Source organism: Heterodontus francisci, chromosome 32 (assembly GCF_036365525.1).
Source record: "Heterodontus francisci isolate sHetFra1 chromosome 32, sHetFra1.hap1, whole genome shotgun sequence".
Taxonomy (NCBI): Eukaryota; Metazoa; Chordata; class Chondrichthyes; order Heterodontiformes; family Heterodontidae; genus Heterodontus; species Heterodontus francisci.
In genome coordinates this window covers 32828356-33981788 of record NC_090402.1, presented here as the reverse complement: position 1 = coordinate 33981788, position 1153433 = coordinate 32828356, and the positions used below count along the sequence as shown (strand labels likewise).

The window sequence follows — 1153433 nt, the reverse complement described above, 5'->3', positions numbered from 1 at the left end:
GGTACAGTCTTGTGATAAGACACAACTGAAAAGCAGCAAGTAATATGGACTATGAGGTAACCCCACTAAACTTGAACCAACCAGGAATAAAAAGGGTCTATAGGTATACCTTAAAACATCAATCATTGAGAATCATGAAGCAAGTGTGGACACCAAGAATACAAGAGCTAATACAATATCTAGCTTTTTCACTGCAAGACAGGTCTCGTTACGTTTCATACTTAATCCGTGTGTTAGCGGCTAAATAAAAGAGCTCTGCAAGAGATCATGTATTGGTGTGTTTCTATTAAGGTGGATTCACATTCACGATCCTTACTCTTAGCACCACACATTGAAAAGTGTGAAAGTCATAAATAATTCCTAGAGTAAGCAGAAAATGGAACCAACCAGAAGGTACTGCTCGAATAATTCTGCTCCCTGCTTCTTTTCAAACAACTACCTGACTGAACTCTGGAACAGAGTAATGAATAGGAAATTATTGTGACCAATAAGTCATGTTATATGAAACACCCTGCTTTTAATTAGGTTATATTTTACACCATAAATTAATTTGATAAAGGAAAATAGAGATGCATAAATAGTATCAAAAGAGAGTCTCTAGTAAATGGTTGGGATTTTTATGATGACCGTGGTAGAAAACTCCAATTGTACATAAAAAGTAAATTGGTTGATACTTAATTTAGGACCTATAATTTTCTTCTGGATCATTGTAATGAACATTTCAATGCTTTGAATAAATATCAAGCAATGCTTTCTGCAAACATAGTGTTGCCTATTTATTCTTAACAAATGTAGACAGATAACTACTTGGAAATAAGGGCATGGCGTTTGCAGCCATGTACAGATCATTTATTAAAATGAATCAAATTAAAGGAAGAATGGAATTTTTTTTTCTTGTTAAATTCATTCCAAGCTTGTTAACAGGAATAAAAAATATTCATGTAACATTTAGAATTGTATGGGTGTATGGGGAAGTTTGAGGCGATAGAGAAAAAAGCAGCCCTGCAATTGGCACAAATTCTCCAAAGAGAACACAATTTTACTGTGTCAGTAATGAGATACTGCAGTCTTCTGGAGCTTACTTGATTGCCTTAGGGAATCAGAGAGGAATTTCCCAAAGTTTTTCCTGAATTGGCCATAGCTTTGTCTTTTACCCGTCCCAGGAGATTCCATGGCTGGACAGTAAGCCGATGATGTGCAATGTTGCACTACCTCCGGAGGGAACAGGCTTGGTAGACTATCCCTACCCTACTTTTGATAGATTTATAATTAATTACTGGAAAGTATTATGGAAATGACTCACAGAGAAAGCCAGCCAGTCTTCATTTGAATTTCTCCACAGATAAATTGTTGGTAGGCCGGGAGGACCAGGAAGTCCGGGGGCACCCGTTTGGCCAGTCCGTCCCATAACGCCTGGATAACCCTGAAATCAACAGCGACATCCAAAAATTGTATCGTCACTATGACAGCAACACAGTTAACAGCATCTAGATTGAGGGATTTGAATTTTCAGAACAGTAGTTATTAAAATATTTTAAAACCATTATAATTCATATGGAAAGCATCGACATTTTGATCAATAGTTTTAAATGTTCAACAGGATATTTTCAGAATTAAATCAGTAGAAAAGCAATGAAAAATCAGCTGCAAATGACAAAGACATTAAACAATATTCTAGATAATAAATACATTTGAAATTAAATTGAAATTCTGTTATTTCCATTTAAAAGTCCATCCTTCACTCTTCTACATACGATTACATAGGACGTACAGCACAGAAACAGGACAATCGGCCCAACCAGTCCATGCCAGAATTTATGCTCCACTCAAGCCTTTCCTCATCTAAATTTATCAGAACCCTCTATTCCCTTCTACCTCATTTGTTTATCGAGTTTCCCTTTAAATGTATCTATCTTATTCGCTTCAACCACTCCCTGTGGTAGCAAGTTCCACATTCTCACCACTCTTTGGATAAAGAAGCTTCTTCTGAATTCCTTATTGGATTTCTTGGTCACAATCTTATATTGATGGCCTCTACTTATGCTCTTCTCCACAGGTTGAAACATCCTCTCTGTATCCACTCTCTCAAAACCTTTCATAATTTTAAAAGACCTCTATAAGAGAAAAAATACCCAGTCTGTTCATCCTTTCCTGATATGTGTACCCACATATTTCTGGTATCATCCTTGTAAATCTTCTCTGCACCCTCTCCACTGCCTCTATATCTGTTTTATAATATGGTGACCAGAACTGCACACAATAATCTAAGTATGGTCGAACCAAGGTTCGATATAGGTTTTGCATAACTTCCCTGCTTTTCAATTCTATCCCTCCAGAAATAAAGCTTTGTGCTTGGTTAGCTTTATTAATGGCCTGTCACATAGCATTTAGTGATTGGTGTATTTGTACTCCAAGATCCCTTTGTTCCTCTACCTCACCTAGACTTGCACCTTCAAAATAATAAGTGACCTGCCTATTCTTCCTACCAAAATGTACTGACTCACATTTATCTCTGTTGAACTTCATTTGCCAATTATTTGTCCATTCTGCAAGTTTATCAAAGTCCTCATGTAATTTGTTGCAGTCCGCCTCAATATTGACTATTCCCCCCACAATTTGGTGTCATCCACAAATTTAGAAATTGTGTTTTTGATTCCAAAGTCCAAATCATTAATGTAAATTGTGAACCGCAATGGTCCCATGCACTGATCCTTTTGGAACACCACTTCCCACATTCTGCCACTCTGAATAGCTACCCATTACTCCCAGTCTCTGCCTTCTGTCTTGAAGCAATCCATTCTGCCACTTGTCCCCTGATTCTGCATTCTTCTGCCTTCTTCGTTAGTCTATTAAGGGGCAGCTTATCAAAGGCCTTTTTGAAAATCCAGATAAATTACATCTACTGCATTACCATTGTCTACTCTCTCTGTTACCTGCTCAAAAATTCAATAAGGTTGATCAAGTAAGATTTTCCCTTTTGAAATCCATACTGACTATACATTGTTATATTTTTCTTTTCTAGATGTTCTTCTATTCTCTACTTTAGGAGGGTTTCCATTATTTTTCCCTAGCACCGATATTACGCTGACTGGTCTATAATTTCCTGGGATAAAAACAAAGTGCTGGAAATTCTCAACAGGTCTGGCAGCATCTGTCGTGATAGAAAAAGTGTTAACGTTTCAAGTCGATGACCTTTCATCAGAACAGTTCTGATGTCATCAGGCCAGCGACCTGAAACATTAACTCTCTTTTTCTCTCCACAGATGCTGTCAGACCTGCTGAGTATTTCCAGCACTTTCTATTTTTATTTCAGATTTCCAGCATCCGCAGTATTTTGCGTTTATTTTAGTGTACACTTCCCTGGGCATGTTCAAAACCCCTTCTTAAATATAGGAATTATGTTAGCTATCTGCCAATTCTCTGGCAGATAGTTTTTTTCTATATTTTTTTCTAATGAATTATTAAATATGTGTATATGCCTCTGCTACCTCCTCCTCAGATTTTTTGAAAATGTATGGATGCAATCCATACAGACCAGGAGCTTTATCCTCTGAGTTTGATTAGTTTATTGAATACACCTTTTTTATTTTAAATACATTTATCTCATTACTCATCTCAATATTCAATGTCATGTCTACCTGTTCTATCTCCCTGGTAAATACCAAAACAAAATAATTATTTAATATTTCTGCCATCTCTCTATCGTTACCTGTGGTATTATCCTGTCTATCCTTTAATGGTCCTACTCCCTTCCCAGCCATCCTTTTTCATTGATGTGCTTGTAAAGTATTTTACTATTTTGTTTTCTGTGCCTTGATAATTTAATTTCATAGTACTTTTTGCCTTCCTAATTTTTTTGACTGCTCTCCTAATCTCTTTGTATTCTCTCTTATTATGCACTCCTTTGCTGTCTATGTACTTAATATATGCTTCTTTCCTAACCCTCAATTGTTCCCTCCTGTCTTTATTTACCCATGGTCTCACTAGTGTTTAGATTATTCTTTCATTTTAGCAGAATATATTTTTCCTGCACTCTGTTGAAGACCATTTTAAATGTTTCCCATTGTTGTTCTATATTGTTTGCCAATATTGTTGCCCATTTTATTTTCCCACGTTCTATTCTCAACCCCTCAAAATCAGTTTTTCACCAATCTATCAACCTGATTTTCATCATACTTATGTCCTTGTCTATAGTCATCTTAAAGCCTATTGTATTAAGATCACTATTGCCTAGATGTTCCCCTACTTTTACTTCTCTTATCTGCTCTTTTTCATTGCCCATTACTAGATCCAATAGCAAATCTTCCCTTGTTGGACTTTTTACATATTGGGTTGGAAAGGAGTCCTGTACACATTGTAGAAACTCCATTCCCTTATCCCCTTTATCTATCTCTTCTGTCCAATTAATATTAGGGTGGTTGAAATCCCCCATGATTATTATTCTATGTTTTTTACTCAATTCCTGAAGTAGTCTGCATATTTCTTCCTCCACCTCCATTCCACTATTAGGTGGTTTGTAGACTACACCCATTAATGTGATTCTTCCCTTATTATCTTTTATCCCTATCCATATGGATTCTATTTTGTCTTTAATATTGATTAAATATCAGCAATGGGCAACCCCAAAAGCTACATATTGATTAAATATCAGCAATGGGCTACCCCAAAAGCTACAATAGTAAAACCTTAAACTAGCATGCTTGAGTTTGAATTTCAATCTGGAATGACATTCACAATTGAAGTTTATTAAGCTGGGCGAGTTAGTTAGTCTCAACTCCAGATGTGTGGCAATGGAAGGAGGAAGGGAAGGTAGTCTTTGTCACATCATAGGTCTGTGACTCCTGTCAAGTCATTCAAGTCAGGAGAGACCTTTTGGTATCTGTGAGCAGGATCATAGTACCCATCTGACTGTGGGTGATAGTTCGGGGGGTGGGGGGGGGGGGGGTGTTGGGAGGGAAAGGGATCAAGTACTTGTACATTTAATGTAGATGTCATTTAAGAAGGCTGCTGTTATTTTTTCTCTCAGTTTCCCTAATACCTGTTGTTTGGCTTGAAATATATTTCAATCAGGGGCTGTGAAATTATAAATGTGGGCATAAAGGGAACACTTATGATTTTGAACTAAGGGTCCGAGGTAACTAAGGCGGGAGAGAATTGTGTGCAATCTAGTAAGCAAAGGTTACGATTACTTGGGCTTTGGCCATCTCAGCATGTCCAGTATTACCTTACATAAATGTTACTAGAGTAATATGATAGCCTGCTCCATATTGTTATATGTTTACTTACTCACCTGGTACTCCATTAATGAAGAGCATTTCTCTATTGCTTTGAGATTTGTCGTATAAACCCAGATTTTCATTAATGAATTGAATTTATTAATTAACTGAATTTAAATTACACAAGCTGCCATGGTGAGATTTGAACAGTGTCCTCTGTATTAGCCTGGGTCTCTAGATTACTAGTCCAGTAATATTACCACTATGCCATCATCTCCCGTATTGCTGTGCGCCAATCTAGACTAAACAGCTACTTTAATATTAACATTTATTTGACAAATCTCAAAGCAGATCCTTAATTCAATTCAACATTATTCTGCTAAACAGGTTCACAGCTTGGCTAGTGGAAACCCTAGCTTGGATTTCACATTCCCTTCATTGTTCTCCATAGTTCACTTTAGATAAGAGAAAGTGTGCAGTCCTTGTTCTTGTACTCTTTCATCTTTCTATGTTGTACTGAAGCAAAAAGCACTGTAAAGGAACAGCAATAAACTTTAAATGAAACCATGTGATGTCAGCTATTTGAATAAATACATCAAGCTAACTCAACACTCTTCTCTTTGCTGTTTCACACATTCATAGTCAATTATACGGCATATTTTTTAGATCTGCCAATATTTTCTGCAGTCCTAGTGATGAATAATGAGACGGGCTCCAGATGAGTGAAGACCACACTGAAAGTCAAAGCTGAGATGGTGGTCTGTGAATGGGAAGACCTGAAAGGAAGGGTGACATAACAAGAGTGGAAGCTGGCAGAGAGGAGAATGCCATGGAAAAATCCTGTGGCATTAATGGTTATGATGACTGACTAAGCTGACTCTTGTGGCTGTACTATTATTTTTAAAAGTCTCTTTGCAGCCCCCGTAAAGATCATAGAATCTTTCCAGCACCAAGTTAAGAACTGTCCTTCTGAATTAGCAGACATGGCTTAAGAAGTTGTCCATTGTTTGATTCTCTGAGTGAATTTACCATATGCATTGCAATTACCAGTTGTCTGCCTACCCATTTAGAACTCAGCATGGAGCTGCCTTGAGAAGCTGGTCTGTTTTAAGCAAGTTTTTTCTTTAAAAAAAAAAATCACACATTTTAACATAGAAAGGAATTGAACACAAGCTATAAAAGAATACCCAAATAATCCTGAATTGTGACAACCTGAGACACAAGTAGTTACAGCTTAAACCAATACAATGTTAGAAGCTTATTTCTCTTCTCCATAAATGTTACACTCCCTCATCCTGAACACTGTGTACTATTTCCCTAGAATAACTACAAGGGACAATGAGAGCTTTCACTCCTCATTCCTTCCCCCCATGCTAGTTTCCTGTGCCTGTTCTCACCAGCATTAGAGAACATTTTTGCACATGTGGGTTGCATTCTGTATGGTGGTAAGAAAAGTGACTTCACATGGTCCACTTTCTCCTTGAAGAAGCAAATAGCCCACAGTGAAAAAGAACAAAGTGCCACCTCAATAGTGCCTCAAGGTGTCTGCTGGAAAACATCAACTGGCCATTTCAGAATTTCCTGCCACTGAGGTGCCCTCAAGGAGAATTAGAGGAAGTTAGAATTAAAAAGACACACAATGGTAGGGAAAGCAAGGTGAGAAAAAAACAATTGGAAGACATACAGATTTAACTTAAATATTTTTGCCCTAGTGGGATATGGGTCGGCAAGGTGGAAACATTCGTGTGAGAGAGAGTAGCAGGATGTTTTCTAATGTGAGCCATGGCAGTTGCAGATAAGAGTTACATTACAAAGTTACAAAGTATTTACAGCACAGAAAGAAGCCATTTGATGCAACAGGTCCATGTCGTCCATGTCAGTGTTGATGCTCCACATGAGCCTCCTCCCACTCCTCATTTAACCCCATCAACACATCATTCTATTCCTTTCTCCCTCAGGTGCTTATCTAGCTTTCCTTTAAATGCATCTGTGCTTTTCACCTCAACTACTCCTTGTGGTAGCGAATTCCACATTCTAACCACTCTTGTTATGGAACTTCCAAGCCTGATTGTGAAGAAGACACGAAGACCAGGAAGCTTAGGTGGAGACTGTTTACAGAACTTACTTCTTCACTCCTAACAACCCACAGACAGTGCTGGCTGGCTCTTCTTTGTTTATACACATTTGAATACAATTAACTAATTAACACCCAACATCTGTTCACCCTATTATCTTGAACTACCAGGTATTTATCATCCATTAACAGAACTTCAGACCTGAACAACTCTCTTGGGAAAAGACATTTCTCCTGAATTCCCTATGGATTTATTCGTGACTATCTTATTCTGGCCCCTAGTTCTGGTCTCACCTGCAAATGGCAACATCTTCTCTATGCCTATCCTATCAAACCCTTACATACTCTTAAATACCTTTAGCATGTCATCTCTCAGTCTTCTCTTTCCTAGAGAAAAGAGGTCCAGCCTATTTAATCTTTCCTGATCGGCCTAAATAGCCTTGTCAGCAAATAACTGCCAAAAGGAGACTAAGGTAGCAGTACTGATTTTGCAGTGGACGCAGCTCTCATTCCGGTCATGTCTCTTATGGATTGTATCTGTACGTTCGCAGCTGGCAATGAATCATAGAATGGTTACAGCACAGAAGGGGGCCATTCAGTCTGTCATATCTGTACCAGCTCTCTGCAAGAGCAACTCAGCCAGTCCATGTCCTCACCCTTTCCCCGTAGCCCTGCAATTTTTTTTCTCTTCAGGTGCTTATCCAATTTCCTTTTGAAAGCCATGATTGAATTTTCCCCCACCAGACACAGGCAGCGCATTCCAGATCCTAACCAAACGCTGTATAAAAGAATATTTCCTCATGTCACCATAGATTCTTTTTCCATTCACCTTTTGTGTCCTCTGGTTCTTGACCCTTCCACCAAAAGGAACAGTTTCTCTCTATATATTCTGTCTAGATCCCTCATAATTTTGAACACCTCTATCAAACCTGTCAACTTTCTCTTCTCTAAGGAGAGCTACCCCAGCTTCTCCAATCTATCCACGTAACTGAAAACTCTCATCCCTGGAACCATTCTCGTAAATCTTTTCTGCACCCTCTCTAAAGCCTTCACATCCTACCTAAAGTATGGTTCCTAGAATTGCCACAATCTCCCATTGGAGGAGCTGGGGTAGCTCTCCTTAGAGAAGAGAAAATTGACAGAAGGTTTGACAGAGGTGTTCAAAATCATGAGGGATCTAGACAGAATATATAGAGGGAAACTGTTCCTTTTGGTGGAAGGCTCAAGAACCAGAGAACACCAATTTAAGGTGGATGGCAAAAGAGTCAATGGTGACATGAAGAAATATTCTTTTATACAACGTTTGGTTAGGATCTGGAATGTGCTGCCTGAGTGTGGTGGAGGGAGAATTGCCACAATTCTCCAGTTGAGACTGAACCAGTTATTTAAAAAAGGTTCATCAAAACCTCCTTGCTTTTGTACTATATGCCTCTATTTATAAAGCCTAGGTTGTCTTAGATGACCTCTTTCTGAAGCCTGGCCTTGACTGGCACCATCACAATGCTGCCCTTTCTTCACCTTCCTCTTCCTTCTCTGATACATCAACCGGGAGTCTTTTCCAAAGTTTAAAACTATGCAGCATGTGACAAACAGATTATGAGTGAGAGAAATTCTTTCCTTTTTAAAAATGTGAGACTATTGGTAAATGGGGCAGGAACCATGGAAGCAGTCAAATGCAACTTGCTCCAGTTGGTGTTGAAGAGCTTTCAATATCAAGGTTCCCTCTGTCTCAGTGAGAGAGGGGTGGGTGGTACAGTTGAAAGAAAATCAAATCAAATTTCACCTAGAAAGATTGGAGACTTTTAGTATTATTTTAATACCTTCACATCACTTCAGAGGACTCGCCATTTCATGCATCAAGCTCACCGCCATTGCTTAGCTACAACAGCAGAAGTGGGAGGCTCCATGGACAAATGTATCCTTTTTAGCTTTGGATCCCATTCACAAAATGTACAGCAATTTTAGTTCTAGCTAATTACAATGCATAACCTAGATAAAACTTTACTTTTGCTTCACAAGACGGGAAGGAGAATTAATGTGAAATGGACAAGATTCATTTACCAAAAAAAAGCAATTAACCACTCCAGCTGAACATATCCATTGTAGCATTTCAATTGCTTATTTTAGATCCAACACGAACTGGCATGCAATATCTAGATAAACACACAAACTATTTTCTCTGAACATAACCAAATGTTAGGAACTCCTTTAGATTGCTCCCTATTAGGGCTGAAACTCACTTTTTCTCCTTTAGGTCCTGGTGGTCCAGGGTCACCCTAATGATGAAAGAGAAAAGAAAAATGGAGTGAAACCTTCTGACAGCAACTCCTTAACACCTAATCTAACCACAGACTTCAGGCTACACCAAAACATAAAATCGAAGATCAAGTATTTGTCATCTCAAACCCAAATTACATTATTGCCTTGATCACAAACAAAATATATATTATTATTTAAATGTATTGTGTTATATAGAGGTTCTCTCTCATTTCAGGTTACACTTCTGAAAACTGCAGCCATTAATGTGGACCCCAATTGCCAGAACACTCTACTTTGTTGGTATTTGATGACATTTATGGTGATAACAATCCTGATGCTGTTACTTCAAATTTCCCTAAAAATGATTGGGCAACTCTGGATCTCAGATGCTTTGACAATTTGCATCACTTTTAGGTTTAGAGTTTCTCTAAATCTGTTTAAATTGATTTATTGATATTTATTCAATTTTATATTTATCCATTTCTGAATATTTACAAAGGCATGGAAAACTCACATAAAGGAAAAAAATCCAACAGGTTTATTTTCCCATAATCTGAATTTTATTTGTATTTGTTCATGGAAAGTAGGAGTTGCTAGCAAAGCCAGCATTTATTGCCCAATCCTCAATTGCACTCGAGAAGGGGATGGTGAGCCATTTTCTTGAATCCCTGCAGTCCATGTGGTGTAGGTATTCCTGTAGTGCTGTTAGGGAGGGACTTCCCAGATTTTTACCCAGCAATGGTAAGGGAACGGCCATATATTTTCAGATCAGGATGATGTGCAACTTGGAGGGGAAGTTGAAGGTTTTGGTGTTCCCATGCGCCTGCTGCCCTTGTTCCACTAGGTTGTAGAGGTCAGAGTTTTGGGAGGTACTGTCGAAGGAGCGTTGGTGAGTTGCTGCACACCTCTTGTAGATGGTACACAAAATAACCTAAAGTGGATAATGCTGAGTAAGTGCTGCTTCATAGCACTGTCGATGAGACCTTCAATTAATTTGCTGATGATTGAGAGTAAAATGATGGGGTGGTAATTGGCTGGATTGAATTTGTCCTGCTTTTTGTGGACAGGACATTCTTGAACAATTATCCACTTTGTTGGATAGATGCCAGTGTTATATCTGTATTGAAGCAGCTTGGCTAGGGGTGCAGCTAGTTCTGGAGCACAAGTCTTCAGAGAGTGTTAGATAGCACTAGAGAAGGAAGTAGTACCATATTAGATAGGACAAAACTAAGAAAGACTACGAGGAATACAAAGACATGTTTAGAATGCATGTATCTAAACCCACAAAAGGTTGTGAATAAAGTTGGTGAGTGTCATGCAGACCCCCACCTGCCAAGAATGAGGCATTTTACTTTTGTCATATAAACATTGATTTTAAACTGTTGCTGGAGTGAAGAAATGACTTGTTTGAAGATCACCAGACACTGGGCTGGAAGGATATTTGCATACTAAGAGACAGTGCTTGAAGAGACAAAGGAATGGATCACTGATTCAATTAATAGAGATTGGTCTGACAATGGTTCCACATCTTGCCAGTAAGAGATAGCACTACACCACCACCGCCGCACCGCCCCCGCACCACCACAACTCCACCCCCACCCCCCCCCACACCGCCACAAAGAGCTTTAAAATCCACAAACCTTGCAGGAGAGACTGTTCCCAAATAAGGAACTAGTCACATGACTAACCTGCTGGGCAACCTGGGGTTTTCTGAATTGTGCCACAGAGGAAGACCCAGAACGCTGTGTGCAACTGAAGCTGAAACAAGCAAGACTCTTGCCTGGCTGTCTCTCTCTCTCGCTTTCTCCCAAGCAATCAGACCCACGGAAAACATGTAAACCTCAAGAGAGAAAAGACTCCTACATCAGAACAAGTTGAAGCATGAACTGGGCCCCAACGAATTGCAAAACTTACCGGCAACCAAAGACTCCACATTGAACTTAAAGGACTGTAACTACCAGATATTACCTCAAACTTTTCCCCTTTATTCCTTATTTATTTTATTTAGAGATACAGCACTGAAACAGGCCCTTCGGCCCACCGAGTCTGTGCTGACCATCAACCACCCATTTATACTAATCCTACATTCATCCCATATTCCTACCACATCCCCACCTTCCCTCAATTCCCCTACCACATACCTATACTTGAGGCAATTTATAACAGCCAATTTACCTATCAACTTGCAAGTCTTTGGCTGTGGGAGGAAACCGGAGCAGCCGGCGAAAACCCACACAGTCACAGGGAGAACTTGCAAACTCCGCACAGGCAGTACCTAGAATTGAACCTGGGTCGCTGGAGCTGTGAGGCTGTGGTGCTAACCACTGCGCTACTGTGCTGCCCTTTACTTTTTCTGTCTCTATCTGTGGGTGTGTTTATCGCGTCGCATATTCGATGTCGTTAATCAGATAAGAGTTTAAGATTAAGAAACTTCTACCTTTCTTGTTTAAATCTAAGGAAAGCTGTTTGATTTCTTTGCCTTACAATTGGAGCAGTGAACAAGGATTCACTAAGGGGGAGCTAAAAATACAGTATTTTAAAATTAAACCCTGTTACAGTTAAACTAGACAAAGACTGAGAGGGAACCCCTAGACCCCTCTCACCTGGTCATAACAGTGAGCTACAAGTGCAAATAACCATGCGGAAATATGATGTAGTGGCAATAACAGAAACGTGGCTTAAAATTGATAACAACCGGACACTTAATATTCACGGAAACAAAGCAAGAGAAGTACAAAAGGGAGGGAGGGTGGCAGTACTGATGGGAGAAAACATTGTAGTGAATTCTTCAAATGAGAACCAAGCTAAATACAGTAGGTTGAGAGGGGAAGTGAAGAGGAAAATAAGACTGGCAAGAGACAATATGAGAATAGAATGGCAGTTAACATAAAAGGTAACTCAAAAATCTTCGACTGGCATGCAAATAGTAAGTGGGTAGTAAGAGGTGGAGTGGGGCCTATTAGGGACAAAGAGGGTAATATATGCTTAGAAGCATAGGGCAAGGCTAGAATACTTAGTAAGCACTGATACAAAGTACTCATTAAGGAAAAGTATCCTGACAAAATATCAGTAGAAGTGGAGGGACAGAAGTAATGGATTGGGTGAAAACTGATAGGCAGGATATACTGGAAAGGCTGGCTATGCTTAGGGTAGATAAGTCATCTGGACTGGATGACTGGCACCAGAGGTTGTTAAGGAAAGTGGAGGGGGATATGGTGGAAGGGCTTGCCATTGTGTTCCAATCTTCCCTAGATATGGGGGAGGTGCCAGTGGATTGGAAAGTGGTAAATGTGACACTCTTGTTCAAGCAAAGGTGTATGCACAGTCTTAGTGGTACAAGCCAGTCAGTCTATCAGTGTTGGTAAGGTTTTAGAAACAATAATCAAGGAAAAAAATTAACATGCACTTAGGGAGATTGGAGTTAACAAAGAAGAGACAGCACAGATTTGTAACAGGCAGATTGACTAATCTAATTGAATTTTTTGATGAATTAACAGAGAAGGTTGAATAAAGGGTACGCAATGAATGTTGTCTATATAGATTTAAGAAAGTACCAAATAAAAGGCTGGCTAACAAAACTGAGGCTCATGAAATAAAAGGATTAGTGCCGGCTCAGATAAAAGATTGGCTTAAGGACAGAAAACAGCAAGTCATAGTATATGGTAATTTTTCAGGCTGGAGGATGGTACACAGTGATATTCCCCAAGGGCCACTCTTTCATTGATATTTATAAATGACTTGGATCTTGGAATACGGAGTAAAATTTCAAAATATGCCCATGATACCAAACTTGGAGGTGTGACAAACAGCGTAGATATACTTCTGAAGAAGGGTCACTGACCCGAAACGTTAACTCTGCTTCTCTTTCCACAGATGCTGCCAGACCTGCTGAGTGATTCCAGCATTTCTTGTTTTTATTAGCGTAGATATACTGATTGACTGCAACAGGACATAGATTAGCAGAATGGGCACACAAGTGGCAGATGGAATTTAATACAGAGAAGCGTGAGGTGATGCATTTTGGCAGAAGGGAGACGAAAAGCTGACATAGACTAAATGGCACAGTTCTAAATAGTGACCAGGGACAGAGGGAACCTGGAGGTTCACATGCATAGATCTTTGAAGGTGACAGGACATATTGAGAGAGTAGTTAACAAAGCACATTGGATTTGGGCTTCATAAATAGAGGTATTGAGTACAAAAGCAGGGAAGTTATGCTGAACCTTTATAAAGCTCTGGTTAGGCCACAACTAAAGTATTGCATCCAGTTCTGGTCATCACACTTTAGGAAGGATGTGAAGTTCCTTGAAAGGGTGCAGAGGTGATTTACCAGAATGGTTCCAGGGTTGAGGGATTTTACCTACTAGGTTAAGTTGGACAAGCAGGGTTGTTCATCTTGAAGCAAAGGAAGCTGAGGAGTGATCTATCAGAGGTGTACAAAGTTATATGTGGTTTAGATAAGGTAGACAAAGAAAAGCTGTTCCCATTAGCTGATGGTACAAGGACTAGTGGACATGGATTTAAAATTTTGGGCAAGAGATGTAGGGGGAAATGTCAGGAAGAACTTTTTTTTTAATGCAGAGAGTGGTAATAACCTGGAACTAGCTGCCTACAAGAGTGGTGTAAATAGAGATGGTCAATAATTTCAAAAGGAAATTGGATAGGCACTTGAGGGAAATAAAGTTGCAGGGCTACGGAGATAGAGCAGGGGAATTGGACTGACTGGACCGCTCTAGAGACCTCGATGGGCCAAATGGCCTCCTTCTGTGTCAATATGACTCTACTACAGCCAGAACCTTTTCCGGGCCCACAGCTATTACTGTACCCCTGCTGCACTCAGCTGTTTCTTGATATCAGGTGGAGTGAATCAAATTGGCTCAAGAATGGTTTCTGTGATGGTGGAGATCTAAGGAGCAAGCTTAGATGGATAATCCATTTGGCAATTTGGGCTGAAGATGGTTGCAAATGCTTCAGCTTTGTCTTTTGCACACGTGGATGGGAACGTTCATGGAGACTCCTCCTCCAGTTAGTTGTTTAATTGTTCAGCACCATTCACGACTGAATGTGGCAGGACTGCAGAGCTTTGATCTGATTTGTTGATTTTGGTATAGCTTAGGTCTGTCTTTAACATGCTGCTTTTGCTGTTTAGTATGTTTGTAGTCCTGTGTTGTAGCTTCACCAGGTTGGTACCTCATTTTTAGGTATTCCTGGTGCTGCTCCTGGCATATTCACCTACATTCCTCATTGAACTAGAGTTCATCCCCTGACTTGATGGGAATGATAGAGTAAGGGATATGCCGGGCCATGAGGTTACAAATTGCGGCTGAAAACAATTCTGCTGCTGCTGATGGCCCACAGTCCCTCATGAATGCCCAGATTTGAGCTGCTAGCTCTGTTCTGAATCTATCCCATGTAGCATAGTGGTAATGTTACAGAACATGATGGAGAGTGTCCTCAGTGCGAAGATGGGACTTTGTCTCCACAAGGACTGTGTGGTGGTCGCTTCATCAATACTGCCATAGACATGCATCTGTGACAGGTAGATTGATAACGTCAAAATCAGGTAGGTTTTTTCCCTCCTATTGGTTCTCTCAACCACCTGCTGCAGGTCCAATATAGTAGATATGTCCTTCAGAACTTGGCCCCACCTCGGTCAATTAGTGGTGCTACCAAGCCACTCAGTGATGGACATTTAAGTCCCCACCCAGAGGGCATCCTGTGCCCTTGTTACCCTCAGTACTTCTTCCAGGTGGTGTTCAATATGGAGGAGCACTGATTCATCAGTTGATAGAAGTCAGTAGGATGGTAATCAGCAGGAGGTTTCCTTGCCCATTTTTGGCCTGATGCCATGAGACTTCATAGGGTCCAGAGTCAGTGTTGAGGACTCCAAGGGCCACTCCCCCTGTACTGCCACTTGTGCTGGATCTATCCTGCCAGTGGGACAGGATACACGCAGGGATGGTGATGGAGGAGCCTGGGACATTGGCGGAAAGGTTTAATTCTGTGAGTGTGACTATGTCAGGCTATTGCTGGACAAGTCTGTGGGACAGCTCTTCCAATTTTGGCACTATTATGTTCAGTGTTATACATAGCAAGGGTTCTACTTTAATTTCGAAAACACTTGTTACTGTTGTGTTCTCTCTACACAATCAAGAACCTGTAATTCAATATTAAGTGTTCACAATCCCCATGTAGAAGCTACAGCAAAAGGAAGGCATCTTCCAGCTTCAACATAACAAAGAATATCAGGATTGATTAAGTTGTTTTCTTGTAATTTTCTTCTTCATTGTCTCTCTCCTCATCCTTCTCGTGGAAACCACCCACTATCATGTTGACTCCTTCAGCTTGATGGGTGAGGCAATTTGGGTAATGAACTATTTACCACTGATAATTACTATGCTTATGATAAAGCAAACTAAGTGTTCTTTACTCTGACAGTCCAACATCAATAATAGGGAATATTTTGAGGCCATAATATAAGATAAAGTTAATATCCACTTAAAAAGACATGGACTAATTAAAGATAATTAGCATATGCTCGAAAAGGCAAGTAACTAACCAGCAATTGAATGTTTTTTTTGAAGTACTAACAACATGTTTTGATAAATAAATTCCTATGGATGTGTTTATGGATTTTAAAAAGGCTTTTGATAAGCTACTGCATAGGAAGCTTGTTAATAAAATTAATGAGCATGATATGAAAGGGAATGTGGTGGTATGTGTCGGAAATTGAGTAAAAAGTAGAAACAGAAAGTAGAGGTTAATAGATTATCGTTCTGGACCACTAGGATTTAAATGTATATAATATGAGTATGAGTCATCTGCAAATTTTCATATTGCACCCCATACTTACAAATATGATATATGCATAGGCATACAATATAAAAAAAATTCAGTAAAATAAAATATGGAGAATGCTTAATTGTGAAGAGGATCCTAAGTGATACCAGGCAGGCAAGTAGGTTGGGTAGATAAATGCAGAAAAATGTGAGGACATGCAGCTTGGGAGGATGGAATAAGGAGGACATATGCTGTAAATAGTAAAAGTTGAAAAGGAGCAAAAGAACTGAAAGCCATTAGGTGTTCAGCTGCACAAATCTCTAAATGTGGGAGAACAGCCTCTCCAGTGCAATCACGTCCTTCCTATAGTGTGGCGACCAGAACTGTACACAGTACTCCAGCTGTGGCCTAACCAGCACTTTATACAGCTCCATCATAACCTCCCTCTGATATTCTATGCCTCAGCTAATAAAGGCAAGTATCCATAATTACAAGATGTTGAAATGATTTTGTAATGTTTCATCAAATGACATGTGACTGAATGTTGACCGCGAACATAGAATTTGTCTTTTATTAAAGTAATGTACTTCACTTGAAATTATGTTGTCTGATACTAATTGCAAACCCATTAGCTTAGTCCATGTGAAATTTCTCTATATACAACTTTGATGAAGATGCTAGCTTGTTTAAATAAGTTGCTGCTTTAGTTAAAATGCAGATAAAGAGTTTCATATGAAAATGTTAATTGAGTCTCATTACATCACACTGCATGACTTCAACCTTGAAAAGTTCTTTGAGATTGTTAAATGACAAATCAACTGACTATTGCTGTGCATGCTAGAATTCAACCAGAGTCTGGAATAGCTTAAATTTAAAAAAATTTAACCACAATTTTAACTAAGTACGGCAAAAACCTTTGAATGGAAACCCCCCGGTTAAGAGCAAAATATTCTCTTCATTCAGTTATTCTTATTAAGCAAATACCATTAGAAGCATGCAGCTTGACCTCAACTGAAAGTAGTGATTAAGAAGTAATGTTAGTAACTCACCGCTAACAGCAGGTTTGGATCAGGACTGGCTATTGACTGCTTTGACTGGGGCTACTGGATGGCAGTATAGCATGTGGTTCTGCAAAATCTCTATCACGGTGGCTGTACTCCACCTGTTTATTACTCAATCTGCACTTACAGGCACTCTGCTGTATTTAAACCAACCTCATGGGGTGTCAACTTTGGCTCAATAGTGGCACTCTCACCTGAGTCATGCTCCCCTCCAGAGGCTTGAGCACATTAACTAGGCTGGCACTTCAAAGCAGTATTGATGGAGTAATCAACTGTTTAAGGGTGCCATCTTTGTATGCCCCCTCAGGTGAATATAAAAAGGTGTTATATAAATGCAAACTTTGTCTTAGATTTCCTAATCCAGCTAGAAATGAAAACCCATATTTGTTACATTCCAAAGGGGAATTAGTTGTTAAAATTATTTTAAGAGCAATTAAAAAAAAAATCATAGCAGCTGTCTAATAACTGTTAAAGGCAGTGTTCAGTTTAACTTAATCGGCATTATTGCACAGTAAACTATGACTGAAATTCTCCATTTTGCACAAGTATTGCTCATGTAATGGGAAAAATATAGCTATGATGCTGTTGAAACTAAGACAACATCTAATCCAAGATATGTGGGGGAGCTGGGGACAGTGCACTGAGTGTGTATTAAAAGTGGTGTTACTTAAACCAATCTTTAAATGAAAGTGATGCAAAGCATATATATTCTAATTACTTGGGTGTAGCAAACTTATCAGATTTCAGTAGTAAACAGCAACGCTAGGAAGCACCATTGCATTTTCACAAGGGAATTATATGAAATGGTTTGTTTTATTTATTGCATTTTTAATATTGCGTATATTGATCTGTTTGCCATTAAGGTAATGAGAACCTTTCCTGTCACATCATTTCTCTGTGATGGGAAAGGTTTATTCTCCGCATTTATACTGTATTACGGAATGGTTCATTCTGTTCATATGATCTTGAGTAGTGCACAGAAGTTGTCATGATGAATTATTTTCCCTCTTTATGAGTGAATACTAAGCACTGGAGCATATTGTCTTTGCAATGACCTTGACCCAAGAACTGCCATAAAGCATCGAAAACATAAACCAGGGATAGAAACAATCTTAATTTATGACTTTTCAATGAGGTTATTTGGGAAAAAGAATTTTTGATATGAGAGTGATCACAATCCTGAAATGTTTGTCACCAAATAATTATCTTAGACATTATAAAACATGGATTGTACATAATAATTATTGTAAGCACTTCAGAGAATCGTTACAGAGCAGAAGGAGGCCATTCGGCCCATCATGTCTGCACTGGCTCTCTGAAAGAGCAATTCCGTCAGTCCATTCCCCTGCTTCTTCCCATAACCCTACACATTCTTCCTTTTCATATAGCTGTCTAGTTCCCTTTTGAATACTTGAATTGAACCTGCCTCCATCACTTTCTCAGCAGCGCATTCCAGACCTTAACCACTTGCTGCATGACTTCATGCAAAATATTTTTCCTTCATAACTATTTACATCTCATTGGAATAAATTATTTTGATTAATTTAGTTCTAATCCCACTTTTGATTCTTAACTGAAATAATACTGTTCAAAAGAGAAATGGTTCAAAGAAGCACAACCTGAGAGATTTGCGGTCACAGTTGTGGTTCGATAACACTGTACTGAGATAACCACTTGACTACCAAAACCCCCATTACAAGTTAGGTTAGAAAGTTTTACATGTGCAGGATAAATCATTTTACTTATTGTATTTTTGTTATCGTTACTTGACATTGTTTTTTGTCGACTGGGGTTTGAACCTGGGACTTTTGTAGTCTGTATGAATCAATGCCTTGACCATGAGGGAAACCCTTTGTCTCATTTTTTCTTCAACAGGAAGATACTGTCAGATGTAATGACTGATGTATGGATCAGAATGAATTCTAAAATGTAGATTAAATCTGGCAAATTGGTATTGCACAATGGAATAACTGTTCATTGTGTCAGAGTGGTGGGATTTCGGTTCTATTTCTTTAATTCATTGACTTATGGATCTCAGCCACATTTGTACATGTAAATATGCAAATGCAAAACCAATAGGGAACTTCATACTTTGTAAATCACCCATGACCATTAAATTATATGCAATGCAACCCCTTACCAAAGTATCCACTATTTTACACAAATTATAAATGCTTTTAAGGACATATCAAGGCCTTGTAGTTCCTCTTTTCATGATTTGGGAGCAGTTTACTTACTAATGGGCCAGGTGGCCCTGGTGGACCTGGTGGCCCAGGATGTCCTGCCATTTTCATTATTCGCCCTTTGTGATTTGTATAGATCGGGGTTGGTGTTGCAGTGCTCTTTGAAGTCTCATGAAATTTGTCACTTTCCCAATGGGTGGTCACTTCTATATGATCCATCTCCTTGGTCTCTTCATTGGAAGTAATTCCTCCATTGGTATTCTCACGTTCACCATTTAGGTCAATATCTACTTCATACCACCTCATCTTCTTGGAGTCTACAGTTTTTTCATCTGTAGCATTATCATATTCTGCCAATATGTTTTCTTCCTGCTGTGGATCTGTATCATTTTTAGACAACATAGTGTCTCCAGGTGTATGAATACTTGATGAAATTGTCTGCAAATCTGGGTAAGTTATTGGAGTGGGTAATGCCATTGTAGGTTTACCAGAAACCACTAACCCTCCATCCTGTTTTTGTTCATTGACTGTGATATCTTCCTGATCTTCAGTGATTGATAAGTAGAACTCTTCACCAATAAGTTCATCTAGTTTATTGGAAGTCCTTAAATTAGTCCACTCATCATTCTCTTCCTGTATTTTATTGAGTTCAAAATCAGGAACTTGAAGAATGGCATTTGAAATACCTGTAATATTGAGTGTGAATGCTGGGTTGCTGATGTTTGTACCAGGTCCTGAATCTGTTATTTCATTGTAAGTAAGGTTTAGCAGTTCTGTGCTCCTTTGTTGATCATCTTCAAGTGGCCTTCCAGGTCCAGAGTCTGTAACAGTAATGTTCACAGTAGGAATCTGCCTTGCAGCTCCCTTAGTGAGAATCCCAGACAAGGGAGATCTTGTATACATCCTAGGGGCTGTATCTCCAGAACCCTGAGGAGAAACAAAAACAGTCAGCAAAGGGAACATTTCTACAAAGTATAATTCCAAAAAGTGTATTTTTGGAATTATTGACAACTAACTACTATTTAAACCTAGAAGCACAAATAGTAAACCTACAGAGTGAAGATCAGTGCTTGTGGAATACTGTCATGAAAACCTCACCTGCCAAGAATGAGGCATATTAATTTCGTCATATGCAACATTAATTTTAAACTGTTGCTGAATTGAAAAGATGACTTGTTTGAAAAGATCACAGCAGTGGCTGGAAACATTTGCATTCTAAGAAACAGTTTCCTGGAGAAGATAATGGAACTGCTCCCTGATCCAATTAACTCAAATGGATTTTGATCACCAGACACTGAATGTGTAAAAAGCCAGCATTCCATTCCCCCCCACTGTGGGTGTCTGCTGAGCTGGAGAACCCACAAAAATGCAGGAGAGTTTGTTAAAACATAACTAACTGGCTGGCCCAGGTTTGGTTTCGAATTTTGTTCACAGAACAATTTGAGTCAGCCTGCAATTTGAAGACAACAGAGAAGGAAGGTCTCTCTCTCTCTCGCTCTCTCTCTCTCATGCAAAGACAGGGACCCATGGAAGGAAACTAAGTCTCAAGACAGAAAACCATTGAAACAAGTTTGAAAGTGCAGTGGGCACCAACGAGATGGCAAAATTGAACTGCAATCAAAGACTTAACATCAAACTCAAACGACAGTAAATGAACTCCAGCTGTTGCTTCAAAGGTTTCCCCTTGATTCTTTCTCCTTTTCTGTCTCTATCTGCATGTGTGTTTATCGCGTATGCATGCTAGCGTGGTCACGTCACGTATTTTTAGTAGATTTAACCAAATTAGAGTTTTAAGGTTAATAAACTTATAATTTTCTTGTTTAAATCTAAGAAAACCTGTCTGGTTGATTTCTTTGCCATTACAATTGGAGAGCAGTGGACAAGGATTCACTGAGGGGAAGTTTAAAACACGGTGTTTTAAAAATTAAACCCTGTTACGATCAAAGCAGGAAAAGGCTGAGAGAGAACCCCTAGACCCCTTTCTCACCTGGTCATAACAAATATATTAAACTGAAGTTACACTGGTTTCTTCAAGAAATATCAAATTATAGCCCAGTCTGCTACTTCTTCAAAAAGCAAGTTCATGTCAGCACTTGTATCTATTAAGCATTTACTATTTTAAAAAATATTTGGTGAATTTTTGACCCAAAGCTTTGAGATAAAGCATCTTTTATGAATATAACTGTGCCATCATTTTTCACTGTTAAAATGTTTAGCTCATGTAAATTCCACATTATAGGACATTTACCAGTTCCAGAAATGGCCTGGATTTTGTGGTTGTAACAATGGAGTAAAGATCAGTGTTCACTGTCACTACTCCTCTGAAATTGATGACAACTTTGGGGTTCACATAGGCACAGGTAAATGCAAAAAGCTAGACATTGCTGCCAGTGATTCTACGCTTCTCCAGAGGAGAAGGTCCCCCCAGACTGCAATCAATTAGAAATCATTGAATTGACAAGAACTTCCACTCTTCGGCTCATTTTTCACTCTAACCTTTCTTCATAACCTTGAAGAAATTATACCTTGCTTAACGAGGTATAACTGGGTTTTTAATGGCATACTAAGCTCTAAATTACTGCTAAACTGGCCCTAAAAGAGTAATTTTATGTTTGTTAAATGCAAGAGTTGTTCTAATAAATTCCACATATCTTTAATTTTTTTCAAAAAGTTTATGATATTTTAGTTTTGACCTTAATCCCTGTGTATATCCAAATCATTTATTTTGCTATATGTAAAATTTAAAATTTAAATTGAAGGGATTCAGTGGTTTTACATCTTGGTTTGCTATCTGTGAGAATACGTCATAGTGATTCGTTGGTTACCCTGCTTGATGACATCACTGCTACTGGACACCTGGAGATCCCCTTAACTTGGTGCCAAATTCAAATTGACATTGGAAAAGGGGAGGTCCGCATAGCAGAGGTTAATAGATCTTTCTGGGCAGCTTTCTTCAAGGGTTAGCAGTGAGCACTGTTGCTTTGCCACTGACCACAAAATGTAGCCCATTAGCCCTGAATAGTCTGCTTAATAGTCCAGGATATGATTGTACATTTCATATACTCAGCAAACAGTAATAATAGGTACAAATATACTTTTCTTACTCATTTTGAATTATTGAGCTTTGTGTTTCACAAAGTCATTTTAAATTTAAGTTTCAATGCAATAATACTTGCAAATCTGCAAGTCAGGGTTGCAAGCTACCTTTTAGGTTGCACAGCCAGTACACTGCTGAAGGAATGAACTAGACATGACTTGAGCGAAGACAATGGCTCACCTATAACTATTATCAACTAAGCATCCAGGCTATTTACCAATTCAGGAAGCAGAACTGCTTTGAATCATATTCAATATTGCCTCTCTGACAGATGTCCATTACAGCTGTTACCAAAACTTAAATTATAAATTCTACAGAACTGCGGCTACCCATTACCGTATTTCATTGATCTGCGGTTAAGAGGAGGTAACAATGTGTGGAGCCCGGGACGGCATTCTAAGATACTGCAAGCAAGGCCACGATACAAGCTAAAACACATCAAACAAAAAGGAAAATGGTTCCTTTTTTTAAGCACATAGCTCTGAAGAATATACAACATTTCTATGACTTAACACTTATTAGAAAATCTGGTGCAGGATAAGTGGACATTTAGCAATTGAATAGAATGAATAACTGAACTGAACAACTAGAGATTTTCAAAGTTCTATTCTTGCATATTTGCTAATGGACTAACACTAATGAAAGCCTATCTAAAAGCAACCTAGCATTGAGGTTACAAATGTCCATTAAAAAAGTTCTGTGGCTATTCAAATGTTGCTATTTAGTACAAATGCAAGGATTTGAAACATTCAGCAAACATGATTTAACATGGGTGCTTAAACATGTCAAGGAATCAAATCTTTGGTCAAAACTACAGGACAATGTGCAAAACTGTATTATGCTTCAAGAGGCAGAACTCATTTTACTTGTATATTAACTTTTATATACCCAATATAAACAGCAAAACACTAGCTTCAGATTTTCCTACCTTACTGTTGTCCCCATTAACAAAAGCAGTCTTCTGTGCCAAAGATACAAATAAGCAGATCACTGTACACATCTTCACCATGGTGCTGAGAGGCTGTATCAGCTGCTCGAAGCAGATCCAAACATATGGAACTAAGTAGCTGAATGGCATTTTAAGTGAAGACCACATTCAAGCCCTGCCCATTCCATTGCTGCTGAAGAAATGCTTCAACAACTGAAACCTCTTAATGAAGCTTCACCAGCAGGTGTTACCTGATAGGTTAATAACCATCTGGAAAGTTAAAAAAAACTTTTTTTTTGTCCTTGTGAAAAATAGTTGCTAAACGACTGATCAATGCAAAGGAAATTTGGATTTATGACATTTTCTTCTGTTCTGTCAGAGAGATTAACTGGGATTGTACTCATTCTGCCATCTCCAATGTTAACACACTGTAAGACAATTGGAAGTGAGGTTTCTGGCCAGGTTTTCAAGTGACAGCACCTGGGTAAAACTCTTTGGAGAGCTTCATTCATGCAAGTGTCTGGGGATTTGATAGACAGGGCAAACAACAGTAAACCTGGCTTTAACAAGATACTGGTAGCAGTTAGACACAGATGTATTCTCAACAGTAAAAATCCTAACTATCTGCTGTAGCTCAACCTTTAACACAGTAACACTGACCATAGAAGATAGTACTGATGCGATTGTCTGATAAAAGCAGACGTGGGAAAAGCCAGGTTTTCAAGTCATAGCAAAGGAATATTTTTCAACAGTTTTACTTGATTACTTTATACAAAGGGAAATCTAATATGTACAGCACAAAGAGATAGCCGAGATGATTGCATTAATGTGTAATTCCATGTGCCGTTTTAACTTATTCATTATCTGACCCACTTAAAATGAGGTGACAAATGCATTAAATAGCAAAAAATTATACACATTATTGTATTCATCATAAATATGTTGATTGCAGATATCATATCTCAGCCTCATTAGATTCTAACTTTTGATTTAAAAGGTTCAGAAGTCTAAAGATTGAGGTCATTTCATAGTTTCAGCCAGTTAGAGTTCTTTGAACACAAGAACTAGGAGCATAAGTAGGCCAAATGGCCCATAGAGCCTGCGGTCATGGTTGATCTTGGGCTTCAATTCCACTTTCTGCCCGCTCCCCATATCCCTCGTGCCCCTGCAAGACCAAAAATCGATCTATCCCAGCCTTAAATGTATTCAACGATGGAGCTCCCACTACCCTCTGGGGTCGAGAATTGCAAAGATTCACAACCCTTTGAGTGTAGTAATTTCTCATCTCAGCCCCTTATCCTGAGACTGTGCCCCCCGTGTTCTAAATTCCCCGACCAGCGGAAACAATCTCTCAGCTTCTACCCTATTAAGCCCTTTCAGAATCTTGTAAGTCTCAATGAGATTGCCTCTCATTCTTCTAAACTCCAGAGAATATAGCCCCAATTTACTCAGCCCCTCATCCCAGGGACCAATTTAGTAAATCTTTGCTGCACCGCCTCCAGTGCAAGTATATTGTTTCTTAAATGTGGAGACCAAAACTGCACACAGTACTCCAGGTGAGGTCTCACCAAAGCCCTGTACAATTTTAGTAAGACTTCTTTATTCCTGAACAGAGGGGGGTTTTGACGACTGGGCAACTCTCAACCTCCATAAATTTGCCCAGGCATGCGCCATGGAGAGGTCACTCCACTGACCACCTCCAGGCGCGTATCCATTGTCTCTCGAGATAAGGAGGCCCAAAAGAAATCCCCTTGCAATAAAAGCCAACATGACATTTGTCTTCCTAATAGCCTGCTGCACCTGCATGTTATCTTTGTGTGTTCCTTGAACGAGTACCCCCAAGTCTCTCTGAACATCAACACTTACCAGTTTCACACCTTTTAAAAAATATTCTGCTTTTCTATTTTTAACGACCAAAGTGAACAACTTCACACTTCCCTACATTATACTCCATTTGCCATCTTGTTACCCACTCATTTAACCTGTCTACATCTCTTTGCAGCCTTTCGACATCCTCCCCGCAGCTTACCTTTCCACCGAGCTTTGTATCATCGGCAAACTCAGATACATTACTCTCTATCTTTTCATCCAAGTCATTAATATAGAGTGTAAATAGCTGAGGCCCCAGCACTGATTCTTGTGGCATCCCACTATTCACTGCCTACCAACTTGAAAATGCCCCATTTATGCCCACTCTCTGCTTCCTGTCTGTTAACCAATCCTCTATTCATGCTAATATATTACCCCCAACACCAGGAGCCCTTATCTTGCAAGTTAACCTTTTAATGTGGCACCTTATCAAATGCCTTTTGGAAATCCAGGTATACTACATCTACTGGTTCCCCTTTATCTACCCTACTAATTACATCCCCAAAAAACTCAAATAATTTTGTCAAACAGGATCTCCCTTTAGTAATACCATGCTGACTTGTTCTAATCATACTATGCTTTTCCAAGTGCAATGTTAAGGCTTCTTTAATAATAGATTCCAGCATCTTCCCAATGACTGATGTTAGGCTAAGCAGCCTGTAGGTTCCAACTTCCAATCCAACAGGACCATTCCTGAATCTAAGGAATTCTGGAAAATCATTGCCAATGCATCTACTATATCTGCAACTATCTCTTTTAGAACCCTAGGTTGTAGGTTATCTGGTCCCAGGGACTTGTCGGATTAATTTTCTGATGTTCTGATGTAGGGTCACTGACTCTGCTTCTCTCTCCACAGATGCTGCCAAACCTGCAAAGTATTTCCAGCATTTCTTGTTTTTATTTCAGATTTCCAGCATCTGCAGTATTTTGCTTTTATCCTTAATTTCCTTCCTCTTTTTAGCCCCTAGGATACTGTTTATTTCTGGTATGAAACTGGTGTCTTCTACTGTGAAGACAGACACAAAATATTTGTTCAATGCCTCTGCCATTTCTTCTGTCTCTGCCTCTAAGGGAGCAACGTCTACTTTAGCTACTCTCTTCCTTTTTAAGTACTCATAAAATCTCCTACAATCTGTTTTTATATTGCTGGCTAGTTTACTCTCATTTTCTATTTTTTTCCCTTATCAACAACTTTTTGATGGCCCTTTGCTGGTTTCTAAAACACTCCCAATCCTCAGACTCGCTACTATTTTTTTTACAACATTGTAAGCCTCTTCTTTTAGTCTAATACTCTCCTTAACTTCCAGAGTGAGCCACAGATGGGCCTTTCTTGACCAGTTTTTGTTTCTGAACGGAATGTACTTTTATTGAACCTTTTGAATTGTTTCTTTAAATGTTTCCCACTGTTCATTTGATTGTCCTAGTCTATATGCAGATTAAAGTCCCCCACAATTAATACATTACCTTTTTTTACACGCTTCAATAATTTCCCATTTAATGTTCTGTCCAATAATATAACTATTGTTAAGTGGCCTGTAAACTGCTCCCACCAGTGTTTTCTGACTCCTGCTATTCCTAATTTCCACTCAAACTGATTCTACTTCATGATCTTCTGAGGCCAGATCCCTTCTTATTAATGTCCTAATGTCATCCTTTACTATCAGGGCTACCCCTCCTCCTTTGCCATTCTGTCTGTCTCTTCGAAATATTGTGCACCCTGAAATATTCATTTCCCAACCTTGATTTTTTTTTTTATTTGTTCGTGGGACGTGGGCGTTGCCCATCCTTAATTGACCTTGAACTGAGTGGCTTGCCAGGCCATTTCAGAGGGCATTTAAGAGTTGACCACATTGCTGCGGGTCTGGAGTCACATATAGGCCAGACCAGGCAAGGGTGGCAGATTTCCTTCCCTGAAGGACATTGGTGAACCAGATGTTTTTTTTTACAAAAACCGACAATGGTTTCATGATCAACATTAGACTAGTTTTTAATCCTAGATTTATTAATTAAATTCAAATTTCACCACCTGCGGGATTCGAACCCATGTCCCCAGAGCACTAGGCTGGGCCTCTGGATTACCAGTCCAGTTACCATGATTTGATAGAATCTTTCAGTGCCAATAAAACTGTACCGCTAGCAAACAATTGTACCCTGGTGACATAACTCGTCTGCATCACATTAGGGTATTAATGTGGAATGGATTCGAAACCAAGATCCAGAGATGAAGAGCAAATGTTTTTACTCACTGCACCACTCAGGGACTTCAATGTAGGTGTCTTCTGTTGGATCTAAGGTTGAATGCACAATGTCTGGAACATCCCACCCAGGCTGTTTCCAAAAACAACTGCATACAAATCATATCACGCCCATCATGAGCACATCATAATGCACATCTGGAACGTAACAATGATTCCAACAACCAGGCATGAAATTTTCATGCCAAAGAGTTGCCTCTCATTTACTTCCTTACTCAGATACAACAGCTTCAAATGACATTCAATAACAGATGGTTACTTTTGCTCCAAAGGCTGCATTGTTCACTTCATGTGGTAACATCTATTGGAAGCTAACAGAACCTGCAAAATATTTACAGTCAACCTCCCAATAATCCAAGGAAAAATTTCTATTAAGACAAGTATTTTCCGAGCAGTCATACTGTCAAATGAACAAGAACTAAAGTAATTATCAGCCCCTGAAGTACCAAAAATAACAACAGGTCACACCACCCCTTCGAATATATATCATCTCACCTTCACCTAATTAAATGTTATTGTTAATTCCTGATCTCTGCTAGACGTAGAATTACTATTTGTACTTCTGCTGTATATATACAAAGAATATTACAACATAGATATGTTATTAAAATAAATGTAAGATTGCGACACTGGAAATGGAAGATGCATGAACATGGTTTTTGTAACACTGAAGATACTCCTGGTGTTTACAAAACCAACTCTAGTGCAATATTGGAACCAAAGGGTGCATAATTATACATAATTAAAACATGAAATATGAGTTTGCATTGTAGACAGAAGCATTCTATTTAATTGGGAAACTAATTATTGCTAGAAGCATATACTTACTAGTTGATAAGAAAAGGTTGTATTTTACCAGGCTTTTTTAAACCACTGAAGTGTTGGCCATGAATTTAAACTGTTTAGCACACTAAAACAATTTCAATTCATGGCAAACTTTGAAACAAAATTACTTCCACTTAAAAACTGCAAGATATAATTTCTGCAGTGCAAATTTGAACATTCCAATATACTTCTACATAAAAACCTTCAATTTAAGGCACTCAAAATACAACCCAACAAGAAAACCAACTGCTCCTTTTAAATCTGTTTTTGTCAATGTAAGTGCATTCCCCAATAAATTGTCAGAAGTGATCAATGCAGCTCCACTTAATTGATTCTGGATCTTTAGATAACTTATAAAAAGAATAATAGCAATAACTCTTATTAAAAGGGGATGAAGCTCGATTGCTTTGCATGTTCATTAAATATTTGAACAATGAGATACATTTCTGCCTTATTTGATCCCTACTCAAGGAAATCTATGAACCTAATGTCAGGACGAGGTCAGTGAATCACAACAAACTGGAAGAAAGTGTAACTGGCATCCAATAGTCTTTTCCCAAAACTTAAGAAAGCATTTGCATTTATACAGCACCTTTCACGAACTCAGGAGATATCACAGAGCGCTTTAAAGCCAATAAGTGCTTTTGAAATAAGGAAATGCATAAGCAAATTTGTGCACAGAGTGGTTCCCAAACATAGCAATGAGGTAAATGAGCAGATCATCTGTTTCAGGTGTTGGTTGATGAATAAATGTTGGCCAGGATACTTCAAATCGTGCTGAGGGATTTTTTTAAAGTCCACCTAAGAGGGCAGACGTGGGCCTCATTTTAATGACTTATCTGAAAGATGGCACCTCTGGCAGTGCATCATTCCCCGAGTACTGCACTGAAGTGTAGACTTTGTGCTCAGGTCTCTGGAGTTGGACTGAACCCATGATCACTGACTCAGCCAAGTGCTACCACTGAACTACTATTGACACTTCAGCTTCATTTCTTAGCAAGAAAATTAACTGTAATATAAAGAGATGCCTCTTGTTTGAGATTCAGGAAACTAGTAAAGGAGACAATATTGTCAAGTCTGATGGAGCAGACTGTCTGCAGAATTCCTATTTACTTGAACATTTCTAACTCTGGTAAAGAAACAAGACTTGATGTTACAGAACTGCATTGTCTAACTTAGCAATATTGATTGTTCCATTGACTTATAGGGCAGAAGTTTCCTGGCCCCAGGGTGGTGGGCTTGGAGGTGGGGGTGTGTGCCAGGAAAATAGTGGAGTGCCACGTCAGGACATCAGACCCACAGTAATGTGTTTGACTCTTACATGCCCTCTGAAATGGCCTAGCAAGCCACTCAGTTGTATCTAACCGCTACGAAGTCAATAAAAAGGAATGAAACCGGACGGACCACCCGGCATCGACCGAGGCACTGGAAACGACAATGGCAAACCCATTGTTCCGAAGAAGGGTCACTGACCCGAAACGTTAACTCTGCTTCTCTTTCCACAGATGCTGCCAGACCTGCTGAGTGATTCCAGTATTTATTGTTTTTGTTTCAGATTTCCAGCATCCGCAGTATTTTGCTTTTATTATAATGGCAAACCCAGCCCTGTCGACCCTGCAAAGTCCTCCTTACTAACATCTGGGGGCTTGTGCCAAAGTTGGGAGAGCTGTCCCACAGACTAGTTAATCAACAGCCGGACATAGTCATAATCACGGAATCATACCCTACAGTCAATGTCCCAGACACTGCAATCACTATCCCCAGGTATGTCCTGTCCCACCGGCAGGACAGACCCACCAGAGGTGGTGGCACAGTGGAAGACAGTAGGGAAGGAGTTGCCCTGGGAGTCCTCAATATCGACTCTGGACACCATGAAGTCTCATGGCATCAGATCAAACATGGACAAGGAAACCTCCTGCTGATTTCCACCTACGCCCTCCCTCAGCTGATGAATCAGTACTCCTCCATGTTGAACAGCACTTGGAGGAAGCACTGAGGGTGGTGAGGGCACAAAATGTAGTCTGGGTGGGGGACTTCAATGTCCATCACCAAGAGTGGCTCGGTAGCACCACTACTGACCGAGCTGGCCGAGTCCTAAAGGACATAGCTGCTAGACTGGGTATGCGGCAGGTGGTGAGGGAACCAACAAGAGGAGAAAACATACTTCACCTCGTCCTCACCAATCTGCCTGCCGCAGATGCATCTGTCCATGACAGTATTGGTAGGAGTGACCACCGCACAGTCCTTGTGGAGTCGAAGTCCCGCCTTCACATTGAAAATACCCTCCATCGTGTTGTGTGGCACTACCATCGTGCTGAATGGGATAGATTTCAAACAGATCTAGCTATGCAAAACTGGGCATCCATGAGGCGCTGTGGGCCATCAGCAGCAGCAGAATTGTACTCAGCCACAATATGTAACCTCATGACCTGGCATATCCCCCACTCTACCATTACCAGCAAGCCAGGAGACCAACCCTGGTTCAATGAAGAGTGCTGGAGGGCATGCCAGGAGCAGCACCAGGCATACCTCAAAATGAGGTGTCAACCTGGTGAAGCTACAATACAGGACTGTCTGCATGCCAAACTGCGTAAGCAGCATGTGATAGACAGAGCAAAGCAATCCCATAACCAAAGGATCAGATCTAAGCTCTACAGTCCTGCCACATCCAGCCGTGAATGGTGGTGGACAATGAAACAACTAACTGGAGGAGGTGGCTCCACAAATATCCCCATCCTCAATGATGGGGGAGCCCAGCACATCAGTGCGAAAGATAAGGCTGAAGCATTTGCAACAATCTTCAGCCAGAAGTGCCGTGTTGATGATCCATCTCGGCCTCCTCCTGAAGTCCCCAGCATCACAGATGACAGACTTCAGCCAATTCGATTCACTCCACGTGATATCAAGAAACAGCGGAAAGCACTAGATACTGCAAAGGCTATGGGCCCTGACAATATTCCGGCAATAGTACTGAAGACCTGTGCTCCAGAACTTGCCACGCCCCTAGCCAAGCTGTTCTAGTACAGCTACAACACTGGCATCTACCCTGCAATGTGGAAAGTTACCCAGGTATGTCCTGTACACACAAAGCAGGACGAGTCCAACCCGGCCAATTACCACCCCCATCAGCCTACTCTCATTCATCAGTAACTATGATGGAAGGTGTCATCAACAGTGTCATCAAGCAGCACTTGCTTAGCAATAACCTGCTCACTGACGCTCAGTTTGGGTTCCGGCAGGGTCACTCAGCTCCTGACCTCATTACAGCCTTGGTTCATTAATGACCTTCCTTCAATCATAAGGTCAGAAGTGGGGACGTTCGCTGATGATTGCACAATGTTCAGCACCATTCGTGACTCCTCAGATTCTGAAGCAGTCCGTGTAGAAATGCAGCAAGACCTGGATAATATCCAGGCTTGGGCTGATAAGTGGCAAGTAACATTCGCGCCACACAAGTGCCTGGCAATGACCATCTCCAACAAGACAGAATCTAACCATCTCTCCTGGACATTCAATGGCATTACCATCGCTGAATCCCCCACTATCAACATCCTACGGGCTACCATTGACCAGAAACTGAACTGGAGTAGCCATATAAATACTGTGGCCACAAGAGCAGGTCAGAGGCTAGGAATCCTGAGGCGAGTAACTCACCTCTTGACTCCCCAAAGTCTGTCCACCATCTACAAGGCACAAGTCAGGAGTGTGATGGAATATGCTCCACTTGCCTGGATGGGTGTAGCTCCAACAACACTCAAGAAGCTCGACACAATCCAGGACAAAGCAGCCCGCTTGATTGGCACCCCATCTACAAACATTCACTCCCTCCACCACCGATGCACAATGGCAGCAGTGTGTACCATCTACAAGATGCATTACAGCAATGCACCAAAGCTCCTTAGACAGCACCTTCCAAACCCACGACCTCTACCAACGAGAAGGACAAGGGCAGCAAATACATGGGCACACCACCACCTGCAAGTTCCCCTCCAAGTCACACACCATCCTGACTTGGAACTATATTGCCGTTCCATCACTGTCACGGGGTCAAAATCCTGGAACTCCCTTCCTAACAGCACTGTGGGTGTACCTACCCCACATGGACTGCAGCGGTTCAAGAAGGCAGCTCACCACCACCTTCTCAAGAGCAATTAGGGATGGGCAATAAATGCTGGCCTGGCCAACGATGCCCACATCCCATGAATGAATAAAAAAAGTCTCATTCACCCAGTATGCCTGTGCTCGCTGACCTACATTGGCTTCCAGTCCCCAAATGTCTCTGTTTTAAAATGAACAACAAGAAGCTCTGAAACAGCTTATAATCCGTGCAAGCATTTACCAATGTAAAGGAGAACATGCAGCAGTGGCAGGACAGTTAGCAGTTTTTAAAATTGTTCTTGTATGTTCTGATCAGCACAATTAAAAACAAATTTATGCAAGCATTAAATAAATGCGCTACATATTATTTGTAGTTTATACTTACTTGTAATGTCAATTTTATTTAATTTAATTTATTTGGAGATACAGCACTGAAACAGGCCCTTCGGCCCACTGAGTCTGTGCCGACCAACAACCACCCACTTATACTAACCCTACAGTAATCCCATATTCCCTACCACCTACCTACACTAGGGGCAATTTACAACGGCCAATTTACCTATCACCTGCAAGTCTTTGGAGGAAACTGGAACACCCGGCGAAAACCCACACGGTCACAGGGAGAACTTGCAAACTCCGCACAGGTAGTACCCAGAATCGAACCTGGGTCCCTGGAGCTGTGAGGCTGTGGTGCTAACCACTGCGCCACTGTGCCGCCCCTTAGTCTATAGAACACATGGTAGACAGTACAAAAAAAAATTTCTTTCTTTTCTTCAGCAAGACTAAAATTAACCAAATATTCGCTGAATTGAATGCTATTAGAGATTATTTCCATCATGAACTTTAAAACCTGGTCAGCTTGAATCAGCTTCAAATGTTTCAGCATATTATTAAGACTATAATGGGGGCAAATAACCAGTGATGACGTAGTGTCTACTGTAATAATTACAATGTGGGGGTTTGGCACAGAATGGAGCCTGGTAGCCCTTTTGCAAAGTACATGATTGCATTTTGGGGAAAAAGTAAATTTTATTTCCTTCAGAACATTCTTTCAGACTGTGACATGTAATTACTTCCAGAGCAAAGATGGTCCTTAAAATCATAGGAATCTTCTGATGTACCTCAGTTTACTGGTCAAATATGTTCCTGCTTAAGAATGAATGTTTCCACGTTTGTTAATCCTAAACTAAGATGCTCACATCATCACTGTCAATTTCCCTTTGTTAGTGCTGTAATACTTTGGGTGCCATAAACTGTATACTTCTACATCTACAGAGGGTCAGAGGGACCTTGGTGTACTTGTCCATAGATCACTGAAGGCAGCAGCACAGGTAGATAAGGTGGTTAGGAAGGCATATGGCTTTATTAGCCAAGGCATAGAATATAAGAGCAAGAAAGTTATGATGGAGCTGTATAAAATGCTATTTAGGCCACAGCTGGAGTACTGTGTATAGTTCTGGTCATCACATTATAGGAAGGATGTGATTGCACTGGAGACAGTGCAGAGGAGATTCACCAGGGTGTTGCCTGGGCTGGAGCATTTCAGCTATGAAGGCTGAGGGGGTGACCTGATTGAGGTATACAAAATTATAAGGAGCATAGATAGGAAGAAACTTTTTCCCTTAGCAGAGGTGTCAATAACCAGTGGGCACAGATTTAAGCTAAGGGGCAGGAGGTTTAAGGGGGATTTGAGGAAACATTTTTCACCCAGAGGGTGGTTGGAATCTGGAACACACTGTCTGAAGGGGTGGTAGAGGCAGGAACCCTCAACATTCAAGAAGTATTTAGATGAACACTTGAAACACCATAGCATACAAGGCTACGGGCCAAGTGCTGGAAAATGGGATTAGAATAGATAGGTGCTTGATGGCCGGCACGGACACGATGGGCCGAAGGGCCTGCTTCTGTGCTGTCTGACTCTATAACATCTGTGGAAAATCCCAATTAAACCTACAGACAGAAAATGATATGGTCATTCTCCACAGGTTACATGTATTAAATATACTCTACTCATCAACTCATTGGATACAATTTGACAACATCTGTATTCTTATTTCAATGATTTGCTATAATTTAAGTAACCAAGATTTTTCTGCAGGTTTAAAAAGAAATATTTAGTTGAATTGCCATTAAGGTGTTGGAAATTAATACTGTTGCCTTTTAGATAATGTTCCAGTGCAGAATTTGTAATACCAAAATGTGGCAAATTAATTTCACACGGTTATCCTGTTAACACATTTTTAGTACCATGCCAGGACCATTGTGCATTTACATGATGGATGCAAGCACATGATTCAAACTATGTGGAGATGGCAGATTCAAGATATACAGTCAGCTGTGTGCCACTCTCTGGCCAGGCAAAGAGCAGCTTTCTGCATACTTGTAATGAAGCATTCAAATTGTACCATATTAGGGGATGGTCAGCTCTCCAATCACTTTAAAAAAATTAAAAAGTGAATGGTTCATGGCGATCAGAGTAATTCTTAGTAGTTTTGCTTGGCTGCAATTTATTTTTGTTCTCGGGGATGTGAGCAACAATGGCTAGGCCAGCATTTTTTGCCCATCCCTAATTGCCCTCGAGAAGGCAGTGGTGTGCTGCCTTCTTGAACCGCTGCAGTCCATATGGTGTAGGTACATCCACAGTGCTGTGAGTGTGAGAGTTCTAGCATTTTGACCCAATGACAGTGAAGGAACAGCAATGTAGTTCCACATCAGGATTTTAAGTGACTTGGAAATCAACGTGCAAGTGGTGGTGTTCCCATACATCTGCTGCCCTTGTTCTTTTCAGTGGTAGAGCTCGTAGGTTTTGAAGGTGCTGTGGAAGGAGCCTTAGCGAGTTGTTGAAGTGCACTTGTATATGATACACACTGCTGCCACTGTACACAGGTGGTGAAGGGTGTGAATGCTGAAGGCGATGGAAGAGGTGTCAATCAAGCTGGCTGCAGCAATGCATAGCTGAAGCAGTGTAAAACAACTTCAAGGTGGCTGTGTTTCACTTCCTACGTTGCAATTGGGCGATTTCATACCTTACAGCTTGCGTAAATGTAAAGCAAAACTCACATCACCACAATTACTTGTACAATTGACCTACAGTGATAACTTTCAGAACTGTAATGAGGACACAGATTAAGGCGATTGTCAAAACAACCAGAGTTAACATGAGGAAAACAATATGTTGCTGTTATCTGGAATGCACCTCCTGAAAGGGTGGTGGAAGCAAATTCAATAGAAATATTGAAAAGAGAATTGTATTAATACTTGAAGGGACACCCCTGCAGGGCAATGGGGAAAGAGCCAGGGAGTGGGATTAATTGGACACTCTTAAACAGCTGGCACAGGCACAGTGGCCAAATGGCTTCCTTCTGTGTTTTATCACGGAATACAAAATGAGCTTCTGACCACATATTCATGCCTTCACCAAGACCGCCTCTTTCTACCTCCATAACATTATCCAGCTCTGTTTCTGCCTCAACTTTGCGGCTGAAACCCTCAGCCATGCTTTTTTTACTTAACTATTCCAACTCGCTCCTGGCCGACTTCCCACGCTTCACCCTCCCGTAAGCATGGGTATATCCAAAACTCTGCTGTTTCCGAACTTGCACCACGTCCTATTCACCCATCATTCTTATGCAACGTGACCTGTACTGGCTCCCGGTTAAGCAATGCCTTAATTTTAATAATCTCATCCTGATTTTGAAATCTCTCCATGGCCTTGCCCCTAAGCATCTCTGTAATCTTCTCTAGCCCTACAACCATCGGAGCTATCTATGCTCTTCTGATTCTATCCTCTTGAGCATCCTGTCTTGTAGGTGCTGGAGAGGATTTATGGAGTCAGAAGGTGAGCCAATCGCTGCAAGAATATCCAGCCTCATGAAAGACCCCAAATCTTTCTCAAGGAAAAGTAATCAATCTTGGAGGAGTACAATAACTTTAAAAAATGTGCCACTGGTTCCATTGGAAGCCAGAGATACCAAGAACAGAGTTGGCTCTTGGGGCCTACCCAGGCCTGCTATTCCATCCTTGAGTGGCCAACATTGTTCCAATTTTCCAGGGCAATACCAGGACAGATGCTTCTGATGTGCCCTTGCAGGTGCCTGCAGCCTTCCTTATCCACAGAGATGACTTTTCCCCGAGGCTCTGTCTGCTCAAGGAGGAGAGAATTTATGAATCCTGTCCGCTACTCTTCCACTGGGAGAGTGGCTCAGTGGAAATTTCAGGGCCTTCGTATTGATTTTGGATTACCTTCAAGTATCATCATTGTGGCACAGTTTATTTGGCATTTGTTGCATTGTCTTTCCATGAAATTATGGAAATGGTTTGATAGGTCAATGTCGCAGTACTAAACAGTACTGGTCATAAGGCTTGATACTGAATTTGTGACATTAACTGCTTTCAACAGGAATAGTAACTGCAGCACTACACTGCAGTGTGTGTGTGTTTCTCTTGTATGCATGCTAGCATCATGTATTTTAGTAATTTTAACCGAATTAGAGTGATAGGCCAATAAACTTACATTTTTCTTGTTTAAACCTAAGAAAACCTGGTCTGATTGGTTTATTTGCAATTACAACTACAGTGCAATGAGAAATGGCTCGCTGAGGCGGTAAGCTAACATAATGGTGTTTTAAAAGATAAACCCTGTTACAGCCAAACCAGGAAAGGGGCATGAGGGGAGCCTGAGACCCCTTCCTCAACCGGTCGTAGCATTGAACATAATGCATGGAAATTGTATAAGCCATTTAATAGGGAACTACAGTACTATGAAAATCCTGTTTATGGTTTTACTCAAATGTGCAGAAAGTTATTTGAAGATTCAGATGGATTTTCTAGTCAGGGGAGGGATAATCTGAAAAAGCACATGCTAGTGAAACTGGCGATCCAAAGAAGAGGAAATCAGATGTAATTATATCTTGGACAAATATGAAAAATGTTCAGTGATAAGAAAACAACAAAACTGAATGTTTTTATTTCCTGTGATAATTAAATGAATCCCGCTACATATGGACATGACTGGTATAATATTTGATCTTGCTAAATTAATAAAATAAATAAAAGCAAAATACTGCGGATGCTGGAAATCTGAAATAAAAACAAGAAATGCTGGAAGTACTCAGCAGGTCTGGCAGCATCTGTGGAGAGAGAAGCAGAGTTAACGTTTCAGGTCAGTGACCCTTCTTCAGAACTGGCAAAGATTAGAAATGTGAAAGGTTATAAGCAAGTAAAGCAGGGGGTGGGGCAAGAGATAACAAAGGAGAAGGTGTAGATAGGATAAGGTCACAGAATAGCTGACCAGAAGGTCGTGGAACAAAGGCAAACAATATGCTAATCGTGTGTTGAAAGACAAAGCATTAGTACAGATAGGGTGTTAACGGACTGAAAATTGAACAGCTGCAAGTACAAACAGGAAAAAAAAACAGTGGGTAAGTAAACTGGACAATCTAAGATGAAATAAAATAAAATAAAACAAATACAAAAAAAAAGAAAAAAGAAAAATAACTAAAAATAAAAGTAAAATGGGGGGGGCCCGTCATGCTCTGAAATTATTGAACTCAATGTTCAGTCCGGCAGGCTGTAGTCTGCCTAATCGGTAAATGAGATGCTGTTCCTCGAGCTTGCGTCGATGTTCACTGGAACACTGCAGCAATCCCAGGACAGAGATGTGAGCATGGGAGCAGGGGGGAGTGTTGAAACAGCAAGCAATCGGTAGCTCGGGGTCATGCTTTAGGACTAAGCGGAGGTGTTCCGCAAAGCAGTCACACAGTCTGCGTTTGGTCTCCCCAGTGTAGAGGAGACCACATTTTGAGCAGCGAATACAGTATAGTACATTGAAAGAAGTACAAGTAAATCACTGCTTCACCTGAAAGGAGTGTTTGGGGCCTGGGATAGTGAGGAGAGAGGAGGTAAATGGGCAGGTATTACACCTCCTGCAATTGCAGGGGAAGGTGCCGTGGGAAGGGGATGAGGTGGTGGGGGTAATGGAGGAGTGGACCAGGGTGTCGCGGAGGGAACAATCCCTTCAGAATGCTGACAGTGGAAGAGAGGGGAAGATGCATTTGGTCGTGGCATCACGCTCTTGGTGACGGAAAGGGCGGAGGATGATCCTTTGGATATGGAGGCTGATGGGGTGGAAAGTGAAGACAAGGGGAAACCTGTCGCAGTTCTGGGAAGGAGGGGAAGGGGTGAGGGTAGAGGTGCGGGAAATGGGCTGGACAAAGTTGAGGGCCCTGTCAACCACAGTGGGGGGGAATCCTCGGTTGAGGAAAAAGGAAGACAGATCAGAAGCGCTGTCATAGAAGTTAGCATTATCAGAGCAGATGTGTCAGTAGCTAGGGAATGGAGTGTGTGTCAGTGACTAGAAACAATGGCTTAAATCTTCCAAATATTTAGTTGGAGGAAATTTCTGCTCATCTTATATGGCATGTCGAACAAGCAGTCTGACAAGTTAGAGTTAGTGGAGGGGTTGAGAAAGGTGGTGGTGAGAGCTGGGTGTTGTCAACGTGTATGTGAACACTGATGCTTTTTTGGATGATGTTGCCAAGGGACAGGATGTAGATGAGAAATAAAACTGGGCCAAGGATAGATGCTTGGAGGGGCACCAAAGGTAACGGTGCAGGAGTGGGAAGAGGAGCCACTGTAGGTGAATTGTGTTTGACCAAGTTGAGTTTTTGACCACATATGCATACCAAGACTGCCTACTTCCACCTCCGTAGCATCCCTCAACTTCAATCTTCCCTCAGCTCATGTGGTGCTGAAAACTTCACCCATGCCTTTGCTACCTTTATTGACTATTCCAATTGTCTCAAGGCTCACCTCCACCCTACATAAAATACGTGCTCATCCAAAACTGCTGCCCGGAACTTAATTCACTCCAGATCTCATTCGCTCATTACCCCCTTGCCTTGCGGACCTGCACTGGGTCCCTGTTCAAGAAAGTTTCAATTTTAAAATCCTCATCCTTGTTTTCAAATCACTCTATGGCCTCCTCCCTCCCTATCTCTGCAACCTCCTCCAGCCCTACAAGCTTTTGAGATCGCTGCACTCCTCCAATTCTGGCCTCCTACACATCCCCAATTTGAATTGCTCCACCATCAGCAGCCATGTTTTCAGCTGCCTAGGCCCTAATCTCTGGTACTCCCTCCCTAAACCTTTCCGCCTCTCTATCTCTCCTCTTACGCTGCTCTTAAAAACCTACCTCTTTGATCATAAGATCATAAGAACTAGGAGCAGGAGTAGGCCATCCAGCCCCTCGAGCCTGCTCCGCCATTCAATAAGATCATGGCTGATCTTTTCGTGGACTCAGATCCACTTACCCGCGCTCCCACCGTATCCCTCAATTCCTTTATTGTTCAAAAAGATATCTACCTTAGCTTTAAAGACGTTTACTGAAGAAGCGTCAACTACTTCACTGGGCAAGGAATTCCATAGATTAACAACCCTCTGGGTGAAGAAGTTCCTTCTTAATTCAGTCCTAAATCTGCTCCCTCTAATCTTGAGGCTATGCCCTCTTGTCCTAGCTTCACCTGCCAGTGGAAACATCCTCTCTACTTGTATCTTATCTATTCCCTTCATGATTTTATATGTTTCTATAAGTTCCCCCCTCATTCTTCTGAACTCCAATGAATATAATCCCAAACTACTCAGTCTCTCCTCATAAGCCAACCCCCTCAACTCCGGAATCAACCTAGTGAACCTCCTCTGCACCCTCTCCAGTGCCAGTATATCCTTTCTCAAGTAAGGAGACCAAAACTGCACACCGTACTCCAGGTGCGGCCTCACCAGTACCTTATACAGCTGCAACATAACCTCTCTGCTTTTAAACTCAATCCCTTTAGCAATGAAGGACAAAATTCCATTTGCCTTCCAAATTACTTGCTGTACCTGCAGACCAACCTTCTGCGATTCATGCACAAGGACACCTAGGTCCCTCTGCATAGCAGCATGCTGCAACTTTTTACCATTCAAGTAATAATCCTTTTTACTGTTACTCCTACCGAAATGAATGACTTCACATTTATTAACATTGCATTCCATCTGCCAGACCTTTGCCCACTCACTCAATGTATCTATGTTCCTCTGCAAAGTTTCACAGTCATCTGCACACTTTGCTCTGCCACTCATCTTAGTGTCATCTGCAAACTTTGACACCCTACACGTGGTCCCGAACTCCAAATCATCTATATAAATTGTAAATAATTGCGGTCCCAACACCGATCCCTGAGGCACACCACTAGTGACTGATTGCCACCCAGAATAGCACTCATTTATCCCCACTCTCTGCTTCCTGTTAGTCAACCAATCCTCTATCCATGCTAATACTTTACCCCTAACGCCATGCATCCTTATCTTATGCAGCAGCCTCTTGTGCGGCACCTTGTCGAAGGCCTTTTGGAAATCTAGGTACACCACATCCACTGGGTCCCCATTGTCCATTGATCAAGCTTTTCGTCATCTTTCCTGATTGCTCCTTCTATGGCTTGGTGTCAAAAAATTCAACAGTTTTTATTGATATCACTCTTGTTAAGCTCCTTGGAATATTTTGCTATATTAAGCATGCTGTATAAATGTAAATAGCTGTTGTAATTCTCCAGCTACAACTGGATGGATAGGGTGAGTGCAGTCCCACCCAGCTGGACGACAGTGGAGAAGTGTTGGAAGAGGATGTTGTGTTAAGCTGTGTCAAAGGCAGCAGACAAGGATGAAGAGATATAGTTTAATTTTTTTCTCAGTCACATAGAATGCCATTATTGACTTTGATAAGAACTGTTTCTGTACTGGGGCAAGGACAAAAACCCGACTGGAGGGATTAAGTTCTGGGAAAGATACTTATCTCATAGCTTTTGGTACATATTGAAGGTACAGTCTTACTGCCATTATTGATATGAATGTGATAATCCTTCAATCTGCAACTCTAACTAAACAACTTAAATTTTATAGATCAGAAGAAAAACCTCAGTTGGAAATGTGCATCGGGTCAGGCAACATCTGAGAGAGTAAAGGTTAATGGTCCAACAGAAATGCGGCCCACCAGTCTACCAAAAATCATTTCTTAACGAACGTACCGCTAAGGTGAGCAGTGAGTGAGTGCTTCAAAGATGAAGGCTGTGATCAGACCTATTTGACTTATTGGAAATAGCACAATGATAAATCATTTCTAACATTTGCACCCTCCCTGACACATTCAGAGTCTTGCTCTCAGTTTTAACTTATAACCATTTACGAAAGCACACAAACTTCCATAATGGTGAGTGTTCTTATGAATAAATCAACCTGAAACATTTTATAAGTTAACACTGTCCTACCTCTGTCATTTTTCTATCAGTGAGATCAAAGCTACAGTCTGTGTTTTCTCTTTTCCAAAATTATCATCCACAGATTCCAAGGAAGGAATTCCAAAAGAACTCAGATTGATGTAAAATCCAACATCCTATTACACTATACAGAAGCTGCTGATTCTAATGGATAAATATTCCATAAAAATCAAATTAATTATATGCCAACTTATCAGTGCATGCCAGTTACATTTATTGGCTGCTACTGGAGAACCAAAAAGGATATGAAAGGTAAGTCTAATAAACCTAATTACAGCCTTGATCTTTGAAGAACTGCCCATCTCTCAGGTATATTCATTGTCAAATAATTAGTGGTAGATTACCTTCCTGTATGAATGGCTTATTACTCTGTGTATTGCAATGAAGTTCACAGTCCAGAGAACATGTTTTTATTGTGTGTGCAGTATATGGTGTACAATAAAGTGAATGCACTTTAAGTACGTGGCAAGGATATTTTTATTTTACACTGAATCTGACTCTTCACTGTATGCATTATGATAAGCTCCACATTATTAGGAATATTTTTGATTGTGTATTTGATTAGTAAATAAACATCCTCATCACCCAGCAGGTATCACAGCTCCCACTGGCTGGCTGATTTGGAAATATACACAGCTGTCCACAGAGTTAATCTTTCGTGATAATGCAGATTTCACCATTTTCCTGATTTAAAAAATGTGGAAAATGATCATATAGTGAAGTGAATTGTCTATACCTTTCCAAGAAAGTTCTCATTTTCAATAAAGCTGACTGTAATGTTATTTATATTTAACCAATATATTGGACAGTGTGAAAAATGTAAGTTGGTCAAAATATCATACTTGGTAGCTGATAGATACTGGGATTAATGTCCAGTACCTCTCGTTGACCACAATGTGGCTGCAAAAGTATTTTTCATTAATAATCAGTGGAAATGTAATACTCATTTATTTAATAAAATATAAGATAAAAATAAGGGATCCCAAGGCCAAACAGTCTCATAATCAAGGCAGTGTTTCACAGAAAACCTCATAATGATGGGACATGTTTGGATTTATAGATTGTCAGCAAATTTGATTTTTAAACTCAAAAGATTTGCCACAGCAGCAAACAATCTAGAAATCGGCTTATCTAGGCAACTGTGAATGAGGAGATGTACACTGTGGCAGGTTTTAACACATATAAGTTGATCTTAGTAAAAGAGTGATTAAGATATTCTTTAGATTAAGCTAATATTTTCACCTTTGATTTTTCTCCAATGTAATCCTGTTAATTCATTACAGAGCTTTGAAACATAACAGATGACAATGCTGTTCACTCAAACTGTGCATTTTGTCATGAATTTTATGAGATCTCAGGAAAGATGGTGAAAGCATGACTGAATTTCAATAATAGACTTTCACATTATCTTTATTAGCAGCTGAGGTAACCCAGATAACTGAAAAACAGTTAACTACAAGACTTTAATGTGCGTTATTTCTGTGTATTTCTTGAAGCTGTCAGTCTATCTTCAGGTCCCAAGTATAGGGTATATATTTTGACAGGCTACTGAATGTGCTTCACAGATTGAAAATTACAATTACAGCCATGTCATAGGTAAATTGGCCATTATAAATTGTCACTAGTATAGGTAGGTGGTAGGGAAATATAGGGACAGGTGGGGATGTTTGGTAGGAATATGGAATTAGTGTAGGATTAGTATAAATGGGTGGTTGATGTTCGGCACAGACTTGGTGGGCTGAAGGGCCTGTTTCAGTGCTGTATCTCTAATCTAATCTAATCTAATTATGGTATTTTAACTTGGGAAACTGATCTTCAGTGCAGGTCAGTTTACTGAAGTTATTTTTGACATTATGTCAAGTATGGATTAAAGTTAATTCAGATGTCAAATGCGGTTCAGTGATAGTACTCTTGCCACTGATTCAGAAAGTAAATGGTTCAGAGACATGATTGCATAATCTAGGCTGACACTTCAATACAGTACTGAGGGAGTGCTGCACTGCCAGGGGCGCCATCTTTCGGATGAGATGTTAAAGAGAGTCCCCCTCTGCCCTCTTAGATGGATGTAAAATGATCCCATGGCACTTTTTGAAGAGAAGCATGGAGTTCTGTGTCCTAACCAACATTTATCCCTCAACCAACATCACATCACTGAAACAGATCATCTAATCAATCTCATTGCTCTGCACTCATTGACTGCAACATTTCCTCCAATACAACAGTGACTACACTTCAAATGTACTTTATTGGGTGTGAAGCACTTTGGGAGATCCTGAGGTCCTGAAAGGTGCTATCTAAATGCAATTCTTTTTCTCCTTTCTATGCACATCACATATGAAAGCTGTGCAGCATTTCTACAGGATATCTGCATCCTTTACACGTGGGGCAAATGAAGACCATTTTACAAATGTCCAATCCATTTTATCTTGCCCTCAAATACCAGCTCCTTTGCTGCTGTTCCAACTTCTTTTCCTCCTATTCTGGAGGTGTTGCTATGGGCTGAGATAGCATTTAAAGAGAACTGACTGTCTTCCAGACCTTTGTACATGCAATAACCCAGATGGCAAGCATGCAGAGGTTAATGGAGTATGTCATCAGGAGCAGGGTCTCTGACAGACTTGTTCCCTCTCCTAACCTGGGATGTTGAAACTAATAAGACTATCCTTACAACCACCCAACTGAGATCAACTTTTCTTTTTAAATATAAATTAATTGTTCACAGGATGTAGGGCATCCGGCTAGGCTGCCGATTCCTATTTGCCCCAAGAACTGTTCCAGTCCTCTTGGTGATGATGCACTCAGATAGGAATTCTTGGATTTAACCTCATGGTGCAAATATGACTGAACACCATCTCCTCCAGGTTCCCCTCCATAATATTGCTGCCCTTGTCCTTCTTATTGGTAGAGGTCAGAGACGGTGAGATGCTACTCAAAACATCGCAGATAAGTGATCAAACCAGGGAGTTCCCTAGCCTGTATGACTTAGTGCCACCCTAGACACTGTAGCTACCAATTTCGTCATTGGGACAACAAACCTATTAGCCAACATTGTCAGCTGATAATATGTCATATGTGTCCATAATCAGTTATGAGCCAGCAGACAGCACTTAAGCAGTGGACAGCAAAACAGATGTTTTCAGCTTATTGAATGTTTTTTTAAATAGTAAGGCTAACAAATCAAATCTTTTCATGTTCATAATAAACTACTGACATTCTTCTAATGCAGCAAATAAATTTGTTATTTTAACTATTTTATATTGTTTAGCTGAGTTCTTACTATGAAATGTTCATTGTTTTTCCAGAAATTTCCCAGAAAACAGAAAACATAATCTCAGTAATTCAATGCAGAAGCCATAAACTCATGGGATTCATATTGTTGAGATGTCCCGGCATTTTGGCTTTGAAGTTCTTGCTAGTTATTTGATTCAATAGTATTTGACTTTTCGTGAGTTTTACTAGTTTAGAGTAAAACAATCCAGATCTGCTGTTAGAATTCAAAAAAAAGATCTGAAGCTGGAAAGCCATAAAATAAAAAAAAAAAGATCAACGAGGGAAAAAGGAGAAAATAGATATTGTCTTTGTCGTTGAATTCCAATAAATAAGCACTGATCATATTGTTGAGCAATGTACTCTCTGTACAGGGAACTCTCCAAAGTACAGCCAGCTTCAAACATACAATTCCGATATATCAAAAGGTTTCCTCATGAACTCATTATTGCAGAACTCCTCAGCTGAGCATAGCACTTAACTCTCAGTACATTATGATATTCTACTTCTCCAGGGGCTGTTGAACTAGCTGAGCCTTGCACATTAATTCATTGATGGCAAGCACTTGCATATTTAGCAATAACTTGGATTTCAGAACATCAATATGTCATTGATGCTGTGATAGCCCCATATTGTGACTGCGTTCAAGGTCTGAATTTAAAGTTTTCATTGGCTGCACAAGCAATATTTAAAGCTTGCTCTCATCCAATGAAAAGCTTTTTTACAAATTCCATATTGGGAGTGGGAGCAGGCATGGAAACATTCAAAATGTAATATAAGCAAAAATAAAAAGGTTGAAAATAAATAGTTAGAATAGGTAGGGAAAGAATGAAATCCAAATTACAGTTTGAAATAAAAACAGAAAATGCTGCAAATACTCCACAGGTCAGGCAGTATCCGTGGAGAGAGAAACAGAGTTAATGCTTCAGATCAATGATCTTTCATCGGAATTGGGAAAAATTAGAAATGTAATAGGTTTTAAGCAACTGAAATGGAAGTGGGGAGGGAGGCGCGAAAGGGTGGGAAACTGAACTAAAGGGAAGGTCTGTGATAGGGCAAAGACAGGAGAGTTTAAATGAGGGTTGGGGGAGGCGGTGGCATAGTGGTAATGTCACTAAACTAGTAATTCAGAGCCCAGACTAATGCTCTGGGGACATGGGTTCGAATCCCACCACAGCAGATGGTGGAATTTGAATTAAATTAATAAATCTGGAATTACAAGCTCGTGGATTCCAGTTCCTTGCAGATCTCTAAAAGGTTTAAAAGCTAAACTAGTACATACAATACAGAGCAAACTAAATGCAGAACCTGTGTCTTGGGTGTTAAAGTTGCAGAGTGGCTGTGGCTTCTAGTCACATGACTATCTCCTGGTGCTTAGCTCATTAGCATACTAAGTTCTTGAACGGACATCATTCTTAAGGTGATCATGCAACAGATAGGGTAAAAACTGAGACGGAGGTGGTACTGGAAAGGCTGGCGATGCGTAGGTCCAGATGGCTTGCATCCTAGGTTGCTAAAGGAAGTGGGGGTGGAGATAGCAGAAAAGCTTGCCATAATCTTCCAACCTTCCCTAGATATGGGGAAGGTCAGAGGATTTGAGAGTGGCAAATGTGACACCCTTATTCAAGAAAAGGTGTAAGAACAGTCCTCGCAAATACAGGCCACTTAGTTTAACATCAGTGGTGCGTAAGGTTTTAGAAATAATAATCAGGGGAAAAATTAACAGGCACTTGGAGAGGTTTAAGTTAATTAAGGATAGCCAGCATGGATTTGTTAAAGGCAGATCATACCAGAGTAAACGTTGAAATTTTTGAATGCTGATGAAGGGAATGAGGCTCATGGAATATGAAGGTCAGTGTCCAATTGGATAAAAAATTTGGCTTAAGGACAGAAAACAATAATTTGTGGAAATTGTTGTTTTTCAGACTGGAAGATGATAGACAGTGGTGTTCCCCAAGGGTCAGTGCCAGGACCACAGCATTATTTTTTGCTATATATAAACAACTTGGATCATGGAGTGCAGAGTAGAATTTCAAAATTTGCCGATGATGCCAAACTTGAAGGAGTGGCAGTGAGGATGATATGAACCACATGTAACAGGACATCGATAGGCTAGTAGAATGGGCAGACAAATGGCAGATGCAATTTAATACGGACAAGTGAAAGGTGATGTATTTTGGCAGAAGGGATAGGATGAGGCAATATAAACTTAATGCACAGTTCTAAAGAGTGTGCAGGGACAGCGGGATCTGGGGGTGCATGTTTGAGAGAATGGTTAGTAAAGCATAGGGGATCTTGGGCTTCATAAATAGAAGCATAGAGTGCAAAAGCAGGGAAGTTATGCTGCACCTTTATGAAGCTCTGGTTAGGCCTCAACTAGAGTACTGCATCCAGTTTTGGTCACCACACTTTAGGAATGATGCAAGGGTCCTTAAGAGGGTGCAGAAGAGATTTACCAGACTGGTTTCAGGGATGGTGGATTTTATTTACAAGGTTAGGTTGGAAAAGCTTGGTTGTTCCCCCTGGAGCAAAGGAGATTAAAGGCGATTGTACAAGATTATGACAGGCTTAGATAAGTTAGACAAGGAAAAGCTGCTCCCATTAATTGATGGTACAAGGACTAAGGGACACAGATTGGGCAAGAGATGAAGGGGGAATGTGATAAAGGACTTTTAACGCAGAAGATGGTAATGACCTGGAACTCACTGCCCACAAGGGTGGAAGTGGAGACAATCAATGATTCCAAAAAGAAATTGGATGGACACTTGAAGGATCAAGCAGGGGAATGGGATTGACTGGATTGCTCTGCGGAAAGCCGGCATGGATTCGATGGGCCAAATGGACTCCTTCTATGCCATAAATGACTTTATGACAAGATATACAGGTGTTAAGTGAGAGTCTATCATAAGGTAGAATATACCACATGGAATAATTAATGGAAATTATTTTACGTGCATACATGATCACTGGTCAGAGGAGAATGGGGGTGAGAAGGGGTGAAAAGATGTACAGAAGTGAGGTGCTGCTCAGTGTGAGGGGGCAGGGAGATAAGTAACCATAAGCACAAGACACGAGAATCAGGAACAGTAGGTCATTCGACCCCTCGAGCCTTTCACCGCCATTCAATAAGATCATGGCTCATCTGACTGTGCCTTAACTCCACTTTCCTGCCTGCTTCCCATAAGCCTCAACTCCCTTGTCAATGAAAAATCTGTCCAACTCAGCCTTGAATATATTCAATGACCCAGCCTCCACTGCTCTCTGGGGAAGTGAATTCCACAGACTAACAATTTTCTGAGGTAAGAAATTTCTCCTCAGCTCCATCTTAAATGGGAGATCTCTAACGTTTAAACTGTGTCCCCTAGTTCTAGATTCCCCAAGGGGAAACATCCTCTCAGCATCCACCCTTTCAAGTTCCCTCCAGATCTTATATGTTTTAAGAAGATCACCTCTCATTCTTCTGATTCCAATGAGTATAGCCCCAACCTGCTCAACTTCTCCTCATAAGATAACCCCTTCATCCCAGGAATCAGTCGAGCGAACCTTCTCTGAACTGCTTCTAATGCAATTATATCCTTTCTTATGTAAGGAGACCAAAACTGTGCACAATACTCAGGATGCTTAGCTTTACGAAGGCGCTGTACAACTGTAGCAACACTTTCCTACTTTTATACTCGATACCCCTTGCAATAAAAACCAACATTCCATCTGCCTTCCGAATCACTTGCTGTACTAATGCTTTGTGATTCATGTACCATGACACCCAGATACCTCAGTACTGTAGAGCTCTGCAGACTCTCTGCACTCACATAATATACTGCTTTTCTATTCTTCCTGCCAAAGTGGACACGTTCACATTTTCTCACATTATATTCCATCTGCCGAATTTTTGCCCACTCACGTATCCTATCCAAATCCCTTTGTAGACTTTAAGTCCTCTTGACAGCTTACTTTCCTACCTATCTTTGTGGCATCAGCAAACTAGCATTCTGTCTCTTCGTCCAAGTCATTGATGTAGATTGTAAAGAATTGAGGCCCCAGCACTGATCCCTGCAGCACTCTACTAATAATGGCTTTGTTACGACCAAAGTGGGAGCAATGCATTGTCAATTCAGACCCATCACTCCACAGGTCACAGCATATTAAAGTTTTCCCACCTAACCGGAAAACAGCCAAATTAAACACTTTTTAAGCCCCCCCAGAATAAAATACACCAAACCAGGTATCTTTAAACAACAACAAATTAACTATTAATAAAATAAATCTTAAACATTATTAAAATAAATTTATGTCTAAAGACCATATAACTTCTTATTTAACCTAACTCCCATGCACGCACACATACATTCAAAACTATCGGTTAACTGGTTTTAAAAATGGTGTTTCTTAGGAATAAAATAAGTAGCTGGGTTGTAAGTCCTGGTGGGTTATGTTCCCGGTTGATGAGGTGTTCCAGAGTAGAATAATCAGATGCCACTCGAAGTTTCCAGGAGAATTCAAAGAAACAGTCTTTGATACCTAGGCATTCAAAGTATTTCAGCTGCAGGAGGTGTCACACAGTTCTTTCAATGAAGAAGAGGGCCCTTAAGTGGCCAGGCAGGCAGGCTGTTTCCACCCCCACCCCACCCCACCCAACCGCCATAAAGTTGACCGGAGGCGGGAGCAGGGTGGGTAGGCCTCCCGCTCAATTTTACGCCGCCCTCACGTCAACATCCGACCTGCTGGAGCGGCGTAAAATTCAGCCCCATGTCTCTGAAATGGCTATAAAGGTCATACATATTTGTTTCTATTTTTGCTAGCAATTCATCAGTTTTTCAAATGTTGCGTGCATTCAGATACAAAGCCTTAAATTCTGTCTTTTTACCATTTTTGCAACTCTGGCCTTATCTGCTGGTACAGTCTTCAGTTTACATGCTCTGTCCCTTCTTGCCACACTCTGATTATCATTACCCATATTGCTACCCTGCTCTGTTGTCTTGTCCTTTCTCTTTAATTTAACAAATCTCCCCTCACGCAATTCCTCGCCCCCACTATTTAGTTTAAACCCCTCTCTACTGCCTATATGACTCACCAGAACACTGGTCCCAGCACGGTTTGGGTGAAGACGGTCCCATCGGTACAGCTCCCACTTTCCCCGGTACTGGTGCCAGTGCCCCATGAATTGAAACCCAGTTCTCCTACACCATTTAATTTAATTCTCTAATCTTATTTACCCTACACCAATTTGTCATGGCTCAGGTAGTAATCCAGAGATTACCTCCTTTGTGATTCTGCTTTTTAATTGAGCCCCTAGCTGCTCATAATCCCTTAGCAAAACCTCTTTCCTAGTCCTATCTATGTTGTTGGCACCCACATGGACCACAATAACTGGATCCTCCCCCTCCCACTGCAAGTTCCTCTCCAGCCCTGAGCCAATGTCTCGAACTCTGGCACCAGGCAGGCAACACAGCCTTCTGGACTCACACTTTCAGGTGCAGAGAACTGTGTCTATCCCCTGATTATACTGTCCCCTTCTACCACTACATTTCTATTTACTCCCCCCATTTGAATGGCTCCCTGCACCATGGTCAGTTTGCTCATCCACCCTCTGACCCTGCTCTCAACCGTACAAGCTGAAAGAACCTCAAACCTATTGGACAATTGCAAGGGCTAAGGCTCCTCTACTTCTACTTTCTCAATCCTCATACCTGCCTCACTCACATTCATCCCCTCCTGTCCCTGGCCACAGACCAAATCAGAAGACCCTCGCCTAAGGGGTGTGACTGCCTTCTGGAACAAGTGTCCAAATAACTTTCCCACTTCCTGATGCATCGCAGTGTCCAAAGCCTGGCTTCCAGCTGGTGACGCTTACTGCAGATGGGATTGCTGTGGATCACACTGGCAGTCACCAGCTTTCACATATTATAGCTGCAACACATCACCTGCCCTATCATCCTTATTGTGTTTTAATTAACTAAATAATTATTATCTTAATTAAATTTTCATCAATGCCTCTAGTCTGGCTTCTGCTTATATTCTTATTATTTCAATTAATGTTATACTTACCCCGATTAAAATTCCCTGGTTTAGATCAGAGAAAAAGAGAAAATACTCACTAATCAATCACTTACTTTTTTTCCAGTTATGTCATACTTCGATTTTCTTTAGAGTGCTCTAAACCCACAGACGCACCCCCCTAGGTCGTCAAACTCTCACCACTGTCTCTAAGTTACCCTGTATTTCTGGTATGCTCTCACCTGTCTGCCCACCTAATCATGCTTCTGGGCCTCAGCTCTGTCAGAGCAGCACCTCCTCCCTCACGTAACCAGATTCCCAAACTCTCACTCTGAGCTGCATGAGTCACGAGCTGCTACCTTTGTGTCGGCTTAATTTGTGCGCTTAGCAAAACCATCGGTATTTATACTAGCTGAAATTCTACAGATTTGAGTCATGCACTGCTAGCTTGAGAAACCAGTTCTAATTAGCTACCTAATTAACTAACTGTAGCTGCCTCACCAGCAGGATAAACAAGCTCCCTTTCAGATACTCCTTAAAACCTATCTCTTTGACCAAGCTTTTGGTCACATGTCCCAGTATCGCCTTCTGTGTTTCATTGTCAAATTTTGTTGTGAAACTGCGGTATTACCGAGGTGTTAAAATAGCCTTTTTTTTAACTAGGAAAAAGCTTTGTGAAAACGTGGGAAGAAAAGAAAAAAATTAAAACTTTTAGCCCCCAGAAATCTATGAATGCTCAGTAGAAGCCAACATTTAGCAGGCCAAGAGTTAAATAACATGTACCCAAAAGAGGAATCCTCAAAATATTTACGCTAGAGAGCCAGCATAACAGTACAGTACACCCTTACAATTATTAGACGATTATGTATAAAGCCACTTCAAAGTAGTTGTCCTCTGTAGTTGATTTCTGTTGCAGATTATACAAATCAAATAGACTCAATATTTCATAAAGCATCATCTGCTTGGCTATATATATCTATAGAATGGTTAGTCACATCAGATATCTAGTATTAGCTTTAGGCTTTGAATTCAATCCTTAAAATCATTTACAAAGGAAACAGTAAATTCGATGGCTGCCTTGTCACAATTTATTAACATTTTCCTCAAAATTCACTTACAATGAAGACGTGAAGGCTTAAAGAAATCTGTTCAAAATTACATCCTCTTTTTAAATTGAGTAACCCCTTGAACTTTACTTGACCAAATGCCCAGGTTTAAGGCTATTGAAATGCAATTTATAAACATCTCCAAGAGTGTTTGAGGCTCCCCTCCAAATCCTGAAAGACTGATTGAATCTAACAGCAGATAAAAGAAAATTGAATTTTCTTTTCTGCTTGAAAAAGTGAAGAAAATCCTAAATGTTTCTGCTTTTAAAACTGCAAACTTAAGGAAATAGAGTGGGGGTTGGGCCTACATTTCACCATTAGGTGCTGGTGTGTCAACATGCTGTCTCACACCACATTTATGAATGGACCCAGTGATCTGAGAAAAAGAACAAACTATTGTGAAAATGGATTAAATTGCTTGAGATACACAGATAGCAAGTCTTTGTTATAAACTTTCTCTCCTCCTTTAAAAGGAAATTGGGTAAGAATTATGATGAATCACGGAATTGTTACAGCATAGAGAAAGCCATTTCAGCCATTGTGTCTGCATCAGCTCTCCGAATGAGCAATCACTTACTGCCATTCCCCCACCTTCACCCCATAACCCTACACATTCTTCCTTTTCAGAGAACTATCCAATTCCCTTTTGAATGCGTCAATTGAACCTGCCTCCACAACACACTGTGCATTCCAGATCCTAAGCACTTACTGCATGAAAAATAATTTCCTCATGAAGGGACAAGATAATGGAGTTAGAGTATACAGCTCACTTTGAAGAGCAGGCACAGGCATGCAGGCCAACCAACATTCTCAATTTCCTAGATTCACATTATTATTTGTGCTATTTAGATCCAGTTTAGGAACAGGGTCCTATGGGTCTGAATCTTCACTCTAGCTCATGGTGATCAATTGCCCATTATACATCTTCCCTGATAATCATAACCAATCCATTACTGCCTTGTTTTACACAATCGCAGAAGTTGAAATTACTTCTGTGCTTTCAAGTAATTGAGAGACTTCATGCCACTTTGCTGATTCTAAAAAAAAAATTCCCCATGCCCCCAAGGAGAGACTTAATTTGCTCCAATAAAAGGACCCAGCTCGTTACTTTGGTGACACCTACCTCCCCACCAATCCATTTATTTTTAGTGCAACCTTGCTGTTAAATTAGAGTTGGTGGGCCTAATGGCCCGGATTTTGCACAGAGAACAGTGAGGCTAACAACACTATTATTATGGTTTAAATCTGACAGCAACTTCCAGAGTATGCACAGTTAAATGCAGACATCCGGAAGGTGTGGTCTCAGTTACTCTGCTGCTGCACAGGCTGTGCTATAAGGGTACCTTGCCGATAGACTCAGCATTGAAATCAATAGAAAGGCATGAAGTTGTGGTACTTGTGCACTAGTTACTCACTAAGCATGCCAGAAAGTTAAGGTTGGTGCATTCAGGAATAAGGTGAATTTTTAAGCAGCATAAGGTGACAATTATTGCCAAACAACCTCATTGGCACTGAAAATTTTATTTTAGACGTGTGGAGTTGCATTTCCACAGAAGGAAATGAACTTTGGATTTAAAAGAAAACATTTTCTATATCCATCTCTACCTCTCCCTTGATCCCATCTTTCTTTCCCAATCTTTATTTCATTTCCAGCTCAAGATTTAAATGCCACAGATTCACTGTAGAGGATGCAGCAATGAAACAAATGTTGGAATAGTGGAAATCTCCACAGACAAAGCTGTGAACAATCTCTGAGCAACAGTACAAGAGGTGAACATTGAAAGCATTTCCTTTGCTGCGATGAGCAAAATCCAGGCCATTCAGACTTCAGTCACCTCCATTAAGCAATGAAACCATAAAGTGTTGACTCAGGTATGAATTATGGAGCTTGGAAAATTGCCATTCTGCCATCTTTTTTAGTTGGCGGTTCTGAAGCTGCTATTTACGTTGTCGTACTGTGGCCAATCTAACTATCTGAAATGACAATATTGCAATCAGCAGTTCTGCTTTTCTGTTGTCGAGGTTCTGACCAAATTGGGATAGAGACTCCGTATATCATAATTTATACCTGCATGCATTCTGGGATGTTAATGTTTCTTCAGGCATGTTTGCAATCATCATTAAATTTAAGAACAGTAGATTCAACAGTGGTCTGAATAATTCATTTATTGATTTGTCATCTCAATTCTGATGCCACTGGAAATTTCTCAGTCTTACAAAATTAGAGAGACAACAAAATGAACCTATATTCTTAAATGGCAGAATCAACATTCCTGATTGCTGGGCAAAGGTCTACAAGTTCTGTGCAATACATAAAATCAATAATCTGTCATGCAGACAAAAATAGACACAGACATTTGTGTCTGAATGCATCAATGATGATTCTAAAAGGAAATTTGCCAGTTTACATACTGAACTATTATATAACCATCTAATCACCTTATTTGTTATCAAATTGACAAAGATGTTAAAGTTTTGTACAAGTTCTAGATATGTTTAGCAATGAGGTGATTGTTAAATGTTTATAAAAGTTACATGACAAAACACACATTAAAACAAATATACTTTGCTTTCAAATGTCGTTTTGAGCAGAAGGATGATCTTAATTAACTCTGTACTGCCAGTAAAACAAAGGTATTTTATTCATTATTCCCATGTGTCTGTAACAATAATTAATGAATGCTCCCAAATCCAGAAACCATAATCCCTCCCAGAGATTTATGCTTACAGTTTCAGTAGCAGGGAAAAAAAATGTTTATTGGGATTTTCTAAGAAGAAACCACAAAGGGTGCCCGTGTGTGTGAGGCGCACAACCTACTAGAAATCTCCAATACAACTTGCACATATTCCAACAGCTGCTCAAGTACGAGACTTATTGCAAACAAACCCATTGCCCATTTTTCCCAGATAAGATTAATGTCAGATTAACGTGAGCAGAAATATAATCAAGAATTTAATTACTTACTCAGTTAACAAATGAACATCTGACAACAGAGCAACAAGCAATAAATATGAAGCATATCTTGAGACATCAACTCTTGCCTTGAACTCAGTTAATTAATATAAATGTTTAGTATACCTCAGACTGCACTGGTAGAAAATAGTTGTCTTGATGAGAGCCCGAGCCACTGAGGACAGGCTCAGTGTTAGAAGTCTCTGTGCAAGCTTGGCTGTATCTCGTGCAGTGTGCTTTGGCTGCAGTTGGTTCTCCCATAACAAACAACAATTGCCGAATTAGTCCCTAAAGAGAAATAACATGTACTTTAGAGATATGAAAATATTTATACACCACAACATGGCTCCAAATCATAAATACAATGACTTAATATTGACAAGTGTTGACCGATGCCCATTGACGTGAAGGCAAATCAGTAGATAAGCTAAGTCCCAACTGCACCAATCCAACATTGTTAAACAAGATCCATTTTAGAGAGAGTTTTTCTTCATGTGTGGAACATTTTCAGTAAATGCCCCTTAAATGCCTTGCCAAGGATAATTATATAGATTGTGTTTGCAAAACAAGTATGATGATGGAGTGGAAGAATCATTACATTAGCCAGATTCATATTTTTTGACAGCCAGTCACAGCACTAGATTTGCATGATTATGTAAGGTCGACAATTGTTATAATTAACGCAAGTTGCAGAAAGGGAGTTCGTCTGGTGAAACAGGGTCAGAGGGTGGGGGATAATTGGTCCAGGATGTACAGAGGTAATTTAGGCCTCATTGTACATCCTTATTATTTGTGGTTAAGTACTGAAACATAAGGCGAGTTTGGAACCAACCAGAGAAATAGTGTTGCTTGCAACGTAGGAATTTCCCTGCAGGAGGAGAGGTTGAGGAGTTGGGATAACGCAAAACTGAGCAGCTTACAGTGCTTTCATTGGTGGGAGATGTATTTACAGCATGCGAAGCTCACAGAGATAGTCCACATTGTAAATGAGAACATAGGAATTTGGCATGAAAGTTGACACAAAAGCATGACAAAAACAGTGAAACATAAAGCACAGTTTCTACATGGGTTGAATGCACCAAACAAGAATTTGAAAGAAATATAAACACATTGGAAAAGTGAAATTGGTTTTTATTGGCTGTAAAAACCAAATCAGTCTTTCTTGCAGTTTCTGTGTGAAAATATTAGAGACAGCTGGTTCCACAGTCTATCAACACTTGGCTCATTAAACATGCCCACTGTGGTGAAAGGGTTAATTCAAAATAAAGCATTTAAAATATAGGTGGCGTTGGATTTTGCATAAATCATGATGACTGTATACACACAGTATCAAAAGTTTACATCTAGAGATACATTGAAGAAACAGCCTTCGTAATCATAAATTTTCCTGTTGGGTAAAGTTTCAACCTTCATATACTACAACTTGACAAGTTCACCTTGAACTGCTAACCACTTATTCCTTTGTGCAAATTGTGCTGCTTTTATTTTCACTAGTAGCAGATGCTGGGCAAAAGCCAAACTACAAATCAAACCTGCTTCCTGAAACCGGTCTCTGAAAGTTACACATTGCAGCTCAGTGTCAGACTGATTTGCTCAAAGCAACCCAAACTGCCAATGGAATCAGTGTACAATAACAACCTTTTCATCCAATGGCTTAACAAAACCTGTTTCTAACATTGCAAAAGACTACGAATTGAACATTGCAATGACAATATGGAACATTTCGACCCAATGTATAAAATATCAGCTGCAGATTTACCCCCCACCCTCCTCCTTTCCTCTAGTCAGTTTCATATCCTTAAATCTATTCCATGAGTGATAGTTGCCTTCTGGTACCTCAGCCAAGAGTGACCACTCTACCTGTAAGCCAATGTATAATTTTACCTTTTAACCATGTAACTTTTATTTTATTTATTTTGTATTAATAAATGTAGACTGGTTTTGGAGGAGTCCTGAGTGTGTGGGGTCTGTCTCGTGGTGGCAACATAGAGAAATGACGTACCCATGAGTATGACTATGTCTGCTGTTGCTTGACTGGTCTGTGGGACTGCTCTCCCAACTTTGGTACAAGCCCCCAGATGTTTGCAGGGTGTTTCTTCAATGTATCTCTAGATGTAAACTTTTGATACTGTGTGTATACATTCATCACGATTTATGCAAAATCCAATATTTTAAATGCTTTATTTTAAATTAACCCTTCCACCACAAAGGACTTTGCAGGGTCAACAGGTCTGGGTTTGCCATTTTCGTTTCTAGTGCCTAGGTCATTGCCAGGTGGCCCGTCCAGTTTCATTCTTTCTTGACTTTGTAGCGGATAGATAGCTTGCTAGGCCATTTCAGAGTCAACCACATTGCTGTGGGTCTGGAGTCACATGTAGGCCAGACCAGGTAAGGACAGCAGCTTTCCTTCCCTAAAGGACATTAGTGAACCAGATGGGTTTTTACAATAATCAACAATGATTTCATGGCTATGTAGCTTTTAATTCCAGATTTATTAATTGAATTCAAATTCCACCTTCTGCCATAGTGGGATTCATTCCCATGTCCCCAGAGCAATACTCTGGGTCTCTGGGTTACTAGTCCAGTGACAACACCATTACGCCACCGCCTCCCCGTCGACACAGAGACATACACAAGTCACTTAGCACCAGAGGTGAACCAACTATGACATTAAGTTATTGAAATCACTGTCAAAGTATTGAAATGTAAGCAAGTGTCAGCATCTTGATTCCTTTGATCAAGGTGAATATTCTATTAAGTAATCCATGTCTGCAAGTTAAACAATTTGAATACGTGTGAAAAATTTTAAACACTGGTTGCTTTCTCGTGGCAATGCTCATGGGTAGTCAGAGGTCTGTAACATGGGAGTAAAGTTTAGTGGTTTAACCTGGTCTTCCCTTTCTACAGACACTGCTCAAGAATGCTAAGTGAAGAAGTGACCAAAATAGGCAAATCCAGGTAAGTGTAGTTGCTTCTAAACTCCAGAGGTCAATTAGGCAGCAATTGTATCCCCATGTAAATTTATTGCTCCAGAAGATGTCATGATGAAATGTTTACTTTTTGTTCACAAAAAGAATTATTTTACAACAGTAACAAGGCCCAGAATTCCCTGGAAAGTTTTGGTGAAGTTATGGCGCGAGAAAGGTGTTGTCATTTCTCACAGGAAATTCACCATAACTGTTTTACGCCAGTTTTACACATACATTGATAATCGCAAATTTCCAATTCTTTACACCACTTCCTGGAGAAGTCTGCTGAAACTCTCTTACATAACTCCTCCCCCACCCAAAAGACCAGTTTGAGTGAGTGTCCTAGGCTAACAAGAAGATCTACATCCCAAAGAAGGCAGCTCACCACCACCTTCTCAAGGGCAATTAGGGGTGACAATAAATGCTGGTCTAGCCAGCAATGCCCACATCCCACGAACAAATAATAAAAATAATTTAAGTGCCATATGGACAAAAGTCACCTAATATCAGATTCCTGGACAGCAACTAATTTTCTCCGGCTTTTAAAAAAAAACACACCAAGACCTACATTATTTTTAGTCGACGTGCTGTCAGTCTCACTGCACTCAAGTAGCACCATGTGATCCTTTACAACCACCTGAGCAAGTAGATTGGTCCACATTTTAATATGTTATCCAAAAGCTGGCACTTCCTACAACACAGCAATCTCTCAGTACTGCATTTAAGTGTCAGCCTGGAATGTGTACCCAAGTCCCATATCTTATTTGTTCATGGCTGTTTTCTTAGTTTTCTACCCTATGCTGTCGATGAAACATAACTTCATTTTGCTTCGACAATCTCTGCCACACAAGTAAGCAAAACCTGTTTATATATTTTATATATGCTTTTTCAACTAGCAAACTTATAGGAAAATGAGAGCAGGGAAACCCATGTTAAATTTTATTTGATTAAAATTTTATCAATTGCTGTCTTTAAAATGAAAGCTTAGTATCTGGAATTCATGCAAACTGCTGCAACAACTATTTTTAAATTTTCTTGGTGTTATTTGTGATAAGATCTATGCTATGATGGAGATAACCAGATATGTTCAATGGTGAAGTATTCAACAATGTTCAACAGGGCTCATTACTGGGACGTCTGCTCACCTATTGTGATGGAAAACCCCCATGCCAAATGGAAAATATTAATTTTGTCGTATGGAACTCTGCCTGAGACTTTTTTTTTTACTGGACATTACAAATAACTTTTAAAAAGCAGAACAGAACAGCTAAAGATGGCCACACACAATTTGCATATGAGAAGCCAAAGGCTGGCTGGGAGACAGAAGTGATTACCCAGTCCAGCCAGAAAAATAGGGGTGTGCTCTGATTCAATTCCATAGAATGGTTTCTGTCTATATTGGTTGTCAAAAACCATCGACACCCATTGACTTTGAAAGAGCCAGCCCCCGCACCCCTCCCTCCACCCCCCAGGTATGTCTGAAGAACTTTGAATTTCAAAAAACCTTCCAGAAACTTCTGTTTCAAACAAACAGGTGGTCACATGACATGCCTGCCTGTATAACTCTGAGTTTGTGAATTGTGCCTCAGAAAGAAAAACAGTAACTGAACTCCAAGAAGGAACATTGCTCCTCTCTCCCTTTCCAGCAAAGTCCCAGGACAGACTCGACTGCAGCTAAACCTCAAATGCACAGATCCTCACAGTCATCAACAAAGAGGATAGATAAAGATTCTCTTCGGCTTCCAGAACCATAGAAGCAAGCCCAAATTGTGCACTTGCCCCAGCAAGGACTTCAAGACTTCAATTTCACCTAAGGATACTGGGACTACACTTTTGTATTTAAATTCCATTTTTATTAAGGACTCTACTCCAACCTCCCAACTATATTTTTTCCCCTCTATATCTATTTGTGTGTATGTGTGTGTATGCCTCTCATATGAATGTGAGTGCGGATGCTCGTGTATTTTAAGTAATTGTAACCGGTTTAGAGTGATAAGGTTAATAAACTTACATGTTTCTTGTTTAAACTCAAGAAAACCTGACTGATTGGTTCATTTACAACTATAATTAGTGGAGCAGGAGCAAGTGCTCACTGAGGTGATAAGTTAAATCACTGTGTTTAAAAGATGAACCCTGTTGTGACCAAACAAGAGAAGGGGCGAAAGGGGGGCCTGAGGCCCCTTCCTCACCTGGTCATAAGACTATACACTCCTGATTTAATCTCAACACATTTATGGTTGCTGAACTTCAGTTTAAATCTTCACAGAATTTTCATTATGGAAATATAATTGTAAAATAAATCCATAGCTTGCCAACTTATAACTGGAAAACAAAATATCTGGGGGGAAGGATGTAAGGTATCTTGTGGTTACAAGACCAAACAGTCTACATACATGAATGGGAGCAGTATTTTCACTGGAAAATGTTTCAGAATCTATAGAGGGGAAGGGCAGGTGGCAGTGCTTTGATAGAAATTTAGTTTGATTCAAATTTCACAACTTCAAAGATGGATGGACCCCAGCTATAAAAGTTCTGTTCCGATCAACAGCACTGCCTGACATTTAATATTTCCACTTCTGATATTCCGCCATTATTTTCTTTATGACAGATTCCAATTGATGGTGTGCTGCCATCTGCTGAAACCAGTCAATAAAGCATCACACAGATATTGTAATTTCTAAATCTCTATTTAGTAGTCCCGCCATTGGTGTCTGTTTCTTCAGCCTGCTCTGTAAGTCGCTCGCTAAACTCCTCCAGTTCCTCCTCCTCCCCCAAGGCCCTTGTAAAAACCTCTTTAATCAAGATTTTGGTCACCGATCCCACTATTATTCTTTGGCTTGGCGGCCATTTGGCTTGGAGTCTATTTTTGTCCAATTACACCTCTGAAGCATAGTGCAATGTTTTCTATGTTAAAGATGCTATATAAATGCAAGATATCTTAAAAATAACACGTCTCTAACAGATTTGTTTCCTTCCAATGTTGATTATATCTCTCTGCCATCACAACAATCCTGTGAACATAAATCTACACCGATATGCATATAGCACAATTTGGTAAACCACCTAAAATAAATGTACTAAACATTTAATGAAGATTTGCAAGAGGAAGAGCCATCTTAAGTACTGATTGCATGCTAAAGGATTTTATATATATTTTTCTGTAAATGTTGAGTCCTGTCTCCCTCAGTCATGTTCCTGAATGGCAGGTGTGTTATGATGGTGCTTCTATATTTTTTGTTCTTTTTTTTTTGAGGACTCATGTATTTTAGAATTATGGACATTGTTTTATTTGAGAAAACTGAAAAGGATTCCATGTTTTTTTCACTGGGGTCACTGAAAGAACACAGAGGTCTTGTTTGAAAACATTTACTGGAAGTCACCTGTCTTCAGAAAATACCCAGCAGGGGCTTTTTGACTTGGGGGAGATGTTTACAGAGAAAAGACAGGTCAAGATTTATAGGGCTCAAGAGGCTTGACTCTCGAGATATTGTTTTGATTTCACTTTGGACAGTCAGTTGGGGTGTGGAGTATTTTGAAAGGAGTTTTAAATCAACCTGTCAAGGACAAAACCCCAGCTCAACCTTTTCCATCTCTTTGAGACGCTTTTTGAAATGAGTGTAAGAAATAGAGAAATTGATGCTGCATTCCTCCTGAAAAGCTTGCCAGAAACTCCTGATACCACATTTCTCCTGGAAAGCCTGCCAAACTGATCTTTAACGTTGCCTGAAAAGAATTGTTCTAGAAAGATCCCAGTGACAGCCATCTACACTATTTAGGATGCCAAACTAAAAAAGGGAAAATTGACTTCTTTCCATATCTTCTCTTTTTTCTTCAAGAATTAGCCAGTATTTGGCCAAAGTATTCTTTTTTGTCTTTTTTTTGGTAACAGAGCTCTAAAGAGATAATCTCTATTTTTTCAGTTAACCCAAGCGTGTGTGTGCGCGCATTTGTGTATGAGGTGCTAAGGTAAAGGGAACATTCATATTTCACTGTGTTTTAACGCTTTGCTTCTTTACTGGTTATGTCTTGTTTTACAATAAACTGATAATTTTATTGTTTATTAAAGAAACCTGGTTTGTGCATTTAATTCTGGGATAAAGAGTAGAATCTATGATTGACCGTATCGGTAACTGAGTAAACATTTAAATATATGTGGAGACGTGGAACTAGAAAAGACAGTGCACTCCTCCCATGTCGGTCCTAACAGTTGTCACAAGTAACATTGAGTAACTGGATCAGGGTGAATGTGAGCAGAAACACACTGCTACCACTTCTTCAGCCTGCCCACTTACTAAACAGTGGGCCCAATAAGGTAACAAGAATTTTGCTTCACTAATAATTAATATAAAGTTAGAATCTTACAGGACAGGAAGCAGCCATTTGGCCCATTGTGCCTGTGTTGGCTCTTTGAAAGAGCATTCCAATTAATCCCATAACCCTGCAAATTTTACCATTTCAAGTTTCACATACGCATGCCACTTCTGAAAGTTACTATTGAATCTGCTTTCACCACCCTTTCAGGCAGTGCACTCCAGATTATAACAGCTCACCATGTAAAAAGAGGTTTCTACCCAAGACCCCCAGTTCTTTTTCCAATTGTCTTAAATCAGTGTCCTCTGCTTACTGATCCTTGTGGCAGTAGAAACAGTTTCTCTTGATTATTCATTATAACAATTTCAAAACTATAAGTAAACAAAAACTTCTTAAAGCAAGATTAACTTGATTTGCTTTTTATATAATTAATCTACAGATAAAATCAAAGAAAAATGGTGAAAAATGGCCTATTAAAAACTATTTAGAACACATGAAGTCTGTCCTGATAAGGGGGAGATAAAAGAGAAAACAATTTATATAGTGGCTTTAACGTAATAAAAAGGTCCCACGGAGCTTCACAGGAACGTTAAACAAATTTGGCATTGAGCCAGATAAGGAGATACTGGAGCAAATGACTAAAAGCTTGGTCAAAGACATTATTTTTTAAAGGGGCATCTTAAAGGAGGAAAGAGAACTACAGAGTTATAGGGTGGGAATTCCAGACCTTTGGGCCCGGGCCACTAAAGGCATGGCTGCCAATGGAGGAGCAATTAAAAGTGGGAAGCACAAGAGGCTAGAATTGAAGGAGCGCAGATATCCGAGGGTTGCGAGGTTGGGGGTGATTACAGAGATAAGGAGGGGGCAAGGCCATGGAGATATTTGGAAATAAGGATCATTTTAAAATTGGAGGTGTTGCTTAACTAGGAGCAAGTGTACTCCTGGCTGGCCAGCACAGGGGGGATGGCAAACGAGACTTGGTGCGAGTTAGGACACGGGCAGCAGAGATTTGGATGACTTCAAGTTTACAGATGGTAGAATGTAGGGGGACCAGCCAGGAGTGCATTGGAATAGTGAAGTCTACAGGTAACAAAGGCATGGATGAGGGTTTCAGCAGCAGATAAGCTGAGGCAGGGGAATCTTAAATGTTGAAAATCTAAAGTAAAAAGAGATTATGCTTGAAATGTGGTTGTCATTCTAGGTTCTCCTTCAGGATACATTTCCGACATTCTGTTTTTATACCCATGAATAAGGCCCCTTGCAACATTCTAGTTGCTTTTCCAGAAAAGCCCTTTATATAGCTGGCAGTAACAATACCCAAAAATCTGCATTAAGGAGAAACTGCCACTTATACACCAGACATTACCACACCTAATTGAGAAAGATGGCAAGTTTCTACTGAAGCCTCAAAGTGCACTCTGTATTTATGCAGTTCACTTTTTTTAAACTCCAGCTTTATTTCTGTATTCCGATGACTCATGCATTTCAGCAGCTCTTAGAATTATACATCAATTACAGTACTAATTTACTTAAATTGCTGGAAAGCAATGTTCTGAATAAATATTTGAATCCATTACTTAATTACTGTTATATCTGAAAACAATAATGATTGAAGTCAACAGGGGAATATTAACCCACATATAGCTTTTAGTAAAGGATGATTATGCAGTTACATTTCTGATTCCCCAAAAGGATTTCCTTTGTATAAATATACATAGGCCTTCAAGCTGTACGCGAGTGTGGATTTGAAATGTATTCTTTAATTATTGTTGTCATTTGCACTACAAAGGAAATTGCAACGGGTGGAAAATTGCCAGTGTTGAGACTTGTCGACTGGGAGAATTTCTGATCCTGGGTAGGCCACAGGGCTTTGTGAACAAACAGCCCTTTGAACTCGGTTGTCAAACCTTCCAGTTATTGACCAAATGCTCCAAATGCAGCGTTTTTGTCACAATCTCCTCTGTGTTCAATTGTATGCTTTTTTGGGGGAAATTTTCAATATTTTCCATCTAAGCTGGTGGCATGGCAATCCCTACACCAATGCCCTTTTGAAGGTCTTAGGGATAATTTCAATTTCACTCATCTTGCTGGCATGACATTGACAGGTCAAGTTGTAGAGTTTACTATTTAATGACATGACCCAATGTTGCCAGGCCAGCGGTCAGTGTGGCAAGTGAAACTGCACTAGAAATGTTGTTATGGTCCAATGTTTATTCTGTGTTATGTTCCGAGTGGTTAAAGCGTCTGCATTAATTTTTACTGCATGGACTGGAGAAAGAACACAAAAAAAAAAGATTAATTTAAATAAAGGAATCTGGTTTCAAATGGGAGTTCCGAAGAAAAGAAACATTTTTTTTTAAGCAGAACCTATTTTTGTTAACACTAAGTAGTGTTGCAGAAAAATTTAGTTTAACATTTTCTTAAAATGTTGCTCTCAGGACAATAACTCATCCCAATATAAATGAACAATCTCTTATTCACGATTTAGTTAAGAACTACTGTATTCAATCAGTCTCCATTAGATTTTGGAAGGAATTATAATTTGATTGTTTTCACTCCAAAACATAACATTTTCTACCTTGAACCATGAAAAAAATTGAAAGAAACTGTATCACAGAATATCAATGTTTAGAATCGAGAAGAATCTTGGTTAAATAAAGACCCATAATCTGGTTATGTAATGCAGGTCAGGTGATGCAAATTTTTATATCATAATATCTGTGACTGATGCACACTGGCTTCTAGTCAGTCACTTAGCAGTAGGATTATGTGCTGCAACAGCTACCTGGAAAACAACTGAAGACAAAGTATCTTCCAGGGCTTTCCATGCACTCCTCACCTTATAGTCCCAATATCTTTCAATGTGATGTACAGTATTCCTTAATAAAAACAGAAAGCACTAGAAATACTCAGCAGGTCTGGCAGCATCTATGGAGGGAGAAACAGAGTTAATATTTCCGGTCGATGACCTTTCATCAGAACCGGCAAAGGTTTGAAATGCAATAGGTTTTGAGCTAGTGAAAGTGGGGGCGGGAGGGGGAGAAGGTCAGAAGGGAAGGTCTGCAATAGGGTGGAGAGCAGATGAGATTAAATGACAAAATTGTCATGGAATAAAAGGCAAAGGGAATGGTAATAGTTCGAGGAAAAGACAAAGCTTTTGTCCAGAGAGAGTGTTAATGGCAGAATAACAAGCAGCTCTGTCCAAAAACAAAAACATGAAAAATAAGTTTAAGACCGGGGCATGACCTGAAATTGTTGAACTCAACGTCAAGTCCAGAAGGCTGTAAAGTGCCGAATTGGAAGAGAAGGTGCTGTTTCTCGAGCTTGCGTTGAAGTTCACTGGAACATTCCAGCAGGCTGACGACAGAAATGTGGGCGTGAGAGCAAGGTGGTGAATTAAAATGGCAAGCAGCCGGAAGCTCGGGGTCATGCTTGCAGACTGAGCGGAGGTGTTCCGCAAAACCAATCTGCGTTTGGTCTCCCCAGTGTAGAGGAGACGGCATTGTGAGCGGCAAATACGGTATACTAAATTGAAAGAAGTACAAGTAAATCACTGTTTCATCTGGAAGGTGTGTTTGAGGCCTTGGATGGTGAGGAGAGAGGAGGTAAAAGGGAAGGTGTTCCATTTCCTGCCATTGCATGGGAAGGTGACGGGGTGTCAGGGCTGATGGAGGAGAGGACCAGGGCATCATGGAGGGAACAGTCCCTTTGGAATGCTGACAGGGGATGAGAGGGGAAGATGTGTTTGGTGGTGCATCATGCTGGAGGTGGCGGAAATGGTGGAGGATAATAATTCTTTGGATTGGAGGCTGGTGTGGTGGAAAGTGAGGACAAAGAGAACCCTGTCATGGTTGGGGGAGGGAAGGAAAGGGGTGAGAGCAGAGGTGCGGGAAATGGGTCAGACACAGTTGAGGGTCCTGTCAACCGCAGTGTGGGGGAATCCTTGGTTGAGGAAAAAGGCAGACATTTCAGAAGCACAGTTGTGGAAGGTTGCATCATCAGAACAGATGCAACAGAGAGGGAGTAACTGGGTGAATGGGATGGAGTCCTTACAGGAGGCAGAGTGTGAGGAAGTGTAGTTGGGGTAGCTGTGGGAGTCGATGTGCTTATAATGAATAATGGTAGACAGCTTATCCCAAAAATGGTGACAGAGAAGTCAGTGAAGGGAAGGGAAGTGTTAGAGATGGACCATGTGTAAGTGAAAGAACGTTGGAAATTGGAAGCAAAGTTGAAAAGATTTTCCAGTTCGGGGCGAGAGCAGCAAATGGCATTGATACAGTCATCAATGTACCAGAAAAAGTTGGGGGAGGGGGCCTGAGTGGGACTAGAAAAAAGAATGTTGAACATACCCCCAAAAACACAGGCATAACTGGGACCCATGTGGGTACCCATAGCAACACCTTTTATTTGGAGGAAGTGAGTGGAGTTGAAGGAGAAGTTGTTCAATGTAAGAACAGGTTCAGCCAGACAGAGGAGCGTGGATGGGGTCTGGTTGGGCCTCTGTTCAAAGAAGAAGCAGAAAACCCTCAGACCATCCTGGTGGGAGATGGAGGTATATAGAGATAGGACGTCTATAGTGAAGAGGAGGCGATTAGGGTCAGGAAACTGAAAATTGTTGAAATGACATAGGGCATCAGAAGAAGTGTCATGGATATAGGTGGGAAGAGCCTGGACAAGGGGAGAAAAAAATAGAGTGAAGACAGGAAGAAATAAATTCAGGGGACAGGTAGAGACTGAAATGGTGGGTCGACCGGGACAGTCCTGTTTGTGGAGTTTGGGAAGGAGGTGGGAAGATCTCCAGAGGAGATGGGGTCAGTGACAGCCTTGGAGTGAGTGGCTTGATGTTTGGTAGTGGGGTCATGGTCCGGGGGAGGTAGGAACAAGTATCTGAAAGTTGGCGCTCAGCCTGTGGGCTCTCTGTTTCTTCCTTGAACAGAGGCCAAACCAGTCCCCATCTACTACCACCCACCTCCACCTGGCTGAACTTGTACTCACAGTGAACAACTTCTCCTTCAACTCCACTCACTTCCTCCAAAAGGTGTTGCTATGGGTACCTACATGGGTCCTAGTTATGCCTTTTTTTCGTGGGTATGTCAAACATTCCTTATTCCAGTCCTACTTAAGCCCCCTCCCCCCAACTATTTTTTCAGTTTATTGATGTCTCTATCAGTGCCATTTCCTGCTCTTGCCCCGAACTGGAAAAATTTTTCAACTTTGCTTCCAATTTCCACCCTTCTCTCACTGTTACATGGTCCATCCCCGACACTTCCCTTCCCTTCCTTGACTTCTCTGTCTCCATCTCTGGGGATAGGCTGTCTACTAATATTTATTATAAGCCCACCTACTCCCACAGTTCCGAAGAAGTGTCACTGACCCGTAACGTTAACTCTGCTTCTCTTTCCACAGATGCTGCCAGACCTGCTGAGTGGTTCCAGCATTTCTTGTTCTTACTCCCACAGCTACCTCGACTACACTTCCTCACACCCTGTCTCCTGTAAGGACTCCATTCCATTCTCCCAGTTTCTCCATCTCTGCCACATCTGTACTGATGATGCAACCTTCCACAATAGTGCTTCTGATAGGTCTTCCTTTTTTCTCAACCGAGGATTCCCCAACACTGTGGTTGACAGGGCCCTCAACTGTGTCCGGCCCATTTCCCACACTTCTACCCTCACTCCTTCCCCTCCATCCCGGAACCACGACAGGGATCCCCTTGTCTTCACTTTCCACTGCACCAGCCTCCACATCCAAAGGATCATCATTTGTCATTTCTGCCACCTCCAGTATGATGCCACCACCAAACACATCTTCCCCTCCCCTGTCAGCATTTCGTAAGGACTGTTCCCTCTGCGACACCCTGGTTCTCTCCTCCATCACCCCGATACGTCGTCCCCTACCATGCAGTGGCAATAGGTGCAACACCTGCCCTTTTACCTCCTCCCTCCTCACCATCCAAGGCCCCAAACACACCTTCCAGGTGAAGCAGCAATTTACTTGTACTTCTTTCAATTTAGTATACTGTATTTGTTGCTCACAATGCAGTCTCCATTGTAATGGGGAGATCAAATGCAGATTTTGTGATCGCTTTGCGCAACACCTCCATTCAGTCCACATGCATGACCCCAAGCTTCCGGTTGCTTGCCATTTTAATTCACCACCTTGCTGTCACGCCCACATTTCTGTCCTCTGCCTGCTGGAGTGTTCCAGTGAAGCTCAACGCAAGCTCGAGGAACAGCACCTTCTCTTCCAATTAGGCACTTTACAGCCTTCTGGACTTGACATTGAGTTCAACAATTTCAGACCATGACCCCGGTCTTAAACTTATTTTTCATGCTTTTGTTTTTGGACAGAGCTGCTCGTTATTCTGCCATTAACACTCTCTCCGGACAAAAGCTTTGTCATTTACTACAACTATTACCACTCCCTTTGCCTTTTATTCCATGACATCTTTGCCACTTAATCTCTCCTGCCCTCTGCCCTATCGCAGACTTTCCCTTTTGTTGTTCTTTCCCCCTCCCCCCTTTCACTTGCTCAAAGCCCATTTCTAACCTTTGCCAGTTCTGATGAAAGGTGATCGACCTGAAACAGCAACTCTGTTTCTCTCTCTACAGATGCTATTAGACCTGCTGAGTATTTCCAGTACTTTCTGTTTTGATTTTAGATGTCCAGCATCCGCAGTATTTTGCTTTTATTACTGTATTCTTTTGTTGTTCATTCCATTCCTCTAGGAGGCAGCAGAAAGCCATCTGTACTTGTGGGTAAACGTCTGAAAATTGGTTCAGTACATTCAAACAATCTTCATAGCTTAAAGAACTTGGCAACAATTATAAGCCAAAGACTTTGTACACTAAATATTAAACAATAACATTTCATAATATATAGATGTCTTTGAAGGTGAAGAAAAAGCTGGTTTCCATCTGGTGTTTAAGAGCAGAGGCAAAATTCAATGTTTTTAGCAGAATTTCAGAAGTGCAAAACTGGGTCAATATTTCAAGTATTTGTCTCAAATGTTACTTGAATAAAATTAATTGGTTTCACAAATAAACTTAAGAGCACTGCAAAGCAGTGTACAATAAACAAAAAGTGATGGTCAACAAGAGCAGAGTCAAGTTGAACATTTATATAGGAAACAGGTGAATATTCTGTTTCCAACCAAAAGAGGTTTGTTCATATTATGTGCATCCTGTGAATGTTTAATGCTTGACTGCAAAATTGATAGTTTTGTTTCCCAATGCATAGTTTAGAAAGCAGGAAATAAATTAAGAAAAAAACTACTGCTGCAATATAGCTTGTTCACTAGAACTTCAAATTCCATTCATTTCAATGCAAATTCATCCTACTGCTTTAAAAATGCCTGGTTCTTAGAATTGTAAGGCTTTTACCTCAAAAGGTGTCTCAAAGGCCTCGATCAGTCCTCCTACAATGACCAGGCCCTCTGTAGTTACTTCCATTCCAAAGTAATTCTTCCACCTGACACTTTCGAAAAGCTTACAATCAACATACAGCTCCATTTTATTCAAGGTAACACTAATTGCAACTTTATGCCACTGGCCATCGGAAAGAAAGGAAATAGGAAACCTGTGGGAAGAAGAATGCAGCATAAGTTAACCAGAGAGAAACACCATAGAAAACTGAGGAATTTATACATTTTCCACAATGGAATTTTACAGGATCTTTTATGCCTTTGAGTGAGAAAGAGTTAAGACCCACATAGTAAGTTATTTTGATACACAAATCCAAAGTCAGGACTATTTGATAACCAATACCATCTGTCAAAAGCAGAGCTTGTTGAATTATCAGTGTTGAAAGGATAGGTCATATCAAGTAAAAATGATGCAAATATATTACACTATTAAGATTCCAGAATTAACAAAAGCTCAGTTAGTAGCACATTACTGTACAGACTAGTATTGCACTTGTGTAATGGACTTGATGGGCTGAATGGCCTCCTACTGTGCCATAAATGACTCTACTCGAGTTCCCTAAGAGGTACTTTCAAAATCTCTCTCTGTCGGGCTCAATTCTGAAATTATTTGTGGAATGAACTGGAATCCCCAACTAAAGTTCACCAAGTAAAGGCTGAAACCTAAGGAAACCCAAAGCCACACATACAGTTTTCAAGCAAAATTAAAGTTGCTGACAGGGAACTGCAGCGAAGGCAGAGGCTTTATGTTTGGTCACAAATAAAGATCTTTGGTAGTGGGTAATGTAACAATTCACAAATGATTCACAACATAAAAGGTCTTTATACTGAAATAAAGCGTAACAGTTTTGCCAACTAAAAATTCAAACTATATTCTGAACTGCAAATTTATTTTCACATATGTCCTTCTGGGAGAAATTTGCCCATGAAAAGAACGTGTACATTTTTTGTTACTCAAGTCTAAAAATTGTGTCAAAATGGCAAATTCAAAATTCAAAAAAAGTTCAAAAGAGGTTCTGATGAAAGGTCACAGACCTGAAACGTTAACTCTGCTTCTCTCGCCACAGATGCTGCCTGACCTGAGTATATCCAGCAGTTTATGTTTTATTTCAAAAAAAGTTTTCTTAATATATAATTACCATTTGTACATTTTACAGCTAAAACAGTGCTGCAGACAAGATCACATTACGAAGAAACATTATGTTTCATTTTCTTACAAACCACATGTCAATGGTGCCGAAAATGACCACTTTCCAGGAAGAGACACAACAAGAAGGATGTAATTTGTTTGAACAATTGTAATGGTTTCCTCCAGAGCACAACAATGAATTACTTTCACAACCAAAGCTGTGTTTTAAACACAGTACTTTAGTAATACAAGCATATGTTTATACTTTCTCAAGTAGTAGGGTAACCAACCAATAAAACGTAGAAATGTTGCACCAAAATCATTTCAAATTTGGATAAGTATAACACTCCAGAAATTTGTCCATGTGTGAGTACATGTAGTTATAAATGCACACACTAAACAGATCTCAAGTGGGTCATTGTTTTATAATAATGAGTATTTCACCATGTAATAAAGAATTATATAATAATGAAATGGACCTCAATAGTCCTTTACTAATAGGTCCAACATGTCTGGCTATAAGAAAATTATCTGCTGATAAAGGTGTAACTATTTAATCTGACTTCTCCCTTAAAGGCCACAAAATCAAAATGATCATACCTTGAAAGCTGAGGGCCCAAAACCCATGATCCTGCTCTGCTGCCACAACAATGGGGGCAGAGCTTCCCTTGTACCAATGACACATCTCTGACCCCAATGGAAATCCAGAGTCAGACAATTCATAGGTCACGAGTGGCTGCTGAGCCAGTGTTGGTACAGCTGGAGTGTCCACTAAGTGGGGAAGGAGGGGTAGAAATTTGCAGGGCAGGGCAGGGCAGCACATACCTACTGGGCATGCATGCCTGAAAGCAATACAAATTGGTCCTTTTTCAGAAGGGCTGCTTCATGACTGGAAGGACAAGGAAAGCTGCCTTTGACACTTTGGGAGCCCCATTTCCATCACTGTGAAGTACTGCATGCCTGCTAGACGCTGGGGTGCAGCATATCAGGAGCACCAGAATCTGGTGGGAGTTCCAGTTGATATCTTCCCACTTTCATAGATGCCAAGAATGGAAGCAGGTAGATGGAAGAACCACTCGCCACCTCAGAGAGAACTCCAGCACTCCTAGAACAGGACAAAGATGCCACATAAATGGATCTCACCCCAAAAACCAACCCACACTCATCCTGGCAGTACCCTGGATCTGCTGCAAGCTTTATGGGTTTTCTGACCTCTGATCTTCTTCCTACTCAACTACACATTGTTGGGAAGTGCACAAAACAGGGACAACCAGTGATCAATTACAGCCTAGTTGCTGTTCATCAGGGAAGTCGTCAGTTAAAGAAATACATGAAAATGCTAATCAATATGTTTCCTATCTATTCAGTTGCGATTTCTTGCAATCTTATGAATATGATTTTAGCCAAGACAGGTGCAAGCCATAATTTTCAAATGTGCTACCTGGACAGTAGCCTGGCAGAGCCGATCACTCGCTCATCATAGAACCCTCCTGATTCTCATCCCATTGGCTTCAATAGAGAAAATCTTTTTGGAAGTGCAGTGGTTACACAACACAGGGTGGGCAACGTGCTCTGCCAGGTTACAGAACAGGCAGTGAAGTTGAAACTGACCCCTGCATTCTGTATTTTTGAGCTTATGTAGTAAGTTTTGTAGATGACTTACATTCACAGCATCAATGCAAAGGGAGTGAGAGAAGAAAAAGTAGGCTGTCAAAAGAAAAATCTGACATCACTACTTAGTACATTTTAAAGAGGCTATTAATCCCCTCTCCTGGATAACAAATCATGGATAATGGATGAAGGCTGAGTGGGAACAGTGGGATTTTTCTGATGTTTAACTTTTTCCTCTCGTTGATGCTCATGTCATCTCGACTTCAATAATTTCTGCAATACAGGCTTATTACACTGATTCGGAAGATAACCTCTTTGGAATAAGAAATCTGTAGCATTGCCTCAACCCACACCTTCATATGATCCTTCAACTGCTTAAGTATTCCATCTCAAGCCTGTGAAAAGTCATAAATGACGCATCCTGTAACTGCAGCCTCTGAACATTTCAACAATACAGTACGCAGGGATACATGGTGCTGATAGGAATAACCTCTTCCTGAAAATCTGTAACAGCTGGACTGGCACAACATATTTATCAGCATGCCTTTCTCCTCCTGTCCCTGTCAGCAGGAGTCATTTTATTCAATCCCCATGTAAAGAGATTGTTGGGACCCACTAAAATCCTCTATTGACATTATACTGTATAGAGGCACAGCATGACTCTCGGAAACTTCATGTGTCTTTCTTTTGAAGTCTGTCATTTTTTTTTGAGGATCCATCTTACGCCAAGACCTTTGAACTTATAGTGTGACTTTCTTTTCCCATTTAAATCAATTACCAACATGAACCACTTGTCCATTTTATGAGCAAAGTACAGTGGCCCTGAATTTGGGAACTCTGAGGAATTGGTCACTTTCCAATTGAAATTTGTACTGCAAAGGAAGGAAAGAGATTGATTTTGGTCTTGAGGAGTGAAGGAATTAGCAGGGCAGCAGATTGCTCACCAATCGATGAAATGTCCTTAACATTAAGATGCACCAGGCTGAGCAGCACTTAACCTCTCTGATAGTTTGGGCTGAATTTTCCCCACCTCAGGGTGGCGGGATTGGAGGTGGGGAGGCGGGGGGGGTGGGGGGCAAATAGGAAAATAGGGTTGGGGGGGAGGGAGGTGGGGGGGTGGGGGTGGGGACAGCTGCGTCATGAATGCTTCCTGACACATTCCCGCCACCGGGGAAGTTTCCCAGTGGCGGAAGGAAAATGGATCGGCTGCACAATGAACAGAGGCAGGTAGCCAATCTGCATATTTAAGGAGCCAATTAGGGGCCATTTAGTATGCTCAGCATTCTTCTGGCAGAGGAGCGGCCCCTGCTGTGAGCGGAATGTAGGTGGCCTCCCTGCGGCAGCTGGAGGCTCCATCCCCACCCCACACCCACAGTAAAGACTGCCCCTGTGGCCCCAATGAGCCTGTCGGAAGGACGTCCTCTACTGTCTGCTTGGCCCCTCTGAAATTTTATTTCAGACTTGATCTCCTATCTGCCTCAGCACCGCCCACTTCTCCTGATGGGTCTGCTGAGACTTCAGAGCTGCCAGCCATGTGTTTGGGCCGGCTGTATCGGGGACCTGCCTGCCATCTTTAATTGGATGGCGAGCTCAGAGATGGCTTTCTCCAGGAATATCACTGTGCCAGCTTTGTTGCCGGCCAGTCCAGGCTCGAGACCCCCATTTGGTCCCCATGTCAGTGTCCCGAAGCCAGAGGGAAAGTCTTGCCCTTTATCTTTCTGGGTGACAGAGTATGGTATAATCCTCAGTGTGAAATATATTGATCAAAGGAATAACTTTAGACTAACCCCAGTTGACTCAGCAGTTAGAGCTCTATGACTAGGAAAGTTTCTTTTAAATTAACACCCCTATTAAAATAGGCAGAAGGAATTTGATAAAATGTCAATGGTTAAAAATGTCTGGGAACATTTATACTTGCTCTTTGGCCTCCAATGTCGGCCAGGGGTTTACTCAGACATAAATCTGAAAAAATGCAGATGCCCAGGGCTTGCAAGTAAGGACAGTGGGACTGTCTAGATTTAGGAATGTATGGAAGACCCGAAGAGATGTGAGGAAGATGGCTGTTCTGAAGAAAGCTGCTTTAAGGCTGATGTACTGTTTGCAATGTCAAAAATCTGTCCCAAGAAAGCATGGCACAAAGTGTGTGTTCAAAACTTGTAAAGCAGAAGTTTATCCTGCAGTGCTGATCTGAAAGAAATAAGCATTGAATGCTTAAGGTGCATGGCTATCCAGCAGCATGAGATCAATACGGATCAGCAACAGTACGAGTTAAACCGTGTGCATCCAAAAATCTTCAAGGGGTTTCACATGAGAAATTCCTGTAAGTCAACTTAGCAGCATGGTGCATGTTCACTGTGTTAGACAATGTGGCCTAGATGATGGGCAGCTCTATGTATCTGCTGTCTTAACTTGCAATATTTCAATTCTAATCTGCTTGCAGAACAAGGGTCCACATAATAGGAGGAAGTAAAGCAGAACTGAATGAGGTCTCAGGCTCTACAAACATTTGACATTATTTGAGAAGCCCTGCTGCATATCACCAGGCGTGCAAGCATGGATTGAATGGAAAAGTCTGAAGCTGGAGCATCCCTCTTATCCCAACAAGCTCAGGGCTAATGCCATACATGTGTTTAGGACAGTGGTTCTCAAACTTTTTCTTGAAGAACCCCTTTTCAAATGGATTAGTAATCATGGATCCCTCCCCCATCTAAATTGTTATATCATGTAAGGCTCAAAATATGAAAGTGCCGCCTGCAAAGATTTTATCAATAATGCTTTTAAGGTGACAGATATTTACTTACGGATATCAAAGAGATGGGAGTTCCTGCTTCTCACTGCAGAATCTGTCTACCCTTGGCAGGAGCCCGGACAGAACTAAGAGAAGCAAGTCACGGGGAAAACACGAGAGGAGCAGACGGAGAACAGGAAAATGGAGTAGAATCATGGTGGGGGACAGGACAGGACAGTATTCCCAGTCACTTGAGAACCACTGGTTTAGAACTTGCATTAGTCACTGATGTATAGAACTTAAAAATCAGATGCAGTATGCTATAGTGTATATGCTTTTTGAGGTAGCATTTTGGCATGTGATTTTTTTCCTGCTTTTGTAAGCCTGAAAGAACAGATTGATGTCACAGTCAGTGCCCACAAGGAAGTCACCACAGGACTCAACATTTTTGCCTAACACCAGCACAGCTGTACACCCCAAAAGATGTAACCAGTGAGCTCGAGGAGGCAGCAGCACCAGATGAGTTTTAGTGCAATGTGTGAGCACCTGTGATGTTTTCGGGACTTGAGTGAGGTTTAGCCGAGTTTATTATAAGCTATGTGTGTGACAGAGACTGCAGGTTGTTAAACCAAATGGAGTTGTCTTTATTGTTTTACTTTCACTTTCCCTTTGCTAACCTGTGTGTTCTACAGTAGCTCCAAATGTACACGATGCAACTGCAATTTCAAAACACTACAACACTACAGCATCTTCTTACCTCTGCTGTTGTACATCGGGATTTTAGCTTCACATGAGCTGCTTTTAAAAGGATATTGCTGTCCAAGCAGAACTGTCTACATGAGTTATTTGTGTCCATGCAAAATACATTGCAAAATTGGGTGAGAAATATGGAGGACTCTGCTAGTTGGATCTGTGCAGTCATGGAAGGATGATTATCTTCACTGAAGTTTACTGTAGAGTAGCTGCAATGGAGCTCTGTGGAACAAGTCCCAAGCACAACGGGAATAGCTCTCATGAATGCACAGACTGCTACTTTAAAGACATGGGTTCCCATCTAAAAGAGGCTTCCTTGGCTGGTTTCAATATGTTGAGTGATGCTTTGAGCCTCTTGACTGCTTTGTAGGTATGCTCTATTGTAGATCAATAAATGAGTGCCCAACAACAACGATGCGCCTTCAATAGGCATAGCTAACTACCACCTCTCAGGAAGTGCCTTGTCTGACCCATTCAGCATACTTGTACAAGTGACAGCAGATGTGACAATTTAGTCCCTTAAAAAAGGGCAGCTCAGGGACTTTGTGCAACTTGTATTAGCATCTGAAGAGAGGCTGTTTGGATGGGGGGTGGGGGCGGGGCACCAGACTCTCTGCGTGCACTGCTATTTCTGGAGATATACCCTCAATGCATTATTAACTTGTGTAAATGAGGCTGCAGAACCTCATTGGATTATATTGCACATATAACAACTGGTAACCCAGACCAAGCAGAACAAAGGGAAGTTTAACCTTTCAATTGCTGAATCCACCTGAAACAGGACAGGCTAAAACGGAATTAAAGCAAATGTATTAATAGTACATTGCAGAAACTTCCACCATAAAGCTTTGAGCCGCAGGACAAGCTTGTATATCGGAGGTCAAATCAACATATCCTAATGTTAGCAGCCAGGCAATATTGGATAAACTCAGTCATCTGGCTTGCATCATCATTTAACAAGTACCAGGTCTTAGCATCATTGACTGGGGAGGCATTCCAGGATTTGGAGATGAGGAAGTGTGGTGATATGCTTGTAATCAGTTTTGCAGAGGGCAAGCTCAGATGCAAAAGATTAAGGAAAATTAAAAGAAAAGAAATTGAACTTTGGCCAGAGGAATGTCAGTCTGAATGCCAAGATTCACAAGCTTAAAGCTGTCACACATGCAACCCCAGAAGCCAGGATGTTAGTCTTGGTGCTGGGATTGTGCTAACAATTAGCAACTGAGCTAATGTGCTGTTTTAAATTACTTACAAGTGGAGAGAATCTCAGTTTACTATAGAAATTGCACCCAATATTGCAGAAGCCACTGAAATTGAGTTTTTTAAATGTAATTTTTAAGTTCCTTAAAACTGCTGGCCCAGATAGAGTAAAACCCAAGGACGAAGCCATGCCTTCAGGAGAGGAGGAGAATACATGTTCAGAAAAAGCTTCAAGAAGTTTCACAGGAGTCATTTAAGGACAGCCCTGATTTCAGCCTGAATTTCTGCAGCTGTGCATAGTGGCGCTGGCAGCTGTCATCAGTGCCACAAAATGTAATGCAGCAAATGCCTTAAAGTTGGGCAATCTCAATGCCCTGTCCCACCACCATTTAAAAAAGGTTACTATTTTAATTTCTGAACAATTAAGTTTAATATACATAAATAATGGTCAGCTTGTAAATGCCAGCACTGCAATCATGTATAATTTCTGTCAGTCTAATTGAAAGAATGCAAGTTGAGACAGGGCACTGGAACACTTGATGCATGAAAAAGATTTGAAAAATGTCAAGGAGAGGCAGATAATGATCAAGGCGATGAGGTACTTGTTTATCAAAAAGGCAGTATGACAGGCTCAATTGTTTAAATGCTTGAGGAAAATGAATTGCTTCAAATAGTATTCTTTACAGGGGCACAAATAGATTCAATTTCAAAACTTGAGCAAAAGCAACCCCCATGGATTCAAGTGCTCAAGGTATTGAAATTGGAACAATCAGCTGACTTAAGACAGAAACTCAATCGGACTTGGCCACGTCACTTAGGGGAAGAAAACCTGCTTTGAGAACTCAACTCTGCCTTCAACAAAAGCAACTGAAGTTCTGCCTCAGGTCAAGCTGTTTGTGCAGCAGAGCGAGATAGAGGTTGTCTCAGACCCAGAGGTTGGAAGGAATGATGTCCTGTAAGATTTCCCTATGCCATGACCATAAAGATGACCAGATAAATACAGATGAGAGAGATCACTCTTCCCATGCCACCGAACGCTCATTATCAAAATTAAAACCCATGGATTAAAAGGACTGTGGAAGCATGGGTACAAAATTGGTAAAGAGACAGAAAGTAGAGAGTTGTGATGAACAGTTGTTTTTCCTGACTGGAAGAAAGTATACAGTCATGTTCCCCAGGGGTTGGTATTAGGACCACTGCTCTTTTTGATATATCGTAATGACCTGGACATGCATAATTTGAAAGTTTGTGGATGATACAAAACTCAAATATAGTAAACAATGAGGATAGCAGCAGACTTCAGAAGGACTGGTGAAATAGACAGATGAAATTTAGAGTGGAGAATTGTGAAGTGAATCATTTTGGTTGAAAGCACGAGAGGCAATGTGAACCAGATAGTTTCAATTGTAAAACGGGTGTAGGAACAGGGAGACAGAGAGAGTCATATGTACACAAATCTTTGAAGGTGGCAGGACAAGTTGAGAAACATGTTATAAAAGCTTATAGGATCCTTGGCTTTATTAATAGAGGCATAGAGTACAAAAGCAAGGAAGTTACGCTAAAACTGTATAAAATACTAGTTAGGCCTCAGCTGGAGTAATGTGTCCAATTCTGGGCATCAAACGTTAAGAAGGACGTCAATACCTTAGAGACAGTGCAGGACAGATTTACTGGAATGGTACCAGAGATGTGAGACCTCAGTTAAGTGGAGAGATTGGAGAAGCTGGGGTTGCTGTCCTTAGAACAGAGGAGGTTATGAGGAGATGGATAGAGGTGTTGAAAACCATGACGGATTTTGATAAGGTAAATAAGGAGAAACTATTTCTACTGGATGATGATCAGTAACCAGAGGACACAAGCTTTAAGGATTTTTCTTTAACACAGCGAGTTGTTGTGTTCTGGAATGCACTGCCTGAAAGGGTGGTGGAAGCAAATTCCATAACAACATTCAAAAGGGAATTGGATAAATGCTTGAAAGGAAACAATTTACAGGGCTATGGAGAAAGAGAAGGGCAATGGGTGCAATTAGATAGCACAGGAACGATGGGCTGAATGGCCTTCTTCTTTGCTGCATGATTTTGTAAGGAGTATCTTCACGAATCAAAGGTTTTTATTTCTTTACCAGGGGACCACATGAAGAAGCCTTTCCTGGTATCAGTCTTAAATTGACCGTCCACAATTTAGAATATATACCAGTATCTTGGTTTACCATAAATATCTGTTGAAAGTCCAGAGGCTTTTAAAGCCCAAACTCAGCATCTCCTAACCATTAGGACTTGATGTAACCTGGTCTTCTACTGAATTATTTTTAAGCTAATGGGTGTATTCTACGTTATTGGCCAGGACCCCTCACCTGGATTCCTCAATAAAATAAACATGCAAGAAATGGGCCAAGTCTTGTTATTGCAGGTGCACAGCCTGGGGTGTACATACTCAGTTAATAACCTAATTTAAAAACTTAACTTGACAAGATTCCAAGATTCCTTCCTTTATACTGTAACTAATTCTTAAGGACAAATCAATACGGAACAAAAACGATATTACCATGCTGCTATAACAACGTTTTGTTCTGAAAATCCAAGACACATTTGACATTTTCTTTCATATTCGCTTCATTTAGCGATTAGTGACATTTCCCCCCAACTTACTCATAGTGGCGCCGTCTGGTGGTCACAAAAACAAATGCATAGGGATTGAGTCTGACTTGAAGCAGGATGTGGCTTCGATAGCTCAGGATAGTGAAAAGGACAGTGTCTTCTCTCATAGTGTAACGGAGTTTGATCAGTAGACTGAATTCATCTGCAAAACTAAGAAAACCAGAAAATGAACAACTTTATGAACTTCTACAGGTTACATCTGGAACCGAGTTAAGAAATTATTTGTGCATTCATTAAAAATTCCACTGGTTTTTAGATCAATTTGGGAATTTGTGCGACATTATTTGTACAAAATGAACCTCTCATTTCAGTCACACAAACATTGTAATTTTTTGGCTCAGAGACAAAAATCTATCAGCGTATGAAAACAATGTGTACCTGAATGTTTTAATAAGGACTCCAGTGTTGATCTCCTGAAACATGGAACTACAAGTTAGGCTGCATTTATTAACCTCTTTTGCTGCTGCATTCTCCCCACACACCAACTCCAATTCTCCTTCATAAAAAAAAACAGCTGAACAAACCCAAGATACTAAATCATCAGCACATCACTGACATTCCCACAACTAGGATAACTTTGGTTTAGAAAACCATTTTGTACCAGTTTAAAAGACACTGGCAAATCCCCTAAATAACTGAAAAAAATGGCAGCCATCAATCCTTTCAATGTAGAATGTAGGTAAAGAAGTTTGTGAGCTTAATATGAAACAATAACATCTTAACAACACTCGCAGTGGATGTCAGTTTGTATGCTCACATCACTGACTGTTGCTCTTCATTCTACAATTGGATCTACAATTGGCAGGTAGTCCGGTGATCAAGGTTGAAGAATGGGAACGCGCAAACTCAAATTGACATCCACTGTGAAAACTTATAATATGCATTTCCATAGCTAACACAAGAAAAATAAATTTCTTATATCCCACCCACACGACAGTAGGAAAGTAAGTTTGCAATGCCTATGATGTACTGCAGTTTGACAATCTGTAATGGAACAGGTGAATACTTTCATATATGCGTGACATCTTGAAATGTGACATTTAATGGCCAACTCAGTTTGAGTTCATTACAGTTAGCATCAAAGAGTTGTATTTTTCATTTATTCCTGCTAAGTCATGTGAAATGACAGGTTAATCCCTGCATATTTTGAAACTTGACTGGACCACCTACCTCTTAAATGGAGCATAACTCAAATATTTTTAACTGAAAGGATCAGTCGGGTTCCTACTTTTAGCATTAGCAGGTAGTTAGGGGGTGATTTTTAACTGGCCGAAAATGACTGTGAAGTTGGCAGAGTGGCTGTGCCACCTGCCCAATGCCACCGTTGAGGAGGCCTGAACCAGCTTCAGGTTTGGGTCCCATTAGCATAAGTTGAGTAAGCTGCCAAGTAGTCAATGAGCACTATCAGGCAGCTCACCACATCGAGGGGTGGGTGGGGTTGGTCGGGTGGAGGCTGAAATTCCTGCAGCCTCAAGATTGAGTGAACCAGAAATGAGCACTGGAAGATTGTGTGGGGAGATGCACAGTGGCGAGAGGAAAGGTAAGCCAGCAGCAGACCACAGCATTGTAGTGGGACTAGAAAGTGCATTCCTGCCTCCTCCTGGCCTGACAATAATTACTGCAGAAAATGATCTGGGCTGCTTTTTGTAGCAGCTTCCAGTGCTTCCTTAAAGGATGGCATGTAAAAATGTGCAGCACATGCTCCACCCATTTATACCATAAAATTCGAAATGGGGCCGTACAATAGGATCCCAATCTGTATATGTAAGCAGGATCCCACCAATCTCAGGCTGAAAATTGGATCAGGCGGGCAATAGCTCTCCACAACACCCTACTTCCTCCGATGCCTACTGCCAATCACCCATTTCTCAGGCAAGTCATGGGCAGACAGTTGAAAATCACCCCCTTGAGATCTATTTACCCCCTCTTCCCAAATTTTAAAATCATAATTTCAAAGAATACTGCTGTATTTTACCAAAAGCACCATAGACTGCTTACAAGTTCTGATTTTAATGTGGCAGCCTGGATGTTGTTGGGAAGAGTTCAAATGTATTTACAGAGACTGTTGTGTGAAGATCTGGATGGTGAAGTCTTCAAATTATACTGTGCAATTATTAGCAAATTAATACTTGATGCACATGTATCAGCAGTTTTAATAGAAGCAGTACCTCTTTTAAAATCAGCCAGTTAATGACTCTGTATCAAGTGTTATGCACTAACATTCTCACACTGCAATTTCAAGGCTTAAATAATATTGAGCAACAGTAAAAATTATCAGCAACTAGTGTGGCGTTGCTGATTGTTTTAAATGACATCTACAAACCAAATAGAAATCTCCTTACTTGCTCAATGTTTTAAATTTGCTGACGAAAAAACTTGTACATGCAATGATAGCATTGCACCATGCATTAAAGGAGAACACCAATCAAGAGTCCCGGTGAGTGCAACTGGAACAAGTCCTTCACAACTGTGAGAGTGCTGGAGTTTCCATTTGCTCTTTCTGTTCCTAGTGGATTGTTTCAACAGCTCCTCACTGCTAATGTACTTCATTCATTATTTAAAAATGGGCAAGATATCCTTTGTGCTTAGGTACAGCAAAATTTTAAAACTGTATTTGTAAAGATCAGGAGCTGGATTTTCATAACAGAAGCGGGAAACAGGAGCCGGGTCTGCTTTTGGGTCAGAAATCCACCTCTGGTGGGAAACTGATTCAGGTTCAGATTTACAAATGAGTAAACCTTTAATTGGCGTGGCGACAGGCTCCCTGTCCACTTAGAGCCAGTGGGGCTGGGAATGGAGCTGGATCAGATGAAGTGTGGGATTTATATAGACTCCCATGGCAGCCATCACAGAGACTGCTGGTTGTCCTAAGGGAGAGGTGCATTCCACAGCACCATAGGGGAGCTGAAGGCCCGACACCAGGGGCAAGGCAGACCCTTGCTTCATCGATGGATCTAATGCTGGAGGCCATGATGGAGAAGAGGGAGGTCCTCTTCCCAGAGGGTGGCAGGCACAGGCCACCTTGTCATGTAGCAGGGGCATCTCTCTGTTCAGTGTTATCCCTTCTGCCTCCTCTTCTTTCCTGCTCCTGCCCCAATGAGCTGTCTCCTTCCAGGGTTTCACTATCCTCAAGGTCCACAACTCTCTGGAGTGCCAAGTAATGGAGAATGCAGCAGACCACCACAATGACAGAGACCGTTGCAGGGGGCTATCGGAGGGCACCACCTGGCCGGTTCAGGCACTGGAATCGCACCTTCAGAAGCCTGATGGCCTGATCAATGGTTGACCTGCTGAACAGGTGGCATTGGTTGCATCGCCTCTGTGCATCTGTCTGCGGCTCCCGTAGAGGGGTCAGTCGCCATCTCTTGAAGGGATTTGCCTTTTCCCCTAGGATCTATCCATGGATTTTGGGAAATGGAGTAAAGATCCAAGGCAGCTTGGACTGGCAGAGGATGAAGGAGTCATGGCAGCTGCCAGGAAAGCAAGTACACACATGGAGGAAGCTCTTGTTGTGGTCGCAGACCAGTTGGACATTGAGGGAGTGGAAGCTCTTCCTGTTGATGGATCTCACTGGCTGGTCACTGGATGCCTTGATAGCCACATGGAAGCAAGCAATGATGCCCTACACCTGGGGAAATCCAGCAATGGAGGCAAAACTCAACGCCCTCTGTGCTGTGCTGGCCCATCTGTGTCAAAGTGGATGTAGCCTCTGCCCTCCTGAAAATTGCATCCGGGACCTGCCTGATGGCAGGATAAGTTGCCGATTGTGAGATGCCACCTAAGTCCACAGCTGATCCTTGGAACGTACCAGTTGCATAGAAATTCAGGGCAATGGTGAACTTGACAGCTGCAGCTAAAGGACTGCTATGGGACGCGAGGCCTCAGGTCATTGTGGATCAGTGCACAAAGGTCTGAGACCATCTGCCTGGAGAGTCACAGACTCCTATGGCACTGGTGCTCTGTTATTTGCAGGTAGCTAACTCTTGGGCTGACTTTTGGATAGCCTTCTTGCTCTTGCAGCCCCCTGCTGTGCTCCTCTGGCTTCCAGCTGTCCAGGAGTTTGCATCTGCGACAGCTCATCCTAGCTGCTCTGTTCAAAGTCAGAATAGCCTGTTCCCATATGAACTCCCTCAGCTGGGCTTTGTGCATTCATCAGGTCTCCTGCCAACCCCAGGTGCCCCAGTGATTCACATCCCTCCCCAGATTCCTACCACGTAGCACTGAGAAAAGCAAGTATTTCAGCTCCAGCAATGGCTATTCTCTGGCACTTTTGGAGCAGCTGAGCTACATTTTGTGCCTCTGCATTATTTTAATCAGCCTTCACATATTGTAAATTGTTGCTGACAATCCTGTTAATGAGCTCTTCAATGAGCTCAACAATCAATTAATTGGAGGCATGAGGGGTCGCTGTTCCTTCCTAGCATTCATTTAAAAATGGAGTCACCTTCCTGAGGCGGTGGGACCCAATCTTCGAGAACTCGATCTTTAAATTGCGCCCACACCCACCCCTGCACCCAAGGCTTTAAAAATTTGGCCCAAGGTTTATGGTTTTGCTATATTTAGTGCACAAAGCCAATCTTCCTCCAGTGTGTATAAAACTGGATTACAGCTAACCAACAAAGCAGCCTATGATACACTAACAAGTCTGGAAATGTGTCTTAAAATACAAGTGCTCTTACCTGCTTCCAAATACATCTCTACTTGGTATGCTGAGGGTGGAATATTGTCCAACTTCATAGACTGTGCAGTTCTCTTCATCAGATGAAAGTGAAATGTTGGTAAGATCAGATGACGGGGAAGCAAGCTTGTCCAGCAAGTCTACTTCACCTATAAAATGAAGAAAATAAGACACGCTTCATATTATTCAGGCAATGTGATTCAATTGCATTCTCATTAAGTGCTTTGCTTTTATCTTGAGGCTCAACATATATCTTGAAAATATCAGAAGGTGGGCAAAATCCTTTTATCTTAAAGACCTAAATTCCAGCCCACATTGAGCAAATTCAATCCATCTCTCCACAGGCTATAAAAGGTCCAATGTGAAAGAGTAAATATCAGAAATGACTACATAAAATTCTAGTTATTGAACCATGCTGCTTCAAATTTTCCACCTAAAAATTGTTTAGTGGTTCTAATTCAAGGGTTAAAATCAATGCATCATTTTGTTTAAACTCCCCTTTGCAGTTTTCAAGGATTCCTTCTTTGTGACAAGATAATGGCCTGAAATTCTGTATCATTAACCAGCACAATGATAACAAATTTCCCCATCCTAGCTATGAATAAAATGTAGATGCTTTGATCAAATGAGGCACTGAATCAGCTACCTCCCACCTGTCATACTGCTTTGTTCCATGTGCGCCCTGAGCTGCAAAATTAAGGTAACACTCCTGAATAAGGCTCTTAAATAATCCTTTTCTACTCCCTATATATTCTAAGCAGAAGGACAGCCCCAGTAAAGTGAAGTTTAAAAATAAAACTTTAAACTGGAAAGTCACAATTTAAATTTTAATAAACAAAAACAAAGTTTGTTCAAGAGATGTGGTGTGGATCCACACAACCTTGTGTACTTTAAATTCTGAATTATCAGTGAGAACAAATCTCAATGGTACCACTGCACTTCAAACCACTCAATGTCAACTTTGCATTTTTCATTTTATAATTTTTAAATACAGTTTCACATTAGAGTCATTTGGCACAGAAGGAGCAATATGACCCAAGTCCATGTTGACTCCCTGTAGAGCAATCCAATCCAATTAATCAATCAATCCCATTCCATCCACCCCACCCACCCTCCAAAATCCCCATCGCCCTGGAAATTTATTTCCCTCAAGTGTCCATCCAATTTCCTTTTAAAATCAATCATCTCTGCTTCCACTACCCTTGTAGGCAGCGAATTTCAGGTCATTACCACTCACTGCATAAAAAAAGTCCTTCCTCACATCCCCCTACATCATTTACCCAAAACGTTAAATCTGTGTCCCACTAGTCCTTGTACCATCAATGTTTTGTCATTATGTTGTTTCTGGTTCCCAGATGTTGAAAAGAATCACACTTTGCAGATAGTATGGTATATGCATATATATATTTCTTTAAAACATAATGTCCCTATATCAATATAACTGTCAATATAAATAAAGATCATCATCCGACTTGTGGAAATAACCTGAACCCCTTTTTAGAGTCTCTTATAGCATGTATTTTTTTTTTACATTACGGTATTGCTTGGGTGTTGAGATGTTGTGCCTCCATCTTGTAGATTTGGCATTTGTTGCCCTTAGGGGTGAGTTGGCACGCTGTATTGGTGACATTGTGTCACTTGCTGGTGATATTGTTAGTGTTGTCTCACTGGATAGTGATGTTTCCAGTGTTGTTGATGGTCTTTTCTGTTGTCCCAGCTCTGGTGTACGTCGAATGTGTATTCTGTTCCTTCTCATTTGGTTACCGGTTTCGGTCTCAATGATATAGGACCTTGGAGTCTCAGCTTCACTAACAACTTTTGCTGGGCTCCAGGTTTTCATGATTGGAGCCTGTACGTGTAGTTTGTCCTTTCAACAGCTCGGGTAGGGATTTAGCATATTTGTTGAAGTGTTGCTCTCCTCTTACCTGTGTTTCAGTGAGTTGTTGTCTCGCTTTCTCCTGGTCATTCGAAGGATGTATTTTGCTTGGCAGAGTTGTCTTATATTTTCTTCCATTTAACAGCTCTGCAGGTGATTTCATGTCAGCCTTGAGAGGTGTGGATCAGAGTGACAATAAGGCCAGGTTTGGGTCTTCCTTCGTCTCTTGGCATTTCACAAGTGTTCTTTTGACCATCTGGACGTGTCTTTCTATAAATCCGTGTCCCCATGGGTAGTGTGGTGATGAGGTGATAGTGTTGAACCCATACTGGTCAACGAATTCCTTAAATTCGCTGTATATAAATTGGATGCCATTGTCATATATTAACCTTTCAGGAATCCCTTGTGCAGCGAACAGAACTCATACTGTTGAGATTATTGTTGTGGGTCTCAAGTCTTTCATCTTCCGGATAAAAGGGAATTTTGAGTAGTAGTCTGTGACTATGACATACCATTCTTGATTATGTGTGAATAAATCGACTCCTCCAGTATGCCATGGTCTGGGTGGTACTTCAGTAGCTATCATCTCCTCTTTCTGTTGTGAAATTCTGTACTTCTGGCATACATTGCATGTAGACACCATATTTTCAATATCTTTGTGTATCCAGTACACAGCTGATTTGGCTCGGAGCTTACACTTCTCCATTCCCATATGGCCTTCGTGTATCTTTTAGAGAAGTTCTTTCTCATTGTTTTGGGTATGATTATTCTGGATCCGACCAGCTGAACACCATTTTCTAGTGAGATGTCATCTCTGATAGAGCAGTACCGCCCTATTGCTGGCTTTGTGCGCTATATCCTATCCGGCCATCCCTGGATCACTTGCTGAGATAGCATCTGTAACCCCTTGTCTTTGCTGGTCTCATCTCTAATTTGACTCAGTTTCGGTGGTGTTACGTTCACGAGGTGATGAATCCTTATGCCTAGATCTTCTATATCATGTTTCCCCTGTGGTGACAACTGAGATAGGGTGTCTGCCAGCACCATTTATCTTTCTGGCTTATATTTCAGTGAAATCACAACTCTGAAGCCTCGAGTATAACCTCTGCAGTCTTGTTGGTGCTGTACATAGATTTTTCTTGCAGATCTGCTCCAGGGACAATGATCACTCTCCACTGCGAATTTCATCCCATAAAGAGATATGTGTGGAACTTCTCACATCCATACACGACTGCCAAAAGCTCTCTCTCTATGTTGGCATATCTTGTCTCAGCTGAAGTCAGAGCTTTGGACGCAAATGCTATTGGCTTTCCCTCTCGTACAAGGGCTGCTCCCAGTCCTTTTGTGGAGTCATCTACTTGCAGAGTGGCAGGTTTCTTTCTGTTGAAGTACGACAGACTTGTCCCCGTGCATACGACCTTTTTGAGTTTATTGAAACTCCTGTCATGTGACTCTGACCACTGGTACTCTACATCATCTTTCATCATCTCCTGCAGGTTTGCTGTGTGTTCTGACATGTGCAGAATAAAGGAGTTCATGTATTGTATCAAACCAAGGAAACTTCTCAACTCTCTCTTATCCCTTGGGGCTTCCATCCCCGAGATGGCTGAGATTCTTTCAGGGCTCGGCTTAACTCCGTCAGGTGTGTATACCATTCCGAAGAACTGGCATTCTGTCACTTTCACAACGCATTTGTCTGTGTTTAGCTTAATCCCAGTTTTCCTGGTTCTTTCCATGGCTTCATGTAGATGGTTGTCATGATCTTTTCCATCTACAGCATATATCTGGATATCATCAGCTATGCCGACTGCTCCTTTGCATACCCTGTTAGTCTCGTCTACTTTCTGTTGGAACACATCCTGGCTCACTTTGAGGTCAAAGGGTAGACGCAGGAATTTGTACCGTCCAAAGGGTGTGTTAAATATTGTCAGCAATGAAGATTTTGTGTCTAGCTTCACATTCCAGTAGCCATTTCTGGCATCAAGTTTGCTGAAAACGTTTGCCCCTGCCAATGCTGGTGTGATTTCTTCCAATGTTGGAATATGGTCGTGAATACTCTTTATTGCTTGGTTAAGATCTTTGGGATCCGGGCAAATTCTTAGCTGTCCATTTGGCTTCTCTCTCACCATGATGGAATTTACCCAATCTGTAGGCTCTGTGACTCTGGCAATCACCTTCTTTTCTTCCATTTCTTGGAGCTTTCTTTCAAGCTTTCCTTTTAGTTCTACTGGTACTTTACGTGGGGGATGAATCACTGGTTTCATCGCTGTATCAATAGTGATGTGATAGTCAAAAACTTCGAAGCATCCAACCATCTCATCAAAACACTCTGGGTATATTTGTACCAGATCTTCTTTGCTTCTGATCGGAGGGCGCTTTTCAACAGGTGTACTATCTTCACCCCTCAGTGCCGCCTCCTTCACCTCATGGTTTACTGAGATAATCTGCAGCTCTTCACAACTGCTCAACCCCAGGATATCTGTACCATCTGTTTCTGTGACATAGAACATACAGTTAACATCTTTTCCTTTGTGGGTCCCTCTGATTTGGGTTGTTCCTAGCTGTCGAATCTCAGTTCCCCCGTATGCTGTTAGCATGATGTTGTTTGGTTTCAGAGCACCTTCCCTTGGATAACCATTTTTCTCCAAATTTTCAGGAAAGATCTGCTCGTATAGTCTGAGCGGGATGATGTTACTCTGCGCTCCAGTATCGATCTTCACCTTCAAATTTATCGTTGTGGGTTTATTTCTCAGCCTCTTCCTGATCTGAATGGTTGTGTGAATTTCTTTTCTCTGGGAACTGTCACATCCAGACATTTCATGCAATTCTATGGTTCCTATGTCTATCTTGCTCTCAAACCCATCGCCATCTTCCAGGGTATGGATGTTTTGGTTTCTTTCACTATTCCTTCACCCTGTTACTCTGGCTCTGATGACTCGTCTACCACCTTCTCGCCTTGTTCTGCACATCTTTTCCCAGTGATTGGTCTTTCTGCAAGCTCTGTGGATTGATCCATATGTGGGACATTTCCTTCTATCTGTCAGTTCATGTGGTTGTCCACAGCTCCTGCACGTCTTTCTCTCTGTTTGATGTACATTCTTTAGTTGTTGTTTCACTGCATCAACCCTGCTGCTTGTCTCTTGGCTTGACTGAAGGCTAGCCATTTGGGAGGTCAGAGTCTTCATCTATCTGCTCGTGGCTTCATGTGCTCTGGCAGTGTCTAAAGCCTGCGATCTTGTGAGCTTGTCCTGTCTGATTGTCCTTTCTGTACTTCAGGATGTGCAGAACCCCAAATGAGCTGATCTATCAGCTGTTCATCTTTTCTAGCTGCATTTTTCAATCTTGCTACAAAATTGTCAATAGGCTCACCTAGTTCCTGTCTGGGGCCTTGAAATTCATATCGGTATATCCGATGATTTGATTTTGGCTGGAGATCGGTGCTGAATCTTTCAAAAATTTTGTCTGGGTTTCTGCTGTCCACTTCACTTAGGTCCCAGCTGTTAAATAAACGTAATCTTTTATCTCCAGCCCACTGAAGGATATAGCTGACCCTCTCCTCTGCACTAGTGCCTTTTAGGAAACTACCAAATGCCAAATTGCACTTTTGTTTAAACTTCTCAAATGCCTCTACAACATCATCAGCTTCCCAATTCATGATGGGCTGTAGCAGTGCATTCATTCCTGTCCTGGCTGACATTTCAGTTTTTTTTTTATAGAGTTTTCGCATGAGTTACTCAGTTTTTCTCAATCTGATGCTTTTAAAAATGTTCTAAGGTTTACTCACAGACACTCGCTGCCACTATGTTTCGTCTTTATGTAGTTTCTGGTTCCCAGATGTTGGAAAGAATCACACTTTACAGATATTATAACAATATAGACATATATAACAATCAGTTAATGGGAACAGCTTTTTTTTATCTACCTTATCTAAACCTGTCATAAACTTGTACACCTCTATCAGATACCTCCTCAACCTCCTTTGCCCCAAGGAGAACAAACCAGATTCTCCAACCTAACACTGCAGTGAAAATCCCTCATCCCTGGAACCATTCTGGGTACATCATCTCAGCACCCTCTCAAGGACCCTCACATCCTTCCTAAAGTGTGGTGACCACATCTGAACATGTATGCAAAGGCTCAGGCCACTGAACCATTTGTTATCCTCGCCATTTAAAGTAGTCTTCAGTTTGCATGCAGATCAGATTTCATTAATACTTTTACCATGATATTATTTTACTAACAAGTGCTATTAACAAAATCAAAAATGAGAGTTCTCCCAGTGTCCAGGCCAACTTTTATTAGCCCTCAACCAAAAAAAAGAGGACAGCTGGTCATATATTTCATTGTTGTTGGCAGTACCTTAATGCTTGCAAAATGGCTACCATGTCTCTCTACAGAACAATAGTGACTGTACTTCAAAAAGTAATCCATGGTCTGTGAAGCTCTTTGAGACATTCTGAAAATGTGAGAGGCACTATATGAATGCAAGTACTTTCTGTACTGAAAATTCAAAGTATAGATTCCATTTCAATTACCAGGTTATGTAGTTCACAAAAGTGAAAGATTTGATATTAACCTGACCATAATTTTAAAAATGACCAACAAATCCGTTCTACACCATGTGCAAACTTCTGTAACAGAGTTCTCATCCAGTAAGTGAAGGGAGGAATAAGTAGACTTTACCAACCTTATTACATATTTCAAGGCATATTGACATTAGATTTATGTCTAATAATATCAGATGAAACTGTACTAATCAGAAAAACATATTTTAGATCATATTTTGATTATGAAAGGTGTATTTCATTAACTGAATTTAAAAAAAAACGGGCAGCACAGTGGCGCAGTGGTTAGCACCGCAGCCTCACAGCTCCAGCGACCTGGGTTCAATTCTGGGTACTGCCTGTGTGGAGTTTGCAAGTTCTCCCTGTGTCTGCGTGGGTTTTCTCCGGGTGATCCGGTTTCCTCCCACAGCCAAAAGACTTGCATGTTGGTAGGTAAATTGGCCATTATAAATTGCCCCTAGTATGGTAGGTGGTAGGGAAATATAGGGACAGGTGGGGATGTGGTAGGAATATGGGATTAGTGTAGGATGAGTATAAATGGGTGGTTGATGGTCGGCACAGACTCAGTGGGCCGAAGGGCCTGTTTCAGTGCTGTATCTGTAAACTAAACTAAACTAAACAACTAATGTAGGAAAAGTTGCAATGAAATGGGAGAGGTCTACATGTCAGCACTTATAGATGCTGTTCAATAGCTGTCAAATTCATTAAACTGTGACTCGTCCTAAGGGAAGAACAGCAACAGCTGCTGGCACCTGTCTTAAATTATGAATGAATTATAGAAATACGAAAAGTCATCCTAGCAGCTAAACAAATAATGCTCAGCTATCCTTCAATTTCTAAAGGGAAGCTTGGAAAAATATTTTCAGATCCTTACATCACTGAACTCTCAGTAGGTGGATGAATCGTTTCCTCAGGGTAGGCAAATATTAGGTTTTTCTTAAAAAACACTAAATATTCATTATGAATTATGTGGAAATACAAGTCAAGAAAATATCTATATTAATTATCTGTAAATGAAGCCCTCTCCTCACCTGCTCCTTTGCCTCCAAACACTCGATGGTGAGCTTTTTAAACCAGTTTATTGATTGGTCGTAGGATCTGAAGGGTCAATTTTGTGATTCCCACTGCAACATTATGTCCCCGTCTACACATACACCCACACACCCAGTCATCTAAATTTAAAGCTTTTTACATCATAACCATGTAGTGGCTGTTGGTATAGATTTGATCCAGTTAATTTATAATAAAAACCCTGGCTCTAGATTTATACTCCCAGTTTAGTGTTGGTGCAAAGTGGTAATGGTTAAACTTGAAGTATTAACGCACCCTAACACTAACTGTAGCAACTCTATCAACAATTCAGCTACAATCAGCTAACTCAACACAGAATTGAGACACACTGGGATCCTTCCTGTCACTTAAAGCAGAGCTACTTACTGAATAAACTTGCATCATAGAGGAACCACAATCCCATTCATAATCCAATATTCATCTATCTCTTTTTTTGAAGGCTAGCAGTGAATCTCTCAATGATGAGTTGTTTTGTCACAAGTGGCAGGCCAGTTAAACTATTGGAAATATTTTGGATGCAATTTCCAGATGAGATGAGCATTCCATGTCTCCTGCTGCTCAAGGTAAAGCGCTTTGGATTATTTATTCCAATATGGGATTAAATACTTTTATTATTCACAAAGGGTATAAACGTTTCCTGCAACTAGTGCTACGAAAGTGTTCTGTATTTTTTGTTAAGTATTTTTGATGACTCATATTTAAATTGTGGAGATGGATGGATTCATTAGAAGGCTGAAGATTTTAAAAATGCTGGACTTTGTTCTGTTGTTGACTGTTCACTGAAAGGACACCGAGATGTTTGAAAACAAGCTTGGTTGGAAATCATGTGCTTTGAGCTCTATAAACAACAGAAAACTTGGTGACCTGGGGAAGAGGTTTACAGAGAAGTGATATGTCCAGATTTATGAGTGCTCAGGAAGTCCTGAACTGCTGATGGGGTTTGAATTGTTCACAGTTCAGTTGGGGTGTGAATTGTCTTCAAGACTGTTAGAGAGCAACTTGCCAAGGAACTCCCCCCACCCCCATCTCACCTCTTTTTCTACCTCTTTGAAGAAACCCTGCAAAGATCCAATATAGGAGAGCTAAAATCCCTGGTGCTGCATCTCTCCTGAGAAGCTGGAAAAACCTACCAGATTAATTCTCAATGCCGCTTAAAAAGAGCTGCTTTAGAACAGATCCCAGTGACCCGTCACTATATAGCCGTACGCCAGAACAAAAGGGATAACTGACATCCTTCCATATCTTCTCTTTTTCTCTTTTTTTCTTCAAGAATTAGCAAGTATTTGGCCAAAATATTCTGTTTTCTCTTTTTTTGTACAGAACTCTGTATAGAGAATTTCTGTATTTTTTCAGTGTATGTGCTTTGGGAGGGGGGGTGGTGGGAAAGAGAATTTGAAATATAAAAGTTCCCTTTTTATATTTCAATCAGTGTTAACACTTTGCTTCATTACTGGATAAGTCTTGTTTGATAATAAACTGATAATTTTGTTGTCTATTCAAGAAACCTGGCTGATATATTTTATTCTGGGATAAAGAGTCGAGTATATGATTGAATTGACCAAATCGGTAACTGGGTAAACATTATTTTTTTCATATATCGTGTGACTTGTGGAGAATTTTTTTGTCTTGCTCTGTCGCAGATAGGGGCCTCCAACCTTGTATATCTTTTAATGGCCCACTGGCTTAAAATGATTACTGTGTGTCCATTCATCCATATCTAGCTCAGAAGCCAATAGTTTGAGCTGTCAGCTGACCAACAGAGGAGATCAGCGGTGGTGGAGTCATAATCTGGAGTGTGCATCAGATTCCCCATCACTGACCATTATTAGCTTATAACTGCTAGTTATATTTCAAGGGGCACAGATGGTGTTCACATGCAGGGCACGCATTGAAGTAAGTTGCCTCTGTTGAATGTTTGGACATGGCCAAAGAAAGTAAAGTCAGGTGTATCACTGAATGGGCTGAATGGTCTGTTTCTGTGCTGTATTTTCAATGCAACAACAGCTGTTCCTACAGCAGAGCAGAAGACACAGGCTGCAGATGAGCACTGTTGCAAATGTGACTGCAATCACTGACCCACCTCCACCCCATCACCCAAAATCTCTACAATATCCTGCAGCCCTACAACCCTCCAAGATCCCTGTGCTCCTCCAATTCTAGCATCTTGTGCATCCCCGATTTTCACTACGCCACCACCGATAGCCATCCCTTCAGCTGCCTAGGCCCTAAACTCTGTTATTCTTCTCCAAAGTCTCTCTACCTCTCTCTCCTCCATTAAGCCAGTGCTTAAAACTGGATTCTTTCACCACCTTTCCTAAATGTCCCTTATTGGCTCTGTATCAATTTTTTTGATGACACTCCTGTGAAGCATCTTGGGACATTTTACTAAGTTTAAGGTGTTATGCAAATGCAAGTAGTAGTTGTTGCGAGGAGAAGCACAGTTTCAAAACCAATCCTAAGGATTTATCCTAGGGAAGCAACTTTTTGGTTTTCACAGCAGGGAATGCAGTTCACAGTTTACCCAGTTACTGATTTGGTCAATCATATACTCTACTCTTTATCCCAGAATAAAATGTACCAACCAGGTTTCTTTAATAAACAACAAAATTATCAGTTTATTATAAAACAAGAATTAACTAGTAACGAAGCAAAGAGTTAACACACAGATTGAAATATAATAGTTCCCTTTTTAAATTCTCTCCCCCCCCCCCACCCCACATACACTGAAAAAATACAAAAATTCTCTCTACAGAGCTCTGTACAAAAAAAAAGAAAAAAGTACTTTGGCCAAATACTTTCTAATTCTTGAAGCAAAAAAAAGATATGGAAGGATGTCAGTTATCCCTTTTGGTCTGGCGTATAGCTATATAGTGACAGGTCACTGGGATTTGTTTGAAGGCAGCTCTTTTTAAGCGGCATTGAGAATTAATCTGGTAGGTTTTTCCAGCTTCTCAGGGATTTTAGCTCTCCTATATTGGATCTTTGCAGGGTTTCTTCAAAGAGGTAGAGAAAGAGGTGAGCTGGGGGATGGGGTGGGGGGAGTTCCTTGGCAATTAATCTCTAACGGTCTTCAAAACAGTTCACACCTAGATGTAGCTTGGTAGGTAGCTCCCTAGAAGGAAGTTTGACAACCTCCAACATGAGGAGAAGCAATTGCAGAAGGGCCCATCCCCTAAAACTATTGGTGAGCCTTTTTTTTTTAGAATATTACAGCGCAGTACAGGCCCTTCGGCCCTCGATGTTGCGCCGATCATCTGACCTACACTATTCCATTTACATCCATATGTCTATCCAATGACCACTTAAATGCCCTTAAAGTTGGCGAGTCTACTACTGTTGCAGGCAGGGCGTTCCACGCCCCTACTACTCTCTGCGTAAAGAAACTACCTCTGACATCTGTCCTATATCTTTCACCCCTCAACTTAAAGCTATGTCCCCTCGTGTTTGCCATCCTCATCCGAGGAAAAAGACTCTCACTATCCACCCTATCTAACCCTCTGATTATCTTGTATGTCTCTATTAAGTCACCTCTCCTCCTCCTTCTCTCTAACGAAAACAACCCCAAGTCCCTCAGCCTTTCCTCGTAAGACCTTCCTTCCATACCAGGCAACATCCTAGTAAATCTCCTCTGCACCCTTTCCAAAGCTTCCACATCCTTCCTATAATGCGGTGACCAGAACTGCACGCAATACTCCAGGTGCGGCCTCACCAGAGTTTTGTACAGCTGCATCATGACCCCGTGGCTCTGAAACTCGATCCCCCTACTAATAAAGGCTAACACACCATATGCCTTCTTAACAGCCCTATTAACCTGGGTAGCAACTTTCAGGGATTTATGTACCTGGATACCAAGATCTCTCTGCTCATCTACACTACCAAGAATCTTCCCATTAGCCCAGTACTCTGCATTGCTGTTACTCCTTCCAAAGTGAATCACCTCACACTTCTCCGCATTAAACTCCATTTGCCATCTCTCAGCCCAGCTCTGCAGCCTATCTATGTCCCTCTGTACCCTACAACACCCTTCGACACTATCCACAACTCCACCGACCTTCGTGTCATCCGCAAATTTACTAACCCACCCTTCTACACCCTCATCCAGGTCGTTTATAAAAATGACAAACAGCAGTGGCCCCAAAACAGAACCTTGCGGTACACCACTAGTAACTAAACTCCAGGATGAACATTTGCCATCAACCACCACCCTCTGTCTTCTTTCAGCTAGCCAATTTCTGATCCAAAGCTCTAAATCACCTTCAACCCCATACTTGCGTATTTTCTGCAATAGCCTACCGTGGGGAACCTTATCAAACGCCTTACTGAAATCCATATACACCACATCCACGGCTTTACCCTCATCCACCTGTTTGGTCACCTTCTCGAAAAACTCAATAAGGTTTGTGAGGCACGACCTACCTTTCACAAAACCGTGCTGACTATCGCAAATGAACTTATTCTTTTCAAGATGATTATAAATCCTGTCTCTTATAACCTTTTCCAACATTTTACCCACAACCGAAGTAAGGCTCACAGGTCTATAATTACCAGGGCTGTCTCTACTCCCCTTCTTGAACAAGGGGACAACATTTGCTATCCTCCAGTCCTCCGGCACTACTCCTGTCGACAATGACGACTTAAAGATCAACAACAACGGCTCTGCAATCTCCTCCCTGGCTTCCAGGAGAATCCTAGGATAAATCCCATCTGGCCCAGGGGACTTATCTATTTTCACTCTTTCCAAAATTGCTAACACCTCCTCCTTGTGAATCTCAATCCCATCTAGCCTAGTAGGCTGTATCTCAGTAATCTCCTCGGCAACATTTTCTTTCTCTACTGTCCTTGCCCTCCTTCTCATTATTGGTCTAATTTACAGCTTGACCCCACTGCAGATGGAGAAGTCAACCCAATTATTCTCTGATCTTGCACCCAATCCAAACTTAGGCTGTATAATGATCCTACAGTGCCCAGGCAGAAGCCACTCCTTGTAAACACTGACAGCATTTTAAGGTGGTAAATCCTACTTTAGTTTGGAGCGGGGTGGGGGCGGGGGAGCAGCATGGATATAGAATGCAAAAAACGCACACACACTTCCTGTAGTTAATGAAGAGTTTAAAACTAGAAACTATGCTTACTAACCCAGAAAATTTAGGAGAGATGCACGGGAAAACTTACTTAGACATGTATGCAGGTGTGTTCTGTTGTGGTGGAACAGCACATGGTGTGACTGGCTGGAAGGAAAAGGAACTGAAGAAAGAGAGCATACTTTTAGGAGGACATTATTCAAGAACATGCAGTAGTTTTTGCATGAAAAGATTCAGCGAAGAGGAGAAAGTCAGCAAATTTCCTGCCCAAGAATGCAACACTTTACAATTAATGTGTGTGTGTTGCAGTTATACATATTTGCTTATTGGTGCATACTGCAAGTATATATTATTTAGTGCCAGATTCAGATCTGATGAACTGAATACTATTCAATCGTGAGGAGAGAAATCCAGTTGAAAATTATATTACAATTCATTTTTGAATCATGTATTAATCGCTTCGGAAATTTAATTTTACTACAATTTTTACAAGCAATGATTTTTTTAAAAGTTAATTTGGCCCAGATGGATACTTTTGAAATATTTGTCAGTGGTTTTTGTTTTTAAAGCCAAATGGTAAAATTACTCAGTAAGTGGTTTATTTTTACAATTTGATATTCATTTCTTCATATCCGTTTTGCTTCACATCTCTATATAGATCACTTTGTTTCCTCTTTCTCTTTGACCTATGAGCCAAGGCAAACAACATGTTTCTTGAAATGATGCCATGGAACACTAAAGTATGAACATGTAATGTATTCATAAGAAACACCTTGCTTCACTATTTTAACAGCGACCTTAACCTGTTTACACAAGATAATGTCCCTGTTACAAGTAGTGGAGGAAGGAATTTCATACAAGTACTTAAATATCCCATGGGGTCATTTTAAGGACAAGGTACTCTTGCTCCTAACACCACTCATTTTGTCACGGAGTGAGCATGCTTTTCGTATTCTGAATCGTCACTTTGAAAAACATTTGACTATTTTGTTCTTGTTAGTAAATATATGTGTGACTTGTAAGAAATAGTAGAATATACTTATTTCATTACAGAACCAATGAAAAAAGCAAATCGACGTCAGCAAGCTCCTCAGATATGGCTGCAAAATCTGCCTGTCATAAGAACAGTTATTAAGGCTCTGATAGATACATTTTATCACAGTATTATGAAAAAAATAGCAAGGCAAGGATCTTACAGGAGCTTCCTGTACCTTGCTTGTGCCCAATTTATTCTGCAAACACCAATGCTGAACTGGACCAAAAATTAGCCACCATGAATACAATGGCCCGAGATTTTGCATTGACAATAAAGGTGAAGCTAACAGCATTTATCATTATGGAGCGAATCATACAGCAACGTCTGGAATGTGCAGATGCCCAGTTGAATGCCCAGTCCAAGTTAGCCTGCTCCTCCACAAGGTGTGCTATATCAGTATCTCACCCAAAGATATGGCATTGAAATGATGTATTTATCCATTCATTACCCACTAAATATGCCAGTAAAAGTTAGGGCTGGTGCATTCAGATGTAAATGATTTAATGCCGTGTTAAGTTACAATTACTGCCAAATAAACTTTCCAGCACTGAAAACTTAATTTTACAACTGTGGAGTTCCTTCAAAAGAAAATTAGTGTTGGAGATTTTACAAAAAAAAATAGTTTTTTTTCCTATGATCACTCTCTCTTAAGACCATCTTTATTTCCCTCTCGATTTCGATTTCTGTACATTAAGTAAATTTAATTTATACTTCTTGGTTTAGACTCTGTGTCTCATTGAGGATTCTTCAATCTGATTGAAGATCCACATTGTTGCATGAACCTAATCACAGATGTAAATGATTTAATGCCACAAATGCCCCATGACAGCAAGTTGCCACTCAAAAGACTGCAAAAAGTCTGGGGGCAGCCATCAGCATAGTGAGCAGCAAGTACCACTCCTTCACCATTTACTGCAGAAAGCAGGCCAACATGAATTAAATGCAAGAGTGCCATTGGTTTCAAGCAAACTCACTTCTGGGTTAGTTGCAAGCAAAAAACTAATTCTGAAAACATCCACGATAAACATAGTTGATTGATGACTAGAATATTGCTCTCCCTTCCCACCCCCACATATAGCCTACCCACTGTCATGAGTTTCTTTGTGTTATCTTAAGCAACACAGTGAGATAAGTGGAGTCCAGTTCCTTGAAGATCTCCAGAGGGTTTATTAATAGTTAAACTAGCATATGCAATACAGAGCTAACTATATACAGAACCTTTACTTTAGTTGTTCCAGTGCAGTGACTATGGCTTCTAGTCATACGACTACATCCTGGTACTTAGCTTATTACCATACTGAATTCTTAAAGAACATCACTCTTAAAGCAATCATACAACACCCACCACCTCCACTCTCTTCCCTAAACATACAACCACAAGAAGCAAAGATGTTACAAGAGGAATTAGTGACTCGCACTTACACACAGCAAGTATTGAATGAGTTTCCAGACATAATTTTTAAATGGATAAGTCAGAAACCTCATGCAAAAAAAAAATACAATGGCACTTTATCCTTTTGTTGGGGTTGTGGTTTAATTTATTTAATTCATATTTAGCTGCTTTTCTACCAACTCATTCAAATTTCAGCTTTAGACCTATTAACAAAATTCAATGACGCATTCTTTCAGTGCCCTTTTTGTGCTTAAATTTCAGCCCCATTTATGCTTTCCTCCCCTAACCAGTGACCATTTGTAGAATCAATGAAATTTACAGCATGAAAGGAGCATTTGGCCCATCGTGTCTGTGCTGGCAGACAAATAGCCATCCAGCCTAATCCCACTTTCCAGCTCCTGGTCCATTGAGTGCATTTCCACATACTTTTTAAATGTTGTGTTATGAGGGTTTTTGCCTCGACCAAACATTCAAGCAGTAAGTTCCAGATCCCCACCACCCTCTTGGTGGAAAAAATTTCCCCTTGAATCCCCTCTAAACCTACCACCTCTTACCCTAAATCAATACCTGGTTATGGGCCCATCAACCAAGGGTAATAGGGCCTTCCTATTCACACTATCGAGACCTCTCAATTTTATATACTTTAATTAGGTCTCCCTTCAGCCTCCTCTGTTCCAAACAAAGCAATCCTGGCCTAGCCAATCTATCCTCATAACTAAAATTCTCCAGTCCAGGCAACATCATAAATCTCCTCTCTAGTGCAATCACATCTTTGCTATAGTGTGATGCAATCATCCAGCTATCGCTTAACTAGTATTTTATACTGTTACAACCAAGGCAAGAGGAACGCGCTGTTAATTCAGTCCCACTTCTCCACAGGTCACAACATATCAATAAATTGTCCCACTTACCGAAACAGTCAATTAGATATTCTATTTATCCCCAGAGTAAAGCACACTGACCAGATTTCTTTAAGAAGCAACAAACTTATTTGTTTATTATAAACCAAGTCTTAACCAATAATGAAGTAAATATAAATGCAAATTGAAATAGTAAAGCCCCTTATTTTTATCCTAGCCCTCATATAAACATTCACATACACAACCGGTTAACCGGGAAAAAAAGGGATTTTTGTTTACAGCTGTTACAAAGAAATATTTCATCCCTACACTTGTAAAACTCCTCTAGGTTTTCTGCAGTAATGAGCCCTTGGTATCCACCATTAAGCTGCCCTTTTCCTTGTTATCCTCTCTTTTAAGCCTCTTGATATCCGGAGGGCTCTGGATTTGTTAAACGCAAGCTTTCTTTTTAAATAGAACATACCTGCTCTGAACCCTCTTGTCCTTTTCTGTAACTACCCTAAATCTAACTGAATTACAAAAGTACTTCCCAACTGATACCCCTTCCACCTGCCCAGTTTCATTCCCTAAAACTAAGTCCAAAACCGCCCCCTCTTTTGTTGGGCTTGCTACATATTGGCTAAAAATGTTCTCCTGAATGCATTTCAACAATTCTGATCCCTTTGTGCCTTTCACACTAATTCTATCCCAGTTATCATTAGGGTTATGCTCTATTGTTTCTGCACTTCAGAAATTTGCCCACGTATTTGCTCTTCTATCTCTCTCTCACTGTTTGCGGATCTATAGTACACTCCCAGTATGTGATTTCCACTTTTATGTTTTCAGTTCAACCCATATGGCCTTCTTTGATGATTCCTCTACCATATCATTCCTCCTCACAGCTATAAATGTTTCTTCAATCAATATTCCGAACCCTGGCTCCTTTTTATACCCCTCTCCATCTCGTCTGAAAACCCTGTAACCAGGAATGTTGAACTGCCATTCCTGCCCTTCTTTCTGCCATGTTTCAGTAATAGGTATATCATACTCCATGTCAATCTGTGCTCTCAGCTCATCTGCCTTATTCCCTAAACTTCTTGCATTAAAGTATATACCATTAGCACTGCCAAGCACCCTTGTTGTCTATTTTCTAGCCTTTGTTTCCTCTGCCTCCCAAAACATGCTTACTATTTGTCTGCCTTCCATTTCCAACTTTTCTGCTCTCCCTTCTGAATCTACTCTCAGGTTCCCATCTCCTGCCAAGCTAGTTTAAACCCTTCCAACAGCATTTGCAAAACACCTTGCGAGGATATTGGTTTCTCATGCTGAAAGGTTAGAAAAGCAATCAAAATATTGACCTCTGCCAATGCTGTTGTACAACAGATTAATATGAAGCAAAAGAGAGAAGCTTAGATTTGTTACTCCAACCCCTCACTTGAGATATGTCATCAATCCCTCCACTATATCGGCCTGGGTGTGATCAGGACATTTGGGAAACATCTGGTGAAAACCTAGCACATGACACTATACACCAGTACCTTAACATGCTGCACCACTCATTGGCCCACTTCTTGATACCTTATACCTTTCGTTAATCACTATGTTATTTCATTCATTTCTTGTGCTATAATTAGCTTTCCACAGAAAATCTAACAGAAGTGGCTGGAATTCTAGATTCTTATTTACTTAATTCTGAAAAAGATTAAGACTTCAACCACAACTGCAGCACAATATTCTGCAGGGATTTGCAACCTCTTTCCAAAACAAATATTACTTAACCCTTGATCTCAAACTTCTGAAAATAACAGGTATACCATTGAAATGGAGATACCACACTTCTGAAACATAACATTTATTTATGAAGTCCTTGTTAATGTCTAAATTGGGGTTTAATTAAGGCAAAACACAAAACCTGCAATGTATTCTAAAAATACATTTCTAACTATTAAATGTAAGTCTCTGCTGTTTTGGGGGTAGCTGGGGGTGTTATTTGACTTATAGTTATGCACCACATGCAACTAGAAACTCTCCAGAAGTCCTACTTTCCCAAAAAAGCTTTAATTGTACTCATTAATAATGCGCCCGGGAAGGAGAGAGCGAAAACAATTGTGGCGATGTGCTTGAATTGGTTACTATTTGTGTGCAAGATCCAAGAGACAGATTTAACTGGCACAGAACAAATGTCAAGGAATGTCATGTGATTTGCATCCTTTCCAGATGTGTAGGATTTCACTTAATAATTCATAATGAAGAAGCATGCCAATATAAATGATCACCATAATGGGATGGTCACTTCAAGGCAATAAATTTGAAAAGCTATGGGAGTCGAGTGAGGGAGTGGGACTGACTGGATTGATCCGTGGAGAGCTGGCATGGACTCGATGGGCCAAAAAGGCCTCCTTCTTTGCCTCAAATTACTCTATAAATGTCCATGATGACCTTCATTCACTCAATTGTCACGTAGCTTCGCCAGGCCAATTAACCTCCAGCTCAAACACCTCCAATCCTTTTCCAGTAAATGGAAGAGATTCCAGGTGGGGGCCATTTTAGCTTTAATCTGTTAGTGGGAAATTAAAATTGCTCAGGTCACTTATCTGCCCTGGAGCCGCTGGAAGCTAACCTGCTGTGATTTTCATCTGCTCTCCCGATCAAGCAACTAGGAAACCCACTCAAAGTTGGCAGGGTCCTTTTTAAACATATGTTGGGTCCTGGTGACATCATCAGGACCAGACTGCAATTTTTACTACATGGCCTGAGTGAAAACAGCAGTGACCTTTCCACCAGATCAACCCAGTGAGGAAGATCATCAGGGTGGCCCAAAAAGTTTTAAATCATTTACCTAAAACTTTCCTTGTAGGATCAGGATGAGAAGGAGCATAGGTTTCCTCTGCTGAGATTTTGCTCCCTAACCTCCCAATTGTAGGGGACCTCATGAGAAAGCACAGGAGCCAATCCTGACTCTCTCCTAGTCTGAGCCACACCAATTACTGCAGTGTCCCACCAACTTCCTACCCAGGATTTAAATGGGGTGAAAATACCTGAGGCCTATTTGTTTTGTTGCAGTAGATGAGATTTAAACTTACACCAAAATTTACTTAACAAAAACAAAACTATATTATAAGACGAGACATATTCAGTAATGAAGCAAAGAATCACAGATTGAAATATGAAAAATCCCTTTTTAAATACCGCCCCCCTCCCCTCCCCAACACACACACACACTGGTTAACTGAATATTGAGATTTTCTCTGCAGAGCTCTTTTACAAAAAAAAAGAATACTTTGGCCAAATACTTGTCACTTCATGAAGAAAAAAAAAATATGGAAGGATGTCAACTGTTCCTTTTGGTCTGGCGTCTGGGGCTACGGAGACGGCACTGGGATCTTTACTGAAGCAGTTCATTCTGGAGATGTCAAGAAGTAGACTGTTAGGCTTTCCATGAGAAATGTGGCATCAGGGGTTTCAGTTATCCCACTCTGAATTCGCAGGTTTGTCAGAGAGGCAGAGAGAAAGAAGCTGACACACTGGATTTCTCCAGAAAGTCAAAACAATATCTCAGAAGCGAAACCAACTCCTCCCTCATAAATCTTGACATATCACTTCTCTGTAAACATTATCCCCAAGTCACCAAGGTTCTGTTGCTTATTGAGCTTAAGGCATGTGACAGCCAGTAAGGGTTTGTTTTCAAACAAGACCTCTCAGTGACCCTTGTAAAAAAAAAACAAATCCATGGCGTCTTTTCAGGTTTCCCAAATAAACCAATGTCCATGATTCTAAAATACGAATCCTCAAAAAAAAAATGTTTAAAGCACTTTCATAATCTAAAAGGAGTTTCAAACAGAGGAACATATTAATATTGGTTCTCTATTTTTCCCATTGAATATGGGATCACTTCATATTCAGTGAAAAGCCAAATGACATGGACAATTATAACATAAAAAGAAATTTTAAATGTAAGTGCAACTGTCAATCAAATGTCACAATCCCCAAAATAGAGAAGGGCAAGGCACACTGTGAATGAAGTGTCTAACAAAAAACAATCACAATACTTTGTCCTTTTCTGGGAGTCATTGGAATTGCGTAGAGTACATAAAAAGGGCAATTAAGGATGGGCAATAAATGCTGGCCTTGCCAGCGATGCTCACATCCCAGGAATGAATTTTTTAAAAATCACAAGTTGCCCAGAGAAAGTTATCTTCTTCTTAGGCGGTCCCTTGGGATCGAAGATGACTTACTTTGGCTCCAGTACAGTGGGTTCTGGAGATAGGAAAGTTATGGCAATGCAATGGTTTGCCAGGCCACTTCAGAGAGCAGTTATGAGCCAAACTAATTAATGATATCATGTTTCTTTTCCTAAAAAAAAAGTAAATGATTTGGATTTTTACAACAATCCAACACTGTTGCCAAATTAGCTTTTTATTTCCAGATTATTTTTAAAACTGAAATCAAATTCTCAACTTGGCATGGTGAGATTTGAACTCTCATTCTGTAGATTATTAGCCTAAGGCTCTGGAATATTGGTTCTGTACCTTAACCACTACACTAACATAACCGAGATATTTAAATAAGCCAAATACAGGTTTGGTGTGGGTGGTTTAAGAATTAAACCAGTCCTGTCCCACAGAATTAGGAGCTAAATGAAAAGGTACTGGTAATGAATTGGTGAAGGCAGTAATACTGAGCACAGGAGCATCACTAAAATGGCACATTTTTACAACATAACTTGCCACCCCTACTGCTGTTAAAACTTTTATCCATGCAGTAATCATTTCCAGTTACTCCAATGTTCTCTTGGTTGGACTCTTATCAAAGTCACAAATGACATCCTACGTGACTGTAACAAAGGCAAACTATCCCTCCTCATCCTTCTTGACATGCTGCAGCCATTGACACTGTTGATCACACCATCTTCCTCCAACAACTCTCCACTGTCATCCAGCTGGATGGGACTGCACTCACATGGTTCTATTTTTATCTAATTGTAGTCAGAAAAACGCCAATGGCATCTCTTCCCATTACCAGACAGTTACCTCTGCTGTCCCCCAAGGATCTATCCTTGTTTGTCCTCCCACTGCCTTCTATTTCACCTCCCAGTGCTGTCCCTCGGCAATATTATCCGAAAACATAGTTATGTATGCTGACGACACCCAACTTTACCTCACCTCCACCGATAGAGACCCATCCACTGTCTCTAAATTGTCAGATTGCTTGTCCCATTTCCAGCACTGGATGAGCAGAAATTCCCTCCAATTAAGTAGCGGGAAGACTGAAGTGATTGTCTTTGGTCTTGGCCACAAACTCCGCTGCCTTGGTACCAATTCCATCTCTCTCCCTGACAACTGCCTGAGGCTGAACCAAACTGTACGCAACCTTGGTGTCATATCTGACCTAGAGATGAACTTCCAACCACATATTTGCGCCATCACTAAGACTGCCTCTTTCCACCTCCATAACATCACCCAACTCTGCCCTGGCTCAGCTCTCCTGCTGCTATAACCCTCATCCATTACCTTGTTACATCCAAACTTGACTATTCCAATGCACTCCTGGCCAGTCTTCCATGCTCCACCCTCTGTAAACTTGAGGTCATTCAAAACTCAGCAGCCAGTGTCCAAACTCTCACCAAACCACATTCACCCATCACCCCTGTGATTGCTGACCTACACTGGCTCCTGAATTTCAAATTCTCATTCTTGTTTTCAAATCCTTCCATGGCCTGGTCCCTTTCCATCTCTGTAACCTCTTTCAGCCCTCCAACCCTCCAAGTAATCTGCGCACCTCTAATTCCAGCCTCTTGAGCATCCAAAATTTTAATAGCTCCAGAGGCAGAGCTAGAGCTCCCTGGATGACGAGAGATGACCAAAAAGGGGATTTACACATGGAGGCTGAAGACATGGCTCAGGTACTAAATGATTACTTTGCACATAGCAGATGAAATTTAATTCAGAGAAGAGTGAAATGATACATTTTTCTAGGTAGAATTAGGAAAGACAATATTAAAAAATGGATAGAATTCTAAAGGGGGTGAAGAAGCAAAGAGACTTGGCGGTATATGTACACAAATCATTGCAAGTGGTACGGCAGGTTAAGAAAGTGGTTAATAAGGCATATGGGATTCTGGGCTTTATAAATAGAGGAATTGAGTACGAAAACAAGAAAGCTATGGTGAACCCATATGAAATACTGGTTTGGCCTCAACTGGACTTATTGGGCTGGATTTTACATCAGACGGATGGGAATTTGCCACCGACGTAAAAATCGGTGACGAACCCGCTTCCACCTAGCCCGGGGATCAGTCCCACATTTTACAGGTCCCCGGGCTTTAATTGTCCCAATGAGGGACTTCCACCCGCTTGAGGGAGGAAGTCCCACCTTATTGAGCACCAGGAGCAGTGGCCACTGCTGGGACTGCAGCCCAGGCGACCAGATGGAGCCAGGAGATGAGGTAAGTTGGGCATGTCTCACCAGGGAGATCGGTCCTTCCATGGTGAGGATGGAGTGGTTGTTTTGGGGGAGGGGGGAGTCTTGGGTCCCAGGGGTAGGTTGGGAGATGGGGGCAGCCCTCAATCGGGCACCCTGTGCCCGACTGCCATAGCACTCCCCCGGCGTGTGGAAAGGCCGGCAGCTATCGCTGGGTGGCCTTTCACGTCCCCAGCACGCCTGCTTGCCACAGGTAATGGGTAAAATACCCATGGAGGCAGGTGAGGGCCCTTAAGTGGCCACTTAAGGGCCTTGATTGGCCTCGGGTGGGTAGGCCATTTACCCCCCACCCCAACCGACCGCCATAAAGTTGGCCGGAGGCAGGAGTGGGGCAGATAAGCCTCCCGGAGCCTCCCGCTCAATTTTACGCCGCCCCCACACCACCATTTGACCCGCTGGGGTGGAGTAAAATTCAGCCCATTGTGTCCAATTCTCAGCACCACACTTTAGGAAGGATGTGAAGGCATTGGAGAGGGTGCAGAAAAGATTTACGAGAATGGTTCCGGGGATAAGACACTTAAGTTATGTGGATGGATTGGAGAAGCTGTGGCTGTTCTCCTTGGAGAAAAGAAGGTTGAGAGGAGATTTGATAGAGCTGTTCAAAATCATGAGGTGTCTAGACAGAGTAGATAGGAAGAAACTGTTCCCATTGGTGGAAGGGTCAAGAAGCAGAGGTCACCAATTTAAGCTGAATGGCAAAAGAACCAGAAGCAAAATAAGGATTTTTTTTTAAAATACGATGAATGATTGGGATCTGAAATGCACTGCCTGAGTGTGTAATGGAGGAAAATTCAATCATGGCTTTCAAAAGGGAATTGGATAATTATCTGAAGAGAAAAAAATTGCAGGGCTACAGGGAAAAGGCAGAGCAGTGAGACTAGCTGAGTACATTGTATGGAGTACCAGCATGGCCATGATGGACTAAATGGCCTCCTTCTGTGCTGTCACCATTCTATGATTCTGCTGTTGGTGGCCATGCCTTCAGCTGCCTAAATCTTAAGCTCTGGAATTTATTTCCTAAACCTTTCTGCCTCTGTTTTCTCCTTTAAGACTCTCGTCAAACCCTACCTCTAATCTGCCATAATATCTCATGTGGTTCTGTCAGATTTTGTTTTATAATATCTCTGAAGCACCTCGGGATGTTTTATATTAAAGGCGCTATATAGATACAAGCTGCTGTTGCTGTCCTCCACCTTCAAAAATTTCTCCTAAACTGTGCTGCCACATTTTAACCTGTTTGAGCAACATTTATGATCACCCCCAGCTTTAATTGGTCCCCCATCCCCAACCCAATTTAAAATTCCTTGTCCTCATCTACAAATCCCTCCATGATTTTGCTCTTCCCTACCTCTATCATTGTCTTCTGACCCACAATCAAACAAGAATCATCTGCTCTTGACTTTGGCCAATTTTGTACTTGCCCCCACTCCACAACAACTTCAGTGGCAAAACTTTAAACCGTCTCAATCCCACATGCACTCTCCAGAAACCCCCTTTGCTTCGCCATCTCTGTTCCCTTCCGTCAAACGCCTCTAGTTTTGGGTTTTGCTTACCATCCTTAACTTTTCTGGTACCAGTCATCTGTGTCCATTTTTTCTTCTGAAACACTTTGGGAATGTTACTGTACTTGAATACAATAGTGTTATACAAAGGTTTCTTTCAAATAAAAATGCAAGAAACCATAGAAGCTGAAAGAGCCATTCAGCAAATTCACACAATTTCTTCTGCAGTCTAACTCACAATGGATTCTATCCTGCAAGAAACTAGATAATAGAATTTGTACCCAGCTGACCCAGAGTTGTATATTTAGAGAACTGACACCCATTAAATGTAATTATGGGTGAAATTATCTCAGAAGTTGATCAAGAAATACACGTTTGGAAAAGGGATTAGGGTTTCCAGTAATTGACACAGCCTGGTCAAATATTCGATCCTTTTGGGATGGGGACATTGGGCAGCAGGCTCATGTTTAATAGCCGAGAACAGAGAACTGTTGAATATTCTACAGTTTTTATGATCACCATTGGGTATCGGGGCCCATTTATGTAGAGCATTCCCTGAGAACATTCAATAGTTTTGGTGGAATTCAGGACTATTGTGGTTTGTTTGGTGTCTGTGGGAGAAGTCGGGCTGATGAGCTGCTCCAGGCTTATATTGTTTAGTCTACCAAGGAAACATGCTGCAAAATTTCTCAACACTCCCAAAGGTAATCAAGCAAAACTCCAGACTAATGATTTAACTTTACAGCGTGGATTGTCTAACTCTCCCTGGTTTCTTTCCATAGGTAAAATGTCTTGGGGCTAAGCAGAACAGGAGCCATTCTGTTTGATGCACTATTTGATCATTTCTACTCTAATGCAATAAAATTTACTTATCCATATTTGCTATGGCATTAGCTACTTTTTTCTGGAATCTTTGTTGCTTTGCTTAAGCTTTAGCAGTTCTTATTAATGACCTCCAGTCCTGCGCATACATTCTGAGTTCAATTGCCTGTTTGCATCTATTTTAAGAAAAGTTCGAAACAATGAAAACTTGTATCATCATGTCTTTCCTCAACTTGCTATTCTCCAATATAAACAAGTTCTGTAATTTACATTTCAAAGCTGCTATACTGGAATCATGCAACATTGTCTCAACTACAGATTGCCCATAACTGCACTCTTTGCTCCCCTAATGAAGGTTAAATATGTACATGTATATGATCAGCCTTATTGACTTCAGCCCAAAAATTGCTGTTAAAATAATAATATTTAAGTGCAAATGCCACAGCAATTTCAGGAGAGGGCAATTACCAGGGTAATTTGAGGTAGACTGGGCACTTTTCAGAGCTAAAAATGATGGCTTTAGGCCCGTTCACAAGTTTGCGCGATATACAGCGAGAAATTATCTGATTAGGGTAGCCATTGTCATGCAATGTATCCCAAAAATTTGAGCAACAGGTAAAGCTCTTTCATGCTGCTACTATGCAGGAGCAACACTCGTTGTGTTCACCACAAACAGGATGCTGCCATCAAGTCAAAAAGCCATCCTGCCTATCACACAAATGAGTAATGTATGAATTTCAATGCCAGTGTGATGCTAGGTATACAGGCCGTACATCCCAAAGACTAGCAGATTGTATCAAACAACATGTCACGTCCGCTGTTTGCAACAGGCAAGGTACAGGCCGTACCCAACCAGCCCGTGCTTGCAAAACTCAAAACACAGTGTCCAACATTAGATGTGATTCCGCAATTGGACAACATTTGCTAAATAATCCGCAGTGTGCTAAGAATTACGCTGACAACCAATTTAAGATTGTCGGGCTTGCAGTGTGGTGCATTCGCGTGTACTGGAAACCACATATATTAATACACAACACCCTGTTCTTTGTAGACAGAAAGAACATGCACAAACATTGCGCCTGTTCCAGCTAAACAAAATAAGTGACAGCCATTCACTGGTTCATTCCTCAGGGCAATGCCTTGACCAGAGTCAAGCTGCCTGCTTTAAATTTCAAACAACGCTTGGCATTAGCTGTCAGTCACCATAAACTGGTGCATTCTCCATGGCAACGCCTCAACCAGAGTTCACTTGCCAACCAATCAGCACTCTCTTCTCATACAGTATAAAGTTGTTTTTTTCCCCCTTACATTGGTAATCTTGCGGATTGTCCTAATGAGTGCAAGACGAAAAGCTTCGACAATATGTCTCTATTTTCAGCAATACTCAAATAGATCATAATTAGGGAATCACTGCGATTTTGCAGGCTTTTCTTTCATTTTTGGAAATTCCCTGAACAAGGAAGACTTCCCAATGAAGCTAAGTGGGTCCAAATAAGGTACTAGTCTCTATGTAATAGCAATTCACCTTTTTAAGAATATAAAATTATATTGCTGCTATTCCTAGTTTTTTTTTAAATAGCGGCTTAAGTTAGATTAGCAGATCCCTGAGTGAAAAGGATGGAATTTAGGTCCTCTAATGCCATTCTGGTCCAAACCCAGTTATATGGCCACACCTTGGCTACAGCAGGGACATCTTGCACCTTAGCTCACTTGTGGCAGATTTGAGGGCAGATCTTAAATGGGACATGAAACCAACTGATGTTTGCTCCCCCAAAATTCTGTCTACCCTAGCCCCAGGGCTGGAGCCTTAAAAATCATTTAAAACCTTTACATTACAATATTTATTAGCTTTAAATAAAATGGTGGAACGCATGGAATCTACCAGCATTTTTGGATCAGTTGTACAAACACAGATATATTTCAGCCCACATAGCAGGGAATAAGCAACAGGATATTAGCACAGCTGCTTAAACATCACAATGTTAAATAAACTAAAATGAACTAGAAAAGTCTTCTGCATACCCATATAAAGATAAAGAAATATTCACTAAAGATTAAATGATGGCCTTTAATTATTAACCGGAGTACAAATAAATTGAGAACTTCTATCCTTTAAAGTGATGTTAACAACGTTGCAGGGATGTCTGTAAATTCAGTACCAAATGTGAGTTGAAATCGCCGCGTAATATTAGTGAGAGGTGCTAATGTGTTTAAATGAAGTTCCTCTGTTATTTTAACCAAGGTGTCAACCTGCTTAAAATAAACACTTAACGTCTTAATTAAAATATGAGACAAGGGAATTCCAGACATGTTCATTCCTAATACTGTGCAGAGTCAGGCTGCAGGAGCAATAGCCATACATAATTTAAAAGTTCAAAGGGCCTCAAATAGTTGAGTTCAAAACTTGAGTTGCCATCTAGTACATTTGGTATAGCAACAGACTGCAACTGGAGGCAACTCTGAAGACAATCAACTCATGAACTTGACCCTGCTGGCTGCTGAAAGCTCTTTGTCTTGCAACTTGCAGTAATTTTTCCAGTAACTTCACAGACTCCTTGCAATTTGTCAAAGATGTATATGTTTTACTGATCATCAGCTGGTGATATTGATGTTGAAAATTTCTGGCCCTGTTCTTCACTCAACTGAATATTGTGTGTGCACAAAAAATGTCTTACCTGAAGCCTAATTGCTTAGATACGCACAGATTCACGAATATCTATTGTGAATTTAGTTAACTTAATGTATATAAATTGCTACATTCAATTTGACGTGTTGCATGAAGGATTCTTTCATAAGTCTTGATTGGCAGTAAAACATTGAGCACAAAGAGTTCGCTGACCTCGCGAGTATTGTGCACAAGGCATCTTACCTATTCTGCTCCTCATCCCATTTTACAAAAGAATTAATTTGTATGGTATTGTCAAAGTGCTGGCAGATCTTGTTCAAACAAAAATCTGAACTTAATGCTGTTCACATTGCTGCTGTCATCAACTGTTTTAAAGAGCAGCTTAATTTACCAAAGCATTGCAATTAACCACATAGAGAAGCTGACAAGTTAATTGGTTAGGCAGTTAATTTCTTTCAACAAGTCAACTCTGGCATTAAAATATGGAACAAAGATGGAGATTATGCTTTACGGCCATGTACTGAAATTAAATGGCCTTTCTTCGTTTGGTAATTTTGGACGAAATGGAAAGACAAAATGATGAGGAGTCTAATACTTATCCTAGTGCCTACTGAAATCAAAATTTCCTGCCTATAAAACCCAATTAATATGAAGCTGCAGCTAGTCAGACTAGTATTAATTGCAAAGTTGTATGTTAAAAAAGACATTGAAATAACAGTTTACTTTATAACTGAACAAAATTGAACAGAGTTCCACTTCTGGTAGATTCTATTGCTCTCTGTGATGTTCCAAGTTGAACAGAGGGCATGGGGCAAGCATGGGTCCGGCAGAGTTAATGCAAGACCCTGATCATTTTAACTCAGCAGCTTCATTAAGTAAGTCATACTCACAGAATCATACCTTACAGGCAATGTCCCAAACACTGCCATCACCATCCCCGGGTATGTCCTGTCCCACCGGCAGGACAGACCCAGAAGAGATGGCAGCACAGTGGTATACAGTAGGGAGGAAGTTGCCCTGGGAGTCCTCAACATCGACTCCGGACCCCATGAAGTCTCATGGCATCAGTTCAAACATGGACAAGCAAACCTCCTGCTGATTACCACCTACTGCCCTCCATCAGCTGATGAGTCAGTACTCCTCCATGTTGAACAGCACTTGGAAGAAGCACTGAGGGTGGCAAGGGCACAGAATGTACTCTGGGTGGGGGGCTTCAATGTCCATCACCAAGAGTAACTCAGTAGCACCTCTACTGACCGATCCCTAAAGGACATAGCTGCTAGACTGGGTCTGCAGCAGGTGGTGAGGGAACCAACACGAGGGAAAAACATACTTGACCTCGACCTCACCAATCTGCCTGCTGCAGATGCATCTGTCCATGACAGTATTGGTAGAAGTGACCACTGCACAGTCCTTATGGAGACAAAGTCCCGCCTTCACATTGAGGATACCGTCCATCGTGTTGTGTGTTAATATCACCGTGCTAAATGGGCTAGATTTTGAACAGATCTAGCAATGCAAAACTGGGCATCCATGAGGCGCTGTGGGCCATCAGCAGCTGCAGAATTGTACTCAACCACAATCTGTGACCTCATGGCCCGCATGTCCTCCATTCTACCATTACCATCAAGCCAGGAGACCAACCCTGGTTCAAAGAAGAGTGCAGGGGGGCATGCCAGGAGCAGCACCAGGCATACCTCAAAGTGAGGTGTCAACCTGGCGAAGCTACAACAGAGGACTACTTGCATGCCAAACTGTGTCAGCATGCGATAGAGAGAGCTAAGCGATACCATAACCAACAGATCAGATCTAAGCTCTGCAGTCCTGCCACATCCAGCCGTGTATGGTGGTGGACAATTAAACAACGAACTGGAGGAGGAGGCTCCACAAATATCCCCATCCTCAATGATGGGGGAGCCCAGCACAACAGTGCAAAATATGAGGCTGAAGCATTTGCAACAATCGTCAGCCAGAAGTGCCGAGTTGATGATCCATCTCGGCCTCCTCCTGAAGTCCCCAGCATCACAGATGACAGACTTCAGCCAATTCGATTCACTCCGCATGATATCAAGAAACGACTGAAGGCACTAGATACTGCAATGGCTATGGGCCCTGCCAATATTCCAGCAATAGTACTGAAGACTTGTGCTGCAGAACCTGCCGTGCCCCTAGCCAAGCTGTTCCAGTACAGCTACAACACTGGCATCTACCCTGCAATGTGGAAAATTGCCCAGGTATGTCCTGTACACAAAAAGCAGGACAAGTCCAACCCAGCCAATTACCGCCCCATCAGTCTACTCTCAATCATCAGTAAAGTGATGGAAGTTGTCGTCAACAGTGCCATCAAACGGCACGTGCTTAGCAATAACCTGCTCACTGATGCTCAGTTTAGGTTCCGCTAGGGCCACTCAGCTTCTGACCTCATTACAACCTTGGTTCAAACATGGATAAAAGAGCTGAACTCAAGAGACGAGGTGAGATTGACTGCCCTTGACATCAAGGCAGCAATTGACCGAAAATGGCATCAAGGAGCCCTAGCAAAACGGGAGTCAATGGGAATCGGGGGAAAATTCTCCGCTGGTTGGAGTCATACCTAACGTAAAGGAAGATGGTTGTGGTTATTGGAGGTCAATCATCTCAGCTCCAGGACATCACTGCAGGTGTTCCTCAGGGTAGTGTCCTAAGCTCAACCATCTTCAGCTGCTTCATCAATGACCTTCCTTCAATCAAAAGGTCAGAAGTGGGGATGTTCGCTGATGATTGCATAATGTTCAGCACCATTCACAACTCCTCAGATACTGAAGCAGTCTGTGTAGAAATGCAGCAAGACCTGGGCAATATCCAGGCTTGTGCTGATAAGTGGCAAGTAACATTCATGCCACACAAGTGCCAGGCAATGACCATCTCTAACAAGAGAGAATCTAACCATCTCGCCTTGACATTCAATGGCATTACCATCGCTGAATCCCCCACTATCAACATCCTAGGGGCTACCATTGACCAGAAACTGAACTGGAGTAGCCATATAAATACTGTGGCTACAAGAGCAGGTCAGAGGCTAGGAATCCTGTGGCGAATAACTTATTTCCTGACTTTCCAAAGCCTGTCCACAAGGCACAAGTCAGGAGTGCGATGGAATACTCTGCACTTGCCTGGATGGGTGCAGCTCCAACAACACTCAAGAAGTATAACACCATCCAGGACAAAGCAGCCCGCTTGATTGGCACCCCATCCACAAACATTCACTCCCTCCACCACCGACGCACAGTGGCAGCAGTGTGTACCATCTACAAGATGCACTGCAGCAACACACCAAGGCTCCTTAGACAGCACCTTCCAAACCCACGACCTCTACCAACTAGAAGGCCAAGGGCAGCAAATGCATCGGAACACCATCACCTGCAAGTTCCCCTCCAAGTCATACACCATCCTGACTTGAAACTATACCGTCATTCCTTCACTATCGCTGGATAAAAGTCCTGGAACTCCCTTCCTAACAGCACTGTGGGTGTACCTACCTCACATGGACTGCAGCAGATCAAGAAGGCAGCTCACCACCACCTTCTCAAGGGCAATTAGGGATGGGCAATAAATGCTGGCCTGGCCAGCGATGCCCATATCCCATGAACGAATAAAAAAAACGAGCACTGTAAGAGGCCAGGGCTCAGTGAAAAAGGTTCCCAGTGAAGCTAAGCAAGATGACTTCAACAGCTGCTGAATGAAATTTTGGAGGGTCCTCAATCAAGGCTAAGGAATCATTCCAAGTGAGGAAATAAAGGAAGAGATTTCAGCAAAGGGGACAACAAATGATTGTCTACCATGTCCACATCACCAATGAGAATTTCAGACCAGTGGTAGGTAGAGTGGCAGAAGAGATGTTTAAAGGAGAAAAAGGTGTAGAGATATGTGTGTCAGCCAACCTGAATGCAAGTGTAACATGATCTCCGCACAGTTCGGGTGGTTTATATGTTGGAATGGGCTCAGTGAAAAGCAAGAAGTTGCTGTCAATGTAGCAGAGTAGTCTGGAACAGCACTACCTCCAGTTATAATGGGTTTCTGTGCACATTGGGGTCAATTTTTATCTAGTTACTGTCCTGTTTACAACTGTAAATGTGGCAGTCATGAGACAAAAATTGGAAAATAAAGACCCCCTGTATTCTTGTGAATCTCGGACTGATCGATTTAGATGACCAGAAACTGGCAATTATTGTACACATATAGGAGTCAAATGGCACAGTTAATACTCAATTCCACTTTCATCACTACTTCTAGTTCTTCAACCTGCCAACAATCCATAGGCAGTACAGGTCAGGGAGTAAATATCTCCAGCACTATTTAAAGAGACCCTAAGCTATTGTCATTACAGTCTGTCACGAATAGATGGGAACCCCCTTGTAAATTGCATTTTGTGCATTTGAGTATTAATGTCAACCGCCATTTTATCAGTCATGTTTAAGATTTTACTTATATGTTCCGATTGTCAAAATGGAGGGGAGAGGTTAGGGGGGACAGCAACTTTAAAAGGGTTTAGCCTTCGGACCTAGGAAACCCCTATCCAACCTGCCTGGACTTGAAACTGTAACAGTTTGAGGATACAACCTGTCTTCTTTTACATAGCTGCCGTGTGCTGCTTGGACACACTTCTCCGAGACCTCCCTGCAAGAAGCCACAGCCTGCCTGAAGCTGGATTGGCTTCTCTCTAAGCCCTTTTCAACAAGAAAAATTTAAAAGGAGCTACACTTTGAAAAATCCAGCAAGAAAAACCAACAAGACAAGCTGCAAAAACAGCAGGGAAGTCTGATTTCTACTAGTTTCCTCTCCATCCAAAAGAAGGTGACTTCAGCAATTTAGCTGCCTCTCTTTATATCCGAGAGTGCCAGAAGAAGAAATAATTGTCAGAATAACTCTTCTTTCAATGACTCCTTCCCTTACCCAGCATTTCCAGTCGGTGATTTTCATCTTTGGACTTTATCTCAATATTTTAAAAAAGGACTCTAGTTTTAACTGAAATCCATATTAGTTAGTAGTTAAGATAAGTTTCTATTTAGTAAATGTCCTTGCCTTTTTATGCCTTTAACCTTTCCCTGAATGTTTGCAAGTGTGCGTGGTGAAGTTAAACCCTTCCCGAGTTTAAGAGTGCTTTAATAAACCCTACTGCTTTGTTTTGACTTTAAAACCGTGTTGTTGATGCGGTGATTTATTAACAGGTTTTAAGGGAGGGAAGGAAATTCAAATTACGAATCTATTTACAGACAGGTGGCTGGAAAAACAGGGAAATTTGTTCAGAGAAATAAAAAAGGATTAAACGACCTGTTAGCAACAAGTCATTTTGGCACTGATTATTCTGCAGTCTCGTGTTCTTTAAGCCGTGAAAGGTTTGCATTACTTCATCACCTTACTTCTGTTTGGGGGGGTGGGGGGGGGGCTGTTGGTGGTGCTCTACGCAAACCTCCTGCTGCTGAATATTGCTGCTTTGTTTCACTCTTGATGCTTCCCTTTAGGGTGTTGTTGCCTGCCCTCCCAAACAGCAAGTTGTCTTTAAGCAGCACAAATAGCACTGACAGCTCATCTGTTAATGCAAATAAGGCCCAAACACAAAATTTGCCTTCCTGCAACGTCACTGGTGAGTGTGAAGTGGACACCCACTTTACTTCTTTTATTCATATTCAAGTGCCAAATTATATCTTTCCTTCAACCAAAAATTTGATTATGATTTCCTAAAGTCAATCTATTCTGAAAAGTGATGGCAAATGCCTTCAACTTCAACAACAACAGCTTACACTTATACAGCAGCTTTAACATAGAAAAACATTTCAAAGAGGTATACTCAGACAAAAATAGATATGGAGACAAGAAGGGAAGAAAACTGAAGGGAATAGAGCTGGAGACAACACTAAGGTTACAAGATTGTGTGCCAGTTTGCTATACAATTTCACAACGTATAATATAGTCGGGGAAAGAACAGTTCAGGCGCCTCTGGCTTCCGAAAAATATATGGTTCTTGTTGTTAATTATTATACATAGAACAGACTATGAAATTTGTACTGTTCTATAAACTGGAATAACGTTAACTTGTTGCCAGTTGGCAGCAATCAGCATAAGCAGACCAGAATTTTACTGGCTGAAACTTATTCAGGAGTGGTTATAATTTACATTTTATTGAATTGGAGTTCATATCAGTCCTAGCCCACTTCAACTGGCAACATATTTCAGTAATTATTCATTCATAGCCTCACCATAGTGAAAGTAAATTCTAGCACAACATTGTATTGCAAACATCAGTCAAACTATTCGATAAGTGACAAAAGGGTGACACAAACTGCTTTTAATGAAATTTCATTTGTGGCAGAACTATTTCCCACTTGAAGTCCCCAATGCAGTAACTCAGTCCCATGGCAAAGGTAACTAGGAAAAACATTGTCAAAAAAATAAATAAAATACTCGTCTTTCATCACAGCATTCCAATGGCATTATAACCAGTAGGTACAATTGCTAACAGTATAGAAAAGTTGCATTGAAAACAGTGAGGTTGGTAACAGGATGATGGAAAATACCTTTTCTCCAGTTGAATAAATTAGGAAAGGAAATTTGGCAAATGATGGTCCTCTTTATTTCCTCTGGTGGAGGGAATCAAGAATAATTTCCCCGTATCTACACTCAAATCCTTTCTTGGCACAACCTTTCTCAAAATACCTCAAAAAGAACTGCTCCATCCTTTATTACATGAATTCTGGCCAACAATTCCAGATTACGCACAGCAGAAACCCTGCAATCTCAGAATTATAAAAATTAAAACAAAAAGCAATGAAAACATTGAAAGCTGTATTTAATCATACCAGTCATGCAGTCATTTCCAACAATCTTTCAAACACACTGGGCAGTATCTTCTCCATTTAGTCCCCGACAAAACAGCGGTACCACATGCGGGTCGGGAACCCAACTTACTGCTTTGCGTGCCCTTCAGTGACAGGCAACTGTCCACCTGCTCCACTGGGACGGAGATCTTATTCCAGAAGCTTGCAGATGTCAGCAGTAACCTGCTGTGAGAGCCTAAGCCTCCTGAGGTACTGGTGCTCAAGTATGTCAGGAGAGCTGATCCTCTTCCTGTAGATTCTTTGTTGGGGGATCTCACCTCCTTCAAACTGGATCTCTGTACCCAGCCCCTCTGCCCGATGGAGGGGCATGAGGATGAGAAGACAACTTGTGCTGCTGCTGCTGGTGTGGCCTCTGTTCCGACCCCTCAGCAGAGGTGTAATGTCGAGCTGTATAAGCTGCTCCCATGCCGTGGTGATGGTAGGCAACAGAGAAGTGCAGCTGAAGGTGAGTTAAGTACTAGTCAGGTAAAGTACCTTACAAGAAATTGCCAATCATCTGCCAAGCAGCGAAAGCACTCTCAGAGAAGAAGTGCTTTGAACAGCAGTCTCTCAATGGTCATGACTGCAGCTCTTCAGTTTCACTGATCAAAGCCTTCCCAACTTGTCAGTTTCACTGAAGCAGCTCTTCCCACTAAACGCTCACCTCGGTGACGTTGGCGAGTTGCTGACAGGTCATGAAAGACATCCCTGGCTGGGAAATCCAGAATTCAGGGTTACACACGTTTTAATTGCCTTAACTCCCTCAACCACTTATTACTTACCTGACATTTTAAAAAATTTATTTATTCGTTTCACAGGATGTGAAGGTCGCTGGCAAGGCCAGCATTTGTTGTCCATTCCTAATTGCCCTTGAGAAGGTGTTGGTGAGCTGCCTTCTTGAACTGCTGCAGTCCATCTGGTGCGGGTACACCCACAGTGCTGTTAGGGAGGGAGTTCCAGGATTTTGATCCAGCGACAGTGAAGGAACAGCAATATATTTTCAAGCCAGGTCGGTGTGTGGCTTGGCGGCGAACTTGCTGATGGTGGTGTTCCCACATGTTGGTTGCTTTTGTCCTTCGAGGTGGAAGAGGTTGTGGGTTTGGAAGGTGCTGTCGAAGGAGGCGTGGTGAGTTGCTGCAAAGCATCTTGTATATGGTACACATTGCTGCCGGGTGTGAATGTTTAAGGTGGTGGATGGAGTGCCGATCAAGCGGGCTCCTTTGCCCTGGATGATGTCGAGCTTCCTGAGTATTGCAAAAGCCGCACTCATCCAGCCAAGCGGAGAGTATTCCTTCAAGCTCCTGACTTGTGCCTTGTAGATAGTGGATAGGCTTTGGGGAGCCAGGAGGTGGATTACTTGCCACAAAATTCCCAGTCTGTGACCTACTCTTATAGCCACAGTATTTAGGTGGCTTCTCCAGTTCAGTTTCTGGTCAATGGTAACCCCTCCCCTCCAAGGATGTTGATAGTGAGGGATCCAAGGGGGTTCCCACTTGCCTTCAATCCCGCCCCGGGGAAAGCTGGAAGAGGGCAGAATGTTGTCAGGATCATGACCCGACACCAATTTCCAGGACGTTCCCACCCTACACCCACTGGAGCTTGGGGGTCTTCACCAGGCAAGAAATATTCTGCCCACTATTTCTGACCATTTCCACATCATTCTAGCCTGCGGTTCTGACAATGAAAACCAACCACAGTCACAGAATGACTCCTCTTTTGACATATTTTATTCACACTGAAGGAAGCTGTCAAGAAATAGAGCACAAAAATAAGCTTGGAATGAGGAAAGTCCAATTTGGCAGATTAGGTTCGCTCTAGAGTCCATGCATTTCTTCCTCATTCACAAACTCCCCTTTCCAAGATATTTGTTTCATTCCCCTCACGTGAATTAAAAAGAATATCTCTCAAATCAATCTCTAAGATTTGGCTATCACATTCCCTACAACAGTGACGACACTTTGAAACTACTGTTTTGGCCGTAAAGAACTTTGTGATGTCCTGAGATTGTGAAAGGTGCTAATTATAAATGCAAGTCATTCTTAAATGGTATGAAAATTATTTTCTTTAAATAAATATATATCATCTCTCTGGGCTCAAGACAGATTTGAGTCTGAGGGCTGGTGTCAATTCAGTTGTGTATTAGCATACTGATCTGACTCAAACCTCAAATCAATATTTGAAATTATTGAGCACAAAAATCAAGTATAATGCATCTCTTTATCTAATATGGAATCATTACTTCAAGAAACATTCCCATAGGTGGTTTGTGTACAGATTGACGTTTTTGTGATGGAGAGCATTTGACATTTAATGCGAATCTGCTGGCATGGATACACATTAATACTTCAGTCATTTCACTGAAATCCAGTGCAAGTGGTTGGCTGAAATTCTTTTATTAAAATTTCATTCAAAAAGGCTGCAATGTATTGATCAGGAATACTGAATGTATTGGCTTAATATCCCCCAAAGTGATGTGCTTGGCAAACACACCAATGATTCAAATAAAAATGTACACAAAAAAAACATTATTATTATAACAACATAGTGTTATGAATGCTGGACTTTGCTTTATGGTTATGTTTTAAAAACTGTGATTTTTAAAGCACTGTAAAATGGACATTCAGAGACAAGCCAGGGGTCTTGGTTACCTTGAGAACAAGGATGCCAAATCAATGATCCTTTTGAAAGCAGAGTACAAGGTTGTAACTCCTAAAGGCTAATGGGTTTCAGGGCTCCCAGACTCTCATAGTAAATAGAGAGCCAGAGGCTCCAAAAATGCAGATTTGAGTTGCAGTTTTTAACACCTGGAACAAAGGGAAGCCCAAATGGTTTTGCTATGGTCAGATTTATGGGCTGGTATTTTATGCGTGCGCCCATGGTGAGTTTGGAGGCGGGGAAGGCATTTAATCAGGCAGGATGGTGGCGGATGAAGACCCCGCCATCGTCCTGCCTCCACCTCGATTAAGTCCGTGGCAGGAAGGCCCATGGGTGCCCTTCCCACCCAGTCACCAACTGAAGCCCTTAAGTGGCAATTAATGCCTAAAGTGGGAGAGAGAGAGAGACAGAGAGGCTAGTGGGCTGTTTCTGGGGATATAGCTGCTCTCAGATTGCCGATACAGCAAAAGGCTGTTAAGATTTGAACCTAGTTTGAAGGTTCGAGGTTTGCAGAGGAGAAAAGACAAACAGGGTCACCACAGATTGCCTTATTAATAAAAGTACAGTTAAATGTGCTCGGAAGAAGTGAACGAAGAGGACATTTGGTTTTGAGAAGGACACAGAGATCAACCCATTGCAGCTGGGAGGAGTTTGAGACTTTTAACTGCAAAAGGTACCTTTTTTATAACACTGTGTAATCCATAACTGCGGTGTGAGGATTTTCAAGTGTTAAGTTATTGGGAAATACCTTTCTCTATAATTTAGTGTATTAGTTATCTATTAAGTACTGTTTAGTTGATGTTAATTTTTAGTTTAGTTGTTATGATAACAGTCTTAAAATGTGAAATCTTATGTTTTTTTTTAATTTGGCATTGGGAAGTTCATAGCTCTTGTTTGAAAGTTAGCAGTCTCTTCTGAGGTCATAACACATACCATTTCCTTAATATAAACTGTGAAAGGGTTATGTTAACAAAATGTCTAACACTAGCCTTAGTGTCCTTCTACGAAATGTGGAATTAATATCTTCAAAGTTAAAATTAATACTTTGCAAAATAGGCAAAGATTCACTGGGCCAATTTTTAAATAGAATTGCATATTAGACTATTTGACTAATGGCCAAGAGAAAAAAAACACACAAAAGACCTGAAGCTCAATGGTTATAAAACATGAAGGGGTCTTTCTGAACATGTTTTGTGATAAATCTACAATTCATGGTAACAAGATTGGGCAACACAAATTATTTCACCTGAGAGTGGAGCCATTTACACAATTGCTAGATATACCAGCCAGCAGAAACCCAACCAGTTGTATTTAAATCAAACCCTGCACAATTCTTATTTCTCAATAGATGGAGAGGGCTTTGTAGCAGCCCCTCTCCCTCCATATTCCTCCCCCCCCCTCAAATATTACTTGCTCAAGGCCCCTATCTCAGCTTGGGTTACCATGGGATAGTTGGCTGGATGTTTGGGGTGTTCCTACCACATTCATGACACTCCCATGTCTTTTGGTGCTAAAGCTGCAGATTTGCCACAGCATTGCTAGAAGTTTGCTCCCTTGCAATGGTGGACGCTTCTTGGAGGGGGATAGGCGCTACACCGGATTCCTAGTGACCTCCCCCCACCGCGCCCAATCCAGAGAAAACTGACTTGGGATTCTGGTGTTGTCAGAAAGACTGGCAAAAGTTCTGGTCAGCTGAAACACTGCTGTTGGGAAGAGAATTTGAACAGTGTGTGCAATCTCGCATAATCAATAAACTACTTTAAATGTGAATTATTATTCCTCAATCCTAACTTAGCCCAAGGCTTCCCTCATTGATAACCATGAACTTATAACTCTTATCTATATCTAACCCACTTCATATCATCTTTACTGTCCTTCAGGTCCATCTCAATGGCTTTTTCATGCAGAAAGTATGTAAAACAGATCATTTGTTCTCATCTGTACTTTGTCGTGTATGCTTAATCACCTATTTAGACCCCAATTTTTGATTTGCCCAGAAAACTGCCATCAAATAATGTGACCACACTTGGTCAACTAATACACCTCTCTCATGCTGCACTCTCACAACATACCCTTTGTTATGTAATGGCGTTTTCTATTTCCTGGTACCAATTCGCTTTACCTTATGTGGCTGGTGCCTTTGAATAATGTCGAATCCCCTCAAGAAAACTCTACACCTCTATATATTTTTGCATCAAAAAATGAGACAGTTGTGAAAATATTGTGGGCAGCAGGGATTACCCGAGGGATTGCGCTGAGCAGAGTTTTCAATTAGGACAATTGCATGGGTTGTTTTCCATTTCATACCAACTAATAATCTTAATTACAATGTAATCTTTGGTTCTGCAAGTTTTTACTTTCTCTGTGAATCTTCTGAGGGACTTAAAGACCTGATACCTCATGTTAACAATATTCCTATTCACTAATTCAGTTACGTTTTCAAAAGAATTTCTATTTAAGTCACCACCTGCTTTTCATAATCTCATTTTAACTTCAATTTATTCCTTTTGCTGTCACTCGATATTCCTGAATTAATACCTTTGTAACACATGCCAGTACATTTCCCCACTCTAGAAGGATCATATTACATTGGTTGGTATGGTGAAAGACCATTGCCAACTTTGAACAAACAGTTTCTTCTATTCAACTCCTATCTTTGTTCATCTTTCATTGGGAGGGAGAGGGTCCTAATGAGATTATAATCAAGTTAAATTGCGGCAATAAACAACAGAGATCATATTGTATTTTAGGACAAAATAGTCATAACTTTCCAAGTTCTAATGCGAGAACATGCACTGGCATAATTGACCAAATACGTTACCAGAGTGAATTTGTAATTTTTAATCTCGTTTTAGACTATACAAAGAAAACTTTGCTGTATATTTAGTCTTTACATTTGAAACAACATTCCATTCATACAGTGCAACTGAATCCGAATTCCAGGACAAGGGAGAGATTGGGGAAAGCCAGTTAGGTCATCCAGTTCTCTCAATCGTCCCTTTTGAATTTAAGGATCTGATCTGACCAGCTTTCACTTTTTCTTTTATCTACCCCATCACATATCTCCCTACATTGTACAGAATTAGAAATGGGTCCAGTTCTCTCTTCCCTGTACCACTGAAGTCAGCTCTAACTGCACTAGGTGGCAGCCTACTCCATACTTTGATAATAGAAGCAGAATTCCTTCATGTTTAAAGTTAAATGTTAGCTTGTTTTATTTCATAAGCTTGTTTTATTTTATAATCATGTGTTCCAATGTTCTTATCCTAGGTTTTGCACAAAATACCTCTATGCTCATTGCATATGCATCATCTATTTATTTAAAAGTTTGCATGATGCATTGGGGATATGCAGCTGTTGATTCAAAACATGGAAATAAAGGGCTGGATTTTAACCATCCTTCTGGAGACGGGCTGGGAGGCTGGAGGCCTTGTAAAATGGTGGCAGAGCAGGATGTCTTACCACCGCCACAGGGTATTCCCAGGAGCTGGAATAGCAGCAGTGCAACCACCTGCCCACCAGAGACAGGCAACCAATTAAAGCAATTAATTGTCTAAAAAATAGCCACTTCCCACCCCCGCCAGTATTTTACCGGCATCAGGATGGGACCCTGCCACGTGGGGAGACCGCCAGATAAAGCGTGGCGGCCTTCCAGTGAGTTTCTGGGAAGGGCCTCCCTTGGTGGCTGACCTATGGCCCACAGAGGGCTCTGATGCCGCCGCTAGAGTTCACACCTCTGATTACCAAGGCTTGCTTGCCTAACCCCAGTACATTAAAAAAAAACCTACCTGGCCTTAGAGGGCGCCTGAACATGGAGGCACCCACTTCTTCTTCCTGCAGCCTCAGCAGCAGGCACTTTTATTGGTGGCGCTGCCAAGCTGCTAGACCTCTGATTGGTCCAGCAGCTCAGAGACAGAGCGCCATCCCCGATTGGACGATGGTCCAGGAGGTGGCTTCTTAATTGGCTGCCTCCGGTAATATCCCGCCCGGGGTCCCGCCGACTGTCCGTCTGGGCTAAGGTCCCACTTTCGATCCTGGCAGCGGGACAAATTTAGATTTGAGAAAGTTCCAGCCAAACGTTTCCTTCACTGCACACCATTCTGATCAAAAGACATTCAGCAATTGCTACATTTATTCTGCGCTTTTGAAGTTTGGAGAATCAGAACATTTTCCTAATTGAGACCAGTTTACTGGGCTTTATAGCATTGTCAACTAATGTATCATGACATATGTGCAAATCCACAGATGTTACGAACATTTTAACACCACTGCCAGCTGTTGCTGAGAGGCAAACCTCCAGTTACAGAAGTGAAGTTTGAATTGAGGTTTACATGTGTTTTTCCTTTACAAACTTTAAACTTCAACATGTGTTTGTCAGGTGCAGAAAGCCCCACAGGATCACCCTACCCCACTCATACTTTACACACGAGAAATCTGATGGAAACAATCTCTATCATAAAACCAGACATCTGTAACATGTTACGTACATGCAATGATTTGTTTTGAAGACAAATTTCTGCAATATGTTTGATCTATTGTGAATTGTTTTGGTTAGCTTTTAACCATTACAGCACCACAGACTGAAGTTAACATCTTCAGCTCTCACTGCAAAACTGTACCCTCACCACTAACCCCATCCTAGCCATCATCTCAGATTGAACCCAGAACAAGTACGAGGGTGGTGAAAAATGCCTGTTAAGCTCATCCAGCTCCACGAGTTCATTTTTCTAATTCAATAGAGTGCGGGGAGATAGGTGGTCCGGTAGGAAAAAAGTGAAAACTAGTCAAATCAGATACTTAAGCATGAGCTGAATAGTTCTCAGATTATTCACAGCCTCAGCGTCCTGTCTGACCCAGAGCTGAACTTCTGACCCCATCAAAGACTGCCTGCTGCCACTTCCTCAGTCCATTACCAGCAAAGTTGTTTAGTCAAATACTCTGCGGGCTGGCCTCACATCCTTCACCCTCTAAGCTAGAGCTCAGCCAAAGCTCAGCTGTCTATATCCTATCCTGCATCAATTCCTACTTGCCCATCAATCTAGTCCTTGCGGGGCTACATCTGTTCCAAGTTCTCATACAATGTAAATTTTACATCTGTATCCTTGCATTTAAATCTTTCCATGGCCTCAATCCTCCCCATTTTGTAACCTTCCACCTGTGCTACAACTCCCTCAAACTTTCCATTACTCAAAATCAGGTGCACACGGAGTGAAGCACTTCAAATGGGCAAGGCCATACAAAAAAATCTAATGAAACACTGAGTTTTCTGGCAATTAGAATATAGATGTAATGGTGAAAATAAATCGAAAACCTCAAGTCCACAATTGGTGTAGTATGTGCAGTTTTGAGCTCCCCACCGTGCAGATTTATTAAGATGCTAATAAAAACAAAGTGCTGGAAATACTCAGCAGGTCTGGCAGCATCTGTGGAGAGAGAAACAGAGTTAATGTTGCAGGTCATCTGTTTCTCTCTCCACAGATGCTGCCAGATCTTCTGACTGTTTCTAGCACTTGCTGTTTTTATTTCAGATTTCCAGCATCCAGTATTTTGCTTTTATTTTACTAAGATGCTGCCTGGTATACAGTAGATAAATGATAAAGACTTGAAAATAGATCAGTTTTTCTTAGAATAGAGACGATTAAGGGATGACTTGATAGGGGTATCTAAAATAGTGATGAAACATGGGTGGGGAATTTAAGCTTGTGGAATGCACTAAGGAGGATAGAAGTAGAGACCATTGTAACTTAAGAGTAGGTTAGAAATGATGATGAAGGAAAAGGATGATAAAGGGACAATGGAAATGGCTAGGCACATGGGATTTAAAGGTCAAAGTCATTTCTCATGTGGAGGACAAACACCAACACAGACTGGTTGGACCAAATAGTTTGTTTCTGAATTGCAACTTCGAGATAACTGTAGTGTAGTACTGAAGGAGTGCTGCACTACTGGAAGTTCTGTTCAGATTATACAGAGAACCAAGGCAAGTCTGGCTATTCAGCTGGATGTTAAAAGACCCCATGGCACTATTTTGAAGATGAGACGTTTTCCCTTATCCTCAAATAATCTTCTCCCAGCCAATAGCACCAAATCTCATGTTCATTGGCTACTAATCTAATTACTGCTGGCAGAATCTTACTGTGTATAAAGTGGAAGCTGTTGCTGCCTACATAATAATAGTGACTGCACAAAGTTGGGGGAAATTTAATAGCCTCTGGGAGACAGTGGGGGCCCATAGAATAGCAATGGAAGGTGGGGGACCGGTCGCCTTCCCATCACACCGCAATTGTCAGGCATGGGAAAGGCCGAAGACAGCCTTCATGCCCAGAAGCCAATTAGGACCCTTAAGTGGCCAATCACTAGCCACTTAAAAGCCTCTACTTGCCACCAGTGGAATTAAACCAGTAAAACAAGGTGGTCTCCATGCAGGCTTGGGGGACTGGCCTCCTCCATGGGTAATCTGCGGCCCATAGAGAAACCCCCAATGGCAAAGGCCACCCCTCCGCCTTCAATGCCCACCCTTCCCCCCCACCGGGCCTACCAGTCTAGCCCAGCAACCTCGCCACATTTACCTGGGGTCCGGGGCTCCAGAGCTGGGCCTGTTCCCAGGCTTGGTGTAGTATCGGCTGTGGCCACCGCTCCCAGTGACGCTGCCAATACTACTGAGCTAACAGCTCACTGTTTGGCAGCTCTTGGAGGTGGGATCCCCATCCTTAAAGGGATGGGGAACTCAGCACTGGTCAGTTAAGTTCCTGAGCACCGTTGGGGAGGAGGGGGGTGGTGGTGGGGGTTGGTCTCCGAAGGACCGAGGCAGGGTTTCCCTTGCCTCCTCGGCCCATCATCAGGACAGCCACCAGCTCCACTAAATTCAGCCCAATTTATATGGAGTGCTGCGGGATGTTTCAGAACATGATGAGGTACGAAGTAAATTAAATTCTCTCATATAAAAATAAGGCAAATGTAATGCTACAATAATAAAAACAGTAAATGAAATAAAGATGCAAAATTATGTTTTAGGTTTTCTTTTATTCTTTGATTCTAGATATTTAAGTTAGCTCTTATCCCTTTTGTTCTAATTAAAATTGCCCCAATATTTCAAGTCTTTCTCACATTTGTATTTCTTCAAAACAGGCAGCACTATTATAAATTTGAATTGTACCCTCTCTGTCTTCCTCGTGTCGGTGCACTTTAGATTGTCAACCCTCAAGGTTGTTTTCACTTAGCCTGTTGACTAGGTAAAATACCCAGGATAATGAACAAAGAATCCTTTTCCATATCATCTCAACAATTGATTCTATCCTGTGCTTTTAGGTGACCCACCTGGCCTTTGGAAAGTGACAAAATATTACAATGCTGCAGCTCATTTCAAGCTTTAACTGCCAATGCAAAAATAATTTATGAAACAAATTGTAGCTGTAGCACAACATTTATATCAAGCCATGAAAATTCAGAAAATAAGTAGTTTGCAACTCTTTCCTAAACCTTGCCATGATTAATCCTTACTTCACAATTTGTCATGGCTCAGAATTACATAGTCACTTTTTTCAATGAATTAGACCATTGAACTTCAACGGGCGTGTAAATTGGAGGCATCATAATCAGTCGTCAGTTATACATCCCACCCGAATTTCTTGACAATTTTGAGCAGAAACTTCCAGAAGTATTTTCCAGTTTCATCTGGAATCGTCAATTCAATTGCAGTTGAGAAATGTTATAAATGTGGGGTGGGCTATTGTTCCAAAGAGTTCCCAAACAATAGCTGATTTGTTTGCAATGTCTGGACTTTGGAGAGAGGCTTTTTATTAATCAACATAGATCAGAAGCCAGTAAGTCTGTAAACGGAATCAAGGCAGCAGCAGGTCTGGGGGCAGAAGAAACCTTTGCAATGGTTGTTGGGACAAATGTCGGGGGTGGGGGGAGAAAGAGAGAGAGAGAGATACTGACTATCCTTTTAACATTAGGAAAAGAATCTCCCACGTGAGCTGTTGGAATGTATGTTCCAATTTTTCTTCTAACTGTCCATGAACAGAACCTGTATGGATTGTACCAAGTGCTCTGTAGGCTTTGTCTGCTGTGGAATGAAGTAATTTACAAACTGAACCAAGTGTCGCCTCACCTGGTGATAACTTAGTCCAAGTATTGGAAAGATTAAAGGTGTGCACGTGCTTAAAACATGGAGATTTCATCAAGATTTCATTGTAAAGCCTTTGGGTCCTGCTACTGCACTGGCAGATAAAGAGCAGTGGGAGTCAACCTGTGCTTTAAAAAAAAGCAGGCAACTAAACTGCTTTAATGACTGACAGACATCACTAAACGCAACCGATTACCTGTTCCAGTCTGATATTAGCAACCCATTTTTTATCCTTTCCTCAAGAACCAAGGCAGTTTTCCTCTTAGCTAATTCCCTTCATTAGGTGCCAAGCAGACATTCTGTCAAGGTTCCAGACAGACTCTGATAAGGCAGGCTGATAAATACCCTTGAAACATTGACTGGGCCTCCTTTTTAAAACTGATTAGCAATTCTTGTTGAACTTGAAAACACATTTGAACAAATCCCATAAAAACGTTTACATTTGAATTGAGTGGATTGTTGTCTCCACCTGACATTTATTTTGCCAGCCAAAGGTGAGGGATTTTTGCAACAGAATGTAACGAAGATTAACAACGTGCCTGTGTGAGTGAAACAGTTTTTGCCCCATCATGTTACCATGACAGAACTAAAAGAAGTCAATATCAAATTAAACATTAAACACAAATGCTTCACTTCGTCACACAGAATAGGGCAACCAGTAATTAATTGGCTGGAAAGTGCTTTGGGATGCCCTGAGGACATGAAAGATACTATATAAATGCAAGTCTGCCTTTCTTAATGCACACAAAAGGCAAAGTATTGTTATATACAATTACATGAGAATGCAATAAGTGAAATATGTACGGTCACATCATGGTATATTGCAGCATTTGTAATACCTATTATTAGGTAATTTGAAAGAGCTATGAATTGAGAGAAAATAGCTATTGATAAGTGGTAGGCAACAATTCAGAGACCACATCCACTGACAATACAAAGCATACTTAAGAGATGGTAGAAAAATCATTGGAAAGGTTTCCCATTGATAAAAATGAACTGCCTTCAGGAATGGAGGGAAAAGAAATCTTAGTTCCACAAATAATGCGACCATCGCTATCTTGAAGTGTTTATTCATCACGAGTTTGGAAAGACATATGGGAGGTGCTGCAGAAACACACACACGCAGAGGTCACTGGATTGTGATAAGGAGCATAATTTTTTTTCATTCTTTCATGGGTTGTTTCCTATTCCTAATTGCCCTTAAATGGCGGCTGATTTTTCCCCTCTCCAGTGCAGGGCCAGATTCTTTTTATTCATTCATGGGATGTGGGTGTCGCGGGCTAGGACAGCATTTATTACCCATCCCTAATTGCCGTTGAGAAGGTGGTGGTGAGCTGCCTTCTTGAACTGCTGCAGTCCACATGTGGTAGGTACACCTACAGTGCTGTTAGGAAGGGAGTTCTAACATTTTGACCCAGCGTCAGTGAAGGAATGGCGATATAGTTCCAAGTCAGGATGGGGTATGGCTTGGAGGGGAACTTGCAGGTGGTGGTGTTCCCATGCGACTGCTGCCCTTGTCCTTCTGGATGGTAGCGATTGCGGGTTTGGAAGGTGCTGTCTAAGGAACCTTGGTGCGTTGCTGCAGTGCATCTTGTAGATGGTACACACTGCAGCCACTGTGTCTCAGTGGTGGAGGGAGTGAATGTTGTAAATGGGATGAATGTTTGTGAATGGGGTGCCAATCAAGCGGGTTGCTTTGTCCTGAATGGTGCTTAGCATCTTGAGTGTTGTTGGAGCTGCACCCATCCGGGCAAGTGGAGTGTATTCCATCACACTCCTGACTTGTGCCTTGTAGATGGTGGACAGGCTTTGGGAAGTCAGGAGGTGAGTTACTCGCCACAGGATTTCTAGCCTCTGACCTGCTCTTGTAGCCACGGTATTTATATGGCTACTCCAGTTCAGTTTCTGATCAATGATAACCCCCAGGACGTTGATAACGGGGGATTCAGTGATCATAATGCCATTGAATGTCAAGGGGAGATGGTTAGATTCTCTCTTGTTGGAGATGGTCATTGCCTGTTACTTGTGTGGCGCAAATGTTACTTGCCACTTATCGACCCAAGCCTGGATATTGCCCAGGTTTTGCTGCATTTCTACACGGGCTACTTCAGTATCTGAGGAGTCACGAATGATGCTGAACATTGTGCAATCATCAGCGAACATCCCCCCTTCTGACCTTATGACTGAAGGAAGGTCATTGATGAAGTAGCTGAAGATGGTTGGGCCTAGGACACTACCCTGAGGAACTCCTGCAGTGATGTCCTGGACCTTAGATGATTGACCTCCAACAACCACAACCAACTTCCTTTGTGCTAGGTATGACTCCAACGAGGGGAGTGTTTTCCCCGCATCCCATTGACTCCAGTTTTGTTAGGGCTCCTTGATGCCATACTCGGTCAAATGCTGCCTTGATGTCAAGGGCAGTCACTCTCACCTCACCTCTTGAGTTCAGCTCTTTTATCCATGTTTGAACCAATGCTGTAGTGAGGTCAAGAGCTGAGTGGCCCTGGCGGAACCCAAACTGAGCGTCACTGAGCAGGTTATTTCTAATCAAGTGCCCCTTGATAGCACTGTTGATGACACCTTCCATCACTTTATTGATGATCGAGAGTGGACTGATGGGCCGGTAATTGACAGGATTGGATTTGTCCTGCTTTTTGTGGACAGTACATACCTGGAAATGGTCCACATTCTGGGTAGATGCCAGTGTTGTAGCTGTACTGGAACAGCTTGGCTAGGGGCATAGCAGATTCTGGAGCACAGGTCTTCAATACTATTGCCAGAATGTTGTCAGAGCCTTTGCAGTATCCAATGCCTTCAGTCATTGCTTGATATCACGTGGAGTTGACTGAACACTGGCATCTGTTATGCTGGGGACATCAGGAGGAGGCTAAAAGCAATCGTCCACTCGGCACTTCTGGCTGAAGATTGTTACAAATGCTTCAGCCTTAGCTTTTGCACTGATGTGCTGGGCTCCCCAATCATTGAGGATGGGGTTATTTGTGGAGCCACCTCCTCCAGTTAGTTGTTTAATTGTCCACCACCATGAGATGAGGCCAAATGTAACACCCCACTGCAACAATGATCTAACCAGTGATCTTACTACAATGTATGGTTTAGTTCCTCTATGGTTGATATGCTTATCAAATCTGGAAGGTTTTTAAAGTCAACCTGGGCTGAAATTATACTGTGGTTCCCAGTCTCAGACTGCTATCTGTGGGGTGCAAAACACATTTGGCAGACCCAAGTTTTATTGCTGACTATGGATCACAGAGGTCAGCCACAAAGGAACTCTGTTCATATGTGCCTCTCTGCAGACAGAGTATCTGCTTTCTCCAAACATTGGATGACACCTGAAACAGTTTTGCAATGATGTGAAAATGGCAGTCTAACTGTACTATAAAATCTGAGAAAATAATCAGATGCAGCTTTGCTCAATAGGCAACACTCTCGCCTCAATCAGAACATTTTGGTTCTTGCCCCATTCTAATGGTGAGATTTTAGCTCATTCAAACCCATCCACTCACAAAATAAAAAAAAACACAGGTCTTCCACTCATAATCTAGTCTGGCATTCCACTGCAGTGCTAAGGGAATTCTGCATTGTTGGAGGTGCAGTTTTTTCAGATGCAATATTAACCAATGGTTCATGTGGGCACTATTGAAAAGAGTGAAGAGTTCACCTGGTCAACATTCTTCCTCCAACAACACCATTAAAGACAGATTAACCAGTTATTCATCTTATTTGCTCTTCATGGAACTTTGTGGTGTCTAAGTAACAACAGTGACTGCATCTAAAATGTAATTCACTGGCTGCACAATGTTCTGAAGATAAATGTGAAAGATCTTTCTGTCTCACTACAATTGTTTTACTAAACGATTAAACTGTCGAATCTCAGGATTTAGGTAATTCTAACATCTCAGCAACTTTGGTCTATAGTTTGATCAATTAAAATGGATGCTCATGGCCTAGAAATATTAAAAACATTAAGAAATAGGAATACAAACACCTGACTAGGCAGCAATACATGCTTTCCAACAGACTGGTTTGGATCTCAGTGTGCTAATGCAAAATTATCTTCATTCTCCATTTCCTTGCTTCCATGAGAAACAAAACAGAATTTCTAATCAATACGAAGACTTTGGAGATTACAAGGACAGACATTCCCTAATTTAAACTTCAAAAGCAGTTACTATCAAGACTGGTGAAGAGTTAGCCTGTTATAAAACAGACTCAGCAGTTCTCCGATATAGTTTCCTAAAAAGAGTAACAGCATTCTTTAAACACCTAATTGAGACAGATAATGGAGAACAAGAAGTTTTAATAATACTTCAGAAAATTCTTCATATATTGGGGATGGAGCATCTTTCGAAAACAAATTAGAATCAAATATTAGTCAATGCCAACTACACCTCAATACACAGTCTGCAGAGCTACTTCTCTCTTCATCAGTCCTACATTCTCTTCACAAATGAACAAACAGGTTATGAAAGTACAACACTGGCAAAGGCCAGATGTCACCTGATATCTGGAGATAAAAACCTCTGGGATCTCTTATGTAATACATTTTTGGTGGCAGAAAGCAGGATTTGAAAATCTGTCCAGTGCAAGTAAAAGAAAGAATTCTTGAAGTGTGCACCAGTTTTAATTCGGAGAGGGTTTGTTTCTATAAGCTATGGACAGCCTTCACAACAAGACCATATTAGATTATTACCACTATATGTATCTTCCTGGAGAACACATGTCTGACAGGTTCCTTCAGTGATGGATGTCCACACAGTGTGCAGTGGACTGAATGCTTAATCAGATCAAGACAGTTTGCCACATGGTATGCTCTATTGTATCTTATGCATTGGGCTATAAAAAAGGAAAGGATGTCAGATTTGGTTGAAAAATACCTTTATGTCAGCAGAGATTGCTTGAGAACATTAAGATAAGGTTTATGTACACCAGAGACAGTTAAGATGTAAACTGAATATTACTTTGGAACTCACAGCTGAAATATTCCAGTAAGGAATTAGGTACAATTTATTGGACAGATTGCAGTAGAGCAGAGAACCATAATTTAGCTCGAGCAATTTTTTGTGCACTTTAGCAGCTATGGATGATGAAAGGAGGTCCTATACAACCTAAATGGATACTCAATGCAGGCACATTTTCTTGTAAATTTCTCAACTTTGACTTAATCAACAATGACCCCGGTAGATCGTCAGTAGCTATTAAATAGTTGTATTCTCGGATGACTGTCAATGTTGTCACTTAGCCAATTCAAGGTATATCATCAATACTGTGTCAGATCTGTACCATATACTTTCATGATCTTCAGTGTCACAATTTTTCAACACTCTACAGTTGAGCATATTCTAGACATGATGGAGATTCACAAAACAGGGAAAGCATTCAAATTTCATTTTGCTTTTGACTGTTAAGCAAAACTGGAATGCATAAAAAGGAAAGATGAGAAGGTATCTAAAGTTACATTCATGCCCATGTGCAGCAAATTAAAATTACATTGTAAAACCATCAAGTTGTTCAACGTCATATTTTGCTGTAATGAAAATGTGAGCTTGAATACCGAATGTGACGAAGCAGAAATGGCTTTCAGTGCGGTCTGCCAATTTTCTTCTGAGCGTTACAGTATCAGTGAAGTTTGAGCAAAGAATATGAATACACTGTACTGAATACCAACTTTACATTAAATTACAGTAGCTTATGCTTGTAATATGATTATGCTGTGCATTTTGTGTGAGGTGTTTCAGCATTGCTGTGATGTTGAATGTACAACTGCAGCCAAACTGTCATCTTTTTGGATTCTGGCATTGGCTTTGAAACCTCAAGGAAGTAGTTTCTCCTTGCTTCAGTTTCACATTGGTAGATATATAACAACAACAAGCAGAAAGTCACCTTTTGACACAAGACCCTTTACCAATTTTCATCAACATGGCCTACTTTTGCCAGCAAGTGTAAAAGTCTATTGTGCAACAGTTGTGCAAAGAAAGATGCTGCAAAACTGAAAACATACATGGCAAATAGAAATAAACTGTTGGTGTACAATTTGTAGTACCACAGAGTGATGGAGTTTAGGTTTACACCTGTAATCCCACTCATGTTGAATTCCTGATCAAACATGCCATCAGAAGGAGGGGCAGTGTAGAGACCAGGTATGTAACACTCCTGGAATTATCTCATGACTGGTTGTATAATGACATGGGGAGAAGATGGGGCAGTTTCTTGCCCACCTTCTTGGTCAGCACAAGATGGCGGGAAGTGATACCTCAAAATGAGAGAGAAAGCTTTTTCCATTATTCAACTATTTCAACAAATGTACATGGTTAATGTTTAAAGAAAGGACTATTTAGTGCATTATCACATTTCTCGATGTATCAAAACACTTCATATGCATCAGTCCAAAAATGAATGAAATAGATTAAAAAGGAATATCTTCATCTAGCCAAACTGATACTTATTATATTCTTTTTCTGAAAAACAATTCAAAGGGATGAAAAGCATTTGTCTTGAAGACATGCTTCCGTCAAGAGGGAGTCTTGCCCTCAAAACCACCTTTACAAACCCACAATCTGATTAATAAACCTCTGGTTTATCTCATCCATTCAATATTGCCTTATCTTTCAAGAAAAATGTAGTGTTACTGTGAACTTGTCAATTGCACTAGCACCAGTCAACCAGTTTGTGCCATTTTTGTTTAAATAGCAATTGCTTTGGATAACAAAAAGGAAATTTGTTGGATATATTACTAAACCACATAGCGCAGTAAAACCGACTTCACCACCTACAGTGATCCTGAATCATACATGGGTTCAAGTTTATCTCTTGAGTTTTAAAAACTGAGCGCTGATATCATGAGGGCAATGACTTGAAGGAGTTACTGAGCCCAATGCTGGTGGGACTCAGATCAGTCATGATATCATACCCATCTGTTAATCACCATCAGTGTTGGTGGTAGTTAAGTTCTCTTAGGGTGCCTTTTTCAGTGCAGTTACCTTCCGAGACAAAAACTTGCAATTCAGGTTCCAGCTAAGTAAAACACTGCTTACATTGTTTGGCTTCAGCCTGGCTGAAATCTTGTAACTGTCCTGTTTAGGAGCAAGTTCTGCACAAGCCCAGATACAGGCATAGGTAGAACTCTCTTCCAACAAATGCAAATGCTTATGGAGTAGGACAGGGAGAATCCCTAATCTCCAAACATTTTAAATTATCAGGTAGGGTAACAAATCCTGGAAACTCTCTCAGAGGTTCCTTTGCAGTCAAGAGAAACTCCAAGAAAACTCATCCCCAAAGCATACAAACAATAATGAATCCTTTCAACATTTTGCAAGCCAGGTTAGGTATTGCTGGGCTACCAGGGTGAGAGGTCATGTGATGAAACCACCAGGAACACATCCAATTAGAGTTGGCATCCTGACGTACTGTGCTGGATTTACAACCCACACACCGTTAAACTGCCAGGTTGTGAGGCAACCCCTCCAGCGAGTCTCACTCTTCCTCACTACAGAATCAAAATCAGCTCCTGATTCTCCTTGATTTTGTTTAAATTGCATTCTCATATGGCTGGCCCCGCCCGAGCAACTCATCCACCCTTACCTTTCTTCAGTTAATAAGCAATGCTCTGTTCCTATTAAACAACATGTAAATTCTTCGAAAACCGCACACTGCAATGTGGTCTACTGAACCAGAGTAAAAATCTAAGGACCTCAGACATGAAAGATGTCTGACCACTTGTGGTGTATTCATGCGAGATAATGGCTCAGATTTTGCGATCAGTGGTGAAGAAATGGTGCTCGCCACTGACCTCAAAGAAAGCTTCCCACGAGGTCCTTGTGACCTCTGTGTCATGGATTTCACCTTTCCCAATGTCACTTTGAATCTGGCACTAACTCAAAGGGATCTCCTGGATGTCCAGCAATGGTGATGTCATTAAGCAGAGTAAGCAGCTAATCACATTGAAGTATTCTCACAGACAACAAACCAGGAAGTGAAATACACTGATTATCCTTCAGTTTTTATCAATTTTACAGACAGCAAAATAAATGATTGGGGCATACAAATGGGATCAAGGTAGAATCTGAAATATCAAAATTTTTTAAAGAATAAAAATGTATGGAGTTATCATAATGAAAAATATTACATTGCAGAAATATAAAATTAGTTTACCAGGGCTAGGAATGTTGTTCAGCAGTAGTTATGACTTAGCACACTGCTAAAAGTCCAGTTACACGTCATGAAAAAAAAACCTAAAGGGTTGTGCTTGTTAAACAGAGATATTACAGCATAAAATGAGGTGTTCTCACCAGTTCAAGTGATTTCTAAAAACTGCTGTTTGTGGGGTCTTCAACAGGGCACCCTGTGGGGAACAGGGAATCACCAACAGCAACCTCTAGATTTCCGCTTCTAACTGCACATGTACAGAGGCCAGAAGTTGCTATCACTTTCACAGGGGGATGATGGTGAATGCTGACAGTCACCATCATTGCTACCCCAAAACCCAGGACAATATTAGAGCTTCACTGATCTCTTGTGGGGTACGCCACATATAATAATTACACACAACTTACCCCATGAAAATAAATGGAGCAAAGTTCAGAGAGTTTGTGCTACTTGATTAACAAATCAAAGTAGGTATCAAAAGTCCATTATTTCACATCAAAAATGGAGCATTTAAAAGATTATACATTAGTACGAAAAATGAGGGAAATGTTAAGCATCCACAGATCAAATCTCAGGAACAGTGCAAGGAAAAAGAAACATTTTTAAAAAGCGTGTTCTTGAAAACTGGGTAATACAGGTCACTCTTACTATCCAATTTAGTTACACTGAGAAGGTAGTGCTGGGGTATAGTGAATCTGACTGGTTTGTGAGGCAACTTCAGAGGACATCAATCACAATGTGGAACTGGAGTTGTAAAGAATCAGGAGGCAGATGAGGAGATTTATTTATTTATATGCAGTGAGTTATTATGATCCTGAATACACTGCCTGAAAAGGGTGGTGGAAGCACATTCAAAGGTAACTTTCAATAGTGAATTGAATATATCCTTGAAAAAAAGTGTGGAAAAAGAGTAAGAGAAGTGGAACTAATTAGATAGGTCTTTCAGTTACTCAGTTCTTTCAGTTAGCTGGCACAGGCATGATGGCCTCCCGCTATGCTGTATGATTTTTTTTATTTAGAGATACAGCACTGAAACAGGCCCTTCGGCCCACCGAGTCTGTGCCGACCATCAACCACCCATTTATACTAATCCTACACTAATCCCATATTCCTACCACATCCCCACCTTCCCCTACCACCTACCTATACTAGGGGCAATTTATAATGGCCAATTTACCTGTCAACCTGCAAGTCTTTTGGCTGTGGGAGGAAACCGGAGAACCCGGCGAAAACCCGCGTGGTCACAGGGAGAACTTGCAAACTCCGCAAAGGCAGTACCCAGAATTGAACCCGGGACGCTGGAGCTGTGAGGCTGTGGTGCTAACCACTGCGCCACTGTGCCGCCCGAGTCATTTGGCAGGACGTCTTCTGTCAACTTGCTATGATGCAATTTGATTTCATGACCTCTGGTGTACACAGCCTATACCATTATCAGTACACTACTGTACCCTTACACAAGGCAGCAGACGAGAGCAATAGCAATGCCAATGGCAAAATTAGCTATCCCTATCTTAATTCAAAAACTATAGATTGTACTGAAAAGAAATCAATTTGATATTATCTGGGCTGTCGTCAATCGCTAATTTAGTACTGGATTATGTTTATGCTGAAACTTACAGTGCGTCTTCATTACCATTCATCGACCACCTTAAGCATTCATTCTCTCCACCACCAGTGCACAGTGGCAACAGTATGTACCATATAAAAGATGCAATGCAGCAACTCGCCAAGCCTCCTTCAATAGCACATTCCAAACACATGACCTCTACCACCTAGAGGAACAAGGGCAGCAGATACGTGGGAACACCACCATCTGAAAGTTCCCCTCCAAGCCACACAACATCCTAACTTGAAACTGTATCGCCTTTCCTTCACAGTCGCTGGGTCAAAAACGTGGAACTCCCTTCCTAACTGCACTATGGGTGTACCTACACTACATGGACTGCAGCAGTTCAAGAAGGTGGCTCACCACGACCTTCTCAAGGGCAATGAATTTTGGGCAAGAAATGCTGGCTTTACCAGCACCGCTCTCATCCTATGAATGAATATTAAAAAATCATATTTGGGAAGGAAAGGCTGCCCTAAGCTAGGTGCACCCAATGTTCAAAATAATATGGGTGTTGGGGACGGCACAGTGGTTAGCACCGCAGCCTCACAGCTCCAGCGACCCGGGTTCAATTCTGGGTACTGCCTGTGTGGAGTTTGCAAGTTCTCCCTGTGTTTGCGTGGGTTTCCTCCGGGTGCTCCGGTTTCCTCCCACAGCCAAAAAGACTTGCAGGTTGATAGGTAAATTGGCCATTATAAATTGCCCCTAGTATAGGTAGGTGGTAGGGGAATATAGGGACAGGTGAGGATGTGGTAGGAATATGGGATTAGTGTAGGATTAGTATAAATGGGTGGTTAATGGTCGGCACAGACTCGGTGGGCCGAAGGGCCTGTTTCAGTGCTGTATCTCTAAAATAAAATAAAAAAATACAAAAAACACAAAAGCTGCCACTCGACAGCAGGATTTGATGCACTACTAAAATTGGAAAATTATATGGGTACCACAAGAACTGCAATAGACAGACATTCATCTTCAGCACAAGCCTGTTAGGATGCAGGATCAGACATTAAAGTCTTCTTTTCTGAAAGCAATATTCCAGGTGTGGCCTCACCAAGGCCCTGTATAATTGCAGCAAGACATCCCTGCTCCTGTGCTCAAATCCTCTCACTATGAAGACCAACATACCATTTGCCTGTTTTACCGCCTGTTGCATCTGCATGCTTACCTTCAGTGACTGGTGTACGAGAACAGCCAGGTCTCGCTGCATAGTCCCCTCTCTCAGTTTATAGCCGTTCAGATAATAATCTGCCTTCCTGTTTTTCCTACCAAAGTGGATAACCTCACATTTATCCACATTATACTGCATCTGCCATGCATTAGCCCATTCACTCAACTTGTCAAAATCACCCCGAAGCCTCTCTGCATCCTCCTCACAACTCACCCTCCCACCCAGTTTTGTGTCATCAGCAAATTTGGAAATATTACATTTAGTTCCCTCATCTAAATCATTAATATATATAGTGAATAGCTGGGGTCCTCGCACTGATTCCTGCGGTACCCCACTCGTCACTGCCTGCCATTCAAAAAAAGATCTATTTATCCCTATCCTTTGTTTATTGTCTGCCAACCAATTTTCTATCCATCGCAATACACTACCCCCAATCCCATGCGCTTTCAGTTTACATGCTAATCTCTTATGTGGGACTTTTTCGAAAGCCTTTTGAAAGTCCAAATAAACCACATCTACTGGCTCCCCCTCATCAACTCTACTAATTACATCCTCAAAGAATTCTAGTAGATATGTCAAGCATGATTTCCCTTTCGGAAATCCATGCTGACTCTGTCCGATTCTACCACTGTTATCCAAGTGCTCTGCTATAAAATCTTTGATAATGGACTCTCGAATTTTCCCCGCTACCGACGTCAGGCTGACTGGTCTATAATTCCCTGCTTTCTCTCTACCTCCCTTTTTAAATAATGGGGTTACATTAGCTACCCTCCAATTTGTAGAAACTGTTCCAGTGTCTATAGAATCTTGGAAGATGACCATCAATGCATCCACTATTTCTAGGGCCACTTCCTTAAGTACTCTGGGATGCATACCATCAGGCCCTCGGGATTTCAATCCCATCAATTTCCCCAACACCATTTCTCTACTAATACTGATTTCCTTCAGTTCCTCTCTCTCACTAAGCCATGTGTTCTCCAACATTACTGGTATGATATTTGTGTCCTCCTTTGTGAAGACAGAACCAAAGTATGCATTTATTTGGTCAGCCATTTCTTTGTTCCCCATAATAAATTCCCGTTTCTGACTGTAAGGGACCTACAATTTGTCTTCACCAATCTTTTTCTCTTCATATACCTATGGAAATTTTTACAGTCAGTTTTTATGTTCTCAGCAAGCTTGCTCTCATACTCTATTTCCCTCCTCTTAATCAATCCCTTGGTCCTCCTTTTCTGAATTCTAAACTGCTCCCAATCCTCAGGTCTGTTTTTTTCTGGCAAATTTATATGCCTCTTCCTTGGACTTTGCTATCTCTAATTTCCCTTGTAAGCCATGGTTTGGCTACCTTTCCTGTTTTACTTTTGCGCCAGACAGGGATAAACAATTGTTTCAGTTCATCCATGCGCTCTTTAAATGTTTGCTATATTGCTGGAAACCAGATTGCTAGGAAATTTAAGGATTTTAAAACCAGGCAAAAAACACATAATTTAAGGCAAGAAAGATGAAAAAAAATTGAAAGGAGTTTTTTCATAAGTTATTTCATTGACGAGGATATCACTGCCGGGCAGAGTTTAAAAAAAAAATAGGAGTACCTTTTTTTAGCTAATTTTACTGACATTTTTCTCCACAAGGCAAGGGTGCAGTTAACAATTCACCAGGCAGTTGAATATGCAGGAAGAGATCATGAAGCAGTTCCAATTCGAAGAGCCAGGTCTCATTGCATTGATGTCAAAGAATTCTGTTTCTTGGGGCTTGGAATGGAATTTTGCAGTCGCAGGGTTTTAAGCTCAGTGGCCAGATTGATTTCAATAATTGCCGGGCCATGGGAAGCTGTGCACCTTATTCCACTTTAACAGATCTCCAGACCCTAGCTCAGACATTAGTGTGAATAAAACCCACCCTAACTTCAGTTATTTCTCTCTTTCAAGTACTGTCAGCCAGGTAATTATACTGGAATAATAAACATGATATACTGTATTACCAGAAAGAAATTCACAATCCTATAAATGAAGGGACTTTTCCTTTTGATAACAGCAAGTATTACATTGGGTGGAGGATAGTTTTACAAGGTCAGGATGCGATGCATGGCTGAAAGCAATAAAATGGATAAATTGAACCAGATGACAAATGATGCACCTGGGAAGGAAATGGCAGCACTGAAGGAATTGCCAAGTTCAGGGATTAATTTCTATCATGTATAGTGATTTCATACAAGGTCTTATTATATAAGAGTAAATGTCTAAGGAAACCCTTTCAAATTATATAATTCCATTTAACATCTTATAGTCGGTGCCCTAGCTTGCTACTTAAATTTGATTTGAAGTAGAACTCATGTTTTAACAAAACCAGAAACAAAGATTTGATTAAAAGCCTTTGTAATAGGCCCATTTTATTTTTGGAGGCTGCAATTCAAGATGTTATCATGAGTACCTGTTTTATTCACCAGAAGAAATCTCCATTGCTCAATGTATTATACAGAAAGTTTGGGAGGGTAGAACCTCGAGCCTCAGGCCCTGAAAGTATTCACATGTCTTCTAATGAATCGAATAGACAAATAAAAGTACAACCTGCCAATGGTTGTTGACTACAAACAGGACTACAAACAGATCTTACAAACATTAGTATTCATTCCACTGCATACTTTCACTAAGTTGTGTCGCCATAACATGAGCACTGCTTTTGATCTTTAAAATAAGAAACCAGAACCCATATGCTTGCCAGCAGACCATTCAGTCTCAATTTTTCATGGTCATGGACACAAAAAACCCCTTGCAGCCATAAAGGATCAGTACAGAATGGGAGAGTGTATTAACATGTAAATAAGGTATAGTGGAGTGTATGGGCTGAATTTTACTAGCCCTCTGATGTTGGGGGTTGTGGCGGGGGGCCCGGAAAGTTCTTCCGGGAGAGGCCCACCATGATCCCCGATGCCGAGAAGGCCCTGATGCATTTTACCAGCGGCCGCGAGGCCTCGGTGTGGCCCCGAGGCCTCGGTGTGGCCCCACCCCCACCCCAAACCCTCTCGGCAGCGGGGCCTTCATTTTAATATTAAAATGAATTGAAATTAATGCAAATCAACATACCTTGTCCCGCGGCCGTCCCATGCCGATATTCCGGCTGCCGGCTGGAACTCCTGCACCTTCGGAATTCTGGAATTCCGAGGTGTGCCAATGGTGGGGGTGGGGGTGGGGTGGAAGAATGAAATTATTAGGGTGGGGGGAGGGGCGGAAGCGGGAAAAACTCTTTTGGTTGGTGGGAGATGGTGGGAAGGGGGTTAAGGTTTAAACTTGTTAAAGGTCGGGAGCGGGGGGGAGGTCACGATCTGCATAAAGGTTTTTTGGGGCGAGGGGGAAATGTCCAATTAATCAATCGATTCTTCCTTGGAGGAGGTGTGGATGAGGGGAGTGAAAATGTAATTCCATGTGTAACTGCTCTTTTCCACATTCTAGGACTTTAAAAATGCAAATACACCTAAACAGCTTGAAGCCCTTTATAAATGGCGCTGGCGCCATTGCTTGAGAGGAGCGGCCGCCCCCTCTACATCATTGGGGGCAGCCGCTCCCTCCCTCCGTTTAAATGAGCCCCCGCGCGAAATATCGCAGGGACTCAGTGGCACACAAGTCGCACAGGCGATGCGCCTTCTACAAAGCACATTGCCGTTCTCAGCAGCGAGATCATAAAATTTAGCCCTATCTGTCAGCAGATGCTGAAATCCATGAGTGATGCAAGAACACTCTGTAAGTAGTTTTGTACTGTTTACAATCAAAGGGTTCCTCAGATCAGGCTTCCTCAAGGAACAAAATATACATTGGTGACCCCTCCCTTTCTCCCAAAATGTATCATAACAATCCAGCAGTGAAAATGAAGAAATGTGGACTAGTCTGTTTATGTGCAATAATGTCCAAACAGCTGGAGACAACTTTTCTCTCTCAATTTTTCCTCCAAGGCCACAACTTTCACAAATCTAATATGAATGGTTAATACCGCCATTAAAATAGCAAAGTAATGTCATGCAAATGCATTCTTTGTTCATTTATGAACAGTAATTGTGTTTATTGTATTTTGCTAAAATCACATTACAGAAATACAACACATTGATGTAGACAACCCAACTGTATATAAAGAGAACAAGAATAGGTGCTCTTTGTTGTTAGACAGAGGAACTGGAAAACAAAAGAGTGGAAAATAGACACAGAAAAGAAGGTCCTTCATCGAACTATTGAGATCACATACATGTGGTTACTCAGCCCACTGTCTGTGCTGACTTTTAGCTGGAACAATTCAGATCTATTCCCACTCTCTTCCCATAGTCTTGTAGCTTCCTCTTCAAATATTTGTCTTTTGTAAAGAGAAAATGGAGAATGATCTTTACCAAGGTATTCCATGTTCCAACAAACCCCATGAGTAATGATAGTTCTCCTTACCTTGGTTAGTGAGTTTTAAATGGCGATCCTTTCAGTCTCTGAATCTCCAACTAAAATAAAACAACTCTTCTATTGTTTGGACTATCAAAGGCCTTTATATTGTTAAAAAAAAAATCTATTAAACCTCTTCAGCATTTTCTGTTTTAATGGAAATAGTCCTATTACCCAAATCTTCCTATCCTTGCCATCATTCTGGTCAATCTATGTTTTATGCATCCAAAACACAATTAAAGCCTTGTACAAATGTATGGGTCAGATTGTTCTGTAACCCACAAACAAGACTTGCCCTTGCGAGTTTAGATTCCATGAGATTTTGCACAGCAAGATGCTGCAAGCAGGAAATCGAAATTGCTCAGCGGGGCCCTGTATCTATCAAGCAACTTGTATACCTCCATAACCAGATTGAGGAATTGTTAATGAACAGCAGAGTCTGAGTCAGGAAATGTAAGTTAGAGTAAGGGATTCAATGTCAAATTGGGTACAGTAAGCAAATTAAAGAGGGAAAGATAGATTGGATAGAAAGAGAGGCAGACAAAGAAATGTAAAAATTAATTTACTTTTTAAAAAATGAACAACAATTAAAAGCAGAAGGAATGAGACGCCACACATGAAGTTAATTTTCAGTGCCAGAGGTTGTTTGGCAGTCATTAAAACTTACCACGCTATCATAAAGGGTGCTTAGACTGAACTGGACAAGTCCGAACTTTTGGTGCCGAGTAGGATACAAGTATAGGAACTTCACGCTGTTCAGGAGTGACACATCTTGGACGTCAACTGTGTTACAACCTCAGTGAGACTGTTAACATTACAATATGGAGATATGAACCCCTAGACCAACTTAAAGATTTGCACAAGGTTTCACATTGTAAGACTTTTATTGTGACAATTAAACTAAAAAGAAATCCTCATTAACTAAATAGTACTTTATAAGTAGTTGACACCCCAAATTACAAATAAAGGTATTTTCTTTGCTTATTACACCAATTGAAAACCTCATAACACACTTGTACGTTATACAGTCCTCTTTGGTGACAAAAGCCTTGTGGTTAAAAGTCCCAAACTCCTCTTTTTTTTTCTTTCATGGCATGTGGGCATTGCTGGCAGGCCAGCATTTGTTGCCCATCCCTAATTGTCCTTCAACTGAGTGGCTTGCTAGGCCATTTCAGAAGGTAGTTAAGAGTCAACCACATTGTCACATGTAGGCCAGACCAGGTAAAGACAGCAGATTTCCTTCCCTAAAAAAAGGACATTACTGAACCAGATGGGTTTTTAACGACAATCGGATAATTTTCATAGCATCATTATTAACAGTAGCTTTATTTCCAGATTTTTAATTAATTGAATTTAAATTCTACCAGCTACTGTGATGGGATTTGAACTAATGCCTGGCTCGGGTATAAAATTAAAACTTCACCCGGGCTCGACCCGACCACAGCCAACCCAAACCAGACCTGAATCCTTTAATTTTTTTTTCGCGCCCAACACGAATCTCCTTCATCTGTTCTGGAAGCAGGCGATTGCTGCAGCTGGAGTTGTGGGGAATCATGGGTAAGCCTGATCCCGTGACTTGCCGGAAGCAGTGTCCAGCCCGACCCGACCCGAGCCCAAATGCTGGACTCTGAATTTCGACCTGAACCCGACACATGTAGTCGGGTTCGGGTCAGGGAGCCAGGCTTTAGTTTGAACCCCTGTTCCCAGGGTATTGGCAATGGGTTGGATCTCCCAGACCTTTCTCAAAGTAAATGTCCTCTTCGCTCACATCTCTGAGTACTTTGGACCTGGACGCCGCGAATAATGCAATTCCTGGTGATCCTGTTGGTTTTTTACTTCTCCACAAACCTGAACATTCAAAACAGGTTCAAGACTTTACAGCCTTTGTGCTGTATCAGTTTTTTCCTGACAGCAGGCGTTCCCCCTCTCTCCCTTGAGGTTGCCACCACTGGTTGTCTTCCTTTCTTCCAGCCTGCTGCAGCTGCTGGTTTCCTTTCTTACAGCCTGTCTGTCTTCAGAAAATGGCTTCAGCAGTCACCTATTGTTTCCTGATGTTAGCAGCTGCAATGCACATTTGCATCCTCAGAATCACTGACTCCTTATTATAGTATAATGTAATATAGGGTTGTTACTGGACAGAATATGTGAATCTAAGAGCATCATCACAGGATGTGATGTAGTAGAACTTGTAAGGAACCTCGTGTAGAGTGCAAGTGGAAGCCATAATTGCAAGACGTGTGTAAATAAACTCCGGTTTCTGTAACCTTCAGTTTCAGATATTCTGTACGAAGAATTAATAATTATCAGATTATATGGTGGTAACAGTAAACTGAAGAAAAGATGGTAAAAGCATTGCCCTTACCAGTGAACTTTGAAAAAGTAGCCAGACTGAACCAAGCCAAGGCGTGGCCGAAATGGGTCTGGAGGTTTGCAAGGTATCGTATTGCACTGGGTCTCGTGCAGAAGCCAGGCAAGGAGGAGGTCAGTACGTTATTGTATGCAGTGGGGAGTGTGTAAATGACATCCTCATTACTCAAGGCATAGACAAAGAGAAAGCTACTTACGAAGAAGTCATTAAGGCACTTGAGATCTACTTGAACGTAGGGAGAAATGTAATAGTCAAATTCAATAAGCGTACTGAGCAGAAAGTGGAGAACATTGATAAACGAATCAATCATCTATCTCGAGTCGATTAAGATTGAGAACTGATTGAGAATTGAGAACAGGAAGAACTGACTCGAGACAGGATTGTGATCAGAGTAGCTGATGATGCCCTCTCGGATCATCTACAGTCGAGGGATAATCTTTGGTTAACTAAAGCGATTCAGTTGAGATGACAAGCAGAGGTTAGAAAATTAAACCAAATTGTCATGTGAGGGGACAGGGAGAGTCCGATCTCAAAAGTATCAGACTCCATTGAATACGTAAAGAATAGCTGACCAGAAGGTCATGGAGCAAAGGCAAACAATATGTTAATGGTGTGCTGAAAGACAAAGCATTAGTATAGATAGGGTGTTAATGGACTGAAAATTGAACAGCCGCAAGTACAAACATGAAAAAAAAGTGGGTAAGCAAACTGAACAAACTAAGATGAAATAAAATAAACACAAAAAAATATGTTAAAAAGGAAAAATAAAAAAATAACTGAAAATAAAAGTAAAATGGGGGGCCTGTCATGCTCTGAAATTATTGTACTCAATGTTCAGTCCGGCAGGCTGTAGTGTGCCTAATCGGTAAATGAGATGCTGTTCCTCGAGTTTGTGTTGATGTTCACTGGAACACTGCAGCAGTCCCAGGATAGAGATGTGAGCATGAGAGCAGGGGGGAGTGTTGAAATGGCAAGCAACCGAAAGCTCGGGGTCCTGCTTGCGGACTGAGTGGAGGTGTTCCGCAAAGCGGTCACCCAGTCTGCGTTTGGTCCGAGTGCAAACATTTTAAATAAAGAATATAGTTATGCTTCACAGACCAAGCAGTTGTAGAACCAGAGAAGCAAACCGTGAAAGTACTGATAGCAGTTGGAAATGAGAGGTTATACAGAATCAATACCTCTGGCATATCTGGATATGGAAAGTGCTAGCTCAGCTTAGGGTAAGAGTGAATTTTAGAATTCATCAATAAAAAAAAGTGCTGGAAATACTCAGCAGGTCTTGCAGCATCTGTGGAGAGAGAAGCAGAGCTAATGTTTCAGGTCTGTGACCTTTCATCAGAACATGATGTTAACTCTGAAACGTTAACTCTGCTTCTCTCTCCACAGATGCTGCCAGACCTAAGTATTTCTAGTACTTCTGTTTTTATTTCAGATTTCCAGCATCTGCAGTGTTTTGCTTTTATTTTAGAATTCATCACCTAGAATTGATATTCTACAGGCAACAGCCACAAGAATCAATAGATCAATTTCTCAGTAGATGCCGTAGTGAGAGCAACAAATGTGATTTTCTAGAAACTAAGCTGTTTGAGCGAATAATGGAACTGGTGATTTTTGAAATGCTTCAATAGGTATTGAAACAAAGACCTCTTTGGGAAAAAAGAAAGGTTACAGCATTGATGAGCTTCTAGAAGATGGCGGGAAATATGAAGTTATTGTAGCTGCACAACAGCATCTGCAAGCATTAGGTGTAACCGACAGTTTCAGCACGATAAACAGGTCACTAAAATCAAGCAAGCTGTGTGGTATGTGTGGTCTGTCCCACTCATCATGAAGTTGTCCTGCATTTCAAGACCTGTGCAAGACATGTGGTGCAAAAGGACACTGGGCCCACAAATGCAAGAAATCTGGCTCCAACGATGCAGCCAGAAGTCACAATAGGACACAAACAAACACAAGACAGGTGCAGCAACAGGGCAACAACAGCAAGGAGAGCACTAGAGACCTGCGTAAACGCAAGCCGAGACAAGGCTTAAAGTGGAGCGATTCTTAGCCAGAAGATGATCAGGCATTTCACATTATGAACCTGACACATTGTGTTGATGAAGTCAAACAACTGGAAGCTTTTGCTACTATTAACATCGTGTGCTCAAAAAAAGCTGGCAAACACACACTCAGGGCTAAGATTGACATGGGAGCTAGCAGAAACATCTTACCAGTCTAAATCCTGAAGGATATGTACCGGGATCGTTGGAAATTAATGATAAAATCAACAACTGCAAAGTTAACTGCATGCAATGGATCACCCATCCCTTGCAGTGGCATACAAACAATACAGTGCAGCTATGACAAGTTGGCATGGAAACCACAAATATTTTACCTGGTAGACAGGAGCGGACCAGCAGTGACAGGACTACCAGCGTGTAAGGATCTCAACATTGTAACTATCCATGAGGTCACCAAGGTACCCACTACAGCAGAAGAGACCAAGGGTACCCACATTGAGTCAGTCCATGACCTACAATAAATGTACTCAGACAGGTTCGCGCCATAGGAGATTTCAAAGGCGATGCAATTCCATCGATTGACCCTCCCAGAAAATGCAGCGAGCACATACAAGAAAAGCTTAAGCACGAGTTGGATGACATGGAACACAATGGCATCATCCGTCGTGTGCATCTTCACACAGACTGCTACAGCTCAATTATATGCATACTAAAGAAGGATGGGGCAATCAGGGTATGTCTAGATCAGAGGTGTTTAAACCTCTCCCTGAAGAGATCCCCTACAAGATTCCATCTCTAGAGAAACTGAATCCCAAGTTCACAGGAGACAAATTCTTCTCCAAGTTGGATGCTAAACATGGATATTGGTCAGTACACCTAGCGAAGGAATCTCAGGAAGTCACCACCTTCAGAACACCATTTGGAAGACATTGTTCCCAGAGACTACCCTTTGGCTTATCTGTCAGTTAAGATTGGTTTCAGGAGCATATGGACAGAATTATAGAAAACGTGCTTGGATGTATATGCATTGCCGATGATATTGCTGTAATGGGCAAAACCAAAGAAGAGCATGATCAAAATCTTCATTCACTGATGGCAGTAGCTCGACGCGAAGGGCTCGTTTTAAACAGCAAGAAGTGCCAGGTGAATGCAAGTAGATCAATTTCTTTGGCTCCATCTACTCAGGTGGTGGATTCCGTCCTGATCCAGACAAAGTTGAAGATGTAAGGCATATGCCTAGTCCACAAGACAAGGAAGACCTACAGAGATGTCTTGGATTTTTCAACTTCTTGGCACCACAAAATCCAAATTTTTCTGAGAGCTCTTAAAGAAAGACATACCATATGTACAGCAGGACCACCATCAGCATCTGTTTGAGTCTCTCAAACAAGCATTGTCAGCAGAAACCTGTATCCTGCAGTACTACGATCCAAGGAAGACGACGATCCTGGAAGCCATGCCTCAGAAAGGGATAGAAGTGTGTTCCCTGCAGGATGGCAAACTAATTCCATTCAGATGCAAGTGTTTATCCTCAGCACAAACCAATTACTCAAACATCGAGCATGATACACCTGCTCTGTGTTTGGGATCACAAGGTTCCACACCTGCCTGTTCACAGTGGAAACTGACCACAAACCACTGGAGATGATCTGGCATAAACCATTGACAAGCACACCACCTCATCTACAGTGACTCTTAGTGCAGGTACAGGGGTATGACTTCGACTTCTACTGCAAACCAGGTACCAAAATGGTCACCTTGGATACGAGCAGATTTCCAAATCTGAAGAATGAATAAGTTCCACTGGATCTACAAGTAGACAGCATGGACATCAAGATGGAAGATGTGCTCAAAATCGATTTATTGTATTTTGGTCAGCACAAATGTGACCAACCACAATCAGAAACAGCCAATGACCCACAACTGAAGGCACTGTGAAGAGTCATCATCGAAGATTGGCCTGATACAGTAAAAGAGGTGGCAGAAACCCTCAGATGCTTTTGGCCTGATAGAGATGAACCCGATATCTCGAGAGGCCTCACCTTCAAAGAAAAACAAATGACTCTGCCCAAAGTTCTCCAACAGGACATCTCGGCACAACCTCACCAAGGCCATATGGGCATAGAGCAAATGAGACGAGTGGCACGAGACACTGTTTATTACCCCCTTTGTATGTTTCCTATATTCATAATTTTCTTTTTGTTTCACTAGCCAGATTTTTAATCATTGCTGTTGTGCGATTACCTTAAGAGGGAACCACCTTAAGAGGCTGTAAGTGAAATACACTGGAAGAAGTGATGTCACATCACACATGGCCAGGGAGTTGTGGGTGTAGCCTGACAAAGGTGAGATGTGTGTGGATGTTGTTCCTGTGGTAGCTGCATCTATGTTCCAGTTAGGTTATAATAAAACTCACCTATTCTATGGATATTACTTGTAGTCCTGTGAATCTTACAAGAGTTCACATACCAAAGGAACAAATAATGTTACAATTGCCTCCCTTTTAAATTTGTTTAATTTCAATCTGTCATGACCCTTTTTGCAAGTCAAAATGGAACAAGGTCCTATCTATCAGCAATTTGTAAAGTGCCATCTAAGTACGTTTATTTAGTTTGATCATCTTTAGATCTGTCCAATTAATGAAAAGGTGCCTTTAAATGAAGTGACAAGAATATGTATAATGTAACGAGATTGGTTTGTTTTTATAGGATCAGATCCTAGACTTTTCAAGTAGTGTTTAATATTTATTTAACTGATGTACATGACTTGGCGCAGAAGCCAGCACTGTTCTAGACAAAGCATATATGTTTCGCAATCTGAATACAAAATGCCACTGCAAAAATGAAAAATCTTCAGATAACACTGAAGTGCTTTAGAAAGCATGGTTTACAATCATCAGAACACAGGTCAAATATCAGAAAACATCATTTAGCAATTGAAGCTAACCCATCCAGTACTCTTCCAACATTACATCCAGCTGCATTTTGAACATCCCTAATGTCTTTGCTTTGTACTATTCAATCTAGGAGATTATTCCTAACATTTAACAAATTGGCATTTAAATTTAATCATGTTAGATTGCTGTCTATTCATTATATGGCTGGAAAATCTAGTCGTTCAATGCATACTTTTTAAATGTACCTTAATAACGCCCCTACCCGTTATATTCGTACTGGACTGTAGAGTTTGAATTTTTCTAATCTTTCACTACACCTAATCCCCTTTTACAGTGCTCCAAGTCTGATCTGACAAGTACATTATGAACACTCGCATAAGCTTTACAGATTTGTATTCTACTGTTTGCTAAATATTCCAACATGTTGTCCAGGGTTTGAAATGATGGATATACCATTATACCCAAGGATCTTTTCTAAGTCTCTCACTTCTAATTCATTCTCATTTATATATTAGATATAAACATACTTTAATTTTATTTGCAATATGCCTGTCCAATTGCATATATGATCTCAATGCTACTGTAATTTTTTCTGCACCTCTGTCATTAGTGTTTTTAATACTTCACTGTCATTAGCAAATTGATAAGCTTTCATTTGGTTTCAATACCAAGGTCTTCCATTTAATTTTTGGAAACATTTTTCAGCCATGAGGTTTCTTAGTACACTGGCAGCATTTAGCAACAGAAAACTCAGGTGGAGCCCTTCATCTCACAATGTAGAATTTAGATTCATATAAAATATAACCAACTCATCGGATGCTGATGCATTATACTTGGCATGCTCTACACTCGAGCTAAACCAGAAAATTCAAGTTCCAAACTTACTTAGACGTACCTCATCTTCCATCCAAATGCTAAAATAGTTAATATAAACTTGATCAGAAATTCTCCACTTCTTTCCAAACCAATTCTACAGAAGTTTTGCAACCTATTCTACTATATGTAAATGAGAAAGCAACTGATACAATGCAATGGTACAAACTGTCCAGTTTATACAGTAAAAGGACTTGTGGCTCAGTTAGAAACTAAATCAACACTGTGCATCAAGTATGTTTTTTCAAAAACCCAACATTCAACTATGAGCTTTTCCACGGTATCTCCTAGAATCCATACGGAGGGGTATGGGATACCAGAACCAAACTCGAAACTGTCCACACGTGCACTTTCTAGTTAGAGTCACGTACAGAAATCAGCAGTGTCAAACCCAGCTAATTTACTCCTCCCAGACCTGGGAGCATTATCAGACAAATGTAGCCTTCACCTGGTTGAGATTAACTAAATCAGTGCAGACTGGGATTGACTTTGTCAGTATTCATGATTTCTGACAAAAATTTTAAGCACTGTCTAAAATTATGCTCAAATTCACTCATCCTTCCCATTGCACCATTCCAAGGAAGAAACAAATTTGGGGGTCAGAAGGTGGAATTTCTAAAGGAACTGACAACATGATAAACATCTGCTCTTACTATTACTCTACAACATCTGTGACCAATCACAACATAATAATGCCAAATGAATATAACCTTAACACTCCTGCTCATCTTTTTACAGTCGGAATCTGGCAGATGATTGTCCAGACACTGTAATAAGCAATGAAAGAATTTGTTAATCCACAGCACAATAATTCCAAGAAAGTAAGTCATTCCAATTAATTTTCATCCCTAGGTACCCACCATCTGAGGTTCGATGGCTGTGAAGCAATTTGGGACTTCCAGAGGCTGTGAAAGGTGCTATTTAAATGCACGTTTGTTCTTTCTTCACACAAATTGAAGATAATCTCTTAAAAAATGTGAACCTTTATCAAGAAGCTGTAACAGATAATCATATTCAGTTCCAGTATTTGCAGCATTTTTGCCGCAACCTGTTGGCTAGAAAAGAATTCCTTATCACACTTCTCTTTCAAATCATCTCCTTCCTCTCCTGAAAGCGGTGACTCAATCCAAGTTCAAATTCAAATTCATTGTTGAAGCTATCTAATTCTTCCATTGTTATGCATGGAGTGCACAAGACTTGACAAGCCAACGACACATGGCAGCACAAATTCAACACTACTAAGCCCACTTCACGGAAGCAAAACATATGAAATGATGATGAATTTAGCTGTGCAAAAGCTTATGCTTTATTTACATGTGTTCAGGCCAGCATTAAACTCGTTGGGATATGCTTTTGTCATGCAGGCCCCCACCTGACAAGACTGAGGCACACATTATTTCGCCACATGAACATTAAAACTTAAAATTGAGGCTGGGAAGAAAAGAGGGCCTATCACAAGGAATTGCCAAGCCCCTGATGGAAAGAGATTTGCATGCTGGCAGACAGTGTTGGAACAAAGGACACAGTCCCTGCTTCTCCAATACACAGAAGATCTGATCAGGCCAGTTTAGTCACATGACAAACTGGCTCTTTGAATTTGAACTTGCTGAAAGAAACTCAGAAAGCTGTTTGCTCCTGGACTGAGAACACCTCTCTCCTGTCTGCTCCCATCTCTTTCTCACAGAACAGAAGACCCATTGAAGACACGTGAACTCAAAGAGAGAAAAGTCTCCTCCGTGAACAAGGTTTAAGAAGAATACTGGACCCCAACAAAAAGTAAGAGCTGTCTACAATCAAAGACTCTACAGCGGGCTGGAAACAAAGAAACAGTAACAAGAAACCCCGTTCAGAGATTGCCTCAAACCTCACTACTTTATTTTTCTTCTGCTCTTTTCTGTCCCTATTTGCATGTGTATATCGTGTGTGCATGCTAGTGTGGGCGTGTCGTATATCCGTAGGCGTTAATTGAATTAGAGTTTAAGTAAGTTTAATAAATTTCACTTTTCTTTTTTAAACCTAAGAAAACCTGATGTGCTCATTTCTTTGCCTTATAATTGGAAAGTGGTGAACAAGGATTCACCAAGGGGGAGATCAAAACAAAGTGTGTTTAACGATTAAACCCTGTTACAATAAGACCAGGTAAAAACAGTAAAAGACCCCTAGACTCCTTTCTCACCTGGTCATAACACTTTATTATAATTAAGGTAGCCCTTACATCCATATGAAATGAGCAGAGACCTGAAATGAGGGTCCTGCTCCCAATTCCTGGAAATTCAATAGGAGCTTGTCCTGTGCAAGCCTCAGCTAGTTTTTTAGGCTCTACAGTGACCTAACCAGTGGTCCTTAAAGGCTACCGAAGAACGTGATCATTTCACAACTATTGTCAGACGCCAATGATTTTAGGCTGCATGGTCAGTTCACCATTGCAAATCTCAAATTCAGATTGAACTAAGATCAATTCAAATCAAGATTTTAATGAATGGCAAAGACATTAGAGACAAAAGTGTCAGGTGATATCAAGATAACACAAATTTAACATTTCTCAGAGCCAAGGACCATAGTGAAAAGCAAGCAGCATCATTGGTTTGGGAGATAAATCCTCAACCTAAAAAGGAGTCTGTTTTTGTTTGTAAGTTCTACACAAAGAAAAATTAGTTCTTTGAACTAACAAATTAATTAGGATAATACTAAAGAAAGCATATGACTGAAGATAAGATACGGAGAAAAATCATACTAATTTTGAACATTATCCTTTTGAGAATTATTTCTATAAATTGAATAACCGTATTATCAAATTACTGGAGTTTTTCTGAACCAGTCTATACTGCAAAAGTTTTAGAAACAGTTCTTAAACTTGCCTGTAAATGTCAATTGTGTTCGATGTCCAATTGTAATACCCAACTATATTTCCAATATAAACTTTATTCACTAAGCACTACTTCCTGTCCTTCATACAAAGGGAGCTAAAAAGATAAACTATGAGCATATATTTTGAACTGAAAATTAAGAAGCAATTACTGAAAATGCACAGCCCTCAAATGTAACTTTGGAAGCCAATTAAAATTGATAGCTCTTGTTCACATTACTCATTTCTTATTCAATGAGTATTAGCTTTGAATTTATACCCATATCAGATAAACTGCACAAAAATTATACTACAGAAGAATGAAATTGTACACATCACAGAAAGACCCATCACAGCAGTACACTAAACAAAAATCCAGAATTAGTGCAATGTCCGAGAATCTAATGTGCATCATGCTATGGACATGTGACACTGCACATTGAAACTATTCTATCCCCGTGAGCATGATTTTGATTCTTTAGATCAGTAAACTGTTGAATAATAATGTGTCTGAGGCCTTGCTTTCCTTACCATGCATGCTGGGTGCTCAGGCTTCCCCTGTAATTTGGAGTACTGCTGCACATGCTTTACCATCATGTACACTGGTATTTAGAAGAAACCAGAATACTGTTTGTGAGCCAAATGTAGCTAGTGCAACTGAGCTATTGTTATTTCATACAACTGTAACAATCAAATATTATACCATTTTGTCAGTTAAATTAGCTTGAATAGTGGATCATCCACAGACCATATGTAAGCTAATTCATTTAATTGGGAAATTCACAAGGGATGTAAACTCTCTTTTTAAAAAAAAAAATGACACCCTTTATGTGCTCTTCAGACAACAGCCAACTAGTGTAGTCTACCTTGTTCCTTGTGGTTATAGGCACTTGCTAAATGAGAAATATTTCCATAACCTCTGCCCCAGATGAAAAGAAGTCTCACAGACGGCATCAGAGATGTTTCTGTTTTTCCACACGAATCAGTTAGAATGCAAGGTCCAATTTATTCTTGAGGCACATTCTCAAACACTACTGAAATTAAATGAAAGGTGTCCTATGATCCACTCAACTGTTTTATGTTTGGAGCACCAAAATTTGCATAACCTGGTTAGAACATTATTACCTGCTGCAGATAAAATCAAAAGGATAGTCTACATCAGTTACATGTCAGGAAATGTTAATTCTGCGTAAAAATGTAAAATGATAAAACCCAACAGGTTGTCAAATATTCTTATGCTGTTTTGTAACTTGGGGCTCTGGAAGGTTTTGTCACATTCTGCCCTCAACATGTCTATCCTAAATCGCAGAACGTAGAAACCTGTATTGTCCTAAATCCTGATTCATCCTCACTCCCAAAAAACAGTGCAATATGTTCTATGGTTTTATTTACATATTTCACTGGACATTCTTTGCACTCCATTATTGAAACTTCAGAATGGGAGACTAAACACTCATCTGTTCTCATTTATCACCTGATCCAGCTGCAACATCCTGCACCATCACTTACATTTTGAGCAATTTTTGTAATTCTCCAATACAGCTTAAAATAAGAGACTTAAGCTGCAGTTATACCAGAGCTTCTGCATTTATATTGTAGTTACAGTCCAAGATTGACAGCTGCAAATGGGTTCCCACCCTGGCTGCACCTTGTTTATACTGCCTGGCTAGAATTGTAGTCCTGCCCAGGTGAGAGCTCTCCAAATGCCTGGTAATGAGAGTGTGTAGAGTTCCTCTCTCTTCCTGCACTTAACATTATAACATAGAGCACAGGTGGCAATGTCCACCCTGTCTAAACATGTAGATCAACTCCAGGCAGGTTGTGTTAGTGTCTAGTTGGTCCAAATGACCTCATAAGCCCCGGAGTTGCACTTCATGCAGTGTCAAACTCAATCTGTACAAGACTATTTGCTCCAGAGGATTTAAATAAATTTGGCAGGATTTTGAGCCCCCGATGGTGCAAGGAACAGTGGAGGATGGGAGCTAAAGATAGCCCCACTGGCCTGCATCCCTGGCTCCATCACTCCTCTGGGCCATTTTCCTGGCGGCGGGATGGTGGAGGAGTGGGGAGGCAGTGCCACACGTCTACAAGCAGCGTGTAGCCAAACTAATTAAGGGTCAATTAAAGGAGGCCGACTGGGATATTCCAGTTAACTTCCAGGTTCTTGCAGGTGGTCGGGGCCTGTTTAGGTACCTGGAGGCAGCCTCCCGGTGGCAAATCGGGCAGGGGGTGGGGGGCAACACTCCAGGCAGGCCCTCCCTGCCTGCCTGGGGTTCAGGAGCAGCCACAGGCCACCCTTTAGAGGGTTTCTCCCCATAATTTTGTCAGGCCCCAATACCAGGTTTCTCCTGCAACTTCAGTATTACAGTGGTGCCAAATGCATAGTGTAAATGAATCCTTAATGTAGCAAAAGGAAAAGCATAAATTTTGATATAGATACAGATTTCCCTGCTTTTATAAAGGCTCATCATCAGGAAATATTTTTGTGCCAGAAGTTCCACTCTTACCAGTACTAATTTCATCAGACAAATGCCTAACCAAAACTACCACTACTAAATCCCAGGCCAGCTCTGCTTACTCATTAGATAATTCAATAAAGCTCATCCTCCATTTAAAAAATAATAAAATTGAATATGCAGTGGAATACAAAGCCCTCTGACTCCATTCACTGGTTTTCTTGCTGGGGTGTTCTAAAGAAGCCCAAGAAAGTAAATGACATTTCTCTCTATCTCTTGTAAATTGACGTGAAACAAACTTAATTGACAGTATCTATGTCAATAACTGTTAGTTAGAAATCAACCACCAGCTGGTAAAGAAGCTTAAAAATATGCCTTCTAGTAAAATGCACCCCTCTACCATTGCAGTAAGCCCTTTTACCCTCTAGGGTATTTCAAGGACTGAAATAAATCTCCCCAAATTGGGCACCACATCTAATACACAAGAACACAAGAAATAGGAGCAGGAGTAGACCCTATGGCCCATCGATTATTGCTGATCTTAGGCTTCAACTCCACTTTCACAATACTTTGAGTGAAGTAATTTCTCATCTCAGTCCTAAATGATTGGCCCCTTATCCAGAGACTGTGCGTTCATGTTTTAGATACCCCAACCAGTGGAGCAATCTCTCAGTGTCTACCCTACCCAGCCCCTTCAGAATCTTGTATGTTTCAATGAGATTGCCTCTCATTCTTCTTAGCTCGAGAGTATAGGCCCAATTTACTCAGCCTATCATAGGACACCACCATCATCCCAGGGACCAATTTAGTGAACCTTCGCTGTACTGCCTCCAATGCAATTATATTTTTCCTTAAATGTGGAGACCAAAACTGCACACAGTACTCCAGATGTGGTCTCACCAAAACCCTGCACGATTACAGCAAGATTTCTTTATTCCTGTACTCTAATCCCCTGCAATAAAGGCCAGCGTGCCATTTGCCTTCCTAATTGCTTGCTGTACCCGCATGCTATCTTTCTGCATTCCTTGTACAAGCACAGCCAAGTCTCTTTGAACATCAACATTTACAAGTTTCACGCCTTTCAAGAAATATTCTGCTTTTCTATTCTTACAACCCAAGTGAATAACTTCACATTTCCCTACATTATACTCCATCTGCCTATCTTGTTGTCCACTCACTTAACCTGTCTATATCCCTGCGTCCTCCCCACAGCTTACTAATGCCTCCCATGACTAAATGACAGAGAGTAGATCCATACCACATGGGCACACAGGATTATTAAAATATTTAACAGCCAGCCCCAAGAGCTTAGTTTCACTATGAATTATTACATGTTGTCATTCTTTAAAATTAGAGATGAATTGTAACTGGCAACATTTTACAGGGATAAGCCACCTGGCGGGAGGGAGATTCACTCTGTGCACAGTGTGTAGCAAAATCATAAACCTATTCTTTATGAACTAGTTTTTCATTGACAAAGCCAGCATGAATAACTTGTCCTTTCGAAGTTGTTTTCTTGCACTTCAGTCACTGAGCATTAAAAAAAACTTCTGTAACTTAAAATATTTAGATTGCTATAATATTTTAAAAGTACATAATTCATATCAAAAGAGCTGACAACCAAAAATCACAACCAGTTTTTGAAGATCCAATTCCTATCAATAAATAAATTTGCTAAATTTGGCTTTGCATTTTAACCTGCTGCAGAAATGTATTGTTCTTGTTTAATATTAATTTTAGTTAACAGTAAACTTCAAGCAAGCTTATAGCAGCAAAACTTAATGATTTACTAATTACTTTCTGGTAAATAAAATGAGCCACAGCAAGTCAAAGATGATTCCACACTGAACTGTCTTGATTAATTTCCCGATGATTAAATTTCCTGAAGTATAGATCACATCACAGGCCTAAACATTTTCCTGCCCTGAAGGTTCAATAGGTAAAGAAATAACAGCCCAGTGCTGCCAGTGTTTAACCGACTTTGATTTACTGAGAAACAGGAGGTTCTGAATGAGCAAGACAGAGAGGAAGCCTCTCTTCAGGAATACTTGGATAATGATGTATCCCGCCCCCCACCACCCCCCAACCTAGCACCAGCTTTCTAGATCTGTCTGCTTCAGTTTTCTTGACATTACTTCAGTGTTTGTATTTGTATTTCCCTTTCCTCTTTGCCTTACCTACACTTGCTAATTTATTACACAGATTGTGGTTACTGTTACCATGGGACAACTGTTTGCATAGATTAGTACAATAATCACCACTGTTACTCTTAATTATTCAGTTTATTATTCAGAGCTCTAATATGTTAGAGACAAACTTGACCTACCAGAGCTGCAAGAGTGAGGGAATTATGCATTCAGCTATCTACATGTAGAAACCCAAGGTGTAATATGTAAATTTAACTTGCTAGGGAATTAAAATTAAAAATGGAATTTTCTGAAATGTATATTAATTAATTAATAAAAACATAATGGCCTAAAGAAAATTTTAAAAAACCTAAATCTTTCTTAAGAACATTTTCTAAGCTTACTAAACATGAGATACTGTATATTCACTACCATTTTCCTTCTTCGCCAAGCTTGGTTGACTATGACAACTTATGAAAAGGTGTCTACATTTCAAAGTTTAAGATAGCATAATGATACTTAACTTCAAATAAATTAATATGTAAAATTAACCATCAGAGATTTCTTTGAAATAGTTGTGTTCTCATTTAAGCAAACTTAATTACAATATTTTACCTTGAAATTGAGAGAGAGATTGCCAAATGAGTGAAGCTATCTAATGGTTTTGATTTTTAATTTCTCTCCACTTAAAAAATTAAGTTTGCTGCTAATAGTAATTTCACCCTGGCTCAAGGTACAGTACGCATCAAAATCAATATGTTACTTGACGAGAAAAAAGAGCAGGAATTCAATTTCAGTTATGCCCTTTTGGAATTGGAATAAACCTACTTGAGAAATTCCATCTTTGGGAGGCAAACGGTGCTACAGGGATTGTTTGATATGAATTACAGATAAATAAGGTATATTATCTTCGAGTTTTACAAATTTGAGCATTTTAGTAAAGATGTTGTTGACTCGTTTTCATGTCACATCTGTTGTCGACCAGTTGATAGAGATTGATTGCTTTAGTTAGTCAACAGCTCCATTATCGCTGTATCACACAACTACCAGGATGGTAGATGTTGAACTAGACTTTGGTCTTTTTCCCCCACACAGTTAAGTGAATGCCTGGTTGCAGGTAGTTCTCTATAGGGGCAAATTGAATCTCAAAATTAATTCACATAGGATTCCCACAGCTGTGGGGTATTAGTTGAGTGGTAATAGCTATTGAAGGCCTCATATACCTTAATATATGGAAACAACTGCTGTTTGCATAAGCATTTTGGACCTTCAACTTTTAAAATTCCTCTCTGCTGTGTACTGCAATGCTGAACACCAACGAAGAAGTGGCCCTTGTGCCAGTGTTGTTATGGTGCAAATATCCGAAAATACCTCTGATGATAGATCTCCATTATTTGCATCCTATTATAATATTTACACACTTAACAGACATATTGTAAGTACCAAGTCATTACCAATGGGAAATCCCAGAAGTGGCGAGAGCAAGCAGAGACTGAACAGAGTGTTTCCCTAAAGAGTTTCCCAAGGGAGCAGGTGCAACTCAAACTTAAGATTTAGACCATATGCCCACATACCTCCTCAGAAATAGCAATGCTCCTGACCTCAACTTGTCTCTTTACCTGGTGAGGGATGGTATGTGCATCTGAATGCTCCAATTAAACAATTTTCCAGCAAGATTTTGAAAAAAATGTGATAAAACTTTATGTTGCAAGGTAAAATACTACAGGCACTAAAGTTGCACATTCAGCCCCAGAGTGCTAGTAAAACACAGCACAGTCATTTCAAAAGCTACTGTTTATTAAGTCAGGGATTCAAAACACAGCTGCAATAACTAAAAATGCAGACAGGTCACACAATCTGAAAGATTAATGATGGCAAATCAGCTGGGTGAGCTGTTTTCTATCACCTTGCCCTTGTTACAGAAGTAGGCAGGTGAGGTGGGCGAGGGGGGGTGGGTGGGTGGTGTAGTGCCATGTTGACATAAAAATCAATTCTAATGTGATTTAAGAGCAGAAACCATTTAGCAGATGTCCAACAAGTTTTTTCCCCCAAAGTCCACGTTCACATGACTGATACCATGCTGATAGCAACTTAATGATTAAGGGTTGCATTGCAACTGATAAAACAACAGAACCTTGGGGTTACAGAATTGTAAATGCTCAATATTAGCCCCAAACTTCATTCAGCCTAAAGCTATTAATTAATAGTAGTACAATCCATGTTTAAATTAATCTTCATGTTATAGTACAGAGTCCACTGAACTAGGAGGAGCAGGACTGACTGCAAGTTAACAGAAATTCCACATGAACAATCTTTTATGCTACAGATATATCTATTAATCTTAACCTATTAGTCCACCCTTTCATCCCACAAAATTAAAAGGAAAGCAGCAGACAATTAATGGATGAAATCATAGCTTCAATGTTTTCTGGACATTTCTAATGTTCAATTGTACAGCGGAGATGGGAAATTACTTATGTGAGGATTAAGGATGCAAATAGGCCTGAGAGCTTTTCTAGTCATTGTGAGTTACATGATGCAGTGATGCACGACCATTCTACCTCCAAGTCAACCAATTATTGTGTCATGACTATCACGCCCATCATTTACATAGTCAGCTATTTTCTTTCTCAGTGGTTAAGCATTTGCATATTTTTTGCCCATTTCTAATTGGTACAATAACCAAGCAGAATATGCCAGATCCTGTACCCCAATTCTAATCCATAAACCAAAATAATTATTCCGCATACATTTCATTGTACCAAATAAAGCCCTTCAATGACTCCATTCCTCTCCTTGGCCACTGTTTCAGTCCAAACCAGTCTGTTTGCCAACTTGCCGTTGTATTCGACTCCGAGCTGAGTTTCTGACCCAATTTCCCCTTCATCACAAAGGCTGCCTACTTTTACATTGCTTGCCTTCACCCCTATTTCAGCCCATCTGCTGCTAAAACCCTCATTCATGCTTTTGTCACCTCCAGGTGAGATGAAACCTATATATAAAAGCAAAATACTGCGGATGCTGGAAATCTGCAATAAAAATAAGAAATGCTGGAACCACTCAGCAGGTCTGGCAGCATCTGTGAAAAGAGAAGCAGAGTTAACGTTTCGGGTCAGTGACCCTTCTTCGGAACTATGCCATTAAACCTATGCCATCCTGGCTCCCTTTGTACCTCCACCCACATTAACTGTGGCTTATTCAAAACTCTGTTATCCATATCCTATCCCACATTGAGTCCTGGTTGCCTATCTGACTTTTATTGATTCCCAGTTCCCCTACTAGTTAAATTTAAAATTCTCAACCTTCTGGTCAAATTACTCCATTACCTCTCCCCTCCCTATCTCTAGCCTTTTCCAACCCCAAATTTTTTCCCATCCTAAAACCTCTATTTCATCTTACTATTGTTCCACGTGCAATCCCATCCCTTCATCACATCACTGATGGCTTTACGTTCATCCACCTATGCCCCATTGTCTCAAATTCCCTCCTTAAATCCCTAATTGTCTCCACTTCTCATGCCTCCTGCAAAACCCTTCTTAAAACCCACCTTTGATCAAACATTTTGTCACCACTCCCAATAAGTCCTCAACATCCATTTTCCTCTGTTTTCTGTTAAGTTGTTGTTGCCCCCAATAATTACAGTAAAAAGAATTCTCAAAGATGAAATCACCATGATAATTCCCCAGCTGCACCACAGCAAACCCTTTAAAATAAAATATTTATAAACAATTTTTAACAATTCAACAATTTGGAAAAACTCAACTTAGCTGTGTCACCTTCAAATGATACAACTTCCCCTGCCCCCTTCTACTGGCCTCAGCATATCCCACTGGGCCTCAAGCATTCCTTTCCCAATACATTTAATCTGATTCATGTGTTGGAAGGATAGCTACAAAAAAGGTTATGGTTCCCAGTACTGTTCTCTAATATTCCCACACACTATCCTGGAGCAACTTCTGGGAAATCAGTTTGAATACCGTAGTAATCATAGAATCACCTACATCACAGAAGGAAGCCATTCATTCTACTGTGCCTGTGGTGGCTTTTTGACAGAGAGCTATCCAATTAAACCAACCGCAGTTGCTGCTCCATCACTAGCTAGGTGATACAGCATGAAGTCAACTTTTCTCCCACCAAAATAGTTCAAGAGAACCTTTTCTCTGCCGAGCATGGGACTGTCGCTCCCAATCTCCATGCAGATGGATCTTGACTTTAACCTGCTGGATGCAACACAAACTCAGAATAGGCCTCCCGTCATGTTCATCTGGCTTTACTGGAGAACACCAGACGTATCAATGATAAGCACTTGGGCAGATGAAATAGTATTGCATTTGAAGCATGTCACATGTGATTATCTGTCAATCTTGCTTTTAAACACTGTCGTGAACTTCAAAGCAGCACTGTAAAAGACTTCCAAATGGCACTACAAAGAGTTATTAACTCACCTGCTCTTCATAGATGGAAATCCAGGTTTGTTTTGTGAAAACCTTTCAAACTTTCAACTGTTCACCTTGCAGGCTTTTGAACAGCTAGATTTGTGGGCCAGAATGTTACACCACCAATACCACCACCCGACACCCCACAGAAGCGGGCTGGAGGCAGGAACGGTGGGGCGGTTGTCGTTCCCGTCGCCTTCCCGTCCCATCTGCAATTTTACGAGCGGCAGCAGCGGTGACAAACGGCCTATCCACCCCAGGCCAAGTAAGGCCCTTAAGTGGCCAATTAATTGCCACTTAAGGGCCTCCTCCAGCCGCCACTGGTATATTACCAGTGGAAGGTAAGTGGGCGGACAGCTCAGGACATCAGGAGACTGCCCAGTGAAACCTGGTGGCCTCCTTGTGGGCTGGGGTGGGCGGGCGCATCCTGATCAGGCACCCTGTGCCCCACAGGGGCCCTCAACACATGGTACAAGCCACCCTCACTGCAGCACATTCCCCCCGACAACTGAACCCCTGTTGCCTCGCTGGAGTCCAGCCAATTATCCCCGCCCTGGCCCCAAACACTTACCTTAATTCCAGGCCTCGTCCATTGCTGTTAATCTCACCGTGTGCAGTCCCAGCAGTGGCCACTGCTCCCGGTGGCATTGCTGGAACTGAAGAGCTGCTGGCCCACTGATTGGCCGGCAGCTCTTGGAGGTGGGACTTCCTGCCTCAGAGGGGTGGAAGTCCCATCCGAGGTCAATTAAGGGCCTGAACCATGTATCACTGCGTGGCTTCCAGGCCAGGCAGAGGCAGGCTCGCCACCTATTTTTTGAGCGGTAGATGGGGCCTCCAGCCCCACGTAAAATTCCGGCCATAAAATCTGAACATGTTTTAGAAATGAACAAATGAATATCGTAGAGATTGAAGGGGCTAAAAGGATCATGGGATATCTAATTTCTACACCAACATTCAGCCAGTTATGGTGTTAGCTTGTGCTGTTCGCCATATCCAGCTCAACTCGGTACAGTGGGAGCCCTCTCAAACTGCTCCACAACCCAGCCCATTTCATGATTTTTTTTTCCATATGTGGGTATCGCTGGCAAGGCCAGCATTTGTTGCCCATCCCTAATTGCCCTTTACAGCTGAGCAGCTTTCTTGGCCATTTCAGAGGGCAGTTAAGAGTCAACCATATTGCTGTGGGTCTGGAGTCACATATAGGCCAGACCAGATAAGGACAGCAAATTTTCTTCCCTAAAGGACATTAGAGAACCAGATGGGTTTTTAATGACAATCGATGATAGGAATGGTGCCATGAAACTGATACTAGCTTTCAATTCCAGACTAATTAATTGAATTTATTAATTAATTGAATTTAAATTCCACCAAATACCATGGTGGGATTTGAACCCGTGTGCCCAGGGCATTAGCTTAGTTCAATGACATTACCACTACACCACCATGTGAAGTTGAAGCAGATGCCACAGAATCAGACAAACACATTGCAACTCCCAGAAGCTAGCCTGGAATGCCAGATTTCCATGGTCCCATCCCACAGCAGCCTTGTTCTCACGCTCTAATATTCCCTCCTGACCTCAACTCTGACTTGACTGCCTTCTGCTCTTGGGCTCGCTGCCCAATTACACTCATTACTAAATCAACACTCGAACTCCATAGGAGCTCCACTGCCACCACACTCCAAACCTCTAATCCAGGCACCGTAGTAAGGCAGGAACACAATGGAGTCCTGCTGCAGGCCAGGATGACAAATTTTATACAATTCATTTTTAAAGAAGTGATAATGGCAAAAAATGGTAAAAAGCATAGATTGCTAATTACAAATGACCTCAGATTTCACCATCACTTAGAACTCTGTCTGTTTATTTCTCCAGATTCTCCCAAGCATTAAAAAAAAAGAGGTGCTTCCCCTCACCTACTCCAAGCATCACTCTGCCCTTGGTCTTCCCTCAGACCCACACCTCCCAAGTTTCATTCGCACTCATTTACGTTGCAATTGTTACTATATGAGTCAATATTCTTCAGGACTGTAGCCTCAAATACAATGTGAAATCACCAGAAAGACCACCCAGTACAGGGTACATTCCTTACCCTTCAGTGCTCTTAGGCTTAGGCTTCCTGCTCCCTTCCAGTCCCATTCCTACACCAGCTCTCTTCCCATGCATGACCCTTGTAACCACCTCCGTACCCAGTTCTCATTTCTGATCCAGAGCAGAATAGCGGCCATCTCATGCGTGCCCTGGCCTTCAAAAAGTAAAAATATAAAAATTCTCTGCAAATCAATAAGAGGAAGTGAGAGGCACACAGACAGCAGACACAAAGAGAAAGGAGAATGACACACAAAGATGATAGAATGAGAAAAAAGTGAAAACATAAAGCCAGTCAAAAAAAGCACCATTTCATTTTGTAAATTTTTGTTACCAGGAGCGCACATCAAAAACACAGGATTGTTGCAACACAGAAGGAGGCCATTTGGCCCATCGTGTCTGCTCTAGCTCGCCGAACAAGCAATTCTTAGTGCCACTCCCCCGCTTTCTCCCCGTAACCCTGCACATTCTTCCTGTTCATATAACTGTCTAATTCCCTTTTGAATGCTTCTATTCAACCTGCCTCCACCACACTCTCAGGCAGCACATTCCAGACCTTAAACACTTGCTGCGTGAAAAAGTTTTTCCTCATGTCACTTTTGCTTCTCTTACCAAATACTTTTAATCTGTGCCCTCTCGTTCTCGATCCTTTCATGAGTGGGAACAGTATCTCCCTATCTACTCTGTCCAGACCCTTCATGATTTTGAATACTTCTATAAAATCACCTCTCAGCCTTCTCTTCTCCAAGGAAAAGAGCCCTAACTTCTCTGATCTATCTTCATAACTGAAGTTGTTTATCCCTGGAACCATTCTCACGAATCTTTTCTGTACTCTCTCCAATGCCCTCACATCTTTCCGAAAGTGCGGCGCCCAGAATTGGATGCAATGCTCCAGCTGAGGCCGAACTAATGTCTTATACAAGTTCAACTTCCTTGCTCTTGTATCCTATGCCCCTATTAATAAATCCCAGGATACTATATGCTTTATTAACTGCTCTCTCAACTGGTCCTGCCACCTTCAATGACTTTTGCACATATACACCCAGGTGCCTCTACTCCTGCACTCACTTTAGAATTGTACCCTTCATTTTATATTGTCTCTCCATGCTCTTCCTACCAAAATGAATCACTTTACATTTCTCTGCATTGAACTTTATCTGCCACCTATTCACCCATTCCACCAACTTGTCTATGTCCTTTTGCAGTTCTACACCATCTTCCTCATAGTTCACAATGCTTCCAAGTTTTGTATCATCCGCAAACTTTGAAATTGTGCCCTGTACACCAAGGTCTAGTCATTAATATATATCAGGTAAAGCAAGGGTCCCAACACTAACCCCCGGGGAACTCCACTACAAACCTTCCTCCAGCCTGAAAAACATCCATTAACTACTAGTCTTTGTTTCCTGTCACTCAGCCAATATCCATGTTGCTACCATCCCTTTTATTCCACGAGCTCTAACTTTGCTCACAACTCTGTTGTGTGGCACTGTATCAAATGCTTTCTGAAAGTCCATGTACAGCACATCAACAGCATTTCCCTCATCAACCCTCTCCGTTACCTCCTCAAAACACTCCAGCAAGTTAGTCAAACATGACTTTCCCTTAAGAAATCCATGCTGGCTTTCTTCAATTAACCTGCATTTGTCCATGCGACTATTGATGTTGTCCCAAATTATTCTTTCTAGAAGTTTCCCCACCACTGAAGTTAAACTGACTGGCCTGTAGTTGCTGAGCTTATCTTTCCACATTTTTTTGAACAAGTATGTAATGTAAAGCGAAGTCCAAAGTACGGAAAGTCCTCATCAGGGAACTGTTCTTTGCTGACGATGTTGCTTTAACATCTCACACTGAAGAGTGCCTGCAGAGTCTCATCGACAGGTTTGCGGCTGCCTGCAATGAATTTGGCCTAACCATCAGCCTCAAGAAAACAAACATCATGGGGCAGGACGTCAGAAATGCTCCATCCATCAATATTGGCGTCCACGCTCTGGAAGTGGTTCAAGAGTTCACCTACCTAGGCTCAACTATCACCAGTAACCTGTCTCTCGATGCAGAAATCAACAAGCGCATGGGAAAGCTTCCACTGCTATGTCCACACTGGCCAAGAGAGTGTGGGAAAATGGCACACTGACAAAAGTCCGAGTGTATCAAGCCTGTGTCCTCAGTACCTTGCTCTATGGCAGCGAGGCCTGGACAACGTATGTCAGCTAAGAGCGACGTCTCAATTCATTCCATCTTCGCTGCCTCCGGAGAATCCTTGGCATCAGGTGGCAGGACCGTATCTCCAACACAGAAGTCCTCGAGGCGGCCAACATCCCCAGCTTATACACACTGCTGAGTCAGCGGCGCTTGAGATGGCTTGGCCATGTGAGCCGCATGGAAGATGGCAGGATCCCCAAGGGCACATTGTACAGCGAGCTCGCCATGGGTATCAGACCCACCGGCCGTCCATGTCTCCGCTTTAAAGATGTCTGCAAACGCGACATGAAGTCTTGTGACATTGATCACAAGTCGTGGGAGTCAGTTGCCAGCGTTCACCAGAGCTGGCGGGCAGCCATAAAGGCGGGGCTAACGTGTGGCGAGTCAAAGAGACTTTGCAGTTGGCAGGAAAAAAGACAAAAGCGCAAAGGGAGAGCCAACTGTGTGACAGCCCCGACAAACAAATCTTTCTGCAGCACCTATGGAAGAGCCTGTCACTCTAGAATTGGCCTTTATAGCCACTCCAGACACTGCTCCACACACCACTGACCACCTCCAGGCGCTTACCCATTGTCTCTCGAGATAAGGAGGCCAAAGAAAGAATGTAATGTTAGCAATTCTCCAGTCCGCGGGAGCCACCTCCGAGTCTAAGGAAGACTAAAGAATTATGGCCAGTGCCTCCATAATTTCCACCCTCATTTCCCTCAGTATCCTTGGATGTATCCCATCCGGTCCTGGTGCCTTATCCACTTCAAGTACAGACAGCCTATCTAATAAGTCCGCCTGATCAATGTTAAACTCTTCTAGTGCCTGAATTACCTCCTTTTTCACCATTGCCTGGGTTGCATCTTCCTCCTTGGTAAAGACGGATGCAAAGTGTTTATTTAATACCTCAGCTATGCCCTCTGCCTCCATGCATAAATCCCTTTTATGGTCCCTCATCGGCCCAACTCCTCCTTTTACCACCCTTTTACTAGCATGTTCTTGAAATCATTCTTTTACACTCCTTTCAGATCACTTTAGGAATCATGTCACTTCTAGCTTGACAGTTTGGGAGCTGTTCTGTTCTGTTGCTATCAAGTATGCCATTCCAAGAGTTCAACAGAAATCTTCAGTGCACTATTGAGGTGGTACAGCATTGTCAGAGGGTCAGCTTTCTGCTTGAGATGTTGTTATAGCCCCGTTTGTTCAGGTGGATGTAATCGTTGAAGAATGGGAGCGTTCTCTTGCTATCTTGATCTCTATTTATCCCTAAAACACTGCCACTGAAAAAAGATTCATTGTTTTTATGGGATCTCTGAGCACTTTTCCACAATTGCCTTCGCCTACAAAACACTTAAAACTAATTAACTGGTCACAAAGCAGTTCAGAATAACTTGACAAACTTGCAAAGGAGTTAGATGAATCCAATTTCTTTCTTCACATAAAAGCAGTTTGAACCGCCTGAAATATTTTTCTTTTGAAAACTCCTTCAGGATTGTGTCCAAATTACTCCAAGTCTTGTAGTGTCAGGCTTGTTTTCATTTATGTTTTAGGAATGAAAATATTTCAAAGCAGAAATTTAGAAAGATAGAATGTAAATGTACTGAAAATTGAAGTCTGTGGGAATTCTTCCGTCCAACTCCTCCAGTCACACAAGGCATTTCCTGTAATGCTTTTCAAGCTATCAGCTGGAACACAAATCATATTCTATACCAAGTAAATCAGACTTCACTGGGTGGGAGATTTCCTCTGCTGGCAATTTGTAGACCAAGTCTAAAGAATGGATTCACTACATCACTACAAAAAAAGAGAGAACCAAGGAAGAAGTATCTAACCCCTCAATTGTTTATAAATGAAAAGCCAACAATGAAAAATGGAACTTATTTTCATTTAATGGGGGAAGAGAAACACAAATCTAAAATGTTGGCAGTGGACAGTAATATTAAGCAAAATAAAACTACAAATAATGCAAAATGTTCAGGTAGCAAGCCTTTACCCATGTTTGGATGTACAGGCCTGCTACCCAACCCGAAACCGACGGGACCCGACGACATGTGTCGGGTTCGGGTCGGGTCGCGTTTCTGGGTTCGGCATTCAGGCTCGGTTGGGTTTCCTTTGCAGACCTTTACCCTGCGGAACCCTGCTGGAAACAACCTTCCAATCACAAAAACACCCATCAACCATTACACTTTGCTTCCTGCCTCTGAGCCAATTTTGGATCAACTTGCCACTTTGCCTTGGATCCCATGGGCTTTAATTTTCGGAACCAGTCTGCCATATGGGACCTTATCAAATGTCTTGCTGAAATCCATATCGACTACATCAAATGCACTATCCTCATAGACTCTTGTAACCTCCTCAAAAAATTCAATCACGTTAGTCAGACACGACTTTCCCTTAACAAATCCCTGCTGACCGCCTTTGATTAATCAGTGTCTTTCTAAATGAGGATTTATCCTGTCCCTCAGAATTTTTTCCCAATAATTTTCCCACCCCTGAGGTTAGGCTGACTGGCTTGTAATTACGCAGTCTAGCCCTTTCTCCTTTTTTAAACAATGCTACAATGTTAGCTGTCCTTCAGTCCTCTGGCACACACCTGTAGCTGGAGAGGATTGGAAAATGATGGTCAGAGCCTCCTCTATTTCTTCACTTGCTTCCCTCAACAGTTTAGGAAACATTTCATCTGGGCCTGGAAATTTAGAGATGTTAAGCCCCTTAATACGTCCTCTCTCACTATGTTAATTTTATCTAATAATTCACACTGCTCCTCCTTGATTGCAATGTCTGCATCGTCCCTCTCAACTGTGAAAATAGATGCAAAGTATTCATTGTTACGACCATTCAGCCTCACCTGGTCTTCCTGTAACAGGGTTTAATTTTTAAACACAGTGGGCTGAATTTTACCAGTCCCTCGACACCGCGAATCGTGATGCGGGGCCAGTAAAATGCTAAAGGTAGAGGCCTACCTCGACCCGTGACGTCAAGACGGGCCCGCCACATTTTACTAGCAGCGGTGGGACCTCGGTGCGGCACAATTAGCATATGGTAAGGAGTACTTACCTATGCTGATTACGCAGCCCGCCGCCTCTCCCCCGACACTACCAGATTTTTCGTTGAACGGGCGGCCGTCACGGTCTTTACTCTGCATTATGGAAGGGGGATGGGATACACAGTGGTCTACCTCTGCATTCCTAAAGGGAGGAGGGAGGGGGGATATGCAGGGGTCTAACTCTGCATTCTTAAAGGGAGGGGTCTGGGATTACTGGAGCAAAAGCCGTGCTGGCATGAAGGGATGTACTGTGTACCATCCCTCCATTAACAATGTACACTCTGTGTTTGTGAGGGGGCAATGGCACACTGGGCACCCTGTGTGTGGGGAGGGTGCCAGAAAGGGCAGGAGCAGTAAGGTTTTATGGATGGTGGGGGCAATCGATTCAGCTGGTAGGATCCTGATATGGTCATGCTGTGCACTCTGAGTGTTGACCAAGATGGGCAATGCCATGGTACGCCACATAGTTGATCCAGGAAAGCAGCTGATGTACCCATCAACACCAATCCATGCCATGTTAGGAACCTTCAAATACATGCAAGGTTCAACTTTATCACATGGAAATAAGCATGGCTCAGTCTACATTGTGTGAACCTCTGCACATGAAGATCCGTATACGCCAGAGGCAATACCAACAGGCAGGTGCGATCCACATAGAGGCCCCCGGTCATGAGCAGAAGCCCACAAGGGGAGCCCGCCATTATAGTTACCGTGCATCTACAGGCCCCACTTGACATGCCATATAGAAAGGGTACTGACACGTCTCTGTGCCCTGCTCAAGGATGACCTGCAGCCCATGGGCTCCGGTGGACATTCCATGCTTTTGTTCCTCATAGTGGCAGCGGTTCTCAAGCATGATGCCTCTGCAGCCTTTTAGGGACCCACCAGAGACCTTTCTGGGATCACACAGTCAGCAGCGCTGTATCAGGGAGGTCATCAATGCCCTGCACCAGAGGGCCAGTGAGGATGTCCGCTTCAGGACTGACTCTCACAACCAGGCCCAGAGGGCCATTGGTTCTGGCACCATTGCCGGAGAACCATAGGTTGTAATGTTCATCGACTGCACTCATGTGGTCATCAGGCCTCCCACCAGGCTATCACCATTAAAGGAGCCCTTTCAATCCAGGTGAAGCTGGTATGTGATCACTGCAGATGCTTGCAGTGAATGTGTGACCACTTCTCAGGCAGCTGCCATGACACCTGGTTCTTGCGCCAGTCCCAGCTGCCACCGGTGTTCAATGAACTGGCTCAGATGGAGGGGTGGCTTCTTGGAGATAAGGGCTATTCTTTGCAGACATGGCTCCTGACACCAGTGAGAGACCCCACCACTGCTGCAGAGGAGAGACACAACGCCAGCCACTGAGCTATATGAGCCACCATTGAGCAAGAGATCGGCCAGCTGAAAGAGCGCCTCCAATGTCTGGATGGATAGGGTGATGCCCTGTACTACGGGCCGAAAAGGCCAGCTCCTTTCTTTGCTGCTCTGCACAACTATGCACCCAATAGGCCTGGCATGATGAGGAGAGACATCAACAGGATTCCTCCTCGGACTATGAGGATGCTGAGGACCCACAATGTGAAAGACGCGTGGGAGAGCAGATGGCACCCAGGCTCTGCATGCAGGGCTAGCAGTGAGCTAGGGCTGTATGAAAGTAGCTTATCAGACAAAGGCTGTCTGCTCCATCGGAACCGACATGAGCTCTGCAAGCCACACATCACCCTCGCTCAACTGCTGTGCACCAGTCCACATCTGCAGCATCCCTGTGTAAACCATTAGAGACAGCAGCTGGCTGAGCCAATGTCCATGTCACTGCATCCGTGGAGATGCTCATGAGTAATGGTGACATGGCAATGATGATATTGCATACGTTGGCTCTTCTGAAGGCCCAATGGTGCAAAGGGATGTGACATTGGCGCTACATGCTGATATACATCATTCACACAGAGAAAAGGACACACATGCTGGTGAGGAATATTTAGTGAAAGTCGTATTTACATTGCTATGACACCTGTGCATTCCTGTTTGTGTCAGTGTGTTCTCTATAAACCTCTAAAAACTTTTATGGTGTATTTAAATCTCACGTGCAAATTTAAGATTATTCACCCAGGTGCAGCACGCAGACAAGGAGGAATGTTACACTTGAGTGGGAGAAGAGGATCCCAACTTCACAGGACACTGGGATACAGCAGGGTAAGTATGTGGCAGCAAAGCGGAAATTCCTGAGTAACTCAGCAGGTCAGGCAGCATTTGTGGAGAGAGAGGCAGAGGTAACTTTCAGGTCTGTGAACTTGGACAAGGTAACTCTGCTTCTCTCTCCACAGGTGCTGCCTGGCCTGCTGGATTTCTGCAGCACTTTCTGCTTTGCTACCAGATTGACAGCAGCCCCACTTTTCAGCAGTCAGGTAAGTATTCTTTGACAGCTGTCAGTAAGCAGGTGCTGGGGCACTTAAAATCGGTGGGGGATACACACATGCAAGAGACAGAAAAGAGCAGGAAAAAAATAAAGCGGAGAGGTTTGAGGCAATCTCTGAAGAGTTTGTTACGGTTCTTTGAGCTCACTGTAGAATCCTTGATTGTAGGTCGTTCTTGCTTTTGGTTGGGGCCCAGTATTCTTCTTAAACCTTGTTCACTATAGGAGACATTTCTCTCTTGGGATTCATGTGTCTTCAGTTGGTTTTTGGAATTCCGTGAGAAAGAGATGGGAGCAGACAGGAGAGGCTGTGACGAGCCAGCCAGGAGAGGTCTTTTCAATCCAGGAGTGAACATCTTTCTGCCTTCTCTATGGCTAGTTCAAATTCTGCAACAGCCAGTTAGTCATGTGACTAACTGGTCTGACCATGTCCGTTTGTGGATTGTATTGGAGCAGGGAATAGCTCCTTTGTCTACAAGCAGTGTATGTTAATGTACAAAAATGTCTTTGCAGCCAGGGGCCTGGCAATCCCTTGTAACAGGCCTTCTCTTCTTCCGAGCAACTATTTGAAATTTATTGTCCATGTGGCGAAATTAATGAGCCTCATTCTTGGCAGCTGTGGGCCTGCATAACATCGTTAAGAACCCGAACCATGCCCTGCACCTCCACACACAGGTTATCCTTATGGTCCCTAATAGGGCCTACTCTTTCTTTAGATATCCTCTTCCTCTTTATATTAAAAAAACACTTTCAATTTTCCTTGCCAATATTTTTTCATGCCCTCTCTTTGCTTTCCTAATTTCCTTTTTAATTTCACCCCTACACTTTTTATACTTGTCTAGATTTTCTGCAGTATTGAGCCATTATTATTTGTCATAAGCTTCCCTTTTTGTTCCTTTATTCTCCCCCTTGACATCCAAGGGGCTCTGGATTAGTTAGTTCCACCCTTTTTCTTAAAGGGAACACACTTTCTCTGAACTCTCACTATCTTTTCCTTGAATGCCTACCACTGATCAATCACCGATTTACTTTCAGTTTGCAGTTTCAGTCCACTTTAGCTTAATCACCTCTCAGCTTAGTAAAATTAGCTTTCCCCAGTTGAGAACTTTTATTCCTGATCTATCTTTGTTCTTTTCCATAACTACCTAAATCTAACTGAATTATGATCACTTCCCCCAAAGTGCTCCCCACTGATATCCCTTCCACCTGCCCAGCTTCATTCCCTAAAACCAAGTCCAAAACCACCCCCTTTTGTTAGGCTTGCTATGTATTCACTTTGTGCCTTTCATACTAATTCTATCCCAGCTAATATCAAGGTCGTTGAAATTCCCTTCTCTTACTGCCTTGTTGCTTTTGCACTTCAGAAATTTGCATACATATTAGCTTTTCTGTCTCCCTCTCACTATTTAGGGGTCTATAGTACACTCTCAGTAGCGAGATTACCCCTTTTTTGTTTTCAGTTCAGCCCATATGGCCTCATTTGAGGATCCTTCTCCCATTACATCCGTCCTCCCAGCTATAATTGCTTCATCAATCAATATTGTGACACCCTCCTTTTTAAAAAAATCCCCCATCTATCTCAACTGATAATCCTTTAACCTACATCATATTTCCACATCAATCTGTGATCTCACCTCACCTGCCTTATTTCCCGGCCTTCTTGCAGTGAAGTATTTACAATTCAGCATTGCCAAACTCCCTTCTTGTCTACCTCTAGCCTTTGTTTCCTGGGCCTTCCAAAACATGCTGACGAAATTTCTACTTTCCGTTTCCAACTTTTTTTCCCCTCTGCCTGCTGAATCTACTCTCAGGTTCCCGGTTCCCACCACCGCACCCCCATCCCACCGCCAAACCAGCTTAAACCCTCCCCAACAGCACCAGCAAAACCCAGTGAGGATATTGTTATATTGTTCACAGCCCTGTTGAGGTACAATCCGTCCAGCTTCTACCGATCCCATCCCCCCCAGAAGTGGTCCCAATGCCTCAGGAATTTAAATCCCTCCTGCCTGCACCATCTTTTCAGCCACATATTGATCAGCCTTATCTTCCCATTTCTGTAATCAAGAGCACATGGCACCAGGAATAATCCAGAGATTACTTCCTCTGAGGTCCTGCATTTCAATTTTTATCCTAGCTCCCTAAACTCTGCCTTTAGGACCTCAGCCATCTTTCTGTCTTTGTGATTGCTTCTGGTATGGGCCACAATCTCTGGCTGTTCACCCTCCCCCACCCCCAGCCCCCAGAGTGCTCTGCAGTTACTCACCGACATGCTTGGCCCTGGCACTAAGGAGGCAACATACCATCCTGGAGTCACGTCTGTAGCCACAGAAGCACCTGTCTGCTCCCCTCGCTATCGAATCCCCTATCGTTATTGCTCTTCCACTCTTATTTTTATCCCCATGTGAAGCCAAGCCATCCATGGTGCTGAGGACTTAGCTCTGCCTGCATTCTCCAGAGGAACGATCACTCTCACCAGTATTCAGAACTGAATGCCAGATGGAGAGCGAGATGCACTCATGGGACCCCTGTCCTGCCTTGTCCTTCAGGCAGTCACCCGTTCCCTCTCTGCTTGCACCTTTTTAAGCTGCGGGGTGACCACCTCCAAAAACGTGTTCTCCACAATGCTCTCAGCCTCACGGACGCACTATAGTGACTCCAGCTGCCGCTTAAGCTCTGAAACCCGGAGCACAAGCTGCTCTAGCTGGTGATAGTTGTACACATGGTCATCCAGGCCACAAGCAGCATTCAGGATTTCCTACATGGTGCAGGATGTGCATTCCACTCGGATGAGGTTTTCTGCCATGCCTTTACTTTCTAGACTATTATCTGGAAACACTTACCAGTTACTCACCAGTCAGCTCCTTCCCTGATTGGGACGTCAGGAGAGCTGTTCGACAGATGTTGCTTTTGTTGTCGGAGATTTCAATGGCAGCTCTCCCTCCCCTACTTCAGCTGCTCGGTTGCTGCACTCAGTCTTTTTTTTTATTCATTCATGGGATGTGGTCGTCGCTGGCTAGGTCAGCATTTATTGCCCATGCCTAATTGCCCTTGAGAAGGTGGTGGTGAGCTACCTTCTTGAACCACTGCAGTCCATGTGGGGTAGGTACACCCACAGTGCTGTTAGGAAGGGAGTTCCAGGATTTTGACCCAGCAACAGTGAAGGAACGGCGATACAGTTCCAAGTCAGGATGGTGTGTGACTTGGAGGGGAACTTGCAGGTGGTGGTGTTCCCCTGCATTTGCTGCCCTTGTCCTTCTAGTAGGTAGAGGTCGCAGGTTTGGAAGGTGCTGTCTAAGGAGCCTTGGTGCATTGCTGCAGTGCATCTTGTAGATGGTACACACTGCTGCCACTGTGCGTCGGTGGTGGAGTGAGTGAATATTTGTAGATGGGGTGCCAATCAAGCAGGCTGCTTTGTCCTCGATGGTGTCGAGCTTCTTGAGTGTTGTTGGAGCTGCACCCATCCAGGCAAGGGGAGAGTATTCCATCACACTCCTGACTTGTGCCTTGTAGATGGTGGACAGGCTTTGGGAAGTCAGGAAATTAGTTATTCGCCGCGGGATTCCTAGCCTCTGACCTGTTCTTGTAGCCATAGTATTCATATGGCTACTCCAGTTCAGTTTCTGGTCAATGGCAGCCCGTAGGATGTTGATAGTGGGGGATTCAGCAATGGTAATGCCATTGAATGTCAAGGGGAGATGGTTAGATTCTCTCCTGTTGGAGATGGTCATTGTCTGGCACTTGTGTGGCACAAATGTTACTTGCCACTTATCAGCCCAAGCCTGGATATTGTCCAGGTCTTGCTGCATTTCTGCACAGACTGCTTCAGTATCTGAGGAGTCGTGAATGGCGCTGAACATTGTGCAATCATCAGCGAACATCCCACTTCTGACCTTTTGATTGAAGGAAGGTCATTGATGAAGCAGCTGAAGACGGTTGGGCCTAGGACACTACCCTGAGGAACTCCTGCAGTGATGTCCCGGAACTCAGATGATTGACCTCCAACAACCACAATCATCTTCCTTTACGCTAGGTATGACTCCAACCAGCAGAGAGTTTTCCCTGATTCCCATGAATCCAGTTTTGCTAGGGCTCCTTGATGCCATACTCAGTCAAATGCTACATTGATGTCAAGGGCAGTCACTCTCACCTGACCTCTTGAGTTCAGCTCTTTTGTCCATGTTTGAGCTAAGGCTGTAATGAGGTCAGGAGCTGATTGGCCCTGGCGAAACCCAAACTGAGCGTCACTGAGCAGGTTCTTGCTAAGCAAGTGCTGCTTGATTGCACTGTTGATGACACCTTCCATCACTTTACTGATAATTGAGAGTAGACCGCTGGGGTGGTAATTGGCCGGGTTCAACTCGTCCTGCTTTATGTGTACAGGACATACATGGGCAATTTTTCACATTGCAGGGTAGATGCCAGTGTTGTAGCTGTACTGGAACAGCTTGGCTAGGGACGCGGCAAGTTCTGCAATACAGGTCTTCAGTACTATTGCCGGAATATTGTCAGGGCCCATAGCCTTTGCAGTATCCAGTGCCTTCAGTCGTTTCTTGATATCATGCGGGGTGAATCGAATTGGCTGAAGTCTGTCATCTGTGATGCTGGGGACTTCAGGAGGAGGCCGAGATGGATCATCAACTCGGCACTTCTGGCTGAAGATTGTTGCAAATGCTTCAGCCTTATCTTTTGCACTGATGTGCTGGGCTCCCCCATCATTGAGGATGGGGATATTTGTGGAGCCCCCTCCTCCAGTTAGTTGTTTAATTGTCCACCACCATTCATGGCTGGATGTGGCAGAACTGCAGAGCTTAGATCTGATCTGTTAGTTATGGGATCGCTTAGCTCTGTCTATTGCATGCTGCTTATGCAGTTGGGCATGCAAGTAGTCCTCTGTTGTAGCTTCACCAGGTTGCACCTCCTTTTGAGGTATGCCAGGTGGTGCTCCTGGCATGCCCTCCTACACTCTTCATTGAACCAGGGTTGGTGTCCTGGCTTGATGGTAATGGTAGAATGGGGAATATGCCGGGCCATGAGGTTATAGCTTGTGGTTGAGTACAATTCTGCTGCTGCTGATAGCCCACAGCGCCTCATGGATGCCCAGTTTTGCATTGCTAGATCTGTTCAAAATCTAGCCCATTTAGCATGGTGATGGTAACACACAACACGATGGACGGTATCCTCAATGTGAAGGTGGGACTTTATGTCCACAAGGACTGTGTGGTGGTCATTCCTTCCAATACTATCCTGGACAGATGCATCTGCGGCAGGCAGATTGGTGAGGACGAGGTCAAGCGTGTTTTTCCCTCTTGTTGGTTCCCTCACCACCTGCCGCAGACCCAGTCTAGCAGTTATGTCCTTTAGGACTCGGCCAGCTCGGTCAGTAGTGGTGCTACCGAGCCACTCTTGATGATGGACATTGAAGTCCCCCAACCAGCGTACATTCTGCGCCCTTGCCACCCTCAGTGCTTCTTCCAAGTGCTGTTCAACATGGTGGAGTACTGACTCATCAGCTGAGGGAGGGCGGTAGGTGGTAATCAGCAGAACATTTCCTTGTCCATGTTTGACTTGATGCCATGAGACTTCATGGGGTCCGGAGTCCATGTTGAGGCCTCCCAGGGCAACTCCCTCCCGACTGTATACCACTGTGTTACCACCTCTGCTGAGTCTGTCCTGCCAGTGGGACAGGACATACCCAGGGATGGTGATGGTGGTGTCTGGGACATTGTCTGTAAGGTATGATTCTGTGAGTATGACTATGTCAGGCTGTTGCTTGACTTGGATGTGGGGCAGCTCTCCCAACTTTGGCACAAGCCCCCAGATGTTAGTAAGGAGGGCTTTGCAGGGTCGATAGGGCTGGGTTTGCTGTCGTCGTTTCCAGTGTCTAGGTCGTTGCCGGGTGGCCCGTCCGGTTTCATTCCTTTTTATTGAACTCATAGCGGTTAGATACAAATGAGTGGCTTGCTAGGTCATTTCAGAGGGCACTTAAGAGTCAACCACATTGCTGTGGGTCTGGACTCACATGTAGGCCAGACTAGGTAAGGACAGCAGATTTCCTTCCCTAAAGGACATTAGTGAACCAGATGGATTTTTACAACAATTAATAATGGTTCATGGCCATCATTAGACTAGCTTTTATTTCCAGATTTACTAATTAGTCTCCACACAGGTCCACTGCTGTCACTGCTGGTAGTCTGTCTGTAATATAAACATCTCCCTGCTCATCTAATTAATACCTCTATAGTTCAGCTCTCAAGTCTCGCTGTCTCCCGTTCCCTCACTCGGACCGCTCTTTGGGCTGGATTTCCTGCAGGAGGTGGGGCTCCCAGCTCCGGGCCAAAAGGTTAGAGAGAACCCTGACTCTGCATTTTTTTCAGACCCCTGGAGCAATCCTCCGGTCCTTTGTTGTCAACGTTTAAAGGAGGTGGGATTCCATCCCTTTAAAGACTTAACCGGGAGCGGTGGCCACTGCCGGTACTGCAGAGGCCTCGGACACAGGCCCAGCATTGGAACCCCAGAACAGAGGTAGGAGAGGTGGGCTCGCAGGGTCCAGTCCTGAAGGCCCTGGTGGAGGGGAGGGTAGTGAGAGGCGGGTAGGGGGTCCATTTGTTCCTGGTGGGGATCCTCTGTGGGCCACAAATTGCCCACGATGGAAGGACTCTCTTCCCTGCTCACCACCCCACCCCCCGCCAAACCCCACAGGGAGAGTGCCTCATTTTCCAAGACATCCTCCCTGAGCGGTGAATGTTCTCCCGCCCCCTCCCCCCCCGCCCCCAGGTGCTGGTAAGATGCCAGCTGCAGTGGGAAGAGACCCTTATTTGGCCTCTGGGCAGGAAGGTCTGGGGAGAATCGGAACCAGGAGTCCTGGCATTGAGTTCTGTGGCGAGCGATTCTGCCCCGATCCTCCAGGCCCCCGGCCACGATTTCCACTGTCAGGATGAGAACAAAATCCAGCCCTTTGTTTTATACAAGCCTAGAACAAAACCTCTTCCTTCACTCACTAAATTCCCTGAGTTAAGTACTCAGTCAAAGCAGGACTCAGCGCTACTTACTTTGACTATATTCAAGACATTTCAATGGATTTTTGGAGATGGGGATAGTGCAGCAAGATGGAGTTGAGATAGAAGATTAACCATGATATTATTGAATGGTGAAGCAGGTCCAAAGGGCCAAATGGCCTACTCCTACTTCTTATGTTCTTAACTTGTGTAACTTTTCCTCTAACTAGATGGTGAAACTTGACATATGTATCTATTTGACATATGTATTTACTTTATAGATAATGGTCAATCTCAAAAATCTATTATGTTCATCCACAGTTCCTCCTTGCAAACACCCTTTTCATTACCACAAGAGCCCTCCATGATGGAAATTTTAGCAGAATAGTTTATGTCGTAGGTGGTTAGAGATATGGTTACAAAAATCTTGAAGGGGCCAGTGTCCCTTGTGATTTTCCTCACCTGATTTGCTGATCTAAATTATGAAGCACTGGAATAAGTGAATGAAGATTTGGGACTGGATTTTAACTATAACCATCTGGTTGAAACCTGGCAGATAAGCAGTTAAAATCCACTGGTTGACTTAACGGATGTCTAAGTCGGATCATTTACGACTTTTACCAGCCTTTCTGGATAGGCAACTAAAGCTGATGGGTGGGGGTCTTTAAATATGCAGATCAGAGTCCAATAACAGTCAGTCATTGAGCCCTGGCTGAATCTTAACTCCAGCCTCAACAGGGAAGCTGGTGCGACTATTCCACCAGGTGAAGGCCAGTCATAAGAGGATTGGAAGCACAAGAGTCCATACAAAGTTTAAAAGTTTGTAATTTTCCTTTCCTGGATCAGAGGAGCAAGAGTGCTCCTTCGAGCCCACAAAGAGCTTTCTACTGTGACGAGCCCTTGGAACCACAACTCTCACACTTACCTGAGTGACCAAAGGAGACCAGATTTTCAGCAGACTGGCAGCCACTTCCTGTTCCAGACAGGAAGTTAACCACCAGCATAAAGGCCCAGCAGATAGAATAGAATCATAGAAAGTTTATGGCACAGAAAGAGGCCACTGGCCCATCGTGTCTGTGCCAGCTGAAAAACGATCCACCCAGTCTAATCCCACCTTCCAGCATTTAGCCCGTAGCCCTACAGCTAACGACACTTGACGTGCATATCCAGACTCCTTTTGAATGAGTTGATGGTTTCTGCCTCAACTACCACTTCAGACAGTGAGTTCCAGACGACCACCATCTCATGTCCCCTCTAATCTTTCGACCAATCACTTTAAATCTATGCCCCAGTCACTGATCTCTCTAAGGTAAATAGGCCCTTCGCCTCCACTCTATCCAGGCCCCTCAAAATTTTGTACATTTCAATCAGATCTCCCCTCAGCCTCAGTGAAGATGGGAGATGAAGTAAGAACGGGAAATGAGATGAGGAGGGGTGTGGGAATGGGAATGAGGTAGAACGGGGTGGGTATGAAGGTGGATGATGGGGTGAAGTGAAGATAGAGGTGAGGTGAAGGTATGGGCTGAAGTGAGAGTGGGAATGTGGTGAGGTGGAGGGATAGGGGAATGGAGTGAGGTTGGTGGCAGGGGATGGTTAAACTCAACGTGGCTTCATTCTGCTGCGGGCAGGCAGGAAATTGACTCGCTAGTGCAGTTACCCCCAAGAGCCCCACTGCAAGCTAAAATGTGCCCCGTACTGATAAAAGGAGATCAGCTATAGGCACAACTACAAAATTAGGTCAATTTTTAATTATATTGTAACCTTGATGAAAATTCCTCTTCTTTATTTTAGCATATACTTTAACATATCCAAACATAATTATAACCATTTAAGCCAACCTTTAATTATAGCATATGCTGGAATGAATGATGTAAACTTTTTTTTTTAAATGAAGTTCTCAGATTTTACCCAATGGACATAAATGTGGAAGCAATCAAATTAAACGATAACTGACTAGTTAAATCTGTCATTTTTACAAATCATAAAATATCAATAATTTGCTTGGGCATTATTCATTTACAGTTTGTCCTGTCCAATTAAATATAAATTTATATACACACACAAAATTAGGAACATGAAATAAAAGACCACTTTAGCAAAATCCCTGTCATCAGGGCACTGATATCTGGCGGGGTATTATCAAAATGGAGCATCATTCAAACCATTAACCAGACAATGTTAATTGACTTGTAATGTTATTGGAAACTGAGGTAACACTGGTGTCACTTTTTACTGCATCTGTTAAATATCCAAAGTATTTTGCCTGCTTTTAAATGATAAATTGTGCTATTTGATAGGCTGAATGTTTCCCAGGGACAATGAGCCAATAGAATTCACCACCCATTTTTACTAGAATCCCTTCATCTTGCCAAGCGACAGATTTTAACTGACCTACATGTTATTCCGGCACAAACCAAGTATTATTTTTGGCAATAACAACATCTACAATGAATGAAGCTTAAAAAAAGCAGTCTCAGTTTTCACAGCATGAACCAAACATTTGTTAGCCTTGGCCAAAGCATGACTTCATCCTTACAGATATCTGTCAAGGGAAATGTTTAACCTTGACAGGTGCAGAGCTATACAAAAAAAAAGAGACACACCACAGAATCTGTAAGATTTTACATTTAAGTGGCCTTTAATCACTTGCCCCTTCCGAGAATTTCATCATAGATGTACAAGATCCAAAGATGATCCAGTTAGTCACAAATCCGGGCAACAAGTATAAAAAGAAACGTTTACACTTGTAAAGCATGTTTCATGACCTCAGGATACCCCAAAGTGCTTTGCAGTCAATGAAGTACTATTTGAATTGTAGTCACTGATGTAATGGAGGAAAAATGCAGCAGTCAATTTGTACACAGCAAGCTCCCACAAACAGTAATGCGACAGCACCAGATCATCTATTTTAGTGACATTGATCGAGCGATAAATATTGGCCAGGACACTGTGGATGACTCCCCTGCTCTTCTTCGAAATTATGCCATAGGATCTTTTGCATCCACTTTAGAAAGCAGACAGGGCCTCAGTTTAACACCTCATCCAAAAGGCAGCACCTCTGATAGTGCAGCACTCCCGCAGTATGCACTGATTGTTGGCCTAGATTTTGTGCTCAAGTTGTTGGAGTGGGACTTGAATCCACAGCTGATGCACATCCCACCACTGAGAAATGAATTCACGCTTTGCCTATTCTTATCCCACACAAACAGATTCAGGATTACTAAACTCTCAATTTTATCATCTTCAAGCTTTTACTATTGAGAAGGCGGTCAAATGCAATTTACGAGGCTCAAAGTAGAAAAAAAATGAAAAACAAAAGCCAGAATAAAAGTAGAAAGTGCTGGAAACACACAGCATGTGCACTAGTCCTGGAAATTATTTGCCAATGTTGCAGGACTGTGTTCTGATGAAAAGTCTACACTTAAAATTTCAACTCACCTCGCCCTCCTCGCATGCCAATAGAGCAATATTCTCAACAGTTGCTGCTGTAAAGAAAATGGTTGTGGCCTGGTGTTACTGAAGTTCACATTCAATTTAGGGGACTGCAGAGTGCTCAGAAGAAAGGAAGAGATACTGGTCCCAAACGGGATATTGAACCATGTAGAAGGCCAAACACTGGGTCAGGTTTGGGAAGGAGAGTTAAAGTGGAGAACCATGAGGAGATCAGGATCACACTTGCAAATGGAGAAGTGGCATACAGAGACAGACACAAAGCGTGCTTGCTCAAGAAAGGCAGATCCACTCTGACCTGTCTGTTTTGCCCTCCTACAGTGTTTCAGCCAAGCTGAACACTAGCTTCAGGAACAGTATTTCATGTTCCTTCTGGGCACACTGCCACAGCTGGTTTGAAACTTGTTCATCTTCAGCTACATCTTCCACTCGCTTTAGACAATTGGAATGTAGGCCCTTTGCCACATCACCACTTTGATGGAGCAGGGAGTCTATGCCTAAGGTATTGGCCTACTTTGTCCCTCATCAGGCCTGCTGAACAACTGCGTGTTTCCAGTACTTTTCTATTTTCATTTCATACCACTTGCAGCTACAGTTTGTTTTGCACATATATCGTCCTTGTCTCATCTTACCGTCAACTCACTGAAATTATCTTTTCATTTATCTAACCGTTCCCTGCATTTCTATTAAATATTTTGCACATCATTGAGCCCATTAACACTGATTGGCGAATGCATTATATTTTTCTTGCCTCGATTTTTCACCAACTCAACTAAAATGTTTGCTTATCTTTCGGTTTGCAGTTCTGACAGAAGATTACACGTGTAATGCTAGCCTGCCTTTTCTCTTTAGATATTGAGTCACATTCTGCGTATCTCCAGCATTTCCTGTTTTTTGTTTCATGCCAGAGTAGATTTCTGTGCCTATAACAGTGGACAAAATGGAAGGAATGGACGAGAGGTCATCAGTTTAAAATTAAATCACTTACAAAAATGTCTTTACATCGGAGATTGTTGGAGTATGGAGTGGTTCATCAGAGGGGATTCTGTCCTCTTGCACATCTCCAATTTTAATTACATCACCATTGGAAGCCACGCCTCCAGCTGCTTAGGCTCTGGAATTTCCTCTCTGATCCTCTCCCTTCCACTCTTTTAAGATACTTCTTAAAACCTTGATCTTTGACCAAGCTTTCGATCACCTGCCCTAAATAGATCCTTTATGTGGTTCAGTGTCAAATTTTGTTTGGTAACACCCCTGCAAGTGCCCGAGAATGTTTTACTATGTTAAAGGCACCGTACAAATGCAAACCATTATTGGGGCAAACAGCATTGAACCTTTTAAAGAAAAAAGTAGATTGACATCATATCCTCTTCTATATTTCAAATTGGTTGCTATTAATAATGTTGGCATTGCAAGTCAGAAATTTCTGATGTTGCAGCCATTGCAAGGTTCGGACAATAATTAAAAATCAATAGAACTGCCTGCCATGAAATTTTAAAAGCTCTACCAGATATAACCAGTGCCAATACATGGATAAAAGCCAGTACAGCACTTAAATTTATAAATGGACAATTAAGAATTAAATAATTACATAGTCACAATGATTAGCTTCAATAAAAACAATCTTAACACTGTCATTCTTGTGTAACAGTTGGAGAAAGTTTTGTACCACAGAAAGAGGTACATTTAATTTGAACCTTCAATTAGGTTTCAAAATGGAATAAATCTTTTGAAATCATCTAATGAAAAGCATAAGTGCCTGCACTGTAGTTAGCTGTTCTAGTCGAAGTGTTTGTGAACTGCAAACTGCAAACTGCAGTCCTTGGAAAGATTCTCAGGTGTATTTTCTGACAATGTTCTTGCACTGTATGGATATGATTAGTGAACTTGGACTGCACTTTTGATCGGGAAAACAGACCAATTTTTCATGAACACATTCTGAAAACTTTCAGTTACTTTAGTATAGGAATAGCTGCCCCCAGTGTTTGGCAGAATGGCCAATGCTAATCTATCCTGGATTACACTCCTCTCCAGTTTTACACCTCATCCGATTTTACTTCCACTAAAGTCAATGGAAAGTAAAAATGGGCAGAGTGTGAAATGGGTGGTCGAGCCAGTTTCTCTTTAGCCAGATTAGATTAAAATCATCCTCAAAAGAATTCATTTACCTTATATACTCGTGTAAAAGTCGACCCATGACTTTAGGCTAAAAAATCTTGAATTTTTCCTATATCTTGTATAAAGGTCGACCTTAACTTTTTAAGTGCAGACAGAACATTTTAGTTACACACTAGTATAAATACCCAAACATTCAATATGGCAGCAAGAAAGAATAAATACACAGCACAGTTTAAACTAAAAGTCATTTCATGTGCAGAGGTGGTGAATAATTGTGCAGCAGTAAAGAGAATTCAAGTATCAGAGAAGAAAGTCGGAGATTGGAGAAAGCTTTCCACACAGCATCATGAAGATGCCAAAAAATAAAAGTGGCAACAGGGGAAAGTCTAGCATATAGCTACAATTAGATGGTAAAGTTGAAGAATGGGTCAGTGAACGTCACCAGAATGGATATATAGTTTCCCGTGCATCCATCCGACTCTATGCCCTTTCTCCATGGTGGCTATTATTTTGTTAATAGCAGTTTGAAAATATGACTTGTGTAAAAGTCAACCCCCCCCCCCAACAAAATTTTGGCTTGAAAAATTCAACTTTAACACGAGTAAATACAGTATATGAAAAGAAAAAGGTTAGAAACAAAGTCAACACAGAGTCCAGAATGGAAGATCGTGCTTGACAAACCTAAAAAAGAAAGGTTTTGAGGAGGCGATAGATATGGTAGTTGAAGAGCACATGGAGTTTCAGTATTTCTTTCACAAGATACCACATTGCAGACTATTGGAGAAGATTAAAAAGCATGGAATTAGGGGGAGGGCAGCAAATTAGATTAAAAATAGGAGAAAACAAAAGAAGTTGAGGGCAATTTCTCAGTAGTTAGAATAAAAACAGAAAATGCTGGAAAGACTCAGCAGGTCAGGCAGCATCTGTGGAGAGAGAAACAGAGTTAATGTTCAGGTCTGTGACTTTTCATAGACAGAAAACATGTCGTCTCAATTTAGTTTCATTGTCGAAGCATTGCAGGGTGAATGACTATCAAAGCAATGCACGATGGATAGGAACCCTGTCAATTTAACACATCTATTTTTATTATATACAGTTATTCACTTTCATTTTGCTTACTGTAGACTTAGATTATTTGGGAGGGAATCCACATTCCTCATACATGCCTGGGAATGCAAATTAGGGTTGGCCTGCCTTCATTAGGCTAGACAGGTCAAATCACTTACTTAGGATATCATCTGAATGTTTCAGGCACACGTAATCATTGCTAATAGCCGGACTATTAACATCAGTTATGTCATACACAAAGGCTAATCAGCTGGCATTGCCTATTTACCAGTTCTGAAAGGCAACCTTGATCTCAAGTAATCTGGATCTGTGGAGTATGCGGGGAAAGACAGAAGCTCCATAGGGATTTTCTGGTTTGGGGCTGGGGGGGTGGTGGTGTGGTGGTGTGAGTGGGGTCACAGTAGGGGGTGATTGATGGCATCTTGCTCCAGGTGGAGAGACACATACTTGGCTGTTTCCTGGTTCACTCAGGCAGAAATGAATGCCCAGTAAATTCATGGTGGTTAGACAAAAGCTTTACACACAAGTGGTACAGGGAAAGCTAGTGATTTCTCGCAGCTTTTGCTATTTTTGTATGTCTGAAGAGGTGCATTAATGCCAACTTTGAACTGATGATCATGACATCCAAATCAATCCCAGGGTACTGCTACATTACCAGCTATTGTACGTGAAAAGTCACACTCCAGTTCATTGGGTGTGAGCAGAGAACTTACAGAAGTTGTGTTTGCTGCTGTGAGGTATCTGGAGTAAAGCCTAAAACTATGATAGTAGTCACATCAAATAAGCTATTGGTAATGTCACAAAGGTCAGCAGGTAATAGCAATAAATGAGATGCTGCTATCGTTAATAGGAAAGTTAGGAGGAGCGTCCAACACGCTATCAATTAATCAATGTACTTGTGTGGAAGTGAACACAAGGTTTCCCTCTCAATAACCATCTTACATAACCTTCTATATTCCATGGAGTACAAGCCTAATTTAAGGGTTGACTTGATTGTGATTTTAGGATTTTGAATAGAATTTAGGTTTGCTCGGGGTGTTGGGAGGACCCAAACAGACAGAGACAGAGACCTGAATTTTTGTCTTGAGACAGCAAACATGAGCCGGAATGATTTCCAGGTCGCTAATCTGCCCCTGAAGGGAAATGGAAATGATGTACGATATTCACGGAGTGACCCCTCATTGCTATGGAGACATGTTCACCATCCAATTAACAGCCACAGGTGTGGGAATGGAGGTGGAACTTTTAAAGTGCATGTCCAATTTAAACAGACCACAGCAGCGATTATTGTGGCTACTGTTTTATTCAAGCTGTCGTTTTCATGATGCCCCAGGAGAGCCAGAGGCCTGGAACCAGGGCAGGGCTGGCCCTTGTTTCTCCGATGCAGACCTTGGGGCTAAGTTGAAGGCTGTGAGGGAGAGAAAGGAGGTCTTCTTCCCGGAGGATGGCTGGAGGAGGCCATCCACACAAATATCCTGTCAGTACTGCTTCATCGCTGTGATTATTAGCAACAGAAGTGTGACCTGGAGATCCTGGATCCAGTGCTGGAAATGGTTCAATGACTTCAAATGCTCTGGCAAGGTGAGTAGCACCCTGAACCCTCAATACAGGTCCCGGGGTATTCACCCTCCAGCAGACACACCAGTTAAGGGGCCTCAGGACACATGCTGCTCCTGAACATGGGAGGCATGAGTGCCCAGGGCACTTACTGGCCCCTCAGAATGGCAGAGAGCTGAGGACTTAACACCCCTGAGACATGCAGCTACTAATGAATGGGAACAGATAACAGTACAACCATGTTCTTACTCTTGTCCTTTCAGGAGAGACAGGCACACAATGCGAGAAGGGCCCAAACGGGAGGAGATATACCCTACTTTCGGGTGATAATACCCATGGAGGATTGAGCAATGGAAATAGGCAGGATCGCTGACCAGGAGGAAGTCGGCCCTGGCAAAATGGGCAGTCATAGTGGAGGTGGTGATTACAGAGGGCACTGTGTCACTGAGGGGGTACATTGCACTCCATCATGTCTGACAGCATGCCGAACACCGAGTTGCATTGGGAAGCCTCAGAATTGCACAGAATTCTGGTCTCCTAGGCCAGCTCTCATGACCTTTCTTGCTTCTCCCATAGGGGCAGATGTCTCCATCCATGGAGACCCTCTCCCTGCCAAGCAGCAGCCCAAGAAACAGAAACAGCACCCTCACAACATACAAGCATACCATCCACAAATAGATACTTACACTCAGTTACAGAGTTTATCACTGGGTGAAGACCATGCAACTTGTGTGCCGGAGGAGGTACCAGAGGCAGAGGGAGCTGTGGACAGTTCCTCTTGGAGGAGGGAGGACAGACACAACCCTACTCAGCTGGTTACAGATGAGGAGTCACATGAAAGAAGGCCCTACCTAGAACAGCAGCAGATGTGCTTCCCATGTTTCAGAATTCAGTGAGGAAGTGTGGGGTCGTGGGCAGAGGATGGAGTTGGCCATCCGGCTCATGTGCGTCGCCATGACTCAGGGCTATGAGCTCATTCAGAGCCACATGAACCATCACTCGGTGGATGCAGGAGCAGCACAGACATGCACAGGATACATGCTGCACTGTGTAACGTGGAGCACTCAGTGGCGCAGTGGTGTTTGGAGTGGATGCCAGTTGTGCTCCAGCTGGTGTCCCCTACAGGCAACCAGTGCACCCAAGGGCTCAGGATGTCAAGCAGCAGGATGAGGGTGCCATCCCTCACGAGCGTCTTCATCATCCTCAGCCTTCTTGGCTTCTGTCAGTGGGAACCTCTGTGCAGCAGAGAAAAGTGACAGAGGCTGCCCATGCAATGATGCCAGTGCAGAATCATCTGGAGATGCCCCCATGGGCACATTCACAACGAGGACAAATGCCACATGTGTCGCAGCCGCTAGCAGAGACAAATGAGCAGGCTGTCTCTACCTCCTCTGAGACACAGTGCAAGCTAGTGCACGAGATACTCTGTAGAGGACTTCAATGTCGATCAAGTCTGGCTCGGTGGCATCACTGAGCTGGATAAGTCCTGAAGGACATAGCTGTCAGAATGGGCCTTGGCAGGTGGTAAGATAAGCAACAGGAGGGAAAATTCTACTTGACCTTGTCCTCCTCACCAACCTACCTGTTGCAGATACATCAATTCCTAACAGCATTGGTAGGACTGATGACCTCAAAGTCCTCCTGGAGGCAAAGTTCTGTCTTCACACTGGAGGACACCCTCCATCATATTGTGTGGCACTAGCACCTTGCTAAATGAGGTACATTCAGAACAGTTCTAGCTGCTCAAAACTGGGCATCCATGACATCTGCAGAAGCAGAATTGTATTTCACCACAATCTGTAACCTCATACTCTAGACAGCTAAGCGATCCCACAACCAGTCCCACCACATCCAGTTGTAAATAGTGGTGAACTATTAAACAACTGACAGGAGGAGGAGGCTCTATGAATACTCCCATCCTTATTGATGGCAGAGCCCAACACATCAGTGCAAAAGACAAGACTGAAGCATTTTCAGCATCTTAAGCCAGAACCTCCTGAGGTTCCCCAGCATTACACATGCCAGGTCAGCACCCAATTCAATTCACTTCACGTGATATCAAGAAATGGCTGAAGGCACTGGGTACAACAACGGCTAAAGCCCCAGACAACATCCCAGCTCAATTGCCAAAGACGTGCTCCAGAACTAGCCATGCCCTTAGTCAAGTTGTTCCAGTACAGCTACACCACTGGCATCTACCCCACAAAGTGGAAAATTGCCCAGGCATGTCCTGGCTGCAAAAAGCCAGAAACATCTAATCCGGCCGATTACTGCCCCATCAGTCTACTCTCAATCATCAGCAAAGTGATGGAAGGTGTCATTGACAGTGCTATCAAGCGGCACTTACTCAGAGTTTGGGTTCTGCTAGAGCCACTTAGTTCAAACCTCATTACATCCTTGGCCCAAACATGGACAAAAAGATGAATTCCAGAGTTGAGGTGAGAGTGACTCCCCTAGACATCAAGGCAACATGTGACCGAGTGTGGCATCAAGGATTTGAGGTAAAATTGGTGTTAATGGGAATCGGAGGAAACGTCTCCACTGGCTGGAGTCACACCAAGCACAAATATGGTTCTGGTTATTGAAGGACAATCATCTCAGCTGCAGGACATCCTCAGGGCAGTTTCCTAGGCCCAAACAAACATCAATGGCCTTCCGTTCATCATAAGGTCAGAAATGGGGATGTTCACGGATGATGATTGACGTATACAGTTCCATTTGCAACTCCTCAGATGCTGAAGTAGTCCGTGCCCACACGCAGCAAGACCTGGACAACATTCAGGCTTGGGCTGATGAGTAACAATCACACAACACAACTGCCAGGCAATGACAAAAAAAGAATCTAACCACCTTTTCTTGACATTCAATGGCATCGCATTACGTAATCCCCCACCATCAATATCCTGGGGGTCACCATTTACCATCTGGAACAAAATAATCCAGAAACTTAACATAGTTCTCACAAATTCAGCACAAATTTACTGAATAACACTGCAACCTTATTAACCTGGGATGTTGCAACTAGTATTCTGATGCATAACACAAAAGCCCAAGAATTCTAAACCCTTTCAAAGCACAAACATTCCCTGTACTGAAACTGAGGGATGCAGCGACCTTTGGTACTGCTGAATTGATTAACAATGAAGTAAGCTGCAACAAAGCAGTAGAAAATACGGTATTTAATTTAAATAAGCACAGTCATCGCATTCACTTCATTGGTTTTGAATGCAAGAATAATTAAGCAATGACTGGGCAACAATAAGCAACCTCGTCAGCATGCCATACCATCATATTCTGATATCCAGACTAATAAAACAGGACATTGGATTTAAAGAAGCTGAAAATACTGGAAATCTGAAATAAAAACAGAAAATACTGCAAATACACAGGTCTGTGAGCAACTGAGGAGGAGAAAAAGGGATTTTAAGTTGATCCTTCATCAGAATTCAGTCAGTTCTGCCATAAAGAAGAAAATCACCAGCTCAATTATTCTGATCTTTGAACAGCATAGTTAGCTATCACTGAGCTAAAATCATGGACTCTCAGTTCTAGGCATCTTATAGTAAAAATTAACAAAGTCCCATTATAGATCAAGATTTTGCATTTCATTTCATGAAAGTGTTTGCTTTATGTATGAGCCCTAAAGTATGTGAACAATAGGAACAGGAGCAGGCCATTTAACCCCTTGAGCCTGTTCCTCCATTCTATTAGATCATGGTTGATCTGTATCTCAATTCTATTTAATGTTGTTCCACATCCCTCCGATTCAACAAAAAAAACCTAATCTCAGTTCTGAAGGTTTCAATTGACCTTTGATCCACAACGTTTTGAGGGAGGAAGTTGCAGATTTCTACTATGAAGAAGTGCTTCCTGATTTCATTTTTGAATAGATTAGATTTTTAGATTAGAGATACAGCACTGAAACAGGCCCTTCGGCCCACCGAGTCTGTGCCGAACATCAACCACCCATTTTCTTCTAATCCTACACTAATCCCATATTCCCAACAAACATCCCCACCTATCCCTATATTTCCCTACCACCTACCTATACTAGTGACAATTTATAATGGCCAATTTACCTATCAACCTGCAAGTCTTTTGGCTTGTGGGAGGAAACCGGAGCACCCGGAGAAAACCCACGCAGACACAGGGAGAACTTGCAAACTCCACACAGGCAGTACCCGGAATCGAACCCGGGTCCCTGGAGCTGTGAGGCTGCGGTGCTAACCACTGCGCCACTGTGCCGCCAGCTTAGCTCTAACATTAAAGATTATAGTCTTTTGTTCTTGATACCCCCACCACAGTTTCGCTGTATCGATACTATTGAAGCCTTTCATCATTTTAAACATCTCAAAAGGAAGCAGAAAGACCATTTTAACTGTCATCGTGAAAATTATTCTCCTATATGGTTACAATAATTCCTCAGTAGTGCAGCACCCAGAAATGTACAAACATTCTGGAATATTTAATAACAGGAATCCTAGAATTTAGCAAAAAATTTAAAATTAAAATATACATAGCTAATATGGGTGGCACAGTGGCGCAGTGGTTAGCACCGCAGCCTCACAGCTCCAGCAACCTGGGTTCAATTCTGGGTACTGCCTGTGTGGAGTTTGCAAGTTCTCCCTGTGTCTGTGTGGGTTTCCTCCCACAGCCAAAAGACTTGCAGGTTGATAGGTAAATTGGCCATTATAAATTGCCCCTAGTATAGGTAGGTGGTAGGGGAATATAGGGACAGGTGAGGATGTGGTAGGAATACGGGATTAGTGTAGGATTAGCATAGATGGGTGGTTAATGGTCGGCACAGATTCGGTGGGCCGAAGGGCCTGTTTCAGTGCTGTATCTCTAAAATTAAGTCAAGTAATTCACAGACAGTGATTGAAACCAGAGGTTTATTATACAGAGGTTCTAACCGTTATTAAACTGAGTGAGTTTTGCTCGTGATCACACATCTGGAGTGCTCGAGAAACTTACAGCCATGTAACTCACTCACACCTAAACATTATTCTCTTGATTTGTACCATGTTAATTGAGGTCATTTAAAGCAGTCATGTACTGCTGGTTCACTTCAGGAAACTGAACCCTGAGATAGGGAAGGAGGAAAGAAAAGATGTGAAATGTTTGTGGTTTAATACCAATGAACCATGAAGGATTTGATGTAATGGTCCAGTACCCGTAGCCGTTACACTAACAGTTAGGTCAGAAGTTCAAATCTCAGCATAGCTGGCTGTAAATTTAATAAATCTGACAATTTGTGGGCTGGCACCAGAGAAATGCCCCCCAAGAGTGCTATAAAAATCTTCAGGGAAAGGATCTTACTGCTCTTACTTAACCAGTCACTTGACGCTAACGCACATGCGTGACTGACTCAATACCCAATGAATCGCTACAAAGAAAGCGTATCATCATGAAGCAATTAGGGATGGGTAAGCAATTCAGTGTTCCCCACATCCAGAGATTTTTGTTTTTTCTGAAGACAACTCTTTAGTCTCAGAGCTATTTCTTATGTTCTTAAGACATGTCAAAATGGAGAGTCATTAATTTATTAAGATTGCACAATAAACATTATATACATTACCTTGAATCTAGGTGCCGACCCACACAATTACTTATCACTTAAGTTGGCCATTCCATCTAGAAATGCTTCCAGCTAAACAAGGTGTAAAAATGGTCCAAATTGTGCTAGCATGCAAAGAAAATACTGCTCAGATTTCATTAACGTGATTTTAAATGACCAGAGATCTTAAACTCACTTTTCAATCAGAAACTTTTACATGTAAACATCCATCTACTTGAGATTTAATTGGTAACACAGTTCAGTCAAAAAGCCTGCATCTTTTGAATAGAATCTCTGGTTTAGAGTTTGACCGCTTTAAAAAAAAATAAAGCCACTGGCTTGGAACTCGCACAGAAAAATGGCTAGGATTATGGAGTCTGAGCTCAAACACTGGAATTCCAGACAATAAAATGCATGTATTTTGACAGTCTCCATAAACGAGTGACACTGCTGAAAAATAACAAACACACAGATTAATAATCAATGTATATGTCAAGAAACACCAGTAAAGCACAATGGCACCTACTTCTTAGTATCAATATTGCTTGCATCTTAGCATTGGATCCTCTATCTGCATCAACACGACATCCAAGACAAACAGCAGAAATATTTTAATTTAATTTCCAAAAAGGCAAAAATTGGAAAAACACAAATTGTTGAAACCCCAAAGAGATGAAAATAAAGACAAATCCAGGAAAAAATAAATAAGCAAAAAATGGCAAAGCCAGAATGTTGGGGACACCAAGGTTTGATATCGTGAATATATGTATATTAAAGGGGAATGGTAGCGTAGTGGTTATCTTATGGGACTAGTAATCCAGAGAACACAAGTTCAAATCCCACAATAGTTTGAAAATTGGAGTTCAGTTTAAAAGATCTAGAAGAAGCACAACAGGCCAAATGGCCTCCTGTAAGATTCTATGATTTTATAACAACATACAGGAGAAGAGAAAAACATTTCAGCACAAATTAAGAGAACATGCCTGAACAGTATAGCTAGTAATGTTGTTTGCAGCAGATTTATTAGGACAGTTAAAAGTTTCTGGTAGCATTTTCTCCTGTGCTGCTAAATTTGTACGTGTGGGGGTGGGGGGTGGAATTGAACGTCTATGTAGACTAGTTTTAGGTAAGCAGCAAAAAATGGTGTCAATTGCTACCATATGCTTGTAGTCATCTCTACTCAGTGCGATAAGTAGCCAGGTCTTGAATGTCATGGTACGTTTATGAAGTGTGAACCCTACTTCTTTTGCCTAGTAAAATGCTGTAGAATAGGAACGTTCGTTCACAGCAGAGAATAAACTTTAATAAACAATCATTTTGGGATACACAAAGAAAATTAATTCCTGAACTACAGTTCTGTGCTGACCGATTGCTGAGGGACTATGAAATACCTGGATATGTAGAACACCTGTTAAAATCACAGTTTCCACGGAGACTAATAATTTGTCTGCTAAAGCAATCCAAGTGTTGCAACTGTACTTTATAGTCACAAGAAAACTGTAAACCATTTTACAACCTGTGGGAAAGTGCTTGATGATATGGATCAAGTACCAGAAATCCAAATAGGTCAGTGGGTAAGTGTACCACCAATTATAGTACTGAGCCACACAGATCACTAATGTCACAAGTTTATGTCCCAGACTGTGCTCAGTCAGCAGATCTCAACCAGAACAGTGGTGGGACACTATATTTAGCCTCAGTATCCCCAGGCTCAGGAGAAGGGAAGAAGCAATGTCAGCCAGAGTTCCCACTTCTTTTGAAAAGAATGCATGTGCTGAATGAAAACAGGATTTGCCTTTGGCTGTGATGACACTCCTGATCTGAACAAGGTACAGTTGTCACTGCCAAGGTCTCATTGATAAATGACCACTTGGGCAGGGACCTGGAGGGTTTATGGAACCAGACCAACATGAATCACTGCCTTCACAAGAGTCAAAAGGGATACCTTCAGGGATCAAGTCAAAGAATGTGATTGGGGACATTATGGACTATACATGTGTAATTGGAAATGTATTAAAAGAAAGCAAGTCACGGCTAATACAATCTTATAGTAGCCAATATTTAACTGTCCAGTTTGATTAGTTGGTATCAATTTTGCCTGTGTTACAAGGTTGCTGGTTTCAGACTCCACTCGAGAATTGAATGTATAATCTGGGCTGACATTGCAGTGTAGAGCTTTTAGTTTAGTTTAGAGATACAGCACTGAAACAGGCCCTTCGGCCCACCGAGTCTGTGCCGACCATCAACCACCCATTTATACTAATCCTACACTAATCGCATATTCCTACCAAACATCCCCACCTGTCCCTATATTTCCCTACCACCTACCTATACTAGTGGCAATTTATAATGGCCAATTTACCTATCAACCTGCAAGTCTTTTGGCTTGTGGGAGGAAACCGGAGCACCCGGAGAAAACCCACGCAGACACAGGGAGAACTTGCAAACTCCACACAGACAGTACCCAGAATTGAACCTGGATCGCTGGAGCTGTGAGGCTGCAGTGCTAACCACTGCACCACTGTGCCGCCCACATGGTGCATGGTGGGAGGTGCCAATCTTCTAATGTGATGTTAAATCTGAGGCCCAACTGGTTTCATTAGTTCAGTTGATGTTAAAAATGCTTGGCATTCCAACAAGGAGCAGGAATTCTCCAAGTGTCCTGGCCAAAATTCCTCTCTGAACCAATACTATATGTTGCTGATAATTCAAGGAAAATGTTTCCATTAAAAATATTAGTATGGCAATAATTTGAATTAAGTAATGCAAATATCAGCATCAGCGGAAAAGAGATTTTCAAATATCATCAGATCATTCAATTGAATTGACCTTCGGCCTCAACTGGAGTATTGCGTCCAGTTCTGGGCGCCGCACTTTTGGAAAGATGTGAAGGTATTGGAGCGAGTACAGAAAAGATTCACGAGAATGGTTCCAGGGATGAAGAACTTCAGGTAAGAAGAGAGATTGGAGAAGTTGGGACTGTTTTCCTTGAAGTGAAGGCTGAGAGGAGATTTGATAGAGCTATTCAAAATCTTGAGGGGTCTGGACAGAGTAGATAGGGAAAAAACTTCCCACTTGTGAAAGGATCGAGAACGAGAGAGCACAGATTTAAAGTATTTGGTAAGAGAAGCAAAAGCGACATGAGGAAAAACTTCACACAGAGAGTGGTTAGGATCTGGAATGCATTGCCGGAGAGTGTAGTGGAGGCAGGTTCAATCAAAGCATTCAAAAGGGAATTAGATAGTTATCTGAAAAGGAAGAATGTGCAGGGTTATGGGGAGAAGGCGGGGGAATGGCATTAGGTGAATTGCTCATTCGGACAGCCGGTGCAGACACGATGAACTGAACGTCCTCCTCCTGCACTGTAACAATTCTGTGATTTAAAGGTGGACTGTGCAACCAAAATAAAAGTCATTCATTTGAGTGTTTGTGGACTCTTGTTGTATGCAATACGGCTTCCATGTTTGCCTATGTGGCAACAATCACTACCCTTCACTAATCTGCACCAGTTTGAGAGATGTGAAATTAGGTGGCCCAAAAAACCCTGGAGTATGTGGTGCTGTAATACTTAAATTTAAAACACTGCATTTATCACTTAAGTGGAAAGACAAGGGAAGATATATCCAAAGCTGTGAGTAAACCATTTCTCCTCCCTCGCGCCAATTTTCTCTCCCAATGGCAGTAGCTCAATTTGGGTACAGTTCTGGAGCACCTCAGCCCAATAGCATTCTTCATACATAGGCTAATCTTAAACAGGGTATCACAAAGCTATTCGAAAATAGCCAGCAGACCAAAAGACAGAAAAGAAAAGGTACTGGTTTGGACTGAAAGGAATTGGTTACATTTGATTTAATTCTTTGTTTGAAAGGCAAAGAAAATGGAGGGAAAGGAAAGAATGATTTTCAGAATTTAAAATCATCCCAAATGTATTTTCCATTTTTTATGTGACAATTATAAAGAGAAGGAAATTGCTTTGAAAATGCCATCGCAGAAAAGCTTAAATCATACCATGACTCAAACTTTACATACAAAAAGAGTTTCCAGCCGGGTCGTAGAGTAATTTATGGCACAGAAGGGGGCCACTTAGCCCATCAAGTCCATGCCAGTCTCCACAGAACTATTCTGTTAGTCCCACTCCCCTGCTCGATCTCCCTAGCTCTGCAAGTCTATTTCTTTCAGTGGTCATCCAATTTTCTTTTGAAGTCATTGATTGTCTCCGCTTCCACCACCCTTGTGGGCTGCGAGTTCCATGGGTGAGCAGAGTGGGATCAGTAGGGATTGTTCACCCTCTGTAATTTAGGATTGCCAAAGCTGATCGATAAGCATGTTGTTGACAGCTATTTCAGGACAGACTAGAGGTTGAATCTGGGACTTTCAGCAAGATCCCAATGACTCATCTCCTACTATTGAAAGAGGCCACAACACATCTGTATAATTGTTTCAGCAGTATTTTGAAGCTCTCCAGACAAAAAAAAGCAAAAGAAGTGAAACCAAGGTTAGTTCTGCTCTCCTTACTGTTTAAAATCTGCCCTTCAATGCAACTGTCAAAACTGACCTCTAGAATTCACTGACACCTGCTGTCCACATCTTGGTGACTCTTCATCCAATCATACCTTCTCCAAGGGAGGGCATTTTTCTTCCGATTAAAATCATTATGTGTTCCTACTGTGAATATCTTTACGACAAGATTAGAATTTGACACAATTCAAAATGTACACAAAGATTAAAATGATAAAGCTGAAAACACTCCTGTTCAGGTGTGCTCATCTCCTGTGAAGCAGCACTCAAGTGCCACCTTCCACTTCATCTATGTTGCAACTTTATTTTACAACTAATTCCAATAGGATGTGTCATTTTGACCCTCGAATGTTGAACACAAAATTATAAACCCGGAAATCAGATACTTTGAATCCACAGGACAACACAACGCCGATATTTCTGGCACTGCTGACTCCACAAATTGTTTTAAGAACCTCAATTTTTATTGTTGGTTGTGTTTGAAGGAAATGTAATGATTAGACAGGTAATAATATTCAGTAATTTGCCAAATACTCAATTATGGAAATACAAATGCTTTTTTCACTTTAAGAGCTATGCAAACATTATTTGCATACTAGTTCACTAGATTCATAATGAATAGATCGGACTTTTTATTTATTCATTCATGGGATATGGGCGTCGCTGGCCAGGCCAGCATTTATTGCCCATCCCTAATTGCCCTTGAGAAGGTGGTGGTGAGCTGCCTTCTTGAACCGCTGCAGTCCATGTGGGGTAGGTACACCCATAGTGCTGTTAGGGAGTTCCAGGTTTTTGAACCAGCGACAGTGAAGGAACGGCGATATAGTTCCAAGTCAGGATGGTGTATGACTTGGAGGGGAACTTGCAGGCGGTGGTGTTCCCATGCATTTGCTGCCCTTGTCCTTCTAGTTGGTAGAGGACGCAGGTTTGGAAGGTGCTGTCTAAGGAGCCTTGGTGCATTGCTGCAGTGCATCTTGTAGATGGTACACACTGCTGCCACTGTGCATCAGTGGTGGATGGAGTGAATGTTTGTAGATGGGGTGCCAATCAAGCGGGCTGCTTTGTCCTGGATGGTGTCGAGCTTCTTGAGTGTTGTTGGAGCTGCAGCCATCCAGGCAAGTGGAGAGTATTCCATCACACTCCTGACTTGTGCCTTGTAGATGGTGGACAGGCTTTGGGGAGTCAGGAGGTGAGTTACTCGCTGCAGGATTCACAGCCTCTGACCTGCTCTTGTAGCCACGGTATTTATATGGTTACTCCAGTTCAGTTTCTGGTCAATGGTAGCCCCTAGGATGTTGATAGTGGGGGATTCAGCAATGGTAATGCCATTGAATGTCAAGGGGAGATGGGTAGATTCTCTCTTGTTGGAGATGGTCATTGCCTGGCACTTGTGTGGCGCGAAAGTTACTTGCCACTTATCAGTCCAAGCCTGGATATTGGTCAGGTGTTGCTGCATTTCTACACGGACTGCTTCAGTATCTGAGAAGTCACGAATGGTGCAGAATATTGTGCAATCATCAGCGAACATCCCCACTTCTGACCTTATGATTGAAGGAAGGTCATTGATGAAGCAGCTGAAGATGGTTGGGCCTTGGACATTTCCTTTGTGCTGTGCTACTGTGAGCCAAATGCTAGAATTGTTGCCTGTAATTATACATAAAACAAAAGCAACTCTACTCGTGTTTAAAGTTAAAACAAATGATAATTTTCCTAAGCAGTTTAGCAGTGATGTGCTCAATTCACAACTCTATGACAACTTACTCCCAGGTGAAGTGAGGCCTGTCACTACTTGAAGAGGTATCTAGTATAATCTATCCAGGTCCTTTTGACCCTCAGTGGCATAAAGGCCAGGTCACATACCCTCCGATGCTGTAGACAAGAGGCAGCTGCACAAATCCAGGGGAATGTGAAGGAAATGAAAATTTCATCCCTCCACAAAGTGGCTTACAGTACACTTCAGGTAATAGTGGGTTTAATTAAATCCAACAACCTATAATGTGTGAGTAATTGACCTCTAGTTCCTCAGTTTGACCCAACACCTCGTAACTCTTCAGAGGAAACAGTCATTAATCCCTCCAGATTACTTCTCTCTTCTGGCAATATAGTAAGTGATCTCTCCCATAGCCCTTGTATCGAGATGCTGGTGAGAGGAAAAGTTCTTAAAAGTCCAAGTTTGAATCAGGCAACACACACCACTATTATACTCTATTCCCCTAATTATAGAAGCTAACATTTATTTTTAAAAGTCACCATCAACCTACACTCACATTTTCAAGGATTTATGTATTTGAACCCTGGTCTCAGTTCGTCCACAGCCTTCAGCTTATTTGCACTGTGGATACAGCTACTATGCTTTGCCTCCTAAAATGCATTACCTTGTACTTCTCCACATATAACTGGACCACCACCTGACTGGCCATTCTGCTAACTTGTCTATCTGCTCTCAAAGTATTTTTCAGTCTGCCTTGCTGTTTGCTTAACCCTTTATTTTTGTGGTATCAACGACAGTATTTACTCCCTATGCCAAAAGTCCAAAATCCAAATTACTTAAAAACACCCAAGAATAAAAAAAATGGACATCACATTCATTTTCTGTTGGTGTCTAACATTTCCAACCATTCTCCATTAATCCTATTGTTTGGTTTCCTGTCCGTCAACCAGCTTCCTTTATATTCCACTACATTGATACATTCCAACGAGAAAGAAAAATTCCAAGGGGAGGACCCACTATTCGTGGTTAACTAAAAAAGTTAAAGATAGTATCAAACTTGAAGAAAAAGCATATAATTGCGTAAAGATGGGTGACAGGTCAGAAGATTGGACAGAATATAAAAAACAGCATAGAGTGACTAAAGGATCGATAAAGGAGGGAAAAATTAGAAAGAAAGCTAGCTAGAAATATAAAAACAGATAGTATGAGTTTCTATAGGTATTTAAAAAGAGAGTTAACAAAGTGAGTGTTGGTCCTATAGAAAGTGAGTCTGGGGAATTAATAAGAGAAAATAAGGAGATGACAGATGAATTGAACAGGTATTTTGCATCAGTCTTCATTATAGAGGATACAAGTAACATCCCAGAAATAGCTGTAAATCAGGAAATGGAAGGAGGGAAGAATTCAAGAAAATTACAATCACCAGAGAAGTGGTACTAAGCAAATTGTTGGAGCTGCGGACTGACATGACCCTGGGTCCTGAAGGACTTCATCCTAAGTTCTTCAAAGAAGTGGCTAGTGAGATATTTGATGCATTGGTTATAATTTTCCAAAATTCCCTAGATTCAGGGAAGGTTCCAATAGATTGGAAAATAGCCAATGTAACTCCTTTATTCAAAAAGGGAGGGAGACAGAAAGCAGGAAACTAAAGGCCAATTAGCTTAACATCTGTTGTGGGGAAAATGTTAGAAGCCATTCTTAAAGGCGTTATAGCAGGACATTTAGAAAAATTCAAGGTAATCAGGCAGAGTCAGACCTCTTTCCTATCCTGAGTGGTGTGAAACAGGGCTGTGTTCTCGCACCCACACTTTTTGGGATTTTCTTCTCCCTGCTGCTTTCACATGCGCTCAAGTCCTCTGAAGAAGGAATTTTCCTCCACACAAGATCAGGGGGCAGGTTGTTCAACCTTGCCTGTCGAAGAGCGAAGTCCAAAGTACGGAAAGTCCTCATCAGGAAACTCCTCTTTGCTGACGTTGCTGCTTTAACATCTCACACTGAAGAGTGCCTGCAGAGTCTCATCGACAGGTTTGCGGCTGCCTGCAATAAATTTGGCCTAACCATCAGCCTCAAGAAAACGAACATCATGGGGCAGGACGTCAGAAATGCTCCATCCATCAATATTGGCGACCACGCTCTGGAAGTGGTTCAAGAGTTCACCTACCTAGGCTCAACTATCACCAGTAACCTGTTTCTGGATGCAGAAATCAACAATCGCATGGGAAAGGCTTCCACTGCTATGTCCAGACTGGCCAAGAGAGTGTGGGAAAATGGCGCACTGACACAGAACACAAAAGTCCGAGTGTATCAAGCCTGTGTCCTCAGTACCTTGCTCTATGGCAGCGAGGCCTGGACAACGTATGTCAGCCAAGAGCGACATCTCAATTCATTCCATCTTCGCTGCCTCCGGAGAATACTTGGCATCAGGTGGCAGGACCGTATCTCCAACACAGAAGTCCTCGAGGCGGCCAACATCCCCAGCTTATACACACTACTGAGTCAGCGGCGCTTGAGATGGCTTGGCCATGTGAGCCGCATGGAAGATGGCAGGATCCCCAAAGACACATTGTACAGCGAGCTCGCCATGGGTATCAGACCCACCGGCCGTCCATGTCTCCGCTTTAAAGACGTCTGCAAATGCGACATTAAGTCCTGTGACATTGATCACAAGTCGTGGAGTCAGTTGCCAGCGTTCGCCAGAGCTGGCGGGCAGCCATAAAGGCGGGGCTAATGTGTGGCGAGTCGAAGAGACTTAGCAGTTGGCAGGAAAAAAGACAGAGGCGCAAGGGGAGAGCCAACTGTGTAACAGCCCCGACAAACAAATTTTTCTGCAGCACCTGTAGAAGAGCCTGTCACTCTAGAATTGGCCTTTATAGCCACTCCAGGCGCTGCTCCACACACCACTGACCACCTCCAGGCGCTTACCCATTGTCTCTCGAGATAAGGAGGCCAAAGAAGAGCAGGACATTTAGAAAAATTCAAGGTAATCAGGCAGAGTCAACATGGTTTTGGGAAAGGGAAATCATGTTTAAGCAACTTATTGGAATTCTTTGAAGAACTAACATGTGCTGTGGATAAAGGTGAACCGGTGGGTGTACTGAGATTTGCAAAAGGTGCCACATCGATGGTTATTGCAGAAAATAAAAGCTCATGGTGTAGAGGGTAACATATTGGCATGGATAGAAGATTGGATAGCTAACAGGAAACAGTGAGTAGGCATAAATGGGTAATTTTCTCGTTGGCAAGATGTAACGAGTGGTGTGCCACAGGGATCAGTGCTGGAGCCTCAACTTTTTACAATTTATATAAATTACTTGATGAAGGGACCGAAAGCATGGATGCTAAATTTGCTGATGACACAAAGATTGGTAGGAAAATAGGTTGTGAAGAGGACATAAGGAGGCGACAAAGGGATTATAGATGGGTTAAGTGAGTGGGCAAAGATCTGGCAAATGGAGTATAATGTGGGAAAATGTGAAATTGTCCATTTTGCCAGGAAGAATAAAAAGCGTATTATCTAAATGGAGATTGCCGAGCTCTGAGATGCAGAGGGATCTGGGTGTCCTAGTGCATGAATCACAAAAGGTTAGTATGCAGGTCCAGCACGCAATTAGGAAAGCTAATGGAATGCAAGGAGCAATGAATACAAAAAGTAGGGAGGTTATGCTTCAGTTATACAGGGCATTGGTGAGACATCTGGAGTACTATGTACAGTACTGGTCTCCTTATTTAAGGAAGGATGTAAATTTGATGGAAGCAGTTCAGAGAAGGTTTACTAGACTAATAACTGGAATGGGCAGGTTGTCTTATGAGGAAAGGTTGGACAGGCTAGGCTTGTATCCACTGGAGTTTAAAAGAGTAAGAAGCCAGTTGATTGAAACATACTAGATCCAAGGGGTCTCGACAGGATGGATGTGGAAAGGATGTTTCCCCTTGTAGGAGAATTTAGAACTGGGGGGTCACTATTTAAAAATAAAGGGATTTCTCAATTAAGACAGAGATAAGGAGAATTTTATTCTCTGAGGGTCGTGAGTCTTTGGAACTCTCTTCCTCAAAAGACAGTGGAAGCAGAGTCTTTAAATATTTCTTAAGGCAGAGGTAGATAGATTCTTGATAAGCAAGGTTATCAAGGGTAGGCGGGAATGTAACTGTGACTCCGCAATCAGATCAGCTATTATCTTATTGAATGGCAGAGCAGGCTCGAGGGGCCGAGTGGCCTACTGTTCCTAATTCGTATGTATGTTTGTATTTTCTCTTGTACCATAGAACAGAGACAGGCTTTCTACAAGACATTGTATCCATACACCAGAATTTTTGTAACAAGCTTTCTGCAAGATATCTCATTGAACACCTGCTGAAATTCCATATACACCTATAATATTCCCTTTTATACAGAAAGGTCAGGCAGAAAAATATCTGCTGATCAATCAAATCTTCTCCACATTCATGTTGCCTGTGGTGGTGAAATTAATAAGCAGAAAATAAAGTTTGGAAAATTTCTCTTGGAACCCCCCCCCCCCCCCGCCCCCCGCCCTCTCACAACATCACAAACAGTACAGGAGATCAAAACCACATCAATCATTTGTTCAGAAAATTCTCTGGAAGCTACTCCCAGTGAACAGGTTTAACTTTACTGGAAGGGCTGCAGCTAACTTGTTTCCACATGCAAAACATGATTTCCTCAATACTTCCAACGAAATCCTAGACAACTGGGAGCAGCTCCAAGGAATTTGTCAAACACAACTTGCATTTGGCAAGTCCAAGATGGGTGTCCTTAATGACCCCAATGCATCTCTAAATGTTCACTAATTTGATCTAAAATTGACAAGTTTACCAATAACCAACACAAAATATTCTGGCTATGCTCTCTTTCCCTCTTGAATGTATAGCATATTTGCAGTATTATGTAGTCATATAGTTTTTCTTGTCAAAGTTGCCTGATATAGTTCAAAAGTTGATACTTTAATCAGATGTTATTTTTATACAAACTTGTACTGTTTAAAAAGGTATTCACTGGTTCTAATAGTATTCCTGGATTTTGGTGCCATCTCACAGCCAGTTTCACAGACAACTTTATTAAAAACTTTGTTGGGTGCAATCATTAGCTCCTAAATGTGATGTTGTGTAATGAATTCACATGGGTGGCAATCCTCGCTTCATTTTGGGAGCTGTGGGCCACAATGTGATACTGATGCATTTTGGGAATTATAGCCTACTAACCTGACTGCACCTTTTCTTTCAGGGAGTTCCTACTTAGTGATGGCTATGAGAAGGAACGAATTCCTCAGAAAAGGGGCACAGCCTGTAGCAGAAATGTTGTTGGAGATTTTAGAAATGGAAATATGACCTGTATGGCTCAGTTCAAATGATTTTGTTCTGAATGATGTAATTTGTCCCGTGGCTCGGTTAGCATCCTTTTGTATTACGTCCTTGGGTTACTGATTAAAAAAAGATTGTTGATAGCATTTTCAAATAATATTTCATGTGATATACAAGCCTCAGCAGGAGGATTTCCCCAAGTATCAGAAAATGCCTGTAAATTTGACCTTCAAAGTTACAAATTCAGCCAAAAGTGATGTAAAGAAAATAGACTTGCACATCATATCCTGTCCTAGCTTCCAAGCAACTTTTCCCCCCCACTGTGAACATGCTAGATTTATACTTTTCCAACACAGATAATGGAAGCATGCCAGGCAGTACAGCTCCAAATGCTGTACTTAATTCATCTTTCTTTGTTGAAAATAATTGCAGGGCATTGCTTTAGGTAGGACACACATGGTACTGCTGCTACAGCACCTCCACTGTGTAAGTGCTTGCTAATTTGAACAATGCTGTAGACTCGAGCGTCAGTCATGAAAGACTCGGAGTATCCTCCTGTCCCCTAACTCTCCTCGCACAATTCCAGAAGGCTGCATTGGTCAATAATCTGCAGGGACTCTAATTAGAACACTATGCTCAGAATGTTTGAACAGCTGTGGGAGATTTATAGCTAACCCCACCCCACAACCAAAATAAGACTTGTGGATGAATGATTCTGATCAGCGTGAAGGATAAGCCTTGCTTAACATTTTCACTCCTGGGAAATAAAACCTCTTATTGCCAAGCACACCAGATCAGTTTGTATGCAGATTAAAGCTCACTACATACTGTTGGTACCAACTGCACCAGCACAGACAGAAACAATTCTCAATTTCTATGAGCACCAAATTTGTTTACAGAGCTGTCAGTTCCCTACTTTTCTAAATGGTTTAGACTACAATGGAGTAAAGATTTATCTGGGTGCAAAAAATAACCCACCAGATCTCCCTTACACAGCTAAGGCCAAGTCAGATGCTACATCAGTTTTATTTTTTAAAAAGGCAGCAACATCATACAATCCAAGGCTTAATTACATAATGAAAGGGGATGTTGTAATAGGATAGCCCTTTCCCAATGCATAGAAAGAACTGGTCTTGAAGAAAGCAGCCTGCTTCTGAACTGTATTTACTGTGGCCTGTCCCTTTAAAGATCGAGTTGTTTTCTGGATCAGCATCTAAATATTATTTTCTATCCAGAAATTGTTGGGCAGAGCAGGGGGAGGGGAGAATATGAGTACAGGTCTAAATTAACACATCGTAAGGTTAACTGCTGCTACTGAAGGATGTTTGTCTCCTTAAAAAAAAGTAAAGCAGCAACACTGCAACTCCTTCCTCCTTGAAGTCAGCAAATCCCTGCAACCTTGCACAATTCAACAGGAAATGACTGGCTTTCTTTACCTTGTTCTTTTAGGTTTGAAAAAAAATGTATTAAAAAGATGTTTTGTTGTGACTTATTGCAGTTTTCCAAATATATACAAGCCTATCAGAATCACGTAACATTTTCCTGATGTGACTCTGAAATGTGAAGGGTATGCTAAAGCAAGCTAACTCGAGTTTTTTTGATGAGGTAACAGAGAGGGTTAATGAGGATGATGCTGTTGAGTTGGTGCACATGGACTTCCAAAGGCATTTGATAAAGTGCTGCACAACAGACTTGTGAGCAAAGTTATAGCTCATGGAATAAAAGGGACAGTAGCAGCATGGATACAAAATTGGATGAGTGATAGGAAACAGAGAGTAGTGGTTAATGGATGTATTTCGAACTGGAGGAAGGTTTATAGTGGAGTTCCCCAGGGGTCGGTGTTAGGTCCCCTGCTCTTCCTGATATATACTAATGACATAGACCTTGGTGTACAGGGCACAATACAACACTTAGAAGTATTGTGAACTGTGAGGAGGATAGCGTAAAACTTCAACAGGACAGACAGCTTGGTGAAACTGGCAGACAAGTGGCTGATGAAATTTAATGCAGACAAGTGTGAAGTGATAGATTTTGGTAGAAAGAATGTGGAGAAACAATATAAATAAAGGGTAAAATTCTAAAGGGGGTGCAGGAGCAGAGGGACCTGGGTGTATATATGCATAACTCAGTGAAGATGGCAGGATAGGTTGACAGAGTGGCTAGTAAAGCAGACAGCATCCTAGGCTTTATCAATAGGGGCACAGAGTACAAAAGCAAGGAAGTCATGTTAAATTTGTATAAAGCACTGGTTCAGCCTCAACTGGAGAACTGCGTGTGGTCCTGGGCAGCACACTTTAGGAAAGATGTGAAGGCGTTAGAGACGATGCAGAAAAGATTCATAAGAATGGTTCCATAGATTGGAGAAGTTGGGACTGTTTTCCTTGGAGAAGAGAAGGTTGAGGGGAGATTTGATAGAGGTATCCAAAATCAGGAGGGGTCTGGACAGAGTAGATAGGTAAAAACTGGTTCTCAAACCTTCCACCAGTGGGAACAGAGGGCACAGATTTAAGGTAATTGGCAAAAGAAGTAATGGCAACATGATAAAATTTTTCACACAGCGAGCGGTTAGGATCTGGAATACACTGCCAGTGTGTGTGGTGGAGGCAGATTCAATCATGGCATTCAAGGGGAAATTGGATTATCATCTGAAAAGTAAGGATGTGCAAGGTTACGGGGAAAAGGCGGGGGAGTGGCACTGGGTGAATTGCTCCTTCAGAGAACGAGCACAGACACAACAGCCAAATGGCCTCCCTTCGGTGCTGTAATCATTCTATGATTCTATATAGCACCTTTCACAACCTCAGGACATTCCAGTTGCTTTACAGCCAATGAAGTACTATTGAAGTGAAATCACTATTGGAACGAGACTTTTATTAGATAAATAAATAAGCACAAGGCAGTGGAAGAACAGAGTGGAAAAAATATCTTTCATATAGTCTCTGAATTCCCATCTTGTCTTCAGTCTAGATGTGATATTACTTCATAAATCCTTGGAGCTGGGCACAGAGTGCCATTTGGAACTATTGGAAGAATGAACGGAACAACTAAGAACAGGAGAAATAACTTAACAAAGGGAAGCAAAAGCGAAATAGAAAAAAAAATAACTATAATCAGAAAAGTGACACATCATGTTGATTATATTGTTTTTTTTAGGCTAAATGTAAACTGTGATTTTCTGTACCATTATAAGATTATGATTCAAATACAGATAAACCTCAGTGAAAGAACTAATTGTATGCCAGAGAAAGAACATTTGAACAAATGATATACAATACCACTGATACAGAGCAATGCCCCATTAAGCAATAGTTGGGCAAGTGTCTTGACATGATATGTTACAACAAATCCCACAGATGTCTACACTCACCCTAAATAGCACGATTCATTGCCCATGTTCAGCCATTTTAGAACGAAAATCCTGGAGGCAGGTTAATAGAAATGACCATCTCCCTAGAATGGCTAAGTGCTCGTCTTCACTGTGATGCTGAAACAAACAGTAACTGTATTCCTGTTTCGGGGATAACTGATACAGTAATACCCTTTAATACCATTTTGATACAATTTTAATCACCTACTATCTTCCATTTGCTTTTCAGTAAGTTCTAGAAAGCTTTGGTTTTCATTCACTCGAAAAGGAATTTTCAGTCAGTTGGATAAGCCCAAGACTTAAATATTTAATGTGCCAATTCTTCAGCAAAGATGAACAACAGCAAACCAATTGCTCTAATGATTGGGAATCAGAATAACAGCACAGAAGGAGGCCATTCAGCCCAATCTGCCTGCTCTTTGAAAGAGCTATCCAATTAATCTCACTCCTTGTTCTTTCCTCATAGCCCTGCAATTTATTTTAAAGTATATATCCAATTCCCTTTTGAAATTTACTATTGAAAAGACTTCCACCACCTGTTCAGGCAGTGCATTCCAAAGCATCATAAGAGAACAAAATAAAATTCTCTTCATCTCCCTCTGGTTCTTTTTGTAAGAAGAAAGTGAGTTAATGGTAATTATGTTCAAATATTTAAAATTTAAGTCTTGGGCTTTTAAATTGACTGAGAAATTCCTTTTAGAACGAATGAAAACCAAAACTTCCGAGAACTTACTGGAAACCAGGAGGAAGAAAGAAGGTGGTCTCAATGGTTTCAAAGTTAGAAATGGGTATTACGGTATCAAAGGTACTTACAAAACAGGAATACAATTACTGTTTGTTTCAACATCACAGAGAAGGCAAGCAACTGGCCAAACCAGGGAGATGGTCATTTCTATAGACCTGCCAATTGTCCATGGGTGAATGAAAGCTTTTTTAGAATTTTAAAATACACCCCTTCTGAATTACATGGAAGATTTATCTCAAGATGTCTGCATGGAAACAGATGTGGAGAGCTGTTACACAAGACCATAACCACAAAAGTCAATGGGAAACTGCTATGCATTCAAAGTGTGAGGCAAACTCTGCTGTATGAAGAAGTCAAGTGACAAGTCGAGACTTCACATCCAGTCAGTGAAAACCACGGAGGTAGAATTCTTCTGTTAGTAAATAAAAATACACAAGAGACTTGTGTTTTCCCCCAAATTCATGTCCCACTAACCAAATCAGGTTTTCTAAGCTGACATGTTTCTGTGAATAGGTTAGTTATGGAAAAAGATGACTACTTTGTAATGAGTAATGTGACTCCTCCACCCCGCCTCTCCAGGCCTTATTCAGTGCTTTGATTGTTCTACAAAACAGGCCACAACTAGAGTACTGTGTCCAATTCGGGTCACCACACTTTAGGAAGGATGTGTGGGTGGACCAAAAGAGATTGAGGGGAGATTTGATAGAGGTGTACAAGATTCTGATAGGTTTGGATAGGGTAGACAAAGAAAGGCTAGTCCCATTAACTGAAAGTCCAAGGACTAGGGGACACAGATTTAATGTTTTGGGAAAGAGATGCAGGAGGGATGTGAGGAAGAACTTTTTTTTTTACGCAGTGAGTGGTAACGACCTGGAAGCTGCCTACGGAGGGTGGAGGAAGTAGAGATGATCAATGATTTCAAAAGGAAATTGGATGGACACTTGAGGGAAATTAAATTTAGAGGGCTACAGTGATTGGGGCAGGGAATGGGATTGACTACAGAGAGACGGCATGGACTCAATGGGCTAAATGGCATCCTTCCGTGTAGTTATGACTCTATAATGAAGATGGAAGAAATAGGAACCAAGAGCAATATTTAAAGATTTAATATTTGTTCCAACAAGCATTCCTATGACCGTGGCACAAGCGTCAATGACAGAAAATGAGTACACTATGATAGCCAGTTAGGGGAGCATTTTACCAATATACAGAAAATGCTCTTGTTTAGCCCCCTTCAAATAAATAAAATGATGAAGCTTTCTAGATTGCTCGACAAGCATATCTGGTGTGATTGAGTCTTACGATTCAAGACAGTCCCAGTTTTGATTGTGTGTGGCATGTCCATGTAGAAAATCAAGTTGCAACAGCTCTCACTCCTGATCAGTATCCAGAGACTCCTGCTCAAACAGCAGATTTATATCAAGCTCAGTTATGATGCTCCACAGTACTCGCAATCAAGAGTCACCATTGTTACCAACCTTCCAGGACTGCCCTAAGTCTTCAAGAATTAAAGATTAATCTCCTGGATATTGCTGCAAGAGGCTCAGGATACATATAGGGACATTTAAAAAGGTGTTATTTCCCCCCATTTTCTTTGAACGCCTTCATAAGAAATAGGAGTTATTAGTTATAAAAATGTTGGAGATGGGACAAACTGGTCTGTTCAACTCAGTACAAAAAACCTCCAGGAATTTGCTCAGAGTTGGCAACCCGAAAGGGCACACATGAAGAGGCTATGAGCTAGACGGGGATGAATCAATCAACACCAGTTCTACTATAATCACAGGAAGGAGTGAACATTCTCCCGCTCCCCCTAAAAAAAATGACATTAAAAAAAATTATAGCCCACCTCCCATTTCCTTCAAAATAAAAAAAAACACAAAACTCTAGACATTTCAACACTTTACAGAACTGTTGGATTTATGATTATAGTCAGCTTCTTAACTGGATTAACCATTCAATTGTCTAAGGTTATTGAAATAGACCAGTAAATAATAATGTCCCACAATTAAGGTTTTCAACAGAATGGGCTGATCATGCTGGATTCTTCATTTAGATAAATGCACCTCAAATCAGTTATAACAACAGCTGACTCCGGTCAGAGCTTAATACTACAGATTGATTCATGAATATGCCTAATGTCTTTTCACTCCAGTTGCACGGTTTCAAAACGCAATTCTGTGTAGAAATGGGTCAGTAAATCATCTTGTTCCTGATCTTTAGGGGAAAAAAAGTATGGCATCAACAATAGGGGGAAAACATACACGACCTGAAATTCACAATCGAATGGAACACAACTGTGTTCAATGATTATTCAATGTAGATTAATAGGGGGAATGAAACGGATTTTGACACATCCTGAAACCACCTGTCAGCACCGAGAGTGGAGAGACAGCGCCGCTTGGCGGACTGGTCCACATACGATGCCCTCCTAACTCGATAGTGTTCCTGAGCAAAGCAGTTCATGGTTTAATTTATCCGACACTAAATAAATGGTATCAACTATTTGACATTGTTTCAATATGGCATTGAAATCAGTAACTCCACGTAAATGAATACACACCAAAAGCAAATGCTATTTTTTTAATATTAGTTTAACCAAGATTGTTTTCCCTTGTGCTATAAGGTTGTAAAATGCTCTGCTTCTATTTGGTGTGCAACATTAATGCTATCTTTAACGTGAAATTAACTCCGGCGCCAGGACGTTCAGCAATCATCTCTTAGCAACCACTCCCAAATGGTTTTCTAGGAAACTAAAAGAACAAGGTGTCAGCTCCTTACCGGTGAACGAGGCCCCGGACCCCAGCTCTGTGTCATCCCCATAACTCGGTGCACAGCGGGACAGACAGAGACAGGCTGACAAAATAAAAGCCAACTCAAAGATCATCCAGTCCATACTTTCTGCCTGCCAGGAGCGGTAGCACGCGGTCAGTCAATTAAATAGAACGATCAATTTTGTTTTGAGAAAAATAAAATCACCGCAAGCTGCTCAAAAATCTACCAGTTGACACTTCCATACTGCGAGGAGTCAGGAGGTGTGTAAAGAGGGAAAGATGCTCCCAGCGTCTGCCAGGCAACAGCGGTCCTCAGACTCAATGCAAGTTCTGCTCTCCCCACAGCCTCTACTACATTAGCCACTGAGTGTAATCTGCAGCCAACCAACACTCGATAATCAAATCATCCGCCCACTGGCTTTATCCCCTGGGAGTCAGGACACCACCTCCCAGGTTGTGCTTCTCTGTAGCTTAGTCTATAAGTCAGGTACAACTGATTGGGTATACTCTAGTTTCAGTGCAGGAGGTGATACTCTCAGTGTGCTCCTCCCATGACGCTAACCTCCCACACCAACTGAATGTAAAATTGAAATAGCGCCAGTCAAGGACAGCTAGAGATCTCAAAAAATCATCTGTGGAGACCTGTCATAGGTCAAATGAACGAGAATGAACGTTTAATTTATATTCTAACCAAAGTAATCCAGTAACTGGCTGAGACGTTACCAGTTCCTATACTGCACCAAGGGTAGTAGGTTCTCCAGCTTGCTCCTGTCTTTGGTTCCACACTGGAATAAATAGGCTGCATTGTTTTATTTTGTGGTAAATCTTTTACTATCATTAGAGAGGGAACAGGTCGCCTGTTCCATTGACAGGCCAACTGGCAAATCACAGATTGTGGAAGGACTCAGAGGAACAGCCCTCCCACTGGCTGAGCGTACAGAAGAAAGGGGCGAAAAGAGAGCTGGGTAGGAGGCATTAAGCCTGGTCTAGCATGGGAAAACTCCCTCATCTCAAACTAAAAGCTGGTCAGGCTCAGAAGACTGACAACCAAAAAAAAATTAAATGTGCCCTTAATAGGATTAAGAATAGGGTTGCCAACTAAGGTTGGCGATATGCCTGGGGCTTTGGTCATGTAACATTCTGATCATGTGACATAACCACATGACATCTACAAATGTTTCTGCATTTACTATATAAAGGTTGGGCCCCAAGTAGTTGAACATTTTTGCTTGTGGTTTTGCCCCAGTAGCTGTCGTGTGAGAATTTCCAACACCCAGAAGGCTAGCCAAGGGCCGGAGGAGGGGAGATGAAAAAACGAGGACAGGCGGGGTGTGATAGGAAACAGAGGACGGGGTAGGGGGTGAAGGATAGAATTCAGGAAGAATTTTATTCTGGCAGACGGGGTCACGACATCCGGAAAAATCCGATGCCAAGATCCCCACGTCATCTCTTCTCTAGAAGGCCCGCCAAATCTAGTGTCAATCAGACACTTAAGTGGACAGCAGTGGGCCTTCCACAGGATCGAGAACCCCATCACCGGAAGTCCTGCCATTGGAGAGCTGCCAGCCAATCAGAGGCCGGCAGCTGCAGCGCCACCGTGGAGGCGGTGGCTACTGCTGGAGGAGCACCTACCGGAGGCCGAGGAGCATCGCTGGATCCAGGCCACAGGTAGATCAGGGCAGGAGGGGTCTCGTGGGGTGGGGGTCACAGGGGAGGGGGCATAGGGGCGTCAGCAGCAAGGGAAGGGGGACTGGCTCTCAGCGGGATTCTCCTTCCTGAAGCTGGGTTCCTCATTCAGGCACTAAGTGCCTTTTAACTAAGCCTCCCCCACCCCCCTGCCCTTCCTGGAGCCGGGAAGCAGCCAGTATGGTTTTCAGTGCTGTGTTTCCCATACGGCGACAATGCCACCTGCCACAAGGCTAATTGCGGCTGTGATGTGAAGAGGCCATTAATTGGGGGTTAATTGCCCAGTTAAGAGTCTCAATTGGTGGCAGGGAAGGCAGGCCATTCACAGGCCTTCCCGCCATGGACTAAATTTTGGCGGAGGTGGGGTAGTGGCAGGAACTTCCCCGCTTCCATCTCATCCGATTTTATGCTCTCCCCACCTCCAATCCTGTCGTAGGGGAGACCATAAAATTCCACCCCACAAGGAGGAACCAGAAGTGAAGGGAACTTTGATTACACCAATTACTATTGTTAACTCACTGAAATTGCACTGATAACTATTTATGATACTGGTAACACTCAGATTTGTGGGGACGGTAATATAATGGTGTTGGAATCCGTTGTTGCAAAGCTTGTTTTTTTTTAGACCCGAACTGAGAGGGAAACTGGAATTGAAACAGAAACTAGAACTGAAACAGAAACGGAAGCCAAATCTAAAACAATTGCTGAAAAAACAGCTTCAGGTTTGCAGGGAAACTGACACTGGTTAGAACCAGATTAAAAGGAGATAGAGTCCTCCCCAGACCAGGCAGCTCTGGTTGGGCCCCAACTGGAGCATTGCATCCAGTTCTGATCACCATATTTCAGGAAGAATGTGAGGGTCCTTGAGAAGTTGCAGAGGAGATTTACCAGAATGTTTCCAGGGATGGGAGATTTTAGTTACATGGTTAAGTTGGAAAAGCTGGGATTGTTCTCCTTAGAACAAAAGAGATTGAAGGGAGATTTAATAGAGGTGTAGAAGATTATGATAGGCTTAGATAAGTTGGACAAGGAAAAACTGTTCCCATTAACTAATGGTACAAGAACTAGGGGACACAGTTTTGAAGGCTTTGGGCAAGAGATGCAGGGGAAATATGAAGAAGAATTTCTTTCTGCGGTGGGTGGTAATGACCTGGAACTTGTTGCCCACAAGGGTGGTGGAAGCAGAGACAATCGATGACTTCAAAAAGAAATTGGATGGTCACTTGAAGAAAATAAACTTGCAGGGCTACAGAGATCGAGCAGGTGGGGGGGACTGACTGGATTGCTCCGTGGAGAGCACGCATGAACATGATGGGCCAAATGGCCTCCTTCTGTGCCATATATAAGACTCTATGACGCTAGGATCAGGCAGATGAGACAGCAGTGGAATGCCAGCAAGTGACGAAAATGAAGACTGAATCCAGGAACTGTTTCTGTTACTTAAATTAGTCGACTAACTAGACCTGGCCCAACACTACACAGGTTGTCATAGAAGGACTTGGATAAAGGGAAGACTGGTAAATCCTCACCATCAAGACTGTCATGAGCACAGCAGAGGAGGTTCTGGAGAAGTGCACCTTGTGGGGAAGACTGTACCCGTGGTGAGGACTGTCCCCGTGGAATTCGAATTGAGAGGGAACTACTGCTGGAAGAACAGTAGCTAAATCCTTGAACAAAGGAGTGAAAATCTACCTGAGGAACCTCAGTGCAGTGAACTGTGATACTGTAATTTGGTGCCATATATGCTGGGTGGACTGCCCTGTGAAACCATGAGACTGATCTATGTTGTATCCAATAGTTAAGGTGTAATTTGTAATATTGACCGTGATCCATCTGTTGCTTCATGTTTAATGTTGGTTTTGGTTTGAGTGTTAAAGTAGAATTTATTAAACTGAAATCTTGTCCACTTGACTCCGATTTAGAAAACCAAAACAATTGGTGAATTCAATTCTTTTAGTTTGTTGGTGGTCTCCACAGGGATCATAATCGTGGTCATGTCACTGGACTAGTAATCCAGAGGCTCAGACTAATGATCTGGAAACGAGTTCAAATCCCACCATGGCAGCTGGGAGAATTTTAATTCAATTGATCAAATAAATCTGGAATTAAAAAGCTAGTCTCTGTTATTTATCATGAAACGACCAGATTGTCGTAAAAACCCATCTGGTTTACTCATGTCCTTTGGGGAGGAAATCTGATGTCCTTTCCCAGTTTGGCCTACATGTGCATCCAGACTCACTGCAATGTGGTTGACTCTTAATTGCCTTCCAAAATAGCCTAACAAGCCTCTCAGTTGTATCAAACCACTACAGAAAAGTTTTGACCACCCAGCATCAAAATTGGCACTGGAAACAAAAATGGCATATACTGCCCAGTTAACCCTGCAAAGTCCTTCTCATTTAAAATCTTGGGACTTGCGCCAAAGTTGGGAGAGCTGCCACAGACTAGTCAAGCAACAGCCTGAGATAGTTAGACTCACTGAATCATACCTTACAGCCAATGTGCAAAGCTCCTCCATCACCATCCCTGGCTATGTCCTGTCCCACCAGCAGGACAGATCCACCAGAGATGGCGGCACAGTTGTATACAGTCGGGAGAGAGTGGCCTTCAGGGTCTTCAACATTGACTGCAGACCCCATGAAGTTTCATGGCATCAGGTCAAACATGGGTGAGAAAAGCTCCTGCTGATTACCACCTACCTCCCTCCCTCAGCTGATGAATCTATCCTCCTCCATGTTGAACACCACCGGGAAGAAGCACTAAGGGTAGCAAGGGCACAGAATGTACTCTTGGTGGGGGATTTCAATGTTCATCATCAAGTGTAGCTCGGTAGCACAATTACTGACCAAGCTGGCCAGGTCCAGAAGGACATACCTGCCAGACAGGGCCTGTGGCAGGTGGTGAGAAAACTGAGAGGGAAAAACTTATTGACCTTGGCCTCACCAATCTACCTGTTGCAGATGCAACTTTCCATGAGTTTATAGGTAGGAATGGCCACCGCACAGTCCTTGTGGAGACAAAGTCTCGTCTTCACACTGAGGATACTCTTCATCGTGTTGTCTGGCACAATCACTGTGCTAAATAGGATAGATTAAGAATAGATCGAGCAGCTCAAAACAGGACATCCATGAAGTGCTGTGAGCCACCAGCAGCAGAATTGTATTGAACCACAATCTGTAACCTCAAGTCCAGGCATATCCCTCACTCAACCATTACCATCAAACCAGGGGACCAACCATGATTCAATGAGGACTGTAGGAGAGCAGGCCAGGAGCAGCACCAGGTGTACCTAACCTGGTGAAGCTACAACATGCATGCTAAACAGTGGAAGCAGCTTTAGACAGGGCTATAGACAGAGGTAAGTGATCCCACAATCAGCAGATCAAATCAAAGCTCTGCAGTCCTGCCACATGCAACAATGAATGGTGGTGGACAGTTAGACAACTAACTGGAGGGGAAGGAGGCTTCAAAAAACATTCCCACCCTCAATTATGGAGGTCTCCAGCACTTCAGTGCAAAAGACAAGGCTGCAACCATCTTCAGTCAGAAGTGCCAAGCAGATGATCTATCTCAGCCTCCTCCCGATGTCCCCACCATGATAGATGCCAGTCTTCAGCCAATTCAATTCACTTCACGTGATATCAAGAAATGGTTGAAGGCACAGGATACAGCAAAGGCTACGGGCCCTGACAACATCCCAACTGTAGTACTGAAGACTTGTGCTCCAGAATTAGCTGTGGCCTTAGCCAAGCTATTCCAGTACGACTACAACACTGGCATCTACCCGACAATGTGGAAAATTGCCCACAAAAAGCCAGAAACATCAAATCCAGCCAATTAGCACTCTCAATCAGCAAAGTAATGGAAGTTGTTATCGACAGTGCTAGAGGCAGCATTTAGAAACATTGAATGGTTACAACACAGAAAGAGGCTATTTGGCTGTTGGAGTCCATGCCAGCTCTCTGTAAATGCTGTTCAGCTAGTTCCACTCCCCCGCTTTTCTTGTGGTCCTGAAAATTTTTTCTCTTCAGATAATTATCCAATTCTCTTTTGAAAGCCACGATTGTCTGCCTCCTTGACACTCTCAGCCAGTGCATTCCAGATCCTAACCACTCAATGTGTAAAAAATGTTCTTCCTCATGTCGCCAATCACCTTAAATTGGTATCCTCTGATTCTCGACCCTTCCGCCAATTGGAACAGTTTCTCCCCATCTTCTCTGCCCAGACCCCACCTGATTTTAAATGCCTCTATCAAATCTCCTCTCCACCTTCTCTAAAAAGAGAACTGCCCTAATCTATCCTCAAACCTGAAGTTTCTCATCCCTGGAACCGTGCTTGTAAATCTTTTCTGCACCCTCTCCAATGCCTTCACATCCTTCCTTGCTTACTCAGCAACAATCTGTTTGGATGCTCAGTTTGGGTTCTGGCAGGGCCACTCAGCTCCAGATCTCATTGCAGCCTTGGTCTAAACATGGACAAAAGAACTGAATTCCAGAGGTGAGGCGAGAGTGACTGCCCTTGACATCAAGGTAGCATTTGACCGAGTGTGGCATCTAGGACCCCTAGCAAAATTAGAATCAGTGGAAAACTCTACACTAGTTGGAGTCACACCTAGCACAAAGGTTGTGGTTGTTGGCGGCCAATCATCTCAGCCCCAGGACATTGCTGCAGGAGTATCTCACGGTAGTTTCCTAGGCCCAAACATCTTCAGCTTCTTCATCACTGATCTTCCCTCCAACATAAGGTCAGAAGTGAGGATGTTCACTGACTATTCCACAGTGTTCAGCACCATTTGCAACTTCTCAGAAATTGAAGCAGTCCGCACCCACAAGCAGCAAAACCTGGATAACATTCAGCCTTGGGCTGTTAAGTGGCAAGTAACATTCACACCAAACAAGTGCCAGGCAATGACCATCTCCAACAATAAAGAATCTAACTATCTCTCCTTGGCATTCAACAGCATTACCATTGCTGAATCCCCCTCTGACATTCTGGGGGTCACCAATGACCAGCAGTAACTGGACCAGCCATAAAAAATACTGTGACTACACAAGCAGGTCAGAGGCTCAGAATTCTGCAGTGATTAACTCACCTCCTGAATCTTCAAAGCCTATCCACAAGGTGCAAGTCAGGAGTGTGATGGAATATTCTCCACTTGCCTGGATGAGTGCAGCTCCAACAACACTCAGGAAGCCCAACACCATCCAGGACAAAGCAGTCCGTTGATCAACATCCCATCCACCACCTTAACCATTCACTCCCTCCACCGCTGACGCACAGTGGCAGTAGTTTGTACGATCTACAAGATGCACTGTGGCAATTTGCCAAGCCTCTTTTAACAGCACCTTCCAAACCTGTGACCTCTACCACCTAGAAGAACAAGGGCAGCAGATGCATGGAAACACCACCACCTGCAAATTCCCCTCCAAGTCCCACATCATCCTGACTTGGATCTATGTCATCATTCCTTCACTGTTGCTGGTTCAAAATCCTGGAACACCCTTCCTAACAGCACTGTGGGTGTACCTACCCCACATGAACTGCAGCGGTTCAAGAAAGTGAGTCACCATCACCTGCTTAAGGGAAATTAGAGATAGGCAATAAGTGCTAGCCTTGCAGTGACACTTACATCCCAAGAGGAAATAAAAAAGTTTCCCTCTGGTTTGGACTCAGTTTGTGTGGTAAGCTGACAGCTCTGATATGGGTACCTCAGTCCTAGCCCATTGGTACTTAGCCTTCACATCAAAGATCACACAGAGTGCACCAGATTTGTTGTTTGAGAAAAATTTTACAGGGCACATCGATCTCAACTCAGCACCATCATTTCTAAAGCAAACCCTGGACTCCATCCTCTAGTTTCTCTCTCTCCCTACCTTGACCTCCATTCCCATCTCCCTTTCCCCTACTCCTGATATGCAACTCCTCTGCAATTTCTGAGTGCCTTCTCATTTCTGACTCCTGAACCCCTCCTGAATGATGACTCCCCTGAGTGCCAACAGCAACCCCCCACCTCCCAGCAATATAGGTTTGACAATCTCATCAAAAAAAGACTGTGCCCTTTAAATAAGTGTTAGCCAGTATACTGGAACAGAAACATGAACATTTAATGCTGACAAGAGATGACTGAATGGAATTTCCAGTAATGACCTCCTGCCAGCATTTCAACCTTAAGATGTTCAGTAGGAAGTGCAAAGCTGATTACAGATCACAGCTTGCACATTCATAATCAGAACTTTTATTCAACAATTTCTTAAGCCCCACAAGACATTTTGTACCTCACTTTGTTACTGTGGTTTCCTGCTTTGAAGAGATAGTATCAGAGTCTCACAACTGGCCAGGAGTGAGTGTTCTATTACTTCTGATAATGTGTTAAAGAGGCTGACTAGGAACAAGCAAGTCACATGAAGCCTTTTAATCCCTAGTTAAGTTGCAAATATGCTGTTCAACCAATCGAAACACATCATTTTCAACACATTTTAATGCAAATAAATTGCTGAACGACATGCTGTGTTACAAAAATTAGAAATACTTTCTGACAATCTTATAATTTGATTACATATTTCTGTGAAATAGGTTAGCTAACACACATCAGTTCCTGAACAGTGATGCTCATTAAGATCTGTTTGCTAAAGGATCATTTATATAAATATACTGAGAGTCTGAGTAGATAAAAACTATTCCCCAAAGATATTTGAGGCATGCATAATCAAGCTAACACTAGTCCATTTAATCTGTAAACATACATTTCATTTGGTTGTTAATGAATTGAAGTTAAATAGAAACTTCAATAAAAGCAGAAAATAATGGAAATAGTCAGCAGCTGTGGAGAGAGAAATAGAGTCAGCGGGCTGGATATTGTGCTGGAGCTGGGGCTCCTGGTACATGGCCGAAAATGCGGGGGAAAGCCTCCCTCAAAGCGGTTATCCAATCTGCGATTGGTCACCCCAACGTAGAGGAGACTGTGTTGTGAGCAGCGAATACAGTGTACTAAATCAAAAAAAGTACCAGGAAATCCATGCTTTACCCGAAAGGAGTGTTTGGGGCCGTTGGTGGTGAGAAGGGTGGAGACAAAAGGATAAATGTTACATCTCCTGAGCTTGCATGGGAAGGTGTCATGGGAAGGGGAGGAGCATGTTGGGGGCGATGGGCGAGTGGATCAGGGTGTCGTGGAGGGAACAGTCCCTTCAGACGGCTGACAGGGAGGGGAAGGGAAGATTTATTTGGTAGTGGCATCAGGCTGGAGATGACAGAGATGGTAGAGGATGATTCATTGTATTTGGAGGCTGTTACAGTGGAAGGTTAGAACAAGAGGAACCCTATCATGATTCTGGGAGGGATGGGGGGGGGGGGGGGGGGCGGGGGTGCGCAGGGGAAGGGGGTGAGAGGAGATGTGCATGAAATGGAACAGACATGGTCAAGGGCCCTGTCAACAATGGTGGGGGGCATCCTCAGTTGATGAAAAAGATTAATGACTTACATGAAGAGACAGAGAGTAATAGATCTAAGTTTGCTTATGATAGAAAGGTAGGTGGAAAGGTAAGCTATGGGGAGGACACAGAGAGGCTGTAAAAACATATCGGAAATGCTGATATAAAAGGTGGCATTGTCAGAAGAGATACAACTAAGACGGAGAAACTGAAAGAATAGAGTCCTTAGAGGGAGCAGGATGTGAGTAGATGTACTCAAGGTAACTCTGGGATTCAGAGGGCTTATTGTGAATATTGGTTGATAGCTTATGCTCAGAAATGGAGACATGAAGTTGAGGAAGGTAAGGGAAGAGGCAGAGATGGACCATGTGAAGGCAAAGGGAGGGTTGAAATTGGAAGCAAAGTTGATGAAATTTTCTAGCTCAAGGCAAGAGCAGGAAACAACACTGATACCGTGATCAATGTGCTGGAAAAAGGGATGAGGGCGGGGACCTGAGTAGAACAGGAACAAAGGATTTTCCACATATCCCACAAAAAGTCAGACATAGCTAGGACTCAAACAAAAACAAGAAATGCTGGAGTCACTCAGCAGGTCTGGCAGCATCTGTGGCTTTTCCACAGATGCTGCCAGACCTGCTGAGTGACTCCAGCATTTCTTGTTTTTGTTTCAGATTTCCAGCATCCGCAGTATTTTGCTTTTATTATAGCTAGGACCCATATGGGTTCACCTTTCTGCTGGGGAATGGAGGTGTAGAGTAATGTCACCATGGATGACCAATCACGCATGTTCCTGCACCCCTTGTTCAAAAACTGAAGGCAAATCCTATATAGTCAGGCAATGACATTGTCTGAGGCTGTATTCCAAACAAATGCAAAGTAGTACGAAAAAACTTTCCTGCTGATAGTCTGTATTCAGTTTACAAGGAGTTCCCTACACAACTGTTCATTTACAAAATGAATGCATTTTGAGTGTCTCCACTGTGTTATTAGGTGTAAATGTGGGAAACCTCTCGTCTTTGCAAAATGGTACCCAGACCTCAGCGTAAAACTTCAAATTCATGAGCGACAAAGACTCATATCAATTTTATTTTGCCCTGTAATGAGATAGAAATGCCAAATAAATGCATTAGTTTTGCATCCCCTAATCATGGAGCTCTTCACCTAGTTTAAAAAATGCTGGTTTTAAACATATGTTTTAGTGTCTTTTGGGATATTATAAATCTTCCAAAAACATGTTTAAAATAATTAAAGAAAAACAAGATCATTGGGTGTCTGCTTTTCAATCTTCAACATTTGCATAGTGGTAGCATAGTGGTAATATCACTGGACTAGTAATCCAGAGCTCAGGCTAAAGCCCTCAGGATAGGGGTTCGAATCCCACCATGGAAGATGGTGAAATTTGAATTCAATTAGTTAAATAATCTGGAATTAAAAAGCTGGTCTCATGGTGACCATGAAACCATTGTCGATTGTTGTAAAAAAAAAATCTGTCTCACTAATGTCCTTTAGGGAAGGAAATCTGCCATCCTTACCTGGTCTATGTGTGACTCCAGACCCACAACAATGTGGCTGACCCTTAAATGCCTCTGAAATGGCCTAGCAAACCATTCAGTTGTATTCAAGAAGGTGACTCATGATCACCTTCTCAAGGGCAATTAGGGATGGGTAATAAATGCTGGCATTGCCAGCGATGCCCACATTCCATAATTTAAAAAAAAACAACTCAAAAGGAGAAGGCACTGCAGTGGAGGCTTATTGTATGGCTGGGGGGTGGGGATGTCTGTGTGGTGGTTGTCTATGGAAGCTCTTCCACTTTGTGCCACCACGTGGTGGGAGATAGATTGATGCCCAAGGTTTTCTACATGGTTAGTTATTATTCTCAGTTGTGTAATTATGGGGTGGCACTTAATAGTGAATGGGTGCTAGGCCGCAGAGAGAGATGGGAAATGTGGAAGGGAGTCAGGGATGTGTAATGCTGCAATTGTCTTGAATGGCTTCTAGCAGACACTCAGAGTAGTGTTGGCAGAGGACTTGGAGCAAGTCGTTGCTAATCTTCTTGACTGGAAATTGCATTAGGAGATCATTACAAAATGGGAAAAGAGCCTAATAATTAATATACTTAAACATGAAAGGTCATACAAATTATAGATCAGGAGATTTAAGATTTCATTGGTTTTAAACCTCCACTGCACATACAATGGACGTATTTATGGAGAAAGAGAACCCCAAGGATTTTTTTGTGATTCAGCAATCTACTGCTCAGCAAGAAGTTTGAAGTCCTGTAGTTAACACGGTAATTCTACAGTCTGGCTTCATGACAAGTAAATCCTTTGATATCCTTTTTAATTTAGTGACTGTGCTGTGAACAGGAGGTCAGAAAAGCTGCTTTGCTGTGTCAACAATTTTTAAAGAACATGCCAGAAACATAACACTCTGCCAAATCAGGTTCTATTTGTGATTCTGTGAACATTTTACCTGGCTTCAAAAATGCTTAAATCACATGTGCAGCCGACATCGACGTCAATCTTGAATTGAAAATAAAAATATCGGTTGACAGCAATGATACTTTTTATTGGAAACACTTGACATTCTTCATAGATTGGACATTTCATCTAAGGCTGGTGTTGCACAATTTCCACGGATGTCACTTTGTTACTAGATGCCATTATGTCTTGATTTGAAACCAATGTTTTCACTCCCTCAATGGTAGGGTTTGTAAATGCAGTGTTCAGGACTAGCGAATCCATCCAGACCAGGTGCACCCCAGGATCCACCCCTCGGTTTGCACTAAGTTAGTTGCTCTCAGCCAGTTTGGGGTGGGAATGGGGTCATATAATTGGCCTCAGTGCCTTGGCCGAGGGAGTAAAATAAACAGCCAGAGTTGCTGATCACCATACAGCAATTCCAGCTTGGAAGTGTGAATGTCAGGCAAGTCAGGCTTGGTCGTGATGCACTTGCAGTAAACCTGTACTGCTGGCGGTCACCAGCCAAGGCTCAGGTTAGAAAAGTAGGCATTTCCTGGCAGACACACGTGGCTCATTCCAAGTCACTGTTACCACGTCTGCATCTTCAGGAAAGAGTGGGAGAAAACTGTAGTGAAAAAAGGGTATCCTTTTCCAAAGTGTTCACTAACAGGAGAAACCATACTCACTGGAAACATCCAAATGCCTACTCCAAGTCAACCATCAGTGCATGCAGTGCTTCGATTCTGAATGCAAATGTTTAGAAATTGGTTGCATTGCCTGAGATCGATATATGGTAGCTTTCTCATCTAACGTGTAATAGAAGAATAACGGGAATTGAGTAATGTCAGAAGTCTACACTAACCTGTGACACAATAATCACTCACTGCACTGACAGTATTACCTGCAGTATGTGTGGGAAAGTATGATCCAGGATTGTAATTACAATGTTTTGGAATAATATGAAGTGACAGATGGCACTACGGTCAACATGGGACGCTTTAATATTTTTACCTTTGTAACTTTATATACACAACAGACATCTTAGTAACATTGAAATGGCCAACATTTTATCACGGTGAGTTGACGACATAAATGTCAAGGTCATTTGGAATGGCGAACAATGAACACATTGTGCTGAGTGCAAACATGGATGGAAAGTGTGACATTTGAGGTGTGAACAGGAAAATAACACGCACGTTCTGATGTCAGAATGTGCAAAGTACAAGGTTTATTTTTCAGAAAACACAGGGGGATATAGTATTCTCTATATATTATAATACTGTATTTTCACCCACATTACCAGAGTGACCTCCAGTGTGTTGGAGTGCCCTCGGTCCTTGACTTCAGGCATTACAACATGCTAATGGTCACTCTCACTGGGAACCACAGTTTACATGCAGCAGACTCCTTTCCAGATTGATCCCTGACAAGCTTTCCTTTTACATTTTTTTTTTAAATATGCTGACATCTACCATTGAAATACCTTTGATAAGATCATGCTTGTCTTCAGAGCAGCTGTTCTTGAACAACACTGATTTGATCTTAACAGGGTTCAACTGAACAAACAGAACGCTTATACATTTAATTGTTTTACAATATTAATTACTTCTTAAAAGGCCTACGTCATCAGGATTGTTTGTGGCTTACAAGCCAGAAACTTCTGTGAAAATTGTTTTGAAATCATTGTATCCATTCATTGATGCTGCTCAGGTCACAGCCAATATCGGCAGATCAAAGTCTGCCATTTCCTTTCACCATAGACATTTTGTTGACTGTTTCAAAAGATTTAAGAGCAATATTTTTCTCTGTTAGCTACTTTTAGTGAGAAGACAGACAGGAGTATAAAGCACTCAGCATCACCTTATACTCACATCCAGTATTTTGGTAAAATTGGCAAAATGAGGAACCTAGACTTCCATACAAAGATCACATTTTGGAAACAGTCAAAATATTATTCCATATTTTCCAAAAAATTGACTTTCCCAAACCATCTGTGATACCAAATGGTTCGTGTTTGCCACGAGTACACTGCCAGAGATAAATATGTTGCTACGGTAACCACCAGTTAAGCCCTTCCCTCAAGATGACACAGCCCCTTTAAAATGACAACTCAACCCTAACTATTCTTAGGAATGCTCAAAAGACCACTTGCCATTAGAATTGTTCTTTTTACCCGAAGAAGCAAAAAATTTTTAGGTGGGTTTGTGATTACACCAAATTCAAGTAGCCTTTGAGAAACGATGGTGCAGTTATGTCCAGGAAATTCATTGTTTGCTGTGGTAGGCAGCATATTACTTTGCAACGAATTTACAACAGTTTTTTTTTCAACAAGCTTTATTTAGTCAATCATGCATGGACAAAAAAAAAGACTTATTCAAACATTCCAAAAAATTCCATGTTTTCTTTTTGGTTAGCCACTTCCCATGCAGGAAGTTTTTCTTGTAGACAGGAAGTGATATAAAAAGACTAGCAGAGCAAAAGGTTAATGCAATATTCAAGCTCAGGGCATGACATGCATTTTCTGTCAGTCGCATAAAACAAAAAGTAACTGGTGCGTAACAATATTGTGTCCCAATTATAATTAGGGTTGTGTTCTTTTTGATACAAGTGCAAACCATCATTAAAAGACATAAGAACAGCTCAGCAAATGCATCTTTATATAGTTTCAAAACATTCATACATTCTTAACATATTAGTTAATGCAACAAAGCCAGTTAACATTTTTTTTAAGGATTTGCAGAAGTCTTGTTTAAAAATTGTGCAAATTAGAAAAACATGAAGCATGTGAAATTTTCCTTCTAAGTTTTATTTTAATTCAAGGACTCTGCCTCATACAAAATGTAACTGTAGAAACTGCAGAAGTTCAAAGTTTGGCTAATAAATATCAATCAGGCAGCAAACTAGTCAATCACAGGACCTTATTAGCTCCGGTCATGTTGCATGGTTGGAACTCATTAACTTTCCCAACACTGTTTTATATATAAAGTTATCGCAACAAACTCCCAAATTTATAAATGTTTTATCTTTCCCTTGTTAAAAATGAACAGCTGATGAATACATCGTTATCAAAAGAGTGGTACCAAGATAAACAATATTCCATGCACACACTTTTATCACATGCTAACATTACTTCATCAAAGTACAACCACGAATAAACTGAACTCTGGATGTGAAAATAGTTTGGGTATATCTTGAGTTTGGCAACCTACTGTAAATTGATGAAGGGAAGGAGTGCAGTTTGGTTAAAAGGTGCTTAAGCTGCACACAAAAAAGGTGGAGAGGCCACAGGTAACAGTTTGACAGTGAACTGGCAAGAGTTTCCATTTTTAATTTATTAGTTTTTGTTTGCTTGTTTACCCACAGCAGCCCACAATACTGAACTGGGACAAAGTGATTTTAAATAAGAGTGTTGACACTTTTGTGTACTGTTGTTATACATAAAAAGGGAGATATTTTCCTTACACTCCCTCACAATCAACCTCTGACGTCACACCACAAACTGTCATTTCCAAAAGTATGGGAGAGTTTACCTTTTAAAAAACAATCCAATCCTTCTGCACAGATGTAAGTTCTATAATTAATGAGTACAATTGGTGCATGCATTATTCACAATGTAAGTTTGACTTTAAAATGTCCTGCTAAACGTTCCAGGAACAATTTTATCATTAATATATATTTCCCCCACCCACCCAATAATTGTTTTTCTTTAAAATTTCAAATAATCGTTGTGCCTTTGTCATAAGGAAATCTATAAAACATTTGGTCACAATCGTGCTGAAGCCTGAAACAGGAGAATCCAGCAGATACAGCTACAGAAAGGATGATTTTCTTTTTTGCCTGACAAATATCAACTTGTTGCATAGCCCTCTTGACAAACACTCGGATCATCCTCTGTAACCCATTTCATTGTTTGATTCTTCAAAGTGCACATTTTGTAGGCGATTTCCAACGTTAATTTTTTTTTGAAAAGACTTACATTACAACGGCAACAGCAATGTTTTCCCATGTATCCTTACAACATAGAAACTGTACACCATAAAACATGTGCTCATAACCTCCACAACCAAGTTTATAAGACTGGACATGCACTGTGAATTTTAAAGACAGCAGACATAATGCTGTACTGGTTCACACATTGTTTCAGCACTGATCTTTCTGTTTTAACTTCTGAAAAGGTTAAAGCCAAGATTTGCTCATCAACACCAAATAAAGTTTTTTGGCTTTATGTTTCAAATGTTATTTTTGCAACATGTCATTACTAATTTCAAGTCCGGTTAACAAGAAACCATTTATAGATATTTTGATTTAAACCACTAACTTCTCTCACCTATGCTTTTCAGCCATACCTCCCAGGGTCCCCACTTACCAGTTAAGATGCACTGAAGCAAGAGGCTACATCTTCACTTATGAGATATTTAAAAGGTTAGGCACTTGGAATTCAACAGCTGGAGCAATAAATACAAAGAGTGGAATGACGTCAGGCTAACTCTTTACATACAAATCCCTACTTTTTGTACACTTTACAAAAAACAAATGAATGCTATGAAGTCTTTATGACTATGTAAGGCTATTTATCGGCAATTTAATAGAATCAGGATCACGGATCATGTTATCGCTATGGTGAATGAAAATAAAGCAAAAATGGAAATAAACAGATCAACAAAATTATTAAACAATGTGTGATAAGCAGCACACTGAAAGGCCTCGGGACCTGAAGAAATGGTGCCAGCAACTCCACAACTTAAAAGTGAACATGTTGTGAAACTTCTTGGTGTAGATGAGAACAATGCAGAGACATGTGGAGACATAGTGCAGTATTAGAGCAGAATTTGTTTACTGGCTCCATTCAAGACATTATTTTTCTCTGATATTAACATCAAGTCCTACATTTAAAAGGTTTTGCTGTCTGTGTTAGTCTCTCGATATGCATTAAAATATCTTATCCCGCCCCTTTTGTTTATTCCCCCTCTGGTATTCAAAGTCTGTGATGAAAGCAGAGTTACCTTCTCACAACCTGTATCATAAAGAGGCAATTTCATTCACCTCTTGTTCCATGGTTCACAAGAGCAGGCTACTGTATTTCATCAGTTTTTTTTCACTTTTATGTCTATATTTATATAATAAATTTGGCATCTGTTGTTTTCTGAAATAGCCAATGTAGGGATAGATAGAAAAACAGATGTTTTCTAGAATGAAACAGTCTTTTGTTTTCTTCACTTCAAGTGAACAATTTTTCACTTGCAAATTCAGTGCAAAAACAAGCTGAAGCAACTCTTAAAAAAAATCAGACTACTGGAACAATTTCCAGTTTCTAAATCCCCATGAATGCTGCATATTAATATACACTCTGAGCTCTGACAGAACACCCTGCAGATGATAAAACTCATCATATTAATGCATAATCTGTAAGAGTCTCGCTAGACTGCCACGCTAGCACCAATCGTCTTCATCTGTTTCGCGGTAATATTTCCGCTCTCCTGCGCCCGTCCCAGGGCCTGTGCTCATGCCCAGGTTGCAGTGGTAACCGTTCGGGACTCTGCGGCTTTGGTGAGATTGAGATATGAAAGATGAGACGCAAGAAGTCCTTGGGGACCTGCCCGTAGTCGTGGCAACAGCCACCTCAAAGGTCAGAGTCTCTTCTGGCAGTGTCTGGCCATCGCTGCTGCAACTTTCGTGGTGTCCCAAGTAAGGATCCGAGCCAATGCGCATCACCATCGATTGTCTGCTCTCGCTGCTAGAGTAAGGGTGGTTCTGGGACTCGCTGCGCAGCAAAGTGTTGTGTTCTGACCATCCGCGGCTGAGTCTCCCTGGGGGAGTTGGGGGTAAGATGCTGTGCAGGTTACTGAACTGAGCCGGAGATGAGTTTGCAGTTTTGTAGGTGATGCTGGGGCGCGGTGTTAGAGGTGTCTGCGGAAGCTGCCGTCGACCACGACACGGGGTGCTAGTGCCAGAGACTGACTGCAGCGGGCTGCCATTAACCGAACCACTGCCCTAGATGAAAATTGGAACAAAGCAATTCAAAAAACAAAAGAACAGACACACGGAAAACAAAAACGGCAACAGAAAAGGACATAAAGTCACAAGAAAGAAGAAATAATGCAAAAAGTTCAGATGAGCACCAAAAAGGGAAAGTAAAATATGAGGCAAAATACACAGAGATGTAGAGAGAATTGGGGGAAAAATGATTATCATGAGTGGCAAAATCAACTATTGAAAAAGTAGGTAAATAGTTAGCAGTATTAGGTATTAAGCATATATGATAAAACCCTAGACAAGATTGATAAATAGTGTGCAGAAGTAGTTAGTTGAGGGATCACAATTTCATTGGTGCACTATTTAAAGAATATTCATTGAGGACATTTTGAAGGAACAGTTGATACAATTAAATCATAGTTTAAAGGTGTTACTTTCATTGGATGAAAGTTGTTAAAATACAGTACATTATTTTCTGTGCAACACTGAGATATAAATTCCTATGGAGACATATGCCTTAGAATTTCACACTACCTATGAGTATTAGTGAAAACATTGCTGTTAATGTAAGCAACGTATACGTGCTAAACATTAGTGAACATAGAGGTATACATACTATAGAATGATGTGAGAAACATAAAAAATAGGAGCAGGAGTAGGCCATACGGTCCCTCAAGGCTGCTCTGCCATTTAATAAAATCATACAATCAAAGAAAGTTTAAGGCTCAGAAAGAGGCCACTTGGCCCATTGTGTCTGTTTTGGCCAAAAATCGATCCACCTATTCTACTCCCACCTTCCAGCAGTTGGTCTGTAACCCTGCAGATAATGGCATTTGAGGTGCATATCCACACTCCTTTTGAATGAGTTGAGGGTCTCTGCCTCAACTACCCTTTCAGGTAGTGAGTTCCGGCCCCCCACCACCCTCTAGGTGAAAACGTTTTTCCTCATCTCCCCTCTAATTTTTCGACCAATCACTTTAAATCTATGCCCCCTAGTCACTGACCTCTCTGCTAAGGTGAATAGACCCTTCACCTCCCCTCTATCTATTCATGGCTGATCCTCGACCTCAACTCCACTTTCTCACCCATTCCCCATAATCCCTTGATTCCACAGAGTCCAAAAATCTATCGATCTCGGCCTTGAATATACTCAATGACTGAGCATTCTCTGGGGAGGGAATTTATCTGTAAACTCAAACCAGGAGTTAAGAGATAGTAAGACATGGAGTAATGTTCTCCTAATATGGTGGGATACAGAAGATTTGATATCTTTTCCCATTAGGGTAAGATTTTGGTGTGAAAATGCAATCTCTGACAGAGGAAGCTAATGGTGTCTTCATTCGATTTTGAAAGAGTAATGTCCAGTTTTGTTTTAGGATATTTGGAAATTGCTTTTCTGATCCAAACCATTCATACTAAACCCATTATGCTTACTTTGTATTCATTTATTAAAAGTCAGTTCTTGTGGATCACAATTGCTCTTACTTTTGATCTGCAAGTTACACTTCTATGCCATTACCCAAGATAACGACTCCCTAAAATATGTTACAATAAATAAAAACAGAAAATGCTGGAAATACGCAGCAGGTCAGGCAGCCTCTGTGGAGGTAGAAACAGTGTTACTGTTTCAGGTTACAGATGCTGTATGACCTGCTGAGCATTTCCAGCATTTTCTGTATTTATTTTTGATTTCCAGCATCCACAGTGTTTTGCTTCTGCCCCAAAATATGTTCGTGTCTGAAGAGCGATTGAATTTTCAAATGATCTTGATGTAGCATTTATGGCAAGTCAAACATTTCTAACCTTTCAGCCATTTGCTGAAAATATTCACAACAGCATCAGAATCTACTGAGAAATGTATATCTTTGGGTTATGAACTTATGCAACAAATTCTGAGGTAGTTTTGTGTAATTGAACTCAATAGCTTGGACTGCGAATCATAATGCAAGTAACTAGTTCAAGAAAATGGTAAGTGCTGGTACTGAGTTACAATGAACAAAGGATCATAAATCAATATTAATATTTTAAGAATTTAGGATTCAATAAAGTATCACCTTTATGCTCTAAGTAAAATACTTCCCACCAAAATCTTTAATGCACAGCAGCCAGGAATATGCACCTAGCAGAAATTTCAGTATGAAGATGCCAACATTTCAGCAATTTGCCATATGTTTTCAACTGCATCAGAATCAAATGACAAATGCTGAATGTTACCATTGACTTCCAGGTAGTCCTTTAAGGGAACAAAATAATCTGGTTTACTGAAAATTTTGTGCAAATATTAAACAACAAATACTATCCTTGACCGCAAATTACCTCTAAATCCTTTCACATTAACACTTTGTTTTTTCCTTAATAGTACCTGTTCTCTAGTGTTTTTCATGACCATGACAAGTGACCTTGTTGTCATGCAAGAATTACGGGCATCACCAGTCTGATGATGCCATACAATTCCATGGCATCATACAAAAGTTCCCCACTACTTATGTACCCAGTCTCAACCAGGCAATTTGAAGGGTGGTGCCAAGCAAAGCTAAGATGCTTCCATTCATGGAGGGAAAGAAAATCAGGATAGCAAGACTCAACCTAGGCCACACGTCTGTTATTAACCAGCTCAAGAGCAGCACTGACCAAGGTCTAGGGCCAGGATCCTGGAGAAGAAGAATTTCAAGTTGTTATAGCAAACCAGCAGATCTATATAACCAGAACAGCACTGATACAGATGTTAGAGAGAAGAGCAAAATATTTTGCACACATTAAAGAAACCGAACATTTCTAATGATACTTTGTTGTGACCTGCCTCACATTCCCCCTCTGCTTTACTCTATCCACTTGATACCATTTCAAATACTTATGTAAAAGCAAAAATGAGTTTCTAATTTCAAATCTCTCTTCATATTCAATATTTCAGAATAGAAATAAGAAATAACTAGAATTTAAATTTGAAGAGTTCGCCAGAATATCAATATATGTAATACTACATGTCGACAACAAAAGGAATTTTCGCCTCTTTAGCCCCTAATTTAACAGTTGATTTAAAAAAAAAACTTTCTCTTTCTCATCAATTAATTACGATTTAAATAGATCTTTCAGATGCCAGTGAGACACCCTGGCATTGCTAATTTCTTCTCACCTGTCTGTGGAGGCTATGGTCTGGGCCTGTACTAGGAGATGCTGACCGGCTGTGATCACTTGACTTGGGCTGTTGGGGCTCCCGACTGCCATATCGGTCGCAGGAGTAGTAACGTTGCTTCTCATTGGAGGATGGAGGTTTCCGCTCTTGTGACCTACCTCGCACACGCTCCTTTGATGATTGGTCCTTTTGGCGAGCTACAGAACTGAGGTTGTCCATTTGGTCTACAAGCAACATCATTATATAGAGTATTACACGTATGTAAATGGAACCTTTGAGAAGTATGTTCCTTACAAGCAGCATTAATACACTTTAGTGCTGGCTGAAAATACCACAGGCAGAATATGCAATAGTAAATATAAACACTATCCATTGAATAATGTAGCCATGCAATACTTTCAATTAGCAATGAATGAAACATATCAGCATCTGTCTTTTGATCAACATATGAAACTGAGGCCCTATCTGCCCTGTAAAATGGCACTATTTTGAAGAAAAGCCGAAGAGTTCTCTTCAGTGTCCTGACCCATATTTATCCCTCTACCAACAACGCTAATACACATTAGCTGGTAATTATCACATTGATGTTTCTGGGACCGTGCTGTGCGCACGTTTCCTAAACTGTACCAGTGACTATACTTCTAAAGTATTTCATTGGTTGTAAAGCCTTTTGGGATGTCCGAGGTTGAGAAAGGTACTACATAAATGCAATCTTTATTTTTATTTCTGCAAAGGTATGGAATCAGACTATATAACTGACATGCATCAGATATGGGGTGGGGGGGTGGGGGGTAGGGTACAGGATAAGGGACGTTTTTTTTCCAATCTGTAACCTTTTTTGAGTTATGAACCCAACATCACACAATTCTCATAAAGGATCATCAACAAGGTTCCGATCCAGCTCTCTTAAAAGTGCTCAAAGTGCTCAACAAATGCTGGAGTCACATCTGCTGAGCCCACAGGACTTGTTCCAGTTCTTTGATCAGTTATCTTTCAATTTGCTGAAGCAAACTCTTCTAATTTGTGGAGCTATGAGAAACCATAAAACTGGAACATGTTTTTCATTATATTGGCATTAGCTTGGTGGTTCTGTGGGGTTACAGGTCATCCCACATTGCAATTGAACAGGGGGCCATGTCTGAATTTTCCATGCAACCAGCTTCCAGTTGTCACTATCCCTTCAACAGCAGCAGACGCCAGACATCGCCCTCTTTTTTTTTTGGATCCTTTGGCTCCTGCTTGCATAAATCCTCCTATTATTATGGAGAACCATTGATGATCCAGTCAGCTTTCCATACTCAATTATTTTACTGAAAACAGCAATATTATTCTTGCAGACGAGAGGGATTTTCCAGCTGGCAGAAATTCAGTTTGCATTTTGATTATTTATTTCCCTTCCTTAGGCCCAATGCTCCAATCTTTGCCAAGGCCTTTTCCAACAATTCTATGTAATGACCCCCAAGGGAGAGGGAGAATCGTGCTGCTTTAACTGCTTTATCATTTCCTCAACTCTAACACGTGGAAATGGAAGCATTCAACCTCCATTCACTGCCTCCCTGTAATGACGTAATGAGAAACTGAGCACTGTCAAGCACCAAATGGCAGTGAGTGGTGGGTGATTTTGTATCCAACTTGTCCACATTGCAATGCATAGGAAGGATTTTTTTTAATGAAACCGAGAATAATGAATAGCTTAAACACAAACAAGAAATGCTGGAAATACTCAGCAGGTCTGCCAGCATCTGTGGGGAGAAAAGCAGAGTTAACGTTTCAGGTCAGTGACCTATCATTAGAACAGGGTCACTGACCTGAAACGTTAACTCTGCTTCTCTCTCCACAGATGCTGGCAGACCTGCTGAGTATTTCCAGCATTTCTTGTTTGTGTTTCAGATTTCCAGCATCTGCAGTATTTTGCTTTAATAAAGAATAGCTTATTCATATTTGTAATTGAATGCATGAAAATTATAAGCCTTCACACCCTGTCACTCTCTGGCTTATAGAAGTTAATGTGTTTTAAGTAATAGTATTATCTCCAGCATAGCATGGCATTCTTGGACAGCTAACAGCCATATTTTACATGGGTTACTTTACTTTTATACTTTGCTTATTTAGCTTGCTATCAGTTATTGTGCAGGACCCTCTCCGGTGGAATATATTGGGCTGGATTTACCTTTCTCAATAGCGGTGAACACGGTGACGTTCGCTGCTATTGAGGGACGCAACGGCATTGCAACTTCGAATGATCTGACTTACATTGAAATCCTAAAGTTGCAGTGTGCCTCAATGGACTCTGGAGGAGCCCACATTGATCGTCCTGCCATTCCGTTTCTTAAAGTGGTAAAGACCAGTAGTTCAAGAATTTAGTCTATTTGCCCATAACCCTGAAAGAAGTTTTCGAAACTGTTATAAAAATTTTAAAGTTTATAACAGTTTTAAAAAGTGTCATTACTGTTTTTAAATATTTAAAATCATAATTTAAAAAACTCATCTGTCACTGAGCTGAAGACTGACCTCAAGGGGCGTGTCTTTAGCTGATAATGTCACTGGGGATGTGGTTTCACCAGTAAGAGTCACACTGGAAGAAATCACTATTTCTCTTGACACTAGCAGTTGGCAGGAAAAAAGACAGAAGCGCAAGGGGAGAGCCAACTGTGTAACAGCCCTGACAAACAATTTCTTCTGCAGCACCTGTGGAAGAGTCTGTCATTTTAATATTGGCCTTTACAGCCACTCCAGGCGCTGCTCCACAAACCACTGACCACTGCCAAGAGCTTACCCATTGTCTCGCGAGACAAGGAGGCCAAAGAAGAAGAAGAGGCTCTGCTGCAGCAAGAAGAGCAAGTTTTGGCTGCAATCACACCGATTTTTTTATGCAGTCAGCGGTGAACGCTGCCGCTTCACCACTAACAGGAAAATCCAGGTCATTACATATTTCTAGTCATATGTAGTGAGACATTAGCAATAGGCTTGTCTAATTTCAGCATGGACACCCAAAGCAGCAGAACTATCATTGAAAACTAAACAAGGTTAAGATGGTCTGAAGAGGTGCATGAACAAAACATGGCACACAATCCAGATCAGCACGGGGATTCATAGGAGGATCACCTGCTGCGGAGGGCAAAGACCCCTATAAGATGGTCGCTGATGATTTATTTTATATACATTAAGTTTCAGCTGTACTTTCATGTTATTCAACAATTTTCCAAAAGCTCTTCTCATATTAAGCAGCTGATATGAGAACCATTGTCATTTAGCAAATTGATAAAAGTCTCATTTGATTTGCTGTTGTTGTAAATTGACCTAAGAAACCAGGTGTCTGGCTGTCTTCAACTGGCAAGAACATCTATCATCTGAGGGAAGAATATCTTCAAATCATGTACATTTAAATATATGGGGTGAGGGGTGGGGGACAGAGATAGAGTGGGGTAATCGGTTTTCAAATCGTGCAACTGGGTGCAGAGAGATGGTCTCTGGCTGCTGCTGGTAATGGTCCTATCTGAAATGATTTTGGACAGTTTTAATCTCACTTTTAGTGCACTTTGCTTCAAATGTAGCATGGAAACCCAGCATAAAAATGCTTCTCATAAAGTACATGATGGTATTGGGAAAACACAACTGTGGTTCCAGTAGGACTTGTTTTTCTGATGTTGGGACTGTGACACATTGTCAGGGCAAAGTGGACAGAGTTTTACTCTCCATCAAACAGTACCATACCCAGCTTGGGAATGCTTGATGCAAACATTTGGTGCTGGTAATGTAAAGTGTTCCATTTGACAGCATTAATATTCCTCACATTTGATGAACGCAAGACTCATGAAATGAATTAAAAGTGACTAAACAAAAAAATCCTTGAATTTTCAAATTTCAGGCATCTCTCTCACAATTCTCAATTCTCTGAATCCTAAGGTGATCTCAATTAGTTACCTGTTTCTCCATCAGCATGTCTGCTGGGAGACCTCTCAAGTGAACGCTGTTTCTTCTCTTTTCTCCGATGGCAACGATGCTGATGGTGGTGATGATGATGAGGCGTTCGTTCTGGGATAACGCGCTCCAGAGAGTAATCAGGCAGATGCATTCCGTGAGATCGCTGTGGTGTCAGCGTAGAGACAGAACGCTTCATGGGGCTTGTGTCTGGAATTGGCTGTACACAAAGGGCATAACACCCAAGAATGTTAGAATGTCCAATTCTAGTAGAGACTCACTGCTGTTACAATGATAAAATCTTATTCTGGTGTTCTGTTGATAATAAATATACAGTGCCTTACTTAATGTCACATTAGTATTAAGAACTATGCTTAATAAAGAATTTATTAAGAAATAAAAAGCTGTTGCTTATGTCGATTCTAAATGCCATTCAATAAGCTTGATCAAGCTCTTTTTATGATTCTGAGCACCTGCAAATCTCCAACTGGATTTCCTTCAGTTGCATTGTGTAGTGGGATCATGAAGATATCCATGTGAACCTGTTAGCAGAAATACTGACCAGAGGAAATCTTCCTAGGATAATAGGATAATTAAGGACAGGAGGCCACGCAGGCTTGCTCCACCATTCAATTATATCATGGTTGACCTATACCTCAATTTTACTTTCCCATAGATCACTTGGTTCCATATCCTTTAGTACCCCATTGAACAAAAATCTGTCTATCTCATTCATTTAAACTCCAATTGTCCTAAGTATCCACAGCCTGTTAAAGGAGAGAGTTCAAAATTTCTACTACCCTGTGTGTGAAGAAGTGCTTCCTGATTGACCTAGATCTAATCTTAAGATTATGTTCCCTTGTTCCTGATGCCCCCACCAGAGGAAATAATTCATCCTTATCCACACTATCAAATTTTAACATTTTAAACATCTCAAACACCTGCATTTGTTTTTGATGTATCTTCATAGGTTGGAATGATGTGGCATAATGTAACAGACTCTACTGGGTATCCGGTTCTAAATATTGCTTCTAAATATTGGACACACGTGATCCCTGGGGATCCAAAACATCTTAAACCAAGTGAACTGAGTTAACAACGAAATTTCGCATTTCATGTTTCTGATAGACCTATTCAGTGCCTGTCCGATGCAATCCAGATCTTTACTTTGGTTGCATTTAAAAAAAAATAATTTTTAACTACACTTGAAAGGTTTTTGTATTATCAAACATCATTGCTGCAGCGAGTATTTCATGTACTGGTACTGTCCCAAGAATGCACCTCACAAACATACTAATGGTCTTTTTATGTGGTCCACTTACATTGTATTGTTAGAATAAATCAACTCATGGGCTGGATTTTACCGCAGGCAGATGGGACTTCACCACCGACGTAAAGGTTGGTGGCAAACCCACTTACACCTAGCCCAGGAATCTGTTCCGTATTTTACGTGTCCCCGGGTTTTAATTGTCCCGAGGCAGGATTTCACCCGCTTGAGGGAGGAAGTCCCGCCTCAGTCAGCTGCCAGCCAATCAGCGGGCCAGCAGCTCTTGCTCCCAGCAGCGCCACTGGGTACAGTGGCCACTGCTGGGACTGCAGCCCAGCCGATGCCAGGGAACCAGGAGTGAAGGTAAGTTGGGCTTGCCTCGCCTGGTGGCGGGGGGGGGCGCAGTGATCAGTTCTGGTGGCGAGGCAAGGGTAGTTGTCTGGGGGGAGGGAGGGCGTCTTAGGTTCCAGAAGTGGGTTCGGGGGCGGTCCTCAATCGGGCACCCTGTGCCTGACTGCTATGGCCACTTAAGGGCCTTGACTGGCCTCAGGCGGGCGGGCTGCTTTCACGCCCCCCCCTCACCCCCCGCCTGACCGGTGTAAAGTTGGCTGGAAGCAGGAGCAGGGCGGGAAGGCCTCCCGGAGCCTCCCGCTCAATTTTACTCCGCCACCAGCCAACCCACTGGGGCGGAGTAAAATTCGGCTCATTGGCCAGAGTTTTACGCCACCCCCCCCACAAAGAGCAGGAAGGTGGTGGGGGAGGGGACGTAAAATGGAGCAGTAGGCTAGGGGGCCCCTCCCGACCCACTCCCGCCTCCACTTTACACAGGGCAGTGGTGGTGAAAAACGGCCCGCTCTCCCCCGGCCACTCAAGGCCCTTAAAGTGGTGACTTAACGGCCTCCGCCCACCGCCATGGGGAGTTTACCTGTGGCCGGTCGGGTGGCCTAGGCTGGAGAAAAGCTGTCTGACAAACGCAGGCGACCCTCTGACAGCTTGGGGGGGGACCCTCATGATTGGGAACCCTGTGCCCGACGGAGGGCCGACCCCGCTGCCCCAACCAACCCCAAGACGCCCCCCCATTCCCCCCAATTGACCACCCTTGCCTGGCCGGGGCCCAACCGATCACCCCCAGCGAGGCACCAAAACGTACCTTCGTTCTCTAGGCTGCTCAACATCTTCTTTGTGAAGCTGGGCTGCAGTCCCAGCAGTGACCACCGCTCCCAGTGGCGCTGCTGGGACTAAGAGCTGTTGGGCCACTGATTGACCGGCAGCTCTATTAGGTGCGAGTTCCTTTCTCAAGTAGGTGGACGTCCCGCCTCAGAACAATTAAAGGCCAGGGAACCGCAAAATCCCTAGGCCAGGTAGAAGCAGATTCTCCACCGACTTTTCAGTGGGTGGACGGCCATAGTTTAGCTAACATAAATAGTTATCAATAAGAACGATTGAGGCTCTGACTAAACTGACCCATTGTAAACGAGGCCATGATTTTTATACATAATGTTCATTTTGCAACTCGTGTAAACTAGCCAATTTTTATAATCAACACATTTCTTGATAGCACATTTTTCATTGCCCTGTTCCACCACATTTTCATATTTGGTTACTGATATGGTTATAATGCATTCATGAACATATCGCTCATGAACGCATCCTGGAAAGCCCAAATAACCTATAAGTTGCTAAGTTAAGATGGACCGAGAAAGCATATAAATATTACATCGAAGAATACGCAGAAATGATACAAAATTAAAATATTCTTATACAAATGTTAAAGATCAAGCACTCTCATAATTCACTCCCTACCCAAATGTATTCAAGCTGAACTTTTGCACAAGTAACGAGGGTGAGATTTTTCCATTATGGGTACAATTCATTGTGGGTAGAATCTAGAGTGTGTTCTCAAGTACTGTGAACACTGAATGTAATAGGTGTTACAAATTAGTGATCATTTTTGATTTCATGCACATAAATTAGGATTTGTAGCCATAACCTACAATCTTGTTAATAAATACAATCAATGGAGGACAAGCGTGGTAGCAGTTCTCTTTAAGATGTAGCAAGTTCCAGTGGCACAATCACAGGCTTCCTAAAATCAACCCATATTTCAGAAGGAGGAGCTTCCACCAGTACTTGAAGCTACAAATGCAGCTACAGGACTGGACCATACTCCAAACTGAAATGTCGTCCAGCATTCTCAATGTCACAGATGCAAGTGGGGCTTCATTCAAGCGAACATATAGGAAAATGCATAAAGATCAAATGACTGAAGTAACAAAATAATGTGGACATAATATGAGTTACATACTGCAAGGACACTCCCAGGTGATCGAGATGTTTTCTTCAGCAAAGGGTCGAGTAAGATGACACAGTGAAGCAGCCCACAGCACAACATTTTGCAGACAATAGGGTGGGATGAGGTTAGGGACAGTTGGAAGGTGTTGGGAGGAAACAGTAAAAGCAAAGCAAACCAAAACACCAGATATATTTATAGAGGCAAAACAGATAAAGCCAGAATGTCAGACATCACAAAGAGTAGATACAGGGAAAGTTACAGTGGTAATGGAGAAAGGTCGATAGGTGGAAAAAAAGAGAATAGACAAGTGAATTAAATAAATAGTGGGGTTGAGAAATGATGGGAAGGATTGATGAGTCAAATGGGGTGGGAAAAACAAAGAACAAAAAATTGTGAAATGTTACTGCAATTGAGCTCAAAATAACAAGTAATTGCAAGTCTGTTTTTGGTTACATCAAATAATCTTTACCAAACTAGATGAGGGAAGAAACAACAGATACTGTGATTTACCAAAAAAAACCACTTGAATCAGCATGAATGTTATCCAAGGTATTATTAAACAATGGTATTACTTTGAGACTGGAATGAATACGAGTTAAAAACTTAATTGCAATGGATAGTTATTGAAAAAAGGAACAAAGCCTGAAAATACACCAGTTATTTAAGAAAGCATAAACATTGATCTCTGATGAATACAATGGACCAGAGTATGGGTTCATGACAAACAGAAGAATGATGTGATTTTTTTTATCTTTTGGAGGAGGCTTATACTTTGTGCTTTGCAGAGATTAAATGAAGATTTGTGAATGATTTTGGTTTTCTTTGGCTTCATTTCTACTGTCTGATTACCTCTAATTTCAGATTTCAGTTCAACTTCACACTTGTCAAGTTAACTTGCATAAACACTCAATGCTATGTTTTAAGGTGGTTTTCAGCAAATTAAATATAGCCACCTAAATGAGAGTTCTTTATTAAACTGATAGTAAATCATTTCCTAAATTGTAAATATTTCCAGTGGATTAGCTCTGTTATTATATTATAAAAAGAACTGTATTATTCAAATTTACCTCAAAATTATATAACGATAATATGGAAGTAGAAGTAACAATAAAGGCTAAACTAATTTTTTTGTAAAGGTGTCCAACAACTAATTGTAAAAACTAGAAGTCTGAATAATAAATGACACTGAGCACTGTGAATAAGTTTTTTTTATTTGTTTCATGGGATGTGGGCATTGCTGGCAAGGTCAGCATTTGTTGCCCATCCCTAATTGTCCTTAAGAAGGTGGTGGTGAGTCACCTTCTTGAACCACTGCAGTCCATCTAGCACTGGTACACCCACAGTGCTGTAAGGGAGGGAGTTCCAGGATTTCAACCCAGCGACAGTGAAGGAATGGTGATATATTTCCAAGTCAGGATGGTGTGCAGCTTGGAGGGGAACTTGGAGGTGGTGCCATTCCCACATGTCTGCTGCCCTTGACCTTGAGGTGGAAGAAGTCACGGGTTTGGAAGGAGTTGTTGCAGTGCATCTTGAAGATTGTACACACTGCTGCCACTGTGCATCGGTGATTGAGAGAGTGAATGTTGAAGGTGGTGGATGGGGTATTGTACATAAATCGAACGTGGACTATTTAGTAGTCCTTGCCCTCAGGCAATATAATCTTAGTGGGACTTCACAGCATTCATAGCTTTTGCTTTGGATAGTCCCAGTCTTTCTCTTGTATATTTAATGTTTCCTCTTTTCATGGTTCTCCCCCATAGGCTTGCCTCAATCACATGGCATTTTGTGACTACCCTGTCTCTGCTCAACATCCCTCCAAGTAGGGATTTGTGTAGGCTCCAAGCACATTGACACGATTTGAAACCTTAATATTCACTTCCATTTTTTGCAAATTACTTACCTGGGTTTCTGCAGTCAGTCGAGGCATAGATGCTGCACGTCCGTGGCTCTCCAGGCCTGGCTGATCAGCCTGATTCAAATCATACCCTATCTCTCTCATCTCCACAGCCTGTGCAAGAGCAATAGGATATCAGCTCTTTCCCATTTCATTCAATTCAATTCATTACAACGTCACTGTCCCACCCTCGGAAAGATCGCTTTTCGACGGGGAGGCGACGGGCCCCGCCGTTGCCCCCTCCCCTCCTTGTCGCGATAATCCGTGCCCCCCCCCCCAACCTCCGATCCCACCTCATGAGGTCACACAAAGTCCAGCCCTGTATGTTTATTTGTTTATACCATGCAGGCTGGAAAATTGAGGCGGCTGTGTCTTGTGGAAGCTCCCGGTTGTATAAAGTAATGTTTTAATATTAATTTTCTGTCGTAGGGGTTCCCCAGCATTCAATCTGGTGCCATTTTAAGGATTTTAAGTGCCCATTCAGCATGGGAATTGTGGAATTCAGACATGCAGACATGTCTATGTGAAAGGACCCAGAATCTAAGTTTTGGAGCCACATGTTTGAAAGGAAGTCTTTTTGGGGGGCTGTGGGGCAGGGTTGGGGGGAGTGTAAAATCATGGTCAATGGATGTTTTCCAAAGACAAAACTTGTGGCCCTCATTTCCATGGTGCAGCATCTTGATACAGCAAAAACCAGAGACCATCTTCAATCCCCAGTACTTAACAATGCAAGGCACTTCCACATTAGCTTAACAAAACATCTCATATTATTCTTCCAGTTGCCTGTGTCACATTAACAAGATGCACTTTGTGGAATAAAATATAACAGCAAGCAAATGTGAGCTTTGGTTATGATTCCAACCACAATTATCTGGTACGTTAAATATTAAATTCATACCTGAGGGCTGCTTTGGGTAACTGGAGTATCTTCTGCCTGACTACGTTCAGGTATTCGCACTTTAGCCTCATTAAATGCCTCCTGGGCCCGCAACCAGGGTGAGGATTCTTTTAGTCCACTGCCTTGGTACAAACTAAATGAAAGTAAAAGTAATCGCGATAGTACAGCCCACTCTGTTAAACAGCACGCTCTCTGTTATACCTTGACTGGGAACTAATCTCCAGGCATTTTTGTGATACAAATGCATTATAGGGACACACACTATCATGTACAATTCTCAGACATTCAAAATATTCAGCTCTGATGGAGTGTAATGTAATGAGGATAAAGTATGTCTATCAAAAAAATGTAATTGTCACAATCAGATGGAGGAACTATGTTAATAACCACCCATTTAAAATCAGAATGGAAAAACCAGCAGTAGTTCTGGCTGTGAAAGGGTGTTCGATATTTGAATGCCACATTCAAATTCAAATGCACAGTGATACTGCAACAAAAATATATAGCAGTTAACTAAATAATGTCCTCAACATTGTTTAAAGAGACCTGTCATCATTTTTACTGCAATATCATGGTGCACGTGGAATGCAGTGAATCATTTCCACATGATTAATGACATTGAGTCATGTTTGGTAAAAGGACTAATATTTTGACTTGAAGACACAGATCTCTTTAATATCACTGAGGCCATTCAACTAATGTCCTCCGACAAATGTCAAATTTAAAAAATTGAGCATCAAATTAGATTAATGTGAAAGTACTTGGCATCCAATGTGAAAGGAGCTAAAAGTCAAAAAATGTTACTCCTAAAAGAATGATTAATACTGCTGGGCAATGTCAACTGGACACATCGGCCTGGATTTTAGCCTGGAGGTGAGTTCCGTGCAGGGGTGACATTGTGAGGTCAGGAGACTCGGAAGAATGGATTTCCCGAATATCCTGCAGTTTTTAACTGCAGGGCTCTTATAATTTTTGTTTCTGTTGGGTTCCTGTCTACAGCAGTCTGATTAACATGCTGGAGATCTTTTGGGCTGGAAGCCTGCTTCACAAGGCCTAAGCCTACAAGAGCAGATAAGCATATTGGGAGAGTGAAGGATATCGTGAGGGCCAGGGAGGCAGGGAAAGCTCTGATGCTAGTCACAAGGAAGCAGACAGATCGGTTGGGAGGGAGGAGTTGGAGGTTTATTCGGTAGCCTGTTGGGTATGGAGGAAATTCTTTTGCTCCTCCTGGCCCACAAGCAGTGCTGTAAAGGCACTTATAGATTCAGCCATTTCAGCTGCTGGTTTTCCCAAGGCCTGGAAAACACAGCAGAAATAGGTTAAAATAGAAGACTGTTAAAATGAAGGAAGGCAGCCTAAATACAACATTTAAATGACAAACCCCCTTCAAGTGAGCGGATCAGAAGCCTGCCCCTCATCCCACCTCCATTGAAACTGGAAAGCACATCAGATTCCTGTTTCAAATATTTTGCATTTTAACTTCTGGCACGACCACAACCCACCAGTTTTTGGGAGTTAAGGTTTAGCTCATTTATTCTGGCTGTGTTGGTGGGAGAGCACCCCCAGTCCTAATGAAATGATTATTACAATTAAACACAGGTTGCTATTATTTTCACGGCCCTCTGCCAATGTTTTCAACACCAGTTAAAGTAAAACGATAATAGAGATGTGAGGAAAACAACACTTGGACATGTTGTATACCATTTGCTCCAAATGTTGGCTGCTGCCAACTCACAGAACAAAAGTACCTATTCCTCTCCTTCAATTGCATGTCAAAAATAAAGCAACTGCAATAGAGAAGAGGCTCTCAATCCTGATTGTCACAGAAAACCCAAAGGGCATTATTCAAAATGTTGCAATTTAAAACTTGTATCTGATCATTGTTTCGGTACAATATTAAAGGTTGTATAGGTAAATATATGTGTTGCTTGTGTTAAAAAGCTCAATTTACACATGATACAAAATTCATGAATTATGTGTTTGATATTGGCACTTACAAGTACAACAATACATCTCTATTGTTTCAATATGCTCCAGTACTTCCACTGAATTAGAATATGGTGCCACAGTCAGTCATTACTTAATAACTCACTTCACAGAGGAGATCTAAAGAGACACCTACATAATATCTATCAACAGGGCATCACACAATACATTGATGTACCAACACAATGTACCACTGAAGTGGCAGACAAGGATTTGGGTTGATGCTTCACAACTTGAGTTGGTCTCAGATATGCAGGATGAGAGGGCAGAGAATTGAAGAGTACCTCAATTCAGTTTGCTTATGCACATTTTGTAGAAACCAATTACAGAATACCATTGATAGGATCATCTTTCTCCCTTCATTGCAAGGGGAATTTGTGTGGTGTGGTAATTCAGAGGAAGAGAGAAAACAAAATATAAGTAAAAACAGTTCACTTTCACCTTAGAATGCATTTTTACCTTGCATGATACATTAACATACAACCATGACATTTAAATTTTTTGATAATGTAGGATGAAAACTGACTAAAGTAATGATTGATTTCTGTTAAGTTTCATGTATGTAAATTGCAACTTGACAAACAACTGTTCTGTGAAGGAAAATCTACACATAAGTAGCTGCGAGCTACAGCGATGCAATAATAGCCCTGCAGCCAGCGCAACAACAGCTCCTATATAATCGGTCTCTCACTGATCATAGGAATATCAATAATTTCCAGAACAAGTAAAAAGCCATTTGACCCAACATGGGCAACTCTTATTGGTTAATCTCTCTACCTCCATCTCACCATACCCCTCAATTCCCCCAAAATATCCAACATTCTCTTGAATCCATGTATGCCTGGCCTTCCCTTGTAATTTATTCCATATGCCTAATAGCCTTGTGTTGAGCAAGTCTGAGATGCATCAAGACATTGAACAGAAATCTCAAATACTTACGCATTGCCACCATTGTTGAGTGCATTCTTGCTCATCGGGTGAGAGACAGACTTTGTGTTGTTATGTGAGGGGGGCTCTTCTTGCGTGGGTGTCAAAGCTCCCACCATGCGCTGAAAGAACGATGTTCGAGTCTGTGTGAAATATAATACAGTGCAGGTCTGGAATGAAAGGGACTTAGGGATGCAAACCAAAAAAGAAATGTACAAGCAAAATCAAAGGCAAAAATTTGTGCAGACTGATTGGTTGGTAGACCCCACTGCTGGATAATGGCAATTGCATGGAAACATACATGGCCATACAATGATGTATTGTAAATGCCATGCAGTATTAACCCTCCTTTAAGCCCTTCAATCTCACATACAGAAAGAAGGATGGCAATTGGTAATTTACAGAAAAATTGCACCACAGACTGATATCAGATTACATAGCAGACAATGGCTGTCATGAGATGGACTATTTTTTAAAGGAATCAGTGCTTGACAATCCCCTGTGCTCAATTTTGTGGCTTTCATATAAAAAGTTTGAAGGAAAAAAAATAATTTAAGAGCAAGCTTTTGCTCATTTCAGGCAAACATTTGTCTTTGTTATGCAGCATGGAGTAACACAGGCTTGATGATAGGTATAGCAGCCATGCGACACAGTACTCAATATCAGGCCTCAGTTTAATAGTGGAGACTATTGGTAGTCAGGAGAGAGATGTCTGGGAGAAAGCAGTTCAAAAGATGAGGAAAAGTGCGGAGGGCAGCAGAGGCCTGGGACAGGCTGGAGAGAGAAATGGGGGGATGGTAAATTGAAGGTGGAGGGACAAAGACTGCAGACAGCACAAAATGGCATACAAAGAAAATGGAGAGAATGTGATACCAGCGTGAAAGAGAAGAACATAAAATGGCTGAGGGGGTAATGTACTCATGCTTACATTGAAGCAATGGGCTATTGTTGGCAGGGCAATGACAATAGCTCTAATGGAGAAATAGACAATTACAAATTGACACCACATTGCAGTTAAACCACTTATGCTACTACCATTGCGAGTACAAACAGCATTCACATGGGTACTTTGGGCCTCATCATATTCGCTCACTAAACAGACATCAGCCAGCCCTTCCAGTGGGGAGATGACCCACCCAGCAGCCAACTCTGTACAACCGAAGCAATGGTCAGCACTGGGCAAATCTGCAACTGTACAAATGAGGGGCCAGCCATTGTACTGATTGGATGGCAAATAGTAAAATGGATTTACAGATTTTTCTAAACCTAACTAATTGCAGTTTTATTTTATATCTCTTATATTGATAAATGAGGAAATATGAAATGACCATATATTTTAACATAGGGAGAGAAATAAATAAGCGTACTCTACAGTTCTTGTGATAAGGGCCAAAATCTCTAGCAATTTCATGGAAGGGAGATTTGTTTCCCCCAGCGGTCTAATGGTTGCAATGGGCCTTTTGCTTTCTGTTAGTCTGACAAGGGAAATGTGGTTCTTCACCTTTGGTAACAGCACATTTTCAGGCCCCCACAGTTCAGCAGACCACTTTCCCCAACAGAAAAAGTGCACAAGCATGCCTAATTTCAGAAAATAATATCTGATTATTGTCTTTTCTCCACCTCTACCCCTGGCAGAGTCCTTGGAGTTGGTTTTCCATTTGCTCTATAGGCAATAGAATGGTAACTGGCAGGGGGAGCCAAAAATGAGTGGAAACAAATACAACATGGAAAACTGAAGAAAAAATATTTCATGGTAAATACTGGATGGACATTATATCTAAAAACAGGAGCAGCCTCCTGACTCCCCACTGTCGTTAAGTATTCTTCTAAAACACACATTTTTGAGTTGTTCAAAGTTTATCTCAAAATAAGGGAAGGCAATTTTCTTTTACTTTAGGAGCCACATAAGAAAAGAACATTTGGAGTGAGAAAAGCTATTTGGTTCAACAAATGCACTCCATCCAAAATACATGTATCTTGTACTTCCCCCACCCCTGCCACTTGCTGATCCCCTCGCTTCAGAAACAAGGTGGCTGAGTCATTTGAACTTCATCACCTGAGAGGCAACCTGGCAGTATGGAATGACTGCTTGTTGTACAACCTGCCTGATTTTCAATGCACTGATTTCACTGGGATGAAAGTCAGGCGGGTTTTACAATGAGTGGGCAATCCACTCCACCAAGTTACTGCTCGAACCATGAAGATGTGAATTACCCCCAATAGGTTCCCTTCTCTCATGAATAAAAAAACAAAAGCTGTCCTTATATCAGAGTATCACAGATGCACACACATAAACATATATACAGTCACACACATAGTCGACCTGTATGTTTGTTACAGATTTCTTCTTGAAAAGGATTTGAAGCAGGCCTGTTGTACTGCTGCAGTAATCAATGCAGAGTGGTCAAAAATGGTACAGTTTGAGTAGTTAAGACATTATAAAAAAAAACTACAATAAGTGCAGAAGCTGAACATTAATGAGAATAGCATGGTGCCCAACCAAATTTACATATAACTGGTGGAGTTCATTGCTGAAGTAGTTGGGATGGAATAAATAACACCAGATCCATCTGCATGGGGCTAAAGTAGTGATCTCATTGAACAGCTGCTGGAGTGAGCAATTAACAAATATTGAAAAGCCCATACAGTGAGAGAGAGAAGTTACATAGCCAGTATGTAACCAAATATAGCCAATATTTTTGAAATATGTCAAGTTGTATTTTATATTTAAAGACTGTAAAAAGATATTTAGGGAAATAACTCTATTATGTAAATGTAGAAACAGCAGGGCAATAATCATATGCTGGTTCATGGCTCATTCTTTCTAGTTACCTGTGACAAGCTGCCAGGCTGCTGTTGCTGCATTCTTTTACTTTTGTTCTGCTTGTAGTAATCAAAAATCATCAGAGCTGCATAGACTTTCCCCACCGTCAACTCTGTAGCTGCAGAAAGAAACAAAAGTGTGAGAGCGATCCCCACTCTTGCAGCATTGCCCTTTCAATTCAACGAATCACAGTAGAGTGTCCTTCTTAATTGGGACTAATTAAGGAGAGAACTTCATGGGGCATTTTCTTTTATATTGAGCCACCCAATCCAAACATTGAGGACAAGGTGTATAGATTTAAAAAATGAAAATGAAGCACAGTGAACAGTTGCGTTAACTGTAAAATACCCTATTAAAGAGTGAGGAAGACTCCAAGTGGTCTGACATAATAGTTAGTGGATGGATTTCTGTGAAGAGTTTCTTGTCAGTATGCTTGCTCTGACATTTCTAATAACTCTTCCAGATGCTCAAAAATCAAGCCAATGTTGCTGACTCCAGATCTAAAAATGGATGCATCAGATACACATTGAAGTTTTTCTAAAATTCATAAAATGATTTTATTAGCTTATTTAATTTTGTTTGTAGAACACAAGTTCAAAATAAAGAAGATAAGCTTAAAGCTAATGTCATGAGTTTTTTTTTGTTACACAAAAAGTAATCAGTACATGGAACTGGTTTCTGGGTAGGACAGCGGAGACGAAAACTTGTTAGAAACCAACTGGATACTGTGAATAAGGGACAACAGCTTATTTCTGAATGAATGAGTTAAGGTGGGCCAATTGACCTCTTTTATCTGTATTATCTTGTGAACTAGCATATTTAAAACATAGTACTTCCATTTATATAGCGACACATCAGATTGAAACGTCTGTGAGTGCATTACGCAATGAATTACTTCCTTGAAGGGCACTGAGTTACGTAATAAAATGAAGAAGCCATTCTATCCTAGTACTTAATAAACAGCATAGGATAAACAACCAAGTCACCTATTTTTTTGGTGCAGTTGGTGAGGAAATCTTAACAGAATTCCAGGAGAGCTTTCAGCTCTTCAACTAACATTACCTGAACTACTGGAATAGTAGATGGGAGCTCAGTTAATTATTGCAGATGGAACCTCCAATAATGTAGCACGCCCTCAGTATGGAAAACACTGTAGATTATGCACTTAACATCTAATTAACATATGTTGAGGTAGTTTTTTTAATCAAGGCTGCACTTCAACACAAGGAGACTGGTTGCATGGTAACCAGGAAAGGTATCAAATTGGACTGATGCCATCCATAATTATTTTTGTCCTGCAATTTAGTATAACACAGATCAATGATTCAAGCAAAGCTTTCCTTACACCTGAGACCGAGGTTTTTCAGATGGGTGAGCTGCTGGAAGCCAGGCTGCAAAACATCACCAGCTGAGCCAGAATTGTGGACTCAAAAATGTTTGTGTAGCTAATTCAATTTGGATCTAAATGGTCCATAATAGCTTAATGTCAGAGATAGAATGCTGTGCTTTTTACTAGCTCTTTCCAGTACAAATTAACATGTCAACACTAGTGATTCCAGGAAAGATTGGGCACAGATCTTCTTCTATACACATACATACAAAGTAGTCCAGCAAGACCTTAAACCAATTTTCTTATTTTCTCTCTGGAAGACGTTGACTTTTGTTGTGGTAAAATTCCACAGGCACTGGGCAAGCTCCAGAAGCCTTCACCCGTGAGTCTTGCAAGCAATGGTCAACAATAATAGGAACTTCTCAGCTGAAACTGATCCTGTGCTTACTCAACATCCACAGGAATAAGGTATCCAGTAAGGCCAGTGAATGGCAATAAGGAACAGTAACCCTGGCCCAACAGCAATGAAGCCTATTACAGGTCCTCAACTCCTGCCCAGGCTGAGATCAGCTTACATAGTCCAGACCAAGGATTGGTCCTTCTTGGTCCAAGTGGTGTAGTTAAGTACTGGGCAGTGTCTTTAGCAACCAACTCATCAGGGCACGGATCAGTCGCTAGTTTAAGAGACTCTTTTTAAATGATGGGAAATACTCCAGTTTTATCAAGTCCCATTGCAAATCATAAAAACAATCAGCAACACCATTTACAGTATTGCACCATTCCATTTAACTTCTTAATTACCAATTTCCTTGTTTGCATTCTCTTTTTAGGTGTATCAGATGCTTGTAAGTTGTTTTAGCGACCTGTTTTTAAAGTTCAAAATGTGTACTGCCACAATATAAATAAATCTTATATATACAAACACTTGCTTTATATAAAAGTTACAACATGAGCCCAAGTTCCCAGTAATAAAATATCAGATCAGCTTCCGAATTAAGTGGAAGCTAGGTACTTCATCTCATTTATTTGGGTTTAGCTGATAATATTAATATACTTTTGCATTTTTTGAGGTGGAACACAGTAATATACAAACTGAAATCATAAAAATATTGACCAATAAGCACAACTGATGCCATTTTATATCCTCTGAACTTGGGAAGAGTACTCACGTCTATGTGGAGGCACCAGTATATCCAGAATCTTCTGCGATAGGTTTGGCCAAACAGCAGTTATTTCCTTCCGAAGCTCCGCATCACATTGCTGCTGGTGTGCACCTCCTATGAGAGGAGACAAGCACAGTCAGAGTCTGCTCCTGCACTAGCGTACATAGAAATTATTGTTCTGTACCCATTCTGATCTACATCCAGGCAAATGGCAGCTGTATTTGTGTTCACCATCCATATGTGCATGGCTAACTGGAAAGGCCTGAGCCCTTGGCGTTAACACAGTGAAGCAACATGTTGTGCCAACATTTTTGTCCCTTCATTACATATTTAGCCCGACAGTGCATTAAGAAAACAATTGTTCAAACACGTAGATCAATAGGCGATAAGTTGTGGCTCTTATATGGGATAGAAGCAAAATTAGGTGAGATAAATAGATAGCCACTGGAATCAAAAAGGACTTCTTTGCAATTTAAGAAGGTCCACGATAAGAGTAAACACAAAGGAGGGAAAATACAGGCAAATGATGAAAGAGAGCTGGAAGATAGTGAAAGAGCATGCGTGCCTCATTAGGGTTGAAGTATAACTATAGTCTACTCCCTGCAAATCGTTAGCAGGGACAGTCTTCTCCCTCTAAAAACTCAACGTGAAAATAACTCATGACAGGACCAAGTCGAAACATATAGAAACAAAAATTGCTGGAAAATACTCAGCAGGGCTGGCAGCATCTGTGGAGAGAGAAGCAAAGTTAACATTTCAGGTCACTGACCTAAAAACGTTAACTTTGCTTCTCTCTCCACAGATGCTGCCAGACCTACTGAGTATTTTCCAGCACTTTTTGTTTTTATTTCAGATTTCCAGCATCTGCAGTATTTTGCCTTTATCTAAATATATTACCACATTCCAGCTATCATATCTGTTATTATTACAAGATAGTTAAAGTCTAGGAGCATTTACAAAATATCGAAAGCGCCATTTGATTATTGATTTGTCTTACAGAAGTTCTTTTGCATTTATTAATTCAACTTCTGGATTAAAAAAGATCTTGTGGTGCTGAAAAGAACACAAATGAGGAAGGCATAGTTCTAACACCAAAGGTTTGGCAAGTGGACTGCAGCTACTTAAACAGACCTTTTACACTGTACTTCCCTCTGAAGCTGTCAGAAAACAGCCAAGCCTCTAGATATGAACTGAAAGGAACAAAATCAATTTACTAGATTATTGCAAACTTGATTTAATTCCATTTTAATGTTATCATTTTGCCCATTTAATTCCCCAGACAACTCACCATTCAATCATGAACACTACCTTCAACAATCATGAACTAGAATGCACTCCCTGAAAGGGTGGTGGAGGCAGACTCAGTAGTAACTTTCAAAAGGGAATTGGATATATACTTGAAAGGGATAATTTTGCAGGACTATAAAGAAACATCCGAGGGGTGGGACCAATTAAAGAGCTGGCACAGACATGATAGGCAGAATGGCCTCCTTCTGTTCTGTATGACTCCATCATACTCAATTTCTTTAATCTCATGTCAGTGCAGATAAAATTTGTAAGATGAAACTTAGCAAAACGTAACAAAAACTCTTAACAGATTAAACGAACAGCCTTATAATGTTGCAAAGAATAGAGTAAGCCTGAGGAATGGGAGTGTTTTAAAAACCAACAAAGGGTGACCAAAAAGTTGATAAAAAGGGAAAACAATGGAATGAGAGTAAACGAGCCAGGAATATAAAAACAGATTGTAAAAACTTTTACAAGTAAATAAGAAGGAGAATAGCTAAAATGAACGTTGGTGCCTTAGAGACAGAGACAGGAGAAATTATCATGGCAAACTAGGAAATCAGAGAGATGTTGAACAAATATTTTGTCTGAATCACAGTAGAAGACACAAATTACATACCAAAAGAGAGTAACCAGGGCTAATTAGAATGAGGAACTTAAGGTAATTAATATCAGCAGAAAAGAAGTATTGGAGGAACTTAAGGGACTAAAAGGTGACAAATCCCCAGCTCCTGATGGCCTACATCCTAGGTTTCTAAAAGAGATAACTGCAGAGATAGTGGATGCGCTGGTTATGATTTTCCAAATTTTGCTCGATTCTAGAACGGTTCCATAAGATTGAAATTAGTAAATGTAACACTGCTACTCAAGAAAGAAAGGAGAAAGAAAATGGGGAATTACAGGCCAGTTGCCTGACATCAGTCATAGGGAAATACTGGAATCTATTGTTAAGGAGGTCTTAACAATGCACTTAGAAAATCATAGTATGTTCAAAGACAAGATGGTTTTTACGAAAGGGAAATTGTGTTTGACAAGGAGATATTTGAGAATATAACTAGTAAGGTTGATAAAGGAGAACCAGTTGATGTAGTAGACGTGCATTTCCAAAAGGCATTCAGTAAGATGCCACACAATAGGTAAATACACAAGATAAATGCGCATGGAGTTGGGGGTAATATATTAGCATGGATACAGGATAGGTTAGCAGACAGGAAGCAGAGAGTAGGGATAAATGGGACATTCTCAAGTTGGCAGGCTGTAACTAGTGGAGTGCCACAAGGGTCAGTGCTAGGGCCTCAGCTAGTTACAATCTACATTAATGACTTTGACGAAGAATACGTGGCTGAAGAGGTGGTGTGAGGGGGAGGGTTTTAGATTCCTGGGGCATTGGGACTGGTTCTGGGGGAGGTGGGACTAATACAAACTGGATGGGTTACACCTGGGCAGGACCGGGACTGATGTCCGAGGGGGAGTATTTGCTAGAGTGGTTGGGGAGGGTTTAAACTAAAATGGCAGGGGGAGGGGAACCTTTACAAGGAGTCAGAGGAGGGGGGGGATCAAAGACAAGAACAAAAGACAGTAAAGGGAATAAGAAAAGTGATAGGCAGAGAAATCAAGGGTCAGAATCAAATAGGGCCACAGTGAAAAATAATGGGAAGGGGACAAGTAATGTCAAAAAGACAAGCCTTAAGGCTTTGTGCCTTAACACGCAGAGCATTCGCAATAAAGTGGATGAATTAATCGCGCAAATAGATGTAAACGGGTATGATATAGTCGCGATTACGGAGACATGGTTGCAAGGTGACCAGGGATGGGAAATGAACATCCAGGGATATTCAGTATTTAGGAAGGACAGACAAAAAGCAAAAGGCGGTGGAGTTGCATTGCTGGTTAAAGAGGAAATTAACGCAATAGTGAGGAAAGATATTAGTTCTGATGATGTGGAATCTGTATGGGTAGAGCTGAGAAACACTAACGGGCAAAAAATATTAGTGGGGGTTGTATATAGACCCTCAAGCTGTAGTGGTGATGTTGGGAATAGCATAAAACAGGAAATTAGAGATGCATGCGATAAAGGAACATCTGTAATTATGTGTGACTTTATTCTGCATATAGATTGGGCAAATCAAATTAGTCACAATGCCGTAGAGCAGGAATTTTTGGAGTGTATACGGGATGGTTTTCTGGACCAATACATTGAGGAACCAACTAGAGAACAGGCCATCCTAGACTGGGAATTGTGTAATGAGAGAGGAATAATTGACAATCTAGTGGTGCGAGACCCCTTGGGGACGAGCGACCACAATATGATAGAATTCTTCATCAAGATGGAGAGTGATGTAGTTGATTCTGAGACAAGGGTCCTGAAACTTAGTAAAGGAAACTACGAAGGTATGAGGCGCGAGTTGGCCATGACGGATTGGGAAACGTTACTTAAAGAGATGACGGTGGATAGGCAATGGCAAACATTTAAAGAGCGCATGGATGAATTGCAACAATTGTTTATCCCTGTCTGGCGCAAAAGTAAAACAGGAAAGGTAGCCAAACCATGGCTTACAAGGGAAATTAGAGATAGCATTAGATCCAGTGAAGAGGCATATAAATTTGCCAGGAAAAACAACAGACCTGAGGATTGGGAGCAGTTTAGAATTCAGCAAAGGAGGATCAAGGGATTGATTAAGAAGGGGAAAATAGTGCACGAGAGCAAGCTTGCGGGGAACATACAAACTGACTGTAAAAAAAAAAGGTATGTAAAGAGAAAAAGATTTGTGAAAACAAATGTAGGTCCCTTACAGTCAGAAACAGGGGAATTTATTATGGAGAATAAAGAAATGGCTGAAATGGAATGTTGGCATTTACTGTAAGGGAGATGGGGTATAAAAGTAGGGAAGTCTTGCAACAAATGTACTGAGCATTGGTGAAACTGCACATAAAGTACTGCATACGGTTTTGGTCTCCTTACTTAAGGAGAGATATACTTACATTGGAAGCAGTTCAGAGAGGTTCACTAGGCTGATTCCTGGGATGAAGGGGTTGTCTTATGAGGAAAGATTGAGCAGGTTGGGCCTATACTCATTGGAGTTTAGAAGAATGAGAGGTGATCTTATTGAAACATATCAGAATCTGAGGGGGCTTGACAGGGTAGATGCTGAGAGGATGTTTCCCCTCATGGGGAAATCTAGAACTAAGGAGCAGAGTTTCAAAATAAGGGGTCTCCCATTTAGAACAGAGATGAGGAGGAATTTCTTCTCTCAAAGGGTCATTAATCTTTGGAATTCCCTTCCCCAGAGAGCAGTGGAGACTGGGTCATTGAATATATTCAAGGCTGAGTTGGCCAGATTTTTGCTCTACAAGGGAGTCAAAGGGTTATGGGGGTGGGGGGGAGGGGAGGGGGTTGTGGGCGGGGGCAGGTAGGAAAGTGGAGTTAAAGCCACAATCAGATCATCCATGATCTTATTAAATGGCAGAGCAGGATCAAGGGGCCAAATGGCTTACTCCTGCTCCTATTTCTCATGTCCTTATGAATTACAGTGTTTCTCAGTGAAGAAGAGTAAGAGAATGTTGTGGACATGAGTGATCCAGACTTTTACAGCAGCACTGAAGCGCAGCTACTAAAATATGTTGATTTTTCCTTGTAAATTTTAATAACAGCTTCTTGAAATATCATTTACAATGGGCTTATGATAACCTATTTACATCTCTAACAAACACTATACAGCATGAGGTGGTACAATGAAGTCACTGATTTCGGCTATGTGATGTCACCATTTTGACTCAATAGTTAATCAACTCACATGCAGGGTACTCAAGAATGACTGTCAGAAATATATACATATATATTTTTAAAAAGGCAGTTCTATAAAGGTCAATCTATAGTGTAATAGGTTCCAGGCTTTATCTGTAGAAATCCAATGTGGATTACATCACCTATCAGAAGAAGCATAATGTCACTACAGTTCTGTTCCAGTCTGAAAAACGTTGACTAACTGGTTGACAAGTTGCACAGCCAAGGAAAACAGATGTCTATTAGCATCTCATGTCACTGAGTATTTACAGGAAGTGGGAAAGATGCCCAGACTGAGCAGTGACTGTACTGGTTAACAAAAGGGGGCCTTGAATCAATTGGGATCAAACACAGAAGATGTGTTCTAGAAAAGATAATGCAAATTGTAATGGTGATGGAATCAAAAATAAACCATTCTTCTTGTATGGTATGAGAGTCTTACTGCTGTCGGCTATAATCCATTAAAAGAGGAAATGGATCCTTCATCTCCAGGGTAGCATGCCATATTCATGTACCGAAGACCTTGATTTCACTGATATTATTATGGACAGCCATGTCTACAAAAACACTGACAAAGTCACTCATTCCTATTTGTGAGGACAGGCATTCAGATTGAATTGACTTGGATTTGGATCGTGTTAAATTCATGTAAATCAAATGTGAGTTGCACAAATGCAATATGGACAACTAATGGCTGGAAATTCTTTAAATGTCACTGAAGGAAGATGATGCATTCATCTGCAAATCACAAGCAAAGCACAGCTGCAATACCAAATGGACTGGTCAGGTAAATGAAAGACTCAGAATCATAAACATTAACAAAACCAAAAGAGGCACCTAAGAAAAAGATTCTGATCCATGTCCGAGCATGAGGGTATGCTATTGTAATGAAAGTTTGGTGTACAGGTACCATATCTGATGAATCAGTTTAACACTAGTGTTATGACCAGGTGAGAAAAGGTGTCTAAGGGTCTCTTTCAGCCTTCACCTGATCTTACTGTAACAGGATTTAATTTTTAAACATATTGTGTTTTGGGCTCCACCTTGGTGAATTCTTATTCACCGCTTTCCAATTATAAGGCAAAGAAATGCGCACAAACGGGTTTTCTTAGGTTTAAAGAAGAAAAGTGAAATTTATTAAAACTTAAACTCGAATTCGGTTAATGCCTACGGATACATGCCGCATCTCATGCTAGCATGCATATGCGATACGCACATGCAAATACAAACAGAAAAGAGCAGAAGAAAAAAATAAAGTGAAAAAGTTTGAGGCAATCTCTGAAGGGGGTTTGTTACTGAGCTTTGAGCTCGCTGTAAAGTCCTTGATTGTAGGGAGTCTTGCTTTTCATTGGGGCCCAGTATTCTTCTTAAACCTTGTTCACTGTAGGAGACTTTTCTCTCTTGGGGTTCATGTGTCTTCAATGGGTCTTCAGTTCCTTGAGAAAGAGACGGGAGCAGACAGGAGAGGGGTCTTTTCCAGTCCAGGAGCAAATAGCTTTCTGTCTTCAAACACTGTTTCTCCCATTTAAACTCCCCTAGTTGGCCAGCAGGTGATCACATGACTGACTGGTTTGGCCAGGTCTCATCTGTGAATTGGGAACATCTTAGCAGTCAACCTGGAATGCAAACTCCTCCACCCTCAACGTCTGGTAATCAAAAGTCCATTGTGGAGTGAATGGGTCAGGGCATGGTCTTTTGTCCCTTTTAAGCACTGTCTGTAAATATGCAAATGTTTTTCCAGTCAAGGGTCTGGTGCTTTTTTTAAAAAAAGTTTCTTTCTTTACTCCAGTAACAGTTTAAAAATCAATGTTCATGTGGCAAAATTAATGTGCCTCATTCTTGGCAGGTGGGGCATCTGCATGACACTAGAGACAGAATTAGTAAAGATAGAAGGAAGCTTCTTTGCATTTGAATAACTAAATTTCTTTAAGAAGTATTACTGACCAGAAGATAATCAGATTATATCAATTTTCATTGTACATGGTGATTGCATTTATTGTTGTGAAATAGCTTGTAAAAAGTACTCAATAGTTGAAGTGCCAATGCGGAGACTTGAGCACATAATTTAGGCTGACACCTGCCTGCCATCTAAGGTGGATGTAAAAGTTCCCATGGCACTTGTCAAAGAGCAGCAGGGGCGTTCTGTCAGTTGCTTAGCCAATATTTATCCCTCAACCAACATTGCTAAAAGAGATTATCTGGTCATTTATCTGATCGCTCCTTGGATAACCTTGCTGTGTGCAGATTGGCTGCTGTGTTTCCCTACTTTGCAACAGTGACAATGTCATACAAATGCATCATACATTGTACCATTTATAACACCAACATTAATGTCTCAGCTGCAGTAATAATTTCTACCCAAACACTACTAGCTTTACTGAAACTTGAAGGTTCCTCAACAATGTTTTGCTGACACAATGACATCTAAACAGTGGAGTGAAGGAGTATTCTAGAGTGCCTGGATAGGCATCAATACTGTTGAGTGACAAAATGCATTGACAACAGATGACTAGGCAGTATACGGTTAAATAGGAGGATGGATTGGAAGCACAGGACTAGAGACTAATATGGCAGCTTCAGGTGTAAAAGCCTCACTAAATCAGATAAATAGCATGAATTAGAAAAACCCCCAATTAATATGACCATTAATAAGTTCTGAGTTTTAAAACAATCAATTTAAAATGAAATTTGAGGACAAGTCCTTTACAAAGAATTATTACAGGTATTGCGGAAATGCAGAAAGGCAAAACTCAAATGTAGTTAACTCTTTACGGGGAAATATACACAAATTCTTTTCTATAACATTTCTGTAACTGAATATTCTAAAACTGACTTTTGTTAATTCTGAGGACCATAAAATAGTCCTTGATTTAGTATTTTCATGGAATAAATGTAGTTACCTGGATCTTCAATCACTTCTGAACTCGTAACGTTTGAAAAGTGAGAAATGACATTTGCCTGTTTGAGGAAATGCCATACTCGTCAATTCTCTTCAACAAGATTCAGTTTAATACTTTTGGAAAGAAATTTATCTTGGATAGTGGCACAAGATGTGCACTACTGATCAGCTGCATGTTATACGCAACGCCTGGTATTTAATTCCATTCAGTACAATGGAACTGAACATCACGCGCTGCATGGAACAAGTAGCTGATCTGATATTGCCCATTTAGTGCCACTGCCCAAAATGGATTTTGACTCCTGTTCTGTTGTTGGAGAGTTTTAACACACCCTTCACACTGACCTCATGCACGTGTGATGTTAAGTAGATTACATTGATATTCTAACCCTTAACAAAAATATTGTCGACATATCTCAGAAAGTTGTGCATGTGTACAGTCAGAATTCTTCCCTGTTGCACACTCAATTCTATTCACTAGTTACCATTATTTACATTAGTATATCAATGGCAAGCAGCCATGTAATTTCTCAATGACAGATTTTTAAAAAATGTTTAGTTAATGCTTTTTAAAATGTGTCAACATATTGCTCAATATTTATGTCAAAATGGGAATTAAACCTCCGCTTGACATGGCATGTTATATTAATTCCATCATCATTTGTTGACACTATACTATGACTTCATGTTAGTTAGGTCATAAACTCCAGTAATGCCCCTTCAGGTGCAATTTAAGTACATGATTAAAAATGTCATGCTTGCCCCATATTAAAAGAAATTCCATGATCATTTATGCTGAGAGAGTGAATGCAGTATAAAGTAAGATACTTTGCAAATTAAGTGATTTAAGAATATTTCAAATTGCCTCCTGTAACTTTAAAATTATATACATAAAACTTATGTTTGTCTGTTCTTATATTCTATTTGTTTTACTCGTGACATTTTGTTCTCTTTGGGGCTCACCAGACAACAGAAGTTGGTGTTGAATGGTCCATAGATTTTTCTGGTTTGTGTCTAATCAGCTTCCACTTAAACAGAAAGCTTTTAAGAGTACTTTAGAGGGCTGATTTTATCATTCTTTGGGATATAATGTGGCCGGGCCATGTTGAGTCTGTGTGCAGCCATCAGTTTTTCAATCTTCACTCGACTGCAGCAGATGCCAATGTTTGCTCCATCTATAGATGATAAACAAGGCTTGCTCCCCTCCTGCATCAACACCAGATAAGTAATGGCCATTTCCACCCCACCCATTTGATCTGTATCATCAAATTTGAAATATTTTGCTTGGCTCTTTTATTTGACTGTCAGTGTGCAACCAAGTGTACTTTCATCGATTTCACAGACAGACGTCTTTCTCTGGTTTCTCGCTGGTCAGCAATTCTCAGAATGTCAACTTGAAAATGAAGGAAATTCAAGTCTTATGTTTTAACCTCTGACAACAGCAATCCCCTCCCCCAAGCCCCCAACATCAAAAAAATTTTAATAAAAGGAAAGTACTGCAGATGCTGGAAATCTGAACTACAAACAGAAAGTGCTGGAAATACTCAGCAGGTCAGGCAGTGGAGAGAGAAATGGAGTTAACGTTTCGGTCAGTGACCCATCTTCAGAATAGTTCTGATGAACAGTCACAGACCTGAAACATTAACTCTGCTTCTCAAAAAAGGTTTGATGGATATTATCAGGGCTAGTGGAAGAAAAGGAAAGAAATTTCCTATTAAAAAGCTTCCCTTGCAATTTGATGATTTGATGTAAAATACAATTTGGATTTCCAAAGAAGAAAACAGAGCCCTTTATTCTCTGGTAAGATCTAGCACGCTGTCAGAAACTTACAAATCTGGAAAAAAGTGCTAATAAATTTGTATTGTTTTCAGACATTTAATGATCTGATATTTCAATAATTTCTATTGATCAAATACCATCAACACTTGCTAATTGTTATATCATTTTATTGGCTTATTACTGACTGAGACAGCAGCAAACATTTTTTTAAAATTTTGAAACCTCTGTTTTCACAAGTAATAAGACATATGAAGGAGCACAATACTAGATGAGAGTTCTCTTGTACAAGTGTTTGCAATCTTTTCTGTTCTGTGCACTCATACTCAAAGTGCATGCCTTGCTCAAATTCGTACTCAACAGCCAGTGAAATGATGGGTCAATTAATTATTTTTCATTTTTAAAAGGAGTAAAGTGGACAATCTGCATCTAAAGAACCTCATGTATAATAAAAATATAGTTTCTTTTGAAATTGATTTGAAATATGACAAATCTCCCTATGCCAGAACTGTACTCACTCTGTATAGTGTACTGCATATTTGTAAAACAGGGAGATAAAATATGTTTATTTTCTTCCCTCCCATTGACCATTTCCTGGCCGAGATGGTGGCTGGACAACCTATCTGACATCAGCTGCTGGGACTGTACAACTGCTCAATTCAGACACGGTCTCAACACTTTCTCATGTGGCTGAATTGAGGAACTTTTAGAAAATTTCCCGATGTGAATCTTATAACTCTTCCATTCTGTATCATTCTTTTTTTAATTGTAAGCAATGCCTCCTGAGTTAGAAAAAACATGTCACAATTGATCATTTCAGAGTCCTGAGCTTTTTTTCCCCATATTCACTAATTTTAGTGAAAATACATATAGTCTACCTATGTTAATACAAAGTCATTTGTTTGCTCAAAATAAATCATATTATCTAATAATTAGAATTAATAAAAATAAGTAAAACAATACAAGAACTAGTTTGAATTAACCTTATTGACCTTAAAGCAGGAAACAATGTTTTTAACTTTTTTTTGGGGCTAACATTTGCGTTTGGAGAAAAATACACCTCAGGTGAGCGGGGAAACAAGTCAAGGTTGGATGTGTTGTGACCTGCAGATTACAGCAATAGATCCTAACAAAGTTAACATGCAGCTGGTGTCTTACCTTTTGTCAGTTGAAGGGAGTAATTTATAAATATCAGGAAGTTCATGTACTGAGCACTGCTGGGCCATTGTAGATTGAACAAAGGCAGCAAGATCATAGAAGAGCACAGTAACAGGACTTAAATCAATAATTGCAGGCAGTAGCTGGTATTGTAGATGCTTAATTTTATTGCTATATTCAAATGATTCCTTAACTTGGTTTCCACATTGTTTTCCTAACTATATTTTATATTTTTCCCAGCACAATACGCCAGCATGCCAACTGATATAGTTCTCATGATCAAACAAATTTATCTATCACCGACGCAAAAGTCAATGCATTGTAACTTAATTATTCACATATATATATATATAAGCACAAGTTATTTGCAGTCATTAAAAGCTATCCAGTCCTTAATCTGCTTCATGAATTCCACTAGATTCTTAGAGTTATGAGATCCTTTGTCCAAGCTCTCGGAAATGTGGTAGGTACGCGATGGTGCTGATTTCTGTCGGACAACCTATGTAATAGCATTCAGTAATTGCTTTGTCTGTCATTGCACATATCAAAATGCAAATTAGACATGCAGTTCAACAAATCTAATGTTTTATTAAGTCAGATGTACACTGGAGCAAGAATAAAATATCTGACCTCCTTGAAAAAATAAGAATGTAATTTACATGGTGTATATATAGATCACAAAAAAGCATGATAGGAATAAATATACTGATCAATAAAATGTCTATCAGTACTTAACTCCTTGAATCAGTCAAATCCATGCCATAAACTATCTTCTCTCATTTCCTTCAATTACTCGAGGCTGCTACTGTCCTGTCTAACTGCTTGGTCAATATCAAGACCAGGATGAATTGGAATTTATTTCAATAATGGAAAACCAACTGGCAAATAGGCAACTATTTGGCAAACCAATGCTATCTGCTTCAGCCCCAAGCAGCACCTAAGTGCCTTTGGCCTTCAGGCCATCAACGTCTGAGTCTAGTTGCGAAGCATTGCAAGTACTGTCTGATCCCATAGGGAACTGCCTTCCTTAAATCCATTCCATCCCTAGGTCCATCTCTCGTGCCTTCTACTCTAACACAGACCTTCCATTTTGTTCTTCACCACACCAACGCCTCCCGCCATCAACTTCCCTGTTTCCGTACTTGCTTAAAACCTGTTACATCTCTAACTTATTGCAGTTCTGACAAAGATTATCGATCTGAAATGTTAATTTTTTTCCCCCACAGATGCTGCGAGACCTGCTGAGCATTTCCAACATTTTATGCTTTTATTGCACCACCAAGTCTTTCTTCTTCCACCACTGCAACATCACCTGCCTCCACCCCATCTCTTCCCCTTTGCTGCGGAAACCCTAATCTACACATTTATCACCTCCAGGTTTGATTTTAAAAACACTCACTGGCCTGACCTCCCCACCTGCAACCTTCAACAAATTATAATTCATTCCTCCCCACACAATGTCCGGCATTCTCATCGACCTTATCTTTGCCAAGCTCCACCAGTTTCCTGTATCCAGCAAACTGACTTCAAGATTCTTGTCCTTTGTCAATTTTTTTGACAACCTTGCCTTCATCCTACCTCGTCAATCTGCTCTATCCATATATTTCTGCACTCTCTGTTTCCCTAAAACCAGGTTGATTCCTTTGCTTCCTCTGCTCCCCACTATTGGACACTCTTTCAGTCATTGTGTTCCAGCCATCCAGAGCTCTCTCCCTCTGCCCCTTAACCTTACCACCTCCTGCCTCACTTTCAAATGTCACCCATAAGCTCTTCTTTGGTCCATATCCTCCATTTATAACCTTCCATTTACCCTTTATTCCCCTCCTGCTCAGCATCCACTTTTTGTCCTCATTGTAAAGGATAAATATCCGGTGGTCATTAAAAGCGCTATATAAATGCAAGTCTTTTTTAATGAAACATTCTCTGCAAGAAGTAGTAAGGAAAACTACGTTTGTTGACATCTCTGAAAGGGAGTTCTATTGTTGTGAGAATTCCTGGTAATAATTATGAACTGCTTGATCTCTGCACTTACAAACTGTAGAAATAGGCATTCCCTGTTTACTTGTACATTTACAAAATCTTTGGGATGGTAGAGTGTTGCAATAGACAGAGTGATTAGGAAGGCAAATGGTCTTTATTGCAAGAGGGTTGGAGTATGAGTATGGAAGCCTTCTTGCAATTATCTAAGGATCTGGTGAGACTACACCCAAGTACTATGTGTTTTAGCCTTATCACCCTCAGTCTTATGTGGCTATGAGAATCTTGATTCCTTGTTGAGGATCTAATGAAGATGTCATAATTCTAACATCAGGGTTTCCACACAGCAGTGCACTCTTATATGCCACTTTGCTTTTCTCACAATGTGGAAGCATAACTTTTTTTTTGGAGTGATCAAACTTTCTTCAGATTTCTGTATTGCATGACGTATGTGCACTTCCTATGACTAATTTACTGTTGAGAATCACACCCAAAAAAATTGAAGTTGAGGTAATTACAAGCTTAGCTTATGATCTTTAATGCGGAGGACTGCCTGTCACACTATAGTGTTTTTAATTATTCATTTACAGAATTTGAGTATTATAGGCAAAGCTGGCATTTATTGCCAAACCCTTGAGCTTCTAGGCAACCTCAGAGGGCAGCTAAGAATGAATGAGCCATGTGGTTTTTGGGACTGGAGCCTTATATAAATCCAAACCAGGTAAAGATTCCTTCCCTAAAGGACGTTAGTGAAATTGCTGGATTTATATGACAGCTTTAGTCATGTTAAGGATGCCAGCTTTTCATTTCCAGTTTTCTTAAAAAAAATGAAATTCAAATTCTCAAACTGCTACAGTGGGATTTGAACTCACATCCTCTGGATTGTTTAGACCAGTAAAGTAACCACAAAAGTACCAACCTATAGTTTGAAAGTTGCTGTCAAACTAAGTCCCTGTTCTTTACTAACATTGTCTCCATAAATAAACACAGGGCTGAATTTTACATTATCCCAAAGAGCAGGATGGTGGTGGGCAGGTGGCGTAAAATGGAGCGGGAGGCACCGGGAGGCCTTCTTGACCCGTTTCCACCTCTGCCACCACTTTACGCAGGGTGGCGGCAGCGATAAACGGCCCGCCTGCCCAAGGCCAATCAAGGCTCTTAAGTGGCCACTTAATAGCCCCTTCAGGACATTCGCCCGCCTCTGCACGGATTTTACGCATGGCGAGTGGGCGTCCTAGACCTGAGAGAAGCCACCTGACATAAGCAGGTGGCTCTTGAATGTTCCGGGGGCGGTTCTCATGATCGGGCACCCTGTGCCCAATGGAATGCCGCCCCTGCTACCCCAACCACCCCATCATGCCCCCTTCCCCCCAATCGACCACCCTTGCCTCGCCAGGGCTCGACTGATTACCCCCGGCGAGGCAACCAAAACCTACCTTTGCTCCAGGCTCCCCGACATCTTTTCTTGACGCTGGACTGTAGTCCCAGCAGTGGCCACCACTCCCAGTGGAAGTGCTGGGACTAAGAGTTGCCGGCCTGCTAATTGGCCAGCCGCTCTATTAGGCGGGACTTCCTACTTCAAGTGGGTGGAAGTCCCACCTCACACCAATTGAAGCCCAGTGACCCGCAAAATACGGGTCAGAACCCTAGGCAAGGCAGAAGTGGGTTCGCCACCGACTTTTCAGTCAGTGGCTGGCTCCTGTCCACCTATGCTTAAATCCCAGCCACAGGATGTTTCACTAGTGGCAGTGTCTTCTGTTTTTGATTTAATTAGCCTAAAAGTACTGTTAACACACAAGTGTGAGTTAAGATGGTTTACATTACAATCTTCAAAGGTGAGTGCATCCACTCCTGACTCATCTATCCACCATCTACACAGCACAAGTCAAAAGTGTGATGGAATACTCTCCATTTGCTTCAATGAGTGAGGCTCCAACAATAATCAAGAAGCTCGAAACCATCCAGGACAGAGCAGCCCACTTGTTTGGCACCCCATCCACCACCTTAAACATTCACTCCCTCCATCACTGGTGCTCAGTGGCAGTAGCATGTACCATCTACAAGATGCACTACAGCAACTTGCCAAGCCTCCTTCCATAGCACCTTCCAAACCTGCAACCTCTACTGCCTAGATGGACAAGGGAAGCAGACACACGGGAACACTATCACCTGCAAGTTCAGCTCCAAGCTACACACCATCCTGACTTGGAAATATATTGCTGTTCCTTCACTGTCGCTGGGTCAAAATCCTGGAACTCCCTTCTTAACAGCACTGTGGGTGTGCCTACGTCACATGGACTGCAGCAGTTCAAGAAGGCAGCTCTTCGGCACCTTCTCAAGGACAATTAGAGATGGGCAACAAATGCTGGCCTAGCCAGTGACGCCCACATCCCATGAAAGAATAAAAAAAGTAAAAAACCTTCATAAACCGCTGCGCTGACAGAAACCTGTACATAGACTGAAAACAAAAGACACTGAGCTGAATTTTACGCTGCCTAGCGGGTTGGATTGTGTGGGGGCAGCATACAATTGAGCGGGAGGCTCCGGGAGGCCTACCCTTCCCGTTCCTGCCTCCGGTCAGCTTTACGGTGGTCGGGCGGGTAACAGCCCGCCCGCCCAAGGCCAATCAAGGCCCTTAAGTGGCCACTTAACAGCCACTTAAGGGCCCTCGCCTGCCTCCACAGGTATTTTACCCGTGGCAAGTGAGCTTGCTGAGGACCTGAAAGGCCGCCCAGCCCCCTCCCCCCAAAAAACCACTCCAGCCTCACCAGGGAAGGACCGATCTCCCTGATGAGGCATGCCCAACTTACCTCGTCTCCTGGCTCCATCTGGTTGGCTGGGCTGCAGTCCCAGAATGGCCACCGCTCCCGGTGGCGCTTGCGGGACTAAGAGCTGCCAGCCCACTGATTGGCCGGCAGCTCACTGAGGCGGGACTTCCTCCCTCAAGTGGGTGGAAGTCCCACCTCGTGACAATTTAAGCTCGGGGATTCGTAAAATGCGGGACGGATCCCCGGGCTAGGCGGAAGCGGGTTCGCCACCGACTTTTATGTTGGTGGCAAATTCCTGTCCGCTTAAGGTAAAATCCAGCCCACTGAGTCAGTATGTGATATAGATAATTATCACTGACACATGCCAGCACCAATTATCTGCCTTAACAAAAATACCCATAAGGCAGGTGACTTGGTTAACAACAGTTTAAGAAAAATTCCAAAAAAACAATCCTCAGAGATTTCTTTTCCAAAAACACCTGACATTATGGGTTAGATTTTTGGGATACATCACAGTGGAAAATGACTGGAAATTTGCCTTAATCTCTTCTAGTCTTTAAACCGGGCCCGGAATGAATTTCAGTCCTAACCTTTGCCCTCCTCCACTAAAAATACATATTGCACCCTTTGGCATCTGCTTTAAACTATCCTGAGTGGCATTTCTATGAAAGAATAAAGTTTAGTGAGAATGATGGAATGATTTATAATATACATTCTAATATTGTAAAAACGACCATTGTAATGAAGTAACAAAGTCCTCTATTCAGACTGGCTATTTGAATGCTTCAAAAGGTATCCTGTAAATAAAATATTTTGAGATAATTCTTCTGCTGGAGATTCAAAGCCCTCAATTCTACACACAGCAATTGCAGTATTTCTTGCAAGAAGGATGCTATGACCTGCCATGGGACCACCTTAAGAGGCTGTAAGTGAAGGTCACTAGAGGAAGTGATGTCACATCAAACATGACCAGGGAGTTGTAGGTGTAGCCCGACAAAGTGAGATGTGTATATATATATCTCTATGTTCCAGTTAGGTTATGATAAAAACCCACAAATTGTTTGGATATTACTTGGAGTCCCGTGAATCTTACAATAGTTCACATATAAAAGGAATGAATAATATTACATGACCTATCCACTCACCTCCAGCAATTTTGATATTGAGGGCTGTTCTAATCAATGCCATCAGGGTAGATGTGAAATGCACAGAGCCATCTTCAGCAATTGGCATGTTCATTCTTACAAGCCGCTGTGAGCAAACAGCAACAGGGACAGTTAGTGGGGATTTCTGCATTGAGCACAGTTGACAGACAATGCATGTGGTAAGCTGCACTTTTAACAATGTTACCTCTTTATCTGCTGATGCAACAGGTGTTAAATTTGAAACCCACTTTTCTGTTAAAGATGTGCAGGCATCACAGAGCTAGGAAAATGGTACAAAACCAGTTTCCTACTTCGTACAAAAGAAGTTTTAAAAACATATAAAACTGATTTTTTTAATATTGCTTTTGTTTAATCTGGGACTTTGTGTCTTCAGACAAAGTGGCAACTAGCAAGTTTTATATTATGGAAGCATTTTTTATTAATCTGCATTTCGAAGCATTTTTTATGAATCTGCATTTCAATCACAGATATGACAGATTTTGTGGCCCAAAATAACCTCAGTTTAATTGCTGGTAATCATTGCACTTGTTGAAATTCCTGCATCTACTCTTTAAAGTGGCTGAATAGGACAAATGGGAATACTATTGAGAAACACTTCAAGCAGCAATATCATGCAGGAATCATTTTCTGAGAGTAAAATAAGGCTCCTGAAATTTAGGACCCTGCAAGGCTGGTTCACAAATTATGCGAATGCGGCAACATTTGCCAATGCTATGACACTGGATCTCAGTCAGCAGACCAGGAGTTAACACAAGTGAGCATTCTTTAGTCTGAATGCAACATGATGCAATGAACAACTTACTGAAATAGAGTCAGTCTGAATCCATTCGAGAGAAATCAGTGACAGAGAGAAATGCATAGCAACGAGCAGACAGATGGAGAGTTCCCCAATAGAGCAGAAACTGGCACAGACTTGCATGCAATTCAAAAGACAAGCAATTTAGTACATGGTGGAATGCAATGGCACATGAACTGTACAGGGATTTTGTCCTGCTGTCTGAAGATAGACCTTGGAAGACCTGACAGACCAATATACAATTACAGAAGAAAGAGAGAACAATTTTCAGAGTTACAATTGATTTTTCTAAAACAGAAAAGCAGGTTTTAATTTTTTGCCAGATGATAAGATTTAAAGCAAGATCTTCTTTCAAACAGTAAGAGGACAGAGAAGTAAAATAAAGAAAAAGATTTTTGCAACAATATAGTGTTCAATACAAATTGTTAATTAAATCTGAAAAGAATTGTTGCTTGATATAGTACAAAGTAGACACAATTACGATGTTCCACTGCACATCTACAATTTCTAAATTAAAAAGGTGCTGTTATATTTAGTAACTGCAGTAAATAGCTAAATTTATTCACAATCATATTCTGATGGATTTCTAAAGAAATTTATTGCATAATTATCAATAAAAATCTTAATGGTTGATTTATCTGAAACTTTTTGAAAAATAAAGTCAACATTTCTATGCGTCTCTTCCTGTACCTGTCTCTCCAATTATATCCCACTCTCTTTAATTCTATCGTCTTCTCATTGAAGACTGCTTGCTGCTGTACTTTATTTGCTCTTTCTCTCTGTGAAGCTCTTGTGCATTCTTTTATTCTCTATCTCAAACTCTCTTTTTCACTTTTTCAGTGGACTATTTTTTGGAAAACTTAATGTTTCAGAAATCAGTGTGTTTAAGTGGTTTTTGATTTGTCTATTTAAAAAAAAACAACCAATCAAGTAATGATATTCATTTTGGTGAATTTTGAGAAGTCCCACAGCCAATGAAAATGCACAGCATGGCAGTTGAGACATGAGAACTTTGGATATCAGAACTAGAATTAACACACATACAATGTTCTGCACCCTTACGCCTGTTTAGTTCAGTTTAACCAATGTTATGAAAACATGAAAATTTAAGCGGGCAGCATCTTATTAATTTGCATTAATTTAGTATTTATTTTAAGAAGCTCAGGAATGCAGCCCTGCACTCTACTATTGGAACCTATGCAAAAATTTAACTGTTAGAGAGGATGTTGCCCATTGTTGTAAGTCTTGCAATGCTAAAATGTTTCCGTTATTTGAACTATTTTCTACTGTTGCATGATACTGAGCATTCTCGTTTTAAAGAAGTTGCAGTGTAATTGGATTGCCTCCATTAAAGCGCCACCAACTCAAAGGGGTAAAGAGGCTGAGAGACTTACTTGGCATAAAAAAGCACTTCTATTTTAACTATGCATTTTATAATGTTTATAGATTAGGACCTGAAATTCAATGGAATTTTTTTTTAAAAGCCCATGGAGCTATCTGTAGAAAGTAATTGAACCCTTTGTCTCAATATCACTCTCATTTAACTTTAAACAAACTTTTCAATTTGATAAAAAAAACAGATGGGCCGAAAATATTATTGATAGTGACTTTTGAATACAAAATGGAAAAGTGGAAACAATGGTTACATAAATATAACAGCACTCACAGGAAACACAGATTTGGGTTTGACACGCAAGGTTGGTTTGTGTACATTTGGTTTATATGCTACCTTGTAGGCGACTCTTGCAGGACATTTCTTTCCCAGGCCTAAGGGTGGACACATGTGTCTCAGCATCTCATACATGTCATTGTAAGTGATGCGCCCACTTTGGAAAAGAAGTGAGGCAAAAGCAAAAAAAAGGGAACAAAAACAGAAGGGAAAAGAAACACAGAAATCCAGGTTAATTAGATTCCAAAATAGAGGTGCAAGATTTTCCAGTGCAAATACAGGCTTTGCATGGGAATGTGTCTTCTTGCAATGAAATCTAGACTCCCTAATCCCTGTTTCAATAAGGAATGATTGACAGTTTAGTAAATGGTAAAAGGATGTATAAATAATGGTTTCCTTTAATATGAGATACTTCAAGTCAGCATGCCAAGAAATCTCTAGCAAACTCATAAAAGTTAAACATTGGAGTGAATGGAAGATGATGGTCAGGTCAATCATTCCTAGTTATATGAAGGCAGTCAGGGCTTTTTGGATACTCTGCTTATTAGTTTAATTCCAAACCTTATAGGCCAATCTATGTGGGCAGTTCTTTCCTAAGCCAAGAGGTGGTGAGATAGTGTGCAACAATTTGTACATGTCCTTATAATGAATCCGGTAACTGGAAAAAGAATTTCACAAGTTAGAAAACGAGTGCTACCAATGAACTTATGAAACAAAGCTTCATATCAGTGAATTGATTGATTCACACAAACCAAAAAGACAACACATTACATGCAGAAATAATTGATTTCTGAGCAAAAAAAAAACTTCTAAGTGGGACACATACAGAATAAATTCAAATGCTCATTAAACAAAATCCGTTTCCTCATCAGGTCGCACTTGCACAAGTGAGCATTTTTTTAAAAAAATATAATTTATTGAAGCAATAACCTGAGCACTTTAAATATTCTCAATCATGTTTTTGGGTTGAATTCTTTTTTTAAAATGTTTGCACAAATATGCAGTAGAAATTCCAGTTTTCAATTTTAAAAAACAAAATGTTTGTACGACTAGATGTGTTGCTGCATCAGATCTGTAGTATTTGTAAGTGTTTCTGAGGTGGGCTGCAAATGGCACAATCCCCGTAAGTGTCTCCCATTTTCAGGACTTTGACTTGGGCATCAAAGGAATTGGAACTGAAGTATTTATCTGGACATTTCACCCCATGGTAATAGTTTTCAAGTACAAAAAAAAATACTTTGTGAACTAATCATTGGTTGAAAACCCCAGATAGTTCATGAGGAAAACTATACTTACATTTGATCCTCATTGAAATAATGAGAGGAGTGACTATCACTAATACCACATTCACAATGACAATGTAAATATATTAAATGAGCAATCCATATAGCTTTGAACTGAAATGTTAAACATATTCAAAACTAAACCAAAATGAGTACATTATGAATATAATTGAGCCTCATAGCACAGTAAAATACTGGCCTGGGGGTTACATGGCGTGATCAATAATTAGGTAATAATGAATGACAAAAAAGGATAAAACTGCCACAAATTTTCAGTTTGAATCCATTAATCCTGTTTGATTTCAGTGAGCCTTTGAAGGAACACTCCAGGCTATATTTTTAAATTTCAACTAACAGGGCTTGTTATTATTGAGCAAGTCCTCCACATATATTACTATCTGCATTTTAGAAATTACACACCAAACATAGATTTAATCTGCAGCAGTTCCACCATTTTGTTTGCCTTGTCCAAGTTACCTGCAGGAGAAAGACAGTTAGGAAGTGACAGATAATCTTCTTTGCCTCCAGTATGCAGTTACTCCGTTATGGGTACAGGACCTCACACAAGTTTGATTTTTGTTTTACAAGTACTCTCTAAAACACAAAGCTCCAGAAAAAAAAACTGTTTTTGTTCTGCCCATAACATTTTATTTATTAAGTAACTGGGAGCTAGTTTAATGCCTGTGTAGTCAAAACTTTAAAAAAAAAATCAAAATCAAAATTTACTAAGAGCAGAGATGGGCTAAGTATCTTATTGTGACTCTTCAGTGCTGTTTGTTAGTTATAGTTTCACCAGTGGGTGCACAGGAACTCTTTATATCTGAGACAAATGCTATCAGAGGACAAGAGCAAGAGTCATCCTCTTCTTGTACTATTTGCTTGAAATATGTATTGGGACAATGATGGTGCAGCATGACTGCCACATTCAGAATCACGACCGGAAGATGTTATGAACACAACTCACCGTCCATAATCCTTTGACAATCAAGCTCAGTCTTGAAAATGTAATTCTTGTCTTTGTGCATCGTTCTTATTTTCAGATGCAATAATACAAAGCACATTGTGTCTCACAATTTAATCAGTCAATGGCTTATTGTAAAGAGGTATTGTTAGTGCTGCACTAAGGTATACAGTCTAAGGATCTAGTCCTAGTATGCACTAAGCTAACTGGTTTCAGTCTGGGCCATGGGAAGGAGGAGAATGGGTGGAAAGTCAGCCAGGGACCATAAACCATTAGCATAAACCAGTGAGCATTGCTAAAAAAGTACATGTGTAGACATCAGGGGGGAATAATGCCTTCAGTGGGTGAATGGCTTGCCAATGCTCACAGTTAAGGCTCACATATGAAGAATGAGTGAGGTTCCAGAAGACCATAGATGCTCTTGAAAGCAGAGTCCAGTAAGAAGAAAAGGGATAACATTGGTAAGCACCAATAATGGTTATTGAAAAAAATCAGAGGGAATGGTCCCGTATTCTCAACACTACTGCCATCTATTTTTCCAGTACTAAACCTTGAACTGACAAGTTTCTGCACAACTCCAATGTGAACAAAGTGCACTCAATAAAGAGACGTTCAAATATTCAAAACACAAAAGACAGAACAAGTCATTTATTCTGCATTTGGACACAGTTTGCATTCATGTTTATTTTTAGTATGAGATAAGAGTTCAGTGAGGGCCAGTGTCCCAAAATTACATCTTAATTCTAATGTAACATTATTGCACTGACCTAGGACAGGCATGATGAATCTAATAATCAACAGAACAAACATCCCACTAATTTGATATCTCATATCTTCAAATATAAGCTGGAATTTTGTTCCATATTCTGCACCTATTTGATTTTGTCTTGATTTTTATATCTGGTTATTCCCATGCTCTTCCCTTTGGGTCCTGAAATAAACAATAGTGGGATCACTGAGCTTTAAACTGTGGTGTCCCAGATGTGAAGATGAAACACATTAGGCATTGTGAATTTCAGCCCATTCCTCACCCATCCAGTTTCTAATAATGATTACTGAACAGACAGGATCTAGATTTATTCCAACCAGGGACTTACAGTCTTATTATACCTTTGGGCTTCAGTTAACTACATTCATATGTCGAAGATGAAAGTCGTAACATACAATCAGGTGGCAACAGTCTAAGCTGTTGTCACCAAAAAGCAATGGTAATCCTTTTGGCCATTAAGACCGTTACCCTGTAAAATGTAGCATACTTCAGGCAATCACATTTTAATCCCTTATCCTCGACAATTTCATCCCATTCCCCTCCAAACAGGAGTGTCGGATAAATATTGATCGAATGCAGCAATGTTTTGTCAATTAAGTCACAGAATTCTCAACCATTCCACAACCACTGGGAGCCAATATTTTACCATTTCTAGCCAGAAACAGCAGCCAATATTTGCATTATAGGAGCTACTGTCTGCCATCACTTACCAGTTCTTCAGCTATGCAGAAGTTTGCTTAGTAACATGAGGGCTATAATCTTTCTTGTGACATCAGAGACCAACAGTCATTCACTAACACCAAAGGGTAATACAGTCTTACTCATACAACAGAAGTCACATGTCATCAGGAAATATGCTCACTAATACTGCGCTCAGGTGTCACTTCCTGAAACTACAGCAGTCAATCAGATAGAATAATGAAAATTACTTCACGTCACATGACCGCTTTTAGTCAATTACATTTGAGCTTCTAGGCCAAGGAGTAAGTGAGAATATTGTTCCATTATAACTCTTTCCATAATATTAGCAAGTTTCAGCACATGTCAGCTTTAAACCAAAGACAATTTTTTAAAAAACACATTAACTATTTAACACCTGATAAATTGACATCCCAGACACAATGTGCTGGATTTTACGTTGGGCAGACGGGAGCTGGCCACTGACGTAAAAGTCAGTGGCATACCCGCTTCCGCCTAGACCGGGGATCTGTCCCGCATTTTACTGGTCCCCAGGCTTTAATTGTTCCGAGGCAGAACTTCCACCCGCTTGAGGGAGGAAGTTCCACCTCACTGAGCTGCGCCGGCAGCTCTTAGTCCCAGCAGCGCCAGCAGAAGTCGTGGCCACTGCTGGGACTGCAGCCCAGCCAATGGCAGATGAAGACATGGAGCAGGGATTTCAGGTGAGTATTTTTTGCTTCACTGGGGGTAATTGGTCGGGCCCTGGCAAGGCAAGAGTGGTCATTTGGGGGGAGGGGGCGTGTTGGGTCCTGGGGGTGGTTGGGGAAGCAGGGGTGGCCCTCAATCGGGCACAGAGAGGCTGCGAGCTTTTATTTGGCTCCAGGACGTCTACTTGCCACGCATAAAATCCTCGTGGTGGCGGGCGAAGGCCCTTAACTGGCCATTAATTGGCAATTTAAGGGCCTTGATTGGCCTGGGACAGGTGGCCCATTTTTCGCCCTCCACCCCCCCTCCCGCCCTACGTAAAGTGGGATGGAGGCAGCAGCGGGTTGGGAAGGCCTCCCAGAGCCTACCGCTCCATTTTACGCCACCCCCCCCCCCCCCCCCCCCCCCCCACCACCATCCGGCTCGTTGGGGTGGCATAAAATTCCGTCCAATGATTCCTCTGGAACAACCCAGAAGGAGAAATTTCCAAAAAATAAAAATATTTGCTTTACATTCTCATTTTTAGTTTCCTTATTTATTTACTTTCTTACTTCCTCTCATATATTTCCTGTTTCTAATGTTGCCCTCTTTCCTGTATTTGTTTCTTTGATGTATGTGTCTATGTTTCTAATTATCTTCCCTTCTATTCACTATTCTTGGTTTCATCAAGGTTTGTTTTCTTATGTATTACCACTCTGGAATGGAAATACTGCCATTTTGAACAAGGTAATATGATTCCCTAACCTCTTGACAATAAGGTTTGTCATTCGTACTGGATACGAATGCAAGGGTTAAAGCTGTTGCATCTTTGCCAGGGTTCCAATGCTGTAGAAGGTGAAAGTGTTTTCCTCTTCAAGTCTCAAATGCTTGAGTGGAAAAGTAGGTTTTAAATTTTTTTTGTTTTAGTGATGCTGTTGAAATAACTGGGATATCATAATTAAGAATGGAACTGATCCTTATTACTAATCCTGTCCTTGGATATCATTAATATATTTAGGTATTGCCCAAATTGTTCCTTCCTTGTGCAGCACACAAGTTAAGTTTAATAAAAATAGTCTCATTTTATTGTTCCCTGACTGCTCTGTTAGCAGATGCCTCCCGGTACTGATGACATTCTTCTGGACAGTGAAACAAAGTTCACAATCAATCAAGGCAAATGAGGGCAAACATCAGTTTCCTGAAAGGCAAGCTTTTCTTGCAAACAGAATAAAACAAAGGCATGCCAAATTATCATCAGATATCTGCAAAATTTAAGAACCTGTGGCAAACACAAATTCATTCTCTGAATCGGTCACAACAAATATTGATCAAATAGTTGTTGGCCTTTGATTGCTGATAAATGACAAGTGTTTGTTTTAAAACATAGATTGTTTCAATGTTTTAAACCTTTTATTTGACTTTCACTTGATCAGTTGGCTTCAGGCAAGTCTTCCTTTACGAAGCTCTTTGGAATCCTTTCCTTCATTTACCTTAAGGCTTCTGTCAGATGTATTTAAATGGTTTACAGTGTGAGTTCACAGATCAACTGATTGATCACTGCAGCCCTTAAGGGTTACTATACTAATCTAGGATCATAAATGTAGTGATTCCTAAATTGTATCTGCTGTGACAGTTCATGAACAGGCTATTGAGTGGTAAGGACTATGAGAATAGAACATCCTGCTTTGCCTTCAACTGATGAACATGTGGCCCCTTGAAGTCAGACCGTGAAATAACACCGGAAATGAAGCAATACTTTCGTCTTATTAAACTGCTCAGCAAAAATGAGCAGTCATAAGTATGCTTAAAATGGAAGCATCAAAAAACAAAATGGAGGCAGACAGGCAATTGAAAATATTCCAGCTGACTGGCATAGCTCAAACAGACTGCTGGTTGGTGCAGCTAGAGGTTATAGCATTGAGCGCAGGGAGCCATAGTCCCTCACATAATGAAGTTCCTGGTCTCAGCTGGTTTATCATTGGGAGGTATCAACTGGATGACAGAAACCTTCCCAGTGAGAAAACTGCAGACCAAGTTACTGCAGGATGCCCTTGTGCATGCTACAGAAGCCAGTTGCAGGAGGTCATTAGCAAAGATCTGGTTATTTGGGAACCTTCTTGGCTGGGCAATGTTGCATTGCACGCTGAGGTCCTTCGTGTGAAGAAAAAAGGAATAAAAAGTTATGAGAATTTTACCAGACCTTTCAACTCTTTGAAAATGCAGCAGACATGATCTTATTAAAATATTGCTGCAAGCTGCTTAATCTCTGCTGCCTTCTGGCTATATTTTCAGGCATTTCTTCACATTGGTGCTCACTTTTATTACATCTTTTGATTATAAAGCCACTGATAAGTAAATCCAGATGTGGCAGAATTCTATGAACGAAGCGCTTGGCATACTCATGCTATCAAACAAACTAATACAGGTTTTTCTATTTTATAAACTAACAGTTTGACATTACACATGCTTCACAACATACTACCTTCATCACCTTTTAAAGATTACACAATCATATTAAGTACTGTATATATTATGTGGTAATAAAATCAATTTTACATACCAGGCTCCAGGATCATAGTCCGCCCAGACACGAATGAACTCATCTAAGTGATGTGGTCCCAGGATAGAGGAGTCTCGGGTTAAATACTCAAAATTGTCCATAATAACAGCTACAAAAAGGTTTAACATCTGGAAAAAGGACCAAAACAATCACGTGGAAAGCTCATTAAATGAATTACCTGAAATATATATAAAACTGTTATTTTTCAAAAGAAATTCCTGAATGCTATAGACCAGCCAGTTGTAGGTAGCCTATATAGATGCAGTTAATGTTATTAAAGATGAAATTATGAAGATTGGAGCAAGGAACTGAACGAGAGATTATTTGATAAATGGAACAATGTATTGATCAAGGAAAGATATCCTGTAGATAAGTCTATTAGACTGTTGCCTAGTGATCAGCTGCAGTAGAAAGGCAAATAAAGTACTGAGTTGCATTAACAGAGGGATACAGTACAAATCAAAAGGGGTTATACTGCTGCTGTGAAAGGCTTTGGTAAGTGCTTCTGGTCACCTAATCATAGCAATGATATTACTGCTCATCAAAGGGTACAGAGACGGCCATTAAAGGTGATTCGGGCTATCAAGAACTTAAACTATGAGGAAGTGTTGGAGATGTTTAGCTTGTTTTCTTTGGGACAAAGAGCCGTCAAGATGAATCTATTGAAGTTTTCAAGATTATGAAAAGAATGAACAATGGCAACCTCTGTAAATGCTTCACTAAAGTGAAGTTACTAACTGCTGGATAAGATGCATCTCTTTCACTTCTGTAGCAATATTTCAAAATAATCCTATTCAGTACATCCAGGTCTGACCTGGAGTAAAATATTTACTTTTTAATTTGATTGCAATTGAGGAAATAATCAACAAAATCATTGTTTGGTTCTTGATTTTTTTTTTTGCCAAGCTACCTGAAGCTATTTTTGGATGGGTAGAAACCCCTAGAGAGTACCAATCATGAAGAACTAATCCACGACTACTTTGTACCAAAATTGACCCCTTTCTGTGAATGTCTTTTTTCCAAGCATATGTTTTAAACCATATGTTCCTGCAATTGCTTTGGCAGGATATATACTGCAGAGGGAAAGCAGACATTGTTCCCAGTATTTTAGAACTGAAGAAAATATAACCCCAAATTGCCTCTTTGAATCCATCATTACTGCCTGCTTCATACTGGTAACTGATTCGACAAGTTTGTTGGGTGAAAATACCGTTCCAGATATGTTTCAGAAATGGCTGTGAAGGCTGCTAGATGGGGTTGAGCTATTAAAATAGGGTGGACTTTTCCTGTTCCTAAAATCAATGTATCTTCATTGTGTGGTAGAAACGTTTGCAAAGATTTATTTTAATTTACCATGATGTCAGTTCTGAGGAATGGGCCCCCAAATTAATACAGCTACATCTGTTCCTACTGAATACACATCTGTAGCACATCGAAGTGCCTACAAGCATGAGATGTGAATGTGCCTGAACTCAAGAATTTTAGCTGGTCCCAGGTTCATGGAACTAGCAAAGCTTGATGCTGTAGCAAATTGGATAATTTTAAACGTCTTCATTATTCCTGCGAATTGGTTCAATTTCTGTGTAATAGATGACAGGTAATGATGCTGTCTTTCGAAACTATGGTTAAAAGTCTTACAAACTATATAGACTGCCTCCTTGTGCAGGTGGATCTAGGGCAATTCCGGGATCGCTAGCATTCTGCCTGAAGTAGACGGTGCCATCTCTAATGGTGAGTGATTTGCTACGATCCACTTGGCTTCATGAAGCACCAGCTGTTACATTTGTCAATTAGCCACTCGGCCTGTTCCAATAATGAGAGGTACTCTAGTTTTCACTACAAAGAGTGTGCGAGTCAACCCCACAGTTCTTCATTCATTGCATTGCTCTTAAACGGCATTAACAACCTTGCTGACATTACTCTAACTTTCAAATTCAAATCTACACAGATGATCATTGTTGTAATAATATTTTTCAAAAACAGCAACGCTAGATAACAGATAACATGAACATGCATCTATATAGTGGCTTTAAGATAGTAAAAACGTCCCAAGATGCTTTACAGGAGCATGATCAGACAAAATTCAACCCCGAGCCACCTAAAAAGATATTAGAACAGATGATCAAACGCTTGATCAATGAGGTAGGTTTTAAGGAGTGTCTTAAATTAGTGCATAACATCAAAGAGGGAAAGATACAATACTTTGGTCACATTATTAGAGCAGAAGGTAGACAGAAACAATTATTGGAAGGAAAGATCAACAGAAAACATAAGAGAGGGAAGCAGAGAAAATAATGGATGACAGATATAATGGACTGGATGCAGGTGACCAATGCAGTATGTGTAAGGACAGCACAGGACAGATGGCGGTAGAGATCCATGGCAGTCAACCTCCCGAGCAGAAGATGACACCAATGAACGAACAAAATGAGGAAAGAGACAGTGGTTTATGCAGGGAAATACAGAGCTTAAGGCCTAAGCAGTTGAAGGCATGGCCAACAATGGCGGGCAATTAAAATCAGGGATGCAAAGGAGGCCAGAATTGGTGGAGTGCGGAGATCTTCGGGAGTCGTAGGCCTGGAGGAGATTACAGAAAAAGATTGGAATGTGTTTTAAGAACTAACAAAGGGAAGGTTTCAGATGACTTTAGATTCCACATGTAAAGCTCGCATAGTTTCTAATGTGGCCCTTAAATCTCTGTTATTCTTTCTAATATATATTTCAAACCTTAAGTGCTACAACAGCTTGGCGAAAATGGAACTAAGTGCTAAGCACCTGTATATCTGTTTCAGATGGCTGAGAAGGTATATCATATGACCCAAATTGCAGTGCAGCAAGATGAATTTCTGTAAATTATTCACCTGTTGCTAAACATCAAGTGTGCAAATGCAAGGTTTTTCTCTGCGGTGAGAAATTGCTAGATTATAGTTAATTTGATGTACAGCTAAGTGGAATCAATATTAGACCAGCCCTGTTCTTGGATTGATAATCAGACTTTCATCTCCCAAGGTAGTTAAAGAGAAAACATCATGGAAGTGACTTTTTTGAGATAGGTGAACAATATAGTTAGAAAATTCAAATTCTTTCCCCCAAATACCCATGAAGCCAGAAACTGCTAATTTGTGACAGCAGGAGCTGAACACTTATGCATTGCTATAGCATCCTTTTATCCACTATTTCTGTGGAGGTAGTAATCAATTTAAAATAAAGAGTCACACCTCCCTTAAAATAGTGGATAAAGGAATGCTATATAAACACATTCACTGTTCATACGCTAATATGACAATCATCAATTTCTAGGCTATAGTTTTTGCTTAATTTCCCTTGGATTGTCAATTTGGGAATGGGCATCAAAAAGTGACATAAATACAGTCAAAGAAGTCTATTAAAGGGTTGTTAGCAATTTTTTTTTAAATGGTCTCTCTTTTCATCTATTCATCCTTTAAAAGTTATGCAATCTCAGCAATCAGTCGCAGCCAATCAGGACTATGGATGATATTTGTTTTTATAAAAGAATTAGTAACCTCTACCAAGATACCTGCCATGCATGTTTCTTAAACCAAGCAGGAAAACTAGCATGCAATGGTCGAATTTAAATTTTACATTTAAGGCTGTTTTGAATTATTTGATTTCAGTTTCACTAACCAACGCAATAAATATGATGTCCATGGCAATACCAAGAGATATTGAGCATTATCCTTCGCACTGTGTCATCAATGCAGCAGGCCAAACAGTCACTTGTAGAAATTGGACACAGCTGGCTGAAAATTTCATTAAATAATATTCTACATGAAATATTTTTATGTCAACTTTTTTTTGTGTTCTGTTTTGAACGCTCTCATTTATACCATGAAAATCTACCATTAGGCCAAGTGATGCATGTTCTCTATTATAATTATTGCATTTGAGACTTGTACTGTAAGTGAATGGTAAAGACACACAATTCTTGAGAATCCAACTCTGGACATGAAAAATTCTGCTTTGATCCTGAAACAGGTTGTGGCAGTTTGGTCTTTCTTCTTCCCTCCAGTCTGAAAGAAATTGGAATCTGTTCCAATTAGATAAACTGCCAGTTAGCCCATTTCTGCCCTTTCTTGTTGCCAACATATTGGGGATCATTTTGACTTTGAATGATCGGGCAAAACATGAGATTGATTCAGCTACCCATTATACATCCCACCTGATTTTCATTTCCATTGAAGTCAATACAAATCAGCAGAGATACACAATAGGTTGCTGAATCGATATTGCCCACTTTACACTATTGCCCAATGTCAATCCTACTCCCAATTAGCTTCTGATGCCAGCAGGCCAGCTAGGAAAAAGAAAGACTTGCATTTATATATCATCTGTAATATCCTCAGAATGTCCCAAACCACTTTACAGCCAATGAAGTGTAGTGACTGTTGTAATTTAGGAAACGAGGTAGCCAATTTGCACACAGCAAGCTCCCACAAAGAGCAATGTGATAATGACTAGATAATCTGTTCTAATTATGTTGATTGAGGGTTAAATGTTGGCCAGGACACTGGGGATAAATCCCCCGTTCTTCAAAATAGTGCCCCTGCTCCTCTTCAAAATAATGCCATGGGATCTTTTACATCCAGCAGCATTCCCTCAGTATTGCAGTGGAGTGTCAGCCTGGATTATGTGCTCAAGTCCCTGGAGTGGGACTTAGACCCACAATCTTCTGGATACACTTACATGTTCAGGGAATGAGGGAGAAATTGAGTGCAAGTTTTTTTCCAGCTTGGAAAAATGAGATGACTGAAAATGAAGCGAGTTTAAACTATGTAAGTACTGTTATCCCTCCAAATCTACTCTACCATTTGTTTCTCTAATGCCATATTGCAGATAGTACTTTATTACATGGTGCATTTCTTAAGCAACAATTTGGAGAGAACAAATTAGTATTTTAGGTAACTGAATAAAGCCCTGCTTTTTAGCAGCAATCAAGTTTAAATTTATTTTCATTTTTTAAAAACCTTTATTTGCTCCCTTATATTTAGCATCATCCATAACAAGCACAGGCCCATAGGGCAAGAAAGTGGGCAGCAGTCTTGATGCCAGGTATCTAGCAGTGTTTACTCTGTAACTTGAAGCTGAGAAGCAACGTGTTCTCAAAATCCCCTCCTTTACAGTGCTGAGCAGCCACTTCCTTCATCTGTTGGCTCGGCCGAGACTGGGACCTGAACAAATGGGGGAAACTGCAATCCCATACCATGCCATTCAATTACATAGCCTGACACACTGTGCTGCTGGGGCACCTAACCCACTAATTTGTGGAACAACCTCCTGCAACTTTCTTGTCACTAATCTGATCCCAAAATTTCACTGGAAAATGAAAGTAGGAAACACAGGCTGGAATTTTATGCCCCCCAGAAGCAAGCAGGGAGGGGCATAAAATTGAGCAGAGGTAGGGGGCGCTGTTCCCGTCGCCTTCCCACCCCGCTGCTATTTTACCAGCAGCAGGGGAGGTGGAAAATGGCCCGCTCGCCCCAGCCCAATTGAGGCAGTTAAGTGGCCAATTGATTGCTGTTTAAGGGTCTCCTCTCACCACCACTGGCATCTTACCAGTGGCGAACAGACACTTCAGCACCTGAGGTGGCTGCCGAGTATTAACTGGTGGCCTCCTTGTGGGCTGGGGGGGCGCGGCCCTCCTAATCAGGCCCCACAGAGGGTCCCTGGACAGAACCGGTCACCCCCGCTAAAACTATCGCCCCGCCCTACACCCACCACCTCGCTGGAGACAGCCGATTGTCCCCGGCAAGGCCTGATCCCCACTAACCTACTCCCACGCAGGCATCCATAGTGGCTGCTCTGGCTGGGTGCAGTTCCAGCAGTGGCCACCGTTCCCAGCTGCTCTGCTGGGCCTGAGGAGCTGCTGGCCCTCTGATTGGCCAACAGATCTTGGAGGCAGGACGGAAACCCCAACCAAAGCCAATTAAGTGCCTGGGTCAAGCAAAATTATAGCATGGCTTCCAGTTCCGGTGGAGGCAGGCTCTCCCACAACTTGTTAGCCAGTGGGCGGGGCCATCGCCTGAACATAAAATTCTAGCCATAGTGTCTACAAACAATAATACAAATTTAAGGTTTATAGGAATATCTTAGCATAGTTTGGTTTGAAATGAGTAAAATTATGCACAATATAAGCAGTAGGTGTGTTTATGCACAGTGTGCATTCTACCATTTTTGTCTCTACATAGAAAGGATGCTTGAATAAAGTATTAATCGGTTTATACTCTTGAGGGTGGAATCTCCAGATTGCATGCACTCACTGGTAGGTTCTCATCTTATCTGCTTCTCCCCTTTTGCTGCCCTTATGAAGGTTACTGAAATACTTACAACAGATTAATTTTTTAATTAGAAATGTACATGCACATGTGAAATAAAGATAAAACCTAGTAATTATTCTACTGTTTGAGAGCTCCAGTGTGTCTTCCACTGGTAATAAAGCAATTCAAACCACTCACTAATTCTGTATAAGCCACCATTATTGGTTTTTAAGAGGCTATATCAATCTTGTCGGACAACAAGAGAAATCTGTCATCTCTTTACAGTTTGTGCATCGTTTTAAAGTCTAAAGCACTAGAACCTAGAATCTAGAACTACGGGTCACTGTTTAAAAATAAGGGGTCACCCATTTAAGACAGAGATCAGGAAAAAAAATTTCTTTCAGAGGGCCGTGAGTCTTTGGAACTCTTCCTTAAAAGGTGGTGGAAGCAGAGTCTTTGAATATTTTTAAGGCAGAGGTAGATAGATTCTTAATAAGCAAAGGGGTGAAAGGTTATTGGGGATAGGCGGGAATGTGGAGTTGAGATTACAATCAGATCAGCCATGATCTTATTGAATGGCGGAGCAGGCTTCAGCGGCCGAGTGGCCTACTCCTGCTCCTAGTTCGTATGTTCGTAAGCACTCCGACTAAACTTGGTTAAAGCAAATACAAAGTACAACTCATTCAGCAGTGATCTGAGTGAAGAATCATCATGTCTGGGACAGGTAAAGGAGAGAAAGGACTGGGCAAAGGCAGAGACAAGTGGCACCGCAAAGTGTTCTGTGGTAACATACAAGGCATCACCAAACCAGCTTTTCACTATCTGGCTCACTGTGCTGATGTCGAGCATGTTTCAGGTTTGATCTATGAGGAGTCCCATGGGGTGCTGAAGGTTTTCCTGGAGAATGTGATCAGGGATGCAGTCACTTACATTGAGCTTCAAGATGGTTGGCTGAACAACTCAAACTTTTGTATCCAGTACAAATACAATTGGTGAATGATGGGACTTTCTAAAATGTGCTAATGAGGTTAGATGTACATATCATTTTGAGCTGTAAGTACCTAGCCAAGTACTGTGTCTAAAAAAGGTGAAAGAACCACATCAGTGCTTGAATTTTTGAAGGTACTCTAAATTCTGCCTTAATTTGCAATGAGCAATCCCCTGTGTAAATTCCTCATTTGCATTTAAATAATCCCACATATGTTGTGCAATGGTTGATGTAGACTGCATGCATTATGTAGGAAATTGAAGAGAACAATTGCAGTGACCAGCTCAAGGACTAAATATTGCATTGCATAGGAACAAAGCTAGAAATCAAGTCAGGTACTATTTGTGCTTAACAGTTTAACATGGTGTTAAGAAAATTCAAACCTACCAGAAATGAACAAAGGAAAATGAAAGACACAAAGTAGAAATAGGCAAAATCACTTCCACATTCATTTCTGTCTATGCCTGATTGAGGATCACATGGGCTTTTGCTCAGACATGCCAGCATGATTTCATGCCAGGCTTCTCCAGTGGCACTCCTGTAAACAAAAGATATGTTTGAAGTATCATGAATATAATTTTATTATTTTTCTCTCCTTACGAACTCTGACTTTCATCAGGAAGAGACAAAGTTAAGTACATCATTTTTCTGTCAAATGAGCAATGCGATAGCAAATAATTCTCATCCACTTTTATGAAATAAAATTAATTACAGCTGTGGACATTCATGTCACACTTTAGGCTGGATGTCAAGGCCTTGGAGAGGGTACAGAGGGGGTCCAGGATGAAACCAGGAATGAGGGACTTCAGTTATGTGAAGAGATTGGAGAAGCTGGGATTATTCTTCTTAGAGCAGAGAAGGTTAAGGGCTATTCAAATTTATGAGGGGCTTTGAGAGGGCAAGTAGGGAGAAACTGTTTCCTCTGGCAATCAGTCATAGATTTAAAATAATTGGAAAAAGAACTAGAGGGGAAATGAGGAGAATTTTTTCCACACAGAAGATTGCTAAGATCTGGAATGCATTACCTGAAAGGGTGGTAGAATCAGATTCCATAGGATCTTTCAAAAGTCAATTGGACACGGACTTGAAGATTAATTTGCAGGGTGATGGGGAAAAAGTGAGATGTGGGACTAAATTGGACAGCTCTTTCAAAGAGCCAGCACAGACACAACAGGCCGAATGGCCTCCTTCTGCATTGTAAGATTCTATGATCCAATGTTAGGAACTTATCAGATAAAAACAGTTATTCAGTGGCATAAAGAGAGTTCACAGTTGTTTGGCTATGTTTTCTCATTGAAATTTGAAGTCGTAATTCTCTTTTTGCTGAGTCAGCTGATCTTAGCCGGACCAGCAGTTAAGGTGCTACAACTAGTTTCTGTTCCCTTGGGATAGAAGCAGGAAGTGTTAGCCGAGGTTCCCTACACCTGATTGTCTTCTTGCTGGAAAGTGGATGCTTTGTGAAGACTGACATGAGCTCAGCTATAATAGGGTCCACAGCCAAACAGATGACCAAAAACTTTCTACCTCAGTTCACACATTTCAAATGAGCACTTTGGTGGGTTGCCTGTGGCCAAGGAACTGTACCTCAACATGAGTTGGTACCTTTAGAAAAGGAAGGAGAAAACTCGCAAGAAAATTACTGTAAGATGCTATGTAAAGCCATTATAACAAACCGAATGGGACTGGGACATTTGTGCGCTTCAGACACACCAAATAGTGGCAGGCAGCACCTGTCTGTAACTCCACCGATAAAATATCCAACTGCAAGTTTAAGATTGTAGGTGACGTACAATAACTGGAATTTGGAACCTGGTGCAATTTATTATTTTTATTTTAGAAAGCCCACAGGGAATGTTAATAGAGCCCATGATTAACAATTAGAAAGACTACTACATCTATTTTTTTCATATTGGAACATCTCAGAGGGTGATGGTTAAGTAATGAAATGTATTCCAGAGCAGTGAGATTGCAGAGTTTTCAGCAAATGTGCAATACTTAAAGCTGCGGCAGATCAGTCTCCTTTATAGAATAAAGAGAATCTAAATAATATGTTTCGGACAACCATAAATTCAAATGAAAGATTTCATTCTTCCCTCTTCGCTTTCTGTCAGATCTGGCACCATGTTTCAGTTCAATTATGCCTGTCTTTCTGCAGTCTTATAAGTATTCTACCAACTCTATTTGGTGCTTTGATTAGTCCGAAGAATCCTGAGCCAACAATATTTTTCACTGTAACTTCTCTGAATCCACTATTTGAAGTGCTAAATTCAACTTTGTTGAAAGAAAGCATCAACTGTTGTCTTCCTGTTCATCCAGCATCCAATCCATATGGTCCCCTGCCAAAGCTCTCTCTCAACTCTTGTGAATCTCCACCTCACACTTCAATTTTGATAGGACAGTTGCTGGCTCTCAAGGACAGAAAAAAAAGACATTTTAGTTCACTTTCTTCTCTAATTGGAATCTCAATGATCTTTGCAGAGGACTTCCTTACACTCCTTCATTCTATTTGACTAGTATCACGTCATATCCCCAATAGATTTTTCATAGCCTCTATTATCTGGAGTATAAGTGTGCTGAATTTGATGGTATTCTTGCCCTTATCCTACATGATCTCTTCACTCTTTTTTTCTCCTCACTTACCTTTGCTTTCCTGACAAAGGCCAGAATTTTACGCCCCCCCCAAAGAGCGGGATGGTGGCGTAGGTGGGGCGGGTGAGGGGGAGTAAAATGGAGTGGGAGGCTCGGGGGCCCTTCCTCACCCACTCACGCCTCTGCTGCCATTTTATGCAGGACAACGGCGGCGAAAACCGGCCCATCCTCCCCTAGCTAATCAAGGCCCTTAAGTGGTCAGTAAACAACTGCCACTGGGATTTTATCGTTGGCCGGTCGGGTGGCCAAGGCCTGAGAAAAGCCGCCTGACAAAAGCAGGCGACTTTCTGACGGCCTGAGCGGGGCCCTCCTGATTGGGCAGCCTGTGCCCGACGGAGGGCCACCCTCGATGCCTCAACCACCCCCACACCCAGCAAGCCCCTAGTCCTCCCAATCGATCCCCCCTTGCCTTGAGGGGGCCCGACCGATCATCCGCGGCGAGTCCCCAAAAACTCACCACCTATTCGGGGCCTTCCTTCCTTTTCTTGTGGAAGCTGGGTTGCAGTCCCAGCAGTGGCCACTCCTCCCGGTAGCAGTGCTGGGACTAAGAGCTGCCGGCCCGCTGATTGGCCGGCAGCTCCATTAGGCGGAACTTCCTGCCTCAATGAGGTGTAAGTCCCGCCTAAACCCAATTAAGGGTCTGGGGACTGTCCACTGAGGGAAAAATGCGAGCCAAAAGGTCACTGACCTGAAACATTGGGCCAGATTTTCATTTTTCAGTCTGGACCCTACATTGGGATAATTTACAGGTCCTAACCCCAAACAGCATTGGCATGACATGTACGTGCAATTTTTGAATAAAAGACAAACTAATGGCCAGAGGGTGCACTCGCCCTCCAGTTAAGGACAGTGGGTGGGCTCTGGAAACTGGAGGGCCAATAGCTGGCTCTCCAGCACTGATGAAGCGCAGTCCTCCGATGCAGGTAAGGCAGAGAGAGGGCACCTCAAGATGGAGGCACCTCAAATTGGTCCTGGAGCTTTGAATCCACAGTCTTCTCTGGGAGGCCACCTCCAGGGACCTTCTGGTCTCCGGACGCTGCTGTGGGGGGGGGGATGGCCAGCAGGTCAAGTGGAAAATTCCAGTCGAGCTCTGATTATTGACCTTAATAGTCCTTTTAATGATGTTAACCAGCTACCCAGTGCTTGCAGACAGGTAGCCATTGCCCCGCCTCCTTAAAAACGACCTGGAAACAGGAAGATGCCAGCAAACCAGCACACTAGCCGCCACTGGGAAATTCTGGGCCTGCACATCTCCGTTCCCACCTTCGTCAGGCTTCCAAAATTCAGGCCATCAACTCTGTTTCTCTCTCCACAGATGCTGCCAGAGCTGCCTAGTATTTCCAAAATTTCCTTTTTTTATTTCAGATTTCCAGCATTGGCAGTATTTTGCTTTTGTGTTACCTTTTGTTTTTCCCTTGCTCGGATTCACACGACCTCTAAAGTGAGCCTCGTTAACATAACTATCAACTTTTGTCTTTACATCGGCATGTTCTGAAATTACTGAAGCTATTGCTAACTCTCAAGAAAGTCTTTGACAGGGTGTGGCACTGGGCACTTCTAAACAAATTAGCATCAAATCATGTTTAGCTAGCTTGTTTGTTTTTTGATAAGGTAATAGAGAGAGTTGATGAGGTGTACATGAACTTTCAAAAGGCATTTGATAAAGTGCTACATAACAGGGTTGTCAGCAAAGTCAAAGCCCATGAAATAAAAGGGACAGTGGCAGCATGGATACAAAGTTGGCTGAATGACAGGAAACTAAGTGAATGGTTGGTTTTCCAGACTGGAGGAACATATATAGTGGGGTTCCTCAGGGGGTATTCGGGCACCTGCTTTTCTTGATCTGTAATAATGACCTTGACTTGGGTGTGCAGGGTATAATTTCAAAATGTGCATATGACACAAAATTTGTAAGTATTGTGAACTGGAGAAGGATGGTGATAGACTTGAAGAGGACAGAGGCTGGTGGACTGGGCGAACACGTGGCAGATGAAATTTAATGCTGAGAAATGTGAAGTGATACATTATGGTGGGAAGAACAAGGAGAGGCAATATAAAATAAAGGATACAATCCTAAAGGGGATGCAGAAGCAGAGGGACCTGAGGGTATATGTGTACAAACCGTTGAAGGGCTGGTTGAGAAAATGGTTAATAAGACATGCAGGATCCTGGGCTTTATAAACAGAGACGTTGAACACAAAAGCAAAGAAGCAAGAGTGAACTTTTATAAAACACTGGTTCGGCCTCAACTGGAGTATTGTGTCCAATTCTGGGCACCACACTTTCGGAAGGATATGAAGGCTTCAGAGAAGTTCCAGAAAAGATTTATGAGAATGCTTCCCTGGATGAGGGACTTCAGTTATGTGGATAGATTGGAGAAGCTGGGCTGTTCTACGTAGAGAAGAGAAGGCTGAGAGAAGATGGTGGTGTCGTGATGATGGCACTGAACTAGTAATCCAGAGGCCCAGGCTAATGTGCAGGGTTCAAATTCCATCATGGTAGTTGGTGGAATTTAAATTCAATTAATCCAACTAATTAATAAAAATCTGGAATTGAAAGCTAGTCAGTAATGGTGCCAAGAAACTGTCATCAATTGTCATTAAAAACCCCATCTGGTTCACCAGTGTTCTTTAGGGAAGGAAACTTGCCATCCTTACCTGGTCTGGCCGACATGTGATTCCAGACCCACAGCAAAGTGGCTGACTCCTAACTGCCCTCTGAAATGGCCCAGCAGGCTGGCCTTGCCAGTGACACCCACATCCCATGAAAGAATTTTTAAAAAATTGATAGAGGTGTTCAAGGTCATGAGGTGCCTGGACAGAGTAACTCAGCAGAAGCTGAGTTCAGAACCAGTGGACCCCAATTCAAGGGGGCTGGTAAAAGAACCAAAGGTGGCATGAGGAAAAACCTTTTAAGCAGTGAGTGGTTTCGGATCTGGAATGCATTGTCTGAGAGTGTGGCAGAGGCAGATTCATTCGTGGCTTTCAAAAGGGAACTGGATAATTATCTGACTAGAAACAAACTGCAGGACTATGAGGAAAATGCAGGGGAGTGGGACTAGCTGAGTTGCTCTTGCAGAGAGCTGGCATGGACAAGACAGGCTGAACATCCTTCTTCTGTACTGTAACCATTCTATGATTCTAAATGTTCTCCCACTAATGTTATGTATATAATTTCCTCCCAAATAATTCTTCTGTGCAACAAGTCATGGCTTATCCTCTGACAGTTATTCCATTAATTTAGGGATTCCAGGTCTTTGTTCTCTCTCTCATTGTTACCTTTTTGAACCACTGACTCTAACACACCATCCACACCATCCAACTCTTAATTCAGTGCTCTTCCAATGCAACGCCTGAAACATTGGGGTGGATTTTATGCTCTCCCCCGCGGTTAGTTTGAAGGCAGGGAGAGCATTTAATTGGGCGGAATGGGACCCCGCCACCTTCCCACCTCCACCCCAATTAAGTCCGTGGCAGGAGGGCCCAAGGACGGCCTTCCTGCCCCGCTTCCAATTGAGGCCCTTAAGTGAACAATGTCCTCCCGTTGCCGCCGGTATTAGCCCAGCAATGGGTTAATCTGTTGGCACACGGGGAGCACGACAAGCAAACATGTGCAGGTTGCTCGCGACTCCCTTGGTGGGGGAGGTCCCTCATTCAAAGGCACAGTGCCTGATCGAGAGGCCTGGCATCAGGAAGGGGGCGGGGGCTGCTGAGAGCCACCCCCCTGACCTTGCTGTCAACCCCCCTATAACCCCTTCCCCTACAACCCCCACCCCATGATGCCCCTCCTACCATCACTCACCTGTGGCCTGGGTCCATCGACAATTGTGGGCTTCAGGTGGTTGCATTACCAGCAGCAGCCACCACCGCCATGGTGGCGCTGCTCAGTAAAAGAGCTGGGCCCTGAATAAGTGGAAAGCCTGCTGCTGTCCAGTTAAATGTAATGAGGAGCTGCCACCATATAATGAGGAACTGCCTCCATGTAATGAGCTCTTTTTATGTTGTCTGATGTGTGGAGTCCAGTTATGTTGAGGATTTATTACAGCTGAACTATTATAAAGTACAGAGGTAACTATTTACAGAACCTTATTCTGATTGTTACATTAGCAGAGTGACTCTGGCTTGTAGTCACATGACTGCATCCTGGTACTTGACTCATTAGCATACTAAGATCTTAAACAGACATCACTCTTAAAGGCAATCTTACAACATTAAGTGCCTGATTGGCATGTGATGCAGCTGGCCTTCCTGAAGCGAGGCGACGCAGGGCTCTTGCTGGCTGTTCAGCTTGCAGGTGAGACCTCCGTCACCTCCATTAAATACCATCCATTATATATCTCCTCCATCGCCTTCAATTGATATCATATTTCTTTCAGCTCTTCAAAGATATAATTTCTTGCAAGTCCAATTTTGTCACAAATTGCCAGATGACATCACTGACTTTACTATCTCCTTTAACTAAAAATAAGCCTTCTCAGGCTCTCTCTCACTCCTCATTACATCCCAACGTGTTGAAATCAGGACTCACTGTGGTCTCTGCTCTAACACATTCTTTATCACAAGCTCAAAACTGTGGAACTCTTTGCCTCCCTCAATGTTTCTTTCCTCTTAGATTTTTCAGTTTTTAAAAACTGAAACATCACATCCTGACTTCTCTTGTATCTTTTAACCTGGTCAACCTTCATGATGTTTAACACGCTGGGCCTTGATTTCTCAATTTAACAAAACTGAAGCAAGCAAGCCATGTTCTATATCATAGTTCTATATCATAATAATGTTCATTGCGTCTGATGTTGAAATCTATGGCCTGGAATGATCTGACAGCAGCTTTGTGGAAATTCCAGGCCTATGTAATTGGAACAATTTATTCGAATCAGTGCAAGACTTAATTATGTCACAAGCTATGGGCTGGATTTAGTGATGGAGGCAGGACTCCCAGCACCAGGCCGACTAGGCAAGGGGGACCCCACCTCTGCCTTTTCATGCCCCCCTGGAGCGATCATCTAGTCTTTTTAAATCATAGTTTCAGGAGGCAGGATCCCGACCCTTTAAAGTCTTTAGGGATAGCGATCCTGCCTCCAAGAGCTGCTGGTCAATTAGAGGGCTGGCAGGTCAGCAGTATTGGCAGCACCACCAGGAGTGGTGGCCACTGCCGGTACTGCAGAGGTGTCAGACCAGGCCCAACACTGGAACCCCAGAACAGAGATAGGTGTGGCACGGTCGCCAGGGCTAGTCCAGAAGGCCCTGGTGATGGGGGTGCTGGGGTGGGGGGTGGTCGTGCAGTCCAGAGGGAAGAGGTTCCCGGGGGGTAAGATAGTTCCCGGTGGGGGTCCTCTGTGGGCCACAAATTGCCCACAATGGAGGGCCCCCATCCCCCCAAGCCTGCAGGGAGGGTGCCTCGTTTTACAAGGCATCCTCCCCACATGGCACAGGCCCCCCACCCCGCCCCTGGTAAGATCCCAGCGGTGACGGGAAGAGGCCCTTAATATGCCACTTAGAGGCTTCAATTGGCCTTTGGGCAGGAAGACCGTCATCGGCCTATCCCACCCTCGGGCAGATCGCTGTGTAATGGGCCCCCCGTCACACTGACCCCCCCCCCCCACTGCCCCCGCCACCCTTCGCAATACTCTATGCCCCCATGGCCTCCGGCCCACTTCAGGGGCCTCACAAAATCCCGGCCTATGGCTAATGCAGCAAATTATACGTTATCTGTGGATCACTTTGCATTGCAAACCCATTTTCTTTAACCTCTTGTTTTCATGTTACCTGAATAAGAGCATTAGGGCCTGTAAAAAGGTCCTAAAATTGTTGTGGCGATTAATTGCACCATCATCGTCTAATGCAATGTTGCCAAATACCTTAAAAAGAAAAAAAAAATTAAGTGTGTTCCGTTTAGTTTTTAGTAACATAAACCACTATTTGGACAACAATTGATATACCAATAGATTGTCAAATTCTATGGACAGGGCTATTTATAACATGAAAGGATTTTATTTACAATTTGCAAATGATTTTGAATAATGAAATCAAATCTAATGATTATTTGAATAATTTTATAACTAAGTGTCATATAAAACTTAACCCATAAAAATGCAACATCTAATTAAGTCAATAAATACATTTATCAGTACTTAATGACAAAATATATTTTCATATTTCATGGAGACATATATGATTTAGGGAGTCATACATATGAATCAGCGATGGTAATATCTGGGATCTGATCAATACAATTATAAACCATTTCAAGTCAAATAGGAAATGTGTACTGAACTAACAAAATTACAGCTACATGGGTTCAGAAAGGGATATCTTCTTTCAGGATGAAAGATGTGATGGAGACATTGGGCTGAATTTTACCAGCCCTCCAATGTCAGGGGTCATGGCGTGGGCCTGGAAAATTCTTCTGGGAGAGGCCCGCCTCGACCCCCGAAGCCGAGAAGGCCCCGTCACATTTTAACAGCGGCAGCAAGGCCTCATGTGCCCCCCCCCACAGCCTCCTCCCCCCCGCCGCATGGCAGCTGAGCCTTCATTTGATAATTTAATTAATGCAAATAAATGTCAATTAACTTACCTGTCCCACGCCGTTATTCCAGCCAGTGGTCGGAATCCCCGTGCCTTCGGATCCCCGTTTATGATCCGAGGCGAGACACTGGTGGGGAGGGGAGAGGAATGCAATTTTCAAGTCGGGGGTCGGGGAGTGGAGAAAACTGATTCCATTGGCCAAGGGGATGGTGGGAAGGGGCTGAAGGGTGAAGATCATAAAGTTTGGGGTTGAAAGGTTGGGTCCGGCAAAAATGGTTTCTTGGGGGGATAGGGAAATAAATTTATTGTTTGATGATGGGGGGGGGGTACTGTTTTTATTTAAATTAATGGTAATGTTCCCTTTAAACATTCAAATGATCTGTCAAGGTTTGAAGCCCTTTAAAAATGGCGCCGGCGTCTATGCGGTGGCGCTAGACACCGTTGCCGGGGTTGGAGCAGCCGCCCTCGATGACGCAGAGGGGGCAGCCGTCCCAGCCTTTCCATTTAAATGAGCCCCCATGCATAACACAGTGGGGGGCTCAGTGATGGCTGATCCACGAAGGCGGAGCGCCAACTTCAAAGCATGCCGCCGTGATTTGCAGCGCGCTCGTAAAATTCAGGCCAATTTGTTAAACTGAGCTCCATCTACCTCTTTTGGTGGACTGAAAAGAAAAGTCCAGGAGTTCTGTTAGTGTTCAGGTGAACATTTACCTTTCAACCAAGACCATCAAAACAGATTAACTGGTCATTTCTCCCAGTGCTGTTTGTGGGGCCTTCCGTTTTAGGTTGGTTAATCTGAGGGCTGAATGCTGAGTTAAACTACAGAAAAAACTCCCTCCTGTTCTTTAAGCAATGCCATTGGATCTTCAAGACCAATCTGATCCATCAAAACAGGCTGATGTATCATGCAAAGTCCAGCAGGAACAACACTGCAGCACTTCCTCAGCACTGTATTGAGGTATCAGTCTAGGTTTTGCACCCAAGCCCGTGAATGGGATTCATATCCAAAACCTTTTGACCCAGAGAGAGAGGAGTGGCAACCAACTTATACTGATAACTACACAATGCTGGATATACAGAATGAAAACTTAAATCTCATTAAAAATATAAATGAGTTCCAGAATTTTTATATATTTTAAACATTTATGCACATTATACATTTATGAACTGAAATATTATTTACAATTAATATTTTTGATTATGTATATTTGCCTTTTTTAAAGTCTGAGAAATATTTAAGAGAAGCTTTTCATTTAATCATTTGTTGCTCAATGTAAATTGGACATACATTCCTAAATTTTAAAATATATTTGCATTTTATTTTTGAACATAATAACAAATTTTTAATTAATATTTTCCTTGATTTAGGGAAAGTTGCTATGCCAACTGATTAGCAGGCAATGTGGACAACAGGTACAATTAACATTACTTTAGCTTTTCCTATGTGTTACAATGAGCAATAACCTTCTCTTCAGTATAAACTACATTAGGATTTTTTGCAACATTAACTGCACCGACCTGCATTCCAATAATGGCATAGATGAAAAACAACATAGCAATCAGGAGGCAGACATACGGTAATGCCTGCAAAAGAGACATAAGGTAAGCAACTCTGAAGAACATACACAAGAATCAATATCGTAACAAATATTTGTGTTTTCATTGTAATATTAAATACCATGCACTAGATTCTACATCTTAATGTTAATGTCTTGATTTCTGTGCTCACTGAACAATTTGTTTTGAGCACTATAGCGTGTTTTAATTAATCTTGAGTCTAGAGGGATTCCAGAGATGAGGGATTTGTCTTATGAAGAGAGATTGAGCAGTTTAGGCCTTTACTCTCTAGAGGTTAGAAGAATGAGAGGAGATCTAATTGAGGTATATAAGATGATTAAGGGGATTGACAAAGTAGACGTAGAGAGGATGTTTCCTCTGGTGGGGCAATCTCGAATGAGTGTTCATAGTTTTAGGATGAGGGGTAGCAGATTTAAAACAGAGATGAGGAGAAATTACTTCTCTGAAAGGGTCGTGAGTCTGTGGAATTCACTACCCCAGAGTGCGGCGGATGCTGGGACATGGAGTAAATTTAAGGAGGAGATAGACAGATTTTTAATTGGTAATGGGTTGAAGGGTTATGGAGAACGGGCAGGAAAGTGGAGTTGAGGCCGAGATGAGATCAGCCATGGTCGTATTGAATGACGGAGCAGGCTCGAGGGGCTGAATTGCCTACTCCTGCTCCTAGTTCTTATGTTCTATGGAACATTCATAACTTCTCAGTTAACACTGAGCTTCAATATAACACCAGCTGTCTGGCAGATATTTTTCTAGGATTCCCTGGTATGTTATATGGTCATTAGTAAAATTCATCTGGCAGTCCACTTACAGGTACATAGTAACAGACAATTTAATGCTCATTTTTATTTTGCACGAATAGCCATGTGTTGTGATTTTTTTTGAACAGCATTGAAGAAAAGTGAACAGCAATTCAAGCAAGTGTACCTCAACATCTGAAGAATTCACAAAACATGAAATAAGCACTTATGCACTCAATCGAAGAGTGATCTGAACATTTTATTTGAACCACTATTTGTACTTTTACTCTCTCTTAACATTTATGCTCAGGCTCTCAAGCTATATGAGGGTCAAGTCAAAACAGCTGGGACTTAATTTAAAGCCATGAATCAACATTCTATTTGGTTTTGGTATAACATGTGGGCTCTTTTAGTGGAAGTTCATTACAATAGTCTGTCCCTGTCAGTGTAATGTTCCTTTATCTTCCATTGCTTTATAGAATACTCATCTGCTCAATGCACAAATGAGATTATGTTCTGTTTCACTTTTCAGTGACTGAAAGCAAACATGCAAAATTATCAGGGCTATTAAATAAAGGCATGTCTCTTTAGTATTGCAATTAATGTCAACATGCAGAAGGAACCTGACATTGTACCTTTTATCTCAGTTGAAAAATACGTTTCTACCTGAATTAAATCCAAGTCCACTGTGTCCAATGGGTGGTGGGCTACACCCATTGTTTGATTATTTGTGCTTTTAGTCGACTTTATTTACAATGATTAATTTTAATTACAGAGAATTTTAATACCACCAGCTATTTGACTTCATGTTTGGCTTTGGGTTGCTGTGATAATGTGTTAGAAAATACCAGAGTTAGATTCTAGCCTGACTAGGACCAGTCACACTCTCTTCTAGTTCTATTTATGCCGCCTTGAGTCCCAATTTGTTCTGGAGCACGATACACAGTGATGATGGCTCATTGAGGTTTCCAATGCACTAATGAAGGTATCACAATGTCACCTGAATCACTGGGCAGGATTTTCCCAGTCCCAGGAGGGACTGGGAGGCAGGGATACCAGGAAAATAATGGGGAGCTGTGTTGGGACAGCTCCCCGCCATATTTCTACCGCCGGGGAATTTTCGATTTCCCATTTCCCCATCGGCTGCCTGTTCAATAGATGCAGGCAGCCTATTTAAATCAGTAAAGTCCCTATTAGGGGCGATTTTGCCAGTGGCCGAGTGGCCCCCGCTGTGTAGGGAGGCTGCCAGTTTTATGGAGGTGGCCTTCAAGGGAGGCTCCATGCCCCAAAGAAGGGGCCGTGGGCAGAGAAGGCCACCCACACGGCCCCAGTGGGCCATATAGAGGATCCTGCCTGCTTGGCCCCTGCGATTATGAATAGTTTATTTATCTCTGTGAGGGCAGCTCCATGTTTAGGCGCCCTCTCAATCCCTGAGCTGCATCAGCAGGGCACTCCTCTCCCTGTGGGGCTCTGACCCTCTAGAGCTGCTGGCCCTCTGACTGGGCCGGAAGCATCAGGAGACCGCCTGCCTTCCTGCTAAAATCCTGCCCACTGACTTTTTATAATAGTCTAAATGAACTCCCATTCCATTTAAACCAGACTGTGAACTTTGCAGGACATGCTGCTATTTCAGTGATTAACTGAACAAGTTTCAAGTGCTAGCTCCAAGGTCAACCTCTGTCCAATAACAGCAAACGGCTGAAAGTTTTGGCAAATTTTCAGCTCACTTAAAAAACCTATCTTTGGTGATCATTTATTCTTGATGCGTGGGATAAAACTGCAATTTACAGCCAATAGGTGGCACAATTATACTAGGAGACTCACATCAACTAAGCTTAACAACGATGTCTTCTGCTGGCTTAAAAAAAAGTGATTAACCTGGGTAAATAAATGACTGAGAAATGGAACAATTCTTCCATTGACCCCCAACTTATTGCTGCTGTTACATGGGCTTTAACACTTCCTGTTTTAAATGCTCGCTCTCTGTGGGCATATGCTGCTTTGTCAGTTTGTTTCAGTTTACCATGATATTCTGAGACGCACCTTAAAAGACTGCACAAATGTCCAGAGCAAAATACGGATGGTATATCCCTGGCGGAGGAGCTTGATAAGGCGTGCTGCTCTGAACAACCGCAGGAAGCTGAGATTGATAAAGTTATCCTGGTGAAAGCAAAGAATTCAGGGTACAGTAAAAGTCAGCAATCAGACCATATCAGTATAACAGTGGAGCTCACACATTAATCTTTTAAAGGAACACTCATTTTATTTGTGACTCTTGTTCATCCACTGAAATAAGTGAACTTAATAAATAATTGATTTTTTCCCCAGAGGTTAAATGTAAACAAATACACAACTTGATTAAAAATTTGTATCCTGTATCCAATTTCTCCTTGATTGGTTACAATTTGAAATAAACTTTCCTTTACAATTAAGACCATCCAAGATTAGAAAATCTACACTGAATATGTTAGTATTACTGCAGAAAAACAAATACACATGGACAACAGGCATGGAGCATATTCCTATCCTAAGGGAAATTCATTTCTCCCAATTTACATATGCAAATTAAGCTCCAACACCATAACTGATATCATCTTAGATAGTATTGATAATTTTACTCCAGTTTTGAAAGACAGGATTTCTTTTTCTTCATTTATTAATATTCATACCAACATTAAGCTTCATTTCAAGTCTCACTTTTGCCCTGGGACAGAGAAAAAGTCAAAGTTTGATTTCTGAAGGATGAATGTTTGAAAATAGTTGTACAGCCATTGTACCTCTGAAAAATTAAGAAATTTTAGTAATCTGAAATACAGATCAATTCAAAACATCTAAATAGCTGCAGCTAATGAATGGTGCGAGGGTAAAACATGTCTCAACTTATGTCTTTAAACACTCTAACACTGTTCTGATGCTGGGGATGATGCAGGATATTGTTGTGGCAAATTTAGATGTGGGAACATAAAGCCACTGGTTTAAAAAGTTCAAAAATAACTGCTCGAAAACAGATAGTGAGTTCCAGAGATGTCACACGGGCCATCTAATAGGAACACGTATTTGGCTTGCAAGAATATCCTGGATCCATGAAATCCTGATGAAATGCTGCCCTAAATTATCTAGAAAGACTTAATTTTAGGAGAAAGAAGAATTACTGACTTGTTTTGGTGTGTCACTCGCATAACAATTTTGCAAATTTAAGTAGCTGTTCCAACCACGGACACATTCCAATGGAGGTGTAGGCCTGAAGGAGAAGGATTGACTTGCTTTGCAAAAAAACTGTTAGGAGCCTGATTCATATAGAAAATCATTTTTAAATCACAGAAAAATTAAAAAGTCCAGCCACTGAAGGCATCAGCTCTCCAGAGCCTACAGTTCCCCATCTTTCTGATGGTTAGTTGTCATGGGATCGGCACTGTTTTTAATCATCTTCATGAAATATTTCAACACATGTTCCTCTTAATCATTTGCTTTTTGGCAGGCACTTGAAAACGTATTTAGAATTTGCAATCCTAGAACTTTGAGCACAGAAGCAGACAATTTGGCCCATTACAGATATGCTGGCTCTTTAAAAGATTTAAGTAAATTAAATTTAAATTTACTTATATTTGCAAGCTATTTTCCTTATTAGTTTTAAGTCAATGAATTTGTGGAAAATTTCATTGATCACTAACACCATTACAGTGCACATGACCTGTTTTACCTACTAACGGACTTGGGTAGTTGCACATTTTAATTGTTTTAACATCAGCTTACATACAATTGAGCATTTTCCAAGACAATACCTGAGACTACCTGAGACTAACCTTCCTGCCAACAAATGGGATTGATCTTTAAAGGCAAGTGATAAAAAGTGGTAACTATTAAATGTTTTACTGTTGAACCAACCATTCAACTACAAAGGTAATGTCAAATTCCAAAGTGTTTTCTGCAGTGTTCCTTTTAAAGTAGTTTTATTACATCCTGTGAATGTCAAAAGCTATCCAATGGAGTACCTATCTCATTCAACCGATTGAAGTCCATTATTTAAAAGTGAATGATAACAATCAATGGGTAAAATTGGCTAAAATAAATGGATAAATGGATAAAATAAATACATTCTCAGATATGATGTCTTATACAGAAGTCCATGCTAACATGTACTGTACTTATTCACATGGCCATCAGATATCATGGCCATCAAGACCACAGGCAGAGAATTTAAATCCGAACTGATGCAGTTCAAATGCACTTTATATATTTAAAAAAAATTTCCATGCATTAAGCATCTGTAACATTGAAACAGTTGGATTTAAGCATGCACACATTATTAACCCTCTCCTGCCCAGTCAGATCAATTGCAAACTTAGATTGTGACCAACAATTGGCATTATATTATTCCTGAGATCAAGGCATTGTTAATTCTTTGGAGTAAATATTGTAGTTGTACTGTCAGTTAGGCTCCACTGGGCTCCTTCAAATAAACTGATGCCTCAAGTTTTTTTTTATACATTCTTGAGCATGGAGTCCGACACATCTTGTACTTCAATATCAGCATTCAAAGACATACCCAACTATCCAAAAACGGATTTTGTTTCTGAGCTACATAACACAAAGAGGTCAACAGAAAGGAATTATTTGGCTGATACACGGGGGACACTTTGGATTGAGGAATTAAATAGTCAAGTACATTAGGAAAATGATGGTTGTCAGTCTGAACTACTACTACAAGAACCTGGGAGAGACTGGACTGGAAATGGTTAAATAAATTGCAAAACAAAATAATGAAGACAAATTGCAAACCACAATCATGCCTGTTTTCTAAAATGAAGGAAAAGACTTTACGTTGCCAAGAAAATTATTTAAAAGATTGCTTTCTTTCTTCACAACTTGAATTAGACGCTACCAAAAGATTATTTTTTCACCATAAACTAAATCTTGATCATATATAAGACAAAGGATTTTGCAACTAAAAACCTTCCTGTTATTCCTGGGAGTCCAAACATATGTTTCCTTTGTTCTGCTGAAACTATTTTGATCCCCAAAAACTCTTAATATGATTTAAAATTTGAATGACGAATTTAAAATAGGCTGCCATTGGTTTAGAATTCTACTGTAAGACAAAGGTCAATTGAACAGAAATAAATACAATCCAAACCAATGGCCTAGTCATAATTAAATTAAATTATGTTTACAGTGCAGAGGTGGTAACTTTAATGTTTAGTTTTGTTTTACATTTTTCTCTTCTGCACCACCGCCTGTAAGTTGAGGCACATCAGGACTACATTCTAATAGAAGGTCCATACAATCAGTTTAAATCTTACCAGTGGTGCCTTTAAAGACAGCTTGCTTCTTGGGAAACAGGTTTGCATTTGACATGCTCTTTACTGTTCTATTCTCTGCACCTACAGTTGACCTTTTGCTCAGTTATCAATGTTTGAGATTGCTAATTGAAGGCTGAGAAAGAAGCCTGACTGAAGAATGCATCTAGTGTTTGTTTTCCTCGCTCTGTCCTTTCTACAGATTAATTTTCTCTGGAGGGAGAGATCATCATTTGGTAAAATTGGTTGGATCCGACCCTGCGGTGGACACACATCCACCATAGAGGAACTGGAGAAAGCTACACTGAAGTGTTGGGTGTGAGATTTTGTTACCTCATCGTCGTCAGAATGGGGGACTGTAACTGTTGAGTGCATTCTTGAGTAACAGTAGGAAGTGGAGAGTCATGTATTCCTGAGATGCGGATCTTTCACAGGAAATACAAATTCATTTTGCAACTCTACACTTCAGTGGGAAATAGATTTCTCTGCATTTGCATTGGGGAATGTGAAATATAATTATGCATTCAGAGAAATGTGTGACTGGAATAAAAATGGTATCTAATGGTTACAGCTGATTTAATGCTAATTTCACGAAATGTCAAATGTGTTAATCACCCCATTAGAGACAAAAAAAAATACTGTCACTCCTGGAATAAAATAGTGTTATCAAATACTGGTCCAGAAGATAAATCTGATTGACATAGAACATGTTAGATTGTGCAGAGGTTGGGGGGTGGGGCTGGGAGGCACAGTGTTGTGGTGGAATGGTTTAGTATACTCCTCAAAAACCAAGGGAAGACACTTGTCAGTCTCTCCATTTTAAATTAACAAGGATCCAAGGAGTAGTTTCATAATGATCTCTGGTACCCTGCAGGCGAATGAATCCAGGTAATTACTGTGTATGGGCCCTAGAGCAAAGCTCCAAGCTTTTTTGGGGAACTGGGTTCTTTGTTCGTGGTTTGAGACAATGCAGGATTCCTGCCAAGTGCAGGTCATTCATTATTCCATGAAATGCCTAAAGAACTTCTGAAAAGTCAGTTTATATTTATTGCCTCAAGAAAACTGCCATCTTCAAGTAAAGGGAGCTCAAGGGTAGAATTGTCTCATTCGGAAGAGCACATTGTTATCCAGCACAGAAAAAAACACTCCAGAACTTGTTAATCTTACTATGAACCTGAGATCCAACTACCTAGTAATGCTGATGACCTACTGTGCTTCAGGAAACAGCATTAATGTAGTCTTGCAGCTATTGCCTATCAGTTCCTATGTATTTGAGCTGCTGGCTGGGTTGTTATTGTAATTACTGGAGAACAAATCACATACTGTTCTGACTTGTGATTTGATCTTTCATCAAAGAACTGGACTCCACTCTGTGCTTTCTTCTAAAGATGTGGGTGAACAACCCACCTTGCCACCAAGACTACAGGCAATTTCTTTTTGACAGAAACCTGATTTAGTTTAATGGTACTACAGAGCTTAGGATGGCCAGCCAGCTCTGCCCCAGTATGCCCTTACCCGTTAATATCAGGGACTTGTACTCTTGAGTTACAAAAGAGGGGCTTAACGTGCTCATTCTGTCTTTTAGCAATCTTACTTTGCTTTCATTTTATCTCTGTTTAACCTACTTTTCTTCCTCTTAGCAAGGCTGGAGACTGAATAGATACGATAAATATGGTGTCATAGGTATTTCTCAGAGATTTCCTCTCTCATTAAAACATGGTTGATCAAAATTTCTGACACGCTTGGTGCAGGAGATAATATACTTGCTCTGAATTAAGCAATTCTGCTGATAGAAAATGCTAACAATGACCATAGTAAGGCCAAATGTGTAGCACCTAGCTCATTTGATTTTTTTCCCCTTCTGTTTCTCTAATGTTTTGGAGCAATTTTCTTTCAGTACCAGCACGGATAAATACCATCAGGGGAACTATCTGGGAAGAATGATTGTGTCAGAGAGCTGAATTAAAGTGAACAAGCAATACAATTACTCAAATTCCCTGTGTTAATGAGTGGGTCTCAGGTGGACAGGCTCAGTAACTCCTCCAATTCAATCCCATCAATACAATCATTGCAACTATTTCTTCACAAAACAATTTAAATTAACATACAAAAGCAAAAAATTAATCCTAATTCTGAGAAACTAAGTACATCAATGGAGAACGATTTGTTATTATTAGTGAGAAAGCCTGTCTAATTAAAAAGCAGGAGGTAAACACATTTACTCTATTTTCTGTCTTGTTCCTTTCTCTGTCTTTTCTCTCTCCCTTCCTTTTTGTTTGCTTTCTCCTTGTTTTCCACTATTAACTCTGAAACTATTCCTAAAATTTGACAATGAAATTTTAGATAGCACTTCAAAGTCTCCACTGGTGGAATACTGAGGTTGCTTACTCCCAAGTCTGTCACTAGCTGGGGAAAAGGAAAACAGATTTGGCCAAGTTAAGCGCTAAAGTGGATACCATACACTCCTGCCTATCAGAACACAGCAGTCAGACTAAACGGACAAGCTTCACTTCTGTCTTTTTGCATGTACCGAATAACTAGAAAAGCAAATTAAAAAGCAAACCAATTCCAAAATATTTCTTAAATTGATGAAACCAACCAGTTGCTACATGTTGATGTTGTTCATGGATGATTGATGTTGGCAGTATGCAAAGGAAGATTTTTTGGGAGGGAGCAGCAGGTGCACAACATGCAGACGGATAGATGGGTTTTCATATTGTGTGTTGATTGGATGGCGTGATTCAGCAGACCATTGGAGAAAATAAGGAACAAAAACAAGAGGAAATGAGAAATCAGATGAGCAAAATCAAACGCAGTTTTTGAAAAAAAATCACTTGAATCATATTACAATCCAGCAAATCAGTGTCAGAACTCATGACCTTTACAGTGATGCTAAAAATGACAAACTTGCCATAAAACAGAATGTGGGCTCACTGCAGATTTACCAGGAAGAAAATCAATACAAAAATAAGGAGCAACAATTTTTATTCATCTCGTGGTGACCTCAGAAATTGAATAGCAATTTTATAGTCGAATAATCATGTGACAAATAACTCAAAATTTCTCAAAATCCTATGTTGTCATCAGGTTTTAACAATTTACAGCAGTTACAAGCAAATCAATACAATGATTGTTATTAAAGTGCTAGGTTCCTCATTACTTATTTCTTATCCAAGTAATTATAACATTCTATTTTACTACACTGGTGGTTACTTTAAATCAATAATCTTCAGTACAACCTGGTCATCTTTTGAAGAATATATTTTACTTTAAAATTATTGAAGGGTAAATTTTGTGATACGCTGTTACTGATGCAAAGTCTCATTCAATGGCAGCGCAGATCAGGGATCGGGCAAAGTGGTGCCATGCCCAATTTGTCAGTGTTTAACGTTAATCACTGGTAAACTAGAAAGCATAGCAAATTGGGCACTCTGAGCTCGGAGTCCCTTTCTTCAATCTGCCTTCCTGTCAAGTGAGGTTCTTCTCTTGAAGCAAGCTCCATAAATTTTACCCTGCGATGAGCTCAATCATTACAATTCTATTTTCATGAAATGTGAAATAAAGAGGGGAGGTGGAAACCCACCTGAAGAACAAGTTCCATGGGGCAGTGTTATCTGGAAATGCATGTGTATGACCATCAGGTGACAACAGGATCAGCCTTGACAGTGATACTACCACAGTCAAATAGCATGCCAATAATCACTGCCCAGGGTCAAACATGAACAATGGCAAGCTGGATATGGTCTTGCAGGCCTACCAATGCCAAGGAACTGTACCCCAGCTCTGGGCAGTAGCTTCAAAAGAGGACGGGAATTTTTTAGTTCAAAGATAATGTTGCAAAGTATCCCTTAGCTGCAGTGGTTGTAAATTTCAAGGAGAGTAAAAGAAGATAACCTCATTTTAACCAGTTCCCACTAACTGCCAGTAATGTATGTTTATTCGAAATAATCTAGAACTGTCGCTCCTCAATAAATGTATTGGAACAAATAAAAATTACAATTGCATGAATACAAATACATTGTTTATGAATTTGAATGAAACAATGAACAATTCAAGTTACATGTAGATAGGATGTATTATAAATGATCAGAAATGATTCTAGCCTTAAGTGTCATTTTAATGCATCTGATAAGAAACTATTTAATAGTTTAGTGTCACACATCAATCAGATGTGTTACCTGGTGCACATCTGAATATCTTTCACATTCTACAGAAATTCCAAGGAACTTATTTTTCAGGAAAGCTCAATTGAATTCCACAAAAAGGTTTGTGAACGACTACATGCGTTTATAAATAAAATCCAAATGCTTGAAGATGAATATTAAAAATTTGACTTGCTAAAGCTGAGAAAGCTCACTATTAGTGGAAATCAGCACCATAAAGAGAAAATACTTGAAATAAACCGCAGGTAAAGTCAATATCTGAAAGTGAAGGGTCCTGTACAAAACTTAAATCACCTATCTCTTTCAGGTGTTGACTAACCATGCGTATTTCCAGCAATCATGGTTTCTTTTTAAAGTTCTTAGATGAATTTTTTTCTCTTCAGCTTTTCTCAGTCCTCTCGTGCCATGCACAACTCCCCAGTGGACAGGTCAGGCAGACATCCAAGCCAGTATCTAACTAGCTGGCATCCAGGGCCAAAAGAAATGAATCTGATGAATATTGACCTGTTTGTAGAAGCATACTGACAAAACTTGTGGCTGATGCCAGCTGAACAGCTCTCTGGTGAGTCCAAGCCCAGGAACGGCTCATTATAAAACTGCATTAACATGAAAACTAAGGTATCTCCAATAAGATCGAAAATTTACATGTGGCAAGTACATTATATTGGAAGTATTGCATTTTTATTTTCTCTTTCAAAACAGTTATAATTTAAGTCGTAGTTGTGGAAAGCTTTTTTTTTTAAATCCTAATTCAATTTTTATTTAACAAAGGCAATGATATACTGTGTTTGTTGTACACACTAAGAAAATAAAATTCACCCCAGGCAAACTGCAAAAATGACCTCTCCCTTGAAACAAGGGCTGATATTGAAACCATAAAAATGTGAAGATAGAAATTAGTGTTGAAAATATTCATGGATAAATATCAAATGTGATGCAATCGAATTCTTCTTTACATTATTTTAACAAAGATATCAGCCCATTTATGATCAGCAAGTAAATGCCTCAGTTAAAAGAGCAGAGAAGAATGTCATAGAAAGATGATAAGCTCCTGATTTTTAATGCCACCAACAATAATTTCTGGCATATCATTTTTCATCTCTCTTGGTGCCAATTTTTTCACTGAGTGAAGGATAGCAATTCTTTTATTCTTTCATGAGATGTGGGCGTCGCTGGCAAGGTTTGTTGCCCATCCCTAATTGGCCTTGACAACTGAGTGGCTTGCTAGGCCATTTCAGAGGGCAATTAAGAGTCAACCACATTGCTGTGGATCTGGAGTCACATGTAAGCCAGACCAGGTAAGCGCAGCAGAATTCCTTCCCTGAAGGACATTAGTGAACCAAATGGCTTCTTACGACAATGGCACTACTACTGAGACTTTCAATTCCAGATTTTAAAAAATTAATTAATTGAAGTTATTAATTAACTGAATTTAAATTCCACCAGCTGCCATGGTGGGATTTGAATGTGTGTCCCCAGGACATTGGCCTGGGTCTCTGGATTACTAGTTCAGTGACATTACCACTATGCCACCATCTCCCCATGATGGGGATCAGGACATCAACAGCATCAAGTCCGCTTAAGGTTGTTCCAGCATACTACTTTCTATTGATCTGACACAGCACTAAGTCCACTTCCATTGTTCCAAAGAACAGGCCAAAATCCAGCCTCTGTGGAGAACCCCTTTATACCACTTCTATTCTCTGTCGCAAATTCCAAGGAATACTACAGCATGGGGGCCACCTAAAGCCAAATGGTGGGTAATTTTGTGCTGTGGGCTCACATTGAATTAAATCCCAGGTTGAAACTGCCCAATCTGGTACCATAACCCTAAGTCAGAATAAATGAGACTTCCATCTGCCACCATCTGTCTAGCTGGATTCGATCCCAGTTCCCAGAAGTGAAAGGATATTTCACTATTTTAATTGCAATTTTTCCCCAATCTGTTTTCTTCAGAGACTAGAGTAGTCAGGAGTACTGACTTCAACACAATGAATTTGTACAGTTCCGCTTCATGCTCACTGAATAGGCAAAACATGGAGCGCGGTTGTGGGGAAGAGGAAGAGGTTGGAAAGACAGTGAACCAGAAGGAAGTGACTTCACATCCTTTCCATCAGATTTTCCACCAGGGCAGCCCAGTGATTAGCCGTATTGTTTTTTGATGGTTAGTGGATTCAAGGCCAAGCAAGCCCTGGAAAGTAAGTCTGCAACCATAACTGTTAGATGCAAGTTTCATAATCTTCCCAGCCCCCCTGTATAAAGAATATCCGCTATAGCACAAGTAATGCATTTCAACAAATCCTCTTCATGTAAATTTAAGTGAACCAAAATGGTGAATCTGGTGCTTTATCACTTATTCCAAAAGAAAAATCAAATGCAGACAGTGCAAGAATCCAGTTCATTGATACACTTCGCCTCAATCATTGGAGTGACAGCAGGTTTTCAAACAATGGCTAGATTTAGGGCAGATACACTTACCGCCAGCTCAGTGACTAAAATATCAGTTATACTTCCCAGTACTGTTACAAAGTCAAACACATTCCATGCATCGCGGAAGTAGTTCTAAATAAAGAGAAAAATCAGTATCAGATTGCCATCAGCTAAACCTCAATCTTTTTACATGTTCACTTACAGATGCAGGACAGTGTGCGTGTACGCCACCCAATTTATGTTGCTGTGAAGTAGTTTCAGCTTCACTTCCAACACAAATTGTGCAGTATAAATGTTAAATAACCCAAAGTGTGCTTTGTCACGAGGTGCAACATCACCAGCAGGAGGCAGTCTCACGCCACAGTTGCTGCAGTACAACAGTTCACACAGTGTTCAATGGACCAAGCTGAAACTTTTTGTTGTAATAAAGTTTTGGGACAGGCAGCTGTTTGTCAACATTCAATTTTAGCCAGATGCCAGTGACTGGACCTCTCTGCATAGATTCTTGAACATAGATCTCCAGGTTCTCTGGGAAGACTGACATAGAAGTTGCCAGTATAATTTGTGTCTTCCAATCTCTTGTTGCTTTCTGCTAGCACCAATCTCAGACAAGTATGTATACTACTGACAGCCTTAGAACGTGACGTACTGATAAATCAGTATCTATGACAAGATATAAAATACTGCTTTATTACATGTTTTAAACTAAATGAAGCTTTCCTTCATTTTTTGATATTCCATAGTTACATCAATTTATGAAAGCATTTATGAGCCATTAAATTAAACAAACATAACTACCAGAAATAGTGATACAGTGCTCAACACCAGTGGCTAAATTGATATTTATTAAAAATAATGCATCAAGAATCTCACAGATTGAAGGCTGAAATCTTTCAGAAACATTTCAAAGGGCTTTTAATAAATCAAATGATTCTGAAGTGCAATAGCTGTTGTTATGTGGGAAAGTGAGACAGTCAACATGTACGCAGTAGATCCTACAAGCAGCAATTGTTTTGGTGGAGTTTGTTGAGGGAGCAATATAACCAGAAGTATTTTCTGTTCTTACATAAATAGGAGTATGAGATCTTTTGGTCCATCCAAACAGGCAGTTTATCCAAAGGACAAAGGTTCAGGGTAGATCATGTGCTCAAATCCTGAAGTGGGACTGAAAGTCACATCCTCTTAACTCAGAGGTAAGAGTGATGCCAACTAAGCCAAACACGGATTACTGATGAACTTAGCTATGTGCAGGTCTTTGTAAAGTTGCAGCTTTTGACTGGCTATATAAAAATACATATTTTGTGCACTCAAATAGGGACAATTAATTTGCATCAATGTATGCACAAAATCTTTTTCATTCTGAGATGCCCTATGATTTTTTTTTATATATATACCAAAATACATCTTGTTTGTAGGCTGAATTGAAATATAACATACCAGAATACCAAATGCAATAAGCTTCAGCACACACTCCATGGAGAACAGAAATGTGAATAATATGTTCAAGTATTGTAGCATTCTGTCATATGGATCAGGAGCATTATAGAACTACATGAAATGTAAAAGAACACAAGAATCAGTACCAGTCGTCTGCAGAATTTCAATAACAAAACCAACAAAGTTTTAATTTTACACATAAAGAATGAAATAATTTCCTGCCCAGAAAAGATTTGTTTCGCTTAAACACAGCTGTGCTAAGGATTTTAGAAAACTGATTCAAGTTAATTGTTCAAATCCAAAAGTGCATTCATTATTCATCAATGTCCATATGGAACAGTCATCAGCACTTCCTTCATTCTCAATTATATATGAGATGTCATTGACTACTCTTCTCTAGTTTCAAGCATCAACTAGTGAAGCACTCGCAACAGCTTCCCATTCTGCCACTGTTGGAATCCAGTTTATCACAGGTTTGACATGCTTGTCTTAATAGGTTTTCTCAACAGGCAACGTTAATTTTTCAATCACAAGCGGAAGTTAGATGAGTGGCAGCTGCCTTTTACTGCTTCTTGGTAGCATCACAATACAAACCTAATGCTGCCACTTCATGAGTGGCTGCAGTATTTGTGCTTTAAATATCCCACTCTGTACAAAAATATGTGAAACAGACCAATTAAGTAGCCTGCAATTTCTGATTAATTGCAAAAGCACAGCACTATACAACTACTTCATATTCCTGTGATGTGGCTCAATATGGATGTGCATTAGTATCCAGTACAAAATTATGCAACATAATTGTCCCTCTGTTGTACGGGGTGAAGCTATTACTAATCATTGTATGTAAAGCCGTCAACTGACCGGAAATATATATAGGCAGACACTCCCCAGATGGACTCAGACTCAATCCAATCCTGGTGTGATGTGACATACTAAAGATATAGTTGCCATATTTTGACATCTCTTAGATAATAAAATGCCAATTTAAAAAAGATTATTGGGTAATAATATCCTAATCTATTTTTTGCATGTTTAATCATTGTTTAATGATTGACTTGGCTGTCAATGATTTGTTTATCAGTTATCTTGCAATGCAGTTTTATTTTACTGATTATTCCACTGAGAGCATCATGAAAATTAGTGTTGCTGATTTTTTAAATGTTTTAAATTTCCTCAAGGGCAGTCTTATAAACACTATTTGGAGCTTTAATTACACTGACTATACAATTCTTTGGTTATAAACCACACATTTCCTCTCAATAAATATACAGATGAATATTATCAAATCACTAATTCATTGATGTGAATGCTAACATACATGAGCAGTATGAAGTGATCTATCAACAGGAGCTGTACAGTTCACAAAACAGCTTAAAATTAAATAAAACTACCAACCAATTTAACTGGGTATGCCATGAAACATAACAGATTATTTCAATCTGGTTTCAGGGTTCAAATGATAGTTATAAACAGCTTCTTTCAGACTTTATGACATAATGGGGACTCCTGAATTAGATTACTGGCTTGCAATCAGTCCCAAATCTTATTACAGTCATATGGTTATAAATTTCAACAATACAAATATGTGATAGCCACAGGGCTAATAGACTGGTGCACAAGCAAAGTGACTTCTCAATGCTAAACTTTCAGCATCAAAAAGTGATCATTTCCATTTGTCTAGGGGATCCTCAGTGATGCTTTTGCACTTTGGGTAATGGCATAAAATAGGCAATATCAATTCAGCCACTTATTACACATCTCTCCTGATTTTTATTTCTATTGAACAGGTGACTCATGCAATACAGCCCAAAGTCAAAATTACTGTCAAAATTACCACTGTTGCTCAGGATCATGTGGATGCCTGATTGTGCAGTAAACAACCATTTCAACTTATGCTGATAAGAAGACTGGATCTACTGCTCATGAAAATAAACAATCAGGTTTCGTAACAACAACTGCAATGCCACATAATAGACAATCAGGAATTCTTTGAAACTGAATTTGACTTTGTCACAGAAAATTGCAAAAGTAAAATTACTTGTGTTTAAAGTGCACCAATTAAAGACATGAGAATTACCCTAATTTTGTAGAGTGCTGTCTGATGCTCCTTACCTTCATCATCAGCACTACGGTATTGATTGCGATCATGGCCATTATAAAATATTCAAAAGGAGGGGAGACCACAAATCTCCACATCTTGTACTGAAAAGTTTGCTTGTTCTGTGGCATGTAGCGAGTAAGCGGTTTGGCACTTATAGCAAAATCAATACAGGCCCTCTGGAAGAAAAAAAGCCAAAGTGTCTGAATTAGATAAGGTTACCATCATAGGCCCATTTTTGGCTTGCAACATTTGTAGGGCAAACTAAAGATTACATTATATTCAAGTAAGTAACTCAATTAAATCCTCAGGCAGTAATTTTCAACAAAACAGCAATATTAATTGACAGGGAAATAAGAAAACGATGAATATTTGTGCAGCAATTGTACTATTTTCAATGTTTTTCACATATGCTACTTCAAATCTCATGCCTTGTGTTGAGCGACTTAACAGGAAATTAATCACAAATGTGAGGAGAAATAAGAAGACTTACAGGCTGCCATCATTTGTGAATGATTTGGCTCCTTCCACTCACTAGATCACTTATTTTCATTCTCAGTCCTCCATTCATCTGTATCCTGCATTTACTCTCTTATCACAGCGCACTCCATTTTCTTCTCATTCTCTAATCGCAGTGCACATTCTGTAGTATATTTATGCCCTTTACCTCTCTGTAATCTAGGTTCCTCCTAGTCTCTTCCCTAGTTTACAGTTCTCGCTCCATTCCATAGTCAGTTATCTTATATTCAATCCCTCCATCCTGTATTCACTGCCTAAACACAGTGTACTCTCTGGCCTATATTTATGCTTCCTATGCTGATACACTCTGCATCATCTATTTACTATCTCTATTCATCATTTACAGATCTCTCTCTATTCCTTATTGAGCCTTTGGGCTGAATTTTACTAGCCCCCTGATGTCGGGGGTCAAGGTGGGGGGGCCCGGAAAATATCTTCGGGAGAGGCCCACCACGGGCCTCGATGCTGGGAAGGCCCGGCCCCATGTTACTGGGGGCAACGGCGAGGCCTCAGGGCGGCCCCCCGTCACTCAGCGAAAAAAACTTTATTCATTCATTAAACTTTACTAACATATTTAAATTATGACTTATGTTGCAGTGACGGCGGTCCCATGCCGGTATTCCAGCCGGTGGCCGGAAGTCCTGCGCATTCAGATGTCCATTCGGACATCTGAGGCGGGACACTGGTGGGGAGGGGTGAAGTTTTCAAGGCGGGGGTGGAATGGGGAAAGCTGTTACAGTTGGCTAAGGGAATGGTGGGAAGGGGTTGAAGGACAAAGATATCTACATTTGGGGTTGGAAGTTCGGGACTGACCAAAAAAGTTATTTCGGAGGGGGGTAGAGGGAAATAAATAACTTGTTAGGTCATGGGGGGAGGGTGGAAGAGGGGGCTTTGTTCTTTCATCGAATGTGTAAATTTAAATTATACTTGCAGTTCTCCTTAAAAATGTAAATGTCTTGCAAGGGCTTGAAGCCCTGAAAAAATGGTGCCGGTGCCTGCGTGGTAGTGCCAGACGCTGTTGCCGGGGATGGAGCACCCACCCCCTCTACGTCATCGGGGGCAGGCGTTCCGCCCCCTCCATGTTAATGAGCCACCGCGCGAAATATCGCAGCATCTCCATGGCGCACAGCTTGTGCGTGCGCCGCGCCGATCTGGAAGCTCGCCGCCGTTCAGCCTTTGAGCCTTATCCTTATATGGTATGCACCTCTTTATCACTGTAGACAATTCATCCAGTATCCGTTCTCTAAATAGGTCAGCCGTCTGATGATTTTCATTTAGTGAGCATTCAGAATGATTAATTTTAATATTATAACTTGTCAAAGTAATTGATTGGAGCAGTTCTCATAATAAAGGTAACAAGTAATATACAAAAGAGATTTTCAACTATCTATATAGCTGATATGGGTACTTATGAGTGGACACATTTCACGAAAAGTAGGAAATCAAGCCATGGTAATCTTGCCCTAATATTCTGAAAGCCAGTTTGGGGCATCACATGTCAACATTATGATTACTGTGAGCCTGTGATTGATGGGGACTGGATTAAATAATCGCAATCTTATTTCACTTTGAGCATACCAGTCAGAGACCAAGTAATCAATATCCATCTATTTGGGTTAGGTTTGATCTTTAGTCTCAGAGGTGAAAAGCAGCCGTCAAGGAAATTTAGAAATTGAGTCATGAATAAGTAAATCTGCAATGGATAAATTTTTGATGCATACCTCATTTTTCTCGAGACTGCACTCAGACAGCACCTTATCACCCTGCTCCTGGAATGTAATGATAATTAGCGCAACAAAAATATTCACAAAGAAAAATGGAAACACAACAAAGTATACAACATAAAATATGGACATTTCCATGCGGTAGCGAGGGCTGGGTCCCTGATCCTCTTCTGTAGCATCCACGGAGTGTTTTAAGACTCTGAGGAAGAGAGAACAGAAACTTTATGAGGTTGATTTACAGTCTGGTGTGCACGACTAAACTTCACTTGATAAGTAAAAAAGGTGTAGCTCAAAACTTGCAAGATCTGAGTTATTCAGAATGTCCACAAAGGACAGAAGCCCCATATTCCGAATCACAGATGTTTCCAAATTCAACTGTTGCAATATTTATTATTATATTTTGAATTGTTTGATGGCTTTTAAATTCTCATTATGACAGATAAGCATGACAATGTCACAATAAATTTCAGTTTTTAAAGTGAACCTGTTCCCTTTAACACTGTACATCCCATATGTTATATGCAAATTTTATTACATGTATTGGTTAAGAAATCCTGCTTTTCTATAGCTATAAGTAATTAGAATTTCCATTGAGGTTTCTCGCACTCCCACCGTAACTTCAGAGAAACAGCATAAACAGCCCTATCTCCAGGATTTCCAGTACAGCAGGAGAATGGGAATAAAGTTCTACCCCAAGATATTGGGAACATTAACATTATAGGTAAATTGGCCATTATAAATTGCCCCGAGTATAGGTACGTGGTAGGGAAATATAGGGACAGGTGAGGACGTGGTAGAAATATGGAATTAGTGTAGCATTAGTATAAATGGGTGGTTGATGGTCGGCACAGACTCGGTGGGCCGAAGGGCCAGTTTCAGTGCTGTATCTCTAAAACTAAAAAAACTATATCATGAGAGCTATAAATATAACCATGAGTTCTGCCCCACTCTTCAAATCCTGAAATTGCCCCACATTCCTCCACATTTGCAAAGTCACTATCTTGAAATTAAGATTTGTTGAACATCATTATTTCCCAGAAGAACTCTTCACCTCCATTAGTATTCTTGTCTTCCTATCATGTACGAATGTTTAACACCCAAGCTTGGTAGCATGTCATCATTACTTCATCTCACCACTGTAGAGGGTTCCAGCACTATGAGCCTTAACCTTTCACCAGAGTCAGATCAAGAATTCTTGGGGCCCTTTGCCTTTGTAGAAACTCATTGGTCAAAACTTATTTAAAAAAAATAAAATGCTGACAAATATCAGCATTGGCATAATATTAAAAAATATATAGCTTGCTCATAATCTGTTGCTTTTGGGTTTTTTATTCAGACCACTTATTTGAAACCAATGCTGTTAGTTGCCTCACTGCACACGTACTGCATTGATTATTTCACATAATTGCATTTATCATGACCAGCTGAAACTTTTCCAGGCAGCAGTCTGAGCATTAGCAAGAAATTCAGCCAAGGAAAGAGACAATATCAATTATTTTGATCTGCCTCAGAAATGATAAAGCTTCTATCTATGAGATAACGTCAGCACCTTATGGATAAGACATAATGCATTTGGCTGTATGTTGCATTTAGCAATGAGGCAGTTGAAAAAAGATATGCATTTATATAATACCTTGTCATGTCTCTCAGAAATATTGCAAAGCTGTTCACTTACAATGAATTACTTTGAAGTGGCGGACCAATATATAAGCAGATGTGACAAACCTGAGCGCAGCTGTTGAAAAGTACTCATTCTATCAAAATTTAAAGATGGCATGATTTTAAAAAGTGATTGGTGAACAAAAGAATAGACCAGACTGCCTTAATCTAATTCTTCTACCAAATTATTGTGCAGCTTTTTTTGTCACTGGATTTTCTGCAGCCCGTCATTAAAATGCATTTGAATTTTCACAACTGAAGTTACAGTTTTGTGACACTTAATTCCTAAACATGTAATATTCAAACAACTTTTAAGTAATATTTTTAATTACTCCCCGCAACCACATTACATAAATGTCAGTGAACACAACAGTTAATACTTACGTTGGCCAGCCTTCACCAGTTGACACAGTGAATAGTGTCAGTAAGGCCCAGAGCACATTATCGTAGTGGAAATCATACTTCTTCCATTCCCTGGGTTCTGCCTCAATTTCATCGTTGTCATAAACTAGATACTGACCCCTGCAAAATAAGCAGCAACTGAATCAGCAGAAATAATATTTTTGTCTTGGAAAGTTCTTCATCTTCAAAGTATTAATGCTTTTATTGTCCAATTTTCTGTGACTCAAAAGATGATTTAACAAATTAAGGTGTTGCATTTTTTGGAATGTTACAAATGATTACACTGGCTCTCACTAACATGTAGCTTTCAACTTGATCCTTGAATTTATTTTCACATGAGCTAAATTGGTTCCATTGATCTAGAACTCTGACCTGGGATATCAAATACATTTACACTGGAGATACACTGGCAAAATCAAACTGAAGTTCACACTTTGCCAAAATGAAATCTGGGTCCAGGTATCAGTGAAATATTACCCTGGAGGAGCCAATATACCTAAAAGTACAAACAAGGCTATCCCAATGTCAAGAATTTTAAAATGGCCTGGGTGAGATGTAGATCAATTATAATCAATGTACACCTTACAGAGGTTTATCTAACAGTGTAGCTGAGGCCCAAAATCAATCGGTGCTGGTGATGGGCCTTTGGATAGGATGTCTATTGGCCTAGTTGAGAGCTGCAGGTCAATGAGAAACAGCGGGGGTAACTTGAACGTTCATTGCCTGGGAAGTAATCTATAGGAGCAGATTGCTGGTCCAGCATAAATCCCGCCTGATTTTCATCACACCTGGGGCACTTTCAACTCTACCCAACTGGTGAAAAGTGTTAAAATCGATCAGTTTACTTACTCTCTGTGGAGCTGCATGGAGCTGACTGATTCCAATTTTAACCTGATCCACCGAGCAGGCAGCAAGACCACCTGCCCAAATCTGGCAGGGCCCTTTTTAATATACACACTGAAATCACGGCACTGCAATTTTAATTTGGAAGCCTGAGCTGGGTTCCACAGTGTGTTTACTGTCGGGCCAAACTAGTGGGGAAGTGAATCAGAGCTAGAGGAGGTTGAAATTGGGTAAATCCTAAAACTTTTTCTTTTGGATTTTCCTTATGGGGTTAGAAGGAGCAGGACTGTTGCTCCAGGAGGCCCTACAAAAAAAAAACCTTCCCTTCCACAGATTTGCAAAACCCCTCTCATTTGCGAAATCCCCATAGTACAGTCCTGGCAGCCAAATCCACCACTTACATGGTCTCAGTAGGCTCTGAGCAATTTTCTGCAGCTTCCCACCTAAAGTGGGTGAGAAATCAGCAGGAAGGATTTATAAGAGGCCTGGGAATTAAGATGCACCGTGTCTCATTTCTGGAGTAGCCGGTAAGTTTCAAATATTGCAACCGAAACTGGCCTAGAGTTATAATCAGAGCTATTAAAAACAAAAAGTGCTGGAAAATACTCAGCAGGTCTGGCAGAATCTGTGGAGAGAGAAGCAAAGTTAATGTTTCAGGTCGGTGACCTTTCATCAGAACTGGCAAAGGTTAGAAATGTAATAGTTTTTAAGCAAATAAAGTGGGGGTGGAACAAAAGGGAGGGTGTTGATAGGGCATAGGGTCACATAGAATAACTGACAAGGAGGTCATGGGGCAAAGGCAAAGGGCGTGTTAATAGTATTGTGAAAGACAAAACATTTTTTTTTTAGAGATACAGCACTGAAACAGGCCCTTCGGCCCACCGAGTCTGTGCCGACTATCGACCACCCATTTATACTAATCCTACACTAATTCCATATTCCTACCACATCCCCACCTGTCCCTATATTTCTCTACCACCTACCTATACTAGGGGCAATTTATAATGTCCAATTTACCTATCAACCTGCAAGTCTTTGGCATGTGGGAGGAAACCGGAGCACCCGGAGGAAACCCACGCAGACACAGGGAGAACTTGCAAACTCCACACAGGCAGTACCCGGAATTGAACCCGGGTCGCTGGAGCTGTGAGGCTGCGGTGCTAACCACTGTGCCGCCACGTTAGCGCAGAGAGGGTGTTAAATGACAGAATAATGAAAGCCCTACCCAAAAGCACAAACATGAAAAAAAAGTGGGCAGGCACAAAAAAAAAATGAATGATGAAACAAAATAAAATGAAATTAAATAAAAATAAACAATAAAAAGTAAAACTAACAATAAAAAGGGGGCCTGTCATGCTCTGAAATGATTGAACTCAATGTTCAGTCCGGTAGGCTGTAGTGTGCCTAATGGGTAAATGAGGTGCTGATCCTCGAGCTTGCGTTGATGTTCACTGGAACACTGCAGCAAGCCCAGGACCGAGATGTGAGCATGAGAGCAGGCGGGGGGGGGGGGGGGGGGGGGGTTGAAATGGCAAGCGACAGGAAGCTCGGGGTCATGTTTTTGGACCGAGCAGTGGTGTTCCACAAAGCGGTCACCCAATCTGCATTTGGTCTCCTCAACATAGAGGAGACCGCATTGTGAGCAGCGAACACAGTATACTACATTGAAAGAAGTACAAGTAAATCGCTGCTTCACCTGAAAGGAATGTTTAGGGCCTTGGATAGTGAGGAGAGAGGAGGTAAAAGTGCAGGTATTACACCTCCTGCGATTTCATGGGAAGGTGTCATGGGAAGGGGACTAGGTGTCGGGGGTAATGGAGGGGTGGACCAGGGTGTCACGGAGGGAACGATCCCTTCAGAATGCTGACAGGGGAGGGGAGGGGAAGTAGCATTTGGTAGTGGCATCACGCTTGAGGTGACGTAAATGGCGGAGGATGATCCTTTGGATGTGGAGGCCGGTGAGGTGGAAAGTGAGGTGGGATTTACACTGGACAAGCAATCTGCTCCTCTACATTACTTCCCAGGCAGTGAACGTTAAAGATGCATCGGAGACGGAGAAACTGGGAGAATGGAATGGAGCATGATGCCACTACCCAAAACATCTTCCCCTCTCCTGTCAGGATCATGCTCCATTCCATTTATTGAAACTTATTATTTCTTCAACTTGATATTGATCCTCCAGTTGGTGTGGCCCTTGACTCTCTTTGTAGGGGTTTACCTGCAGTCCTTTTCCAAATCCTTTGACTCATCGGTGCAGTAGAAGAATTTACCCTTGAAAAGCTGCACAGCAATGACAGCAAAGATGAACATGAAGAGCATGTAAACGATGAGTATATTCAGAACATTCTTCAGGGAGTTCACCACACAGTCAAAGACAGCCTAAAGGAAACAAGTTTTCAGTCAGATACGAACAAGACTAGACTCGCAGAATCATTGCCGAGTGCCAATCTGCATTTAAAGACTATTTAGTCAAAACGCCTTCTCATATCATTGGATATGTTGCAACTATAGTTGATTTAAAACTGACACCAGTTTCAAGCATTAGTTAGATAAAAGTCCCAAGGTTAACAGACAGCTCTGCATCTCTCTAACCAGAGAAGACAAGGTAAAATGTTAATTACATTTTTGCATTAAGGAGCAGCTTTTTAACGTTTGCAAATAGTTGATAATCCTGTTAAATCTCAAAAAGATGCCAGCTGATCTGGCTATAGGGAGCTTTGTAAAACTTGATTTTGAATCAAAAAAGTGCAACCAATGCTAAGCTAAAGTGGTTTGAAAGGACCTTCACAAGCTGGTCTCACATTGCCTGTCCAAAATTCAATTCCGCTGACTTGTTACCCAAGTTCCAACGCACAATTTCTTATAATGCAAAATATGCCGTGTAACTGCAAGTAAAACTATATGGGTACTGCACTATGCAATCGAAGCAATGTCAGAGCGTAAGTGGATGAAGCAGGTGGCCAGACTGCTAAATTAATTTTTTTTCAACTACACAATTTATATACATAATGCAGTGGTCACAAAAAACTGATAACTTCTTAAACTATGGGCTGCATTGTAAGATAAAATGCAATTAGCTTCATGATTTTTACTAATAAGTTTACTGGAAAGATTTAATTGCGTAAGCACAATAATGCAAAACTAATACCTTTAGTTTTGGCAAACGTTTGATGGTTTTCAGTGGCCGTAAAACCCGGAGAACTCGCAGTGATTTGATGGTGTTCAAGTCCTTTCCTTTGTTTCCGCTACACATATAAAGGCCAGGAATTATACATGATTAAATGAAATTTAACTTTATTCAGTCTGTGCCGCAGTAACTCGACACAGAGTAGAGAACATGTTTCAATACACTGGCATGCCTGGGAGCCATACTTATAATTGGAGATGAAATTGCAAAGATTATAAATGGATGAAAAGTCACACTTCTGTGATCAATGACAAAACAAACAAGAATGACCAAAACAACATGCTACTGAAGTGGAGAAATATCTACTTATATCTAACCAATTCCTTACATGGAGGAAACAATGTACTTTCAGTTTAGGGCATAGTTAATTTTATGAGACATCAACATTAAAGTTTTGGGTCCAATATTGTTTCACATTCACTGAATTAAAGTAATATTAATACATTTTAAATTACTATATTTTAGAAAGCAAATCAATCTGTTAAATATAGCTAATGTAATCAACATTTACTTTTTGTTCACTGAAGAATCTGTAATGAGACTTGTTCAACAACTATTCAAACATTTATTTTATTTCAACAAAGCACATATTGTTTCAAATCCAGTGAATTCCAAAAGTTAAAATGTATTCGGAAAAATCCTAATAAATTCTACATGAAACTTTCATTATGTGCTCTCTAAACCCAAACAAATTTTCACGGGATGAGTTCTTTAATTTATATTGAAATTCTTTTCATTCCTGTGATCATCACTGTGCCATACACATAAAAACAAAATCTGGGAACTCTTCATTATCTGTCAAACTTTATCATCCTGTGAGGGATGGAGAGGAAGGAAGAATCCACTCTGTTACGACAGAAATTGGAGGCTCCATTTACAGACATTATGATCATGGCCTTAAAATCCTAATAAAGAAGGAAAGCAATACCACTATGACCTGGAAATATTTTACCCAATATTATCTGCTGACAGGTGGCAGGACTGAGAAAGAATTAAATCTAAACTGAAAGTGGACCATTTAGGATTCATTCTCCAAACACATACACTTGTCAAATATTCCTTTGAAAAAAAAAGGTGTGGTGGAAGAGACTATGGATGAAGGGATATCAAAATATGCATTTCAGTGCATTTCCATGCCATCAAACCAAGTGACCAGTTGTGAACTGTGGCAGTAGCAACAAAGACATGATTTTTTAAAAAACTAACTTTGCCAGGCAATGGTAGATGATATACAGAATTATTTTTCTTCATTGCTAATTTAAATCTGGTACCTTGCATTATAGTAGGACGGGATTAGCTGGTCTCTTTGTTGTGATGTATTTGTTCAGTTCAGGAGACAAAAGTCAAAATGATGGTGATAATTACCCATCTTCAATAGTGAGTGTGAAACTGTTCCATAACCATAATTAGCTTCACTTACTTGCTTACCACAGTTTCAGTATTCAGATTATGGGGTCATCTGAATGTCAGACCTTCTAAAACTGAACCCAAACTCAATCTCATTTGTCAAGCTGGCACAATAATTTAAGTCAGACAATAGATTCTGATCTGAACAGTTCAATTGCTTTCTTGTAGAGACCAGAAAGAGAGATTTGCATTTATATAGCTCCTTTTGTGACCTTAGAATATCCCAAAGTGCTTTACAGGCAATGAAATATATTATTGAAAGTGTAGTCACTGTTGTAATGTAGGAAACACAGCAGCCAATTTGCATACACAAACAGGACTATGATAATGACCAACTAATCTGATTTGGTGATGTTGGTTGGCCAGGAGACTGGGGATAACTTCGAAATAGTGCCATGGGATCTTCTACATCCACCTTAAAGAGTAGAATGAGCCTCAGTTTAACGTCGCATCTGGAAAACAACACCTCCAATGGGGCAGCGCGCCCTCTGTGTTGCACTGGAGGGTCAGCCTTGATTTCTGTGCTCAAGTCTCCGGAGTGGGACTTGAACCCACAATCTTGTGACTCAGAGGTGAGAGTGCCACCCACTATCTGCTACACCATTCTAAGATTGTTGCAGCAGCATGATAACCTGATAAATGTTTTGTAAAAAAACAAGAAAAACCCTGCACATTTATTGTTGTGTAGATAATAAGAAGAATATTGTTATGCACAATTTTGAAGAGATTGTAGCTGTTTTAGGCAGGAATTTTTGTGCAAATGTTCTGCAGTTAGCAGAATTGGCCTGTCAGTGGCTTGCTATTTTTTGCCTTCAATCCTCACTGGTCTCTACCTCAACCTTCTTCAATTCTTGAGCCAGAAGCCAAGCACTGAATTTCACAATGACTGCATAAAAGGAGGGAAATCTATTTCCAATTCAGTGGCAAATAACTCCTGGACACATATAAATGCCACTCCCGACAAAGTGACGATTATACACCAAGCCTTACATCCACCAATGTAATGGACTGTGTTTTAATAAAACCCTACTGTTTATTATTTGTGACATCCCGAGGTTGTTTCTGCATTAAATGAACCAATGTGTGTGTTAAGTCTTGAGCTGTTTACATGAACAATTTGTATGATACACGATTTTAAACTGAGTAACTTAGCCAGCCGATTGCACTCTATGTATTATTTTATGATTATGCCAGAGGGCATATATATCAGCTGGTAAAATTAGTTCAATAGCTTGGCACAGCAATCCCTCAATAAATAAATGGAGCTTGAACCAAAATTTAGCTATCATCTCCTCCCACAAATGCTAGAATACAGTGAAATACAAGAATTATATCTCTTTCAGTGACCAAAACTTAAATACACATTAAATATACACTGGATGCAGAATATTACAGATGTTGGAAATCTGAAATAAAACCAGAAAATGATGGAAACACTCAACAGGTCAGGCAGCATCTGTGTAGAAAGAAACAGTGTAAACATTTCAGTTCTGATGAAAAGTCATCAATTTGAAACTTCACCTCTGTTTCTCTTTCCTTAAATGTACGTTGTTTGGAATCTGGACTTGGTAGAAGTGTTAAAGGGAATCTGCAGCTCTGATAATCCGTTGAATCATGACCACTTAGTAAAACACAACTCCAAGTTCAATCGATGCATTAAAACAGGAGATTGATCAGCCTGGCACTAAATTCAAAAGACAAGAACACAGAGCTTCCACACACTCACTGCAACGCTTCCTACAGAGTCTAACCACAACACTAACCAACAGTAATGCCATTACATTGTTCAGGTATTAAGATCATTGCAAAGTTTAAAGTGCCCACAATGGGAACCTCGCATGTGATCTTGAACAAACTATCCTTGCGATATTAATCCGAAAGCAGTCAGATTTCATTTAAATAACGGCTTTTGTGGCCCAAATGACGAGTATGCTTGTTATAATTTTCAAAACTTCCAAGGCCAAGTGCCACCTAATCAGCCCACACATATCCTTTGCTCCCCGACACCAGGTCATTCCATGTCCTCCTCTCCTCCAACCAGCCATTTGTTCAGCAACTCTACTCCTTTGCTCTGAACTTCCTCCCTACCAAACTCTGCCATGCCACCTCCTGCCTGGTTTTCAAAAAGCTCCTCAAAACCCTCTCTTCTATCATGCCTTCAACTCCCAATTTAACACACTCAGAGTTTCCTTTTCCCACTTGCTCACCATCCATAAAGCACTTTTTGGGACATCTTCCTGTATGAGAAGATCACTATAGAAATGCAATTTTTTTTTATTCGTTTCATGTGATGTCGACTTCACTGGCCAAGCCAGCATTTATTGCCCTTTCCTAATTGCCCATGAGAAGGTGGTGGTGAGCTGCCTTCTTGAACCGCTGCAGTCCATGTGGGGTAGGTACACCCACAGTGCTATTAGGAAGAGAGTTCCAGGATTTTGACCCAGCGACACTGAAGGAACAGTGATATAGTTCCAAGTCAGGATGGTATGTGGCTTGGAGGGGAACTTGCAGATGGTGATGTTCCCACGCATCTGCTGCCCATGTCCTTCTAGGTGGTAGAGGTCGCGGGTTTGGAAGGTGCTGCCTGAGTAGCCTTGGTGCGTTGTTGCAGTGCACCTTGTAGATGGTACACACTGCTCCCACTGTGCGTTGGTGGTGGAGGGAGTGAATGTTTGTGGACAGGGTGCCAATCAAGTGGGTTGCTTTGTCCTGGATGGTGTTGAGCTTCTTGAGTGTTGTTGGAGCTGTACCCATCCAGGTAAGTGGAGAGTATTCCATCACACTCCTGACTTGTGCCTTGTAGATACTCGCCGCAGGATTCCTAGCCTCTGACCTGCTCTTGTAGCGACGGCATTTATATGGCTACTCCAATTCTGTTTCTGTACAATGGTAACCCCCAGGATATTGACAGTGATCATAATATCGTTGAGTGTCAAGGGGAGATGGAGATGGTCACTGCCTGGCACTTGTATGGCGTGAATGTTACTTGTCACTTATCAGCCCAAGCCTGGATATTGTCCAGGTCTTGCTGCATTTCTACATGAACTGCTTCAGTATCTGAGGAGTCGTGAATGGTGCTGAACATTGTGCAATCATCAGCGAGCATCTCCACTTCTGACCTTATGATTGAAGGACAGTCATTGATGAAGCAGCTGAAGATGGTTGGGCCTAGGACACTACCCTGAGGAACTCCTGCAGTGATGTCCTGGAGCTCAGATGATTGACCTCCAACAACCACAACCATCTTCCTTTGCGCTAGGTACGATTCCAACCAGCAGAGAGTTTTCCCCCTGATTCCCATTGACTCCAGTTTTGCTTGGGCTCCTCGATGCCATACTCAGTCAAATGCTGCCTTGATGTCAGGGGCAGTCATTCTCACCTCACACGTTTGTACATAAATTTAAACCCCATCACAAAAAGGTAAATCAAGGATTAAAAAACACATCTCTTCAATGCCATGCCCTCATATTATCTGTGCTATTTGTAAAGTCTGATTTAACATATAAAAGTTATCTTTTTGCTTAATGTTCAATATCATGCATATCTGTGACAGTGACCTAATAATTCCATACAGTGCTAGAACAAAATAACAAATGTACACAACAGTAAAGGTTAAAGTACTGTTGCTGAATAAAATACATTTTAAACTGCACTGTGTTAAATGATCATCATTAAGCTTCTGTTTCACCGTCTCTTGATGGCTCAGGGTATAAATGGGCGGTGTGCTACTGAACTGTATAGGTCAGCAAGATCCCAAATCTAGTTCATTATCTGTGTCAACTTATTTGAACTCAGCCAGGATAGCAGTGAGGAGTTCCACAATTGACCTCAGCATCCTTGAATTTAGGAGGCAGGGGGGAAACTGATCACTGTTTCCTCTCCTTCTCCAGTGATCCCTGCTGGAAGTGTGCATGTACAGATGTAGGCCAGAGTTAGAGGAGGGGTGTAAGACTAGAGGAGGTTACAGAGAAAAGGAGAAGCCGAAGATGGAGAGATGGATGGAATCATTGGAGAGGGTACAGAGTTCACAATAGGACCAAAGACAATGGCTTTTGTCTTCCCAATAATTAACAGGATGAAATTGTAGTTCATCCAAGATGGGATGTCGGACAAGGTTGACAACACAGAGGTGGCAGAGAGGTAGAGTTGGATTTCTTCAGCATACATGAGAAAGCTAAGCCCCATGTCCACGGTTAATGTTGTCATGGGCAACATGTAGATGAGCACAGATTTCAGAAGCAAGAACATATATATTTAAGGACTTTGGAAATAGGACAGTACTTTCCAAGAACAAGGAGTTGAGAGTGGGTTTTCCGAGCAGATGGTGATGACTGCAGTGTTGAAAGGGAGGGGAACAATTTACAATGTCAGCCAGAATAGAGGCTAGGATAGGAATGTGGGTTCAGCAGTTTAGTGGCAATGCAGTCAAGGGAGCAGTAGATGGGTCTCATGGATGAGATGAGCTTAGAGAGGGCATGTAAGGAGATGTGATAGAAATTCCCATGTAAATGGCAGACATGGTTTCAGGGTCTTGGCAAAGGGAACCTAGTGGGAGGTTTGGTCTGTGGGTGTGTGGAACCTAGGGAGAGGTTTGATTTTGTGGGTGTGAGGAACTTCGAGGGATGTTTGATTTCGTAGACAAGGGAAAGCTGGACCAGCAGAAGCAGTTAGTCAGTTAGATAGTCTCAATCTTACTGACTAAAGAAGTCCATGAGCTCCTTGCACTTGCTATTGGAAGTAATGATGAAAAGGTCTGGGAGAGAAAGGTTTAAGGAGACTCTTGGTAGAAGAACTCCATAGAAAAGTAAGGAAGCTGTTTTGATTTATGGAAATAAGATTGGAATAATATTGGAAGTACAGTGGCACAGTAGTTAGCACGGCAGCCTCACAGCTCCAGCGACCCGGGTTCAATTCTGGGTACTTGTGTGGAGTTTGCAAGTTCTCCCTGTGTCTGCGTGGGTTTTCACCAGGTGCTCCGGTTTCCTCCCACAGCCAAAGACTTGCAGGTTGGTAGGTAAATTGGCCATTATAAATTGCCCCTAGTATAGGTAGGTGGTAGGGAAATATAGGGACAGGTGGGGATGTGGCAGGAATATGGGATTAGTATAAATGGGTGGTTAATGGTCGGCACAGACTCAGTGGGCCGAAGGGCCTGTTTCAGTGCTGTATCTCTAAATAAATAAATAAATAAAATGTCCAAATACAGAAATTTGGCCATCCAGCACCGCAAATTAATTTCATGTTATACTCCAGCCTATCAGATTATGTTTCATTTGCTTTGCCTTTCTCTAAAACTGTGGAAGAACACCACTGTTCAGTTCACCAGTTTGAATACAAACTTGTCACTACCTGTAAAGCAACGAAGCGTTAATGTAAAACCGAAAGCACAATTGGCTGGATTTTGTGGGGTGGATGGGTAGTTGACAGCGTACTGTCAGCTTCCGCCGTCACTCTCCCTCGGAAACTGACAGCAACTTCAGGATGTCGGGCACGCATAGATTAGTGCAGAAATCTTGAAGTTGTGGTCTGTCGCTCGGGGCTCCAAAAAGGCAGCGCTGTGGAACCCCCTCCCAAAGCTGGCAATCTCTGAAATCAGTGAGAATTTCAACTTTCTTACTCCCACATTGCAGTCAGAAACCCCATAAAAAGTTACATCTTGTTCAATCAGGTGTAACTGGGTTTTTAACTGAGATGTGATCAATAGATTTTGATGAACAAAAAAACTGGCCCTGAAAAAAGAATTTTATGTTTGTGGGGTGCCGTTAAATGATTAATTAGTAGATTTTTTAAAGTATGTTTTTTTAAGTAAGTTTTTTCCAGAATCTTTTAGCTTCTATCACCACCCCAATCTCCCAATCTTTGCTCTATGAGAACATTTTCAAAAGCGATTTTATTTTCCTGCTTTTTCTTTCCTGTTTGGGCGTCTGTGAAAATCCATTAATGTGACATCACTGCAGCGTCTTGCTGGGAATGCCCAGTAAAGAATGCTGCAATCAGTTGTAGTATCACTGCATGGCGAGAGAGGTGAAATTCTTACCAGAGATTGCTACAGCACCCTTGATTTGCCGCTGACTGCAAATTCCGAGCCGTTATTGTTCTCAGCTTTATGTTTATAGCCACAAGCAATAACATGCAAAATCGTTCAGAGTGTTTCACCATGTAAGGGAATGGATGTACAAAGTTAAAATGAGAAAACTGTTAAAATCAGAAAACTAAGGAAAAGATTCATACTCGCGATGAAAACGTTTTTAAAGATAACGTGCAAAACAATCATTTATTTCCTCTGTTTGTCTGATACTTGCTTAAATTAAAGACACTGTTTCATATTAATGATCCACTATATAGTTTGCATGAGTGATGAGGAACAAATAGTATTCAAATAAACATTGGTGTGCTTTTAATGAATGATTAATTGTATGATGCTTGGCAAAGCACCTCAAGAGATCACAATTTCTTGAGCAGCACTGCCATCATTTTCATTCATTGTTATGAAAGTGCTTCCTTTTTTTTATAATATTTTATTTTTCTGAGGACTTGTGTTAAAATTGAAACGATTCCACGCATGTGTTTTTGTTACCAAGTTCACTGAAAGGACACTTGAGATATTGATTGAAAAACACCTATGCTGAAACAACAGAACCCTTAGTGACCTGGGGAAAAATGGGTACAGAGAAGCCACATGTCAAGTTTTATGAAGGTCAGGAGGTCGACTCTCTGTTTGGGGTTTGAATATTGTTTTCAGGGCAGTTGGGGTGTGAACTGCTTGGAGACAGTTGGTGTTTTCCTGCCAAAGGAGAAAAAGAAACCATCCAGCTCACCTCCTTATCTACCTCTTTGAAGAAATCCTGCAAAAATCCAGTGTGGGAGAGCTAAAATCCCTGGTGCTGCAATAGCTCCTGAGAAGTTGAAAAAAATCCTGTGATTCAAGTGTGTGCCGGCAGAAAACCCTGATGCCACATTTCTCCTGGGAAGCCTACTAGAAAAATTCTCGACATCTCCAGAACGGACTGCTTCTGAAACTATCGTAGTGATCCGTTTCTGTATACCCGGACTCCAGACCATAAAAAGGGATAACTGACCTCCTTCCATATCTTCTCTTTTTTTCCATCAAGAATTAGCAAGTATTTGGCCAAAGTTTTTTTTGCCATTTTTTTTGTAACAGACCTCCGCAGAGAGAATTTATGTATTTTTTTTTCTAGTGTGTGTGAGTGTAATTGGGGAATTTTAAAAAGGAAACTTTCATATTTCAATCTGTGTGTTAATGATTTGCTTTGTTACTGGTTAAGTCTTGTTTTATAATAAACTGATTATTTTGTTGTTTATTAAAGAAACCTGCGTAGTGTATTTTATTCTGGGTTAAAAAATAGAGTATATGATTGGCTGTACCGGTAACCAGGTAAACATTTAAATATATGTTGTGACCTGTGGAGAAGTGGAACTAGAAAAGACAGTGCACTCCTCCCGCCACGGTCATAACAACATGCACCTACATGATGCGATTGCATGGATGACCCTTATTTGTACGGCAAATAATTACGTGGAAATGTTACCATAATTCAATCTATTTTAGAATTTAAACTAATTTCATTGTATTATTGTTCATAAAACCAATATTCTCCTGCACATTTAGTTTATGCAGGCTGGTCCTGTAAATGATAATGAGTATATCTGTATGCAAGCTTTCATTGGACATGTGGTTTTATGATCCATATTGTCCTTTTGATATTTGCAGGCAACTTTGGAAGAAATATAAACAGCACTAAACTGGGCATTCTCTCAATATCTGCCATTGGAATCATGTTCAAGGGATGTGCAAATGTGCAACCAAATTCATTTTTCCTCCCAAATCTACTGAATGCCTTGTTGTGTTCTGTTCCACAGTTATTAGTGGCTCTCCAAGACCTTGCTCATCTGACCATTCTTCATGGGTGAGCCTAGACAGTAAGCAGTAGTAAGTTATTCTACCATGCAGGGTCTCACAGCTGAGTCCAATACACACTTCATTCAATGTCTGACGTACCAACTTTCTACCAGTTGCCACTACATAGTGATCAGGAAATGAAATCCTAGCTGATTATTCCCTTCAGCAGCCCAGGAGGTCAGCTTGGCTCAGTTGTTAGCACACTTGCCTGTAAAGCAGGAGATAGTGAGTGTAAGCCGTAGTCCAGGGCCTGAGCACCTAATCTGAGTTTACAGTTCAATGTTATACTGAGGCAGTGCTGCAATGTCAAAGGTACTGTTCTTCAAATGTGACATTAATCTGATACTGCTTGCCTGTTTCTGTGGTATAGGTGGATGTTAAAGATCCTAGCTTTTCTTCAAATCGCATCATGGAATGTAGTCATTCAGCTAATATCTGGTTGGGTTGCATTCAAAATATCTGTCATATTTACCTATGTAACATATAAGAGTAAGGAAAGAAACATTTCTCTTTACACAATGTCTTTCACAATCTTAGTGAAATGTACTCACTGTTGTAATGTACGAAACAGAACAGCCAACAGCAATGAAATAAATAGCCAGATTATCTGTTTTCAGTATTGGTTAAGGGATAAATATTGGCGCTTTTTTGGTCATTTTTTTATAACAGATCTCTGTAGAGAGAACTTATGTATTTTTTTTCTAGTGTGTGTGAGTGTAATTGGGGAATTTTAAAAAGGGAACTTTCATATTTCAATCTGTGTGTTAAGGCTTTGCTTCATTACTGGTTAAATCATGTTTTATAATAAACTGATAATTTTGTTGTTCATTAAAGAAACCTGGGTGAAGAACTCCCTTGCCCTTCTTCAAATAGTGCCATGGGGCCTTGTTTGTCCACTTGAAAGAGCAGATGGTGCCTAGGTTAATGTCACATTCGAAAGATGACACCTCCAACAATGCAGTGTTCCCTCAGTACTGCACTGCATTGTAAACTTAGATTAGACTCAAATCTCTAGTGTTGTGAACAACCCTCTGTCTGGATTCAAGTCTGCTCCTTTTTTTTTTGTACTGTCCTTAATGCTGCCCTGGCCAGGATCAATTTCTTCAGCAAACTGTGGAGATAATACATGTTGCTCGTTTGCTTTAGCAAGAACAGGTACAAAGTAAAAGCAGTGATTGTGGCCCAGGGCCCTTCACAAATGATGGGTGCAATAAAAACAGACATTAAGCCAGGAAGGAAGAAGTTAAGAGAGATGATCGAAGGTCAAATCAAGTAGAAATATTTTGAAGAAATGTTTAAAGGGAGTGTAAGAGAGGCAGGGATGGACAGGATTATAGAGGATTAGCACAAAATCAGAATAAGCATTTCAACCTGCATTATGTTAGGCTAGAAAAGTGCTGGAAGATGACAGGTACTCCAATGAGTTCTCAGTCTTGTATTCCAGAACAAAACACACTGAAGCATTTATTCACACTATTATCAGATAAGTAATGGTTTAAGTACTGAAGAATTGAGCTCATGGGAGCTTGTACTAAGCATTCAGTCATATCAAACTTTTTCGGCCAACAAGACAGCCAGCATTTTATAATGCATATTAATACTTACTGGGAATAAACTATTCCTTTTTTTATTTTTTATTTTTATTTATTTAGAGATACAGCACTGAAACAGGCCCTTCGGCCCATCGACTCTGTGCCGATCAACAACCACCCATTTATACTAATCCTACATTAACCCCATATTCCCTACCACATCCCCACCATTCTCCTACCACCTACCTACACGAGGGACAATTTACAATAGCCAATTTACCTATCAACCTGCAAGTCTTTGGCTGTGGGACGAAACCGGAGCACCCGGCGGAAACCCACACGGTCACAGGGAGAACTTGCAAATTCCGCACAGGCAGTACCCAGAACAGAACTCAATTTATGGTTTCAAAGTGAAAACTGCTGAACTACACATACTTCTGACATTTTAAGCAGCAGTGCCAAAGTACTTCTAAGTCCAATAATTAAAACTGAAATAAAAATGTTTGTGTGTTAAACTCATCAACTTATTTTTCTAGCTCATGAACATTAGCAGTAGGTATCAAAATGAATCGCAAATTGCCTACACAATGTGTGATGGTATTACTGGAGCGGGAGAATAACTTTTTTCGAAGGCGAAGCGTCGACCTCTGTTTCATAATTTGCTCTAATTCTAATTACTCCAAACAGCTCAGCAGTTGGCCAAATGTGTGGCAAATGTCAGTAACATGCATAGTAACAATAATATTTTGGGCAAGAGAAGACAATGAGTCCATCTAGCCTACCTTCCCAACTCCAAATCTAGAACTAGCAGTGCTGTATCCCCTTTGAAACAAATTTTCTTGTCCAGTCCTCTTTTGTTAAAACCAGCTTTGAATTTCTATTTTACCACCCCTACTCCACCAGGAACCTGGTCCACTACCTCACTACCCACTACCTGGTCCTTAGTTCTGCAGCCTTCTTCCTAAAAAATATTGCCTAGATTGCCCTTCCTTGTTTTCATACCCTTAATGTTAAACCAAATCCTCAAATCTGTGCTCAGAAAAGAACTTTCTTGGATCCAATTTCTCCATACCTATAAAAATCTCAAAAGATTTTTTTTATCAAGACCTCCGCTTCTTCAAACAATAATGTCCCAGTCTTGTCTCATAGCTCAGACTTCGAAGTTCAGAAATCAGTCTCTTCTGGACTCTTCAACAATTCTACATTGAACACAATACTCAATACAGCCTCACCAAGGCCTGCCACAACTTCAAAATCACCTCCTTTGACCTCATGGCACTCCTATAAACATACAGTGCAGCATTTAATTTTGCTTTATTCACCACCTGCAAACAGTGAACCAACAGATTTAAAGACTACCAAAACCCCCAGATCCCTTTCTGCTCTGTTATCACAAGCATGTGACCACTTAATATGCAATTCACATTTGCAATTCTTTAACAGCATCTCATGGCTTCATTTGTCACCTCTCTGCCTATCCACCTTATCTCCCCAGATCCTATGACTTATCACACAATGGTGAGCAGCATTGACCACAGCACCCGAAGTGATGCCAATTGCAAGTGTAGGCTCTTTGAAGCTAGGTTCCATTCTCTAAGTTATTCATAAAAATTATAACCAACATCAATAGCTGTGAGACTCCAATGGCAACTTTGACACCTCCCCATGCAAGAACATGCTTTGTTCTCCACCCTTCAACCATGCATCAATCCAGCCTAATAGTTTGCCAGCTATCCTATGGGCACATATATTGCAATTAAGTCTGTTATGTGGTACAGTGTCAAATTAAAATCTGGGCAGCTAACATCCACTACATCACCCTCACCAGCTGTGTAACCTCCTTAAAGAATTCCAGTAAACTGATCAAACAAGACTTGCCCCTACTAAATTGATGCTGCTCCTCTCTAATAGAGCCTACGTTTACAGATAATTCTTTATCCTACCTATCAAAGTCTGAAACTTATTCCCTACAATTAAGGTAAGGCCAACAGGTCTGTAAATCATGCGTGCAACTCTTGTTCCTTTCTAAGATGAGGGGCTGAATTTTACGTCCCCCCCCAAAGTGCGGGATGGTAGCGAGGGGGTGGTGTAAAATGGAGCGGGAGGCTCAGGGGGCCCTTCCCGACCCACTTCTGCCGCCACTTTACGCAGGGCGGCAGTGGCGAAAAACGGCCTGCCCGCCCCAGGTCAATCAAGGCCCTTAAGTGGCCAGTTAACTAAGGGCCTTTACACGCATCCATGGAGATTTTACGTGTGGCAAGCGGGTGTCACAGGCCCAAGAAAAGTCACCTAACAAAAGCAGGTGGCTTTCTGATGGCCGGGGGCCAAGGTGGGTGGGGTGGGGGAGGGGCATCCTGATCAGGCACACTGTGCACGATGGAGGGCCACCCCCGCTGCCCCAACCACCCCCAACACCCAACATGCTCCCTGTCTCAACAATCGACCACCCTTGCCTCGCCGGGGCCCGACCGATCAACCCCAGTGAGGCAACGAAAACTTACCTTCAGTCTGGGGCTCCCCAACATCTTCTTCTGAAGAAGGGTCACTGACCCAAAATGTTAACTCTGCTTCTCTTTTCACAGATGCTGCCAGACCTGCTGAGCGGTTCCAGCATTTCTTGTTTTTATTTCAGATTTCCAGCATCCGCAGTATTTTGCTTTTATCTTCTTCTGTCGGCTGGGTTGCAGTCCCAGCAGTGGCCACTGCTCCTGGTGGCGCTGCTGGGACACAGAGCTGCCGGCACGCTGACTGGCCGGCAGCTCTATTAGGCAGGACTTCCTGCCTCAAGCAGGTGGAAGTCCTGCCTCAGAACAATTAAAGGCCGGGACCTGCAAAATACGGGTCAGATCCCCAGGCCAGGCAGAAGTGGGTTCGTCACCGACTTTTCAGTTGGTGTCCGGCTCCTGTCTGCCTCGGGTTAAATCCCGGCCAAAGTCTCATTTGCTACTTCCCAATCCATTGGAACGTTGTTCAATTACACTGAGGAAGATATTGGTGAGGGGAACTGCAATCTCTTCAATTAACTCTATCCGTACTCATGGGTGGAGATTGTTCAAGATTGGGGCCTAGTTCAAGTTCAGCTTCCTAATTTCTACCTCACTTTCCCTTGTGACTCTAAGGGTTTGCAGTTTGCTCTCTCCATTATATTTTCTTTTATCTCAGCCACATCTTCCTCCCTTCAATGGTACAAACAGCAATAATATAATGTTAGTAATCTATGATAATAATATTCAGTTCTTGTCTGTCTGGACTGTTGTGATTAGTCAGTTTAAGGGGCATGTCTGTTGGTGGGTTTATTTGGTGGACAGTACCTGGGACATGTAGCCATACTATCCACTGCAACCTCTAATCCATTAATTATCCATGTAAATGAATCTGATTAACATGCCATTAATTTGTGGAACGCAGAATAAAGAAGTTATGTTCCATTCTTACAAATAGAAAATCAGTTTATTCGCTTAGAGTTTCATCTATTTCTATAAAATGTCAATTACATGAGCAATTTTCCTCTCATTTAGAAGCTGCAAAGTTATAGTTTGCATACTTACTGCTGAATGGCCACTGCAGATCAGCTATTTGTCATAATGAGACTCTAATACAACCTACGTAGAGATATGTAGATCGAATGCAGATGGTCGGCTATGATTCTAAAAGGTGCACAGAATCTCTCTTTGCTTTAAACCTCAGAATAAAATGGAGGAAGTCCAATTCAGAACTGCTTATGTCGACCAGCCATTACTCCACACATGCACAGCAGTAGTTTCCCAAATAGATTATTTTGCCCTTACCACTATCTTCATTTTTCATCTGCACTGCCATCATGCACAATTTCAATAGAGGTTCACATCTCTTACTCAGCAAATCTAATGCACTTTCAATGTGGATACACTGTGATCACAATAAACTACAAAATGCAGCACTAGAAACAGAAAATGCTGGGAACGTACAGTAGCTCAGTCAGCTTCTCAAAAGATGAGCTCATATTCTGGGTGGGCTCCTTTATAATAGATCTATTGAAAGATCTCAACTGAACTGTTACCTTTCTTCATGTTTTAATGCTGCCTGATCTATGATGCATTAGCAGCACTTGCTATTTTTATTTCAGATTTCCAACTTTGTGTCCTCGTGACAAAGAGGCCATTACAAATATAATCACATCAGTAGAATATGATAAATCCTGGTAGTCACTACCAATACCAAATCATGGTAAACAAATTATGCCTTAATCATTTGTGTTTTGGTTTCTATCACAATCAGCATTGCCACTAATACTGCGCTTTGATAGAACTTAGATCTGCTCATACAAAAAGAAACAAGAAGTAATCTTTTTAAAGTTACTGGGAGTGAGAATAACTCAGATTCTGTGAAAATATATGAGGAAACAAATTCCTTATAGGAACATAGGAAAATAGGAACAGGAGTAGGCCATTCAGCCCCTCGAGCCTGTCCCGCCATTCAACGAGATCATGGCTGATCCGCGGCCTAACTCCATATACCTGCCTTTGGCCCATATCCCTTAATATCTTTCTTCACAAAAATCTATCAATCTCAGATCTAAAATTAACAACTGTTCTAGCTTCAAATGCTGTTTGTGGGAGAAAGTTCCAAACCTCTACCACCCTTTGCGTGAAGAAATGCTTCCTAACATCTCTCCTGAAAGGTCTAGTCCTCATGTTTAGACTATGCCCCCTCGTTTTAGAATCTCCAACCAGTGGAAATTGTTTATCTTTATCTAGCCTGTCTTTTCCTGTTAATATCTTGAAGACTTCGATCAGATCACCCCTTAACCTTCTAAATTCTAGCGAAAACAGGCCTAATCTGTGTAATCTCTCCTCATAACTTAATCCCTGTAGTCCAGGTATCATTCTTGTAAACCTACATTGCACTCCCTCCAAGGCCAATATATCCTTCCTAAGGTGTGGTGCTCAGAACTGCTCACAGTACTCCAAGTGGGGTCTAACCAGGGTTTTGTACAGCTGCAGCATAACCTCTGTGTCTTTATACTCCAATCCTCTAGATATAAAGGCTAGCATTTCATTATGCAGGATAATATATTCCATTTTCAAAATGGGACTTGTAACCTGAACTGAAACGGTTCTATAATGAATTAATCCAGACAAGATTTGTAATTCATACTTATTGAAATGCCAGCTATGGTTACTATGAAGCAAGGAAGGTTTTTAATATTAATAGAGGTTAATAAGTTTAATACACAATGACTGCTTTATTTGAAACAGAAGTCCGAAAAAAAACCATGCAAATCTATAGTTCCTCAAATTGCTTTTCTCATCAATCATAAAGCCCAGCTTCAGAAAAGTTAGTATGAAAAATTGCCATAATTATTTCTAAAGTTTCGACAGTCAAGTGACTTTTAAAGTCAATTGACATTACTTCATGTAAATAAGTGAAGAAAGCGAACGAACGGATTTAGATAACCAATAACCAATTTAACTTTACAGGGAATTGTACAAGAACTGTTATACTGCAAAATCAGTGAGTTTACCACATCATCTCAAATTTGTTCAGGAACTTGTTAGCATATGTAGACTTTCTCATTTAGTATTGTAAGAACAAGATACATGATATTTTTTGAGCATTAAACATACATGCAACCATTCATAAATCACAAATATACTAATGTAAATAACACACGCAATATACATCCACACAGACATAATCACAGAAGCAAGATTACAAATTTTGTTTTACGATTGCAATGAAATCCTTACCCGAGGAAACTCCTGTTCAGATCCCCGCACCCAGGGAAGAAAGAAAACAGGTCAGTTACAAGACAACAGCAACAACAAAAACAAAACTCAATCATATTTTCTTTAATTGTTAATTAGTTAGTTAAGAAATTAATTCTTGGGGATTGGGTGATGCATAGGTTGGGAACATTGGCCTTTTAATTATGGGGCTTGAATTTGAATTGAACTTTGAATTTCAAATACAGAGAAACTGTTTCCACTGTAGAGCTTTGGTAACTAGAGAACACAGATTTAAGTTCATTGGCCACGAATCAGAGGGGAGATGAGGAAATTTTTATGCAGAGTTGTTATGATCTGAATGCACTGCCTTAAAGGGTGGTGGAACTAGACTCAACAATAATGTTTCAGAAGGAAACTGGATGAATACATGAAAGGAAAAATATTGCAGGGCTATGGGGAAAAAGCAGGAGAGTAGGACAAATTGGCCAGCACCCAGGGGATGCCTCTGATGTCCATTTTGGGTGGGCAGCTCACTCCAGCTATGTTCATGAGCCCTGGCTTCTTGTGACACCTCCTGGACTGCAGCCTCATGTGTTCTGCTAGCCAACCACCCTGAGTTACAATTCCCACTGTTATCGCTGAAGATTTTCGTAAAGATCCTGCAACTTGACTTCTTTGATTCATTGAACAAAACAGGGTAGAAATGAACATTTTAAAAGCCATTGAAAGAACATAATGTAAAACATTTTCCAAGTCCAACATGCCCTTGAATCATTCAGCTGAGCAGTATTGAACCTGTGATGTGCAAGGGATATTTTCAATTAACTTGTCGTTTACAAGGGCTAAAACACAGACAACAAGCAAATCTGGAACAGCAAAATCTTCAGACTTTACTCACGTAAAAGCAAAAGCCACAAGAGCACCACTGACGACAATGAAATCCAGAATGTTCCAAAGGTCTCGGAAATAAGAGCCAGGATGAAGTAACAGACCTAAATTAATCATCTTATGAAAGGAAATTAGGTAAAGTTAAATCAATATGTAAATATGAAAAGCACAACTCTTTGCTTTGTTACAATTACTTCTGATTAGCAGCCCCTCTGTACAAAGCCTTTTTGGCTCTTTAAGGCTATGGCTCAGGAATTTGTTTCCACTCGAAAATGGGCAAGCAGGGGACGGAGCGTCGTCACACATGTCTGGTCATGTGGTCTCAGGGACCACATTAACTTGATGTTGGGGCACCAATTCACAGACTGCAGGTCAGTATGTGGTGGGCAGGAAATCGTGCATCTTTGATGCCACTTAAAGGCAACCAACTCCTCTTAAAGGGGAGGTGCATGCCGACTGCAGATAACAGAAACTTCCAAGATTGGAAACAAATAGCTAAAAGAGGGCTTCCAGATTCTCCAGTGTCATCTTGGAGCTCCTGATCCATTTGATCACTCAGGCATCCATTTTACACCAGCAAAACAGGCGCAGTGCCATTTCTAGGCCTCTGGATTCATTCTGCACTACTGTAAAATCATGACAGAAAGGTTGTGAAGATGTACCACAAGAATATGAAGGTGGTTGTTACACCCATTCAACAAGAATGTCAGATTCTCCCAGTTTCACGGCAATTTTAAAATTCACAGAAGTCGTAAAATTGAAATACACAACAGGATTGAAATGCTGTTCAAAAATCAAAGGAAGTAAACAAATATTGTGTTGATTAATTCACAGCACCTAATTATAAATCAATTTCTAGAATTAATACTTCTGAGCCAAAATATTCATATTTTAATTTACTTGTGCCTGATGGACAAATTTATCACAGTGCACAACCAAACCTTTAAGTTCAGTCCAGCAAACCACTTAATTATAAAAACATTGATTTCAAATTGTTTATTCCAGCCAGTGACTACAAATATAATTAAATGCAGTTTTTTTTTTCAAATATACGTCATGCATTTAAATTATAAAGAATCCAGTAGGAATGTTTACCTTTATCACCATTTCAAATGTAAAGACCCCAGTGAACACGTAATCCAGATACTTCAAAACCTGAAGCAAAAAATAATTTTTATTTCAATTTGACAGCGTGTAAATCAGCTGTCTTCAAAGTCCACTTTTCATTCTCACTTGATGCTTCAAATAATCAATTTCAGTATTACGTTAGTCATTGATATAAGAAGTTCATGCAAGTCAGCAGAAGTGCGCTGCCAATTACAGAATTATTGAATAGCGAAGAATGAAAAAAGGCAAAATATAACCAGGTGACAAAGACAAAAGATGGACAAAAGATTTAAAAATCACTCTCAATACTTCGTCATTGGTTCAGGTCGTGTCTTCAGAAAAAAGAATTAAAGGCCGGAATTATAAACCCCCCCCTCCCCCACAAGAGCGGGATGGTGGCGGGCGGCGGTGGAGGGCATAAAATGAAATGGGAAGCTCGGGGGCCCTTCTCAACCCACTCCTGCCTCCGCTGCCATTTTACTCAGCACAGCGGCGGCGAAAAACGGCCCGCCCACCCCATGCCAATCAAGGCCCTTAAGTGGCCAATTAACGGCCACTTAAGGGCCTCCGCCCACCACCACAGGGATTTTACCATTGGCAAGTGGTGGTCCAGACCTGAGAAAAGCCGCCTGTCGAAAGTAGTTGGTTTCTGACGGCCTTGTGGGGGCCCTCCTGATCGGGCAACATGTGCCCGATGGAGGGTTGCCCCGATGCCCCAACCACCCACCAACGCCGAACACGCGCACCCCCCGCCACCACCCCCCCCGCAGCCTCCACGGGGCTTGACCAATCACACCTCTTTTCCGGAGACATCCTTCCTCTTCATCTTGAAGCTGGGTTGCATTCCCAGCAGTGGCCACCGCTCCCAATGTCCATTATGTGGGACATTCCTGCCTCAATGAGGTGAAAGGGGAGGCAGTGGTGCAGTGGTATTATCACTGGACTAGTAACCCAGAGACCCAGGGTATCTCTCTGCGGACATGGGTTCGAATCCCACCACAGCAGAAGGTGGAATTTGAATTTAATTAATATATCTGGAATTAAAAGCGAGTCTAATGATGGCCATGAAACCATTGTCGATTGTTGTAAAAACCCATCTGGTTCACTAATGTCCTTTAGGGAAGGAAATCTGCTCTCCTTACCTAGTTTGGCCTACATGTGACCTCCAGACACACAGTAATGTGGTTAACTCTTACATGCCCTCTGAAATGGCCGAGCAAGCCACTCAGTTGGACCCAACCGCTACGAAGTCAATAAAAAGGAATGAAACCGGACAGACCACCCGGCATCGACCTAGGCACTGGAAACGACAACGGCAAACCCAGCCCTGTTGACCCTGCAAAGTCCTCCTTACTAACATCTGGGGGCTTGTGCCAAAGTTGGGAGTGCTGCCCCACAGACTAGTCAAGTAACAGCCTGACATAGTCATACTCACGGAATCATACCTTACAGACAATGTCCCAGACACTACATTCACTATCCCAGGCTATGTCCTGTCCCACCGGCAGGACAGACCCAGCAGAGATGGCGGGACAGTAGTCTACAGTAGGAAGGAAGTTGCCGTGGGAGTCCTCAACATCGACTCCGGACCCCATGAAGTCTCATGGGCAAGGTAACCTCCTGCTGATTACCACCTGCCGCCCTCCCTCAGCTGATGAGTCAGTACTCCTCCGTGTTGAACACCACTTGGAGGAAGCACTGAGGGTGGCAAGGGCACAAAATGTACTCTGGGTGGGGGACTTCAATGTCCATCACCAAGAGTGGCAAGGTACTGCCTGTGTGGAGTTTGCAAGTTCTCCCTGTGTCTGCGTGGGTTTCCTCCGGGTGCTCCGGTTTCCTCCCACATACCAAAGACTTGCAGGTTGATAGGTAAATTGGCCATTATAAATTGCCCGTAGTATAGGTAGGTGGTAGGGAAATATAGGGACAGGTGGGGATGTGATAGGAATATGGAATTAGTGTAGGATTAGTATAAATGGGTGGTTGATGGTCGGCACTGACTCGGTGGGCCGAAGGGCCTGTTTCTGTGCTGTATCTCTAAATCTAAAAAAATCTAAATCATAGCACCACTACTGATCGAGCTGGCCGAGTACTAAAGAACATAGGTCTAGACTGGGTCTGCGGCAGGTGGTTGGGAAACCAACACGAGGGAACAATGTACTTGACCTTGTCCTCACCAATCTGCCTGCCGCAGATGCTTCTGTCCATGACTGTATTGGTAGGAGTGACCACCGCACAGTCCTTGTGGAGACTCACAAGTCCCACCTTCACATTGAGGATACCGTCCATCACGTTGTGTGGCACTATTGCCGTGCTAAATGGGATAGATTTTGAACAGATCTAGCAATACAAAACTGGGCATCCATGAGGCACTGTGGGCCATCAGCAGCAGCAGAATTGAACTCAACCACAATCTGTAACCTCATGGGCCGGCATATCCCCCACTCTACCATTACCATCAAGCCAGGAGACCAACCCTGGCTCAATGAAGAGTGCAGGAGGGCGTGCCAGGAGCAGAACCAGGCACACCTCAAAATGAGGTGTCAACCTGGTGAAGCTGCAACCCAGGACAACTTGCATGCCAAACTGCATAAGCAGCATGCAATAGACAGAGCTAAGCGATCCCATAACCAACGGATCAGATCTAAGCTCTGCAGTCCTGCCACATCCAGCCGTGAATGGTGGAGGACAATTAAACAACTAACTGGAGGAGGTGGCTAAACAAATCTCCCCATTCTCAATGAGGATCCGTGCGAAAGATAAGGCAGAAGCATTTGCAACAATCTTCAGCCAGAAGTGCCAGGTTGATGATCCATCTCGGCCCCCTCCTGAGGTCCCCAGCATCACAGATGCCAGTCTTCAGCCAGTTCGATTCACTCCGCGTGATATCAAGAAACGACTGAAGGCACTGGATACTGCAAAAGCTATGGGTCCTGACAATATTCCAGCAATAGTACTGAAGACCTGTGCTCCAGAACTTGCCACACCCCTAGCCAAGCTGCTCCAGTATAGCTACAACACTGGCATCTACCTGGCAATGTGGAAAATTGCCCAGGTATGTCCTGTACACAAAAAGCAGGACAAGTATAACCCGGCCAATTACCGCCCCATCAGTCTACTCTCAATCATCAGCAAAGTGATGGAAGGCATCATCAACAGTGCCATCAAGCATCAGTTGTACCTAGTTTGGGTTCCGACAGGGCCACTCAGCACCTGACCTCATTACAGCCTTGGTTCAAACATGGACAAAAGAACTGAACTCAAGAGGTGAGGTGAGAGTGACGGCACTTGACATTAAGGCAGCATTTGACCAGGTATGGTATCAAGGAGCCCTAGCAAAACTGGAGTCAATGGGAATCAGGGGGAAAACTCTCTGCTGGTTGGAGTCATACCTAGCGCAAAGGAAGATGGCTGTGGTTATTGGAGGTCAATCATCTGAGCTCCAGGACATCACTGCAGGAGTTGCTCAGGGTAGTGTTCTAGGCCCAACCATCTTCAGCTGATTCATCAATGAGCTTCCTTCAATCATAAGGTCAGAAGTTTGGATGATCGCTGATGATTGCACATTGTTCAGCACCATTCGTGACTCCTCAGATACTGAAGCAGTCCGTGTAGAAATGCAGCAAGACTTGGACAATATCCAGGCTTGGGCTGATAAGTGGCAAGTAACATTTGCGCCACACAAGTGCCAGGCAATGACCATCTCCAACAAGAGAGAATCTAACCATCTCCCCTTGACATTCAATGGCATTACCATCGCTGAATCCCCCACTATCAACATCCTAGGGGCTACCATTGACCAGAAACTGAACTGTAGTAGCCATATAAATACCGTGGCTACAAGAGCAGGTCAGAGGCTAGGAATCCTGCGGCGAGTAACTCACCTCCTGACTCCCCAAAGCCTGTCCACCATCTACAAGGCACGTCAGGAATGTGATGGAATACTCTCCACTTGCCTGGATGGGTGCAGCTCCAACAACACTCAAGAAGCTCAACACCATCCAGGACAAAGCAGCCTGCTTGATTGGCACCCCATCTACAAACATTCACTCCCTTTACCACCGACACACAGTGGCAGCAGTGTGTACCATTACAAGATGCACTGCAGCAACACACCAAGGCTCCTTAGACAGCACCTTCCAAACCCACGACCTCTGCCACCTCGAAGGACAAGAGCAGCAGGTGCATGGGAACATCACCACCTGCAAGTTCCCCTCCAAGTCACACACCATCCTGACTTGGAACGATATCCCCGTTCCTTCACTGTCGCTGGGTCAAAATCCTGGAACTCCCTTCCTAACAGCACTGTGTGTGTACCTACCTCACATGGACTGCATCGGTTCAAGAAGGAAGCTCACCACCACCTTCTCAAGGGCAATTAGGGATGGGCAATAAATGCTGGCATAGCAAGTGATGCCCACATCCCATCGAAGATCGTCAAACTATAAGTTCCCTCTGAACCCCAGTTGTAATCAAGGAAAATACTCAGCAATTACGGCATCAGAATAACCAAAATTATTCAACCTTTTCTAGTTGCAGTCCACAGTGACATTTCCATGGTTCTAAAAGGATTGCAGCTGCATGGTTTCAAAGAGCATTTGTGCCTCAAACGTCTATATTTACGCTTGGAACATTGTCCCTTTCTTGGTGAGCTATCCCTTCAGCTCCTTTTTGAATGAGTTGATTAACACAACAGTACCCTTCATAAAAAGGCACTTTCCACATATCTATAACCCTGAGGAAAAATAAATCTGCAGTCTTGCTTTAGATTGGCCACCAACTAACAATGTCTTTATTTTCAGAAACCCCTTATATTTTCCTATTTTGATTATCGACAGAGTTATGCAAGCAGTTATCCATAGGACATGGTATTGCAAAAATGTAAATTGTAAATTGAGAGTATTTTTTGTTGGTTATATCAATAAAAGCTGCTTCATTAATTATTTCAAGAATAAACAATTTAAAAGTAGTGTAGGAAACATTGATTGGAATGGGAATACATTACAGAAGCTTGTAAAATACAATCAAGAACAATGAGAACCATGTTCAATTATATCAGTTTCTGCTTTGGTTGCAATTGGTAAAATGGGTGCAAATTGCACTTGAAATTGTGTTGGTTTTCGAAAGTGAACTTATTGTTCAAGTTTCCATTCAAACTCATTTGTATAATAAGAAACAAATCAAACAAACTGGCAAATCTTGCATGAATCAGCACAACTGGGCAGCGCAACAGAAAGTAATTCATTATTTTTTTCCCCCGTGCATTCAAAAATATTCTTTGGTATATTTAAGAGTGGTAACCTACTGCAGTTTTCTTAATACAACTGAAAATGGGTTCATCACAAGAATAAGCACTTTTAATAAGTGTCTAGTCCACCACCCATTATTTTAAATCACTGAAAACAATTTTAAAAACTCTACAGAACCAGTTACTAGTTTCATTGGTGGCCACTATTCAGTTTTCTGGTTAAAAACTTTTAAAACATGCCTACTAGTGCCTTCGTACCTAAAAAAAAATACAAGCTTAATTTGAAGAGCCTTCTCAAATGGTGGCAAATGGCAGAAACTCAGCATACTCCTTATCATTGACCTGGGGGCATGGACAGTTTTGTGGGTGGGGCTGCCTTTCTGCACAATGATTTTAAATCAATGCTAAAAATCGTGGAAGCTCGAGTTACACTTTAACAAACTTAAAATTCCTTGATTTCTTTTTCTGCTGGTTTGGCTGATTTCAGATATTCTAGGCCATCATGTGACCATCTTATCAAAGCAAGCAAAGTAAAGATATTGTTCAGCAAGTGGAGTAGCTGTTCTAATGTGTTTAACTGTAATAAGAATACATTTTTCACCATCCCCACTACAAATAGATTACAGATGCATGCCATTAGTTTCACTGAGTTACAGAGTTACTGTTTCCATTAATTCAAATCCACATATTATCCTAGCATTTTGCATAGTCAAATCAAAGGCTATTTATAAATAAGCAGGAAAATTGATGAAATAAAAACAGAAAATGCTGGAAATATTCATCAGGTCAGGCAGCATCTGCGGAGAGAGAAACAGAGTTAACATTTCAGGTCTGTGTGACCGTTCATCAGAACTGGGAGACGTTGGAAATGTAATAGGTTTTGAGCAAGTGAAAGGAGGAAGGGTGGGAAGAAGAACAAAAGGGAAGTCTGTGATAGGATGGAGGGCAGGAGAGATTAAATGACAAAAGGGTTCATGGTGCAAGACCAAAGGGAGTAGTAATGGGTCAAGTAAAGAAGCAAAAGATGCGTCTGGGGGAGGTGAGAATGGCAGAATAGCTGCCAGCCAAATGCAAAGTAAAGGAAAATTGTTGTACCAACACCAAATTTGTGTCCCTTGAGGATTTAAGGGCAAATTACTGAGCCCTATACTAATTAGACTTTATCCTGTGGATGTAATGTTATAGCTCCTTTTTGTTAGGCATGTTTTAAGAGTATTCACAGCTGAACTGGTTCCTTGAGATATTACTGTGATACTTTATAACAGTTGTTTATCAGTTGCCGCATCTACTTACATTATTTCTTGGTGAATCTGCGTGCACAGGATCCTCTGCTGCCAATGCAATGCTGCTCATTGCTATCACCAGCAGGATACACATCTCAAAATATCGTAGATTGACTATGTAATGGCATGCCCTGCGAATACTAAAAAAAAGGAGTCATAAATGACACAAGCATTCACTGCAGCAAGAAATGGGAGTATCAATCAATAGATTCATAAACAGTTATTGTAATACTTTTTGGAAATGCATACTGTTAGCAAACATCTTTTTCACAAAATATATTTCCTTCTCTCTTTTGTTCCAATATCTCATACAATGAAGTGAATTCATAGAAATGACATCATGTTATATTTTAGCAAGTCAACTCTTTTTCCTTTGAAGTTCAGAGAGCCCATTTAAAAACAAATTCTGTTCTCACACGGAACACCAATGTGGTGATTATAAGCCACCCACCCTCCAGCTAAACTGCAACCAAGCAGAAGGAATTACAATGAACCATTAAAGCCACTCTTTGTACATCTTAATCTAATTAACCTGAATTAATAAGTAATTAAATAAATAAAATACAGGCTGAATTTTCACACTGGGGGGTAAATAACGCAAGCCGGGATGATTTCTGGGTCGTGAACCTGACCCTGGGGTAGGATGGGGGTGGGGAATGGAAATGATGCACAATATTCATGGGGTGACCCCTTAATTGATATGGACATGGTTTTGCCATCCAATTAGCGGCCACAGGGGGCGACAATGCAGGTGGGACTTTAAAGTGCTGGCCCGATTTAAATAGACCAATGGCTGCCGTTTAAATCAACCTGCTGTGCTTTTCAAGATGTCTCAGGAGAGCTGGAGGCATGGAACCCAGGGCAGGGCTGTCCCTCGGTTCTCCGATGCAGACCTCGAGGCTATGTTGGAGGCCATGAGGGAGAAGAGGGTTTCCCTCTTCCCGAGTGTGGCAGGAGGAGGCCACCCGCACAAACGAAGCAAGCCTGGCAGGTCACTGCAGCGATTGTGAGCAGCAGAAATGTGACCTGAAGATCCTGGATACAGTGCAGGAAACAATTCATTGGCCTCATATGCTCTGGCTAGGTTAGTGGCAGCCCAAACCCTTAGGACAAGCCTCTGGGTATTCAGCAGCCAGCAGCCACACCAGCTGAGGAGCCTCAGGGCGCATGCTGCTCCTGAACATAGGAGCAGTGAGTGCCCAGGGCACTTAATAACCCCTCAGAATGGCTCAGAGCCATAGTGCTGTTGAGGACCTGCTTGCACTGAAACATGCATCTTCTAATGAATAGGAGCAGATGACATTGGCCATACAGGACAGCAGTGTCTTATCTCGCTCTCTTTTACCCTTTCAGGAGAAATGGGCACACAATGTGAGGGAAATGGCCCAAACAGGAGGAGGTGTCCCCTGATTTCATCTGATAACGCCCATGGAGGACCAAGTGATGAAAATAGGCAGAATCGCTGACCAGGAAGAAGTCGACCCTGGTGAAATAGGCGGTCATGGTGGAGATGGTGATTACAGAGGTCAATGCGTCATTGAGGGGGTGCATTGCACTCCACCACATCTGACAGCAAGGCAAACAGTGATTTGCATTGTCAAGGTGTCTGCTCTCCAAGGATGGTTCGCATGATCTTTTCTTGTTTCTCCCATAGGTGCAGATGCCAATCCACGCAGACCCTCTCTCTCCCAGGTAGCATCAAAAAACGAGAGAAGCACTGTCACACCTTACAAGTGCACCGCCCACCAGCACAGATACTCCTACCTCGGTGGCTCCTTGCATGTGATTAGAGAGTGACTGAGTGAGAAGCATGGCACTAATGGGAAGGAGATGCCAGAGGCAGAGGGAGCTGTGGGCAGTCCCCCTCAGAGGAGGGAGGAAAAACACATCCCTGCTCAGCTGGGCACAGCTGTAGGGCTCAGGAGTCTCAAGAAAGGAAGCTTTCCCTAAAACAGCTGCAGGAGATGTGCTCCCACATATTGGAGTTCCCTGACGCAGTGCGGCGTCATGGGCAGAGGATTGAGGAGTCCTTCCAGCTCATGCATACCACCATGGCTCAAAGCTATGAGCACATGAGCTCCTCCATTGACAGAGTGGGAAAACTCATGGAGAGCCATATGTGGCATCACTGCAGGAGCAAAGCCTTGGCATGCACAGGATGCATGTCACAATTTGTAGCCTGGAACGGTCAGTGGCTTCAGACATCTGGTGCACCCACCAAGGGCTGAGGATGTCACGGAGGAGGATGCGGGTGCCACCCTTCACAGGCGCCTTCATCATCCTCAGCCTCCTTGGCTCTTCTGATTGTAGAAGCCTCTGTGTAGCAGGGCCAAGTGACAGAGGGTAGCTGAGATTTGTGCTCTTGTTGAAGAAGAACTCAGATATCAAATACTGCTTGCCATGCCCTGCCAGTAGTTGTTAAAATCACTATGGCCTTGAACTTTATTGCCTCTGGCTTGTTCCAAGGATTGGCAGCGGGCCTTGGTGGCATCCCTGAAGTGGTAGCACACCATTGCATCTTGCAGGTCATTGATAACCTCTTTGCAAAAGCAGAGCAATTGCAAACAGATGGGGCCTCGCAGGCACAAAGGGCAGCGGGGTTTGCCTCCATTGCTGGAATCCTGCAGGTGCAGGGCACCATTTATTGCACCCATGTGACCATCAAGGTGCCGAGTGAGAAGCCAGTCACTCAACGTTCAGCTGGTAACTGGGTACCATTTCTGCTGAAATAGAGAGAGGTATTTTGCTTGAATTAGTTTAGTGGTGCCCAAGCTGTTACCTTAGAGCCATTTCCAGCACTTGAATCCTTGTGATCCTGCCATGAAGTCCATGCAACTCAGATCTATTTGTGTTTATATTTCTCATTCACTGGTTTGTCCTGTTTCAATTGTGGGCTTGAAGGTTTGCAAAGGACAGTTCTTAGTATTTTTATCTCATTGGAGGATAGTTCTATGGCAGGAAACCTAAACTGGTTAACATCCACAGCTTGATATATGTACAAATTAATGGGAACATGGATTTGGGCTTCATACATGACCTATAAGAATCCATAATACACACTTAAGCAGCAGCAAAGCCATAAAGCTTGCACACTACTGTCATAAGTATTCCACAGCACAATTCCAAGGTTACTTCCTAGCAAGAAAACTTGCTCTCTCTCAATAAGAAAAACCTCTATCCTTAGTATGAGGTTGCGAGTGTAAGGCAATAATTATCCCACAATGAATATGGATAACCTATTTGATCGTAATGCCTGAAATCCTACTGTGAGTTTTGCAGTATCATCAAAACAGAATATAAAAAGCTTCAGAAAAACTCCTTTGCTGGAATCAGCACTCAAAATCTGTTTTGATCTATTTTGTGTTCCAAACAGTGAATATGTATCTTTAATGACATTTAGATTTCCATGTAAATGCTTTGAACTTTTAGCTGCTTCAAGCAGATATCTTTACAAGGGTATTTTTGGTAAGTCACTCACTCTGAACCCTGCACCTGAGTGCCAGAAATGCAGCTGATTTTCTTTCTGTCATCTACAGGGAGACTTAGCCACAGCCAGGGTACAAGTAGAACAAATATGGTGGCCTGACAGGTAGAAGTGTTCTATCAAAATTCAGGATTCAGGGCATATTTGCCTCCTCCAGTTCTTCATCTCATGTTTTATATGCTTAGGTTTGCGATTAATATATCCAACAGGATTCTACATGTATCATGCATAAATGCCCTAGAGCAACATGAATAATTCTGTGGTAATAATTTTAAACCAGGTTTTTCATAACCCTGACAGATGATTTAATTTATCGGTTACTCTGCAAATTAGATTGAGTTTACACAGTCATTTAAACATTGGAAAACAGTCCTGTGTCCACCTACTGAATTTAACCAGTTTGGCAATCTGCAAGTACATTCAGAATCTTCTGTGATTGAAAAAAAATACTGAATATCATTTGAGAGGTAACACTGGACTAATGATCCAGAGAATGCGAGTTTAAAACCCAGCATGGCAGTTTGAGAATTTGAATTTAGTTAAAAATATAATCCAGAAATAAAAAGCTAGAGTCAATAATATTAACCATTAAGCTGTCTAATTGCCATAAAAAAAACATGTCCTTTAGGGAAGGAACCCAAACATCCTTTTCCAGTCTGGCCTCGATGTGACGCCAGATACACAAAGCAATGTGCTTGACTCTTACCTGCCCTCTGAAGTGGCCTAGCAAGCAATTTAGATGCATCAAAACCGCTACCAATGGTTCAAGTAGTCCGACCACCACCTTCTCAAAACAACTAGGGACGGGCAATAAATGCCAGGCTTGCCAGCGATTCCCACATCCCAGGAATGAATTAAAAATAAAACTAAGAGGAACTTGAAATTTGAAAGCATCTAACAGTTATTATCTGTGGATGTGTAATGGGTGAGGAACTCTCAGTGATACATGGAAAGCGGAAAATAAAGGACTTTGTGGTTGTAGCTACCCCTCCCCCTTACATCATCAGTGCACAGTGATTAGATTATCGTGGAAACTTGATATTGATATTTTGATACGTCCACAGTCTGATAAAGGCCATCTGAGGGCTGTATAAAACACATCAGGTCCCCAATTCACGTTCACCTCATGCTCAAGTTAATGCTAAATTCAGCTATCTACAATGATGCATAATATTCTGTGTCTTCTGAAAGATTACTAAGAACAACATTTGTTGAGCACTGACTAGAATAATCTACTTAAGATAAAGTAGAACTCTGTCTGCATTTCCCTGACAGCACAAATTTGAAGCACAAAACAGCAGCCTGTACCCTATCCTGCAACTTTGTAATTTCCCAAATAGGATTCTGGTTACCTTATATTACTGAGTTGGCATCATTCTGCTGGATGCTGTGCATTAAAATGGATTAAAGCTGCTGAAACAAATTCCCATTGAAGGTTATGCTAATGAAGTCAAGAATTTAAATAAATTCTGCCAGGTTGAGTGGCATGTCAAATTATAATGGAAAAGAACCTTTCAATGTTATTATTTATGCATTTATGAGTGATAGTGATACTGACAACTTGCATTAATATAGCAACCTTAATGTAAAAAAGCATTCCAAGAAGGTGAATGGAGAGAAATTGGTAACAAAAAGATGGAGAAATTGGAGGTGGAAATGGGTGGTTGTGACAAAAGGCTTGGCTGATCAAGTGGTCCCTGCAAAAGTTTTAAACAAGAGAGAGAAATGGAGAGGTGAAAAGATTTATTACTCCAAACATGTAGATTTTCTCCAATCTTTGCAAAACAAGGGGGTTGCTTTTCAAGTGAGCCTGTTCAGCTAGTGGGCAATGGACAGAGTGAGCCCACCACCCATACGATGAACTGTGCTAGAGGTCTGAAGCATTTTTATGGTCAGGCCTCATTAAAATATGGTTGCAAGCTGCCCATGTGCTTGGCACCCAACAGGCACTGGCAGGGGGGAGAATAATCTGGCCTCTCCTCTCTGGAGCTGAGAGTTCCACTGCTTTTTGAAGAGGTGATCTCAGTAGGGGAGGGGAATGAACAGTCTGGCTGTGAACAATTATTTGGGGTGCAGGAATGCTGATCATGGGGTGGGGGTATGGTGGGTAGGAGCTTAGGAAAGGCCTAATTCTGAAGGATGAATACATTCTGACTTCTCAGCGTATACTTCAATCCTTCTCTTTCCAGAAATGCATCTCATAGTCTCATGAAACCCTTTATGCTGTCTGCTTCAATGATGCTCCCACAACTCCATTAAACTATGGCTAAAAAATGTCCATCTGACTACCTTTCTTACACATAATTTCTTTACCTTTAACTTCTGTCCCTTGGTAGTCTTAGAGTTTCAAAAATGAAATGTTCTTATTATAATGCTTTCTATTCAAATTTTGGTGTATAGAGTGGGCTCTTACGAAGAGATGATCATTCAATTGGTATCAGTTAATGAATGGCAAGTTTCAAGCCCAAGTTAGTTGCTCCCATCAATCAGCAGAATGTAATTGTTTTCAGGATACAATCAGCACTTTTTTCATCTAAATTACTGCTGATGTATAATCTGTTTACACTATGTATGCAAAAGCATTTATTGATACAGTACATCTGCTGGCATGGCAGTGCATACAGATTGTGTTGGCAATGGGTGCATGAGGTGAATATTAGCCAAACAAAAATTTCAACAGGGATTTAGTTATGTTTTCTCAAAGTGTCATTCCGGGAAATGTTCTCTTCATTGTTGATGCACACCAACTAAAATTCAAAATATTATTTTGAGGCAAATTATTCCTGCAGACCTGAAGTAACATAAAACAAGTGTATATTCTTCAAGATGGTTAGGAAATTAAGTGTTCAGAGAACAAAGAAACAAAGAAGTGGTTTAGAAGAATAATGTTGACATGATGGGGTGCTACTGCCTGTTGACCACCCTGGTTTTTGGCTAGAGTTACAGGAATGGTACTTACAGGTTTGTTGGGCTGAAAATGAACATGGAACTGTATGGTGGTATCTGCCTCGGCCCACTTTTGATCAAATCATCAGCGTCCATGTCTTTCTTTTCCTCCATTTTTGTCATACTTTCCAGATCTACACCTACACTATTGACTGAAAAACAGACAGAATAAAAATTACAAGGACCATTACTATCCCCAAATATCAGGGTACACTTTTCTGAAGTTTAACTTCTAAACCTACATAAAGGATATAGAAGTACGTTCTATAAGGTATAGTTCGGTCAATTAACAGAAATGTTGCAGTAGAACAATTGCTATTAAAACACTAAGTTGCATAAATATTAACATGAAAAATAAAGTTATTCTTAAATGTATTTGGAAGCCCTTCCCAGATAATTTATTTTTAAGCATTCTGTACATGTTTCACAACAAATATGTGTATATGCACATGTGGGAATTTGCTTACCAGAGCAAGCAAAGAAAGCACCAGGAGGTATGGGGCCCTTCCTTAGGCCCACCAGTCACCCAAATATGCCTCTGTAGCCAAAGACATTGCAGTGTCAACTGCTAAGTAGATAATGTCCAGTCAACTCGTGCTCCATCAACTCCTAAGACCACAGTACCCCAACCCACTGCCAAGAGGCCCTTCTCCCCATTCCGAGCAGTTTCCAAACTCTTGACAAGGATTCCATCAGTCAGTAACTCTACCCACATGTTTGAAATTGTATAACTGTGTAAGGCCCCAAACTGCATATATTTTTAAGCATTTGTAATCTAAATTGGTTGCTATTTACCTGGTAACTCACATCTGAAAAGGTATGAAAATGTTGTTTTACAACTATAGATTCTGTATAGAAACAGAAAAGATCCAAACACAAAGTACCAATTTAATGTGACCCTTCATGGTAATTTGGAGGGTGTAACCCACCTTCAATCTGAGATCTATTTTAGTAGAATTACAGCACAGGACGGGACCTGTGTAAAGCAAGTCCGTCAACTGGAGGTAATTACTATAATCCCATTTTGCTGCCTTATATTTTTGCTTTTCAAATACTTACCCAATTCTCTTTTTAATTGTGTTATTTTCTACATTAACAGACACTTGTGGTAAAGCACTCCATGTTCTGGTATCCCTCTATGTGAAAAAGCATATTTTACATCGTTCTTCTGATAATAATCCTCAGTCCATTCTTCACTTGTTCACCAACTAGTGGGAATGATCCTTCACTCTTTGCCCTCCCAAGCATGTCATGAATTTGAAAACCCCAATTAGTTTCTCCTTAATCTTCTCTGTGTCAGTGAAAAAGCCCTAAGTTTCTTTTCTTCCTGGCATTACTCTGGCGAATCTTCATTGTACCTGTTCCTTCCTATTACTAAATGTCCAGAACTTTACATAAAGGTCCCACTTCAGCCTAATCATGGTCTTGAACAAGTTCAACAATAAACCTCAATATCATTCTTTGTGTAATTTATGTCTAAATTATTTCTTATAAATGGAATACCAAAGAGACCCAGCACACACCCGAGCAATGTGAGAACATTTAATCATCCATATTTGTTTGTTTTCCTTCCTGAGCCATATCTCCATCCATTTGGTTACATTCCCTTTAATATCAAGTGCCTTAATTCTTATAACAGGTCTCTTTTGTAACACCTCATCGAAAGCCTTCAGAAAATCCAAAAATGCAACACTCAGTTTGGTAGATTTGCAGACCCATCACATGATTGCCTCAGACATACTGACAAAAACTCCTCCCAGCTTGCACTTCAAATTCCTGATTTGAGAAGCAAATGTGTTAACTTTTGGATGATTTTTGTATACCTGATTAAGATAAGGTTTTCAAGACATGACACTGGGCAGCTCCACCTGCCTGCACTGGCTGGAGGCTCAAGGGTGGGGCCTGACAATGTTGAAAATGCTGGTCCCTTTAATTAACCAGGACTTACTTCAGAGCTCATAGAGAGCAAGTGATGCTCATTGCAGCTTGTATTTAAGGGTTGGGTTTTTCCCCAGTCAGGGGAGTTACTTCTGGACAGGGAGTTAGTCCAGAAGGGAAAAATGGAAACTGGTATTGGTACTGAACAGTGGATTGAGAATAAAACAGTTGTGGATCTCAAACTGTCTCCTACTTCCTGATTTTGCTGAATGGATATCTGCCAATTGATCAGGGCTAACTGACTCTCTTTTCATGTCTATACAAAGACATAAGCTTCAAGAAAGCTGAAGGCCACAGGGGCCATGTTTGGCAGGCAGCGGACTGAGGCGCAGTTAGAGGAAGTACCACGAGGAAATCAATGAGTGGGGTGGCAGCTGTCAGTTTAAGATAAGAATATTAAGGCTATAACACTGAGATAAACAACAGCGGCTTGCAATTAGCATTGGCTTGCACCAATAGGAAAAAGCGGAGGGACACTGTTGCCAGTGACATTCAGTTTTTTTTTATTCATTCATGGGATTTGTAGGCGTCGCTGGCCAGGCCAGCATTTATTGCCCATCCCTAATTGCCCTTGAGAAGGTGGTGGTCAGCTACCTTCTTGAACCGCTGCAGTCCATGTGGGGTAGGTACACCCACAGTGCTGTTAGGAAGGGAGTTCCAGGATTTTGACCCAGCGACAATGAAGGAACGGCGATATAGTTCCAAGTCAGGATGGTGTGTGACTTGGAGGGGAAGTTGCAGATGGTGGTGTTCCCATGTATTTGCTGCCCTTGTCCTTCTAGTTGGTAGAGGTCGCGGGTTTGGAAGGTGCTGTCTATGAAGCCTTGGTGCATTGCTGCAGTGCATCTTGTAGATGGTACACACTGCTGCCACTCTGCATCGGTGGTGGAGGGAGTGTATGTTTGTAGATGGGGTGCCAATCAAGCGGGCTACTTTGTCCTGGATGGTGTCAAGCTTCTTGAGTGTTGTTGGAGCTGCACCCATCCAGGCAAGTGGAGAGTATTCCATCACACTCCTGACTTGTGCCTTGTAGATGGTGGACAGGCTTTGGGGAGTCAGGAGGTGAGTTACTCGCCGCAGGATTCCTGGCCTCTGACCTGCTCTTGTAGCCACGGTATTTATATGGCTACTCCAGTTCAGTTTCTGGTCAATGGTAGCCTCTAGGATGTTGATAGTGGGGGATTCAGCGATGGTAATGCCGTTGAATGTCAAGGGGAGATGGTTAGATTCTCTCTTGTTGGAGATGGTCATTGCCTGGCACTTGTGTGGCGCGAATGTTACTTGCTACTTATCAGCCCAAGCCTGGATATTGTCCATGTCTTGCTGCATTTCTACACGGACTGCTTCAGTATTTGAGGAGTCACGAATGGTGCTGAATATTGTGCAATCATCAGCGAACATCCCCACTTCTGACCTTATGATTGAAGGAAGGTCATTGATGAAGCAGCTGAAGATGGTTGGGCCTAGGATACTACCCTGAGGAACTCCTGCAGTGATGTCCTGGAGCTCAGATGATTGGCCTCCAACAATCACAACCATCTTCCTTTGTGCTAGGTATGACTCCAGCCAGCGGAGGGTTTTCCCCCTGATTCCCATTGACCTCGGTTTTGCGAGGGCTCCTTGATGCCATACTCGGTCAAATGCTGCGTTGATGTCAAGGGCAGTCACTCTCACCTCACCTCTTGAGTTCAGCTCATTATTCCATGTTTGAACCAAGGCTGTAATGAGGTCAGGTGCTGAGTGGCCATGGCGGAACCCAAACTGAGCGTCACTGAGCAGGTTATTGCTAAGCAAGTGCCGCTTGATGGCACTGTTGATGACACCTTCCATCACTTTACTGATGATTGAGAGTAGGCTGATGGGGCGGTAATTGGACGGGTTGGACTTGTCCTGCTTTTTGTGTACAGGACATACCTGTGCAATTTTCCACATTGCAGGGTAGATGCCAATGTGGTAGCTGTACTGGAACAGCTTGGCTACGGGCGCGGCACGTTCTGGAGCATAGGTCTTCAGTGCTATTGCTGGAATATTGTCAGGGCCCATAGTTTTTGCAGTATCCAGTGCCTTCAGTCGTTTCTTGATATCATGCGGAGTGAATCGAATTGGCTGAAGTCTGGCATCTGTGATGCTGGGGACTTCAGGAGGAGGCCGAGATGGATCATCAACTCGGCACCTCTGGCTGAAGATTGTTGCAAATGCTTCAGCCTTATCTTTCGCACTGATGTGCTGGGCTCCCCCATCATTGAGGATGGGGATATTTGTGGAGCCAACTCCTCCAGTTAGTTGTTTAATTGTCCACCACCATTCACGGCTGGATGTGGTAGGACTGAAGAGCTTAGATCTGATCCGTTGGTTATGGGATCGCTTAGCTCTGTCTATCGCATGCTTGTAATGCAGTTTGGCATGCAAGTAGTCCTGGGCTGTAGCTTCACCAGGTTGACACCTCATTTTGATGAACCAGGGTTGGTCTCCTGGCTTGATGGTAATGGTAGAGTGGGGGATAAGCCGAGCCATGAGGTTACAGATTGTGGTTGAGTACATGGATGCCCAGTTTTGTATTGCTAGATCTGTTCGAAATCTATCCCATTTAGCACGATGATAGTACCACGCAACATGATGGACGGTATCCTCAATCTGAAGGCGGGACTTCGTCTCCACAAGGACTGTGCGGTGGTCACTCCTACCAATACTGTCATGGACAGAAGCATCTGCGACAGGCAGATTGGTGAGGATGAGGTCAAGTATGTTTTTCCCTCGTGTTGGTTCCCCCACCACCTGCCGCAGACCCAGTCTAGCAGCTATGTCCTTTAGGACTCGGCCAGCTCGGTCAGTAGTGGTGCTACCGAGCCACTCTTGGTGATGGACATGGACGTCCCCCAACCAGAGTACAGTTTGTGCCCTTGCCACCCTCAGTGCTTCCTCCAAGTGGTATTCAACATGGAGGAATACTGAGTCATCAGCGGAGGAAGGGCGGTAAGTGGTAATCAGTAGGAGGTTACCTTGCCCATGTTTGACCTGATGCCATGAGACTTCATGGGGTCCGGAGTCGATGTTGAGGACTCCCAGGGCAATTCCCTCCCTTCTGTATATCACTGTCCTGCCGGTGGGACAGGACATACCTGGGGATGGTGATGGCAGTGTCTGGGACATTGTCTGTAAGGTATGATTCCGTGAGTATGATGATGTCAGGCTGTTGCTTGACTAGTCTGTGGGACAGCTCTCCCAACTTTGGCACAAGCCCCCAGATGTTAGTAAGGAGGACTTTGCAGGGTCGACAGGGCTGGGTTTGCCGTTGTCATTTCCGGTGCCAAGCTCGATGCCGGGTGGTCCATCCGGTTTCATTCCTTTTTATTGACTTTGTAGCGGTTAGGTACAACTGAGTGGCTTGCTAGGCCATTTCAGAGGGCATGTAAGAGTTAACCACATTGCTGTGGTCTGGAGTCACACGTAGGCCAGACCAGGTAAGGACAGCAGATTTCCTTCCCTAAAGGACATTAGTGAACCAGATGGGTTTTTACAACAATCGACAATGGTTTCATGGCCATCATTAGACTAGCTTTTAATTCCAGATTTATTAATTAAATTCAAGTTCCACCTTCTGCTGTGGTGGGATTCGAACCCATGTCCGCAGAGAAATACCCTGGGTCTCTGGGTTACTAGTCCAGTGATAATACCACTACGCCACCGCCTAGTTCTGACAGCACGTGCAGACTGTCTCTGGCCTGACCCCCTAAAGTTGCACGCAAGTCACCCAACATTCCTGGTTCAAATTTTCAACAGACTGGACCAAATGGCCAACCTTTCAACCATTCCATACTGGTACCTCAGGGGGTCTAATTGCGAGATTTAAGATCTCATGATCATTGATGCTCGGACAAGCAGTAGGATTGATTTTTCTGCACTAAAATTACAATCGTGAGCTATTATTCTAAAATGAACCACTCCCTATTACCCTTAGGTGCCTCATGGATCTGACTGCAGTATGTGAAATATGAAAAACCAGTTCCAGGTCCCTTAAAAAAAAAGGACCACTTTTTTCCCTTCTGCTATGCAGTTTATTGTGTCACTCACTTGGGAGTAATGTGGTCTCTCCAGGAGGAGCAGTGACGGTGACTGGGATGTTGACAGTGATGGTGTGCTCTGCATCTCCTCCCGGTAGCGTCACAAGCTTAATATTCTTCTGATTGTCGGCATCCTCTGGTTGCTGGGGAAAGTGCTTCAAACCACCAGTAGGTGGCAGTGATGTGGTCCCCAACATGGCAGTGTCCACAGGCATCTGGCTCTCCCTGTTAAAATTTGATAATATTTATCAAAACAAAGTCTCCATATTCTTAAAAAAGCATTAAAAGGTCACCGGTCATGACAACGACAGATTATAAGAACATTCTCTGATCAGTATAAATTGTGTTGTGATACGTTTTGACATGGCAACATCAGCTTAACAGGCAAGACTCTGCAATTTACCCATGACCTTTCCTTCAAAATCATAATGAATGGATTTGAGCTGAAAATCAGACCATTCCACATTCAATGCACTTTTAAAAGACAATCCTTCTTGTAATGTTATTCAATTTAGTTAATTCCTTACATGTGAGGCCTTCATTATCAGTAAGAAAAATCACCATGTGTCTCATCTAATGGCTGAGTGGGTTTATCCAATGAGTAGCTGGGCCCTATACTAGAAAGGACCTAGTTTAAAAAGGGTACTGGTCAGATGGTCTACAATTGGCCTTAGCGCCATTGGTTTAAGGAAAGAAAAAATTCAACCCACTCACTGACTTTCTTTAGCCAGGATATTTGTGGGTAAACGTTAAATAATAACGAACTAATGATCAAAAATGCTCTCAATGATTATCATTTATAATGCTTTGTAATGCCATTATGAAAAAAATCCTTCAACTGGAATGGATTTTAATGACCCATTAATTCTAATACTATTCTTTTAGAGAATTCTCTTTCAGATCTCAGCACATTTGATCTGCTATATTTAAACAATTACCCATTTATATATTGTGTTTAATTTTCATTAGCCATTACTGACCAAATTTTCAAAACCCTGCAGTTGATTTAAAGCCTAGACATTTTCTGTCCTTCTGACATTCAGATCCATCAGCTGCAACCACATGAATCGCGGTAATTGTGCAGCCAGCCTAACATATGGGCTATCTGAGAAAGGCAGAGTCTCACATCAGAGACAAGAGTAAACCCATCTATTGCTGGCCAGTGGAGGAGAGCAGTTTCCACATATTATCATAGAGATGTTCACAATGATTGGACTTCATGTGCTCAAGAATAATACATGAAAATATACAAGTGAGGGGTTCATTCAACTGATGCATAAAATACCCCTTGTAGAATTTCCTTCGGTTTAACACTTTGCAGGTGAAAGCATCAGGCATGCTCAAGTCGGGTATTGCACAGCCAGATGAAGGATAAAGCTCCCTCCACTCTGCCCCAAAATATGTCTCAGTTCCAGCTTCCACTGCACCAATACATTTTCCATTTCCCAGACCAACCACCCATACATCTGCCTTAATTGTTAAGAAAAATTATGCTTTGCATTTATACAACAAAGGAGAAGAAAATTCCATTCGCTACTAAGTAAGAAAAATGCAATAGCCTTCCATTTTCAATCCTTAAGATTTTTTTTCCTCCAGTTTATACTGGAAGTGATCATTTAAAAAGATCCGATCTACCCTGTCCTTCACCTTCTCTTTCCTTTACCTCAAGCTAGCTCCTTGTCCATAACAAGAGTATATATTACAGCTTTTCAAAGTTCACTTCCTCTGGCTAAAATTCAATCATCAGTTTTTGGGAATAAGTTTATTTTTGTTCTTGTTGAGGCAAGAGATATTAATGCTGAGAAATGGAATAACCTTTCTATTTATATATCCACAGTTGGCATAAACTGTCCCAATCTTAACTTCAAGGCAGGTAGGGAGCGGTAAGTTGGCAATTTTGCAGTTAGGATTCCTGGAAGGATGAATTTTCCTCCATTTCTTGGCTGCAGCTAGCCAGATTGAGATGCTGTTGGGTGGGTAGGCCTTCAGCACCAGGCCACAGCTGGGGAGGGGGGCGTGGGGGGAAATCAGATTGGCCGGGGTTGGGGCAAGGGTGCGGGGAGAGAAAGATTGGAGGCCAGAGGGGAAAACTGGAGGCCAGGGTTGGGGAAAGATTGGGGTTGGTAGCACATGGGAGATTGGAAGGGTTGATAGGAGGGAGGGAAGGAGATCGGAAGGATAATGGAGAGGTTAGAAGGGTCAGGAGAGATTGGAAGGGTCGGGGGAAACTTGAAGGGTCAGGGTGAGGTGAAAAATCAGAAAGGTCGGGGATGGCGGGTGGAGGGAGATTGGAATGGTCAGGGGTTGGGGGAAATCAGAAGGGTCAGGGGTTGGGGGGTGACCGGAATGATCAGGGTAAGGGTAAGTCAGGTCGGGGTGAGTGGGAAATTATGTTGGGGGGGTGTCCAATTGCAGGGGGTGCGTGAAGCAAGTAAACTGGATCCAACAGGTAAGTGGAAAGGCACGTACCTCTTGGATCCAGCAGTTATCCCCTCCTATTAGATTCCAGGTTTCCCGAGACTCAGAAAACCTGGCCGACCTGGGTTAAATTTTAAATTCTGGTTAATTCTCATTATAATATTTAAATTACGAGTGGGTTGGTTGGCTGTCCTCCCCACCCCTGCCCCGATTCCATTAAAACCAGAAGTGGGTGGGTTGGATTCCCCCTGCCAAGCATGCTCAAGTCAGTTAGCAACAGACAGTTGCTCCCTCCATTCTCCCCAACAATGAATCTTAATCACATCTGTTGACTTTACTACATCAGTGTGTTCTTTGTCCAATTCCCACTCAAACCATTCCTTATAATCTCTGTGAATGAGATTGGTGCTGAATTAACGATATCTTTGTTCAGCACCCACTGGGAACTGGACTGAATTAAAAACAGCTTTACAAAGTGAGCAAACTCTTTAACCATAGGACTCAATGCAGCCAGAGAAATTAAGGTTCTCAGCCCATTAGGTTGGGCGCAAGTCTAAGGGCCAGAAGTTAAAGGACAATTTGATAAATCTCTGTGCAAGAAATTAATTTAAAGGATTTCAATGTATCAGTCTGGAGGAACTTAAATCCATTTTTCCTCTACTGTTATGGCTCATCTGTTTTATTCTTAAATTCTTAATAATTGATGAATCTGCTGTCATTCTATGAAACTTCAGAAGGTCACTTTACACGGAAGCAGATGTGCACGTGAATATAAAATGAATTTGACTGTATTTGGGAAAACATTCATAGGCTAGAGTCAATCCGTCTAGCCAACACTCTAGCTTTTATGTTCTAGTTACAGCTCACACTAAATAAAAGCAGACAGTTCACTTTCATTTAGAACAGTACTGCTCATGAATGTGTGCTAACTCTTACATACATAAGCTATAAAATGTATATATTGGAAATACATCATAGCAGGAATTGATATGCAGGAACTGGTGAATGAACAACATTTGTCCATCTGAGATGGACTTAACAGCTACATAAATTCTGTAAAGTTTGCATATACAAATGGCGAAACATTCCCAGATGGGTAACATACAACTACTTTGTGATATATATTGAAAATCTGCAAAGTGATGTCTGCTTTTACAAGGAGTATACTCTATGTTACTGTATCCAGAACCCAGAGACTACACATAAACACTTTAGCAATAACTTCATGAAAACTTACTTCACTTTATGATTCCGTCGTTCTCGTAATACAGTCTCTCCTTCCTTTTCATCATTCTCTCTCTTCTCCTCTGACTCATAGGTTGAGAGTGCCTTCTGTCTGTGCCTGCGTCGTCTTTCTGCTCCCTCTGCGTTTTGACTTCTACTGGATACATCTCCCTCTCGATTTCCTGAGCGTGACCCATCTTTAGCACGTGTCCGCCTTTCATTCTTTGTGCCGTTGACTGTGCCATTTCCTTCCTTGGACTGTTGGTCTGTCAAATGCCGGTGAGGCCGATGGCGCCTGTGTTCTTTTTCAGTAGGCTCGTCCACAGAGCTCTGCTGGTGGTGATGATGCCTCCTTCCTCCTTCTCGGCTTCTGCTTCGCTCACCCTTTCCCTCCTTAACCCTTTCTTCCTGGTCTCTCTCAGTCTCTTTGCTTCTGCTCCTGTGGGAGCGACGTTGTTCATCCTTGCTGTTAGCCCCAGATTCTCCATTGTCAATTGTGCCATCTCCCTTCTCGTGCTCGTTCGATTTGTCTCGATGGCGATGGTGCCGTTTTGGTACCTCACAGCTCTCAGGCTGGACTAGCCTTTCATGTTCGCTATCTTGGCAGTCATTTGGACGGATTTTGTCATTGTTGTTCCTTATGTCTTTCCTGGGTTCCACTACCAAAGGTCGATCCAAGTGGGTTTTCATATCTGGCCGGATTTGATGGGAGGAGACATACATTCTACGCTGCTCATCATCAAGTTCATTAAACAGGGCCTCTTGACTAGTTAACAGGTGCTGGCGCCTTAGCTGAGAAGTTCTTTGCTCCCAAACAGACATTGACTTGAATGCCTTCTGTTGATCCTTGCTATAAATAACAAGTAACAAAAATGTAATATAAAGCTGCATTTTTCATGAAATTCATATAGAAATATTATTCACCTTAAATCTCCTCCGACTTGAAATGTAACCACACGCAGTATTTAAACAACAGGGGAAAGCAACAGAATGTCATTTGAGTCAAAAGTAATCCTCAGATCAAATGGAAAATCTACCTTTTTAAATGAGACTAAATTAAATTCACCTAGGTGTTATTTTTGCACTGAAGCATGCATTCTTCATAATCCTAACGCAATCATCCTTGCCAAAAGTAAAGATCAGCACCACAAGCAAATGCCATCCGTTTCCAGATGTAACAAAATGTCATTTGTTGGGTGCTATCATCAAGCAGCAGCACAGCTCCTTAGTAAATGTGAACATGTGAAGGCAAGTTCTGATTCTGTGCTTGCATTAAAGAAGAACTTTGCTTTGGAATAAGGGATAAACTATAAAAGTTCAAAATAAGAATATAATTGAGAAAGGCAACTGTGAAACAAAAAGAATTCAAACATTTCTCGTATACTAATACCCAAGGTGTGCAGTTCCGCAGTAACAGTCAGGCTTGTCACTAAGATTAGCAGTTTTAAATCCTACAACTGAACATCAGAAGCACAGAATCACACTTGCTACAAACAGTGAACGGAAACATACACGCACACACATATACAAATGCTCCGAATGGTACAAAGAAACACATTTAAGACAAAAGCTGAATAAGAGCATTCAAATGAGACAATGAAACAACCTCTGGGACACAGAACAACTCCACTGTACAATGCACACAGATAGTTTCAGCTGAAAAGTAACACTTTCACTAGCTGAAACGTAATGGTCATGAATGCCTACCATTCTATCACTCTAAGTAAGTGAACCATCGAACCAATAATTTGGTATTATTATTGAAAAAGGAATAAAAAGTTTGATTTCTGCTTATTTAGGCAGCCTTTTGCACTATTTTACTGTCAGCTGTAACTGAGTAATTATTGAAATGAGCTATCAGAATCTACTTTTTTGAAAAGCTGTGAATAAAAAGAAAGCATGTTTCCTGTTCAGTTTAGTCACAACTGATTGCTATCGAAATATTTCAATGCCTATATTTTAGTGCCTGTAATCTGTTTGCTAAGGTAATTATAATTTCCAAAATATTAAAATGTAGTGCAAGATTTTTTTTAAAATCCAGTACACTGCTAGAATTTCTATTTTTTAGTTCAGAAAAGTAAACTGATGAGGCATCAAATTCTACACTTCAGCACACAAAATTCTGATCACTAGTATCGATGCCCGATAAAATTAAACGTGAATTTTTCTAAGCTTGTACTACTAAAATATTGGGAATTTGAAAGCATGCCATGTAATATGACATGACAAAGATTTGTATTTTGCAGTGGTAATAACAGTGAAACTGTCAGCCTTTGTCGCCATTACTTCACTGAAACTGACAGCAACTTTGGGAGTCCAGACATGCACAGAAAAACATGGAAATCCCAAAGTTGCTGGTAGTAAGTCTCTGCTACTCAAGAGAGTGCACTGCAGAGGTTCCCACAAACGACAATCACCCTTGCAATTATAAATTGATGAGAACTTCCACTTCGAAACTGTTAGTCTCACTGTAAAAAGCCTTGAAAAAGTTACACCTTGTTAGATGAGGGTAACTGTGTTCTTAATGGCACACTAACTTCATAGTTACTGCCAAACACCCTTACTGGCCCTGAAAAGCTCATTTTATATTGTGGAATGCCAAATTTCTCCACAAAGATTAAAAATTCCACATATTTATAAAAACATAAAACAGTTCTTTTTTTTTAAAAAAAGGGTCTGTTTCTCTTTATTTTAGCTTTTATCTTAATACAGTCATACATTTATTTTGCTATCTGAAAATGTAAATTTAATGTGAAGGCTTTTAAGTGTTTTTAATTTCCTGCTTTGCGATGTGAGAATACTTCAATGTGATTGGTTGTTTACTTGCTTACTGACATCACTGCTGCTGCACACAGATATCTCCTTGACTTTATGCGAGATTTAAACTGCTGTCAGGAAAGGGGAAATTACCGCCACAGAGGTTGCTAGATCATTGTGGGCAGTTTTCTTAGAGGTCAGTGACAAGCACCATTGCTTTGCACTGACGGCAAAATCTGGGCATATATGTACAATTACAGCATGTGTTTTGAATTTCTTTGTCTACCATATTAACAAAACCCATTTAAAATCAAAAGCCAACCAAATATTCGGACAGCAACTTTGTACAATATAAATTTCAGGCCTCTATCTTCCTACTGTACAGCAAAAACTGGCAGTTATAAAATTAAACATTGATGAAGGCCCTAAACAAGCAAGAAATTATTCTAAGATTCATTTGTTTTATATGATTCACTTCTTCCAATACTCCGAGCGGGATTTCAATTGCCGGGTCAGAACCCTGTCGTCACTATGACTTCTGGGTCTCAACCCCGCAGCAACGTGTAAACGCGCACGTGTGCCAATTTTAAGTTGCAAATAGCTTAATTAGCCCAGAGTCGTGATCGCTGCCCAATTACCGGCAGCGAACGCAGGGAGGAGGGGGGACTAAGACAGCAGTGGGCCCGATTTAAACTGCTGAGACTGCCGTCCATCTGGAAAATGGAAGGACGATCTATGGAGAGGGCAATGGGCAGAGAGGGACCTGTGCCAGGGCAGTCCACCCATTTTGCTGATGTCTCATTCAAGGTGATGCTGGAGGTGGTGACTACACACATGGATATTCTCTTCCCTGTTAGCGGCACCAGGTGGCCCTCAAGACTCACTAAGAGGACATGACTGGAGGTGACACACAAGGTCAGCAGCAGAGGAGTGGTGAGGAGGAACTGAGTGCAGTGCAGGAAATGTTTCAATGACCTCATTATGTCTGGCAAGGTGAGTGGCATGAGAGACAGAGATGGCATGCTTCTGCGTCAGCAGTCACCAGATCAAAAGGGAGGGGCATCCTGAGGGCATATAGAGTTTTCCTAATCATGGGAGAGCAGTGTGCTCAGGTCCCTTGCTGACCCTTAAGCATAGATCCAGTACCTAGTGTTGCTGGTCAAGAGGCTGGAGCACAGGCTGCAATATCGTCTGTGAATGTGAAGCAGAAAGTGGAGAGGGTATGAGGCATTATCCTAACGGCATCATTTTTCATCTTGCAGGCCAAAAGTGAGTTGAACACTTGGGAGAATGAGAAGGCACGTCTGGATGGTGGGCTGCCACAGCTTGCAGTACTGACACGTTTCGAGGAGCAGGCCCTTGATGTGGCCAGAGTGTCCAGCCACAGGAACACTGGGGACGATGAAGCAGAAGTGCACTGCAAACAGGTGAAAACATCTCAACATTGCCATGTTCTGGGGATGCATGGCAATGCTGGCTATGTAACCAGCTGTCAATGCCTAAGCTGTCATCTTAATATTTTAAGCATCAGAAGCATCTGCTGACTGTCCCGACCTCTCATCACCATCTTTTCTTATGTCACCATCTCCCACATGACCAGCTGCAGAGGGGCAGGAGCCCATGCTCCAAAGACAAGTTCCCGAGGAGTCAGCGGAGGAAGAGACCTCTGAGCCTGCACTGTCAAATCTTACCAGCCCAACCTCCAGCAGCACAGACGCTCACACCTCAGTGGATCCTCACGCATTATGAGAGAGGGTGACGCACATGTCAAATCAAAGCTAGAGGATTCAGGGGAGGCAGAGTTGACTGTGGGCAGTCCCCCTTGGAAGATGGAGGACAAGCGCAACCTGCTCAGCAAGGCAGAGATGTAGAGCCTCGGGTGTCATGAAACAGGTGGCTCTACCCAGAGAACCAATGTGAGATGTGAGCCCACATGTCAGAGTTACCTGAGGCACTGCGGGGTCATGGGATGAAAATGGACGAGTCCATTCATCTGAAGTGCTCTACAATGACTCAGTGCTTTGAGCATGTGAGCTCTTCCATTAAGAGAGTGGCCAGCCTCATGAAAAGCAATAAGTGGCATCATTCGGAGTGGATGCATGCCAGACGCAGCAGCATTGGCCAGTCAGTGGTGCAACTGGTGCAAAGAAGCATGGGGTGGATGCGCCCCAGCCAGTGGTAACCTCTAGCGATTTGGGTCCAAATCTAGCTCATATCATAAGTGAGCAGCCCAGATTTAAGCACTATTAAGGATAATTCAAGTTTTAGAAAGAAATGGTTTCCATTGTCAATTTTGACCAAAATATTCAGTAAAACATCAATTAAAAGAAACAGTTTACAAGATAATATTTGTTTAGAATTTCACTCCTTTAGTTTCAAGGACATCCTGCTAATCAGGATTTGGTTAATGGAGGAGAACTTCTGGCCCAGCAATGTCAACATGAAATGGAAACACACAAGTCAGCCTTAGTGCAACAACTTTCCCAGTGCTTTATTGCTTAACATTTCACTATTATTTACATCATAAACATCCGTGACCTGCAAAGTGACATTACTGATGCAGTGGCCACCTCTGATCCATGAAAGGACTGAGGAGGCAACAGATGGTAATGAGGGGGCCAGCCCTCACGGGACTCCATCATCATCTTCCTCCCCCTTGGCCCCTCCAAAGGAGGAAAGCCCTGTGGACTCACGCTCTGTCACAGAGGCTGCCTCTGCAGCGATGCCGGTGCATCAGCCTTTCGACGTGCCCCACTTGCATCTCCACGACAAGGATGATCGCCACGGAGATCTCAGTCCCAGACACTAGCGAGCAGCCAGCCTCCACCTCATCCTCAGCCACTGGGGGAGCTCCTCGTAGCAGTGGCCGTCAGAGGTGGCCACTGCATCAGTAATTTCACTTTGTAGGTCACGGATATTTATGATGTAAATAATAGTGAAATGTTAAGCAATAAAGCACTGGGAAAGTTGCTGCACTAAGGCTGACTTGTGTGTTTCCATTTCACGTTGACAATGGGAAATGAGGGTTGGCAGAGCAATGGAGTGTGCTGGTGAAGATTGTGTTAAGTGCAGATGCTGGAGCCTTCCTACCTCTCCTTCCTCGCCCTTGTTGCCCAGTGGTCAGCCTCTGCTCCGGCAGATGCTGCTCTGCCTTGCTGGTCAGACCAAACTCAGAGAAGCTTGATCGCATTTCCTCTTATGCCTCTCCTTCATTGGCATCGGTCTGCCTGACCCCCTCTGCTCACCCATTCCCGGCCCCCACCCCCTGCTCGTCAAAAAGCCCTTGTCAAGAGTGTGAAGAAATGCAGGATATTTCTTATCACTGAGTACAACTGCTTGCCTATGAATGAGCGCCATCTCTCAGCTTTCTCCTTCAATGTTGCTGCTTGCCTCTATCCTGCTGTTCCAGATCACTTCCCATGATGTCACCACCTCTTCCTCCCTATTGTGGTTCTGATGACGTGTCGAACCTGCCCCTTAGAACCAAAATCCCAGTCTGGCCCTTAAACAAGCTTGCTAATGGCCTTATGTGGCCATTTAAGCAGTTCCGGCCAGTTGCTTCTTCCGGCTCCCATCAGTGCCTTCCCAAAATCTGAGCATGATGGGAAACTGGCACTATTACCTGTTTAACCGACCGGCCACCCTCTTTCCCATCCTTACTGATGATTAGAAATCCCACCCTGTGTGTTTTACGTATCTTGGAGAACTGAATGTCTCCATCATAAAATATCTGTGGCTTTCAACAACACATTAAAAGTAAGAACTGCAGCTGATTAAAGAGCCGTACAATATTCAGAATCTTATTGCAGAAATTGTATATATGTCACCGCCATAGTTTCACAGAACTTATAAAACAAAAATCGATGTCACCAAACACACTAAAATGGACTGAAGAATTTAACTGCCAGTTGTAAAGGGGTATCATTTGAGCAAGTTATGGGCTATATATCATCAGCTAAGATAGGAATAAGATAATTCTGTAGTAGTATAAACTTATTTCAGAGTGTATAAATCAGGCAAGTAGGCATCAGATGAAATTAGAAAATAGCGATGCTTTATTGTACCATTAACAACTTTATTCTGAATGAAAGAATTTGGGGCCACTTATTTCGAACTGATTTTTGACAGACAGCTATTTTATTTTTATACAAGTAATTTCACTGTGAACTTAATTAGACAATTTGATGTGATGTGGATTGCTATTACCTATGTTTAGATGATATTAAATTTAGACTTTATTGTTCAAGTTGATGATCTACCTGATTCACTGTAGAAAGGTCAAAGGAACATAATAAAGTGCTAACATATTGAAATGCACAGAAGCCACCAATGACAGTGAATGGAGTAGACAAAAAGAGTTGTCTGAACAGTAGGAAGAGCACAGCCACTGCATGTTTACAACATCCGCTCTTCACACTTAGTGTTACAATGGTGAATGACACTTTCTGAAGGAGTTACTGTATAATATTGTAACAGAGAGCAACTCACGGTGAATTTACGCTGGAGACTGACGAGCTGCGAGATAGAGCACCTCGATTTTGCTTTACAAAACTGCACATGCAAAAAAGATGAGACAAAAAATACATTGGGAAAAGATCAACAGGCTCCATCATTTTCACATGCAGGTTGCATTTGTCTGTCACTCCGCCTCCACAGACTTGATCAGAGCAGTTATTCTGGTGAAAACTGCTACCGAATCACACTCAATGCAGCTAAACAATAGTCTCAATGTTTCAACCTTCAGACTCCACCCTGATTTCATTTAAAGTACTACCACAATACAGAATCTTCAATAAGGAAATACATTGAACAAGTGTTACTTTTGTAAAAAAGCATTCCTGAAATCACAATCTGAAATAGAATAAATGGATTAATGACAAATCAAATCAAAAATATAACAAGACCCAGTGGGGTGAGGCGATATCACACATTTCAGAAGGAAAAAGGGAACGCGTCAATTTATTTACATGCTGACTACTTACCACATTTCAGACACAGGACAGAAGAAAAGGAAGGAGTTGAATCAAGTTGCTTTATTATTAGATACACAGCAAAGGCAAAAAGTGGAAACACTCAATAACACTCAGCAAAAGAATGTGTGAAGAAAAGAATTGCACTTTTTTTGGGGGGGGCATGATTAACATTTGAAAAGTTCCCCCCTGCAAAGTTCGATATTCAGGTAGTTATAGTCCACAGAAACAACTTGGGAGGTTTGTTAATGATTGTTTTCTAAATTCTGCAATTTTATTGAGAAAATAAAATGAAGTGGCCTGGGCAACAGGTCATTAACTAAGCCAGCATTTAATGCCTGAAGGCCTCCGTTTTCCCTTGTTTCCCAATTAAACTGGCATTGGCAGATGTTTTTCCAGAAATACATTAACCATTTTTAATAATCTGCAGTAATTGAATCGGCCACATAAAGCAGGGTCGGACACAGATTGACCCTAATGCTGTTGCCAATGTGTTTGTCATAGTGAAGAAAATCTCTCAGCACCCGTAGAACTGAAGCTAATGCTAGCCAGTGTTCTGGAGGGAATAATGAGGCCATTATTCCTCAGAATTGTGAACTAGATAAAAACAAAACTAGGTAGACCAGATCAATGCTTTATCATATATTGCTAAACCTCCCGACCTTGTCAGATAGTAGTTAAAAAGCACTGCAAATATCAGGTTGCATCATTTGCTAAAAGTGGCTTCTCTGCCCTGCAAATTGCACAGTTTATCTCCACTTCTTGCTTTCACTGCTGTTTAGCTTCTGATCAAAACAAACCAACTTAGGAACACAGGGTACTGGACCAAAATACAGCTGGTTGAGGAAAGAGAGGGGATGGGTTCTAGAACTGATTATATCAACTCACCTTCATAAAACTCAAATTAAAGCAACGAAAAGCTGAACAGAAAGAAAACAACAGCCAAAATGAAATGGTTTTTCATTCAAATTAATGCAGAGAAAGAAGCGAAACAAACAGAAAATATCTGTTAATCCATGTAAATGAATCCTATACATATGAAGCATTAATTAATGCCTTTAATTCCAATTGTATTGTCGGTATTATGGACTGAATAGCACTGCCTCTGTTAGTAACCAAACCATTTTTAATATCATCGCAACTTAAAAAAGACTTGAAATGAACAGAAAAATCAGACATTAACTGTCAGAATATGACTTTTTCTTTGTTCCCCACCTTCATCCCCTCACCACCACCAGTTTCGCCTCTCCCAAAGGTAGTGGACTTAGCTGGAGTATAGGCAAGCATGTGACTAAAATGAGGAAAGACCATTTGGTCCATCATATCTGCCCCATCCAGATATGGTGTCACCATGCACACCCTCAACCTGCCTTCCTCTTAGTCATAAAATCCCCTGGGAGGGTTAAAACAAAAGTTTAGGCCAATTTAGGAAAATATCTGGAAATGTCCTCTTCAACCCCTTCAGGCAATCCAACAGGTTCCAGGAGATGACAGCAACTCACGAATTGCTGTCATCCAAGCCACCCCATGATCTACCCTCTAAGATACGAAATGTCCTTCTTGTTCATGAACTCCCTTCTTTTGGAGGATTGGAGGAAATCGATTCTCACTCCAATATGCTTCCACAGTCACCAACAGACTTCTTGTAGCTCTCCCAAGTGAAGCATGAGCAGTAAGAAGGTGAAGATGGCCTGGCTGTCTATATTTTCTCTTTTTAGTCCAGGGACGCTGATACCTATTTTAGTGCCCCCATTGTCAGGTGATGAGACCATCTCTGTGGAAGTTAATCACGACATGATAGGGCACAGTAGCGCAGTGGTTAGCTCGGCAGTCCCACAGCTCCAGATGCCTGGGTTCAATTCTGGGTTCTGCCTGTGCGGAGTTTGCAAGTTCTCCCTGTGACCGCGTGGGCTTTCGCCGGGTGCTCCGGTTTCCTCCCACAGCCAAAGACTTGCAGGTTGATAGGTAAATTGGCCATTGTAAATTGCCCCTAGTGTAGGTAGGAAATATGGGATTACTTTCGGGTTAGTATAAATGGGTGGTTGTTGGTCGGCACAGACTCGGTGGGATGAAGGGCCTGTTTCAGTGCTGTATCTCTAAATAAAATAAATACATGCCAATTCCTTGGCCCAACAGTCTTGATGCCAATGACAAAATTAAAATGTCTGAACTTAAATAATGACAAATAAAAGAACATTTATAAAGCAAAAATAGATTGAAATACCAATAGTTTTGATGCCATGCAAAGAGCAACTGAAGTGCAATGATGTACAGAAATAAATTTGCATGCAGAATACTACTGTATAAACTATGAACTTACGCTGCTATGGACAGGTTAGTTGCCGATATTGGACTGACATCTGCAACCTCCATTGCCTTCTGGATGGTATTTTTTTGAATGTTAGCTTCTTCCATCTCTTCTTCGTCCTAAAGAGCGAAATTGCAGAAGATGGTTCTGAGATAAAGCCTACACATTTTATTTCCACTGACATTGAATTGGATATGTACTCCTTTCAGGAATGAAATATATGCCCAGATTTCAGAGCATCAACATTGAAATCTTTTTTTCCCCATGACATTTCTAAGGCTGAATGTTATTATGCTAAAAAAAAACTTTTCTAAGCAAAGTATGAGAGGTTTGGCTAGAGTAGATAGGGGGAAACTGTTTCCACTGGCAGGATGGTCAGCACCCAGAGGAATAGATTTAAGATATTTGTTAAAAAAAATAAGACCAGCAGGTTTTTATTGCACAGTGAGTTGTCTGCCTGAGAAGGTGATGGAGGCAGATTCAATAGAAACTTTCAAAACAGAAAGTGAATATATATTTAAAAAGGAAACGGTTGCAGGCTAGGGGAAAGCAGCAGGAGTGTCTAATTAATTGGATAGCTCTTTCAAAGAGCTGGCACAAGCACAATGGGCCAAATGGCCTCCTTCTAAGCTGTATCATTCTATGATTCTATGAAAATACTGTCCCTGAGATGCCAACATATGTCATGTCTGGGGATGTACCTGATTCTCCACTGGCTCTAGTAAAACGGCCAAAGGTTCTTGTTTTCTACATTGTCAAGTGGAAGGCAAGAGCTTACCCATAGGAGAGTCATCACCAGAAGCACTCCCCGTTTAATAGCTCAGGGCAGTATGGACAAGTGACATCCCAGGTAATTTATTCAATATTCAAGCTTGTTACTTTTTAAATAAAAATGCTACAGTGGCTTCCAAGGAATAGCTCCTATAATATAATAATGTAAGCAAGATATGAGAGATATGACATCCAACTGTTAGATTGGACCTATGAATGTGAAGAATAAAAATATTTATGGAATTATATAAAGTAAGTAACCTAAACAATGTTGAACCTCCCCAAAACTTACATTAATACAATCACTGTTATTAATGGTTGGCAATCAACGTGATGAAACACCTTTTTACCATAATGCTGGAAGAAACGCTGGGCCAAGCTACCATGCAATGCATTACCTGATCACTGTAATCTACCAATTGGCGTGTTCAGTACTGATTTTCTAAGGAAATGATATTTGTTTTGGAAAGGGGTTTTTCTCACTGTTACTACATTTCATATAAAAAAAAGGCTGACACATTGCAGGCAATCTTCCAAATATTTATGGGGAGACACTGAAAGTTGATGCAAGTCTTGGGTTTTGGATCAAATTCATTGCAACTGCACACAAACACCTCAGAAATGCCACACTGCTGGTAAATGTTACTGTTGATGCAAGTTTTAAAATTTCTATATCTTTCCCTGAACTTTAGTTCATTTGAATTAACTTTAGAAATGATAATTGCTATTGGTTTCTAATTTCTCAAGCTTGTGAAAAATACTCTACCCTTCCCACTTCCTGAACTTTACATTTTCTTTCTTTTTCCCATGGGTCTCCCGAGATAAAGCATCTTACTGCAATTTTTGAACAAATAACCAGATCGGTATACAAATAGTCGTTTGGTAGTACAGAACTTGAGAATTGCTGAAGATTGTTGAAGCTTTTTGTCTTGCACTCATCAGGACAATATGCAAGAATAACCAATGTCAGGGAAAACAACAACTTATACTGCATGGGAAGAGAGTGCTGACTGCTTGGCAAGTGAACTCTGATTTGTAGAGGCATTGCCATGGAGAATGCACCAGTTTACGGTGACTCACAGTTAACTGCCAAGCTTTGTTTGAAATTTAAACCAGGCAGCTCGACTCTGATTGGTCAAGGCATTGCCCTGAGGAATGAACCAGCGAATGGCTGTCACTTATTTTGTTCAGCTGAAACAGGCGCCATGTGTACATGTTCTTTCTGTCTGCAAAGAACAGGGCCCTGTGTATTAATATATGTAGCTTCCAGTACATGCAAAGGCACCACACTGCGAGCCCTGCTGACAATCTTAAATTGGTTGTCAGCGTAATTCTTAGCACAATGTGGATTATTTAGTAAATGTTGTCTAATCGCGGAATCGCATCTAATGTTGGACACTGTGTTTTGTGTTTTGCAAGCACGGGCTGGTTGGGTAAGGCCTGTACCTTGCCCGTTGCAAACAGTGGAAAGGACATGTTTGATACGATCCGCCAGTCTTTGGGACATACGGCCTATATACCTAGCATCACACTGGCATTGAAATTCATATATCACATTACTCATTTGTGTGATAGGCAGGATGTCATTTTGGCTTGACAGCAGCATCTTGTTAGTGGCGAACACCATACTTGTTGCTAGTGCATAGTAGCAGCGTGAAACAGCTAACTTTACCTGTTGCTCAAAATTTTGGGATACATTACCCTTCCAGGGTAATTTGAGGTAGACTGCGCACTTTTCAGGGCCACCGGCCTTAGGCTCATTCATAAGTTTGTGCAATATACAGCGAGAAATGATGTAATCAGGGTAGCCATTGTCACGCAGGATTCTTTGATTCGCCCTATTTCAGCATCAAGCTTGCATGGTGAGCAAATGGCTCGGGCCCAATTTATGAAGTTGCCGATAAGGCCAATGTTATAGTGTGTAGAACTTAAGAATCCCAACGCATGTATTGACCAGTGAAAGTAGATTTGTGGTCGACCGTGATAGAGAACGCCTTAACAGATTTCTCAATTAGTACATCAAGGAAAGGGAGCTCATTTGACTGCTCCATTTTAAAGGTGAATTTGAACGCAGGATGGAGACGTGCAAGGAAAATATTGCATACAGCTGCGGATTCAAATATCGCAAACATATCATCTGCATATTGGAAATATGCAAGAGGTAGGAGGTTAGGTATCATTCCATCAAAGACACATTTCTCGTGGAACCCAACAAAGATGTTTGTGAGAGCTGGACCTAGAGGGGATCCCATGGCAACACCATCTATTTGGGCATACATGGTGTTGTTAAAACTGAACTCAACTGCATGAGTTGACGAGTTCATAAGTTCAATGAATACTGATTCAGGCAATGGTGGTGGATCTAGATCGCCATGATATAGTGCTGCAGTGCAATTAACTATGGCTTTCTTAAGTGGTACATTGGTGAATAGGCTAGCAATGTCAAATGAGCACATGGACACGGCATTGCTCTCAATATGCAAGTCCTGTATGGTCTTCTCAAATAAGAAGGGATCCTTCACCGTGTACCTGGAGGACATTCTAATTGAGAAATCAGTTAAAGGGTTCTCTATCACGGTTGACTGCAAACCTACCTTTACTGGGCAATACACGCGTTGGGATGCTTACAGTTCTACACGCTACAAGATTGGGCTTATTGGCAACTTAGTAAATTGGGCCCGAGCCATTTGCTCACCATGCAAGCTTGATGCTGAAATAGGGTGAATCAAAGAATCCTGCATGACAATGGCTACCCTGATCAGATCATTTCTCGCTGTATATTGAGCAGACTTATAAACGGGCCTAAGGCCATCATTTTCAGCCCTGGAAAGTGCCTAGTTTACCTCAAATTACTCTGGAAGTGTAATGTATCCCAAAACTTTGAGCAACAGGTAAAGTTAGCTGTTTCACGCTGCTACTATGCAGTAGCAACATGTGTGGTGTTCGCCACTAACAAGATGCTGCCGTCAAGCCAAAAAGACGTCCTGCCTGTCACACAAATGAGTAATGTGATATATGAATTTCAATGCCAATACGATGTTAGGCATATAGGCCATACATCCCAAAGATTGGCAGATCGTATCAACCAACATGTCCCTTCCGCTGTTTGCAGCGGGCAAGATACAGGCCATACCCAACCAGCCCACGCTTGCAAAACACAGTGTCCAACATTAGATGTGATTCCGCGATTGGATAATATTTACTAAATAATCCACATTGGACTAAGAATTACGCTGACAACCAATTTGAGATTGTCAGTAGGGCTCGCAGTGTGCCGCATTTGTGCGTACTGGAAGCTATATATATTAATACACAGGGCCCTGTTCTTTGCAGACAGAAAGAACACGTACACGCATTGTGCCTGTTTCAGCTGAACAAAATAAGTGACAGCCATTCGCTGGTTCATTCCTCAGGCCAATGCTTTGACGAATCAGAGTAAAGCTGCCTGGTTTAAATTTCAAACAAAGCTTGGCAGTTAACTGTCAGTCACCGTAAGCTGGCGCATTCTCCATGGCAACACCTCTACCAATCAGAGTTCACTTGCCAACCAATCAGCACTCTCTTCTCATACAGTATAAGCTGTTTTTCCTTAAATTGGTTATTATAGAGAGTCATAGAGTCGTACAGCATAGAAACAGGCCCTTCGTCCCACCGCGTCCATGCCGACCGTAATGTTTATCTATACTAATCCCACCTGCCTGCATTAATTCCATATCCCTCTATGCCTTGCTCATTCAAGTATCTGTCCAGATGCCTCTTAAATGTTGCTACTGTTCCTGCATCCACCACCTCCTCAGGCAGCTCATTCCAGATACCCACTATTCTTTACGTGAAAAATTTACCCCTTTGATCCCCTTTAACCCTCCTCCCTTTCACCTTAAATCTATGCCCTCTAGTTTTAGTCACCCCTACCATGGGAAACAGACTCTGGCTATCTACCCTATCTATGCCTCTCATAATTTTATATACCTCTATCATGTCCTCTCTCAGCCTTCTTCGCTCCAGGGAAAACAGACCCAGCCTATCCAATCTCTCTTTATAACTCAAGCCCTCCAAACCAGGCAACATCCTTGTCAATCTTTTCTGCACCCTCTCTTGCTTAATCACATCTTTCCTGTCGTGCGGTGACCAGAACTGCACACAGTACTCCAAATGCGGCCTAACCAACGTTATGTACAACTGTAACATGACATCCCAACTCTTGTACTCAATGCCTCGGCCGATGAAGGCAAGCAAGCCATATGCCTTCTTCACCACCCTGTCTACTTGTGTTGCCACTTTCAGAGAACTATGTACTTGCACCCCAAGGTCTCACGGCTCAACAACACTCCCCAGGGCCCTGCCATTCACTGTATATGTCCTGCCCTGGTTTAACTTCCCAAAATGCATCACTTCACACTTGTCTGCGTTAAATTTCATTTGCCAATCCCTTGCCCACTTTCCCAGTTGATCTATATCCTGTTGTAACCTTAGACAACCTTCTTCACTGTCCACTATACCACCAATTTTGGTGTCATCTGCAAACTTACTAATCATGTTCCCTACATTCACATCCAAGTCATTAATATATATGACAAACACAGAGGGCCCAGCGCCGATCCCTGCGGCACACCACTGATCACCGGCCTCCAATCTGAAAAACAACCCTCCACTACCACCCTCAGCCTCCTATCACCAAGCCAATTGTGTATCCAATTTGCTAGCTCACCCTGGATCCCATGTATTCTTGCGTATTGTCCTGATGAGTGCAAGACGAAAAGCTTTGACAACATGTCTCTATTTTCAGCAATTCTCAAACCAGATAGGTGTTGTAAACATTTTTTAAGAGGTAGGAAAAAGTGTGCTTGATACATGAACAATGTGATCTTCTCATCTCAGGACAAGTGGTGCATTTAAGCCGGCTGCTAGATTGTCTGCAAGATACTTTCCAATTTCTCTCTTTGTCTACCTGGTAGTTCCTGGCATCTATCTACTGACAACAAATTCCCTCTGACAACTGTTGTGCAAAACAATTAACATGGAGGTGAAATGTGTTGATTGCCTCTGCACCATCTCTTTATCTCTACAGCGATTGGATACATTGGTTTGACCCACTTCGGTTGGAAGTGGAAACATGTACTTAATGACTATAATTGTACAATTCAATTGTGTCAGACAAGCTTCTGAGCTGAATATATTAGGAATAGACTCATTATGTGTGTTTCTATAATGTTTGGTTTGTCAAGTTAGTGTCTTGAGGATAACAAGCATTTTTCACGTTTACAATGTTCTGATCCTTCATAAAAGTAGTATGTTTCTTAACATATCAAGATGCTGTTTTGTGTTCCAATAGAAAAGGAAACACAGGATAAGAACCAAGAGTAATCATTTATGTTTCAGCTCAAAACATTTATTGTTCATTTTACAAGGAGGAGATGGCTTGAAATACAAACCTTTGTCAGTTCTTGTGCATTTGCCAGGTTGTCAACTGCAATAGCCAAGAAGACATTGAGAAGTGTATCTGTTCACCGTAAAGCTAAGGAAACACATTTGTTTTAAGGTCAAAGTATTAAAAGCCTCTACAACACATTTTGCTCTCCCATCTTGTGCATTTGTTAACTCATTTACACACATGCTCCAGTAATTTGCAGGGAGAAGGGATTTGGGTAGGGGGACTTGTGCATCCAGGATTTGTGGTGCTGAAGTTGCTTCACAGCTCAGTCGACAGAAGGAACTTTTTTTTTTAAACTGCAAGGCACTAATAGAATATCAGTTTTTCTCTAGATTTACACCATTCAACTGAATTGAGAATTAGCAACACTTCACAGTAACTGGTAGCTAACAAGTACCTAAAGATTAAGTTGTGCCCCATCAAATTTCAACAAGAGGTGCTGACCAAATTTCAAAGGATACAATTGCCAAACAGTGTCAAGATAATAAAATAAACAGATGAAAACATTCCTTTTTTTACTCCTCCTTGTGATTCAATTCCAAAATACATAACTGCATTCCAGTCTTCGCCTGTCAAGATCTGTGCAATTAATAATGGAAGAAAGAATCAATTGCTTCATTAGCACTTACCATCTACATTACTGATTGATAAGCTTGAATGATTGTGAAGATTTTCAACTATCTACAAACATAAAATGTTTAAATCAAGATTAAGTGTCGAAAGTAATAAAAACAAGAAATGCTGGAAATACTCAGCAGGTCAGAACCGGTTCTGAAGAAAGTCACTGGCCTGAAACGTTAACTCTGCTTCTCTCTCCACAGATGCTGCCAGACCTGCTGAGTATTTCCAGCATTTCTTGTTTTTATTTCAGATTTCCAGCAACCGCAGTATTTTGCTTTTATTTAAGTGTAGAAAGGATCTTTTAACTTTTAACGTTTCCATGACAAACTTTTAACTTGTATTTGTACCTCTAGAAACAGTATGTAAGGATTCAAACCCAAGATCGCACAATGTATCTCTCAGCCATCAACTGAGGGATCAGACAGGCATAAGCTGGGCATGAACTGTCTGAATAGCCAGAACTTTTATATTCAAGCACAGACATCAGAGACATCATCAAAGACTGGCTATCTATTCAGTATTGAGGTATCACTGTTGATCTAATTTAACGATAAGACATGTAGATATCTTTTGTTTCATTATAACTTCAAAGGTGCTCCCCTGATAGCTTAATACAGAGGAAAAAGTTTGAATCCAACCTAGGATACTGGGTTTCAAAAACAGTTGTGTCTTTTGAGAAGTGAAAAGCGCCAATTTTAATGTTGCAAAACTGGCAGTCAGCAAATGGAGTGCACTCCTTGCCCACCTAATCCTGTTGCCAGGAGGCCCAAGGCATTTGGAAGCCTGGGTGTTATTTACATAGATCCAGTGAGCTGTATGTCAAACTAATGCTCCCAGGCAGCTTGCCAGTTGGGGAGAGCATGAAATCGTCCAGTTCCTACACCAAGCCAGCTGACAGTGCAGGCCTGGTGAGGAGATGATCCAGGGAAGGCAGAGAGTGGTGGGGGAGGAAAAGAAAATCTGTCAGGGTGTAAAACAGGCTGCTGATTTGCTGCTTTGTACAACTCCAAATGACCAATTTCACCACTATGTGTTGACAGAAAGCAAGTGCCTTTGGTAACGTTTACTTTTTATGAATCCATTTTATGTAAATGTCATGTTTGTTGGTTCAGAGGCTGGGTCCCAGTCTGCTTTTCGAAGGGAAGAGAATGATGTAGCAGCATGTGGTATGTTCCAGTTGCCTGTGTATAAAGGTTCTCTTTCGTGGTCCTTAGGTCTTGTGATTATTTTCCTAGATATCGGGGAGAAAATGATGTACTTCGATTGCCAAATCCATTTACAGGAGTGGCCGGTGACATTGAACTCAAGAAAATATCTAGTGCAAAAAAACCAAAAATGTGCCGATCTCATTAAAAGAGACAGATCTGAAATCATTGCTAAAATTGCCAATATTTTAATATTGCATTGCCTCACTAATATACTCCATATGATATAATCACTGACCATGCCTTGGCAATTTGTATTTAATCACTGCATACAGGTGTCCAAATAACACAACAAAATTACTTTCCAACTCTCTCATCACTTATCAGACCTTGGTTACAATCCTCTTCCTCTCACAATGTACTTTTCCTATTATTTTCCTCCCACCTCTCCTTCAGGAACTGACTTATGGTAGGCAATAGTTCAGCAAGCTCTGTGACCTCTCTGGTTTCCCACACAAATAGACATTCTTCATAGTGTGAGCATTGGCAGGTTTTTCAACTGCAGGGGCATCACATTTGGTCCTGATCTTTTCTTCATTTCACAGTGTTGCTTTCTGGCAGAAATCACTGGATAGCGATCAGGAGCAGTAAGCATGGCTGATGTTTAGCGTTCGTAACCCAGGAGCACTGTGGCCATTCAGAGTGTCCCCCTTCACCCTCAGTATAAAGCCATTAGGTGAGCTCAATTATAAAGTCTAATTAGTATCTCCACGCTCGATGTTATAAATGTTGTATATCTAGGCAATTGGACATGTTTACTTTCATTATCAGATTGGTGAGTGTGCAAGACCCAGAAAATAAGTCGTCATAAGTGTTCTATGGTCATTATAAGCAGTTTTGTCGACTGTTAATATTCATTGCAAGTTTATTGTATGCAACAGCCAATGCAAGAAATAAGGCATGATTAAAAAGCAGAAATTACTTTAAAATGACTTATTTCATTCAATAAAACAATTTTGTTTTACCTGGAACACAGTGAGAATTGCAGCAGGAAATGTATCAAAATTTGTCGGAGGGGTTCCATCTTCAAAGTTAAACCTAGAGATGAACAACACCATACATGAAAAAGCTTCTTCTTCCATTGTTTAACACCTGTAGAGGTTTACTTTACGACTGCCAATAGTGATACAATTCCCAATAGCAGTATAGCCATACAAAATGTAATGGTGCTGAAAAACACTGATTTATAGCATGGTTCTCAAACAAAACTTTTAAAGGTGCATTTGAATGTTCTTGATGATGGAAGTGACTGTGATGAGCAGACCATGCAGCTAAACTGGGAGTTCTCTAATGGACTGATATTCATTCCGTGCTGTTGAACCATTTGCTGTGAATTCTCAGAACATGCATGCAACCGCACAAGAGATGTAAGGTCATCAGCCTGAGTGTTATTTGAACTTGGTAAAAGAAAGCCACCATCTTAAGTTACTATTCCATTCAGCCTTCTCTAGGTATTGAAATTGTATTATAATTATATTAATTCTACGATCATATATGTCCAAGATGTGGTCATGTGGCAGGATTTTTAATCCTTTCAACCCCAGCATATCTCTAGTCTTTCTCTACTCTGAGACTTCCATTGTAGCTTCTCTTAAGCTTTATTTCCTCTTCCGCCTAAACTTAAAATATACCAACTGATTTACTCTTCCTCCTCCTCCATATAAATTACTGCTCTGAAATTGAGACCTATTGCACAGTATCCTAAACTGATGCTTTGGAAACTGAGTGGGAAGTAGTTAAAATGAAACAACTGCTATTTTAACCTCAGGTCCGAGTGGAGGAGCAGTAGTAACATCCCCGACCAGACCAAACCTACTAGCATCACAATCCAGGGTCAAAAGGGAAGTTTAAAATAAAATAAAATTGTATGGTTACTTGTGAAACTGGAGGAGCAGTAGTGCTCCAGTGGGACCAACAAGGAAATCTTATGCCTCCACTACCTACTGCTTCCACCCTTCTGGACCATCATTCCCCTCCCTGAATCCTCGTAGCCACTTACCCAATGCCGGGAAATGTTGCCATGGGTTCCTGGCAATGACTTCTATGCCACGCAATGTTAACTGACATGTTCACTAGACTTCACTTCTACTGGGAGATAAAATAGGCCCTAACCTTTCTTAGGACCTCAAAACTATGGAACACCAAGAGCATCCATCATGCTTTCTAATCTCTGACAACATAGAGACTGTGAAAACCCTATCATGGTCTCCTATCCCCATTATTTCTTGATTGATTTCATCTTCTCTCCTTCCCTTTTCAATCTTGCTGATGTCTTGCAGTCCAGGCTTTAGTCTTTCATTTAGGTTTTTCAATAATAAAAAAAACAGGTTTTAAATTCATATTGTACTACAGTGCGACTTACTGTCCCCCAAAGAGCTGCATTCCAAGTAAAGCGAAGACGACAATGAACAGGAAAAGCAGGAAAAGCAGACTGATGATAGATTTCATGGAGTTCAGCAGAGATACCACCAGATTGCGCAATGAGTTCCAGTACCTTTAACAACACAGATAAATCATTTTACCAAAACACCCACAACTGGCACTCTGTGAATAAGCAATTCTTGAATAAAGCTAGTTAATTTTTTTCTATGACTCAATCTTAAAAATACATGCTTTGTTAGACTTTACCCTTTGAAGAAAATTTAAATGATTTTCATAAAGTTTGATCATATTAGTATGTTCAACATTTAATGGCATGTATGATAAACTTTGAACTGGTCGAGAGAATGTTTATGTGTGAGTATTTCGTGAAATAGGATGATTATAATTAATAAGTGTATGAAAATTGTATATTGAGAAACTTCTATTAATGGAGGTCTCGCACTAGCAAGGTTGACTTTTCTTCACATAAAAGTTCAACGAACTTTAAAGAGACATTTCAAACACAGAATGGATTGACCTTAAATAAAATGGCTTCACAATTGGAAAGAACTGGGAACTGAAGTTAATGGTGCAAGACACTGAAGCAATTGAGGCTCAAGTTCTACTTGTAAGTAAGTAACAGAACAGCTGATATCTCATACAGCCATAGAAGTACAATGGGTTACATGACCTCCTTCAATGATTTTCTGCCTCAAAGAGGTGGAAGTCCCACCCAAGACCAATTTAAGGCCTGAGGAGTGGAAAATCCTGGTCTGACTCCGCAGGCCCAGCAGAGGTGGGCTTGTCACCAACTTTTCGGCTGGTGGACTGGGCCTCCTGCCCAATGAGAAATTCCGGTCCAAAGCTCCAGAATTGAACTCCACCTCAGATGGCCTTATACGGTGCCTCAGAGCTCTCCGAATTTTCTCAGAGACCTCAACCTTGATGAAAGCCCGTCTCCCAGCATGTAAAGCATTCAAATTTGCAGAAAAAGTGGAACTAATTGTAGTACCTTCTAGAGCAGGAGGACTGTTGCACAGTACAGAAGGCAATTTGGGATCCTGCCCATAGACCAATTGACAGGGACGATATCCCCCAACCATCTGAAGCGAGTTCTTCGAATGAACCGCCCATGCCAGGGCAGTTGTCAATTTGCAGATTGGCTGGTCAGCTAAGATTTTATGCAGTATTTCAGCTACCACTGCATGATTCCTTTCACAGGAGCTCATTGCTTAAAGGACTTTCAGCTGCAGTATTCATAACCATAATATTCATGTTTTCACACGTCTCTGAACTCATCATTGACAAATTTCCCTCCATTATCAGTCACAAACGTGGCTGGTGCCCCAAGTCCAGTCCCTATCCATTCCTCCATGTCTACAGTCAACCTTTGGTCCTTGCTATTTATTATTGTAGGAAAACGAAATCTAGTTGATAGGTCTACAAAATGTAGAATGAGAATATTCTTGTCTTTGTCTCATACCTTTAAATCCATGGCAACTACCTCGTTAAAGTCACGTGCCAATGGAAGATAGACAATAGGATGTGATGGTGTCCTCTGATACTTTTTACAGATTTCACACTTTTCACTAATCTTATCTATTATCCTTGTATACTTTTCATCAATCATACCTGCATCCTTTCACTTTTAATCTGTAACAAGAAAGGTGAGCAAATTGTCTGTGTAACTTTAGGACAATTTGCTTTATACCTCTCTGATTCTTAACACCTGATGCCATTACTACTTCTCGAACACTCTGACTAGAAACATCAGGTTTTGTTAAGGGAATACAATAATGCCCTGACTGGATAAACTGCAAATTCACTGACTTTCCCAAAACAATTGCCATATCATGTTCCATATCAAATTTTATTTGTGCCTTTTTCATGGAAGGCTTACTCAACAGTAAAGGTATCTCACTAGTTACTACATCAGTACTGATAAGTGTCTTACTCCCAGCTATTTTACTACTCTCCAGTGACTTCAATGTGTTGTCATCACCAAACCTAAAGCTGGCAATACTTTTATGTTCCTTAACCTTGCATCGATCCTCACTACTAAGTGAATCCAAATAACATTGTAACCAATCAGTTCCGCATTCTGTCGACATGCAAGCACTATCCAATACAGCACAGTTGAACGAATCCACAACTAACATAGTCAAGACAGGACTAAAACTCCTTGTGACTAGTACAATTCATTCAGATTCATCAGTATCTTCCTCTTCTGCCTCAGAATTCTCTGAGTCATGTGTTATTTTGAGGACTCTGCCCATCTGCTTAGGGCAGTTCATTGCATAATGATACTTTGAGTCACATCTGAAGCACCTATGAACTGTTCCTTGGGCATTCCTGGGATTCATTCACCTACGATTGCTGTTCCAATTCTGTCTTCCAGCGTAATTGTCAAACCTGCTAAAGGTGCTTTCATCCTCATTCCACCTGTCTTTAACTCTTCCATTGTACTTATGCCTGCTTCCAGTATCTGGACCATTTCGAAATTTAGTAAACATTGAGTCCTTCATTCTTTGTGTTACCTCAGAATGTCCTGTTTGTTCAACCAGGGCTGCCGGAAATGGCTGTTTCCCCAGGTATTTTTTTAAGGCAGCAGACATTTGATCCAACAGGGAGTATTTATCCAAGAATCGAACCCCAGTTAGAACCAGAAGCCTATCCATATGCGACACCCGAGCATAACCTAGCAATTTAAATGCTAGCACTGAACCAGGGATCTCCAAATTGAATTTCCTCAATCTTCTATACAGTTTGTTAAGGTCCATGATATATTCCTCCATTAACTATTTGTTTTCTGAAATGTATCAAAGTCAGACTATGCCTCATAATACATTCAATAGGTCATCTTTCTTGTAAATTTCATCCAAGAATTCAAACAGATAATCCAACCCTTTATCAGTTCATTCATAGTTGTCCATTGGAACAAATGCCAACAGATTCAATCACTGCAAAATCAATGGAATCGTTTAAGGGGAAAACTAAACAGTTCTAAATTCTTAAGGTAAAATGGCAGGATAAAGAACTGGAACTGGGGCAGGATGGAACAAATTTGCATTGGGTGTGCCTTATAGTCAGTTAGGGTTTACAGAGCTGCAGCTCGAACTATAAAACCGACCTTTTATTTCCAAGATAAAATTATATAAGAAATTGAAAAGGGAAGTTCATGACAATTAATATTCTCCTTACTTGGTTACTTTGAAGATCCTGAGTAAGCGAAGTGCTCTGAGAACACTTATACCAAATGAGGTACCCGGTTTGACAGCAGCCCAAATTACCTCAAAAATACTGCCAACGATCACCTGCAAACATAGTATATAACAAGCATTTAATTAGTGAGCTCAAGACATTAATATTTTCATTGTCTGCATGTAATCACACAACCTTAATCTTACCCCAAAATCAAAACAATTGAATGAGGAATGGAAGTAAGTTCTTGGTCCCAAACCATACATTTTCAAGGACATCTCAGTCAGAAAAAGCCCAAGGAAAACAAACTCAGCAAAATCTGAAACAAAAATCATTTGTTAACATTGTACCACAGTACAAAGTAGACACGTTACATAATTTATACGTTAACAGCTCATCAGAGAAATAGTTTGTAACTGTTTGCTTCTGTACGAGGACTACCAAGTTTATGCGCATAGGATTCCAACTCCACAGAATCAAAAATCTTTATGGTACAGATAGTGGCCATTCAGACCAAGCTAATCCTATTTCCCTATGCTCTCCTTGTTGCCTGTAGGTGTTTTCTTTACTGTTTGAGCCAGTATTTCTCTGAAACTTTCTTTTAGCTGTCGGCAGTTTTTAAAGCTGTTTCCCTGTGGTCTTTAATCTTGGATTTAGTCTTCTCACCACTGCTGCCACCATGTAATGAGAAGCTTTTTCTGTTGTCTGATGCAACATAAATGAGATGCATGGAGTCCAGATTGTTGAAGATCTCAAACAGGTTTATTAACAGTTAACAAGTATATACAGCGCAGAGCTATCTATTTGCAGGTCTTGCCTCTTGGTGTTACAGTTATAGCGTGAGACTGGCACATAGTCACACGACCACATCCTGGTACTTAGCTCATTAACATACTAAGATCTTCAAGGGACATTACTTTTAAAGTCAATCAAACAACATCCTCCTTTACTTAAATAAAAACAAGAAATGTTGGAAATACTCAGCAGGTCTGGCAGCATCTGTGGAGAGAGAAGCAGAGTTAACGTTTCAGATCAGTGACCCTTCTTAGTTCTCAGTTTATGAGTTTTCACCAAGACTGATGAAAAGAACTGTACAAATATTTTTGAACCAAATAGAAGCAACTTGAAAATATACCTGACAACCGGCTTTAATTGACTGCCCTGCATACTTACACAGAGCCTCGGTGAGCCACAGTGGCTGGTCATAGTGGACAATTGCAACGCAGAGCGTGTTAAGTGCCACTACACAGAGAACAATCCAATAGAAACTCTGCGATTTCACCATGCGTCTAATGAAGAAGCGAAATCTCTTCTCTTTCCTCCGAAAATAGGAGGAGCTCTCATTTTTAACACTTTTCAGGCTGGGCCGAGTAAATCCTAGGGAAAGAGATACAAATTGAAACAAGTGTACAATTCAGTATAATTGTAAATGCTTCAAATCAAAGGAGATGATACTCTATATAGGGATTTATTCCCTATCACTTCAAGCCCATAGGTTTAACTTTATTTTTAAGTTAAATGCGTTATTCAGATTTACTGGAATAGTATGCAGCAAGTGTGTTGTAGCCAAGGATTCCTTTCGCATAACACCATTTAAGCTCATTTGTGATTGCTTATTTAGTTGCAGCTCCGAAGATGGTGCTATTTAAATAAGCATAATTATTCATTCACTGTCTAATAAACTACTGTCAGTTAATTATTCATGACAGCACCAATTTGCACAAATGTCTCTTTAATTATCTGGTTGGCAGCGGAATTGAAGGTCATAGGAATAAGTATGGATAAACAATCAGATACTCTGCAAGAACCAATGATCCTTGTACTATTGGTTTGGGGAGGGATGTTGACTGTGGACAGCAGCTGGTCAGGGCTAAATAATTGTGATGCTGCAATACAAGAATATTGTAGTATTCTGCTTGATTTGAAGACCCAAGGTTGAATCCAGCCCAAGGATTGTTAGAATGGAAGTCTCCTGATAACTCTCAGCGTGTCAATTGAAATGAGCTTTGGGGAATCGCTGGCCAGTTCCGAGTGAGCACAAATAAACAACACCATACAGCTCATAACTTAGGATCAATTGGTACTAAGCACCCAGTCTCACCAAAATTCCTTAAGCATAACTGGTTTGGGGAAAGGGCCTCACATTGATGTAGTACATGGTACATTTCTGAGGTTCTCAGGCATAGGAACAGGAGTAGGCCATTCAGTCCCTCCAGTTTGTTCCACCATTCAATTACATCATGGTTGATCTGCAATTTAACTCCATCTACCGTCTTTGATTCTGTAACCCTTAATATCCTTGCCTAACGAAAAGAGATCAATTTCAGTTTTGGAATTTGCAATTGACATAGCCTCAACAGATTTTCTAGCACATTGTTGAATGAGCGGAACACACTTTAAGGGCTGAATGGCCTACTCTTGTTCCTATTTTTATACTGCACCTAACCCTAATTACAACTGAGCCTCGTGTGCTTGATGGCAATAAAGAAAATAAGCAGTATTCCAATACAATTATCCATCACTCTGAGCAGCACAAAGTTCATAAGAAAAGATGGCATTTCTTTCTCTTCCTGTTTTATGGTTATTCTCTAACTTCCTATATATTTCCCTGGTATTGTGCATCACTCTGGTCAAGTACCAAGGCCTCTGCTGTTTGTGTCAGAAGCAGTGTGGGTAATAGAGTGGCAGGAAACCTTCAATGTCAGTAAAATGTATCTTTCTAATACGTGCAATCGTCTTTCCCTCCCTCAGGGAGACTGTGTCCACTCGACACCAGCCAGAAAACCACGCTGAGAGTGAGAGCTTATTGTGGGGGTGAACCCAGGTCCTCACTCTCGCCGAGTACATTATTTTACCAGCTGTCTGTTACTCCCACACACCTCCATAGTATTTAACTCTACTGTACATTTCTTTATAAAAAGGTGTCAATCTTAACACACAGGACCTGAAACAGTCAAAACAGTAGCCATGCCTAAACTGATCACAAGTGACCAGCACACAACATTCACATCACATTATTTCATTCCCCATGTTAAGATTTAAATTTCATTATTCTCACAGCAAGTTTTAATTGGTTGCTCTGGCATCATTGCAATACTTTGAATATTTAAGCTTGTTCAAAATTGAACTAAGTAATTTTGTTACTTAGGAAGTTGTTTATTTTTCAGGCAGTCATTTCCGTAAGAACCCCAGAAACAAATAAGAGGAGCTCACATATCAAGCTTGGTTTAAAAAACAGAAAATGTTGATGACTAAATGAGATGATGAGCTGGTATTCACACATAATTGCCTCAGTGCTGATTATCAAAGAGAAACTATTCTGACAAAAGACCCACACTGTTATAGAGTTCACAAAATATTCTCAGTTACCCGAATGCTACAGTGTTCCTTTTGTGGTGCATTGTTTGATGTACAGAGAACATGTCTGGAAAGCTTCATAGAAAAAAACGGATTGAAGTAACAAATTTACTCTCCAGTTGTACCCAATTCTTGCCATTAATAAATTATGTGTCAAATTTCAAACAACATTTTCAAGCAAATGCAATTTTATATGAACTGGCTGAACAATTTTCTACTGCAGTCTTTCAGCAGCCTGAGAGACTGCTGCAGATGGCAGCCAAAAAATTGAACATTAAAAGAAATGAGTGAAGATGAGCACTGGAAGGAAGCAGCAAAGTAAAAACATAAACAATAACATGGGATGAAATCTCTGACATTCTCCTCCAATTAAAATTTGATGCCCCTTTGATTTCCTCAAATCCTGCTGGAAAAGGTTGCCAGCTTACTGCAGGTTAAGTGGCCTGGGCTGCATTACTGTTTAATAATGCATGGTCAGATGAATGGGACAGTTCTCCATACTTGCATTTTAAATACAGTCTCTTTCCATTAATTCATGGTTTCCATTCAAATTTATGGAGAAATTCGAATTTGAATTGTGCTCATGAAAAAAACCTCTGGTGCCATTTTGTTCCAATCGCTTCATTTGAATTACCAGCTAATTTAAATGATTAAACACAAAATATAACTGAAGTAACAGGAGTAGGCTGTACTGCGGACAGTCCAGATGATTAATTCCAATTTATTGATAATTGTTTTAATAATTATTTTTATATTTAAACTGTAATACAAGGGGAAAAGAAGAAACCAACTGGAAGACTTAAATGCACACTGGTGTCGCAACTGTGCTTTGCATAACCAAACAATGTCCCATGATGCTGTACACAAGAGTAGAGGACCAAGTGTGGTTTTCAGATGAAGTAGGATTAAGTGGGCAGGGGACAATGGGAGCAGGATGAACAGACAGACATTCTGTCTTAAGTTTCATGCTTCCATTATAAATTCCTATGTCTACATTGATAATGGAAGCAGCCTCTGCAAACTTGCCATACTCCAGTGCCTCCACAGGCAGGAGGCTATAATTACAAGGTAACAAATCTACAGAGATCATTTCCATTTTAAATGTGGACATTATAATTTATAATGAAAAAGTTAACAGGAGATGTGCACAGATGGACAATTTTAAATTTATTATGTATGTAGCCTATTATAATTTCAAGAGTTAATTGTGTGCGCCTACTTTCACACAAGCTGCCTCCAACAAATTATTACTGGCCATTCTTTGCCATTTTAGACAGAATAAAGAAACTCAAAACAAATGACATTAACCTGATTATATACTTAAAGATATGGGACATGTGCCTTGTGAACCCCTTCCCCATACCTTTAATAGCTTGCTAGAGTCAGGGACTGTTCCCTCAAGAGGCTAATGTAGTTCTAATTCTAAAAAGGCTGGTAAGCAGAACCAGTAAACGATGGGGCATGAGTTTGACTTCAGCAATAGCCAAGATGCTAGGAGTTTAATGGTGCTCACTCTGATCTGTGCTCATGCGCATTAGTGAAACCATTCCATTGAGGAATAGGACCATTATATTAGAACAGTTAGCCACTGTATTGCAGGTGAGGAGACAAAGTAGAAAGTAAGTGAATGGTATGCACAGACCTCCAATTCAGGCTTAATGTTAATGACTGGTTTCTAAACAGAAGCTGTTATTGAAAGACTGGGGCACTTTGAAAGTAAGAGAATAAAATTCTTGAAAAGGAATAAAAGGGAACATAAAAAAGTAAATTCGCTGAGTCCACACCCACAATATAGAACCGTGGTCGAAGAGACCATAGGTTGACAAAGTGACCTTACAGTGTTGTATTCAAGTGATCTGAGTGTTGGGAATAAGTTTTGTCCATGGGATAATCTTGGACTCTGTGCTTTTTACCACTAGCATCAGAAATTCACACAGGTGGACCAAAAAAAGCCAAAAATGAGATGTTGGTGATATGAGATGCAGAAATAATTAAAATAACACTAACTGCTGCTGACGTCATCTACAGAAACTGCTGCAGGCTTCGGATCCGTTCCAGCTCCTTTAAAAAAGAGGAAAAAGTGCAGCTCTTTTTTTTAAAAGAAAAAAACATTTTTTTACGAAATGCGCTATCTTCTTTCTATTAAAATGTAAACCCAGTTATCATGCCGCATGCAATTCCTCTCACAATCACTCAGCCTGTTGTTGGCCCTAGATTCTCAACATTTCCCTCTTCACACTAATGGTTAAAAAGGACATCTAGGGGCTGCATCTATTCTTCCAATCAAGGGCAATGTTTGTTGAAAATATTGTGCCCATTTGATGGCTTTGAATGCCATTTTTAGTTTCAAGATAGCAATGCTATTATGTGGTTGTAGTCTCTGCTGGTCTGGCTGCTTTTATTTCCAACTTTACTCTGCTTTGGCTTCTGTGCCTCTCAGAGCTAATGGGAAATTACAGCCTTTATTTTCTCTTCACTTTTCTTCCCTTGGCTCATGAAAGTGCTGGCTCTTTCCCGATACAGTTCCACCAGCTTGGGCAGCCCTGCTATACCAAGAGGCTACAATTCTTGTATGAGACTGGGTAGCCAATGTTGTCTGCTGATTTGAGCATTGTGGACATCAAAGCTGAGCCTGCTTCAGTCCTCGATGATGGATCTGATTCCCTCCATGCACTACTTTTAGTAGCAGTTAAAATGCTCACTTAAATTTGTGACCGTTTTCCCCCCACTACCCCTCCCAAACCAGGGATTGGAGCCCAGCTGTGGCACCCCAACTATTACTGAGGCTGAGATGTGCTAACTCGACACAGACTGAAGATTGGACTGTGATCTTCCTGTTTGCATAGCTCAATATTATATCAGGTGTCACTGCTGTTCTTCAAAAATAGCATGCATTCATGTCAAGTTTAATGTGAAAAATTTCTTGCATTACAAGCAAACAAGTGAAAGATATGCATATTTTCTTTTAGTAGGCTTTGGTGCAAGTGGCGTTCCAATAAAGAGCTAAAGGCAAATTCAGAACTGACAGAAATTAGTTCTCAGATAGAGCTTAATTACCTTTTTAATATCACCAATTTTCTGTTCTTTAATAAAAATGGAACAATATTTTATCATGTTACTTAAGGCAACCCATTGCCTTCAGGAGCTGATAGGCTCGATCTAAACTAATTGAGGGAAAGTGTCATGACATTACAGAAAGTGCATCATCGGGAAAATAAGTTACCAGGTTAAACTAGCACCAGTCCATTTTTCGGAATGTTTTTCAATATTTGATAATACTGGGGCCAAAAAATTTGGTTTTGTAATGCCATTGGTGCTGGCACTAGAGAAGCACGATCTCAGTCAGAATGCTTCAGGCCATTTCTGGCAAAGCCCGCACAGCATGCCCTGAATGTAAGGGCGCCAATGTGGGCGTGCCATGCTTGCACCAAAAGCATTCAGAGTGGACGAGCTGTCATGTCAAACTGCCTCTAATGCTGACTTAGGACCATAGGAACAGGAGTAGGTCATTTGGCCCCTCAAACCTGTTCCAGTGAGATCATGGCTGTCTGCAACCTAACTCCTTACACTTAGTCCCGTATCCCTCAATGCCTTTGGCTAACAAAAATCTATGAATCTCAGTTTTAAAACTTACAATTGACCTTGCATCAATTGCCTTTTGTGAAAGAGTTCCAAACTTCTACTACCCTTTGTGTGAAGAAGCATTTCCTAATTTCACTCCTGAGAAGTCTGGCTCTAATTTTTAGACTCTCCAACTAGTTTCTCCCAATCTACCCTATCTGTTCATCTTAATACCTTGAAAAATTCCCTTGACCTCTAAATTCCAGGGAATGCAACCTTAGTTAGTTTAATCTGTCCTTATTCCTTGGAGACCAGGTATCATTCTTGTAAATCTATACGGCACTTCCTCCAAGGCCAATATATCCTTTCTAAGGTGTGGTGCCCAGAACTGTTCTCTAGCTGTGATCTAACCAGAGCTTTGTACAGCTGAAGCATAACTTCTACCCCCTTGTATCCTAGTCCTCTAGTTAAAAAGGCCAACATTCTATTAACCTTTTTGATTACTTTTGGTACTTATTCATGACATTTTAATGATCTGTGTACTTGGATCCCCAAGTCTCTCTGGACCGCCACTGATTCTAGCTTTCTCCCATTTATAAAGAACCATATTCTATCCTTTTTAGGTCCAAACTGGATAACCTCACATTTGATTACTTTAAAAGCCCCTTTTTGCCCATTCACTTAATCTATCAATATCTCTTTGTAATCTTATGCTTCCATCTACACTGCTTCTAATGCTTCCAATGCAGCATATCTTTGTGACATTGGCAAACTTGGACATATGGCTTTCGATCCCATCATCTAATTCGTTAATGAATACAGTGAATAGTTGAGGCCCCAACACGGGGCCCCAACTTGTGGGACACCACTAATCACATCCTGCAAATTAAAGTACACTCTGTCTCCCATCATTCAACCAATTTCATAACCAGGTCACTAACTTGCCTTCAGTTCCACAAGTTTCAACTTTAGGTAACAATCTCTTATGAGGGACTTTACAAAATGCCTTCTAGCAGTCCACATAAATAATATCCATAGACATTCCCCTATCCACTACTTTAATCACCTCTTCAAAAACCTCAATCAGATTTGTCAGGAACGACCTACCCTTTACAAATCCATGCTGGCTCTGTTTGATCAGCTGAAAATTTTCAAGGTGTTCAGTCATGCAATCCTTAATTATAGACTCTGGCAATTTCTCGACAACAGATGTTACTGTTACTGGTCTATAATTCCCTGGTTTGCCCCTCTCATCTTTCTTAAATAGAGAAGTGACGTGCAATTTTCCAATCTAAAGGAACTATTCTTGAATTGAGAGAACTTCAAAAGATTACAGTTAGGGCATCTAAAATGTTCTCACTAACTCTTTTTAAAATCCTGGGATAGAAACCATCTGGTCCTGGGGATTTGTCACTCTTTAGAGCCATTCATTTTTCCATTTCTGTTATCTTGCTTACATGAATTTTGATGAGTCCCTGATTCAATAATAGTTTCCTTGGGATGGCCAGCATGCTGACCTCTTCCTCTACTATAAATACTGATGCAAATGATTATTCAGCATGTCTGCCATTTCCTTATTTGTATTTCGCCTAAGTCAGTTTTCAAGGGGCCCACATTGCTCCTGAACACCCTCTTTTTCCTAATGTAATTGTAAATGTTTTTGTGTTGATATTGATAACCCTTGCAAGTTTCTTTTCATATTCCCTTTTTGTAGCTTTTACTATCTGTTTTGTCATCCTTTGCTGCCTTTTTTCTCTTTCCCATTTTCCAGGATCTGTGGTATTATTTGCATTATTGTATGCTTTATCTTTTAGTTTTAAGTTGTCTCTTATTTCTTTAGTTGTCCATGGCTGTCTTTTTTGGAAAGTAGAGCTCTTGTCCCTTAGGGCTACAAACTGGTTCTGCATCACATTAAATTCTTTTTTGAACACCTCCCATTGATCTGCTGTCATTTTACCCATTAACAGATTTGCCCATTTTACTGTGGACAGTCTCTGAGCTGAATTTTATCAGCACGCTGCACTCTGTGGCGGCACGCTGTAAAAGCAGCGACCTTCCAACACGGAAGTGCTGCTGCACAGCCCCCGTGATCACACATGCGGAGTCTGATTAAAATGGAGGGGGCGGAGCAGCTGCCCCCGATGACGTAGAGGGGGCGGCCGTCGAGTCCCCAGCAACGGCATCCAGCGCCACTGGCGCCATTTTTAAAGCGCTACAAGCCTTTAGCAAAAATTTACATTTTTAAAGCGAAAGAGAGATATACAGCACTGAAACAGGCCCTTTGGCCCACCGAGTCTGTGCCGACCATCCATTTATACTAATGCTACATTCCCTCCCACCTGCCTACACTAGGGGCAATTTACAATGGCCAATTTATCTATCAACCAGCAAGTCTTTGGCTGTGGCAGGAAATCAGAGCACCCAGCAGAAACCCACGCAATCACAAGGAGAACTTGCAAACTCTGCACAGGCAGTACCCAGATCTGAACCCGGGTCGCTAGAGCTGTGAGGCTGTGGTGCTAACCACTGCGCCACCCTAATATTAGATTTCATTTGTTTTTAATAAATAATTAGAAAATGGAGGCCCTTTCCCAACCACTTCAATGGTCTTTTCATTGCCCCATATTCAGAAAACTTATTTTATTCCCGACCCAAACTTCCCCCCGCCCAACCTTCTCACATTTGCCCTTCAACCCCTTCCCACCATTCCCACAGCCAATAAAAAGTATTTTCCCCGCTCCCCCACCCCTCCCGCCCTGATAATTTTACTCCTCCCCTCTCCCCACCAGTGTTTCGCCTCGGAACGCCAACAGCGTTCTGAAGGTGTGCGAATCGCGGCTGGTTGGCCGTGAAATCAGCATGGGACGGCTGCCGTCGGCAGGTAAGTCAATTTACATTTTATTAATACTCATTTAAATATATAGATGCAGGCCTCGCAACCAAGCAGCGGGGTGGCCGCACCGAGGCCTCATCGCCACCACCAATATCCTGCGGGGCCTTTTCCGCATTGTGGCTTGTGGCGGGCCGCTCCCACTAGCAATTTACGGCCCTCTCCACCACGACCCATGGCGTCAAGGGGCTGGTAAAATTCAGCCCTCTGTCTCATCGCATTGACATGAACCTTACCTAAATTTAGAATTTTAGCTGTTTCACGTTTTGTCCTTGCAACCACCATGTTGAACTCCATCATATTATAATCACTATTAGATAAATGTACATGCACCATTAGGTTGCTAGCTAAATCTGGCGCATTACTTATTAATTAATCTAATTTGGCACCCAATCTACCATCTTGGACCTCGCAGATCCTGTTAGCATCCTCTCTTAATCACTCCTGAACATGCATTCAGCTGCGCAAGAACCCTCGACTAGCACAGTTTAAAAGGATCACCACTCAATTTTCAGTAGAGGTGCTTTTAATTTCCTTTTGCTAACACAGAGTTAATGGAAGTACTATGTTGAGCATTTTTGGAGGAGTTGACAGAAGTTTTTGGAGTCCACAATGGAGTGACACTGGATCCTGAAAAGAGGGTCAGTGGAGTTGAAAGGCCTGTGAGGAGAAAGCCTGGTTTCAGTAATGGGGGCTACAGTTACAGGTTCTTCTTAGACTGAACTATGACTTGGAAATGCAGCACAGGCAACAAAGAGGGGAGGCTGTGCACAGAGAGAGGAGGAGGAGGGCTCTCAACAGAAGCCGCTACCCACCAAGGGTCTTCAAAGAGCACATGTCCTAATCCATCTCAATCAGGAGCAGTGACTGAGGCATCTACAGTTCACCAAGGAGGTCCTGACCGAACTGTGCCACCACTTGCAACTGGACCTGCAGCCACACAGTAAGATAAGGACAGAGCTGACAGTGGCCTTGAAGATAACTGTAGCCATCAATTTCCTTGCTGGCAGGTCCTTCTAGTCAGGTGCAGACAACATTTCCAACATTTCATAGTTCGCCATGCATCAGGGAAGGGACAGAGGCTCTGTAAAGGAGAGGGGACTTCATTGTCTTCTCTCTGACTACTGAGAAACAGGCACGTGGCTTTGCCAGGTTAGCAGAGTTCCCAATGGTGCAGGGTGCCAGCAACTGCACATATGTAGCTCTGTGGGCCCCACATATCATTAGGGAGATGTAGCACAACTGCAAGAGCTATCACTTCATGAATATGCATTTGACACGTGACCAAGGACAGAAGATCATGTTAGTAAATGTCCACTATCTTGGCAGCAGTCACGATGTATTCATCCTGTGCCAGTCAACAGTACCCGCAATCTTTGAGCCACCACGAAAGAGCCAGAGGCTGTCTGCTGGATGACAAAGGATACCCTCTCTGTACCTGGCTTGCGACTCCCCTCTGCCACCTGACCAGGCATGGACAGTGTATCTGCAATGAGAGCTTTGCTACCACCGGGAATGTCATTTAGCAAACCATCGGCATTTTCAAACAATGGTGCTGCTACCTGGACCACGTTGGGGAACTCCAGTACTCACTGGAGTGTGTCTCCAAGATTGTGGTGGTCTGCTGCATCCTCTCTCTCCTGCCACCAGGCATTTGGAGGTCACCTCAGGAGCAGGAGGAGGAGGAGGAAAGCAGTAGGCGTCCGGGACCCCTTCACTCCGGACGGGCTGTCAGTAAGCAGATACTCAGACTCCGCTTTCCCCGAGATCTCATCCCCACACCATCGCTGTTCCACAATTCCCCACCTTTCGATCCACCTGCTACGTTCCACCACAGCATCCTCTTGGCCAAAACCTTGAAATAAAAGCTACCACCAAAAAAAAATTACATATTAACTTTATTCAATAACTATTTCATTAAACATACAAAACTAAACTGTTCACCCTTGTGCATTTCCTTAGTGCCTGATGTACAGGTGCCTAAGCCTGGCCTAGTGCTCCTGCACAGTGCTACCCCAGTGGTTGCAGCATGGTTGGTGGAAGGCTGCTGACTTTCATTGGGGGAGACTGCCTTGGAGGACTCACCTCAAGTAGCTCTGGGCTTTGAGAGCCTGCCTTCATGCCAGACAGCAGGATGAGGGTGTGGTAGGATTTGTGAAAGAGTATAAAGCAGGAATATATGATCATCCTGAATGTTCTTGGAGATACTGGATGCACTGTCCTCTGCCCTATAATGCAAAGCACCATCTCCTCCAAAGGGCTCAAGTGATGCTGGAGTACCTGTCCCCTACTGGTTCTCTGCTGCTGCCTCCTGTTATATGTGACCTTGTCCTGCAAGAGAGAGGAAAAAATGACGAGTGTGTTGCAATGTGTTTGGGTGATATGCCTGCCATAGCTGGAGGTGTGTGGAAGCTGAGAGAGGTGGCTGTGAGGCTGGCCGCATTGGTAAGTGCGTGAGGGTAAGGTGGAGCATCTGAATGTCAGGCGTGAGTCCTGATTGCTGATGGGGAGTGATAAGGATTGAGCAGCGTGAGAGGTTGGTGGTGCAGTGGGTATGAAGTCCGATGAAGATGCATTCACTGACCTTGACCACCTGCATGAAATAATGACTTTTTGTGACAATGCTGCCAGGCCCTCAGGGCTAGACTACAGGAATTGATCTCCCTGGCCACCTGCTCCCATTTCCTTTGCAGGGTGTGCCTTGAGAACTTCCTGGCAGAAACATGGTGCCTCTTCTCCTTTTGACCTCTGTCACAGAGGCCTCCAGTGCCACATCTGAGACCCTAGGAGCCCTCACTCTGCTCTGCTGCTCCATTACCAGTCCTCTTCCTTCCTGACACTGTTCCAGCAGCTTGAGTGAACCTCCCCTTTAAGAGGGGCAGGCTGTCTTTAAGAAGTGTGGGCTCGCTGTATATCGTGCTAGCCGTGCATGCCGCTCAGCGTGCAACCAGTCAGCAGTGTGCTTCGTGCTGGGCTGTATGCTACAATCATATTGGTGAGCAGGCAGCAGGAAGTTTGCCCATTGCCTGCCTTTACGGGACTGGGCTTTGTGATCCCCACACCTGATATAGGGCTAAATTGATATTTCCCCCAGTAGTCTTCCCTCTTTGTAAATCTCCCTTTTCTAACCATACGCGGCTTTGATTCAATCATTCTCTTCACTTTAAATTGGCACAATTTTGATGTTTTGCAAACTTTTACTCTCTAATTTACATAGAGCAAAAATCATCCAGACAGCCCGATGCAGATTAATGTAGTAGCTGCTACAATCAATAAAGGCAGGATTTACTGTTCAGGCTCATCTGATTCCACGGCCTGAAGAAGTCAGACAGGAATTTTAACAGAGAAAAAAAACACCTTGGGACCAGCCCCAGAAGCCACTGGCCATGATCCACTACTGCAGGCACCTGAGGTCTGCCTCAGTCATCCTTCATGCCAGACGGGCTTCCCAATAGAGATAGGAATCACACTGTGAGGGTGTTGAAAATATATACCACAGTAGCAGAGCAGTGGAGCAGGCTCAAAGTTCACTCTGGCGACTCTGTGCAGGAAACATCAGCCCACATCTTTACAACTACTGCAGCTCTTTCAGAGCAACATTGCACAGAACAGCATTTTAATGTTGACCTTAAATATTAGAAAGGAGTTACGAGCTTCTTTCCACAAAGGGTCAGCAACATTCAGATGTCTCATTCACGTGGCTATTTATCACATGTAAGACATGAGGGGCATTACTGCAGCACTCAGTCCTGTGCTTATCCAATGTCCAAATATGGATCCTCCCAGCAGGGCATTGCGAAGGCTATACATTTACATTCTGACATCTCCAACCAACTCAAACACACTGACCGTTCAAAAATTAAAATTACAAATTCTTAATGAGAGGGGTTATCAGATTTAGGTGAAAATTACATTTGTACTGTAGCTTTCGGAAAATACTAAGGCTGAATTTTCGGTTGGGCAGGAGGCCTTGTCCACTGGCTGAAAAGTTGGGGGCGAGCTCGCCTCCGCAGGGCCAGCGAGCCACGCCGGGATTTTTCACTCCCCAGGCGCTTAATTAGTCTTGGACGGGACTTCCACCTCCTTGAGGCAGGGAGTCCCACCTAATGGAGCTGCTGGCCAATCAGCAGGCCAGCATCTTTTAGTCCCAGCAGCGCCACCAGGAACGGTGGCCACTGCTGGGACTACACCCAGCCATCAGAGGCAAGAGGAAGGACAGTCCCAGAACGCAGGTAAGTGTGTTGTGCGTTGGGGGCTGCTTGGGCTTCGGGTTGGACCTCCGTGGGGCACAGGAGGGTTCCTACCCCCAGCCCGCAAGACAGCCGCCTGGTTTTACCAGGTGGAGCTCTTGGGGCCTTAGCTGTCAGGCCACTGTGGGTAAAATTCCCGCAGTGGAGGGAGGAGGCCCTTAAGTGGCAGTTAATTGGCCACTTAAGGGCTTTGATTGGCCTGGGGCAGGTGGGCCGTTTCACGCCACCTCTGCCCCACATATAATTGCAGCAGAGATGGGAAGGCATCGGGAACAGCCCACCACCCCCCACCAGCCCACTCATTGGGTGGCTGTAAAATTCCGGCCTAGGTTCAGAAAAACACTTAAGCTTTCAGAGAAGCAAAAGAGGAACTGTTTACTGATGACTGAAAGCTTTTAAATATAAAAAGCTGGTTTATGGCTGAGAGTGAGCTTCTTTCCCAGTAGACAAACCAAATAAGATCGCTGTGTGGCACAAGCTTTCATAACAAAATGCTTGCCTACATTACTGACTTATGACTTATACATAAATATAAATGAAAAGAAAACATTCTTACATTTAAACTGAAAAGCAAGATACTAATCTCTAAAAATGTCAGCCTTGGTTCAGTAGTCGTCCTTTGAGTCAGAAAGTGGTGGCTTCAAGTCCCACTCCAGAGACTTGAACAATAATCTCGGCTGACAGTTCAGTGCTGCACTGAGAGTGCTCCACTGTTAGAAGTGACATCTTTCACCCTATAAGGTGAACAAAAAAAATCTCATCTCACTCTTTAAAGAGGAACTGAGACGTTCTCATGGTATGCTGACCAACATTTGTCCTTTATCCAACATCACTGAAGTAAGGCCTCGTGGCAACGGCCCCGCCGCTCGGCGACAGGTCCCCCATTTCAATATGTAAACTAATTTACATACCTGTTTTAATGAGGGTCCTGTCACCTCCTCAATCGCTGCACCAATCTTCATTAGGATGGCCGACAATGCCGCGCCTTTGAATCCCCGTTCGGGGAAACCCGGCGTGACACCTGTGGGGAGGGCGGGGGAGGAGTATTTTTTTCTCTGTGGAGGGGGGAGCGGGGTAACAACGATGCAGATTGGTCGGGGTGGGGTGATGGGAAAGGGTAAATGGCAAAGTTACCGAACTTTGTGGGGGGGGGGTCAAATTGTCAATATTTGAATTCCAAGCAGGAAAAGGGCACGAATGTCTAGAAATGCCATTGGGGGACAGGGTAAATGCATTTAAAGGTCATTGAAATGTGTTTTATAGAAATTCTACTGACCTGTCCCTTTAATTTTTAAATGTCCATTGAGGGCTGTAAGTCCTTTAAAAATTGGCGCCGGATGCCGATGCCTGCGACGGCTCACCCGCCCCCTCCACGTCATCGCAGAAAGCGGGAGGTGTGGCTATGCAAATGAGCCACCGCATTTGAAATCGTGGAGGCTCCATGCTGCGGTGCCCGTGCGGTCGGTCTGCATTTTTTACGTCCGCTGCCTACTTCGGCGGCGGACTCTTAAAATATAGCCCATGGACTTCCATCAAAATAACATTTGTAGATCAATAGTTCTTGCCTTACAGTATAAAGAAAGCTTACATAGTAATTTATTGGATACTGTGGATGGCACCATGGGTTACCAATGGGATCATTGCCAAAGTCATTCTGGAAAATGTATTTTGGACATACCCACTCAGTATCTGGCAGTATTTAAACATCCAGGTTCTCAGGTCTTAAACTGAAGCATTGCAATCAATGGTGGTTCTCCGCCAATTCCTCTGTCAGCACACTGGTTCACACATGTACTTGGAATTGCTTTGTGCACCATTCTCCCAGACATTACCCATTTAAATAGATTGGTTAACAACTCTGTTAAATAACACACAAAGCAATTTGCTATGAACATGTTACCTAATGTGCTGGAGGAGTAAATGAAATCCTTCCGAGTTTGCTTATAAACAACCATTCCTTCTATTGCTCCCATATGTTAATTGAACAAGTGATTCTTCCACAGCCTAGCTAACAGTAAGTTGAAGGATGCACGGTTTAAAAATGCCAGAAGTATGTATTGTGTAATGTATTATTCTGCTGCTGCGATGAAGCCCTGTCACTTAAAGACCACAAAATCTAATTGCTGTAAATGAGATCTCAAGGTGAATTATATGCCATTCTCTGAGGCCCATAAAAAATAGCAGGAGATCATTGGCTTGCTTTCACTGTTGTTTTCTAGGGATAGATTGCATCAATCAAAATGTTTGATGTGTGAAGTGTGACCTATATAGATATATGTGCACATAGAAATTCCACTTTCCTTGCATAGCCATTGTCCCTGACAATAATAATCCTCCATAATAAGCATTTAAATCGTGCAAATGACTGACTAAATAATAGCACAAGTAAAGTTTGGGCAATGTGGATTAATTTTGGACACTAACAAAAATAAAAGGCTTGTATTTCATTTTGCACAACAAGTAGTAGAGAGGGTCGTGATAGATAAGGGAAATGGTGCTGGATCACATGACTTTTTAAATAATACAATGAAACCGATCTAATTTGCAGCAATTTTTACATTTAACAATACTTGAATAACTCTTTGTGTTAAAATATGCAGAGTGCGTTTATGTTAATGCTATGTAATTTTGGAGAAAGTCCAATGAAAACTGTTATCTTTCTTTTTCTTAGAGCAATTGAAGGCTAAAGTATTTCTCCTGCATGGCCACATCATAAGCTACTCGGTCCTGCCCAACCTGAATCTTGTCTCCCCTCTGTGAGCAACCTAATTAGACTCTTTGTTAAGCCTGACTCAATGTGGCATGATCCACATTTCCCATCTTCTGAGTTCAGCCAGGGAGCCAGGTCTTGTAAACTAAACACAAAGACTGAACTTAAATAGACGATTAAGAAAGGCTGCTTAGAGGAAAATGCAGAGCGTGAATCAAAAGGAGGAAAAAATTAGAAAGAAGGAAGCAGCAAAGCAAATTCAGAAGGCAGAGGAAAAACACAAAACTGAGGGGTTCGGAACAAAGTGTGTGACAGGCAAAGGGAAAGCCAGAAATACAGAAAATAGAATGTAGACAGTGCATGTCCAAACTGTCTAACACACAGAGAATGAGAAATATACAGAAGAAAGAGGAGACAGAGGGATGACAAAGTTATAGAATGAGGACAACAAGCAGACAGAGGTACCTCAGAACTACATAAACAGGAAAGGAAAGATTAGTCTAACACAGGCTGTTCTCAGTAATATAGACAATAAAACTACACACATGTCAGTAATCAATCATTTTCTGAAGTCTTTCCAGATGCCTCAACAGCAGTGAGAGCAAGGCCTCAATCAGCTTCTCTTCTACCCTGCCCTTCCCTCACCAATGGATTTCTTGACTAATAGGAATTAAAATGTTGCCAATGTGGACAGGTTTGCTCAGTCGTAAACAGAACATGCCAAAGCTACAAAAATACTTTTAAAACTGTACATCTTCCTGCAACTCTCTGGCAGCTAAATGCCTTTAAATCTAAGCCCACCCCCGAAGATATTATGACCTTCCAACTAAATTTAAACAAGAAGGGCTACAAGGGAGATTACTCACCCACTGAGGAAATGTCTGTGAAATGATCTTCTCCCTCCTCAGCATTAATCAGGTCATTCTTACTCTTTTTCGTTGTTGCTCTCTTTAAAACTGTGTAAACAACCAAGCGTTACTGCAACATCAATCTGCCTAGCACCTTCTTAATCTTACTTGGTGTGCATTTATTACATGAAAAAATGGGTGGTTAGTTAACTCAGAGTAAGCTCAAGACTTTTCTTAAGTCAGAGATTTGTGCATCCTTGAACTTTCCAATTTAGAATTAGTTGGCAGTGTAGCAGTTAATCAAGGCAAAACCCACTCTATCACATCAAATGTTGCTAACAGTCACCCTGTATACCAATGCATTGCTAACTGGAAGAACAGCATTCCTGCTTATCTGTCAAGACATAGCTAGGATCATCCATTCATTTTTAGGGATCAAAACTGGTAGTCAATCGCATACAAAGTTGTCTGTAGAAATTTTCCAACAATCCACCATTATCCGCACTTAGAGTTTGTTCCTAGCCATTTAGCATTTAGATCAATCTAATACTTTCAGTCCATATACACTAAGCTGCAATAGCTGACCTGAGACAGCATTTATTTATATCACTTTGATATGCACTTGGGATCAAGAAAAGCTGCTTACTCTTAACAAAACATGTGATATTTTTGTGCAATAAAGGCTGTAAAGCAGCGATGATTCATACAAATTTGTCAGAATTTGTCTTTTGAGTTCATAAGTTGCAGGAATGGCACAATTCCATCCTTTACCTTTGTTTTCTACATTCAAAACTTGAAGGGTGATTATGAAGAAGAAATGCTCAAGTCAATACAAACGTCTCAGCTCTCAAAAGGCAAGAGAGCTTGGGGGCTACAATGTTAGTCATGCAGTTATGCCACAAATGGTGAGAGCCTTGCAGTGAGAGGTTTTTCAACCTGAAAACCTACTATCCAAACACAGGTCTGACATTCACAGCTCCAGTCAATCTGCTGTGAACCAAATCCTGGGTTGATGGTCTTCTCTAACTGGAGCCCAACTTTCTGAATAATACTGTTGGATAATATCAACATCCTTTGTGTTGTTTGTCCCTTTTATTAATTGATGAATTTTCCCTAATTTTTTATGAATTATAATAAGGCAAATGTTATCACCTCCCCTTCACACCTAATTCATTCGAGCTGTTGCTCTCCAGCCATCCTTGTGAAACATGTGCCAGTTCAACATAATACGTGAACCCTTCATTTTGTAGTATGAGCTTCAAATCTGGAAGTCAGGATCCATTTCCTCTGGTTACAGGACATAAACAAGTTCAAATTTGCTTGGCCAGAACTGTATCATTATTAGGAATAGCAATATTCTTGAATAAAGTTCATAATCGTCTTTTCTGCCTTCCCCAAATCACTGGATTAACACAGACAGGTCAGCTGAAATAAAATCATGACCGAAAGATCATGTCAGAAGAGTTACAGTTATTTTCTTTTACCAGATCTATTCTTCATACTGGAAGTATGGTTCCTTGCCCAGTGCTGATTCTGGATATCCATACATCAATGCAGCTGAACTCAAGCAAAACTGCAACCACTGTATAAGTTTAAGGGATGTAATGAGTACTTTGCCTTTCAAAGTACTCTTCATTGATACCAACAGTCATTTGTCAAAATTAAGTGTTAGGGCTTCTCGGTGGATCTGTTAATAATGTTACCCAGAATGGACCACACTGGTCTGAAATTTTCAGGCTTGATCCCTAGTCTTGTTAAGTTAGCTGATGTTAGCCAAAGTGACAGGAAGGGATTCAGAATTCGTGTCAGCACCATTGCCTAGGGAAGGTGAAAATGAATCGGACAATATTGCCGATCCTGATTGCTATCCAGTCATTGTGCTGGAAAGCATATGTTTAGACATTAAGAGGATCAGGCTCAGCTGTGATGACCCCCCCCCCCCCCCCCCCCACAGACAATACTGACAATCAACATCAAGAATCACACTGAAAGATTGGTCATTTGGCAACATGGCTATTGGAGACATGCCATGGTCAGACTAAATGCATTAGGGGCAAATAAAGTTCCAAGTATCTGGCAGTAATGTGCCTCACGTTACTGGGAAAGGCTGGTTTTGAAAGACAACTGTCTCCAGGAGGTTGTATCTATAGAACAATTATATTTAATGGATGCCTGCATAAGGTTGAAACAATGAACAATGGTTTAAAATCCAATAGCTAGAGTCTTTTGATTAGCTTTGAACCAGACACTCTTTACCCATCACCACTGCAATTAACAGAATGTGCACATACCATCCAAAGCACACTTGTCTTCTGCATTCTTGTCCTCTTCTGCCAACATGACCTCCTCTAAAACAAGATGCAAGAAAAGAAAGCTGACACATGCAGCAATTCTAGTATCCATGTGACCAACACAGAACGACCCAAACGATGAAATAAATCTACAAGTGGTAGTACGGATATTCGACCTTCACTGTGATTGTGATTCGCATGACTGAGGATAAATGCAAATCAATTGAATAATTGATGTACTTAAAAGTAGAACTTTATGTTCAACACATGAAAAAGATACTTCCCATCTGCACCCACTAGCTTCTGCAGTTTATATAGACTTCATTACTATTTGAGCTCTACTCCGTCTGTTGTGAGTCAGCATATCTCTCAATATGTGCAGACTAGGTTGGCAGAGCTCAAAACCTTCCTCAAGCAAATGCTAACTTTATATATTCAAACACAGTTCCCAGAGAATGTATTAAATTCCATCACATGCATATCATGGACTCAACTTCAACAGTACAAATCTAGAATTCAGCTAGTTCCCATTCCATGTAGGTACACAGGGATTAGGATGAGAATATAGACATTTAAACTGGGGAAGTGAGACTGTCATGCATAGGCTGTGGATTAATGGAATGGGCTGAATGGCCTTTTGATCCCAGGCTTTCTACGCTGCTCTGCAATTAAATATCTAGGGATGAATTTTACGGTCAGCGGTGAAGCAACAGTGCTCACCATTAACCTCGAAGAAAGCTGCCTACAAAGATCTTGTGACCTCTAAGGTGTGGATTTACCCTTTCACAATGGCTGTTTAAATCTGGCATCAAGTCAAGGGAATTACTTGATGTGCAGTAACAGGGATGTCAGCAAGCAAGGTAAGCAGCCAATCACATATTCTCACAGACAGCAAACCAGGAAGTTAAAAGCACAGATTATCATCACTTTTAGTTTACATTTTCAGATAGTGAAATAAATGATTATGATAAGATTAAGATAGAAGCTAAAGTATTGGAAACAAACCTTAAAAAAATGTTAAAATATGTGAAAACGGCAGGACCATTAGCAGGTCTGTAACCCATTTGATTAGGTAGTTGGCTTTGCTGTGGTTCTTTAACTGAGCCACGGTGTTAACATCCTGCCTCTGGGTTCCCTGGCCAATTAGAGAAGTTCGGCGGTCTGACACACTGGATCTGTCAAAGGAAGGATTTCTAATTAAAGGGACCCCGGCAAGGGTTACAATGGCTCAAATGGAGATGGATTTTTAGGCTGCAGCAACCACGAAAATGGAGAGGAGACCTGGGAAAGCTGCTCTCTGGCCTCTCACTCCTACCTGGAGATCCTGCTATGGGATCTGAGGGGCTGCAGTGAGGTCATCTTTCCTCAGGATGGGAGGAAGAGGACAGTTTCTCTAACAGGTAGGTGTGGATGGAAGTGGCTGAGGAAGTGAGCAGCAGTAATGTGGTCCTCCAACCTGGAGGTGGTGCACCAAGAGGATCCACTACCTCAGGAGGGCAGAAAATTGAGTGGCATAACACTTTCAGGTGCAAAACTACACTATGCTTTTCCCAGCATTTTCCTGCACAGCACTCCTCAGAACAACACACCCTGCAGCTTATTCCTCTCTCTCAAGGGATCTCCTCACATCCCCATCTGACTAGCCAACATTCATCCTCACCCTATTGCCCTCACCCATGCATCACAGTCACCCCCCCCACCCCACAAATGTTGTTCTTCCCTGCTACCCAAACAAGTCACTGATAACACTCAGAAATTTCTGCTTTCTCTCTTTGCAGGAAAAGAGAGCGCACAACCTAGGAAACAGGCACTTTGACAGTCACAGGCAATGTTTGCCCATCTGGCCCACTGGGAAGGAGGTGTTGTTCCAGGAGGCTGCAATGTCAGCAATGACCTGCATGAAAAGCTGAGCCTCCTGAGGCCCTGGTGCTCAGACATGTTTAGAGAGGTGATCCTCTACCTGTAGACACTGTGCTGGGAGAGTCTCACCTCCTTGGAGCTGGATTTCTGTGTCCATCCCTCTGCCCTGTAGAGAGGCATGAGCCTGAGGAGATGGCAACTGGTGCTTTTTAAAAAATTATTTGTTTCATGGGATGTGGGCGTCACTGGCAAAGCCAGCATTTATTGCCCATCCCTAATTGCCAACAAATGTTGGCCTTGCCAGTGACGCCCACATCCCATGAAACAGATAGAAAAAACAGCACCAGCTCCCATCTCCTCAGCCACATTGCTCTCCACAGGGCAGAGGGGATGGACACAGAGATCCAGCTCCAAGGTGTTGCTGCTCCTCTGGCTCTTCGCCAGAGGTGGGAGGTGGAGCTGCATAAGCTGCTCCCATAACATGGTGAAGGCTGGCAGCAGGGAAGTGCAGCTGAAGGTGAATGAAGAGCAAGACGGGTGAAGTGATTTTCAAGAGGTTGGCAATCACCCATCAAGCAATGAAAGCACTCTCTAAGGAGCAGTGCTATGAGTAGCAGCCTCTCACCTGGTCAAGGCTGCAGCCCTCCAGTTTCATTAATCACAGGCTTCCCAGCTTGTCACTGAAGAAGCTCTCATCGCTGTGCACATGCCTCGGTAATCCTGGCAAGTTCCACACAGCTCGGGAAATAGGTCCACTGGCTGTTAAAGCCAGAATCCTTGGTTAAAGCACAATTTAATGAGCTATTTGAATATTGCTTACCCAACACTAGGTGTTCCCCACTTGCCTTCAAACCCGCCCAGGTGAAACTAGGAATAGGGCGGATTGAGGTCGTGAACGTGACCCGACGTCACTTTTAGGGGATTTAACTCCCTGCACGCACCCAAACCCATCTCTTATTGCCTGGGAAATTTCCCCCCTCCCCCAGTGTTTCAGAGGACATTATATATAAGGAAGAGTTTAAATCTGGGTAATCATTATACAGAACCCATAAAAAATATTATCAGCAACCCAATGAGATTGATCTGAAGTAGAAAGATCCTATCAACACAAGTACTTTCTCAAAGATCCAAAGCAATCACAATAAAGCAACATGGAAACAGAAAGTCATAAACGTTGTCGAAATTCCTTTGATGTTGAACAGGTTTGCTGTCAATATATGAAGTTAAGCTAAAACTGAGAAAGAAAACCCTACAAAGTGTCTGTACTGTTGCATATAGATATGAATGATGGCCTTTGCCATTTGCCCAGAGAAAGGATTTGAACAAAAATGAGCTACTTTTGTTGAGTTCCAGATAAAAAAAAGGCTGTTAACAAGTACCTAAGATGCTAAAGAGCCAGCTGGAATGATGTTTCACCATAGACTGTATTTAAATAATACTCTTGTTGCCAGTGATATGCTCTGTGGGGTGTTTCAACTCACTACCTTGAGGTTTCCTTTCTGCTAGTTTTCCACTGTACCACTATATTCACTGGGCTATTGCAATGATTCCTCTGCTATCTGAAGTGCTAATCACTAACAAATAAATAAGTGCTCCTAACCCATAATTAGGTTTTTCTTGTATGCTATTGTGCATTATTCTGGATGCTTCCTTCTGCATCTAAGTGAGAGCAAACTGAGAAAAGAATGGAATCAGGTAAATTTTCCATGGTTATTTATAACTCACGCCTTCTCTTGCTTTATCTCCCCCACCCAGCGACATTACAGAAAATGAGCATCCCTCAGATTGCATGCTGTAAACTTAAGACCCCCATATCTGTGGAGCAATGGATAAAAAGAAACCAAAAACTGGCCAGTAAGATTCCTACAGACAATATATTATGCTACAATAATGATTTTTTTTTAACCTTCGGACTACAGATTTTCTCAGAGAAACAAACATCCCAACTTTGAACTTGATAAGCTTACCTGCTATATGGATCCAGCGCAGGTATCTGTTGAATTCTTGCTCTATCTGTTGTTGTCTTCTTAATTTCAGAAATGCGCGTCTGTTCTCCACTCTTTCCCGTTCTTTAGCAAACTCACTGCAAGATAAAAATAGATCTTTTCTTGCTTTATGGATCAAAAATGAGCAATTGAGTAATACTGTACATTTTAAAACGAAGTATGAGATATAATTGTCAGGTTTCAGAATTTTTTGACCATTTGTCCACAGAAGGGCGGCACAGTGGCGCAGTGGTTAGCACCGCAGCCTCACAGCTCCAAGGACCCGGGTTCGATTCCAGGTACTGCCTGTGTGGAGTTTGCAGGTTCTCCCTGTGTCTGCGTGGGTTTTCTCCGGGTGCTACGGTTTCCTCCCACAAGCCAAAAGACTTGCAGGTTGATAGGTAAATTGGCCATTATAAATTGTCACTAGTGTAGGTAGGTGGTAGGGAAATATAGGGACAGGTGGGGATGTTTGGTAGGAATATGGGAATAATGTAGGATTAGTATAAATGGGTGGTTGATGTTCGGCACAGACTCGGTGGGCCGAAGGGCCTGTTTCAGTGCTGTATCTCTAATCTCATCTAAAGGATTTGAAAAAAGTGTAACATTTAATGTTCAGTTCCAGTTTTAGAAAAAAAGGCTGAGTCAATACGTGGTTAAGATGCTCAAGAGCTAGCTTTGATGATGTTTCCCCATAGACTGTAATTAAGTAACTTGTTAGCCTGTCTTGGCCATCGATAACGTACCTAGGGTAGTGTCCGAGGCCCAACCATCTTCAGCTGCTTCATCAATGATCTTCCTTCAATCATAAGGTCAGAAGTGGGGATGTTCGCTGATGCTTGCACAATGTTCAGCACCATTCACGACTCCTCACATACTGAAGCAGTCCGTGTAGAAATGCAGCAAGACCTGGACAATATCCAGGCCTGGGCTGATAAGTGGCAAGTAACATTCGCGCCACACAAGTGCCAGGCAATGACCTCTCCAACAAGACAGAATCTAACCATCTCCCCTTGACATTCAATGGCATTACCATCGCTAAATCCCCCACTATCAACATCCTAGGGTTACTATTGAGCAGAAACTGAACTGGAGTAGCCATATAAATACCGTGGCTACAAGAGCACATCAGAGGCTGTGAATCCTGCAACGTGTAACTCACCTCCTGACTCCCCAAAGTCTGTCCACCATCTACAAGGCACAAGTCAGGAGTGTGATGGAATACTCTCTACTTGCCTGGATGGGCAGCTCCAACAACATTCAAGAAGCTCAACACGATCTAGGACAAAGCAGCCTGCTCAATTGGCACCACATCCACAAACATTCACTCCCTCACCACCGATGCAGAGTGGCAGCAGTGTGTACCATCTACAAGATGCACTGTGGCAACGCACCAATGCTCTTTAGACAGCACCTTCCAAACCCGCGGCCTCTACCAGCTAGAAGGACAAAGACTGCAAATGCATGGGAACACCACCACCAGCAAGTTCCCTCCAAGTCACACACCGTCCTGACTTGGAACTAAATCACCATTCCTTCACTGTCACTAAGTCAAAATCCTGGAAGTCCCTTCCTAACAGCACAGTGGGCGTACCTACCTCACATGGACTGCAGCGGTTCAAGAAGGTAGCTGACCACCACCTTCTCAAGGGTAATTAGGATGGGCAATAAATGTTGGCCTAGCCAGTGCTGCCCACATCCCACGAATGAATAAAAAAAAACTCACACCCCTTTCATTGGAAAGCATTAAATCATTTTTATCTGTGAACAGAGTGAAATGAGATTTCGACTGTGACATAGACTAGCAGAGAGGCTATTTGAAACAGGATGCTGTGCAGGCAGACAGGCTTTTGCAGAAACAGAGGTCATGGTTGTCATGCAGACCTATTAGAAACTATATTTTTTAAGCCAAGTAAAACAATCCCTGATATGGGGAAGCATGCATCTTCTCTACCTTCTATAATTACACAAGGTTGTCCTGCTTGAATGAAATGAGTTCAATCATAACTGCCATTCTATATGCTCACTTGAATATGAAATAAATAGCATATTGGTATCAGGCCGCAACTTCCAAAGTGTTTGCCTGCTGAACCTTCAGAAAGATTGAAGGAGCACTCTTGGAAAAGAAATGGATGCTATTATTACATCCCAAATTGTGAACAATAACGCTCAATAATACTTTCTCCAAATGATGTAATGTTACCTTAATTTTAATGAAAATATCAGACATCAGTCATGAAAATATAAGAGGAAAAGATATAGAGAAGGTACAAAGCATAACATTTTCTGGGGAGCTGGATAGCTCACGAAATTGATTAGCTGACTATCTGAGATTCAGACCTAGCACTGCCTGTCACCCCAGCTGGTCTAATTTTTCTTTGTTAAGTATTTATCTATCATCAGTTATGCCATTAGACAGGGAGGTATGTGGAAAAGAGTGCCCCATAATACAGTAAATCTGACAATCAAAAATTAGTGTTGGTCACACAAGACTGGAGATCACTGCAGAGAATCATCTAACACTTCTCAGTGAAGAAGGATAAGTGATGGTAATTGGTGCCAGGACAGTAAACAAGGAACTAAATAGTGTCTGGTTGTTAAAAAAAACAATGCACCAAAAAATAAAATCCTAAATTCTTTTGTATCCTGCCTTTTTGAGAATTTTAATAATTTTTAGTGTCTATTAGTGTAAAACATAGATCATTTGAATCTTTCAATTTTCGGTTGAGCTAAGAATTTTTATTCATTGATTGATGGCAAAAAGTATAATAGAATCAGATGCTGAGAAACAACAGCAACAACTGTATTTATATAGCACCTTTAATGTAGTAAAACCTCCAAAAGTATATCATAAGAGCGTTATAAAGCAAACTTTGACACCGAGGTACATAAGGAGATATTAGGGCAGATGGCAGCTTGGTCTAGCAGATAGGTTTTAAGGAGCATCTTAAAAAGAAGGAATGAGGGGTAGAGAGGCAGAGAGGTTTAGGGAGGGAATTCCAGAGTTTATGCTTTGGCAGCTGAAGGCATGGCGACCAATGGTGAAGTGATTAAAATTGGGGTTGCTCAAAAGGCCAGAATTAGAGGAGTACAGCTATCTGAGAGAATTGCAGGACTGGAAGAGATTACAGAGTTAGAAAGGGTCAAGGCCATGGAGGGATTTGAAAACAAAGACAAAACTTCTAAAATCAAGGCCTTGCTTAATTGGTAGCCAATGTAGGTCATTGAGCACAGGGTTGATGGGTGAATGAAGCTTGAACAAGTTAGGGCATTGGCAGTAGAGTCTTGATAACCTTCAGTTTACAGAGGGTAGAATGTGGGAGGCCAGCTTAGTGCTCATTGGAATAATCAAGTCTAAAGGTAACAAATGCATGGATGAGGGTTTCAGCAGCAGATGAACTAATGCAGAGAAAATGTGGTGGAATGTCCTCCTGATGGACCATAACAATGTTGATACATCCTAATCTCAGAAGAATATCGGGGTGAATACCAATACTAGAATGATATCAGGGATGCGGGACATCAGTTATGTGGAGAGACTAGAGAAGCTGGAGTTGTTCTCCTTCGAGCAGAGATGGTTAAGAGGAGATTTGATAGAAGTGTTCAAAATCATGAATGGCTTTGATACAGTAAATAAGGAGAATAGCTCCAGTGACAGAAGGTTCAGTAACTAGAGGACACAGATTTAAGGTGATTGGTAAAAGAACCAGAGACAACACGAGAAAACTTTTTTTTTTACACTGCAAATTGTTGTGAACTGGGATGCATTGTCTGAAAGGATGCTGGAAGCAAATTTAATAGCAACATTCAAAAAAAGGATAAATATTTTAAGGGAAAAAATATAGGACTATGGGAAAACACAGCAGAGTGAGATTAAAAGCTGGCACAGGCAAGATGCACCATTCTATGATTCTAGGGATGTTTAATCTCTCATATCATCTAGTGTGCTTATCTTCTCTGAAGTTACTAAACTACTATTTAAACCTTTTTGAAGTGAGATGGGATGAGGTGGGGGGAAGTGGGTAAACTATGGATCAAGTATTTACTTGGGAGTTAAATGATGATTGACCAAGTTATGTTTCTGAAGCTCTTGTTTGACAATCAGGGAGAAGATACTTTTATCCTAGATTTGTTCAAGCTAGATTCAAGTTAAGGTCCTTGAGATGAAGCCTCTGTTTTCTGTCTGAGATGCCCTGCTCTGCCAAAAGCTGGGTGATAATGGTAGCTTGCCAAGAGACTCACCATTCAAACACATTGAACAGCATCAAGTTGCTGTACATTATAGATACCCTATAAATGCAAACTAAACTCACCAGAAAAAGCTAATGTTTATCCTTAACAGTGCAAGTACCCTTTTTAACAATGTTATAAGTTTAAATACTGTGAAACAACCTCTCTGCCACTGAAAATTTACTTTTACAAGTGTGGAGCCTCATTACTTTAGCTTTTAATTAGTGTTAGAGATTTTTTTTTAAATTAATTAACTTTCAATTAACTTTTTGTCTCTTTTTTCTCTCTCAATCCAATCTTTTTTTCCCTCTCTATTTCACTTTTTGTACATGATTTGGCATTGAAATAAATATTCGGACAATTCCTGGTTCAGACGCTATGTTGCCCATTAAGAATTCTTCAATCTGATTAGTTAAGGAGTTGCAGAGTTGCTTGCCCTGTTCATACAAGTTCCAGATGCCCTGTAGAGGTCTTTGCGCTGTTTGGATGCTTGGCTGACAGGAACTTCCAGTCCATAAGTCACCTATGGGCAAGTGCAAATATGATGAATAGCTAGTGCTATTTCATTGTAGCCCACCACAAATCAGGCCCAATGTAACTATTATGTTGAATACTTGTGTTCAGAGAACCTTTTATTTAACTGCATGTCAAGAGGCGCACCACTATATCAGGAGGTATGTGCAATATGAAGCATTGTGTCCACACATGTTCAGTTATAACCCAAAATTGGTGTAACTGGATTTTCTACTGATGAGGGAACAGATATTTTTCTTTGTTATTCATTTACAATATGTGGCTATTGCTGGCAAGGATGGCATTTATTGCCCATCCCTAAATGCCCTTGAGAAAATTATGATGGGTTCTTGTTTTGAACACAACTTCATGGCTTGCTAGGCCATTTCAGTGGGCAATTCAGAGTCAACCATGTTGCTGTGAGTGTGGAGTCATATATGGGAAAAACTGGGTAAGGGCAGCAGATTTCCTTCCCTAAAGGTTATTAGTGAATCACATGGGTTTTTTTGACATTCTGGTTCTCTAGATTACTAGGCCAGTAACATAGCCACTATGCTACCTACTCCTCTAATGTGTTACCTGATACTACAGCAGTGTCATCCCGAATCTGCTGTGTATTGCTGTGTTTAAAAGAATCATGAACAGTCCAGAACTTGGACGAGTGTAGGCAGTGAGCATCTGGGCCCAGAGTTTCCTCCCCTGGGTGCAAGCGGAATTTTCACCCGAAACAGTGCTTATTTTATCAATCTCAAGTTACGCCCAAGTATCCTACAAATTCCACCTGAATACTTAAAATGGACATAAATGGACAAAAACAATTGGGGCCAAAGGAACCACCAAACACACACCAATATATTTTTCCTCCTTGTGCCTTAAAATATAAAGTTTCAACTCATTTAACCATCATTCATGCATATCCGGCACAGCAACCAGAGTTTCAGCTAGTAATGGGCGCAATTCACCAGAAATCAGGCAAACCAGTGTCAAAGATCGAGGAATTTTAAGTGCAAGTTATGTTGAGGGCAAATTTAGTTTCCACTATCTTTAATGTTGGTTTAAAAAAAAATTGCAGAAAGCTGGCCCCGCCCCCAAAACTGGCCAGCCCCCAATCAAAATAACGAGCATGGCACATGCCAATTGTGCCTGTTTGCGACCATTCAAGGAGGTTCTTCAAATTGAGCTTGTCGACATGTTTTAAAAGTTTTAAAAGATTAACTATTTAATTTACTTATAAACTGACTAATGGACACCAATGAAACGAGTAAATGGTTCAATAGGATTTTTAAAGTCATTTTCAATTATTCAAGATCAGGTTACTCGCAAGTGGTAGACTGGACATGATTGTTTAAAATGCTTTGGTTGTGCGAAACTCAGCTGTATTCATAAAACTGCATAAGATCAGCACTCAAATATATCAAGACTATTTTTAATGCAAGTAAATAAAGACAATTACGTTCTATTACACTGCCCAATTGTACTTTCTTTGGGCCTCCTTATCTCGAGAGACAATGGATACGCGCCTGGAGGTGGTCAGTGGTTTGTACTGGTTCATGGAAAAGTTTATGTTTATTATGCAAATATGTTTGAGCAGAAACTTGAACCATAACTACTTTGGAAAACCAGCGTGATTTCGAGTGCAGCTGGTGCCCAGATTGCCATTGAGCCCAAAGCCGAAACTCTACCCCAGAAAGTTTAAGACCCTGTAATTGAGGCAGATTATCAACTTTAAATGTAACTTATACTTTGCCATAAATATGCCTTTAAAGAAACAGATAATACAGTGCAAGTCTCAGTGAATGTAAAATGAAACGCTCAAAACTTGGAATTAACAGACCAGAAAAATGAATTGGTTTCCTGCTGCATCTGTCAATCTGGTTGAAACACCCTCCCAGCCAAAAGCAATTGGAGGATACATGCATTTGAGAGTTGGGGTGAGGTCAGTATTGGAGGCAGAGATTAGTTCAGACAGATGGTTTGATAGACAGTTGTAGACGAGTGAGGATACTTACAGGTATTCTAGTTATGTGGTTATCTGGGCACAAACGCGAAAGAAATTCCAAGCTCTGCAGTTAGTCACAAATAAGGGGCAAAGCAGTTGGAAAACTAATGCATATGGTCAAACAGTAACTATTTTAAGTTGAATGCTTAATAGAGAGATTTCTGTGCCCCTGAATGGACAGAAACAACTGAGAAAAGGGTGTTAGAGGTCACACAGCACATCCAAAAGCCTAGATAGTCAATGCCCTAGGAAGAAGGGGTCCTGCTGTGTGTTGTCATGAAGACTCTCCACCTGCCAAGAATGAGGCATATTAATTTCATCAAATGGCCATTAATTTTGAGCTGTTGCTGGAATGAAGAGATGACTTGTTTAAAGAGATCAGCAGTGGCTGGAAAAACATTTGCATACTAAGAGATAGTCCTTGGAGAAGCAATGGGAGCTGCTCACAGATTCAATTAACAGAGATTGGTCTAGGCAATGGTGATCCACAACTTGTCGGTGTAAGAGACAGCACTACACCCCTCACTGAGAGTTTTGGAATCCACAAACGCAGGTTGTTAAAAAAAGTGAGTCACAGGACTAACCTGCTGCCCCAAGTCTGGTTTTTGAACTGCTCACAGGACAGCTTGGGTCAGACTGCAGATTGCAACTGAACTTGGAAGAAGAGAGCCCCTCTCTCTTTTTCACTAATCTCTGGATCCAATGAAGTCACTTAACCTCATCCTACATCAAAACAAGTTTTAAATCGTACACAGGTACCCAACGAAACAGCAAGACTTATCGGTAAACAAAGACTCTACATCAAACTCAAAGGACCGTAAATAGAAACCCAGCTATTGCCTCAAACTTTTCCCCTTTATTCTTTCTACTTTTTCTGTCTCTATCTGCGTGGGTGCTTATCGCTAGCGTGGTCATGTCGTGTATTCGTAGTCATTAACTGAATTAGAGTTTAAGATTAATAAACTTCTACCTTTCTTGCTTAAATCTAAGAAAATCTGTCTGATTGATTTATTTGCCTTACAATTGGAAAGCAGTGAACAAGGATTCACTGAAGCGATTCTGTCCAACAGTGTTTTTAAAAATTAAACCCTGTTACGGTTAAACCAGGCAAAGGCTGAAAGGTGAACCCTTCGACCCCTTTCTCGCCTGGTCATATCAATGTTCTCTAATTTCAGTATGCAGGACTAGGCCAAAGTACTTCAAAAGAGTTGATCCCTTCACACATATGACAAAGTATTCCATTGAGACAACCAAAATACCAAGCAATCCAAAAAAAGTGGAAAATAAGTGGAGATGAATTGACAAACAGCAAATTATGTCTCCTGGTTGTTTTCTGATTCTCATACGTTGGAAATATTCATACTTTAGACTTGGAAAGGCTGGAGTCTTTCTTTTAATCATTCAACTTCATGCTCCCTGGTATAGGACTGCTTTAGGCTGGTTTCCTGTTATAGATCATGTGACTCTATAGTGCAACCGTGAACGTGCTCCCCACCCCACCCCCCAGAACATGAACACATAATTTGTTCCTAGCTAATTAGTTCCTAGCACTTTACATATAGTATAACAATATATAACAAGTGAGATAGGAAATGAATGAATTATGATCTACAGAATGTTCTAAGATGATATAAAAAGCCAATCTATCACAGCATTCTGGGATGTTCTGGGTGTTCTGATGAAGGGTCACTGACCTGAAACGTTAACTCTGCTTCTCTCTCCACAGATGCTGCCAGACCTACTGAGTATTTCCAGCATTTCTGTTTTTTTTTTTCAGATTTCCAGCAACTGCAGAATTTTCCTTTTTATTTTATCCCAGCATTTCTTTCTTTCAGTATCTTAGTGGTACAGTAACTGGGCGAGAAAATGAAATCTTAATCTTGTCTCTATATATAAACAGACAGTTTGGAAATACAAGGACAGAGAATGAAAACATCCAGGTCTTGAGAATGGGATAAGCACTTACTATATCATAAACCAAACTTGTAGCACAAAGGCAAAGGCTGAAAAGATTATAACTGGGTAAATGCCTAAAAATGTAGCTTCAGGTAAACATGCAAGTTATGTATTTGTGCCGACATATTACACCCAAGGTTGTATGATAGTATAAGAATAGAAACAAGTCTCCTTTAATTTCAGAACACTCTCAAGTGTCAGGCATGGCACAGTCACATAGAGGGCTTGGATGACAGGAGCTGGTTACTCCCAGACTTGTGATGCTCGCTGACATCAGAGAGCATTCTCATAGGTGGTCGGAACTGCATTATTTGCATACCATTTAATAGAAATGGAAGACCAAACCAGTCACTGTAATAAAGCTTGTTATTATTAAAAAAAACACTTGTGCATGAATCATAAGTGGAGTTATTGTTGCTGGACTAAAAACCCTTTGTTGCAAAGGTAACCACTAAGAAATCTGTTAACAATGTTCTTCAAACCACTTCAGTGCTGAAGTTGTTTTTGTCAAACGTTTATTAGTTCTTCATTCCTGAAAGACATTGGCTCAAAAATTACAGGCCAACGAATGGCACCCGCTGTTGGTTTGACTTGCCCTTGCCAGTTTAATCTCCACGATATTTTGCACTGCAAGTTGTAGGGAGTCCAAGGGGAAACAATGCGGCCCCCTCTACTCGGATCTGAGTGAACAGCGAAAGCCACTATGTATCTCCTTAACCAACCACATTACCTTTCTGTGGCAAGTTTACTTTGTATCTATAGTACAGCAGCAACTTCACACCACTCAATGCTCTATGGTGAGGCCGTCAGTGAGATGCCATTTTTGTGAAACTAATGATGGAGTGATGCATCTTCCAAAGGAAATTTTGGATTTCCACTTATCTGCCCTAGCCTGATGTTGCTGTGGCACTTGCACATAAATAATGCCAAGTGCTATTAGCCATGCTGTTCGTTTGACAGCAAATTTTGGGCCATTGCTATAAATATATCAATCAGTGCAACAGGTTCTTTTACAAGTTCCATTTTATTTGAGAATAAAATGATAATATGAATAATTATTTTTAATTTGGAATCCGCTTCCAAATGGTTATCCGCTACAGCACTAAAGAGGGAAGCTGCATCAGAACAAAATGCTGCTTCTTGGAAGGGAAAGATACTGACAGTAGCAATGCTGTCTCGTTAGAACAAATCCAATTGTGACCTGCATGGAAAATATTTTGATGGAGGTAACTTGATGCTAAAAGGAGGGAGTAGGAAATGGGAAAAGTGTGAGGGGGAGATATAATGTAGATATGTATCAGTTGAGTAGCTACCTCATCTCTGAGTCAGAAAATTGTCGAGTCAAGTCCCATTTCAGGACTTGGAACACACAATTTACCCTGATAATTCAATGCCATACTTGGAGTGCTGTGCTATCAAAGGTACTCACTTTCCAATGAGGCATTAAACCAAGGCCTTAACTATATCTTCAGATGAGTATAAATAATTCTACAGCACTACTGAAAGAAGAGAAGGTGAGTCCTGGACAACATTAATGTCTCAAAATCTACCAAAAAAAGACGAAGTAACAGGTGATTTATCTCCATTCTTTTTGTGGGACATGCCTGTTTGCAAATTGGCTGCAGTGACTACATTTGTAAATCAATTCATTGGCTATGAAGTGATTGTGATATCCAGTGAGTGTGAAGGGCTCTTTACAATTGCAAGTTTTTTTTCTTGCTTTTCTTATCTTGAGCCATCACTGCTGAGACTCCCTATTGTACTGCTCCCTTATTGCTGAAAAGTACAACAATCTGGTTTGGCAAACCAGCTACTCAAATGGATCCATCAATAACATGCCATGCACAATCAATAGGGGTGCTTTTCTCTGGGGTGGTACTCATGAAATAAACGTTAGCAGAGTTAAACATCAGTCATGGCTGGAATTCGGATTTCTAAACTTTGGGTTGAGATTACAATTTTTGCTCTTGGACCTGGTGGGTTAACAAAGGCAGTAAAATATAATTATGTCAATATAAAAGTGATTACTGTCAGATTATATTAGTATGTTTCCTGGTTAACCTAATATCCTCTCTAGCTCTATCAAATTTAAAAGGCACTAAAAACTATTATAATTGTATTAAAGATATTGTCTGTGTACCAGCTAATTCTGTTTGTCACTTTGAGGAGGAGTAAGTGATTAATTGATAAAGGCACCATTTGTAAACTTGTGATAGTGTGCCTGACTGGAGCAATTACTGGACATCGATAAGGGTTTACATAGTTCATTCCCACAGCACAAAGTTTAAATACAAACTAAAAACTACAAACGTACTTGTGAGAATCAACTGATTGCAAAGATTAATCTATATTATAATTTCCACGAGAGGGCAGTTTCATGAACAGTGATGAGAAAATTTCACGAGGCATTGATGCCTGCTACAGTGTCTTGGAAGGCATACATTCAAGAATCATAGAATCATTCAGAAGGCAGTCATTCAGCCCTTTGTGCTTGTGCTGGCTCTTTGAAAGAACAGTCCAATTAATCCCACTTTCCTGCTCTTTTGCCATAGTCCTGCAGATTTTTCTATTTCAAGTACTTACCCAATTCCCTTTTGAAAATTACTATTGAATCTGCTTCCACCATCCTTTCAGGCAGTGCATTCCAGATTATAACAACTCACTGCATAAAACATTTTTACCTCCCCTCTGGTTATTCTGCAAGCTAACTTACATCTTTGCCCTTTGGTTAGTATCCTTCCTGCCTGTGAAAATAGTTTTTCCCTATCTACTCTTATCAAAACCCATCAAAAATATGAAAACCTCCATTAAATTTCCCCTTAACCTTCTCTGTTCTAAAGAGAACAATTCCAGTTTCTCTAATCATTCCACACAACTGAAGTCCTTATTCAAGTAAATCTCCTTTGCACCCTCTCCAAGGCCCCGGCACCCTTCTTAAAATGTGGTGCCAGAATTGGACAAACTACTACAACTGAGGCCTAACCAGTGATTTATAAAGGTTTAGCATAGCTTCTTTGCTTTTGTACATTAACCCTCCATTTATAAAGCCAAGGAACCTATATACCTTCTTTTTTTAAAAAAAGTCTTATCAACTTGTCCTGCCACCTTCAATGCTTTGTGTAAGTAAAACCCAGGTCTCTCTGCTCTTGCACTTGCTTTAAAATTGTACCACTTAGTTTATATCACCCCATTCTTCCTTCCAAAATCACCCCTCCCATTCCTTCACACTTTTCAGCATTAAATTGCATCTGCCACATGTCTGCCTATTTCCTCAGTCTGTCTGCGTCCTTCTGAAGTCTGTGACTTTCCTCCTCCCTGTTTACCACATTTAAAAATTTGGGCCATTTGCAAACCTTGAATTATGCCATGAATACCCATGATCATGTCATTAATATACATCAAAAAGAGCAGTGGTCCTAATACTGAACCCCTGGGAGAACCATTGCACACTTGCCTCCAGTCTGAAAAAAATTGTTCACCAGCATTCTCTGTTTTCTGTCCCTGAACATATTTACCATTTTTCTTGAGTGATTGTGTCGCAGTATACCAATAAATGATAAATCATGCTTGGCACAAGAAAATTATAGTCTATATATGATGTTTGACGAAAAGCCAACATCACAACAGTTCACATTGTGGCAAGACTTCAATTAAGAGCAAGAATACAATTAATAAATCTGAAGCTAATCTAATAGTGACCATGAAACCATTGTTGATTGTTGTAAAATCCCATCTGGTTCACTAATGTCCTTACTTGGTCTGGCCTACATGTGACTCCAGACCCACAGCAATGTGGTTGACTCTTAAATGCTCTCTGAAATGGCCTAGCAGGCCACTCAGTTGTATCAAGCCACTACAAAGTCGAAGAAAAGGAATGAAACCTGACAGACTATGCAGCATCAACCTAGGCACTGGAAAGGACAATGACACACCCAGTCCTGTCCACCTTGCAAAGTCCTCCTCACTAACATGAGGGGGTTTGTGCCAAAGTTGGGAGAGCTGTCCCACAGACTAGTCAAGCAACAGCCTGACATAGTCATACTCACGGAATCATACCTTACTGAAGATGTCCCAGACATCACAGTCACCATTCGTGGGTATGTCCTGTCCCACCAGCAGGACAGACCCACCAGAGGTGGCAGCACAGTGGTACACAGTTGGGAGAGAGTTTCCCTGGGAGTCTTCAACATTGACTTCGAACCCCATGAAGTCTCATGGCATCAGGTCAAAGATGGGCAAGGAAACCTCCTGCTGATTACCACTTACTACCACCGCTCCCCCCCCCCCCCGCCCCACCCCCCCCCCCCCACCTCAGCTGATGAATCAGTGCTTCTCCATGTTGAACATCACTTGGAAGAAGCACTGAGGGTAGCAACAGCACAGAATGTACTCTAGGTGGGGAACTTCAATGTCCACCACCAACAGTGGCTCGGTAGCACCACTACTGACCGGGCTGGCTGAGTCCTAAAGGATTTGGCTGCTGGTCTGGGTCTGCAGCAGGTGTTGAGGGAACCAACAAGAGGGGAAAACATTCTTGACCTCATACTCACCAATCTAACTGTCGCAGATACATCTGTCGATGACAGTATTGGTAGGAGTGACCACCGCACACTCCTTGTGGAGATGAAGGCCCATCTTCACATTGAAGATATCCACTTCGTGCTGTGTGGCACACCACCATGCTAAATGGGACAGATTTCAAACAAATCTAGCAACTCAAAACTAGGCATCCATGAGGCATTGTGGGCCATCAGCAGCAGAATTGTAGTCAACCACAATCTGTAACCTCATGGCCCGGCATATCCCTCACTCTACCATCACCATCAAGCCAGGAGACCAACCATGGTTCAATGAAGAGTGAAGGAGGGCATACCTCAAAATGAGGTGTCAGCCTGGTGAAGTTACAACCCAGGACTACTTGCATGCCATACTGCTGAAGCAGCATGCGATAGACAAGGCTAAGCGATCCCATAACCACTGGATCAGATCTAGGCTCTGCAGTCCTGCCACATCCAGTCATGAATGGTGGTGACAATTAAACAACTAACAGGAGAAGGAGGCTCCTCAAATATCCCCATCCTCAATGATGGGGGAACCCAGAACATCCGTGCAAAAGATAACACTGAAGCATTTGCATCCATCTTCAGCAGGAAGTGCCGAGTGGATGATCCATCTTGGCCTCCTCCTGAGGTCCCCAGCATCATAGATGCCAGTCTTCAGCCAATCTGATTCACTCCATGTGAGATCAAGAAATGGCTGAAGGCACTGGATACTGCAAAGCTATGGGCCCTGACAACAATCCAGCAATTGTACTGAAGGCCTGTGCTCTAGAACTAGCCACGCTCCTAGCCAAGTTGTTCCAGTACAGCTACAACACTGGCATCTAGCTGGCAATGTGGAAAATGCCCAGCTATTTCCTGTATACAAAAAGCAGGACAAATCCAACCTGGCCAATTACCGCCACATCAGTCTACTCTCAAACATCAGCATAGTGATGAAAGTGGTCACCAACAGTGCTATCAAGTAGCACTTGCCCAGCTATAATCTGCTCATTGGCACTCAGATTGGGTTCCGCCAGGGTCACTCAGCTCCTGACCTCATTACAGTCTTGGTTCAAACCTGGACAAAAGAGCAGCATTTGGCGAGTATGGCATCAGGAGTCCTAGCAAAACTGGAGTCAATGGGAATCGGGAGAAAACTCTCCGTTGGTTGGAATTATGCCTGGCACAAAGGAAAATGTTGTGGTCGTTGGAGGTCAATCATCTCAGCCCCAGAACATCACTGCAGGAGTTCCTCAGTGTAGTGTCCTCGGCCCAGCCATCTTCAGTTGTTTCATCAATGACCTTCCCTCCATCATAAGGCCAGAAGTGGAGATCTTTGCTAATGATTGCACAATGTTCAGCACCATTCATGACTCCTCAGATACTGAAGCAGCCCTTGTCCAGATGCAGCAAAACCTGAACAACATCCAAGCTTGTGCTTATAAGTGGCAAGTAACATTCGTGCCACTTAAGTGCCAGGCAATGACCATCTCAAACAAGCGAGAATCTAACCACCTCCTCTTGATGTTCAATGGCATTACCATCGCTGAATCCCCCATATCAACATCCTGGGGGTTACCATTGACCAGAAACTGAACTGGACGAGCCACATAAATACTGTGGCTACAAGAGCAGGTGAGAGGGGCTGGGAATTCTGTGGTGAGTAACTCACCTCCTGTCTCTCCAATGCCTGTCCCCCAGGGAGGTGGGGGCATAGTGGTATTGTCACTAGCCTCGTAACCCAGCGACCCAGGGTATTCCTCTGGGGACATGGGTTTGAATCCCACCAAAGCAGAAGGAGGAATTTGAATTCAATTAATAATTCAATTATCATTGATCAGAAACTGAACTGGAATAGCCATATAAATACTGTGGCTACAAGAGCAGGTCAGAGGTTAGGAATCCTACGGCGAGTAACTCACCTCCTGACTCCCCAAAGCCTGTCCACCATCTACAAGGCACAAGTCAGGAGTGAGATGGAACACTCTCCACTTCCCTGGATGAGTGCAGCTCCAACAACACTCAAGAAGCTCGACATCATTCAGGACAAAGCAGCCCGTTTGATTGGCACCCCATCCACAAACATTCACTCCCTCCACCACCGATGCACATTGGCAACAGTGTGTACTATCTACAAGATGCACTGCACCGAGGCTCCTTAGACAGCACCTTCCAAAACTGCGACCTCTACCATCTAGAAAGACAAGGGCAGCAAATGTACGGGGAACACCACCACCTGCAAATTACACTCCAGGCCACACACCATCCTGACTTGGAACTATATCATTGTTCATTCACTGTCGCTGGGTCAAAATCCTGGAACTGCCTTCCTAACAGCACTGCCTATAGAGGATTTAAAGAAGAACAGATTTAACAAACTGACCGTTGGTCCTATAGAAAGTGAGACTGGGGAATTAATAATGGAAAAAAGGAGATGGCAGATGAATTGAACAGGTATTTTGCATTGGTCTTCACTATAGAAGATATAAGTAACAACCCAGAAATAGCTGTAAATCAGGAAATGCAGGGAGGGAAGAACTCAAGAAAATTACAATCACCAGGGAAGTGGTACTGAGCAATTGTTGGAGCTGTGGGCTGACATGTCCCCGGGTCCTGATAGACTTCATTCTAGGGTCTTAAAAGAAGTGGCTAGTGAGATAGTTGATGCGTTGGTTTTAATTTTCCAAAATTCACCAGATTCGGGGAAGGTTCCCTTGGATTGGAAAACAGAGAATGTAACTCCTTTATTCAAAAAGGGAGGGAGACAGGAAGCAGGAAACTAAAGGCCAGTTCGCTTAACATCTGTCATAGGGACAATGTTGGAAGCTATTATTAAAGACCTTATAGCAGGGCATTTAGAAAAATTCAAGGTAATCAGGCAGAGTCAGCATGGTTTCGTGAAAGGGAAATCATGTTTAACCAAATTATTGGAGTTCTTTGAAGAAGTAGCACGCGCTGTGGATAAAGGGTGGATGTACTTTACGTAGTTTTCCAGAAGGCATTTGATGAGGTGTCAAATCAAAGATTATTGCGGAAAGCAAAAGCTTGTGGTGTCAGGGGTAACATATTGGCATGGATAGAAGATTGACCAGCTAACAGGAAACAGAGAGTCGGCATAAATGGGTCATTTTCTGGATGGCAAGATGTAACGAGTGATGTGCCACAGGGATCAGTGCTGGGGCCTCAACTTTTTACAATTTATATAAATGACTTGGATGAATGTAAGAAATAGGAGCAGGAGTAGGCCATTCAGCCCCTCAAGCCTGCCCCACCATTCAATAAGATCATGGCTGATCTGCCCCAGACCTCAACTCCTCTTTCATGCCAGCTCCTCATAGCCCTCAACTCCCCGATATTTCAAAAATATATCTACCGCCTCTTTAAATACTTTCAGTGATCTAGCCTCCACAACTCTCTGGGGTACAGAATTCCAGACATTCACTACCCTCAGAGAGAAGAAATTCCTTCACATCTCAGTTTTAAATGAATGTCCCCTTATTCTGTAACTATGTCCCCTAGTTCAAGATTCCCTCGCTAGTGGAAAGATCTTCTCAACATCTATCCTGTCAAGTGCCCCCAGAATCTTGTATGTTTCAATAAGATCACCCCTCATTCTTCTAAACTCTAATGAATAAAGGCTTAACCTGTTTAGCCGTTCTTGATAAGTCAACCCCTTCATTCCAGGAATCAGCCTAGTGAATCTCTTTTGAACTGCCTCCAATGCCAGTATGTCCTTTCTTAAATACAGGGACCAAAACTGTACACAGTATTCCATGTGCGGCCTCACCAACACCCTGTACAGTTGTAACAAGACTTCCCTAATTTTAAACTCCAACCCCTAGCAATAAAGGCCAAAATTCCATTTGTCTTCTTAATTACTTGCTGCACCTGCATGCTAACTTTTTGTGTTTCATGCACAAGAACACCCAGATCCCTCTGTGCTGCACTTTTTTGAAGTCTCTCTCCATTTAAATAATAGTCTGCCTTTTGATTCTTCCTACCAAAGTGCATGACCTCACACTTTCCTACATTAAATTCCATCTGTTAAGTTTTTGCCCACTCACTCAACCTATCTATATCCCCTTGCAGATTCCTTATGTCCTCATCACAACATGCCCTCCCACCTATTTTTGTATCGTCAGTAAATTTGGATACATTACACTCTGCCCCCTCCTCCAAGTCATTAATATAGATAGTAAATAATTGAGGTCCTACGATTGATCCTTGTGACACTCCACTAGTTACGTCTTTCCAACCTGAAAAAGACCCATTAATCCAGACTCTCTGTCTTCTGTGAGTTAACCAATCCTCAATCCATGCTAATACATTACCCCCAATACTGTGAGCTCCTATCTTGTGCAATAATCTTTTATATGGCACCTTATCAAATGCCTTCTGGAAATCCAAATACACTGCATCTACCGGTTCCCCTTTATCAACTCAATTCAAATATCCTCAAAGAACTCTAACAAATTTGTCAAACATGATTTTCCTTTCACAAAACCATGTTGACTCTTTTTGATTGTGTTAAGCTTTTCTAAATGTCATGCTATTTCTTCCTTAATAATGGACTCTAGCATTTTCCCAACGACCGATGTTAGGCTGAAAGTATGGTTGCTAAATTTGCTGATGGCACAAAGATAGGTAGGAAAGTAAATTGTGAAGAGGACAGAAGGAGGCTAAAAAGGGATATAGATAGGTTAAGTGAGTGGGCAAAGATCTAGAAAATGGAGTATAATGTGGGAAAATATGAAATTATTCATTTTGGCAGGAAGAATAAAAAAGAATAATATCTAAATGGTGAGAGATTGCAGAGCTCTGGGATGCAGAGGGATCTGGGTGTGCCAGTGCATGAATCACAAAAAGTTAGTATGCAGGTACAGCAAGCTAATAGAATGTCATTTAATGTGAGGAGAATTGAATACAAAAGTAGGGATATATGCTTCAGTTATACAGGGCATTGGCGAGACTACATCTGGAGTACTGTGGACAGTATTGGTCTCCTTATTTAAGGAAGGATGTAAATGCATTGGAAACAGTTCAGAAAAGGTTTACGACACTTGTACCTGGAATGGGCGGGTTGTCTTATGAGGAAAGGTTGGACAGGCTAGGCTTGTACCTGATGGAGTTTAGAAGAGTAACAGGCGATTTGATTGCAACATATAAGATTCTGAGGGGTCTTGACAGGGTGAATGTGGAAAGGATGTTCCTCTTGTGGGAGAATCTAGAACTAGGGGGTCACTGTTTAAAAAATAAGGGGTCACCATTTAAAACAGAAATGAGGAGAAAGTTTTTCTCTGAGGGTCGTGAGGTTTTGGAACTATCTTCCTCAAAAGATGGTGGAAGCAGAATCTTTGAATATTTTTAAGGCCGAGGTAGATAGATTCTTGATAAGCAAGGGGGTGAAAGGTTATCGGGGGTAGGCAGGAATGTGCAGTTGAGGTTACAATCAGATCAGCCATGATTTAGTTGAATGACGGAGCAGGCTGGAGGTGCTGAATGGCCTACTCCTGCTCCTAATTCGTATGTTGGTATGTTGGTGTACCTATCCCCCCAAGGACTGCAGCGGTTCAAGAAGGCAGCTCAACACCACTTTTTCAAGTCCAATTAGGGATGGGCAATAAATGCTGGCCTAGCCAGTGACGTTCACATCTCATGAACAAATAAAAAAAAGACGAATATGGCAGGTATTTCAACTGCAGTTCACTAGAAGATTATTCCTGGCAAGCCTTTCTAACTCCCAGATACAGCAATGCTCCTTTAAAAAATTCAGAATGCTTCAACGTTCAGTTCTAAAACTTTTATTTCCTTGTAGAGCTAGAGAGCAATTAATCTCACTCATGTTATTCAAGACTGTGGTGCAATAAAACTGAAACTTGTCTGTTTATCCATAAATCTTGTTGCTAAGGAAAGGCTATCTGGTCAAAAGCCATACTAAATCAAGTTAAAGTGAGATCTGAATTCAAACTATAACTAATGCTGGAGGTGGAAAGGTTATCTTCTCATACATTGCTGATGGCTTTATTTCTAGAAAACTTTGTTTAATTAAAAGAAGTAGCTTCGATAACAGTGGGACATGATTTCTACATATCATTCAGTGCCACTGTAGTTGCATGAAGCAGAGTTCAAAGTTCATATAACAGCGGTGGCATTCTAAAGCAAAAGAACTGAACAGATAGAAGGATTAAGTTCTCTGGAAAACCTCAATTGAACTGCAATGACCACTTTCGGATGAGCCGTTCAGCCAAGGCCCTTTCTGCTCTGTCAAGTGGACATTAAACATCCCATGAGACTATTTCGTCGAAAAGCAGGGGAGTTCTCTCTGGTGTCCTGTCCAGTATTTATCCCTCAATCAACATCATAATAAACAGATTAGCTGGTTATTATCACATTGCTCTTTCTGGGACCTTGCTGTGTGCAAATTGGCTGCAACATTTCTTACATTACAATAGTGATTACACTTCAAAAGCACTTCATTGGCTGACAAGTACGTTGGGATGTCCTGAAGTTGTGAAAGGTGCTATATAAATGCAAGTCTGTCTGTCTTTACTACAGTGGTCCGTAGAATCAAACTAGGCCTTACATATTTCCTCAGTTGAATTGATATATACCGGAAACACCTCTAAATGGACTGGCAGAAAGTTGGATGTTGATACTAAGCTATGAAATATTCAATAATTCTGAGAGCAGAGTTGTGATATGTATATTAAAAAGTAAAAAAATGGCACAAGAGATCCAAAAATCCTTATTCTTTGCATTAAACTCTCTACTTAATTTGATCCACAACATTGTCAACTCCAACTGATTTGTTTTTGAGTTGTACATATTGTGTCAATCCCACAATCCCTCAGCTGCCTCCCTTCCCAGGGGAAATCATTCATCTGTTCAAAAATTATGCAACAAATCTCATTCACAGTCCTGAAAATGTCTTCTAGGGTCAACTCTCCCAATCACTACATGGTAAAGAACTTCCTTTCAAGAATGAGGACAATACAGTTCTGTTGACTTGTTTTTCTTCTGTCAGCAACATGGAAGATCTTTTTGACAGATGTTACAGAAGAGGTTAGGATGCTTCCAACTTCATGTTTTTTTCACCCAACAAATCTAGATAATAATACTTCGTAAAGATACTGTTGCCTTCCAGCAAGTCTTAGATAAGCATACCTAAAGTTAGCCTAACTCGCAACTTCAAACTGTTTTTACCTTTTCAAAAGGTTCTCTCCAAACCACAGCATTGAATACATCACCATCAAGTGCTTTTACACTTCTTATAATGTGCTTGATTTAACATTTTGTCAACAATGTAAGCAAACATCAGAAAGTTGTTCAAAGTAGCTTCTGCATTAACTCTGGTGGAACTAGCCCTTCTTCCTCATCCAATATAATCTTAAGGTTTGGCAGAATTAGTGGCATTGCATTGCTGGTGAAGTTGTAGGGCGGGATTTTACCTTAGGCAGACGGGAATTCGCCATCGACGTGAAAGTCTGTGGCGAGCTCGCTTCCGCCTAGCCCGGGGATCCGTCACGCATTTTATGGGTCCCCGGGCTTTAATTGTCCCGAGGCGGGACTTCCACCCGCTTGAGGGAGTAAGTCCCGCCTCAGTGAGCTGCCGGCCAATCAGCAGGCCAGCAGCTCTCAGTCCCAGCTGTGCCACCGGGAGCGGTGGCCACTGCTGGGACTGCAGCCCAGCCGCGCCAGGGACCCTGGAGGGAAGGTATGTTGGGGTTGCCTCACCAGGGGGATTGGTCCTTCCCTGGTGAAGCTGGAGTGGTCGTTTGGGGGGAGTGGGGGCGTCTTGGGTCACGGGGGGGTGGGTTGGGGGGCGGGGGCGGCCCTCAATTGGGCACCCAGTGCCTGACTGCCATGCACCCCCTGGGGCGCGGAAAGGCCGGCAGCTATCGCTGGGCGGCCTTTCACGTCCCCAGCAAGCCCACTTGGCACGAGTAAAATACCCGTGGAGGCGTGCAAGGGCCCTTAAGTGGCCGTTAAGTGGCCACTTAAGGGCCGTGATTGACCTCAGGCGGGCAGGCCTTTTCCCACCCCCGCCCCCGCCATAAACTTGGCCGGAGGAGACAGCGGGGTGGGTAGGCCTCCCGCTCAATTTTACGCCACCCCCACGCCACCATCCGACCCACTGGAGCGGCGTAAAATTCAGCCCATGGAGTGTGAATGCACTTAAGAATTCCTAAATAACGAAATTGTTTCATCCAGTTTCTGATAAAAAGCTAAGGGCTTTAACAGATCCCTTTGTGGATAGAAAGTAAGATGCCAAAAATGTCCATGGTAAAGTGCCACTTTTCAACAGGGGCTTTCCAAGAACTATGTTTATTGAGCCCTAGCTACCTTTTTACTGGCATTTTAGAGAATCACCGGATTCAGCAATATGGCAATCTACCTTTTCAAAGAATAAATAGATGACTACAATTCAGGCTATTATATTGAAATTGAAAGTTCATTTGTTTTGTGTTCTACTTTGTGCTGAAAAGGTCTCTCATCAAGTATACTCACTTCTCAAAGACTAAATCTGTTACCTCTTTGTGAGGGCCCCACTGATGTTAGTGCATTACACTTCAGCATAGTTCTTTCCTATTCGCTGTTTTCCAAATCAGTCAAAATAGGCATCATCAGAAAGTAGAGGGTATTGTGAACAATTTGAAACTCATTAGGAAGTTGTTCTTGCTTCACTATCACTGAGAATTGTAAGATAGATACCATGTCTGCCCACCAGCTTTAGGACTGTGAGTAATGCTTGAAGAACAGGTGGGGATGTTTGGTAGGAATATGGGATTAGTGTAGGATTAGTATAAATGGGTGGTTGATGTTCGGCGCAGACTCGGTGGGCCGAAGGGCCTGTTTCGGTGCTGTATCTCTAATCTAATCTAATCTAACACTGCAACTACAATTTGAGCTAGAACTGTAGAGTAGAGATGGATTTACATTATTTGGATTTTGAGGTATACATTTCCTTGATTATTTGATTAGACTGTCAAAGGATCACAACAGGATATTTATAACAAATGTTACTATTCTCATTCTAACCCTCATTAGGTAATTCATTTTTCCAATATATGTAGATTTAATTACCTCAAAAGGATTATGATGACAGGTGAGCATTCAGGCTTGGTCAAAACAAATATGGAAGATATTTTTAATCAGATTTAAATATGACTTTTTAAAAAGTTTGTATGAAACAGATTTTGAAGACTCCAAATCTGAATTCAGAGTATTACATATAATCTCTCCGGTATAAATTTTTAAAGACATCTCTGCTTTGCTGTGGCAATTAAAGTTGGGCAGGGTGATGGTTTAATGCCATGTTCATATTTAATACTCCCTGTTAAAAGGTTCAGATTCACGAGGGAGAGATACTAGAAAGCATCTACAGCATCTGGAATCCCAAATAAATGCAATGGCCTGGGGCACAATCTACCCCGTTTGTACCTGAATTTCACATTTCGGGTTCTATAACCTGCAATGGTCCTTGATTTAAGGAGTTTAAGGCACCCGTTTCAGACAGGCTCCCCAGATGACTGAACTTCACCTGAGCTAATGTGGCATCCGGTGCATTCCCGATCAAGAGACATACAGCACGATCAAAAATTCAAAGGCCTAACACCCATTTAACTTGTGCAAAATGGGCAGCTGTAGTTGAATACCTCCCCCATTATTTCTTATACATTTTCAAATTAATTTTTTACCTTTATTGTTCTGTTCAAGATGTGTTTTTCTACTTTTCCCCTCTCTCAACCATTAAACTTCTTTAAAAATATTATTGTGTTCACTTTAAATGCAAAACAAGTAGAAATGTTGTTTTAAAGCAGCTGCTCTATGGGCCTGGTTACCAATGAAGCCATGTTGATCCCTGGTTTAAATCAAGTTAGCTGATCTTAGCCAAGACTGCAGTAAAGGCATTGCATAACAATAAGCAAAACAACAGTGACTACACTTCAAAGCAGTTCATTGTATTATATGAAACACTTTTAGATTTAGCTTATATTTACAATTTAAGTGCAGTGTCAATACAAAGTAAATACCACTTCACTGCAATGCTACATTTGCAGCTTAAGTGCACTATTAGGTATTTCAGAGACATTGTGCGTTCCTTATTTGAGCATTACCAGTCAGTCATACCTTCAACTGCACTCTTGCACCACCAGACGGAGCTTCATAAGATCCAGATCCCACACCCAGACCTGCAGCATCATGAATGCATTCGAAGGCAAATTTACTTTGTCTTAACTTTCTGACTGCAAAGCCGTGGGAGATTCACTAATGACTCTCTATAAAAGCAGGTCTTCCTTCTACAACAAGCCTTGATGTCACCCAGGGTAATGGGTAATGGTAGTCTCTATTCCTGAACATTGCAGCAATTCCTGCTAGAATGTGCACTTGTTAGCATCAATTGAACATAAAATTAGACTCTGTACACAGCCTCCTGATAATGACTGTCTGAACGTACACTTAAAGAATGGGTGCAATACTTGTACCCTAACAGGAATCAATGCCACAGGACTGGAGAAAGGGAGAGACAATTGGCCAAACAGTTGCCTTGAAAGTCTCCATCTATGAAGAGTCAACATGAAATAAGGTTGGGGGGGGGGGGGGTGTGGTGGTGAGAGGGTACTGATTCAAATCCCACTACATAAATAAAAAGCCATCTTTAATAGATGGTAACCGGGCAATTATTCAAAGGGAGATAGAAATGGTGGCTTGTAAATGTCACACTGGTGCAGTAGAGGTCACCTTTCTGATGTTGAAGCTGTGGTATAATGTTGAGACAGAGCAGAGGGAACCCTACACCTAACAATATCTAATCTGGGTGGCGCTTATGCCAAAACTGATTGCCTTAAATGAGTGAGCATTCCAGCAAGATCACCTCTCACCTTGATCATAGAATGATATCGCACAGAAAGAGGTTATTCGGCCTATCGTGCTTATGCCAACTCTTCAAAAGAGCGATCCAATTAGCCCCACTCCCCTGTCCATTCCCCAGAGCACTGCAAATTTTCCCCTTCAAATGTTTATCCAATTCTCTTTGAATGTTACAACTTAATCAGCTTCCACCACCCTTTCAGGCAGCACATTGCAGATAATAACAACTTGCTGCATCAAAAAATTGTCCTTTCTCTCTGGTTCTTCTACTAATTACCGTCAACCTGTGTCCTCTGGTTACCCACCCTTCTGCCACTGGAAACAGTTCCTCCTTATTTACTCTACCAAAGTCCTTCCTGATTTTGTATGCCTCAAACAAATCGCCTCTTAACCTTCCCTGCTTTAAAGGTAATGACCCAAGAAGTGCTGATCTGCCAAGGGCAGGTCCTCTGCTCATTTCTCCACGCCTCACATTGCTGCACTTTCCTCTTCTGTTGCTCGTAAGAGCCTCCTATTTTTTAACTTCCATGAGAAATGGGTAATATAACTAGAGAAAAAGTGCATGAGTTGGTTTCCCATTGCCTTTCTCATGAGTGCTTTCAAGGAAACACAAGTCCTTTTCCTGAAGCAGCTGTTGTCCCTCGAGGGTCTAGCTCTTCCATCATCACCAATGAAAGTTTGTTAGTTCCGCCATTGGCCATGGTTCATAACCTTGAGCGTGGGACCCTTACCCTAGATTTGATGAGGGCAAATTTCACAACAAAAAAGGCTGCTTTTATTGTGTGTAAAAGTATGCTAACTTTCAGGAAACATATCTGTATTAAGTTCCAACTGTAAAAATGACTTAAAAATGGAAAGTCCTGGAGTGTACTTGAGGTGTAAGACTGACATCTCTCTCTTTATTCTGTTACGACCAAGGCGAGAGCAAGCACTGTCAATTCAGTCTTATCATTCCACAGGCCGCAGCATATTATTAAAGTTTTCCCACCCAACCGGAAAACAGCCAAATTAAACACTCTAGTAACCCCCAGAATAAAAACAGACCAAACCAGGTATCTTTAGACAACAACAAATTAACTATTTATTAAAACTAAACCTTAAACACTATTAAGATAAACCTATGTCTCAAGACCTTATAACTTCTTATTTTAACCTAACTCTCCCATTCACACACATACACTCAAAAATCATGGTTAATCTTTTTTTGGGTTACATTCCTAATGGGTGAGGTATTCTAATGTGAAAATAATCAAACAGTACTCGAAGTCTCCACATGGATTTGATGAAATAGTCTCTTCAGTAGATAGGCATTCAAAACACTTTGGCTGCAGCAGGCATCAAGACCACTGATGAATTCTAGAAAATACAATCAGTCAAGAGAGATTCAATCTTGAAGCAAATACTTCCTGTCTTGGAAATAAATAAAAGGAGCTTTGCTACCTTCAGCAATACCAAATGGTCTCTTAAAATAAAAAGGCTTTTTTTCTCTTTAGGCAATTAACTTGGCCTGTAGCTCCTTGTAGAATTTCTTCTGAGAAAGAATAGACAGCGCTTTCCTTCAGCACGGTTTCTGGTAAGTCTCTCAAAACAAACTGGTTCATGTGGTTTTTTCCAGTTTTACACACAGTCAAACTGAAACATTATACCATGTGACCTCACTCCTGATGTGGCCTAGGTTAAAAGTGCAGCTAGCACACAGTGCCTCAGAAATCCAAAAGCTTCTCTCTGTCTTAAAGGTGCACTGTTTTTAATCCAAGGAGAAAATAAATACAAGTCTATAACAATTCAATGGTTCATTATCACTTGTGATACATGGTTTCAACTTCCTGCTCCAATTTAGCATTCATCATCATGGGTTGATGTTCTGTCAGTGCAACTTGTAAAATGGTACACAAAATGAACCTTTCTTCATTTGGGTTAAAGGAGGGGATGTATGCCAATTAAGGCTAACCATGATCTAATTGAATGGAGGAACAGGCTTGAGATGCTGAATAACCTACATCTGGTCCTATGTTTCTGGTCAAAGGCATAAGGAAGAAAAAAAAAATCTAAGTAAAATATCTCTTTTACCAGGATAAAACCATCAATAATTTATGATACTAGAGGTACTTCTTGTTCATCATCACAGCAAAAAATTGATCAAGTTTTAACAGTGGGCTTCATTCTGTGTTCGCTATTTCTCCCTCATGCAGTTTTGCCAGATCTTGGAAGAACATCAATATCATCCCTGTTATGGTGTCTCGTTTATCTGATGGTACTTAAGTTTGTAGGTCGGACTGCTAACATATGCCTGATGTAAGCTTACCACTTCATCGTGTCAAGAAAACATGCTACGCCAAGTGAGGATTTCCTAATTCATCAGTTGAAAACCGACATTAAACTTTTAAAAAGTTGGCAGCCAAGATGGCCACCACAATTTGCATCTGAAGCACCTCACATTCCAGGACACTGAATTGAAGACCCATGTCTAACAAGAATCCCATCGAGGACAATGCTTTGGCTAACTGAGTAGATTATCCATATCATTCTCGTTAACGGGACATTCAAAGCCATCTTGAGGCATTCATGAGTGGAGACATCCTTTCAGGGGCTAAACACTGACAATACCATCTGAGAGAGGTTTGGGTTTTAGACTTTGGACCTCATTAATAACAAAGGGGATTGACAGAACCATGACAGTCTCCCCAGGTTGTGTAAAACTAGGAGTTTTGTTACACACAGCAGATGAGCTCCTGAGACTTTGAAGCAGGCAAGTTTCGAGTTCTAACCAGGCAGAACCCCAGTGCGGATGTGTGTGTGTGTGTGTGTGTGTCTCTCTCTCTCCAGATAACACCACAAGTTTGAAAAACCTCTGCGATTGTGGACCTTCCAAGCCTACAGACTGCTACCGACAGCGACCCAAGAAAACCCGAACCAGTTGGGCAAGCGACAAAGTGCACATCTACCAGTCAAAGACATCAAGATCACAACATCAACCAGAAGACAATGGAACTACCCAACCCACTAGATTCACATTAATCTCATGACTGGGGTCAACTAGCTGCTTACTTCCACTCCTCGCTCTTGCTATCCTAGCCAACCAAATTCATTAGTAAACAAAGCATAACACAAAAATTAAGCACTCTTCATGTTAAGAAAGGTGCTAAAATGTCTCCTCCCCAAATACCGCTATTGTCACCAGGAAATTCTCCAGCTAGTCTATTGTATAAACAATAAGACTGTGTATTAATTTTTACTTGTTCTGGACTCTAATCCAAAATAAACTATTTCTTATCATTCTGTACTCTATTTATGTGTATGATTCGAGTGTGTGAGTGAAAGTGTAGCATAATTTTATTATTTTATCAAGATCAGATTTAGTTTATTTAAGTGCAATAAACACACCTCTTTTTAAACTCAAGAGAACCTGTCAGATTGGTTCTTTGCGATCACAACAAAGGTAAAAGGTAAAACACTCACTGAATTGGTAAGCACATCCACTGTTTAAAAAGGATTAAAACCTGTTGTGGTCAAACAAGTGGAAGGGCAAGAGGCCTTGTGACCCCTCCTCACCTGGTCGTAACAATAGCTACAATCATGATATAATCTACATTTCTTGGGTAATACCAGATGAAAAGTATCAAGCTGAATCATCTCTATGCAAGACTGGAGAGCACATTGTGAATTTATATAATCACCTTTACTGAAAAAGCCTCCAAATTATTGTCTTTACCCTTTTCTTCAGGATGTACATGAATAAATCAATCTTCTCGGTGTAACAAGGGCTGTTAATTTGCAAAATGATAGTTATGACAAAGGCCATATTTTCTTATACCTAACCCTCAGAGCATCATTCATACTGAAATGTCAACCATTACACCAGGCTCAGTCAACCTACACAAAGCACCTGGTTCCTTTAGGGTAGAAAACAAACCAGCTGTTCTGGTGCATCTGACAGGTAAATCATCAAAGACAGCATATCACAGATGTAAGAAATGTCATTGTTATTACCTCCGGTTTGCTTGAATCACAACATTTCTATATGTATGTGTATTTTAAATTCTGTCTGCTCTTTGATTTGTTCAGTTTCAATTTGTAGTGCCAATTTTATTTCCAGCATTAGAGCTATCTTTAATATTTAACTTCCACAACATATTTCCAAGTCCATACTTACAATGTCATTATAGAATATATTGTCAGAACTCAGTCTGTTTTGTAGTTTTTTCAGAATCACTGGGTGATAACACAGTTTACAGGCAAGTTACTTAATAAATTACGTAAACTGGAATCCACCTCGAAAAGTGTTTAACTTGTAATACTTCCCTGAGCATTTTTAGACACAGCCTGTAAACTGTCGTTAGCATACATTCATCAACTAAATTCACATTAATCTCATGACTAGGGTCAGCTAGCTGCTCACTTCCACTCCTCGCTCTCGCTATTCTAGCTAACCAAATTCTTTCGTAAACAAAGCAAAAGACAAAAGTTAAGCGCTCTTCAGGTTAAGAAAGGTGCTAAAATGTCTCCTCCCCAAATATCCCTATTGTCACCAGGAAACTGTCCAACTGATCTATTATAAACAAGTTCACGTATGAAACTTAAGTCGGCTAGATAGAGGGACTACAGTTATGTGGAGAAGCTAGAGAAGCTGGGTTGTTCTCCTTACAGCAGAGAAGGTTAAGGGGAGATTTAATAGAGGTGTTCAAAATTATGAATGGTTTTGATAGAGTAAATAAGGAGAACCTGTTTCCACTGTCAGAGGGATCAGTAACAAGAGGACACAGGTTTAAGGAATTGGCAAGAACCAGAGGGGAGATCAGGAGTATTTTTTCAAATACAGCAGATTTTGATCATGAATACTCTGCCTGAAATGGTGATATAAGTAACAGTAAGTAACAGATCAACAGTAACATTCAAAAGGGAATTGGATAAATACCTGAAAATACCCCACACAGAGGAACAACTTTAGCTCCATGAACTTTCTTCATGGCTCACTTGGAATATTCATTCCCCAGAGTGATACTAAATTGGACAGACCAGAAAGATTCCAATTTTTTTACTGTACCTGGGTCCAAGTTATGTTCACTGATGTCAGTTGAGGTGTGCAATACAGGTGCTATAATTGATCTCTACTCCTACAACAGGTAAAAGAAACATAAAGTCTTGAGTTCCTGCTGCTGGTGGCTATCCAGTGACCATTTGTGCTAAATGCTTATGTGTGGATGTGGTAGAACCAATCTTCACAAGGACAACCTCCTATAGTCAAACAGAGTGCTGGCACTCACTTTTTAGCCTCATACCTGAAAAATGTTCACTTGGGCAAGTTAGTTGAGACTGTTAGGAAGGATATTTTAGAGGGGTTGCAGTGCAGATTCACCAGAATGATGCAGGGCTAAAAGAGTTAAATTCTGAAGACAGAAGTGTGACCTGTAAAGGCAAATGCAGTGAGGCACCTCATAAGCTATATTGCAAGAAACTGATCTGCATTGTACTTTGTTATGTAATGTATTTTTTTACAAATGTTATGAATAAAGTAATTTTTTTGGCAAAAAGATGCTCTAAATGAGGTGTTTAGAGTCATAGAGAAATACAGCACTGAAACAGGCCCTTCGGTCCACCGGATGATTAAAGGAGTTGAACTATTTCCCCAGGTTGGGGGGTCTAGAACAAGGGGGTATAACTTTTAAATTACATCTAAAATTGGAGGTGCAGAGATTTTGGGTGTTGTCAGAAAGCACTTCATCATACAAAGGGCCATGCAAATCTGGAACTCTCCCCCCCAAAAAAGCTGCTGAAGTTGGGTTAATTGAAAATTTCAAAACAGAGATCGTTAAGCAAGAGTATTAACCAAGGTGGGTAAATGAAGTTAAGATACAGATCAGCTACGACCTAATTGAATGGTCGAACAAGCTTGAGAGGCTGAATAGCTTACTCCTGTTCCTAAGTCGCTGTACTCCAGTGCAACCTTGAGGAGAATGGTGAAAATCGAAGGAGAAGAATAAAGCAAAAAGCTTCCAAATGACAAGCCAAAATAGCAGACCAGAGTTGAAAATTAACTGAAAATGAACCACTTCAGCACAATTACCAAGTGGGTTTTACAATGTTCCTAGTCACTAAGGTTTAATTATTTTCAATAACACGTGACAAAGCAATATTCTTACAAATCTATGCTCATACTGAATAAGCCCGGGAAATGACAAACTGGCATATTTCTAAACATTTGCATCTTTATAAATGTTCTCCTTCTAAATCTAGAAATTTCATGATGAAAACTGAAGAATGCTGGAATGATGCCAGCTCTCCAACAGCCCAACAGTAAATCCTAGTGGTGCAAATCAATTTGTTGTCTGGCAAAGGCAATCTGTCAATCAAGAGGCTGATTAACAGCACTGCAGACGGCTGTTTTGCCTCTAAATTAATGTTCCATCATGCTTTGCTCAGCAATGAAGTGACTGAATAAACAGGTGACCAGCCAGTGTTCCCTTTCAGATACAGATTCACAGCTCGACTGAAACAGATTTGATGAATGTCATTCCGTGTTTCAGTAACCAGTTTAATATATGTTGCTCTGTATCTTTTTTCCAGCTTTGCTATCTCCTTTGGAAACAAAATATATTTGTTTCCCATTTGTCTTGCGACTCACCTCAAAGAATATTTCCTCTGTACCTAATTTGTAAAAAAGCAACATAAAGATGTTTATGATAATGCATTTATTATTTTGGCAAAAATAATTAGTGAGATAATCTTGTAATATGGCAGCCATTCTAGGGGGTTTGGAAATACTTTCATTTGAATTGGATGCCTAATTTAAGGCTCATTTTCTAAAGATCAGTGACCATTTTTGAAAAGTAGAATCACCATTTGATAAAGATAAAGCTGTAATGGAAACTGTCTGGACAAACAGAAACGTTTAAATATTTGAAGGTCTATCAGTGTCAAATGTAATTCTGTATCAACCAAAGTATTAGAAAGAAAAAGACTTGCGTTTATATACTGCCTTATCATATCTGCCTCAGACTCTTCTCAATCTCGCCGTCCTATCTGACCCTGAGACAACCTTCCAACCACCCATCGTCTCTATCACAAAGATTGTCTCTATACCATTCTAGTTCTGCCTCACCCTCATCCATGCATTTACTATCTTCAGTCTTGAATATTCCAATGCTCTCCTGGCCAGTATCCTACACTTCCACTCTCCACAGATTTGAGCTCATCCAAAATGTTGCTACTTTTATCCTGTCCGTTAACGAATCAGTTTTTAAATTCTCACCCTGGATTTCAAATCCCTCTGTAGCCTCGCCCTTCCCTAGCTATGCAACGTCCTCCAGCCCTACAACCCTCTGAGAACTCTGTGTTCCTCCAACTCTGGCCTCTTGTGCATCTGCCACTTCCTTTGCCACTTCCTTTGCCCCTCCACTGGGCAGCCATGTCTGCAGCTCTTCAGGTGCCAAGCTCTGGAATTACCTCCACAAACCTCGTTGCCTCTCTTTCCTCCTTTAAGACAGTCTTTTAAAACCCACTTCTTTGACCATGCTTTTAGTAACCTGCCCAAATATCTTCTTAGGCTCGGTGTCAATTTTTGTCTGATTACACTCCTTTGGATATTTCATTATGTCAAAGACGCTATCTAAAATGCAGTGTTAACATTTCAACAGTGATCATGATCTATACGGATGCATTAAAACAATAGTTCTAGGTTGTCTATGATAAATATTTTATGCATTTTAGGTCTTTTCTGTGTGGCTCATGAGATTTTGTATAGAACCTATGTAAATATTTTCAGCCTGAATTTACCTCTCGATGTTTGGTGCTCCATCACAACCTCTCCAAATTTCAATCTACATTATTCTGAGAGCTTCTGCTTCTTTAGCTGTGAACCTGCACATTTACAGTACTCTAGCACTGCAGGATTTTCCTTTCTGAGCATGGCAGACTTCTTCTCCAAGTGCAGAGACTGCTGAGACATTGCCTTGCAGATGTAATTAACCCTGACACAAGATAAAGGGTCTGGCTGAAGAATGGAAGTTCTGGCCTGACCTACTTCCACTGGGAGAGGAAAAAGCAGACCACGTTAGTTAGCAGCTGAGTGAATATATTTTAATTGAAATTGAAATGATTTTGTTTTTATTGAATTTGGAAATCTGTGCAAGCTATAGAATCCAGGGACGGAAGATTTGTCTAGAGAAGTAATCTAACTAGCTAGCAGGAGTTTGAGTGCAACAAATGCACAGGATTTGAATTTCATTGTAATGGAGGGTGACAAATCAGGCCTGGTACCGAGTCCAGTAGAGTTTGAAAACTAGTGTTTATTGTAGCTGGACCTTGTGGTCAAAGTGAAATAGCTTTCAGGGAAGTGGTTTCTTGCATTATACTGTCTTTGTAAAGACTGTTGCTTACCAAATATCGGGTGGTACTGTTCAAACATTTATGATGGGAAAGTGAGCCTGTGGTATTTTATGGCCCATTTGCTACACAGTGATGATGCCAATAGCTGGTGTTCGTAGCAGCTGTAAAATAAATGAGGTGGCAGTACTTCCTCTGGAGGTCCCAAAACCACATTTCAAGAGCTGGCTTTTGCCAGCACCTTTTGGAGTCAGCCAGCCCAAGGTGGAGACATAAATATTACTGTCAGAGAGAAACATCATCCATCTTTACTGGCTGAGAAAAACAAAATGTGGACATCAAATTATGTAAAAGGAGGAAAAGATTTGGTGAGTGCAGGTGGAAGGATGGTCAAAAAGAAATGCCATTAAAGAGTTTTTTGACAACAAGGAACATGGTGGCACATTGGAGGGAGATTGCAAGACAGATCTAGAGGGCATGGGCACAGCAACTGAAAGGACAACTATCAAATGCCCAAGAAGTAAGTTTCCTCAGGCAGCTAGCAACCAAAGCCAGTAATCCTGGAGACTACCACCCAAAAGATAAATTTCAACTTTTACTTATTAGGCTGAGAGGAGTAAGAGCACTCTTCCTGCACCCCCAACCACCCCCTCTCCCCCAGTATTAAAATCACTAATGACCACCCCAACTGACTCCCCCAGCACCCCCACCTGGATTTTCATATAACTATCCTTGCTGAACCACCCACCATACACCCACCCACCCCAGGTCTGTCAAGTTACCACTGGGACTGCTATTGGCTCCTCCAACTTACCAGCGCTAAACAAATAAAGCTGGAGTACCAATTTGCCTTGATCCTACTTCCAGCACCATTGGGCACACATACCATATCAGGATCACATCTCAATTCGGATAAATTTCAGTTTCAAGGGGAAATATCTACTACTTCACTAGAAATTGCAGTGTGGAAATCAAAAGGGAAGACAACATTAGCGGCACAGTGGCGCAGTGGTTAGCACTGCAGCCTCACAGCTCCAGGGACCCGGGTTCGATTCTGGGTACTGCCTGTGTGGAGTTTGCGAGTTCTCCCTGTGTCTGTGTGGGTTTTCTCCGGGTGCTCCGGTTTCCTCCCACAAGCCAAAAGACTTGCAGGTTGGTAGGTAAATTGGCCATTATAAATTGTCACTGGTATAGGTAGGTGGTAGGGAAATACAGGGACAGGTGTGGATGTTTGGTAGGAATATGGGATTAGTGTAGGATTAGTATAAATGGGTGGTTGATGGTCAGCACAGACTCAGTGGGCCGAAGGGCCTGTTTCAGTGCTGTCTCTCTAATCTAATCTAATCTCTGCACAGCAGCCTTGTGTTCTAAGGAACCTAGAAATTAGTTTGATGCATTTAGAAACACAGTGCTTTTGTGTTGTCTGATTGATTGTCCAATTCTAGTTTTGGTTGAGACACAACTTCCTCCAGTTAAATAAAAGCAAAATACTGTGGATGCTGGAAATCTGAAATAAAAACAAGAAATGCTGGAATCACTCAGCAGGTCTGGCAGCATCTGTGGAAAGAGAAGCAGAGTTAACGTTTCGGGTCAGTGACCCTTCATCGGAACCTGATGAACCATCGAATCCGATGAAGGGTCACTGACCCGAAACGTTAACTCTGCTTCTCTTTCCACAGATGCTGCCAGACCTGCTGAGTGGTTCCAGCATTCCTTGTTTTTATTCCTCCAGTTAAACATTGGCAAGACCAAAGGCACCAACTTCAGCCCCCAACACAAACTCAGTCCCTTTCCCACCAATTCCCTCTCCCTTCTCTTCCCAGTGATTGCCTCAGGCTGAATTAGACTGTTTTTGCAGGCTGTTCATCCTATTCCATCTGAATTGAGCTTCTGACCACATCTACTCTCCACCACAAAGGCCGTCTACTATGTTTAAATACCTTCACGGCTTTGGCGCTCACAATCTCTTCCAGGTCTAAAATCGCCTGCCACCTCCCCCAACTCTATTACTCCGACTCTGACCTTAGTGCATTCTCTATACTTCACTCTGCAATTGGCAGTTGTGCTTTCAGCTGCCTAGGTCCTAAACTCTAGAATTCCTTCCCTAAACTTTTCCATCTCCCTGTGAAATTGACCTCATTGACCCTCTTAATACCTCCAGCTTTGCCTCAAGATCCATCTTTTGCCTGATTACATCTCTGTAAAGTATCTTGGGAACTTTTGCTACATTAAAATCAGCACAAAAATGCAAGTTGATGCCTCAGATCCTTCTTAGTATAAACATTGGTCAATAAAGTAAAACATTTTCAGCAACAGCATTGCGTCCATAATGGGAGTTTAGATGTGACTGTTTTGTGGTTAGCTTTGGTATCTTATTACCCCAGTATCTAAATGTGACCTGCTTTGGTTATTGTCATGCCTGCCTGTATTTACAGGGCTGGCAATCTGGAAATGAGCTGAGTTTTTACTAAAGAAGATACCCAAACCACTTATGGGAAATATATTCAGTGCATACAGTCAAGAGGGATCAGTGGGAATTCAGTCTTACACTACAGTGGATTTTAGAGGATCTGACACAATTAAATGATTTAACTATTCATCAAGTAGCTAAATATTTTGCTTGTCAAATATGACTTAAATTTAGCTTGTCAAATATTACTTGTATCTCGCTTGTCAAATATTGCTCGACTTTCACTCTGGAGCCTTTCAGTCTGTGATTTTCTTGACAGCTGTAATTATTTTAACCATCTGTCTCTGTCTGCACATCCCTCCGTTTAATCTCCCTTTTCCTGAAGAAGCTGACTCATGCTGGGACAATTCCAGGGCACCAGCTTTTCCCAAGTGATCGCTCATCATGTCCGCATCCGAGCAATGAGTACTGGCAGATTGTTGAACCCTGCAGAGCATCACAGTTAAACCTATTGCTGTTCTTACACAAACATCTACAGATAATCACTTTTCACAGGGGCAGGGTGGGTGGCAGTGTGTGAGGCAGGGGTGGTGTCTCTGGATAGCAGGAACATTAGCTAACATTTTTTTTCTACCCCTTCCTCAGGGGTCGTCCCAACTGGTGCCTTGGTTAAAATAAGCTACCTCGGTACAGGCAAGGTTCAAACCCAGGGCCTTTCGCGTTTATCGGGCTCAATTATCCACTGGATGACACAAGCAATGAGGCCACCAGAGCACTCAGGGCAACCAGTTATAATAAGTTAATTTAATTAGCAAAAAAAATCACACATTGCTTCAACACTGCAGGTAATCCACCGTCTAATTCTTAGCCCAGCAACACATTCATCTGTACTCTACCGAGACCGAATCACTAATCACAGCTCTTCTGTAATGATTTTTTTTACAAATCAATTCTATACATGCTCTCCTGTGTAAAAAGGCAAACATTTCTCTAATCTCACTTGAACTTGGTTTGTTTTCTGCCCTCTCATTCCAAGTACTGACTCCCATTTAATTTGTGGTGGGGGTGAAATTGTTTTATTATTGTGCTAACTGTAATTGTTTGACAGGTACTGCACTTCTCTCTCCAGCGTGCTAGTCCTTCCACAGTCAGGAAGCAGGCCAGAACCCAAGGTTGTATCAGGTAGCATTTGAATCTTGGGAGTGTACTACCAGGTTGAGAAATAACTCACAATAAGTAAAATATTGATCGCGCACACAGGGGTAGTTCACAGAGTACATGACATAATATCACATTGCAGTCATAAGCAAGGGAATGCCGGTCAGCTGTCAAAAAATATACAAGCTTCCTTTCAGTTAAAGAGAAATAAAGTGATTTGAAGCAAGTGGGCCCCCCATTGAGGCTGAAACATGGTTAATGGATGCAGGCAGCGGACCGGGGGTGGGAAAGGGGGTGGGGGCCAGCGCACAATCCACCTAGGAAACTCCCCCGTCATGCCAGCCATAGCTCTCAGGCCACAGCAGCAGTTGCTGTCCATCCAGTGGAGGGACTGCCCCTCCACGATGATGGCCTGGCAGCTGTGGCCTTTTTTAATGTGAAAAATGTTTAAACTCATTTCAGAGGATGTCTCCATCTTGAGGGGCCCTCTCTCTCTTCTACCTACATTGGCAGCACCCACCTCTGACGGTAGGGCAGTTGATTTTTCAGTGCTGAAAGGCCTCCTATTGGTCCTCCAGCCTCGGGAGCCCACTCTCTCATCCTTAATTGGACAGCAATGCGCATCCTAGCCATTAATTGACCTGCTCGTCAAAAATCACATTGGGCATCAGGCATCAACGTGATGTAGGGTCACTGCTAGGAAATTCACCCGATCCCAGAACAAAAATTAAGCCAAAGAGTTTGTGTACATGCAAATGCATGTACAATGTCCAACACCAGGCAAGTGTCAATATTAATCCATCCAACACCAGGCAGGAGTCAACTGTCATGCTAGCCCCCCACTTGCCAAGAATGAGGCACATTAATTTTGCCATGAACATTGATTTTAAACTGTTACTAGAGTGAAGAAAGGACTTGTGAAACAGACCAGCCGTGGCTGGGAAGTACATTTGCATATTAACAGACAGTGTTTAGAAGGACAAAGCAGCCATTCCCTGACAAATTCAACCCACAATGGACTTTTGATTACCAGACATTGAAGGTAAGAGAGCTCGTATTCCAGGTTGACTACTGCTAAGATGGCAGAATATACAAACGGACATGGTCAAACCAGCTAGTCACATGACTAACCTGCTGGGCAACCTGAGCTTTTTGAATCTGTACAAACAGTTTGGGCAAAAAGCAGAATGCTCCTGGACTGAGAAGATCTCTCCTGGCTGGCTCGCCACAGCCTCTCCTATCTGCCTGCTCCCATCTCTTTCTCACAAGCCTCTGAATCCACTGAAGACACATGAAACACAAGGGAGAAACGTCTCCTACAGCAAACAAGGTTTAAGAAGAATACTGGGCCCCAACGAAAAGCAAGGTCTACCTACAATCCTCAGTGAGCTCGAAGACCCATAACAAAAATTCTTCAGATACTGCCTCAAACTTTTCCACTTTATTTTTCTTCTTTTTTCCGTCTCTATTTGCATGTGTGTATCGCGTATGCATGCTAGCATGGGCACATCGTGTATCCGTAAGCATGAACCAAATGAGGATTTAAGTTTAAGTTTACTAAATTTCAACTTTTCTTCTTTAAACCAAAGAAAGCCTGTTTGTGCTGGTTTCTATGCCTCATACTTGGAAAGCGGTGAACAAGGATTCACCAAGGGGGAGCTAAAAAACACGGTGTGTTTTTAAAATTGAAACCTGTTTCAGTAAGACCAGCTGAAGGCTGAGAGGGACCCCTAGAGACCTTCATCACCTGGTCGTAACATTACATGAACCCATCCAACAACAGGACAGAGTCAATATTAACCCATCCAACAGCAGGAGGGTCACCATTAACCCATCCAAAAGCAGACGCAAGTCAACATTAACCCAACCAACAGCAGAACGGCAACATTAAACCATCCAACACCACAGAGTCAACATTAACCCAAACAACAGCAGAAGGATCAACATTAATCCATCCAACACCAGGACACAGTGAACATTAACCCATCGAACACCAGGACAGAGTCAACATTAACCCATCCAAAAGCAGACGCAAGTCAACATTAACCCATCCAACACCAGAACAGAATCAATATTAACCCATCCAACAGCAGAAGGGTCAACATTAACCCATCCAACACCAGGTGAGAGTCAACATTAGTCTATCCAACACCAGGACAGAATCAACATTAACCCATCCAACAGCAGAAGGGTCAACATTAACCCATCCAATACCAGGCCAGAGTCAACATCAACACATCCAACAGCAAATGTGAGTCATTATTAACCCATCCATCAGCAGGTGAGAGTCAACATTAATCTATCCAACACCAGGTAAGAGTCAACATTAATCTATCCAACACCAGGTGAGAGTCAACATTAATCCATCCAACAGCAGGATAGAGTCAACATTAACCCATCCAACACCAGGTCAGAGTCAACATTAATCTATCCAACACCAGGTGAGAGTTAACATTAATCCATTCAACACCAGGACAGAGTCAATATTAATCCATCCAACACCAGGAGAGTTAACATTAACCCATCCAACACCAGGACAGAGTCAATATTAATCCATCCAACACCAAGAGAGTTAACATTAACCCATCCAACACCAGGACAGGGTCATCATTAACCCATCCAAAAGCAGGAGAGTCAACATTAATCCATCCAACACCAGGAGGGACAACATTAACCCACCCAACACCAGGATAGAGTCATCATTAACTGGACTAGTAACTGAGAGACCCAGGGTATTGCTCTGGGGACATGGGTTCAAATCCACCACAACAGAAGGTGGAATTTGAATTCAATTAATAAATCTGGAATTAAAAAATTAGTCTAATGGTGGCCATGAAACCATTGTCGATTGTTGTAAAACCCCATCTGGTTCACTAATGTCGTTTAGGGAAGGAAATCTGCTGTCCTTACCTGGTCTGGCCTACATGTGACTCCAGACCCACAGCAATGTGGTTGATGCTTACATGCCCTCTGAAATGGCCTAGCAAGCCACTCATTTGTATCTAACCACTACGAAATCAATAAAAATGAAACCGGAGGGACTACCCGGCATCGACCTAGGCAACGGAAATGACAACAGCAAACCCAGCCCTGTCGACCCTGCAAAGTCCTCCTTACTAACATCTGGGGGCCTGTGCCAAAGTTGGGAGAGCTGTCCCACATACTAGTCAAGCAACAGCCTGACATAGTCATACTCACGGAATCATACCTGACAGATAATGTCCCAGATACTGCTATCACCATCCCCGGGTATGTCCTATCCCACCAGCAGGACAGACCCAGCAGAGGTGGCAACACAGTGGTATACAGTTGGGAGGGAGTTGCCCTGGAAGTCCTGAACATCGACTCCAGACCCCATGAAGTCTCATGGCATCAGGACAAACATGGACAAGGAAACTTCCTGCTGATTACCACCTTCCGCCCCCCCCCCCCCTCAGCTGATGAGTCTGTACTCCTCCATATTGAACAGCACTTGGAGGAAGCACTGAGGGTGGCAAGGGCACAGAATGTAGTCTGGGTGGGGAACTTCAATGTCCATCACCAAGAGTGGCTCGGTAGCACCACTACTGACCGAGCCCTGAAGGACACAGCTGCTAGACTGGGAATGCGGCATGTGATGAGGGAACCAACAAGAGGGTAAAACATACTTGACCACGTCCTCACCAATCTGCCTGCCGCAGATGCTTCTGTCCACAACAGTATTGTTAGGAGTGACCAGTACCGTTTGCAACTCCTCAGATACTGAAGCAGTCCGTGTAGAAATGCAGCAAGACCTGGACAATATCCAGGCTTGGGCTGATAAGTGGCAAGTAACATTCGTGCCACACAAGTGCCAGGCAATGACCATCTTCAACAAGAGAGAATCTAACCATCTCCCCTTGGCATTCAATGGCATTACCATCGCTGTATCCCCCACTATCAACATCCTAGGGACTACTATTGACCAGAAACTGAACTGAAGTAGCCATATAAATACCATAGATACAAGAGGAGGTCAGAGGCTAGGAATCCTGCAACGAGTAACTCACCTCCTGACTCCCCAAAGCCTGTCCACCATCTACAAGGCACAAGTCAGAAGTATGATGGAATACTCTCCACTTGCCTGGATGGGTGCAGCTCCAGCAACACTCAAGAAGCTTGACACCATCCAGGACAAAGCAGCCCGCTTGATTGGCACCACATCTACAAACATTCACTCCCTCTACCACCAACGCTCAGTGGCAGCAATGTGTACCATCTACAAGATGCAATGCAGCAACCCTCCAATGCTCCTTAAACAGCACTTTCCAAACCCGCGACCTGTACCAACAAGGACAAGGGCAGCAAATGCATGGGAACACCACCACCTGCAAGTTCCCCTCCAAGCCACACACCATCCTGACTTGGAACTGTATTGCCGTTCCTTTACTGCTGCTGGGTCAAAATCCTGGAACTCCCTTCCTAATAGCACAGTGGTGTCCCTACTCACATGGACTGCAGCGGTTCAAGAAGGCAGCTGACCATCACTTTCTCAAGGGCAATTAGGGGTAGGCAATAAATGCTGGCCTAGCCAGCGACGCCCACATCCCATGAATGAATATTTTAAAAAATCCAACACCAGGACGGAGTCAACATTAATCCATCGAACACCAGGATAGAGTCATCATTAACCATCCAACACCAGGAGAGTCCACATTAACCCATCCAACACCAGGAGAGTCAACATTAGCCCATCCAACACCAGGCCAGAGTCAACATCAACACACCCAACAGCAAATGCGAGTCAACATTAACCCATCCAACACCAGGATAGAGTCAACATTAGCCCATTGAAAAGCAGGAGAGTCAACATTACCCCATCCAACACCAGGCCAGAGTCAACATCAACCAATCCAACAGCAAATGTGAGTCAACATTAACCCATCCTACTTCTCAATATGACTTGCACCCACTGGAAAAATTAAAAAGGGGAGGGCGATGCACAAAGTCATCCTTCTTCACAAACATGAAGTATAAAAGCACCTCATTTGAGAGCTCTTCCTTAGGGCTAATCTCTCCTATATGGCCACAAGAGCTGACAATATAACAATGATTTCCAGCTCTCACCATTCTATGAGTACTGCTGGCATGGTAACAACAGCAGAAGTGAGAAGCAGATGGTGTAGTAATGGTGTTAAACAGGTGTGAAAAGATTCAGGGATTAACTCAACAGCGAGCTCTGTTCATAATCTGCTGGCACGTTTATGAATCAATTATGTTCTTGTAAACAATCAGGCTTTCTATAAAAAAATCTTTAGGTCAGGTGTGATTCCATGTTAAATTCCAATTAATTGTTCTCTTCATTATCATGGTTATATTGAGACCCAGTGTTTAATATAAGCTCAATATGCAGAATGCATGTAGATGGATTTAAAGCTGTTGCCATTTCATGCTGGCAGGCTGCTCAGTTATTCATGCTTCTATAAAAAAGAATAAAAAGACATTTTGCCTGGATGGGTGCAGCTGCAACAACACTCAGAAAGATCAATGCCATCCAGGACAAAGTAGTCTGTCCACCATTTTAAACATCTACTCTGGCACACCACGGCTACAGTGTGTACTATCTACACGAGGTACTGTTGCAACTGGTAAAGGTATCTTCAGCCGCACCTTCAAAACTCAAGACCTCCACCACCTAAGCGGGACAAGGGCAGCAGGTGCATGGAAACACCATCACTTTCAAGTCACACACCATCCTGACTTGGGACATTTATCTCCGTTCCTTCATCCTCACTCAAAGTTCAGAAACAATCTACCTATCTAACAGCAACGTGAGAGTATGTTCATCATATGGACTGCAGAAGTTCAAGACGGCAGCTCACCACCACCTTCCCAACAGCAACTAGGGATGGACAATAAATTCTGGTTTTGCTAGCAACATCCCTATCCCGAGATAGAACTGAAAAAATGTATGAATAAATAAACAACATGCACTGGCATCTGTGATTTGGGTTGCAGGTCAGGTGTGAAATGAGACCAGGAGATGTGTCTAGTTCACCTCTTGCTGACTTGGAACTTGGAGCTTAGAAATTCAATTGTGCCGTGCCTGCTTAAAGGCATAAAATGAGCAAGTAAGGGTCCAATATGGCAGGCAGATCTGATCCTCTGCCATTTGAAATGTACTGTAAGGTCCTCTAATGCTGCATTGCCATATGTAAAGGTTTCTCAGCTGAGAAATGTTCACTAACATGATCAAAGAGAAATGTGTATTTGCAAATGAAAAATATATTGTTTTTGCAATGTTGAATTGAGAATAAGACACAGAAAACTGCCTGCAGCTGATACACAAACATATTCTCCAGTGTACAGCTTCACCATTTTCTCCCCTCTTTTCCTGAAGGTGCTGATTTATTCTCAGGCTGGTTCCATGGGAACTGGTAACTCTCCAGAATCTTACTCAACAGACACGCTCCATGTGGAAGATGACACAACGAGTACTGTCAGTCTATTTAACCACAGGGAACATTACAGCTGAGCTCCATATCTATGCTTCCTCACTGGAGTTTTCAGCAGAGATCATTTCACGACAGTCAACAACAGAATTTCTGGGCAGCAATTTTCTCCTTGAACAGCTCAGTTAGAGGCCTGTTATAGCATCCCCAACTAGCAACCTAGCTAAGACAATCTAACTCAGCACAGACTGCACAATGAACTTGGAACTTTCTCGGTCTGTGTGGTTCAGTTCCATACAGAGCAGCTCATTTATCAATTGCTCCTGGGATGATAAAGATTTGTTATCGGCCATTCCTACTATTCACAGTCTAAAGATTCCACAGGCAGTAAAGAATTTGTATATAAAGCACAGAAATGAAATGTTAATAGATATTCTGGTACAAAACATTCAAACCCTTTAGGCAAATGCCAAATATAGTCAAATAAAACAGGAGTGCAGTACTGGAACAGAGAAGAACATTCTACATTCTGAGGGCTCACATTAAAGAAGCATTTGCACACAGTATGACTTTATTACAAGTCTTGAGCACTGAAATAAGGGGATGAATTTTGTGGTGCGGGTAGAGAGATTCCTGCCTCGGCTATTTGGAGCTCCCCCCACCACCCCCCCCCCAACCCCCAACCCCCCCAGTGCAATTCTGCAGCGTCAGGCCACTTAAAAGCCCAGTTTCGGGATCCCCCTCCCTTTAAAGACGGGGATCCCGCCTCCAGGAGCTGCTGGCCAATCACAGGGCTGGCAGCTCTGTAGTGTTGGCAGCTCCATAGCATCAGCAGCGCCACCCAAAGTGGTAGCCACTGCCAGTACTGCAGGAGCCCTTGAACCCAGGCCCAGCGCTGGAGACTGGGACAACAGATAAGTGAGGCGGGGTCACTGGGGCCAGTCTGGAAGGCCCCAGCAATGGGGGTGGGGAGGGTGGCCATCGAGTACAGAGCGAGAGGAGGTCCAGGGAGGTGGGCTGTTTGCTGGCAGGGGCCCGTGCGCCACAGATTGCTCATGGAGGAGTGCCCTCCCAAAGCCAGAAGTGGGGTCACTTTGTTTTACTAGGCGGCCCGCAAGGCAGCAGTGGTGGGGGGAAAGGGGCCCTTAAGTGGGTGCTAATAGGCCTCTTAAGGGCCTCAGTTGGTCTCTGGGTGGGAAGGCTGTCTTCGGCCTATGCTGCCCCTGACTAACTTGCAGTGCGACAGGAAGGTAACAGGCCCTCCGCCCCCACCTCCTATCTCATCTCTGGGGGGGTCCATAAAACTCTGTTCAAGGTGTGCATCATAATAATAACTGTGTAGGCCAAGCTCAAGTTCTTTTTGGAAGGATCCTCTTTCACCCTCTTATTGTGAAATACAATGTGACTCAGTGCATCTGGGGAGACATTTGAATAATTGTTTTATGTTGCACTTTAGGAATGTTATATTGAAGCCTTGTAAATTTTTAATCAAGTGTTGGCAGTTTTGTAAGATGAGCATTGATTAGCTCTCCTTACAAGGCTTATTGGATCTCCCTGTACAGACATGCTTGCAAAACACATGAAAACATGCAACAAACAAGGTAAAAATCAATGTTCATAGCTAACTCTAACTGACCTTTTGCTGGTTTGGACATATTTTGCACTTCTTTTTCATGATTTTCAGTCAGCACCTTTCTAAACAACCTCTCTAATTTAGGGTTGGATCTGAAAATGAAGATGGCTCTCTAAGCTTGATATTATTTTAGAAATTTCACAGCAAATTTTCCTCTCAGTGCTTCTGCAGGGCAACAAACAGGCAGAAGATGCTTAAGGGGATCTGCAACTGCGAGGTGAAAAGAGCCCATGATTTGCCTGGACTATGCGCATTTACATGGCCCAGATCAGGTCAGCTTCTCAGCAGGGTTTGTGCTGGGATTTTGGTGGGGATGGGGTTGGGGGTGGGGGGGGGGGGTTCGGGGTGGGGAGGTGCGATGCAGCCTGTGTAAACAAATGTCTACCTGAAGACCTGTTTGCTCTTGAGCTACATTTCCAGCTACCATGATTTTAGCCTTCTGGCTGTTGGACAGCAACAACCAAAAGGTCCTGTTATGGTCAAATAGGAGTGGTCGAAGGGCTTCCCTCTTTTCCCTCCCCTTGTTTGACCACAACAGGTTTAATTCTTTCTTAAAATGAATGTGCTGACCAATTCAGTAGGCGTTTGATTACTTACTTGCTATGATCATAACAAGAACCAATCGGGTAGGTTTTCTTGAGTTAACAAAGACAGCAGTTAATTTTATTGTACCTATACCGAACTAATAAAAATAATAAACAACGCACCGACCCTTGTTTAAAGGGGCGGCGCAGTGGTTAGCACCACAGCCTCACAGCTCTAGTGACCCGGGTTCGATTCTGGGTACTGCCTGTGCGGAGTTTGCAAGTTCACCCTGTGACTGTGTGGGTTTTCATTGGGTGCTCCGGTTTCCTCCCACAGCCAAAGACTTGCAGGTTGATAGGTAAATTGGCCATTATAAATTGCCCCTAGTATAGGTAGGTGGTAGGGGAATTGAGGGAAAGTAGGGATGTGGTAGGAATATGGGATAAATGTAGGATTAGTATAAATGGGTGGTTGATGGTCGGCACAGACTCGGTGGGCCGAAGGGCCTATTTCAGTACTGTATCTCTAAAATAAATAAAATAAAATTTAAAAAAAACTTTCACTCACACTCTGGAGGTTTACACACACTCATATAGGTTACACAATGGGAAAAGATAGATTGGTTGAGTTAGAGTCCATAGAAAAAAAGGGGTATACAGTCTGTGGCGTTTGGTGATGCGGCTGTCTTCTAGCCAAAATTCATGGTCCTGTGACTGTTAGTTTGAAGAGTTAGATGATAGGTTCGGTTGGGCCCTTGGAGACAGCAATGCGGTTGATTTCCTCCAATGGGGTTTCTGATTATAGCTGGAGTATGCAAAGGTAGTCAGTCAACAGGCGGGATTTGAAAGCTTTCAAGCTAAAATGGAGAGAGACAGACCCCCACTTGGGTCTGTATGTGTCAGAGACCAGTTGCTTCTCCTCTGCTGCAGAGAAAACACCAGCCTTAAACCCCAGAAGGGGAGGGGCTTGTCACATGACAGTCATTCAGTGATTCAAAACATAGCAGTTAGCAGTATTTCTCTCTTGCAAAAAAAAAAGTTCCTTTAAACTTCCTGGGTGTTGGTTCTTGCTGAGAAATTAGCAGACATTTTGTCTCCCTCCTCACAAGCATTGCAGTGTAGGATACAGTGTTGCATATTAGGTAGCCAACTTAAGCTGCCAGCAAAATCATCCTTTTAACTGGTCTTTTAAAAATGTCTTTTTTAAGAAAAATATAAATTCAGATTTCCAGTCAGTGTACCAAAGAAAATTATCATTCAACAAAACACATTGCCATAACAGTCCCAAGGCCCAAAAATCATCAGAATGGGGTGGGGATGGAAAGTAAGGCAAAGCAACAAGAACATTACATTTCACCTCTCCAAAACTTCAGACATAGGCCCAGTTGCGTCAGATCGGAGAACTTGAAGGAATTCTCAGAATATTAACAGGGCTGACATTGTACATCTGCATCCCCATTTCCTCTTTGCTGAGCCTGAGAACTAAGCATCCCCAGGGGGAGTGACGAGGAACATTCCTGCTCTTGTTTTATGACTGAGTGAATAGAATTTTAGAAGTCCTACAAGGCATCAATCAATCACACAGTGAGAAAAGGTAGGCTGAGATAGTGAGGATTCAACAGCATTAATCTAGACCTAGAAGTTCCTATCTTCACAAGGCTTTAGGCTTTTTTCAAGAGTTACATCAGTGATGTAAGCAGTGAAGTGACTTAATGTTTAATAGCCAATTAAGATCTGTAGTTTGCGACTGACAAGATCTCCAAAGTCTGAAACAAGTGTGGAGTGAACAAAAATGGCACCTGCCACCTGCTATGGCCGGCATATGGACTGCCAAGAAAGTCGTTTCAAGCCGTGCCTCCAATGGCAGCAGAAACACCACCATCTTGCAGACAGAAATGATCAAAAAACAGGGCAGCGGGTGGGCTGAAGAGCTGTCAACTTCCTTTGCACAAGTCAGCAAAGCAATTTTTGGTATCAGTCATCCTGCGCAGACCTTCCCCAGCTATTGGAGAAAGTGCTCTCCTGTTTTAAAGTTGATCTGGATTTGTTAAGACCCACCCTGTATTCTAAATGAAGCAATTTCTACAGCAGCGAGACTGCGAGCAGCCAATGCAGAACCACTTTAGGAAGTGATTGATACAGCATAATCCTTCACTGTCTCTTCTGTCACATAAGGAAACAACACACTACTTAATAGTCTTATTGCTTAAAAAAAACTACTTGTAATGAACAAAAACATTACAAGTAGTTTTTTCTAAGCAATAAGACTATTAAGTAGTTCTAATCCCAATTGGCAAAGGAGTGACTGAATAAGGACAAAAGTTTTTTGCTTAAGGTGATCTTCAAGATCCCAGGTATTGGTCGCGTCATCACTGCATTACTGGTAATCTTGTAGACTATACTGAGTATGTAAAAAGTAGAAAGCACTTAGTGAACAGGTCATAGCATGAGCAGAATCTAATGCTCACCTAGATGTAAATTAAAGCAAGAGACAGAGGAGCTAAAGCACTGGGGAAATGATCACACTACAATAATCTTCGAATAGAGAATGTGGCAGGATAGATGCACTCTGCACCATGGACTCAGCATCAATCACTGCAAATATCAAAATTAGGAGAACATTAGGTTAGGAAATCCGTTCACTTTCAAGCAAACAATGAAAAGAGATTTTTCATGAAAGTTCAAATCAATTAAAATACCATCACATTTTAATCAACACTTCTCCAGCTACAAAACAATTTCTTTTCAATGGAGAGATTAACCGCATAAACCCAGAATACTATGTTCAATTTTAAACAACAACATTTTCAAGTAATTTGTGATTCATTTCTGGCCTCCTTATTTTACGGTAACCTGCCAATGGCTACATTAGGGAATGGCTACATTTTCCATTTCACATTTCCTCTCTATGTGTAGGAAGCATCTGCGACCTAGATAATTGTGCACGGGTTATTTTCTTGCAAATTTAGCAGCAGCATGGAGGGATTAGGAACAATACTCATTCAATGCCATTTTACCCAGTGTATAACAGCAGGCTCATCAGTATCTACAAGGTTAGTGTCTGTGCTTGAGTCACTGTGGGTGGCAGTTCAGGCAGGCATCTGTTGGGGAGGGTGGGGCAGAATTGACCTGCTGGTGTTCATGCTTCAAATTTCTAGCAAACCCCTAGGGCTAGACTTTGTGCTGTAGGGGGCTCCCGGTGCCAGGCTGAAGAAGTGGGGGAACCTCGCCTTTGCCTTTTTGTGCCCGCACCCCCCTCTCCCCCACCCCAGAGAGTGATCCTCCTGTGTTTTTGTTTCAAAGTTTTGGGAGACGGGATCCCCATCCCTTTAAAGACTTTAAAGGGAAGGGAAACCCGCCTCCAAGAGCTGCTGGCCAATCAGAGGGTCAGCAGCTCAGCAGTACCCACCCCCTCCCCCCCAGGAGCGGTAGCCACTGCCGGTACTGCGGAGGCCTCGGACCCCAGCCCACCAGTGGAACCCCGGAACAGAGGTGAGGCGAGGCGGGGCTACTGGGGCCAGTCCAGAAGGCTCTGCGAGATGGGGTGGTCCAGTCCAGGGGGAAGGGGATCCTGGGGAGTGAATTGGTTCAGAGTAGGGGCAAGCCTGCAGGCAGGACACCTTACAAGGCAGCCCCAGCAGCAGTGGGAAGAGGCCCTTAATTGGTCACTTAAGGGCCTCGATTGACCTCTGGGTGGGAAGGCATCATTGGCCGGTCCCGCCTCGGGGGGACTGTAAAATCCTGGCCCTAGATTCTGGTGGTGATCAAGCTGGTGAGGTGCATGTTCATTACTGGAAGGTGGTGGTTGTGTGGAAATATTTAGCACCAGCCACATCTAGCTGCACAAAGTCTTTACTGCACCAGCATTTTTTTTTGTAGTTAATATTAGCATTGTTTTAAATCAAAACCATTCTATGAGTTTCTCTATGTAAAGATGGGAGGAAGATTATAGAAGTTGAAGTTTTACAGTCTAGAAAGAAGGTGGCTAAGGGCAGGGAAGGGCCTCACTGAGATAAAGATTATGCTAATTGGTTTGAGTGAGGCACTTCATGAGCATCACTTCAAATTAAGCCAGGGAGGTAGGGCCAGAGGATGTATACGGAAATTAGTAGCAAGTTAAAACAGTCGTTAGGAAAAAAATGTTTAGGGAAATCTAATATGCAAGATAATATAGGCAATAACGCTGGCTGTATTCAAACTATAATCACAGGCAATGACGGAAGACTTGAAGTTCAGCTTTCTGAATGCATGGTGCCACTGGGGAATCACAATCTGTTAATCACACACATTCAATGACTGTCCCTTTAATGAACTAGAGGTTTGAACGTCAACAAGCCAAATAGTCTTTTCTTGTCCCTGACTTTTCTTATCACACTTTAAGTGAAGCTGATCTAGTTCATCTCCAAGATACAGGCCATCCATTCAGTTGCCTCTGTTGCTTCCCCCACTTCCATTTGCCCACTAAACCACTCCGCAGTCCAATTTCCAGCTGAACACTTGTCTCTCACTCTATTTCTCATTTCTCCTTGCACCCTCCTTCTCCAAGTTCATCTCCATGTAATCTGCCTCCAGATCCCTTGATTCCACTCTCACTAAACTCACAATCATCCAACTTTCTTTCCTGTCCCCCATTTTTAGCTGATATTGTAAATGATTTCCCCTCTTCATGCACTGTCCCCCACCTTTCAAAACTGTTGTCATCACTCCTCCTCAAAATTAATCACCCTCGACCCTTCTGTACTCACTAACTAACCCCCATCTCCAGCCTCTCTTTCCATTCCACGATCATTGAACGTTGTCATTTCTCAGATTCCACCTTTCCCACAATTCTGTTTCAATCCCTCCCACCAGTTTTCCACCCTTCCCAGCATTGAAACGGCCCTACCCAAAAACATAAATGCCATACTCTATGACTGCGGCTATGATCATGATGATCACTCTTCTTCATTGTCCTTGATCTCGATGTAGCCTGCACAAACTTTCCACAGCCATTTGAAGAAAGCACTCGCAATTGGCCACAACATTCTCCTCCAGCACATCTCATCCACTGTCTTACACAAAGGGACTGTCCTTGCATTGTTTCAATCTTAGCTTTGAGATTGCAGCAAGAACATCTCCAGCAGTGGCTCCTCTTACCACCTGTGCATCATCACCTCAAGAGCCTTCCAAGGATCCATACTTCAGCTTCTCCACTTCCTTAACTACATGCTGCCCACTTATGTCATCATTCAAAGCCATGGGGCCAGCTACCACTTGCATGCTAATGACACCAACATTTACTTCACTACCTCTCTGAACCCTTCCACTGCCTCTGCGTTGTCAGGCTACTTATATAATATCCTGTTGTGGATGAGCCATAATTTTCTCCAACTAAACATGGGAAATTCAAAATCATCATCTTTGGTTCCTGCACCAAACTAAGCTGTTAAGAACCATGAGCTGAGCTTTCAACCTCATATCTTCTACAACACAAAGTGTACCTATTTCCATCTCCATGACATTGGCCACCACTGTCCCTACATCCGTCCATCTGTTGCTGAAAGTCTCATTCATGCTTTGGTCACCTTCAGACTTATTTAGTCTGATGCTCCCGTGCTAGAATTCTCACCCTCCACCCAGTATAAACTTTAGCTCACCCAAAACCCTATTGCCTATATCCTATTCTACAACAAGTAGCACCCACCCATCATTCCTGTCCTTGTTAGCCTACATTGGCTCCCAGTCTTCAGCATCTTCACTTTAAAATGTATCAATTTTGTACGTAAATCCATCCAAGGTCTTGCCTCTCTAAGTGGAATGGGACTAAAAGCTCTTTCAAAGTCCTGTCATAAACATGATGGGCTGAATTGCCTCTTTCTGTGCTGTATAATTCTAACCCTGTAACCTTCTCCAGCCATAATATTCACCCCCACATCCTGTTCCTCTGGTGTAAATCCCCTTTCTTTGCCCTACCATGGTTGGAATCAATCAAAATTCAGCTGCTAAAGATTAAACATCAGCCATGCCCTCAGCCACCTATGTCCCACTCTGTGGAAATCCATGCTACCTCTCCTCCTTCTTTAAGATCTCCTTAAAGCCCACCTCTTTGACCAGCCTTTTCATCACTGCTACTAATACAATTCCCACTACTAATAGAGGATGTGTTGCTGTTAACACGATTTGTCTGCTATAAGCAATTGTCAGTTAAGCCATAATAGGTTAAATTTATTCATTTTGATCTCAGTGTTAAGCTTCATTTTGTTGCTCTAACAGACTGAAGCTAGCTAAGATGTTCTCCACAGGTGGAATCAATCAAAATTCAGCTGCTAAAGATTAAACATCAGCCTATGAGCTCATGGCTAGTTTTCATTGTGCATTTCTCTTTTCCTCTCTCCCCCTTCACCACTCTATTTGAATGCCTTTGATGAACTCAATTACTAAGACAAAGGACCAATTTCATAAATACAGGCAATTAACAAGGTGTAAATATAGTGAACAACCTATAGAACTGCTCAAAATGCTGGCTATGTTATACACAACAGTTTTACAATTGACTCTTATGGTACTGGCAAATGGTTCGCACCATTTACACAAAATAGGCAGCTGTCCATGATAAGCATCAGTGGTAGGGATTATATCTCCTTTTTGAGCTTGGCATCCATTTTTTTCCCTTTATATCTGTGAAGCACTTAGGGACATTTTTCTGTTAAAGGCACTCTATGAATGCAACTTGTGGTTGTTGTTTAACAGGCCTCTACATTGTCTAACAAAGGTTCTCACTCTTATTACTGAAGACTGGCCGATATGTCTTATTCGGGAGATTTTAACAGACAGAAAATACTTCATTACCAGTTATTTAAAAAATTATACATTTGGAATGATGTACAAACTAACGATCTAAGTTCAAAACCTGCTCCTAGAAGTGACCTTCGCACTTTGTTCCACCTCACACAATTCCAGAACTTCAAATGTTCCATGCAAAGTTTAGTGAGAGATGGCATCTACTATTTTGTACATCAAAGTGAAGGCTGACAGTGCAGGAGAACATAGCATCAGTACACTTCACATCCTAGTGACAGAAATTTCTATTTTTGTCCAACTTTGTACAGAACTATTCATCTGGACAGTCACAGCACAAGAACAGTGAGAGGAAGGAGGGGCCATTTCTTTAAGCTTTTTAGCAATATGAGATGCTGTGTTCTGGTTTTTGAAGGCTTGATGAAAGGCTAGCACCCTCTCTTTCCAGGGCAGCTCTTCAGCAAAGAACTTCTCCTCATCACATGGTAAATTAAAATAATCCTAATATAATTTCATGTGGTGTACCATGTATAATAGTCTGTAACTGGTGTTCCAATGAAAAGGACTCCCGGTGTTTGACTAGAAATAATGAAAGGGTATTTGGCAGTATCATTATGGAAATCTCATAATAATATACATCTAATGGCATCAGAAAGAGCTTTCACAGAAGGTAACCATTTTGTGGAGCTTCTATAATCCCGACACCCCAGGAGAATCCTTCTTTGGTATTGCTGGAAATAACAAGCCATGCAAAATGAATATAATTTCCACATTAGCTTTACTTACAATGCCTTGACAAAGTCAAATATCAGATAAAAGTGCTGATCCAATGAATGAACTATTACACTTTCATACGATTTGATGTTGAACCTTTGTTACTGTTCAGCAATGATCTGATTTTATGAAGGGTTTATTTTCTTACACACAGGCTTCATAACTACTTATGTGTGTTATATTTTGTTCCTTGTAAGGATACACTCTTTAATCTGTAATTCTTCTGCAGATGTGAGTTTTGTCTGATGGCTGAAATGTAAGCACTAGAATTAGTCACTTCGAGATTACAGGATTTTTACAAAGTCTTTTGCCCATTGCAGAACTTTGCCTGCCCAGAATGCAAAATTGTAAAATTGATCTCGTATGTGAGAGGTTTGCAGTTTCCTTTATTACGTAAAATGTAAACAGAAGTTATTTGATCTAATGTAGATTCCTTCTGAATTGTTAACCTGTTTTTCTCATACAGATACCGATGTTATGATTTCAGATTTCCAAAAGTGAGAATTGGTCTTTTTCATCTCTATTCAGATAAGTAATCCCTTACTCAGGTGTTTTAAAATACATTCTCTGGTCTCAGAGTGTGGTTGTCACTAGCAAGGTCAGCATTTATTGCCCATCCCCGCCTACTCTTGAGAAAGTGGTGGTGAGGCTTCTTCTTGAACTCCTGCAGTCAATGTGATATGGTGAAGGCACTCCCAAAGTGTTATTCGGTAGGAAGTTCCAGGATTTTGACCCAACGATGATGAAGGAATGGTGATATACATCCAACTTGGGATGGTGTGTGACTTGGATGGGAACCTGGATGTCACGGAGTTCACATGTGCCTTCTGCCTTTGCCCTTCTAGATGGTAGAAAGTGCAGGTTTGGGAGATGCTGTTGAAGAAGCATCATCTCAAATATCCATTACCTTCAGCTTTTCCTTCTGCTCATAGGCTTCAGGCTTTTAAAATACAAGCTTAACACAAGTTAATGATTACTTCCTAATTTATTGTCTACTCTTTTTGACTTTGGTCGTGTCTGTGAACGAGCTATGGCTCATCGCCCAAGTTTCTCTCTTTTTTTTAAAAAAGAAAAAAAATCAATGTGTGAGGAAAATAAATTTAAATGGAGAGGAGGCTAAAATATTTCTACATTGTTTGGACCTGTAAGTCTCTTGGTGTACAGAAAGCTGAGAGTTTAATTTCACAGTTGCAAATTGCACTGAAAATAACAGAAAGCAACGCCCTGCAAGATGTTTTGTGCTTTTTAATGCAAATTAACAGCATTTCCGACAGTGTCACGCCTGAACAAGCAAGCTTCCATCCAAATGCCAACTCATCAGTATAGTGTCCCTGATGAGATTGATCACAGTACATTTTCAGCTGCTGCTTCACCTTTCTCAGTGAAGTGAAGGTATTGCTGACAGTCAGAGGCTCAACACAAAATTAATTTTTATTTAGCAATGATTATTCCACCATCAAGAGGCTGCTGTCACATCCTGGTATTTGCTATGCTCCAAGATATATTAATTGGTGATTTAGAAATTTCCATTCACTTACCCTGACAAAACACCCAAAACAAGGTTGAGCATGAAGAAAGATCCGATGATGATCAAAGGGATGAAATATAACCAATTCCAGGTGTTCCCCGAGGCATCATTTGCCTGTCAAATGAATAGCAAAGACAGAACTCCAGTGAAATGGGAGAACAGGCAAATTACATCTGTATAGTCAGCTCATTTTGGCTGCAAAATTGAATGAAACAGAATTGAATAAGACAACTGCATACTTAAAAACAACTGAATTTGTACAAAAATGTTGTTAGTTTGTTAGCATTAACTATATATACCTCATCATTAAATACTGCTATTATTGCACAATTTAAATGCAACATGTCATTTATTGTTTGCAATATCTGAAAATATTAGCAGTCATTCCAATATTATGACAAAAGACCATTTGGCCCATCTACCTCAAAGCTCCTAAAAGCAATTCTTATTGGATGTTTGTTTAGAGCAGATTCCAGCAGGCTGGCATTCGTGGCCCAGTTCATGTTCCTCAGCCATGCCTTTGATTCACTAAAAAAGGCCAAGCAGAGGTGGCAGATGTACTGTTACCCACACTGCTAAACTTGACTCCTTTATCCCAGCTGGAGAATTTGTCGATCCAGCTTTTTGTTAATCCTCAATTTTACCACCTAAATAAAGGAACTGGATTTAGTAGCGTAAATACTGGGAACCAGCTCACAGGTGCCAATGCCCAGTAATCAAACTTAAACAATTGCTGGTATAAAATCAGTCAACTCTCCCAATTTAGCATCCAACTACATTTTCAACACCCTTGTGGTTCTTGCCTCTGTTAGGTTGCCTGCTATGATATGACTCATACAATAACAATTACATAAAGCTGTGAATTAAACTGAAGGTAAGTTGAAGACTCTGCTCATCACATCAATGGTGAAACAAGTTACAGCAGCAACCAAATCTGACGATACTAGGGAGCTGAACAAGTGTTCCAATTATAACAGGGTAATCTGAAGTCTTTGAAAATGAGGCAAGAAGTTGGTGGCAGGTACAGGACCCACTTTCACCACTATGGTATTAGGAATATTAACATAACATGCCCGTAACAGCTCTTCGCATTTGTGTTTCACGTTACAAAAGTCAGCTTTACACAAATCCCAATACAATGTATAATGCATAATCCAAATAATCTCACGAAGGACACCAACTGCTGATGTCTAATCTATACAGCGCATTTGGTGTTGGTGTGGTGCAAAATTGATCATAATATAATTGTTGGATCAAACGCACTTGGAGTTTTACAACCACTGAAGACCTTTGAAGGAGTTTTATGCTCTTCCCCATGGCGTGTTTGGAGGTGGGAAGAGCATAAAATCGGGTGGGATGGTGGCGGGGGGACCCCGCTACCTTCCTGCCTCCACCAAAAGTTGTCCATGGCGGGAAGGCCCAATTAAGGGCCTCATCCCATCACCACAATTAGCTGTGTGGCAGGTGGCCTTGTTGCTGGACGGGAAGCACGGCACGAAAAAGTTTGCTTCCCGGCTCTGGGGGTGGAGGGAGTGGGGCGGGGGGGGTCCCTTGTTAAAAGGCACAGTGCCTGAACAAGGGACCCAGCATCAGGAAAGGGGGGGGCCACTGAAAGCCACAGCACTGCTGTTGCTAATAACCCCCACACACCCTTTCCCCATGACCCCCATCCCATGAGACCCCTCCTGCCCTGACCTACCTGTGTCCTGGGTCCAGTGACGCACCTGGGCCTCGGGTAGGTGCCACCACATCCGCAGTGATTGGCCAGCAGGTCTCCAAGGGTGGGACGTCTGTTGCCAGAGTCCATGATCCCATTGGAGGCCTGCCACTGTCCAGATAAGTGCCTAACTGGCACTAGATTCGGCAGGCCTTCCACAGAAGAGACGACGCGGGGCTCTCACTGGTGCTTTTGCCAGGTGTTGAGATCCCCGTCGCCAGCATAAAATTCAGGCCCTTGAGATATAAATCCTCTTTTCAGTGATATCATTTCAGATTCTCTTGCACCTTCATGTTTAACAAATCAGTTCATCCAATGTTGTCATCAAGACATTAAAAAAAAGAAACATCAAAGAAGGATTTTACAATCACAACTCTTAGTAGCTGTACTTTTTATAGAAATTTACAGCATGGAAGGAGGCCATTCAGCCCATAGTGAAAACCTTTCTATAAATCAGGTGTTAGCAAACACCTGCAGCTGATACAAGTCTATTTTGAAGTAATCTTCTCACTTACAGGAATTTTGCCAGGTTGTATTTATTCTGGATCATTTATATGATCCCAGACATTTGCCACCTTAGACTTAAGGCAATTAGCTTCTCAAATGACGAGGGAAATATCTTCCTACCATAGGAAAGCTTAGTGTGGTTCATTATCATTTATAAAGAAGTGAATCAACATCAAGGCAATACTTACTATGCTGAACCTTGATTGCACCATTTCCACTGTCCCATTTAACATGCCCCATGGGCCCACAGAAACCTCTTATGTTGAGGCCCATTGTGTTAAAGTATTTTTCAACAAAGTAATTCATGACAACGCTACGTCATCGCCGACATCATCAGGATGCGCCGCGATGTGCACATGCGCAGACGGTCTCATGCCCTTGCCAGGACCGCTTTGCGCATGCGCAGATGACGCGGTACGCACATGCGCAGATGACGCGGTACGCACATGCGCACACGGTCTCCTGATCTCTGCGCTGCGGTCCGGCTTGCCAGGGCTGTTTTGCGCATGCGCAGATGACGTCATCGCGTTACGTCGTCTTCCTCGGGCAACGCGCCAGGTTGGCCTCTGCGCATGCGTCACAGCTTCGGCGCGACTTTTTGAAAGTGGAAGGAGGAGAGGTTTCGTCAGGCATTTTCTCGCATTTTATCTGAATTATTTATTCGTTTTGGAGACTTGCTTCATTTTTATTTGACACAGGAGATTGTTCCAAGGTAAGTTGCTCTGCCTTGGTAAGCTGCTCTGAAAACATTTCTATTGTCTGGGCCACCGCATGTTCTCCAGTCCCTGTCGTGAGTTGCTGTGTGCAGGCAGTACATGTGCTGCAACCTACCGTCTTAACGGTCACTTTCGTTTTTGTAACGTTTTAATGGAGTGCATTCTGTATTTCTTATCTCATCTCATGTTTCTCGTGAGGAGACTGGACTGGCTGCGGCAACAGACTCTCCTCTGGCAGCAAGGACTGGCTGATGAGATGGAGCCATTTATTATGCCCAACAATTGCCCGGAAGCACCTTCGGATGGAGGTGGCCATGCGCTGGACATCAGTCACGTGTCACAAACCCTAGATCCTGAGTGTCTCACCCCCTGGCCTAATGATCTGATGGACCATACATATGCCTGCCTGTTCAAAGCTCTACTTCCCCTACCTGCAGTACCCTCTCCTTGCTGCTCAGTTACACAGTCACCTGTTCCTGCACCCATCAGGGCAGTGCACATGGACACACAGTTACCTGCTCCTACACCCATCAGAGCAGTGGACATGGGCACACAGCCACCTGTTCCTACACCCATCAGAGCAGTGCACATGGGCACACAGTTACCTGCTCCTACACCCATCAGAGCAGTGCACATGGGCACACAGCCACCTGTTTCCCCATCTGCCTTTGAAACAACCATACAGAGCCTTGTGAGACTCTGCAATTGCCAGCTGCTGCCTGTCAAGCAGAGAGGGCGTCCAAAGGGGTCAAGCACTTGGGGAACATTCAGCAAGAAGAGACTGAGCACTAAAAGAAACAAGCATGCCATGTCCAGTGGTAGCAGAAATGTGAATGCTCTTGCTGTGAACACAACTGGTGATAGTAGTAGGCAGGATTAAATGGGAATGGATGGAAAGACGCACGAGTAACATAACCACTAGCAGGGAACTGCTGGGCTAAATGGCCAGCTTTATGTTCATAGCCCAAAAGAAATGTGCTTCTTTTCCAGCATCCTCACATCATTCATGTTTTCCCTGAGAGCAGCATTGAACCATCACGAGATAGGGGCAGTAACATCATCCTGCCTCCTACAGCTGAGGTGGGTACTAAGTGATTCATTGGCGGTGTTATCAGTACATGCCTTTACCGCAGAACACAAAGCATGCTCAACAGTAATTTCATTGGAGGGAGGGAAGCTCTGACACTGATGTTCTTTCCTTATTTCCTTTCATGTAAAACGTGCCCTTGAGAAAACAATCCTTGACACTTAAGGACGGCATTCAAGCAAAGGAGGCAGTGCGGGAGAGGACGAAAGGATGTGCTGATTCCTGCATCTGAGGTGGGTAATAAGTGCTTCATTGGCGACATTATCAATTGGTGCCTTCAATGCAGAACTTAAAAAGGTGTGCACAACAGTAATTTCAGTGGATGGACGGAGGCAAGCTCTGACTCTGATTTGCTTTATTTCTTTTCATGTAAATCATGCCGTCGAGAAAACAAGACCGCATTTGTTGACAACGCGATCCTTGAGAGTTAAGGTCAGCATTCAAGCAACTAAGGCAACTGGATCATGCTGCGGAGCTGGTCACGATGTGGAAAGGAACATTGCATTTATGGATGAATTGGGAGTGCACATTGGGATGCGTTTGGGGAACATTCAACAAGAATAGACTGAGCTCAGACTCTTGTGACTTTGCCTTCTTCACATGGACAATACAGTAGTGGAATAGAGAGCCAAGCGTTCATTCACCACAAGGCTCTCCAGGAACAATCTCTTTAGCTGTGCATAGCAGAGACTCGGCCTGTCTGTCTAACGGGAATGCTGGAGACACAACACTCATGTACCCATGCACAGCAGTGCCTCGGATGCTTAATGAACTTAATAAAACTTCTCAATAATTAACCCCAGAATTGTTGAGGCTTTGTTTTGCATGCTATTTCCCCGACTTTGCAACTGCACTTCAGATATTCAACTGTGGTGGAGGGGTGGAGGTAGGGGGGTAGAGGGAGGGGTGTTGGTAGGGGGGTAGAGGGAGAGGTGGAGGTAGGGGGTAGATGGAGAGGGGGGAGGGGCGGGGAGAGCAGGGAGGGGTGGGGAGAGGGAGCATGCAAAATGCAGGGACCAGACAGTTGCAATGCCCCCCCACTCTCCCCCAGTCCCCCACTCCCGCTATTCCTCCCCACCCCTCCCTCTCTTCCCCCCCCACCCCCACCCCTCCCTCTCTTCCCCCCCCACCCCTCCCTCTCTTCCCCCCCACCCCTCCCTCCTCTCTTTTCCACCCCCCTCCCTCCCTCCTCTCTTCTCCCCCCTCCCTCCTCTCTTTTTCCCCCCACTCCCTCCTCTCTTTCCCCCCCTCCCTCCCTCCTCTCTTTTTCCCCCCCTCCCTCCCTCCTCTCTTTCCCCCCCCCTCCCTCCCTCCTCTCTTCCCCCCCTCCCTCCTCTCTTCCCCCCCCTCCCTCCTATCTTTCCCCCCCCCTCCTCTCTTTCCCCCCCCCCACCCCTGACACCCTCAACGCTGCTCTCCCCGGCCCCCGCGCTGCTCTCCCTGGCCCCTGCGCTGCTCTCTCCGGCCCCCGCGCTGCTCTCTCACTCCGGCCATTGTATACTGCCACGTGTTCGTTAGGTTGCCTCTGTGATTCTTTGAGCAGCGCCATCTTTAGTCCTGGCAGCTGCAACAGTCGCAATCTGTGACGTTTTCATGGCACATGCTGTATTTGCGCATGTGCCAAAACAGCGCCACCTACCGTTCGCGTTGTCAACAAATGCGGTCATTTTTCAAGTATCTCAATGTAGACATTGCAGCACTTCAGGAGACACGCCTCCCCGCGAGTGGATCTCTAGCAGAGCAAGACTACACCTTCTTCTGGCAGGGCAGGGATCCTGAAGAACCAAGACAGCATGGAGTGGGCTTTGCCATCAGAAACTCCTTGCTAAGCATGATAGAGCATCCCTCAAATGGCTCGGAACGCATTCTGTCCATCCAACTGCTCACCACCTCTGGCCCAGTACACCTATTCAGCATCTATGCTCCAACACTCTGCTCCCCACCTGAAGCTAAAGATCAGTTCTACGAGGAACTCCATAACATCATTAGCAGCATCCCCAACACCGAACATCTATTCCTGCTGGGGGACTTTAATGCCAGGGTTGGGGCCGACCATGACTCATGGCCCTCCTGCCTTGGGCGCTATGGCGTTGGAAGGATGAATGAGATCGGGCAGAGACTGCTTGAGTTGTGTACCTATCATAACCTCTGCATCACCAACTCGTTCTTTCACACTAAACCCGGTCACCAGGTTTCATGGAGGCACCCAAGATCGCGTCGTTGGCTCCAGCTAGACCGCATTGTCACAAGGCGAGCCGTCTTAAACAGTGTTCAAATCACATGCAGCTTCCACAGTGCGAACTGCGACACAGACCACTCCCTGGTGTGCAGCAAGGTTAGACTCAGACCAAAGATGTTGCATCATTCCAAGCAGAAGGGCCACCCGCGCATCAACACGAGCAGAATTTCTCACCCACAGCTGTTAAAAAAATGTCTAAATTCACCTGTGTCAGCCCTTCAAAACACTCCCACAGGGGATGCTGAGACCAAGTGGGCCCACATCAGAGACGCCATCTATGAGTCAGCTTTGACCACCTACGGCAAAAGTGCGAGGAGAAATGCAGACTGGTTTCAACCTCATAATGAAGAGCTGGAACCTGTCATAGCCGCTAAGCGCATTGCACTGTTGAACTACAAGAAAGCCCCCAGCGAGTTAACATCCGTAGCACTTAAATCAGCCAGAAGCACTGCACAAAGAACAGCCAGGCGCTGCGCAAACGACTACTGGCAACACCTATGCAGTCATATTCAGCTGGCCTCAGACACCGGAAACATCAGAGGAATGTATGATGGCATTAAGAGAGCTCTTGGGCCAACCATCAAGAACATCGCCCCCCCCTCAAATCTAAATCAGGGGACATAATCACTGACCAACGCAAACAAATGGACCACTGGGTTGAGCACTACCTAGAACTGTACTCCAGGGAGAATGTTGTCACTGAGACTGCCCTCAATGCAGCCCAACCTCTACCAATCATGGATGAGCTGGACATACAGCCAACCAAATCGGAACTCAGTGATGCCATTGATTCTCTGGCTAGCGGAAAAGCCCCTGGGAAGGACAGTATTACCCCTGAAATAATCAAGAGTGCCAAGCCTGCTATACTCTCAGCACTACATGAACTGCTATGCCTGTGCTGGGACAAGGGAGCAGTACCCCAGGACATGCGCGATGCCAATATCATCACCCTCTATAAAAACAAAGGTGACCTAGGTGACTGCAACAACTTCCGTGGAATCTCCCTGCTCAGCATAGTGGGGAACGTCTTTGCTCGAGTCGCTCTAAACAGGCCCCAGAAGCTGGCCGAGTGCGTCTACCCTGAGGCACAGTGTGGCTTTCGTGCAGAGAGATCGACCGTTGACATGCTGTTCTCCCTTCGTCACATACAGGAGAAATGCCGCAAACAACAGATGCCCCTCTACATTGCTTTCATTGATCTCACCAAAGCCTTTGACCTCGTCAGCAGACGTGGTCTCTTCAGACTACTAGAAAAGATTGGATGCCCACCAAAGCTACTGAGTATCATCACCTCATTCCATGACAATATGAAAGGCATAATTCAACATGGTGGCTCCTCATCAGACCCCTTTCCTACCCTGAGTGGCGTGAAACAGGGCTGTGTTCTCGCACCCACACTTTTTGGGATTTTCTTCTCCCTGCTGCTTTCACATGCGTTCAAGTCCTCGGAAGAAGGAATTTTCCTCCACACAAGATCAGGGGGCAGGTTGTTCAACCTTGCCCGTCTAAGAGCGAAGTCCAAAGTACGGAAAGTCCTCATCAGGGAACTCCTCTTTGCTGACGATGCTGCTTTAACATCTCACATTGAAGAGTGCCTGCAGAGTCTCATTGACAGGTTTGCGGCTGCCTGCAATGAATTTGGCCTAACCATCAGCCTCAAGAAAACGAACATCATGGGGCAGGACGTCAGAAATGCTCCATCCATCAATATTGGCGACCACGCTCTGGAAGTGGTTCAAGAGTTCACCTACCTAGGCTCAACTATCACCAGTAACCTGTCTCTAGATGCAGAAATCAACAAGCGCATGGGAAAGGCTTCCACTGCTATGTCCAGACTGGCCAAGAGAGTGTGGGAAAATGGCGCATTGACACGGAACACAAAAGTCCGAGTGTATCAAGCCTGTGTCCTCAGTACCTTGCTCTATGGCAGCGAGGCCTGGACAACGTATGTCAGCCAAGAGCGACGTCTCAATTCATTCCATCTTCGCTGCCTCTGGAGAATACTTGGCATCAGGTGGCAGGACCATATCTCCAACACAGAAGTCCTCGAGGCGGCCAACATCCCCAGCTTATACACACTACTGAGTCAGCGGCGCTTGAGATGGCTTGCCCATGTGAGCCGCATGGAAGATGGCAGGATCCCCAAAGACACATTGTACAACGAGCTCGCCACTGGTATCAGACCCATCGGCCGTCCATGTCTCCGCTTTAAAGACGTCTGCAAACGCGACATGAAATCCTGTGACATTGATCACAAGTCGTGGGAGTCAGTTGCCAGCGTTCGCCAGAGCTTGCGGGCAGCCATAAAGGCGGGGCTAAAGTGTGGCGAGTCGAAGAGACTTAGCAGTTGGCAGGAAAAAAGACAGAGGCGCAAGGGGAGAGCCAACTGTGTGACAGCCCCGACAATCAAATTTTTCTGCAGCACCTGTGGAAGAGCCTGTCACTCTAGAATTGGCCTTTATTGCCACTCCAGGCGCTGCTCCACACACCATTGACCACCTCCAGGCGCTTACCTATTGTCTCTCGAGATAAGGAGGCCAAAGAAGATTGTGTTAAAATATTTTTTTTATCAAGTTCTGCCTTCATGAATACAATTAGGTTGCCAACAATTTTCTTGGGACTTCAATACTATATATGTCTATCTACAATATTTTGTGCTCCAGCCTTGTGTACGCTTAATACAAAGGAACTTAAGATTCAAACTCAAGGCAAATGGATAACAGCTTTTAAAACAAAGGATCCACAGCTGATAAACCAATCAGTGTGGAACTAAGTCATACAGATGCAAATTTCATCTACAGTCTGTACTGAGGTAGCTATTCTTAGCCAGAGCATCAGCGTGCTAGAAATAGCCTCAACAATCCTTGGCTAAAGAAGCAAAAGAAAACAGCCAAGTTTTCCACTTCCCATCTCTATCTAGTGATCCCTGCTGGAGAGAGTGAGAATGTGGAGTGAGTGAGTGAGTCAGTCAGTCAGTGGGTGAGTGAGCGCGCAGACGTGTGCATGTCAAGAACAGGACTGAGGCTGGCATGATGGTCCCCTCGGTCAAAAAAAAATCATCAAATCACAGCATAGGCTTACACATGACCAATCCATATTTTGATCAGGGAACATAAAGCACCCATGGATCAATACCTCTTCATAATTCAACACCTTCAGGTATAAGAGATCCTGGTCCGATCCCTAAGTACCAACATCCTAATAAGTAGAACTGTATAGTCATTTACAAACCTCTTTGCATTTATTTGCAAGTATTGTGAAATATATACTACTCTGTACAAACCATGTCCTGACAGAAGGCACAACCTTTATATAAAGAAATGCAATACTTGAATCCTCCTTCAATAATAGTCATAATTTGTCCTTGCTAATACAAGGTTTTATCAGAAAACCCACAACCAGTGTAGCAGCTTAACTATTTAATGTCTTTGGCAAGGGACCATCTTATAATATTGAGACATATTTCATATCAACTCAGAGCTCATCAGTTGAAGGATAAAACTGATTTTCAACTGAGGACAGATGAACTTGACAGATGGATCCCTCAATCAGATCATGATAATGCTGAGATTAAAAACTGGATTGAACCATTCAGTAACTGGAGTTTGTTGAGACAGACTAGTGTCTGATGAGCAAGTAAAATATTTGAAATTCAGAAAAAGTTTAAATGGGGCAGGGAATGGTTTCATTATGAAACTTCACATCCAAATGTTACAAAGGTATTTTAATACCGCAATGATTTGTTCTGACACCTCTGCACCGTGCTTAGTAAATCTTCATTTGTTCATCACTTTGCAGGAAAATACTGTCTCATCAAAATTCAAATGAAAATAATATATGTGTACAAAATCTTCAACTTCAGCCTCCAAAGCATTATGGGTGGACCCACACAACATGGACTATAGTGATTCAAGGTGGCACTCACCACCACCATCTCAAGGGCAATTAGGGATGGGCAATAAATGCTGGCCTAGCCAGTGGCGCCCACATCCCAAGAATAAATAAAAAAACATTTCAACCTTCAATCATCCCATATATCCTCAATTTAGCCAAGCAGTAAATACTGCAATTCTTGCATGAGCATATCTATATCCCATCAATATCTTAATGTACAGTTAGTCCTGGAGCTCCTGTGCATACACATCCAGTTCTTTTTAAGTATCCTGCTAGCTTTTGTTGGTGTATATATACATTATGTGTATGTGTGTATATAGGAATAAAAATAACTTGAGTGCCGCATTAGTAGCAACCATTATAAACAAGAAGAAAATCCATTTTTAAAAGAAGTTCAACCAGAGATACCTGGCCTCCTGTTCGTGACAGCCATCTTTGCCAGATGTCCTTGACAAGTAGCTAAAGCATGAGGAACTGTTACTTAAACACAGCTCCCAATGCCCCCAACTACTCCATCAAAAGCAGTAGACAGCAGATAGGAGGAGCTGGGACCTGAAGCAAATCAATGCTGCATAATCTGGGAAATGCAGCAAAGCCTTGACTGGAAGACAACCACACTACCAGATGTTCCTGAATAAAACATTAATTCTAAATTGAAAAGAAGTACACATTGGGGTTGTTATTAGGCAAATCTTCAAGGCTGAGGTTATTGCCTAGTCTTACCTGCAGCAGTCCTTTAAAGATCCTTTAAGCTTCATATTTTGTAGCTGTTTAATTCGATTAAATTCTTTTCCAATAAATTAAATAACATTTATGTAAAGAATTCATGTCAATAGTTCTTAAAATATCACTTTAGTAACTAGCCCATCATAACTTTCAGCAATGCACCAAAGGCTTGCTTTAACACCAAGCAATTAAATTATTTGATGTGTCACATTTTAAAGTGTCAAAGAGACGCTTTTTTTCTCCATTTTTGTGTGTCAGACAGGACAAGTTTGGCAGGAGCATTTCCAGAGCACTGTGATCCTCATGAAGTGGGTGAATATTGAAAGGAATAAAAAGAGGCATTTGGGATGTATCAGAACTTGCATCAGAGTTCTGAGAGTTAAAGTTTAAATACAATCAGTGGATCAGACATCAAAATATCAATTATTTCAAGAGGACTTTTCAGGTGCCCAAAATGTGTTTATTTAACATGCGTTGAATTGGAAAATGAACTCGAGCATATATCCAAACAACACAGAGTTGCACAATATGTGGATTGTTTTCAATTTAGGTACTGACTGAAAATCAGGCCTAGAATAAGTTCAAGTTCTTTCAAAGCAACCTTAACACATTATTATTCTTATGTTGAGAACAGGCACGACTCAAAATCCTTCTTTCTTCATATTCACACCACATTAATCTAAAACAATGCTGTTACATCAATAAATCTTTCATGATTATGTGTAAGGTTTTCAGAAAACTATACTCAGTGCCACAGTCCAATCTACCTTTCTCTGGTCTTACTAGCCCACCATTTTTGATGCTCTTTACCCAGCTCAATTAATGGACTAACAGAGTGATAGAGCATGGAAACCATCACTAAATTCTGTGCCCTCAAGCCTCATGACCATCAAGCTGGCAACCTGCAGGTAGGACAGGCAATGCATCAGCGACGTCAAACAGAAAATCAGGCTGTCCTCAGGGAAGTAAAAAATGGGGTCAGGAAGGGGAGGTGAAGAGGTCAGGAATCAATGGCGGCCCATTACTGGGTAATTGGTGGGTGGTAGCAGCAGTAATTGGTGAATGGCAGTGGCTTCTGTTCTTTGAATGTGCGTTGGGAGGGCAATCCTACTTCTCCTGGCTCGACATTGAGATATATATGTTTTAAAACCTTACCTTGTTGGTTGTGGGTCTCTTTAAGGACCCCTTGTTAGACTGCATGTAGACCTGGTTTTCCTGAATACAACCAGTGCTAGCTACCTTAGGACAAACCAATCTTGCAGTGCCATTGGGCCTTTGATTTGCATATGTTGCAAGCGTGGATGCTGCATGCTAATTTTTTTGGCCTTTACCTGCATGGCAGGTGGTGCATTTCCAGCTCATAATGGGCATGTGCTTCCTACCAGCCATATTGGAGGCCAGTAAGGCCATTTAGTGCCCAAAACACAGGCACCACATGGCCAAATTACCAAGCCTGAATGTTAAATATACTATTAAGTCAAAGCTACTTTATAACATCTTTAAACTGTCAGCAAATCTGTTTGGATGTGGTGTTTAATCTAAGCAATGGTATGGCATATTCCAGAATTATTGATTTTTAAGGGAATATAGGATTCCCACAGGCAAATGATAAAAAGGCTCCACCTCCAGCATGTAATTTCATAAGTTCAATTGAGACTTCCAATTGTGCAGTCTTAGTTTTATGCTTTGCAGTAACTGAATAGTATTGTATTACTACAAAGTACCATGCCAACAATCTAGAATGGGTTGCAGAGCTTGAAATATGATGTTAATGAGAAATCAATTCTCAATTCTGGCAAAGACAATTCTTTGGCCTTCAGCTTTTGATTGATGCTGCAGGTTATTCAGAACATGGAACTCTCTAGGGTGAAAGCCAAAGATTGTTAATCACTACCAACATCATTTGCAAAACTATGCAACCATGCATATCATGTCATCAACCTACTCACTCAGCACCCTGCATTACATGAAAGCAGCTCTCATGCCTACATTTTCCATTGGTCTGCAGAACCAAGTCTCAATTGAAACATGAATCTAATTGTGTTGCTCACTGTGCATTGCACAGAATATTGTTTGAGATATAGCATTACTTGAAAGTCATGAGTTCACATCTTCTTTGGCCTCCTTATCTTGAGAGACAATGGGTAAGCGCCTGGAGGTGGTCAGTGGTGTGTGGAGCAGCGCCTGGAGTGGCGATAAAGGCCAATTCTAGAGTGACAGGCTCTTCCACAGGTGCTGCAGAAAAATTTGATTGTCGGGGCTGTCACACAGTTGGCTCTCCCCTTGCGCCTCTGTCTTTTTTCCTGCCAACTGCTAAATCTCTTCGACTCGCCACACTTTAGCCCCGCCTTTATGGCTGCCCGCCAGCTCTGGCGAACGCTGGCAACTGACTCCCACAACTTGTGATCAATGTCACAGGACTTCATGTCGCATTTGCAGACGTCTTTAAAGCGGAGACATGGACGGCCAGTGGGTGTGATACCAGTGGCGAGCTCGCTGTACAATGTGTCTTTGGGGATCCTGCCATCTTCCATGCGGCTCACATGGCCAAGCCATCTCAAGCGCTGTTGACTCAGTAGTGTGTATAAGCTGGGGATGTTGGCCGCCTCGAGGACTTCTGTGTTGGAGATACGGTCCTGCCACCTGATGCCAAGTATTCTCCGGAGGCAGCGAAGATGGAATGAATTGAGACGTCACTCTTGGCTGACATACGTTGTCCAGGCCTCGCTGCCATAGAGCAAGGTACTGAGGACACAGGCTTGATACACTCGGACTTTTGTGTTCCGTGTCAGTGCCCAATTTTCCCACACTCTCTTGGTCAGTCTGGACATAGCAGTGGAAGCCTTTCCCATGCACTTGTTGATTTCTGCATCTAGAGACAGGTTACTGGTGATAGTTGAGCCTAGGTAGGTGAACTCTTGAACCACTTCCAGAGCGTGGTCGCCAATATTGATGGATAGAGCATTTCTGACGTCCTGCCCCATGATGTTCGTTTTCTTGAGGCTGATGGTTAGGCCAAATTCATTGCAGGCAGCCACAAACCTGTCGATGAGACTCTGCAGGAACTCTTCAGGGTGAGATGTTAAAGCAGCATAGTCAGCAAAGAGGAGTTCCCTGATGAGGACTTTCCGTACTTTGGACTTCGCTCTTAGACGGGCAAGGTTGAACAACCTGCCCCCTGATCTTGTGTGGAGGAAAATTCCTTCTTCCGAGGACTTGAACGCATGTGAAAGCAGCAGGGAGAAGAAAATCCCAAAAAGTGTGGGTGCGAGAAAACAGCCCTGTTTCACGCCACTCAGGATAGGAAAGGGGTCTGATGAGGAGCCACCATGTTGAATTATGCCTTTCATATTGTCATGGAATGAGGTGATGATACTTAGTAGCTTTGGTGGACATCCAATCTTTTCTAGTAGTCTGAAGAGACCACGTCTGCTGACGAGGTCAAAGGCTTTGGTGAGATCAATGAAAGCAATGTAGAGGGGCATCTGTTGTTTGCGGCATTTCTCCTGTATCTGACGAAGGGAGAACAGCATGTCAATGGTTGATCTCTCTGCACGAAAGCCACACTGTGCCTCAGGGTAGATGCGCTCGGCCAGCTTCTGGAGCCTGTTTAAAGCGACTCGAGCAAAGACTTTCCCCACTATGCTGAGCAGGGAGATTCCACGGTAGTTGTTGCAGTCACTGCGGTCACCTTTGTTTTTATAGAGGGTGATGATATTGGCATCGCGCATGTCCTGAGTTGACATAAGCATGCAATTTCTGCTAACGACTCGACTGTAGTGGTATAGGAGGTTGCTTAAAATATCACCACATCCTAGGATCGCAAATACATTCAGCTTTTGGTTTTGTGTGTAAACAATTTGCTGTGTGAAATGCTTAAACTCAAGTAAATAAAGATAAAAAATACTTGTTACACAACCCTTATCATCTGCAGGTTCTGCCAAATAGAAAAGGAATAAAATAGTTGTGATGTATTTCAGCCCCAAGCCACTACAGTTGTTTTTATCTATGACTGCATTATTTGGTATAAATTCCTGCACATATGCTTCTGTCCCAAAGTAGTTTTCTTTCTGGCTTTAAGAAATATAAAGCATATATCCTCCCTTAGCCTTTGCACCAATTGACTCCTCAGCCTTGGTGATTTCAAACCTTCATTTAAGTTTCCTTTGTCCACTCTCCTCTGATGTCTCTGCTATTTTTGTTTTCAGTCATTTCTGGTTTTTATGATTGAAAAAGAAACAATGGCTCAACAGATAAAATAATAATCTAAATAAACACCATGTCTCGTAAAAGCACACACAAGCCCATCAGAAGCTTTTACTATTCCAGGTTTGTATCCTCCTCTCAACTACAGAGAAAATCCTGGTTCGGAAGAGAGCGAGGACCAGATAGGTGAAACCTAATTTAGTGCTTACACCTGAAGCTGCCCCAACCTTCTTCAGGATTTCTTCACTCTTGTGTGGAGGGTGTCTTTAAATTGTAAAGACTTTGGGCTGGATCGTAAGAGCCCGTTGCTGCTCTTGGCGGCAGGCGAAAAAAAATGGCGGCCCACACACGCTGCAGAGTCGCCGTGATCTCCCGCGCAGCAGTTCATTTAAATAGTTGGGGTGGCCCGCCCAATCATGTGGAGGGAGCGGGCTGTCCGATGCCGACAATGGCATCAGCTGCCTGTGCGCAGGTGCTGGCGCCATTTTTAAAGGGCAGAGGACTCAGCCAGCATATTTAAATTTTTCAAGAGGTATCCCCCCAAAATTTAATAAATAAAATTGTAACACCTCTTTCCCACCCCCCCAATAAAAATTAAGTAAGTGTTTTCCCTACTCCCTCCCCCCCCACAAATTTGAATTCTGGCCTTCTGCCAACCAGACTATGCAAAGTTGAAAGCTCACCTCTTCACAGCATTCCCCACACTGATGATGCTTATTTGACCCCGTTTCTCCCCCACCCCCGCCACAATAAAAATCTTAACTCCTCTCCCCCACTAGCATCACACCGCCTTTCCCCAAACGGGGAAGTGAAGGCCCGGGAGTGCATGCCACCCACACTGAAGATGGCAGTGGGCCCAGAAGATTGGAGGTGACTGTATTTAAATTTATTCATCTTATTCATTTACAAATTGAAATTCATGTCCCGTCGCCCAGCGGTGGATGGTGGGGGAGTGGGGGAGGGGCGGCGCCACGGAGCCTTGCCACCCCTGGGAGGATACAGCCGGGCCCTCCCTGCATCGAGCTCTGAGGCGGACCTGCGCTAGCACCATCCTCCAGCCCACCCCCGCCACGGAGCCCAAAATCGGGAGCCCGGTAAAATCCAGCCCTTAGGGAGTAATTTTGACCTTGGGTGATCGTGTAAAAAGGGCCAAAGCAGATCAACAATCCTTTATGTATCTTTCCTGATTTGCATTTCTATTAACTTCAACGGAAATCAAAATTGGGAGAGAAGTTTAATGGGCAGTTGATCCATTATCATCCATTTTACACTATCGGCAAAAGTCAAAATTACCCCCTCATTGTTTGACTTTCTTATCGTTTCTTTTTTTTTTAAAAGATGTAAGTTTTCATCCTTGAATAGTTGTCATATTGGAGTCAAGGTAAGTTTGCCTCCAAAGCTTTTTTGAGGATTTTTACAAGTATTTTTCTGATATTGGTGAAGTTTTAAGAAATTTATGTGATTGTTACCTCCTGGACCTTTGCGTGGCAATGTGTGCCTTTTGATCACTGTATTCTCTATCTACCATGGGCTGCATGGGGGAGGGGTTGCTGCATTGTAATAGCCACCTTCTGTGGTAGGAGAGTTTTTGCCCTTATTCCCTAAAAAAAGAATCTTTAAATGCTTTCCTGCACCTTTAAGAGGTCTGGTTATTCCACAGGCATTGTACTTCAGGAGACTCTTCCCATATTAATATTCAGGATTAGTTTTTTTTAATTGGATATTGCAGCAGTTTTATAATAGACTTGCTGGACTCCCAGGTTGTGAATTGAAACGGTTTACAGGCACTCTCTCTATTCAAAGAGCTTGTATCTTCAAATTGTAGCATGTCTCCGATCCATCATCTCACCCTTCAACTAGAATTAGGATTCTCGAGTTGTTATGCCAATCAGTTGTCAAGTGTATCCTGCTCATCTCACACAAACTGATTCTTTTTCATTAAATAAGTTATGAAGTGCTCCAACATGGGGGAAAGAGCCTGGTGCCGTCTACATCAATCAAGCTGCTATTTTTTATTTTGAGTTTATGAACAGGGATTTTATTTCCCTTCATAGCTTCCTTCATAGAATCATACAGCACAGAAAGAGGCTATTCAACCCATCGTATCTGTGCCAGCATTTTGAAATTACCATCCAATTAGTCCCATTCCTATGTTCTTTACTCAGAAAATTTCTTCTCATTTCCCTCCTGGATATTTTGCCAAATCTGTGTCCTCTGGTTACCAACCCATCTACTCTTTTTTAAAAAAATTTTCATGGCTTGTGGGTGTCACTGGCCAGGCCAACAATTATTGCCCATCCCTCATTGCTCTTGAGAAGGTGGTGGTGAGCTGCCTTCTTGTACTGCTGCAGTCCTTGGGGTGTAGGTAGACCCATAGTGCTGTTAGGAAGGGAGTTCCAGGATTTTGACCCAGCGACAGTGAAGTAACGGCGATATAGTTCTAAGTCAGTAAGGTATTTGGCTTGGAGGGGAACTTGCAGGTGGTAGTGTTTCCATGCATCTGCTGCCCTTGTCCTTCCAGCTGGTAGAGGTCGCACGTTTGGAAGGTGCTGTTGAAGGAGCCTTAGTGTGTTGCTGCAGTGCATCTTGTAGATGGTACACACTGCTGCCATTGTGCATTGGTGGTGGAGGGAGTGAATGTTTGTGGATGGGGTGCCAATCAAGCGGGTTGCTTTGTCCTGGATGGTGTCGAGCCTCTTGAGTGTTGCTGGAGCTGCACCCATCCAGGCGAGTGGACAGTATTCCATCACACTCCCAACTTGAGCCCTGTAGACAGTGACAAGCACTGGAGAGTCAGGAGGTGAGTTACTCGCTGCAGAATTCCTAGCCTCTGATCTACTCTTGTAGTCACAACATTTATGTAGCTGGTCCAGTTCAGTTTCTGGTCAATGAAGACTGCCAGGATGTTGATAGTGGGGGATTCAGCGATGGTAATGCCATTGAATGTCAAGGAGAGATGGTCAGATTGTCTCTTGTTTGAGATGGTCACTGCCTGGCACTTGTGTGGCATGTATGTTACTTGCCACTTATCCAAGCCTGGATGTTGTCCAGGTCTTGTTGCGTATAGACATGGATTGCTTCAGTATCTGAGGACTCGTGAATGGTGCTGAACATTGTGCAATCATCAGCGAACATCCCCACTTCTGACCTTATGAAGGAAGGAGGTCATTGATGAAGCAGCTGAAGATGGTTGGGCCTAGGACACTACCCTGAGGAACTCTACTAAAACCCCTTATAATTTTGAACCTCTATCTAATCTCCCCTCAACTTTCTCTGTTCTAAGGCAGAGAGAAGAGTTTGAAAGTCATTTTGCATTATGAGGCCAATACTTGATCAGAACCAACTGAAACATATCAGGAATGATATACTGTTTTTCCATTATTGTCTAAGGTAGCTTAACATCCTTGGTGTACAGCACACAAACCAACAGTGCTGGGTTTGTGCGAGCTTGGTTTGTTTTCAATTCTAACTGCTGAGCTCTTAAGAGCTACTAGGCTATTTTGACATGCTGCAGCTTCTATTTGCTAAGCAAAAAAAAAATTCTGTCTATAGATCTGCATTTTGTACAAACGAAAGGGGATTAAGCAGAACACAGCTGGAACCAACCAGAGACACTGCAACCCTTTAAGCCCAGCATCACTAACCTTATTCACAACATGAATGACACAGTTCTAGATGTCAACTGCTCAGCAGGATACAGTCCCTTTTCTCAATAGATTGTTTTAACAATTATTTCAATATTCTTGTTTTGAGCACATAACAATACTTATTTTGAAATGAAAATAATGTTATGAATTGCACTTACAGCTGTGGCTCATTGGTAGCACTTTCGCCTCTGAGTTACAAGGTTGTGGGTTCAATTGCCACTCCAGGACCTGAGCACAAAAACCTAGGCTGGCACTCCAGTGTAGCTCTGAGGGAATGCTGCACATGGGACGTGCTGTCTTTCGGATGAGATTTTAAACCGAGGCCCTGTCTGGATGTAAAAGATTCACTGCACTATTTCAAAGGAGAACAGGGGAGTTATCCTCCATTATCCTGGCCAATATTTATCACTCAATCAGCATCACAAAAATAGATAATCACATTATCACATTGCTGTTTGTGGGAGTTTGCTGTGTGCAAATTGGTTGCCATTACATTACAATAGTGACTACACTTCAAAAGTACTTCATTGGCTGTAAAGTGCTTTGGGACATCCTGTGGTCATCAAATCTACTATATAAATGCCAGTGTTTCTCTTGTACTGCCATTCACTAATTCAGAAAAACAATTTGACAGGTCTTCCTAATTGTTAGGATAGAGCAGTGGTTAGCACCGCAGCCTCACAGCTCCAGCGACCCAGGTTCAATTCTGGGTACTGCCTGTGTGGAGTTTGCAAGTTCTCCCTGTGTCTGCGTGGGTTTCCTCCGGGTGCTCCGGTTTCCTCCCACATGCCAAAGACTTGCAGGTTGATAGGTTAATTGGCCATTATAAATTGCCCCTAGTATAGGTAGCTGGTAGGGAAATATAGGGACAGGTGGGGATGTGGTAGGAATATGGGATTAGTGTAGGATTAGTATAAGTGGGTGGTTGATGGTCGGCACAGACTCGGTGGGCCGAAGGGCCTGTTTCAGTGCTGTATCTCTAAAACTAAAAACTAAAACTAAAACTAAAGCAGTTCTCTGGTTTATATTCACATCTTAGTTCATTAAAATTAGTGAACGGCAGAAAATATACCCATTGCAGCTGACCAGTTGTGCTTTATGGTTTTTATGATCTTTTAAACAGAAATAAAGTATATTTACTGGAAATAATATGACAGCTGCATAAAGAAACAATGTAGATATTGTTGCTGTGATATTAGTGGACAATCTCTTAACAATTCTTCAATTTCATGTAACAGAGAACGAAGTGCTAGCCTTTTTAAATCGACTGATTAGTAAGAAAGAAATCTCAGCTCAAAAGCAACAGTTAGTGAGTATTAAATTTATCAATTTACTGACACATCCTGTAACGGTTCATATTGCTCAGTTTTATCTTAAAACTTCTCTGCCACAAAAATTAAACTCAAGCAAGATTTTCCTCATGAGTGACAATAAAATAATACATTACTTTAGCTTAAGTTCAGGAAAGGAACTGTATACTGTTAATAAAATATATCTAATAGGAACTGATTTGCTTACCATATGGAATAAATGAGGAGTCTGAGAAAGTTTATTACCACAAAAATATTCATGACCCGATAAGCCTAATTACGAGCAGTGTACTTAGCTGTAGAAAGACCTTAGAATGAATCACAGCTTGAAATATTGCCCATTAAGAGGTAATACGTTTGCTTAAAAATGCAAACATTAAAATGGACTGTCATTATAATTATTTTTTCCTTTATATTTGCTATAATATCACCAAACATAGAAGAAAGTATCCCACCTTTCTTTTCTCTAATATATATGCCTAAAACATATATGAGGGAGGAGGGAACAAAGTTTTATGGGGGCAGGGTGGGAAGGGGTAATTAGAGTGGTTGGAGACTCGTGTGCAATATAAACACCAGCATAAACCAGTTGGGCTGAACAAAATGTTTCTGTTCTGTAGATTCTATGTAATAAGATAATAATTTAAAAACCTGACAAGAACAATATAAAGGCAAGAAGGTAATAAATCTAGGCATTACTCAGACCTCATATCCTATTTCAAGTAATATCACCAATTTCCTGGAAGCCCACGAGTCTCCACGCAGGCCCACGTTACGCTTTCATTTACTCGCGAATCTACATGTCTCCTTTACAAAGTACATGCATATCAACTCCATCTAAATTAAAGCATTGTCCCTTAAAGTGTGTTCAGGCTGATGTCATGAGGCTGGCTGTTTAGAACTGCAGCCCAATGTAATTAAACCTTCTCTATTAATGTTGTGTACTGTTGTATCTAAGATCATGAGACAAATATGGCCCGACAGGGTGAATGAGGATCAAGATCTTAGGGTAATGCAAACAATATGAACTTAAATCCCCCCCTTACCAATCACCTCTTCAATACCTGGTACAGGGGAATTAGCCCATCTTTGCCAGTAGCATACTCCTGTTAGGATATTATGCTATATTAGCCTCGCCCTAGCAGTACAAGGTGCCATGTCTATATTGATCCAATATAGCTTGCCAGTTAATATTTAAGAAATGCATCTGCAAAATCTCAACATTATTGCTGTTGCATTGGCATCACGCAACCATTATCCATTTGTTCAAGCTCTGACACACACTTGAAAGTAAATCAGATTGATGAGCCTCCTGATGATTAAAGGCCTTCAAGTTATATTCTGTCTGTGGCAACAAGCTCCTCGGAAACTGTTAAGATCAAGTCCTGCAAATTCAAATGTTGAGATTTGGGTACATTAAAGGCCAGCTGTATATTTTGAAACAAACCAATCTTTAATAAAATAGATCTGCCAGTAAGTGTCCTGCTCACGTCCAACCACTCATTCAGACTGAAAGGTCGATTTGAATATTGGGATTACTCCATATAAGTACTAGCTCATATTTCAAAACAACAAACCTACTCATCCAACCCATTCCCAGTGAAACTTCAAACCTTCATCAGGATCATCGAAAGTGCCTGGTGATTGGAATCTCACCCTTCTCTGTGGCAAGATCAGTCACTAGTGGGCAATCCACTGGGGCCATTAACTTAACTTAAAGGCAAGGGCTATCTCCATCCTGATAAAACAATCTTCCACTTTCTCATTTCAACCACAGGAACAACATATCAACACAACATCGCTGATATTAACTGACAGATCTAGTGTTGATTTAAAGGTAATACCAGCATTGTTTCCACCGTACTAAAGATTTTGTAGGTAACTGGCTCTGCTCGGTCCATTTTGAAAACGTGTTCTGAATAATTAATTTCTTTCCTTCATTCACTTTGGCTATTATGAAGTCTTCCTTCTCAGGAGAGATGTAAATGTACTCCTCAGTTTTAAAAGCTCGTCATTCGAGTATACAACTTTAAGGTATTCAGCCACACACAGAGGGCTGAATATTACCAGCCCCTCGACGCTGTGGGTCGCGGTATGAGGGCCAGTAAAATTCTGTGGGGAGAGGCCCACCTCAACCCACGACGTCGGGAAGGGCCCGCCGCATATTACCAGTTGCGGGAGGACCTTGGTGTGGCCCACCTGCTGCCTGGCGGCGGGCCCTTCATCTTAATATTTAAATTAACAATAAAGATATGTTAATTAACTTACCTGCAGGCGGCAACCGTCCCACACCGATTTTACGGCTGCCGTTTGTACTTCATGTGCCTTCGGAATTCCGTACGGTGGCACAGCCCCCTCTAAGTCATCGGGGGCGGCCATTCCACCCCCTCTATTTAAATCAGCCCCGTGCATAATATCGTGGGGGCAGCGCGGCGACCCTTCCATGTTGGAAGGCCGCCGAGTTCAGAGCGCGGCGCACAAATAAAATCCAGCCCAGAATTGCTCAAACTGTCTTTCCACCTAGCAATTAATTAAGCACCATAACTATTTGCATATTGTTGCTATAGGTGAACCAGTGCTACAATCATGCTTTTTAACATCAATGCTGGCAAACTTTCAAAGTATATGAGTGACATAAATATGCATATTTTGCTAACATCACTTCTCATGTTACTAACATCTATTTTTAAAATGTAGCCTCAGCCTATTATGTGATGGTTGTGGAAGGGCTACTTCAGGATTATTATTATGTTGTAGATATAATCTCAGGAGACAAGTAAAATTTATCATTTTCACTGCACAATGCTTAAAACCTTCTTAAAGTCAAATGCCATATTATGGATAGGTGGTAAAGGTGGCTTCCACTTTTCACCTCCCAACTGACCGCAGCTAGTATTTGTTAAAAAAATGGCGTGTTAGTCCCTGAGTGTTTTAGCATCAAATAAACAGACAAATGACAGGTTTTCTCATAGGTTGAAAGAAAGATTTATTTATTTTCAAACAATTCCCAAAATGGTCACAACCTCACCCACACATACATTCACACACATGCATACACAAGAATACGCAGATAGGGAGAAAAGGATAGGACGCAATTAAAGTCCAAATTACTGTACAAGAGTTTGTTGCTTAGAGAACCTTCAGAGTTTCTTACAGGGGAAAATGTTATAATGGTGTTGCAGGCCTGAATGTTCCTCGTCTTGGGGGTGCTGAAGTGTTGTAGTCTTCTGTGGTTAAAATTCAACCAAAGTTGGTGGTGTGAATCTGGTTACTTTCAAAGATGCAGCACCTCAAAGCCACCTTGCAATTTCTCTGCTGCAGTGTTTGTTCAAGTTGTTATTCAGCAGGGATCTTCTGCTTAGCTGAACCATATCTCACAGCCTCTGGCTGGAACTGGATTTCAGTGGTCTTTGGTTGATTTCCCCTCTCCCTCCAGAGAGCTACTTGTTAAGGTAAAAATCCTTGTGTGACCACACAATGGTCCAGGATATGGAAACCATTGTTAACTGTTAGCATCTGGATGGGGACCATTCTGTTACAATAGTGCTACTTCACACCTATTCATCTTGGTTTGGGTTGTGGAGTCAGACTGTCTATAGAACTTTTGTTAGTTCATTCTTGTAGATACGAGTCATCAATATGTAATGAGCTCCTTTCAATTTCAATGGGTTTTCCAGGGAGCCAATTCCCCGGGAACAGCGGCAAGCTTATAAAATTCAGTCCTTGGTGTTAGGACCCCTTTCGGAACTTGGGCCGCCCTGAGTGGAGTAAGCCTTGGTTTTCTCGCTGTGGATCTGGCCTTGCCAGCAGCTACCACCAAAAAGGTATGTTTAATTATTTGTTTTTAACTGATTTGGAGCCCAGTGATGTGTCCCTCCTGGCTCCTCAGCACTGCAGACAGCCTCTGTCCTACTTGATCAGCCCACTCCCACATCCCTGGGACATACAGAATTTAAATTCTTCAGTCTGGCAATCTAACTGCGGAGGCCCAGAAAGTGCTGACAGTTTGCTGCAATTATTTAGATGAGGCCTGAGGATCAATTTCTTGCAATTCTCAGGCCTCCACCTTCAGGAACAGGGATTGTTCTTCCCTGCACCCATTTGACACTTCAAAACTGGCCTCAACAAATTTGTAGACCAAAGGTTTTTTCTGCAAGACATAGTTAACACAGCTGGAAAAGGTTATTAATCCTAGACTGTGAACATAGAATTAGAGGAAATAAATAAAATAATTAACAAGCCTCATGCAAAACTACAAGGCTTTTTTCCTAGACTATAGTGGAACTGTGCATTCCTAAATTTGATCTGTATTGTGTAAATGCACGTAAAGCTTTTTGACTAATGTTAACGCATGTGGCTACAATAGTGTCATCGTAGCCATGCCTGTGGGCAGGTTACAATTTCTATTGAACACTGATGTAGATGATCACATAATTCACACCTCGTGTCCTTGCACAAGACATTCACAGCTATATGACTGCTGCAGAAAAATGGGTTAACAGATCAGATATTCATCTGCTCAGCACTGAATAATAGTTTTCATGAATAAAATAAGAGGAGTTCATAAGGAAACATTTCAGGTATATTACTTGCTTTGATCATTGCTGTCATGCTAGACCCCCAGCTGCCAAGAATGAAGCATATTAATTTCATCATATGGACATTACATTTCAAACTGTTGCTGAAGTGAAGAAAGGACTTGTTTAAAAAAATCACCAGGCCTTGGCTGGACAAACATTTTTTACATACTAACTGCCAGTGCTTGGAAGGACAAAGGGACTATTCCCTGCTCCAATTTAACCCACAATGGTCTTGTGTACCAGGTATTGTGTGCAAGAAGAGACATTCCAGGGTCGACTAAGACCAGAGAATCCACAAACAGACGTGGTTAGACCAGCTAGTCACATGACAAACCTGCTTGGCAACCTGGGTTTTTTTCTGAATGGTACAAACAGTTTGAACTCAGAGTGTCTGTTTGCTCCTGGACTGAAAAGACCTCTCCTGGCTGCTCCCATCTCTTTCTCACGGAACTCCAAATCCACTAAAGACAAATCAACCCCAAGACAGAAAAATATCCTACAGCGAATAAGGTTTAACAAGAATACTGGGCCCCAACAAAAAGCAAGGTTTACCTACAATCAAAGACTCTACAGTGAACTCGGAGATCCGTAACAAAAACCCTCTTCAGAGATTGTCTCAAACATTTCCATTTTATTTTTTCTCCTCTTCCTTCTCTATCTTCATGTGTGTATTGCGTATGCATGCTAGAGTGGGCACGCCATGTATCCATAGGCATTAACTGAATTAGAGCTTAAGTTTAATAAATTTCAACCTTTCTTCTTTAAACCTAAGAAAACCTGTTTGTGCTGGTTTCTTTGCCTTATAATTGGAAAGCAGTGAACAAGGATTCATCAAGGAGGAGCTAAAAACATGGTGTGTTTAAAATAAAACCTTGTTACGGTAAGACCAGGTGAAGACTGAGAGGGAACCTTATACTTCTTTCTCACCTGGTCACAACAATTGCAATTCAAACTAGTGGTTTCTTAAATCAAAAGGTTAGTGTTATGCAGTAGAAAATGAGCTTGCATTAATGGGAACAGCAAAAATGACTGTGCACCATAAACAGTCTTTGTGAAATCTTCAGCAGTGAATGTGTCAAGGTTAATTCATATATAGGATTCAATATGATGAACAGAAGGTACAAATTGATCACAGCAGCTAGAAGCTGAATGATAGAAATAAGTCAGCACCTTTTCAAGGAATGAAAGTGAAAAAAAGTTCACTCAGGTACAGCAGCTAGGTCCATTGAGATCTCAGTTGCTAGCCATGTACACACTTATTATACTAATTCGTATATATTAATGATTTGGACTTAAATGTGAGAGGCATGATTGGAAAACTTGCTGATGACACAAAAATTGGCCGGGTAGTTGATAGTGAAGAGGATAGCCATATACTCCAGGAAGATATCAATGCTTTGGTTAAGTGGGTGGAAAAGTGGCAAATGGAATTCAATCCAGATAAGTGTGAGGTAATGCACTTGGGGAGGGCAAATAAAGCAAGGGAATACACAATAAGCGGGAGAATATTGAGAGGGGTAGAAGAAGTGAGAGACCTCAGAGTGCATGTCCATAGGTACCTGAAGGTGGCAGGACTGGGAGTTAGAGTGGTGAAGCAGGCATATTGATTGATTTCCTTTATTGGCCGAGGTACAGAATTCAAAAGCTGGGATGTGCTACTGGAACTGTATAAAACACTAGTTAGGCCACAGTTGGAGTATTGTGTACAGTTCTGGTCACCACATTACAGGAAGGACATAATTGCTCTGGAGAGAGTACAGAGGAGATTTACAAGAATGTTGCCAGGACTCGCAAGTTGCAGCTATGAGGAACGATTGGATAGACGAGGGTTGTTTTGCTTAGAACAGAGGAGGCTGAGGGGTGACTTAATAGAGGTGTACAACATTATGAGGGGCCCAGATAGAGTAGACAGGAAGGACCTGTTCCCCCCAGTCAATTACCAGGGGGCACAAAGTTAAGGTGATGGGTAGAAGGATCAGAGGGGACATGAGGAAAAATATTTTCACCGAGATGGTGGTGGGTGTCTGGAATTCACTGCCAGGAATAGTGGTGGAGGCAGAAACCCCCAATTCTTTTAAAAGGCACCTGGACATGCACCTAAAGTTCTGTAACCGGCAAGGCTATGGACCAGGTGCTGGAAGGTGGGATTAGATTGGGTGGCTAGTTTTTCAGCCAGCACGGACATGACAGGCTGAATAGCCTCCTGCTGTGCCGTAATGTTTCTGTGGTTCTATTCAGTGTAGATAATGCTCTTTTGAGTAACATGGAACAATTCCAGATATTTCAAACTTATTTTCCTAAATAATCCGTCTCAATTAGAATTTGCTAAATAGTCTGAACTAAGCATTAAGGTTTTAAAGGCTCTCCGATGCCAGGAACAGTGATGGGGAGTGGGGGAGTGGGGGAGGGGGAGCAGGGGGAATGAAGATAGCAACGAATGAGGCCCACCACCGACCCCGACGCTGACAGGCCCCGTCCCGATCTCGACAGCGAGGCCTCGTGGCGGCCGCCCTGCCGCTCGGCGACAGGACCTGCATTATAATATACAAATGGGTACTCACCTTTAACTAATATGTAGGGTGCAACGATTTTGCCAGCAGGTTGGGATCCTCATTCTGACGGCCGGCAATGCCGCACCTTGAAATCCCCATTCAGGGAAATGAGGCGTGACACCTGTGGGGAGGGGGGAGGAGGTGAGTTTCTCTGTGCGGGAGAGGTGGAGCGGGGTTAAAATGCTTCGGATTGGTTGAGGGGAGGATGGGAAGGGGTTGAGGCTTACGGTTTATGAACTTTGGGGGCGGGGGGGAAGGTCACATCATCAAGGTTAGTATTTTGGGGAGGGTAAGCAGGCAATGAATTTAATGTCAGGCTATTAGGGGAGTGTGAGGGGGATGGGAAAAAATGTCACTTACTTTTATTAACTTAAAATGAAATGGTCCTTTAAAATTTTAAATGCTCATTTATGGCTCTTCGCCCTTTAAAACTGGAGCTGGCGCCAGCGCATTGGCGCCGGACGTCATTGCTGGAGATTGTTCGCCCGCCCCCTCCACGTTATCGAAGGAAGTGGGAGCCCTGGCTATGTTAATGAGCCACCACATTTGGAATCGCGGTGGCTCCGCAACATGGGCCCCATGTGCGCGGGCTGCAAATCTTCCCGCCCGCCGCCTATTTTGGCGTTTGGCTTTTAAAATGCAACCCCTAATGTGGGTCCCTAGATATTAGAGGCTTATTAAATGACTGTTGTCTTGCTGCCTTTACTGAGGATGAAAATATGGGCCCAAGAAGATAAGGGTCAACATGAGAGTAACAGAGGAATTGCAAGAAAATAGCACACACATTTTGTATGGTGTAGAGTATATGAATTATTGAATAGCCAGTGGTTGGTTTGTGCGTTATGCAATAAGCCTTATAATAAATTGAGTGGGTACATCAGCCAGTTGGACCCTAAATTCAGAAACTGGTGTCTTCTCTGCAATCCTGTGCAAAATGGGTTCGAGTAGAAAATGAAAGAAAATTCTGGTCTTCAGCCTTACTACTGCCTCATCACCGGGACTGCTGCTGAACACACCTTCCTCTCTCTCTGCATGCAAATGGTATTGGGAGTGGGGATTGGGCACAGGCCCTCAGTAGATTTTCCAAGTTCTGCCCTCGCTGCTACCAGTTCCCATGATTGCCATGTGGAAAGTGGAATTTGGCCCCAGGAAGTGACAGTAATGTCACTGAACTCTCATGTGAGTGAGAGAGAGAGAGAGAGGGAGGGTCTTGTAGCATCCTCTCCCTCCAATCTGGCCATCACTTACTTTTCTATGTAGCCCTCAGGTTGATGATTCCCCAATCAGTGGGGTTCTTCAGTCTCTTTAAATGCCCAGCTACCTCTTCTGGAGGTGTAGTGGTTTAAGGACAACATATTTTTACACAATTCAGCTATTTGCTTTTAACAGTTTATCAATTTGCAAAATATGCTTGTTATAGATCTAAACTGGGACTTGGTGATTTTGTATGCAGAGTTTGACAAAGGGTGATAGGCACATAGAGTGCAGAGGACATCGGGACAAAAGGAGAGGAATTCTGGCTGAAGACATCATCGCTGGAGCTCATACTGGACCTTTTAAAAATAAAGACAGTTTTAACTGAACAGGGACACACACACATACACACACACACAGACATGTCAGGACATATTATTATGGTAGTGGCCCAGACTATTACAATACCAGACACTTTGTTTACAACAAGAAATGCTGGAATCACTCAGCAGGTCTGGCAGCATCTGTGGAAAGAGAAGCAGAGTTAACGATTCGGGTCAGTGACCCTTCTTCCAGCCATGGTGGGATTGATAAGGCAGTGAAACCCAATCGGATGACCCGATTTGATATATTACCTTATATATTAAGGGACCAGGGTCAGAAAGGGATATAAAGCTACAGCCCGGTCAGATAGAGTGACCTGGTCAGTCATTAAAGATGTGAAGAGAATTCATTCGGCGGACCAACCACCTGGAGACAAACTCTTGCACGTGGGGTTACCAACCAGCAGTATAGTGAGTATATTTGTAGTTTGGGTATGAGGTAAATAAACTAGTTTGTGAGAACAAATACTTCTTATGTGCCATTCATATCAAGAGTAAGGCAAAATTCCACAGTATTTGGGGAAACGTACCTGGGGTAAAGGGGTGACCAATCTACAGTGGTAGTTCTACTGCAACACTGGCAGAATGTTGTAACTGGGCACTGATGGACTCCTTCTTGGCAGCAAGAATCCCACTAGGAGTCAGGAATACCATCAGCTCCAGGGAAAACTATTGGGATTAGGGCGGAGAGGGACCAGTGGAAGAAACATCCTTTCGGACTCTGCTCATAAAGGAGAATCCAGTCCATAGATTTACAACATATTCCTGGAGCACTAGGAGTACCTCTGAATTACATTAGTTTTCCTTCACCCATTTGTATTAAAGCAATCTTCCTCACTGATTTCCAAACCAGCTGTGCCAATTATAGCTGTTCTAGTTAGTTACTATTTTGTTGTATCTGCCTTAAACTATTGCACTCCTTAATTTCCAGCCTAATGATTTCATCCAGTTAGATTCTCCCCACTGTAACACAGTGTCCTTGCGTAAGGCAGCACCCAGTAGCATCACCTACTGTTGACAATGCAGGCATTCCAGGACACTCAACAAAGTCACATAGCAGGGAGGGAGATCCTTTGCGGAGTATCACTTGCAGTGGAAATCTGAGATTTTTAAAAAATGTACAGTTCATTTAGTCAGAGCATCATTTTCGTTTGCAAAGAGCTGGTGTATTTGAGAAAAAAAACACTACTTTTACATCTTTCTTCCTGCTAGGTTTATTTCTTTAACTGGTAGCCCTATTTTTTGACAGACTGGAGAAACTACGGCAAGTGAAAACTGGAGTATATCAGGCTGGTGGCCAGTTAAGTGCTGAGATCTGGATTCTAACCTGAGCATGGAGGCAGGGTGGGATTGCTGTCGGTACATGCTGTGCAGGGAGAATGTTGCAAGAAGACACTGATCAAAGCTGAAGTAATGAGGGTAGGCCTGAGTGCAGTAGTGTGCTTGCTACAGCAAGACGACTGATACGCAGAATTTAGCTGAATGTCAGTAACCTTGGATGATGATGGAATGAACACTGACTGAGAAAAGGCTAGGTGACAGGTCAATTGTCTGTATAGAGGCAAATCTGAATGGAGGATCGACAATCTAACAAATGGAATTAGTGCACCAGTTAGGTTCAATTTTCCTTCAATCTGATTTCAACATTGGAAAACTGGTGCTTCGATGGATGGCTGTGATCTTGAAATCCTTTGTGCACATTACAGCTGGGCAGACATTAAAACACAGCAAGAGGGATGGGTTCTTTCATACTGAGTGTAGGAAAATTGACAATGAATTTAAACAGAATGCGTTTACGATTTCTTTACATGTAGCACATGGAGGTAGTCATCCCTCCATGATTGTACGTAAAAATAGATCATTAAAAATTAAAGAGGCTTTAAATAATAAAAACACTAAATTCCATATTTGAACCCAAATGAAATGCTATCCCGAATATTATCAAGTAAAAAGTCCTGTGGAATACTTGAAATATATAAGGCAAATTTAAATCCATAGGTCTTTTGATCTCTCTGGGTTAGAAACTGGCAATACTACTGCAGATCACAATATTTTTTCCAACCGTCATCTAAATATTTAATGCATTATTAATAAAATACTGCAACAACATTGCCTGGTGTAAATGTGTGAATATGTGTGAATATGTGTGGAACAGTCTTTAATATGGCTAAACCTTCAAAGGCACAATGGTATTTGTCCACCTTCAAATCTGTTAAGGTGATGGAGAATGAAAGAAACCATTACGTATGACAACTTCGGAGGATAGAATAAATAATTCAGTAAATTATTTGTGAATAAAATCCACAATTTTTATGGCTTGAAACCTGCAGAATTAATAATAGACCACTGAAGGTTATGCTGTTACATTGAACAAGTTTTTTCTCTGTGGCATAGGGTTGAGGTGATCTTAATGTATTAATGTCAGACACCTTGATAAAATATAAAGAGCCAAAGGCTCTCAACATCCATTCTCTGGAATCCATAGAGTGAAAAGAAACGGGAGCTAAGCTTCTGCTGTAAGAGCAACAATGCAGTGATAACACCCGCATTTATAAGGCAAAATAGTTTATAACTGGGACATTCACTAGTCTGCTCCATAATGCTTTATCTCAGTATTTGTTTTAGGGACAAAGCAGCTAAAGTATGTTTATGTCAATCAATGCAATGTACGCATATAAATGATATTTGGTTCTGAGGTAAAGAAAGAACAAAATCACATTTAAATAGTGTTTTTCTCATTCTTAGGATATTCTGATGAGCTTCACGGCCAATGAAGTACTTTTGAAATATAGTTACTCTTCTGAAGTAGACAAGGTGGCAGCCAATTTAAGCACTGCAAGGTCCCATAAAAAGCAATAAAATAAATGGCCAAGTAATCTGATTTATTGGCGTTAATTGAGGGAGAATTTTCCTGTTCTTCAAATAGTGCCATGGGATCTTTTATGCTAATCCAACATAGCAGACACAGCCTTGGTTTAATTCTTATCTAAAAAGATGGCACCTCCAACACTCGCTGAGCTGCTAACCAAGATTGGGCCGAAATGGCATCTTTATGACATACACACTTAGTTAGACTTTCCCGTGCAGCTTTCAGCTCAAAAGTATTTTGCAGTAGCTCTGGGACCTTAATGTACGATGGGATAACTGTGTATCTCCTTAACAAATGAGATTTAAGGATTGAGAAAGAAACAGAAGAAGGAGTTAGGGGGAGCGGAATTAGAGTCAAATCAGGTGCAGAAAAAGAAACAAAGAGAGAGAGAGAAAGATTGGGTTAAGGGAGAAAGCAGACATAAAGGAAAAGTAAGAAAAAAATTAAACATTTAAAATTTGACACTTAAAGATCTCCAGCAATAATTCACTACCTGAAGGAATGAGATTCCAGTTTAAGTTGTTCACTTCCTTTTTTTATTTATTCATTCATGAGATGTGGACATCGCTGACTAGACCAGCATTTATTGCCCATTCCTAATTGCTCTTGAGAAGGTGGTGGTGAGCTGCCTTCATGAACTGCTGCAGTTCTTGGGGTGTAGGTACACCCACAGTGCTGTTAGGAAGGGAGTTCCAAGATTTTGACCCAGCGACAGTGAAGGAACAGTGATATAGTTCCAAGTCAGGATGGTGTGTGGCCTGGAGGGGAATTTGCAGGTGGTGGTGTTCCCATGCATCTGCTGCCCTTGTCCTTCTAGATCAAGGTTGTCTAACATACGGCCCACGGGCCAGGATCATGCCCATCAAACGTCTCCATCCGGCCCACGGATGTAAACTGTTCCAGGGGCAGTTACTCCTCCTCACCGTGACTGGAGATTAGAAATTTCCCTTTGTCTTCTTCTTACAGAGCGGACTTTTCAAAAACATTGCACTGTCAGTTTCAAGCCAACAGCTGCTGACCTCGGCAACAGCCGTTTCCCAAAAGACTCTGGGTTTTCTGGCGGGTTCTCACTTTTTGTCATCAAGACCACCAGAAAACCCCAAGTCTGTTGGAAAACGATTGTTCCCGACATCAGCAGCTGTTGGCTTGATACAGCGCAATGTTTTTAAAAAGAACTGACCAAGCATCTGCTGAGCGTCTGCTCGCTGCAACTATGTAAGAGAGAAAGGGGGGCAGAGAGAGGGGGGGAGAGAGGGAAAGAGAGGGGGAGAGACAGAGGAAGAGGGGGGACAGAGAGAGAGAGAGAGAGGAGGGGCAGAGAGAGTGGAGGGGCAGAGACACAGTGAGGGAGAGACAGAGGGAGAGAAAGGAGGAGAGACAGATGGAGGGGGGAAGAGAGAGGGAGGAACAGAGAGAGGGAGGGAACAGAGCGGGAGGGAGGGAAGGGGGAACAGAGAGAGGGAGGAGGGGCAGGGAGAGAGATGGGGGACAGAGAGCGAGGGGGGGGCAGAGAAAGAGAGCAGGGGCAGAGAGACAGGGGACAGAGAGAGCGGGGAACACTGAGCGCGGACTGGGGAACTGGAGACAAGGGTGTGGAGGGAGAGAGGTGAGAAAGATACAGCAAGAGGGTGGGTAGAGAGGGACAGAGAGAGACATAGACAGAGAGGGGGAGAGAGAGAGAGACAGAGAGAGAGGAGGGGGAGGGAGAGAGAGAGTCAAAGATTCATTTACTTTTGACACAGAAGGAAGACATTCTGTCCATCGAGCCCATGCCAGCTCTCCACAGAGCTATGCAGTCAGTCCCACTCTCTGCTTTGATCCCCGTAGTCCTGCAAGTCTATTTCTCTCAGGTGGCCATCCAACTTCCTCTTTATGTCATTGATCATCTCCACTTCCATCACCCTTGTCGGCAGCAGCAAGTTCCAGGTTATTACCGCCCGCTGCGTATAAAAGTGCTCCCTCATATTCCCCCTGCATCTTTTGCACAAAACTTTCAATCTGTGTCCCCTAGTCCTAGAGGGGAGGGGGTGGGGCGAAGAGAACAAGACACACACACAAAGAGCATGGGGAGAGGGGGGAGAGAGATCAAGGTCTCTCCTGAAAGATGGACATCTATCCAGAATACTCTGCATTGCTACATCAGTGTGTGGGCAGAAATTGACTACCTATGCAAGCAAAAATAATGCCAGATATGTCACTGAATCAGTTTTCAATATAGTGACGAGAAAGTAAGTCAATAAATTAGTCTTCTCATTTAAAGCCTCTTCACAAAAATGCACAATTTTTGTTGTTTTTATTAGTAAAATAAATTTTTAATGCCTTTATCTTTCAAAATTTGGTCAACAGCACTCTAGGCCTAGCAAAAATTGTAATGTGGCCCTCCGCCTGAAAAGGTTGGACAACCCTGATGTAGATGGTAGAGGGCACAGGTTTGGAAAGTGCTGTCAAAGGAGCCTTGGTGAGTTGCTGGAGCAGAGTGGTTGATTGGCAGTCATTAACAATGATCACATTGTTAAAATGGCACTTATGTTATTCATTACTCGACATAACTTTCTATGTGAGTTTAATGGACAATTAACGCACTAATCCAGCAAGTTCTTAAAAATAACAGGAAGGCAAAGGGTGAGATGCTGTTTGTGTGAAGAAAATGCAGAGCGGCGTAACTGGACCAGCAAGTTCTGGAGAATCACAAATCACGGCTTATTTTCCTGAATTTGCTAGCCAATTTGCACATTAATAACGTCATGCATTGTAAACAAAGCATCAATTTTTCAGCAAGATCTGGCCCATTATGTGCTCATATCTTTGGAGCTAAGATTGAAACTTCTGACTCGGGGGTGAGAGTGCTACCACTAAGCCAAGGTATTGGATGTCTGTTTGAATAGAATCTTGAATAAAAAAGGCATGCATATGAACTTTTTCTAATTATTTTCCTCCTTGCATCCTTCCCCAAGCCTAGAAGGCTAAAAGACCAGAAAAAGGTAGGGGGCGGGGAGGGGAGGGGGGATGGTTGAGTGGCAGAGGCGGTGGTGTAGACTAGGCATCTGCTCAGAGACCTTGGCCACTGCTCCTCAACTACAAGAAGGTGTACAACAGAGACCCAAAGATGACTAGATAAGGTATCATGGGAGGGAGCCCACAAGCAGCCTTATGTCTTATGTTGTTCTTCATTTTGTCCCACTGAATTGAAACCAAATCCTCAGTTAATAATACCATTATTTAAAATTGTACATTACTGTACATTATTGGCTGAATGCACACATGGGGCTGGATTTTGTCCTCCTCCTGATGTCAGGCTCCGTGGCTGGGGGGGTGGGTGGTGGGGGGGCATGGGGGCCGGAAGATTGGAGCAGCAGCGGCCCGCCACAGAACCCGACACTGGGATTGCCGGGCCCGATCTTCCCGGTGACGGGGAAGCTCCGTGGCAGGCCTCTGCGATGGGTCCATGGAAAGCAGGCACGACCAAGGTGCGGAAGGGGGGATCTCCGCATTTGTAGTGTAGTGGGGGGGGGGGGGGGCAGGCGGGAGGGATCAATTGTGGACTTTTGGTATAGTTGTGGGGGTATGGGGAAAATATGCATTTTTGGTGTAGTAGGGGTGGGGGCAACTCTGCAGTTTCTTCGCAGCCCTTGAGAAATGGTACCAGCGCCTGCACAGAAACTGTTGACGCCACGGTACTGGGGTTGGGGGGGGGGAGGCCGTTACCCATATTATAATGAGCCTCCGGGCTCAAGATCACGGTGGCGTGCGGCCCTTACTTGCCAGCCACCATTTTTTATGCCCGCCACCACTCCTGGAGATGGGACCACAAGATTCAGCCCATAGTATGACACGGTGCCACACAAACAAAGAAGGTCTCACATTAACCCTGGCCTGAGGTACATTAGCTGACCTCAGGCATAGTCATGTGAGGAACACTAGAATTAGCATCTGAACCTTGAAGAGGAACGACCGCAGTCTGTGGAAGCGTACATGTGAATTGTTGCTGTGGTGATGATTTGGCTGAGCTCACTGTAAAAATCTTACATATGAAGAATGGTTACTTGGGAAAGAACTGGAGGACTGTCAGTGGCAAGGGAAGATTCTCTCGCATTAGTTATAGGCTTCAATAGAGGAGGGCAGAAAACAAATCATTTGTTCATTTCCAGTCGTCAAGACCAAGAACAGGAACTTAATGAATGGTACCAGCCAACAGCACCAGCAAGTTATCAACAATATTTTTGTCAGCATTGTTCAAATTGCAGAGTAAACATTTTAAAACATGTAATCAATAGTAAAATGCTGGACAACGTAACCATTGCCCATCTGAAGCAGATTTGATAAGCTATATCTATTAACACTGAATGCAAGTTCATGAAAGTTTAAGTACCAAAGCAATGGGAATATCGCCATCAACCACTAATCATTGCTAATCGATTTTAACTGCGCAAATCTCTGAATAAAACAGTGAAGAAACAGCTCACTAAAATAAATACATAATTTAGAACTACTTCTATTTAAAATAGTTAACAATAAATAAGAGACTAATGCAACAACTCAGCTAAGACCGTTCAGATACTGTCCAAACTAAAAGGTTGCAAAGCGACAGATGGCCCTGTTCAATCCATTAGGCATAATCTGTTCCACCCTTAATGCTCGGTGGTAATACAGGCAATTAATTTTTTGATATAATCTGTCTCCTGGTTAATGCTAAAATTAAATGTAGATGAAGAGTGTTATTTTTCACCAATAATATTATTAGCCTTCCTGTTTCCAAACATGCAACGTTTGCTATTCATATATACAAAGAAATAGTTCTAAAGCTATTGTAGGTTCGACCAAACCAAGGGAGTTTTGTTAGACAGCTTGTGAGCTGCACAAAGCCTGGTAAGACAAATTACTTCTGCAATGTGTCAAAAATTGCTCAAGTGAAATAATAAGGGTAGCAAATAGCTAAACTTCAATTTGTTAAACCTATAAATGTTGGGACTATAAAAATATAGCGAGGGCCAAAAGATTTTGAAGCAATATTAGTCACAAACATTGCAAATGGTTATGGATTTTCTTAAATAACCTCTACAAATCACATTTTTAAAGTCAATAAACATTCATTTTTTAAATATCACTTATCTCCATCTGAGTGTAACTGTTTAAATTCATAAATATTTGTTGGTGTATTTTCCAAAGCACCAAGCACTCAGTTCTGGCTAGTTGCTTCTTTCTGTTCATATCAATTCTAAATTAATTAAAACTCCTCTTATATATGCATTTCTTTAAAAGATTGCCACGCAAACGAGACATATTATTAGTCAAAGCTAAATATAGCTCAGCGCACATTTTGTTGAAACCTAAATATACATGTAGAATAATCAGCAGGTAGGAATAAATACAAGGCTATAATCGAACTGAGAACATTCAATTTCACAATTTTCAAGAACAGAGTTTGTGAGATTGATAACTGAATATTAAGATTGGGGCATAACAACTGAAATCACTCCTGGGTGCTGATTATTTTAACAGAATATACACTGTTACAATTGTTACAGTTAGATCTTGTGCTAGCCCCTGCATCAGTGGGGCCCATATTCTTGACATGGCCCAAATTTTGCAGTAGAAATAACAGTGAGGCTAACAGCACTTACTGTCATTAAAGAATAAATCTGACAGCAACTTCTGGTCACCGCACATGTATAATTGAAAGTGGAAATCAGGGAGTTGCCATGTGAGTTCCCCTGATCTTCCAGAGGTGTTGCTATACTAGTATCTAACTGAGAGACTGAGCAGTGGAACACAAGGAAGGCCATGAAGTTGCTGTACCTACGTGATAGATATACACTAAACTCACCAGAAAAAGTTAGGACTTGTCCATTCCAGTGTCGGAAAATTTTAATGGTGTGTTAAGTCTTAATTATTGCCAAACAATCTCTCTGGCACTCAAAATTAACTTTTACAAATGTGGAGCCTTATTCCTTCAGATATAAATTATTGTTGGAGATTTTTTTATTAAAACATTTTCTTTCTATCTCTTTTCTCTCTCTTAATCCTATCTTTCTTTCCTCTTATTTCCCTTTCTGTCCATGATTTGGCACTGAATTAACGATTCGAACTTACATTACCTGGTTCAGATTCATTGCGAATTCTTCACTCTGAATGGTTAAGGAGACACAGAGTTGCTTGGCCTGTTCATACTGGTTCCAGATTCAATGCAAAGGGCACCAGACTGTTTTTGATTTCTAATCACCATAAATTCCAATGCAAAAGTCTATGGGCCACTGTCAGTGGAATGAGTAGCTAGTGCTGTTTGTTTGCCACTGACCAAAAAATCTTGGCCAGTGACATTGACACAGGGGTATTAACTGTTCCTGATGTTATTATTCCAGATTTATCAATAAAAATCTGAAATGAATGACTTTCTTTGTCCACCACATATGATGACAGATTTGCGATGAGTGAGCCCTTTCCCTTCAACCTCATTATATACAGTCTCAAGTTAGAGAGAAAGGTCTTTAACTATCAGCGGCCTTGTCCTTGTTCCTTAACAGGAAACAGTGGAACCTCCAGCAAAATGGCTATTTTGTCATTTTTCCCGTGGGGGTTTGGAATTTCAGCAGGAGACCAAGAGAACCCCTGCAAGAATTCAAAGGTTGCTATAATCTCTTTAGTTTTATAAAACAAAATTTAAAGTTAGAGTTGTGGTTCAATGAAGAGACAAGAAATCCAAAGGCTCGGAGCAATACTCAGAAACAAATGATTTGAACACAAGTTCAAATCCCACAAGGCAGTTGAATTCAGTTTTTTTTAAATTGGAAATTAAAAAGCTGGTATCAGTAAAAGTGACCAAGAAGCTGTCAGGCTGTCATAAAAGCCTAAAAATGGTTGATTCTTAAAAGCCCTCTGAGATGGCCTAGCAAGCCATTGCATTAAGGTTGACTCAGGAGAGGCAATAAATGCCGGCCCTACCAGTGACCCCCAGATTCTGAGAATGAATAAGGAAATCTTCTAACTTTTTATTCCTCATCTTATTGTAACACATTCTTAAAGTGGATAACTCACGAGGGTAGATTTTCCTCTTCACCTGACTAATTTGTTTTCAACTGACTTTCAAAGGAACTTTTATTTTAGGCTAGCATATAACTCAAAGACAATGGGCTGGATTTTAAGGAGCCCTTGACCTCAGGATCCTGAAGATGGCCCCAGGTGAGGCCAGCCACGGACCGCGACGCTGGCAAGGCCTGGCACAATCCTCCCGGGTGCTGCGAAGCACCATGGTGGCCTCCCCGCCACTGGGCAATGGGACCACAATTTGGATATTTAAATCAATTAAAATAAGTAATTTCAATAAACTTACGTCGCCTCCTGATGTCCCACTGCCAACTGCGACCTGGCGACCGGCATTCCCGCACCGTCGGATCCCCATCCAGGGAAATGAGGCACAACACTGGTGAGGAGGGGAGAGGAGGTGTGTTTCTCAGTGTGGAAGGGGGATGGGGTCAAATTAACGGCGTGGATGTAAGGGATGGTGGGAAGGGTTGTAGTTTAAAGTATGTGCAGTTTCGGGGGTTAAAGTTCAGAAGGTAAAAGTTTTGGGGGGGGCGAAGTGCAAATAATTAATTTAATTGTTATTGGGGGTGTGGGAGAGGGGCAAAAGAGATGTGTTTATTTAATTTCATTAAATCTTTCTTTAAATATTTAAATATGCCGGTAGTGCTAACAGCCCTTTAAAAATGGTGTCAGCGCCTGCGCACAGGCAGCTGACGCCATTGCCGGGGACAGACAGCCCACTCCCTTTAAGTGATCGCATGGAATCGCAGTGGCACTTTGGTGTGCGACCCGCCCTTTCTTTGCCCTCTGCCGAAATCGGTGGCGGGCTTATAAATTCAGCCAAATAATTTGTTAAAATGGAGTTAAAAGAGAATTCTCTGAAAATTTAAGCTAAATATCTTCCATTCAGTAGTTGTTGGTAATATGGCCACAGTATGATTTTTCTTTTACTGTTTTACTCCTGTCATCAATGCTGTGTTGAATTTGTTCAAGGGGCTTGAAATTCACTGGACTGAATTCTTGCTTTGGAACAGGAAAAATAAGCTGGGACTGTTGCCAGATCCCAAACCTGCCCTAGGGAGGAAACAGCCACTCATTGGGATTTTGACTGGGGCTTCCCCTTGATTGGCATGGAGAGAGGTTCCCTGTCCAATTAAGGGCAGCAGGCAGACTCTCAGAGTTGGATGGCAGTCAGTTGGCAGAGGGTAAGTAACTGAGAGGGTGCTTCAAAATGAACTTCATCAACTTTTTAAAAATATCAAATAAAAAATAGCCACTGTGGGGGGCGGGGTGGGGGGGGGGGGTGGGGGGAAGACTCCTTTACAGGGCCTTTTTGGCTGCAACCGCACCCAAGCAGGCAGGGAGGGCCTGTAGGCCTGCCTGGAATGCTGGTACCCTGGCCTGCAACTTGGTGCCCACCTCCAGACATTTGAACTGCCCCCATTGTGTCGGGAAACTATTGTTAACAAGACTCTTAAAGAGCCTAATTAGTTGCCCGCCTCTACCAAAATAGCCAGCGCTGGGAACGGTGTTGGGAAACCTTCACAACATCCAGCATTTTCAGGTCCCGTCTGTCTCCATTTGTGACCTTGGCCGGGCCTAAAAATCCTGTCCACTGTTTGGAATTTTCCTTCACTTCTAATTAGGATTCAATGAAGCTGTTGGGTTTGGAAGACCATAGAAAGAAAAAGTACCGCTGAATATCAAGGTACTGGAGCTCGAACAAGAACTCCATTTCAAATATATATCAACAGGATAAAGACACCAGAGAATAGCAATGAAATTGAGTATAAACCCATTACCAACACCTCACATAGCAAAGGTACTGCTATCATGGACAAATCAGATTACCACAATAGGGTACAAGAACACACAACTCCAGTCTTTACTTGAACCTAAGTTGAAAGCCTCTTTGTCTTGCAAATGATGAAATTTGTTGTGGAAAACAGAGTCTATTAAATGGAAACTGAAAGAACTTGCAAATAGGGAGATTGCATAGAAGGCGCGTGCATTCATGAAGATAATTGTCACATTAGAAGCAATTTCATTTCTCACACACACACATCCAGAAGAGAATGCCTATAAGAATTAGTTGTAAAAGCAAAAGAGCTAATAGTGAGCAAGCAGTTACTTACAGACTGCATCTATCAACCTAGTTACATCTCAGCCACTAGCTTGGACTTGCTTTGGGGATCAAATTACCCCAAAACCATATGAAATTAGGGAAGGTGACATGTCAAATTGTCGATGAAAATAAATCCATGATTTCTTTACACAACTAAACAATCTGCACCCAAACATACGAAATGGAAGGCAGAAAAATACCACAAGGTATGATAATGGTTCTGCCAAAGCTCAATTCACATAGTCATGAAATATATATTTTTTAATCTACTAATAACAATACAGTATCTAACATGTATAATTTCAAATGGATTGATGATTTTTTAAGACCTAATTCTTAGAACACGAACAAGTAGCATATTACAAGAAATAGGTTGCAGCCTTAAGTCCCCTAGCAAAAATGGATGATCAAACTGGTAATGAAGCAGCGCTGGCAATTTGTTTTGGCAGTCCTCAGCTGGCCCATCAGAAGAACAAACAGATGCTCTGACTGTCCCCATGGAGGTATGTTGCTTGTTGACCAATACAACGAGCATGTTAGACAACACAAAATACGGAGTTTGCAACCTGTTTGTCCATCTTCTGGCCAAGAAAAAATAAACTGAGTTAAGCAGCTGGGAATAGCTTTTTTTTTAATTAAGTGGTGCATAAAAATGTTTGGTTGATCAAAAGAGACAAGGTTTCAGTTCTTTTCATTTGTGCAAATTGATCTGCAATCTCTGTCACATGTAGGAAGCTTGTTGGTTCTAATGTAACATTTGTGTTGTATGATTTGTATTGTCAAGAAAACATGCTATGCCAAATGAGAATTTTTAATTCCTCGGTTGGAAACTTACATTAAAAAGAAGGCAAGCTGGAATATTACAGACAACTTTTACAAAGACTTTGCCACGGCTAAAAATGGCCGCCACCGTTTGCATTTGAAAACCTTGCACATTCCAAGGCATCAAAAGTGGAGATACATCTCTAATTAGCCTGTACCCAAAACAATGGCTCGCCCTATTGATCGAACTACCTGAGATTGCTTTCATTAGCAAAACATTCAAAGCCTTCCTGGGACATTAATACTGAAAGGGTGAACCCCTCCAGAGGAAAAGATTGGCACCATGAGGCTTGAGAAATGGAAATTCCTAAACTTGAATCTCATTAGAAGGTAACAGAGAATACACTGAGACACTGACTGTCTGTCCATCTCTTTGAAAGCTGCGAGTTTCCCTTGGATAAGTAGACAAACCAGAAACACATTCTGTGTAGAAGCCAGAAGGGCTGTCTCTCTCTCTCTCTCCCTCCCCCCACCCCACCCGACCCTCCAGAAGGCCTGGTGGGGCACGTAAAGCTTAGCTGCTGGCCGCTAGATCCAAGAAAAAGACATCGAGAAAGAAGCCCTCTGCTCAACTGCCTCCAAGAACGACTACCAACGCAGAACTTCAGGACCACAAATTCATCCAGATCACTAAAGTCACCAGGAAACACAGACTGTGTATTATTTTTATTTGTTCTGGACTCTACTCCAACACAAATTTATTCCTCATCACTCTGTAATCTATTTGTGTGTGCGTGATTCTTGTCTGTGTGGGTGAGAGTGAAGTTGTAGCATAATTTCATTATTTTATTTAAATCAGGTTTAGACATTTAAATATAATAAACTCACCTCTTTCTTGTTTAAACTCAAGAAAACTGTCTGGTTCTTTTACAAGCACAGCAAAGTGGTAAACACATCCACTGTTTAACAAAGGAATAAACCCCGTTTGCAGTCAAATAAGGGGAAGGACAAGAGGGGAGCCTTGAGACCCTGCCTCACCTGATCATAACAATATGAACTTATGCTGTTTGTTGATAAACCTGTAGTGTATTACAGATGAAGCATTTCCTCACTTGTGTTTTTTGCACTGCCAAATAAAATTTGAACATGAAGCTTGACATGTTCACAAAATCAAAATACTGCAGATGCTGGAAATCTGAAATAAAAACAAAAATGCTGGAAATGCTCAGCAAGTCTGGCAGCATCTGTGGAGGGAGAATTTCTTAATGCCAAAGGGATCACGGGATATGGGGAGAAAGCGGGAACAGGGTACTGAATTAGGCGATCAGCCATGATCTTTTTTGAATGGCAGAGCAGGCCCGAAGGGCCGAATGGCCTACTCCTGCTCCTATTTTCTATGTTTCTAAACAGAGTTAATGTTTCAGGACGATGGCCTTTCATCAGAACGGGAAGCTGTGAGAGGTGCAACAGGTTTTCAGCAAATACAGAGGGGAAAGGAAGAAAAGAACAAAAGGGCAGGTCTGTGATAGGCCGGAAGGCAAGAATGGTACGAGTCAAAAGCGGGTGGTAATGGTATTAGTAGAAATAAAATGGGTCCACAGGAGATGTAAATGGCAACAGCAGAATCAGAACCCTAACCCTAACCTGCTTGACATGTTGCTTTCCATGTGAGTTAATGAGGATACCGAAGGAGTCACTCAAACTGCAAACTGCAGCCAAAAGATAAAACTCGCGACATAAATTTATTTCAATTGGGAATTAGCAAAAGTGAACATGGCTTTCGAGTATCATCTTAGTGTGTGACATTCTCCATTAACAACTAATTAAAACAATGTAAGTGAGGCTAGAAAACTGCACCTGTTCACATACTTGTCAGTCACTGTGTTCAGAATTTCTCTCAACCCCTTCAGTATTAACCATCACCACTTAGAAGTGGTTAACTATACAAGGTAATTGCACCTTAACGAGGTGTGAAATACTCACCTAACACCAATTTCCACCCAAAATTGACGGCCTGTTTTCCACACTGTGATGACAGTGGTTTGCATAATTTGACTAACTTAAATGATTCTCTGATTTAAACATGGGCAGTTTAAGACCTGAGGACCATTTCATGCTTTAAGAAGAACTGGCGGACAGCAAAAGCAAAATACTGGGGATGCTGGAAGTTTGAAATAATTAACAGGAAATGCTGGAAACACTTTGTAGGTCAGGCAGCGTCCGTGGAGAGAGAACCAGAGTTAATGTTTCTGGTCAATGGCCTTTCATCAGAACTGCAAGTAGTGAACCAGATCTTAAAGAGTTGCCGCATCCCACAAAGAGGCCTGCTGTGGTGAATTCTTCAACCCTTCTCTGAAAATTTTGAACAAGTTTCATTTAAAAAAATGCATGGGGCATGATGCAAATATGCCATTCTGCTCCTCAGTGCTCAGGGCCTGGTCCCTCCTCCCTAATATTTACCTACTTGATAAGTATTTTTTATAATATCAGCTCCGTTTATACATTTTGCACCAAAAAGAAATCTGCCAAGAATCTCATCAGTAATCTCCAATATGCCGAGGTACCTTCTTGTTGTATTTCTATTCCCCGAGATTTATTTGTAAGAAGCTTCTGTTTGGTTTTAAGTCTGTTTCATTGAATGTTATTAATACACTGGAGATAGGAGATTTTTTTCCTCATCCTCTTTAAAATGAAAGTTCATTGGCGATCAGGGTGGATGTGGCCTCTGAAATGTGGATGGTATCTGGTTTTATTGTATCCATATTATTTTAGGTGAAGCGCTCAATGTTGTACTGAAAAGCTCTTTAGAAATTTGTAGATGCACATTCTCAAATGCTCCTGTTTATACTCTCCATACCTTCTAGTGTAAGCCTTGAATTAGCAGCACTGTTTCCGCTGAGCTGCGTGAACGTGTGGCTATGCAAGAAAATGTAAGGCACCACGCACTGAAATGAATAGGCCGCACACAACAAAAAAATTTAGAGGGGACACTGATTCGCAGTTTAGAAAAAAGGGGCTACCAGGTGGGGTCAGAGGTCACACCGCTAACGTGAGGACCCTTTCTGGAAAAGTTCCACTTGGACCATTGATTGGGAGTGCTAAAGATCAGCCTCAAAGGGCAGGGTTAAAGAAAGAACTATTAGAAACGGTCAAATCCCTGATCACTATCCAGTGATCCCTGTGACATTAGGCCAAATATTAAATCTGTACAATTCCATTATTTATTACAAATGCTAGGTAGATCACAGCATTCCATTTCTACATGCATTGAAAAATCCCTTTGTTTTGCAACCCTTATGATATTTTTCTATTTGATTTACGTGCAATACCTGTGACGCCTATAGATGGCACTGTGATTGAGGTTTTCAATATTATTTGCTGAATATATTAAGGGGTAGAGTTTCCGCCAGAGTATACTGGTTTTACCAGCACAATTCATCTGAAATAAGCCAAACCAGTGTAAAGCTAACACAAAATCACCCACAAAATCAGTTCAAATTAGTCAGCATGGTGAGTTTCCACATATTGTGTCCATTTGCAGCCATTTAAGGAGGTTTTTCAAACCAAGCTATTTTCTTCTTTGGACACAAAAGCTAAGAACCTGACTAGTGTACACCAAATTAAACTAGTAAATGGTTCTGTACAGTTTGAAAAGTCATTTTCAGTTATTTAAAATCAGGTACATGTGGTGGCCTAGCTATTATTAAAAATGCTTATTTTTTATGATAAACCCATTTTCAGCTGTATTAATAAAACTCTTATCAGGTCACCACTCTTGAATATATTAAGGTATATGGTTTAATGCAAAGGACAAAAAAACTAATGTGCTAAACCTTTGTCAGTTTGTGCTGGATCAAGGAAGACTTTACATTTGTCATTATGCAAACGAGTTTCAGCGGAAACTTGAACCATAACATCACTTCGCAAAACGAATGCAATTTCAAGCACAATTTGTGCCCTGATTATGCCCAAAGCAGAAACTCCACTGCAAAGGATTTTAGGAAGCTGCTAAAACATACCATCAATTCATCTATCTGAGCTACGTCCAGCAACATTTCAAAATGCCCTCAGATCCGGGTCACATCTTCTAGCTCATACATCATCCAATTTTGTCTCCTGACAACCCCCCCACCCACCACCCCTCTCTACAATCAAACTCCAATCAGTCTCCCAGCAAAGTGATGATACCCCATGGTTTTGCAACTCACAGCTGTTGTATATTTTAGTGCCTCTGTTACTGGGTATTAGTGGGTTTAGAGTGCCTCTGTTACTGGGGGTTAGTGGGTTTAGAGTGCCTCTGTTACTGGGGGTTAGTGGGTTTAGAGTGCCTCTGTTACTGGGGGTTAGTGGGTTTTGAGTGCCTCTGTTACTGGGGTTTAGTGGGTTTAGAGTGCCTCTGTTACTGGGGGTTAGTGGGTTTAGAGTGCCTCCGTTACTGAGTGTTAGTGGGTTTTGAGTGCCTCTGTGACTGGGTGTTAGTGGGTTTAGAGTGCCTCTGTTACTGGGGTTTAGTGGGTTTTGAGTGCCTCTGTTACTGAGTGTTAGTGGTTTTAGAGTGCCTCTGTTACTGGGGGTTAGTGGGTTTTGAGTGCCTCCGTTACTGGGGTTTAGTGGGTTTTGAGTGCCTCTGTTACTGTGGTTTATTGGGTTTTGAGTGCCTCTCTTACTGTGGGGCAGGAATTAAGTGTGTCTGTTATTGGGGGTTATTGGAAATAGTGGGTCTCTGTTACGAGGGGTTTAGTTGGGATACAGTGTCTTTGTGAACTGGAAGGGCTATAGAGTTGAAGTACTGTTGAAATTTGGGATAGGTGTTTGGAGGGGTCTGTACCTCTGAGCTGGGAAGGTTTACACAGGAATAGTTCCACTATGAAGGGGAAAAAGTTCCTTTGGAAAGAGGGATCAGACCTTGATCATAGGGAAGGGAGTGCCTTTCAAGCAAGGGAGAATGAGTGCTCAGGCAGTTTTAGGAGAAATGATGTTAGGCTTTGTAATATGGATAAGCCCTGAAGTGATTTAATTATCCAAATTTTGCACGAAAACCTATTAATTGTGAAATTAAAAAATCCTTTCAAATGAACCAGAATGCACCAGCTTTAATCTAACAATTCAAGATTTGTGGTACCCCTGATGCTGGGTCCATCGAGAAATGGATGGGATGGATATGAAATGAGCTGGGACATGGAAGGCTCGAAATTTGCTGCCTGTTCGGAGAATGAAACTGCCCTTATTCTGAAATTAAACTTGTTCTACAGTATTGGTCACCCAGAGAAATCAGAGGATGGTTGTATGAGAAGTGAAAGATCACACTAGTGCAGTATGAGAAGTGAAAGATCACACTAGTGCAATGTGAGGTGCCCTTCTGAAACAAGAAACACAATCTCTCATATAGCCAATGTCAAATAGCACCACTGCAGACATCAATTGCAAAATATTTTTCAATTCAAGTCTACTAACATTACACTTAATTGTCACTAAGTGAACAGCTGTTGATGAATTTAAAATTAAATTAGACAAACCAGAACCATCTTGTCATACCCCACTCCCCTTCTTCCAACTGATTAATCATCACCATTCAGCGTTTTCGTCAATTCACCAGTGGGGAGTGGACAGATTTGTACCATTCACAATACAGGTTTGCAATTACATGATGCTTAATTACAAATATTGTTGGGTTATGCTTTTAATCAATAAGAAATAAATAATTTTAGCAAGCAACAGAGAATTGACTCTAACAACAGTTACCAATCTTTTAAAAACTATATAAATATATTCAATGTAGCCTCCCTGGCCTAGAAATATTCCAGTAAACTGTATCACCCCAAAATGTTGTGGCAGCTGAGATTGGATAATTCATCGCAGACCACAGATCAAACCTATGACCTTCCTTGTCCATACAGCTCAGCACCACCCTCAGCAAAGGATTTTTCTTGTCTTTTTGAACATTTTGATAATTTAGTCTTTCTCTTCAATAATTGTTTAACTCTTTATGAAGCTCTGTACAAGACTTGAATGAACTTCCGAGTTTTTTTTTTCATTCATGGGTGCAGCCATCTCTGGAAAGGCCAGTATTTGTTGCCCATCCCTAATTGCACAGGCTATTTCAGAGGGCAGTTTATTGGCTTCGTAGCAGTTAGATACAACTGAGAAGTTTACTAGCCTGTTTCAGAGGACATTTAAGAATCAACCACATTGCTGTGGGTCTGGAGTCACACGTAGGCCAGACCAGGTAAGGACAGCAGATTTCTTTCCCTAAAGGACATTAATGAACCAGATGGGGTTTTACAAATATCCAGTAGTCTCATGGTCACTATTAGTGATACTAACATTTAATTCTAGCTTTATTTAATTAATTAACTAAATTCAAATTCCCCAATTGCCATGAGTCCAATAACATTGCCACTATGTTACCATACCCCTTGTTCTAGAGAGGCTCTTCATGCTCTTCTCTCACACTTTCGAAAAATGATGTCCGATTGATAATTCCTCTGGCACCTTTAACCTTCAACCTCTATCTCTATTGTAATCTGTCTTGCGTCTCCATTTTGTCAATATTATGGCCATTGTTTTTCTAAACTTCCCTCTCTTGTATTTGTTGCTTGGGCAGGTGAAACATCATTCTTGAGTTACTAAAACTACTTCCACTGTAACACAAAAGGCAAAGAAAAGATTTATTTGAATTTTTTTTTTTAATTATGGAGGGTTTTGATAGCTTGAACAGAAAACAACGATTTTTTCCGATTGTGATGTGAGTGACGAGGGATCATCAACTTAAAAGTGCTACGAAGAGTGAGAAGAGAGGTTCGGTAAAAATTCTTTACATTAGGTTTGATGGAGCACAGTTTGCTTCACCATGTGAAGTGATCGGTGCTGAGATCAATGTATATTTTTAAGGGAAAATTTGATAAATATTTGAAGCTGAGTAAGATGTAGAGCTCCAGGGAGAGAATGTGATGAATCTTACAGTGCCCTATGTCATGCCCAGTAAAGACATATCATATTCCTACTTTCAAGATACAAACTTTATTCAATGTGGACTCTTTGAAGTTGACTTCTTTTAAAAAGAGGACAATAGGTTGAAAGATGGTCGCCGGTCAGGTGACATGTCCTCTGTATTCAAACTGTCTCAAGAGGACAAAAGGGTACATTCCAAACTAAGAGGTGTCAACTACACCCATCCTGGAACCATCAAGAGACATTCCCGAATTGAATGGCTTTCTTCTGAGACAAAGAAGGTGTGAAGCAGACACATCATACCAGAATAGTACCCATTAAACATTAATAAATAGCCGTGGAATCCACATCCTTGTTCATTACATGGTCACACCAGGAGAGAAAGCCATGTGTCAACTAACAGAAACTCTACTTTGATGGATTTTGACCTTCAAAAGGTAACTCCCTGGAGAGAGAGAGAGATCACAGCAACATCACAGAGAGCAGTCCAGTCAGGGTCTGTGGAAAGATCCAGCCAAAACAAGAGAAAGCCCTGCTGCTGATTCTACACTTCAACTTAGTGTAGCAGAGAACTAAAAGTGACCACCACCTCTAGTCTGAAATGTTAACTACCAGAAATCTGCAACACCTCAACAAGTTCAAGACTACAAACACCAGGCCTGCACCTTTAAAAGAGACTGTCCTACTTCATAGATTCAACAGGTTTACTGTAAACCACAAACACCTACCACATCTGAACTCTTACCCTTTACCTTCTATCATCGCTTGAGAGTGCATGCGAGAGTGAATGCATGCGTGAATGGTATTGCAAACATTTCGGGGAATAAATATTGTTTAATAAATAGTTAATCGTCTGTTTTAACCCTACTAGGAAACCTGTCACCATCTATTCATTTGGCAAGTAAAACACTGAGGGGCGAACTTATCATTTTAAACAAAACATGATTGCGGGTCAGTTGGGAGGTGAACAGTGGGAACCACCCACACCCCTTACCACCTGTCTGTTACACATAGCAAAGAGTTGGTATCAATAAGATGGGCCAAATGGCCTTCTATGCTATAAACTGCTGTGGTTCTATTCGTGCCCCAGTCTCTGACACAAACTTATCCTTTCTCAGATCCTCAAAACTGTGGAAATGTTTTCCTTCCTCGATCTTTCCTATGTTCTACAATCTACAATCCTTTCCAATCCACTCTTGGAAACAGCTTATTACTGCGTTCTGATTTAACATATCTTAACTCTGTTCAAATTTGGTGGTATTCTGTACTACGGATCTCAGTTCATTACCTGGTTTCTGAAAATAAAATAAACATGCTAAGGTAAAAATACCTTGCCTGGGAATTGGCACAAAAATGAGCATGGGACAGGTTAAGGAGAAAATGAAGGAATTTCATATCCTCAGCAAAAACGATGTCGCCATTAATCCACCATGCCACTCCATTGTTATATCTATGGTAGACCAGGGATTGTGCCTCACTGGTGACATGGAAGCCTGACTCTACTGGAGTTTCTCAGGTCATACTAGTTACATAAAGTCAGTAAAAACCCACAACAGCATTAGCATTTTATCAGTGGTCATCATTGAGGAGGGGCTGGGATGGTGGGGAGAGGCAGTGAGGGCAGCAGAACTGGCACTTTTCAGCTGCTTAAGAGCAAAGCCAATAGGATTGATTTCAAATACCGAAGCAAATTATAAAAGGGCCAATTTCTTAGAGGGCAGAATCTGGTCTGAAATACACATGTGGGCCCCACTTTTGCCTCTTCAATCTACTGAGTATCAGTATTGTAACGGCATCCAGTGTGTTCAGGGCAGGTGCCATCATTCTGCCTGTCCTATCTTCCATTGGAAAGTCAAGTTTCCTATGGGCAGTTGAAAATTCCAGCGTCACTATTTTCAAGGCAGAGTTAATGCTGGGGTAATTGTCTTTATGTTGCCAGGTCCTGCCATGCACTTGTCTTCATACACCTGCAGTACACTCCTAAGGATGTTCCTAGGGCCAAGGCAATTCAGGAGCAAGTGGGGGAATTTTCCCAGGCAAGGGAAGGCTGGTTTGCCTTCATGCAGGGAGTTAAATCCCCTGAAATTGACATAAGGCAAGTGGGCCCCTTTGGATCTGCCAACTAAGTTATTAAGGTAATTTAAAAGCCAATTAAGAACTGTTATAACCCTTATTTCTGGCTTTCTCAGCCAGGAGACCTGTTTCCTGACCTGTCAGCACCTCGCCAGAGTGAGTGCACAGCCGAAGAGCTTCTCCAGTGAAATGGACAAGCTGGGAAGGCTTTGATCAGTTACACTGAAGAGCTCTAGCCATGGCTACTGTGACAGTGCTGTTCAAAACACTTCTTCTCTCAAAGAGTGCTTTCACTGCTTGACAGGTGATTGACATCTTCTTGGAAGGCCCTTCACCTGTTTAGCACTTCACTCACCTTCAGCTGCACTTTCCTGCCACCAGCCTTCACCATGGCATGGGAGCAGCTTATGCAACTCCACCGTCCACCTTTGAAGAGGAGCAAGAGCAGAAGCAACACCACTGCCAACACCATCAGCTGCATGCCCCTCCACAGGGCATGAAAGTACCCTGAGACCCAGCTGGAAGGAGGCGAGACTGCCAGCACAGAATCTACAGGCAGAGGATCAGCCCTGCTGACATGTCTGAGCACCAGTGCCTCATGAGGCGAAGGCTCTTACTGCAGGTTACTGCTGACATTTACAGCCTCCCAGAACAAGACCTCCTTCTCAGTGGAGTGGGTGGGCATACACTGCCGGTGACCAACAAGGTGCTTGTCACTGGAGGGCCACTCCTCTATGCCCCTCCAGTCTCCGCCTTTCACCAAGTTGTGCGCTCCCTTCTTCTGCAAGGAGAGAAAGCAGAGAGATGTGAGTATTTGTAATGTCTTGTGTGGAGAGGAGGGAAGAACAACATTTGTGGAGGGTGACTGTGAGGCATGGGTACCCCTGTTGCTGGGTCCATCTAGAAATGGATGGGATGGATATGAGATGAGCTGGGACATGGAAGGCTCAAAATTTGCTGCCTGTTCGGAGAATGAAATTGCTCTTAATCTGAAATTAAACTTGTTCTGGAGTACTGGTCACCCAGAGAAATCAGAGGATGGTTGTATGGGAATGAAAGATCACACTGGTGCAATGCCCTACTGGGCTCCAACGAAAAGATAGATTACTTACAAAAGGACTACAGTGAACTCGAAGCACAGTAAACAAGAAACTCTTCTGATATTGCCTCAAACCTCTTCATTTTATTTTTCTTGTGCTCTTTTCTGTCCCTATTTGCATATCACGTATGCATGCTGGCGTGGGGCGGGGCGTGTATCCTTTGACAGAATGGATGCATCATCACACCCGCCTCCCTAATTGGTTAAGCAACCCGGACGCGGGATGATAATGCTGCGGCTGAGTTAAAGAGTCACGGCTAAACCTGCCCATTAGTAAATCAGGTTCCCGACCTGAAAAATGACCTCACCGTTCCAGCAGGGACTAAGTCCAGAAGATTCCATCCATTGTCTTTTGGGATTTTTTTGACAGGTATCTTCTGTGGACATGGTGTTATACATTAAAAATGAAACACAATGCATTTATTTAAATAAACTCCTGCAGTTAAACTCCTATGACGATTTTGGTTAAAATAATAGCTAAGATTCGTCTATTAACAGGAATGTAAGCTGCTGGTAAAAACAACATGCATCAAAACAGAATAACAGATGGCTACAACTGTGTTGCACACCAGAGGGGTTTGGACAATGGGATGAAGCACTGAAGTGAAGCTGAGGCACTTCATAAATGTCATACAGACCTACAGTGTGCAAAAGCCTTGGATAAAATACAGCCCAATACATAGTTATTTCCCATTTGAGTCTGTATCTTCATTTAACATTCCCTTACCGCTGCAAAAAAATCTCTTTAATGCATATTCCTATTCTCCAGGCATCTTTGCAGTGACATGGCAATTAAACATTTTAAAGAACATTATATGAGGCTTGGAGTAAAATCAACGTACAGGAAGAAAGTATCTTATGAACAAATGATACACTCTGCTTCCTCTGGGCTGTTGTAACACAGTAAAAGGGTTTTCAAGACCACTACAATCAAAGTCTTACATTGATTCGTCACATTGTCACCTACTTGTTAATGTATACAGTACATAAAACGTATAGTATTACCATTTACGTCACGGCTTGTCGTGATGATGTGATGCAAAACTCACATTTATATTAAATCCACACAGTTTCTATTAGTTGTATTGATCAGTGTTATTTTGCTGGATTCCCAATTGAAATTGTGCTCCTGAAGATATCAAACCCAATGTAAAAGTCAGCAAATCTATGACTTACTATATGACAACTCTCACTCCAAAACCAGCTCTCTGAGCAGACCGCTGCTCTACTTTTAAACCAGCCAGTAAACGTGGTTGTTGGAAGTGGACAAACATTCACCAGCGACCTTTAAAAATCCTGGCCATTTCCTCCTCTGTAACATACTTCCAGCATTTTAGAACTGGAGTACAAGTTAGGAAGAGATGTTCAAGGATTTAACAGTTTACTGATCAGCTGTTTAAATTGCTGGTGAGCGCTACTCTGCTCTTCAACAATGTTGTTCGCCTATCCGTTTCAGGCAGAGAGCTGCCCTGTCATATACTGTCTGTTTGCCACCTTCTAGTTACTAATGCAGGTATTGTGTTCTTTTGGCGATCTATCAGGTGTTAGATTTAGATGTAGGTGAGCACTTTGGTGATAGTGATCACAATTCGGTTAGTATTACCTTAGCAATGGGTAGGGATAGGTATATACCGCAGGGCAAGAATTATAGCTGGGGGAAAGGAAATTATGATGCGATTAGGCAAGATTTAGGATGCGTAGGATGGGGAAGGAAACTGCAGGGGATGGGCACAATCGAAATGTGTAGCTTATTCAAGGAGCAGCTACTGCGTGTCCTTGATAAGTATGTACCTGTCAGGCAGGGAGGAAGTTGTCGAGCGAGGGAGCCGTGGTTTACTAAAGAAGTTGAAACGCTTGTCAAGAGGAAGAAGAAGGCTTATGTTAGGATGAGACGTGAAAGCTCAGTTAGGGCGCTTGAGAGTTACAAGCTAGCCAGGAAGGATCTAAAGGGAGAGCTAAGAAGAGCGAGGAGAGGACACGAGAAGTCATTGGCAGATAGGATCAAGGAAAACCCTAAGGCTTTCTATAGGTATATCAGGAATAAAAGAATGACTAGAGTTAGATTAGGGCCAATCAAGGATAGTAGTGGGAAGTTGTGTGTGGAATCAGAGGAGATAGGGGAAGCGTTAAATGAATATTTTTCGTCAGTATTTACAGTAGAGAAAGAAAATGTTGTCGAGGAGAATACTGAGATTCAGACTACTAGGCTAGATGGGATTGAGGTTCACAAGGAGGAGGTGTTAGCAATTTTGGAAAGTGTGAAAATAGATAAGTCCCCTGGGCCAGATGGGATTCATCCTAGGATTCTCTGGGAAGCCAGGGAGGAGATTGCAGAGCCTTTGTCCTTGATCTTTATGTCGTCATTGTCGACAGGAATAGTGCCGGAAGACTGGAGGATAGCAAATGTTGCCCCCTTGTTCAAGAAAGGGAGTAGAGACAGCCCTGGTAATTATAGACCTGTGAGCCTTACTTCGGTTGTGGGTAAAATGTTGGAAAAGGTTATAAGAGGTAGGATTTATAATCATCTTGAAAAGAATAAGTTCATTAGCGATAGTCAGCACGGTTTTGTGAAGGGTAGGTCGTGCCTCACAAACCTTATTGAGTTTTTCGAGAAGGTGACCAAACAGGTGGATGAGGGTAAAGCAGTGGATGTGGTGTATATGGATTTCAGTAAGGCGTTTGATAAGGTTCCCCACGGTAGGCTATTGCAGAAAATACGGAAGTATGGGGTTGAAGGTGATTTAGAGCTTTGGATCAGAAATTGGCTAGCTGAAAGAAGACAGAGGGTGGTGGTTGATGGCAAATGTTCATCCTGGAGTTTAGTTACTAGTGGTGTACCGCAAGGATCTGTTTTGGGGCCACTGCTGTTTGTCATTTTTATAAATGACCTGGAAGAGGGTGTAGAAGGGTGGGTTAGTAAATTTGCAGATAACACGAAGGTCGGTGGAGTTGTGGATAGTGCCGAAGGATGTTGTAGGGTACAGAGACACATAGATAGGCTGCAGAGCTGGGCTGAGAGATGGCAAATGGAGTTTAATGCGGAAAAGTGTGAGGTGATTCACTTTGGAAGGAGTAACAGGAATGCAGAGTACTGGGCTAATGGGAAGATTCTTGGTAGTGTAGATGAGCAGAGAGATCTTGGTGTCCAGGTGCATAAATCTCTGAAAGTTGCCACCCAGGTTAATAGGGCTGTTAAGAAGGCATATGGTATGTTAGCTTTTATTAGTAGGGGGATCGAGTTTCGGAGCCACGAGGTCATGATGCAGCTGTACAAAACTCTGGTGAGGCCGCACCTGGAGTATTGCGTGCAGTTCTGGTCACCGCATTATAGGAAAGATGTGGAAGCTTTGGAAAGGGTGCAGAGGAGATTTACTAGGATGTTGCCTGGTATGGAGGGAAGGTCTTACGAGGAAAGGCTGAGGGACTTGAGGTTGTTTTCGTTGGAGAGAAGGAGGAGGAGAGGTGACTTAATAGAGACATATAAGATAAGCAGAGGATTAGATAGGGTGGATAGTGAGAGTCTTTTTCCTCGGATGGTGATGGCAAACACAAGGGGACATAGCTTTAAGTTGAGGGGTGATAGATATAGGACAGATGTTAGAGGTAGTTTCTTTACACAGAGAGTAGTAGGGGCGTGGAACGCCCTGCCTGCAACAGTAGTAGACTCGCCAACTTTAAGGGCATTTAAGTGGTCATTGGATAGACATATGGATGAAAATGGAATAGTGTAGGTCAGATGGTTTCACAGGTCGGCGCAACATCGAGGGCCGAAGGGCCTGTACTGCGCTGTAATGTTCTAATTACTACATCTGGATTTCATTGCACACCCGACCACTATCAGACTTTACACAACATAGTTTTCCCCTTGAATATATGGAAGATAATTGTCTTTTTGGATAACACTTGGTCCATGTAATCTCCTGGAATGGTTTTGATCACCTGAGAGGGTTGGAGAGAAGTTTTCCAGAGTATTTTTTCCCTTATTGGCCCTGGATTTTTTTCTTTTTTCTTTACCTGTCTCAGGAGATTACACGGTTGTGGGGAAGAGGAAGGGCTGAGGGCTGGGGCAGGGGGGCAGTGAAGAAGTGTTTAGTCATGACGCTCTGACCGTCGTGGTGTGGGGCAGGCTTGATGGGCCAGCTGGTCTTTTCCTGTCCATCAATTTTGAATGTTCATATTTCCATATTCCTTAATGCTATCTCTGTATATTTTTGTAACATAGGCAACAAAGTAGTAAGAATGCACAATGAGAAGTACATAAGAAAGTTTGAAACAAAAAGAAGCCATTTTGCTGATCAAAACCATTCCTGCCACAGACAAAGCACAAACCATAGTTTCAGAGGCTCTGCCCACCGAATGTAATTGCCTGAGGAGGTGAAAAACCCACATCTAGAAGATAATTCTGCATGAAATGTCTCCCCAACTACAGAGCTAACCCAGCAATGACAGAGATGTCATACCAGAATCCCCATTACTCATCTCCTGAGCAGCTGGATTCCAGAGATGACATTTCTGTGGTCACAACAGGACTGGAGCCACAGTGTTCCACTGAGATCAGAGTGTCTATACTTATCCTCAGAAATTTCAATCTTGTTTATCAGACATTTCTACAGTCCTTTTTTAAAAAAAATAACAGATAAAACAACATAATTTGCAAACAAACTGTTAATCTTTTATGATCCCTTCATTCCTACTGCCAAGATTCATACTTTATCATGTCGTTGAGACTATCTGTGCTGAGAATTCCTTCATGGTTGGTACAAATACTGCAGGTAACTCTGCTCAGCGATGAGCAGGCCCTTCCTGTTAAAACTACCTTCGCCATTTCTTAGGCTTGTTGTCGCCTCTTATTCAGTTTCCCATTTTTTTCTCTTCCTCACTCAATGGCTTTCCCAGTTCATTTTATTCTCTGCTGTGTCTGCTTTTGTTCATTCTGCATGTAAGTTTGTTTTTCTCTGTCTTTTTTGTCACTCTGCCAACAGCATGTCTGCATCTCTGATTTGAAAATGGCGACTAAGAATCTCTGAGGGAATACATGATCCTGCGGTCATTCTGACTGTAGGTATGTGCCATCTGAGATCATCGCTGTGGCTGTCTTAGAATGTATCAGGGATTCTTTGAAGCAGTTTGTTCAAAAAAAACCAGAAAGTTTTCAGGCTGTTTCCCTAACCTGTAGATAACTAATGAAACAGCATGAAAGGGAAAAGGAGGAGAAGGATGGATCCAATTGCCCCCAGCAGCAACTACGCCTTCACTTGTACCCGCTGTGCGAGAATCTGCCGGTCACGGATAGGCCTGACTAGCTTCCAGCTGGCCTGCAACCGATGAGTACAACCTTCCCAAAATCTTCGTCTGTGAAGAAATGCCAAGAGAGGAGAGGTAACTAATGTTCCCATTGGATTTGAACGTACATTATCAATTAAAACTTGCTGTACTTATGACTTCAATGAGTCTCTGCAGACACTCTTCCGTGTGGGATGTAAATGCAGCATCATCAGCAAAGCGGAGTTCCCTGATGAGGACTTTCCATACTTTGATCTTCGCTCTAAGACGGGTAAGGTTGAACAACCTGCCATCTGATCTTGTGTGGAGGAAAATTCCTTCTTCTGAAGACTTGAACGCATGTGACAGCAGCAGTGAGAAGATGATCCCACACAGCGTAGGTGCGAGAACACAGCCCTGTTTCACACCACTCAGGATAGGAAAGGGGTTTGATGAGGCACCGCTATGCTGAATTATGCCTTTCATATTGTCATGGAATGAGGTGATGATACTTAGTAGCTTTGGTGGATATCCGAGTCTGCAGAGACTCATCGATAGGATTGCGGCTGCCTGCAACAAATTTGGCTTAACCATCAGCCTCAAGAAAACGAACATCATGGGACAGGACGTCAGAAATGCTCCATCCATCAATATCGGCGACCACGCTCTGGAAGTGGTTCAAGAGTTCACCTACCTAGGCTCAACTATCACCAGTAACCTGTCTCTCGATGCAGAAATCAACAAGCGCATGGGAAAGGTGTCCACTGCTATGTCCAGACTGGCCAAGAGAGTGTGGGAAAATGGCGCACTGACACGGAACACAAAAGTCTGAGTGTTTCAAGCCTGTGTCCTCAGTAAACTGCTCTACGGCAGCGAGGCCTGGACAACATATGTCAGCCAAGAGTGACATCTCAATTCATTCCATCTTCAATGCCTCTAGAGAATCCTTGGCATCAGGTGGCAGGACCGTATCTCCAACACACAAGTCCTCGAGGCGGCCAACACCCCCAGCATATACACCTTACTGAGCCAGCAGCGCTTGAGATGGTTTGGCCATGTGAGCCGCATGGAAGATAGCAGGATCCCCAATAACACATTGTACAGCGAGCTCGTCACTGGTAGCAGACCCACCGGTCGTCCATGTCTCCGCTTTAAAGACATCTGCAAACGCGACATGAAGTCCTGTGACATTGATCACAAGTCGTGGGAGTCAGTTGCCAGTGATTGCCAGGGCTGGCAGACAGCCATAAAGGCGGGGCTAAAGAGACTTAGCTGTTGGCAGGAAAAAAGGCAGATGTGCAAGGAGAGAGACAACTGTGTAACAGCCCCGACAACCAATATTATCTGCAGCGCCTGTGGAAGAGTCTGTCACTCTAGAATTGGCCTTTATAGCCACTCCAGGAGCTGCTCCACAAACCACTGACCACCTCTGGGCGCTTGCCCATTGTCTCTTGAGACAAAGAGACCAAAGAAGACTTATGACTTAATTTTGATCTGAGAATCTTTTCCCTTTTAAGCTGAATGGAGCATTGAATGCTTAGACTATATGAAAAATATTTTTTCAGAAACTTCATAAATCATAATTGACAAAGGCATGGGGAAATTAGGTAGTGTCATGGGTTAGACAGTGCCTTTTTCACCTCTGGGATCAAGGTTCAAATCCATCTAAACTCTGCCATGGAATAAAACTGCCCTCTGTCATCTGATCGTAAGGGTCCTCTACAAAATGAGTTTATGCAGTCTCAATCTGATTGCTAATGGGTACTGGCCTCCATAATTTGGTGCTGATTGACAAATTCACTCAGACAACAGTCAAAATAAATCAAAGTCCCGCACTGGAGCAGTAGAGGGTGCTTTTCTATCACACAGGTTAAACTATGCTCTTGGGATTGAGCTGAGCAGCATTACTCTGCACCTGCCTGCACTATATGAGACCTATAAATGCTTGATGCTTGCACTATGCATTCCCCAGCACCAACATGCCTCACCGTGGTGAACATTTATCTGCAAAGTGGGACTACAAAATATCCTTTAACATCAGTGTCAATCTTGGTTCAGAGGTAACATTCTCGCCTCAGAGTCAGAAGCCATGGGTTTATGTCCCACTCCAAAGACTTGAGCACATAATCTAGGCTGATACTTCAATACAGTACTGAGGTAGTATCAGGGATTCTTTGTCAAAGCGCTGTCAAAGGTGCCGCCATCTCAGGTGGATATAAAAAATCCCATGGCACAATTCAAGAGCAGAGCTGTTCTCACATTCCCCTGGCCAATATTTGTCCCTCAACCAACATCAATAAAACCAATGATCTGCTCATTAATCTCATTGGCATTACCTAACAACAGTGACTGCAGTTCATCATGGCATTCATTGACCGTGAAGCCCTTTGAAATGGCCTGAGGTCATGAAAGGGTCTATAAATCCAAGTTGTTTCTATATTGATGTATATATTTTGGTGACTAAATAGCTTAGTTGGTTCCAAGCAAAAGAGCAGTAAAATAGAACTGAAGAGTTAGGAAAAGCATGAATCAAAAGTGAGCAAAGTTGCCAGTAAACTACCTATAAGAAAGACAGTGGTAATGACCTATGAAAACAGCCAATAAAACGAACGATAAGATGAACCATCACAAACATTTAATGGAAAAGTTTTTGTCCTTTATTTCAATTATTTCTAATGTCCAAAATAAGGTTTGTCGCATAAAAAAGACATTTCATAATTATATATTTTACAATAGTGTGATGAGACTTGGTTCTGAAGTGATCTTTTGTGGCTTTTATATTCATCAAAAAAAATACTTGAAAAGCTCTCCTAAAAACTTGGGCTTAGACTTAATGGCCTAGAAATTTGATGGCACTATGCCCATTTTTCAGGCACAAAATGGGCACCCTTTGCATGCGAAATTGGGTTGCCCTGAATACAGCAGACACCCGCTTGGTTGTTTTTCAGAATAATTTGAAGAAAATCGAGGGGATAAATTTCAATGTATTTATCCAGATAAAGCTTGTATTGGGTGTGGGCTGTGGGCTATTCTGGTGATCTGTATTGTCCCAGATTGGGTTTAGGTTAGTGAATTCATGAGACTTGTATCCTGTTGTTGTGTAGGTCTGCATCCTTTTCTAGAGGAGCAGTTTGGATGCTTATAAATGATATAAATGGGAGCTGTAGGCCTCCATGAAGAGGTCCTACATTACCTGTACTTTCCCAGCTGCAGTCTAAGATCATTTTACACATACTTTGACTGACACATGACCTATAGTTGTTTCACTTTTACGATAGTTGTCCACATGGGGAATGATAAAGTACCTTTCAATCAATGAAACTGAACTTGCGTATGCAATGCAGGATGACGGGGTCTGCTCTCCAGTGACTGGACTTGTCTGCAGTAATTGAGGTTCATCATCAAGGTCTTTGTGGCTTCCTAGACTGATGTCCAGCATGGCTGGACGGCGAGGCATGACAACAACATGTGCAGCTGTATGATATTCGTGCAACAGCTTCAAAAAAATCTACTGTAAATTTGAATTAATTTTGCATGGATTATTCGGGGAAGGACCGGACATCACATACATTAAAATTTTAATAATGTGGAGTCCATCCAGGACTGGTATTCAATGAATTGTGCTGTTTGCTTTATGGTCAGTTTATCACTAGTCTAATCGCATTTTCAGCAGACAATTATAAATGTTTTCTTAATGATTCGCTGAGAAATTATTGCCACTAAATTAAAATTAACGCCACTAAAATAATCAGCCACTACACAAATCAAAGCACAAAGACAAGAGAACTGCAAATTTAATTACGCACAGATTATTGTTACACTAGGACACTAACTATACACTTGATCCAACAGAATGTATTCCTGACCTCTATTTCGACATCAGCTTAATCATGCATTGTAAAGCATAGATATAAAATAAATCCTAATTCAGTAGATTTTATACTCCTGGCTTATTGTTCCGGTTCAGTCAAGTTTCAGGCTGTTTCTGTGATACCTCAACCACAAAAGGAGACAATATGTATTCATAACTAGAAACAATCACTGAACCAAAAATAAAATACGTACTGCCATCAAATTTAGGGATTTACTCTGAGATAAAGCAGAACCCTTCCAGCTCACTGAATACTTGTATTTTCCTAAGTCAGGAGAAAACATAAGTATGCACACCTGGGAATTTACCCATGGTTAACTCTCACATTTCAGGAAGCATTATCCACTTTTCCCACGAAAAGGATTTGAAAAAATGGATTACTTTTAATTTTAGATTATTTTTAAGCAAACGTGTATTCGCACAAGTTTGTGGGAAAGGTTCCGAGATGAGAGATTGAGAAATATGCTAAATTAAAGTTGTTTTTCCGAGATAGTAAACAATAAGCAATTTAGCAAAAAAAAAACAGTTATTTTATTGGAAAACCCTGCAATCTCTGATTATGAAGAGAGAGAAAAACAGAGAGAGGGGAAAGCTTTTGAACAAGAAGGATGCATTGGCAGTTGAGTCTTGAAATAAAGTGATGTTGCTGAGGCAAAAAGGCCCTAAAAAGTAGGTACTGTGGATGCAGGGGCGATATTCTGGTTAAGTTAAGTAAAATAATAATGCTGGGAAGTGTAGCATTGTCATTACTTTTATATTATTTTTCAGACAAGGGTGATAATTTTAATTTTATCAGCAGGCAAAAGCAAAGCAGTCACCTGTTTTACACCTTGCCCATTTTCCATTTCAATTGACTTCAGTTGGCCTTGATATTCTTTTTTTTTAAGTGCAAGAAACATATGCTGAATTCTCAGTGTGTGACTTAACTATCTCCAGAGTGGGAACTGAACCCACAACCTTCTGACAAGAGTGCTACCAGCTGAGCCATAGCTGACACTTACACTTTCCAACATTGAACAGCATCCTTCTACTATCATTTATTTTACAACTCTCTACTTCATTTATTCTGGACTTGGAGTTTTTAGATGTCGCCAAGTATTCCAGTGATCCATCCATTTCATTACATTATTGTGTCCTGGACCTTTGATGGATCACTCATCACTTCAGTCAGCTGCTTGAAAACACTATAAATCTCTTCTGTTGTGAAAACTATGGTGAAGAAATAAAAATCACACCAGATACTAACATAATTTCAAGGAGGAGACAATATGCACTTGACCTATAAACAAAAGGTTTTCCAAAGAAACCAGGAAATGATAAATATTTCAAATCTGTGATGATGCTGGGAGACATTAGTGAGCAGTATTTCAAAGGTCTTATCAGTAGAAATGGTAAGGAATATTATTTCAGAGTTGAAATGAGTACTAATTATTAAATACAGGATTTCATGTATACAATTTTCACATATGGCATTAAATTGACTGGAACCAGAATTATTATTACAACTTGCATTACACTGATATGATATTAAGCTCCTTATAATTAATATAGTTAGCAAATAGAGAACAGGACTCCAAAATTACAAGGGAAGCTACCATATAAATGCTTAATGCATTTGTCAGAAATTTCTCTCTTTGGGTATTTTAGGGAACTGCTAACATATTGGGAATAAATAATAGTATCCTGTAGTGTAATTACAGGGTCAATGTAAACTGATCATTTCGAGAGTCCTTGCTGGTACTAAATACAGACTATTCTTTAAAATCAGCCTTGTGATTTCACAACAGCACAAACATGAAATCACACCCCTATGTTGGCATCAGGAAATTCCAAGTTTGTGATGCTCAAATCAGCATTCAGTTTAATGTAAAAATTACCTAGCAGCATTGGAGTATATTTAAAATGCTATGAATCACTCATTGGTATAGTTAGTCAGAGGATAAACCATTTTTAAGAAGGTCTCTGTCGCATTGACACACGCTTCCAATAAATAGTCACACCAACGCAATTAATGTTCCAGCAGAAAAACTAAAATAATAAAAGATGTGATTAATGATATTAACATTTGCAGTTAGAATTAAATAATACATCCTATCTTATGCCATTTATCAGCACAAATGAAAGCTCACCATACTTTCATAAGTCATCAGTGAAAAATGATCCTCTCATGTTATTTCATATAATTGGTCTATAATGTCTTCGATAGAAAAACAATTACCATGTACATTTAAAAAGCCTATTGAGAACATAGGTCAGGTAATGTGCATGCATTAGCTCCTTGTTCCCCATAATTTGTGACAACGCATGCTGAAAAGGCCATCAACTCTCAGGTTTCCTAATCATCTGGTATGCACAGTAGAAATTGAGTTAGTCTCTTAATAAGGAATAATTAAGGATTAGCATTTTGGTTTAATCACACTTGCTCAGATAAAATATTATAATCTGTAATATCAAGTAGTGTAGCATGGACTAGAGGGGGAATGTGTGTCTTCAGCAAGCTTTCTCCTGTGGAAAAGCAGTTTAAATGGGGTTTTGGGAAGAATGGAAGGAATGTAAGTAGATTTGGATTTGGTAGTAGCAGAAGAATTCATGCTTGTCAACCTTCTTAAACAAATGGAAGATTCTAACCCCTTGCTGTCTTCCTTAAAAGCCACATGGACCATGCACTGCCAAATCCAAGCTCAAAGAACCAAGCATGAATCTTCCAAGGCCGTTGGTATGGATGGATAATCACACTATCAATGATTAATGCCACCCAAGTGTACAGAACCATACATGGCCTTCAATTTTTGTAACTGCAAGTACCATGTGTTGTGTAATGCATCATGCTGTGAGAAAGGTGGCAAATATTGTACACTCAAGAATAGCTATGCACATACGAGATTACCACAGATCAGAATTAAACACTGTGGTTATTCTCCTACTGCTAACAACCTCAATGAAAGTGAATGATTGTTTAGGCCTGTGTTTACAATTAATTATGCAGGTCAGCAGAATGTTTGAGAAGACACAGCAATAGTTATTTAGACATCAATGGAATTTAATATTGAGAAACATTAGGTAATATATTTTAGAATGCTTAAATCCAAATACTATTGCAAAATGAAGGGTTCATCAGTAAATAAAATGTAAGAGATGATTAGTGTATATCAGTTTACCAAAAAATGCCACATTCAATGATAATTTCTAATGCAAATAAAAATTTAGGATCTACCAGATCCCTGATATGAGTACACATTGGCACTCTACAAGCATTGATGGGCATGACAGTCCAGGGTGCATTTCTGGTTCTTGTCTGACTGGATACTTGTAGGAATGGTTCTTGGTGCTCTCGGGAAATTTCTAAACTTTGTCTATTTTCATTGCCCATCGGATGCTAAGGGATTAGCAAAAGACTTTTGCATGTCTGCTTCAATCTTGGTTCTTCAGATTTATATAGCACCTCCCTCACCCTCAAGATCTCCTAGATGCTTCACAACCAATGCAGTACTTCTGGAATGAAGTCACTGTTTTAATATTGGAAAACACAGCAAGGTCCTACAAACATCAATGAGATAAATGGCAGATTTTTTTTGTGGTGTGGGTTAAGGGAACTCCACTGCTCTTCTTCAAATAGTGCTATGGAATCTTTCATGTCCACCTGAAATGCCAGACAGAGTTTAACATCTCATCTAGAAAAGACTTCTGACAGTACAGCACTCCCTCAGTACTGGACTAAAGTGCCAGCCTTATATGCCCAAGTTTCTGGAGTGGAGCTTGAACCCATGACTTTCTGACTCAGACGACAGTACAACCAATTGAGCCAAGGTTGACACCTAAGGCCAACTTACGGTCATATTTTCCAAGTTTATCTTGTTTTTAAACCTCTGAGCAACCTTTCGCTGGTTCTCCCTAAACCTGTCCTTGTGCCACTACAAACCTTCTCATTACCCTTGCTTCCACTGCCACCAACCTTTTTGCTCCTCCATTCACATTGTATCACTGCTTCTGTCAGCCTTGTTTTCCCACTTCCCTACTTTTTCTTGTCTTGCTGCCATTGAAACTGTCGGTCTATCCATCAGTGTTGGGAAATTCACCCCAATTCAGATCTGCCCTGGAATAAAATCTTCCTAGATTACGGTTGGGAGGATTTTGCTTTGGAGTTAGACTCAGGACTGAATTTTAACAGCTCGTCGCGCGCTGTGAGGTCAGCAGCCTTCTGACACTGAAGTGCCGCTGCACAGCCCCCGCAATATTACACATGGGGGCTCATTTAAATGGAGGAGGTGGTGCGGCCGCCCCCAATGACGTAGAGGGAGCAGCCACCGCATGTCCAGCAATGCTGTCCAGCTCCACCTTGCAGACGCCGGTGCCATTTTTAAAGGGCTACAAGCAATTCAGGATATATTTAAATATTTAAAGATGACAGCGTGATTTAAAAACTTAACATTTAATTTAACATTGAATCCCCTCTCCCATCCCCGCCCCCCCCCCACTGAGTCCTCAACACACCTATGCCCCCAAAAATACACTTTTTGAAATTCCAAACATCTCCCTCCCCCCACCGCCCTGATCTTCAGTATCTTTGACCCTCAACCCCTTCCCACCATCCGCACAACCCCGCTCCACGCCCCGATAATTTTATTCCTCCCCCTTCCCCACCAGTGTCTCGCCTCAGAACTCCAATAGAGTTTCGAAGGCGCATGAGCTGCGGCCGGTTGACCCGTAAAATCCTTGTGGGACGGCCGCTGCGGCAGGTAAGTTCAACTGCATTTTAATTTTCCTCATTTTAATATCTTAATGAAGGCCCCAACGTTTGGCGGCAGGGGGGCCGCGACGAGACCAATAATAAATACACTGTCATTTTTTTCATTTTTATATTTAGTGGGGTAAAATGAATTACTGTTAAGTTTTATTAACTGTTCCTGATACATGGCATTGGAGTGATAACTATGAACAGTGTCATGCCCAATTAAGAAACATCATATTCCTACTTTTAAGATACAAACTTTATTCAAGGTGGACTCTTTAAAATTGACTTTACCTTTTAAAAAGGTGGAAAATGCTGCAAAAGATGATCACCAAAGGTCAGATGACCTGGCCTGTGTATTTGAACACTGCCCCACTCTCCGCTAAGGACAAAACAATACATTTCAGGCTAAGCGGTGTCAATTTCACCCTGAAACCTTCAAGCGACATTCCTGAATTGAATGGTTTCTTCTGAAACAAAGAAGGAGTGAAGTAGCCATATAATAACAGCATTATACTCATCCAGCCATGAATGGATGGCCATGGATTCCACATCCTGGTCTATTGTATGGTTACACAAGAGGGAAAAAAACCATGTGTCAGGTACCAGAAATGCTAATGACAAATTGTGACATTAAAAGGTAACCCTCTGGAGAGAGAGGGATCACAAGAACATCACAAAAACCCAGTCCAGCCAGTGGCTGTGGAAAGAAGTCCAGCCAGGCAAGGAAGGAGCTCTGCTGCTAATTCTACACTTCAACTTGTTGCAGCAGTGAATTGAAAATGACTGACCATCCAATCTGAAATCTTAACCATCAGAAATCTACAACACCTCAGCAAGTCAAGCCTGCATCTTTAAAAGAGACTATTCTACTTAGAATATTCAACAGGTTTACCATAAACAACAAACACCTACCACACCGTGAACCCTTACCCTTTGCCTTCTATCTATCTTCTCTCGAGCGTGCATGTGAGAGTGAATGCTTGTGTGCGTGGTGTTGCGGACATTTTGTGGAATGAATATTGTTCCATAAATAGTTAATCTTCTATTTTAAACCTGCAAGGAAACGTGTCACTGTCTGTCTAATTGGCAAGTAAAATACTCAGGGGCTAACTCAATTTTAAACAAAACATGACTGCGGTCAGTTGAGAAGTGCAGAGCGGAAACCACCTACACTCTTTACCACCTAGCCGTAACAATAGTTTGAAACAAATCCTAATATCTTACGAAATAAAAAAAAACCTTCAAAGTAAGTGTCACTAGTTAAACAAACTGTAGTTGAAACTCCAATTACAAAGGTATAGGAGAGTCTGTCATTATGGAAGACTTCACAAATTCACTTGTTATAATCATTTTAAAAAATCAGTTTGACAAATACAACATGAAAGAAGCAGCAAGTTCTCTTATATACCATGTCAATCGAGTATTTCAAAATTAGGAAGGAAACTTGAAAGATTTTGTGCTTTTTGATATGAAAATTTTGGTGCCTGGTCTTGAGGACTAAGCAAAGCTTATGAAGTTGGAACTGTCAGAGCGACACTCAGTCAGGAACTGTGAGATAGATAAAGAAATGGACTTGCAACCCTGGATTAGCAGGGTGAATATTTGGATAAAAAAGCATTAAAAATAGCAAATGAAGAATAGCCCATGTGCAGCCAATGCAATCAAAACTAAATTACATGTTGACTAATTTGGGATCGATAGCTTACTGAGGAATGGATTGTTGGTAATGAAACACCAGATCAGCAAATGTCCCTGGGTTATCATTGTTAGCTTGACCAAGATCATAAAGCATCATGGACTAGTTCACGGTTCAAGCTGCCTTGAGAAAGGATGTATGGTAGACTGACTGGAACCAGTGTACTGTTCAAGGACACTTACTCATCCTGCTGACAGTGAAAGATAAGGAACAAAAAATAAAAGAGCAACACTTTGCTGAACTATGAGAAATGAAAAACGAACTAGCCTATTCTGCTCGGCAACAGACTCAGGAAAGAAAAGTGCAAACTATGCAAGGCTACAATGATTTTCAAGAGACCAAAAGCAGCATGCGAGGAAATCATCAAATTTTCCCAGAACAAGGCCGCTTGACCCTTCATTTGGTTCTGTGCTCCACAGATTAAGGTTGTATAGTTTTGCTACCTGGAAAAACTGTCTTGTCTTAACGTCCATAAAATTAGGAAATCATTCTGGAATCTAGTTGATACTGGACCTTTTGAACCCAATAAAGAGAAAACACTACAAACAGACAATGTTGATCCAATAAAGTCAAGTGCTAGAGTGAGGACTGAAGGTAGAGGATGTAAGATAAAAATTAACAGAAAACAATGTTGGAATCTTTGGCAGATCATTCAGTATCTGCAAAGAGAAAGAAATTGGTCATGACATTTTGCATATATACCTGAAACTAATAACCCTGTATTTTTTCTGGATAGATATTGACTGGTTTGCTGTGTTCCAACACGTTCTGTCCTTATGTCAAATTTCCAGTGGTTGCATTTTTAAAAAACTAGATTAGGAATAGACTGATGATAGACTGGAGGAATTCTTTGTTCATATGTAGTATATATAATTCAAGCTAAGATGAGCAGAAGTATCCCCCTTGTGATTCTCAATTACTGTGAAGGAGGGGAAAGAGGACCCAGAGCCTAGTGAGGAAAAAGGCTACAGACTCGCACGCTACAAATTGCAACACCTAACTCCTACATGCCTGCTCATTCCACTATCCGAGTAAACAACTGTTGATCAATCACTTTAATACACGCTGTTTTCCTTTATGAATATCTGAAAGTAACAATTTTATTTGAATTTAGGTTGATTTGTTTTTGTTGCAAGCATCAAAGAAACGGTTGGCTCCTCAAACCAATTTGAACAAGCCCTGTATAACATGCTTAAAGTGAAATAAAATCTCTGTAAACAGGAATGATTCATTGATACAATTTATATTCTGGAAATACAATATGGCACCTTAAATTTTGTGATAAATGAAAATTAACTTTGTAAATGAATTCTTGAATCACTAACAGTCTGCTGTTAGTTCAAGAAGAAAATACATCAATATACTAGACGATGTTGTGCTTTGTCCGATGAAAGAAATCTAAACATTTTCAGCCTATACCAGTGTTGAATTAAATTAACATCAGTCATATCTTAAAGAAAAAATCTCCAACTCAACTTCACAATGAGGTTTACATATTGCATGCTGCAAAAAAGTGATATGCAAAAAATCCACGCGTGGAGCTGGACTTTTAGGAGCTCTCGACATTGGGATCCATGGCGGGGTGGGCTGACAATGGCTCCTGATGAGACCAGCCACGGACCTCGATGCCAGCAGCGCCTGGCCTGATACTACCGGCGGTGGTAAGGCCTTGTGAGAGCCTCCACCTCTGCAGCTCGGCAATGAGACCTCAATTTAAATATTTAAATAAATATAAATAACTGAATTAATTACTCTCCTGACATCTCCTTATGTCCTGCTGCAATGTTCACCACAGTGGCCAGCACTGCCACGCCTTCGGATCCCTGTCTGGGGAAATGAGGCACCGCACTGGTGGGTAGGGGTGGGGAGGTAAGTTTATCAATGTGGGTGAGGGGTACTGGGGTCAAATTAATGTCATGGATGTAAGGGATGGTAGGAAGGCTTATGAGATTAAAGTTTGTGCAGTTGGGGAGGGAAGGTAAAGGTTACTGTTTTGTGGGGGAAGGGCAAATAATTAATTTAATTGTATTGGGGAGGTGGGAGAGGGGCAAAAGAGATTTTTAAAAATTCTATTCCCCTTTAAATATTTAAATTTCGCGGTAGGGCTGACAGCCCTTTAAAAATGGCGTCAGCGCCTGCGTATAAGCAGCTGCGCCATTGCCGGGGACGGACAGCCCACTCCCTCCACGTTATCGGGGTGTAGGGGGGGGGGCGCTTCACCCCGACTATTTAAATGAGCCACCACGCTTGGAATCGCGGCAGCTCTTTATGCAGCAGGCTTATAGCATTCAGCCCCTGTAAAGAGTTTTTGGAGTGGAGCTCATAAATATTAAAGGGAATTATCTATCTTTCTTACCTAAAGGGCACACACAATTTGGGCAGAGAATGTAAGACAGTTGTATAACTGCTGAATCCAAGGTATGACAGCTTGTTATGCTTTTAAATATTGGCTGCTCTATTACACTGGGTATAAATAAGGATAAGACAGATGAATGTGTGGCTGGAAAGATGGTGCAGGAGGAAGGGCTTCAGATTCCTGGGACATTGGGACCGGCTCTGGGGGAGTTGGGACCTGAACAGAGCCAGGACTGAGTTCCTTGTGGGACGTTTTGCCAGTGCTGTTGGGGAGGGTTTAAACTAGTTTGGCAGGGGGATGGGGACCTGAGGGTAGACTCAGTTGGGACAAAATCAGAAATTAAAATGGAAGGCAGAAAATCAATGGGCGAGTCTGGAAGACAGAGGAAACAAAGGTTAGAAAATAAAAAATAGTTTGGCAGTGCTCAAGGGTATCTATTTCAATGCATGGAGTATAGTAAACAAAGCAGATGAGCTGAGGACACAGATAGACACGTGGCAGTATGATATCATAGCTATTACAGAAACATGGCTTAAGGAGGAACAGGAATGGCAGCTCAACATTCCTGGTTACAGGGTTTTCAGACGTGATAGGGAGGGGGATAGGAAAGGAGGGGGAGTGGCAATTTTGGTCAAAGGAACTATTACAGCTGTGAGGAGGGATGATATGTTGGGAGGTTCATCAAATGAGGCCATATGGATTGAGCTAAGGAACAAAAAAAGGGTAATCACAGTGCTGGGAGTGTACTATAGACCCCCAAACACAGAGGGAGATAGAAGAGCAGATATGTAGGCAAATGTGTGAGAATAATAGGGCAGTAATAGTAGGGGATTTTAACTACCCCAATAATAACTGGGATAGTTTTCGTGTGAAAGGAATTGAGGGAGCAGAATTCTTGAGGTGCATTCAGGACAACCTTTTTGCCCAGTATGTAAAGTCCAACAAGAGAGGGCGCAGTTTTAGACTTAGTTTTAGGAAATGAAGATGGTGGAAGGAGTGCAGTGGGAGAGCATTTTGGTGGTAGTGATCATAATTCAGTCAGTTTTAACATAATTATGGAAAAGGACAGAGATAGAACAGGAGTTAGAGTTCTCAATTGGGGCAAGGCCAATTTTACTAAACTGAGGAGTGATTTAGCGAAAGTGGACTGGAAACAGCTACTTGAAGATAAATCAGTGTCAGAGTAGTGGCAGGCATTCAAAGGGGAGATTCAAGGGGTTCAGAGTAAACAGGTTCCCACAAAGTAAAAGGGTGAGACGGCCAAATCTAGAGCCCCATGGATGTCAAGGAGCTTACAGGGTAAGATAAGACAGAAAAGGAAAGCTTATGACCGACACCGAGAACTCAATACTATAGAAAGCAGAGAGTATGGAAGATGGAGGGGTGAAATCAAAAAGGAAATTAGGAAAGCAAAGAGAAGGCATAAAAGAATATTGGCAAGCAAAACCAAGGTAAACTCAAAGATGTTTTATCAATACACTCAGAGTAAGAGGATAACTAAGGCGAGAGTAGGGCTCATAAAAGACTAAAAAAGTAATCTATGTGCAGGGGCGGATATGGTAGTTAAGGAGGAGCAGTGTGAAAGAGTGTGAAGTATTGGATGTGATGAAGATAGGGAGAGAGGAAGTATTAATGGGATTATCATCCTTGAAAGTTGATAAATCAGTAGGGCCAGATGAGATGTACCCTAGGCTGTTAAAAGAAGCAAGAGAGGAAATAGCAGAAGGTCTAATCATCATTTTCCAGTCCTCACTGGATACAGTATGGGGCTGAAGGATTGGAGAACTGCTATCGTTGTACTTCTGTTTAGAAAGGGAGTGCGGGATAGACCGAATAATTACAGGCCAGTCAGTCTAACCTCAGTAGTGGGCAAATTATTGGAATCTATTCTGAGAAACAGGATAAACTGTCATTTAGAAAAGCATAGGTTAATCAAGGATAGTCAGCATGGATTTGTTAAGGGTAGATCTTGTTTGACCTACTTGATCGAATTTTTTGAAGAAGTAACAAGGAAGATAGATGAGGGAAGTACAGTTGATGTGGTCTATGTGGATTTTAGCAAGGCTTTTGACAAGGTCCCACATGGCAGACTGTTTAAAAAAATATAATCCCATGGGATCCAGGGAAATGCAGCAAGGTGGATACAAAATTGGCTCAGTGGCAGGAAACAAAAGGTAATTGTTGACGGGTGTTTTTGCGACTGAAGGGCTGTTTCCAGTGGTGTTCCACAGGGCTCCGTACTGGGTTCCCTGCTTTTTGTGGTATATATTAACGATTTGGACGTAAAAGTAGGGGGCATGATCAAATTGTTTGCAGACGACACAAAGATTGGCCGTGTGGTAGATAGTGAGGAGGATAGCTGTAGGCTGCAGGAAGATATTGATGGTCTGGACAGATGGGCAGAAAAGTGGCAAATGGAATTCAACCTGGAGAAGTGTGAGGTGATGTATTTTATGGAGGTCAAACAAGGCAAAGGAATACATGATGAATGGGAAAATACTGAAAAGTGTAGAAGCAGTGAGGGACCTTGGAGTGAATGTCCATAGATTCCTGAAGGTAGCAGGACAGGTCAATAAGGTGGTTAAGAAGGCATATGGAATTCTTTCCTTTATTAGTCGAGGTATAGAATATAAGAGCAAGGAGGTTATGCTGGAACTGTATAACTCATTGGTTAGGCCACATCTTGTGTGCAGTTCTGGTCACCTCATTACAGAAAGGTTGTAATTGCACTGGAGAGGGTACAGAGGAGATTTACAAGGATGTTGCCAGGACAGGAAAAATGCAGCTACGCAGAAAGATTAGATAGGCTGGGGTTGTTCTCCTTGGAACAGAGAAGGCTGAGAGATCTGATTGACATGTACAAAATTTTGAGGGGGCTGGATAGAGTGGAGGTAAAGGGCCTATTTACCTTAGCAGAGAGGTCAGTGACGAAGGGGCATAGATTTAAACTGATTGGTCGAAAAATTAGAGGGGAGATGAGGGAAAACATTTTCATCCAGAGGGTGGTGGAGGTCTGGAACTCACTGCCTGAAAGAACAGTTGAGGCAGAAACCCTCAAGTCATTCAAAAGGAGTCTGTATATGCATCTCAAGTGCCGTAATCCGCAGGGCTACGGACCAAACGTTGGAAGGTGGGAATAGAATAGGTGGATTGTTTTTCGGTCGACACAGACACAATGGGCCAAGTGGCCTCTTTTTGTGCCTCAAACTTTCTATGATTCTGAGAGACATCTTGACAAATATATGACTAGGAAGGGAATAGAGGGATATGGGCCCCGGAAGTGCAGAAGGTGTTAGTTTCGGCAGGCATCAAGATCGTCGCAGGCTTGGAGGGCCGAATGGCCTGTTCCTGTGCTGTACTGTTCTTTGTTGTTCTATAAAATTGACAGCATACTGAATATCTTCAAGAGTTATTCCAAGATGTATCTTGGCAATGTACTGCCAGGTATCCATTATCTTTTAACTTTATTTGCCACCATCATGATAAAAAAACAAGAATGGTTTTGCACACTTTACCCTCGAACAAGTTAAATCTTGAAATGATAAACATCACATGACCAACAAAATCAAGCAATCCAAGTGTCATGATGGTTCAGTAACTTTATCCAATGAGTAATGGAACTATACAGACTAAGAATGTCACAGGTGATCACCAGTCTGTACTGAGATGGCCGATCTCAGTCAAGTGTTGGGAGTGATACAAATGGCCTCAGTGCCACTGAGCTGAAGAAAGAAAATTCAGTTGGGGTTCCTTCCTGATATCAAGTGACCCTCGGTGCAAAGTGCATATGTGTGACACTGGTTGGTTTTTAAACCATGTATCCTAGTGAAGCAGGTTATATAAGTTACACTGGACTCTGTCCATTGTGCCTTTTGATCCATGCTTCTATTTTTACATGACTTTAACACATTTGGCATTCTGAACATTCACAAAAGCATACAGTTGTACAGTTATGCCAATGGAGCTTTGACTCAGTGAATTCAGAGTCCTTTAGGCACATGGCTAATGTATATGTTGAATGTCCCTTGCTGTTCAATACAGTCAATCTCCGTGAACAGCATCCTTTCGATGGAAGACAGTGATTTAAAACACATGACTATTGTGAAGTGTCATGCTGAACAGGGTCAAGCCAATAAAAGATGTGCCTTCAGGACAAAGAAAAAAAGCTCCAAATGTAAAACTGGAAAGCAGTAAAAGTAGGAGCTGTTGGATGTAATCAGAATTTGTTAGGAGGTTCTATAAAATTCCTCATTTTTGGCCTTATTAATATCGCAGGTTATTTATATGTTGCAATAATACAAATAGAATGCAGGAATGCCTGTAGCCACTATAAAATAGGCTATGCTGGGAAACATACACTACATTTGCGTGGGCCAATATTCCCAAAGATTTTTTGTGGATCTATAAAAATATAATTTACATACATTTTCTCTTTGGCGGAAGTCACTACTCTACACAAGCATTTTTTATGCTGAGTCTTGCAATGAACATCCATTTTGGAAAAGTGCTCACTATAAATTTATATCTGGTGTAGACATGTTCTCATGTTCTCTGGTGTCAGTCACTCCCATATGTGGATCCCTTGTGTGGCGCAGTTAATTCACACTGCCCGATGTTTACTCATGAAATAGTGCATCCCATCAACATCATGGGTGTTACCATCGACCAGAAACTTAACTGGACCAGCCATAAAAATGGTGTGGCTACAAGAGCAGGTCAGAGGCTGGGAATTCTGTCACGAGTAATTTGCTTTGTGACTCCCTAAAGCCTGTTCATCATCTACAAGGTGCAAGTCAGGAGTGTGATAGAATACTCTCCACTTGCCTGCAGCTCCAACAACACTCAAGAAGCTCAACACCATCCAGGACAAAGCAGCACATTTGATTGGCACCCCACCCACCACCTTAAGCATTCACTCCCTCCACCACCGGTGCAGTGGCAGCTGTTTGTACCAAATGCATGATGCACTGCAGCAACTTGCCAAGCCTCCTTCAACAGCACCTTCCAGACATGCAATCTCTACCACCTAGAAGGACAAGGGCAGCAAGAACATTGTAACACCACCACCTTCGAGTCACACATCATCCTGACTTAAATCTGTATCACTGTCCCTTCACTGACATTGGGTCAAAAACCTGGAATCCCCTTCCTAACAGCACTGTGGGTGTACCTACACCAGATGGACTGAAGCAGATGAAGGCAGCGGCTCACCACCACCTTCTGAAGAGTAATTAGGGATGGGCAACAAATGCTGGCCTTGCCAGTGATGCTCACATCCCATGAACGAATAAAAAAAATCCCAGAGAATGTGGCAATGTACCCCTTGACGTATGATTGTGTCTTTCACATATGTCCTCTCATGTGATTCTCCAATCTTTCAGACGATAACCAACTTAACACTAAGTGAAGCAGCGTTTCATGTGAAATGCCAAGCTGCTTTATTTCACTGTAAGGTGAATGTCGAGAGCAATAGATACAATCAGATTATTTAATTCAGTTGGTGCAATTCATCTCTGTGTAATGATAGAAAAAAAAACAATATGCCACATTACCCCCATGACAATGATCATCTTACTTAACTTAAACAGAAGATTCTTTAACTTTCTTCTAGCATTTCTAATCTCTTTTTCCTTAACAAAGGTCCTCTTCCCAAGGCTTTTCCAATTAATTCTGACTGCGCTCAAATCCTTCATGGCTAATAAAAACCTCTCTCCCTGCCTTTGACCCCAACTCTATCTTATGTGTCTTCTTACAGATAGAGAGATATCAACAGGATGTGTAACACAATGGATGCAATACTTTTTTTGCAATCGCATAGACAAGCTATTGTTAACGTCTGGGGAAAACAACTTCCATTTAGCATATTCATTATGTTTTGTCAGAGGTACCTAACAGTCTGGAAGTCAGGACTCAAGTATGACGAATGATTACCTGGGCAACACAGCAGAGGCTATCATTTCCTTCGAGCTGTGAGCCTGCATGAGCTAATACCTTCAAGAAAGGAGTTGGAAAAAGATTCAACTCAATCATCAGCTATGCACTCCTCATACTTATGAAGTGCAATGTATCATATACATTTTTCACCCCTCAGGCTTATCTTGGATGCCTGCAGACCATTTCGTTGCACTTACATCCACTGCAGCACCTTGGATAGCAACTCCTTTGGAGAAATGGTTTGTTGTATCATTTTGCTATGGACAGCACAACTGAAATGATAGATCAAACCTGAGCTTAGACAAACAAGTTTCACCAGCACCAATTATTTACATAAATACTGCTCACAGGCCACCAGCAAATCTTGAAACCTTCTTTTAAAAAGAAACATGTGGACAGTCCCAAAGTACAAAATCAGTCCTTTAACTTCACTCATTGGTTGCAATTCAGTGATTCTTTCAAGACAGATATAGTCCTCCTCTACTGATTTGATTCTGTCTCTTGAATCTGTTCATTTGTATAGCGCTACCATTTGATGGAGGTGAACAACAGACCTCTATGTTTTTAAGACAAGACTGATTTGCAGGAAATCTGCTGCCAACTTATATAAGGTATTAGCAGATCTCCTATGGCTCAAATAGTGAGTCAGAGACTAAATTATTTTCTAACATTAGTGGTACTATTGGGAAAGTGCAATTGGTGAAGTGTACAGTATATGCCAGAATTTTAATATAATGGGCCAAAATTTGCTGTAGCAGGGCTTCCAATGATATCTGCTGTTAGTCAGACATGCCCTTGCACATTTAGCTTTTTGCCTGTCAAGTTGCTAAAAGTGTTTGCTGATAATGTTGCAGTGAGAGAAACCAGGCATCTGGGACCTGAGTGAACATGGCAAGCAACTATGTATCTCCTTAGCATTGTGAAAATAACAGTGCAAGGACTGAGAAGCAAGTGTAAATTAGAGTAGGTGAATTTAGTGCCAAATCAGGTACAGAAAGAGAAATAAAGTGAGGGAAAAGAAGATTGGATTGAGTGAGTGAAAAAAGAGACAGAAAGGAAAAAAAGATTTTTTAGATCTCCAACAACAATTAATACATGTAGAAATGAGACACTACACTTTTAACTTTCAGTGCCAGAGAGGTTGTTAGGCAGTAATTAACATGCATCACACGTCATTAAATAAGTACCTAAACTGGAATGGACAAGACTTCAATTACTGTGCCAAGTTTAGTTTGTATCTCCTGTGCAAACACAACAACTTCACACCATTTAATGCATTTCAATGGTGAGCCAGACAGCTAATTGCCATTTTCGCAAAGCTAATGGCAGAGCAGTGCAATTCCAACAGCAACTTTTGAACATCCGTGTTTAACCATACATCTGCCTCTCATCCAAAGTTGCGGTTCCTGCTTTGGATAAATAACAGCCAGTGCCACTAGCCCCATTGTTCGTTTGACAGCAAATTCTGGCCCGATATCTAGAATGTTTGGACAAACCATGATCAAAAATGGTGCCTAGCAATGTCAAAAAATGTAAACACTGAACTCTTCATTGTAAAATTTGTGCTTACATTTTCCTACAAAGCAACTGCATTTTTTTATTTACTCTTGAGATGTGAGCATTTATTGTCCATCCCTAATTACCCTTGAGAAGGTGGTGGTGAGCCGCCTTCTTGAACCGCTACATCCACGAGGTGTAGGTACACTCACAGTGCTGTTAAGGAGAGAGTTCTAGGATTTTGATCCAGCGACAGTGAAGGATATAAGTCAGATGAAACATGACTTGGAGGAGAACTTGCAGGTGATAGTGTTCCCATGCGTCTGCTACCCTTCTTCTTCTAGGTGGTGCAGGTCACAGGTTTGGAAGGTGCTGTCAAAGCAGCCTTGGTGAGTTGCTGTACTGCATCTTGTAGATGGTACACATTATTGCCATTTTACACTGGTGTTGGAGGGAGTGAAAGTTCAATATGGTGGATGACGTGCCGATCAAATGGGCTGCTTTATCTTGGATGGTGTCAAGCTTCTTGAGCGTTGTTGAAGCTGTACTCATCCAGGCAAGTGAATAGTATTCCATCACACTCCTCACTTGTACCTTGTAGATGGTGAACAGGCTTTGGAGAGTCAGGAAGTGAGATACTTACCACAGAATCCCCAGCCTCTGACCTGCTCTTGTAGCCACAGCTGGTTCAATTAAGTTTCTGGTCAATAGTAACCTCCAGGAAGTTGATGGTGGGGGATTCAGTGAAGGTAATGCCATTGAAGGTCAAGGGGAAATAGTTAGATTCACTGTTATTGGTGATGGCCATTGCATGGCACTTGTGTGGCATGAATGTTACTTGCCACCTATCAGCCCAAGCCTGAACATTGTCAGGTCTTGCTGCATGTGGGCACAGACTGCTTCAGTATCTGAGGAGTTGCAAATGGTACTAGACACTGTGCAATTATCAGTGAACATCCCCTTATGTTGGGGAGCAGGTCACTGATGAAGCAGCTGAAGATAGTTGGGTCTCGGGAACTACCCTGAGAAACCCCTGCAGCGATGTCCTGGAGCTGAAATGTTTGCCTCGAAACACCACATCTTCCTCTGTGCTAGGTATGACTCCAACCAACGGAGATTTTTCCCTCTTATTCCCATTGACTTCAGTTTTTCTAGGGCTCCTTGATGCCACACTTGGTCAAATGCTGCCTTGATGTCAAGGACAGTCACTCTCATCTTACCTCTGTAAATAAGCTCTTTTATCCATGTTTGGACCGAGGCTGTGATGATGTCTGGAGCTGAGTGGCCCTAGTGGAAGCAAAATTGAGCACTGATGAGCAGGTTGTTGCCGAGTAAGAGCCACTTAATAGTACTGTCGATGACACCTTCCGTCACTTTGCTGCTGATTGAGAGTAGACTAATGGGGCAGTAATTGGCTGGATTGGATTTGTTCTGCTTTTTGTGGATAGGACATACTTGGGCAATTTTCCACATTGTCAGGTAGATGCCACTGTTGTAGCTGTACTGGAATAGTTTGGCTAAGGGCTGAAATGGATTACCATCTTCATGAAAGAAGTACCTTGCAAAGCTTTTTTAAAAAATTTGCTTGCAAACATAGCACAGCACATGGGTCATCTCAAGAAAGTGTAGCATCATCTTGATGGAATTCACACACTGCTTTTTGGTTCCCCCTTATGCCCAACCAAACAGAAAAAGGGTATTGTTTCCTCCTTTAAAACCCCTGTAGCACCATCACTCGTCAGAAATCTTCATCCATTTGTTTTCATTTCAGTACGACAGCAGGTCAGTGAAAACTTCCTTAATAATATTGTCACATTTAGCAAGTCTTCAACAACTGAAGGAAATTGCATAAATTTGCTGAAAACCAAAAACTGGGTCATGTATCGTGTTCACATCACTCTAATAGGATATTATTAGCAGGCTCTCACAACAGTCGGCTGCAAACACAGAAGCAAAGATAAGTACCTTAGCAGTGTTTCTGATTCAAGTTTGCAATTGAAGTGGTCCTAGTTCGTTCCTCTTCACCCACATAATTATTGGTAAAATATCTAACTACTGAATTGTGAGGCCAAGAACAAATCACAGCTGCATCAATTCTTAATGACTCAACTACGCAACGCTTGAAGGTTCTTATATCTTCTTTGGCCTCCATATCTCGAGAGACAATGGGTAAACGCCTGGAGGTGGTCAGTGGTTTGTGAAGCAGCGCCTGGAGTGGCTACAAAGCCCAATTCTACAGTGACAGGCTCTTCCACAGGTGCTGCAGAGAAATTTGTTTGTCGGGGCTGTTACACAGTTGGCTCTCCCCTTGCGCCTCTGTCTTTTTTCCTGCCAACTACTAAGTCTCTTCGACTCGCCACACTTTAGCCCCGTCTTTATGGCTACCCGCCAGCTCTGGCGAACGCTGGCAACTGACTCCCACGGCTTGTGATCAATGTCACAGGATTTCATGTCGCGTTTGCAGACGTCTTTAAAGCGGAGACATGGACGGCCGGTGGGTCTGATACCAGTGGCGAGCTCGCTGTACAATGTGTCTTTGGGGATCCTGCCATCTTCCATGCGGCTCACATGGCCAAGCCATCTCAAGCGCCGCTGACTCAGTCGTGTGTATAAGCTGGGGATGTTGGCCGCCTCGAGGACTTCTGTGTTGGAGATACGGTCCTGCCACCTGATGTCAAGTATTCTCTAGAGGCAGCGAAGATGGAATGAATTGAGACGTCGCTCTTGGCTGACATACGTTGTCCAGGCCTCGCTGCCATAGAGCAAGGTACTGAGGACACAAGACTGATACACTCGGACTTTTGTGTTCCGTGTCAGTGCGCCATTTTCCCACACTCTCTTGGCCAGTCTGGACATAATTCTACCTGAATATAACAACATATTGGAAGTCAAATATTGCTGAAGATTAGCTTCCTCCAGCAGTTCTAACACCTTCACTTCAATGGTGTTTCTTGTCTTCCTGCAGTAACATAAAATCCCATCATTCCTGTTCTAGGCCTAGTTTATTAAATGTATATATCAAGTCTGTTGCTGCTTTCCTGCCGTAGGATCAGCCCATACCGGTAGGCTGCATGAATTTGGCTGCGTTCTTGAGCTTTAAGCTCTGCCATCCTTCTCCTAAACTCTAGATTAAGTATGTGTGATATGTCCCTGTGGGGATCTAGCATGTAATTCACATCAAGAAAATTAAAGTGTAAAAAATCCAAGATTCAAACTTGGTGAAGGGTTTCCTCTTGTACCAGACTCTCACCTGGTCGGCAAAAAGGATACACTTCTAAGTGTAATGGTGTATTTTATGAAGCACAATCCATTCAGTACTATTAACAACTTTTAAATTGACCCAGTTTTATAGATTGCTGATATGAAAGGTGTTGTGCAGTGTATTATACGGGTGACTGCATCAAATTTGGACTGGAAACATGATAAAACCTGTTAAAATACTGACCGCATTAATTCACAGGAACACTTCACTAAGATGAAAACACCTAGACAAGAATACTTTCCAATTTATTAACGGATGGCGCACAGAGTGCAGTATTCACTGCAAGCAAAATACTCATGCAGCAAATAGATTACACTACATATGGTGACCATTCACCCCTTTCCCCAAACTCTAATTAATCTGCGGTTTCCACTTAGTGTCAAACAATTACTGTTCTACAATAACAAATAATCAAGATTACTGATCAATGAATAATGAATCAATATTTGAAAAAACACAGCATTTTCAATTTTGTTCTTATGTCTTCAAATCCATCCTTAGCATAAGTTATGGTGTTCTTCTATTATAGGTAAACCTACAAGTAATAAGATTCATGGTAAAATACTTTTGCCCATAAGCAACTGATACTGCAGCAGAATCTGAATTGACAGTTTCCAGACATAACCTGATCATTAATGGAGAACAATTGTTTGACAGTTTTCAACATCTGCCAAAGAAATTTGCAGTTATAGTTTTGAATATCACACAACAATCTCTCTATTTTTAGCTTCCAACCCACTGATATGTAAATAAATAGCAAAATAAGCATCATTATTCAACGACATCAGCATGCTTTGGCAATTTTCCCATCATCTTTCTTCCCAATGAAAAGCTTTCATTTTTTTAGTACATAGACGAAGTCTACACCATTATTTTATAGAATAATACAGGACAGAAATCTCTTTGCCCCATCATGCCTGTGCTGGTTCTTTGCAAGAGCTATGCAATTAGTCCCACTATCCTGCTCTTTCCCCATTGTCCAGCATTTTTCCCACTTTGAGTATATATCCAACTTCATTTTGAAAGTTACTATTGGATCTATTCCAGATCATAACTATTGGCTACATAAAATAATAATCTCTAGCTCTTTTGCAAATGATTTTAAATCTGTGTCTTCTGATTACTGGCCCTCCTGCCAATGGAAACATTTCTCTTTTTTTACCCTATCAAAACCTCTTGAACATCTCTCTTAAAATTGTATCATTTAGTTTATATTGCCTCTCCTCATTCTTCCTTCCAAAATGCAACTCTTCACACTTCTCTCTGCATCTGCCATGTGTCTGCCCATTTCACCAGTTTGTCTATGTCCTCCTGAAGTCTGTTTGTATTCGTTTCACTCTTTACCACATTTCAGAATATTGTGTCCTCTGCAAACTTCCTATGTATTTCTGGCAGGGCAGTGAAGCACTTATGATATTTTAGTATACAGCAAGCCATAGGCTTAAAATTATACTGTTAAGTTTTTCATCTGTTGAAATGCACATTCGTATTCTATAATAAGCATGCACTGAACCTACTGCAATGCAAACAAATGATCCATTCATTTATAACTCAAACATCATGAAGACCTATAGGAGAACTTCAATGTTCAACTATGAATGGGGGAAAATTCAAGTCTTTATAACTTCAAAATTTAAAGAAATTTTAATACTGAAACATATAGATAAACAACAATAAATAATACAACTTTGAAACATTGAGATCTAAGTCCATTTAGAGCCTGTTCAGATGGACAGAAAAGATCCTATGGAACTCACTATTCAGAGAGAGCAGGGAGTGCTCTTAGTGCCCTGGGAAACACTTCGCCCTCAATAACACCATCAAAAATATAGATTAACTGGTCATTTGTGGTCATCAAATTGTTTGTGGGAATTTGCTGTGTAAACTATGCCTATGTGACTGTAATTCAGAAGTAATTCATTGCTTGTGAAGTTCTCTGATGTTATGTTGAAGCACTATATGAAGGCAGGTTCTCTCTTTAATGCACACTTCATGTTAATCTGCATCTGGCATTGTATTTCCCACTGGCTTAGTCTACCTGCGTCCTTTTGAAATTTTTGCTCGTTTCCACAAAATTCACTATGGGGGTGATTTTGAACTTATGTCCAAAATAGGTGCACATTGGGTGGTGCACCAGCAACACCTGCCCGATGGAGGCCTGAACTATTCATAATGAATGCGTCCGGGTACGGGAAATCTGCAATCTCCATGGATCGGGCTTTGTCAGTAAAGAACATTGGGACAGCAGAGGGGGTGATAGTGGGGTAGGCTTCCCAACAGCCGATAGCAGGCCGCAGTATTTTTGTAGACCCTTCCTATTGCCCTCGACCGACAAAAAATTCTCCAAACGGGACCGCAGATTAGGCTGCACACTGCCTGGTGCAATTGGGTGGAGCACTATATGAAGGCAGGTACTCGAAAATTGGAAACAGGTGTAAGTGCTGGATGCACAGTTATAGGCTTGAGTGAAAATCTCATCAGGCAGGCCTTGGCCTTCCATGGGGTGGCCTCCGTTTGCCTCATTAATGGTGCTACTGGCAGTTTAAAATTGCCAGCCCCCCAGATTTCCTAATTTGGTACTGTTACTATCAGGTGAGAAAGGTGTCTAGGGGTCCCTCTCAGCCTTCACCTGGTCTTACTGTAACAGGGTTTTATTTTTAAGCACAATGTGTTTTTAACTGCCCCTTGGTGAATCCTTATTCACTGCTTTTCAATTATAAGGCAAAGAAACCAGCACAAACAGCTTTTCTTAGGTTTAAAGAAGAGAAGTTGAAATTTATTAAACTTGGACTTGAACTCTAATTCAGTTAACGCCAATGGATACACGACGCGCCCCAAGCTAGCATGCATTCGCGATACACACATGCAAATAGAGACAGAAAAGAGCAGAAGAAAAATAAAGTGGAAAAGTTTGAGGCAATATCTGAAGAGTTTTTGTTACGGTTCTTTGAGCTCACTGTAAAGTCCTTGATTGTAAAAAGATCTTGCTTTTCATTGGGGCCCAGTATTCTTTTTAAACCTTGTTCTCTGTAGGAGACTTTTCTCTCTTGGGTTTCATGTGTCTTCAATGGATTCAGAGGCTTGTGAGTAAGAGATGGGAGCAGACAGGAGAGATCGTCTCAGTCCAGGAGCAAACAGTCTTTCTGAGTTCAAACTCTTTGTGGCTAGTTCAAAAAACTGGAAAAGCCAGTTGACCATGTGACCAGCTGGTCTAGCCAGTCCTAGTCCCTGTGGATTGCATCACCTCAGCAGGCACTGGAATGTGCTTCCCCACCCCCTCACCATCCAGTGATCAATATCCATTGCGGGATGTATGTGTCAGGGAATGATGCTTTGTCCTTTCAAGTACCGTCTGTTAATATGCAAATGTCTTTTCCAGCCACGGCTGGTCTGTTTAACAAGTCATTTCCTCATCCCAACAACAGTTAAAAATCAATGTTCATGACAAAATTAACGTGCCTCATTCTTGGCAGGTGGGGGCCTAGCGTGACAGTATCATCTTGGTAATATTCGAGATATTTAAGTTGACTATGTTAACTATTATTAAAGTAGATTATTTTCCAGCGTGAGAAATGCTGTGATCTCATTTTGGGCAGAACAAAATGTTTCATTAATCTAATTAATTTCACCTCTTCATGTTTTGTCTCAAGCACATCAGGCTACTTTCAATAAAACATTCAGAGGAATGTCTCTGCTACCTGCTGATAACAGTGCATCTTAAACTATGCATCCATTTCAAAACCCTACTAAATAGCTTATAAAAAACCCCTAAAAATAACATGTAACAAGCTTTTAATTTCACCTTTCTGTTTTTAAAAATGCAGAAGTTTCCTTATTGTACTCTTGAGGACCACAGAAGCATTATTTGGCAGTGACCCTGTTAAGTAGAGGTCCTCATGCAGTGACTGCAACAAGGTGTTTTTCTTGATGTTTTTATTCTCTATTATTTTCCTCTGTTTATTTGACACATTGTAATAACTAATTTTGATTTGTTCCTAAATGCAACAGCTTTAAAACCAAACTGTGAAGAAGATTGATTTGTCCTTTCTACATTAAGTAAAACTATGAAGTCCAAATAGATTGTACTTATATTCTGTGTAAAGAAGAAATGGACTTTCAGGCTGTTTTTGCCTAATCTTCTCCTCTCCCGAAGGAACTGACTTTTGCTGGGGAGTAGCTCCACGGGTGATGGTCATGATCCAGTATCTTGTGCAGTCATCCTGAACATAGACACTGGGAGTCCAATTTTAACTCTGTGCATGTGGTTGGGTTTTGAATGGGTTAAAATCTCACATAGGGGGTCAGCAAGATAATTGTCCATGAGAGGAGGAAGCTTCACAGCCAAGTATGATTCTGCCCACAAATGATCGGCAATAACTGTGTGGAGTGGTGGTGGTGGGGCGGGGGGAATGGAGGAGTGGAGGGTGGTGGAAGGGGGACAGATTTCTTTTTTCAACTTTACTACCAGGGAGGTAACATGGCAGAGCAAATCTCTGGCCAGATTTTCCTCCCATGGTAATCAAATAAACTGAACTTCTCGATATTCTGTCAAGCGCATCCTTTCAATTTCTCAAATGCATCTTAACCTTCATTGGTCAACAAGGATAGTCCAAACCAGCCAATCTGCATCTTCTCGTCAAACAGTGAACTAGGAACCCAAAAATGTCCAAATAATCAGACCTTTCTTGTAGCATTTAATGGACTGAAAATTGTAATGGTTCCAAATAGGTTTTCATTTATATCACTATTTCTATACATAAAACACAATTCGTCAAATCATTAACAACTCTGAGACTGCTATAATCTATGATTAGCTCACTGGGACACTTAAAATATCAACAACTGTTAAGATTAGTTTACCTGACGTTATGTCACCAGAAGTAAAGATTTGCTTTCTTTTGCACAGGTCTCTTCATATTATTAAATAGTTGAGTACGCATAATTCAAAACACTCACAGGCAACACATTTATCTAACATTGGATCAGAGTGCACATTTTTCAGTTTGTAACCATGTCATTAAACTGATAGTTAACTTTCTAAGTACACTGCCAAGGTTTGATTCTGCTATCTATTCTGAGTTCACTGAGATCAGCTGAGAGGGAGGTGGCAATGGCAGTATCATTGGTCTTACTGGTTCTGGGTTGGGAGTGGAAGTGTGAAAATTAGACCCCATTCCAACTTCTGCTAGCTATCCAATGACCCCTGCCAGAATGTGAGTGAGAGAGACAATAGGTGAGAATATGATTGGTCTCAGTTGGGACACCTTAAATTAACATGCAGTTTTAGGATTTGAGCACAGAGAACTAGATTTTATTCCTGTCGTGCCACCTCCAAAATTTGGTATGAAAACATGCCACAAATGCATTCAAATAAGCACATACCTTTTTATTCAGCCAGATATCACTGGTGAATTATTTTAATGCTATGGCAAATAGTAAATTGCATGCTAGATGGACAGAAACATTAAATGAAACATCAAACCTGTTATTTAGCCAATGAATGGATGCAGAGGATTGATCTTATTCTAGGGTTCAGATGGTAATAAGCCATAAAAGTGAGTTTGGTTTATAGCTGGGAATATTACTGCCTTGATATCACTCTATATAATTATAATACACCCAGTGGATAGATAAAGACAGATTTATTCTGTTAGTACTGCTTTTTACTTCAGTAGCTGGTGTCATGATGCATCTATGATTACCTAATTCCATGAAGCTATTGCATGATAATGTTGACACTGAAGAATTGAGAGTTCTGACATAATCTGTACAGGTTTATCAAATGATATAAAGCCTGTCAAATTTCCCTCATGTAAGAGTGAATCCCATGTCTCTAGATGCAAAAATGTGGGTGGATGGGAGGTGGTCTTCGGTGATATTGCAAAATAAGCAATAGTAAATCAGCAGCCTGATCTACACCCTGTCCAATTTTGTTTTCAGTATCAATGGCTGTGCCCATCACCTACCCGTCTCTGCTGATATTTTACTAGCAGCGGGGGAGGTGGTGGGCTGCCCGCCTGCCCTTAGGCCAACTGAGACCCTTTAAGTGCCTCCTCCCACCACCGCTGCTATTTTACTGGTGGGGAGTGGGTGTCCCTCCCAATCAGGCACCCTGTGCCCTGCGGAGGGCCCGGCCCCCAGCAGCGCAGGCTGCCCCTCCGGAAGACCAACTCCTGACCTCGAGACCAATCTCCCTCCCCCTCGCCAGGGCCTAGCTGATTGGCCCCCGGTGAGCCCTGACCTCACTTAACTTCTTCTCCGGCCTCCATCACTGGCTGGGTCTGGGGCCTGCTGCAGCCCCAGTACGGCCACAGCTAGGAGTGAAGAGCTGCCAGCCCACAGATTGGCCAACAGCTCTTGGAGGCAAAACATCCTGTCTCAGAGAGGCAGAAGCCATGACCTCAGGCAATTAATTGCCTGAGCCATGCAAAATAGCGTTGTGGCTTCCAGGCTCGCCCACTGGCTCCTCGTTAAACCCTGGCCAATGTGTAAAGATTCACCATCGCCCACTCTACCATAGACCGATTTCACCTCTGTGATCTGTTTAGAGACATCTTACAAAAATTAGAAACATTTTAAAAAGTAGATTTAGAATGTTCACCCTTTTTGGTCATCACTCTGACTCCTGACAGCTCTCTGCAGTAAACTGAATCTGGATTAACTGCATCTTATTACCAGTTTATGCCGTAAAAACGTAAAAGGTCCAACTAAAATTGCCTGCCGCATAAATGTAACAATGCAACAGCAACATACTTACATTATTTTGTTACTCTCTGAAGGCAGTACCAGGAAATATTAATATATAAACATATGTACGAACGCACGAATTAGGAGCAGGAGTAGGCGATTCAGCCCCTCAAGCCTGCTCCACCATTTAATAAAATCATGGCTGATCTGATTGTGGCCTCAACTCTCCTATCCTGTCTACCTCCTATAACCTTTGACTCCCTTGTCAATCAAGAATCTATCCAGCTGAGCCTTAAAAATATTCAATGACACTGCCCCCACTGCCCTCTGAGGAAGAGAATTCCACAGATTAATGACCCTCAGAGAAAACATTTCTCCTCATCTCCCTCTTAAATGGGGACTGCTTATTTTTAAACTGTGTCCCTTAGTTCTAGTCTCTCCCAGTAAGGGGAAACATCCTCTCAGCATTCACCATGTCAAGTCCCCTCAAGATCATATATGTCTCTTATATTAACATAAGAACTTGAACAAATAGCTAATATAACAGGGTCATTGTAAGATCATTATCCAGGCCATATCCTTTTTCAAATGTCTTTGCCTAATTTTTTGGATCTATTCATCAACTTTCTTTGAGATGAGACCAGCTTACTAATTTGTGTTAGGCTCTGATAATCTTGAAGCACGTTTATTACAAGGTATATTTTGCGTGCATCAGACACTGGTCTGATGCACCAAGGACTACAACAGCTCTCAACCATAGCAATTAAAAGCTCATCTCAAATAATATTCAAGGGAGACTGCGATCTGAATAGTTTCAAACATATTAATAATTCTGCATAATTGTAAAATGTGAGAATAGCTTAATATTTATTAAAATAGTTAATTAATTATACCATCAGGCATTAAAATATACATGTTGTGAGATTACTGCAAACATTGCACACCTGCCTATCTGATGAGGCACCATCTTAAACTGACTATGCTTTTAGTAGTAATTAAATTGCAATCAACATGCAAGTACTTCCCCTTACACAAGATGCAAGATTGTGGGGAAAAATGTTCACACAGGTCTCCTGATCACCACATCAGCAATGACTTTATAGAAGCCATCATAAACAACAGATATTTAGACCAATTCTCCAGGGTTTTCCCCATCTACTGCTGAAGTTATGGCAAAAGTTGACAAAAAAAACCCACAACATTTTCAGGCACAGCACACAGACTCAACTATCGTGGGTGAGCTTTGGCATCATGACTTAATATCATAAGAAATTACATTTAATTTATTTTGGCATAGTGCACCTTCAGTTTGGTAGATTCGGCCAGAGACCTGAATCAATGCCATTCTCCAAGAAGCTGTTAGAAAATGTACGGGCATAGTTTGGTTGACTGGAGTTTTCTTCCTCCCTTGCCCCTTGTTCCCCACCCCTCAAAAATGACTTTAGGCTACTGCTACTTGAAGAATGTAAAATACAGGTAAATGCTGCAGTTCAGAGTAAATAGAGAAGAGCTGGTCACTTTTCTGACCTCCCTGATATAACTGGGTAGAAGCCAGCAGAATAATTTGATACAATAGCAACAACTTACATTTATATAGCACCTTTGAAAATAGAAAACATTCCAAAGCACTTCACAGAAATATAATCAGATAAAATCAATGTCAACCCCAACAAGGCAATATTAGGAGTACTGACTTTGTCAGAAAGGTGGGTTTTAAAGAAGATCTTGACAAGGAAGTGATTGAGGTGGAAAGATGAAGAGATCTGGAGAGGTAATTCCTGAGCTTTGGGCCTAGACAGATGTAGGGACAAGGAAAGTTGTGTGCAACCTTGTTCACTGTCGCAGCTAACTGTTACAGTTCTTTACTCAAGTTGTAGTCTTCTTAAAGATATAGAACTCCGAAAGAAAATACTATGAGACACATTTGAAACACACAAGATGCTACTGTGCAGGACAATTTAAATTTTCCTTTATCTTATCATTTTTCATGCCTTTACTATGTTGCAAACTTTAATTCCAGTAAGAAGTTTCTCAGCTTAGTGAGAGTCAAACTTTAATATGAATATTGATTTTATATATATCTATAGATATATAGTGAAATTTAATTTAGTTTGCACTGTTTTAAAGATAGCCTTCAATTTACAAAATTTGCATGGTTTAATTTTCCTTTGGAACTTCTGTTTTTATTTGAACCGATTTATTATAGGTGTCAAGAAAATAAACTATATTCAGTATACTGCTGGATAACAATGTCATGTTGAGTAATGTCATGTCATCTGAAGATTTAGATACTGTCCAAAAGAATGAAAATTTCTTCGGTAGATTATTGCATTTCCCTGAAATAACTGCAAAATGCTGAGAGGACTGGCATCAGCAATTTTAAATGTCAATTTGCTGATCTCTTCTTAAGTAATGAGTCTCATTTGAAATGACGCCAAGTTCCCTTCACACTATACAGGCCAATGCTCAGAGTGATGGACTTGTCTTCCAGACATACTGAACTGTTAAGACTCTCAGCATAATTGAAGGTGACAAAAGATATTGTAAATGCATTTGAGCTGACGGGTAGCAGATGTGGACCATATACAATAAACAATATTTCTTTCCCCACAAGGCACTCATTTAGATTCTTGTTTACAAAGCGTATTTGGAACTCTAAACACAAAGCTGCAGAAAGCACAGGAAGGGTAAGGAAAAGAATGACAGATCTATTGTTTTATATGTTGTAGGTATTACTATGGAGACAAATTCAAATTCAGTCCAAGAGAGAGAGGTAATGACCTTTCCTGACTGGTGGTTGTTAGGGGTCACAAATTAAATGAGTTCTGTCAGTTGACTTGGCAGAATTACACAGCACATGTCTACAGATCCTTGAATTTGACATCTAATTTGTAAAGCTCACAAGAGATTCAGGGTTCAGGGGTTGAAAATGAAATCATCACACCAGAGCAGAAAAAGAATTACTGTATATTGTCAAAGCAGTACCGAGATCTTTGTGCAGTTTCTGACCCACACGTTACAGGGAGTATACCTATTCATGGTGATCGGCAAAAGATTTCCTTCAGTTTATCTTGAACCCATGAATCAAATCTCAAGAACCATATAAAGTGGACATCCAGAGAGAGATGGGGTGGAATCAGTGCATTTCAGAGCAAGTTTACGTTTGGTGTGAAGTGTAATCAGTACTAGGTACCATAAGTGTAGCCCCATCTTGTGAACAACCTAAGAGGAGGTTTATGCATTCAAGGTAGAAAAAGAATAAGTAGTCAAACAAATTAAACTGCGTCTTGACAGAGATTCCCTTGATCAACTAAAACTTTGCAGCAATACAGCTATAAATAACAATGCTTTAAACTTGACAGCTTGAAGCAAACAGCATCAAAATCTACAACTCAAAATGCAAAAAGTACACAATAAGAACATAATTGCAAAATGGTTGTAAGAGAATGATCATCAGAACCATTGGCAGATATGGCCATCTTTGCTTGGCATTTCTATAAGCAACTGGCCACTTCAACCGATATGGCTTCAGTTCAATGATTGTGGTGTCCAATTAATAAGTATACGCTTATTAAGTGAGCAGGCAGTTACCGAACACGTTGTGGATTCAACATAAAAAGTTAGAGCCGATTAGGCACCAAAAAGGGATTTACGCATGGAGGCGGGGCTAGGCTGAGGTATTAAATGCATCTTTGCATCTGCCTTTACTAAGGAAGATGCTACACAGGTCGTAGTAAAAGAGGAGGTAATTCAGACATTTGAAGGGGTTAAAATTGATAAGGAGGTGGCATTGGATAGGCTAGCCTTACTTAAAGTTGATAAGGAACCAGGACCTGATGAGATGCATCCAAGGATACTGAAGGAAGTGAAAGTGGAAATTGTGGAGGCACTGGCCATAATTTTCCAGTCTTCTTTAGATTCAGGGGTGGTGCCAGAGGACTGGAGAATTGCAAATGTTACACCCTTTTTCAAAAAAGGTGCAAAGATAAGCCCAGCAACTACAGGCCGGTCAGTTTAACCTCAGTGGTGGGGAAGCTTCTAGAAACGATAATTCGGGACAAAATTAATAGTCACTTGGGCAAATGCGGGTCAATTAGGGAAAGCCAGCACGGATTTGTGAAGGGCCTATCATGCTTACCTAACTTGCTGGAGCTTTTTGGTGAGGTAACAGACGAGGTTGATCAGAGTAATGCTGTTGATGTGGTGTACATAGACGTCGAAAAAGCATTTGATAAAGTGCTGCACAACAGACTTGTGAAAAAAGTTATAGCTCGTGGAATAAAAGCGACAGTAGCAACATGGATACAAAATTGGCTGAGTGACAAGAAACAGAGGGTAGTGGTTAATGAATATTTTTCAGACTGGAGGAAGGTTTGGAGTGGAGTTCCCCAAGGATCGGTGTTAGAACCCTTGCTACTCCTGATATATATTAATGGCCTAGACCTTGCTGTACAGGGAACAATTTCAAAGTTTGCAGATGATACAAAACTTGGAAACATTGTGAACGGTGAGGAGGATAGTGATGGAATGGGCGGACAGTGGCAGATGAAATTTAATGAAGAGAAGTGTGAAGCGATTCATTTTAGTAGGAAGAACGTGGCGAGACAATATAAAATAAAGAGTGTTAAAGGGGGTGCAGGAGCAGAGGGACCTGGGTATATATGTGCATCAATCATTGAAGGTGGCAAGACAGGTTGAGAGAGCAGTTAATAGAGCATACAGTATCCTAGGCTTCATTAATAGGGACAAAAGCAAGGAAGTTATGTTAAACTTGTGATAGAACATTGGTTCGGCCTCAATTGGAATACTGTGTCCAGTTCTGGGCACCACACTTTAGGAAAGATGTGAAGTAATTAGAGAGAATGCATAAAAGATTCACAAGAATGGTTCCAGGGATGAGGAACCTCCGTTACATGGATATATTAGAGAAGGTGGGACTGTTTTCTTTAGAGAAGATTGAGAAATTTGATAGAGGTATTCAAAATCATTAGGTGACTGGACAGAGTAGATAGGGAAAAACTGTTCTCATTGGTGGAAGGATTGAGAACAAGACAGCACAGATTTAAGGTAATTGGCAAATGAAGCGATGGCAACATAAGGGAAAACGTTTTCACGCAGTGAGTGGATGGGATCTGGAATGTACTACCTGAGAATGTGGTGGAGGCAGGTTAAATCAAGGCATCCAAGAGGGAATTGGATTGTTAGCTGAAAAGGAAAAATGTGCAGGGCTACTGGGAGAAGGCGGGGGAAGGGCACTAGGTAAAATGCTCTTTCAGACAGCTAGCGCAGACACAATGGGCCAAATGGCCACCTTCTGTGCTGTAAAAATTCTGTGATAAGCATATTATAAGAAAAGAATGACTAAATTCAGGAAAGAAGCTGAGTATCATGTTCAATTTCATTGATATCTTCCATCAAATAAACAGCAAATTAAATTGACAAGTAAAACAGCTCAACAAATTAATCCTGCGCAAACATCGGGACATAGGAAAGGTGGAGGCCATTTAGCTCTTCATGCCTGTTCCACCATTCAATAAGATCATAGCTGATCTACGACCTAACTCCATATACCCACCTCTGCTCCATGTCCCTTTGGCTAACAAAAATCTATGAATCTCAGTTTTAAAATTAACAAAAGATCTAGCATCAACTGCCAGTTCAAAACTTCTAGCATCCTTTGCTTGAAGAAGTGTATCCTAATTTCATTCCTGAGGAATCTTTGACTGTGCCCCCAGTCCTAGACTCCCCAACTAGTGGAAATACACCCTATCTATTCCCCTTTTATCTTGAAAACTTCGATCAAATCACCCCTTAACCTTCTAAATTCCAAAGAATACAATAATAGCTTCAGTCTGTCAAATGTGGCTTAAGGTGGTAGCACTCTTGTTTCTGAGTTAGAAGATTGTGGGTTCAAGTCCTGCTCCAGCTTTTGAGCACAATAATCGAGGCTGACACTCCAGTGCAGTACTGAGGGAGTGCTGCGCTGTCAGAGGTGATATTTTTCAGATAAGATGTTAAACTGAGGCCCTCTCTGCCTTTTCAGGTGGACATGAAAGATCCCATGTCACTACATCAAAGAACGGCAGAGAAGGTATTCCTCAGAGTCCTGATCAATATTTATCCCTCAATCAACATTACAAAAAAAAATTATCTGGTCATGATCACATTGTTGTCTGTGGGAGTTTGCTGAATTTCCTACATTACAACAGTGATGACACTCAAAAGTCCTGCATTGGTTGCAAAGTGCTGTGAGACACCTGGTGGGGGTGAAAGACACTATATAAATGTTTGTTTTTCCTTCTTTCTAATTTGTTTAATCTCTCTTTGTAACTTAATCCTTGGAGTCCAGGTATCATTCTAGTAAATCTATGCTCCACACCCCCTCCAAAGCCAATATTGCCTTCCCAAGGTGTAGTGCTTAGACTGCTCACAGTACTCCAGATGTGATCTAACAGGGCTTTGTATAGCCGAAGCATGACTTTTACCCTGTTGTATTCTATCTCTCTAGATATAAAGGCCAGTATTCTATGAGCCTCTTTGATTATTGTATGCAAACCAGAATTCAGCTTCTTTGTGACTGATGTACTTCACCCATCACATAAAATGAGCTACTTCAGACATGGAATTTTACAGGTCAGAAGGAAGCCATTGGTCCATTGTGCTTGTGAGGTATCACTGGAAGAGCTACATCCAAAGTCCCATAATCCTGTCTTTTATCACTACTCAACATTTTTTTTTTGAATATTTAGCTACTTAATGTTAAACACCATTTTGAATTCTGCTTTCACCAATATTTCTGGTCGCACATTTCATGTCCTACATTAAGAAATCTCCTAATTTTTCCCTACGTCCTTCCAGTGGAAATACCAAATAATATTATGCCCTCTAGTAACCAGTTCATTGACTAATGGAAATATTGGGCTGAATTTTCAATGGCCCATGGTGATAGGACTAGGGGGGAATCCCATTTCTGGGCAGCTCCCACTTCTGACAGTGGGACTGCTGGAAGGCCTCCTATTGGCCCTCCAGCATCAGGAGCCCACCTACCGTCCTTAATTGTATGATGAGCATAGCCTCTGGCCACTAATTGGCCAATCCAACAAAAATTGTGTTGGGTGTGTCATGCCCACACCGCATGGGGTTGGGACCCAGAAATGATCCCGATGTCAGGGTCCCGACCCCAAAACAAAAATCCTGCCCAAATCTTGATTTATCTCAACATAGCCCCTCAAAATTTTAAACATCTATCAGAGTTTGTTTTATCTCCTTTGACTGAACGAAAAGAGCACCAGTTTCTCTTGTCTCTTCACAAAACTAACAGCTCTTAGCCTTGGGAAATTTTACTAAAGGTGCTATATAAATACAAGTTGTTATTATCATTATAATTACTTCTGCAGCCTCTGCATGGCATGATATATTTCCTCATATAAGATGTTCAAAATTGGACACAATATTCTAACAGTGGCCTAAATCAACGATTTATATCAGTTTAGTATTACCACTTTACTTTATAAACCTTAGAATTTGTTTTAAAGGCCTGGATTCTGTGCTGGTAACGACGGTGAAACTGTCAGTGGCTCTCCTGAAGTCACTAATAGTCCACAATCTCAAATTTTCATTTTGCGCCCCCATATCCAAGTGTATATCACTTAACATGTAGAACAAGGATCCCAGCACTGCTCCTTCATGATATCTCGGTGTGACAGTTTATATCCCTCCAATCCAAAAAAATCCATAACCATGCTTTGTTTTCTGCCACTTAACTAACTTCCTACCTATGCTGTCTCACTGTCTTTAAAAGCGCACTTTGATCTTATCAAGAGACACAAAATTTCCTTTGGCAATGCACACTGTAATTTCCACAAAGGATTCTTATTAAATTTTTCTGATACAACTTGTCATTCACACGTTCATGTTGGTTGTCTTTAATTAACACATTTTTCCAGGTAGTAATTTTATTCTCTATTATAGCCTCTAGAAGTTTAGATTAGATTAGATTAGATTTTTAGATTAGAGATACAGCACTGAAACAGGCCCTTCGGCCCATCGAGTCTGTGCCGAACATCAACCACCCATCTATACTAATCCTACACTAATCCCATATTCCTACCAAACATCCCCACCTGTCCCTATATTTCCCTACCACCTACCTATACTAGTGACAATTTATAATGGCCAATTTACCTATCAACCTGCAAGTCTTTTGGCTTGTGGGAGGAAACCGGAGCACCCGGAGAAAACCCACGCAGACACAGGGAAAACTTGCAAACTCCACACAGGCAGTACCCGGAATCGAACCCGGGTCCCTGGAGCTGTGAGGCTGCAGTGCTAACCACTGCGCCACTGTGCATCACAAATAATGGGCAACAATGAATTTAATCAACAATTAAATAAGAAAGTTTTATATTACCGATATTGGGAATATTTGAAATTCATTGCAGATACTGTGTGCTGGTATAATACGTGGTCTGTGAACTGGGGCTTTGGTTAGTAATCAGATAGGGTGAGTGTCTCCATTTGCAAAGTTGACTGTAATTTACTCAGGACACTTGCCTTTTGAGAGTTTTCCACTTATTCTTACTTTTTGTCAGCAGCAAAGTCCCAGTGATCATTCTCAGCCTGTCATTGTTCACTGAAACACTCTAACAGGCACTACTGTATCACAGAAAAAAGGCATAAGATAGGAGTAAGCATGTCACAGTTAAGATGTATTAAAGTGTATATGGCAGGGCAGGCCCAAGATAGATGAACATTTGCTGGTATACTGCTGGGTGATAAATACAAGGCTAGATTTACTGCGTGAGAGGAAACATATCACTTGATAACAAAACCACCAGGTAAAACCATTTTCACTCGTCATTAATACTAGTGGTGCTAAATCCACAAGAGAATTGGCTGAATGAGGTATAATGAGGACAAAGTGCTGGGATAACTCATATCTTTTTCAACAGCAGTGGTACCTAGATTGATGAGAGGTTGGCAAGCATCAAGAATAGGCCCAGATTTTGCAGCAGTAATAACAGCGAAACGGTCAGCATTCACTATTGTTACTTCTTTGAAACTGACAGCAACTTCTGGAGACTGCACAAACGCATTTAAACATGGAGATACAGAAATTGCTGTCAGTGTTTCGACGCTTCTCCAGAGGGTACGCTGCTGAGGTTTCCTCAGATTGCAATCAATTGGAAACCATTGTACCTCCTCCAATCTGTATTTGCTGCTCACGATGCAGCCTCCTCTATACCGGGGGAGACCAAACCTAGATTAGGTGATCAATTTGCTGAACACTTTTCTGTCTGCAAATGTGACCGTGAGCTCCCAGTTGCTTACCACTTTACCTCTCCTTCCCACTCTGGCCTCTCTGTCCTTGGCCTTTTACAGTGTTCCATTGAAGTTCAAAGTAAGCTTCAGGAACAGCACCTCATCTTTCTACTAGGCACCTTCCAGTCATATGGCCTTAACATTCAACAATTTCAGGCCTTAACCAAACCTTCCATTTTCTTCCTGAGACCAGGTGCTGGTAAATTAAGATGGGTGTGTGGGAATATGGGTTCACACTATCTGTGTACTTTGTTGTTTGTGGGATCAGCACACAATGAGTTAGAATAGCTTTCTGCTAAACAGGAATGCTCTGTGAAGCAGGCCAAAGGCAAGGATGAGCAAATGAAAGAATATGTGAAGATCATTCATCCATGTCTTGAGGGTGTGGGGAGATGTTGGTCTGGTCACTATGTTTATAGTAATAAAGTGTTTGTAAGAGTTTAAGTGGACCATATAACCATGATAACAATGATTAGGAGAGGTTGAGATAGGCTGAGTGTATCTTCCGTGCTCTTACTTCAATGTCACATTGTGCATCTTTTGATATATTGTGATTTAGTGGTAGTATGCATGAAATGCATAGATCAAAGGGAGAACTGATATACAAATTTTGAGTGAAACACAGTGGGCTGAATCTTATTCGGGTGCCGCACTGTGCAGCGGCGCCCTTTGAACTCAGTGGCATGCCCGCATTCAGCAGCCGCTGCCGAGCCCCCGCGATATTACACGCGGAGGCTCATTAGCATCATTGTGCCGAGCCACACCCCCCCCCCACCCCCCATATTACATGGGGAGAGGCGGGACATCCGGCGCAGTGAGGAACCATTTGACAGTTGTGCAGCAGGTGCTACTTAAAGCGCCCCAGAACCTGTTTCCTGACAGCTGTCAAAGAATATTTACCTCACTGTTGAAGAATGGGTCTGCTGTCAATATGGCAGCAAAGCAGAAAGTTCTGGAGAAGCTCAGCAGCTCTGGCAGCATCTGTGGAGAGAGAAGCAGGTTAACTTTCAGGTCTGAAGTTAACTCTGCTTCTCTCTCCACAGATGCTGCCTGACCTGCTGAGTTTCCCCAGCACTTTCTGTTTTGCTGCCACATACTTACCCTGCTGTGTCCCTGTGTCCTGTTGCGATCGCTTCTTCCACTCAAGTGTAACATTCCTTCTTGTAGCCGTGACGCACCTGGGTGAATAATCTTAATTTCACACATTCCAGGACGTGAGACTTAAATGTACCATAAAAGGCAAATACACAACAAAAATAAAACCATAATTGAAGAATATTTACATACTATGGACTTCTAATCATCTGACTGTGAAAAACCACAGAGTAATATGCATTTGGAATCTGTATTCATTCTCTGCTAACTATTATGTGAAAAGACATGTAACTGCACTTGAATGATCTTTGTAAGAAAACAGGAAAATATGTTCATATTCTAGCTGCATTGCCAACTAGAAATATTACACCAATAACTATGATCAACTGCTGCAGAAGCAAAGTGTTCATGAACATGTATTGATGTGTAAGAGTTGAAAAACCATGATAACATCACTAGTCATGAACTGGTTTTCAAACATGTGCAACACAAACCTGACAGCCAGAAGTTAGAGCTGTTACATGGTGGAGTCACCTTTGCACTTAAAGGACCAACCAAAAGTCAAGGATGGCAGAGGGGTACTCTAGGGTGGCCCCACAGTTCAGTAAATCCTCGCCGCTCACTCTTCTCCAGGCTGTGCAGGCAAGGCAGGAGCTCCTTTTCACTAGCAATGATAAGAAGAGGCCCTCCCGCCTGAACAAGGCAGCCTGGCTGGAGATGGCAGAGGAGGTGAGTAGCCATGGGGCTATCCGGTGTCAAAGGGTCCAATGCCGGAAGGGGATGAACGACCACTCTCCCAGTCAGCCGGGGCCCTCTAAGCCTCATGCGCACAGGGTATGACTGCCAAGATCATCCACAGCCAAAGGGCTATCATATCAGCAGCCTTCCTACAGTCAGGCTGCTAGCGCAGAAATGTAGTTGTACAGAACACAGCAGACAGCAATGATGCGAGCTACCCTTCTCGGTTCGTACTGCAGGGCGCCACCCAATCTATCCAGGCAGCAGAATTGCATTTTCAGCATGCTGATCAGCTACTCAATGGTGTGTCTTGTAGCTCCGTGGCTGGAGTTGTATCACTCTTCTGCAGCAGTGCAGGGGTGTATCACTGGTGTCAGAAGCCATGTATACAAGGGGTAGCCCTTGTCTCCAAGAAGCCACCCCTCCATCTGAGCCATTTCAGTGAAAAGCAACGGCAGCTGGGACTGGTGCAGGATGAAGGCATCTTGGCAGCTGCCTGGAAAGCGGGCACAGATTTGTATGAATCGTTTCCGGTGATCACATACGAGCTGCACATTGACTGAGTGGAAGCCCTTACGGTTTACGTATTTAGCTGGTTGCCCAGCAGGAGCCTTGATGGCCATGTGGGTGCAATCTATGACCCCTTGCACCTGTGGGAATCCCGCGATGGAGCCAAAACTGGTGGCCCTCTGGGCCTGGCTTTCAGAGTCCGTCGTGAAGCAAATATAGTAACCAGCCCTCCGGAACCGGGCATCGGTGATCTCACTGATCCGGTGCACTGCTGACTGTGTGACCCCACAAAGGTCTCCGATTGGCCCCTGAAATGATGCAGAGGTGTAAAAGTTGAGAGCAGCTGTCACTTTGAGGATCACAGGCCTAGGATATCCCCCAAAGCCCCTGGGCTGCAGATCATCATTCAGCAGGGCACACAGATGTGTCACCGCCTCTCTCGACATCTGCAGTCGCCTCTGACACTGGCGCTCTGACATCTGTAGGTATGTCATGTGGGACCTGTAGATGTGTGGCGATCTGTAGTGGCGAGCTCTCCTTGGGTACTGCTGCTCACGACCAGGGGCTTCTATGTGGGCTGCAACTGCCTGTTGGTTTTACCTGCAGCGCATATGGATCCTGTCAAGGAGCACATCAATGAATGCAGGGTGAACCATCCCCATCTTCAAGTTGCAATTCAACTCTGTTCCTTCAATTCTTCAAAGGTCCCTGACAGGGCAGAGATTGATATTGAGTGGTACATCAGATGCTTTCATGCAACAGCTTTGTGGCATGACATAGCATTGCCTGTCTTAGCTCCCACTAAGAGTGGCACCGCATGATCACATAAAGATTGCACAAGCTGCATCGATTGGCCCACAAGACATACAAGCTTCACCCACCTACCGTCTCTGGCACTCTCCCCACATATAGGGTGACTCAAGTGCCATTGCTCCTTTAATAACGGAGGCAGTCAATGGAACAGAGCTGCCAACCATTACGGAGGACGGAATCGTAGTGGCTCCCTTCCAGTATGCAGAGTGAGACCCCTGAATATCCTCCCTTCCTCCTTCCTTCCAGAATGCAGAGTGAGACACCTGAATATCAGAACTTACCTTCCGTAGTGGTACCTTCTGCCTCTGATGACCCGCTGCCTTTTCTGATCGTGAACGGGACGGCACGTGATGGCTGCCCGTTCAATGCAAAATCCGCAAGTGTGCATTGCGAGGCAGCGGGCTGCATAATCTGCAGAGGCAAATACCGTTTTACAAATGGTAATTGGGGTGCCGCCGCTGAGCAGGCCCTTCTTGATGTCGTGGGTCAAGGTGGGCCTCTCCCCACAGAATTTTACTGGCTCCCACGCTGCAACACGCAGTGTCGAGGGGCCAGTAAAATTTAGCCCAGTATGTTGTATTCACATTGGACTGTAGAGCATGATGTACCTGACTTCTTATAGTGAATTGTGAACTCAATAAAGAATCATGTAAGCATATTGGAATTCTGTAGTGTGACTTACTCATGTTGGATAATGTTGCATGAGCTTGTTAAAGGCCCGACTCTGTGGGTTGTATGAGGACAAAATGCTGGAATAACTCATCTCTTTTTCAACAGCAGTGGTACCAAGATTGATGAGAGGTTGGCGAGCATCAGGCCCAAATTTTGCAGTAGTAATAACAGTTGGTTGGATCAACTGATATCTATCTACTCTGGTGTTTAAAGGAACAGAACAAATGAGAACAAGAAAGCAGTCCCGACAGAGTGCATCAGTGCTTCTGCGCATGTGGGATGAAGTAGATTGCTGCTTCAGTTGGGATGGAACAGCCCACCTCTCCTCACCCTCCCCCAATAGGTGGTGTGGTCCACACTGATTTGCCTTCATCTTCTACCAGACACCAGGGGGTAGAAATTCGTCTTGGGCGCAATGCATAACAGGCAGTGTGCAATCGGCCGCCTGTTATACACACAGCCTGATATCTAATCCCATTAATTGCAATGGAATTGAATATCACAAACTGTATATAATGGGCGGCCAATCTGGTACCACCTGTTTTGTGCCACCACCCGAGATGAAATTCTACCTCCTGAGATACTGTAGTCTGCTCTGCCTTGTCAGGTTTTCATGCGCTTCATCTCCAATTTAACTAACCTGCTTTAACTCTTCACACATTCTCTGTAAGTCGTATCTTTTCTTTTTCTTAATTTATCTGACCCGGCCTCCTTTTGTGTTATATTATCACTTTGCTCAATTAACCATCTCCCGTTCACCACCTAATCCCTTTGTAGCTTATTCTTTCTATTTCCTGGTTTTCTTTTATTTTTCCTTTCCCTTCCTTCACATCAGCAAAACCTTACAGTTCTGAGGATATGCCCAAAACGTTAACTTGTTACTGTTTTCCACAGATGCTACCAGGCTTGCTGAGTGCTTCTGACATTTTTTGTTTTTGCCACAATTTATCTATCAATTCAAACTGCATTGTAACCTACCACAGTAAAGCTGGAGCAATCTATAACTATCAGAAAATTATATGAAATAAACTCTAAGGAGCACTTTTATTTATAATGATTGCTGTTGTTTTAATTTCATGTCAGGGTTTATCATCATTTTGGCCATCAACACAAATGACAATTGCTCATGTGCTCCACATTCTTGGTTTGATGATACTTTCACAAGATTAATAACTGTGACATCAATAAAACTGCAGTAATGACAGTTAATCTGAAGTTAATCACTGGAAAATTCTATATCCAGTATATATTATGCACATGACATGAATTCCTCCAGTCTACAGAATTTTGCTTGAAGCCCACAAGCTAAAGTCACAGAGGATGGAAGAATGCATCCTTCTGTATTGCATGGAGACACCAAGACCATATAAAAACAGCAAGACTATAAAAGTTTAATAATCTTAATAGTTCCGTCAAATCAGAAGTTGAATATAATCCAGTATTACAGCACTTCAAAAATCACATGTGCTTCAGTTCAAAATATGGAACATGTCTTCATGTCGACATGCGCGAGGAAAATAAAATGTATAAAATACATTTGCATAAAAAATAAATGAGACTATCATGTGCTTTAAGGATACAAGACATTTTGGATTCAGATGCCGTTACTGAAACATTCTTGTGGGATACTGAATTATACAAGGGGACGCGAGAATAGTCATAATGTTACTGGACTGGTAATACAGAGGTCTGAATGAATGGTACAAAGACATTAATTCAAATCCCACCATGGCAGCTGTTCAATTAATTAATAAACCTGGAATAAAATATTGTTGACAATGATCATGAACCTACCAGATTGTCACAAAAAAAAGCTTTTTCACTAATGTCCTTCAGCGGAAAAAACCTGCAGTTCTTACCTGGTCTGGCCTATATGTGACTCCAGACCCACAGCAATGTGGCTGACTCTTAACTAGAGGCCTGCAACCCGAACCGAACCCGAAGGGACCCGACGACGTGTCGGGTTCGGCTCGGGTTGGGCCTATCTTCAGGGTACGGCTTTCGGGCTCGGCTCGGCTCGGGCCAAGTCCAAGTCCAAGTCCAAGTCGGGCTCGGATCGGGTCAGGTCGGGCCAGAGATACACGGTAAGTGCTCTGCTGGTAAGTATTGAAATTAAAAAATTTACCTGAGCTGGGAGTCCAGGATGAAACTGAGTCTGCGCAGTGAGCGAGTGACGTCACGATCACATCATCGCGCATGCGCTGCAGCTTCGTGGAGCTTCCCAGTCAGAAGTTACGTAAAGGGATGGTTGGGTCGGGCTCAGGTTGGGTCGGGTTGGGTTCCGGTCGGCTCGGGCTCGGGGCAAAATCAGAGGGACTCGGGCCAGGTCTGGCTCGGGTCCGCTGTGGTTTAGTCGGGTTCGGGTCGGGTTCTTTTTTCCCGACCTGAACAGGCCTCTACACTTAACTGCCCTCTGAAATGGTGTAACAAGCTATTCAGTGATAGGTGGTTTATCACCACCGGCTCATGGGCAATTTGGGATGGGCAGTAAACGCTGGTCTTGCCAATGATGCTCATATCCCAAGAACAAATAAAAAAAAACAAATCCTGTTGTATTGGCTTGTTATGAATTCCAACCTTTGCATGGTTCTGAGTATATATTTATCAAATAGAAAATACTAGGAAATTAGCTAAAGACTAATTCCGGAGTTCTCAGCTTACCCATAAGCTTTCTTCTTGTGGTTTCTGATGTTGTTAGCCTACACGGAGAGTGTGAAATATATTGCCACTCCTTCATCATCGCTGGGTCAAAATCCTGGCACTCCCTACCTATCAGCATTGTAGGAGTACCTTGACCACATGGACTGCAATAGTTCAAGAAGGCAACTCACCACCACCTTCTCAAAGGTAATAAATGGTGGCCTTGTCAGCGAGACCCACATTCCATGAATAAATAAAGAAAACGCAGACTGGGTGACCGCTTTGCGGAACACCTCCGCTCAGTCTGCAAGCAGGACCCCGAGCTTCCAGTTGCTTGCCATTTCAACACTCCCCCTTGCTCTCATGCTCACATCTCTGTCCTGGGATTGCTGCAGTGTTCCAGTGAACAACAACGCAAGCTCGAGGAACAGCATCTCATTTACCGATTAGGCACACTACTGCCTGCCGGACTGAACATTGAGTTCAATAATTTCAGAGCATGACGGGCCCCCACATTTCACTTTTATTTTCAGTTTTTTTTTCTTTTTCCTTTTAAAAATTTTTTTATGTGTTTATATTATTTTATTTCATCTTAGTTTGTTCAGTTTGCTTACCCACTGTTTTTTTTCATGTTTGTACTTATGGCTGTTCAATTTTCAGTCTGTTAACACCCTATCTGTACGAATGCTTTGTCTTTCAACATACCATTAACATATTGTTTGCCTTTGCTCCACGACCTTCTGGTCAGCCATTCTGTGACCTTGTCCTATTTACACCTTCTCCTTTGTTATCTCTTGCCCCACCCCCACTTTACTTGCTTATAACTTTTTACATTTCTAATATTTGCTAGTTCTGAAGAAGGGTCACTGACCTGAAATGTCAACTCTGCTTCTCTCTCCACAGATGCTGCCAGACCTGCTGAGTATTTCCAGCATTTCTTGTTTTTGTTAAAGAAAACATTGTACTCTGTACTTCTTGAATTATCTTGCAATTTTAAACACAAGACTATATCTTCCTGTGGTTAGCACCGCAGCCTCACAGCTCCAGTCACCTGGGTTCAATTCTGGGTACTGCCTGTGTTGAGTTTGCAAGTTCTCCCTGTGTCTGCGTGGGTTTCCTCCGGGTGCTCCGGTTTCCTCCCACAAGCCAAAGACTTGCAGGTTGGTAGGTAAATTGGCCGTTAGCACTTGCCCCTAGTATAGGTAGGTGGTAGGGAAATATATGAACAGGTGGGGATGTGGTAAGAATATGGAATTAGTGTAGGATTAGTCTAAATGGGTGGTTAATGGTCGGCACAGACTCGGTGGGCCGAAGGGCCTGTTTCAGTGCTGTATCTCTAAACTAAACTAAAACTAAAAACAGTTTGTGTACTCCAGCGTTGAAGTTATGCTCCTCGGAAATTTATATCCAATTTTTGATAGTCTGTCAAAAAATGGTTATGGTAAGATTTCAGGTTCAAATGAGTACGGGGGGAACTCTTTTGAACTGTTCCCACTGCATCACGTAACCAACAAAAGTAAAAGAGAGAATGAAAAATTAAGACATCCACAACATCTTTTCCATGTGTGGGTGTTACGTTATTCAAATACTGTAAGGGAAAATAAGGGCTCTCCTCATCTCCTTCGAACTGAATTGTTCATGATGTAATTTTGTCACACACTTGTTCAAATCTCCAGCCATTCCTTTTGATGAGTCAATACAGTTTCATGTTGCAAAACTGAAATAACTTTATTGATTGAACTTTACACTAGAAATAAAAATGAAGCATGCATAAAAATAATTAACTTAACCACCAAAATATCGAGCACATTTTATAGATATAATTCAGGGATTGGAATTTATACTTCCGTCGCTGTAATTGGCAGCGGAGGAAAACAATGGCAGTCCACCCGCGCAGACCGCACATCGTGGAGCCGCCGCGGTATTCAGCGCGGCAGCTCATTTAAATAACCGGGGTGGACCGCCTACCCCAATGACGTGGAGGGGGCGAGCTGTCCATCCCAGGCAATGCCGTCAGCTGCCTTTGTGCAGGTGCTGACACCATCTTTTAAAGGGCTTCGAGCCCTACATTTCAGTTTAAATGTTTAAAGGGACATCGATTTTTTTTAAATTAAATAAATTGATCTTGCCCCTCTCCCATCCCCCCAATAACCATAGATTTAAATACCTGCCCTCTCCCCCCCCCCCCCCCCCCCCACCAAAACACTTACCTTGTGCACTGGACCTTTCCCTGCCGAAGTGCATCAACTTTACACCTTACCCGTTCCCACCATCCCCTACGCCAGTGAGATGACTGTGACCCTGTTCCAACCCCCCGCACTGAAAAACTGACCTGCTCCCCCCCTCCCCACCAGTGTTCCGCATCGGAACCCCGTCTGGGGATCCGAAGGTATAAGAGTGTCGGCCACCGGCAGCAGTATCGCACCGGGACAGACGGCGGCAGCGAGAAGGTAATTTATTCCTTTATTTAAATTCATTTATAGATTTAAATTTGGCCTCGCCACCATCAGCAATATCAGGCTGGGCCTTCCCAGAGTCAAGGCCCATGGCAGGCCTCTGCATGAGGCATTTTCCGGTCCCCCCCATGACCCCCAACATCGGGGTGGTCTGTAATATTCAGCCCCAGGTCTATGAGTACTTTATTCACCATTCTTTACAATGGTATACTCCAGGTCAATGCTAGGCATGTACAATTTGTCTATTCCGTCATAACAGTGACAGAATATATAACCTGTATAAGATTGCTTACACTTAGACTTGTTAATTGACTTCAATATATGCTTTACAGATTTCTAAAAACAACCTGCATTTACATTCATGCCTTTTTTACCTCTTGACTTTATTCCAATGCACTCCTGACTAGCCTCCCACATTCTACCCTCCATAATCTTGCTGTCATCCAAAACTCTGCTGCCCACGTCATTACTTGTACCAAGTGCCATTCATCCATCACCCGTCACGTTGGCCCACATTAGCTCTAGGTCAAGCAGCGTCTTGATTTTAAAATTCTCATCCTTATTTTCAAATCCTTCCATGATCTCAGCCCTCCCTATCTCTGTAATCTCCTCCAGTCCCACAACCCTCTGAGATATCTGCACTCATTTAATTCTGGAATCTTGGGCATCCCCAATTTTAATCGTTTCATCATTGGTGGCTGTACCTTCAGCTACCATGGCCCTAAACCCTGGAATGCCCTTCCTAACCTCTCTGACTCCCTACCTCTCTTTCTTCCTTTAAGATGCTGCTTGAAACCTACCTCTTTGAGCAAGCTTTTGGTCACCGGTCCTACTATCTCTTTATGTGGCTCGGTTTGATCATTTTGTTTGATAACACTCCTGTGAAGAACCTTGGGACGTTTTACTATATTACTTTTATTTATATAGCACCTTTAGGGAAGGAATTCCAGAGCTTAGGGTCGAGGTAGCCAAAGGCATGGCCATCAATGGTGGAGTGATGAAAATCGGTATGCACCAAGAGGTGAGAATTGAATGAGGGCAGAGATCTTGTAGGAGGAGGGTTACTGAGATAGGGATGGACAATGCCAGGGGGGATTTGAAAATAAGGATAAGAAATTTAAGACCAAGATGTTGCCAGTCATGAAGCTAATGTAGGTCAGCAAGCACAGGGGTGATAGTGAATTCTATACAGAATACAGTACCTCCAATTTGGCCTCACTATTTCTAAATACAAATTAGCTGTTCTTATTTATTATTAATTATTAATAAATATTAGCTATTCTTATCTAGGCTTTTACTGGAAGGAAGTGCAATGCACAACAACTGAGATTTTAGCACCCTAAATTTCTTGGTGTAGCGAGGAAACACAGGATAACACCTACAATTCGTCTCCCTCTCTACCCTTCACTCACCTCAAACTCGGTTTACATTGCCCATGATACATAAAGTCAAATTCTAAAATGAAACAACCCATTAAAAATCATGTGTTGAGAAATGAAAAACTTTATTTATGAGGGTAGATTGCTTTGTTCTAATTTTTTTCTATTTTCCTTGCTCCATCTTAGTGGTCTCAATTATTAACAAGCACTATCTGACACCACAACGTGATGGTTCCTCGATTCTATCAAAACCAATTATCAGTCACTGTAGTCTTCCAGGACCTCCAAGGTCATTTTCAGAGGACATTTTAGCTTTGGTACTGTTCAGGAATCATTATGCATAGCTTGAAAGTGTCATAATTCATTTCTCCCACTCTTGAATTTTTTAAGGCTTACACCAATAGCAAACATCATCTGTCAGCTAGCACTGGTTTATTTAGCATGTTAGAAATAGCCTTTATTCCTTTGGCTCTTTGAAGTTGCATTGCAATTATGTTACTCACTTTACATACATGAACAGTAGTCCTAATCCTACATGCCTGCTCTGTTCCTATATCCTTTCATTCCCCATTCTATCAACTAGCTATTTAACTTATTGTTAAATGTTCAGACAGTCTCTACTTCAATCACTATCTCTAGTTTTGCATTCCACAGCCTCATAGCTCTCTGTTTAAAAACACTTCCCTTGCTCTCTGTTTAAAATGTCTTACCTTTAATCTTACATCTATTTCTCTTTATAGAAAAGAGAATATGAGAGTAGACTCACAGGAGACATAAAAAGTTGTAAACATTTCGATAGGTATGTAAATAGGAAGAGATTAGTGAAAATAAATGTGGGCACATTGGAGGCAGAGACAGGTGAAATTATAATGGGGAATAAGGAAATGGCAGAGACATTAAACAAATTACTTTGTATCTGTCTTATGGTAGAAGACACAAAAAAATTCCAGAGATAATGAGGAAGCAAGGGTCTAGCAAGAATGAGGAATGCAGACATAGTGGATGCATTGGTTTTGATCTTCCAGAATTCTTCAGATTCCATAACGGTTCCCAAGGATTGGAAGGTAGCAAACATAACCCTGATATTTAAGAAAGAAGGAAGAGAGAAAATGAGGAATTATAGGCCAGTTAGCCTAACATCGGTAATAGGCAAAATGCTGGAATCTATTATTTGGTACGTGGTAACAGGGCACTAAGAAAATCAAAACAAAATTAATCAGAGTCAACATGGAATTATGAGAGGAAATAGGGTAATCGCAGTTGACAAATCTGTTGGGTTCATAATTCAGTAGCGAACCAAGCTGAATGCAAAAACTACAGGGTAAAGAAAGTATATGAGAATAGATTAGCAGGTAACAGAAAAGAGAACTCTAAACTCTTTTGTAAACATATAAATTGTAAAAATGTAGTCAAACAAAAGGTGGGGTTAATTAGGAAACAAAAAGGAGAACTTCTTGTGGAGGCAGAAGGCATGGCTGAGGTACTGAAGGAGTGCTTTGCAGCTGTCTTCACCAAGGAAGAGGATGCTGCCAATGTCACAGTAAAGGAGCAGGTAGTAAGGGAATTGGCTGGGATTAAAAAAAAAAGATAAGGAGGTACTTAAAAGGTTGGCAGCACTCAATGTGGCACAGACATCAGGTCTAGACGGGATGCATCCCAGATTGCTTAAGGAACTAAGGCTGGAGATTGCAGAGGTTGTGGACACAATCTTCCAATCCTCCTGAGATTTGGGAGTGATACCCAAGGATTGCAAATATTAAGACTCCTGTTTAGAAAAGGAGTGAGGGATAAACCTGGCAACTACAGGCCAGTCAACCTAATGTGGTGGGGGGAAATGTTTAGAAACATTAATCTGGGACAAAATTAATTGCCACTTGGAAAAATATGGGCTATAAATGAAAGCCAGCATGTATTTATAAAGGCAAATTGCGTTTACCTGATTTGATTAAATTCTTTGTCGAAGTCACAGAGCTAGTTGATGAGGATAGTGCAGTGAAGTTATATATATGAACTTTCAAAAGAAGTTTGATAAAGCACCACATCATAGATTTATTTGTGAAATTGAAGTCCATGGGATAATGGGCAGTGGATGCGCGGATACAAAATTGGCTAAGGGACAGAAAGCCGAGAGTAGTGGTGAATGGTTCTTTTACAAACCGGTGGCAAGTGTGCAGTGGGGTCCCCTGGGGGTCAGTTTTGGGACCACTGCTCTTTTTGATATATATTAATGACCTGGACTTGGGTATACTTCAATTACATGGAGTGACTGAGAGAACTGGGCTTATTGTCCTTAAGGTCGAGAAGATTAAGTGGAGATTTGTTAGAGGTGTTTAATATCATAAAGGGTTGTGATAAGAATAAATAAGGAGAAAATGCTTCCAGTGGCAGACAGGTGAGTAACCCGAGGGCACAGATTTAAGGTAATTGGCAAAAGAAGCAGTGGCAACATGAAAAAACAATTCTTTATTTAATGAATTATGAGAATCTGTGATGCACTTTCTGAAAGGATGGTGGAAGTCGGTTCAACATTAACTTTCAAAAGGGAAGTGGATAAATGCTTGGTGGGAAAATTTGCAGAGCTATGGGTGAAGTGCAGGGGAGTGGGACTAATTGGATAGCTCTTTCAAAAGCCAGTACAGACACAATGGTCCGAATAGCCTCCTTCTATGCTGTATCATGCTGTGATTCTATGCAATCACTGCTTCATTTTCTCTGTTCTCATGAAAAGAACCCCAAATTTATTAAGTCTTTCTTCATTTTGTATTTTTTCGTGCCAGGCAGCATGCTAGTAAATCTGCCCTCTCTGTTGTTTCAACATAATTCGGATAGCAGGGAAACTTAAACTGCACATAGAATTCTAACTGTAGTCTTACTTTGGTGTTAACACCATTATATCTTGATGTTTATATCCTCTATGTCTTGCAATAAAACCTAGTATTTCATTCAGTTTTTATAGATTTATCCACTTGACATGCTACTTTTAATATTTTGTGCACCTGAACCCCAAGTCCTTCTGCTCTTCCACAGACAGCTTTCAAAATATTCATAATTTGTAAAACCAAATATAACCACCTCAAATTTACTAACATTGACCTCCATCTTCCACTTTTTTGTCTTTTCAACCATCACTAATCCCCTTTGGTCCTCAGAATTCTTTACTACATTTCCTATTTTATAACCTGCTAATCTGGACACCACTCCCTCTAACCCTACATCCAAATCATTAGTGTACACAGTGAACACAATTAGTCTCAGAACAGAATCATGTGGGACACTGCTACCCACTTACAAATGAGAAACTGCCATTAACCTGTACTGTCTGTTTCCTCTCTTCTAACGTACACTACACAGACTGCAGCAGTTCAAGAAGGCAGTTCTCCACTTCCTTCTCAAGGGCAATTAGGGATGGGTAATAAGTGCTGGCCTTGTCAGTGATATCCACATCCCACGAACAGCTAAAAAAGGAGTTTTGAACCCAATTTGCTATCTTTCTTCTAATTCCATATCCCGTAATCTTCTCAAACAATCCCTTATGTGGTACCTTTTCAAAGGCCTCCTGAAAGTCCATGTGCACCACATCCACTGCATTCCCATCACCCACTACATCGGTCACCTTCTCAAACTCAATCAGGTTATTACCCAAGCCTTACTCCTCTATCACTCCTGCTCTCAAATATCTCCATTTGCTCCACATTCAGCAACATGATGGCATCCGTCCATCTCTGCAGAATATGGACTGCACCGAGGGTGTATGTCACTTCTGGACTGAACATTGCCTGTTGTGGCTGTAGAGGCTGACTCATGAGTAGCAATCCCTTCCGCAGTTGGCACAGATAAATAGCATTGGCACGAGGTAGACTGATATTTTTTCCTTCCGCCGGGCTCTCCTTACCGCCATCTGGTCACTTCTTTTGTCCTCTGCTTTTTCCACACCCTTTTTGACTGTTCATCTCTGGGCACTCCAGTCAGCAGCAAGGGCTTCCCATTCATTGACTCTGAGCCCGGTCAACTTGAGGTCTTGCTTGCAGACAACCTTGAATCGCAGAAGTGGGTGACCTGTTGGTCTCAGGCTGATAGCAAGCTCGCCATAGAGCATGTCGTTAGGGATGCGACCAAGCTCACATGACTCAGCCAACGGAGTTGCCGCTGATTCAAGAGGGCAAACATGCTGGGGATCCCTGCACACTGGTGTACTTCAGTATTTGGCACTCTGTCCTGCCAGGAGATGCCCAATATTTGTCTAAGGCAGCGGAGGTGGAAGCTGTTCATCTGCTTTAATTGGCTTGCAAAAATTCTCCACACTTTGCGACTGTAAAGGAAGGTGCTGAGAACACAATAACAAAAACAGAAAGCTCTGGAAATACTGTGATAGACATGAAACGTTAACTCTGTTTCTCTCTTCACAGATGCTGAGTGTTTCCAGCACTTTCTGTTTTTATTTCAGATTTCCAGCATCTGCAGTATTTTGCTTTTATTATTGCTGAGAACACAAGCCTGGTACACACGGAGCTTTGTATTTTTGGTTAGGTTGCTGATGGTCCACACTCGCCTGCTCAACTTTGACATGACAGCTGCAGCCGTGGCAATCCTGGTGCTGACTTTGGCACCAAGTAACAGGCTGCTGGTGATTGTTGATCCAAGATATGTGAAGCTATCGGTGACTTCCAGAGTTGTCGATGTTGATGGAAGGTGGAGTCTCTACGTCCTGACCCATAACTTTGGTCTTCCTGACGCTGATTGTCAGTCCAAACTCCTTGCAGGCCCAGGAGAACCGATTTACAAGTATGGGATGTCATCAGCTAACAACAACTCACAGATTAGGACTTTATGCACTTTGGTCTTGGCACACAATCTTGCCAGGTTGAACAGCTTGATGCCAGCCCTGGCATGCAGGTAGACACCCTCATTTGAGTTGCCGAAGGCGTACAATTGCAGCATGGAGATATATATGCCAAAGAGAGTTGGTGCCAAGGTGCAGCCCAGCTTTACCCCGCTGCTGATCTTGAAAGCGTCTGATGTTGCTCTGTTGTAACTGATGGAACTGTGCATGTTCTCGTGGAAAGAAAAAGTGATGCCCAGGAATCCATGAGGACAGCTTATTTTCCACAGCAGTTTGAAGAGTCTGTCTCTGCTGCCGAGATCAAAGGCTTTGGTGAGGTCTATCAAGGCAATGTAGAGTGGTCTGCGCTGTTTGTGGTGCTTCTCCTATAACTGCCAGAGTGAGAAAATCATGTCAACTGTCGATCTGCCAACTCCGAAGCCGCAATGAGACTCAGAATAGATGCGTGACACCAGTGTCTGCAAACCAGTCACAGCAACACGAGCGAAGACTTTCCTCACAATACTTAGCAAGGAGATGCCTTGGTAATTGTTGCAGTCACTGCAATTCCCCCTTGTTCACACATGTCTTGCGGTGCAGATCTTTCCTTCCAGCAGAGACACAGAAGTTCATGGAGGTGCTGCAGCTGCAGTTTTCCACTTTTGATGATTTCAGCTCGAATGCATTCATTGCCTGGGGCTTTACCACTCGCGAGACAGTCTTGTTGAGCTCTACTATAATGGGCTCACTGTCCAGCTACTCCATAACAGGAAGGTCTGGAATGGCATTGAGAGCTTCTTCAGTGACAACGTTCTCCGTTGCATAGAGTTCGAGGTAATGCTCCACCCACCTTTCCACCTGCTTGCTATGTTCAGTGATAATCACCCTTGTCTTTGTCTTCAAGGAAGCTGATTTTGTTGCTGCATGTCTTAATTCCTTTATACATCCCTCTAGCATCCCCGGATTTAGCAGCAGATAGTATGCTGTTGCAGAGTTTCAACCAATATTGATTGGCGCAGGGCCGAGAGGTCTGCTGAGACTTGATTCTGGTAGCTCTGAGAGCATCTAGGTTTTGTTTGTTGAGGACTTGCTTGTAGTTCAAGAGGGCTTTCCTCTTGGTTGCAGTAACTGAGTCCACTTCAGTCCAATAAGCCTCAAACCAGCAAGCATTCCTCCAATCTCTTTTCCCGTATGCAATGAGTGCAGAGTTATAGATGGTGACGCGCAGATAATCCCACTTTGACACCGCACTCTAGCCTTGGGCATTGTTGTCCAAAAGAGCCCGATCGAGCATGTTGAGGAACTCCTGGGTCCTACCTGGGTCAGTGGTAGGGCAAGTGTTGATCTGAGGATGACCTTTCCTCGTGGCGTGGTATAGCTTCCTTGGCTGAAGCCTGACCTTGCTCCACACCAGGGAGTGTTCAGTGTCACAGTCAGCACTGTGATAGCTAAGAGTGATGAAGACACTGTTGAGGATGGTACGTCTGGTAATGATAAGGTCTAGCTGGTGCCAAATGCGTGATCTCAGATGTCTCCAGGACACCTTGTGGCATGACTTGGCAACATATTGAATTGAAAATCCTTCTTATTTAAAAAGCTCTCTTCAGCCTCATCCCACCAAACTCGAGAACCTCCTTTAGTCCTTTTGTTAAGACATAAACCCTCCACTCATCTGATTCTGTTTTCCTTTGCATTCTCCCCTCCCCCTGCTCTACCACTGATGGCAAAGCTTTCAGCAATCTTGGCCCTAACCTTTTTCCACTCTTCCACTTTCAAATGCCTCTTCAAACCCTACCTCCCCAGCCATATTTTCAGCCACTTCCCCTAATTCTCTTCTTGCTACTGCTCAGCATCCAACTTTGTATTTGTGAAGCACCTTGGCCTGTTTACTATGTTAAGTGAGTTACAACAGTAGTTGTTATCATGATAACTAAAGGGCTTTCATTGCCCAACTTCCAAAAATATGCTCTTCAAGTAAAGGTCACTGAATAGCAATTAGGATTGGGAACCCTGATTGATCATCTTCTCACAAACCCAAGGAAACTGGTGCCAATGAAAGCACCTCTACTGCTGTCGTAGTTGACAGCAGAAAACGCAAGGCAGGCAGCCGATCGAACTTAGGACCTCAGTGGTGTGTAGGGTTCAGCTAATCGGTGGATACACAAGATGAGACAGCAGTTTGAGCCATAGACATAGAGAGATACAGCACTTTTTGTGAGTCTAGTGAATGAGTGTTGACAGGCGACTCAACAATGGAGGTCAGCATAGCTAAACACAATTTTATCCTCACACAAGGTCCACACAATCACTTCCTAGCACGGATCAATGGAATGGTAACCAAAAGCCACTAGAGTCACTGCCCTGCCTAAGACCAGCCAATTTAACACATGCTGGTGAACAACCCTGGGAGCTTCCTGGTCTATTTGGTCCGGCAATATTTGCAGACTCTATTGTTATCTCTTTTTCTGATATATCACTTCTTCATTGCTCCATACATGCTGTCCAAAAAGGCAAAACCACACAAGGTAATTAAGCATCTTAAGTTATTGACATGCTCCAACACAGGCTGTTGTTCCTGCTGCTTGAAGCAAATTTCCAATTGCTGTTTCTCCAAGCGCAGTAATAATGTACAAGATTTGTTGACAACACACAATGCAAAAGGCAGCTAGTGACAGCACAAAGAGGGGCACCAGTTATTACAGTGCTCACTGTCTTTCCAGTACAGTAAAAAAAATAGTATGTTCCCATTGCAGTAATTTTGGTTATGTGACAGAAACTTATTTAACATCTAACAGAATGTACCTGCGGTCTAATACGGAAGGGGCAAAAGGGAAGTTGAATGATTTTCCTTTACCTATTTGATAAACAGGCAATCTGATGAACAATGGAAGAGTTGCTGACCTTCTAAGAAGCCTAATGTGTGCAAAATTAAATTACAAAAATGCCCTCTGACGACAATGTATTCCTGCTTTTGACTGATTGCTTCAGCAAACATATATCATATTCACTAAAATGTCTCAAAGCTATATCTGGACCTCAGTTTTCCCGGTTCTGTAACATCAATTTAAGTTCACACAATGATGGCACCCCCCTCCAGAGTCTTTTTTATGCGCATTTGTTAAAACCAAAATGCAGTGAGGTGAACACAGTATGAAACACTTGGTGTTTACCCCCCAAGTGCCAACCAGTAACAGAGCTTAAACATTGGTAGAACAGTTAGATTGTTGGTTGCTAGTGAGATGAACACCAACAGACATTGCAAGGTTTCTTTTATCAATACCATGTTTGATGCTCCTCTGAACATTCCTTTCTTGTTTCTCCTAAATTTCAAAGACACTGTCCCACACAACCTTCCTTTTCCTTCATCCTAGCTGGGTTTAAAATAAGGCTTATTGCACAATCTTCTCCTCTAACTCTTCCATTCCCTGCACTACAAAACCATTACGCTCCTTACTTATTACCATTCTTTCTCCCTCCAGCAGTATAACAACTTCTTCTCAACTTACTTCATCTTCGCTCCTATTCTTTACAAGCTTTACCCCTGCATCTAAATTTTGCAACAGAACAGTGTGAAGCAATTATCTTAAAAGCAACACTCCCAACTTATATTTTCTTTCAACCGTATACAGGTTTTTACCATTAACATATTGGATGTTGTTAGGTTAGAGATTTAAGACTCCAAGCTATCTTTTATGGGTATTTTTGCTTATAAAAATAGAAAGTAAATATGATTGTTTCATATATAGTTGCACAACATGGTATAAAAATAGAGAACATTATAAAAATATTAGACTTTAAATTCAATTTTAATTGCATATAACAGTACATCAAGTATGAGTGACTTGGTGCGTATGAACAGCTTAATATCTAGTATAATCAAGGGATTGATTTCTTGCCCTCTAGCATAATATTATGGTCATCAATGCAAGTGATAGCTGGAATGTTATCCAAAGTCAGATTTTACATGATTTGGTTATGGTTTCTTTAATTGATCTATTCTGGCTTAACAATAACACTTGCAATTTCTTTTAGCACCTCAGCATGTGAAAAAGTTTCAAAGTGCATTGTGCAATGAATTGCTGGTGAACTACAGTGACTGTGGTTCAGTAAACAAAATGTCACTGTCCTTCTATGCCAGCGACATATCACATGAAAGATCAGTTAATCTGTTCTCTCATAGTATTGCTTGAGAAAGGAATATTGGTTACAACACCAAAAGAAACTACTCTGTTTATTTGAATAACACTATGGGATCTTTAACATAAACCTGGCCACTGGAACAGGCTGGACTACAGTCCAATATCTGAAAGATAGATGCCAAACCTACATTTTGCTATGTGCACTCGCAATTCTAATTATTTCAGCTCTGATGAAAGTCTGGAAACTTAAGTTCCATACTAGTCCACAGACCTTCCTGGTGCAAGCCCAGAACAGGTCACCTTAGCAACCCCCAACGGCAGCCACTTCTGAAGCTTTGTAGTGATTAAACGCTACTTACATTGTACAGAATGTCAGTCCACCCTTCCATGGTGATACACTGGAAGACAGTGAGCACAGCAAACAGGATATTGTCAAAATTTGTAATTCCATAGTTGGGTCCAGTCCAGTATCCTTTACAAATAGTTCCATTTGGACATGCCCGCGAAGGAAGCGCAGTTCCACATGGAAATTCTTCCACTGGCTGATCTAGATAGAAACAGAAGCAAACCATTTCAGTTCACTGTTAAATCTTGCATCCCCTTGAACACTACGATACTAATCACCTCAAAGGCAAATCAGCAGAATTTACTCTTTTTAAGGTATTTTCTTTTCTGTCCATGCTCCTGGCTATATTAAAAAACACAGCTCCCAGCTGACTTGTCAATCTATCCTGTAGGAGATATGCAACAGTGGTCCAGGATGACCTGTCACATCTGTTAACTTTCCCTCACTTGCTGCAGACAGCAGTCAAACAAACAAGTGAGAAACTGCTGACATGAGCTATTTATTGAGCAATACCTGGTTTAACACTAGTTATATATAATGCAGGCCCCCACCTGCCAAGAATGAGGCACATGGACATTAACATTTTAATATTGTTACTAGGATTAAAAGAAGGCCTATTACAAGGGGTTGCCAAGCCCCTGGCTGGAAAGACATTTTATTTCATACTAGCAGACAGTGTTGGAACAAAGGAACCAGTCCCTGCCCCAATACACAGAAGAGACCTGGTCAAACCAGTCAGTCACGTGACCACCTACTGGCCAACTAGGGGAGTTTTAAATTGGAGAAACAGTGTTTGAAGACAGAAAGCTCTTTGCTCCTGGACTAAGAACATCTCTCTCCTGTCTGCTCTCATCTCGCTCTCACCAGCTTCGGAATCCATTGAAGACATATGAACCCCGAGAGAGAAAAGTCTCCGACAGTGAACAAGGTTTAAGAAGAATGCTGGGCCCCAACGAAAAGCAAGAATTACCTACAAGCAAGGACTACAGCGAGCTGGAAGCACAGTAACAAAAACCCCTCTTCAGAGATGCCTCAAACCTCTCCACTATTTTTCTTCTGCTCTTTTCTGTCTCTATTTGCATGTGCGTATCGCATACGTATGTTAGCGTGGGGTGCGGCATGTATCCGTAGGCGTTAACCGAGTTAGAGTTTAAGTTTTAATAAATTTCACTTTTCTTCTTTAAACCTAAGAAAGCCTGTCAGTGCTCATTTCTTTGCCTTATAATTGGAAAGCGGTGAACAAGGATTCACCAAGGGGGAACTAAAAACACAGTGTGTTTAAACAAAGCCCTGTTACAATAAGAGCAGGTGAAGGCTAAAAGGGACCCCTAGTCAACTTACTCACAGGTCGTAACATATATATAAAAAGAAGCTTATTCTACAATTATAGATGGTAATAGGATTTATGATTTTAAGGTAAAATGTTCCAATGAAATTTACAGGTTAGCAGGGAAGTTCAAAAGGGTGTCAATGCTACCAGCACCAGTGACATATGCTGTATCAGGAGAGCTGACCCAGAGCTTACAATCTTCCTTTCTAAAAGCGCAACATGTACTTTTACAGGGAACTTGCATCAGGTTTGGAATATGTGCAGATCTCAAGTAAGCCCATGAGTGTCTTTGCCAGATATTTCTACAACAGACATTTCTACACCAAACATCTGGATAGATGCATCGTCAGCAATAACTTGCTGGATTGATCCCTATCCAGTTCATCAGAATACCCAGAAATTTTATTGAGAAGTTCATATCATACAATTTCAGGAATTGAGTGAAAATCAATTAATTGGTGGATAAACATTGCTCAGTAATCACAACCTGAATATGATTAAAGCTAAGAGACTCAATGTGGCTGCAGAGGAAATGAGCTCTAAGCTCAGAAAAATAAGACACAGCATCTTGGACTAAAATTCCAACCAAAAAAAAAAATTACTTGTTGCTACAACTATGAAACCCATAGTACTTACTTGGTGACAAGTAGAAGGTCACTGATTAAATTTCATGGGTAAATCACCATCTCCAGTGAACTATTCATTAATAGACACTATAACATCAAAAAATAAGAGCTGGGATGAATGTTTTGCCTCTCCCAAGAGATTACATGGCCTTGGGGGAAGAGGGTGGGAGAGAGTGGGAGCATGAGAGTGCTGGCCAAACTCATGTCCTTCACATCCTTGTAGCCAGTAGGAAGAGAGGCTTTCAAGCCATTAATCTGGCTGGCTTCAAACCCATCAGCCATTGGAACAATTACATCTCTCAGTTGTTGCACAACCAAATGCAAGCCCAATCAAATCTGAAATACAATCTGCGCATTTTAAACTTGTTAAACTTGGAAAGCAAATATCACATCAAATGTTGGTTGCAGCAGCAGAATTCTCTTCTTGTTGCTCAATGCTACAGTGAGTGGCAAGGGAATGAAAAATAAAAACAATTCATTGTCAGAGGAAGTCAAGCAGAAAGAAAAAAGAAGCAACAGCTGTCTGTTTTTAAAGAGTGAGAATTGATTATGAAAGAGGAACAATGAGATAGAAAACAGGGCACATCTCCATTCAAATCCCAATCAAATAGTAACTGTAAATTGGCAATTAATGAATACGTTTGACAGTAGTAGAATAGCCTTTATCGAACTGAATATGACATTGGGGTCAGTAAATTGGCTTGAACTCTGGAAACAGGTGTGGATATTGCTGTACACAATTAACCTGCACCCATTCATTGCGGTGCAAATAGCGCATGAAATTGATGCTACCTGTTCTTTTAAATGATCTCTATATGCAGCCAGTGCTACCCGCACTGTTCATTGACTACATGAATCAGCAGGGGGCCCAATATTGCAAGTGGCTAATGCTCCTTAAAGGCAGCCTGCACCTCTTAAAGAGAAGGTGCACTGTGGCTGCAAGAAGTAGTGGGAGATTTCTGAAAAGTGAATGTGAGCTGCGATACTTTGAGAAATGGTTGAACATGCCAGAGAGTAAAACGGGAAAGGTAGCCAAACCATGGCTTACAAGGGAAATTAGAGATAGCATTAGATCCAAAGAAGAGGGATATAAATTTGCCAGAAAAAACAACAGACCTGAGGATTGGGAGCAGTTTAGAATTCAGCAAAGGAGTACTAAGGGATTTTTAAGAAGGGGAAAATAGAGTACGAGAGTAAGCTTGCGGGGAACATAAAAACTGACTGTAAAAGTTTCTAAGGGATGTGAAGAGAAAAAGATTGGTGAAGACAAATGTAGGTCCCTTACAGTCAGAAACAGGGGAATTTATTATGTGGAACAAAGAAATGGCTGACCAACTACTTTGGTCATCTTCCAAGATGACCATACTTTGATGGTCATTTTCCAAGATTCTATAGACTCTGGAACAGTTCCTACAGATTGGAGGGTAGCTAATGTAACCCCACTATTTAAAAAGGGAGGGAGAGAGAAAACAGAGAATTAAAGATCAGTCGGTTGTGGGGAAAATTCTAGAGTCCATTATTAAAGATTTTATGGCAGAGCACTTAGAGAACAGTGATAGAATTAGATAGAGTCAGCATGGATTTATGAACGGAAATCATGCTTGACAAATCTACTGGAATTCTTCGAGGATGTAACTAGTAGAGTTGATGAGGGGGAGCCGGAGGATGTGGTTTATTTGGACTTTCAGAAGGCTTTCGACAAAGTCCCATAAAGAGATTAGCATGTAAAATTAAAGCGCATGGGATTGGGGTAGTGTATTGCAATGGACAGAAAATTGGTTGGCAGACAGAAAACAAAGAGTGGGAATAAACGGGTCTTTTTCCGAATGGCAGGCAGTGACTAGTGGGGTACTGCAGGGATTGGTGCTAGGACCCCAGCTATTCACAATATACATTAATAATTTAGATGAGGGAACTAAATGTAATATCTCCAAATTTACAGATGACACAAGGCTGGGTGGGAGGGTGAGTTGTGAGGAGGATGCAGAAAGGCTTCAGGGTGATTTGGACAAGTTGAGTGAGTGGGTTAATGCATGGCAGATGCACTATAATGTGGATAAATATGAGGTTATCCACTTTGGTAGCAAAAACAGGAAGGCAGATTATTATCTGAATGGCTATAAACTGAGAGAGGGGAATATGCAACAAGACCTGGGTGTTCTTGTACATCAGTCGCTGAAGGTAAGCATGCAGGTGCAGCAGACTGTAAAAAAGGCAAATGGTATGTTGGCCTTCATAGCGAGAGGATTCGAGTATAGGAGCACGGATGTCTTGCTGCAATTATACAGAGTCTTGGTGAAGCCACACTTGAAATATTGTGTGCAGTTTTGGTCTCCTTATCTGAGGAAGGATGTTCTTGCTATAGAGGGAGTGTAGCGAAGGTTTACCAGACTGATTCCTGGGATGGCGGGACTGACGTATGAGGAGAGATTGAGTTGGTTAGGATTATATTTGCTGGACTTCAGAAGAGTGAGGGGGGATCTCATAGAAACCTATAAAATTCTAACAGGACTTGACAGGGTAGATGCAGGAAGGATGTTCCTAATGGTGGGGGAGTCCAGAACCAGGGGTCATAGTCTCAGGATACAGAGTAACCCTTTCAGGACTGAGGAGAAATTTCTTCACCCAGAGAGTGGTGAGCCTGTGGAATTCGCTACCCAACCAGTCCATGCCAACATTTATGCTCCATGCGAGCCTCCTCCTGTCTTTGCTCATCTAAATCTTTAATAACCCTTTATTCCCTTCTCCCTCATATGCCTGTCCAGCTTCCCCTTAAATGGATCTATACTATTTGCTTCAACCATTCCCTGTAGTAGAGAGTTCCACATTCTCACCACTCTTTGGGCAAAGAAGTTTCTTCTGAATTCCCTACTGGATTTCTTGGTAACTATGTTATATTGATGGCCTCTAGTTTTGTTCTTCCCCACAAGTGAAAACTTTCTCTTTGTATTCACTCCATCAAAACCTTTTATAATCTTTAATAACCTCTATTTGCTCACCCCTCAGCCTTCTATTTTCAAGAGTATAGAGACCCAGCCTGTTCATCCTTTCCTGATTTGTATACCCATGAATTTCTGGTACCATCCTTGTAAATCTCCTCTGCACCCTCTCCAGTACCTCTGTATCCTTTTTATAATATGACAAACAGAACAACACACAGTACTTTAAGTGTGGTCTAACCAAGGTTTGATACAAGTTTAGCATAACTTCTATCATGCTCAGAAGGAGCCATGATGAAATAAACAATAAACTGGAGGAATTATGATAATAAATCAACTGGTAAATCGAACCACAAGAAAATGGGTACATCTATACCACAGACAAAATGGAATAGAGAGCAAGTGACCCCTCCTGTACTGGCAATCACAAAGCCAGGCCGCAGAGACAAAACTTATTAACTGCATCTGAATTATTTCTGGGAAAAACCCATTGAAATTGAAAGGAACCCATTAAATGTTAATGACTTCTACCTACAGGATTGGGACTAACAAAGACAGATTGATTCCACAGCCCAAACCCAGATGAATGGGTGTGAAGTAGCACCATTGTGACAGAATGGTCTCCATTCAGGCACCAAGATAGCAATGGCTTCTATATCCTGGACCATTGTGTGATCACACCAGGTGAGAGGACCCCGTGTCACCTGACAGAGACTCAAATGTGATAGATTTTTACCTTAAAAGGTAGCCGTCTGGAGAGAGAGGGGAGATCAAGAAAAGACCACAGGGAGGCAGTTTCAGCCAAAGGCTGCGAGATCGGTCCAACACAAGGAAGAAGCCCTGCTGCTGATACTATACTTCAACTTGCTGCAGCAGAGAACTTATAAAGTGACCACGGCCTCCAGAGTGAAGTTTTGACCACCAGAAGTCTACATGACCTGAGCAATTTCATGACTGCAAACATCCAGGCCTGCACCTATGAAAAGACTTTCCTCCCAAGAAGATTCAACAGGTTTCTGTGAACCACAAATTCTTTCATCACTTTGAAATTTAATTGCATCCTATGCCTTGTTTTCCCTCTCTCTATCTATTCATGTGCTTGTATGTGTGTGTGAATGTGTGAGTGGGTGAAGGTTGCGAACCTTTCCAGTTTTGCTGTTTAAATAAAAATGTAAGAAAACAAATCATCTGTCTGTTTATTTGGCCCTAAAACACTCAGGGACTAACACCCCATTTTTAACAAAACACTATTGTGGTCAATTGGGAGGTGAGAAGTGGAAGTTACCCACACCACTTACCATCTGTCTGTAATACTTCCCTACTTTTAAATTATATCCTTCTAAAAATAAACCTAGTGCTTGGTTTGCTTTTTTTTATGGCCTTGCTAACCTGTGACACAACCTTTAGTGATTGTTTTATTTGTACTCCCTTTGTTCCTCTATCCCACCTAGACTCGTAATATCCAAGTAATAAGTGACCTCCCTATTCTTCCTACCAAAATGTAGTACCTCCCATTTATCTGTGCTGAACATCATTTGCCAATTGTTTGCCCATTCTGCAAGCTTATAAATATCCTCCTGTAATTTGTTGCAGTCCGCCTCAGTATTGACTATCACCTCCCCCGCCCCCAGCCTGTGTCATCCACAAATTTAGAAGTTGTGTTTTTAATTCCAAAGTCTAAATCATTAGTGTAAATTGTGAACAGCAGTGGTCCCAACACTAATCCTTGTGGAACACCACATCCCACCTTCTGCCACTCTGAATAACTACCCTTTACTCCCACTCTCTGCTTTCTGTCTTGAAGCCATCTAGCAATTCATTCTGCAACTTGTCCCCTGACTCCACATTCTCTGACCTTGTTGTATATTATTATATTATCTGTAAAAAGCTAGGAACTAATTAGCTAGGGACTAATTGTTATATGCAAGTATTCCAGGGGGCCACATTCATGACTGCACTGGAGAATCAGGTGACACATAACACTACACCAGTCTGCAGGGAGTCCTTACCAGGCAGCATGGAAGCTGAATCAAATAAACAAAGAGCTCCAGCCTTTCCAAGTCGAAAGTGTGATTATTTCCAACTTATGGGAACCAGAGGACTACCAGGAGACATAACATTATTCATTAGTCTATTATGGGGCACCTTATCAAAGGCCTTTTGAAAATCTAGATAAATTACATCTACTGCATTACCATTGTCTATTCCCTCTGCTTCACACAAACAGCATCTCACCCCTCGCCTCCCCATTACTTTTAATAATTTGCTGGATTTACAGATAAATCATCCATTAAAATTGCCAAGATTAAGTCTGGTCATTAAGAGCATATGTACCTTTTAACAATGTGCTAATTGTTCATGCAATGACATTTGACCTCTCTGGCCCAGAATGGGAACAACTTAAACTATTTAAGCTCATTCCTGTACATAACTGTTGTTGGAGACATTAAAAATGTCGAATGTGATTTTTTTTTCATGCTTTTCCTTTGTCTATTTTTTCCTTTCTCACATAATCCAATCTTTCCCTTTTTAAAAATTCAACCTCCTTCACTGTTGCTCCTCTGTCCTCAATCCTTAAATCTCATTTGTTAAGAAGATGCACTGTTTAGAGATACAGCACTGAAACAGGCCCTTCAGCCCACCGAGTCTGTGCCAACCATCAACCACCCATTTATACTAATCCTATGCTAATCCCATATTCCTACCACATCCCCACATTTCCCTACCACCTACCTATACTAGGGGCAATTTTACACTGTCCAATTTACCTACGAACCTGCAAGTCTTTTGGCTTGTGGGAGGAAACCGCAGCACCCGGAGAAAACCCACGCAGACACAGGGAGAACTTGCAAACTCCACACAGGCAGTACCCAGAATTGAACCCGGGTCAATGGAGCTGTGAGGCTGCGGTGCTAACCACTGCGCACTGTGCCGCAGTGGTTAACTAAGGTCCCAGGTGCCCTGCTGTTCTCACCTAGCGAACACTATATTTTTCAGATATTTCAGGCAGACATCATCATTTAATTTAATAATCCTATAATAATAGATTTAATGGCGCAGTTCTGAAGAGTGTGCAGGAACAGAGAGACCTGGCAGTGCATGTGCATCAATCTTTGATGGTGGCAGGACATATTGAGAGAGCAGTGAGCAAAGCAGGGAAGTTATGCTGAACCTTTATAAGGCTCTGGTTAAGCCATAACTTGAGTATTACATCTAGTTCTGGTCACCACACTTTAGGAAAGATGTGACTAGGGTCCTTGAAAGGGTGCAGAGGAGATTTACCAGAGTGGTTTCAAGGATGGGGGAATTTTAGTTGCCAGGTTAGGCTGGAAAAGCTGGGGTTGTTCTCCCTGGAACAAAGAAGATTGAGAGGAGATTTGATAGAAGTGGACAAGATTATGACAGGCTTAGATAAGTTAGAGAAGGAAAAACTGTTCCCATTAACTGATGGTACAAGGACTAGGGACACAGAGTGAGGGAGGATCTCATAGAAACCTATAAAATTCTAACAGGACTTGACAGGGTAGATGCAGGAAGGATGTTCCCGATGGTGGAGGAGTCCAGAACAAGAGGTCATAGTCAAAGGATATGGGGTAAACCTTTCAAGACTGAGATGAGGAGAAATTACTTCACTCAGAGAGTGGTGAGCCTGTGGAATTCGCTACCACAGAAAGCAGTTGAGGCCAAAACAGTGTATGTTTTCAAGAAGGAGTTAGATATAGCTCTTAGGGTGAAATGGATCAAAGGATATGGGGAGAAAGCGGGAACAGGTTACTGAGTTGGATGATCAACCATGAGGATAATGAATGGGCCGAATGGCCTCCCCCTGCTCCTATTTTCTATGTTTCTATGTTTTGGGCAGGCAATGCAGGGGGAATGTGAGGAAGAACCTATTGACACAGCAAGTGGTAATGACCTGGTACTCGCTGCCCACGAGCGTGATGGAAGTGGAGACCATGGCCGGAATTTTATGCCACCGCCACTGGCACAAGCTACCCCCATTGGAACACCTATCCCACCCTCTCAATCCACCCCCTCTTGCCGGGGCCCAGCCGATGGTCCCCGGCAAGGCCCGAAACCACACTCACCATTTTTGGGGCCGACATCCAAACTGCTCCTCTGGCTGGGTGGCCACCACTCCTGGAGGCGCTGCTGGGACTGAGGAGCTGCCTGCCCTCTGATTGGCCAGCAGCTCTTGGAGGTGGCACTTCCTGCCTCAGAGGGGCAGAAGTCCCGCCTGAGGCCAATTAAGGGCCTGGGCCTCAAAAAATTACAGTGTGGCTTCCAGGCCCTGTGAAAGCGGGCTTGCCCTGACTTCATAGCTGGTGGGCGGGGCCTCCGCCACAACATATAATTCCGGCCCATGAGTTGAAAAGGAAATTGGATGGGCACTTGTAGGAAATAAACTTGCAGGGCTACAGGAATCAAATGGGGCTGTGGGACTGACTGGATTGCTCTGTGGGGAGCTGGCATGGACTCAACGGGCTGAAAGGCTTCCTTCCATGCTATAAATGACCATGATTCTATAATCTACTTCAATAAACAAGATCTAGACCAATGGAAATTCAGTTTTAAAGCAATCCTTTCAGATTTTGATCAGTAAGTTACTATCTGATAAAGAGTGCATAAGTCTCAAAGGGATGGATTTTGCGGTCAGCGATGAAGCGAGGGCACTCACTGCTGACCTCGAAGTAAGCCTTTGGGCGAGATGTAGCGATCTCTAAGCCGAGAATTTCATCTCCAGAGCCATGCAATGATACTGCAACTGATTGCAGCATTCTCTACCAGGCATTCCAGCATGGAAACAGAGTGATGTCATCAGGCTGTCCAAGGAATTACACAGGCATTCAAACAGACAGCAGTAAAATAAAAACACTTAAAAAAAAGTTCCATAGAGAAAATTAAAGATTGGAACATACACATGGGGGTGAATTTTTGCCACAGAGTCTGGAATCAGGAGCCAGGTCTGTTTTAGGTCAGAAACCCGCCTCATGTGGGAAACTGATTAAATTTCCGATTTTCATGGGGGTGAGCACCATCACATGACTCATGCGCAACCTCCACCAGCACAGATACACATACCTTGTTGGGGACTCCAATAGAGATAGCTAGGTTGTCCCATGGTGATTTGTACATCACATGTGAGAAGCAGCAGGTGTTCAAGACAGAGATGGTAATGGACAGTCCCCGTCAGAGGGCACAGCACACTCCAATCTCTGCTCAGCTGGGCACAGATGCCGAGTGTCAGGGGTCATCCAGGAAGAGGACACTTCTGGAACCGCAGCAGGAAATTTGTGTGGTTCTGTCAGCATTTTCAGAAGCACTGGGCACACTTGGAGAGAGATTGGAGGAGTCCATGAGTGCCGTGATGTCTCAGGCCTTTGCACTGATGTCCACCTCAATGGAAAGAGTGGCCATCTGCATGGAAAATTAGATGCAGCAGGCAACTGAGTGCATGTTTGCCCTCACCAATGGCCTGCACACTCAGTCTGCTACTTTAAGCAGGATGGAGGAAAGCCTTGCCTTAGCCGTTCAAAACCTCACTGAAATGCTGCAAAGTACTCTTCAATAGAGGCCTGCTACCCGACACGAACCCAACGGGACCCGACGACATGTGTTGGGCTCGCGTCCGTTTGGGCCCATCTTCCGGGGCCGGCTTTCGGGCTCGGGTCGAGTCCGGATCGGGGCAGGCTGGACACACACGTTAAGTCCTCTGCTGGTAAGTATTAAAAATAAAAAACTTACCTGAGCTGGGAGTCCGGGACAAAACTGAGTCTGCGCAGTGAGCGAGTGACGTCCCTATGAAGTCATCGCGCATGCGCTGCAGTTTCTTGCAAGTTTGGTGCCAGGAAGGTAAGTAAAGGGATGGTCGGGTCGGGCTCGGTTCGGGTCAGGCTTGGGGCAAAATTGGAGAGACTTGGGCCGGGTCGGGCTCGGGTCCGCTGTGGTTTGGTCGGGTTCATTTTCCCGACCTAAAGCATGCCTCTACTCTGCAACTCTGGCTAGCAGTGAAGTGTAGGTGGGCCATCAGAGGGAAGAATGGAGAAAGGGCACGAGGAAATGGGGACTCTGCTCAAGGCACTCCCACATCTCAACCCATACCCCCTGTCCTCAACGTCAGACAGAGCCCCAATGACTGAGTCTGGCCCTGCGCATGGGCAGATAAGGCAGGCTTTGGTGGGGCCCTCATAGGCTCCAAATCCCAAAGTGCATCTCATCTGTCAGAGCAGGGGAATGAGCAGCCTGCCTCTAGCTCTGCCACAGGGGTCGTGCCATGTTGAAGGGAGTAACAGAAAGCAGGAGAGAAAGACTTCTTAGGTGCTTATAACAATGTCAATGTCATTATGTATATGAAAATTTCCACAAATCAAGCATTTTATTTGAACTCTCCATTTTCCTGACATTTCCATTGGTTCCTCCTGAATTCCAAATGGACATTAGCCTTCAGTAAAATGGCATGACAAGAGTGGAAGACGAGCAAAGGATACAAATATAATGGAGGGATTTTTGACAGTGGGAATGATTTGTGCTTTTGGCAGGGGGTGGGAGGACTGGGGAGGAGAGGGGGTTAAAGGGCCAGATGGTTTAGCATTGGACTGCCATGTGGCTTCACGCACTTGAGTTATCTGAAACACACCTGCTTGAGCCTGTCAAGGGCTTCTCTGGAAACCAGGTGAGGGGTTGTAGGCACCCTGACCACATCAGGCTCCTCTTCCTCCTTGTACAATTGGTCAGCACCTTGCTCCTCCTGCAGCTCCAGTCCTCTCTGCGGCATGATGTTGTGCAAGGCACAGCTGGCCACTACCATACTGGACACCCTTGCTAATGCATATTGAAGGGTGCCTCCAGATCAGTCCAGGGCCCTGAATCACATCTTCAGCAACCCAATGGCTTGCTCAATGGCCACTCTTCTGCTCATGTAGCTCCTGTTATACCTCTTCTCTGTATTAGTCATAGGACTCCTCACAGGTGTCATCAGCCAGGACCTCAGAGAGTAGCCCTCATCTTCATGGGGCCACCTGCTCACTCTATTTGGTGTTATGATAACTTGTGGGAGATGTGACTGTTGCAGAATGAAGGAATCATGGCTGCTTCCAAAATATCTTGCACAGAGATACAAGAAAACCTTCTGGCGGTCACATACTAGCTGAACAGAGAAGGAGTGGAATCCCTTCTGATTGCAAAGTACGCCTAGATGATCTGAGGGTGCTGTATTTGCTGCATGTGTGCAGTCAATGACTCCCTGTACCTGTGGGAATCCAGCCATTGCAGCAAAAGTGACAGCCCTCAATGTTTGACTGGTTTCATCACTATCAAAGTGGACATAAGTGGCAGCCTTGGCAAACATGGCATTGATCATCTGGGAGATACACTTTTGGGTAGCAGATTGTGAAATCCTGTAGATGTCACCAGCAGATGCCTGGAAGGAGCTGGAGGTGAAGAAATTCTGGGCTGCGGTGACCTCTTGGAAAGAGGTCTTGTTCCAGGAGGCTGCAGATGTTGGCAACGATCTGCTGTGAAAGCTTGAACCTCCTGAGGCACTGTTGCACTGTCATGTCGAGAAAGCTGATCCTCTGTATGATTACCCTGTGCTGGGGTATCGCCTCCTTCGAGCTGGAGCTCTGTGTCCATCCCCTCTGTCCTGTGGAGCGGCATGTGGCTGCAGAGAAGGCAGCTGCTGTTGATATTGTTGTTGCTCCTGCTGCTGCCAGTGCTGTTGGTGTTACTGGTCCTCTTGTTTCTCATCAAAGGGCTACAGTATAGCTGCATAAGCTGCTCCCATGCTGCAGTGAAGGCTGAAAGCAGGGAAGTGCAGATAAAATAGACAAACTCTAAGATAGGTGAAATGACTTTCAAAAAGCTGAAAATCACCTGTAAAGCCCTGAAAGCTCAGAACAAGTGCTGTTTGCACTAGCCTTTCACTTAGGAAGGGAAGCAGCTGTGCAGTTTCACGCTTTAAAGGCTTTCCAGCCTGTCAGTTTCACAGAGCAATCACTCCCCACTGTGCTCTCACCTTGTTGACCCTGGCGAGTTCCATACAGCTCGGGAAAACCATGCCTTCACTGTTCAAGCCAGAATGCTGAGTTAAAGGCATAATTAATTGGCTATTTAAATCTTGAATTGACAACTCCTCATGGGTTTCCTGCATGCCTACAAACATGCCGCAGTAAAAGCCAGAAGTGAGCGGAATCGTGTCGGGTTTCCAACACATCGGCATTTTCCTGGGATTTACCTTCTCACCTGCACTTGAATACCCACACCCCCTGCCCTCCCCTTTGGCAGTTAAACTTCTGCCTTGTAAGTTAGTGATCGAATCAAGGACTAGTAGTTCCTGTATTATGCCTAACAGTGTCATTAGTTAAACAAAAATGTCATTGCTTCAGGTTTGCCACAGGAACTATTAAGCTGCAGTGATAATGTAGCCATAGTTCTCAGAAAGAAGAACTGGCATTGACTACTCTTGTAGCAGAAGTAACTTGATACAAAGTGCTGTTGCTGGAAATGAGGGATATAGTTGAGAAACATTATACAGTAGTTAATGAAGAGAATTAGTAATGTACAGGAAAAGCAAATTAATATTGAGTTCCCTTTAGAACAATAAAGCCACATCTCAAAATCTTGCAGCTCTCATCAAATGAAAACAAGGTGCTCAGACTAATGAAACATCATTAACTGATTTTGTTTGCCACACAGTCATTGAACGAACTAACATGGATCTTTATAGTACCAATTTGAGCCTGGTGTTAAGATGCAGTTCCTTTGAGAAGTCTTAATTTGTGATTGATACAATTCACTGTTGACTTTGCTTTTCAGTGTTTAACTTCTTATCTGGGATGACGTATGCAACACTTAAACCAATCAGCACTAGAGTTCCATCCAAGAAAACACTTACATGCTTTGTATGACAATTATGAAGAAGCAGCTGAGTTAAAACACAGAAACTGCAGGAAATGCACAGCAGTTGGATTAGCAACTGCAGGAAAAAATTATATCTTAGTATTTTAGAAGTACAATTAATAATGCAATTCTGATGACCAATCACACTCAAAATACTAACTGATGTTTCCACTGTGAATTTCCAACATTTTCTGCATGTGCTTCAGATCTCCTCTTTGCCTTTCTGGTTACCAGTTCAGTGTTTCCCATAGTTATGTCAGAATATTCAATACCATATATAAATTACCAGAATAGGCCAATCAAACACCTGGTATTATGAACACATTTCTTCACAATGTGGTTACAGTAACTGTTAGATGCTAAAAGAACAAGGTCCATTGAATCGCCTTCTACCTTCCTGGTAGTCACATGATACAATGATAATGGGAATTGTTGACTAATCACAGCAAAAAACCTCTATCAATTTACCTAGAGCAGACTCAGACATAAAGTGAGGAAACTGCAGAGATGGGAAGCTTTGGGAACTTTAGGTCCAAAGTCACCTGTTTCTCCCAAGCCTACTACACTTACAGCATCAGGTCTCAATTTACTCCTATACTGTATTCTGAAAGGAATTATCTAATGTGCATTTGAATGAATCAATACTAAATGCATCCATCAGCTCCCCAGACAGCCTATTATATAGATTGAAATAAAAGCAAAATACTGCAGATGCTGGAAATCTGAAATAAAAACGAGAAATGCTAGAAATACTCAGCAGGTCTGGCAACATCTGTGGAGAGAGAAGCAGAGTTAACGTTTCAGGTCAGTGACCTGAAGGTTATGATGAAGGGTCACTGACCTGAAACGTTAACTCTGCTTCTCTCTCCACAGATGCTGCCAGACCTGCTGAGTATTTCCAGCATTTCTTGGTTTTATTCTATAGATTGACCACTCACTCACAGAAATACTGGCTGGAATTTTACCAACCCCTTGGCAACAGGCTGGGAGGTGGGAAGGCTGGCAAAAGGACACGGGAAGGCGTTAGGAGATGTGCCTGACGTCATCCCGCCACCATACAACTTTGCCAGCAGTGGGAAAGCTGACAGACGTGCCACCCACCAGGATCCCAAGTGAGCGATTTCAGGGCTTCTTCCCGCTTCTGCATGCATTTTTCTAGTCCACCCTGGTGGCCTCCTAGCAGGCTCTGGGAGGGGCTGTCCTCTTTTTGGGCACTCCATGGTCCACAGAGGGGCCCTGGCAGCAATGGCCGCCCCTGTGGCCATGGCACTGCCTGCCCTCAGCAACTTCCTCTCAGTGACCTCCTGACCCTCCCCGTCCTAACACCCCTCCGATTGCCAGGGCCTGCCTGCCTGGCCCCAGCATCCCCAAGACCTCACTTATCTGTCAGTCATCGAGGGCGCACGGCCATCAATGTGCCCTCATCCTGGAGGGGCAGCCCCAGCAATGGCCACTGCTAGTGGTGGCATTGCTGAGGCTGCTGTGCTTCCAGCCTCTGATTGGACCAGCAGCTCTTGGGGGCAGGCTGCCATCCTTAATAGGGACAGCATAGGGACACCAGCCCCGGCGGCAGGCACTTAATTGGCCACCGCCAGGAATATGCCTCCCCTCGTCCCACCGCCAACCGAAGCGGGCTTGCCTCCCTGCTTTTGGCCCCAGTGGCGGGACTTCAGCCACCTTCATAAAATTCAGCCCACTGTTTCCACAGGTTAGTTTTGAATTCACTACCAGATCCCCAACACCCATCACCCCACCCTGCCCCCACACTAAAAAAACACCTTTCAAGCACAGGTCATATCCTTTGGTTTTACAGTTCAGGACATGGTCCAATAGCTTGTCACGGTCTACATTATCTAGTCCCTTTAGAATCCTAAAAACAGAGATCATATCACCTCTCAACCTTCAATGGATTTAATACATATTTAATGTTGGCACGTTTTTGGTGAACAAGCGATCACAACATTGGAATATAAACTTGAGATCTTACTCAGCTGTTAAAGGAAACAGAGAAAATCAAAATAGCTAGTTAGTAAGTCATTGAGTAACTGAATGAACTGAGGCAAGGACAAGACCTTTACTAATGAAAGAATGTATAAATCCCTCGAGTCCTGCATGAGCATGGCCCAGTAAGTTATTACGAACAGCAATACTTGCAGACTTCTAGTTTTCCATCATTATCAAGTTAGCAGCAAAAGGCATTTTCAGCAGGATTGAGTGAACTGTTACAGTCAGACTAAACAATCGTGAAAACGTACAACTAACACAACAGGAGATAACTTCCAACAAGAATGAGAGGAATATTTGTCAGAGTAGAATTTTCCAGCTTCTGAAGATAAAAGAAGTGATTAGCAGATTAATTTATCAGAAGTGCTGCACTGTTTTGGGAAGTCTTGTAAACAATTTCAGTTCCAGGAACATCACAATAACCTGCTTGCAAACCCATTTATCTAAAGTGGGGAACAGATTGCATGGCACCAGGCGTTCCATCTGCTACAGCACAACCATTTATACAGCAGCTTTACCACAGTGTTTAAAGCAAAAAAGGAATCATTCATATAAAGCAAAGTAACCACATTTAACATCACAGTGGCGCAGTGGTTAGCACCGCAGCCTCACAGCTCCAGGGACCCGGGTTCAATTCTGGGTACTGCCTGTGCGGAGTTTGCAAGTTCTCCCTGTGACCGCGTGGGTTTTCGCCGGGTGCTCCGGTTTCCTCCCACTGCCAAAAACTTGCAGGTGATAGGTAAATTGGCCATTGTAAATTGCCCCTCGTGTAGGTAGGTGGTAGGGAATATGGGATTACTGTAGGGTTAGTATAAAATGGGTGGTTCTTGGTCAGCACAGACTCGGTGGGCTGAAGGGCCTGTTTCAGTGCTGTATCTCCAAATAAATCAAAAGTACTCTATTATTACTGCTATAAAACAGATTCTGATTATTTAATATCGATTTACTTATACATGTCCAATATTGAAAATCAGGTCTGGGACCACTGCTGTGACATTTAAATATGTTTTCTGATCTGACTTATAGTTGTTAGCATATAAATAGATCATATACTATTGTACTTCAATCATTCCTTATAGCTGATATTTACAGGGACTTGTGCTTAAACATATTTTAACATTATAGTTCTTTTTAATCAATGTATCTGTAAAAGAAAGTGCAAATAACTTGCTGTTGTGCACAAAATTAAAATGCATTTGACGTGGCCATTCAATGAGAGATGTACAGAAACTGCTCCAATTCTAGATGCATTAGCATCAGTGATAGAGAGAAATTTAAACAATTAGAAATGAAGAGATCTTTTTTTAAATTTCTATTCAGCCATTCTAAATCAGCAATAACAGGCATTCTAAAACATGACAGGCATTGTTCTCGTGCAACAATATTTTTCCTTACTTGTTTCCTCACTGAAGCAGGTCTGGTGAAATTTTCCCATGTAGAACTCCAAACCAATAATGGCAAACATGACGATTGCAAAGAACAAGAGAAGCCCAATCTGAAGCAATGGGACCATCGCCTTCATTATCGACTTTAGTACAACTTGCAAACCTGATTGAAGAAGAAAAGGGATTGATAAATTTTTATTAGGCAAGGGTATTAAGGGCTACAGAACCGAAGTAGGTAGATGGAGTTAAGATACAGATGAAAGATGAATGGCAGAACAGGCTTGAGGGGCTGAATGGCCTATCCCTGTTCCTCCATTCCTATGTTCCTAAATCAGCTGGTATTTTTGTTTAGTCAATTCAAATGACATTTATCCTGTTTAAAAACATGCTTGATTCAAAATTACATGTTCAAGTCTTCTATTTACAGGATGCAATTAAATTGAAATGTTGGTAATTGTGAAAACTAGCACTGAAGAGAAAATTAACCTGCCTATATGTTTCAGTTAGAATATGCTAAATGCAAATAAAATCAAGAGAACATATTTGAAAATGTTTAATGGATAATTCTCCAGCAAAAATGGGAAAAATGTCCACATGAAATATAACTTGCAGTGACCCACAAATATTTTAGATAAACCCTGAAAATAATTGTCCGTGTTGATAAAGGCAGAAGTTCATTTTTTAAAAACAGGAAGTTTTAAAAAATACTGACGACTCTGGTTTTAATGTCTAACTTCAAAGTTTCTTTTGTTTCTTACTTCTGTGGATGTTAATTATAAAACTAGAGAAACAGCACATGAATACATTGGAAGAAATGCACATGTATTAGACTTTTCCAGCCATAGACTTCATCAAGTGATTACCAAACACAACAGTTAAAAGTCAATATCATAACAAATCCTGTTTCTCTTTAAGGAGAAAAATATAAAGAAGAGATTACTTGCTTAAAGGAAATTAATTCTTCCCTGAACATTTTCCAAAACTCCAAGTTATCACTCCTTATGAGGCAAAAAGGCCCTTCCAACCTAAATAATCAGTTGACGTTGTGATGATCCCGTCTTTTTTTCTCTCTCTGGGAAATATGTGGTGTGTCTTTAAGACAGCAAAGGATCAGTACTACTTTAAGAATAAGTAGGCCTCAGGAGTTACCGAGAAGGTGCATTCTCATTGCCTTGGATATAGCCATTCGGAGACTGCGATTCAAGGTGTACATTCATGTTACCTTGAATACAGTCACTCGGACTGAGCATCAAGAGATACATTTGTTACAGTTTAATTTTGAACTAGCTTATGGTGCAAACAGCCTGTTTTAACAGGAGACACAGACAGACAGCTGTGTGTTAGTACCTGAAAGGAGAAACAGACCATTTAAACTGAAGGAAGAGAATTTAGTCTGTTTATTTATTATCTCTCAAAATTCTAAAAAAAAGTCAAGCCAAAACAGAGATCTCTGATAATTTAAACTGAAGGGAGGGAAATTAGACTGTGACAATCTTTTATCCCTCAAAAACTCTGAAGTCAGATTGATTCTATTGAAAGTGTTTGCAAGTTGTTAATTGTTGAAATTCATCGCTGGAGAAGGAAAGCATCACTTACCCATTGGACGGCTGTGAGGACTTCAAGCAACACTGGACTGTAAATTTGCAAGGACTCTAACTTTTTTTATTTTAAATGTTGTTTATGTCTTGATAGTAGTATTTAAGAATTTAGTTTTTCTAATTAAATAGTTAATTTGTTGATTTAAAGATACCTGGTTTGGTTAGCCTCATTCAGGGGTTAATAGATGGTACAATTTGGCTGGGTCTTTCTTTAATTTGGAAAGTTTAAAATGATATGTTAGGCGATCTGTAGAGGGACGGGATTGAATTAGCAGTGCGTTTCTCCCAGCACAATCAGAATTGTATATTTTGATTGGGGGCTTTGACTAGAGTGGTCGGTCGTAACAATGTATAAATTGAACATTGCATTGCCCTACCAAACAATAGATCGATTCCATGATAAATAGAAGATAAATGCAAAATACTGCGGATGCCGAAAATCTGAAATAAAAACAGAAAGTGCTGGAAATACACAACAGGTCTGGCAGCGTCTGTGCAGAGAGAAACAGAGTTAATGTTTCAGGTCTGTGACCTTTCATCAGAACCGCTGTCACTGTTTCTCTCTTGACTAATAGAAGACTTCCTGTACTGAGTAGAAACGGGAAGAAACTAGCATTGACACAGCACTTTATCACACTTTTCAGTAAGCCACAAAATGCTTCAAAATGGATTATTATGCATTTTCGGCATTTGTTAATGTTTGAACTACTGTCTTATTTTTCTGGTCTTAGGTTTCAAAAATATTGTTTAAGCTCTTAACACAAGATGAGAATTCTCCATTGCAACTAACATGTCAGGAGGGGATTGATCTGACACCCTGTGAAGCACTGGAGTATCTCATGTGAGTCTCCTATTTCAGGCTAGACCATCTTTGACCATATTTGACTGCAGAGTGTTCAGTTAATCAAAGCACGATGCCCGATCATTCAGGATTAACAATGACTCATGTGTCTTCAAACCAGAAAAACTGGAATATAGCAGATGAGGTTCTGACAACTCCTGCAGCGAAACATTTTACCTGGACAAACTCAGCCTGCAAGTTAGAAAATAACGCTGAACTCCACTAACTGTTTGATGGAACTCTGTTTTCATAAAGTACAAGATCAACTGAATATTGTCGGAGGTGATCTCCTTTCGTGGACCTGGCAGCTGCAAGTGCTGTCTGATCTTCCCTTTTGGCAGACAACCAAGGGGATGATGGTCATAGCTGCAGCCTCCCACTGATCATATCCAGCTGCACACCTATTCCATCAAAGAGTCCTAATCATCAGTCACACAGGACGCATGCTTGTCCTCACTGTGTTATTGCACATAGAATACATTGTCTCAGTGTTTCAGTCACTATGGGCTTATTAGCATGGCTGTGGCTCCCGCCCTCTGCGATGACGTGGAGGGGGCGGGTGAGCTGCCGCTGGCAACAGCGTCCAGTGCCAATGTGCAGGCGCCATTTTTAAAGGGCTTACAGCCCTCATTGGACATTTAAACATTAAAAGGGGTAAGTAGAATTTCCACTAAATAGATTGTTAATGAAATTTAAATGCATTTTCCCACCCCACCCTACCAAATGGCATTTCCAGACATTCATGCCCTTTTCATACGAACATTCGAATTAGGGGCAGGGGTAGACCACTCGGCCCTTCGAGCCTGCTCCACCTTTCAAAAAGTTCATGGTTGAACTGATTATTCCACATTTCCACCTACCCCCGATAACCTTTCACCCCCTTGCTTATCAAGAATCTATCTACCTCTGCCTTAAAAATATTCAAAGACTCTGCTTCCATCGCCTTTTGAGGAAGAGAATTCCAAAGACTCACTACCTTCTGAGAGAAAAAAATTCTCCTCATCTCTGCCTTAAATGGGCGACCCCTTATTTTTAAACAGTGACCCCTAGTTCTAGATTCTCCCACAAGGGGAAACATCCTTTCCACATCCACCCGTTCAAGATCCCTCAGGATCTTAAATGTTGCAATCAAGTCGCCTCTTACTCTTCTAAATTCCAGTGGATACAAGCCTAGCCTGTCCAATCTTTCCTTGTAAGGCAGCTCGCCCATTCCTGGTATTAGTCTAGTAAACCTTCTCTGAACTACTTCCAATGCGTTTACATCCTTTCTTAAATAAGGAGACCAGCACTGTACACAGTACTCCAGATGTGGTCTCACCAATGACCTGTATAGCTGAAGCATAACCTCCTTACTTTTGTATTCAATTCCCCTCACGATAAACAATAATATTCCAGTAGCTTTCCTAATTACATGCTGTACCTGCACAGTAATCTTTTGCGATTCATGCACGAGGACACCCAGATCCCTCTGCATCTCAGAGCTCGGCAATCTCTCACCATTTAGATTATATGCTTCTTTTTATTCTTCCTACCAAAGTGGACAATTTCACAGTTTCCCACATGATATTTCATTTGCCAAGTCTTTGCCCACTCATTTAGCCTATCTATATCCCTTTGTAGCCTCCTTATGTCCTCTTCACAACTTACTTTCCTACCTATCTTTGTGTCATCAGCAAATTTAGCAACCATACTTTCGGTCCCTTCATCTAAGTCATCTACATATATTGTAAAAAGTTGAGGCCCCAGCAATGATCCCTGTGGCACACCACTTGTTACATCTTGCCAACCAGAAAATGACCCTTTTATGCCTACTATCTGTTTCCTGTTAGCTAGCCAATCTTCTATCCATGCCAATATCCTCCCCCCTCCACTCAGGTGTCACACCACGTTTCCCTGAACAGGGATTCGAAGGTGCTGCATTGTTGGTCGCCCGAATGAAGATCGGTGCAGCGATTAAGAAGGTGATGGGACCCTCATTAAATCAGGTATGTAAATTAGTTTACATATTGAAATGGGGGTCCGTCGCCGAGCGGCGGGGTGGCCACCACGCGGCCTTGCCGCCGCCAAGACTGAAACAGAGCCTGCCGCTGTTGGGGCTGGTGGTGGGCCTCCGCTGCACCAATCTTCATTGCCCCCCTGCCAATATTCCCGATGGCGGAGGGGCTTTAAAATCCAGCCCTTTCTGTTTATCTTTGTAACATATACTGGTTTCCCAATAGGTTTTTGTATTCAGATTGTTAAAGGAGTTTACTTATGTCTGTGGGGTTTGATTTTAATGCTACCTGACCATGCGAAATTGGGTGAAATTCAGTGAATGGCTCGAAATTGTAATAAATTATCATGATAATCTGACCATGTGGGTAGTTATGTTAACAATAAAAAAGAGCTGAGACCACTAATTTTAATGTATTCAAAACCCACCCACTTGTACAGAGTTAATATTGGGCCCCAAGTGTCTTAAAATGACTCTTCTGCTGCAGTCCCAGGCTTGACTCCTTCTTAAATAATCCTGCAGCATCCTCTGTGCCTCTTGGTTTCCTCCAAAAGGCTCACTGAGGCACTTGTCAAAGCAACACTAATTGCCCCCTCCTACTCTCTCCCTAGCCCTTCCCACGTGCTAGGGACTAATCTTGATAACCTTCTTCCTGCCGCTCTCAGTGCTCCCAACACTGATCCTGTGGACTCTGCTAGCTAGAATTGGCTAGCATTGCCCCTCTCATCTTATTGAAACATATAAGATTCTAAGGGGGCTTGACAGGGTAGATGTTGAGAGTATGTTTCCACTGGTGGGGGAATCTCGAACTAGGGGACATAGTTACAGAATAAGGGGTCACACATTTAAAACTGAGATGCGAAGGAACTTCTTCTCTCAGAGGGTGGTGAATCTCTGGAATTCTCTTCCTCAGACAGTTGTGGCTAGGTCACTAAATGTATTTAAGGAGGAGGTAGACAGATTTTTGAAATCTCGGGGAGTTGAGGGTTATGCGGAGCAGGTCCGAAAGAGGAGTTGAGGTCTGGGACAGATCAGCCATGATCTTATTGAATGGCGTGGCAGGCTTGAGGGGCTGAATGGCCTACTCCTGCTTCTATTTCTTATGTTCACTCCACATCTCCCTCCAGAATATATGGTCACTAATGAACATGGCCCTTGCCATCCATGAGCTAATTGTGGGGGATCACATTGACACCATGGCCTTGATGGATACATGGCTGAGGGGTGATGACACCTTTGCCCTTAATGGAACTTCCCCATCTTTCCACCACTTGCACCATCGAAGTGGTGGTGTGGCACTGATCTCTAAATTACATCTTGGTCTATCTCCCTACTCCTTGGGTAACTTCTTCTCCTTTGAGTATCTGATCTTGTCCCACCATAAGCCTCCCATTTGAAATCCTTGTTCTGTACTCCCCACCCAAGTATCACACCAGTTTGCTCACTGAGAGCTCTACTCTGCTTTTCTCTCTCAGCCTCTGCACCAAGCGACTTCTCACCCTCGGTGATTTCAACCTCCATCTCGACTCTTCTTGCTCTCTCTCCGCTGAGCTCATTGCCCTCCTTTCCTCCTTAAAACCCTCCCACCATCTAAACCCTCCTATCCATACTTATGGCCACCCCCTCAATCGTGCCATCTCATGTGGCCTCACTACTTCCAATGTAAGTATCACTGATAAGGCAATCTCTGATCATTTCCTTGTATCATGTTCATTCCATATTCCCCTTCTCCCTCCCAACCCATTAACTCCATGCTCACTGATCTACATTGGCTCCCGGTTAAGCAACACCTCGATTTTAAAATTCATCCTTGTTTTCAAATCCCTCCATGGCCTCACTTCTCCCTACCGCTGTAGTCTCCTGCAGCTCCATAACCCTCAGAAATAGCTGCAGGAGACTCTAATTGAACATCCCCAATTTTAATTGCTCCACTATTGGTGGCCTTGCCTTCAGCTACCTAGGCCCTAAGCTCTGGAACTCCCATCCTAAACCTGTCTGCCCCTCTACCTCTCCTTCCTCCTTTAAGAAATTCGTTAAAACCTGCCTCTTTGACCAAGCTTTTGGTCTTCTACCCCAATATCTCCATATATGACTCAGTGAAATTTTGTTTGATAATGCTCCCGTGAAGTGCCTTGTTTTTTTTTTATTCATTCATGGGATGTGGGCGTCGCTGGCTAGGACAGCATTTATTGCCCATCCCTATTGCCCTTGAGAAGGTGGTGGTGAGCCGCCTTCTTGAACTGCTGCAGTCCATGGGTGGTAGGTACACCCACAGTGCTGTTAGGAAGGGAGTTCCAGGATTTTGACCCGGTGACAGTGAAGGAACGGTGATATAGTTCCAAGTCAGGATGGTGTGTGGCTTGGAGGGGATCTTGCAGGTGATGGTGTTCCCATACATTTGCTGCCCTTGTCCTTCTAGCTGGTAGAGGTCGCGGGTTTGGAAGGTGCTGTCTAAGGAGCCTTGGTGCGTTGCTGCAGTGCATCTTGTAGATGGTACACACTGCTGCCACTGTGCGCGGTGGTGGAGGAGTGAATATTGGTGGATACAGTGCCAATCAAGTGATCTGCTTTGTCTTTGTGATGTTTTACTATATTAAAGGTGCTATATAAACACAAATCATTGTTGGTGGCTGTTGGTGTAAGGAAACAGAAATACAAGTAGAACTGGGTCAGGCTCAGTTAGTTAAGCACTACCCTTTCACCTCTGAGATCAAGTTGGTATTCAGTTCCAAATAAGTGGGATGCAATTCTTTTCAGCCTAGGTAGTTTTAATAAATTTCTAGGGGGTAAACTGAAGTTTAGCATGAATGGTCAATATACACAAAAATTGTCAGCCTAAATGTCCTACATCAATGCATTTGAAGTTGTTCTTATGAGGCACATTGCTTGCAGTTGGGTATTGGAAACAAACTGTGTTATCCCTCATCCATTCTCAGAACCACTGAGTACAGATACACACAAACCCAAGGCAAACAAATCCCCATGCATCAGTAGTAATCTCCAGTTGATAGTGAAACACTGTGAATAGATGGTGATCTGCTGGGCTCTGCCTTGAGATGCCATTACAAATCCTATATAACATAGGAAGTGTCCCTTTGCTGCACAGCAGTATGTAGTGGTAAAAGTCGAGATGTTGCTTGCAACTTAGCCTCGTGCGGATGAGTCACTACAAATTTCAATAAATGAAATAACTAAGAGAAAGGTATGGTTTTGCCTATTGTGATTAGACAAGGTAGACTCATACCATATGGAGAGATTGGAAATGAAGCTTAATTGATAATTTGTCTCAACAATGCGAGCATTCCTGTTTCTCCATTTGTCATTTTAAATGCAATGAACAGGATGAAAAAGATATATGGATGTTGTAGCCACAAAAGAAATGCTACCAAGGTTAGCCTTTTAGAGTATATCTAGTTGGTTGAAAAGGATAAGAGTAAAACTGGAAAAAACATTAAATATCAGCTGACCAAACAGCTAAAGATTCCTTACACCAGTTCACAAGTCCTATTTAACAACACACAATTATCCATTCGTTTTTTTTTTCAACCTGTTATTTGGATGTTGTAGGGGAGGTTAAACGATATAAATAACTATGAATTTAAACACTATAGAATTAAGGCAATTTAAAAAAGTCACTAACTAATTATTTTTGTTTAAATGCTAATCCCGATAGAAAAGTAATGACTAATGAGGAAGAGTTGAACGAATTTAATGGCGCAATACAGATTTTACCTTGTTTTCTGTCAATAATAAAATGGTGCTCTAAGATTCTACAACTGTATTTGATGTGTGTGTTTTTAATACTAAAAATGAAATGTACAGAAATGCTCCAATAGAACATATAATACTAATTCTTAGACAGGAAAAATGTAAAAGTTAAAAATAATGCATGCCAGTTGTTCAACATACTTGGAATTCCTGATACAAGTTTCAGTGGTCGTAGTACTCGAACAGCCCTCAAGGTTCTCAGATCGAAGTCTGTCCCAACAGTGGCTAAAATCCTGCATAATAATAAAGATTAGAATATTAACTTTCCAGTCAAATCATCAAATAAAAATAGAAACAGTTACAAAGAAAACAAGGACTGAATTTTACCCTCATCGGCCTCTGCCTGGCCTGGGGATTCCGACCGCATTTTAGGGTCCCCAGGCCTTTAATTGGTCTGAGACGGGACTTCCACCTCTTTGAGGCAGGAAGTCCCACCTAATGGAGCTGCCGGCCAATCAGCGGGCCGGCAGCTCGTAGTCCCAGCAGCGCCACCAGGAGCGGTGGCCACTGCTGGGACTGCAACCCAGCTTTGGGAAGAAGAGGAAGAACGGCCCCAGGAAAAGGTAAGTTTTTGGGGCCTCGCCGGGGGTGATCGGTTGGGCCCCGGCGAAGCAAGGGTGGTCGATTGGGGGGACAGTGCGAGGGGTGTGTTGGGTGTGGTTAGGGCATCAGGGGTGGCCCTCCATTGGGCACAGGGTGCCCGAACATGAGGCCCCCCCACCCCAGGCCTGAGAAAGCCGCCTGCTTTTGTCAGGTGGCTTTTCTCAGGCCTGGACCACCCAACCGGCCAAGGGTAAAATCCCCGTGCTGGTGGGCAGGAGCCCTTAAGTGGCCGTTAACTGGCCACTTAAGGGCCTTGATTGGCCTGGGGAAGACAGGCGGGCTGGTTTTCACCGCTGCCGCCCCACGTAAAATGGCTGCAGAGGCAGAAGCATGTCAGGAAGGGCCCTCCGAGCCTCCAACTCCATTTTATGCCCCCCCCTCCCCCAGCATTAACCTAGGAGTAGACTATTCCTAAGTACATCCTTGTATTTAAAAAGAACAGGACAGCACTTAAAATTCACATCAATTCATTCAAATTCCTATTCTTAGTGGACTTTTTGTGTGTTGATTTATGCTGGGTAGGGACAGTTTTGCATGGTGGACGTGCCCACTCGGCAATGGTTTGGGTATATCACAATCCATTTTATGTTGGACCCTTACAAGAGATAGAGACACAGGTGGGAGAGGGAAGAGATCGAGACAGAAGTTGCTTCAATACAGGTTTCGTGTCATGCTAGGGCAAAGTTCACAAATTCTGGCTGGTGCCAGAAACACACATTTTATTTTAAACTGAGTCCTCTTCGCAGGCATTCTTCATGAATCTGGCAAGTTAATTTATGGTTGCTGCTGACACAAAACCAATACAGAAATAACTAGTGACTTTGAGAATGGAATTGGTCTTCACCAGTAGTGCAACATGCTCTGATCCAGAAGAATAGAACTGGAGCCAATCATTACACACTTTTATATTTATTTACAGAGTTATACATTACAAGCATATCCCTCCGAACCCAACAATCACAGCTTTAGTCTGTGCCTTTTTTATAGGGGCTCAGGTGAATCCCTAATTAATGCCCACCACCAACATACAATTAAATACAAGTAACACAATATGTGCTAATAGTGAATTGCAGCTGGTTTTACTATGTTATCAATTTCTTTTCCTTTCAGTTTGAAGGAAAATAAAATCAGATACTGTGTAAAACAGGTTGCTGATTCACTATGAGTGTGTTTTGTGCTACTGGCAGAGACTGATTTCACCCTTTTTCATTCCATTAGTCAAGGTGGATTCAGATCTGGATCCAGGAGGTGAATTTAATAGTTTCCCTAATCCACACTGTCATTAAATGCCATATTTCACTCAATTTCGAAAGCAGATTTATTAAACTTTGCTTTTCTTGTTATTTGTCTTTTGTTGCTTGATCTGGCTATTGGCAAACTTCTGATTTTCAAAGATATGACATTTGATTTAATATTGAAGTAACTGATTTTCAAACAGTTTGTAGAAACGCTTTGTTGCCTTATGCACTCGATGTAGATAAAGCATGTATAATAGAATCACAGAGAATTGTTAAAGCGCACAAATAGGCCATTCGGCCCATCAAGTTTGCACCGGCTCTCCGAATGAGTATTTCACCTCGTGCCACTCCCCGCCTTCTCCCCATAACCCTGCACATTCTTATTGTCTAATTCCTTTTTGAACTACTCAATTGAACCTGCCTGCACCACATTCTCAGGCAGTGCATTCCAGACCTTAACCACACGCTGCGTGATAAAGTTTTTCCTCATGTCGCTTTTGCTTCTTTTACCAATTACTTTGAATCTGTGCCTTGTCGTTCTCGATCCTTTCACGAGTGGGAACAGTTTCTCCCTATTCACTCTGTCTAGAGGATTAAATTAGAATACTTCAATCTATTCTTCAAAGACTCAGGAGTGATGAGATGAGGTTCAAAGGACTCCTGGCTTATTTAAGTATTATAATATATCGGAATTTTAAAACACCAAACAGTTCAGCCAAATAGAGTAACATTTAGTTACTTGGCAGTATAGAATTTTGGTATTGTTGAAAAAAAAGACATGCTGTCGAAGCTTTTTGCCTTGCACTCATCAGGACAGATGCAAGAATGCCAAATTTCAAAGGGAGCAACAATTTATACTTTGTGAGAAAAGGGTGTTGATTGGTTGGCAAGTCAACTCTGATTGGTTTAGGCTTTGCCTTGGAGAATGCACCTGAGCACGATTGTTCCCCAGGCTTTTGTTTAATTCCAAAAAGGCGCAATGGCTGGACATGTTCCTTTTGCCTGCGGAGGACCAGTCCCTCATATGAATATATGTAGCTTCTAGCAAGTGTATGTGAGCCACATTGCAAGCCTGACGGATAATCTCAAATTGGTTATTTGTGTAATTCTTAGCACACTCAGGATTGTTCAGCAAGTGCTGTCGAATCGCAGAATCACATCAAGCATAAGTGAGCCACATGCAAAAGTAACATGTCCAAGCGTTGTACCTTTTTTGAATTAAACAAAAGTGTGGAGGACAATAGGTCGCAGGTGTGTTCTCCATGGCAATGCCTCAACCAGAGTCGACTTGCCAACCGATCAATACCCTTTTCTCATGCAGTATAAACTGTTGCTCCCTTTGAAATTTGGCATTCTTGCATCAGTCCTGATGAGTGCAAGACGAAAAGCTTTGGCAGCATGTCTCTTTTTTCAGCAATACTGGAGTAACATTTATTTTCCCATTCAACCAGTCTAGGTTTGACATCATACTGTGCTAATCCAAGACAGTAAAAGCCCATCTCTGTAACCTCCTCCAGCCACCAAAATTCCTGCACTATTCCAATTCTGGCCTCTTACACACCTGGATTTTCATTGCTCCAACATTGGCAGTTGTGCATTCAGCTGTCTATGCCCTAAACTTCTCTGTCTACCTCTCTCTCCTCCTTTAAGATGCTCCTTAAGACTTATACCTTTGGCCAAGCTTTTTGACACCGATCCTAATATCTCATGTGGCTTGCTGTTAAATTTCATTTGATAACGCCCCTGTGAAGCACCTTAGGACATTTTACATTATAGGTGCTGTAGAAACGCATGTTATTGTCGATACTGGTCTGTTTTAGATATGGCTAATTATATGAACAAATTATAAATGCATTGTTCAGTAGTGTCAAGATAAAGGAAGTGTTAGAAATGGCATTACTACATACAGATTAACTGTTGCATTTGCCTACAAAGCAACCATGACTACACTTCAAAGGTGACCCGTTGGCTGCAAAGGTGTTTGGGATGTCCTCAGGATGTGAATGGTGCTATCATTCTTTCCAGTATTGTACACAATGAGGGTAATTTTCAACTTGGTCTTCAGGGCAATAACCTGGATTTAAAAAATCAGGCATGTTCAAGCGGGTGATCTGCTTTCCCAGATTACTGCCCAGGCAGTGAAGTTGAAAATTAGCTCCAATAATTTCTATGCTTTCATGCTGTGATAGTATATAGCTGTATGTTCAAATATAACTTCACTATTTTGTGATTCTAAACTTCAACTGCGTGTAAAAAAAACTTTCATATTGTTGTCCATATAGTCATAATTCAAGGTGTTCCAAGAGCCCTCACATGGTCACATCTGTAACATTAACCTACCTTGCAGATACTAAATCAGCGATCTGTACATTTCCAGCATTTTGTGTTTTGATTTAAATTTCACAGATTTTTTTTCCTAGACTTTTAGATTAGATTAGATTAGAGATACAGCACTGAAACAGGCCCTTCGGCCCACCGAGTCTGTGCCGACCATCAACCACCCATTTATACTAATCCTACACTAATCCCATATTCCTACCAAACATCCCCATCTGTCCCTATATTTCCCTACCACCTACCTACACTAGTGACAATTTATAATGGCCAATTTACCTGCCAACTTGCAAATCTTTTTTTTGGCTTGTGGGAGGAAACCGGAGCACTCGGTGAAAACCCACGCAGACACAGGGAGAACTTGCAAACTCCACACAGGCAGTGCCCAGAATCGAACCCGGGTCCCTGGAGCTGTGAGGCTGTGAGACATGTTCTGCTTTCACCAATGATTCCTCACTGGGATCTATATTAAATGAGTCAGAACACTTCTCATTTTTAAAGTCAATTCATCTCAGAGCCAACAACAAATATTCAATGCAGTTGGTCGACTAGAGTCGGTAAATGTATTTCCACCAACCCTGAACTGATAATATCCTTAGCCTTCATCTCTGGGCAGCATAAAATACTTTGACTAACATATGTACCTGGTGGTTCCCTGCATTTTTGATTATACTGTTCAACTGCAGTCAACATTTGTAAATTAGGTGTTATGGGATATATAGTATGTGCAGAATCATAGAATCATACAGCACAATATGAGACGACTTGGGCTGTGCCAGCTTTTTGAAAGAGCGGTCCAACTAATCCCATTCTCCTGCTCTTTCCCCATAGCCCTGCAAATTTTTCCCTTTGATTGATCTAGTTCCATTTTGAAACTTGCTACTGAATCCATTTTCACCACCCTTCAGTGCAGTCCTTTCCTGATCATAACAACTCACTGCATAAAAAAACTCATCTCACGTCTGGTTCTTTTGCCAGTAGACTGAACAAGAAGATTATCCAGAATTCTTTACTGCCCTATCACGCAATATCTTTCAAGTATAGTTCTGTAACGTGTCTTAACTATAGGATAAAGAGAAATAGCTGTTGCAGAGTTCAGTCAAGATTGATTCTTTTGTCCCTTGGGCAAAAGAGAATTATTCTATATTCCCTCAAAATGCTTTATCACGTCGGTAATAAGTAAAAGAAATTATTGTTGAGTGCAATGTCTCTTCTATCTTATAACTCCAAAAGCTGTTGGGTAACACAATGCTTCAAGAAAAATTGGACAGCACCAAAAGCGAACTACATTTGTATATAGAGTGGTTATTGACCACAAAGAGTGTCCTTTAGGGAAAGGATATATGAGAAAGTCTCTGACTCCTGAGCCTGTACTAGTCCGGATGAAGATTGTCTTCTATTTGAATGCTGAAACCACAGATCATTTTTCACATTCACAAGGTTCTTTTAATAAAACCCATTACACTTCTGCCTTTCTTGTGCTGGAGCTGAATCTTGCCAGACACACTTGACATTCAGTTGGTTAAATCTAGCATTTCAGAACAGATGCATTAAAGTCAAAACACAAATATTCAAAATTAAATACAGAAATATCAGAACTCAAGTTAACACAAACCCTAATGGATTCTGGGTTCTTGGGGATGGAAACTTTTACCCATAATATATGCATCAGATTATAGCGTGTTTCAGATGACTTTGCTTCCACAATATTTCACTTATTCATTGGGATAATTGTGACAGAAAAGACTAAAGACAGCATAGAAGATAGGATAAGGCAGCGATTACATTGAGCATCAGTTACCACAAGAACAAGGAATACAAGTTTTTAATTTTTTGACATGTTACTAATGGTTTTTTGCTTAATTTTGGATACTCACCACTTCATACCCAAACTCTGAGACCAACTAACAGGCAGAAGGCAGCAAATGAAGATATGGGGCTCTCCAGTTTTCCCTAAATCTTATTCAGCACCTCCTCTTGCAATCTGGATCACACTATATGGGGAATCGCAGACAGAAACCCACAACTCTGTGGTATAAAATTTCCTGCTCACACCACTGCGCCTTTTCAGGATATTTATATTCACATATTCATCTTAATTTTGCAATGCTTTTTTTTCTTTTCTCCACATCTTTTGGTCTCTCATGAGTTCAGGTTGATAATAGAATTCTAGGCTTATCGCTCATGAGGCATAAAATAATAAAAGCCAAGAAGTAATGCTGAGCCTACATAAAACCCTAATAATTTAGTGTACCATGTGCATTATTTGGCTTCACACTTTAGGACAAGTATTAAAGACTTAGAGAGGATACAACACAGAATAACTAGGATTATGCCTAGTATGAGGAAATATAAGGAAAGATGCAGTTTGCAGGGCAATGTAATAGAAGCTTTTGAAATTATGAAAGGATAGTTCATGGTAGATAGAACCAGATTGTTTCTATTAGTTGAGAGGTCAAGAATAAGAGGCCATAGGTACAATATTAAATGTAAGAAATTAGAGAACAGGGCAGGAGAAATTTCTTGACAGAAAATTGGGAGGCTGTGGAATTCACTTCCAGAGTTAAGTCAAGGCAGAAAATACGTCAACATTCGACATTAAATTGGATAGGAGGATGATGGAAAAGGGTTGAAAGGATATGGGAATAGGGTGGGTAGATGTGATTAGAACTATTTGTTTATGTGGAGGATAACTGTTGCCATGATTGTTGGACCGAATAGTCTGTTTCTGTGTTGCAAGTTCCTAGTATTTCTATGTAGATGATACTCACAGCTCTCTGACTGTTACAACAGACAGATTAACTGCATCCAGGCCTCAAGCAATGTTGAAATCCTCCAAAGCAAATATGGGATACCAATCCATATGCCTCACTATCCAATTCATTCTCCCTCCATCCCGAAGGGAAGCATCAAAGCTAATCTATTGGCAATCAATGTGGGGGGATTTGTAAGTGTGATTCTGTGCCCTACTATTTCAATAGCATCAACGATTATTCCATCAATTTCAATCACTTTAACTTGGGAGGATTTTTACCCATGTCATATCTTCGCCATGTAACAACAAATAATTATTTTTATCCTTTGGAAGAAAAAAAATGCACTCTATCTCCTATGTTATAAGTATTGAGATCACTCTTGGAATACCTCATCACAAAGAATGGAAAACCATAGGTTGGCCTGTGATGCCACACATGGTATGTTCTTGACCGTGGTCAGTATAAGAAAAGAAAATGGTCAGCAAAGCCCTAATTCCAAAATAGAGAAAGAGAAAACTGCACAATGAGTCATGCAAGACTACTCTCATATACATCCCAAAAGGCATTTAAAGAATGGTTTTGGAAGTGTTAGTTGCAAACTGCCTGTGTGCACACACTCTTGAGGAGAAATGGTGGATGCGACAGGCAGGATAGAAGAATGGACAAAGAATAGATATGTCTCGTGGAGCAGGAGAGATAAAACTGTAAAAATGCAGGAGAGAAGTAAACAGGAACTATTAAAATTGTCATATAGAATGACTGCATATTTAAAAAAGGATTAACAGATGCTTTACATGACCTATTATATTGTGTACATTAACACAGCTGTATTTTGTTTTCCACTAACCAAGTTAGGCCAAGCTAGAAAATTGTAAGGGTTGAATTGGCTAACATTTGTTGGTGTCTTGAGCAGCCACCAGTCTTCTGCAGAACAGAATAAATTGTAGCTTTTACAATACAACATCTCCCAAGGTTTAAGTTATGTTGCTTAGCTATTGCTTCACAGATGGCTGTCTGTATGACCAATCTCAGCAGCCATAATCCAGTAAACAAATTTGAAAAGTATTTTCCTGTTTCACACTGAAATGCTATTTAGTGTTATTGCATTCTCTAGCATTGTATCCATAGAAGAATGCTTCAAGGGCCATGGTAACCATTTTTTCCATTAGTCTCATCCTACCCAATTACCCAACTTCTCCCTTCTCCAAAATAAAATGGAGAATATAATCCAACATTTAGCAGGAAGCCACCTCAAATTCCCAAGTAAACGTAGATGTTAGAGGGGATTGTTGCATTTGGAGAATTGATCATTAATCCTTAAGCAATTGTCTATGACTTTGACAAAAAGTCAATTCAATTACACATTTTTATCTTGCTCCCGCTATCTTGATCTTTCTTGGATTTGTTTTTCTTTGAAGGTAAACACACCTGGGGATTCGTTGTTTACTTGCTGCTACACATTAGTTAATGGTAATATTAAGGTACCCATGTCAAATATCATATTGTAAGCCAATCATAATATAAAGGGAGGGTCAAAGGTCCTATTTGCATTAATACTTTGGAAAACACCTGCTGTGGTACTGAAACAGTCGTGTAACTTGTGGATTTGAGATGCTGTTTTACTGAACATAGAATGTTTCCAACAGATATTTTGCTAATAATCTGACAAAGTCAGTAAATGATTTGATGGGATTTTAAATAAATCACTTGTGCACTAATCAAAAATAGTGGGCAAAAATCTTGCAGCTGCGCACACTGCTAAGCGCAGCATGGAGTGAATTGAGCCAGTTGGTTGGGACAACTGGTTTGACGGATTAATTTCTTCATACCTTGCAAGGTAGTCAGATATTTGTGACTATCAGGAATATGGGCCTACTTGTAATAAAGTCTCTGTGCTAACACAAAGTTACTCTTTTAACTTGCCAAGTAGCATGAGTGTAGTGATCCAGGTTATCATGCACTTGTGGCTTCTCACTAATGTCAATCGCCAGAATTTATATTATTGATTCCATATTTGCTTTTAGCCACTTCTCCTCTGGAGTGAAACAGTCCACAATTAAATTCTCATTATGGAAAGTAATGCACAGTAGAGCAGGGTTAACATATAAATACTGGGCTTTCCAATACAAATTGAATTTTATGCCAGCACATACAGTATTACCCATATTAATTTTCCAAGCTATGCTGGAGATAGAATAACATGACTAACATTATATAGTTTTGCGATGTTCTAAAAGCACAAATTTGAAATTTTGTTAAGGCACAGCATGATTTGATTTCTAACACTCAGATTCCTAAATCAATATATTTTAACAATCTTAAAGTTAACCCTGAAATATAAGACAGAATTATTCTGCTGCCTCAGTTCCACTTTCTGCATCTATTTTGTTACAAATAGCACGTCCTTGTCAATTAATGTAAGATTTCTGACACTATCATATCGAGCATTTCTTTGTTTTCTAAGTGACTAAGTCCCGCTGAGATCTTGCAAACCTTCAGAGACATCAATCTGTCATTACATATTCTACCCTCCTCCTCCAGATGAGAGAACATGAGGATCACCTGCCAAGGAAAACACTGAGGGGAATTGAAGAAGTCTATGAGCAGCCATTACACTTCAGTGAGAAAGATAAAATAGGCAGAAACTGTAAATGGTGGCACACATTGCTGTCCAAACCTCATACACAGTGTCACGTCTGCTCCACATGAAAGATCCCTGGCAAAGCTGCAAGAGCAGAAATGAAGTACTGTCAAAATTTAACATCCCTCTTCACTATATTTCTGTTGTTTTTTTTAAGCTTAGTTCTGCAGATTTGCCGTACCAGGAACTGAGTGGTCTTGAGGATTAGCTGAGAGGGACCCACAAGAAGCTTCTATTTTCCTCACAAAACTGGTTCTATTCACATTTTACAACCCACTTATGTGTTAATATAAGAAAACTGCTTATTCTAGCCTAAGAATTATGAAAAAAAAATTCAGAAGTTTGGGTTTCCCATAACTCCAAGTCTGCTGTGACAAGATGGCAATGATGTAGCTGACGCTTCAAATTCAAACACAGCAGAGGCAATGGGTAACAATAAATCAAAACCTGGTCAAAGAATCCATTGCAATTACTAATCAGTTTAATTGGAAAATGATAACAAGGCAGAGTGGATCTGGCTAAAGCATCATTTTTTCAGCATTTATTCCAAAATTCAAATGTTCCTGGTTCCTGCACATATTCTTTAATCTGCCCTTTCCAGTTTGAAGCCCTCTCCACAGGGAAAGCTTTGCAAGTTATTCTTAAGATAACAATGCATCTTGTTATTCTTTATTGTCTCAATTGCTGGAAAACGAATGGCGATTTCAAGGCACCCACCATTATTAGTGCATAAAAAGTCCGGCAATTTGTGGTGAGGAAAAGATACTCCATGAGTTGCAAATCGCCAAAAGTTGCTGAACTATTTGCACCACTCCGCCTTTGACCTTGACAAAAACAGAAACTCACTGTCAACCGCCCCATGAGTGTCAAGCAAGTGAGCATCAAGAAATTGCTGGAAATGCATGGTAAAAGTGACTAAATCTCATCACAAACATTTGGGGCTGGTATTTCTAGTTATAAGGACCCTGTTAATAATGTCATTTACTTTTGCTGAAAATAGAGACATATTGTCAAAGCTTTTCGTCTGATTGGAGAATGCACTAGTTTATGGTGATTGACAGTTACTACCAAGCTTTGTTTGAAATTTTAAACAAAATTAATTGACAGCCATTTGCTGGTTCTTTCCTCAGGGCAATGCCTTGACCAATCAGTGTCAAGCTGCCTAGCTTAAATTTCAAACCAAGCTTGGCAGTTAACTTTCAGTCACCATAAACTGGTGCATTCTCCATAGCAACGCCTCTACCGATCATAGTCCACTTGCCAACCAATCAGCATTCTCTTCTCATACAGTATTAAGTTGTTGCTTTCCCATACATTGGTATTCTTGCGAATTGTCCTGATGAGTGCAAGACGAAAAGCTTCGACAACATGTCTCTATTTTCAGCAATACTTAAGTTCTGTACCACCAAACGGCTAATGTCATTCTGACAAATTCCTTGTGTGAATCACATTTCGATTCAGTAGGCACTAAACAAATGCAATTATCTCTAGAACCAAGGAGAATTGGAACACAATAGCTAAAACAAACTTAATTGTTTTCAACATCATTTACTTTCGGAGGGATATGCTTTTGTATTGGATGAGGTAATGATGATGGTGCTGGATCCGAACAGACACAAGTCTGCACTCTGGGGCATATCATATTGCAGCAGATGCTGTACCTGCCACAGTATAATTGTCTCCCCCACAATTATAAAAATAAATGTTTATTTGTTAAATTCCAAAATGTGAGTTTGATAATGTAATGAAGTTATCGTATACATTCACTGTGCAAATAAAATTGACAAATATATTTGGCAAGGAAGCTTTCAAAATAACAGCCTCTTTAAATATCAGCACAAAATGTTGGCAGAGATTTCAATGATCAAAATTTTATTAGGTAAACATAGATCTCTCTTTTTTATTTCTCTACTGTACAAGGGATGCATGATGCACTTTGTAACATCATTTTATGGAACAACTACTAACTCGTTAGATGGTTGTTTTAAATGTTGTGCCACCCCTTCCTCCCCCACCAAACCCCGCTCCCCCCCACTACCAATGTATTATATCCTGAACAGTAATCCTATTTACATCAATCTTTCTAATTCCTCCAACTTCATTGAAACAATAATACTGTATTCTTTTAATCCATCATATTTTCAGGCATTGCATTCTACAATGACAGATCATGTCCCAAAATAGCAAGAGTGCAGTTCTGCACACAAAATTTGCACTGACCAGTCACTACACAAAGTTGCTGCCCTGTCACTGGTTTCAGGACATAATAGAAGAGTTTTTTCATCTAATCTCTTATTAAACTTCTTATTAACGTGGTGCTCAATTTTCAAAAGGCTTTGTACTCCACTTTTACTTTCCCTAAACAGGTACTGGAGCAGTATGACAGGAACTGATGGCAGATTCTTTGGAAATTGAGCCCTATTCATCAAATACTTCTGTTTGAACATTGTGAAATTGAGATAGAATCCACATCACACACATAACATACATAGAGACTTAAAGGATTTTTGTGCAGGTTTATTCCCCCCAAAATATGAATTGAATACAAAATATCACTAAACTCAATTTGGAATCTGACTATTTGACAAGTCTGTAAACCATGTTACCTGCTGTAGACTGAGCTTCTACCAGCAGACAGTGGAGCTGTAATACACCAGAGGGAGATTGAAGCCTGGAAATTATATTCTGCAATATTATAGTTTAAATACTAATGGTATTGGTAGCAAATCCATTTGTCCACTATTCTAATGTTAAAATAGGGAACAGTGGAATTTGATACAAATATGATAATATCAAACAATGTCATTTGAAGGATCCAGTAGCTTATAATCAAGGGCATACTTCAACAAAATAATCTATCTGTGATATGGTTCTTCAGTTCTTTCTTGGAAGTTATAAATAACATGTGAGGGGAATGTATTTTGAGCTTCATAGCATGTTTTTCAAAAAATAATGTTTAATCTTTCTCAGGTAGCTGCTGCAATAAGGTCTTCTCATTTCATGCCAAAAGAATCTTTCTACATTTAAATTGTTGTTTTTAAATGCATTACACATCCACAAAACATTCCAAATAGTATTTTAAATATTTGAGAAATGCCTTATAACACAGAAAAAGGAAAAGTGAAAAGCTGCTGCTCCAGGTTGTAGAGTCGTCACTCCACGACGCACACTAAAGATCTGTGAACCATGAGGACCCAGTTCCAACTAATTGCATCTTTGACAACCAACACCTCATAGGATTCTGAAACAAAAACAAGAAATGCTGGATTCACTCAGCAGGTCTGGCAGCATCTGTGGAAAGAGAAGCAGAGTTAACGTTTCGGGTCAGTGACCCTTCTTCGGAACCTCATAGGATTCTGTTGTCCTTCTATGACTCAGCAGTTAGATGTCAGGTAAGCTCCCCGTGCTAACAAATTTTATTCAGTCAGCCCAAGGCCATTCAGTATGGAGTTCAGATGTTTCTGTTCTGATGAAGGGTCTCCTCTGGAAAAATTAACTTGTCCTCTCTTTTTCCATACGCAAAGCAACGTGCTGGGTATTTTCAGCATTTCCTATATTTTTTATCCTGATTTGTAAGAATCAAGTTTTTAAAAAATAAATCTGTACTTAACTACAATATAAATGGTTAGTTTTACATTCACACCTTCTACTATCCAAGTATTCGTATGCTACTAGCCACATTGGTGCAGGTTTGGTTCTGCTATCACTCAATCCGTACCTTACATTTGTCAGCCTCACGCACTCCCAGCCTATGGTTGAAAGCCAGTGCAATTAAAAAAATGCCAGCCAGCACCTGCAAACAAGTTTAAAACAAACAGATATTATGGCCGGCAATTCCAGGCCTTTTGAGGATGGGCTGGGAGGTGGGAAGGCTGGCAAAATGGTGCAGCAAGGTGTCAGGCAGAGTGCCCAACATCTTCCCAAAATCATGCCATTTTTCCAGTGACGGGAATATTGGCAGATCAGCCACCCACCAGGAGGCCAATTGAGCCACTTAAGGGTCACTTCCCGCTTCCGCGCTTCGGCGTGAAACCAGGTAGCCTCACAGCAGGCTCAGAGGCAGGGGAGGGATCTTGGCCTCCTTTTTGGGCACTCCATGGTCCACAGAGGAGCTCCCTGGCAGCAATGGTACCACCAGTACTTAACAAAACCCCCCAACCCTGAGCACCAGGGCCTGCCTGCCTGGCACAAGCATTCCCCAACCCCACTACCCCTCTTTGAGACGCTCTCTCCCTATAGCTGCAGCCTCAGCAAGGCCACCACTAGCAGTGGCACTGCTGAGACTGCAGCTGCTGGCCCTCCAATTGGACCATCAGTTCTTGGCGGCAGCCCGCCGCCCTTAATTGGACAGCGGCCCTGGCAGAGAAAAGTTAATTGGCCACCACGGGCATTATGCCTCCCTGGGTCCCACAGCTGGCCGAAGCAGGGTAACCTCCTGCTTTCGGTCTCAGTGCCAGGACTTGCACCATCCAGTAAAGGTCAGCCTTATGTGTTCTACATTCTACAGAATACAAAATGTCAAATATGCACGACAGTAACTGAATCTCAAGATTTTAATTATCAAATTTTTGGCACTTGATTTATGCCATCAGAAATACCAAATTTGATTTCTCTCTCACTATAAGCTATTCGTTTTTATTATTCGTTTGTGAGATGTGGGTGTCATTGGCTAGGCCAGCATCTATTGCCCATCCCTAATTGTCCTTGAGAAGGTGATAGTGAGCTGGCTTCTTGAACTGCTGCAGTCCATGCTGTTAGGAAGGGAATTCCAGGATTTTGACCCAGCGACGGTGAAGAAACGGCAATATAGTTCCAAGTCAGGATGGTGTGCGGATTGGAGGGGAACTTGCAGCTGGTGGTGTTCCCATGCATCTGCTGTTCTTGTCCTTCTAGGTGGTAGTGGTTGTGGGTTTAGAAGATGCTGTCGAAGTAGCCTTGGTGAGTGCTTCTTGTAGATGGTACATACTGCTGCCACTGTGCGTCGGTGGTTAAGGAAGTGAATGTTGAAGGTGGTGGATTGCATGCCAATCAAGCAGGCTACTTTGTCCTGGATGGTGTGGAGCTTTGAGTGTTGTTGGAGCTGCACTCATCCAGGCAAGTGGAGAGTATTCCAGCACACTCCTGACTTGTGCCTTGTAGATGGTGGACAGGTATTGGGGAGACAGGAGGTGAGTTATTCGGCACAGAATTCCCAGCCTCTGACTTTGTCTTGTAGCCACAGCAGTGTTGTGGCTGGTCCAGTTCAGTTTCTAGTCAATGGTAACCCCCAGGATGTTGATAGTGGGGGATTCTGCGATGATAGTGCCATTGAACATCAAGAGGAGATGACTAGATTCCCTCTTGTTTGAAATGGCTATTGCCTGGCACTTATGTGGCTCGAATGTTACTAGCCACTTATCAGCCCAAGCCTGAATGTTATCCGTATCATGTTGCATCTGCACATGGGCTGCTTCAGTATCTGAGGAATCGCGAATGGTGCTGAACATTGTGCAATCATCAGAGAACATCCCCACTTCTGACCTTTTGATTGAAGCAAGGCCCTTGATGAAGCAGCTGAAGATGGTTGGGCCTAGGACACTACCCTGAGGAACTCCTGCAGTGATGTCCTGGGACTGAGATGATTGACCTCCAACAATCACAGCCATCATCCTTTGTGCCAGGTGTGACTCCAACCAGCGGAGAGTTTTCCCCCTGATTCCCATTGACTCCAGTTTTGCTTGGGCTCCTTGCTGCCATACTTGATCGAATGCTGCCTTGATATTAAAGGCAGTCACTCTCACCTCACCTCTAGAGTTCAACTCTTTTGTTCATGTTTGGACCAAGGCTGTAATGAGGTCAGAAGCTGAGTGGCCCTGATGGAACCCAAACTGAGTGTCAGTGAGCAGGTTATTGCCGAGCAAGTGCCGCTTGATAGCACAGTCAACAACCCCTTCCATCACTTTGCTGATGATTGAGAGTAGACTAATAGGGTGGTAATTGGCAAGGTTGGATTTGTCATGCTTATTTTCACAGGACTTGATTGGGCAATTTTCCACATTGCCGGGTAGATGCCAGTGTTGTAGCTGTGCTGGAACAGCTTGTCTTTGGGCATGACAAGTTCTGGAGCACAGGTCTTCAGTACCTTTGGCGGAATGTTATCAGGGCCATAGCCTTTGCAGTATCCAGTGCCTTCAGCCGTTTCTAGACATCAGGTGGAGTGAATTGGATTGGCTGAAGACTGGCATCTATGATGCTGGGGACCTCTGGAGGAGGCCGAGATGGATCATCCACTCGGCACTTCTGGCTGAAGATGGATGCAAATGCTTCAGCCTTGTCTTTTGCACTGATGTACTGGGCTCCCCCGTCACTGAGGATGGGGATATTTGTGGAGCCACCTCCTGGTAGTTGTTTAATTTTCTATGACCATTCACGACTGGATGTGGCAGGACTTAGATCTGATCCATTGGTTGTAGAATCACTTAGCCTTGTCTATTGCATGCTGCTTCCACTGTTTGGTATGCAAGTAGTCCTGTTTTGTAGCTTCACTAGGCTGACACCTCATTTATAGGTATGCCTGATACTACTCCTGGCATACCCTCCTGCACTCTTCACTGAACCAGTGTTGGGTCCCTGGCTTGATGGCAATGGTAGAGTGGGGGATATGCCAGACCATGAGGTTACAGATTGTGGTTGAATACAATTCTGCTGCTCCTGATGGCGCACAGCACCTCATGGATGCCCAGTTTTGAGTTGTTAGTTCTGTTTGAAATCTATCAGATTTAGCAAGGTGGTAGTGCCACACAACACAATGGTGGGTATTGTCACGAGGACCCCCACCTGCCAAGAATGAGGCATATTTTTGTCTCATGAACATTAATTTTAAACTGTTGCTGGAGTGGAGAGATGAGCGGTTTAAAGAGATCAGCAATGGCTGGCAAAAAATTTGCATTCTAAGAGAGAGTCGCCTTGGAAAAGACAATGGGAACTGCTCACTGATTCAATTAACAGAGATTGGTCTCGGCAATGGTGATCCACATCTTGTCGGTGTAAGAGACAGCACTACACCACACCACCCCCCACCACCACTGACAGCTTCGGAATCCACAAATGCAGGAGTTTGTTTAAAAAGCGAGTCACACAACTAACCTGCTGCATCAGGTCTGGTTTTGAACTGCTCACAGGACAGCTTGGGTCAGACTGCAGATTGCAACTGAACTTGGAACAAGAGTCTCTCTTACTGTCTGGCTCTCTCTCTTTTACTAATCTCCGGATCCACTGAAGTCATTTAAACCTCAAGAGAGAAAAGACTCCTACATCGAAACAAGTTTTAAAGTGTGCACTGGGCCCCAAGGAAACGGCAAGACTTACCAGCAACCAAAGACACTACATCGCATTCAAAGGACCGTAAACAGAATCCCATTTGAAACTATTGCCTCAAACTTTTCCCCTTTATTCTTTCTACTTTTTCTGTCTCTATCTGCGTATGTGTTTATCACATATGCATGCTAGCGTGGTTGCGTCGCATATTCGTAGTCATTAACCGAATTAGAGTTTAAGATTGATAAACTTCCACCTTTCTTGTTTAATTCTTAGAAAATGTGTCTGATTGATTTCTTTGCCTTACAATTGGAAAGCAGTGAACAAGGATTCACTGAGGCGGAACTAAAAAAGAAACGGTGTTTTTAAAATTAAACCATGTTACGGTTAAACCAGGCAAAGGCTGAGAGGGAACCCCTGGACCCCTTTCTCACTTGGTCGTAACAGCATCCTCAATGTGAAGACAATGTGGGCGGCGCAGTGGTTAGCACCGCAGCCTCACAGCTCCAGCGACCTGAGTTCAATTCTGGGTACTGCCTGTGTGGAGTTTGCAAGTTCTCCCTGTGTCTGCGTGGGATTTCTCTGGGTGCACCGGTTTCCTCCCACAAGCCAAAAGACTTGCAAGTTGGTAGGTAAATTGGCCATTATAAATTGCCACTAGTATAGGTAGGTGGTAGGGAAATATAGGGACAGGTGGGGATGTTTGGTAGGAATATGGGATTAGTGTAGGATTAGTATAAATGGGTGGTTGATGGTCGGCACAGGCTCGGTGGGCCAAAGGGCCTGTTTCAGTGCTGTATCTCTAAACTAAACTAAACTAAAGAGGACTTTGTCTCCACAAGGACTGTGCGGTGGTCACTCCTACCAATACTGTCATTGACAGATGCATCTGTGACAGGCAGATAAGTGAGGATGAGGTCAAGTATGTTTTTCCTTCTTGTTAGTTCCCTCACCAGTTGCCACAGACCCAGTCTAGCAGCTATGTCCTTTAGGACTCGCCAAGCTCGGTCAGTAGTGGTGCTACCGAGCCACTCTCCGTGACGGAAATTGAAGTCCCCCACCCAGAGCCCTTGCTACCTTCAGTGCTTCTTCCAATTGGTGTTCAACGTGGAGAAGCACTGATCCATCAGCTAGGCAGGGTGGGGGGGGCAGTCGGTTGTAATCAGTAGGAGGTTTCCTTGCCCATGTTTGACCTGATGCCATGAGAGGGTCCGGAGTCAATGTTGAGGACTCCCAGGGAAACCCCCTTCCGAATGTACACCACTGTACCGCCACCTCTGGTGGGTCTGTCCTGCCGGTGGGACAGGCCACACCCAGCGATGGTGATGGTAGTGTCTGGGACATGTCTGTAAGGTATGATTCCGTGAGTATGATTATGTCAGGTTGTTTCTTGACTAGTCTGTGGGACAGCTCTCCCAACTTTGGCACAAGGCCCCAGACGTTAATAAGGAGGACTTTGCAGGGTCGACAGGGCTGGGTTTGCCAGTGCCTAGGTCGGTGCCGGGTGGTCCGTCCGCTTTCACTCCCTTTTCTTGGACTTAGTAGCAGTTTTATACAACTGAGTGGCTTGCTAGGCCATTTCAGAGGGCATTGAAAAGTCAAAGACATTGCTGTGGGTCTGGGGTTGCATGTAGGCCAGACCAGGTAAGGACAGCAGATTTCCTTCCCTAAAGGATATTAGTGAACCAGATGGGTTTTTACAACAATCGACAATGATTTCATGGTCCCGTAAGACTAGCTTTTAACTCCAGATTTTTATCAATTGTATTCAAATTTCACCATCTGCTGTGGTGGGTTTTGAACCCATGTCCCCAGAGCCTCTGGATTACTAGTCCAGTGACATTACTACTATGCCACCACCTCCCTAGAAATACATATAAAATAGGCTAATACTCGCTAGGCTTCACACACACATTGTTCCACTCTTGTTTCAGCAAAATCCTGCCAATATTTTGTTGTAACCTGCTGCAGCTAGCTTGTACTTCAGTCCAAAATTACTCAAATCACCATTTATATTTCTGTTGCTGACTGACAATTTCAACTGTCTGACATGTCAGATGTCACAACATCAAATTTAAGATTGCAGTAGTGCATCACAATAAGCTACATTACTTGTGTATTGTTTCCTTTTGATTTACATAACTTTCCACTTATCATTTTCATAGATCCAGGCAGACACACATTGTGTAGTACAAGTTACCTTGTCCCTCAGGATTGTTTTTAAAATGGCAGCTTCCAGCTCTTCAAAATGTATCATTCATAATTTATAATGGCTGCAGACGATTGATTCATATAATGACTAAAGGTCAGAAAGAATGAAGTAGGTGGTGCTGAAAGGCATGGAAAAGAAAATCATGATTTTTTATTGGATATTCCTTCATATTTTCAAGTAAACCTGTTGCACCACTGCCAAATGTTAAGTACAATTTTGCAGAAACATTAAAACAAAGAGGCAGGATTGCTTAGAATCATTATTTGGTCACAAGATAGTACGGCATCCTGATGTTACTAGGTTTCAGTGCTCACCAGGGAGCCGAAGGGGCTCTCCACTCAACAACCACTTCCGTGTCAGTGCTCCTCGTAGTGAGCCCAACATGCAGCAGTCACTCCTACATTTGTTTACTCAGCTGACAAGCTATTTTCTGTCCTTAACAGTTCTATTTTTGAGAAATAATTATAGAAAGAAGGGGATTTTGATAAGTTCATCATCTGAATATTTATCAACACTCAAAAGCGTGTGTGCTTCCTGCTAAATCGGGCTGTGTCAGTGCTAGATTTATGGGAATCCATAGCACGCCCAAGTGAGAAGATGATTGAACAGGAAATTGCTTTTTGTTGATCGCTTAGTACTTCATAACATGGCTCTTGCAGAGAATCAATTAAAAACCTTTCTTTCTCTTATGCTCTGACTCATACCAATATGCAATTCAACTCTACCGCAGGATGGTTTGCATTTCTGATAGGCAAATAGCACCAACAAAAATAAAAAATAAGACCTGAAATTACAGGTAAACTAGACTGTCCTTAATCTTGCTGTTGAATCCATTTCCTTTCTGATTTCTGTCCCTTATCCCGTCCTCTCCAAAGGCAACGACAGTTCCAAAGGCAGCAGTTATAAATCAAATTCCTCCCAACAGAAGATATTTCATAGGAAAGTGTTCTGAATTGAATACTCATTGCATTTCATGGTGAAATTTGTTCATTGCACAACAAAATGAATAAAGAACATTCTCCTTTAGTATGTATTTACTGCCATTCACCACAGCAAACCATATACTGAAAATGCAAATATCCAGACAACTGCATGAAGCCACGATATCAGCAAGTGTGCGAACACCAGCTTTGCCAGATCATCATCGACAATAGTGACTTTCATGTTTAAATATTTTGCTCAAAACATCAGATTCATTGCTAAACATTTCACGGCAACTGTAGTGGCTTGATGGAGATCCCTTGTGACAGGTGAGCGTGTAAAGCAGCTGCCAAATATCCATTCTTTGTATGTACTGAATCTACAGTTAAGCTGATTTTAACTGCTTTCTTTTTTAAACAGTCAAACCTGAATGTATTACACATTGGGTTTCATAAAGACTGCAGGGTCGAAACTGGTATGGGATGCACCTGTTTATTGATGGCAATCTTCCTGGCAAGTTCAGCAGTAGTATGCCCACTCCCAATATGCACCTGTATTCAAGCCACTGCTAAAGTTGTCAGGTCCCCATTTTTTGCATGGTCACCTGGAATTGTTATTAAGCCCTTCACTAACATTTGGAAGTGGTCTAACAGCTGTTCTCAGGATCCCTCGGGGAAATTTGTTTCCGATGAGTGAAGCAATTCTGAGTGGTCTTCTGGCCTCCCGATTGGGATATGATATGTTGCCACCCACTATTGGGACACAAGGTGTTGCCACCCCCTTGGTTACACACCTACCAAGAACCTGTCTCCACCCCCTCTGACTCACACATGACTTTTCACAAAGCACAAAACAGGAAAAAAGCAATGCTGTGCACTTCATTGTGAAATCCTTCTACACAGCGTCCAGTCAGGCTCCTGGCTGCTAACTCAATCAATTTCTACAGAATCTTCCAGCGAGTCATGTGCTTTTCCATACACACAGCCTTCCAAGCAGCTAGACAGTTTTGATTCCCATTTAATGGCACAATCTGTTAATGCTGTTTCTATAGCAACAACGACCTATTATGGCAAATGCTTTTATCTACTTGATATACTTTTACTATCAGAATATGGGATCCAACAGATACGCGGCTTAAAAGATCTGGTGCTATGATCTGCCCACCTGCATTTCACATCTCTTTGTTTTTTCTTTCCTTTATTTGGTTTCTTTTGTCACAAGGGCTACAGGAAGTGGCAAATACTCTGCTGTAATATTTGTATGGTTTCCTTCACAACAGCTGTAAGTATCTGCATCTAATTTATAGGTAAAATGCTTCTGAAAATTGATACGTTTCTACCAAAAGTTGTCAATCCACCATCTTGCGAATCTCTTTTTGATTCCAGTCACCTGAATACAGGAGCTGCAATCAGTGATCTTTGAATTGTGATTTGCAACATCGACCAAAATGTGGGGAAGAAAAAATGAAGTTACTTTGATCTATGCAGAAGCATAAGCTTGAAGCATTATCTACTGTTGTGATTGGTCCCTTGCATAATGTGTTCGGAATGAATTCATGTCTAAAACATTAAATTCTCTTCTGAAAAATCAGGACACTGATATTATAAATGATTGCAAATCTGAGAATTTGAAGTTGAATTTTGTTCAAGGTATTAATGAAATTCAACTATTGTCAACCATTAGTTAGACACAAGCTGCACCCAAGCTGATAGCTAAAGGGAACTGGGGAACACTAGAGAGAAAAAACATAACTAAGAAATGGCCTTCTATAATAATTCCTGGTCAAAGATGTGTCTTCCACATATTTGATGAGACAGAACACCTGGGAACATAAACACACTGATGTGGAACTGTACATTTCAGATTCATGAACATAGTCCCCTGATACTAGGTTCCCCGTTGTTTTTTTATTAATACGAGAAGGCAATGTGTTGTTACATGTGAAATCCCTCTCCAAGAACAGGAATCATTGGGGTATGTAATTCTATATTGAAGCCTCCACATAGACACTTAAGTATGCATCCAAAGCCACACCCAAAGGATAAAGGGAAAGCTGTGATAACTGCAAGAATCCCAGAAAATATAGAAGAGAGAAACGCAAGAATGCCTGGCATAACTTAAAGCCATAACAGATAACTTGACATGTCTAGAGCAAAAACAATCTATCCACCCACACCCAGTTGGATTGAACTGTTCTAGAGGAAAAATACAGGCAGCTGAAAGATGCCCACTGGTGCAAACAATTCTATTATTAACTGCTCAACAACAACTTATATTTATATAGTGCCTTTCACATAGTAAAACATCCCAAGGCACTTCACAGGAGTGTTATCAAACCAAAACTTGGCATGGAGCCACATAAGGAGACCAAAAGCTTGGCCAAAGAAGTAGGTTTTAAGGAGCTTGTAAAGGAAGAATGAGAGGCAGAGAGGCAAAGAGGTTTAGCAAAGAATTCCAGAGCTTAGGGCCCAGACAGCTGAATGCGCGGCCGCCAAAGATGCAACAATTAAAATTAGGGATGCTCTAGAGCCGAAGTTGGACGAGCACAGATATTGAGGAGGGTTGTGGGGATGGAGGAGATTACAAAGATAGGGAGGGTGAGGCCATGGAGGGATTTGAAACCAAAGGTGAGAATTTTACAATTGAGGCATTGCTTAACCAGGAGCCAATGTAGGTCAGCAAGCACAGGGGTGAATGGGACATGGCGCAAGTTAGAATATGGGCAGCAGAGTTTTGAATGACCTCAAGTTTACAGAGGGTAGAAGCTGAGAGGCCAGAAAGGAGTGCACTGGAATAATCAAGTCTAGAGGTAACAAAGGCATCAATGAGCTGAGCAGGGGTGGAAGCAGGTGATACAAACACATGAATTAGGAGTAGGCCAGTCAGCCCCTCGAGCCATTCAATAAGATCATGGCTGCTCTGATTGTAACCTCAACTCCACCTTCCCTTCTACCCCCGATAACCTTTCACCCCCTTATCAAGAATCTATCTACCTCTGCCTTAAAAATATTTAAAGACTCTGCTTCCACTGCTTCTTGAGGAAGAGAGTTCCAAAAACTCACGACCCTCAGAGAAAAAATTTCTCCTCATCTCTGTCTTAAATAGGTGACCCCTTATTTTTAAACAGTGAGCCCTAGTTTCAGATACTTCCACAAGGGGAAACATCCTTTCCACATCCACCCTGTCAAGACCCTTCAGGATCTTATAAGTTTCAATTAAGTCGCCTCTTACTCTTCTAAACTCCAGTGGCTACAAGACTAAAAGATGTTACAAAGGTGGAAATAGGCAGTCTTAGTGATGGCACAGATATCTGATCGGAAGCCCACGTCACAGCCAAATATGAAACCGAGATTGCAAACAGTCTGGTTCAGCAAGGGATGAAGTCGATGGCTAGGGAGCGGAGTTTGCGACGGGGACTGAGGAGAATGTCAAGTTTATGTAAGATCTGCCATTATACTTCCTTTTTGATAAAGCATTAGATAGTTGGCTCAGGAAATCTTCTTCTCCAATCAGGGAGGATGGGCAGGATGACTCATCCATTCTGTCAAATGAAGGATTTCTAAGTCAAGGGACAATGACATGGGTTACAAGGGTTATTCAGTCCTTGGATTTTTGAGGCTGCAGCAACCACAGGAACGGAGAGGAGACATACGAACATATGAAATAGGAGAAGTAGGAAATAAGAGTAGGCTGTACGGCCCCTCGAGCCTGCTCCACCATTCAGTACAATCATGACTGATCTTCTGCCTCAACTCCACTTTCCCGCCTTATCCCTATATCCCTTGATTCCCTGAGAAGCCAAAATTCTATCTATTTCAGCCTTAAATATACTCAACAATGGAGCATCCACAACCCTCTGGGGCTAGGCAATTCCAAAAATTCACAACCCTCTGAGAGAGGAAGCTTCTCCTCATCTCAGTCCTAAATAATCGACTCCTTATCCTGACCCGGGAAGGCTACTCCCCTGGTCTCTCACTCTTACCTGGAGATCCTGCTGCAGAATCTGAGGTGAGCTCTCTAATGTACAGGAGGAAGAGGGCAGCCTCCACAACCAAGCATGCGAGGATGGAAATGGACAACAAAGTCAGCAGCACATGTGTGGTCCCTCCAGCCTGGAGACATTACACCAAGAAGATCCAGGATCTCAGGAGGGTATGACAGGTGAGTGACATAACACTTGCAGGTGCCAAGTATATTCTTCCTTAGATAAGGAGACCAAAACTGCACACAGTGCTTTAGGTGTGGTCTCACCAAAGCCCTAAATAATTACAGCTAGACTTCCTTACTCTTGTACTCCAGTCGTTTACAATAAAGGCCAACATGCCATTTGCCTTCCTTATTGTTGCTGTACCTGTATGTTAACTTTCTGTGCTTCTTGTAGGAGAACACCCAAATTTCTCTGAACGTCAACATTTAAAACTTACTCACCTTTTAAAAAATATCCTGCTTTTTCATTTTTCCTACCAAGAAAACTCTTCTGTTCTCCATCTTTGGACTGAATTCTAGAAATGAATGGCCGCACATTGGGGGTAATGTTCCTAGGCAAGGGGAGGCAAGCTTGTGTTAAATCCCCCAAAAGTGATGTTGGGTCGGGATTCCAACATCCCTCTTGCAGGTTTCACCCAGGGTGGGATTGAAGGCGAGTGGGAAACCCCCTGTGATCTGTAATTAAGATACTTAAAAAACCAACTAAGAGCTGTTTTAACCCTCGCTTCTGGATTTCGCAGCCAGGACTCCTGTTTCCTGACCTGTCAGTAACTCACCAGGGTCACCGAGGTGAGTGCACAGCGATAAGATCTTCTTCAGTGAAAGAGAAAAGCTGGGAAGGCTTTGATCAGTGGTGATACAGTGTGCCAACATTCAATACCTAGACTCATAGATAAAGAATATGTCAGAAGGTCCCCTATGTTCATGGGGCTGTACAGCAACAGAAGTAGGTTTCTTTTCAAGAATGAGAAGAGGTTAAAACTGGAAGAAGTGACACTAAACCTGATAAATGTGTACCAGTGATCGGAAACTACTGCTGAAATGTATAACCTTCTGGGTGTGGGGGAAGGTTGGGGGGGGGGGCAGGGGTTGGGGGGAAGAGTTCAGTTAAGTCAGTTAAAATTAAACTTTTTAGAACATTGTGGGGAAGATTTCCTCTCATCACTTTAGGACTGATTTTAGCTTTCGGCAATTGGTGAGAATGAGCAGTGGAAAAGCAGCCTCCTGCTGTGCGCCCCTGTCCACTTCTGCCCACTGCACCCCCTCCCGCTAAGCACCCACGCCCACTGCGCAATCACCACCCACTGTGTGCCCCACTCCTGCTGCACACCTTTGCCCAATGCGCACTGCCCCCCTTTTATACCCCTCCCAGTCCTACCATCACCCTTGTTTTTGGTATCATAAACTTAGCAGGAAGATTTGCTTTGTTCATCGTTCTCAGGAAAATTCTAAAACTGTTTGTAATTTCACAAGAAATAGTGATCAGAGGAAATGTTCCCTCTGTGTCTATGATGTCATGAATGCAGAGTGACCAGAGGTATCCCACTTGAATTTGTTACAGATCATCAGCTGATAATTTAAACTTACAGAATTCCGGAACTTGAGTAGAATCTCTATTTGGAACAGTGGGGACCTGTCTCTTACAAACTGCAAGCCTGTTTGTACAATTGAGTGCACTGAGCAAGGAAAGAGAGTACGCATTTATGTATTTAACAAAGTAACATGCAGCTCAGACACATCAACACAGATTTATCATTGTCAGAACCCAAGATCCATTCAGAACTTTAGTCCACAAGGAACAATATAGATCATCAACTGTACTAAGCTATCCCAGTATGTCTCCTGCTCCTCAAACATATCTACTTTGGGAGCAATAACATTTGAAGCTCGTGCCATGGCAGTCAGAAACAGTCATTATTCCCAGTGACTGAGATCAGAAACACATGGCGCTCGGTGCTATAATAAAGTGGTACTGGTCTCCAGCCATGGACATATGGTAAGTGGCTGCAGGGAGGTTGTACTCTACAGCTCATTACAGTCAGAAGTATTTATGCACCTGTCTGAGAAACTAGACTCACAGTGTGACAAATAGCAGATTCTCTTTAGAAGATAAGATGCTCTTCTTGATCAAAACCTGGGAGGTAGTTCGCAGACTGAAGATGAGCACAGCAGGTGCAGATGTCGTCCTCTGCAATGATTCAAGCTGAGCTATTTCACTAATTGACAAGAACACCACACTCTCAATTTTGTGACAAATGCATTGTGACTGCAAAAGTGAAATTTAATTCCCAATTCTAAGCGCACACAGACTAGCCATTTGGCCTAGTCAGCAATACTTTTAACAGTGCAGTTTTGATAAGGATGTATAATGGCTTCTTTTATTTTTCCTGCAGCAATGTTTATTTGTCATCTTCAACAGACAAAGGGACTCTAATCCCAGTTGCCCTGATTTTTGACTTCACTCATGCCCCACCCATCAAGGGGATAGGTTCTGATCTCCTTCCTCTTCCTAAGTTCCTATGTTCCTTCCTGGTGTTAGGCCCAAAGTTACTTTCATTGCTAATTTTCCCCCTAAACCTCTCCACATGCATCTGGGGAAGCGCCCATGAAATTACAGCTTTTTTTAGGTGGGTGCTGTCATAAAACTGGGTACAAGTTGAGACAACAGTTAGGTCTAAAATGCATGCAAAAGTAATTTTGGCATGATCTAGGAAAGAAAAATGTTCACAGGAGAAATGGAGACAGGGAGCACAGAAAAATATATTAACTCCCTTAATTTCAATAATTAAATATGAAGACATTCAAGTCAAATACATTGGTTTAGCTTCAGACATTTGCCAGGCAGAGGGAGGTTGTCGGTGGCTAGAGATTGACATTTGTAGAGGGAACTGAAGACAATGGCTTCAGACTTCCCAATATTTAATTGGAGGAAATTTCTGTTTATTCAGTACTGGATAGCAGACAAGTCAGGATGGTGTGTGACATGGAGGGGAACTTGGAGGTGATGATCCTTACATACACCTACCCTGCTCCTTCTAGATTGTGGAAATTGAGCATTTGTTATGTTCTCTTAAAGTTCTGATCGAGTTATGGATATGCAAAATCCCTCTCCTTCGCTCCCTGCCCCTCCCTCTCCCTCTCTCCTCCCATAGAGGGCAGAGTATTGTGTAGGTCCAGATTGGGTGGGAGGTTCCCTTCCCTGAAGGACATTAGTGAGCCAGTTACAACATTTCAGCAACTTTCATGGTCATTTGCAGATGACACAAAGCTGGGTGGGCGTGTGAGCTGTGAGAAGGATGCAGAGAAGCTCCAGTGTGATTTGGACAGGTTGAGTGAGTGGGCAAATACATGAGGAGGAAAGCCTTAGATTACAGGACGAGAGAGATGGGCTGGTAAGATGGGCGGAGCTGTGGCAAATTTGAGTTTAATCCTGAGAAGTGTGAGGTGATGCATTTTGGGAGGACTAACAAGGCAAGGGAATATACAATGGATGGTAGGATCCTAGGAAGTACACAGGGTCAGAGGGACCTTGGTGTACTTGTCCATCGATCACTGAAGGCAGCAGCACAGGTAGATAAGGTGGTTAGGAAAGCATATGGGATACTTGCCTTTATTAGCCGAGGCATAGAATATAAGAGCAGGGAGGTTATGATGGAGCTGTATAAAACACTGGTTAGGCCACAGCTGGAGTACTGTGTACAGTTCTAGGCACCACACTATAGGAATGATGTGAATGATTGCACTGGAGAGGGTGCAGAGGAGATTCACCAGGATGTTGCCTGAGCTGGAGCATTTCAGCTATGAAGAAAGACTGAAAAGGCTGCAATTGTTTTCCTTGGAGCAGAGAAGGCTGAGGGGAGATATGATTGAGGTATACAAAATTATGAGGGGCATTGATAGGAAGAAACTTTTTCCCTAAGCGGGGGGGTCAATAACCAGGGAGCATAGATTTAAGTTACGGTGCAGGAGGTTTAGAGGGAATTTGAGGAAAAAAATTTCACCCAGAGGCTGGTTGGAATCTGGAATGCACTGCCTGAATAGATGGTAGAGGCAGGAACCCTCACAACATTTAAGAAGTACTTAGATGAGCACTTGAAACGCCATAGCATACAAGGCTACGGGCCAAGTGCTGGAAAATGGGATTAGAAGAGTTATGTGCTTGATGGCCGGCACAGACACAATGGGGCGAAGGGCCTGTTTCTGTGCTGTATAACTCTATGACTAGATGCAATATGATGTGGATAAATGTGAGGTTATCCACGGTGGCAAAAACAGAAAGGCAATAAATTGGGAAAGGGGGAGGTGCAGCGAGACCTGGGTGTCCTTGTGCACCAGTCACTGAAAGTAAGCATGCAGGTGCAGCAGGCGGTTAAGAAGGCAAATGGTATGTTGGCCTTCATAGCGAGAGGATTAGAGTACAGGAGCAAGGATGTGTTGCTGCAATTATACAAGGCCTTGGTAAGACCATATCTGGAGCATTGTGTGCAGTTTTGGTCTCTTTATCTGAGGAAGGATGTTCTTGCTATGGAGGGAGTGCAGCGAAGGTTCACCAGACTGATTCCTGGGATAGCAGGACTGATGTATGAAGAGAGATTGGGTCGATTAGGCTTGTATTCTCTAGAGTTTAGAAGAATGAGAGGGGATCTCATAGAAACCTACAAAATTCTAACAGGACTGGACAGACTAGATGCAGGAAGGATGTTCCCGATGGCGGGGGAGTCCAGGACCAGGGGTCACAATCTAAGGATAAAGGGTAAGCCATTTAGGACTGAGATGAGGAGGGATTTCTTCATCCAGAGAGTGGTGAACCTGTGGAATATTCTACCACAGAAAGCAATTGAGGCCAAATCATTAAATATATTCAAGAAAGAGTTAGATATAGTTCTTAAGGCTAAAGAAATCAAGGGATATAGGAAGAAAGCAGGAACAGGGTACAGGATCAGCCATGATCGTAATGAATGGTGGTGCAGGCTTGAAGGGCCTACTCCTGCTCCTATTTTCTATGTTTCTATGTTTCGACATAATTGGGAAGATTTGACCATTTAAAAAAAAATTATTGCAAGTCTTTACAATAACAGGCTTCTCTGCGCAGAGATAAAAGCTGCTCTGGTCAGCCTTATTTACACACCTAGGGTTGGATTTTGTGCTGGAAGCAGGGCTCCCGGCACCGGGCCGAAAAGGCAGGGGGAACCCCACCTTCTTCCTCTGCCAATCACAGGGCTGGCAGCTCAGCAGTATCGGCAGCACACACAGGGAGCGTGGCCCAGCTCAGGGCTGGAACCCCAGAGAAAAGAGGCTGCTGAAGTGGGGCCGCTGGGGCAAGTCCAAAAGGTCCTGGCAAGGGGACATGGGGAGGTGGTTTTGTGGTCGGGGGTGGGGGGGAACTGGTTCCCAGTGGGGGCCCTCCATGGGCCACGAATTGCCAACGAAGGAGGGATTCCTCCTCTCCCAGGCCCACAGGTAGGCTGCCCCCGTCCCACCGCTGCTGGTAAGATCCCAATGGCAGCGGGAAGAGGCCCTTAATTTGCCCTTAACAGGCCACTTAAGGGCCTCAATTTGCCTCTGGTTGGGAAGGCCGTTGTCGGCCAATCACACCCCCGGGAAGATTGCTGGGGCAGATTAAGATGTTTCAAAATGTGCTTGCTCTCGATACGAGTGATCCCACCAGGTTGTGACGTCCCCCAAGTTAAATGAGATTGCTTCACCCAAGGAATTATCTCAAAATGGAGACGACAGCATGATTTCGCCCTGTGAGATAACCTATCGGTGCTGCACCACGTTTTAGTCAGTCGATAGCAATGCCAGTTGCTCTCAAACATAACAAATTCAAATGTAGAACCAAGTCCATAAACTGGGATCCCTTGAATTCTGCAGCACTGAAAGGCCAATTACTGCAATCAGCTCAAACTCTGCAAATGTACAGAAAGTGGCTTTTGTGGTAAGTGGATCTTATTTTTGTAACATGTTACTCAGTATTATAAATATATTTGCAAACTGATTTGTTACTTTAGACTGCATTTACACTTTAACTACCTGTCTAAGGTTGGTTACTGCAGCTTGGCTCTGTTTAAGCATGTTGGTTCCGGTCTGGCTGGAACTTTGCATATCCTGAAATGCACACATGCTCAAAGAAGTGTCCCAAAAGATAGAAACTGAAATGTTTAGAGCATGGGGAGAGTGAATCCCAGCACTCTAAACATTTAAAGTAGAGTCATGCAGGTTCAGATGGTGTCCCGGGAGCACCATCAGCTCAGCAGTCAACTCATTGCCACACCACATTCCAAACAGTGCAGCAATTTGGAGGATTAAAAAATAATTTGAGAAAGGATATCTGAATTTAATTTTTGAAGTGTAATCTTGTCCTGGAAGTTTCCTTTAGAAAAGAATATTAGTTTGCCAAAACTGAGTAGAATTTTAGATCTTGTGAACTCTGGAAAAGAGATCAAATCCATTCTTCTTGTGCTTTATTGTGTTGTCCATTGAACTAAATTTAGGCAATTTATCATTTGAAAACCAATACAAACAGTTTATTTAATAGCATATCTATGTATTTTTCATCCCTTCTTTGCTTTTATTCTTAAATTTAGATTACTCGCATACCTTGAGATAAAATGTTTCCTTTCACCCAAGGTGTATTGTCCAGATACACCTCTTCTCCAGGAAAATATGAAATTAGCTTGATAAATAATAGGGGCCTAACACCTGTCAAAGGGCCCTTTTGAGTATTTAACCACGATGATCAGCACAAGGGTCTGGCCTGATCCACTCAAGAACCTTCAAAGGCCTTCGGGGCCACTAACAAAACGTGTTAGATGCTTTCTTTTCAACAAATAAAACTTTCTGTGCGGCCAGAAGGAGCAGGAGTGCTGGTCCCAAAGTCAAAGTCCCAGCAAACGAGGTTCTCCGCTTCACCCACCCAGCCCTGCCCAATGCCCAACACAACCTCCCATCCGGAACTTACATAAAGGCTGAAATTCATTTTTCTGAGTATGTGGATAAGATCAGAGGCCCAATTTCAGGCCAGACTCAGCCCGATCTGTTCATGCACGTGCTACTTAGAAACTGGCCCAGACGGATTTCTACCTCCGTATGTGTCATACCCTGACAACAAAAACAAATCTCACAAATTTTTAGATGTTGAACTATCCACGGTGTCAGCCTTAGCTTTGCGGTAGTACTCTTGTCTTGCAGAGTCAGTGCTGCACTGTCAGAGGTGATGTCTTTCAGATTAGATATTAAACTGAAGCCCTGCTTCCCCTCTCAGGTGGACATAAAAGAGCCCATGGCATTATTTGAAGAATGGCAGGGGAGCTCCTCCCTCTGTCCTAGCCCATATTTATCACTCTACCGATGTCTAAAAAAATAGATGATTTGTTTCATTGCTGTTTGTGGGGCCTCTCTGTGCGCAAATTGGCTGCCATATTTCCCAAATAACAGTAACTACATTTACAAAATGTATTTCATTGGCTATCAAGTGCTTTGGGACTTTGTTGTGAAAGACACCATAAAAATGTAAGTTCTTTCTCTCCATGTCAAACTAGCTGGACCACTTTCAAAGGCAGCACAAGCACCGGCAACAACAGCCTGCTCTTTAAATGTGGTAAAGATCTAATTTGAAATTATCAAGGAAGTAATTCAGTGGTTCCTAAGACATGTTGGATCCCAATAAAATTGGGGAGGGTGGGGAAGGGGGAAAGCAGTAAAATGGGATTAAAATAGCTGGGACAAAAACTCATTCACAGAATAACTTATATCATTTGGATATCTCTAAGATCTCTGCCAGTCTCTCTATCACTGCCAATAACAGTACTGACACCATTGATGAAATAGCCACGGCAAAGGAGATGCACATCTGTAATAAACTGTTTTATATATAACCAACGTGTTAAACTGTAGAGACTAATGCGTCATTCCAAAGTGCAAGTGCCCCTTAATATCCTGTTGTTCAGACCATCAAAAAAGTATGAGATTCCATCACAGTGAGTCAATGAAAATGCCACTGTTTGAGAAACATGCGATCATATAATGTAAAAAGAGTCATTAAATGAGATTTAATGCCTTCATAGATCAGTTATCTTTTCACTTGCCCAGTTATGTGTCATCTGGTGAATAAATAATGCAGCAGAGTTTGTTAGATGGGCCAATTACCGTTTGATGCCTTTGAAATGGACCGTGAAACAAACATCAATTGCCGTACATTGGCTCTGTATTCTCATTTGCCCATACTTCCACTCAGACTCCATGACGCTCTTCAACAGGTTTATAATGACATCAACTAAATGGAAATTTCTGTAATCCTTGTGTTCTCCAAACATGGTGGCTCAGATCATTAATCCTCTCCATTCGGCCGTGGCAATGGCATGACATTTCACTTAATGCCAGCAACTTTTGGGAATTATTCAGAAAATATTAATAACATGTTTCTCAACTTATGTTGATGGCTAATAATTCAAAAACATTTTTAAAAGAAAATTATTATTTTGAATGGCATATATTCAATGCCAGTTAGCATTTAGTTTTTTTCTAAATGTTGCTTTATCCTGAAATACAGCAACCATTATAATTGGATATTTTTTTGAAAAAAATAAGCAAATAAACTAACAAACTAAGCAGCAGAAACAGATAATTGAAATGCTACACATACACAGCAAAAAAATGGCTAATTTCAGAATTTTTCCTTTATTTTCTCACATCAGCAAAGAGGGGAATTTAAAACAGAACAACAAAACAAGAATAATAATGGGAATCCCTAATTGTGATAAGGAGAGAACTGTGCCATTTGCAGGAGGCATCTGTCCATTCTGTAGACAAACAATCGATGGATCCAGAACAATAAAAGGGATGGGTTGTCTCTCTTCAAAGTGCCTTTTGCCCTTCTCCTTAACATTCAAATTTTAGTTGTCAGGCATTGATATTGCTGTGAAATGACTATTGGAGCATTCCCTTCATTTGCTGAATGCCAGTCAAAAAGAACCAGAAAAGGAACTGGGGTGGCACAATAAACAGCAGTGCTGTGCAGGCAACTGAAAATGTTACACCTTCTTTAACTGTGTTATGTTCACCAGCAATGATAAACCATTAATAGAAAGGAAAAGAAGAAACAAACAGCACAGAAAAGACTAATCTGTTCAGAAATCTTGGCATCACGTTCTCAAGGAATGCGAGCACTGCAACTTTAACAGTGTTCGCTTCATAGAGAGGCTAATTTGCAGTGTATCTCCAGTCATCAGGAGTTGAGCCTCCTGACTGATGAATGCTGGAGGAAGGCCTGTGACACCCTTGGGTTTGACGCCGCATGCAGTATAACTCCAGAGTGGTGTGAAACCTTGCCAAAGAAGAACTTACAGGGTCCCTTGGATTTCCTGATCACCTCTTAAACCTAATCTTCAATGTTAAAAGAGTGCGAACACTTCCCGCTCTGCTCTTCAAATAGTGAAGTTGTAAACGCTAAATGAGGAGATCTGCAAATGAGTGTAAATGAGCAAAGTCCTCTACTGGGCAGTAGTCCTGCAGTTAAAGCTAGAGAGTCTAAACAAGGCACCACTAGCGTGCAACCAATTCTGTAACCATTCGTCCCAGACCAGTGGCTATGGTATAAATGCACGATTAGTGTTCTGAAGCTGGCATCAAGCTGATTTAAGAGGTATTCATATAGGTATTTCATAGGTCTGGTCTACTTTCTTTGTCCCACCTCCAATTAACATCAAGTCAAAGCCTCCCTCCAGAAGGCAATGTTTTAAAAAGTACATTACACCACAGAGTGCATTAGTGTGCCACAAGCTACGTAAAGGAGATCAGCACTCTGTTGCTGAAAGCTCACTCGTGCTTGCCCAATCATATTAATCTTGCCAATAAAGAAAATAATTCAAGCATACTTTCCACTCCTATATTTAGAAAAGCTTACACTACAGTCTCCCATGAAAAATGTCCTGCACTTAACTTTTTGTAAATGTTAATGAGATCCATTTCTCAGCATGTCATCATACATCAATATGATACAATGTGAGCTATTCTCATACATTTTTAAATGTCAATTTATTAGTTTGTACAATGCACAGAATATTTACATGCACCAAATATCAAATAAGTTGGACTGAGGCCAGCAATCTCTCTTACACTACCTCCTCTTCCTCCAATTAATGAATCTCAAACTCTCAGTCTTCCACATTATTACACCCACGATTGTCTCACATCATCTTTCATCCCGCCAGCACTTTGCTGAATGCAATTTAACTGTTCGACCATATCGTTTTCTACCATTAGAGGGAAAACGGAGCATCAATGCCAGGCTTCCATTTCCACCTTCTGGACATTCATTCCAATGGCTGCAGAAATACATAACTAACCAAAGAAGATCTTCGGGCGGCACAGTGGCGCAGTGGTTAGCACTGCAGCCTCACAGCTCCAGCGACCCGGGTTCAATTCTGGGTACTGCCTGTGTGGAGTTTGCAAGTTCTCCCTGTGTCTGCGTGGGTTTTCTCTGGGTGCTCTGGTTTCCTCCCACAAGCCAAAAGACTTGTAGGTTGGTAGGTAAATTGGCCATTATAAATTGCCACTAGTATAGGTAGGTGGTAGGGAAATATAGGGACAGGTGGGGATGTTTGGTAGGAATATGGGATTAGTGTAGGATTAGTATAAATGGGTGGTTGATGGTCGGCACAGACTCGGTGGGCCGAAGGGCCTGTTTCAGTGCTGTATCTCTAAACTAAACTAAACTTATTGACATTTGAATTGTTTTACATATCATTCAATGTTATGGACAAGCACAATCAAAGGTCACAACACACTCCTCCAATATTTCCATTGGCAAAGGCAATACCCACACAGACTAAGGAGTTTGCAGATTTTATTTGTTATGATTTTCTCCAGTTATTTCCTCCAAGTGCTAACTCTGGTTCCCTATGATCCCAGAAGCCCTCGCCAAAATGGCTGTTCTTTCTGTGTGAACCAAGACCATGAATGTTCGCAATGGAGAGCTTCACTGCCAAACCTGAACCTGGTCTTACCTAATGTTCGCTCTTCCCAGCAGAGGTCATTGGATAGTATTCAGGTGTAGGAATCCTGGTTGATCTTGCCCACACCAAGTGTAAAACCATATCTGTTGCCCCAGCTTAGATCACCAAATTAAGCCCAAAGCAACAGCAGATCCTTAGATTTTGCTATCTGTATCAATATTATGCTTCATCAGCAGCATCCTTAGCTAACAGGCCTTTCAGGAAGTCAGTCTGGGGGCTCAGTCACCAGTCTAATTGGAGTCACCATGAATAAAAGTTGGACAGAGGGGGGGATGGGGGAAGTGGAACGAGTTTCCTTTCCCAGTCAGGACCCAGTGACAGCTGTTGGAAAGTACATGTGTGGCTTTCAACCCACAGAAGAACGTCCCAGCACACGTTGGTGCCTTCAGGTAAGGTAGTAGAAATTGGAAATATAAACTGCACAGCATGAATATTCATGTTTGATATTTAATGTTAAAAAAATCCTTCATAAGACAAAATGTTTTGCTCGAATAATTAGAATAGAAATTTTTTTATGTAAAATATCTGGATTAAGAAATTTCTTGAATCTCACGAGAAAGGTAAAGCTTTCCGGATGCCTACTGGAACATTAAAAGGAAGCAACAAGTCTGGATTTGCACAATGTCTGTGAATATTGTTGACCTTTATATTACTTCTATTTTTGATCATTTAAGGGATGTTGATTCAAGAGGTTTTGCATTAATGCATATACAGTGCTCCAAATTGCAAGCAGTGTTATACATAATTTAATGGCAGGTTGGTAAAAATCCAGGTGAAAACAAAAACAGTACTACCCTGGCCTGGTTAAATACGGCATCAAAATGCTAATTACATCAGTGAACACATTTCCTTTTTGGTTAAGAGTCAAAGCTCTTTCTGTGAAAAGGCAATGAGTCAGCTTGTGAATCACAAGAGAGAGTAAGGTGATTCAGTAGAGAGTTTCAAAAAGAATTTAGACAGTTTTTTTTTTAAAAGGATGCCCTTTTATATATTTTTACTTGGCAATAATAATGGCATCTTTTTGAGTCACATGCAGAACCTTTGCTCCAATACTGATCCACTTTTTCTGACAATAACACATTCAAAAGGCAAAGGCAAAGCACGACCCCAAAGGCAGGAAATTCCTGCCCAACGTGTTTATGATATTACTGTACACAACACAGAGGAAATCTTTGAATCTGTACGGAAATTGTGGGGAACGATTTCCTCTGTGCACTTCATGTTATGACATCCATGGTCTATTCCAAAAAATGGGGGTGAGTTTCCTCAGGGATTCTCCTGCTCCACCACCGTTACTGCATTTACAACTACATTTATATAGCTCCTTTAACATAGTAAAATATCCTAAAGTTCACAGGAGGATTATCAAAAAAAATTGAATCTGAGCCACTTAGCAGGTGACATGATGTAGGTTTTAAGGAGCATCTTAAACAGGAAAGGGAGGCAGAGAGGTTTAGAGAGGGAATTCCAGAGTTTGGGGCCTAGGCAGCTGAAGGCACAGTCGTCAATGGTGGAGCAATTAAAATTGGGGATGCGCAAGAGGCCAGAATTGGAAGACTGCAGAAATCCTGGAGGGTTGTAAGGCTAGCAGAGGTTACAGAGATAGGGGGAAACAAGGCCTTGGCGGGAATTGAAAACAAGGATGAGATTTATTTATTTTTTAAGTGTAGCAGGACCGACAGCCAATGTAGGCTTATGTATGTAAGTGGGATTTCCACCGAGCCTCTGTCAAAGTCACGCTGCTGGAGCTTGAAAAGCGCCATGGAAATTCCTGCCCAAGGTGTTAACGATATTACTGGGCAAAGCACAGAGGAAATCTTTGAATCTCCAATGTTGGGTATCTTCAGTTAAACATATAGATGTACATTTTCCTTTGTAGGCAATCTTCCCCGTTGAATGTAGACTTTTGGATCATCTTCATTGGTTATATAGGTAAAGAACAGGTACAGGATAAATAATAAATGGGGGCAACAGACTTCAGACATGTTTGACTCCAGATTCCTTGTTCTCCCAAATTTCTGCAAATGTCCAGTGTCATTTCCTCATTAAAAGCCCAAAATGAATGCACAAATATTTGAACTAATGTCAACATAATTTTCCATCTTTTTCCCTTAGTATTACACATTTCCCACTAAAATCAATTTTTAATTGGTACGAAGCAGCTGTGAAAGAGGAATCTTCGTATTCCAGTGGAATAAGTCCGAATATCTCAAGTTTCATTGGCCTGAATTTTAGCAGCGCCCTGAAAATCATGGCGGCACACTTTGAAGTTAGTGGTCTGCCCGTGCAGAGTGGCCACCGCTGAGTTCCCATGACGTTTTGCGCGGGGGATCATTTAAATGGAGGGGGTGGAACGGCCGCCTCCAATGATGGAGAGGGGCGGCTGCTCTGTCACCAGCAATGGCATCCGAACGGAGTTCCGAAGGCACGGGAGTTCCGGCCGGCGGCTGGAATATTGGTGTCGGACAGCCTTCACTACCAGGTAAGTTATTATTATTTAATTGTAATATCGTTTGCATATTAAAATGAAGGCCCCACCGCCGCACTGCGGCCTCACTGCCACCAGTAAAATCCGGCAGGGCCTTCCCGGCATCTGGGGTCGTGGCGAGCCTCTCCCAGAAGAATTTTCTGGGCCCCCACCCCCCCCCACCACAACCCCCAACGTTGGACAGCTAGTAAAATTCAGCCCATTATAACAATAGTTTCTTTTTCTTGGCATTATCTTAGTATATGTATGCTGTTGGTATGTAGATATGCTGTATGTTCACTATGTTTTATAGTCGTCTTTATACTTGCCACCATATGCATCTACTTACCATTAAGCGGGTACATTCCTTTAAAGGAGAGTTCCTAGCCATATTCTGTACATTGTGTATTCAACCAAGTAGCAACACACAGTCAGAGCTGTGCCCAGAAATTATGTGGTTCATGCAAATGACCTGGCCTCCACTAAATTGCTCAATGCACTTTTGGGTAGCTTTACATTAGCAACAAGCTGTTCTTGCAAAGATTTTGCAAGAATTACAAAAATCGTAGCTTGAAGTAGAAAGAAAGAAGAAAGCAATGTAATTTCGGCTGGAAACCCAAAAAAGAAGAGATGATAAAAATTGCTGAACATAAGAACTAGGAGTCGGAGTAGGCAATTCAGCCCCTCGAGCCTGCTCCACCATTCAATAAATCTCGGCCTCAACTCCACTTTCCTGCCCGTTCTCCATAACCCTTCCACCCATTTCTAATTAAAAATCTGTCCATCTCCTCCTTAAATTTACCCAATGTCCCGGCATCCTCTGCACTCTGGGTAGTGAATTCCACAGATTCACGACCCTTTGAGAGAAGTAATTTCTCCTCATCTCTGTTTTATACCTGCTACCCCTTATCCTAAAACTATGACCTCTCGTTCTAGATTGCCCCACAAGAGGAAACATCCTCTCTATGTCTACTTTGTCAATCCCCTCAATCGTCTTATATACCTCAACTAGATCTCCTCTCATTCTTCTAAACTCCAGAGAGTAAAGGCCTAAACTGCTCAATCTCTCTTTATAAGACAAGCCCCTCATCTCGGGAATCAATCTAGTGAACCTCCTCTGAAATACTTCCAATGCAACTCTAGCAAATTAGTCAAACATGATTTACCCTGAACAAAACCGTGCTGACTCTGATGGATTGCGTTTTGACTTTCTAAATGTCCTGTTATTACTTCCTTAATAATGGATTCTAACAATCTCCCAATGACAGATGTTAAACTAACTGGTCTATAGTTTCCTACTTTCTGCCTCCCTCCCTTTTTGAATAAGGGCGTTACATTAGCTTTTTTCCAATCCACTGGAACCTTTCCCGTATCCAGAGAATTTTGGATTATAACCAATTTATAACAAGCATATGAAGTATCTTTAATTTATGTTGATAAAATAATGTTTTTTTCCACCCACAAGGTGATGGCATTTTTAAATATCAAACTGCTTGGCTGCTCAGAAAGGAGCTTATTCCAGTAACAGAATTAATAAGCAGACACAAATGCATCTGTCTTGGGTTTTGTCTGATCATATTCCACTTCAAATAGTAGCACTCTTTCGATGGTTACAACCCAGAGGTGAAATGCAAGCATCCATGAGCGATTTTACAGCTGTTGCAATAAAACTAGAATGCTGCTGCAGGCCACCTTGAATTTCATCAAAGCACTCGCAGTTTGACAAAGATGTGCTATTTGGATGTTGGACAATGAAATAATCTTAAAGCTATCGGGGAGAGAGGTTCACTGAAATACAAATAGCACTTGTGGTCACCATCTTACAGCATGAAGACAGATTTTTGCTGGGGAAGATATTTGGTTGTCCTTAGTGGTGCTGATACAAGAATGAAAGCGCAACAATAGGCTTCCATTTCAGTTAAGCAATGAGTGCAATCAGGGAGTGAACTTGAATGCATTTACATAGTGCTGCAGTGCTAACATACTGCATACCTACATTTCAAAAGTTGTGAAAGGTGCTACATAAGTGTAAGTCTTTGTTTTTTTTTTCTTGATGTGTGCAGATGGTTAGATAGAAATACGGGTAGCACTGCTATTTGATCACGCTAATTACAGCAGCACAGACAGGTGCGAAAGGAAATCAGACTCAGCTAATGTCTGGTGATCGACAGACACTTGGTTTAGCAGTTCTTGAAAGTGTAAATATCTTTTTTTTTAGTTTGTGTTCTATCAGAGCACTAAATGGCAGAACAGATTAAGCCTGCAGGGATATTAACTATAAGATGCCTAGAGCCACGATCAATCCTCTCGTTATACTAATAGCCAATAACCTTGTGATCTGCCCTTTCTCATATCGTTACCACAAATACAAACTTACATTTCACTGACAAATTTCATTTTACGATGGGAAGAATAGGCTCTGCTGGCTGATAAACAGCATTTTTCATTTGTTGCCTTTCCACACTTTTCAGCTTCCACCTGCCACTGTTAGCATTCTGTATTTCAAATAAACTTGAGCTTGTCCCATATTATACTAGTGTCAAGATACTTCTTGTTAGAAAATTTGAACCTTTATTGGAATTTTGTTAGTTTAAATTAAAGTAAGACTCAGCTGTGGCGTCACTGTAGATGATTTGAGGAGCACCAGAACTGGAAAAAAACTTGAATCTGTAAAGCACCAGACCACATCCTCGAGATGTTCCAAAGCACTTTACAACAAATGTATTATTCATGAAGTACAGTTGCCGATACACAGGAAAATGTGGCAGGAAATTGACGCACAGCAAATGAATGAATGAATTACTAGTTAACATTTTTTTTGGCAGTGTTGGATGAGGGTGGAATGCTGCCTACTGAGGAGAACTTTGAATGGTGTGACAGTTCCATGGCTACCTGGCAATGCAAATGGAGCCTTGGTTTAATGTCTGATCTGCAAAGTGGCTAGTCCCACCATGAGCTATTCTCTCAGGATCATACTGAAATGTCAGCCTAGATTATCTGCTCATAACAGCTTGATTATCATTTTTATTTCAACTTACATTAATTTACAAGAATGATATCAGAGCTGGGCGGCACAGTGGTTAGCACCTCAGCCTCACAGCTCCAGTGACCCGGGTTTGGTTCTGGGTACTGCCTGTGCAAAGTTTGCAAGTTCTCCCTGTGACCGCGTGGGTTTCTGCCGGGTGCTCTGGTTTCCTCCCACAGCCAAAGACTTGCAGGTTCATAGGTAAATTGGCCATTGTAAATTGCCCCTAGTGTAGGTAGGTGGTAGGAGAATGGTGGGGATGTGGTAGGGAATATGAGATTAATGTAGGATTAGTATAAATGGGTGGTTGTTGGTCGGCACAGACTCGGTGGGCCGAAGGGCCTGTTTCAGTGCTGTATCTCTAAATAAATTAAATAAATAAATAACTATTAGGAAAGGATGTACAGACTGGGGCCGGAATTTTAGCCCCACCCCCCTCCCCCCCAAAAGCGGGAAGTTGTTAGTTGCGGGGGTGGGGGAGGGGGAAATGGAGAGGGCGGCTTCCTGACGCGCTTCCGCCTCCACTTTACGTAGGCCACTTAACGACCACTTAAGTGCCTCCGCCTGCCACCACGGGGATTTTGCCTGTGACAAGCGGGCAGCCCAGGCCCGAGAAAAGCCGCTTGTTAAAAGCACGCTGCTCTCTGATGGCCTGGAGGGGGGGCCCTCATGATCGGGCACCCTGTGCCCGACAGAGGGCCGCCCCCAACCACCCCCAACATGCCCCCCGTCCCCCCAATCGACCACCCTTGCTTCGCCGGGGCACGACCAATCATCCCTGGCGAGGCAATAAAAACGTACCGTAGTTCCGGGGCTCCCCAACAACATCTTCTTGACACTGGGCTGCAGTGTCAGCAGTGGCCACCGCTGGGACTAAGAGCTGCTGGCCCGCTGATTGGCTGGCAGCTCCATTAGGTGGGACTTCTTGCCTCAAGCGGGTGCAAGTCCCACCTCAGAACAGTTAAAGGCCGGGGAACTGCAAAATGTGGGTCGGATCCCCAGGCCAGGCAGAAGCAGGTTTGCCACCAACTTTTCAGTCGGTGGACGGCTCCCGTCCGTCGAGAGAAAACTCCAGTTCTGGGTTTCTTTTCTCTTGAAAAGAGAAGGCTGAGGGGTGACCACATTGAGGTCTTTAAGATTTTGAAAGGTTTTGATAAAGTAGATCAGAGAGCTGAATTTTATAATCCTGGTGCGCAAAATGGCGACAGTCCCACTTGTGACGTCAGCGGGTGTGCCGCTGCGATTACGCGGCGGGTGGCCATTTTGCATCCTGGGGGCTGTTGTTCCACCTCCCCCCCCACCCCCCCCACAATCACATGGCAGGGGCAGCAAGGGAGGCACCATTCGTGGTGTCACCTGATGCGCCCCCCATTCACAAACAAGCCCCTTGCAGAGATCCCCCCCATTCACACCCATGCCCCTTGGGCACTCAGCATAGCAGCAATGAACGCTGTAAACCCCACTTCCCCGCTGCTGCTATAGTTAGGTTACCTTCACTTTCACTGCACCGAGGACTCTTGCCTCGGTGGCACCAGCTTTTCAATGTCACAAAACTGAAGGCACGTGAGTGCCGCACGTCAACCACAAAATTGAGAAACCTGCGTTGGATCGCAGTGAATTAGATTCAGGTTTATTTAAAGCTGCATTTCAAACATCTAAATGATATTGTTGTGTCGGGGTGTCAGTACCATACGGTACTTCCCCACCTCTGACAAAGTATGCGGTATGGCGCCGGGTTTCACAGCGGATGGCTCTGCAGAGATTCTCTACCACGTCTCCCACGCCACTGAACCTCCCCCTCTGACAAGAGAACAAAATTCACCCCAGAGAGAATATTTCCATTTGTAGTGAAGAGCAAAACTAGAAGCCATCAATATAATATAGTCAGCAAGAGTTCAAATAGGGAACTCAAAGAAACTTCTTTACCTACAGAGTGATGAGAATGTTGAGCGTGCTAACACAAGGAGTGGTTGAGAAGAATAGTACAGATGCATTTAAGGGGAAGCGAGATAAGCATATGACGGAGAAGGAATTTGAGGCTTATGCTGATAGTTAGATGAGAAAGAATGGGAGGAGGCTTGAGTGGAACATAAACATCAGCAGAAACTGGTTTGGTCAAATGGCCTGTTTCTGTGTAGTATATTCTATGTAATTCTGTGTAATATGCTTACTTGTATTTATGCCAATTAATGATAGAAACTGCATAGATAGTGCTCCATTAATGAAATAATAAATGCATTATCCAAATGTTGTAGCAAGCTAGAGGTAAAGAGCATCCCAAGCGCAGTCTGTGATCCATGCTGAACCTATTGCTCATAAGCAGGCCAGAAATGGGAACAGCTGCTTTAACTATCTCCCAAACCCATGACTGCATGGAGCCCTGAAAGTTCTAAAGCTAGCATGCACTGATTCAATTTAAAAATAATAGCTGGGAAGATAAATTTTGTAACTATATAACTGAAAGATTAGTGTCAGTAAAAGAAAATTCCAGCTTTGTGGGGATACTAAATCTACACAATGTCAATCAACTGACATTTATATGTCCCTTAATGCAGAAAACATATCAAAGGTGCTTCATGGAGACACAATTTAACAAATGGATTTTGAGCCAAAGGAAGGATTTGGGAGGGTTACCAAAAACTTGGTCAAAGAGGTAGGTTTGAAGAAGGCTTTGATAGAGGGAAGTGGAAATGGAGAGATTAAAGGGATCATGGATGGATTGAATTTCAGACCATGAGACTCGACAGTTGAAGGTGAGACCATCAATGGTAAGACGGAAAGCAAGAGGATAGCAAAAGAGGCTAGAGTTGGAGGAACAGTGAATTATGGGGATGGTTTTCGGGCTGGAGAAGGTTATAGAGATAGGGAGGGGTGAGGGATTTAATACAAGGATCAGAAATTTAAATTTGCTACACAGGGGGAATGGAAGCCATGTATATCAACAAGGGCTGGGGTGATTAGTGTGCAGGACTTGGTGTGGGATAGGGATAAATATGGAAAGCAGAGTTTTGAATGAGTTGATGTTTATGGAGACCAGAGGAATGGGACGAGAGTCAGGAAGGTATTGGAATAGTAGAGTCTGAAGGTGACGAAGACTGTATGTATGAGAGTTTCTGCGGCAGCTGGGTAGAGTCAAATAGGGGCATATTCAGGCTATGGTACAGAAGTGAAAAGAGGAGATGATATAGATTTGTAAGTTAAACTTGAGGTTGAATAGGACACTGAAGTTACAAACAGTCTGTTCAGCCTAAGACATTGGCCAGAGAGGGAAGTGCAATAAGCAGCAAAATATGGGGTTTGTGGCTGGGACCAAGTCAATGGCTTCGGTCTTCCCAATATTTAACTGGGAGGACTTTACAACAAACAGTTTGACAACTCAGAGGCAGTAAAAGTGTTGAGAGGTGGCAAAGGGGATCAGTTGAATATCACTGACATCATACGTGGAAGCTCACACTATGGCCGGAATCTTGTTCTGCGGCCGCCAAGATTGGCGGCAGGCGAAGGATGCAGCGCCCAGCCCCCACCGGCCGCATGTTGGTGAGCCACCGCAATCTTCAGTGCAGCCTTTGAATGGACGTGGCGACCCTCCCCCCTAGATCACGTGGAGGGGGCGGCACATCTGTTGTTGGCGTTAGCTGCCTGTGCGCAGGTGCTGATGCCATTTTTAAAGGACTTGGATCCCTTCCGGGATTTTTAAAGAAATCACTGAACATTTTTATGAACAATTAAAACTGGTATTTTTGGACCTCTCCCACACCACCCCCCCCCCCCCACCAATACCCACAATATTAGATACTTTCCCTCTCTACCCCAAAACACTTACGTTTTCCAACTGACCTTTCGCCCCTCAAAGTGCAAAGACTATCAAATTTAAGCCTTCCCACCATCCCTTCCACCAATGAGGGACCTTTATCGCTGCTCCCCTGCGACCCCCCTGCCCCCCACCCCCCACACAGGAAAAATGATCTGCTCCCACCTCCCAACCAGTGTGCCGCCTTGATTCCCTGGATGGGGATCGGAAGGCGGGGGAGTGAAGGCCAGTGGCACGAAGATCGCACCATGACCGGAGGCGGCGGCAGCGGGCCTGCAATTATGCCAGGTATTTAGATATGTAAATACTGGGCCCGTCACCAAGAGGTGGGAGGGCCTCCACGAGGCCTCTCCGCCTCCATGAAGATCGGGCCGGGCCCTCACAGGGTCTCCTCCAGAGCAATCTTCAGGAACCCCCCACCCCGCCACAGACCCTGACGCCTGCAGGGGAACTAAATTCAGCCCTATCTCTGAGGATGATGACAACACATTTGAAGGCTTGCAGAGGAAAGGGAGGTTGGAGATGGGGTGGTTGTTTGCAAGGACAGAGGAATCAAGGATATATTTTTACAGGAGAAGGGTGATGCTGTTGATTTTGAAAGGGAGGGGGACAGTGCATGAGGTGAGGGAAACTTTTACAATATCAACTAGCATGGGAGTTGGGAGGGGAAGTCAGATGGTCAGCATTTTCATGTGATCAAGGGAATAGGTGGTGGATCTCAAGGATGCGATCAAGTATGAAGGCCCAAACTGACTTGGAACTGAAACAGAGCAAATGGCCCTCCCCCAGAGAATCTTACTGTGCTTTGTTCCAGTATCAGTTTGGGCCAGATCTTCAGGTATAGCCTGCACTACATTATAACGGCTGTACTGATGCAAAACAAAACTGCTTCACATCAATGTCACAGTTGTGGTATAGCTGCGCCCTAAAGTTTATTTGAGTCCAACTATGATGCATCAGTTGCTTTCTGAACATAATATCTAAAACAAAAAAAGACTTTTTTCTTTCTTTTAAATTTAACTAGGGAAGGATAAGATGTATTGCTTCAACTGCAGCATTTAGATTGATCTTTTACTTTCAGTGGAAAATGCAGGAATCAACATCATTTTCTCCAATCAGGAAGCAGTATGCTACTTCATTAAAATTAACCAAGAAACTGATTGAAGCTTGGGATTTTAGCAGACATGGACATTGACTGAAGAAAAGCCCAGGTTGAACAACGTTTGAAACATGACTGAGAAATTAGCTGCCATATCGCTGAGAACTCTCGACATAAACACACATGGTTTAAAGAAAGGCAACTGAAATGCAAGAGTACATCTCTTCTTCACTTGCACTCTATGGAATATGAGTCACTGAAGTGTCACTCACACAAAGGATTTGGAGTTAATGTAAACTCAGTAATTGTACAGCAGATACAATTAATATAATAGAGGTTTAAGGATAATTACTCTTCTTAATGATCTTTGGGTGTGTGGCAGGTTATTACTTTCTTATAATTCACAGCATTAATTTAGCAGCATCTCAAAGTGGAAGAGTCAACAAAAGGTTATAAGCAAATTATAGATGAGTGCGGAATGGAATTTAAAACAAAAATTAGGCATTCCCGAGTTATTCACAAATACCTATATTTATGCAAAGCAAAACACACCAGGTTCAGACGTAGTTGAACTCCATCATTTAAAAAAAGGGTTGCAAGACATCCCTTAAACTATACAACAGTTATAGGGAAAGTGCTTGAAATAATTTGAGACGCCTCATAGGTGAACAGTTGGAAAAGCAAAACTTAGAGAGATATTCAGCAGTGTATCAGGTAACAGAGCGAATGTTTAACTAACATCCTGGAGTTTTTTGAAAACACTATTGACATCGTGGACAGGGAAGATGCAATTGATATATTCTTTAATTTTCATAAATCTTTGGCAACATTTTTTATCTGCAATTATCTGCAATAGAAACCAGTTGATCTCCCATGGTGTTGCACAGGATAAGTCAGTCCTGTACTGAATATAATAGAGATGTGCATGTGAGCCTGCGTACTTGTGCATGCATATTTGTATGCGTGTGCACATGCATGTCTGTGTGCAGACATGTATGTGTGTGTCCTGGTAATAAAGATCCAGGAGGTGAAGCTGAAAAGGGTATACTGGAGAAAAAAGCCCCATTGTAATATTACTTGTTCCTTTGGTATGTGAGCTATTGTAAGATTCACAGGACTACAAGCAATATCCAAAGAAAACGTGTGTTTTTATTATAACTTAATAGAACACAACTACTATAGGAGCCACACCAACACACGTCTCACTCGAGCTACACCCACAACTCCCTGATTATTTGACACAACATCACTTCATCTGGTGATCTTCAATTACACCTTCTTAAGGAAGTTCTCTTAAGGTCATCCCAAAACATCCCCGTTTTTTCCAAAGATAAAAACACATCAGGCAAACCCCACCTGCCAAGACTGAGGCATACCTTATTTCGCCACATGAACATTAAAACTTAAAAATTGCAAACCTCGACCGGAAAGATATTTCCATGGTAACAGACAATGTTGAAACAATGGGGAACTAGCAGTTGCTTCTCCAATACACCAAAGTGTTCAGACCAGTTTTGGACATGACTGGCTGGCTGGAGTTATTGAATTTGAACTTCCAAGCAAGGAGTTTGAAGAGACTGTTCCATATAAGGAGCTAGTCACATGACTAACTTGCTGCACACCCTGGGAGATTTTTGAATTTGAACTTCCAAACAAAGGGATTTGAACTGAGAGAACACCATGTGCACATGGACTGAGAGCATCTCTTCTCCTGCCTGCCTGTCTGCTCATCTCTCAGGGAACTGAAATCATTGAGGACACGTGAAACTCAAAAGGAGAAGGGTTTGCTACATGAACTAAGTTTTAAGAAGATTATTGGGCCCCAACGAATCGCAAGAATCAGGGACTACAGCGAGCTCAAGAAACAGTAACAAGATATTGCCTCAAACTGTTCTACTTAGCTTTTCTTCTGCTCTTTTCTATTCCTATCAGCATGTTTATATCGTGTGTGCATGCTAGCGTGAGGATTTCGTATATCTGTAGGCATGAACCATATTAGAGTTTTAAGTTTAAGGTTTTAATAAATTTCCGCTTTCTGCTTTAAACCAAAGAAAGCCTGTTTGTGCTCAGTCATTTGCCTGATAATTGGAAACTGTAAACAAGAATTCACAAAGGGGGAGCTCAAAACACAATGTAGTTAAAATTAAACCCTGTTACAATAAGACCGGTGAAGACAGCAAGAGACCCCTAGACACATTGCTCACCTGGTCGTAACAAACATATGTACAATATACAATGTTGTTGCAGTTCGGACTAAACACACATGATTAAAACAAAATATTATTTACAAGTAAGCAAGTTTAACACTCTCTAAAACATAGGAAAGGTTTGCTTATTCATCCTGATCTTGTTATCGTAAACCTCTTCCCAAAGCAGGGCTCGATTTGATGACTCCTCTGAGACTCAGAACTCTGGTTAGCATGTTCTTCCTCTGTGTTTGTAGCCTTTGTACGTTCATCTTCAGACTCTGTCTTTGAACGTGTCTGCCGTGCCACAGGGTTGTCACACGTAGTGTTGTCGTACAGCTCTCTGAGTTGACTTCAGCTCCATCTGAGAATTGCACCATTGGGTGTCTGGACCTTGTACAATCTGGGCTGGTCTCATATCCTAGCAACCTCTGCAGGACACCAAGTCCCCAATGCATGATTGAGGGCTCTAACCTTTTGTCCTACTCACAATCAAGCTAATTCTGGTCCTGCATGCCAGTCTTACATCTTCCCTTGTCTAGAAAGCTCAGAAAAATGATGACTGTCAACTTCTCCAATAACCGGCAATCCCTCTGGTTTCCGGGTACTTGCTGCAATGAACTAAAGCCTGAGGAGACTCCCAGTCATATCGCCTCTTCGTGTCCAGACTCCCAGCCTTTATGTTGCTTTACATGGACTGACCCAATACACTTGACCTGGATATTTTCTACCATCTTCGGTGTGTTACTGACTATATTTTTGTGACAATTCGTAAACCTCGGCATACTCGCAGTCTGCAACAGCTGGTTCAGTTGTGTCAATAATATAAAACATTTGTGGTCGCCATTCAGAGCTCCCATAGCTGCATTGCAAGGATATCATTCCAATGCACTTGATTGGAGAATCATCATAGGCAGTCAGCCTAGCCGTGGTGGGTCATACCACAGGTTCCCATTTCTTTAAGTATGTTCTTCAGTATGCGTTTGGGCAGAATATTTGCACTTGCTCCAGTGTCAATTTTTATTCTGAGCTTATGCTCGTCACTCTTCTGTGGACATATAACCCCGATCATGACAAATGCCTCAGATTGCATAATAGTACTGACATGTTGGTGCAAGTTAACTACGTGGAACACTTGCTCCTGTTCTTACGATGCATTCTGCATCCGTATCCTCCTGGCAATCTGCCTCTCTGCTGACTTGATATACCTACTTGGGTTTTGTTGTGTGTTGGCATACCTTTTGTTGCATTTGCCATCCTGTTTTGCAGACATTCCTTCTCCATTTGATCTGTCACCGTTCCTGTGTGCAGTATCTGAGCTCAGCCTTCTGCACTGCCTTGCCCAACGTCCTTGCATACCACAAGCTTTGCACTGGTCCTGGTACACCGGACAACTGTGAATTGGGTGAGTCAGGCCACAATTGCCACAAGGCTTAGCAGCATTTGAGCCTTGGTTACCATACCAATTGTCATAGCCACCCCCAATGCTTGTTACTGTTGGCATCCAGCCATGATGGCTTAAAATTTCCTTCCATCATTAAATAGAGCATCTATGGTGTGCCCTTTCTTCTTTTCTAGCGGGTCTTTTTGAAAGGCCTCTATTGGTATAGATGTGATTACCAGCTCTATGACCCATTCCGACAATTCAGTATCTGTGCAGTTGCGTTCCTGAGCTATGTCTCGGCACCTTGCAACAAACTGCTCAATGGACTCATCTTGCCTTTTCCTGTAGGTCATAAGCTCACCTATGTACTCAGAAATTGACCTTCACCTTGAGGTGCTCCTCCAGGAATATCCATAACTTACTAGGGTCCTTCTGATCCACAGCTGACAATCATGATGTGTTAATCCATTGCAGGCATCCATTCCCCAGTGAGACCTTGATTTCTACAGCTTGCTTCTCTGGTTCGCTCACTTCTTGATCCAGGAAACACAGTTCCAAACATTGTCAGAACAGTTTAAATTCAGACACTATGTCTGATGCCTTCCAATCCATAATTGGATACCTGAAAGCCATTTTTTTGATGATCTTCTGTTTTATAAATATAGGACTTTTTATCGGTTTTCTTTTTCATAGGCACACTTTTACAGATTTTCTGTTCACAGGTACAGCTATCTGTTTCCTTTTTTAGATAGGTTCGGTTTTACACGCCTATTCCTTTTAAGAATGAGACTACAGCTGCCTTTGTTTACACAGCTTGTCTTTTTTTACACTGAGAGGTTTTTTAAAACAAGAGTTTTTTTCCTCTGTAATGCTGCAGCCTGCAGTACTGGCACCTGCCGCAACCAGCCCTTCACTTTGTGCAGGACCTCCAGTGGAGCTGTTGAGCTCTTCCCGCTCTTTCCAGCTTATGCTCTGCCCTCAAAGCAAAAAAAAAGGGAAAGCTAAAACATTTAAGGCTGAATGACCTTTCAAATTTTTCAACCCACTGTTAGATTAGTTGAAAACTCTGATCTCTTGGAAATTTGCCTGCTGTACTCAGAGTTTCAACACCTCCTAGAGTCCTGTGTGCAGTCCTGGTTTACTGCACTGTTACGGGGTCCCCTGTCAACTGCTGTCCTGCAGGATCTTCTGCCACTCCAGGTAGGAAATTAGCTGCTCTTTGTTCTCTCTCAGTGTGTTCTTCAGAAAAAAATCAAATGTTGGTTCGATGTAGTATTCAGAAAAATATATCCAACCTCTGCCACCATATAATATTACTTGTTCCTTTCGTATGTGAACTATTACAAGATTCACAGGGCTGCAAGTAATATCCAAAGAAAATGTGTATTTATATCATAATTGAACTAGAACATGTATACAGAGCTACTATAGGTGCCAAACATCTCACACTATCAGGCTACACCCACAATTCCCTGGTCATGTGTAATGTGACATCACTTCCTCTGGCGATCTTCACTTACGGCTTCTTAAGGTGGTGGTGTGGGTTTGTCCCACAACACCTATGACTAATGTTGCTGATCACTCCCAAAATCCTGCCCAGGGCTATAATTTGCCTCAGCATCCTGAGACTAAGTATCTGATCCTAGTCCAGTGACCATTGATGGAAAGTATGCATGTGGACACCAGGTGAAGATAAGATTCAGACTTCACAATGTTGTTCTCCATGACTGAACAGCAGGTCAGCATTTGCAATGTACAGTCATGTTAAGAATGCCCACTGAGATGAGGTACCACATATCCACCAGCACTTGTGAGACCATGCCTCAATGTGAGCATTGTATACAGTTTTTGTTTTTCCTCAATCTTCCGAAGGGGTAGGGAAGACCATTGAGTCATTTTCTCTCCAGGTAATATTTATTTTGGTGGCTATGTTGGCAGAGCCAAAAGGTCACACTGCAAACTCTCTAGGCTTGCTTCCATATACTTAGTCAATGAAGTTAAGGAAACTAAACAGACCACATTACAGACTTGCATTTATTCCCCAAAATCAGTTATCTTTGAATTAAATCAACCATTTAACTTTGCCCTGGATAACATGCACAACAGGATACTAATAACATCTTATGACATTGTGAATTTTTTTTAGTATTCTTATTACATGATTATTGAGAGGCATGGTTTCTCAAAGTATGTTACATTAAATGGTGCATTTCTTTCAAATTGAATTATTGCAACAATTATTCATAATAAAATGCTGGCCACACCAAAAAATGTTGCATATTACAAAAATTCAACTATCGTCTTAGCAATGCATACAGGCTTAAAAGATTGATGCAGTTCAACTGAGGTAGCATTAACAACGGATCTAGACATTTAGAAAATCTCAATATTCCATTCATTGCCATAATAAGATTAGAATTTTGACAGTTTTCACAATTATGCAACTTAAGATAATACCAAGTCTAAAAGTGATGATTGATGATAGAAAACAGTTCCCTGAGGATGCAATGGTTACATCTGTGGCTCAGTCTTAGCACTCTCACCTCTGAGTCAGAACTTTGTGGATTCAATCCCTACCCAGTAATGTGAGCACATAATCCTGCCTGATTTATCAGTGCTGTACTGAGGGAGTACTGTACAGTCAGAGTTGTTGTCTTTTCAATGAGATGTTAAACTGAAGCCCTGCCGGCCCCATCAGGTAGGAGTAAAAGATCCCACGGCACTATTCAAAGAGCAACAAGGAAGTTCTCCCAGTATCCTGGCCAACATTTAATCACTCAACAACAACAAATTATCTAGTTATTTATCTCATTGCTGTTTGGGAGCTTGCTGTGTGAAAATTGGGTGCTGCGTTTCCCTACATTACAACAATGACTACACTTCAAAAGTACTTCTTTCGCTCTAAAGCATTTTGGGAATCCTGAGGCCATGAAAGGCGTTAACAAAAATGCACATTCTTACTATTTTTTTTACGCAATGTGGTACTCGGGCATACGGAGTAGAAGTTCACAGATTTGATCCTTGGTTAACTGATCTCAACAAAGGCAGCTGTTAAAAGGTGGATTCATTACCTCTGGATTAAGAAGAAGAATAAAAATCAGTTAGGTTTCCAAATCTTGATCATTACACTAAGGTTCCGAAAGGAAACTATTCAAGTGGACTTCAGGTAAGAATAAAACTGGTTTTCCTAGTAGGAACATCGATATTGGAATAGGCCTGAAAAACGAAGTAATTTCCATAAAGGCCACCACTGCTCATGGGACTCTAAACAAGCAAAAGCAGCATTCTTGAGAAGACAAAAAAGTTGATGGCAACAGAAACTTCAAAATAATGTATCTGTACACTATTGGAAGCACTCCTGTCAGCTCAGAAAATTAAGGCAGTGTGCAGCTAAGCTATAGACAGGAGGAGCATCGCAGATTTCATTTCCATTCTGTACAGTTGGCCAACTTCAAATGGGGATGCAAAAAAACTGCTACAGATGGCCTCAGCACCACTGAGTTAGAGGGGGAAAATCAGATAGATTCGTCCTTTGTCACTATCGAGTGACCATTATAGGCCATACTTGCGCATGGATATGGGACAAGGATTAAATCAAGCCTGGATGACCCTCCCAACACCACCCAGCACTTTCTCCATCTACTGAATACTCAGCCAACACTCACCATATTCCAAGTTAGAAAAATTCCTTTCGGAGGAGGAGGAGGGCAGGGTTGAAATTACAGAAAGAAAATTGAAAAGCAAATGCTTGCTAACCAAAGTCTTTAATCGATGCACTACAGTTTTGCAGTCCTGTTGCCAGTAACCTCTTTTGATAAATTAGATACTGCTGGAATCTTATAGATACTCAGACACTCAACTGTTTATGACCAACCCATATGAAGCATAAGTAAATGCAACTACTTTATTGATTAGTACAAATTGCTGAGTCAGTAGTTATAGTACTCATCAATGATTGATTACCCTGTACTTGGGGAAAGTAGCTGCACGGCAGAGTAAGTCCTCAGGCACATCCCTCAGCAACCTGTACCGTTTTTGGTAAGAGCTGTGACATTTCCCAGGGAAAGAAAACGAATTGGCTTAACAATGGCCTCTCTGCTGAGCTTTGGCAGCCGAAGATGAATCAAGATTGTGCCTCAAGGGGTCAGCCTGCCATTGCTTCAGCATCCTACAATAAATCAAACACAAAGACATTTTGGGCACCAATGCAGAATTACAGTTAGGGACCATGATTATGAACTTATGTAAAAGAAAACTAAAACATTACATCAAATGGATTTCCTATGGTCTTGTTGCTAAATAATGATTTTATATAAGTCATGATAGAAGCATGATCCAATATATTTATGCCATTAATAGAGACAAATAGAAATATTTTAGATGCTTCACCGAACATGAATGAAAAATGCCTGTGAGGTTTTCATTACAGCTTTACTGCAGGCAGCCTTTTTACTCTTCGTGCCACTTCAGTATTGCACACTTTGCAAAATCCTTTTATGTGATAATTTCAATATTGAATGCAATTTCAGGGCTTAGCTTTGAGGTGAGAGGTTCCACAGGACTTCAAACAGACAAACCCCACCCCCCCCCCCCCCCCCCCCCGATTCTTTTGAATCCTCTCCTGAGATGTACTATCTACCAGCTAAGATCCCAGGCAGATGCTCAGCTAACTATTAAGCTTGCTGCCAGAAGGTGAATGAGAGCAGAGGGGGTCTGCCACTTTCTCCCTCTCCTCCCCTCAGAGAAGTGCTTTTTGTCGTGGCTCTCAGGCACAACATCCACTCAAATCTCTAGCTTCAATAACGCAGTTCAGATCAGCACTCATCATGTGAGTAATCCTGGAAACTTGAATACACATCTTTCCAGTCCATGGCATAACAGTGAAGATGTCAGCATGCTACAACACTGGGCCACTATTTCAAAACATGTTTCAGTATACTTCGGCAGATTTTTTCTGCCCACTGTTGACAGGAATTCTCTACATTTCATCAGAAAGCACTTGTACTCTGTATGCCTATCTCAATGGTAGATAATTTTTGCTGAATACAAGTTTTTCCATATGTTAATTAGCACTAAACTTTATTTTAGACAATAGTCACATTATATGTATTATATGAATATTTTTATGTCCTTACGATATCCAAATATTATTGAGGCATCGACATAAGCAGTGGCCTGTAGACGGGGGGTTTTCTTCCTCTATCCTGAGTATAGGATTATTTTATTAATATTACATGTTTTAATTTCACTCCTTTTTCACATTAAACTAAAGCTATTTGACAGAAAAGTATAGCTTTTGAATTTCAGCTAACCTTAACTCACATTTTAATGAACAAAGCCAAATAAGTCATTGCCTTTGATGTAACCCAAAACTATTTTACCAAACTTACACTTTTCTTGTTATATGTTGTCCTCTATTTTCTCCTGCTGCACTGCTATTTAACTAGGAACATAGTAAGAGGAGTAGGCCATTCAGCCCCTCAAGCCTGTTCCACCATTCAATGAGATCATGGATGATCTGTATCCTAACTCCCTCCACCCACCTTGATCCCATATACTGTAATACCCTTGGCTAGCAAAAATCTATCAACTTCAGATAAAATTATCAATTGAACTAACATCTACTGCTTCTAATGAGAGACTGTTCCTCACTTCTGTAACCCTTTGCATGCAGAAGGGTTTCCTAGCTTTTCTCCTGGCTCTGATTTTAAGGTCACATCCCCTTGTCCTAGATGCCCCACTAGCAAAAAAAATTCCTTTCTATCTACCCTATCAATTCCTTTCAAAATCTTAAACACCACAATTAAATCACCCCCTGTCCGTCCTTCTTTATTCCAAGGAATACAAACCTAGTTTATGTAATCTCGCCTCCTAATCTAACCCTTGGAGCCTTGGCAACATTCTGGTGAATCTGCACTGTACTCCTTCCTTCCAAGGTCAATATATCCTTTCAAAGGTGCAGTGCCCAGTCAAGTCAAGAGTTGACAGGGCAGTTGACGAGCTGATAACATTAAAAGGATTTTAAAATGACAGACATTAAAATGTTCTTTTCATACCATTGGCAGCTATACTTCAAAGCAATACCAGTCTTCTTCCCTAGCCACCGAAGTCTTCACACCAAAAAGATTCTCTACATGTTGCATTGATGCAAAGCTAAAAATACTTTGTGTCAATGCAAAACATGTACAACTGACCTAAAGGCTGAGAAATATATAAAAGCTATTTGCTGTATTCCATTAAACAAACATTCAAGAAATTTTTGGCAGTGTGGCCAAATCTTGCTTGTCTTAGATCAAACTTAACCCTCGACTAAGGAAAGGCAACAGTCTAAACTTGCTGTCACGGTTTAGTTGGACTTCATCCAAGATGTGTGATGCAGCTGTAAGCTATGTGCAAGAGTGGATGAGAGATTCACTGAATCTATATATTGTGCAAAAAAGGTCAAGCAGGATTGTCTACTGTTTTATTCAATGTCTTTACCAAAGGTAAAGTATTTCTGCATATATGCTGATGACACTCAAACCTACCTGTCCACCCCCTTCCAGTCTCTGTGCTGTCAGACTGTTTGTTTAACATCCAATTATGGATAATCCACAATATCCTGCAGGTAAGCATTGGGAAAGTCAAAGCCATCACCTTCAACACAACACCACAAACTGCATACCCAGACATGAACTCCATCCTGCTCTCCAGCCTTCTGTACACTACAGCTCATCCAAAAATCATGGGTTATCGATAAAACAGATATTGCTTTATTATGTTAGTTTGTACTTCTAGACAGATGTTTACAGCAAATATACAGTATCTCTACACTTCCATTCAATTGTTAAAGAATGCAGAGTTGACTATCCTGTCAATTCAAGCCAATGAATAAAATCCTCACCAGCAGATGGTGACTGGCAAGCAGGGCTCTATAGCACTCCCCCTTCTCACTATACAGTGACATGAGTAGGCAGGCGTTATATCTGCAGCTCCATTCTCTCACCTCTTTCAAAAACCATCAGTACTGCACAGTATAACTACAACATTGAATGCAGTGTCAGACACCAAATGCTCGACAGAATACTCTCAACACTAGAATACATATCAAGAAAGTAACTGGCAAACTGAGTTATGGCTCGGGACTGAATACAAGTTGAGTGCTAGGTCCAGTTTTGGTCATCAAGATACAGGAGAGTTGTTTAAACAATCAGATCAGTGTAGAGAAGAGCCACAAACTAGTTGTTAATGTCAGGGGTCGAGAGTTATGAAGATAAACAGGAGAAATTTGGGCTTGAAAGATGTCTAAAAGATAATCTTACACAAATATAGAAGATTGTTAACAATAAGGAACAAGTAAATCTGAAAAATTATTTTGAAATAAATTGCATGAGTAGATTAGATTAGATTAGAGATACAGCACTGAAACAGGCCCTTCGGCCCACCGAGTCTGTGCCGAACATCAACCACCCATTTATACTAATCCTACACTAATCCCATATTCCTACCAAACATCCCCACCGTCCCTATATTTCCCTACCACCTACCTATACTAGTGACAATTTATAATGGCCAATTTACCTATCAACCTGCAAGTCTTTTGGCTTGTGGGAGGAAACCGGAGCACCCGGAGAAAACCCACGCAGACACAGGGAGAACTTGCAAACTCCACACAGGCAGTACCCGGAATCGAACCCGGGTCCCTGGAGCTGTGAGGCTGCGGTGCTAGGTTAAGGGGGTACTGCTTCACATTACTAAAGAGCAAATTCAGAACAGATAAAGAAATTCTCTTTCACATAAAGAGTGATCAATAAATGGAATGGAATCCCAGATGGAGCAGTGAAAGTGAAAACCCTGAAATCATCCAAGACACAACTGGATGTTGCAATGGGGGAACTTCAGAGTGCTTCTGGAATGGCTGAACTAAAATGGACAAAGTGATCTCCCTCATCCGTAATTATCATGTGCATTAAATCACTGAAATCTTCCTTTTATGGCGGCATTGACATTTTTAAAAATTTGTTCATGGGATGTGAGCATCTCTGGCAAGGCACTTGTTGCACATCCTTAACTGCCTTTGAGAACGTGGCGATAATCCAACTTCTTGAACCGCTACAGTCCATTTGGTGTAGGTACACACACAGTGCTGTTAGGGAGGGAGGTTTATGACCCAGTGACAGTGAAGGAACGGCGATACAGTTCCAAGTCAGGATGGTGTGTGGCTTGGAGGGGAACTTGCAGGTGGTGGTGTTACAATGCATCAGCTGCCCTTGTCCTTCCAGGTGGTAGAGGTCACGGGTTTGGAAGTGCTATTGAAAGATGCTTGGTGAGTTGCTGCAGTGCATCTTGCAGATGGTACACACTGCTGCCACTGTGCATCGATGGCGGAGGGAGTGAATGTTTGTGGATGGGGTCCCAATCAAGCGGTCTGCTTTGTCCTGGATGGTGTCTAGCCTCTTGAATGTTGTTGCAGCATCACTTATCCAGGCAAGTGGAGAGTAATCCATCACACTACTGACTTGTGACTTGTAGATGGTGGACAGGCGTTGGGGAGTCAGGAGGTGGGTTACTCACTGAACAATTCCCAGCCTCTGACCTGCTCTTGTAGCCACAGTATTCATGTGGCTGGTTCAGTTCAGTTTCTGGTCAATGGTAACCCCCAGGATGTTGACAGTGGAGGAATCAGCAATGGCAATGCCGTTAATGTCAAGGGGAGAGAGTTAGATGCAGTGTTGTTGGATATGGTCATTGCCTGGCACTTATGTGGCACAAGTGTTACTTGCCACTTATCAGTCCAAGCCTGAATATTGTCCAGGTCTTGCTGCACACAGGCACAGACTGCTTCATTATCTGAGGAGTCACAAATGCATGGACACTGCAATCATCAGCAAGCAACCCCCACTTCAGACCTTATGGTGAAGGGACTGTCATGGATGAAGTAGCTGAAGATGGTCAGGCATAGGACACTACTCTGAGGAACTCCTGCAGCAATGTCCAAGGGCTGAGATGATTGGCCTCCAGCAACCACAACCATCTTCCAATGTGCTAGATATGACTCCAACCAGTGGAGATTTTTCCCGATTCCCATTGACTTAAATTTTCCTAGGGCTCCTTAATGCTACGTTCAGTCAAATGGTGCCTTGGTGTCAAGGGCAGTCACTCTCACCTCACCACTGGAATTCATTCCCATGTTTGACGAAAGCTGTAATGAAGCTTGGAGCCGCGTGCTCCTGGCGGAACACAAACCGAGCATTGGTTAGCAGGTTATTGGTGAGTAAGTGTTGCTTGATAGCACTGTCAACGATACCTTCTATCACTTTGCTGATGATTGAGTGTAGACTGATGGGGCGGTAATTGGTCGGATTGTCCCACTTTTTGTGGACAGGTCATACCTGGGCAATTTTCCACATTGTCGGGTTGTAGCTGTACTTGAACAGCTTGGCTAGGGCGCTGCTAATTCTGGAGCACAAGTGTTCAATACTACAGTCAGGGCGTTGTCAGGACCCATAGCCTTTCATATACCCAATGCCTTCAGCCGTTTCTTCATATCACATGAAGTAAATCGAATGGCTGAAGACTGATGGAATAAGTTCTTTATGTTGTCTGATGCAACATAAATTAGATGCATGGAGTCCAGTTCATTGAAGATCCCAAACAGGTTTTTTTTACAGCTAGACTATGAAATACAGTACAGAGCAGACTATGTACAGAACCTTACTCAGGGATTTACAGTTGCAGAGTGACTCTGGCTTCGAGTTACCTGACTACATCCTGGAACTTAGCTCATTAGCATACTAAGATCTTAAAGGGGATCAAGTGATATTGGGGGCCTCAGGAGGAGGACTGAGGTAATTAATGACTAACATATGGGTACTTCTGGAATATGCACTGTCCTGCTAGGACCAAAGCTGATACTGCATAACTCGTTTTACTTAGCACTTTTATTTTCAACAGATTGAGACCTAAATCCCAGCTCTCTGGTCTATATTCAAATCCTAGCATTAAAAATGAAATGACCCTGTTTTAGCTCACTGTGACATCTAAACAACCAGAACCCTAAATCATTTTCATTTTAAAATGAGGGAAAGGAGCAAACATTCCAATAACTGATATATTTACTGTAAGATTTGCCCCAATATTAATTTCCATACTTATGTTTTATTTTTCTAAGAGGGCTGAAAAGTCCATTTCTCAATGTCAATAAAACATCAAATGATCAGTTTCTCTGATGTGAAAAGTTATGCATCCACATTATAGTTTATTATTTATAAGGTGCGTGTTTTCCTTTAGATGTAGCTGCTTTGATTTTGTACAAAGGGTTTGATATTTTAGTGCTAATATGTTCTGAGGTGGAGGAGAGGAGGTTTATGTGCATCAAAGATAAACGTACATCTAAATTTAAGAAGCTCAAGATTGAATCCTTCAGGAATTCATCACCAGAAGACTGGTAGCTCAGAGACATGCCCAACTACTTCACTCCAAAGCTTTAATGCAGAACCCCTGCCCATCACCATCAACATTAGATCATGACGGACTCTGATGTATCCACTCTCTACCTTTCAACGACAACTACTGAAATTTTATTTTAAATACAACCAGATGTATTATGCTGGCTTTAATGCATGATGGGGAAACCAAATGCTTCAACTGAAAACAGACTTACACAAACCAAAGTGACTTGATGATGATCACATTTATCAGACAAAAAATAAATTTGCACTTGTTTACACAAGTACATAGGTGGCAATGTGCAGTGAGACCTTAATACTATATTTGATTCAGTACCATACAGCAGCCTGTGTAATAAAACTTCAGTGCTTTAAATTATCTGGAAAAGAAATAATTGGATGCTACAATGGGGAGACGTTAGGGTCTGTTAGGATGGATGAAGATAGGGTTAATACCCTTCCTTATACATTGTTATCTACGCTAAACTTAACCATTTTAAAAACCATGGACAACTCATAACTTTTTATATGTATTGTGCTATTTCTCTTTCGGGTACATTGAAATAATGCTGGACAGCTACAGACCTTCGTCACTGAACTCTAAATTGCAACAAAACTATTGTGTCTGCAGAGTTTGTAACATCAGCCTTTTAAAACACTTCTGGGCAGAACTCACTTGTCAAATGTTCATAAAGAACCATTTTGTTTGCTGATTCTGCCACATTTCTCCACAGTCAAACTTTACTTCAAGAAATGACAGCATTTTCCCAGACCAATATTCTGAAAATACATGGTTTTTTTTCCTGTACCTTTGTCCTAAAAGTAGGAGACTGCAAAGCAGTAACATATGTTCCCCTTAACCAAGATTTTATATCAGAAAGTTTATTCCAAAATGTGATAATTATCCCCAGAATGTGAAGAATGGCTAAAGGACTCAAATGCCACAAATCATACATGATGCTATCTCCTGGGTGAATAAGAGATGCAATTTCCGTCAGTTTGAAAAGAAAACATTAGGGACTCCAAATCAGTTGAATCCATCATTTGATCCGAAGGGAGATTTTTTTCTGGATAATATTTGAAGTGGCACCAATAATTGAAGAAGACATTTAAAGTACTCAAAGACTCCACCACAGTCTGGTTATGAGCCCACATCTAGCCATTTTCAGTAGCAGACATTTCAATTGGTTAGAAATGTAGTGACATGAGAACAGGAGTGGGCTATTCAGTCCCTCAAACCTGTCTGCCATTTAATTAGATCATGGCCAATCTGTAGATCAACTCTATTTACGGCCTTTGTTCCATTTTCCTTGATACCCTTAACAAATAAAAATATTCTTCACAGTATTTGGGGAAAAAAGTCCTGAGAAAATTTCAAAGATTAATGTGGAGTCTCACAATTTCCAAAACTCTATTTTCCTAGAACAGCTGAAAATTTCAGCAAAGTAATAAGGTTTATTGAGCATTGTCATAAATTATTTACCTATCCCCTATATATAGCTTCATTCCCCCTCAACTTTCCTCAATAATCAGTCAGCAATCTAACAAATTCTGAAAATTACTGGTTACTATCTATCCTGCCTCTTTCATTGAAGGTTATAAAAATAGCAGCACGTCAAAAGCTCTCTGATGAGCTAATGTACTCTGAACAAATGCTCACCAATCAGGATTTCATGCAAGTCAATCCACCTCCACAGCTTTACTTCAATTCAGAAACCAGATTCAAAATAGTACTGACAATGGAAACATAGGTAGGATCATTCAACGAGCCCTTCATGAGGTTTTTGATTCAGTAAATCACAGCATCCTGTGTAATGAGCAGTTTAGAATATTGGACAAGGCCGTGCAGTGATTTCATTCATACCTAGATAATAGTCAACAAAGAATAAAGTTTGACAATACAAAGTTTGACCTAAGCCTGGGAAAAATTGATTTCTCAAGGGAGTCTGGTTTAGGACCAATACTATGCTTTTGTTACTGTTTTGTTACCTTTGTTAATGACTGCCGTACGGTGTGATCTCCTTCCAAAAGCTTTTTATATGACAATACAACAGTGTTAATATACCCCCAAAAACCCAGAAGAAAGTTGACCTGAACCAATTTCTGCAAGCTGTCTCTGTAGCTGGAGTTAGTGTAATGTAAGTTGACGGACCTCAACCGTCCAAAGAGAAATGCCTTTTCTTAATCGCAGGTAACATCAATATGGATACTTTGCTCGTATATCCTTAGGATAATTGCAAAATCAAATCCAACCTACAATTATGGCCAGGATGAAGCAGTCAACACCATAACTAGATTGCAACCAAACCTCAGTTGAACCATGGATTAGCAGTACAGTTAGCTGGTTGTATATTTATACTTGGCAATCAATTGATTGTATGTGGAGTAAATAACGGAACCAAATATACCAATAGAACTGCACTGTAGGAATGTCCAATTAAACAATGTTTATGAAGATTTAAGTTAAGTTTTGCAATATGTCTCTACTGTATCACTGACTCAATCAACATTTCATTCACTAAAGTGATCTGTACTGGGCACCAAAACCCATGGTAATCATAGCCCGGTCACAAAATATATAGCAATGGATGTAGAGGGTGAAATTGGTCTAAGTCAGCATTGTGAAACTGGCTCATGGAGAATTGGCAGGCATTTTCTCACCACGTTTGATCTTTCCATTTAGTTCACAGAACAATAGTTCAAACTCTTTTTGGAGACTTGTTTTCTAGTCTCACTATCACTTTTAGTTGGTTTGAAAGTAAGAATGTTGGCAATATTTTCCAAGTCAATGGAAATTAAAAACAGGCGCAGTGAAAAGTCGGCTGCTGATTCACTACGAGCCTGTTTCACCCTGCTGACAAAGACCAATTTCATCCCCCAGTCTTTTAGGAATTTGTGACTTTCTGATAAAGTTGGCTCACAATTAATGGATTAATGCTCAGCATCATAAATTTCAAATAGATATTTCCAACATTATAAAATGACAATAGAATTTAAATTTGAAACGTCAACAATTATGTCAATTTGTCAAGTGTCTGCTTGGGTACAGTTTAATATGGGAAACAGATAGTTGTCTCCAACCATAGACCCAATGTAAACAGTTTTTTAACCTTAGCAGGAATGTGCTGTAAAATATATCTGTGATAAATATAGGAAACTGCTAACCATCAAAACTGTAGAGACCTCATGTCAATTGTCTTCACAACTCCCACCAAAGTGGTTATTTTGCAGTATATCGTATATAGTCAAAAGCTTCAACAGCACAATTTTCATTATTGGGAACAAGTTACACAAAATCCCAGATAACTTCTCAACTGAGAAGTATTACAGTTGAAACATGAGGCACTTCTTCTAGCTTCAGTTCCAGCATGTTTCTTGTACCTGTGAAACCTATGAGCTGGATTCTATGAGCTCGCCGCCGATTTTGGAGGCGAGCTCAAAAAATGGCGGACTGCCTGCACGGGCCACACGGCAAAAAGCCACCACAATCTCAAGCACAGCGGCTCATTTAAATAGACAGGGTGGCCTGCCCCTCCCAATCACATGGAGGGGGTGGGCTGTTCGTCCCTTACAATAGCATCAGCTACCTGTGCGCAGGTGCTGACACCATTTTTAAAGGTCCGTCAGCCCTGCCAGGAAATTTAAATATTTAAAGACATATACATTAAAATTAAATGAATACAATTTCTTTTGCCCCTCTCCCACTCCCCCCCCGCCCCCGATAACAATGACATTAACTATTTGCCCTTCTCCCCCAAAACACTTAGCTTTAACATCTGACCATCCTCCAGAAAAAGCTGCAGCAAGTATAAAGTACAAACCTTCCCACCATCCACTACACCCATGACGTTTATCTGAACCTGTTCCCCCCCCCCACCCCCCCACACTGATAAACTTACCTCCTCCCCCTTCTCCACCATCATCGCGCCTCGTTTCCCTGGTCAGGGATCTGAAGGTGCGGGAGTGCTGGCCACCGCACCAAAGATTGCGGCAGGTCCTCAAGGTCCACCAGGAGGATCAGGCCGGGCCCTATCAATGTTGAGGTCCGTAGTGGGCCTCATCCAGAGCCATCTTCAGGCCCCCCTCCCACCATGGATCTTGACTGCTTAAAATCCAGTCCTATGTTTCTACTTACTATTTCACAGTGTCTGACAAGCTTTAGTTAGACTAAGTGTTACCTTTACTGCTGATAGCTAATAATACATTTCCAGCAACTACTGCTCATGGTTACTTACAATGTAAGTAAAACTGTACAGGAGTATTATAGCCAGGAACATTACAGTGTATTATATATGCAGGAGGGTTACACCCACTAAAATACAATGTGTTATATATGCAGGAAATTAATACCCAGGAACATAAAGTTTGTTATATATGCAAGAGTGTTATACCCAGGAACAAATACTCAAAGACTCTACCACAGTATGGTTATGAGCCTACATCCAGCAATTTTCAATCATAGACATTTCAATTGGTTAGGAACAAAGGAACATAGAAACAGGAGTGGCTATTCAGTCCCTCAAGCGTATTCCACCATTTAATTAAATCACGGCTTGATCTTTACGTCAACTTCATTTATCCGCCTTTGTTCCATATCTCTTGACACCCTTAACCAATAAAAATATTCTTCACTGTAATTGGGGGAAAAATGCTAAGAAAATTTCAAAAAATAATGTGGATTAACTTCCAAATATCCAAAACTCTATTTATATTTCATCTATATAGAAGTGTTATACCTAGTAACATGAGTTCCAAGATGGTAATTCAAGCTGGGCTATGATAAAGTCACAACCAATTGTTTGTCTATGAAAGTTATATTTTTAATACTTCAGCTCTTATTTCAACTGTCATGTGGGAAGCATGCGGAATAGCATAGATACAGCATGAAACAGGTGAAAAACTAATAAAGACAGCACTGATATTGGAGCTGAATGCAAAGGCATATATTTTCAGCTTCTGTCTTCTTCAGAATATATTACCCACCTGCATGAATAAGCTTCTTATAAGTAATTGTGTACTATCATACAAGTGCAGCTGATTCTTAGAAAGGCAACGGCAATTTAAAATGTAGTTGGCTTTCTCTCAGCTTAGTATTTTAACACACTGGTCAAGCTTTTGGCGAATGGTCTTCCAACTACAGAACTATGCATTGGTTCCATGCATCAGTCGCTTAAATATTATTCAGCTACAGTTGATCGGTCAATACATAACTTGGTTAAAAAAATACAGCTGGATAACATTCATCTGAAGGAAAGACTTAAAGAATTTATTTTAAACTCATACTATGGCACACCATAATCTAACTTTTGTTTTAAATCTCAAGTCAATTTCAAGGGTATAATTATGCTCAGGGCAAGATTCTAAATCACACTATATTTTCTTATTGATCATATTTTATTTCACCTGTATTTCAATAATTCTCAACTAGTTAAAATCTAGTTCAAATATGTACGAATTTACATGATTTCTACTAGACAAGAAGAGAAAAAGAATCCTCAAGTATATTGGGGCACTAATCTCTACCTATTCTATCTTCACACTATAAAGGTTGTACCTTGCCTGTTTTAAATAGAATTATTTTCACATAATTGATGATGGAAAGTAACATCTATTTGCTTAACAAAATCAAGGCTCCACATTTAGCAGTCATGGTCTCGTCAGTATAAATAGCTGTCAAAACACAACTACAAACGATATTTGTAAAGTGTCACAATGTATTTTCAGCTATGGATTAAGGAGGTTCAAAAGAGTGTATTAAATCTGCGTATTTCTACCTCACGAATTCTGTCAAGGGAGAAGAAAAGAAAAATAACATGAACTGAACAATTCAGCTTTCTGAATATGCTCTTATCAAATGCACTTCTTCCTAATCCCAGTTGTACTGACATTTTGAGTTGCTGATAAGTAGCGCAAGTACTGAAGGTATTATACTGAAGGTGTATTGCACTGTCTCTGCCAATGAAGGTTTGATTTGTTTGAGTTGACGGAAGCCATAAATTCCACAAATTATATATTTACACTGCAGCATAGACTTTACAACCTACAAGTGCCGAATGAGCAGCAAATTCAAAGTAAGTCATTTATATCTTCCAACAGTAAAGAATTAAACCAGTTACTGGAACGTATATAAATGAAAAATCAAGATGGTCTAAACTTCTTTTAAAGGCTAACATAAAGCTTAAAGATTTAATAACAACCGATATAAATCCAGGAATTACTGCAGATGCACATTTAACCTTTGTTCTGTTATTTATGTGGAGGTATTAATCCATTTAAAAATAACAGGTTAGCACCTCCATTATTAGAGGATAGCAGAAATTTGCATGAATGCATTAAATGCTTATCCATGAGTATCAGTAACAGTAATTTCTAGGCTATGATGCGCAGAGAAATAATTTGTCCAACAGATGCACATCTCTCTTGATTACAACCTTAAATTACTTGCAATATAATTCACTATCAATGTAATTTATTTCAGGATTCACTAACATTGACAATTTCCTTGGAAAATAATGGGTGTAATCAAGATTCCTTTTCCCGACAGGCCTAGTCAACAATAACTTTGGCAACAGGAGCTTTAGCCTAAGGAATGATGAATTTTCCTCCAAACATTATGCTAGCTCAAATCCTCAACACTAAAACGCAGTGATGATCTAAAACCAGCAAACTGTCCTTTTTACTAGATGAAACCCAGGCTCCTACCACAAACAATGGAACTTTACAATGTGCCTTTCTCTCGTACCAATGCTAACTGGCTGACTACTACCTGAAAACTTTGACTTCCCTCATCCCTATTAATCGTGTTGAAGGTTTTCCGGTGCATTGCTGCTGCAATGGTGGACAGCATATTAGTCTTTTCCATGCCACGGCTAGGTTATCTCTTCCAGGCACAACTGCACCACATTCAGGATAACCCAACTTGCTGCAGCAGGTCATTTGATACTCCAGATGGTCACAGTTCCTAATCTTCAGTCTCAGGCCTCAATTGGATGAAGACATTTGGTGTTAGAAATAACCACAAGTGCGTTTTCCAGCACAGAATGGATGCTGCATTCGCATAGTGCACCTGATTATGGTGCTGCAAAGTAGGCCCTAAATTTGTGCTGCTTATATTAAGTAAGTGATGTACATAAATTAGGTGGGCTGCCAGCAATACTTGCGCTCGTCATTGGCAGTTTGCCTAATCGGGCAAATGAGGGGCATCAATTTTGCACATTGTTGATATCATTTAAAGCCATCCAGCACCACTTAAAGGGCAAGTGCACTTGGGCTGCAGGCAATGATCAGTAACAATACAAAACAATGGTAGCAGCAGCAGAACTACACCAGCCACCCCCACATTTGGGTTTTCAGATGCTGCATTGGAGGTTTTGATGGAAAAGCTCACCGGGAAGAGGGAGATATCCTATCCACCAAGCATTAGAAAGACATGCCTAACACATGAGATAGCAGGCCAGGGGAGTGCCAGAAGCATCGGTCCCAGGGACATGGCTGCAATGCCAAAAACGATTTACTGGCCTCATGAGGATAGCCAAGCTAAGTCTCCTAACTCATATCTCTCTGCTTAGCATTGCACTATTTGTTGCTCCTGCACTCTCCCTCAATTACCAGCAATCATGTCCAATCACTGCAGCACACTTCACTCCACCTCTTCCCCTTTCTACTGCAGCACTACTATATCCTGTGGACTGATGTGCACTACCACGACGACCAGTTACTCCAGCAGCTTGGCAACAGGCACCAACATCAAAAACAACAACACACAGCATCACTTGACAGCTTCAAGTGCAGCACTTGTGGCAAAACCTGCCTCTCAAGGATTGGCCTTCACAGCCATCAGCAAAGACTTACCAAAAGAAGACACCCCACCTAAATGGATTGCTTACTGCGCGTCGTCATCTTTCATTGATGGAAGGATGCCAACCCAACTCTGCACCCGCTCAAGCCCAGAAGATTGCTTCGTTCCCCTCTTCGCACTTCTGCCATCTTCCACGCATTAGGATGACTACTCTACCCCAACATGCACGCTTTCAAAACTTTTTGTGACTCTTAACACTGACACGCTGCCTTCTTTCTTATAGACTGAGCTCACACGCAACAACAAGGAGCAAGCAGCCACAGAAGGAGGGCCACAATTCATCCATGTCCTGGCCTCACCTGAAGAGGGGAGAACGACACTATGGGAAGGGAGCTAGTCAGCTGAGAGATCTCTGACCTGGCTGTAGGCGGTGTCCTGCAGAGTTTGAGACCACCTTTCCCTTCTCACTTCAATGTCATCCCTCCACATGATGCAGAACAAATTTCTGCTGCTTTCAGTAGCCTATTCAGTATTTTGGAGCTGCCTATGTAATTTTTCCAACATATTTTTCCCTAATATTTTTCTTCACCAAGTCAAGTGATGATTGCCACGGATGTTGCCAGTAAGTGGAGGTTGGTGCTTCACGGTAGTGAAAAAGTCATTTGAAGCTCCCCGGTATACTTCCTAGCACCATGTCAATCAACAGTGGCACGGGCTGAGGCTAAGAATGTACCAACATAAACCTTACAACAAAAACCTTTCAATTCTGACCTCAAAATTTAATAATCATTTGTAGTTTTTAAAACATTTGCTCATGGGATGTGGGTATCACTGACAAAGCCAGCATTTATTGCTTATCCCTAATTCCCTTGAGAAAGTGAACCGCTGCAGTCCATGTGGTAAAGGCACACCCACAGTGCTGTGAGGGAGGGAGTTCCAGGATTTCGATCCAGCGATGATGGAGGAATGCGATATATGTCCATGTTAGGATGACATGTGATTTCAAGGAGAACTTGCAGGTGGTGGTACTCCTATGCGTCAGCTATCCTTGCTCTTCTAAGCAATAAAAATCACAGGTTTGGAAAGTGCTGTCGAAGGACAGGAGCCTTGGCGAGTTGCTGCAGTGCATCTTGTACATAATACATACTGCAGCAACTGGTGGAGGGACTGATTGTTTCAGATGGTGGATTGGGTGCCAATCAAGCAAGCTGCTTTGTCCTGGATGGTGTTGAGCTGCTTTGAGTGCTGTTGGAACTGCACTCATCAAGGCAAGTGGAGAGTATTCCATTACACTCCTGACTTGTGTCTTTAAATGCATTTTCTCTCCAATTGTAATGGCCATTTACTTTACTATAACGAAACAAAACAAAAAGAAATCCCTTGTTTTCCTTTTAAGCCAAAGACTTACGGGGGGAAAAAATCACCAGTACACATGACTGTGATTGTACTATAATTGAATGGAAGCATAAGGAACATTAACAGGGCAGAGACACAAATGAATGCTACAGGCTGGATTTCTATGGAACACAGCAGTGCCTGGTTTTGTTATTCTGCTTGAACATTGAGTTGGTGAATGCAGTTTAGAAATTCTCTCCTCCTTAAAAGGGTTCAAGAGCAAAAAGTCCTTTAAATCCTTATTGACTGAAGCACAAGAGAGTACCTTTTGTTGTTCCTAAATAGGTGCAAGAAAACATGTAGCGCCTACCCTTACTTCTGTACCTCCTAAGTATTTTCAGGATAATGAATATAAAGAACATGAGGGATTTCTAACATTAGTTAAGCAGACTTTTCAATTAAATCCATATATAAAAGGAGACACTGCTCCCACCTTGCCTCCCCACTTCCTCCATCAGAGCACCAGAGCAAGGTATAGCAATACAACGGTTAATAACAAGTCAATCTTAAGCATTTTCTCTTCCCAAGCAAAGTGCATTAATGAACATGATTCAGACAACCCCCTGGATAATCCTACTCTAATTGCCCTCCCACAAGCACCTACGTTAGCATTTTTGAAATATTGAGGCAGTCATTACCTCACTTGCCAAGCATAAAGGCAGTAAAAAATAGGCACGCTGCATCCTTACATGGTACTGCACCTGGCTCAGTGCTTAATGCGACTCAATAACAGATGATTATTCTCTCAGCACAGTAACTGAACTGTTCCAAAGAACCTATTTTGGACCAACTTCAGCCATGTATCTGTTTTTTTTGTGACTTAAAGATCTACATAGGACAGCTGACTAACAGCTCCTAGCATTTTGTTTCATTTGTACTGATTGAAGGAGAGAACATGAAAATCTCTCTTAAGCACTGCACTGGTTTCTTTTTCAGATGGGAATTTACATTTCATCCAGCTTTCTTAAGATGGCCATTTCATGTACAGCTTAAACAATGTGACTGCAGGGTAGTACTGAAGGAAATTTCAGTTGAAGTTAAATGGAATGCCATTATGAACAGATCACTGAGTATACCAAGGACTAGAAAGTACACGTTAAAGAAACATGATCTTAGATGGATGAATAAAACAATATAAAGAGAAATAAGAGATACAAACTGTACAATGCCACAAGGGAGAAGATGCAAGACGACGCTGGGGAGATTACAGAAATCAGAGGGGCAAAAGGAACTAGAAATGGGTATAGCTTTAGAACCTAAACATAATAGTGAGAGATTCTTTCAGTATTATAGCAACAAGAAGGTCATCAAAGAAGAATCATGATCCCTTCAGGATGCAAACAGTTTTGTCAGAACGATTATTGGCAGGAGGACGTTCACTTCCTTTGGCACCTGAATTCACATGATATATCATGAAACATACACAAGGCCATATTTTGGACAGTCGTCTTTTAAACAGCTCATTCATAATCAGTTTTCTGACAATCACAATTATTTCATGTTTGTTACATAATTTCTTTGCAGATTGCAATAGAGTGAGACAAAAATTTCCATTGTTTCTCCTGCACACTGAATTCACATTCAGTTATACTGCTACTTTTGCACTGAACAATTTCAGTTGTGCCCAGTGCAAAGCTGGCAATATAACTCAAGAGACAAACCCCAATGTGCTTTCCAAAAGCACTAAAATCAAAGCAACAAAGGAACAATTTTCCACTAGGTGCCGAATAACAGCCTGGTGTGAAGTTCCTTTCAATAAATAGTCAGCGGGTCCATCGGGGAACTTCATAAAGCTAACTTTGAATGTTTCAAGTGTTAGGACAAAGTAGACATTCCAGCCTGCACTCTCTTAATATTAAAGCCGTCCAGGGAATAGAGCTCAGGACATGCACTGATGTATGCGCATGCAGAGCTCCTTTGTGACTGACCTCAGTGCAATCCTCACCAATGCACAACTGGTAGTGTAACTCCCATTTGACCACTCTACCCCCAAAGACATCAATCCGAGGCTTACCTGCACCTTAACTGTAGCCCAACACAATATCAATTTTGATAAAGACTTTAAATAAACTCATAAAAATCTGTGAACACAGTGGTTTACAGAAATAAAAATTACCAGTGAGTTAAGCTGTCAATACTCGGCATTTATTTTGTTTGGTAAATCTCAGAGACCTATTATGCATCCCTTGTATGTTTGTTATGATAATTTCAGACCTCATTTAAAAACGTTCAGACTCAGATTTCTCCAGAACTGCTGTTAACAATATTCTGTGATGAGCAAGAGGCTATGAATCAGTGCCAGTAGAGGTGGTCCCAGAAGGCCTGGCAGCTTGTATTGGAGAGATAAATAATGTTCATTCATCACTACTTCCAAACTAGACTCAAGCTGGTGAAATGATTCTGAGCAACAGAGATTGGGAAGCTAGGTATGCTCACCTTAACATAACCAGAGGCACACTGATCATATGAAAAATTGGGAGCTTTCCGGAGTGAATCGTTTCACAGTGCAGTATTATTTATAACCTTCCCATTTTCTGTAAGAATCCAAAAGAATCCCTTGCCCTTTCCAGGGATCTAGTCCATCCCTACTTATGATCTATATCTAGTTTGTGCAGGTACCATTAGAAAAATTAAGATAACAGAGGAAAATTACAATATAGGATCAGTATCTAGGCTTCAGAAAAGGAAGTTTTATACATGTGAAGAAGTTCCTGTGATGAACCCAGGTTCACACCCGTACATAGCAATGTCAGTGATTATCTATCAATGGCATTTGCAGTGTTTAAAGTGCACATTAGCAATTGGCGGACGGCTGGTAATAAACATGCAGGTAACAGAATAGAAATGAAGCTTTGTGCTGGGTTGAAAACAAAATATTTTACTCAAGTTCATGAAACAGTAGGCGTATGAAAAAGCTTCAACAAAAGGGTGGCACAGTGGCGCAGTGGTTAGCACCGCAGCCTCACAGCTCCAGGGACCTGGGTTCGATTCTGGGTACTGCCTGTGCGGAGTTTGCAAGTTCTCCCTGTGTCTGCGTGGGTTTCCGCCTGGTGCTCTGGTTTCCTCCCACCTCCAAAGACTTGCTGGTTGATAGGTAAATTGGCCATTGTAAATTGCCCCTAGTGTAGGTAGGTGGTAAGAGAATATGGGATTAATGTAGGATTAGTATAAATGGGTGGTTGTTGGTCGGCATAGACTCGGTGGGCCGAAGGGCCTGTTTCAGTGCTGTATCCCTAAATAAAAAAATAAAATAAAAAGTATTATCTGGATAGGTAACTCTCTCTGTAACAGATGTTGCATGAATTCACTCTGATTTCTATATTATAAAGGAAACTGTTTATTTCCTAGCCTTGCATTCATATAATTAAGCTCATAGCAGATCAGTTTCCTTCTACAAAATATTGAAGGCAAATCTGCAAGGAAATAGGAGCACATGGGAGACTAAATACCATGTTGTACCCACCACTGCAACTTTCTGGGGCCAATGGGAGGTTCTTACCAATTGGCAGTAAAACTCTCATGTGCCTATTGCACTCCTAGGATACCAATTCAAGACTTAACTGTACATTTTCCTCGGGGTGGGCAGAGCTTTGTAGAAGACCCAATGTTAGGCTGCAAACTGACATATCCAGGTCCTGGTCTAATGCCCAGCCTGACTGATGCACTCCTACTGAAGTTGCTATGGGAATGCACCAGAAGGGCCAAGGACTTCCAGTCCATTATATATCAGCGTATTTCATTATTCTCCCAAGTGCCTGCTGAATTGTACTCCTTCTCAGTTATGCCGTAGGATTAACATAATTAACAATAGAAACCAATGAACTAAATACTATTACCTATTTTAGAATGCCATATTAGCCATTTTCATCAATACTTATATTTTAATATTCGCAGCTAATTCAAGAATTATAAAATGTTTATGAGGCATGAACAGGGGCACATATTTATCACAAATATAACATTTCAAGTCACAAAGCCAGTCCTTCTGTAATTGTTTGTGGTCTTTTTTTAATGAAGAATGGGAAATGTTAGCCACAGTGCATGTCAGATGTGAAGACTAATTTTGCAGTAAATGATCGAATGATTTAAACATGTTGTATAAACTTTACATATTTAAAAGTACTCCTACATCTCATTGCAAGATTATCTGCAGAATTAGAGATTGCTCCCTTATAATTCACATGCTGCTATAATTTTCAAAATATTTATTTCCTTAATATTAACTTGGTGTGAAGTGGGCGTGTTAGCATTATTAGGCCATCAGTGATCAATTAGCAATGTTTTATTTTCAAAATCTTCACCTCATTATGACTCCAAACCACCACTATTCTATTCCTCAGATTCCTCCTACGATATCCCACTGGGAATCTGGCAGTGTACTTTCATTGATAAGAGTTTTACCAACACAGATGGTTCAGTAGTATATTAAGATTCTGTCTCACACTTGTATTTCCACCAATTAACCATCTGTTTGACCAATAGAATTCCTCTTTTGGCAAGGCTCTTGTGATTCTACCAATGAAGTGTCAGGTAAGCAAAATCTCAAACAGCTAAAACAATCAAGTGTAACAATTCAAATATTACACTATGGTGAAATGGCTACAATCATAACAGATCTGGACCAGTCTGTGCCATAGCAGACTCACTTAATTTCATTGCTTCCAGTGTCATGATCATTTGTGCTGTCTCTCAAGTTCTGCTTTCAATTCATCATAGTCTTTTTTTGTTGCTTCTGGGATGAAATACCTCAGCAAAAAAACAGGTAATTACATGGTTTTCTCTATGCAACAACCTGCTAATAAACTGGTGAGAACTAGGAGCTTTGAAATGTGCTATTTCTGATAATGCAACTTTGTTAGCGAGTAATTAGTTATGGAGAAAAACAGGGCTTTTTTTTTAAGTGAAAGGTATTTCATCCCCTTGTTACTTCTTTTTCTTACATAAAATGTTCAGGTAGAACCGTGACCCAGAGTTTGCTTGGAGAATAATGGCGACTTCATGGCGCCCATTGTTATGAGAGTGTTAAAAAATAAACAGCGATTTGTGGCAAAGACAAGACATGCAGTAAGTTGCGAATTGTTGCAAATTCCTGGACGATTTGTGCCACTCTATTAGCTCTGCGAAAACAAGACCTTGCCATTAACCTTCCCATAAGTGTCAAGAAATTGGTGGATTTACACAGAAAATATGAATCATATTCACCATAGAAAGTTAGGGATCTGTTTCATGGTGTAAAGACCCTACTAATGAGGTGATTAATAGTCGGGAGACGCTACTCAATCCTCGAAGGCCCAGAAAGGGAACAACTGAAACTGTGGCGTCTCACTCCTGCAGGTAATAAATTGTTCCTGGAGTTTTTTTAAAATTTTAAATCAATGTTTGCATAAGGCAACCAAAACTAAATGGAGACATAACAACACTGGTGATCATGACATGATTAGAATGCACCATCTGCCAATACACAGTTCCATTTATGAAATATTTCCAATGCATAACGTAGCAACAGGCTTTGTACACCCAAAAGGAAAGGTAACTGTAGGAAAACACTATACTTAGTCTTACAAAATCTACACATTTTGTTCCGTCTCACTCTTACTTTTGATAAAAGAAGCCTCTTTTAAAGGGCTCTTCTGGAGAAGATAGCTGCCTGACATATTCTGAAAGATGTGCTGATGCTGGCCAGGCCAGGGCTAATGCATCACATCTGATTCCATTCCACAAAGTTTGGATATGCTGATTGGGAGATTTTCTTTTCCATTTTAAAGCCATTCCTACTCAGTTTTAATGTGAGATTTTGGCTCGGATTTTGTGGTCAGCAGCGAATGAACAGCACTCACCGTTCACGCTGCTGACAGCTGCTCACAAAGGTCTCTCAGGCCTCTGTGTGGACACTTGTGCTAATCTGGTATCTGATCCAGTGCAGTTCCTTCTACAGGGCTTCTCTGGCCTGTGTGAGCAGGGCAAGAAACAGCAAGGCTCTTCAGTCAATTAGACAGGGAATCTTCACTGAGATACACAGCCTTTTTGTTATTTATTCACAGGATGTGAGCGTCACTGGCAAGGCCAGCATTTACTTCCCACCTCTAATTGCCCTTGTAAAGTTAGTAGTGAGCCACCTTCTTGAACTGCTGCAGTCTGTGTGACACAGGTACTCTCGCCATGCTGTTAGGTAGGGTGCTCCAGGACTTTACCCAGCAGCAATGAAGGAATGGTGAAATATTTCCAAGTCAGGACAGTGTGTGTCTAAACTAGGAAGCATGAAGCAGGAAGTATAAATTAGATTTAATTATGTACAGAAAGCAAAATAAGTTTGGGAAAGCCAGATGGGATTAAGAGACAGATATAAAAGAGAGTGACAGCAAATCTGAGAAAAAAACTTTGAAAAAAAAATCTCCAACATTAATTAAGATCTGAAGTAAGGAGACTCCACACTGTAAAATTAAATGTTTAGGGCCAGAAAGGTTGCTTGGCAGTATTTAACACTCATCACACTATTAAAAATGCATTTAATCCTGAATGCACCCACCCTAATTTTTTCTGATATGTTTAGTGGGAAGCTAGTGGGTAAGTAAAGCAACTTCATGCCTTTGCATATATTTCAATGCCGAGTCTATTGGCAGAACCCATGGAGAAGCAGGGTAACTTGGACCACAACTTCCACACTTCCGCCTTTAACTGCACCTATGTGTGATCCAGAAGTTGCTGCCTAATTTACTCCATAGTAACAGGGAACGCTGACAACCTCACTGTTATTATTAATGCAAAATCCGGGCAAATATTTTTTCTACTCTATTTTAAATGTTAATGCATGCGCAGATATTTAAAATTGGTAACGAAAAAAGATGGAGTAAATGAGTTTTAAAAAAAAAGCTATTTGATGCATCTGTGTTGAAGGTTTTCTACAAGTGATGAACATTATTCCATAAACTTGCAATGGTACCATAAATTATGATAAAATTGACACTAGTCATGTAACAAAGGGCACAAACTTTGAAAACGTGAGAGATATTGAGGCCTTCCACCTGGGGTAATAGGGTGGCAGATATCAACCCAAAAACAGTTACATATCACCCAGGATATATCTGATGAATACGTGGCTGAAGAGATGGTGTGAGGGGAAGGGTTTTAGATTCCTGGGGCACTGTGACCGGTTCTGGGGGAGATGGGACCAATACAAACTGGACAGGTTACACCTGGGCAGGACCGGGACTGATGTTCCAGGGAGAGTATTTGCTAGAGAGGTTGGGGAGGGTTTTAACTAAAATGGCAGGGGGATGGGAACCTTTGCAAGGAGTCAGAGGAGGGGGGAATCAAAGACAAGAACAAAAGACAGTAAGGGGAATGAGAAAAGTGACAGGCAGAGAAATCAAGGGACAGAATCAAACAGGGACACAGTGAAAAATATTGGGAAGAGGACAAGTAATATTAAAAAGACAAGCCTTAAGGCTTTGTGCCTTAATGCACAGAGCATTCGCAATAAAATGGATGAATTAATCGCGCAAATAGATATAAATGGGTATGATATAGTCGGGATTACAGAGCCATGGCTGCAAGGTGACCAGGGATGGGAAATGAACATCCAGGGATATTCAGTATTTAGGAAGGACAGACAAAAAGCAAAAGGCGGTGGAGTTGCATTGCTGGTTTAAGAGGAAATTAACGCAATAGTGAGGAAGGATATGAGCTCTGACGATGTGGAATGGCATTAAACAGGAAATTAGAGATGCATGCAATAAAGGAACATCTGTAATTATGGGTAACTTTAATCTGCATATAGATTGGGCAAATCAAATTAGTCACAATACCGTAGAGGAGGAATTCATGGAGTGTATACAGGATGGTTTTCTGGACCAATACGTTGAGGAACCAACTAGAGAACAGGCTATCTTAGACTGGGTATTGTGTAATGAGAGAGGAATAATTGACAATCTAGTGGTGACAGACCCCTTGGGGACGAGCGTCCATAATATGATAGAATTCTTCATCAAGATGCAGAGTGACGTCGTGATTCTGAGACTAGAGTCCTGAATCTTAGTAAAGGAACTAAGAAGGTAAGAGGCGCAAGTTGGCCATGACGAATGTTGGGGAACACAGGGCTTAGTGAGAGTGAGGAACTGAAGGAAATCATTATTAGTAGAGAAATGGTGTTGGGGAAATTGATGGGATTGAAGGCCGATAAATCCCAGGGCCTGATGGTAAGCATCCCAGAGTACTTAAGGAAGTGACCCTAGAAATTGGTTGGCAGACAGGGAACAAAGAGTAGGGATAAATGAGTCTTTTTCCGAATGGCAGGCAGTGACTAGTGGGGTACCGCAGGGATCAGTGCTAGGACCCCAGCTATTCACAATATACATTCATGATTTAGATGAGGGAACTAAATGTAATATCTCCAACTTTGCAGATGACACAAAACTGGGTGGGAGGGTGAGTTGTGTGGAGGATGCAGAGAGGCTTCAGGGTGATTTGGACAAGTTGAGTGAGTGGGCTAATGCATGGCAGATGCAGTATAATGTGGATAAATGTGAGGTTATCCACTTTGGTAGCAAAAAAAGAAGGCAGATCATTATCTGAATGGCTATAAACTGAGAGAGGGGAATATGCAGCGAGACCTAGGTGTTCTCGTACACCAGTTGCTGAAGGTAAGCATGCAGATCCAACAGGCGATAAAAAAGGCAAATGGTATGTTGGCCTTCATAGCGAGAGGATTGGAGTACAGAAGCAGGGATGTCTTGCTGCAATTATACAGGGCCTTGATGAGGCCACCCTCGAATATTGTGTGCAGTTTTGGTCTCCTTATCTGAGGAAGGATGTTCTTGCTATAGAGGGAGTGCAGCAAAGGTTTACCAGACTGATTCCTGGGATGGCGGGACTGACGTATGAAGAGAGACTGAGTCGGTTAGGATTATATTCGCTGGAGTTCAGAAGAGTGAGGGGAGATCTCATAGAAACCTATAAAATTCTAACAGGACTTGACAAGGTGGATGCAGGAAGGATGTTCCTGATGGTGGGGGAGTCCAGAACCAGGGGTCATAGTCTAAGGATACGGGGTAAACCTTTCAGGACGGAGATGAGGAGAAATTTCTTCACCCAGAGAGTGGTGAGCCTGTGGAATTCGCTACCACAGAAAGCAGTTGAGGCCAAAACATTGAATGTTTTCAAAAAGGAGTTAGATAGAGCTCTTGGGTCTAACGGGATCAAAGGATATGGGGCGAAAGCCGGAACAGGTTACAGAGTTGGATGATCAGCCATGATCATAATGAATGGGGGAGCAGGCTCCAATGGCCAAATGACCTACTCCTGCTCCTATTTTCTAAGTTTCTATTTTTTATGTTTATACTGCCCCTCACCAGCACTCCTACCAACAGTGTGCGTGACACTCTCGTTTCAAGAGCCTACTGCTAGACTAAACTACCCTCCTAAGTCAGGCACTGGCCCTGTAAATATACACATTTGGCACCATGACATATATAGAACTCTAATTTCTATTTTCGGACTCAACTGGGCTGCACAGACTCCGCCCAGTTTCAGCTGAAGATCCAACCGGACAGAAGTCTAGAAGATAATTTTTCATTTATAAAACATCCTGGGCCGCAGCTGTACTGGGTTTCACCCCCTTCCTTTACCCAGACCTGGAAACCTACTAAGCCACCAGATATTGTAGTGACCCAAAGCCAGTGGATTGCCCTGAGACTTTTGGTTTCCACCACAGCTTGCTAGTCATGTGTTGATGAGGCCCAGACCTCAAAATAGAGTGTGTCTTCTGCTGGCACTCCACCACATGCCGCCTGAAAACAGAGAGTGTTGGCAAGCAATTTAAAAAGGGAAAAGCCTCACAAGTTGACCCTAATCCTCTTCTTGCCTGACAGGTACCCCTTGCTAGCTCAGGGGCACTGAGGCTACCAAAACTCTTAGGCATAAACTGAATGGAAAACCCTAGACAGTGCCTTGACAATGAGCTAAAGTGAAGGCTGAAGAATTTATCTGGTGCCCTTGATTAATATTCTTGTCAGGGCATATATCCCAGTGTTCTGATCAGTGGAGAGGCAAGGTAGAAGAAACTCTTTAAAATAAAAAAAGAAATAAAATTGTTGTTTTCTCACCCAACCTCTCAATATAGGAATCATTTAAAGCCATATGTACTCCGCCAACAGACACAGTCTAGATTATGTAGTATATCAGTCATGGGGAGAAAAAATGAGCACAGGTTTCACTGTCGCCACTCTTGTACTTGTGGATTTCCAAGGGAAAATGTACAACATGATTCACCAAATGCTTCCAAGTCATGTTACCTTCAGGGCAACACCACAACAGTCACTGACCTGACAAAGAAGATCCTGAACTAAGGTATGGGTTCCAGTAAGTTCTGAGTACTTTACTGTAATGTTTTTCCTATATTTCAATATAAATATTCTCCATAGAAATGTGATTAACAAAAATTCTGTTGAAAATCATACTTGATATTTGCTGACAGGTGGAAATATACTCCAACTGATTGGTGCAGAATTTACATCATGTAAATTACAGAGGAAATATGATAACGGTAATTCTGTAAATAAACCAGAATTGAAAGCGTGCTTTTCAGAAAATAACTTGTATTAGATAAATATTAAAAGTAAAATTATAGTAACCATGTATATAACCTGGACTGTGAGAAAATGTTTTTGGATTATACTTGCCTTTTCTGGGAAAGGAGGTTTTTACACTAACTACTTTTTAAAGAATTCTAGAGGGACCCATGGGACTGGGGGCAAGCTATTAGCTTGAAATATTAACATTTGTTAACTTTGACACAAAGCATTTGCTTACTCTTAGACTATAATTAATATCATCCTTATTAACCAAACAGTGAATTCGCTGACAAATTGCTAACCTCTGCAGCCCTACTGATCAGTATTTTAATATTTTAAAAAGCTGTCAGATCTAAAAGACAATTAAGAGGGAGAAACAATGCAAATTTAGCATCAGTAGGAGCAGATTTCAGTTTTACACAATCACTCCACTGTCAGTGTAAATCCTGAGTCAGGATTTGATCTAACCTTCCGAAGAAGGGTCACTGACCCGAAACGTTAACTCTGCTTCTCTTTCCACAGATGCTGCCAGACCTGCTGAGTGAATCCAGCATTTCTTGTTTTTGTTTCAGATTTCCAGCATCCGCAGTATTTTGCTTTTAATTTGATCTAACCTCCATTGAAAGGGTGGCCCAACTGCAAAAATGTAAATCCAATGAGATGTTAAATCATTGGTTTACAACTTCTGTGGGGTCCTTGTACACTGTAAGCCAACCTAACCTTAATTTAAATGTTTTAAGAACTCGAAATATTTACATTTCTCATTTTTATAAGACAGAGCTACACATGAATGTGTCTAGGAACAGTTAATGTTAATGTTCCAATCTGGCAGGATGCAAGCAACATAAACAAGGTTTGCCCAGTTGGAACCCAAACTGCAGCTATCACAGACAGGTAATCACAGTGTAAAGCACCCAACATGGCAGGACTAATAGAGGTACGTCTTTAACCACAGTACAAGATTTCAGCATTTCTGTTGTAATATGAGCATAAACATCATGGCTTGTCTACAAGTGTTGTGTTGTATAAAAGACCCCCTCAATAATTCTTCACATTACAACACACTTCATATGTTGGAACATGCATCTGTTATAGCTTTTCAATCATGTTTTCTGTTTATTAAAAAGCAGGCTTTACTCATTCAGATACTCATACTCGTGGACATAGATAATGTTATCCCGTTGAAATTTAAAACACTAATTTTACAATAGTTTCTAAATAGGCAAATTGTTCCAAAAGTCAGTAACTTCTAAGTGCCAGAAATTTATCACATTGTTTTTCTATTTGATATATCAATATTTTGAGCTATCAATTGTAAAGTTTAATAGTTTGAAGACCTTCTTACAGTTTGAAGTACAAAACAGGTTTGAGCTCATTTGACAAATTAGGATATATCGTTGTAAACTGCCCAGGGCATTGTGCATATACTGAAAAACTACTTGATTTCAAGATGGTGACAGAATTCTGAGAGAGTCTTCAGAAACTCATTTCACAGAATTATGTGGTGGCCACAGCCTGAACCTGCATTGTGACATGGCAAAATTGGATGGGAACTGTTGACATAGATAGTTATTTACAATGAGAAATGCTGTCCCAAAAGTGAAAACAAAAATTGTGACAACAGGAAATAAATACCTATGCAAAACTTTTAACATATAGATGATACAAACTGAAACCCACAAATTACATTACAAGCTTCCCAAACTGTTAATTTTCATCAATAATTCTCAACACTTTTCATGAGAATTATCTTGTCACTAGCTGATCTCCCATTGTTCAGGGGTTGTTTGGAGGGTTGCATATTCCCTGTGAAAAAGTGGTCGAAATGGGAACCTTGCAGGGTCAATTATGGGCTAATCATTGGGGGAAGTTTCAGTTCATTGACTGCTGCTTGTAAATACCACCTCCTGCTATAGAAGAGAGGTCAGGTTATCAAGGTGAGAAAATAATGTTTTTTATTCCATTTTGATACCTTAGAAATCTGAAGTGTGTTGAACGCCTGCTAAAACGTAGGTAGCTATACAGGCATAAAGATGGACACATGTTATGTCTTGTAGGGGGTAATTATATTGTTTGACAGTGCAAAATGACCAATATCTGGTCATACCTCACCCAATGTTTCCTCTCAATGGAAAACAAAATTGGTCAGTGAATACATCATATGGTTTGTTTCTTTTACAATTTTAAAATTACCCTTGTTGAGAGCCATGGTGCTTAATGGGAAAGGGAATGTGACAGTTATATTAGATACTGATGCCATCCTGGCTATTAGTACTTAGAATAAGGGTTAGTTAAATAATTATTCCTTTATGACACGATTTATTCATTTAAAAACTAGGTTTCAGTTTCCAATCTTGGCTGTGCCACCAAGGAGAAGTCTATCCCTTAAGGACATGGAAGTTAAGCCATTCTGGTCCGCAATTGTACATCTCCCAGTTCAAGACCAGAATGAGTAGAAACTGAAAAGTAGGTTGCCCGACTGCCTTTTCAGCAAGAGAATGGTACAAGGTACAGGGGAAGCATAAATGGGGAACTATAATACTTATTTATTTCTAGCCAAACTGATATTTAATGCAAGTCATAAGATGATGCTGACAATAAACTGAATGATGCAGTGCTGTACGCCTCATGACCATCAAAAAAGCGAGCCATGTTTCTCATAAACATGAAAACATTTACTTATATAACATTATCTTTTCTCACAGGGCTGAGATAATTTGTGCTCGTTATGTTGGTGATGTATTCCACACAAAGCTCCATGAAACACAAGACTCTCCGTATCCATATGTGCAGACCATCAAGGAGTTCCACATTGAAGACTGAAGGAGTAGCAAGAGGAAATAGGCCAGGTTAAAGACAGCAAGGATAATGGCAGAGAGAACTCTGGAAAGAGAGAGAGAGAAGCTAAGTCAGTGTCCAGAAAGAGAGAAGTAAACAATCTAGGAAAAAGGAAGAAGTGTAAACCAAGAAAGAAATGGCAATGATAAGGAGACAGGCATTATTCAAAGTGAGGAGAAATCTGGAGAAGGAGACAGTAAAAAGAAAAAAAAGGTAAGAGTTCTGAAGTGAGATGTAACTGGTAATCATCCTTATGTATAAACACTGTATTGAAATGAAAATGCACATAAATGTTCTGCTATAGTTGTTAAAGTGCATCCAAGATAAACCATCGATCACAACTAGTGCTTGAAACGCCATTTGTGGGATGCAACTTTATTGTGAAATTATACAATTACGTGAATGGGAGACAAGAGTTGAATGTATTCTATGAAAAATGTGGAATATTTCTTGAACATATGGAAGGTAGGACTTTTAATTGAGCAAATGAGTAAAATAAAATCATTCCTTTGATATTAGATTCCATGTAGAGCTATTAATTGTTTTATTCATATCACCATATAGTATCAAATAAGATGTCTCAATTTTTTTGTGGGCATTCAAATTGAAATGAAATGTGTAAATTCCTGACTATGCTTGAGAAAGCAAAAGTGGTAAATTTTTAGTGAGGCAAGACTTTGACAACATTTGATCCCATCACCATGGAAACACAGTTTCCCCACTGAATCCGAGCTGTTCACATTAAAGTATACTTTCTCTTCACACACTGATGTAAAAATACTAAACAGTACAAGATCCAGGGGACTGGACAATGTGGTGATTTAGAATAGAGGTGACCAACCTTTTGGAATTGAAGATCAGATCCACATGTCACAACCAGTAAATGGACCAGACACGATTACATAAAAATCTAAGTACAAGCACAAAAATTAAAAACTCCAATGCAAAATTAGTCTGGCTACCTATAATGCAGCTGCCTTTTTGCCCTTCACTTCCCAGCCTGGTCTGGTCCAGTCTAGTCTGCTGTCCTCAACCACTATCTGATCTGCCATCAGTGATCCTCTACTGTCACTAACTGCTCCATCGCTGTTACTCACTTTGCCTCTACTGTCAACTCCATGTCCCATGACACTGCTCCAAGTTTGACCATTTGGATACTACAACTTAAGCTTGCTGATAAACGGGCCCTCCCCTCTCTAGTCTAAAACAACCAATCAGGGAGCAGCTTCTTTCCAATCTGTCAGGTCATGGGATTTGATGAGCTGCGGCTGAGCAGATGCAGGCAAAGGAAGGGAAGTGAAGGAAGTAACCAACAAGGTCAGAATCTGCCTGCAACCCATGTCCAGAACACAATCAGTTTAGAACACTATCCTTTTGCCTTTGGTACATGGGTTTGGGTTTGAATCCAGCAAAGAATCAATGAAATAAAAGTCTCTTCTTTCTGCTATTTGTGAGGTTTCAATGTGAAATGAGTTTAAGTGATCTCCAGCAAAGTTCTTTAGCATAGATCCAAAACAAAGGTACTGTCTGCAGTTTCACACAAATTACACTGAATCATGAATTTCAGTAAGAGCCCACAAGAATGGCGTGGTAAATGATAACATTCACAATTCTCCTCTGATGTTGTGGTTAACATCCTTAGTTACCCTAACAACTGAGTGGCTTAAGAGTTAATCATGTAGTGTGGACCAGAAACATATGCAAGCCAGACCGGGGTGGTGGGGGGGGGGGGGGGGGGGTGGCATTTATGCCCCAAACCTTACTTGGGGCTGTTCTAAAGATGTCAATTATTAAGGGAAAACATCTATCTTCTGTTTGGTTTTAAACTGCCAACCTTCTCTCCTCTCCTGAAGATGTTGATTGGCAGTTTCTAAACTTGACTTTCTTCCTTTTGACCATGGGCAGTGAAATTATAGTGCCCTGACCTAAAATCCACCATCTCAGCAGAGACCAGGGAACAAATTTATTTATTTATTTTTTATTTAGAAATACAGCACTGAAACAGGCCCTTCGGCCCACCGAGTCTGTGCCGACCATCAACCACCCATTTATCCTAATCCTACACTAATTCCATATTCCTACCATATCCCCACCTGTCCCTATATTTCCCTACCACTTACCTACACGAGGGGCAATTTATAATGGCCAATTTACCTATCAACCTGCAAGTCTTTGGCATGTGGGAGGAAACCGGAGCTCCCGGAGGAAACCCACGTAGACACAGGGAGAACTTGCAAACTCCACACAGGCAGTACCCAGAATTGAACCCGGGTCGCTGGAGCTGTGAGGCTGCAGTGCTAACCACTGCGCCACTGTGCTGCCCATACCTGAGATCTTTTTGTATTGTTCAGATACTCACTGGATGAATTGTTGAGCTATCAAGGGAATTTTTCAGTCATTCATGGGATAGCTAAATTTGTTACTGTCCTATGAAGCTGACTCTTGTTCCTATGTTCCTATAGTTCTGATGAAGGATCACTGACCTGAAACATTAACTTTGCTTCTCTCTCCACAGATGCTGCCAGATCTGCTGAGTATTTCCAGCATTTCTTGTTTATATTCCTATGAAAATAGCAACTGAATCTTCACCAAAACTGTGTGTTTTTCAGGACAGTACTAAGGTACTGACACGGAACACAAAAGTCCAAGTGTATCAAGCCTGTGTCCTCAGTACCTTGCTCTACGGCAGCGAAGCCTGGACAACATATGTCAGCCAAGAGCGACTTCTCAATTCATTACATCTTCGCTGCCTCCGGAGAATACTTGGCATCAGGTGGCAGGACCGTATCTCCAACACAGAAGTCCTCGAGGCGGTCAACATCCCCAGCTTGTACACTCTACTGAGTCAGCGGCGCTTGAGATGGCTTGGCCATGTGAGCCGCATGGAAGATGGCAGGATCCCCAAAGACACATTGTACAGCGAGCTCGCCACTGGTATCAGACCCACCGGCCGTCCATGTCTCCGCTTTAAAGACGTCTGCAAACGTGACATGAAATCCTGTGACATTGATCACAAGTCGTGGGAGTCAGTTGCCAGCGTTCGCCAGAGCTGGCAGGCAGCCATAAAGACAGGGCTAAAATGTGGCAAGTCAAGGAGACTTAGTAGTTGGCAGGAAAAAAGACAGAGGTGCAAGGGGAGAGCCAACTGTGTAACAGCTCCGACAAACAAATTTCTCTGCAGCACCTGTGGAAGAGCCTGTCACTCTAGAATTGGCCTTAAGAGCCACTCCAGGCGCTGCTTCACAAACCACTGACCACCTCCAGGCGCGTATCCATTGTCTCTCGAGATAAGGAGGCCCAAAAGAAAGAACTAAGGTAATCATAGAGGCCATTCAGCCCATCGTAGCTGCGCCAACTCTTTGAAAGAGTGTTCCAATAAGTTCCACTCCCGTGCTCTTTCCCCATAGCCCTGTAAATATTTCTTTTTCAGTACAATCCTAGTCCCTTTTGAAAGTTACTATTGAATCTGTTTCCACCACTCTTTCAGGCAGTGCATTCCATGAGCTCATAACAATCATGCTACATGAGGTATGGATCCCACAACTTCTGGAGGTTTCAGTTTACCCAACTACAATTTTGGTGTGAATCGCACAGGATTATTTCATGATAGTAGCCCAGATTAAAAACACTATCATTTTAAAAACGGGCCAAGAAGCAATGTAATGTAGATTATTCTCACGTCTGTTTCTGCCCTAAGGAAAACCACAGTGGATACATTGAGCTGGTCATTTGATACCACCTGCTGTGCAAGCAGCTTCAGGGCAGAGGTGAGTAGCAACACTGTGAAGCTGCATTCAGATCACATCAACTAGAAAGCAGTTTTCTGCTGTCAATGGAATCCTAAAGCATTATCACGTTACTGAGTATTTCCTGCCAAACTATTCCACTGTCTTTTCATCCAAGCGGTATCTATTTACTTATGCTTTTTGAGCTGTGATGTATCATCATAACACAGCTGAAGTGGCAGTAACATTTGACCAATAAATATGTATGTTGTGAGGCTATTATTGATTCAATATTGTTTCATATTAAAATCTATTATTTACTAAATTGTACAGCTACTGAAGATTCCTTAATCAAACACTTGAGTTATTTGGTGGAGGCTGCTGAAACAAGGAGAAAAATGTCTTCTGATTTCAACTGTTACAGTTGCAGAGAGATCCTCTGGTTTAACAGTATTGATCAGACACACAGACAATTGAAAGCACCAAGGGTGACACTATCAACATGTCCTCAATCCTCAATTAGCAGCAGCTAAAGCAGGTACTTACAATGAATTGACACTTATAAAGGAACTGTCAATATCAAGAAAAGATAAAGTGAGCTTTCTCATGACTCCTACAGTAAGGCCCTTTTGATAAACCACAAAGGGAAGGATTGGCCTCGTGATTCTTCACAAGCCAAGCTGCCACACTTTCAGGGAAAGGTGTTAACATAGAAACATAGACATAGAAAATAGGAGCAGGAGTAGGCCATTCGGCCCTTCGAGCCTGCTCTGCCATTCATTATGATAGTGGCTGATCATCCAAATCAGTAACCTGTACCCGCTTTCGCCCCATACCCTTTCATCCCTTTAGACCCAAGAGCTATATCTAGCTCCTTCTTGAAAACATACAATGTTTTGGCCTCAACTGCTTCCTGTGGTAGCGAATTCCACAGGCTCACCACTCTCTGGGTGAAGAAATTTCTCCTCATCTCAGTCCTGAAAGGTTTACCCCGTATCCTTAGACTATGACCCCTGGTTCTGGACTCCCCCACCATCGGGAACATCCTTTCTGCATCTACCCTGTCAAGTCCTGTTCGAATTTTATAGGTTTCTATGAGATCCCCCCTCACTCTTCTGAACTCCAGCGAATATAATCCTGACTCAATCTCTCCTCATACGTCAGTCCCGTCATCCCAGGAATCAGTCTGGTAAACCTTCACTGCACTCCCTCTATAGCAAGAACATCCTTCCTCAGATAAGGAGACCAAAACTGTATACAATATTCCAGGTGTGGCCTCACCAAGACCCTGTATAATTGCAGCAAGACATCTCTGCTCCTATACTCGAGTCCTCTCGCTATGAAGGCCAACATACCATTTGCCTTTTTTACCGCCTGTGGCATCTGCATGCTTCAGTGAGTGGTGTACGAGAACACCCAGGTCTCGTTGCATATTCCCCCCTCTCAGTTTATAGCCATTCAGATAATAATCTGCCTTCCTGTTTTTGCTACCAAAGTGGATAACCTCACAATTATCCACATTATACTGCATCTGCCATGCATTAGCCCACTCACTCAACTTGTCCAAATCACCCTGAAGCCTCTCTGCATCCTCCTCACAACTCACCCTCCCACCCAGTTTTGTGTCATCTGCAAATTTGGAGATATTACATTTAGTTCCCTCATCTAAATCATTAATATATATTGTGAATAGCTGGGGTCCTAGCACCAATCCCTGCAGTACCCCACTAGTCACTGCCTGCCATTCGGAAAAAGACTCATTTATCCCTACTCTTTGTTTCCTGTCTGCCAACCAATTTTCTATCCATCGCAATACACTACACCCAATCCCATGCACTTTAATTTTACATGCTAATCTCTTTTGTGGGATTTTGTCGAAAGTCTTCTGAAAGTTCAAATAAACCACATCCACTGGTTCCCCCTCATCAACTCTACTACTTACATCCTCAAAAGAATTCTAGTAGATTTGTCAAACATGATTTCCCTTTCGTAAATCCATGCTGACTCTGCCCGATTCTACCACTGTTCTCTAAGTGCTCTGCCATAGAATCTTTGATAATGGACTCTAGAATTTTCCCCACTACCGACGTCAGGCTGACTGGTCTATAATTTCCTGTTTTCCTTCTCTACCTCCCTTTTTAAATAGTGGGGTTACATTAGCTACCCTCCAATCTGTAGGAACTGTTCCAGAGTCTACAGAAGAGGAAGATGACCACCAAAGCAGCCACTATTTCTAGGGCCACTTCCTTAAGTACTGTGGGATGCATACCATCAGGCCCTGGGGATTTATCGGCCTACAATCCCATCAATTTACCCAACATCATTTCTCTACTAATACTGATTTCCTTCAGTTCCTCTCTCTCACTAAGCCCTGTGTTCCCCAACATTACTGGTATGATATTTGTGTCCTCCTTTGTGAAGACAGAACCAAAGTATGCATTTAGTTGGACAGCCATTTCTTTGTTCCCCATAATAAATTCCCCTGTTTCTGACTGTAAGGGACCTACATTCGTCTTCACCAATCTTTTTCTCTTCACGTACAGGTAGAAACTTTTACAGTCAGTTTTTATGTTCCCCGCAAGCTTACTCTCGTACTCTATTTTCCCCTTCTTAATCAAACCCTTGGTCCTCCTTTGCTGAATTCTAAATTGCTCCCAATGCTCAGGTCTGCGAAGGTAGAAGGAATCAGTGGAACTCTGGGTTTTCTGACATATCTCTGCATAACTTTTTTCAGAGCAACATTGGGGAAAAACCTCTCTGCCCTTTTTTCTTAATCGTTTACACCAATCATTTTCTTAAATACTAACATTTTCAGAACAGCAGAACATTTTATGAACCACAACATGTGATCAATAATGCATAGATAATTTATAGATCCGTCACTAGAGACTCCATGGCCGGAATTTTACGGTGGGCGGACGGGAGCCGGCTTCTGACGTAAATGTCAGTGGCGAACCCGCTTCTGCCTCACCGGGGGATCTGTTCCGTATTTTACTGGTCCCCTGGCTTGAATTGTTCCGAAGCAGGACTTCCGCCCGCTTGAGGGAGCAAGTCCCGCCTCATTGAGCTGCCGGGTGCGGTAGCCACTGCTGGGACTGCAGCCCAGCATCAAGAAAAGATGTCAGGGAGCCGGAAGGAAAGCTAAGTTTTGGTTGCCTTGCCGGGAATAATTGGTTGGGCCCTGGTGAGGCAAGGGTGGCCGGTTGGGGGGAAGGGGGGCATGTTGGGTCTTGGGGGTGGTTGGGGAAGCGGGGCGGCCCACCATCAGGCACAGGGTGCCCAATCATGAGGCCACCCCGGGATGCTGAGAAGCCGCCTGCTTCCGTTAGGCGGCTTTTCCCAGCTCCAGGATGCCCACTTGCCAGGCGTAAAATCCGGGTGGAGGCGGGCAGAGGCCATTAAGTGGCTGCGCTACTGATGTTTGCATAGAGCAGTTTGATCCAATTGCGGATTCCCTCCCCAAATGACCCCCCTCCCCTCACCACTCTACGTAAAGGGGGGGTGGAGGTGGGAGTGGGTCGGGAAAGCCGCCCGGAGCCTTCCTCTCCATTTGACGCCACCCCCCAACCCCCCCGCCACCATCCGGCTCGTTGGGGTGGCGTAAAAGTCCGGCCCATGTAAAACACCTCTTTTCAGATTATAAGATATTATAACTTTGAAGGGTAACTGAATTTTTAAGCAGAGTATTACTTTCTTAACTAAGGTGTATACCAGTTTAATTTGGCCTTATTAGAATTATGCTGCATCAAAAAGAGACTTAAGGGGTCGTGATCAAGGTGACGCACTAAAGAAGTACATCAGAGTGCAGAGCAGTTTTAATTTATCCACTCAAAGTGTGACTGTACAATGGTGTTCCAAAACCACTGTCACAGATCACCTCACCACTACTTTCCCCGCCCTCCCCCCACCACACTCCATCAAACTTCGAAGTGAAGAGACAGGATAGCGCATACATACATGATGGACGTGCTCTCCAAAATGGGGTTTGGGGAGGGAAGCCACAATTTAATCAAATTGCTCTACACAAACATCAGTAGCGCAGGCTCAATCAATGGGTGGGAATCAGAAAGTTTCCCGATCCAATCTGGAGTCTGACAGGGCTGTCCTCTCTCCCCTGTCTTGTTTGTTTGCTGTATCAAACACTTTGCTGAGTCCATTAGAAAGGACGTGGGCATAAGAGGGTGACAATCCCAGGCAGCGGAGACACTCAGGTCAAAGCCTCCCTGTAGATGGACAACGTTGCCATCTTCTGCTCGGATCCGCTGTCCGTTTGCAGACTTATGAGCATCTGTGACCCGTTCGAACTGGCCTCGGGAGCCAAAGTTAATCACGGCAAGAGTGAGGCCATGTTCTTTGGGAACAGGGCTGACCGATCCTATGTCCCCTTCACCGTCAGGTCAGACTACCTGAAGGTGCTGGGGATATGGTTCGGAAGGGCCGTGGCGTGCGCCAAAACCTGGAAGGAGCGAGTAGCCTGGGTACACCATAAACTGAGCAGTGATCTCTCTCCATTGTGGGTAAGAACCCTGGTCATCAGGTGCAAGGTGATCACATTGCTGTATGTGCTGCAAGTCTGGCCCATACCCCACTCCTGCACTGTGGCAGTCACCCGAGCCATTTTCCACTTTATCTGGGGATGCAAAATGGATTGTATCCGGAGGGACACGATGTTCAAACCTCTGGATAAGGGCAGGAAAATGTACCCAACGTGTGTTCATCCTGATAACCACCTTCGTGTGCGGCTGCATCAAGCTGTGCATAGAGCCCCAGTACACAAACACCAAGTGTCACTACTTGCTGAGGTTCTATCTGTCCCCGGTATTGCCAAGAATGGGTCTGGTCACATTGCCGTGGAACGCTCCATCCTGTTGGACCATGCTGTTCCACCTATCCTTCGTGGAAAAGTTTCTGCGGAAAACACCTTTGACCACAAATCCATCAGGCAGTGGTCTGCACGGAATGTCCTCAAGGCCCTACAGGATAAGGAGATGGTGGATCCTGTTGGATGGTTCCCCGAGCAGACTGCCAAAGTCATTTGGCAGAACGCCTCATCACCAGAACTTTCAAACAAGCATCAAGACGTAGCTTGGCTGGTCGTGAGAAGAGCCCTCCCCGTCAGATCATTCCTGCTTGCCCAGCGTCTCACCCCCTCCGCACAATGCCCTTGAGGTGGCTGTGGTGGGGAAGAGACTGTTGCCCACCTCCTTCTGGAATGTGTCTTTGCAAAGCAGGTGTGGAAAAAGATGCAGTGGTTTTTGTCGAGGTTCATCCCAAGCAGCTCTGTAACACAGGAGTCTGTGCTCTACGGGCTGTTCCCAGGGATGCACACCGAGATAAACATCAACTGCTGCTGGAGGACCATCAATTCGGTGAAAGACGGTCTTTGGTCTGCCTGAAACTTGCTGGTCTTCCAGCACAAAGAGTTGCCCATGACCGAGTGTTGCAGACTGGCATATTCCAAGGTCCAGGACTACATGCTGAGGGCCACACTAAAGCTTGGGGCAGCCGCTGCAAAGGCTCAATGGGGAAAGACCACTGTGTAAGGTCCTCCTGCCGCAGTGAACTGAGGGGCTGGACCCATGGGAAACCTTTTGGGCTGTATATACCAAATATGGGTTTGCTGTAAAATATACATGGCATATAAAATGGAATGGAAGGGTTGTAAGGCAACTCACTCCTGTGTTGAAGAAAAGTGATTTCCTTTGCACTTTTATGGAATGTCAACTTGGTGCTGTTTTGAACTGTTTTGTAATGCATTTTTAACAGATTTTTACGAATAAAGTATATTTTTAGGGAAAAAAAGAAAAGATAATAATTAAAGTTTTCTTGTTGATAATGCAGTGTGACACATTTTGAAAAACTTGTCACAAATTGTGAGCGTCATAGTTTCAGAAATAATGATTCGATCTGAAAAACCATCAGAATATTCTAGGTATACAGAATCTCTTGGCTTATAAAGTTTTTAAAAACATTCATAGTTACCAATATAAAAAGTACAAAGTTAAAGTACATTTTTCAAACAGAAGTCACCACAATGAGCAATAACAAAATTGAATAACCATAATTGATGGGCAGCAAAAGACCATCAAGCCTGTCGGAGTATCATGACGAAACACCACCCATGCCCAACACCCCCACCCCTCCCACTCCACTAACATGTAATCTCCCAGGTGATACATAAGAGCAAAACCCAGGGCCAATAAGGGATAAAATACACTGGAAAATTACTTGGCGACCCCCTCAGGTGATGGAAATCAGTCCACAAGATCATTGCTGAACTATTTCAGTATGTAACTTGAAGATGGAGTAGATGCATAACAGCATCAAAACAACTAATACGACCCTCCAAAAAGCCCTTAGAAATTCCCCCAATTCTAAACTTTGTTATAACAAAACAAGTAGTTGGACTGAAAGTGCAGTACAAAACAAACTTGTAACTTAAGCTCTAGGTACACATAACATTCCATCATTAATATTTAATATAAGTGCACAGTTAGGGTATACCCTCTTCCCAAAAAACTTGTTGACACCTTACATGCTCTATGTTCCAGTATTTTGGAACTATAATGAACATGGGCAGGAGGGCTGAATTTTACCAGCTCACCGCCAATCTCGGCAGCGAGCTTCAAAGATGGCAGCGCGCACGCGTGGGATTTACTCCGCAGAGCCGCCATGATATTAAACGCAGCGGCTCATTTACATGGCCGGGGCAGACTGTCCCCCCCGCCCACAGATGACGTGGAGGTGGCCAGTGCTCCATCTCCAGCAATGGTGTCCAGTGCCACTGTGCAGGCACCATTTTTAAGGGGCTTCCAGCCCTTACATTGAATTTAAATTTCTAAAGGAATAGAGACTTACACTTCATTGAAAAATATTTAATAAAACTTTCAAGCCGCTTTCCCACTCCCCCCGTGACCAAACACTTTGCCCTTCCTCCCCCACAAAATAATTACCTGTGCAACTGACCTTCCCCCCCCCTCAAAAAGTTCACAAACTTTAATCTTTACCCCCTTCCCACCACCCCCTACACCACTGAAAATAGTTTAACCCTGCTGTCCCTTCCCCATCAGTATTCCGCCTTACATCACAGGTCAGAGACCGCAATATCGGAGGAGGATGGCCGGCAGGACCAGGTAAGTCATTCATTTACATTAATTAACATATTAAAATGGTGGTCACGTTGCCAAGCAGTGGTGGGGGGGGCCGCCACAAGTCCCTGCCACCGCCAGCAATATGGGGTCGGGCCTTCCCAGTGTTGAAGCCATGGCAGGCCTTTTCTGGAGGCATTTTCCGCCCTGCCCCGCCATGACCCGATGTCGGGAGGTCTGTAAAATTCAGCCCCGGAAGGACCATTTGTCAATTTTATGGAAAACTACTCTCCAATCACCATTCAAGAATAAATTGATTTTATTTGTACTTCAAAAGTTCTTCCTTCTTGTAATTGAATGGTGTAACATATAAATTTAAAAAACATACGCAAGATACTGTCCAATTTGGGAGAGAGACTTCAGAATGCGTTCCACAGAAACGTTGAATGAGATATGTTGACATATCAATTTACAATGATAAATATTGACAGAAAATTATGGCCAAACGCCTAACACCAGGAAGTAAGGTTTATAGACAGGAAGTGTAAGGTTTTTGATATATTATAGATTGCCTATGACAAATAGAGGATTTAAATCCAATTTTAATTGCTCATGGGTCATATCCATCAGAGGTGTAGGTAACAAATGTGGAATTGCACAAAGTCCTTCTGAATATTATTCCTCCCACATCAATTGGTAGTGCACTTTCTCAGTTTCTTGGCACACTTCCTTGGAAAATTTTGAATGCTTATATTAAAATTATACATTTATGTTAGTTAATTTTATACACTTTTATACTTCACAATTAATTGTTTTCCTTTGTTTGAAGGTGATTAAACCCTTAAATGGTGCTTGGGTTTTCAGCTAGATCATCATTTCCCCAAAAGCTACCTCAACAGGCCACATCCATCAGACCACGCCATGCCTCCCACCATAATTCACAGAGGCACTCTACCCCAACCACTGCACCCCTCCTACAGCTCCCTACCCTGTTCACAAGAGTAATTCTTCTTTCCATGCATCTCCCAGTTTATGATGAGACTCTTGGCCCTCTCGCCCATCAAACCAACCCAACACTTTACTGTTCTTCCTGCTCAATTCTATCAGGGTCTCTCCTTCTTCACCACCCCGCCCCCCCCAAATCTTGCTGAAACTGTGCCTCTCTCTCCCTCTCAATTAATCCTGCAACTCTCCTTCCTTCCTCCTGCTCAGCATTTTCATTTTCATCCACACCTCAAAGCACCACAACATTAAAAAGGATCTTAAATTAAAAGAGCTTAGATAAACAATTTGCTCCTTGTGGCCATAAGCCCACAGCACAAAAATCCTCCTAAATTGCTAATTTATTGCCATGTTAATTCAAAGAATCTACAGAGCAATAGTTAGTATAGTCTAAGCAGGGTTAGCATACATGATCTAGATTTGATCCTGCAACTTAAGAAATTGAGACAATAATGCAACCTTCTATTTTCAACCTGCTGACACCGACACACTTTTGCCAGAGAGTTTGCTTTTAAATACTAGCCACTATTTTCAAGCGCTTAATGGGCCAACAATCCATTTGACTGGCACAGGTTGCCATTTTAAGGTCAAACAGTAAACCTTTAATAAGTATAACTGATACGAAAGAATATTTTTCCGTACATGAATTAGCCTCAGAATGCAACTAATGTATTTATTTTAAGATGCACAAAAAGCATTTTCAAAACTGTTGATTTCTCGAACGGTGCTTCGGCCTAGCAGACAAGTCAAATAGAAAGTTCACAGGTTTTCCATTGGAATTTGATAAGATTTCAATCCTCCTATAGACGCGATGAAGGGAGTACAAAGAGACAGGGGTATCATGTGCTGCTTTCCAACTCCAGTGTAAATAATGGAATGGAATTTCTCCTTTAATGAATAATGAGAGATTGTCTGCCTTTTTCTAATTAATGATCCACTCTTAAAATCCAACATTCACAAATCATATTGGTTAAAAGAAAGGTATACCTGCAATTTTATTAGTTATGGCAAAAATTAAGCATCCCCCCACTTTTCATTAGGATAGAAATTTTAGACTCAAATAATTAAAAACCTAATTTCCACTTGCATTTCTGCACCATAAAAATCTTGATGCAAGATGCCATTATTATTTTTGACTTGAGTTTTTTTTGTTTGAACCTAAACACATTTTACCAACAAACATCAGCAGGAATAGCTGCAATGAAGTGAATTGCCAAGCCTTTCATCAATTCAATTTTAACCTGCACAGTTGCGTTATTCATTGTGGTTTCACACTCCTCTTGTTGAAATTGCTGTTCCCTTTAGCTGTAGTAATACCTAGTGTTGGAGGCAAAAGGGAAGTGAAGAGTGCACTCCACTTTATTAATGCTTCATTCCATTTTACTGGGATACAAAAAGGGCTCCTACATGAGAGACTGTTCAACAAACCTTTACTCTTTTATCCCCACAGAAATTTCAGTGAAAATCTAGCAATGTAAAATAATTATTATAAAAATGTTTTTGCAACTTTTGAGCTATGCTGCTGGATGTCTGATAATTAAACACTCCCTGCAAGCACCACTAGATTCGACTGAAATGATTTGCTTTCTTCTGCCAAACAATAGCTTCAACAATTTCCCCTCCAGCAGAGATTTATAAAATCACACCAATTCTATCAGGCAGAAAGCCCTGAGCATGATAAACCAGTGCACTAATAGTCAGCCAGCTGACAACTGCGTGAATAAAACACTCCAAATAAAGCTTAAAATCAACAGGAAATTTCAGCTGTGGATTATATTTCTGGCCACTGCTGACAACAAGTCTTGCCTGACAAGGATACTGCTCACCTAATTGTTTCACACCACAGAACCCATTTAGTGGACACATTGTTAGAGAAATAAAAGTGACATGGTACAACTTACGGCATCAAAAAATGATCCAGATGAGTGGGTATCAACTGAACAAGAACTAATTAGCATCTTCAGAAACAATCTACAGCTGTGGCCAGATAATTGTCAGTTAGGAACTCAAACCAACATTAAAATATGTTCAATGATTTGCAGATCTCATATTTTGCATTTTACTGCAATAAGAATCAACATTTTTAAATTTTATATGCTACCAAAATAATCTGGAAATTATTGTTAATGTACATATGTTTATAGTTAATTGTCAGCTAATAAACTATATATTTACTGCAACAGATGAAATCCTTAGATTTTCATACAATGGGATATAACAAATAGAATAGAATTGTACAAGAGACAAATAATATTTAAAACTTTTACTTATGTAATTATTTATGTTATATTTATTATTGACAATTCGTTTGAAAAATCAGAGTGAATGCAAGCTATCGGTGTCTGTTGGGCTGGTACTGGTCTGGAGTTCTCACTGGGTAAAAGCAGCCAGCACTGATAGTATAGTAAAATAATCTAATGCCATCTGCTGATCCAATTTAATTATTCCAGTGGGGACAAGGCAATTTGTACCTCAGCTATTTTCCATCTAATTGTGAACACAAACACATAATATTTAGGTGCAAATTGAGAGGAAAAATTCAGCTTTTGACAATGGAGCATAATTACCTCATTCAAACCTCAGCAAACAGAAGCAAGTCTGATAAAGAAAGAAAAGAGAGACAGCAAAAGAAAGAGATATGAGAAAGGAAGAGGGGGAAAAAAACTTGATCAGGTAGTACGTAACTGCAATGTCCAATTGTGCCCAAGCTTACCTTTGTACACTTACATGATCAGTTTCTAAGACTCCATTTGTCCACCTCAGGAGCATTCCCCATTCATGTCACTACCTCCCCCCACTTTACCAATGGAATCCAATCCATGGCCTCATGTCAAGGATTGACATGTCAAATGCATGCCACACCAAACCCCACCACCTCACCCCCTGCTACCATTTACAAATCCTAGTTCATTGAAAACTCAGTAGCCTGAGTCGTTCTGTAGACCAGATGGCACTGCACACTCCCATTACCTGGGCCATTGCCAACCTTCACTGATTTCCAGTTCCAGTATACTGATTTCACAGTCCTTGGCCTGATGTGTAAATTCCTCCATACTTGTTCCTTTCTATGTAAGTAATCTCCTCTAACCACAAGTGTTTCTACCTCTGGCTATTTGATTGCTTTCCACTTTCTCCACTCTTATTTGGTTGGTTTACCTTTCAGTCAGTATTTCTTTGCCCTCTGGACCCTTCTTTCTAAATCCCTGCATTTTACCAGTTCTCATTTCCTTCAAAAACTCTTTAAAACATCGATTATGCCATCGACCCCTCCCACAATTTCACTCAACGCTGCTCAGCATCCTCTTTCTCTCCACTTTTAATCAGCTGGAAGCATTTTCATATATGATGAGGTGCACTACAAATGTATATTGCTACCAAATGCAAATACCATATAGTACATCCATGACAATATTACCCTATTGCATAGCGTTCGGCTCTTCAATTCCATCATAAACAGAAAATGCTGGAAATGCACGGATTGATCATTATCTTTAAAAGTACAAGACAGGTTAATATTTCATATCTATACCTTTCATTAGAACAAAAAGCTAAAAAAAAATTGTTTAGATCTGGTGAAGGATATACACCCAAAACATTAATCTGTCGTTTTACAGATGTTGACTGACCGGGTGTTTTTCCAGCATTTAAAATTATTTTGTTTCCGATTTCCATTTGTAGTTTTTCTTTTTGTTTTGCACTCCACAAATCTAGTAATGCCTTGTTCATTAATGCCTTAAAAAAAACTAGCCTATGAAAATTGCACTGTTGTTAAAGGCTGCCAGGAAATTTAGATGATGAATCAAAAAGCAGAGATTTCTGCATTCTAACATTGAAAGGACTGATATCAATACTGCATTAATTTGTTAGCTCATAGTGTCTTGCACTGGAATCTCCTTTATGAAATGCTTCAGCCTGTAGAACTCCTCTGTGTCAGGTTGTATCTATGGAATACCTTAAAGCACTGCTGGTCTCCAGCCAGCACTGCTACAGAACGGTCTTGAGATGCCATTTGTTTTAAATGGAAGTTTTATCATTTTTGAAAACTTCAGCTTTCTTTAAATGGTTACATGGGAGAAGCTCACACGCAGTACACACTTAAAACAATTGTGTTTTTTCATGTTTTTTTTATGATGTTATCTTAATGAAACTTAATTGTGAAAACCTGAGAGCAATGGACATTTCCACTGGTTGCAATGTGTCACTGACATTGCACACACAGACAGAAGGCTTCCAACATTACTATTTCTAGTCAATCTGTAATTGAATGGATTTACCATTATCCTAGAAATTGAAGGGGAAATACATTTACAATGTTGCACATGACAAACAAATGAAACCTCTTCATCCTGTACCTCATTTCAAAAGCATTACTTGGTAGTTCACTGGAAATAATCTGCCATTAAACAGATCTTACTCTATATTTCCTGGACATAACAAATACAGGCAAGCAGCTGAAGTCAAAGAAGAAAAAAATGTAAAGGAGAAAAGCAAGTGAGATGACTTTGAAGATATTGGGTGTCATTTTATTCTCCTGGCAAATTTGCAGAGGCTCAGTGTTTCAGCACCTCGTACTGATCGAAAAAAGACAGTTCATGACCCCACGGAAAGTAATTGCTAATCTAGCACTAGAAGCAGCAAAGTAACACCATTGGACCTCACGGGGGAGATAAATGCAAAGACATCAAAGGCCATTTAGCCCATCAACACCACCCTTTCCAGCAGCTCACCGGCAATTTTCCACCCCTGTGCTTTTTTCCAATATATTTCATCTCTCCGGGCAGTTATGTAATGACAATTATTATTTCCGACCCAGTAAAAGTCTGCAACACTGAAGATTATGAAGTGAAATGAACAATCTGTGATAATCATCTCTAACCAATCACACTCCATAGATAACTTTCCCATGGTCCCAAAACAAGTAGAGACATCGGGTGAAGATTTCCTCTGTGTTTGAGGTGTTGCAAAATCAAAACTTAATTTAAGATCACTACCTTTTTGCAACACTTATTGCAGAGGAAAATCTTCCAGATAATACTTGATATTCTATTCTATTCCACTGTGAGAGCTTTAGCTCAGTGGCAGTACTCTTCCATCTGAGTCAGAAGGTCATGGTTTAAGCCCAGTCGGGGGATTTGAGCAACTAATTCAGGCTGGCATGCCAGTGCAATACCGAGACAGTGCTGCATTCTTTGAGATGCTGTCTTTTGGCTGGGACATTAAACTATCTGTCTTCTTGAGTGGGGATGAAAGATCCCATGTTGTTAATTAAGCAAGAGCAAGGGAGTTCTCCCAGTTTCCTGGCGAGCATTTGATCCTCAATCAACATCAGTAAAATAGATTACCTGTTTGTTTATTTACCTCATTGATGTTAGTGGGGCCTTGCTGTGTGCAATTTGGCTGTCACATTACCCAATATTACGACAGTATCTACACTTAGAAAAATGTTCTTCATTGGCTGTGGAGCACTTTGGGATGTCTGAGGTTCTACTACTTAAATGCAAATCATTTATTTATTCCACTATCTTTCCATCCCTTTCCTAATCAGGTACTTTGAGATAAAGATGGCTGGAAACAATTTTTATCACTGGCTTTAGGGTAAAGCATTTTAGGCCATATGTAAAACTGTGTCAAAAATATCAGCCAGGGCATTACGTCACCCCACCATAATTTTGTTAAAGCAACAGAATAGGAGCCTGCCATCCAAGGCTCATTTATTTATTATTGAAGTCCCCTCCTGCTGCCTGTTGCTACCTGTGGTTATTGCTCTCTACTGCATGCTCAAACATGATGGCGGATGTTACATAAAGTGGTGCCAGATACATTTGCATCAAATTTATATCATGTGCAGCTTCAGCATTACTATGCGTCATGGATCACTTCAGGATTGAAATAGGAATTTGGTGCTCAAGAGAAATCAGGGAATAAATGGTTTTGAATTTTCCCCAAAGGTTCTGTTGAACATTGTGATCAGTCTATTACTTTATGGGATCAAACCCTAGGTTGACACATCATTAAATTGCCTCAATCCTTGCATAAGCTTATTTGTAAATTGGTGGGAGGAAGGTGGTGGCAGCAGAGTATTGCAGAAATGCTGTGTCACTGATTCACTACACAATGTGTTCCAAATTTTAGATAGTTCTACCATGGGAGCTGCAAAACAAAGCCAGGTGCTTCCATACTTGGAGAGAAAGATGAAATACAAATATTGGGAGAGTGAGTTAGCCTCAACCAACTCTGAAATACACCCAAGAAAGGCACTGGCAGAGACCTAGGAGCAGGTTGTACACCCTCAGGAAATAATAAGTGCTGTCGGGTTCCTTCTTCCTTTGATTCAAATGGATGTTCAACAAGATTCCTTTTCCCATTGACTTAACTTAGAAAGAAAAGTCATCTTCGGCACCAGCATTATCTTAGGCCAAATATCAACAGCAATAACAACTTGTATTTATATAGCACCTTTAACATGATAAAATGTCCCAAGGCACTTCGTGGGAGCTTTATAAAACAAAATTTGACACCGAACCACATAAGGAGATATGATGACCAAAAGCTTGGTCAAAAAGGTAGGTTTTAAGGAGTGCCTTAAAAAAGAAAAGAGAGGTAGAGAGGCAGAGAGGTTTAGGGAAGCAATTCCAAAGCTTAGGGCATTTCTAACAGGAGGTAATGCTCAAAGGACCAGACATTTAAAAAAAAACCTGTAGAATTTATTAGCCACTGGATGTGCACGATAATTGATTGCATTTTTCTTTCATTCTACTTACTTCAGTGTATCACATCGATGGAATACCTGTAACTGTAACGTGTATTTAAATTAATCATTCCTCAATACTGGAGCACAGACAGTTCTCACTTTATGCGAGAAAGATATCCATTCCATTTTTACTGAACAGAAAGATGTCTGACCCAAACAAAGCCTTCTTGTATGGTACTTCCTCCCAGTCAATCACAAGGAAGCACCAACAGGTTTGGAGAAACCCACGTCAAGTACAGTATCATTTTTTTTTAAAAGTTAATTGTGGAAAAGAAGGAAAATTAATGCATTTTACTGAGTTCAAAATATGTCCATCAAAACATGTCTCAGTGGCTAAGCAACAAAGCTATTACATTTACAGTAAAGACAAATGTAATGCTTTTCCACACGCATTAACTTTATTCCAGCTTATCTTGACATGGTTAAAATCAGCAATATTAATGCCCTGTTGTTCTTGTATATCTCTCTGAACTGTCTACAGATCACCCCCTCTAATGCTTCTCTATTGTCTGGTGACCTGTAATGCATACTAAGAATTGTACCAAATGCATTTCTTAATTCTATCCATATGGATTCTGTCTCAATGCAACCCCCAAGGACATCCTAACATTTTAAGCACTGTGATAGATTCCTTTACTAAACTCTGCCCTACAGTATCTTACTCTCTAAATTATTTTTCATCTTTAAGCATAATCAGTGACTAATGGTAGACCAACAGATTGTGAGTTGCAACAGTGATCAGTAATGGAAGCCTTGGGCAAAACTGAACTCTAAAATCCAAACTGGACAATAGCGAGTTGTGGTCCCCCTACCACTTCCCCAACTCAGATCAACTAACTTATCAAAGAACGACAATTAAAAATGTGTCATTCCTGGTCCATACTGCTCAATTTCCCATTGTTTTAATATACTGATCTAGTAGCCCCAGTCATTGCTCTTTAAGAAAATAAACTCTCAATTGCAATCCTTAGCATAAGGTACCTTCTGTTTTATTCTGTCTAGATTAGAACACAGTTCCCAGAAGGGGAATAAAGGAGTTTTGATGCTATGTTCCTGTTAGTCACCATCCAGAGCTTCCTAGCCACTCACAGTTTGAAGACACTTATAACAAAATGGTTATGATTCACAGGCTAGGATTCTGCAGCCAGTGACAGCTCTCTCATACTTATTCCAAATGGCTGGTCCTCATATCTTTTCGATGACAAAGACCATATACTTCCACATCCGCACCATCGCCCACCCCCGCCTCTGCCTCAGCCCATCTGTTGCAGAAATGCTCAGCCATAAATTTGGCAGTTCCAAGCTCAACTATTCCAGTGCAGTCCTGGCTGGGCTCAGAACTTGTATGCTCTGTAAATGTCAGCTCATTCAAAATTGGCTGCCCATATCCCATACCACATCAAGTTCTGTTCAGACAACACTCCTGTCTTTGCTGGCTTAATATTGGTTTGTGGTCCCTCAATTCCTCCCAGTTTAAATTTCTCATCCTCATATTTAAATACATTCATGGCATTGCATCTCCCATCCCTGTTACCTCCTCCAGCCCTGCACCACCACCCCCCAGCTCCATCCCTGTGCTTCAAAGCCCACATCCTATGAATGAATTTTTTAAAACCCTGTGCGTCCACATCCTCCTTTGGCCCACATTGGTCACCTTTCTCTGACTTCCCTCCCTGAACCCTTCTGCCTCTCCTTCTGTATGACCCTCATTAGAACCCACTTCTCTGAGCAAGCTTTTGGTCACCCCTTCAAATCTGATTCTACGACTTGGAATCTATTTGTGCTTGATTGCAGCTCAATGAAGGCCTCTGGGACATTTTCTTCTGCATTATGGGTGCTCAATGAGTGCAAGTGGTTTCAGTTGCTGGTCAGTGAATGTCGGAGGCTCAAGCATTACAGCTGCGTCTGGCCAATTTTCCTCTTCCTAACCCAGAAAAGCAAGGCCTATTGTAGCATGCTTAGGGAGGCTGATTAATGTAGCACGACTGTAGCTCATACCTTAACCATATCATGCAGTCAAGAAAAAAAAGAAAAAGTATAATATATATTTTGTGGCGTTATGCCAAAACTACTTATGAGGGATATCCTGCTATTAAACAGGCTGGCCATAAAATTGGCCTACATGATGCCATGGATGCCATTTCAGTACCAAAATGGTGTCTGCGCCATGTGCATACACTTCCAGCACAGCTGGTGCCAAACACCATCTTGGTGAGGATGTTAGTGTGGGCCCTAGCAAGGTGCGCTGGAAGTATGCAGAGTAGGCAGATGGTGACATAAGTCAGAGTGTAATGCTGATTTGACACCCGCGTTGTCATTTTCAACCTTGTCACTCCAGCTAATGCCCTCTCTGAACCTCACACAGCTGAAAGTGCATTCAGCAACAGGAAAGGCATCCCCCACCTCTCAGCCTCCCACACCAGCAATATTTAAAGGGATCATTACCAGCTTGCTGGTGAGTTGATTATTCTCTACAGACTCTGTCTGAGTTTGTGGAAGTCCTTGGTCTTTTGTGGAGATGGTTAAAGTGGGTGAAGTCAACAGGGAACAGTGCTGCACATGGAGGACTCCCATGCAACAACCTTAGTATTTCCCGGCGATACTCTGGCGGTACCATTATCTTTCGAACAACCATCCAGTCTTTGTCCACAGATCTGTGAGGAGGGCTCCAATTCCTCATCAGAACTCCATTTTAAATATAATAGCCTTCTGGAACTCCTTTTGCCTCAGCTTTGGTTAGAGCTGTTTGTGCCACCATCTTCAACTCCAGGTCAGCTTGCTGAGCTGTGATCAGAGAAGACTTGTTAAATATTTCATTTGGATTATCTAAGTCCCCAAGGAAAGTTTCAGATATTCGGCTGTCTGACCATGGTGCCAATTTTATCTCCGACAATGGAATTGGTTTAGCCATTGTTCAGGTTACTACACAAGAAGAAAAAATTCCTGGAACCTTTTCCTGTAACTGTTCTATATCTTTAACTTAACTTGGTTTATCCATAACGACTGACGAAGCTACTACTTGCGCTCCGGCCAAAATCATTCGCCAGGAGTAGGTCAACTCTGTCTACTGGCAAGCTATGTACAGCTCCTACAATTACTGTTCCAGACATTAGGTCACACTCTAGGTGCACTCAATACAAAGGTACGGGTATATATTCCCCGCCAATACCACTCACTAAGACCTTAGCATTCAGTGCGCTCTCTGATGGAAATGTTATGCCTTTCTCCGGCAAAAGAGTTTGGGTTGCTCCTGTATCCCTAAGTATAACAATAGATTTGCCTTCCTCACTTGAGGGATAAGTAATTACTTTTCCTTTCAATAAGAATTCCCAATAACTTTCAGGTATCTTATTCTCAACCCCTACACTCGCATTGGTTTTTGTATCTGGTTTTACAGCTGCCGTCAAAGCTACAGCCTGATCTACTGTACTCTCAGTCAGAGTCCCTTTCTCTGCGTTAGCTTTCTGCATCCCAATAAGTCCCATAGGTTTACCCCGCAACTTCCAGAATCCTGCTCCAAGATGTCCCACCTTGTGACAATGCTAACACTTTGGCTTGCGGATCTCACTTCCACCCTCAGCACCTTCCTTTCTGGCCTGAGGAGGAGATCTTGGGGCATTCCCAGCTGTCCCTTCTTGTCCCTGGCTACTTGCCTTCCTTTCACTCTCCTATCTTCTATCCTTCTCAGGTTTGTGGGGGTGACGGACAAAGGGTTTGGGCTTATACGCAAGCTCATAATCATCAGCAATTTCCACTGCTTGTCTAGCCCTTGAAACCTTTTAGTTCTCTACATGATTTCTCACTACTGGAGGGAGTGAATTTTTTAATTCTTCCAGGAGAAGCAGTTTTAGATTAGATTAGAGATACAGCACTGAAACAGGCCCTTCGGCCCACCGAGTCCGTGCCGAACATCAACCACCCATTTATACTAATCCTCCACTAATCCCATATTCCTACCAAACATCCCCACCTGTCCCTATATTTCCCTACCACCTACCTATACTAGTGACAATTTATAATGGCCAATTTACCTATCAACTTTTCTAAGGTTCTCATACATAGCTTCCACCTTTCATGCCTGTATCCAATGATCAAAATTAATTTGCTTTACCCTCTCAAATTCTACATAAGTCTGCTCAGGCAATCTCCATAGGTTCTGAAACTTCTGACGGTAAGCTTCAGGGACTAACTCATATGCAGCAAGAATAGCCTTTTTTGCCATCTCATAATCTGCAGAAGCCTCTTCAGAAAGCATGGCATAAGCATGAGCTCTGCCCATCAACCTGCTTTGCATAAGCAGTGTCCAGCTTTCGTTTGGCCATTTCACTTGTTTGGCTATTTTTTCAAAAGAAATGAAAAATGTCTCCACGTCCCTTTCCTCAAACTTAGGGACAGCTTGTATAAATTTAAACAGCTTTTCACTGGGTCCTGGGTTGGATTCAAATTCTTCCTGACCAGAATTTTCCCTGAAGTCAAGACTACCCTTTTGTCTCAGTTCCATCTCTCTTAACTTGAATTCCCTTTCTTCTCTTTCACTTTCTCTCTGAAATGTTCTCTCTTTCTCCCTTTCCTCCTTTTCCAATTCAAGTTTTCTTACTGCTATTGCTTTTTCTTTTTCCTGTTGAAGTACCAGTTGCCTCAAATGTAACTGAATTTTAGCTACTTCCATTGCATCATTCGCTGACTTACTACATTCTTTTCCCAATTTCAAATGTTGGGCTATTACGTCAATTATCTCTGCTTCTTAGCACTGATTTCAATTCTAACCCCAAATGTGCTGCCAAATCTTTTAGTTTAATCTTGGTTAAAGTTTTCAAGTCATTGAGGGACACATTGTCGTTTCCCAGAAAAGTTGCAGCAACTGTTAAAGCCATTCCAGTGATATAGACTTTATCCTATCACACAAGAAACCTGGTTCTTTTATTTTTCCTTTTCCAATTTATATTACCCCTCTTACAATTGGATGTTGTCAGCATTGGGTTTATCCTGGAAAAAGCAAGCCCCCAATTAAATATGTTACAACCAAGGCGGGAGTGCACAGTTAATTCAGTCCCACTTGTGTCTTTTTTTCTCTCTCTCTCAATCCATTCTTGCTTTCACTCCTTTATGTCTCTTTCTGTGCCCGATTTGATATTGAATTTACCCCCCTCCCCCAATTCATGCTCCTTGTCAGTCCTTCTTCCATTTATTACTCAATCCTTTAATCACACTGACAAAGGAGATAGACTGTTCATCCTGTCGTTCACCAAGGTCCCAGCTGCACTGTTGCCCTTGTTATCAGCTCGCACTTCCATCAACTTTGTGGGCCAAAAATTTTAAACCCTAAACAAGCAATTGTAATTCTAATTAATAGAGCATGCTGCAAAATTCCTCACTCCACCAAAATCTGGCCCAGTATCTCCACAGACTTAGCTAACTCATTAATGAGGTCACATTTTGAAATGTCTGAGTCTTACCTGGCTGACTGTATAGCCAGAAAGAGTGAGGAATACAGTGCTGAGACACAAAACGTTGTTAACAGGATACACTGGCAGAATTGGACTTGCTCTCTTTTCAGAAAAGAAAATTAAGAGGCAATATGTTCCTGGATCCTAAAATACCAAGCAGCCTGGCTAATGCAAAATAAAGCAGGATACTTAACTTGAATTATTATCACAGATCTGGGAAGCCAGGCTTCAGACAGAACTGAGAGCAGAAGTCATTTTTCACACAAGGGTAGATATATCAAATAGCTACTCAAAAGATGGTGACTGTATTTGTGTTGAGAAAAAGACAATGAAACTGTGCCTTCACACAGGACATAAATGATGGAGTGAAGTGTCTGAATGGTCCTCCTTCATTCCAACATTCTTACTTCCTTGATGAACACTTTGGCAATCGGCAGACAGCATCGGTTATGAAGCCCATTTAAAGTCATATAGACTCTGTGGGAGACTCTGGCTGCAGTCATGTCACGACAACTGAAATGTCATCTGTGGATTTAGGTTGATTGTAATGTTCCTCTAAATTTTCCTTAGACTAAATTGAAGAACATTGAGGTTGCAGAGATTGTAACTGGCCCATCCAAAGCAGTGGGTACAAATGGTCTTTTGATTTGACAGTTAGGTTTATACAGCTTCATCAGATAACCTTTTTTGACAATATAATAAAAAGAGATGAAAAGTCTTTAATATACTTGATTATTGCAACACTGTACGCGTGTTATTACAATTCTACACAGACATATGAAAAAATTAATCAGGCTATAAATTCAATAGCCCCCGGAAATGGGTGTGAGGTTTGTGCTGCCTGTTAATTTAAATGATAGTGGCATGCAGCCCGGCGCTAAACACCTAAAGCTAGTCTGCACTACTTAAAGCCAGCCTTCACCTCTTAAAGGGGAGGTGCATTCTGGCTGCAGCAGGTATTGGAGGTTGTAGAAGAGTGTCTGACCGACAGGAAGAGTGAAGATGGCACAACGTGGCAACAAGTGGGCTCCCAGTTTCCTTCACTGTCGCTGGGTCAAAATCCTAGAACTCCCTTCCAACAGCACTGTAGCTGTACCTACCCCACTGGGGCTGCAGCAGTTCAAGAAGGCAGCTCACCACCAGGGATGGGCAATAAGTGCTGACCTAGCCAGGGACGCCCACATCTCATAAAACGAATTTTTAAAAATCAATTTCTGCAGGTCATATGCCCTGTCAGACCTCCTGTCCTGCCAAAACAGCAAGTTGCCTAGCAGCATTGGAAATGCATAGACTGCTCGTCAAGCAAAAACAGTCTCAGATTGGATTATTGACTTTCTGTGAATGAGTGTAATTATGAACCGAACCTTTTTGAACCCCTAAATGGAATCACACAAGATAGAATATGACAGCCCTATCTCAGTTGAGTAGCTAGAATTCTACGAAGATTCATATTTTAAGAACAATATAGATAACCACAACATTTAATGAGAAGCTAACACGTTATAGGATCTCTGCTATATTGCTACAGACTAACAAGTGAATATGTTATTTATTTAGATATTAATTAGAGTAATTACAGGGCCAAAATCAACATTGAACATACATGTGAGTACATGTAAGCAAATACGTCTGTAATACTTACAAGTAGGATACCCATCGGGAACCAAAAAAGGACAGCAACCCAGGCCGTTCATGACCAGAAATATTCCACAAACATACACTGCATTTTATATTTATACTTTTATTGCAATACCCATAAGTTTTGCCACAGGATATGATGTAACCATACACGAATCCCCAACTTTAAACTTTGTCTTGTACTCAGTGGTGTATAATTTACAAGACATTGGTCAGAATTTTATCTGCATGTGTGTATTGTGCATGCATGCTAGCGTGGGCGCGTCATGTATCCATAGGCGTCAAATGAACAAGAGTTTAAGTTTAATAAATTTCAATCTTTCTTCTTTAAACCTAAGGCCACCTGTTTGTACTGGTTTCTTTGCCTTATAATTGGAAAGTGGTGAACAAGGATTCACCAAGGGGGCGCTAAAACACGGCGTGTTTAAAATTTAAACCGTGTTACAGTAAGGTCGGGTGAAGGCTGAAAGGGAACCCTAGACTTCTTTCTCAGCTGGTCGTAACACATATATTACACGATTTTAGGAGTGGAGGACGGTGTTACCATGGAACAAAAGTATAGTGGGGAGAAAAAGAGAAATACAAAATTAAATAATCCTGAATAAGAGATAAGAGCTCAGGTCCAATATTCGTCCTGCAGAAGTGGATAAAATGGATTTTAGTCCTTTTAAAACAAAAAGAATAGCACATGGCCCTATGGTTACATCATATCCCGTGGTTAAAATTACATGTGTTACAATAAAAGTATAAATATAAAATGCAATGTATTTCTGTGGAATACGTCTGATCACAAATGGCCTGGATTGGTGTTCTTTTTGGTTCCTGATGGGTATCCTACTTGTAGGTAATACAGATGTATTTTTGTACTCATACATATACATCTTGACTTGTGGAAACCATTGTTTTGAGGGGCAAAAATTTTCAAAGAAACCAAATGTAGTCCTCAGTTGAGCTACAGATAACAGTATTTTGAGAGTCTATTGTATTCAAATTCATTACATGATAAGACAAATCTGAGTATTTTCAAGGATAATAACTTTAAGGGGAGAAAATTGCAGGGTTATCGGAGAAGAGCAGAGGAATGGTGCTAATTGGAAAGCTCCAAAGAGATAGCACAGGTGTGAAGGACCGAATGGCCCCCATCTGTGCTGTATCATTCTAAGTATATATCCAAGTCCCTAACGCAAGTTACTATTGAATCTACTTCCACAACCCTTTCTGGCATTTAAAATATTAAAGCAACATTATACTAACATGTTAAGCATTTCTGCACTAAAATCAATTTCTTGGGTAAAAAGCCTCCAAAGTTTCTATAACAGCATTTGGAGAAATTCACAGAATAGCTGTTAGTTAATTAATATAATGCTAATAAACAATGAAAATGGTAATCTGTTTTTTTTTATTTGGTGCTGAAGGGCTGTGATTACCTTCAAAACACTAAAAGGGTTGTGTTCTCTTTGCATTGCTGATCACATCTGCTTCTATTTCTTTTTAATTTTTGTTTTGATATAAACTAAAAAGAAAAAAAAATTTGAAGATTTATACCATCGCAGATACTGTGTCAACCTCCCACTGCAGCTGACAGCGTTGCTAACAAGGCACACAACAGTGGAGTTTTCGGAGCTGCTTATTGCTGACTCATTAAGAGCGGAGTCTGTCTGAAAACCCCTTCAGGTGGCAATAACAGCACTCTAACTCTTGGGGTGCTGGCAGGCTAGGCAAACTTCTGTCTCCCTGGTAATTGGTGTTATAATTTTCTGTACTGTGATGCTAAAAATCTCAGGAATTGCTTTATAATTGTAACATCAATGCTAAACCACTAAAACATTCAAAGGAATATGTTACATAAAATTTGCTGTGCTTGTATTCTTTTTGCCCTTCAATTACCTCACAGTCCTAGTCTTATTTTTTAAGCTTCAATTTTACATTTCTCCTAATTATCTCTGACTTAAATCTTTCTCAAAATGTGCTTCCTGAAAAAATAAGCTTTAAAACTCGTCTGTTGCTTGCTTTTGTTAGTCCTTCATGCTCTTGCCCTTAACGTCAATGCTGAGCACAAGTTCGATTGTCTGAAAACCTACCTTTGAATGATAGATTTTCAAGCAAAGGCCTAGGGTAAAGTGTCACCTGGGCTTTGTGTTCGCATTGCATTGCTGATCACCTCAGTCAGAAAGCCATGGGTTCATGCCCTGCTCCAAGACATCAGCACATAATCTAGGCCAGCAGTACTGAGTGAGTGCTATATTTTCAAAAGCGCTGTCTTTTGGATGCTGTTAAACCAAGATCCCATCTGCCTGCTTAGATGGATGCATTAAATCTCCAGGCACTGTTTAAACACCATCAAGACAGATCAACTGGTCATTTATCCCTTAGCTGCTTGTGCAACTTTGCTGTGCACAAATTAGCTAATCCATTTTCCTACATAACAGCAGTGACTACATTTCAAAGCTAATTCAATCGATTGTAAGCTGCTCTGGGATGTCCTAAGGACACGAAAGGCACTGTAGAAATGAAAGTTCTTTCAATCCTTAGGCTGAGAAAAGTTACGGGATTGTGTCATCAAAAATATGGACAGCTGGCAGCACACAGACACGTAAACTCATCTTCAGCACTTAAAGGATTAACTAGGGCAGCAATTTTTGTTTAAAGCCAGTTTGTAGCTCAACCATTTAAATCATTCATACGTAACTCAATCTGAATAAAATCATGAAATATTACATAAGGAATTGTTCACAACTAGAAGAAGATTGTCATGTGCTGACATGGCAGTCCTCAATGTGCAGGAGGGAAAACATAAATAATAACAGAATAGTTATGCTTATACCAGCATTGTATATTGAAGCACTATGTCTAGATCAGGGATTCTGCACAATGGCAGTAGAAAGAAAATTAACTGAGTTCTATCTTGATCATAATCATGCGTGTGTCAGATAAATGTTTATGTGCCGTAAATAACTCTAAAGCAGTGTGGCCAGTGCTCCTAATCTATTCGTAGATTCACATTTTGAATTAGATATGTGGCCCATTTCCACAACTTAATTTCCACTGAGCTTTGAGAGCCATTCCATCCAAACGAGCTACAACCAACAGAACTGTAAAATGTCAGCCAGTGTTCCTCATTCCTCTGTGCAATTTGTCTTCTGTGCGAGCTGTGTGTGTCACAGACCATGCAGGGAAGTACATCCAGTTCTCCAAATCATACTGGCATTACCATAGGCCTCATGAAACATAGAAATCATGACAGATTCTTTAAAAATCTGTATAAATATATCCTCAGGGAAACCTTCCAACTATACGAAGGGCACAAGACAAATGAAAGAAGGAATGGGGACAACAGACAACAGTATATAGCAAGAGAAAGTGTGGGAGGCAAAGAGAAGGATAGACAGACAACATTGTAAATGTTATTGTAAATGTAAGTATTAAGTATTTTCATTTTTCTTGTGCCTTTGACATTTTATGCAAAATTGCATAACTTGGGCAGCAGATTGTGCCATATTTGATAAGCAGAAGAAGCTGTGGGATTTTCCATTGGATATTTCATTGCATCAAAATCATTACTAGTCATGTGTGGAGACATCACACACACACACACACACACACACACACACACACACACACACACACACACACACACACACACACACACACACAGTGGTTTTTTTTCTTACATGGGATGTGCACGGCGCTGGCAAGGTCAACATTTGTTGACCATCCCTCACTGCCCTTGACATCTGAGTGCCTTGCTGGGCAATTTCAGAGGGCAGTTAAGACTCAGCCACACATTGCTGTGGGTCTGGAGTCACATGTAGGCCAGACCAGTAAGGATGGCAGATTTCCTTCCCTAAAAGACATGAGCGAACCAACGGGTTTTTATGACAATCGATGATAGTTTCATGGCACCATTACTGAGACTAGCTTTCAATTCCAGATTGTTATTAATTCATTGAATTTTAAATTCCACCAGCTGCCATGGTGGGATTTGAACCCATGTCCCCAGAGCATTAGCCTGAGACTCTGGATTACTAGTCCAGTGACATCACCACTACACCGCCAACTCCCCAAGTGTGCCAACAACGTGGGCTTATTTTTTTTCTTGATATCTTCTCACATCTAATGTGCAAATGGAAATGTACAGGGAAAATAGAAAATACAGGAGAACAATGGAAGGTTCACATCAATTGATCAAGATACAGAGCACTGTTAAGTGAGAATTCATCTGATATCAACCAAGTCTGCTATTTCAAATAAGTAGCTTGAACATATGGAAAGTATCAGTGCTGTTGCAGTCTCCCTACAGAGGTAATACAATTGAATTCTTTCCTTGTCTAAACAATTAGATTTGCTCCATAAGCACAAAAACATTAATCCATTTTATAAAAAGAAAATACAACCATTTATTTCAAAGGGAATGATTAACAGTGTGCTCCTCAGTCACCCTGTCACCCAGCCGAGTTCTGTGATTTATACCATCTGGCACTAGCTGCAGCAGGTCTACTGCATTCAAGTGAGAAACATTCCTTAGCATGCCAGAAATGAAATGAATCTCTTAGACAATAAACAACATTCCGCAGCAATGCCAGTCTATTTTTTTTTCAGCTAAATGGTTAATTATTAGGGGACAACCTCAAAATGCTCACATTTAGGGTGCGGCTACACTGTATATTTTGGTATCACTGAGAGATATTTTTGCAGAATTTCTATGCAACATATGATTTGAATTTTAATCAGTAATTGTGAATCCTAGAAACATTATATCACATACAATGCAAAAACAAAGATTTGCCTGCAAATGGCTACAGTTTTGCCAAGCAAATTGTTTCATGAAGCTAGATACATTCAAATGGTTAAAATGCAAATTTTATGAAAAAGACATTGCTCAGATATATTTTTAATACTTAGTATGAAATGTTACTAAAATGTGTGAAATCAATTTGATTCGATATTTTAATTAACATCTTGTAGAATAACTGAGGGGTTTCCTGTCTTTTGAAAGTGTACATAAAGCATTATCTGTTTGTGTTTAACAGAGAATCAACTTGTTAATTTTAACCAAATATCATCCATTTCACTGTTCTTACTCTAACAGGTCACAGTAATTCAGTATCCCTTGTAAGTTCTAATGGCCCTACTGTCCTAATTTAAACTCAGTTCTTCAGCTCATCCCTTTTCACATTGGTTTCAAAGGTATTAACCTCTTCCTATCCATCCAGCATTTCCATTGCTGATAGCGTGGAGACACTGCAGCAATGTGACTGGCAAGGGTTAGTTCTTGTAGAATCTGGGAAGAAAATAGCAGACTAAGATCTGACTCCTATGACCTTTTGGCCCACAAGTCTACCATCTAATGATCTGAGCTATCCAACTTGCTATAAACAAAAAGCAATTTTAATGTGGTGTTACAACTAGGTGAGAAAGGTGTCTAGGGGTTCCCCTCAGCCTTCACCTGGTCTTACGGTAACAGGGTTTAATTTTAAACACACCGTGTTTTTAGCTCCCCCTTGGTGAATCCTTGTTCACCGCTTTCCAATTATAAGGCAAAGAAACCAGCACAAACAGGTTTTCTTAGGTTTAAAGAAAAGTTGAAATTTCTTAAACTTGAACTTAAACTCTAATTCAGTTGACGCCTATGGATACACGATGCGCCCACACTAGCGTGCACGTGATACACACATGCAAATAGAGACAGAAAAGAGCAGAAGGAAAATAAAGTGGAAAGATTTGAACAATATCTGGAGTTTTTGTTACGGTTCTTCAAGCTCACTGTGTAGTCCTTGATTGTCGGTAGATCTTGCTTTTCGTTGGGGCCCAGTACTCTTCTTAAACCTTGTTAACTGTAGGAGATTTTTCTCTCTTAGGGTTCAGAGGCTTGTGCGAAAGAGATGGGAGCAGACAGGAGAGATCTTCTCAGTCCAGGAGCAAACAGACTTTCTGAGTTCAAACTCTCTGTGGCCAGTTCAAAAGAAAACCCTGGAACAGCCAGTTAGTCATGTGACCAGCTGATCGAACCAATCCTGGCCCTTGTGGATTGTATCCTCCTTAGCAGGCTCTGGAATGCTCTTCCTCACTTTCGATATCTGTTAGTATGTAAATGTTTTTTCCAGCCATGGCTGATCTGTTTAACAAGTCATTTTCTCACTTCAGCAACAGTTTAAAATCAATGTTCATGACAAAATTAACGTACCTCATTCTTGGAAGGTGGGGACCGAGCATGACAGTGGATTAAGAGGTACTCCCCAAGGTTACTCACTTGTAATCAGCAGGTATCAAACCAGTAAGAAGACACATCCCTTAGCTATTCAGTCAAGATAGTAGTTTGTAATTGACATCAGTGACATCAGGGAAATTTAGTTTGCTTGGTGGCTTCTCCTTATAACACATAGTGTGAACTGCTTAAGTTCTCAAGTTGATTTCTAAAACAATCATTTCAGTCAAAATCAGTTCTTCAAAACTTTAGCCCGAAATTTCTGTCAAAGAATTTACCAGGAAGTAGAAATATAGGAACAAGTACCCAAACAGCTCAGTCATCAACATGAACAAGCTGGCAAGATTCATCTAACAAAGAGGAATTGACAAGTGAGATCCTCATACTGTTGGCACGTGCAAGTACAATACAGACAAATGAAAGAAGGAAAGAAAACAACCTAGTGCTGGAATTTGCAGTCAGTGGTGCAGCAATGGTATTCGTTGCTGACCTCAAAGAAAGTTGACCTCAAAGAAAGCTGCCCACAAAGATCTAGCAATCTTTGTGGCACAGACTTCTCTTTGCACGACGTCAATTTAAATCTGGCACCAAATCAAGGGGATCTTAGGTATCCTGCAACAGTGATGTCAAACAGAATAAGCAGCCAACTACATTTAAGTATTCTCACAGACAGCAAACCAGAAAGTAAAAACCACTGAATCCCTTCACTTTAAATTTTTAAAAATTTTAAGCGTAACAAAATAAATGATTGGGACATATACATGGGATTAAGGTAGAAAATAATGTTTCCTTAACAAACTTCTGAAAAAAATTATATTATATTAAAATTATTACAATAGAAAAATAAAATAACTTCTTTAGGTTAAATGAGACTCTTTAGCAGTAATTATAAACTTTGCACACCATTAAAAGCCCAGCTACACCTCTTTCAACGTAAGACTAAGAGCACCAGAGTGGAAATTCTTGCCAGTTTAATGGTTTCCAATTGATTGCAATCTGGGGGAACCTCAACATTGCACCCTCTGAACAAAATCACTGACAGCACTTTCTGGATTTCCACATTTAACTGCGCACAAGTTGCTGTCAGTTTCAGAGGAGTACTGACAGAGAATGCTGACAGTTTCACGAAATCCAGGCCCTAATATCCCAATAAGGGTGAATGGCTACAAAGGGGCCAGGGAGAATATTTTCTAATTCTCCCACAACGGACTGGCTTCTGCAGTCAAGGCAAATAGTGAAAGTTGCTTAACCCAATATCAATTCTGTGCTTCATATGTGCAAATACAATATTCTTTTATTCAATGTTCCAGCTTGCTGATAAAATTCAGGAACCCATTCAAGACAAAGTTCTGAGACAAATCAATGCAGCTCATGAAGCATCAGAATGTTGTCTCATTCATCACAGAAAAGTCCAAATTTTCCATAAAATACCAATGAAAATTATGCTTTGTCAAATAGATCCCACCACCAGACCTGGAGAAACATCTGTAAAGAAACTGAAATCCATTTTGGCAACAGTTTCTGGCCCTTCAAAAGAAAAGTTTTGCACAGGACTTTGGCTGTGGTGCTTCACAGGAACTGCAATGAGGAAAGAACTACCAAGGCTATATTCCAGCAAACCACCCTCCCAACTCCCAATCCATCTATGCCCGAATCAGAAATGTGTCTCCATATATGCTCAGGATAATAGGCCAAAAGTCCCAGCTTTGAATAATTCTGCTTCCTCTTGCTGAAGAGTTCTAGGAATGGGAGTCAAATCATCAAGAAGTAGAAAAGATCATAAAGAACATAAGGCAACAGGAATAGAAAAGGTACAAAATTATATCTAAATGTTAGATTATTTTCTATATAAGTTTATATTTTGACAGTTTTTAAAAATTCTTTCACAGGATGTGGGCATCACTGGCTTGGCCAGCATTTATTGCCTATTCGTAATGCCCTTGAGAAGGTGATGGTGAGCCACCTTCATGAACCACTGCAGTCCATGTGGTGTAGGTACACGCACAGTGCTGTTAGGAAGGGAATTCCAGGATTTTGACCCAGCGACAGTGAAGGAATGGCAATAATATTTCCAAGTCAGGATGGTGTGTGACATGGGGGGGGGCAACTTGCAGATGGTGGTGTTCCCATGCATTGCTGCCCTTGTGCTTCTAGGTGATAGAGGTTACGGGTTTGGAAGGTGCTGTCAAGGGAGCCTTGGTGAGTTGTTGCAGTGCATCTTGTAGATGGTTCACTGTGCGTCTGTGGTGTAGGGAGTGACTGTTTAAGGTGGTGGTTGGGGTGCCAGTCAAGCAGGCTATTTTGTTCCGGATGGTGTCGATCTTCTTGAGTGCTCCTGGAGCTGCACTCATCCAGGCAAGTGCAGCGTATTCCATTACACTCCTGACCTATGCCTTGTAGATGGTGGACAGGCTTTGGGGAGTCAGGAAGTGAGTTACTCGCCGCAGAATTCTCAGCCTCTGACCTGCTGTTGTAGCCGCAGTTCTTAGACAGCTGGTCCAGTTAACTTTCTGGTCAATGGTAATCCCCAGGATGTTGATAGTGGGGGATTTAGTGATAGCAATGCCATTAAATGTCAAGGGGAGATGGTTGGATTCTCTCTTGTTGAAAATGGTCATTGCCTGGCACTTGTGTGGCACGAATGTAACTTGTCACTTATCAGCGCAAACCTGAATGTTGTCCAGGTCTCGCTGCATATGGACATGGACTGCTTCAATACCCGAGGAGCCATGAATGGTACTGAACATTGTGCAATCATCAGTGAGCATCCCAACTTCTGACCTTTTGATGGAGGGAAGATCATTGATGAAGCAGCTGAAAATGGTTAGACACTACCATGAGGAACTGCTGCAGTGATGTCCTGGGACTGAGATAATTAACCTCCAACAACCACAACATTTTCCTTTGTGCCTGGTACAACTCCAACCAGTGGGAGAGCTTTCCGCCTGATTCCCATTGACTTCAGTTTTTCTAGGGCGCCTTGATGCCATACTCATTCAAATGCTGTCTTGATGTCAAGGGCAGTCACTCTCACCTCACCTCTTGAGTTTCAGCTCTTTTACTGCATAACATGATGTGATAATATTTGTACATATGATAGCACTGAATTACATTTTTTGGCTTATTCAATGGTTTCATTGCATAAGTGTTTGCTCCCATTCACCTTGTCCATTATAAGTGAACTAAAGTTACAGTTTAGTTTAGTTTAGAGATACAGCACTGAAACAGGCCCTTTGGCCCACCGAGTCTGTGCCGACCATCAACCACCCATTTATACTAATCCTACACTAATCCCATATTCCTACCACATCCCCACCTATCCCTATATTTCCCTACCACCTACCTATACTAGGGGCAATTTATAATGGCCAATTTACCTACCAACCTGCAAGTCTTTTGGCATGTGGGAGGAAACCGGAGCACCCGGAGAAAACCCACACAGACACAGGGAGAACTTGCAAACTCCACACAGGCAGTGCCCAGAATTGAACCCGGGTCGCTGGAGCTGTGAGGCTGCGGTGCTAACCACTGTGCCGCTGTGTAATAACTTTTTTTTTTAAGAGGATTCTACCTGGATAGCACTGATTGCGAAAGTAGTTTTCTGTGATTCACCCTTCAAGTGAATGCAGGACAATAAAAGAATGATGGCAATCCATCAAAAAACAGGGACACACTTACTATTAATCATTACAGCTCAGTGAACCATCTAGTGGAGTATAGCACCATTCACTTAGTAACGAATTAAGCAAGCACCCTCGATTTACATTTACAAATATCATAGTTACCTTAACAGGGCGGCACAGTGGCGCAGTGGTTAGCACTGCAGCCTCACAGCTCCAGGGACCCAGGTTCGATTCTGGGTACTGCCTGTGCGGAGTTTGCAAGTTCTTCCTGTGTCTGCGTGGGTTTTCGCCGGGTGCTCCGGTTTCCTCCCACATCCAAAGACTTGCAGGTGATAGGTAAATTGGCTGTTGTAAATTGCCCCTAGTGTAGGGAGGGAATATGGGATTACTGTAGGGTTGTTGGTCGGCACAGACTCGGTGGGCCGAAAGGCCTGTTTCAGCGCTATATCTCTAAATAAATAAATAAATTGCATCACACATACTACTGTTCCCATTCTGAAGAACTTAAGTACAAAATTAAAAAGTCACATGATATTAAAGATTCTCAGAATATGGGAAACAGACCTCCATTTAAGGAGTTTAGTGCCATCTGAAATATACTCCTTTCAAAACAGTTGCATGAGTATCAGGGTAAAGTGAAAGATTATAAAGGATAAGTGGAGACATGGATAATTGAATACTTCATGGACCGTGATCGTGCAAGGACATGGGAATGTTACATGTGGAATCCAATGGCCTGGGTTCAGCAATCTAAGCTGTATGCTAAAATTGACATCCTGAAGTTCTTCCTCAATCAACCACAGTAACACGAAAGATTTCAGAATTGAATCTGCTGAAACTCTTCCCTGTGGTTAGTCATTTCCCTCAGCAGATGAAACAACAAACAACAAGAAGAGCACATAGTGATACAAATTGCAGTTGGCTTGTTGGAAGAAGGAGACCAGATGGGGTGAAGCAGCATTTTCTTGTTGCACACTTCGTATCAAGGCCAGACGGCCATTTTTGAATGTCCTTAGCAGCTGAATTGTCTCATTTTCCACTGTTCTACCAACACACCACCCTCCGTCATATTATTCTGACAACGTTACCGGGTCATTACATGGTTGTCATGTAACACAAAAACCAACAAAGAAAGAACTAGCATGTCTTCTTAAGAGCTGCAATGTAATTTACCCCCCATGAAATCTGATCAACGGAAGCACATCTTTCCATGCCCTCCAGCACTGATGCTGCAGTGTAGTGTCCTTGATTATTAAACCACCAGCTGAAAGCTGCAGGTTGACTGTGATGATAAAAGGTTGCATCTTGTTAGCAGAACATGTTTAACATTTGCTATACTCACCAGTTGTGGTGTGCCACTCATGCTGACAGGTTTCATAGTGACTTTTATTAAATATATTCTTTTGAAAATTATGAACTGCATGACATGTGCTTCTTTTGTCTGACTGAGAAGATGAAGTTCCCTCCCCACCAAACAAACAAGTTTTATTTGTGCCTTCCCCCCGCCCCGCCATTTCCTCTCCTCCCACGCTGTACCTCAGATTCGTCCCCTTTTCACGTTTCCTATCTTCTATCCTCACTTCAATTTCTGCTGTTTCCTCCTCCACTGTTGGATGCCAGTTTTTCTTTGCCTCACAATATTGCCACTCCCCTAACTTTCCTCAAGTATATGGCAGTATGGATCAGACTGAGAAAGAGAGGCAAAAGGGAAATTTCTGATTTGTTGCATTACTCTTCATTTTTCATTGCAACGGTATCAAAATAACTTACTAAGAAAATGTTCTTGGGCCAATTTTCCTTTTCTCCTCGACCCCTAAATGCATTTGCCTTTTACTGTGGTACAGTTGCACAAGCACCAGACACTTTTTAGGCCCATTCTCATCCATGACACTTGACCATTTGATTGTGGGGGCTTCAGAACCAAGCCTGATTTTATGATTATCCAAAGTCCAGACATGCAGATCACTGCAAAAAGAGTTACTACATAGCAGTTAGGTGCAGGAACTCTGGCTGATTTCCCCTTCTATAATCTTTGACTAACAGGCCATGTGCTGCCCCTAATGCCATCTTGGTTGTAATTAGCTAACTCAACACCAACTGAACCTGAGGCCTTTCTCATTTCCACGGCTCAGTCACTCACTCGATAAACTCAGTCGAGATGCCTAAACTACATTTTATTTTGAAAGATGTACAATATTGAAAATATTGTCAAATTTCATTGGGGCAATGAGATCCAAAGTGTGCGCTGATGCAAGGCCATGACTGACACATCCATCTGGAATGGTTATATTCCTCCAATCCAGATAGTGCTTTCCTACACCATGGTTTCTGAGCAAAAGAAGTAGATCATATATTCAGCAATAACTACGTGCATTTATCATAGAAAATATCCCATGGTGCTTTACAGATGTGTAATCAGACAAAAATGTTATTATGAGAGGTGACTATCAAAGAGGGAGGTTTTAAGGAGGATCTTAAAGAAGAAGGGAGGTAAACAGACAGAGATTTAGGGAGGGAATTCCAGAATAGCATTTGACCTAGACAGTAGAAGGCATGGCCACCAATGTTGAGACAAACGGAGTGGGAGATGCACAAGAGGCCAGAGTTAGAGGAATACAGAGAACTTGAAGGATAACAGGGCTGGAGTAAGTTAAAGATAAGGAGGGGTAAGGTCACAAACATGAAGGTAAGAATTTTAAATTTGAGATGTTCAGCAACTGAGAGGCAATGTAGATTAACAGTCAAATGGATGAGCAGGATTTAGTATGGGATAGGATAGAGGCAGCAGAGTTCTGAATGAGTCAGTTCACAGATGGTAGAGGACAGAAAGGCACTGGATTATCTAAGTCTTGAGGTAACAAAAGCACGGATGAGGGTTTCAGCAGCAGATGGGCTAAGGTAGGGGTGGAGGCAAGCAATCTTGTAGAGGCGGATGTAACAAATAGGGCATGGGGTCAGAATCTCATCTGGAGTCAAACAGGACATCAGGACTGTGAACAATCTGGTCCAACCTGAGATAGTGGCTAGTGAGGGGGATGGAATTGCAGGTAAAGTTATGGAGTTTGTGGTGGCGACCAAAGAAGGTGGCTCATATTTTGCTATAAGCACTGAAAGAATGGCTTTCACTATTCAATTGCCCATTGACCTTTAGCAGGCTTGACGGCAGAGACATTCACTCATCTGATGTGTGTTTGAATTCGGCACTATTTACACGGGATCTGTGGTGTCTGTGAGCAGTGCAAGGAGCAGGGAGGCTTTTCAATCAGATTGAAGAATCCTCACTGAGACATGCAGACTGCAAAGCAGGATGTTTTAAAAAAATTACATTTAAATCATTGTACGGGGCATGAAATAAAGAGTGGGATATGCACATGGATTAAGAAAAAGACAAAGAGCAAAACAGAAAAACTATAAAATAATTTTCTTGTTAAAATCTGCAACATTAATTTTCTTCTGAAGGAATGAGACTTAACACTTGTAAAGTTAATTTTTCAGGACTAGAGAGGTTGTTCAGCAGTAATTACCACTTACTACATCATTCAAAACTCAGGCCTATCTTTTTCATCTGACTTTAGCGTGAAAATAGTAGGTAATTACCCTAAGTTCTCACCATTGCAGTGATTTCTATGCTGATTCCATCGGTGAAGGCTGGAACAGTGCAGCTTTGGAGGAGCAGAACATCACTGATTAATCAGATTTCCACATTTGATTCTGCAGTTGCTGTTAGTTTTATCCACTAATAACGGCAAGCATCTACAGCCCCGCTGTTATTAGTAAAACAAAATTCAGGCCAGTGGTTTTGTTCTTTGCAACATATTGCTCGAGGAAATTGCACCTGATCCAGGGCTGCTAGCCAAGCAGGCAGACAAACAACACATAGGTTGAAGAGGTGGTGAAGCGGCAGAGCTAGGTATTGTCAGTGTATGTGTGGAGCCTGACCCTATGTATTCAGATGATGTGGTGAAAAGGCAGCAATTGGATGAGGAAATCGAGGCAGCCAAGGATTGATCCTTGAGGAATGCCAGAAGTAATGAGAGTGGAAAGTGAAGCCATTGCTAGAGATGTTTTGGCTAGATTGAGTGGTAAGAGTAGAACCAAGTCCTACTGAGCTGAGCGATGGAGGAAATATGTTGGAGGGTGTTTTAGTTGACCAGATAGCTCAAGAAGGATGAGGACGATATTGCACTATTTAGCCATAATCACAGAGGATGTCATTTGTGTCTTTGATTTGGGTCATGAGAGTTTTGGCAGGGTCGGAAACCTGGATGAAGACATACAAACAGGCAGTTGCGGGAAATGTGAACTGGGATCTAGGAGGCAACAACACATTCAAGGACTATTCAATAAAAACCTTGATTAGCATTAAAATACATAAACTTTGTGCATTATTTATGATCAATTGCAACAAGTTAATCATTCATATTTGAAGCAAGAAAGATCTATTGTGGTTAGCAGTGGAAATATGCTGAATACGAGTACACCTACAAGATTGTCAATGCCATTAAGTGAATGATTATTAAAAGGGAGCAATCACTGACATAAAATATCCCCCCCAGATCCAATTTGTGTTTCAGAATCTGCAAACAGTACAACTTTCAGCCACAGAAGAAACAGTGTAGAAGGAGATCATTTGGCCCATCATGTCCGCACCAGTTCTTTGAAAGAGCAATTTACTCAGTTCCATTCCCCTGCCTTCTCCCCGTAATCCTGCACATTCTTCCTTTTCATATAACAGTCTAATTCCCTTATGAATGCTTCAATTGAACCAGCCTCCATCACATTCTCAGGCAGTGCATTCCAGGTCTTTCCTCATGTCACTTTTGCTTCTCTTACCAAATACTTTCAATCTGTGCCCTCTCATTCTCGATCCTTTCTCAAGTGGGAACAGTTTCTCTCTATCTACTCTGTCCAGACCTGTCATGATTTTGAAAAGCTCTATCAAATCATCTCTCAACCTTCCCTACTCCAAGGAAAACAGCCTTAACTTCTCCAATCTTTCTTCATAACTGAAATTCCTCATCCCTGGAACCATTCTCATGAATCTTTTTTATACTCTCTCCAATGCCCTCATGTCTTTCCTAAAGTGTGGTGCCCAGAAGTGGACGCAATACTCCAGCTGAGGCCAAACTAATGTCTGAAACAAGTTAAACATAACTTCCTTGCTCTTGTACTCTATGCCCCTATTAATGAAGCCCAGAATACTGTACGCTTTATTAACCGCTCTCTCAACCTGTCCTGCCACCTTCAATGAGTTATGCACCCAGGTCCCTCTGCTCCTGTACCCCCTTTAGAATTGTACCCTTTATTTTATATTGCCGCTCCGTGTTCTGCCTACCAAAATGAATCACTTGGTATTTCTCTGTATTGAACTTCATCTGCCACCTGTCTGCCCATTCCACCAACTTGTCTATGTCCTTTTGGAGTTCTACACTATCCTCCTCACAGTTCACAATGCTTCCAAGTTTTGTATCATCTGCAAACTTTGAAATTGTAACCTGTACACCAAGGTCTATGGGTGGCGCAGTGGTTAGCACCGCAGCCTAACAGCTCCAGCAACCCGGGTTCGATTCTGGGTACTGCCTCTGCGGAGTTTGCAAGTTCTCCCTGTGACCGCGTGGGTTTCCGCCGGGTGCTCCGGTTTCCTCCTACAGCCAAAGACTTGTAGGTTAATTGGTAAATTGGCCATTATAAATTGCCCCTAGTGTAGGAATATGGGATTCATGTAGGATTAGTATAAATGGGTGGTTAATGGTCGGCACAGACTCGGTGGGCCGAAGGGCCTGTTTCAGTGCTGTATTTCTAAATAAAATAAATTAATACGTAACAGGAAGAGCAAGGGTCCCAACACTGATCCCTGGGGAACTCCACTACAAACCTTGCTCCAGCCTGAAAAACATCCATTAACCATTACTCTTTGTTTCTTGTCACTCAGAAAGAAAGTCAAGTAAAATTATTTGACAAAATGAAATCCACTTTGGATTTTCTCACTGCAAAAACATGAAGGCCTGACATTACAAGCGTCACACTAATGCTTTCACATTGACTGAGTGAAAGCCAGTTTTCTGCTTCTGGAAATAATTCCACTGCATGAGGTAGATTGAAGGGTCCTAGAGACAGATAGTTGCTCAAACCAGAGTTGGAAATCCTGCAGTTTTGGTAAAAAAAAAACAATTTTGTTCTTCAGTGTGAACAAGAAACACCAATGGATTGTCAGCTCTACTAAAGGATAAACTTGGTTATTGTTTATAATTGCTCATGATCGTACTCATCTTAAAGGTATTAAAGACATTGATGTCGGAGACATTCAATTCACTGGCACCAGCAAAGCACAATTAAGGAGTGTGGAACACACATTCTCTTTTAAACTCTTTCAAATGTACACTCAGCACATATGCAAATTGCCCTATGTTTTTCATCTTAAAGGAAGTTGGTTAATGGTCAATCAATTTATTAAACATATGAGCTGTATGTAATAAAATCCTGCTCCTGGCCTTTACCTCATGAGAAAACCTCGCCTCACTTTACTCAATCAAATCCAGCTTTTGAGAATGTGCTACCAACGTATTCCCAAGACACAACCCACAATGGCTGAGATACTCTTCGCTAAGGCTTTGGAAAGATTAAACACAGCGGCCTAGAGTTACTGCAAGATCTGGCTGAAGTCAGACAATCCAGCACAAAAGATTGCGGAATTCTAATCGCACATTATGTCAAGCAGAAATCAGGTTTCCGCAATCTTTAACGTTGTTTTAAAAAAAGGGGCTGAAGGCCAGCCCCGCCCACAATAATGGTCGTGCCTCCAGATCAAACAAATGAGCATGGAAAGTTTCTGCCAATTGCACCATTTTGAGGAGGCTCTTCAAATTAAGCTCTTTTTTTTGGCACAGAGGCACATTTTAAAAGTTTTTAAATATTAAGAAGAACATTATTTACTAAGAATCTGACTAGCATATATCAATGGAACTCGTAAATGGTTCAACCATTTGCAGTTATTTAAAATCAGGCCGATAATTTTACGCCCGGCCCCCCAAAGAGCGGGAAGGTGGCAGGGGGGGACGTAAAATGGAGCATAAAATGGAAGGGGAGGCTCAGGGGGCCCTTCCCGACCCGTTCCCACTTCCACCGCCACTTTACACAGGGCGGCGGCAGCAAAAAATGGCCCATCCGTCCCAGGCCAATCAAGACCCTTAACTGGCCACTTAACGGCTACTTAAGGGCCTCCTCCCGCCACCACAGGGATTTACCCGTGGCCGGTTGGGCAGCCCAGGCCCGAGAGAAGCTGCCTGACAAAAGCAGGCAGCTTTCTGATGGCCTTCTGGGTGGGGACCCTCATGATCCGGCACCCTGTGCCCAACGGAGGGATTCCCCCGCTGCCCCAACAACCCCCAATACCCAACATGCCCCCTGTCCCCCCAATCGACCACCCTTGCCTCACCGGGGCCCGACTGATCACCCCCGGCGAGGCACCAAAAACTTACCTTGGTTCCGGGGCTCCCCGACATCTTCTATGCGATGGCTGGGTTGCAGTCCCAGCAGTAGCCACCGCTCCCGGTGATGCTGCTGGGACAGACAGCTGCTGGCCCTCTGATTGGCCGACAGTTCGATTAGGCGGGATTTCCTGCCTCAACGAGGTGTAAGTCCCGCTCAGACCAATTAAAGGCTTGGGGACTGCAAAATGTTAATCGGATCCCCAGGCCAGGCAGAGGCGGGTTCGCCACCGACTTTTCAGTCAGTAGATGGCTCCTGGCCGCCAAGGGTAAAATTCCAGCCCAGGTAACTAGACACTTAATAAAAATGCTTATTTTGTGATGAACCCATTTCAGCAGTTTTGATAAAACACCACCAGGTTACCACTCTTAAATATATCAAGGAGTTTTTTTTAATGCAAAGAAGAAAACAGCTTATTTAAGAAAACAGCTATGTTCTATTACACTGCCCAGTTCTGCTGGTTCATAAAAGATTTTAAGTTTGTGGGCAGAAAATTGAACCATAAATTCACTTCAGAAAACCAATGTATTTTCAAGCGTAATTTGTGCCCAGATGGTTGATTGCACCCAAAGCAGAAACTCTGCCACAGAAAGTGCATATTAATTGTTCTTTCTGATTCTTACACAACTTGCTTTACAATTCCTTATTGTCCAAATTAATCAATTTCAGGAAAGAATTCTGAAGTTACTTTCTTTCTCTAAGAAGTCTGTAGAAGAACAAAGCCAAGAAACGCTCAAACTGCAAAATATTATCTGAAGTATCATGCATCAAATGGTGGCTAACGGCTATTTGAACAATAATGATGGCCTTCAATTTTTTTCTAGTCCTCTCTCTCAAAACTGTTGGATACAAGTTAAAAGAAGTCATGCTCAAATGGTGTATGCTGAGATTGAGTACACTTCGAGTACTCTGTCGAGTCCTAGTTGCTGAGAAACAAAGGAGATTTTCAAGTGCTGACAGCAGTGCAGAGAAAAGCTACAGGTCTGATCTCAAATGCTGAAGGCCCAAGTTATGAGGAGAGAATTGGTCTTTTCAACCTTGAAAGAAGACATGGGATGAGATGGGAAGTGATAGCACAGTAAACATTACAGAAAAGATAAATCCAGAAAATTACTTCAAACTAATTTGAGAGAGAACAAGGCAGCACTGGTTCCAACTAATAAAGGACAAATTTAGGACGGATATCAGGATGTTGTCCATAACATAGTGATCAAAATATGGAATTGACTCGCAGATGAAGTGAGATAAGCATAAACTCTGAATTCATATAGCAACCAGTTGGGTGCTGCAATGACTTTGGGGTCATTTTGATGATGTCATCCAACCATTATTATCTTGTAATTTTATACATCAGAGAAATCAGGTATATGTGTTTAAGGTTTTAAAAAATCAACCCAATTCACTATGAATGTTTTAACCATGCTGCTATTTATTGTATTTGCTGCAGTCTAGTTTATAAACTGATGTCTATAAGCATGAAAACATTATTCCTTAATCCCACTGATCCAGCAGATTCCAGTTAATTAGATACAAGTGTTCACAAGCGAAGGTCCGAAATCCCACATTGCTGGGCCACCCTATACTCTCTGCACTAACAAGAATGTAGGTGAGGTCCGCAGCATTGTGCTACATCGATACATATATGCTGATTCCTAGACTACCAGCTACTGCTTCACCCCTTTCATCAAACCAATGAAAATAAAAATAACTTATTGCTCTTGATCCAAATCAAAAAGCTGCACACCTACTGTGCCACTAGGCTGCCCTCTACAGCTTAAATATTAATCACACAGAACTAGTTTCTACTACTGTTGGAAAAAATGTACCAACACAGAGAATTCGGAATCAAAATGAGTCTAAAATGATCAGCTAAGGTACCTTAAATAAATAACCTAGGAACTGAAAATTTAGGTACATGGAAACATTCCCTAAGGCGGCAAGAAGGATTCAGAAAAGGCAAACCCAAACATAAAAAGTTATGCTTCAATATTTTATTCACCCTTGCTCTTTGTATATGTGTGTGTGCCTATAGAAATTGAGCATGGACAGAATGGTCTCTGCTGAAATGCCTATACATGTGACCAGCATGCAAATACTTACTGTTTGGCTCATCCTGGAGATAGCACTACTCAGGTCACTATGTGTAACATCATTGGATAGGGATTCATAGAATCATAGACTGATAGATTCATAGGGCCATTACAGAACGGAGGGAGGTCATTTGGCCCACCGAGTCCATGCGGCTCTTTTTGGAGCAATCCAATCAGTCCTATTCCCTTGATCGATCACCGTCGCCCATCAAGTTTATTTCCCTCAAGTGACCATCCTTCCTTCTGTAGTCATTTATCATCTCCCACCACCCTCATAGGCAGCAAGATCCAGGTCATTACCATTCGCTGCATCTCTTGCTCAAAACCTTAAATCTGTGCCCCATAGTCCTTGTACCATCAGCAAATGGGAACAACTTTTCTTTGTCAACTTCATGTAAACCCGTCATAATCATAATAACGACTGCATTTCTACTCTTCGCTGTGTCTTCCTGTGCAGTCCCTTGGCCATTGGTACCTTGGTCTGTACTGCACTTCTTCAAGGTGTTGTCACTCCCAGCAGTCTCCAATGCTGAGTATTGCTTTGAGAGTGATTCGAAAAGAAATATTTATGATTTTGTTATATATAGCAACCAAAGACATTTTTCCCAATCTCAGCGCCTTCAATGTATGATTAATTATCCCTCGATGTGCATAAATCCCTTCCCTGATTGTGGTCATCAAGTTAACAGGCCTATAGTTTCTAATATGTGTCTGACAATCTTTTTCCAAGACTGCCATAACATTAGCTAGTTTCCAATCTTCTGGTAGTAAGGGGTCAATGAACTGTGAAACATTTCTGCCATAGCTCTCTTATGCCTGTCCTCATTGCTTTAAGTACTCCTGGATGCATTCCATCTGGTGAAAATATCTAATGATTAATCAAACTTTCCAGCATTTTAAGTGAACATCACATTCCTAACCTCCATCATGAACAGAAATATTTTCCCAGCAGCTCAATTAAAAAAAAATGATTCCAATGCTTTCTACAGTCAATAATAAATAAGTAAAGATTTCCATCCCCACTTGCATAACAGCTGCAATCTAATTCTAGGTTTACTGCAAGCATATCCAAAAAGTCTTTCATTAACAAGTTCCCTTATTTTTGTTTTCCCAATTTTCAACCAATATTTTCTGCCCCCAAATTTCATCCCATCTTTTCTTGTCCATATGTTTTCTCGTCGTCTTCTTGAGAGCTCTTTAATAATGATCAAAACTGTAATTGAGAATTTTGGTATCTCTGGCATTACTTTGGCGCAGTGGTTAGCAATGCAGCCTCACAGCTCCAACGACCCAGGTTCGATTCTGGGTACTGCCTGTGCAGAGTTTGCAAGTTCTCCCTGTGACCGCGTGGGTTTTCGCCGGGTGCTCCGGTTTCCTCCCACAGCCAAAGACTTGCAGGTTGATAGGTAAATTGGCCATTATAAATTGCCCCTAGTATAGGTAGGCGGTAGGGGAATTGAGGGAAGGTGGGGATGTGGTAGGAATATGGGATTAATGTAGGATTAGTATAAATGGGTGGTTGATGGTCGGCACAGACTCTGTTTCAGTGCTGTATCTCTAAATAAAATAAAATAGATAGCCCCCTGGGGTGAATTAAAGAGGTTAAAATTAATGAGATGCCCTATATAAAGCTGACGACACCTTTGAATCACACATATGACATATATCCCATACACAAAAGTCAAGATAAAACAGTAAATGACCCAGCCATTGACAAAAAGGACATCAGACTCATGGATACAATATCAGATAACTTGCAGGTTCTCAGGAAAAAACATTCAGATTACAACTTCCAAAACCAAGTGGCATCCAATTAAAATAATCCTTTGTCAAACAGCTAAAGCAAATGGTCTTTTATATAATAAAAGCAAAATACTGCGGATGCTGGAAATCTGAAACAAAAACAAGAAATGCTGGAATCACTCAGCAGGTCTGGCAGCATCTGTGGAAAGAGAAGCAGAGTTAACGTTACGGGTCAGTGACCCTTCTTCGGAACTCTTTTATATGCTAATTTCAATTTGTTTATTTTGAGTGCAAGCAAATGTAATGCTGTCTCAAATTAATTTTGGGATGGAAAGCTGTTGTTCCTTCGTTTTCAGATTGCAATATAAAGTATCACTAATTGTGGTTATTCAATTTGCCTTTTTGTTTTATAAAATCCAATTCCACCACTGAAAAAATAAGATTAGCCCCTAAAACTATGGGCTGTGTAGTTCACTATATTCCATATGGTGTGGAGTATGGAACTATATGGAATATGGAACTACATACTGAACTATGCAGACTAGGAAGGTGCTGGTCTAATCTTTGGTTTGATTTTTTTTTGTTATTTTCCTTTTTCGTCCCTAGTTTCCTCTTGCCCTCTTCTCAAGGTTGTTGATTCCTCGCTGGGGTACAGTTCTGTGAGTTATGGCCCGCCTCTCATACTTCATCCAAATACTCATTCTTTGTCTGAGAACCTGTGCAGTAACTGTCACCAATATAGACATCACTGCAGAGATCAGCATGTCCTTGCCCAATTTTTATACATGCACATAATCAGGAGAGGAATTGTGTCTGATTTTCTCCCCACTAATCATGGGTTCACTCAGGCCAATTGTAATAGTACAATTGTCTCTTGGCTGAGATCAGCTCATTCTACATGTTAGATGTCAAACCTGGGACTTTGCTTGCACAGAATGGCTCAGCATCTCATCACCTTAGTTAATTTAGCTGCCAGAACAGCCCCATCTCTGATCTGCTAACAACTGATTTTACTCGTAACTCATCATCCCTGACGAGCAAGGGAAGCAACATGAGTATCTGACAAGGGCAAATTTGGCCTCAACTGTACTGACCATATTCTTAGTTTTCTCCCCCCACGCCCATTCCCGTGGAACTGTATCCCAGCACCAGTCATCATCTTTTGGTGGGGAAACATTTAATTGGGACATAACTATGTAATGTCTGATAAAAGATCATCGACCTGAAATGTTGGCCTGGATTTTTCCAGTCAGCAGCGAAGGTACAGTGATCACTGCTCATCTCACTGGCAGCTGCGCAAAAAGTTTTGCAGGCTTTTGAGTGGAGACCTACACTAATCCGCCACCTGATCCAGCACAGCACCCTCTATAGGACAGGGCATGAAACATGACTTCAGCCAATCAGATGAAGAATCCTCACTGAGACACACAGGCTAGGATTTTATCCGGACAACTGAGGTCCCGACCTCTGACCTCTTTAACTGAGCAGTGCCACCGCAGAGGCAGTGGCTGCTGCCATTGGAGCACCTACCCAAGGTCCAGGAGCAGCACTGGACCCAGAACACAGGTAGGTCAGGGCAGGAGGGATCTCGCAGGGTGAGGGTCATGGGCGAGGGTGGTGTAGGGGGGGTGGTGGTAGCAAGGGCAGAGGAGGTGGCTCTCAGCAATGCTGGGTCCCTCATTCAGGCATTAAGTGCCTTTTAACGAGGGATCTACCCACACCTCACCACCCTTCCCCAACTTCCTGGAGCTGGCAATCAGCCCCCATGGTTTTTCATGCCATGCTTTGTTTGGCTAATTGTGGAGGCAGTGAGATGAGGGCCTTAATTGTGCATTAATTGCCCAGTTAAGAGCCTCTGTTGGCAGTGGCGAAGGAAGGCCGTTCACAGGCCTTCCCACCCTGGACTTAATTTTGGCAGATGCGGGAAGATGGCAGGGCCCCCGCACCACCATCCCACCTGATTTCATGCTCTCCCTGCCTCTAAACCCGCAGGGGTGGTGGGGTGGGGAATAATAAAATTCCTCCTCAGAGTCTAAACTGGGAAGTATAAAACAGAAACTGTAAATATGATTTAATCATGTACAGAAAGCAAAATAAAGCTGTGAAATACAGATGGGATTAACGAAGAGTGATAAAAGGGACAAACCAAAAAGTAAAAACAAAGTAATATAGTTTTTGTTTAAATCTCTAACCCTAATTATTTTCTGAGGGAATAAGACTCCATACTTCGAAAAATAATCTTTCCAAGCCAGAGAGGTTGTTTAGCAGTAATTATCACTTATCTCACTATTAAAAACTTACTCCTGATTGCACAAGCCCTAAAAGTATACTGCTGTTTTTAATGCAGAACAAGTGGGCAAGTACCCCAACTTCATGCCATCGCATTCAGTTCAGTGCGAAGTGCGAGGACTGTAACAGCGCACCTTGTGAAGGAGATGGATATTTCTGACAGCAATTTCCGGATTTCTGCATTTAATTGCACCTGTGTAGATGCCACAAGTTGCTGTCAGATTTATGCTTTTATAACAGTAACCACTGTTAGCCTTACTGGTATTGTTATTGCAAAATCCAGGCTGTTTCTCTCTCCACAGATACTGCCTGACCTGCTGAGCATTTCCAGCATTTTCTATTTACATTTCAGATTTCCAGCATACACAGTATTTTGCATTTGTTCATATAATGACCTTGAGGCAAGAACTGATCTGATCACTCTGTGTCAAAAATGTAATGTTCTTGTGGAATGTATTTGTAATCTCAGTACAGGCTGTCACCGGAGCAATTCAATATGTTTGTAATGTCCATTGAATTCTAAACATTAAATATTTTTGGAGACAGAGAATTGTCGTATTTACAATATAATATTCTTGTGCTTAATTTGGTTCACTGGATCTTACACAAGACAGAAAGAATTCAGCCACCTTTCAGTCAAAATAGAGCACGGATTGGTAAAAGTAAAATATATGACAAACAATTTTCGCCTTAGCAGTGAGTAAATGTGACAGATTGAAATTACAATAACTATTAAACCATTTCTGACAAATTGTATCTTATTAAGACGGAAGACTGCAGTACAATTGGTTAGCAGGTTCCATCTTCAATTCTGACACCCAAGTTTAAATCCAGCCTGGACTAATGAGATGAAATTCTGATATCCCAATGGCCTGTTAGAATCTGATGTGAAATGCTTTTGGTCTGTCTCAATCAAAAATATCTGCAGCAGATGCACGAGCTACCCTCAGTTCAACATGAATTGCAATCTTACTCATACAGACCACAAGTGTACAGATTAGAAAATTTCACACCTGTGTAATATGGGATCATCTTGGGAGATTGGGGTTAAGGCACATATTCACTAAAGATAGAACATTTACATGATCCAGATTGAGCCAGTACCAACAGTGGATGGCAAAAGTGAAAAAACAGTGAGCAAGCCAGCATTAATATTGCGCCTCTCATGACTCCAGGACACATAAAACACCTCGCAGCTAATGACATAAAAAGCATTGTCTTCACAAGGATAACTATTTCTTAACTTGAGTACAAAAATTCACCAACCAAGAAAAAAGCAGTGCCAAAATCTAATAATCCTCAGTGCTAATTTTAAAAAATGATTAACTCGCAAAGATTCATTGCTAGAGATTAACATTTTAATAACACTGATGTAGACACAGTTTTTTGCTAAATTGTGCAGCTTTTTTGTTGTTTGACAAAATTTAACAAGACTGGAATTTGTTCAGTGTTTAATGATGCAGCAGCACCAACACTATAAGCATGTCTATAAGCTTGACTATCCAAATAGAAGGACAATTACGAAATGGTTGCAGGAATTAATTTCATCCACTTAAAACTAGGTAGACACAGCTTCGTTTTAAGAATTAGAATATAAAATAATGTACTACCTAACTGAAAGCAGAAAAGCTATGACTGAGAATGATCAGATTAAAGTATCTGTTAGAAGCAGTTGTGACAGCTCGGCTATCCATATATGCAACATATTACACTTTATGAAGCAGATTCTAGCCAATCAAAAGACTGACAAATGGTCAGCTAACAGTCATAGGTCAAGATTAACAATTTAATCACACCAATTTAACCACCTTTTTTTAAAATTCAGAATAAACAACATTTGACATTTGCTAACCAATAACATTACAACAGGGTATTAAGTCCTTCTTTGACAAATTGTATCCTATTGAAACAAAAATGAAGTGGTAGTCACCAAAAAAATTATGAATACCAGATAGTTGTAAAAACAAGAGCACCTACCACTGCTGCTATGCCTGGCCTACGTGACTCCAGTCCCACAATATGTCATCGATTCGCAATGCCTCAGGACAACAAAGGATGGACAGTAAACACGACCTTTCCAGAAAGCAGGTCTGACAAAGCGCTCTCTGAAAATACTGCAAAACAGCACACCACACAAAACCAGCAAATTTTCACCAGTTATATATGCACCAAAAATGCCATACAAAAATTTTAGCAAAATTCATTGTCATTATTTCCACACACTCATAAATAGATCTTCCTGCAGTCTTCTTATTTATTCAGCATGGCTGTCATTTATTGCCTCATAAACTTGGCAGCCCCAGTGTACATTCATTGCTTAACTTATAATTATTTTTGGTTGTATATTAGGTGGCATAGCAACAGGATGCATCTGTAGATGAGGATAAATGTTTCATAAAACTGACCCTGCTGGTTGCTAGGAGCGTGTTTGTACCTATGTAACAACCGCCGAATTCATGCGCTAGCAACCCAGGCTCAATGAGGGATATGTTTCATTATCTTCATATGATGGACACAGTATGGGATAATGATGCTGTCTGATAAAGGATCCTGCAAGAAGCTTTGTTACTTGTATTCAGTAGAGGGTTCTTGGTTTGAATGACACTAGATAAGTTTTAGCCACTCTGAAGAGTTAAAATTTGGAAATTCATGGCCATTGATCATTGGTATAATACTACTGACATTTTTCCATGGTACCCAGCTATGACTCAACATTTAACAATGAAACACTTGTCTATATGTACTATTCACTCAACACAGGGCTAAGACCATTTTAAAACCATTTGATCCATTTTATCATATAATTGCTACAAAAACGATACACTCAATTATGTTCCTCTATCAATAAAGCAAACATGACTCATTACTCCAATTAAAAACATCCACAAGGGACATAGCAGGTAAATGCTAGCAATATTAATAAAAGACAAATTAAAGACAAAAGAAAGGATTTCAACGATGATCTGTTAGTAGAAACACAATGGGTAGAGTTAAGAAAAAGCAAAGGTAGAAGTTGCCTTCAGACCTACAAGCCACCTCCTGATAGTAGCAACGTAGTGGGGAGGGGATGTATAAACACAGAGATCAGAGAAGCACGTAGCAAAGTTTGAGAGGGAGTAGGGAGAGTCACAAACTAAGGTTTCAAGTTTAAATATGGTAAACTTCAAAGGGAGAAGAAATACATTGACCATCGTAAACTGGGTTGAACTGTTAATGAAAAAACCTACAAAAAGTGGGAAATATTCGAACAAGCATTTGGTGCAATATATAACCAGTATAAACTTTGAAAGGCTCCAATTGTGTAGTTGAGCAATCATGGTCAACAAGTGAGATGCATAGGAAGCAATAAAAAGCACAAAAATATAAAAAAAACTTGGAAAGGATATTAAAGCTAACAGCAAAAGCTTTGATAAATATACTAAAAGGATTAGAGTAATAAAAGAGAATATGGACCAATTGAAGATGATGTATACAAACTATAATGGATTATAAGGAAATGGCAGACATGTTAAATGAGTGCTTTGTATTAAATGACTAATCGAAAGGTATAAAATTCTTAGATGGCTTGACAGGTAAGATACTGACAGGCTGTTAGCCCTGGCTGGACAGTCTAGAACTACAGGGTTATAGGCTCAAGATAAGGGGTCAGCCATTTCGGACTGCGGGGGTGAGAAATTTCTTCACTCAGAGGGTTGTGAATTGTTGGAATTCTCTGCCCAAGAGGGCTTGGACGTTCAATAGTTGAGCATGTTCAAGACTGATGCTGACAGATTTTTGTTAGTTAAGGGTATCAGAGTATACAGAAAAAAGGCAGGTAATTGGAGTTGTGGCACAGATCAAGCATGTTCTAACTGCATGGTGGAACAGGCTCAAGGGGCTGAATGGCCTCTTCCTATTGTGGTGAATAATTCAGATCATGAAGGTCTTAAGTTCAATCCCTCAACAGTGACAGCTTAGCCCACTTCAGCCAAGCCAACAGCAGCATCACAATAATCAGCAGCCGACACAAACCACTTCCAAATACCATCCAGCGACCACTGCCTGTAAGTGGATGTCAGATGATGGTACAATCGAGCTTAACTGCGATGCCCCCCCAGTCCTCAAATAATCTCCTAACACCTATTAGCTACGCTTACATGTGAAAAGTAGCTATTTGGGCCAGGTATCAGACAGCTGCCATATCTACAGAATTGTACCCCAGCTCAAGATGACACCTTCGAGGAGAGGGGAAAGCACTGGGAAAAAGAAATTATAGTTGGAAAATTTAATATGAAAAGCCAAAAAGTGTCCTGAAGAAAATAACAAAACAAATTTATTTTACTTAAGCAGCCTCAGCCCAATCATAAATCTCTCTCATCATTTATGCTGCATTTGGAGCCAGTCATTGCTTCAGCAGCATAGTAACTCAGACATGTACAACTTAAATACCATTAAAGGATATGGACCAATCCAGTGGGAACAGTCTGAATACAGTATTTTGTTACATTACTTGCAGTAGTTCAGCAGTAACATACCAAGAAATTTTAAAACTAACAGCTTGCTTCTGTGAACACTTGGTCTATAATAAAAACCTTTTGCGCGTTGCAGTTTCCAATTTCTGAATACAAGCTTAAAAACAAATCATGTGGAATTTTTCATGAAATTTTCTGTAATGCACATTCTTACTTAGACAGGAGAGTCCCAATGTAATGGTTATTTTGGAATGGCGAATGATGGTCCGTTTAACACGAAGAACAGATTTACAGGACTGGGCCAAGCACCATAAATAATGGCCCAATGGTGAGCTACCTGTCCATCCAACTAACCACCACTGCAGACTACCCCAGGTAGCTGACCAGAATCTCCCACATCAGTCTCCTGTAGTAAGGCCAGACCTCCTCAATCCCCTCCAGTAAGGGATGGTCCATCACTCATAGGAACTTAAGACTCACTAACTTAGATATAGGAAAAGAAGCAAACCTGAAAAACTGGTAATAATCCAAACCAACCTTTAAGAACTCTCACTGCAGATAGGCTACTGGAGTGAACATATTGGGTGGAATGTATTTGTATAATATGCTAATGGTACGATGACATAATGACTTGATGACATCTTGACAGAAAACACTTCCTTGAACTAGCCATGCTTGGTGTCCATCTTGTCTGTTCATGCCACCCAAATATATCATAGTAAATGGCAATGAGGATACGATAAAGGTTTGTCAATATAGACAGCAAACAGCAGCAGGGTCTGCAGTGAACAGGTTCAGCCAGCTTCTGATGGCCTACCTGCTTGGATGATGGAGATTTTGGCTGATTTGTGCGAAGCCTAAGACTCAAACAGTCTCCTTGGTTGAATGGGATGCCGCAGGGTCCTACTATGCATCGGATTCAAAGGCCAGAATTTTATGCACCCCCTGGTGTGGGCTGGGAGGTTGGGGGGAGAGGGGGGAGAGGGGGGGGAGGGGGGGGGAGGGGGGGGGTGGGGCACCGTTCCCATCATCTACCCACCCCTCATTTTACTAGCAGCAGAGGAGGTGGCAAAAGGCCTGCCCGCTCCAGGCCAATTGAGGCCCTTAAGTGGCACTTAATTACCAGCTAAACCAGGCAGCCTCCTTGCAGGCTTGGGGGGGCGGGGGGGGAGGCCTTACTGATTGGGCACCCTGTGTCCCACTGAGGGCCCCCCAACGACACAAGCCACCCCTACTCCCATACAACTCCCTCCATCCTCTCGATCGATCCCGACCCACTCACCGGGGCCCAGCTGATTGTCCCCGGTGAGGCCCGAAACCCACTCACCTTTTTCAGGGCCGGCATCCATGCTGTTCCCCTCGCTGGGTGCAGTCCCAGCAGTGGGCCACTGCTCCCGGTGGCGCTGATGGCACTGAGGAGCTGCCAGCCCTCTGATTGGCTGACAGCTCTTGGAGGCGGGAATTCCTGCCTTATAGGAGTGGAAGTCCCGACTGAGGCCAATTAAGTGCCTGAGCCACGTAAAATTACAGTGTGTCTTCCAGGTCCGGTGGAGGCGGGCTCACCCCGACCTTATAGCCAGTGGGCAGGGCCTCCGCCACAACGTAAAATTCCAGCCAAAATGTTCATTTGGATAAGATAATATTTTCAACCACTGATTAGACTAGTTTTAGGTATCACTGTTACGGACAGTCGCAGTCAAGTTTTCACTGTGTTACTGTGAATTTGCAAACAGGACAATATAGCTATGCCCAAAGGATATACTGGAAGGCATGGAACATATGAGAGGGCGTAAGAATCATTCAGTTTGTATACTGAAAGAAACAACATGTTTTTCAGAGCTAGTAAACTTTTTAAACACAAAGGTGAAAGTCAAGAGGTCAATTCTCAGAGTAAGGCAATTCCTGAATGCAAAAAAGCAATTTTGCTTTGTGAGCTGTGAGGAGGATTCAAAGAGGCTCCAATGTGATTTGGACAAGTTGGGTGAGTGGGCAAAATGCATGGCAGATGCAATATAATGTGGATAAATGTGAGGTTATCCACTTTGGTTGTAAAAACAGAAAGGCAGATTATCTGAATAGTGCTAGATTGGGAAAGGGGGAGGTGCAACGAGACTTGGATGTCCTTGTACACCAGTCGCTGAAAGCAAGCATTCAGGTGCAGCAAGCAGTTATGAAGGCAAATGGTATGTTGGCCTTCATTGCAAGAGGATTTGAGTACAGGAGCAAGGATGTCTTACTGCAGTTATACAGGGCCTTGGTGAGACCACATCTGGAGTATTGTGTGCAGTTTTGGTCTCCTTATCTGAGGAAGGATGTTCTTGCCATGGAGGGTATGCAAAGAAGATTTACTGGGCTGATTCCTGGGATGGCAGGATTGATGTATGAGGGGAGATTGGGTCGACTAGGCCTATATTCACTAGAGTTTAGAAGAATGAGAGGGGATCTCATATAAAATTCTAACAGGCTGGATGCAGGGAGGATGTTCCCGATGGCTGGGGAGTCCAGAACCAGGCGTCACAGTTTCAGGATACGGGGTATGCCATTTAGAACCGAGATGAAGAGAAATTTCTTCACTCAGTGGGTTGTGAACCTGTGGAATTCTCTACCGCAGAAGGCAATGGAGGCCAAGTCATTAAATATATTCAAGAAGGAGAAAGATATATCTCTTAATGCCAAAGGGATCGAGGGATATGGGGAGAAAGCGGAAACAGGGTACTAAATTAGACAATCAGCCATGATCTTTTTTGAATGGTGGAGCAGGCCCAAAAGGCCTATTCCTGCTTCTATTTTCTCTGTTTCTATGGAAATTGGCCCGGAAGGGTACAGCATGCTAAGAAACCTTCTTGCTCCCAACAAGGCAAAACAATCACCACCAAGCTGGAGGAACATTGCAACCTTAAGCCACTAGAGATAGCAGAAAGCTATGAATTTGGGACCAGGAAGCAGAAAAGTAGTGAAATAGTTGGTGAGTACATTGTGGCACTGCAGACTTTATCACTACATTGCAACTGTGGCACATTCTTCAACCATGCATTATGAAACAGATTAGTGTGTGGATTGGTGGACAAAAGAATTCAATCAAAGTTACTGAACACAAAAGGTCTTACATTTGAGCTAGCGAGTAAAATTGCTCTTTCGATAGAAATGGCACCAAGGAATGCTCGGGAATTTTGTCCTATACCATTGATTGGTGTAGCCTCTGTCCAGTCAGAATGCTTCCGCCAAGCCTAAAGTGGAGAGATCGAGTCAGAAGAGGGCTCGTGATAGCAGTTTAATATCTAGTTATCGCTGTAAGGCCAACCACACAACACAAGCACGTCAATACAGAAATGGCAAGTGCGTTATTTGCCAAAAGAAAGGCCTTATTGCAACTGCTTGCTGAGTGAAGACCAAAGCGGGAAAGGGAACTGATTCCAGTGGTAATGGAAAACAGCAACATCACAAGGGTGGAGTTCACAATCTTGACGTTAACCCAGAGTTTCCAAGCCGAAAGGAGTTAGGGCTGTACAGCATTTATGCCACTAGCAGCCAAATGACAGAGACTTTTGTACAAAAGTGTTGGTAAATTAATTGGACATCAACATGCAAATCGATATGGCTGCAGATTGCTCCAGTATGAGTAGAGGCACATATGAGAGCAAATTCAGTGATGTACCTCTAGCTGAGATCACAGTTCAGTTGAAAACCTACTCTGGTGAGGTGTTAGAAACGTGCGGACAAATGGAGTGCAATGTCCAATATAAGGACAAGTCCTTCAAGTTAGCAATTGTTGTAGCAAGATAAGTCAATAACCAATGTTAATGACCTCGCAAGCTGCAGTTAGAATGGAAGCATGTTTTCCAAGTTGAGATGAGCAAGAAGCTTGATCAGTTACTGCATAGTTACAGGAAAATTTTCGAGGACAGATACGAAGGTGTAATCGGTGTGAAAGCACACATCCGAATTCGGCCTGATGCAAACCCAGTATACTGCAAGGCTAGACCAGTTCCTTATGCTCTCAAAATACAGGTTGAAGAGGAACTAAAGAAACTAAAGAGAGGAATGGTGTGCTAGTGAGAACTGATCACAGTGATTGGGCAACCGCAATTGTAGCAGTGCCCAAGTCAGACAGAACCCTAAGACTATGCAGGGACTACAAAGTCACAAGCAACCAGGCAGTGGATGATGAGCAGTATTCACTACCAACCTCTCAGGATTTGTATGCAGAGTTAGCGAGATCCAAGCTATTCACAAAGTTAGTCTCATCCCATGCTTATGCATTGGTCAATGTGATCGGAAGAGTCAGCAGTACCTCACGATAAACACACACAGGGGCTTACACTCCTGCACGAAGTTGCCCTGTGTGTGTAGTTTTCTCCAAAAATCTTCCAAACTACAATGGGTAAGATTTTTGCAAGGAGTGCTGCATTGCTTGTGTAATCAGGATGGTGTTGGTCATGACCGCAACAAAGGAAGAGATTCTTCAAGTGTTGGATGAAGTGTTAAAAAGGCTTAATGATCCCAATGTGAAGTTGAAAAAGAGCAATCTGAGGGAGTGTACCTTGGCATGAAAATCAACGAAAAAGGACGACAGCCAGTGAAAGAGATAATAGAGGCTATAGACAATGCCACAAAGCCAAAGGATGTGTCTGAGCTTAGATCTGTTCTAGATATGGTCCAATACTACTCACGATTTCTGCCTGATCTTGCTGTTGGCTCCATTACTGGAATTGTTGAAGAAAGTTGTGAAATGGGAATGGTCCATAGCACAAGATGCTTATGATGCATGTAAGAAAAGCTTGACCAGTGATGCACTAGTTGTTCATTACAACACAAATCGTGACCCAAAGCTAGCACGTGACACTTCAAACTATGAAGTTGGAGCAGTGATTAGTCATGTCATGAATGATGGCCAAGAGAAGCCCATAGCATTTGTGCCATGTACCCTAACCAAGAGTAAACGCAACTATGCGCAGAAGAGTCTACGAACAGACATTGAATGGATGGACAGAATTTCACCAGTGTACAGATGAGGAAGTAAAGTCGTACCACAATCATCGTAATGAACTGTCATGTGAACAGGGCTGCATTAAGTGTGGTCACAGAGTGGTGGTGCCTCGTTCTTTAAGAAATAGCATTATGGCAGAACTCCATATTGAACACATAGGAATTGTCAGTATGAAATCCATGGCAACAGGTTTTGTTTATTGGCCTGGTCTACACTGTGATCTAGGATCAATGGTTAGCAAAATGTACTATCTGCCAAAACAAGCCACCTAAAACTCCTTTGCAATCGTGGTCATGGTCGACACAACCATTTCAAAATGTCCACGTTGATCACATGATCCCAGCAAGGGACAAACCAAAACGTGAGCATGATCCATTTGGTCACCAGCTCATGTCAGAGTTTGAACCAGTTCAGACATCATTGTCTGGCGTGCCAATTTTTGAGAAAGGGATGAGATCTTCTTTAAGTTCTGAGTGGAAACTGAGCAGTCCAAAATCTGACTCAACACCAAAACCTGTAAGGAGATCAGAAAGACTTTATAAATCTGTTACTAAACTTGATTTGTAAATATAGTTCATTGTAAAGAAAAACAATTTTCTTTTGAAAAGAGGAGCAGTGTAATGCATCTTTATAATATGCTAATGATGTGATGACATAATGACGTGCTGATATCATGGCTTAAGTAAACACTTCCTTGAACTGGCCATGCTTGGTGTCCATCTTGTCTGTTATTGCCATCCAAATATATCACATTGGGTAAGATGCTGGTTATTTGCTGTGACACTATTAGCGAACCTATTTTCAGCATCATTAAGTACAGAAAGACAATTGTCTCCCAATGTATAAATGTGAAGCACTGCAGACCCTTAACATGCTCACAATTTGATTAGGGAATCATCAGCCCCATCCAATGCTTCCACAAAGCAAAAAAATATATCATATATCCTGTAGCCAACTAGATCAGCAGTACCAGGCACATGTGAGAGGCTACACATAGATTAGCAACACCCGGCAAAGAATTCCTGCTTGCTTTCCAGGATGTGATTCAGAGTCCTGGGGAAGGTCAAAGAGAGGGGGAGAGAGTTGCAGAATCCTAGGGCTGGATATGGAATCTTATAGTGCACATAATGCTGGGAATACACAGCCATGGTGATAAATCCTTGGCTCAGAAACAACACTCTTGCCCTGAAACAGTAGTGGGTGCAAACCCTACTCCAGGGAATTGAGCATATAATATAGGCTTACACTTTTGTGCAGCACTGAAGGAGTGCTACAATGTCTGAGGCACCATCCTTGAAATGAGACGTGAAACCAAGGTACCATCACCCTCACAGGTTGATGTACAAGATCACATGGCACGATTCGAAGAACAGCAGGGAAGTTCTGGATAATATTTATCCCTCGACCAACACCACCAGTACAGTTTAATCGGTTAGTTATCTCGTTGCTGTTTGTGGGACCTTGCTGTGTGCTAATTGGCTGCTGCTTTTCCCTACATTACAAGTGAGACCACTTTAAAAGTTAATTAATTATTAGCAGTATTTTGAGTTATGAAAGGTGCTCAATAAATGCAAGTTCCTTTCCTTTTTACATCCAAGCTGTCCCGGGAACAACACTTGCTGAAAATACCAGGAAAATGGGATTACTGTCTGGGAAGTCATGTATAACCAGGCCCAAAATTTGTAAGGCAAATCTACAGCCCATGGAAACACCACCCTGAAGCAGAAAGCAGCAGCGTGTGCATAATGTATCAACCTGACTTCCAAAACCACAACCCAAATGTCAAGGGACTCACCTACACAATCAAGAAAAACAATTCTAAATGACTTAAAGACAGAATGGGTGGATGCAGCATTCCTACAAGAAATGCTCCCCACCTCCCCATAGAATGCCACCTCATAAGGGATTAAGTGGCCCCAACCCTGGTGGGCTCTTAATTGTCCAATGACAGAGAGATGGCCACAGTGATCAACAAGCACCTCCCCTTTACCCTGGAAACAACCATCACTGGAGAAGATGACTGCTCATTCCTAATAAAAGTACAAATTGTGGGAGAGCTGAAGATCATTACTGTGCTCTCTACCACAGGACAGGCTCCCAGCTGATGAAATGCATCAAAAACAAGAAGCCAGGTTAATCCAAAAATGATGGAACAAATAGGGCTCCATGATTGGCAGGATATACACCCCACAGTGTGTAAATTTCCTTCTTCTTAGAAGACAGTACTTCTTCTAAAGTAGGCACACCTGCTTTGAATGCTAAGGGGCCAATAGCTACTTTGGACTATCCCTAAAATGTTTATATGTGATGATCACACTGATGCCTAAATTTCAAAATCAACACCAAATAAAATAATAAAGTGTAAGACTTACTCTAGTAACATCGTTGTAGAACAGGATTGTCCAACCTTTTCGGGCGAGGGGCCACATTGTGGTTTCTGCTCAGTCGGGGGTGGGGGGGGGGGTGATGAGCAAATTTCAGAAGATTAAAACATTAAAAATGTATCTTACTAATAAAAACAACAAATGTGCATTTTTGTGAAGAAGCTTTAAATGACAAGACTAATTTATTGACTTACTTTCTCATCACTATATTGAAAACTGATTTAGTGACATACCTAACAATGTTTTTGCTTGCATAGGTAGTCAATCTCTGCCTACACACTTGATGTAGCGATGCAGGGTACTCTGAATAGATGCCCACCTTTCAAGAGAGACCTTAATCTATCTTCCCCCTCTCCCCGTGCTCTGTGTGTGTGTCTCGTTCTCTCTTCCCTCCCCCCTCCCCTCTCGGACTAGGGGACACAGATTGAAAGTTTTGTGCAAAAGATGCAGGGGGAATATGAGGAAGCACTTTTTTATGCAGCGGGTGGTAATAACCTGGAACTCACTGCCCACAAAGGTGGTGGAAGCGGAGATGATCAATGACTTCAAGAGGAAGTTGGATGGCCACCTGAGAGAAATACACTTCCAGGACTACGGAGATTGAGCCGGGGAGTGGGACTGACTGCGTTTTTTTTAAAGTGAGAACCCACCGGAAAACCCCAAGTCTGTTGGGAAACGGCTGTTCCTGATGTCAGTGGCTGTCACCTGTGAAGTTGACAACAAACTTTTTTTTAGAAGAACTGACTTTTGAAAGAACTTTAAAAGAGAGTTCCACTCTCTGCAACTGTGTGAGAGTCAGCAGTCATGACCTGTGAAACTGACAGCACAATAATTTAAAAACCAGACTGACAAAGGGAAATTTCTCATCTCCAGTCACGATGCGGAATGGCCCCGGGAATAGTTTACATCTGCGGGCCGGATGGAAACGTTTGGTGAACCGGATCCTGGCCCGTAGGCCGTATGTGGGACAACCCTGCTGTAGAATTTAATAATTGAACCCTGCCATCAATTACCTCACTACAGATATATAAGGGCTGAATATCCAACTGGGCATTCTCAACAAGCAGCAGCAACTTTAAAGAACGCTGGTAGGGAAATCATTAACTGCAACAGATGGGAAATCTGCAGCTTTTGTGTGCAGCTCTCCATCTAAGCCCCACTCCACACCGTAAGCATTCATTGAGGAATCGTCCACATGTAATCAGAAACATTTCACAAGTAGCAAGGTGGCACAGCTTTAAGGATCATCATTAGAAGAATAAAGGGAGAAGTTAGAAGAATTTAGTTATTATAATAATGAATGCTTTACCATAAGTCAATATTGAGGCAGAGTATACATCACCGCATAAAAGTGAATTGGCTAAGTATGTGAAAAGGAAGAATATAAAAAGGCACAAGGAAAGATCTTAGAGTAGGTTAAAGGGTCGGCACAACATCGTGGGCCGAAGGGCCTGTACTGTGCTGTATTGTTCTATGTTCTATGTTCTAAATGAGACTAGAGTTGACAGCTCCAGTTGAAGAGCTATTGTTGACACAGACACAGAAGATCTCCTCTTTTGCTACAATTGCTATGATTCTGCTTTCAGTTATGGAATAACCAGTGCGTTCAAGATGTATTATTACATATGTGGTGTTCATAACCAGTAAAGTCCAAAACAAAAAGTCGACCTAATAATAGAACTGATGTACTGTGACTTTCTTGCCAGTTTATAAACTCCAAGGAGACAAGAAAAAAATCCTCTAACGAAAAGAGAACAGGTTGGAAACAGAATCGTAACTTTTGTCTCAGTTGACTCCAGAAAAACTTACTCTCAAGCTACAGCAGTGAAATGTAGCTACAATTCAACTTCTAGCATATTCATTATATTCTGCATATTGATGTGCTGTTTTATTACATTCCCATTAGATTTCAGGTAGCATGCACCCATAGTAGTTTTCTGTTGACTTTTGTGAACATAACAAAAGCTTTTAAATAAAAGTGCTTCAAGTTGCAGTGAATAGGAGGCCACATTTGCACTCATCATGCCACTGACTCTGGTTAAATGTAACCTTGTATTCCGCTCACTTGAATCAATATTTGTATGCTGCCGAATCCCATCAACAGACTGTAAAATAAGCAAACAGCAAGTGGTGTTATAACAACATTACACACTGTAGGTTTCACCAACACTTCAGCAAGGTATTTCTTCCATGTCAGACAGCATGTTTACAACAAAAAATTAAGCAAGTTTTTCAGTGTTCTATACAATATGACTTCTCACACTTTTACCAAAATCCACGAATCACACAATCTAGTTTTCAATATTTTTGATGCTCTTCTGAGTTGACTGAACCTGCAAAATTCTGATAAGCAAAAGCACAGATTATATTCTAATCTGGTCATTAAATCCTTTTACACAGTCTACCATTGTAACAAAAAAACCCACAAATGATACTCTTGGCAAAATTATGATCTGATTGGGTGGGTGGGGAGGGTGAAAATACAGAAACCTAATGAGAAACATTTGGGCTGCCAAGCTTCCACTGGCCTACAACAATATAGTTCCAATAACCATGTTCCCGGCTGTTTAAAGGTTAGTACGCATGAGTCAGTCTCCTCAGTGTTCAACCAGAAGACAACTGCATCCTGGATTCCTAAATGAAAGCTTCAGCCAGAGTTGGATAGCAATATTTTATAGTCCATATTTAAAAGATGAAGTGGAGAAAAGCTGGTGCTATAATGATGGTCTGTTCTGGATGTCTGATCTTTTAGTTTTAAAGATTATACTGCTGTCATGGTTTCAAATTAACACCTCCTGAAGGCACCAACATGCTGGGGTGGAATGTCGTGGCCAATGAAATTAGAAATTTCAGTTCCCAAGAAGAAGCAGCAGACAGTTTTTAAAAAGCATCTTGAGTGAGTTTAATTGGCTCAGTAACATGTTGATATTGGTTTTCACATTCTTAACATTTCCATGGGGTTTTTCCATTGTCACATGTTGGCAATTGTTTTGAGAGAGATGGGGAACTTCAAATAAAAACTTGAGTGAGGCACTAAAGACACCAAAAAAAATTAAAAAGGTAAATTTAACTTCTGTAGTGTGGTATCTTTTGATTTTCTTTTTCATTATAAAAGCATGAAAAATTAAGAATTTAAATATATCGATATGTTACAATATTTTGGAACTTATTTTCATATGTAACAACTCGTGGTAAAAAATGACAAACATTAGCTAAATTAAGGTTACACATTATATCTACGAAACAAAGAAAAACCTCAAATAAATGTAAAGAGCTATGGTGCCTAAATGGGCTATTAAAATGTAATCCTTGCCCACAGGTCTTCTAATTGATACCTGAACTGCAGCTAAGTTTTAACTTTGGGACAGATACATATTAATGAGCCTAATACATCTGTCATTTGACAGTGGCTATCAGGGAAATGAAGTCATATTGAGTAAAGGTATCAAAAAATTATGGGCCCGGTACAAGAACAAGCAGAGTTGGTGAAAGTTTAAAAAAATCCTTTTTCTTAAAAGAAAGATAATATAAAAATTTCCACATCAGCAATTCTGCAACAACCTGATCTTAACAGGTTAATTTCGTTAAAAAAAAAGTGATGAGTTGGTGCAATAACTATGGAACACAAATTTCTTAAAGTGCTTGTCATTTGAATCCTACATCAACTGGTATTTTGAGTCCATCTGAAACCATTGGAAGCAAATACCCTACCTTGGTCCTGAACAGAGGCCCCAAGAAACAGCTTGATACGATGGTGGTCCCCCACATAAAGAACAAAGAAAGAACAAAGAAAATGACAGCACAGGAACAGGCCCTTCGGCCCTCCAAGCCTGCGCCGATCCATATCCTCTATCTAAACATGTCGCCTATTTTCTAAGGGTCTGTATCTCTTTGCTTCCTGCCCATTCATGTATCTGTCTAGATACATGTTAAAAGACGCCATCGTGCCCGCGTCTACCACCTCCGCTGGCAACGCGTTCCAGGCACCCACCACCCTCTGCGTAAAGAACTTTCCACGCATATCCCCCCTAAACTTTGCCCCTCTCACTTTGAACTCGTGACCCCTAGTAATTGAATCCCCCACTCTGGGAAAAAGCTTCTTGCTATCCACCCTGTCTATACCTCTCATGATTTTGTACATCTCAATCAGGTCCCCCCTCAACCTCCGTCTTTCTAATGAAAATAATCCTAATCTGCTCAACCTCTCTTCAGAGCTAGCGCCCTCCATACCAGGCAACATCCTGGTGAACCTCCTCTGCACCCTCTCCAAAGCATCTACATCCTTTTGGTAATCTGGCGACCAGAACTGTACGCAGTATTCCAAATGTGGCCGAACCAAAGTCTTATACAACTGTAACATGACCTGCCAACCCTTGTACTCAATACCCCGTCCAATGAAGGAAAGCATGCCGTATGCCTTCTTGACCACTCTATTGACCTGCCTTGCCACCTTCAGGGAACAATGGACCTGAACACTCAAATCTCTCTGTACATCAATTTTCCCCAGGACTTTTCCATTTACTGTATAGTTCACTCTTGAATTGGATCTTCCAAAATGCATCACCTCGCATTTGCCCTGATTGAACTCCATCTGCCATTTCTCTGCCCAACTCTCCAATCTATTTATATCCTGCTGTATTGTCTGACAGTCCCCTTCACTATCTGCTACTCCACCAATCTTAGTGTCGTCTGCAAACTTGCTAATCAGACCACCTATACTTTCCTCCAAATCATTTATGTATATCACAAACAACAGTGGTCCCAGCACGGATCCCTGTGGAACACCACTGGTCACACGTCTCCATTTTGAGAAACTCCCTTCCACTGCTACTCTCTGTCTCCTGTTGCCCAGCCAGTTCTTTATCCATCTAGCTAGTACACCCTGGACCCCATGCGACTTCACTTTCTCCATCAGCCTACCATGCGGAACCTTATCAAACACCTTAAATAAGTTACAAAATAATTACAAAAAAGGCTATTTTCACACTTCCTGTTATACAATTTACAGATCACCATGTGTGTTAACAGAGTAGTCAGTGTCTCAAACTGTTCGACCATCTCAAACTGGGAGGAAACTGAAGCACAACACCAAACATTTCAGAAATTAGAACAAAAAGTGCCGGAAATACTCAGCAGGTCTGGCAGCATCTGTGTGGAGAGAAACAGAGTTAACGTTTCAGGTCTGCGATCCTTCATCAGAACTGGCAAAGTTAGAAATGTTACAGTCTTTGAGCAAGTGTAAGTGGGAAGGAGGGAAGAAGAACAAGAAGGAAGGACTGTGACAGGATGGAGGGGGGAAGAGATTAAATGATAGATGTCATGGAACAGAATGCAAATGGAGTGCTAAATAGTTGTAGTGAAAGACAAAGCATGAGTCCAGAGAGAGTGCTAATGACAGAATAATGAACAGTTCTGTACGAAAGCAAAAACATAAAAAATAAGTTTAAGACTAGCAAATGGTTAAAAATAAATAATTAAAAAAGAAAATATATATGTCAGCATTCCAAAGGGACTGTTCCCTCCACAACACCCTGGTCCACTCCTCCATCACACCCAACAGCTCGTCCCTTTCCCACTTCACCTTCCCATGCAATCACAGGAGGGGTAATACCTGCCCTTTTACTTCCTCTCTCCTCACCATCCATGGCCCAAACATTCCTTCCAGGTGAAGCAACAATTTATTGTACTTCTTTCAATTTAGTATATTGTGTTTGCTGCTCACAGTACGGTCTCCTGTACATTGGGGAGACCAAACGGAGAATGGGTGACCACTTTGCAGAACATCTCCACTCGGTCTGCAAGCATGATCCCGAGCTTCCAGTTGCTTGCCATTTTAATTCAGCACCTTATGCTCATACCCACATTTCTGTCCTTGGCCTGCTGCAGTGTTCCAGTGAACATCAATGCAAGCTCGAGGAAAAGACCTTATCTTCCAATTAGGCAATCTGCAGCCTTCTGGACTCAATAATGAGTTCAATAATTTCAGACCATGAGCCCCATTACTTGTTGTTTACTTATTATTTTATTTATTTATTTTCTTTTTTCTATATATATTTTCTTTTTTAATTATTTATTTTTTAACCATGTGCTAGACTTATACTTTTTTCATGTTTTTGCTTTCATGCAGAACTGTTCATTATTCTGCCATTAGCACTCTCTCTGGACTCATGCTTTGTCTTTCGCTACAACTATTCAGCATTCTATTTGCATTCTGTTCCATGACGTGTCATTTAATCTCTCCCCCCTCTGTCCCATCACAGTCCTTCCTTCTTGCTCTTCTTACCTCCTTCCCCCCTTTCACTTGCTCAAAGACTGTTACATTTCTAACTTTGCCAGTTCTGATGAAGGGTCACAGACCTGAAACGTTAACTCTGTTTTTCTCTACACAGATGCTGCCAGACCTTTCCGGCACTTTCTGTTCTCATTTCAGAGTTCCAGCATCCGCTGTATTTTGCTCTTACCAAACATTTCAGCCTGCTCGAGAAAACATACGATCAATCCCTCTGCGCACTAAAAATATTTGTTGCTGATACATGTTATTTATCATAAATTGCTTTGGAATTCCATTATTTAGGTCTGACCCTGAAAAAGTGGTTTGTGCACTTTTCCTAATTTACTTCACAATTAAAACCCTTGAAAATATGTTTTACTTAGATACATCTAGGCTGAAGTAAATCAATTTGGATTGTCTTCATCAACCTTTGTATATTAATGAATTATTCACTGCTTCAAGCTGGACTGACACTATTGGAATGAAATATTACATGCAGGTAACCCAAGCAGTTTATTTTCCATAAATTTTCAGCCCAATTTGTAAACAGCTTGAGGCAAATTAATAGCAAAATCATGTAAAAAAAAAAGATGTACAGTTCACTATCTTTCCAATTGCAGGTGGGGTGGGGTGCGGTGGAAAGAGTTGGTATGACGCTTGGCAAGGACCAACTGCCTCTGTACATAAATCACCACCATACAAACCATTACTATTGTCGAAGGCCTGTCACCAATTTAATGATACTGAAGACCTTTCCCTCTATCATACTGACTGAAGCTAAATTGGTTTCCTATTTATGCACTGTTCTTGTATCTATGAATTTTGAGAGCCCAAGTTCTATACAATTAGCTTGGCAAAATGCTACTGGTTGCAAAGCAAAAGATGAATGACAGGAAATTATTGTTGCTGCCCCTACAAAATCAGTGATTGCTGACAGCTTTACACAGAACATGCTTTACCTTTTTTCGTAATCAGGTAACATGACCTTTCATCAATGTGTCCGTGCTCTGGAAGAAGGCGGGAACTGCTGCACCCATTTATGCTCCAGAGTAGATCAGGGTGGGGGCAGGAGGGAGAGAATTTCCCATCATTCTCTGCCTTATTTAGTAATTATTTTATTTTAGTAATTAAGTAAAATGATAGCCTATGCAAGTAAACTCATTAAAATGCTTCCATTTCCAAAGGCTGAGATTGCTAGATTTCAAATAATTGCTGCAATTAAACTTAACTTTCATCCCTCGAAGTGCCCGTTGTGTTTATCATAACACTTAGTTACAGTGAGAAGGAATGGATTATTTTGCAATTCCCACAACCAAAAATGTATTTTCTTTTGTAATATACATGGAAATATTATAGTCCAATGAAAGAATTTGTTCTTTTTAAGTAATGCATAGTTTTCTGGTCATGCAAGATGATCACATATTTATTGAGGGAAGATACACGAACTACAATTGTAAACTCCCAAACAGCTTTCATTTTCTTATTTATTAAATAAGCTCATTTCACACAAACTGTGCATGCAACATATGCCTGATCTAAGGTAAGTAAATAAATAGAAAGCATTATGAGAGATAATCTTATGCAGGAGCTCTGGTTTCTCCAAGGGAAAGCTTTCTACACTCAAAATATTTTTTAATTAAGTTGTCAAAGTACATTTATATATTATGCAGCTATATACATACGTGTGTATACTCATACATAGATTATGAACCTACTATATTCAATAGATGTACACTGAAACATTCTATGAAACAATTGTATGATAACAGATATATTCACATATGTATTTTATGAGTCAATATACAATCACATATTTTAAGCATATACTCCCAAACATAGTTTCTGAAGTAACAGTGCATTCTTACTGCGATGTGCCTTGTGAATGGAATGTATCACCACATTGGGCTGTTTCCACTGGGAGCAATGCAAGTTAGGGAGGGCGTTGGCGGTGGGGTGGTTGGAGTGGGGGATTGAGGCAGCCAGCTTGCTTCTGGTTTCTTGACTTGGAACTTTTGGAAACGGGCCCTGAATACTGGTGGTCGCATTGGTTGGAGTTTGTGGCTCTCATGGCTCGTGTGAGGAGTTGCTGCATTGAGGGGCAGTTCGTGTTGAGTGGGCCTCCAAGAACAGGCACCAAAATGCTTGATGTCTTGTGTGTTTCATCCACAACTGTAGTGGGTGGGGCTGCATTCTGCCATAAAGGGGAATGCATCTTCTTGTAGATAGGAGTCATGCTCGCTTCACTTCTCTCCAGTGGGCAGGCCTAACAAGTAATGAACCCAGTCCTATAGGATCACGAGGCCACTCAAGTTCCTAGTGATCTCCTGAGACTAGAGTATCTGGAGTGTCCCTTCTGTCAACAGTCCCTCCAGCAATTAAGCGGTAGGGAGGGATAAAATTAGTGGGTCATGTGCAGGTGGGTACGTGTGACATAGGATTTCAAATTGGCCTTCCTGTATTTGCTGCAGGCAGTGTGTTAGCGTTTGCCTCCACACCTTATGTTATTCTTCCTCTCTCAACGGTCAGCCTAGCTTACATTCCCAGGCAAGCTTCAGGCTTTCTGTTTCATCCTCGGTAATGGAAGTAAAACTGGCATAGAGGGCAGAGATATATCCACAAGAAACTGTTACGGAGTAGAGGCAAGTTCCAAAGGAAATTGCTTCCCTCTTGCTGAAATCTGCAAATTATTGAGGATTCAGGAGACAATGGCTCATTTGGTGACGGTTTAATGGTCATGTTGGGTGAAAGCAAAATCTGTTTCTGGCTCTCTATTGGCCACTTGTAAAGGTGTACGAATGGTAGCCCATGAAGGAAATTGGGAGGAAGGTCACGGCTTCCACTGAGCCTTGGTTAGGCCAGAGACTCATGATCACTTGGGTCTATGATGCCCAGTGGTAGTGTCTAAAATTTAGGAAATTGAGTTGTCCCTCTTGTTTGGGAGCCAGACGGAGTAAAGATATATTCAAAGCCTTTTGCCTAGCCAGAGGAACTTGGGAATGCAATTATTCAGGTCACTGAATAGTCAGGCTGGTACCCTGCCACGCACAAAACTTTGGTATATGCTCATGAATGAAATAGTTGGGTTGGTTGCAAATAGCAATAAAATACAGGATATTTTCTGTTCACTCACTCACGTCTAGACTCCGTGGATGCCTAGGTTCACTTTGATGCTGGTCACTAGAGGTCCTATGGCCTGCGTAAATAGGCCTGGGGAGCAGAATCCATTGTGACACATGGCATGGGGTGCACCTCTTAAATGTGCCACAAAAGGCAAATCTCATATCATGAAAGGAATTTCCACTTGACTTGATCAAATGGCTTTTTCACATCCAGGGTGGGTGTGCTGGTGCTACTACAATGATGCATCACACTAAGCAGGAAACTTGTACTGTACATTAAGAGGGAGCTCTGTATAAAGCCTTAAATATATCAGAATTTTTAATTGTTTGCTGAGGTGAAAATCCCTTGAGAATTAGTGTCATAATCTTACAATAGGCTCAGCTGGGAGTGGGAGAAGAAGGCAGCATGATATTCTGTGCCTAGGACGGTTGATTACTTCTTTGGCTGCGCCACAGATATACCTTCCTCTGTTGGGGTCTCTGAACAGAGGGGCTGTTTCAGTTGTTCCACTTGTACTTGCGATCCTGGGACCTGGGAATGCTATCACCTGGGAACCCTCCACAAATCTCCCATACACAGAATGTCACAGTACCCTGTGTGCTATGGATTGTTCTTTCCTCTCCTACCCTTGACTCTCCATTCCCTGTTCCCCTGGAGTTCCTGTTGGTGCTGCACAGGATGATCTCCTTATTGGATGCCGGGCTATGGGTGTGACCAACCTATGCTCAGTATTTCCCCTGTGTGGTCAAAGATGCCGGGGGGGGGGGGAGGGGGGGGGGCGGGATTTTGGCCAGAGGTTTTTGTTTTCAACGGAAAGTTTGCCATTTTTCTGGTGTCCTTCTGCAGATATATTTTGCAGAGACAGTAGTGGCTTCCTCCCTTGCAGTTATTGCATCCTGTGGGAAAGTAATATTTTTAAAAACTGTTGCAATCTGCTCCCCCCTTCGTTGTGCAGTGTTTGCCTCCATCTTACTGTGTTTATCACATTTCATTTTGCTTTATCTTTTCTATTTTCCTTTCTGCCTCCTTTTCCTTCAACCTCTGTTTGTGTTGCTCGATGGTATGGAGTGAGTCACTGGTCATGTTTGAGGAACGCGATTGTGAGCCACAGGGTGAAGATCACAGGCCTTAATAGAAAGATCAGGGGTGTGGGGGAGAAGATCACAGGGAGTAGGACATTGTGCGTCTGAGTGACAATACTAGAGGCCTTAGGAGAGAGACCATGGGCCACAAGAGGCATCAGTAGGTACCTTTTTTTCAAAACAAAATGTATTTGCTCTGCAGTCACTTAGAGTAGTTAAGGATCAGCACCGCCAAGTTTATTACAAGACAATGGGTGGGAATGGACTGTCAAAAACTCAGACCAGAAATATCATTAAAAAGAATTAGATGGCCTAATGTGTATTCAGGTACCAACACATCACTTAACAAAACTGAGAAAGCACAGTGCTCATTGTCAGAAGGCCTGGATGGTGACTGATTGCTCCAAAAAACAGTTTCATAAATCGCAGAAGATGCCTTTTGAAACTTCCTAATTTCTTCATTTCTTCTTCCCTTCTTGCTTGTATTAAAATAGTCTTGTTCATGTGTGAACTTATTCAGCATTACAGCATCTTGTGCTATCCAACATGCACAATAGCTGCAGGGTAGCCATTAGGAAAGGTGTCCTGACTGAAATTTCTTTTGGTTTCAGCGGCATTGATGACAATTGTAGGGCTCCAGGTGTCACCCTGCTGAGTTCCACCAAGTCAGCAGAGGTAAAAGGAATTGAATCTGGAACTTTACAATCAGGATGATAAGGAGCTGCAACAGGGCTTTACTTTCAACAGTCTGAAGTAATGGCCACCCATTTTTAAAACTATTAGAAATGTAGCTGACTGGCATCATCAATTTGAAATATGCCTGAATATCATCTTTAGAGGCTGTGCTCAACAGCGCTTTCTTGTCCTTTGTTAAGAGCAAGTGGAGAGTTTGTCTCAAAAGGAGGACTCAAGGGTCTGACTTCAAAAGAAAGAAATCCCAAAATGCTTCTCTAAATATAACAGACAAAGGTTTTAGACCTTTGCCACCAGCAACAGGATAATAATCACACTGAAAAGATTTCTTTTGCGGTCGGGTAGGGGCAAGGGAGACTTGAACTTTTATGAAAAAGCTAATCCCACTAACAGTAAAACTGAAAAGATGTATTTGATCACCTGTGGAAAACCAGACCAAATTACCCAATTGTGACAACAAGCAATCCAAAAAGAGATTGCAAACTGAATCCCAGCATCAGTGACATGAAAATAACAAATGAAGCTGGATTTCATCAGTCTAGCCATAATAAGATTAAAGGTCCTCGACAATCAGATAAGAAGTCAGAATTGTCTGATGTCTGGAACAATGTGTATAGTTGAATGGCACAATCTCAAGAACTGTCACTAGTAGAAATTTGGGCATTATTTATGCAGGTGGAGTGATTAATGCATGAGGAAGTATTGCATGAGCCAGACACGAAACATTTAATATCCAGTCAACAATGCAGATACTATTTGCAGCTGTATTTGTACTGGATACCATCTGTAAAATGAAATGTCTGTTTTATACCAGAAACCAGTTTGGGCCAGTGAAAAGGTTAAAAATGAATGTAATTTTAATCACTGATTACAATGAGGTACATTGATTAATATTTTCTTGATAAAATTTGGCAACAGCAATGAAGTCATAGAACTCAATTCTCAGATTGCATTTCCCAACATTAACTGTGCCACATTGTGTAAATAGTAATAATCTATTCTAGGTTAAGTATTTTGTCATCATATGTAACTACATCCAGATGTTGTTTTGACTTTTCATACAATATTCATAAGAAGATTTTACTTCTCTATATTTTTACCTGCATAATTTTTATCTGCATAATAAGCCATTTACATTATAATTAATAACTGTCGAAACACTGGATGGTATTTAAAACACGCCTGTTATTGGAAAATTACCTTCAGACTCCAGCACAACCTCTCTCGAATCCTACAGATATATGGAGCAATTCCGGAGCTATTATTATAATAGTCATGATGCTTGAATTCAATTCAGAACATATATGATAACTAGACTCAGCACCCTGGCCTCAGGAAGGAAAGGAAAACACAAGTGGCCCTTTCACTCTCCAGTGGCTCCTGCTGAAAAAGGGAAAGTGTGCACAAGTGAAGTGCAGATCAGGTTAAAGCAGAATCAGGCCTAACTATGACCTTGTCTTCATCAGTCATATTTCAGCAAGAGAGACAGCAATGAGAGAATATGTCAAAACATTGTTCAATTATTTTAAAGGGAATCCCAAACATGGACATATTCAGAATCCCACCTCAAAAGTTCAGATCTGAATTTCAAGTGTTTGTCAATGTTTCACTTTGTATCATTCTTACTGAGGAGTACATCTTTTTAAAATTCTTCACTGTTAGTATATGCACTCCCAAAATAATGTCGCTCCCCTTTATTTACATTAACTATTCTGCTCCCTGATGTGGTCACTGATATTGTAAGCTGAACAGAAGAAAATTTAACCCACGATTTCAACAATGAGATACTGCACTGAAGCCAGGGGAAGCACATTGTTAAATTAAGAGACACGTTCAGGATTTTGATCATCTGACTCAAATTCATAATCAGTTGTTTAGTTTAGAGATACAGCACTGAAACAGGCCCTTCGGCCTACCGAGTCTGTGCCGACCATCAACCACCCATTTTATACTAATCCTACACTAATTCCACATTACTACCACATCCCCACCTGTCCCTATATTTCCCTACCACCTACCTATACTAGGGGAAATTTATAAAGGCCAATTAACCTATCAACCAGCATGTCTTTGGCATGTGGGAGGAAACCGGAGCACCCGGAGGAAACCCACACAGACACAGGGAGAACTTGCAAACTCCACACAGGCAGTACCCAGAATTGAACCCGGGTCGCTGGAGCTGTGAGGCTGCGGTGCTAACCACTGCGCCACTCTAAATGTGTTTTAAATGTGCAAAGAGAAATTATTTTGTTCAGCTCTTTTGACTTCCCCAACAATTTTGCAGGGTCTGTACAGGCCAGTAGAATGGCTATCCTTCACTGGCCTATGCAAAGCAGACAGAAGTACTTGAACAGCTCTGGTGACTGCTGGTTCCTGTTCCTTTTTCCTTCCTCTTTCAGTAAGCTGTCTATGGTAATGCTGTCAGCAGAAGCAATGTCGCCATCAGAAGCACTAGTCAAACCCATGTATTTTGATGGTGCACATTAGTTTTCACCAAGCAGAACTTCCATTTTGTTTTCATTCACAGTTTGCCCACAACTTCAAAAAGTTGTAGTGTGCAGCATGTGACAAACCTAAGTAAGCTCTTAAGTTCCCTCTCTTTCCTAAAGATATAATGATCAATTCTTTACCCAATGTAACTTGTGAAATATTACATTTCTTGTAACTACTCCACTCAACAAAATTAAAATTTCCACCCCCTCAATAAACCGCACACAAGCAAACCCCATTGAAACAGGTTAGAAAAGAAGTCTCACCGCAGGCTAAATGTAATATCCAGCAAAATCCCCAAGCATTCGAAAGAATGTAAAAAGTACCCTCTGCAGAAAAAAAGCCTAACACAGGAAAAAGACAGAACCAGCCAGAACTGCAGCAGCTAAATGCTGTGCACACATTGAGCTTCAAGTTTATGGCTAAGCTGAATAATGAGGCTCACTCTACATTGACATCTGAAAGGCATTAATGTTGAAGCTTGCTCCCTCACATTTGTCTTTCTCACCAGTTAAACTCTGCCAATTCTCCTCCACTAACTCCAGTTTTGGTTCCCAATCTCCTCACAAAATCGATATTCATTGTTTGTGAATTGTGTGTTCATCAAGGTGTTTAATTCTGTACGCTCATTGTAGCAGCAGGGACTCCCAGATCAGGTACAGCATGTTTAATGGGCATAAGGTTCCCATTAATGTCTGCCCATGCTCAGAGAAATAGCCTCATGGATAAGTCACTGATCTTTCACTTCTACAATGTGGGTCTAAATTCAGCTCAGATTTTTAGGAGAAAGTCTGTCTGCTGGCTGCTCACTTTAAGGATGTACTCATGCTCCAATTGTGCAAAGCAGGTCCCTTCATGCAAATACTACAGTTGTAAATGTGCTTCTCTAAGGTTATATCGAGGTAGAGTAAAGGAAACTATGCTCTGCATCTAGAAAGTTATACTGAACTTGGGATCCTAATACTAGGTATCCAAAATTAAACATTAGCATCCCTCATTCTTTGATGCACACAATTTTCACAACAAAAATAAAAATGGATCTTGTTTGAGTGCATGTAATTGTTTAATTTTCCAGAACAATTTGCTCAGGGACAACAACTGTATTTTTGGTTCATTATAATTGCGCTTATTTTTGAAGTGGCAATTTTCAAAGAAGGTTGCTTTGTAATTAGATTGGCAAGAGGTGAAGGGGGGGTATCAGAATCCATTTGGAAACAGTCAATACTGCCCCTTCCCACAACTATGCACAGCACCATGATAAAGAGAGTGCAGTGAAAACACAAACATTCACCACCCAGAAGAAAATATTGATCTGCAGCAACAATTTTTAACTTGAGATGTTGAGCTCAGTAGCTAACAGCCGAGGCGTACAGACCAGAAGCAGCCCAACTTCAAACCTTATTAGGGCCAAGTCAGCCAATATCAACTAGAATTCCATTCGAGATGCGCTCCAGCAGTAGGGAAAGATAGGTTAAAATAATTCAAAGAGGATTCCAGCTCCTGATCACTGCCAGTAACTGTGTAACAAGTCCACATATGTGGGTGTCAGGTGAGGACAGCATTAGGCTCAGTCACAATGTCCTCCATAGTGAAACCTGTTGATATTCACTAACTAGGCCCATAGATGAAGAATAGCTACTTGGGAGAGGTACTGGAGGGCTTTCTTTGTGCAATCTTACCTGAGCAAGAGTCAGCACATTGCAAAAAACAATAGAAGAAAATTGAAAACAAAATCTTGATGGCCCAGTATCCTGGGTCCTCCAACAATCAGGCCATTCATTTAACTTCAGTGAGTAAAATAGATCCTTAAAGGAAATTACTTACCTGCACTAATCATGGAATCACAAACTACAAGGCACATATTAAAATTTTAAGAATATATTGCATAGAATTGAAAAAATAATCTGACTAAAAATTACATTGCCATCTGAATCTGAGTGATCAGACACATTATTCTGATTTATCAATAAGTTTCTTCATGTTATGCACTAAACACATTAGATTTAAATTGTATGTATTTCACAGAAAGTATGACTGTCAGATGATAAAGACTCCACGAATTCTCAGCCCTTTCCTGGCCTCCTTCAGGAGCAGTAAGACTCTTTCTTCAGTGTCAACTGCTACAAGTATACATTCCTCCACATTAGCAGGGAACAATAGCTAAAAATCCCAAATCGAAATCTGTTTGCTCAAGACTATAGACGTGTGACAAGCTTCCCTAATTTTCTGGGTCAAATTCAACCAGTTGTTCATTGAGCAATGGAAACTATTGCATCTGATTTCCCCTGTGGTTTTTTTTTGACGTGTTAAATAGACAGTCTATAAATGACGAACTGTTTGGGGAGGAAGAACCAAACCATCCATGCATTATCTTTTTCGCCAAGATGTCACTAAAAAGCAATGCAGTAGTTTCAATCCAATTTGTCTCATCATATTGCATGTGTCTGTAAAAAAGGTCTTTTTCTTTTTGCTTTCCTGATGTATGTAAAGTTATAAAATCTAAATTGATCATTTGTTAGAAAGTATTAAAATGTATTTACAGCACAGAAACAAACTATTAGTGTTTATCCTCCACATGCGTCTCCTCCCATCCCTCTTTGTGCTATCAGCTGTGTCTCTCACCCCTTCTCCACCCTCCCAGATCTACCATAGGGTTCCCCTTGTCCTCATCTTCCACCCCACCAGCCTTTGTATTCAACAGATCATCCTCTGCCATTTCGGCCACCTCCCGCATGATGCTACCATGAAACACATGTTCCCCTCTCCTCCCCTTTCAGCATTGCGAAGGGACCATTCCCTCCACGATACCCTGGTCCACACCTCCAACACCCCCTCCCTTTCCTACGGCACCTTTCCATGAAAGTGCAGGAGATACAAAACCTGCCCATTTACTTTCTCGCTTCACACCATCCAAGGCTCCAAACACTCCTTCCAAGTGAAACAGCAATTTACTTGTACTTCTTTCAATTTAGTACACTGCATTTGCTGCTTGCAATGTGGTCTCCTCTACACTGGGGAGACCAAACGCAGACTAAATGACCGCTTTGTGGAACACCTCAGTTCAGTTCACAAGTGTGACCCCCAAGCTTCCAGTCGCCTGTCATTTTATTTCTCCACCTTGCTTCCACTCTGACCGTTTTGTCCTTGGCCTGCTACAGTGTTCCAAAGAAGCTCAACGCAAGCTCGAGGAATAGCCCCTCATCTTTCAACTGGGCACTTCACAGTCTTCTGATTTCAACAATTTTAGATAATAACCTCTCCCCCCATTTTGTTTTGTGTTTCTTTGCTGGTTTGGCTTTCTCTCTCATTTCTCTCTTATTTCCTTTATTTATATTTGGACGGCAGCTACCCTGTCCTTCATTCTACCTCTATACTTTATTTGTCCTATTACCACTCCCTGTGGCCTTGCACCATGAACCCTTTAGTCATTTAATCTATCCTGCCCTCCATCCTATCACAGACCTTCCCTTTGTTCTTTTTCCCACCCTCTCCCCTTTCACTTGCTCAAAACTTATTACATTTCTAACTTTTCCCCGTTCTGATGAAAGGTCACAGATCTCTGTTGCTCTCTCCATAGCTTTGCCAGACGTGCTGAATATTTCCAGCACTTTACGATTCTGTGATTCATTCTGTGATTCTTTTTTTTATTTCAGATTTCCAGCGGCTGCAGTATTTTGCTATTATTTGAGTCTTCCTCTTGTTGTCTCGAGTCCTAACTTATCAGGATACGATGTAAAATTTGATATAATGCGCTTGTGTCTACGCATATTATACATGGAGAAAGTCAAGGGGGAGGAAGCATTTTTATGTTTAATGTATTTCCCTTTTTACAAAAGAAACTGCCAGCTTTTGCAGAAATTTGATTTACTTTCTTTCATTCCAGCTGGCCCTCTCCTGTCTTCTTCCCCCAGTTCAGTCTGGCACTGTTCTCCCAGCCCACTCTTCTCACTTCCCAGTGCTGCTCTTGGGTTCACCTCCCTCCTCCCTTCAAGTGCTGCCATGGTGCTGAGTGAATGTTGGAAAGGGCAGGCTGTGTGGAAGAAAATCTGCAACCAACAGCCCTTAGCCCTTCAAACACCATTTAATTTCAAAATACACACAGTTACTCTTAAGCATCCCCATTTTTAATTATTCCACCATTGAAGGCTGTGCCTTCAGGTGCCAAGGTCCTAAATTCTGGAACTCACTCCCTGAACTTCTCCACCTCGCTACCTCTCTTTCCTGCTTTAAGACTCTCCTCAAAACCTATCTCTTTGGCCAAACCTTTGGTCAGCTTCCTAAAATATCTCCTTATATGGCTCAGCTTTTTACTATGTTAAAGATGCTATATAAATGCAAGTTCTTATTGTTGAAATTGCGCATGAGACTGAATCTACTTTTACACTGAGCTGAGCTCACAGCATCAACTCCCAAAACCTGGGTCAGTTTTTAACTGGGTCTTCCCAGTTGCTAGCCTTGATGAAATTCGGCACAATTGGGCTGCAGCCAGCTCTATAAGAGCACAGCATCACCAGCACAGGTCTCCAAACTCAGAACACACCTAATCAATTCATACAGTTTCCCAATGTCACATTTTGAGTTACGCCACTGGGATTGACATCTAAATTTTAAAAGAAATTAACCAGGATAATAAATAAATATCATCTCATTTCAGTGCAATGAGGGATTGGACTATGTCTTCTGCTCCAATTACCATCATAAATTTGTCATATTCCAGCACTTCACTGCACAAGTGCAACATACTAACAGTGGCACTTCATTCTGTATGGCAGCCTATAGTCATATTTAGTACAGCCTTATGAACATAACATAGCTACTGTAAAATGAACGTTTTCCAAGTGATGGATGGTTCTCCGCACTGTCACAGCAAGAGGCAGTTCACATGATACAATGGGACTATTTTTCCTCACCTGTAACCAGTATCTACATTACAAAGAAACAAAACAGGCTTACGTGAGTTATTTCAACAAAATGACCTTGCACAAGATTACAAAAAAAGTGTAATTCAACATCCAAACCACTTGTGATGACCCTAAAAAATGATCAACTCTGAATCATCTCGTATTTTACCATTAAATTAAATCTACAACAGGTATGTAGCTACTGAAGAAGACATGCACATCCAGTAAAGCCACTAATGTTCAGACAAAGGTAGTTGGATTCCCCACCAGTGGTTTATTTGTTGAGTCTACTGCCTACTGTGCAGCTGAACATACAGAGCAGAAAAGCTCCAGGTTCAACGTTCAGTCTGTGTTAAGTTGACAGATCCTACCTAGGCAGCAGTAGGGGCATTACAATTGACCTCAGCAGCAGGCTAGAAGGTGGGAGTTGGGATGAGGGGTTAGGGGAAATCAGTCACAGATTGAAATCCTAATGGGTATACAATGACACATGCTGAAAGTGCACCTATTTGGACACTGATCAAAGACAATATTAACTTGAGCTGTGACGCACTCCCTGCTAAAAGAGCCTGCCAACACTCACTGTTTGGGATCATGACTGACCACTTTGGCAAGTTACCAGAGGGTGGCTGGTGCCTATAGAACCACATTCTACCATGAGTCAACACCTTGAGGAGCTGAAGAAGAAAACTAGAGTGTGGAAAGAGTAGCTGGATAGCAAACTGACCTCTGTCTTAAGAAAATAAATATTTGCAATACAATGGTTATTGAAATAGATTTATTGCTAATTAAGGGTGTATATTCCTCTTCATTATTCATGTCAAGCATTAATGTCCTTGAGTGAGTTAACAAACCTGTAGTGTTTCCATTAGACAAGTTAAATTAGTAACCGAAGCCTGTAAAACAAGAAAATCCACATTTACCGGCAGGTGGTTTAAAAGTTAAATGTGTTGCCTTAACATAGTTTAGCTGATGTTATGAGCAAATATTGTTCCAGAATTATTCCATCTTTTTCAAACACAGGCCCAGCTTGTTTGAATATTACTGCCTGTGGTACAAGCATTGAAGATTCATCTGCTGGGAAATAACTGAATCACTGAAGACAGCTCCATGGAATATCTCCATAGAAACTGAACCAGTCAGCACTGATGCACCTCTCCACAGCTAATTTAAATATGACAGCAAACAGCAAGCCTATCCAACCCAAAAAACTGCATCAGCAAGGAGGATGTATTATGTATAATTAAATATAGACTAAGCTATCAATGCATCTTTGCCAAGTCAAATGAAAACTGCACGGTATATAACAATTTCTGAATATTAGCATCTCGTCTTGGTATTTGGATTTTCTTTTGGAGGTATTTGAAGGATGCAAAGATCTCAGATGTTAAAGACAAAATCTCCAATAATAATGTACAGCAAAACCTGTGAACTAGGGAAACCTAAGGAACTTGCATCAGGTGTGCTTTATTTGCAGGTGTCCTTATTTTCAGAATGGTCAATGTCTTTCCACAGTCCCCTTCACTTCCCTTTCTCCTTTGCTCCTCGAGCTTTTATTCCCTGGAATTCCCCATCTCTTCCTGCTACCGATTTCAGAGCCTCCGCAACTTCAGAGACCTTCTGTGAATGTGGTTACCATCCCACCCACCGGCCCACTGAATAATGAGACACCTCCCCCATATCAGACCCCCTTCAGAATGCCGACACCCACTATTCCTGACTCTCCAGCCCTTCCTGACTGTGCAACATGTGGTCGCAGCTCTCTGCAGCAATGGTTGGATGATGTCAAGGAGTGGGGATGGGGGGGGGGGGGGGGGGGGGACACACTGCAGCAGGAAATTTGATGCAATGATTGGCACATCAATAATTTAGAGGCAGTAACCTGGAAACCCACAACCTATTTTGCAAGAGTACCAGTCATTCCAGTGCAGATCCCAGCTTTTGCAGAAGGAAAAATTCTTTACCCAGTATCCATAGTAGAGAAGCCCCTCTATCCCTGGAATAGAGCCATGCAAGCACTTAATCGCAGAGATCAGACAGTTTCTCAGGTTTCCAAGTGTCATGCATGGCATTTATGTATCACGCCCGAGAAGAAATAACTGGGAGGTGGGAGGAAAGCTTGTCATTTGCCACTGGCTTTGGAGAAACTTCCCCAGAAGTATTGACTAGTCTCCAATTTATCTCAGGGCGTCCCCAAGTATAATAAATCTGGAAAACTGCTGTGGATGCTGGAAATTTGAAATAAAAACAGAAAATGCTGGAAACACTCAGCAGGTCTGGCAGCACCTGTGGAGAGAGAAACAGAGTTAACATTTCAGGTCAGTGAGCTATCATCTGATGAAAGGTCATTGACCTGATGTGTTGACTTTGTTTCTCTCTCCACTGATGCCCTTTATAATTAATCTGTAATGGACTTCATTGTATCTGTACGGCAATTGGGACTTCATGACCTTAAAGGGATTCATCAGTTACACTAACAGCAGAATAACATATTTTGCTTTTACATCTCTTTTTATAAAAGAGCATATCCTTTGACATAGGTGGTCAATTAACATTTCACATATCACTGCTCCTCCTTGCTCTCACTGTCACAGCACAAAGTTCAGGGAATGCTGTAAAGTTACTCTCCTTCTTTACAGGCTCATTTTAAATGTAGCCTCAGGCCAGCGTGCCTCCTAAAAGCATTTCTTCACTGAGTAGGAGATTAGAGCAGATCGAGGCATTGCTGTAGTGAGAGGGAGACTGGAAAGTATGATGGGTAAGCAAAAAGAGACATTAGGAGGACATTAGGTTTGAGGCAGAAGACACTGAGCATCAGAGACACAGATTGAAAGAAGAGGTAAGCAACACAAAAAAGGGCAAAATCAGAGACATGTAGTGAGTGGGAGGGGAAGACAGCAAAGCAATACCACTGTCTGTTATTTTTCCCTGATGAGTTAAGTCACTGGGTTTAAACACTGCCTCCTGCACTATGCCACCTGCGAAAAAATGTACACAACAACACCTGAATGGAATTGGAATGAGCAGTCATGTGTGAGCACTAAAATTTAAATAACTTGAATAAATACAAACATATGAAAGTGGTGAGTAGGGAAAGACCAGCTGTTTCAATGAACCTGTCCCATAATGTGTTGCAACTAAGAATCATGACCCCCTAAATTTCCCACCCATGTAAACCACTGAGAAGCAATTAAAATCCCAGGTTGGTTCAACAAAAAACAATTTTGGATAATTCCTCTCTGACCCTCAGAAGATGCCCACTCACTAAGTTAAGCTAGAACTATTTTGAAGTGTCACATGTTGAAACCTGAATTGATATTAACATATCCACAGACACACAAGTATAGACAGATGGGTGGCTCTGAGCCATCATTTGTGGAATGGGGATCTCTTTACCTAGCATCCAGAGAAACCATTTAACCGCTTCAAGTGTCCCCATCACTTTGTATGTTTGCTTAAGTACAATGCAAAACCACTTTAACTTAACACCCACTTCAGAAACCAATGTAAGAGAGGTTCATCACTAAAGAGCACTTCACGTTGTAGAGAACAAATGCTTTGGAGCCTTCTAAAACAAGGACAAACCATTATTAAAAGGTACATCACCGTCCTTCATTTTCTCCTATTTTAAAATGATAAAAACTGCAACTGACAGGTTAGGCAGTCCGTCAATAACCTTCAAAGCAGATTTTGACTTTTTTTTTACTTTGTAGTAGGAGCGGACTTCAAAGTGCTCTAATGAATAATCCCTGAGCATCATGATAGAGGAAGACATATATCTTGAAAAGAATCAGTTTTGGAAAAAAAAAATCTACGGCACAGCACAAAAATAGCCACTTCTTCTACTCTTGAATCAATCTTGAGCTGGGCATAAGAGGGAGATGGTTTCACAGCTCACCAGAATTTTTACTTCCCGCAAACATTCTGCCCCTATCTGAGCTCAATGGTTTCCAAAAGAATCCTGTAACAGGAAACATCACGGGAGAACAGTGAAGGTGGCTTGGCATCCTACCACTCAACATGTATGCAACAACCAAATGCATCACTAAGTTTTTGATTAATGTAGAATACAACTTAGAGTAGTCCCAAGATCTGGCTTGGACATAATGAGGCGCATTGTTTCTCAAGAATACTGTTTTTGTAAGGTATGCCCGACAATCAGTGGAAAAAATGCATTTGATGGTGCTCATCAAGGTGAGGGATGTTAATGTTGGATAATGGAACACTTCCCACTTCTGGCCCCCAGTGTTAAAATCAAGAATACCCAAGTCACATAAAGTACAGGTCCCTGTAGTCCACCTGACCCCCCCAGTCTCCAAACAGTACTCTCAACCGCACCAGTGTGACATTAGCTGCCTGGTTTCCACTGTGAATAAGTTTGCAAATTAGTACCAAATTATGATCAGTTTTGTACTATAGACATGATGACTTGCTGCTGGTTTGAGACTGAGGGGGAAAGGGAAAGGTGAAAGGGGATGGAGGAGAAAAGAGAGAGAGCGAGAGAAAGATAGACGGAGAGTGAGCGAGCAACTGACAATCCTGCTGGAAAGCATGCACATGTGGATCTCAGGTGGGGACAGGATCAGGCTCAGACATAATGCTTCCACAATGGAATAGCCTACAGACGATATACTTCCTTGTATCGCTCTCCACCCACAACCAGCTTCCCCCTCCAAACCCTACCTCCTTCTGTATTCACCCCTAGAAAGAACCCTCCCCCAATTCACCTACAAAATCCCAACTGTCTAGCCTAAGGCCTTCCATTCGCCATGACATTTCTGCAGCTACTGATCAACTCAGCCACATCGTCACCTCCACCCTCGATGTCCCAGTACCCATTAACACCATTACTCTCACTCACCTTGGCCATTACCCTGGTACAGCCCTCACCTCCACTCCCTTAAGTCCAAGTGACACAGACTTGAATGGATATGGTGGACAACTAGTTTCGCCATTCACCCCCAGATCTGGATGGACCACATCAAGCACAATCAGGTCCTGCTCTCATCTGTGAAAACTGCTCACTATTCCAAGGTCATCCTTGAATGCAAAGGTAATTCCCCAGATTCTTTTCTCTCCTGCAAGCTGTCTGCTTAAACCCCTCTCCCCTGTCCACCTACACCTCCAACAACAAGTGCGAGGAGCTCATGCATTTCTTTGTCATTGAGATTGAGACTATCTGTTCAGTTGCCACTGCCATTGCCCTCTCTTCCCCTCGCCCATCGGACGAAATGTCCTCTAAAGGTGCCCCCTGCCCTAGCCCTGAACTTGTATCTTTTTTCGTTTCTCTCCTATCTCTCCTTATGCCCTCTCTGAGTTTATCTTGTCCATGAGACCCATCTTCTGCTCGCTCGACCCCATTCCCACAAAACTACTGACCATCCAACTTCCCTTCCTGGCTCCCATGTTAGCTGACATTGCGAACAATTCTCTCTCTTCAGGTTCTGTCCAGCTCTCCTTCAAATCTGCTGTCATTGTCCCTCCCCTCAAAAAAATACAACCCTTGGCCCCTCCGTCCTTGCAAAATACCGCCCCATCTCCAACATTCCTTTCCCCTCCAAAGTCCTTGAACGTGTTGTCACATCCCAAATTTGTGCCCATCTTTCCCAGAAGTCCATGTTTGAATCCCTCCAATCAGGTTTCCACTCATGCCACAGTATCGACACAGCTCTTAAAGTCACAAATGACATCATATGTGACTGTGACAAAGGTAAACTATCCCTCCTCACCCTGTCTACAGCCTCCTCCAATGCCTCACCACCGTTATTCAGCTCAGTAGGTCTGCACTCGCCTGGTTCCATTCTTAATTATCTAATCTTAGCCAGAGAATCACCATCAATGGTTTCTCCTCCCATTCCTGCACAGTTACCCCTGGCGTCCCCCAAGGATCTATACTTGAATTCCTCCTATTTCTCATCAACATGTTGCCCCTTGGCGACATCATCCGAAAACACAATGTCAATTTCCACATGAACCCAGCTCTACCTCACCACCACCTTACTCGATCCCTTTTCTGCCTCGAAATCATAGACCGCATATCTGACATCTAGTCATAACAATTTAGTAAGGATTTAATAAGTATTTATTTATTTTATATTAATTAACTAATTAGTGCCAGAAATGACAGTTAGAGGGGTGAAGTGCTTCACCTGTGAGATGTGGGAAGTCCGCGAGGCTTCCAGCGTTCCGGACGACTACATCTGCAGGAACTGTACCCAGTTGCAGCTCCTCACAGACCGCATGGATCGGTTGGAGCGGCAACTGGATGCACTTAGGAGCATGCAAGTGGCAGAAAGTGTCATAGACAGGAGCTTTAGAGAAGTGGTTACACCCAAGGTGCAGGCAGATAGATGGGTGACCGCTAGAAGGGGAAGGCAGTCATTGCAGGAGTCCCCTGTGGCTATCCCTCTCTCTAACAAGTATACCATTTTGGATACTGTTGGGGGGGGGTGGCCAATCAGGGGAAAACAGCAGCAGCCAGAGCAGTGGCACCACGGCTGGCACTGTTGTTCAGCAGGGAGGGATAAAGCGCAGAAGAGCAATAGTTATAGGGGACTCGATAGTCAGGGGCACAGAAGGCGCTTCTGTGGATGTGAAAGAGACTCCAGGATGGTATGTTGCCTCCCTGGTGCCAGGGTCAAGGGTGTCTCTGAACGGACAGGGGGCATTCTGAAGGGGGTGGGTGAACAGCCAGAGGTTGTGGTACACATCAGTACCAACGACATAGGTAGGAAGAGTGATGAGGTCCTGCAGGGGGAGTTTAGGGAGTTAGGTAGAAAGTTAAAAAACAGGACCTCGAGGGTTGTAATCTTGGGATTACTCCCTGTGCCACGTGCCAGTGAGGCTAGAAATAGGAAGATAGTGCAGCTAAACACGTGGCTGAACAGCTGGTGTAGAAGGGAGGGTTTCAGATATCTGGACCATTGGGATCTCTTCAGGGATCTGTACAAGAAGGACGGGTTGTATCTAAACTGGAGGGGCACAAATATCCTGGCTGCGAGGTTTGCTAGCGTCACTTGGGAGGGTTTAAACTAGTGTGGCAGGCGGGTGGGAACCAGAGCAGTAGGACAGCAAGTGAAATAAATGAGGGGGAACTAGTAAATAAGGCCAGTAAGACTAAGAGGAAGAGCAGGCAGGGAGATGTTGCGGAGAACAGCGGGACTGGTGGTCTGAAGTGCATTTGTTTCAATGCAAGAAGTATAACAGGTAATGCAGATGAATTTAGAGCTTGGATTAGTACTTGGAACTATGATGTTGTTGCTATTACAGAGACTTGGTTGAGGGAAGGACAGGATTGGCAGCTAAATGTTCCAGGATTTAGAAGCTTCAGGCGGGATAGAGAGGGATGTAAAAGGGGTGGGGTAGTTGCATTACTGGTTAAGGAGAATATCACAGCTGTACTGCGGGAGGACACATCAGAGGGGTCATGCAGCGAAGCAGTATGGATGGAGCTCAGGAATAGGAAGGGTGAAGTCACGATGTTGGGGGTTTTCTACAGGCCTCCCAACAGCCAGTGGGAGGTAGAGGAGCAGATATGTAGACAGATTTTGGAAAGATGTAAAGGTAACAGGGTTGTAGTGGTGGGTGATTTTAACTTCCCCGATATTGACTGAGACTCACTTAGTGCTAGGGGCTTGGATGGGGCAGAATTTGTAAGGAGCATCCAGGAGGGCTTCTTGAAACAATACGTAGATAGTCCAACTAGGGATGGGGCCGTACTGGACCTGGTATTGGGGAATGAGCCTGGCCAGGTGGTCGAAGTTTCAGTAGGGGAGCATTTCGGGAACAGTGACCATAATTCCATATGTTTTAAGGTACTTGTGGATAAGGATAAGAGTAGTCCTCGGGTGAAGGTGCTAAATTGGGGGAAGGCTAATTATAACAATATTAGGCAGGAACTGAAGAATTTAGATTGGGGGCGGCTGTTTGAGGGTAAATCAACATCTGACATGTGGGAGTCTTTCAAACGTCAGTTGATTAGAATCCAGGACCGGCATGTTCCTGTGAGGAAGAAGGATAAGTTTGGCAAGTTTCGGGAACCTTGGATAACGCGGGATATTGTGAGCCTCGTCAAAAAGAAAAAGGAAGCATTCGTAAGGGCTGTAAGTCTAGGAACAGACGAATCCCTTGAGGAATATAAAGACAGTAGGAAGGAACTTAAGCAAGGAGTCAGGAGGGCTAAAAGGGGTTATGAGAAGTCATTGGCAAACAGGCTTAAGGAAAATCCCAAGGCTTTTTATACGTATATAAACAGCAAGAGGGTAACCAGGGAAAGGGTTGGCCCACTCAAGGAAAGAGAAGGGAATCAATGTGTGGAGCCAGAGGAAATGGGCGAGGTACTAAATGAGTACTTTGCATCAGTATTCACCAAGGAGAAGGACTTGGTGGATGATGAGCCTAGGGAAGGGAGTGTAGATAGTCTCAGTCATCTCATTATCAAAAAGGAGGAGGTGTTGGGTGTCTTGCAAAGCATTAAGGTAGATAAGTCCCCAGGGCCTGATGGGATCTACCCTGGAATACTGAAGGAGACAAGGGAAGAAATTGCTGGGGCCTTGACAGAAATCTTTGCATCCTCATTGGCTACAGGTGAGGTCCCAGAGGACTGGAGAATAGCCAATGTTGTTCCTTTGTTTAAGAAGGGTAGCAAGGATAATCCAGGAAATTATAGGCCGGTGAGCCTTACGTCAGTGGCAGGGAAATTATTAGAGAGGATTCTTCGGGACAGGATTTACTCCCATTTGGAAACAAATGAACTTATTAGCGAGAGGCAGCATGGTTTTGTGAAGGGGAGGTCGTGTCTCACTAACTTGATTGAGTTTTTTGAGGAAGTGACAAAGATGATTGATGAAGGAAGGGCAGTGGATGTCATCTATATGGACTTCAGTAAAGCCTTTGACAAGGTCCCTCATGGCAGACTGATACAAAAGGTGAAGTCACATGGGATCAGAGGGGAGCTGGCAAGATGGATACATAACTGGCTCGGTCATAGAAGACAGAGGGTAGCAGTGGAAGGGTGCTTTTCTGAATGGAGCGATGTGACTAGTGGTGTTCCGCAGGGATTAGTGCTGAGACCTTTGCTGTTTGTAGTATATATAAATGATTTGGAGGAAAATGGAGCTGGTCTGATTAGTAAGTTTGCGGACGACACAAAGGTTGGTGGAGTTGACAACAGTGATGAGGATTGTCAGAGGATACAGCAGGATATAGATCGGTTGGAGACTTGGGCGGAGAAATGGCAGATGGAATTTAATTCGGACAAATGTGAGGTAATGCATTTTGGGAGGTCTAATGCAGGTGGGAAGTATACAGTAAATGGCAGAACCCTTAGGCGTATTGACAGGCAGAGAGATCTGGGCGTACAGGTCCACAGGTCACTGAAAGTGGCAACGCAGGTGGATAAGGTCGTCAAGAAGGCATACGGCATGCTTGCCTTCATCGGTCGGGGCATAGAGTATAAAAATAGGCAAGTCATGCTGCAGCTGTACAGAACTTTAGTTAGGCCACACTTAGAATACTGCGTGCAATTCTGGTCGCCACACTACCTGAAGGACGGGGAGGCTTTGGAGAGGGTACAGAAGAGGTTTACCAGGATGTTGCCTGGTCTGGAGGGCATTAGCTATGAGGAGAGGTTGGATAAACTCGGATTGTTTTCACTGGAACGACGGAGGTGGAGGGGGGACATGATCGAGGTTTACAAAGTTATAAGCGGCATGGACAGAGTGGATAGTCAGAAGCTTTTTCCCAGAGTAGAAGAGTCAGTTCCTAGGGGACATAGGTTTAAGGTGAGAGGGGCAAAGTTTAGAGGGGATGTGCGAGGCAAGTTCTTTACACAGAGGGTGGTGAGTGCCTGGAATTTGTTGCCGGGGGAGGTGGTGGAAGCAGGTACCGTAGAGACGTTTAAGAGGCATCTTCACAAATACATGAATCGGATGGGAATAGAGGGATACGGACCCCGGAAGTGCAGAAGGTTTTAGTTTCGGCAGGCATCATGATTGGCGCAGGCTTGGAGGGCCGAATGGCCTGTTCCTGTGCTGTACTGTTCTTTGTTTGTTCTTAGTACTGGACGAGCAACAATTTCATCCAATTAAATATCGAAAAGACCGAAGGCAATGTCCTTGTTCGCCGACTCACATTCTGCTCCTGCACCACTGACTCCATCCCTCTCCCTGGCAACTGTCTAAGGCTAAACTATACTTTACACAGCCTCATTGTCATATTTGGTCCTGGGATGAGCTTTCAATCATATTATCTGGGCCATCACTAAGACCACCTATTTTCACCTCCATAACATCACCCAACTCCGTCCCTGCCTCAGCTCTTCTGCTGCTGAAACCCCCACCTATGCCTTTTTAATTCCATACTTGACTGCTCTAATGGAATGCTGGCTGGCCTTCCACATTCTACCCTCTGTAAACTTGAGGTCATCCAATAATCTGCTGCCTTTGTCCTAACACGTACCAAATCCCATTCAGCCATTATCCCGACTGATCGCTGACTGACACCAACATTCCTCAAAACCTACCTTTTTGATCTTTGATCATCAGCCCTAATATTTCAAGTGTCATATTTTATTTTATAAAGTGCAGTGGGATGTTTTATTACATTAAAGGCACTATATAAATACAAATTGCTGTTCCCAGTTCTGATGAAAGGTCATTAACCTGAACTTTTTATAAGCAACAAGTAGTTATGATTTGGAATACACTGCCTGATAGGTTCATGGTTACAGGGTCATAGTTACAGGTTCAACAGTAGCTTTCAAAAGGGAATTGAATAAATACTTGAAAGAGAAAAAAAAAGCAGGGATATGGGGACAAAGCGGGAGGTGGGGGGAATTGGGACTAACTGGATTGCTCTTGAAAAGAGCTGGTGCAATGGGCTGAATGACCTCCTTCCATGCTGTATGATTCTATTAACACTGTTTCTCTCTCCACAGATGCTGCCTAACCTGCTGAGTATTTCCAGCATTTTTCGTTTTTATTTCAGATTTCCAGCATCAGCAGTATTTTGCTTTTGTTTTGTTTTTCTTGTTGTAAGTAGCAACCTTTCTAAGGTATTTCCTGTGCACACCTCCTGCTGCGAATGTATGATCTTCCTTTTGTACATCTAGATTGAGCTCCATCTACTATTCACTAGGCCATCTGTTGAATTGATACGGATCCCTTTGAATGCTCAGTCTCTCTCATACTAATCACTTAGCATCAATAAACTCCCAAATGTTGCAGGAACTTACTCCACTCCATTTACATAGATTATTTAGAGCAGGAAACCCTGGACTCCTGCAGAATTCAGCTGGCCACTGCCCCCTGACAGATATTTACCTTCTTGTACTTACATTTGCTGAGCTATCCAGCCATTTCTCATTCATTTTATGTTTAGGCATCTCTTAACAAGCCTATGTTTATTAATTCCATTGCCTCCTCAAAGACTTAAAGTAGACTTGTGAGCTGTTTATTGCTTTCAAAGCTACTGAACCATTAATAGGATCTGATACACAACGTGTGGGATAACCTTGCAGTACCATTTTTTTTTAAGTGTTTCCAAAGCACTATCCAAAATAACACAAATGAGAAGAATAAAAGCTCGCCTACAGTTCCCTCTGATTACTGTGCTTATCTTTTATTTTCCTGCAGTTATTAGTCAAATATGTGGGGCTAAGTATGACCAAAGATTCCCAAATGACAGCAGCCTCTGGCCCTGCTGATTCCCACAATGATAATGGACAGTTCTAAAACCAGTCAGCTTTGCATCACTATATACAAATAACTCAAACAAAATTAGACATCATACTTTTCAAGTCATGGTTATTTCTCATGAACTGCTTTCACAATTGATCTTATAATTACAGAGTATTACAGCTTGGACAGATTGATGCTTTGAACAAATGCCTCCTAACACCACAGAATCTGGCTTTCAGTATGCAACACAAGGCGAGTACATTAGCAAACTCCAGTGAGCTGGATGATTTAAAATTGTTGTAGACTGTTCTGTCTTTACTGTAGACCTGCAGGAAAGTGTTACTAAAACAAGTGTATTGGATTAAAACATATTATACAAGTAAGTAAGAGCAACATATTATCAAAGCACAAATCAAGATGATTTATAGACATTGTATAATCTAATTATTTAGAAGATCATGAAATAGCCAAAGAAAAATTTTGGGTCAATTTAAAAAGGTCAAAAAGAGCTTTTATATTTAATTTCAAAAATCAAGCAACATAAATATTTTAAAACAATGGTTATATAGAATCTGCTATATTGACATAGTATTTAAAAAAGACTTTATAAATAAATAATTATAAAAAGCAATTCATTTCCCAGTATGAAGTAGTGATGGAAAATAAAAATGACCATATCAGCAGCTCCCTAAAACTTGCAATTGGCAAGGATGTGGTCATTTCTTTGGATTTGTGTATATTCAATTAACAGCTCTAAGTTTACAGGGAGAGCTGAAACTAGTGCACAGTACCTGGACTTAATACCACAGGAGTATGCTAATGATATGAGACTCAAGCTGCTGTAATCTAGAGTATGCTCACTGTGAAACATCAAGTCCCCAGGAAGAGGCAAGCAGCCAATGCTTTGATTGGCCACGTGTAGAATGTGATAGACAGTGTTTGTTTTCCTCGTGGAAATGTGTGTACTTTTTTTAAAAAGTGGTACAGATTTAATGAAAAAGAACTGCAAGCAAAACAGGAAAGCACCAGCTTGCAACACCAAAACAGTAGATATTCGACACTAGAAACTGAGGTTTAGTGACAAAATGTAAGACATTGTTGGAATATAAAATTAGAATTTTTGTTTTGCAAATTCAAATTGAAAAAGGATACTTCACAACTGTCATCCTTATTTAATTTCACGATGTAAGCTGATTATTTGCAATGGTAGCAGTTATTCATACCCATTTCAAATATTTGTTTTGTTTAACTGGCCTCTCATATACTGAGGTCTTTCAGAAAGGCAATAATTGCTGATGGTAACTGCAGTGCACCACCATCCCTCCCCCACCCCCCAACATGAAAAAGGATCTACACAATCAAGTATTGCTGATCAGGAGGCCCATCTTCATTCATTCATTCATCCATTCATAAAGATCCCAAAGTCCCCACCCCCTCTCCTCCACTGCAGCATCCAATTGTTCCTTAAATGATCCGAGGGTTCTTGCCCCTACTGCTCCAAATGGCAGTCTATCCCACACTTCGATCTCTTCGCATAAAGAGGAATTTCCCGATACCAGTCCTAACAACGCCTTTTAAAACTTGCTTTCATATAGTGCTTTTCATGGCCTCAGGACATCCAAAGGCACTTCAAAGCCAATGAAGTACATTTTGAAATCTAGTCATTCTTGTAATATAGGCAAATGCAGCAGCCACTTTGCACAGAAGGATGAAAGTTAGCTAGAACATCAGAATTGTCTAGTTCTACTTTGAATGGTGCTATGGAATCTCTTATATTCACTGAAAGGGCAGACAAGCCCACATTTTAAGGTCTCATCCAAAAGATGGCACTACCCCCTCATTTACAAGATGCACTGCATCAACTCACCACGTCTCGTTCGACAGCGCCTTTCAAACTCGTAACCTCTTCCACCTAGAAGGATAAGGGCAGCAGACATGTGGGAACACCACCCATCTGCAAGTTTCCCTCCGAGTCACACACCATCCTGACTTGGAAATATATTACCGTTCCTTCACTGTCACTGGATCAAAATCCTGGAACTCCCACTAACAGCACGGTGGGTATACTCATACCATATGGACTACAGCAGTTCAAGAAGGCAGCTCACCACCACCTTCTCAAGGGCAATTAGGGATGAGCAACAAATGCTAGCCTTGCCAGCAAGGCTCACATGCTCACATCTCACGAAACAAGTAACAAAAAAATGTGTTTGATTATCTGGAATAGGCTTGAAGCCATGGCCTTCTGACCCACAGGCAACAGAACTGCCACCGAAGCAAGGCCACCACTTTTTTTTTCACTAGCTTGAACCTGTACTCCCTTGTCCTATTCATCGTGCATACAAAATTATCATTCAGGCATTTCCTTCCCAGGCTCAAAAGTCTGAGTTTGCCTGTCTTTCCTTAAACTCTGATCTTTGACTCCTGGCTCTTGACTACACTGCCTTCAAAGAGCTGAGTCTCCCTTGTGACTTGGTGACCATAACTGAAGACAGTACTAAAGATGTAATTTGACCAGCCTACCATTTGGTCACAATTGCCTCCAACATAGGTTCTCCTGTACACTGTAATTATAATCTTCAACTGAAACATATGGGAGTCATATCAGTTCAACATTTTGCAGAACTATCAGTCTATCTGTCAGCCTACCTCTGTGGTCACATGTGCGTAACTGCTATTTCCCCTTTGTGGAATCTTCCCGTGTGCAAGTCGCCTCTTGTGTGGGCCTACATAAAAACATTGTGTACACTTCGAAAGTAAATAATTGGCTGTGAAATACTTGGATTATCTTGAGGACTAAACAGCAGTATATCAGTGCAATTTCTTTCAAAGTAAAAGCAGGCCAAAAAGTAAAAAAATAAACTGAGCATTTAAAAAAAAAGAAACAAATTTGTTTTGCTGACTTAGTGATATGTAAGTATATTGTGTAGTCATGGCTAAATGAATAAAACTGTAATCAACATAACATAACCTTAAGTATACAATATGGATTTCTTTGCTTTGTGAAAGATGGGGAAAATTGTTACACTGGGCCAAAATGATTGTCATTAACACCGTTGGAACCATTTGACTTTATTCTGTGTTCATGGCTCCCTGCTTCAACAGAAACAATTAGACATCTATCAAATACCTCAGGCAGCTAACCCTCAAAAGAGAAGGCAAATTAGGGAGCAACTTTAGAGCAATCAGCTGAGATGAAAAAAAACTATAAAGGCTAAAAAAACTGAAATAAAAACAAATAAAGCTGTAAACATAAAGCATGCTCATTAGCATCCTAAAGGAGAAAATAATGACTGAAAATACCGTTGATTCTGACAAAGGATTGCAACTGGAAACATTGATTGGTCTTTACTCTGTCAAGATGCTCGTTCTCTTCTTGAAGTGCAAGATGAGCTGAATTATTGAGCAACCTTTTCCAGCAGTGCTTTTGCACATTACAGTAGCGATCATGGACAATGCTTCTTTTCTGTAGAAACACATATTCTTTATCCCAAAATATAACAATGCCATGATATTAAACTGAAGAATGTAGAAATATAAACATAACACGTAAGCGGTGCGCCCCAGAATGCAAGCCTGATTGTAGTGCAACATCACAAATAGTGAAATAACTTCTCTCAATTCATAATTATGCACAACAAACAGATTCAGAACAGTTTTACCTCAATAGTTTATTAAAATTCAGGGAACCCGCTAGGTTCCCTCAAAGTGTACACAGCAACTGAAGCAGAATTTTCTGTCAAATCATTCCATCTCCTGTCAGAGTTCAGTATTTTTTTGTAAATAATGATATCAAGTCTTTGTGCTTGTACAGTTTAGTAAATAGTGCCATACATTCGAAGAGAAAGTAACATAGTATCATCTAGCCAGAGAGGAACACTGGGAAATTTCACAAGCTGTGGAAGATGCTTTGTCGGTTGCAAAACCACAGCGTAACACTTTGAACTGCTTGCATTTCCACTGGAAGGAATTCTGGTTATTTTTTTCAAACATACTTTGGCAGCATACAGGAAATAATTTTAAAGCTCATCCAATGACTACAAAGTTGGTGTTACCAACCACTAGTCAGCTTATATATTTGTCTCCAACTCTTTTCACTTGGTGGTGACCTGAGAAATCTCAATTTTAAAAATTGTTTTATTCAAATAGTCACTTGGTAGTACAGAACTTGAGTATTGCTGAAAAAAGAGCCATGCTGTCAAAGCTTTTCATCTTTCACTCATCAGGACAGACATAAGAATGCCAAATTTCAAAGGGAGCAACAGTTTTTACTGCATGAGAAAAGGGTGCTGATTGGTTGGCAAGTTGACTCTGATTGGTCAAGGTGTTGCTATGGAGAATGAACCAGAGAACTACTGTCCCCCACATTTTGTTTAATTCGAGAAAGGTGCAACGCCTGGACTCGTTCCTTTTGCCTGCAGAGGACAGGTCCCTGTATATGAATATATGCAGCTTCTAGCAAGCATAGATGAGCCACATTGCAAGCCCGACTAATAATCTTAAATTGGTTATTCGTGTAGTTCTTAGCACACTCGGGGTTGTTCAGTAAGTGCTGTCCAATCGCGGAATTACATCTAATGCTAGACATTGTGTCCTGAGTTTTGCAAGTACGGGCTTGTTGCATACGGTGAGTACTCTGCCTATTGTAAACAGCCAAAGGGACATGCTGTTTGCTACAATCGCCAGTCATTGGGACGTACGGCCTACGTACCTGGCATCACACCAGAACTGGAATTCATATTTGTTTATTCCTTACTACATCCATTATATCGAATTGTTCTACACGGGCATAATACAGATGCAGATATAGCTTTTGATATAAGAGAAAATAGGTATAGATGATAGAAGCTGAAAAAGGTATTCAACTATCCAAAGAGGTAAACTTCCATTTGTGTCAAACTGAACATGAGTGCTTCATACATGCAACTGAACACATACAGTGACACAGACGTATCAAATGTCATGAAGACCCCACCTGCCACGAATGAGGCATATTAATTTTGTCATATGAAACATTAATTTTAACGTGTTGCTGGACTGAAGAGATGAATTGTTTAAAGAGATTAGCAGTGGCTGGAAAAATTTGCATTCTAAGAGATAGTTGCTTAGTAAAAGACAATGGAACTGCTCCCTGATCCAATTAACCTGAATGGATTTTGATCACCAGAGACTGAAGGTGGAACAAGCCAACATTCCATTCCCCCACCCCCCACCACCCCAATGTGGGTGTCTGCTAAGATGAAAGGAATCCATAAAAACACAGAAGACTAACCTGTTGGACCAGGGTGTTTGAATTGTGTTCACAGGACAGTTTGAAGACAGAGAGTGCTTTGAAGACAACAGAGAAGGAAGGTCTCTCTCCTTGGCCCTCTCTCTCTCTCTCTCTCTCATGAATTTCCAAATCCACTGAAGCCACTTAAACCTCAAGAGAGCAGACTCCAACATCGAAACAAGACTGAAAGCGTGCACTGGGCCCCAACGAAACAGCAAGATTTAACTGCAATCAAAGACTCTACATTGAACTCACAGGACAATAACTGACCTCCAGCCATTGCTTCAAACTTTTCCCCTTTATTCTTGCTCCTTTTTTGTTTCTAACTGCATGTGTGTTTATCGCGTATGCATGCTAGTGTGGTCACATTGTGTATTCATAGTAGTTTTAACCGAATTAAAGTTTTAAGGTTAATAAACTTACACTTTTCTTGTTTAAATCTAAGCAAACCTGTCTGGTTGATTTCTTTGCCTTACAATTGGAGGACAGTGAACAAAGATTCACTGAGGGGGAGCTAAAAAACTGTTTTAAAAATTAAACCCTGTTACGGTCCAACCAGGCAAAGGCTGAGAGGGAACCCCTAGACCCCTTTCTCACCTGGTCATACCACAAGCCACAAAGAACCTGTTTGAAGATTCAAGAGTTATTAGCAGGAATCTTTTTTTTTAGGGTTAGAGTGAAAAAAGATGAGGCAACTTGACATTCCAAAGAAAAAGCTCAATGGGAAAAGTAGTGCTAAAAAAAGAACAATGTACAGCAGTAGCAACTGAGAGTAAAGGTAAAATAGGGAAATCATGCTTGCTAACGGGACAAGCATTTCCACTGCTGCACCTGGCCTTGATAACTCAGGACTCAAAAAGCAGGGCAATGAGTCAAAACAGATGTTTACCTCAGTATATTCTACTTATAACTCAAAATAGGGTTTTAGAAAATTTTTGCAATGCTAGAAAATCAGGTTGAAACTGTTTTTATAACTGCAACATCCTTTTTCAAGTCTTCAATTCCTACCCCCTCAGTTCTTCAAAAATAAAAGACGGCAAGCACCTCCTGAATTTACAGTCAGTTCCACACAATTCAGTTACCCCCAACTGTTAACTTGAACAGAATGGATTTCCTTTAATATGTACACATACTTTCCACAATACTCCACAACAATGCCCCGAGGAGTGTCCCCAGAGTTAAATAATATGGTCAATAAAGTTGAGTCTCAGGCAACAAATTTGGTTCACCTGAAACCCTGCCTGTTTGTTTTAGTCTCCTATTATCAAATGTTTACCTTCGGCACTGCTGACTGAATGCAAAAAACGTTATTTTGGTTATTAAATAGACCTCATGGCTTGACATGCACTAAAAAAAATTTAATTACAATTTGAAACAAAATTATTTCCTACATTTGAAGGGAAAAGATGTTTTTTTAATATATTTCCTGTTTTCCATCTAATTTTCTCCCCTCTTCTCCTTAAGCTGCTGACTCTTGTTGGGGTCCAGTTCAATAAGCATCAGCAGCCCTCAGTAACTCACTAAAATGCTCATTCTTTTCACACAAGGCTGGACAGTGAAGCTTGGGAAGCAGATTTGCCACAAGGACCTCACAGCTAAACCTGATATTCGTGTGCATCCGATCCATCAGGATTCACTTTGGTGAATTTTTACCTTCCCTAGTCCAGGGGCACCGAGATCAATTGTAGAGCCAAGTACAGGACTGGCTGAGAAGTGTTTCTTTCATGGGTGAAACATTTACCTTGGCTGTTCATTTGGTTATTCATCTGTACATTGAGACATTGTTTAATCTCAATAGCTAATTTTAGTACAGACACATAACTGGACATTTGCTAATTTAATTAAAATTATGAAAAACTAAGTTATCTAAATTATAGAGCAATGGGGTGATGCAGTAACTCAAACAAAATTACTGGATACCCGATGAGAAAGTTGAAGCTCAAATTTTAGTTTTGACTAAGATTCAAACTTACTATGATGAATGCAGCTTGCTGCTTAAAACCAGAAAAACAGATGGCCCAGAGCAATGCCTCAGCTGAAAATTCCCCACCCCTCTTTGTCCAAAGTGGATGGCTCTGTTTCTCATTTAGGAATTTCTGTCAGTTTTGACCAGAGATTGCCAAAGCATTTTGCTTCTGGTGAGGAATTGGCAGAATCGAAAGCATCCATCATACTGCCAGGGCAGCACAGAATTCTCAGTACTCCATTTAAACTTCAAACCAGCCTCAGCAGACTCCACTTCCAACCTTGCGGCTGGAATAAAAAATCATCTTGTTTACACTGCAGCAAGATGTTACCAGCAGACAGGAATGGAAGAGGTAGCAAATAAGAGACCATTGCCAGGACAAGCAGTTCAAGCATTGCCTTAGAGCTGAAATTCTTCCAGCCTCACTCACCTCCCCAGAGGCTGGGAAAGTGGAAAAGAAGCAATTTCAAGATTATTTTACTCTTAGTTCTGTCAGTATTTCCTTTCCTTCTCCTCTCCTGAATCTGGTGACTTTTTGCTGGTTGCTCTGCTGTACCTCACCAAAGTGTACCTCATGTTGGGAGCTGGGCCAGTGAGTGCTTACAGACTATTATACCATGGGATCTGTTGCAGCAAGTATGATTCTGTCCTTGCTGGATATCCACACACATTTCTCGCAAGAATTACAGATAAGCAATCAGGAGTGGTTGCCTGAGAAAATTTCCCCTTCTCAAACCCAAGGGTGCCAGGGCCAAATATAACATTATTACCTCCATTCTGCATGAGGTCAGCAAGCTCAGTGGGACTGTAGGTCAGGGTTCACTCTATATAGTCCCCAATATAAGGACCGACAAGAATGGGACTGGAGGTCACAACACTGAGGTGTAGCTCATTCTTCATTTAGCCTAGGATAAGGTCTGGGGAGAGCAGAGCTGTAACTGCAGTTCACTCTTGTGTTTACGATGTAATCAAAGGCAGCTTTGCCTCTATTGGCCTGAATGAAGAACAGGTTTGATGGTTCTGATTGCCTTCAAATGCAAGTACAACAATCCCTTTAAACGGCAAGTTTGTGGGCAAATTTTCGCAGTCATTGGGTATTAAAGGCCTTCAAGGTCCAGATTGCTTCACCTTGCCAACTGAACAAGAAAGTGTGGTGGACAATAACAGCAGTAAGAACATTAGAGCAACAAAGGTACAAAACATGTTTAAAATGGAAGAATGAAGGCCAGGATTAAATAATGAATAGAAATGAGTTAGAAGCAATTAGAAATACAGAGACTATGTAAAGCTATATATGGAAGATAAAGCCATTTTAAACAACAGATAGTTGAACTAAAGCTTCTGATTCACAACTAGCTTATGGTGTACTCTTTTTCTCAGGGCTATTGTTAACTGTTTACAGCATTCCACAATTCAACATAGAAGGGCGATAGCCAGCACCTCCATAAATCACTAATCAGTTATTATTCCAGGCTATGTAGCACAGGATAAATGAAAAATTTATGTTCTTAACAAATCGGTTGGTTGTTCGGTGTTTGGTTATCAGCAGTACAAGATGCATATTATTGATATTTTATAGCATGTATATAATCTCTCACTTCCATTGGCTATTATTTATAGATATTCAACTACTATTCTCATTGGCTCTTCCGGTTGTTAATGGAATTTCTACAGCAATGGTACAGTACTTAATGTGCCAAAACTGTTCTATCTCCTCATATACCAGAGTTTCAGTGTCCAATTACATAAAATTTACAGCCCAACTGATCTATGCCAGTGTTTATACTCCACACAAGCTCCTTGCAATCTAATTCACCATACCCTATTGGAATATCTTTGCATTTCTTTTTCCCTCAAGTACTTATCCAACTTCCCTTTAAATGCTTTTATGCTCTTTGTCTCAACTACTCCATTTTAACCACTCTCTAGGTAAAAAAGCTTCTCCTGAATTCCCTAATGGATTTATAAGTAACTAGCCAGGCGCTGCGTAAATGATTACTAGCAACACCTATGCAGTCATATTCAGCTGGCCTCTGACACCGGAAATATCAGAGGAATGTATGATGGCATTAAGAGAGTTTTTGGGCCAACCATCAAGATTGCCCCCCTCAAATCTAAATCAGGGGACACAATCACTGACCAACGCAAGCAAATGGACTGCTGGGTGGAACACTACCTAGAACTGTACTCCAGGGAAAATGTTGTCACTGAGACCGCCCTCAATGCAGCCCAGTCTCTGCCAGTCATGGAAGAGTTGGACGTACAGCCAACAAAATCGGAACTCAGTGATGCCACTGATTCTCCAGCCAGCGGAAAAGCCCCTGGGAAGAACGGCATTACCCCTGAAATCATCAAGCGTGCCAAGCCTGCTATACTTTCAGCACTGTACGAACTGTTTTGCCTGTGCTGGGACGAGGGAGCAGTACCACAGGACATGCGCGATGCCAATATCATCCTCCTCTATAAGAACAAGGGTGACTGCGGTGACTGCAACAACTACCGTGGAATCTCCCTGCTCAGCATAGTGGAGAAAGTCTACGCTCAAGTCGCTTTAAACAGGCTCCAGAAGCTGGCTGAGCGTGTCTACCCTGAGGCACAGTGTGGCTTTCGAGCAGAGAGATCCACCATTGACATGCTGTCCTTCCTTCGACAGCTACAGGAGAAATGCCGTGAAGAACAGATGCCCCTCTACATTGCTTTCATTGATCTCACCAAAGCCTTTGACATTGTCAGCAGACGTGGTCTCTTCAGACTACTGGAAAAGATTGGATGCCCACCAAAGCTACTAAGTATCATCACCTCATTCCATTACAACATGAAAAGCACAAATCAGCATAGCGGCGCCTCATCAGACCCCTTTCCTATCCTGAGTGGCGTGAAACAGGGCTGTGTTCTCACACCTACACTGTTTAGGATCTTCTTCTCACTGCTGCTCTCACATGCGTTCAAGTCTTCAGAAGAAGGAATTTTCCTCCAATCAAGATCAGATGGCAGGTTGTTCAACCTTGCCCGTCTAAGAGCGAAGACCAAAGTACGGAAAGTCCTCATCAGGGAACTCCTCTTTGCTGACGAGGCTGCATTAACATCTCACATTGAAGAGTGTCTGCAGAGACTCATCAACAGGTTCGCGGCTGCCTGCACCGAATTTGGCCTAACCATCAGCCTCAAGAAAATGAACAGGACGTCACAAATGCCCCATCCATAAATATCGGTGACCACACTCTGGAAGTGGTTCAGGTGTTCACCTACCTAGGCTCAACTATCACCAGTAACCTGTCTCTCGATACAGAAATCAACAAGCGCATCGATACAGAAATCAACAAGCGCATGGGAAAGGCTTCCACTGCTATGTCCAGACTGGCCAAGACAGTGTGGGAAAATGGCGCACTGACACGGAACACAAAAGTCCGAGTGTATCAAGCCTGTGTCTTCAGTACCTTGCTCTATGGCAGCGAGGCCTGGACAACGTACGTCAGACAAGAGCGACGTCTCAATTCATTCCATCTTCGCTGCCTCCAGAGGATCCTTGGTATCAGGTGGCAGAACCGTATCTCCAACACAGAAGTCCTCGAGGCGGCCAACATCCCCAGCTTATACACATTACTGAGTCAGCGGCGCCTGAGATGGCTTGGCCATGTGAGCCGCATGGAAGGATGGCAGGATCCCCAAGGACACATTGTACAGCGAACTCGTCACTGGTATCAGATCCACCGGCCGTCCATGTCTCCACTTTAAAGACGTCTGCAAACGCGACATGAAGTCCTGTGACATTGATCACAAGTCGTGGGAGTCAGTTGCCAGCGATCGCCAGAGCTGGCGGGCAACCATAAAGGCGGGGCTAAAGCGTGGCGAGTCGAAGAGACTTAGCAGTTGGCAGGAAAAAAGTCAGAAGCACAAGGAGCGAGCCAACTGTGTAACAGCCCCAACAAACAAATTTTTTCTGCAGCACATGTGGAAGAGTCTGTCACTCTAGAATTGGCCTTTATAGCCACTCCAGGCACTGCTTCACAAACCACTGACCACCTCCAGGCGCTTACCCATTGTCTCTCGAGACAAGGAGGCCAAAGAAGATTGTATATTTATGACCCCTATTTTTGGAAGCCCCTACAAGTGGAAACATCTTCTCCATGTCTGCCCTATCAAACCCTTTCATAACTTTAAGGACCTCCATAAGGTCACCCCTCAGCTTTCTGTTTTCTAGAGAAAGGAGCCCCAGCCTGTTCAGCCTTTCCTGATAATTATAATCTCTCAGTTCTGGTAACACCCTTGTAAATCTCTATTGCACCTTCTCCAGTGCTTCTAATGCCTTTTAGTAATGCGAAGACTAGAACGGTGCAGTTATCCAAGTGTTGCCTAACCAAGGTTCCATTTAAGTTTAACATAACTTCCCTGCTTTTTTAATTCCATTCCTAAGAAATGAAACCCAGTGCTTGGTTTGCATTGCTTATGGCCTTGCCAACAATTCACTGAAATATTGAGGAATTTTACTTGCAGCAGAAGGTGAATATAGCACAGTGCTGGCATCAGTAATAGCAGTGAAGAATGACATTCAGCTCATCCACCTCATTCCTTGTAATCAGAGTCATTTAATATAATTTGAATTGAGAACAATACAAAAATGTGAACAAATCAGTTAAAGGGCTCTGAACTACAAGCAGCCTGGTATTCTACTCTTACACAGGTCCACAAACTGTCGTTCTAATGGGCCATGGATTATGAATAGATCTTACTCATTGTAATACTAATGGTGAAGACTTCAGGATGTCAGAAGAAGAGATGGCAAAGCAAGTATCACCCTTTATCTCATTTAAGATATCAGAAATTAAGATCTTTCCGTTATTAGTTTGAGAACTTTAACACTGTAATAACCATAGATTTAGTTTTCCAGATAAAAAATATTGCTCACAATATTCTCTATACCCTTTGTTGCATCATATGTAAAGCAGTACAAATGTTAATACAAGCTGCAGCAGGGAGTGTGCTATGAGCACTAGTCTGTTTTATACTTGCCTTCTATTTTCCCAGATGCTTAACACAGAAACAGATCTTGTATTTCTCCCATTTTCACCATCAACTCTCTGGCTCTGTCCATAATCAATAGTCAAGTGTCTGTTGGTGTGAGGGGAGTTCAGCGCTCTCAGCTGCTTAGACACAGGCATATTGCAACTGTTGTTCCCAACGTTACTGTAGCGTTTATAAAATTATTAATCTTACTTTATTACAAACAACTGTGAAATAAAAATTGAATTGATATAATAGCACATTAACCTATCTCTCAAACATTTCAAAGTGAGTCAGCATATTGAAATTACTTTCAAAATGCAGTGGTTTATATAATCAAGCCCAATGGTGACCATTTTAGCTTATTAATGGAAAAGAAGATCAGGCGGTGGTGTAAATCGGGCAGCCAATTCACTATTTTTCATTTTCGTCTGGTGATAAAAGTTAAAACTAAACCCAACATAGCAGCTATTTTATGCACAGAAAATTCCTACAATCATCAATGAAATGAATAAGCAGATTATCCATGAGCATTTTTGTTGCTTTTGGCTGAGGGAGGAATGTATTCCAGGATGACAAGTTGACTCCCTGATCTTATTTAAAACTCTGCCATAGGATCTTCAATATTTACTTTTTTTTTTATTTGTTTCATGGGATGTGGGCGTCACTGGCTAGGCCAGAATTTGTTGTCCATCCCTAATTGTCCATGAGAAGGTAGTGGTGAGCTGCCTTCTTGAACCGCTGCAATCCATCTGGTGCGGGTACACCCACAGTGCTGTTAGGAAGGGAGTTCCGGGATTTTGATTCAGTGGCAGTGAAGGAACGGCGATATAATTCCAAGTCAGGATGGTGCGTGACATAGAGAGGAGTTTGCAGACGGTGGTGTTCCCATGCGTCTATTGGCCTCGTCCTTCTCGATGGAAGAGGTTGCAGGTTTGGAAGGTGCTGTCAAAGGAGGCATGGTGAGTTGCTGCAGTGCATCATGTATATGGTACACACTGCTGCCAATGTTCATCAGTGGTAGAGGAAGTGTATGTTTAAGGTGGTGGATGGGGTGCCAATTAAGTGGGCTGCTTTGTCCTGAATGTCGAGCTTCCTGAGTATTGTTGGAGCCACATTCATCCAGGCAAGTATTCCATCACACTCCTGACTTGTGCCTTGTAGATGGTGGACTGAATTTGGGGTGTCAGGAGGTGAGTTACTCGCCGCAGAATTCCCAGCCTCTGACCTGTTCTTGTAGCCACCATATTTACGTGGCTGTTCCAGTTCAGTTTCTGGTCAATGGTAACCTCCAGGATGTTGATAGTTGGTGATTCAGCGATGATAATGCCATTGAATGTCAAGGGGAGATGCTTGGATTCTCTCTTGTTGGAGACAGCCATTGCCTGACACCTGTATGGTGCGAATGTTACTTGCCATTTATCAGCCCAAGCCTGAATGATATACCGGTCTTGCTGCATATGGACACAGACAGCTTCAGCATCTGAGGAGTTGCGAGTGGTACTGAACATCGTACAATCATCAGCGACATCCCCAATTATGACCTTATGATGGAGTGAAGGTCATTGATGAAGCAGCTGAAGATGGTTGAGCCTAGGACACTACCCTGAGGAACTCCTGCAGCAATGTCCCATAGCTCAGATGATTGGCCTCCACCAACCATAACCACACCTTTGTGTTAGGTACAACTCCAAACATTGGAGAGATTTCCCCTCGATTCCCATTGTTGTATGATTGCCTTTAAGGGTGATGTCCCTTGAAAATCTTTGTATGCTAATAAGCCAAGTACCAGGATGCAGTCATGAGACTCAGAACCAGAGTCACTCTGCAACTGTAACACCCAGAGTAAGGTTCTGTAAATGGTTAGCTTGTACTGTGTAACGGCTTAGCTGTAATAAACCTGTTTTGAGATCTTCAGCAAACTGGACTCCACACATTTCATTTATGTTGCATCAAACAACATAAAAAAACACATTACATCCATTGACTTCAATTTGGTTGGGACTCCTTGATGCCACAATTGGTCAAATGCTGCCTTTATGTCAAGGGCGATCACTCTCACCTCACCTCTTGAGTTCAGCTCTTTTGTCCATGCTTAGCCCAAGGCTGTAATGAAGCCAGGAGCCGCGTGACCCTGGCAGATCCCAAAATGAGCATCAGTGAGCAGGTTGTTGCTGTTTAAGTGGTGCTTGATAGCACTGTCAACAACACATTCCATCACTTTGCTGATGATCGACAGTAGACTGATGGGGCAATAATTGTCAGATTGGATTTGTACTGTTTTTGTGGACAGAACATACCTGGGCAATTTTCCACATTGTCGGGTAGATGCCAGTTTTGTAGCTGTACTGGAACAGCTTGGCTAAGGGTGCAGCTAGTTCTGCAGCATAAGACTTCAGTACTACTGTCAGGACCCATAGCCTTTGCAGTAGCCAGTGCCTTCAGCCGTTTCTTGATATCACGTGAAGTGAATCAAATTAATTGAATACTGGCACCTGTGATGCTGGGGACCTCAGGAGGAGGCCGAGATGAATCATCTACTCGGCACCTCTGGCTGAAGATTGTTGCAAATGCTTCAGCCTTTTCTTTTGCACTGATGTGCTAGGCTCCTCCACCATTAAGGAGGGGGTTATTTGTGGAGCCACCTCCTCCAGTTCGTTGTTTGTCCACCACTATTCACAATTGGATGTGGCAGGACTGCAGAGTTTTGATCTGATCCGTTGGTTGTGGGATTGCTTAGCTCTACATGCTGCTTCCGTTGTTTGGTATGTAAGTAGTCCTGTGTTGTAGCTTCACCAGGTTTACACCTCATTTCTTTTAAGGTATGCCTGGTGCTGCTCCTGGCATGCCCTCCTGCACTCTTTATTGAACAGAATTGTTCCCTTGGCTTGATGGCAATGGTAGAGTGGGGGATATGCCAGATTACAATTTATGGTTGAACACAGTTTTGCTGCTGCTGATGGCCCACAGCGCCTCATGAATGCCCACTTTTGAACTGCCAGATCTGTTCTAAATCTATCCCATTTAGCATGGTGGTAGTGCCACACAACATGATGCAGGGTATCCTCAATGTGAAGATGTGACTTCGCTTTCGCAAGGATTGTGCGGTGGTGACTCCTACCAATACCGTCATGGACAGATACACCTGCAACAGGTAGATTGGTGAAGACATGCTCTAATAGGTTTTTTCCTCTTGTTGGTTCCCTCACCACCTGCTGCAGGCCCAGTCGGGGCAGCAATGTCCTTCAGGACTCGGCCAGCTCAGTCAGTAGTGGTGCTACCGAGCCACTCTTAGTGATGGACATTGAAGTCCCCAGCCAGAGTACATTCTGTGCCCTGGCCACTCTCAGCGCTTATTCCAAGTGGTGTTCAACATGGAGGAGTACTGATTCATCAGCTGAGGGCATGCGATGGGTGATAATCAGCAGGAGGTTTCCTTGCCCATGTTTGACCTGAACTGCTGGAACAGACTGTGCCTTGGTTTCACATCTTCTGTGAAACACAGCACTTCTGGCAAAGTGTATTCTCACTGGAACGTCAGCCTAGCTTGTGTACTTCAGTCTGGGAATAAGGCTAGTATCCACAACCTTCTGAATCAGACAAAATTGCTATCAACTGAGACAAAGGTGACACCTTCGTCGTTCAGTAATAGTTTCTTTCAGTAGCTCCAAGAATCCTTTTGAGTAACTTCTTTGTTAAACCTGCAACTTATTTAAACTTCTGCAAAGTGATAGATATGGTCATTGCTGTTTAGTGGTAAATTTATTCAGACCACACTGAAAATGGAGCAGCAGCTTTTTCGGGAGCAGAGTGTGAGTGAGTGAGCAGCTGGGAAGGTCAGTTTGAAAGTAAATTTAATTTCCTTTTGTTTTTCGGCGGAGGCCAGGGGGCTGCTGGGTAAGTAAAACACTATATATTTGGGCGGTTTAAAATAACTTTCCTTTCATTGCAGCAGCTTTTTCGGGAGCAGAGTGTGAGCGAGTGAGCAGCTGGGAAGGTCAGTTTGAAAGTAAATTTAATTTCCTTTTGTTTTTCGGCGGAGGCCAGGGGGCTGCTGGGTAAGTAAAACACTATATATTTGGGCGGTTTAAAATAACTTTCCTTTCATTCCAGCAGCTTTTTCGGGAGCAGAGTGTGAGCGAGTGAGCAGCTGGGAAGGTCAGTTTGAAAGTAAATTTAATTTCCTTTTGTTTTTCGGCGGAGGCCAGGGGGCTGCTGGGTAAGTAAAACACTATATATTTGGGCGGTTTAAAATAACTTTCCTTTCATTGCAGCAGCTTTTTCGGGAGCAGAGTGTGAGCGAGTGAGCAGCTGGGAAGGTCAGTTTGAAAGTAAATTTAATTTCCTTTTGTTTTTCGGCGGAGGCCAGGGGGCTGCTGGGTAAGTAAAACACTATATATTTGGGCGGTTTAAAATAACGTTCCTTTCATTGCAGCAGCTTTTTCGGGAGCAAAGTGTGAGCGAGTGAGCAGCTGGGAAGGTCAGTTTGAAAGTAAATTTAATTTCCTTTTGTTTTTCGGCGGAGGCCAGGGGGCTGCTGGGTAAGTAAAACACTATATATTTGGCCGGTTTCTGAACTCGAGACACCACACTTGTCGTGTCTCCCACCCGCCCTCCTCCTCTAACCAAAAAAAAAAGGACTCGGTGGGGTGTTTATAAGGTAAGGCTTTTTCGATTTCTCTGGTTTTATTGTGATTGGTAAAAACTTTTCGTTCCTTTTTCATTTAACTAAGTTAAGCTTAAGATTAAAAATGGCAGGAGATCTCAGACCCGTGTCATGCTCCTCTTGCTCAATGTGGGAGCTCAGGGACATGGCTGATGTCCCTGACTCCTTCACGTGCAGGAAGTGTGTCCAACTGCAGCTCTTGTTAGACCGCATGACGGCTCTCGAGCTGCGGATGGACTCACTTTGGAGCATGCGCGATGCTGAGGAGGTCGTGGATAGCACGTTTAGTGAATTGGTCACACCGCAGATTAGGATTGCTGAGGGAGAAAGGGAATGGGTGACCAAAAGGCAGAGAAAGAGCAGGAAGGCAGCGCAGGAGTCCCCTGCGGTCATCTCCCTCCAAAACAAGTATACCGTTTTGGATACTGTTGAGGGAGATGGCTCACCAGGGGAAGGCAGCAGTAGCCAGGTCCATGGCACCGTGGCTGGCTCTGCTGTTCAGAAGGGCGGGAAAAAGAGTGGAAGGGCTATAGTCGTAGGGGATTCGATTGTAAGGGGAGTAGATAGGCGGTTCTGTGGTCGAAAACGAGGCTCCCGAATGGTATGTTGCCTCCCAGGTGCACGGGTCAGGGATGTCTCAGATCGGCTGCAGAACATTCTAAAGGGGGAGGGTGAACAGCCAGTTGTCATTGTGCACATAGGCACTAATGATATAGGTAAAAAACGGGATGAGGTCCTACAAGCAGAGTTTAGGGAGTTAGGAGCCAAGTTAAAAAGTAGGACCTCAGAGGTAGTAATCTCAGGATTACTACCAGTGCCACGGGATAGTCAGAGTAAAAATGAAAGAATAGTCAGGATGAATGCGTGGCTTGAGAGATGGTGCAGGAAGATGGGGTTCAGATTTTTGGGACATTGGGACCGGTTCTGGGGGAGGTGGGACTATTACAAATTGGACGGTCTGCACCTGGGCCGGACTGGAACCAATGTCCTTGGAGGTGCTTTTGCTAACGCTGTTGGGGAGGGTTTAAACTAATGTGGCAGGGGGATGGGAACCAATTGAGGTCAGTTGACAGTAAGGAGGTAGTAACAAAAGCCTGTAAGGAACTAGATAATGAAGTCAGTGTGACTAAGGGGAAGAGCAGGCAGGGAGTAGATGATGAATATAAAGGGACTGGTGGTCTGAGGTGCATTTGTTTTAATGCAAGAAGTGTAGTAGGTAAGGCAGATGAACTTAGGGCTTGGATTAGTACCTGGGAGTATGATGTTATTGCTATTACTGAGACTTGGTTGAGGGAAGGGCATGATTGGCAACTAAATATCCCAGGATATCGATGCTTCAGGCGGGATAGAGAGGGAGGTAAAAGGGGTGGAGGAGTTGCATTACTGGTCAAAGAGGATATCACAGCTGTGCTGAAGGAGGGCACTATGGAGGACTCGAGCAGTGAGGCAATATGGACAGAACTCAGAAATAGGAAGGGTGCGGTAACAATGTTGGGGCTGTACTACAGGCCTCCCAACAGCGAGCGTGAGATAGAGGTACAAATATGTAAACAGATTATGGAAAGATGTAGGAGCAACAGGGTGGTGGTGATAGGAGATTTTAATTTTCCCAACATTGACTGGGATTCGCTTAGTGTTAGAGGTCCAGATGGAGCAGAATTTGTAAGGAGCATCCAGGAAGGTTTTCTCGAGCAGTATGTAAATAGTCCAACTCGGGAAGGGGCCATACTGGACCTGGTGTTGGGGAATGAGCCCGGCCAGGTTGTTGAAGTTTCAGTAGGGGACTACTTTGGGAATAGTGATCACAATTCCGTAAGCTTTAAAATACTCATGGACAAAGACGAGAGTGGTCCTAAAGGAAGAGTGCTAAATTGGGGGAAGGCCAACTATACCAAAATTCGGCAGGAGCTGGGAAATGTAGATTGGGAGCAGCCGTTTGAAGGTAAATCCACATGTGATATGTGGGAGGCTTTTAAAGAGAGGTTGATTAGCGTTCAGGAGAGACATGTTCCTGTGAAAATGAGGGATAGAAATGGCAAGATTAGGGAACCATGGATGACAGGTGAAATTGTGAGACTAGCTAAGAGGAAAAAGGAAGCATACATAAGGTCTAGGCGGCTGATGAAAGACGAAGCTTTGAAAGAATATCGGGAATGTAGGACCAATCTGAAACGAGGAATTAAGAGGGCTAAAAGGGGTCATGAAATATCTTTAGCAAACAGGGTTAAGGAAAATCCCAAAGCCTTTTATTCATATATAAGGAGAAAGAGGGTAACTAGAGAAAGGATTGGCCCACTAAAGGACAAAGGAGGAATGTTATGCTTGGACTCAGAGAAAATGGGTGAGATTCTAAACGAGTACTTTGCATCGGTATTCACCGAGGAGAGGGACATGACGGATGTTGAGGTTAGGAACAGATGTTTGATTACTCTAGGTCAAGTCGGCATAAGGAGGGAGGAAGTGTTGGGTATTCTAAAGGGCATTAAGGTGGACAAGTCCCCAGGTCCGGATGGGATCTATCCCAGGTTACTGAGGGAAGCGAGAGAGGAAATAGCTGGGGCCTTAACAGATATCTTTGCAGCATCCTTAAACACGGGTGAGGTCCCGGAGGACTGGAGAATTGCTAATGTTGTCCCCTTGTTTAAGAAGGGTAGCAGGGATAATCCAGGTAATTATAGACCGGTGAGCCTGACGTCAGGGGTAGGGAAGCTGCTGGAGAAGATACTGAGGGATAGGATCTATTCCCATTTGGAAGAAAATGGGCTCATCAGTGATAGGCAACATGGTTTTGTGCAGGGAAGGTCATGTCTTACCAACTTAATAGAATCCTTTGAGGAAGTGACAAAGTTGATTGATGAGGGAAGGGCTGTCGATGTCATATACATGGACTTCAGTAAGGCGTTTGATAAGGTTCCCCATGGCAGGCTGATGGAGAAAGTGAAGGCGCTTGGGGTCCAAGGTGTACTAGCTAGATGGATAAAGAACTGGCTGGGCAACAGGAGACAGAGAGTCGCAGTAGAAGGGAGTTTCTCAAAATGGAGACGTGTGACCAGTGGTGTTCCACAGGGATCCGTGCTGGGACCACTGTTGTTTGTGATATACATTAATGATTTGGAGGAAAGTATAGGTGGACTGATTAGCAAGTTTGCAGACGACACTAAGATTGGTGGAGTAGCAGATAGTGAAGGGGACTGTCAGAGAATACAGCAGAATATAGATAGATTAGAGAGTTGGGCAGAGAAATGGCAGATGGAGTTCAATCAGGGCAAATGCGAGGTGATGCATTTTGGAAGATCCAATTCAAGAGTGAATTATACAGTAAATGGAAAAGTCCTGGGGAAAATTGATGTCCAGAGAGATTTGGGTGTTCAGGTCCACTGTTCCCTGAAGGTGGCAAGGCAGGTCAATAGAGTGGTCAAGAAGGCATACGGCATGCTTTCCTTCATCGGACGGGGCATTGAGTACAAGAGTTGGCAGGTCATGTTACAGTTGTATAGGACTTTGGTTCGGCCACATTTGGAATACTGCGTACAGTTCTGGTCGCCACATTATCAAAAGGATGTGGATGCTTTGGAGAGGGTGCAGAGGAGGTTCACCAGGATGTTGCCTGGTATGGAGGGCGCTAGCTATGAAGAGAGGTTGAATAGATTAGGATTATTTTCATTAGAAAGACGGAGGTTGAGGGGGGACCTGATTGAGGTGTACAAAATCATGAGAGGTATAGACAGGGTGGATAGCAAGAGGCTTTTTCCCAGAGTGGGGGTTTCAATTACTAGAGGACACGAGTTCAAAGTGAAAGGGGAAATGTTTAGGGGGGATATGCATGGAAAGTTCTTTACGCAGAGGGTGGTGGGCACCTGGAACGCATTGCCAGCGGAGGTGGTAGATGCGGGCACGATGGAGTCTTTTAAGATGTATCTAGACAGATACATGAATGGGCAGGAAGAAAAGAGATACAGAACCTTAGAAAATAGGCGACATGTTTAGAGAGAGGATCTGGATCGGCGCAGGCTTGGAGGGCCGAAGGGCCTGTTCCTGTGCTGTAATTATCTTTGTTCTTTGTTCTTTCTTTATTGCAGCTCCAATGGTTTTTCATTCTTTCTTTCATTTGACACAAAGCTCACTGCTTTTTCCACTTTCTGAACAAATTCTCACATCATTAACAACCAAATGTTTAATTTGTCCTCCTTTATTTTATAATTATAGCAGTATTATTTCAAATAGAATTTAAATTTTCAATTATTGTTTAAAGGGCATGCATATGGTTATTACAAAAGCTAAGGCTGGAAACTGAATAAGTGGCAAAGTAAGAGAATCTTTCATCCATCATTACTGAAACGCACGTTCCATTGGTCAGAGACTGGGCTGGTGACAAAAAGCTGGAGTATTTGATTAACTTGAGGGGCAAGATAATTGGAGTGTGACACATTATACTAAATTCCTTTCCAATAAAAGATGCTGTAATGTTGGCACAACGCTTGACACCAAATTGTCTAGTGTAAATGACAGGGTATGGCAATCTCTGAAATTTGCCATAGAAGCAGAGTATTAAATGTAGATGTTGACTGTGTGCTTGTTCTCACTCTGTAGTTTGCAAATAATTCAAGAGCAGTTTAAACAACCTTTGTCTCCTAAGTTTTAGAATCACTAACTATCCTTAATTTTCAAGAAGAGTTCTTGCAAAAGACCAATTTATTTTGATATTCAAATTGAATGATGGACAAGTGCAACACACGGTGCAGTTTATTATGCATGGAAAAAGAAACCAGGTTCATTTCTGTAAAGATGTCAGCTGACTGCAAGTTTAATGCATCATAGTGGTTATGTTATGGGACTAGCAATCTAGAGGCCTGGATCTGGAGCTGTAAGGCTCAAATCTTTCAGCTGGTGAATTTGAATTCAGTTAATTAAATAGATCTGGAATAAAATGTGAGTGTCATAATGACAACTGGATTGTTGTAAAAACTCAACTGGTTTATGCCCTTTACCCAGTCTCCGATCTCCAGACCCATGGCAATGGTTGACTCTTAGCTGCTCTCTGAAATGGCCAAGCATGCCACACAGTATTATCAAACTGCTATTAAAAAAAAGAGTAAGAATTAAACCAGATTGGCACAGACCTAGGCATTCAATTTGGCAAAAGTAAGGCACTGTAAAGGCCTCCTCACTCACATCCAGGGACATGTGCCAAAATTGGGAGAGCTGTCCCAAAACTGATAGACCTGTCAAGCAACAGCCTGATATAAACAATGCCCCAAACTCTTCCATCACCATCCATGTTCCACTGGCATGGCAGACCTTGTGGAAATAAAGCCCCATCTTCACATTGAGGACACTCTCCATTGTGCTGTGTGGCAACACAGATCTAGCAGTTCAAAACAGGCCTTTAGTCAATTTGCAGAATTGCATTCCACCACAATCTGGAACATCATGGCCTGGCATATCCTTTACTCATTACCATCAAGGTAGGAGACCCACCCTGGTTCAATGAGGAATGTAAAAGAACATGCCAACTTTGTGAAACTACAACATAGTTCTGCTGCTTCTGCTGTAACCCACGTGATCCCACAGCCAATGGATCAGATCAAAACTCCGCAGTCCTGCCCCATGCAGTCGTGAATTGTGGTGGACAATTAAACCGGAGACTCCATGAATAATTACAGAGCCCAGTACGCTAGTGCAAACACAAAAGTGCTGAATGGATAATCCATCTCAGCCTCCTCCTGAGGTTGCCTCCATCACAGATGTCAGTCTTCAGCCAATTTGATTCACTTGCTATCAGGAAACGGCTGAGTACCCTGAATACAACAAAGGCGATGGCCCCTGACAACTTCCTGGTGATAGTGCTAAAGATTAACTGCACCCTTAACCAAACTGCTCCACTACGCGTCTAGCTGACGAAGTGTACAATTTCCATAAAAACCAGGATAAGTTAAATCTGGCCAATTACTGCCTTATCAGCCTGCTTTCAATCATCAGCAAGGTGATGCAAGGTATAGCAGACAGTGCTATCAAGCTGCACTTACTCACCATTAACCTACTTACCAATGCTCAGTTTGGATCCTGCTCCAGGCTATCTTTACACCTTGGCCCAAACATGGACAAAAGAGCTGAATATCAGAGCATTTGACCAAGTGTGGCACCTAGGAATCCTAGTAGAACTGAAGTCAATGGGGATCAAGGGAAAACTCTCCACTGGCTAGAGTCAAACCGAACACAAAAGGAAGATGGTTGTGGTTGTTGCAAGCCAATTATCTTAACCTTGGGACATCATTGCAGGAATTCCTCAAGACAGTGTCCTAGGCCCAACGATCTTACATAGAATATACAGTGGAAACAAGCCATTCGGCCCAACCAGTCCTTTCCAGAGTTTATGCGCCACTCATTTTTCCTGATATAACTTTTAGCATAACCCTCTATTCCCTTCTCCCTCATGTGCTTATCTAGCCTCCCCTTAAATGCATCTAAACTATTCGCCTCAACCACTCTCTGTGGTAGTGAGTTCCACATTCTCGCCACTGTCTGGACAAAAATGTTTCTTCTGAATTCCCTATTTGATTTCTTGGTGACTATCATATATTGATGGCCTCTAGTTTTACTCTTCTCCAAGAGCAAACATTCTCTTTGTGTCTACTCTATCAAAATGTTTCATTATTTTAAAGGACCTCTTTCAGGTCATCTATCAGCTTTTCTTTTCAAAAGAGAGACATCCTGCTCATCCTTTTCTGATAGGTATAACCTCCCAGTTCTGGTATCATCATTGTAAATATTTTTTGCATCTCTCCAGTGCCTTTACATCCTTTTTGTACAAGTGTGATCTAACCAAGGTTTGGTACAAGTTAGCTGCCTCATCAATGACCTTCCCTCCATTATAAGGTCAGAAGTGGGGATGTTCGCTGATTATTACACAGTACTCAGTTCAATTCACAATTCTTCAGATAATGAAGCAGTCCATGCCCACATGTAACAAAACCAGGACAATCTTCAGGCTTGAGCCAATAAGTGTCAAGTAACATTCCCACCACACAATTGCCAGGCAATAAACATCTCCAACAAGGCAGAGTATGTTCCGATGAAAGGTCACTGACCCGAAACGTTAACTCTGCTACTCTTTCCACAGATGCTGCCAAACCTGCTGAGTGATTCCAGCATTTCTTGTTTTTATTTAAGGCAGAGTATGTCTTCTCCTGACTTTCAATGGCATTATCATCATTGAATCCACTGCCATCACCATCCTGTGGGTTACTATTGACAAGAAACTTAACTGGACCAGCCACATAAATACTGTGATGAGCAGATTAGAGGCTGGGAATTCTAATCCTGGCTCCACCATCTACAAAGCATAAGTTTTGAGTGTGATGGAATACTCTCCATCTGCCTGAATGAGTGCTGCTCTAACACTGAAGAAGCTCAACACCATCCAGCCCGCTTGATCAGCACCCCATCCACCACATTAAACATTCACTTCCTCCACCACTGGCACAGCATAGATGGTAAACACTGCAGCTACAAGATGCACTGCAGCAACTCACCAAGGCTTCTGCAACAGCAACACACAAACCTGAGACCTCTAGCACTTAGAAGAACAAGAGCAGCAGGCACATGGGAACACCCTACGCATTCAACATCCCCTCCAAGTCACACACCACGCCGAGTTGGAACTATATCACTATTCCTTCATCATCGCTGGATCAAAATCCTCAAACTCTCTACCTAAGAGTACTGTGGGATTACCTTTACCACAAGGACGGGAGTGGCTCAAGAAGGTGGCTCATCAACACCTTCTCCAGGGCAATTAGGGATCGGCAATAAAAGTTAAGCTTGCTAGCAACACCCACACTCTGTGAATGAATTAATAAATAAATAAATCATTAAATGAATTTCTATCAAAGATTGTATTGGGCCAGATTTAAAGGGGGCTGAATGGCGACAAATATTGCTGACCACTCTCCAACCCAATGTACAACAAAATTACTTTTGCTGCCTGCATTTTCTCCCAAATTGTAATCTTGTAAAGCACATGTAGGTCTAGGTCATCCAGATTATTTTGTTGTAATTCTGCAACTCTAAGCAGTAGGCATCTATTATACTGGTGCACCTGTGATGTCACATGGCCCTAGCATCCATATGTTCAGCTCAGCTTGGAACAAAGCCAGTTATTTTTCACAAATGTAAACAAGGGAAAAAGTGCCTTGCAAATACATGTTGTATTTATCTTTAAACATGATCACACAATCCTATTTTTGTGACACAACAAACCTTTGACTATCTTATACCCTCAATTATTTTGGTCTCAAGTGTCCACCCAGTGTCTCTTCTGATGGCTCAGCATGTAAATATTCTGCACTGAGCCATATGAATCAGAGAGGCCGCTGGTTCAATGTCTGTGCTTCGTAAACTAATCTCAGACAAGGCAGAAGTATGGCACTACAATTAGACTCACCATCCCTCGGCTAGGAAGGCAATAAATGAGGCATGTGGGCAGAGGGAAGTGGAGAGGAGGAAAAGGCAGCCACACTTGCTATTACTCCCAATTACTATTCAGCAGCCCTTGCAAAGCAGAGAAAAAGCATTAGGGAAACTTAAGGGACTAAAAGCCAGCAAATTCCCCGGTCCTGATAGCCTACATCTTAGGGGTCTAAAAGAGGTACTGCAGAGATAGTGGATGTACTGATTATGATTTTCCAAAATTGTCTAGATTCTAGAACAGTTCCAGCCAATTGGAAGTTAGCAAATATAACTCTGCTATTCAAGAAAGTGGGAGAGAGAAAACAGGGAACTACAGGCCAGTTAGCCTGACATCAGTCACTGGGAAAATGCTGGAATCCATTATTAGGGAAGACTTAACAATGTACTGAGAAAATCATAGTGCAATCAGACAGAGTCAACATGGTTTTTCTGAAAGGGAAATAGTGTTTGACAAATTTATTAGACTTTTTAAGATGTAACTAGATAGATAAAAAGGAACCAGTAGATGTAGTATACTTGGTAATCCAAAAGGCATTCGATAAGGTACCACACAAAAGATTAATTGCAAGGTAAGGGCTCATGGAGTTGTGGGTAATATATTAGCATGGATGGTAGATTGGCTAACTGAAAGCAGAGAATAGGAATAACTGGGGCAATTTCAAGTTGGCAGACTGTAACAAGTGGAGTGCCACAAGGATCAGTGCTGGGGCCTCAGCTATTTGCAATCTATATTAATGACTTAGACAAAGAGACCGAGAATAATGTATCGAAGGTTGCTGATGATACAAAGCTAGGTGGGAATGCAAGGAGCACACAAACAGATTGTAAAGAGACATAGACAGGTTAAGTGAGTGGGCAACAAGGTGGCGCATGGAGTCTAATGTGGAGAAGTGTGAGGTTATTCAGTTTGATAGAAAGAATAGAAAAGCAGAATATTTTTTAAAAGGCGTGAAACTTTTAATGGTGATGTTCAAGAGACTAGGGTGTACTTGTACAGGGAACACACAAAGTTAGTGTGCAGGGACAGCAAGTGATTAGGAGTGCAAATGGCATATTGGCTTTTGTTTCAAGGGGATTGGAATACAACGAGGAACTCTTGCTACAAGAGTACAGGGCTTTGGTGATTCCACACCTGGAGTATTGTGCACTGTTTTGGTCTCTATATTTAAAGAAGGATATACTTGCCTTGGAGGCGGTGCAGTGAAGGTTCAATAGATTGATTCCTGGGATGAGCAGGTTGGCCTATGATGAGAAGCTGAGTAAATTGGGCCTATGCTCTTTGAGGTTTAGGAGAATGAGAGCAGATCTCACTGAAACACACACGATTCTGAAGGGGCTTGACAGGATAGACACTGAGAGGTTGTTTACCCTGGCTGTGCAATCCCGAACAGTCTCAGGATAAGTGGTTGATTATTTAGGACTGAGATGAGGAGGAATTTCTTCACTCAGAGGGCTGTGAATCTTTGGAATTCTCTATCCCACAGGGTACATTCAAGGCTGAGATAGACAGATTTTTTGGTCTCCCAGGGAATCAAGGGATATGGAAAGTGGGCGGGAAAGTGAAGTTGAGGCAAAAGATCAGCTACAATTGTGTTAAATGGCAGAGCAGGCTCGAGGGGCTGTATGGTCTACTCTTGTTCCTATTTCTTATGTTCTTATGTAACTGCACATCAAGTGAGCAACAGGTCAGGTTCAGCTGCAACAGCCCTAGCGCTCACTGTCTAGACTCTCATGAAGAACGACACAAGGACGAGAGGCCAGAGGGAACAGGTTACCAGCTGGATATAACTAAGGAGGTATTTAGAAAAAAAAGCAGTGACACACAAAGTCAATCGTTCAAAAGGAATCAACTGTTAGAAGTCATAAATCAACTACACAACAGAAAATAAAAGAGAAGTGCATTGCTGGAGAGGACTGTAAACAAACTCCAATCCATGTGACTATCTTTAATTAATCTATGACCATCTATTATTTATGAAACAAGCACATTTAGAAAGCCAAAAGCAAAACACTGCAGACGCTGGAAATCTGAAGTAAACACAGAAAATGCTCGGAATACTCAACGGGTCTGGCAGCATCTGTGGAGAGAGAAAGAGTTAACATTCTGATGAAAGTCACAGACCTGGAACATTAACTCTGTTTCTCTCTCCACAAATTCTGCTAGACCTGCTGAGTATTTCTAGCACTTTCTGTTTTATTACATTTAGAAAGCCTTCAGCTTTCCAAAATCATAAAAGTGGAAACAGTTCCAATTCAGCTGACCTCTTCAGAGTTATTTGAGAATATAAATCCGATATCTCAATGGGTGGTTTAGTGCATAAATGCAGTGATTTTATAGATGATACTGAACTACGCTTGCCAGAAATGTACCAAGGTAACTGACCTCCGCTAAGGCAGAGGTAAGGGCCTTACAATTGGCCTCACTTAGGTTTGGGAGGTACAAAAATGAGATTGGGGGCAAAATGTCAGGAGATATGTATCTGCATTATAAAAGAAACTCTCTCATATATGAGACAGATCCAACAGTTTTACATTTTAATCAACTATTAATGAATATGCAAGTGTACAGCATGCCTTCTAAAAGCCTCATTTGTACCATAGCTGTAAATTCAGACTTGTTCCCAGTTGCTAATTTACTGTTTCACATTAAACTGTACAGTACAAACAGTGTGAATTAATTTCTTCCAAATTACTTGAAAGGAGAATCACTTACCTCCTGATGCTTGTATGAAACTCAATGCAAATTAGGTACATCTAAATCAGGTTGGAATAAATATGTTGCAGCTCTCAGTTATGGTATCTCCACTATAATGTTCCTGGATTTAGCTCCTGACATGCTAATTGTACACCTTGTACAATTATACTATGGGTGGTTAACTATTGTACAAGTTTTGTAATATTGCATTCCTAATCACTGTGCTATGCTGTGGATGCTGAGTTTATTAAATTTTACAATAATCGATAATATATCCATGCATGGTTCATAGATAATTGACTACACAGCATTAGTTTTGTCCACAATATTGGCTTTCATTATTTGCTAGGAATACTGGTATTGCACAGATGCAATATGCTGTGGTAACAATTGACTTTAAAAGCAATCTGGCTCTCAGTGGAAACCGTATTGGCACCATATGTAGGTGTTCACAATGCTCATGAGTATAATGCAATGGTTCTCAACTGATTTTACAAGTACCAGTGTCCCCAGGTACAAATACAAGTACCTGTATTTGTATCCTTTAGAAAACTATGCACAAGTGCGATTCACTTGTGGTTCTCTGAAGTACTCTTACAAAAGATGTACAATAGCGTCATCTTCAGATGAAAGTCAATTAAAAAGACACTGAAACCATATTCGAATGGAAGAGATATGAATGAATTACAAAAATGAAAATATTCTTTTAATTGTTATTTTTAGTCATGAAATATGCCTAGTAGATTTAAAATGATGCACTTAGTTCCCCATTTTCTATTAATTATGTTTAACTCCCAATTTTGTGCAGCATTCTGAGTCTGAGTATTAAGATGGATGATTTAGAAGCTTCTAACATGCACAATGACTCTTGTAAAAAATGGAAGACAATCTTAGGGGGCTTGTCTGCTGAATATTCTTCCTTCCCAGTGGCTTATCAATCAACTCCACATCACACCTCTTCTGCCGGTCCAACCCAAGTATAGGATTCAGTGACAGAAGATTATGGATGAGAACCCACATCCTCTCAATTAATGATGGTCTACTGCACTGCACCACCACACTGCCTGGCTCCCTAATAGCATATTTAAAATAGAGATCTGAAAGACAGGAAATGGAGAGCTTCCTGAAATAATGGGCATTTTATTTATCAAGCACAAGGTGGAATACAGACACCAAATAAACAGAATCATAATAAAAAGTTCCAGAAAAGTAAGTGTCACAGTTGTCCTTGCTCCCCTGGATCCTGCATCCAAATCAATCTGCCTCCATTAAAAGTGAAGCAAGTTTGAGGAGTTGTAAGGCCTCCTCTCTCCCCAACAAGTTTATCTCCTTTGCTCAAGTACAGTTCCACAGATCTCAGCAGCCCTCCAGTACTTCAGCCATTCTTTCTGTGTGACCCAGGAAACAAGTTCCTCACAAGGATGAGCGCATTATTTTTAACATTTAAAAAAATTACGTGGCTACATGTATACGGTCAAAATATTCATCTAAAGCTGCAGGAAAATCACAACAGACTCACCACTTTCACCTGACCAACCCCCTCACTAATATCATTCATATTATTGGGAGTAAGCTGAAGCACTACCTGGATGCAGTCAACATGAAGAAATGTCTCTTCAGGTTCTCCTGAGCGGGAGTTTGGTGGCAGCCAGGTGTAATTGAAACTGGGCCTTTCAACATCAAAATCCAGGTCAATATGAAGTCAGGTGCTTTGTGATGATTGCCACCAAATTTGCAGAGGCTCAATAGGAAACAAGACAGCAAATTGGAAGATCATCTCAGATTAAATGATGTGAAAAAAGTAGGGTTTCAGTGACGGGAAATGCTCATGTCTGGTGGTCAGCTGGCAAAAAAAGCCCACATATTTAACTAACACATTGCTGTTTTTATGCAAGTGCGTGGCTGCACAGAATGATGGAGTGCAGCCCTGCACATTTCATAAAGGATCCTAAAGAGTAAGCAAGTGATTTTGTTTCAAGTTTTATAGTGAGTCTCAGAATATGATGGGGAAGGAGGAGGGGAACTTTTCCGTTATTCTATTTCCAGATTACAGTTTTGGATTCTACAGAAGAAGCAACTGACTTTGCTTAAAGATAGTTAAAACAAAATTAAAGATACTAGCAGCTTATGATACGTAACAAAATCACAACAGAAATCTTTGCTCTTGTAATTCGGGTGGATTAAAAATGAACAATTCAAACATAATATGAAGCTATTGGATGTGGAAGGATATTTCCTTCAGCAACAAACCAAGCCCTTAGCCTGGATCTCTTAGGTTTTCTACAGTCATTCAATGAGATATCGATCTTTATCTAGGGCCTAAAATACTACATTTACTTTCCCAATTAGCACATTCTCATACCGGATCTAGATAGATTATGTGTCTGTCACCAGTGTCCGAATACAAAGTCACTCCTGAAAGATTCTGTCAGTCTAGCTTGCGTCTGATTGGATAAATGTATTGCACACAGCTAATTGGACACCTGCCTCCACGATAAACACTTTTATTTTCCAGTAGCAGTGCTTTGAACACTTAAATAAAAAAATCTGTTTGATCAATGAGTACACAAAAATGAATCAGAACTACTGCCTTTTGTCAACAATGCATTGGCGGGTGGGAGGAAGAAACAGTTCAATAGATTCACCTGATCTGAGCAAGGTGTCTGTCAGAACTACATCATGCATCAGTTGCTGAGAGCTTCTTTATTCCCCATTAACACATTTGCAGAGTGAAGAGTGTACTTATTTAATGTTCACTGCAGGGCATCACACATAACTTGTCTGTTTTAATACAAATCAAAGCAAAAATACATTTTTCTCTTCCTTTAGAAAATAAATCCTTACATAAAAATTCAAGATGAATAGCTAAGATAAACAATTTAAACGCAATTTTATGTAAGTTCCGCAGACAGATTTTTTGCATTCTGTACCGATCTCATTGAATAGAATACTCTTTTTAAAACAAAGTAAAAGAAATATATTTCATGGAACCATGTCTCACACAGAACCAGCCCATTTTAAGATCACTGGATTACAAGCGTGATCCATTTATTATATGCAATGAGACTTGTGAAAGCAATCAAACGTTCAGTCTGATTCATTGAAACGAAGGTGGACTAAACACCTCAGAAGCATTTGGTCACGGCTGCCTATTTTCAAATGAAATGTAGACCATGGGGGCAGGTTGTCAAGGCATTGTGAAAATCAGCAGCAGTCCAAGTCACCAAGCTACTGAACAATGACTGGACCCAATAATGGCATTTATTCTTCAAATTTGTGTGTAATGTACATTGTCATGAACAAAAGAAAAGTGCTAGTTACTCAATGCTCACATTATGCATTGCCACCTTTAGTAAACATAAATCTGCACCAGTATCTGAACTTTGTTTCAGAGGTAAAACTGCAGCCTTCTATGACGGTACACGTTACTCAAAACCCTATAGTTAACATGTCAGCTGGGTTTTAATAATGTGCCCTTTATGTACAACATAAGGCAACATACTAAAAATGTACTCAAACTGCCATTAGGTATCGTGCCACATTGAACAGTTCTTTTAAGTGTGGATGCAAATAGCCTAATGAACCAAGCATTTACAGGGACATTCTCACTGAACCACAACCAGAAATAAGGAGTCTGTAAAGTGCAAATCCCATTCAGGAGGTCAGTCCTAAGTGTTCCATTTCAGACAGTATCAGAAAAAAATAACTTCACTAGATAATTACCAATTATTTGAAGTGAAATTTCATGGTATTAGCTAATTAACAATGATTTGAAAGAGTGACAACCTGATATTCACAGAGGGCTACCCATTAATGTAAATTCAATAAAAAGGATTTTCAAAATCATGCATTTCCTCCTATATTTACTTTCAATACATAAATTTTAATGATTTTTTTTTTGTATCATTACATTCACCTACAACCAAGTCGACCTTTAATGTTTCAAAATTGTTCACTGCAGTTACAGCACACTGCACAATGGTCCTCAACTTGGGGAACAGTAAACTGCAAACTAAATGGATCACTAAACACTTGATGAATGTATAACTGGCAACTTAATATCCAAAATTTAAAGTAATTTTCTGCGATTGGGATATCATGCTCCCTCTTATTCATTTCTTTGTGACCTTTTCAACATGCATGTTTATCCCTCATTTTTCAGTTCTGAAGTGCCCCACCCAAAACGTTAAACAAATGTTCTCCCTGCACAGATGGTACGCACTTACTGCATTCTGTTTTGTTTCAAACTTAAAGTACATTCTGGCAATATTTTAGTATTAGGTTACACCATGTCAAGCAATCTACACCCTCATCATTAGCCAACAGAGGTAAAAATTGCCTCTCTTCTTTTCTATTATATAAATGAACCTGTAATTCTTTTTAAGTTAGACAAAGCTTTTCTGTATGATTCTTTGATTTTTATGTAACGTGATCACTTTTGTGCAAGGTAACATAGGCAAACAACCACTTACTAATCATTAAATAGGAGTGCAATTTTATATCCAATGTAATACATACCTAGTTCAAATAGTACAGCACTCTATATTTTCTCATTCTTTTGAAGTAACTTTGACAGCAGTTCAGAAAGTCTAAGTGATTTCCACACAATCTGACTTTTGCCACTGCACCATAATAAAAATATGTTGCATTAGTCACCTGTGGATGAGTACATAATAGAGCCTCCATTATCATCCATTAATATGTAGGGGGCCCCATGGTAGTTAATAAAGACTGGCGTATAATTGAGTGTGTCCAAATTTTGGTAATATATATATGATACATCATTGCTTCAGGCACTCAGGCAAAGGCAAGTAAAAAACCTACAAATAAATATTAGTTTTATTCATCAAGAAAAGGAAATTAAACAAAAACAAAAGAATCTTTGCAATGAATGACATTTCACGCAAGGTTTTGTCCTGAACATTCTAGCTGATAATTGGGATGGTGGATAATAGGAGAGTAAATAATGGAGTTCCATTGTACCGAGTCCAACAAAGCTCCTAACATAATATTGAACTTCGCAGTTTCAAATTGCCTTATATTTCAACCTTTCCCCTGGAAAACATACGGAATCTTTTAAAATAAAACAATTGCACTGGTAGTGTGTGAATTTCAGCAACTTACCCTGTCAGAACCACCACAAAATCCATCACATTCCAGCCATTTCGAAGGTAAGAACCTTTATGAAAAGCGAATCCAAGAGCAATGATTTTGATGCCAGCTTCAAAGCAAAAAATTCCAATGAAATAAGGCTCAGTATCATCCTGAAAGAGAAAAATACACCAATGAGAAAGGTCATTTTATCTGATGACAAAAAATGTCAAATTGTTCAAGTTCTTTGCTCAACAAGCCAGAAATAGATTTGGCAATTTTTAACTCCTTGATTTTTCTTCCTAATGTTGCATCTGAAAATAGTCAAATATTGCTTATTGGAATATTTTTACATCATCTAATTATCAACTCTGACTGGTTTTACAGGAGAGGTGAAATGTGAAAAACTGACAGTTCAGATTAAACAAAGATGGTCATCATTAAATAACAATATTCTTAAGACTCTTGCATTAAAACAGACATTTCAGGTGACAATGATATAAACTAGCACTGTGCAACTAATAAGTTTGACTTTTAACAAAATCACAGGAGCCGTACCTGCTTTGCAGTTCAAATTCAATACTATTAGTCTAAATCTTAAGAATGATTTGGATCCCTGAGTCTGACTGATCAGAAAGTATCAGATTCAATTTTCAGTCAGTGTTGAATTAGCTCTGAGTTGGACGAGCAATATGAGTGTGACTTTGCTTCTCTCTGGAGTCAAGTCAGGCTTTAATACCCAATTTATACTACACAAGGTTTGCATCAGTCCAAAGCCAAAGCTGATTTGCATTGACACTAAACTTGTGATGGTGGGAATGCACCTTTAATGTACCAGATCATTGAAGGCATCATTTTTGTTTACAACTTGATTTTAATCTCCACTTTTCATTCTTAGTTTCATGTATTGGGATTATCAGGAAACAGTTCAGGAACTAGTTTCAGCAGATTAATCAGATACATTTAAGGAGCTTGACCCATGTTACAAGAATATTTCAGACTGAAGACATATTTCTGAAAAGAAATGTTACACTTCAAATATGTTGAATGAAAGAATTTCACCTCCTGGGCTGAAAATACATAACTATGGGGTACTGCAGCTTTACAAAACAGATTTCGTCATAAGTAAAAACAGAAAATGTTTAAAATGCTCAGCAGGTCAGGCAGCAACTGTGAGGAGAGAATGTTTCCAGTCCATGATCTGATCAAAATAACTTAGCCTGTTTTAGTGCTTCTAGCAATTTTTGTTTTTATTTCAGATTTCCAGCATTTCACAGTATTTTGCTTTTGTTTCATTGTTAAAAGGTCGCCAGATGCTAAACAAAGTCACAATCACTATATTTGTTCCAGGAACAGTGATAAAGGTTTGCATCAACCCCAACGTTTTTTTGGGTGGCAAAAGGAGATTGTGCAAGATAAGCATGACTGAATTGTTACTGTTCTCAATGATGATTAGGTTTTAACCATCATGTTACTTCTGGTCTGCATACAAGAAAATTGTAAAATCATGAATTATTCAGAAATTGGTGTGTGCTGCAATGAATTAATTTTAATAATGAAATGCAAATTTTTTCAGGGTCCTTCACAGATCTTATTAATTGAAGAATGCTGTACTGGTTTTCAAGGAAGTATATTTTAAACAGGGCCTTTTTTTTTTTAAAACAGCATCACATTGCCTATTACTATTTGTAAAATGCATCACATGATCTTACAGACGTTTTTGCTGTACAGTTGACAGAAATCTCTCAAGGAGATACTTAGAATTTTTCAAATAATAAATTATTCTAGTTTGAGTGCTGTGATATTCAGTAAACCATTGCATTGATAAAACATGTAGGAACTAAAGTGGTACAATAGTGCTCAGCATTACAGCCAGTAAGATGCAGTGCCACGAAATGTGGGGTAAGGGTACATAGCATCCTCTATTCAACTCAGCTGCTGATTTGAGCCATGGACCGAAACATTGCCAGGGCACAGTAGATGGGGTGGCTTTGCTGGGACACTACAAACTGCCCACCACTGACTAGCTATTGGCTGTTTTCAAACTATGGGCACAAGCCAACCATATATCTTTTGCCAGAAGTATAGGACTGAGACAGACCATTACCTGTCACTAGCAAGTGAATACTCCTCAATAAAGAAAACTACAAACTAAAGGAAATACCTCTTCAATCACTTCGCCATCCAGGAATACTAAATCCATACATTAAATTTAGCACTATGATTTCATGAAAGCATTTTATTATTGTAATCTGTGAACTAGCAGGAATAGATGAAGTACAAAATGCCATCTTGTGATACTATTCATATTTAGCATTTCAAGATCAAAGTAACGTAATAATTTGCTTAGTAATGCCAAATGGCACATGAAAATTGTTAGTTATACTTTTCTCTTAAAGTTTTGTTTACAACAGCCAATAAATGAGTAATTTCAGGTGTGCAAAGGTCTGTAGAAGCTCTTTCCAAGTTAAAATGACAATTCTTTTTCAAACTTAAGTTGGATTCAGCGCGATCGGTATTATATTTTTCAATAAAGAAAGCCAAATTCTATTTAATTTATCTGACTATAATTTCAAAGGACTTGCTGTGCCTTTGCTATGAAAAGTTAATCAATTAGCCATTTGCTGTGCTCTAATTAAACTATAGTATATAGATAGAGGTGAGTCCACCCACTTGTGTAGAACAACATATCAAGGGACTATAGATTTGGTTGACAGACTCCAATTAGGCAAAGTTCAAAACATCAAATTTCAAATATTTTACAAACCAGTTTGAACAGTCACTGCTTGAAGCAGCATTTATCAAAGCTTTTTACAATTAGGCAAGTTGGTGTCCTAACTCTTGCCATTTATGGCAGCTATAAAATAAAATTCTTGATATCCTTGTTGCTGGTATTCATAATGTTCAGTGTGCAAAATAATTTCACATCAGGGTGTCCTCCTTTTTATTTCTTCCACTGATGTTATTGATTCCTGTTGGAGTACAGCTCCACAAGCTGGTACATTGGCGAAATGTCTATTCTTCATGGTTGAGCCCGACAGTATAGAGTATTAGACTGGGGAAACCACAAGCCAAATCATGTTTTCATCTGATGTCTATATATGTGCTTTTTTTCAGCAAGTATTACCAGAAAACAGTTAGCAGCAAGAATTCTGGATGATGCAGCCACTCTAACCCAAAAACATCAAAGTTAATTGAGGCACTGTTATCACCATTGAGTTTAAAGAATGGAGCACAGTCTGGGGATCAAATCTGAGACTTTATGAATGGAATGATCAGTTGTACACCATCTTTACCAAATGAATCATTAGGGAGCATAGTTTATATTTTTAAAAATCACTAGTGTTAGAGGTTGATTATTCAGTTTAAAAGAAAATAATACTTCACTTGCAATTTAAATTTTAGTCAATGAATTAGATTATAGTTAAAGGACAGAAGAATATTTTGATTGGCTTAGAACAACTATAAAGCCTTTGAACAAATGTGTCTCATGCACAGATCTTTAGTTTCTGTCAACTTAATGTGATGAAAATCACAAAATACTCGCAATAATTAAATCAAGCATTTGCATCTATACGAACTATAGTTAACCTTCACATTTATAGCACTTAGTTTTACCTAGATTACCAGCAACACATGACAAGAACCATAAAAAACAAATCAGTACCTTCTCATTGTTTATTGCCTAATTAAAGCACAATTATGTGTCTCAGATTAATGTGCCACAGGGAGATAACTGGGTTCGATCCCATTGTGTGTAACGGTTTTCTACATCACATTGCTGACAGTCATGTAGTAATAACAATCTTTGAATTGACAAAGCACAAATGGGGCTAATTTGAAAACAATATCAGAAGTGGGGGCTGGGCACTCAGTATAGTCAACACAGAGATTTTATCAGCCAGTTTAGGATTCTCTACAAATGGCACCATGGTACCAATTCTTCATTTTCAACAGGAAACATTTTGTTATTATTTGTCATTTGCATGTGATTTGTGCACTCCATTATGAAACTGTTTAACATTACTGCATAATTGTGTAAACCCCAGGGAAAAAAAGACCTTTCCCACTTGTTGCTTACATTATGAAAGTAACTTTTTTCTGCTTTAGCAGCTCACTACACTATTTTCTTACTGTTCCTACTGTTATTAGACCTATGATTCTGTGCCTCAAGTTATGAATGCTTGTTTTATGTAAGATGTGTTTTTTAACATTGTGTGTAAACTTTCATGCTGAAAGTGTTTGTTCTTAAATTTGTTAGTATTCCAAATTTTCCTCGTCCTATGTAAACAGGTACAAAAAGTAGGTTTCACATCCTTTATATTTTCCAGGCCTGCATGACTCGGAAAGATAACAATTGGCCCTGTTGTTCGTTAACAACAGGAATTGCGGAAAAAACGATTGATACATTTTAAGAAATTTCGTAATGCTGATACAATTAGATGTAAGGTGGGGGGAGACTCGTGTAGGGCATAAACAACAGTATGGACCAGTTGAGCCAAATGGTCCTGTTCGGTGCTGTAAATTCTGTGTAATTCGACATAATTCTTTAAATTTATGAAGGACTCAGAAGTAGAGCAAAGTTTATGTACGTGACACTTACAATCTGCAGTTTTCGTCTTTCAGGGAGTAGAGTGTGTTTAGCGACACTTTAGTATGGTAGTATGGTGGAAATGTAACCAGCATACGGTACTCACCAGTCTCTCCGACATGGGCGTTTTATCTCCATCGGGAAGGTGTTGCTCCAAAGCTAAAACAATGCAGTTTGCAATAATGGTCGCTAATATCATGTATTCAAATGGAGTAAGTAAGGTTAAGGAAATGAGCTTCCATAATCATATTGACTTTGTTTCTGGCTTTAGCTTATAAAAACTCATTGTTTAAAATAAAAGATAATTGGCTGAAACTTGTAATTGTTTGATACCTTCCCGTAATTTCGGGCCAATAAGGACGTAATCAACATATTTAAATGCACAATAACCCCAATGATATTACTTATACCCTTTTTCCATATTGAGGATGTGAAGTTGAACAGAAAAGAGATAGACTATCCAGAGCTTCAATAAAGACTGACAAATTGGCCGACCGGGGTGTTCCCTGGGTCTTTTTGCCTCTTCAGCTGGCCGGGTGAAAGACACTGGTTGAGCTGAAGTTTGGTAACATTTGAGATGAAAGTTCGTCTGCCAAGAGGCGCTACCTCGAAGTACATTTTTCCGAGGAAAAATCGACTGCACCGTTATACCAAGTAACCTGCCTTTCATTTTAACCCTTTTCTATAAATAATTAGCCAGTGTTAGGGCAAATCCTAACCAGAACAATCGATAAAATCTGGTTACTATAATGTGTATATCTAGATATATTATAAAAGTCTTCCACACACACACACACGAAATAATTGATTTGCGTTCATCCTACGTAACAGATCATCTCCATCGCCGCCTCCCCACAACATGAGTTTCGCCATCTCCAGCCGGGTCGCAGTCTGCATGGAGGCGTGGGCGCATTTCAGCACCTAGGACAGCACCATTAACCGGTGAACAGCGCGTCGCGGCAGCGCCCTCCACCAGTACACCATTTTACTGTACAGATACACAGAAAACTAGCAACTTTCTCAGCAGACAGGAAAGCCCATTACACTGCTGGTGAGCTCCAGAGTAACAGTGAAGAGTTTCTTTTTCAGAAATCGGCTCTTGGGACGAATGCAAGAAAATACTGTACTTTTTATGGTTATAATGCACGCAACGTTAGCAAACGGAGCTGATTAAAGCAGCTTGTTGCAAATGTTTTAAGGCATCTGTTAGCACCACTTTAACATGTAGCGCTCTGCAAGAAACACATTCGTGTCTTACACAAAATCACTGAAACGTTCACTTGGGAAAAAATATCGATTTTAGCATCTAGCAGTCTGATTTAAACAATCTATTGATCATGGATTATTGATAACGGATTGGTTAACTCCTTAAATCATTATGGCAAAAGCACATTGAAGATAAATATGTATCTATCACATAACCCATAGATCAGACAGCGTGTGTCTTGTGAACGAGACTTACTGCTCTTAAACAGAATCAATAGGGACTGCGATTTTATATGGAAAAAAAAACAGCCTCCCTGAGACACGCAGCACAAAGCACTCACACCGGTACACGCCATCCATACATACGCCCAGGCAACGGCGGGGTAAACCTGTGCCAATAATCAGTGGCACTGCACCTCACTGTCATTCTGTATTCTTTATACTCTGGATGCCTCGGTTATATAGAAAAGGATATGGCCACTCGGTTATTCTTTTGGCGTATTTTCGTATGACATTGTCCTCGCTAAATATAAAAAGTGATCTGTTGACTGTAAAGCAGTTCTGACGGACTGGGATGGGGTTGTAAAGAGCCATAGTCCGGGCTCTTTGAGCCATCGACTTGGAGCCATACATCCCTCTCTGGGCGGCTTGGGGACCTCCCTGGCGGCTTCCACCTCTTCCCCCGCCGGCAGGACCTCCACCTCCATAGCGAGCTGACACGTCGTCTCCGAAGCGAGCCATTCTAGAAAAGTAAACCACACGTTAAAATCCCACCTCAGATTAGACACAGAAGGAAGACGCATCACAAACGCATAGGTCTCCTATTCCTGGTTGCGGGTGTACATCAGATGAAGAGGAGAGAAACGAGATTGATCTCTCAGTCTTGGTGTGCAATTTAAGTCTTCTTGCAATCTAGGCGACACCAACACAAATACTCGGTCTTATTCCCATAACTTCGAATAGGTTCAGCACACATCCAGAGCTACAACTGGAGATTTAGTCATCGCCTAAGAAAGCGAACAGTTGCTCAAAATACATCCGCTTCCTTTTTATTTTGTTGCTTTTGTCGAATATTTTTAAAACAGGAGCCGCAATCAACACACAAGCAGTTGTCAATTTCAATCTGCTGAAAGTAACCAATTTGCGAATCTCAGCCCCTTATAGAAACCTACCCATGTGATTCCTGGAAGCCAATCAGCAAGAACACTCCACCTTTATTTCCAAATCATTTAGACTGGTGGAAGGGATGGGTTGCTTTCTCTTTTTGTTGTTCTTGAAAGATGAAAAATCAGGAATTGATCACTGGCATCTTCTGCCAACGCTGAAGTGGTCCCTCAAGCCTAGAGCCAGCTTGCTGGCGGGAGATGTGCCCGGGAGCCCCGCTGTCAATCAGAGGAGAAACAAAGCAGCCCAACAAAGACAGGCGTGTCCGGCGTGCACACGCATTGTGCACAGAAAGCAGCGAGTACACCTCATCGTGCACAGCGCCAACGCAGTCACAGGAAACTTTCACACCATCTACCTGCAATTCAAACTTAATTTGCCCTAAAATCCTTCCCCGTGGGTTCCTGCCAACCTAAAACAACATAAAGTAGAGATGGTTTCTATACATTCTCTTTACAAATATTACATGCAAATTGTTCCCTTTTCCAATTATTTTAATAAGATTACGGTCATTCGGTTTATCGCAGGCCGATTTTGTAAATTAGCTCAGACGGAGCTATTTTCATGTTAAATTCAACAGGTTTCAAAGTCACAGGTTCTGGACTGTTGGCCACAAAAGCGCAAGCTCACATTGATTTGGAACCAGGAGAAAAGCATTGAAGGCAACAAAAGTGGCGAGGGATATTTTAAAAAACGCCCATTTGATCCCTATGTAGACTGCAGCTCGTTATGGTGAATCAACCCAAGCGAAATCTAACTGTAGCAGAGGTGTTTGAAAATGAATGTCCAAAAGCAATTTAATGCAAGTAAATTGAAGTGTGTATGTTAAAAATAGTGAATTATTCTGTAAAGCTGGGATGCTGTCCAAAGCCTTCAAATGTAACCACTACAACATCCAAGAATTTATTCTGCTCGATTGTGAACTGCTTAAAACAGCACATGGGAAAACTCAACAAATAGAAGTGGCGAGGGATACAAACGCCCATTTGATCTCGATGTAGACTGGAGCTCGTTCTGGTGAATTATCCCGGGTGAAACCTGTATCAGCTCAGACCTCGGGCTGAAATCAAACCTGTTGAATGTTTGAGTTGAGTTTATGGCTTCCAGCCATTCCGCAGTGATAAAGAGTATGTAATGGGGGTCTGAAAACAGCCGGAAAATTGGGAAAGAGCTGGATAACAGCGGCCAACCGGATATCGCCCGTTTTACGCTAGCACCTAAAATTAAAATAACCCCCAACACAGTGTGAACATAAAATATGGTAAACGAGGATTTATCCAAGGAGAACTGAAGCAATAATGAGGGATTACAATAGGCAAATTCAAACTGCAACAATTGTTTGATACTATTTTGTCTTTAGAATCAGATTTAGCATCATAAAGGGTCACTAACCTGAAACGTTAATTCTGCTGCTCTCTCCACAGATGCTGCCAGACCTGCGGAGTATTTCCGGCATTTCTTGTTTTTATTTCAGATTTCCAGCATCTGCAGTATTTTGCTTTTATTTTAGCATAGTGAGAAGCCTCAAACCCGACTCAGCCCAGCAACGATTTTAAGATCAGCCAGAGGTCACCCCCTGAATTGTAGGGTCTGGTTAAACTGCTACTCACTCATCAATGCAAATGTAACAGTAGCAGCCAGGACTGAGATCCTAATCTGAATCTTAAGCACACAAATACCACATAATATTAAGGCCCCTTCACTGAAGTCTGAGTTTGCAGCAGTTGCAGGAGAACTCCAGCTGTAGGCAAGCCATAATATGCAAATTGGCCTCACCAGATCTCTCAGGAGTTAAAAAAAATATAAGTAAGCAATATTTCCCAACAGTAAAAATGATCCATCTGAAGAATAAAGCTCTGTGAATGTATCCAAGTGCGCACACCTCTTTTTGGAACATTTGGAGCAGCAGTAGGCCATTCAGTCCCTCTAGCCTATTCTCCCATTCAATTAGAACATGGCTCATCTGCACTTCAACTCAGGGGGAAGGTCAAGTGTGAAAGATAAATGCTTTGGTGGGGGGATGGGAAGAGGGCAAATAATGAATTTTATTGTTATTGTGAGATGGGAAAGGGGCAGCAGATTTTGAAATCAGTACAGTGGGGGGGGGGTTTAACTTTAAAAATTTAAATTAGCTGGCAGGGCCTTAAAATTGTTGACAGTGCCTGCGCGTGATTGGGGGGGGGGGGGGGGCGTCCAACTGGCATATTATTGCGGGCCGCCACGAGGGAGATCACAGCAGCATGGCAGCGTGCAACCCACACATGCAGGCCTCCATTTTTTTCGTCTGCTGCCGTGCATAAAATCCAGCCCTATGTGTGGCAGTGCGACACCACTAATGCATTCTTCATTCCCACTGAAAAGATTTTGAAGATCAGGTGGGAAGAAGCTGAGTATTAATGGACCCCTTACATTTATAAGACTTATCAGAAATATATTACATATTAGTTAAATGCTCAAGGTGACATAAAATAATCTTCCTCGTTCACATAATAAATCCTACATTGCACAGTTACACCCTCAACATATTTTTAATTCACATCTTAGAGATTACTAATGTTTCATACTGAATTCATCAGAAAGGTGAGGCACATTTATGTACTGCTACTCAGATTTGCCTTTTCCAATAATTCCGTTATCAGGGTTCTGGTGACAATTAATAGCAGCACCCTAGCCAACTCTGATAAGCAACCATTTGCATTTTTAAGTCAATTTTCGGAGTTGCATGTCTGACCAAAGACAATTTAATCCTAACAGCTAAATGGGGCTAATCCTATACATTATATTAACATCGGCTACTACGAGTTTTTTCTTTAGCTCATCATTTTCCTTAAATGCAGCTGGTTTGTTTTATATTTTACAATATCATAAAAATAATGCTTATGGCACAGCATAATTATAACAGTAAGATCTAAATGTAACACTGGAAATGTTGTGATTTATTTATTAAAAGGTACTGACATAGGAATAATCCAGACCCCTAATTTAAATTTGATAAACAGATGATTAATTATGATTATTATTTTCCACATGGAAAGAAATTTGATTTCAATATACTGTTCTTTGTTGTTGCTATTTACTCAGTTCCACCTAACTGAATATCTAGGCAAGTCTTTGTATGAAATACATAAAATTACTTCTCATTCTGTTCCCTCTTGACCACGTTCTCATAACACTTGGTCAGCTACAATGCTATGGGTCCTCCAATAGCAACTTTGAATGCGAGTCTGGAACCAAGCATTAGCACATGGGTGGAGTCTCATTCCTTCAGATTTCAATTATTGTTGGAGATTTTTTTAAAGTATATATATATTAATGTTTTCTGTCTCTTTTACGTCTCTTAATCCCATCTTTCTTACCCCCTCTTTATTTCACTTTCTGCATATGGTTTGACATTGAATTAACTCGTCTAGCTTGCACTTCCTGGTTCAGAATCTACATATCGCAGCAAGGATTCTTCAATTTATTTGGCTAAGGAGACACACAGTTGCTTGCCCTGCTCACACAAGTCCCAGATCCCGTGTAGCAGGCACCAAGCCATTCTGGATTTCTAATGCCCATATGTTCCAGTGCAAAAACCCATAAAAAGTCTGTCGCTACAAACTCTTAGCCAATCTTTAGACATTTTGGTCCTTAATGTAGGTTCCAACATGAAGCTTTAAGTAGACATCTCCATGTTTTGCCATTATATTATAACCTTATGATGTATGAAGGATAAGTTAATTCAATCAAAATGGAAAAAATAACTGATATTAGTAGATAATTGCTCAAAGGTACATTTGTCAAAACACAGACATGAGTATATGCTATCAGATTATAACCAAGTGGATTCCTTGCTATTAATTATTGATGTAGTGTAACACTCAAAAAATATAATCTTATACATTTCATGTGCTTACTTTGGTAATGAGGCAAGTATTTACTGGATAATTGAACATGAATGATATTAGTAACTGTAAACTATAGCTGTGATAGAAACTGCTTTGATCTGCCTCTTTCCATTAATGAGTACAATATATTTCCCTGAAAACATCACGAAGTATTACAGTTGTATTGTGCCAAATAGAACATGGCACATGATTACATTAACAAATATTTTTCTCTCAATGACCATATGGAAAAAAGGACCTTCCGTGGCTTTCATTACATTCATGTTATGAACTTAATTCTTTAAATTCAATATCAATTCCTTAAACATTCTTTAATTTCTGAATTTCAGATATAATTCTGAGGAAATTTAACAACAGCACTCAGTCAGTCCTGATCCCCCACACATAAAATACACTCAAGAATAGCAAAAGGAGTGGGATACTCTGTTAGTCGTCTTTCATTACTTTTTGGACATACAAAGATTGAAAATTATTCCCGTAATTTTTTAAAAATATATTCATTTTTAGGATGTGGGCGTTGCTGAGGTGTTCAGCATTTATTGCCCTTCCCAATTGCCCTGAGTTTGATACAACTGAGTGGCTTCCCAGGTTACTTCAGAGGGCAGTTAAGAGTCAACCACATTGGGATGGGCTGGAGTCACACATAAGCCACAGCAGGTAAGAATGTAAGAAAATTCAAAATTTCAAAATAGTCAGACACTGTGAATTACAGACTGATTTGGTTCATATCAATTCTGGAAAAATACTAGATTTCAGCAGAAAGATTTTTTTTAAAGTCTCCAATGAGAACCAACATTGGTGCATGTAAAAGAAATCATGTAAAGCTAAAGAAATTGAAATTCAAATGCAGTCAAGTCAGTGGTAGAATGAAATATGGTTGATGACCATCTCAGTTTTGAGAAAGCATTTGATAATGTCTCGCATAAAATAACTCAAGGAAAATTTTCAAAATGCATTATAACACTGAGTTGATAATAGGGAGTACAGGGTAATCATGAAAGCACAATAGTCTCAACTGCACAGTAGCGACATTTGGGTCAATAAACTTCAATCCTGGAACTTCTGCTATTATATATGCAGATTATTCAGGTTTAGAAATAAAGCAGTTATATTTTAAAGAAAGCAAAATATCCCAAAGAGTAGAATATAATTTAACAGGCTTTGCAGAGTCTGAGTATTGGGTTAGATGAATGGGTAAAGGAGAAAGATTGGAGTGTTATCATTGACAAACACTGGAAATATACTTCAGACTTGACGACAGTGATTGCAGTGGCAAACAGAATATCAGCATATCCATACAGGTCCCTAGAGTGTAGGTTCAAAAAAGTGATAGTGATATCTAGAAATATATTTTAAAATTACATACTTTAGATCATCAGAAATTATTAATCCCAGTTGTTCATTTTCGAGTTCCACTGACATGTACGAACAAGCACTTCGAGAAATAATTACAAATCCACAGCTTCTGCTTGATGTAACAAGTTTTTGAAAACCGAGGATCACCCTTGTATGACACTGAAAAACTTCTCTATAAACACTATAATTTACACAGGTCAGACAGATCCAAAAGGTAAACCTCCAGACACTGTATAAAAATGCAATTGCTAGGTCGACCCTGTAGCACAGCTTCCAATGGCATCACAACAAGGGAGCAATGTACAACATTTGGGCAGCTGCCAAAATAAGTGTGCTGGAAACATGTGGGAAAAGATTGTTAAAAACATTATTAACAACACACACAAATGTAAACTTGTTACTATGATCAAAACAGATGGCAGGTAATTGATGAATCATGAATAAAAAAACACCTGTGGTGCACTCCACCTAACTCATTCACACCTGTAGTACTTTGTTATCCAATAGAGGATGCGTGTCTCACCTCTTCTCTCAGTAACGGCCTTCCTTACAAATACTATTGTAATTATTACTTTTTTGAGCTTTCTTGTTCCTCCTAAAATCCAAATATACCATACTTTTGTAATTCCCTTGTTTCATTCTTGGGATCTCCAAACTGACAAAATTCCTTACTTCCCTGCTAGAGTTCACTGACTTTTAGAATCCAAGATTGACTTTACCCAACATGATTTGTTGATTTATCTCATATTCTTCCCCTTTTTCTACCTTTATGGATTCCGTGGATTCTGGCTTTCGCTTAGGTTTCTCAATTTAAAAGAAAAATACTTGAGTGTGACATAGGACATAATTATTTTTTGTAATCATTTTCCCTCTGCATGAAAAGCCACTCAGTTATAAAGCCTGCCTGCTTCCTCAACCCATTTGTTCATCTGGAGTTTATTTCACCTTCTGACGATAAGCATTAAAGCTTATTTTGCTGATATTCAGTGGGTACATACAATCTCATAAGGATATTTTTCTAAAAAATTCTGAGAAATGATATCTTGCAAGATTATGTGTGTGGCTTTTAATTGGTTCATGCAAGGTGCAGTAGCAGGTGCTGTCTCATGCTCTGCCACCCCTGCTAATAGGCTAAAGGTACATTTCAGCTGTGTGATTTTATTCCAATATCTCCACAACCCAAAAGCAAAGCGAGTTGATGAACAATACGGAATCTGTGAATTGGTTGAAATGCAAAGTGTAGGTGCAATTCTATAGTTGTGCAAAAAATCTGTTTGGGCATATATTAATAAAAGGGTTAGCAATGTGCTGTGCAAGTTGTGTTTCCATTTCTAGGTGTCCCCGTTTAAAATGAGCTTGTGCTTAGTCTATAAACTTCCCATTGTCGCTACTTCAAATCATATTTAGAATATTTCAGGAGCAAAAAGAATGGGATAATGTAGGAGAATTCTGAAAATTAGTATTAAAGATAGTGCCAAGCACTTAAAGTTTCCAATAAACCAGTTATTAAATCAACATCTTTGATTTTCCACATAAATAAAACAGTGCTTGTGTGGAGGGTAAATGCAGACACAGGTTGGGTCAAATGGCTTCCTTGTGTGTAGTAAGTTATACTTGTCAAATGTTTACAAATGATCATTCCCTTTCTTTTTTTTTAAATTGAAGATCACTAAAGTCAGTTTTTATGGCCAATTTAAAAACCCAAACAAACAACTGGACCCCAACAACTCAGGTAAATTCAAAGATAGTAGATCAGTTATTATTTTGAACATCACCAAAATTCAAGAAAACAAGTAAAAACTTTATATAAAAAAGGCACAGTCAAGTTAAATGACAACCACTATTAATCGCATAGTTTATGGATACCACCTTTATGAAATGTCATCAGACACTCGCTTAATCGATCTTTTAAAAAATTATAAATGAAATGGCAGTTTCTATCATTATTATGGTTCCAGTCAACATCTATAATGGCGTGCTAATATAAATTGGTGGGAGATGGTGAACAGGGATACATCTTGTTTGGTTTGTGACCCAAGTCAGCCTTTGATTGATAATCTGAGTCTTTGGGGGGATGAGGGTGTCATCAGTGCGGCCTCTCAAGGGAAAGCAGCAACAGCCCAATTCGTTGCACCACAATTGGCTCTGCTGCGCAGGGGAGGAGTAAAAAGTGTGGGAATGCAATAGTTATAGGGGATTCAATTGTAAGGGGAATAGATAGGCGTTTCTGTGGCCGCAAACGAGACTCCAGGATGGTATGTTGCCTCCCTGGTGCTAGGGTCAAGGATGTCTCAGAGCGGTTACAGGACATTCTGAAGGGGAAGGGTGAACAGCCAGTGGTCCTGGTACACATTGGTACAAATGACGCAAGTAAAGAAAAAAATTAGAGTTCCTAAAAGCAGAATATAGGGAGTTAGGAAGTAAGTTGAAAAGTAGGACCTCAAAGGTAGCGATCTCAGGAATACTACCAGTGCTACGTGCTAGTCAGAGTACAAATAGCAGGATATATCGAATGCTGAAGAGATGGTGTGAGGGGGAGGATTTTAGATTCCTGGGACATTGGGACCGGTTCTGGGGGAGGTGGGACCAGTACAAACTGGACGGGATACACCTGGGCAGGACGGGGACTGATGTCCTAGGGGGAATATTTGCTAGAGTGGTTGTGGAGGGTTTAAACTAAAATGGCAAGGGGATGGGAACCTTTGCAAGGAGTCAGAGGAGGGGGGATTAAAGACAAGAACAAAAGACAGCAAGGGGATTAAGAAAAGTGATAGGCAGAGAAATCAAGGGCCAGAATCAAACAGGGCCAGAATCAAACAGGGCCAGAATCAAACAGGGCCAGAATCAAACAGGGCCAGAATCAAACAGGGCCACAGTGAAAAATAGTGGGAAGTAATGTTAAAAAGACAAGCCTTAAGGCTTTGTGCCTTAACGCGCGGAGCATTCGCAATAAAGTGGATGAATTAATCACGCAAATAGATGTAAACGGGTATGATATAGTCGGGATTATGGAGACATGGCTACAGGGTGACCAGGGATGGGAAATGAACATCCAGGGGTATTCAGTATTTAGGAAGGACAGACAAAAAGCAAAAGGCAGTGGAGTTGCATTGCTGGTTAAAGAGGAAATTAACGCAATAGTGAGGAAGGATATCAGCTCTGACGATGTGGAATTTGTATGGGTAGAGCTGAGAAACACTAAGGGGCATAAAACATTAGTGGGGGTTGTATATAGACCCCCAAACTGTAGTGGTGATGTTGGGAATGGCATTAAACAGGAAATTAGAGACATATGTGATAAAGGAACATCTGTAATTATGGGTGAATTTAATCTGCATATAGATTGGGTGAATCAACTTAGTCACAATACCATTGAGGAGGAATTCATGGAGTGTATACAGGATGGTTTTCTGGACCAATACGTTGAGGAACCAACTAGAGAACAGGCCATCCTAGACTGGGTATTGTGTAATGAGAGAGGAATAATTGACAATCTAGTTGTGCGAGACCCCTTGGGGATGAGCAACCATAATATGATGGAATTCTTCATCAAGATGGAGAGTGATGTAGGTGATTCTGAGACTGGGGTCCTGAATCTTAATAAAGGAAACTATGAAGGTATGAGGCGCAAGTTGGCTATGATGGATTGGGAAACATTACTTAAAGGGATGATGGTCGATAGGCAATGGCAAACATTCAAAGAGCGCATGGATGAACTGCAACAATTGTTTATTCCTGTGTGGCGCAAAAGTAAAACGGGAAATGTAGCCAAACCATGGCTTACAAGGGAAATTGGAGATAGCATTAAATCCAAGGAAGAGGCATACAAATTTGCCACAAAAAACAACAGACCTGAGGATTGGGAGCAGTTTAGAATTCAGCAAAGGAGGACCAAGGGATTGATTAAGCTTGCTGGGAACATAAAAACTGACTTTAAAAGTTTCTATAGGTATGTGAAGAGAAAAAGATTGGTGAAGACAAATGTAGGTCCCTTACAGTCAGAAACAGGGGTATTATGGGGAACAAAGAAATGGCTGACCAACCAAAAGCATACTTTGGTTCTGTCTTTACAAAGGAGGGCACAAATATCATACCAGAAAAGTTGGGGTACACAGAGTTTAGTGAGAGGGAGGAACTGAAGGAAATCAGTATTAGTAGAGAAACGGCATTGCAGAAATTGATGGGATTGAAGGCCGATAAATCCCCAGGGCCTGATAATCTACATCCCAGAGTACTTAAGGAAGTGGCCCTAGAAATAGTGGATGCATTGGTGGTTATCTTCCAAGATTCTACAGACTCTGGAACAGTTCCTACAGATTGGAGGGCAGTTTATGTAACCCCATTATTTAAAAAGGGAGGTAGAGAGAAAACAAGAAATTATAGACCAGTCAGCCTGATGGCAGTAGTGGGGAAAATTTGAGAGTCCATTATCAAAGATTTTATAGCAGAGCACTTGGCGAACAGTGGTAGAATCAGACAGAGTCAGCATGGATTTACGAAAGGGAAATCATGCTTGACAAATCTACTAGAATTCTTCGAGGATGGAACTAGTAGAGTTGATGAGGGGGAGCCAGTGGATGTGGTTTATTTGGACTTTCAGAAGGCTTTTGACAAAGTCCCACATAACAGATGAGTGTGGAAAATTAAAGCGCATGGGATTGGAGGTAGTGTATTGCGATGGATAGAAAATTGGTTGGCAGACAGGAAACAAAGATTATGAATAAACGGGTCTTTTTCCAAATGGCAGGCAGTGACTAGTGGGGTACCGCAGGGATCGGTGCTAGGACCCCAGCTATTCACAATATATATTAATATTTGAGATGAGGGAACTAAATGTAATATCTCCAAATTTGCAGATGACACAAAACTGGGTGGGAGGGTGAGTTGTGAGGAGGATGCAGAGAGGCTTCAGGGTGATTTGGACAAGTTGAGCGAGTGGGCAAATGCATGGCAGATGCAGTATGTGGATAAATGTGAGGTTATCCACTTTGGTAGCAAAAGCAGGAAGGCAGATTATCTGAACGGCTATAAACTGAGAGAGGGGAATATGCAACAAGACCTGGGTGTTCTCGTACACCAGTCGCTGAAGGTAAGCACACAGGTGCAAAAGGCAGTAAAAAATGGTGTGTTGGCCTTCATAGCGAGAGGATTCGAGTACAGGAGCAGGGATGTCTTGGAGCAATTATACAGGGCTTTGGTGAGGCCACACCTGGAATATTGTGGGCAGTTTTGGTCTCCTTGTCTGAGGAAGGACATTCTTGCTATAGAGGGAGTGCAGCGAAAGTTTACCAGACTGATTCCTGGGATGGTGGGACTGACGTATGAGGAGAGACTGAGTCGGTTAGGATTATATTCGCTGGAGTTCAGAAAAGTGATGGGGATCTCATAGAAACCTATAAAATTCTAACAGGACTTGAGAGGGTAGATGCAGGAAGGATGTTTCCGATGGTGGGAGAGTCCAGAACCAGGGGTCATAGTCGAAGTATACGGGGTAAACTTTTCAGGACTGTGATGAGGAGAAATTTCTTCACCCAGAGAGTGGTAAGCCTGTGGAATTCGCTACCACAGAAAGCAATGAAGGCCAAAACATTGTATGTTTTCAAAAAGGAGTTAGATATAACTCCTGGGTCGAAAGGGTCAAAGTATATGGGGGGAAAGCGGGAGCAGGTTACTGAGTTGGATGATCAGCCATGATCATAATGAATGGTGGAGCAGGCTCGAAGGGCTGAATGGCCTACTCCTGCTCCTATTTTCTATCTTTCTATGTAAGTCCCGTTCACCTATCACCCCTGTGTGATGGACCTCACAGTTTGCAAGACCAGTGGAAAAGCATGTGAAGACTGTTGTCTGGACAAATGACTTGTTGAATTCTCTTAGGTACACTGACTCTGGTTTCAAAGCTTGTTTTTTTTTTTTTGAGACAGCCCCTAACTTAAAAGTGGAACTAAAAACTTCAGGGTTTGAGAGAGACAGAACTGGTTGGAACAAGAGTCATTTGACGAGAGACGTATGACTAAAGCTATTCAAACACAGATTACAAGATTGCAGAGGTCAAGCTGGCTGGAGGCAATGTGTTTTGCAGACAAGGTGTTGAGACTGGAAGTTGATTCTGGGAGCTGGCCACTGGAAAATACGAGATGTGGCAGCTACTTTCGGTAACTTAAAGAAATAGTGGTGGATCCATTGCCATCAAGACTGTCATGAGCACGCTGAGGAGGTTCATGATGTGACAAGCCCAAAATTTTGAAGGGAAAACTGCAACTCTTGCTATCGATGAGAAGGCATTAAATTAGTGACTGCAACTTAGAGGACAGGAGCTGGAAGTCAACCTGAAGAAGTTCAGGGTTTTGAAGAAATTTATGGCTGTTTGGTGCCATCTTTCCTGAGTGGACTGCTCAGTAAATCCATGAGATCTATCTTTGTTGTATCTGATAATTAACATGTAATCTGTAAACTGTATATATTGACTGTAATTTGTATGTTATTTCAGGTTTAATTTTTGTTGATTTGGGGTTGATCGAGTAAAAGTCATAAAAGTGAAATCTTGCCCATTTGTTTTTTTTTTTATTCGGGCTGTTCGGTAAATTTGATTCTTTTGGTTTGTTGGTCTCCATGGGGATCATAACACCTGATCTTTCCTGGTCCTTGAAAGCCTAAATTTTTAAATTCTCATCCTAGTGTCCAAATCCCACCATGGCCTCACCTTTCCTATCTCTGTAACCTCACCCAGTCCTAAAACCCTATAAGGACTTTATGTTCCTCCAATTCTATCTATGACTTCCTTCACCTCACCATTGGCAACCATGGCTTTAGCCATCTAAGCCCTAAGCTCTTGAATTCCCTTCTTAAACCTCTCTCAGCTCCTTCAAAACACTCTTTAAAACCTACCCCTTTGACCACACATGCTAATGTCTTCTCCAAATGGCTCAGTGACAATTTCTTTTGACCGAATACACTCCTGCGATGCACCATTTTTCCTATGTTAAAGGTCGTACATAAATGGAAAATTCTTTTATTTCCCCATCTTTCTGTCTATTCACAATTTACGTCTATATAACATTTAACATATAATATCCCAAAATGTTTCACAGACAGTGAGCAGTGATGGAAATGTTAGGAGGCAACCAAAATAAAAGAGGAAGTGTTGACGTGGCTTTTGAAGGAAGGGAAAGAGTTAGCAAGCCAGAGGGATTTAGGCAAAGTATTTCAGAGTATAGGGCCAAGAAAATAAGGTTCTACCACTAAAGCTGGAGCGTAGGCAGGGGAGGAAGCAAAGGATGTCGAAACAGCAGATGGCATGCACTGACACATAAGCTGGAGGAGGTTGCAGAGGTAGAGAAGGGCTGATCAATGAGGAAAAGTATTTTGAATTTAATGTGCTGAAGGAAAGGGAGGTTAGCAACGATAGCAGATGCAAGCTTGGTGCAACTTTTGATGAGTGGTAGAATTTTGGATGAGCTGTAGTTTGCATCGGACTCTCAATTTATGTTTTAACTTTATAATGTTTCAGGATTATGATTCAACTTTGGTACCTGTTCCTTATCCCCAATTTTGCTGTGCTCACCATTAATTCCATCATTGCTATGATTTTGTTATAATGTTGCAGAACAATATTTTTCAGCTTATTTTTTATTCTACCCAATCCAAAGTTTGTTACATGTGTTGCTCACTTTACAAGTGAAGAATATTCTTGACAGCAGTCCTAATTTTGGGTTTTGAACAAGCAACGTTTTGTCTGGTCCAGAGATATCTTCAATGATTTGTGCTCACAACGACATCTTCAGTACAATTATCAATAGGAGTAATATGGTTTGCTTGTTGTCCCTCTAGTGTTTGTGAAGACAGTTAAATGTAATACATTTTTCTGCATTAGATTAAATGGGTTTGTTGTTGAAATCAATCTAAAATATTTCAGATTTTTGTTAAATGACCATTTTACACAAGAAACCAGATACAACTTTTTAAAAATATTTACTTTGAAAGACCCGTCTACCAGAGTAAAAAAATCAACTAATAGAATTGTTACATAAAACCTTAATGTAAATATTACAAGTTAAGAATGTCAAAAAGTACGGATCTTAATCTTCATTGAAACTCTTCTACATGATAATTCAATCAGCAGCTCTTACATTTATAATTATTATGACTAAGCTAATTTAAACATCCCAGCTTAAGTCTTCTGTGGTAGAAAAATGGCTTAGTTTTCCCCTCCTGCAACACAGCATCCAACTGGTTCTTAATAGATTTTGGCATACTCAGGGAATTGAGGAATATGGGGATAGTATGAGAAGGTGTGCCTGAGGTAGAAGATCATCCATGATCTTATTGAATGGCACAGCAGGTTCAAAGGACTAAATGGCCTCCTCCTACTCCGATTTCTCATGTTATGTTCTTATCCAGAAAGCTATGGGGGAAGTGGGTTATGGGAAAGACAGTGGGCCCTTCTACATTGCTCACCTATAACCAAAATTACACCGGTCGAACAAACACCCATCTATTGGGTAGCCTGATGTGATGAAAATAAAACAAACAGCAGTTATGGTAGACATTGTTATTTACTGCCTGAGGCCTTCTCACCATGATCATGTACTAATTATTACCATGGTGAACCCATATTCCAGCTATGTTTCAGGACCTGCGCATAAAATCTACTGGCGTACGCAGTATTGAGGGAGTGCTGCATTGTCAGAGGTGTGGTCTTTCGGATGAGTTATTAAACTGAGTTCTTGTCTGCCTGCTCGGATGGACATTAAAGATTCAAATTGCGCTTTTCCAGTGAGGAGTAGGGAGTTCTCCTGGTACCATGGCCAGAAATTATTTCTCAATCAATGCCTCTCTTTCATTCCCCAATGTAACCCACGTGCTCTCAAATCTACAAATGATGGACCGAAGGCAAACACCTATATTGTTTCCTGTGTGACGGAAACCACAAGTGTCAAAATGAGACATATTAATTTTGTCATATGGAACATTACTTTTGAACTGCTACTGGACTTGAAATAGCTTTTTTAAAAAGACAACAGTGGCTGAAAACATGGCTGCACATTTTCATTCTAAAAGACAGTTGCATGAAGATGACAATGGGAGTACTCCCTGATTCAATTAACCAGATGGATTTTATCCATAGTGTTGGTCAAGAGGCATTGAGAGTCATTGAGCCAGCATCCCACCCACCCACCCCTCTCCCCCACAAACTGAGTGTGTCTGGTAAGCTTGGGGGAATCCACAAACCTCGCAGGGAAGGCTGTTCCAAATAAGGAGCTAGTCACATGATGAACCTACTGGCCAACCTGAGGGTTGTTTGAATTGTGCCACACAAAAAGGAACAGGAAGACAAATTTGAAGACAAGAGAGAAGGAAGGTCTCTCCCTGTCGCTCTCCCTCTCTCTCACGCAAAGTTCCAGGGACCCACAGAAGTAACGTAAGCCTCAAGACAGAAGACCAGCGAAACAATTTTGAAAGTGTGCACTGGGCCCCAATGAAAACTGCAAGACTTAACTTCAATCAAAGACTTTACATCCAATTCAAAACCAGTAACTGAACTCCAGCTATTATTTCAAACCTTTCCCCTTTTTCCTCCTCTGTCCTTATTTGCGTGGGTGTTTGTCGCATATGCATGCTAACATGGTTGCGTCACATATTTTTAGTAGTTTTAACTGAATTTGAGTTTTGAGGTTAATAAACTTACACCTTTCTTGCTTAAATCTGAGAAAACCTGTCTGGTTGATTTCTTTGCAATCACAATTAGAGAGTCGCGAGCAAGGATTCACTGAGGGGAAGCTAAAACACCGTGTTTTAAAAATTAAACCCCATCACTGCCAAGAAAAGGCTGAGAGGGGAGTCCTCGACCCCTGCCTCAACTGGTCAGAACACCTGTCTTAACAGTTAATAGTCTGTGGAATGTTTCCTGTACAGCATTTGGTGACAGACTAGTTTCCAAGAAATTCTGAAACATCAACTGCTGATCCAATATTCTGCAATTTATTAATTACAGAAATGTACTTATATATCCATCAGGTTCAGTACAATACTGAATTGAACCTTTGACAGCGAGATTTGTTACACATGTCTGATGCCATGGGTCTCCCACACATCAATAAACCATTTCCCTGCAGAATCTTATTCTAACAGTGCCCATTTCAGCATGAAGTTTAAAAATATTTCAATTCCGCTAAATTGAATCCTTCTTCAAAAATCTAATCTAGAATACAGCTAGTACCAATTGCTTAAAGCACCACAAACCACAATGTCTCATTTCTGGATTGTGTTGCAAGCCATTTGTTAATGCAAGAAAAAACGATATTCTAAACCCCCATTTTTCTTGCCTGGTGATTTTAATAATCAGGTACTGCTGTGAGAGGAGATCCCACCTCCCAGAATACCAACTCCATTTTCATGCCATTCAACCCTCACTGCCAATGTCGACTAATACCCTCTGTTAATTCTGAATTCTTTTAGATGGCTATAACAAGATCTACAATACCAAAAACGGAATTGCAACTCTGTGACTGGTCTGATCCCAAATTGTTCCCACATGAACCACTCATAACAATTACGCTCTCAAACAATTTTAGCTTCTAAAATTAAACTTTTCCAATATTGTGCAAGTTCAACTAAAATGTAATCAAGTACCTACCACAAAAGAGAAGGCAACAGCTAATTCAAGTAAACTGTCAACCCATCTACAATTAGTAGATGCCCATAAATATTAATATTCAGAAATTAAATATCTATGTGGCATTTAGCTGCACCTTCTGGCAATTTTGTTTGAAGCTCTTCAGTTTAACACCACTGGCTTATAGCTTCATAAACTGTTACGACGAGACAAAATGTCACTGTAGAAATCATAAAATTCCAGTAACAGCTGAATGAGAAAGAAAGAAAAAGGGCAGAGATGGATTTAGATTGTCAGCTTGATGGTAGCACATTGGAGGATTAGTGGAGCAGGAGTGAGCTGGAGCAAATGGAGATGTTCAATGAGGAGCGGGAAGCAGCTGAGTGGAGATTGGAGGAAAGGGATTCTGATCTCTGGGGTCCAGCCTTTAAAAGAAACAGAGCACAAGAGATTGCTGATGTCATTGGCAGACTTGTTCAGGAGTTTTCATCACATGACTGCAGTGTGAAACAGTCCACATGCCCTCGTCTGTGGGGCTTTTATGCAAGGCACTGAAAGATTGCAATCAGTCTTCGAGTAAATGGCAGCTCAAGAGACATCTGCAGCACTGTCGCTCATCGTAGATGACAGTTCTTTCTATTACCCGTTCAAACGCTCAGTCTTCAACCATATGCACTTTGGGTGACAATCTCACATCCTCCTTTGACAGGATAGAGCCATAAATAGGGGTTTCAATAAAGTATTACATACATGGAGTTAGCATCCAGTTCCTGTTTTGTCATTCAATTAGATCCTGGCTGATCTGCACCTCAACTTTATTGACTCACTTTTGCTCTATATCCCTTAATGCCCTTAACCAACAAAAATCTATCTATTTCATTCTTGAAAGCTTCAATTGTCACCCAGCATCCACACCCGTTTGGGAGAGGGAGTTCCAGAATGCTACTACCTTTAGTGTAACAAAGTTCTTCCCACTTCACTCCTGAGTGGCCTATATTTAAGATTTGCCAAACACTGTTTCAAGTCGGGCGGCACAGTGGCGCAGTGGTTAGCACCGCAGCCTCACAGCTCCAGCGACTTGGGTTCAATTCTGGGTACTGCCTGTGTGGAGTTTGCAAGTTCTCCCTGTGTCTGCGTGGGTTTTCTCCGGGTGCTCCGGTTTCCTCCCACAAGCCAAAAGACTTGCAGGTTGGTAGGTAAATTTGCCATTATAAATTGTCCCTAGTATAGGTAGGGAAATATAGGGATAGGTGGGGATGTGGTAGGAATATGGGATTAGTGTAGGATTAGTATATATGGGTGGTTGATGGTCGGCACAGGCTCAGTGGGCCGAAGGGCCTGTTTCAGTGCTGTAAACTCTAAACTAAACTAAACTTTTGACTGGATGGGTCAGGTCGTGACATCACAGGCAAGCCTTGTCCTCACACTACACATCACCGTGAGATCAGACACAATCGGTTTGTAAATGAGGTAGACTCGAGACAGGAGGCTGCATAACCAGTGTAAGTGAAGGGAAGGGAGCCACACTGCCTATGTCTAATTGGCTAACCTATCTAGGAATGAATGTGGTGAGGCAGAAGATCTGAACAGGTTTACTTTCTGAAGGGAACACAAACAATGAAAACTAACAGATTAGGCAGAAGCAAAAGCAAAAGCAAAATGCAGCGGATGTTGGAAATCTGAAATAAAAACAGAAAATGCTGGAAATACTCAGGAGTTCAGGCAGAATCCGTGGAGAAAGAAACAGAGTTAATGTTTAAGGTCGATGACTCTAGACAGAAGGTTGTGGACATTGAAAGGTTCGTCTCAACATGGTTTCTTTGTATCATAATTTTTGAAAGTCATGAGATTATATAAACAATTTAACAGACCTAATAATATTGTTGCAGTCGGGAGGAATAGTTGAATTTGATATCACCAGTGGATCTTCCACGGCATTTTTTTTTTTTAGATTAGAGATACAGCACTGAAACAGGCCCTTCGGCCCACCGAGTCTGTGCCGAACATCAACCACCCATTTATACTAATCCTACACTAATCCCATATTCCCACCAAACATCCCCACCTGTCCCTATATTTCCCTACCACCTACCTATACTAGTGACAATTTTATAATGGCCAATTTACCTATCAACCTGCAAGTCTTTTGGCTTGTGGGAGGAAACCGGAGCACCCGGAGAAAACCCACGCAGACACAGGGAGAACTTGCAAACTCCACACAGGCAGTACCCGGAATCGAACCCGGGTCCCTGGAGCTGTGAGGCTGCGGTGCTAACCACTGCGCCACTGTGCCGCCCTAATTGCTCCTAAGTAGTCTGGAGCCTGGTTACTGATAGTTACCGAGCCCCACTCTCAGTTCCCTCCTTTTTGTCTCACACTGATCTTGGGTTTGGTGCTCACTCCCTGTTCTGTAAATGTATACAATTCCTTATCATTGGCAGATCTCCCATGGCATTGCTCGTGATAGTCTTAAGGTGAGCAATGGTTACTTAGCAGTGTTTACTGGGCCTGAGGCTACCCCACTGGCTGCAGATATATAATTAAGCTTACTGAAACTGATTCATCTACCATGGCCTTTGTCACATGCAAGGATTTGTTCAAAAGCCTTGGTGCAGATAACACATACAACCCAACAGGAATTGGATTCAGCTTCATCTAAGACCCCCACCAGTAACGGCCAGCTCCCCCACATCACTGGCACCAACCCAGCATCAGTTGTTCCTGATCAATAGTATCCAACATCGCTGATGACCGGGAGCACGTAGCTCTGCAGCGCTCCTAAACCCAAATCGCTGTTTCAGAGAAGGGGGCAAGGAAAAGGCAAACTACCACTTCATTGCCCATTGCCCCTGCACCCCATTCTCTGTGTCAAACCCATGTGGAAGCCTGTCATTGCACTCTAGCTCATTAAGGTATTATAACCTAAATGAAGCCTAAGGATTTGCCCAAATACTGTTTCATCAAGGTGAGGACCCTTTAAATGGACTGGTCATACTGTGGCATCATAGGGCAAGACTCACCCTCAAAAGATCTGAACAACGTTGCTTTGTGAAGGAAGCATGAATAATGGAAATATCACAAGCCAGCTAAAAGTTCCATCATTCCCTTCAGAGGTCAGAGTGAGCAGAAGTAAAATATGCTGTAGTGACTGTGCAGACATAAGGGGCTGGAGTTTGTTCACCTCCCGACGTCGGGCTCTGTGGCTGGGGTGGGGCCGGAAGATCGGAGTGGCTGTGGTCTGCCATGGAGCCAGACGCCGGGAATGCTGGGCTTGTTCTTCCTGGCGGTGGGGAAGCTCTGCAGCGGGACCATGCTTTAAATATTGAAATTACCTGTTGGCATACATTTAAATTGAATTCCCTTACCTGCAGTACCAGACCTTCAGCGTGACGGGCAGTACCCACACGTCCAGGGAAAGCTGGCACCACCGAAGTGACGGGAGCTCATCATTTGAAATGTTGTGGGGAGGCGGAGGAATGGGGTAAACTCTGCAATTTTAGCGTAGTGGGAGGGATGGATGGGGCAAACATTTATTTTTCAGTGTAGAGGTGGGGTGGGGGATCTCTGCATTTTCTGAGCAGGGTTGGCACCCCTTTAAAAATGGCACCAGCGCCTGCATAGAGACAGTTTACGCCATTCACAGCAACGCCAAGGCCACACCTGCCATGTGATTTGCCGGGGGTGGGGGGCGGGGGGGGTGGTGGGGCAGCTGCCATACATATTCTAATGAGCCGCTGGACTCAAGATCAAGGTGGCGCACAGCGTGCATGTGCCAGCTGCCATTTTTTACACCCGCCACTCCTCCCAGTGAAGGGAAACCGAAATCCAGCCCAAGGATTCAAATCCTGAAACTGAAATTAGCCTGTATAAAATCTGTAGGTTTTCCTTGTAAGTACACGTTGGTTGCTCATATCAGTTTGTCCTGGGAACCTGGGATAGTTTGTGGGACAGCTCAGTTTGAACAGACAATTTAATCAGTTGAGAGCCTCCCTATTTAAACCTATTGATTGGTGTTGATCTATGTCCCACTCAGAGTGCAGTTTTGGGACAGAATAAATGGGACTAAATGGGAGCCCAAGAGGAAGAAAGAACACAACTGAATAATCTGCTACTCAAAGTGCCCACCATTGGTCAGATTTCAGGATCAAAACTTGAAGAATGAATGCAGAAGTTGAAGAAATTCTTCACCCAGAGGATTAGAACATGTGGCTAATTGGGTAGAAACTAGAATAATTTAAATTGAAAGGGAAGGATGTAAAAGGATACAGGAAAAGACAAGAAGTAGGCAGCATCAGTTGAAGAGTTTGCACTGGCCACTCATGGGCAATCTAAATGGTTCCCTTTTGTGCTGTAATTGAGCAGAAGTAGATAGGGATTCTGCTGGATGGTCAGCGGGCTAATCATTATTTGATCTAATGGGAAAATTGAGTAGATACTACTGTGAATTCTACACTTGGCCCAGGTGTCAATTGGGTCTTGCCAATTCCTGAGTTCTTATCCAGGAGCTCCCCAGTCATCTGGCTCAGGTATTGTCATTTAAAGCACTCCAACAGTGTGAGACAGCTCCTTGTGCCAGAGATGCTGGTTCAACTGATGGCATTGTATCCATTCTGGACTTCTCTGATTCTGAAAGATGTACCAATTGTCCAACTCCAGACCTGGTGGAATCTTCTGCCGTTAGTACTCAGATGGCATCAGAATCTGTTGCCAGTAACATTAAAAAAAAACAAGTTGATTTTTGCAGCCAGAATCTGCATTCAGTATTTATATATTAAATGGTTTGTTGGATTGAGGGAGCTATAAAATGCCTGTAGTTCCTTGTTGCAATCCAGTAACTTTGTGTGTAATTTCTTCTTCTGTTACAATTGCCCAGTTGGTATCAAGGATGCAAGAGGAAATGCGGGTTATCAAACTACCCACAGACTAAAGTAAAATAGTGAAGAACAAAAACTACAATGTCAAGTGGATCCAAGAGAGAACAGAGTACATCCCCACTGAAACTAGTTACAGAATAAGGCGGCACACATTTAAAACTGAAATGCGAAGGAATTTCTTCTCTCAGAGGGTGGTGAATCTCTGGAATTCTCTACCTCAGAGAGTTGTGGAAGCTAGGTCAGTAAATGTATTTAAGGAGGAGGTCGACAGATTTTTGAAATCGCAGGCCCGAAAGAGGAGTTGAGGACTGGGGCAGATCAGCCATGATCTTACTGAATGGCGGGGCAGGTTTGAGGGGCTGAATGGCCTACTCCTGCTCCTATTTCTTATGTTCTTATGAAATCAAATCAATGCAAGTCAAGATACTTCAAAGGAGGAAGCAGTGCAAATGTAATTCTCCTCATGACATGCCTGTGTCCCATCCATTTCTCAGTATCAACTCTACATCTTTTAATTTTACAGCCAACAACTAGTCCCCCACAGACCCATCTAAAATGCATTGCCAATGCATGGAGATTGTGTTAAATCCACTCTCTCCCTTCTTTCCCATCCCTGACACCCAGTTTTAGCAAAATGTAAGGGTCAATCTTTTGCACCTCCCAGGATAAAGTGATTAAAACAGATTTAAAAATATGAGCAGAATCAAATAAGAATTAATAACAATACAAATAGTGTCAGAGTGAATCTAATGATTCAAGCGAAGAAAGTGTCCTGACTGGGAGTGAGTGATCCAGAAGGTTCAACTGTTCAGGATATTTTTCCAATTGAGCCTTGGTCTGCTAATAATGTTTCCACAGGCCCCCTTTCTCATTGCATCTGAACTAGAGCTAGTGGTCCTGGAAACAGTGTTCTCCAGAGGTTGGTGCTCCAGCCAACAGGCTCTTCAACATTTGGGTGGGAAGCCACATTCAGGATGAACGGGCTTCCATGCTAGTGGACATCTGGCATTTCAATAGGCTCAAGGTGCAAATGGTACAATAGGACATTTCCACTTTCAGACTCAGTGTGGAGTAAGTCAGTGTGCCTCCAATATGACAAGTGTCTGGTATGTTTGCAAATAGGGCAGGACCCACTCCTGGTCCTTCTGTTAAGCTGACCTGTGGCTTCGCATTGGTTCTTGAACCACGGGGCTACACTCTTGATGCCATTATTGGCCAGGGTGGACAACACAACAGTCGTCACCTTCAGCTACTCTGTAGTTCACCCACCCACTGCTGGACACCATGCAGCAAGCGATACTCGGGGTGCGAAGGGTGGGTTCCGCAAGAGAACTGACTTCAGCCCCCAGGACAAATAGATCAAATTGAATTTTCACAGGTGCTAGTTCCCCAACCAGTAGGATGAGAAGTCGGGATCTGGATCCTGCAGGCTTCTGATTGATGGCCTCTCTGGCTGTTGAGGTGGAATGACTATTAGATTCAAGTATACCAGCAGTGTCATGCCAACTGTGGTGGACATAGTCCTTGTATCCCATAAATACCTGCAACGTGGAGTCACCCTTGAAATTCTACCAGACATCACTGCTCAGTCTGGCATTCATGGGTAATGCTCACTTTATCGTCACTTAAGTCTTGCTTCCCATACAAGTACATCCTTTCTCTTTGTCCTCAGTCTACATGGTTAGTCCCCAGCAGTGTGCAGAATGCATGAACATCAGTTTGATTGTTACCTGATCCTTTGTAAGCTCTACTCCATTCAAGTAATTGCAGACTGGTGATTGTTGCTGAGCTCAGCTACTTACTGGGTGAATTCCCTGGGCTACATACCACCCAGGGCCAGAGATAATGTCTCATTCTGCACATACAAACACACAAAAAGGGCAAATGAAGACTATCAGTCCCATCAAGCATGACAGTATAACGTCACACACTGCAATGCCACCTCCTAGTAATGCTGTCTCTTGGAACAGTCAAAGAAACGTAGACAATTCAGGGAAAAAAACTGGGCAATTCCACTCCTACTCCATGAGGCTCCAGGAGAAACACTCGAAACTAACCACTAACTCCCTGTAACTGACAATATCCTCTTAGGAACTCGTCAAGCTCCGTTTTAAAAAGAAATGCAGTAACCCTGCACACACCAAATGTTGTGCACATTTGTTCCAGAGGGTGATAGCATTGTGACAAGTCATACCATCTGGTATCTATAGGCATGGCCACCAGTCCTACCATCTCCTCCATTTCAAGTAACCACATTGCATTTAATCTCTACATTTTAAAATTCATATCCCCTCTCACACTGCACTTTTCACAGCCTATCCTCATAAAAGGAGCTTGAAAATTTACCATCCTGTTACCCCTGATGCATCCATGCCAATTCCTCAATATCCCTCAAGTGCTGGGTCTAAAACTGGCCTCAATACTCCAAATGCAGACACACCAAAGCCTTATGTAGTCAAGTATTGCATTGAGCATGGAATAGTTAACAGGCAGGTACAGCAAACAATTAGGAAGGCAAATGGTAGGTTAGCCTTTATGGCAAAGGGGTTGGCGTACAAGAGTAGGGAAGGCTTGCTACAATTATACAGGGCATTGGAGAGACCACATCTGGAATACTGTGCACAGTTTGGTCTCCTTACTTGAGGAAGGATATAATTGCCTCAGAGTGGGTGCAATGAGCATTCATTAGATTGATTCCTGGCTGAGGTAGCTAGAATCATAGTAAGTTTACGGCACTTCAAAAAATTCAATCACGTTAGTCAGACATGATCTTTCCTTTACACATCCATGCTGACCATCCTTGATTAATCTGTGCCCTTCTAAGGACTGTCCTACAAGGAGAGATTCAGTAGAATGGGCCTATGTTCCCTGAAATTTAGAAGAAATCAGAGGTGACCTCATTGAAATGTATAAGATTCTTAAGGGGTTTGACAGGGTAGATGCTGAGAGGCTGTTTCTCCTGGTTGGAGAGTCTAGAGCACCAAAGGCTCACAACCTGAGAGTAAGGGGTCAACCATTTAGGACTGTGATGAGGAGAAATTTCTTCACTCAACAAACTATGAATCTTTGGAATTCTCTACCACAGAGGATGCTCAGTCATTGAGTACATTCAAGACTGAAATTGATAGTTCTTTCAACATTTGGGGCGGCATAGTGGTTAGCCTCACAGCTCCAGCGACCCGGGTTCAATTCTGGATACTGCCTGTGTAGAGTTTGCAACTTCTCCCTGTGACCGCCTGGGTTTCCACCGGGTGCTCTGGTTTCCTCCCACAGCCAAAGACTTGCAGGTTGATAGGTAAATTGGCCATTGTAAATTGCTCCTCGTGTAGGTAGGTGGTAGGAGAATTGTGGGGATGTGGTAGGGAATATGGGATTAATGTAGGATTAGTATAAATGGGTGGTTGATGGTTGGCACAGACTTGGTGGGCCGAAGGGCCTGTTTCAGTGCTGTATCTCTAAATAAATAAATCAAGGGATATGGGGATAGGGCAGGAAAATAGAATTGATACAGAAATTCAGCCATGAGCTTAGTGAATGTCAGAACATACTCGAGAGGCCGTAGGGCCTGCTCCTAGACCTATTTCTTATGCTTTGCATTATGATTTTCCCCCAGTGGTCCTACCATTACAACATCTTGCATTTATACAGCACCTTTAATGTAATAAAAGTCCCAAGTCTCTTCACGGCAGCATTAAAAAAAATTTGACATCACACCACATAAGATAATGGCTCAGATTTTTCTGTCAAGATAATAACAAGGCTAATGGCGTTCGGTGTTATTTATGCCCAAATGGTACAGCAACCTCAGGTGAGGGGCGAATGCACGGTTAGATACAAAAATCTGAAAGTCACTGTTCGAGTTATGCCACTACACCATTTGATCTCACTGTCTGGTTCACTATTGAAATGCATTGAATGGTGTGAAATTGCTTTCTATATTCAGTAGATATGAACTTAAACTTGCCACAGATAGTCTTGCTTATTCCAGTCTAAATATCTTAATGTCATGCTAGCTGTTAATTACTGCCAATCAACCTTTCTGAAACCAAAAGCTAACTAGTACAAGTACGGAGTCTTACTCTTTAATGTTTCCATTGTCATTGGAGATTATATAAATGATTTTTTTTTTTTTTTAATTCCCTGGTCTCTCTTTTCTTTCTCTTTCAACTTAATCTTTCTTTCCCTTTCTTTCTGTACCTTATTTGACGCTGAATTCACCCACTCTAATTTATACTTCCTTCTCAGTCCTTGCACGGTTTAATTTCACAATCCTTTAAGCGGATTGTTAAGGAGGTAACACAGTTGTTTGCCTGTTCAATCCCAGATGTCCAATCTCCCTTGCTGTGATGTTATCAGCTCACACTTTTAGTACCTTGTCACGCAAAAAATTTTAAAAGCTAAACATGCAAGGTCAAGTCTAATTAACATGAGATGCCATTTGATGGTCTGCCACAGCAAAATCTGGCCCAAATGTTAATGCCTGAAACAATTCAGCTTCTAATGGTTGTACAGTATCTGGTTCCTTTTTGCAGTGAACCTGAATCAATCCTATTCCAAGTCATTAAAACCAGCAGTCTGTAATTTCCCACAAATTGACAACAGCCAAAACTTCTGTTTGAATCTCATTGTGTGACCAAAGCAGTGTGAAGGAAGCATCCTGTTCAATTTTTCATTGAAAAAAAAACATTCTATTTCTCAGATTTGTCCGTATTAAGTAACTTTTAATTTCCCCTTTTCAACTACTCAAAATCATTCACTTTTTTTCGCTTTCAAGGAACATTCTGAAGCTGACTTGTCGCCTTCATGACTTGACACTTCCATGGGCCCAGGACCTATCTCATCGCATCTATATGCATCCACACAAATTTAATTTTATTCTCAGTCATATATTTAGACATCTTTTCCTTTTTCTAAAAAAAAATGTGGATCAATACAACATTTAGCTGGTCCAGGAATCCACTACTATGTGGGCAAAAATGTTCTAATCTCCAATCTTGCTTGAAGCTTGTTGAATTTGTATTTACATCTTCTGTTTCTGCTCTCACAGTCCAAGATTAATAACCTCTTTCATTTATATTGTCTATGTTTCTCAGCATTTTAAAACCTGGATCATAATCCACCACCCAATACCCTGACCACCCCCGCCCAGCCCACAAGCTGCCATTCCCCCAGTACAGGTAAAAACAAATTTTATCGTCAGAGTCTCTTGATAATGCAATGGCCTATGGTCTGCAGAATGGATGCCATCTACTCGCTTACAGTTGAATATGCGGAGGAATAGGCAATAAACACGACCTTGCCAGAATCGCCCACATCCCGAGAACTATTTTTCCTTAAACTCAGTAATTCTACTGTAGAGCAGGATCCCGGCAATTTTTATATCAACACAAAAGCTACACAGAGCAGCTGCAGAAAATTCACACATTATCAAGCAAAAAATCTCATTAATAGTTCACCAAGTAATTAATTGAGTGTGAGTATCAGGAGAGTTTGATCATGGTAATTTAACTGCAGCCTAAACAGGGCTTATGCGAAACATCAGTCTTGTTCTGTACATTATGTCAAGTTACAGTATTTCATGCCTTGCATTCAGTTCCATTATTCCTGCTTTCTGAAACTCTCCGCCTATATCTCTTCATCAGTCCACCTCTAAATCCATCTCTTCAGCTGAGCTTTCCACATTTCCAGATTTCCTCATCTCCCTCTCTTCCATGTTCCATGCTCAGCTGCATTTCCAAGACTAGTCTGTGAAGCACCTCAGGCAATTTTTGATGTTAAAAGGCACTATATCAATTCAAGCTGTTCCTCAAGCACAGGGTGTAATCTTATTTTTTGTCCAAGTCTTAAATATAGTGCCTGCATTTACAATCCCAGAGCCATTTTTGGAGCCTACATGTATTTTAGATCCTTGACGTTCTGGGCAATCAGATGTACAGATATCATGTACCAAAAACTCCATTTGTCACTTGGATCCAGTAACTAACTCTCAGGCTGTGGAAACCACAGAAAATAAGGTGCCTTTCTTGCTAGCACTCTACATCAAATTTCCAGCCCCAATCTCAAAACTGAAGGAAGCACAGATTAACTCAAAGAATGGAAGTGCAGAGCCTTCAACTGTCCTTCTATCCCATAGGGACCACACAATTCTAGTTTCCAATAAATTCTCTGATTGATCCCCTCTTAGCCCTCGCCAGAAGTAAAACCTTCCGAGGAAACTAAACTTGTAGCTGCAATTATTAAGTAACCTATAATGTACCTTGCACTCTACATTGTGTCAGGACCCAAGAAAGTGTATAAATTGAAATTAAAGTGATTAAAAAATAAAATTGCCTCATTGACAGTCTACACTTACACAGCAAATCTGATTGATGCCTCAAAGATTACAGTCAATTCAAATGAAAAGTTAGCAATGGGTTTGTATCCAGAATGATTCATTCTCAACATCTGTTAAAGTGTGCAACAATTTTGAAAAAAAAAGTTTTCTCACCAACCCAGTGATTCCTGTGTAGTGTGCACTCCATAAAAAAAACAATTATGAGATATTGTAATAAATACAAGAAATGCTGGAAACACTCAGCAGGTCTGGTAGCATCTGTGGAGAGAGAAGCAGAGTCCACATTCCAGGTAAGATATTGTATCTTTGTTCTACAACAACCCTTAATCCCATTATCTACTGGAAAACATTAAATCGTATTCTTCAGTAATTACTTGACAAAGTGTATTGGATCAGGATCATTAAGGTGCACTTTTAATTGTTATTGTCTGTTGTGAGTTGGTTAAAGAAACTTCACAGAAATTAAACAAAAAATAAGGTGAAACTAAAAAACAATTGTCAAGAGGTTTGTTCAAAATATTACATAACCCCAGCAAAAGCTCCACTGTGATTGTCCATGTTAGTTCAAACTATGTCAGAAGCCAGTAAAGACATCTAGAGATACTGGGGGAGTATATTCTTTGTTCACAAATGTTATTGAAAATGTCATCACAAGCATATAGCAGGGACACTTGTAATATATTCATATCGTTTTTTGCAATCATTGGCTCGTGGGAGAAATCAAACCCCGACATTTATGAACAAGATGTTTGATCAACTCACATGACCTCAATTACCTGACAGGGTGTCAACATTCCCTTTAGAGTCCTCATTCAAACAATAAACACATGACAGAAGCTGGGAAATTTTGATTGTGTAGAATTTCACACTGCTGCCATCACCCTTCCACATTCCGATGTGATCTAGAAAGGAGCAAACTGCCCCGGCTCTTGAAGATAAATATCATAATAGTTTAACGATGAATTGAACTTTTTTGAAAACATTAAAAATACTGAAAACAAAATACCTTCACCATTTAATTCTGAAACTTGCATTTACGTAGCACCTTTAAAATGGACCAAGGTGCTTCACACAAAACCAAAGGAAACATAAGAATAAATAATCAAACACCTAATTAAGGAGGTAGATTTTAAGGAGCATCTTCCAGGACAGAGAGGCGGAGAGGCAAAGAGGTTTGTGGAGTGAATTCCAGAGATTAGGGCCTAAACAACTGAAGACACAGTCGTCAATGTGGCAAAGGAAGAGGCCAGAGTTGGATTGGTGACTTTATTTCCACATTCATTTTTGTTCACTTCTGCAAACATTCACGCCAGAGATTAGATTTTCCACCTAAAATGTTCACCACCACTAATTATAAACTGCGATTCCTCCTCACTGAGATTTAATATAATGTAGATTGCCCATTTAAGTATTCTTTATCTGGAAAAACCATTGAACTATGAAACACAAACTACATAAACAGTGGAGAAGGCACCACTTGGTTGTAGGTGGGATACCACATTTCAAGAACTTAAAACTTGGATGGAGCTTTGGACCCATTATGCCTCTGCAATGAACATATTTTTTGCATTGAGTCCAGGGATACAGAAGCTGGCCAAAAGAAACGTTTGAGGCTCTTAATACAAACAGCTGTCCATCCCTGGGTCCTGGGCTATCTTTCATTCAAGTTAGGTCAGAAACAATTCATAAATAAAATATGGCCAATTGTTTCGATTGTAATCAATGCAATAGTTCTTTAATGCTGTTAGACTTCTCTCAGTTTTGTATCAGTTTAATGTCACAGGCTCTTCATTTCCTACTACTCAAATTGTACCCAAAACTTTACAGCAACCTATAATCCATTAATTGCAACATTTTATTAAGAGTTAGGCATTTGTGAGCAAAAGGAGATGAAGGTAAACAAAACTGTCTGTGCAGTTAAGGAGACCGAGTGGAATGGCAGTGTCTTAAAAAAAACAGGCATACTTAATCTATGGGACAGGGGCAATAGCAGGCTGCCAGTGAACAGATATGTTAGTGTGGTGATTACGATACTGAACTGACAACATAGAGGCTGCAAGTTCTAAATTCCCACTACGGGATAATTTGTGGGCTGGAAAAATTAACAAAACTGCTGAATTTTTGTACAAATGCAACTGCTTCGCTCGTGTGAAAAGAAACTACATGTGTAAGAAGCATGGCCTTGTCAGCATTACCTATGTCCATGGGCAAGAACAGACAGTGCAAATTGGCAGTTCCTGACATCATGAAAAAAGAGACCAGATTAACTAATCATTTATCTGATTCGCTGTCTTGGGACCTTGCTGTACACAAACTGCCTGCCATGTTTGCCTTACAAATAATGGTAACTACACTTCATAAGTGGTTCTGAAGCGTTATGGGCTGTGCTAGGAACAAGAAAGCCACTATATAGATGCGAGTTCTTTCTTTCGTGGAATTGCCCATGTTAGCAAGAGCGCATCTGGAAAGATGATTTTTGATTGTTTTTCTGGATCTTTCCAGGCATACTGTTGTTATGCTTGATGTACACTGTTCCCTCCACGTTCCTCTTCCTTGCAAAACTATCTCCTATTCAAATACATTTTTCCCAAAACCTCAAAACTGAGAGACTTGCAGCTTCCATCAAGCATTCTTTCATTTTCCAACTAACAGATGTTAAAACCCACAATTGGCATCCAAATACTGCATGAAGGTCATTGATCCTTCTTCACGTGTACTTCTTCACTTAAGTTTAAAACAAAAATCATAATTTAAAGCTCCCTATGACACACAACCAAGATGTATCCACATAATTAGAATTATACTATTTTAATTCACCACTTATGTCTGGGCATTAAAGAGCATCTTGGATTATCTGCTCCAACCCAGGACACTGGTAAAACTGACCAACAGGGAAGAACATTAAATTCTGGTTATCAGATCAATTGACAAATAAGAGTGACTTCTAGCTTACCCGAGTCTTGAATTTTTCTGCTTGGGTCTGTGGTGTTTGTACATTTTACTTTGTGGAGACTGATGAATGTTCTTGTGCTGGAGGAAAGATTGTTGGTAACTGCTAAGGGGTAGTTCATGTTTGTATATTTCATGTGTTCTGATTATACTGTTTTGCTGCATAGTTTCTTTTCTGTTCTTTGGGGCCAGATCTTCCTCTTGGAGCTCTTGACTGACTGGTTCATAACATCTCATGATGTAATCATCTTCAGAGCTAAATGATGTATTTGGGTTTATATTCTCTTCCCTCTCCTGTAGTTCGTAAATGGCATGATAGTAAGTTGCAGGCTCAGAAGAGGCACACATGCACTTTTCATCCAGAGTTGCAGTCATTTCTACACCAGCCTTCAACCTCTCCATTTGATTGGATGCTGTACGAGACCAGGCTCCACCAGGTGCAGTCCCCCTTCTCAGCATGTTCCATGTATTCAAGCCAAAGTGGCGCACAGCTTAACAGCAAGAACAGAGGCATTTTTTAATGTACATCGTTTTACAGTTTATCAATACAAAGTAAAGTCTCCACAAGTACAACTCCAACTTGTATTCATAGTGGACATACAGACGTTTCAAATTATTAGGCAGCTTTCACCATGCTGCAAATCATATATGTGAGTGCACACACACACACGCACACACACAGAAATAGACTATATATAATACCTTCATTATAGATTGCTGGTGTGAAGTAGAAATGGATAGGTTTGTTACACCAGTCAGTTAAGAAATTATGGATTTGATGTTTCGTTTTGGATAGATTCATCTTCAAAGCATACTGCTCACCCTTGGACTACTTTCAGTTATTTTCAACCAATATAGTAGTGAGAAAAGATAAACAGGACTGGAGTTGAAAAAACAATCTACCAATTAACAACACACAATCATCACCACATAAACGGCCCACATTTAAATTGAGCAAAAAGCGTTCACTATTTCCCATTACATTCAGTTATAAAGTTGCCATGTACAGTATGCTAAGCACTCTGTATTTTGGGCAGAAACAGGTGTTCACTCAGTAGTTCACACCTGGTTAAGGTGCAAATTCATTTGTATACTTTATCACCTCTAACTGGTGTCAGGTTGCAGCTTGCACTACTCAGCACAACAAAGTATATCGCACCTCATTAAGGTCCAAAGTACAAGTAGCTGACAGATAATCTTTCATCTCCATTGTATTGTGACTGCTACTACCTATCCTGACAACTTCTCTTCTTCTTTGGCCTCCTTGACTCGGGAGACAATGGGTAAGCGCCTGGAGGTGGTCAGTGGTTCCATTGTAGTGTGACTGCTACTGACAACTATACCTCATTTATCTTTCAGTTTTCTGACTACGTAAGGAATATTTTAAAATATCCAAAGTCATTCACTTACCTCTACAAAGGAATAGCTTGGCCTTGATAATTTTTTCAAATATTCATAGCTGTTGGCATTTTAGCATGAAATCTATTGCATTGATATTTCAGTTCTTTCATCTAAACATCATGGGTGTTGCAGATGGAGAGGATAAACCATCCAACATGTACTGTGGGCAAATTACGTCAGCACTAAAACACTTGCTGTAAGCAATGGGGACTGTATATGCATTGTCAAGCCTTATAAATCAGCATAGAATTTGACAGAGGAAGAAGAGTAATTTACAGTAAGAACATAAGGTATGGAATGAGAGAAAGACTTCCACAGAAATATATACAGTACTTGAATGATCAGAAGCTCTCCCAACTCAAACTCAGGTTAAATCTTTTAAAAAGTGAAACCTCTCTAATTTCTCCAAACCTGGTATATTAATGCTTTGGGCAAAAGACCCTTTGCCAACCACGAGATCGTAAGATAAATAAACGTAGATGAGAAAGATTGTTCTTAGGTCATGAAACAACAACAGCCCTACGTTCTTTCCATTGCAGCATCTCATTTTTTCTTCAACGATGCCAGGGTTTTCCCTCTGCTACACCAAGAAATTTATTCCATGTATTAACCACTCTGTGTGAAGAACAACTTCCTCTCATAAGTCCAACATTTGTCTTGCAATATTTGAAGCTGTGATTTTTTTTTCTCCTGATGCAATTTAGTGTGGACTTACCACCTGATTTACTTTTCCCATTCTGTTTATTATCTTATATAACCCTATCATATCATGCCTCAGGCAGCTCTTTTCGAGGCTTAAAAGCTCAAGTTTCTTAATTCATTGCTTACAACTCATATGTCTTGTGGTTCTCTTCTGAACTGCTTCCAGTGATTGAATTTCTTCTTTGCATCTGAGTGACCAGGGCCAGACACAGTACTGAAGGTCTGGATGACCAGAGCACCACACAGTTTGAGCATGACTTTCTTTAGCTTGCACCATGAAGTTCAACATTTCATTTCTTTTGTTAATTGCTCACCCGCAATGCTTGCACATTAAGCAGAGTCTACCATAATCTGTAAACTTCTTCCAATTTCATCTTGATCTATTTTGACACCATTGGCGTACGTGTGCTCACCGTTTTTTTTCTTCCTGTGTGCTGTACTTTAACTTGTCCATATTAAAGCTAATCTCTCGTTTTTCTACCATTTACACATTTTGTATTTCTTGAGCTGCCTCAAGAATCATTTGCCCCTCCTGGGTTGGTACAATGTAATTTTTGAATCAATGTCAGAATTTTATACAATCTTTCTTCATAACTTCTTAGTCATTCGCATTGGTTTTATTTTATGTACTTTTTTCCTTGACTCTTTTAGGATAAACAACTTGTGTATTGTAGAAGTACTTCCTTAGACTTTTCCCATTTTCCTTCCACCTCCTTCCCTCCAATTAGCTCTTGCCACTTTTTTCCCTTTCATGCAGCATTCCATCCTCTCTCAGTCTACTCTCTTGCAATCCAATTTCTCAATACTGAGATATTCTGTCCTCAATTTAACCTAAAAACTAACACTGATTGATAAACCCCAAATGTTCTTTTTCAACTAGGCTTGTTACTCCTTTTGCATTAGTTAGGAGCTAACGTTTTCCTTTGTGGATTCACTTGCCCTTTGCTCCTTAAAGCTCTGGAATATCCATGGGTGCATTCATACAATAATTGTAGCTTTGATCATTTTACTTCACATCAGTGCTACAATTATAGCGTAAATGCAGCTTCAGTCCAGAGTTGTGTCCCAGGGTTCAGTAGTGTCGTAGTTATATTACTAGATTAGTAATCCAGAGAACCCAAGTTCAAATCCCACGATGACAGTTTGAGAATTTGAATTCAATTTAAAGAAAAATCTGGAAATGAAAAGCTGGTACTAGTTGCCATGAAGCTGTTGGATTTTTGTAAAATCTGAACTGGCTCATGGATATCAGTTAGGGAAGGAAATCTGCCCTGCTGAACAATAGGCCCATAGGGTTCTGATGAAAGGTCACAGACCTGAAACGTTAGCTCTGCTTCTCTCTCCACAGATGCTGCCTGACCTGCTGAGTATTTCCAGCACTTTTTGTTTTTATTATGGTCTATATTAGGGGCAGCACAGTGGCACAGTGGTTAGCACCGCAGCCTCACAGCTCCAGCGACCCGGGCTCAGTTCTGGGTACTGCCTGTGCAAAGTTTGCAAGTTCTCCCTGTGACTGCGTGGGTTTCCGCCGGGTGCTCCGGTTTCCTCCCACAGCCAAAGACTTGCAGGTTGATAGGTAAATTGGCCATTGTAAATTGCCCCTAGTGTAGGTAGGTGGTAGGAGAATGGTGTGGATGTGGTAGGGAATATGGGATTAATGTAGGATTAGTATAAATGGGTGGTTGTTGGTCGGCACAGACTCGGTGGGCTGAAGGGCCTGTTTCAGTGCTGTATCTCTAAATAAATAAATATGACTCCAGTTCCACACCAACATGGAAGACTCTTAACTGCCCTTTGAAGTGTACCTAACAAACTACTGAGATGTATCAAACTGCTTAAGGTGGCTCAATACCACCTTCGAGGGCAACTAGGGATTGCTACTAAATGCCAGCCTTTCCAGCAATGCTTACATCTCGAGAATTATTTTTAAAGAAACAAACCAGAGAAACTCTGGATGAAGCAGTCTCACAAAGTTTCTCCATCAGAATCAGCTTGGGATTTAAAACCATTTTAATCTTATCATCGGCTTTACACGAATGCTAAACTTGTGGCATGTGAATGCACTCTAATAGTCAACATTATTGAATCCTAATCCAAAACATAGCTGGCAATCCCACACGTCCATCAAGCCTAGAAATCTCAGATTTTACATCTACACATGTTCCTATAACCTATAATTGCACTTTGACCAGATGGTATTTGCCCATCTCCTTATGATAAAGCTAACAGTGCATTAACTACATTTACATGGTGTTTATCTCACTTATCTACTCCCTGTTTTAAAAAAAAATTCTGGCAGCCTCTATTTCACTTAGCAGTGTTCAGTTTTGTACATGTTTTTTAAGCCTGCAACCACAGTTTAAGTTAAAACCCTATTATCTCCGCCTTTCAAGTGCTAGGCTGACATCTCATCTCAATCTTCATTTGTCCATTCTATTCTAGTTTAATTCCAGCAAAGTTTAGTGTTTTAAATTTTCTAATAATCCTTATTGCTCCTTAAGCTCTTCTCCAATGTACCAGCATTAGTTTGAGGAGGTAGTGTGTCAAATTGCTCAGAATATTATAAATATGACTTTCACAGGGTTGCAATATAATGTTTTCACCTCATCAGATGTGCATTGTGATTATTACACACTTCTTTGGCAGCTCATAATTTTACAAATGTCATCTCAACAAAAAAGAAAGCAAAATACTGCTGATACTAGAAACCTGAAAGAAAAACAGAAAATACTGGACAATACCCAGCAGGTCAGGCAGAATCTGTGGTGAGAAACAGAGTTAAAATTTCAGGTCGATCATTTTTCATCATAACTCTAATTAAAAAGGGGCCAATTCAATATCTACTATAGCTGTTAACAATTAAGTCAACATGCTCCATTGGTTTGAGCACTGCTGCACATAGCCTGAATGAGGGCGACAAGTATTATATGCCAATTCAACATTTCTGATTGCACCACTTCAGTACATGAAAAAGACAGAACACTCCCTCCGCTGGATAACTAAAGTACAACTGCGGCAGCCACATCAGTGTACACTGTCTCTCTGCCATAAAAAAAAGGCTGCCAACAAGAAATCTCAAAGCTCAAGTTACTTGTCCTTCCAACTAATGTCTCTAGTTATTTAAGAGTTAGTTGCAGCTATTTATATTTTTTAAATGCTGTTTAGTGGTGTGCACAAAATGCACAGTTATTGCCTGTACCTCCCTCTTGGAAAGAACTTCCATGTCTACCTGTATGATTTAAGAGCTTTGTCTGTCTCACCTAGGCTTAAAGTTTAAAATACATGGGATAAGGGAAGACATCTTTGCCTCAAGAATTTACTCATCTTGCTATCCAACTGCAGAACTCTGCTGTCCTTTAACACCAGCAGCGATATCTGCACCTTAACAGCAGAGAGAATGGGTTGATTCAGAGTATGGAGCTTTGTCTTGTGTTATGGGCTCAAATCCAATAGAAGCTGGGGTGAGACTGTCCAAACGCACTGCAGTCAGGACTCTTCCAGTAAATGAACTGCCATCCCATTGGGCTGAACTGGATTTAATTTAGCTCGAAACTCTCGTACCACCCAGCACCAATGGCACAGTCTGTACTGTTCACATCATTCAAGAATGTAGAAATGGAGAGGTGACCAAGAGATTAAATCGAGCACGGAACAAAATGTTCTTGGCATTTTCCAACATAAAAATATCAGCTAAAGGCTCAATATAAGTTAGCAAAAATTTGTAACTGGGTTTACAAATGTCATCAAGTAGGAGCAACAAGCAGTGGGGGTGTGGCGGGGCGGGGGGAGAGGGGAGGGTAGAGCGGTGCAGGGATTACAGCATTTGCTCTCCCCACATTAGCTTTGTATCTTATCAAGGGCCGAAAGCAAGCACATCACGATGCTGGCTATCCTCATAGAAAACATAGAACATAGGAGCAGGAGTAGGCCATTCAGCCCTGCGGGTTGGCCCGCCATTCATCATGATCATCCAACTCAGTAACCTGTTCCCGCTTTCCCCCATATCCTTTGATCCCTTTAAACCCAAGAGCTATACCTAACTCCTTCTTGAAAACATTCAATGGTTTGGCCTCAACTGCTTTCTGTGGTAGTGAATTCCACAGGCTCACCACACTCTGGGTGAAGAAATTTCTCATCACAGTCCTGAAAGGTTTAGCCCGTATCCTTAGACTATGACCCCTGGTTCTGGACTCCCCCACCATCGGGAACATCCTTCCTGCATCTGCCCTGTCAAGTCCTGTTAGAATTTTATAGGTTTCGATGAGATCCCCCCTCACTCTTCTGAACTCCAGCGAATATAATCCTAACCGACTCAATCTCTCTTCATACGTCAGTCCCACCATCCCAGGAATCAGTCTGGTAAACTTTCGCTGCACTCCCTCTATAGCAAGAACATTCTTCCTTCGATAAGGAGACCAAAACTGCACACAATATTCCAGGTGTGGCCTCACCGAGGCCCTGTATAATTGCAGCAAGACATCCCTGCTACTGTACTCGAATCCTCTCGCTATGAAGGCCAACATACCATTTGCCTTTTTTAACACCTGTTGCACCTGCATGCTTACCTTCAGCGACTGGTGTATGAGAGCACCCAGGTCTCGTTGCATATTCCCCTCTCTGTTTATAGCCATTCAGATAATAATCTGCCTTCCTTTTTTTGCTACCAAAGTGGATAACCTCACATTTATCCACATTATACTGCATCTGCCATGCATTTGCCCACTCACTCAACTTGTCCAAATCACCCTGAAGCCTCTCTGCATCCTCCTCACAACTCACCCTCCCACCCAGTTTTGTGTCATCTGCAAATTTGGAGATATTACATTTAGTTCCCTCATCTCAAATATTAATATATATTGTGAATAGCTGGGGTCCTAGCACCGATCCCTGCGGTACCCCACTAGTCACTGCCTGCCATTCGGAAAAAGACCCATTTATCCCTAATCTTTGTTTCCTGTCTGCCAACCAATTTTCTATCCATCGCAATACACTACCCCCAATCCCATGCGCTTTAATTTTACACGCTAATCTATGTGGGACTTTGTCGAAAGCCTTCTGAAAGTCCAAATAAACCACATCCACTGCCTCCCCCTCATCAACTCTACTAGTTACATTCTCGAAGAAGTCTAGTAGATTTGACAAGCATGATTTCCCCTTCTCATTATATTACCCTCTCACCATTCTAAATATATATATATATTTTTATTTATCCTATCAAAGTGGATAACGCCACACTTCACCAGATAAGAAATAGGAGCAGAAATAGGCCATTTGGCCATTGACCCTACTCCACCATTCAGTAAGTTTTTAGCTGGTCTTATTGTGGCCTTTGTTATGAAAGTGCTTCCATTTTAAAATATTTTTGGACGACTCGTGTTTTTGAATTGTGGCAATGGATTCATTGGAGGACTGAAATAATTCCATAGATGCTGTACTTTTTTTTTTAAGAGTCACTGGCAGGACTCTGTTTAAAAACATTTACTGGATGTCACATGTCTTCAGCTAAGTAAACAACAGGTGCCATCTGACTACGGGAGTTGTTTACAAGAGAAGTGACATGTCAAGATTTATGGTGCTCAAGAGTGGGTTTCATTTTTAAATACTGTTTTGAGTCAGTCGTGTTTGCGGCCTGCTGAAAGAAAGACACAGCTAATCCTTTTTCCAACTCTCTGAGAAACCCTGTAAAAATCCAGTTTGTGATAGCTGTAACGCATGATGCCTCATTTCTCCCGAGAAGCTTTTGGAAGACTTCCTCTCGATAGCTCCTGAACGAACTGCTTCTGAAAAGATCCCAGTGACCCCGTCTATGTGTACTCAGATGCCAGACTGTTTGCCATCTGGAACATAACATATCTTATCCTTTTTCTTCAAGAATTAACAAGTACTTTGGCCAAAGCACCTTTACTTTTTCTTTAACCAGTGTGTGTGTGTTGTGTATTTAGAAGGGAATATACATATATTTACTGTCATATTTCAAACTGCGTGTTAACACTTTGCATCTTTATTGCCCAAGTCTTGTTTTATAATAAATTAATAATTTTGTTGTTTATTAAAGAAACCTGATTGGTGGATTTTATTCTGAAATTAAAATAGATAAGAGTATACAACTGGCCGCATCAGTAACTGGGTACACATTTAAATATACGTTGTGACCTGTGGAGAAGCGGAACTAGAGAAGGACAGTGCACGCCTCCTGCCTTGGTCGTAGCACCTTAACTTCGCTTTCCTGCTTGCGCCCCCCCCCCCCCCTCAACCTGCCCCAATAACCCTTGACTCCTTTGTAGATCAAAAATTTGTCTAACTCATATTCAATGACCCAGCCTCCAATTCTCTCTGGGGGAGAGAATTCCAAAGATTAACAACACTCAGAGAAGAAATTCCTTATCATCTTAAAACGGAGACCCCTTATTCTGAAACTGTGCCCCCTAGTTCTAGAATCCACAAGGGGAAACATTCTCCCTTGAGGGAAAACATCCTCTCAACATGTACCCTGTCAAGTCCCCTCAGAATTTTATACATTTCAATAAGATCACCTCTCGTTCATCTAAACTCTAATGACTATAGGCTCAATCTGTGCAATCTTTCCTTGTAAGACAAACCCTCCATCCCAAGAATCAGCTTAGTGAACCTTCTCTGAACTGTTTCCAATGCAAGTATATCCCTCCTTAAGTAAGGAGACCAAAACTGTGCACAATTCTTTAGGTGCGGTCTCACCATTGCCCTGTACAGCTGTAGCAAGACTTTTCTGCTTTTATACTCTATCCCACTTGCAATAAATACCAACATTCCATTTGCATTCTGAATTACTTGCTGTACCTGCATGCTAACTTTTTGTGGTTTATGTACAAGGACACCCAAGATCCTTCCGTATCGCCACATTCTGCAGTCTCTATCCATGTAAATAATATTCTGCTTTTCTATTCTTCCAGCTAAAGTGGACAACCTCACATTTTCCCACATTATACCTCATCTACCAAATTTTTGTCCACTCATTTAACCTATCTATATTTTTTTGCAGACACTTTGTGCCCTCCTCTCAACTTGTTTGCCTACCTATCTCGGTCCCTTCATCCAAGTCATTAATATAGATCGTAAATTATTGAGGCCCCAGTACTGATTCTTACAGCACTCCACTAGTTACAGTTTTCCCAACCTGAAAATACCCCATTTATCCTGACTGTTTCGTGTTAGCCAATCCTCTGTCCATACTAATATATTACCCCAACACCATGAGCTCTTATCTTGTGTAGTAACCTTTTATGCGGCACCTTATAGAACGCCTTTTGGAAATCAAATACATCTACTGGTTCCCGTTTATCCATCCTGCTTGTTACATGCTCAAACAACTCTAATAAATTTGTCAAACATATTATCCCTTTCATAAAACCATGCTGACTCTGCCTAATTGCATTATGATTTTCTACATGTCCTGCTACTACTTCCTTAATAATGGATTCCAGCATTGTCCCAATGACAGATGTTCGGCTAACAGGTCTGTAGTTTCCTGCTTTCTGTCGCCGCCCGCACGCCCCCCCCCCCCACCCCACTTTCTTGAATAGAGGTGTTACATTTGCGGTTTTCCAATCCGCTAGGACCTTTCCAGAATCTAGGGAATTTTGGAAGATTACAACCAATACAAACCACTATCTCTGCAGCCACTTCTGCAGACCTTAGAATGCAGGTCCAGGAAACATATTAGCCTTTAGTCCCATTAGTTTTCTCTGTGACAGTGATTGTTTTGAGTTCCTCTCGATTTTCTGTTATTCTTGGGATGCTTTTTGTGTCTTCTACTGTGAAGACAGATACAAAATACTTGTTCAAAGTCTCTGCCATTTACTTAGATTTAGGTTAGAGATACAGCACTGAAACAGGCCCTTCGGCCCACCGAGTCTGTGCCGAACATCAACCACCCATTTATACTAATCCTACACTAATCCCATATTCCTACCAAACATCCCCACCTGTCCCTATATTTCCCTACCACCTACCTATACTAGTGACAATTTATAATGGCCAATTTACCTATCAACCTGCAAGTCTTTTGGCTTGTGGGAGGAAACCGGAGCACCCGGAGAAAACCCACGCAGACACAGGGAGAACTTGCAAACTCCACACAGGCAGTACCCGGAATCGAACCTGGGTCCCTGGAGCTGTGAGGCTGTGGTGCTAACCACTGCGCCACTGTGCCGCCCTTGTTTCGCATGATGAATTCCCCCAGTCGTATTCTCTAAGGGACCTACACTTACTTTAGCTACTCTCTCCCTTTGTAGAAGCATTTTCTGTCTGTTTGTATATTTCTTGCTAGTTTACTTTCACACTCTAATTTCTACCTCTTTTTTTAAAGCTATGCTTTGCTGGTTTCTAACATTTTTCCAATCTTCTGGCCTACCACTAAGGTTTGCAGCATTGTATGCCTTTTCTTTTAATTTGATACCATCCTTAGCTTCCTTAGTTAGCCACAGATGGTGCATCCTTCTTAGAGTCTTTCTTTCTCAATGGAATATTTCTTTGTTGAGAGTTATGAAATATCTCCTCAAATGTCTGACACTGTTTCTCTACTGTATTACCTTTTAACTTATTTTCCCAATGCACTTTAGCCAACTCTTTCTTCATACCCTTGTTATTGCCTTTATTTAAGTTTAAGACACTAGTTTCAGACCCAAACTTCTCACCCTCAAACTGAATGTGAAATTTTATCATGTTATGATCACTCTTGCCTAAAAGATCCTTTACGATGGGGTCATTTATTAATCCTGTCTCATTACACATTACCAGGTCTAAAACAGCCTGCTCCCAGAATGTACTGTTCTAAGAAATTGCCCTGAATACATTCTATGAACTCATCCTCCAAGTACCTTTGCCAAATTAATCAAATCTATGCGAAGATTATAACTGCCCAAAATTATTGCAGTACCTTTCTTACAAGCCACAATCATTTATTGATTTATATTCTGTCCTACAGTGTAGCTAGTTAGGGGGCTTATAAACTACTCCAATGACTTTTTTCCTTTGCTATTTCCTATCTCCACGCAAACAGATTCTACATCTTGATCTTCTGAGCCAAGATTGTATTCCATCTGTCATGTTTTTGCCCACTCACCCAACCTGTGTAATCCCTCTGTAGCCTCTTTGTGCCCTCCTCACCACTTACTTAGTTTTTCTTTCATGGGATGTGGGTGCCACTGGAAAAGCCAGCATTTGTTGCCCATCCCTAAATGCCCTTGACAACTGAGTGGCTTGCTAAGCCATTTCAGAGTCAACCACATTGCTGTGGGTCTGAAGTCATATGCAGGTAAGGACAGCAAATTTCCTTCCCTATAGGACATTGGTGAACCAGATCAGTTTTTACAAAAATCGATGATAGATTCATGTCACCATTATTGAGACTAGCTATCAATTCCAGCTTTTTATTAATTAATTGAATTTAAATTCCATCAGCTGCCATGGTGGGATTTGAACCAGAGTCCCTGGGAGATTAGCCTGGGCCTCTGGATTACTGGTCGTGATATTACCATTACACCCCCGTCTCCCCTTTTCCACCTAACTTCGTACCGTCAGCAAACTTGTATACCTTAAAATTTATATTAATGACTTAGAGTGAAAGTTGCTGAGGCCCAAGTACTGATCCTACCAATTGTGTCCATTACTGCAATCAGCCATCCTGTGAATGTATTCATTACCAACGTCCTGTTTGCTCAAATTGACACTCGGGTACCAGAAACTGGGCGGATATCCTTGAGATGTTTATTAAAAAGTTGCAGATAGTCTCTCACAACAATCATGACGAGAATTCACGCTGGGTGAATGTACACCAGTTTTAAACACCATTGTACAATGAAGCACTGGAGAGAAGACACACAGACCGTAGTGGAGAGGGGAGAAATACCAAAATACAAGGCAAAATAGCATCGAAGCCGATTTGAAGGAATCCCCCCACCCGTCAGCTAACGGAAACACTCTCAGCCAAACAGGCAAAAGATGAGTTTCATACAATACAGAGTGACATACCCACAAGACTTCAAAATAAAAACAAGAAACAACAACGCGTACGATTGAACGGTCTGGTTGAATTCTTATTTATCGATAAACCGATTGCAACTTTTCAAATATACAAATTAACGTATCCTGCTAATAATATCCTAAACCCTCGTCGGCAACTCACCATAAACAACTGATGATCTCCTCTCGTCCCAGACGGAATACTGCACCTGTCTTCCCTGTGCCATATTCAGTTCTTTTTGGAAAGACTTGGTGGTGTTTAAAATGAGAAAATAAACGTTAAGCTATAAGTGTAAGTCAGACAAAATAGGAGAAATTTGGATTTTATTCCATGGACGAAATCCTTCTTCCTTTAACGGAAAGTATCAGTCAGAAACTGGTGCCTTCCAAGTTCAAAAGGAAAACCATACTTCCTGTTACAGTGAATATTATCACAGCACAAACATTAACTTCTCGCTAAAAGCACTTAAAACTCAACGCTTGCCTTGCAAAGGAACTGTCCATCGTCACGTCAGAGCCTGGGCACTTGCGCTGTTTTTTTAAGAATCAGAAGTAGCCGAGTAGAATAATACTTTCAGTTATGTTCATTTACACACGGAATATGTATGAAAATATTTACTAGATAAAGCCAATTGTAAATAAAACCTTTTTATAGGGATTTACATTTTTGTTTTTTCAGGTCTTATCCTGTTTGTTCGTCTCCCAATCCTATTTTTTCGACTCATTCCGAGGTAACATCTGGGAAAGGTCATTAGATAAAAGTCAACGGTACAAAAGTGCAGTTGGCAACTGAGATGGGTGGCTTTGGTTTTACAAACATCAAGATAGAGGAAATTCCAACTCGTCAAAGACCTTGGGATTGATGGCACAGGGCGGAGACAGACCTGTCAGAGGTAGCAGAGAAGTCGAGCAGAAATAAGAAACAACTAACATTCACAGAAGATTTGTGATGTCTTAGTGTTACAGGTCAATGATTCCTAGCTTTACCTCTCCGCTCCTCCATTATCCCATAAAGTGCTTGTTCAACATCTGGTCTTGGATAAGCCACCATTTACTTCAGATGAACATTTGGAAGACTGAAGACATGGTCTGCAATACCCACCACAACTTCAGCACCATTGTCGATAACACGCATCCTCCTCACCGCCAATGTCTCAAGCTGAACTAGAATACAGGGTATTTGCAACCTCTGCATCCTGTTCGAATGAGCTGGGGATTCCGACCCATATCCTCCTACAAAGATCACCTATTTCCACCTCTGTGGCATCACCCACATAAGATCCTAATCTCAGCCCAAATGCTGCTGAAATTCTGATCTATACCTCTTACATCTCCATAAACTTGAGCTCATTTAAAACTTTGTTTTAACAATCCCACACCATGTCCTGCGTCTTTGATGGCCTACATTCGGTATGGGTTGTCCAATAACTCAAAAGTTGTAACGCTCATCCTTCTCTAATCTTCTCCAACCCTACCCCTATTCCCTGTTCGTCTGATTCCAGCCTCTTGTGTAGCCCCCTCCTCCGCCCCCCGCCCCCTCTCCACACCATTAGTGGTGTGCCTTCAGTCAATTAGGTGCAATTACTTCCCTCTCAAACACCACCTCTTGGATCAAGCTTCTGATCACCCCTCTTACAATCGCCTTCTTTGGCTAAGCCTCCATTTTTTTCTTTACATCTCTGACAAGTGTCTTGCGACATTTTTCTACATTAGAGGTGCTATGTAAATGTGAATTGTTGCAGGTCAGGTAGACAATGAGTTCTTTAAATATAACCTAAAAGTGGCAATCTCCCTTTGTACTGCAAGGGATTATCAGCCTCAACTTTCACTGAGAGAAAACAACACATGACTGAATTTGGAAAGGAAGGTTAGACATAGGTTGCAGTAATAGGAGTTTCAGGTGCTTTTTTGAGGAGGAGGGGTTAGCATTGATGATTATGAAGGGGGTGGAGGTAAATTGATGATGGCAACAAGAACAGGGTTGAGGAAAGGCAGTTTGCTGATCAAGAATTGGGACAGGAGGGGATTGAGAAAGTAGATGTTCAGTTTCATGGACAATTTGAGTGTAATGAAGGCTCAGGAGAAGATGGGTATGAAAATGCAGTTTTTAGGAAGCTTTAGTATCAACAAAGTCAGGCTTTCTGACAGTTACATGATTGAGACACACAGGAGAAGAGCATGAAATACATAATACTCAATCCAAACATCATTCACATCCAAACCATACTACCAATGAACTTGACATTAATTTTTTAAAAAAAGAACAGCGGCTGTGGCTCTTATCACTATGTAGGAATGACAATGGAGAGTACGAACACAAAAAGGTGATTAACAGCAAAATTAATCTGGGCAATCATTGATCATAAAACAAGGCAGTACACAAAAGACATCAGAGCGCACACTAAAATATTGATGCATGCTCACCTCATGCAGTAAGCTCTACAGTTCTGCATTTTCTTTTTGCTATGCAGATGTTTTGTAAAATGCATGTCTCAAAGCAGTGATGATTTACGTCAACCATCAAACTTATTTCTGTTTACCAAATATTTATATCTTTCGCACCAAGGCTTTGAGATTTTACCTTTATTCCTCTTCAGAGTTGGACTCCTCTAAGCTGTAAAGCCATTGATTGCACGTTCTAACTAAATCTTGCAGCAGCTCTTGATCTGCTTCAAATGCTTCTCTCCACTGCTCCAAGGAGGGACAAAAAGAATACAAAAAATTTACATTTTGATTGGCCATAAGCCATTTCCTCCACCCAATTGATACTGGATTTATTGACATTTAACCATAACATATCAGATGCAGGGTGATAGAATTTCCTGTGGTTAGGAAGTTATGCCTGAAATTATACCATTCATATATTGATTTTGCCAATGTCAATTCATGCCAAAATAGTCTGTGCACCAAAGTCAAACTACACCAGAGCACTGAAAACCAAGCTTAATAGCAATGTAACATAAAAATGGCTTATGCTTCTGTGATTTATTGGAAGATTCCAGCATTGCCTGTCAAGTCTCTGTACAGTGCTCCTAAATCTACCAATACTCTTGTTCACTGGATTATAAGAGAATAGCCATCTTTTGTGTGCTCTTCATAACCTATGCAATATCAAGCTTTTTCCCCCTCTTATTTGGACACAGCAGCATGAAAGGGGCAGTTTCACAGTTCTCCCAAAGAACTTTTAACTTCATCACCGACATTTTGCAAAACTTTTAATTTTAAGTTAATTATTTAAGGTTTTTTTGAAACAATATAATGACACTACTGTGGAGCTGCATTCCACTCCCTATGTATTCTATGATTTGTACCATTCTTGGGCCAAATTAATTAAATTTGAAGATACTGATGTAAGAGATTTATGTACTTATCCATTGTACATATGATCACACCTCAGACACAACAAAATTGAAGGTGGACTCCAGCTTCTCATTATGAAAAACACTCGGCAGTTTATTAATAGATCCACATCATTTTTGGTTTTGAATTCCAGGACTGGGAACATGTTTCCATGAAGCCTGTGTGCCTGGAATTTTAGATGCAAATTTATATCTGTTTTGATTCTGCATATATGCAGGAAATTTGGGGTGAAATGTTCTTCAGAGCGAGGAAGGGACTATGTTAATCAGTGACGAAGGGTCTGTGTGAAAGTTTCTAAGACTCAGCACAAAAAATCAAGGAAATTCAAGCCTAGCACAGGAGCAAGTCACTTGAGTCTGAATTTCCTCGATCATTTGTGTCAGAATCAGTATTGTGCTGCGATTATGCCATTGTTGGGTGAAATAGGCAGTGCCTCAAGATTTAAATTTTCATGCGATATTTTTCAATTTGTGAATTGTAGGGAGATGTTTAATTTTGTTGGTGAAAATTGGGAAGAAATTCAGTTTTTGACAAATCACAGGAAAAGCATTTGCACATTTCTTCACTTAACTGGTTTCCTTTTGTAGATTAAAGGACTTGCTTCTAGTTTAATTAAGGATGTGTAAACAATTGTAAGCTTTTTAATGATGCACTTGATGGGGACAATGTGCCATAGATAACAGATTCTAGCTCCAAGACTGTAGGCAAAATGAGCAAATTGTGTAACACACATAACAATGTCAAATCTAGGAAATTAAGCAGATTGAGCCGGTCCCTTTTCAAATGAAAAATTAGAAAACAAAAAAAAAATCACTGAGCAAAACATCAGAATTGAGCAATTTAACAATGTAAAAAAGACATGACAAAACTAACCTGCACTTTTTATGCATATAAGTTATAAAAATCCCCCCTCCACGTGCAATCTATTTGATATTCACAAGCTTATCCACTTATTAGGCTTAACTTAGGAGTATTTAAGAAAACAAACAACAATAACAGGTATCATTAAACAGTTACTAAGACCCTGCCCATAATGCTAAGCATTATTGGAAACATCTTTTGGGGAGAGTGTAATAAAGTGGAATATATTTAAAATGATTTGTTAAAATAAATTTTCTCCCTGTTCAATACAACACTTGACAATTCAACTTACAGTTGACCAAAAATATGTCTGAAAGAATCTCTGTTGATAATCAAATACCTTTGCCCATATTTAAAAACAATAGGAAACATTTACAGAAATCCAGTCTAGAAAATAATTTCTCTAAAATTACAAAATCCAATGGAAGATCTCCCTTTCCTTTTTTTGAATTTCCAATGCATATTTGCACACACTGAACTGAATTTCAGTTAATGACTTCATACTGTAACTAAAAGACGCTATGACTTTTTAAAATTCATGCATGGGATGTGGGGGTCGCTGGCACAACCAGTACATATTGCCCAACCCTAATTGTCCTCAAGAAGATGGCGGTGAGCACCTTCTTGAACTGTTGCAGTCTGTGTGATGGAGGTACTCCCACAATGCAGTTTGGTAGAGTGTTCCAGGATTTTGACCCAGTGAAGAAGAAACAGCAATACATTTCCAAGTCAGGATGTTGTATCACTTGGAGGGGAACTTGCAGGCAGTGGTGTTTGCATGCACCTGCTGCCCTGTTCTTCTAGATGGTAAAGGTTGCGGGTTTGGGAGGTGCTACTGAAGAAGCCTTGGTGTACTTGGACTAGTTAGCTATGTGGTCATAGTGTACAATGGCAACCAGGTTGGTCAAGTTGAAGAATCTGGTCTGGAATGGCACATTGCAAGTCATTTTAAAATGTTTTTGCTCCAGCTGTTATAACTAAGACACACTTCCTTCAACCTAATATCAATATTGTAAACTGAATAAATGAAATATGTTTGGCAACAGCATACATGGTAAACACTGGTCCACTATTTGTCTATTGAATTCAAATATAACAGAAATGTGCCATAAAAAAAGCTTTAACCTTTCTACTCCATCTAAAGCTGGCACCTGAACATATTTCATTTGTAGGCATTGTCATTTCATGTGTCTTGTTTGCATGATGCCATAACATTCTCTATTAATATTTTATATTAGGCTGTCACAAATTGAACTCCTCTGCAATAAGAAGTTATTACTGTCTTCATTAAAATGATATTCTCTAAAGCAATGTAATCACATTAGTTTAAAATAAGCATTTGCACACTGTACAAATCTATTACGAACTGCTTTTATTTATAACATTTGAGCAAGATTTGCATACAAATTCAGAACACTAATGGATCAAGCATAAATGCCCTTAAAACCATTGAAAATTATAATGAATGCGAACAGTAATGTCTCTGTAAAATTCTTGAAGGACTTGCACAAAAAAACTGACCTGCACTAAAGGACCTTTAAAAATTTTATGCAAAATGGTGTTTTTAATGTCCAACCATCATGCATCAACAGCAGATGGCAAATTCATAAAGACAAACTATTACTACCTTTACTAGTACTGATACGACTACATGTAAAAAAAGTTTTACTTGAATTCATGTTAAAAACAGGTTGTTCCTTTATACAATCTTGAGGTGAGTTTTACTTTGGAGTAAAATCACACAATAATCAGCACCATAACTGTTGGCCCTCACTATGACAAAAGTTCAATTTATTAAATGTCCTATCGTCAATATCTAGACAGACAATTCGCAGGAAGATTTTATCAGTACAGCTGAGCTGGTGCTTCAAGAAGTCTGTTCACACAAGCTGAGCCATTTCTCTCAATACAGCTCAATGTGGTCCAGGCTGAATTAGCATGTCAAGAAACATTGGCGGATGTGGCTGAGCTGGTATCTGGGAGTCCGTTCTGTTGTGCTTCAAGTTGAGACACTGTAGCTTGTCGCTGAGCAATTGCAGCAGCTGAATGCTTGCACTTCTCTGAACCACATTGACAGGCAAAATATTTACTCTTGATGTCCCAGAACCTGTCTCCATAGTCAAAACTAAGAAACAAACACAGCAATCTGTTAGAAGTGCCCCTTAAAAAAAAACAATAATTCCGCGAAAGTAAATCTTTTCTGCCTGTTAACAGCTTTATTATTTTCTAGACTGACAGAAAATGCCGATTTCCAACACTACATTCATCAGGGAACATATATTGAGCATCACTTTTAGGCTGCAGGTGTCCATTTATCATCTCCATTTTCTTTGAATCGCTATGAACCAGGAAGAGAGCTTTACTGCTGGTTCCATATTGCTCGGAAATGCACCCAACCCATTGGAATATTTTAGGCAAGTGAATAGCCAAGAATCCCAAGAGTGCCCCACACTTGATGCACAAACGTGAACTGAGGTAAGTTGGGCTTCAGGCTACTTCATATTTTGCATCACGGTGGCACTAAAACCACTTCAAAGTGAACCTAAATGTGCAATAACTGGCCTGCAAGGAAGATAATCATTTCAAAACACAGCTTAACATGGATTTTTATCCCTTAGCAACAAAGATCTTCACATGTACTGTATAGCAATTCAATAGAAAAGTGAAGACTTGCAGTCTGCATCTAAAATATCTATTTTGTTGAAATATTTGAACGTGCTGAGTTTAGAGTCTTTTTGTACACTGATTTTGGTCTCTTTGTAGATCTCTTGCCCATTTTGTACAACTTAGCAATGGAAGGAAAACAAAAAGAAATTACTGACAGTCCAACAACAAAAGCCTAGACTCCCAATATTGTGGCATAGGCAAACTGAAAGGGCATTGATTTGTCACACATCATCCCAACCTGCCTCCACCCCATGACCCCAGACACACCCTGCTGACGTCAGAACACAGTGTGCAGATGTGCATAACATTTAACTTTCAGGATGCCCAGCACTGAAAAGAATCAAGTACCTGATGAATAAATCTCTTCCAAAATTAGATGAAAATCTGTACTAAAAATGTGATAAATGTTAATTTTTTTATTTGTTCATGGGATGTGAGTATCGCTGGCAAGACCAGCATTTACTGCCCATCCCTAATTGCCCTCGAGAAAGTGGTGGTGAGCCACCTTTTTGAACCACTGCAGTACATGTGGTGCGGGTACACCCACAGTGCTGTTAGGAGCGAGTTCCAGGATTTTGACTCAGCGACAGTGAAGGAACGGGGGTGGTGATGCTCCCATGCGTCTGCTGCCCTTGTCCTTCTAGGTGGTGGAGGTTGTGGGTTTGGAAGGTGCTGTTGAAGGCGGCTTGGCGAGTTGCTGCAGCACATCTTGTAGATGGTACAGACTGCTGCCACTATGCGTTGGTGGTGGAGGGAGCGAATGTTTAAGGTGGTGGATGGGGCGCTGGTCAAGCAGACTGCTTTGTCCTGGATGGCGGAGAGCTTCTTGAGTATTATCGGAGCTGCACTCATCCAGGCAAGTGGAAAAGTATTCCATCACACTCCTGACTAGTGCCTTGTAGCTGGTGGACAGACTTTGGGGAGTCAGGAGATGAGTTACTCAGTGCAGAATTCCCAGCCCCTGACCTGCTCTTAGAGCCACTGTATTTATATGGCTGGTCCAGTTCAGTTTCTGGTTAACGGTAAACCCCAGGATGTTGATAGTGGAAGATTAAGCGATGGTGATACACAGGAACATAGGAGTAGGCCATGCAGACCGTCGAGCCTGCTGTGCCATTCAATTAGATCATGGCTGATCATGTACCTCAATGCCACTTTCCCGTGCTATCCCCATATCCCTTGATCGTATTAATATCCAGATATCTATCAATTTCCGTCTTGAACATGCTCAATGATTGAGCTTCCATAGCCCTCTGGGGTAGAGAATTTCAAAGATTCACCACCCTCTGAGTGAAGAAATTCCTCCTTATCTCAGTCTTAAATGGCCTATCCCTTATTCTGAGACCATGTCCCCTGGTTTCAGACTCACCAGCCACCATTGTACATTAAGGGCAGATAGTTAAATTCTCTCTTGTTGAAGATTGTCATTGCCTTGCACTTATGTGGTATGAAATTCATGAACATTTATAGGGACACAGATAGTTCCTCTGGTACCATATTGGATCATAAGAGTTTAAATTTGCAAATTGCTTGTTGTTAGGTCATTGAGGGATCATTCCTCTGACTCAAATTTCCAGTCTGAGCTATCTATGCCACCAGGTGGACACAGTAATTGAACTTCCACTCGGATGGAGAGAAAAAATGTCATCCTAAGTTGTGCACATTCACCCAGTTTAAAACCAGACTAAATTGTCTGCCAGTTATGACTGCGATTTGTGCATTGTGCTTGAAGCCCCAAAACAAAGAAAGGGAACCTCATCCTGTACAAAATAATTACCATGATTCACTTCTTATACAAATGAGAATGGAACACACAATATTCTGTGTATAACCATTTCCAAAGGAAGCAGTTTAAAAAAAAAGCATTGTGTTTTTAAGTTATTCCAATAACATTATTTCCTTTTGATGCATAAGCAGGAGTACAACTATTTCCACTCTAAGGACCTCCAATCAGAATTGATGAGGACATCAATGAAATATGGTGAATCTGGATAGTTTCACAGTTAATGTTCATAGATTTACAGGCTTAGAACATAAATACCTTCCATTCATCTTCTGGGAAAGCAGATTAAAAGGTTTTAAAATTTCTATCCATGCATTTGCATCATCTTCGGCAATCTCTTGTGTCGAGGATGATTCTTCCTTGTGGATGGTTGGGTGGAAGTGAGATGTTAGTGTTGATTGTGGGTTCACAGATGGCTGATGAGCCCTATCACAGCCTTGCAGACTCTCCCACAATGAGGACATCGGTTGTCGGCCAGTAGAGGTGGTGGCAGATTGTTGACTTGAGCAGCTGCCCTCTCTTTCTGTCTCTCTTAGTGACTGCTCTTGTTGACCAGAAGGTCTTGACATCATTTTTGATGATGGATCACCATTTTGATCACAATTAGGCATCTGTTTCCCATGTGTTGATGTTAATAGAGCAGGCATCCACAGAGCTTTTGAGATAGTCTTTGAAGCGTTTCCTTTGTCTCCCATGTGAACGGGCTCCCTAGCATACGAACATACGAATTAAGAGCAGCAGTAGGCCACTCAGCCCCTCAAGCCTGCTCCACCATTCAATAAATTCATGGCTGAACGGATTACTCCACATTTCCACCTGCCCCCAATAACCGTTCATCCCCATGCTTATCAAGAATCTATCTACCTCTGCCTTAAAAATATTCAAAGACTCTGCTTCCACCACCTTTTGAGGAAGAGAATTCCAAAGAGTCACGACCCTCTGAAAGAAAAAAATTTCTCCTTATCTCGGTCTTAAATAGGCAGCCCCTTATTTTTAAACAGTGACGCCTAGTTCTAGATTCGCCCACAAGGGGAAACATCCTTTCCACATCCACCCTGTCAAGACTCCTCAGGATTTTATATGTTTCAATCAAGTCGCCTCTTACTCTTCTAAATTCCAGCGGATACAAGCCTAACCTGTCCAATCTTTTCTCAAAACTCAACCCGCCCATTTCCAGGTATTAGTCTAGTAAACCTTCTCTGTACTGCCTCCAATGCATTTACATCCTTCCTTAATTGCAAAGCATTAAGGTCCCCAGGGCCTGATGGGATCTACCCCAGAATACTAAGGGAGGCAAGGGAAGAAATTGCTGGGGCCTTGACAGAAATCTTTGCATCCTCATTGGCTACAGGTGAGGTCCCAGAGGACTGGAGAATAGCCAATGTTGTTCCTTTGTTTAAGGATAATCCAGGAAATTATAGGCCGGTGAGCCTTACATCAGTGGTAGGGAAATTATTAGAGAAGATTCTTCGGGACAGGATTTACTCCCATTTGGAAACAAACAAGCTTATTAGCGAGAGGCAGCATGGTTTTGTGAAGGGGAGGTCGTGTCTCACTAACTTGATTGAGTTTTTTGAGGAAGTGACAAAGATGATTGATGAAGGAAGGGCAGTGGTTGTTATCTATATGGACTTCAGTAAAGCCTTTGACAAAGTCCCTCATGGCAGACTGGTACAAAAGGTGAAGTCACACGGGATCAGAGGTGAGCTGGCAAGATGGATACAGAACTGGCTCTGTCATAGAAGACAGAGGGTAGCAGTGGAAGGGTGCTTTTCTGAATGGAGGGATGTGACTAGTGGTGTTCCGCAGGGATCAGTGCTGGGACCTTTGCTCTTTGTAGTATATATAAATGATTTGGAGGAAAATGGAGCTGGTCTGATTAGTAAGTTTGCGGACGACACAAAGGTTGGTGGAGTTGCAGATAATGATGAGGATTGTCAGAGGATACAGCAGGATATAGATCGGTTGGAGACTTGGGCGGAGAAATGGCAGATGAAGTTTAATCCGGACAAATGTGAGGTAATGCATTTTGGAAGGTCTAATGCAGGTGGGAAGTATACAGTAAATGGCAGAACCCTTAGGAGTTATGACAGGCAGAGAGATCTGGGCGTACAGGTCCACAGGTCACTGAAAGTGGCAACGCAGGTGAATAAGGTAGTCAAGAAGGCATACGGCATGCTTGCCTTCATCGGTCGGTGCATAGAGTATAAAAATTGGCAAGTCATGCTGCAGCTGTACAGAACTTTAGTTAGGCCACACTTAGAATATTGCGTGCAATTCTGGTCGCCACACTACCAGAAGGACGGCTTTGGAGAGGGTACAAAAGAGGTTTACCAGGATGTTGCCTGGTCTGGAGGGCATTAGCTATGAGGAGAGGTTGGATAAACTCGGATTGTTTTCACTGGAATGACGGAGGTGGAGGGGGAACATGATAGAGGTTTACAAAGTTATGAGCAGCATGGACAGAGTGGATAGTCAGAAGCTTTTTCCCAGGGTGGAAGAGTCAGTTACTAGGGGACATAGGTTTAAGGTGAGAGGGGCAAAGTTTGGAGGGGATGTGCGAGGCAAGTTCTTTACACAGAGGGTGGTGAGTGCCTGGAACTTGCTGCCGGGGAGATGGTGGAAGCAGGTACAATAATGACGTTTAAGAGGCATCTTGACAAATACATGAATAGGATGGGAATAGAGGGATACGGTCCCCGGAAGTGCAGAAGGTTTTAGTTTAGGCAGGCACCAAGATCGGCGCAGGCTTGGAGGGCCAAATGGCCTGTTCCTGTGCTGTACTGTTCTTTGTTCTAAATTAGGAGACCAATACTGTACATAATTCTCCAGACGAGGTCTCACCAATGCCCTGTATAACTGAAGCATAACCTCCCTATTTTTGTATTTAATTCCCCTCGTGATAAACAATAATTCTAGTAGCTTTCCTAATTACGTGCTGTACCTGCATACTAACCTTATGCGATTCATGCACTAGGACACCCAGATCCCTCTGCACCTCAGAGCTCTGAAATCTCTCACCATTTAGATAATATGCTTCTTTTTTATTCTTCCTGCCAAAATGGACAATTTCACATTTTTCCACATTATACTCCATTTGCCAGGTCTTTGCCCACTCACTTAACCTATCTATATCCCTTTGGAGCCTCCTTATGTCCTCTTCACAACTTACTTTCCTACCTATCTTTGTGTCATCAGCAAATTAAGCAACCATATCTTTGGCCCCTTCATCTAAGTCATTTATATAAGAGGTTGAGGCCCCAGCACAGATCCCTGTGGCACACCACTTATTCTATCTTACCAACCAGAAAATGACCTGTTTCCTGTTAGCTAGCCAATCTTCTATTCATGCCAATACATTAGCCCCTACACCATGAACTTTTATTGTTTGCAATAACCTTTGATGTTGCACCTTATCAAATGCCTTATGGAAATCTAAGTACAATACATCCACTGGTTCCCCTTCATCCACAGCACATGTAACTCCCTTAAAGAACTCCAATAAATTGGTTAAACATGATTTCCCTTTCACAAAACCATGTTGACTCTGCCTGATTACCTTGAATTTTTCGAAGTGCCCTGCTATAACGCCTTTAATAATAGCTTCTAACATTTTCCCGATGACAGATGTTAAGCTAACTGGCCTGTAGTTTCCTGCTTTCTTTCTCCCTCCCTTTTTGAATAAAGGAGTTACATTCGCTATTTTCCAATCTAACAGAATCTTCCCGGAATCTCGGGAATTTTGGAAAATTAAAACTATGCATCAACTATCTCACTAGCCACTTCTTTTAAGACCCTAGGATAAAGTCCATCAGGACCCGGGGATTTGTCAGCCTGCAGCGCCAACAATTTGTTCAGTACCACTTTCCTGGTGATCGTAATTTTCTTGAGTTCCTCCCTCCCTTCCATTTCCTGACTTACAGCTAATTCTGGGATGTTACTTGTATCCTCTATAGTGAAGGCCGATGCAAAATACCTGTTAAATTCATCTGCCATCTCCTTATTGTCTATTATTAATTCCCCAGACTCGCTTTCTATCGGACCAACGCTCACTTTGTTAACTCTTTTCACTTTAGAATATCTACAGAAACTCTTACTATCTGTCTTTATATTTCTAGCTAGCTTTCTCTCGTGCTCTAATTTTACCTTCCTTATCAATCTTTTAGTATTCTTTACTGCTTTTTATATTCTGTTTAATCTTCTCACCTGCCACCCATTTTTGCGCAATTACATGCTTTTTCTTTCAGTTTGATACTATCTTTAACTGTTTTAGTTAACCATGGAGAGCCCCCCATGGAATTTTTCTTTCTCGTTGACCTGTATCTATTTTGTGTATTCTGAAGCATCCCCTTAAATGTCTGCCACTGCATCGCTATTGACCTATCCCTTAACCTAATTTGGCAGTTCACTTTAGCGAGCTCTGCTTTCATGTCCTCACAATTGCCCTTATTTAAGTTTAAAATACTAGTCTTGGACCCACTCTTCTCTCCCTCAAACTGAATGTAAAATTCAATTATATTATGATCACTGTTACCTAGGGGCGCCTTAACTATGAAGTCATTAATTAATCCTATTTTGTTGCACAATACCAGGTCTAGTGTAGCCTGTTCTCTGGTTGGCTCCAGAATGTATTGTTGCAAGAAATTGACCGTGCCGTACCACCTATCCTTCGTGGAGCAGCTTCTGCGGGAAAACACCTTTGACCTCCGATCCATCAGGCAGTGGTCTGCACGGAATGTCCGCAAGGCGCTACGGGTAAAGGAGACGGTGGATTCTGTCGGATGGTTCCCCGAGCAGACTGCCAAAGTCATTTGTCGGAATGCCTCATCACCAGAACTTTCAAACAAGCACCAAGATGCAACTTGGCTGGTGGTGAGAAGAGCCCTCCCCGTCAGATCCTTCCTGCACGCCCGAAGTCTCACCCCCTCCGCACAATGCCTCCGCAGTGGCTGTGGTGGGGAAGTGACAGTTGCCCACCTCCTTCTGGAATGTATCTTTGCAAAGCAGGTGTGGAAAGAGATACAGTGGCTTTTGTCGAGGTTCATCTCAAGCAGCTCTGTAACACCCTGTTCCCAGGGACGCACACCGAGACAAACATCAACTGCTGCTGGAGGACTATCAATTCGGTAAAAGACACCCTTTGGTCTGCCCGAAACTTGCTGGTCTTCCAGCGCAAAGAGTTGTTCACGACCGAATGTTGCAGACTGGCGCAGTCCAAGGTCCAGGACTACGTGCTGAGGGACGCTTGGGGCAGCTGCAGCAAAGGCTCAATGGGGAAAGACCACTGTGTAAGGTACCCCCACCAAGCTGAACTGAGGGACTGGATCCATGGGAAACCCCTTGAACTGTATCGGGAAAATTTTGTCTGCTGTAAAATGTAAAAATGTATTTGGCACGACAAATGTGAAATGGAAGGGTTGTGAGGCAACTCATGATTGTATTGAAGTAAACGGACCTCCTTTGCACTGTTTGTAATTTTTGACTTGGTGCTGTTTGAAACTGTTTGGTAATGTATTTTTTACAGATTTTTATGAATAAAGTATATTTTGGAAATAAAAAAAAATTATCCTGAAAAGATTCTGTGTACTCCTCATCTAGGCTACCCTCTGATTTTTCCAGTCTATATGTAGGTTAAAATCCCCCATAATTATCCTACAGTGTGGTTAATGTTAGGTGGCCTGTACACCACTCCCACAAGTGACTTCTTTGCCTTTATGATTTCTCATCTCTACCCAAACTGCTTCTACATCCTGGTTTCCTAAACTTAGGTCATTCCTCTCTATTGCGCTAATACCATCGTTAATTAACAGAGCCACCCTTCCACCTTTTCCTAGCTTCCTGTCCTTCCTAAATGCCATGTGCCCTTCAATATTCAGGTCCCAATCTATGTCATCCTGCAGCCATGTCTCTGTAATGGCTATCAGATCTCATTTCAATTTACACTCTCAGTTCATGTTTGTTTCGAATGCTACGTGCATTCAGATACAGAGCCTTTAGTTTTGTCCTTTTATTATTTTTGTAACTTCTAGCCTTATCTGTTGATTTATTCTTAGATTTGTATACTCTGTCCCTTCCTGTCACAGTCTGTTTATCATTTTCCATATTAATACCTTTCCTTTTCCCTTGTCTCTATTCCTTGATTGACCATATCTTCCCAAATTTGATCCATTGCCCCCATTATTCAGTTTAAAACCCTCTCTACTTCCCTAGTTATGCAGTTCGCCAGAACACCAGCCCCAGCACGGTTCAGGTGTAGACCGTTCCAACGGCACAGCCACCACTTTCCCAGTACTGGTGCCAGTGCCCCACGAACCGGAACCCACTTCTACCACACCAGTCTTTGAGCCACGCATTAATTTCTCTAATTTTATTTGCCCTATGCCAATTTTCACATGGCTCAGATAATAATCCAGAGATCATTACTTTTGAGGTTCTGCTTCTTAATTTGGTACCTAGTTCCTCATACTGATTATGCAAGAACCTCTTTCCATGTCCTGCCTATGTCATTGGTACCTACTTGGACCACGACGATTGGATCCTCCCGCTCCCACTGCAAGTTCCTCTCCAGCCCTGAGCAGATGTCCCGAACCCTGGCACCGGCAGGCAACATAGCCATCTGGACTATCGCTCTTTGCTGCGGAGAACAGTGTCAATCCCCCTAACTATACTGTCCCTTCCTACCACTACATTCCTTTTTTCTCCCTCTACTTGAATGGCTTCCTGCACCATGGTGCCATGATCAGGTTGCTCATCCACCCTGCAGCTCCCACTCTCATCCAAACAAGCTGCAAGAACCTCAGACCTGTTGGACAATTGGAAAGGCTGAGGCTCCTGCACTCCTGCCCTCTGGGTCATCTTACCTGCCTCAGCTGCAGCCACACTCTCTTGTCCACTGACCCAATTAGAAGACCCTATCCTAAGGGGTGTGACTGCCTCCTGGTACAAAATGTCCAGGTAACTTTCCCCCTCCCTGATGTGTCGCAGTGTTTGCAGCTTGGCCTCCAGTTCAATGACTCTGAGCCCAAGCTCTTCGAGCCACACTTACTGCAGACGTGTTTGCCCTGGATCACACTGGGATGCAGGAGCTCCCACATGCTGCAGCCGTAATACATCACCTGTCCTGCCATCTTTAATGTGTTTCAATTAGCTACTTAATTATTTTATTCAATTATTTATTTTATTTCGCTTACCACTAGTTTCTTTACTATTTTAAACGACAGGATAGAATAGACCTTAACCACTTACCAGATACTCACCAAACAGCTAGCTTCTTCCCCAACCAATCACCTACCTGCTTGCCTGCGAAGTCACGCTTGATGTTCTTTGAACGGGCTCGTTCCATTGCGCTGAATAGAGGATCGGATAGAATACAGGATAGCCTCTCCCCGCTCTTTTTCAAGTGAAGCCTCTCCCCATTCTTTGCGCTCTTTTTCAAGTAAAGCCTCTCCCCATTCTTTGCGCTCTTTTTCAAGTGAAGCCTCTCCCGCTCTTTTTCAAGTGAAGCCTCTCCCCATTCTTCGCGCTCTTTTTCAAGTGAAGTCTCTCCCCATTCTTCGCGCTCTTTTTCAAGTGAAGTCTCTCCCGCTCTTTTTCAAGTGAAGCCTCTCCCCGTTCTTTGCGCTCTTTTTCAAGTGAAGCCTCTCCCTGATCTTCGCACTCTTTTTCCAGTGAAGCATCAGCCCGCTCTTTTTAAAGTGAAGTCTCTCTCCACTGTCGGCACTTGTTTTCAATGCATAGCTGAGTAGAGCAGCTGTTTGGGCAGTCTTGAGTTGGGCATTCTGACAACATGGCCCATCCATCTCAGCTGATGAAATTATCATGGTCTCTAAACTTGGCATATCTGTGTCTTAGAGGATGCTCATGTTTGTTCATTTGTCCTCCCACTTGATTCACAAGATCCTTCCAAAACAGCATTGATGTTGTTGTTCTGGGGCCTTGATATGGTCTATAAGTTGTCCAGGCTTCAGCACCGGAGAGAAGTCCGGGATGAACCACTGCCAAGAGACTTTGAGTTTAGTGTCGAGTCTGATATCACGATTCTCAAAAGCTTGAGTATGTAATTTACCATTGGCTGACCTAGCACATTGGATTCAGTAGTGTACCTCTTCATCAATGTCAGCTTTTTGGGATAGATAGCTTCCAAGATATGGGATTTGAAGAACAAATGATGAGAAAGTTGAGGAAATTCAACTCCTCACTGACAAGCATGATGCACATTCTTTTTTTCAAGGCAACCTAAGAGATCTATGGACCCTCAAAATACAGACCAACACCAGTAAGATCCAAAGAGGGCAAGACTCATCTCAAAGTATTGCTTTAAGAACAAGTAAACCTCAGGAATTACTAAGATGATGCATTTTGGTTGCCGTTGGATACCTCCATACAGAGAAGGAACCAACCAGCTTCAAAGAATGCATCCTGGTTACCTGGCAACAGCCATTCGGAGAACAAGGATAAAGATGCAATGCTGCTGATTGCCTTCTGAAAAACTAGCTAAAAACTGGCTTTTGACAGACACAGTTAACAGACAGATACACAGACAGCTGTTCTGCCAGCATGTACTGAAGGAAATAGAGCTCTCTCTCGGATTATTTAAACCTTATTTATTATACTCTCGGAATTCAGCTTAGTCAAGCCAGATTAATTTCTTAAAAGAAAACAACCGATTACTTTAACTACTGAACTGTAATTGCCGAATTCATTGCTGGAAAAGGAAGAGCATCACTTCAGTTGCTGAAATAGACTACTGACTGTCCTACTGTTGAAGAACCTTTTTTGCCCATCAGATGGCTGTGAGGACTTCAAGCAACCTTGGACTGTTCCATATTGAAAGATTCCACTTTGGCAGAAGTGTAAATCTGCAAGGACACTCATTTTTTCTTTTTTAAATGATGTTTATATCTTAGTAGGGTTTAAGAATTTAGTTTCTCTAACTAAACAGTTAATTTGTTGATCTAAAGACACCTGGTTTGGTTAGCCCCATTCGGGGGTTGATGGATGGTCAATTTGGCAGTGGCTTTCTTTAATTTGGAAAGTTTAAAGTGATAATGTTAGGCCATCTGTGGAGGGACGGGACTGAATCAACAGTGCGTTTCTCCCGACGCAATCAGAATCATATATTTTGATTGGGGGCTTTTTCTTGAGCAGTCGGTCGTAACAAGATTCATGGTGAAGTGTTGGAAAATGTCCCGCACATGCATCACAAACTCCAAATACGCAACTCAAGTTATAGAACCATAGAAAAAGTACAGCACAGGAGGCCATTCAGCCCATCGTATCAGCGCCAGCCGAATGAACTAGCCGCCCAAACCAATCCCACTTTCCAGCACCTGGTCCATAGCCCCGCAGGTTACAGCACTTCAGGTATACGGCCAGGTACCTCTTAAAAGAATTGACGGTCTCTGCCTCCATCACCATTCCTTGGCAGCGAATTCCAGACACCCACCACCCTCTGGCTGAAAAAGTTTTCCTTCAGGTCCCCTCTAATCCTTCCACCAATCACCTTAAATCTGTGTCCCCTGGTAACTGATCTCCCCGCCAGGGGAAACATGTCCTCCCTGTCCACTCTATCTAGGCCCCTCATAATTTTGTACACCTTAATCAAGTCACCCCTCAGCCTCCTCAGTTTCATGGAAAACAACCCTAGCCTATCCAATCTTCCCTCATAGCTGCAACCTTCAAGCCCTGGCAACATTCTTGTAAATCTCCTCTGTACTCTCTCCAGAGCAATTATGTGCTTTCTGTAATGTGGTGACTAGAACTGCACGCAATACTGTGGCCTAACCAGCATTCTATACAGTTCCCGCATCACATCCCTGCTTTTGTACTCTGTACCTCAGCCAATAAAGGAAAGCAATCCACATGCATTCTTCACCACTCTTTCTACCTGTCCTGCCACCTTCAGGGACCTGTGGACATGCACTCCAAGGTCTCTCACTCAATGTCCTCCCGTTTATTATGTATTCCCTCGCTTTATTTGCCCTCCCCAAATGCATTACCTCACACTTCTCTGGATTGAATTCCATTTGTCACTTTTCCGCCCACTCAACCAAACCATTGATATCATTTTGGAATCCACAGCTTCCCTCCTCACTATTAACTACACGTCCAATTTTGGTGTCATCAGCAAATTTCCCAATCATGCCTCCCACATTTAAGTCCAAATCATTAATATATACCACAAACAGCAAGGAACCCAACACTGAGCACTGAGGAATGCCACTGGAAACCGCTTTCAATTCGTAAAAACATCCATCGACTACTATCCTTTGTTTCCTGTCACTGAGCCAATTCTGGATCCAACCTGCCACCTTGCCCTGTATCCCACGGGCTTTCATTTTACTGACCAGCCTGCCATGCGGGACCTTTTCAAATGCCTCACTAAAATCCATGTAAACCACATCCACTGCACTAACCTCATCAGTCCTCTTTGTTACTTCCTCAAAAAACTCAACTAAGTTAGTAAGACATAACCTTCCCCCAACAAATTCATGCTGACTATCCCTGATTAATCAGTGCCTTTCTACAGTGACAGTTTATCCTATCCCTCAGAATAGATTCTACCAATTCACCCACTACTGAGGTCAGACTGTCTGGCTTTTAATTACCTGGCTTATCCCTCGCACCCTTTTTAAACAATGGTACAATGTTCGCAGACCTCCAATCATCTGGTACCTTGCCTGAGCCTAGTGAGGATTTGAAGATGATCCTCAGCGCATCTGCTATTTCCTATAACGCTATAACTCAATGGGATCGATGTTGTTATACAGCATAGACTGGGCAGAAGGTGGACCATAAAATAGCTTGGATATTCAAATAAAATTGATGCACTGCCTGCGCTAATTGAACTGAATTTTGGGATCCTGAGTGGCTACAATGCTCATTTTGAGGAATGTTTAGCCATTAGTCGCATGATTTAAGTGGGTGGGACTAGCACAGCATATGCACTGCATGTTTTAACTTTAAAAATGCATCAGGCTCCTTTGTACAAATACAACAAAGGGCCTGATTCCAGTGGGTGCCTTGGGGGCCTATTTCCCAGGCTGTTCCAAGATCGCAGCGGGCACAAAGAACTTTGAAAATTCACCTTTTATTAATTTCAACTGTGTCTATTTGTCCTACTCATGCAATCTGTACCATTCCAGATTTACTTTTTTATACTGTTAGGTATCTCTGTTAAACATTTCAGTGTCATCTGTTCGATGTCTCTTTTCGCAGCTGAAAAGCCCAGGTTTCTCCATTCTTCGTTGTAACACAAAGCTCTGAAACTAGGGTTCAGCCTAGTGGCTTTTCTTCCAATGCTTCAAAATCTCCTTCATGTCTCAGTGACCAGAATAGGACACAGTACTCAACAAGTTAGAGTTCGTCAGGCAGAATGATCTCCTTCCATGTTGACTGCTAGTTGCTTGGTTACTCAACATGTAATTTTTGTATTTACTCCTAATGAATTGATTCCATTATTTTAAGCGAGATGGAAGTAAGACTAATAGGATTGCAGTTGACTATGTCTGGTCACCCTTTATGAAAATGGGCAACTAGTTGGCCTTTCCTAATTTACTGACAGCTAATTCAGCCTTTATGGGCTAAAAGGTTGCTACTTTTAGAAAATTGTATTCAGGTATCTGAAGAACTATTTAAAAAAAAAGTTAAATATTACCCTAGTTCCTCGCCAGACTTGATGTCTCTGCTGCTGAAGAATGCAATTCTTGGAAACCGAAGATCCTGGTGTGACATGAAAACTCGCACGGGGATCAGATTTGGCTCACACAAATGGTTTATAAAACGGCTGACATTTCCATAGTAACGAGCATCAATGCAGTACACCTCCCCTTCCTAAAAAGAAAACACAAATTATGGATTTGGTTACATCTTCCCTCAGTTAAAAATACTGGGAATATAATTAAAGTGGCATTTAGAATGTTTATGCTTAAAATGGATAGTGTGAGGTACTTCAGAGAATTGGTGCACATTCCAATGCAAGTGTACTTCTCCTTTGGAATGACAACCTAATGCACTTTTTATTAAAATCCGCATGTGTTAATTACAATTGTCACCCTTTCAGTGAATTCTATAAACTTGAAGACAACAATGTCAGGTTACACAATTTTGCCATGGTATTTCAAACAAGACTGAAATTATAACCATTTGGGAATAAATTAACAGCACACAATATTGCTACTTTCAGGCTGTTTTGTTAATTATTGTGGCAAGAATAGAGAAGCTGTGGTTGTTCTTTTTAGAGCAGAGAAGATTAAGCAGAGAGTTAATAAAGATGTTCAAAATTATTAATAGGGTAAGTAAGGAGAAACAGTTTCCACTGGCAGGAGGGTCAGTAACCAGAAGACATTGATTTAAGGCAATTGACAAAATCCAGAGGGGAGCTGAGGAGAAATTTTTTTACACAGCGAGCTGTTATGATCTTAAATGCATTGCCTGAAGGAGTGGTTCAAGCAGATTCCATGGTCACTTTGAAAAAGGGATCTGGACATACACTTGAAAAGGAATAAATGTGCAGGGTTATGTGGAAATAGCAAGGATGTGAGGCTAAATGGATAGTTCTTTTGAAGAGTCGCATAGGTATGATGGATTGAATGGTCTCATTCTGTGTAGTATGATTTTATTTCCAGTGGAAGGGTTCGTTTGTTGATTTGGGTATTCCACTGCTAAGCCTACACCTCATTAAACAATTAAAGGCACCACTGGAGGTGCCAAAGTCACTCTGTCAGGCTGTTATAAGGATCTGCTATCTTGCACAGTTTTCTTTATCAAATGGGGAAAGAACAAGATTGTGTTGTCTCACAAATATGGAAATGATTGATCAGAGCAAATGAAAGACATAGTTTCATGCCCGACCTGGTTTTGAGTCAGTATGTACTTATGAAAGCTCTCAGCACTTTATCATTTTTGTAATCTACCTCAAAGTTATTTCCCTTGCATTTGTGAAAATAAATTGGCTTCGTGTCAGGGTGGACTGATTGCATGGCTAAGTTTTGTAATTAAGTACTTATAAGCACATGACAGCGGAGGCAAAACATCACCATGCGTATGCAATATAAAGGGTACAAAACTACACGAAAATAAGAGCTGCAAGCTACAATGAAATTTATTCAGGCTTGAAACATTTGCCATTCCTGATGGTAAGTACTGTGGAGAACAGCTCTTCCAACATAAGCACAAACTGCAAGGAACAGATAGAGGGAGGGGAGGATGAGTCGGGAGATATTTCAGCTCCAAGAATGGCTTCAAATCAGTGGGGATCAATTTGCCGAGATGTTTAAAAATTCACCCCTTACACCGTAACACCCATTCCTGCCTTGTATTTTAACAGACATTCAATAGTTATGTTTCTGAAAAAAATACATTTTTCTGCTTCCTGTGCAAACTCCTAAACATATGATAATGTTGATTTCTTAGAAAGCTCGAACACATTTGTTCTTTACTTTGAACAGAAATGTCAATTCGTTCAGTCTAAAATATCAACCAGTTCGGTACAATTTTTCTGTGATTAAACAATGTAGTTACACATTAATATGCATGTTGGCACGTTGGGTAATCAAAAAAAGTTGCTCAATTTGAGAGCATTTTATTAAGCATTTCCCCATATCCTAACCGGAGTTCCAACATCTACAAGAGTTACAACTGCAACACTGATCATCCTCAATTTAGATGTTAAGGTTTTAAATTTGAAAAAGGTGTTGCATTCAATGCCATTTTGAGAATTCAAATCTATTAGGATTGCTTTAAACTATTAGCCAACTGTCAAGCAAGCATTAGGATGCACATTTCTCACCTAGTCAATTCTTAGTCTAAACAAGAAAAATATTTAATTTTCAAAATTTCCTCTGTAAGATTAATTAAAAAAACACAGACCTGAATGTGAGGTGGGTAATTAAATACATTGTTTATAGTAACTCCACGATACTTAAGTAAGCAGCAAGAATACCCACACCCTTTCCTTTTAAACGCTTGCATTATCCAAAATAAGCTAAAGCAATCACAGCTATTGCACTTTCCATCAATACCATGGCTTAATGTCAATAAACATTTTCTATTAGGAGATGGCTTGTGCTGGTCTAATGAAATTCTATCAGCTAAAAAGTGATTTTGATATATATTAATTTTGGCAGTATTATTAGTAGTCTTCCTTATCATTTGCAATTATTTTTTAAATTATTAAATAAAGCTGGTAAGTTGCAATAAAAAACTGATTGCCCACTCTGCAAATTGCACTGAATGCAACAATCTGAAGTTTGTCCATAAATTAATAGCAGTATGAATCAGCTGATGGTTAAAAAAAGGGGTAAATCCTACACATCATTTACATGACTTGAAGTGCATTTTGTTATTGTGACAATTTCCTGGTTATTCTTGCTAAAAATATTAGCTTTGCACACAATTACTGTCACATATTGATTCACCATGTCAAAAATATTAAAAACCTAAATCCATGTCCAAATGTTATGTCCTGTTGTCACAATGTTATGTCAACTGTAAAGCATTATAAGTTTCTATTTCTTTTATTTATGTAATTGCATAATATGCCCTGCAGTGACTTTCCCAACAAACCGTGCAAAATGTTGTGCACACATTTTCCATTAAAAATAATGTTGGTTGCCATTTTGTTTTCCTACTGTAATGTCTAAAATCAGGAAGGATAGAGACAGATGCACACAAGAAACACTGGCTCACAGGCCAGAAAGCCAGAGAACCTTTCTTCATGCTAATAATTCAATTTTGAAAATTGTTTTGAAGCTAATCAATTACTTCACCTGACAGTCAGAAAAGACAGTTGCTTAAAGCTGTGAGACTAAGTTTCTAACCCTATAAACAGAGAAAAGGGGAGGCAGACAGATTAAATGAAGTTGATTTATTTTCTTTTTAAAAAAGATTGTATTTTGAAATCAAACACAACCTTTGATTTTTCAGGGAAACATAAGGAAGGGGTAAGGGAATAGAAGGAAGGTCTGGAGCCTTGGGCTGTTTATCCCCTGTCCTTGTGGGGAGCAAATAGAAGTGGGAAGGAGCAGTGGATGGAGAGTTAGCAGAGAGTGAGTGACAGTTGAGTAAGGAGGAAAGAGAGGATACAGAAATTGAACAGGTAGTAATGAGAGTAAAGAGATATTTTTAAAAAGGCTCAGGATTTTGGTAGGGCCGAAAGCACAAATGATTGGGAAGTGGGTGGGGGAGTGATCAGATCGGGCCACATTTTCAACTTAAATGCAGCCTGCAGTCATTGGTAGTTCCTTTACCTACCACACCAAGCTATGTCACCCCCACTTCCCAAAAAAGGATTATAAAAAGTACAGAGAATCAAAAACAGTTGAAGGAGAAAAGCAAAAGAACAAGAGACAGAAGCACGAGAGGAATGAGAAAGAAAAAACAGCAATACAAAGAAAGCACAAACAGTTGAAATGATATTCTCCAACTTAGCGTCCAACATCATAAGAGATCAACTTGCCTAAATTATAAATCTTGCACGTGAATCACACTTACTGACCAGAAACCTTTCCCTCAATTTTCAGCTTTTGTGTTAACATTTAAAGTTTAAAATGACTATGTAAACATTTGTACTGAGAAAAGATGTAAATACTACTCTGTAAACAAGTTACTGTCATAGTTTGTTGATAAATCAATCAAATCACTGAAAATGTTTTTTTGAAGATGTTTTATCGGCCATTTTTTCCTCAGTAATTGTTCAAATTAAGATTTCAAATAAAACTAAAAAAATCAAAAATTACAAACTGCACAGTAACTTGATGTATTTAGCCAACTAATTGCCTTTGTGCTTTTTAATACTTTCATCAGCCCCTAATACTGCCACACACTGGCGCCATAAATGTCCAAACAGTTCCCCAAATCCTACTGGATCCCAAAACCTCTCCCCAAGCTCCCAGGTCCTGGGGATATTCTACATGCTCATAAACATCTAGACCACAATTCCAGAGCTTCCTAATCCCAGAACCACCCCAATGTTCTGACATTCTGAGTCCTCCCTCACCATGCTTGCAGATCCTTGCTTTCAATGAGTCCAGTTCTCAAAACCTATCCCGAATCTCCCTCAGTGCCCCCATCCTAGTGGTGCCAGATTCTAGGCCCTCTTCCCTGATATTCCAGGTCTCAGGATGACACCCTTACTCATATACCAGTGTCTCCTGTAAATCTACTTGGTTTTTCTAAATAAAACACTTGGTTCACTGGATGCAGCATCACATGAAATATGTTATTGAACTATGCATTATTTCATCTATGTTCCCAATCTGCCAGATACAATTATCTAGTACACTCTCAAATATCCTTGTGGATGAGCCATTGTGATGGATAGTCATTTTGTCCCAAAGAATATAACATTAGTGGTTTACCAAGCAAAATCAGAATCACGGAGAATACTTCAAAACACTTGGCCAGCTGAACTAGACAGCAATTTGCTGAAACCCCCAAGATCAGACAAATACAAAATATATATTCATATTTTAGATATATCTTTACAAAAATAGATTCAAAGTAAAAGGTTATGTATAACAACAGTAATTTCAAAATCAAGTACTTCCTCAGCTAAATAATTTGACAACATTTCCCAGTTGACAGAAAAGATTGTCCTTTGCTTCCCTGTGTAGGGTCGCTATTTTGGATCTCTCTCTCACAGCTGTAAGCAGCGCCATAGACATCAGCAACAAGACCTGTCAGTGAGCTAACATCATGGAAATCATGCAGATTAGCACTGCAGCCTGGCTTAGATTTGCAGGCAATGAGCCAGCAAAATTCGGCACTAAACTCAGTACACAGCACATTAACCTAGATGTCAACCTCCTCATACTTCCAGTGTAACTGTTTGGTCACAGGTTATTACTAACATCAGTGAAATGGATCCTAACTGTGTGTGAAAGCCCCATATAAGATGGGACTTCCATATGGTGGGAAAGAGAATGATAATACATCTTATTTTTCCCTGACAGAAAATTTCTGCAAATCTTTTTTCACAGGTTGAGTACTACATTGTATATTAAAAACACTTTTACACTTATCTTCATTAAATAGCAAATGGCAATTTTCAAAGTTTGCAATGTATATGCTGTGGTCCTTTCAATAATGATAATTCTGCACATTAAAATTCATTCTACAAACAATCATGTTGAAATTCCTCCACCCTTATGGTTAAAATGAATCGATCTGGATTCAGTAAAATAATTACAGTGCAACAGGTGATAAAATGAATTGCACTTATGTAGTTTTCCTATCCAACTTATTTTTTTTCTCATTTTCTTGATTGAGAAGTTTTCACTTTGTACCTCTTCTGTTGACCAGGCAGCATTTCAAGAAAAAAGGTTTGGGGATCAACATGAAATAAACTAATTTATAATTCAAACTTTAATGTAATGCGGCAATAACACAGGAAGTAACAATTGACCTGGCACAGCAGAGCCATGAGACAAAGTAATGAGTACCTTATTATCGAGGTCAAAAAGATAAGAGTCATCTTCTCGCACATCTGCTTCTGCGTCTGTTATAAGTTCCCCAACATACCTTGCACAAAGATAAGAAGGTATTGTTTACAAGACTGTTTTTATTGATAAACTAAGTGGTATTTTACTATAAAACTGAAGTTAGTCGATATGGTTGATGGAACATGTAATAATCTGGTCATAATATCTGGCCAACAATATTATTTTAACTATCTTTTCTTCAGCTTCCAGTTGCATTAAAATCTCAGAAAACAGTATTTTCAGACATGGGGGGAATTTTATGCTGACAGCGGGGTTCTCAACGTTGGGTGAAACAGACGCCAAGATCCCCATGTCGCCTCTTCTCTGGGAGGCCCGCTGAATTTAGTGCCGATCAGGCACTTAAGTGGATAGCAGAAGGCCTTTCATAGGATTTAGGACCCCATCGTCAGAAGTTCTGCCCTTGGAGAGCTGCCGGCCAATCAGAGACTGGCTGCTGCTGGAGCAGACTACACCGGAGGGCGTGGAGCGTCACTGGAGCCAGGCCGCAGGTAGGTCAGGGCGGGAGGGTTCTTGCAGGAGTGGTCAGCAGCAAGGGCAGGGGGCTGGCCTCAGTGGCAACCCCCCCACCACCCCCACACTTTCCCAATGCCGGGTCCCTTGCTTAGGCACCATCTTTGAACGAAGGAACCCACCCCCTGCAGGAAGCAGCCTGCACCGTTTTTTGTGCCAGGCTTCCCATGCAATGACCAGGCTGCCCGCCGGACGGGTAATTGCGGCTGCAGCGGGAACAGACCCTTAATTGGGGGTTAATTACCCAGTTAAGGGCTTCAATTGGTGGCTGGAAGGCTGTTCACAGTCCTTCCCACCAAAGACTAAATTTCGGTGGATGCAGGATGGTGCTGGCAACACCGCACCTCCCCCCCAATCCACCCACCCGTCCCCCCCCCCCACAATTTATGTTCTCCCCACCTCCAAACCCGTCCGCGGGGACAGCATAAAATTCCACCCATAAACTTTAAAAGACATTATTAGTGATGAACATATCTACACATGTTTTCAACTGGTTTCCACTACCAACATTTGAAAAATCATACACATTAACTGAATGCAATTTATGGCATGCTACAAAGTAACTAAATCAGGATAATGTGCCAAATTTGGTCATATAAAGAATACTTTTTACACAAAACACCCACAGGAGAAAGTAACACAATTCAGTAATTTTCATTAGGCTAACTAAGCCACATTTTCACCAATATACTATGCTTAACTTCAACATTACAGATTTTCAGAGATAAGAGTGAAAATTTATTTCACTAGATAAAAGGATATGCAAACTCATGTCTAATGAAGGCAACAGTTAGCTACAACTGTCATCTTCATAAGGGGAATGACCTGAATGTGCCATTATTGCCCCATTGGGGGAAGATATACATGAAGCTGCCAAGTTCTCCAGATGCTCTATTAAGAGAAACACTCCTCAAGATTGCAAATCGATTTTTGCAAGCACTTTTCCCTTTGGGCAAGTGATCCATTTGTTTTACTTAACTGGAATGTTTCCAGCAAAATATTAATATGGCAAGCATACAGACTATAGCAGTATAAACCTTTGGTGCCTCCTGCAGAAACAGTCCATAGGAAACTACACAGGAGAGGGATTATTTTGTATAAAGCTCCTGTAACCCATCAGCACTACATGCAGGAGAGATTTTAAAGCATAAATAGGATCTTGGAATATATAGCTCAAAGGATAGAGTACAAGTCCAAAACAGTAGCTTCTGCTCCCACTTTGTGTGGTGTGCATTTCTGGGCACTGTGCTATCGTGGGGAGGGGACACATTAAAGACTTTGGGGAATACATAAGAACATAAATGCAAACAGCAGGAGGCCAAACGGCCCTTAGAGCCTGCTCCACCATTCAATACAAACATGGCTAATCTTCTGCCTCAACTCCACCTTCCCACTCGCTCCCCATATCCCTTGATTCTCTGAGAAACCAAAAATCTATCCACCTCAGCCTGAAATATGTTCAACGATAGAGCATCCACAACTCTTTTGGGCAGGGAATTCCAACCCTCTGAGTAAAGAAGTTTCCCCTCATCTCTAAATAATCAACCCCTTATCCTGAGACTGTGCCCACGTGTTCGAGATTTCTCAACCAGGGGAAACAAACTCTTGCTGTCCACCTTGTCAAACCCCTTCAGAAGCTTGTACCTTTCAATAGGATCACCTCTCATTCTTCTAAACTCCAGAGAGCACAGGCCCAATTTACTCAGCTTCTCAGCATAGGGCAACACTCTCATCCCAGGAACCAATCTAGTGAACCTCTGTTGTACTAACTCTAATGGAAGTAAAACTTTCCTTAAATATAGGAACCAAAGTTGCACAAAATACCCCAGGTGTGGTCTCAACAAAGCCCCGTGCAATTGTGGTAAGATTTCCTTATTCTTGCACTCTAATCCCCTTGCAATAAAGACCAACATGCCATCTGCCTTCCTAATTTCTTGCTAATTCTGCATGCTAACTTTCTGTGTTCCTTGTCCGAGTACACCCAATTCCCTCTGAAAATCAACATTTAGAAGTTTCACTCACGCCATTGAAAAAATACTCTGTTTTTCTATTCTTACTATGAAAGTGAATAACCTCACACTTCCCCCGACATTATACTCCATTTGCCACTGTGTTGCCCACTCACTTAACCTGTCTATATCTCTTTGCAGCCTCTTTGTGTCCTCCTTGCAGCTTGCATTCCCACTTAGCTTTGTATTGTCAGCAAACTTAGAAACATTACACTTGTTCTTTTAGTGTAAGTCATTTATATAGAGCTGGATTTTAAGGCGCCCTCGCGTTGGGATCCATGACAGCGGGGGGCCTGAAAATGGCTCTGGATGAGGTCCGCAACGGACATTGACACTGGCAGGGCCCGGCCCGATCCTCCTGGCAGCAGTGAGGCACCATGACGGCCTTCCCGCCACTGGGCAACAGGACCACAATTTGAATGGTCAAATCAATTAAAATAATTAATTTTAATGAATTCACGCCTCCTCTTGATGGCCCGCCACGATCTTCGGCCCGGTAGCTGGCACTCCCTCGCCTTTGGATCCCCGTCTGGGGAAATGAGGCGCAACACTGCTGGGGAGGGGGAAGGAAGTAAGTTTATCGGTACAGGGGTGGGAGTGGGCAAGGGGGTGGGGAGCAGGGTCCAATTAACGTCATGGGTGTAGGGGATGGTGGGTAGGGTCGTAATTTAAAGTTTGTGCAGTTTTGTGGGAGGGGTGGGTGGGAAGGTCAGATGGCAAAGGTAAGCATTGTGGGGGGGGGGGGGGGGAGAAGAGAGACAGGGCAATTAATTAAATTTTTATGGGGGGGGTAAGAGAGGGGTAAAAGAATTGCATTTATTTAATTTAATCTATCTTATCTATCTTTAGATATTTAAATAAGCCGGTAGGGCTAACAGCCATTTAAAAATGGCATCAGCCCCGGGGACGGACAGCCCACCCCCTCCACGCGATGGGGGAGGGCAGCCTGCCCCAGCTATTTAAATGAGCCGCTGTGCTCGAGATTGCAGCAGCTCTTTGGGTGTGCGACCCGCTCCAGCTTATAAAATCCAGCCAATAGAATGTAAATAACTAAGGCACCAGCACTGATCCTTACGGCACTCCACCGGTCACAGACTGCCAAGTTGAAAATGTCTGTTTATCCCTATTCTCTGCTTGCTGTCTGCTAACCAATCCTCTATCCGTGCTAATATATTACCCCCAACTCCATACGCCTTCATCGTTTGTATTGGCCTTTAGTGTGGCATCTTATCGAATGCCTTTTGGAAATCCAAGTATACTACAACTACTGGTTCCCCTTTATCTACCCTATTACCTACATCCTCAAAAACTGTAATAAATTTGCCAAACACAATTTCCCTTTTGTAAAACCATGTTTACTTTGTCTGATCATATTATGATTTAAGTGTATTGTTAAGACTTCCTTAATAACAGATTGCAGCATTTTCCTGACAACTGATGTCAGGCTAACTGGCCTATGGTTCCCTGTTTTCTTTCTCCCTCCTTTCTTGAACAGCGGTGTGATATTTGCCAACTTCCACTCCACTGGGACCGTGCTAGAATACAAGGAACTTTGGAAAAGTATAACCAGTGCATCCACCATCTCTGCAGCTACCTCGTTTAGAACCCGAGGACGTTTGCACTGGAGTGATGACTTGGGTTGCATTAGAGTGCTACAGTGGAAGTTTGGTAACTGAGGAAGTTCGGTGAGGAGGGAGTGAGGAGCTCCTTTCATTTCCTACCTGTCCTCAGAGTGAGGGGAGCCGAGAGCTTCCAAAGAGCACAGCTGACTGGGAGAAGACTTGGAGGGCGGAGTTCCGGACCGGTAAGTATAAAAAAAAACTTACCTCTGGTAAAAAAAAAAACTGAAAGTGACGTCACAGGAAAGCTGTGACCAGATTGGCTGGTAGGGATTTTTTAAATGAATTTGAAAATAAAACATTGATAAAAATTGATTAAAACCCTAATTAACAAATTAATAAGTGGAGTAACTAAACCAGAGGGAGATTACTGTATTTAGTTAGCATTTAATATTTATAGTAGGAATCTAGCACTAGGGACCATATAGTTAATTATAACAATTTAGTAAGGATTTAATAAGTATTTATTTATTTTTAATTTATTTATTAATTAGTGCTAGAAATGTCAGTTAGAGGGGTGAAGTGCTTCACCTGTGAGATGTGGGAGGTCCGTGACGCTTCCAGCGTTCTGGACGACTACATCTGCAGGAAGTGTACCCAGTTGCAGCTCCTCACAGACCGCATGGATCGGTTGGAGCGGCAACTGGATGCACTTAGGAGCATGCAGGTGGCAGAAAGCGTCATAGACAGGAGTTTCAGAGAAGTGGTTACACCCAAGGTGCAGGCAGATAGATGGGTGACCGCTAGAAGGGGCAGGCAGTCAGTGCAGGAATCCACTGTAGCTATCCCCCTCTCCAACAAGTATACCATTTTGGATACTGTTGGGGGGGATGGCCTATCAGGGGAAAACAGCAGCAGCCAGAGCAGTGGCACCACGGCTGGCACTGTTGTTCAGCAGGGAGGAACAAAGCGTAGAAGAGCAATAGTTATAGGGGACTCTATAGTCAGGGGCACAGACAGGCGCTTCTGTGGACGTGAAAGAGACTCCAGGATGGTATGTTGCCTCCCTGGTGCCAGGGTCAAGGATGTCTCTGACGGACAGGGGGCATTCTGAAGGGGGAGGGTGAACAGCCAGAGGTTGTGGTACACATTGGTACCAATGGCATAGGCAGGAAGAGTGACGAGGTCCTGCAGGGGCAGTTTAGGGAGTTAGGTAGAAAGTTAAAAGACAGGACCTCTAGGGTTGTAAACTCAGGATTACTCCCTGAGCCACGTGCCAGTAGAAATAGTAAGATAGTGCAGCTAAACATGTGGCTGAACAGCTGGTGTAGAAGGGAGGGTTTCAGATATCTGGACCATTGGGATCTCTTCAGGGACAGATGGGACCTGTACAAGGACGGGTTGCATCCAAACTGGAGGGGCACAAATATCCTGGCTGCGAGGTTTGCTAGCGTCACTTGGGAGGGTTTAAACTAGTGTGGCAGGGGGGTGGGAACCAGAGCAGTCGGACAGCAAGTGAAATTAATGAGGGGGAACTAGTAAATAAGGCCAGTAAGACTAAGAGGAAGAACAGGCAGGGAGATGTTGAGGAACACAGCAGAATTGGTGATCTGAAGTGCATTTGTTTCAATGCAAGAAGTATAACAGGTAAGGCAGATGAACTTAGAGCTTGGATTAGTACTTGGAACTATGATGTTGCTATTACAGAGACTTGGTTGAGGGAAGGACAGGATTGGCAGCTAAATGTTCCAGGACTTAGAAGTTTCAGGCGGGATAGAGAGGGATGTAAAAGGGGTGGGGGAGTTGCATTACTGGTTAAGGAGAATATCACAGCTGTACTACGGGAGGACACCTCAGAGGGGTCATGCAGCGAGGCAATATGGGTGGAGCTCAGGAATAGGAAGGGTGCAGTCACGATGTTGGGGGTTTTCTGCAGGCCTCCCAACAGCCAGCGGGAGGTAGAGGAGCAGATATGTAGACAGATTTTGGAAAGATGTAAAGGTAACAGGGTTGTAGTGGTGGGTGATTTTAACTTCCCCTATATTGACTTGGACTCACTTAGTGCTAGGGGCTTGCATGGGGCAGAATTTGTAAGGAGCATCCAGGAGGGCTTCTTGAAACAATACGTAGATAGTCCAACTAGGGATGGGGCCATACTGGACCTGATATTGGGGAATGAGCCTGGCCAGGTGGTCGAAGTTTCAGTAGGGGAGCATTTCGGGAACAGTGACCATAATTCCATAAGTTTTAAGGTACTTGTGGATAAGGATAAGAGTAGTCCTCGGGTGAAGGTGCTAAATTGGGGGAAGGCTAATTATAACAATATTAGGCAGGAACTGAAGAATTTAGATTGGGGGCGGCTTTTGAGGGTAAATCAACATCTGACATGTGGGAGTCTTTCAAACGTCAGTTGATTAGAATCCAGGACCAGCATGTTCCTGTGAGGAAGAAGGATAAGTTTGGCAAGTTTCGGGAACCTTGAATAACGCGGGATATTGTGAGCCTAGTCAAAAAGAAAAAGGAAGCATTCGTAAGGGCTGGAAGGCTAGGAACAGACGAAACCCTTGAGGAATATAAAGACATTAGGAAGGAACTTAAGCAAGGAGTCAGGAGCGCTAAAAGGGGTTATGAAAAGTAATTGGCAAGCAGGATTAAGGAAAATCCCAAGGCTTTTTATACGTATATAAAGAGCAAGAGGGTAACTGGGGAAAGGGTTGGCCCACTCAAGGACAGAGAAGGGAATCTGTGTGGAGAGGAAATGGGCGAGGTACTAAATGAGTACTTTGCATCAGTATTCACCAAAGAGAGGGACTTGGTGGATGATGAGCCGAAGGGAAGGGAGTGTAGATAGTAAGTCATCTTGTTATCAAAAAGGGGTGTCTTGCAAAGCATTAAGGTAGATAAGTCCCCAGGGCCTGATGGGATCTACCCCAGAATACTGAGGGAGGCAAGGGAAGAAATTGCTGGTGCCTTGACAGAAATCTTTGCATCCTCATTGGCTACAGGTGAGGTCCCAGAGGACTGGAGAATAGCCAATGTTGTTCCTTTGTTTAAGAAGGGTAGCAAGGATAATCCAGGAAATTATAGGCCGGTGAGCCTTACATCAGTGGTAGGGAAATTATTAGAGAAGATTCTTCGGGACAGGATTTACTCCCATTTGGAAACAAACAAGCTTATTAGCGAGAGGCAGCATGGTTTTGTGAAGGGGAGGTCGTGTCTCACTAATTTGATTGAGTTTTTTGAGGAAGTGACAAAGATGATTGATGAAAGAAGGAATGTTATCTATATGGACTTCAGTAAAGCCTTTGACAAGGTCCCTCATGGCAGACTGGCACAAAAGGTGAAGTCACACTGGAACAGAGGTGAGCTGGCAAGACGGATACAGAACTGGCTCTGTCATAGAAGACAGAGGGTAGCAGTGGAAGGGTGCTTTACTGAATGGAGGACTGTGACTAGTGGTGTTCCGCAGGGATCAGTGCTGGGACCTTTGCTCTTTGTAGTATATATAAATGATTTGGAGGAAAATGTAGCTGGTCTGATTAGTAAGTTTGCGGAAGACACAAAGGTTGGTGGAGTTGCGGATAGTGATGTGGATTGTCAGAGGATACAGCAGGATATAGATCGGTTGGAGACTTGGGCGGAGAAATGGCAGATGGAGTTTAATCCGGACAAATGTGAGGTAATGCATTTTGGAAGGTCTAATGCAGGTGGGAAGTCTACAGTAAATGGCAGAACCCTTAGGAGTATTGACAGGCAGAGAGATCTGGGCGTACAGGTCCACAGGTCACTGAAAGTGGCAACGCAGGTGGATAAGGTAGTCAAGAAGGCATACGGCATGCTTGCCTTCATCGGGCGGGGCATAGAGTATAAAAATTGGCAAGTCATGCTGCAGCTGTACAGAACTTTAGTTCGGCCACACTTAGAATATTGCGTGCAATTCTGGTCGCCACACTACCAGAAGGACGTGGAGGCTTTATAGAGGGTACAGAAGAGGTTCACCAGGATGCTGCCTGGTCTGGAGGGCATTACCTAGGAGGAGAGGTTGGATAAATGCGGATTATTTTCACTGGAACAACGGAGGTGGAGGGGCGACATGGTAGAGGTTTACAAAGTTGTGAGCAGCATGGACAGAGTGGATAGTCAGAAGTTTTTTCCCAGGGTGGAAGAGTCAGTTACTAGGGGACATAGGTTTAAGGAGAAGGGCAAAGTTTTGATGGGATGTGCAAGGCAAATTCGTTACACAGAGGGTAAGTGCCTGGAACTTGCTGCCGGGGTAGGTGGTGGAAGCAGGTACGATAGCGACGTTTAAGAGGCATCTTGACAAATACACGAATAGGATGGGAATAGAGGGATACGGTCCCCGGAAGTGCAGAAGGTTTTCGTTTAGGCAGGCATCAAGATCGGCGCAGGCTTGGAGGGCCGAATGGCCTGTTCCTGTGCTGTACTGTTCTTTGTTCTTTTGACGTAGCTCATCAGGTCCTGGGGATTTGTTGGCTTTTAGTCCCTTAACGTTTCTCCAATACTTTTTCTCTGCTGATATTAATTACATTAAGTTCCAAGGCCATAAAGGTGATGAATACAATGGGGCACCAATGCTGTAAGAAAAGTTGTTTACATTGAAAAAAAGATCTTAACATTTTTCAGATGCTAACGGAAGTAGATGGCACTAAGCATCAGTCTGGAATCCAGGTTAGCAGAAGTTCTAGGGCAAAGGATTCAAGCTCGGATGAGAAGAGTTGAATAAATAATTAAATTATTTCATCATGCACAATGCAGCAAAAAAGTAAAACAGCCTTACCAGGTAGGCACCAAAAAGTGGTGGATCTTAGGAATTTCAAGTGTGCAATGGATACATTTTTGACAGACTGAGCTATCAAAAACCATGAGACACAAAGTGGAGCAGAAACTCCAACATTTGTGACATGCTTGATTGATAGGAGATTATGGAGATGTTTACGAGGCAAGGAGGAGGTGTAGTTAGTTAAGTCTAATGATCTGTCATGGGTAACCATGGATTCCCGGAAATACCTCAATTGATTCTGAGAGTTGGATGCATGAGATTTTACTATGCAACAGATACAGTGAACTTTGATTGTCCTCACTCATCATTTCGTAAGTACCTGTCCCAGTTTAACTGGGACTGCCTGGGACAAAATTACTAAGTGGTATTACAGATTTACCTGCCTTCCTAAATATGGCACAGTTTTGATAATAAACAGTACAAAATTAGTTACAGTGACAATGTCATTACGAGTACACATTTTAGATCACACTGATCCATGTTATTGGTTTATGTAATACAACTTCTCACAAACAGCAGTGGCATAAGCTAGGTATCACTCTGCATGGTTAAATTTTTATGCTCTTTGCATTCTGTTAGACAACAGAATGCTTAACGTTAATTTAAATGAACAAGTAGTTTTAAATAACAGAGAGGCAAAAAATAAATATATACAAAAAGAATCCCCTGCACTGTAGGGCCTTTTAGTAAAGACAATAAACCCGCAAAATGTTAATGGAGAGAGATTGGAAATATTTAAGATTTGACATTGATGCATATGCAATCAAATTAAAATAACTAGAAATAAGGGCCCCTCCATGCAGCTCAGTTAGTACTTAATTTATTAAGTGAACCAGCGGCCAAGGAGTACTTTTGGTACATGCCTACGTCCTACCAGAGTGTCAATGTGTGTTCTGTTTGTTCCAACAAAGACTGGACCATCTTTTTAAAATTATAGCCTCTAGACTTATGACTGCCAGTAATCCCTGCCTCAAACTTCACATCTTGATCCCCATTCTACCTTCTTTTCTCGCCACAGTCTCAAGTAGAATCAGGTTCTTTGCAATCTTGCCATGTTATTCAACCCTGATCTGAGTTTTCATCCCAATATCTTCATTGTAAAGACTACCTGTTTCCAGCTTTGTAACATTGCCAACTTCCACCGCTGCTTTAACCCATCTGCCACTGAAACTCTCATCCATGCTCTTGTTACCTCCAGACTTGACTAATCCAATGCTCTCCTGGCCAGCCTTGCATTTTACACTCCTCATCCAAAACAATGGTACCCGCATCCTATCCACACCAGGTTCCACTCAACACTCCTGTCGTCGCTGATTTACTTTGGCCTCTGGTTCCCTAATGCCTCATATTCTCATTGTGTCCTTCACAGGCTTACCCTCCCTATCTCCATAACCTCCTCCAGTCCTACAACCACCCCTCCCACCAAAAACTCTTCTTTCCTCATACTCTCTGTGTATCCCATGTTCAATCACTGGTGGTCATGGTTTCAACTGCCTAGAATTCCCTCCTTAAATCCCTTCTCTTTGACCAACTGACCCTTCCTAGTATCTCCTTCATTGGCTCTATGCTCAATTGTGCCTTACTCCTCTGTGAAGTACCTTGGGATGTATTTTCTATGTTAAAGATGCTAAATAAATGCTAACTGTTGTTTTTACAGTTTATGTTCGAACAAAACAGAAATAAAAAACTTTTTACATAATGATGTCAGGCTAACTGGCCTATGGTTCCCTGTTTTCTTTCTCCCACCTTTCTTGAAAAAAACTTGAATTTAACTTTTTTGCAAGAAAACATCACCTTTTATAAATGGCATTGAGCAAATGCTTCTAAAACTGAAGATATTTTACAGGTTTCTCAAACATTCCCTTGAATGCACAATACCAATGAATTCCAACTACTTATAATGGCGAAAATCCCTGTAAAATACACATGAAGAATGCTGATCATTAATGTCTGCCCTACAAAGACTGTTTTGGATAGCTGGATGAAAGAAGAAGTTGAAAGGATATGGGAATAGGCTAAGCAACTGTGATTAGAACTATTTGCTTGCATGGAGGACAAACATTGACACGGAATGGTTGGGCCAAACGGCCTGTTTCCATGTTGTAATTTCGAAGCGTACATATTACTTTCTGACCATTGCAACCTGTGATGGTGAAATTAAATATTTGCTTTACTTCAACCTACATGTGCAGTACAAAATAAATGCAAGCTAATTTTTGGTAGATCCACCCATAAATATTAACTTGTCAGAATGTACTGGTTCTAAAGGGACGCCAAAGGATTTGGACTGTCTGAACCATGTTCAGATACATCTATTGTTGGCAGGTTTTGTCATTCCATAAGACCAAACTCAATATTATAAAAGGGTGTTAATTTAACACTAATGTGCTTTCCTTCCCCCACCCCTTCAAAAGCAAATTCTTTTCAAATACATTTGTTCTTTAAGTAAAATAGCGCCATCTTTGGATCCACAGAAATTTCCTGATAACAAAAGAATGCAGAGGAAATACCAAACTTAAATCTTTTTACTTATCCCTAATCATCATCTATTAACTACTCAATGACGCTAAAAGTCTGACATATTTAAAAGCAGACTTTTACTCTTTTGGATAGGACTAACCATTGTTACTCTCCCTCTTGTTAATTTGAATTCCAAGTGCATTGAAAAAGTTCATATGAACATTTTTTGTTTCAGTTTTTTGTTAAGTTTCAATGACATGCTATTTCCACAAAATTCTCATTTCAACAGCATCAAAATCAGAACATTTCACAAGGATTATTTTGTGAAAAATGACGTAAATAAAGTGTTAACAGCAGTGATCTTACTTAACATGCCTACAACATAGAACAAAATTTAACTCGGTTTGCATAGAAAGACAGAAGATTGAGGGAGGTGAACATCAAAAATACACGAGAAAAAACTACAGGTAAAGGCACAGCAAATAATTAAATAAAATCTAAGTACCACTGAATGATTTTGAAATGGCTGTTACATAAAGACCTTTCCTAAAATAAACTCAAATAATGCAACCTTTAAACTGGTATCCTGGAATTTTGGTAAATTAGCCAAGAGGAGACATTTTTCACAGTTTTAGATTTCTACTTCCTTCAGCAGACACTAATTAATGTACTGTCTAAAAAAGACCAATGTACACGAGCTATGGAAGAAATAGGCTTGGTGGACCAAATAGCTGTACATCATTCTATACTTTTTTATACTCTTGACTTCAGAATTGTCAGAGGTGCACCATCATCAAACTTTAATGTCCTTCAAAAGATAATGGGAAAGTAAAAGCTTTGCATATGTTGCTGTGTAGTTCTGAAGTAATGGTATTTGAATCATTTTCACTTATTCAGGAAAACTAATGTTAAAAATAAATCATTCTTCATTTATAGTATCAGTCGCTGTGAAGTCCAACACTTACTCGCAGATAAAATGACCCTTGGGAATGTCCTGCAATGACCGAACACCCCATCCCATTTTGTTTGTACGATAGGTCTGTAGCCGAACCCTGTAAAGATGACAGAATAGGCAACTGAGAAATATTTGTAAATATAGTGCAATTCTAAACAGACGTTTGCAGAAAAACTTGAAAAACTGTCCATGCCACAGATTAACCAGCAATTCAGCTCACTGCTGTTTGTGAATTCCTGCTGCGTGCAAAATAGCTACTGCAGTTGCCCACACAAGTCATGCATTTCAAGTAATTCGCTGTATATGAAGGTGATAAGACACTAATAAATGCAAGTCTTTTTAGTACTAAATAAAGCTCATTAATTTTACCCATTATATTTAAAAAGTAAAGCTTGTTTTTCAGATGCTACACAATGTGTCGTTTGAAAGCTGATTTTTTTGTACTTGAATGGTTAATTGCTATCCCCTTTGAAACCAATTTTAACATGTAAAATTACTGTTAGGAACTAATAAGATGATCAGAATAAGATGAGAATTCATGACCACGAAACAAGTTATTTTGGTGTGAGAATGTTATCAAATCATGCAATACAATGCTTTATAGACAAAGGTTAAAAACTACAGCCAACTGTAGCATCATGGGAAGGGGAAATGTTCATCTTTTCGACACGGCCAAATTTAAATAAAATCAAAAGGAAAGCAAATATTTTATTCCCTGCTTGCAGCAAAATATGAGATTAATTTTTTTTTCTTGCGGCAGAAAAAAAACCTTGGTTCTCTATGATGCAGATTAGGAGACGGACTAAAGAGCTCAGATGAATCTAGGTAACTTTATTATGATCAAAGCATCATTATAATAATCTGCTCAAAATATTATTTAGAGAGTCAACAGTTGTAGAATTGCTGTAAATATCAGTACTTTTAAGCACAGTGATGCATTTGTACAGCTTGAAGAGTTGCAGCATTGTTTAAACACAAGGTTGTCCTTACTGTTTCATACAACCATCCATTTGGCTCTCATGCCCGTAACAGCTCTTTGCGGAAACAAAATCCCCAGTCTCCACCACTAAGTTTGTTGCTGTTAACAATGCTTTAATTTTGGCATTGCAAAAAAAAACTGGAACAGAATCAGAAACCTTGGGTTGGATTTTAAAGCCCCTCTGCTGTTGGGGAGGGGCTATAAAGATCGGTACGGCGGAGGCCCACCATCCCGCCGCTCAGCGATAGGACCACAATTTACATATGGAAAAAAATTTAAATACCTAATTTAATGATGGTTCCGTTGCCTCCTTAATCGCTGCGCCTTTGAATCCCCGTTCAGGGAAACGTGGCATGACACCTGTGGTGGCGGGGGGTGGGAGGAATGGAGGAGGTTTTTTTACTCTGTGGGTAGGGGTAAGCAGGGTGACAATGCTGCGGATTGGTCAGGGGGTGATGGGAAGGGGTAAAGGACAAAAGAGCCAAACTTTTGGTGGGGGGGGGTCAAATTCTCAATATAGGAATTCCGAGAGGGGGGCAGGGGGAAGAGGGCAGGAATATTTTTAAATGCCACTGGTGGGGGGAGGGGGGGGGGGGGGGGGGAAGGAATGTAATGGAAGGTCATGCATTTGTTTTTGTGAAACTTTAACTTACCTGGCCCTTTAAATTTTAAAAGGCTTATTGAGGGCTGTAAGCCCTTTAAAAATGGCGCAGGACGCCATTGCCGGCTCACTCACCCCCTCCATGTCACTGCAGGGGGTGGGCGCCGCGGCCATGCAAATGAGCCGCCGCGTTTGAAATCGCGGGGGCTCCGTGATGTGCAGGTCGCTTTTTTTTTTACATCCGCCGCCCACTTCAGCGGCGGAGTCTTAAAATGCAACCTCTTAAGTCTATGATTCTTTCAAATACAAGGAAAAAGCAAGGAAATGGTTTTAGAATAGATAGCTCCGGTTGAAGAGCTAGCACAACCAACGGTATGAATGCCCAAATAGTTACTAACTGTGCTGCAATTTCTGATTCTCACACTGTAATGTGGAGAACCAAACATTAAAAGGAGATGCGAGTTGAATTCTGTTTCAATGCAACTATTTGGTCAACCAGTGCAAAATATTGATGAAAACTGGAAATAGTCCTCCAGATTGCTTTCCTCCCTCAGAAAATTAGATGAATATGATCTAAGTCATCTATTTGCAATAGGCCAAGTGAAATATTAGTTAAAATTGACTTTCAAATTTGGGCGTACATGTTCAGATCAATATTCAAGCACTGTGTTGTGGCTAACAAGCAACCTTATATAAAAGATATATAATATCTGCATCTTGGTACATAGAGAAACTACAAACAGCTTGAACATGAAAACTTTAAACATTTTTACTCGAACTGTCTCCTGAACAGGCAGACCACACCTTTACAAGTAAATATAATCAATTTTCCATCGAATACTGTAAGCCCTGCATTTGTGGTGTACATTAAATCACAAGAAAAACAATGAACTCTGCCTGACCTGATTCCATTTTGTACCACACGATTTTTACATGTCCTCCAACATCCACAGGCATGGTTACACTCAAAGATGAGTGGTGGTTCCAGCATGTTGAATTCTGGGAGAAGTCGTCCATCCTTAAAATACAAAGCACTACACTTTTCTTTTTGACTGAAATGAGTAACTGACAAAAGCATTAGCAGCTTAAACCTTTGTTATGTAACATACTTCAATCAACAGTTAAACGCCTCAGCGTTGCTATGAGAATAGTCACAAAAATTAAACCATTTTCTACTGTAATGCTATCAATTCAACGAAGTCATTTTTCTAATTCACTCAGTTTTGTAAGTTTCTTGTCGGTCATCCCATTCAAAATAACTGGAAGGAGAAAACCTACTTTCTGGATTTCTATAATGCCTGGTAATAGACGTTTTTTAAAGAAGCATTAGCATGTTTTCAAAAATCAAAATTCTTAAACAAAGATGGCATTTACTTTCCTTTCACTGAAGAGTTCTTACAGTTTCAACTTAAGATGTTGCACAATGTTGAAATTCCTCCAAAAGCCTACAATGAAGTGCAATTAAAATGTCTGAGAAGAAAACACGTCTAATATCAAACTTCGTTTAAATAAAATTTAAATAGTACACTTTTCCTGACCTGTGAAGATCATGTTGATCAAAAAAAGTGACCATGTTTCAAAAACCCAATTTACTCTTTCAAAATGTGTGCCAAATGTCCTTAAAACTAAAATAAAAATCAGACCAAAATAATATTACGATAGGATGTCCTAACATATCATAAAATCTGGGACCACATTTGTTCAAACCTAACTTACTTTCACCCTATAGAACCCTGCAAAATATTAAGAATCCATGACTGAAATTTAACTTATAATGATATAGTACTATATTTGAATGGCAACCAGCTATGTTTTGAATATAAATCTGTTACTTTTGCTTCCTTTTTTAAAATCAAAGCTGTCCAGGTAAAGGTGGTGGTACACAATTTCAGGTCAAGTTGGGTTCAAGTCAACACAGGCTTACACATCCAAATCTGTCTCTCCAATGTGAGACTGCTCATCAGTTATCAAGGCTCCGATGAATCACTCCTTCCTCCAGCTCAACAATGGGATAGCCAAAGCCATTCCTTCAACCCGCGACAAATTCTTCTCCTTTCCCACCAACTCCATCTCCAGCCACTTTCTTTGGCTGAATCAGACCATTAAGAGATCTTGGCAACCTGTTTAACCCTGAGCTGAGGTTTAAACTCCATATCCTATATGCCACCAAGCCTGCTGATTTTCACATCCAAAACATTACTTCAGCAACTCCACCAATGAAACCTTTATACATACATGCCTTTGATATGCAGACACTACTACTCTAACTCTCTCCGTTCTGTTCTCCCACCCTTCATAAACTCCAGCTTGTCCCAAACTTCGTTGAACATTTCCTATCCTGCACAACCATACACTGCCTTTCCATCCCCCATTAAAGACTTAGTTAATTGAAAAGTCTTGCCCTCGTCAGTAAATCTCTCCATCGCATTGTCCCACCACATCTCCATAATCTCCTCTATAATATGTTCAATATCCACTTCCCAAAAGTCCAATTCTCTGACACTGGCCTTCTACTCATCTCCCTCTATGTTTCTCCCCATCATTGGTACAAAGCATTCAGCTACTTTGGTCCTACTCACTGGCTTTCATTCCCTAAACAACTTCACTTCAGCACCTGCCACTTTTTTGACCTAACTTTCAGTCACCTTATCTAATCTCTTTTTTCCAGGCTCAGCATCAATTTTCATTGTGCCTATTTGTGAAGTGCCTGGGGATATTTTTTTCCTATTAAAGGTGCTATATAAATGCAAGTTATCATTAGTGCCTAACATTTCTAATGACATCAGGGACAACTTTCCTGCCATATTTCCTACAGAACGGTAGCATAGTAGCAACGTTACTGGATTAATAATCCAGAGGCCCAGATGCTTCTGAGACGTGGGGCTGGATTTTGCCAAGCCCACAATGTCAGGCTCTGTGGCCGGGGTGGCGAAAGATGGTTGCAGCAGAGGCCCGCCACGGAGGCCGGCCCGATCCTTTCGGCGGCAGGGAGGCTCCGTGGCGGCATATGCAGGCCGCCATTTTTTGAGCTCGCTGCCAGGAGCAACAGCAAGCTCTTAAAATCCAGCCCATGAGTTCAAATCTCACCATGGCAGCTGGTGAAATTTAAATTCAATTATTAATAAACCTGAAATAAAAAGCTAGTCTCAGTAATGGTGACAATGAAACTATGCATTGCCATAAAAACCCATCTGATTCACTACTGCCCTTTAGGGCGACGGGACCTGGATTTAAATTGAGATGAATAAATTTAAATTAATTTACCTTGAATCTTCCAGGCCCGCCACAATCTTCGGCGGGGTGGCCAGCACACCCCGTCTGGGGAAAGTAGGCGTGACACTGGTGGGGAGGGAGGGAGGAGCTAAGAGTTTTATCACGGAGGGCGGGGGGGCACGCGGGACGGTGTCAAATAAGCATCTTCAGTGTAGGGGATGGTGGGAAGGGGTGCCCTTTCAAATTTATGCAGTTTGTGGGGGGGAAATACAGAATTCAAAGGGAAGTCTTTTGCGGGGGGGGGGGGGGGGGCAAAAACTTACAGTAATTTTTATTGAGGGGGTTGGAAAGGGGCGTTACAATTTTATTTTGTAAATTTTGGGGGGGTTCACTTTAAGAATTCAAATTTGCTGGCAGGGCTGGCTGCCCTTTAAAAATGGTGCCAGATCACAGGCAGCCTGTGATGGACAGCCCGCCCTTTCGTGTGATTTGGCGAGGTGGGTGGAGGGGGCGATTTAAATGAGTTGCCACGTGGGAGATTGCAGTGGCTCTGGCCCGCATGTGCGGGCTGCCATTTTTTGAGCTCGCTGCCGGGAGCAACGGCAGGCTCTTAAAATCCAGCCCATGAGTTCAAATCTCACCATAGCAGCTGGTGGAATTTAAATTCAATTATTAATAAACCTGGAATAAAAAGCTAGTCTCAGTAATGGTGACAATGAAACTATGCATTGCCATAAAAAACCATCTGATTCATTGCTGCCCTTTAAGGAAGAAACGCTGCTGTCCTTACCTGGTCTGGTCTACATGTGACCCTAGACTCACAGCAAAGTGGTTGACTCTTAACTGCCCTCTGAAATGGCCCAGCGAGCCACTCAGTTGCAGGAAACCGCTACAGAAAAGTCAAAGATGAATACAAATGGACAAACCACCCAGCATCGATCTAGGCACCAGAAACGACAAAAGCATTTCTTGCTCAGTTGACCCTGCAAAGTCTTCCTCTGGGAACAAGAGGTGTCCCACAGACTATTCAAGCAACTGAATCATACCTTACAGCCAATCTCCCAAACTCTTCCATCACCAGAAGTGGCGGCAAAGTGATAGATAGCTGAAAGGGAATGGCCGTGGGAGTCCTCAACATTGACTCTGGACCCCATGAAGTCTCATAGCATCAGATCAAACGTGGGAAAGGAAACCTCCTGCAGATTATCACCTACCACCTTCCCTCAGCTGATGAATGGTACTCCTCCATGTTGAACACCACTTGGAAGAAATACTGAGGGAACCAAGGGCACAGAATGTACCCTGGGTTGGGGACTTCAAGAGTGGCTCGTACTACCACTACTGACTGAGCTGGTCGTGTCCTGAAGGACATACCTGCCAGACTGGGTCTGCGGTATGTGAGGCGAGAAACAAGAGGGAAAAACCTACTTGACCTCTCCCTCACTAATCTACCTGTCACAGATGCAGTTATCCATAACAGTATTGCTAGTAGTGACCACAGTCCTTGTGGAGTCAAAGTCCAATCTTGACACTGAGGATATCCACCTTTATGTTGTGTGACACTAACACCATGCTAAATGCGACAGATTCAGAACAGATCTAGCATCTCAAAACTGGACATCCATGAGGCACTGTGGACCATCAGCAGAGCTGTATTCAACAACAATCTGTAATCACATAGCCCAGCATATCCCTCACTCTACCATTATCATCAAGCTAGGGGAGCAACCCTTGTTCAATGAGGAGTGCAGGAAAGTATGCCAGTAGCAGCACCTGGTATACCTAAAAATGAAGTGCCAACCAGGTGAAGCTAGAACACAAGACTACATGCATGCTAAACAGCAGCAGCAACATGTGATAAACAGAGAAAAGCGATCCCACAACCAACAGATCAGATAAAAGCTCTGCAGTTCTGCCACATACAGTCGTGAATGGTGGTGGACAATTAAACAACTTACCAGAGGTGGAGGCTCCACAAACATCCCCATCCTCAATGACGGGGCAGCCCAACACATCAGTGCAAAAGACAGGGCTGAAGAAACCATCTTCAGCCAGAAGTGATGAGTGGATGATCCACCCCGACCACCTCACAAGTTCTCCAGCATCACAGATGCCAGTCTTTAGCCAATTTAATTCACTCCACGTGATATCAAGAAACAGCTGAAGGTATTGGATACAGCAATGGTTATGGGCTCTGACAACATCCCGACTGTAGTACTGACGACTGGTGCTCCAGAACTAGCTGAGCCCTTAGCCAAGCTGTTCCAATACAACTCGAACACTGGTATCTACCTGCCAATATGGAAAATTGCCCAGGTATGTTCTCTACAGAAAAAGCAAGACAAATCTAATCCTGCCAATTAATGCACCCCCTCCCCCCCCCCCACCGCCAGTCTACTCTCAATCATCACCAAAGTGATGGAGGATGTCATATACAGTACTATCATGCAGCTCTTACTAAGCAATAACCTGCTCACTGATGCTCAGTCTGGGTTCTGCCAGGGCCACTCAGCTCCAGACCTCCTTACAACCTTGGTCCGAACATGGACATAACAGCTAAATTCCAGAGGCGAGGTAAGAATGACTGCCTTTGACCAAGTGTGGCATTAAGGAGTCCTAGCAAAGTTGAAGTCAATGGGAATCAAAGGCAAAACTATTCACTAATTGGAGTCATACCCAGCACAAAAGGAAGATAGCTGTAGTTATTGGAGGCCAATCATCTCAGCCCCAGGACATCGCTGTAGGAGTTCTTCGGGTCGTATCCTAGCTCCAACCATCTTCAGCTGCTTCATCAATGACCTTCCCTCTATCATAAGATTAGAATTGGGGTGTTTGCCAATGAGTGCACAGTGTTCTGTACCATTCAAGACTCCTCAGATACTGAAGCAGTCCATGCCTGCATGCAGCAAGACGTCGACAACATTCAGGCTTGGTTGATAAGTGACAAGCAACATTTGTGCCACATTAGTGCTAGGCAATGACAATTTCCAACAAGAGATAATTTAACCATCTTCCCTTGACATTCAACAGCATTACCAACACTGAATCCCCCACCATCAAAATCCTGGGCATTATTACCATTGACCAGAAATTTAACTGGACCAGTTCATATAAATATTGTGGCGACAAGAGCAAGTCAGAGGATGGGAATTCTGTGGCGAGTGACTCATCTCCTGACTCCCCAAAGCCTGTCCACCATCTACAAGGCACAAGTCAGGAATGTGATGCAATACACTCCAAGTTGCACATCCTAACATGGAACTATATCACCGTTCCTTCAAGATTGCTGGTCCAAAAACCTGGAACATGCATCGTAACAGCACTGTGGGTGTACCTACACCAGATGGACTGCAAAGGTTGAAGGCAGCAGCTCACCACCACCTTGTCAAGGACAATTAGGGTTGGGCAACAAATGCTGGCCTTGCCAGCAACGCTCACATTCCATGAAAGTAGTAAAAAAAATGGAAACACGCCCACGGAATAAACAAGCTTTACAACATTAAAACCATTTGAGGTGCAGGAAAAATAACTGAAGTTTCCATATAGGGAATTTAAGAGAGATAGAACTTTTCTCAACTGAAACTATTTTGCTTACCTGGTCATACCAGCAACGTATACTTAGTTGGCCACACATGCAGTTATTAGAGGAGCAGTCATCGTCACAGAAACAGTACTGTACACAGAATAAGAGACAAAATTATTTACAGAGATTTCAATAGTGAAAGGTAACTGAACAAAAATCAAATCTTTAAAGAATTCCAATAATAATTGTGCTAGTAATGAGGTCGAAACAGAATTAAAATCATATTAGCTTAAATAAATCTTGCACCATGACATTTCATTGTTCATTGGGGTGAGGTACCATGCATCTGATAAAAGACACTTAGGTTACTGGTAAAAGAAAGGCATCTTTGTTTTTCCTCCTTTGGCAAATTTATTGGTCACATTAATCTGGGAAATAATACTTCATGTTGTAGCAAGCAAATAAACCACATATTAAATTAGTCCTGCCTGACACGAGTTTCAAATTTAGCCAAGCGAACAAGCCACGGGTTCAAGTGCAGCACCAATACTTAAAAACAACCCTTCGAGGACTGAAGATTTTCGTGGTAGGGATAATCATAACTCTGGTACATAAATCTAAACTGATCTGAATTAGATCAGACGATTTTCTCCAGGCCAGAGCTTAGCTTTGCTGATTTCTGAATGGAATTTGCGGAAACATTGTGAAAGTATGGACAAGAAATTGGAACCCAATCTAAGCAAAGAATCTTGGAGGCGAGCCTCATATTCACTGCGATCTAAAACGTAACTTCTCACGAGCAAATCAAACTCCATGGCCGGAATTTTACGGTGGATGGATGGGAGCCGGACTCTGCTTCTGCCTAGCCCGGGGATCCATCCTGTATTTTAAGGGTCCCCAGGCTTTAATTGTCCCGAGGCGGACTTGCACCCACTTGAGGGAGGAGGGCCCGCCTCAGTGAGCTGCCGGTCAATCAGCGGGCCAGCAGCTCTTAGTCCCAGCAACGCCACTAGGAGCTGTGGCCACTGCTGGGACTGCAGCCCAGCCGACGCCATGGATGGAGGAGGGAAGGTAATTAGGGGCATGCCTCACCAGTGGCATCGGTCCTTCCCTGGTGAGGCTGGAGTGGTTGTTTGGGGGGGAAGAGGGGTGTCTTGGGTCCCGGGGGTGGGTTGGACGGCGGGGACAGCCCTCAATCGGGCACCCTGTGCCCGACTGCCATGCGCCCCCAACCCCCACCCTGGGGCACGGAAAGGCCGGCAGCTATTGCTGGGCAGCCTTTCACGTCCCCAGCACACCCGCGTACCACGGGTAAAATACCCGTGGAGGCAGGCAAGGGCCCTTAAGTGGCTGTTTCCCACCCACGCTGTAAACTTGTCCAGAGGCGGAAGTGGGGCGGGTCGGCCTCCCAGAGCCTGCGGCTCAATTTTACGCCGCCCCCACGTCACCATCCGACCCGCTGGGGCGGCGTAAAATTCCAGCCCATGTGGACAAATTTGAGTCTCTGAAATCCCAAATCCTTCCCTGAAATCCAATCTCCCTCTCAACACTGCTCACAGGATTTTCTTGAGAAAAAAATGCAAAAAAACACTTTGCAGCAACTAACAGAATTAAAATAAAATTTAATTTTAAAAATACATACCAGCAGACAACCCTGAAGATTGATGTTCCTCCAATGCACTGGGGGAGCGAACATAAAAACATTCACGCATGCGCAGACTACGGACTAGTTTCCCTATTAATATCCGTGACCGTAATTTTTTTTTTAAAAAGTAAAATTGACCATAAATATTTACCATCTAGGTAGATAAATATAAATTAACATTTTGGAAGACTTCTCAGGGCAGCTATTTCAAGCCACTATTTCTGAAATAACAGTTGCTCGTTGAAATGGTTATCAAGGCAATTATCACAAGCCACTTTCACTAACATCCGCCTGTGATAGCTGCACTAATAATACTTCATCAGAAGAATGCTAAATACTTGCTACTTTTCACAGTCATAGTTTTAGAACTCAAATTAGAGGCATTGTTTTGTGTTAGAGTTGGTTGTAATAGCTGAATGAAATTGTTTTACACCTCCCTACTTCTAGTTCCTTAAAAAATGATACATTACAGAACATAATACTGAGTATACAACTTATTTAAAGTTAATACATGCAAAATGCACATTTGAGGCATATAATGTAAATCAAAAAATTCTAGTACTGAATTTAGGAAGTGGTGTGCAAATGCTACTGCAGTCCTCGAAAGGTTAATTTGATACAGTAGCTTGAATACAAACTAAAAATCATCATTTGCAATTTAGCAATTTTTAGTTTAGTAATCTTTGTAAACCATTCCTGATTTGAAAGGTTTTCTTTCTCCCAAATCTTTTTATTTGATTGCAGTACATCTACCAGAAACCTTATATATTCACAATATTTACTTAAGGCTGGTCACGGATGTTTAGGATCTGCAGATGAATGAATTGTGATACTGCATGGAATAGCATGTCAATCTGCCTCCCTCAACCCATTTTTTAAGTAAAGGACCCTTACAGTTTGTTAAACTTACGTTAAGAAGTTCAGTGGATACTGTCTAGCGGAATAAGTCCCAACATAAACAGCTTTTAATCCTATTTTGGAGGCAAGAGAGAATCAAACAGACCTTCATGCCTTGCTCTCCTGTCGTTATTTCATTTTTTTCCCTCTATTCTTCTTCAGTTGATGATTTAGAAAACAGAATTTTTCCATTTTACAAATCATCCTCCACCACACCCAAAGAAGTTGGAGGCATGGGCAATGTAGGTGGTTCTACTTTAATTTAAGAAGGAAATACTCCAATTTAAAAAAATTACAAGCCTGGCAAAAGACACTGAGCCAGCCCAATGCATCATGGGTGACGGCATTATGACAGTTTATATTACACTGCTAGCATGCAGACTTGACAAACCAGCTCAATGCATTTAACAGTCCAATGGGGAGGCCATAGTTCAACTAGTAGCTCAGGAGACACAAGAAACAGTAAATCGCCCCAGTCATCATCGCATGGAGGCTGATAAGTTTACATTTGCCAATGTAGTTGACTGTGGGGAGACGTGTGCATCAGGAATTAAAAGCACAATAAGTACAAATGTCTTACATGCATTTTGAGTCAATCTGCAATTGTAAAAGTGACCAGTACTGACATTTACTTGTGTACAACACACGCACACAATTGTTTGTGAAATCTGACACCAACAGCACAAACAATAAAACTTACATCGACAGGATTTCGAAGCAACAGCTAAAAATCTGCAACCTTTTTAAAAATTATTTGTTCTTTTAAGTTGATAATACTCAGTTCAGTCTATACTTCCAAATCAAATGCATTCCTTCACGAGTACCTTGTCCTTGCTTTGCCTCTCAACTTCTACCCTACTACTACTGCTACTCTCCCAAAGATGAAACTACCCTTCCTGCTACAGTTATTACCTGCTCCTGAAAATACCATCAGTATCAAGAAATACCAATATTGCTACACAACATTCCTGGTGCATCTACTATTCAAAGTTTTAGGTTGGAATTTTACGTTGGGTGGGAGGCCCCGCCCACCGGCTGTAAAGAGTGTTGTGTGTTGGGGCCAGTTGGGGTTTCGGGGACGGCCCTCCGTGGGGCACAGGGTGGTCGATCAGGAGGGCCCCCATAACCCACAAGAAGGCCGCCTGGTTTTACCAGGCGGGGTTCTTGGGGCCTTTGCTGTTCAGCCGCCAAGGGTAAAATATCCACAGTGGCGGGAGGAGGCCCTTAAGTGGAAGTTATTTGGCTACTTAAGGACCATGATTGGCCTGTGGCAGGCAGGCCATTTCTCGCTGCCGCCGCCCAGCGTAAAATTGCAGTGGGGCGTGAGCAGGTCAGGAATGCACCCCCCACCTCCCACTCAATTTTACATCATCCCACCCCCAACACCAGCCCACTCATTGGGGGCCGTATAATTCTGGTCCTACGTGAGAGTCCCAAACATTTCACACCTCAATACTCATCACAAAATATTACCTCTTACACTGACCCTTCCTACCCGTGCAAAAATAGATCTGAAGAATGCGTCTGAAAGAAAACAACAGTTCAGTACTGTCGAAAACAAGTATCTTTGGATAAATAGCACAGCATTTTATAGTGCATGGAAGGAGACACAATTTGCCCATAATGTTGGTGCAATATTGTCTACTTGGAATATAAAAATGACAGGTATGCTAAAGATTGATCACTGACCCTTATGCCATGGAGATCTTCATTAGTCATGTGTATAGATTACAAGGGCTACACAATGGCATGCTGGTAGCTCAGGAGAGCACATCAGCTAAATGTGGTGAAATATGGATTGTAGTATATTCAGTATCAACCAATAGGTCTGAAAACTAGTGATGAACTGTTATACTTTCTAGGTTTCTGACTGTTTGGAGTATTAGTGTCTTTTTGAAGTAATGGCAATTCTACTACCATGGGATAATTTTTATTAACAAAATAAAGTTGCTTAGGAAAGGTACCATTTTACCCCTAAAGTGCTAATTAGAAAGTGATAAATGACTACATCAAACAATAGCCAATAATCTTTTTCAAATGCATGGTAACAAAAACCTTAGTCAGTCAGCCAGAACGATGATGTATACCAAAAATCCAGCCATAAACCCTATTAACACATACATAATAGACAAACATAGGTCAAGTGGTAGATCCATTAAATAATTTCTGTTCAACGAAATATTGCTCCAAGGTTTGGTTAATCCTTTGAGTACTGAAATAGAATTTCAACACCAAACTGTCTTCTTTGCTTTATGCTAAGAATATTGTGAATTACTAAACAAGATGTTGTACAGTCCTATGTACTTTTCCAGTTCTGTTTTATAATAATGAAAAAATAAAATTGCATTTGCATTCATTATGACATGAAACTTCAGGCATCATTGATATCAATGAAGGAAAATCACTATTTATGGGATAAGATTATGAAAATGCAGGATGTTGCAAAGGCCAATCAACAAGTAATCATATTAAGAAACTATTAAGATAGATCTAATAATGCTTCAACAGTCCTCATCCTTTTGGTATTTTAAAAAAAGTCAAGATAAATCTTTTGCGCAACAACTTCAAGAATTTTGTCACAGCACAATTCTGACTTTAAACTCTTGCATGAAGCATGAAGAAAAGACACTTTCCTTCCTACTGTGTCTTTCACTTTTTGATACCTAAGTGAAAGGCCAAGGTCCACACTGCAGGACACCACCAGAGCTGAAGAGTCAGAGAAGATGCACTAAATCAAGTGTTGTTAGGAATTATATCCAAAAATAACCTGTTACACAAAAACTACCAGCACTAAATAGGACTATAATGTGCTTTAATTTTGGTAATTTTTCTGGGCAGGCCAGACTCAAATCTCTGTAGGACTCAATGACTGAGTAGAAATGTCATTCCTGTCAGTTTACTATTGGTTATGCCTGATTTACGGTTTTTCACATTTCTAATTTGCCTACAGTGATTTTGCCATAATGCTATCTATTTCTTTATATATTGGTTTTTGGGATGTGGACGACACTGGCAGGGCAGTATCTATTACCCATACCTGGCTAGCCTGAGGTCAATGAGTTAACCACAGTGTGGGACTGAAGCCATATATAGGCCACTCCAGAAAGAGATGGCAGGTTCACTTCCTAGGAGGTCACTAACTTTTTTTTTAATGACAATCCAAGCTTTCGTGGTATTTTATGCTGCTAACCCAGATTTCTATTGAATTCAGTTTCACAACTTGCCATCTGAACTCATGATCTCTTAGCTGCCAGTCCAGTACCATACTAATGAGGCAACCTTACCCTGCAATTCTTTAGTCTGGTTTGGGAAATGTTAAATAAAAACAAGAAATGCTGGAAATACTCAGCAGGTATGGCAGCATCCATGGAGGGAAAAGCAGAGTTAACGTTTCAGGTCAGTGACCCTTCATCAGAACTTCTGCTGAAGGGTCACTGACCTGAAACGTGAACTCTGCTTCTCCCTCCACGGATGCTGCCAGACCTGCTGAGTATTTCCAGCATTTCTTGTTTTTATTTAACATTTACAGCATCTGCAGTATTTTGCTTTTATTTTAGGAAATGTTAATGTCACTACATTGTGTAATTGGCATTGCTGAAGTTTGCTTCCTTTTGGTCCTACCTGCAGATGTGTGATGTTCCTGTCAATGTTCATTGGAGAGGTTACACAGTTTTGGGAAACATATTTATGGTCGTTTGGATAAGGTTCATCATCCACACTATTGACACATGGAATTGGTACATGTTCATAACCTCGACCAATATCTCTGTTATTTGGATTTAAAAAAGAACAAGTTTTTTTTGATGTCACACTGATGATCAAAGCAACTAAAAACATAAGTACAATTAGAAAGGTTATAGTGAATACAAAAAACTGAAGTTGCAAACAATGTTTATTTTCAGTTTCCCACTTCTACAAAGTACTAATTGAACTGGTCTTGGAAAGTATTCAAAAAGTTGCCTGAATGCCAGAACTTAAGTTACACACAGAAGTGGAAGAAGTATCACACAAATCTTAGTGGAAATTTGCTTATAAATTGATGAAACTTGTTCAAAGCTCTACTTGAGCTGCAACTGCTGCCTGGGCAATTTGAACATGGAACAAATTTTCATTTTTACCACATGGGTATTCAGCATCACCTGTGCAAAACGGGAAAAATGAGCAGGGATGATGACATGACTGTTAAAGAGGCCGATTTTTTTTCTATTACTTTAAATGTATTTAACAAAAATTAGGCTTGTTTTGTAATGGGCATTCCTGCCTGATTTTTCTGTCTGCATTCTGTCCGGATGAAGCTCAATATTAAACAGTGCTAAGTAGCAGGGCGGTGGTGGCTAATCCTAATACCCTATCCCTGTCACAAGTTGAGATCAACTAACACAACACAGTCTGGGGATAAAACCTGGAGCCTTTCTGCTACAGATGACTCAGCCACACACTGGATAAACTTACTAACATACTGAAGCTCTGACATCTATACATGTATATTCCTTCAACAAGAAAATTGAAATAGCAACTAACAAATAAAAAGCTTACGATCAGTGAAAAAAAACTATTACCATTTGTGTTGCACATGCATTCCCTCAAGGACAGTTAAATGCTGCTCCTATACTTAGCCATTTCAATTGCTGCAATTAAAAAGGTCCCATATGTTTGGAGGAGCCTCTGACTCTGGTCTAGATCTGTTAATGTGAGCAATGCCATACAAGATCAACACTATATGAAAAAAACTTCATATAAAAAAAAGGGTATCCTATCCCTTCTCTTGGAATCATCCTGAAGTAGATCACATTCAATTAATTACTTTGAAGTGCAGGGGCTATTGTTATGTAGGTAAATAGAAACAGTTTCAATGGTGCTTCAAATAAAACATTCCATCAACAAAAATCAAATTAAACCTCAATTTTCACTAGAGTGGATAAATAAAACAGAAAAATGATCCAGCACTTTCATTGCCACTAAATATTATGAACACCATATATAAATACTTATAATGCATTATAGTCAAATAGCAGAAAGCACACATGAAAAACCCAACAAAAATCAAAACCCCTCTGAATCTGTTCCTTCCCCAAAAAATTGCAACTGGCAAGTAACTGCAGTACTAATAGTATCTTTAACAATTAACAAAACATTCCATGCAATAGAAAATGTAGTATCTAAAATAATGAAAATGCCAAGATTTTAAAAACTACCTTGCTACTTGGTGATTTTTCATATTAAATGTATTTTTAAGACACTCCTATTATGGAGATTTTGTCAGAAAGTGCTAATAAGAGAGGTATCAACAGCTCACTCATTCCTACACATTGCTGACATTGCTCCAAGACCATTTCCTAAGTGCGAATATTGTGGATGCCACTAACAAAAAATGAGTTCTAAGATGCAGAAAATTAAAAATATTCAAGTTAAAATATTTTGCTACTAAAATTGAAGCTGAAAAAGACAGAAGTGTGCTATACTGTACCTGCTAACTAGTTTCTCAACCTGGGTAATCTTATTAGCTGACGCTTGTTTCAGTTTTTTGTTCACCTGTAGCGCAACCCACACTTGTGAATTCAGACTTGAACATTCGAGTGGTGTCTCGCCTTCCTTATTCTTAATATTAACATCAGCACCACGTGAAAGAAAAAGCCTAGATGTGCACAGTTAACCAGTTTTAGTGCCAGAATATCCACATGTCAAACGGCAATTATTTAAAGCACATTTTCACTTGAATGGGGAATCTTTTATAACTTGTGCCAAACTACAATAGTTCACATTTTATCTTACATTGTCCTTCAAATTCCCATTTATAAACTATATGAGCCTGAAATTAGCAACCCCATATCTGTGTTTCACTGGAGTGCAAAAGATGGAGCTGTTCCATCAGTTTAGGAAAACTGACATAAAATAATGCTGTAAAAGATGCTCTATACATGCTGCTGTACAGCTTTTCAAAACTGGAGCTTTTCTACACTGGGCACAGTACAATAATGATTTTTTAAAAAACAGTAATTTTGGTGATGGATAGGACAAGGTGTTTTCCTTCCAAAAAAAGTTTAATTCCTCCCTGCAGCAGTCAGAGGCCATCTCCAGGAACACAGTCAACAATCCCAAAATGACTGCTAAAAAGGGATAATCTTGCACAGTGTAATTAACAACAGTAATTTCTCCTAGGACAGAAAGGGAAATAAAATTATGGAAGTTTTAAAGTTTTTATGAGTTTTTCCATCTGAGGCCTATAGTCTCTACATAAAAGTTACGGTTGGTGATTGCAGATTTAAGATCAAAGCTCTCTGCTGGTTAAACTTGTGGAGCAAGGTTGTCCAATCTTTTCACGCGGAGGGGTGGGGGGTGCCAATTTTTGTCTTACATAGGGGGCAGGTGAGACAATTTCAGAAACATAAAGGCATTAAAGATTTATCTTACTATTAATCAAAACAAAAAATGTGCATTTTTGTGAAGAAGCTTTAAATGAGAAGGTTAATTTATTGGCTTACTTTTTCATCACTTTGTTGGACACTGATTTCGTGAGCTACCTGACCTTTTTTTGCTTGCACAAGTAGTCAATGTTTGTCTGCACACTTGTAGCAGTGATGTGGAGTATTCCAGATACATGTCCATCTGTCAGGAGTGATCTTGTTCATTCTCTCTCCTTGCCCAACCCGCACCCACCCTCCCCCTCCCACCCCCGCCCGTGGTGCTCCCCCCTCTCTTTGTTGTCCTTCCTTTCTATGTCCCCTCCTCCTCTCTGATCCCCTTTCTCTCTCTCTATCCCCCCCTTTTCTCTCTGTTACCCCCACACTCTCTCTCCTGCTCTCTCTCTGTAACCCCCCTCTCTCTCTCTGTTCCCTCTCCCCCACCTCTCTGTCCCACCCCCCTCTCTCTCTCCGACAGTTGTAGAGTGTGGGAATGCTCAGCAGAGTAGCTTTGCGGTTGGCCAAGTTTTTTTTTTAAATCGCAAGTAAGTTTCACACCTGACAGGTGCTGGGAGGGGGAACAGCGGCATCCGAACTTCGGACAGATTCCGGATTTTCCAACAGGTTCTGACTTTCTTTAAAAGCCCACTAAAAACCCCGAATTTGTCCAAAGTTCGGAAGCCGCTATTCCCGCTCCCAGCACCTGCCAGCTGTGAAACAGACATTGCGATTTTTTAAAAAGCCGGTCTGGAAGAAGAAGCCAATGGGAAATTTCTCATCTCTGAAATACATCCGCAGGCCGAATGGAAACCTTTGGCATGCCGGATCCTTGCCTGCGGGCCATATGCTGGACAACCCTGTTGTAGAGACTGTAAATTATTTATATTGTTAAATAATTGATCTCGCGTTTCTAAAAGAAAGGGGCAGGGACAAGGAAAAGAAATTCAATATTTGTTACAGCAAATCCAAAATGAAGTAAAAAGATAAGTCAACATTTTTGGATAACATGAAAAGGGGGTACGGCAGCATCTGTGGAAAGAGAAGCAGAGTTAACGTTTCGGGTCAGTGACCCTTCTTCGGAACCCTTCCGAAGAAGGGTCACTGACCCGAAACGTTAACTCTGCTTCTCTTTCCACAGATGCTGCCAGACCTGCTGAGTGAATCCAGCATTTCTTGTTTCAGATTTCCAGCATCCGCAGTATTTTGCTTTTATTATATGAAAAGGGGGTAGTTAAGTAGGACCAGCTGAGTACCCAAAGATCAGTTTGAATTCAAGAACTAAAGTGACTATATATATTGTGTTCATACATCATTAGCCAAACTCCTGCAGCTTACCTACAGTAACTGAAACAAAAAGACATAGCTGTTTGTATTACAGTAATCGTGCTGATTATTTACGTTGAAATTATCATTCAGACTTCACAAATTGCACTTTATTACATAATTATCTATGATACTTAAGAGTATTAACATGTACTTACACTACACACTCATAATGGTTTTCCCTTGATGCGATATGTAGAGGAGAGTCACCATGCATATTTACTGCAGTTAGATCACACTTTGCATTCAAGAATATCTCGGCAATATCCACACACCCTGAGAAAGCTGCCCAGTGCAAACAAATATTCTCTTCCTGTGCAATGAAAATAGGAAGAGAGCACACGTTTTTAAGTTTTAAGTTCTGCTTCAACTTCAGCAAACCTTTAAAAGAACATTGTAGACTTAATTACTTTGTGACTTTTGGCAAAAAAACACAAAATTTTTCCTACAAAAGCAACTCAAAAACTTGGAATTAAATATTGCCACTTTTTAATCAATGATGTCACAGCAAAGATTATAACAATATGAGCACAAGTAAAAGACTATCACAATACCAGTTTCATTGCTGAAAACAGTTAAATCAGTTATCTTCAAGGAACAGTTGTATCTGACCTTTTGTTTGTCTTTTTCACCGGAAAACCTAAGTTTGATGTTCGTAGGGCAACTTGCTAAAGCATGCTGCATTTACAGTATAGCGTAGCACGGTAAAATTAAAACTGACCCATTCTCAAAAAAAAATCACTACTTTTTGGTTAAATTCTGACAATTACTTCATAAGGGAAATATATTCTAGAGCTAAAGGGATATAATTACAATGCAACATATGTTTCCTGATTCCCTTTAACACTTCTGAAACAAAATTGCATTGTATTTCCATAAGGACCTTTCATTCCAGGTCAATGGAGACCATGACAACACCCAGCTGACACCATACTTGAAGTTAATATTCCATCCTTAAATAATACTAAACAGGCTGAATATTGCATATTCACAAGGTGTAATTAATTAGCAGTTACATGCTTACATTTCAAAATGTAACCTATTCTGATGCATTTCACTTTTCATAGGCACAGCTCTACATTTTTAAATGGTCTTACAATTTGCTTCACTTACTGCTCATAAATGTCACTCTGAACATTTATCAACATTGACAACTCTGTTACTCCATTACTCTTAATTAATTGCTTTGGAATGACATCCAGCAACAAGGAAAATTAAGCTTCTAAAACAATATGATATTCAGCAGACAGAGTTCATGATCTGATAAGATGAACCATACGCACAATAAATCTCCCCTCACTCTGTCCAAACGATAAGCCTCAAGAGCTGCAGTTACAGCACGAGTTTTCTCATACCAACTACAGGATGAATTTTGAATTTTGTTGAGCGCCCGATGTCGGACTCCGTGGCGGCGGCAGCCGGAAGATCGCAGCGGCCTGCCACGGAGCCTGATGCCGGGATTGCCAGGCCCGATCTTCCCAGCGGCTGTGAGGCTCCGTAGCGGACCCCCGCACTCAGCGACAGGATCCAACTTTAAATATTGAAATTAACTTTACACATACATTTAAATCCAATTCCCCGCGATCTTACTGTCGGATCCGGCTCTTCAGTGTGATGGATGGCACACACGTGCCTTCACTTTCCTGTCCAGGGAAAGCTGATGCCACCAACGTGAGGCGCGAGGGTGGAATCACAGCATTTTTAGTGTAGTTGGGGGGGGGGGGAAAGAGACAAACAGTGTCACCTGTGCATTTTTAGTGGGGGGGGGGGTGACGTCTACACTTTGTGCAGTTGGTGACAGGTGGGGAAGGGGGCGGGGGAGGGTCAACTCTGTAATTTCAGTATATTGGGTTGGGGTGGGAACAGGCCAAACATTTATTTTTACTGTGGGGGAGGGGGGGGGGGGAAAGAGAACTCTGCAGTCGCTGAGCTGGCAGCCCTTGAAAAATGGCGGCAGTGCCTGTGTAGAGACAGCTGACACTGTTCACAGCGTTACCAAGGCCAACCCCACCATGTTTTTGGTGGGGATGGGTGCAGCTGCCCTGCATATTTAAATGAGCTGCCATGCTCAAGATTGTGACGGCATGGCAGCACCTGGCCTGTGCCTGCTGGCCGCCATTTTTTCGCCCGCCGCCAGGAGCCCTATATTTTATAAAAGTGAGACTGCCAACTTAGCGGTAAAACGTGGTATATGTCTGCATCCACATGCATTGAGTTGAAACTGCCTAAACTCAACTCATACAAAATCTTTACAACCGAAAGAAAAAGAAGACCTCACTCCATCAGCCTGTGCCAGACTGGAACCAAACCCTAGAGATGAAATGCCTATTTGTTAGAAGGTAATTCCTAGATTCCCATTAAGTGTGGTCTGATCCCAACACAACTCATTACTAGGAGTAGAGACCAATGGTTGACCAGAATACATGACTAATATTATATATATTTTTCCCCACTTGTGCAACTTTTAAACAATAAATTAGAACATAATAAATCTAGAAAGCAGTACAGCAGAAATATTTTGTTCCTCCCAAGTTTCCAAATATAACTGGGTATATACACTATGTTAAGAAAGTAGTTTTGTTCTAGATTCATATGGTTAACTTCCTTTATGCCCATGTGTTTAAGCAACTTACATTGTCCCTAATGTTAATATCAGCTCCTTTTGACAGCAACAGCTTTACAATATCTATATGCTTATATTCTGTGGCCCAAATCATGGATGTCCAACCACCGTCATCCTGTTCAGAGAATAAAGATAGAGTAAGTAAACTGACAAATCAAGCAGGAACACAGGAACAGGAGAGGACATTCATCCCGTTAAGTCTGTCTTGCCATGCAATGAGATCATAGCTATCTGTATCCGAACTCCATCTACCCACTTTGGTTCCATATCCCTTAATACATTTGTCCAGCAAAAATCTATCAATCTTAGATTTAGAATTATTAATTGAACTAGCATCTTTTGTGGCAGCCACCCTTTGTGTAATGAATTTCTTTCTACATTTTCTCTGAATAGCCTGCCTCTGATTTTAAGGTGACGTCCCCTGGTCCTAGACTCCCCCACCAGTGGAAAAAGTTTCTATCTACCCCATTAATTCCCTTCAAAATCCTAAGAACCATAATCAAATCACCCCCTAATCTTTTATATTTCAGAAAATACAAACCTAGTTTATGCAATCCCTCCTCATAATCTAAACCTTGGAGCCCCAGTAACATTCTGGTGAATCTGCAATGCACTCTTTCCAAGGCCAATATACCCTCTATAAGGTAAGGTTCCCAGAACACAGTACTCCAGATATGGTCTAACCAGGGCTTTGTACAGCCAGAGCAAGACTTCATCTCCTTTATATTCTAGCCCAATAGCTATAAAAACAAAAATTGCATGAGCTTTTTTGATTTTTTTTGTTCCTGACTACTATGTTTCAGTCACCCGTGTACATGAACCCCTTTGGAACTCCACAGCTCTTAGCCTTGCAGTATTTAAAAATATACTTAGATCTATTCTTCATTGGTCATAAATTGATGGCCTCATACTTACTTGTTCTGAAATCCATCTACCACAATCTTGTCCACTCACTTAATCTGTAAATGTCTCTTTGAAATTTTATGCTCCTGTCTGCACCACAAATCTTTATATCTCCAGCAAACTCATATATGATGAAAGGTCACAGACCTGAAATGTTAACTCTGCTTCTCTCTCCACAGATGATGCCTGACCTGCTGAGTATTTCCAGCACTTTCTGTTTTTATTTCAGATATATGGCTTTCTATTGTTATACAAATCATTAATAGTGAATAGTTGAGGCCCAGCACAGATCGTTGTGGGACATCACTAGTTACTTCCTTCCAATACAGGTACATACCCATTTATCCCTACTCGCTGTGTTCTGCCACCGAGCCAATCTTCTAAGCAGGTTAATAATTTGGTTTCAACTCCAGGGAGCTTTAGTATTTGGCTCAGTCTCTTATGTGGAACCTCATCGAATGCTTTATGGAAGTCCATATAAACTACATCCGAGACATTTCCCCATCTACAACTTTAATTACTGCCTCAAAAAATTCAATTAGCTTCATTAGGCAGACCTACCCACTATAAATCCATGTTGGCTGTGCCAAATCAGCTCAAATTTCTCCAAATGCTCAGTCATACTGTCCTTAATTATAGATTCCAATAACTTCACCACAACAGATGTTAGATAAACAGATCTGGAATTTCCTGGCTTCTCTCTCACCCTTCTTAAATAATGGGAGTTACATTTGAAATTTTCCAATCTAAAAGGGACAATTCCTGAACCAAGAGTGCTTTGGAAGATTATGGCTAAAGCATCTGCAATTTCCTCACCTACTTCCTTTAAAACCCTGGGGTGAAAACCATCAGGTCCTGGGGATTTGTCAGTCTTCAGTGCCATTATCTTTTTTGAATACTGTTTTCTTGCTTAAGTTAACTTTATTGAGTTCCAGTCCTTGATTCACTATTAGTTTCCCTGGAATGTCAGATATATTATCCTCTTCCTCGACTGTGAAAATTGAAACAAAGCAATCCTTCAACAAGTCTGCCATTTCCTTATTTTCATTTGTAATATTACCTGCATCTGTTTTTAAAGCGCCCACAATACTCTGACTATTCTTTCTCTTCTACTATCACTGTAAAAACTTTGTCTTAATCTTGATATTACTTGCATGTTTCTTTTCGTGTTCCTTTTTGCAGCTCTACCATTTTTTTTTGTTTTCCTTCACTGCTCTTTACATCTATCCCAGTCCCCTGGATCTACATTATTCTTTGCACTTTTGTATACTGTATCCTTTAGTATTGGCCCAGATTTTGCAGTAGTAACGACGGCAAAATTGACAGCATTCGCCATCGTTACTTCTCTGAAACTGAAAGCAACAAGAATGATTTTAGGACTTGGGTTCTCTGATTATTAATATTAAAGTTCCTAATGTAGAAGCATGCCTTAACCTACCAGGCCTATGTAATGAGTTTCATAACTTTTCAATATTGTTGTAGTATTATCAAAGGTATTCATGCGCTACCATCCAAGTCACAAAAAACATGAACTGCAGAGCCCAAGAGATATAGGAAAATATATATTTGAAAAAAAACCACTGCTTTGTACCATAGTTCCCATTTAAAACTTCAGAATAACTTTATTTAGAAAGAGGCGAATAGTGATTGAACTGCCATCTTTTACATGTGTCACAGGTAAAACTGTAGTAGTATTTGGGCCTCATGGATGCCATAACTTAATATGTTTATGTTGCAAAATACATCTACAATGTATTTAAGTATGGCATTTAACTACAGCAACAGTAAGCATTAATACTTAAACTAAAAAAAAATAAATAGACCCTGGACGTTTCAACTTTTTCTTCTCCCACCAGTTGCTCCTTCTGATTTTCTCACATTTTCTCTTCTGAAATGGCAACTTAGGCTGTCATGTAACTCACGGGTGGTGGTTCTCCAGTACCTCACCCGAGCATGCATTTTAGCTTGTGTGCATGGTACTCTATGTTAATTGAATATTTGAGCACAGGAGCCATCAAAGCCAAATGCAATTCTTGATATTTAGAGATGAGTACTTGCAGTTGGGGGTCTCTGAATACAAATCAATAATCGGAATACTAATTTACTTTTCCCTCCCTCATTCAGGAATATGGAGGGAAAAGTGCTTTGCTGGCTAACTCAGTGGAGGTTAGGGTTGCCAACTCTCCAGGATTGTCCTGGAGTCTACAGAAACTGAAGATTAATCAGTAGGACACCATTGCAAGCAACTCAGGAGAAAATCAGACGGGCATTAAATCAGATGGTGTTTTTTTTTCCAGTTTCTTCAAACACTTTCAATTATAAAAATATTGGAGATGGGGAGAGAGCTGTCTTACGAACAATCAAGATTAATCAAATTGGATAACAAAGAGTATGTTTTCTTTGCAATTAGCTTGGAAAGGCAACGCGCCTCGAGGATGGACCAATGCTACAAGTGTCGGGTGAGGTGATTCAAGGTGGGTCATGCAATGAATCCTCCAGGAATACACCCAAACAGATTTGACAACTCTAGCAGAGGTCAAGGCACAAACATTTGACATCAAGTCTGCGGAACACATAACTCATGACACTGACACAAATATATGACTCACCTGACAGCTAACGTCTATTAATCCTGTGGACAGAAGATGTACAACCACATCATAATGTCCCTTTTTTGCAGCCAGGTGAAGGCAAGTTGAACCTTCAACATCCTAAGGGAAAAAAACACAACGTAACCGTGATGTTAAAAATAAAATGTTGCATAAAAATATGTTGACAGATAAATGCAGACACTAACTTCCAATAAGGACTCAGAAGTAAACAGCAGCAGCCAACTCCAGTATCAACCAGTTTAGTTTCTCTCAGAATTGCAGAGATCCATAGAAACTTGACTGGCAGCACATTCAGTTATTAAAAAAACTTAAACCTACTGAGTATATTCAAGATCCATATGTCATTTCCAAAAGAAAATTACGAAGAAAAAATATGCACCATCTGCAAACTCTGTAAAGCCAGCAAGGCAAAGAGAATTTTATTTTGACAAATCATTCTGAAAGTTGCTTGGAGATCAAAGGTCAACTACAAATGCAGCCCTTATCCAACATCTATGCAAAGCATTATTATAAGCAGTTCCTACCACTTCAATTACCTTGGTTCAATGAAGAGTGCAGGAGGGCATTCCAGGAGCAGCACCAGGCATACCTCAAATTGAGGTGTCAACCTGGTGAAGCTACAACCCAGAACTACCTGCGTGCCAAACAGCATAGGCATGCGATAGACAGAGCTAAGCAATCCCATAACCAACGGATCAGATCTAAGCTCTATAGTCCTGCCACATCCAGTCATGAAAGGTGGCGGACAATTAAACAACTAACTGGAGGAGGTGGCTCCACAAATATCCCCAATGATGGGGGAGCCCAGCACATCAGTGCAAAAGACAAGGCTGAAGCATTTGCAACAATCTTCAGCCAGAAGTGCCAAGTTGATGATTGATCTTAGCCCCCTCCTGAAGTCACCAGCCTCACAGATGCCAGTCTTCAGCCAATTCGATTCATTCCGCATGCTGTCAAGAAATGACTGAAGGCACTGGATACTGCAACGGCTTTGGGCCGTGACAACATTCCAGCCATAGTACTGAAGACCTGTGCTTCAGAACTTGCCACGCCTCGAGCTAAGCTGTTCCAGTGCAGCTACAACACTGGCAATGTGGAAAATTGCTCAGGAATGTCCTGTACACAAAAAGCAGGACAAATCCACCCGGCCATTTACTGCCCCATCAGCCTACTCTCAATTATCAGTAAAGTGATGGAAGATGTCGTCAACAGTGTAATCAAGCAGCACTTGCTTAGCAATAACCTGTTCAGACGCTAAGTTTGGGTTCTGCCAGGGCCACTCAGCTCCAGACCTCATTACCTTGGTTCAAACATGGACAAAAGAGCTGAACTCAAGAGGTGAGGTGATTACCCTTGACATTAAGGCAGCATTTGACCAAGTATGACATCAAGGAGCCCGAGCAAAACTGAAGTCAATGGGAATCAGGGGGAGTTGTACCAAGCGCAAAGGTTGTTGGAGGTCAACCACCTCAGCTCCAGGCGGCACAGTGGCGCAGTGGTTAGCACTGCAGCCTCACAGCTCCAGCGACCCGGGTTCAATTCTGGGTACTGCCTGTGTGGAGTTTGCAAGTTCTCCCTGTGTCTGCGTGGGTTTCCTCCGAGTGCTCCGGTTTCCTCCCACATGCCAAAGACTTGCAGGTTGATAGGTAAATTGGCCATTATAAATTGCCCCTAGTATAGGTAGGTGGTAGGGAAATATAGGGACAGGTGGGGATGTGGTAGGAATATGGAATTAGTGTAGGATTAGTATAAATGGGTGGTTGATGGTGGGCCGAAGGGCCTGTTTCAGTGCTGTATCTCTAAATAAAAAAAATAAATAAATTACTGCAGGAGTTCCTCAGAATAGTGTCCTAGCCCCAACAATCTTCAGCTGACTCATCATTGACCTTCCTTCAATCATAAGGTCAGAGTGGGGATGTTCGCTGATGATTGCACAATGTTCAGCACCATTCACAACTCCTCAGAGACTGAAGCAGTCCGTGTAGAAGTGCAGCAAAACCTGGACAATATCCAGGCTTGGGCTGGTAAGTGGCAAGTAACACTCACGCCACACAAGTGCCAGGCAATGACCATCTCCAACAAGAGAGAATCTAACCATCCCCCCATGACATTCAATGGCATTACCATCACTGAATCCCCTACTATCAACATTCTGGAAGTTACCATTGACCAGAAACTGAACTGAAGTAGGCATATAAATACTGTGGCTGCAAGAGCAGATCAGAGACTAGGAATCCTGCAGGAAGAAACTCGCCTCCTGTCTCCCCAAAGCCTGTGCACCATCTACAAGGCACAAGTCAGGAGTGTGATGGAATACTCTCCACTTGTCTGAATGCGTACAGCTCCAACAACAGTCAAGAAGGTCAACATCATCCAGGACACAGCCGCCCATTTGATTGGGAACCCATCCACCACCAAAATTCACTCCATCCACCACCGACAGACAATGGCAGCAGTGTGTACTATCTACAAGATGCACTGCAGCAACGCACCAAGGCTCCTCAGACAGCTCCTTCCAAACCTGCAACCTCTACCACCACTTTCTCAAGGGCAACTAGGGATGGGCGATAAATGCTGGCCTAGCCAGTGACACCCACATCCCAGGAACGAATAAAAAAAAAGTATTTCACATTTTTCTTAGTGTGACCAAGACCAATATCAATCAAGAATTTATCCTTAAATTCACATGATAATTTTAAATTGATCTCAGTATTGAAAATTAACAAATGCCAAGGAATGAAGTGGCACAGTGGATACATGGCACTGGTTAAAGGGAACTGGGTTTGAATCTAACCTAGACTGATAGGATCAAAGTCTCCTTTTTCAGCTGATTCTAAGAATTGTAAATTAATTGATCTTAGATGGTCTGAACTAGTTTCTAGTGGACTTGAGCCCACAGCACAAAAGGGCCAGAGAGATAGCCAAAACTTGGTGCTCTTCTTCTGAAGTTGAGGCTCAGTACAATCGACTTTGTTTGTACATGTCCCATACATCTGACCCAGGAATGTTTGATGCTGATAATGGTTGCCTGAAATGAAATCACTCACCTCCACAAATGCCAAGTTCATCAAAAAGGGTTAAGTCTAATGCAATGTCTGCTGAGCTACATTTTCCAGCCATGGAATATAACTGGGGATTTTCACCCCTCAACTGTGTCCTGCGGGCTTCAAACTGCCAGGCCACGAAATTCATTTGCGTGGCACCACTAGACAGGCCCGCCTTGCTTTCCTGGGGTCAGGCAGAGCCATGGGCCACATGCTGCATGGCGTCCTTAATTGTTTTGGGCTGATACATTTGCGACCTCTGCATGTACTCGATCATGTTGAATTGGTGCCATCATGACATCTGATGTGTCCAACCTGAAGTGACACCAGGATACCAAAATTGGACAATGTAGGTCCTATTAATGCCTGCATTGTCTGCTCCTGAAAACAGCATGAAACAGCAAGAATAGCCCAGCAGATGTGTTATTTAAAGGGCCAGGCACTGATTGCAGGTAAATAAAATTTATGGATCGTTTTCTATTGGATAGTATATGAAAGTACTCTGGAATGTTTTTGGAGGTGTTTTGGTCCATTTGCCAGAGACTGTTGCCGCATCCTCACAGAGACAGCAGAGGAGTAGATGGCCTACCCATACAAAGGCTGCAAAAGGTATGGGGGCATGAGTGGCAGTGCCTCTGGGTGTGCAGCACAACAGGGAAGTGGAGCAGAGGCTGCAGAGAGAGCAAGCTCTGTGTCATGCCCTCTGCCAAGTTGCAGCCGAACTCCTCAATGCTTCTGACAGTGACAGGAGGCTGCCTGGAAGCCAGCCAATGCATCCCCCCGAATCTCAGTATACATGCCCAATCAGTGCTTTCCTGCAAGCCACCCATGGAGGTCCTCTGCATTAGTAATTGTCTGCCACTTCACCATGCAGTGAGCTGGCAAACAAACCATCCTTTACCCTGTCCTGCTTGCAGCAGTGACTAACCATGTATTGATCCCAACTCTATGCTAACCTCTAAGGAAAGCTCAGTGCCAGCGTTTGAACTGGTGGCTGCTAGAGTCAGATCAAGTGACTGGGCCTCTTCAACACTGCTGGGCTGTTGGCCCCTCCCTTCCTCCTTGGACTGCTGTAGCTGTGCAGGCTGAACATCTTGATTGTCTGAATGCAGGAACTCAGAAACGGAAGGTTCTTGTGAGGGAAAGGGTTTAGGTGGGAAGCAAGATGTCCATGGTCACACTATCAGCAGCTTGCTCATCATGCCTGATGGCAGAACGAGGCTATGCTGGGAGTTGCAAAGGAACTGCATAAGGCAGGAAGATGCCATTGTCCTCAATATTCTCAGTGACAGTGAATCCTGCGGGTCCCATCACAGCCGATCCGATGATGCAGAGAACCATCTTCTCTGGAGGGCTCAGGAGATGCAGGGGTCCTTGTCCCCTGCCAGCTCTGCTTTGCTCTCTTCTGTTGTGTGCCGCTTTGACCTGCAAGAGAGAAGGCAGAATGTCAGTGGTTGTGTAGCAGTGCGTTTGGGTGCTGTGCCTGCCATAGCTGAATAACTGGAGGTATGTACAGGCAGTGAGAGGTGGGTGTGAGGCTGGCAGCATTAGTAGGTATGTGAGAGTACGGTGATGCATCTGGATGTTAGATGTGAGTCTAGAGTACCAGGGAGTGCTGCTGAGCGAGTGATGGGTGTGTGGTGTATTGCAGTGAGGGGCTGGTGATGTGGGTAGGTAGATGTCATGTGAAGAAGCATTCACAGATGTTGACCACCCACGTGAAGACATTAGACCTCTTGTGCCGCTGTTTCCAGGTCCTCGGGTCCAGACTCCAGGAGTTGACCTTTCTGCCCCCAATCCTTTCTGAGGATGGTCCTTGAGGGTCTCCTGGCCTCCCATAGGACCATGATATCTCTCCTCCTGCCCACTAACACCTCCAGTGCCACATCAGTCAATCTGGCTCCCTATGTACACCCTGGTGTTCAATTTGAGAGAATTTCCATGCAGCAATCTTCCTTTCCACCTTCCCTTTAAGAGGCAGCCTGCCTTCAACAAAAAGCAGGCTGCCTGCAATATGTGGTGTGTATCTACACTGCTGAGACCTCCTGCTGTGTGCAGAGCTTGCCAGCAGAGTTCTTGCGCCACAATCATTCAGATGAGGTGGGTACGTGAATTTTGTATCTCTCCCACCTACATCTGAATGGGCATAGGCATGTTGCAAAGTGCAAATCCTGCAGCCTAAAACAGGGACAAGTTAATTTAACACCCGCACCCCCCCTCCACCCCCGCTTACATTATTTTCAGTGCCCCAAACAAACTTGTGTAGTTATTGCTTTCAGTTTCTCAAACTTAGATGTGTAAATGCCTTACCAGGTGTCATTTTTTAACTTGGTTTATGTAGGAAATCATCACTGGAATAATATTATTCTTCTATTTTATTCCTTACCATTGAGAAGAATAGGACTACATAAACCACACTCATTGTGAAATTTAACAGACATCTACAAACTTTGCCCAAGATTAATCTTCTGATAGTTGGAGCAGCATGGTGGTGTAAAAAAAATTTGTCCCACAGTGTCATCGGATACAGATTATTTTTTGTTAGTATGGCAGTTATGAGAAGTCTTCCAGGAGGTTTGTTTTTCAATGAGCTATAACCGTACCTATGTACTGTCCTAAAATTTTACTAAAAAGCTAATTACATGCCAGAGATACAAAGTTATGCATTGCATAAGTAATGGATAATCTGGAATGCTCACAAGGCAGCAAGCTCATCACACCCATTAAACCACAATGCAAAGTTCAGACTTTGAACTCATTCCCATTTGTGTCTTGTGTGTACTGTGGAGCATGACAATCAAATAGTTACACTTCTGGTTTTTTGTTTCTGCTTGCAGCTGTGGACATCCACAAAGCAACTGCACTACTCGGTGGTTCAAGACATCCTTGAGTTTATTTAAATGATAATTCAGTTAAGTAAAAAATTGCTGTCAGTCCAAGAAAACGGAACTAATGGCAGGCAGCAAGAAATCATTAAGATTGGACATACAAAGAAACACAGAGGGGGCCGAACAAGTCAGCAGATTCTGTTCTTGGGATTCTAGGTCAGAGAGCTCAGCAGGCTATATTAAGTTTACAGATTTGGAGGCATTTTCTAAATCAGTGATGGTTGGCAATACTGGGAAGTGGAATTCATTTTGGCAGCTTGTGTCCATTTCAACCACAGATGCAGAATGAAGTTCCCTTAATGGCATGCTTCAACCTCATCCCCAGACATATATCCCTTTCTGCACCATAAATATTTCCATTTCCCCTCAATAGCCATCCTTAGGCCTTTCTGAGCGAGGTGCCCAATTATGGGTAGTACATTCTGCACAAAATAAGGAAGTGAGACTCCCAAACTTGGGACCCTTACAGCTTTCACAAAGACTTTCATCCCATTAGTTTACACTTGATTCCAACCTACATCGTAGGGGTGAAAAGACAGTGCTGTAAATCCAGTGCAACGCTCAGGTCAAATGTTTAACTCCAGGGGAAAACACAAAAGAAAATCTATGGTTACGGAAACTAATGATGAAAACTTTTCACTTTCATCTTTTATTCTAACCTTGTGATCTGCCAATGCGCCTGCCTTCAAAAGGTATTTTACTGTTTCAAGTTGGTTGTTCTCTGCTGCTTCCATCAGTGGGGTTCTCTGATCTTCATCACAGGTATCTAGATTAGCACCAGCCTGCAAAAGAGGCCAAATGTCTTTATGATACACAAATTGGAAAGACTGTTTCATTATGCTCAGTTATCTGAAGACAGGAGTGGCTTGTTTCCTTTTAATCAGAATGACAACATGTAATTCATCAAAGCAGTTCATCTCTTTCTCCCCTCAACTTCTTGTTACAATGCACTTTTACATGAAAATAGATAAAAGATAAACCAGAACAAGTTTCACCACACAGACTACAGCAACTCAAGAAGACAAACCACTGTCACCTTCTCATGGGCAACTAGGATGAGCAATAAACGACATTTTTGCTGGTGAGGCACACATCCCAAGATTTTAAAAAAGTGATTTACAACATTATAGGCTCATCGTGATGCCGTATTCATGTAATGCAGAATTCATGGAGGTGATTTTTCAAAGTGTAACAACCCTTCCAAATAGATTCCAATAATTTGCCCACTACTGAGGTTAGACTGATTGGCCTGTAATTATTTGGTCTATCCCTTGCTCCCTTTTTAAGCAGATATACAAGGTTAGCAGTTCTCCAATTCTCTGGCACCACATCTGTATCCCGTGATGACTGGAACATGATGGTCAGACCTTCTGCTATTACCCCTCTTGCTTTTTTTTTTAAACAGCCTGGGGTGCATTTCATCCAGCTCTGGAAAATTAAAACCAATGCATCCACTATCTCAGCAGCCACTTCTTTTAAGATCCTAGGATGAAGTTCATCAGGACCTGGGGACTTGTCAGCTTTTACTTCTAGTAATTTTCTCAATACCCTTTCCCTGGTAATGGTAATTGCTTTGAGTTCCTTCTTCCCTCTCTTTCAACTCTTGAATCACAGTTATTTCTGGAATGTTATTTGTATCCTCTCCAGTGAAGAAAAATGCAAAATATCTGTACAATTCCTCTGCCATTTCCTTATCTTCCATTATTAGTCTAAATGGGTGGTTGATAGTCGGCACAGACTCGGTGGGCCGAAGGGCCTGTTTCAGTGCTGTATCTCGAAAACTAAAACTAAAAACTTCCCTTCCTTTTATTGTAGAATTATCTGGGTGGACCACACACAAGGTATTATTAAAAAAAAAGGTTAAAAAGTCAACAAAATAAAACCATTTTAACCTGTACAAGCATATGGCAAATTTCCACGTGGCCCATCTCAGCAGCTGCATGGAGAGGTGTCCGTTTATTCTGGTGCTCAGCTCTAAAGTTAGGATCAATTCCATCAACTAGAGAAAAGATGATTAGAAAAAATTAAATACTCAGATATTTCTGGGTTTCTATGGTTTCAAGTTGAAGTCAGTTACAGGCTAGTAATTATGAAAATAAATAAATCAAATAAATGTGCTTGATATTTCCACCAGTAGGTTAAAGATGTAAGAAAAAAAAAGTAGAAAGAAAAGGCTATTCAGCCCACTCCTTACACAGAATGCTTACTACCTACTCCTGTTATGTGTCTTTGAATATTTGGCTATGGTAAAGGTGTTATATAAACATTAAGTTAATGTTCCCTTATTATGAATTCTCACTTACTCAACCTCCTGAGGAAATTTCTACAAAATCTGTCTCAAACATCAAAACTCAATGCACTCGGCCAGTTGGTTTGCACAGATGACATTTTCATGATCCCAAAAGCACAGAATTATCACATTCCGCAGGATTTTTGAAGCTATATTTATCCTAGAAATCTTCAATCCCATTCATGATCAAATAAGGATCTAGCACCAAATCAAGATCGAGCATCAAATCAGGATCTAGCTCTTTTCTTCTGAAGGAGGAGTTCACCACAATGCTACCAATCCCTTGTTTTGCTCGAGACCTCATAATTCTTCGATACGTCTGCTTGGGCTGTACAGAGTTCAAGTTAAATTGTCTGCTTACATCTACTAACCACAACAGCATTTCAAACACCACAATCACTTTCCTTCTCAAATTTTTTCTCCTAGAAAACAAGACTCAGTTTTGCTCTTCATAACTTAGAGAATACAAGTCCTAAAATCAACCACGCTGCTCTTCTGTATTCCTCTCTCCAATGTTTTAGTTTTTTTTTACAGTTGGGATACCTAATATTCCAAATAGGGCCTCACAAATGATTTATACATGGCCAAGATAACATGTTGCCATTTGTAATCACATTCCCTTGAGATGCATCTCAGCACATGCAACATACAGAACTGGAAATAGTTTAACTACTTGTTCTTCGCAATTTTAAGTAATTGTTTCATACAAATCTGAAAAAGTAAAACCTAACTTTTTAAAAAGACATAAATTAGTCTTTGTGAGCTTTGTGAATATAATTTCTTCAATCATTACATTTTACAAGTTTTTAAATTCAAAAGTAGAAAGCAGCAGCATTACATGGTAGCTGGTTGTTCATTTCTCCCTTCTTGATACGCCTCCATTGGGTCTCCATGCGTACAAGACTTTCCCTTTAATTTTATAGGTGTTTTACTTTTATATCCCACATTTAGTCACATGTGAAAACTTACCCAGCATTAGAAGCACTTTCTGCATCTCCCCCTGCTTTGCAGAGATATATAACTGCTTCGGGTGAAAACGCAACTTCTTGGGTCTATTTGAACAAAATAAATTAAGAAACGCAGTATAATCAGCTATTATTTCATAAACAGTAGGAACATGGGTAACATGACATTCCAATGGGTGAAATCCAACATGCACTGGCAGAGCAGTGGGAAATACATTTTGGCCCGAAATTCCCAGAGCTTAATCTTAAACCTAATCATAGCAGAGAAGCATCAAGCAGAGTTTAGGAGCTTCACCAAACAAAGGAAGGGAACTTTTACGAGATTCCTTTCTGCTCTCATGCAACTCCAACAACAACTTGTATTTATATAGCACCTGAAATGCAGTAAAACATTCCAAAGCGCATCACAGGAGTGTTAGTAAACAAAATTTTGCCACCAAGCCACATAAGGGAAGATAACTAAAAGCTTGGTCAAAGTTGTACGTCTTAAGGAGCAACTTAAGAGAGGAAAGAGTGGAAGAGAGGCAGAGAAATTTAGGGAGGGAATTCCAGAGCTTAGGGCTTAGGCAGGTGAAGGTACTGTCGAAAATGGTGCTGCAATTAGAATCGGGGATGTGCAAGAGGTCAGAACTGGAGAGTGCAGATACTTCAGAGGGTTGTGGGGCTGGAGGAGATTAGAGATAGGGAAGGGTGAGGCCATGGAGGAATTTGAAAATAAGGGTGAGAATTTTAACATGAGGTATTGCAAAAATTGAGCCAATGTTGGTCAGCGAGCACAGGGGTGATGGGTGAACAAGACGGTGCAGGTTAGGACAGGGGCAGCAGAGCTTTCGATGACTTCAAGTTTATGAGCTGTGGAAAACGCAGCCCATGAGAGCATTAGAATAGTCAAGTCTAGAGGTAACAAAGGCACAGATGAGTGCTGCAGCAGCCGATGAGCTGAGGTGGGGTGGAGTCAAGCAGAAGGACGTTTTCAGAGCAGCTTCTGCAGAGACCTAGTATCCTGCACATTCACTTTTTGCACCACTCTGATGATGAAAGCAGAGACTTGCCCATAAGTTTAGAAGTAAAGCAAGAATATACTAGGAATAAATTAGGTGCAGAGCAGAAGAGAGGAGTAGTCAGTAGGCAGGGCCTGCAGTGCCCAGCAATTATGCAGATATACAATTTGTTCCCCTACCAGTAAACAACTTTTCTAAAAAGTTGTCAGTTTAACACTATTTTACACCTGGTGACAATAGTCATTCATTGGGGTTATTACTAAAAATGGTTTGAGGTGTGGGAGAAATTTAGGGCCCTGTCTATAAGAAGTATTTTAAATGGAAAATACTTGCCTTTATTGGGTGTTAATTTAAATAATTCTTTTGAATGCCATAAGGAGAATTTAAAATGTACTTTTCTCTACCAGACAAGATAAAAATTATTTAGGTTCAAGTAAAGGCGCAACTTAAGATCAGTAAAATCAACAAAGGGTTTATTCAACAAGAGGAACACGACCTCAGTTTTACACAGAGTTAGTACAAGGAAATTCTGACTTGGATAGAACAGCCTGCTTGATGAAACACTGCTTGTCTGCTGTTTTATTCATAGATGTTTGTTCTCCAACTGCTCCATGAGCTGACTTGCGTTGGCAGGCTATTCACCCCGAGGACATGACTAACACTGATGCTTTCGGTTTTCACTGTGTCCCCATGCATCTGCCCAACAGGAAGCTACAGATAATGACGAAGACCATTTTCTTTCTCTTCTTGAGACCAGTGGCATGGAAGCCATATAATGTGCTAACTGTTATGATCTGGATCAAATCAGTGAACTCAGCAGAGACATGGAATAAAACCTAGGACCTTTTCTGTATGCTTAGTGCTAAACTCAGAGCAGTTTTTATCCATTAAGATATCAAAGGAGATTTTCATATATGTTTCGTCATCAACTTGATGAATAGAATTTCATATTTTGCAAAATACAGGTGAACTAATTTGAGAAATGCAGAATTATTTTTACCCTGTGGGTGTACCTACACCACATGGACTGCAGCGGTTCAAGAAGGCAGCTCACCACCACCTTCCCAAGAGCTTTTAGTTTCGGTGACTGCAGCTTGGATAGCAACGGAGGTGCGTGAACGGGCTTACAGCTGGGAAGTCAATTTCAGCGTAAGTTTAAAAGTGAATTCCCTTTTGTTTTCGGAGGACCAGGGGACTGCTGGGTAAGGAAAAAGGTATATATTTGTGTGGTGGCTGCACCCGAGACACTACAGGTGTAGTGTCTCCCACCCACCCTCCTCCTCGAACCAAAAAAAAAGGACTCTGGTGTGTTGATAAGGTAAGCTTTTTATTTGGGAAGTTCTGTCCGTTGGATTGCTAACCTAACAAGTTTTGACTTTTTTTTTTTTGGTTTTTCAGTAGATTTGTTGGGAATTTGGAATAGTGGGAATGGAGGTTAAGGCAGTTGTATGTTTCTCCTGCAGAATGTGGGAAGTAAGGGTCGCCAAGAGTGTCCCTGCTGACTGCATCTGTGGGAAGTGCACCCAACTCCAGCTCCTCGAGAACCGCGTTAGGGAACTGGAGCTGGAGCTGGATGAACTTCGGATCATTCGGGAGGCGGAGGAGGTTATTGAGAGGAGTTATGGGGTGGTAGTCACACCTCAGGTAAAAGAAGTAGGTAGATGGGTTACCGTCAGGGGAAGGAGAGGGAACCAGCAGGCAGTGCAGGGATCCCCTGTGGCCGTTTCCCTCAACAACAGGTATACCGTTTTGGATACTGTTGCGGGGGACGACTTACCAGGGGTAAGCAATGGGGTACAGATATCTGGCACAGAGTCTGTCCCTGTTGCTCAGAAGGGAAGGGGGAAGAGGAGCAGAACATTAGTCATTGGGGACTCCATAGTTAGGGGAACAGATAGGAGGTTCTGTGGGAACGAGAGAGACTCACGGTTGGTATGTTGCCTCCCAGGTGCCAGGGTTCGTGATGTCTCGGATCGTGTTTTTGGGATCCTTAATGGGGAGGGGGAGCAGCCCCAAGTCGTGGTCCACATAGGCACCAACGACATAGGTAGGAAGAGAGATGGGGATTTAAGACAGAAATTTAGGGAGCTAGGGTGGAAGCTTAGAGCGAGAACAAACAGAGTTGTTATCTCTGGGTTGTTGCCCGTGCCACGTGATAGCGAAGCGAGGAATAGGGAGAGAGAGGAGTTGAACACGTGGCTGCAGGGATGGTGCAGGAGGGAGGGATTTGGTTTCCTGAATAATTGGGGCTCTTTCTGGGGGAGGTGGGACCTCTACAAACAGGATGGTCTTCACCTGAACCAGAGGGGTACCAATATCCTGGGGGGGAGGTTTGCTAGTGCTCTTCGGGGGGGTTTAAACTAATTCAGCAGGGGAATGGGAACCTAAATTGTAGTGCCAGTGTACAGGATGTTGAGAGTAGTGAGGTCAGGGATATGGTTACAAGGACGCAAGAGGGCACTGGCAAGCAAGAACCTGGTTTAAAGTGTGTCTATTTCAACGCCAGGAGCATCCGGAATAAGGTGGGTGAGCTTGCAGCATGGGTTGGTACCTGGGATCTCGATGTAGTGGCCATTTCGGAGACATGGGTAGAGCAGGGGCAGGAATGGATGTTGCAGATTCCGGGATTTAGATGTTTCAGTAAGAACAGAGAAGATGGTAAAAGAGGGGGGGGTGTGGCATTGTTAATCAAGGAGAGTATTACAGCGACAGAAAGGACGTTTGAGGACTCGTCTACTGAGGTAGTATGGGCTGAGGTTAGAAACAGGAGAGGTGAGGTTACCCTGTTGGGAGTCTTTTATAGACCTCCGAATAGTTTCAGAGATGTAGAGGAAAGGATAGCAAAGATGATTCTCGACAGGGGTGAGAATAACAGGGTAGTTGTTATGGGGGACTTTAACTTTCCAAATATCGACTAGAAATACTATAGTTCGAGTACTTTAGATGGGTCAGTTTTTGTCCAGTGTGTGCAGGAGGGTTTTCTGACACAGTATGTAGACAGGCCAACCAGGGGCGATGCCACATTGGATTTGGTACTGGGAAATGAACCCGGCCAGGTGTTAGATTTAGATGTAGGTGAGCACTTTGGTGACAGTGATCACAATTCGGTTAGGTTTACCTTAGCGATGGGCAGGGACAGGTATATACCGCAGGGCAAGAATTATAACTGGGGGAAAGGAAATTATGATGCGATTAGGCAAGATTTAGGATGCGTAGGATGGGGAAGGAAACTGCAGGGGATGGGAACAATCGAAATGTGGAGCTTATTCAAGGAGCAGCTACTGCGTGTCCTTGATAAGTATGTACCTGTGAGGCAGGGAGGAAGTTGTCGTGCGAGGGAGCCGTGGTTTACTAAAGAAGTTGCAGCGCTTGTCAAGAGGAAGAAGAAGGCTTATGTTAGGATGAGACGTGAAGGCTCAGTTAGGGCGCTTGAGAGCTACAAGCTAGCCAGGAAGGATCTAAAGGGAGAGCTAAGAAGAGCAAGGAGAGGACACGAGAAGTCATTGGTGGATCGGATCAGGGAAAACCCTAAGGCTTTCTATAGGTATATCAGGAATAAAAGAATGACTAGAGTTAGATTAGGGCCAATCAAGGATAGTAGTGGGAAGTTGTGTGTGGAATCAGAGGAGATAGGGGAAGTGTTAAATGAATATTTTGCGTCAGTATTTACAGTAGAGAAAGAAAATGTTGTTGAGAATACTGAGATTCAGGCTACGAGGCTAGATGGGATTGAGGTTCACAAGGAGGAGGTGTTAGCAATTTTGGAAAGTGTGAAAATAGATAAGTCCCCTGGGCCAGATGGGATTTATCCTAGGATTCTCTGGGAAGCTAGGGAGGAGATTGCAGAGCCTTTGTCCTTGATCTTTATGTCGTCATTGTCGACAGGAATAGTGCCGGAAGACTGGAGGATTGCAAATGTTGTCCCCTTGTTCAAGAAGGGGAGTAGAGACAGCCCTGGTAATTATAGACCTGTGAGCCTTACTTCGGTTGTGGGTGAAATGTTGGAAAAGGTTATAAGAGACAGGATTTATAATCATCTTGAAAAGAATAAGTACATTAGAGATAGTCAGCACGGTTTTGTGACGGGTAGGTCGTGCCTCACAAACCTTATTGAGTTTTTCGAGAAGGTGACCAAACAGGTGGATGAGGGTAAAGCCGTGGATGTGGTGTATATGGATTTCAGTAAGGCGTTTGATAAGGTTCCCCACGGTAGGCTATTGCAGAAAATACGGAAGTATGGGGTTGAAGGTGATTTAGAGCTTTGGATCAGAAATTGGCTAGCTGAAAGAAGACAGAGGGTGGTGGTTGATGGCAAATGTTCATCCTGGAGTTTAGTTACTAGTGGTGTACCGCAAGGATCTGTTTTGGGGCCACTGCTGTTTGTCATTTTTATAAATGACCTGGAAGAGGGTGTAGAAGGGTGGGTTAGTAAATTTGCAGATGACACTAAGGTCGGTGGAGTTGTGGATAGTGCCGAAGGATGTTGTAGGGTACAGAGAGACATAGATAGGCTGCAGAGCTGGGCTGAGAGATGGCAAATGGAGTTTAATGCGGAAAAGTGTGAGGTGATTCACTTTGGAAGGAGTAACAGGAATGCAGAGTACTGGGCTAATGGGAAGATTCTTGGTAGTGCAGATGAACAGAGAGATCTTGGTGTCCAGGTGCATAAATCCCTGAAGGTTGCTAACCAGGTTAATAGGGCTGTTAAGAAGGCATATGGTGTGTTAGCTTTTATTAGTAGGGGGGTCGAGTTTCGGAGCCACGAGGTCATGCTGCAGCTGTACAAAACTCTGGTGAGACCGCACCTGGAGTATTGCGTGCAGTTCTGGTCACCGCATTATAGAAAGGATGTGGAAGCTATGGAAAGGGTGCAGAGGAGATTTACTAGGATGTTGCCTGGTATGGAGGGAAGGTCTTACGAGGAAAGGCTGAGGGACTTGAGGTTGTTTTCGTTGGAGAGAAGGAGGAGGAGAGGTGACTTAATAGAGACATATAAGATAATCAGAGGGTTAGATAGGGTGGATAGTGAGCGTCTTTTTCCTCGGATGGTGATGGCAAACACGAGGGGACATAGCTTCAAGTTGAGGGGTGATAGATATAGGACAGATGTGAGAGGTAGTTTCTTTACTCAGAGAGTAGTAAGGGCGTGGAATGCCCTGCCTGAAGCAGTAGTAGATTCGCCAACTTTAAGGGCATTTAAGTGGACATTGGATAGACACATGGATGAAAATGGAATAGTGTAGGTCAGATGGTTTCACAGGTCGGCGCAACATCGAGGGCCGAAGGGCCTGTACTGCGCTGTAATGTTCTAAAAAAAAAGCAATCGGGGTGGGCAATAAATGCTGGCCTAGTCAGTGACGCCCATACCCAGTGAAAGAATAAAAAAAATTCCAGAATTTTTTTTAAACGATCAGACATGAGGAAGGCCATACAGATGATACAGCATGTTGAAGTAAACAAATCAGAGGTCACTCTGTACACCCTTAAGCATTCAGTTAGAGAAATGGTTACACAGCCCTGCCTGAACAACCTCAAAGTAATTGAGTCCTCAGAAGGTTAACAGAAAATACATTTTCACTTTGGAATTTTTGGGGTTGTTAGCTTTTTTTTTTCCCAAATCAGTATTTTTACTATTCCATGTTTCTATAACAAATGGTTTTTAATTAACCTTTTCTGTATCATAAACCCTTAATTTTTGAATGCTTACCTCTCTGTATCAAGTGCAATAAGAATGCTTTCCATGGTCTCTTTTCCAGGCCCAGTTGGCAGACCCGTAGCTGTTATGACTGCTCCTGATTTCAACGTAGTGGAAAGGCTGGAGGTATCTGAACTATCAGCTACTTTGAAGGTCGCACTCTCAGGCTTGTTTTCCACAGACATTTTTATCCGAGCACTGCTATAAAAATTATTTGAAAATTATATTAACTGGCTAAAGTAAATATATGTACTGTACTATAGATGGTCATTCTTACACCAACGGACTTCAAGGGCTGAACATTACACCCCCACCACTCCCCCAACGTCGCGGGCCATGGTAGGAGGTCCTCGAAAATACCGCTGGGAGAGGCCCGCCACAAGCCTCGACACCGGGAAGGCCCCACCCCATTTTACCGGTGGTGGCGAGACCTCGGGGCGGCCCCCCACCTGCCACTCGGCAAAAAAAATTAACTTAAATATGTTAATAAATTGTAATGAATGAATAATTACCTACCTTTCCACGATGGCCGTCCCACGCAGATATTCCAGCCGGTTACTGGAATTCCCGCGCCTTTGGATCTCTGTTCGGAGATCCAAGGCGGAACATGGTAGGGAGAGGGGGGGAGGAGTAAATTTTTCAGGGCGGGGGGGGGAGAGCAGTAAAAACGAACGCGATTGGTTGAGGGGATGGTGGGAAGGGGTTGAAGGTTAAAATAAAGAATGATCGAAGTCATGATCGAAAATTTACTTTTCTGAGGGGAAGAGGACAAATAGCAAATGGATTATTCATTGGGGGGGTGGGAAAGAGGATTGGAAGTGTGAATAAAATTTTATTTTAACTTATTGGAAAACCTGTCACTTTAAACATTAAAATGAAATGGAAGGGCCTGAATCCCTCTAAAAATGGCGCCGCGCCTGCGCAGCGCACCACACACTGTTGCTGGGGACGGAGCGCATGCCCCCTCTATGTCATCGGGAGCGGGCAGTCCGCCCCCACCCCCATGTTAATGCTGCCATGGAGAATGCACCAGTTTACAGTGACTGACAGTTAGAATATGTAGACAGAAAGAATATGTACAAACATTGCGCCTGTTTCAGCTGAACAAAATAAGTGACAGCCATTCGCTGGTTCATTCTGCAGGGCAGTGCCTTGACCAGAGTCAAGCTGCCTGGTTTAAATTTCAAACAAAGCTTGGCAGTTAACAGTCAGTCACTGTAAACTGATGCATTCTCCATGGCAACGCCTCTACCTATCAGAGTTCACTTGTCAACCAATCAGCACTCTCTTCTCATGCAGTACAAGTTGTTGTTTTCCCTTACATTGGTTATTCTTGCGGAAGATTCTGATGAGTGCAAGATGACAAGCTTCGACAATATGTCTCTATTTTCAGCAATAGTTCTGTACCAAACGACTATTCAGTAACTGTCTTAACAAATTTAGGAAATGGTAATTCGTATCATGGGTTTTCAGTGCACCTAACTGACCATTTATACAAAAGTATTTAGTAATTTTTCAATATTTTAATGAAAATTCATGGCTTCAGCCATATAATAAAATTCTAGACAAATATTGAATGTCTAAAAAGGTACATCTGAAACACAAGAAACTCAGGCTGCTTTGTGCTGTTTATTCCTATATAATTCCCATTAGGTATTCTGCGGTTGAAGGTGTGTGTGTTGGATTCTATGTTATCATGTGCTATAATTATATACCAAGCCATTTTTACAAATACTATAAATGGAAAACAGGCTTATTTGAATTGGTCAATTCTTAAAAATTATTTTAAACACTTTGAATTACTGACCATCCCACAATTTGTGCAAGCCACTTGCAACACAGTATTGACTGTAAATGTAGCACAAAGATACAGGGTAAAAGAATATCCGAATTAGTGCCTAATATTTTAATCAAAAAAGACTCTGATCACAGTGATCCAGGGGGCATTAATTTTACTTGACTTTCTGGATGAACCAAGTAGGGAAAGAAACCTTTGAAACAGTACTCTTAATGAGAAAATCATCCAATGCATTCCAAGCCCTTCCCATAAAAGTTGCTTATACATCTCAGAAGACATGGTGCAACAAGAAATGTTTAGCTGAGCCTTCGAAGTATGAGCCAAGTAAACAAGGGCAAAAAACAATTCACACCATGGATTTTATCAAGGCTTTTAAAACAACAAATGTTTCTATTCCAAATATCACAGTTAAAATGGAATTTGAGAAATGTTAAAAAAAAATTCAACAGTTCTCATTACGTGTTTCTCACCATCATCCAAATGCACAAGACACAGATTCTAAGTGCTTCCAATTCTGTTCAGTAAGAGCATTATCATCTAAGCAAGGATGACCTACCTTGCTGTAGTGGTGTCTGCTTTTCCATTCACAGCAACGATATTCTCCTGTGTTGGGAGAGGTACCATAGAGGTAGTATCTGCTTTTGCTATGGTAACTTCTTTTGCTTGAATAGTATCTTCACCACAGTGAGGGCAGAAAGACAACCCATTCATATGAGATGCACAATTCTTGTGAAAGCGGTGTGAGATGGTACTATCAGGCTGGCATTCCATGAAGGTCCCCTGGAAAGACCACATAATTTAATACTTGCCTTTTACAACTGGCAAGTGGTTAAGCATAACTTTTTCAATGCTACTTTCATCCATAATGATGCAAAATGAGTGAAAGGCCTGACATCAGCACGCTCCCAAGCCCCTTGATAAACAAACAGAATGGTAAATGACACAAATTGATTATCCATTCCAAACGTTCATAATGTCCCAGTATAAGAGGCACAACTCTGCTTGGTGCCTCCCCAACTAGTTCCACTTGAATCAGAAAATTGACTACACCTGAATTCTTAATTTTGAAACCAAGTTGTCCCACTTGCATTAAAGCATTAGTTTTACTATTCTCCTGTACTGTTGGGAGGATCATCCTGGCAGTAATAAACTTCAAACTTCCTTTATTTGTTAAATTGGAGTCTGGAGCGGTGTAAACAAGTTAACTAACACAAGGGCCAGAATTTAGTTGCCGCAGTCCCGGCGATGGTCCCAGAAGTTGGCGGCAACCTGGCCTCGGCAATTTGTGGGCCCCCCAGCCACATTTTTCAACCATCTGGTAACTAATTAGTTGCCGTCTGGGCTCCCGTCCCTTTAAACAACAGGCGTCTGCCCTCAGGAGCTGCTGGCCCTCCAGCAGCATCACCAAGAGCAGTGGCCACTGCTGGAACTGCAACTAGCAGAGAGGATGCCATGGGAGCAAGCCGCCCTCCGAACCAGTAAGTGGGATCTTAGCTCACGAGGGCCAGTCAGGCAGCCTCAATGAGAAGGAAGGGCATTGGTGAGGGCGGGGGTGCTGCAGTGACAGCCACTGTCGCCAGGGCCCCCTCCGCGGGCCACAGAGTGCCCGATCTGGAGGCACAGCTGCCGAACTCGCAGGAGGCCACCAGGGCCCACCAGCCATTCTCCCCACATGGTGGAGGGCCCACCTGCTGCTGGTAAAATGCCAGTGGAAAATGACCTCAATTGGCCACTTAAGTGGCTCAACTGGCCTCTGGGTGTGAGAGCTATCCTCCACTTTCTCTGCCGCTGGTAAAATGCCATGGCAGCAGGAAGGTGACAGCACCGCACCCCCCATTTTACATACCCCCGCCAGTATCCAGAGGGCTGGTAAAATCCAGCCAAGATGTGTACAGAGTAATAATAAAAGATTCGCTTCACACCCATTCGCACAATGATGTATTCTAAGTAGGGTTGAGAACGCAACCCCTTTACTGTTATGTCAGTTGTCAGGAAAATTAATACAGTGAGCATTTCATGAGAAAAAGGAATCAAAATTGTTCCAACTTGGCCTAAGTACACTGATGTACTTGCCTCCGATCACCTTTGGACAACCAAGAAGCAGCACTTCCCCCCCTCTCTGAAAGACTGTGCTCCTCTACATGTGAAAAAATTAAATTCCTATCAACATATATAGAGGACTAAGTCCAAAAATAATTTAAGTTCAGTGCATAAAAAGGATTTAACAAAAGAGAAAAATCAACTGAAATCGGAAAAGTTTTGCTACCTCTACCACCATGAAACCAAAACAGCTAAATTTACCTTTAAGCCTCATATGCCATCTGGTGGGCACCCAATAAAAATTTACAAAATAAATAAATGAAGAATCCCTAAGCTTCTTGTTAACTGACTGCATGCACTGTGCTGCAAAAAAAGGCAGACATTTTTTGCTTCTTAATTTGGGAACAAACCAAGGAGCTCATTATAAACACTATTTTTCAAAGAACAATTCAACAACCCAAAATTGATACATTTTCTGGTTATTAACTATGAATACACATACCACAGTGACCTTTTGGCTTACAAGTTAACCTGAAACAGGAAAAAGTCAGATTATTTTACACGTTACAAAATAACTTTGCATCTTTCCTCCACATTAAACACATTGGGCTGGATTTTGTATTCCTGCTGCTGATGCGGCTGACGGCCATTTTACATATTCAATGCAGCGGCATCTCCCCCTTCACATGGCAGGGGTGGCCTCGGTGATGCCATTCACGGCGTCAACTGTTGAGGAGCAGGTGCTAGCGCCATTTTTAAAAGGCTGCCAGTCCAGCAAACAGTACACCAGAACGAAGAGTTCACCCCTTCCCTCCGACCCATCAGAGTGCAGAGTTCACGCCTTCCCTCCGACCCATCAGAGTGCAGAGTTCACCCCTTGCCCCCTCACCCATCAGAGTGCAATGTTCACCCCTTCTCCCCCATCTACCCATCAGAGTGAAAAGTTCACCCCTTCCCCACCTCAGTGGTGCTATCTTTCCCTGGATGGGAAAGTGAAGGCGCGTGAGTGCCGCTCGTCATGCTGAGGATTGGTAATTGCAGAGAAGATCACTGTGGTTTATATTTGAATTCATACAGATATGGTATTTAAATATGCTAAGTTGGGTCCCGTCACAGAGGGAGGTTCCCCACCGCTGGGAAGATCGGGCCCAACAATCCCGACGTTGGGTTCCATGGCGGCCGCTGTCGTTTCGATTTTCTGGCCGCTCCCCCACCACCACCCCCTCAAACGGAATCCAACATCTGGATGGGAACGAAATCCAGCCCATTATTTGGGTTTTACATTCAAAAACGAAAATAAGTGAGAATTATTTTTCATCTTGATATTTGTACTTATCCACTATACGAGACTCTCTACACTTACAGCAGTGCAGAAGTATCCACATCCTGGGCAACACTGATGTTTAACCATCCGGGATCTGTGTTCCTCACACAATACCATTAGCTGCACCTTATTGGAGGGTCGCATCATCTCTTGTTTGGTCACGCTGTTAATACAGCTATTTAACTGCAAGAAATATTTGTTCAAGCAAGTTACAGCTGCTGATTTGCAGATTTTGCTCTAAATTGATCATCAATGAACTAGATTTTATGAGCACAAAGTTTTTAATCACAGCTGAACTCTGATATGAACACTAGGTCACTAAGTCACTTCAGCATATCATGTGGGAGTGCTGAAGGTGTGCTGCACTGTTGGAGGTGCCAGCTTTCGGATGAGGCTTTAAAATAAGGAACCATCTGCCCTCTCAGGTGGATGTAAAAGATCCTGTGGCATTATTTTGTAAAAGAGCAGAGGAGCTCTCTCCAGTGTTCCAGCCAATATTTATCCCTCAACCAACATTACTATGACAGATTACCTGGTTGGTGTCTCATTGCTATTTCTGGGACCTTGCTGTGTGCAAATTGGCTGTCATGTTTCCTATATTACAAAAGTGACTAAACTTCAAAGGTACTTCACTGGCTTTAAAGCATTTGGGTCATCCTGATATTGTGAAAGTGCAATATAAGTGCAAGTTCTTCATTTTTTTCTCTTATTCTGCTCAATGGGATAAAGTGATTATAAATCACAAAACAGAAGCATGTGCATCAGCTGAACCTTTAGTTCTATGATCGATGTTAGCGAATTGATCATTTAAAAGTATAGTGAAACAAGATTTTCTCTGCATGCTAGAAGGAAAAATACTGAAATCCGACTAATAAAAAAAAATCTTCCCTAAATGTTTTTCAATTGTGTTACTTGTAAAATTGCATTGCACAATATAGGTTCTCAGAGATGTTAACTCCATCAGTTGGATGCTAATTGTATTCAGGTGGTGGTTATAAATTAGAGACTCCCCTGTGCTTTTATATATTATGCATAATATATGTATGTGTGTGTGATTTGAGCAGGAAGAATGTTTTTTTGTTGGAGATGCACTATATACAAAGTTTCTTTCTATAAATAAAAGCTTGGCTCCAATATTCTATCCTTCACCACCTGAGTTTTGAGAGGATACTGGATTTGTAAAGCAGCTCTACAAGTTAAATTAAGACTTTTTTAGGTGGCGTAGCATATTAAAATTCAGTGTCCTCCACTCATATGAGACTCTGTACATTGTAGAGGATACCACATTTATTTTGCAGTCAGCATATCTCAATCAAACCATTTAGATGGCCATGCTTTAGGATGAACTGAAGACAGAAACATGGAGCTGATTAAAAATGCACGAGTGCCTTTAAACTGTTGCATGTGTGGTGCACATTAGTGTTTAAATACACTACACATTGTAGGGAACCTTCTATTCCACAAGCCACAGCAAAAGTTCACCAAGAAAAACCAGGGCTGAATCTTCACAACAGAAGAACATTAATCAAGATAGTATTTAAAATATGGCACTATATCTTGGACGTCAATAACCAATACATTAAGCAGAATGCAGAACACAAATTTCCTTTTGTCAAATCTAAATCCCAAACATAACTCCATAGAATTTGACTAAGTAATATAAAACTATTTGAGACAAGATCCTTCCATTTGCCACCTCATTGTTAAAATGTATCATCGTAAATGTAGCATTCTTATTCTTTCAGAAGGGTACATGTAACATGTTTAATTTTTTTTACATTCTGTAATTTCAATGCAGTTTCAACTTGAAATAAAATTTAGCTGCTCATAAGGGTAATTATTTTTGACAGATTTAAATTTAGGTTTTGACTATATCATGGAGTCATTACAGCACAGGAGGTGGCCATTCGGCCCATCAAGTCCATGCCAGCTCTCTACAGAGCAATCCAGTCAGTCCCATTACCCCGCCCTATCCCCATGGCCCTGCAAGTTCATTTCCCTCAAGTGCCCATCCAACTTCCTTTGGAAATCATTAATTATCTCCACTTCCAGCACTCTTGTAGGCAGCAAGTTCATACATTAAGAGGATCATAACAATCCATCAATCAACATAAACCTGCCCATACAACTGTTTTCTCAAACTCGTGCCTGGTGTTTCTTACCTCTTCGTCTATATTCTCAGTGGCCATACACTTATTGTTAGCCAGTTTAACAATCTCTCGGCTTTTTGGTGTTTCCATCCGACAGCTACAAAGAGGTAACTCCTGTAGTTTATCCAGTTCCACTGAGTCAGAGCTTTGGGAAATACCTGTGTAGAATCACAATATTCAAACAGCTAATTTCAACTTTTTTTTAGTATAAAAATAATCAAACATGACTGTCAAAAGCATTCAGACAAGTCATGCAAAATTCAATTGAACTAAAACCTTAAGACTACATACACTGTCCAAATGTTTCCACCTAACAGCAAACCAATTTTTGTATTCTCGCTGTTAATTTAGATATAAATTCGACTGCACAAATATTCTCCACAATGCCTTAACATCTATAATGCAACTTTACCTGTAGATTGTGAAGAGAATAGACCACCTGCAGGCAGATTCAGTGAGCTAAGGGGCATCTCGGTGTACTCATTATTATCTGTCAGAGTTTGGGTCTCTGTTTCAGCACCTGTAAATAATGAAATTAACACGCGGATGTTATAGAAGCACTCTAACTACATAGCAGCCAGGATTTGAGACTGGTTCTGAAAGATCGAAGTTTTGTTACAAGTATAATTTGATCACCTGGACTGATTGTTTTCTTCAAGTGCAGTTACAACAGGTCACTGAATTGCTAACTTTTCGTAAGGGCTGGAAATCAGACTAACGTGCTGGTTGGTTTCTTGAATTTCAAAATTGACTATTCTGTTAGTGGTGTTATATTAGAGGAGTGCAGCTGACAGCAGACACATGGTCCTCCGATTATTAGCTGCATTCATAATTCAATGTCAATCCATCTGTGATGCAGCTGAGATAAACAATTTGCACATTTTGTGAATGATAACCCTTCCCGTTGATAAAACAGATAGGTTCCTCAAGTGGAGCCTTCAGTAACATGCGAGTCCCATGGATAGCCCCAGCACGCTGGGGAAGGCAGAAATCCTGTGGAAGTTGATATCCCTGTCTCTTTGCTGTGCTGGGGACATGTCACTTAAATACAGAAGATGGATGTCCTGCGGAAGAGAGCATCTGTCACCTGTTGAACGCAGGTCCTCGCACCTCCTTGACTGTTAGAGGTCTCCAGTACTTGACTGGAAGGAACCAGTGTTATAGAAACTGAAGGCTATCGTCACCTTCATTGCCAAGGACAAGGCACTGGGAAGGCAACTCTTCAAAGGTGGTCAATTGCATCCTTGCTGAAGCCCTCCTCTAAAAATATCTCAAATGACATCTGTTCCCTGTGCACTCTATGTGGGTGGCAGTAGCGAGATTGATTCAGTCTCCAGCTGACATGCCTGGTCCTTCTACTCCTCCTCCAGGTTGACAATCATAATAAGGAACAGAGGAATGCCCAGTGGATAGACCATTACAGTGTTTTCATCAACCTTACACAAAGAAATAGGTTGGGTCCCTGAAAACAATTGCTTTTGCATACTAACAGAAATCTGGATGATGCAGTTGGTAAGAATACATTGCTAAAAATGTGATATAGGAAAGAAAAACAATTTCCAGGCTATTAGATTGAGACTCCACACCTTTAATGTCCCTTTTTTTGCCTCTCAGGCTGATTATAATATGTTGGCCGTAATTCACATCAATGCCAAGTCATCCACACCATTATTTTTCAGTCTATCTGGCTGTGGTGCAAATAGTGGCGTAAATCTAGCTAATTTGTGATCATCATTGACTACAATGGAGGGGGGAGTGGCAAGAATGGCTAATGGGGGACTGGCACAAATAAGCCAGCAAACTACGGTGCAACACAACTAACTTACTCCATTATTTCCTGGAACTTTTACCTACGAACAATGGCAAGCGTCATTAATAGGTCATTACCACGGCATAAGTTTTCAGTATAACAAAAAAAGTGCGATCATCCATCCATTACTACCAAAATGCCATATTCTACAGATTATTAGAAAAGACAAGACGAAAGGCAAATAGGGTAAAATTCCCAGTGTTTCTGATGGTTGCTAATACATAACCAACTGCAATTTCACAAGCAGTGCAGTTATCAAGACCATGACTCTCCACTATAGCTTGAAGACATCTACAGGCTTTACGTGACAGTGGAAATGATGAATAATGGGCCCACTGGTACTGAAGTACTTTAACTGCAAGTGCAAAACTCAAGAGTACGAATGGAGTATTTTCACATTGTACACCTACCATAGTATTGCCACAATATACTGTATTTTCAGTAGGTTAATAGCTAAATATATACAAAAAGATGTTGAAAATTAGCAACAATCCTAAAGTAATTTCTATGCAGAGGGCAACAAGTATCTATGGTTCCTATGGCTGATGCAGCTTGAGGATTTGCTTTTGTGTAGATGATTAGTACACTGTTGTCGCTTGGCATCTATCTGGGTACAACCATTAAATTGAGGTTTGCTAAAAGATAGATTTGCAGTAAACACAAACTTTATGATGGCAATTTTCCAACAATTACTTAATTCAGCAGGGATAAAATCTTCAAACTTTATAACAGTAGTTTTTTTTAAAAACTTAATCAAACAGTGCAAAACTGAAACAAATCATCAATAATTTTGATGTGAACTTTCTAATGTCAGCCAAGAGTAAATAAAATCCAACTTTCAAAAACATAGAAAAACAAGTTAATTCATGAATAGCTGTTAGTATAAAATATTGTGCTACAATATGGTGTACATTTTTGGCTCAATACGCCTTATAGTTTTATTTATGCTCCCAATGTACCTCACTGTGGGTACAGACCAGAGACATGCTGTTGTACCTCATTGCTGATTATGCTGAGCTCTCTGGATGTACATATGAAATTCAGATCACCAAATAGTGTTTTTTTATGTTGTGGGAGAGCAGCCTGTAATCTCATTTCTTGCACGGCTTTAAAGAAAGACTCAAAAGGTTATACAGCTTACCCTGAGCACTTTATAAAATTAGCTTTGCACCATGCTGGAACCATGCAACACCCAGTACCAAGTCCCAAGCATTGAGAGAGTATTTACTGGAAATGGCCTCTCACACCTCTTGCTTTAGTGTGCCTGGGAAACAGATTACTGACCTGACTCAAGTGATATTATCACTTTGGTATCAATATAAACTTAAAATCTGTTTGTATCAATGCAAGAGTGTTACTATGTAGAAATTTAAAAGTATGTAAAACTAATCATCAATGATGTACCACTGAAACAGCATTATAATGAAATGCATCTCGAGCTATGTCACATGAACTTCTAACTTTTGTTAAATTGTCAAAATCCATATAATTATCATCTCCTACCATCCCAAACCAGTAGCGCAAACCCTGGCAAAACCTTTCTCAAGACAAACACATATATATATAATCCAATGTAATGAACAAATATAGAGAAGACGGCACTGAATTATCAACAGGGGACTGTATTTTGTCATTGGACCTCACAAGTCTCCTCTTTACCTTCAATGGAGAAGTATTCCCAATAGTATAGGATTTAACTATACTTTAACTGACATTTGAAATAGCAAAAATATCTCAAGAAGGGTAATCTTCCTTTTAACCCAAATTCATCCTACATCACAGCACCAAGTAAAATAAAGTGGTAACTTCCTTGGCATCAACAATAGCATGAACCAGTTATTGCCCAAATTTTGTTATCTATATAATATTTATTTGTTACCTCTACTATTACTTGTTTTTGGTAGGTTTTTCCGTCTTCGTTTCCTGGTTGGTTTAACCCATGGGCTGTCATTCTTCCCTTTTTTCTTCCACTTCCTTTTCAAACTAGACTCTGAACTCTGGTGGTTAAAAAACAGATTTACAACATTATTTGCAAAGGTAAATTAAAAAGTTCTGGACTACCCTTCAAATGCCAGACGTTTCAATTTGAATAACAGGCTGAAATAATTTAAGACATCACAACAAAAACACAATTATTTTGAAAACAATCACACTTCTGTTTTTTGTTACTTTTAAAAATATCAATAATGCGTTACAAGTTCAAGAAGAAAGAAACTACAATATTATAAATGCACTGAAGTTAGTAAACATGCTAAGATTCCAATAGAAATCTTTACCACAAAGACAATACAAGCCCCAAGTCGTCTTCTTCTTTGGCCTCCTTGTCTCGAGAGACAATGGGTAAGTGCCTGGAGGTGGTCAGTGGATTGTGAAGCAGCGCCTGGAGTGGCTATAAAGGCCAATTCTAGAGTGACAGACTCTTCTACAGGTGCTACAGATAAAATTGGTTGTCAGGGCTGTTACACAGTTGGCTCTCCCCTTGTGCTTCTGTCTTTTTTCCTGTCAACTGCTAAGTCTCTTCGACTCACCACACTTTAGCCCCGCCTTTATGACTGCCTGCCAGCTCTGGCGATCGCTGGCAACTGACTTCCACGACTTGTGATCAATGTCACAGGACTTCATGTCACGTTTGCAGACATCCTTAAAGCGGAGGCATGAACGGCCGGTGGGTCTGATACCAGTGACGAGCTCGCTGTACAATGTGTTCTTGGGGATCCTGCCATCTTCCATGCGGCTCACATGGCCAAGCCATCTCAAGCGCCGCTGACTCAGTAGGATGTATATGCTGGGGATGTTGGCCGCCTCGAAGACTTCTGTGTTCGAGATACAGTCCTGCCACCTGATGCCAAGGATTCTCCGGAGGCAGCGAAGATGGAATGAATTGAGACGTCGCTCTTGGCTGACATACGTTGTCCAGGCCTCGCTGCCGTAGAGCAAGGTACTGAGGACACAGGCTTGATATACTCGGACTTTTGTGTTCCGTGTCAGTGCGCCATTTTCCCACACTCTCTTGGCCAGTCTGGTCATAGCAGTGGAAGCCTTTCCCATGCACTTGTTGATTTCTGCATCGAGAAACAGGTTACTGGTGATAGTTGAGCCTAGGTAGGTGAACTCTTGAACCACTTCCAGAGTGTGGTCGCCGATATTGATGGATGGAGCATTTCTGACGTCCTGTCCCATGATGTTCGTTTTCTTGAGGCTGATGGTTAGGCCAAATTCGTTGCAGGCAGCCGCAATCCTGTCAATGAGTCTCTGCAGACACTCTTCAGTATGAGATGTTAATGCAGCATCGTCAGCAAAGAGGAGTACCCTGACGAGGACTTTCCGTACTTTGGTCTTCGCTCTAAGACGGGCAAGGTTGAACACCCTGCCACCTGATCTTGTGTGGAGGAAAATTCCTTCTTCTGAAGACTTGAACGCATGTGAGAGCAGCAGGGAGAAGATGATCCCAAACAGTGTAGGTGCGAGAACACAGCCCTGTTTCACGCCACTCAGGATAGGAAAGGGGTCTGATGAGGCGCCGCTTTGCTGAATTGTGCCTTTCATATTGTCATGGTATACGGTGATGATACTTAGTAGCTTTGGTGGACATCCGATCTTGTCTAGTAGTCTGAAGAGACCACGTCTGCTGATGAGGTCAAAGGCTTTGGTAAGATCAATGAAAGCAACGTAGAGGGGCATCTGTTGTTCACGGCATTTCTCCTGTAGCTGGCGAAGGGAGAACAGCATGTCAATGGTGGATCGCTGTGCTCGAAAGCCACACTATGCCTCAGGGTAGACACGCTCAGCCAGCTTCTGGAGCCTGTTTAAAGCAACTCGAGCGAAGACTTTCCCCACTATGCTGAGCAGGGAGATTCCACGGTAGTTGGTGCAGTCACCGCGGTCACCCTTGTTCTTTTAGAGGGTGATGATATTGGCATCGCGTATGTCCTGTAGTACTGCTCCCTCGTCCCAGCACAGGCAAAGCAGTTCGTACAGTGTTGAAACTATAGCAGGCTTGGCACTCTTGATTATTTCAGGGGTAATGCCATCCTTCCAAGGGGCTTTTCCACTGGCTAGAGAATCAATGGCATCACAGAGTTCTGATTTTGATGGCTGTACGTCCAGCTCATCCACGACTGGCAGAGACTGGGCTGCATTGAGGGCGGTCTCAGTGACAACATTTTCCCTGGAATACAGTTCCAGGTAGTGCTCAACCCAGCGGTCCATTTGCTTGCGTTGGTCAGTGATTGTGTCCCCTGATTTAGTAATGTAGGAGATATGCACCAAGTATGAGGGACACAGATATATATATATATATATATATATATATATATATATACACACACTTATAACAACTTCATTTAACTACATTTATTACAGAAAAATCTTGTTAATGAAAACAATCCATGGAACAACATAAAACTACTGTTGCAAATTACATGTCTGAACTAGATATTCTCGCTAGCTTAAGCATCACTGGTCTCTCACATAAACAGACCTCACAACCCTTGTGAACAGGGCTTTGCTGTTCAACATCTAGTCATACAGTAGAATGACCTGGGATGCATGGCAATGAAAGCCCTTGTTAAATGCACTGTGAAGCAGAAAAAGTTACAAATGTGCTTCTCCAATCTTAGGAAAGGCAGACTGATGAACATTTTAGTTAAACAAGGTCAATTACAAGTTAACAGGCTGATTTACTTTACAAACAATAAGTGATCAAATAGGTTACATTAAATCCTCTTTTACTTCAACTTTGGAACAATCCTCATAATAATACACACCATAACGTCCCTGCTAGCAGGCTAAATGCACTCCGCTGAACAGAAATTTATCTGAAACTGGTTAGCCCTAAACTTAAAGACAGCTCATTCACTATATGGACCTGGCATCCTTACCAAATCAAGCAAAGCTGTCCCAGACCACACACTTCCTTGATTCTCATTCCTTAAGGGAATAGGAATGCAACAGCTTGACTTTTGACACCCCACTGTGTCTTCAGGGATTGACCAGCTAAGCTGCCTATCAAATAAGCCATCACTCTCCAAAGTGAAGGCTCACTGGCTGCCACCTACATGTGGACTCCAATGAATGGGGCCATTCCAACATAACAGGTGTAAATGTTTACTGATATGCCTATACAAACTTCAATTACATCAAGTTAAAATTGAATGCTCAAGGTAGTCGAAATGGGCAATAAAACGTAGCATTACCAACGTCACCCACATCCAGATAACAAGTAAAAAAATAAGCTGCAGTAGGTGCTATTTCTTCAACTGCTTTGTCTAGATGTAATAAGCATTCCCAGTGCATGGCTAATCAATGGATTTAACACCCTATGATCTAAATTTAACTTCACAGTAACATTTTAATGCAAATTACATCAACTCCTTCTGTGGCTAAATAGTCAAAAATCACAAAATGTAACAACCATTAAAAAGCTACTTTAACCACCTCCCCCCACCAACCTGCCCATTTTTTTAAAGTTAAAATTCAGCCCATTGTGGCTGGACATGTGTTTGAAGGAGGCGGCAAGCTATTCACCGTCAATATGGGCGGCACAGTGGCGCAGTGGTTAGCACCGCAGCCTCACAGCTCCAGGGACCCGGGTTCGATTCCGGGTACTGCCTGTGTGGAGTTTGCAAGTTCTCCCTGTGTCTGCGTGGGTTTTCTCCGGGTGCTCCGGTTTCCTCCCACAAGCCAAAAGACTTGCAGGTTGATAGGTAAATTGGCCATTATAAATTGTCACTAGTATAGGTAGGTGGTAGGGAAATATAGGGATAGGTGGGGATGTTTGTTGGGAATATGGGATTAGTGTAGGATTAGTATAAATGGGTGGTTGATGTGCGGCACAGACTCGGTGGGCCGAAGGGCCTGTTTCAGTGCTGTATCTCTTAAAAAAAAAATAAGCATTTTGTGGATTTTATATCTATCCATGTTGGAGTGGGAGCTCTTTTGAGGTTGAGACACAAATTTAAATTTTGTTCATCTCAGTCTTCTGTTGAAAATTCTCTCTAAATTTATTTTGTTAAAACTGAATAGTCCATCTGAAGCCAACAGAGAGGTAGGCAGGCCAGGGAGTAAGTCCATGGACAGTCGGAAACAAAAACCCGAAAAGTTAATATTCAGGGAACATGTAACCACTCTAAATCTACAAATGCATCATTGCTTCTGTTCATTTATCCATTTACTATTTAATAAATCCACTTGGCAGTTCACAGCCTAAGCCTCCATCTACTAAAGTATTAACTCCATTGTTATCTGATGTAAAGGAAGATCACGTGTCAGTACATGATATGAACCAGGAAGTCAAAAAACAATAACAAGGTTTTTTTTGTTAGATCTCTGGGTTTATAGCAAATTACTGGGACGATGGGCAGGTAAAGGCACACTCCAGGTTACAGGAAGCAAAAGCTCACTTACCAAAGTGGTTTGAGCCAATGAGTCAAAGAAAAACATTTAAAGCACTAGCAACTCCAGAACAAGTGACTCACCACATCAGATTCAAAGTCATCATCATCTTCCTCCAGGTCAGAATCTTGATCCTCTTCGGGATCATATTCTTCCTGCTGCAAGGTAGCCTGTGTGGGGAAAAATTAAAATTCTGTAGTAAACTGTAACCTTTGATAATCTATCAGTGGATTTAAAGGGTTGAATTTTACTAGCGCTTCAAAGATGACGGTCCGCCCATGTGGACCGCCCGTCAGGGAGAAGCTGCGATATTTCGCGCAAGGACTCATTAACATAGAGGGGCGGAACGACCGGCTCCGATGATGTAGAGGGGGTGGGCGCACTGTCCCTGGCAACAGCGTCCGGTGCCACCACGCAGGCTCCATTTTTAAAGGGCTTCAGGCCCTTCCGCTTCATTTTAATGTTTAAAGCTACAGGTTTTGCAACAAATTGAAGTAAAATTTTATTTACACTTTTCCCACCATCCCCCCGCCCCAATGAATAAGAAGTTTATTATTGGTCCTCTTCCCCCGACAAAAAAGTAAATTTTTCATCACGACCTTTCCCCCCAAACCTCTTTTATTTTAATCTTCAACCCCTTTCCACCATCCCCTCAGCCAATTGCCAAATTCCAAACAGAGATGTGAAGGCGCGGGACTTCCATGTATTTAAATATGTTAATGAGTTTCTGTCACCGAGCGGCAGGGGGTCCAGTAAAATGGGTCAGGGTCTTCCCAGTGTCGAGGCCCATAGCGGGCCTCTCCCGGAAGTATTTTCTGGGCCCCCCACCCCGCCATGACCCCCGATGTCGGGGGGGCGGGGGTCTGGTAAAACTCAGCCCAAAATGTCACTTAGCATGACACAAAAGTGCACAAAAAAAATCACAGATAAGCCACCAAATAAAAGGTAAACAATTTCTGAAGAAGCAAAAAACTGTCCTAACATTGAATAAAACAAGTTAAAAAAAATCAAATGCTTCTGAAATCATTTATATATCTAAACTTAACTAGATATATTTTCGCACAAATTGGAACATTCAAGTCTAATGCAAATCTGCAAAAGTATTTTGAGGTATCAACAATCGTATGGATTTCACCAGAAGGTAATAGGATGTTGCATTTACGAAACAGAAGGATAGTTTTAAAATAGCATTTTACTTGAAAGGGGCGAGAAGTGACTTGGTCACAGATATTTAGCAGACCAGACCCAACAAAGAGCATCTTAATTCAACTTGCCTCCCCATTTTTCCCCCTCTATGTAGAAAAGCAATTGGTCTCTGCAACTGAGATCAGGCATTTACCCTGTGGCAAAAAAAGAGGGTTGAGATGAACTCTAAACCACATCTGAGATTTCAGCTGCGCTCACATGTCATTTTAGAATCTGCACAGTTTGGCTAGAAATAGAAGGACCAGAGTTATTTTCTTAGAGTTCTCAGAGAAAGTAGTTTTTAAAAAGTGATTGAAACAGAGCAGCATGAAAATGGAGAACTGCAAAGTAATTCAAACAAAATACTATAAGAACTGGAAGCTAACCCATTTGGCAAATAAACTGTAATAGGTAAAAGGATAAATCTCAGGATTGTTGGGAAGAGTCCATCTCAAACATAAGACGACCATACAAAAAGCCAGCATCAGCCTTGCTGATCTCCTGTGCACTGCCTCTTGAGATGACAAGCCCGCTATGTTGCTGTAGCTCGAACTGTGAATGCAGTACTCCAGGTAATGCCAGCCCAACTGTGTAACTACAGGTATTTTTCCATTCTGGTTACTGATTCTTTTAGTTACTCAATTATTAAATAAGGCCAAGAGATCATAAAATGCCCCTGAATATGGCAACTACATTTAACTGCAAATAGTGCAGACAGTAATACATAAAGTAAACCTAGTGTAGCAACATTCTTAATCACAATGTTTCAGGCTGTGTAAAATAAACAAACTCCAAGTATTTCAAATTAAATTCATCAGAAATTTCTTTGGATTAAATCAAATTAAAATCTTCAAGGGTCTGAATTTGGATTCAGATCTACCATTGTGTAGCTGGATATATACAGTTCTCCCTCATTGTAATATGCTTGTGAATGTGGAAATTAACTGGCAGATCATCACCAAGTACATACTTTCTTAGCAATTTCCATTTTGCGAATGCTGTGAATGCCTCCAAAGTCTGTGGATATCTCAGAATCTGGTTGGTCTGCAATACTGTATTTTTCATCATCGTCGTCTTCTTCATCATCATCCTCCTCTTCATCTTCCTCAGACTCCATATCTTGAGATATGTCAGCATTCTCTCCATTTATGTTCTGAGTGACACCATTAGAGGAGTCTTTCTGTTCCTACAATACAGAGGAAAGAGATAAAAATCAGGGCAATATTTCAAATATATGGCGCAGTCAAAAATACTGCATATATCTGGAATTTCAGTCTTTTAAAATCCAAGCTTGGTTATCACATTCTGATTTTGCATGTATCTGACTTATTCTTTTCTACCTCATGTCCTGTGCTAAAGACCTTGGCCCTTCCCTTCAACTATTACTCTACTGAAAAAAAAAATGCTATGGATTCAAGAGATGGCTTAGTAGCATTTTCATGCAATTTATTTGAAATCCATTGTTCACAGTGAAGCTAGTTAACACTTTCAACCAAAATCAGAATTCACTTTCTGCCACATATAGTAAAAGCATATTTACTTCATGTTGAATAAGTAATTTAAAATGTCTGTGCTTACCATTTAGATCAGATACCCACATCTCATGCTGCTTTTAAAAGGTCAGAACTAACTTCATTAGATAATTTTTTTCATAGACTTTTTCCAAAAAGTTGTTCAAACCAGCATCGTTATTCTCTTTACTCTTTACAACACAGCACCCTCTGGTGCATCAAGTATACCACTACACCTGTCTGAAAGAGGTTCAAACGCGCTTCTTAATTAGCAATTTTATACCAATCTATATTAAAACTTCCACATGTGGTTCTAAGTGCGATTATCTGTAAACGAACCAATGATGCCATTTATGATCAAAGTTTATGATCAAATAAAGGTCTCTTGTTAATTTCCAAATGGGCCAATTCATGTGTTCATTGAAAAATAATCTATGTTCTACATTTCATTTGCATCGTTCTAGTGATTTAGGAGAAATTGTCATGGTTCATGTATTTGGAGGGTGTAAAAAAGTGCTGAGTTTTTATTTTAAACAATGTCTGTGTAAGTTGGTCCTTATTCTTCTGGGAAGAGACCACATGCATTGGGTGGGTTGAGAAAGGGAAGGTGTGGTTCAACTATCCTGAGGACTGTGCATTTGTTCTATCCTGTGACATTAGGGTAAATAGGATACAAGGAAGGAAAATGTTAATTATGTAGGGAAATTGATTTCTTTATTTTACAAGGTTGGGAAATTGATTTCTTTATCTTGCAAGGGTGAGAAATTCTAAAACCCCTTTAAAGATACATTGGTGAACCAAGGTAGGCAAAGGTTATACTTTCACTCAGTTTTACTTGCATCTTCGAGAGATGTGAATATCTTGAATAAGTGACTGTTTTAGCAGTCACTATAATTCCAATGGTATTGCATTTTTCAATAATCTTTCTGGATATTTCCAACTTAAGTACAAGTTTCATTCTCCACTGAAGACAGACATTTCTTGAATTAATGTTTTGCATCAAATGAAGGCATTTGTCCGAAAAGTAAATTACGTAAGAAAATGTCAAGACCATAAAAACATTGTATCGATAAAACTGGGTGACAAATATTTTGTTCATAATTTCCAGCTGCTACATTGTAAGCAATGTGATCTTTCAGACCCATGTTCACTTGTACCAAAGAGAGAGTCTGTTATGCAATACTAAATGTACGCTTCCATACAAACTGTTGAGATTTAAGTAAGACCTTCCATTTTCATTGCAAGGCAACGTCTAGCACAAATTTATGTCAAATTAATGTACCTTGGTTCTGATAGAAGGGAAATGGTACAATGTTCTGGGTCGTCATATATAATTTTTAGTCTTGTAGTGAACTGAGGATGCAGAATATGTTTCAGATGGGTCAAATCTAACCTCTCCTTAGTTTCAGAAGGGGCACAATCTAAATAGAGCTTCTCCCAATACTAATACTCATTTGGCAAAATTATCAATACATTCACCATTCAGAAGGTTTACTGGAATTTATCTAAAATGGCGAATAATATAAAATCAAAGCAATGGAACTAAAGAATTTGGGGAAAAAAATAAACTCACGCTTAGCTACTCTAATATATTTTCCAGAAATAGAGATGGAAAGAAATTCCTATGTAGTAGGCTTACACTTTCTAGACCCACCTGCATGCCAGATGCAGACTGTGACATGTTCTGAAACATTTCAAGTACGGTGCGCTGTTTTAGCAGTTTGGTCTTCTTCTTAGGAGCCAGGCTATAAGTTCCCATTTTTCTCTTCTTCTTCCTAGCCACTGTCAAAGTTTTAATTATTTTGAACATTTAATAAAATAAGAAACTGCATGCTCTGCAATTTATGTCATGGCTGTCATTCATGTTGATGTGCCACATTAACAAGTATAAATGCATGTAGAGTTATACACTCAAATTGGAACTACTTTTGTTGTACTGTCTGAATATGTACTCCAAACTGTGCTATTCAGCTTTTAAATCAAAATATAATTATTAAAGATAAGATGCTATCTCTATTTTAAAAATTAACATTTCTGACGTAACGTAATTTTAGATGCAGTACTGTAGTCAGGAAATTTTAAATTCACAGTAGGACATTTTATCTAGTAAATGATGCACTTAAAATATGTATTGTTAATTATTTTCTGCGAAGCTATAATATCTGCATCAGTTCAAGACTACAATGAGTGCACAATTAAATAAAAAAACTTACTGTATTCCAGTTCAGTTTTTCTTATTACCTGACTGTGGTTTGCTAGTGGCAGTATTGTTCTGATTCTGAGGTAGTATCAGTTGCTGTGGTGGTGTTGATTGTGGTGATGAAGGAGGTGACTTTTTCCCACATTCTAGACTATTTATACCTTCTTCCTTTGGGTCTTTGTTTGATGGCTTTAAAAGGTAGAAGTACAAAATTAATGCCTTTTAACGCTGTGGTTTCAAAGTAACACTCCACCTATAATAACAGAGAGAAAGGATGCCCATCTAAAAGCACATTTGTGGCATAATACAAATTAAATGTATATGAAATAAGTTTAGTCAAAGCCAATTCCTGTCAGTTAATAAGACCTTAACTAGTGTTTTAGTGAAAGTCCCCTGATAGCGTGCACTATTAAACACAACACTTAATTATTTTCTCACAAGCTTTTGAAATAGGACAAGTTTCTTTCAAAGAAAACATTGCTGGCCTAATGAAAGAAATGAAGCATCACCAAACTATTGCGAAAATATTGTGTCAGGTAGTTTACTAAATAAGGTTACCTCGTTCACATGATCGGCTTGTGAAAATGGCAAAAACTGTATGCATTAGATTAATAGTATGCAATTGCAAATCGATTCTGACTGTGAACATTAGCTTTCTGATGAGTGCAAAGTTAAATATATAAGCATTAATTGATTTCCTGAATTCTGTTAATGCTGATTTTTGAATATGTTGAACAATAAACTTCTCTTTGGTGTGAAAGACCAACATTATAACTAACTTACAACTGAGATATTATTTAAGATTCATAATATCCCTTCAGTTAATACAATGTATGCTTTTTACTTAGCACAATACATTTTCACCAGAATAGATTACAAATTACAGCTATTTTCATTAGAGTAGCAAGATTTGATAGAGGTATTGATAATTACAATGGGATGGGACAGAGTAGAGAGAAAAAACTATTTCAATGCTTCAGGAGTCTATGATAAGGAAACACTGATTTAATATCAAACGGAAGAGACTTTGGACAGAGAGGAGACATTTTTTTTTGCAGATGGTTGAGAGGCTGTGAAATTCACAGTTAGTGATTAAAGACCATGTTGTTTTTATTCATTCACGGGATGTGGGCATTGCTGGCAAGGCCCTTCAACAATGTCAACTTTTAGTAGGTCTGATAGGTGGTTGAAGGAAATAAGGCTAATGGATATGGGAACAAGATAGTTACATGAGCTTAGGGTTACTACTCATTTGAAGCATGACACCAACTGTTATGCAGTTTCCAAGTAATTTTATGCAAATTTCATGAAAGCTGATAGACCAACAAGAATCAGAGCTGCCAATTTTGTTTTTATTTACACTCACTGTTCATTTGACCATACGATCAACCATTTTGGCAACAGTTGATCTATCGGCTAATGTACTAGTTCATGAATTCCCTCATTCATCTGCCAGCAACTTCAGCCACCAGACCTGCCATAAACTCAAAAAGAACCTGAAATGCTGTGTCAAAGTACACCCAGCTCGAGGTGAGTGATATAGAAAACAGAAACTCATCTCTAGTGATCCAGTCACAAGCTTCCACAATGCCAAACTCAACAGAGTTGGAAACTTTAAAGTGGCTGGTCAAACTTTGTTCCTAGAACCTGCCTACATAGCTATGGTGGCATAGCTAGCAAGAGAGAGCAATTTTGGCTGGCTTCATTGGGTTGCGAGCAGGTTTCATGACTGGAGCGAATTTGTAAGCTGATCATCTGTTCTAGAACCAGCTAGTCTAACTGGCTGCAGTAAAAATGGTGAAGGTTGCTGCCAAAAATTGCCTCTTCACTCATCCGTTTCAATTAATGGGTGATTTGGGGGCTCGCAATTATCTGACAATATGTTACTGACCAGGACCCCTCATTATCAAGAACAGAGGGTCCACTTTTAATCTCATTATTGCGTGTCAAAATGCAATTTTAGCTACAACTATTAGTTATTACCATAGACTCTTCTAAAAGCTGTCAAGGTTTCATACAGTTCCACTTTCATCATCATGACAGTTTCCTGGAAACCTCATGCTTTGCTTGGGAAGTATTTACTCAGATTACTTTCCAAACCAGTATTCACAATTCACCAAAATGCAGTGCTTTAGTGCAGGCTCACATGATCTGCAGGGTTGCAATTTTTGACCGTTTAAATGAAAGGCAGTGAAATCCTGGAACAGCCAATAACGTCCTTTGTACTATCAATAAGCTATTATCTCTGAGCACATTAGATAAAACAGCAACAATAACAGTTGTGTGAAACAGTGGACCTGAAGTCTGTAAATGTAGGACTGCTTCTATAGACTGCTCAACTCAGAATTTGGTGAATGAGGGAATTTTAAGGGTTGATCTCTGTAAAATATAGTCAAGTTTTGCATTTAGCATTTACCTTAACTCGTAATTTCATTCACAGTGTTAGTCAGTGGTAAACAAGCTGCCTGCTAGTGGCAGCTGCAGTTAATTAGGTGGCTAGTTAGAACTGGTTACCTGGTCAACAGGAACTGACTCAGGTCTTTGGAATTTTTGCTAGTATAAATACAGGAGGCTTTTGATAATCTACCAAGTCCAGCTTCTACTGAGTACTTAAAATAAGGAATTAAGTAGGTGAGTGGAGGGATACTGTTCTCGTATTTTACAAACCAAAGAGCAGTCTGAGGGGGGGAGCGGAAGACAGTGCAACCTGACAGCTGATGCCGAGAGGCATTTATTAGGTGAGCAGATAGGTGATTGGTTGTTGAGTTTTAAAGTTTTTTTTACTCTAACCTAGGACAGTACAACAACTTATAATTAGATAGCACCTTTAACGTAATAGAACGTCCCAAGGTGCTTCACAGGAGCATTATAAAACAGTATGGCAACATGCCACAAAAGATGATACTATGTCAGATAACCAAAAGTTTGGGAAAAGAGGTAGGTTTTAAGGATTTTCTGAAAGGAGGAAAGCGAGGTGGAGAGGTTTAGAGCGTGTATTCCAGAGCTTGGTGGCACAATTAAAATCGGGGAGGCACAGTAGTCCAGAATTAGGAGACAGCAGATATCTTGGAGGGTTGTGGGACTGGTGGAGATTACAGAGATAGGGAGGGGTGAGCCATAGAGGGATTTGAAAACAAGGATGAGAATTTTAAAATCAAGATATTGCTTTATCGGGAGCCAACATAGGTCAGCGAGCACAGGGGTGATAGGGAACAGGAATTGGTGCGAGTTAAGACACAGGTAGCAGAGTTTTTGGATGACCTCGTTGATGGAAAATGGAATATGGGAGACCAGCCAGGGGTGCATTGGAATAGTCAAGTCTAGGGGTAATGCAGCCATAAACGAGGGTTTCAGCAGATGAACTGAGACAGGGGCGAAGTCAGGCGATGTTACGGAGGTGGAAATAGCAGCCTTCGTGATGGCACACATATGAGGTCAGAAACTCATTTCAGAGTCACGTGACACCAAGGTTGCAAAAAGACTGGCTTAATCTCAAATTGTTGCCAGGGAGAGGGATGGAGTTGAGAGCAAAGGAACAGAGTTTGGAGCAGGGACTGAAAACAGTGGCTTCAGTCTTTTCAATATTTAACTGGAGAAAATTTCAGCTCACCCAGTACTGGATGTCTGATAATTTAAACAGTGGAAGTGTTGAGAGATGTGGTGGTGAGGTGGAGCTGAGCGTCATCTGCATACGTGAGAAAACTAACGCTGTGCTTTTGGATAATGTTTCTGAGGGGCAGCATGTAAATGAGAAACAGGAGGGGGCCAAGGGTAGATCCCTTGGGGACACCAGAGATAATGATGTTGGAGCAGGAAGGGAAGTAATTGCATGTGATTCTCTGGCTACAATCTGTTCGATAAGAATGGAACCAGGTAAGAGCAGTCCCACCCGGCTGGATGACAGTGGAGTGGTGTTGGAGTAGGATGGCGTGATCAATTGCATCAAAAGCTACAGACAGGTTGAGAAGGACGAGGAGGGCAAGCTTACCTTTATCACAATTCATAGGATGTCATTTTTGACTTTGATAAAAACTGTTGAGGTACTATAGCAGGGGTAGAAACCTGATTGGAGGAATTCAAACATGGAGCTCGGGAAAAGATGGGAATGGATTTAGAAGGTGACATGTTCAAGGACTTTGGAGAGGAAAGGGAGGCTGGAGAGGTGATGGTACTTTGAAAATGTGGTGTGGTCAAGGGTTGTTTTTATTTGAGGATGGGGTGATGAAGGCAGATTTGAAGGAAACAGTGACAACACCTGAAGAGAGAAAACTGTTTAAAATATAAGCTAAGATGGGGGCCAGGAGAAGAAGCTGGATGATCAGCAGTTTCATGGGAAAAGGAGATAGTTTAAACTAGGACTGGGAAAATGTAAGTACTGCATTAATTTTATAGCTTAACTTGTTAAACTAAATATAACGACAAATAATCATTGAATAAAGACTTTAACTAATTAAGTATGGTACAGCAGGTTGTGTCTAGACTACAGAATGTGGGAGCTTGTGGATGACGAGACGGTCCCAAGCAAACTTGTCTGTAGGAGATGTCTCCATCTCAATCATTGAGCTGAAGTGCGAGTTGGAGAGACTCTGACACATAAGGGAGGGGAATAATTTCTGAACAGTTATATCCAGAATAATCACATCCCAAAGGAAAGCACAGGTTCAGGAAAGAGAGTGTGTGACTGTTAGGGAACGGAGTAGTGGGATTTAGGAGAGGTTGAGCAGGAGATCCCACAGACACTGGTTCTGTTGAACAGATACGATATACTCACTATCTGCGAGGACAACCTCAATGTAAATCAATGTACTGTGGTTGTGAAGGCTGTCTGGGGGTGGGGGGGGGTGGGTGGGGGGACTGTGGGTGGATGGGAAGAGCAGAATAGAAGTGTGGTCGTAATAGGAGAAAGAAGCCAGGAACGAGAAGGGACTGCTGGTAATGTACCGGGATCTCCTCCTGGGGCAAGAAAGGAAATTGCTGAGGGTTAGAGTGAGGTCAGGAGGCCATTGCCACAAGGTCAACTTTGTGCAGAATGCTGGAAGCTATGGGGTAATCCCATGGGATTTATTGGGGTACGCCAGGCCAATACAGAGAAAGGGGCCCTGACCAAGAGTACAACAGACTAAGTGGTAGCTCCGACTGCAGCTGTAAGGTCAAGTACAAGCACCATTGAGAGTGCAGGGAAGATGAGCAAGACACCCGAGAGCTACAGGGAGCTCTTGTCAAAAGAAAAAATAACTCCCTAATGCTCAAGTGAGGCAGATAAACCTATAGTTATACTTGGGGATACAGGAGCCAACCAAACTCTTTTGCTGGGGAAAGGCATGACTTTTCCACCAGGGAGCTCATTGAATGCCCAGGTTTTAGTAAACGGTATCAGCTGGGAGTACATATATTTATACATTTATATCGGTTGCACCTAGAGTGTGACCCAATGTCTAGAACGGTAACTGTAGGGGTTGTCCATAGTTTATCTGTAGACGGAATTGACCTACTCCTGGGGAATGATTTGGCCAGAGCGAAGGTAGTAGCTTCTCCAGTAGTCCCGGAAAGACCAAGTGAAGGAGACATAGCAGTTGCAGGAAAAGGGTCCAGGAATTTTTCCTTCATGCGTAGTGATCCGAGCAATGACTAAATAAGTTCCATCGCCAGAGGTCAAGTTGGCACCACAGACAGACAGCCAAATATCTGGAACCTTTTTGGGGGATTTAGATAATCCGAAGTAAATGTTCAGTAAGTCTTCTCTGATCAACGTTCAGCAAGCTGATCCAGAGTTAAATAGAGTGACACAATTGGCTCAAACTGAAGCTGAAGCAGAGGGAGTTCCAGAATGCTACTATATTAAAAATGGGACTCTGATAAGGAAGTGGAGACCTCCTCACAGACCTGCAGATGGAGAATGGATGGTGGTTCACCAGATAGCGGTACAGCCAGAAAATATTAAGGACAGCCCCATGAAATTCCGATGGCAGGACATGTAGGGATCAGGAAGACCCAAGCACATATAAGTCGACATTTTTACTGGCCAGGTCTTCATAAGGATGTGGTGCAGTTTTGTAAAACTTATCATAGAGCCAGATTGTGGGCAAGCCGCAACCTGCAATAAAACAGGCACCAGTTCCCAAACCAATTTTTGGGGAACTATTTAATAGGGTATTGGTTGACTGCATGCAACCTTTACCAAAAACAAGCGGGACATCACTATTAAGGATATGGCTACTCGGTTCCCAGAGGCCATTCCCTTCAGAACAATTTCTGCCACGGTAGTGGTAGAGAAGTTAACCCAGTTCATCACTCGATTTGGATTACCGATTGAGATCCCGTCGGGTCAAGGTTCCGATTTTACATTTAAAATTTTTCCGGAAGCTATGAGTAGTCTGGATGTAACAGTTACAGTCCTCAACATACCACCCAAAACTCAAGGAGCTTTATAACAGTACCAGCAGTCCTTCAAAATGATGATCAGAGCATAGTGTCATGAATATCCTGATTGGGACAAAGGGCTGGTATTTCTTTTGTTTGCCACTCGGGAGTCACCGAATGAGGCTACCGGTTTTAGTCCTGTTGAATTAGCTTATGGACATGAGGCAAGAGGTCCTCTGAAACTAATCAAAGAAAAGGTTTTAGAACAGAGGGACGTAACTTTCATGTTCAATTATGTATCCATGTTCCAGGATGGCTAACAAGAGCTTGCAAAATGGCTCAGGAACATCTTAAAGCTTCCCAAACAACCATGAAGAAATGGGCAGACAAGCATGCCAAGACACAAACATTTTAACCAGGGGATGATGTGTTAGTATTACTAACAGGGTGAACTGCTGAAAGCACAGTTCAGTGGCCCAAACAGAGCAGTCAAAAGGATTGGTAAAGTAAATTATTTGATTGACACCCCAGATCGCCATAAAAAGAATCGGCTGCGTCACAACAATATGTTGAAATAATATCACTGCCAGGAGGAGGATAAGCAAGCACAGGTATATCCGGTAGTAAGGACAATGAAGGATGAAAGGTATAGTGAGGATGAGGCAGAGAAGCCCTAGACAATTTTCAAATTAAACCTCTTATCTGTTTAGCTAATACTGAATTGTTAGGGAGATTAGACATTATGCTTTCATATTTAGATGTAGAACAACGAGGAGACCTAACAAGGCTACTCACAGCATTTAAAGGAGTCTATAGGGACAAACCAGGATGTGCAACCTTAGCCATACATGATGAGGATGTAGGAAAATTCTCTCCTATAAAATAGCATCCTTATCACTTAGGTCCAGAGAAATAGGCTCAGGTGAAAACAGAAATCCAATACATGTTGGAAAACCACCTAATTGAACCCAGTCAAAGCAGCTGGAGATCCCCAGTCATGTTAATGCCTAAACCCAACGGTTCAACTAGATTTTGCATAGACTACAGAAAGGTTAATGCAGTAACAAAGGCAGACTCCTACCCAATTCTTCACTTGGAAGACTGTATTGACAGAGTTGGCAGTGCCACATTTCTTACCAAAATAGATTTGTTAAAGGGATACTGGCAGTTTCTATTAACACCCGAGCTAAAGAAATATCAGCCTTTGTCACAGCAGATGGTCTTTTCCAATGCCGAGTGATGCCATTTGGGCTAAATAAATGCCCCAGCAGCTTTCCAGAAACTAATGAACCATGTAGTAGCCAGTGTTCCTAACTGTGTGGCTTACCTTGATTTGCTGCTATACAGTGACACTTGGAAGGACCACTTGGAACAACTAGCAGCTCTGTTCAGAAAATTACAATTGGCTGATTTGGTGATAAACCTTGCCAAAAGTGAATCTGCAAAAACGAGAGTAACCTACCTAGGGCATATAGTAGGGCAAGTGTTGCCAAGAACAGCAAAAGTACAAGCATTGGTGGAGTTCCCTGCCCCTAAGACTAAACGAGAAATCATAAGGTTCTGGGGATGCGTGGTTTCTACCGCAGGTTTGTACCAAATTTCAGCACCATAGCTGTTCCAGTGATTGGCTTGCTACAAAAGAAAGCCAAGGTAGTGTGTTCAGGGAATTGCCAAGCATCTTTTGAGAAGCTGAAAGCAATTTTGATCAATAAACCAGTGTTGGCTGCCCCAAATTTCACTAAGCCATTCAAGGTAGCAATTGATGCTAGTGATGGGGGGGGGGGGGGGGGGGGCGGGAAACAATGTAATAGCTGATGCTTTCTCTAGAATTTAACTTTGCTTTGAGTTATTTGAGTATAAAGATGGTACAGGGCAGAACTGTATTAGTTACAAGTAAACAGTGAATGAGAATGGGTGTGTAAATGTGTTTAATTTTTTAAAACTTTTTTTTTGTCCACACTTTATAATAGGCATTTGAATATGGCATTTCATTGCTCCAAGGGAGGAGGTGTCTTGAATGGGCTTCCGTTATTCATATTTTTTTTGAGGACATTTGTTTAAAGTACTTGAGGAGATGTTGGGACTTTTTTTTTTAAAAGGGTCACTGGAAGGTCACTTGGGACTTAGTTTTAAAAACAAACACTTACTGGAAATCACATGACTTAAGCTAAGTAAACAGTAGGAGCCTTGCTGGCTATTGGAGTTTTTAGAGAAGTCACATGTCTGGGTTTATTGTTCAGGAATTTTGGTTTCGTTGTGGACTTTTTGGATGAGCAGTTGTGTGCATCCTGCTGAGAGAAGCCAACTCATCCTTTGCCAACTGTGTTGAAAAATCTTGAGAATCCAGTGTTATAGCTGAATCCACTGAAGTAATTCCCCCAAAAAACCTGCAAGACTTCCTCTTGACACCTCCCCCTTAACGAACTGCTTCTGAAAAGATCACAGTGACAACTGCATGTGTCTAGTGATGCCCGTCTACGTGTACCAGGACGCCAGACCAAAGGTCAACTGAAACATTTCATATCTTAACCTTTTTTCTTCAAGAATTAACGAGTATTTGGCCAAAGTATTTTTGTTTTGGTAAAGTTGATCTCTACAGAGTGTTTCTTTATTTTGTCTTTAAGCGGTGTGTGCATATGCATTAGGTTATTTAGAAGGGAATATGTTTATACTTTCATATTTAAACTTGTGTGTTAATAAGCTTTGTATCTTAATTTATTATAATACAAGACTTCAATAAATTTTGTTTATTAAAGAAACCCGGTTAGTGGATTTTTATTCTGAAACTAATATAGATAAAGTACATAATTGCCCTTATCAGTAACTGGGTAAAACATTTAAATATATGTTGTGACCAGTGGAGTAGTGGAACTACAGAAAGACAGTGCATTCCTCCAACCTCGGTCATAACATTCAATGGCTGATGTACCTCAACTCCACTTTCTCCCACTACCCCCATATCCATTGATTTCCTTAGTATCCAAAAATTTAGTGATCTCTGTTTGGAATCAACGACTGAATATCCACAGCCCTCTGGGGTAGAGAATCCCAAAGATTCACAACCCTTTAAGTGAAGCAATTTCTCCCCATCTCAGTCCTGAATTATATTTTTTATTCATTCCTGGGATGTGGGCATCACTGGCTAGGACAGCATTTATTGCCCATCCCTAATTGCCCTTGAGAAGGTGGTGGTGAATTGCCTTCTTGAACCACTGCAGTCCATGTGCAGTAGATACACCCACAGTGCTGTTAGGAAGAGAGTTCCAGGATTTTGACCCAGCAACAGTGAAGGAACGGCAATATAGTTCCAAGTCAGGATGGTGTGTGGCTTGGAGGGGAACTTGCAGGCGGTGGTGTTCCCATGCAACTGCTGTCCTTGTCCTTCTAGGTGGTAGAGGTTGCGGGTTTGGAAGGTGCTGTCTAAGAAGCCTTGGTGCATTGCTGCAGTGCATCTTGTAGATGGTACACACTGCTGCCACTCTGCATCGGTGGTGGATGGAGTGAATGGCACTCCATCCACAGACGATCAAGCAGGCTGCTTTGTCCTGGATGGTGGATAAGCTTCTTGAGCGTTGTTGGAGCTGCACCCATCCAGGCAAGTGGAGAGTATTCTATCACACTCCTGACTTGTGCCTTGGAGATGGTGGACAGGCTCTGGGAAGTCAGGAGATGAGTTACTCACCGCAGGATTCCCAACCTCTGACCTGCTCTTGTAGTCGTGGTATTTATATGGCTACTCCAGTTCAGCTAATGGTAGCCGCCCCCCCCCCAGGATATTAGCCATTGTAATGCCACTGAATGTCAAGAGGAGATGGTTAGATTCTCTCTTGTTTGAGATAGTAATTGCCTGGCACTTGTGTGGCATGAATGTTACTTGCCACTTATCAGCCTAAGCCTGGATATTGTCCAGGTCTTTTTACATTTCTACACAGACTGCTTCCATATTTGAGTCGTCGCGAATTGTGCTGAACTTTGTGCAATCATCAGCAAACATCCCCACTTCTGACCTTATGATTTGAAGGAAGGTCATTAATGAAGCAGCTGAAGATGGTTGGGCCTAGGACACTACCCTGAGGAACTCCTGCAGTGATGTCCTGGAGCTCAGATGATTGACCTCCAACAACCACAACCATCTTCCTTTGCGCTACAACCAGCAGAGAGTTTCCCTGATTCCCATCGACTCCAGTTTTGCTAGGGCTCCTTGATGCATACTGGGTCAAATGCTGCCTTGATGTCAAGGGCAATCACTCTCAACTCACCTCTTGAGTTCAGCTCTTTTGTCCATGTTTGAACCAAGGCTCTAATGAGGTCAGGGGCTGAGTGGCCTTGGCGGAACCCAAACTCAGCAGGTTATTGCTAAGCAACTGTCGACGACCCCTTCCATCACTTTACTGATGATCAAGGGGTCTGATGGGGCAGTAATTGGCCGGGTTGGATTTGTCCTGCTTTTTGTGTACTGGGCCCATACTTGCTGGGAGATGTGCTGGAACAGCTTGGCCTGGGCGTGGAAAGTTCTGGGGCACAGGTCTTCAGTACTATTACCGGAATGTTGTCTGGGCCCATAGCCTTTGCAGTATCCAGTGTCTTCAGTCGTTTCTTGATATTACGTGGAATGAATCAAATTTGCTGAAGACTGACATCTGTGATGCTGGAGACTTCAAGAGGAGGCCAAGATAGATCATCAACTTGGCACTTCTTTTTGAGATTGTTGCAAATGCGCCTTTTCTTTTGCACTGATGTGTTGGGCTCCCCCATCATTGAGGATGGGGATATTTGTGGAGCCACCTCCTCCAGTTAGTTCTTTAATTGTCCACCACCGTTCATGACTGGATGTAGCAGGACTGCAAAGCTTAGACTTGAACCGTTGGTTGTGGGGTCACTTAGCTCTGTATCACATGCTCCTTACACTGTTTGGCACACAAGTAGTTCTGGGTTGTAGCTTCAGCAGGTTGTCACCTCATTTTGCGGTATGCCTGGTGCTGCTCCTGGCATGCTCTCCTTCACTCTTTACTGAACCAGGGTTGGTCTCCTGGCTTGATAATGGTAGAGTGGGGGACATGCCGCGCCATGAGGTTACAGATTCTGGTTGAATACAATTCTGCTGCTGCTAATGGCCCACAGCGGCTCATGGATGCCCAGTTTTGAGTTGCTAGATCTGTTCGAAATCTATCCCATTTAGCACGATGGTAGTGCCATACAACGCAATGGAGGATATGCTCAATGTGAAGATGGGACTTGGTCTCCAAGAACTGTGTGGTGGTCACTCCTGACAATTCTGTCATGGCAGATGCATCTGTGACGGGGAGATTAGCGAGGACAAGGTCAAATATCTTTTTCCCTCTTGGTTCCCTCATCACCTGCCGCAGACCAGTCTAGCAGCTAGTTCCTTTAGGACTCAGCCAGCTTGGTCAGTAATGGTGCTACTGCACAATTGGCGATGGACATTGAAGTCCCCCACCCAGAGTACATTCTGTGCCCTTATCACCTTCAGTGCTTCCTCCAAGTGGTGTTCAACATGCAGTATTGATTCATCAACTGAGGGGGAGCGGTAGGTGGTAATTAGCAGGAGGTTTCCTTGCCCATGTTTGACCTGATGCCATGAGACTTCATGGGGTCTGGAGATGATGTTGAAGACTCCACGGGCAACTTCCTCCCGACTGCATACCATTGTGCTGCCAGCTCTGCTGTCATCGGGACAGGACATACCTGGGGACGGTGGTGATGGCGGTGTCTGGGACATAGTCATACTCAAGGCATCATACCTTACAGACAATGTCAGGCTGTTGCTTGATTAGTCTGTGGGTCAGCTCTTCCAATTTTGGCACAAGCTCCCAGATGTTAACAAGGAGGACTTTGTAGGGTCGACGGGGCTGGGTTTGCCATTGTTGTTTCCAGTGCTTATGTTGATGCCGGATGGTCCGTCTGGTTTCATTCCTTCTTGACTTTGTCATAATATAATGTTTCAGAGGGCAGAGTCAAACACATTGCTGTGGGTCTGGTGTCACATGTAGGCCAGACCAGGTAAGGGCAGCAGATTTCCTTCCCTATAGGACATTAGTGAACCAGATGGGTTTTTACAATAATAGGCAATGGTTTCATGGCCATCATTAGACTAACTTTTAATTCCAGATTTATTAATTGAATTCAAATTCCACCTTCTGCCATGGTGGGATTTGAACCCATGTTCGCAGAGCAATACCCTGGGTCTCTGGGCTACTATTCCACTATGCCACCGCCTCCCCTATAAATGGCTGACCCCTTATTCCGAGACCCTTAGATCTAGACTCCCAGCCAGGGGGAACAGTCTCCCAGCATCTATTCTGTCAAACCCTCTAAGAATTTAATGTTTCAATAGGATTACCTCTCATTCGTCTAAACTCGAGGGCATATAGACCAAGTCTACTCAATCTCTCCTCATAGGTCACTCGACAATCAGCATATCCCAGGAAACAGTCCTGTGAGCCTTTGTTGCTCTTCCTCCAAGGCAAATATATCCTTCCTTAGATAAGGAGACCAAACTGTACAGTAGAAAACAAAAGATTCTGTATATCTAAATAAATAAGGGAAAATGGGGGAGGCAGGGAAAAGAGACAATTGTAACTCAAGCAAAAAGTACTCCAGCTACGGTCTCAACATAGCCCCATACAATTACACTAAGACTCTGTTACTCTTCTACTCCAATCCCTTTGTAACTTCACTTCCCTAATTATTTGCTGTACCTGCCATATTAACTTTCTATGATTCATATACAAGGTCTCCCAGGTCCCTCTGAATACCAACATTTCCCAGTCTTCAACCATTTAATCTTTTATGTTGACCTGTTCCTATTGTCTAAATATATTAGGAACAGAAAGATGGCATTTCCTCTCCCATTTTGGTCTCCTGATGCAACAACCCCAATTTAGAGCAGGCAGACAATTTCAATGAAGCTTTTTTCCAATACTGAACTTGGCTTGACTCTAAGAATTTTAGGACAGAAACAGTGCGACTTGCCTGCCAATTTTTTCCATTCCCTGTAGGAAAACATCAAGCTGCTACTCAACATATCCCCTGAAGCTATATCAGAGATCTGCAACCTGCACTAACTGCATCCTAGCATTGATTCAAGACACAAGCCAAGTTTCAATGGTTTGAGCAAGTTAGAAATAATGGAAAAAGTGAGGAAAAACTAAAACCTCTCCATGTTTCTCATATTAAACTTCAACACTGTGTAGTTCATAGTTCAAACACTATTTTACCTTTTCCTAGCACAAACTGTATCAGTAACTAAACCCAACAAGAGTAATTTTCCAACCTCACAGTTTAAGTGGGGAGCTTTGCCTCCGAGTAGCAGATATTGAAAATACAGGCGCACAATTTTCCGACCACCGAAAGAATCAGGAAATCATGCTCAGCATCTGCCAGAGTTTCTGATCCAACTGCTAAGGTTCCCCAGCGTAAAATCATAGAACAGCAACAGCACAGAGGAAGGCCATTCAGCCCATCATGTTCATGCTGTCTATCTGCAAGAGCAACTCACCTACTCCCACTCCCCTGTCCTTCCACTGTAGCCCTGCAAATATTTCTTCAGGTGCTTATCCAACTCCATTTTGAAAACCACAATTGGAACTGCCTCTACCACACACTCAGGCACTGCATTCCAGATCCTAACCATCCACTACATAAAAGAAATTTTTCCTCATTGGTTCTTTTCCCAATCACTTTATATCAGTATCCTTTGGTTCTTGACCTGTCAAACAGTTTCTCTCTATCTACTCTGTCTGGACCCCTCATGATTTTGAACACCTCTATCAAACCTCCTCTCAACCTTCTCTTCTCTAAGCTGACCTGCCCCAACTTCTCCAACCAATCCACCTAACTGAAGTACCTCATCCCTGGAACCATTCCAGCAAGACCTCAAAGTTGGAATATTAGCCCTTTGATTGCAACACTGCTTTATGATGATGATGCTGGGTTTCAGAATCTATCTTGGGAAAAGAAATTCAATTCTTAAATCATGTCAAACAAAGAAACTGTGAAATAAAACCAGAAAATGATGTAAATATTCAGCCAGTCTGGCAGCATCCGTGGAGAGAGAAACTGAGTTAACATTCCGGGTCTGTGACCTTTCTTCAGACCTTTCAGTTCTGGTTTTATACCAAGAAATTGTACTACAAACTGACACACAGTTTCTTTCATCATCTCCCAACATTTACAAACTTGACTCTCAGAGTGAATCTTGAGTTTAAGAATTTGACAATCTTTCATCTGGTGTTGCAGAAGTTTATGTGGAGATTAGATACTGGGCAGTTACGAAATAGGAACTGCATCAAACATACAAAGAATGTCACAAACACCTTATTTCTCAGGCAAGCATTTCCCTCGACAAGGTCATTGTTCTGCGTTTATCCTATTTACCATGCCCCTCTTCCTTTCTCAGAATCCCCCTCTTCCTCATCTTCTACCCAGTCAGCTTCTGTGTTAAGACAGGTTATCTTCCGCTATCTTCAAACACAATCCCACCACTAAGCATATCTTCCCCTCCACTCCCAATATTCCAGAAAGACTGATTCCTCCATGACAACTATATCACTCTTCCATCACTCCTACCACCTACTTTCCTTCCCCTGGAAACCAAAGGAGATATAACACCTGCCCCATTTACCTCCTCCCACACCACTGTGCAGAACCCCAAACACTCCTTCTGTATGAGATAGCAATTTATATGCGTGTCCTCCAACCTAATATACTATATTTGCTATTCACAGTGTGGTCTTCTCTACATCTGGTAAATCAAATGCAGATTAGGAGTTTGTTTGCTGAACACCTCCGCTCTATTCATAAATGCAATTCCCGAGCTACCAGCTTCTAATCATTTCAATTCTCTGTTCTACTATCACTCACATCTTTGGTTTTTTACACTCTTCCAACCAAGCTAATGGAAGCTTGAGGAACAGCATCTTCTTACTAGGCACCTTACAGCCCTCTGGCTAAGCACTGACTTCAGATCTTCATGACAACATCCATTTTAACTCTGGCAGACAGTGCTGGCAATGTTCAGTGGGTGTATCTGTGTTTCAGTACAGCATAACAATACTGGTGGGGTGATATGCACCCTTGGTGTTGACTGGCATTTAATCCTTTCACCAGATACCTGGGCTAGTGGAGCCTGTTCTGCAATGCCATATTTTCCTGCTTCCCTTACTATCTATCCCCCTTTGGCTATTTACACACTGAATCTTTTATTCCTCTCCTTGTGCCTTCCTTTTGTCTCTTGCTAATATGTTTCATTGTCATCATCAGCAATCCCTGGTGCCAAGGTTAATTCTTCCTTTCAGAATTCTGGGTGGAAGCGAAATTTTAGTGCTGGCTGTGGGTTCGCATATGGCTTGTGAGCCTCGTCTTAGCCTTGCAGGCTCTCCCACAGCGAGGACACTGGTTGTCGGCCGGTAGCAGTAGTGGTGGATTGTTGATTCGAGCAGCTGTCCTCTCTTTCCATCTCTCACCATTCTCTCTCAGTGGGTGCTCACTATTTGAATGGTTTTGACATTATTTTTGATGATGGATCGCCATTTTGGTCATGATTGGACATCTGCTTCCCATGTGTTGATGTTAGTAGAGCAGACCGTCAGAGACGTTTTGAGATGGTCTTTGAAACATTTCCTGTGACTCCCATGTGAACAGGCTCCATGGCATAGCTGAGTACAGTATCTGTTTACGCAGTCCTGAGTCAGGCATTCTGACGACATGTCCCGTCCATCTCAGCTGATGTGAGATTATCATGGCCTCTATACTTGGCATATCTACGTCTTGGAGGACACTCATGTTTGTTCTTTTGTCCTCCCACTTGATTTGCAAGATCCTTCCAAAACAGCATTAATGTTGTTATTCTAGGGCCTTGATATGGTCTATAAGTTCTCCAGGCTTCAGCACTGTAGAGAAATGTGGGGAAAACCACTGTCTGATTGATAGACTTTGAGTTTAGTGTTGGGTCTGATATCACCAAGTCAAACTCAAATACGTAACTTACCATTGGCTGAGCTAGCACACTGGATCCGTGGTGTACCTCTTCATCAATGACTTTTTGGGATAGATAGCTTCCAAGACATGGGAAGTGAGGGGCATTTTCCAACACTTCACCACGATTCTCATTTGAAGATGTTGGATTTGACACATTTCACGTGGGTTGATAGAGGACTTTGGTTTTCCTGGTTTTCAGGGCAAGACCCATGCTTCGATGAATAATTCAAATATCTTGTTGTTCTTCAGAGTGAGCACTAACTTGTGTGTCGTAAGCATACTGTAGTTCTATTGCAGAAGTGGTTGTTGTCTTGGTTTTGACCTTCAGCCAGTTGAAGTTGAAGAGTTTACCATCAGTTTGATAAGTATTTACCAAACCTGGGGCAGGGAGCTTGTCAGTCCTAAGTTGCAGCATTGCTGCACGAAAGATTAATAATTTGGGTGCAATGACACCCCTGTTTTGACAGAAGAGGTCTGTAGTAGAGCCATGGCATAGTACTGTTATTTGCATATTGTCATATGTAGGTGATGGAAGAACAACAAATCGATTGGAAACTATAGGAACAGATGATCACACCATCAAGCTAGGTCCATGATGACTGGCAACGACTGAAATCTATCATTCATAAATGCCAAGAAATCCTCCAACACTAAAAGACACTAAGACTAGTTTGGTGAGAGCGATACAGAAATATGCAAACTCATCGATTGCAAACGGCAGTATTCCAAACCTGGCAATGGCTCCAAACTCCACGGAAAAGAAGCTTACTCACCAGACAGCCAAAGCTGAAGTTCCAAGAAGAACATGTGATTTGAAGTTAAAGTTCTAAACTGGGGTACGGTCAATTTTATTAAGCGGAGAAGTGATTTAGTGAAAGTAAACTAGAAACAGCTACTTGAAGGTAAATCAGCGTCAGAGCAGTGGGAGACATTCAAAGGGAAGATTCAGGCGGTTCAGAGGAAACATGTTCCCACAAAAAAAAAGGGTGGGACAGCCAAATCTAGAGTCCCCTGGATGTCAAGGAGCTTACAGGGTACAAGGCAGAAAATTAAAGCTTATGTCAGACACCGAGAACTCAATACTACAGAAAGGCGAGAGGAGTACAGAAAGTAGAGGAATGAAATCAAAAAGGAAATTAGGAAAGCAAAGAGAGAGCACAAAAGAATATTGGCAAGTAAAATCAGGAGAACCCAAAGATGTTCTCATACATTAAGAGTAAGAGGATAACTAAGGGAAGAGTAGGGCCCATAGAAGACAAAAAAGGTAACCTATGTGTAGGGGCAGATGTTGGTATGGTTCTTAACAAATACTTTGCGTTTGTCTTCACAAAAGAGGGGGAAGATGCAAACATTGTAGTTAAGGAGGAGTGCGAAGTATCGGATGTGATAAACATAGGGAGAGAGGAAGTATTAAGGGGATTAGCATTCTTGAAAGTGGATAAATCACCAGGACCGAAGGAAGTGTAACCCAGGCTGTTAAAAGAAGCAAAGAGGAAATAACAAATACTCTGACTATCTTCCAATTCTCACTGGTTAGGTGTGGTGCTGAAGGACTGGAAGCGAGCTAATGTTGTACCTTTGTTTAAGAAGGGAGTGAGGGACAGACCGAATAATTACAGGCCAGTCAGTCTAACCTCAGTAGTGGACAAATTATTGGAATCAATTCTGAGAGATAGGATAAACTGTCACTTGGGAAGGCACAGATTAATCAAGGATAGTCAGCATGGATTTGTTAAGGAAGATCTGGTCTGACTAATTTGATTGAATTTTTTGAGAAAGTAACAAGGAGGATTGATGAGGGTAGTGCAGTTGATGTGGTCTACACACATTTTAGCAAGGCTTTTGACAAGATCCCACATGGTAGTCTAGTTTAAAAAGAATAAAAGCCCATGGGATCCAGGGAAATGTAGAAAGCTGGATACAAAATTTGCGCAGTGGCAGGAAACAAAGGGCATTGACAGGTGTTTTTGCGACTGGAAGGCTGTTTCCTGTGGGGTTCTGCAGGCTCAGTATTGAGTTCCCTCCTTTTTGTGGTATAAATGATTTGGATGTAAATGTAGGGGGAATGATCAAGAAGTTTCCAGACAACGCAAAAATTGGCCACCTGGTTGATAGCGAGGAGGATAGCTGTAGATTGCAGGAAGATATCAATGGATTGGCACATAGGCAGAGAAGTGTGAGGTGATGCACTTGAGGTCAAACAAGGCAAAGGAATACACTAAGTGGGAGGATACCAAGAGGTGTACAGGGAGTGAGGGACCTTGGAGTAAATGTCCACGAATCCCTGAAGGTAGCAGGACTGGTGGATAAGGTGGTTAAGGCGGCATATGGAATCCTTTCCTTTATAAGCTGAGGTATAGAACAGAAGAGTAGGGCGGTTATGCTGGAACTATATAAAACATTAGTTAGTCCACAACTTTGAATACTGTGTGCAATTCTGGTCATCTCACTGCAGAAAGGACGTAACTGCACGAGAGAGGGTAGAGGAGATTTACAAGGATGCTGCCAGGACTGGAAAATTGCAGCGATGAGGAAAGATTGGATAGGCTGGGATTGTTCTCCTTGGAACAGAAGAGTCCGAGGGGAGATATTATTGAGATATACAAAATTGAGAGGGATCTGGATAGAGTGGGTGGGAAGGACCTTAGCAGAGAGGTCTTTGACTAGGGGGCAGAGATTTAAAGTGACTGGTAGAAGGATTAGAGGGGAGATGAGGAAAAATGTTTCACCCAGAGGATGGTGGGGGCCTGGAACTCACTGCCTGAAAGGGTGGTAGAGGTAGAAAATCTCATCTCATTTAAAGAGGTGCCTGGATGTGCACCTGAAGTACCGTAACCTGCAGGGCTATGGACCAAAATCTAGAAAGTGGGATTAGGCTGGATGGATTTTTTTGTTTTCAACTGGTGCAGACACGATGGGCCAAGTGGGCTTTTACTGTGCCAGAAACTTTCAATGATTCTATGAAAAACAAATGGACAGATAAGACTGAGGAAATTCAACTCTTTGCTGAATTGCATGCCACCTGATCCTTTTTCAAGGCAACCAAAGAGATCTATGAGCCCTCAACACTGCAGGACATTCTGCACAGGAGGGGAGGAAAAGGAGTGGGAGAGCTATAGTGATGGGGGATTCTATAGTAAGGGGTGCAGAAAGACGTTTCTGTGGCCGCAAACGTGACTCCAGGATGGTATGTTGCCTCCCTGATGCTTGGGTCAAGGATGTCACGGAGTGGCTGCAGGACATTCTGAAGGGGGAGGGTGAACAGTCAGAGGTCGTGGTACACATTGGTACCAAAGACATAGGTAGAAAGAGGGATGAGGTCCTGCAACAAGAATTTAGGGAGCTAGGTAGCAGATTAAAAAGCAGGACCTCAAAGGTTGTAATCCCTTGATTTCTTCCAGCACAATGTGCTAGTGAGTATAGGAATAGGAGGATAGAGCAGATGAATGTGTGGCTGAAGACATACTGCAGGAGGGAAGGCTTTAGTTTCCTGGATCACTGGGTCGGTTTCTGGAGAAGATGGGACCTGTTCAAGTTGGACGGGTTGCACCTGAGCCAGAATGGGACCAACATCCTTGCTGGGAGGTTTGCTAGTGCTGTTGCGGGGGCCGGGTTAAACTAATTTGGCTGGGGAATGGGATACAGAATGGAGGTACAGTAGTGGTTGATACACAGTCAAATCTAGAAACGAAACTGAGTTAGGCTGGAAGACATAGAAAATATAGACTTGTTAAGGCACAAGCGAATAATGCAAGGCTGGATTGCATCTATTTTAACGCAAGGAGTCTTACTAGTAAGGCAGATTAATTGAAGGCATTGATTAACACATGGGAATATGATATTATTGCTATCACAGAGACATGGTTGAGGAAAGGGCAGGACTGGCAGCTCAATATTCCAGGATATAGAATCTTCAGGCGTGACAGGGGAGGGTGTAAAAAAGGAGGTGGCATTGCACTGTTGATCAAGGAATCAATTACTGCAGGAAGGAGGGATGGTAACTTAGAAGGTTCCTCAAATGAGGCCATATGGGTAAAACTTAAAAACAAAAAGGGGGCAATCACTTGGCTGGGAGTGTACTACAGGCTTCCAAACCGTCAATGAGAGATTGAGGAGCAGATATGTAGGTAAATCTCAGAGGTGTAAAAATAATAGGGTAATAATAGTAGGGGATTTCAACTTCCCCAATATCAACTGGGATAGTCTTAGTGCAAAAGGCTTAAAGGGGGCGGAATTCTTAAAGTGCAAACAGGAGAGCTTTTTGAGCCAGCACGTAGAAAGTCCTACAACAGAAGGGGCGGTACTGGACCTAATCTTGGGGAATGAAGCCGGACAAGTGGCAGAAGTGTCAGTGGGGGAGCATTTCGGGGATAGTGACCATAACTCTAAGATTTAAGTTAGTTATGGAAAAGGACAAAGAGGGACCAGAAATAAAAGTCCTGAATTGGGGGAAGACTGATTTCAATATGATAGAACAAGATCTGGCCAAAGTGGACTGGCAGCAGCCATTTGTAGGAAAGTCTATATCAGACCAGTGGGAGTCATTCAAAAAGGAAACAGAGAGTTCAGGGCCAACATGTTCCATAAAGGTGAATCATAGGACCACCAAGTCCAGGGATCCTGGATGTCAAGGGATATGGAGGATTGGATAAGGAAAAAAAAGGAAGCTTATGGCAGATTCAAAATGCTGAAAACAGCGGAGGCCCTAGAGGAGTACAGAAAGTGTAGCGGGGTACTTAAAAAAGTGATTAGGAGAGCGAAGGGAGACATGAAAAAACACTAGCGGGCAAGATAAAAGGAAAATCCCAAGGCGTATTCTAAGTATATTAAGGGCAAGAGGATAACCAGGGAAAGAGTAGGGCCCATTAGGGACCAGAGTGGCAGTCTGTGTGTGGAGCCGGAGGACATAGGTGAGGTTTTAAATGATTATTTTTCATCTGTGTTCGCTATGGAGAAGGATATGTAGGTGTGGAGAACAGGGAGGGGGGATTGTGATATACTTGAACAAATTAGCATTGAAAGGGAGGAGGTATTAGCTGTTTTAGTGGGCTTAAAAGTGGATAAATTCCCAGACCCAGATGAGATGTATCCGAGGCTGTTCAGGTGAGGCAAGGGAGACAAGAGCAGGGGCTCTGACAAAAATTTTCAAAACCTCTCTGGCCACAGGAGGGAAACCAGAGGACTACGAATGTGGTACCATTATTCAAGAAGGGTAGCAGGGATAAACCAGGTAATTACAGGCCAGTGAGTCTAACATCAGTGGTAGGGAAACTATTGGAAAAAATTCTGAGGGACAGGAATAATCTCCACTTGGAGAGGCAGGGATTAATCAGGGATAGTCAGTAAAGCTTTGTCAGGGGGAGATCATGTCTAACAAACTTGATTGAATTTTTCGAGGTGGTGACTGGATATGTAGATGAGGGTAAGGCAGTTGATATAGTCTACATGGCCTTCAGTAAGGCTTTTGATAAAGTCCCGCATGGGAGATTGGTCAAGAAGGTAAGAGCCCATGGGATCCAGGGCAATTTGGCAAATTGGATCCAAAATTGGCTTAATGGCAGGAGGCAGAGGGTAATGGTCGAGGGTTGCTTCTGCGACTGGAAGCCTGTGACCAGTGGTGTACCGCAGGGATTGGTGCTGGGTCCCTTGCTGTTTGTAGTGTACATTAATGATTTAGACGGGAATATAGGAGGCATGATGAAGTTCGCCGATGACATGAAAATTGGTGGTGTCGTAAATGGTGAGGAGGAAAGCCTTAGATTACAGGAAGATAAAGATGAGCAGAGCAGTGGCAAATGGAATTGAATCCTGAGAAGTGTGAGATGATGCATTTTGGGAGGACCAACAAGACAAGGGAATATACAATGGATGGTAGGACTCTCGGAAGTACAGAGGGTCAGAGGGACCTTGGTGTACTTGTCCATAGATCACTGAAGGCAGCAGTACAGGTAGATAAGGTGGTTAGGAAGACATATGGGATACTTGCCTTTTCTTGCCGAGGCATAGAATAAAAGAGCAGGGAGGTTATGATGGAGCTGTATAAAACGCTACTTAGGCCACAGCTGGAGTACTGTGTACAGTTCTGGTCACCACACCAAAGGAAGGATGTGATTGCACTGAAGAAGGTGCCGAGGAGATTCACCAGGATGTTGCCTGGGCTGGAGCATCTCAGCTATGAAGAGAGACAGGATAGGCTAGGGTTGTTTTCCTTAGAGCAGAGAAGGCTGAGGGGGGATCTGATTGAGGTATGCAAAATTATGAGGGGCATTGATAGGATAGATAGGAAGAAACTTTTTCCCTTAGCGGAGGGGTCAATAACCAGGGGGCATAGATTTAAGGGAGGGGGCAGGAGGTTCAGAGGGGATTTGAGAAAAAAAACTTTTCACCCAGAGGGTGGTTGAAATCTGGAACATACTACCTGAAGGGGTGGTAGAGGCAGGAACCCTCACAACATTTTAGTCGTATTTAGATGTGCACTTGAGACGCCATAGCATACAAGGCCATGGACCAAGTGCTGGAAAATGGGATTATAATAGATAAGTGCTTGATGGCCAGCATAGACACGATGGGCTGAAGGGCCTGTTTCTGTGCTGTATAACTATCACTCTAACACACAGACCAACACTGCTAAGATGCAAAAAGATGGCAAGACATCAAAGACATGGAGAGAATCAACGCCTGCTGGAAAGAGCACTTTGTAGATCTGATCAGAACTCCACGGTGGTCATCCACCTGTTGGAGAACCTCCCACAACTCACATACAGGTGAACTAGACCATGATTCAACGCTCAAAAAGAGGAAAAACAACAAAGCTTCTGATCCTGACAATATCCCTGCGGAAGTAGTGAAACACGGAGGAGGCATACTGAACTCTTGGATACATGCCCTATTTGTGAAGCTCTGGCAGAATGAAGAAATTTCAAATGACCTTAGGGATGCCATGATCACAATCTTGAAGAAAGGAGACAAGTCAAACTGTAGCAACTACAGGGGCATAGCATTGCTCTCAACTGTTGGCAAAGTCCCAGCTAGTATACTTCATAATTGCCTCTCACCAATTAGCAGAGGAGGTCCTTCCAGTGTCCGAGTGCGGCTTCCGACCCGCCAGAGAAACAAGTGACATGTTCTTCACAGCACGCCAACTTCAGGAAAAGTGTCGATAGCAGAACATCCCTTCAATCTCACAAAAGCCTTTGACTCACTGAATTGAACTGCCCTTTGGAAGGTGCTGCAGCTGAATTCATAAATATCGTATTTTCCATTTAATCATCTACTGTTCTCCACCCAATCACTTGAAGTGTTTCTATTTATTTTCCTGTATTTCTTTTTCTCTTCCCTGTTCCCTTGTTGTGTTCCTTTTAATCTGTAATATCTTCTCATCCAGAAGGGTCTTAAAAATCTGAAACGTCAACAGGCTTCTGTTTTTCTACAGATGCAGGCAGACCTGCTGATTATTTCTAGCTTTTTCAGATTTTGTTTGCAAATTTCAAGTATCGGCAACATATTAGTGTTCTTTTCACAAGTTCCCCATTAGTTCTGAGGTATAAGCAACCTCTGAGCCACACACATGGCTCAAAGCCAAGATTAATGATCTGGTCTGCATTGATCTCCACTGGAGCTACAATTCACCATACGGTACCTGGGTTAGGCAGGAGGGAAAATTGCTCCACTCCTGATCCCTCACAAATGTGTATGAATGCAGAGTGGCGACAATCAGACTAGGTTTTAACAACTTCCAGTCAAACACTCATGCCATGATTCACAAATAAATAACACACGCTTGGGCAATGTACTGCAGGGTGACCATTGTCTGAATAGTAAGCCAGCAAAAAAAGTCAATCCCTTCAGGAAAGGACATCAAGTTAGAGCAGAAAATGTCAAGGATCATGACATTTGATCATGGTTTATGAGTATTAAATTTTATTCTACAAGATGTTCAAGATGGCTCCTGGGCTTGAAGCTCCCAAGGAAGCTCCCTTGCTGTTCAACTCTATCCATGGCCATCTGCTCCCATCCCTAACGTTTTCTCCCCCAATCTGCCCTCTTAAACTGTTTAAATTCCCCTGGCTCTTTAAATCAGTTCATTTTAGCCCTATCTAAAAGCTAACAGTTAGTTTAGTGTATGTTACCTGGGCCCACTGCCCTCCCCCAGCCACACCTGCTCTTTGTTTTCTCAATGAAATTGATCCGGATGAAACTGACGAGCACAGCTGCCGATACTTCAATCTCCGATCCTGCTGTCTTCACAGTCCAGAGTGTCTGCAGCCACGGCATGCGGTAAGTCCATTGAGGTGAAGAAGGAGCTGCGGGACCCAAGAGAAGTCCTGTGAAAAGGTGCCCCGAACACCCAAAACATCCACGAACGGCCCCCCCGGCCGCAACTTCAAAGCGCCCGCGGGAGATGGCTCGGAGAGCATCTGCAGCGCACTGTCGGCAATGCTGCATGCCTTTATTTAAACCACTGCAAAAAAAAAAACCCTTAGCAAATGTAATCACCTCTGTAAGTCTGCCAAATGATGCTTCACCTCCCGAAGGACGTGGATGAGCTTTCCGGACGTCGATGGTGGGCACTGAGGAAATGGCTTATTACCTGCACCAGATTCCACCCCCCCTCCCCCCGCCCTTTACCCCCCTTCCACCCCCGTCCCCTTCCCTGCTCCACCCTCTCAGCTCACCCCCTCACAACCCCGTCCCAGCCCGCCCCCCCCTCGCACCATCTTCACCCCGCACCCCCTTCCCCTGCACCCCCCCCCACCCCCTCCCTCTACCCCTCCCCCTTGCATCCCCTCCTCCCACCGGCACCATCCTACACCTGTGTAGGGGCCCCAACAACCCCACTGCCTTGTGGGCGTCTTGGGAGAGACCAAGGCTAAGGGAGTAAACCCTAACAGAAAATCCGGAGCGGAACCCCGTAGGCGGTCATGTGTCACCTTTGGCATGTTTCCGGCAGTTCCTGCAGCCATACTGGTGCCAAACGTCGTGTCCTGCACTCCTTTGGACCCCACCAGAAAGGCCGAGAGGGGGGTTTTGACGACTGGGCAACTCTCAACCTCCATAAATTTGCCCAGGCATGCGCCATGGAGAGGTCACTCCATAGTTGCCTCACAGCGACTAAAACAACACGGAAGGCAGCAGTTACGGGTTATAAGTCCAGATAAATTGGCGTAGAAACTGGGCGCCACGGGTTGCCTTTGTCGGTGGGAGAGGTCATTGCACCTCACTGGACAGCTACCGCCCGCCTCAAACCGGGCAGCCCCCGGTCAATAAGGTTCTGTCCCGCCACAGTCTGCCTGCTTCAATGGGTGCTTGGAGCTCAGGGTCATTGCCCGAAAGGTGGACTGATACACCGCACCAAACAACATGAAAAAAGGAAAGAAGGTACCAGCCCTTCGCTTTGCAAGCTGGAACGTCAGAACTATGTGTCCTGGCCTGTCGGAAGACCTTACACAAATCAACGATTCTCGGAAGACCGCCATCATTAACAACGAGCTCAGTAGATTCAATGTGGACATTGCAGCACTTCAGGAGACTCGCCTCCCCGCGAGTGGCTCTCTAGCAGAGCAAGACTACACCTTCTTCTGGCAGGGCAGGGATCCTGAAGAACCAAGACAGCATGGAGTGGGCTTCGCCATCAGAAACTCCTTGCTCAGCATGATAGAGCCTCCCTCAAATGGCTCGGAACGCATACTGTCCATCCGACTGCTCACCACCTCTGGTCCAGTACACCTACTCAGCATCTATGCTCCAACACTCTGCTCCGCACCAGAAGCTAAAGACCAGTTTTATGAACAACTCCATAACATCATTAGCAGCATCCCCAACACCGAACACCTATTCCTGCTGGGGGACTTTAATGCCAGGGTTGGGGCCGACCATGACTCATGGCCCTCCTGCCTTGGGCGCTATGGCGTTGGAAGGATGAATGAGAACGGGCAGAGACTGCTTGAGTTGTGTACCTATCATAACCTCTGCATCACCAACTCGTTCTTTCACACTAAACCCTGTCACCAGGTTTCATGGAGGCACCCAAGATCACGTCGTTGGCACCAGCTAGACCTCATTGTCACAAGGCGAGCCGCCTTAAACAGTGTTCAAATCACACGCAGCTTCCACAGTGCGGACTGCGACACCGACCACTCCCTGGTGTGCAGCAAGGTTAGACTCAGACCAAAGAAGTTGCATCATTCCAAGCAGAAGGGCCACCCGCGCATCAACACGAGCAGAATTTCTCACCCACAGCTGTTACAAAAATTTCTAAATTCACTTGTAACAGCCCTTCAAAACACTCCCACAGGGGATGCTGAGACCAAGTGGGCCCACATCAGAGACGCCATCTATGAGTCAGCTTTGACCACCTACGGCAAAAGTGTGAAGAGAAATGCAGACTGGTTTCAATCTCATAATGAAGAGCTGGAACCTGTCATAGCCGCTAAGCGCATTGCACTTTTGAACTACAAGAAAGCCCCCAGCGATTTAACATCCGCAGCACTTAAAGCAGCCAGAAGTACTGCACAAAGAACAGCTAGGCGTTGCGCAAACGACTACTGGCAACACCTATGCAGTCATATTCAGCTGGCCTCAGACACCGGAAACATCAGAGGAATGTATGATGGCATGAAGAGAGCTCTTGGGCCAACCATCAAGAAAATCACCCCCCTCAAATCTAAATCGGGGGACATAATCACTGACCAACGCAAACAGATGGACCGCTGGGTTGAGCACTACCTAGAACTGTACTCCAGGGAGAATGCTGTCACTGAGACTGCCCTCAATGCAGCCCAGCCTCTACCAGTCATGGATGAGCTGGACATACAGCCAACCAAATCGGAACTCAGTGATGCCATTGATTCTCTAGCCAGCGGAAAAGCCCCTGGGAAGGACAGCATTACCCCTGAAATAATCAAGAGTGCCAAGCCTGCTATACTCTCAGCACTACATGAACTGCTATGCCTGTGCTGGGACGAGGGAGCAGTACCCCAGGACATGCGCGATGCCAACATCATCACCCTCTATAAAAACAAAGGTGACCGCGGTGACTGCAACAACTACCGTGGAATCTCCCTGCTCAGCATAGTGGGGAAAGTCTTTGCTCGAGTCGCTCTGAACAGGCTCCAGAAGCTGGCCGAGCGCGTCTACCCTGAGGCACAGTGTGGCTTTCGTGCAGAGAGATCGACCGTTGACATGCTGTTCTCCCTTCGTCAGATACAGGAGAAATGCCGTGAACAACAGATGCCCCTCTACATTGCTTTCATTGATCTCACCAAAGGCTTTGACCTCGTCAGCAGACGCGGTCTCTTCAGACTACTAGAAAAGATCGGATGTCCACCAAAGCTACTAAGTATCATCACCTCATTCCATGACAATATGAAAGGCACAATTCAACATGGTGGCTCCTCATCAGAGCCCTTTCCTATCCTGAGTGGTGTGAAACAGGGCTGTGTTCTCGCACCCACACTTTTTGGGATTTTCTTCTCCCTGCTGCTTTCACATGCGTTCAAATCCTCTGAAGAAGGAATTTTCCTCCACACAAGATCAGGGGGCAGGTTGTTCAACCTTGCCCGTCTAAGAGCGAAGTCCAAAGTACGGAAAGTCCTCATCAGAGAACTCCTCTTTGCTGACGATGCTGCTTTAACATCTCACACTGAAGAATGCCTGCAGAGTCTCATCGACAGGTTTGCGTCTGTCTGCAATGAATTTGGCCTAACCATCAGCCTCAAGAATACGAACATCATGGGGCAGGATGTCAGAAATGCTCCATCCATCAATATTGGCGACCACGCTCTGGAAGTGGTTCAAGAGTTCACCTACCTAGGCTCAACTATCACCAGTAACCTGTCTCTAGATGCAGAAATCAACAAGCGCATGGGTAAGGCTTCCACTGCTATGTCCAGACTGGCCAAGAGAGTGTGGGAAAATGGCGCACTGACACGGAACACAAAAGTCCGAGTGTATCAGGCCTGTGTCCTCAGTACCTTGCTCTACGGCAGCGAGGCCTGGACAACGTATGCCAGCCAAGAGCGACGTCTCAATTCATTCCATCTTCGCTGCCTTCGGAGAATACTTGGCATCAGGTGGCAGGACTATATCTCCAACACAGAAGTCCTTGAAGCGGCCAACACCCCCAGCTTATACACACTACTGAGTCAGCGGCGCTTGAGATGGCTTGGCCATGTGAGCCGCATGGAAGATGGCAGGATCCCCAAAGACACATTGTACAGCGAGCTCGCCACTGGTATCAGACCCACCGGCCGTCCATGTCTCCGTTATAAAGACGTCTGCAAACGCGACATGAAATCGTGTGACATTGATCACAAGTCGTGGGAGTCAGTTGCCAGCATTCGCCAGAGCTGGCGGGCAGCCATAAAGACAGGGCTAAATTGTGGCGAGTCGAAGAGACTTAGTAGTTGGCAGGAAAAAAGACAGAGGCGCAAGGGGAGAGCCAACTGTGCAACAGCCCCAACAAACAAATTTCTCTGCAGCACCTGTGGAAGAGCCTGTCACTCCAGAATTGGCCTTTTGGCCACTCCAGGCGCTGCTTCACAAACCACTGACCACCTCCAGGCGCGTATCCATTGTCTCTCGAGATAAGGAGGCCCAAAAGAAAAGAAACAATAGAATCACTCCAAACTAGTTTTAAAAAAATAAAATCTGTTCACAAATCAATGGAAAAGCCACATTTATTTCTCTTTCCAGTTGCCCAAATGCTTTGTATCAATTTAGTGACCTCAGAAGGCATTAAGAATCAACAATGTTGCCTGGCATCGGAAGAACATGTTGCCAGCTTTCCTTTCCCTGAAGGGCAGTTGTAGAATAGTTGATCTTATATGTCAATCCAGCTAGTCCAAGCATTCTCAGATTTATTGAATTCAACTTCATAACTGGTCCTGGTAGGATTGGAGATCAACCACCTCTGGAATGCTGATCAAGTACCATAATCACTATACCACCTTAAAATTATGATAAACAGCAGATGTTCTTGATTAACACAAGTAGTTTCTTTCTCGAGAAACTCCTATTGATGACTGTCCATAAAGGAAATCAGCACCAACATGCCACCTTTTTCCAGTTAAAAAATAAAACAGGCTTTTTACAAGAATTATATTTAATAGAAGTGATGAGAAGGAGCATAGCATTTTAGTGTTGTAAATTTCAGTGGTTAATTCATTATTTATTGACTTTTAAGTGGCAACTTGGCTACCATTAATTGGGAAGGTCAAAACAAAGAACAATGAAGATAATCGTCATTATAAATATTTTACAACAGTTTTGTGTGAAAGATACGAAAACAAGAATGCTCGTCAATTGATTACTTCAGTCTTATAAAGATACTGACTTTATAAAACACAAATTTTCTAGTTAGCTTTTGAAAAAAAGGCACTAAGTTTCTTACTATAGTTTCCTGCATAAGAAACATAACCCCAACCTCAAGATAACTAGTAAACAAGAATCTCAGAAATTTGTGGCAACAATAAGGTGGCACATCCACTTTGACAACAATTTCTTCTGTGAATATGAAATGACAAAATGCAACAACTGGGAATTGGGCATTTTATTTTGACTGGGAAGGGGTAGGAGCAATTCACAAAATACATATGGCAATTTCCAGACACTGGAGGTCACAACTCCAACTTTTTGCATGTTATGTTGCTTATTTCACAAAATGCCTTCAATGCAGAGAAGAAATTGTCCAGATCGAGCAAAAAAGCCTACTCATAGGACACTGTTAGAATATAATCAGCTGAGGAATTGGCAATTCAGTGAACCAGTTAAAAAAAAGTCTGCATATATTCTAGCAATATTCAGTGTGCAGATATCAACATTCCATCAGGCCGGTAAAGTCCAGCAGTCAGTCATATAATTCATTACTGGGTTCTTGTAGAAAAAACTATCACAACCAAATAAAATAACACTTTAAAACAGATGCTTTCAAATAAATCAAAACACAATCCAGAAAAATAGGAGAAACATTTTTTTTCTTGTTGCAGTGAACATTGAAATATGCAGGCAAAAGCAGTCTCCAAAATCAGGTCGACAAATGAAGTCATCGGAGAAATTTCACATACTTTGACAGACTTAAGCATATCTGTTGCACAACAGGTTTAGCTATCACCACTAGATCTGGCTGGATCATATCAAATGGTGTTCGGCCTCCCATATTTCTGGCAAAACAGATCACTACTCCAGCATCATCCGAGAGAACAGAAACAACCCCGACTCCTCTTCACCATGAACTGTCTCCGTAAATCCCTCCCCTCTGCCACTTCCACCCACCTCCAACAACAAATTAAAAGAGCTCATGGTCAGTGACCATCCATTCAGCTGCTTCCTCCTCTTCCCTACCAAGCCAAATCTCCCAACTCCCTCTTGCTCTAGCTCTGAACCTGCATTAGTATCCAGTTTTTCTCCAACTTCCCCTCATGCCCTATCTGACCTCATCTTTTCCATGAGCCCATCTGTTGTTCAATTGCCCCATTCCCACTAAACTGAACATCCAATTTCCTTCTGGGCCTGCATACTAGCTGACAAACACATCGAGTCCTCAGTCTTTGCAAACTACCACATGATCTGCAACCTCCCTTTTCTCAAACTCCTTGACCATGTTGTCGCATCCACATTTGTGCTCCTCTTTCCCACATCATCATTGAATCACTCAAATCAGCTGTCCAGCACTACCAGGAAGCAGCCCTAAATCAAAGTCGCACATGATATCTTATGACTCTCCTTCCTCATCCTCAACACCTTTCGATAGCCGTTGATGCCACTAAGACTATCCTCCAATACCGTTGTCCAGCTCGTTGGGACTGAGCTCGCTTGGCTCCACTCATAACTATGCAATGAAAGGCAAAGCATCTCCAGCAATGACTTCTCTTCCCATTTCCACACTGTTACCTCTGGATCCCCAGAAGGATATACCCTTGGCTCCCTCTTCTTATCCACATACTGCCTCTTGATGACAACATACATACACATGGCTTCCATATGTACACTGATGACACCCAGTTCTAACCTATGCTTTAAATAATCTGGGCCCCATCCTCTGGAAAGCATTGCCTCGGCTTTCTGTCTCCCCACCTCCCTCTACTTTTTTTTAAAGAAACTCCTTTGGTCAAACTTAAAGTATCTTGTCCTACTATCTCTTTCATTGCCCGTACGAACATACAAACATACAAATTAGGAGCAGATGTAGGCCATTAGACCCCTACAGCCTGCTCCACTATTCAATTAGATCATTGCTGATCTGTTCGTGCCTCGAATTCCACATTCCCATCTACCCCCGATCACCTTTGACTCCCTTGCCTAACAAGAATCTACCTCCGCCTTAAAAATATTCAATGACCCCACCTCCACCACCTTCTAAGGCAGAGAGTTCCAAAGTCGCACAACCCTCAGAAAAAAATTTCTCCTCATCTCTGTCCTAATTTTAAAACACTGCCCCCTAGTTCTGGACTCACCCACAAGAGGAAACATCCTTTCCGCATCCACCTTGTCAAGACTGCTCAGTATCTTCTATACTTCAATTAAGTCTCCCTTCACTCTTCTAAACTCCAGTGAAAACAAGCAGAGTCTGTCTAACCATTCCGAAGACAACCCGCTCTCATTCCAGGTATCAATCTAGTAAACCAGCTCTGAACCGCCTCCGTCGCATTTACATCCTTCCTTAAATAAGGAGACCAAAACTACACACAGTATTCAAGATGCGGTCTCACCGATGCTCTGTATAACTTAAGCATCACAGCCTTACTTTTATTTTCAATTCCTCGTAATAAAGGATAGCATTCCATTAGCCTTCTTTATTACTTGCTGAACTGGCAAACTAACTTTTTGTGACTCATGCACTAGAACAACTAGATCCCTCTGCAACTCGGAATTCTCCAGTTGCTCTCCATTTAATTAATACTATGCTTTTTTATTTTCACAATTTCACATTCCATGCTTGTCTTGCTGTGATTCTGTCAAGTGCCTTAGGACATTTTTCTACATTAAAGGTGCTACATAACTGCAAGCTGTGTTTATTGACTTCATGCCTTTAAATTCTATTCTTGTGTTGCATGCCAATTTAAATTTTGAACAATCTGGCCAACAAAACAGTTCAGAACTCATTCCTGACATTTGTTATTTATTCTTCCACCTTTTAAAACGATCAATCACAGACTTTTAAGAATTTCACACCAGTCCTTGTAAATATCTGAATTTAATTCATTCCTTGTATTATTTAGCTTACAATAAAATACCAAAGCTGCATTAAGCATTATAAAACAGGCTACCAGATTAATTTCAGAAAGTTGAAATTCTCCATCAAATTTGCACTATAAAGACAATATATATTTCGGTGATTTATTTAGCAACTCAATTTTGAATGATTCCTGTGAATATTACATAACCACCAACTGCCTCTCCACTGACCCCAATGTGGCTTAGTACAGTTTAATCAACTCTGTTACCACTCACACATTACTTGATCTCTGTTGTAAGTGGAGCCAGTTTTTGAGGGGCGTATTGTTGGAGTTTTAAAATTACTAAATCGAAATCAAGGTGTAATGGCTTTAGACTATGCATCTGTGTTGTGCATAATTAGGCCTTTTACTGGAAAGCCAAAGGTCACATTTTCCACAAAAATAAACAATTCCCTAATCCATTTTTTAAAATCCTTACTGAAACATCCTGTGTTTCAAGCAGTTTATTCCAAATTTGGGTTAACTGTGCAAAATCTTGTAACTGGTGTCAAGTCGGTTTCTTTTTCAGGTTAAGAGTTTCTCACCTGATTTGAGCTGAGTTTCGGCAGAGTCTTCCTCGCTCTGTGAATCTTGACCTCGGTATTGAGGCCTTCAGAGAGTTTTTTAGCCTGAGATGTATTTTCTTCTGGGTTTTCTTCTCCTGTTGTGGCTGATGCCACATTAAGCGGTTTCATGGCTTGATTTTGCAGAACTTCAGCAGCTATCACTGCACTTAAGTTTTTTACCTTGTTAACTCCTCCAGCCTTGCTAGGAGATGAAGGAAGCGTTTTGGCAGCATGACCGATTAGAGGAGGATTCCCAGTCTGTACCTGTGGTAAAGGTTTACTACTTAAAACAAATCCATTACTTCCTGTCAAAGATGTTAGTGTCAAATCATCTGAATTCATATGATTACTTGCTTTAATAGTCTTATTGTCTTCTCCTAATATTCCATTTTCATTTATTTGCTTTAGTTCATTTAAATCCTGTGATGTTGTTTTCACAGTGTCCTGAGTGTTTTTAACTGACGTCTGATGAATCTTTGTTGAAGATGCTTCTTCACTCTTTCCACAAGAACCATTGGTTTCACCATCTGCAAACATCTCACAAGCTTCCAGTGGCTTCTCTGTGGCACTCAAATTAGCAGCTGAGAGGTCACTTCCTGTAGAAGAGGTCACAACAGTTTTATTACTTCCCAAAGAACAGTATGTGGACAAACTGAAGGAAGAATGTAGCAATAGCAAGTATGAAAATGGTTAATATGTGCAGCAAGAGATTTTTGGGTACCCCAAGTGAGGAATAAATAAAGCATTGTAACAAATAAACATAATTTTGGAAAAATTACTTTTATACGGCCATGTTTAAATTTTGACCTTGCAAGATCACTCCATGATTCTAAGATAGCTTTTTAACGGAAATACTCATTTACAGATTCCTCTCCTTGGTCTTTTAATGAAAACTTGTAAAGTTTTAACTCTTCAAAAACGATCAAGGCACTGAAACTGGATAAGGGGCGCAAAAAGACTTAACATGTCTAGACATTAGGGTATCAGTTGTATTTGTGCTCGGAAACCACTTTATAGAAAACTTCCTTTATGTTAAAAGGTAAAAAGTCAAACAGTACTGTAACATATATGGACTACTCTAAATTAGTATTTATCAGTTGATTTAGTTAGTATGTGCCAAATAATTTCATAAACTTCAATTTTAAATTGTCAGATTTGAAAGATCGTATTTGTTCATCTACATTATGGAAATGTTTAATATGTGCACTATATAACCAGATTGATTATTAGAGGACTGGAAAATACAGAATACTTTATCCAGACTGCTAAATTAATGCACAAAAAATTTACAGTCCTTCATGTTAGCAGTCCAATGTTCCACAAATCATGAATCCTAAAATATCAACTCAATTTCCCAAGCATGTGTTTCACAAAAAGGTTACCAGCTAAATATTTCTTTGAGAGATATTCTTTGAGAGGAATAATTGACAATCTAGTTGTGCGAGACCCTTTGGGGGATGAGCAACCATAATATGATAGACTCCATCAAGATGGAGAGTGACGTAGTTGATTCTGAGACTAGGGTCCTGAATCTTAAAGGAAACTACGAAGGTATGAGGCGCGAGTTGACTATGATGGATTGGGAAACGTTACTTAATGGGATGACGGTGGATAGGCAATGGCAAACATTCAAAGAGCGCATGGATGAACTGCAACAATTGTTTATTCCTGTCTGATGCAAAAGTAAAAAGGGAAAGGTAAACCATGGCTTACAAGGGAAATTAGAGACAGCATTAGATCCAAGGAAGAGGCATACAAATTCATCAGAAAAAACAACAGAACTGAGGATTGGCAGCAGTTTAGAATTCAGCAAAGGAGGACCAAGGGATTGATTAAGAAGGGGAAAACAGAGTACGAGAGCAAGCTTGCGGGGAACATAAAAACTGACTGTAAAAGTTTCTATCGGTATGTGAAGAGAAAAAAATTGGTGAAGACGAATGTAGGTCCCTTACAGTCAGAAACAGGGGAATTTATTATGGGAAACAAAGAAATGGCTGACCAACTAAATGCATACTTTGGTTCTGTCTTCACAAAGGAGGACACAAATAACAGACCAGGAATGTTGGGGAACACAGAGTTTAGTGAAAGGGAGGAACTGAAGGAAATCAGTATTAGTAGAGAAATGGTGTTGGGGAAATTGATGGGATTGAAGGCGGATAAATCCCCAGGGTCTAATAATCTACATCCCAGAGTGCTTAAGGAAGTGGCCCTAGAAATAGTGGATGCATTGGTGGTTATCTTCCAAGATTCTATAGACTCTGGAACAGTTCCTACAGATTGGAGGGTAGCTAATGTAACCCCATTATTTAAAAAGGGAGGTAGAGAGAAAACAGGGAATTATAGACCAGTCAGCCTGACGTCGGTAGTGGGGAAAATTCTAGACCCCGTCATCAAAGATTTTACAGCAGAGCACTTGGAGAACAGTGGTAGAATCGGACAGAGTCAGCATGGATTTACGAAAGGGAAATCATACTTGACAAATCTACTAGAATTCTTCGAGGATGTAACTAGTAGAGTTGATGAGGGACAGTTGTGGATGTGGTTTATTTGGACTTTCAGAAGGCTTTCTACAAAGTCCCACATAAGAGGTTAGCGTGTAAAATCAAAGGGCATGCGATTGGGGGTAGTGTATTGCGATGGATAGAAAATTGGTTGGCAGACAGGAAACAAAGAGTAGGAATAAACGGGTCTTTTTCTGAATGGCAGGCAGTGACTAGTGGGGTACTGGAGGGATCGGTGCTAGGACCCCAGCTATTCACAATATATATTAATGATTTAGGTGAGGGAACTAAATGTAATATCTCCAAATTTGCAGATGACACAAAACTGGGTGGGAGGGTGAGTTGTGAGGAGGATGCAGAGAGGCTTCAGGGTGATTTGGACAAGTTGAGTGACAAATGCATGGCAGATGCAGTATAATGTGGATAAATGTGAGGTTATCCACTTTGGTAGCAAAATCAGAAAGGCAAGTCATCTGAACGGCTATAAACTGAGAGGGGGGGGGGGGGAATATGCAACGAGACCTGAGTGTTCTCGTATACCAGTCGCTGAAGGTAAGCATGCAGGTGCAACAGGAGGTAAAAAAAGGCAAATGGGATGTTGGCCTTCATAGCGAGAGGATTGGAGTACAGGAGCAGGGATGTCTTGGAGCAATTATACAGGGCCTTGGTGAGGCCACACCTGGAATATCGTGGACAGTTTCGGTCTCCTTACCTGAGGAAGGATGTTTTTGTTACAGAGGGAGTGCAGTGAAGGTTTACCAGACTGATTCCTGGGATGGCGGGAGTGACATATAAGGAGAGATTGAGTCGGTTAGGATTATATGCGCTGGAGTTCAGAAGAGTGAGGGGGGGGGGGGGGGCGCGGGATCTCATAGAAACCTATAAATTTCTAACAGGACTTGACAGGGTAGATGCAGGAAGGATGTTCCCGATGGTGGGGGAGTCGAGAACCAGGGGTCACAGTCTAAGGATACGGTTAACCTTTCAGGACTGTGATGAGGAGAAATTTCTTCACCCAGAAAGTGGTCAGCCTGTAGAATTTGCCACCACAGAAAGCAGTTGAGGGCAAAACATTGTATGTTTTCAAGAAGGAGTTAGATATAGCTCTTGGGGCAAAAGGGATCAAAGGATATGGGGGGGAAAGCGTTGTTACTGAGTTGGATGATCAGCCATGATCATAATGAATGGCGGAACAGGCTCGAAGGGCCAAATAGCCTACTCCTGCTCCTATTTTCTATGAACAAAGTGATTCTTGACACACAGCCGGCAGGGACGTCATCCGACGGCGCCAACTTGCGCACATGCGCAAGTGGGCTCCTGCTCTCTGCACGTGCGCTGCGTTCTGCACTGTCAGGACCGGTTGGCGCATGCACAGATGACATCATCCTGTAAATTGCCAGGACTGGTACACACATGCCCAGGTGACATCATCGCATAACGCGGTAGAGAGCAAGCGGGGAGAGAGCCGGGTGTGGGGGATTGGAGAGCGGGGCGGGAGCAGCCGCAGACCGTGTTGGTGGTGGCAGCGGGTGCGCTCTCCTCCTGCACACCACCCTCCCCACTCTCTCCAGCCATCGCCCCCACCCCACCCCCCTCTCCAGCCATTCCCCCCACCCCACAACCAACTCACGCTCTCTCTGGCCATTAAGGTAGATAAGTCCGCAGAGCCTGATGGGATCTACCCCAGAATACTGAGGGAGGCAAGGGAAGAAACTTATGGGGCCTTGACAGAAATCTTTGCATCCTCATTGGCTACTGGTGAGGTCCCAGAGGACTGGAGAATAGCCAATGTTGTTCCTTTGTTTAAGAAGGGTAGCGAGGATAATCCAGGAAATTAAAGGCCGGTGAGCCTTAGTCAGTGGTAGGGAAATTATTAGAGAGGATTCTTTGAGGCAGGATTTACTCCCATTTGGAAACAAACAAACTTATTAGCGAGAGGCAGCATGGTTTTGTGAAGGGGAGGTTGTATCTCACTAATTTGATTGAGTTTTTTGAGGAAGTGACGAAGATGATTGATGAAGGAAGGGCAGTGGATGTTGTCTATATGGACTTCAGTAAAGCCTTTGACAAGGTCCCTCATGGCAGACTGGTACAAAAGGTGAAGTCACACGGAATCAGAGGTGAGCTGGCAAGATGGATACAGAACTGGCTCTGTCATAGAAGACAGAGGGTAGCAGTGGAAGGGTGCTTTTCTGAATGGAGGGATGTGACTAGTGGTGTTCCGCAGGGATCAGTGCTGGGACCTTTGCTCTTTGTAGTATATAAAAATGATTTGGAGGAAAATGTAGCTGGTCTGATTAGTAAGTTTGCGGACGACACAAAGGTTGGACGAGTTGCGGATAGTGATGAGGATTGTCAGAGGATACAGCAGGATATAGATCGGTTGGAGACTTGGGCGGAGAAATGGCAGATGGAGCTTAAATTGGACAAATGTGAGGTAATGCATTTTGGAAGGTCTAATGCAGGTGGGAGGTATACAGTAAATGGCAGAACCCTTAGGAGTATTGACAGGCAGAGAGATCTGGGCGTACAGGTCCACAGGTCACGGAAAATGGCAATGCAGGTGGATAAGGTAGTCAAGAAGGCATACGGCATGCTTGCCTTCATCGGTCGGGGCATAGAGTATAAAAATTGGCAAGTCATGCTGAAGCTGTACAGAACTTTAGTTAGGCCACACTTAGAATATTGCGTGCAATTCTGGTCGCCACACTACCAGAAGGACGTGGAGGCTTTGGAGAGGGTACAGAAGAGGTTTATCAGGATGTTGCCTGGTCTGGAGGGCATTAGCTATGAGAGGTTGGATAAATTCGGATTGTTTTCACTGGAACGACGGAGGTGGAGGGACAACATGATAGAGGTTTACAAAGTTATGAGCAGCATGGACAGAGTGGATAGTCAGAAGCTTTTTCCCAGGGTGGAAGAGTTAGTTACTAGGGGACATAGGTTTAAGGTGAGAGGGGCAAAGTTTAGAGGGGATGTGCGAGGCAAGTTCTTTACACAGAGGGTGGTGAGTGCCTGAACTTGCTGCCGGCGGAGGTGGTGGAAGCAGTTACGATAGTGAAGTTTAAGAGGCATCTTGACAAATACATGAATAGGTTGGGAATAGAGGGATACAGTCCCCGGAAGTGCAGAAGGTGTTAGTTTAGGCAGGCATCAAGATCGGCGCAGGCTTGGAGGGCCGAATGGCCTGTTCCTGTGCTGTACTGTTCTTTGTTCTTGTTCTATTCCTCCTCCCCCTCCGGCCACCAATCCACGCTCTCTCCGGCCATTTCTCCTCCCGCCTCCCCGCCCATTCCCCAGCCAGCCGATCTCTCAGGCCATTGTGTGCTGCCATGTGTGTACGTTGCCTTTGTGTGATTATTTGAGCAGCGCCCTCTTTAGTACTGGCAGCTGCCTGAATGTCGCTGACTGACGTTTTAGTTGAACAAGCTGCATTTGCGCATGTGCCAGTGCAGCGCCACCTTGTGGCAGCGTTGTCAGCAATTTGGTGTATTTCAATCATGAATTCTTCCTTTTATTAAGAACCTAAAATTATCTTTTAGCCCAACAAATACTATTTGATATTACACTGCAATAGTTTTACTTCTAAATCAACTGAAAAAATAGGCACACTATTCCATCCTTCATGGCTTACTTTGAACTCAATAGTTTTCTATGAACTAAATCTACATGTTATCATAACTGGAAATCAAAGTCTACATTCGTGTACTATGAACTATAAAAGTCTTCAAGACATTTTAATGGCTTGTTTATATTATACATTCAAAAAAAAGCAATGCTATGAGTCTGTGCTCGTGTCTTTATTCACCTTTGTCTTCAGTAGTGGATAGTTCCTTGGCTACTTCCCGCTTCCGGTCTTCTATAGCGGAGTCTGCCCCAGTCATACCTGCAGACTGCAATAAAACAGGATTACTACATATTTAGCTGATAAATAGGCTGAATTGCTATTTTATTATTCTCCACTTAGTCCCTTCTTTCTACATAGATCACGTGCATAATTTTAAATCTGCAATTTGAAAATTCAGTGACCAATGAAAACCAATATGAGCTGAGCTTTCACCAAATGAGTTCAATGTCAGTGATTCTATTACCTTATGAAATCATTCCTTTTCAAATAAGGTCAATTTAACAAGCATGCAGGTAGATGAAAGCATGGTCTGCTGATAAACCCAGACTACCCTAACCTTTTGAAGCAAAATCACTTTCCCTCAACTGTCAAGGTGCAAGGGTTAGCTTAAAGAAAAATCACAAATTAGGTGGGAAAACACCCAGGAACCCACGTAAACAGGTGGAGTACAATGCACACATATGCTACATAACAGCAATGGTGGACTGGAATAACCATTAGCATGCAATACATTTAGTTGAAAATAACATTTGTAGCAAAACACATCCCCATTGTGCTTGGGGCAGTGCAAAACAAACAGAAAGATAATGAATTATAAAGTGCTAAGTGGCATTCATTAAGTTCTAATGAAACACTTCAGGAGGTCCAGACTGAGGGGGCTCAATCCACTATTTAGGGTGCTCCTGCTCTAATTCAGGTTATTTGGAGTCTATGACTGCAAGTTATTGTTATTCAAAACAGTTACATGATTATCTTTTGAGGAGGTGACGCTTGATATGCTGAAGTTAATTCTTCCATAAAATTCTGAAGGTCAGACATACACTGTATGGTTAACACTATTTGTCTGATATGAGATAAAAAGATCTAAATGGTGGAACTATAATTTAATGTTTTCTACATTGACCTGCATTTCCAACCTATCTGCCCATCCTACTTGCCCCTATATCCTTCTTCAGATTTTTACCAATGTTTATTAAATTTGGCATCTCTAATTTGCTTCCCATCAGCAAATTTGGAACTTATTCCCTCAATTGCTAAGTCCAGATCATTAACATATTTAGCAAGAGAAAGTGGCCCAAATAAAAACTGCGAAGAAAAACCGCCCATCACACTTCTCTATTCCAAAAAACTTACTTTCACTTAGTTTTTCTGCCCTCCAACCGTTTCTTTCCACAGAGCCACATTTCCCTTAACTTTGTGACATTTGGTCACAAATCATTTATGGTACAGTACCTTATCAAATGCTTTGTTTTTTTTAAAAAAAACACATCTACTGCAGTACCTTTATCCTCTGTTGCTCCCAAAAAGAATTTCAGGAGGTTGGTCAAGCACATCTTTTCATTTCGAAATCTATGTTGTTTCTGATCAACTCATGCCTCTCCCTTGATTAACTCATGCACATTAATTTCATCCTGTACTATAGACTCTACTAGCTTACCAAAATTAACTGGCCTCTAATTTCCTGTCTTATTGCAGTCTCCTTTCCTGAAGAGGGGAGTACGATTTGCCAACCTCCAGTTCTCTGGCACCATTTTCTTTTCCATTGAATTTTGGCAAGTTATAAATCAAAGCCTCGATTATTTCCCTCCCTAGCTTCCCTCAGGATCTAGGGTGCAAACAGTGAGGTTACGGTGATTTGTTTCCCTTAGTTTTCAGTAATTTATTTTTTCCACACCAACTTTCTTTGAAAAATAACCTCTGCTGTTAATTGAACAATTTCAATATCTGCCTCAATTATGAAAATTTATGCAAAGTACTTATTTAGTATTCTGCTATTCCCTCACTCTCTATTCACCCACTTACTAATTTGTCCATAGAACGTCTTTTTCTTGCTTTGATATTTTTGCTAATTTTCTTTTGTACTCTTTCCACATGTAGTAGCTTCCCTCTGTTCTTTCGCTTTCTTATTTATTTATTGCTCTGTAAGCAATAAATGCTCTATTTTAGTTTCAGATTTCATTTAATCTCTCTCTGTTCATCCAAAGAACCCAACCCTCAATGCACTCTTTTATCCTCACAGGAATATATTGGATTTGTGCCCTCTTCATCTGCTACTTCAAGTGTTTCTCACTGTTGGCTTACAGTAATATTTACCAATTGTTCCTTCAATTTGATCTAGTAAAGGTTCTATGGATTCCACAAGACAAAAGAGCTAGCCCAACCACTTGAAAATACAACTTGCCTATCATCAAAGCAGCTTGTACTGTATTCTGCAGATACATTATGGTCACAGTTTCTTTGGCTCCCTGTCAAGAACAATCATGTTCTAAATCTCACATACACAATGTAAATGGCCAGACCTGGTCTATCGTAGATAGATACAACCAGAATCTCAAATTAGACTACTGTACCATGTTTGAGCTTGTCCAAGACTCTTGTTACCAAGATTCTGTAATGGGCTCCTCTGTCCATTAAGAACCGGAAGAGGGCGTAACTGGTAATCTTTCAACCCACAGATCACAGTGGAAAGATGTTGGAGCAAAACTGAGATTTAAAAAGGAAGATTTCCAGCATCTGCAGTATTTTGCCTTGGTTTTGAAAAAAGGCATGCAATAAATGCATACGATAAAAGGTAGACTACAAGAACTACAAAAGCTTTAGAAAATAAAGCCAAAGAGATTAGGAAGGCTAAGAAAGGCTATTAGGAAAACTGGTGGTAAACCAAAAGAGGAAGAGCAAGGGTATTTGCAAGAACATAAAAGGATAATATCACGTACAAATGAACAAGGCCTATCTTATACTTCATAAGAAATTAAGATGTTTATTATCTTCTACAAAGTTAGTACACAACGAGAATGTGATTAACTTTTCAATGCTATGTCATTTGAATATTAATGGCATTAAAAACTGAAAAGTGACCTGGCCAAAATGGTAGGTGCCCAGAAAGTCCCAGTACTGAAAGAAGTTGGGCAAAAGGATGGCAGATAGAGGTTGTGAGGGAGTTACCCCTTGCTCAGGACCAGATGCTGAGCTCTTAAAGTTCTCCCAGTTGATACCAAATTTCAGTGAGGGGGATGTGGAAGCATTTTTTTTATGTGTGTTTTGAAAAGCTTGCAAAACAGTTCAAGTGGCCAGGAGACAGCTGGATGCTGCTATCGCAAAGCAAACTAACAGGAAAATCCATGAGGTTTATTCACTGTTGCCTGATGAGAGTTCATCAGATGATCAGATGACTAAAATTTTATCCTGAGTGCATACGAGCTAGTACTGGAGGCGTACCACTAAAAGTTCTGAACTCTCCGAAAGCAGCTGGAACAAATTTACATCGGAGTTCGAAAGGGTTAAGCAACTCGCTTTCGACCAATGGATACAGACATTTAAGATAGAGTACACCGATGAAAACCTCAGATATATGATCCTCCTCGAGGAGTTCAAAAACTCACTTCCCCTTTCCATAAGAAACCACGTGGAGGAATAAAAGGTTCCAAGAGCCAGGCAGGCAGCAATCCTGGCTGATGATCATACACTTATTCACAAGCCCTTGCCCCAAGGGCAACACTTCCCTAGTCACCTCCAAAAATCTGAAAAGGATAAAAGGTGGGAAGGTGATAGAAGGATGAACAACCATGAGCAAGAAGGGAGAGCTGGAAACAGAGGAGAACCTCCTCAGGCCAAAAAGGAAGGTGCTGGAAATTATGGGGAAAACCAGCAGGACTAATTAGGGCACGCCAGACCACTACAGGAAAAGGGGCCCTGATGGAAAGCACAGCAGACCAGCTAGAAACCAGCCAAATGACCAAACTCCAGAGACTGTATACCTTTTGTTTTATGGACTCTAACTCAACCAATCTACCTTTGCCCACTCTGTAACCTATTTGTGTGTGTAAGGGTGAAAGTTGGTGCATCGTTTACTATTTTATTAGTTTGATTTAGGTACAATAAAGTTAACCTCTATCTTTGCTAACTCAGGAATCCTGTCTGATTGGTTTTTGTTATGATCATAGGAAGTAAGTAATCAAACACATACTGAATTGGCCAGTACATTCACTTTAAGGAAGAATTAAACCTGTTGTGGTCTAAAAAGGAGTGGGAAAAGAGGGAAGCCCTTCAACCCCTCCTCACTTGACCATAACAGTGCTTAGAAAGAGATGGGCTAAAGCTAGGAGTCAACATGGCTTTGCGAAGCAGTTATGGATTAATTTAATCATTTTCGAAGAAAATCACAGCGCATAAAAAGAGTATGATGGATGCGGAATACATCAACTTGCACAAATTATTTCATGAGACTGATGTTTCTAGGATTGTCCTATGAGGAGAGATTGAGTAGACTAGGCCTATATTCCCTGGCATTTAGAAGAATGAGAGATTATCTAATTGAAACAGAAAATTTCTTAAGAGCATGACGGGGTAGATGCTAGGAAAATGCTTCCCCTGGCTGGAGAATCTGGAACATGGCCATTTAGGACTGAGATGAGGAAACATTTCTTCATTCAAAGGGTTGTGAATCTTTATAATTCTATACGCCAGAGAGCTGTGGATGCTCAATCGTTGAGTATACTCAAGACAGAGGTCAATAGATTTTTGGGTACTAAGAGAATTAAGGTTATGGGGATAGTGCAGGAAGATGGGGTTGAGCTACAAGATCATCCATGATCTTGTTGAATGATGGGGAAGGCTCAAATGGCCAGATGGCCCACTATTGCTTCTATTTCTTCTGTTCTTATATAAGAAACTTGTCAAAATGAAGGCAGATGGAAGAACTTGCATTTAAATAGCACTATTCACAACCTCAGGATGTCTCAATGAAATTTACAGCCAATGAAGTACTTTTTTTGAATAATCACTGTTGTAGTGTAGGAAAATAGCTTCATGCATAGAGGGATGGTTGGAGGACTGTAAGAAAAACTAGGGGGTAAATGGAATTTTTTTAGATTCCATGAACATGCGTAAATGCATACAGCAGAAATCTATGCTGGGATATCCTTTGTCTTGCAGTTCTATAAATGATTTGGGAATAGGCATAGGAGGAATAATCATTGAAGTTTGCTGATGATACAAATTAGGGAGCCTGACAAACTGTGAGTCAGAATGCAAAGTAAATGCAAGAGAACATAAGGCATGTTTATGGAGTGGGCAAATAAAAATGTAAAACAGGGAAACTAGCCATATGCTCAAAACAGTCCACGTTGATGTTTACCCTCGACAAAAGCAAATGGCTCTGATCGCATTTGTTCTCGGTCCTTTTAGCCTCTTTTCCTTCATCCACCAATCCAAGCTTAACTTGAATATTGACATAGTTCATGTCTCAAGAAATAGCCATAGGAGTGAATTCCACAGCCCCACAACTCTGTTAACAAGTTTCTCTTCCATTTAGTGCCAGCTGTGGCTCAGTTGGTAGCACTCTTGCTTGAGTCACAAGGTTGTGGCTTCAAGTCCAGGACTTGAGCACAAAAATTAAGGTTGGCACTCTAAAGCAGTACTGAATGACTGTTGCACTGTTGGAGGTGCCATCTTTCAGATGAAACGTTAAACCAGGCCCTGTCAGCCCACTCAGGTGGACGTAAAAGATTCCATTGGACTATATTGAACAAGAGGAGGGGAGTTATTCCAGTATCCTAACCAATATTTATCCCTCTATCAACAAAAAATCTGATCATTTTGCTATTTTTGGGAGCTTGCCGTGCACAAACTGGCTGCCGCGTTTCCTACATTACAACATCGCTACACTTCAAAAGTACTTCATTAGCTGTAGAGCGCTTTGGGACAACCAATGGTTATGAAAGACACTATGTAAATGAGTTCCGAAGAAGGGTCACTGACCCGAAACGTTAACTCTGCTTCTCTTTCCACAGATGCTGCCAGACCTGCTGAGTGAATCCAGCATTTCTTGTTTTTGTTTCAGATTTCCAGCATCAGCAGTATTTTGCTTTTATGTAAATGCAAGGATTTTATATGACCTCATATTCTAGATCCTTCCATTACTGGAAACAGTCAGCTTCCATCCAGTCTTATCATTTTATTACTTTAAACATTTCTATCATAGCTCCCTGGATTCTGTGTTATCCTAATTTTTAAAAAGCAAGAAAATAAGTTACAGATGCAATTGCACACAGTGAAATGACAACATAATAAATGGTAAGACTTCATCATGTAGAGAAAGAGACACATTTGGTATTACATGTAGATTTATGAAGACTGCAGATCGAAAAGGCTATTAAAATGCAAATTAATTCTGATTTTAATACACATGTGCACTGACTATAAAGCAAGGCAATGTTATTTAATTAACCCAAGATACTGGGTAGGCCACAGTTACATTACACTGCATTGCACTTCCGTGCATCTGGTTTTAGGGAGAGTATCAGAGTCGTGGCAAGAGTACAGTGAAGACTCATCAAAATGTTAGGAATTATACATTATTACTGTGGAGAAAGGCTTTTCCCCTTGGAACAGAGAAGGCAAAAGACATTTTCAAAATCATGAAAGATTGAGAAGATAAATAATTATCACCAATTTGCATGGAAAAACAAGGAGGCAGACACTGAATTATCAGAGAACAAAAGAATTTTCACAGAGAACAAAAGGGGCAAGTCAGAAGAATACAGTATTTTTGGAGCATGGAATGCTTCATCATAAGTGGCTTATCGAAAAACTTCAGTATGGTTTAAAATTGAACTAAGTGTTTGAAAAGTAAGAATATAAAAGACTATGGGGAAAAGCCTGGGAAATGGTATTAGACAGTTTCAGGACATCACTGCAGGAATTCCTCAGGGTAGTGTCCTAGGCCCAACCATCTTCAGCTGATTCATCAATGACCTTCCTTCAAACATAAGGGCAGAAGTGGGATGTTCGCTGATGATTGCACAATGTTCAGCACCATTCGAGACTCTTCAAATACTGAAGCAGTCCGTGTGGAAATGCAGCAAGACCTGGACAACATCCAGGCTTGAGCTGATAAGATTAGAGATACAGCACTGAAACAGGCCCTTCGGCCCACCGAGTCTGTGCCGAACATCAACCACCCATTTATACTAATCCTACACTAATCCCATATTCCTACCAAACATCCCCACCTGTCCCTATATTGCCCTACCACCTACCTATACTAGTGACAATTTATAATGGCCAATTTACCTATCAACCTGCAAGTCTTTTGGCTTGTGGGAGGAAACCGGAGCACCCGGAGAAAACCCACGCAGACACAGGGAGAACTTGCAAACTCCACACAGGCAGTACCCGGAATCGAACCCGGGTCCCTGGAGCTGTGAGGCTGCGGTGCTAACCACTGCGCCACTGTGCCGCCCTGTGGCAAGTGGCAATAAGTGGCCGATAAGTGGCAAGTAACATTCGTGCCACATAAGTGCCAGGCAATGACCATCTCCAACATGAGAGAATCTAACCATCTCTCCCTGATATTCAATGGCATTACCATCGCTGAATCCCCCACTATCATCCTGGGGGTTACCATTGACCAGAAACTGAACTGGAGTAGCCATATAAATACCATGGCTACCAAGGCAGGTCAGAGGCCAGGAATCCTGAGGCGAGTAACTCGCCTCCTGACGCCCCAAAGCCCATCCACCATCTACAAGGCACAAGTCAGGAGTGTGATGGAATGCTCTCCACTTACCTGGATGGGTGCAGCTCCAACAACACTCAAGAAGCTCGACACCATCCAGGACAAAGCAGCCCGCTTGATTGGCACCCTGTCCACAAACATTCACTCCCTCCACCACTAATGCACAGTGGCAGCAGTGTGTACCATCCTCAAGATACACTGCAGCCACGCACCAAGGCTCCTTAGACAGCACCTTCCAAACCTATGACCTCTACCAACTGGAAGGATAAGGACAGCAGATGCATGGGACTACCACCACCTGCTGGTTCTCCTCCAAGTCACATACCATCCTGACTTGGAACTATATTGCCATTCCTTCGCTGGTTCAAAATCCTGGAACTCCCTTCCTAACAGCACTGTGGGTGTAGCTACCCCACATGGACTGCAGCGGTTCAAGAAGCAGCTCACCACCACCTTCTCAAGGGCAATTAGGAATGGGCAATAAATTTCCCACATCCCATGAACAAATGAGAAAAAATTGAAGAGCTTGTACCAGTACGGTGTGCACAATTGGTTTCCTTCCGTGTTGTAAATTGTATGCATCCAAACAGCTCCAGAGTTTGTTCAGTGTAGCCACTTGCAGGATTACTCTCACTGTCGACAATCATGATTAATTTTACTAAGATAATAATTCTATCCAGAATATCCAGGCACATCTCTGATCTAGATACAGCTCAAATATGCTGTCTTAAGATGTTTTGGTAAATTTCTAATGATTTTGACACCTGCCAAAGTGATGCACTGGTAGACTGTATTGACATCAAGAGAGTCCTGTTCCGATGAATGTGAAAACATACTGACATTATTCAGAACAAAATTGGACACTGGGAGGTGATGCCTTATTTTAAGACTAAAGGGATTTCTCAGACTTAAACTATGGCATGATATCACTGCCAGCTATTATTTTCATTGTGCTGAGATTGTTGCAATCAACACAAGTAAATTCAAAAGGCTCTTTCACACAAGCACCCAAAGACAGGAAGCCCTAGGGTCTCCAAGTCTACTCCTTCTCTAACAGCGCCTGAGAGACAGCTCAAGGTGTTTGGATTTGCGTATGGCTTTCCGCATACCCCACTTCAATGCAACAGTCAACACGCGCAACAGCAATGTAGCAGAAGAAACTTTATTCCATCTAGAAAGAGCCTTGGAAACTGTTCAGAAAATAGGCAAAGAAAAATGTTGCCGGCAGCAAAATCATTGTCTAGAAAAAAAAGCAGAGAAAAGACCTTCCTTCCTATGTTGTAGTTGTTCCAGATTTTGAGACTTTTTTCAATCAAATGGAACTCAAGCTGTAGACTGAAAACATGCACAGCAGTATTATAGAAATATCCTCTCTGACAAACTGAAACAGCACTCAGGTAATGCATGTTGATTGTGAGAGGGAAAAAAAACTGGTGATTGCCCAGTAGGAGTCACTTTTATAGGTTGGGAGGAGCAATGTAAGTTGTGTGAATGCAACCAAAATGATTGAAGTGAAATTGCAATTTCCTAACTGGACTGGATGAGTTCATCCTAGGGTGTTAAAAGAAGTAGCTAGTGAGATAGCTGATGCGTTAGTTTTAATTTTCCAAATTTCCCTAGATTCAGGGAAGGTTCCATTAGATTGGAAAATAGCCAATGTAACTCCTTTATTCAAAAAGGGAGGGAGACAGAAAGCAGGAAACTACAGGCCAGTTAGCTTAACATCTCTCTTAGGGAAAATGTTAGAAGCTATTTTTAAAGATGTTATGGAAGGGCATTTAGAAAAATTCAAGGTAATCAGGCAGAGTCAACATGGTTTTGTGAAAGGGAAATCATGTTTAAGCAATTTATCGGAATTCACTGAGGGAGTTACATGCGCTGTGGATGAAGGGGAACCGGTTCCAGAAGGCATTTGATAAGGTGCCACAACAAAGGTTATTGCAAAGAAACAAAAGCTCACAGTGTATGGGGTAACATATTGGCATGGATAGAAGATTGGCTAGCTAACAGGAAAGAGAGAGTAGGCATAAATGGGTCATTTTCTGGTTGGCAAGATGTAACAAGTGGTGTGCCACAGGGATCTGCACTGGGGCCTCAACTTTTTACAAGTTATATAAATGACGTAGATGAAGGGACTGAAGGTATGGTTGCTAAATTTGCTGATGACACAAAGACAGGTAGGAAAGTAAGTTGTGGAGAGGGCATAAGGAAGCTACAAAGAGATATAGATAAATAGATAGGTTAAGTGAGTGGGCAAAGACCAGGCAAATGGAGTATAATGTGGAAAATGTGTAATTGTCAATTTTGGCAGGAAGGATAAAAAAAGCATATTATCTAAATGGTGAGAAATTGCAGAGCTCTGAAATGCAGAGGGATCTGGGTGTCCCAGTGCATGAATCACAAAAGGTTAGTAAGCAGGTATAGTGCGTAATTAGGAAAGCTAATAGAATGTCATTGATTATCACGAGGGAAATTGAATACAAAGTAGGGAGGTTATGCTTCAGCTATTCAGGGCATTGGTGAGACCACATCTGGAGTACTGTGTACAGTACTGGTCTCCTTATTTAAGGAAGGAAGTAAATGCATTGGAGGCAGTTCAGATAAGGTTTACTAGACTAATACCTGGAATTGGCGGACTGTCTTATAAAGAAAGATTGGACAGGCTCGGCTTGTATCTGCTAGGATTTGAAGAGTAAGAGGCGACTTGATTGAAACATATAAGATCCTGAGGAGTCTTGACAGGGTGGATGTGGAAAGGATGCTTCCCCTTGTGGGAGAATCTAGAACTAGGGGTCACTGTTTAAAAATAAGGGATCGCTCATTTAAGAAAGAGTTGAGGAGAAATTTCTTCTCGGAGGGTCGTGAGTCTTTGGAACTTTGAATATTTTTACGGCAGAGGTAGATAAAATTCTTGATAAGCAAGGGGGTGAAAGGTTATCGGGGGTAGGTGGGAATGTGGAGTAATCAGTTCAGCCAAGAACTTACTGAATGGTGGAGCAGGCTCAAGGGGACGAGTGGCTTACTCCTTCTCCTAATTCGTATGTTTGCATGTCGGATTGAGTTTATTATATTATAGGACTGTTAGAACTTAGTTGTCATATCCTTAAGTACAATGGTTAAAATTGTATTCTGTATGTAACATAACCACAAAGCATGAGGCTAGCTAAAGTTCTGAACAATTCATGACCTGTCGAGACCGGTCATGAAGCTGTGAAATTAGATAAACGCATATCAATCCCATTAAATGGTCACTGTAGTTGAATAGCCACAGCAGGGTGGCGCGAGATCAAGATATGACCTTATGTGAAGGAATTCACAGTGAAGGAAGCTCGAATCTGGAAGCGCACCCCCCGTCCCCCACCCCCACAACTGAATGACAATGACTTAAACCAAGCTCAAAGTACCATCATGGAAGGGCAGTTAGGTAATGACTGACCAATCAGATGAACAGAAACTGGATTTTACCTAATATGGCACAGAACCAAGCTGGGAAAGGTGTATAAAATAGGAACTTGTCAGACCCCAAAAGTGTGCATCATCAGCAAGAAGACAGAAGATTGACTTCAATCAAGAGACAAGGTGCCGCAGTTAACCGGAGGTTGAGGACCAGTATTCCATCGTAAACGTAAATGTTGACCACTGCCCTTTGCTAAGTATCACGATTCTGTACTTATTGTGGAAAACTACTCAATCTGTCCTCTGTGAAGCTTGTGAAAGCACCGTCGTATCTGGGTGGATTTTTAGCTAGTCTGAGCTGCAAGTCCCTTTTTGATCTGCTCTCCCAACTTAAACTGTAATTGTAATTGATCTAAGTCCTACAATTAAATTAAAGCAAACCCAAGCTGACAATAATAAAGACATATCCAAAATGCTTAGTATGAATGTTTAATTACAGATTCAATCAATTCAACTTTGAGCTAATATTTTTTATTGCACTGTCAAATGAGGTTTTAGGTGCTATTCTACATCATTTCCAATTAGAATTTTAGAAAACTTAAACATAAGGTATAAGTTCAATTTAAAGCACATTAAAGTTCTGTAATTTCAGTTTTGAACTATTCATTTTGCTCCATCTCAACCTTTACAATAAGGGATGTGTAGATGGACACACTAAAATGAACTGGTTTTCTCACCGCAATATCACAAAAAAGCAGAGTAATGTGTAGAATTAACATTTGGATGGGATAAACTATTTAATTTGCACTTAGCTCAAACTACAGTTCACTGACTTTCAAATTTTTCAGTCACATACCAAATTAATTTCTTACCATTATTGCCAAATACAATAACTAGAATTTAAAATAATTTGTTCTAAGCATTTTTTTTTACCCCACTTCGTCTTCCAAAATTAATAAAGCTTCAAAATTACAAGTTAGGAGTTCCTATTACATAATTATTATACAATCTTACAATTTAGTACAATTGGACAACACAATGGAATCATGTACAAATGTTTGCAGCACATCTCAGAGTACATATTACAAAGGGACAAGGATCACTTCCCAAAAGCTTCTGACCTCAGTGAAAGCTTCTCACTTGCAGTGTCACATAGTCATTCTAAAATTGATTGAGGATTTTTTTCAGAGAAGAAAGCAGACAGATGGGTTATTAATTAATATCATCCTAAAATCTTTAAATCACAGCACAGTAAGTCCATAGAGCACAGTTAGGCATACTGTAAAGTAGTTTTACAACTTTTTATTCATTTATTGATGGTACATGGCAAAATTGATATAAAATGTTGACATTGCCACTTTTTCAAACACCAATATAATGCAAAGCTAACTTATATAAAAGCGGGTTTGTTTTTTCTTACCAAGATAAAATCACTTCCAAGTGCAGCAGCTGGGGTTCTCCTGACACACCATGTGTAGCAATATCAGGGAAATTAACACCAAAATAATGCCCGAGATATTTTCAGCTTGTGTGTTGGCTCCACCTACCCCAAATTATTTCCTTCTGACTGGCTAATAAAGTCTCAATGATACCCTGAAGAAAAACATCTACTAGCTGCTCACCAACTGAAGCTATTAGCCAATCATGTGAAGGCATTTCATATTAAAAGCTCCAATGAACTGCCTTTATTTTTACTCTCAGACTTAGCTGTCTCAAGTTATAGTGGACACACTACTTCAATTCATGCTAAAAGAACTGTAGTATTATTATAAATTTACATTCACAGTTAAGAAAATACTGCATATGCACATCATGAGCTACTTGATGTAGCAGACCTACTGAAGGGGATAAAAAGCACACTACACACTGAAATGCTTAAAGAAGTCCAACTGCATACTGTAATGACAGCCAAATATTTTAACTGATTCAATAAATGTGTGCAAGAGTCCAGCACAGTGCATAATACAGTGGAGATGGCAAAGAGCATTGCTTAAGAAGGACTGCAGCTGATGTCAACACAATGCAACACATTTAAGAGATTCAAACAGCAAATTAACCCATGGACAGCTTTGTTCCATGCAGTACAGGTTATTGTGAGAGCTCAAAAACTAAACAGATCAACAACAAAGCTTTTTTTTTGTGACCAGGAAAATCAACATACTTCTGGACTATAATATGTTTCAGATGCAATTTTCCACCCAACTTCTGATAACAATTTTGTCCATATCTGTCACATATAAGGTTGTATGTAGATACTCTTCTCTTTTCTTCTCTTTGGCCTCCTTATCTCGAGAGACAATGGATAAGCGCCTGGAGGTGGTCAGTGGTGTGTGGAGCAGCGCCTGGAGTGGCTATAAAGGCCAATTCTAGAGTGACAGGCTCTTCCACAGGTGCTGCAGAAAAATTTGTTTGTCGGGGCTGTTACACAGTTGGCTCTCCCCTTGCGCTTTAGTCTTTTTTCCTGCCAACTGCTAAGTCTCTTCGACTCGCCACACTTTAGCCCCGCCTTTATGTAGATACTCAAGCTACTATAAAATTGTGTTATGAATAGCAATCAAATTCCCATTATATTTCCTGATAAAGAAACTTAACTGGAAATTTTCAAAGTACAGGTTCCTACAGCCAACAATATCAGTGCAGTTAATTTTCTCTATATGCCAAAACTACTTCAGATCACTGTCCTTTTAAGCTCCTAAGACAATAGTATAAATGCTTAGAAACTAGAAAAATACAGAAGCATACAACTTTAGATCATTCTCACCAGAAAACATCATTGAAAAACTGTGTGCCCTCTCAGCTTTTTTTCAACACTCATTGAGCAAACAGCAACATCTTTGTATTAAGAAATACAGCAAAAATCCATGTTGAACAGTCATCTACAATGCTCATTTAAGCTAAAAGGTGTTGTCACCAAACAGTATAAAATGCCTGTTATATTGTGATTCACTGCAGGTATCTGAATCATGCAATTTCAACTGCTGAGATGCACAATATGATTGGGTGATTGACATTCAATAATGTTTCCAGATCAGAATTTTGGCAATTTTAGATTGCATGTATGTATGACAAGATGGGCCTATCTTGATAATTTACGGAGGCAGAAACGATAGACCAGTTCAAAGAAGTATTTCCAACTCGCCCGCTTTTTTTTTTTGACAGATCCCTATGTTCCAAGTGTGTCCACAATATAGTTTCAGGATTGCTAAACTTGGGGTCCACAGATATCTACCAACCTACCTCAAACGGTAAGTGCTTTTCTCAGCTAGACCTCATCGTCACAAGGCGAGCCTCCTTAAACAGTGTTCAAATCACACGCAGCTTCCACAGTGCGGACTGCGACACCGACCACTACCTGGTGTGCAGCAAGGTTAGACTCAGACCAAAGAAGTTGCATCATTCCAAGCAGAAGGGCCAACCGCACATCAACACGAGCAGAATTTCTCATTCACAGTTGTTACAAAAATTTCTAAATTCACTTGTAACAGCCCTTCAAAACACTCCCACAGGGGATGCTGAGACCAAGTGGGCCCACATCAGAGACGCCATCTATGAGTCAGGCTTGACCACCTATGGCAAACGTGTGAAGAGAAATGCAGACTGGTTTCAATCTGATAATGAAGAGCTGGAACCTGTCATAGCCGCTAAGCGCACTGCACTGTTGAACTACAAGAAAGCCCCCAGCAAGTTAACATCCGTAGCACTTAAAGCAGCCAGAAGCATTGCACAAAGAACAGCCAGGCGCTGCGCAAAGGACTACTGGCAACATCTATGCAGTCATATTCAGCTGGCCTCAGACACCGGAAACATCAGAGGAATGTATGATGGCATTAAGAGAGCTTTTGGGCCAACCATCAAGAAGATCGCCCCCCTCAAATGTAAATCAGGGGACACGATCACTGACCAACGCAAACAAATGGACCGCTGGGTTGAGCACTACCTAGAACTGTACTCCAGGGAGAATGCTGTCACTGAGACTGCCCTCCATGCAGCCCAGCCTCTACCAGTCATGGATGAGCTGGACATACAGCCAACCAAATCGGAACTCAGTGATGCCATTGATTCTCTAGCCAGCAGAAAAGCCCCTGGGAAGGACAGCATTACCCCTCAAATAATCAAGAGGGCCAAGCCTGCTATAATCTCAGCACTACATGAACTGCTATGCCTATGCTGGGACGAGGGAGCAGTACCTCAGGACATGCGCGATGCCAATATCATCACCCTCTATAAAAACAAAGGTGACCTCGGTGACTGCAACAACTACCATGGAATCTCCCTGCTCAACATAGTGGGGAAAGTCTTCGCTCGAGTTGCTCTAAACAGGCTCCAGAAGCTGGCCGAGCGCTTCTACCCGAGGCACAGTGTGGCTTTCGTGCAGAGAGATCGACCGTTGACATGCTGTTCTCCCTTCGTCAGATACAGGAGAAATGCCGCGAACAACAGATGCCCCTCTACATTGCTTTCATTGATCTCACCAAAGCCTTTGACCTGGTCAGCAGACGTGGTCTCTTCAGACTACTAGAAAAGATTGGATGTCCACCAAAGCTACTAAGTATCACCTCATTCCACGACAATATGAAAGGCACAATTCAACATGGCGGCACCTCATCAGACCCCTTTCCTATCCTGAGTGGCGTGAAACAGGGCTGTATTCTCGCACCCACACTTTTTGGGATTTTCTGCTCCCTGCTGCTTTCACATGCGTTCAAGTCTTCAGAAGAAGGAATTTTCATCCACACAAGATCAGGGGGCAGGTTGTTCAACCTTGCCCGTCTAAGAGCGAAGTCCAAAGTACGAAAAGTCCTCATCAGGGAACTCCTCTTTGCTGACGATGCTGCTTTAACATCTCACACTGAAGAGTGCCTGCAGAGTCTCATGAACAGGTTTGCGGCTGCCTGCAATGAATTTGGCCTAACCATCAGCCTCAAGAAAACGAACATAATGGGGCAGAACGTCAGAAATGCTCCATCCATCAATATTGGCGACCACGCTCTGGAAGTGGTTCAAGAGTTCACCTACCTAGGCTCAACTATCACCAGTAACCTGTCTCTAGATGCAGAAATCAACAAGCGCATGGGAAAGGGTTCCACTGCTATGTCCAGACTGGCCGAGAGAGTGTAGGAAAATGGCGCACTGACACGGAGCACAAAAGTCCGAGTGTATCAAGCCTGTGTCCTCAGTACCTTGCTCTATGGCAGCGAGGCCTGGACAACATGTGTCAGCCAAGAGCGACGTCTCAATTCATTCCATCTTCGCTGCCTCCGGAAAATACTTGGCATCAGGTGGCAGGACCGTATCTCCAACACAGAAGTCCTCGAGGCGGCCAACATCCCCAGCTTATACACACTACTGAGTCAGCGGCGCTTGACATGGTTTGGCCATGTGAGCCGCATGGAAGATGGCAGGATCCCCAAAGACACATTGCACAGCGAGCTCGCCACTGGTATCAGACCCACTGGCCGTCCATGTCTCCGCTTTAAAGAGGTCTGCAAACACGACATGAAATCCTGTGACATTGATCACAAGTCGTGGGAGTCAGTTGCCAGTGTTTGCCAGAGCTGGTGGGCAGCTATAAAGGCGGGGCTAAAGTGTGACGAGTCGAAGAGACTTAGTAGTTGGCAGGAAAAAAGACAAAAGCGCAAGGGGAGAGCCAACTGTGTAACAGCCCCGACAAACAAATTTTTCTGCAGCACCTGTGGAAGAGCTTGTCACTCTAGAATTGGCCTTTATAGCCACTCCAGGCGCTGCTCCACACACCACTGATCACCTCCAGGCGCTTACCCATTGTCTCTCGAGATAAGGAGGCCAAAGAACTGACCCCAAACGGTAAGTGCTTTTCTCAATTGCTTGAAAAACATTGCAATTATTAATCCTGTAAGCTTCGCAATCTAACCTGAAGCAATATAATTGTAATCATTAAAATGCAGTCGTGTTTAAAATTCCCCCAACCAAGTGGTTCAATGGGATTTCAAAATTCTCTATGCTACTGATCATTATTCTGATCTTTAAATTTAGGATAACTGTTTGGGGAATCACATTTTTTGGTCATAAATTATGTGAAGGTTGCTAATCAATGTGATGTTAGGCCACATGCAGCAGACAAAAATTACCTGTATAGAAGGAAAAGTCTGCGCTGCAAAAGTGAAGATATACAGGTCATTTTGACATCACTCTTTGGAGAAAGACTAGAGCAGTTAGAAACCCCAGTTCCTGGTGAAGACAATTTCTCAGCTTCTACTCTTCATCTCCCCCTATAGACTATAATTCAATAATCTGAGCATGCTCAATGCAAACACTTTACTGCAGATTCAGCCATTTCATAACATGACTCCTTGCAGGCAAAATTACCTGCCATTTTGAGGCTGATTGGAGAGAATACTTCCTGGGCTTAAGCTCTCTGCAATCTCATGAAATTTCATGTAAGTGTTCAGTTAAATTAAGCTATATTTAATACATTAGATACTGATCTATGTTTCATGGCTACGAAAGGTGGGATCACGCAGACAAAAATACATCTTCCTCTTGGCAAGTCTAAACCGTTCATAATACACCAAATTTCAAACAAAGAATACTGTGCAACTCTTCAGCTAGAAACAAGCAACTAAATCTATTGGGCTATTGTGTGATCAAAAATAGTTCACAAATCTCCAAATAATTTGTTTTATTACAGTATTATATACAACTCACTGTAATTCAATAAAACTGCTTGTAAAAAGCCTAACATTCAATTCCAAGAGAAGAACTGCTATGGTATTTTGTGATTTACTGCGGTTGGTAAGTCAAGCAGTCTTAAAATATAATATTTAAAACCAACAAGATTACCGCCATATGTAATTTCCAAACATTAAAAGCACTATACGTGTAGTTTGACCCAAAATATAGGTGTAAGAATACTTTGAGAAACTGTCACCTCAGCTTACAAAACAGTACGACACAACTACTGCCATACGGTAGGAATCTTAAGTAATTTTGTTCTTCTTTATCCCAATGTCAGATGAAATACACTGATAAGATGCATCAATTTATTTAAAAATCATGTGCAATGGCATAAAATGTAGGTAATCAGTTCAGAATGCAGTAGGAACAAACTAAATTGAAATGCAATAACCTCAATATTAACCATGCTAAAATCCTTCAAAAACAGAATTAGAATACTAAATCAAGTTACACAAAATTTGGGTTCATAAGTGCCAAAAACAACAAAAAGTAGAACTAAGCAACTGTGAGAGGCAAAACATAGCTGAAGGAACTCAAGTTGAATGGCAAGCAGAATGTCATCTGCAACTAAATTTATTTTAACAAAATAGCAATAGAACACATCTTATTCTGAAGCCATTGTTTCATATCACAATCCCAGGTAACCAGAACATGATGTATGTTGTGTAATATTTGCTGGGAATTCTTATCCTATGATGGCTGCTCACTACAGTTGAACTTGAAGGCAACTTTTCCATTTAAGCTCAGGGTGTGAGCCTATGAATTTTGGACCATATTACATTTATGCAGAGCGAACCCGTGAAAATGGAATTTATGAACCTCTCTCCCCATAAGTCTTACTGTACATAAAAAGCTTCCTATTAACTCTGGAAGTATGAACGAAAACAATTAAATGTTTGATGAATTTTGACAATCATAAGCAAATCTACCGCTTCCTCACACGCACTGTTTTATAGCAGGTCCACATGGCACTCATGTATTTGAGGTTGGATGCTTTGCCTGTGCCAAGTTAGCTCGTATCAGCCATGGCAACAGCTGGGCATTACAAATGGCTTCTGTACACGTGGAGTAGGGAGCAGAAAATAAATCAGCCAGGGTTCCAGGCTTCTTGTGTGGATATCGCTAAGGCTAGAACAAGGTTCAGTTTTGATGCTCCCGCTATCAGCACTCACTGTCCATACTTACATGTGAAGGAGGTTGTGGAGGCTGATAGCATTGGTGAAGGAAATAGTCAGTGCCTTTTGCAGATGAGACAGAAGAAAATATTTTTTGAAATGTTGAAATTAGAGTGACTGACGACAGTCTTAATAACATGATTTTATCACTAAAAAGATGTGAATTAGCAGTCTTTAATATAGACAACATATGAAAAATGGACAATCTAAAAATAAGATTGTTTCACTGTATCCACTTATCACTTAAAAAACTACCTGCAAGCCAACAACAAAAAGGCAAATCATTTGGAAAAGAATCTTGCAAACTGGAATTATAGTAGAAGTAAAAAAGGCTTAAGTTTGTGAAAGACAGCATAAATAACGCATTTGCACTAATTCTGTAAAATGGCAATGTTTTATGGCAGATTTACATCGATATCTGAATTAGGACAGCCCATATTACATTGCACCATGTACAAATACAGCATCATAAGAACATTAATCTGGTCAGTTATATCTAAATCCAGATCCCAACTGGTGAAACAACATTTATCCAGCCCATTGCATCATTCACTTCACAGAACAGGAAAATATCGGAATTCATATTAGAAAATGCCCAATTGAAACATGATGCATATACATCAATTCCAAAAATATGATTCAATTAATGGATAAAATGTCTGCGACAGGCAAATTCTCAAATTATGCAAATCAACTTAACCCTCTGTTGCCCAATTGTATCCACTATGGCTTCCCCAAGTTCAAAAATTTCATTACGAGCCAAAATTAGTACAGAATCCTATGTTTCCTAATGTCAATAATTAGAAATAAACTACAAGTGAGATTAGAAACCTACATGAAAACACACACCAACACCAAGGATGTCATCTGCAACCATTTAGGGAATAACACAATAACCACTGGACAGAATAGTGAGGGAAATTTGATGTCACTTCACATTCAAACACAAATGTATTTGGTATAAATGTACAGTAGAACTGCAAGCACTGATTAAATGCATTTCAGCTTGCATATGCAAGTTAAGACACAGGAGAAAGGGAAAATGCTCTGCATTCTAGATTACCAAAACACCATAATGCATAATATAAGCACTTCAGGCCAGACATAATTCTTACATCATGATTACAACCATTTTACTATCACTTATTAAAAATACTGAAGCATTATAAACCCATACATTCCTTTCCTTTGGTAAGAAACACTCTCTCAAAATTCTTTGTTAACACCTCATTGTAATGCGCTGATAATACGACCAACTATGGAATGTGTCAATTTATGAAATTCTTTTAACAGGGTATCAATTCTCATTCATAAAAGCACCTAAGAAAGCAACTGTCAAATCCAGATTTTGCTCATTTGCTCCACAAGATTGACATCTATTCATTGCCTTTCATAATTACAGTAATAAGTAGACAGTCAAATGTTAAATGGTGCCACCCACAATGCAAAATGTGCTATCCTATCAATGTCTGTAGATGCAGACCTGTACAAAAATCCATAGACAGAGATAAAAATTGCTTCCTGATAAAGACATGAGTGCCAGTAGGCCACTGTAATGCACACTTATGAAGAAAAACACAAACCAATAAGCTGGTTCAGCACATAACCAACATACAAGGTCTTTCCTTTCATAAAATCACCAGTGTTTACCTCAGATTCAAAGAATTGTGAGCAAATGCTACAGCTTCCCAACAGGGTTCAATGTACTGAAGTGAGCATGCTCAATGGAGACCAGTTACATTACTGTATTTGAAAATTCAGCCATTTATGGATACTAGTTGTATGCAGATGAAAGGTCAATAATTTTCAATTGAATCAGTTGTGGCAATAAATTGTGGATTCAATTCATTTCACACAAGTTGCAGCTTCAATAAAGCAATTAAGCAGGATGCAAAATTACTCCAGAATTATATACCGGGAGTCAGTGAAATAGTACTCCTTTCATGCTTGAGGAATGCTTGAGTATCCATTCAAAATGCTATAGTAGGTATCCTGAGCACATCTTAGTACAAACAATACTTGGTACTTCCTACTTATTGTACTTCAATTATATCAAGGAGATAGTTTGGAATAGCGGCACAATACTAGAGTACATTTTGCACTGACGAGAATGAAAATATGCAAATCCCAGATGTCAGTATTTTGTATCCCAGTACAGAACTGCATACATTTGCTTCAAAATGTCTGGTAAAGTATCTCATTCTCCTTGCTGTATGGCATTTTTATAACATGTAAAAATGAAAACACTATGGCAGCCAAACAATTTACTTCATTCAAAACCTAAATCAGGTAGATTCCTTTAATGTGCACTAAAATCTGCATGATCCATGAATTAAAAATGGTTTCGAAATAACTTTCAATCAGAATACAATGGATCAGGTGTAAAACTATGTTATTGATGAAAGGAGCTCTACATCTAACTATGGTACAAGCCACAACATTCAATACGCAAAATTTCATTTCAACTGAAATTGTAATCTTTTACACTGTTGTATTTGAATACATTGGAAACACATCATAATTTACATATGTAGAATGGCACTTAAGTTTACAAATTTCTCAGATTGAGGAGGGGGCTCTGCTACAATTTTACACATATCTCACAAACTTAAGTGGCAATCTACAGAAGGAATCAAAATGACTTTTTTTTTTAAAAATCCAATAACCAACCTTATAACTACCACCACTCGACAATGGCTTATACATAGGCCCCTACCAAATTCACGATCAAGTTTTACACGGTCACAGCATTCTAAGAATCATGAATTTCACGAATTCATATATTTAAATCGTAAATTTCACGGTGTTGCAACGAACCATGAAAATGATTATTGAAAACAAAAAAAAAGACAAAGGCAGTTTCTGGTTTCAAATGGCATTTATTCTATTTATTGCAAAGGCATCCACAAGTTCCATTGCAACCAACTGACGATTTTCTGAAAACTGTCGACTTCTTGAAGAGGTGAAATCATTGTGCAAAAAAACATTCATTTTCTAACAGTGCAGTGTCGGATACTCTCTTTCTGCTGCAATGGCTTTCGGACTCTAAGTGGCGCTGCCACGTGTGATCCAATGAAACATCTGCAGCTTGTACAAAACAGTTTCCCTACCATCGACATGCAGAATTTGGCTTCCAAATTCTTGCACTCAATGGGCTGCAGAAATGTTCTGGCTGTTTTTGATCTGCTCATTCTAGCATTCTCACTTGTCTGCTACTCTCAAAATTGCTGTGGAAGCCCTCCCTCAGCAACCAATCAGCGAGTTGAGCCTTGTGCTAATCAGTAAAACGCACAAAGTTCATAAAATGACCAGTTTCATGGAGAACCTGAGATTTCACAGTCCGTGATGCATTTTTCACAGCCATGAATTTGGCACAGCCCTACCTATACAAATTAATTTGTCAGAAGGATTCGGATCACAATTTGACTGCTACAATTCTATTTTGTTAAATAGCTCAGTCTAATAAATCTATTACATCAAGAATGAAGACAAAAATAGCATTTTTGTATATTACTACTTAGCTATCACTGCACTCGACTAATTCTGCTCAGCGAGCTTAAAACACTGCAATCAAAATCTAGGATTTCAATCAGAATTTTTTTTGGCATGTTTTAGGTTTCAATCTTCTGGCAACACTAACATTTTGGAGAATTATAGAAGCATGCCTGCAATACATCCATAAATAATACAAAATTAGAATAAACTATAAGCAATATCTTCAGTTTACTGCTCCATACCAAGTACCATTACTGTAGCTTTGAGTTCTAAAAAAAGAGCTGGAATTTTGTCAGTTAATACTTTAAGGGTTAAGGTAAATTGAATTTCAAGGCTTTTGTTTGTATACAACATGAGCTTCAACTCAAGGCAACTTAAAAATGTGGCAAGCAATTAGAAGATAACCACCAGGTATGTTTAAATGGGCGACACCATCAATGTGAATTTCTTTGGCTTTCTACCTGCTCAGTGAGCAACAATAATTCTTCTGAGCAATCATCTGATGTACAAAGCAAAATGTAAGCATCATACAGTCTACAATACAACAGTGTTATGCCAGGACCCGTTGGAAAAAACAATCACAGCATAGATAATTTTCCAGTGCATTCTATATTTTCCCCATATTTGTAGGATTAGGGAAATAAAACAAATGCTGGACTTAATGGTCCTATTTAATAACCAGCTTCATTTTCACCATGCCTTAATATAAACCAAACCTAAAAGTTCTGCCACCACCAATGTTGTTAATCTGTTAATTGTGTATCAATTGTTTGATTATATGCAGGTGGAAGGTGTTAATTGGGGTCTAACTTGAGAACATAAGCAGACACTTACTGACACTGATGGGAGGGTTTGAATGAGGAACTACATGTTTCTAATCTATTTACTCTGTACAATAAATGCAAAACTGAGTAAAGATAGTAATAAGCTTTCTGGAATTTAACAAATGTTGTCTCTAAACCATGAGGGTGCATGACTACGCAGCAATCAAGAGTATACCATGCAGGAAACAGGCTGCACACAAAGAAAATGTTGTACAAGATGCATGCATGTGGGGCGACACTAATCTTGAAGGAATTGTGCATGTGCAACAAATAGGCCACGCACAGCAAACAGAAATTGGAGGGAATACTGCCCACCACACTAAAAATGATTGTCACTCTTGAAACAGACTGCTCTCAAAATTCCAGAAAGGTTAACCATTACTGCTATCGCAAAATGCCTGCCAGTCAATCTACACAAAGAATCACCAAGCCTGTCTCAAAAGTCAGATGATTACAACTGTCTAGCATAGTTGGAATAGGAACAGATATTAACTTTGTTTAACCAAGTCCCAGTAAGGGTTGATAGTTACATCAAGGTTTAACATTTTTCTAATATCAAAACTTAAAGCCATAGCTACAAAACACTAATTACCACAACTCAATCTTGCAAAAGAAAAATCCTTGAAAAGCTCAACAAAAATGTACCTGTTTTCCCCTCGAGTTCGTGTAAACTGTGGAGTCATGCGGTTCAAAGTAACTTGCCCTACCTCTTCCTACAAATGGAGATTTAACAGCTGGGCAAAGTCTAGTGACCCAAGAACTGGCCCATTTAAGCCAGATGTGGTTGTTTGCAAAAATGTTTAAAATATTTTAATCACAGGCAAGATGGTCACTGGATGTCATCTAAAATACCCTACATTTTCAAGTCAAAATTTACCAGGTTTTATTCGTCTTAGACACAGCTCTACATCAAAAGAAAAAGTCCAAATATAGGCATACTATTCAATTTCATAACACAATCAATAGACATAACTATCAATGCAACCTATCAGAGCCACTGGCCTAGAAGATTTTTCCTTGAATGTTACACTCATACAATTTGACTACCCTGTAAATATGGCACAATCATCCCAGACCAAAATTGGTTGGCGTCTGCACTCCCCTACTTAAGGTGGAGTCTTCAATCTATCACATAAAATTGTTACCAACAGCCAAATTGTAGTTAAATCTGAAGCTGTGCTTTCATTCTAGTAGCGAGCTTCAAGACAAGCCTTTGGCAAAACTAAGAAGTAACTCCAGTATCTGTTGTAATAAAAACAAAAAATGCTGGAAATACTCAGCAGGTCTGGCAGCATCTGTGGACAGGGAAGCAGAGTTAACGTTTCAGGTCAGTGATCTTTCATCACTGACCTGAAACATTAACTCTGCTTCTCTCTCCACAGATGCTGCCAGACCTGCTGAGTATTTCCAGTACTTTTTATTTTTACTTCAGATTTCCAGCATCTGCAGTATTTTGCTTTTATTTACCTAGTATCTGTTGTACTGGCTCATCAATACAGAAATCCTAAAGCCTCCAGCTTTATAGAACCAGTTTTTAAAATACAGCATCTCTAGCTCATTTTAAGACACTTTTATTTCAGTGTATTCAAAAGAATAGCTTTCTGCTCACCTTTTATAACTTCCATTGTAGCATGCAGATCATGTTCCAAGATACTGTCACTGCACACTATTGTGCTGTACCATCAATAATAATTCCTTAACATATTCCTTGTATTTGAAGGTTGGAACAAGAGCAACAACAATTTGTATTGACATAGCACCATTAGATTAGATTAGATTAGAGATACTGCACTGAAACAGGCCCTTTGGCCCACCGAGTCTGTGCCGAACATCAACCACCCATTTATACTTCTTTTTTTTTTCTTTTTGGGCCTCCTTATCTCGAGAGACAATGGATACGCGCCTGGAGGTGGTCAGTGGTTTGTGAAGCAGCGCCTGGAGTGGCTATAAAGGCCAATTCTGGAGTGACAGGCTCTTCCACAGGTGCTGCAGAGAAATTTGTTTGTTGGGGCTGTTGCACAGTTGGCTCTCCCCTTGCGCCTCTGTCTTTTTTCCTGCCAACTACTAAGTCTCTTCGACTCGCCACAATTTAGCCCTGTCTTTATGGCTGCCCGCCAGCTCTGGCGAATGCTGGCAACTGACTCCCACGACTTGTGATCAATGTCACACGATTTCATGTCGCGTTTGCAGACGTCTTTATAACGGAGACATGGACGGCCGGTGGGTCTGATACCAGTGGCGAGCTCGCTGTACAATGTGTCTTTGGGGATCCTGCCATCTTCCATGTGGCTCACTTGGCCATGTGAGCCATTTATACTAATCCTACACTAATCCCATATTCCTACCAAACATCCCCACCTGTCCCTATATTTCCCTACCACCTACCTATACTAGTGACAATTTATAATGGCCAATTTACCCATCAACCTGCAAGTCTTTTGGCTTGTGGGAGGAAACCGGAGCACCCGGAGAAAACCCACGCAGACACAGGGAGAACTTGCAAACTCCACACAGGCAGTACCCGGAATCGAACCCGGGTCCCTGGAGCTGTGAGACTGCGGTGCTAACCACTGCGCCACTGTGCCGCAGTAAAAATTCCAAGATATTCACAAGAGTGTTATCAAACAAAATTTGGCACCAAGCCACATAAGGAGATACTCGGGCAGATCACCAACAGCTTGGTCAAGGGGGTTAGGTTATAAGGAACGTCTTAAAGGAGGAAAAACAGGAACAGAGACAGAGTTTAAGGAAGGAATTCCAGAGCTTCGGGCCTTGGCAACTGAAGGCACGGCCACCAGTCATGAGCATTGCTGATTTTAATTGCTGCTGAAGAGGCCAGATGGAGAAGCACAGACATCTTGGAGGCTGTGGTCTAGAGAAGGTTACAGAAATAGTAAGAGGCAAGGCTGTGAAGGGATTTAACAGCAGAGGGAGTGCTGCTCCAACTTGACCAATATGTTGCAGTACTTCTCAATGAAACATCGGCGGGTGGAGACAAGTGAGTCATCAGCTTCTTTGCACAAATTATGAAGAAATGCACTTTTTCCCCAGATTTGTTTTGAAGGTGTAGATGATGAAACCGAACAATTATCCATGTTTGCTCAATAGTTCATTCCTGCACCTTTGGGGCTAATTCTTCATCCAAAGAACTTAAAGAAGAGAATTCTGCATTTTATTAAGCTAAGCATTTTGATTTGATTTATTGTGCCATGCTTTCCCATAGCTAATTGAGCAAAGGAACCATTGAGTGTTGATGCAAATCACAAACCAAAAACCCCTAAATTTGATTTCTGTTGTGTGATAAATGGCTATTTTTCAGCTGAAGACCGCAGAGCAATCATAGCAAGTGGCTCACACTCCCAGACTTCGGAAGACAGATGTCAATCATGTTTCCAGCACCTAATTTCTGTCCAATGATCTCCACTGGAAAGCATGTATGTGGTCTTAAGGTGAGAAAATTTCAACTTCAGCTGTGATGACCTTGATGGAAAAAAAAGCCTGGCAGTACAAACAGTAGAAACCATGGAAATGTACTCCAGCAAGAGTCAACATCTTCAGCATGAGGGAAGAAAATATGGAGATAAAAAAGATCTAGTTGTCTTGAAACTTCAGTTCTGTGGAGGATCAGCAAAAAGGTTAATTCCTGAGGACAAAACAAAAAGTCTAACATAAAAAAAGAAAAGTATGGTTTATAGAGCAGGATGAACACGACACCAACAAATCAAATATATTTAAATATTGTTTTATCCTCAATCCTCTTTCAATACAAATGAAGCTCTTGTCTCTAAAGCAGAGGATAAAATATCGAATCATAGAAAGTTTAAGACACAGAAAGAGGCCACTTGGCCCATCGTGTCTGTGCCTGCTGAAAAACGATCCACCTATTCTAATCTCACCTTCCAGCATTTGGTCTGTAGCCCTCAAGTGCCATAAGCTGCAGGTGGCAAGATAATATGTACTGATCAGTCTACTGACAAACTTACTGGTATCTATTATATTTTATTTTTCCAACATAATGACCATTACAGCAGTCATTATTCCTCCTTGGGCATTAATACTTTTCATTCTGGCTCAGCAAACTATTAAGGCAACAACAGATCATTCCTCAGTTTCTGCATTATGACCATTTGGCAAACAACATGAGAAGGAAATGGAAGTTGGAATCTCAAGTTCTCCCCTCTCTCTTAGGATCTATAAGGCCCTTTTATATTACAGGCCAAATATTTGGGAGATATGCTTAAGAGGACTCTCATACAATAAATGTCAACGCCACCATCCCAATTTCACATTTGTGAATGACATCATCTAATGTCAAGCAGAGGATATTGCAGCACTTGAGCATGGATGGAGCTGATGCAAATACCTAGTGAAAAGCAGGTCTTCCTGCCCATCAATCTAAAATCCAGTAGCTTTTCCTTCAGTGTCCATCAATGAAATGAAGCAACAGCTGAAGACTAATATTAAGGCAGCTGCTATTGCCTGTACATCTGACCTGCAATTAACAACTTAAATCAGAAGATTATTCATCAGATTATAAACTGTCATCCATAAATATGACATATTGCAACAATCCTTCTCAAACACAATCAGAAGGGATCACCTAATTCAACATTCCTCGGAATAATTTTGGTCATTTCTTTTAAAGTCAATTTATTTAAGCATTTTTGGTGACCCATTTTCAAAAATGAAAAAATACCCTCAACATGCTTTGCAAGGTCCTGAAATTCATGATTACTTAAATGAGAGACAAACACAATTCTTTACTTCCACCAAATATCTCCACTGGATCACCCCCGGGAGACCACAAGCAACCTCGCACAGGTTTGCATGCTGTGCTCCCCGCATGGCAACAGGCCCAGCTGCCACTGGGTTAATATCAGTGTTGGTGGGAAGAGGCCCTTAACTGGGCACTGACTGCCCCTTAACGGCCTCAATTGGCAGCGGGGCGGGTAGGCCATCCACAGGCCTTCCTGCCACGGACTCAATTGGGGAGAAGGCGGGAAGATGGCGTGGTCCCCACCCGCCATCATCCCGCCCAATTAAAAGCCCTCCCCGCCTCAAAACTCACCACACGGAAGAGCATAAAATACCACCCACAAGCCCAATCATTGTATTTTAGTTCGGTAAAGCTAACAGTGAATAAAATGTAGTTTGTCTGAATCTGTAGAAGCCAAGCCACTTCATTCTAAAATAAATTCTTGATTGAGACTTTCAGAATTGTTTGTCTTAGATAGCGTGTTCTGAGGCACTTTTACCTGGACAGTACAGTCAACCTCAGATGCCCGGCTCTCACAGAAACATAGAAAATAGGAGCAGGAGTCAACATCAACATCACTCACAAGTAAAAGGAGGTAATCTCCAGTTTTCCAATGTCACAGCAATCCAGATTTTCATGCCACTAGATTAAGCACCTCGTTTGATACCCAACTCAAAGCACAGAGCAGGTTCCGTTTGCCTGCATGCTCCAGTGCTACATTGGTCTGGTTAATTCCTAGGACCTGCTAAAATCAATTAAAATGTTAAAAGTTACCATTCCAGTGAACAAAATGCCACCTTTCACCGTCAAAATTGCAAGGTGACTGATTAATGGCACTGGGATTAAAAAGCACAAAGTTTCTGCAGATATTTATTCAATTGCATATGCATAGCCATAAAAAATTCTGACAGGAGAAATTATGGGCCCACAATGAAAAATAAAAAACAGCCCTCAACCAGAAGAGAACTGCACAGGAGATACAAGACCTCTACCTGTATGTTCTGACTTTGCATATCAGTTCAGATTTCGTAAGCATACTTGTAACTTGCACAAATTTGTCAGCACATTCATGGAACTGGCTACCATCAATAAGAGTCTACCAAATAATTAAACATAAAAACAAGTTGGTGGGAAGGGAAGAGAAAGGGGGAAAAGGCTCATCTTAACTGGAATAAACAAGATCCAAGTTGCAATGAGCCTGTGTTCTTGTCTGAAGCAGGACACCAATTGGTCAGCAAGGAACTCAAAATAATTTGACTTAAAATAGAATAGAATCATAGAAAGTTTAAGGCACAGAAAGAGCCCACTTGGCCCATCATGTCTGTGCTGGCCAAAAAACGATCCAACCATTTTAATCCCACCTTTCAGCATTTGGTCCGTAGCCCAAAAATGAAAAAAAAAATAATTGAAAGAAAAATGTTGAGATGCTTCCAATATAAAGATCTGCAACATGCATTTTCCTTCCTCCTTAGCCATAGATTTACTAAACAAAGAACAGCTAATCGTAAAGAAAATATGATATGTGCCAGCAACAGTTCAAAAAATATCTATTGAAATAAAATGTACCTGTATATTCAACCTTAATTTTAAAAATAGTTGATGCAAATACATCCCTGAATCATACCTGGGTGAATCACTGCTTGAAGAATAGTTTCCACATCCTGTATTTCTGTAATTTGTTACTACTCTAAAAGACCAATTTTGTTGCTAATTCAAAAAAATTAACTAGATTCTAAAATGTTTGCAAAATCATATTCTCATACAAAATATCCAAATAATGTACCATATTCAACATCTAGTGATGCTCCCTTTGACATGCAAATACCCAGCTTCAGATTATTTCATCAGTTTTCCAAAGCAGTCATGACTTGGGCTAGAAAACCATAATTTCACTAAAAGCATACCTTGTCCAGAATAGAACTCTTCAACCAATTTCTTATATTCAGTAAGAAAGCACTGAATTTTGCAAACATTTTTCTTCAGTACATTAGCATTGTACGTTAAAATGGATAAATAGTAAATTACCCAGGATTTCCAATATTGGGAAATCGACACCTGCAATACTAACAAAACTGCAGTATGTTATAAACGCTGGACTTTGTAACATGATCGTTTTAAAAACTGTGATCTTTAAAAGTTTAAGATGGAGTCCAGGTGGTCAGGTGACCTCACATCCACTCTGCTAAAGGACAAGACAGATCAAATACTTTTTTTGGGGGGAAAAAAGAGACTGCAGGAGTAACACCTGAACAATGGGTTTTGCCCTCCCAGATTTCAGATCGTAAATAAAGGGGTCAGTGATTCTGAAGATGTAAATGTACCAAGCAGGGAACAATGAAAGGCCCAAGTGGCTCTGTGAAAGAAGACTTCTGAACTTTGCATATTGGAACTCGGCAAAAAGCTATTGACTTTTGAGTCCATATAAATTTAACAGATTTTCGGCTGAGCAGGCTGTAACAGTGGAAACCAGTGGTTGCAGCCTCAAGGCAGGCTGTAAGAAGGGAACCCAGCGATTGCAGTCTGACAGCAGGCTGTAAAGGAAGATGACCAGTGGTTGCAGCCTCGAAAAAGAGAGAGAGAGAGAGAGAGAGAGAGAGAGAGAGAGAGAGAGAGAGAGGGAGGGGACACCTGCTCTTGGAAGCCTGATACAGCAAAAGGCTGCAAAGACTTTAACCAGTTTTGAAAGTTGAAGCTTGCGGAGAAATAGAAGACTAGCAGGATCACCCGGAATCACCTTATTTAAGGATATACAGGTCAGAAGTGCTTGGAGAAGTGAGCGAAGAGGACATTGAATTTTGAAAAGGTCTGGGATATCCAACTCATTGCTACTGGGAAAAGTTTGGGACTTTTAACCACAAAGGATTTCGCCATCAAAAAGGACTATGTAAAATGTAAGTGTGGTGTGAGCTTTTCAAGTATTTTAATAAGAAAATGTCTTTCTTTGTAAGCTGGGATATCAGCTACTTACAAAGTATTATTTAATGTGAACTCCTGTAATTCTTTGAATTTGTCTGGGAGTTCATTATGTATGATTTCATCTGCAACAGTACTTCAGATGTCACATTCTGTACAGGTCCAGTGCTATCAATTACAGATCTAATACTTAAGCTATGAAGAGAGGTTGGATAGGCTTGGGTTGTTTTCGCTGGAGCAGAGAAGACTGAGGGGTGACCTGATCGAGGTGTACAAGATTATGTGGGGCATGGACAGGGTGGATAGGGAGGAGCTGTTCCCCTTAGTTAAAGGGTCAGTTACGAGGGGTCACAAGTTTAAGGTGAGGGGTGGGAGGTTTAAGGGGGATTTGAGCAAGAACTTTTTTACCCAGAGAGTGGTGACGGTCTGGAATGCCCTGCCTGGGAGGGTGGTAGAGGCGGGTTGCCTCACATCCTTTAAAAAGTACCTGCATGAGCACTTGGCACGTCATAACATTCAAGGCTATGGGCCAAGTGCTGGCAAATGGGATTAGGTAGACAGGTCAGGTGTCTTTAATTCATCAGTGCAGACTCGATGGGCCGAAGGGCCTCTTCTGCACTGTATTATTCTGTGAATATCCATAAAAATGTTTCAGTTGAAGAAAATGCTTTGAACTAGCATTGGGGCATTCTAAACACAAAAGTTTAACATGCTGTGTCCAGAGTTCCAGAAACAAAAATTACCAATTGGCAAACCAAAGAATCTATATGTCAACTGTCTTTTGTATCTCTGGAAGCTTCTATACAGAAGAACAACTTTGAACCAGTTCCACCATAATAAGTGCTGTTCAAGACTTCTGCATCCTCATAGAATCAGCTTTGATATTTTGAGCATGCTCAGTTGAGGTACTTTCTCTGCAAAGTCAGCCATTTCATGGTTCTAACTGCTGGGGCAGATAGGAGGTCTTGCCATTTGGAAGCTAAACCAGATGCAGTACTGTAGGGCTTCACCACTGTATAACAATACTTACAAGACCAGCTGTTTTAATTTACTTCAAAAAATTACAATAAAATTCTGAAGATAAAAATTATAAAAATTGCACCAGAAGTATATTCTTTCCAGCAAGAAGTGGAATTAACAGGCCTTGGGTGTATTTCAACAAAGCGCTTCAAAAATTCTGGCACAAAAGATTTCTACTCCACTTGAAACAACATTTCAAAATCTGGTGCTTCAAAAGAGAAGCACACTTAATAGCACTTCATCCCCAGAGTTACAGAATTCTGCACACTATCAAGTAAGCTGTATGCCAAAGACATTTTTTTTTTGGTTAAACATGGATTATACACAGTTGACAGAAATTAAGTGGACTTAAAAGAACTACTAGGTTATAACAATTATTTTTAAAGTTGCAGAAAATGATCACAATGTTCTATTAAAAGTTTGAAACCAAAAATAAGCTGTAATAATCTTCAGTATTGTGAAAAGCAGAATCATGTTTAATGAATGCTGGAGTTTTTTTTCAATTCTTTCATGGGATGAGAGTGTCACTGGCAAGGCCGGCATTTGTTGCCCATCCCTAATTGCCCTTGAGAAGGTGGTGGTGGTCAGCCACCTTTTTGAACTGCTGCAGTCTATCTGGTAACTAAAGAAAAGTCATGTTTTGGTTCATCAGTTGTAACTTTACAAAAATAACTTGCTATATATTATGCTGGGATTATAACCAAAACAATAATGGATATAATCAACACCATTACAATGTATCTATTTGTTTTCAGACACCTTTAGATTCGCAAAAACCCGATACACTGAATGGGTAGAGTATACCATTATAAAGGCTTAATATATAGCCCATATTATTTAGTATAATTACATTATTAAGAACTAGAGTTCAATTTTGATTTTACTTTCAACAATTGTGCATTTATAGCTAATTAAACCCATTCATATATATTTACAGTTTTATGCATGCAACGATACTTAGATGTAGCAGGTATCTCGAGCCAAGTATTGGCACAGTGGCTAGCACCGCAGCCTCACAGCTCCAGCGACCCGGGTTCAATTCTGGGTACTGCCTGTGTGGAGTTTGCAAGTTCTCCCTGTGTCTGCGTGGGTTTTCTCCGGGTGCACCGGTTTCCTCCCACAAGCCAAAAGACTTGCAGGTTGGGAGGTAAATTGGCCATTATAAATTGCCTCTAGTATAGGTAGGTGGTAGGGAAATATAGGGACAGGTGGGGATGTGGTAGGAATATGGGATTAGTGTAGGATTAGTATAAATGGGTGGTTGATGGTCGGCACAGACTCGGTGGGCCGAAGGGCCTGTTTCAGTGCAGTATCTCTAAAACTAAAACTATTGCTCACTACCTATAACAACTTAAATCCAAAGGTATTAAAATGAGAACATGTAGAGCTACACCCGTTTTATTTCCATGCCTTTCCTACAGTACAAGATGCTAAATAACCCATATCATCACATAACATATGTACGTAGTAAATGGTTGCTTTTCAGCCTGGAGGATGGTAGACAGTAGTGTTCCCCAATGGTCAGTGCTGGGACCACTGCTTTTTTTGCTATATATGAATGACTTGGATCTTGGAATAAAGTAGAGTAGAATCTCAAAATTTGCCGATGACACCAAACTTGGAGGTGCGGCAGTGAGAATGGTATGAATCGCCTGCAACAGGACATAGGCTAGCAGAGTGGGTAGACAGGTGGCAGATGGAATTTAATACTGACAAGTGTGAGGTGATGCGTTTTGGCAGAAGGAATAGGTAGAGGCAATATTAGCTTAATGGCACAGTTCTAAAGAGTGTGCAGGAACAGAGGGACCTGGGGGTGCATAGATCTTTAAAGGTGGCAGGACATATTGAGAGAGTGGTTAGCAGAGCATATGGGATCTTGGGCTTCATAAGTAGAGACATTGAGTACAAAAACAGGAATATTATGCTGCACCTTTAAAAGCCCACTCATTCTTCATATCGTCCTCTTGCCTTGCAATCCTGCAGTTCCACTCCTCCAACAGTGAGCTTATCACTTCCTCCACCTCAGTACCAATCATCCACTCCAGAACTTGCTAACCAGCAGCCTCCTCTTTGCCACTCTCTCCACAGGGCGGCACAGTGGCGCAGTGGTTAGCACCGCAGCCTCTCAGCTCCAGCGACCCGGGTTCAATTCTGGGTACTGCCTGTGTGGAGTTTGCAAGTTCTCCCTGTGTCTGCGTGGGTTTTCTCCAGGTGCTCCGGATTCCTCCCACAAGCCAAAAGACTTGCAGGTTGGGAGGTAAATTGGCCATTATAAATTGCCCCGAGTATAGGTAGGTGGTAGGGAAATATAGGGACAGGTGGGGATGTGGTAGGAATATGGGGATTAGTGTAGGATTAGTATAAAATGGGTGGTTGATGGTCGGCACAGACTCGGTGGGCCGAAGGGCCTGTTTCAGTGCTGTATCTCTAAACTAAAACTAAACATTTTCAAATACCTCAAAACACTTTTCGTCCACTGTGCCTTTGGTTCCAAAAAAACTACAACTTCCATTTTTCTCCCCCTTCTCTATGCTCAGTATCATCTCTTCTTCCATTTTATTGTAATGCACTCAACTTCCTGCACAAGCAGCACACTGTGTTGTTATTCAAGATCACAATCAAATCATGAGTTCATAAAATAAAAACTACTTCCCTGAGGTTACAAAAAGGATTTAGAAACTATTTTCTTCATTTTAAATCAACAATTATATTTTAAAAAATTATGGTTTAGAAGTCATGATAGATGGAGTAGAGAATTTGGGGTTTTTATTTCAAGTATCGTGTGTTCAGGATCTCGGAGCACTTTCAGACAAGCCCTCACTCCCTCTGACCATCAGTGTGCTTTACCTGCTTGATAGTGAGGTAATTTCGAGAGCCCAGAAAATACTTGCCATGGTATTTCAGCTTACTGTTTTATCACATGACCTCATATGATCTGTCTCGACTTTGGAAGGTGGTAATTAGCACTTTACCAGACCACGGCATAGGTTATAAACTACCAGATTTATTCAACAGTAAATGATAATTAAACAGAAGCAATGACACTGTAAACTTACAGCAGTTAACAAGCTTAACTACCCCTCCTTTGAAGAGCAAAACTAATAGTGGCATTTGCTACACTCGACTGCAAAGTAAATTAACACAAGTTCACTGAATACAAATGTTCATGTGGCCATTTACTGCTGTCCATACATGGACTCTCACTGCCTAGCCATCTCTTTCTGATGGCTTTAGTTGAGCTGTTCAAGTGGAACCAGACAGAAATACTTGCCAAAATGGAAACAAACCTACCACCCACAAAATGAACTGAATCGCTTGGCATCTCCCGCTGTTACATAAAGCCTACAGAATGCCGATACTCTGGAGTTACAGGATATCAAAACAAGCTATTTTCTTTGAGTGAACCGGATATAAATTCGATAACAGAAAGTAGCTTTTGGCTGTGCTTCTTCAGCAGCGTACATCAAAAGTCAAAAACATCTTAAATAGAGATCATTTTTTGGAATTTCTTCTTTCCTCCTTCCCACCCAATATTGAGGACCTGATATAGGAGACAAAACAAGGAATAAAGTCTAACAATATGTCCTACATTCTGGCATACACGTTATTTAGTTTAAAAAAAACTTTGTTTTACTTACAGGGGGATTTGCTTCTGTTATTTTGCTTCAAATTTCCAATTGTTTGTATGATTACGACCGAAGCGGGAGGACTGCACTGTTTATTCCAGTTCCATTTCGCCACACGTTACCACATATATTTACATTTTCCCGCTTACCAATACGGTCAATCATGTACTCTATTTTTTCCAGAATAAAACACACTAACCAGGTTTTTTTAATAAAAACAAAATTATCAAACAAGTCTTAACCAGTAATGAAATAAAGCATAAACACACAGATTGAAATATTAAAGTTCCCTTTGTACCTTAGGCCCTCACACACACATACATGCACCAGCTAACTGGAAAAATAAGAGATTTTCGTTCAGAGCTCTGTTACAGACAAAAAATAACACAGGCTGAATACTTGCTCATTCTTGAACAGATGAGATATGTTGTGTTTTAAAACTGGCATACAGTCTGGCCTCCGAGTACACATATAGGAGTCACTGGGATTTGATTAGATTAGAGATACAGCACTGAAACAGGCCCTTCGGCCCACCGAGTCTGTGCCGAACATCAACCACCCATTTATACTAATCCGACACTAATCCCATATTCCTACCAAACATCCCCACCTGTCCCTATATTTCCCTACCACCTACCTATACTAGTGACAATTTATAACGGCCAATTTACCTATCAATCTGCAAGTCTTTTGGCTTGTGGGAGGAAACCGGAGCACCCGGAGAAAACCCACGCAGACACAGGGAGAACTTGCAAACTCCACACAGGCAGTACCCGGAATCGAACCCGGGTCCCTGGAGCTGTGAGGCTGCGGTGCTAACCACTGCGCCACTGTGCCGCCCTTTGAGAACAGTTCTTTTCAGGCAGCACTGAGAATAAATTTAGCAGGCTTTTCTTCAAAGACAGGAGATGAGTTGACATTGTGGACTTCTCAGGGTCTTTTAGAGAAATGCTGGAAAACTGAGCTAGGTTATGGTCTTCTCTCCTCCCTTGGGAATTCTCTTCTCCTTCTGCAGGCTTGACTCTTTAAACATTCAGCAAGAATCTGGTCTCTTCCTCCATGACACCTCTTCAGCAGCAGGAGCTAACTTCATCTCATTCCTGACACTACTCTGACACTACAACCAAAAGCTTGCAGGTTTGCTGCTCTCAGGTGCGTGCTGCTACTCCCGGCTTGTCCAGTCAAGGGGCAAACCAGTTCTTTCAGTGTCCTTTTGATGACCCTCTTGAAAAAAAAACTGGTCCAACATTTCTTCAGTTTGACTATGAATTCCTCAAAAACTATTTTTAACAAAAAAACAGAAGCACTTTCATAACAGTACTGGTAACAGTACCGGGGTAGGCGGTAGCGTAGTGGTATTATCACTGGACTAGTAACCCAGAGACCCAGGGTATTTCTCTGGGGACATGGGTTCGAATCCCACCACAGCAGAAGGTGGAATTTGAATTTAATTAATAAATCTGGAATTAAAAAGCTAGTCTAATGATGGCCATGAAACTATTGTCGATTGTTGTAAAAACCCATCTGGTTCACTAATGTCCTTTTAGGGAAGGAAATCTGCTGTCCTTACCTGGTCTGGCCTGCATGTGACTCCAGACCCACAGCAATGTGGTTAACTCTTACATGCCCTCTGAAATGGCCCAGCAAGCCACTCAATTGTATCTAACCGCTACAAAGTCTATAAAAAGGAATGAAAGCGGACGGACTACACGGCATCGACCTAGGCACCGGAAACGACAATGGCAAACCCAGCCCTGTTGACCCTGCAAAGTCCTTCTTACTAACATCTGGCGGCTTGTGCCAAAGTTGGGAGAGCTGTCCCACAGACTAGTCAAGCAACAGCCTGACATAGTCATACTCACGGAATCATACCTTACAGACAATGTCCCAGACACTGCCATCACCAACCCCGGGTATGTCCTGTCCCACCGGCAGGACAGACCCACCAGAGGTGGTGGCACAGTGGTAGACATTAGGGAGGGAGTTGCCCTGGGAGTCCTCAACATCGACTCCGGACCCCATGAGGTCTCATGGCATCAGGTCAAACATGGGCAAGGTAACCTCCTACTGATTACCACCTACCGCCCTCCTTCAGCTGATGACTCAGTACTCCTCCATGTTGAACACCACTTGGAGGAAGCACTGAGGGCGGCAAGGGCACAAAATGTACTCTGGGGGGAAGGACTTCAATGTCCATCACCAACAGTGACTCGGTAGCACCACTACTGACCGAGCTGGCCGAGTCCAAAAGGACATAGCTGCTAGACTGGGTCTGCGGCAGGTGGTGAGGGAACCAACACGAAGGAAAAACATACTTGACCTCGTCCTTACCAATCTGCCTGCCGCAGATGCTTCTGTCCACGACAGTATTGGTAGGAGTGACCACCACACAGTACTTGTGGAGACGAAGTCCCGCCTTCACATTGAGGATACCGTCCATCGTGTTGTGTGTTAATACCACCGTGCTAAATGGGCTAGATTTTGAACAGACCTAGCAATGCAAAACTGGGCATCCATGAGGCACTGTGGGCCATCAGCAGCTGCAGAATTGTACTCAACCACAATCTGTGACCTCATGGCCCGGCATGTTCCCCATTCTACCATTACCATCAAGCCAGGAGACCAATGAAGAGTGCAGGAGAGCATGCCAGGAGCAGCACCAGGCATACCTCAAAATGAGGTGCAACCTGGTGAAGCTACAACCCAGGACTACTTGCATACCAAACTGTGTAAGCAGCATGCGATAGAGCTAAGCAATCCCATAACCAACGGATCAGATCTAAGCTCTGCAGTCCTGCCACATCCAGCCGGGAATGGTGGTGGACAATTAAACAACTAACTGGAAGAAGTGGCTCCACAAATATACCCATCCTCAATGATGGGGGAGCCCAGCACATCAGTGCAAAAGATAAGGCTGAAGCATTTGCAACAATCTTCAGCCAGAAGTGCCGAGTTGATGATCCATCTCGGCCTCCTCCTGAAGTCCCCAGCATCACAGATGCCAGACTTCAGCCAATTCGATTCTCTCCGCGTGTTATCAAGAAACGACTGAAGGCACTGGATACTGCAAAAGCTATGGGCCCCGACAATATTCCGGCAATAGTACTGAAAACCTGTGCTTCAGAACTTGCCGCGCCCCTAGCCAAGCTGCTCCAGTACAGCTACAACACAGGCATCTACCCTGCAATGTGGAAAATTGCCCAGGTATGTCCTGTACACAAAAAGCAGGACAAGTCCAACCCGGCCAATTACCGCCCCATCAGTCTACTCTCAATCATCAGTAAAGTGATGGAAGGTGTCATCAACAGTGCCATCAAGCGGCATTTGCTTAGCAATAACCTGCTCAGTGACGCTCAGTTTGGGTTCTGCCAGGGCCACTCAGCTCCTGACCTCATCATAGCCTTGGTTCAAACATAGACAAAAGAGCTGAACTCAAGAAGTGAGGTGAGAGTGACTGCCCTTGACATCAAGGCAGCATTTGACCGAGTATGGCATCAAGGAGCCTTAGCAAAACTGAGGTCAATGGGAATCAGGGGGAAAACCCTCCGCTGGCTGGAGTCATACCTAGCGCAAAGGAAGATGGTTGTGGTTGTTGGAGGTCAATCATCTGAGCTCCGTGACATCACTGCAGGAGTTCCTCAGGGTAGTGTCCTCGGCCCAACCATCTTCAGCTGCTTCATCAATGACCTTCCTTCAATCATAAGGTCAGAAGTGGGGATGTTCGCTCATGATTGCACAATGTTCAGCACCATTCGTGACTCCTCAGATACTGAAGCAGTCCGTGTAGAAATGCAGCAAGACCTGGACAATATCCAGGCTTGGGTTGATAAGTGGCAAGTAACATTCGCGCCACACAAGTGCCAGGCAATGACCATCTCCAACAAGAGAGAATCTAACCATCTCCCCTTCACATTCAACGTCATTACCATCGCTGAATCCCCCACTTTCAACATCCTAGGGACTACCATTGACCAGAAACTGAACTGGAGTAGCCATATAAATACCGTGGCTACAAGAGCAGGTCAGAGGCTAGGAATCCTGAGGCGAGTAACTCACCTCCTGACTCCCCAAAGCCTGTCCACCATCTACAAGGCACAAGTCAGGAGTGTGATGGAATACTCTCCACTTGCCTGGATGGGTGCAGCTCCAACACTCAAGAAGCTCAACACCATCAAGGACAAAGCAGCCCGCTTGATTGGCATCCCATCTACAAACATTCACTCCCTCCACCACCGACGCACAGTTGCAGCAGTGTGTACCATCTACAAGATGCACTGCAGCAATGCACCAAGGCTCCTTAGACAGCACCTTCCAAACCCGCGACCTCTACCAACTAGAAGGACAAGGGCAGCAAATACATGGGAACACGACCACCTGCAAGTTCCCCTCCAAGTCACACACCATCCTGACTTGGAACTATATCGCCGTTCCTTCACTGTCGCTGGGTCAAAATCCTGTAACTCCCTTCCTAACAGCACTGTGGGTCTACCTACCCCAAATGGACTACAGTAGATCAAGAAGGCAGCCCACCACCACCTTCGCAAGGGCAATTAGGGATGGGCAATAAATGCTGGCATAGCCAGTGACACCCACATCCCATGAATGAATTTTTAAAAAACAGCTATTTGTTGAAGAATGTCAGATTACATCGCTCTGGTAACTGCACAAGCACAAAAGTCCTGCTGTCTTCACTCTCGCCTCCAACAATCTTTTATATTTTTGAATTACAAACATTAACTCATGCTTTTAGGTTGCCACTTTTCTCTCCTTATACCAGAAACTGAACATAATGGCATTCTAGCCATTTGTTTGACCTAGATAAATTTCTGCATAGTACTTAAAAGACACAGTGATAACTGAAGGAATTCAAAGGTAGATAAGGTAGGAGATGTCACGCACTTCAAGCACTTGCAATAAAAGCAACAAGTTAACTATCCACTGGGGGAAAAAAAGGACAAGACTTCCAACTTGTCGTGGATTTCAGAACATGCCAACATGTACCTTGTAACAGAAACAGAAATGCTGAAAATGCACAAGAACCCAGATTTTGCTGTAGCAGGGCATCTAGCAACATCTGCTGTTCGTTGTACTTGCTCGTTTTAAGGTTTTAAATTTTTAGTGTGACAAGTTGTTCAAAGTGCAAGTTGATAACGGTGTATTGAGGGAAAACGAGCATCTGGGGCCTGAGTGAACAGGGAAAGCAACTGTGTATCTTAACCAATCAAATCGAAGGATTGTGAAAATAACAACACAGGGTCTGAGAAGTGAAAATTAAGAGTGGGTGAATTCAATGTCAAATCAGGTACAGAAAAATAAAGAGAGGGAAAGCAAGATTGGTTTAAGAGAGAGGGAGAAAAAAGACAAAAAGTAAAATAAGGCTTTAATTCTAAATGACATTTTTAAAATCTCAAACAAGTAATACAAATGTGGAGTCTGATTCATTCACATAATAGTTAATTTTCAGTGCCAGATATGGTGAATGACAGCAATTTACACTTATCACATTAAAATGGTACTTAAACTCAAAATGATGAAACTTAACTTTCTGTGATGAGGTTAGTTCATATCTACCACTCAAATACAGCAAGTTCACACTATTCAATGCTGAGCCAGGCAGCATGATGCTGTTTTTACAAAGCTAAGAGCAAAGCAGCACAATTCAGACAGAAACCTTTGGATATTGGCATTTAAACAAGCATCTGCTCCTCATCTGAAGTTTTTCCATTTGCGCATAAATTATGGTAAGCGCTCACCTTTATTTTGAGCGCAAAATCTGGTCCATAAGTAATTCTAAACAAAAGGTAGGTTAACAATTCAGGTGTAGACTGTCAGGACTTGAAACTCTTATTTCACCTTGATAAGATTGAGCAAAATGAAGCAGGTGAGAGGTAAACATCGGAAAAAGTGAAGAGTTTGGAATGCAGAGTCCTATCAGAGAAGCAGTTGCAAACTTTGTTGCATTGCACTTCTGATCACAGTTTACATCAGAACAGGACTCTGCCTTCTCTCTTTAGATCATGAACCTGATGTGTTTCAAAAATCTTAGATTTCTATTTTTGACTTCCAGCATTTGCAGCTTGAAAAAAAAACCTAGATTCAGCTCTATAATTTTTACACTTATAGACATCTTACATAAAATTTTAAAATTAGAAAGTGATGAACATTTCAGATTAACATTTCAGGCTTTGTATGGAAATGTAGTTTTAAAATGTTCTTCCCCGAACTGGTGTGGAAAAAAAATGTTCTGTGGAGATTTGCAAGGCAAATGATACGTGGGCTATATCAGATTTTCTTGGAAAAGAAAAAAAAATTCAGAACAAGTTCACTCAACATGATAAAACAAGTCTTTCCAGGACAGATCTTCCCTTATTGCCTGAAGTGCTAACTAGTAAATAGTTGATGTTTAATTTAAAATGTACAAGAATATTATTTTATTGATTTAGTTCTCTGATTCTCCATTTTTCGGTCACTCTTTCACAAGCCAAGAGGTCAAGCAAGAGTCCTGCCTTTAAGTAACTAATGCTCAACATTCCTTACCTTCGCTTGTGTCCTGGCATCCTGACTATAATCGAAACATCAGGGTTCAACAGATCTATCGGCACAATATCATTGAGATACTGTTCAGCTTGTGCCACTGGATTATCCTCAATGGTCATTCATTCATTCAATCAATCAAGGTCTACACTTCCATAATTCAACAACTTAGAATGAGATGTTAACTGCAGAAAATAAATATAAAATTGAAAAACAGTTGAATAGTTTGAAGGGGAGACTATTTGATTTTTGCAAATCTGTGTGAAATTAAGACTGCATAAAGACGATATGCCAAATCTGCAGTGGTGAGCTTCTGCAATTGACTGCAAAGTTGGAATGGATTTGAACTTTAAATTCATAATATGTAATTTGGTAGCCCTCTACAATTCTGATGACAATGATTATGCAAGCAAATATTTCAGCTCATTTGACAAACATATTTCGATTACAATTTTCCAATGTAAAGTAAACCAAAATCAACTCAATAGTGCTAGTTGTAGAATGCAACCTTTTTAAAAAGCTAGTGAACTAAATTCCATCAACATTGTGGAAAAACATTTGTTTAAAGAATTTTGTTGGTTAATTTTCTACAAAAGTACATGAAAATTGATTTTAAAACTAAATTTCTTGCAAACTGGAAATTACACAAACCAAGAGAAAGCTGACCCTGAAAGAAACCTTTCTCACTCATCCATGAATGCGTTCCAAATGTTAATCTTATTTAATTTTTTGAAAGCAGTCACCATGTTGGCAAATAATCATGTTTTTCCAAATAGCACAAGTTATTCCATAAATACTGCTTTCTTACAATAGTTTTTTTATGCTTTTCTCTTGTTGCAGACACAGGATATTTCAGACAACTGTTTTTTTCCCTTTGCATGCTGTTATAGCAGCCATTTTCAAAAATAACATTGAGAACCTGAATCTTAAAATCCAAAATGGCTACCATCCACAATTTACACTGCACAGTACTGCAACATATGTTTCATAGATATTAATCAGTTCTTAATATCTAGAAACCCTGGATCAACAGTATATTTAAACGATTAATATATTGAACAATAAACTGGACTGAATAAATTCAACAATATAGCTGCCATTGACCTAGTCTCACGGTGACATTATAGATTATATTTCTACTAGCAACTGTACATATGTAAGCACTTCTAGAATACAAGTGCCATGGTAGAAATACTGGGAACAGTTGATTGCCTGATAGATATAAAACTCCAGATACTGCATTCAATCACCCTCCAACTTCAAGGCACAGACAATGAGCCAAATGGCCTCCTGCTTTCTATGTAACTTTAGTTCTTGTGCATTTTATTCGTAGATACACAGCCATTTTTTCCTGTTTTGTTTGTTGTTAACACAATTAACAAATAGAATTTGAATGAAATTTTAAAACTAACTCATATCAAGTTGCTGATAAATGTAAATGGAAAATGCCTATTTAACATCTCAACCACTTTCAACAATCAACAGAATTATTTACAGAATGAGATCCAAGTAGGAAAGGAGAATTGACAGCTTTAACATCCAAAGCTAGTGTCACAGGAAAATCCAAATAATAATAACCCTCCAATAGTGTCAAATTTTAGGCAGGACCTAACATTTTTTAGTTCATTAGAGTTTTCATGTAAAGATGGATTTACGCGATCCTGTTAATTTCAATTTTAATTCAGTTAAATATAACTTATTGCTAAATAGATTTGCCAAAGTAATGAATTAAAACTTTGTAAAGGATTGAGTCTCATCAAAAACTATTTTAATATAGCTAATTTCATATATTCCCTTCATTGTTTGGTAGCTCAATTTTTACTTAGGGTTAGTCGAGACATACAAGAGTAAAAATACATAGATCTTGGATATTTCCAACAATTAAGCTCGCGAAGTCAATAGCCCAAAGTGTTGAACTTCAGTCAAACTTTAACATTAAAAATTCCAACGAGAAAGAAAAATTCCAAGTGGAGGACCATTCGTGGTTAACTAAAAAAGTTAAAGACAGTATCAAAATTAAAGAAAAAGCATATAATTGTGCAAAGATGGGTGGCAGGTCAGAAGATTGAACAGAATACTAAAAACAGCAAAGAATGACAAAGATTAATAAGGATGGAAAAATTACAGTACAAGAGAAAGCTAGCTAGAAATATACAAACAGATAGTAAGAGTTTCTCTAGATATTTAAAAAAGAAAAGTAAACAGTGAGCGTTGGTCCTATAGAGAGTGAATCTGGGGAATTCATAATAGAAAATAAGGAGTCGGCAGATTAAATGAACAGGCTTTTGCATCAGACTTCACTATAGAGGATACAGGTAACATCCCAGAAATAGCTGTAAATCAGGAAATGGAAGGGAGAGAGGAACTCAAGAAAAATAAATTAACAGGGAAGTGGTACTGAGCAAATTGTTGGAGCTGCGGGCTGGCAAGTCCCTGGGTCCTGATGGACTTCATCCTAGAGTGTTAAAAGAAGTGGCTAGTGAGATAGTTGATGCGTTGGTTTTAATTTTCCAGAATTCCCTAGATTCGGGGAAGGTTCCATCCGATTGGAAAATTGCGAATGTAACTCCTGTATTCAAAAAGGGAGAGACACAGAAAGCAGAAAACTACAGGCCAGTTAGCTTAACATCTGTCATAGGGAAAATGTTAGAAGCTATTAAAGACATTATAGCAGGGCACTTAGAAAAGTTCAAGGTTAGCAGAGTCAACATGGTTTTGTGATCGGGAAATCATGCTTAACCAATTTACTGGAATTCTTTGAAGAAGTAACATGTGCAATGGATAAAGGAACCGTGGATGTACAGTACTTAGAATTCCAGAAGGCATTTAATAAGGTGCCACATCAAAGGTTATTGCAGAAATAAAAACTCATGGTGTAGGTGGTAACATATTGGCATGGATAGAAAATGGGCTAGCTAACAGGAAACAGAGAGTAGGCATAAATGAGTCACTTTCTGGTTGGCAAGACGTAATGAGTGGTGTGCTGCAGTGATCAGTGCTGGGCCCTCAACTTTTTACAATTTATACAAATGACGTGGATGAAGGAACTGAAGGTATGGTTGCCACATTTGCTGATGACACATAGATAAGTGGGAAAGTAAGTTGTGAAGAGAACATAAGGAGGCTACAAAGAGATATAGATAGGTTAAGTGAGTGGGCAAAGATCTGGCAAATGGAGAATAATATGGGAAAATGTGAAATTGTTTACTTTGACAGGAAGAATAAAAAAAACATATTATCTAAATGGTGAGAGATTGCAGAGCTCGGAGATGCAGAGGGATCTTTGTGTCCTCATGCATAAATCGCAAAAGGTTAGTATGCACGTTCAGCAAGTAATTAGGAAAGCTAATAGAATGTTATCATTTATTGCAAGGGGAATTGAATACAAAAGTAGGGAGGTCATGCTTCAGTTATACAGGGCATTGGTGAGACCCCATCTGGAGTACTATGTACAGTATTGGTCTCCTTATTTAAGGAAAGATGTAAATGCATTGGAAGCAGTTCAGAGAAGGTTTACTGGGCTAATACCTGAAATGGGCAGGTTGTCTTGTGAGTGAGGAAAGGCTGGACAAGCTAGGCTTGTATCCATTGGAGTTTAGAAGAGTAAGAGGTGAAGTGATTGAAACATACAAGATCTTGAGGGGTCTTGACAGGATGGATGTGGAAAGGATGTTTCCCCTTGTGGGAGAATCTAGAACTCGGGGTCACTGTTTAAAAATAAGGGGTTGTCCATTTAAGACAGAGATGAGGAGAAATTTTTCTCTCAAAAGGGTCGTGAGCCTTTGGAACTCTCTCCCTCAAAAAGCGGTGGAAGCAGAGTCTTTCAATATTTTTAAGGCAGGGGTAAATAGATTCTTGATAAGCAAGGGGGTGAAAGGTTATCAGGGGAAGGCAGGAATGTGGAGTTGAGTTTACAATCAGATCAGCCATGATCTTATTGAAGGGCAGAGCAGGCTCGAGGGACTGAGTGGCCTACTACCCCTAATTCGTATGTTCATATGAATTGTTGTGCCAAATCTTGACCTTTTCAATATTTTAAAGAAATTCTCAGGAATCAAGTGTTGTTTTCTTAATAATCAGAATACAGTACAGCTAGAATAGTTTGGTTTAACATGAGAATTCCTTACAAGTTGCAGCCTTATAAACTCTCCTATTGCACCCTACATATCAAATGCTACTTATTACTCTCTATACAATTCAAACTTCCAGAGCAGGCAACTGCAAAAATGATACAACATATGGCCAAAATCATTTCAGTTAACTGTGACATAGGATGCAAAGGCATACAAGGGCAATCCTTATTTGATTTGTCAGTCTTGCTGGGATGAGAAGTACTAATTTAAGAAATCATAACAGAGACCATTTTTATTTCATTTATGGATGAATACATTCTCTTTGTGCAAGATTTTCAACAATAGTTCTGATAGAAAGGAGCAAAAATGTAAATTTGATAATCATTTGACTCTACAATATGTTTTCATAAAAATAAGTCAAAACGTTCAATACTATCACAGTAAATGTTAAGTTTTGAAACCAAATTTTGAGACAAGGTCTCATTCATGATTTAAAAGACTGATCGTAACGTAAACCAAATTGCCAGCATACAGATTTAACGTTTTGGATAAGTATATCAGTGACAAAGCCACTTAATTTTTTGGTAACTCTATAACAAAAAAAAAACTATATCCACCTCCACAATATCCAAATTATCGAAACTAGATTCTCTCTCTTTGGCCTCCTTGTCTCGAAAGACAATGGGTAAGCGCCTGGAGGTGGTCCGTGGAACAGCGCCTGGAGTGGCTATAAAGGCCAATTCTAGGGTGAGACTCTTCCACAGGTGCTGCAGAAAAAATTGGTTGTCGGGGTTGTTGCACAGTTGACTCTCCCCTTGCGCTTTTGTCTTTTTTCCTGCCAACTGCTAAGTCTCTTCGACTCACCACACTTTAGCCCCGCCTTTATGGCTGCCCACCAGCTCTGGCGAACGCTGGCAACTGACTCCCACGACTTGTGATCCATGTCACAGGACTTCATGTTGCATTTGCAGACGTCTTTAAAGCGGAAACATGGACGGCCGGTGGGTCTGATACCAGTGGCGAGCTCGCTGTACAATGTGTCTTTGGGGATCCTGCCATCTTACATGTGGCTTACATGGCCAAGCCATCTCAAGCGCCACTGACTCAGTAGTGTGTATAAGCTGGGGATGTTGGCCGCCTCGAGGACTTCTGTGTTGGAGATACGGTCCTGCCACCTGATGCCATTGATTATCTGCAGGCAGCGAAGATGGAATGAATTGAGACGTCGCTCCTGGCTGACATACGTTGTCCAGGCCTCGCTGCCATAGAGCAAGGTACTGAGGACACAGGCTTGATACACTCGGACTTTTGTGTTCCGTGTCAGTGCGCCATTTTCCCCACACTCTCTTGGCCAGTCTAGACATAGCAGTGGAAGCCTTTCCCATGCGCTTGTTGATTTCTGCATCTAGAGACAGGTTACTGGTGATAGTTGAGCCTAGGTAGGTGAACTCTTGAACCACTTCCAGAGCGTGGTCGCCGATATTGATGGATGGAGCATTTCTGACGTCCTGCCCCATGATGTTCGTTTTCTTGAGGCTGATGGTTAGGCCAAATTCGTTGCAGGCAGCCGCAAACCTGTCGATGAGACTCTGCAGACACTCTTCAGTGTGAGATGTTAAAGCAGCATCGTCAGCAAAGAGGAGTTCCCTGATGAGGACTTTCCTTACTTTTAGAATAACTATTTCACATTGAAATACTACCACAGTCCTAATGTCCAACATGGCCTGAGAGAAAAATTCTTCTGGAATCATGACACTATTACTCCAATTTTGTCCACCCATAAATCAGCAGCTACATGTGCAACTCATTTAATGAAGATGCCTTTAATTTTTAAATAGCGAGACACCTGTCATGGCATTAGGTGCCAACATTGGCACAGTGCCTAGCACTCTGAGTGAATCAGAAGGTTGAGGGTTCAAGTCTCACTCCAGAGACTTCAGCACATAATCTAGTCTGACATTTCCATGCAGAACTGAAGGAGTGTTTAATTCTCAGACGCAATCTTTTGGATGAAACATTAAATCAAGGCCCTGTCGGATCCCACAGGTTTGTTTTAAAATCATTCCTGGGATATGAATGTCACTAGCAAGGTCAGCATTTATTGCACATCCTTAATTGCCTTTGAAAAGATGGCGAGCTGCCTTCTTGAACCGTTGCAGTTTGAAGTGCAGGAGTGTTCTCTGGTGTCTTGCCCAACATTTATCCCTCAGTCAACAGCTTAAATATATGGGCCCAGATTTTATGGTAGAAATAATGGTGAGGTTATCAGCACTTATTATTGAACAGCAACTTCCAATGACTGCATATGTACAATTAAATCAGGAAGTTGCTGTTCAAGCTGCCTTTGTTCCTCCAAAAGCTCTCGTCAACAGACTCAGCATTCAAACATATGGAAGGTCATGAAGTAGGGGTACTTGGGTGATACATAGCCACTAAACAGGCCAGAAAAAGTAGGGCGTGTCCATTCTAGTAGAAGTAAATTTTTAACGGCATGATCAGTCTTAATTACTGTTTAACAACCTCTCTTTTACAAATGTGCATTCCTTCAGATCTTAATTGTTGGAGATTTTAAAAATAGACAATTATTCATTTTTACGGCTTTAGCTCCCTCAAGCTGTAAATGATTTGCCATTCAACTAACTATTCTATCTTACATTTCCTGGTCCAGACTCTGCGTGCCTCAGCAAGAATTCTTCAATCGAATTGGTTAAGGAAATGCACAATTACTTATCCTGTTCATATCAGTGCAGGGTCCCCTGTAGAGGGCACCATGCTATTTTGAATTTCTAATGAATGCATGTTCCAGTGCAAAAGCCAATAGAAAGTCCGTGGGCAAATGCAAGTGCAGCGAATAGATAGCGCTGCACAATCCTGCCCATTATGTGGTCATTTATTTCATTGCTGTTTGTGGGACTTCACATCACAATTGGCTATAAAGCACTTTGAGAAGTCCTAAAGTCATGAAAGGCACTGTGTAAATACATTCTTTCTTTACAATCTTGGGCTAATCCCAATATCGGGAAGAAAATTATGTCAATACGAAGTCATCTCAGGATTCAAAATTAACAGATTGCTTGGAAATGTTATGTTATACTTTCCCCACTTTGAAGTTCCCTGCCACAAATTTAACCGTACTAATTAGAGGGTACAATAGTTAGCGACCCTAAAATACTACAAGGCACCATTACACAGAATTGTATGTGCTGGTTCTAGTAAATACCAAGACTTCAATGACATTTGCTGATGCTCAATATTAGCAGCTTGAAAACAAACAAAAGCTTCCAGCTTATGTACAAAAATTTGGTCAAGTAGTGGTGGACTTGGCAGATGCCTTTATTATCAGTTATTAGCATTTTAGCATACTTGTCCAGGTCAGAACTCAAAACAGACAGAAGTCTCATCAACGTCAGCCTCCAAAGACTCCCAAACTCAACTCAATGGCGAGAAGCTGGATGCTCTTATCCACTGAAATTTATAAGCAGCCAGGTCCAGACCCATTTACATAAAACAAAAGTCAACTGATGTCTAAATTTATACCCATGATGCTGAATGCACAAAAACCACAATTACCATTTCAGACTTATAGCAAGAAAGCCACTGGACATGCTATCATGTTACTCATCCATGAAAAAAAACATAAGTCACCTAGTGTACCTCTTTCTCACTAAACTCAGTATAATTTTTCCAACAATATGTTATGCTTTCACTCATTAGAACTTCCCTCCCCAAATTGTTTTTCTTTTCTCACCCCTCCTTCCCAGCTTAGGGCGGCACAGTGGCGCAGTGGTTAGCACCGCAGCCTCACAGCTCCAGCGACTCGGGTTCAATTCTGGGTACTGCCTGTGTGGAGTTTGCAAGTTCTCCCTGTGTCTGCGTGGGTTTTCGCCGGGTACTCCGGTTTCCTCCCACCACCAAAGACTTGCAGGTTGATAGGTAAATTGGCCATTATAAATTGCCCCTAGGTACTATACCTAGTGTAGGTAAGTGGTAGGGGAATGGTGGGGATGTGGTAGGACTATGGGATTCGTGTAGGATTAGTATAAATGGGTGGTTGATGGTCAGCACAGACTCGGTGGGCCAAAGGGCCTGTTTCAGTGTTGTATCTCTAAATAAATAAATAAAATAAATACTCTAGATTCAGCTCCATTTGCTTTGCTTGTTCCCTTATTTCTTTGAAATTGGCCCTTTACAGCTGTACACCCAGCTCCTTATTTGTTTTTTTTCTGGAGTTCGAGATTATGTGAACTTGATTATTCTGTGGTCACTGTCCCCTAAGGATGCAATAACTTTCATTTTCTGTACGTTGCCCATGATGACCATTTGGCTTCGCTTGACACACTGGGCCAAGCAGCGCCTATGATTCTAAACTACTTAGGTTTTCCCAATTTATATCCCGCTTATTGCAATTGCCCATTATAAAACAACTAGGAGAGACTGGAGGTAGAATCGGGGAATTTGCTTTTGTTTTATGGAAGGGGAAGTTCAATTTTCTCCACCCACAGACTAAATGACTGCAAGCAGATAGTTTTCTCCTAATGGTTGAACCATGAATGATCATCATTTCTCATTAACTTTTAATAACAATTTAATACTGCTTGTCCACAAGATCATTCAAAAACTGACATTTATTATGAGAATGTGTTAGCTGGCAGTCTTTGTCATCAATGTCAACATAACCAAGCCTACGATGTTTCAAAACCATTTGAATCTTTTGGGATAGAACTAATTACTGTGATATGCACACCATGTTGGAGCAGGTTTAAAACTGGAAACCATTACATCCATTGAATATTGATATACAGCCAATGCTTCATAAATTGAAGTTTCGCATTACTTGGTTAGTTTGTAAATGTTAGATTTTTGAATTACTCAAATATTACATAGTTGCCAGCATCACACTACTGTCAGTGGTCATTTGCGCAGCGCTTCTGGCTGTTTTAAGTGCTACAGATGTTAACTCGCTGGGGGCTTTCCTGTATTTCAGCAGTGCAATGCGCTTAGCGGCTATGGCAGGTTCCAGCTCTTCAAAATGAGATTGAAACCAGTCTGCATTCCGTTCTGATGCAAGTGGAAGCAGCAAAAAATGCAGGCAGCCTAAACTTCATGGTCACAGGTTTGGTGCTTCAACAGAGTCACTCTGCCAAAGATATTGTGTTCATGAGTCTAATTTCCATTTTTGTTCGAAAAGGAAGTGACAGGATAGATCCGTAATTTCCTATTTTAAGAACTACAAAATACCACCTTTTTAACCTTCCTGCACTAAAATTATCTACTTTTAGATGATACACAACAGCAAAAGAACAATTTTCAAAGACATTAGTACTTAGAAAGACGATCATTCCACTGTTGTGCCAGATGGAACTCGGTGGCCCTTAGTGTTTGCAATTCTTCAGATTTAAACTGCAGACCTGGTTCTGCAGTCTTATTCCCGATGAATGAGCAAAGCCATCCTGTTTTAAAGAATCACTTTCCAGGACCTCAATCATTTACCAATGGACCGTTTGGAGACATGGAAACAAGCTTCACAATCTTTGAAATTACACTGAGCATATTTGATGCTGCAAAGCCAGAACAAGCAGAATTCAGTACTTGGTTTAACTGTGGTATAGCAGAGTACAATTTGCTTTCAAAAATGTGATAACAAGGCGCTCCAGCAGTGAAAGATGAAGCTTCCTCAACCAAATCAAAGCAGACATGTTGCCAAGTCAGAATCTGTAAATAAGCGACAGCGGTTTCAACAATCTTGACAACAGTGGAGAGATTTGGAGGAGAATAATGTGGCTGACTGTGTTGACAAAGAAAATATAAGGAGGGATAATGTAGCACTGTCACAGAGAATGTGGTCATTTCACTGCTATGGGAGGGATGGAAACCTGACTGGTGGGAAATAGAAATAGAGTGTCATGGTCCTGTAGTTTTTTTTCCGGGAAGACGCGGTTTGCCTTTAAAGCTTGCAAAGGATCAGTGTTGCTTTAACAACCAGCAAGCCTCAGGAGTTATAGGCAGGTGCATTTTCGTTGCCTTAGAAACTGCCATTTGGAGACTGCGATTCAAAGGGTGCATTCTCGTTACCATAGATACAGCCACTGGACGTGGCTATCAAGCGATACATTTGTTACAATTCAACTTTGAATTGTTTTTTTAGTTGAAGATAGTTTGTTCTAACAAAACACAGACACAGAGGACACACAGACAGACAACTGTGGCGTTTAGCATCTGAAAAGAGCTCTCAACCATTTAAATTGAAGGAATAAGATTTTAGTCCGTTTAATTATCTCTCAAAATTCTAAAAAAAAAAGTCAAGCCAAAACAGAGATCTCTTGTAATTTAAACTGAAGGAAGGGAAGTTAGACTGTGACAATCTTTTATCCCTCAAAAACTCTAAAGTCAGATTGATTCTACTGAAGGTGTTTGCAAGTCATTAATTCTTGAAATTCACTGGAGAAGGAAAGCATCACCTACAGCTGGAGTTAGACTACGGACTGTTCTACTGTGGAAGAACCTTTTTTCCGCATTGGACTGCTGTGAGGACTTCAAGCAACATTTAAGGACTTCAAGCAACATTGGACTGTAAATTTGCAAGGACTCTAACTTTTTCTATTTTAAATGTTGTTTATATCTTCATAGTGTTTAAGAATTTAGTTCTTCTAGTTAAAGAGTTAATTTGTTGATTTAAAGACACCTGGTTTGGTTAGTCTCATTCGGGGGGGGGGGGGGGGGGGGGGGTTAACAGATGGTATAATTTGGCTGGGTCTTTCTTTAATTTGGAAAGTTTTAAATGACATGTTAGGCGATCTGTGGAGCGAAGGGATTGAATTAACAGTGTGTTTCTCCCACCACAAACAGAATCATATATATTGGGGGCTTTGACTGGAGTAGTCGGTCATAACAAGAGTAAGAACAGGAGAGTGAACAAGAGAAAAACTAGAGATAAGGAACTAAAAAAAACAAAAAATAGGAGAGATGGACATGATTAAAAGAATGAGAAAATTAAAAATTTAGAGAAACAAGGAAATAAATGAGAAACTAAAGAACTGGAGAATAAACAGAGAAGGAAAGAACAAATCATAGCACGAGCAAAGGACAAGAGAGATAGGAAAAGAGCAACTGTGCAGACAAACAGTAAAGGAAGAAAGCAAGAACAAGAGCTCAAAAGGGAAAAACAACAAATCAGATGGAGAGGCAGAAAGAACACAAGCACAACAAAGAGGAAAAGAAAGCTTTAGAAAAAGAGAGAAATTCAAAAATGATGAAGAACAGGCATGGGTACGCGAACTGGAAAGCAATGTATGAAGAAAGTTCACCGAACCAAATGAGAAAAGACAAAAGATCAGAGAACTGGATAAAGAACAAGCAAAGAGAAAGCAAGACTGAGAAAGTCGGGAAACAACCTGGAAAGAATAAAACAAAAAAAAGAGACAGAGTACAAGTGAAACCATATTAGAAAAACTGACCAAGTGAAAACATGATGGCGGGAATGAGAGAAAACACAAAAGGAGAGAAGGGGCAGGTGGCAGGGTGAAGGCAGGCACAAGTGCCACAGACCAAAAGAGGGGCAGGCAGGTGAGGGCAACCCATGCAGGGGGAGAACACCTCCAAGCGAGAGAGAAAACTTGCGGGCTTCCAGGAACTCACAAGCAAGAACACACAAGCAAGCGAGAGATAAAAAGAACACAATGAAGAAAAAGAGCTGAGGATTGGTGTGGCTGTGCCATTTAATGAATATTAATTTTTCATCCCAGAAATAAAATGATGAGTATAAACATAGCGTAAAACAACATCAAGTAAAACAGCAGACCATGAATCAGCATTCCAATGTGCTGGGCCACTTCAGTGCTACTGGAGTTCCAGAAGCTCAGCATGGCAAATGTGCAAGGCAGTAGCAGAAGCCAGGTGCTTTCTCCAATGGATTGGAAAAGACAGATTAAGTCATCACAATCCAATCTTACACATCCCCTTACAACTTGACTCGTTATGAAGTACTGACAAAGGCCTTTGAGCAGGTCTTATGCCCACCCTTCAAGCCTGAGAATGGTGTGGGTGGGGGTGAAGAGGACAAAAAAAAGAGGAAAACAAAATGAAAGTGTTATAATAATATATAACATTTGTAGACAGCCTCAAATATAAAAATTCTGAGACACAAAACAAACTTCTTCATGGCATAACAAATACAGATCACAACATATTTTGCTGTATCAATAGTCTGCAATATTTCCACTGATACAAACTTAAATTTCTAAGAAATAAAGTTTCTAAACTATTTTTAAGCTTTCAAATCATGATGTCAAATTGTTAAAACTTCTAATTCAAGGGAAATAAAAGTAGGCGAACAGTAATAACCAAATAATTCCTGCAACCATAAGAACTTATTTCTGCCACACATAACATATATGATAGCAAGATTACAAAGAATGTACCAGGCAATGTTGCAATTGTAGCTGTTACATTTTTAAAAATATGTACACAGTTTAGTCTGCTGTGATGTCTTATGTGGATTTTGTTTTGACATTCATATTCAAAGCTGTAAAATTCAAGGTCTCCCAGTATAAACTGTCCACACTTTGAATAAGGACAAACATTCATGAATTCAGCAGAGGACTTATTCAAAACTGTTGAGCTTATGATGTTAAAAATGTTCAACTGTGAAATAATTTTGGAAAAATATATGGATACAGGATTTCTGTAAGCAGTTGAGATGTACAATGAAATCTGGCGAAATGTTTTACCCTAAATTTTTCTATTTCTGTTATCTTACATCAATCTCCTAAACTTGGAGGAAACCCCATGCACGTTCAAGAGTCAACACTCATTTCATTTGCGATTAATTGTCTATGGGCTCTAAAACATTTACAGCTGCTGCTCCTGGTCATTCATTTTCTTTCTGAAGTACTTATCCTTCTTTTAATTCAGGCTCTACTTCCGAATTTATTTGAACATAGCACCAGCTTAAAATGAAACCAAGCTAAAATCTAAGCTATACTAAATAATTCTTATAAAAATATTTATTCAAGGTAACTCCAAAAATTACAATACATAACTGGCATTGGTACTTTCCGCTGGGCTAAGCGCAGTTCATTGGATTATTTTCTACACTAATTGTTCACAAAATAACTTGCAATGTGATTAATTGTGATTATACAGTTAAATGTTAATTTGTATGGGAAACTAGAGAACAATTCTTCGCAATATCCCGATGAACAGCTCATTGCTGTATTTCATGAATGGGATAAATGCATTATTTTCTTTAAGATCACTTTACATGAAGCATATTGAGTCATCTTCAATGGAGTATGTATTGCAACAATTCATTGTTGAGGGGCTGTTTGTCTAATCATTGAAAATAACAAATAAATGGTGGAATCCAAGGTTAATTCAAAAACCAAGATGATGCAAATCTAGAAACTAACCCCAATGTAGATTCTTCATGTGCCAATTCAGGTCACAGTTATAAATCCTGTTGGCGAGCTACATAAAATACTTATAAGAACAAGTTTTGTTTTCAATCATGAGACCCTTCATACCTGAGAAAAATGCATCTATGGTCTTTGAATCAAAGCTAGATTGAGATTTATATAGTTCTGTGTGAGCAAACAATTTATCTTTCACCAGGTTTAAGTCTGTGGTCAAACTTATTGTAAAATTTATATTGTTGATAAAATATTTTCTGAACATCTACTAATAAGTAAGGGCCTCAGAAAGGTAAGCTGAGTTTAATCTCGGATTTGTTTTTGAAATTGAGTTTTTCTTTAAAAAAAAATACAGTACTTTAATATTCCATCTGAATATAGTATGCAGCTCAACTCTAACTCCCCCTATAGGCTCATTGTGTGTTTTTGAGCATGCCTGTTGGAGATCATTTCACTGCAGATGCAGCCATTTTGTGGTCCAAGTTTCTGGCAGATATGTGGAGCTGCCATTTGCAGACACAAGCAAACACAATGCTGCATGAGCTCTACCACTGTACAGTTAAATCCAAAAGTACACCAAGCAAAATGTTAATCAGTTGCAGCTCACTTCTTGCATAAAAATGGAAACCAAACTGTAAAAATTATTAAAATGCACAGGAGTTTGAAATGAAGGAAAGACAACGATTTACAGAAATATCTAAACAGTGGCTTCTGGCATTATTATGAGGCATCAAATCAATCCCTTTTGGAAATTTTAGTCTATGATTGGAAAAATTATCTTGGCTTGGTGTTAAAGAGAATGCCAATAGAAAAACAGTCCCTCCACAATCAATTGCTGCACTCCATACACCGTTGAATACAACTCAATATGATTCAAGTACAACGATCTTAAAGAAAATAATACATTTATCCCATTAATAAAATACAGTAGTGAGCTAAAAATCATGATACTATAAGTTATACAATCTCAAACACAGACTTAAATATTTTAAGTACTCCAGTGGACAACCTTCCAATTAACAGAACCTGCAACAAAAAAATTAAAACCAAAAACTATAAATGTTATTCACCACAGTACCAGATACAATTATTCATTTACCTAATGCACATTCCATATTACTGCATGCATATACTATGCTGTGACAAAAGCTGTTTCAAGCACAGCTTTTGACGGTACTGGCAGCTCCTCATTCTTGGACAATGTACAGATATGTTGGGTATAAACACATACGAATATTATTTCAGACACCAGTAGTTGCTGTGAAATATAATAAGACAAGTTATAGAAATTAGACAACACACCGTATGGTACAGGGATTTTTGCAAACCAGTAGTGATCAAAGCATTGAGACAACAAAGCCACAATCAACATAACCATGTTTGCAAACTAAAGATGACTACAACCAAGATCGAGTTACTATTTCAAAAGATTTTAACGAAAATCAGGCTTTTTAACATTTGAAAACATTCCTCATAGAATCTTTCAATGATAGCAGTGTAGAATTCTAGTCAAGCCAAGTTTCAACAATTTCAGCAAAATATTTTGTGTCCTGCCAAAATTTACACAACTCCCAACATAAATTGATCATCTCTTTCTAAACAGGCAAAATTTTGCCAATTCACCCAAGAATCCATTTAAAATGCTTTCATCTCTGCTTAACGACACTGTAAGTTGATAATTTTACCAACAGTGCTGTAAGATACAAAAGATTGTAATTAATCAACAATGACTGTGTAACTTGGATGACAGTGCAAAGTGCAACTCAATAGATTAAAAAAAGATTGGAGTCCTTTACAAATCAAGCTATAATTCTGACAATTTAACTTTTACAGGCTTATCTTTTGTAGTTATAATAAAGAATCGGAAAATTCTCAATTTCACTGTGCTTCAGCTAATAGTTTGCTGTTGCACCAATTCGTCAATATGGTAACGATTATGGTCCATCTCTGATTCGGCTCATTACTATATTCATCATTTAAAATAACTAACATGTTGATGCCCAATACAGAAAACTGCTGCTCTATTCCTGGCTAAAACAGCTGTGTATTGCTTCCTCACCATCAAAAATGTTCCCAGTCATTAGTCAACACCCCATCAAGTTATGGTGTGTACATTCTTATCTTATATACTGTGCATTTACCAAGCTGTCAGTGAAAATATCATTTTGGATCATGCCTAAATCCATTTCAACCAGCTGCCACATTGTACAGTGCATGTTCTAGCTAACACTTTAGATTCATTTTAGAACTATTGGCAAATTTGTTTCAGCAACACTGGATAAAATGTAGTTCTTTAAGATGAATTCCATAATAGTAGAAAAATAGAAATTTTTACTTAACCAATTTTATTCCACAGCTACAATCAGCTCTACACAACGTACTAGGCTGGCAAATTTTAAGAATCCAAATTGGTAAGAGGCTACATAAAAAGCATACTAATATAAATTATGATTAAACACTTTGCAGTAAATTGTGTTTATACTCTATGAACTACACATTCTGTACTAATCTGAAAATCTCAACAGTGTTATATGTTTAAATGGCACAACAGAGTACACCATAAGACTTAATAGACTGTGTTGAATCAACAGCAGCAGACACAAAGGCTGGCATTGTCCCATTTCAACACTCTTCCAAAAAGTCACCAGATGAAGACAGCTAAAACTCACTAGGACATTGCAACTACTGTAGGTAAGGTTTTCAGAAAGGAAGATGTGCAAATTATTCATTTAATGAAGAATGCTTCTATAGTTGTTGGTTTGATCAGCTCCATCTCAATACTGTAAACAAGTCAACTCTTCTACTCCCCCTATAGGTTCAGTTACAACATTCTGAGCATGCTCATTGGATATAAATTCACTGCAGATTCAGCCATTTCATGGTCCAAGCTGCTGGCAGACATGAAGGCCTGCCATTTGGAGACTAATCCACTGTACTACTTTGAATCTTAAAAAGAAACCTCTTCATTTTTTATAATACTGAATTCAAGATAAGAAATTCAAAATATTTCACAGCTTTTTTCTAACAAATATTGAAAATCTATAGTTTAAACAAAGATCTGAATATATTCTTCCATTTTGTAAATTTTCACAACACCACTTATAAGGAACAGAATTTGAATTGCAACATTGTATGCAGATCTCTAACTCTACCCAACATAAGCAATGTTAATTCATTATTAAAAATCATCTGGCATTGTGTGCTCATCCAATTTTTATTTAATGAAGGATGCTGCATTAGCTTGAGTACAGAGTAATTACTGGAAGCACAGATAACTTTAAACACAACAATGTAAATACAATGAAGAATGTACAGACATATCATTCCTTTACAATTTTACTTCATCGTTACAGAAAGGTTAACCTTAACACAAACACCAAGGCAGAGTCAGAAGTAGGCTACCAACACTTCAATATGACAATCAGAGAGAAAAGATTAATTACACAACCCCTAAATATTAACAGGGTTTGGTTCAAGTCACTTAAAATTCTAAATGCAGATTTGAAGTAAAAAAAGCTATATTTCAAATTGCCTTAAATTATTTTTCTGAATCCCTTAATCCACAGGCTCAATTGAAAAAAACCCAGAAATTACCAATAACTAAATCAAAACCATGGAACACTGTTCTTCACTTGGTAGATGTAAACACGTTGAAATACACTCAAAACAACTGTGCTTCAGTGAGTAACCTCCAATCCTTCATCAGTTAAGTTTATGGTTAAATGTTATCCATTAGACATTGTTATCCATTTAAAAAGCATACTATACTGGCCTTCAGTACAATTTTCTATTTCAAATTCTAATTTCAAGTAATCCCAAAAATAATTGTAGATGTCACCATGTGCACTTGTAAGGTCCTTTATATGTCCTGTAAAGTAATGGAAAAGTCAACTCTATTTTCCCCTAAACAATTAAAAGAGACAACATTCACCATACCACTGACAGTATTCACCAGCAGCATACCATTTACCAGAAATACTATGCTACATAAACAGGAATAAAATACTCCATTCCTCAGCATTAAAATATAAATGTCCCAGGCACAGATATAAAGAGAAATTATGTATGGATGAACACAACATGTTGAATCTGTGTTAACGGTCAAATGATGTTAACTGATCATAACCTGCTGCAAGATATAATTTAAAGTGACTTGGTTTTCATCATTAACACCAATTATGATGACAGCTACAGCAAAAGCGTCCAACATCTTCAACAGTTTGGTAGATTCCCAACTTTATCAATTTGAGGTCATCAGTCAAAAAACAACAACAGAAATGGCAATGCAACAGCAGCTTCACTTCAATATGATCTTTACCCTATGTAAAGATCAAAGATGAAACTTTTTACAGTAAGTTAAAGCACTTTTTACACTTAGTGCTACAACTTTGTAGAGATTTAATGCACTCTGATTATGTACCTCACCTTGTAAAGCATTCGATATAGCTGGTGATTCAAAAAGGTAAAAAGATGTGGATAAAAGGCAAGAATTACTTTTCAAATAGGTTCAGAAGAACCTGAATTTTAATAAAGATTAAATTCTATATGAAAAACAGGCCCGTCTAACCTTACTGAACTGACAGTATGGTCACCATCTGAAGTGGAATCCCCGGATCTAGTATCAGAATGCAGCACCATATAGTAAAGGCCCTCTACTTTAGGCTGATTAATGAGAAAGGAAAGTGAGTTTCTGAAAGGATACATTTTGACATGCACAATGACAGAAACTGGTACATGAAGAAAGGGTATTGAAGTCAAGGATGCCAAATGCCTAACATTAAACACTGCAAATCTTCCCATTTTAAGATATAAAACTACTGTAAATTTAGTAGAATTAAGCAAGGTAATTCAATACTGAAGAGCAGCCATTCACAACAAGCAAGCAGCCAAACCAACATTAACATGATATGATCAAATGCAGGTTAAATGTATCTTGAGATTCACCTACAAAACAATGAGTATGTTTAGAAACTCAAGCAAAATTGAGAACTCGGTAGTAGCAGATCACAATGAATCTTGAACCAATTTACTGTACCACCAGATCATAACCAAATAACCAAACACAAAGGAAAGCTCATCTCATTTATACTGTTCACAACCCAACAAAAACATTCAGAAGTCATTTTTTTCATCTGCTAGAATTGGAAGGAGCAGCTTTTTAAAAAACTATTTTTTACAAAATATCAATGGTCACAGTATAAACAAAAGAATCTGCAAACATGCAAGAAGTGCAGAGATGTATATATACTATGCAAAAGACCACCTTTCCAACGTGTGAAAGCTCAACTTCCAAGAGGCTTCTGTTGACCATTGGGAAAGGTGTCCATCCATCCTCCATACTTTTCTCCCCCCTCCAAAAGAAAAATCACTTTTCTTTTAAACGTGCTGGCAACTGTCGAGTACAGACTCGCACATTAAAAGCAAAAACACTCTGTTTTCATCTAGCAGTGAGGTGCGCCCGGATACATGGAAAATGTTAAGAAGAAAAAAAGCACTCTCTCTCTCCTCAACACGTTTCCCAGCCGCCTGGCCAAACAAAAATCTTGTGGAGAGACACTCGACGTTGGAGCCAGGCTTGCGTTCCGTCTGTTGCCTGGCGCCCGGGAACCAGCCTCATGGCTGCGCCTCCGCTCGGCAGACATGGGCAGCGCATACGTTATACAGGGTGCGGGGCCGCACGCTCTCGCGTTCTCTGGTCAGCAGGCCAACCACCCCCCCTCCTCCTCCCGCAGCTTTTTTTTTACACACAAAGCGCCAACTTTTAATTAAAAAATACGAATCTGCCGGCTGGTATTTTGAGAGCTGCAGGCGGCACTCTTACAGCCGGGGCCTCCGGCGAGAAGAAGATGCCCCCGCAACGGTGTTTTGAGGTGCTAGTGGGGGGGTGGGGGAGGGTAAAGTGTGAGAGGGAAAAGTTGCTCGTTTACCTCAGGATCCGATGAAGCCATGGCTCAGGCTCAGCTCGCGTGACGCAGCGCCCGCCGCATGACGTCATCGCCGCCCAGCGCCACAGTGGTCTCGCTCTCTGCCTGCCTGTTGGAGCAGCCCTGTGCGTGCGTGTGTGGTGGTGGTGGGTGCAACCCACCCCCAAACACAGCAATCATCCTCCAACAACCCCCCATCCCTTCCCCAACACTCACTCCAAACTACACCATGCACATTCTTTTTTTTCCTTATTATTCCTTGCTGAGGTCAATTCAGACCACTAAAACGTCAGATTGACTTCTTCTTAAATTGCATATATTTCCATATCTTTAATTTTACACATATATATATTAAGTTTGGGTGATCCTTGTCATCATACTCCAAATGGCGTATAAATCTAACAAAGGATGCCCAAAACCACTTAGAATTGCAATCTTGAAAAACGACCAGTCCTTGTTAAAATGCAGCCTATGATAGGAGGAGGATTTGGTTCATTTATAACTAATGTATTAGCTCTCAGAGCTTTAAAAAAAGCAGTATGTTCGAAAGGTAAATGATATGAGAAGTCAGAGGTGCTGCATGTATATTGTATAAGATAATATGCATCTGTCTGGTTTGCCTATTATTTGGAGTCTGAGCAGTTCAACGCCCAGAGTCTGGATTCCATTTGTCAAAGACAATCTTTTTCATTCCAAGTTGCATGAGGACAGTTTGAATTACTGTTGTTTTTAACAGTTCAGAATAATAATCAAATAATTCTACTTAGAGTCACATCACGTGCTTGTCACACAATCCAACTGTTAATTTGGTGCAGGCATTGAAACTGTTTGGATAACAGAAAAATTACGTGAACAAAATTATTTAAAATTGTCAGAGCATCTCTCTCAAGACCAATAGTAATATTGCCTCATACAAAATCTACCTTTTCTGCACAACTCACCGTCTCAGAATATTATGGGACTCAGAAAAGGAAAACAAGCGAAACAGTCAAATCACTGGAAAATGAGTATTGGCCTCCGAAACCATAATAATCTATATTTGCCATACAGTATATTGTACTTGGACTGCCAGTATTTATCATTAACATGACATTAAATAACTCTGCTTATATAAAACTAATCTTTGGAGAATGTGAGTGTGGTTCTAGTCACAATAAATACGAGATTAATAACAAATAATGTAAATATATTCTTATCAGTTGTCTACTGAATAAACTTTTTTTAATAAAATACTTCTATGAGTGCAGTACCATGGAATCAGAATGTACCTGTTTAGGAAATAATGGTGTGTGAGGTGGCGAAAGCAATACACTGAAAGAACAATAGCTAAGACCAACTTTAGTCTGAGACAACAAAAGGTTTTTTAAAAGTACGTTTCTTTCCGACCAACCCATTGCAGATTGAATCTAATGAAAAGCCTTTGATGTCTTATATCAATGTGAAATGGACACCAACACCGTGAACTGGCCGCTGTGCAGTCACAAGCCTAATGGTGAATGCGATGCTGTGTAAGAAACTCCCCTCAAATCTTTGGCTTGGGCGAGGGAGAAGAAGAAAGAGAATCAAAAGGCATTTGATAATCTGGGTTGGTTCTGAAACCCAAACGACCTGAATGCAAATTCCACGACATTTAAACGTTTTTACAGTTGCTGCCAGACGTTCAGCCTTTTTTGTGTGATTCACAGTCAATAAAGGAAAAAGGTGTAAACACGGTTCAGCACTGATAGCCCCACGGCCTCTTCTCCTCCTAAACTCCTCGAATAAAAACGAAGCTGATCAGTTGCATTCATGAAATCTAACTCTCGCTCGGATTATTTCCACATTCCTCCAAGATAAATGGAGGTTAGGTTCAACATGCTCCCAATGTTTTTATCCAATGCTGTTACCCTTGCTTCATTACCTGCAGCTTACCTCCAACCACTGTTTTAGTAATCCTCCTCAGGAACACTGAAATGTTTAAGTAAGCTACCGATAAAATACAATATATTCTTCTCATTTCCCTCAATAGAAATGTCTTGACTTTAAACCCTCAAAGGTGCAATGTAATGTCTACTCATTCCTTTAGAAATCAGTTCGTTGTAATAAAAGATAAATATTTGACTGAAAAAATTGTAAATGTATATTTTTGTTATAATCTTCACAATAGAAATACTGTAACAGTTCGTCTTTTCTTGTGTTATTCTACAGTACCAGCTAAACAAATAAAGCAGGATCTGCCATCATGTTCATAGGTCTTTGAATTTGAAGGATAAGTTGTTTCCTCTGAATCTTTTAATAAGTCTCGTTAAGAAATTGCCATTTAATTATAATTTGAGACGATTATTACACAAGTTAAAAAAATGTGAATGAGGGAGATATGAGCCATTTAATATTCAAATGTATTTAGCATATTAATGGCAGAGAAATGAATTTGGGTCATAAGACACTGACTGCAACCAGCAATGCTGTTCAATGCAGTGGCCGATATACTGATTGGTTAATAATTAATGAGGGAAGGCTGGATATAATACTGGTTATTTATTCTGTATGTACAAAGAAGCTGTTGTTAAAATAGTGCCTGTGCAGAGTGAGAATAGAATCTGAAATTTGATGTGCTTGACATGTTCTGTTTTATTGAAGACTTGTTCCAGACATGGGATGAGCAATTAAGTGTGGATTATGCTATGTTGGGTAACACACAAACAGGGTGAAACACACTCGCAGGCCTATTATTCAGAGGGGCAACCACATATAGTATGAATAATTGACAAACAGCAAGCAATTGGAAGAGGGCTTCTGATATCATTGGTTGTTGGCACTGCAAGCGGGACAGCAATTCCATATTGTTAACATATCATCCTTAGCTCAAGAAACAGGATTTGAGGAATGGTGAGTGCAGCAGCAATAGGCCCAACATTTATTCAGTGTGTCAAAGAGTAAGACTGTTGGTGTGAAAGTGCATTTTAAAGACATTCAAAATATCTATTAAAACTATTCATTTCTGATATTCGATAAGCCATTGCATTTATTTCCTTAAATGAGCATATGCTTTTCCAAACAGATTTACCTATCAAATAGGTTTTCCCCAAAGGGCACTTGGGTGTTTAGACATCATGGTTTTAAGGCTTTTTAAAATAATATTTTTAGATAAATTTTTTGAATATTGAGATAAAGAAGTCAGTCCAAGGGATTCAATTTTGTTCTCCCGTTGTCCCAGCTTAGAAATGGCACAGCTTGATGCAGAGTACAGTAATTTGTACTTGCTTCAATAATGTGCTGTTACATCAGCGTGAATCTTACATTTCCACTCTAGGATTCCTGGCCAGGAAGATGTTGACCAACTTATTATCCATTTGTGGCAAATTATGTGCATGATATTTTTATTTACCTTCATGTCTGCAGGAATTGGGTTCTTCTTTGGCCTCCTTGCCTCGGGAGACAATGGGTAAGTGCCTGCAGGTGGTCAGTGGTTTGTGGAGCAGCGCCTGGGGTGGCTATAAAGGCCAATACTAGAGTGACAGACTCTTCCACAGGTGCTGCAGATAAAATTGGTTGTCAGGGCTGTTTCGCAGTTAGCTCGAAGACTGCACAAAGCTGCCAGAAGCACAGCACAAAGAACAGCCAGGCGCTTTGCAAATAACGACTGGCAACTCCTATGCAGTCATATTCAGCTGGCCTCTGACACAGGAAATATCAGAAGATGTATGATGGCAATAAGAGAGTTTTGGGCCAACCATCAAGAAGATTGCCCCCCTCAAATCTAAATCAGGGGACACAATCACTGGCCAACGCAAACAAATGGACCGCTGGGTGGAACACTACCTAGAACTGTACTCCAGGGAAAATGTTGTCACTGAGACTGCCCTCAATGCAACCCTGTCTCTGCCAGTCATGGATGAGCTGGACGTACAGCCAACAAAATCGGAACTCAGTGATGCCATTGATTCTCTAGCCAGCGGAAAAGCCCCTGGGAAGGACTGCATTACCCCTGAAATCATCAAGAGTGCCAAGCCTGCTATACTTTCAGCTCTGCACGAACTGCTTTGCCTGTGCTGGGATGAGAGAGCAGTACCACAGGACATGTGCAATGCCAATATCATCACCCTCTATAAGAACAAGAGTGACCGCGGTGACTGCAACAACTACCGTGGAATCTCCTTGCTCAACATAGTGAGGAAAGTCTTCGCCCATGTTGCTTTAAACAGGCTCCAGAAGCTGACTGAGTGTGTCTATCCTGAGGCACAGTGTGGCTTTCGAGCAGAGAGATCCACCATTGACATGCTGTTCTCCCTTCGCCAGCTACAGGAGAAATCCCGTGAACAACAGATGCCCCTCTACGTTGCTTTCATTGATCTCACCAAAGCCTTTGACCTCGTCAGCAGAAGTGGTCTCTTAAGACTACTAGAAAAGATTGGATGCCCACCAAAGCTACTAAGTATCATCATCTCATTCCATGACAATATGAAAGGCACAATTCAGCATAGCGGCGCCTCATCAAACCCCTTTCCAATCCTGAGTGGCGTGAAACAGCACCTACACTGTTTGGGATCTTCTTCTCCCTGCTGCTCTCACATGCATTCAAGTCTTCCGAAGAAGGAATTTTCCTCCACACAAGATCAGGTGGCAGGTTGTTCAACTCTGCCTGTATAAAAGCGAAGACCAAAGTATGAAAAGTCCTGAGCAGGGAACTCCTCTTTGCTGACGATGCTGCATTAACATCTCACACTGAAGAGTGTCTGCAGAGATTCATCGACAGGTTTGCGGCTGCCTGCAATGAATTTGGCCTAACCATCAGCCTCAAGAAAACGAACATCATGGAACAGGACGTCAGAAATGCCGCATCTATCAATATCGGCGACCACACTCTGGAAGTGGTTCAAGAGTTCACCTACCTAGGCTCAACTATCACCAGTAACCTGTCTCTCAATGCAGAATTAAACAAGCGCATGGGAAAGGCTTCCACTGCTATGTCCAGACTGGCCAAAAGAGTGTGGGAAAATGGCGCACTGACACAGAACACAAAAGTCCAAGTGTGTCAAGCCTGTGTCCTCAGTACCTTGCTCTACGGCAGCGAGGCCTGAACAACTTATGTCAGCCAAGAGCGACGTCTCAATTCATTCCATCTTCGCTGCCTCCGGAGAATCCTTGGCATCAGGTGGCAGGACCGTATTTCCAACACAGAAGTCCTCGAAGCGGCCAACATCCCCAGCATACACACCCTACTAAGCCAGCGGCGCCTGAGATGGCTTGGCCATGTGAGCCGCATGGAAGATGGCAGGATCCCCAAGGACACATTGTACAGCGAGCTCGTCACTGGTACCAGACCCACTGGCCGTCCATGGCTCCGCTTTAAAGACGTCTGCAAACGCGACATGAAGTCCTGCGACATTGATCACAAGTCGTGGGAGTCAGTGGCCAACGAACGCCAAAGCTGGCGGGCAGCCATAAGGACGGGGCTAAAGCGTGGCGAGTCGAAGAGACTTAGTAGTTGGCAGGAAAAAAGACAGAAGCGCAAGGGGAGAGCCAACTGTGTAACAGCCCCGACAACCAATTTTATCTGCTGCACCTGTAGAAGAGTCTGTCACTCTAGAATTGGCATTTATAGCCACTCCAGGCGCTGCCTCACAAACCACTGACCACCTCCAGGCGCTTACCCATTGTCTCTCGAGACAAGGAGGCCAAAGAATGAAAGTCTTTGATTTCATCTTGGTGTTAGTTAGATCATTAATCTGATTCTTCTTAATATCTCCCACACCACATATCATTATGGAACTAAGGGGAAATAATTCATCTCTACACTATGTGGAAGTCACTCACCAAATCTTCCAGCATATAACAATGCCTGAAAACTTAGGTTTTGTAATTGCCATGTTACATATCTGTAGTTTCTGTTATTGAATTGTTACTGACAATGCATTTCTCAAGTTATGCCAGTGAGTTTATTTACTAAATGAGTGCCATAAGTGACAGAGGTACTGTGGACTGTTGAATAATGCTCCAGTTTGAGAGAGAATGGTTTAGAGTAAAAGCTCAAGACCAAAGATATGATAAATGTTAATTAATCCCTTTTAGATCATTAAGGTTCAAATACTGGAAAAAGAATGTGTGCAGTGGGTTGAACCCAAATACAATTTCACCCCAACTCTGGCACTTTTACTATACAGTAATCATCAAATTTAAATGCCAATTAACATTGATAAACCAGTATCCTCATATAATCACATTGGGCAGGATTTTTGGGTCCTGCAACGTCAGGAATGGAGGCAGATGGGGCCCAAAAATACTGGTGTGTTGGTTTCCTGATATCGTTCCTAGTACCAGCCGTTTTGGGGAGGCAAGGTCGTGGCCCGGCAAGACTGCCTGTCTGCACGAAGCAGGCAACCAATTAGGCTTATTGAGCCTTATTAACGGTAAATAAAGAGGCTGACTGGGATTTTCCAGATGGTCTCCAGTTTCCCGACATGACAGGTGGCAGTTCAACTGCCTGGAGGTGGGCCCCCAGTGGCAGGCCAGGGTGCCAGCCCTCCAGGCAGGCCTATAGCCCACCCTGCCTGCCTGGGTGTGGATGCAGCCAAAGGCTACCATGTAGAAGGAATCTCCAACAATGGTTGATTTTTCTATTTTTAATTAATTTTAAAAAAAAGTTGCTGAGAGTACATTCATGTTGAAGCAGCTCTCTATTACTTACCCTTTACAGCAGCCAGGTGCTCTTCTCAAGCTGAAAGACTTCTGATTGGTCCTCCACCTCCAAGAGCCCACCTGCTACCCTTAATTGGACAGGGAACCTGTCTCCGTGCCAATTTAAGGGGGTTCCCCAGTCAAAATCCCAAAGAGTAACTGCTATTCCCTCCCCCCCCCCCCGCCCCCCCCACCCCACCCCACTCCCGCTGGGGGCAGTTTTGGGCCTTGTAAACAGTCCCAACTCCTGTTTCCCATCCACAAAGTGAAAATTCAACCCACTGGCTCTCTTGTGTGGTAAGGGAAGCGGGGAGAAGGAGCTATGTGTGGTAGGTGGGGGCAGGATTTCCTCGGTGCGTTATTTGTCACAAAAACATAAAAATGTTCTTTAGCCATAACGCACAGCTGAATTAGTTGCCCTTATTTCTATAATGATATATAGTTTGAAAGATATTAACAGGAAGAAAATATCTAAGAGATAAAAAAAACTGCAAATGCTGGAAATACACAGCAGCCCTATCAGCATCTGAAAAGAGAAGAGCCAAGTTAATGATCTAACTATCACCATGATAAAGTCAAAGACCTTAAGGGCATACAAAATACAGTTAGATGACAGTCTAGATGAGGGAAGGTACTAGAACAATAATTGTACTTTAACTTAATAAAACATCCCAAGGTGCTTCACAGGCCCATCATAAAACAAAATATTACACCAAGCCTTATAAGAAGGTATTAGGGCAGATGACCAAATGCTTGGTAAAAGAGGTAGGCTTTAAAGAGCACCTTAAAGAAGTAAAGGGAGGTAGAGAGGCTGAGAGGTTCGGGGAGGGAATCCCAGAGCTTAGGACCTAGGCAACCGTAGGTAGAGTCACCAATGGCAGACCAATTAAAATCAGGGATGTGTAAGAGGCCAGAATTAGAGGAGCACAGATATCTCAGAGGTTTGTGGGGCTGGAGGAGATTACAGAGACAGGGAAGGGACCAGGCCATGGAGAGATTTGAAAACAAGGATGGGAATTTTAGAATTGAGCACTGGCATCAGAGTTTTGGATGATCTCAAGTTTTTAGCAGGTAGAATGTAGAAACATAGAAAAATAGGAGCAGGAGTGGGCCATTCAGCCCTTTGAACCTACTCCACCGTTCAATACGATCATGGCTGATCATCCAAACTCAGTAACCTGTCCCCGCTTTCTCCCCGTATCCCTTGATCCCATTAGCCCTAAGAACTATATCTAACTCTTTCTTGAATATATTTAATGATTTGGCCTCAACTGCTTTCTGTGGTAGAGAATTCCACAGGTTCACCACTTTCTGGGTGAAGAAATTCCTCCTCATCTCAGTCCTAAGTGGCTTACCCCTTATCCTTAGACTCTGACCCCTGGTCCTGGACTCCCTGCCATAGGGAACATCCTTCCTGCATCTAGTCTGTCCAGTCCTGTTAGAATTTTGTAGGTTTCTATGAGATCCCCTCTCATTCTTCTAAACTCTAGAGAATACAAGCCTAATCAACCCAACCTCATCAGTCCTGCCATCCCAGGAATCAGTCTGGTGAACATTCGCTGCACTCCCTCCATAGCAAGAACATCCTTCCTCAGATAAAGAGACCAAAACTGCACACAATACTCCAGATGTGGTCTCACCAAGGCCTTGTATAATTGCAGCAAGACATTGTGGAAAACCAGCCAGGAATGCATTGGAATTGTCAAGTCTAGAGGTAACAAAGGCAGAAATAAAAGTTTCAGCAGCTGATGAGCTGAGGCAGGGACAAAGTTGGGTGATGCTATGGAGGAGGAAATAGGTAGTCTTAGTGATGGTGCAGCTATGTGGTCAGAAACTCATCCCAGAGTCCTAGATGACACCAAAGTTGTGAACAGTCTGGTTTAGTTCAGACAGTTGCCAGGAAGAGGGATGGAGCCGGTAGCTAAGGAACGGAATTTGGAGTGGGAACTGAAGACAATGGCTTCGGTCTTCCCAATAGCAGATGATTCTCTGGCTATAATGAGAGCGATAAGAATGAAAGCAGGTGACGGTAGTCCCACACGGCTGGATGAGGCATTGGAGGAGGATGGTGTGCTCAATCATCTCAAAAATTGCAGACAGGTCGAGAAGGATGAGGAGAGATAGTTTACCTTTGTCGCAGTCACAGGATGTCATTTGTGATTTTGATAAGAGCCATTTCAGTGCTGTGGCGGGGCAGAAACCTGATTGAAGGGATGCAAACATGCAGTTCCAAGAAAGATGGGCATGGATTTGGGAAACAACAATACATTCAAGGACTTTAGAAAGGAAAGGGAGTTTGGCAATGCGGTGGTAGTTTGCAAGGACGGAAGGGTTAAGGGTTGTTTTATTGAGGAGGGGGAGATGACGAGAGATTTGAAAGAGTGGAGGACAGAACCCGAGGAGGGATAACTGTTAACAATATTACCTAACATGGCAGCCAGGAGGGGAAGTTGGGTGGTCAACAGTTTAATGGGAATAGGTCGAGAGAGCAGGAGGTGGGTCGAATTGGCAAGATGAGCTCGGAGAGGGCACGGGGGTTGGGGGGGTTGGGTGCAGTGGCAGGTGGGTGGGTAGTGGTGAGGGCTGGATAAAGGAGAGAAACTAAAGAAAGATACAAGTTCAGGGCTATGGCAGGGGGAAACTTGGAGGAAGTTTGGGCTGAGGGGCTGGGGGAAGGGAGGGAAGTGGCAGAAGCAGCTGATTTTATTGACTCACTTAGTGACGAAGAAGTCCTTGAGCTCCTCGCACTTGCTGTTGGAGTTGAGGGTGGAGAAGACAGGGGAGAGGGGAAGAACAAGACAGTTGAAGAATGAGTTTTGATGTATTTTTTGTCATGCTCTCATGTTCTTAACTTTTATTTGTAGATCCTTCATCAGAACTGATGAAACATTCTGAGAAAGGGACCCTACCTCAAAGGTTAACTTATCCCATTCAGGGAGGATGATGAACTAGAATTCTCAGAATTTTTTTTTCAGGAAATGAAGCAAATTACATATGAAACAGTAAAAGTAAATATGAAAATAGTAAAAAAAACCCATAGATTTCTAAGAGTTAGTGGCTTAGAAATTCAATGGCACCGCATTTGTTTTCCAGGTGCAAAACAGCCTTCCAGGCATTCAATATTGTGAGCAGGCACACTGCTCATTATAGGCTGGAAATGTGCCAGCTGCCATGTTGTTAAAGACAGAAAAAGAGGCATTCAGGGCCTGTGCCTGAAACTGGTGTTAGGGCCTTTGTATGTGCCAGCATTAATCAATTTTTAGGCCTTTGCATCACATTTGTATTCTGTCACTCGACCTTTGATAGATCAATGTTTGTTTGTGTGCTGTTCCATTAATCTACTTTAGTTGAAGGTGTGCAAGGTTTCCACTAGCTTGACCTTACTCATTTAATGTAGCATGATGAAGAATGTGATGGCCACTGACAGGATCAGCTGCAGCAGAGTGCCCTTGACAGGTTATTGTATGTTAGTTCATCTGCTTATGACTTCTGCATGCCTGTTCAGCCTTATAGTTTAAGTTGTTACTAGTTCTTTAACTTTGATCAGAAAGGAAGTTACTGCTAAAGATTTTTCATCAAGGCCATCGTTGAGCTTTTCCTTGTAACCTTAGATTCAAATTCACTGTTATAACCTATGGCTCAAGATTCTTGTCAGAACTTAATTACTGTTTTTACTGTATTCACCCAGAAGCCAATGCATCTGGTAGACATTACCTCATTGCAAAATGTTACAGCAGGGCCTCTAGTCTTGAATCAATGCAAGGTTAAATGCAGCAAAGGAACTAAATTGACAAAACCTACTTTTCATTGGGGTCATGAATATTTTCCACATCGTACAAGCACTGCAGATATTCATGCAACCTGATAGTCTTAAAGGAGTAGAGGGAGGAGAAAAGGTGGAAGGGTTTAAGGAGAGGATGCCAGAGGGTGGGCTGAGGTGGGTGAAGGCATAAGTGTCAATGGTGGGGTAAAGAGAGAGGAGATGAACAAAAGACCAAGGTCAGAGGAACAGAGGGTTAGGCAGGGTTGGCTGGGGGCAGGGAGGGGGGGGTTGGTGGGGGGGGGGGGGGGGTGGTGGGTGTGATTTCTTGCTCTGGAGGACGTTACAGAGATAAGACTGGGAAAAGCCATAAAGGGATTTAACCATAAGGATATGAATTTTAAATTTGAGTGTTGGGAATCAGTTGATCGTTTCTGTAGAAATCACTTGTTCTCTTCTACACTTCTTTATTCTATTAAAGGTTGCCTTGAGATGAATTATCTCACAATGAAAATTAAGTTTTACAAATTGTGGCTTTCTAAGACAAGAAGGACAAACATCAGCATCATCTTTCAATAGTTCAATCAGCTTTCAAGCGCAGTAACACAGTATGCACCTCAGTTAGTAATTTCTTGAGTAAGGTGTGAGAAAGATCTTCACATCGTTATGGATATCGTTTCTCCATAATTGCTGGAAAATATGTCTCTCCATAAACTCCTAATATAGGTTGCATGTGTGTTCGCGTCACCTAGAGCCTTTAACCAATCAATCCTCATTAGAAAATAATTATTTCAAGTGAAAGGTAAAAATTTAGTCTATCCTGATTTTTTTTAAAAACAATTACTGGCTTTCCTTTCCCCAGATATGTCCGTCACCATTTCAGCCTACTAAGGTAAATAGATAAGAGTTGCATTTATACAACACCTTTTATGAGCTCAGACCATCCCAAAGCACTTTACAGACAATTAAGTACTTTTGATGTATAGTCACTGTTAAATGTAGGAAAAATGGCAGCCAATTTGCACACAGCGCAAGCCCTAATAATGGCAAGTATCCTTCCATGGTAGACAGGAAGGGCAGCACACTTGGAAAAGACTGCAATGCAGGTTGAGTTGCCCTCAAATTTTCCTTCCATTCTCAGAGGATGTGTCTTGTATCTTCTTGACATTGAATTATAAAAGCTGATTGAGTTCAGGAACTGAGTGTGACAAGTATCACAGGAAGAAAATTTTCATTGTACCTCAGTGACAGAATTTGTCAACTTAATAAGAGGCTTTGTTGCTGGATCTGTACTGATTGAATTGATCAGTTTTGAAATAGTAACCATACTTTTCAGTTTAGTATCTTTCTTTTCCAGCATGGAATGTGCTTCAATGTTATTTTCAACAGAAGTGAGATACATTTTTCTGCTCATTTGATATTTAAATTATTTAGAAATAGATATTTGAATGCTTACATGTACAGTATTATAAAGAATCGCTGTACTAATTTACGCTTCACATACGGCTGTACCAAATCTTAGAAGAAACTTACCTTAATGAAGTGGCTGCAAAAGAAATCTGGAAAGCATAACCTACAATAAATGGTTACACAAGCTGTGAAAGGACCCAAAACAGTTGTCAGTAATGATACTTAGTGCCAACTTGTCACTAAATTACTTACCCTGCCTCTGACCTATTCCTATACCCAGCCATTGTGTCATAATAGCTAAATTGATGGATTTTGTACTTAGGACGTACAAGTTACAGAATTCTTTTTTCAGGGATTGCGGTCTGATATAGAATTTGAAGTATTAAAAAAATTAGTTTCATAAACATTTTTGAAAATGTATTTCAAAGGAATGGGGTAAAATAGTAAAAGCGAGGAAAAGACATTCTGTAAGGTAAAAGGTGAAACTCTGTTAAGGAAATCACTGAATAAAAATAAATCAATAACCTGATGGAAATGGCCTGTGATTATAGATACCATCCTGTCCTTTCTCTTAATTCAAAACTGTTTTAATCAGATTATTTGGCAATTTAAATTGCCAGAAAAAGCCTCCTGTGCTGTTTCATTAAAATGGCCTCACTTGAACAGCTTGATTGTTCAATTTCAAAACACCTATTAGGAAGAAATTCTATACCGAGAGAATGACTTATATTTAGAATGATCTTAAAGTTGAGATAAGAAAATCAAAAACTTAAGGGACATTTAAAATGTGTCAAGTACCAAAGCAATGTGTTTTATGGGAATTAATTGCCTTTACTCAAAAAACAATTTTTGTTTTCCTTTGTTGAGTGTGTCTTTGTAGCAGCTACTTCAATATTCAGCAAAATAGAACAACTTATAATTATATATCACCTTTCAGCAGTAGATGAGCTGAGACAGGTGTTACGACCGAGGCGGGAGGAGTGCACTGTCTTTCTCTAGTTCCACTTCTCCACAGTTGCAACATATATTTAAATGTTTACCCAGTTACCGATACAGCCAAAATATACTTCATTTTTATTTCAGAATAAAATCCACCAACTAGGTTTCTTTAATAAACAACAAAATCATCAATTTATTATAAACCAAGACATACTCAGTAAAGATGCACAGCATTAAAACACAAATTGAGAGAGAAAATTTCCCTTCTAACTTAGCCCAACACTCACAAAAACAGACACACACACCAGTTAAGGAAAAAATAAAGAGGTTTTCTCTGCAGAGATCGCTTTCCAAAAAAATACTTTGGCTAAATACTTGTTAATTCTTGAATGAAAAGAATAAGATATGGAATGATATCAGTTGTCCCTGTTCTGATGTCTCAAATATGCATAGACAGCTGTCACTGGGATCTTTTTGGAGCAGTTCTCTTCATACGACATCAAGGAATAGTCTGGCAGGCTTTCCAGGAGAAATGCGGCATCAGGAGTTTCAGATATCACACACTGGATTCTCAGGGTTTCTCAGACAGATGGAGAAAGAATGAGCTGGGTGCTTCTCTCAGCAAGCTGCAAACCCAACTGCCTCAAAACCATATCCAAACCAAAACCAACTCTTGACCATCCTAAATCTTGACATGTCACTTCTCTGCAAACACTCCCATAGTCAGAAGGCACCTGCTGTTTACTTAGCTGAAGAGATGTGACTTCCAGTAAGTGTTTTTAAACAAAGTCCAAAAGTCCTTCCAGTGACCTTGTTTTTTTTAAAAAGTCCAGCATCTATGGAATCACTTCAGTCCTCCAAAGGACTCTATTTCCACAATTTTAAAACATGAGTCCTCACAAAAATCTTAAAAAATGGAAGTACTTTCATAACACAGAGGCGATGTTAGAGAGGTGGAAATAGGTGGTCTTATTGATGGTGCGAATATGAGATCGGAAGCTCATCTCTGGGTCAAATGTATATGGACTTCTTTCAATTAGAAAGTTAAAACTGTCAATAACATTCAATTATGTAGTGAAAACAAATGTTCCATTGAACCACAGATACTCTGATTATAGATTTGGGTTATTTCTGCTTGTAGCAGGTTTTGCATAAACTTTGCAGGTTGAAACATAGGGCTGAATTTTACCGGCCCCTCGACACCATAGGTCGCAGCACAGGGGCCTGTAAAATTCTGCGAGGAGAGGCCTGCCTCGACCCACAACGTTGAGAAGGGCCCACTGCATACTACTGGCGGTGGGGGGACCTCGGTGTGGCCACCCCAACCCCCTGCCGCCTGGAGGCAGGCCCTTCATCAGCACATGCAAATTAATATTAAAGAGATGTAATACACTGCACATCTATTCCTCCTACCAAAGTGGATAGCCTCACATTTTTCCACATTATATTCCATCTGCCACATTCTTGCCCACTCACTAAGTCTGTCCAAATCCCCTATTCAATATGATCATGGCTGATCATCCACTTCAATGCCATTTTCCCACACTATCCCCATATCCCCTTATGTTATTTGTATTTAGAAATCTGTCAATCTCTGCTTTAAACAGACTCAATAACCAAGCTTCCACAGCAATCTGGGGTAGAGAATTCCAAAGATTCACAACACTCTCACTAAAGAAATTTATCCTCGTCTCTGACCTAAGTGGTTTCCCCCTTATTTTGAAATTGCGTCCCCTGGTTCTAGACTCCCCAACCAGGGGAAATATCTTAGCTGTATCTACCCTGTCTATCCCTTTAAGTATTTTGTATGTTTCTATGAGATCACCTCTCATTCTTCAAAACTTTAGAGAATACAGGCCCAGTTTCCCCAATCTCTCCTTATAGGCCAGTCCCGCCATCCCCGGAACAAGTCTGGTGAACCTTCGTTACACTCCCTCTATGGCAATAATGTCCTTCCTAAGGTATGGGGACCAAAACTGCACACAGTACTCCAAATGCAGTCTAACCAAGGTTCTATAAAATTGAAGTAAGATTTCACTACTCCTGTACTCAAATCCTCTTCTGCTAAAGGCTAACATACCATTAACCTTCCTAATTGCTTGCTGCACCTAAAAGTTAGCTTTCAGTGACTTATTGACAAGGACACCCAGGACCCTTTGTACATTTACACTTTCTAATCTCTTACCATTTAAGTAATACACTGCACATCTATTCCTCCTACCAAAGTGGATAACCTCACATTTTTCCACATTATATTCCATCTACCAAGTTCTTGAGCACCTACTAAGTCTGTCCAAATCCCCTTGAAGCCACTTTGTATCTTCCTCACAACACACATTCCCATCTAGTTTTGTGTCATCTGCGAACTTGGAAATATTACATTTGGTCCCCACATCCAAATCATTGATATATATTGTGAACAGCTGGGGCCCAAGCACTGATCCCTGCGGTAGCCCACTAGTCAGAGCCTGCCAACATGAGAATGACCCATTTATTCCTAATCTCTGCTTTCTGCCTGTTAACCAGTCCTTAAACCATGCTAGTATTGTTCCACCTCCTATCCCATGTGCTTTAATTTTGCTAACCAATCTCCTGTGGGGGACTTTATCAAAAGCCTTCTGAAAATCCAAGTATACCACGTCCATCTACTCCCCTTTATCAATTCTGTTAACAACATCCTCAAAAATCTCCAACAGGTTCGTCAAACACGATTTCCCATTCATAAATCCATGTTGACTATGCCTAATCAGATCATTATTATCCAAGTGTCCATTTATCACATCCTTTAGAATAGATTCTAGCATTTTCCCAATGATGAATGTAAGCCTAACAAGTCTGTAATTCCCTATTTTCTCTCTCCCTCCCTTCTTAAATAGTGGGGTGACATTCACGACCTTCCAATCTGTAGGAACTGTTTCAGAGTCCATAGATTTTTTGAAGATGATCATCAATGCATCCACTATCTCCATAGCAACCTCTTTCAGCACTCTTGGATGTAGAATATCAGGTCCTGGGGACTTATTAACCTCAGCCCCATTAATTTCTCCAATACAACCTTCTTACTAATACTAATTTCCTTCAATTCCTCATTCCTCCAATCCCTTGGATCACTAATTCTGGGAGATTTCTTGTATCTTCCTCAGTGAAGACAGACACAAAATAATCATTTAGCTTCTCTGCCATTTCTCCATTCCCTATTATTTTCCTGACTCTGCCTGTAATGGACTCACATTTGTCTTAGCCAAACATTTCTTTTTTACTTACTGTAGAAGCTTTTACAGTCTGTTTTTATATATTTTGCTAGCTTACATTCATATTCTATTCTCCCTTTATCAGTTTCTTCGGCTTCCTTTGCTGTATTCTAAAATCCTCCCAATCCTTAGGTTGACTACTATTTCTGGCAACTTTACAGCTTTAATCTTGTAATCTTATATAATCCTTAACTTCCTTTGTTATCCACGGTTGACTGCTTTACTTTGGGGGGTTTTTGTGCCTTGAAGGAATGTATAGTTGCTGTAAACTATGTAATATTTGTTTAAAGACTATCCATTGCCTATGTACAGTCATACCTTTTAATGTATTTTCCCAATCCACCACAGCCAATTTACCCCTCATACCTTCATAATTTCCTTTGTTCAAATTTAACACCCTGCTTTCAGATTGAACTACATCACTTTCAAACATAATATAAAATTCTTTTATATTATGCACCGGATTGAGAGGCTGGCGGCTGCTGATCTCTGCTTGTTCCAGGTCCCGTTTACCGGGTGGTGGTGGCACCCCTCCACTGCCTTTGTTCGGCGGAGAGTTTCATCTGTTGACTTTTGTTTATTAAAATAAAACCACCCAGTTTGTATAATATAAAATTCTTTTATATTATGGTCACTCATCCCTCAAGGTTCTTTTCCAGCAAGATTATTAATCTGCCTTTAATTAGGAATGGGACTGTTTTGATATCGCTGAGGCCTTTCTGTAAATTTTTGTATATCCTGTTTTGCAAATGTTTCTGCCGCTTACAGTTTTGGCCAGTTTTTGTTGGGTTAAATTTGACAAATATGTCTTCCTAATTTCAGGGATAGAAGATTCCAAGTTGAACCCTGAATAACAAAAGATCCAAGAAGCATATCTACACCTAAATCTTTGGTTAGCGTAATTGGTTGCAGAAGTACTAATTTGAATGAGACATTAAAGTTAAAATATTTGTGTCATTGATATATGACTCCAATTTGAACTTAACTTCTCAAGATAAATACAAAGCAGTAATAGTAAGACAAAAATGTTTGGCATTAACTTTTTTATTTGCATCCATCATTAGTCTACTTGAATTAATACATTGATGCCGGAGTAATTTGAAAAATAAAAAGTACTCATTTTCAATTAACTTAAAGTAAACCTATTCACCGGGGCATTCTTGAAGCAACAGCATTGTCCATTCTAATCTTTGGTGTAATATTCAGCACCATGTTTTTCATGGAGTGTCCGAATATCCACCTTGAAAAGGACGGACACAATTGAGTGTCATACCTGTAAACATTAGATTATGAAAAACAAGGTTATGCCCCACAAAATAAAAAGTTGTCAAGCACCCAAAGAGCTCAATTTTTATTGGGACTCACAGTAATTAGATTTATTTGGTCTAAAAGTATCATTTAATAAAGGCAGAAAATACACATTCAAATCACAGGAAAAAAACATTGATTTAAATTTTTGAATGTGTTTGAGACAAAAAAAAATTAATAACATTAAGCCTTACATGAAATAGAAAGTAAAGGATCGATTCCAGAATAGCAAAAAGTTTTTTCCCTGTTTGAGGTAAAAGTTTGTGAATTGAAAATAAAATGAACAGTGACCTAACATGTAAGTGTCTCATACTTTTCCCTTTAATATTGAAAGTTTTCCTGACTATCATATAGAAACATCAAAACAATGCTTCTGATGCAAGTAATATATATTTTTGGGTAGTCTGTCATAAGCAAAATTTCAATGCTCTTTCATTCACTATTTCTTTCCGCCAGCAAGAGTAGCAACTATGAACCCTTTTGGGTTTAAAGTTTTACCTAATTAATTCACTTTGTCAAAAGTATAATTAGGATCACTTTTGCAGCTAACTTTACCCATAAAAGATAATGTTCTAGCTAAGGGATATTCATAGTTTTTCAGATTATTGTGACCTTTGAAACAAAGGCCAGCATTTTGACTCTGAATATATGTTAGGATCTGTGTTATTGTTACTCAGAAGTTAGAGGAAGGAGGTTGCTACATGCAGTTCACTGAAATTTAGCTCATGGTGCTGGTCAGTTGTGTATCATTCACTGTCTCATTCATTTTCTCAGAGGGTCGTGAATCTTTGGAATTCTCTACCTCAAAGAGCGCTGGAGGCTGAGTCATTGAATATATTCAAGGCTGAGATAGACAGAATTTTGAACTATCGGGGAGTCAAGGGTAATGGGGAACACGCAGGAAAGTGGAGTTGACGCCAAGATCAGATCAGCCATGATCTTATTGAATGGTGAAGCAGTCCCGAGGGGCCATATGGCCAACTCCTGTTCCTTGTTCTTTTGTTCAATCAGCCTCAATAGATTTGTAGTGCAGAAGCTCTTTAAATTTAAATCTATGAGTTAAGTAAATTAGTTGACAAGAATAACAACATGAAACAATTACAACTTGAGGATAAAGAGTAAGCAAATGTTTAATTAGGAATGACTCTGTGTTTAACATAGTTTATCATGTTAATAATATCATTGGTTCACACTCTATGGGCTGGATTTTGTCGTCCTTCCATTGGGAGCGGTGGCGGGCACAGAACATGGTGCCTGTCCCAGAACATGGTGCCTGTCCCCCATGGGATCCGCACCGCCACGCCGTCGCGCTTGCATAGCGGGTGGCCACTTTACATATTGATGGCAGCCGCGCCCCCCCCCCAATCATGTGACGGCGCGGCCTCGGTGACACCGTTCACGGCGTCATGTGTTGAAGCAGCAGGTGTTGGCGCCATTTTTAAAAGGCTGCCAGCCCTGCAAATAGTACACCATAATGCAGAGTTCACTCCTTCCCCCACCACAACCAACAGAGTTCAGAGTTGACGCCTTCCCCACCTTGGTGGTGCCAGCTTTCCCTGGAGGGGAAAGTGAAGGCATGTGAGTGCCGCACATCACACTGAAGATTGGGAACTGAAGATATGATCGCTGCAGTTTACATTTCAATTCATGCAAAGACATAATTTACATATGCAAACTTGGGGCTCGTTGCAGAGCGGCGGAGGGGCCGCCATGCAACTTCCCGACCGCTGAGAATATTGGGCCCAACAATCCAGGCGTTGGATTCCATGGCGGCCACTACCACTCCGATTTTCCGTTCCCTTCCACCCTCCTCGCCAGGGCACCCGACGTCAGGCTGGGAGCAAAATCCAGCCCTACATGTGTGGTACAAAGTTAACATGTAACTTGAGTGCAGTAGCTCACTGGAAAGTTAAATGGCCTCGAGTCCCTTGGTCATATATGGTCTTGCATACACTAACAGAGCTCCCATGATGTTGCTTATACTAAATCAGTAGATAATATGTTTTTCAGGGACTGGATCATTGCACAATGTTATATACAAAGTAATATTCCGGTGATAAGGGACTGAATTTTATTCGGGCACTGCGCTGCGTGGCGGCGCCCTTTCAACTCAGCACAGCGCCCGTATTTGGCACCCGCTGCAGAGCCCCTGCGATATTACGCACGGGGGCTCATTAGAATCATGGCGCCGAGCAGCCCTCCCCATATTATGTTGTAATATATACAAACTGGGTGGTTTTATTTTAATAAAAAAAAGTCAACAGATGAAACTCTCCGCCGAACAAAGGCGGTGGAGGGGTGCCACCACCCGGTAAACGGGACCTGGAACAAGCATATTATGTGGGGAGAGGCGGGACATTCAGCACAGTGAGAGAGTTTTTGACAGTTGTGCAGCAGGTGCTGGGGCCCTAGTTTAAGCACCCCAGCACCTGCTTCCTGATAGCTGTCAAAGAACTGACTACTGAAGAGTGGGGGCTGCTGTCAATCTGGCAGCAAAGCAGTAAGTGCTGCAGAAATCCATCAGGTCAGGCAGCATGTGTGGAGAGAGAAGCAGAGTTAACTCATCCAAGTTCACAGACCTGAAAGTTAACTCTGCTTCTCTCTCCATAGATGCTGCCTGACCTGCTGAGTTACCCCAGCACTTTCCGCTTTGCCGCCACATACTTACCCTGCTGTGTCCCAGTGTCCTGTGCAGTTGCGATCCTCTTCTCCCATTCAAGTGTAACATTCCTTTTTGTAGGCGTGCTGCACCTGGGTGAATAATCTTAATTTTGCACATTCCAGGACGTGAGACTTAAATGGACCATAAAAAGTATTACAGAGGTTTACAGACAACACACTGACACATATGAGAATGCATGGGTGTCACAGCAATGTAAATACATCTTTCACTAAATGTTCCTCACCAACATGTGTGTTGTTTTCTCTGTGTGAATGATGTGTGCCAGCATGTAGCACCAATGTAACATCCCTTTGCACCGTTGGCCCTTCAGGAGAGCCAATGTATGCAAAAACATCATTGCCATGCCACCATTACTCATGAGTGTCTCCAGGGATGTAGTGGCATGGACATTGGCTCAGCCAGCTGCTGTCTCTAATGGTTTACACAGGGATGCTGCAGATGTGGACTGGTGCACAGCAGGTGAGTGAGGGTGATATGTGACTTGCAAAGCTCATGTTGGTTCCAATGGAGCAGACAACCTTTGTCTGATAAGCCACTTCGTACATCCCTAGCTCACTGCTAGCCCTGCATGCAGAGCCTGGGTGCCTTCTGCCCTCCCATGCTTCTTTCATATTGTAGGTGCTCAGCGTACTCATAGTCCAAGGAGGAATCCTGTTGACATCTCTCATCATGCCACGCCTGGCCCCTATTGGGTGCGTAGTTGTGCAGAGCAGCAAAGAAAGGAGCTGGCCTTTTCTGCCCGTAGTACAGACATTGGAGGTATTCTTTCAGCATGCCGATCTCCTGCTCAATGGTGGCTCATGTAACTCAGTGGCTGGCATTGTGTCTCTCCTCTGCAGCAGTGGTGGGGTCTCTCACTGGTGTCAGGAGCCATGTCTACAAAGGATAGTCCTTATCTCCAAGAAGCCACCCCTCTAACTGAGCCAGTTCAGTGAACAGCTGTGGCAGCTGGGACTGGCGCAAGACCCAGGTGTCATGGCAGCTGCCTGAGAAGCGGTCACACATTCGCTGCAAGCATCTGTGGTGATCACATACCAGCTTCACCTAGATTGAGAGGGCTCCTTTAATGGTGTTGTCTGCAGGTGGTAGCCTAGTGGGAGGCCTGATGGCCACATGAGTGCAGTCTATGAACATTACAACCTATGGTTCTCTGGCAATGGTGCCAGAACCAATGACCCTCTGGGCCTGGCTGTGAGAGTCTGTCCTGAAGCAGACATATGCACTGGCCCTCCGGTGCAGGGCATTGGTGACCTCGCTGATGCAACGGTGCACTGCTGACTGTGTGACCCCACAAATGTCTCTGATGGGCCCCCAAAAGGCTGCAGAGGCGTCAGGCTTGAGAACCACTGCCACTATGAGGAACAAAGGCATGGAATGTCCACCAGAGCCCATGGGCTGCAGGTCAGCCTTGAGCAGGGCACAGAGACGTGTCACCACTCTCGCTATATGCGCAATCTCCTCTGACACTGGTGCTCTGACATCCGACGGCATGTCACGTGGGGCCTGTAGATGCATGGCCAAAGTAATGGCGAGCTTCCCTCGGGGGCTGCTGCTCACGATCGGGGGCCTCTACGTGGATCACACATGCCTGTTGATATTGCCTCTGGTGCATACGGATCCTCACGTGCAGAGGATCACACAATGTAGGATGAGCCATACCTATTTCCATGTGATAAATAAAGTTGAACTTTGCATGTATTCGAAGGTTCCTAACAGGGCTGGGATTGGTGTTGATAGGTACATCAACTGCTTTCCTGGATCAACTATGTGGCATGCCATGGCATTGCCCATCTTGGCCAACACTCAGAGTGGCACAGCATGACTACATCAAGATCCTACCAGCTGAATCGATTGCCCCCATCATCCATAAAACCTTAATGCTCCTGCCCTTTCTGGCACCCTCCCCACACACAGGGTGCCTCGTGTGCCATTGCCCCCTCACAAACACAGAGTGTACACTGTTAACGGAGGGATGGTACACAGTACCTCCCTTCATGCCAGCTCATCTTTTCCTCCAGTAATCCCAGACCCCCTCCCTTTAAGAATGCAGAGTTAGACCCCTCCATATCCCCCTCCCTTCCAGAATGCAGAGTTAGACCCCTGCATATCCCTCCTCCTTCCTCCCTTTAGGAATGCAGAGTTAGACCCCTGAATATCCTCTCTCTCTCCTCCGTTTAGTAATGCAGAGTTAGAATATCCCCTGAATATCCCCTCTCCCTCCCGTAATGCAGAATGAGACCCTTGGAAAACGGAACGTACCTTCGCTGGTGACAACTTCTGCCTCTGAGGACCCGCCGGCTTTTCAATTTGTGAACGGGATGGCACGTGTCAGCCGCCCATTCAGTGAAAAATCCATAAGTGTCAGTGGAGAGACAGCAGGCTGCATAATCAGCATAATAAATTCTTTATCATATGCTAAGTGTGGTTCTTCCACAATGCGGCAGGGGGGTTTTCCGCACCAAGGTCCCGCCCCTGCCAATAATATGCGGCGGGCCCATCTCGACATCGCTGCTTGTGGCGGGTCTCTATCCATAGCATTATACCGGATCCCGCGCAGCGACCCATGGCATCGAGGGGCCAGTAAAATTCAGCTCAAGATGTGTAAAAACAACTAACCTTTTAACACCATTAAGTCTTATTGTTATAAATAGGCACATGCAAAGGCTAACTGGAGGCCAATTGTTCTCGAGTACTTCCTGAGGTCAATCAGAGGCACTTTTATTTGTATTTTGCTGGTGAATTTTAACTGAACCTCACTATTTCTCAAGAAGACGGCACAGTGGCGCAGTGGTTAGCACCGTAGCCTCACAGCTCCAGCGACCCAGGTTCGATTCTGGGTACTGCCTGTGCAGAGTTTGCAAGTTCTTCCTGTGACTGCGTGGGTTTTTGCCAGATGCTCCAGTTTCCTCCCACAGCCAAAGACTTGCAGGTTGATAGGTAAATTGGCCATTATAAATTGCTCCTAGTATAGGTAGGTGGTAGGGGAATATAGAGAAGGTGGGGATGTGGTAGGAATATGGGATAAATGTCGGATTAATATAAATGGGTGGTGGGTGGTTGATGGTCGGCACAGACTCAGTGGGCCGAAGGGCCTGTTTCAGTGCTGTATCTCTAAATAAAAATAAATAAAATAAAAGACAGAGGTTGTATGCCAGCCTGCTGCTAGAAAAGCTTTTGTGCCAACTTATATTTCCATGGACGGGTACATGCTGTTTGCAATAGTTAGGTTTACCTACCTAGGAAGCATCATGTCACATCACCACTCCTTGTTGATGAAGTAAACCGCAGATTGTTTTTGTTATGATTCCCGTGGCGATCAACAAACTAAAAGAATCGAATTTACCAAACAGCCCCACTAAAAAAATCAAATGGACAAGAATTGACAACTTTTACTTTATCAACCAAAATCAATATAAATTAAGCATGAAGTAACAGACAAATCACTGTCAATAAATTTAGTTTACAGATTACATGTTAATTATCAGATACAACAAAGATAGATCTCACGGATTTACAGGGCTGTCCACTCAGCAAATATGGCACCGAACATCCACAAGGTTCTTCAAAACTCTGAACTACTTCAGGTAGTTTTCCAGCTCATCTTTCAAGATGCAGTCACCGATTTTCATCTGACAGCAGTTCCCCTGCAATCCCGAATTTCACAGGTACAGTCTCCACCAAAAACAGCGCACTACTCCTGAACCTCCTCGGCTCTGCTCACAACAGTCTTGATGGCATGGATCCACCAATATTTCTTTCAGTCACCGAAAGCCACCACTGCAACATATATTTGCCAATGGCCAGCTCCCAGCATCAGCTTCCAGTCTCTGCAGCTTGTCTGCCAAAAAAACTCTGCCTGCAGCCTGCTTGATCTCTGCAATCCTGTAATCTGAGCTTTGATAGCACTAGTCACATGTCTCTGGTCAAATTACTCTGTGTCGTATCTGCTTCCAACAAGTTCTGTTTCCCCAGAACCATGAAGATTTTAGTTTCACTTTTAAGTTAGGGACTGTCTCAAAAAAAAATAACAAGCTTTGAAACCAGAGTCAGTGCACCTAATAGAATTCAACAAGTCATCTGTTTGGACAACAGTCTGAACATGCTTCTCCACTAATCTCGCAAACTGTGAACTCCATCACTATTGCTAGTGCATTTGGAAGGCTTCACATGCGCTAATGAGATAAAAGGGGGGCATTCAACTGGCAACATTACTTAAAATTTACAAGGTAATAGTTGTAAACATTCTTAACATATGTGTGTGATAGCTGGACCACTTATAGTCGCCACATCAGAAACCTAAATCATTTCCACCTATGTTGCCCCAAAAAGTTCATAACTATTCGGTGCACAGAATCCTGGACTGTGAGGTCCTCAGAAAAACAATTATGCCAGGCAATAGAGGCAATAAAAGTAAAGGCACCACTAATTTGTGCTGGTAACCTAGCCTGAATGCCTGCTTCTAGACTAACCATGAAGGTACTCTAAGGTGAGCTGAAGCTTGATGAATACTCTTGTTCAAAATCAGTTCAAGAGACATGAAGATTGTCTAAAGACCAAATATAAAAAGAATGTGGCATCTCAACTGGAAGCATGATACTTGTGACAGGAAAAAGTGGTAAAAGATGGTTTGCAATGGCCGACAAAATTTGAAACAAGTCGTATCCAGCGAGCTGAAGAAAAGGGAGCCCAAAGAAAATCAAGGAAAGATCAGTCCTCAGGTCAAATCTGACGTCCGGAGTCCTGTGGCTGGGAAAACATTCCTCATGAATCAAACTTTACCGTCATATGAGAACCTTTATTAAATTGGAGATGAATCATAGGCTAACAACAATGATGGACAAACTATTATTGTGCTGTCGGCTTCAATTTTATTGAAACATACTACTCAGCACAGCAAGCTTTGTAAAAGACATTTGAATTGCAGAATTAATAAAAGCTTCTTTTGTTAAACCACAAAGCTTAATTAATACAATGCATACTATCCAGTTACTATCCAGAAAAAAAATCTGCCCCACACGCTTTATTTTCCAACAGTGAAAAGCCACATAACAAAACTCAATGGGCACAAAGAAGTGTCATGAAAACATGCTATGCTGAATAATGATTTTTAATTCATGGTTTGGAAACCTAAATTAATTTTTTAAAAGGAAAGCTGGAATCCTAAATTCAACTTTTAGAAAGACAGCAGCTAAGATGGACACCACAGATTTGCATTGAAATACCTCACATTCCAAGGTATTGAGCTGCAGATGCATGTCTGAATAGCCTTCATCCAGAACAATGGCTTAAGCAGTTGAATAAGCTATCTGATATCACTTTCATTAGCAAGACATTCAAAGCCACCTTGGAACATTAACACTAGTGGAGATGAAATCTTCGACTTGGATCTCATTAAAGTGAAAAAAAATACACTGGACTAATCATGTGACAGTGTCTCCATCTGTGTGAAAACTTGGAGTTTATTTTGGACAAATCAGACAAGCTTTGAGTTCTAACCAGTGCAGGACCCCAGTGGTCAGTCTCTCTCTCTCCAGACACACTAAGCTTTGAAGCCTGGGTGCAGGCTGCAAAACATCCAAGTCTATCATTGCTACAGGCAGAGACTCTGAGGAGAGAATCACCTACATCACTGTCTCCAAGAAACCCTAAACCAGGTGGCCACCTCTACCAACAAAAAGCTTCAGGACCACAAATTCAGCCAGAAGATTCCTGAATTACCAGACTCCACAGACCGTATATTATTTTATTTGTTCTGGACTCTCATCCAACCAAACTATCCTCCTTCACTCTGCAACTTATTTGTGTGTGTGAGATTCTCGTACGTGTGTGAGAAAGTTGGAGTGTAGTTTATTATTTTTACTTAGATCGGGTTTTGATTTTAAGTACAATAAACTAACCTCTTTCTTGTTTAAACTCAAGAAAACTTGTCTGATTGGTTCTTTTATGAGAATAGCACCTAAAAGGGTTAAACACACATTGAATTAATAAGCACATTCACTGTTTAAAAGAAGTAAACCCTGTTGCGGTCAAACAAGAAGAGGGGCAAGAGGGGAGCCTTTCGACCCCTCCTCACCTGATCGTAACAGAAGGATGAAATGTAAGGTGGCAACTTAAGGCAGAAAACAAACTGCATACCATATGCATTACCTCTAGAGACAAAATGGATGCAGCAGACCGGAGCTGAATATATGCAGGTTTTTATTCTATATTTAGTATCACATGCAAAAAATCTCAAATTATACTCATTTGAATACTTCAATTAACTTAAAATCCAAACACAGCAAATCATTCTAAATGTTAATGTAACTTTAATAGCTGATTTTTTGATCATTATCTCCTGAGATTTGTGCCACCATTGTTAAACTGCTCCCCAAGTTATGATTTATTGTCCTCTTTGCCTATCATTGAATCATAGTGCTAATTTAGGTCAAGCTGCTCCTTATAGTCAACCCTGGAATGCTTTGATTCACCATTCCTTTAGTAACAGGAGGGAGTCATCCTCAATGCTGAAAATTACTTTGAAATCCACCACTCTGAAAATCAAACAGAAAATTCCTAAAATACTCAACAGGTCTTGCAGCTTCTGTGGAGAAAGAGTTGGAGATTCAGGTTGATGGCCCTTCATCAGAACAGCTGGACCTGCTGAGTATTTTCAGCATTTTATGTTTTGATTTCACATTTCCAACATCCACAGTATTTTGCTCTGAAAATCAAACTTGGTTCCATTAGTTTAAATAGATGGTAAACTGGCTGGGTCCCTGTGATTATAAATGCCACTCTTAACATTTCCCTGATTTTGAGAGCCTTGCTATAATCCACCTAGGGAGCAGAAGAATGTTTTTCTGTGAATGGATTGGGCCACCTGACATTACAAAATACCATCCACCCGTGCCCCAACGATTGGGATTGCTGATAACTGGAATTGCAATTACATACTTACAAAGCAATAGGCATCAGTTTAAATGTTAGTGAACTTTTGGGAATGACCAAAGCAGGCAAATGGGAGCATTCGTAATATCAAAAGTCTACATACAGGGTACCAGCACATAAGGGATTGTATTCTTCTGAAGAAACATCATATTTAAAAAAAAATACATTAAATGTTATAAGATTTTCTCAGATTCCTGATTTAAGATAAGCTTCTGCTCTAGTTTATGATTTTATCAGAACTTGCAATGGAGTGTTTCATTCATAAATCTAGTTAGAAAAATTGTTACAATTCTGGGGATATTTAGAATTATCTCTCAGAGCAAAATACTACCCATACGTATCATTTTTAAATTGTTGGCTGCCTTCCCTATTAGCCTTTATTAGACTAACAAATTTACTGTACACTGTTGTCTGTGTATGTGCACAAGATATTGTACCTCATTCAGAAATAGAATCACACTCAGCTGCCATGGAGATGTGGAAGCTTGAAGTGTAATATACTCCAATTGAATGCATAGCCATATCAACCTTCCTCGAGAATATGCTCAGGCTGACATAAGTTAGGAGTAGCTTGCTAACAACATTCTCTCTTCCTTTTTTACTTTTGAAAATGTGATTGGAAGATTATAGGATAAACATGAATTAATTAACAGCTCGTCCATTAGTTTACAACACATTGCCACGAAAAATGTTCAAGCACAAAATCTGCCCCTGAGCGAAGGCTCCTTTACATCACAATTGATGTCTGATCTCACCAGGCCACAGATCAACTACAGCCAACTATGTACGTGAGCAATGAATTCCCTGAACTCTACTAATACCACTCTTAACTAGATATATGATGGCAAGAGAGTGGCCTTGCTCTCAGGTATATCTGCTCTCTTCATATTGTTTCCCTTCTTCTATGTTAACTTATTGCAAGTTGGAGCATCAGGTCTTCGTCCCTTGACTTCAGTGTGTTAATCCCTCCATGGTCTCGCCCCTTCCAATCTCTAACCTCCTGCAACCCTACATCGTCCAAGAACTCTGTTCATATTTTATGATGCAAGATATTATAAAGAGAGAGGGTAACAATGTAATAAAAGTGCTGAACACTGTGCAAATAATATTCCTTAATTTGTTGCCAACTTTTGGATGTAAAACAAGCTGCAAATTATACAGGATTAAACCAGATTTGTACAGACTATTACTACCCAGTTAAATGTCTGTGCTGCACTCTTGTTGCTGTATTTGAAATCCCAAACCCTACACCCTGTTATGACCAGTTGAGCAGGGTCTAAGGGTTCCCTTACAGCCTTTGCCTGGTTTAACTGTAACAGGGTTTAATTTTTTTTTTAAAACACCATGTTTTAGCTCCCTCTTAGTGAATCCTTGCTCACCATTTTCCAATTCTAAGGCAAAGAAATCAATTCAGACAGGTTTTCTTAGATTTTAAACAAGAAAGGTAGAAGTTTATTAATCTTAAACTCTAATCTGGTTACCGACAACAAATATGCGACGTGACCACGTTAGCATGCGTACGCAATAAACACACATGCAGATGGAGACAGAAAAATAGAAAAGAATAAAGGGGAAAAGTTTGAGGCAATAGATGGGTTTCTATTTTACTGTCCTTTGAGTTTGCTGTTGCCGGTCAGACTTGCAACTCATTGGGGCCCAGCCCACGCTTCAACCTGTTTCGAGGTTGGAGTCTTTTCTCTCTTGAGGTTTACGTCTCTTGCGTGGATCCAGTAGCTTTGGAGAAAGCGAGAGAGAGAGTCAGAGAGAGAGAGAGAGAGAGAGAGAGAGAGAGAGAGAGAGGGGCAGGCTTCCTTGTTCCAGCTTCAGTTTCCACTGCTTCCTGAATTCAAACTGTCCTGTGGCTGGTTCAAAAAACCTGGACCAGCCAGTTAGTTATGTGACCAGCTGGTTTAACCAGTCCTGTGGATTGTATCATCTCAGCAGGGCCTGGAATGCACTACCTTGCCTTCAATGTCTGGTGATCAAAATTCATTTGGGGTTAACTGGAGCAGGGAATCGTCCTTTGTCTCTCCAAACACTGTCTGTTAGTATGCAAATATTTTTCCAGCCAAGCGTCTGGTGATTTTCTTTTTAACCAAGTCCTTTCTTCACTCCAGCAACAGTTTAAAATCAATGTTCATCTGACAAAATTAATATGCCTCATTCTTGGCAGGTGGGGGTCTGCATGACAGTCTCCTTTATAAATAACATGCAGTTCTTGATATATATGTCTATTCAAAATTCATGTGTTCCACTGACCAAAGCTACTAAGTATCATCACCTCATTCCATGACAATATGAAAGGCACAATTCAGCATAGCGGCACCTCATCAGACCCCTTTCCTATCCTGAGTGGTGTGAAACAGGGCTGTGTTCTCACACCCACACTTTTTGGGATTTTCTTCTCCCTGCTGCTCTCACATGCGTTCAAGTCTTCAGAAGAAGGAATTTTCCTCCACACAAGATCAGGGGGCAGGTTGTTCAACCTTGCCCGTCTAAGAGCGATGACCAAAGTACGGAAAGTCCTCATCAGGAAACTCCTCTTTGCTGACGATGCTGCTTTAACATCTCACACTGAAGAGTGTCTGCAGAGTCTCATCGACAGGTTTGCGGCTGCCTGCAACGAATTTGGTCTAACCATCAGCCTCAAGAAAACGAACATCATGGGACAGGACGTCAGAAATGCTCCATCCATCAATATTGTCGACCACGCTCTGGAAGTGGTTCAAGAGTTCACCAACCCAGGCTCAACTATCACCAGTAACCTGTCTCTCGATGCAGAAATCAACAAGCACATGGGAAAGGCTTCAACTGCTATGGCCAGACTGGCCAAGAGAGTGTGGGAAAATGGCGCACTGACACGGAACACAAAAGTCCGAGTGTATCAAGCCTGTGTCTTCAGTACCTTGCTCCATGGCAGCGAGGTCTGGACAACGTATGTCAGCCAAGAACAATGTCTCAATTCATTCCATCTTCGCTGCCTCCAGAGAATCCTTGGCATCAGGTGGCAGGACCGTATCTCCAACACAGAAGTCCTCGAGGCGGCCAACATCCCCAGCTTATACACCCTACTGAGTCAGCGGCGCTTGAGGTGGCTTGGCCATGTGAGTCGCATGGAAGATGGCAGGATCCCCAAAGACACATTGTACAGCGAGCTCGCCACTGGTATCAGACCCACCAGCCGTCCATGTCTCCGCTTTAAAGACATCTGCAAACACGACATGAAGTCCTGTGACATTGATCACAAGTCGTGGGAGTCAGTTGCCAGTGATCGCCAGAGCTGGCGGGCAGCCATAAAGGCAGGGCTAAAGCGTGGCGAGTCGAAGAGACTTAGCAGTTGGCAGGAAAAAAGACAGAAGCGCAAGGGGAGAGCCAACTGTGTAACAGCCCCGACAAACAATTTCTTCTGCAGCACCTGTGGAAGAGTCTGTCACTCTAATATTGGCCTTTATAGCCACTCCAGGCGCTGCTCCACAAACCACTGACCACCTCCAGGCGCTTACCCATTGTTTCTCGAGACAAGGAGGCCAAAGAAGAACTGACCAAAGCACCAGGTTGGACTATCACACAACTGGATGAAGTAAAGACAGACGACTGCCACCTCATGAGCTGATTACATGCACAGCTACTGACTGCGCAATCATGAAGCCATTTCAACATAAAAGTCTTCCTTTATAAGCTTAGTTTTATACATATATTTTGAAAAGCTCCATTGCCTGCTGTTTTTTCAATATTTCAATCCATTTGCTCCCCAAAGAAATGCTTTGATTCCCTCTGAACACAAAGATATTGTTATTCCGAGTAAGGAGTCATTATAATTAAGTGTTTCCTGTCGACTGCTGGAGCTGCAAGGCGCAGCTAGCTGGGTGTTGTTGAGCAGTAAATCACAGGCCAAAAAATGGATGACATATTTTCATGTTCAATTCCCCCAATGCCTCTCTGTTTCTCTCAACTGCATTTGTTTAATGATGGAGAACAAAAGAAGGGGGAAAGTGTTACTTAGTTCAGATTTGACTGAAAATTTAAACAAAGCTGCAGGTTATTCTTTTCAGTTGCTTTACATACAACTATAAACATTTTTTTTTATTTAGAGATACAGCACTGAAACAGGCCCTTCAGCCCACCGTGTCTGTGCCGACCAACAACCACCCATTTATACTAACCCTACAGCAATCCCATATTCCCTACCACCTACCTACACTAGGGGCAATTTACAACAGCCAATTTACCTACCACCTGCAAGTCTTTGGTGGCGGGAGGAAACCGGAGCACCCGACGAAAACCCACACGGTCAAAGGGAGAACTTGCAAACTCCACACAGGCAGTACCCAGAATTGAACCTGGGTCCCTGGAGCTGTGAGGCTGCGGTGCTAACCACTGTGCCACCCCATATATTCTATCAGCTGTAATATGTTACTCTGAAATTCATTCCTCCCTGTATATAGTGTTTGTCCAGACTGCAGCTACCTGCAGGGAAATATTAAAAACTTGCATTCATATGAAAAGGCTTGACTGAGCAAAGTATGGATGTTGCTTTCAGATTTTTGCACTGCCTTGCTTTCTTCCTATGACAATACGAGTGTATGCAAATGACCCTGCCAGGATTTGCAATATTTCATTGGCTTGGATGAAATTTGGTGGAAAATAATTCTGATTTCATTCCATTTTATGCACAAATAAAAGTAAACAGGTATGATCTAATTGCAATGACAGAGACGTGGCTGGAGGATGACCAAGGCTGGGAACTAAATGTTCAAGGAATTCGACATTTAGGAGGGATAGGCAAAAATGGGGTAGCGCTGTTATTAAAGGATGAGATTAGTACATTAGTGACAGCAATTAGGAAGGAAATGGTATGTTGGCCTCTACTGCAAGAGGATTTGAGTACAGGAGTAAAGAAGCCTTGCTGCAATTGTATAGGGACCTAGTGAGATTGCACCTGCAGTTTGTGTACAGTTTTGGTCTCCTTACCTAAGGAAGGATATACTTGCCATAGAGGAAGTTCAGCAAAGGTTCATCAGACTGATCCCTGGGATGGTGGGATTGTCCTATGAGGAGAGATTGAGGAGACTGGGCCTGTATTATCTGGAGTTTAGAAGAATGAGAGGTGATCTTGCTGAGGCATACAAAATTCTTACAGAGCACGATAGGGTTGAGGCAGGAAGGATGATTCCCTTGGCTAGGCGTGTCTGGAAGCAGGGGACACAGCCACAGAATAAGAGGTAGGCCATTTAAGATTGAGATAAGAAGGAATTTCTTCACACAGAAGGTGGTAAATGTGTGGAACTCTCTACCCCAGATGGCAGTGGAGGCTGAGTCACTGAATATGTTCAAGACAGAGATCGATAGATTTCTAGATATTAAAGATATCAAAGGATATGGGGAAAGTGCAGGTAAATGGCATTGAGGTAGAAGATCAGCCATGATCTAGTTGAATGGCAGAGAAAGCTCAAGGGGCCAAATGGCCTACTCCTGCTCCTATTTCCCATGTTTCTATGTTACTTGCTGTATTTTGTGTCTGAATTATTACATTTTGGTTCAAACAAATTTACAGAGTTATACTACATTTAAATGCTGCTCTCATTCATGCAATGGTCACATCAATAATTACACACATGATGAATGGACTAAGATCATCCATCTGATGGACAGTTACTGGTACTACTGAAATTCATTGTAAGGCAAGAATGAAGGAAGGAACTGTCATTTTCTTATCATAGACTTCCAGTGATACAATAAAATCACAAATGCAGCAAGAATACACATTCGAAAGTAGCGTTATGACACTATTTAATTAGATATTCTGTACTATCAAAATATCAGTTAAATAATGCTGAATTCACAGATTGACTGTCATTGTATGAATATGCATTAAACTGATTAATATGGCAGTTTATATCTTTCAAAAGTTTGAATATATAATACTGACTTGACAAGCTGACTAATTTATTCAAGATGCTGGATTAACAAAACAGGTAAGGCACATCCATTTAGTCATGTTAAAATTGTGCAGTAACTGTTTGACTCATTTACTTTGTTAGTCCAGAGAATGATCGTAACCCACTAAAATGTTCATCCTGTCACATGATGCAGACATATCACAATGGCAGCAGTAACAAAAGAATTGGTAATGGGTACACTAGGTACAAAGTCAAGCAAAAACTTCAAAGAGAAAAATGGAAAATAAGAAGACTATTATCATACCAAATGAAAGAGAACTTGGAGTGTCTTATGGGCTGTAACATTACCTTGAATTCTGTTGACTATTCATCACAGTTATAGCTTTTGATGTCAGAACCCTTCAACTGAGTTTTAAATTTGTAATGTCATTTCCTCATATTCAGTAGTAACACTCTCACCTCTTCAGTCAGAAGGTTGCCAAAGACTTGAATTCCTAACTGAGGGAGTGCTGCATTGTTGGGAGTTGCTGTCTTTCAGATAAGCCAATCAGCTTAGCCCCCATCTGCCCTTTCAGATGGACATAAAAGATCTCATTACACTATTTGAAGAAAAGCAAGGGAGTTTTTCTGGTGTCCAGGCCAAAATTTATCTCTCAACCAACATTTTTTTAAAAAAGCAGATTATCTGATCACTTATCTCTTTACTCTATTAGCAGTGAGGCACTTTGGGATGTCCTGTGTTCATGAAAGGTGCTATATAAATGCAAGACATTCTTTTTTATGTAAATACAGAAGAGAAGTCATTCAGCCCATTTTATGTCATTAATCTAGAAAAAAGCCTTACAGCTCTCCCACCATGTTTTCCAACTAAATCTCAGGCCGTTTCCTCCATAATGATCCCAGGAAGTGCTGAGCGTTCTTTTCCTGTAGAAAGTTCTTTGTGACCTCTGAACAAAATTGTCCTTTTGCCACTTTTAGTTTCTGCCTTCTTGTTATGGAGTCTTGACCTACCTGGAAGTTGTGCTTTGGATTCACCTCATTTACACCATTTAATACCCTGTAATGAGATTAAATGAGTCAGTTCCTGAAACTAACATTGCTAAGCAAAACACAATTCCTTTCCAAGTAATCCGAACACTTCAATGCATTTGCAAAAGCATTTTTAAGGGGGCCACTTGTCTCCTTACCAAGGATGCCCATAAATAATTGCACTTTTCAAGCTGTTCAAAAAAGGAACAGATTTGACTCAGATATTATAAGCCCTCCCAAATGACAAAAGCTTCCCTATAACATCTCCTTTCAGTTTTCCCCAACAGTTTCATAAAGTAAGTAAACCCCCATTGATAAATTTGTCATGTTTAGGTTTGTATGAAAGGACAAAAAAAGCATAAAATTAATTTAGGATCCAAGGAACTGATTTCAAGTCAACAAGTCTTGTGATTTTTTGACGCTTTTGAACAATTTAAAACAGCAGAAATCCTTTCACAAATAGTTTATAAATGATCTTTTACGGCAACATTTCCATCTGCTTTTCTAACTTTTGACCTACATGACAAAATGTGGACATACACAAAATGGAGTTTTGACAATGGAGATAAAGGCCTTTCGTCATGAGGTAGATAAATAATGTCTAGAAGAGCCCTCCTTGTTGTCAGTAGCAACAGTATGCAAATTACATCAGCTGCACAGTGAGCACGTTGTTCAGTATGTATGAAAGTCAACAGGACACCTTCGAAAATTCAGCAATTGTTCCACCCCACAGGACTAAGGCTGTCAATTTGCTAACCAGCCAGGAACAGAATGAATGACAGTGCGATGTCAACTATACAAACTCTGGGAGGAGTGGAATTCCCCCAGATCTCACCTATAGCCACTCACTTTCTGTGAACTACTGATGTAATTGAAGTGTAAATAGCACCACATTCTCAAGAACCTACCGCCAGTGGCCAAAGCTGGCATTGTGCCATCTTACTTCAACATCAGAGCTGCCTAATCTTCTGATTTTGCGAGATTCTCAACAATCATTGGAAGACTTTTGCCAAAATTTCCAGTCTCTTTGGTTAAACAGATGCAACGGAGTACTTTTACATCTTGTATAGCAAGCCCAAAATGCAAACCATCTCCTATAATATTTTCAGAGCTTTTCAGGAAAGAAAAAGTTGCCATACTAATACAGAACTAGTTTGCAAGATGCAAAAATAAGATGAATTGAGCTTTTGATATTTCATACTTGACAACCTCTTCTAAATTCAGTTATTTTTATTAATGTTGTTTCATCTGTTATACAGTGACCACATATGATTATTTAACCATGATGCATTTTGGTACTCTATCCCCAGGTCAATGCAGAGAGGCATGTAGTACATGTACATTTGGCAGCTTTGTGTGAAAGATTATAATTTGACTCACACTGGTGCAGTAGGGCTGTCCCAATGTTGGCACCAACTGAAAGAGAACGGCAGAGAAAAGCGAAAGTTGTAAGCACCACTACGCGTGCGTCTCCCAGTAGGCTGGCATTGGGAAAAAGCTGTTGAGGTCCTCCATGGTAGTGCCACAACCATTTAGAATCATCAACCTGTATGTTAAATTAATGCTTACATTGAAAATGTATGCAGATGTACAAAAGTTTACCAGAAAAAAACTACTTTGTCCAAAGCTTTAGAGATTTAATATTGAAATACTGTAATTTCAGACTATAACCCACTGTCAACTGTGAAAAAACATGGCACTAGCTAAAAAGAGATAAATATGTCCCATGAGACTGTAGCTATGAGTTGCCTCAGCTACCATTCAAACTCTCTTTCCCAGAGCTTCCTGCCTTAGCTAAAATTGGCAGGAATAAATGAATTTAGGTGCTGGCAGAACAACTCATAAAGCAGTTCGATATCCTTGGCACCATGTGCCATCTACATGTTAATGAAATAAAAGTATCTCATATTACATAGAGTATGAATACCAGACATTCAGCTGGGAATGTGGGCACAGTCAGTGGAACCCAAGATGCTGCAACAGTTATAGGTACCTATAGTGTTGTGTTGGTGCAATGGAGGTAATATAAAGTTAATATAACTGAGGCATCTTCAGCAACAAAGCCTTATGACTTTAAAAAGAAAATATTTCCAACTGACTGACACTTCAGCTGACATTTGAAGGGTGTCAGTGACGTAGAAGGCAAGCACAGTAATTATCTGCCCAGCCACTGACAGGATATGACTGGTCTGCTTCTCATCTGACTCAACACATTGGTCAGATGCTACTAACTTATTAAGTTCAAGTTTATCTGCCGGCTGTATGGGCCTGTGTGAAATGTGTTCTTGGTTAGAGATGGTCCACAGTACGAAAATGTCCCTAATTCATTACGAATTGGCAATCTGGCTCAGAGAGGCTACAGAATAGCTGGTACCTGGGTGAAGGAATAAAGACTTGTATGTCCAAGTTTGCAGATGACACAAAGTTGGGAGACACACCAGGTAGCGTGGATGGGAGTAGGACATTATAAAGGGATGTAGATAGACTAAGTGAGCGGGCAAAGTTATGGCAATTGGAACTTGTACAAGTGTGAGGACTGTTAAATTTCAGAAAACTTGTTACAGAAGGAGTCTCAGCAAGTGTCTCCTTATAAGTGCTCAAGAGTCCAATTAACACCCTCCACCTGCATATAACTAAACAATTGATACACATGATGCAGGCCCCCACCTGCCAAGAATGAGGCACATTGGTTTTGTCATAGGAACATTGATGTTTAGCTATTGCTGGAGTGAGGAAATGACTTGTTAAACAGATCAGCCGTGGCTGGAAAAAAAATTTACATACTAACAGACATCGAAGGTGAGGAAGCACACTCCAGGGCCTGCTAAGGAGGATACAATCCACAAGGGCCAGGAGTGGTTAGACCAGTTAGTCACATGACTAACCGGCTGTTCCTGGGTTTTCTTTTGAACTAGCCACAGAGAGTTTAAACGCGGAAAGACTGTTTGCTCCTGGACTGAGAAGAGCTCTTCTGTCTGCTCCCATCTCTTTCTCATAAGCCTCTGAATAACTGAAGACACATGAACCCCAAGAGAGAAAAGTTTCCTACAGCGAACAAGGTTTAAGAAGAATACTGGGCCCCAACGAAAAGCAAGGTCTACCTACAATCAAGGACTCTACAGTGAGCTCAAAGAACCATAACAAAAACTCTTCAGATATTGCCTCAAACTTTTTCCACTTTATTTCTTCTGCTCTTTTATGTCTCTATTTGCATGTGTGTATCACGTATGCATGCTAGTGTGGGCAAGTCGTGTATCGTAGGCATCAACCAAATTAAATTTTGATAAATTTCAACCTTCTTTTCTTTAAACCTAAGAAAATATGTTTGTGCTTGTTTCTTTGTCTTATAATTGGAAAGCGGTGAAGGAGGATTCACCAAGGGGGAACAAAAAACACGGTGTGTTTAAAATTAAACCCTGTTATGGTACGACCAAGTGAAGGCTAAAAGGGAACCCTAGACCTCTTTCTCACTGGGTCGTAACAGACAATTAACAAGGACATCCACTTTGGATCCAAGAAAGGCAATCAGAATATTTTCTTAATGGTGAGAGACTAGGAGCTGTGGAGGAGCAAAGGGATTTCACTGTCCATGTGCACAGATCACTAAAATTCGTGCATGGGTACAAAAAGCAGTCAAAAGGTTAATGCAATGTTGGCCTTATTTCAAGGGGTTTGGAAGACAAGAGTAAGCAAGTTATGCTTCAGTTGTAAAGAGCCTTGGTCGGGGGTGGCAGTGGCGTAGTGGTAATGTTACCGAACTAGTAATCCAGAGGCTATGGCTAATGCTCTGGGGACATGGGTTCGAATCCCACCATGGCAGATGGTGAAATTTGAATTCAATTAATAAAAATAAATCTGGAATTTAAAAAAAGCTAGTCTAATGGTGACTATGAAACTACTATTGATTGTTGTAAAAACCCATCTGGTTCACTAATGTCCTTTAGGGAAGGAAATCTGTCATCCTTACCTGGTCTGGCCTATGTGTGATTCCAGACCCATAGCAATGTGGTTGATTCTTAAATGCCCTCTGAAATGGCCTAACAAGCCACTCAGTTCAAGGGCAATTAGGGATGGGCAATAAATGCTGGCCTAGCCAGCGATGCCCACATCCTACGAACGAATAAATAAAAGATTCCATCTGGAGCAACGTATTCAGTTTTGGGCACCACACCTAAGGCATTATATTGGCCTTGGTGGAGGTACAGCGCAGATTTACCAGAATAAAGGGTTAAATTGAGAAGAGGTTGCATAAACTTGGTTTGCATTCTCTTGAAGATAGAAGATTAAGGGGTGGTCTAATTGAAGTGCTTAACATGATTAAGGGTTTTGATAGCGGAGTTAGAAAAACTATTTTTTCTTGTTAGAGAATTCAGAATGAGGAATCATAACCTCAAAATTAGAGCTAGGCCATTTAGGAATAAAAGCATGAATCACCTTCTCACACAAATGGAAATCTGAAATTCTCCCCCCAAAATGTTGTAGACACTGGGTCTATTGAGATCAATAGATTTTTGTGTGGGAAGAGTAGCAAGGGAATATGGAACAAAGGTGGATAAATAGAGTTGAAGTACAGATCAGCCATGAACCAATTGAATAGAATGGGATCGAGGAGCTTATGCAAGAAATGGAAAAATATCACATTGATGTAATAAAGTTGCTCTTCCCACATTTTTGGCCAATGTAAAGGGGCATTACTTTAAATCTAACCAGTGACAGTCATCCATTTTGGCTGAATCAAGGTGCAAAGAAATGTAGGCATTACACATTCCCTTGCATTTACTTCACTGAAGAGTGGGATAAATCCAAATGCAGAACCAAAAAGACATTTATCTCTGATATAAAATATGCAGCTACACAAATTTTGGAAATGATCGGCAAACAAGGATAAACATTTTTCTCTTCAGCTTCAGAAAGTTGAAGCTAAAACCAATTCTGAAAATTAATTCCCAGCAGCTACATATTTCTGAGTTTTGCAGACATACCCCGATTCAAATAGTTTTTTCAGCTTGATCTTAGAAGTGGCAAAACTCATTATACCCATTTATTCTTTTTCTATGATATTAGAAGAAATCTGAGAAAATACCTTCAGCAATCACCCTCTAAACAGTACCCATCTAAATATCCTAACAACAGCTTTAACATTAAACGTCAGAGCTGTAAATTAAAGAAACACTTATTGAAAAATCAGTTTTATAAGCTGTTTGTAACTGAAGTGGACCACAATCTTAAACTGCAGTTGTGCTGGCTATCTTGGTTTCTCTTCCTTCACTTTCCTTGTGAGTTTATAGTATACCTCTGTTGTGCATCAACGGCTGCAAATTTTAAAATGCTGTTTATCAGTAGCCAGTGTTAAGAGACTGTGCAGTAATTTGAAGGGATTATTAGGGGAGAGCAGAACAATTAACAGGACACTGCTTGAGGCAGAAGCATAGCGACTGTTGTCTAGTAAGGGAGATGAAATGCTAGTTTTGATAACTCATTCTTGTCTTTTTGTACAATGGAACAATAGTTTGGTTTTAATTCATCCAGCCAATATGAAAATGCCATTTGGGATCATTGGATGGTCACAGTCTAAACATCTCCCATTTTCTAGTTTGGCTTTCCTGCAAATTGATATCTTATAAAAGGACAACGGTTCCCATCTTTAAATGATTCAGAAAGCCCTCCCACCTTGTGCTTCAAAATGGATTAGCATTGGCCAGCTGGATCAATTGTAAGTAGTAAGATAATCATCTTGACTGCATCCATGAAATTTGCAGAATCTATGCAAAAAACCTTGCAATTTATCTAAGAATTGTGCCAATCTTTTATATTTGCAAAGCTTTGGGAGTAGCTCTTATTTCAGTAAAACGTTTTAAAATGAGGCAAGTCAACTTTTAATGCAGCAAAGCAGTTTCCTCAATACACCTCAAATGGAATTCACAGAACTCTTAACTGCTCCTTCCTCCCGCCCTCTCTGCTCCCTCCCCCTCTCCCTTCAAGCTGCTCCCTCTCCAAGCTGCTCTGTGCATTGTGCGCTGTGCACTCGGCACTCCCATCTAACTGGCCAACCACATGCTATTGCAGAATTTGCATTGACTGCCAGAAGATAGAAATTGGCCAATAACTGTTTGCTCAGGGTTTGCATGAAAACGACTTCTTAAAATCATCAGTGAAAATTTGTAATAGCATACCTGCTAAATCTCCTTCATTTACAAGGACTCTGGCTCTCATTTGCTATAAAATACAACCCAAGTATTTCTTGACATTATAATATGCACTGCAATTCAAAAAGTGGGTGAAGTGATCTTATCAACAAAGCATTATGGTAATATGATGATGCTCGTGCTATTTGCATTTATCTCACCCCACTACATCTCATTCCTCCACTGTTGCTAAATTATCAGACTGCTCATCTAACATCCAGTACTGGATGTGCAGAAATTTTCTTTAATTAAATATTAGGAAGACTGAAGACATTGTTTTCAGTCCCCATTCCAAACTCTAATCCCAAACTACCAATTCCATCCTTCTCCCTGGCAACATTCTGAGATTAAGCCAGTCTTGGTATTGGTCGCAATCTTGGTATCACATTTGACCCCAAGATGAGTTTCTGACCTCATATTCGCAACATCACTAAGACTGCCTATTTGAACCTTGGTAACATCACCCGACTTCGCCCGTCTCAGCTCATCCTCTGCTGAAACCCCCATTAATGCCTTTGTTACCTCTAGACTTGACTATTCCAACGGACTCTGAGTTGGCCTCCCACATTTTGCCCTCCATAAACTTGAGGTCATCTAAAACTCTGCTACCCTTGCCTTAACTCGCATCAAGTCCTGTTCACCTATCACCCCTGTGCTCGCTGACCTACATTGGCTCCCAGTCAAGCAACGTCTTGATTTAAAAATTCTCATACTTGTTTTCAAATGCCTCCATGGCCTCACCCCTCTCTCGCTCTGTAATCTCCTACAAGATATCTGTGCTCAACTAATTCTAATTCTGGCCTCATTTAATCATTCCACCATTGGAGCCTTCATTTGCAAAGGCGCTAAGCTGTGGAATTCCCTCCCTACAACTCACCACCTCTGTAACTCACTTTCCTCTTTTAAGAGAAAACTTAAGGCTCTTTGATCATCTGACCTAATGTCTCCTTACGTGGCTTGGTGTCATACTTTGTTTTATAATGCTCCTGTGAAGCACCTTGGGATGTTTTGTGCTAAAGGTGCTATATAAATTCCTAAAAATAAATTGAGTTTATATAAAGCTCACTCATTTTGATCATAAATAACATTTTCAACAGTCACTGACCTTGACTGAATCTATAGAACATGTCAACAAATTCTTACAAACCACATATCCCCACACTCTCCTTAGCATTAGAACACATGGAAATTTGACAGCAGCTTATTCAAATTAACATTACATATGTGAAGTTGATGATATCTGAACAGCTGTTGGCTGCAGTTGCTCAGACTGTGATGACCATCACTTTGTGGCCACCCTGTAACTTTACAATGGAAACTTGACTTTGAATTCAGCCTCTGCAGGACTTGATTTCCTTTGTTCTTCATTTGAGATATATCAGCTGACCAAAAATTGATGAAGTTCACTGACGACCATACTTGGACCAACCCACCTGCTCAAGATGAGACTGATCAAGAAAAAAATAACATAGGCAGAGAAAGCACAAAGTCGGAGTTGAAATTTTCCTCATTGATGGGACAAACTAATCGATAATGAGAATTCCTAGTTTGCAGTGAAGGATTTATATGGCGTATCACATGCTCAGGAGATCCTAAAATGCTTCACAAACAGCCAAAAGTGTGATCACTTTTTTTTTGGCAAATGTGATCATCAATTTGTGCACTATAAATAAGATGAATGATTAGATAATTTGCTTTGGTTGTGTTATTTGAAGGGAAAATGTTGATCAAGGTATTGGAGGAACTACCCGCTCCTCTTAGAAACATGCCATGGGAACTTTTATGTCCACCTGAACAGGCAGATGGGACCTTGCCTTAATCTCAAATCAGAAAGACAGCACCTGTGACAATGCAACAATCATTCGGTACTGCACTGAAATGTCACCCTAGATTATCTGTTCAAACCATGGAATGGGATTAAAATTACAACCTTTTGCCACAGAGGTGAGAATGTTACCAAGTGAGCCAAACTGCCAATTGTGATTTCCAGAAGAAAATGCTGGGAGGATCTTTTATATAAAGTAAAACATTAAGGATTTGTTTCTCATTGCTGTTTACTGGAGATCCTATTAGTTAATTCACCCAAAAATCCAATTAATCTCCTAAAAATAAAAATTAGGCTTTAAATTATACCAAACATCACTGTTAAAAGCTTACTACACAATGCGAAATAACAGGTTTAACATTTCTCCCAAAAGGTAACATAATTGCAATTAGCTTTACTCAATAAATTATTTATTTCAAATCCATAATTATGCAGTAACTGGCGATGCACTGCCTGAAGGTGAATTGAAATGCCAATTTTAAATTAACATTCCGACATGGCATGTTAAAGACTAAATAAGAAGCCACCAAATGAAACTCATTGGCAATCTACTGTGACAATTAGGGTAGGTTTTCTGAACATACTGTTTCAGTGCTGTATCTCTAAACTAAACTAAACATACATACAGTTAATAATACTGCCACAAGAACGGCCAGCAATGTCATCAAAGGGAGAGAACTGCAGCTGAATAATAAAGCCAATCAAGGAGCAGACACCCAGTAATACTAGTAATAAACCTCATGTTAAAAGTCAAAAACTGCAAGTGAATTGGACACCTCATGTTGTAGGTATAGAGCTTCATTTCAGAATAGGTGATATTTTAGGTAGAGTAAGATACTTGATAGAGTGATAATGAACCAAAGGAAATCTAACATAACCAAAAAATGAAAACTCACAGAAGTGGGAACACAAAATGCACATTAATTAAAGCTATTTGCAGGTGAATATCTGGCTCAAGAACCCATTAGCACAGACAAAGATTTATAAAGACAAGCAGGATGCAGCATTCTGAGACAATAATTCAGAAACATCAGTACACAAAAATTTACCTCAGACACTGGACAGGTACGGTACAAAATAAAACAAGCATTTTGAATAGAAAAATAACAACTGACAATGTACAAGTAGTGCTATTGAGCATAAATCCGTCCTCATTTGGCCCTGTTATTCCAAAGAAAGCAAGCTATTCCTTATTTAAATTGTTCTTTTTTTTTCCAATTCTGGATGTACTGTACCACCGAAATAGTGCATACAACATCGACGAGCTTGAGGAACAGCACCTCATCTTTCAATTAGGCACTTTACATCCTTCAGGACTCATTGAGTTCACAAATTCAAAACATAACCTCTGTTCTTTTTTTTTGTATATTTTTGTTTGTGGACAGCAGCTGTTGGTGATTATTCTGCCTCCCCATTTACACCTTGTCTAGACCCATTTTTATTTCTATACTTGTCCCATTACCATCTCCTTTTGCCTTGCACCATCATCCTTTTTTCATATAATCTCTCCTTCCCTCAGCCCTATCACAGACCTTCCCTTTTGCTCTTTCCTCCTCCCCTTTTCCTGCCTCTGTACTTGCTTAAAACCTGTTAGATCTCGAACTTTCTCCAGTTCTGATGAAAAATCACTGACCTGAAACGTTAGCACTATTTTTATCTCCACAGATGCTGCCAGACCTGTTGAGTGTTTCCAGCATTTTCTGTTTTTATTAACAGCTTAGTGATCTGTCTCACTGTTATTCCCCACAAATCCTAACGGCTGGCAATTGTGTGCCCTTGGCGAGTTTGATCTTTTTGTATCCCAGTGACCTAGAACAGAAAGGTTATGGTCTGAACTTGTGACCGTATCTAATACCTTCAGTGTGAATACAAAGATCAAGCTTATCAAATCAATCTGATATCTATGTTCTCATTGTCTCCTAAAATCACACTGATTGTACTTGCAAATATGTTGGAAAACACTCTGCAGGTCAGACAACATCTGTGGAGAGAAAAACAGAGTTAACATTTCATCAGAACATGAAGATCTTAGAGATGAACAGTTTTTAAGAAAGTGCAGAATCAGGAAGCAGGCGGGGGAATAACAAAATGGAAGGTCTGTGATAGGGTAGAGGGCAGGAGTGATTAAACGGCAGAAGGGATGATGGTGCAAGGGACAAGGAGTGATAATTCAATAAATAAACAAAAAGGTGGGCGCAGAGGAGGTGTAAATGGTTACAGCAGACTAGCAGAGAGAGAGGGAGGGAAGCTTGAAAAATCTGGTAAAATGGAGTAGACTCCCGTGGTCTGGGAATGTGGCAGAGACTGGACTTGAGATGGTTTATGAACAAAAAGGTAAGGCAAAAAGGGCTTCCAATGCCTACTGTCAATTGCTTTGATCACTATACTTTCAGTTGCCACCTCAAGCACCACTCAAATAAACAAGATCCATTTCATTTTCAAAAAGTGACTATGCTCAATTGTTTTCTTACAGTAGAATTATTTTTAGTAGGTCTACATTGAAGAATTTCAATAGTTTTATCAAATCATTTTCCAGCATCATTAAACATTATGAATTAAGGCTATTATGGATTTCTTCCCTTTGTGAATGTATTCGTTATTTCATACATTACACAAGTTACCTGCTCTTTGACTACGTTTAAAAGAGTTTCATTACTTGAGGCAGTGAATTCTAACAATTAGATAGCAATTCTGTTCTCCTATGGTAAATATTTTCATGGAGTCTGCAAATCTCAAGTTTGATCTATTTTTGGCTCCTTTTTTGCTATCCAAACTCAAATATAATTTGGTTTTCCATTGGAAATTTAAAATCTTCCTCACTTTGCTAACATCCAAGGTTAAAAGGTAAAAGTTACTTCAGAAAATTTGGCTCTTCAGCATTTTGTGAAGAAAACATGATATGCCAAATGAGGAATTTTAATTCATCAATTGGAAAATTACATTAAACTTTTAACGGAAAAAAGAAATCCTTCAGTTAACTTTTAAAAAAAAGCTGGCAGCCAAGATGACCACTGCAATTTGCATTTGAACACCTTACATAGTCCAAGGCCTCTAACAGGAGACACATGTCTGATGAGACTGTACCCAAAAGAATGGCTTGCTATAGTGATTGAATTATTTGAGATTGCTTTCATTAGCACAACATTCAAGGTCATCCTGACACAATGATATTAAAAGAGCAAACCCTCCAAGTGTAAATATTGGCATCCTAAGGCCTGAGGAGATGGAAACTCCTAACCTTAAATCTCCTTAGAAGGTTCCAGAAAATACACTGAAGCAGTCATGTGACTGTCTGCCCATCTCTGTGAAAGCTGGGAGTTTCCTTTGGACAAAGTCAGTTAAGCCAGTGACTCATGCAGAAGCCAGGAGCTCGCTCTCTCTCTCTCCAAAAAACTTGTGCAAAGCCTAGCTGCTGGTTGTTGGATCCAAGACAAAGTCACCAGGGGAAGAAAGCCACCTACAATTTTGCCTACATAAAAAGTCTGAACCAGGTGGGTCAGTGACAATCTGCACACTTACCAGCCAAAGACTTCAGGAACATAACTTCAGCTGGAAGACAATGGAATCATCCAACCCCACAGATTGTAACAATTTTTATTTGTTCTAGATTCTAATCCAACCACAAATCTAACCCTCATCACTCTGTAATCTATTTGTATGTGTGTGCTTCTCATGTGAGTGTGTGCGTGAATGTGTTGTAGGAACATAGGAACAGGAGTAGGCCATTCAGCCCATTGAGTCTGCCCTGCTATTCAATATGATCATGGCTGATCATCCACTTCAATGCCATTTTCCCACACTATCCCCATATCCCCTTATGTTATTTGTATTAGAAATCTGTCAATCTCTGCTTTAAACAGACTCAATAACCAAGCTTCCACAGCAATCTGGGGTAGAGAATTCCAAAGATTCACAACACTCTCACTAAAGAAATTTATCCTCGTCTCTGACCTAAGTGGTTTCCCCCTTATTTTGAAATTGCGTCCCCTGGTTCTAGACTCCCCAACCAGGGGAAATATCTTAGCTGTATCTACCCTGTCTATCCCTTTAAGTATTTTGTATGTTTCGATGAGATCACCTCTCATTCTTCAAAACTTTAGAGAATACAGGCCCAGTTTCCCCAATCTCTCCTTATAGGACAGTCCCGCCATCCCCAGAACAAGTCTGGTGAACCTTCGTTGCACTCCCTCTATGACAATAATGTCCTTCCTAAGGTATGGGGACCAAAACTGCACACAGTACTCCAAATGCAGTCTAACCAAGGTTCTATAAAATTGAAGTAAGATTTCACTACTCCTGTACTCAAATCCTCTTCTGCTAAAGGCTAACATACCATTAACCTTCCTAATTGCTTGCTGCACCTAAAAGTTAGCTTTCAGTGACTTATTGACAAGGACACCCAGGACCCTTTGTACATTTACACTTTCTAATCTCTTACCATTTAAGTAATACACTGCACATCTATTCCTCCTACCAAAGTGGAAAACCTCACATTTTTCCACATTATATTCCATCTACCAAGTTCTTGAGCACCTACTAAGTCTGTCCAAATCCCCTTGAAGCCACTTTGTATCTTCCTCACAACACACATTCCCATCTAGGTTTTGTGTCATCTGCGAACTTGGAAATACTACATTTGGTCCCCACATCCAAGTCATTGATATATATTGTGAACAGCTGGGGCCCAAACACTGATCCCTGTGGTACCCCACTAGTCACAGCCTGCCAATGCGAGAATGACTCGTTTATTCCTAATCTCTGCTTTCTGCCTGTTAACCAATCCTTAATCCATGCCAGTATATTACCTCCTATCCCATGTGCTTTAATTTTGCTAACCAATCTCCTGTGGCAGACTTTATCAAAAGCCTTCTGAAAATCCAAGTATCCCACATCCATCTAATCAATTCTTTATCAATTCTGTTAACAATATCCTCAAAAATCTCCAACAGGTTCGTCAAACATGATTTCCCATTCATAAATCCATGTTGACTATGCCCAATCAGATCATTATTATCCAAGTGTCCATTCATGACATCCTTTAGAATAGATTCTAACACTATGCCAATGATGAATGTAAGGCTTAACAGGTCTGTAATTCCCGGTTTTCTCTCTCCCTCCCTTCTTAAATAGTGGGGTGACATTTGCGACCTTCCAATCTGCAGGAACCGCTCCAGAATCTATAGAATTTTGAAGATGATCACCAATGCATCCATTATCTCCATAGCTACCTCTTTCAGCAGTCTTGGATGTAGAATATCAGGTCCTGGGGACTTATTAACCTTCAGCCCCATTAATTTCTCCAATACAACCTTCTTACTAATACTAATTTCCTTCAATTCCTCATTCCCCCAATCCCTTGGATCACTAATTCTTGGAGATTTCTTGTATCCTCCTCAGTGAAGACAGACACAAAGCAATCATTTAACTTCTCTGCCATTTCTCCATTCGCCATTATAAATTCTCCTGACTCTGCCTGTAATGGACCCACATTTGTATTCGTCAAACATTTCCTTTTTACCAACCTGTAGAAGCTTTTACAGTCCATTTTTATATTTTTTGCTAGCTTACATTCATATTCTATTGTCCCTTTCTTTATCAGTTTCTTGGTTCTCCTTTGCTGTATTCTAAAATCCTCCCAATCTTCAGTTTTACTACTATTTCTGGCAACTTTATAGGCCTTTTATTTTAATCTTATATAATCCTTAACTTCCTTTGTTATCCATGGTTGACTGCCTTTACCTTGGGGGGTTTTGTGCCTTGATGGAATGTATAGTTGCTGTAAACTATGTAATATTTCTTTAAAGACTATCCATTGCCTATGTACCGTCATACCTTTTAAGGTATTTTCCCAATCCACCTCAGCCAATTTGCCCCTCCTACCTTCATAATTACCTTTGTTCAAATTTAACACCCTGGCTTCTGATTGAACTACCTCACTTTCAAACGTAATGTAAAATTCTATCATATTATGGTCACTCATCCCTAAAGGTTCTTTTACAACAAGATTATTAATTAGCCCTTTCTCATTACATAATACTAGATCTAAAATAGGCTGTTCTCTAGTTGGTTCCTCAACATACCTCTCCAGAAACCATCCTGACACACTCCAGAAACTCATCCTCCACAGCATTAGTGCTCATTAGGTTTACCCAGTCTATATGCAGATTTAAGTCACCCATGATTACAGTATTACCCATACCACGTACTTCTCTAATCTCCTGATTAATACCATGTGCCACACTACCATTATTATTTGGTGGCCTATAAACAACTGCTACCAATGTTTGCTGCACCTTGCTATTTCTTCGCTCCAGTCAAACAGATTCCACATTATGTTCTTCCGACTTGAGATCCTCCCTTACTAATGTACTGATCCCATCCTTTATTATCCGCAGAACACCACCTCCTTTTCCTTTTTGTCTGTCATTCCTAAATGTCGAATCCCCTTGAATATTCAATTCCCAGTCTTGGTCTTGTGTAATTTTATTATTTGTTTTAGATCGGGTTTAGATTGATAAATATAATAAACTCACCTCTTTCTTGTTTAAACCCAAGAAAATCTGTCCAACTCGTTCTTTCATGATCACAACAAAGGTAAAAGGTAAAATACTCACTGAGGTGGTAAACAAGGAGATAAGCTTACTAATTTAAAACTCGCAATTGTTGTACCCATGTATTTTTCCCACTCTTAGTTCCCCGAGATGTGCATTATTCCCCGAATAACAAATTGGCTCCCGATCCTCTGCCTCTTCCAGTCTGTAACTGTTCTCAAGATACAGCTGGAGGGTTGTTAAGGTGATGCACAGGTTTCCTTATTTCTCTATGGAAAAATGTTCAGCGACTAGGAAGTCAGTGGGCATAATTTTAACTTGACACTGGTGTGAAAACAGGCACTATCGAATTGGTCACTCAGTATACACTTCATATGCTTTTCCTTTCCACTGAAGCGAACAGAAAGGAATATTAAAAGAGATGTTTAACAGGTGGCTGCTCCAATATCCCCCATTTTATACTACCACCCAAGGTTAAAAAGACCCCCAATGTGTAATGAACTGTGGCTATGGACCCACACCCTATCATTTTGTGCTAAGGCACAGTATTTATTTTATCATACACTTCAATATATATATATAAATTGAGGTCTATTCAGAAACAATTTCCTTCATTGCGAGCAGATTGCGGGCTCTGCTTTGGGATGCCACCAAACAGCTGTCTGTCTTTAACTTCCGACTAGTTTGTTGATTTGCTGTCAATGTCAAAACTTGAGTGAAAAAAAGTTAATTTCTTCAGCTATGAGCTCAAGGATATAATAAATATTGTCATCTGGCTTATGAAACAAGTTAACTCTCACACAAGAGCCATTCATAACAAAGTGATGGAGATTCTTTATCAGAAAATATTAATTTCTCCTCCTGCTAAAAAATAATAAGTTCAAAAAGCATTCTCCTGCTGCTGAGCAACTTTATCTCATCAGTAACAAAAGAAAAATTGCTTTTATGTTAACTCCCTATCTCTGTATCATCCTCCAGCCCCACAACCCTCAAGATATCTGCGCTACTCCAATTCTGGACTCTTGTGCATCCCCGTCTTTAATTGCACCACCATTGGTTGGCATGCCTTTAGTTGCCAATATCCTAAATGTCCTAACCCTCTCCGCCTCTTTTTCCTCCTTTAAGATGCTCCTTAAAACCTACCTCTTTGGCCAAGCTTTTCATCATCTGCCCTAATATCTCCTCATTTGGCTCGGTGTTAAATTTTTTTTTATAATGCTCCTGTGAAGCATCATGGGACATTTTACTATGTTAAACGTGCAATATAAGTTGTTGTTGTAGCACAACACATGTCTCAGAAATATCCCAATGCAATCAATGAACAATGAGTCTCTTGGAAACACAGTCACTGCTGTTATGCCGGATAATCTTGAGTTTGAACTCTGATCTCTACTGAGTTAGTTAATCTCAGGTGGGGCAACAGTACCGGCTTCACAATTAGCCTCAGTTTTGCTGGGTTAGGGAAGGGAAAGTAGCAGGAATTTCCATTCTTGATCTCGATTCAATAACTCCAATTGGAATAGAATTGCCAACTCTGGTTGAATGTACTTCTGGAGGATTCATCACATGATGCCCCTGCTTCCAATTACCTTGTCCAGTCAAACAGTCTTTGTTTTCATATCTCGAATATTGTTATAGCTAATTAACAAAAATGTACAAAGAAAATGAAAAAAAAAACAATTTTTTTTAATTGCCCTTGGCTTTCCCCCCAGGATGACTCACAGCAATGTCCATGAGGTTACGTTTTAATTCCTGGAGACGCAGGTTAATCCGAAGTAGGAAGCATATGTTTGAACATCAGATGATGGGCTTGGTTGCGATTGTTCCAGTTTTCTGAATAGCCTGTTGACATTCACTGCCAAAGATCTCACACAAATGCACGACAGGCCAATTTGCCCATACAGATATGTAACTCCACAAAGAAGTCAACGCCTTCAGTGGAACACAGCAGAGAAAAGAAGAATAACAGGGAAAGACTGACAGTAAAAAAAAAACAACTAATTCGTCAGATTATTTCCCTTCAAGTTGCCACCCAAAGCTGCTCGACTCCAATTGTAATCACTTTCTGTTTTGGGATAACTTAAGTTTAGTGTTGAAGATATGAAACTATAAAACATTTCCATACTGGTTTTTAAATAACGCCTCCCCAGATACTGGAGGCTGGATTGGTTCTTTTCCTAGTCTCTTGTTGATCACACCCATTCACCCTGCTCCGTTGCACTGATTTGTGGGAAACTTTACATCTGCCATTATGCAAATGAGTTTTGCCAGAAAATTGAACCATACTTCAATCTGGAAAAATAACGCAATTTGAAGTGCAATTTGCACCCAATTTCCCAATTATGCTTAGTCCAGAAACCCTACCCCTTCATTTATGGGCCAATTGTTGACTATGTAAATGGCTAACTTCACATCAAGTACAAGAGTATGAGAAATGATTTAACAGAGAAATTGTTTACCTTGAAGACCAATCTCTGTTCAGCCAACTCTCTTATCAAGGTACTTGCCTATTGTAATCCATATATTTGATAATGTTAACTTTTCTTGCATTTGAGGAGGTTCAGTATATCTGCAATATTTTGAGATTTTTCAAAAGTTCTTTGATGAACTTTCCCTGGAACAAATATGAGAAATTATGACATTGGTTTTGATTATTAAAGGTCATTGACCTGAAACCTAGGGCAGAATTTTTATGTTGGGGGTGGGAAAAAGAAGTCGGGTCTGTTTCCGGGTCCTGAACCCACCCCTGGGGGGAAACTGTCACTCTTTGGGATTTTGACAGAGGTGGCCCTTAATTGGGATGGAGAAAGGTTCCCTGTCCAACTAAGGGCTGCGGCCAGGCTCTCAAAGCAGGAAGGCCAACCAGAGGTCTTCCAGTTTGAAAGGAGAAGGCTGCAGTAAAGGGTAAGTAACTGAAAGGGCTCTTCAACATGGAGGCACCCTCTCACCAACTTTTTTAAAAGTTTAAATTAAAAAAACAGAAAAAGCAGCTTGGCCACCACTGTTAGTGGGGAAGAATCCTTCTACAGGGCAGCTTTTGGTTGTACCTACACCCAGCCAGATTTGGAGGGCCTCTGGCCTGTATAGAGCATTGCCCCACCACTCCCCCCCGCTGACATGCTGCTGGATGCTCGCCTCCAGACAGGTAAACTACCCAGCACATCAGGAAACTGTGCTAAAAAAAGGCTCTTAACGTGCCTAATTAGCTACCCGTCTCATGAGAACAAGTAGGTCTGTTGGCCCCAAACCCATCTTGGCAAAAATGGCCGGTGCTGGGAACTGGGTTAGGAAACCAGCATGCCTGCCAGCTCCGGCATTTTTTGGGCCCTGGCCACTTCTGTTCCCAAACTTGGCAGGGTCCAAAATTTCCGACCACTGACTCAATTCCTTTTGCCATAGATGCGGCCTGATCTGCTGATTGTTTCCAGCATTTTCTGTTTTTATATTAGACTGCTAGCCAGTTGAAGGGGTGGTGGTTCTTTTGAGACAATCATTGGGTAGGAGGGGAGCCTGTGGCAAGGGAGGTCCAAGGCTTCCCCATGACCCACAAGGAAAACTACAATTAAATTTTAAGATAGTTGCTTGGATCATGGGCCAGAAGAGGTATATCGATTGACAGGTCTGGCCTGACGTAGAAGAAGCCATTGCTCCCATGCTCAGGCCTCCAAATAATATTGCAGAAGAGTTCCAATGACAATATAGATACCTGATCCTCATATTTGAAAAGAGCACTGCATTTTCTTTCTGCTGGTGTCCGGTTCACTGTTCGTAAGAGTAGGTTAACATCAGGACACGACAGATAGGCAGCGAGATCAGAGTGGGTAAGTGACTGCCCTCGTTTTAAATTACTCCCCCCCCCAACTCCTGTGTCGCATGACAGATGATGTCATATCTTGTCTGATGATGTACACAGATTATGGACATAGCCACTTAAAGACATGCTGTAATATCCCCCTTTTTTCTAAAGTTGAGATTACACACTTATTACAAATCAACAGTTAATAACAAGGATGTCATCACACTATTTACATTACAGTAAAACTTTTGTGTGTTGTGAACTCACAACTTGGATTTTACAAGTCTTTGAAGCATAAAGGTGGTTTGCTTATATGACCCGAACTGGCCACTGTGAGACTTCTTTGAGATCTCTGACCGTTATCACTGATCTTGATTTGTAGGTGTGTTGCTTTCTCGCACAACTACATCATGTTGGTTGTCTTCACCATGATTTTACACAGTGCTATGTTCAGGTCTCATCTTTGAATGTGTTCTATTTGGGATAGGATTGCTGGGTGTTACATAATTGGACATCTCCCTGAGTCGACATCAATTTCTGCGTAATGTCGCTCCATTTGGTGTCACTACTTCATACGATCTCAGCTCTCCACAAACCTTAGCTATTTCAGCTGGAAACCAGGTTCCCTCTGTTGGATGTAGAACCCGAACATTTTTGTTCTATGATCAAACTTGGCAATTCTTTACCTGCATGCCGGTCATGCACATCATTCATCCTCCCGTTTTTCCAGTAACTCATTTTGCACAGCTGTAAACTTGGATATGTGGTGGCTTCAAAGAGTTGTTTGAACTTGCATCCCAAAACATTAGCTCAGCAGTTGAGGATAAACTTGAACTCAATGCTGTTGCCGTTAGATATAGCATTGCATCCTGGAGATCCTGTTTCATTTCCCAGCATTTAATCATCAAGGACTTCACAGTACGAATGATGCAATCTGCTAGGCAGTTAGATCGAGGATAATCTGGTGACGACGTAATGTGATCAATGGTCACTGCGCACACATGTCTCAAAATTGTTTGCCCGTGTACCGAGGATTGTGGTCTGAGACAATTTCTTGTGGCTTCACAGAAAATGGCAGTGTACTGGCAACAGTTGCACTTGATGTATCATGTAGTTGTCGAATTATTAGAAACTTGGAAAAATAGTCTGTCACTAGTAGAAAATCATTACTAGGAACAGAAAATAGGTCTGTAGCAATTCTGGTCCATTGGTGTGATGGAATCCCATGAGGTATCAATGGCTTCTTGTGCTGGCTTGGCTGGTGTGCTTAACATGCCTCATACATTCTCACAGCCTTCTCTATATCACTGCTGATCCTTGGCCAGTATACAGTTTCTCTTTCCAGACATGTAGTGCAGTTAATACCCATGTGAGCCGAGTGTAATTGTGTCAGAATGTCTGGTCAGAGTGACTCAGGTATTAGAACCAGTCTACCCTTGAATATAACACCACTGGATATTCCTAATTCATCTCAACAGGCCCAAAATGGTCTTAAGGTTTTCTAGACTTCTTGTAGTGCATCAGACCAAACTTCGATTATGTTTTCCATAGTGCCTGGAATACTGTTTCTTTGGCTGTTTCTTCTTGCAATTGTTCACATCTGTGTTGCACAAAATTCATCAAATCAATTTGTAACACATCTTCGACTTCTGTATCTAGTGAATCGACTTGCAGACCCAATGAAACATCTGCATTCTTTATTGGATTTGGCAATCTGTTCAAGGTGTCTGACGTAACCATCAAGTTGCCTGGCTTGTAGTGAACATTGCAATTGTATCCTTGAATTTTGATCAACAATCGCTGCGTCCTAGCCGGTGCACTTGCCAATGGTTTTCACCATATCATTTCAAGGGGTTTGTGGTCTGTATCCACAATGAATCTCTTTCCAAACAGATATGTATAAAATTGTCTTATGCCAAATACTAGAGCTAGCATCTCCCACTCTATATTTGAATAATTCGTTTGTGTTGAAGATAAGCTCCCCAATCCGAATGCAGTGGGTTTTTCATCTTGTAGAATGCAAGCTCCAAGCCTCTTCAGCACTGCGTCTACCTCCAGAGTGGTTTCCTTCTTTGGATTGTAAAACTGGAGTGAGGACATTTCCTCTGAATGACATTTTTAACGCTTCAAACATGTGCTGATGGTCCTCTTGCCATATGAATGGTACTTCCTTGCTCAATAGCTCCCTGAGCAACAATGCCTTCTGAGCAAAGTTGGGAATGTATGATGCAAGGAAGTTAAACAATCCCAGATAGCGCTACAGATCCTCCCTGTCCTGTGCAGTAGGCAAGGAGTGTATGCCCTCCAATCTGCTGGGATCCAACGGACACCATCGCTCGAATATATCGACCCAAAAAAGTTAATGCGACGTACATTCACCTCGCATTTTCGTCTATTGAAGACGAGGCCTTCACGATGTGCTGTCTCCATTAAAAGGTTTAAATTCTTTCTCCGGCACTTCTCCAGTGATTCAGTCCATGTGGCGTTGGAACAAGGCCTGGCTGAATGATAATTCAAAAGACAACTTTGAAAACAGTACTTCCTGAACAGTGTCTAAAATGTTGTCAACTCCTATGAACCTTCTGCCATATGGACAGACCAGTAACTGCTTTTAGCATTCAACTTGGAGAAGAATTTTGCACCAGCGAACTTGGATTCAATGCCTCCAAAATTGGAATCTTGTGTGGGCATCTTTTCAATGCTCGGTTAAGATGTCTCAGGTCTAGACATACCCAAATCATTCTGTCTTTCTTTACCATGCACGTAATCAAACTGCACCAGTCCATGTGCTGTTGTAATTTACAGATAATACTGTCTCAGTCAATTTTTTCCAGTTCGACTTTTAATTTGCCTTGGATATGAATGCTGCATTTCTTGGATGGTCTATTTATTTATTTATTTTATTTAGAGATACAGCACTGAAACAGGCCCTTCGGCCCACCAAGTCTGTGCCGACCAACAACCACCCATTTATACTAACCCTACAGTAATCCCACATTCCCTACCACCTACCTACACTAGGGGCAATTTACAATGGCCAATTTGCCTATCACCTGCAAGTCTTTGGAGCACCCGGCGAAAACCCACATGGTCACAGGGAGAACTTGCAAACTCCACACAGGCAGTACCCAGAATTGAACCCGGGTCCCTGGAGCTGTGAGGCTGCGGTGCTAACCACTGCATCACTGTGCCGCCCTTTATTGCAGAGAATTCACTTGGATGTTTCCTCTCCACAGTGAAAAGTCTGGTCATGCAGCCTGGGAAAGGTCATAGAATTCCTTGCCATTCTGTTGGATGAGAAGTCGCAATAGATCGTGGATGTACCATCGTTTAGGTTGCTGTAAGACAAATAAGCCTAGAGTCTGCCTATAACCCAGTTCTGCAACTCTCACTGACGTTGTGCCTCACCACCACCACGAGTGTTTTTATTGGGCTAAATTTCAACACCAAGCTCCTAACACAGAAAGCTGGCAGGTTTTGCATCATACACACAAGATGAGAAAGAATCAAATGTTTAAATGAAAGATTTTGTTTTAAAAGTACAATTGACATTTTTTGCAATTCAGGGCTGTAAAACTGTGCTGGGGGATTGGGGCTGGCTGGTGTTGTTGGCTCTTAGTCTGAAGGAGCCACAATAAGGGGTGAGAGGTAGTCAGAGTGGTGGATTCCAGAAGTGTACTTGGGGTAGCTTTTATGCAAGTTCACTTCTTCTGTTCTGTAACGATTAGGTCCTGGTTTCATTGTAATGTCTCCTGGAATCTGATTACGTTCCACGATGGTGTATATAGGTGCTCTGGTTTTGAGCACATCAGGTTCTACGTGTTTATATGCACATGGCCCTGGGGTCTTCACAATCTTACTCAGCATGCTACCAAATGCAGTTTTCTGTGACATGGAGTAGGCAGGTGCTGCTTTCAGATGTGGAATTTTAGGCCCAGACACTGCCATTTCATTGTAACGTGCAGGCCCTGGGCTATCATTCATTTTGAACCCGACCGTTCGCTGTGCAATGGAATAGGCCGGTACAGAGCGGTGAACTAATCTATCTGCTTCGTGTAGTCTGTAATTTGCTGGTCCTGGAGTTTTACCGGTCTCAATGTCCCTGTGTCGATGGGCCATTGTCCACGCAGGGACGCTTTCCTTCCCATGGTGAGTCATCTTTTCTGGCAGTGTTCTGGGTGCAGGTGTGCCACTATCTTTCATACCTGGATGGCGCTGTGCCATGGAATAAGCAGGAGCCCTGAATGTTGTTGTATCATGATCCCAGTAACCTGTTCTAGTGGATTGTCATGCCCCATTACAGCGAGATACGCCAATTCTGTAAGTGGGATTCCGGTGGAAGATCCAGCTGCGCGGTTTATCAGGAGTTTACACCGAAGTTACGCTGCCCGATCGGCGAAGAGTCGTGAAAATTCCCGGTACCGTCGTGAGGAAGGGCCCTGATGCCTCCAAGTCCATTTGAAAGTAATTTGGTGGCAGTAAGCTACTATATTGACTAAATGGAACAGCTTCCCCGTTCAACATTTCCCAGGGCCTAGGATTGAGGTGGTGCGATTGGCTAAACTTCAGGCCTAACTTGTGGTGCAAATCCTGCTCCAGTTCCAGTGTTACGATGTGAGTTTGCAAAGTGTCGCATCTTTGATTGACTAAATTAAATATTCCGTGATGGAATTGTATCTTCTTGTAGGTGCAAGACTTCATCCCCTTTTAAACTACCGATTGTACCAAACCAGTCTGGGTATTTAGATAACAAAAACAAGAAATGCTGGAAATACTCAATAGGTCTAGCAGCATCTGTGGAGAGAGAAGCAGAGTTAGCGTTTCAGGTCAGTGACCCTTCTTCAGAACTGGCAAATATCAGAAATGTAAAAGGTTTTAAGCAAGCAAAGTGGGGGGTGGGGCAAGAGATAACAAAAGAGAAGGTGTTGATAGGACAAGGTCACAGAGAATAACTGACCAGAAGGTCATGGAACAAAGGCAAATGGTATGTTAATGGTGTGCTGAAAGACAAAGTGTTAGTACAGAGAGGGTATGAATTGACGGTAAAGCACAAAGCACTCCAAGCACAGGTAGGCATAGGAGAAATGTTGTTGTTAGATGAGTTGTTCTTGAAATCTGGTATCCCCACTGGTACCTTGTTGATCCCATGAATAGTAATGAGCTTAAGGTCTCTGCATGCTGGTAGGCCTGCAAGAGCTGCACCTTGAGTATCGAGATAAAAGACCTGCGACGACCATCCCAATTGATTGTAGCTGCACTTCAGTGTTATCGTACCAATGCAGTGAATCGCCAATCCATTATATTATATCCATTGTATCTATATTATATTTAGCTACAGTTGTTTGTACCATTGCCTTTCCGTGTTGGAGGTACATATCCTTCAGTATCCTTAGGGGAAGGATATTGGCACTCACCCAGTGTCAATTTTGGCCCTCAACGTGTGCTTTCCAATTTCCCTAGGACACACAATATTAACGGTTGAAAATGCTTCCAGTGGTGTGATTGCATCTATGGATGTGGTAGTGTTGACAATGTGGAACGCTTGCTTGTTCTCCTTTGTAAGAACTTGGCCATTGCTGTTCCCTGTGCTGTCTGCTATGTTGGCGACTTTGTATAGGTGCTGGCCTCTATGTCTGGCATGCTCTTTGTTGCTGCCAGTGTGCTGCATATGTATTCAGCTTGGTTGTGGCTTGCGGTGGCTTCTTGCCACAGCTTACGAACTTTAATACCACATTATTTTTATTCATTCATGGGATGTGGGCATCGCTGGCTAGACCAGCATTTATTGCCCATCCCCAATTGCCCTAGAGAAGGTGGCGATGAGCTGCCTTCTTGAACCGCTGCAGTCCATGTGGGGTAGGTACACCCACAGTGCTGTTAGGAAGGGAGTTCCAGGATTTTGACCCAGCGACAGTGAAGGAATGGTGATATAGCTCCAAGTCAGGATGGTGTGTGACTTGGAGGGGAACTTGCAGGTGGTGGTGTTCCCATGCATTTGCTGTTCTTGTCCTTCTAGTTGGTAGAGGTCACGGGTTTGGAAGGTGCTGTTGAAGGAGCCTTGGTGCGTTGCTGCAGTGCATCTTGTAGATGGTACACACTGCTGCCACTGTGCGCCGGTGGTGGAGGAAGTGAATGTTTGTGGATGGGGTGCCAATCAAGTGGGCTGCTTTGTCCTGGATGGTGTCGAGCTTCTGGAGTGTTGTTGGAGCTGCACCCATCCAGGCAAGTGGAGAGTATTCCATCACACTCCTGACTTGTGCCTTGTCGATGGTGGATAGGCTTTGGGGAGTCAGGAGGTGAGTTACTCGCTGCAGGATTCCTAGCCTCTGACCTGCTCTTGTAGCCATGGTATTCATATGGCTACTCCAGTTCAGTTTCTGGTCAATGGTAGCCCTTAGGATGTTGATATTGGGGTATTCAGTGATCGTAATGCCATTGAATGTCAAGGGGAGATGGTTAGATTCTCTCTTGTTGGCGATGGTCATTGCCTGGAACTTGTGTGGTGTGAATGTTACTTGCCACTTATTAGCCTAAGCCTGGACATTGTCCAGATCTTGCTGCATTTCCACACGGACTGCATCAATATCTGAGGGGTCATGAATTGTGCTGAACATTGTACAATCATCAGCGAACATCCCCACTTCTGACCTTATGATTGAAGGAAGCTCATTGATGAAGCAGCTGAAGATGGTTGGACCTAGGACACTACCCTGAAGAACTCCTGCAGTGACGTCCTGGAGCTGAGATGATTGACCTCCAACATCCACAACCATCTTCCCCACATGCCTTACACTGATCCTGGTATGCTGGACAACTTCTTGGTGGATCAAGAAGTCCTCATCTTCCACACGGCCTGTTTGGTTTCGCCATCTTGGCTACTGTGTCAATAGTTGAAGCCACACCTAATGCTTGCAAACTCTGTCAGCCTGCATGGATAGCTTCATGCTTACGCCCATCTTTTAAAAAAGCTTCAATGTCAAAACCTTTTGTCTTTTCTAGGAGGTCCTTTTGAAAAGCTTCAGTGGGTGTTGATGCTATTACCAGCTCTGTAATTCTTTCAGATAACTTGGCTTCAGAAAAGTTGCAGTCCCTGCAGCGACCGATAAATTGGCCGATTGACTCTTTTGGATGCTGCCTACGTGACATCAACCCCAACTGATGTATCCCGAAATTGACTTTCACATGTAGTTGGTCTTCTAGTGTGGTCCATATTTCCTTAGGGTTATTCTGATTGTCTTCTGACAACACTGAAGTATTCAAAATACGAAGCCCTTCATTTCCGAAAGCTATCTTAATTTTGACTGCTTGTTTATCTGATTCTCATACAGCTAAATAAAGGAACCACAGCTCTACTCTTTGAAAAGTTCAAATTTGGAAAGATTATCCACTGCTTTCCAATTCATACATGGGATTTTTACTGACATCTTGCTGATGTTCCTGGGATTTTTCGTGATTTCCTCGGTAGGAAGAAGCTTTCCTGCTTTCCTCCACAGGAAGGTTTCAATGTGCTGCAGATCTGGCTGCCTGCAGTACTTTTACTTGCCATGCCCTGTTTCTGAACTTTATGGCACTGCGGGTCTGTGATGCTGTTGCTTCCCTTGGCGCACTTTTCCAGTCCCCACCCACGAAGCAGTGTTTTGGCATGAATGGCACCGCAACACCCCAAATAGCTGTAATGACTGCAATGGCTTTTTTTCCCCCTAGCCTTTTTTAAGCACGGCTGCCAATGATGGAGCGGTTAAAATGGGGATGCTGACGAGGTCAGAATTAGAGGAGAGCAGATACCTGGGAGGGTTGTTGCGTTGGAGGAGATTACAGAGATAAGGAGGAGACAGGCCGTGGAGGAATTTAAAAACAAGAAAAAAAATGTTTAAATAGAGGCATTGTCAAACTGTGAGCCAATGTAGGCCAGCAAGCATGGGGTGGTGGATGAATGAGACTTGGTGCCAGTTAGGACATAGGCAGCAGAGATTTGGATGACCTCAAGATCACGGGGGGTAGAATAGGAATATAGGAAATAGGAACATAGGAAATAGGAGCAGGAGTAGGCCATTCGGCCCCTCGAGCGTGCCCAGCCATTCAACTAGATCATGGCTGATCTATCTCAATGCCATTTTCTAAACACTATCCCCATATCCCTTTGGAAGCCAGCCAGGAGTGCATTGGAATAGTCAAGTCTAGAGGTAACAAAAGCATGAATGAGGGATTCAGCAGCAGATGAGTTGAGGCAGGGGAGAAATCGGGCAATGTCACAACGGAAAAAGTAGGAAGTCTTAATGATGGTGGATAAGTGGTCAGAAGCTCATCTCGGCATCAAATTTGACACCAAGGTTGTGAACAATCTGGTTCAGCCTCAGACTATTGCCAGGGAGAGGCATGGAGTCAGTGGCTAGGGAACGTCATTTTTTGTGAGGGGCAAAGACAATGGCTTTGGTCTTCCCAATATTTAATTAGAGGAAATTTCTGTCCATCCAGCACTGGATGATGCTTAAGCAGTCTGACAATTTAGAGACAGTGGAGGGGTCAAAAGAGGTGGTGGTGAGGTAGACCTGGGTATTGTCAGTGTACATGTGGAAACTGACTAGTTTTGGGATGATGTCGCTGAGGGGCAGCATGTAGATGAGAAATAGGAGCGGGCAAAGGATAGATCCTTGTGGGGGGGACACCAGTGGTAATGGTGTGGGAATGGGAAGAGAAGCCATTGATTGCAATTCTCTGGCTGCAGTTAAATAGGTAAAAATGGAACAAGGCACGTACCGTCCCACCCAGCTGGATGACAGTGGAGAGAGGCAGTGTAGGAGGAAGGTTTGGTCAACCATGTCAAAGGCGGCAGACAGGTCAAGGAGGACAAGAAGGAATACTTTACCTTTGTCACAGTCACAATGGATGTCATTTGTGGTTTTGATACGAGCCGTTTCAGTACTGTGGCAGCAACAGAAACCTGATTGGAGGGATTCAAACATGGGCCGGAATTTTACGCACCCCAATGAGCGGGATGGTGGTGGGGGTGGGGGGTGGTGGCGTAAAATGGAGCGGGAGGCTCCAGGAGGCTTTCCGGACCCGCTCCCGGCTCTGCCACCCCTTACGTAGGGCGGCAGTGGGGGAGGGGGGGGCAAAAAATGGCCTGCCCACTCCAGGCCAATCACCTGGATTTTATGCTTTGCAAGTGGGTGTCCTGGAGCCGGGAAAAGCAGCTTTGGAAAACCAGCTGGCTGCTGATCGTCCCAGGAGGGGGACCTGATCATCAGGCACAGGGTCCCCGATGGAGGGCCACCCCCACTACCTCAACCACCCCCAGCACCCAACATGCCCCCTTACTCCCAACCAAGCACCCTTTCCTTGCTGGGGCCCAACTGATTACCCCTGGCGAGGCAACCAAAACTTACCTTAACTCCAGGCTTCATGTCTTCCTCTGCAGTCAGCTGGGCTGCAGTCCCAGCAGTGGCCACCACTCCTGGTGGCACTGCTGGGACTAAGAGCTGCCGGCCCGCTGATTGGCCGGCAGCTCAATGAGGTGGGACTTCTTCCCTCACGTGGGTGGAAGTCCCGCCTCGGAACAATTAAAGCCTGGGGACCTCTAAAATACGGGACTGATCCGCAGGAGAGGCACAAGCGGGTTTGCCACCGACTTTTCAGTCGGTGGCCAGCTCTCGTCCGTCCAACATAAAATCCCGGCCATGGAGTTTGCAAGAAAGATGGGAATGAATTTGGGAGGCAACAACACTTTCAAGGACTCAAGAAGAAAAGGAGGTTGGAGCTGGGGTAGCAGTTTAAGGACAGAGGGGTCAAGGGTTGGTTTTTGAGGAAAAAGAGTTGATGATGGCAGATTTGAAGGAGAGGGGGAAAGTACCTGAGGAGAGAGAATGGTTAACAATATCAACTAACATGGGAGCCAGGAAGGGAGGTTGGGTGACAGCAGTTTAGTGGGAATAAGCTCGTGGGAGCAGGAGGTGGGTCTCATGGGCAAGGTAAGCTCGGAGAGAGCATGAGGGGAGGTATGAGAGAAACTAGAAAGAGATGCAAGTTTAGGGCAAAGAAAGAGAGGAACCTTAGAGGAAATTTGGCCTGGTGGGCCGGGCGAAGGGAGGGAGGTGGCAGAGGCAGCTGACTGGATGGTCTCAATCCTAGTGACAAAGAATTCCATGAACTCCGCACATGTAGTTGCAGGTGAGGTTGGAGGAGATAGGGGTGAGGGTTTTAAGAAGACGGCTTGCAGTACAGAAAAGAAGCCCGGGGTTAGCTTTGCATTTCAAAGATGTTCCTAGAAGGGCACTGAAGATGGAGTTGCGGGTGTGCTTGAGCAGATTGATAGCTGCAGAAATACCAGATGACTGAGGGCCAAAAGCTAGAAAGTTGGGATTTTGAAAGTGCAGTTGTAAGTGCATTAGAAGAGAGTTTTTCCCAAGGGGCAGGTACAGAGGGAAGTAGGGTTGCTAGGGGGAAGTGGGATGTGGGTGGAAGGCAATACAAGGAGATGATCAGAGATTGCCTTATCTATGATTGGCATGATGTGAGGTCACATGACATGACAAGGTCAAGGGGGTGGCTGTGAATATGGGTTAGGGAGTCTGCACTGAGGGAGAGATTCAGGATAGGATGACAGTAAACTCAGATGAGGGGAAGAACATGATGAATTGAGTTAGAAGTTGAAGTCACTCGATGCAGAGGTTGAGGGAAGAAAGGAGTGAAGATATCTCAGTGAGAAACTTGCCGTGGTACTTGGGTGGACAGTAGAGAATGAAGATTTTTAAAAAAGAGGTGAGACGGATGTACAAGGTGAGATGTTCAAAAGAGGAGAAGATGCCAGAGAAGTAAAGGAATAGACCAAGGTATGATTTATTTATAAAAGCCACACCACCAGCACAGCAGTCTGGACATGGCAAGCAGTGGAAGGTATAGCCAGGCAGGGAGGCTTCAGTTAGGGGAAAGGTGCCACCACCTCTCAGCCAGATTTCCGTCAAAGGTCAAGATGTCAATGCAATCACCCACAATAAGCTCATGAATGGTAAGGACCTTATTCATGAGTGACGGACATCCTGGAGGGAGATGCGGAGGTGGGGGTGGGGTGGGGGTGGGGGGGGGGGGTGGTTGATAGCTGATTTCCTGAACGGTCAGCACTGATAGCACATGCAATTAAAAACTTGTTTCAAATGTCAGTCTGAACTTTGAATGAGGAATATCTGGCTCAAAATGAGCCTTACAGCAACTCACACTGATGAGCACTTCTCAGTGGCTAGAGTATCTTCTAACAGTTTTCCTCATCCTTTGATTTTATATTCAGCTGAAAAAATTTTTACATTTATTTTCAGTACGTGTCGCTGGCCAGGGAAGAATTTATTGTCCATCCCTAGTAGTCCTATACAAATCTGTGATAGAGGGTCATTAATAGTCAACGACATAGGTGTGAGACTGGAGTCACATATAAGCTAGACTGGGTAAGCACAGCAGCTTTCCTTCCTTAAAGGACATTAGTGAACCAGATGGGTTTTAGAACAATACTATATCTGCTTTGGCCTCTTATTTGCATTTGCAGAGATCCTAATTTATCTGAGGACTTTGCTGCAAGATTGGTTTATCCTGAGACAGCTGGCTGCACCCAGGAAAACCAGGTCTACATTTGGCCTTAAAGGGACTACTGCAGGCCACAATCAACGCATTCTTGGTTTTAAAAATATACTTACCTGAATGTGGAGCCAAGTGTATTCCTCCAGACCCTACATACAAGGAATGTGGGCTGTTATCAGTCACCCCTCTCCCCCTCCATATCTCTCCCAATCAATGGGGAAATGGTCACATTGCCACGGAATGCTCCATGCAGTTGGACCGTGCCGTACCACCTATCCTTCGTGGAGCAGTTTCTGCGGGGAAACACCTTTGACCACCGATCCATCAGGCAGTGGTCTGCACGGAATGTCCTCAAGCCCCTATGGGAAAAGGAGATGGTGGATCCTGTCGGATGGTTCCCCGAGCAGACTGCCAAAGTCATTTGTCGAAATGCCTCATCACCAGAACTTTCAAACAAGCACCAAGATGTAGCTTGGCTGGTGGTGAGAAGGGCCCTCCCCGTCAGATCCTTCCTGCACGCCCGAAGTCTCGCCCACTCCGCGCAATGCCCCCGCGGTGGCTGTGGTGGGGAAGAGATGGTTGCCCACCTCCTCCTGGAATGTGTCTTTGCAAAGCAGGTGTGGAAAGAGATGCAGTGGTTTTTGTCGAGGTTCATCCCAAGCAGCTCTGTAACACAGGAGTCTGTGCTCTACGGGCTGTTCCCAGGGTCGCACACCGAGACAAACATCAACTGCTGCTGGAGGACTATCAATTCAGTGAAAGACGCCCTTTGGTCTACCCGAAACCTGCTGGTCTTCCAGCGCAAAGAGTTGTCCACCACCGAATGTTGCAGACTTGCACATTCCAAGGTCCAGGACTACGTGCTGAAGGACGCACTAAAGCTTGGGGCAGCCGCAGCAAAGGCTCAATGGGGAAAGACCACAGTGTAAGGTCCCCCCACCAAGCTGAACTGAGGGGCTGGACCCATGGGAAACCCCTCGAACTGTATCGGGAAATTTTTCATTTGCTGTAAAATGTAAAAATGTTAATGGCATGACAAATGAAATGGAAGGGTTATGAGGCAACTCATGATTGTATTGAAGGAAACTGATCACCTTTGCACTGTTTGTATTTTTTGACTTGATGCTGTTTTAAACTGTTTCGGAATGTATTTTTTAATAGATTTTTTTATAATAAAGTATATTTTGGAATTAAAAAAAGAAAAAAAAATCTCTCCCAATCAATGAGGAAATACCACAATATGCTGAGGGGTAGGAAACTGTGTAAACCCCCTCAGGCTGTATGATTCACATGAAATGTATGTGGTAAATATCATGCATTATTGCAATTGTATTGAGGCACCTCAGAGTGCCACAGGCTGTGTGGAAAGAATTTGAACCAGATTACACTTTCTGCAAAACAATTTGAAATGTGATGGAATGTACTTATAGAAATTTTATAAATAAAGTCTATTTTTTGAAAAGAATCTCTCCCAAAATCTCTCCCTCCTGCCCTGGGCATATTGTTCTAAAACTATGTAAAAAATTATAGTGCAAATATTTAAATAATCAAATACCACTCACCATTAATATCTGCATTTTTAATTTAATTCTGCAGGCAATATGAAATAGGATTAATTGTGGAAGACTTACTATTTAAGAGAATAAAATCTAACCCAATTGCTAAGAGAGCAAAACCTCCACAAGGCGGTGCTGTTGTAGCAGATAAGCTTTCTATCCGTTTAACATTTTGGTGCAAAATTTGCCGTCAAAGTAATAGTGAGGGTATTGACATCCGCCTTATCGAAGTGCAAATGCTACAGTAACTTCAGACAACGGCAGTCACAGTTAAATATGTAAATCAAGAAGTGCCTGCAGGAGGCGCCCTGGTCCGCTGATAGCTTTGCAAAAACAGCATCTCGCTCTTTAGCTCTCCCTTCAAGTGAGCAGAGTGAAGTTCCTGTGCTTGCACTATCAATACAAAATAAACTCTCCACAGAATGTTAAATCATTTCAGATTGAGTACCCTTTTAACAATGTGATAAGTGTTAAATATTGCCAGTCAACCTCTCTGGCACTGAAAACTATTAGAATTGTGGAGTTTCCTTCAGGTTTTAATTGTTTGAGATTTCAAAAAAAATTATGACTTTTTCTGTCTTTTTTTAATCTCTCTCAATCCAATCTTTTTTTCCCTCTATTTGTTTCTCTTTATGTACCTGATTGGATATTGAATTCACCATTCTAACTTATACTTCCTTGTTCCGCTTATTTCAGAATCCTTCCAGCTGACTGGTTAAAGAGATACACAGTTGCTTTCCTGATGCACTTAGGTCCCTGTTGCGGGGTTGATGGTGCTGTGCCATTTTCATCTCCCACTTGCAGCAAGCTGCAGCACAAAATATCATGGAGATTAAATGAGCAAGGCTACGTCTAACAGTAGGCATTGTTAATTAGCCTACTACAGCAAATTTTGGGGCATTGTCTCGTAAAACCCTGAGACATGGTATGCATCAACCCCACAATTTTGATCTATAAGCTATCGGTGAGAGTTTGACTCTGGTGTGCACCATTACAAATAAGGTTTGATCATACTGGCTTCCTTCCAAATTGAGAAAACCACTGCCACCTCAGGCCTGCAACCAATGAGAACTTGTCTTCTGAGAGAATTCAACAGGTTTACCGTGAACCCCGAAATCCTACCTCACTTGAAAACCACTTACCCCTTTTCCTCTCTATCTGTCTCTTCTTGTGTGTGAGTGTGCACAAGTGAATGCATGAGTGGATGTGGTTGCATCAATTTCGGGATAAGGCAGACTATTCATTAAATAATTAATCTTCTGTTTTAAACCTACGAGAAAACCTGTCGCTGTCTGGTTATTTGACAAATAAAACACAGAAGGGGTTAAACCCTAATAACAGGAAACATTTGTTGTGCTCAAGAGGAAGTTGAACAGTGGGAACCACCCACACCCCTCACCAAAGGGCTGTAACAATGCTTTATAAATGTAAATTGTTACTGTTGTAGTTAATTGTACCACACCCATACAATAGGAACAGGTGTCAGCCCTGTCTTGCATGTTTTCACTGAGTATAAATTTGTGTGAAACTAAATCGCTCAAATGGCATCAGCTTGGCTTCGACAGAAGCATTCTTGCCTGTGAATCCAGCAAATGCAGGACATACATCTATGCAAATACTCCCGTGTACACATGAAGGAGTACTTCATTGCCAGCGGTACTATCTATGGATAAAACATGAGCATGGAGTTTCTGATGGTTTGGATGGGTGTTAACGACCCCATGGACTGTTTGATGAGCTGAAATTGGCTTGACCAACATTCCTCCTTCAACTATTTTTGATGTAGTGTGCAGTTTTGTAATGAACAGTTGCTTGCAGTCTTGACTACTACTGCTGTGTACATGGTGCAGTGAAGAATATGGGCAAATGGGAAACCTTTCAGATATTCCCTTTACTGGGCAAGACCTGGGTGAGGATCATGAATTCTTCAGGGCCCACCTTCTTCAGTTTACCAGGGAACACACTTTCATATCTTTCTCAGTAAAAAGGAACCAATAACCACACAAGAGTGACTACACTTAAAAAGTAATCGATTGTCATATGCTTTGGGACATCCTGATGTCCTTGTCTTTCATTTTTCTGAAGGACATTGAACTTTTACCAAGTGCCAGGGTTTCCAATAGTGCAGAGTGGCATGGATGGTCAAGGCAGCTCCACAAATGAATTGAAACATAAACACGAACAGGGTTTTACTGCATAAATGGACAGGTGATTGGAGACCAAACATCATTTTGTACGTCAGTGCCCATTTCCCTGGGAGCTCCCAAAATGCTTTCATTCTACAGCGTTCCCTTATGCTGCAATTATTTGAGATGCTCCACAGAATGAATGGCAGCTTTTGGCGGACCAGCTATCCCTGTTGCAGCCTTAGCTGATAATACTGATCAGATACCACCTACATAGTAGCAAAGCTGGTGATACATTTAGGCTCGCGCCATCACCATTGTGGGAATCAATAATACTCCTGTGAATTGGACCACAGATGTGTTGCACTGCAGTCCAGCCAGGATGAGCAAAATCATCACTCTGTTAAGAGTCATGGAGTTATACAGCACAGAAACAGGCTCTTCGGCCCATCGTGTCAGGGCCAGTCATCAAGCACCTAACTATTCTAATCCCATTTTCCAGCATTGGCCCGTAGCCTTGTATGCTATGGCGTTTCAAGTGCTCATCTAAATACTTTTTAAATGTAGTGAGGGTTCCTGCCTCTCCCACCTCTTCAGGCAGTGCATTCCAGATTCCAACCGCCCTCAGTGAAAAAAATTTTCTTCAAACCCCCTCTAAATCTCCTGCCCCTTACCTTAAATCTATGCCCCCTTGTTATTGACCCCTCCGCTAAGGGAAAAGATTTCTTCCTATCTAACCTATCAATGCCCCTCATAATTTTGAATACCTCAATCATGTTCCCCCCTCAGCCTTCTCTGCTCTAAGGAAAACAACCCTAGCCTTTTCAGTCTCTCTTCATAGCTGAAATGCTCCAGCCCAGGCAACATCCTGGTGAATCTCCTCTGCACCCTCTCCAGTGCAATCACATCCTTCCTATAGTGTGGTGCCCAGAACTGTACACAGTACTCCAGCTGTGGCCTAACTCGCGTTTTATATGCCTTGGCCTGGAAGGTGTACAGAACAGGTGGACAGAAATGATAGAAAACACATGAATAGCCCACACAACATCCCCAAGCCCCAACCGCCCATCTATTGAGGCCAGTAGTTTGCAAACACGTTGGCAAAATGTTTTAACTAGCAGCACTCTGAGCTGGATTTTGATCTGCTACATACAAGGTTCCACAGTAGCTCTATTTTGTGCCCTCTACCATTTATTGTAAGAGTGATGCAAGACGGGTAAATGATTTTGTCAAACTATCTCCCCACGAGTTCAGGACAAAAACATCAGTGCCATGCCTTCCATAAAGGAAAATTACACTCTGATGTGAAGTTAGAATTACCTTGGCAATGCGCTTGCCATCGCAGGACTTTCTACACTGTTGTTCACAGGTGCAGTAGATTTGGAAGACTACACTTACTTGCTCTGTCACCTTGACCCAGGCAGCTTGTGCTTCGGCTTTCACAGGTTGGGAGCCGTCTGCACTAAATAAGATAACACTCCTTGATCGTAACTCCTCCCTGAGGACTTCCAAGGTAGCATTGTTAAATGCTGATCTCACCCCAGCATCACTGCAGAGAACACACTGCTCCAATCACATCATACACTCTTTAACTCCTCTTTAAGGGTGAGCAGCTGTCCTTTATTTAAGTTGCTGGTTGGTCCAATTTTCAAATTAGCAGACTTGCTGGCTGTAAGGCTCACTCTTTGCATATGTTTTCCATGCAGAGGGAACTCATTTAAATGAATGGAAAGAGATTGAATTGGAAAATTGGGCTGGACCAGGCCAGTGCCATGTCCTACAGTGTTGCAAATGAAGGCAAGATGATTTTTCAGGAACTGACAATTCAGAGCTTGCATGTGTAATGTTTTGAGATACAAGCTTTAAGATGTGCTACATTAAAGCAAATCTTATTTCATCACCATCAGCAAATGAGCCAAGGTAACTTCTCTTTCTATTCAAACAAATTGTTCTGCACAGTGGTTAAGGTGCAATCAGTCTTACCCAAAATTCAAGAGATGTCTAACATTGGAGCTGGTTGCCAAATTTCATATAGTTATTTGGCAGAATCCCTAACAGTTACCTGTCCTTGAACAGGATATTTCAGAACGGGCATCACAGAGAACAGAAATACAGCAACAGCCAAGCAATTTGCAATCTGTAACAGACAATCAAAAATAATTATAGGTTGTGAGGAAAAACATCCTGGACACTGAGTGGATTCCCCAAGCTGTGCCAGGAATAGAGATAATGCAATTTTGTTGGGAAAGTAAGTTTATTTTTGGGTAGATTGCCTGAAAAATTTCAGAATCATCAACTGAATATGTGGCCCCACTCTCATTCTTCTAGATAGGGCTAAAGCTCATTTTTTTAAAAAAACCTTGCTCATAAAATAGCAAGCCCAGGACTCACCCTACGATTAATGACAGGTTTCTTTCATGCAACCTACAATTGTATTCCGAGGGTGGAATCTTACCACCTTAGCCCCTGCCGCAATGGCAGGACCATTTTCAGATTCGGAACTCAACTCTCTGCACAGCGCGCCTGACAGTTGCACTTTACCGGGGCAAACCAATTGTCATCCCACCTCCAGGCTCCCCGACCAATTAGGAAGGGTGGGTGGGATGGCGCGTCAATTCTGTCAATGAAAGAATTTCTAATTAAAGGGACCACAGTATGTTTCAGAAAAGCTCACCAGCACTTGGATTTTCACCCTGCAGCAACCGCAGGAATAGAGAAGAGACCTGGAAGGCTGCCCCTCCCCTGGAGATCCTGCTGAGGGATCTGAGGGACAGCAGTGAGCTCTCCCAAGGACTGGAGGAAGAGGACAACCTCTCTAACCAAGCAGGAGTGGTTGGGAGTGGCCAATGAAATCAGCAGCAGGAATGTACTCCCTCCAACCTGGACAAAGTGCATCAAAGGACCCAGGACCTTAGGAGGACATGACAGGCGAGTAGCGTAACACTTTCAGGTGTCAATCCCCACACTGAGTTACCCAGCATTCTCCTGCACAGGACTTCTCAGATCAACATAGCTTGCAGCTCCACTCATTCCTTTCTCTGCAGGAACCTCACATCTCCATCTGAGCAACCAACACTCACCCTCATCCTATTGCCCTCTTGCACCCATGCCTCACAGTCACCCTCCACAAATGGTGTCCTTCCCTCCTCTCCACACAAGCCATCACAGGCACTCACACCTCTCTACTTTGTCTCCTTGCAGAAGGCAGTTGTTATGAAATCCCCACCTGCCAAGAATGAGGCATATTAATTTTGTCATATGAAACATTAATTTTAAACTGTTGCTGGACTGAAAAGATGACTTGTTTAAAGAGATCACAGCAGTGGCTGGAAACATTTGCATTCTAAGAGACAGTTGCCTGGAGAAGAGAATGGAACTGCTCCCTGATCCAATTAACCCAAATGGATTTTGATCACCCGACATTGAATGTGTAAAAAGCCAGCATTCCATTTTCTGCCCCCCCCCCCCCCCCCCCACCACACTGCCCCACAATTGAGGGTGTTGGCTAAGATGGAGAATCAATAAAAACGCAGGCGTGACTAACTTGCTGGCCCAGGTTTGGTTTTTGAATTGTGTTCACAGAACAGTTTGAGTCAGACTGCAATTTGAAGACAAAAGAGAAGGAAGGTCTCTCTCTCAGGAATCCATGGATAACTAAGCCAAGACAGAAAACCATCGAAACAAGTTTGAAAGAGTGCACTGGGCCCCAACGAGACAGCAAGATTTAACTGCAATTAAAAATTTTACATCAAACTCAAAAGACAGTAAATGAACTCCAGCAATTGCTTCAAAACTTTCCCCTTGATTCTTTCTCATTTTCTGTCTCTATCTGCATGTGTGTTTACTGTATGTGCATGCTAGTGTGGTCGCATCGCGTATGTTTCGTAGTTTTAACTGAATTAGAGTTTTAAGATTAATAAACTTACACCTTTCTTGTTTAAATCTAAGAAAACCTGTCTGGTTGATATATTTGCCAATACAATTGGAGAGCAGTGGACAAGGATTCACTGAGGGACAGCTAAAAAACAGTGTTTTAAAAATTAAACCCTGTTACAGTCAAACCAGGAAAAGGCTAAGACAGAACCTCTAGAACCCTTTCTCACCTGGTCATAACACAGTACACAAGTTGGTGACAGGTGGTGACCCATATTGGTGGTGGGTGGGGAGCGATGGCTCTCCAGTGACGGGTACCTTGTCAGCCATTGAAAATGCATGCCCACCTGCTCCACTGGGAAGGAGGTCTTGTTTCAGGAAGCTGCAGATGTCAGCAGTGACCGGCTATGAGACCCTGAGCCTCCTGAGGCACTGGTTCTCAGACATGTCATGTGAGGTTATCTGCTGCCTGTAGACCCCGTGATGGGGGTCTTGCCTCCTTCCAGCGGGATCTCGGTGTCCATCCCCTCTGCCTTGTGGAGGGGCATGTGACTGAGGAGAAGGCAACTGTTTTTTTTTATTTCCAAAATATACTTTATTCATAAAAATCTGTAAAAATTACATTCCCAAACAGTTTAAAACAGCATCAAGTCAAAAAATACAAACAGTGCAAAGGTGACCAGTTTCCTTCAATACAATCATGAGTTGCCTCACAACTCTTCCATTTCATTGTCATGCCATATACATTTTTACATTTACAGCACACAAAGTTTTCCCGATACAGTTCGAGGGGTTTCCCATGGATCCAGCCCCTCAGTTCAGCTTGGTGGGGGGACCTTACACTGTGGTCTTTCCCCATTGAGCCTTTGCTGTGGCTGCCCCAAGCTTTAGTGCGTCCCTCAGCACGTAGTCCTGGACCTTGGAATGTGCCAGTCTGCAACATTCGGTGGTGGACAACTCTTTGCGCTGGAAGACCAGCAGGTTTCGGGTAGACCAAAGGGCGTCTTTCACCGAATTGATAGTCCTCCAGCAGCAGTTGATGTTTGTCTCAGTGTGCGACCCTGGGAACAGCCCGTAGAGCACAGACTCCTGTGTTACAGAGCTGCTTGGGATGAACCTCGACAAAAACCACCGCATCTCTTTCCACACCTGCTTTGCAAAGACACATTCCAGGAGGACGTGGGCAACCATCTCTTCCCCACCACAGCCACCGCGGGGGCATTGCACGGAGGGGGCGAGAATTCGGGCGTGCAGGAAGGATCTGACGGGGAGGGCCCTTCTCACCACCAGCCAAGCTACATCTTGGTGCTTGTTTGAAAGTTCTGGTGATGAGGCATTTCGACAAATGACTTTGGTGGTCTGCTCAGGGAACCATCCGACAGGATCCACCATCTCCTTTTCCCATAGGGGCTTGAGGACATTCCGTGCAGACCACTGCCTGATGGATCAGTGGTCAAAGGTGTTTCCCCGCAGAAACTGCTCCACGAAGGATAGGTGGTACGGCATGGTCCAACTGCATGGAGCGTTCCGTGGCAATGTGACCAGGCCCATCCTTCGCAACACCGGGAACAGATTGAACCTCAGCACGTAGTGACACTTGGAGTTTGCGTACTGGTGGTCTACACACAGCTTGATGCAGCCGCACACGAAGGTAGTCATCAGGATGAGGGCGACGTTGGGTACATTTTTCCTGCCCTTGTCCAAAGATTTGAACATCGTGTCCCTCTGGACCCGGTCCATTTTAGATCCCCAGATGAAGCGGAAAATGGCTCGGGTGACTGCCACAGCGCAGGAGTGGGGTATGGGCCAGACCTGCGCCACGTAGAGCAACAACGTGAGCGCCTCGCACCTGATGACCAGGTTCTTACCCACAATGGAGAGAGATCGCTGCCCCCACATGCCCAACCTTTGTCGTACCTTGGCTACTCGCTCCTCCCAGGTTTTGGTGCACGCCCCGGCCCTTCCGAACCATATCCCCAGCACCTTCAGGTAATCTGACCTGACAGTGAAGGGGACAAAGGATCGGGCAGCCCAGTTCCCAAAGAACATGGCCTCGCTCTTGCTGTGGTTAACTTTGGCTCCCGAGGCCAGTTCGAACTACTCGCATATGCTCATCAGTCTGCGCACGGACAGCGGATCCGAGCAGAAGATGGCGACGTCATCCATGTACAGGGAGGTTTTCACCTGAGTGCCTCTGCTGCCTGGGATTGTCACCCCTCTTATGCTCGCATCCTTCCTAATAGACTCAGCAAAGGGTTCAATACAGCAAACAAACAAGACCAGGGAGAGAGGACAGCCCCGTCTGACTCCAGATTGGAAGGCAACTGGTGCGGCTGCTTTTGGTGGTGGTGTGGCCTCTGCTCATGACCCTTAGCAGAGGTGCAAGGTGGAGGTGCATAAGTTGCTTCCATGTCATGGTGAAGGCTGGCAGCAGGGAAGTGCAGCTGAAGGTGAGTGATGAGTTTGTCATGCAGGCCCCCACCTGCCAGGAATGAGGCACATTGGTTTTGTCATCTGAACATTAATTTTGAACTGTTGCTGGAGTGAGGAAATGACTTGAACAGATCAGCCAGGACTGGTTGACTAACTGGCTGTTCCAGGGTTTTTTGAACGAGCCATAGAGAGTTTGAACTCAAAGACTGTTTGCTCCTGGACTGAGAAGATCTCGCCTTCAGCTCCCATCTCTTTCTTACAAGCCTTTGAATCCATGAAACCCAAGAGAGAAAAGTCTCCTACAGCGAACAAGGTTTAAGAATAATACTGGGCCCCAATGGCAAGTAAGATCTACCTACAATCAAGGACTCTACAGTGAGCTCGAAGAATCGTAACAACAACTCTTCAGATATTATCTCAAACTTTTCCACTTTATTTTTCTTCTGCTCTTTTCTGTCTCTATTTGCATGTGAGTATTACATATGCATGCAAGGGTGGGCGCGTCATGTATCTGTAGGCACCAACCGAATTAGAGTTTAAGTTTAATAAATTTCAACTTTTCTTCTTTAAACCGAAGAAAACCTGTTTGTACTGGTTTCTTTACCTTATAATTAGACAGCAGTGAACAAGGATTCACCAAAGTGAAGCGTCATGCTGCTAGGCCCCTACCTGCCAAGAATGAGGCACATTAATTTTGTCATGAACATTGATTTTAAACTGTTACTGGGGTGAAGAAAGGACTTGTTAAACAGACCAGCCATGGCTGGAAAGGACATTTGCATAGTGACAGTGATTGGAAGGACAAAGGACCATTCCCTGACACATTCAACCCACAATGGACCTTGATCACCAGATATTGTAAGAGACTGATAAGGTGATGCAATCCAAGATGTGCTCAGACCAGTTAGGCACATGACTAACCTGCTTGGCAACCTGGGGTTTTCTGAATTGTACAAACAGTTTGAAATCGGTTTGCTCCTGGACTGAGAAGATCTCTCCTGTCTACTCCCATCTCTTTCTCGCAAGCCTTTGAATCCACGGAAGACACATGAACCCCAAGAGAGAAAAGTCTCCTACAGCGAACAAGGTTTAAGAAGAATACTGGGCCCCAACGAAAAGCAAGATCTACCTACAATCAAGGACTCTCCAGTGAGGTCGAAGAACCGTAACAACAACTCTTCAGATATTGCCTCAAACTTTTCCACTTTATTTTCTTCTACTCTTTTCTGTCTCTATTTGCATGTGTGTATCTCTTTTGCATGCCAGCGTGGGCGCGTCGTGTATCCAAAGGCGTCAACCGAATTAGAGTTTAAGTTTAATAAATTTCAACTTTTCTTCTTTAAACCTAAGAAAACCTGTTTGTGCTGGTTTCGTTGCCTTATAATTGGAAAGCGGTGAACAAGGATTCACCAAGGGGGAGCTAAAGACATGGTGTGTAAAAAAATTAAACCCTGTTATGGTAAGACCAGGTGAAGGCTGAGAGGAACCCCAAGATACCTTTCTCACCTGGTAGTAATAGAAATTTGAGGGCTCATCTGGGATTAACTCAGACAAATGAGAAATTGGAAGTGGGAAGCCAAATTGTTCCCAATCAAAAAAGAGCAAGATTTCAATACAGGTTTTCTTGTGGTTGTGTGTGCTTGAATACTAACATGTCAACAACTGAAACTCGTAGCTCCCCAAGCCAGGGTGAAGTAACTTGGGATACGTTAAAAACACTGTCTATGGAGGAGTTGAGGAAAATGGCTGAGCAGTGTGGGATCACTGTACGTGGCAAGGCTAGGAAGTCTGAACTCCTAAGGCTAGTGGCCAACCATTTTTCCCTTGAATCTGACAGGGTAATACTAGCAAAGATACAATTGGAACAAAGGAAACTTGAATTAGAAGACAGGGAAAGAGAAAGGGAGAGACAGGAAAAAGAGAAAGAGAGAGGGAGGCAGGAGAAGGAGAAAGGGAGAGCTTTCCAGAGGGAACATGAAGAGAAAGAAAGAGAGGGGAAGGAACGAGAGACAGAGAGAGAGAGAGAGCGAGCGAGCAAGAGAAAGAATGTTCTGCAGGAATGCAAAGAGAGAGAGCTGAAGTGCTTGAGTTAACTAGGGGGCAACAGAGTAACCCCAGTGAAAGCATGGCCAACGTGGAGGAGCGTAATTCCGGGCAGGGTACAGAATTGTTAAAACTAGCTCAACTAATTCCAAAATTCAATGAGGAGGATGTAGAAGAATTTTGTGTGTCCTTTGAGAAACTGGAAAAGCAGCTAAAATGGTCAACTGAGACCTGGCCTCTATCATTACAAAGCAAGCTAACCGGAAAAGACCATGAGTTTTATTCCCTGTTGCCAGATAAGAGTTCATCAAATTATGAACTGACAAAAAATGCTATCCTCGGGGTGTATGAATTAGTACCCGAAGCCTATCACCAAAAATTTAGAACTGTCAACAAGCAAGCTAATCAAACTTATCTGGAGTTTGAAAGAAGTAAGCAGCTGGCTTTTGACCAGTGGCTGAGGGCTCTTAAAATACAGCTCAACTATGAGAATCTCAGAGAAGTAATTCTGTTAGAGGAATTTAAAAACACTCACACTTTCAAAAGACACGTCGAGGAGCAGCGGGTTCAGAGAACCCGGCCAGCAGCTGTTCTGGCTGATGAGTTTGCTTTAACTTATAAATCGGTTTCCCAGGAGAGAACCTTTCCTAGTCACCCCCATAAATCCAAAAAGGACAAAAGGGTGGGAAGGTGATAGGAGCCCAAGCAGTCCTGAGAGAGAAAGAAGAGCAGGAGACACAGGGGGCCCTCCACTAGTGAAAAAGGAAGGTGGTCTGAGCAAGAGTGAGACCTGGAGACCTGTGTGCTTCCATTGTAATAAAGCAGGGCATTTAAAAGCTGACAGCTGGAAACTGAAGGGAAAACCTGTAGGGATAATCAGGGCGCACCCGCTCAGTGACGAAGAGAACCTGATGGAAAGCACAGCAGAACAAGCTGCGGCTTTAACTACAGTAAGAGTGAGACCCAGGAAGCTTACGGATGCAGGTGCAGGAAAATTTAATAAGATTCCTGAAGGTTATCAAGGTTTTGTGTCTGAAGGGAAAGTAACCCCTTATCCCTCAGGTGGGGCAAGCAAGCCCACAGTAACCCTCAGGGACGCAGGGGGGCCACTAGATCCCTTTTACTGGGAAAAGGCCTGACCTGTCCCCCAGAGTGTGCAGTGAACACCAGAATGGTGGTGAATGGTATTGGAGCGCAGTGTATGCCTGTACCTGTACACTGGGTGCACCTGGAGTGTGACCTAGTTTTGGGACCGGTGACTGTAGGGATTGTCCCTAGTTTGCCTGTGGACGGGGTTGACCTGCTCCTAAGTAATGATCTAGCGATGGTGAAGATGGTAGCCCTGCCCCCCACCCCCAAGTTGTGAAAGAGACTGCAGGAGGTCCGAGAGACAGGGCACTGGCAGGAGACAGACCCCTGCAGTTTTTCTGAATGTGTACTGAATCAGGCCATGATTAAACCAGCTCCCCCAAAGGAGGCTGAATTAGCACTGCAGGCAGATGACCAAGTCTGTCTGTCTGGGACTTTCTTTGGAAAGTTAGGAGACCCAGGGAATGAATTGAATAACTTTTCCCTAGCTGAGGCTCAGCGAGCTGACCCCATGTTGAGAGAATTAGCACAGGCTGCCCCATCTGAAAGTGAAGCAGAGGGAGTCCCTGACTGCTATTATTTAAAGAATGAGGTACTGCTGAGGAAGTGGAGTTCTTCTCACAGACCTGAGAGCAAGGAGTGGACAGTAGTTCACCAATTAGTGGTGCCACAGAGGTACCGGAAAGAAATATTGAGAAGGGCTCACAAGACCACAGTGGCTGTACATGTCGGTATATGAAAGACCAAAGCCCGCATAAGACAGCAGTTTGACTGGTCAAAACTCCCAAAAGGTGTGGTGGAGTACTGCAGGAGTTGCCACATGTGCCAGGTTGAGGGGAAACCCCAACCTACAATGAAACCTGCACCCCTAAGTCCCAGTGTTAGGAGGACCCTCCAGCAGAGGGCTGGTGAACTGTAAGGGACCCCCGCGAGAACAAAAAGGGACAGGCAAGCACAAGGCTGGCAAAAGGTTAGACAGGGAAGGGGAAAAAGTGACCAAGATGGCAGGTTAAAGGAAGTCCGGGAGGAATCACGGATAAAAACCTACTGTCCGGTCAGCCAACCTCAAAAAATGTGCAACATTAGACCCCACATCCTCCTACGTAAATGCAGACACTAGAAGCACCCCACCAGAGTTGCTAACAGCATTTACAGGAACCTAAAGAGACATAGAAAGACCTCTAGGGGGCAGAGAAACCATGCCTCACTGAGTTGAAGTGCCACAGGGGAGTGCAGTAGAGCCTGCACAAATACCTGCAGGCAGGAGTATCCCAGAGGACAAAGGGGAGATTAGCAAAGAATCCTCCCAAACAGAAACAAAGCGGACCACCCATCCCCTGGTATCAAAAGCCTTTGCATGACTCAGCAAAGCACTGAGTGGGTGTTCAGAATAGACCCGCCCACTATTGACTCTCCTGAAGAAAATAATTCCAACTCAGGGCTAATTAAACCTGACCATCTCAAAGACCCTAGGCAACCATGGAAATAGATAAACTGAAGAAAAACTTCCCCAAAGAACCACATGTTTACTGGGATGCCAAAAAGGGGACAATTAAAGCAGCACTGGCACCAAGAAAAGACAGGCTGTTATAAGTTTTAGGATTTATGAATGAGAATGAATGAGGGAAATACATGTTTTTTTTTGTATCTTATATTTATATTTCAACCCTTTTAATGAAATGCACTTTTCTCAAATTGCATTTCATTCCACTGGGTGTGGAGGTGTCTTGAAGGCCCCCACCTGCTAAGAATGAGGCACATCGTTCATATGGCAAAACCATTGATTTTGAACTGTTGCTGGAGTGATGAAATGACTTGAACAGATCAGCCGTGGCTGGAAAAAAATTTGCATACTGATAGACAGTGCTTATATGGACAAAGGACCATTCCCTCACACATTCAACCCACAATGGATGTTGACCACCGGACAGTGAGGGAGTGGGGAAGTGCGTTCCAGGGCCTGTTGGGGTAATGCAATCCACTGGGGCCAGGACTGGTTCGACCTGCTGGTCACATGACTAACTGGCTGTTCCAGGGTTTTTTGAACTAGCCACAGAGTTTGAACTCAGAAAGACTGTTTACTCCTGGACTGAGAAGATCTCTCCTGGCTGCACCCATCTCTTTAGCACAAGCCTCCGAATCCACTGAAGACACATGAACCGCAAGAGAGAAAAGTCTCCTACAGCGAATAAGCTTTAAGAATACAGGGTCCAAACGAAAAGCAAGATCTACCTACAATCAAGTGAGCTCGAAGAACCGTAACAAAAACTCTTCGATATTGCCTCATACTTTTCCACTTTATTTTTCTGTCTCTATTTGCATGTGTGTATCGCATATGTATGCTAGCATGGGCATGTCGTGTATCCGTAGGCGTCAACCCTTTAAACCTAAGAAAACCTGTTTATGCTGGTTTATTTGCTTTATAATCGGAGAGCATTGAACAAGGATTCACCAAGGGGGAGCTAAAAACACGGCATGTTTAAAATTAAACCCTTTTAGGTTAAGACCAGGTGAAGGCAGAGATGGACCTCTAGACACCTTTCTCACCTGGTCATAAGTTCGACAGGGGAAGTGCCTTCCAAGAAGTTGGCAATCACCTGTTAAGTAATGAAAACACCCTCGGAGAGAAGAATTGCTTTGAACAGCAGTCTCTCACCTGCCCTGGCTGGAGTTCATCAGTTTCACTGATCAGAGTTTTCCCAGCTTGTCAGTTTCACTGAAGAAGCTCTTCCCACTTGAGTTCACCTCAGTGCCCCTGGCAAGTTGCTGACAGGTCGGGAAACAAGTCTCTTGGCTGGGAAATCCAGGATTTCATGGCTAAAGCAGCTCGTAATTGGGTCAACAATTTTAACAACTACTTCATTACTTACCCAACAGATCCAAAGGGGTTACCCGCTTGCCTTCAACGCTGCCCCGCCGAAAGCTGCAAGAGGGAGAGATCACGTTGGGCTCTTGACCTGATGTCAATTTCCGGACTTTCCCACTGCACCCACCCCAAACCCGAACCCACTTCCAATGGACTGGGAAAATAATTCTGCCTTAAGTATTTCCGTGAACTTAGATGACTGTTGCAAATTAATGCCAGAAAATAAAGGGACATATATTTTGAAATAATAGACAGGTTAATTTTTCTGGCTGCCATACACAATAAAATTGAAAAACCCAGACGAGAACAGTAAAATAAATGAGTCTTATTGTTTTGTTACAGAAAATTATAGGAAAACTTAAAAGGTGAAACCTTCAGAAAACACAATGGCTGCAATTGAAAATAGTAATTGTTAGTGTTTTGTAATGTAAGGTTAACTAAGTCATTAAATCATTTAATATATTCTAGGAGGAGATAGATGTATTTCTTAATGTCAAAGGGATCAAGGCATATGGGGAGAAAGCAGGAACAGGGTACTGAATTAGACGATCAGCCATGATCTTTTTTGAATGAGGGAGCAGGCCCAAAGGGCCAAATGTCTGACTCCTGCTCCTATTTTCTATGTTTCTAAGTAACCAGGAGGCGATATGGTAGGATATTTAAGTACTTTTACACAATCTTGAAGAAATCACAACTAGAGTTAAATTTAATCACAAAATCCTTCAAGTAATCCCTTGTAATAGAGGTCAGGGGGAATGCATATATGTTTAAAATAAAGCAAAGTTCTAATTTTATAGCAGCTCTTTCATCTTTTAAAGTCATAATATTACACCAGAATTGAACTCCTCCACATTCCCATAATCACAACTCCCATTCAAGTTTAAATCCTTTCATTTATGCTCATTTGCAGATCTGTCCGCAGGATTTTCTTTTAAGTTCTGCAAGCGTTGGTTACCTTTTGAAACTGTGTGTAATGTTTAAAAAATTAAAGTCTTAAAAAACGATTTTTGGTATTATACACTTAGGCTTCAAAAACAGTGAATAGAATCAGAGGTTACCAATGAATCAACACAATCAGCTCAAAGTGCATAACTACAAAATTCCAACTAGGATTCAGTGGTAGCTCAGAATCTTGCAACTCCAGCAGCATCCAACATCCATCATCAATATACTCATTTTTTTGGCCAGCTTTCAGCTAATTTGGCGATAACCCATTAACTAGTAAAAATAATTTTAGTTTGGTTTTATTTTTGTCTTAAGGAAACAGGAAATTAAACTTAGAATATACAAAAACAAATTATATTTGAACACGAGAATTTCCAAACTGAGATGTTCATGCAAAAGAGAAGAGATGGACTTTTAACTCAAAAGAGGTCAGGCACGCTCAGTCTCACAGAATTCCTGTTACATTATTTTGCATGTTGATTTTCTGTGTTAAAATTAGATTTTCTTTATGCTTGAGAGTGTTAACATTTTCCCCTTTAACCACCTGCAATAAACTTCATTTGTTTTGTTTCTCTTCTCACTTTTATCTCCTTTTCTAAAGGTGTTGACTCCTTGCTGGAATAGTGGTGCAGCGACACGACACCAAACACTCTCAGGGTCTTTGTTCACGTATGAACCTTGACCATGATATCAACAGCTATTTCACTATGGTGGAGGGAGGGACAGCATCATCGGTGATCTGTGATCCTGTTCTTGACTGATACCCACTTCAAGCAGGGTTCACCAGAGCAGTTAGGAGCAGGAACCCTGGTCAATTCTCCTCTCTGTAATCTCAGTGCACTGAGACCAATTGCAGCATCTCTTTTGCACTCTGGCTACAACTCAGCACATACTGGGGATCAAACCAGGGACTTTCCTGATTATTTTGGCTCAACTCATGAGTGACTAACTTTGTTGACTTTCCTCATCTTGACTGTGGTCATGAAGGAGGTGGATCAATCTGCAATTAAACTGAAAATTCCCCAACCCCAAAGTCAGTTGAGTAAGGAAAGCAATCCAAATTAAAATGTATATTATCAAACACTGACCAGTTGTGTTCCACTGCTGGCATTGCCACAATTCCCACAGGACTGAAAACAATGTTCGGCTCATTACTCAACCATCTGTGTCTATATTTTTGATAAACTTCTAAAAAAAACACGAAGAATAGCTGGTAAAAAAGAAATTGAAAATTATCAGCACAGTATTAATTGTGTTTTGAATGCAAGATACCATTCACCTCTGTGAAGATTATATTGTTCCAACCCTTACCTTTGCTCCAGGCTAGCCGATTTTGTAGTTATGTCGATAAATACAGTGATTAGACGAATGAGAGGGGATCCCACAGAAACCTATAAAATTCTAACACGACTTGACATGCTAGATGCAGGGAGAATGTTCCCGATGGCTGGGGAGTTCAGTACCAGGGGTCACAGTTTCAGGATATGGGGTATGCTATTTAGAACTGAGATGAAGAGAAATTTCTTCACTCAGTGGGTTGTGAACCTGTGAAATTCTCTACCGCAGAAGGCAGTGGAGGCCAAGTCATTAAATATATTCAAGGAGATAGATATATTTCTTAATACCAAAGGGATCAAGGGATATGGGGAGAAAGTGGCAACAGAGTACTGAATTAGACGATCAGCCATGATCTTTTTTGAATGGCGTAGCAGGCCTGAAGGGCCGAATGGCCTACTCCTGCTTTCTATGTTTCTATGATTATAGATTCAGTTATGCCTGGCAACATGTCCATTCTCTTCAAAATTTGCAACAGAATCACATCAGTTCTCTCTCATCTTTTATCTCCCTGCCAATAAGAACCAATTTTCAAAATTCTTTATTTCTAGGGAGGCTAAACTTGCAGTACCTTTTTAGCCTCGTGTTGCTTCCTGAATTAAGTGCCATTTTGAAATCAAGGTCCAACTAACCAAAAGATTTTTTTTTGAAAAAAATAGAGTGTTTACCAATGAAGTGAATCCAGCTGTTTGTCCATCAAAAAATGGTTCATACACATTGAAGTACTTTTCTGGGTTAACTGAATTCAAAATGTGTTCATATGAGGTCAATGTCTTCACTAGATCCAGTTCATTCTTCAGAAAATGGTTATTTGTCTGATCAAGGGGCCGTTATGGTGTTGAGAGTGTTTGTCTGCAACTTGCAATCAAGACTAGTCTTTTTATAAAGGGAACAAAGAAACCACTGTCTCTTTATAAAACGTTCAGATGAATATTTGAAAATGACATGTCGGTTTATCGTGGCCTCAATTAACACCTCATCAACTCTTCAAAAATATCTCAGTGCAAAATTATTTCAAAGGGTGAATCAAAAACTTTGTAGAATTTTGTCAAGATAGATATTAGGGCAAAACAGCAGCAGCAGGAAATTGGCCAAACTTGTGCCAACATTTCAGTTTGATACCATGAGGGCAATTTTTTCTATATTGTTATAACAAGCTGCACCGTTGGGCCCAATGCATGTTTTGGGCTTTGCAAATTTGTTGAGCCAGCACTAAAAATATATTATAAATGGTTGTTAGTGTTATTTTCATGTAGACTATGATTGCTTCCAAGAGGATGTGGAGGGGCAGCGTACTGATGATTCTTCATGGTGGTCCATAGCAGAACCTCATGAGTACAATGCTCATGCTATTACTTTTCAATGAATTGCTGTAGAATCAATACCAGCGCTGAATAATTCAATTCATTTCACCCATTTGATGGCAAGGCGGGTGTCAGTCAGAACCCAAGCCTAACCACTTGCAGCAAAACTAAGAGACAGACAAAAAGAGAGCAAAGCAATAACTGAAACATTATTAAAAGGAATCCAGAAACAAAGAGGTGGAATTTAAAATGGTGATGAGCATTCTTAAAAAATGTAGGGTAAATAATTGCGTGACTAGTATTTATAGCGACAGTAAGACAATTTTAGCTATGTTCAAGTAATTTAAGCAAGTTGGGGCTTTTTGGATATCAACAGATCAGTCATGAGATATTGGGCTGAATTTTGCCCTCTGTGGACGGGAGCTGTCCACCTACTGAAAAGTCAGTGGCAAACCCGCCTCCGCCTGGCCTGGGGATCCGGACCGCGTTTTACCATCAGGAAGTCCCGCCTAAAAAAAATCTTGCACTGAACTATTCAAATAATATAATAGACTGGATTCCCACTGAAGGTGGGGTAAATACAACAAAACAATGAAAAACAGAATTCTGTGCTCATGCCAATGTACTTATTCATCCACAATTGATGGTTTTAAAACTATTTGTAGTGAGTATTCATACCAGCATGGAATCAATAGGCTGAATGGCCTCCTTCTTAGCTGTAAATGACTATGACCTTACAAGAGCCATATTCATGCCTTTACCTCTGTTAAAAACTCTACATTAAAAAGTTCCGACATCAGAGTTTTGTGAACACTTTACTGAAGTGAAACTTGGTGAGATTTTCCACTATGTACTGTGAATTATGACTTCCTTGTGTTCAAATAGATTTAACTATTGCTGTGTGAAATCCTCTCTGACAGCTCAACCCTCACGACTAGAACTCACTAAATGAGGATGCACAAGTGCTGTGGACATCTCAACAAAACACAGTACTGGACTGTGGAGTGGTATATCACCATTGTTAGAGATACTTCTGATAGAGAAATATTACAACCTTCTCAAAAAAGATACTAATGAGGTTCTCAAGAATATCATTGAAATTCTGTATTACCACATATTTATAAGCATGTAAGTCACAGCATATTGCAACACAGGCACGATCACCTCTCGGGCACACCCACTACACACAAACAGCTAAGTAGAGGCTGGCATGGTTTATATGGAGAGTCTGTATTTGATATTGAATGTTAGGATAAACAAATACAAAAGTGTTGAATATAATTAGATCACAAATAGTTTCTATGGTTGCATCGCCAGTTATTTGCATGTTTTAACTAAAAATTGCATGTTCTGACATGTATAGCCATTTCTGTTCTATATTTATACAAAATGGTATGAATCATTGATTTCTTTTCATCAAAGAAATCAATCATGTACCCAGAGCGGAGATGAAACCTGCAGTTCTGCAAAATAACTTCCTTTGCACACACAAAGAGTGTAATGATTTCCAAAGTCTGTTGAAATTCCCTTTTGTTTTTACAAAAAAAAACACTAATTTCAGTAAACACTGTCCATTAGCAAGACACAGTGGTGCAGTGGTTAGCACCGCAGCCTCACAGCTCCAGCAACCCGGGTTCAATTCTGGGTACTGCCTGTGTGGAGTTTGCAAGTTCTCCCTGTGTCTGTGTGGGTTTCCTCCAGGTGCTCCGGTTTCCTCCCACATGCCAAAGACTTGCAGGTTGATAGGTTAATTGGCCATTGTAAATTGCCCCTAGTGTAGGTATGTGGTAGGGAAATATAGGGACAGGTGGGGATGTGGTAGGAATATGGAATTAGTGTATGATTAGTAAAAATGGGTGGTTGATGGTCGGCACAGACTCGGTGGACCGAAGGGCCTGTTTCAGTGCTGTATCTCTAAAACTAAAAACCATATTTGCAGGTTAATGAGCCAAGTAAGTTCTAACTAGCGTAACTACTGCAAGACTACCATTTACTGAAATAATTTCATTGTGCCCTTTTTCCGTGGGGTGCGGAAAATTGAAATTTTCATCTGTTTATGATCGTGTACGCTTTTAAAATCTTATGTAGCAAGGGGCCAAAATGGCATCTGTTGTTATCTTGCATTCAGGATGAACGTAGGCAAGTTCCAGCTAATTAGCTACATATGTCCCAGTCTAGAAACCAACTAAAGCTTTATTTGAAATGCTATATCAAGGTACTTCAAAACTGAGTTTTTGCTCAGAGACCCAGACACCCTCCTGAGGACCCCCATACACAAACTCCAACTCGTTCAAAACACTGTAACCACATCCTGTCCTGCACAGCCATTTACCCTGCCCCCGCCAACCTCTTCTGACTTGCTAAACTGTACCACAATAAACTTAATATCCTCGTCCTCTTTTACAAATTGCTCATTAACAAAGATTTAAGTAGATTTTAAGCCATGTTTTTTTTTAAGTGATTTCAAAAAATCATACAGATTGCAGAAATATTGTGGATTTATTTTACAACCTGTAGCAACAGAAAATTCAACAAGGGCAAACTGCAATTTGTTTAGAGCTTGGATTTGAATAAAAATGCAACGGAATCAGCACAACCTCAAACATAACATGCAGGTGACTCACGAAATCTAAACAACACAGGCAGAAACTAGCAGAGCTAGCTTTTTAAAAATGACAGTATTTGTCAAAATGAACTGAATTCATCAGTTCAATAGCTCTGAGATATGTTACTACCTGAATTGCACATGAGCAAGAATGCCACAATAGAACAGTCTCTGGATAAGTTTCAACTACTGCAATCACTGTTGACAAACAGGATTCTAAATAAGAAATCTAATTAATTCATAAGAAGGCAAGAACATAATAAATAGGATAAGGAGTAGGCCATACAGCCTGTCGAGCCTGCTCCGCTTTTCAATATGATCAAGGCTGATCTTTGGTTTCAGCTCCACTTTCCCACCAACTCCCCATATCCCTTCATTCCTTGAGGAATCAAAAATCTATATCAGCCTTAAATATATTCAACGGTGGAGCATCCATAACTCTCCGGGTTAGAGAATTCCAAAGATTCCAAAGAAATTTGAAGAAATTTCTCATCTCAGTCCTAAATGATCAACCTCTTATCCTGAGACTGTGCCCCCATATTCTAGATTTGCCAGCCAGGGGAAACAACTGCTCAGAATCTACCCTTTCAAAATCTTGGATATTTCAATAAGATGACTCCTCACTCATTGAAACTCCAGAGAATATAGAGACCCAATTTACTCAGCCTCTCGTCATAAGAAAAGCCTCTCATCCCAGGGACCAATCTAGTGAACCTTCACTGTACTGCCTGCAATGCAATTATATCCTTCCTTCAATATGGAGACCAAAACTGCACACAGTACTCCAGGTGTGGTCTCACCAAAGCCCTGTATAATTGTAATAAGACCTCTTTATGCTTATATTCCAATCCCCTTGCAATAAAAGCCAACATGCCATTTGCCTTCCTAATTGCTAGCTGTACTTGTATGCTAAGTTTCTGTTCCTTGTACAAGTACACCCAAGTCCCTCTGAACATTATTTTCAAGTTTCACTCCTTTTAAAAAAATATTCTACTTTTCTATTCTTGGTCATACAGAACTTGAGTATTGCTGAAAAGAGAGGCATGCTATCTAAACTTGTTGACTAACTCTCATCAGTACAAATGCAAGAATGCCAAATTTCAAAGAGAGCAACAATGTATACAACGAGAAAAGAGTGATCGGTTGGCAAGTCGACTCTGATTGGTCAAGGCGTTGCCGTGACGAATGCACCAGGGAACTATTGTCCCCTATGCTTTGTTCAAGTCAAAAAAGGTGCAATGCCTGGACATGTTCCTTTTGCCTGCAGGGGACAGGTCCCTTCATATGAACATATGTAGCTTTTAGCAAGCTTAATTGAGCCAAATTGCAAGCCCGACTAATGATTTTAAATTGGTTGTTAGTGTAATTCTTAGCACACTCGGAATTATTCAACAAGTGCTGTCCAATTGCGGAATTACATCTAACTTTATATATTGTGTGCTGAAGTTTGGAAGTACGGGCTGGTTGAGTACGGTCACCTTTAAAATAAAATACTTGAAAGCAATGCAATGGTGTAAGTTATTTCAAAATACATCTTCGTTTCTCCAGCATGTGACAAAAATGAGACATATTCTTGCAAATCATTTAAGACCCTCCCTCTTTGAAATACAGAAACTTGAACCAATTTGCATGATCAGCCTAACCCTCCACTGCCTGATAAAATATTTACAACTTTTTTTCCATATTTGATCTCAGTTCTATTTTTCTTTCTCCCACTGTTTTGCTTTCTGTACATGATTTTACACTGAATTAAATATTCTTACATTTCCTGATTTAGATTCTCAGTAAGGATTCTTCAACCTGATTGAAAACACGTACTGATGCTTGTCCTATTCACACAGGTCCCAGATCCCTTGTAAAGGGTGCTGAGCTGAACTGACTCACTAATTACTGAAAGTTGCTGCACCAATAGGCCACTAAAAGCAACCATAATGAAAGTCTAACACTGCTTCTTCACAGCTGACATCAAAAACCTGGGCATGGTTGCTTTGCAACTACCCTCTCACTGTCCTTGCTGGAGAATCTCCAACTTGCCTCTGCCCACACAGAGGACTGAGACTGCATTAGTAAAAATCACAAATGACATCCTGTGTGAACGTGGCACTCGCTCACTCCTCAATCTCTCTGCTGCCTTCAACATCATTGATCAACCCATCCTCCTCCAATGTACCCCCAAAACAACATTCTCTCCTGGTTCCTGTCATAGCACAAGCATTGTCTGGCCTTCAATGGCTTTTCCTCTATGTGGTCATCTCTGGTGTTCACCCGTGGCCATCTCTTTACAACTTACATGCTATCCTTTGTGTTACAATAATATGTTGTCAACACCTAACTGTCTTTTCCAGTGATCGACAGAAAGTTGCTACACTTATTAAAATCTGGATAAGCCAAACTTTCCTGCAGTTTAGTATTGATTAAAACCAAATGATCCTCATCAGTGCCTGCCACAGCTACCTGTCTTTGGTCTTGACCCTCTCAATCTCCCTGGTTGGCCACCAGAAGAGAGATGCTGAACCTCCATTCAGTTTCCTCTCCTACATCTGCTCTGTTATCATGACGGTTTTCTTCCATTCTGCAAATTTGCCTATCTCTGCCCCTGAAACTTTAGACCATGGCTTCACTACTAAGGCTTGACCTCTCAACCATTCTCTCAGCCAGCCTCCTTATCTCAACTCTTCACAAGTTATTTCTACAAAATGTTGCAGCCAGCATCTTCACCCACACATTATACCTTTATATCAATACCACCCTCTCTAAGCTCCACTGACACAATCAAAAATGTTGTACTCACTTTAAAATCCTCCATGGCCTCACACCAACCTACTTTAGTAATTGCTTCCAGCCTTGTATCCCTGTATAAATCCTCTGTTCCTTTATCAAGCCACTCTTTGTCCTCTCTGCTTATCCACCGTGCAACTCCCTGTCTAGTTCCCTCTGCCTTCACATCTCCCTCCCTACTTTCAAAACCCTTTCTTCGACTAAGTTATTGACTAGCCTCTCAATTCTCTCCTCTCCGATTGGCATGCAGTTCATTTCCCCCTTAACATGAAGCACTTAAAAAGGTTTCCCTATAGAAATACAAGCTTCAGTTACAGAAATTATATATAATCACATTTACAAATGCACATACCCAAACAAGGGCATGGTTGTGATTAAACAGAGGAGACTTCACAGAATCGTTACAGCACAGAAGGAGGCCATTTGGCCCATTGTGTCCACACTGGCTCTCTGAAAGAGCAATTCCCTCAGTCCCATTCCCCTGCCTTCTGCCCATAACCCTGCACATTCTTCCTTTTCATATAACTAATTCCATTTTGAATGCTTCAATTGAACCTGCTTCCACCACGTTCTCAGGCAGCACAATCCAGACCTTAACCACTCGCTACATGAAAAGGTTTTTCCTCATATCACTTTTGCTTCTCTTACCAAATATTTTAAATCTGTGCCCTCTCGTTCTCGATCCTTTCACAAGTGGGAACAGTTTCTCTCTATCTGCTCTGTCCAGACCCATGATTTTGAATACCTCTATCAAATGACCTCTCAGCCTTCTCTTCTCCAAGGAAAACAGTCTCAACTTCTCCAATCTATCTACATAACTGAAATTCCTCATCCCTGGAACCATTCTCATGAACCTCTTCTGTACTCTCTCCAATGCCCTCAAGTCTTTCCTCAAGTGCGGTGCCCAGAATTGGATGCAATACTCCAGCTGAGGCCGACCTAGTGTCTTATACAAGTTCAAAATAACTTTCTTGCTCTTGTACTCCATGCCCCTATTAATAAAGCCCAGGATACTGTATGTTTTATTGACTGCTCTCTCAACCTGTCCTGCCACCTTTAATGACATTCACATATACATCTAGGTCCCTCTGCTCCTGCACCCCCTTTAGAATTGTGCCCTTTATTCTATGTTGTCTCTCCATGTTCTTCCTACCAAAATGAATCATCTCACATTTCTCTGCATTAAACTTCATCTGCCATCTGTCTGCCCATTCCACCAACTTGTCCATGTCCTTTTGAAGTTCTACACTATCCTCCTCACAGTTCACAATACTTCCAAGTTTCGTATCATCTGCAAAATTTGAAATTGAGCCCTGTACACCAAGGTCGAGGTCAATAATATACATCAGGAAAAGTTAGGGTCCCAACATTGATCCCTGGGGAACTCCACTACAAACCCTCCTCCAGCCCAACATCCATTAACCACTACTCTTTGTTTCCTGTCACTCAGCCAATTTCGCATCCATGTTGTTACTGTCCCTTTTATTCCAAGAGCTACAAGTTTGCTGACAAGTCTGTTGTGTGGCACTGTATCAAATGGCTTTTGAAAGTCCATGTACACCACATCAACAACCATTGTCCTCATCAACCCTCTGTTAACTCATCAAAAATCTCCATCAAGTTAGTTAAACATAATTTCCCCTTAAGAAATCCATGCTGGCTTTCCTTAACTAACTTGCATTTGTCCATGTCACTATTGACTTTGTCCTGAATTTTTTTTTTTCTAGAAGTTTTCCCACCACCAAAGTTAAACTGACAGGCCTGTAGTTGCTGGGCTTATCTTTACACCAATTTTTGAATAAGGGTGTAACGTTTGCAATTCTCCAGTCCTCTGACACCACCCCTGACTCTAAGGAAGACTGAAAAATTATAGCCAGTGCCTCTGCGATTTCCACTCTCACTTCCCTCAGTATCCTTGGATGCATCTCATCCGGCCCTGGTGTTTTATCCACTTTTTTGTTCCTTAGCTCTAACCAAATTGATTCTGTCCTCAACCCCTCTGGGACATCCTTTTTCTCCAGCACTGCAATGCTCTCCTTAATCAATACTGCCACCCCTCCCCCTTTTTTCCCTTTCCTGAACACTTTGAATCCAGGATTATTTAACACCCAGTCCTGCCCTTCTTTGAGCCAGATCTCTGTTATAGCCACAATATCATTTTTCCACATGGCAATCTGTGCCTGTACCTCAGCAGTCTTATTAACCACAGTATTTTCAGCATTTCTTGTTTTTATTTCAGATTTCCAGCTTCTGCAGTATTTTGCTTTCATATCGGGATTTCTGCACTACCTGCCTGGTTCTCTTAGACTGCCTGGTGGTCACCCATTCCCTATCTGCCTGCATGCTCCTAATCTGTGGTGTGACCACCTCCCTAAATGTGCTATCCATGTAGTCCTCCACCTCCCAGATGCACAACAGTGACTCCAACTGCCGCTCCAGTTCCAAAACCCAGAGCTTAAGCTTGTGCAGTTGGTGACACTTCCTGCACTGTTTGTCTAGGATACATGGTGCATCCATGACTTCCCACATGCCACGGGCTGAACTTTCCATTCGGCAGAGCTGCCCTGCCATACCTTAACTTTACAGACTATTTATTGTAAGCTATTCTACTTATCAGGTACCCAAACAGCTCCTTCCACTGCACCAAAGCAGGAACCAAATACTGGAGGGTTAAAAAAAAAAGTAAAAAAAAAATGAAAAATGGAGCACCTCCTCCCGCTTCACTGAACTCGCCACAACTTGAATTTGATTTTCAATGTCCACGCAAAATGTCAAAAGGATGCTTGGAAATTTTCCACATGGAGGTTCTCAGTATCGCCCATGTGAATGGCCAGAATGGAAGCCAGCCAGGTGCTTTCAAAATATTAAAGTTTGCAAGAACAAAAACTAAACCATTCGAAAGTTGCACCTATCTTCAGACAGTCTGACTGAATGTAAAAGCACCACAGCATCAGCATCACAAACCTTTTCAGATCACTGCTTCCATTCAAGTTGCTTTAGTATAAATGCACATCCAAGGAACAAAACTGAACTTGAAATTTTAGGAAAATATATCTTAGGCATCAAAAGATTAAATTTAATACCTAAACTCTAGAATGTTGCACCCTAAAATTGAAATGTATATTATAAGAATTTAGCATTGCTAAATTAGATTTGAAAAAATAGCAGCTACAAATGAGAATAGGAGTTAATCTCAAAGACACATGATGCAACACAAAAAATGGAATTTAGTGATATGTTTGAGCCCAAAAGGAAATATGTGCAGCATTAATAAAATGTATTTAAAAAAACTTAATTGTGCTAGAAGTGAGAAAAACAAAATGCAAGGCTCTATAGATACATCATACAAATCTAATATGGATTTAATAGATCGTACAGATCACATGCAATAGAACTATAAGGAGTGAGTTACAAGTACCTAACTCCTCTATTGCTGGAGTTAAAATCCAGGCCTAGTTAATAGGACGATGTCTCTTTGCTTCCAAGAGCTCTGAGTGGGCAGCCCCAACCTAATTCCCAGAGGAGTTGGCTGCACTGTTTGTCCATTCCAGATATTTTGAGGTGAATTGAAAATTAGCGCAATGTTCACACATAAGGGCATCCATTGTTACTGTGGCCTTGGAAATAATGTGTAGTTGTATAGAGGAAAATTATAATTCCAGTATTGTATTAT

General features: G+C 41.7%; 3 protein-coding genes across 9 annotated transcripts; all 3 read right to left on the bottom strand.

Annotated features, from left to right (window-relative positions):
* Nucleotides 1-226893: 226893 nt before the first annotated feature.
* Nucleotides 226894-848635, bottom strand: cacna1ba (calcium channel, voltage-dependent, N type, alpha 1B subunit, a). Its single transcript, XM_068012672.1, has 50 exons — nucleotides 848578-848635; nucleotides 817870-818136; nucleotides 816295-816400; nucleotides 811631-811770; nucleotides 605432-605523; nucleotides 597101-597253; nucleotides 579922-580109; nucleotides 464037-464140; nucleotides 410362-410477; nucleotides 406520-406591; nucleotides 404614-404637; nucleotides 404262-404351; nucleotides 387801-388004; nucleotides 386834-386946; nucleotides 386628-386740; nucleotides 383428-383559; nucleotides 382031-382103; nucleotides 379701-379818; nucleotides 379241-379308; nucleotides 373050-373156; nucleotides 370248-370310; nucleotides 363016-363852; nucleotides 359371-359585; nucleotides 353375-353513; nucleotides 346942-347071; nucleotides 340389-340448; nucleotides 339304-339410; nucleotides 321799-321895; nucleotides 320869-321029; nucleotides 317790-317927; nucleotides 315744-315945; nucleotides 313518-313682; nucleotides 311406-311516; nucleotides 310017-310100; nucleotides 300122-300238; nucleotides 297282-297347; nucleotides 295005-295096; nucleotides 286978-287128; nucleotides 279328-279455; nucleotides 272954-273050; nucleotides 269907-270012; nucleotides 253119-253226; nucleotides 250628-250737; nucleotides 247808-247938; nucleotides 244883-245015; nucleotides 243991-244098; nucleotides 242103-242135; nucleotides 238534-238750; nucleotides 234610-234833; nucleotides 226894-231494 (listed from the first exon to the last, which is right to left on the bottom strand). Exons 1-50 carry the CDS (start codon nucleotides 848619-848621, stop codon nucleotides 230934-230936), a joined length of 7215 nt encoding a protein of 2404 aa, XP_067868773.1. The 5' UTR covers nucleotides 848622-848635; the 3' UTR covers nucleotides 226894-230933.
* Nucleotides 848636-866251: 17616 nt separating this feature from the next.
* Nucleotides 866252-1061074, bottom strand: LOC137347757 (histone-lysine N-methyltransferase EHMT1-like). Of its 7 annotated transcripts, none has more exons than XM_068012668.1 (27): nucleotides 1061022-1061074; nucleotides 999604-999688; nucleotides 993274-993890; nucleotides 960197-960344; nucleotides 959610-959737; nucleotides 957415-957630; nucleotides 955343-955429; nucleotides 950746-950863; nucleotides 947469-947576; nucleotides 947069-947214; nucleotides 944946-945089; nucleotides 942099-942322; nucleotides 939757-939945; nucleotides 933053-933135; nucleotides 931686-931792; nucleotides 930453-930575; nucleotides 923859-923960; nucleotides 920357-920461; nucleotides 917882-918036; nucleotides 915467-915634; nucleotides 913621-913765; nucleotides 907530-907607; nucleotides 901624-901739; nucleotides 899152-899238; nucleotides 886788-886866; nucleotides 881003-881178; nucleotides 866252-867021 (listed from the first exon to the last, which is right to left on the bottom strand). In XM_068012668.1, the coding sequence occupies exons 1-27, from the start codon at nucleotides 1061040-1061042 to the stop codon at nucleotides 866838-866840; spliced, it is 3939 nt and encodes a 1312-aa protein (XP_067868769.1). In that variant the 5' UTR covers nucleotides 1061043-1061074; the 3' UTR covers nucleotides 866252-866837. The 7 variants fall into 7 exon arrangements, 6 of the variants coding, with proteins under 6 accessions (XP_067868769.1, XP_067868766.1, XP_067868768.1 ...); XM_068012665.1 differs by lacking the exon at nucleotides 1061022-1061074 and adding an exon at nucleotides 1060358-1060721; XM_068012667.1 differs by lacking the exon at nucleotides 1061022-1061074 and adding an exon at nucleotides 1060358-1060721 and having other exon boundaries at nucleotides 939757-939942.
* Nucleotides 1061075-1116857: 55783 nt separating this feature from the next.
* On the bottom strand, nucleotides 1116858-1117466 carry LOC137347470 (ciliary microtubule associated protein 1A-like). The gene has a single exon (XM_068011917.1). The coding sequence runs from the start codon at nucleotides 1117464-1117466 to the stop codon at nucleotides 1116858-1116860; it is 609 nt and encodes a 202-aa protein (XP_067868018.1).
* Nucleotides 1117467-1153433: the final 35967 nt, after the last annotated feature.

What these genes read in the sequence shown, in the direction of transcription:
- LOC137347470 (XM_068011917.1), bottom strand. Translation starts at nt 1,117,466, where the DNA reads ATGGCACAGCGCCATCCAGGTATGAAAGATAGTGGCACACCTGCACCC.
- LOC137347757 (XM_068012665.1), bottom strand. Translation starts at nt 1,060,432, where the DNA reads ATGGAGGATGGATGGACACCTTTCCCAATGGTCAACAGAAGCCTCTTG. An exon ending in AGCTTTCACACGTTGGAAAG is followed by an intron (nt 999,689 to 1,060,357) that starts GTGGTCTTTTGC and finishes GTTTTATTGCAG; the next exon opens with TCTGCAGGTATGACTGGGGC. An exon ending in AACCATTATGAGTGTGTAGT is followed by an intron (nt 915,635 to 917,881) that starts GTAAGTACATGT and finishes GTGCACATCTAG; the next exon opens with GCTTTTTCTTTCACGTGGTG.
- cacna1ba (XM_068012672.1), bottom strand. Translation starts at nt 848,621, where the DNA reads ATGTACAAACACCACAGACCCAAGCAGAAAAATTCAAGACTCGG. An exon ending in CGACGGAATCATAAAGTGAA is followed by an intron (nt 359,586 to 363,015) that starts GTAAGTTTTCAT and finishes AAATTTTAACAG; the next exon opens with GGAGAGCCAGATGCCTGTGG. An exon ending in ACTGGTGCCTCCACATAGAC is followed by an intron (nt 250,738 to 253,118) that starts GTGAGTACTCTT and finishes TTCTTTCTGCAG; the next exon opens with CTACAGAGTTGACGGTGGGG.